We start from the raw sequence: 1,153,433 nt of genomic DNA, 5'->3' as shown, positions 1-1,153,433 counted from the left end.
CTCGAGCTGCTGTCGGCAACACTCAGCACGCTCCGCTGCAGCTGCCCTGGTTTCCTGAGTGAACCCCATTAGGTCTTCTCCGGTGGGGTCCCACTCAAATTGGGTCTCTTCAAGCGGGGGCGAGATCCTTATCACGGGCTTCGGAGCCGGAATCAGGGGTGCACACATGGCCCCAACTCTCCTTTCTTTATACCCCGATCGGGTAACTATTTACAGCACCTGCTCCGCTGTACTCAACAGCGTCTTCCTCCTGCTCCTTCTTTGGGGATCTCAGCTTCAGACCCGTCCGGATCCTCTTGCTCTTCCTCCTCACATCGCAGCTCCTCCTCTGTCAGGCGATGCACATGGAGGGCGTAAGGTCCTTTGGCACACTTGTGCCGGGTAAAGGTGACCTCGTCCCCGATATAAAGGTCACGACCTCTGTGCCCCTCCGGCAGATGGGACTCCACATCTCTGCGCGTGACAAAGACGTCGCCGGGGGTGTTGTGGTCTCTGATGAAGCCCCACCCATGCTGCATATTGAACTTTATTACAGTCCCGGTGGTGCGGGGACTGTGCGCTGCACGGGGGTCCCTCCTGGTTCGGCTCTTCTGCTCGGCGCTCCTTATTTGGGCCTGTTGTTCCCGGACCCGCCTCTCTCTCCGCTCCCTCGCAAACTCCTCGAGCTGCTGTCGGCAACACTCAGCACGCTCCGCTGCAGCTGCCCTGGTTTCCTGAGTGAACCCCATTAGGTCTTCTCCGGTGGGGTCCCACTCAAATTGGGTCTCTTCAAGCGGGGGCGAGATCCTTATCACGGGCTTCGGAGCCGGAATCAGGGGTGCACACATGGCCCCAACTCTCCTCTGGTGCTCCAGTTCATAATACCTCTGGGGCCAGATGAAAGGCTGCCCGTCCGGCCACGTGTGCTGGGCAAACAAGTCCTCTCCCAGACGCGGCACCCTTGGTTTTACGGGTGCGGGCGCGGTGGTGGTGGCGCCCGGGTTGCCCAGGCCTTGCGGCCAGGCCTGGGGCACCTGGAAGGTGAAGGGCACCGTTAGGACGGCGGCGCCCTGGGCTACCTGGCCTTGCGGCCAGGCCGGAGGCTCCGCGGAGGTAGGGGGCGCTGTTGGTGCTGCGACGCCCGGGAATTCTAGGCCCTGCGACCAGGCTGGTGTTACTTCCTGTTTTGCCACGCTCGGGGTCGTTGCGCATGGCGTCACAGGGGTCGCGGCGGCGGCTTCCGGTTGGGGCCTAGTCTGCGTCGGTGACATGGCGTTTTCGGGCACAGCAGGGGGACTTTCGGGCTCTGCGACGGGGAGCTGGGGCAGGTAAGCGGTGTCCTGGTTTGAGGTATAGACGTCCCCTTTACCTGCCTCCATGCGTTCGGCTCCCTTCTCGGCGCCGTCTCCGGCCTTGGGTCCTCCCGCGCCGTCCTCAGAGGCGGTCTGTCTCCTCATCTTGGCTGGCGTGCTCCGGGTCTTGGTTTGCTGGGCCATCTCTCGGCTCCACTCCGCCAATGTCTCTCGCTGTACCCGGGCCATCCTCCGTGCGAGGCCCTCCAGGGCAGTCTGTGCACACTCCCGGTCTCGGGGGAGTTGTGCAAGGACCTCCACTAGGCCTAGCGGGGTCGTGGTTTCTAGCAGGCTCCTGACCAACGGGTCGGTGCTGCTCTGCTCTTCTTCCAGCAGGCTCCTGGCCAGCGGGCCGGTGCTGCTCTGCTCTCTCGCCATCTCCGGGTGAGCTTCTCTGCTACTCTTCTCCAGGCTTCCTGCCTCCGGGTGCGCTCGCTCCAGACTGCTCCAGGCGGCACCCATCTTCGTTCTTTTCTTTCGTCTCCTCCCACTTCGAGGGCGGTCCCGGGGCCACTGGGTGACTGTCAGCTCCAGGGGCGGTTCTTTCACGCTGACAGACACCTCTAGCATCACAGTCTCTGTTGGTGGGGGCGGTTTCCACTTTTGGCGCCATTTTCGGTCCTGGCCCACGATGGGAGGCGGCCTCTCACCACCCTCTGGCACGCCCATAATGGCGTCCGCTCTTCCAAGGCGGGAAACCTTAGGAAATGGCGGGAATCGCTTCCCAGTGGCGGGAAACTCTGCAGATGGCGGGAAAAAGTTGTTAATGGCGGACAACCGGCGGGAATCGACTGGTGATGGGGTCCGATGGCGGGGACCCTCCGGAACCGGCAGGAGACTTCTTCTTGAGGTAAACTTGCACTTTCCTTCAGGCACGCAGTACCCGGTTGTTGCGGGCACGTAATCCTGCCGACTACGCCAAAGTTGACGCGCCCCCTGGGCCATATTCTTTAGGGGGAATATCCGGAGCCGGATCAGATGGGAGTTGTAGTCTTCCGAGTGGCTGTGACCCGGTCCGTGCCCAGGGTGTCAAACTCAGTTGTATGTGGCAGTCCTACAGATGTTACTAAGTTCTTAATGTCGACTACGCCACCCGTTGTGTTGCGGTCACTGTGGCCGCCGCTGCAGCAGGGTCCGCTGAGGCTGGTGGTGTAGGTGCAGCTTTGGTGATATAACCCCCAACGGGTGGGGTATAGCCTCAGGGGGATCAGGTGCAGAGGATGGGAGTTGTGGTGATGCAGTGTAGACGGCAATCAGAGACAGAGTCGGGTTATGCAGTTTAGGATGTTTACTCACTGCTGATGTTCTGGTCACTCCAGCTTCGAGTGACCTCCCGAGCCGTGCTGCGTCCACCAGGTTCTGGATCCAGCCAACTCCCAAATAAGTCCGGAGCGTGACCCTGAGCTCTCCTTCTGTCCTTTCTCTGGCCGTCCCCACTATTGATCCACCCAGGTCCAGCTCCCTCGGGCCTTCTGTTGGTAGACCCTTGGCCTTGGGTTCCCTGACCCTCCACGTGGTATGCCTTCGTGGTGGATGTGGTGGGTGACCGTGGCAAACGCTGCCCACTGTCTCCGGTCTCTGGCTGGGGAGTGTTTTTGCCCCCACCAGCTTGGGTTCCGGTACCCTGTGCCGACTCTTCACCCGGGGATTTAGTTTGGGGTCTTGGAGTCCTTTTCTTCTGTGTCCCCCTCTGGGTCTCTCTCTCTCTTCTCCTCTCTCACTCTGGGTCTCTCTTCTCCTCTGCTCGCTGACTTTCTCTCTGCAACTGACCCTGTTCTTAGTTGGTGCCCACCTTATATACACCCTCTATGTGTGAGCTCAGGTGACCAGCACCCAATGAGCTCCTATCTTTACCCAGGCTGCTCCCCCTATCTGCCCCTACACTACTTGGGATGTACCACCCCCCTCCCACTCCAGCCAGGAACAGACTCGGTCGTACCTGCACATTTCTAAGTGGGAGTACCGTCGGCCTGTTCCTCGGAAATGGGATGTATGTAGTGCATGCAGCCTACCGAGCTCAGTTTCACACTCCTTCCTTACCCGGGAGTGGAATATCACACCTCTGGGTTGAGGTGCAATACCCCTGTAGCAGCCGAATCCTCAGGGTGCTACATAAACATAGTGGAAGCCGGGACCCAGTCGGACCTTGGGACGGAAAACATCCTCCCCACACCGAGGATTGTGGGCCCTATGTCAGTCAGAGTTGCCCCCACAGTGTACAGCTCCTGCGCATCCTCCTCCTCCTCCTCATGTTCAGCCTCCATCTCAGATATCACCACATCAGTTACAAGCTGGAAGCATTGCAATACTGCCTCCGCCAAGCGGCAACAGGCTGTGCTGAAACTCATAAGCTTAGGTGATAAACCTCACACTGCTTGTGAGTTGTGGACAGCTGTGAAAGAGCAGGCAGATCTGTGTCTGAGACCGCTGAACCTACATCCCGGCATGGTCGTGTGTGACAATGGCCGTAACCTGGTGGCAGCTCTGAGGCGAGGTGAGATCACACACGTACCATGCCTGGCTGATGTGCTTAACCTCGTGGTTCAGCGGTTTCTTAAATCGTACCCCGAGTTGCCAGATCTGCTCGTGAAAGTACGCTGCCTGTCAGCTCATTTTCGCAAGTCGGCTACAGCTTCCGCCGCCCTTGCTGTGTTGCAGCAGCGTTTGCAGCTTCCGGCACACCGACTGGTGTGTGATGTCCCCACACGTTGGAACTCTACCCTCCACATGTTGCAAAGGATTTGTGAGCAGAAGAGAGCAGTTGTGGAGTACCAGCTGCAACAAGGCCGTCGATATTCAGGTCAGACTCCACACATAAGACCTCAGGAGTGGACCTGGATGTCTGACATATGTACCATCCTGACAAACTTTGAGGAGGCCACCAAGATGGTGAGTGGCGATGACGCCATCATTAGTGTCAGCATCCCACTTGTCTGTCTTTTGCAACGCTTTCTGCAGAGAATTAAAGAGGAGGCATTGCAGCCAGAGTATGATGAGATGGATCAAGAAGCCGTAGCGGGCGATTACATACAGCCCAGCCTCATCTCATCCCAACGTGCATTGGGGGACAATGAGGGAGAGGAGGAGGAGGAGGAGGGCGAACAGGAGCTGCTATCAAACCAGGGATTGAAGCCTGAAGAGGACAATTTGCATATTCCAGGTGCCTTCTGGGAAAAGCGAAGAGTCTCCTTCAGCTAGAAGATCGTTGGGTATAGCCGGGACCAGCTGCTTGGAAAGCATCACCAAACCAGGGATTGAAGCCTGAAGAGGACAATTTGCATATTCCAGGTGCCTTCTGGGAATAGCGAAGAGTCTCCTTCAGCTAGAAGATCGTTGGGTATAGCCGGGACCAGCTGCTTGAAAAGCATCGCCAAACCAGGGATTGAAGCCTGAAGAGGACAATTTGCATATTCCAGGTGCCTTCTGGGAATAGTGAAGAGTCTCCTTCAGCTAGAAGATCGTTGGGTATAGCCGGGACCAGCTGCTTGGAAAGCATCGCCAAACCAGGGATTGAAGCCTGAAGAGGACAATTTGCATATTCCAGGTGCCTTCTGGGAAAAGCGAAGAGTCTCCTTCAGCTAGAAGATCGTTGGGTATAGCCGGGACCAGCTGCTTGGAAAGCATCGTCAAACCAGGGATTGAAGCCTGAAGAGGACAATTTGCATATTCCAGGTGCCTTCTGGAAAAAAGCAAAGAGTCTCCTTCAGCTAGAAGATCGTTGGGTATAGCCGGGACCAGCTGCTTGGAAAGCATCGCCAAACCAGGGATTGAAGCCTGAAGAGGACAATTTGCATATTCCAGGTGCCTTCTGGGAAAAGCGAAGAGTCTCCTTCAGCTAGAAGATCGTTGGGTATAGACGGGACCAGCTGCTTGGAACGCATCGCCTGACGGCGCGCGAATTTGTTTAATTTGTTTATCCTAGGGTATCACAAGAAAGAAGGCAGACATCAAGTCAGCAGGGACAAGGAGCAGCATGGCAGATGTGACAGCCTACATGGTGAGCTGCAACATGTGCTACATGTTCACAGATCGACCAGAAGCTGAAACCAACTTCACCTGCCAGAAGTGTAGACTACTGGCTCTTTTAGAAGAAAAGGTGCGGGGACTGGAAGAAAGAATTGCGACATTAAAACTCATCAAGGAAAATGAAGACTTCCTGGACAGAACAGAAGCGTCACTACTGGTCACGGAAAGTGAAGGAAGCGTCAGAGAACCTCCAGAGGCAGACAAGTGGAGGCAAGTGACCAAAAGAAGCAAGAAGACCATGGAGACACCACCAACCACACAACTGAGAAACAGTTTGTCACAACTTGTGCAGGAACCAACTAGAGGGACGGCCCTTTTAGACTTAATATTAACTAACAGGCCAGACAGAATAACTGAGGTGCAGGTCGGGGGGCACCTGGGAAATAGTGACCACAACATTATACAATTCCACATGTGCTTCAGTAGGGTGCCCAGCAAGGGAGTCACAAAAACACTGAACTTCAGGAGGGCAAAGTTTGATCAGCTAAGAGATGCCCTTCACCTTATAGACTGGGATAGTATCTTTAGTAATAGGAGCACGGATAGAAAATGGGAAATTTTCAAAACTGTCCTACATAGTCACTGTAGAAGGTACATACCTTATGGGAATAAAAGGGCTAGGAATAGGAGGAAGCCAATGTGGCTAAATAAGGAAGTCAAGAGGGCAATGAAAAACAAAAAAAGGGCTTTCGGTAAACTTAAACGAGAAGGCAGCGAGGAAGCGCTAATATCTTATAGGGAAAAAAACAAAATCTGTAAGAAACAAATAAGAATAGCAAAAGAGGAGACAGAGAGACTAATTGCCAAGGAAAGTAAAACGAATCCCAAACTGTTCTTTAACTATATAAACAGTAAAAGGATTAAAACTGATGGAGTTGGCCTATTGAAAAATAACCTGGGTAAAATCATAGAGGGCGATGAGGGTAAAGCAAACCTACTCAATAGCTTCTTCTCCACTGTTTTCACAAAAGAAAACAATTTATCGGAGGAAATGCAGAGTGATAAAGTAAACCCTCCGCTAAATATCACCCACCTAACCCAGGAGGAAGTTCAGAAATGCCTAAATAATATCAAAATAGACAAGTCACCAGGCCCAGATGGCATACACCCCCGAGTACTAAAAGAATTAAGTAATGTGATAGACAGACCGCTGTATCTTATATTCAAGCACTCTTTATGGACAGGGACTGTCCCACTAGACTGGCGCCAAGCAAATGTGGTACCAATATTCAAAAAGGGGTCTAAAAGTGACCCTGGGAACTATAGACCAGTCAGCTTAACGTCTGTTGTGGGTAAATTGTTTGAAGGATTTCTTAGAGATGCTATTGTAGAATATCTTAATGATAATAACTGTCTAACTCCATATCAACATGGATTCATGAGGGATCGCTCCTGATGGCCTTCTACGAGGAGGTGAGCTCACAGCTGGACCGGGGAGAGTCAGTGGATGTTGTATACCTTGACTTCTCCAAAGCGTTTGATACCGTGCCACACAAAAGGTTGGTATATAAAATGAGAATGCTTGGTCTGGGGGATAATGTGTGCAAGTGAGTAAATAGCTGGCCGAGTGATAGAAAGCAGAGGGTGGTTATAAATGGAGTAAGCTCCGGGTGTGTCAGGGTTACTAGCGGGGTGCCTCAAGGGTCTGTCTTGGGCCCTATATTATTTAATATATTTATTAATGATCTAGTGGAAGGGTTGCATAGTAAAATAGCAATATTTGCAGATGATACTAAACTTTGTAAAGTAGTTAATACAGATGAGGATAGGGCACAGCTACAGGAGGATTTAGATAAATTGGGGAGTTGGGCCAAAAAATGGCAAATGGGGTTCAATGCCGATAAATGTAAGGTCATGCACATGGGAAAGAAAAACAGCAGTCACCCATACATATTAAATGGGAAACCGTTGGGGAAATCTGACATGGAGAAGGACCTGGGCGTCTTGGTTAATAGCAAATTAAATTGGAGTGCCCAGTGTCAGGCAGCAGCTGCGAAGGCAAATAGAGTCATGGCATGCATCAGAAGAGGAATAGGGGCATATGATGAGAATATTGTTCTTCCGCTGTATAAAGCGCTGGTAAGGCCGCACTTAGAATATTGTGCACAGTTCTGGGCTCCGGTGCTCAGGAAAGACATATTGGAGCTAGAGAGGGTACAAAGGAGGGCGACTAAGGTAATAAAGGGAATGGAGGGACTAGAATACCTAGAGAGGTTGTCAAAATTAGACCTATTTACGTTGGAAAAGAGAAGGCTTAGGGGAGACCTCATAAACATGTATAAATACATCAGGGGGCAGTACAGAGATCTCTCCCATGACCTGTTTATACCAAGGATGGTGACAAAGACGAGGGGCCACACTATGCGTCTGGAGGAAAGGAGGTTCCTGCACCAGCATAGAAGGGGATTCTTTACGGTCAGAGCCGTGAGACTCTGGAACTCTCTGGGAGAGGAAGTGGTGATGTCCAACTCACTTAATGAGTTCAAGAGAGGCCTGGACGCCTTTCTTGAGAACAATAAAATTACATCTTATGCTTAGTTAATTAATCCAGGGATTTAATCTGACTGCCAGATTGGAGTCGGGAAGTGAATTTTTCCTCAATGATGTAAATTGGCCTATACCGCATGGTATAGGAATAGCGGAATAGCTGCAGTGCACAAGAAATAGGCTGAACTGGATGGACTCTTGTCTTTTTTCGGCCTTATAAACTATGTAACTATGTAACTATCATGCGTTGTAGACGGTAGTACCTGTACAAGTGTCATACCGTCGGTTCAGCGTGGGTGGCCTGAGGACAGGGGGGAGGAGGAAAAGGAGGAGGAGGAGAGCATGGTCAGTCGTCATCTTGGTGAGCACACGGAAATCTTGCCCGTTACCAGTCTGGCACGCATGGCTGACTTTAGGTTACGCTGCCTTAACCGTGACCCTCGCATTGTCAAAATGTTGGCGACAGTCATTACTGGTTGGTGACACTTGTAGACCCCCGCTACAAGGAGAACTTTCACTCTCTTATTCCTGAGGTGGAGAGGTCTACAAAAATGGGGCAATACCAGAAGGCCCTTGCTGCAGAACTCTTAAAAAAATTCCCATCTGAACACGCTAGCGGCAGAGGTCACAGTTCGTTGCCCAACCAAGGCGTACAGGCGAGAGAGATGCAACTCCAATACAGCAGAGGCAGGGGAACACTGTCAACATTCTGGGACAGTTTTCTGACACCCGCCCAGCTTACAGGCCCTGAGGCGCGGGGTACTCTCACAAGGAGTGGAAAGTTTCAATAGATGGTGAGGGAGTACCTTGCCGATCGTACCAGCGTCCTCCGTGATTCCTCTGTGCCTTTTAATTATTGGGTATCCAAGCTGGACACTTGGAATGAACTCGCTCTGTACGCCTTGGAGGTCCTGGCCTGCCCTGCCGCTAGCGTGTTATCGGAGCGTGTTTTTTGTGCCCCTGGGGGAATTATAACTGATAAGCGCACTCGCCTGTCAACTGACAATGCTGACAAGCTGACCATTATCAAAATGAACAAGGGCTGGATTGGGCCAGACTTCTCATCACTACCAAATGACAGCAGAGTAACATAAAGTCAAATCCACTGTGTTATTTCAGGAGGTGTATTCACATGCACCGCTTCACACCAACACATGGGTATACGCTTCCTCGTTTCGGCTGTTTAATCTTCTTCTCCTTATTCTCAGCCTCCACCACCACTATACCACCAGGGTGCCAGCATTGCAAGTTCCTCCGTCCTTATTTTTGGCAGCTTTTGCTTGCAAGGCATAAGCAAATACTATGGGACACCCACTCCCCAATAATGGGACTTATGTTTGTAATATGCTGTACTGCATGGCTCTTGTAAGGGGCATTGCAAGTTGCTCCATCCTAATATTTGGCAGCTTTTGCTGGGAAAGCATAAGCAAATACTATGGGACACCCACTCCCCAATAATGGGACTTATGTTTGTAATATGCTGTACTGCATGGCTCTTGTAAGGGGCATTGCAAGTTGCTCCGTCCTAATTTTTGGCAGCTTTTGCTGGGAAAGCATAAGCAAATACCATGGGACACCCACTCCCCAATAATGGGACTTATGTTTGTAATATGCTGTACTGCATGGCTCTTGTAAGGGGCATTGCAAGTTGCTCCATCCTAATTTTTGGCAGCTTTTGCTGGGAAAGCATAAGCAAATACTATGGGACACCCACTCCCCAATAATGGTACTTATGTTTGTAATATGCTGTACTGCATGGCTCTTGTAAGGGGCATTGCAAGTTGCTCTGTCCTAATTTTTGGCAGCTTTTGCTGGGAAAGCATAAGCAAATACTATGGGACACCCACTCCCCAATAATGGGACTTATGTTTGTAATATGCTGTACTGCATGGCTCTTGTAAGGGGCATTGCAAGTTGCTCCGTCCTAATTTTTGGCAGCTTTTGCTGGGAAAGCATAAGCAAATACTATGGGACACCCACTCCCCAATAATGGGACTTATGATTGTAATATGCTGTACTGCATGGCTCTTGTAAGGGGCATTGCAAGTTGCTCCATCCTAATTTTTGGCAGCTTTTGCTGGGAAAGCATAAGCAATTCCAATGGGAGACCCACTCCCCAATAATGGGACTTATGTTTGTAATATGCTGTACTGCATGGCTCTTGTAAGGGGCATTGCAAGTTGCTCCATCCTAATTTTTGGCAGCTTTTTGCTTGGAAAGCATAAGCAAATACTATGGGACACCCACTCCCCAATAATGGGACTTATGTTTGTAATATGCTGTACTGCATGGCTCTTGTAAGGGGCATTGCAAGTTGCTCCATCCTAATTTTTGGCAGCTTTTGCTGGGAAAGCATAAGCAAATACTATGGGACACCCACTCCCCAATAATAGTACTTATGTTTGTAATATGCTGTACTGCATGGCTCTTGTAAGGGGCATTGCAAGTTGCTCTGTCCTAATTTTTGGCAGCTTTTGCTGGGAAAGCATAAGCAAATACTATGGGACACCCACTCCCCAATAATGGGACTTATGTTTGTAATATGCTGTACTGCATGGCTCTTGTAAGGGGCATTGCAAGTTGCTCCATCCTAATTTTTTGCAGCTTTTGCTGGGAAAGCATAAGCAAATACTATGGGACACCCACTCCCCAATAATGGGACTTATGATTGTAATATGCTGTACTGCATGGCTCTTGTAATGGGCATTGCAAGTTGCTCCGTCCTAATTTTTGGCAGCTTTTGCTGGGAAAGCATAAGCAATTCCAATGGGAGACCCACTCCCCAATAATGGGACTTATGTTTGTAATATGCTGTACTGCATGGCTCTTGTAAGGGGCATTGCAAGTTGCTCCATCCTAATTTTTGGCAGCTTTTGCTTGGAAAGCATAAGCAAATACTATGGGACACCCACTCCCCAATAATGGGACTTATGTTTGTAATATGCTGTACTGCATGGCTCTTGTAAAGGGCATTGCAAGTTGCTCCATCCTAATTTTTGGCTGCTTTTGCTGGGAAAGCATAAGCAAATACTATGGGACACCCACTCCCCAATAATGGGACTTATGTTTGTAATATGCTGTACTGCATGGCTCTTGTAAGGGGCATTGCAAGTTTCTCCGTCCTAATTTTTGGCAGCTTTTGCTTGGAAAGCATAAGCAAATACCATGGGACACCCACTCCCCAATAATGGGACTTATGTTTGTAATACGCTGTACTGCATGTGACGCGCCCCCTGGGCCGTGTGTACACGTGTGTGGGATACCCGGTGCCGGGTCTCTGGGGTCTGTAGTCTCCGTGGCGGTGACCCGGTCCCGTGGCTCAGGCTGGTCAAACCAGTGGCAGTCTTTCTTAGGTTTTGAGGTTAATTGTCCGACTGCGCCACCCGTGGATTGCGGTCAGGGAGTACCACCGCTGCGAGGCAGACCGCTGAGGCTGGTGTTGTGTGCGCAGCATAGAATGGGATAACTCCCCTCGGGAGGAGTATAGCCTCAGGGCAGTGAGTGTGGATGATGGGGGTGATGGTGCACGAGCGCAGCAGGAATGACTCAGAGTCTTTGCAGTGCAGTTCAGGGTCTTTACTGATGATTATAAGGTAGACCCTCCCGGGAGTACTGGCTAGCATAATAGGCCTGGTCAGTCTGTGAGCAAGCAGGAGTTCCCCTGGCCAGGTGGAGTTGTAGGCCTCCCCGTCTGTCTGCACTCTTCCTGGCTACCTTGCTGTAAGCGGGTAGAAGTAGCCCACGTCCTTGAGTGTACCGTGTAGTGCTCACCCGTATGGCTGGTGACTTGGGGCCTTCTGTTAGCCTCCGCTCCACTACGGCGGTGCTGGTCCCTTGCTTGTGACTGAGCCTCCGGGCTTCTATGGCCAGAGGACCTGAAATCCCCTGCCGGCTGGTTTCTGCTGCTGGATATATAAGTCCTCACAGCTTCGGACTCCTGTGTCCGGTTCCTATTGTCTTCTGCCAGGGCGAGCTCTGCTCAGCTTCCAGCCCCTCGTCTTTAGCTCCTAGCTCCTACAGAGCTCCTTGCTGTTACTTTCCCTTGCTCTCACTCTGACTCTGACTGTTCTCTGACTCACTCAACCCCGCCCCAGATCCAGTTTATAAGGGCAGAATTCTCCCCTCCCAGGATTGGGGCAGGAGGATGTTGCATGTTTAAAGGATCCTCACCAGGAAACCTCCCACTTGCTCTCCGACGTAATATCTCTATTACTGTGGTGACCAGACCCCTGGGGTGCCACACATGGCTCTTGTAAGGGGCATTGCAGTTCCTCATAATTTTTGGAAAGCCTTCCATTCACTGCTTAGGCCAACAGTGCACGGGAGACCCAGTTGCTATAAATGGAAAAAAAAGGTTTAGTTAACGCCCTCTGACCTCCATGTAATTTCCAAGGGGCATTGGAGTGGCTCGAAATTTTTGGTAGGCATTGCACTCACTGTATGCCCTATAACTGTGTAGCCGAACCGCTCCTTTTGTTACAGAAACATATCCTACAAGACATATCTGGTTGACTGGCCTGATATTGATGTGAATGGTCCCTGTTCCTCCTGCTCTTTCTCCTTTGCCCCTACCTCATCCATCATTTATCACCTGAAGCTTTGTTTTAGCGGGAGTCATAGAACTTGGATAGTAGCAGGAAAACATCCAGCAATCCTCGGAGGAGGTAGGATATGCGCCAAAACGCTGACCACCTCAGGCCTAGCCGCTACTACATACATGCACTTGCATTACAACAAAACAAAGCAGATGCTAACTTCTATCATCCTCATCATGCTCCTCACCTTGGCACTCTCAACTCCCTTGATGGAGAAGCCAGGGCCCACCGGAGGAGTCTGATAGTCCGGTGGGCTCGGCCAATGCTGCCCTAAAGCAGGCCAGGCTAAGAAAAGTGTGGGAAAGGTTACCAGGACAAATAGGGGTGGCTGGGGACCGAGTATGGACACCCGGCCACCCCCTGGAGGCTGGGGAGCAAGCGGGGACACCCGGCCACCAGGCGGCTGGGGACTGAGTATGGATACCAGGCCGCCGACACAGAAATGGCGTGGTGGCCAGATTCCGCCTCCACATGCCTAAAAGGCCAAATTTAAAGTGCAAGCAAGCAGTATGGTATTGCAGCCTGGGGGTGGGTGGGTGGCAGACTGCATACTTGCGCTTGCATTGCAAGGAATGGGAGAGGTACAATTGAACACTGCCCTGGGACAAGGACTTGAATGGGGATAGTTGCAAGTCTGCAACGACAGGTGCAAGGTGGGAGGCATCTTCGCATGTACCATGAACAGGGGTTTGGCATGCACACACTACAGCGGAATAGGCTCTCCTTCCCACTAAATGCACTGGGGAGGGCACAGGTAATGTTTTGGTATACGCACTTAATCTTATGTATAAGGCACACCAGGACAAATATGGGCGGCTGGGGACTGAGTATGGATACCTCGCTGCTGAAGCAGCCATGAGGTAGTGGCCAGCTTCGGCCTCCTCCAAACTAAAAGGCCCCATTTCAAGTGCAAGCTAGCAGTATGGAATTGCAGTCTGGGGGTGGGTGGGTGGCAGGCTGCACACTTACACTTGCATTAAAAGAAAACATAGCAGATGCTAACTTCTGTCATCATCATCATGCTCCTCACCTTGGCACTCTCAACTCCACCGATGGAGAAGTCAGGGCCCACCGGAGGAGTCTGGTTCTCTGGTGAGCTCGTCCAATGCTGCCTAAAGCAGGCCGGGCTAAGAAAAGTGTGTGTGGGGATGTTCCAAGGAGAAATAGGGGCGGCTGGGGACCGTTTATGGACACCCGGCTGCCCCCAGGCGGCTGGGGACCGTGTGTGGACACCCGGCTGCGGGGCGGCTGGGGACCGAGTATGGACACCCGGCCGCCGGGTGGCTGGGGACTGAGTATGGATTCCAGGCCACCAACACAGCCATGACGTGGTGGCCAGATTCCGCCTCCACATGCCTAAAAGTCCAAATTTCAAGTTCAAGCAAGCAAGCTGTATGGTATTGCAGCCTGGGGGTGGGTGGGTGGCAGGCTGCATACTTTAGCTTGTATTGCAAGGAATGGGGGAGGTACAATTGAACACTGCCCTGGGACTAGAACTTGCATGGGGATAGTTGCAAGTCTGCATCTTCTGATGCGGTAAGGATCACTTGTGATGGGCACACTTTTAGACAGTGACCTGGGAGTCAGAGATGCTTCCAGGGTTCTTCCCCATGCTGTTCCCTTGTCTTTTCATCACTTTATGCATGTGTCACACAGCACATGGCCAGATAAGGTTGTAAAATGTTAAAATGACATTTCACGGTGAATGCATTTGTCATAGTTGAAAGCAATACAAAAGTGCAAAAACGCATAAAAAATGCTACTTGTGAACATAGCCGAAGGTGTGGAGGAGTATTTTTGTTTTTGGTCATTTATTTTAACTTATACACAAGTCTTTACCCTGGAAAGGATGTTCCTTAACATATTTCACAGGAAAAAAGTTTCACTTTCGTTTTTGAACGTTTTATTGTGAGCCTGTAAAAGTGGCTTAATACCTCTGACCATGTTGTTGACAGCAGTGACCTGGGGGTCAGAAATGCTTCCTGGGGCGATCCCCATGCTGTCCCCATGTCATTTGAACACTGTCACTATCGTTTTGGGCACTTATTAGGCTTTTAAAAGACTGCCGGGGGTGCCACCGCAAAAATGCTCGAGTCTCCCATAGACTAACATTGGGCTCGTTGCTCGGGTCGAGCACCCGAGTATCACGGCGAGCTCGGCCCGAGCTTCGAGCACCCGAGCATTTTAGTGCTCGCTCAACACTAAACATAGCCCAAGGTGTGGAGGAGTATTTTTGTTTTTGGTTATTTATTTTACCTTATACACAAATCTTTACCCTGGAAAGGATGTTCCTTCACATATTTCACAGGAAAGCAGTTTCAATTTAGTTTTTGAACGTTTTATTGTGAGTCCGTAAAAGTGGGTAAAATACCTCTGACCACGTTGTTGACAGCAGTGACCTGGGGGTCAGAAATGCTTCCTGGGGCGATCCCCATGCTGTCCCCATGTCATTTGAGCACTGTCACTATCGTTTTGGGCACTTTTTAGGCTTTCTACAGACTGCCGGGGGTGCCGCCGCAAAAATGTTCGGGTCTCCCATAGACTAACATTGGGCTCATTGCTCGGGTCGAGCACCCGAGTATCACGGTGAGCTCGGCCCGAGCTTCGAGCACCCGAGCATTTTAGTGCTCGCTCAACACTAATCATGACATATAGTAAGGATCTGTAGATTCCCTATGCAGGTAAACACCTTCCATTAACTTGACATATCCACAAGAGATTTGTTTGGACAGAAGAAGCAAATGATGGATGTTTTTTCAACTTGACTTGTTGGGTTTCACATTAGTTTCTCAGTAGACTTCATGAATGGTTGCATTATCTAGAACTATAATTATATTACTCTTACCCTAATATATTAAATTCGGGACCCTCCTTTGGTCTGTCTTGGACTACAATGCACTGATTAAAGCTAATGTGTGAGATCAATGAAAGTGTTATTTAAACGAATGACTCCAAAGGGGACATGTAAATCAGTTGAAGAACCTAGAACCTTAGAACTTACCGGTAACATTCTCATTCTCATACTTTCCACTATGGTTGGACTTATAATAATCCATCAATGCCCATATTTGTGACAAAATATCACTGGCATCATATCCCTACCTTCTCCTGGAGAAACCGTTTATTGTACTGTTGTGTAATGGACTGAAATAATTAAAATGATGTAATAGAGGATTTTAATCATTCGGAGGCTTTCAATGTTGTAATTACATTTACAGACAAAAGCAATTATAAAAATTATGTTCTATTTTTTATATTTTTTGCACAAGAGAATGCCAAGAGTGTGCAAAACAGTCATCAAAGCAAAAGGTGGCTACTTTGTAGAACCTAGAATATAAGACATATTTTCAGTTGTTTCACACTTTTTTGTTAAGTATATAATTCCACATGTGTTAATTCATAGTTTTGATGCCTTCAGTGTGAATGTACAATTTTCATAGTCATGAAAATACAGAAAAATCTTTACATGAGAAGGTGTGTCCAAACTTTTGGTCTGTACTGTACATTATTTATTTGTCCATGGATTCCTGACCAGATCTAGCTCATGTCATCCTCTGGTGGGCTTACGTACTAACAAAATAATGAGTTCTAGAATCATAAGAATGGTTTCAGCAGAAGACAACCCCAATTAAGGCTGGTTTTGATCCCCCTATGACTCTTGGGACAATTTATTCATTGTGTTATCTTGTTATTGGTATAACTGGTAACCGACATTATTGACTCCATTGTAGGCCTATAATTGGGTTGTCGTCCACTTTGTCCAAAACTCGGATTGCAAAAATAGAAAATGTTATAGTGCCCCAGTTCCTACAGTTGATTTTTTGGGTAGTACTGTTTTTCTATGTGGAGATCCAACTGGTATCTTGAGTTTTATTGTCAATGCTTCTTGGAAAAAAAAGTTTACAGACTGGCTCTCCATAAAAAAAGAAATACAATCTTTCTACTGCCACCTCTACAGTAGGTGGGACCTAAAGTTGAGTGAGTCAATTCGAGATTAATTGAATTTTCTTCAAATTTTGCAAAAATTCATATTTACTAGAATCACCCATTTTTTAATTTGCAATTTGTTTTTCGTTATTCCAGAAAAGTGGCACTCAGTCGCAATTTTGTTGAATTATAGAGGACTTTATATAATGCTTCATGTGCATCACCCAGCGAAGCCACTAGCTTATGATGTCAAGATAGCGTTAAAGACGCTGGAAGACAGAGTTAATCTGATGACCAGACTAGTGTTGGGCAGCTCGGCAAGATAGGTGGAGGCCAGGACAAGATCTGTCCTTTGGCATCACTCACTCGGTCTCACAAAGTCATGACATTTCATATTAACCCTTGAATAATAGTCACTGAGTATGCCTCACATGGCATTATGATATTGTGAGACCTAGTCAGTGCTGGGAATACCAAAGATGTTGTAACATAGAGTTGGACAGAAGACCGGACAGAAGCATGGTCCATGTGGTAGAACAGCACAAAATTAGTATAATTTTTTTTTTTATCCTATATTTATTATGTTTTTGGGGTTTTAACAGACTTCGAAGTGCAATAACGTGCATACAATTAACATTGAATAAATTCAATACGAATCAATTTTCCCTATCAAAGTGAATTCAAATTTTGGTAGATTCACTTATCACAATTGGGAGCCCTTAAAGAGGACCTTTAACAAGATATTTTTTTAATTTAAACTAAGTCCCTCTTCCAATTGGTGCCGTTCCACTGATTTTGGAACATTTTTTCTTTTTCATCTGTGCCCCTCCGCTCCAGAGTTGTTCCCTCTGATAATGATGGTGCAAATTTCCCTTCACCAACTGGTCGTATAGCACTGAACTTCTCTGTGGGTGCGGACATATTTTGATTGGCCAGAATCAGGAAGAAAAAGCAAATGCACATAGAGAAGTTTTGTGCTTTCCACCTAGTGGGTTGGGGTAAAATTTGCACCAATATTTCCAGGGAGTACAACTTTGGAACGAAAGGACATAGAAGAAAAAGAAAAACTGTTCCAGAATCGGTGGAACATCAGCAATTGGAGGAAGTGCCCAGTTTAAATTAAAAAAAATCCACTGAATTGTCCACTTTAAAGTCACTATCAGATAATCAAAAGAGCTTTGAAACATGACTATGGATTTGAAACATCCAGTTATAAACTTTTGATTCAGGATTTGTGCCCCTTGTTGACACAGGGCAGCCTACTTCTTGTCTGGGTTGGAGACTTTTGATTTCGCTCTATTTCGGCGCTGATTCTTCCTGCAGAGACCTAGCCGGTGTAGGGAGTCTTCCTGGGAGAAGATATGAAAATTATCTCTACTCCAGAGGGAAGAATGTCGTCTCTCAAAACTAGCCACTTTGACTATTGCTGGGCTCTGAAATCGATGGGGTTCTGCCGTCTAAAATCTAATGGCTACAGTCAGCTTAATGAACTGGCTCCGGGAAGAATCTGTACATGGATATTACCATTCTCATTCTGCATAAGGCACAATCCTTCCAGTGTAAATAATGTCTTCCTGAATGTCAATAGCTCTTATCTGCGCACAGGTCTGTCAGCACAGCACCTTGTTGTTTGCATAATCTGGTTACATTATGAATACAAACAGTCTGATTAACAAACAAACATTTAATGAAGTGCAAGCGATTAATGCAGGAGCGGTAATTAACAAGAAAACTTATTTATTGAAGGTTAGAAGAATGTAAAATAAAACATTCAAGTTTTGCCATAATAAATTGTGAATGTTCTTCCTGGTTTTCCTAGAGGAGTAATATAAGGAATTGTATCATGTATTTATAAATACAATGCCTTGAAAATGTATTTATACCTCGTTAACTATTCCACTTTTTTTCATGTTACACCCACAAAATTTATTGTATTTTACTGGGATTGTATGTGATACCAACAAAAAGTAGCAAGTATTTGTGAACTATCAAGGTAATAATACATTGTTTTCTAATTATTTTAAAAATATAAATCTGAAAATTGTATTCAGCCCCACTGAGTCCATACTTTGTAGGACCACCTTTTGCTACAATTACTGCTGCAGTCTTTTGGGGTCTGTCTCTCCAGCTTTCTCTGCTGCAGTCTTTTGGGGTCTGTCTCTCCAGCTTTCTCTGCTGCAGTCTTTTGGGGTCTGTCTCTCCAGCTTTCTCTGCTGCAGTCTTTTGGGGTCTGTCTCTCCAGCTTTCTCTGCTGCAGTCTTTTGGGGTCTGTCTCTCCCGCTTTCTCTGCTGCAGTCTTTTGGGGTCTGTCTCTCCAGCTTTCTCTGCTGCAGTCTTTTGGGGTCTGTCTCTCCAGCTTTCTCTGCTGCAGTCTTTTGGGGTCTGTCTCTCCCGCTTTCTCTGCTGCAGTCCTTTGGGGTCTGTCTCTCCAACCTTTCTTGCAGTCTTTTGGGGTCTGTCTCTACCAGCTTTCGCTGCAGTCTTTTGGGGTCTGTCTCTCCAGCTTTACACATCTAGAGGTGACATTTTGCCCCTTCTTCTTTGCACACTCGCTCTCGCTCGGTGAGATTGGATGGAGATGTCTGTGATCAGTAATTTTCACATCTTGTCACAGATTCTCTGGGATTAGTTTCTGGACTGTGATTGCACCATTCACACACAGGAATGTGCTCTGATCGAAACCCTCAATTGTAGCTCTGGCAGGATGTTTAGGGTCGTTGTCCTGCAGGAAGGTGAACCTACACCACAGTCTGATGTCTTTTGCAGCCTCCAACAGGTTTTCTTCCAGGATTGCCCTGTATTTAGCTCAATCCATCTTCCCATCAACAATGACCAGCTTCCCTGCCCCCGCGGAAGAAAAGCCTCCCAACAGCATGATGCTGCCACCACCATGTGTGATGGTGGGGATGGTGTTTTCAGGTTGATTTGCAGTGTTAGTTTTCTGCCATACATAGCATCTTGCATTTAGCTGAATATGTTCTACTTTTGTCTCATCTGACCAAAGCATCTTCCTCCACGTTGCCAAGTAGGAGCAAATAGACAGAAAACTGTGGATCCGTGACATGATGGATTGTGGCTTTTTCTCAGAGACAGCAGACTAGTAGAGAAGCTGCATACAGTTATGTACAATTCATAGCTGCTATTGAGTCTTATTTACACACCTCACCATTAATTCCTCTCCATGCATTTACTTATATAGGAAGCCACCTGTGATCACAGGATGAAAGCCCAAAATGTATAAATAATCTTCCCAAGTTCCCAAATTCATACATTCATGGAATTCCTAATAATCAACTTTTGAGTTCAAGTTGCCTATGAATAGTTTATATAGGGGTCTTTGCATAGTATTTGCCATAAATAAAAGAAAAAAATAATGCATCACCACTCTTTAGTATGCGACTGTATACGGCACTGCAGCTTAGCCCCAACTGTCTCAAGGGGTTGCCAACAAATGAGGAATATGGTGAGTCAGAGTCCTCGCTGCACAAGGTTCACAGATGCGACCACACACGAAGGTGAATCATGAATGCGGTTTATTTTGTCAACATGTTTCAAGGTTTTCAAACCTGTTCATCAGGACCAAACCACAATGATAATTGGTCCTGATACAGAGGTTTGAAATCCTTGAAACGCGTTGACAAAATAAACCGCATTCATGCTCCACCTTCGTGTGTGATCGTATCTTTGAACTATTGGGCAGCGTGGACTCTGAACCACCATATTCCTCATTTATTGGAACGTTTCTCCTTGGTGGTCCTGCTTCTATAGGAGTTGTGACCGTTACAACCCCATCAGGTGAGCGTACCTATAACATTTTATACCACTTGGTTATCAGATAAGACCCTATTCACGCTTTTTGTCTCTCCAGTTTTACCATTTGATTAAGGGGGTGCCAAAACATATCGCAAAAAAATAAATGACATCTTGATGACCATTGTGGGTCCCAATGCTTGAATTACCTCAATCCCAAGGCTCGGTTTTGAATGGCTTAATGGCTGTTTACTGACATATATATTCTTATTGGCAACAAAGGCAAGGATAGTGAGGATGTGTGACCTTTGCTCCATTCAAAAGGGGCATAATCTCTATGGATTATTGGAGGGGTTTCTAAAGTCCCCCATATGGAGAGGGTATAACTTGTGTATTTGGAGTAACCCTTTTAAATAGGGTTAAACTGTAGGACCAGGACCAGGTATATGATGGAACCAGCAGTCCTCCATGTTGGTAACTCCAATCAGCACGAGACATATTTGTTTCGATGAGAAGTAGGATGGGCAAAACATTCTTAAATCGATGGTCAATCCTCAGCAAAATTTATCAATGTTTTCTCCTGCTTTTTACGTCTTTGTATTTGAGCACTGGTAGGCATTGTATTCTGTAACGATGTGTTCCATCGGTTTGGTATCATGCCTTTGTGGGTGGCTTACTGATGTTACAGAGATGGGGAACTGACTTTCACCGAACGTTTGTATCCGCAGAAAACAAAGGCGTCTCCTATAACCTTAGAAACAGCCGTTCGGAGATACATTTCTGTCTGTATCGAACAGTCAACATAGTGATGGCACGGAGACAACCGTTCACGCATTCCCTGCTTGCACTGTCTGCTCCTCGGCTTCATTGTGTCGAGAGGCAAAAGTGACCTTTACAAAATTCTGAAATTGTTTATTACTGGGATCGTCCATGTCTTTTCTTCAATACAAAAAAGCAGAACAGCAAAAAGATATTACCCAGCTGTACAAAGGTAAAGTTCAAGGAAGCTCCGTAAAAATAAGGGAAACCATAAGGAAAAGTTCACATGATGGATTAAAAGATGATGGTTTGTCTCTGCGGCAGAAATCTGGGGCCGACACATCCATTTGCAGAATATTCAAGGATTAGCCCCTGATGTCCAATGGGGCCAATTCATGTTGGGCTAATTTAATTAACTATATTTTCCTTGCCAGACCAGTGGAAATAGGTAGCATTATTTTTGGAGAAATTAGTAGAAATTTTTCACGTATGTGATCAGAGATTCTGGCTATTAAGAAAAAGTGAATCGATTCTAAAAAAAAATTATTTGTTTAGGATTTTCCAAAATTTGCAGATTCTACAGAATCTAAAGTTTTAAGACTTAAATTGCACAAATCCAGCAAAATGGCGGCCAATTTGGAAGGGAATGAGATAAAAAACAAGATATCGCACGCAGCTTGCTGCTCACCTGTCCCTGCCTCACAAGCTCTCTGCTGGTTCCCTCCTTGCCTCGTTCAGTGCCTATCCCGGCTGTAATCTCCTGTTCATGCTGGTGCTTCAGTCAGCAGCACGTCATGACGTCAAGATATATCTATCCTCTTCCCCTTGCATCCCTTTATTATGTTTTGTAGTCAGGAGACCTCAGAGCACAATTAGACTTTATTTTATTCCAATTGGGCCACATTCTATTTGAATTAAATAAATTCAGTGCAAATTGAATTTTCCTCCCAAATTTGAACCAATCTGCCAAATTTAAATATTGGCTGATTAGCTTATCTATCTCTATTGTCTTATGGTAGACTGGACTCCATGAACCCACCACTTCCATTTTCATTAGCAGGCAATGCAATATACAGTGGTGGCCAAAAGTATTGGCACCCCAGCAATTCTGTCAGATAATACTCTGTTTCTTCCTGAAAATGATTGCAATCACAAATTCTTTGGTCTTATTATCTTCATTTAATTTGTCTTCAATGAAAAAACACAAAAAGAATTGTCCTAAAGCCAAATTGGATATAATTCCACACCAAACCTAAAAAAGGGGGTGGTCAAAAGTATTGGCACTGTTTGAAAAATCATGTGATGCTTCTGTAATTGGTGTAATTAACAGCACCTGTAACTTACCTGTGGCACCTAACAGGTGTTGGCAATAACTAAATCACACTTGCAGCCAGTTACCATGGATTAAAGTTGACTCAACTTCTGTCCTGTGTCCTTGTGTGTACCACATTGAGCATGGAGAAAAGAAAGAAGACCAAAGAACTGTCTGAGGACTTGAGAAACCAAATTGTGAGGAAGCATGAGCAATCTCAAGGCTACAAGTCCATCTCCAAAGACCTGAATGTTCCTTTGTCTTCCATGCGCAGTGTCATCAAGAAGTTTAAAGCCCATGGCACTGTGGCTAACCTCCCTAGATGTGGACGGAAAAGAAAAATTGATGAGAGATTTCAACGCAAGATTGTGCGGATGGTGGATAAAGAACCTCGACTAACATCCATACAAGTTCAAGCCGCCCTGCAGTCCGAGGGTACAACAGTGTCAACCTGTACTATCCGTCAATGTCTGAATGAATTGGGACTGTATGGTAGGATACCCAGGAAGACCCCACTTCTTACCCCGAGACATAAAAAAGCCAGGCTGGAGTTTGCCAAAACTTACCTGAGAAAGCCTAAAACGTTTTGGAAGAATTTTCTCTGGTCAGAAAATTCTGGTGGGAAAAAGCATCAACATAGAGTGTACAGGAAAAAAAAAGAGGCATTCAAAGAAAAGAACACGGTCCCTACAGTCAAACATGGGGGAGGTTCCCTGATGTTTTGGGGTTGCTTTGCTGCCTCTGGCACTGGACTGCTTGACTGTGTGCATGGCATTATGAAGTCTGAAGACTACCAACAAATTTTGCAGCATAATGTAGGGCCCAGTGTGAGAAAGCTGGGTCTCCCTCAGAGGTCATGGGTCTTCCAGCAGGACAAGGACCCAAAACACACTTCCAAAAGCACTATAAAATGGTTTGAGAGAAAGCACTGGAGACTTCTAAGGTGGCCAGCAATGAGTCCAGACCTGAATCCCATAGAACACCTGTGGAGAGATCTCAAAATGGCAGTTTGGAGAAGGCACCCTTCAAATATCAGGGACCTGGAGCAGTTTGCCAAAGAAGAATGGTCTACAATTCCAGCAGAGCATTGTAAGAAACTCATTGATGGTTACCGGAAGCGGTTGTTCGCAGTTATTTTGGCTAAAGGTTGTGCAACCAAGTATTAGGCTGAGGGTGCCAATACTTTTGTCTGGCCCATTTTTGGATTTTTTTGTGAAATGATCAATGATTTGATTTTTGATTCATTCCCTTTTGTGTTTTTTCCTTGCAAGCAAATTAAATGAAAATAATAAGACCAAAGAATTTGTGATTGCAATCATTTTCAGGAAGAAAAGTATTATCTGACAGAATTGCAGGGGTGCCAATACTTTTGGCCACCACTGTACATGGAAGGAACATGAATTTTGACAGCAGGTGTTGGAAGGAAAAAAGAAAAGTCTGGTGTGTTGGAGTTCAACATGACTTTGGTCAGTATGAAGAGTTGGAGGATCTTAAGAAGTCAAGATCTTCTGTTTTTCTGTAGTTATAGGAGGAGCATGAAGTATAGGAAGGAGGGATTAGACTGTGATTAAACTCTGATCAGAGAATGATTAGTGGATGAGGGAATACATAGCTGTCTGCACCTAGCCTCAGTATTTTATGGATTTCTTTCCCTTTTTCTATTGCTGAGCTGTGACGTCATCTCACTATCCAGATTCAGCACAAAATAGATGCTGCATTTCTTGCCTCGGCTTTTATACAGGCTCTGATAGTTCTTCCTGATTCTATACCATGTTATATATCAACTACAGGGCATTTTTAGGAAGCCCAGGCATGTCAGCTTTTATGGGCTTCTTTTCTAACCGTTGCAGTCTTCTTCATTGTGTAAAATGACGACAACTATTTAGTCTTCTTCATTGCGTAAAATGATGACAACTATTTTAGTGATTCGTGTGAAACTAATCGCTTTTTTTTTCGAATTCGTCTGGTCCTACAAATTCCTAAAATTTTGTAACAAATTGACTTTGAATCTTTTCGCTCATCTCTAATGTATTCCGATCGGTGCTGAGAGTCTGATATCCGTGTGCCGCGCCATTATCATGTCCCAATCACTACTGAAAAGCAAATGAATATGACATCATGCCTTGTATTCACATATTTCCGGCTGGTGAGCACTTATTGTTTCTGTGTTCGCCTTGACGGAAAATCACCGAAGCCTTTTCTTTTTTTTTTATTAAATGCCTGTGAACACTCAAGTGGATATTGGCTTCCAGACGGTGGTGACCTAAAACTGTGTAGAGTCAGAGGGACAGACACTCGGGGAATATATCTACCTGCACATTTCAAGAAACAACAGCTTCTCCTTCTATTTCAGATGCACAGGGAAAAGGATGCCATGAATTCTAATTGACCCGCGCAACCCCAGTTATTGCGGTGGGAACAGAGGAAGGCATTGAATGTCGCCAAGTGTACTGGTCCGGTAAACTAGCATATGACACCAGCGAAAACAGGTTATTTGGTCTTCTAAAGCTGCTTCCCAATAGATAGGACTCACCGCAGTCATTTTCTGTGTCATTGACACTTCTATTTTTTTCTTTTTATTTGATTTTAAAAGGGATAACAACCTCATTGGACGCGCTCAGTTTTAGTTGAAGGAGCAGTTTCCGCGCGGTGTCCGATCCATGACTGACATTGAAATATGACTTGTCCAATTACTCAGACTATAAAGGGCAAAACCTGTGTAATAAAAGCAAAGGAAAGGGGGTAAGCAATATAAATTGCAGTTAAAGAGGTTCTGTCAGGAGGCAAAAGTGTAAAAAGAAATCATAATATAAAATAAGAGCAAAAAAAAAATAAACTACTAATAAGACGCAAAAAAAAAAAAAGAAATAAACAGCGTAGGCTGAAGTATAAAATATATGATGAAAAAAGAATAAATAAAAGTGAAATAATAATTATTATAAAAATAACAGTAATACGAAGAATAATAACACTGGAATGATATAAAATAACAGCAAATAATAATAATATACAGTAAAATAAACATAAAATAAAGATAAAGATTACATCTGGCAGGAAAGGGTAAGACAAAATAAAAATAAATATCTTACTCTCACCTTGGTCGTCACTAGAGACGAGCGGATCTGAATTCGCCAAACTGCATGGATTTTACATGGAAATTCAATTTGTAGCAAATTTATTCTCTTTGAATTGAAGTTCCCTTATGTTTTGATGTCTTAGAGAAATGTAAAATGTAGAAAAAAATCCACTAATACTTTACCGCTCACCTCTGTTGTTAACTATTCCCCCTACAGTCTTTAGGTCATCTTCATACTGACGCTACACCCTGGGTCTCGGGACATCACAAACTTACCACACGAATGCGCAGGGATACTCCAAGATTAGTCATTTCCACAAGTCCCAGCCAATAGTGCAGATGATAAGGTTGCGTCGCGCAATACAACCTTACGACGTCTGGTCATGGCTGGAAGTCCAGATTAAGCATGAAGAGTCCTGGGATTTTATTAGCGGCTTAAAGAAGAGACTCTGAAGATCGAATGGGGAAACGCAAGAGTGAAAGGTTGCGATGAGGTATTAGGTTTTTGTTTTTGTTTTTTTCACTTTTTGTCAGCGTTTTATGGTACAGCAAAATGGGGGACAGATGATCACCATTTTGTTGAATTCTTATGAAGCTAATTGCAAAAAAAAACATTAAACATATTCTGGACAATATGGATTTTTGTAAAATTAGAGTACAATACAATTTCACTCAAAAAATTTGGAATGGGGTGTCACCCCATCAATGAGGTGAATCGCACATCATGTGGCAGCGTGGGCCGTAGTTAACCGAAGACATGGTCGGAATTCGATTCCCTCCCTTCTTGTATTTATGTACTGTATGCCAGACACAAGTTCTGAAAGCTAAAAGGTGAAAAAAAAATCATGAAAAAAACAAGAATAAATAAAAATCCATAACTATTAATAAAGCCAAAAAAAGAAATAAATAACAATGTAGGAATAATAATCTAAAACAATAAATATTGAAATAAACATAAAATTAAAAAAAAATCCAAAAACTAATTAAAATATAATCATCATTATTGAACCTTATTTGGTGCTCGATCATGTTAGGTAACTAATATTATTTGGGGATTATCCAGGGTCGTTTACGAGTCGCAAATCGTTAATACCGATCTCAGACTTTCTAGAATGTACTGTGCTGTAAGTAATGCCTTTGAAATGACACATGTGGGAATCCATCCGTTATGTCTAAAGAAATTCCATCTGATTGATGTAGTATTTTATGATTTCATTTTTCCCTGAGTTTGCTGCCGGCAAAATACCTTGAACTGTACGTGGATCAATATATTTCATTTCAAGCTAATTGTATAATGTAAAAATGCCTGTTATTGTTTCGGCTTAGAGAGGCAAGGATGCATGGTCTGCGTGCAAAATATATCAATCAAAATCAGCTTTTTAACTATTACTATAGTGTCCAGGGGCTAAGGGGTAACTGGGCATGTTACCCTGCTCCTGACTGCCAAAGTGGATGCCAATAGGAAGCTTTGCACTGGTCAGGGAATTTAGATGCAGGACTAGTGGCAGAAAAGTAAATTTATGTAAAAGAAAGACTAGTTATGGCTCCGCAGGGGTGGGACAAGTGGTAGTCAGAGCCTGAGGTTACCAAAGGCACCAATAAAAGAGGGTGCAATGGTAAATAAATAGATGATTCTTTATCCAATAGTGAAAGTGAAGGGTGGCACCTTCAGGAATCACTGCTTTGGGCACCAAGACAGCTTGTCCAACCCCTGGTAGAGTGTCTCAAAGTAGGACACATATGCCATTATAGGCTTTTGTTAAAGGGTCTATTCTGAGGAACCAAAATGTTTGGCAAAAATGTTCAGACTGGTTAAAAATAATAAAATAATCAATACTAGTCTCCCACAGGTCCCATTCCAACGCTCACTCAGTCCCTGCTGGTCCCTAAATTCTTGTTCTGTCTCTAGCATGCTGTAAATGGCCGGAAATACCTGATTGGCCAATCACTAGTGATGACCGAACATGCTCGCCACTGCTCGGTACTCACTCAAGCATCACTGTGCTCGACGAGCTCGACGCTTGTCGAGTATTTCCGGGTTGCTCGGGTGGGAACTCGGGACAGTGTATATGGCAGACTGCAGTGCATATAGTTCAAGAGGGTCCATTGAATGTCCTGTTAGTCTAGGTATTCGGCAATATATATATATATATATATATATATATCCATCTCAACTAACAGTCCTTCTGAGGACTAATCCAGCTGCATATAATCAGTGCTAGGCAGGCAGGCAGTGAATGTGGCAGACTGCAGTGTATGATACAGCACAAGAGAGTCCATTGAATGTCCTGTCTGCTGCTGCTATAATAATTACAGATATTTGTAGACATAGCCCCAGATATCAGGGGCCAGGGCAAATTTTCTTTTATCTTAATCCTGGTTATTTGCTTAAAAAGCCATCCAGAGTACACGATTTGTCTGCTCCATTTGCTTGTTAGCACTGCAGAATACAGCCAGATCTGTTCCATATTTCAGCGATAAAAATCCAGAAATTTGAACTGAACGTGGAAAATATTGGCCTCCTTTTCCATTCTGTTGTAGTTTGTCGGTGAAGCTATTCACACTAGGTCTCCATGTAGAATAATATTAGTAAATTACAGGCCTGCTACTTAAAATCGTGGTTCTCTGTCAGACATATCACCTATAAGACTGTTCAAAAATTATACATTTCTTCCATTTTCATTCCGTTACACTGTCTCGGTCAAGCTATTCACACTAGGTCTATGTGTAGAATAATATTCATTCCGTTACAGTGTCTCGGTCAAGCTATTCACACTAGGTCTATGTGTAGAATAATATTAGTAAATTACAGGCCTACTATTTAAAACCGTGGTTGTCTGTCAGACATATCACCTATATGAGTGTTCCAAAATCAGACATTTCTTCCATTTTTATTCCGTTGCAGTGTGTCGGTCAAGCTATTCACACTAGGTGTCTGTGAAGAATAGTATTGTAACATACCTGGCGGCGCCCTTGCATGGTGGTCCATCTCCCACTGTGCAAGAGCGCGCACTTGATCTCCAGTCCAGAATGTCTCTCGGGCTTCCCTCCATGCTGTCTGTTTGTGTCTGTTTCTGCTGCTTAAGGGCGGCGCCCGATCACTTCCTGCTTTTTGTACCTGCTGTGGGTCACACCCCTTGTGCGTCCTCAGCCTATTGCTGTCTGTCACCTGGTATATAACCCGGCTGCTCCAATCAATCCCTGCCTGAGCATTGTGTTTCATTCAGTGTGTGCTTGCACTCTGAAGGTGCCAGGTCCCGTTCTGTTTTTCTCTTGTCTGCCTATCCTGGAGGCTGTATTTCCAGGCCTGTCTGAACATGCTCCTAGCCTGTTCCTCCCGCCTTCTAGGGGCCGATTACCTAGACCTGCTCCTGTATCTTGTCTGTCCTGTCTGAACACGCTCCTAGCCTGTTCCTCCCGCCTTCTAGGGGCCGATTACCTAGACCCGCTCCTGTATCTTGTCTGTCCTGTCTGAACACGCTCCTAGCCTGTTCCTCCCGCCTTCTAGGGGCCGATTACCTAGACCAGCTCCTGTATCTTGTCTGTCCTGTCTGAACACGCTCCTTGCCTGTTCGTCCCGCCTCTCTGGGGGCCGTATTCCCAGACCCGCTCCTGTATCCCGCTGCAGTGTCGGTCTCTTCCATACGCTCAGTTCCAGTCTGAACTCTCTCCTATCCTTTACCTGTTTTGCCTCTATGTCCGTTCCTTTCCTTTTTCTGCAGAGTCTGAACTCGTACCTAACTCCTGCTTGTTGTCTCTGTACTCCCGTTTGTGAGTTTGTGGTCCACTCGCTACTTCACTGCAAGTACCCTGTGGGTATCTGACTCTGCCTTTCCCTTCCTGTCTGTTCCGTGTGAACAGAGCCCTGTCTCGTCCTGCTCTGCTCTTGCTCACCGCTCCAGGCGGTCTCGTCCTGCTCTGCTCTTGCTCACCGCTCCTGGCGGTCTCGTCCTGCTCTGCTCTTGCTCACCGCTCCAGGCGGTCTCGTCCTGCTCTGCTTTTGCTCACCGCTCCAGGTGGTCTCGTCCTGCTCTGCTCTTGCTCACCGCTCCAGGTGGTCTCGTCCTGCTCTGCTCTTGCTCACCGCTCCAGGCGGTCTCGTCCTGCTCTGCTCTTGCTCACCGCTCCAGGCGGTCTCGTCCTGCTCTGCTCTTGCTCACCGCTCCTGGCGGTCTCGTCCTGCTCTGCCCTTGCTCACCGCTCCTGGCGGTCTCGTCCTGCTCTGCTCTTGCTCACCGCTCCAGGCGGTCTTGTCCTGCTCTGCTCTTGCTCACCGCTCCAGGCGGTCTCGTCCTGCTCTGCTCTTGCTCACCGCTCCAGGCGGTCTCGTCCTGCTCTGCTCTTGCTCACCGCTCCAGGCGGTCTCGTCCTGCTCTGCTCTTGCTCACCGCTCCAGGCGGTCTCGTCCTGCTCTGCTCTTGCTCACCGCTCCAGGCGGTCTCGTCCTGCTCTGCCCTTTCTCACCGCTCCAGGCGGCCTCGTCTTGCTCTGCTCTTGCTCACCGCTCCAGGCAGCCTCGTCATGCCCTGCTCTCGCTCACCTCTCTGGGCGGCCTCACTCTGCTGTGTTTGTCTGCCACATCTGTGGTTCTGTTCCTGAGTCCCAGTGTGTATTGGGTCCTATCCCGCCTGTGTTCCTACCTGCTAGTGCCTTCCTGTCTGCACTCTAGCCGTGCTTGCCTGTGCTCCCCCTGCCTGCATACCCACCTGCCTGCATACCAGTCGTGCCTGCCTATTCCCACCAGTCTGTGTGCCAGCCTAACCAGTCTGTTCCTGTATTCCCCTGTGTGGGTCAACAGCCGTGTCCGGGGTCTGTCCTGGAGTAGCACCTGGTCCCTCTGCTCGGTTCCTCCTTGGTGCACTGGCGTCGTATGCCGTCGTGCGACCCTGGTCGGATCGGGTGAATACCTAGTTACGCCCCTCCAGGCATTCACTCTCCGGCACGGTCCAGTGGAATCACACGCACACGCCGCTCAGCCCGGGCGTGTGCATTACAGCATGCTCAGGCCATGGTTCCCGTTGAGCCCCACGGCCTTCGCTCTCTGATACGTTTTCCAACGAATACATGCATTAAAAATAAATAAATACAATTTTTTTTTCTCTAGCTTAGTTCCTGGCTAATTACGCACCCGTCCAGATGGATCTATCTGCTCTCGTTCCTGCGGATCCGCCACATTACTATGGGGATCCAAGACAAAGTCGTGCATTTGTGGAGCAATGCATGCTACACTTCAAGTTCTACCCTCTATGTTTTCCCACCGATCGGGTTAAGGTGGCATTCATTATGTCTAACCTAGCGGGTGATGCCTTGGAATGGATCAACCCCCTATGGGAAACACAGGATCCTATCGTCCTGGACATAATGGCCTTCCTGGTGGCCTTTCTAATGGTCTTCAATGATCCTAACCCGGAGGCTCCTGCTGAAGCTTCACTTCCCAATAACCCGGAGCAGCCCCGATGGGTAATGTGTGTGGGTAGCGCAATAGTCCTCCAGCCCAATGAGACTACTGCCCACCCAGAATCCTCACAGGGTGACTACGCTCTCCGGAATACTTCTCCCAACCTCAAGAGGCAGTCCAGACGTGCTAGACGTAGAGGCAAGCCGTCACGTCAGGGTCTGTCCTCCCTGAGACCTCCTGACCCCAACCTTGAAGTCCCTACTGAAGCTTCATCTCCCTGTATCCCGGAGAAGCCCCAACAGGTAATGTGCGTGGGTAGTGCACCAGTTCTCCTGCCCGAAGAGACTACTGCCCATCCAGACTCCACACAGGAGAACTTCCTGCACCCGGCATCAGATACTTCACCCACTTTAACCGGTGTGCATGTCCAAGGATGCTCCGAAGCTGTGATTACCTCAGAGTCTGTGCACCTCTACTACCTGGCGGAGGACCCCCAGTTGCCTCCTGAATCCTCCGGGATACCACTCGATGACAAATGGAGAGAGACTTCTCTACACCTGGTACTCGATACTTTGTCTGCTCCGTCCTGTGAGCCTGACAATGGGTACCCCAAAGTGGTAGTTACCCCCGAGTCTCTACACCCCTCCGACCAGGCGGAGGACCTCCAGTTGTCTCCAGAACCCTTCGGGGTGCTACCTGGTAGCGAAAGGACAGAGACTCTCCTATACTCTGTACCTGATACCTCGCTCGCTTCGTCCAGTGAGTCCAACCTAGTGTACTCTGAAGCAGAGGTTACCCATGAGTCTCTACACCCCTCCGACCAGGCGGAGGACCTCCAGTTGTCTCCGGAACCCTTCGGGGTGCTACCTGGTAGCGAAAGGACAGAGACTCTCCTATACTCTGTACCTGATACCTCGCTCGCTTCGTCCAGTGAGTCCAACCTAGTGTACTCTGAAGCAGAGGTTACCCATGAGTCTCTACACCCCTCTGACCAGGCGGTGGACCTCCAGTTGTCTCCAGAACCCTTTGGGGTGCTACCTGGTAGCGAAAGGACAGAGACTCTCCTATACTCTGTACCTGATACCTCGCTCGCTTCGTCCAGTAAGTCCAACCTAGTGTACTCCGAAGCAGAGGTTACTCCAGAGTCTCTACACCCCTACGACCAGGCGGAGGACCTCCAGTTGTCTCCAGAACCCTCCGGCGTGCCACCTGGTGGTGAATGGACAGAGACTTTCCTATACTCGGTACCCGATACCTCGCCTGCTTCATCCAGTGAGTCCGACCTAGTGTACTCTGAAGCAGATGTTTTCTCCGAGCCTCTGCACTCTTCTGACCCGGCGGAGAAACTCCAGTTGTTTCCTGAATCCTCCGGGGTACCACCAGATAACAAAGAGACAGTGATTTTTCCTCATCCTGTACCTGATAACCCGTCTATTTCTTCCTGTGAGCTTGACAAGATGTACCTCGAAGCAGAGTTTACCCCCAAGTCTCTGCTCCCCTCCAACCCGGTGGAGGACTTCCAGTTGTCTCCTGTACCCTCTGGGGTGCCACCTGAAAATATGTGGAGAGAGACTTCCTTGTGTGCTGTTCCTGGTACTCCACCCATTTCGTCTGTTGCTGAGGATGGCTGGATAGGAGGTAGCATCCTAGCTAACCAGATGAGACCAGTTTTTCCTGTGGACAGTGGGAGTGATCTCCTTGAAGTGAAGGATTGGCCCTCGAATTCCCTGCGGAAGATTCTGGCAGGCCTGAAGAAGAGGGGGCGTAAGGGGGGGGTACTGTAACATACCTGGTGGCGCCCTTGCATGGTGGTCCATCTCCCACTGTGCAAGAGCGCGCACTGGATCTCCAGTCCAGAATGTCTCTCTGGCTTCCCTCCATGCTGTCTGTTTGTGTCTGTTTCTGCTGCTTAAGGGCGGCGCCCGATCATTTCCTGCTTTTTGTACCTGCTGTGGGTCACACCCCTTGTGCGTCCTCAGCCTATTGCTGTCTGTCACCTGGTATATAACCCGGCTGCTCCAATCAATCCCTGCCTGAGCATTGTGTTTCATTCAGTGTGTGCTTGCACTCTGAAGGTGCCAGGTCCCGTTCTGTGTTTCTCTTGTCTGCCTATCCTGGAGGCTGTATTTCCAGGCCTGTCTGAACACGCTCCTAGCCTGTTCCTCCCACCTTCTAGGGGCCGATTACCTAGACCCGCTCCTGTATCTTGTCTGTCCTGTCTGAACACGCTCCTAGCCTGTTCCTCCCGCCTTCTAGGGGCCGATTACCTAGACCCGCTCCTGTATCTTGTCTGTCCTGTCTGAACACGCTCCTAGCCTGTTCCTCCCGCCTTCTAGGGGCCGATTACCTAGACCCGCTCCTGTATCTTGTCTGTCCTGTCTGAACACGCTCCTAGCCTGTTCCTCCCGCCTTCTAGGGGCCGATTACCTAGACCCGCTCCTGTATCTTGTCTGTCCTGTCTGAACATGCTCCTTGCCTGTTCGTCCCGCCTCTCTGGGGGCCGTATTCCCAGACCCGCTCCTGTATCCCGCTGCAGTGTCGGTCTCTTCCGTACGCTCAGTTCCAGTCTGAACTCTCTCCTATCCTTTACCTGTTTTGCCTCTATGTCCGTTCCTTTCCTTTTTCTGCAGAGTCTGAACTCGTACCTAACTCCTGCTTGTTGTCTCTGTACTCCCGTTTGTGAGTTTGTGGTACACTCGCTACTTCACTGCAAGTACCCTGTGGGTATCTGGCTCTGCCTTTCCCTTCCTGTCTGTTCCGTGTGAACAGAGCCCTGTCTCGTCCTGCTCTGCTCTTGCTCACCGCTCCAGGCGGTCTTGTCCTGCTCTGCTCTTGCTCACCGCTCCTGGCGGTCTCGTCCTGCTCTGCTCTTGCTCACCGCTCCAGGCGGTCTCGTCCTGCTCTGCTTTTGCTCACCGCTCCAGGCGGTCTCGTCGTGCTCTGCTCTTGCTCACCGCTCCAGGCGGTCTCGTCCTGCTCTGCTCTTGCTCACCGCTCCAGGCGGTCTCGTCCTGCTCTGCTCTTGCTCACCGCTCCAGGCGGTCTCGTCCTGCTCTGCTCTTGCTCACCGCTCCAGGCGGTCTCGTCCTGCTCTGCTCTTGCTCACCACTCCAGGCGGTCTCGTCCTGCTCTTGCTCACCGCTCCTGGCGGTCTCGTCCTGCTCTGCTCTTGCTCACCGCTCCAGGCGGTCTCGTCCTGCTCTGCTCTTGCTCACCGCTCCAGGCGGTCTCGTCCTGCTCTGCTCTTGCTCACCGCTCCAGGCGGTCTCGTCCTGCTCTGCTCTTGCTCACCGCTCCAGGCGGTCTCGTCCTGCTCTGCTCTTGCTCACCGCTCCAGGCAGTCTCGTCCTGCTCTGCTCTTGCTCACTGCTCCAGGCGGTCTCGTCCTGCTCTGCCCTTGCTCACCGCTCCGGGCGGCCTCGTCATGCCCTGCTCTCGCTCACCTCTCTGGGCGGCCTCACTCTGCTGTGTTTGTCCGCCACATCTGTGGTTCTGTTCCTGAGTCCCAGTGTGTACTGGGTCCTATCCCGCCTGTGTTCCTACCTGCTAGTGCCTTCCTGTCTGCACTCTAGCCATGCTTGCCTGTACCCCCCCTGCCTGCATACCCACCTGCCTGCATACCAGTCGTGCCTGCCTATTCCCACCAGTCTGTGTGCCAGCCTAACCAGTCTGTTCCTGTATTCCCCTGTGTGGGTCAACAGCCGTGTCCGGGGTCTGTCCTGGAGTAGCACCTGGTCCCTCTGCTCGGTTCCTCCTTGGTGCACTGGCGTCGTATGCCGTCGTGCGACCCTGGTCGGATCGGGTGAATACCTAGTTACGCCCCTCCAGGCATTCACTCTCCGGCACGGTCCAGTGGAATCACACGCACACGCCGCTCAGCCCGGGCGTGTGCATTACAAGTATTAGCAAATTACAATCCTGCTATTTAAAATTGTGGTTCTCTGTCAGACGTGCCACATATAACTGCGTTCCAAAATCAGCCATTTGTCGTGAAAGTGGAAAATATTGTCCTCCATTAAAAATGGGCAAGGTGCGTGGCAAGGGACGGGGAAGTGGACGTGATGGTGATGGTGCATGCAGACGCTGAGGACGTGGCTGTGGGCAAGCTGAAATTATGCCACAACAAACACCCACATCTTGTCTCTCAACCTTCCTCTCCCAATTACTAGGGGGCCGCAGAACACCACTATTGAGCACAGAGCAATGTCGAAAGGTTATTGGTTGGATAGCAGATAATGCTTCCAGTCACTTAGCCACCACCACCACCACCCTGTCTTCCACAAGATCAAGTCTCAGTAGCTGTGAGTCTGGACCACATATTCCTCACCCTGATCCTCCTTCCTCCCACCATGCCGAGTGCCCAGAGACAACTGATCCCACACTTGGACACTCAGAAGAGCTGTTCACTTTTCCATTTGTAGATTTGGGCCTCTCGCCCGGCCAGCTTCAAGTGAGTCAAGTGGAGAACGTGTGTAGCGATGCCCAAATATTTGAGCAGCCACGGTCACATGAAGGCGACGGTGGGAAAGTGCAATTACTGTCACAAGAGGTGGATGATGATGACAATTGCCAGAAAGTCAGAAGGAGGACCAGGTTGCGGAAGTGGAAGACGAGGTGGTGTATGATATAGTAACTGATCCAACCTGGCAGGGGGACATACAGAGCGAGGACAGTAGCACACAGGGGGAGGGAGGCAGAGCACCACAACAGGCAGGAAGAAGCAGTGTGGTGGTCGCAGACACAAGGCGGGAAAGTGTTCCTCGTAACACCAATATGACGGAAGTTGCCAGTACAACTGTTAGGTCGCTGCATACGCCATAACAGTATAGGAGACCCACTCATTAATAATGGGAACAACAAAGCATTACCGGCTGATGGCTCTCTAACAATAGCGAGGGCCGACTGCAGGCCCTTTAAGAATAGTAAGGGCCGCCTGATGGCCCTATAAAAATTGGCTTTGTGACTTTCAGAGTCCCTACATCATAAATGAAACAGGATGTGTCTGATGATGTCTCACACATCACATGGCCAGATAAGGTTGTAAAATGTTAAAATTACATTTCCCTGTGAATGCATTTGTCTTGGTTGAAAGCAATGCAAAAGTGCAAAAATGCATCAAAAACACTACGTGTGAACATAGCCCAAGGTGTGGAGGAGCATTTTGTTTTTTGTATATTTATTTTGCCTTATGTACAAGTCAATACCCTGGAAAGGATGTTCTTTAACATATTTCCCAGGAAAATCCATTTTGGATTCCTTTTTGTATGTTTTCTTGTGAGTCCGTAAAAGTGGCATAATACTCTGACCACGTTGTTGACAGCAGTGACCTGGGAGTCAGAAATGCTTCCAGGGGTCTTCCCCATGCTGTTCCCATGTCATTTGAGCACTGATTTGGGCAATTTTTAGGCCCTCTGCAGACCGCTGGGGGGAACCGCCGGAAAAATGCTAGAGTTTCCCATAGACTTACATTGGGCTCATTACTCGGACCGAGCACCCGAGTATTCCAATTTGCTCGACTCAAACAACAAATACCCAAGCATTTTAGTGCTCATTCATCATTGCTAATCACTGGTCACATCGGCTCTCCATTTAGGATAGTGATTGGCTGAACAGATACTTCCAGCCATGTCAAAGAGGGGACCTGGAAGAGGAGATCAGCAGAGACCTGATGAGTGCCAAAATGGAACCTTCAAAGGATTGGCGAGAGCAAGTATAATTTTGTTTAACTTTTTTAAATAATTTAAGTATTTTTAGCAAAAGTGTTGACACTTTTTTTAAAACTTTTACAGGCATAATCCTTTAGAACTGACCGCAGGTCAAATTGGCCCCATTGACCTAACTTACTAGAAGGTATGCCCCATTTTTCCTTGACCTTCTGTCTCATTACAGAGGAGGGTGAAGATATATGACCCAGATCGAGGAGCAGAGCACGGATTTTTGCAATAGGTTCTCCTCACGTACCCAACTGAAATGGAGACTTACAAGATTCACTTGATCACTTTTTATTCAGTTGTCAATTCAAGCTTCGGCCCATATCTAGAATATTGTAAAACTAATGAGAATTTACAAGTTTAATTCTGCTCGGCTAATATGGAAAAGTTGATGACCTGTTAAAACAGCTATATTGCCGGAATCTTTTCTATTATGCTGAAATCTACACATTAATTCTCCTTTCTTGAGAGGAGACTGAAGGAAGATTGTCGAGCTGTAATTGTAATTATTCTGAGTGACCTCATTGAACCTCTGAGAATTTAGCGTTTGTTAGGAGACATGGACCCATTATATCAATATATCAAAATGCAAATCTATAAAATAGACCAGAAATGACTGTGAGCAGAAATCTGGAAGAATTATTTCCAATCACAACTTTTAGCTTCCTGACAGAGACATTGGAGACATTAAATAATCCAAGTTGTCCTAGTACCTTTGCCGCCACATATCTCCACCTCACCTATCACTAGTGTTGAGCATTCCGATACTGAAATATCGAATATCGGCCGATATTCGCGGTATTGGAATTCCGATACTTAATTCCGATACTTTTACAATATCGAATACCGGAATCGGAAGTTCCCATAATGCCTGCGCTCTGCAGTGTCTCTGAACGATGACAAGCTGGATGGCAGCACTCAGCTGAGATCCAGCCTGTCATCAGAATGCCATCCCAGCGGGGGAGAATTCTCCTGATTGTTTAAAAGCCGGCGGGCGGTAAAAAGCCGCCGGCTTTTAAACAATCACACAGCCCCATACTGCTTCCCCGCAGCCTCCCACCCCGATCCTCCGCTCCCCTCGCCACCTCCCATCCCGATCGTAAGTTTGGACTGGGCGGGGAGCGCAGCACCAAGGAGCGGGGAGCGAAGGACCCGGGCGGGGAAGCCGGCAGTGAAAAGACTTCACCGCCGGCTTTCCCGTTCTGTGCTGCGCTTTCCCGCCGGTTATTTCAAATGAACAGCTGAGGTATCAGGTGATGCCGATCAGCTGTTCATTTGAAGTAGCCGCGGTGCCCTCAGAGGGTTCATGTGAGTTCATGCTTGACTGCATTGCATGAACTCACATGAACTTTCCCACGGTCGCACAGGTCAGCCTCACCTCCCAGACCCGTCATGATTGGTGTGTGCGGGTGTGCGCCGTGTGTGCGCGGTGTCTGCGGGTGTGTGCGGTGTCTGCGGGTGTGTGCGGGTGTGCGCGGTGTCTGTGCGATGTGTGCGGGTGTGTGCGGGTGTGCGCGGTGTCTGTGCGGTGTCTGCGGGTGTGCGCGGTGTGTGTGTGTCTGCGGTGTGTGTGCGCGGTGTGTGTGTGCGGTGTCTGCGGTGTGTGTGCGCGGTGTGTATGCGGTGTCTGCGGGTGTGCGCGGTGTCTGTGCGATGTGTGCGGGTGTGCGCGGTGTCTGTGCGATGTGTGCGGGTGTGTGCGGTGTCTGTGCGATGTCTGCGGGTGTGTGCGGTGTCTGTGCGATGTGTGCGGGTGTGTGCGGTGTCTGTGCGATGTCTGCGGGTGTGTGCGGTGTCTGTGCGATGTCTGCGGGATATGCGCGGTGTCTGTGCGATGTGTGTGGGTGTGTGCGTGCAGGCAGACATAGGCCGATGTGACACTACTACTCCCATCGGCCTATGTCTGTCCCCGGTCCACTCGTGCCAGCAGGATCAGCTCGATGGGAGCAGTAGTTCCCATCAGCCTGATCCTGCTATTTAAATTGCCCTACTGTGCCCCAATAAATTTTAAATACATGTCATTGGTGGCCAGTGGTTACCTACAATAAATTAGTTCATACATTACCTGTCCCCGCCGATCGCCACCTAAAATAAAGTAAAAAATAAAAAACTACAACTATACTCACCTAGACACCTAATTCCCTGAAGCCATCAATCTCCTGTAATAAAATCTAAAATAATAAACCACAACCTTATCCTTACCCCTCCGTAGTAGTCCACGAGTGTCCCACGAAGATCTCCAGTTCAGAGCAGCCACATAGAATGTGACCGCTCTGAACCGCTGCCGCCGCTAGAATGACGGGGCCGTAAAGCAGCCCCGTCATTGCATAAGCGGGTTCGCCGGAGTTCAGGCAGCGCTGCTCCGGTTAGCTGCTTTACGGCCCTGCTGTATCGTGAGAAATTCCCACGGTACAGCAGTGCCGTAAAGGAGGTCTCCGGAGCTGCGCTGCCTGAATGCACTCCGGTGACCTCAGTCAGTGGCTCCCGCTGCCGGGAGCGGACGTGTTCCCGGCAGCGTGAGCTTACAGCAGCCATGCACAGCTGTCACCATCTCCAGATGTGACAGCTGTGCATGGGAGATCAGCGCAGGAACGTGGACAGGTAACTATTTTTTTTTAGTAAACTAAGAATTAAACAAAATGGTGTGTTTTATTTCAAATAAATTATTTTTTTCTGGGTGTAGTGTGTTTTTTCTTTTTAACACTTTGTAGGTTAGTAATGGGGGTGTCTTATAGACGCCCATCATTACTAACCTGGGCTTCATGGCAGCTGGCGCTGACATGAACCCCACCACTATTACCCCCTGCCACCGCAACAGGGCAGCGTGGAAGAGCGAGGCCAAGTGCCAGAGTTGGCGCATCCTATGGATGCGCCATTTCTGGGGCGGCTGACGGCTAGTGTTTCTAGCCTGGGAGGGGGCCAATATTCATGGCACCCTTCCTGGGCTATTAATATCAGCCCCCAGCTGTCTGCCTAGCCTTTGCTAGCTATTAAAATAGGGGGGACCCCACATCTTTTTTTGGGGGGGGTCCCCCATTTTAATAGCTAGTAAAGGCTAGGTATTCAGCTGGGGGCTGATATTAGTAGTCTGGGAAGCTCCGTGGGTATTACCCCCTTCCCAGGCTTCAAACATCTGCCCCAGCCGTCTGCTTAACCTCCGCTACAGACTAAAATTATGGGGGATCCCACGCCAATTTTTTTTTAAATAAATCCTTTATCGCCCTATTTTTGTGTCAAGCCAGGTACAACTAGGCAGCTGGGGGCTGGAATCCGCAGCGCAGGGAGGCCCAAGCTTTCTGGGCCCCACCCGCTGCAAATTGCAGTCCGCAGCCGCCCCGGAAAATGGCGCGTTCATAGAACCGCCATCTTCTGGCGCTGTACCCAACTCATCCAGGGCCCTGGTGCGGTGGCTCACTGGGTAATAAAGGGGTTAAGGCCAGCTTGGCATTATCAGCTGGCCCTAAGCCCGAAATTCATGGGGTCACGCCAATATTAGACATGACCACCATGAATTTCTAGTAAAGTATTTAAAAAAAACACAACACCCAGAATAAAGTCCTTTAATTGAAATAAAGACACAATTCTTTATTGTTCTAAATTAAACCATACTTACCATACTTACAGTCACGCCCATTCCAGCTGAAGCCAATGATCTCCTGCAATAACAGTAAAATAATAAAGCAACCTCATCCTTACCTTTCCATGGTTCCCACGATGGCTCCAGCTCTGCTACATCGAGATGACAGGCTGGACCGCAGCAGAACGGTGCCATCCAGCCTGTCATCCCGCGGACACTGAGAAGCGTAGGAATGCTTCCGCTCCTCAGCGTCTCTCTGTGACGGCATCCAGATGAGCCGACAATGAACTCGGCTCACCTCATGCACGCCACTGACAGCGTGGGAGATTTCTCCTGCACTCAGCGCTTCAGCGTGAGAATTTTCCCACGCTGTCAGTGACGTGCATGAGGTGAGCTGAGTTTATTGGACATGACCTCACCTCATGCACGTCACTGACAGCGTGGGAAAATTCTCACGCTGAAGCGCTGAGTGCAGGAGAATTCTCCCACGCTGTCAGTGACGTGCATGAGGTGAGCCATTTCTCGGGCGGCTGACGGCTGGTGTTTCTAGCCTGGGAGGGGGCCAATATTCATGGCACCCTTCCTGGGCTATTAATATCAGCTCCCAGCTGTCTGCCTAGCCTTTGCTAGCTATTAAATTAGGGGGGACCCCACATCATTTTTTGGGGGGGGGTCCCCCATTTTAATAGCTAGTAAAGGCTAGGTATTCAGCTGGGGGCTGATATTAGTAGCCTGGGAAGCTCCGTGGGTATTAACCCCTTCCCAGGCTTCAAACATCTGCCCCAGCTGTCTGCTTAACCTCCGCTAGAGACTAAAATTAAGGGGAACACCGCGCCAATTTTTTTTTAAATAAATCCTTTATTTTAACACTAAATGACAAGTACAGTAATCAACACTGTCACTGTACTTCATATATATGTGACTGACATGTTTCTATCTATCTAATCTATGTGTGATTCTCTATTCCTTCTATTCTAAATTGTCGGGTACCGCTGCTGAATTGCCGGCCGGCTTTTTTAAAGAGACAGTGCATGAAAACACTATTATTTTTGTAAATAAATCCTTTACACTAAATGACAAGTACAGTAACCAACACTGTCACTGTACTTCATATATATGTGACTGACTTGTTTCTATCTATCTAATCTATGTGTGATGCTCTATTCTGTCTGTTATAAATTGTCGGGTACCGCTGTTGAATTGCCGGTCGGCTTTTTTAAAGAGACGGTGCATGAAAACACTATTATTTTTTTTATAAATCCTTTACACTAAATGACAAGTACAGTAAGCAACACTGTCACTGTACTTCATATATATGTGACTGACATGTTTCTATCTATCTAATCTATGTGTGAAGCTCTATTCTTTCTGTTGTAAATTGTCGGGGACCGGTGTATGCGCTGATGAATTGCCGGCTTTTCGCATAATACATTCTACATTATTCTTAGTTGTTTTACTTCATGTAGAATTAACCTACAAGGAAAGAAAGGGTTTATTTTCATTCCGATATTAGTGTCCCATTGACTTGCATTGGTTTCCGGTATCGGAATCGGCGATATCCGATACTTTTTGAGTATCGGTCCGATCCAATCCGATACGATATTTCCTGATATCGGAAGGTATCGCTCAACACTACCTATCACACATCCTATGTTGTATTATTGATCCTTTTCAAGGCAAGACTTGTCTGCTCCCTCAGGCTCCAGGACTGAGGCACAACTGCACCGCTGCACGTCTACTCTATGCTCCTGGTAATTATTTTGTACCTTGGACACTTAATCCAGTAGTAAACACAAAGTCCATGATGATCCAGTAAATTAGTGCTCAGTCCTGTTACTGTAGATTGATGTTTTTCATGTCGTAGCCCATTGTCTAACAATTATCCTTAAAGTTAATCATCTTCAGTAGTGTTGAGCATTCCGATACTGAAATATCGGGTATCGGCCGATATTCGCGGTATCGGAATTCCAATACTTAATTCCGATACTTTTGCAATATCGTATACCGGAATCGGAAGTTCCCATAATACAATGAGACATTTTCATTTTATTCAGCCAATGAGGATCCTAAGAAGTGTGGGCACATCCTGTTAGGCATGTAGGCATCTTAACTAATGGCATGGCTGTGATTGGCTGCTGAAATGATGTCATGATGCACTATAAAAGCCACCTCCGCCATTTTGAGCTCACTCTGCTGTGAATTCAGTTAGGCATAGGACGCTGTTGTTCTGAGGGACAGTTTTAGCTACCTATTTGCTCTATACTGCTTTACCCAAGCTACTTTCTAAATCACTGTGCCTTGCAGTGCTAGTGCACAGTTCCCTGTGCTGTTCACCGCTGTCTGCAAGGTCTGTGTGTGTGAGTGCAGCTCACCCTGTAGTGTGTGCTTCAGCCAAGTCTGGTTGTAGTGCACTCAGTGTGTGTCACTGCCTCATACATTGTCCTTTTTTGCCAATTCATAATTTTTCCTGATATCTCCTATTAGTGTGGTGGTTCCATCTGTATTCAGCTAAATTGGTTCCAAACACACTATATAGGAGTAGATAGAGACATTTTTTTCCGTCTTGCAGCGCTAGTGCACAGTGCTCTGCATCTGTACTGTTCACCGCTGTCTGCAAGGTCTGGTGTGTGAGTGCAGCTCACCCTGTAGTGTGTGCTTCAACCCCGTCTGGTTGTAGTGCACTCAGCGTGCGTCACTGCCTCATACATTGTCCTTTTTTGCCAATTCATAATTTTTCCTGATATCTCCTATTAGTGTGGTGGTTCCATCCGTATTCAGCTAAATTGTTTCCAAACACACTATATAGGAGTAGACAGAGAAATTTTTTTGGTCTTGCAGCGCTAGTGCACAGTGCTCTGCATCTGTACTGTTCACCGCTGTCTGCAAGGTCTGTGTGTGTGAGTGCAGCTCACCCTGTAGTGTGTGCTTCAACCCCGTCTGGTTGTAGTGCACTCAGTGTGTGTCACTGCCTCATACATTGTCCTTTATTGCCAATTCATAATTTTTCCTGATATCTCCTATTAATGTGGTGGTTCCATCCGTATTCAGCTAAATTGGTTCCAAACACACTATATAGGAGTAGATAGAGGAGCCTTTCTGCAGCCTTGGGCCCTGCAGCCCCAGCCAGATTAGTATTAGCCTATTTTTTGCAGCCTCATCTATTGCATTGTAGGTTACCTTCCTGCATTGTAATAGCTACAAAAAGTTTGTGATACTATCGTTATTACATCTTTAGGCACATCCAGTGTCTTTTTGTGACAAAAAAAAACCTAAATAAAGTTCACCAAACACTCCACTTTACAGTTGTGTAGGCCACATTAGCTCATATTAAAGTCTAGTCCACACTTTATAAAATTAGTGTTTCTTATACCTGTTAGCAGCTGTTCAGGAATAAGCACACTAAGCCCTTAGTACTTTTCTGCCTATCTTTATCAGTCTACCAAGATGAAGAAGGCAGGGAGTAAGGCATGTGGTCGTGGGCGTGGGCGTGGGCGTGGGCGTGGAGTTTCTGCAGGGAGAGGACGTGAGGATTCTGTGCCTGCAGGGAGAGGACGTGGGGATTCTGTGCCTGCTGCGGGCACCAGTGACTCAGCATCCCCCAGTTTTACCAGGGAACAGTCCTTTATGCGCAGCTTTGTAGGAGCTAGCCGTACCCCACTGCTGCGCGAGGACCAAATTGAAGCCGTTGTCGGATGGATGGCAGCTAACGCATCGACTTCAATTAGTTCCAGATCCTCTCAGGTCCTGAGCACTGAAGAGCACCCATCTGTCTCTTCACCACCTGCCAAATTGCCCAGGCAGCGAGAGAGACCTGGACAGGAGCCATCTCTACTTCTGTTCTCTGAATCTCTTGGCTTGGAAAGAGGGGGCAAGCCAAGCAGAATTCGAGAATTTGAAGAAGAGGTAGTATGCAGTGATGCGCAACCGTTTTGTCTCTCTGAATCTGAAGAGGCGGGTGGGCCAGTGCCTATGGTCAGCAGCACACCTCAGTACGCATCTGATGATGAGACTCAGGTGCCACTTTCTGGTGCGTACTGTGCTGTCGAGACTACCCAGGAGAAGCAGTTGTTTGAAGAGGGTGGTGTAGATGATGAGGTCCTTGACCCATCATGGCGTGAGGGACAGGAAGGTGGTGGGAGCAGCTCTGAGGAAGAGATTCCCCGAACGGCCCAAAAAGGAGGGAGAGGGAGGGGGCAGACTTGGTTGCCTGTAGCCTCCACTTCGGCACCCATTAGGAGCATGGCTCTTCCAAAATCCAAAGCGGGCGCTCCCAAGACTTGCAGTGCCTGGTCCTTTTTTGACACAGTTGCAGATGACATTTGCTTTGTCAAATGCAAGCTGTGTAATCAGAAGGTGAAAAGAGGGAAAAGTGTCAGCAACCTCAATACCACAAATATGTGGAAACATGTGCGGACCAAGCACGTGGTGGAGTTACACAAACACACTGAAGACCTAGGCCAACCTACAGCGCCACCTACCACCTCTTCAGCTCGTGTTGTAGCCTCTTCCTCCAACTCACACACAGCTGGTTCGGCTTCCTCACAGGATCGCCATGGAAGAATCTCTGGCACTGTTGTACAGAGACACAGTGTAATTCCACCCACAGCACCACTTTCCCAGTCATCCTCACACTCCCAGGCCAGTCTACAGCCATCGTTAGCACAGGCATGGGAGAAAAGGCGCCCATACTCGGCAAACCACCCCCGAGCACAGGCTCTGAATGCTGGCATTGCTAAACTACTGGCCCTTGAAATGCTATCATTCAGGCTGGTGGAGACTGACACATTCCGTAACTTTATGGCATTGGCAGTCCCACAATACAACGTGCCCAGCCGCTTTTATTTCAGCAGGCAAGCCGTCCCTGCCCTGCAACATCATGTGGAGGGAAAAATTAAACATGCGCTACAAAACGCCGTCAGTAGCAAGGTCCACCTGACCACTGATGCGTGGACCAGTAAGCATGGACAGGGACGATACCTTTCCCTCACTGCCCATTGGGTAAATGTTGTGGAGCCGGGTACAGATCTTGAGAGTGGCGCTGTACGTGTTCTGCCAACTCCAAGGATTGCAGGAATCCAGTCTGTACACATTGACTCCTCCTCATACTCCAGTTCCTCTGAATCAGCGCTGCAGGAGCCGTCACGGTCTACCTCCACATCGACCCGTGAACGGTTACCTGTTATGATGACCGATATGAGCACAGCCGTGGCCAAACGTCAACAGGCCGTATTAAAATTAATTTCTTTGGGGAATCGAAGCCACACAGCGCAGGAGCTCTGGAATGCCATCAAGCAGCAGAGTGACGTGTGGTTTGTGCCAGCGAATCTCCAGCCAGGCATGGTAGTGTGTGACAATGGCCGAAATCTGGTGGCAGCTCTGGGCCTAGGCAACCTCACTCACATCCCATGTCTGGCACATGTGCTCAACTTGGTCGTGCAGAGTTTTTTGAGGGACTATCCGGATCTTGATGCACTGCTTCACAAGGTCCGCATAGAGTGCGCTCACTTGCGGCGTTCCAGCAATGCAAGATCACGCATTGCAGCTCTGCAGCGCCGATTATGTCTTCCGGAACATCGCATCATATGTGACCTACCCACCAGGTGGAATTCAACGTTACATATGTTGGAGAGGTTGTGTGAGCAGCAGGCAGCAGTAATGGAGTACCAGCTGCAGCAGGCGCAAACAAGTCGCAGTGCGCGCCGTTCACACTTCACCACCACTGAGTGGGCCTCTATGAAGGACATTTGCCACGTTTTGCGTGCCTTCGATTATTCCACGCGGATGGCGAGTGCAGATGATGCACTAGTCAGCATGACTATCCCCCTTATCTGCCTGCTTGAAAAAACACTGCAAGCACTAAGGGACGAGGTTTTGGAAGAGGTGGAGGATGAGGAGTCACAAATGCCATCTGCTTCTCTACAGTCTGCGCAACGTGGTTCCTCACAAAGGCCTAGGTAGGGGACACTTTGTGAGGAGGATGAGGAGGAGTCAATGGATGAGGAAGACATCTGTCCAGAGGAGGGAGGTACACAATGCTCTAGTAGTCAGTATCTAGAGCGAGGGTGGGGTGATGCAGAGCAGGCAGAGATCACGCCTCAAGCAGGGGACAGCGTTTCTTGGCCAGTTGAAAGGCTGCAGCACATGGTTGATTTCATGCTGCAGTGCCTGAGAAACGACCGCCGCATCGCCCACATTCTCAACACGGCTGATTATTGGGTGTCCACCCTCCTAGATCCTCGCTACCGGGACAACTTACAAAGCCTCATAACACCGTTGAACCGGGAGTGTAAAATGCGGGAGTACCAAGACGCACTGGTGCATTCCATCATGTTCTCCATTCCAACCGAGAGCAGTGCTGCTAGTGCTTTACAAAGCAGCTCAGTGTGTCGAGGCAGTGGAGGAAGCTCTGCACAAAGAGGGAGCAGAAGCAGCGCCTCAGCACAAGGCAAGACCAGTATGGCCGAAATGTGGCAAAGTTTTGTGTCCCCGCCGCCACAAATGTCTACACCATCACAGACGGCTCCAGTCAGCAGGAGGCAACGTTTCCGTCAGATGGTGACAGACTACATGTCTTGCCCTCTTAGTGTACTCCCAGACGGCTCTTCTCCCTTCAAGTTTTGGGTCTGTAAGCTGGATACATGGTCAGAGCTTAGTCAGTATGCACTGGAGGTGCTAGCTTGCCCTGCTGCTAGTGTATTATCGGAACGCGTCTTTAGTGCCGCAGGTGGTGTACTAATAGACCGTCGCATGCGACTATCCTCCGATAACATTGACCGGCTTACTTTTCTCAAAATGAACAAGGCCTGGATCTCTCATGAATTTGCCAGTCCTCTTCCAGAATAAATAATTGGTTGGCAACAGTATCCAGGTCTCCTGTTCTGTTCATGTTTCTACCACCTGAACTGTAATCCCTGAGCTCCAACACCGCCAGTTGGCGCTCGGAAGTGCCGTCTGCACAGTCAACACTTGCTGCCGTGTTATTGGGGTTCAGTAACGTCAGCTGTTCCCCTGCTGTGCGGACGGCAATTTCTCCTGCTCTGTCCACATTCTCACTACTACAGATTTTAAAGTTGCTCCAATTACACCTCTGGCTCCTCTGTTTTCAGTATTATCCCTGAGCTCCAACACCGCCAGTTGGCGCACGGAAGTGCCATCTGCACAGTCAACACTTGCTGCCGTGTTATTGGGGTTCAGTAACGTCAGCTGTTCCCCTGCTGTGCGGACGGCAATTTCTCCTGCTTTGTCCACATCCACTGTACTACACATTTTAAAGTTGCTCCAATTACACCTCTGGCTCCTCTGTTTTCATTCTTATCCCTGGGCTCCAACACCGCCAGTTGGCGCTCGGAAGTGCCGTCTGCACAGTCAACACTTGCTGCGGTGTTATTGGGGTTCGGTAACGTCAGCTGTTCCCCTGCTGTGTTCACGGCAATTTCTCCTGGTCTGTCCATATTCACTGTGCTACTTATTTAAAACTTGCTCCAATTACACCTCTGGCTCCTCCGTTTTTAGTATTTACCCTGGGCTCCAATACCGCTAGTTGCTGCTCAGAAGTGCCGTCTGCACAGTCAACGCTTGCTCCAGTGTTATTGGGGTTCAGTAACGTCAGCTGATCCCCAGCTGTGTGTCCGGCAAATTCTCCTGCTTTGTCCACATCCACTGTACTACGGATTTAAAACCTCCTCCAAATACACCTCTGGCTCCTCTGTTTTTAGTATTTACCCTGGGCTCCAGCACCGCCAGCTGGTTCTCGGCAGTTCCATTGGCTCTTGTACCTTCTGCTACCCATCCGGGTTCCAGTACCGTCAGCTGGTCCTCGGTAGTTCCATTTGCTCTTGTATCTTCTGCTACCCATCCGGGTTCCAGTACCGTCAGCTGGTTCTCGGCAGTGTCTTTGGCACGGGTACTCCCTCCTGCCCAGCCTGGTTCCAGCACGCCAGCTGTTTCCGGGTAGTGTCAACGTCACTTTGCCTCCAATGCGTTGTCCTGTCGTGTTGCGGTCGGGTTAGCCGACTCTATGGTGCCTGCAGTTTAGGTGACTCCTATGTGGGCTGCGGGATCTGGCAATGAAGGCTGGTTCCATAGTGCCAATAGGACAAGCACCCCCTGTAGGACTGTGGGTTTTGGTAACTGCGGCCGGCTCGCGGCCTTGAACTTTTTTTTACATGGGTACCTTCTGCTACCCATCCGGGTTCCAGTACCGTCAGCTGGTTCTCGGCAGTGCCTTTGGATTAGGTGCCTCCTTCTCGGTATCCAAGTTCCACCAACGTCTGCTGGTCCTTGGTAGTGCTTTCTGGCACAGGTACCTCCTGCTTAGTAACCGAGTTCCAGTAACATCAGCTGGTCCTCGGTAGTTCCATTGGCTCTTGTACCTTCTGCTACCCATCCGGGTTCCAGTACCGTCAGCTGGTCCTCGGTAGTTCCTCAGCTTTCTTGTACCTTCTGCTACATTTCCAAGTTCAAGCTTTTGGAAATGGTTCTTGGTAATCACTCTGGATCTCCCTGACGAGGACCCTGAAGACGAGGACCCTGAAGACCAACCCTAAGAAGACGAGGACCCCGAAGACAGTGACCCTGAAGACGAGGACCCTGAAGACCACCCCGAAGAAGACGAGGACCCTGAAGACCACCCCGAAGAAGACGAGGACCCTGAAGACCACCCCGAAGAAGATGAGGAACCCGAAGACGAGGACCCAGAAGACCAACCCGAAGAAGACGAGGACCCCGAAGACGAGGACCCCCGAAGACGACGACCCTGAAGACCACCCCGAAGAAGACCAAGAAGATGACCCTGAAGAAGTTGACCAAGAAGACAAAGAAGAGAAGACAAGCACCAAGATACAGAAGAACAAGAGACAGAAAACCAAGAAGCAGAAATACAAGAAGCTGCAGAACAAAAAGCGGAAGAACATTAAGCATAAGACTAAAAATCAGAGCAAAAGATAATATCTAAATTATAAGCAGAAGATGACTAAGCAGTGTATGGGGGTGAGTCCGTTCCTCCTCGTGGTGCCCCTGGAAAAGACCTGCTGCTTCAGGCCAAACTGAACGCGGACAAATCCTGTTGTAAATCTTTTGTGACGGGCAGAACGAAAGGTGTAATGTCCAACCTTTTATAGATAACAACTACAGGAATGCCTGTCACAAATAAGAATATGATGAAGATGAAGAATATGAAGAAGATGAAGAAGTAGAATATGAAGACTGTAAAAAAAAGAATAATACGAAGAAGGTGAAGAAGAAGAAGGTGAAGAAGAAGTGGATGAAAAAGATGCTGAGGATGATGAAGGAGAAAGTGTGGGAGAAGTAAAAAAGAAGATGAAGAGCATGGAAGTAGTGAAACATAAATATCTGACAAAATATAAAAATACTTAACATAGTTAATATTTCCGTAACTCAGAACATAATAAAAAAATAGTAATTCCTGCTATTCCATTTGACTGGGCTAAACCTCTATGCCTTTATTGTCTCCCCCACCTCCCCCAATACATTCTACATTATTCTTAGTTGTTTTCCTTCATGTAGAAATAACCTACAAGGAAAGAAAGGGTTTATTTTAATTCCGATATTTATGTCCCATTGACTTGCATTGGTTTCCGGTATCGGAATCGGCGATATCCGATACTTTTTCGGTATCGGTCCGATCCAATCCGATCCGATATTTCCCGATATCGGAAGGTATCGCTCAACACTAATCTTCAGAGATCCAGATGATGGACAAGAATTTATTATTAGTTCTGTAGCCTTTTTTATTGATGGATTGGCATCTTATCAGGACTAGGTCATCACAGGGCATTCTCATGTTTCCTGGACTAGATCATCACAGGTTATTCTCAAGCTTTCTGGACTAGATCATCACAGGTTATTCTCAAGCTTTCTGGACTAGATCATCACAGGTTATTCCTAAGCTTTCTGGACTAGATCATCACAGGTTATTCTCAAGCTTTCTGGACTAGATCATCACAGGTTATTCCTAAGCTTTCTGGACTAGATCATCACAGGTTATTCTCATGCTTCATTGACTAGATCATCACAGATTGTTCTCATGCTTCCTGGCCTAGATCATCCCAGGTTATTCTCATGCTGTCTAGACTAGATTGTGATGGAACATTCTCATGCTACATGAAGTAAATCACCACAGGTAATATTCGTACTCCATGGACCAGCACAGGAAATTTTCATGTATTCCTGGACTAGATAATCACAGGATATTCTCACACTTTCTGGACTAGATCGTCACTGGTTGTTCTCATGCTTCCTAGACCAGATCATCACAGGATATTCTCATACTTTCTGTACTAGATCATCACAGGTTTTTCTCACGCTTCCTGGACCAGATCATCACAGGATATTCTCATACTTTCTGAACAAGATCATCACAGGTTGTTCTCACGCTTCCTGGACTAAATCATCACAAGTTATTCTCATGCTTCCTGGATTCGATCATTACAGGTTTTTCTCATGCTTCCTGGACTAGATCTTCACAGCACATTCTCATGCTTCCTGGATTAAGTCTTTACAGATTGTTCTCATGCTTCCTGGACTAGATCATCACAGCACATTTTTATGCTACATGGACTGGACCAGCACAGGATATTTTCATGCTTTATTTACTGGCCCAGCACAAGATACTTTTATGATGTATGGACTGCGTTGGCACCATATATTTTCATTTTGCATGGACATCATGGAACATTCCCATTTTATTCAGTTCATTCTCAGTTGACATGAACTGGACCAGCACAGGACATTCTCATTTTTCTAGGAGTGGACAAGCACAGAACATCATCGTGCTACTTGACATGACCATTACAGGACATTCTCATTCTACATGGACTGGACCAGCAGTGGACACTCTCATGTTCTTTGAACTGAAACAGCAAAAAATATTCTCATGCGATCTGGACTAGATTATCTCAGGACATTCTCACGTTACATGAATTGGCCATAACGGGATATTCTCATATAAATGGGACCAGCACAGGACATTCTCATGCTACATGGACTAGACTAACACTGAACATTCTCATGTTACATGAATTGGACCAGCACGGGATATTCTCACGTTATATGAACTAGACTGTATTTCCTCACAAAGAAATAAAAATAATTTCCTGCATTCTTTTATGGTCCATATAATGTTCTCCTCCTCTTTAATCTTATTACAATTTTGACTTTCATTATTTTCATTTTATTACAGTTTAAAGGTTTTTGGAAACTATAGCCTTGATTCATCTAAGCAGTTTTTGCCAGAAAACTAGAGCTAAACTGCTTCAAATTTTGCAACTTTTAGTGTTTTTATGACAGTCCCTGCCAACTTTTTAAAACTTAGTAGAACATGGATAGGAAAAGTTATGACCATGTGTTCCTGACAAATTAATCATAAATTTATGCATAAATAGCCATGGTGTTGCAGACATTTCTGGTGGTGGCATACGGCAGGTCAAAGATGCTCCAAATTCATGAAGACTCTGAAGAGGTGAAGAGGTGCGCGTCTCTTAATAGATTTGTCACATCTTACTCCAGCTCTTCCTTCATTAAGACTGGCATACAGAACTCCGGTTTAATGAATCGAGGTCTATTTATTCTTGCTGGGAATTTTGCTACAAAAGACGTCAATGTAGTCTCATATCTTCTATGTACATTTATATTTGGGGGGGGGTATTTGGAATAAAATGTAATACAAGAAGATGAAATAAATATGTAGCACATAAAAGTGGATTTAGTTTATAAACGTATTAAAATAATCCATTAGCATTTTATATCAAATCCAATTTTTTGCTAAATTCATGTATTTCCCGTACAGTTTTAGGACTAATGCATGCATTTCTTAAAAGGTTTTATAATTGCCTGAACTGTGTAAAAGCCGCCTCATATTGAGCTCGCAGAAATTCCAAAATTACGCTGTATTTTTTAAAAAAAAGTAAAGTAGAAAATGTACACTGAGCAGGATTAGGAGCCGGCGTTCCAGACAGTGCAATATCTTTTTTTTTTTTTACGCCAACTGTTTGTTACATCTGGTGCTGATTACTAAATCCTGCAAAATGGACCAAACTCAGCCTGGTTGGCTCGGTGACATAGAGAAAAAGATACAGCGGGCAGATGGCTGTGCGGTCGCTGGCAACGATGTTTCAATCGAGTGAAATAATAATTGTGAATAGATCAAGAGAAATCAGACGTCAAGTTCTGGTCTAAAGATAAAATAGCTGGAATGTATAAAATATAACAACATGCACAACCCAACACAAGAATACGTCTACAGACCGACGCTTCCTCTGTTTGTAGTTTCTGACATAAAGAAATGGAATATAAATGTCCTCTGTCTTCTGTGCAAAGGAAATATTAGGGTCTCATTCACACGTCAGGGCTTTATTTACGTACGAGAAAGACGGACTGAGTTCCATCAGTTTTTTTTCACCGATAAGAAAGAAATACACTTTCTCCACCTTCTTCTATTAGTTAGTGAAAAATTGACAGCACACGAGCGGCGTCCAAATGCTATCAGATTCTTTTACCAACCCACATTTCCATTGTCAATTTGCACGCATTGGCATTGCCTGGGGAATAAGCCTCCTTACCTTGACCAGGGCCGGCCTTAGGGTATATGGCGCCCTGTGCGAAATCCCTCTTGGCGCCCCCCCCCAAAGAAAAAAAATTAAACTCATGTAGGTGAAAACAACAAGTGCATTTTTTATTAATCAAATGATCAAGTAATAACAAGCAACAAAAGTTGAACAGACGGTCATTATAAAGTATAAAGTGTTTTGAACAGGTACAATTTTTATTTCTGAAACAATCAATTTCAACCATAAAATACACATTCAAAGTGCATTGCAAAGAGTCCCAAATGAATGTGCTTAGAAAATAACTTTTCGGGCTTTTGTTCTTGCAAACTCATCGATAGTGGTGGTCATGTCCAGACTCTGAAGAATGTCATTTTCAATGGACAGGACTGCTAAAGCTGTTAGTCTGTCATCTGACATTGACGACCTCAAGTAAGTTTTTATCAGTTTTAATTTGGAAAAGCTACGTTCTCCTGAAGCCACCGTGACAGGAATTGTCAGCAAAATACGAAGTGCTACCCACAGATTGGGGAAAGTGTCAGTCAGACTATTTTTGTTTATGAAGTTTAGCACATCAAGAGGATTTATGGTATCACTAGGTAAAAGACTTTGAATGTGGTAGAATTCCTGGGCCAACTCTTCTCCGTTTACGTCAGATTCAGTTCCACTAACCAATGCAGCTTGTAGATTTAGGCAACTTCTTGTCAGGTCTTCTCTAGAAAAACTATTATTTTTTATGTTGTATAAGAATCCCCATACTCCGTTATGGTTTTCTAATTGTTTGAAGCGCTCCTCCAATGATGCTGACGCTGTGTCTACTAAAACGAAAAAAAAATCTACCTTGAATTTAGATTGCGGGTCTGTTATTGCTTCGTCCCGTCCTTCATAACTAAAACTAGCTTTCTTCACTCTGATGCGCTTTTCTGGCCTAAACACTGGCTCCAAATTCAAATTCTCAGCAATCTCCTTTGCACTCTGCAGTGCCATGTCAAATCCTTTTTCACGAAAGTTTCTAATAAATTCTAGACACTTGTGAATTAGTTCTGTCACTGTACTGAGATCAGAAGTTTGTCTTTGCATGGCTTTACTTACGATATTTATTTGAAACAATATGTCATACCAAATGATAAACGACATGATAAACTTAAAGTCCGTAATCTTCTGAGCAAGAGTCTTGGCTTCAAAAGATACATTTGGCTCAACTCTCTCTTCCTCAGATAGTGCAATTAGTGCCTCATGTATGTCTCCTAAATGATAACGAAAGGGTTTAAGGCAGTCTATTCTGCATTCCCATCTTGTAGTAGACATGGGTTTCAAAGTCAGACCTGAAATATGGTCAGTCAAGATTTTCCACCTTTTAACAGAGCCAGAAAAAAGAACATAAATACACTGGATTAAACCAAAAAGGTCCTTTGAGTCTTTACTAGATCTTGCTGCATCTCCAACCACAAGATTAAGACAATGGCATCCACATGGTACAAAGACAGCACGAGAATTTTTCTCTAAAATTTGAACTTGAACACCGTTGTGTTTTCCTGCCATATTGGCACCATTATCGTAGCCTTGACCACGACAATTAGTAATATCTAAATTTTTCTCACTCAGAAAGTCAAGAAGGGCATCGGTCAATCCCTTTCCTGTTGTGTCTACAACATTTTTGTATCCAATAAAATGTTCCTTAATTGTGTATATGCCACATACTTCATCCAAAAAGCGAATGGTAAATGACATTTGCTCCTTGTGGCTTAAATCAGGGGTGCAGTCTAGTATTATAGAGTAATATTTAGCCTGGTTGCAGCGCGTTACAATGTGGTTAATGACTTGGCTTGCCATCAGAGCAATAATTTCATTTTGAATAGTTTTACCACAATAGTGGTCTGATATTTCTTTGGAGACAACACGATGCAGGTGTTCTGACATCACTCTATCAAACTTTCCAAGTACCTGCACAAACCCCAAAAAGTTTCCATTATTGGGGGTAAAAAGACGATCAGAACTTCCTCTGAATGCCAAATTGCGTTCTGCAAGAAATTGAATAATACATACAAGCCTTTCCAACACTCCTCTCCAGTGTTGTCTTTCTCTATTCATAAGAGTTTGCATGTTGGAATCTATTGTTGTATTCGTCTTGAGCCGAACCTGAGTCTCCAACCATTTACGTTCTGCTAAAAAATGATTTGGTGAGGACTCGTGTGATTTTAATATAGATGATATATGTTGCCAGTCTTGAGATCCATCTAAAGCAAGAGATGACCTTGGTTTTCTATCAAATAATTTACAACAAAAGCAGAATACTTTGTTTGCAGATTTTGAGTAAACCAACCACTGTCTCTTGCAGTGTTGTCCATTAACCAAAACTCTCTTATAGAATTTAGCAGAAAAGTGACGGTCATTTGAATCTTTTTTAAACTCCATATCTGTTATATGAACAGGCCCAGTTTCCACAACATGATCTATAACTTTGGTAGTCAATGAAGGCCATAGAGCGGGATCAGTGTCAATCAGTATTAGATCTTGATTGCTTGGAAATTCTGGGATATCAGTTTCCTGGTGACCAGTGCCTGTGTCAGCTGCAGAATGTTCCTCTGGATTTTCAACATTTTCAGTTAAATTTTCTAAAAATTGAGGATCCTCTGCTATCTCTGATTCATCGTTTAGAGAGCCATCAGGGTTTGAAAATTGTCCTGACGTGGAAGGTTCATCCAAATCGATTTCTATTGGACCTTCTCTATGTGTCGCTACACTTTCATATTGTTCTGCAGCTGTCTCTTTAGAAGAGCATTGGTCGCTGGATTTCTGAAAAAGCTTTTTGAAAGACTCTGCACATTTTTTGTCTTCAACTTCTTTAAGTGCTTTTCGTTTTCGATTTTGTGCTCCTGATAGTTTTTTGGGGCCCATAATTAAACTGAAAAATGTATATAATAATAACACTATTATTATTGAAACTTAAATATTCTAAATATTCTTCATCTTTTTATTATAATGCAGCAACAAAGAACAGATAGTCAGGGAACTGATCTTCTACCAACAAAGGCTGTCCATTTATGATGGGAGTCGTAGTTTTGCAATGGCTGACTCACAGGGTGGCAATGGGGACATTGGGGGGATGTCTGTCTGTCTGCACCTTATTGTTAACGTCTTTATTCAAGTTTGTTCATCATATCAGGCTCAGCAGCACAGCACTCACCAGTCACCACCACTTTGTAGCTGAGCTGCCTGCAGCATCCCCGGCGCGGCACTGTGTCTGAGCTGTGTGACGTCACAGTGCCGTGCCCGCGCCAATGGAAGGAGACGAGAGATGCTGCAGGCGGCGCCTCCCGCACTGTCTCCAGCGCTGGGGGTAAGTGTGTGAGGAGGAGAGAGTGCAGCGCGCCCGGGTCCCGGCCGGACATTTCAGAGCAGAGAGGGGGCGCCGGCGCCTGAGCACAGAAGAAACGCTGGGCGCTCCCTCTCTGCTCTTCCATAAGAAAAATACCGACGGGGAGGGAGCCAGCGCAGCGCCCCCCTTCACTCTCAAGTTTGAGGCGCCCTGTGCAGTTGCACAGCTGGCACGCCCCAAAGGCCGGCCCTGACCTTGACATGCCAGAACCGGTATGTCCCTCTCCACAAGGAGAAAACTTACCCCTTAGACCTCAGTCCAGAGCCTCTCACCTAGCCAAATCAGTTCTCATACTTGTGCTGTCTTCAAGATGCAAAAACTAAAGATGTGTCTGACAACATATCAAGACTCTTCAGACCTACACATCACTACCCATTCCTGCTAATACATGTGGGGACAAACGACGCCACAAGAAATGACCTGGAAACCATCTGCAGTGACTTTGAAGACTTGGGCAAGAAAATGAGAGAATTGGGAGCGCAGGTGGTCTTCTCATCCATCCTCCAAGTGGATGGCCATGGAACAATGAGGCGGAATAAGAATCTACAGGTGAACAACTGGCTACGTCGATGGTGCCGTCAACAAGGATTTGGAATTTCTGGATCACGGAGTGAATTACCTATATGATGGACTACTTGCTAGAGATGGGGTGCACCTTACGAAGACTGGAAAACATGTATTTGGAAGTCGCCTCGCTACCCTCATCAGGAGAGCTTTAAACTAGAACAATGTGGGAAGGGAAGCAAAAGGCCTGAAAAAGCCATACAGCTGACAAATACTATTGAGATCTCTGCTACTGGAAGTGGAAAAGAAGAACAAAGACAAAAAAATCTAAATAATAAAAATATGGGAGGAAGAGAAACCAATCACAAACTAACATGTTTTTATACAAATGCACAAAGCATGGGCAACAAACAAGGAGAATTGGAAATACTAATGCAGGAAAAGGAATATGATGTCATTGGAATCACTGAAACTTGGTGGGACGATACACATGATTGGAATACAAGGCTAAGAGGATACTGTTAGGAGGGCGGTTGCAGACAACTTTATTTTAATGGAACGCAACCGACCCCGGGGTTCGCAATGCAGCCTAATGGACTGCTGCCGAACACTTTCCGGGTGGAAAGGAAAAGCGACAACTAAACAGATACTGTATCCCATCCGTGTTAACTGCACACCGGACCGGGTAAAGCGGTATGCTCTATCTCCGTTAACTGCACGGAGGAGAGAGCGACCGGCGACGCACCTAATAAATATCTTAACCCTTCGTGTTAAGGCACACGGAAGGGTAAGACGGTTCGCACAATCTCCAAGAACCGCAGGGAGACGTGCGACCGTGGAAACAGCAGTAGCCCTGTCTTTGATACAGGCGCTACGCTATGGGGATTGGCGCTAAAGCGGTTCACACAATCTCCAAGAACCGCAGAGAGACGTGTGACCGGACTAGGAGCAGTAGCCCTGTCTTCGGTAAAGGCGCTACGCTATAGCAGTCGGCGCTAGTATGTGGGAGTGATACCCGCCGGGTATTCGTGCACTCAGCCGGCGTACTACCGGACTGAGCAGACCCACTCTATATGGCTACCTGCCTGCATAAAGCTATGGCTCTTAGAGGAGCCCAAGAGTTTCAGCATGCACACCACAAACAACCAGCTCAAATGATCTGAGCGCGTCGCCATCTTTGTGGGCGGGCCTTTTAAAGACTAAACCCTGCCCACCGACGCGCTATTGGTGACGTTACCCGTGAACCAATCAGGCGGTGCCAGGTCACCGGGTCAGGTGGGTGCCAACCCACCAATCATGAGCCGCCAGGTCACGGACATGCTCAGTGCGGCAAAACCTGGACTTAGATTCCACAAGCCCTGTCTCACTCTGCAACCCAGGCTTAACATTGCTAGGCACAACTACCTGGGAGACAAACAGGGCTCGTGGACCAGCTAGGCGTTGGGGCTGACGGCGATGCTGAGCAGCATCAGCCCCAGCTGGACTGAAATGAGAGACCACAGAAGGTCCTGGACCCATTTCAAATCCAGCACCAGACCGAAGCCTAACAGATACAACTTATCAACAAGAAGCAGACTTGATAAACGAGGAGGAGGTGTCGCATTGTAAGCGTATATCTGCACAGAGATTGAAGCTTCTGAGACTGGGAGTTCTGTGGAAACTGTTTGGGTAAGAATACAAGGAGAGAACAACGGAAAGGACACCATTGTAGGCATTTACTACAGGCCACTTGGGCAAGCTGAAGATATGGATGAACTCTTTATGTATCAAATGACCAAGTTCTCCAAAAAATATGACGTAGTGGTCATGGGAGATTTCAACTATCCAGACATTTGTTGGGAATCTCTCTCAAGTAAAACTAACAGGTCAAGAAAATTCTTATCCTCTCTTGCTGACAACTTTATCTTTGAAAAGGTAGGGGAGAAAACAAGGGGATCTGCTACTTTGGATCTAATCCTTATAAACAGGGAGGAAATGGTTGAGGAGGTAAAGGTGGCTGGGACCATAGGAGGCAGCGATCACGCTATTATAGAATTTTGGATAACTAGAGGAGGAAGACATGTGAAGACTCAAACGTCAACGTTAGATTTCAGAAAGGCAGATTTTAAGAGACTCAGAAAGAGAATAGGAGGGATCCAATGGCTGGATGTCCTTAAGGACAAAAGTGTCCAGGAAGGATGGAAATTTTTTAAAAATGAGATTCTCAAAGCACAATCGTTAACAATCTCGAAAAGAAGGCTGAACTTTTTAATTCCTATTTTGCATCTGTTTTCTTTCAGAAAGAAAATGTAACATCAACTGATCTTCACTGTCCTATTAAAGGAATAGAAGAATCCAGGTTATCTGTAAACAGAAAGACTGTGAGGGAATATTTAGCTAACGTAAATGAGTTCAAGTCTCCAGGTCCAGATGAATTACACCCCATAGTACTGAAGGAGATCGTAGAAGAAATTTTAGAACCACTCTCCATAATCTTTGAAAATTCTTGGAGAACAGGAGAAGTCCCAGAAGACTGGAGAAGGGCAAATGTTGTTCCTATCTTCAAAAAGGGGAAGAAGGTGGACCCAGGGAACTATAGGCCGGTGAGTCTGACTTCTATACAAAGAAAGTTCTTTGAACAAATTATTAAACAACGTGTATGTAAGTACATGGATAGGAATGAAGTGATTAACCAGAGTCAGCATGGGTTTGTAACTAACAAGTCATGTCAGACTAACTTAATTTCCTTCTATGACAGAATCACTGACTGGGTGGATCAGGGAAATGCTGTAGATATAGTATATCTTGACTTCAGCAAAGCATTTGACAAAGTATCTTACACCATCCTTATTGAAAAAATTACCAGGTATGGAATGGACAAGGCAACTGTTAGGTGGATTCATAACTGGCTTAGTGATCGAACTCAAAGAGTGGTCGTAAATGGCTTCACATCCAGTTGGATGAATGTCTCAAGTGGGGTACCACAGGGCTCTGTCCTGGGACCTGTATTGTTCAACATCTTTATCAATGATTTAGATGAAGGAATTGAGGGTAAATTGATTAAATTTGCTGATGACACAAAGCTAGAAGGGATAGCTAATACTAGAGAAGAGAGAGAGAGGATTCAAAAAGACCTAAAATAAACTGGAGCAGTGGGTAGTAACTAACAGAATGGTTTTTAACAGGGAAAAATGCAAAGTACTACATCTGGGCAATAAAAATGAAAAAAGCATATACAGAATGGGAGGAATAGAGCTAAGCAACAGTACATGTGAAAAAGACTTAGGTATACTAATAGATCATAGACTGAACATGAGTCAACAGTGTGATGCAGCAGCAAAAAAGGCAAATACAATTCTGGGATGTATTAACAGAAGCATACAGTCTAGATCACGTGAAGTCATTATCGGTCTTTACTCCTCTTTGGTCAGACCTCATCTGGAATACTGTGTACAGTTTTGGGCACCACATTTTAAAAAAGACATTGACAAACTGGAGCAAGTTCAGAGAAGAGCAACCAGAATGGTGACTGGTCTGCAAACAATGTCCTATGAGGAACAGTTAAAGGATCTGAGAATGTTTAGCTTGCAAAAAAGAAGACTGAGAGGAGACTTAATAGCTGTCTACAAATATCTCAAGGGCTGTCACATTGTAGAAGGATCATCTTTATTCTCATTTGTACAAGGAAAGACTAGAAGCAATGGGATGAAACTGAATGGGAGGAGACACAGATTAGATATTAGAAAAAACTTTTTGACAGTTAGGGTGATCAATGAGTGGAACAGGCTGCCACGAGAGGTGGTGAGTTCTCCTTCAATGGACGTCTTCAAACAGAAGCTGGACAGACATCTGTCTGAGATGATTTAGTGAATCCTGCATTGAGCAGGGGGTTGGACCAGATGACCCAGGAGGCCCCTTCCAACTCTACCATTCTATGATTCTATGACTTTGCACTGACGAGGGCCAACAGCCCGAAACACCGTGTCTGCAAACTGAGATTCTGATTTGGCTTTTATCCTAAGTCATACTGCACAACTCGTTAAAGGGTCAATTGTGACTTGTAGGATTGCTGCTTCCAATAGGTGGCTCTATAGAGTTCACGCCCTCTTTTTCTTTGAAGAGGCAATTTGTAATTTTGATCGGAAACTCAGATAAATATCAGACATCTCTCCACAATTTTGCATGGATCACTCAATCCGAGGAAAAAATCTGTCATGTGAACAGCCCGATAGGTACGAGTGTTGTCCATGAAAAAAAAAAATGACGTGTGAATGAGCCGTAATACTCAGAGCTGCAGTGAAAAGCATGGTGAGTGTTCTAGTAGACATTGGAGCTAAGATGTAGTCAATTACTTAACCACGGCTTGTTATGGTTGAATCAAAAGCAGGTAAAAAATAACCAGAGATAATGTATGACACAAAATAATTTATCAGAGTAAGAAGAGCTGCACGGCAAATCACAGGGAACATTTAAACTTTTTCTTTTCTTTTTCCATCCTTCTTTCTTTCTTTTTCTTTCTTTCTTTCTGTTTATTTATTTCTCTTTCTTTCTTTCCCATTCTTTCTTTCTTTCTTTCTTTCTTTCTTTCTTTCTTTCTTTCTTTCTTTCTTTCTTTCTTTCTTTCTTTCTTTCTTTCTTTCTTCCTTTCTTTCTTATTTTCTTTCTTTCATTCTCTCTTTTTCCTTAATGTTCCTCATCCTATTCTGGAGTCTTTAGACCTGAAAGCATAATAAATGTAGGGTTGAAAAATATATCACCTCCCCGCTCATCATTTCAGCCATCGTTTCCCTTTGTCCAGTCCCTCATGCAGTTCCCTCCGGCCTGTTTTCTACTTTTTCCATGGGATGTAACCTCTTCTTCCTCCATTTTCTCTCTGCACTGGGGCTTCCGGCATCTGATGCCATGTTTTCTCGACATCTGCTGCCCAGGACACTGACCAGATCTTGTGCGGCAGATGTCATGACATATGTCAGAATGGCCCGCTGAGCACTAGTGGTCCCAGTGCAGAGTGAATGGAGGAAGAGGACGTTGTGTACCATGGAATAGTAAAAAAAAGATGCCAAAAATGCCCCATGTGCAATCGAATCCGGCATCCATTGTAAATCACTGTACATATCAATAAAGTTAGACCGAAAAGAAAGGAAGATAAAGGTCCTGAGAACTACACCCGCGGCGCCATCATAGAAAAGGGAAAGGTCCATATATTTGCAGCCCTCATCCTTGCACGCTCAGTCAGCATTTTTAACTACAAAAGCCATATTGGATAAAGGAAACAGCTATAAAAAAGGAATCTTTGATGCACCCACATAACTTTTAACAAGGTCAGATTCGAGGACCCTGGGGAAGAACCCCATAAATGCGGAATATAATCCATGGACACACTGATCTCCAAAAGTGGTATAAACCAGAGAGACACACTACGTAGTAGGAATCAGAACCATATTCTATGGTCGGACTGGAAACCTGGTTAAGTTTAAGGCCACATTCTCACCATGAGGTTTTGGTGAATTCCTGATGTTGTTGTTTTTAAAAAAAATGCAAGTGCAGAAATAGTGCAGAAAGTCTGCAACATCAAAAACTCACCAAATACCCATTGTGGGAACATAGTCTAAAGGGCCAGATTCTGAACATACAGCTACAATGTGAATAGGGTATTACAAAACCATTTTAAAGTGCTAATCATAATATATAGCTCCATAGAGCTATGAACCGAAACATCGCCTCATCGGCTATTGAAGTCTTATAATTCCATTTTTTATTTCTAGGTTCAGGTTAGGCTTATGACTGAGAAGCTTGCACCCATATTTGCTTTTTTTTATACATAACTTTAGCTGCTTTTTTTTCTGTTTTCTTTCCATCCATTCATCTATCCATCTATCCATCCATCCAACCATTGATCAATCCATTCATCCACCTGCCTATCTAATAATCGATCCATCCATCCATTCTTCTATCCATCAATCCATCCATCTATCCAACCATCTATCCACCCATCCAGCCATCGATCTATTAATCGATTCATCCATCCATCATCCATACATCCATTCATCCATCCATCCATTCATTCATTCATCAATCCATCCATTCATCCATCTATCTTTCCATCCATTCATCTATCCATCCATCCAACCATTGATCAATTCATTCATCCACCCGTCTATCTATCTAATCATCTAATCATCGATCCATCCATCCATTCATCCATCAATCCATCCATCTATCCAACTATCTATCCAACCATCCATCAATCGATCCATCCATCAATTCATCGATTCATCCATCCATCATCCATCCATCCATCCATTCATCAATGCATCCATTTATTCATCTATCCAACCATACTTTCATTCATCCATCCATCCATTCATCCATCCAACCCTTGATCCATCTATCCATCCTTTCATCCATCCATCCAACCATCAATCCATCTATCCATCCAACCATGGATCGATCCATCCATCCATTCCTTCATATATCCATCCATCTAACCATCGATCCATCCATACATTCATACATCAATCCATCCAACTATCCAACCATCTATTAACCATCCATTCTTCAATTGATCCATCCATCAATTGATCCATCCATCCATTCATCCATCCATCCAACCATCTATCCATTCATCCATCCATCCAACCATCCATCCATCAATCTATCTATCCATTCATTCATCCAACCATCGATCCAACTATCCATAGATCCATCCATCCATCTATCCAAGCATCCATCCATCTCATTGTGCATTTCCCATTTTGTGTGCTACAATTATTTTGGACACTGATTTATAGATTTCCCCATTTTCGATGTTTAACATGAAAATCTGCCTTGTCTGAGGGGTCAGAGAGGAGTCCTCTGTGCTGTAGAAAGTGGAGCCTGTCTGATTTACTTACTGTGTCTATCAAAGCACAGTACATGTGATGAGACAGAACAGACCGCCGCGCCACTTGTGACTGCCAGGCAGTGTCAGAGTGAAGCAGTCATTGGGATGGGCAGGCGTATGTACGAATGGCAATGTGTATCCAGCCACAAACAAGGGGAAAAGAGAGAGAAAATTCATTAGAAAAGGCCCGAGATGAGGAGTATTCAGCTACAAAAGAGGTTAAAGCGAATGTCCGCATCACTGCTATGGCCAGATCCATCCCCTGTCCTGCACAGGGAGGGTGAGCTTCATCCTGTGTGATGCATGATCACAGTACACATATAGGTCTATGGGTCCTGATATAGGATTATATATTGACCCTTCCTGAGGATTAATATATACACTGTTTGTAGTGAGCTCTTAAGCTCCCCCTAGTGGTGGTTGCAAAAATTCAGAGTTTCATCATGTACAGCTCTGTGATAGACTTGGATCTCTGTATCAGAAAAATAAAAAAAAAAACACTCTTGCATTTTTTTGAAATGCTGCAGAGTTTTTTTTTAACAATTTGTAGTCAGAAGGTAATGTGCACTCTTTCATTGCAACTGTGCTTCCAGCACCCAAAGATGGAGTCACGTGACCTAATGAAGGTCTGGAGTGCTTGCTTAATAATTCTTTGTATCGGTAAGAGTTCCATTTTTATGATCACAAATCTACCATATAGCCATAGAATTAAATGATAGAACTCTGGTTTCCGGCAATCACCACTAGGGGGAGCTTAAAAGCTCATAATGAACTGCTTATACTGTATACTGACTCTTAAAAAGGATTAAAATTCAACCCCCAACACGATATTGGGGTAAGTGACCCAGAACAGAGGTGTATAGTATTTTTCCGCTCTTCATCCCTTTTTATGACCCCTTGAATAAATTCCTCTCCATCATGTATGTTAAAAATGCTGTTCCTCTGAAAAGGGGAGTACACAGGGCTGATCACACAATGAGGATAGAATATACCTATAAAGAAATAGCTATAATATAAAATTGAGATAATTTAAGTCCCGCCCCCGAGGAGCAGTCCTTATGCTTATTTGCTAACTCTACCCCTTTTATACTGTCCCAGCAAAATATGACAATCAGAAAATAAGCTCTTTAAGGCTGGGCATCTTCTTTCTAAATGCTTCTGATGACCCCCGTGCCATCGTTCATGTATGTCATTGAGTAATTTTCAGTTGTTTTTTTGTGTACCTTCTAGATCTTCTTAAATTAATATATAAAGGAAGGAACAACCACATGACATCCAACATTAACCCTGTAAATAAAATTGCACTCCTTCTTTTGGGATGATCTCCAGTTGCATCAGTGGAGGTCACAGTCTGGGAGAAAACAGCTTTACAATAGAGAAAAATAAATCGTTCATTGCTCCTTTCATGTGTTTCCTGTAGCAGATGGCTCCTCTGAAAACCGCCGCAAAATAGGCGAAGCTCGTTAGTGATTCCCAGCAATTTTAAAGGGAAAAAAAGCATAAAAGAGACCTTGAAATTTCATTAATTAAGACCAACTGGTTGCGTTCTGACATCCTTCTCGCTGTATCTCATGTCCAACTGTGAGGCGGAGGAAAGACGACAGCACGATATACATGTAAAACGATGTAACTGGCGCTCACCGCGAAACGGCTCATTAACAGATCACCAACGAGCCGGATGAAGCGGACAGACTCTCAGGGTAAAAGAAAAATAAGAGGTTCCTCTGAGTTTACAGCTTTGCTGCAATATTAGTAGAAGAGTATAAATCAATGTTAAAAATGAAAAATTCCTTAAGATTATTAAAAAATAAAATTCTGGTTCAAGAATATAATGTCAGAAGTGCAACGAAGACTGACACAGTATCAGGGCAGATATAAATATATACAGGGTCTAAGTAATATATTGCCAAAGTGAAATAAATGGTTGTCAGGGTGTGTTGGAGGTGACAGACAGTCGCCCTGCAGTGGCGTATAGAAGATCTCCACGTTTGGCATTTTCAGACAACTTCCTAGATAGATGACTGTCTTTAGGACCCAGAAACTACCTGTTATGATCTGCAACATGCACTAAGGAAACAAAGGGGAAAGCTGTCCCTACAGTAAGACTAAGCTGAATCCCTATGATGTAGTGGGCTGCCTGTTCCTAGCGAACAGACCCGCCTTAGTTCTCGGCTAGTCTGAACGGAGACCTATAGCATTAAGGGAGGGGTCCCTAAAAGAACTAAGGACTGCAACAAAATGGGACACCTCCTAAACAGAGAAGTTGTTGCAGAACACAAAAAGACAAACTCACAAAAAGTACTAGAGGTCCCAGAAGGACCAAGCGAACTGACAGAGAAAGGCACCGAAGCACCAGGCAAGAGAAACAGTCAAACACTGAAGTCGAGCACAGCCACAAGGGCGGAGCTGGAATATAAAGGCAGATGGTCACTTGACCGCGAAACACAAGAAGGAAAAAACAAACAGGAGGGTTCTAACAGTACCTCCTCGTTTATGAGGATCCTCCAGATCCTCCAGGCCCAGGCCTATCCAGAAACCTCCTGTGGAAAGCTTTAACAAGCCTAGGAGCAGAGACATCATCTGTCCTTACCCAGGAGTTGTCTTCGGGACCGAAACCCTTCCAGGAGACAAGATACTGTAATCTCCTTATGCCATCTAGAATTCAAGATACGAGAAATTTCATATTCGCCGTCTTCCACAACAGGAGGAACTGTGACAGTGGCGTCCCTATCAGATACATCAGCCTTTTTCAACAAGGAAACATGAAACACAGGATTAATCTTCCAGGAAGTCGGGACATCCAACCTAACAGCAGATGGGTTAACAACCTGAGGCACTTTAAATGGACCGGCAAACTTAGGACCCAGTTTTTTAGAGGGAATCCTCAACCGCAGGTTCTTCGAGGACAACCAAACCATGTCACTCACAGTAAACAAAACCTCCTTACGTTTCCTGTCAAAATACTTCTTGGACTTCTTGTTAGCCTCTTGAAGGTTGCAACATACATTAGTCCAAACTCTCTCCAAATCACCGGAAAAATTCTCCTCCTCCGGCACCGCCGACCCCAATTTAGAGAACGAACCAAAAGACGGATGTCTCCCAGTGCAACAAAAAAAAGAAGAACACCCAGCAGAGGAGGATGTATGATTGTTAAGAGCAAATTCTGCGAGAGGCAGAAACTCAGACCACACCTCTTGATTGTCCGCCACAACACAACGCAAAAACTGTTCAACATCCTGGTTCTTTCTTTCAGTCTGTCCATTAGACTCAGGATGATACCCAGACGAAAATGACAAATGGACTCCCAACCTGTCACAGAAAGCACGCCAAAAGCGAGCCACAAACTGAGGTCCTCTATCAGAAAGAATATCTGTGGGAACGCCATGGAGCTTGACAATCTCCTTAACAAACGCCTTAGCGAGTGTCTTGGCGCAGGGCAACTTAATGAATGGAACCAAATGACACATCTTACTTAAATGGTCCAAGACCACCCAGATGACAGTAAAACCCTCGGACACAGGAAGATCAGTAATAAAATCTATAGTGAGATGCGTCCAAGGCGCACTAGGAACCTCCAGAGGGCAAAGCAACCCCACAGCAGGAGTATGTGAAGCCTTTGACCTAGCACACACAGTACACTGACTCACCCACTTGATGACTTCCTTCTGCCATCCAGGCCACCAAAAACTGCGACTGATAAGTCTCTTAGTCTCCGACATTCCTGGATGACCTGCCATCCGAGACTCATGACACTCCACAAACAAATAAATCTCTCCTAAAGGCTCAAGGCACGAACAACCTCCCATGGGGAGTGTTAGATGGAGCATCGTCTTGAGCATTCAGAATCCCATTCTCCAAATCGGAGTCCAATGCCGCCACCACAACTCCTTTCTGCAAAATGCTCTCCCCCTCCTCGGCACCGATCGTAGGAGAGAAGCTGCGAGATAAAGCATCGGCTTTAACATTCTTAGTACCAGGGATATAGGTAACAGAAAAATGAAACCGAGAAAAAAAAAGTGCCCACCTAGCTTGACGGGCATTCAAGCGCTTGGCAGCATGCAGATAGATCAAATTCTTATGATCTGTGAAAACCTGAATAGGAAATCTAGCGCCTTCCAAAAAATGACGCCCATGTTCAAACGCGAATTTAATAGCCAGCAACTCCCGATTTCCAACATCATAATTCAGTTCGGTTTCCGAAATTTTTTTCGAAAGAAGGCACAAGGATGTTCTCCACCCTTGTTCTCCGTAGACAAAACTGCTCCGACCCCCAACCGATGAAGCATCGACCTCGACCAAAAAAGGCTTGGTCTCATCAGGCTGCATAAGGATAGGGGTAGAACTGAACCTCTCTTTGAGATACTTAAACGCTTCAATGGCCTCAGTAATCCACCGGACCGTATTCGCACCTTTCCTGGTGAGATCGGTTAGAGGCTTAGCAATTACAGAAAAATTCTTAATGAATTTCCTGTAATAATTGGCAAAACCCAAAAATCTCTGTATAGATTTCAAACCAATAGGCCTAGGCCATTCCTGCACAGCCTGAACCTTCACAGGGTCCATCTCAAAGCCCTCGCTGGAGACAATGTAGCCCAAAAAATTAATTTTTTGTACAGCAAACTCACATTTCTCCAGCTTAGCAAAGAGAGAATTATCACTCAATAACTGCAACACCTCACGTACACTCTGCCAATGGGACTCTAGATCTGGTGAATGAATCAAAATGTCATCCAAATACATAACTACATTCTTACCAATCAAAGGTCTCAGGATGTCATTAATAAGGTTCTGGAAAAATGCAGGTGCATTGGTAAGACCAAAAGGCATCACCAGATTCTCAAAATGACCTTCCGGAGTGTTAAAAGCAGTTTTCCATTCATCATCCTCCTTCACTCGTAACAAATTGTATGCCCCCTGGAGATCAATTTTGGAGAACCACTTGGCCCTCACTAACTGGTTAAACAAGTCAGGAATTAACGGCAATGGGTAGGAATTGCGTACGGTAATCTTATTAATTTCACGAAAATCCAGAAATGGACGTAAACCCCCATCCTTTTTTTTAACAAAGAAGAATCCAACTGCCACAGGCGACTTAGAAGGTCAAATGTGACTAGCAGCCAGGCTAGTCTGTATGTACTCCTCCAAGGCCTTTCTTTCAGGGATAGTCAGATTAAACAAGCGACTCTTGGGAAGAGTAGCTCCCGGAACAAACTCAATGGCGCAATCATAATCCCTATGAGATGGTAAAACTTGCGACTCCTCCTCCGAAAAAAACCCTCCAAAAATCTTGAATAGGTACAGGTAATTCCCCTTTTTCCACAGCCGCAATGCGACCATTACAACATTTATCATAGCACTTCAGACTCCAAGACTTAATCACATAAGTAGACCAGTCCAGTAAAGGATTGTGCAGTTTTAACCATGGCGAACCTAGAATGACCGGAGAGGGTAAATTATCTAATACAACCAAGTCCAAAATTTCTTGGTGAACTCCATTGATAGTGAGGGGAAATGCAGCAACCTTGTGAGTATTACATTTCAAGGGAGTGTTATCAATTGCAATCACAGAAATAGGTGATGACAAAGGTTTGGATTTCAATTTAAGGTTTTCCAAAAACCCTTTATCAATCACATTAAGTGTTGAACCACAATCCACAAATACCTGAAATTCTATCAAATCTCCCTGCAAAGTAGTACTGCCAGAAAGAAATACTCCTGCAGAGCGTAAACAAGCTATACGGGTGTACCTGACCTTTTTTTTTTCTTTACTTAAACGATGCTCACTATACTTAATCAAATGGTCAGCTTTACCACAATAAAGACACAATCCCTCGTTGAACCTCCGGTCTCTTTCCTGAGAGCGGAGTGACATCGCCCCAACCTCCATCGGTTCTTGGCCTTCTGAACAGATTTTCTGGGGACTAGGAACTGACATTACAGGGGTCTTTACCTCATTCAGCCTGAACCTCAGCCTCCTGTCCACACGAACAGCTAATTGCATGGCATCCTGCAGAGTCTCAGGTGCAGGGAATGCAATTATCAGATCCTTAACCCTTTCACTCAGACCAGCAAGAAATAAACATTTCAGCGCAGGATCATTCCATTTAATTTCTGAGGCCCATCTCCTGAAGTGTGTGCAATAATTTTCAACATCACCTGACCCCTGATTCAAATGTCTGAGTTCTGCCTCAGCAGATGAGATTCGATCAGGATCGTCATATAATAGCCCCATAAAAGAAAAAAATTCTTCAACAGACCTTAAACACGGATTATTAGGCTGGAGAGAAAAGACCCACCCCTGTGCTTCATTGCGCAAAAGTGACATAATAAAACCAATGCGCTGTGATTCATTTCCAGAGGACCTTGGTCTCAAACGAAAATATAACAAACAAGCATTTTTAAAGGAAACAAAATCTTGCTGTTTACCATAAAAAACATCAGGCAGTCCTACCTTGGGTTCGACAAAATGCGCTCCAGAACAGCTACTCAAGTGTTGCTGAAGCTCGGCCACCTCCAGAGACAATCCCTGCAGGTGTTGAGCCAAATCCTGGACGGACACCATACTGATCGCCAAAGTTCTTTCCTTTTAGTTTTTTGTGCTGGACTTACTGTTATGATCTGCAACATGCACTAAGGAAACAAAGGGGAAAGCTGTCCATACAGTAAGACTAAGCTGAATCCCTACAATGTAGCGGGCTGCCTGTTCCTAGCGAACAGACCCGCCTTATTCCTCGGTTAGTCTGAACAAAGACCTATAGCATTAAGGGAGAGGTCCCTAAAAGAACTAAGGACTGGGAAAAAATGGGACACCTCCTAAACAGAGAAGTTGTTGCAGAACACAAAAAGACAAACTGACAAAAAGTACTAGAGGTCCCAGAAGGACCAAGCGAACTGAGAAAGAAAGGCACCGAAGCACCAGGCTTGAGAAACAGTCAAACACTGAAGTCCAGCACAGCCAGAAGGGCAGTGCTGAAACATAAAGGCAGATGGTCACGTGACCGCAAAACACAAGATGGAAAAAACAAACAGGAGGGTTCTAACTAGTGTTGAGCCACCCCCGTAGTGTTCGAGTTCGGTTCGGTTCGTCGAACACCCGTGTGTTCGCCGAACTGTTCGTCGAACTGTTCGTCGAACACCTTCGAACACCGTTAAAACCAATGGCAGGCAAACAAAAACACATAGAAACACATAGAAAACACCTTCAAAGGTGTCCAAAAGCTGACAAACTGCTTAGAAGACACAACTAACACATGGAAAAGTGACAAGTACATATAGTCATGCGAAATGAAAAGAGGTGGAGGAGTAAAAGGAGGGGGAGACACAGATATAGGCATGTCATGCCCTTCTAAAATCCAAAAAGTGAGAAGCCGAGACGGCCAGTCCGCTCCTGCCCGTGCCACCTCTGTGTCGCCGGGTTTGTGCCAGAGCCGCGGTGAACCCTGACGGCCAGCCCCCCTCTCCCAATACTGGTGCCTGTCCGCTGGTGGGTCGAGAGAGCCCCCCTGTGGTGGAGGCAGCTCTAAGCTTTTTAATTTAAATTGTCCCTCTAATTTGAATGAATACACTTTAAATCCATTTACAAGGATCTATTGGAGGGCAAGTCTCATGCCAGCAGCCGCGTAATTCCAGCTCCAGTAGCGTCCACTAAAGCTGCTGCAGTTAAAAAGCTTTTATAAGGATCGAGCTCGGCTGTCCACCGCAAGGCATCCTAGTGCCAGTCCCAGCCCCTATGCCTTGGGGTGCCTCCTGATGCTCTTCACTAAGTATCCCGTGGTCCCGAAGCATTTCCTTTGAAAAAATTAAGTGTCCAAACTACAGGTGGTGTAGCTTGCTTAACAGCCGGGATAATCCGCTGACTAGCAGACACTGCTACTAGGCACAAAGTATTTCCTGGGCTAGATGCAGTTAAAAATTTGTAAGTAGATACTCTCGTTGGATGCTGAGAAAGCATTCCATAGAGTCTCCTGGCACGCCATATATGATTCTCTTAAAAAGCTTGGGGTAGGGGTCTAGGGGACCCTTTTATAGCCAAAATCACGGCCCTGTATCACAATACGTCACCTAGGCTGAAGATAAATGGAACTGTAGCACCGAGGGCTCGGTTGCTACAGACGTATTGCACCTCACCCAGAGGTGTGATATCTCACTCTCAGATAAGGATGGAGTGTGGATCAGGACCCGACACCTGCATGCATTACACCACATTGCCGTGGGGCAGGGCGACCAATATGCCCCTGAGATGGGCACGACAGTCCCTGTCCCTGGCTGGAGTGGGGGGAGGGAACACTGAGGAAGGGGAACCCTGCAGTGCAGGAGCAGGGAGGAAGCAGTTCTTGGGTGCATTGAGAAGGGAGTATAAAAGGTGGGCACCATCTTAGTTCAGTGCAGAGAAGTCTGAGCAGAAGTGGCAGGGAGCAGGGGCTCTGCATGAGCTCTGCTCCGGAGGCGGGCCTAGTAACAGAGGCCCAGGCCTGCAAGAGGGAGAAGGAAGGAAGAGGAGCGGAGAAGGCTCCAGGAACGAGGAATGAAGGGATCCCAGGGGTGTGGACGGGCGAGTCGCCACCGCACGCCCGAATCCACCTGCGTGGAGGGGTCAGGCCAAAGGGGGAGACCGGTCCCCGAACTAGTGGAGGCGGGAAACGACCCTCAGCTAGAAACCGGAGGCTCTGACATTTTATGTGGCGCAGCCCCTTGCTCCACCCGCTAGGAAGGCACCACATAGGGTCAGGGAAACTGGCGCCAAGTTTACCAAGAGGAGGCCCGAGGCAGCCGGACAGAAGTGTTGGTAAGAAAGGCCAGACAAAGGACACACAAAGGGGGTCCTGTGAAGCGCTCCAAAGTTATCTGGGAGTTGTCTGAGCCCCTCACCTGGTGAGCACAGTACGACGTGGGCAGCCGTTACCTGCAGACGTGGTCTGGATAATAAGAACTGTGAGTAAAGGCCCTGAACTGCATCACTGACTCCGTGTCGTTACTGCTGCTGCCCTGCACCATCACCCCCATCCTCCGCATACACTGCCCTGAGGCTATACTCCTCCCGTGGGGAGTTATGCTACGCTCTGCTGCACCCACAACACCAGCCTTAGCGGTCTGCCCTGTAGCGGCGGTTCACTCTGACCGCAATCCACGGGTGGCGTAGTCGGACATTTAAACATCAAAACCACATAAATAGTTCCGCCACTGGTTTGACCGCCCTGAGCCACGGAACCGGATCGCCGCCACGAAGACTACAACCACCAGCATCCACCAAAAAGTGTCCGGCTCCGGGTGTCCCAAGGCCCAGGGGGTGCGTCAGAACATTTTCATCACCTTTCACAATCACCAATGGGACAAGGCAGGGATGTTCTCTGTCCCCTCTCTTATACATCCTAGTGACGGAGCACCTGCTCTCATCAATTCGCCATAACCCCAATATTAGGTGGATTGAGGTGGGAGGCACCGAGTACAAGTGCTCTCTATTTGCTGATGATGTCCTAGTATATATCACTCAATCACATATATCCATCCCTGCTGTTATGGCTGAAATAGATCACTTTGTTACATGGTCAAATTTTAAAATCAATGCAGCGAAGTCTGAGGCCCTCGATGTCTCCCTCCCTAAATCCATATAGGATTCCATCCAGTCCAACTTTCCCTTTGCCTGGCCCTCACAGGGTATCAAATACTTAGGAATTCCTGTTCATAGAGACCTCTCCCATCTATGTTATCTTAATTTTGGGCCCTTTATTGAACAATTCCATACAGACCACGGTTGGCAAGTTAGAACTGTAAGATTCACTACGTGAACCACTGGTGTTTTGTGGAAAAGCACATGTACACTGCGTTCCAAATTATTATGCAAAAAGTGTTTAGGAGTGATAAGGGAAGAATTTGTTTGTTTGTCAGTTAAACTCATTGATGGTGATGTGTGTCAGGGCTCTTTATATCACTGTAAGCAATTGCAGACACCTGTGCTAATTAGTTTGGCAGGTGTGTCCAATGAAAGGCAAGACTACTTAAGAAGGCTCTCTCACATTATTAAGCAGCCTACATTTTCTGCCAAAATGGGAAAGAAAAAGGATGTGTCGGCTGCTGAGAAGCAACAAATTGTGGAGTGTTTAGGTCAAGGCATGACTACAATCAACATTGTGCGATGATCAGGATGAAGTGTCTTGGCAATCAAGAAGTATGTAGCTGATTCACAGTACACACGTGTGCGTGCTGATAAGGGCAAATTGAGGACTCTTTCCTACAGGCAATTACGTCAGGTTGAAACAGCAGCGGCAAAAAAGCCTTGTCATAGCAGCAGACAAGTTTTTGAAGCTGCTTGTGCCTCCAACGTCCCCCGAACAACAAGATGCAGGGTCCTTCAGAGGTTTGCAGCTGTGCATATGCCATCCTGTCGACCTCCTCTATCCACTTCACACAAGCAGAAATGGCTCCAGTGGGCCAAACATTACATGAAGACTGATTTCAAAACTGTTTTGTTCACGGATGAGTGCCGTGCAGCGCTCGATGGTCCAGATGAATGGAGTGGAGGATGGCTGGTTGATGGACACCCCACGCAAACACGGCTACAGCGCCAACAAGGAGGAGGTGGAGTAATGTTTTGGGCTGGAATCATGGGGAGAGAGATTGTAGGCCCCTTTAGGATCCCTGAAGGCGCTAAAGATGAACTCCATAATGTATGTGGATTTTCTCAAACAGCACTTCCTGCCATGGTTCAAGAAGAAGAACCGTGTATTTCACAGCAAGATCATTTTTCTGCATGATAATGCACCATCTCATGCTGCACATAAAACATCTGCATCTCTGGCTGATATGGGCATAAAAGGGGACAAACTTATGGTGTGACCCCCATGCTCCCCTGACCTCTACCCCATTCAGAACCTTTGGAGCATCATTAAAAGGAGTGTCTATGATGGCGGGAGGCAGTTCACATCTAAGCAACAGCTCTGGGAGGGTATTCTGTCCTCATGCAAAACAATTGAAGCAGAAACCATCCAAAACCTGACAAATTCAATGGACGAGAGAGTTCAGAAGCTCCTTTCGAACAAGGGGTCCTATGTGAAAATGTAACATCACCTAGAATAAAGTTTTGAGTTGAAAACTGTTTGATTTCAGTTTCTAACAACCTGCTAATGCTTATAATTTCAAAAATGACCATTTTTTTGGTCTTTATTAAAATGAAAAGGTTGATCGAAAAGTTTGGGGGATCTAAGAGTGTGGCAACCCAGTAGTCATGATTACTTCGAATTCTGACAATATGAGGGTCATGCTGCAGGTAGTGCAGCAAGAAGGCACTTATGTGTCTTGCGCATCTCGGAGCCCCAAAATTATTTTCCGGGCTAGATGCAGCTAAAAATTATTTTTAATTTTAAATCTGGTGAAGCTTATTATAGATGGCCTAATAGGATCAGTGCTGCACACTGCTACAAAGCCCAAATTATTTTCCAGTCAAGATACAGATAAACATGATTAGTAATTTGAAAGCTTAAAACGGTTGGTAGGGTGATTTTAACCAATCATCAAGCTTTTACTCTCCCCAGGATGACACAGGGGTAGAAAAGTCGTTTCGGATCCATGATTTGTTCATCTTTATGAACGTGAGTCTGTCTACATTATCAGTGGAGAGCCGCGTGCGCTTATCTGTCAGCACACCACCAGCAGCGCTGAACACACGTTCAGACAGAACGCTGGCTGCGGGGCATGACAAGATCTCCAAGGCGTAAGTGGCTAGCTCCGGCCATTTATCCAGATTGGAAGCCCAAAAAGAGCAAGGGTCCAGTGACACAGTCGTGGCTTCAATGTTTACTTGGAGATACTCCTGTACCATCGTCTCTAGGCGTTGACTATGTGTCAGACTTCTTGTCTCCTGTGGCCTTGCAAAGGATGGGCTAAAAAAGTGGTGAAATGATTCCGCAAAATTGATGTTACCAGCAGATACTGTGGTTCTGTTACGGTTTGAGTGCTGAACACTTGACGGTCCCACGGTTGGCAAGTTGGAACTGTGAGATTCACTACGTGCACCACTGGTATTTTGTGGAAAAGCACATGTAAGATTCTGCAACAGTCTCTGCTGATACTCCTGCATGCGTGCATCCCTTTCTATGGCAGTAATAATTTCTGCAAATTTACTTTTGTACCGGGGATCTAACAGTGTGGCAACCCAGTAGTCAGGATTATTTCTAATTCTCACAATTCGAGGGTCATGTTGCAGGTAGTGCAGCAAGAAGGCACTCATGTGTGTTGCGCATCCAGGAGCACCAAGTCCCTGTTGTGTTGATGGCGAGGTAACAATCATGCTTCCTTCCTCTGTCCTCTCCCCCCAACCTCGCACAACAGAAATGTGATCAAGGTCTCCCTCATCTGATGAGTCTTCCATCAGTTCGTCCTCCACTTCTTCCTGGGCTCCTGCACCTTCCTCACTAGTTTGGCTGCTACCATGCGCCCTGGTAAAACCATCTCCCCCACCCTCACATGCCTGCCGCCTTGGTGCTGCCGACCGTCTGGACCTTGCAGATGTTAGCCCTTCCGCATACAACTCCTCCTCCTCTACTTCCTCCACCTCCTCTTGTGCCACCACCTGACTCCGAATTCTGTTTAACATGTGCTCCAGCATGTAAATCACCGGAATAGTCATGCTGATAATGGCATCGTCAGCACTAAACATCTTCGTCGCCATTTCAAAACTGCGCAGAAGGGTGCATAGGTTCCTGATCTGAGACCACTCCTCCAGCGTGATTTGCCCCACCTCTGAATCTCGTTGGCCCAGGCTATACGTCAGAACGTATTGCACCAGGGCTTGTCGGTGCTGCCACAGTCGCTGCAACATGTGCAGAGTTGAATTCCACCGGGTAGGCACATCGCATTTTAGCCGGTGAAGTGGCAGGCCCAACGACTTCTGTAGAGATGTAAGTCGCTGAGCTGCGGGATGCGAACGGCGGAAGTGAGCACACAGCGACCGTGCCCTCTGCAGAAGGCCATCTAGTCTGGGATAGTGGGCTAAAAATTGCTGGACAACCAGGTTCAACACGTGAGCCATACAAGGCACGTGTGTGACATTGCCCCGGCGAAGGGCCGCACCCAGGTTTGCAGCATTGTCGCACACGGCCTTCCCTGGTTTCAGGTCCAGTGGAGACAACCATTCATGAAATTGGTTCTCCAGAGCTGACCACAACTCCTCAGCTGTGTGACTCACATTTCCCAGACATTTCAATGTAAAAACCACCTGATGACGTTAAGCCCTACTGCCAGCATAGTAAGGAGGTGTGCAGGATCCCTTCTGCGCAGTTAGAAAGCTTGTGGCATGACCAGACAGGCTTTGGGTGTAGGTGGAAGACCGAGAGGAGGTTGAGGAGGCAGAAGCAGTGGAGGAACTTTGACATAAAGAGGATTGACGCACAACTCGTGGGGACGGCAAGACTTGGACAGCAGCCCCTTGTCCTGCTGTCACCATAGTTACCCAGTGCCCAGTCAGCGACATGTAACGCCCCTGTCCATGCCTACTCGTCCAAGTGTCTGTGGTGAAATGCACCCTGTCACACACAGAGTTTCTCAAAGAAGCGGTGATGTTGTGTGCGACATGCTGGTGGAGCGCAGGCACACCTTTCTTTGAGAAGTAGTGCCGACTGGGCATCTGGTACTGGGGCACTGCGACGGACATAAGGTCTCGAAAATCCTCTGTGTCCACCAGGCGGAAAGGCAGCATTTCTGTAGCCAAGAGCTTGCAGATGGTGAAATTCAACCTCTTAGCTTTCTCATGGCTAGGAGGAAATGGTCTTTTACTTGTCCACATCTGAGGGACCGAGGGCAGGCTATTGTGCTTAGACGGGGTTGATAAGGGTGTCCCCGGCAAACTGCCGGTCTGTGAGGAAGATGCAGGCGGACATGTTAGGTTGCCTTGATCCAAAGGTGGTGCTATCGATGTCGGACAGCGCTCAACACCAGCTGGTGTTACCACCTCCAAAGAAAATGATGACCTGCCAATCACGCTGGCTGTTGCGGGTAAAGAGGTGGCAGGTCTGCGCCCCAAAACAGGTGTGACTGCTGTCCCCCCAGTCACAGAGGATGAAGAGGCCGCGGATGCACAAGATATGGCAGACGGTGATTGGCCCGGCCGGCTAGGCCGCATTGTAGCACACTGAGCTTCCCACTGCAACTTATGCTTCATGTCCATGTGCCGGTTCATGCATGAAGTACTCAAACTATGTATTTTTTGGCCTCTACTTAGCTTTTGCTGACAAATGTTACAGATAACACGAGTTGGGTCATCTTTATCGATCTGAAAAAATGCCCAGGCTATGCAAGGCTTAGCACCCATGCGACCTGAAGAGCCACCACGACTTGTGGTGAGAGGCAGAGTTGTGTTTGAGGATGCAGTTGTTGACGTGCTTCCAGTACTACGTCTCTGTCCAGGAAGGCGCAACCTGACCTCGTCGTCACTAGCATCTTCCTCCACCTCCTCTGCTGACCTCATCTCTTGGCTGACTGTGGGTTGACAGTAAGTGGGATCTCCGACCTCATCATCATCACCCTGTGCGTTATCACACCCGTCGTCCTCAGAGCCAACCTGTTCCTGCCCTGACAAAAAACTAAAGTTGTCGCTCCAATCAGGTATTTGAGTCTTATCATCGTCTTCCTCATTGTCTCCACCAACAGGAGTTACAGTTTGGGAATGAGGGTCTACATTATGGTCAGAACCTTCTGCGTCTGGTCCTGGATCCGACTCATAAAGATTCTGGGCATCAGTGCAGATCATTTCCTCGTCTGGATTCACAGAAGCGCTGGAGTCGACCTCTGATTCCCATGCTATAGTATGAGTAAACAGCTCTGCAGACTCAACCATCTGTTCTACCTCATACTCAGACGGGCAGCTGGAGATTTGGGAGCTGTGAGGAAGCAAGTGCGATTTGGGTGACACCTTTGAGGACTGGAGTATTTGTGATGTTGAAGTTGATGTGGAGGAGAGCCCACTTAAAGGAGCACTTGATATCCGTTGAAGCACCTGCTGTTTTTGTGCCTCATCTGGAATTTGTAGCGATTGGCGTGGCCGTAAGAAAGGGATCTTATCACATTGTCCGCTAAAAGAAGTAGACATTTTAGTTTGGCTGGAAGATGGTCTTTCTTCTGCACCTACCCCACGGACACAACCTTTTTTCCCCTTCCCAACACGCCTATTCCCCTTTCCACCAGCAGCAGGCCTTTTTCCACTCATTTTGGTGGTTAACTAATTCACAACTCTGGAGTTGTTTGCACAAAAAAACAATGGATGGTAACCGAGCAGAGCTGAGTGGCCAAACTGTGGTATTAGGCCAAAACTATTGGCTGGGCTAGATGCAGAAAAAAATTATTTTTAATTTGCAACCTGATGGAGGTCAGTATAGATGGACTAATAGACCAAGTCCCACACACTGCTAGAAGCCCAAATATTTTTTCAGAGCTAGATGCAGAAAAAAATTATTTTTAATTTGCAACCTGATGGAGGTCAGTATAGATGGACTAATAGACCAAGTCCCACACACTGCTAGAAGCCCAAATATTTTTTCAGAGATAAATGAAGAAAAAAATTATTTTTAATTTGCAACCTGATGGAGGTCAGTATAGATGGACTAATAGACCAAGTCCCACACACTGCTAGAAGCCCAAATATTTTTTCAGAGCTAGATGCAGAAAATTTTTTTATTCAATTTGCAACCTGATGGAGGTCAGTATAGATGGACTAATAGACCAAGTCCCACACACTGCTAGAAGCCCAAATATTTTTTCAGAGCTAGATGCAGAAAAAAATGATTTTTAATTTGCAACCTGATGGAGGTCAGTATAGATGGACTAATAGACCAAGTCCCACACACTGCTAGAAGCCCAAATATTTTTTCAGAGCTAGATGCAGAAAAAAATTATTTTTAATTTGCAACCTGATGGAGGTCAGTATAGATGGACTAATAGACCAAGTCCCACACACTGCTAGAAGCCCAAATATTTTTTCAGAGCTAGATGCAGAAAAAAATTATTTTTAATTTGCAACCTGATGGAGGTCAGTATAGATGGACTAATAGACCAAGTCCCACACACCGCTAGAAGCCCAAATATTTTTTCAGAGCTAGATGCAGAAAAAAGTTATATTCAGTTTGCAACCTGATGGAGGTCAGTATAGATGGACTAATAGAATGATGCTATGCCCAAAAGATTTTACTTCACTAGGTGCAGTAAAAAAATTGGTATTCTATACACAGGTGGTATATCTTGCAACACAGATAGGCTACTCCACTGACTAACACACTCTGCAATAGGCCAAAAAGGATTAGCTTTGCTAGATTCAGCCAAATGCTGTGAAAAAAACTTGCACAGCACTGGCACAGACCTGCCTGGCAAAAACTGATAGGAACTGATGTAACCTAGTCCTGAAAAGGACTCCAATTACAATTAGTCTTTACTCCCACAATCTATCTATTTAAGAGCACAGACCTGCCTGATAAAAGTCGTAGGAAATGCTGTAACCTAGTCCTTAAAAGGACTGCAATCACAACTATTCCCTACTCCCAAGCTATCTGTATATTTGTGCGAAAATTGGCTTGAAATTAACAAGGTATAGCGCACACAGCAAAAGCGGTGCCGTCTAACACGCAGCTGCAGCAGTGAGAAAATGGTGGCGACGGGGAAAATGGCTTGGTCTTATAGGGCAAGGACATGTGACATACACTGCCAATCACACATGCCCTTGCTTGTGTGAAAAAAAGCACTTCGCTCCGTGTGTGCGCTGCTGATAGGCTGACAGATTGAACCTCCCCACTGCAAATGCGGGAAAGAGAAAAAAAAATGGAGATCTTCATTGTTCCTGCAGAGATCCATCCCCTGCCCCTCCCCCCGTCCCGCTGTACACTCAAACTGCGTATTAACATTAATTTTCATCATTACTGAGAAAAAATCCAGTTATGATTTTGGTGCACGAACAGTTATCGAACATAACCTCGAACAGCCGAATTTTTCTCAAATTGTTCGTGTTCGCCGACCGGCTCGAACACCGCCCAAAACAGCTCGAATTTGAGATTGGCGAACAGTTCGAGTAGAACAACGCTCATCTCTAGTTCTAACACTACCTCCCTCTGGTCTGGGTGTATATATACCTGGTCTCTCCAGGTGGGCGTCGCCAGTTATACTCATTTCTACTTGGAACTTGGCTGAAGCAGCATCACGTCCTCTCTGGAGTCTTGAGGCCGTGTGCCCTGTTGGAGTTTCTTCTAAAGCTGAGTTGTTATTCCCCTGTGTTGTCTTCCCCTTTTGTCTTTAGAGTGCTAGCGGAGGTTGTCTAGTGCTCATCTCCTTCCACCCCCAGCTATAGCCTTACACCAGGGATAGTAGGGCGAGGCACGTGATTGGCGACAGCTGCGGAGGCTGTATAGGGACGTTAGGGGGAGACAGGGTGACGCTAGTCCAGATTAGGAGGTCACCCCTTCCACCTTTCCCTAGTGTCCGGGCTCCCTTTCCCTTTCCCCTCTGTTTTGCACTCACACCTGGCGTGACAAACAATGGTGCAGGAAGAATCAAATTGCAAAATTTTGGTACTATGAAGGTCCCTATGCACACCAGTATTATAAATGACACATTTTAAAAGATTTTTTTTTTTTGCAGATTTTTTATTGGAGTTGAGTTGTAACTCTGTCAATCAGTTTTTTTTTCTTGCTCCACTCTTGCTGGGTGGTCTGAACATCATCCCTCAGTGCCTCCTCCCCTCTCACAGCATGCAGTCTCATAGACACTGTGAAAATTAGAAACTGCAGCTTCATCTCCCACCTCTCTTTTTGTTTCTGATGTTTCATTAAATGCTTGCAGACAGGAATTACACAGAGACACGGTATTCCTTGCAAATTTTTTTCTCTTCATAAGGAGCTGTGATGCAACTGGCGGTAATGCTGCAATTTTACTGCAACTCAAGACAAATCACTGAACCTTGGCCTTGAGTATATGTAAGATATGGTATCAAGAAACCTCACAATGCCATTCATGTAGCGTTCTGCGGATCTTACAAAACTCAACTCAATGTTAATAATAAAACATCTGGGAAGAAATTTAAAAAGTCTTATACCTCCTTCTCCTCTGCTCTACCTGTTCCACCATGATGGTCGGTCATCTGATCTCCTCTTCTACCTTCTTTTTTCTATCTCCCTTCTTCAATTATGTGACGGCAGAGATGAGAGAATGAATTAGAGGTAAATTGATTTTGTATTCAAATAATATATATTGATTTCCCAGAATCCATATCCAGCAAAATGGCAACCAGGCGCCATTCTGCTGGATTTTATAAGGCATGGAAGAAGTTAAAAATACCTGCCCCTAGCCGGCTTCCACCAGTCCTCTGATCGGCTTTTTTTCTTCTGTTTTCCGGCCAGATCCTCCATTCACTTGGCCCTGTGTCACCATTTTGGGTCTGACGCATGTTATTGACAAGCATTGTGCCCGGCATGGTGGAGTCCTGTCTAGTGGATGGGAGATCTGGCCAGAAGGAAGATAGAAGATAAAAGAGATGATCCAACCGGAGGACTGGCAGCAGCAGGATAGGTTTGGGGAGAGGTTTTTTTATTTTCAAACCCTTTCTGTTCCTCTATAATCCAACACCATGCCTGGCCGCCATTTCTCTGTATTTGCCCAAATGCAAATAGTTAGAAAAACTGGATTCTGGTGAATCTGATTTTTTTTTTTGCAAAATTCAAATTTGCTTCTAATCGATTTTCTCATCTCTATTTTGATTGGTGCAGATGCATCCCATGGGGCATGGCTGTGACAGTGCCGTGGACTCGTCTATGTGGCCTTTTTGGCCAGCAAGGATGGAACCTAATTAGCATGTGATGCGCACTTGTGTAGGGTCCAGGAGCACTTTGTTTTCCTGGGTGAAAATCTCTCGCTCCTTTTGATGTATCAGGAATGATTAATAAAAGATTTAGCAGAACCGTGACTGCATTTAATTTGGGTAAATCCTGAGCCCTTAGCTATACTGTAACTATGGCAAGAAGCTCGTGAAAATTAATTTGTTTGTTAATTAATCTGTTCTACAAGGTGCTTATGAGGATACTCTTTAACAATGCTGGAATATGTCAGTAATTGCGCTTTGTAATGTGCTAATTGACTGTGCTCTTAATTCTCCGCTTACATATTTCATCATTACTTACCCGTGTTATTGTGGTGTTTACATCTGTATCTGATCTGAAAGTGACAGGAGTCACAGCTACAATGGATGACTCCAAGCACAGATGTACCAGAGACTTGGAAGCTCCAGGCTCCATGAGGATAAAAGTTACTTAACGACACATATTTGGCAATGTTGATCCTCGTTCAATAACATTGCATTTATGCGTCGTCCTGGAAATTGCTTTTAGTCCTATGGTGATACGATTTGGAAAAATACCCCAAAATCCATTTCAGGTGGCTATAAAGTAGGGTTAGAGAAGGGACAGCCAGGCAGGTGTCCTGGGTGCTTGATGCCACTTGACCTTGGACGGAACAGTGAACTTAAGTTTTACCCAAGAATAAGGAATGACTACTAGCTAAAGTTCAGGATAAGGCGCTAAGGATCGAAGTGTTAATGTAAAAACTTGGTAGCAAGCAGTGGCACAGTGTGGGCATTGCCCAGGCCAGGGGCAGTATTGTGCCCCTCAATCCAGTAAAAATGCCCTCTGACTGTCCCTTAAAACAGATGATGACACCTTAAAAATAATTTTCTCCCCTTCAAAAATACAATGCCACTTTGTGTCACTCTTTCCCCCCAAAAAATATGCCTTATACAGAACTAATCCAAGACACCAATCCCTCTTCTGCTCTGCACACAGCTGGTGTGGGCGATAGGCGATGGAGTGACCTTATTGTACCGACACCTTTTTTTACTTTTGGATCCCCGTCCTACCACAGGATCAAATTGTTTCGGTGCTTTGTTGATGCCAATTAAATGTGGTACTACCTGGAAATTGAGGGTAACCTCCCAGAAATCCAGGGCATGTGCATTATGCCGAAACTTCGAGGACGGGGGGGGGGGGTGCTGCTGTCTTATTTTTTGATATTTTGCACTCCTAAGAATTTTGAATCCAGGAAATCTGCACTCCGTGACCCCCAGCTATGTATCACAGGGGCAAGAAGTGTGGAATCCATCCAGTTGCAGGTGGGCACTGGCACTGAAGGGGGACTCTACCACAATAGGGGGCTGCAGCATTAGTAATGATGTAATGATCGGGGAGAAGAAACTGGGGCTTTCTGAACCAAATACAAAATCTGTATCGAAAATGTCACTTATATTGGAAGTCTCCTCCAATAAGCCCCCTTAGACTCCACCCCAACTTTGGACCCCCTATAGATATGCCTCTGGAGACCACTGGGATCTGTGGCGCCCCTGAGGGTTCAGTCGCCACAGGGGTACTGCACCTCAGAATGAGGTGTGGTATCTCCTCTCCTAGGTAAGGATGGAGTACTACACAGGACCCCAACCACACACTCAACACTACACCACTCCAGTTCTGAAGAGGGCCTAAAGCACCATAGTGCTGCCCCGGGCCTGAATGGAGGAGTTAGGGGGAACCAAAGTTAGGGGGAACCACGTAGTGAGTGAGGGTGGAGGAAGCATTTACTTAAGCACTTAATTTGAATTCTATTTTACTGGAGGCCATTTTAATAACAAGGTCTTTGGTCGTGGGTCTTTGGGACGGCAAGTCAGCACAAAGCTGCTGCCGACTTAGGGTCCACGGTTCCTGGTCTCAGGCCTCGAGACGGGGGTCGGGGCAGAGTTATAACCGGCTCTGTCCCCGGTCAGGGTCCAACCAAGAAGGCCCAGGAGGGGAGCAGAGGAGATAGGCTCCACAGGCGAAAGGATCTCAGGGGGTGCGGACGGAGCGGAGTCGCCACCTGCATACCTTATTTTGGCCCTGCCAGAGAGACTCTGCCACAAGAGTACCGGTCCCCGATTATCTGACTTTGCACTTCACGTCTCTGTCGGAAAAGTCCGGAGGCTTATGTGGATCCCAGGGGGATGTGGACGGAGCGGAGTCGCCACCTGTATACCCTAATCTGAGTTTATCCAGAGGGACCCGGCCTTAAGCCACGTTCTCACCACAAGTCGCCAAAAAGGGCACCCAGTCGGTCCGGGAACTACACGTTACCCACAAGGGACATCGCAGTACCCGTACGGGACTCAGTGGGGGACACAAGGTGGGAGAAGTTCACCAAGAGATGAACACACTAGAGCGGGGGTCCTGTCAAGCGCTCCTGAACTACCTGGAGTGTGCTGAACCCCACCCTGGCGGCCGCAGCTCGCCGTGTGACAGCAGAGAGAAGCTCTGAGCTGAGAAAACACTACCGTGAGTAAAGACTTGGATGACTTCAATTACTGCCTCTGTCTGTTCTTTTCTCCGCGGCTCTGCACCCACCAACGCTCTATTCTACACTCTCTCTCTACGCTGCCCTGAGGCCCCGCTCCACCTGTGGGAAGCAGCACCAACTAAACTGCCTGAACACCGGCCTCAGAGGACTGTTGCAATGCTGGTGATCCTCACCAGACACCACGGGTTGCGTCACGAACATTCCCCTATCCCATACAACTTTTCCCCTTTTCCCTTCTTTTAAGAGTGACCCCAGAGTACGGGCCTGGGAGCCGGCCACCGCGACATCCCCCAAAACCAACAACAAGGCCCGGGCGCCGAGTCGTTTCCCCCATCCCCTGGGCGCGTCAGATTATTGGTAGAAGCAGAGGCAATGCCTAGTGCTCTTCATACAAGTACCAGGTTTATTTTTCAAGCTTTGTGCCCATATCTTGGGTTTGGCACCAGTTACACCACAATGGAGGATGCTGTGACGGACCAAACAGGTGCAAAAGAGCGCATTTCACAAATTTTAGGAAAAATTCACAACTTTGAAGACATATGCACTAAAAATGCAAGCAGAAAGACGCTGCGACTTAGCATGTCCACGTCATCTGGCAAAAATACCCTTATGCTCCCACTGGCCAAAATGAAAATGCCCTCCTTTGGTGCAGTATAAATCAACGTACCTTTTCTTGCTATAAGGAGCAGCAGATTCCCTTTACCAAGCAGATGCAAAAAAACACTACACTACACTGTATATATTTTTGGGATCCTATTTTTGCTCCAAGTTTAGTTTTTCCTTTGTAGGATGGATATATCTACCTACCTCATATCATTCTATTACAGCAATTTTCCAAGGAAATTCAACTGGCAGCAAATCGCTTTGTCATAAATCAAAAGTGCTCCAAAGCCTCAAATTGCACTAAAAAAACATATTCTATACTAAATACATACTATATATATATATATATATATATATATATATATATATATATATATATTTACAGTTCCATTAGTATTTTATGACTTTCTCCCTCTTGTGACGTCTTCTCACTGTCCAGATTCACCATAGTGTAGCTGTTGCATTCCCTGCCTCAGCTTTTATAAAGGCAATGATTGTCCTCCCTGATTGGCTGTGCTATACCATGTGATGTGATATGTTAGCACCAAGACCTTATGGAATCTTCTGCAATGAGTAAAAGGATGGCGGGCATTTTAGGTGTTTTGTGTAAAGAAAATAGGGAATAGTGTTGAGCCACCCCCGTAGTGTTCGAGTTCGGTTCGGTTCGTCGAACACCCTTGTGTTCGCCGAACTGTTCGTCGAACTGTTCGTCGAACACCTTCGAACACCGTTAAAACCAATGGCAGGCAAACAAAAACACATAGAAACACATAGAAAACACCTTCAAAGGTGTCCAAAAGCTGACAAACTGCTCAGAAGACACAACTAACACATGGAAAAGTGACAAGTACATATAGTCATGCGAAAAGAAAAGAGGTGGAGGAGTAAAAGGAGGGGGAGACACAGATATAGGCATGTCATGCCCTTCTGAAATCCAAAAAGTGAGAAGCCGACACGGCCAGTCCGTTCCTGCCTGTGCCACCTCTGTGTCGCCGGGTTTGTGCCAGAGCCGCGGAGGACCCTGACAGCCAGCCCCCCTATCCCAATACTGGTGCCTGTCCGCCGGTGGGTCGAGGCCCCCCACGGTGGGGGGGGGAGTAACATCTGCAGAAGAAAGACCATCTTCCAGCCAAACTAAGATGTCGACTTCTTTTCGTGGACAATGTGATACGATCCCATTCTTACGGTCACGCCCATCGCTACAAATTCTAGATGAGGCACAAAAACAGCAGGTGCTTCAACGGATATCAAGTGCTCCTTCAAGTGGGCTCTCCATCACCTCAATTTCAACATCACAAATACTCCAGTCCTCAGAGGTGTCACCCCAATCGCACTTGCTTCCTCACAGCTCCCAAGTCTCCAGCTGCCCGTCTGAGTATGGGGTAACACAGATGGCTGAGTCTGCCCAGCTGTTTACTCATACTATAGCCTGGGAAACGGAGGTCTGCTCCAGAGCTTCTGTTAATCCAGATGAGGAAATGATCTGATCCGATGCCCAGAATCTTTATAAGTTGGATCCAGGACCAGATGAAGAAGGTTCTGAGCATAATGTAGACCCTTGTTCCCAAACTGTAACTCCTGTTGGTGGAGACAATGATGAAGACGATGATGAGACTCAAATACCTGATTGGAGCGACAACTTGACTTTTCGGTCAGGGCAGGAAGAGGTTGGCTCTGAGGACGACGGGTGTGATAACACACAGGGTGATGATGACGAGGTTGGAGATCCCACTTACTGTCAACCCACAGTCAGACAGTCGATGAGGTCAGCAGAGGAGGTGGAGGAGGATGTGACTAGCCCTGGGGATGGGGATGACTCGGTACCCGGGCATTTGCCTGGCCTTGGGGATGTCGCGGTGGTCGGCTCCCTGGCCCGTACCCTGGGGTCTCTCTTTAAAAGGGTGGATAATTGTTAATTTTATAAGAGTTCATGACGCCACCTGTGGTATCTGGTGACAAGCACCAGCGCTGCAGCAGTCCACTGAGGCCGGTGATAAGGCAGCTCGATGGTATAGCTCCCCACAGGTGGAGCTAGGTCTCAGGGCAGCGTATGCAGGGGGAATGCAGGACAGGCGAGACCCAGCTGGGTCAGAGCAAGAACGGGAACGGACACGGTAGTCACTTCAGTACCTTTTACTGGTGGAAATTCAGGCACATCCCGGAGCACTGTAGGGTGAAGGGTGCATATCAGGATCCTCCCCAATGAGCGGGTGTAGGGCCTCCTGTTTCTTGCCTCTGCGTAGTAAGTTTCTGACCTGCCTGGAGCTAGGCCTAACTTTGTCTCTGTCCTGCGCTGGCTGACCTTGTGGTAGGGCCTTCTCTTGGAGTTCACGCTCCCAGTATGCGGGGCCTAAGCGTCTCCTGGCTCTGTTACATATCAGCACCTTAGCGATCCTGGGACTTGTAGTTCTCCAGGGATTCCGGTTATGCCTTACTGGGTCATAGAGATACCGGTAAGCTCGGATCCTGTGTCCGGTAAATGCTTCGGGGTGAGCTGGTTAAGCTCCTCTGCCCCTTATGTACTAACTCGCCACTCGCCTTCGGCCTACTCGGGCACTCACTAGGCTATACACACTAACAGCAGCTTGCCGCGCTTCACTGATCTTACGGCACCGGCACACCTTAAGCTCTATCTGGGCTCCCTGAATCTAGCAAGCAGGAGCCTCGTGCTCCACTGCTGAACTATTAACTGCGTTCTCTAGACTAGACTGAGCTCCACTGCAGACTGACCTCTCTTAGGCTTCTCTACTGCAGGAACTCTTCAGAGGAACTGAACTGCCTAGCTCCACCTTCCCTATTTATATCCCTAACGGGCTCCCTCTGCTGGTCTGAGGTGGAAGGTGGAGATGTGTGAATGTTTATGGGGGCCTCTTGTGGAGGATTCCATCAATGCACTCTTGTAGGATCTGTGATACCAAGCGCAGCGGGGCATCACAGATGCTATTGACGACGAGGTTAGGTTGCGCCTTCCTGAACAGAGACGGAGTACTGGAAGCACGTCAACAAATGCATCCTCAACCACAACTCTGCCTCTGACCACAAGTCGTAGTGGCTCTTCAGGTCACATGGGCTCTAAGCCTTGCATAGCCTGGGCATTTATTCAGATCGATAAGGATGACCCAACTCGTGTTATCTGTAATATTTGTCAGCAAAAGCTAAGTAGAGGCCAAAAAATACATAGTTTGAGTACTTCATGCATGTACCGTCACATGGATATGAAGCATAAGTTGCAGTGGGAAGCTCACTGTGCTACAATGCGGCCTAGCCGGCTGGGCCAACCACCGTCTGCCCCATCTTGTGCATCCGCAGCCTCTTCATCCTCTGTGACTGGGGGGACAGCAGTCACACATGTTTTTGGACGCAGACCTGCCACCTCTTTACCCGCAACAGCCAGTGTGATTGGCAGGTCGTCAGTTCATTGGGAAGTGGAAACACCTGCTAGTGTTGAGCGCTCTCCGACATCGAGAGCACCACCTTTGGATCAAGGCAACCTAACATGTCCGCCTGCATCTTCCTCACAGACCGGCAGTTGCCGGGGACACCCTACTCAACACCGTCTAAGCACAACAGCCAGCCCTCGGTCCCTCAGATGTGGAAAAGTAAAAGACCATTTCCTCCTAGCCATGAGAAAGCTAAGAGGTTGAATTTCACCATCTGCAAGCTGTTGGCTACAGAAATGCTGCCTTTCCACCTGGAGGACACAGAGGATTTTCAAGACCTTATGTCCGTCACAGTGCCCCAGTACCAGATGCCCAGTCGGCACTACTTCTCAAAGAAAGGTGTGCCTGCGCTCCACTAGCATGTCGCACACAACATCACCGCTTCTTTGAGAAACTCTGTGTGTGACAGGGTGCACTTCACCACAGACACTTGGACGAGAAGGCATGGACAGGGGTGTTACATGTCGCTGACTGGGCACTGGGTAACTATGGTGACAGCAGGACAAGGGGCTGCTGTCCAAGTCTTACCGTCCCCACGAGTTGTGTGTTAATCCTCTTTATCTCGAACTTCCTCCACTGCTTCTGCCTCCTCAACCTCCTCTCGGTCCTCCACCTGCACCCAAAGCCTGTCTGGTAATTAGTGTTGAGCCACCCCCCGTAGTGTTCGAGTTCGGTTCGGTTCGTCGAACACCCGTGTGTTCGCCGAACTGTTCGTCGAACTGTTCGTCGAACACCTTCGAACACCGTTAAAACCAATGGCAGGCAAACAAAAACACATAGAAACACATAGAAAACACCTTCAAAGGTGTCCAAAAGCTGACAAACTGCTCAGAAGACACAACTAACACATGGAAAAGTGACAAGTACATATAGTCATGCGAAAAGAAAAGAGGTGGAGGAGTAAAAGGAGGGGGAGACACAGATATAGGCATGTCATGCCCTTCTAAAATCCAAAAAGTGAGAAGCCGAGACGGCCAGTCCGCTCCTGCCCGTGCCACCTCCGTGTCGCCGGGTTTGTGCCAGAGCCGCGGTGAACCCTGACGGCCAGCCCCCCTCTCCCAATACTGGTGCCTGTCCGCTGGTGGGTCGAGAGAGCCCCCCTGTGGTGGAGGCAGCTCTAAGCTTTTTAATTTAAATTGTCCCTCTAATTTGAATGAATACACTTTAAATCCATTTACAAGGATCTATTGGAGGGCAAGTCTCATGCCAGCAGCCGCGTAATTCCAGCTCCAGTAGCGTCCACTAAAGCTGCTGCAGTTAAAAAGCTTTTATAAGGATCGAGCTCGGCTGTCCACTGCAAGGCATCCTACTGCCAGTCCCAGCCCCTATGCCTTGGGGTGCCTCCTGATGCTCTTCACTGAGTATCCCGTGGTCCCGAAGCATTTCCTTTGAAAAAATGAAGTGTCCAAACTACAGGTGGTGTAGCTTGCTTAACAGCCGGGATAATCCGCTGACTAGCAGACACTGCTACTAGGCACAAAGTATTTCCTGGGCTAGATGCAGTTAAAAATTTGTAAGTAGATACTCTCGTTGGATGCTGAGAAAGCATTCCATAGAGTCTCCTGGCACGCCATATATGATTCTCTTAAAAAGCTTGGGGTAGGGGTCTAGGGGACCCTTTTATAGCCAAAATCACGGCCCTGTATCACAATACGTCACCTAGGCTGAAGATAAATGGAACTGTAGCACCGAGGGCTCGGTTGCTACAGACGTATTGCACCTCACCCAGAGGTGTGATATCTCACTCTCAGATAAGGATGGAGTGTGGATCAGGACCCGACACCTGCATGCATTACACCACATTGCCATGGGGCAGGGCGACCAATATGCCCCTGAGATGGGCACGACAGTCCCTGTCCCTGGCTGGAGTGGGGGGAGGGAACACTGAGGAAGGGGAACCCTGCAGTGCAGGAGCAGGGAGGAAGCAGTTCCTGGGTGCATTGAGAAGGGAGTATAAAAGGTGGGCACCATCTTAGTTCAGTGCAGAGAAGTCTGAGCAGAAATGGCAGGGAGCAGGGGCTCTGCATGAGCTCTGCTCCGGAGGCGGGCCTAGTAACAGAGGCCCAGGCCTGCAAGAGGGAGAAGGAAGGAAGAGGAGCGGAGAAGGCTCCAGGAACGAGGAATGAAGGGATCCCAGGGGTGCGGACGGGCGAGTCGCCACCGCACGCCCGAATCCACCTGCGTGGAGGGGTCAGGCCAAAGGGGGAGACCGGTCCCTGAACTAGTGGAGGCAGGAAACGACCCTCAGCTAGAAACCGGAGGCTCTGACATTTTATGTGGCGCAGCCCCTTGCTCCACCCGCTAGGAAGGCACCAAATAGGGTCAGGGAAACTGGCGCCAAGTTTACCAAGAGGAGGCCCGAGGCAGCTGGACAGAAGTGTTGGTAAGAAAGGCCAGACAAAGGACACACAAAGGGGGTCCTGTGAAGCGCTCCAAAGTTATCTGGGAGTTGTCTGAGCCCCTCACCTGGTGAGCACAGTACGACGTGGGCAGCCGTTACCTGCAGACGTGGTCTGGATAATAAGAACTGTGAGTAAAGGCCCTGAACTGCATCACTGACTCCGTGTCGTTACTGCTGCTGCCCTGCACCATCACCCCCATCCTCCGCATACACTGCCCTGAGGCTATACTCCTCCCGTGGGGAGTTATGCTACGCTCTGCTGCACCCACAACACCAGCCTTAGCGGTCTGCCCTGTAGCGGCGGTTCACTCTGACCGCAATCCACGGGTGGCGTAGTCGGACATTTAAACATCAAAACCACATAAATAGTTCCGCCACTGGTTTGACCGCCCTGAGCCACGGAACCGGATCGCCGCCACGAAGACTACAACCACCAGAATCCACCAAAAAGGGTCCGGCTCCGGGTGTCCCAAGGCCCAGGGGGTGCGTCAGAACATTTTCATCACCTTTCACAATCACCAATGGGACAAGGCAGGGATGTCCTCTGTCCCCTCTCTTATACATCCTAGTGACGGAGCACCTGCTCTCATCAATTCGCCATAACCCCAATATTAGGTGGATTGAGGTGGGAGGCACCGAGTACAAGTGCTCTCTATTTGCTGATGATGTCCTAGTATATATCACTCAATCACATATATCCATCCCTGCTGTTATGGCTGAAATAGATCACTTTGTTACATGGTAAAATTTTAAAATCAATGCAGCGAAGTCTGAGGCCCTCGATGTCTCCCTCCCTAAATCCATATAGGATTCCATCCAGTCCAACTTTCCCTTTGCCTGGCCCTCACAGGGTATCAAATACTTAGGAATTCCTATTCATAGAGACCTCTCCCATCTATGTTATCTTAATTTTGGGCCCTTTATTGAACAATTCCATACAGACCACGGTTGGCAAGTTAGAACTGTAAGATTCACTACATGAACCACTGGTGTTTTGTGGAAAAGCACATGTACACCGCGTTCCAAATTATTATGCAAAAAGTGTTTAGGAGTGATAAGGGAAGAATTTGTTTGTTTGTCAGTTAAACTCATTGATGGTGATGTGTGTCAGGGCTCTTTATATCACTGTAAGCAATTGCAGACACCTGTGCTAATTAGTTTGGCAGGTGTGTCCAATGAAAGGCAAGACTACTTAAGAAGGCTCTCTCACATTATTAAGCAGCCTACATTTTCTGCCAAAATGGGAAAGAAAAAGGATGTGTCGGCTGCTGAGAAGCAACAAATTGTGGAGTGTTTAGGTCAAGGCATGACTACAATCAACATTGTGCGATGATCAGGATGAAGTGTCTTGGCAATCAAGAAGTATGTAGCTGATTCACAGTACACACGTGTGCGTGCTGATAAGGGCAAATTGAGGACTCTTTCCTACAGGCAATTACGTCAGGTTGAAAGAGCAGCGGCAAAAAAGCCTTGTCATTGTAACGGGTCTGGGAGGCGGAACCTCTGGGCTACAATACAAGGGGGCGGTCCTTGTAAGGGAGCGGGTGGCGACCAGGCAGGTAGTCACAGGAGGTGACCAGGACAGTCTCTGGGTGTACGGGCAGGAGGACACGGCAAGTGATCGGGGCAGTCTCTGGATAAAGGGTAGGTACGACCTGTGATGGCTGAACCTCCAGGTAGGCTAGCAAGGCAGATGGAGAATGTGTGCTCCCAGGTGAGCAAGCGAGAGTCTCTGGAATAGCAGGTGGTCACAGCACGTGACGGCGGAGCCTCCAGGTAGGCAAGCAGGCAGGTAACGGAGAAGCGCTCCCAGGTGAGCGGGCAAGAGTCTCAGGAATAGCTGGTGGGCACAGCACGTGACAGCGGAGCCTCCGGGCAGGCAAGCAGGCAGGTAGCGGAGAAGCGCTCCCAGGTGAGCGGGCAAGAGTCAGGAGTAGCTGGTGGTCACAGCACGTGACAGCGGAGCCTCCGGGCAGGCAAGCAGGCAGGTAACGGAGAAGCGCTCCCAGGTGAGCGGGCAAGAGTCTGGAGTAGCTGGTGGTCACAGCACGTGACAGCGGAGCCTCCGGGCTGGCAAGCAGGCAGGTAACGGAGAAGCGCTCCCAGGTGAGCGGGCAAGAGTCTGGAGTAGCTGGTGGTCACAGCACGTGACAGCGGAGCCTCCGGGCTGGCAAGCAGGCAGGTAACGGAGAAGCGCTCCCAGGTGAGCGGGCAGGCTGGTCCTTAGACAGACTGACAGGAGTAGTAAGGCAGACCGTCGGACCTCAGACTAGCAGACAGGTAGCAAGTAATCAGGCAGGAATCTGACAGGTAACTGGCAGGTAACTGGCAACGGGACCTGAGGGCTGAAGCACAGGTGAGACACAGGTGCAAACAACATTGCTCGGGCACCTCCATTTTGGAGGAGGTGCCTTATATATGATGAAGTCCTCCGGCCATTGGCCGGGGACTCCTTAGGACGGCGCGCGCGGCCCCTTTAAGAGGAGGGGAGCGCGTGCGCGCCCTAAGCACAGGGGCCGGGAAGGAGCGCGCGCTGAGAGCAGAGCGGGAGGAGGACGCCGGGAAGGAGCGCGCGCTGACAGCAGAGCGGGAGAGGGACGCCGGGCACGGGGCAGAGCGGTGAGGGGAGCAGCGTCCCTGCCTAGCAGAAGGCAGGGACGCCGGCACTACAGTACCCCCCCCTTTAGGCCCCCTCTTTTTTAGGCCAGACAGAAATTTAGCTAGGATGAGAGGGGCATGGATGTTCTCCCGGGGCTCCCACGTTCTCTCCTCAGGACCAAACCCCTTCCAATCTACCAGAAAAAAGGTCTTTCCTCTTACCCTTTTGGTGTCAAGAATGTTCTCTACCTCAAACTCGTCCTCAGCAGAAACCGGAGCAGGAGGCGTACCTGTAGACTTGAAAAAAGAGTTAAGTACCACAGGTTTGAGGAGAGATACATGGAAGGAGTTAGGGATCCGTAAGTTGGCCGGGAGTTTCAATTTATAGGCCACCGGGTTGATCTGACTGGTGACCTCCAGAGGTCCGATGAACCGAGGCCCTAACTTGTAAGAGGGTATCTTGAGTCGAACATATTTAGATGAGAGCCAGACCTTATCTCCTGGACGAAATTGAGGAGGATCCAGGCGTTTTTTGTCAGCGTGTCTTTTCATCCGCTCGGACGACTGAAGGAGTGCGGATCGGGTACTCTCCCAAATGGAGGAAAATTTGCTAACGAGAGATTCCGCAGCCGGGTTGTCCACCGAGGTGGAGACAGGAAAAGGTATCCGAGGATGCAGACCAAAGACTACAAAAAACGGGGATTTGGAGGAGGATTCGCTCTCGTGATTATTGTAAGAGAACTCGGCCCATGGTAGGAGATCCACCCAGTCAGAATGGTGGGCATTAACGAAGTGCCGGAGGTAACTGGTCAGGTTCTGATTGATCCGCTCCACTTGACCATTGGACTGTGGGTGGTAAGCGGAAGAGAAGTCCAGGGTGACGTCTAGTAGTTTACAAGTGGCTCTCCAGAAGCGTGAGGTGAACTGTACCCCACGATCTGACACGATGTGGAGGGGCAGGCCATGAAGACGGAAGATGTGACGAATAAAGTCTCTAGCTAGCTCGGGTGCAGACGGGAGGCCTGGCAGGGGAACGAAATGAGCCATCTTGGAGAAGCGGTCAGCGACCACCCAAATGACCGTACAACCGGCAGAGAGTGGGAGGTCAGTTATGAAGTCCATTGCAATATGCTGCCAGGGGGCAGCAGGTACTGGGAGCGGAAGAAGGCGACCGGCTGGCAGATGTCTCGGAACCTTGTTGCGGGCGCAGGACACACAGGCAGAAACAAAGTCTATTACATCCTTGTGCAGGGTAGGCCACCAGTAGTGCCGGGAAATAAGCTGGAGGGTCTTCTTCTGACCAGCGTGGCCAGCCAGTTTAGACGAGTGACCCCAGTGAAGGATCTTCTCCCGATCAGGTACTGATACGAACGTCTTTCCGGGAGGGAGACGATTTAGACTCACGGGAGCCACCTGCATTACTCTGGCGGGATCGATGATGTGTTTCGGATCTTCCTCGAGATCAGATACCAGAAAGGATCGAGACAAGGCGTCCGCCTTGACGTTTTTGTCAGCCGGGCGAAAATGAAGGACAAAATCAAAACGAGCAAAAAACAAGGACCACCGGGCTTGGCGCGGGTTAAGTCTCTGGGCATGCTGGAGGTAAGCCAAGTTCTTGTGGTCAGTGTAAATTATTACCGGGTGAAGAGCCCCCTCAAGCAGGTAACGCCACTCCTCCAATGCCAGTTTGATGGCCAATAACTCTCGATCTCCTATGGAATAATTGCGCTCAGAGGAGGAGAAGAGTTTAGAGAAGAAGCCGCAAGTTACCATCCTCCCGGAAGAAGATTTTTGAGTAAGTACCGCTCCAGCTCCAGAGGAGGAGGCGTCCACTTCCAGGAAGAACTGCTTGTTGCCGTCCGGGCGATGCAGCACCGGGGCGGAAGAGAAGGCCTGTTTTAAGGAAAGAAAGGCTTCTTCTGCTTCGGGCGGCCACTCTTTGGGATTAGTACCCTTACGGGTGAGCGCGGAAATTGGGGCAGTCCGGGAAGAGAAATGTGGTATGAAGAGGCGGTAGTAGTTGGCGAAGCCCAGGAACCGCTGAATGGCCTTCAACCCCTCCGGTCGGGGCCATTTCTCGATGGCAGACAGTTTCTCTGGATCCATTCGTAGGCCGGTCTGAGAAATAATGTAGCCCAAAAACGGAAGCGAGGTCTGCTCAAAGAGGCACTTCTCGTATTTAGCGAAGAGGTGATTCTGCCTGAGCCTGAGCAGGACCTGACGAACGTCCCTCCGGTGAGTCTGGAGATCCGGAGAGAAGACCAAGATGTCGTCCAGGTACACCACTACGCAGGAGTAGAGAAGGTCCCGGAAGATGTCATTGACCAACTCTTGAAAGACGGCAGGAGCGTTACAGAGACCAAAGGGCATTACCAGGTATTCATAGTGGCCGTCCCGGGTGTTGAATGCCGTCTTCCATTCATCCCCTTGACGGATACGCACCAGGTTGTACGCCCCACGGAGGTCTAGTTTGGTGAAGATTCTAGCCCCCCTCAGACGATCAAATAATTCTGGAATGAGCGGAAGGGGGTCTTCACCGTGATCTGGTTTAGGCCTCTATAGTCTATACAGGGACGGAGAGAGCCGTCCTTCTTTTTGACGAAAAAGAAGCCTGCTCCCGCCGGGGAGGTAGATTTCCGGATGAATCCCCTGGCCAGATTCTCCTCAATATATTCGGACATCGACCGGGTCTCAGCAGCGGATAAAGGATAAATACGCCCACGGGGAGGAGTAGTACCGGGTAACAGGTCGATGGGACAGTCGTATGGTCTATGAGGGGGTAATGTCTCTGCCTCCTTTTTATTAAAGACATCAGCATAAGACCAATAAGGAATTGGAAGTCCAGGTAGATTAGCTGGGGTAGGAGAGGGACGGACGGGATGGACGGGAACCAGGCAGGTCTTATGACAGTCTTGTCCCCAGCAAAGGACTTCTCCGGTTTGCCAGTCAAGCACGGGTGCATGTTTCTGGAGCCAAGGCAGACCTAGCAAGAGGGCGTGAGAGAGTCCAGGCAGAACATGAAAGGAGATACTTTCAGAATGCAGCATTCCCACCTGCAGAGTAATGGATTTGGTGATGAGTTGGATGGGGCGTGGTAAGAGCCCCCCATCCACGGCAGCCACAGACAAGGGTACAGCCAGAGGTTTGGTGGGGATGCGGTATTTCTCTACCAGGGACTGTGAAATAAGATTCCCGGCTGCTCCAGAGTCCAGTTGGGCTAGTTCGAAATAACGGTTCTCCCCGTAGACGATTGAAACTGACAACAGCAGGGATGGAGAGGATTTATTCTTGTCTAGGTGGACCTCTCTGAGCGAACCTAGACACAGGCGTTTCCCGACCTCTCCGGGCAGGCACGGATCCGGTGCTCCTTACTGCCACAGTAGAAGCAGGTCCCCTCGGCACGGCGTAAGTCCTGACGGGTCTTGACCATCTTGGTCTGGTCGACCTGCATAGGCTCAGGAGGGTGTACCTGGTTAGAGACAGAAGGAGTGACGGGTTTCTGAAAAGTAGGAGCTAGACGTGGTAACCTCCTCTCACGGGTGACCTCTCTGGCACGCTCCTGGAACCGTAGGTCAATCCGGGTGGCAAGAGTTATTAAGTCATCGAGAGTGGTAGGAATGTCCCGACCGGCAAGTTCATCTTTAATACGGTCGGACAGACCCTCCCAGAAGACGGAAACCAGAGCGTCGTTATCCCAGGCCAGCTCCGAGGCAAGGGTACGGAACCGTATGGCATATTGGCCCACGGTGAGACTCTCCTGATGGAGGCGTAGCAACGATGATGCAGATGAGGTCTTCCGTCCGGGTTCGTCGAAGACTTTCCGGAAAGCCGTGAAAAAAGCAGGCAAGTTGGACACCAGGGGGTCTCCTCTCTCCCATAGAGGATTTAGCCAGGCCAGGGCCTCCCCGGTGAGATGGGACATGATGAAGGCAATTTTGGCCCGGTCGGAGTTAAACTGGTGGGACAAAAGTTCAAAGTGCAGGGTGCACTGATTTAAGAAGCCCCGAGCCTGGACGGAGTCGCCTCCGAAGCGAGGAGGTGCAGAAAGCCGGGGTCCGGGGTAGGATACCATGGTATTAGTGGGCAGCGGAGCTGCCGGATTGCAAGATATGGCACTGGCGGAGGTTGTTGGTGGATCAGACAGAGTGTTCAGGCGAGTATTGACATTCCGCAGGTGACCCAGGATGGACTCCTGTTGGGACCTCTGACGGGACAGTTCAAGACAGAGGTCCGAGAGCGAGGGAGCTTGGGTGCCACCGGGTTCCATGGCCCGAGCAAACTGTAACGGGTCTGGGAGGCGGAACCTCTGGGCTACAATACAAGGGGGCGGTCCTTGTAAGGGAGCGGGTGGCGACCAGGCAGGTAGTCACAGGAGGTGACCAGGACAGTCTCTGGGTGTACGGGCAGGAGGACACGGCAAGTGATCGGGGCAGTCTCTGGATAAAGGGTAGGTACGACCTGTGATGGCTGAACCTCCAGGTAGGCTAGCAAGGCAGATGGAGAATGTGTGCTCCCAGGTGAGCAAGCGAGAGTCTCTGGAATAGCAGGTGGTCACAGCACGTGACGGCGGAGCCTCCAGGTAGGCAAGCAGGCAGGTAACGGAGAAGCGCTCCCAGGTGAGCGGGCAAGAGTCTCAGGAATAGCTGGTGGGCACAGCACGTGACAGCGGAGCCTCCGGGCAGGCAAGCAGGCAGGTAGCGGAGAAGCGCTCCCAGGTGAGCGGGCAAGAGTCAGGAGTAGCTGGTGGTCACAGCACGTGACAGCGGAGCCTCCGGGCAGGCAAGCAGGCAGGTAACGGAGAAGCGCTCCCAGGTGAGCGGGCAAGAGTCTGGAGTAGCTGGTGGTCACAGCACGTGACAGCGGAGCCTCCGGGCTGGCAAGCAGGCAGGTAACGGAGAAGCGCTCCCAGGTGAGCGGGCAAGAGTCTGGAGTAGCTGGTGGTCACAGCACGTGACAGCGGAGCCTCCGGGCTGGCAAGCAGGCAGGTAACGGAGAAGCGCTCCCAGGTGAGCGGGCAGGCTGGTCCTTAGACAGACTGACAGGAGTAGTAAGGCAGACCGTCGGACCTCAGACTAGCAGACAGGTAGCAAGTAATCAGGCAGGAATCTGACAGGTAACTGGCAGGTAACTGGCAACGGGACCTGAGGGCTGAAGCACAGGTGAGACACAGGTGCAAACAACATTGCTCGGGCACCTCCATTTTGGAGGAGGTGCCTTATATATGATGAAGTCCTCCGGCCATTGGCCGGGGACTCCTTAGGACGGCGCGCGCGGCCCCTTTAAGAGGAGGGGAGCGCGCGCGCGCCCTAAGCACAGGGGCCGGGAAGGAGCGCGCGCTGAGAGCAGAGCGGGAGGAGGACGCCGGGAAGGAGCGCGCGCTGACAGCAGAGCGGGAGAGGGACGCCGGGCACGGGGCAGAGCGGTGAGGGGAGCAGCGTCCCTGCCTAGCAGAAGGCAGGGACGCCGGCACTACAGTCATAGCAGCAGACAAGTTTTTGAAGCTGCTTGTGCCTCCAACGTCCCCCGAACAACAAGATGCAGGGTCCTTCAGAGGTTTGCAGCTGTGCATACGCCATCCTGTCGACCTCCTCTATCCACTTCACACAAGCAGAAACGGCTCCAGTGGGCCAAACATTACATGAAGACTGATTTCAAAACTGTTTTGTTCACGGATGAGTGCCGTGCAGCGCTCGATGGTCCAGATGAATGGAGTGGAGGATGACTGGTTGATGGACACCCCACGCAAACACGGCTACAGCGCCAACAAGGAGGAGGTGGAGTAATGTTTTGGGCTGGAATCATGGGGAGAGAGATTGTCGGCCCCTTTAGGATCCCTGAAGGCGCTAAAGATGAACTCCATAATGTATGTGGATTTTCTCAAACAGCACTTCCTGCCATGGTTCAAGAAGAAGAACCGTGTATTTCACAGCAAGATCATTTTTCTGCATGATAATGCACCATCTCATGCTGCACATAAAACATCTGCATCTCTGGCTGATATGGGCATAAAAGGGGACAAACTTATGGTGTGACCCCCATGCTCCGCTGACCTCTACCCCATTCAGAACCTTTGGAGCATCATTAAAAGGAGTGTCTATGATGGCGGGAGGCAGTTCACATCTAAGCAACAGCTCTGGGAGGGTATTCTGTCCTCATGCAAAACAATTGAAGCAGAAACCATCCAAAACCTGACAAATTCAATGGACGAGAGAGTTTAGAAGCTCCTTTCGAACAAGGGGTCCTATGTGAAAATGTAACATCACCTAGAATAAAGTTTTGAGTTGAAAACTGTTTGATTTCAGTTTCTAACAACCTGCTAATGCTTATAATTTCAAAAATGACCATTTTTTTGGTCTTTATTAAAATGAAAAGGTTGATCGAAAAGTTTGGGGGATCTAAGAGTGTGGCAACCCAGTAGTCATGATTACTTCGAATTCTGACAATATGAGGGTCATGTGCAGGTAGTGCAGCAAGAAGGCACTTATGTGTCTTGCGCATCTCGGAGCCCCAAAATTATTTTCCGGGCTAGATGCAGCTAAAAATTATTTTTAATTTTAAATCTGGTGAAGCTTATTATAGATGACCTAATAGGATCAGTGCTGCACACTGCTACAAAGCCCAAATTATTTTCCAGTCAAGATACAGATAAACATGATTAGTAATTTGAAAGCTTAAAACGGTTGGTAGGGTGATTTTAACCAATCATCAAGCTTTTACTCTCCCCAGGATGACACAGGGGTAGAAAAGTCGTTTCGGATCCATGATTTGTTCATCTTTATGAACGTGAGTCTGTCTACATTATCAGTGGAGAGCCGCGTGCGCTTACCTGTCAGCACACCACCAGCAGCGCTGAACACACGTTCAGACAGAACGCTGGCTGCGGGGCATGACAAGATCTCCAAGGCGTAAGTGGCTAGCTCCGGCCATTTATCCAGATTGGAAGCCCAAAAAGAGCAAGGGTCCAATGACACAGTCGTGGCTTCAATGTTTACTTGGAGATACTCCTGTACCATCATCTCTAGGCGTTGACTATGTGTCAGACTTCTTGTCTCCTGTGGCCTTGCAAAGGATGGGCTAAAAAAGTGGTGAAATGATTCCGCAAAATTGATGTTACCAGCAGATACTGTGGTTCTGTTACGGTTTGAGTGCTGAACACTTGACGGTCCCACGGTTGGCAAGTTGGAACTGTGAGATTCACTACGTGCACCACTGGTATTTTGTGGAAAAGCACATGTAAGATTCTGCAACAGTCTCTGCTGATACTCCTGCATGCGTGCATCCCTTTCTATGGCAGGAATAATTTCTGCAAATTTACTTTTGTACCGGGGATCTAACAGTGTGGCAACCCAGTAGTCAGGATTATTTCTAATTCTCACAATTCGAGGGTCATGTTGCAGGTAGTGCAGCAAGAAGGCACTCATGTGTGTTGCGCATCCAGGAGCACCAAGTCCCTGTTGTGTTGGTGGCGAGGTAACAATCATGCTTCCTTCCTCTGTCCTCTCCCCCCAACCTCGCACAACAGAAATGTGATCAAGGTCTCCCTCATCTGATGAGTCTTCCATCAGTTCGTCCTCCACTTCTTCCTGGGCTCCTGCACCTTCCTCACTAGTTTGGCTGCTACCATGCGCCCTGGTAAAATCATCTCCCCCACCCTCACATGCCTGCCGCCTTGGTGCTGCCGACCGTCTGGACCTTGCAGATGTTAGCCCTTCCGCATACAACTCCTCCTCCTCTACTTCCTCCACCTCCTCTTGTGCCACCACCTGACTCCGAATTCTGTTTAACATGTGCTCCAGCATGTAAATCACCGGAATAGTCATGCTGATAATGGCATCGTCAGCACTAAACATCTTCGTCGCCATTTCAAAACTGTGCAGAAGGGTGCATAGGTCCCTGATCTGAGACCACTCCTCCAGCGTGATTTGCCCCACCTCTGAATCTCGTTGGCCCAGGCTATACGTCAGAACGTATTGCACCAGGGCTTGTCGGTGCTGCCACAGTCGCTGCAACATGTGCAGAGTTGAATTCCACCGGGTAGGCACATCGCATTTTAGCCGGTGAAGTGGCAGGCCCAACGACTTCTGTAGAGATGTAAGTCGCTGAGCTGCGGGATGCGAACTGCGGAAGTGAGCACACAGCGACCGTGCCCTCTGCAGAAGGCCATCTAGTCTGGGATAGTGGGCTAAAAATTGCTGGACAACCAGGTTCAACACGTGAGCCATACAAGGCACGTGTGTGACATTGCCCCGGCGAAGGGCCGCACCCAGGTTTGCAGCATTGTCGCACACGGCCTTCCCTGGTTTCAGGTCCAGTGGAGACAACCATTCATGAAATTGGTTCTCCAGAGCTGACAACAACTCCTCAGCTGTGTGACTCACATTTCCCAGACATTTCAATGTAAAAACCGCCTGATGACGTTGAGCCCTACTGCCAGCATAGTAAGGAGGTGTGCAGGATCCCTTCTGCGCAGTTAGAAAGCTTGTGGCATGACCAGACAGGCTTTGGGTGCAGGTGGAAAACCGAGAGGAGGTTGAGGAGGCAGAAGCAGTGGAGGAACTTTGACATAAAGAGGATTGACGCACAACTCGTGGGGACGGCAAGACTTGGACAGCAGCCCCTTGTCCTGCTGTCACCAAAGTTACCCAGTGCCCAGTCAGCGACATGTAACGCCCCTGTCCATGCCTACTCATCCAAGTGTCTGTGGTGAAATGCACCCTGTCACACACAGAGTTTCTCAAAGAAGCGGTGATGTTGTGTGCGACATGCTGTTGGAGCGCAGGCACACCTTTCTTTGAGAAGTAGTGCCGACTGGGCATCTGGTACTGGGGCACTGCGACGGACATAAGGTCTCGAAAATCCTCTGTGTCCACCAGGCGGAAAGGCAGCATTTCTGTAGCCAAGAGCTTGCAGATGGTGAAATTCAACCTCTTAGCTTTCTCATGGCTAGGAGGAAATGGTCTTTTACTTGTCCACATCTGAGGGACCGAGGGCTGGCTATTGTGCTTAGACGGGGTTGATAAGGGTGTCCCCGGCAAACTGCCGGTCTGTGAGGAAGATGCAGGCGGACATGTTAGGTTGCCTTGATCCAAAGGTGGTGCTATCGATGTCGGACAGCGCTCAAGACCAGCTGGTGTTACCACCTCCAAAGAAAATGATGACCTGCCAATCACGCTGGCTGTTGCGGGTAAAGAGGTGGCAGGTCTGCGCCCCAAAACAGGTGTGACTGCTGTCCCCCCAGTCACAGAGGATGAAGAGGCCGCGGATGCACAAGATATGGCAGACGGTGGTTGGCCCGGCCGGCTAGGCCGCATTGTAGCACACTGAGCTTCCCACTGCAACTTATGCTTCATGTCCATGTGCCGGTTCATGCATGAAGTACTCAAACTATGTATTTTTTGGCCTCTACTTAGCTTTTGCTGACAAATGTTACAGATAACACGAGTTGGGTCATCTTTATGGATCTGAAAAAATGCCCAGGCTATGCAAGGCTTAGCACCCATGCGACCTGAAGAGCCACCACGACTTGTGGTGAGAGGCAGAGTTGTGTTTGAGGATGCAGTTGTTGACGTGCTTCCAGTACTACGTCTCTGTCCAGGAAGGCGCAACCTGACCTCATCGTCACTAGCATCTTCCTCCACCTCCTCTGCTGACCTCATCTCTTGGCTGACTGTGGGTTGACAGTAAGTGGGATCGCCGACCTCATCATCATCACCCTGTGCGTTATCACACCCGTCGTCCTCAGAGCCAACCTGTTCCTGCCCTGACAAAAAACTAAAGTTGTCGCTCCAATCAGGTATTTGAGTCTTATCATCGTCTTCCTCATTGTCTCCACCAACAGGAGGTACAGTTTGGGAATGAGGGTCTACATTATGGTCAGAACCTTCTGCGTCTGGTCCTGGATCCGACTCATAAAGATTCTGGGCATCAGTGCAGATCATTTCCTCGTCTGGATTCACAGAAGCGCTGGAGTCGACCTCTGATTCCCAGGCTATAGTATGAGTAAACAGCTCTGCAGACTCAACCATCTGTTCTACCTCATACTCAGACGGGCAGCTGGAGATTTGGGAGCTGTGAGGAAGCAAGTGCGATTTGGGTGACACCTTTGAGGACTGGAGTATTTGTGATGTTGAAGTTGATGTGGAGGAGAGCCCACTTAAAGGAGCACTTGATATCCGTTGAAGCACCTGCTGTTTTTGTGCCTCATCTGGAATTTGTAGCGATTGGCGTGGCCGTAAGAAAGGGATCTTATCACATTGTCCGCTAAAAGAAGTAGACATTTTAGTTTGGCTGGAAGATGGTCTTTCTTCTGCATCTACCCCACGGACACAACCTTTTTTCCCCTTCCCAACACGCCTATTCCCCTTTCCACCAGCAGCAGGCCTTTTTCCACTCATTTTGGTGGTTAACTAATTCACAACTCTGGAGTTGTTTGCACAAAAAAACAATGGATGGTAACCGAGCAGAGCTGAGTGGCCAAACTGTGGTATTAGGCCAAAACTATTGGCTGGGTTAGATGCAGAAAAAAATTATTTTTAATTTGCAACCTGATGGAGGTCAGTATAGATGGACTAATAGACCAAGTCCCACACACCGCTAGAAGCCCAAATATTTTTTCAGAGCTAGATGCAGAAAATTTTTTTATTCAATTTGCAACCTGATGGAGGTCAGTATAGATGGACTAATAGACCAAGTCCCACACACTGCTAGAAGCCCAAATATTTTTTCAGAGCTAGATGCAGAAAAAAATTATTTTTAATTTGCAACCTGATGGAGGTCAGTATAGATGGACTAATAGACCAAGTCCCACACCGCTAGAAGCCCAAATATTTTTTCAGAGCTAGATGCAGAAAAAAATTATATTCAATTTGCAACCTGCTGGAGGTCAGTATAGAAGGACTAATAGAACAAGTCCCACACACTGCTAGAAGCCCAAATATTTTTTCAGAGCTAAATGAAGAAAAAAATTATTTTTAATTTGCAACCTGATGGAGGTCAGTATAGATGGACTAATAGACCAAGTCCCACACACTGCTAGAAGCCCAAATATTTTTTCAGAGCTAGATGCAGAAAAAAATTATTTTTAATTTGCAACCTGATGGAGGTCAGTATAGATGGACTAATAGAACAAGTCCCACACGCTGCTAGAAGCCCAAATATTTTTTCAGAGATAAATGAAGAAAAAAATTATTTTTAATTTGCAACCTGATGGAGGTCAGTATAGATGGACTAATAGACCAAGTCCCACACACTGCTAGAAGCCCAAATATTTTTTCAGAGCTAGATGCAGAAAAAAATTATTTTTAATTTGCAACCTGATGGAGGTCAGTATAGATGGACTAATAGACGAAGTCCCACACACCGCTAGAAGCCCAAATATTTTTTCAGAGATAAATGAAGAAAAAAATTATTTTTAATTTGCAACCTGATGGAGGTCAGTATAGATGGACTAATAGAACAAGTCCCACACGCTGCTAGAAGCCCAAATATTTTTTCAGAGATAAATGAATAAAAATTATTTTTAATTTGCAACCTGATGGAGGTCAGTATAGATGGACTAATAGACCAAGTCCCACACACTGCTAGAAGCCCAAATATTTTTTCAGAGCTAGATGCAGAAAAAAATTATTTTTAATTTGCAACCTGATGGAGGTCAGTATAGATGGACTAATAGAACAAGTCCCACACGCTGCTAGAAGCCCAAATATTTTTTCAGAGATAAATGAAGAAAAAAATTATTTTTAATTTGCAACCTGATGGAGGTCAGTATAGATGGACTAATAGACCAAGTCCCACACACTGCTAGAAGCCCAAATATTTTTTCAGAGCTAGATGCAGAAAAAAATTATATTCAATTTGCAACCTGCTGGAGGTCAGTATAGAAGGACTAATAGAACAAGTCCCACACACTGCTAGAAGCCCAAATATTTTTTCAGAGCTAGATGCAGAAAAAAATTATTTTTAATTTGCAACCTGCTGGAGGTCAGTATAGATGGACTAATAGACCAAGTCCCACACAGCGCTAGAAGCCCAAATATTTTTTCAGAGCTAGATGCAGAAAATTTTTTTATTCAATTTGCAACCTGATGGAGGTCAGTATAGATGGACTAATAGACCAAGTCCCACACACTGCTAGAAGCCCAAATATTTTTTCAGAGCTAGATGCAGAAAAAAATTATTTTTAATTTGCAACCTGATGGAGGTCAGTATAGATAGACTAATAGACCAAGTCCCACACACTGCTAGAAGCCCAAATATTTTTTCAGAGCTAGATGTAGAAAAAAATTATTTTTAATTTGCAACCTGATGGAGGTCAGTATAGATGGACTAATAGAACAAGTCCCACACACAGCTAGAAGCCCAAATATTTTTTCAGAGCTAGATGCAGAAAAAAATTATTTTTAATTTGCAACCTGATGGAGGTCAGTATAGATGGACTAATAGAATGATGCTATGCCCAAAAGATTTTACTTCACTAGGTGCAGTAAAAAAATTGGTATTCTATACACAGGTGGTATATCTTGCAACACAGATAGGCTACTCCACTGACTAACACACTCTGCAATAGGCCAAAAAGGATTAGCTTTGCTAGATTCAGCCAAATGCTGTGAAAAAAACTTGCACAGCACTGGCACAGACCTGCCTGGCAAAAACTGATAGGAACTGATGTAACCTAGTCCTGAAAAGGACTCCAATTACAATTAGTCTTTACTCCCACAATCTATCTATTTAAGAGCACAGACCTGCTTGATAAAAGTCGTAGGAAATGCTGTAACCTAGTCCTTAAAAGGACTGCAATCACAACTATTCCCTACTCCCAAGCTATCTGTATATTTGTGCGAAAATTGGCTTGAAATTAACAAGGTATAGCACACACAGCAACAGCGGTGCCGTCTAACACGCAGCTGCAGCAGTGAGAAAATGGTGGCGACGGGGAAAATGGCTTGGTCTTATAGGGCAAGGACATGTGACATACACTGCCAATCACACATGCCCTTGCTTGTGTGAAAAAAAGCACTTCGCTCCGTGTGTGCGCTGCTGATAGGCTGACAGATTGCACCTCCCCACTGCAAATGCGGGAAAGAGAAAAAAAAATGGAGATCTTCATTGTTCCTGCAGAGATCCATCCCCTGCCCCTCCCCCCGCCCCGCTGTACACTCAAACTGCGTATTAACATTAATTTTCATCATTACTGAGAAAAAATCCAGTTATGATTTTGGTGCACGAACAGTTATCGAACATAACCTCGAACAGCCGAATTTTTCTCAAATTGTTCGTGTTCGCCGACCGGCTCGAACACCGCCCAAAACAGCTCGAATTTGAGATTGGCGAACAGTTCGAGTAGAACAACGCTCATCTCTACTAGTGAAGTAAAATCTTTTGGGCATAGCATCATTCTATTAGTCCATCTATACTGACCTCCAGCAGGTTGCAAATTGAATATAATTTTTTTCTGCATCTAGCTCTGAAAAAATATTTGGGCTTCTAGCGGTCTGTGGGACTTGGTCTATTAGTCCATCTATACTGACCTCCATCAGGTTGCAAATTAAAAATAATTTTTTTCTGCATCTAGCTCTGAAAAAATATTTGGGCTTCTAGCAGTGTGTGGGACTTGGTCTATTAGTCCATCTATACTGACCTCCATCAGGTTGCAAATTAAAAATAATTTTTTTCTTCATTTATCTCTGAAAAAATATTTGGGCTTCTAGCAGCGTGTGGGACTTGTTCTATTAGTCCATCTATACTGACCTCCAGCAGGTTGGAAATTGAATATAATTTTTTTCTGCATCTAGCTCTGAAAAAATATTTGGGCTTCTAGCGGTGTGGGACTTGGTCTATTAGTCCATCTATACTGACCTCCATCAGGTTGCAAATTAAAAATAATTTTTTTCTGCATCTAGCTCTGAAAAAATATTTGGGCTTCTAGCGGTGTGTGGGACTTGGTCTATTAGTCCATCTATACTGACCTCCATCAGGTTGCAAATTAAAAATAATTTTTTCTGCATCTAACCCAGCCAATAGTTTTGGCCTAATACCACAGTTTGGCCACTCAGCTCTGCTCGGTTACCATCCATTGTTTTTTTGTGCAAACAACTCCAGAGTTGTGAATTAGTTAACCACCAAAATGAGTGGAAAAAGGCCTGCTGCTGGTGGAAAGGGGAATAGGCGTGTTGGGAAGGGGAAAAAAGGTTGTGTCCGTGGGGTAGGTGCAGAAGAAAGACCATCTTCCAGCAAAACTAAAATGTCTACTTCTTTTAGCGGACAATGTGATAAGATCCCTTTCTTACGGCCACGCCAATCGCTACAAATTCCAGATGAGGCACAAAAACAGCAGGTGCTTCAACGGATATCAAGTGCTCCTTTAAGTGGGCTCTCCTCCACATCAACTTCAACATCACAAATACTCCAGTCCTCAAAGGTGTCACCCAAATCGCACTTGCTTCCTCACAGCTCCCAAATCTCCAGCTGCCCGTCTGAGTATGAGGTAGAACAGATGGTTGAGTCTGCAGAGCTGTTTACTCATACTATAGCCTGGGAATCAGAGGTCGACTCCAGCGCTTCTGTGAATCCAGACGAGGAAATGATCTGCACTGATGCCCAGAATCTTTATGAGTCGGATCCAGGACCAGACGCAGAAGGTTCTGACCATAATGTAGACCCTCATTCCCAAACTGTAACTCCTGTTGGTGGAGACAATGAGGAAGACGATGATAAGACTCAAATACCTGATTGGAGCGACAACTTTAGTTTTTTGTCAGGGCAGGAACAGGTTGGCTCTGAGGACGACGGGTGTGATAACGCACAGGGTGATGATGATGAGGTCGGAGATCCCACTTACTGTCAACCCACAGTCAGCCAAGAGATGAGGTCAGCAGAGGAGGTGGAGGAAGATGCTAGTGACGACGAGGTCAGGTTGCGCCTTCCTGGACAGAGACGTAGTACTGGAAGCACGTCAACAACTGCATCCTCAAACACAACTCTGCCTCTCACCACAAGTCGTGGTGGCTCTTCAGGTCGCATGGGTGCTAAGCCTTGCACAGCCTGGGCATTTTTTCAGATCGATAAAGATGACCCAACTCGTGTTATCTGTAACATTTGTCAGCAAAAGCTAAGTAGAGGCCAAAAAATACATAGTTTGAGTACTTCATGCATGAACCGGCACATGGACATGAAGCATAAGTTGCAGTGGGAAGCTCAGTGTGCTACAATGCGGCCTAGCCGGCCGGGCCAACCACCGTCTGCCATATCTTGTGCATCCGCGGCCTCTTCATCCTCTGTGACTGGGGGGACAGCAGTCACACCTGTTTTGGGGCGCAGACCTGCCACCTCTTTACCCGCAACAGCCAGCGTGATTGGCAGGTCATCATTTTCTTTGGAGGTGGTAACACCAGCTGGTCTTGAGCGCTGTCCGACATCGATAGCACCACCTTTGGATCAAGGCAACCTAACATGTCCGCCTGCATCTTCCTCACAGACCAGCAGTTTGCCGGGGACACCCTTATCAACCCCGTCTAAGCACAATAGCCAGCCCTCGGTCCCTCAGATGTGGACAAGTAAAAGACCATTTCCTCCTAGCCATGAGAAAGCTAAGAGGTTGAATTTCACCATCTGCAAGCTCTTGGCTACAGAAATGCTGCCTTTCCGCCTGGTGGACACAGAGGATTTTCGAGACCTTATGTCCGTCGCAGTGCCCCAGTACCAGATGCCCAGTCGGCACTACTTCTCAAAGAAAGGTGTGCCTGCGCTCCACCAGCATGTCGCACACAACATCACCGCTTCTTTGAGAAACTCTGTGTGTGACAGGGTGCATTTCACCACAGACACTTGGACGAGTAGGCATGGACAGGGGCGTTACATGTCGCTGACTGGGCACTGGGTAACTATGGTGACAGCAGGACAAGGGGCTGCTGTCCAAGTCTTGCCGTCCCCACGAGTTGTGCGTCAATCCTCTTTATGTCAAAGTTCCTCAACTGCTTCTGCCTCCTCAACCTCCTCTCGGTCTTCCACCTGCACCCAAAGCCTGTCTGGTCATGCCACAAGCTTTCTAACTGCGCAGAAGGGATCCTGCACACCTCCTTACTATGCTGGCAGTAGGGCTCAACGTCATCAGGCGGTTTTTACATTGAAATGTCTGGGAAATGTGAGTCACACAGCTGAGGAGTTGTGGTCAGCTCTGGAGAACCAATTTCATGAATGGTTGTCTCCACTGGACCTGAAACCAGGGAAGGCCGTGTGCGACAATGCTGCAAACCTGGGTGCGGCCCTTCGCCGGGGCAATGTCACACACGTGCCTTGTATGGCTCACGTGTTGAACCTGGTTGTCCAGCAATTTTTAGCCCACTATCCCAGACTAGATGGCCTTCTGCAGAGGGCACGGTCGCTGTGTGCTCACTTCCGCCGTTCGCATCCCGCAGCTCAGCGACTTACATCTCTACAGAAGTCGTTGGGCCTGCCACTTCACCGGCTAAAATGCGATGTGCCTACCCGGTGGAATTCAACTCTGCACATGTTGCAGCGACTGTGGCAGCACCGACAAGCCCTGGTGCAATACGTTCTGACGTATAGCCTGGGCCAACGAGATTCAGAGGTGGGGCAAATCACGCTGGAGGAGTGGTCTCAGATCAGGGACCTATGCACCCTTCTGCACAGTTTTGAAATGGCGACGAAGATGTTTAGTGCTGACGGTGCCATTATCAGCATGACTATTCCAGTGATTTACATGCTGGAGCACATGTTAAACAGAATTCGGAGTCAGGTGGTGGCACAAGAGGAGGTGGAGGAAGTAGAGGAGGAGGAGTTGTATGCGGAAGGGCTAACATCTGCAAGGTCCAGACGGTCGGCAGCACCAAGGCGGCAGGCATGTGAGGGTGGGGGAGATGATTTTACCAGGGCGCAAGGTAGCAGCCAAACTAGTGAGGAAGGTGCAGGAGCCCAGGAAGAAGTGGAGGACGAACTGATGGAAGACTCATCAGATGAGGGAGACCTTGATCACATTTCTGTTGTGCGAGGTTGGGGGGAGAGGACAGAGGAAGGAAGCATGATTGTTACCTCGCCACCAACACAACAGGGACTTGGTGCTCCTGGATGCGCAACACACATGAGTGGCTTCTTGCTGCACTACCTGCAACATGACCCTCGAATTGTGAGAATTAGAAATAATCCTGACTACTGGGTTGCCACACTGTTAGATCCCCGGTACAAAAGTAAATTTGCAGAAATTATTCCTGCCATAGAAAGGGATGCACGCATGCAGGAGTATCAGCAGAGACTGTTGCAGAATCTTACATGTGCTTTTCCACAAAATACCAGTGGTGCACGTAGTGAATCTCACAGTTCCAACTTGCCAACCGTGGGACCGTCAAGTGTTCAGCACTCAAACCGTAACAGAACCACAGTATCTGCTGGTAACATCAATTTTGCGGAATCATTTCACCACTTTTTTAGCCCATCCTTTGCAAGGCCACAGGAGACAAGAAGTCTGACACATAGTCAACGCCTAGAGATGATGGTACAGGAGTATCTCCAAGTAAACATTGAAGCCACGACTGTGTCACTGGACCCTTGCTCTTTTTGGGCTTCCAATCTGGATAAATGGCCGGAGCTAGCCACTTACGCCTTGGAGATCTTGTCATGCCCCGCAGCCAGCGTTCTGTCTGAACGTGTGTTCAGCGCTGCTGGTGGTGTGCTGACAGATAAGCGCACGCGGCTCTCCACTGATAATGTAGACAGACTCACGTTCATAAAGATGAACAAATCATGGATCCGAAACGACTTTTCTACCCCTGTGTCATCCTGGGGAGAGTAAAAGCTTGATGATTGGTTAAAATCACCCTACCAACCGTTTTAAGCTTTCAAATTACTAATCATGTTTATCTGTATCTTGACTGGAAAATAATTTGGGCTTTGTAGCAGTGTGCAGCACTGATCCTATTAGGCCATCTATAATAAGCTTCACCAGATTTAAAATTAAAAATAATTTTTAGCTGCATCTAGCCCGGAAAATAATTTTGGGGCTCCGAGATGCGCAAGACACATAAGTGCCTTCTTGCTGCACTACCTGCAGCATGACCCTCATATTGTCAGAATTCGAAGTAATCATGACTACTGGGTTGCCACACTCTTAGATCCCCCAAACTTTTCGATCAACCTTTTCATTTTAATAAAGACCAAAAAAATGGTCATTTTTGAAATTATAAGCATTAGCAGGTTGTTAGAAACTGAAATCAAACAGTTTTCAACTCAAAACTTTATTCTAGGTGATGTTACATTTTCACATAGGACCCCTTGTTCGAAAGGAGCTTCTGAACTCTCTCGTCCATTGAATTTGTCAGGTTTTGGATGGTTTCTGCTTCAATTGTTTTGCATGAGGACAGAATACCCTCCCAGAGCTGTTGCTTAGATGTGAACTGCCTCCCGCCATCATAGACACTCCTTTTAATGATGCTCCAAAGGTTCTGAATGGGGTAGAGGTCCATTCATCTGGACCATCGAGCGCTGCACGGCACTCATCCGTGAACAAAACAGTTTTGAAATCAGTCTTCATGTAATGTTTGGCCCACTGGAGCCGTTTCTGCTTGTGTGAAGTGGATAGAGGAGGTCGACAGGATGGCGTATGCACAGCTGCAAACCTCTGAAGGACCCTGCATCTTGTTGTTCGGGGGACGTTGGAGGCACAAGCAGCTTCAAAAACTTGTCTGCTGCTATGACAAGGCTTTTTTGCCGCTGCTCTTTCAACCTGACGTAATTGCCTGTAGGAAAGAGTCCTCAATTTGCCCTTATCAGCACGCACACGTGTGTACTGTGAATCAGCTACATACTTCTTGATTGCCAAGACACTTCATCCTGATCATCGCACAATGTTGATTGTAGTCATGCCTTGACCTAAACACTCCACAATTTGTTGCTTCTCAGCAGCCGACACATCCTTTTTCTTTCCCATTTTGGCAGAAAATGTAGGCTGCTTAATAATGTGAGAGAGCCTTCTTAAGTAGTCTTGCCTTTCATTGGACACACCTGCCAAACTAATTAGCACAGGTGTCTGCAATTGCTTACAGTGATATAAAGAGCCCTGACACACATCACCATCAATGAGTTTAACTGACAAACAAACAATTTCTTCCCTTATCACTCCTAAACACTTTTTGCATAATAATTTGGAACGCGGTGTACATGTGCTTTTCCACAAAACACCAGTGGTTCACGTAGTGAATCTTACAGTTCTAACTTGCCAACCGTGGTCTGTATGGAATTGTTCAATAAAGGGCCCAAAATTAAGATAACATAGATGGGAGAGGTCTCTATGAATAGGAATTCCTAAGTATTTGATACCCTGTGAGGGCCAGGCAAAGGGAAAGTTGGACTGGATGGAATCCTATATGGATTTAGGGAGGGAGACATCGAGGGCCTCAGACTTCGCTGCATTGATTTTAAAATTTTACCATGTAACAAAGTGATCTATTTCAGCCATAACAGCAGGGATGGATATATGTGATTGAGTGATATACACTAGGACATCATCAGCAAATAGAGAGCACTTGTACTCGGTGCCTCCCACCTCAATCCACCTAATATTGGGGTTATGGCGAATTGATGAGAGCAGGTGCTCCGTCACTAGGATGTATAAGAGAGGGGACAGAGGACATCCCTGCCTTGTCCCATTGGTGATTGTGAAAGGTGATGAAAATGTTCTGACGCACCCCCTGGGCCTTGGGACACCCGGAGCCGGACCCTTTTTGGTGGATTCTGGTGGTTGTAGTCTTCGTGGCGGCGATCCGGTTCCGTGGCTCAGGGCGGTCAAACCAGTGGCGGAACTATTTATGTGGTTTTGATGTTTAAATGTCCGACTACGCCACCCGTGGATTGCGGTCAGAGTGAACCGCCGCTACAGGGCAGACCGCTAAGGCTGGTGTTGTGGGTGCAGCAGAGCGTAGCATAACTCCCCACGATAGGAGTATAGCCTCAGGGCAGTGTATGCGGAGGATGGGGGTGATGGTGCAGGGCAGCAGCAGTAACGACACGGAGTCAGTGATGCAGTTCAGGGCCTTTACTCACAGTTCTTATTATCCAGACCACGTCTGCAGGTAACGGCTGCCCACGTCGTACTGTGCTCACCAGGTGAGGGGCTCAGACAACTCCCAGATAACTTTGGAGCACTTCACAGGACCCCCTTTGTGTGTCCTTTGTCTGGCCTTTCTTACCAACACTTCTGTCCGGCTGCCTCGGGCCTCCTCTTGGTAAACTTGGCGCCAGTTTCACTGACCCTATGTGGTGCCTTCCTAGCGGGTGTAGCGAGGGGCTGCGCCACATAAAATGTCAGAGCCTCCGGTTTCTAGCTGAGGGTCGTTTCCTGCCTCCACTAGTTCGGGGACCGGTCTCCCCCTTTGGCCTGACCCCTCCACGCAGGTGGATTCGGGCGTGCAGTGGCGACTCGCCCGTCCGCACCCCTGGGATCCCTTCATTCCTCGTTCCTGGAGCCTTCTCCGCTCCTCTTCCTTCCTTCTCCCTCTTCCAGGCCTGGGCCTCTGTTACTAGGCCCGCCTCCGGAGCAGAGCTCATGCAGAGCCCCTGCTCCCTGCCACTTCTGCTCAGACTTCTCTGCACTGAACTAAGATGGTGCCCACCTTTTATACTCCCTTCTTAATGCACCCAGGAACTGCTTCCTCCCTGCTCCTGCACTACAGGGTTCCCCTTCCTCAGTGTTCCCTCCCCCCACTCCAGCCAGGGACAGGGACTGTCGTGCCCATCTCAGGGGCATATTGGTCGCCCTGCCCCACGGCAATGTGGTGTAATGCATGCAGGTGTCGGGTCCTGATCCACACTCCATCCTTACCTGAGAGTGAGATATCACACCTCTGGGTGAGGTGCAATACGTCTTTAGCAACCGAGCCCTCAGGGTGCTACAGTTCCATTTATCTTCAGCCTAGGTGACGTATTGCGATACAGGGCCGTGATTTTGGCTATAAAAGGGTCCCCTAGACCCCTACCCCAAGCTTTTTAAGAGAATCATATATGGCGTGCCAGGAGACTCTATGGAATGCTTTCTCAGCATCCAACGAGAGTATCTAATTACAAATTTTTAACTGCATCTAGCCCAGGAAATACTTTGTGCCTAGTAGCAGTGTCTGCTAGTAAGCGGATTATCCCGGCTGTTAAGCAAGCTGCACCACCTGTAGTTTAGACACTTAATTTTTTCAAAGGAAATGCTTCGGGACCATGGGATACTTAGTGAAGAGCATCAGGAGGCACCCCAAGGCATAGGGGCTGGGACTGGCAGTAGGATGCCTTGCGGTGGACAGCCGAGCTCGATCCTTATAAAAGCTTTTTAACTGCAGCAGCTTTAGTGGACGCTACTGGAGCTGGAATTACCGCGGCTGCTGGCATGAGACTTGCCCTCCAATAGATCCTTGTAAATGGATTTAAAGTGTATTCATTCAAATTAGAGAGACAATTTAAATTAAAAAGCTTAGAGCTGCCTCCACCACAGGGGGGCTCGCTCGACCCACCAGCGGACAGGCACCAGTATTGGGAGAGGGGGGCTGGTCGTCAGGGTTCACCGCGGCTCTGGCACAAACCCGGCGACACGGAGGTGGCACGGGCAGGAGCGGACTGGCCGTGTCGGCTTCTCACTTTTTGGATTTTAGAAGGGCATGACATGCCTATATCTGTGTCTCCCCCTCCTTTTACTCCTCCACCTCTTTTATTTTCGCATGACTATATGTACTTGTCACTTTTCCATGTGTTAGTTATGTCTTCTGAGCAGTTTGTCAGCTTTTGGACACCTTTGAAGGTGTTTTCTATGTGTTTCTATGTGTTTTTGTTTGCCTGCCATTGGTTTTAACGGTGTTCGAAGGTGTTCGACGAACAGTTCGACGAACAGTTCGGCGAACACACGGGTGTTCGACGAACCGAACCGAACTCGAACACTACGGGGGTGGCTCAACACTAGTTAGGATAACAAGTCCGGTCTTATGTATCTCGCCAAACACGTGGATCGCCATCTCCCTATCCTCTGAACTTCCGTTTCTGACAGTCCTGCTCTTGCTGCTTCCGTGGCCGCACCTATGCGGAATGAGTGTGTCCCGTAATCTTTGGGGTGGTTCCCTGCCGATGTTATGCATTTATTAAATATAGCTTGGAACAGGTATCTTGATAATGGCGTTCCATCAATGTGTGATACGAAGAAATTACTTTGTGATCTGATGGTTAGATATGTTTTTACTATTGTTACCCGACTCAGTGTACCGTTTGTGGGTTGTAGAAGTACCCAAGTACCCCTGCCCACTGGAACCGTTTTCGATTGGTGTATGTGTACACGTATTGCATTATTGGTTATGACTACTTCCTGGTGTAATAAGCGTCCACTGGTGGTAATTTTGGATTGAGGGACTAATTCGCTTATACATAGCGCCCCGAAGAAGGCGATCACAAATGCAGTAGACATTAGTGTTGCTTCAAATTGTGAGTGTCATGTTAATGGTGTTAGGGATAAGATGTGAGAAATCAGTTTTAGTGACACGGGACGGGATGTCTACATTCCTGACTTGGCTGACCCCTTTTCCACCCTTTTATGGATTGTCTGATGATGAATCTTTGTCACATCTCCCCAATTCAGTAGTTGGAAGTGAAATGCTACTCCGGTCAGACACCGCTGCGCTGACGCCCCTGATATGCCCCTCATCATTAGCTGGTGGAGAAATTCTTTGGTGACTTGTGATCTGGCTTGTTCACATTGGTCAACCCGTCTGCCTGCTACTAGTCGTGTCCACTCTTCCCATGCCTTACCGTATGCTTGCCACGTTGACGGGGCAACTGACGCTCTGATTAATGGCATCAACTATTCGCCACTAGATCCCATAGGGAGGGTGGGCAACTGTTGCCCGATGGGTGGGCGTTGTGGAAGAGCTCTGTGAAAATCTGCCAATTGAATTGTTATAAAGCGTTAGCAGCAGCTTTATACCCCTCAGCATAGTGGCTAGCGCGGACCCATACATTGTGTTTTAGGCACAGGAATACTAGCCTGCGTAGTAGGCCTAGCACTGGGAGAGACGATGATGCCATCTTATTAATGCAGTGCGCTAAGCTGGTGTTTTGTGTTATGAAGCGTATATTTTTGTTAGCCAGGCGCGCACCCCATATTTCTATTGCTACCACTATTGGGAAAAATTATTTTCAGGGCTAGATGCAGCTAAAAATTATTATTAATTTCAAAGCTGGTGGAGCTTGGTATAGATGGCCTAATACAATGAGTCCCACACACAGCTAGAAGCCCAAATATTTTTTCAGAGGTAGATGCAGATAAAAATTATTTTTAATTTGCAACCTGATGGAGGTCAGTATAGATGGACTAATACAACAAGTCCCACACACAGCTAGAAGCCCAATATTTTTTCAGAGCTAGATGCAGACAAAAAAATATTTTGAATTTGCAACCTGATGGTGGTCAGTATAGATGGACTAATAGAGAAAGTCCCACACACTGCTAGAAGGCCCAATATTTTTTCAGAGGTAGATGCAGAAAAAAATATATTCAGTTTGCAACCTGATGGAGGTCTGTATAGATGGATTAATAGAACAAGTCCCACACACAGCTAGAAGCCCAATATTTTTTCAGAGGTAGATGCAGAAAAAAATATATTCAGTTTGCAACCTGATGGAGGTCAGTATAGATGGACTAATACAACAAGTCCCACACACAGCTAGAAGCCCAATATTTTTTCAGAGGTAGATGCAGAAAAAAATATATTCAGTTTGCAACCTGATGGAGGTCTGTATAGATGGACTAATAGAACAAGTCCCACACACTGCTAGAAGCCCAAATATTTTTTCAGAGCTAAATGAAGAAAAAAATTATTTTTAATTTGCAACCTGATGGAGGTCAGTATAGATGGACTAATAGACCAAGTCCCACACACTGCTAGAAGCCCAAATATTTTTTCAGAGCTAGATGCAGAAAAAAATTATATTCAGTTTGCAACCTGATGGAGGTCAGTATAGATGGACTAATAGAATGATGCTATGCCCAAAAGATTTTACTTCACTAGGTGCAGTAAAAAAATTGGTATTCTATACACAGGTGGTATATCTTGCAACACAGATAGGCTACTCCACTGACTAACACACTCTGCAATAGGCCAAAAAGGATTAGCTTTGCTAGATTCAGCCAAATGCTGTGAAAAAAACTTGCACAGCACTGGCACAGACCTGCCTGGCAAAAACTGATAGGAACTGATGTAACCTAGTCCTGAAAAGGACTCCAATTACAATTAGTCTTTACTCCCACAACCTATCTATTTAAGAGCACAGACCTGCCTGATAAAAGTCATAGGAAATGCTGTAACCTAGTCCTTAAAAGGACTGCAATCACAACTATTCCCTACTCCCAAGCTATCTGTAGATTTGTGCGAAAATTGGCTTGAAATTAACAAGGTATAGCGCACACAGCAACAGCGGTGCCGTCTAACACGCAGCTGCAGCAGTGAGAAAATGGTGGCGACGGGGAAAATGGCTTGGTCTTATAGGGCAAGGACATGTGACATACACTGCCAATGACACATGCCCTTGCTTGTGTGAAAAAAGCACTTCGCTCCGTGTGTGCGCTGCTGATAGGCTGACAGATTGCACCTCCCCACTGTAAATGCGGGAAAGAGAAAAAAAAATGGAGATCTTCATTGTTCCTGCAGAGATCCATCCCCTGCCCCTCCCCCCACCCCGCTGTACACTCAAACTGCGTATTAACATTAATTTTCATCATTACTGAGAAAAAACCCAGTTATGATTTTGGTGCACGAACAGTTATCGAACATAACCTCGAACAGCCGAATTTTTCTCAAATTGTTCGTGTTCGCCGAACGGCTCGAACACCGCCCAAAACAGCTCGAATTTGAGATTGGCGAACAGTTCGAGTAGAACAACGCTCATCTCTAATAGGGAATTATTACATTTTGACAGGTTCAGCAAATTCCCCAAAAATGTACACGGATTCTATCTATCTATCTATGTATCTATCTATCTAATTTACTCCCACGTCCCCATATTAACACTTTTTGTAGGTTACCCTTGTATTGGGTGGATCCACATGACTTTCCGCATCAATGGCGATCTCAATCATCCCAGTCTAATAATCTGGAAAATCTAGAAAGCTACAGCAGCATTTCTAAGAAAAATTTTCAAAGAGTAAGAAATTGTTGTTAACTGTACCTTGAGCGGAGGTCATGAATGCCGCCCCTGTGTAGGTTGGCTATAATAACATGACAACACATTATTAAACCGGGAGAATTGTGACATTTCCTACCGCACAGATGGAGAATGAGATAACAGCTTTTCCCACTCGGCCTCATTTACATTGAGGTGGCTCCAATCACATCAGGTGTTGCTGGATATAATTCTTCAAAATGTGTCACATTTACGATACTGAAGAAAGTGTGACGGAGAATCGACTTCTATACATTACCGGGAGTCAGCGGGATCCAGCTTACGTATCAGCTTGCCGCTTCCACATGAATTTTATAACTTCATTTTTTGGTTGTTGATTTTATGCAAAATCCTATAACTAGATGTAGAATTTCAATTTCACATCTAAAAAAAAAAAAAATACTTTTTATCTGGTGAAAATCTTTTTCCCATGAGTTAAAATAACAAAAGAATATCGAAGGAATGTAAAGTAAGGTGAATTATAAAAATAAATAAATGAAAAATTGTGGTAAATTTCTTACATTTAAATTATGTTTAAAATGTAAAAATAAAAAAAATCAAGTAATTATTTTTTTTTAATTAGTTAATGGAATATTAAAGAATAAAAGTTACAGATAAAAAAAGGAAATAGAACTTTTCGGTTATCAAAGTTGCTTTTAAATTTGAATCAAACTCTTACAGTTTATTTCTAATTTTATCAGGTAACAGTTAATAGGAGTCATGAATGGGTAAATTGGAGGAGTTAGGCAACAGAATGACCGTAAGGGATGAGTAGCGGGTAGATGTAGCAAAGCCATGCAGATGTAGCAGAGATATGTAGATCTAGCAGAGCCATGCAGATGCAGCAAAGTAATGCAGATCTAGCAGAGAGATGCAGATGTAACAGAGTCATGCAGATGTAGCAGAGCCATGCAGATGTTGCAGACTCATGCAGATGTAGCAGAGCCATGCAGATGTAGCAGAGCCATGCAGACATAACAGAGCCATGCAGATGTAGCAGAGTCTTGCAGATATAGCAGAGCCATGCAGATGTAGCAGAGCCATGCAGATGTAGCAGAGCCATGCAGATGTAGCAGACTCATGCAGATCTAGCAGAGCCATGCAGACATAACAGAGCCATGCAGATGTAGCAGAGATATGTAGATCTAGCAGAGCCATGCAGATGCAGCAAAGTAATGCAGATCTAGCAGATCTAGCAGAGAGATGCAGATGTAACAGAGTCATGCAGATGTAGCAGAGCCATGCAGATGTAGCAGAGCCATGCAGATGTAACAGAGCCATGCAGACATAACAGAGACATGCAGATGTAGCAGAGTCATGCAGATACAGCAGAGCCATGCAGATGTAGTAGAGCCATGTAGATGTAGCAGACTCATGCAGATCTAGCAGAGCCATGCAGACATAACAGAGCCATGCAGATGTAGCAGAGTCATGCAAATATAGCAGAGCCATGCAAATGTAACAAGATAATGCAGATATATCACAGACATGCAGATGTAGCAGAGTCATGCAGATCTAGTAGAGCCATGCAAATGTAGCAGTTATGCAGATCTAGCAGAATCATGCAGATGTAGCAGAGCCATGCAGATGTAGCAGAGCCATGCAGATGTAACAGAGCCATGCAGACATAACAGAGACATGCAGATGTAGCAGAGTCATGCAGATACAGCAGAGCCATGCAGATGTAGTAGAGCCATGTAGATGTAGCAGACTCATGCAGATCTAGCAGAGCCATGCAGACATAACAGAGCCATGCAGATGTAGCAGAGTCATGCAAATATAGCAGAGCCATGCAAATGTAACAAGATAATGCAGATATATCACAGACATGCAGATGTAGCAGAGTCATGCAGATCTAGTAGAGCCATGCAAATGTAGCAGTTATGCAGATCTAGCAGAATCATGCAGATGTAGCAGAGCCATGCAGATGTAGCAGAGCCATGCAGATGTAGCAGAGTCATGCAGATGTAGCAGTTATGCAGATCTAGCAGAGTCATGCAGATGTAGCAGAGCCATGCAGATGTAGCAGAGTCATGCAGATCTAGCAGAGCCATGCAGATGTAGCAAAGTTAGACAGGTCTAACAGACTCATGCAGATGTAGCAGAGTAATGCAGATGTAACCAAGTCATGTAGATATAGCACAGCCATGCAGATGTAACAGAGCCATAAACATGTAGCAGTGCCATGCAGATGTAGCAAAGCTTGACTGTCTATCTAATGGGATCCAACTGCTATATAAACCAGTTTCCATTCCCTTATTCTATATTTTCCAACTGCCCCAATAATTATTCTATGACTGTGGTCACATATGTCGTCACCAAGGTTTCTAGTGATAGGCTGAAAGAAATATTGAGTATTTACAAAGACCTTGCTCATTTAGAGAATACATCAAAAGTGACAAAGCCCCAATGCCAGAGACCTCTGGTGGTGACTCCGGATCTCTGTCCAGTGCTGTGAAATTCAATGAATGTGGTTAGTTCAAATTACGAAAAGACATCTGAGAGCGGAGGAAAGCTTTTAGTCTGCATCCCAAGTAATGAATTGTAAAAGGTCCACAGGCCGGCGGAGGCAAATCAGCAAATGGCCAAACTGTGTGAAAATGTTTTCTGCAACGTCGGCAGCATGATGGATGCTAAAAGCCGTAATGTCACCGGTGCTGCAGAGGTAAAATGCTACGACTGCAACAATCCAGAGCCAAGTGATCAAGTATAGGCAGAAGAGGTCATTAACAAATGATTGATTGGTCTATTACACAGACGGCAAATGGAAAGTTATCACAGGACCAAAAATATCTATGATCTGCTATTATCTAAGGACCATGCTGGTATAACCTGGGCGTCTTCTGTATATAATTATATATGTACAGCTGGTATAACGTGGGCATCTTCTGTATATAATTATATATGTACAGCTGGTATAACGTGGGCATCTCCTGTATATAAATATATATGTACAGCTGGTATAACCTGGGCATCTCCTGTATATAATTATAGATGTACAGCTGGTATAACCTGGATATCTCCTGTATATAATTATATATGTACAGCTAGTATAACCTGGACATCTCCTTTATATAATTATATATGTACAGCTGGTATAACCTGGGCATCTCCAGTATATAATTATATATGTGCAGCTGATATAACCTGGATATCTCCTGTATATAATTATATATGTACAGCTAGTATAACCTGGACATCTCCTGTATATAATTATATATGTACAGCTGGTATAACCTGGACATCTCCTGTATATAATTATATATGTGCAGCTGATATAACCTGGATATCTCCTGTATATAATTATATATGTACAGCTGGTATAACCTGGACATCTCCTGTATATAATTATATATGTACAGCTGGTATAACCTGGACATCTCCTGTATATAATTATATATGTACAGCTGGTATAACCTGGATATCTCCTGTATATAATTATATATGTACAGCTAGTATAACCTGGACATCGCCTGTATATAATTATATATGTACAGCTGGTATAACCTGGGCATCTCCTGTATATAATTATAGATGTACAGCTGGCATAACCTGGACATCTCCTGTATATAATTATATATGTACAGCTGGTATAACGTGGGCATGTCCTGTATATAATTATATATGTACAGCTGGTATAACCTGGGTATCTCCTGTATATAATTATATATGTACAGCTGGCATAACCTGGGCATCTCCTGTATATAATTATATATGCACAGCTGGTATAACCTGGACATCTCCTGTATATAATTATATATGTACAGCTGGTATAACCTGGACATCTCCTGTATATAATTATATATGTACAGCTGATATAACCCGAGCATCTCCTGTATATAATTACATATGTACAGCTGGTATAACCTGGGCATCTCCTGTATAAAATTATATATGTACAGCTGGTATAAACTGGGCATCTTCTGTATATAATTATATATGTACAGCTGGTATAACCTGGGCATCTCTTGTATATAATTATATATGTATAGCTGGTTTAACCTGGGCATCTTCTGTATATAATTATATATGTACAGCTTGTATAACCTGGGTATCTCCTGTATATAATTATATATGTACAGCTGATATAACCTGGACATCTTCAGTATATAATTATATATGTACAGCTGGTGTAACCTAGGCATCTCCTGTATATAATTATATATGTACAACTGGTATAACCTGGACATCTCCTGTATATAATTATATATGTACAGCTGATATAACCTGGGCATCTGCTGTATATAATTATATATGTATAGCTGGTATAACCTGGGCATCTCCTGTATATAGTTATATATGTACAGCTGGTATAACCTGGGCATCTCCTGTATATAATTATATATGTACAGCTGATATAACCTGGGCATCTCCTATATAAAATTATATATGTACAGCTGGTATAAACTGGGCATCTTCTGTATATAATTATATATGTACAGCTGGTGTAACCTGGGCATCTTCTGTATATAATTATATATGTATAGCTGGTATAACCTGGGCATCTCTTGTATATAATTATATATGTATAGCTGGTTTAACCTGGGCATCTTCTGTATATAATTATATATGTACAGCTTGTATAACCTGGGTATCTCCTGTATATAATTATATATGTACAGCTGGTATAACCTGGGCATCTCCTGTATATAATTATATATGTACAGCTAGTATAACCTGCACATCTCCTGTATATAATTATATATGTACAGCTGGTATAACCTGGACATCTCCTGTATATAATTATATATGTACAGCTGGTATAACCTGGATATCTCCTGTATATAATTATATATGTACAGCTAGTATAACCTGGACATCGCCTGTATATAATTATATATGTACAGCTGGTATAACGTGGGCATGTCCTGTATATAATTATATATGTACAGCTGGTATAACCTGGGCATCTCCTGTATATAATTATATATGCACAGCTGGTATAACCTGGACATCTCCTGTATATAATTATATATGTACAGCTGGTATAACGTGGACATCTCCTGTATATAATTATATATGTACAGCTGATATAACCCGAGCATCTCCTGTATATAATTACATATGTACAGCTGGTATAACATGGGCATCTCCTGTATAAAATTATATATGTACAGCTGGTATAAACTGGGCATCTTCTGTATATAATTATATATGTACAGCTGGTGTAACCTGGGCATCTTCTGTATATAATTATATATGTATAGCTGGTATAACCTGGGCATCTCTTGTATATAATTATATATGTATAGCTGGTTTAACCTGGGCATCTTCTGTATATAATTATATATGTACAGCTTGTATAACCTGGGTATCTCCTGTATATAATTATATATGTACAGCTGATATAACCTGGACATCTTCAGTATATAATTATATATGTACAGCTGGTGTAACCTAGGCATCTCCTGTATATAATTATATATGTACAGCTGGTATAACTTGGACATCTCCTGTATATAATTATATATGTACAGCTGGTATAACCTGGGAATCTCCTGTATATAATTATATATGTACAGCTGGTATAACCTGGGCATCTCCAATATAAAATTATATATGTACAGCTGGTATAAACTGGGCATCTTCTGTATATAATTATATATGTACAGCTGGTGTAACCTGGGCATCTTCTGGATATAATTATATTTGTATAGCTGGTATAACCTGGGCATCTCTTGTATATAATTATATATGTATAGCTGGTATAACGTGGGCATCTCCTGTATATAATTAAATATGTACAGCTGGTATAACCTGGGCATATCCTGTATATAATTATATATGCACAGCTAGTATAACCTGGACATCGCCTGTATATAATTATATATGTACAGCTGGTATAACGTGGGCATCTCCTGTATATAATTATATATGTATAGCTGGTTTAACCTGGGCATCTTCTGTATATAATTATATATGTACAGCTTGTATAACCTGGGTATCTCCTGTATATAATTATATATGTACAGCTGGTATAACCTGGGCATCTCCTGTATATAATTATATATGTACAGCTGGTATAACCTGGACATCTTCAGTATATAATTATATATGTACAGCTGGTGTAACCTGGGCATCTCCTGTATATAATTATATATGTACACCTGGTATAACCTGGACATCTCCTGTATATATTTATATATGTACAGCTGATATAACCTGGACATCTCCTGTTTATAATTATATATGTACAGCTGGTGTAACCTGGGCATCTCCTGTATATAATTATATATGTATAGCTGATATAACCCGAGCATCTCCTGTATATAATTATATATGTACAGCTGGTATAACCTGGGCATCTCCTGTATATAATTATATATGTACAGCTGGTGTAACCTGGGCATCTTCTGTATATAATTATATATGTATAGCTTGTATAACCTGGGCATCTTCTGTATATAATTATATATGTACAGCTTGTATAACCTGGGTATCTCCTGTATATAATTATATATGTACAGCTGATATAACCTGGACATCTTCTGTATATAATTATATATGTACAGCTGATATAACCCGAGCATCTCTTGTATATAATTATATATGTACAGCTGGTATAACCTGGGCATCTCCTGTATATAATTATATATGTACAGCTGGTATAACCTGGGCATCTCCTGTATAAAATTATATATGTACGGCTGGTGTAACCTGGGCATCTTCTGTATATAATTATATATGTACAGCTGGTATAACCTGGGCATCTTCTGTATATAATTATATATGTACAGCTGGTGTAACCTGGGCATCTCTTGTATATAATTATATATGTATAGCTGGTATAACCTGGGCATCTTCTGTATATAATTATATATGTGCGGATTGTATAACCTTGCTATCTCCTGTATATAATTATATATGCACAGCTGGTGTAACCTGGGCATCTCCTGTATAAAATTATATATGTACAGCTGGTATAACCTGGGCATCTCCTGAATATAATTATATATGTACAGCTGATGTAACCTGGGCATCTTCTGTATATAAATATATATGTACAGATTGTATAACCTGGGCATCTTCTGTATATAATTATATATGTACAGCTGGTGTAACCTGGGCATCTTCTGTATATAATTATATATGTACAGCTGGTGTAACCTGGGCATCTTCTGTATATAATTATATATGTACAGCTGGTATAACCTGGGCATCTTCTGTATATAATTATATATGTACAGCTGGTATAACCTGGGCATCTTCTGTATATAATTATATATGTACAGCTGGCATAACCTGGGCATCTCCTGTATATAATTATATATGTACAGCTGATGTAACCTGGGCATCTTCTGTATATAATTATATATGTACAGCTGGTATAACCTGGGCATCTCCTGTAGATAATTATATATGTATAGCTGGTGTAACCTGGTCATCTCCTGTATATAATTATATATGTACAGCTGGTGTAACCTGGGCATCTTCTGTATATAATTATATATGTACAGCTGGTGTAACCTGGGCATCTCCTGTATATAATTATATATGTACAGCTGGTATAACCTGGGCATCTCCTGTATATAATTTTATATGTACAGCTGGTATAACCTGGGCATCTCCTGTATATAATGATATATGTGCAGCTGGTATAACCTGGGCATCTCCTGTATATAATTATATATGTACAGCTGGTATAACCTGGTTATCTCCTGTGTATAATTATATATGTACAGCTGATATAACCTGTGTATCTTCTGTATATAATTATATATGTACAGCTGGTGTAACCTGGGCATCTTCTGTATATAATTATATATATACAGCTGGTATAACCTGGGCATCTCCTTTATATAATTATATATGTACAGCTGGTATAACCTGGGCATCTCCTGTATAAAATTATATATGTACAGCTGGTGTAACCTGGGCATCTTCTGTATATAATTATATATGTACAGCTGGTATAACCTGGGCATCTCCTGTATATAATTATATATGTACAGCTCGTATAACCTGGGCATCTCCTGTATATAATGATATATGTGCAGCTGGTATAACCTGGGCATCTCCTGTATATAATTATATATGTACAGCTGGTATAACCTGGGCATCTTCTGTATATATTTATATATGTACAGCTGATATAACCTGGACATCTCCTGTTTATAATTATATATGTACAGCTGGTGTAACCTGGGCATCTCCTGTATATAATTATATATGTATAGCTGATATAACCCGAGCATCTCCTGTATATAATTATATATGTACAGCTGGTATAACCTGGGCATCTCCTGTATATAATTATATATGTACAGCTGGTGTAACCTGGGCATCTTCTGTATATAATTATATATGTATAGCTTGTATAACCTGGGCATCTTCTGTATATAATTATATATGTACAGCTTGTATAACCTGGGTATCTCCTGTATATAATTATATATGTACAGCTGATATAACCTGGACATCTTCTGTATATAATTATATATGTACAGCTGATATAACCCGAGCATCTCTTGTATATAATTATATATGTACAGCTGGTATAACTTGGGCATCTCCTGTATATAATTATATATGTACAGCTGGTATAACCTGGGCATCTCCTGTATAAAATTATATATGTACGGCTGGTGTAACCTGGGCATCTTCTGTATATAATTATATATGTACAGCTGGTATAACCTGGGCATCTTCTGTATATAATTATATATGTACAGCTGGTGTAACCTGGGCATCTCTTGTATATAATTATATATGTATAGCTGGTATAACCTGGGCATCTTCTGTATATAATTATATATGTGCGGATTGTATAACCTTGCTATCTCCTGTATATAATTATATATGCACAGCTGGTGTAACCTGGGCATCTCCTGTATAAAATTATATATGTACAGCTGGTATAACCTGGGCATCTCCTGAATATAATTATATATGTACAGCTGATGTAACCTGGGCATCTTCTGTATATAAATATATATGTACAGATTGTATAACCTGGGCATCTTCTGTATATAATTATATATGTACAGCTGGTGTAACCTGGGCATCTTCTGTATATAATTATATATGTACAGCTGGTGTAACCTGGGCATCTTCTGTATATAATTATATATGTACAGCTGGTATAACCTGGGCATCTTCTGTATATAATTATATATGTACAGCTGGTATAACCTGGGCATCTTCTGTATATAATTATATATGTACAGCTGGCATAACCTGGGCATCTCCTGTATATAATTATATATGTACAGCTGATGTAACCTGGGCATCTTCTGTATATAATTATATATGTACAGCTGGTATAACCTGGGCATCTCCTGTATATAATTATATATGTATAGCTGGTGTAACCTGGTCATCTCCTGTATATAATTATATATGTACAGCTGGTGTAACCTGGGCATCTTCTGTATATAATTATATATGTACAGCTGGTGTAACCTGGGCATCTCCTGTATATAATTATATATGTACAGCTGGTATAACCTGGGCATCTCCTGTATATAATTTTATATGTACAGCTGGTATAACCTGGGCATCTCCTGTATATAATGATATATGTGCAGCTGGTATAACCTGGGCATCTCCTGTATATAATTATATATGTACAGCTGGTATAACCTGGTTTTCTCCTGTGTATAATTATATATGTACAGCTGATATAACCTGTGTATCTTCTGTATATAATTATATATGTACAGCTGGTGTAACCTGGGCATCTTCTGTATATAATTATATATATACAGCTGGTATAACCTGGGCATCTCCTTTATATAATTATATATGTACAGCTGGTATAACCTGGGCATCTCCTGTATAAAATTATATATGTACAGCTAGTGTAACCTGGGCATCTTCTGTATATAATTATATATGTACAGCTGGTATAACCTGGGCATCTCCTGTATATAATTATATATGTACAGCTCGTATAACCTGGGCATCTCCTGTATATAATGATATATGTGCAGCTGGTATAACCTGGGCATCTCCTGTATATAATTATATATGTACAGCTGGTATAACCTGGGTATCTCCTGTGTATAATTATATATGTACAGCTGATATAACCTGTGTATCTCCTGTATATAATTATATATGTACAGCTGGTATAACCTGGGCATCTTCTGTATATAATTATATATGTACAGCTGGTATAACCTTGGCAGGTTCTGTATATAATTATATATGTGTGGATTGTATAACCTGGCTATCTCCTGTATATAATTATATATGTACAGCTGGTATAACCTGGGTATTTCTTGTATATAATTATATATGTACAGCTGGTGTAACCTGAGCATCTCCCATATATAATTATATGTGCAGCTGGTATAACCTGGGCATCGTCTGTAAATAATTATATATGTACATCTGGTATAACCTGGGTATTTTACTATAAAATAATTTAAGTACAGCTGGTAAAGGCTCTTGTATATAACATGCATGTTGGTATAACCTGGGAATCTTTAGGGTATCTTTTCATCCTATCGCATTCATTGTATAGTGTTTAAGTTTTTTTAGCCTTTTAATATGATTTTTCCTAAAAATATTAAAGATGGATGATAATAATCGCTCTCGGTCCTCTGAATTATGTATACGGTCCATTATTCTCCTGTGTATTGTAATGCTTCGCCTGCTGAATTGTAATGCATTCTCAGTGCACAGGGGCTTAAAATATGTATAAAATCCTGATCGTGCCTGGTAATCGTCTGCTTCTTTATTACCTGTACGTGGCATCCGCGATTTACTGCACTAATGGAATAATAGCCTAGTATTATGTACAAATGTCGGTACTAAACAGAGAGCAATTGGCACCTTTTGGAGGTAAATCATACACCCTCTGATGGTAAAATATAATGCGGGTTTGTTATGCAGTCAGAATGATGGATTTCCTTTGGTTTCTGTATTTTAAATAAAGTGGGAGAAAGTCGTATGAGGATCCAGGGACTTGTGAAATAACTCATAAGTTGGGGGAAAAGGTGCACGAACATTGCCGAACGGATATGTCCTTTAAAAAGGGTTCTGCCTGAGTAGACGCTATATGACAGTGGCCATACAGTCCCCAGGGGACGGCCCTGATTTTCTGATACATTCATGCCGAGGAACACGTTATATTACGGAGCTCTATCTCATTAATCCAGTGCCGTATACTGCAGCTCACAGAAGTCTACGGATCCAATGCACGGAGAAGATACCATGAACTAGGGCTCTGTGCACAAGGAAAAAGTCAGATTACATGGTGACCCTTGAATCAACTGGCTTATAGCATGGGTTAATGAGGAGAGGTCTACATCTACGATGTCCAACTGCCCTACCGATTACTTTAGGTGCCCACTTCTGAAGGAGTCCAGGAGGTCTTCTCTTTTCTGCAAGTCCAGGAAAGTTGACAAGTGTGACTAAAATGAAGGTCCCAATCCCTTGCTCTTCCTCTCTTCTATTGGGATTGGACAGTATGGCATGGTCATGCATTATCGCTGCGGCTGTGGGACTGATGTAGACAAAGAATAAGCACACAGCTACTTTAGGCCCATCCATGGGACATCCAGAACTTCTGGACTCCAAGAAGTGTTGGCAAATCTCCTACGCACCACCCAAACCTCTCAGAAACCTCCATAAATAAGCATTTTTCAAAGGTTTCCTGCACCTGGCCCTAGAATACTTCGGCATTAGACAGCACTGATGTCTAATTGTGGCCCCAAAGGGACATGGAACGGGCCGTTACAATAAGAGTTCACACCAGATTGGGTTTTAGTAATTGGGTGGTCCCACCAATCCTGTGCCTCTTGGGAATGTGATAAGTGTCGTTCATGAGAAAATCTCTTTAAAGGGGGATTCTACTTTCAGCAATTTGGATATGCCAAAAAGGAGGATGGATGCAGGTTGCCCAACTCTCTCAAGAATGGAGACGACTGTCTCTCAGCCACTCTGAATGCAGAGACCACATCTTTGGCTACACGTGCGGAGTCACCGCTCCATCCAAAGCGGCTTCAAGACAGTGGCCCCACTTATAAGTTTCTGCAATTCCCAGAGGTGGCACCTGCATTTATTACACATTTATGATACATCTTGCAAATGAAAGTCTGAAATGGATTGAAGACAAGACTCAAAATGTAAGGTTCCCTTATTCTTGGCCCTACGATTTGTGGCTTGGGATGAGTAATGGTACAAATGTTGTTTTAGGCTGCGTGGCCACTATGCGTTTTTCAAGCATTTTTGCAGCGGAATTTAGTCATTTAGTAATTTAGTCATGTGACATGTCACGCGGCCGCTGACGTCGGCGGTCGCGTGACCTGTCACATGACTCAATGACGTCACCGCAGGTCCTTTCACACCACCGCGAGCCATACAACACACCGGACGCAGCGGAGAAAATACAGGGGGCCATCGGAAGGTAAGTATAATCTTTATTTTTTATTTTTTACCATTCTTATTCTTTTTTTTTAACTATTACTTGGTCACACTATATATGCTGGTTGCATGGATTTATATAGTGTGACCAAGTTGTCAAGCACTTTTCCCAATGATGCTAAAATCGCTTGGAAAAGCACTTGATAACCCGCATGCAAAAACGCTCGACAAATGCTTCTACCTGGCAGGAAAAACGCATGTAAAATCCGCATGCGTTTTTCCTGCCAGGGAGAAGCGGTAAAAATATGCAGCATTTCTGCATCGTGGGCACTTAGCCTTACCCTTCTCTACTGTTCAGTTTTTGGACAAATCATGTAAAACTAAATATTCAGTAGAGATAACCACAGTCTGTTTAATACAGTTATCAGACAAGATGTCACAACATATCTTGATCTATTGATGAGGCACTATATGGCGGCACATGAAAAATATCCTGCTCCTTAACACGGAACTACACGGACGGCTGCAGCACAATCTTTGCTATGTGGATAATCCCTGACATTTTATTGGTCCGCATTTTTTTTACTTGTAAAAAACGTCAATTTTATGCAAATCTTCATGGCAATTTTTTTAAACCACCTTTTTGCTAACTTTTTTTTCATAGAATCCTAGAATGTTAGAGTTGGAAGGGACCTCCAGGGTCCTCGTGTCCAACCCCCTGCTCAATGCAGGATTCAATAAACCATCTCAGACAGATGTCTGTCCAGCCTCTGTGTGAAGACTTCTATTGAAGGAGAACTCACCACCTCTTGTGGCCGCCTGCTCCACTCATTGATCACCTCACTGTCAAAAAGTGTCTTCTAATATCTAATCTGTATCTTCTCTGTATGAGAATAAGGACGATCTCTCTACAGTGCGACAGCCATTCAGATAGTTGTAGACCGCTATAAAGTCTACTCTCAGTCTTTTTTGCAAGCAAAACCTTCCCAGATCCTCTAACCGTTCCTCGTAGGACATTGTTTGCAGTCCACTCACCATCCTGGTCGCTCTTCTCTGAACTTGCTCCAGTTTTTCTATGTCTTTTTAAAACATGGTGCCCAGAACTGGACACAGTATTCCCAGATGAGGTTTGACCAAGGAGGAGGAGAGGGGGATAATTACTTCAGATGATCTAGACTCTTTGCTTCTGTTAATACATCCCAGAACTGTGTTTGCCTTTTTTGCTGCTGCATCACACTGTTGACTCATGTGCAGTCTGTGATCTATTAGTATACCCAAGTCTTTTTCACACGTGCTGTTGCTTAGTTCTATTCCTCCCATTCTGTAGATGACATTTTAGTTTTTCTCGCCCAGATGTAGAATCTTGCATTTCCCCCATTAAATACTATTCTGTTAGCTGCTGCCCATTGTTCAAGCTTATCTAGATCCTTCTGAATTCTTTCTGTCTTCTCTAGTGTTCGCTATCCCTCCTAGATTTGCATCGTCTGCAAATTTGATTAGTTTAATCTTCAGTTATCTTATCTAGATCATTTATAAAACCATTGAACAACTCCGGGGCCAGGACAGAGCATTGTGGTACCCCACTTGAAACACTCTTCCAAGTGGATGTGCCATTACCACTCTTTGAGTGCAATCACTGAGCCAGTTATGAATCCACCTAACTGTAGCCTTGTTAATCCCATACTTGGTCAGTTTCTCAATAAGGATAATATAAGATATTTTATTAAATGCTTTGCTGAAGTGGAGATATACACTGCTCAAAAAAATAAAGGGAAGACTTAACTGAATATAACTCCAAGTAAATAAAACTTCTGTGAAATCAAACTGTCCACTTAGGGAGCAACACTGATTGACAATTAATTTCACATGCTGTTGTGCAAATGGAATAGACAATAGATGGAAATTATCGGCAATTATCAAGACACACTAAATAAACGAGTGGTTCTGCAGGTGGGGACCACAGACCACATCTCAGTACCAATGCTTTCTGGCTGATGTTTTGGTCACTTTTGAATGTTGGTTGTGCTTTCACACTTGTGGTAGCATGTGACGGACTCTACAACCCACAGAAGTTGCTCAGGTAGTGCAGCTCATCCAGGATGGAACATCAATGCGAGCTGTGGCAAGAAGGTTTGCTGTGTCTTGTCAGCGTAGTGTCCAGAGGCTGGAGGCACTACCAGGAGACAGGCCAGTACACCAGGAGATGTGGAGGGGGCCGTAGGAGGGCAACAACCCAGCAGCAGGACCGCTACCTCCGCCTTTGTGCAAAGAGGAACAGGAGGAGTACTGCCAGAGCCCTGCAAAATGACCTCCAGCAGGCCACAAATGTGCATGTGTCTGCACAAACGGTTAGAAACTGACTTCATGAGGGTGGTATAAGGGCCCGACGTCCACAGATGGGGGTTGTGCTCACAGCCCAACACCGTGCAGGACGCTTGGCATTTGCCACCGAACACCAGGATTGGCAAAGTCGCCACTGGCGCCCTGTGCTCATAGAATCATAGAATGGTAGAGTTGGAAGGGACCTCCTGGGTCATCTGGTCCAACCCCCTGCTCAAAGCAGGATTCACTAAATCATCTCAGACAGATGTCTGTCCAGCCTCTGTTTGAAGACGTCCATTGAAGGGGAACTCACCACCTCTCATGGCAGCCTGTTCCACTCATTAATCACCCTAACTGTCAAAAAGTTTTTTCTAATATCTAATCTGTGTCTCCTCCCATTTAGTTTCATCCCATTGCTTCTAGTCTTTCCTTGTGCAAATGAGAATAAAGATGATCCTTCTACAATGTGACAGCCCTTGACATATTTGTAGACAGCTATTAAGTCTCCTCTCAGTCTTCTTTTTTGCAAGCTAAACATTCCCAAATCCTGCAACCGTTCCTCATAGGACATGGTTTGCAGACCAGTCACCATTCTGGTCGCTCTTCTCTGAACTTGCTCCAGTTTGTCTATGTCTTTTTTAAAATGTGGTGCCCAAAACTGGACGCAGTATTCCAGATGAGGTCTGACCAAAGAGGAGTAAAGACCGATAATGACTTCACGTGATCTAGACTGTATGCTTCTGTTAATACATCCCAGAATTGTATTTGCCTTTTTTGCTGCTGCATCACACTGTTGACTCATGTTCAGTCTATGATCTATTAGTATACCTAAGTCTTTTTCACATGTACTGTTGCTTAGCTCTATTCCTCCCATTCTGTATATGCTTTTTTCATTTTTATTGCCCAGATGTAGTACTTTGCATTTTTCCCTGTTAAAAACCATTCTGTTGGTTGCTGCCCACTGCTCCAGTTTATTTAGGTCTTTTTGAATCCTCTCTCTCTCTTCTCTAGTATTAGTTATCCCTCCTAGCTTTGTGTCATCAGCAAATTTAATCAGTTTACCCTCAATTCCTTCATCTAAATCATTGATAAAGATGTTGAACAATACAGGTCCCAGGACGGAGCCCTGTGGTACCCCACTTGAGACATTCATCCAGCTGGATGTGAAGCCATTTACAACCACCCTTTGAGTCCGATCACTAAGCCAGTTATGAATCCACCTAACAGTTGCCTGGTCCATTGCATACTTGGTCATTTTTTCAATAAGGATGGTGTGAGATACTTTGTCAAATGCTTTGCTGAAGTCAAGATATACTATATCTACAGCATTTCCCTGATCCACCTGACGCGCCCCTGGGCCTGCTGTGTCGTGCGGCATCGCGCGCACGGGGGAGGGCTTACCCGGAGCCGGATCCAATGGGAGTAGTAGTCTCGTGGCGGTGACCCGGTCCGTGCCCAGGGTGTCAAACTGAGTGGCGGTGTATTAGCAGTAGATGTTAGAAATGTTCGACTACGCCACCCGTTGAATGCGGTCATGAGACCGCCGCTGCAGGGCAGACCGCTGAGGCCGGTGATATGGTTGTGCAGCGTAGATGGTATAACCCCCAACGGGAGGGGTATGGCCCCAGGGCAGCAGATGTAGATGATAGTGGTAGTGATGGTGCAGCAAGGAAGCTCAGAGACGTGTGGTGCAGTTTCAAGGCTTTTACTCACAGGTGTTGCTCCGGTCACTTCGGCCAAGAGTGACCACCCGAGCCGTGCTGCGTCCACCAGGTTCGGGACTCGGCCAACTCCCGGGCAGTTCCAGAGCGTGGTCCTGAGCTCCCCTCTCTTCCTTCCTACTGGCCGTCCTCACCAGGGACCCACCTATGTCCGGCTCCCTCGGGCCTTTTGGTGGCGAAACCTTTCCCGGCTTCCCTGACCCTATTCGTGGTCTGCCTTCCTGGTGGATATGGTGAGGGTCGTGCCAAAGCTTGACCACGACCTCCGGTTCCTGTCTGAGGATCATTAGCCTCCACCAGTTTGGGTTCCGGTACCCGTTTCCGCCAACCCTTCACCCTTTTCGTTCTCCTGTGGGATCTCAGGGTTCCCTCTCTCCTTGTGTCTCTGGGCCTCTCTTCTTCCTTCTCTCTGCTTCAGGCCTGGCCCTGGAGCTGGGCCCAGCCGGAGCCACAGCTCCCTGTCAGCCCTCTCTGGCTGAACTCTCCCTCAGAACAGACCCTGTCTTAAGATGGTGCCCACCTCTTATACTCCCTCTATGTGTGAGCCCAGGTGACTAGCACCCAATGGGCTCCTACCTCTATGCCCAGAGTCCCTCCCCTATCTGCCCCTACACTACTGGGATGTTCCTCCCCCCCTCCCACTCCAGCCAGGGACAGACGCTGTCGTACCTGCACATCTAACTGGTGGGAGTACCGTAGTTCTGTCCCCCGGAAATGGGATGAGTGTAGTGCATGCAGCAATCTGAGCTCAGTCCCACACTCCATCCTTACCCGGGAGTGGAATACCACACCTCTGGTTTGAGGTGCAATACCCCTGTAGCAGCCGAGTCCTCGGGGTGCTACACACCCAGTCAGTGATTCTGTCATAGAAGGAAATTAAGTTAGTCTGACATGACTTGTTAGTTACAAACCCATGCTGACTCTGGTTAATCACTTCATTCTTATCCATGTACTTACATACATGTTGTTTAATAATTTGTTCAAAGATCTTTCCTGGTATAGAAGTCAGATTCACCGGCCTATAGTTCCCTGGGTCCACCTTCTTCCCCTTTTTGAAGATAGGAACAACATTTGCTCTTCTCCAGTCTTCTGGGACTTCTCCTGTTCTCCAAGAATTTTCAAAGATTATGGAGAGTGGTTCTAAAATTTCTTCTATGATCTCCTTCAGTACTCTGGGGTGTAATTCATCTGGACCTGGAGACTTGAACTCATTTATGTTAGCTAAATATTCCCTCACAATCTTTCTGTTTACAGATAACTTGGATTCCTCTATTCCTTTAAAAGGACAGTGAAGATCAGTTGATGTTACATTTTCTTTCTGAGAGAAAACAGATGCAAAATAGGAATTAAAAAGTTCGGCCTTCTCAACATCCTCTCTTACCATTTCTCCATTTTCATCCTGTAAAAATCCTATAGCATCTTTGACTTTTCTTTTACTTTTGACATACCCCCAAAATCCTTTTTTATTGCTTTTGACATCTCTTGCAAGCCTTAATTCATTGTCAGCTTTAGCTAACCTGATACGTGCCCTACAGGATCTGCAGACTGCATTATAATCTTCTTTAGATATGACTCCCTCTTTCCATTTAATAAACATTTCTTTCTTTCTTTTTAGCATGTGTTTAAGTTCTGTGTTCATCCGTCCTGGTTTCCTTAAATGCTTCCCATTCTTCCTACTTTTCGGGATTGTTAACGATTGTGCTTTGAGAATCTCATTTTTAAAAATTTCCCATCCTTCCTGGACACTTTTGTCCTTAAGGACATCCAGCCATTGGATACCTCTATTCTCTTTCTGAGTCTCTTAAAATCTGCCTTTCTAAAATCTAACCTTGAAGTTTGAGTCTTCACATGTCTTCCTCCTCTAGTTATCCAAAATTCTATAATAGCATGATCGCTGCCTCCTAGGGTCCCAGCCACCTTTACCTCCTCAACCATTTCCTCCCTGTTTATAAGGATTAGATCCAAAGTAGCAGATCCCCTTGTTTTCTCCCCTACCTTTCGGAAGATAAAGTTGTCAGCAAGAGAGGATAAGAATTTGCTTGACCTGTTAGTTTTACTTGAGAGAGATTCCCAACAAATGTCTGGATAGTTGAAATCTCCCATGACCACTACGTCATATTTTTTGGAGAACTTGGTCATTTGATACATAAAGAGTTCATCCATATCTTAAGCTTGCCCAGGTGGCCTGTAGTAAATGCCTACAATGGTGTCCTTTCCGTTGTTCTCTCCTTGTATTCTTACCCAAACAGTTTCTACAGAACTCCCAGTCTCTGAAGCTTCAATCTCTGTGCAGATATACGCTTTTCTAACATACAATGCGACACCTCCTCCCCGTTTATCAAGTCTGTTTCTTGCAAATAAGTTGTATCCTTTTAGCCTTTTATTCCAATCATGTGTATCGTCCCACCAAGTTTCAGTGATTCCAATGACATCATATTTCTTTTCCTGCGTTAGTAGTTCCAATTCTCCTTGTTTGTTGCCCATGCTTTGTGCATTTGTATAAAAACATTTTAGTTTGTGATTGGTTTCTCTTCCTCCCATATTTTTATTATTTAAATTGTTTTGTCTTTGTTCTTCCTTTTCACTTCCAGTAGCAGAGATCTCAATAGTATTTGTCAGCTGTATGGCTTTTTCTGGCCTTTTGCTTCCCTTCCCACATTGTTCTAGTTTAAAGCTCTCCTGATGAGTGTAGCAAGGCGACTTCCAAATGCATGTTTTCCAGTCTTCGTAAGGTGCACCCCATCTCTAGCAAGTAGTCCATCGTATAGGTAATTCATTCCATGATCCAGAAATCCAAATCCTTGTTGACGGCACCATCGACATAGCCAGTTGTTCACCTGTAGAATCTTATTCCACCTTATTGTTCCATGGTCATCCACTGGGAGGATGGATGAGAAGACCACCTGCGCTCCCAATTCTTTCACTTTCTTGCCTAAGTCTTCAAAGTCACTGCAGATGGTTTCCAGGTCCTTTCTTGCGGTGTCAATTGTCCCCACATGTATTAGCAGGAATGGGTAGTGATCTGTAGGTCTGAAGAGTCTTGATATCCTGTCAGACACATCTTTAATTTTTGCTCCTGGAAGACAGCACATTTCTCTTGAGGTTATGTCTGGTCTGCTCTTCACAGATGAAAGCAGGTTCACACTGAGCACGTGTGACAGACGTGACAGAGTCTGGAGACGCCGTGGAGAGCAATCTGCTGCCTGCAAGATCATTCAGCATGACCGGTTTGGCAGTGGGTCAGTAATGGTATGGGGTGGCATTTATTTGGAGGGCCGCACAGCCCTCCATGTGCTTGCCAGAGGTGGCCTGACTGCCATTAGGTACCGAGATGAGATCCTCAGACCCCTTGTGAGACCAGATGCTGGTGCGGTTGGCCCTGGGTTCCTCCTAATGCAGGACAATGCCAGACCTCATGTGGCTGGAGGGTGTCAGCAGTTCCTGCAAGATGAAGACATTGAAGCTATGGACTGGCCCGCCGTTCCCCAGACCTGAATCCGATTGAGCACATCTGGGACATCATGTCTCGCTCCATCCACCAATGTCACATTGCACCACAGACTGTCCAAGAGTTGGCGGATGCTTTAGTCCAGGTCTGGGAGGAGATCCCACAGGAGACCATCCACAACCTCATCAGGAGCATGCCCAGGCGTTGTAGGGAGGTCATACAGGCACGTGGAGGCCACACACAATACTCAGCCTCATCAGGAGCATGCCCAGGCGTTGTAGGGAGGTCATACAGGCACGTAGAGGTCACACACAATGCTGAGCCTCATCAGGAGCATGCCCCGGCATTGTAGGGAGGTCATACAGGCACGTGGAGGCCACACACAATACTGAGCCTCATCAGGAGCATGCCCAGGCGTTGTAGGGAGGTCATACAGGCACGTGGAGGCCCCACACAATACTCACCCTCATCAGGAGCATGCCCAGGCGTTGTAGGGAGGTCATACAGGCACGTGGAGGCCACACACAATACTCAGCCTCATCAGGAGCATGCCCAGGTGTTGTAGGGAGGTCATACAGGCACGTGGAGGCCACACACAATACTGAGCCTCATCAGGAGCATGCCCAGGCGTTATAGGGAGGTCATACAGGCACGTGGAGGCCACACACAATACTCACCCTCATCAGGAGCATGCCCAGGCGTTGTAGGGAGGTCATACAGGCACGTGGAGGCCACACACAATACTCTGCCTCATCAGGAGCATGCCCAGGCATTGTAGGGAGGTCATACAGGCACGTGGAGGCCACACACAATACTGAGCCTCATCAGGAGCATGCCCAGGCGTTATAGGGAGGTCATACAGGCACCTGGAGGCCACACACAATACTCAGCCTCATCAGGAGCATGCCCAGGCATTGTAGGGAGGTCATGCAGGCACGTGGAGGCCACACACAATACTCAGCCTCATCAGGAGCATGCCCAGGCGTTGTAGGGAGGTCAAACAGGCACGTGTAGGCCACACACAATACTCAGCCTCATCAGGAGCATGCCCAGGCGTTGTAGGGAGGTCATACAGGCACGTGGACACCACACACAATACTGAGCCTCATCAGGAGCATGCCCAGGCGTTGTAGGGAGGTCATACAGGCACGTGGAGGCCACACACAATACTGAGCCTCATCAGGAGCATGCCCAGGCATTGTAGGGAGGTCATACAGGCACGTGGAGGCCACACACAATACTCAGCCTCATCAGGAGTATGCCCAGGCGTTGTAGGGAGGTCATACAGGCACGTGGAGGCCACACACAATACTAAGACTCATCAGGAGCATGCCCAGGCGTTGTAGGGAGGTCATACAGGCACGTGGACACCACACACAATACTGAGCCTCATCAGGAGCATGCCCAGGCGTTGTAGGGAGGTCATACAGGCACGTGGAGGCCACACACAATACTCAGCCTCATCAGGAGTATGCCCAGGCGTTGTAGGGAGGTCATACAGGCACGTGGAGGCCACACACAATACTAAGACTCATCAGGAGCATGCCCAGGCGTTGTAGGGAGGTCATACAGGCACGTGGACACCACACACAATACTGAGCCTCATCAGGAGCATGCCCAGGCGTTGTAGGGAGGTCATACAGGCACGTGGAGGCCACACACAATACTCAGCCTCATCAGGAGCATGCCCAGGCGTTGTAGGGAGGTCATACAGGTATGTGGAGGCCACACACAATACTCAGCCTCATCAGGAGCATGCCCAGGCGTTGTAGGGAGGTCATACAGGCACGTGGAGGCCACACACAATACTCAACCTCATCAGGAGCATGCCCAGGCGTTGTAGGGAGGTCATACAGGCACGTGGAGGCCACACACAATACTCAGCCTCATTGTGACTTGTTTTAAGGACATTACATCACAGTTGGATCAGCCTGTAGTGTGTTTGTCCACTTTAATTTTGGGGGTGACTCCAAATCCAGGCCTCCATTGGTTAATAAATGTGATTTCCATTGATGATTTTTGTGTGATTTTGTTGTCAGCACATTCACCTTTATACAGAACAAAGTATTCAATGAGAAGATTTCATTCCTTCAGATCTAGGATGGGTTATTTCAGTGTTCCCTTTATTTTTTTAAGCAGTGTACTATAACAACTGCATTTCACTTCATTATCTTGAAACATGCACTTTATTTTGTGTTTTTTTAATTCAAAATGTAAATAAGAAAAGCATTTATATCTGTGTTTTTTCCCCTAAACTTCTTGATAAGACATGAAAATTCCCCCCAAAATCTGCTATAAACAGCATTTTCTAAATTTCTATAAAAAAAATAAAAAGAACCATAAACAAAAGAAAAAAAATCTACAACCTAAATATTAAAAATAAATAAAGCACAACAAAAAAAACAATGTAGTTATGTGGTTTCCTTAAGACTTTAACAGCCGGACACCTAAATGTGCACAGAAACATACCAATAAAAACCTTTTTTCATGGTGTTCTTATAGTAGTTCTGTGTTTGAAGCAACAGTAAGGGCCCAAAAAAAAAAAAGTTCTGTAAAGTTTTACACCATGAGAAATAAAAATATTAATTATTAATATATCTAATATTAATATGTTAATTAGTAAAGCGTTTAATTAAATTATTTTAATTTAATTAAATAAAAAAAAATATGTTATTAAATTGTTTAATAATTATAATGACCTACTTAGTGTAATATTAGCACAATTGAAATATAATAATAACAATGAAAGGCTAAATAATTAAAGGGCCGGAGCACATTCTAACCATTTAGTGGAGCATTCAGGTGTAATATTTAGTCATATGCAAAGTGGACATTATATTTCTCCTGTTCCTAATCCCCGGGGAAGACTGATGAAAGTCCTATCTATACTATTGATGTATACTCAGTGAGATTGATAAGTACGAAGAAGGCAGATAGATATACGTATAGAAAAAAAGTCCTCCGAGCTCCAAGCAAAGCAAGGTCATTAATGGCATCCCCGGGGGTCCGTGCTTTTCAATAGTGTGCATTAATGATGTTAAATCCACTGTAACTGGAAAGCTTATTACATTTGCTGATGATACAAAATTGGCTGCAAATGTCGACACAGCACAAGGAAGTAAATAGCTGCAGGGAGGCGGCCAGACATAAACGAGGAGTACAGTATGTGGAGGGACGGAAGACGCTGGGGTCCGAGATTGTGATGGATTACAATGAAGACTTCTGTATTTCATGGGTCTAACAACCTCTGGATATTATATAAAGGGCAATCTAAAGAATAACATCATTCAAAATTGGAAATACCTACCCTACAAAAGAAATAACATAGAATCCAGATTCAAACTTCTGGGTTTTTTTACTCACCAAAGTCTTATCTAGGACATACACAGCATATATTAATCCAAAAACTTGTTCCTATGTACAAGAATATAACTACTATAATACTGCTCCTGTGTACAAGAGTATAACTACTATAATACTGACCCCTATGTACAAGAATATCACTACTATAATACTGCCCCTATGTACAAGAATATAACTACTATAATACTGCTTCTATGTACAAGAATATAACTACTATAATACTGCTCGCTATGTACAAGAATATAACTACAATAATACTGCTCCTATGTACAAGAATATAACTACTATAATACTGTCCCTATGTACAAGAATATAACTACTATAATACTGCCCCTATGTACAAGAATATAACTACTATAATACTGCTTCTATGTACAAGAATATAACTACTATAATACTGCTCATATGTACAAGAATATAACTACTATAGTGCTGCTCCTATGTACAAGAATATAACTACTATAATACTGCTCCTATGTACAAGAATATAACTACTATAATACTGTCCCTATGTACAAGAATATAACTACTATAATACTGCCCCTATGTACAAGAATATAACTACTATAATACTGCTTCTATGTACAAGAATATAACTACTATAATACTGTTCCCTATGTACAAGAATATAACTACTATAATACTGCTCCCTATGTACAAGAATATAACTACAATAATACTGCTCCTATGTACAAGAATATAACTACTATAATACTGTCCCTATGTACAAGAATATAACTACTATAATACTGCCCCTACGTACAAGAATATAACTACTATAATACTGCTTCTATGTACAAGAATATAACTACTATAATACTGCTCATATGTACAAGAATATAACTACTATAGTGCTGCTCCTATGTACAAGAATATAACTACTATAATACTGCTCCTATGTACAAGAATATAACTACTATAATACTGCTCATATGTACAAGAATATAACTACTATAGTGCTGCTCCTATGTACAAGAATATAACTACTATAATACTGCTCCTATGTACAAGAATATAACTACTATAATACTGCTCCCATGTACAAGAATATAACTACTATAATACTGCTCCTATGTACAAGACTATAACTACTGTAATACTGCTTATATGTACAAGAATATAACTACTATAATACTACCCCTATATACAAGAATATAACTACTATAATACTGCTCCTATGTACAAGAATATAACTACTATAATACTGCCCCTATATACAAGAATATAACTACTATAATACTGCCCCTATGTACAAGAATATAACTACTATAATACTGCCCCTATGTACAAGAATATAAGGACTATAATACTGCTTCTATGTAGAAGAATATAACTACTATAATACTGTTCATATGTACAAGAATATAACTACTATAGTGCTGCTCCTATGTACAAGAATATAACTACTATAATACTGCTCCTATGTACAAGAATATAACTACTATAATACTGCTCCCATGTACAAGAATATAACTACTATAATACTGCTCCTATGTACAAGACTATAACTACTGTAATACTGCTCCTATGTACAAGAATATAACTACTATAATACTGCCCCTATGTACAAGAATATAACTACTATAATACTGCCCCTATATACAAGAATATAACTACTATAGTACTGCTCCTATGTACAAGAATATAACTACTATAATACTGCTCCTATGTACAAGAATATAACTACTATAATACTGCTCCTATGTACAAGACTATAACTACTGTAATACTGCTCCTATGTACAAGAATATAACTACTATAATACTGCTCCTATGTACAAGAATATAACTACTATAATACTGCCCCTATATACAAGAATATAACTACTATAGTACTGCTCCTATGTACAAGAATATAACTACTATAATACTGCTCCTATGTACAAGAATATAACTACTATAATACTGCTCCTATGTACAAGAATATAACTACTATAATACTGCTCCTATGTACAAGAATATGACTGCTATAATACTGCCCCTATGTACAAGAATATAACTACTATAATACTGCCCCTATGTACTAGAATATAACTACTATAATAGTGCCCCTATGTACAAGAATATAGCTACTATAATACTGCTCCTATGTACTAGAATATAACTACTATAATATTGCCCCCTATGTACAAGAATATAGCTACTATAATACTGCTCCTAGGTACAAGAATATAACTACTATAATACTGCCCCTATGTACAAGAATATAGCTACTATAATACTGCCCCCTATGTACAAGAATATAACTACTATAATACTGCTCCTATGTACAAGAATATAACTACTATAATACTGCTCCCATGTACAAGAATATAACTACTATAATACTGCTCCTATGTACAAGACTATAACTACTGTAATACTGCTCCTATGTACAAGAATATAACTACAATAATACTGCTCCTATGTACAAGAATATAACTACTATAATACTGTCCCTATGTACAAGAATATAACTACTATAGTGCTGCTCCTATGTACAAGAATATAACTACTATAATACTGCTCCTATGTACAAGAATATAACTACTATAATACTGCTCCCATGTACAAGAATATAACTACTATAATACTGCTCCTATGTACAAGACTATAACTACTGTAATACTGCTCCTATGTACAAGAATATAACTACTATAATACTGCCCCTATATACAAGAATATAACTACTATAATACTGCTCCTATGAACAAGAATATAACTACTATAATACTGCCCCTATATACAAGAATATAACTACTATAATACTGCCCCTATGTACAAGAATATAACTACTATAATACTGCCCCTATGTACAAGAATATAACTACTATAATACTGCTCCTATGTACAAGAATATAACTACTATAATACTGCCCCTATATACAAGAATATAACTACTATAGTACTGCTCTTATGTACAAGAATATAACTACTATAATACTGCTCCTATGTACAAGAATATAACTACTATAATACTGCTCCTATGTACAAGAATATAACTGCTATAATACTGCCCCTATGTAGAAGAATATAACTACTATAATACTGCCCCTATGTAGAAGAATATAACTACTATAATACTGCCCCTATGTACTAGAATATAACTACTATAATACTGTCCCCTATGTACAGGAATATAGCTACTATAATACTGCTCCTATGTACAAGAATATAACTACTATAATACTGCCCCCTATGTACAAGAATATAGCTACTATAATACTGCTCCTAGGTACAAGAATATAACTACTATAATACTGCCCCTATGTACAAGAATATAGCTACTATAATACTGCCCCCTATGTACAAGAATATAACTACTATAATACTGCTCCTATGTACAAGAATATAGCTACTATAATACTGCTCCCATGTACAAGAATATAACTACTATAATACTGCTCCTATGTACAAGACTATAACTACTGTAATACTGCTCCTATGTACAAGAATATAACTACTATAATACTGCCCCTATATGCAAGAATATAACTACTATAATACTGCTCCTATGTACAAAAATATAACTACTATAATACTGCCCCTATATACAAGAATATAACTACTATAATACTGCCCCCATGTACAAGAATATAACGACTATAATACTGCCCCTATGTACAAGAATATAACTACTATAAAACTGCTCCTATGTACAAGAATATAACTACTATAATAATGCCCCTATATACAAGAATATAACTACTATAGTACTGCTCCTATGTACAAGAATATAACTACTATAATACTGCTCCTATGTACAAGAATATAACTACTATAATACTGCTCCTATGTACAAGAATATAACTACTATAATACTGCTCCTATGTACAAGAATATGACTGCTATAATACTGCCCCTATGTACAAGAATATAACTACTATAATACTGCCCCTATGTACTAGAATATAACTACTATAATACTGCCCCCTATGTACAAGAATATAGCTACTATAATACTGCTCCTATGTACAAGAATATAACTACTATAATATTGCCCCCTATGTACAAGAATATAGCTACTATAATACTGCTCCTAGGTACAAGAATATAACTACTATAATACTGCCCCTATGTACAAGAATATAGCTACTATAATACTGCCCCCTATGTACAAGAATATAACTACTATAATACTGCTCCTATGTACAAGAATATAACTACTATAATACTGCTCCCATGTACAAGAATATAACTACTATAATACTGCTCCTATGTACAAGACTATAACTACTGTAATACTGCTCCTATGTACAAGAATATAACTACAATAATACTGCTCCTATGTACAAGAATATAACTACTATAATACTGTCCCTATGTACAAGAATATAACTACTATAGTGCTGCTCCTATGTACAAGAATATAACTACTATAATACTGCTCCTATGTACAAGAATATAACTACTATAATACTGCTCATATGTACAAGAATATAACTACTATAGTGCTGCTCCTATGTACAAGAATATAACTACTATAATACTGCTCCTATGTACAAGAATATAACTACTATAATACTGCTCCCATGTACAAGAATATAACTACTATAATACTGCTCTTATGTACAAGACTATAACTACTGTAATACTGCTTATATGTACAAGAATATAACTACTATAATACTACCCCTATATACAAGAATATAACTACTATAATACTGCTCCTATGTACAAGAATATAACTACTATAATACTGCCCCTATATACAAGAATATAACTACTATAATACTGCCCCTATGTACAAGAATATAACTACTATAATACTGCCCCTATGTACAAGAATATAACTAATATAATACTGCTCCTATGTACAAGAAAATAACTACTATAATACTGCCCCTATATACAAGAATATAACTACTATAGTACTGCTCCTATGTACAAGAATATAACTACTATAATACTGCTCCTATGGACAAGAATATAACTACTATAATACTGTCCCTATGTACAAGAATATAACTACTATAATACTGCCCCTATGTACAAGAATATAACTACTATAATACTGCTTCTATGTAGAAGAATATAACTACTATAATACTGCTCATATGTACAAGAATATAACTACTATAGTGCTGCTCCTATGTACAAGAATATAACTACTATAATACTGCTCCTATGTACAAGAATATAACTACTATAATACTGCTCCCATGTACAAGAATATAACTACTATAATACTGCTCCTATGTACAAGACTATAACTACTGTAATACTGCTCCTATGTACAAGAATATAACTACTATAATACTGCCCCTATATGCAAGAATATAACTACTATAATACTGCTCCTATGTGCAAGAATATAACTACTATAATACTGCCCCTATATACAAGAATATAACTACTATAATACTGCCCCTATGTACAAGAATATAACGACCATAATACTGCCCCTATGTACAAGAATATAACTACTATAATACTGCTCCTATGTACAAGAATATAACTACTATAATACTGCCCCTATATACAAGAATATAACTACTATAGTACTGCTCCTATGTACAAGAATATAACTACTATAATACTGCTCCTATGTACAAGAATATAACTACTATAATACTGCTCCTATGTACAAGAATATAACTACTATAATACTGCTCCTATGTACAAGAATATGACTGCTATAATACTGCCCCTATGTACAAGAATATAACTACTATAATACTGCCCCTATGTACTAGAATATAACTACTATAATACTGCCCCTATGTACAAGAATATAGCTACTATAATACTGCTCCTATGTACAAGAATATAACTACTATAATATTGCCCCCTATGTACAAGAATATAGCTACTATAATACTGCTCCTAGGTACAAGAATATAACTACTATAATACTGCCCCTATGTACAAGAATATAGCTACTATAATACTGCCCCCTATGTACAAGAATATAACTACTATAATACTGCTCCTATGTACAAGAATATAACTACTATAATACTGCTCCCATGTACAAGAATATAACTACTATAATACTGCTCCTATGTACAAGACTATAACTACTGTAATACTGCTCCTATGTACAAGAATATAACTACTATAATACTGTCCCTATGTACAAGAATATAACTACTATAGTGCTGCTCCTATGTACAAGAATATAACTACTATAGTGCTGCTCCTATGTACAAGAATATAACTACTATAATACTGCTCCTATGTACAAGAATATAACTACTATAATACTGCTCCCATGTACAAGAATATAACTACTATAATAGTGCTCCTATGTACAAGACTATAACTACTGTAATACTGCTCCTATGTACAAGAATATAACTACTATAATACTGCCCCTATATACAAGAATATAACTACTATAATACTGCTCCTATGAACAAGAATATAACTACTATAATACTGCCCCTATATACAAGAATATAACTACTATAATACTGCCCCTATGTACAAGAATATAACTACTATAATACTGCCCCTATGTACAAGAATATAACTACTATAATACTGCTCCTATGTACAAGAATATAACTACTATAATACTGCCCCTATATACAAGAATATAACTACTATAGTACTGCTCTTATGTACAAGAATATAACTACTATAATACTGCTCCTATGTACAAGAATATAACTACTATAATACTGCTCCTATGTACAAGAATATAACTGCTATAATACTGCCCCTATGTAGAAGAATATAACTACTATAATACTGCCCCTATGTAGAAGAATATAACTACTATAATACTGCCCCTATGTACTAGAATATAACTACTATAATACTGCCCCCTATGTACAAGAATATAGCTACTATAATACTGCTCCTATGTACAAGAATATAACTACTATAATACTGCCCCCTATGTACAAGAATATAACTACTATAATACTGCCCCCTATGTACAAGAATATAACTACTGTAATACTGCTCCTATGTACAAGAATATAACTACTATAATACTGCTCCTATGTACAAGAATATGACTGCTATAATACTGCCCCTATGTACAAGAATATAACTACTATAATACTGCCCCTATGTACTAGAATATAACTACTGTAATACTGCCCCCTATGTACAAGAATATAGCTACTATAATACTGCTCCTATGTACAAGAATATAACTACTATAATACTGCCCCCTATGTACAAGAATATAACTACTATAATACTGCTCCTATGTACAAGAATATAACTACTATAATACTGCTCCCATGTACAAGAATATAACTACTATAATACTGCTCCTATGTACAAGACTATAACTACTATAATACTGTCCCTATGTACAAGAATATAACTACTATAGTGCTGCTCCTATGTACAAGAAAATAACTACTATAATACTGCTCCTATGTACAAGAATATAACTACTATAATACTGCCCCTATGTACAAGAATATAGCTACTATAATACTGCCCCCTATGTACAAGAATATAACTACTATAATACTGCTCCTATGTACAAGAATATAACTACTATAATACTGCTCCCATGTACAAGAATATAACTACTATAATACTGCTCCTATGTACAAGACTATAACTACTGTAATACTGCTCCTATGTACAAGAATATAACTACAATAATACTGCTCCTATGTACAAGAATATAACTACTATAATACTGTCCCTATGTACAAGAATATAACTACTATAGTGCTGCTCCTATGTACAAGAAAATAACTACTATAATACTGCTCCTATGTACAAGAATATAACTACTATAATACTGCTCCCATGTACAGGAATATAACTACTATAATACTGCTCCTATGTACAAGACTATAACTACTGTAATACTGCTCCTATGTACAAGAATATAACTACTATAATACTGCCCCTATATACAAGAATATAACTACTATAATACTGCTCCTATGTACAAGAATATAACTACTATAATACTGCCCCTATATACAAGAATATAACTACTATAATACTGCCCCTATGTACAAGAATATAACTACTATAATACTGCCCCTATGTACAAGAATATAACTACTATAATACTGCTCCTATGTACAAGAATATAACTACTATAATACTGCCCCTATATACAAGAATATAACTACTATAGTACTGCTCTTATGTACAAGAATATAACTACTATAATACTGCTCCTTTGTACAAGAATATAACTACTATAATACTGCTCCTATGTACAAGAATATAACTACTATAATACTGCTCCTATGTACAAGAATATGACTGCTATAATACTGCCCCTATGTAGAAGAATATAACTACTATAATACTGCCCCTATGTACTAGAATATAACTACTATAATACTGCCCCCTATGTACAAGAATATAGCTACTATAATACTGCTCCTATGTACAAGAATATAACTACTATAATACTGCCCCCTATGTACAAGAATATAGCTACTATAATACTGCTCCTAGGTACAAGAATATAACTACTATAATACTGCCCCTATGTACAAGAATATAGCTACTATAATACTGCCCAATATGTACAAGAATATACCTACTATAATACTGCTCCTATGTACAAGAATATAACTACTATAATACTGCTCCCATGTACAAGAATATAACTACTATAATACTGCTACTATGTACAAGACTATAACTACTGTAATACTTCTCCTATGTACAAGAATATAACTACTATAATACTGCTCCTATGTACAAGACTATAACTACTGTAATACTGCTCCTATGTACAAGAATATAACTACTATAATACTGCCCCTATATGCAAGAATATAACTACTATAATACTGCTCCTATGTACAAGAATATAACTACTATAATACTGCCCCTATATACAAGAATATAACTACTATAATACTGCCCCTATGTACAAGAATATAACTACTATAATACTGCCCCTATGTACAAGAATATAACTACTATAATACTGCTCCTATGTACAAGAATATAACTACTATAATACTGCCCCTATATACAAGAATATAACTACTATAGTACTGCTCCTATGTACAAGAATATAACTACTATAATACTGCTCCTATGTACAAGAATATAACTACTATAATACTGCTCCTATGTACAAGAATATAACTACTATAATACTGCTCCTCTGTACAAGAATATGACTGCTATAATACTGCCCCTATGTACAAGAATATAACTACTATAATACTGCCCCTATGTACTAGAATATAACTACTATAATACTGCTCCTATGTACAAGAATATAGCTACTATAATACTGCTCCTATGTACAAGAATATAACTACTATAATACTGCCCCCTATGTACAAGAATATAGCTACTATAATACTGCTCCTAGGTACAAGAATATAACTACTATAATACTGCCCCTATGTACAAGAATATAGGTACTATAATACTGCTCCTAGGTACAAGAATATAACTACTATAATACTGCCCCTATGTACAAGAATATAGCTACTATAATACTGCCCCCTATGTACAAGAATATAACTACTATAATACTGCTCCTATGTACAAGAATATAACTACTATAATACTGCTCCCATGTACAAGAATATAACTACTATAATACTGCTCCTATGTACAAGACTATAACTACTGTAATACTTCTCCTATGTACAAGAATATAACTACTATAATACTGCTCCTATGTACAAGAATATAACTACTGTAATACTGCTCCTATGTACAAGAATATAACTACTATAATACTGCCCCTATATGCAAGAATATAACTACTATAATACTGCTCCTATGTACAAGAATATAACTACTATAATACTGCTCCTATGTACAAGAATATAACTACTATAATACTGCTCCTATGTACAAGAATATAACTACTATAATTCTGCTCCTCTGTACAAGAATATGACTGCTATAATACTGCCCCTATGTACAAGAATATAACTACTATAATACTGCCCCTATGTACTAGAATATAACTACTATAATACTGCCCCCTATGTACAAGAATATAGCTACTATAATACTGCTCCTATGTACAAGAATATAACTACTATAATACTGCCCCCTATGTACAAGAATATAGCTACTATAATACTGCTCCTAGGTACAAGAATATAACTACTATAATACTGCCCCTATGTACAAGAATATAGGTACTATAATACTGCTCCTAGGTACAAGAATATAACTACTATAATACTGCCCCTATGTACAAGAATATAGCTACTATAATACTGCCCCCTATGTACAAGAATATAACTACTATAATACTGCTCCTATGTACAAGAATATAACTACTATAATACTGCTCCCATGTACAAGAATATAACTACTATAATACTGCTCCTATGTACAAGACTATAACTACTGTAATACTTCTCCTATGTACAAGAATATAACTACTATAATACTGCTCCTATGTACAAGAATATAACTACTGTAATACTGCTCCTATGTACAAGAATATAACTACTATAATACTGCCCCTATATGCAAGAATATAACTACTATAATACTGCTCCTATGTACAAGAATATAACTACTATAATACTGCCCCTAAATACAAGAATATAACTAGTATAATACTGCCCCTATGTACAAGAATATAACTACTATAATACTGCCCCTATGTACAAGAATATAACTACTATAATACTGCTCCTATGTACAAGAATATAACTACTATAATACTGCCCCTATATACAAGAATATAACTACTATAGTACTGCTCCTATGTACAAGAATATAACTACTATAATACTGCTCCTATGTACAAGAATATAACTACTATAATACTGCTCCTATGTACAAGAATATAACTACTATAATACTGGTCCTCTGTACAAGAATATGACTGCTATAATACTGCCCCTATGTACAAGAATATAACTACTATAATACTGCCCCTATGTACTAGAATATAACTACTATAATACTGCCCCCTATGTACAAGAATATAGCTACTATAATACTGCTCCTATGTACAAGAATATAACTACTATAATACTGCCCCCTATGTACAAGAATAAAGCTACTATAATACTGCTCCTAGGTACAAGAATATAACTACTATAATACTGCCCCTATGTACAAGAATATAACTACTATAATACTGCTCCCATGTACAAGAATATAACTAATATAATACTGCTCCTATGTACAAGACTATAACTACTGTAATACTGCTCCTATGTACAAGAATATAACTACAATAATACTGCTCCTATGTACAAGAATATAACTACTATAATACTGTCCCTATGTACAAGAATATAACTACTATAGTGCTGCTCCTATGTACAAGAATATAACTACTATAATACTGCTCATATGTACAAGAATATAACTACTACAGTGCTGCTCCTATGTACAAGAATATAACTACTATAATACTGCTCCTATGTACAAGAATATAACTACTATAATTCTGCTCCTATGTACAAGAATATAACTACTATAATACTGCTCCTATGTACAAGAATATAACTACTATAATACTGCTCCCATGTACAAGAATATAACTACTATAATACTGCTCCTATGTACAAGAATATAACTACTATAATACTGCCCCTATATACAAGAATATAACTACTATAATACTGCCCCTATGTACAAGAATATAACTACTATAATACTGCTCCTATGTACAAGAAAATAACTACTATAATACTGCCCCTATATACAAGAATATAACTACTATAGTACTGCTCCTATGTACAAGAATATAACTACTATAATACTGCTCCTATTTACAAGAATATAACTACTATAATACTGTCCCTATGTACAAGAATATAACTACTATAATACTGCCCCTATGTACAAGAATATAACTACTATAATACTGCTTCTATGTAGAAGAATATAACTACTATAATACTGCTCATATGTACAAGAATATAACTACTATAGTGCTGCTCCTATGTACAAGAATATAACTACTATAATACTGCTCCTATGTACAAGAATATAACTACTATAATACTGCTCCCATGTACAAGAATTTAACTACTATAATACTGTTCCTATGTACAAGACTATAACTACTGTAATACTGCTCCTATGTACAAGAATATAACTACTATAATACTGCCCCTATATGCAAGAATATAACTACTATGATACTGCTCCTATGTACAAGAATATAACTACTATAATACTGCCCCTATATACAAGAATATAACTACTATAATACTGCCCCTATGTACAAGAATATAACTACTATAATACTGCCCCTATGTACAAGAATATAACTACTATAATACTGCTCCTATGTACAAGAATATAACTACTATAATACTGCCCCTATATACAAGAATATAACTACTATAGTACTGCTCCTATGTACAAGAATATAACTACTATAATACTGCTCCTATGTACAAGAATATAACTACTATAATACTGCTCCTATGTACAAGAATATAACTACTATAATACTGCTCCTATGTACAAGAATATGACTGCTATAATACTGCCCCTATGTACAAGAATATAACTACTATAATACTGCCCCTATGTACTAAAATATAACTACTATAATACTGCCCCCTATGTACAAGAATATAGCTACTATAATACTGCTCCTATGTACAAGAATATAACTACTATAATACTGCCCCCTATGTACAAGAATATAGCTACTATAATACTGCTCCTATGTACAAGTCTATAACTACTGTAATACTGCTCCTATGTACAAGAATATAACTACTATAATACTGCCCCTATATACAAGAATATAACTACTATAATACTGCTCCTATGTACAAGAATATAACTACTATAATACTGCCCCTATATACAAGAATATAACTGCTATAATACTGCCCCTATGTACAAGAATATAACGACTATAATACTGCCCCTATGTACAAGAATATAACTACTATAATACTGCTCCTATGTACAAGAATATAACTACTATAATACTGCCCCTATATACAAGAATATAACTACTATAGTACTGCTCTTATGTACAAGAATATAACTACTATAATACTGCTCCTATGTACAAGAATATAACTACTATAATACTGCTCCTATGTACAAGAATATAACTACTATAATACTGCTCCTATGTACAAGAATATGACTGCTATAATACTGCCCCTATGTACAAGAATATAACTACTATAATACTGCCCCTATGTACTAGAATATAACTACTATAATACTGCCCCCTATGTACAAGAATATAGCTACTATAATACTGCTCCTACGTACATGAATATAACTACTATAATACTGCCCCCTATGTACAAGAATATAGCTACTATAATACTGCTCCTAGGTACAAGAATATAACTACTATAATACTGCCCCTATGTACAAGAATAAAGCTACTATAATACTGCCCCTATGTATAAGAATATAACTACTATAATACTGCTCCTATGTACAAGAATATAACTACTATAATACTGCTCCCATGTACAAGAATATAACTACTATAATACTGCTCCTATGTACAAGACTATAACTACTGTAATACTGCTCCTATGTACAAGAATATAACTACTATAATACTGCTCCTATGTACAAGACTATAACTACTGTAATACTGCTCCTATGTACAAGAATATAACTACTATAATACTGCCCCTATATGCAAGAATATAACTACTATAATACTGCTCCTATGTACAAGAATATAACTACTATAATACTGCCCCTATATACAAGAATATAACTACTATAATACTGCCCCTATGTACAAGAATATAACTACTATAATACTGCCCCTATGTACAAGAATATAACTACTATAATACTGCTCCTATGTACAAGAATATAACTACTATAATACTGCCCCTATATACAAGAATATAACTACTATAGTACTGCTCCTATGTACAAGGATATAACTACTATAATACTGCTCCTATGTACAAGAATATAACTACTATAATACTGCTCCTATGTACAAGAATATAACTACTATAATACTGCTCCTCTGTACAAGAATATGACTGGTATAATACTGCCCCTATGTACAAGAATATAACTACTATAATACTGCCCCTATGTACTAGAATATAACTACTATAATACTGCCCCCTATGTACAAGAATATAGCTACTATAATACTGCTCCTATGTACAAGAATATAACTACTATAATACTGCCCCCTATGTACAAGAATATAGCTACTATAATACTGCTCCTATGTACAAGAATATAACTACTATAATACTGCCCCCTATGTACAAGAATATAGCTACTATAATACTGCTCCTAGGTACAAGAATATAACTACTATAATACTGCCCCTATGTACAAGAATATAGCTACTATAATACTGCCCCCTATGTACATAAATATAACTACTATAATACTGCTCCTATCTACAAAAATATAACTACTATAATACTGCTCCCATGTACAAGAATATAACTACTATAATACTGCTCCTATGTACAAGACTATAACTACTGTAATACTGCTCCTATGTACAAGAATATAACTAATATAATACTGCCCCTATATACAAGAATATAACTACTATAATACTGCTCCTATGTACAAGAATATAACTACTATAATACTGCCCCTATATACAAGAATATAACTACTATAATACTGCCCCTATGTACAAGAATATAACTACTATAATACTGCCCCTATGTACAAGAATATAACTACTATAATACTGCTCCTATGTACAAGAATATAACTACTATAATACTCCCCTATGTACAAGAATATAGCTACTATAATACTGCTCCTATGTACAGGAATATAACTACTATAATACTGCCCCTATATACAAGAATATAACTACTATAGTACTGCTCCTATGTACAAGAATATAACTACTATAATACTGCTCCTATGTACAAGAATATAACTACTATAATACTGCTCCTATGTACAAGACTATAACTACTGTAATACTGCTCCTATGTACAAGAATATAACTACTATAATACTGCCCCTATATGCAAGAATATAACTACTATAATACTGCTCCTATGTACAAGAATATAACTACTATAATACTGCCCCTATATACAAGAATATAACTACTATAATACTGCCCCTATGTACAAGAATATAACTACTATAATACTGCTCCTATGTACAAGAATATAACTACTATAATACTGCCCCTATATACAAGAATATAACTACTATAGTACTGCTCCTATGTACAAGAATATAACTACTATAATACTGCTCCTATGTACAAGAATATAACTACTATAATACTGCTCCTATGTACAAGAATATAACTGATATAATACTGCTCCTATGTACAAGAATATGACTGCTATAATACTGCCCCTATGTACAAGAATATAACTACTATAATACTGCCCCTATGTACTAGAATATAACTACTAAAATACTGCCCCCTATGTACAAGAATATAGCTACTATAATACTGCTCCTATGTACAAGAATATAACTACTATAATACTGCCCCCTATGTACAAGAATATAGCTACTATAATACTGCTCCTAGGTACAAGGATATAACTACTATAATACTGCCCCTATGTACAAGAATATAGCTACTATAATACTGCCCCCTATGTACAAGAATATAACTACTATAATACTGCTCCTATGTACAAGAATATAACTACTATAATACTGCTCCTATATACAAGAATATAACTACTATAATACTGCCCCCTATGTACAGGAATATAACTACTATAATACTGCTCCTATATACAAGAATATAACTTCTATAATGCTGCCCCCTATGTACAAGAATATAGCTACTATAATACTGCCCCATGTACAAGAATATAACTACTATAATACTGCCCCTATGTACAAGAATATAGCTACTATAATACTGCCCCCTATGTACAAGAATATAACTACTATAATACTGCTACTTTGTACAAGAATATAACTACTATAATACTGCTCCTATGTACAAGAATATAACTACTATAATACTGCCCCCTATGTACAAGAATATAACTACTATAATACTGCTCCTATGTACAAGAATATAACTACTATAATGCTGCCCCCTATGTACAAGAATATAGCTACTATAATACTGCTCCTATGTACAAGAATATAACTACTATAATACTGCCCCTATGTACAAGAATATAGCTACTATAATACTGCCCCCTATGTACAAGAATATAACTACTATAATACTGCTCCTATGTACAAGAATATAACTACTATAATACTGCTCCTATTTACAAGAATATGACTACTATAATACGGCCCCTATGTACAAGAATATAACTACTATAATACTGCTCCTATGTACAAGAATATAACTACTATAATACTGCCCCTATGTACAAAAATATAAGTACTATAATACTGCCCCCTATGTACAAGAATATAACTGCTATAATACTGCTCCTATGTACAAGAATATAACTACTATAATACAGCCACCTATGTACAAGAATATAACTACAAAAATACTGCTCCCTATGTACAAGACTATAACTACTATAATACTGCCCCCTATGAACAAGAATATATCTACTATAATACTGCCCCCTATGAACAAGAATATAACTACTATAATATTGCTCCTATGTACAAGAATATAACTACTATAATACTGCCCCTTATGTACAAGAATATAACTACTATAATACTGCTCCTATGTACAAGAATATGACTACTATAATACTGCTCCTATGTACAAGAATATAACTACTGTAATACTGCCCCCTATGTACAAGAATATAACTACTATAATACTGCCCCTATGTACAAGAATATAACTACTATAATACTGCCCCCATGTACAAGAATATAACTACTATAATACTGCTCCTATGTACAAGAATATGACTACTATAATACTGCTCCTATGTACAAGAATATGACTACTATAATACGGCCCCTATGTACAAGAATATAACTACTATAATACTGCTCCTATGTACAAGAATGTAACTACTATAATACTGTCCCTATGTACAAGAATATAACTACTATAATACTGCCCCATGTACAAGAATATAACTACTATAATACTGCTCCTATGTACAAGAACTATAACTACTGTAATACTGCTCCTATGTACAAGAATATAACTACTATAATACTGCTCCTATGTACAAGACTATAACTACTGTAATACTGCTCCTATGTACAAGAATATAACTACTATAATACTGCCCCTATATGCAAGAATATAACTACTATAATACTGCTCCTATGTACAAGAATATAACTACTATAATACTGCCCCTATATACAAGAATATAACTACTATAATACTGCCCCTATGTACAAGAATATAACTACTATAATACTGCCCCTATGTACAAGAATATAACTACTATAATACTGCTCCTATGTACAAGAATATAACTACTATAATACTGCCCCTATATACAAGAATATAACTACTATAGTACTGCTCCTATGTACAAGGATATAACTACTATAATACTGCTCCTATGTACAAGAATATAACTACTATAATACTGCTCCTATGTACAAGAATATAACTACTATAATACTGCTCCTCTGTACAAGAATATGACTGGTATAATACTGCCCCTATGTACAAGAATATAACTACTATAATACTGCCCCTATGTACTAGAATATAACTACTGTAATACTGCCCCCTATGTACAAGAATATAGCTACTATAATACTGCTCCTATGTACAAGAATATAACTACTATAATACTGCCCCCTATGTACAAGAATATAGCTACTATAATACTGCTCCTATGTACAAGAATATAACTACTATAATACTGCCCCCTATGTACAAGAATATAGCTACTATAATACTGCTCCTAGGTACAAGAATATAACTACTATAATACTGCCCCTATGTACAAGAATATAGCTACTATAATACTGCCCCCTATGTACATAAATATAACTACTATAATACTGCTCCTATCTACAAAAATATAACTACTATAATACTGCTCCCATGTACAAGAATATAACTACTATAATACTGCTCCTATGTACAAGACTATAACTACTGTAATACTGCTCCTATGTACAAGAATATAACTAATATAATACTGCCCCTATATACAAGAATATAACTACTATAATACTGCTCCTATGTACAAGAATATAACTACTATAATACTGCCCCTATATACAAGAATATAACTACTATAATACTGCCCCTATGTACAAGAATATAACTACTATAATACTGCCCCTATGTACAAGAATATAACTACTATAATACTGCTCCTATGTACAAGAATATAACTACTATAATACTCCCCTATGTACAAGAATATAGCTACTATAATACTGCTCCTATGTACAGGAATATAACTACTATAATACTGCCCCTATATACAAGAATATAACTACTATAGTACTGCTCCTATGTACAAGAATATAACTACTATAATACTGCTCCTATGTACAAGAATATAACTACTATAATACTGCTCCTATGTACAAGACTATAACTACTGTAATACTGCTCCTATGTACAAGAATATAACTACTATAATACTGCCCCTATATACAAGAATATAACTACTATAATACTGCTCCTATGTACAAGAATATAACTACTATAATACTGCCCCTATATACAAGAATATAACTACTATAATACTGCCCCTATGTACAAGAATATAACTACTATAATACTGCTCCTATGTACAAGAATATAACTACTATAATACTGCCCCTATATACAAGAATATAACTACTATAGTACTGCTCCTATGTACAAGAATATAACTACTATAATACTGCTCCTATGTACAAGAATATAACTACTATAATACTGCTCCTATGTACAAGAATATAACTGATATAATACTGCTCCTATGTACAAGAATATGACTGCTATAATACTGCCCCTATGTACAAGAATATAACTACTATAATACTGCCCCTATGTACTAGAATATAACTACTATAATACTGCCCCCTATGTACAAGAATATAGCTACTATAATACTGCTCCTATGTACAAGAATATAACTACTATAATACTGCCCCCTATGTACAAGAATATAGCTACTATAATACTGCTCCTAGGTACAAGGATATAACTACTATAATACTGCCCCTATGTACAAGAATATAGCTACTATAATACTGCCCCCTATGTACAAGAATATAACTACTATAATACTGCTCCTATGTACAAGAATATAACTACTATAATACTGCTCCTATATACAAGAATATAACTACTATAATACTGCCCCCTATGTACAGGAATATAACTACTATAATACTGCTCCTATATACAAGAATATAACTTCTATAATGCTGCCCCCTATGTACAAGAATATAGCTACTATAATACTGCCCCATGTACAAGAATATAACTACTATAATACTGCCCCTATGTACAAGAATATAGCTACTATAATACTGCCCCCTATGTACAAGAATATAACTACTATAATACTGCTACTTTGTACAAGAATATAACTACTATAATACTGCTCCTATGTACAAGAATATAACTACTATAATACTGCCCCCTATGTACAAGAATATAACTACTATAATACTGCTCCTATGTACAAGAATATAACTACTATAATGCTGCCCCCTATGTACAAGAATATAGCTACTATAATACTGCTCCTATGTACAAGAATATAACTACTATAATACTGCCCCTATGTACAAGAATATAGCTACTATAATACTGCCCCCTATGTACAAGAATATAACTACTATAATACTGCTCCTATGTACAAGAATATAACTACTATAATACTGCTCCTATTTACAAGAATATGACTACTATAATACGGCCCCTATGTACAAGAATATAACTACTATAATACTGCTCCTATGTACAAGAATATAACTACTATAATACTGCCCCTATGTACAAGAATATAAGTACTATAATACTGCCCCCTATGTACAAGAATATAACTGCTATAATACTGCTCCTATGTACAAGAATATAACTACTATAATACAGCCACCTATGTACAAGAATATAACTACAAAAATACTGCTCCCTATGTACAAGACTATAACTACTATAATACTGCCCCCTATGAACAAGAATATATCTACTATAATACTGCCCCCTATGAACAAGAATATAACTACTATAATATTGCTCCTATGTACAAGAATATAACTACTATAATACTGCCCCTTATGTACAAGAATATAACTACTATAATACTGCTCCTATGTACAAGAATATGACTACTATAATACTGCTCCTATGTACAAGAATATAACTACTGTAATACTGCCCCCTATGTACAAGAATATAACTACTATAATACTGCCCCTATGTACAAGAATATAACTACTATAATACTGCCCCTATGTACAAGAATATAACTACTATAATACTGCTCCTATGTACAAGAATATGACTACTATAATACTGCTCCTATGTACAAGAATATGACTACTATAATACGGCCCCTATGTACAAGAATATAACTACTATAATACTGCTCCTATGTACAAGAATGTAACTACTATAATACTGTCCCTATGTACAAGAATATAACTACTATAATACTGCCCCCTATGTACAAGAATATAACTGCTATAATACTGCTCCTATGTACAAGAATATAACTACTATAATACAGCCACCTATGTTCAAGAATATAACTACAAAAATACTGCTCCCTATGTACAAGACTTTAACTACTATAATACTGCCCCTTATGAACAAGAATATAACTACTATAATACTGCCCCCTATGAACAAGAATATAACTACTATAATATTGCTCCTATGTACAAGAATATAACTACTATAATACTGCCCCCTATGTACAAGAATATAACTAGTATAATACTGCTCCTATGTACAAGAATATGACTACTATAATACTGCTCCTATGTACAAGAATATGACTACTATAATACTGCCCCCTATGTACAAGAATATAACTAGTATAATACTGCTCCTATGTACAAGAATATGACTACTATAATACTGCTCCTATGTACAAGAATATAACTACTATAATACTGCCCCCTATGTACAAGAATATAACTACTATAATACTGCTGCTATGTACAAGAATATAACTACTATAACGCTGCCTCTTCTTTTTGCTTCCAGTAATGATACATTTCTTGATGAGTATAAGGGGTTGTGTTACATTACATATCTAGATATGTTTCGGAAGCTAAACAGAGCAGTATTTGGGATGACGCAGCCTGTAGCTTTCTCTTGAAAATGATAATGACTTGTCTCTGTTCTACTATTAAACACAGTAAAAGACAGAGATCAGCGCTGATCCTCAAAGCGTCCCTCCAGGAGACTTTCATTATCCTTCATTTCATTGTAAATTCACTAAGAAATTGAGAAAATTAGCCTCCCTTTGGGTTTAAACATTTGCTTCTGTTTCTCTTCCAAAAAAAGAAAAAGAAAATGGAAATGAAATACTTTTCAGTCATAAACATCCAAAAGGCTTATTCTAAGATAATGACCCATTTTACTGTGTTTCAATTTCTCCTTTGCGCTGTAAACCTGAAGGGCAAATCTACCCGAGTTATAATTAGACATTGCGGATTATATTTTTGATAAAAGTTCAACAGAATCTTAAAAGTTTAGCGAAGGATTTTTTTCTTCTTTTTACATTGAATGATCTTCTTCTGGATTTTTTTAAATGAACTAAACCTTCTGAAAAAATTCATAGAGCTGGTCTGAACGGGCATGTAAAGGTACTCCACAACACGGTAAGACTGGCAATTTTTACATTTTCAGCTGTGATACATGTATCATCTATTGTGAATGGTGGATCCTGTATTATCTACTGTATATAGAGGTGTTATCAGTCATTGTACAGGATGGGGAGGAGGTGAGCTGTGACATCACCTATTGTCAATGTGGATCCTGTGTTATCTACTCCATATAGAGGTGTTATCAGTCATTGTACAGGATGGGGAGGAGGTGAGCTGTGACATCACCTATTGTGAATGGTGGATCCTGTGTTATCTACTGTATATAGAGGTGTTATCAGTCATTGTACAGGAGGAGGAGGAGGTTATCTGTGACATCACCTATTGTGAAAGGTGGATCCTTTATTATCGACTGTATATAGAGGTGTTATCAGTCATTGTACAGCAGGGGGAGGAGGTGAGCTGTGACATCACCTATTGTAAATGGTGGATCCTGTGTTATCTACTATATATAGATGTGTTATCAGTCATTATACAGGAGGAGAAGTAGGTGAGCTGTGACATCACTTATTGTGAATGGTGGATCCTGTGTTATCTACTGTATATAGAGGTGTCATCAGTCACTGTACAGGAGGAGGAGGAGGTGAGCTGTGACATCACCTATTGTGAATGGTGGATCCTGTGTTATCTACTGTATATAGAGTTGTTATCAGTCATTGTACAGGAGAAGGAGGTGAGCTGTGACATCACCTATTGTGAATGTTGGATCCTTAGTTATCTGCTGTATATATAGTCCTGCTCATTGTTATTGGCACCTATGAAGTTTAAGTACATAATGTGGAATATCTCCTGAAATAAAATGAATCAAGTGAAACAGTTTTTTGTATAGAGACTCGCGTAAAATACAAAAGAGCAAATGATAAACAATAATTTTAATGTTTTCAATGCTTTCAATGTTTTAAAATGCCACATGGTAGGCCCTGTTCCTTGGTCACAATAGTGAAGACAAAAGAACTTTCTGAGGACATCAGAACTGCTATTATTAGCAAACACAAGACTTCCAAAGGGTATAAGGCCATCTCCAAAGACCTTGATATCCTGATTTCAACAGTGCGAGATGTTATTAAGAAGTTTGCCAAGCATGGAACTGTCAAGAACCTCCCTGGATGTGGGGGAAAGAGGAAAATTGACAAGAGATTTCTTCGAAGGTTGGAGCAAATGGTGGAAAAAACACCTCATGAAACATTAAAAGACCTTAAGGCCAACCTGGAACAGTGTGGGATAATGGTTTCAACTAGTACAATACACCACACACTAAACCAAGCAGAGTTTTATGGGTGAAGACCAAGGAAGAAACCATTGCTGAAGAAAATACATAAAAAGGAACAACTGATCCTTGCCAAAGAGTACCTTGACAAACTACAATCCCTCTGGGAAAATGTTTTGTGGACAGATGAAACAAAAATAGAGCTTTTTGGAAATGCAAAGCAACAGTTTGTTTACTGACGAAGCAATGAAGCTTATAAGGAAAAGAACACCTTACCAACAGTTAAGCATGGTGGAGGATCCATAATGGTGTGGGGTTGCTTTGCTGCGTCTGGTACTGGAGGCCTTGACCGTATCACAGGAATCATGAAATCAGAGAATTATCAAAAGATTTTAGAGCGAAATGTCCAACCCAGAGTAAGAAAACTTGGTTTGAGTGGAAGATCATGGGTCCTCCAGCAAGACAATGACCCAAAGCACACATCCAAAAGTACACAGAAATGTGTGAAAAATAAAAATTGGACTGTTTTAAAATGTCCAGCAATGAGTCCTGACCTCAGTCCCATTGAAAATCTTTGGGGTGAGCTGAAATCTGCCATTGGGAAAAAGAACACTGAAAACATTCAAGAGCTCGAACAAACTGCAAAGGAAGAGTGGGAGAAAATTCCAGGTGAGAAGTGCAAGAAGCTTATAGATGGCTACAAGAAACGTGTGGAGGCTGTCAGCAATGCCAAAGGGTGTGCAACCAAGTATTAATTAGGGGGGAAACCAAGTATTAATTAGGGGGGCAACCAGGTATTAATTAGGGGTGCCTTTATTGCTGCACATGCTGTATATTCTGTTTCTTCTTTGAAATTGCAACATGGAAGTTAAAAAACAATGTTTTATTGTTGTATTACTTTGGACCACTAATTAAAAAATCCTGAGGATATAACTTTGATACATTTCCATTTATTTCTGAAGATATTGTACAGTCTATGAAAAAAATGAAGGGGTGTCAATAATGATGAGCAGCACTGTAGATGAGTTATCAGTCATTTTATAGTAGGGGGAGAAGGTAAGCTGTGACATCACCTATTGTGATGTGGATCCTGTATTGTCTACTGTATATAGAGGTGTTATCAGTTATTGTACAGGTGGAGGAGGTGAGCTGTGACATCACCTATTGTGATGTGGATCCTGTATTGTCTACTGTATATAGAGGTGTTATCAGTTATTGTACAGGTGGAGGAGGTGAGCTGTGACATCACCAATTGTGAATCAGCTGTATATACAGTGGGGAAAATTAGTATTTGATACTCTGCCAATTTTGCAAGTTTTCCCATCTACAAAGAATGGAGAGGTCTGTAATATTTATTGTAGTTACACTTCACCTGTGAGAGAAAGAGTCTAAAATTAAAAGCCAAAACATCACATTGTATGATTTTTATATAATTAAGTTGCACTTTATTTTGTGAAATAAGTATCTGATCACCTACCAGCCAGCAAGAATTCTGGCTCTCACAGACCAGTTAGTTTTTCTTTTAGAAGCCCTTCTATTCTGCACTCATTACCGGTAATAATTGCACCTGTTTGAACTCATTACCAGTATAAAAGACACCTGTCCACACACTCAATCAATCACACTCCAGCCTCTCCACTATAGCCAAGACCAAAGAGCTGTCTAAGGACACCAGGGAGAAAATTGTAGAGATTCACAAGGCTGGGATGAGCTACAGGACAATAGGCAAGCAGCTTGGTGAGACGGCAACAACTGTTGGCGCAATTATTAGAAAATGGAAGAAACACAAGATGACTGTCAATCTTCCTCGGTCTGGGGCTCCATGCAAGATCTTGCCTCGTGGGGTAAGGATGATTCTGAGAAAGGTCAGGAATCAGCCCAGAACTACACGGGAGGACCTGGTCAATGACCTGATGAGAGCTGGGACCACAGTCTCAAACAGTACCGTTAGTAACACAGTACGCCGTCATGGATTAAAATCCTGCAGGGCACGCAAGGTACTCCTGCTCACACCAGCACATGTCCAGGCCCCTTTGAAGTTCACCAATGACCGGCTAGATGATCCAGAGGAGGCATGGGAGAAGGTCATGTGATCAGATAACACAAAAATAGAACTGTTTGGTATCAACTCCACTCACCCTGTTTGGAGGAAGAAGAAGGATGAGTACAATCCCAAGAACACCGTCCCAACCGTGAAGCATGGTGTGGGAAGCATCATACTTTGGAGGTGCTTTTCTGCAAAGGGGACAGGATGACTGCACCGTATTGAAGGGAGGAGGGATGGGGTCCTGTATCGTGAGATTTTGTCCAACAACCTCCTTCCCTCAGTAAGAGCATTGAAGATCTGGGTCTTCCAGCATGACAATGACCCAAAACACACAGCCAGGGCAACTAAAGAGCGGCTCCGTAAGAAGCAGCTCAAGGTCCTGCAGTGGCCTAGCCAGTCTCCAGACCTGAACCCAATAGAAAATCTTTGGAGGGAACAGAAGCTTAATGTTGCCCAGTGACAGCCCCAAAACCTAAAAAATCTGGAGAAGATCTGTATGGAGGAGGGGGCCAAAATCCCTGCTGCAGTGTGTGCAAACCTGGTCAAGAACTACAGGAAACGTCCGACCTGTTAATTGTAACAAAGGTTTCTGGACCAAATATTAACTTCTGTTTTTCTATTGTATCAAATACTTATTTCATGCAATAAAATGCAAATTAATTACGTACAAATCATACAATGGGATTTTCTGGATTTTTTTTAGATTCTGTCTTTCATAGGTGAAGTGTACCTGTGATAAAAAATTAAAGACCTCTGTATTCTCTGTAGGTGGGAAAACTTGCAAAATCGGCAGTGTATCTGACGCGCCCCCAGGGCTGTGGGGTACTCGGCAGCCGGGCCTTCAGATGCTGGGGAAATCACGGTGGCTGGCCCAGTCCGTGGCCCAGGGCGGTCAACAAAATGGGGAATGATTATATTTATAGGGGTTTTACAATAATTTGTGACGCCACCTGTGGATTCTGGTAAGAGGTTACCAACGCTGCGACAGTCCACTGAGGCTGTTGTTAGGGGCAGCTATGATGGAACGGCTCCCCACAGGTGGAGCAGGCCTCAGGGCAATGTACAGGTGTAGAAAGATGGTGGAAGCAGGAGGGAGACGGCAGGAAGGTCCCAGAGGAAGTACAGGCACACACACAAGGGTAAACTTCAATACCTTTACTGGTGGTGATGCAGGTACGGTCCAGGGCACTCAGGGCGAAGGGTACATTTCTAGACTCTCCCCAGTGAGCGGGTGTAAGGCCTCCTGATCTGTGTCTTTTACTCTCTAAGCTTCGGGCCTGCCTGGAGCTAGGCCTGGCTTGTTTACTCCTTCCTTTTTGTACCTACTGACCTGGCGGTAGGGTTTTCTCCCGGTTCCCACTATTCCTGGTCACTGGAGCCTTAGTGGTACCTAACCCTGTTGCTGTGGTCAGCGGTTGGTTAACTTGGGGCTTATAGTTCTCCAGGGATTCCGGTTGTTCCTACGGGTCATAAAAATCCCTGTAGGCGCGGACCGGGTGTCCGGTATAGAAATCGGGGTGAGCTTACTATGCTCCTCTGCCCCCTTAGTTCCACTTGCCTTCGGCCGCTCGGGGCCCTCACTAGGCTTCAGGGCTACTGGAGGCCTAGCTTGCCTCACACAGCAGCCTGCGTGCAGCTACATCCTGTCTCTCTGCAGCCTGAACACTGACTGAGCTGCCTGGCTCCACCTTCCCTTTATATATCCCTATCAGGGCTCCCTCTGCTATTATGAGGTGGAAGGTGGAGGTGTTTGAATGTAGTGAGGGCCTCTTGTGGAGAAATCCATCTATGCACCCTTCTAGGTTCTGTGGCACCAATGCACAGCAGGGGTGTCACATATCAAATACTTATTTTCCCCACTGTAGTTATTGTACAGGAGGAGAAGGTGAGCTGTGACATCCCCTATTGAGACTGGTGGATCCTGGGTTATCAGCTGTATATAGAGGTGTTTTAAGTCCTTGTAATCTTGTCTCTAATGATAAGAAAACTATTGTAACCTCTTCCAAAAAGGACTGGAAGCATGAGTCTAAAATAGCCCCAGTGACCAGTGCAAAAATTGCAAGATCATATAAAAATACATAAATAATTCAAAATCCTCTCATTTTTTTTGATGACTCATTACTTTTATAGTTTTCGGAAAGAGCATTTTCCTCCTTATGTGACATGAGTGTAGTTTCTTTCTACAGAGTTTCATTTGTGCCTTGCACAGCCCACCACACTTTCTGAAACAATTACTGATAACTGTCATTTTAATGTGTCTTTTTTTCATAAATAAATAGTACACATGAAAATAAGAAACTTTTAAATATATCTTACCAGCAAAATTTTCTTTCTTCTCTTCCTGGACTGATGGATCATTTATTCTCAAAACTATCCATTCACTTGTAAAATCCGATTTTACAGATTTTACCCATGAATTGATGTACAATACAAAATTATATTGTGGTACCATGTTAGCCAGAAAAATCGATGTAAATACTTTTATGCCCAAAAATGACAAAATTATTCTCGGAGTGATACCTTTATTGGCTAACCAGAAACAATATATATAATTGCAGCTTTCAGAGCACAGGGGCTCCTTCTTCAGGAAGGATTACAAATTAATTGATAAGACAAAAGCACAAACATTTAAGAGATATTACATCAAGACATTTGTTCATGAAGTGTAAGGGGTGATGCCTCCTAATTAGTGATGAGCGAGCATGCTCGTTACTCGAGATTTACGTGCACGCTCTGGTGTTTTCCGACTATCTGCAGCGTGCTCGAATGTTATGTTTTAGTCACTCCGTGCTCATGATTTGTGACTGTTTGACAGCTTCAATCTGAGGAATGCCAATTTCTTAGGTGTTCCTCACATGTATTAAAGCTGTCAAACAGTCACAAATCATGAGCACTGAGTGACTAAAACTTAACGTCCCGAGCACGCTGAAGATACTTGGCGAGCACCCAAGCATGCTTGTAAATCTCGAGTAATGAGCATGCTCGCTCATCACTAATTAGGCATCACCCCTTACACCTCATGAACAAATGTCTTGCATGTTCGCCGAAAGGGTTAACAGAACATACTCGCTCATCACTACTCCTAATGATAAGCCAAGGAAATGAAATGGAGAGTCAATGGGAATGTTTAATTATCTGGAGACCTTCTGGTGGAGGTGTGAATTGTGTCCATGTAGTGAGTCATAAATCCAGGTGTTAGATTGAGTCCTGTTGTCAAGGAATTGAACATTCTTATCAGTTTGAATTCCCAAATTCTTTTCTCTCTCTGTGGTCCTTTAAAATGACCTTTTAGTATTAAGACTTTTAGATCTGTCATACAGTGTCCCGGGCCAGAGAAATGTTTTCCCACAGGCGTCCAGTTCATTCTTAATTGTGTGTCTGTGTCGGACGTCCTGTGGATTTATGATGATTTTGATGTTTGTATGGTGTTGTCTTTGATGTATATGGTCGTGTCCAGAAAATGTATTTGGGACTTTGAGAAGTTGAGAGTGAACTTGATGGTTGGGTGGAACCTGTTGAAGTTATTGTGGATCCCGACATGAGCATCCTAAGAAGATTGGTGCTGATCTCCAACCCATATTCCACAGAGACCACAGACTGAGAGAAATATTCCCAGAACTACCACTTCTCTCCTACAAACAGCCCCCTAACTTCAGGAATTTACTTAGCTAATAAATAAAGCAGCACTCTGTAGCTCTAGAGGATGCAAACATGAAATGGGACATTTGAATTGCATTACTGCTCTAGAAAAGAGGAATAATTGAGAATACTCAGCGCATAAATTGGCCAATTCATGTTTACCCGGTAGCCGCGATAAGGCGACTCTCGTTGCTGGGAACCTATCTAGTGTGAATCCTCTCTTAGGCTGAAGCCGGCATATACATGGGAAGGTAAGATCTTGCTATAATTAAAACCGCCGGAGGCTTAGGGGTGGAGTGCTCAGTCAGAATGCCTATATATACAAATATCAAAAGACTGACCGTCACTTCCAAAGCAGAAAACTGGTGTGTACAGGTGCTTACTAAGAGTAGCCATCTCCATATATTCCATATATAACTAACAAATAAAGCAGCACTCTGTAGCGCTATAGCATGCAAACATGAAATATGAAATTTGAATTGCATTACTGCTCTAGAAAGGAGGAATAATTGAGAACACTCAGCGCATAAATTGGCCAGTTCATGTTTACCCAGAAGCCGTGAAAAGGCGATTCTCATTGGGAACCTATCTAGTGTGAATCTTTCCGGGTACACATGAATTGGCCAATTTTTGCGCTGAGTAATCTCAATTATTCCTCCTTTCTAGAGCAGTAATGCAATTCCAATTTCATATTTCATGCTTGCATACTATAGTGCTACAGAGTGCCGCTTTATTTGTTAGGTATATATGGAGATGGCTACTCTTAATAAGCACCTGTACACACCAGGTTTTCTTTTTTTTTCGAAGTGACGATCAGTCTTTTGATATTTATATTTAAGGAATCCCTTGTCAGGAGTGTCCTCTCATCACCATCAGAGTCAGGCACATTCCTATGTAACAATAATAAATGCAAAACTTGTATCCACATATTACCAACAAATACAGTCCGTATACCAAACACAAATCAGGACTATAAGATCATGGATGTCTTCTCATGTACATCATCCAATGTGGTGACATGATACAATATACAAGGTGTCCCGAAGGTATCTGTATTGGGGAAACTATGCAAAAACTGCAAACAAGAATGAATTTACACAGACACACAATCAGGAATGAACTGGACACAACTGTGGGAAAACATTTCTCTGGACCGGGACTCTGTATGACAGATCTAAAAGTCTTGATACTAGAAGATCATTTTAAAGGACGACAGTGAAAGAAAAATGTGGGAATTCCAACTGATAAGAATGTTCAATTCCTTGACAACAGGACTCAATCTAACACCTGGATTTATGACTCACTACATGGACACAATTCATACCTCCACCAGCAGGACTCCAGATAATTAAGCATTCCCACACACTCTCCATTTGTAACCAAAAAAATGTAATTTGATTTACTTGGCATATTATTGGGAGGCATCACCCCTTACACCTCATGAATAAATGTCCTATTGTAATATCTCTTAGAGAGAAGTTGTCAGCAGGATTTTGCTAAGTAAACTACAGGCAGTGTCATTAAAATGATACCTGAGGTGAAGAAATCCATCTTGTGGTTCTTGTGTAATCAGTGTTTTCAGCTTTCAGTTAAAGGGGTATTCCCATCTCTAAGATCCTATCCCAATATGTAGTAGGTGTAATGATAATAATATTAGCAAATCCCTCCAATTAGAAATGTAGTATAGTATTTTTGATTCGCTATGTCTCTTTCCTCATGTGCAGGCATCGCAGGACCTTAGGTATCCATGGTTACGTCCACTGATAAAGGCACAGTTAGTTAGCTAGTTGCTAGTGGTCGTAACCATGGATACCTAAGGTCCTGCAATGCCTGCACATGAGAAAAGAGAGATAGCAAATCAAAAATACTATACTACATTTCTAATTGGAGGGATTTGCTAATATTATTATCATTACACCTACTACATATTGGGATAGGATCTTGGAGATGGGAATGTCCCTTTAATGATCTGCTCGTGCTTCGGGGCCGGACTGTAGATGGGTCTGATCAAGAAAAGACCACAGGCCGCCCCGAAATACAACTGTGTTCCTCATCATAGAGACAGATACAGAGACAGAATGTCTCTCCCTCTGTCTTATACATCAGCCACTCATACCTACAGAGACCAGGCCACAGCAGCACAGAGTATGTCAGAGACTCCACCACAGCAGCACAGAGTATGTCAGCGACTCCACCAAAGCAGCAGAGAGTATGTCACCGACTACACCACAAAAGCACAGAGTATGTCAGCGACTCCACCACAGCAGCACAGAGTATGTCATCGACTACACCACAGCAGTACAGAGTATATCAGCGACTCCACCACAGCAGTACAGGGTATGACAGCGATTCCACCACAGCAGCACAGATTATGTCAGCGACCCCCTCCACAGCACCAAAAAGTATGTCAGCGACCCCCGCCACAGCAGCAGAATATGTCAGCGACTCCACCACAGCAGCACAGAGTATGTCAATGACTCCACCACAGCATTACTGTCAGTAATACTCTGTGCTTGTGTGGCAGAGTCGCAGACATACTCTGTGCTGCTGTGGTGGGGGTTGCTGACATACTCTGTGCTTCTGTGGTGGAGTCGCTGACATACTCTGTGCTCCTGTGGTGGAGTCGCTGACATACTCTGTGCTCCTGTGGTGAAGTCGATGACATACTCTGTGCTCCTGTGGTGAAGTCGCTGACATACTCTGTGCTGCTGTGGTGGAGTCGCCGACATCCTCTGTGCTGCTGTGGTGGAGTTGCTGACATACTCTGTGCTGCTATGGCAGGGTCTCTGGAGGGGCTGTGTAGGTATGAGAGGTTGATGTATAAGACAGAGGGAGAGACACTCTGTCTCTGTGTCTGTCTCTATGATGAGGAACACACTTGTGTTTCGGGGTGGTCTGTGGTCTTTTCTTGCTGATCTGGCCTAGAGCACCAGGATCAGACCCATCTACAGCCCCCCCCCCCTCCTCCCGGAGCACGAGCATATCATTAACTCAAAATTGCAAACACTGATTACACAAGAACCACAAGATGGATTTCTTCACCTCAGGTATCATTTTAATCAGTGCAGCAGCCCCAACATGACACTGCCAGTAGTTTAGTTAGCAAAATCCTGCTGACAGGTGCACTTTAAATGTTTGTGCTTTTGACTTATCAAATCATTTGTAATCCTGCCTGAAGACGGAGCCCTGGTGCACTGAGAGCTGCAACTATGTTTTTTCTGCTTAGCCAATAAAGATATTTCTCCTAGAATACTTTTGTAATTTTGGGGCATAAAAGTATTTACACCCATGAATTAAGAAAGAGAAAAAATCTAGGAGGAGAAAGAAACATATTTCCCTTATAAGATAAATTACAAAGTTGCTCATTTTCATGGGCACTATTGAGTTATGAAAGAAAAATTAAAGCAATGGTTACTCTTTAAAGGGATCCTGAAATAAAAGCATAATTCTCAGAAACCTATAGGACGAAGGCACTGGGCAGACTGATAGAACATTTTGTGGATAAATATTTACTATAACTTTTTACTTGTAAATCTCTGCACATTTTGGGCTCACATCTATTCTACCTGTGAGAGCGTTATACAGTGGGTACGGAAGTATTCAGATCCCTTTACATTTTTCACTCTTTGCTTCATTGCAGCCATTTGGTAAATTCTAAAAGGATCATTTTTTTCTCAGTAAAGTCCACTCTGCACCCCATCTTGACTAAAAAAACAGAAATGTAGACATTTATTAAAAAAGAAAAACTGAAATATCACATGGTCATAAGTATTCAGACCCTTTGCGCAGTATTGAGTAGACGCCCCTTTAGGCTGTGTGCCCACGATGCGTTTTTTATGCGTTTCCGCAGCGGCAAAAACGCTGCAGAAACGCATAAAAAACTCATGGTAGAAGGTCTGCCATGTTCCCCAATGATAATCCGCATGTGCTGTGCACATGCTGCGGAAATTTCCGCTGCGGATTATCATTGCGGAAAAAAACGCAGCACTACCAATTATTTTGTGGAAGCGCGGCGTTTTCGCGGCCATTGACTTGCATTGGAATGCATGTAATCCGCATCCCTGCATCTGTAGATGCGCAATCTATGCGTTTCAATGTGCGGATGGTACCCGGGTGTGGAGGAGAGGAGACTCCTCCGGACCCTGGTACCATAGAATACTGTAAAAAGAAAGAATAAAATAAAAAATATATGTTATATTTACCTTCTGACGGCCCCCGCTGCGCTCGTCCTCCCTTGCCGGCAGATCGCGACAGTCTGAAGGACCTGCACTGACGTCATAGTCATGTGACGGGTCACGCGATGCTGACGTCGGCAGGTCCTTCAGTGTACTGCTATCTGCCGGCAGCCAGGACGGAGTGAATAAGGACTGCGGGGGCCATCGGAAGGTAAGTATAGATTTATTTTTTTTATTTTTAACCATTGTCTCGGGTCACACTATATATGCCGTTTGCATGGATTTATATAGTGTGATCAAGTTGTCAAGCACTTTCCAAGTGATGCTAAAATCGCTTGTCAACCCGCATGCAGAAATGCATGTGAAGAACGCTTCACATCCGCATGTCCCTGGCAGGAAAAACGCATGTACAATCCGCATGTACAATCCGCATGTACAATCCGCATGTACAATCCGCATGTACAATCCGCATGTACAATCCGCATGTACAATCCACATGCGTTTTTTCTGCCAGGGAGATGCAGAAACGTTCAGGAAAAATCCGGAACATTTCTGCATCATGGCCTTTGAGTTAGTACAGCCATGAGTCTTCTTGGGAACGATGCAACAAGTTTTTCACTCCTGGATTTGGGGATCCTCTGCCATTTTTCCTTGCAGATCCTCTCCAGTTCCGTCAGGTTGGATGGTGAATGTTGGTGGACAGCCATTTTCAGGTCTCTCCAGAGATGCTCAATTGGGTTTAGGTCAGGGCTCTGGCTGGGCCAGTCAAGAATGGTCACAAAGTTGTTCTGAAGCCACTCCTTTGTTATTTTAGCTGTGTTCTTAGGGTCATTGTCTTGCTGGAAGGTGAACCTTCGGCCAAGTCTGAGATCCACAGCACTCTGGAAGAGGTTTTCATCCAGGATATCTCTGTACTTGGCTGCATTCATGTTTCCTTCAATTGCAACCAGTCGTCCTGTCCCTGTAGCTGAAAAACACCCCCATAGCATGATGCTGCCACCGCCATGTTTCACTGTTGGGATTGTATTGGGCAGGTAATGAGCAATGCCTGGTTTTCTCCACACATACAGCTTAGAATTATCACCAACAAATTCTATCTTCATCTCATCAGAGCAGAGAATCTTATTTCTCATAGTCTGGGAGTCCTTCATGTGTTTTTGAGCAAACTCTATGAGGGCTTTCATATGTCTTGCACTGAGGAAAGGCTTCCGTCGGGCCACTCTACCATAAAGGCCCGACTGGTGGAGGGCTGCAGTGATAGTTGACTTTGTGGAACTTTCTCCCATCTCCCTACTGCATCTCTGGAGCTCAGCCACAGTGATCTTGGGGTTCTTCTTTACCTCTCTCACCAAGGCTCTTCTCCCACGATTGCTCAGTTTGGCTGGACAGCCAAGTCTAGGAAGACTTCTGGTGGTCCCAAACTTCTACCATTTAAGGATTACGGGGGCCACTGTGCTCTTAGGAACCTTGAGTAATGCAGAAATTATTTCGTAACCTTGGCCAGATCTGTGCCTTGCCACAATTCTGTCTCTGAGCTCCTTGGGCAGTTCCTTTGAGGTCATGATTCTCATTTGGTCTGACATGCACTGTGAGCTGTGAGGTCTTATATAGATAGGTGTGTGCCTTTCCAAATCAAGTCCTATCAGTTTAATTAAACACAGCTGGACTCCATTGAAGGAGTAGAACCATCTCAAGGAGGATCACAAGGAAATGGACAGCATGTGACTTAAATATGAGTGTCTGAGCAAAGGGTCTGAATATTTATAACCATGTGATATTTCAGTTTTTCTTTTTTAATAAATTTGCAAAAATTTCTACATTTCTGTTATTTTTCAGTCAAGATGGGGTGCAGAGTGGACTTTAATGAGAAAAAAATGAACTTTTTAGAATTTACCAAATGGCTGCAATGAACAATGAAACAGAGAGGGAAACATTTAAAGGGGTCTGAATACTTTCTGTACCCACTGTATCTTTGGGGTTATGTTTAATAGGGGGAATGTGTATTTGGGGGTTGTACAGTTGCACTTTATATTGAGGTTATGTGGCTGCACTTTATGTGGGGCTTTTGTGGCTGCACTGTATATGGGGTTTTGTGGCTGCACTATATAAGGGGGTTGTGTGACTGCATATGGGGATAATGTGGCGGCGTTTTAAATGACGGCTCCACAGTATGTTGGGGACATCTGGTTGCGCAGTATATGGGAGTTATGTGCAAGATGCTATATATGGGGAATATGTGACTTCACTGTATATGAAGGGTACATGGCTGCCCTGTATATGGAATATATGGATGCAGTTTATATGGGGTCATCTGAGGCAGGTGTATATCGGAGTTATGTGCCTGTATTGTATATGGGAGACATTTGGCTGCAGTTTATATTGGAGGTTAAAAGCCTGCACAGAATATGGGCTTTATAACATGATTACACTGTATGTGGGGGTATATGTCAGACACTGTATGTGGTTGCACTTTGCACGATGTGGCATTCATCTATAACTGTATTTGGCTGCCCGGTGTTAATCTCTGTATATGAGGGCTTCACACTATTGCTGTATGAGGAGCTGTGACATTTGAGTATACGCGCAGACCCCCAACAATGAGAAGTTCTGAAGGATCTACTTTCTTCGCTTTGTCAGCACTCAATTAGTTGTGCATTATTGCACTTTGACGCCACATTTAATACAGCGCCCCCTGGTGGATTCAATATGAAGAACAAAGCTATTCAGCATGAACAACAATTAAGTGATGTTTTGCATTAAATTATGATCCAGAAACATTACCGCCCTTGTCCATGGCCAAATCTGGTATTGCAATTCCATCTCACCCACCAGTCACAGCTCATATGCAAAAGGTAACTTGTATTTCCAGATATTTTCTGTCCTAGTTTAATACTGGATACATTGTGTTCAGCCCCAGAAATGGAGACTGGAGACCTCAGTGAATATTATGTACGGTCTATAAGGGAATTCCAGGGCGAGTGAGGAGAAATTCTCTATTTTTTAAGAAATTCACTAAAAGGATAATATTCCTTTAATTTAATTGCTAAATGTAAGGAATTCTCATTTCAGACATATTACCATGATAAATCCTGCAGCTGTAGCGTTAGGACAAGGCTCCGGGGGTCCGATATGTTTAGCTTTACTGGGCTGCAATATGAGTCCTGTGATATTGGGAATTATCTGGACGCCGAGGACGAGGTGTCACCATAGTCCCTGCCCTAATTACTCATGAAACGCATCAACTCTGCTCCATCGCCTCTGCGGATTCTAAGGAGAAATGACGGGGTTTCCAGATATAGTGACATGCGGATATATCTATCCATTCCATTATATATCTATCTATCTATTATTTATTATCTATCTATTATCTATCTATTATCTATCTATCTATCATTTATCTATTATCTATCTATCATCTATCTATCTATCATTTATCTATTATCTATCTATCATCTATCTATCTATTATCTATCTATCTATCATCTATTATCATCTATGTATCTATTATCTATCTATTATCTATCTATCTATCATCTATCTATTATCTATCTATCTATCTATTATCTATCTATCATCTATCTATCTATTATCTATCTATCTATCATCTATTATCATCTATCTATCTATTATCTACCTATTATCTATCTATTATCTATCATCTATCTATTATCTATCTATTATCTATCTATCTATCATCTATCTATTATCTATCTATTATGTATCTATTATCTATTATCTATCTATTATCTATCTATTATCTACCTATTATCTATCTATTATCTATCATCTATCTATTATCTATCTATCTATTATCTATCTATTATCTATCTATCTATCTATCATCTATCTATTATCTATCTATTATCTATTATCTATCTATCTATTATCTATCTATCTATTATCTATCTATTGTCTATCTCTCTATTATCTATCTATTTATTATCTATCTATTATCTATCTATCTATCATCTATCAGCTATCTATTATCTATCTATCTATTATATATCTATCTATCTATCTATCATCTATCAGCTATCTATTATCTATCTATCTATTATCTATCTATTATCTATCTATCTATCTATCATCTATCAGCTATCTATTATCTATCTATCTATTATCTATCTATTATCTATCTATCTATTATCTATCTATCTATCATCTATCAGCTATCTATTATCTATCTATCTATTATCTATCATCTATCTATTATCTATCTATCTATTATCTATCTATTATCTATCATCTATCAGCTATCTATTATCTATCTATTATCTATCTATCATCTATCTATTATCTATCTATCCATCTATTTTCTATCTATCTATTATCTATCTATTATCTATCTATCTATCTATTATCTATCTATCTATTATCTATTAATCTATTATCTATCTATCTATTATCTATCTATCTATTATCTATCTATCATCTATCTATTATCTATCTATTATCTATCTATCTATTATCTATCTATCATCTATCTATTATCTATCTATTATCTATCTATCATCTATCTCTCTATCTATCTATCTATTATCTATCTATCTATCTATCTATTATCTATCTATCTATCTATCTATTATCTATCTATTATCTATCATCTATCTATTATCTATCTATTATCTATTATCTATCTATCTATCTATTATCTATCATCTATCTATTATCTATCTATTATCTATTATCTATCTATCTATCTATTATCTATCTATCTATTATCTATCATCTATCTATTATCTATCTGTCATCTATCTATCATTCATCTATCATCTATCTATCTATTTATCTCCTGTATGGATTAAAATCTGTTTTCTCACCATCTGTCTTTGCAGTGCTGCCCCCATTTTTTGGATTTATTTGTGTCCCATCTAGCTCTTCACAATTTCCAACTCACAACTCCCATTTTACTGTCATAAATGTCCAAATATTATGGAATATTCCGATATACCTTGTTGTAGGATCTGACGTATCATCGCCATATGGTTCATATATAATTCTGACATTCAGTTCTGAAACTATATCGCCGTACTCTTCAAAATAAATAATATATTTGGTTTTATGCGTTGTTTAGAGCCCTTTGTTTATGTCAAAATCCCTTGTTACTTTCGGGTGAGGCTTACCTGCCTTTTATTATTGTCAGGATTGTCAGCAGCTTCATTTGGACTCATGATTGGTGGCTCCAGCGTCTCTGCATTGTCTATCAGAGTCTGTGCTACAATGAAATCACTTTCTTGTTTCATCACAGGCTCAGACTTTTGTTCTGCTCCACCATACTTTACACTGCCGCTTTGCTTGTTCATATACACCTAGAGATAATGGGTCACATACCACCCATAGATCCAATAAAAGTCCATTTCTCTCCACAATCTAATCTATTATTGCAAAAATATGTGAGCAAAATTTATTTTTCACGTTCATTCATAAGGATCCGGTCGTGGGTATGCTGATTTTATTTATTTTTTTAATTTATGAAGCTGAAGGCCAGAAGATAAAGCCAAGATATATGGAAATAATTGGGAGATTTTTCCTAGTAGACATTTTAATGGTGTGCACACTGATGAGTAATGGAAAATATTGTGTAAGAATTCATCAGCACTTGCAACATGAACGGTCCGGGATGTAAATCAGGGAAAATTAAGAACGTAAATTTCCTCCATAGGAGATTGGACGTGAAAAATTGGATAATTATTCTAAGCTCCGTCAAATTAAATATCATTCAGCAAATCAATAAATTCTGAAAGTCCGTGTTTGTTAGAAGCTTTTATATAAAAATATTATGTTAGCAAAACTCATAACAGGCTGAAAGAGCAAAGTAAAGGAATGGCCTCATCTGTATCTTTATAGTTCTTAGAACTCAGTTTGATACAAAGTTTCGAACTTCCTGCATAAAGTTCATGAGATTTATTGTGTTTCGAAAAACTCAAACAAGAAACAGAAAAGAGATTCGGGTCACATAGTCTTGGCTAAAATGTTTCTATATTTTTCTACCGGCTGCTCCTATGCATATCTATATCGTCTTCTTCCGCTAAGTGTGTCTTCGTCGCCAAGTGTGGGCAGTTACTTCAGAGGCAGTTAGTCAGGGCAGGAGTCAGGTAACTCACACTTTGCTTATTCTCTTTTAACCATGTTTTTGTTAGTTTTCACTCTCTCTCCTATAGTCCTTCACTTTCTACTAACCCCCCTAATCCCTACACCTAGTAATGATCTCTTCATCTCTCCCTCCATCCTCCCCATCCACCTCACCTTCTCCTCAGATCTATTCCTCAACATTCAATCTTGTGTCTCTAAGCAGAGACAGCCACCTCATGCCCTCTCCTACTCCCACCTGCTAATACTCTTCCTCTTCCTCCTCACTACTGGCGATATCTCCAAATCCTGGCCCTCCTCACCACATACCCACAGTCACTTCCACCTCCTATCCACGATCTGTCACAAACTCTCGCAACCTCTCTAACCTCATTAACATTCACCCAGCCCCCACTTCCCCAGTCGCACTAACAGGAGCTCTATGGAATGTTCGCTCCCTCTGTAACAAACTTTCCTACATCCATGATCTTTTCATCACTAACAAACTTTCCTTCCTCACCATCACCGAAACCTGGCTTACCCCCTCTGACACAGCCTCTCCAGCTGCACTTTCATATGGCGGATTCCACCTTTCCCACACCCTCCTCCCCAGCAGCAAACATGGTGGAGGAGTAGGCTTTTTCCTGTCTGATACCTGCACCTTCACCCAAATGCCACTACTACCCTCCATTATTCTCCCTTCTTTTGAGGTGCACTGTGTGCACATCTACTCCCCCTCCAACTGGCTGTCATTTACCGTCCCCCGGGGTCAGCCACCACCTTTCTCGACCATTTCACCACCTGGCTACTTCACTTTCTTTCCACTGACATCCCCACTATCATCATGAGCGACTTCAACATCCCTATTGACACATCCCACTCGTCTGTCTCTAAGTTCCTATCCCTCACTTCCTCCTTCGGCCTTGCTCAATGGTCTTCCACAGCCACTCACAAAGATTGCCACACTCTGGACCTCATCTTCACCCGCTTCTGTTCCCTATCTAACCTCTCTAACTCACCTCTCCCTCTATCTGACCACAACCTACTTACATTCTCTTCCCTCTACTCTCCAGGTTCACAAACCCCACTCGACAAACTTACACATCCTCGCAGAAATCTCAAACACCTTGACCTACACTCACTCTCTGAATCCCTCCTCCCTCTTGCAGACATAAGTTCCTTACACAATGCAGACTTTGCTGCTACTTTATATAACACCACAACAGCTGCAGCTCTCGATTCGGTCGCCCCTCTCACACACACAAAAGCTCGCTCAATCAATAGGCAACCCTGGAACACCAACCGGGCTCCCAGGGTTGCTGAGCGGAGATGGAAAAGGTCCAGCTCCAACGAGTACTTCATCAGATTCAAATAATCCCTCACCATTTTCAAGTCCACACTCACTGCTGCAAAACAAACTTATGTCTTATCTCTCATATCTTCCCTGCCTCACAACCCTAAACAGCTATTCAACACTTTCAATTCTCTCCTCCATCCCCCAGTGCCTCCTCCCTCTCATCTCAGCCGAAGACTTTGCCTCATTCTTTAAGCAGAAGATTGACACCATCAGACAAAGAGTTTGCCTCAAGTCCCCACAGCCCCTCCTCATATCTACCCAACCTTCCTCCTCCAAAACCAGCTTCTCCACCATGACAGAACATCAAGTTTCCTCTTTACTCTCCAAATCACACCTCACCACCTGTGAACTCAACCCAATCCTGTCCCACCTAATCCCTAACCTTTCCATAGTCTTCATCCTAACCCTAACCCACCTCTTCAAAGTGTCACTAACAACTGGCGTCTTCCTGTCATGTTTCAGACATGCTTCAATCACACCCATCCTCAAAAAGCCCTCCCTTGACCCATCCTCGCTGTGTAGCTATTGCCCTATATCCCTTCTCCCCTATGCCTCAAAACTACTGGAACAACATGTGCACCTTGAACTGTCCTCCCACCTCTCCTCCTGCTCCCTCTTCGACCGCTTACAATCAGGCTTCCGACCGCACCACTCCACTGAAACTGCCCTGACAAAAGTCACCAATGACCTACTAACCACCAAATCCAAGCGTCACTACTCTGTCCTCCTCCTCCTGGACCTCTCATCTGCCTTTTACATGGTGGACCATTCCCTATTACTATAGACTCTCTCTTCTCTTGGCATCACAGACTTGGCCCTATCTTGAATCTCTTCATGCCTAACAGACAGGACATTCAACGTCTCCCACTCACACACCACCTCCTTATCTCGCCCCCTATCTGTCGGTTTCTCCCAAGGTTCAGTCCTAGGGACCCTGCTCTTTTCTATCTACACCTTTGGCCTGGGACAGCTCATAGAGTCTCACGGCTTTCAGTATCACCTCTATGCTGATGACACACAGATCTACCTCTCTGGACCGGATATCTCCTCCTTACTAACCAGATTCCCACAATGTCTGAATTCATCATCTTTTCCCCACCTCACTCAACCCCCCCACCTGACCTATACATCAAAGTTAATGACTGCCCACTCTCCAAAGTAACACAAGCTCGCTGCCTCGGTGTAACCCTGGACTCTAATCTGTCCTTCAAACCGCATATCCAAGCCCTCTCCACTTCCTGCCGACTCCAACTCAAAAATATCTCCCGGATCCGCACATTCCTCAGCAAAGACTCTGCAAAAAATCTAGTGCATGCCCTCATCATCTCCCGCCTCAACTACTGCAACCTCCTGCTCTGTGGCCTCCCTTCTAACACTCTCGCACCCCTCCAATCTATCCTAAACTCTGCTGCTCGACTAATCCACCTGTCCCCCCGCTATTCCCTGGCCTCTCCTCTCTGTCAATCTCTTCACTGGCTCCCCATTACCCAGAGACTCCAGTTCAAAACCCTAACCATGACATACAAAGCCATTCACAACCTGTCTCCTCCATACATCTGTGACCTAGTCTCCCTGTACTTACCTGCACGCAGCCTCCAATCCTCACAAGATCTCCTTCTCTACTCCCCTCTTATCTCCTCCTCCCACAATCGCATACAAGATTTCTCCCGTGCATCCCCCCTACTCTGGAACTCTCTACCACAACATATGAGACTCTCACCTACCGTGGAAACCTTCAAAAGGAACCTGAAGACCCACCTCTTCCGACAAGCCTACAACCTGCTCAACCCTCGCTCCACCATACTGCTGCACGACCAGCTCTACCCTCACCTACTGTATCCTCACCCATCCCTTGTAGACTGTGAGCCCTCGCAGGCAGGGTCCTCGCTCCTCCTGGTACACAGTCGCTGACTCGTTTTGTTCAAGATTACTGTAAGTGTATTTGCTATGTATATCCCTTTCACATGTAAAGCGCCATGGAATAAATGGCGCTATAATAATAAATAGTAATAATAATCTCCATGGTTACAGCCACCATAAATACTCCTCATCACAACCTAAGATCAGTTCTGGGAGTAAATCTCTCTATAATCCTAAATTTGGGGGGAATTCATAATGAATTTGACTTGGTACGATCTGATTCACTTATGTACAGTCTTGACTATAAGCAGAAGCCCAAAACCAAAAGGTACTAGCCCTAACATGGTGGTACAAACTTCGAGTCTACCAAGTTAGCAAAAAGGTGGAGTTCATATAGAAATAAGTAACACATGAGAATAGGATTACACGTAGGGTAAGTTTGTAGTCTGTTACTATGGAGACACATAGCTCTGCATAGGAGCTGTGAACACAAAACGGTATTTTTTAATTTTTTTTTTTAGTATGGTGACTGTGTAATTAAATATATTTGAAAACATTATATTAGTCCTGGAATTATTCTGTTTGTACCCTGAAATAAGTAAAAAGAACCCTATTAAAAGATGTAGGAGATGGCTGCATACTGTATATAGAATAAAGAATATATATATTATTATAATCCATCTCATTTAGTGCAAAATTTTGCAAGACTGTGCTTTATGTTGTGACAAAATCGCAAAGTTTCACATAGTTATAAAAATAAGGGTCATTGAATTAGGCTACATTCCCACCATGAGTTTTTTATGTTGCAGATTTTCTGCTCCCATTAAGTAAATGAGGTCACTTGTAATTTTTCAAACAATACTCAGTGTAAAAAACTCATCGTAGCAATGATATGTTGTCATATAAGTGCACCATACGGCGGCACAATATAGATGACTTAGAAACATGATGCTGAATGTACTCCCCGAGCTCAGATACTGCACAGGTTTTGTGCTCCCACTCTTTTTCATGTTCATAAGCCCCAAAATTCAATAAAAAAAAAATACAAAATTCAGGAAAATAGAATTTTGAACCACTTACAAACAGAAATAAATCTATAAGTTCAGACATTTTCTGTAACAAAACGTTGTTTAAAAATAAATATTTAAAATCAAATTCTAAAATATATATTTAAAAATAAAATAAAATTCTATTAAGCCTATATTACCACACAAAAAAATAAATAAAAAAAATGTCAAATTAAAAAATGTTTAAAAATTGATTACTTATTCCATGTAACAAATAACTTTCCATTGTAATTTGTATAATCATAATGTCAATTTAAATATTAATAATGATTAAAATTTTGTTTCTTCTTGTTTTGGCTTATTAATACCCTTAGAATTAAAAAAAAAATAATAATACCCTTAAAGGGCTTGTACAAAATCCTACAAATACTGTTGAGTACTACACAAACAGCATTGGACAAATCCACAATTTCACTTAACGGAGCTGCAATACCCATCGCCACCGAATGTGGGGCTGATTTTGGAAGCCAAGTTTTTTTTTTTTTAATCTTAGCTAACCCCTTAGTATTAAAAATATAAAAAAAAATTATTAAAATTATTTGTAACACAGGGAAAAAATATATATATTTACTAATCCAGTAATTGTAACCAAAATAACCCAGAAAAAATATTTTAAAGTGAAATTTTGAATATTATTGGATTTGATACATTTAAACCATTTGAAATAATAACCATGGTAACATTTAAGGTGATAGGAATTATTTCCACAATGTCTCTCCATATAGATATTGAATATTTTATTTTACACAACATAACAACACAGAAGTTGTTGTTCTGTACAGCATTTGCCTAAAAATAAAGGCAACACCATCGTCACTCAAAAATAAATGCAGTCTGGTCTTTTAAAAAATATTTTTTTTTTTAACTAATTCTTCCATAATTGGTCTTTTTTTTTTTTTTTAATATATTTTAATATGTTGAAAGCTTGAAGGAATTTTCCCATATGAAAGGCTTTTATTGTGAATTCAGTCTTAACTTTTTTTTTATTTATTTTTTTCTGCTATGGCAGAACCAGGAAGCCAGTCCTATAGGAAGGGAAGGCACCGGTGCTGATTCCTAATTTTCACAACTTGCTATTTTGTATCTTGTAATCACCAGAAAAAAAAAAAAAAAGTAACAGAATGTGCAGGTGACGTTGACACAATCCTGTAGTGGCCAAAAATGTTGAGACAAATTGGAATCCCCCTTTTTTTTTTTAAAAAAAAAAAAAAAAAAGAAAAAATAATTAATTTTTCCATTGTGCTCGAAATTTTTCGAAATTGATTTTTCTTCGAATTTTTTTATTTTTTTTTTAATGGTACTAATCACACAGTGCTTTCCAATATCCACTCTGAACTTGAAAAAGTCGCTTTCCCGCTGTCCATGTCTGAATTATCTGACTTAACCAAGATCCCGTTCATGGACATGCTCCTCTTCGACCAAAGTCCACCTGTGTTCCGAGAGTTTACATAACAATGGTACTCCATAATTTCACCATTTAAAGAGTACCTCCGCTTGGCTCTATAAGTGTCCGCGGGTAATGTAAGGAACTTACTTGGCCTTGATTGTGCTCTCTTATAGGTTGGTGACCCGGTGGGACGACTAGATAACCGGAGGGCAGTTGAATTATTTCTATTTGTGTTTTGGGACTCCATATTTAAAACGGTTTCAGTTTGTGAGTCCGTTTGTTTTAATTGAGTTTTTCTTTTTTGCTTCAGTGAAGCCGAAGCATTTGAAGTCCACGTATGAGGCGAGGCAGAGGTAGTAGCGGCCGCACCTTGGCTTGAGCAGGTGTCAGAAGATGGTGCCCCGCTGTCTGTAGACTTGCAGCATTGCGGACTCTCGTCATGTCCAACCCCTTGCTTGGAAGCTGACGGGGGCATGGATGCACTACAACTTTGATTCTGCGAACCGTTGGTTTGAGAATACACGTTGCTGACTTTCGTGGCTTTGTGCTGCCCGTTCCCGTTGCAAACTTTATACCTAATCATCAAGATAATTATAAAAACAAGGACGGAGGCCACGATGATTCCACCTATTATAATTATCATGGTGCCTCCCAAGAACTGCGACTGCATAAAATGACAACGGACGTAATCTTGCTCGGTCGTGAATTGGATGCAACCGACAACCCTGGTGGCCGTGAGGGACGTAATGCCGTCGTCATAAATCGCTAAGACGCAAAGGTCGTAGACCGTTCCCGAAGCCAAGTTGTTCACACGAAAGGTCTTGCTCGTCGGAGGAATCATTCTGGAAGAAAACAAAGACATGTCACAATTATTCACCGGGACAAGGCATGAATTAAAGTATGTACGTCTTCTATTCAAGGACATAAATCTGGACCCTGCTTTGCATTTACTCTAGGACATTTTTTTGTTGTTTTCATGTTTTTAGGCATTTTCAGTCTTCGCAACATTTTTTCACCATTGTGAAATTTTTTGCTCCAAAAACTGTGTAACCTTTATTTTTTATTTGCAATCTTTTTTTTTTCTAAAGAAAGGGGTAAGTTATTACGAGCACACTTTTTAAAAGTTACTTTCCATTGTGGCAATGTTGCTGCTATTTGGCCCAATTTATCACGGTGCTGCAAGATGTTTGATACATTTTGCGCATCTTTAGATGTAAACTTTCCGTCTACAATGGGTTTTTTTCTCCCATCTACTGGAGTAGAGTTGCAACTTTTTTTCTGCAACGTTTTAAGTCACATTTCATGAATCTGGCTTGCATCTCATTTACATACTAACCATGCCCACATTGACAACCATTCTTATATAGCAGCGAGTGCGGCGTAAAATAAAAAGTTTCAAATTTTGGCACAAAAACCCACTTGTGCCAAACTTTCAAACTTTTGTTTTATTAAAAATATTGGCGCAAAAGTCTTAATAGATGTTCCCTCCATGTGTCAGGAAGGCTTAGGCTGGGATCATACATACGGTTTTCGTGACAGTTATTGATTAGAGTGAATGGAAAAGAAAGAAGTATCAATTTCTTAAAACGATTTTTCCTTTTCTGATCTACTCTCGACTTTGGCCTAAAGCTGCCACAAAAATGGCATTTACTGTCCACTCTTCAACATTGAAATTGCAACACAAAGAAGTAAAAGTCATGGAAGTTACTGATCTGCACATGAGGAAAGCATGGAAACAAAAAAATTTGCAACTTCTCAGTTAATGGAGTATGAGCAACAAGGAAGAAATTCCGGCTCCTCCAGCCTCGGCTCCTGTCACTGAGCATATTAATGGTCGCCTGAGGAAGGTTCTGACTATGGATGTACAAATCATCAAAATCCTCTGCTGGCAGCTCCTGTGTAATCACCAACCAATAACGTCCTCGATGTGCTGAATGGAGACAAGTACGAAGAAGCTGCAGCCACGAGAGACAAGTCTGGAGATGCTGCAGCCACGGGAGACAAGTCCGGAGATGCTGCAGCCACGGGAGACAAGTCCGGAGACGCTGCGGCCACGGGAGACAAGTCCGGAGATGCTGCAGCCACGGGAGACAAGTCCGGAGATGCTGCAGCCACGGGAGACAAGTCCGGAGACGCTGCAGCCACGGGAGACAAGTCCGGAGATGCTGCAGCCACGGGAGACAAGTCCGGAGACGCTGAAGCCACAAGAGACAAGTCTGGAGATGCTGCAGCCAAGGGAGACAAGTCCGGAGACGCTGCAGCCACGGGAGACAAGTCCGGAGACGCTGAAGCCACAAGAGACAAGTCTGGAGATGCTGCAGCCAAGGGAGACAAGTCCGGAGACGCTGCAGCCACGGGAGACAAGTCCGGAGATGCTGCAGCCACGGGAGACAAGTCCGGAGACGCTGCAGCCACGGGAGACAAGTCCGGAGACGCTGAAGCCACAAGAGACAAGTCTGGAGGTGCTAAAGCCACGGGAGACAAGTCTGGAGGTGCTGCAGCCATGGGAGCAGGTTTAAGCCACACTGGCGGCTCACAGTAGCACCTGCAACATGTGGCCTGGCGTTGTTGTGTTGGAAAAGTGGTCACTTTGGAGAAATGGCCGTATTACTGCATTCAGGGTGGCAGAACTTTCCTCAGACGACCATTAATACCCTCACTGATAGCGGCCGAGGCTGGAGGTGTCGGGATTTCTGTGCATGGCGCTCATATTCTAGATTGAATAAATCAAGATGTTTCCATACTTTTTCCATTTTTTTCAACATTTGTAGATCACTACTGTCTCCATCCTGTGATTTCTTAAATTCCACAACTTTTCCTTCTTGGTGTTGCAGTTTCCACATTGCGGAGTGTTTGATTCCAGCTTTAGGGTATGTTCACACTGAAACCTGCTTCAAAATCCACATTAAATAAACTCTATGTGAACATATCCTTAGGCCGGGTGCCATGATTAATTTCTATGGCGTTTTCTTTGTTTTCCACATTTGCAACATTTTGCTTAGTGTCCTATACTGAAGTCTATGGGAAAAGCGCCAGAAAAACTATACTGAGAACATCCTGCATTTTGGGGAAAATCATAGAATACAAACACAGTTCTATATATTTTTTAGGATTTTTTTTCACATTACAAGAGGAATCTGTGGCTCATCTTGTAATGTGAAACTATAACTCTCATCATGCGCAGCTGGAGCCGCCGCTCACAGATCACTCTGTGTAATAAAAATAAACCCTCACTTTTTGAGAAATCCCTTCCTGACGGATCGATTCTGAAAGGTGTGACTGTTACATAACTCGCGTCTAAATAAATCCACTTAACACCTTTCCGCTAACACTTCTTTTCCAGCTTTATCTCCTAAAATAACGTTTGACATAAACTGCAGATTTAGGATCATTGGACTTACAGAATTTCCCTTTCATTAAAAAGAAAATCCAGTAAATCTATTTTCTTACAAGCGGTGGAGTCATTCAGTGCTCGGAAATAGCCGTCACATCCAGGTCATGGAAGCTGAGAAGGGAGATGCCCGGCTGCTCAGATCCCCAGCGATCACCCTAAAGAAGAATCTGCTGGTAAGTGTTCCATTTCTCTACAGCGCCACCACAGGTAAAGTGAGGTATAACACTCATTCTAATGGATGTCAATGAGCTGACCCTGATAAATAATAGATAGTAGATAGATAATAGATAGATAATAGATAGATGACAGATAATAGATGATAGATAGATAGATAATAGATAGATGATAGATAATAGATAGATAGATGATAGATAATAGATAGATGATAGATAATAGATAGATAGATAGATTTATTGATAGATGATAAATAATAGATAGATAATAGATGATAGATAATAGATAGATAATAGATAGATAGATAGATAGATAATAGATAGATAGATGATAGATAATAGATAGATAGATAGATAATAAATAATAGATAGATAATAGATAGATGATAGATAGATAATAGATAATAGATAGATAATAGATAGATAGATAATAAATAATAGATAGATAATAGATAGATAGATAGATAATAGATAGATAGATAATAGATAGATGATAGATGGATAAATAGATAGATAGATAGATAATAGATAGATAGATAATAGATAATAGATAGATAATAGATAGATGATAGATAGATAGATAATAGATTAGATAGATAGATAGATAATAGATTAGATAGATAGATAGATAGATAATAGATAGATAGATGATAGATAATAGATAGATAGATAGATAATAAATAATAGATAGATAATAGATAGATGATAGATAGATAATAGATAATAGATAGATAATAGATAGATAGATAATAAATAATAGATAGATAATAGATAGATAGATAATAGATAATAGATAGATAGATAATAGATAGATGATAGATGGATAAATAGATAGATAGATAGATAATAGATAGATAGATAATAGATAGATAATAGATAGATAGATAATAGATAGATAGATGATAGATAATAGATAGATAGATAGATAGATAATAAATAATAGATAGATAATAGATAGATGATAGATAGATAATAGATAATAGATAGATAATAGATAGATAGATAATAAATAATAGATAGATAATAGATAGATAGATAGATAATAGATAATAGATAGATAGATAATAGATAGATGATAGATGGATAAATAGATAGATAGATAGATAGATAATAGATAGATAGATAGATAGGTAATAATAGACCGATAGATAGATAATAGATAGATAATGATAGATACTAGATAGATAATAGATAATAGATAGATAATAGATGGATAGATAGATAGATAATAGATAGATAGATAGATAGATAGATAGATAATTAGATAATAGATAGATAATAGATAGATAGATAATAGATAGATGATAGATGAATAAATAGATAGATAGATAATAGATAGAAAATAGATGGATAGATAGATAATAGATAGATGATAGATAGATAATATATAGATAGATAATAGATAGATAATAGATAGATAATAGATAGATAATTAGATAATAGATAGATAGATAATAGATAATTAGATGATAGATAGATAGATAATAGATAGATAGATAATAGATAGATGATAGATAGATAGATAATAGATAGATAGATAGATAGATAATAGATAGATAATAGATAGATAATAGATAATAAATAGATAATAGATAGATAATAGATACATAGATAATAGATAGATGATAGATAGATAATTAGATAATAGATAGATAGATAATAGATAATTAGATGATAGATAGATAGATAATAGATAGATAATAGATAGATGATAGATGGATAGATAGATGAAAGATAGATAATTAGATAATAAATAGATAGATAGATAGATAGAGAGATGGATAGATAATAGATAGATAGATAGAGAGATAGATAGATAGATAATAGATAGATAGATAATAGATAATAGATAGATAATAGATAGATGATAGATAGATAGATAATAGATTAGATAGATAGATAGATAGATAGACTGATGTGTGTGAGAAAGACAATAGAGATATATAGATACAGTAGGGAAAATAAGTATTTGATTCTCTGCCGATTTTGCAAGTTTTCCCCCCTACAAAGAATGGAGAGGTCCGTAATTTTTATCGTCGGTCACTTCACCTGTGAGAGACAGAATCTCACAATAAATTCAGAAAATCACATTGTAGGATTTTTACAGAATTAATTTGCATTTTATTGCATGAAATAAATATTTGATATAATAGAAAAACAAAACTTTATATTTGGTCCAGAAACCTTTGTTACAATTACAGAGGTCAGACGCTTTCTGTAGTTCTTGACCAGGTTTGCACACTCTGCAGCAGGGATTTTGGCCCCCTCCTCCATACAGATCTTCTCCAGATCTTTCAGGTTTCGGGGCTGTCACAGGACAACATTGAGTTTCAGCTCCCTCCAAAGATTTTCTAATGTGTTCAGGTCTGGAGACTGGCTAGGTCACTTCAGGACCTTGAAATTCTTCTTACGGAGCCACATCTTAGTTGTCATGGCTGTGTGTTTCGGGTCATTGTCATCCTGGAAGACCCAGCCATGATCCATCTTTAATGCTCTTACTGAAGGAAGGAGGTTGTTGGCCAAAATCTTACAATACATGACCTCATCCCTCCTCTCTTCAATATGGTGCAGTTGTCCTGTTCCCTTTGCAGAAAAGCACCCCTAAATTATGATGTTTCCCCCACCATGCTTCACGGTTGGGATCGTGTTCTTGGGGTTGCACTCCTTCTTCTTTCTCCAAACACGGCAAGTGGAGTTGATACCAAAAAGATATATTTTGGTCTCATCTGACCACATGACCCTCCCCCATGCCTCCTCTAGATCATCCAGATGGTCCATGGCAAATTTCAAATGGCCTTGGACATGTGCTGGCGTGAGCAGGGGGACCTTGCGTGCCCTGCAGGATTTTAATCCATGACGGCGTAGTGTGTTACTAACAGTAATGTTTGAGATTGTGGTCCCAGCTCTCTTCAGGTCATTGACCAGGTCCTCCTGTGTAGTTCTGGGCTGATTCCTGACCTTTCTCAGAATCATCCTTACCCCATGAGGCGAGATCTTGCATGGAGCCCCAGACCGAGGAAGATTGACAGTCATCTTGTGTTTCTTCCATTTTCTAATAATTGCGCCAACAGTTGTTCCTTCTCACGTAGCTGCTTGCCTATTGTCCTGTACCACATCCCAGCATTGTGCAGGTCTACAATTTTGTCCCTGGTGTCCTTAGACAGCTCTTTGGTCTTAGCCATGGTGGAGAGGGTGGAGTGTGATTGATTAGTGTGTGGACGGATGTCTTTTATACTGGTAATGAGTTCAAACAGATTAATGCAAGTAATGAGTGCAGAGTAGGAGGGCTTCTTAAAGAAAAACTAACAGGTCTGTGAGAGCCAGAATTCTTGCTGGTTGGTCGGTGATCAAATAACTTATTTCATGCAATACAATGCAAATTAATTATTTAAAAATCATACAATGTGATTTTCTATATTTTATTTTTTAGATTCTGTCTCTCACAGGTGAAGTGTACCTACAATAAAAATTACAGACCTCTCCATTTTTTGTAAGGGGGAAAACGTGCAAAATCGGCAGAGTATCAAATACTTATTTTCCCCACTGTAGTTAGATACTAGATAAATGTAACATAGATGGATTGATATTTAGGTAACATATAGATAGAACATAAGATAGTCTACAAGATAGAGAAGATACAGTACATAGATAGAATATAAATATTGAAGTAAAGGTGGATATGAAATAGATGAATAGATACTTTGTTACATGTGAGATAGAACACAGATATAGCTGTAAGATAGATATGAGACAGATGATAGACGGATGAGAGAGCTGCAGCCTCTTATTTAGTGCTAATAAATAATGGTTACACCTAGAATAATAATATTTGGGGTCAGTATCAGTAGATGGAGCAGATTAGTAATTGTACCATAAAACTGTGTTCTAATAAGAGAGTGACTATTACACGGAGTTCTGCTCCCAGGAGCGGCGATGGGGGAGGGCGGCATTTATTTTTCATGTAGTGTGTATAGCTAACTCTTACATAAATAAATCAGAATTTCATTTGTAGGAATATAACCATCCGGTACGTACAGCTATAAACTCCAGACCTTGAAGCCGCGGTTAATGCTGCGGTGTATGGACAATCTTCTATGAATGAGTAATGCGTGTATTGCTCTACATACAGAGTGAGCACCTGGGAAATTTACGGTCACTGAGTACGTTAAGTGGTCTCTGGATTTTTTATAAATAAATTTGCTGATGATGACCTACATCTAACGATTCTGCTCAACACTCGAGTTCCTGATGTAAGGAGAAAAAAAAATACATCCCGGCAGCTGCAGATAACACCCAGACGAAAACATGAGAACCTGCTAATCTTCATTTTGATAGACCACACATGGCCGCTCCATGTTTAACAAGTCTTCACAGATCAAATATATGTAAAAAGGTGAAAACTTTGAAAACTTTTTCTTTTGCAGTAACATATGTAATGACTATAATATACAGGGTCAGTTTTTTGTTTTTTTTTAATCAATAGGTCCCTGAGTATCTAGAAAAGTTCAGCGCTCTGGAGTTTATTTATACTCCATACAAATAATACTTCCATACAGTGGCCACACAATAATACCGCTATACAATGCCTCAATAGTAAATTAATTGTTAAAGTCTGGAGCAGTAAAAATACTCTTTCACTGGATAGTAAAGGTTTCTCTGGTATATGTTTCCACTTTCATACAAATAATACTGCTATATAAAGTCAATAAATAATACAGCTATACAATGACATAATACCGCTATACAATGCCTTAATAGTAAATTAATTGTTAGTAAAGTCTAGGGCAGTAAAAATGTACTTTCACTGGATAGTAAACGTCTCTTTGGTATATGTTTCCACTTTCATACAAATAATACTGCTATACAAAGTCAATAAATAATACCGCTATACAATGACATAATACCGCTACGCAATGCCTTAATAGTAAATTAATTGTTAGTAAAGTCTAGGGCAGTAAAAGTGTTCTTTCACTGGATAGTAAAGGTCTCTTTGGTATATGTTTCCATTTTCATACAAATAATACTGCTATACAAAGTCAATAAATAATACCGCTATACAATGACATAATACCGCTATACAATGCCTTAATAGTAAATTAATTGTTAGTAAAGTCTAGGGCAGTAAAAATGTTCTTTCACTGGATAGTAAAGGTCTCTTTGGTATATGTTTCCATTTTCATACAAATAATTCTTACATACAAAGTCAATATAATAATACCGCTATATAATGACACAATAGTTAGTTGATAGTAAAATCTACTGCAGTAAAAATGTTCTTTTCCTGGATAATGAAGGTTTCTCTGGTATATGTTTCCACTCTTATATAAATAATACTTCCATACTGTGGCCACACAATAATACTGCTATACAATTCCTTAATATTAAATTCATTCTTAGTAAAGTCTAGGGCAGTAAAAATGTTCTTTCACTGGAAAGTGAAGGTCTCTCTGGTGTGAGAGACCATTCCCACTCCCATTCAAATAGCACGTTTATACAAAGGCCATATAATAATACCGCAATACAATGACGCAATAGTTGATAGTAAAGTCTAGGGTGGTAAAAATCTTCTTTCTCTGGATAGTGAAAGGCTCTTTGTTATATGCTTATACTCTCAAAGAAATAATAATGGACACACAGTAATGCTGCTATACAATGCCACAATGGTAAATTTAACAGTTAAGTCTAGGACAGTAAAAATGTTCTTGCTCTTGATAGTGAAGGGGTCCCTGGTATATGTTAACACTTCCGTACAATGGTCACACAATAACACCGCTATACAATGTCTAAATAGTAAATTAATTGATAGTCAAGTCTGGGGTAGGAAACATGTTCTTTCCCTGGATAGTGAAGGGCCTCCTGATAAATATTTATACTCCAATACAAACAATAGTTTCATTCAATGGACAGAAAAGTATACCGCTATACAATGTCTCAAAAAAAAAATAAAGTTTTGTGCAGTAAGTATGTTCTTTCCCCTGGATAGTGAAGGGCTCTCTGGTATATGTTAACAATTCCATACAATATAGTACTTCCATACAATGGCCACACAGTAATACCACTATACAATACCTCAATACTCAATACAATTAATTGATAGTAAAGTCTAGGGCAGTAAAAATGTTACCATACAATGGTAACAAAACAATACCCAATAATGCCGCTATATGATGTCTCAATAGTAAATTAATTGATAGTAAAGTCAAAGTGGCATAAATGTTCTTTCCCTTAATAGTGAAAGTATCTCTAGTATACATTTATAGTCCCATACAAGTAATACTTCCATATTTTGCCCACATAATAAAACCGTTATAAAATGCCTCAATACTTTTTTAATAGTAAAGTCAAGTACAATAATCCATTTTTTTCCCCAGGAAAGTGAAGGGCTCTTTGGCATTTACTTATACTCTCAAACAAATAATATGTCCTTAATATAGGCACTCAATAATACCGCTATACAATGCCTCAATAATAAATTGATTAATAAAGTCAAGGCAGTAAAAAGTTATTTTAATGGCTAGCTAAGGGCTCTCTGGTACATGACAACAATTCTATACAATGGCGGCACAATAATTCCACCATACAATGCATCAATTGTTAGTTAATTGATAGTAAAGTCTAGTAATAATGTTCTTTACCTGAATAGATCTTGTATATGTTTCCTCTTCCATACAAATAATACTTCCATACAATGACTACACAACAATCCCGCTATACAATGCCTCAATAGTTAATTGATATTAAAGTTTAGGGCATGAATACTGCTCTTACAATGAATAGTGAAGGTCTCTTTGGTACATGTGTATACCCCCATACAAATAATACTTCCATACAGTGGCCTCAGAATAATACCGCTATGCAATGCTGCAGTAGTTAGTTGATAGTAAAGATTAGGGCAGGAAACGTTCTTTTGCTGGATAGTGAAGGTTGATACATGTTTATACTTCCATGCAGATAATACTTCCATACAGTGGCCACACAATAATACCGCAATACAATATCTCAATAGGAAATTAATTGCTAGTGAAGTTTAAGAGAGAAGTGTATTTTTATACAGGTAACGAGTTCAAACAGGGGCAATTAATACAGGTAATGAGTGCAGAGTAGGAGGGCTTCTTAAAGAAAAACTACCAGGTCTGTGAGAGGCAGAATTAAGGATTAGTTATTTTTTTATAGACTTGGCTTTTACGGATATGATTATACCAAATATGCTCATGGTTTTTATTTTTTATTTTCTTTATTTTTGAATGGTTAAGAGTGGGTGATTAAAAAAATAGCATTACAATTTTTGCACCGTTTGCCTTCTACAGCCTCTGAGAGCATGGTCCATTGCTGGCTTCAGAATGAGTTAACTGAAAATCCTTCAGTGATCTCGTTTTAAAGGGAGCATTTGCAACTCCTCTTATCTTTATTTTTTGAGCTCCTCTCAGCAGATTTATGACCACAGAGTGCATCAAAGTAGGATGTGCAGGTAATCAAAGAGCCTGTAAAAGTCAAAAGGTGCAACATTTTTAATGAAGCCCAATTGCAAAAATTATTTGAGAAAAAAAATGTCCTCAAAGGTCAACAAGCCTTAACCCCTTTACCCCCCAAGGTGGTTTGCACGTTAATGACCAGGCCAATTTTTACAATTCTGACCACAGTCACTTTATGAGGTAATTACTCTGGAACGCTTCAACGGATCCCCCTGATTCTGAGATTGCTTTTTCGTGACATATTGTACTTCATGATTGTGGTAAAATTTCTTCGATATCACTTGCGTTTATTTGTGAAAAAAATGGAAATTTGGCAAAAATTTAGAAAATTTTGCAATTTTCAAAATGTAAATTTTTATGCCCTTAAATCAGAGAGATATGTCACACAAAAGAGTTAATAAATAACATTTCCCACATGTATATTTTACATCAGCACTATTTTGGAACCAACATTTTTTTTTATTAGGAAGTTATAAGGGTTAAAAGTTGACCAGCGATTTCTCATTTTTCCAACAAAATTTACAAAACCATTTTTTTAGGGACCACATCATATTTGAAGTCACTTTGAGGTGTCTATATGACAGAAAATACCCAAAAGTGACACCATTCTAAAAGCTGCACCCCTCAAGGTGCTCAAAACCACATTCAAGAACTTTAGTAACCCTTCAGGTGCTTCACAGGAATTTTTGGAATGTGGAAGAAAAAAATTAACATTGAACTTTTTTCACAAAAATGTTACTTAAGACCCAATTTATTTTATTTTCGCTAGGGTAACAGGAAAAAATGGACCTCAAAATTTGTTGTGCAATTTCTTCTGAGTAGGCTGATACCCCATATGTGGGAAAAAAAACACTGTTTGGGCGCACGGCAGGGCTCGGAAGGGAAGGAGCACCATTTGACTTTTTGAATGTAAAATTTGCTTGAATAATTAGCGGACGCCATGTTGTGTTTGGGGAGCCCCTGATGTGCCTAAACAGTGGAAACCCTCCACAAGTGACACCATTTTGGAAACTAGACCCCTCAGGGAACTTATCTAGATGTGTAGTGAGCACCTTGAACCCCAAGGAGCTTCACAGACGTTTATAGCGTTGAGCCATACAAATAACATTTTCACATTTCTCGAACAAAAATGTTTTTCAGCCCCCAATTTTGCATTTTCTTAAGGGTAACAGGAGAAATTGTACCATGATATTTGTTGTGCAATTTCTCCTGAGTAAGCAGATACCCCATATGTGAGGAATAACCACTGTTTGGACGCACGGCAGGGTTCGGAAGGGAAGGAGCGCCATTTGACTTTTTGAATGTAAAATTTGCTTGAATAATTAGCGGACACCATGTTGCGTTTGGGGAGCCCCTGATATGCCTAAATAGTGGAAACACCTACCCCCCCAGTGACTCCTTTTAGGAAACTACACCCCTCCAGGATTTTATCAGTGGTGTAGTGAACATTTTGAACCCAGAGGTATGACATAGAATTTGATAACATTAGGTCATCATGTTGAATAAGTTGTCATTAGTCTTGAGTGCAAGTGCCCGCTATTTGAGTTTGCATCGGGTACTAGGGTATGAACCATTTATCGCGGGTGCTCGAGTCCTCGCCCCGCATGTTTCACGGTTATTAGACACTCCAAAAAAAACATGTAGGGATCGCTGGTGCATGGCAGGCAATCCCCACGAGGTTTTTTTGGCTGTATAACAGCTGCATAACATTTGGGGCGGAGACTCGAGCATGTCACTTGAGCACCAGCTATATTCGGTGCATACCCGAGCACCCGATGCAAACTCAAGTAGCGAGCACTTGCACTCAACATTAGTCGCCATACCGTCATTTTTTTTTTTACTTCTGAAAAAATTCCAACCCCAACCCTAACCCTAGCCTAACCCTTGCCCAACTCTAACCCTAGCCTAACCATAACCCTAGCTTAACCCTAGCACAACCCTAACCCTAGCACAACCCTAACCCTAGCCCAACCCTCACCCTAGCCCAACCCTAACCAGAACCCTAGCCCAAGCCTAACCCTAGCCAAACCCTAACCCTAGCACAGCCCTAACCCTAGCACAACCCTAACCCTAGCACAACCCTAACCCTAGCACAACCCTAACCCTAACCCTAGCACAACCCTAACCCTAGCACAACCCTAACCCTAACCCTAGCACAAGCCTAACAATTGAGAGCTATAAATTTTCCATATTTCGGCCGACAGAGTCATGTGGCAGCTTGTTTTTTGCGGGACAAGTTGACGTTTTTATTGGTACCATTTTCAGACACATGATGTTTTTTGATCGCTTTCTATTCTGATTTTTGGGAGGCAGAATAAACAAAAACCAACAATTCAGGAATTGTGTTTTTGTTTTTTTTTATGCCGTTCTGCGTGTGGTAAAATTGATAAGGCAGCTTTATTCTTCGGGTCAGTATGTTTACAGTGGTACCGCATTTATATATTTTTTTTATATTTTGGTGCTTTTACCCAATAAAATCTATTTTATAGAAAAAATAATTGTTTTTGCATCGCTTTATTCTGAGAGCCATAACTTTTTTATTTTTCGGCTGATGGAGCTGTATGGCAGCTTGTTTTTTGCGGGACAAGATGATGTTTTCAGCAGTACAATTTTTATTTTCATTTGTCTATTTGATCGCGTTTTATTCCATTTTTTGTTTGGCGGTATGATGATAAAGCATAGTTTTACGTTTTGTTTTTTATTTTATTTTTTTACCGTGTTCACTAAAGGGGTTAACTAGAGTGACAGTTTTATAGGTCAGGTCATTCCGGACGTGGCGATACCAAATATATGTATTTTTATTGGTTTATTTTTTTTTCATAAGATTATTTATTTATGGGTACATTATATTTTTATTTATTTATTTTATTATTTTTTTCATTTTTTTAAAATATTTTTACTTTTTTTTTTCACTTTCTGACATTTTTATTACTTTTACACTTTGTCCCACTATGGGACTTTCACTTTTTTGCAGCCTGATCGGCTGTATAGCACAGGGATGCAGCACCATCCCTGTGCTATGCAGCCTGTTAGCGCTGCATAGGGAGAAGTTACTTTGGTCGTGCACTGCGCATGACCAAAGCAACTTTCTGCCTCCTGGTGACCTGGATGTTGTCATGATGACATCGGGTCACCATGGCAACATCCGGGACCTTACTCAGACGCCGCGGTATGCTGGCCGAGAAGGTAAGTATTGCGCTTACCTCCTCTTGCCACTGGAATGCTGCGATCGATTTTGATCGCAGCATTTCGGGGTTAATTTGCAGGGAGCAGTGCGGGACCACTCCTGGCACATAGCACCGGGCATCAGCTGTGAGAATCAGCTGACACCCAGCAGCGATCACGCCCGCACCGCTTGTGTGCGGGCAAAATCGCCAAGGTGTACTAATACGTATCTGGCCCATAAGGCCAGAAAGGGGTTAAAGAAGATTTTTCTAAAACTAGGCCCAAGAGTTACATATCCCATATTTCATTAGAATAAAAAAATATATATAAAATAATTTTTAAATTGCCGATAACCAAAGGCAAATCCGGTCCTATTCAATATGTAATAACACAAGATATAGTGGGAGAGGCGAGAATGCAATGTTCTAAAAACAAAATTCCTGTGTCTCAAATCGCATTCTCTGCGGAGATGAGCGGAAATTATTAGTCACCAGATTCACATTCCAGCACGAGGTTCTAGAAATAATCAAGTTGCAAAATAATTTGTAACTAAATTTGTCGGACGATGTGCAACAGGCAGCCATTCTGGAGTGCCAGTCAACCGCGGTGTTAGGAGGGCGGTTGCAGACAACTTTATTAAAATGGAATGCAACCGACCCCGGTGTCCGCAATGCAGCCTGGAGGACTGCTGCCGAACACTTTCCGGGTGGAAAGGAAAGCAACAACTTAATATTAAACCCTTCCGTGTTCACAGCACGGAGATGAGCGTCCGGAGACGCACCTAACAGATTAACCCCTCCGTGTTAGTTCACACGGAGCGGGTATAACGGTTCACACAATCTCCAAGAACCGCAGGGAGACGTCTGACCGGGGGAGCAGCAGTAGCCCTGTCTGCGATACAGGCGGTACGCTATGGGAGATGGCGCTATAGCGGTTCACACAATCTCCAAGAACCGCAGGGAGACGTGTGACCGGAGCAGAAGCAGTAGCCCTGTCTTCGATACAGGCGCTACGCTATAGGAGTAGGCGCTAGTGTGCGGGTGACTCACGCAGACGGGTACTTGCCCTCTGCCGGCATGCTACCGGACAGAAGGAGTGTTGCTCCACGTGGTCCACAGGAGACCGCAGGCTGCTCGGGGTGTAAGGGGACCCCCTATGACAGAGCCAGACTGCAAGGCGAAGCTACCTGCCTACTTTCACTAGCCTGCCTCTATGAAGCTAACCTGCCTAGCGGAAACTACATGTGGAGTACAGACGTCCACACAACCGCATCACAAACTCAAATGATCTGAGCGCGCCGCCATGTTTGTGGGCGGGCCTTTTAAAGACTAAGCCCTGCCCACCGACGTGCCATTGGTGACGTTACCCGTGGACCAATCAGGCGGTACCAGGTCACCGGGTCAGGTGGATACCGAACCACCAATCATGATCCGCCAGGTCACGGACATGCTCAGTGCGGAAAATCCTGGACTTAGACTCCACGAGCCCTGTCTCCCTCTGCAACCTATGCTTAACACTGCTAGGCACAAGTACCTGGGAGACAATCTGTACGGCTTGTGGAGCAGTTAGGCGTTGGGGCTGATGATGATGCTGAGTAGCATCAGCTCTGGCTAGACTGAAATGGGAGACCACAGAAGGTCCTGAACCCATTTCAAATCCAGCACCAGACCAACGCCTAACACGCGGTGGCTCAGTGTTTTCGCACTGTAATGCTCAGGTCCTGGATTCAATCCCACCAAGGAAAATTCCTGCATGGAGTAGGTATTTTTTCCCCATGTCTGCGTTGGTTTTCCCATCCCACATTGCAAAGATAAACTGGTAGGCAGGATAGGGAAGCCGGTGAATCTCCAGGTAGGCCGCTGTGCAGGAGTAATCCACTTACCCGACATGAGCAGCATCTCATCATTCATCCACCAAACTATCTAGTTTATTTATAGAAGGAGAGGGAAATTGGGGAATGATGATAAGAGTTAATGTCCCTGGTGGACGCTTGGTACATCAGTTCGATACTGCCGGTGCCCCAACGGGGACAGTGATGACAGCAAACATTGGAAAGCATAATAAATATTTACAGATGGAAAACTACATACATACAAATGTAATATGTAAAAAGCAAGAAAAAATCCTTCTACTCTCCTCACCGCTCACCCCTCCAGCCACTTCGCTCCTCACGGTCACCCGTTCTCATTGCATCTTCTGAACTCTGGCTTTGATTAGGTCCGGGGCAGTTCCGTAAAGAGCACAAAAGATCACTATGTCATAAAGTCATGACGTGCCTTTTGACCTTGAACAAGAATGCACAGAACCGTCCTGGGTCTCTTCAGAGACTGAAGTCACGGCTCATTGTGAGACAGATTTCAGCACCAACAGCAGGGATCAGAAGATGCAACGAGGACCGTACTGGTGCTGATGACTAGCAGAAGAGCTGGACAAGTTAGGGCATGCTGAACCTCATCAGAGCCAGAAGTCCTGGTCTAGCGTACAGAGGTCCCAGCATTTTGTATGCCTGCACTCGTAAGGCCAAAAACCTTCCTTTCCTCATCAGAGTCATAAATCCTGGCCTTGCGTGAAGATAAGATTCAGACCTTACACTGATGAGGGGCAAACACCCCGAAACACGTGTCTGCAAATGAAGTGTCTGGTTTGGCTTTCATCCTAAGTCACGTGACAAGGCTCGTTAAAGGTTTGAAATTAACTTTTAGGATTGTTACATTCAATAGGTGAAGAGGATATTTTCATACCTCTATCGAACGCACCCTTCCTAAATCTAACCAAGAATCTGATTTACATTTGACCCTAACTTTGCCAAATACTTTAAATTTTAAGGCTGTGTTCCACATATTCTAGCAACGATGCGTTGCAGTTTTACCACAATTATGGAAAAAACACATTTTATCCGCAATTTTTGAAAATTGCTATAGTACTACTGTAAATCTGCACTACAACCACAATGTGTGAACAAAGCCTAAAGGTTGTTTTACCTTTTGTGACAATTCTCATAATTCAACCTCAGGTTTTTCACTAAATTAACATATTTTTTTATAAATCTTTGCAATGATTGATGCCAGAGAACATTCTTTAACTTAGAAAATACATGTACCGTACCTGTAGACGAGGGAGTCATCGTATGTGCCGTTATATTGTATCTGGAACATCCTTATCCCGGGGATATTTCTTTGAAAATTGAATTTAATGAGTACAGTGGATGATGTTGCTTCCGCCACCACCACCTTCTTATCTTGGCTCAGTTTTGTATCTCCGTTGCTGCTACTTGCATTAGAACCAGACTTGGTGGACGTCAATATGTCCGATGACCCAGGATCCGGCTCCTGAATGTGATTCGTACTATTCACTAAGTGTGGGAGCTTGATTATGTGAAGACTGATTGTTTTTGTTGTCTCTCCGGCAGGATTTGAAGCAATACATGCGAAAGGACCTCCATCTTTGACTGTGGTTATAAGAATGTCTAGCGTTCCATTGTCATAAACCAAAATCCTTGATCCGTTAGATATTAACTTTCCTTCCGGGGATATCCAGTGAACTGCGGGTTCGGGATCTCCAAGGGCTTTACATTTTAATACCGCTCTTTGACCTTCCAGGACTTCTACATCCGGTGTGTACCTTGTGATAAGTGGTGGCTCACATAAGAAGTCTTCTTCTGTGATAGACCAGAAATAACGTCCCGAAAGAAGAGGTGGTGACGCACATGTTTCCAAATCATCTTCTCTCAGAAGGCGCCTCAGCCATAATAATTCACAATTGCAATGTAAGGGGTTTCCACCAAAACTTAACGCGAATGTTGAGGGGCTTATCATCCCTGAGGTTGCTAGCACCTGGGCTCTCTGAAACAGAGGGTCTGGGGGTAATTTTTGCAGTTTGTTGGATGTTACATCTAATCTATTTAGCTTGTGCAGATGGGAAAAAGTTCCCTTTGGGATGTGCTCGATCATGTTGTGATCTAGACTAAGCGTGTGCAAGCTGACCATTTTTTCCACCGCTTCCCAAGGAATGGTCTCCAAGTTATTGTAGGATAGGTCAAGTTCCTCCAGGGCTAAAACATCATCAAAGGCGGTGAGTGAAATTAATATCAGCTGGTTGTTATTAAGTATCAAATGGTGGAGATTGGACAGCCCGGTAAAGATGTCATTGGTGACTTTAGTCAATCGATTGCTGTTTAAATGCAATGCTCTTAAATTGCGCAAGTCGGCGAATGCTTGAGGTGTGATGTAACTTATTGTATTCCTGGACAGAGTTAGTTCCACCAAGCTTGTCATATTTGCAAAATCTTTCCGTTTTATACTGGTGACGAAGTTATCCGCTAACCGTAATTCTACAGTCTTTCGGTTGATGTTTGGTGGGATGAAGAGCAAACCTTTCTTGTCGCACAAGGTTGCGAGATTTGGAGACAGATTTTGACAGGCACAGCGCTTAGGACAGATCTCAGCTCTCACCGCCATGCCAATGAACAACAGATAACCAAACAGTTTTTCCATTGTAGATCAGGTTAAAAAGCCTGCAAGAAAAAAAAAAACAGAGATATCCACCGTTAGTGTCAAGAACATTATAGATTTTTTACATTTTAAATTGTAAAAAGTTAAAAGACTTTTTGATTCGTTTTGAAATGGAGCTGAAAAACCAAAAAAGTAGCAATTATTTTAATTTCATTAATCATCCTTCCCTGTTAATGAAACGATCATCCTTACAAAAGCCACATCAACCCCCAAATCTCTTGCCTAGACCTTTTCCCCAATTTGTTATCAGATTTCCAAAATTTAAAACAATTCTAATCACATTTAATAAGTACTTGTTGAATATCCCTCTCTGCTACAGAAACAATCATATTCTTACTTAAACCACATAAACCCTTGAATCTTTTTCCCATGCGTTTTCCCCAAATTGTTCATCAAATCTCCAATATTTTCAGAAACCAATGAGAACAATTCAATTCAAATATAATAAATAAAACTTGTTCAACATTTATAAACAATTATATCTTTATTTATACCACATCTAGCCCTTTTCCCAAATTTTTATAAAGTTTTCTACAATGTTCAAACCCAAAGAGAACAATTTAAATCAAATTTAATAAAAATTTGTAAATATCTTTCCTTGCTAATGAACAATCTTTACTTATGCAGCGATAACTCCTTTATTTTTTCCATTGCCTTTTAACCGGTTTTTAATCAAATTTTCTCAAATTTGATTAAAAATTTTTACCCAAATTTTAATCAAATTTTAATCAAATTTTCAAACCCAATTTTTAATCAAATTTTCAAAAATTTTCAAACCGACAAGAAGCAATGTCAGCAAATATAATAAAAATTACTTAATTATCATTCCTTCCTAATAAAACTATCCTTACTTACACAACATCAACATGGGAATCTTTTTCCCATGCCTTTTACCCAATTATTATCAAATTTTACAAAATTTTCCAACCTGACGAGAACAATTCTAATCAAATTTAATAAAAACTTGTTAATGAATCAATTTTATCCTTACATTTACAACATCGGCATCAAATTTTTTGCCTATGCCTTTTCCACAATTTTTTACCAAATTTCCATAATGTTAAAAACAATGAGAACAATTCTAACCACATTTAATAAAAACCTGTTAAATATATCCTCCTTGCTAATTAAGCAATCACATCTTTAATTAAATCACATCAACTCTTAAATTTTTCTCCTATGTATTTTCTTAAAGTTTTCATTACAGTTTCCAAATTTTTTAAAAAACAATTAGATTGACTCTAACTAAAATTAAAAAAAAAAATATTATCCCTCCCTGATAATAAAACAATCATATTCTTGCTATACCACATAAACCACTGAATCTTTTTCTCATGCTTTTTCCCCATTTTTTATCAAATTTTCTAAACTTTTTAAAACTGACAAGGACAATTCCAAACAAATTTAGTAGAAGAGAAAAAGTGAATGCAAACCCAGCACTTTTGTGGTATATACTCACTTGGTTAAAGAGAAGAAAAAAAAAAGAATAAGAATCAGTGGGGTAATTGGACGAGGTTCTCAATTTATTTTTAAAATTCCAGTTTACGATTCTCTTTAAATTTTCCTAACTTTTCAAAAACTATAATGAAAATAATTTGAATAAACTGTAATATTAACTTTTGAGTTCCAAAAACAGTAAATTTAATGAAGGTAAATAAATAGTATATATGCATGTGGTCAGACTGCAATATCACATACAACCTGTGGACAGATGTGGCACTGTTTTTGATACTAAGCAGCCATTTATTTTAGTCTTCCTGGACAAACCTTTTAAAAGTTTTTCTATAAAGCATTTCTGGAGATATTTAAGTCTCCTGCAAAAGACACCACCCCCTCCTGGTAATGCCCCTCCTAACTATGGAAAATCTAAAAGTTCCTAGAAACATTGGCAACTATGATAGAGTGGAAACATATATATACAGTTAGGTCCATATATATTTGGCCAGAGACAACATTTTTCTAATTTTGGTTCTAGACATTACCACAATGAATTTTAAACAAAACAATTCAGATGCAGTTGAAGTTCAGACTTTCAGCTTTCATTTGAGGGTATCCACATTAAAATTGGATGAAGGGTTTAGGAGTTTCAGCTACTTAACATGTGCCACCCTGTTTTTAAAGGGACCAAAAGTAATTTGACAATTGGCTCCAAGGCTATTTCATGGACAGGTGTGGGCAACCCCTTCGTTATGTCATTCTCAATTAAGTAGATAAAAGGCCTGGAGTTGATTTGAGGTGTGGTGCTTGCATTTGGAAGGTTTTGCTGTGAAGTAAACATGCGGTCAAAGGAGCTCTCCATGCAGGTGAAACAAGCCATCCTTAAGCTGCAAAAACAGAAAAAACCCATCTGAGAAATCGCTACAATATTAGGAGTGGCAAAATCTACTGTTTGGTACATCCTGAGAAAGAAAGAAAGCACTGGTGAACTCATCAATGCAAAAAGACCTGGGCGCCCACGGAAGACAACAGTGGTGGATGATCGCAGAATAATCTCCATGGTGAAGAGAAACCCCTTCACAACAGCCAACCAAGTGAACAACACTCTCCAGGAGGTAGGCGTATCAATATCCAAATCTACCATAAAGAGAAGACTGCATGAAAGTAAATACAGAGGGTTCACTGCACGGTGCAAGCCACTCATACGCATCAAGAAGAAAAAGGCTAGACTGGACTTTGCTAAAAAACACCTAAAAAAGCCAGCACATTTCTGGAAGAACATTCTTTGGACAGATGAAACCAACATCAACCTCTACCAGAATGATGGAAAGAGAAAAGTATGGCGAAGGCGTGGTACAGCTCATGATCCAAAGCATACCACATCATCTGTAAAACACAGCGGAGGCAGTGCGATGGCTTGGGCATGCATGGCTGCCAGTGGCACTGGGTCACTAGTGTTTAATGATGATGTGACACAGGACAGAAGCAGCCGAATGAATTCTGATGTATTCAGAGCCATACTGTGTGCTCAGATCCAGCCAAATGCAGCCAAACTGATTGGTCGTCGTTTCATACTACAGATGGACAATGACCCAAAACATAAAGCCAAAGCAACCCAGGAGTTTATTAAAGCAAAGAAGTGGAATATTCTTGAATGGCCAAGTCAGTCACTTGATCTCAACCCAATTGAGTATGCATTTCACTTGTTAAAGACTAAACTTCAGACAGAAAGGCCCACAAACAAACAGCAACTGAAAACCACCGCAGTGAAGGCCTGGCAGAGCATCAAAAAGGAGGAAACACAGCGTCTGGTGGTGTCCATGAGTTCAAGACTTCAGGCAGTCATTGCCAACAAAAGGTTTTCAACCAAGTACTAGAAATGAACATATTATTTACAATTATTTAATCTGTCCAATTACTTTTGGTCCCTTTAAAAACAGGGTGGCACATGTTAAGGAGCTGAAACTCCTAAACCCTTCATCCAATTTTAATGAGGATACCCTCAAATGAAAGCTGAAAGTCTGAACTTCAACTGCATCTGAATTGTTTTGTTTAAAATTCATTGTGGTAATGTCTAGAACCAAACTTAGAAAAATGTTGTCTCTGTCCAAATATATGGACCTAACTGTATATATATATATATATATATATATATATATATATATATATATATATATATATATAAAATAAAAAAATATATTTTTTACGGCCACAAACAGCTCTCAAATACATTTTAAATTGTTGCAATAATTTATATAGATTATTATTTTATTTTCATTTCTATCACACCTTGTACATTTCTCATAGTCCCAGTTACATGGCAATTTCAACCTTCTGACTGCAGAGGTGATCTGACTCTCCTGCTCGCTCCTTCTAACTGGTAATCACAACATTTTTAGGACTGAAGGAAGAAGACTTTTTTTTTTTCTCTTAATAATCTATATACACAACGCTCGTTCAGAGAGCTCAAACGCAAGACAAACAGCTGGTGGTAGCCAAGTTCTCATTTCGATTCTTGTTATGGGTGTTGATATTTTACGTCTGTGTCTTTGACTCCTATAATTATCTTAAATTGCCCATTTTCTATAATTCCAAAGTTTGGGGACATCAGATTGAATGCACTTAATTTTTCAGCCCTTTTTCTACTTTTTTTGCCAACAAGCATATGAGCAACAACTTGACAGGGTAAATAATACGAGAAACAATGTCTCGCAGAACTGTGCCACAACGCAACATCACATAAAGATAAATTATGGGTTAGAAACTTGGATAGAAATTATCGAGAGTGCAGCGTGAAAGCCGGACTCGCAGGGGAGCTGTCTGAGTCAATAAAATCATTATTCTTAGTGGGGTACAATTATATTGTGAGGCGTCCACGAGAAAGACATCCAGGAAATAATGCTACCCTCTAAAAAGTTTTGATACATTTTAACAGGTAGCAATTCACAGTGAAGGCACAGCTAGCTTGTCCAGATGAAGAACTTGTGCATGAAGAAAAGAAAAAAATGAATACAAATTAAGGAAAATCTGACACTTTTTAAAAAAGTGTGAGAATAGTTGCAATCCACTCATTTACCAGGAATCCATTTAAAAAAATCACTTAAAAATGCAAAAATAAATAAATAAAAATGTTTCTAGGTTTGCAATTTTTTCTCAACATTTTTTTTTTTAAATTTCCATGATATTTTTATGTGTTTGGTAGGGATGAGAGGACTCTTGGAAATTCGTCGGGTATTGGCTGAACTTGAGAAAAAAAGTTTGGCTCCGGTGCAAGAACTTTACCCTGGACCCGAACCCCATATAAGTCGATAGTGACCCGAATTTTGGTGCTGTAAAATTGTCATAGTAAGGGTTAGGGGGCTTAAAAAATCAAAATGGGGGTAAGAGCAGGACAGTTGCCCTGCAAACAAATGTGGATAGGAAAATGACTTAAAATAACATAGAATAAAAATATAAAAAAAATAAAAAATCACCTTGAACCAGGAGGTGGAGGTCCAAGTGGAGCAGTGCTTTGCATGTGTATTTTACTGTGCTTGTTACTAGATAAATAAATGACGTGGGGTCCCTCTAGTTTACCAACCAGCCAAGGGAAAGCAGACAGCTGTGAGCTGGTCTTATTGTGCCGGGAAGGGGCCACTATCCATGGACCTTCCCAGCTTATTAATATATCAGCTCAGAGCTGTCCGCTTTGCCTGCTTTCGTTTGCTGCACTGCAGCCTTTAAACAAGCTTTATTAGTCTGTCGAACCCAAACAGTAAAAAGGACATACAGTAAGAAGTCTGTTACAAACTCCTGATGTCCGGTACAAACCACGAACTTTACAGATTGGGTTCGCTCATCCCTACTGTTTGGTCATTGCCTTCAAAACATCAATATTCTGAAAAATTCTCACTAGGAACTGCATAGTTTAAAATACTCGCAAAATGAAGTTATGGTGAAGTAATGCAAACTTTTAGTTAGATTAAGTAAAACGTCATGTCCAAAATCTGAGCTCATTCATTTCTTGATATACAGTATATAGATGTTTAAAGCTGTAAGAGCTTCTTTTTTAAAAATCAGAGATTTCAATCTCTGGCTTACGCATAGAATTCTAGGACAAATATCAAAATACCTATAGCCATCATTAGAGGGTAGCATATAAGCTAATTGTATACTGTTTATACATTGAATGGAAGGATAAAAAAACATATGTAATATGCTTGTAATCTCTTAAGTGGTAGCTGTAGACAGAATCTTATGTATCTCTGGATACACAGAGCTCCCCCTAGTGGTCACTGCAGACAAGATCTTATCATGTATCTCTGTATACAGGGAGCTCCACCTAGTGGTCGCTGCAGACAGGATCTTATCATGTACACTACCGTTCAAAAGTTTGGGGTCACCCAGACAATTTTGTGTTTTCCATGAAAACTCATACTTTTATTTATCAAATGAGTTGCAAAATGAATAGAAAATATAGTCCAGACATTGACAAGGTAATAATAATGATTTTTATTTGAAACAATAATTTTCTCCTTCACACTTTGCTTTGGTCACAGAATGCTCCTTTGCAGCAATTCCAGCATTGCAGACCTTTGGCATTCTAGCTGTTAATTTGCTGAGGTAATCTTGAGACATTTCCCCCCACGCTTCCTGAAGCCCCTCCACAAGTTGGATTGGCTTGATGGGCACTTTTTGCGCACCATACGGTCAAGCTGCTCCCACAACAGATCAACGGGGTTGAGATCTGGTGACTGCACTGGCCACTCCATTACAGATAGAATACCAGCCGCCTGCTTCTTCCCTAAATAGTTCATGTATAATTTGGAGGTGTGCTTTGGGTCATTGTCCTGTTGTAGGATGAAATTGGCTCCAATCAAGCGATGTCCACAGGGTATGGCATGGCGTTGCAAAATGGAGTGATAGCCTTCCTTACTCAAAATCCCATTTACCTTGTACAAATCTCCCACTTTACCAGCACCAAAGCAACCCCAGACCATCACATTGCCTCCACCATGCTTGACAGATGGCGTCAGGCACTCCAGCATCTTTTCAGTTGTTCTGCGTCTCACAAATGTTCTTCTGTGTGATCCAAACACCTCAAACTTTGATTTGTCTGTCCATAAAACTTTTTTCCAATCTTCCTCTGTCCAATGTCTGTGTTCTTTCACCCATATTAATCTTTTCCTTTTATTAGCCAGTCTCAGATATGGCTTTTTCTTTGCCACTTTGCACTGAAGGCCAGCATCCCGGAGTCACCTCTTCACTGTAGATGTTGACACTGGCGTTTTGCTTGTACTATTTAATGAAGCTGCCAGTTGAGGAGCTGTGAGGCGTCAATTTCTCACACTAGAGACTCTAATGTCCTTGTCTTGTTGCTCAGTTGTGCAGCGGGGCCTCCCACTTCTCTTTCTACTCTGGTTAGAGCCTGTTTGTGCTCTCCTCTGAAGGGAGTAGTACACACCGTTGTAGGAAATCTTCAGTTTCTTGGCAAGTTCTCGCATGGAATAGCCTTCATTTCTAAGAACAAGAATAGACTGTCAAGTTTCACATGAAAGTTCTCTTTTTCTGGTCATTTTGAGAGTTTCATAGAACAAACAAGTGTAATGCTCCAGATTCTCAACTAGCTCAAAGGAAGGTCAATTTTATAGCTTCTCAAATCAGCCAAACCGTTTTCAGCTGGGCTAACATACTTGTGCAAGGGTTTTCTAGGGTTTTCTAAACATCCATTCGCTTCTTACACAGTTAGCAAACACAATGTATCATTAAACACTGGAGTGGTGGTTGTTGGAAATGGGCCTCTATACACCTATGTAGATATTGCAATAAAAACAAGACGTTTGCAGCTAGAATAGTCATTTACCACATTAACAATGTATAGAGTGTATTTCTGATTCATTTAATGTTAGCTTCATTGAAAAAAAATGTGCTTTTCTTTCAAAAATAATGACATTTCTTAATGACCCCAAACTTTTGAACGGTAGTGTATCTCTGTATACAAGGAGCTCCCCCTAGTGGTGGCTGCAGACAGGATCTTATCATGTATCTCTGTATACAAGGAGCTCCCCCTAGTGGTGACTGCAGACAGAATATTTTCATGTATCTCTCTATACTGAGAGCTCCCCCTATTGGTGGCTGTAGACAGAATCTTATCATGTATCTCTGTATACAGGGAGCTCCCCCTAGTGGTGACTGCAGACAGAATCTTATCATGTATCTCTGAAAACAGAGAGATCCCCCTAGTGGTGGCCGTACACATAATCTTATCATTTATTTCTGTATACAGGGAGCTCCCCCTAGTGGTGACTGCAAACAGAATATTATCATGTATCTCTGTATACAGGGAGCTCCCTCTAGTGGTGACTGCAGACAGAATCTTATCATATATCTCTGTATACAGTGAGCTCCCCATAGCGGTGGCTGCAGACAGAATCTTATCAGGTATCTCTGTATACAGGGAGCTCCCCCTAGCGGTGGCTGCAGACAGAATCTTATCATGTGTCTCTGTATACAGGGAGCTCCCCCTAGTGGTGGCTGCAGACAGAATCTTATCAGGTATCTCTGTATACAGGGAGCTCCCCCTAGCGGTGGCTGCAGACAGAATCTTATCATGTGTCTCTGTACACAGGGAGCTCCCCCTAGTGGTGGCTGCAGACAGAATCTTATCAGGTATCTCTGTATACAGGGAGCTCCCCCTAGCGGTGGCTGCAGACAGAATCTTATCATGTGTCTCTGTATACAGGGAGCTCCCCCTAGTAGTGACTGCAGACACAATCTTATCATGTATCTCTGTATACAGGGAGCTCCCTCTAGTGGTGACTGCAGACAGAATCTTATCATGCATCTATATATACAGGGAGCTCCCCCTAGTGGTGGCTGCAGACAGAATCTTATCATGTATCTATGTAAACAGGGAGCTCCCCCTAGTGGTGGCTGCAGTCAGGATCTTATCACATATATCTGTATACAGGGAGCTCCCCCTAGTGGTGGCTGCAGACAGAATATTATTATGTATCTCTGTATACAGGAAGCTCCCCCTAGTGGTGACTGCAGACAGGATCTTATCATGTATCTCTGTATACAGGAAGCTCCCCCTAGTGGTGGCTGCAGACAGTATCTTATCATGTATCTCTGTATACAGGAAGCTCCCCCTAGTGGTGGCTGCAGACAGAATCTTATCATGTATCTCTGTATACAGGGAGCTCCCCCTAGTGGTGGCTGCAGACAGAATCTTATCATGTATCTCTGTATACAGGAAGTTTCCCCTAGTGTTGGCTGCAGACAGAATCTTAACATGTATCTCTGTATACAGGAAGCTCCCCCTAGTGGTGGCTGCAGACGGGATCTAATCATGTATCTATATACAGAGAGCTCTCCTTAGTGGTGGCTGCAGACAGAATCGTATCATGTATCTGTATACAAGGAGCACCCCCTAGTGGTGGCTACAAACAGATTCTTATCATGTATCTCTGTATACAGGGAGCTCCCCCTAGTGGTGGCTGCAGACAGTATCTTATTGTGTATCTCTACATGGAGCTCCCCCTAGTGGTTTTCTCTTTCATAGAAGTTTTTATATCAGGTTTTAAAGTATCAACTATAGAAAACTTTTCTCCATGGTAACACAGTGCATTCATAGGAAACTCTCGTTGCACAGTCTGTCTGCATTCCACTTGGAATTTTTAATTGACACCAATTATTGAGACTCTGTTATGAATAATTATAGTCAGACAGATTTCCAAATGTCAGAGAAGTCACTAACTTTCAAATAGGGTTTTATCTATATGGCTTAGACAATTGCACATTATAATTCATTATTATTATTAATAATAATATTGTTATTACATTATGATTAATTACTATTGTCATTATCATTTATTTAAATACAAAAAGAGTTAAACCTAATATAATTTGATTTACTGAGTTACTAAGCATCATGTACACAACAGGTTTTGCATAAAGCCCATTAGGGCACATGGCCATCATAGAGGATGGTTGCCCACTTGGAACACCCCATACCTCTCCACCTTATAAGCCAGACTAGAAAGCAGTCAGCAACAATGAATTTTGCCCTGGCAAAAGCGTTTCACCCATGCATTTATTATCTTTGAAAGCCTTACGTGTAGTACCACAATACTCCTGCAGTAGCCGCTGCAGGTAAAGTAAAGGACTTCACAAGATCTCCCTAAATGATTGTTGGGATTAATGGCTATGTACACCTTTGCACATATTACTGGGGAAGACACACAGAGCTCACATCCATCTGATATAACTGTAAGAGACACACAGAGCTCATATCCAGCCTATATTACTGGGAAAGATACACAAAGCTCACATCCAGCCTATATTACTGGGAAAGATACACAAAGTTCACATCCAGCCTATATTACAGGGAGAGACACTCAGAACTCACATCCAGCCTATATTACAGGGAGAGACACTCAGAACTCACATCCAGCCTATATTACTGGGAGAGACACTCAGACCTCACATCCAGCCTATATTACTGGGAAAGATAAACAGAGCTCACATCCAGCCTATATTACTGGGAGAGACACTCAGAACTCACATCCAGCCTATATTACTGGGAGAGACACTCAGACCTCACATCCAGCCTATATTACTGGAAAGATGCACAGATCTCACATCCAGCCTTTATTACTGGGAGAGAAACTCAGACCTCACATCCAGCCTATATTACTGGAAAGATGCACAGATCTCACATCCAGCCTTTATTACTGGGAGAGACACACAGAGCTCATATCAAGCTTATATTACTGAAAGAGACACATGGTACTCACATCCAGACTGCATTACCGGAAGAAACACATAGATCTAACATCAAGCCTATGTTACTGGCAGTGACTCACATTCTTCACTTGCAGTTTATGCTATTTGTTGAGACATGGGGACACACAGATCTCACGTCCAACCTACTGTTAGAGATACTCATAGCTCACATCCAGCCTATATTACTGGGAGATACACACTTACTAGGAGTGACAAACAAAGCTCGAATTCTGTATTGAATACTGACAGAGACAAACAGATCTCACATTCAGCTTACATTACTCAAAGTGACTCACAAGCCTCACATCCAGCCTATATTACTCTGAGAGCCACTCAGATCTCATAACCAGCCGAAGATAGCTGGAGAGATGTACAGAGCTCACATCCAGACTATATTAATGGCAAACAAACCCAGACCTTATAGACAGCCTATATTACTGAGAAATAAACCCAGACCTTATATCCTACTTATATTACTGGGAAATAATCCTAGACCTTAAATCCAGCCTATATTACTGGGAAATAATCCTAGACCTTATATCCAGCCTATATTACTGGGAAATAATCCTAGACTTTATATCCAGCCTATATTACTGGGAAATAATCCTAGACTTTATATCCAGCCTATATTACAGGGAAATAATTCTAGACCTTATATCCAGCCTATATTACTGGGAAAGACATATAGATCTCACATCCAGCCATAAGAAGGCATCATTCAATGGCACATGGTAAGCAGGTTGTCTAGTTACAGATTTTTACAGTTTTGGAGATGATTAGAGGTAGGTGATTTCAGTAGGGGACACTGTACTAATAGACCTTAGACCCTGTAGTGCCATCTAGTGGGCAGAGCAATTGCAACATTCTGATACATATCTATAAATACTGTGAAATACTGTGAAATACTATTAATAATTAGAATGTATCAACTGCATGTAAAATGATATCACTGCTCTAAAATCATAGGGAAAAATCCCATAGGATTATTGACGCAGTCGGCGAGTGGGTAATTTTTTTTTTTTTTCGGTGAGATTATTACACTCAGTCTTATCTTTTTTTTCTCTTCCACGTCTCTGATATGCAATGCTGATTTATTACTCCAGGCAGAAAAGGAAGGGTACTATGCTGGAATATTAAGCAGGCGGCAAACGCTGCAGATAACGGACATGGTATCCAACGCAACCAAATCCAGTCATCGATACTATTACTCCAACCGGTTTACAAATAATTAATTTATCGAAAATGGCGCCCATTGGAATTCCTGCCACATATGTAGAAGCTTTTTAATAAAATGTTTAACTTGTAGCGGTGAGCGCATGAAATCATTGTAACAGCTTTATTAGGTCTCTTCGGAATCAGCGCCTGCGGACACACATTACTCTGTTTCCTGTTGTAACATGATACTATTTGTGCTCGTTATTGCCGGTGTCGGTATTGCATCGTAAATGTACTTGTGCAATTATACGTAAAATAAATGGCAATGTAAGCTTTGCTTTTTCTCCTTTTATGTCGTAGATCTGTGATATTTACAGCTGTAATGAAAAATTTGCACAAATACACTTTAGCGTTTTGGGTATACAGCTCCTATGCAGAGCTATGTGTTGCACTCTATCATCTCCTGCCTGTTCTATTGTAGATTTACCAAGTAGGACAGAGAGAATAGAGAAACACATAATTGTGGATTATATAGGTGCTTTAAGTTTGTAACCATGTTACTACATTTTTATTCACCCCTCCTGGTTCCAGAGCCAAGCTGTGAGTCTTCCTTCTAACTAGTACTTTAGTGCACCCAAGGTTACTATGGTACTTCCCATGTCATGTCCTGGATGGTTGCATGCCATATTATTATTCAGGTAGTTTGCACATGGTGCTACCACATGCCTAGTGCCTGCCTAGCCACATTACTAACCCCAGATTTGCTGGTCTGTGCTGCAATCCTCAGTGTTTCTCCTTAAAAACATGCATTTGCAGTGTAAAGGTGCTACCTGCACACTCGGCTCTGCTGAGTCAAAACGCTTGTTACTTACCTGGCTCTGTTGTTCCAAGGTGCTTCCTGAACTCTTAACTCTGCTACATTAAAGTACCTGTCTGTCTACAATGACTCTGCTTTTCCAAGGTGCTGTCTGCACACTCGGATCTGCTCTATGTAACTAGAGATGAGCGAGCAAGTTCGAAAAACATTTGTTTTTTTCAAATTAGGCACGAACATTGAACATTCAAATTCGTGATCGGACCCCCAAGCGTTTTTACTGAAAATCGGCCCAATTCAGCAAAAGTGCTGGAAATGATCGCATTTCCACTACTGTATTTAATAGGATTTTGGTTAGGGTAGTGGTGCTGTATGATGAGCAAGGGGGACGTGTTTGAAGAGGGGAGGGGGTGGGAGTGTCTGGAGGAGCGGCGGACTGTTATTCTTTTTTTTTTTTTTTTTTAACTTACTATGTGCAAAGTCCAGCAAGCCAATCAGGGCGCATGAACCATCCACAATGTTCAGAAAGAAGGGCTTCTGTCTTTGGCAACTGAAGTCACATGTCCCTCTCCATATAAAGAGTGGACATGTTGTTTTAGCGCCATTTTGTCAGCATAACAGCGCAAAGATGCTGCTCCTGGATAGTGAGAGATTGAGATAGTTAGCTAGGCAGTTGCTTCTAAGTCAGAAAGTTTAGGTAGCTAGTGTCCTGTGTGGCTGTGAAATCGACTTTGCAGCAGATCAATAGTTTTTTGCTATTAGTGTACTCCAGACACAGACACCAGGGCACATTTCAGCATAGAACTCTGTTGTGCAGTGCTGATATTGTGCTCCATGCAGGAGTACACCTTTGAAACTCTAAATTCTTCTGTTACTAACGTGATACAGCAGGCCACATCTCAGCTTGTAATTTTTTGATGCGTATAATCTACTATATACAGGCCTCATCCACAGTAAAAAAAAATCGAATTTCTTCTGTTACTAATGTGATACAGCAGGGGACATCTCAACCTCGTCCACAGTAAAAAAAATCTAATTTCTTCTGTAACTACCGTGATACATACAGCAGTCCACATCTCAGCTTGTAATTTTTGATGCATATACTTTGTTGTATACAGGCCTCGTCCACAGTAAAAAAAATTAATTTTGTTTTGCTAATAGCAAGCTCCTACCACACTATCTGAGCAACATGAGTGGGGAAAAGAGAGGTCGTGGTGGAAGGGGGAATAGGCTTGGTGTTCAAGGTATAGGTGGGGTAGGTGGTAATGTTAGAGAAAGCACTAGTAAACCAACACCGTCACATCCTATCCAAAGACAACTGACAACTTATGTTAGTGGACGGCCTACTGCACTCTCTTTCTTTGTCAGCTGCACAGCGATACGCCTTGTTGACAAGGGCCAGAAAGAGCAGGTGCTCCAGTGGATGGCAAGCTCGGCTTCCAGTGCCCTCTCCTCTTCTTCCTCCACCTCAACATCACACACAGTACAGTCCACGGAGGTGGCACCCCAATTACCCATGCTTCTCCCCACGTCACAACTGTCCAAATGACTGTAGCAAACCACAGATGGGCGAGTCTGTAGAACTCTTCACCCATTCTATACCATGGGCATCAGGAGTGTACTCCAAACAGTCACAGAGTCAAGAGGAGGAAAGCATCCGCACCGATGCCCAAAATTTTTTTCTGTTGGATCCGGGGCAGGACATAGTGGGATCCGAGCAGGTTCCTGACCCTCATCACCAGACGTTAACCGCAGGGGAGGTGATCCCGATGAGACTCAGATACCTGAGGCTGATGCGGACTGTACTGTGCTGTCAGGGCAACAAGAGGAGAGGGGTCACTCTCAGGGCGAGGAATGAGATAACACATTGGATGTTGACGAGGTTGTAGATCCAACTTGGTGTGAACCCAGAGGCATGCAGCTGAGTAGCTTATCTGAGGAGGTGGAGAAGGAAGACGAGGAGGTTACGTTACGGCCTACCACACAGACACGGAGTGATGCAAGCACGAGGAGCACTGCATCCTCAGCCACAACAGTAACTGTGGCCAGAAGCGGTGGCGGGTCTGCAGCTCGCAGGGGCGGCAAGGGTTGCCTAGCCTGGGCCTTTTTTGAGACCGCAAAGGATGAGCTAACTCACGTTATCTGCCAACTTTGCAAAAAAAGACTCAGTAGAGGGAAAAATTGCAATAATTTGACTACTACATGCATGAACCGTCACATGAGCGATCAACATGCGTTATGCTGGGAATCTTACTGCGATAAAATGTGGACCAACGTACCTCATCAACAATCGACTGCCCCTATCAACTGCATCTGCTGCTTCTTCTTCCTGTCACTGTGCCAAGTGTTGTCACACAGGTCTCCGGTTGCAGAACCTCAGGTTCTTTACCCGCTCCAGTGAGGCTGAGTGACAGCACGTCAACTGTAACGAAAGCAGGCTTGCCTGCTGTTTTTGCTTCACCGAGCACACCACATCATTCTCAATCCACCGTAACATCTGCACCTCACTCACGGTCCAGCAGTTTGTCGTGTTCACCCTACTCCACCCTCTCTTAGCACAGCAGCCAGCCCTCGGTCACGTAGTGGTCATGTAAAAGATTGTTTCATCCCACACATGACAAAGCAAAGAGGTTGAACTCCACCAACTTCAATCTGTTAGCCACAGAAATGCAGATGGTTTCCGAAAACTGATGGCCGTCGCAGTCCCCCAGTACCAGTTGCCCAGTCGCCATTACTTCTCTAAGAAAGCTGTGCCTGTGCAACACCAGCATGTCACAGACAACATCACCTGTTCCTTGACTAAATCTAGATCTGCCAGGGTACATTTCACCACAGACACCTAGACGAGTAAGCATGGCCAAGGGCGTTATATCTCGCTGACTGGGCACGGGGTGACTCTGGTGGCTGTGGGGACAGGCGGGGAAGGGGCTGCTCCACGAATCTTGGAATCAAGGCTTGCAGGACACACCCCTGTATTTCCGTACTGCGCAGCCAGGGCTCACCGCAATCAGGCAGTGTTAAAATCAATATGCCTTGGAGATCGCAGTCATACAGCTGAAGAGTTGTGGACAGCTCTACAGGCTGAGTTTCAGCAATGGCTGTTTTCACTGAATCTGGAGCCAGGGAAGGCCGTGTGCGATAACGGTGCGAACCTGGTGGCGGCCCTATGCCAGGGCAACCTCACACATGTGCCTTGCATGGCTTGTGCCCTCAACCTGGTGGTACAGCAATTTCTCCGCCACTATCCCAGCCCGGATGCGCTGCTGAAGAAAGCACGGTTGGTGTGTGCTTGCTTCCACCGATCGCACCCCGTGAGTCATCGACTTGCATCGATACAGAGGTCTTTCAGCCTACTGGTTAACTGGTTGATATGCTATGTGCCGACACGGTGGAATTCCACTCTGCACATGTTGCAGCGACTGTGACAGCAGCGACGAGCTCTGCTGCAGTATCTCATGTCATATAGCCTGGGCCAACGCAGTACGAACGTGAGGCAAATCATGTTTCTGGAGTGGGTACAGATTAAGGACCTCTGCACCCTTATGCACAGTTTTGAAATGGCTACTAAGATGGTTAGCACTGACGCTGCCTTCATCAGCATCACTATTCCGGTCATCTACATGCTGGAACAGACTTTGAATAATCTATGGGAGGAGGTGATGGTCCCAGAGGAAGAGGAGGAAGCAGAAGAGGATGCGGAAGGCATAACAATGTCTCTAAGTTCCACACTGTCATCACACAGGCGGGTGCCATGGGAGGGTGAATTACAGCGATAGAGGGGGGCTCGTGTTGCCAGACAAACTGTTAGCGAAAGTGCAGAAGCCAAGGAACAAATGGAGAAGGACAAGGAGGAAGAGGTGATGGGCGAGCAACAGTCAGGAGATGAAGAGGATAATGATCCCCTCTTTGTTGTCCATGGTTGAGGAGGGGGAACGGAGGAAACAAGAATCAGTGTTCCCCAGCCACCAACACAACATGGGCTTGGACCTCATGTAAGAGCCCGTCACATGAGCGCCTTCTTGCTGCACTATCTGCAACATGATCCCAGTATTGTTAGGATTCGCAATAGTGCTGACTACTGGACTGCCACTCTACTACATCCACGGTACGAGTACATTTTGCCAGATGCTTCCCGCTCTGGAAAGGGACCCACACATGCTGGAGTATCGAAACACGCTTTTACACAACATTAAGAGAGGTTTTCCCCATGACAGCAGTGAGGCACACAGCGTGCATCGCAGCTTTAGACTTCCAACCTCAGGAACGTCAATTCATCAGCGCAAAAACATTAGCATCAGCAGCAGAGTAAGTGGCAGAAGCAATTTCTGTGAGTCATTTCACACTTTTTTTTAGATTAGCCCATGCACCAGCACAGCGGAGTACAAGTCTGACACGTGGTGAACGACTGGAGAGGATGGGCCAGGAGTATCTCGAGCTCAATATCAATACCATCGGGAAGGGTTTGACCCTTTTACATTTTGGTCTTCAAAAATAACTAAGTGGCCTGAGCTCGCCTGTCACGCCTTGAAGGTTTGATTATGGCCGTCATCCAGCATTCTCTCAGAACGTGTCTTCAGCGCTGCTGGTGGTGTCCTGAAAGTGTAGACCGCCTAACTTTCATCAAGATGAACAAGTCATGGATCTCCAAGAACTTTTGCACCCCAATCGCAGACTGTACAGAGTAGGCCATGTTGTAGTTTTTAGTGTGCTGCATTGATCTCGCATTATTGCAGTCTGTGATATCTTTGTCGTGGCTTCTGTGCCTGCTCTTGCTGCTGCTGATGTAAACACTATTTTTTTGGAAATGTGAACACTTCTGGCTGGGTCTCCATCTGCAGGATTGGCTGTAGTGGAAGAGGTGTCAGTCCCCATTATACTATTTCTACTGTAGTGAAATTGATGCCACTTTAGTGGTGTCTGGCCCTAATTTTTGGAAATGTGGAGACTCCTGGTTGGGTCTCCATATGGTGGGTTTCCTATAGTGGAAGAGGTGTCGGTCCCCTTTATACTATTTCTACTCTGGGGAAATTGATGCCACTTGGTGTGTGGCAATAATTTTTTGAAATGGGAAGACTCCTGGTTGGGTCTCCTTCATGTGTGTTGCCTGTAGCAGTAGGCCTCTCAGACCGGCAGGCCTGCACTTACTTTCTGTCAACTTCCCGTGTTACTATCCTCATATTTTTGTACCAGTAATAAATTATGAAGCTGATTTTTCTGCCATCTGAATGTGGCTGAGCAAAAAAGCAGCTTGAGCAGTTGCATGTGGTATCAGGGCTCCCAGCACAGCAGACCTACACCGATCCCTCACCCACCGCATCTTCATTTGAAGTTAAATTCAAAGCTGTAAATGCTGCCGAGACCCTGATCATGCATGGCACAGACCTTGATATCTCATGCATGGCCCAGACCCTGATACCTCATGCATGGCCCAGACCCTGATACCTCATGCAAGGCACATGGCTCACTGCTGCTGTGCCATTACAAAAAAAAATTCTGTCGGTCAATTGATGCCACTTTTCCTGGTGTTGGGTCGGTTTTGGCAGCTTTTGGGCCCCTTTGAAGGTGTTGTGTATGTGTTTGGTTTTGCTTCCCACTGAATGCAATGGGGTTCGGATATGTTCGACAAACTGTTCAGCGAACAACGGGAAGTTCGCCGATCTGAAACGAATCGAACCTTGAGAGGTTCGCTCATCTCTATATGTAACCAAGGTTCAATCTGCATATTCAGCTCTGCTTTATCAAGGCGCCTGTCTACATCTACTGCCCTGACACTCAAAGCTGCACAATCTTCTCTGCTATTCCATGGAGCCTGTCCACACATCCGGCATTACCGATCCTTGCCGTCCAGAGTATCCTCTCAGCTGTTCCAAGTACCATCTAGCATATCCAGCTCTACTGTTCCACTTGCCAGCCAGCATATCTAACACTTCTGATCCTCGCTGTAGCACATGCTATTCGGTCTTTCAAGCTCCGTGGCATCAACGCCTTTGGTCTGTGCTTCCATCATCTTGACCTTCAGCTTAGCGAATTCACCTCACCAGTTGAGCTATAACACACATTAGTCTGCACGGGAGCAGCAGATACCAGCAGGTTGTTTTGATTAACACTTCTTGCAATGTTGCTTTATTTATTTTAGACATTTGAGTGTGTATTTAAAATAAAATATTGGAAAAGTATACACGGATTAGTGAATCAATTCGATGCAAATCCAATTTGAGTCATATTTTTTAAATGTGCAATTTTATTTGCAAGAATTGCTGAAAAAAATCCCTGCTGACTTTTTACACATAGTAAAAAAAATTGCATCACTCATAAAATGAAATGACCTCAGGCACGGCTATGCGGGCTTCGCCATAATGCCTTGCAGTTATCACATGGTATAGTGCAGCCACACAGGAGGAAATTGGATAATATTCCAGACAGAAATGCATTATACAAAAGTAGCAGTGAGGATGATGAGAGAAGTAGTCTGTGAACAATACATAGGATTATATTTAATAGGGAGAAAGACAGCTAGGAAAGGCGCTAACAGCAGTGCCAGGCTTGAATCTGCATCTGTGCTGCAGCAATTGAGCTACACATTTTTTTCTACATTCTTAATGCACTAGAAAGCAGTAGCAAAACGACACAAAATCATCAGTTAGATGCAGTGTGCTTGATTAACAAAAACGCATGCACTCAGTTTTTGAATTTTTTGTTAACATTTTTGTAAAGGGGAATACATTTTTTTTTAAATAAAATAGAAAATACCCCTAAATCCAGACATTAAACCGTGACTGTCTAACTCACAATTTCTGCGTCTCATAAGCAATTATTTGTTTTTGCACATCTATTTAACTAGTCAAATTTGACAACTATACACATCACATCTATAATACACCTACTTACTTAAAGGGAATCTGTCACCATTTTTGAGTTATCAGACCTCTACTATGGCCATACAGGTTATAGAAAAGTAAATCTATATTTACCTGTATGGACCATAGCAGAGGTCTGATTGCAGAGAAAAGTGTTTTAATCAATTCTATTTTGTACAGGCTTGGCGTCCGCTCACATAGAGCTCACATAGAGCGCGCTTTGCTTCATCCCAGCCCGTCTCTCTGTGCTTTGCGCTGCAGGGTTCTATTGCGCAGGCACCGGGAAGTGACAGTGACTCGCCGTCGCCTGCACAATAGAACCCTGCAGCGCAGAGCACAGAGAGACGGGCCGGAATGAAGCAAAGCGCGCTCTATGTGAGCTCTACGTGTGCGGCGCTCTGCACATGCCCAGAAGTCAGGGAGTGCAGTGCACAGGGCCCTGTGACGTGAAGGGGAGGAGGGGAATATGATAATTAAGCATATAGGTGGGGATTTGGGGTAATAATAAGCACATAGGTGGGGATTGCTTGGTGTCCCCCAGATGCCAAGCCTGTACAAAATAGAATTGATTAAAGCACTTTTCTCTGCAATCAGACCTCTGCTATGGGCCATACAGGTATGTATAGATTTACTTTTCTATACCCTGTATGGCCATAGTAGAGGTCTGATAACTCCAGAGTGGTGACAGACTACCATTAAGCATTTCTGGTCAGATCCTTTTTGGCAAGTAGGAATACCGTAATTGGGGTTGGTATGATTGTTGAAAGTGAATTATATGATAATGATCTACAAAATTTATTATAAAAGAAACTGTCAACGGCAATGGATGAAGTTCTGTAAACAAAATATACCACTGCCAAATTGCGGCTCCCTAGCAGCGACAGAAGCATTGCCATATATGTTAGCAGCCATTTGTGCTGTAGTACTACCAAACACAGGTCACAATTGGCCTCCTTTCCCTCTAGGAAGCATATTAGTGAGGAAGAAGTGTAGCGCCCCAAGGGCTCAGCCGCTACAGGGGTATTGCACCTCTGCCAGAGGTGTGATATTCCACTCCCGGGTAAGGATGGAGTATGGACCAGGGCTCAGTTAGCTGTATACAGCACACACACCCCATTTCCGAGGGACAGCTCAACGGTGCTCCCACTAGACAGAAATGCAGGTATGACAGACCATGTCCCTGGCTGGAGTGGGGAGGGGGGAGGAATACCCAGTGATGTAGGAGCAGATAGGGGTTGGTTCCTGAGCATAGGTAGGAGCCCATTGGTTGCTGGTCACCTGGGCTCATGGCTAGAGGGAGGTATAAAAGGTGGGCACCATCTTAGGACAAGAGACAGTCTGTGCAGAGAGAGGAGAAGACGGGGAGTAGAGGCTCTGTAGGAGCTCTACTCAGGAGTGGGCCTAGTGAGAGGCCGAGGAGGAGAGTGGAGTGGAGAGAGAGAGAGGAGGTGAAGGGGAGCTGGGATTACTTCTCAGCCCAGCTCCACGAGGAAGGAGAAGAAGGAGAAACAGAAAAGAGGAGGAGGAACAGAAAAGGAGAAGAAGAGACAGAGGAACAGAGGGGCTCAGGAACAAGAAGGTGGAAGGGACCCTAAGAACCCATGAGAATACAGGGTGAAGGGTCAGGCAGATTAAGGGTACCGGATCCCAAGTTGGTGGAGGAGAAACAACCCTCAGCCAAAGACCGGAGGTCGTGATCATTTATTGGTGCGACACCTCATCAAACCTGCTAGGAAGGCACCATATAGGACAGCGGAGGACGGGGCCCACGTTTAACCGCACAAGTCCGCGGCAGCTGGACAAAAGTGGGTCACTGGTGAGGCAGGCCAGAGAAAGGATAAAAGGAGGTCCTGTGCCATGCTCCTGAATTGCCTGGGAGTTGACCGAACCCCTCACCTGGTGGACGCAGCACGACTTGGGTGGTCACTAGTGACAGAAGTGACCCGGAACAAATTAACTGTGAGTAAAGACCCTGGACTGTAACTTGTAGTTTGTGTGCTCCTTCGCGCCTCCAGCATTACCGGTACTGGGACTCTCACCACCATCACTCCCACCATCTACTACACTGCCTTGGGGCCGCACTCTTCCCGTGGGGAGTCACACCATCCCACCTGCCTACATCACCAGCCCCAGTGGCCTGCCCTGCAGCGGCGGTTCATAATAACCGCAATCCACGGGTGGCGTAGTCGGACATCACTTAAAACATATAAAGGGACTACCACTGGTCTGACCCCCCTGAGCCACGGGACCAGGTTGCCACTACTACCCCCATCGTCTCCCTATTGCCCGGTTCTGGATGCCCCACGGCCCAGGGGGCGAGTCAGCTTTGGCGTAGTCGGCAGAATTTCGTGCTCGCTAACAACGGGTACTGCGCGCCTGAAGAGAAGGAGACTGTTTTATTGAACGTGACTGTGTTGAAAATGGCGCCCGCCCCAGAAGAACGAGCGCCATAATGTGCGCGCCAAAAGACCACAGGAGGCCGCCTCCCATCGTGGGCCAGGTCCCAGAATGGCGCCAAAGAAGGAGCCCACCCGCAACAGCCATGAGCGCGGCTGTGGAGATGTCCATCAAGGTGGGGGGGCTGCCTCTGAAAGTGACTGTCACCAAGTTGCCCCAGGACCACCCCCAATGGGGGTGGGAAGAGAAGATAACTGTGGAGCAGGGCGCGGTCTGGATCAGTCTAGACAGACCGCACCCGGGAATGGACGCATTCAGCCACACCAACCTATTGGCCCGGAGCCTGCTGCAAGCCGAACCACCCTGCAGCCTGGCAGAGATCCTTGCGCAGCTCCCGAGAGACCCGGAGCGTGCGCAAGCTGCACTGGAGGACCTGGAGCGGAGGATGGTCGGAGCGCAGCGGGGTGCGCTCATCGAGTGGAGGGAGGAACTGGCCCGGCAGGCCGAAACCCACCAGCGACAGGCCTCAACCACACCCCGGAGTCTGCCTGCCTCCGAGGATGTCGCAGGAGGAGTGAGAGCCGGAGACGACGCCGCGGAGGGAGCCGCGAGGACTGAGGCAGGTACAGGGGACGTTAGCACCCCAGGCCCGGCAGCTACAACCCTGCCCCAGCCTCCCGTCGCAGAACCCGAAGCCTCACTCACCGCAACTGTTGCCGCACCGCCACTGCTCCCAGCTAGGCCTCAAGCGGCGAGCGCCACGGCCGCGCCCCGCCCGACACCACGCCACTTGACCCCGGGCGCCGTAAAGAAAGAAGCGTCATCGGCCCGGTCGCAAGGCCTGGTCAACCCGGGCGCCGCTATGCAACCAGCGCCCCCTTCCCGGGCTGGGCCGCCACCAGACGTGACCAGAAGACCCCCGGCCTGGTCGCAAGGCCGAGTGCCCCCGGGCGCTGCTCCCAAACTGGGTCCCCCCACTATACCACCGCTGGGCGCGGACCTATTTGCTCACCATACTGGTCTGGATGGACTGCCGCTGGAGTGGCCGGCTGAACTGACCAGCAGCTCGCCATGGAAAACCCAGCCCCCGCGTGAGCCTCTAATACCGGCTCCGGAGCCCGTAGACGTCACCCCGCTCCCATTAGAAGACGCCCAATTCGAGTGGGACCCCGCTGGTGAGAACTTGATGGGGTTCACTCAGGAGACCCGGGCGGATCCGGTCCGCCGTCTGGAGGCTTGTCAGCAGCAACTGGCGACCTTCGAGCGGGAACGGCAGGAGAGACGCGTCAGGGAGGAGCGCGGAGCAAAAATGCAAGGCCTGTCAGGACCCCCGGGCCGCCAGCGGGCCCCGAATCACCGGGACCATAATTAAATTCCACATGGAAAACGGTTGGGGCTTCATCAGGGGCCCGGAAACGGCAGGTGACGTCTTTGTGACCCGCAGAGACGTTGAAAGCCACCTACCGGAGGGACACCATGGCTGTGACCTCTACCCTGGTGATGTGGTCACCTTCACCCGACACGAGGGCGCAAAAGGACCGTACGCCCTCCATGTCCATAGACTCACGGAGGAAGAACTGCAGCACTATGGCTATGAGGAAAGCCAAGAGGACCCGGACGGGTCTGAAGAACCGTATGAGGAGGAGGAAGAAGGAGCATATGGAGGACACCGCTGCTAGTAAGTAGCAGAACATCTGTGTAAATAGTTACCCGTCGGGGTACAAAAAGAACTGTTATGGAACTGTTTCCTGTGTGCATGTTACCCCCTACGTCCCCTACCTGGCTGAGGACTGAGAGCAGCCATCCCCCTTCCCAACAATGGCCAAGGACTGAGAGCGGCCGCCCCTGTAAATAGTTGCGCTTCATAAAGCGCCCCTACTGGTTTTATAAAAAGACTACCACGTCTACTTCGGGACAGCGAGTCCCTCAAGTTCACAAGTTTACTGAAGTTTTGCACTTAAAAGAAGAATGCACACCTGGTCACAAGTTGCGCCGCAGCCAGGATTCAAGAATGTATTTTTGAAAATGTTTTTCTTGCAATGTTTTATGTAAAAAGAGTTCTATATGCTGCTAAATAGTATTATGAATGTTTTCTATAATGTTTTATGTCAAAAGAGTTCCAGAAGTGTTAGTACGTGTTTTATAATAGTGTAATAAGTGAGAAGAAGTGTTTCCCATAAAGGGAATTGAACCGTGTTACCTGTTTCCTGATGTGAAAAGTTTTAAAAAGTTTGCATGTCCTGTATATAATTGTTTTTGCTCTGTTCCAGCCCGAGGACGTGCTGTGGTTTACCAGGGGGGAATGTAGCGCCCCGAGGGTTCGGCCGCTACAGGGGTATTGCACCTCTGCCAGAGGTGTGGTATTCCACTCCCAGGTAAGGATAGAGTATGGACCAGGGCTCAGTTTGCTGCATACAGCACACTCACCCCATTTCCGAGGGACAGCTCAACGGTACTCCCATTAGACAGAAATGCAGGTACAACAGACCATGTCCCTGGCTGGAGTGGGGAGGGGGGAGAAATACCCAGTGATGTAGGAGCAGATAGGGGTTGGTTCCTGAGCGTAGGTAGGAGCCCATTGGTTGCTGGTCACCTGGGCTCATGGCTAGAGGGAGGTATAAAAGGTGGGCACCATCTTAGGACAAGAGACAGTCTGTGCAGAGAGAGGAGAAGACGGGGAGTAGAGGCTCTGTAGGAGCTCTACTCAGGAGTGGGCCTAGTGAGAAGCCGAGGAGGAGAGTGGAGTGGAGAGAGAGAGAGGAGGTGAAGGGGAGCTGGGATTACTTCTCAGCCCAGCTCCACGAGGAAGGAGAAGAAGGAGAAACAGAAAAGAGGAGGAGGAACAGAAAAGGAGAAGAAGAGACAGAAGAACAGAGGGGCTCAGGAACAAGAAGGTGGAAGGGACCCTAAGAACCCATGAGAATACACGGTGAAGGGTCAGGCAGATTAAGGGTACCGGATCCCAAGTTGGTGGAGGAGAATCAGCCTTCAGCCAAAGACCGGAGGTCGTGATCATTTATTGGTGCGACACCTCATCAAACCTGCTAGGAAGGCACCATATAGAACAGCGGGGAACGGGATCCACGTTTACCCGCACAAGTTCGCGGCAGCTGGACAAAAGTGGGTCACTGGTGAGGCAGGCCAGAGAAAGGATAAAAGGGGGTCCTGTGCCATGCTCCTGAATCGCCTGGGAGTTGACCGAGACTCTCACCTGGTGGACACTGTACGGCTTGGGTGGTCACTGCTGACAGAAGTGACCCGGAACAAATGAACTGTGAGTAAAGACCCTGGACTGTAACTTGTAGTTTGTGTGCTCCTTCGCGCCTCCAGCATTACCGGTACTGGGACTCTCACCACCATCACTCCCACCATCTACTACACTGCCCTGGGGCCACACTCTTCCCGTGGGGAGTCACACCATCCCAGCTGCCTACATCACCAGCCCCAGCGGGCTGCCCTGCAGCGGCGGTTCATAATAACCGCAATCCACGGGTGGCGTAGTCGAACATCACTTAAAACTTATAATGGGACTACCACTGGTCTGACCCCCCTGAGCCACGGGACCGGGTTGCCACTACTACCCCCATCGTCTCCCTATTGCCCGGTTCCGGGTGCCCCACGGCCCAGGGGGCGAGTCAGAAGCAGAGGGAATTATAGAATATATGGCAAATTACTGTTCTCAATTGCAGCAGGATGATGTTACCTCTGTCAGCGACATCATCAGCTTGAATCACTATTCTGCACAGAACAGTCTACCGAATCACAAATTCTTAAGCAAAATAATTTTTGGCTGATTTTTTAATTGTAAAAAAAAATAAAAATCTTATTATAACCTGCTGTGCTATTAATTTGGCTTTTGGTTCCTATCGGTTATTATCCGTTTTCTATTGTGAGGACACTTTGACATTACTAAGATTGTACTTGCGTTAAAGTTAAGCTTGTAAGGAACTGTTACACTCACGTCTTTTCAAGGTTGTTGGAGATATTGCATTACTGTGTTTTGCAACAAATCAATTAACTGCAAATCAAATTATTTGGAAAAATTTGACAAACGTAGCAAATACGAATTTCAACGCCCTTATTATAAACCACTATGCAATATTACCGAAACAATTCTAGCAGAGCTATAGCTGTATGTGTGTGTTCGCTGTGTTGACAAATGTATCCATTATAGCAATATGTCAGTAATATATGAAATATATCGTTATTTTATTATTTAAGGGGAATTACAATTTTAGAATCTAAATTCAGATTTCCCATAAGGCACGGAAATGGGGACAATATTGACTCAGCAGTCAGCGACTCACTTTCTCCGGCTTGTGACGATGTCACGATTTAATGCAATGTACCCGCAGCGCTCTAAGGAGTCGTCCACAATCCTCCGAGACCCATTTATCTCTCAGCCAATGTAACGCAGCCTCGACACGGAAGACACGTGTATATATAAATAGCCGTATCTGTCGCTGCAGTCATTTATCAAAATCAGATCTCAGCATTTTTTTTAAACAATTATCACATCTGAATAACGTTCTCTTAAAGGGCCAGGCCCTAATTAATGTATATTATTGCCATTTTTAAAGGTGGCGCCCTTCTTTATTTTCTCCCTCATCATAAGGAGATGGGTGCCGAGCACATTAATCTTTCATCGGACACAATCTCTGATTCTCATTAGTTGATATCCAGTAAATTTACATTGAAAATTACTTTTGTTAGTTACGAGTTATTTCAGTGACCATTGTGGGTTTTTCTTAGGGTCTGTGCACACGATGCGGTTTTGTCGTTTTTTTTGCCTCGTTTTTTTTCTGCACAGATTTGTCACAAAACCTGAAGAATTTCCTAGTACCAGCAAAGTGAATGAGATTCCTGAAGTCTCATGCACACGTTGTTTCTTTTTCTCCCCTGTAGATTTAAATCTGCAGCGTCAATTCTTTCAGCATTCTTGCTGCAGATTTCACCCATACTAATGAATAGGAAAAATGAAAAAAAAAATACATGAAAAAAAAACAGTCAAATATGCACCAAAAACGCATTAAAAAAGCGTAAAAAATGCATGTATTTTATGCTATGTTTTTCCTGCCAACACATCAGTATTTGCAGCAGATTTTTCTGCTGCAGATACTTAACATGTGCACATGCCCTGCATTAACAGAAGGCACCAACAATGTTGTCCGCATGTGAATATGAACATATTTTCCCTATGAACTATGAACTGTGATAACCTTACTGACGTCAGCGCTCATCGCAGCAGTCGGATTCACACGCTGCTATCATTGTGTTCTGGCAGCCGTGCTGAGCAGTCACATTACTGATGTCACTGCTCAGCACTGCATCCGGATGAGTTGGGGACCGTCGTGGGATGTGGGATGGATTTACAGTGGACCCCTTTGGATTATCTTATTTCTTAATGATAATAAATGGGTAAAAGAGGGTTGGTGAGTGTTTTTTTTAAATTAAAGGGAATCTGTCACCCCCTGGGAAATATCAGACCTCTAACATGGGCATACAGGTTATAGTAATGTAAATCTATACATACCTGTATGGCCCATATTACCGGTCTGCTTGCAGAGAAATGTAGTTTTATAAAATCCGTTTTCATCTATTTGGCGCCCGGGAGATGCCAAGAAATCCCCACCTATCAGCTTATTATGCATTTTCCTCCCCTCCCCTGCACGTCACAGGGCATGTGCAAAGCGCCGCTAACATCAGGAGAGCTTTTTTTCCTCACGGCCCAATTTTTACCTGCAGTGCTGTGGTGCAGGTAACGCTGTAGTGCGCACTGTGACTCCCCGGCGCCTGTGCACTACAGCACTTCAGGCAAAAATCGGTCCGGGAGGAAAAAAAGCGCTCTTGATGTTTATTGCCTTTTTGACTATGGGGTTAGTAGTGGTGGTGGTGTCTTATAGACGCCTCTCCATTATTTCCCCCTGGGCTTGATGTCAGTGGACATTACACAGCTGAAATCAACTACAAAACCATTACCCGCTTGCCAACACACCTGGGAAAGCAAGAAGAGCCGAGGCTAAGTGCAAGAATTGGCACATCTAATGGATGGAGGGCAAGTGTTATTAGTCTGGGAGGGGGCCAATATCCATGTCCCCTTCCAGCTTATTAATATCAGCCCACAGCTGTCTGCTAAGCCTTTGCTTGTTACTAAAAATAGGGGGAACCCCACATAATTTTTTGAGGAGTCCCCCTTTTTTAATAACCAGTAAAGGCTAAGCAGATAGCTGTGAGCTGATATGAATGGGCTGGGAAGCTTCATGGGTATTGGCCCCTTACCCAGACTAATAACACTAGCCCCCATCTGTCTGCTTTACCTCAGCTGGTTAATAAAAATCAGGGGGAACCCCATGCCATTTTTATCATTTAATTTTATATTTATTAGCTAAATACATGTACAGTAAGCTACACACGCACTCCACTAATTATATATCTTAATGACATCTTTCTATCTATTATATATATATATATATATTGTCAGTGAAATATTGAGAAATATTGAAAATATTCTTTCTCCCCCCTGTCATAGATATTAAGAAGTCTTTCTCCCAAGCCCCTCTTCACCCCTCCCTTATCCCCCATTTGTCATAGAAGAGCTGATAGTCCAGCATCTGTCTCTCTGCAAATTATCACCTACAGTAGAAGTGACTTGTAAAGCTACAACCTAATTAAAATGCAAGGGTCTTTCTCCGTGGCAGAAACAGGGGGTGATTAGACACAGGATCAATTTACACGTAACTGTTGGAGCTTGATTCCTAGGACGTCAAAGGGAGTTTTAGCTGAAGCCCCAGTCCGACCGGAGCCGATATGAAATATGGAATAACTAAAGTTCCATACATCTGATAATGATGGGACCCATATTTTGAGTGGCAGGGTCAGCTAAGGAACGATATAGATATTTCCCTGTCGCTGTAAAACCCTCCGTGGAGCCGTAGCGTAAAAGTACCAGAATAACGGGTCACAACTATGCCATGCAAGATCTCTAAATGAAGGTAAATTCATAACGGAAAAAATGGTGTCACTTGCAAGCTTCTGCGAGCAACCAGGGATAAGTTATCGCAGAAGTTAGCATTTTTAATAAAAATGTGCAGGCTGGAGACCAGCCCCGTGATGTCAGCACAGGGGGTGTGGATAGGTCTCTCCCTTCAGCATAAAATAGTTTGCTGAGGCTGCAGCAGCACTCATTGCCAGGGGGTATAGATACTACAACCCCTGGCAAAATTATGGAATCACCGGGCACAGAGGATGTTCATTCAGTTGTTTAATGTTGTTGAAAAAAAGCAGATCACAGACATGGCACAAGACTAAAGTCATTTCAAATGGCAACTTTAGGGCTTTAAGAAACACTAAAAGAAATCAAGATAAAAAAATGTGGTACTCAGTAAGGGTAATTTTTTTCAGACCAAGCAGAGGGAAAAAATTATGGAATCACTCAATTCTGAGGAAAAAATTATGGAATCACCCTGTAAATTTTCATTTTCAAAACTAACATCTGCATCAAATTAGATCTGCTCGTTAGTCTGCATCTAAAAAGGAGTGATCACACCTTAGAGAGCTGTTGCACCAAGTGGACTGACATGAATCATGGCTACAACATGAGAGATGTCAATTGAAACAAAGGAAAGGATTATCAAACTCTTTAAAGAAGCTAAATCATCACGCAATATTGCAAAAGATGTTGGTTGTTCACAGTCAGCTGTGTCTAAAATCTGGTACAAATACAAACAACATGGGAAGGTTGTTAAAGGCAAACATACTGGTAGACCAAGGAAGACATCAAAGCGTCGAGACCGGAAACTTAAAGCAATATGTCTCCAAAACAGGAAATGCACAACAAAACAAATGAGGAACTAATGGGAGGAAACTGGAGTCAATGTCTGTGACCGAACGGTAAGAAAAGAAATGGGATTTACATACAGAAAAGCTAAACATAAGCCATCATTAACACCTAAACAGAAAAAAACAAGGTTACAATGGGCTAAGGAAAAGCAATCGTGGACTGTGGATGACTGGATGAAAGTCATATTCAGTGATGAATCGCGAATCTGCATTGGGCAAGGTGATGATGCTGGAACTTTTGTTTGGTGCCGTTCCAATGAGATTTATAAAGATGACTGCATGAAGAGAACATGCAAATTTCCACAGTCATTGATGATATGGGGCTGCATGTCAGGTAAAGGCACTGGGGAGATGGCTGTCATTACATCTTCAATAAATGCCCAAGTTTACGTTGATATTTTGAACAGTTTTCTTATCCCATCAATTGAAAGGATGTTTGGGGATGATTACATCATTTTTCAAGATGATAATGCGTCCTGCCATAGAGCAAAAACTGTGAAAACATTCCTTGAAAGAAGACACATAAGGTCAATGTAATGACCTGCAAATAGTCCGGATCTCAATCCAATTGAAAATCTTTGGTGGAAGTTGAAGAAAATAGTCCATGACAAGGCTCCAACCTGCAAAGCTGATCTAGCAACAGCAATCAGAGGAAGTTGGAGCCTGACTTGATGAAGAGTGTTGTTTGTCACTGAATGAACATCCTCCGAGCCGGGTGATTCCATAATTTTTGCCAGGGGTTGTATAAGCAACGGGTCACGTTCGATAACGTTCAAATCAAATCGGGGAGCCCCTCCTCCACCTATATTGAATCGTCTCAGCGATCTTATAGTAAGTCTTTTCTTTATTCATTATTTTCTGTAACTGTTTATGTAGTTTTAATGTCTCCTTTGTAAAATCCTTGTATATATTTTTCCTAAGCACTGCCTCCCTTTTGGATTAAATTTAAAATTTAATAGTTCTGTTTCTTTTTGTCCTGTAATCGTTCCTTCCCCTGAAGTCATATACGCTACCAAAAAGCAGGCATCCGCCCAGGCCTGTACTGTAGTTCAAACTCGGCCGGTGGTGGCAGAGAATATTAATAATCGGGCTATCGTGAAGCCGGCAGTGACCATACGGGGGCATAAACACATATTCCATTCATTGGAATCCAGAGGTGTGACGCCATACGCTCACTGGTCGCTTATCGATACCTCCATAGTGAGTAGGGGGGACCGTGTGCTCGCAGATCTCTGATGAAATCCTGACAGAGTGTTATTGTGTGATCTCCCCAGTGTCGTCTCTGTGGAATACCTGACATATATATATATATATATATATATATATATCTTCTATTCTGACGTTCACACTATGAATTTACTGTACTCAGCTGATGAAATGTCGGGCTTCCTATGGGATGTGTGGATAAAAATTGGACGTCATATGCATGGTCCGTGTGCCGTGTGATTTTTATCTCTCATCCATTGGCTTGTATTGGTGAGTCTCGGCCATTTTACGTGGCCATACACAGCAAGCTGTGATTTTTTCCTCACCCCATTTCCAGGTGTGGAGTAACTCACAGATGAACACTGCCTCATTAAAAAAACATTGTGGGGATTTTTTCTCACATTGCACTCGGTGATTTTATACACAGATGTGAGCGAACCCTAATCCTGCATATTAATGGCGCAATTTGACTGATACGGAGAATATCAGGGAGAACTGCTTATAATGCAATTCCATAATAGGCCTGAGCTATAGGAAGCTTCTTATTGCTCAGGACAATCACTGTTGCTATCATTTATTGCTCAAATTAATTCTGCATATAAACGGAGCAATTTGGCCGATAGTCATAAATGAGGAAATTGCTTAAAATATAATTCCGCAATATGACGCAGAAGCTACAAGTAGCTCTTATTACTCAGATCAATCATTGTTACTATCATCTATTACTCATATTAATGCTGCATGTAAATGGAGCAATTTGGCTGCTAAGGAGAATATTGGACAATTGCTTATCTTGCAATTCCATAAAACCCCAGTCAATCCATTTGCAGACATATATTTCTTTTTCCAGCTTTGTCCTGTTCACACGTCATTTAAAGCTCTAATGCAAAATGCAATTTAAGAATCGGTATCAGGAGCACGCTCACTCGCTGCTCATTCGCTCGCTCACTGTTCAGAAGAGTACTTACTCATTCGCTCACTCGCTGTTCAGGAGAGCACTCACTCATTCACTCGCTCACTGTTCAGGAGAGAACTCACTCATTCGCTCACTCACTGTTCTGGAGAGCACTCACTCATTCGCTCACTCACTGTTCAGGAGAGCACTCACTCATTCGCTCGCTCGCTGCTCAGGAGAGCACTCACTCATTCACTCGCTCGCTGCTCAGGACAGCACTCACTTATTCACTCGCTCGCTATTCAGGAGAGCACTCACTCATTCATTCGCTTGCTGTTCAAGAGAGCACTCACTCATTCGCTCACTCGCTGCTCAGGAGCACGCTTGCCCATTCGCTCGCTCGCTGTTCAGGAGAACACTCACTCATTCGCTCGCTGCTCAGGAGAGCACTCACTCATTCACTCGCTGTTCAGGAGAGCACTCGCCACTTGCTCATTCGCTCGCTCGGTGTTCAGGAGAGCACTCGCCGCTCGCTCATTCGCTCACTGTTCAGGAGAGCACTCGCCGCTTGCTCATTTGCTCGCTTGCTGTTAAGGAGAGCACTCGCCGCTCGCTCATTCACTTGCTCGCTGTTCAGGAGAGCACTCGCCGCTTACTCATTCGCTCGCTGTTCAGGAGAGCACGCGCCGCTTGCTCATTCGCTCGCTCACTGTTCAGGAGAGCATTCGCCGCTCGCTCATTCGCTCGCTCGCTGTTCAGGAGAGCACTCGCCGCTTACTCATTCGCTCGCTCGCTGTTCAGGAGAGCACTCGCTGCTCGCTCATTCGCTCGCTCGCTGTTCAGGAGAGCATTCGCCGCTCACTCATTCGCTCGCTCGCTGTTCAGGAGAGCACTCACTGCTCGCTCATTCGCTCGCTGTTCAGGAGAGCACTCACTCATTCGCTCGCTGTTCAGGAGAGCACTCGTCGCTTACTCATTCGCTCGCTGTTCAGGAGAGCACGCGCCGCTTGCTCATTCGCTCGCTGTTCAGGAGAGCATTCGCCGCTCGCTCATTCGCTCGCTCGCTGTTCAGGAGAGCACACGCCGCTTACTCATTCGCTTGCTCGCTGTTCAGGAGAGCACTCGCTGTTCGCTCATTCGCTCGCTCGCTGTTCAGGAGAGCATTCGCCGCTCACTCATTCGCTCGCTCGCTGTTCAGGAGAGCACTCACCGCTCGCTCATTCGCTCGCTGTTCAGGAGAGCACTCACTCATTCACTCGCTGTTCAGGAGAGCACTCGCAGCTCGCTCATTCTCTCGCTCGTTGTTCAGGAGAGCACTCGCTGCTCGCTCATTCGCTTGCTCGCTGTTCAGGAGAGCACTCGCCGCTCGCTCATTCGCTCGCTGCTCAGGAGAGCACTCGCCGCTCGCTCATTCGCTCGCTGTTCAGGAGAGCACTCGCCGCTCGCTCATTCGCTCACTCGCTGTTCAGGAGAGCACTCACTCATTCGCTCGCTGTTCAGGAGAGCACTTGCCCCTTGCTCATTCGCTCACTCGTTGTTCAGGAAAGCACTCGCTGCTCTCTCATTCGCTCACTGTTCAGGAGAGCACTCGCCGCTCGCTCATTCGCTGTTCAGGAGAGCGCTCGCCGCTCACTCATTCGCTCGCACGCTGCTCAGGAGAGCACTCACTCATTCGTTCGCTCGCTGTTCAGGAGAGCACTCGCCGCTTGCTCATTCGCTCACTGTTCAGGAGAGCACTCACTCATTCGCTCGCTCGCTGTTCAGGAGAGCACTCACTCATTCGCTCGCTCGTTGTTCAGGAGAGCACTCGCTGCTCACTCATTCGCTCGCTGTTCAGCAGAGCGCTCGCCGCTCGCTCATTCGCTGTTCAGGAGAGCGCTCGACGCTCGCTCATTCGCTCGCACGCTGCTCAGGAGAGCACTCACTCATTCGCTCGCTCGCGGTTCAGGAGAGCACTCATTCGTTCGCTCGCTGTTCAGGAGAGCACTCACTCATTCGTTCGCTGTTCAGGAGAGTACTCGCCGCTTGCTCATTCGCTCGCTCGCTGTTCAGGAGAGCACTCGCCGCTTGCTCCTTCTCTCGCTTTTCAGGAGAGTACTCGCCGCTTGCTCATTCGTTCGCTCGCTGTTTAGGAGAGCACTCGCCGCTTGCTCCTTCTCTCGCTTTTCAGGAGAGCACTCACTCATTCGCTCGCTCGCTGTTCAGGAGAGCACTCACTCATTCGCTCGCTCGTTGTTCAGGAGAGCATTCGCTGCTCACTCATTCGCTCGCTGTTCAGCAGAGCGCTCGCCGCTGGCTCATTCGCTGTTCAGGAGAGCGCTCGACGCTCGCTCATTCGCTTGCACGCTGCTCAGGAGAGCACTCACTCATTCGCTCGCTCGCTGTTCAGGAGAGCACTCATTCGTTCGCTCGCTGTTCAGGAGAGCACTCACTCATTCGCTCGCTGTTCAGGAGAGTACTCGCCGCTTGCTCATTCGCTCGCTCGCTGTTCAGGAGAGCACTCGCCGCTTGCTCCTTCTCTCGCTTTTCAGGAGAGTACTCGCCGCTTGCTCATTCGCTCGCTCGCTGTTTAGGAGAGCACTCGCCGCTTGCTCCTTCTCTCGCTTTTCAGGAGAGCACTCACTCATTCGCTCGCTCGTTGTTCAGGAGAGCACTCGCTGCTCACTCATTCGCTGTTCAGGAGAGCGCTCGCCGCTCGCTCACTCGCTGTTCAGGAGAGCGCTCGCGGCTCGCTCATTCGCTCGCACACTGCTCAGGAGAGCACTCACTCATTTGTTCGCTCGCTGTTCAGGAGAGCACTCGCCGCTTGCTCATTCTCTCGCTGTTCAGGAGAGCACTCACTCATTCGCTCGCTCGCTGTTCAGGAGAGCACTCATTCGTTCGCTCGCTGTTCAGGAGAGCACTCACTCATTCGCTCGCTCGCTGTTCAGGAGAGTACTCGCCGCTTGCTCATTCGCTCGCTCGCTGTTCAGGAGAGCACTCGCCGCTTGCTCCTTCTCTCGCTTTTCAGGAGAGTACTCGCCGCTTGCTCATTCGCTCGCTCGCTGTTTAGGAGAGCACTCGCCGCTTGCTCCTTCGCTCGCTTTTCAGGAGAGTACTCGCCGCTCGCTCATTCGCTCGCTCGCTATTCAGGAGAGCACTCACTCATTTGCTCGCTGTTCAGGAGAGCACTGGCCGCTTGCTCATTCGCTCACTCGCTGTTCAGGAGAGCACTCGCCGCTCGCTCATTCGCTCGCTCGCTGTTCGGGAGAGCACTCACTCATTCGCTCGCTCGCTGTTCAGGAGAGCACTCATTCGTTCGCTCGCTGTTCAGGAGAGCACTCACTCATTCGCTCGCTGTTCAGGAGAGTACTCGCCGCTTGCTCATTCGCTCGCTCGCTGTTCAGGAGAGCACTCCCCGCTTGCTCCTTCTCTCGCTTTTCAGGAGAGTACTCGCCGCTTGCTCATTCGCTCGCTCGCTGTTTAGGAGAGCACTCGCCGCTTGCTCCTTCGCTCGCTTTTCAGGAGAGTACTCGCCGCTCGCTCATTCGCTCGCTCGCTATTCAGGAGAGCACTCACTCATTTGCTCGCTGTTCAGGAGAGCACTGGCCGCTTGCTCATTCGCTCACTCGCTGTTCAGGAGAGCACTCGCCGCTCGCTCATTCGCTCGCTCGCTGTTCGGGAGAGCACTCACTCATTCGCTCGCTCGCTGTTTTTCGGGCCAATTCTCACTGATGCAGCAAATATTCAAAAGAAGACTGTAAAATTGCATCCGGGCATAAAACCTCTTGCACACATGTTCCTATTAGCAAAACGACATCCTGTAAACAACGGCGCAGAGATTACGTCCAAGACGTCTCCATAAATCTGCAAATATCCCAACATGTAGATTGCAGACAAACAGCGAGCGTTACCTGTGTCTACATTTACAGGATGTTTTCTGCTCTAGTCACAGCCAGAGCTGCTATCACATTCCTGCTGGGTACCCTTGAAATAGTTTAGCTGCACCCAGGTCAAGGGTTTGTTTCTGGCTGCCATATTGATGACTTATCAGTCAGAATCTGATCTGTAGGGCTGACCAATGAAATGAGTTTATCCAGGCACAGCGCCACATATATGATTGTGTCTGGGAATGGTACTGCAACTCAGTCCACTTTCATGGGAATTGACCCTTACACCACCAAGCACCAGGACAGTGTCAGCAACCAGAGCAGTGGAGAGGAGTCTCGGAGAGAACCTGGTCTGGGGTCGGATTTATATAAGGGTCTGCAATGATGTAAGGGTCTGGATTATTATAGGGGCCTGGTCTGAGGTCTACATTAATGTAGAGGTCTGGGGTCTAAATATAGGAGTCCGTTCTGGGGTCTTGATTGTTGACTAGATTACGGTTCTTGTCGGAGGTCTCCATTAATTAAGAGTCTACATTAAATTTTGGGTTTGCAATGAGGCCTGAACTAATTTAGGGGTCTGGTCTGGGGTCTGAATTTATTTAGGCGTCTGTTCTGGGGTCTGAATTTAGAGATCTGGTCAGGGGTCTGCATTAATTTAGGGGCTTGGTCTGAGGTCTAAATTTAGAGGTGTGGTTTGGGGGTCTGCATTAATGTAGGGGTCTGGTCTGGGATCTGAATTTAGAGGTGTGATCTGGGGTTTGCATTAATTAGGGGTCTGAATTCAATTAGAGATGTGGTCTGGGGTCTGCATTAATTTAGGGGTCTGGTCTGGGGTCTGAATTTAGAGATCTGGCCTGGGGTCTGAATTTAGAGGTGTGATCTGGGGTTTGCATTAATTAGGGGTCTGAATTCAATTATAGATGTGGTCTGGGGTCTGCATTAATTTAGGGGTCTTGTCTGAGGTCTGAATTTAGAGGTTTGGTCTGGGGTTTGAATTTATTTTGGGGTGTGGTCTGGGGTCTGAATTTATTTTGGGACATGGTCTAGGGCCTGAATTTATTTCAGGGTGTGGTCTGGGGTCCAAGCATTTTTAGTGTCCTGCTCGGCTTCTGACTTTAATGAGATGAAAGCTCTGATCTGCGGCTCTGGATACAACCGAAGAAAATAAAAAGTTAATCACAATTAGTCGGGGTGAAGGAAGACTGGTTTTAGACTTGACTTTCCCGTATATTTTCCTTTGCTGTTTATGATATTTATAAATTCTACCAATAAAACTCAGCAGAGACGAAAAAAAAAAAAAAAAAAAACATGATTAAATTTTATTTCTTGTTTTTAAACTTGGGGAAAATATGAATCTCGGCTCGTGATGATAAAATTAAAATAGTTTTTTGCTCAAACACGGCGACGTTTTTAGGAGTTTTCCCGCGCTGATACATTTTATTTTGTTGTTAGGTTTATAAAATGTTCTAAAAGTCTCTAAATTACTTTGACGTGACGCAGACGGTAGGAATCCTCTCTGTGGTTAGCTGCTCAACGGGTTTGGGGCTTTTCTTTATTATGTTATCGGCTATAGGGTGTGAAGACTTTTGCACATGAACCTTGAGGTTGGTATTTGTCCTTGAACTTTTCTATTATGATCAATGATGAGCGAATCGATTCATAGGACCCTGGATCAGTGGTCACGTCAGTAGTCCATGGCCGGGAGACCTACAAACTGCCTCCTACCTGCCGGCATCTCCGGTGTCGTGTCTGATGTGTTGGTGCGGTGTCACTGTTGCGGCATGATGCACGAATGACATTGGGCTCCCGTCTGGTAGCCATAGACGACTAATGTGTCTGATAGACAAGGGCCTGAGAATCGATTTGCTCATCTCTAATTATGATATATAACTTCCTTCCGGTTGCCCCGCAGATGGGGACGTAGAAAATAAAAAATCGTTCATAATTTATTGGATTGATTCAATAACAGTGGCCAGTCCAGTATCTGGACCCAACTCAAAAGAGCCTGGAGCACATTCCAACTAGACGTCTGCAGCCTACCTCAATGCAAGTGTATAGAGCAAAGCCGGAAACAGTCTAGTCGGATTGTGACCGGGAATATGCATATCGCATACTTGTGGTCACACTTCATCGGCGTCGGCACCTGAGAATCCTCACAGCGCACAGTGCTCGCGATTTGAGGACCCACAAGTCTGCAGTCACATAGAGTGAGTGCAGGCTAGTCGTTTAAGAATGGACAACCCCTTTAATTCAGGTGTCTGTTCTCTGGTCTGGTATTTATAAAGAGGTCCGGTCTAAGATTTTCTTAAAAATAAAAGGGTCCGGTCTGTGATCTGTAATAACTAAAGGGGTCTGATATTAATAAAGAAGACTGGTCTATAGTCGGTTATTAATAAAGGAGTCTGGTCTGAGATCTAGTCTAGAGTCTTACGTTATAAAAGGGGTCTTGTTTAGGAGTCTGACATTATTTATTATTTAATAGGGGTCTGGTCTGGGGTCTTTGGTCTGTAATAAATAAAGAAGACTGGTGTTTAGTCTGTTATGAATAAAGGGCTGTGTGAATAAATATATTTAGCCATCCCCTTTTACATAAGAAATACCATTAAAAGCCGCTCCATAGTTTAGCATTTGCTTGTCACGCCAGGTGTGGGAAAGGGAGCCCAGACTCTAGGGAAAGGGGGGAATGGAGACTTCCTAGGTTGATCTAGGGTCACCCTTTCTCTCCTAACGTCCCTGTATTGGCTCTTCACCAATCGCCACACGCCCTGTCTTTCTCTGGCATATGGCTACGGCTAGGGAAGGGAGGAGATGAGCACTAGTCAATCTCCACTAAACACTATAGACAACAAGGGTAGACAAACGGAAAATTGCTTAGCTTTAGACGACTCCAGACAAATGCCAAACACGTCCTCAAGCTCCAGAGAGGACGAAGTATTGCTCCTGTTAAGCCTCACAAGTAGTAATGAATATCGCCGGCACCTCCCTCTGATACACACCAGGTATTTATACACCCAGGCAGGGTGTTAATTAGCCAGAGGGAGGTAACCACTGGGCCCTAGAGACAGCCTCTAAGAACCTGTCTCTAATGCCAAATGTAGAGATCTCCTGCAACCAACTGCAGGGCGACTGTCTGTCACCTCTGACACAACCGAGACACTGCTGCTTGGATATTACACAGTTGAGTTTTTTGGGGGTTTTCTTCCATTGAACCCATAAGGGCCTCTTATTGTCTGAGTGCACACTGCTAGGCCAATAACATATGGATCTCCCCCCCTTACCTGCTACATTTGGCTTAGTCTATAGCCATTATGGGCCCAGTCTTTGCCCCTTGTATGATAAGTCATCTAAAGGATGAAACCTGTTGCCTTTTCCCAGCTGACTCACTAAAATTACACAAATTACTGTGTCTTCTGAGGCATTTCTTTAATGTTGCATTTTTTTTCTATAATATAACTTTACTTTTTTGGACTAGCCTACATTTTGTACTATACGGATGTCATCTGGCTTCACGCTGATGCTGCTGAGAGTACAGGACCTTCCCTGCAAAGCCTCCCATACCCTTCACACTGCAGCAGAAGTCCGGATGGGTCATGCTGTACATTTTCCTTCCTAATGAATCCAAAATAAATATATTAAAAAAAATACAAATATAGATATTGACTCCTATATGTAATAAAGATGCTGGCACGTTAACTATTCATGGTCTCTCCTGAGGAAAAACAAAGTTGTTGGTCTGTAAATTTCATATGTACTGCTTGGCCAATGACATAGGAATATGGCCCCCTTATAGTCATTATGGACCAGTGTTTGTTCCTTGTACCAACTATTGCCTTTCCCCAGCTGACTCACTGAAATTACACAGTTTATTTGTAACTTTTCAATGTCACATAAATATAACTTTACTTCTCTGACTAGCCTATACAGATGTCATCTGGCTGCATGCTGATGCTGCTGAGAGTACAGGACCTCCCCTCCAAAACGTCATCTGAAGGCCTCCCATATAGTGATGAGCGAGCACTAAAATGCTCGGGTGCTCGTTGCTCGGGTCGAGCACATTGGAATACTCGAGTGCTTGTTCCAAGTAACGAGCCCAATGTAAGTCTATGGGAAACTCAAGCATTTTTCCGGCGGCTCCCCCCGGCAGATGGCCTAAAAATTGCCCAAATCGATGGGAACAGTGCTCAAATGACATGGAAACAGCATGGGGAAGACCCCTGGAAGCATTTATGACTCCCAGATCACTGCTGTCAGCAACGTTGTCAGAGTATTACGCCATTTTTACGGACTCACAATAAAACGTCCAAAAACAAAACCAAAATGGATCTTCCTGGGAAAAATGTTAAGGAGCATCCTTTCCAGGGTAATGACTTGTATATAAGGCAAAATAATAACCAAAAACAAAAATACTCCTCCATACCTTGGGCTATGTTCACATGTAGCGTTTTTCATGCGTTTTTGCACTTTTGCATTGCTTTCAACCGGTGACAAATGCATTCACCAGGAAATATCATTTTAACATTTTACAACCTTATCTGGCCATGTGGTGTGTGAGATATCATCAGACACATCCTGTTTCAATTATGATGGAGGGACTCTGAAAGTCACAAACCTATTTTTATAGGGCCATCAGGCGGCCTTTACTATTCTAAAACGGCCAGCAGTCGGCCCTCGCTATTATTACACAGCCATCAGCCGGCTATACTTTGTTGTTCCCATTATTAACGAGTGGGTCTCCTATACTGTTATTGCGTATGCAGTGACTGCAATGGCTGCCAAAAATTTGGAAGCACTCTAATGCCCCTTGCAAGAGACATAGAGGTCGGAGGGCCTCCTAAAAACAATGCTCCCATTATTAGGAAATGGGTCTCTAATAGTGTTTGCCTATGCAATGAAGCAACGGCTGCCAAAAATTTGGAGGAACTCCAATGCCCCTTACAAGAGATGTAGAGGTCAGAGAGCCTCCTAAAAACAATGTCCCCATTATTAGGAAGTGGGTCTCCCATAGTGTTTACCTATGCAGTGAAGCAACGGCTGCCAAAAATTTGGAGGAGCTTCATTGCCACTTGCAAGAGACATAGATATGTTGATATGGTAGATATGGTGGTGATATGGTGGTGGAGGATGAGGATGCGGAGAAGGAGAAGGACAAGAGCAAATAGACAAAATCAGGAAGCGTATATCCATGTCTGGGTGTGAAGACAGAGGTGCATGGGAATAGAGTTAGACCTCCCAAAAAAAAGACACTGGATTTGAGTTTAGGTTACGCTGCTATCATTCGGTGGGGTTGAGAAGTCTGGCCCAATCCAGTCCTTGTTCATTTTTATAAGAGTCAGTTTGTCAGCATTTTCAGTTGACAGGCGGATGCGCTTATCAGTTATAATTCCCCCAGCGGCACTAAAAACCAGCTCTGATAAAGCGCTGGTGGCAGGGCAGGCCAGGACCTCCAAGGCATAGAGAGCCAGTTCATGCGACATGTCCAGGTTGGATACCCAATAATTATAAGGCACAGATGAATCACGGAGGACGTTGGTACGGTCAGCAAGGTACTCCCTCACCATCTTCCGAAACTTTGCACTCCTTGTGAGAGTACCCACCGCCTCAGGACTAGTGTTGAGCCACCCCCGTAGTGTTCGAGTTCGGTTCCGTTCGTCGAACACCCGTGTGTTCGCCGAACTGTTCGTCGAACTGTTCGTCGAACACCTTCGAACACCGTTAAAACCAATGGCAGGCAAACAAAAACACATAGAAACACATAGAAAACACCTTCAAAGGTGTCCAAAAGCTGACAAACTGCTCAGAAGACACAACTAACACATGGAAAAGTGACAAGTACATATAGTCATGCGAAAATAAAAGAGGTGGAGGAGTAAAAGGAGGGGGAGACACAGATATAGGCATGTCATGCCCTTCTAAAATCCAAAAAGTGAGAAGCCGACACGGCCAGTCCGCTCCTGCCCGTGCCACCTCCGTGTCGCCGGGTTTGTGCCAGAGCCGCGGTGAACCCTGATGGCCAGCCCCCCTCTCCCAATACTGGTGCCTGTCCGCTGGTGGGTCGAGCGAGCCCCCCTGTGGTGGAGGCAGCTCTAAGCTTTTTAATTTAAATTGTCTCTCTAATTTGAATGAATACACTTTAAATCCATTTACAAGGATCTATTGGAGGGCAAGTCTCATGCCAGCAGCCGCGTAATTCCAGCTCCAGTAGCGTCCACTAAAGCTGCTGCAGTTAAAAAGCTTTTATAAGGATCGAGCTCGGCTGTCCACCGCAAGGCATCCTAGTGCCAGTCCCAGCCCCTATGCCTTGGGGTGCCTCCTGATGCTCTTCACTGAGTATCCCATGGTCCCGAAGCATTTCCTTTGAAAAAATTAAGTGTCTAAACTACAGGTGGTGTAGCTTGCTTAACAGCCGGGATAATCCGCTGACTAGCAGACACTGCTACTAGGCACAAAGTATTTCCTGGGCTAGATGCAGTTAAAAATTTGTAATTAGATACTCTCGTTGGATGCTGAGAAAGCATTCCATAGAGTCTCCTGGCACGCCATATATGATTCTCTTAAAAAAGCTTGGGGTAGGGGTCTAGGGGACCCTTTTATAGCCAAAATCACGGCCCTGTATCGCAATACGTCACCTAGGCTGAAGATAAATGGAACTGTAGCACCCTGAGGGCTCGGTTGCTACAGACGTATTGCACCTCACCCAGAGGTGTGATATCTCACTCTCAGGTAAGGATGGAGTGTGGATCAGGACCCGACACCTGCATGCATTACACCACATTGCCGTGGGGCAGGGCGACCAATATGCCCCTGAGATGGGCACGACAGTCCCTGTCCCTGGCTGGAGTGGGGGGAGGGAACACTGAGGAAGGGGAACCCTGTAGTGCAGGAGCAGGGAGGAAGCAGTTCCTGGGTGCATTGAGAAGGGAGTATAAAAGGTGGGCACCATCTTAGTTCAGTGCAGAGAAGTCTGAGCAGAAGTGGCAGGGAGCAGGGGCTCTGCATGAGCTCTGCTCCGGAGGCGGGCCTAGTAACAGAGGCCCAGGCCTGGAAGAGGGAGAAGGAAGGAAGAGGAGCGGAGAAGGCTCCAGGAACGAGGAATGAAGGGATCCCAGGGGTGCGGACGGGTGAGTCGCCACCGCACGCCCGAATCCACCTGCGTGGAGGGGTCAGGCCAAAGGGGGAGACCGGTCCCCGAACTAGTGGAGGCAGGAAACGACCCTCAGCTAGAAACCGGAGGCTCTGACATTTTATGTGGCGCAGCCCCTCGCTACACCCGCTAGGAAGGCACCACATAGGGTCAGGGAAACTGGCGCCAAGTTTACCAAGAGGAGGCCCGAGGCAGCCGGACAGAAGTGTTGGTAAGAAAGGCCAGACAAAGGACACACAAAGGGGGTCCTGTGAAGTGCTCCAAAGTTATCTGGGAGTTGTCTGAGCCCCTCACCTGGTGAGCACAGTACGACGTGGGCAGCCGTTACCTGCAGAATAATAATAAGAACTGTGAGTAAAGGCCCTGGACTGCATCACTGACTCCGTGTCGTTACTGCTGCTGCCCTGCACCATCACCCCCATCCTCCGCATACACTGCCCTGAGGCTATACTCCTCCCGTGGGGAGTTATGCTACGCTCTGCTGCACCCACAACACCAGCCTCAGCGGTCTGCCCTGTAGCGGCGGTTCACTCTGACCGCAATCCACGGGTGGCGTAGTCGGACATTTAAACATCAAAACCACATAAATAGTTCCGCCACTGGTTTGACCGCCCTGAGCCACGGAACCGGGTCGCCGCCACGAAGACTACAACCACCAGCATCCACCAAAAAGGGTCCGGCTCCGGGTGTCCCAAGGCCCAGGGGGTGCGTCAGAACATTTTCATCACCTTTCACAATCACCAATGGGACAAGGCAGTGATGTCCTCTGTCCCCTCTCTTATACATCCTAGTGACGGAGCACCTGCTCTCATCAATTCGCCATAACCCCAATATTAGGTGGATTGAGGTGGGAGGCACCGAGTACAAGTGCTCTCTATTTGCTGATGATGTCCTAGTATATATCACTCAATCACATATATCCATCCCTGCTGTTATGGCTGAAATAGATCACTTTGTTACATGGTAAAATTTTAAAATCAATGCAGCGAAGTCTGAGGCCCTCGATGTCTCCCTCCCCAAATCCATATAGGATTCCATCCAGTCCAACTTTCCCTTTGCCTGGCCCTCACAGGGTATCAAATACTTAGGAATTCCTATTCATAGAGACCTCTCCCATCTATGTTATCTTAATTTTGGGCCCTTTATTGAACAATTCCATACAGACCACGGTTGGCAAGTTAGAACTGTAAGATTCACTACGTGAACCGCTGGTGTTTTGTGGAAAAGCACATGTACACCGCGTTCCAAATTATTATGCAAAAAGTGTTTAGGAGTGATAAGGGAAGAATTTGTTTGTTTGTCAGTTAAACTCATTGATGGTGATGTGTGTCAGGGCTCTTTATATCACTGTAAGCAATTGCAGACACCTGTGCTAATTAGTTTGGCAGGTGTGTCCAATGAAAGGCAAGACTACTTAAGAAGGCTCTCTCACATTATTAAGCAGCCTACATTTTCTGCCAAAATGGGAAAGAAAAAGGATGTGTCGGCTGCTGAGAAGCAACAAATTGTGGAGTGTTTAGGTCAAGGCATGACTACAATCAACATTGTGCGATGATCAGGATGAAGTGTCTTGGCAATCAAGAAGTATGTAGCTGATTCACAGTACACACGTGTGCGTGCTGATAAGGGCAAATTGAGGACTCTTTCCTACAGGCAATTACGTCAGGTTGAAAGAGCAGCGGCAAAAAAGCCTTGTCATAGCAGCAGACAAGTTTTTGAAGCTGCTTGTGCCTCCAACGTCCCCCGAACAATAAGATGCAGGGTCCTTCAGAGGTTTGCAGCTGTGCATACGCCATCCTGTCGACCTCCTCTATCCACTTCACACAAGCAGAAACGGCTCCAGTGGGCCAAACATTACATGAAGACTGATTTCAAAACTGTTTTGTTCACGGATGAGTGCCGTGCAGCGCTCGATGGTCCAGATGGATGGAGTGGAGGATGGCTGGTTGATGGACACCCCACGCAAACACGGCTACAGCGCCAACAAGGAGGAGGTGGAGTAATGTTTTGGGCTGGAATCATGGGGAGAGAGATTGTCGGCCCCTTTAGGATCCCTGAAGGCGCTAAAGATAAACTCCATAATGTATGTGGATTTTCTCAAACAGCACTTCCTGCCATGGTTCAAGAAGAAGAACCGTGTATTTCACAGCAAGATCATTTTTCTGCATGATAATGCACCATCTTATGCTGCACATAAAACATCTGCATCTCTGGCTGATATGGGCATAAAAGGGGACAAACTTATGGTGTGACCCCCATGCTCCCCTGACCTCTACCCCATTCCGAACCTTTGGAGCATCATTAAAAGGAGTGTCTATGATGGCGGGAGGCAGTTCACATCTAAGCAACAGCTCTGGGAGGGTATTCTGTCCTCATGCAAAACAATTGAAGCAGAAACCATCCAAAACCTGACAAATTCAATGGACGAGAGAGTTCAGAAGCTCCTTTCGAACAAGGGGTCCTATGTGAAAATGTAACATCACCTAGAATAAAGTTTTGAGTTGAAAACTGTTTGATTTCAGTTTCTAACAACCTGCTAATGCTTATAATTTCAAAAATGACCATTTTTTTTGGTCTTTATTAAAATGAAAAGGTTGATCGAAAAGTTTGGGGGATCTAAGAGTGTGGCAACCCAGTAGTCATGATTACTTTGAATTCTGACAATATGAGGGTCATGCTGCAGGTAGTGCAGCAAGAAGGCACTTATGTGTGCATCTCGGAGCCCCAAAATTATTTTCCGGGCTAGATGCAGCTAAAAATTATTTTTAATTTTAAATCTGGTGGAGCTTATTATAGATGGCCTAATAGGATCAGTGCTGCACACTGCTACAAAGCCCAAATTATTTTCCAGTCAAGATACAGATAAACATGATTAGTAATTTGAAAGCTTAAAACGTTTGGTAGGGTGATTTTAACCAATCATCAAGCTTTTACTCTCCCCAGGATGACACAGGGGTAGAAAAGTCGTTTCGGATCCATGATTTGTTCATCTTTATGAACGTGAGTCTGTCTACATTATCAGTGGAGAGCCGCGTGCGCTTATCTGTCAGCACACCACCAGCAGCGCTGAACACACGTTCAGACAGAACGCTGGCTGCGGGGCATGACAAGATCTCCAAGGCGTAAGTGGCTAGCTCCGGCCATTTATCCAGATTGGAAGCCCAAAAAGAGCAAGGGTCCAGTGACACAGTCATGGCTTCAATGTTTACTTGGAGATACTCCTGTACCATTGTCTCTAGGCGTTGACTATGTGTCAGACTTCTTGTCTCCTGTGGCCTTGCAAAGGATGGGCTAAAAAAGTGGTGAAATGATTCCGCAAAATTGATGTTACCAGCAGATACTGTGGTTCTGTTACGGTTTGAGTGCTGAACACTTAACGGTCCCACGGTTGGCAAGTTGGAACTGTGAGATTCACTACGTGCACCACTGGTATTTTGTGGAAAAGCACATGTAAGATTCTGCAACAGTCTCTGCTGATACTCCTGCATGCGTGCATCCCTTTCTATGGCAGGAATAATTTCTGCAAATTTACTTTCGTACCGGGGATCTAACAGTGTGGCAACCCAGTAGTCAGGATTATTTCTAATTCTCACAATTCGAGGGTCATGTTGCAGGTAGTGCAGCAAGAAGGCACTCATGTGTGTTGCGCATCCAGGAGCACCAAGTCCCTGTTGTGTTGGTGGCGAGGTAACAATCATGCTTCCTTCCTCTGTCCTCTCCCCCCAACCTCGCACAACAGAAATGTGATCAAGGTCTCCCTCATCTGATGAGTCTTCCATCAGTTCGTCCTCCACTTCTTCCTGGGCTCCTGCACCTTCCTCACTAGTTTGGCTGCTACCATGCGCCCTGGTAAAACCATCTCCCCCACCCTCACATGCCTGCCGCCTTGGTGCTGCCGACCTTCTGGACCTTGCAGATGTTAGCCCTTCCGCATACAACTCCTCCTCCTCTACTTCCTCCACCTCCTCTTGTGCCACCACCTGACTCCGAATTCTGTTTAACATGTGCTCCAGCATGTAAATCACCGGAATAGTCATGCTGATAATGGCATCGTCAGCACTAAACATCTTCGTCGCCATTTCAAAACTGTGCAGAAGGGTGCATAGGTCCCTGATCTGAGACCACTCCTCCAGCGTGATTTGCCCCACCTCTGAATCTCGTTGGCCCAGGCTATACGTCAGAACGTATTGCACCAGGGCTTGTCGGTGCTGCCACAGTCGCTGCAACATGTGCAGAGTTGAATTCCACCGGGTAGGCACATCGCATTTTAGCCAGTGAAGTGGCAGGCCCAACGACTTCTGTAGAGATGTAAGTCGCTGAGCTGCGGGATGCGAACGGCGGAAGTGAGCACACAGCGACCGTGCCCTCTGCAGAAGGCCATCTAGTCTGGGATAGTGGGCTAAAAATTGCTGGACAACCAGGTTCAACACGTGAGCCATACAAGGCACGTGTGTGACATTGCCCCGGCGAAGGGCCGCACCCAGGTTTGCAGCATTGTCGCACACGGCCTTCCCTGGTTTCAGGTCCAGTGGAGACAACCATTCATGAAATTGGTTCTCCAGAGCTGACCACAACTCCTCAGCTGTGTGACTCACATTTCCCAGACATTTCAATGTAAAAACCGCCTGATGACGTTGAGCCCTACTGCTAGCATAGTAAGGAGGTGTGCAGGATCCCTTCTGCGCAGTTAGAAAGCTTGTGGCATGACCAGACAGGCTTTGGGTGCAGGTGGAAGACCGAGAGGAGGTTGAGGAGGCAGAAGCAGTGGAGGAACTTTGACATAAAGAGGATTGACGCACAACTCGTGGGGACGGCAAGACTTGGACAGCAGCCCCTTGTCCTGCTGTCACCATAGTTACCCAGTGCCCAGTCAGCGACATGTAACGCCCCTGTCCATGCCTACTCGTCCAAGTGTCTGTGGTGAAATGCACCCTGTCACACACAGAGTTTCTCAAAGAAGCGGTGATGTTGTGTGCGACATGCTGGTGGAGCGCAGGCACACCTTTCTTTGAGAAGTAGTGCCAACTGGGCATCTGGTACTGGGGCACTGCGACGGACATAAGGTCTCGAAAATCCTCTGTGTCCACCAGGCGGAAAGGCAGCATTTCTGTAGCCAAGAGCTTGCAGATGGTGAAATTCAACCTCTTAGCTTTCTCATGGCTAGGAGGAAATGGTCTTTTACTTGTCCACATCTGAGGGACCGAGGGCTGGCTATTGTGCTTAGACGGGGTTGATAAGGGTGTCCCCGGCAAACTGCCGGTCTGTGAGGAAGATGCAGGCGGACATGTTAGGTTGCCTTCATCCAAAGGTGGTGCTATCGATGTCGGACAGCGCTCAACACCAGCTGGTGTTACCACCTCCAAAGAAAATGATGACCTGCCAATCACGCTGGCTGTTGCGGGTAAAGAGGTGGCAGGTCTGTGCCCCAAAACAGGTGTGACTGCTGTCCCCCCAGTCACAGAGGATGAAGAGGCCGCGGATGCACAAGATATGGCAGACGGTGGTTGGCCCGGCTGGCTAGGCCGCATTGTAGCACACTGAGCTTCCCACTGCAACTTATGCTTCATGTCCATGTGCCGGTTCATGCATGAAGTACTCAAACTATGTATTTTTTGGCCTCTACTTAGCTTTTGCTGACAAATGTTACAGATAACACGAGTTGGGTCATCTTTATCGATCTGAAAAAATGCCGAGGCTATGCAAGGCTTAGCACCCATGCGACCTGAAGAGCCACCACGACTTGTGGTGAGAGGCAGAGTTGTGTTTGAGGATGCAGTTGTTGACGTGCTTCCAGTACTACGTCTCTGTCCAGGAAGGCGCAACCTGACCTCGTCGTCACTAGCATCTTCCTCCACCTCCTCTGCTGACCTCATCTCTTGGCTGACTGTGGGTTGACAGTAAGTGGGATCTCCGACCTCATCATCATCACCCTGTGCGTTATCACACCCGTCGTCCTCAGAGCCAACCTGTTCCTGCCCTGACAAAAAACTAAAGTTGTCGCTCCAATCAGGTATTTGAGTCTTATCATCGTCTTCCTCATTGTCTCCACCAACAGGAGTTACAGTTTGGGAATGAGGGTCTACATTATGGTCAGAACCTTCTGCGTCTGGTCCTGGATCCGACTCATAAAGATTCTGGGCATCAGTGCAGATCATTTCCTCGTCTGGATTCACAGAAGCGCTGGAGTCGACCTCTGATTCCCAGGCTATAGTATGAGTAAACAGCTCTGCAGACTCAACCATCTGTTCTACCTCATACTCAGACGGGCAGCTGGAGATTTGGGAGCTGTGAGGAAGCAAGTGCGATTTGGGTGACACCTTTGAGGACTGGAGTATTTGTGATGTTGAAGTTGATGTGGAGGAGAGCCCACTTAAAGGAGCACTTGATATCCGTTGAAGCACCTGCTGTTTTTGTGCCTCATCTGGAATTTGTAGCGATTGGCGTGGCCGTAAGAAAGGGATCTTATCACATTGTCCGCTAAAAGAAGTAGACATTTTAGTTTGGCTGGAAGATGGTCTTTCTTCTGCAGATGTTACTGTTGCTTTAACACCTACCCCACGGACACAACCTTTTTTCCCCTTCCCAACACGCCTATTCCCCTTTCCACCAGCAGCAGGCCTTTTTCCACTCATTTTGGTGGTTAACTAATTCACAACTCTGGAGTTGTTTGCACAAAAAAACAATGGATGGTAACCGAGCAGAGCTGAGTGGCCAAACTGTGGTATTAGGCCAAAACTATTGGCTGGGTTAGATGCAGAAAAAAATTATTTTGAATTTGCAACCTGATGGAGGTCAGTATAGATGGACTAATACAACAAGTCCCACACACAGCTAGAAGCCCAAATATTTTTTCAGAGGTACTGTAGATGCAGATAAAAATTAGTTTTAATTTGCAACCTGATGGAGGTCAGTATAGATGGACTAATAGAGAAAGTCCGACACACTACTAGAAGGCCAAATATTTTTTCAGAGGTAGATGCAGAAAAAAATATATTCAGTTTGCAACCTGATGGAGGTCAGTATAGATGGACTAATACAACAAGTCCCGCACACAGCTAGAAGCCCAAATATTTTTTCAGAGGTACTGTAGATGCAGATAAAAATTATTTTTAATTTGCAACCTGATGGAGGTCAGTATAGATGGACTAATAGAGAAAGTCCGACACACTACTAGAAGGCCAAATATTTTTTCAGAGGTAGATGCAGAAAAAAATATATTCAGTTTGCAACCTGATGGAGGTCAGTATAGATGGACTAATAGAACAAGTCCCACACACTGCTAGAAGCCCAAATTTTTTTTCAGAGGTACTGTAGATGCAGATAAAAATTAGTTTTAATTTGCAACCTGATGGAGGTCAGTATAGATGGACTAATAGAGAAAGTCCGACACACTACTAGAAGGCCAAACATTTTTTCAGAGGTAGATGCAGAAAAAAATATATTCAGTTTGCAACCTGATGGAGGTCAGTATAGATGGATTAATAGAACAAGACCCACACACAGCTAGAAGCCCAATATTTTTTCAGAGGTAGATGCAGAAAAAAACATATTCAGTTTGCAACCTGATGGAGGTCAGTATAGATGGACTAATAGAACAAGTCCCACACACTGCTAGAAGCCCAAATATTTTTTCAGAGGTAGATGCAGAAAAAAACATATTCAGTTTGCAACCTGATGGAGGTCAGTATAGATGGACTAATACAACAAGTCCCGCACACAGCTAGAAGCCCAAATATTTTTTCAGAGGTACTGTAGATGCAGATAAAAATTATTTTTAATTTGCAACCTGATGGAGGTCAGTATAGATGGACTAATAGAGAAAGTCCGACACACTACTAGAAGGCCAAATATTTTTTCAGAGCTAGATGCAGAAAAAAATTATATTCAGTTTGCAACCTGATGGAGGTCAGTATAGATGGACTAATAGAACAAGTCCCACACACTGCTAGAAGCCCAAATATTTTTTCAGAGGTACTGTAGATGCAGATAAAAATTAGTTTTAATTTGCAACCTGATGGAGGTCAGTATAGATGGACTAATAGAATGATGCTATGCCCAAAAGATTTTACTTCACTAGGTGCAGTAAAAAAATTGGTATTCTATACACAGGTGGTATATCTTGCAACACAGATAGGCTACTCCACTGACTAACACACTCTGCAATAGGCCAAAAAGGATTAGCTTTGCTAGATTCAGCCAAATGCTGTGAAAAAAACTTGCACAGCACTGGCACAGACCTGCCTGGCAAAAACTGATAGGAACTCATGTAACCTAGTCCTGAAAAGGACTCCAATTACAATTAGTCTTTACTCCCACAACCTATCTATTTAAGAGCACAGACCTCCCTGAGAAAAGTCGTAGGAAATGCTGTAACCTAGTCCTTAAAAGGACTGCAATCACAACTATTCCCTACTCCCAAGCTATCTGTATATTTGTGCGAAAATTGGCTTGAAATTAACAAGGTATAGCGCACACAGCAACAGCGGTGCCGTCTAACACGCAGCTGCAGCAGTGAGAAAATGGTGGCGACGGGGAAAATGGCTTGGTCTTATAGGGCAAGGACATGTGACATACACTGCCAATGACACATGCCCTTGCTTGTGTGAAAAAAAGCACTTCGCTCCGTGTGTGCGCTGCTGATAGGCTGACAGATTGCACCTCCCCACTGTAAATGCGGGAAAGAGAAAAAAAAATGGAGATCTTCATTGTTCCTGCAGAGATCCATCCCCTGCCCCTCCCCCCGCCCCGCTGTACACTCAAACTGCGTATTAACATTAATTTTCATCATTACTGAGAAAAAATCCAGTTATGATTTTGGTGCACGAACAGTTATCGAACATAACCTCGAACAGCCGAATTTTTCTCAAATTGTTCGTGTTCGCCGAACGGCTCGAACACCGCCCAAAACAGCTCGAATTTGAGATTGGCGAACAGTTCGAGTAGAACAACGCTCATCTCTACTCAGGACCTGTGAGATGGGAGGGTCTGAGAAAACTGTCCCAGAACTTTGACAGTGTTCCCCTGCCTCTGCTGGATTGGATTTGTGTCTCTCTTGTCTGTACTCCTTGGTTGTCCCACGAACTGTGACCTCTGCCACCAGCGTTTTCAGATGGGAATTTTTTAATAATTCCGCAACAAGGGCATTCTGGTACTACCCCATTTTATTAGGCCTGTCATGCAAAGGAATAAGAGACATAAAGTTCTCCCTCTAGCGTGGATCTAGAAGCGTCACCAACCAGTAATGAGTGTCACTCAAAATTTGGACAACGCGAGGGTCACGGGAAATGCTGTTTAACATAAACTCAGCCATGTGTCCCACACTGCAAAGAGGCAAGACTTCCGTGTCGCCACCAAGAGGACGACTGACCATGCTCTCCTCCTCCTCCTCTTCTCCTCCTCTCTGTCCTCAGGCCATCTACACTGAACAGACGGTATGACGGTTGTGCAGGTAGCACCGCCTATAGCAGAGGAAACAAGCTCCTGTTCTTCCTCTTCCTCTTCCTCATTGTCACCCAATCCATGTTGGGATGAGATGAGGCTGGGCTGTGTGTAATCACCCTGTATGGTTCCTTGCTCCATCTCATCGTGCTCCGCCTGCAATGCATCCTCTTTAATTGAGAACATAGAACATTTCAGAAGACAGAGAAGCGGGATGGTGACGCTAATTATCGCCGCTCACCATATTGGAGGAGTCCTCAAAGATTTGGAGGATGGTACATATGTTTGACATCCATGTCCACTCCTGAGGTTTTATGTGTGGAGTCTGAACTGAATACTGACGGCCTTGTTGATGCTGATAGTCAACAACAGCCCTCTTCTGCTTACAAATCCTTTTCAACATCTGCAATGTAGACTTCCAATGCGTGGGGACATCGCAGATCAGTCGGTGAGTTGGAAGCAGCAAACGCTGCTGAAGCATGGAAAGGGTGGCAGAAGCTGTAGCTTACTTTCTAAAATGGGCACACAGGCGACGTACTTTGACAAGCAGATCCGACAGATCTTGGTAGGTTGAGAAAACGCTGAACCACAAGGTTAAGTACATGGGCCAGGCATGGTACGTGCATGAGCTCGCCTCGCCTCAGAGATACCACCAGGTTCCAGTCTGTCACGGGTGTGTCGCCACGAAGATCGTCACGATTACACAGCCTGACTTCTCGCAGCTGACTTTTTGGTGCTTTGTGTTTTTCGGCAGTGAGGGAGTTAATTCTCTCTCTCTGTGCTAGACGAGGTCCAGCCTCGCCCAGCTGCAATCAATGCTGCTGTAGTGAGACTCCTTCAAATGCCTGCTGGTCTGTTAGGGAAGTGTCGGTGAAAGCATTTCATGCAGACTAACAGAGCGGATCGTGGTATTTGGAGTTTCAGAGATAAGTGTATTCGGAGAGTTTTTTCCCTTCCTCGCTTTATCATTTATCTCCTTTCCCGTTGGTGTTCCCTCTGTTGTAGTTGTGTAGTTTTTGTATGCAAGGTGGTTTTGGTTTTTCCCTTGTATTGTCTCGTTCGTCTAAGTACTGTGTGTGGGCATATTATTACTTGTCCCCTTTTGTTGTGATCGGGGTCCTTCTCAGAACTAGATTACTTAGGTGCAGGGATCCTCAGGAGGTAGGGGTTACGCTGGCGGCCTGGACCTCTGTACCTTTAACAGTACCTCCAGGTTGAGGGATTAGCCAGGGCCCCAGCTTAGGGTCAGCTTAGGCCCCCTACCTCCAGTATACAGAGACAGCGTGACATTTTCACCGACCACTTAGTTTTTCTCCAGCTACCATGGATCCAGTAGCTGGTCTAGCTCGGCAGTTGCAGAGTTTGTCCATGGAGCTGGCGGACGTTAGGGCCAAGGTTTTGTATCCTCAGGAGCAAGCCAGACCAGAACCTAAAGTAGCTCTCCCTGACAGGTTCACTGGGGGGCGGGACAAGTTTTTTGTTTTCTGGGAGGCATGCAAGTTGTACTTTCGGCTGCGGCCTCGGTCATCGGGGAGTGAAGAACAAAGGGTGGGAATTGTCATCTCGCTCCTACAAGGGGACCCACAATCTTGGGCGTTCTCTCTTCCCCCGGGCTCCCCGGCTCTCCAGTCAGTGGATAGGTTTTTCGCTGCTCTGGGACTCGTATATGATGACCCAGATCGGATCTCCCTTGCTGAGTCTAAGTTACGTAGGATCCAGCAGGGAGATCGTCCGGCGGAGGAATTCTGTTCGGAGTTCCGTAGGTGGGCCACGGACACCCAGTGGAATGACCCGGCTCTTAGGAGCCAGTTTTGTCAAGGTTTATCCGACAAATTACAGGATGTGTTGGCACAGTATGACTCTGCCGCGTCACTGGAAGCCGCTATGACCCTTGCTATTCGCGTTGACAGACGGCTTCGGGAGAGGTGCGGGATAACTCTACCCCCTGTGATGACTCCACCTCCTACAAGGTCCCCTCATATGGTGGTTCCCCTGGTCAGTCCAGAGGAGCCTATGCAATTAGGAGGGACATCATTTCGGGGGAGGGGACCGGTGGTGCGCCATAAGACAGGAAGGTGTTTCTTCTGCGGGAGAAAGGGACATTTTATTGGGGGGTGTCCATCCCGTCCCTTGCAGGGTGAAGAGGCGTCGGAAAACTGTTGATCCCAGGTTGTGTGGTGGACGGCAATCTGGGAGTAGGTATTTCGTCCCTAGGTTCGTCTCAGTTTCTCGTACCGGCGGAGGTGGTGGTGGGTACGAGAACTGAGAGGATATCTGTTCTTCTGGATAGTGGGGCCGGGGCTAATCTGGTTGATGCTCGGTTTGCCCGGGTTCAGGGTATGCGATTGAGTGAGTTGGCTAAACCCATCCCCATATTCTCGATCGATGCCAGGCCTCTCGGTCAGGGAAGTTTTTTGCAAGCTGTGCATGACGTAAAACTTCAAGTGGGGGCGATACATAAAGAACTGTTGTCTTGCTACGTGTTGGAGGGTCTTCCCACTCCTATAGTGTTGGGCCTTCCTTGGTGAACTAAGCATAACCCGGTTATTAATTGGCAAACCAGAGAGATAAGCCAATGGAGTAAATTCTGTAATAAAAACTGCATGAACACGGTCATCGGTGCGGTTACTCCTTGGGTCTTACCTCCATTTCTGGCGGACTTTGAGGATGTATTCTCGGAGAAAGGGTGTCAGGAACTACCTCCTCATCGCGAGTATGACTGTTCTGTAAAACTGCTCCCTGAGGCCAAGTTACCTAAAGCTAGGTTGTATAACCTTTCTGGTCCTGAGAGGCAGGCCATGAAGGATTATATTTCAGAAAGTCTGGCTAAGGGGCATATTAGACCTTCATCTTCACCGGTGGCTGCAGGGTTCTTCTTTGTTAAGAAGAAAGATGGAGGCCTATGCCCTTGCCTGGATTTCCGTGAACTTAATCGGATTACGGTCCGAGATCCGTATCCGCTCCCACTTATTCCCGATCTCTTTAATCAGATCGTGGGCGCCAAATGGTTCTCTAAGTTGGATCTCAGGGGGGCGTACAATCTGATTAGGATGAAGGAGGGGGATGAGTGGAAGACGGCGTTTAACACTCCGGAGGGGCATTATGAGAACCTTGTCATGCCATTCGGTCTGACTAATGCCCCGGCGGTGTTCCAACACTTTGTTAATGACATTTTTCGCCGCCTGGTGGGACAGTTTGTTGTCATATATCTGGATGATATCTTAATTTACTCGCCGGATCTGGTGTCTCATCAGGAGCACGTTAGGCAGGTGTTACAGATCTTGCGGGATAATAAACTGTATGCCAAATGGGAAAAGTGTGTGTTCGCCGTACAGGAACTCCAGTTTTTAGGCTTCCTGGTTTCAGCGTCCGGTTTTCGTATGGACCCTGGGAAAGTGCGGGCAGTTCTTGAGTGGGATCGGCCAGAGAATCTTAAGGCACTACAACGTTTCCTGGGGTTTGCTAATTATTACCGGAAGTTCATTCGTAATTTCTCGTCCATGGTTAAGCCTCTCACAGACATGACTAAAAAGGGGACGGATTTTTCTAGGTGGTCTGACAAGGCTTGTCAAGCATTCTCCTCCTTGAAAAAATGTTTTGCCTCGGCACCCATACTCATTCAACCGGATGCGTCACAGCCATTCATTGTAGAGGTAGACGCTTCCGAGGTAGGGGTGGGAGCAGTATTGTCACAAGGTTCGTCCCCTGGTAAGTGGCATCCGTGCGCCTTTTTCTCTAAAAAATTGTCGTCCGCTGAGAGGAATTACGATGTCGGCAATAGGGAACTCTTGGCCATTAAGTTAGCTTTTGAGGAGTGGCGCCATTTTTTGGAGGGGGCAGTCCATCCGGTCACCGTCATCACCGATCACAAGAACCTGCTATATCTGGAGTCCGCGAAACGTCTGTATCCCAGACAAGCTAGGTGGTCATTGTTTTTTACCAGGTTTAATTTTGTCGTTACATATCGTCCTGGGTCAAAAAATGTAAAGGCGGATGCCTTATCTCGTAGTTTCCCTGGGGTCGAGAATACAGACGACCCGATTCCTATCCTTCAGGAGGGGGTGGTGGTTTCGGCAGTATGCTCTGAGCTGGAGGAGGAGGTATTGGAGGCTCAGGGGGACGCCCCTGTTGGACCTCCGGGGAGACTGTTTGTTCCAGATCAGTTGCGACAAAAGGTGATCGAGGCACACCATAACTCAGTTTTTGCAGGACACCCGGGGAGTAGAGCAACTGTGGATCTCCTCTCGCGTCGGTTTTGGTGGCCTAACTTACATAAGGAGGTGGTAACTTTTGTCGCGTCCTGTGGGGTTTGTGCGCGCTCTAAGACCTCACATACCCGTCCGTCTGGGGCCCTCTTACCTTTGAAGATCCCGGAGCGTCCTTGGACTCATCTGTCTATGGACTTTATTACGGACCTCCCTCCGTCTTCGGGTAAAACGGTCATACTCGTTGTAGTGGACAGGTTCAGCAAGATGGCACATTTTATCGCTCTTCCGGCTCTCCCTAATGCCAAAACTCTTGCGCAGGTGTTCATTGGGGAGATTGTGAGGCTTCACGGGGTACCCTCCGAGGTGGTGTCTGATCGGGGGTCTCAGTTTGTGTCCAAGTTCTGGAAGGCGTTTTGTGCACGGCGGGGTATGCATTTGTCGTTCTCATCGGCTTTTCATCCTCAGACCAATGGTCAGACGGAACGTATGAACCAGAGCTTGGAGACATATCTCCAGTGTTTTGTGTCAGAGAACCAGGAGGACTGGGCTTCTTTCTTACCTCTGGCAGAGTTTGCTCTTAATAATAGGCGGAGCGAGTCCACTGGTAAGTCCCCGTTTTTTGGGGCATATGGTTTTCACCCCCAGTTTTGTACTTTCAGTAGGGGGGGCTCTTCGGGGGTTCCTGAGGAGGAACGTTTTTCCTCATCACTCGCTTCAGTATGGAGAGGGGTGCTGAAGAATCTGAATACTATGGGGAACCGATATAAACGTATGGCTGATAGGAGGAGAGTGTCTGGTCCGGACCTAAGTGTGAACGATCGGGTATGGTTGTCTACCAGGAATATAAAACTTAAGGTTCCCTCCTGGAAACTGGGTCCCAGGTTCATCGGGCCATACAGAATCAGTTCTATTATTAATCCGGTGGCATTCTGTCTTGACCTCCCCCCTACGTTTAAAATTCACAACGTGTTCCACAGATCGTTGCTTAAGAGGTATGTGGCGCCGGTGGTACCGTCACCTTTACCTCCCCCTCCAGTGGTGGTCAAGGGTAACTTGGAGTTCCAGGTATCGAGGGTCATCGATTCACGCTTTAATCGCCGGTCCCTTCAGTACCTGGTTCATTGGAAAGGGTATGGTCCTGAGGAGAGGATGTGGGTTCCTGCGTCGGATATTAACGCAGACCGATTAGTTCGGGCCTTCCACACGACTCACCCGGATAAACCTGGCCCTGAGGGTCCGGAGGCCCCTCGTAGAAGGGGGGGTACTGTCACGAGTGTGTCGCCACGAAGATCGTCACGATTACACAGCCTGACTTCTCGCAGCTGACTTTTTGGTGCTTTGTGTTTTTCGGCAGTGAGGGAGTTAATTCTCTCTCTCTCTGTGCTAGACGAGGTCCAGCCTCGCCCAGCTGCAATCAATGCTGCTGTAGTGAGACTCCTTCAAATGCCTGCTGGTCTGTTAGGGAAGTGTCGGTGAAAGCATTTCATGCAGACTAACAGAGCGGATCGTGGTATTTGGAGTTTCAGAGATAAGTGTATTCGGAGAGTTTTTTCCCTTCCTCGCTTTATCATTTATCTCCTTTCCCGTTGGTGTTCCCTCTGTTGTAGTTGTGTAGTTTTTGTATGCAAGGTGGTTTTGGTTTTTCCCTTGTACTGTCTCGTTCGTCTAAGTACTGTGTGTGGGCATATTATTACTTGTCCCCTTTTGTTGTGATCGGGGTCCTTCTCAGGACTAGATTACTTAGGTGCAGGGATCCTCAGGAGGTAGGGGTTACGCTGGCGGCCTGGACCTCTGTACCTTTAACAGTACCTCCAGGTTGAGGGATTAGCCAGGGCCCCAGCTTAGGGTCAGCTTAGGCCCCCTACCTCCAGTATACAGAGACAGTGTGACACAGCCATTGTCACACACGACCATGCCTGGCTGTAGGTTCAGCGGTGTCAGCAACAGATCAAACTGCTCTTTCAGAGCTGTCCACAACTCTTCAGCATTCTGCGGTTTGTCACCTAAACATATTAGCTTCAGCACAGCCTGTTGCCGCTTGTCTCGGGCAGTGCTGTAGTGCTTCCAGCTTGTGACTGATGGTCATTTCTGAGATGAAGGCTGAGGTGGAGGAGGAGGATGAGGTGCAGGAGTTGTGGAATGTGGGGGACCCTGATTTACCCAGTGCCCGCAATCCTCGGCGTTGGGAGGACGTGTTCCGTCCCAAGGTCCGACTGGGTCCCGGCTTCCACTATGTTAACCCAGTGTGCCGTTAGCGAGATGTACCGTCCCTGCCCACAAGCACTTGTCCACGTGTCCATGGTTAAGTGGACTTTCCCAGTAATGGCATTGTTGAGTGCAGGGCTAATGTTGTGGGACACGTGCTTGTGTAATGCGGGGATGGCACACTGGGAGAAATAGTGGCAGCTAGGAACCGAGTACCGAGGGACGGAAGCTGCCATTAGGCTGCGGAAAGCTTCTGTCTCCATGAGCCTAAAAGGCAACATTTCGAGCGCAAGCATTCGCGAAATGTGTGAATTTAGTAGTGTGGCCTGTGGGCCGTTAGCTGCGTATTGGCGCTTGAGTTCCAAGGACTGGGGCATGGACAACTGAACGCTGCACTGGGACAAAAACATGGACGTGCTTCCTGATGCTGCTAGTTGAGAGTGTTCAACGACAAGTTCAGGGTGGGAGGCATGTTGGCATGCGCCATGAACAGGAGATTGGCATGCACGGACATCAGCGGATAGCACTGCTATCCAACCAATAACCTTTTCACACTGCTCTGTGTTCAATAGGGTGTTCTGCAGACCCCAATTAATTGGGACAGGAAGGTCGAGCGACAAGATGTGGGTGTTTGTTGTGGCACAATTTCAGCTTGCCCACGGCCTTGTCCTCTGCATGCCCCATCACCATCACGTCCACTTCCCCATCCCTTGACACGCGCCTTGCCCATTTTAAATGAAGGACAATATTTTCCACGTTCACTACAATTGGCTGGAGTTGAACCGCAGTAATATGTGATACGTGTGACGGATAACCACAGTTTTAAATAGTTGGCCTGTAGGTTACTATTTTTCACAGCGACTTGGTGTCAATAACTTCACTGACACACTGCAACAAAATTTAAATGGAGGCCAATATTATCCACGTTCACTACAAATTTCTGGAGTTTTATTGCTGTAATACGGAAAGAATCTGGCTGTATTCTGCTGTGGCAACAAGCAAATGGCGCAGAAAAATTGTGAACTCTGGATTGCTTTTTAAACAAATAATCAGGATTAAGATAAAAAAAATAATTATCCCTGGCCCCTGATACCTGGGGCTATATCTAGAAATATCTAACAGCAGCAGCAGACAGAACTGGAATGGAGCCTCTTGTGCTATATGCACTGCAGTCTGCCACATACACTGCCTGCCTGCCTAGCTCCTGCTATCACCACTGAATATATGCAGCTGGATTAGTCCTCAGAAGGACTGTTAGTTCAGATGGATTTGTAGAGAATCTTGTAGAATACCTACACTACCTAATAAACAAGCAAATCTCTCCCTGACGCAGCAGCAGCTCTCCCTACACTGTCTGATCCGGAGTGACTGTGATTAGCATGGCGGCGCCAGGTCTGATATAGACCGGATGACGCTGTGCGGCAAGCCAATCACTGTAATGCCACAACCAACATGGCTACGGCATTACAGTGAGTGGCAGGCAATCCCTGCATGTTCATTGGCTCTCTAAAGAGCCCCAAACATGCAGGGAGGGGACCCGAGTTCCCGCCGAGCAACCCCGGAAATACTCGGCGAGCGCCGAACATGTCGAGCAGTGAGATGTTCGAGCGAGCACCGAGCAGAGGTGAGCATGTTCGCTCATCTCTACTCCCATACTCTTCTGCGGATGTGTCACTCTACAAATTCTCCTTCCTGATGAATAATAAATAACAATATAGATATTGACGCCTTTATTTAATAACAGTGGCGACACGTTAACTATACATGGCCTCTCTGGAGAAAAAACAAAGTTGTCTCTCTGTACATTTCATATGTACATAACTTTTATATGTGCGAGATTATTAGAGAGATTTTTATTACGTGTTTATATTTTAATGGAATTTTATGTTGCAGATTCTTACATATTTGCATTTGTTTAACATCACAGTTTTCTTGTTCTTTTTTTATATTCCATTTATTTGCTTATTGTTAGCATTGTATATTGTTGGATTTTCATTGTATATTTTGTATTTGAATAGACTTTTCTCGCTTCATTGTTTATCTCCAATCCATTTCTATTCCTTTGTCGTCCCATCTAAAGAGAAACAATGAAAGGCAGATAATGGTTTGTTATTCTTCTACAAGGTAGGAACAACAATTGCGCTGTAGATCCAAGCTGTGGGTAATATGAAAACCCAGCTGCACCGCCCCGCACCCCTACAAATGACGCCGGAGTGCTGACATTTCTCGCCATAGCTATTAATAATCTGACAAAAGACTCAATCTATGAACTTTTGCCTTTAAACCAAGCCGTGCCGCCTGCGCACCGACCGCACATACGGAAAAGTAGCGTTCAGCCGCTGCTGACGAGAACTTGTAAGCGACCCGCAGAATCGGAGAAATGGACAGAAAAAGCTTTTCATCTTATCTCCGAGCTTAAATTGACAATCTGCTTTATTGACGTCTTGGCCAAGAAAGCCGGTTTCCAGTTTGCTGCAGTAATAAATCTGATTTTCAGTCTGATCTGTTATGGCCACAAAGCTTTCCCTGGTGAAACGAAACAAGCACTTAACGCCGGGTGTTGAAGATCCGAAACATTGTATATTAAGAAAAGGGGGGGGGGGGGGGAAGGAAATATCAAGCACGGCTGGGCGAGAATAAAAAATAATCGAAGGAAACTTAAAGCGATAAAAGAAATAAATGGCTGATTTTACAATGATATCGGCCATACAGCACCTATCTGCGGAGCATAAAGAGCCGTCAATGTGTCTCCTGCGCAGCTGGAGTTATACACAGTGCTACAAAGGACTGAGAACAGGACAAGATAATAAAGGTACTGACAGATAAAATGGTGAAAAAGGATCGGTAAGGACCCTAAAAGTGTCATTCAGATGTCGTTGTGTCACAAACCGCGTTGCTCGGACCGGACTTGCACCTTTTTAGAGCAAAAAAAAATTGCATTTTCTACTCAAGCGCAGTAAAATCTGCACAGAAAAAATCCAGGCATACAGTATATAAAATGTCACCGTGGAAGTGGAGGATGGTTCGGAAAACATCTGCGCCAAAGTTTTGCCACTTTTTTAAAAAGCCGCAATTGATCGATCGGCCGCAGATATTTTGAAAACAAAAAATGTGCCCATAATGAGGAACATAAACATAACAGGTGAACGCGTATAAAGGTGCGAATTTGGCAAAAACAGGCAAAACACCAAAAACCAGGATGGAAAAAAGACGCAAATGTAACTAGGAATCAGGTCCAATTTTTGCTTTTTTTAAAGAATTTGGTGCAAAAAACAGCGGCAAATACAAGTCAGAAAAGAAAAGTCACGCAGATGATGACTTGGCCCGCATGCTTTTTAGAACATGCTCAAACATGTCATTTTAAGTGTACTTCCCCTTTAATACGTTGATACAATCTTAGTCTCATTTCCTCTACCTAATAACAGAGAAAAATGAAGAGAACATGGGACGTCTTATTTCATCCTCTGACATTGACTGAAGGGTCCTAGAGCAGAGGCAGGGTGGTAGGACGGTGGTTGCTCCTGGATCAGGCTACTCCACCCTCTGGCAGCCTATTTCTCATTCACGTCTTCGTGCGTCGCACTGGCGGCATTTTTCACAGTTTGTATGTTAACGTGACAATTTCTTATCGACTTTCCAAGTGATTTAGAGCCAAGTCTTCTCGGAGGATCACTGAACGTCTGCTACGCGTAATGAGGAGCGCGATTGGTGAGTGGGCGGAAGACGATCAGGGGGGCGCAAATCTGTTCCCTCAAACTCCAACCAGGAATTTTGTCTGAGAATTTTAGATGTGCAGCATCAGGGGTTAAATAATCTGATATAAAACGTGAGATCAGAGGGGGGGGGTATCATGTAATTTATTTTCGTCTTTGCCTAGTGGAGACGCTCTCCCTTCCTGTGCTTTCTGTATGGAAGTTAATGGAGAGAAGAGTGTCCATAGACCGATACAGTCTATAGGAAGAGAGAGAGAGTTCTGCGAGTGACAGAGGAGCTGCATGCACAGATAGTGCTACCGCCTAGTCTTATCTGCGGCACCACACAGCTGTAATCTGTCACTAGATCCCAACCTTTAATGATATTGAGATGATTCTGCAGATTCTGTCCCAAGAAATCAAGTAATCCGAGCCATTTCTGTTCGGTGAATGATCTCCAGCAATATCCGTCAGATGGAAATAGTGCGCGATACTAATGTTTCATCGTTAAAATGACGTCCGTTTGGCAATGCAAATCGCTTGTGTGCACTAAGACATGGCACGCCGCACATGGCAAGGTTAGGAAAGCTTCTCTGCAGTCTGGACGAGCAGCAGTGGAATATGGATGATGCTGTTTCTGTATGTTGTGAATACACTGGATACATTGAATCTTCCAGGCTGATCGTCAGCTGTTCTAGTTTTTCGTTATAAAAGTGAAATAAAGGGAAGAAAAATGCATAAATTTTAGATTACAGAGTGGCGCCCTCTGCTGTTCATACTGGTACGAGCGCTGACTCGAGGAGCTTTATCTCCATATGTGACTCTTAGACATAATCGACACAATGTGAGCCATCAATTATTCATGGCGATGTGCTTTACTGAAGATATAAATTCATAACACACGGCTTAATTTAGGCTTCCTGATCAATTATTAACGACATCAGAAAACGTCTTGCTTCATGGCAAAATATTGCAAAGGAGAAATAGGGGTGCGGCGGGCGATAGGGCGTACACAGCGTGGCATATTCGGACTGGCACACCAGAATTGAAGATGTTCAGGGACTTTAATATTGAGGACCGGCTCTTTGGATAAATCATTGATATCAGATTGTTGGAGGTCCTCAATGATGATGGAAGGAGATGTGGTGCATCGAGGTTGGCACAGCGCTGCATTTTGTCTAGTGGCCATGAATGGTACTGCAGGTGAATGGGAGAAAACTGCAGTATCACTCACGGCCACTAAATAATACATGGCGCTGTGCTACCTCAAATGCGCTGGAGTCACGTCAATCAGCTGATTAGTGGTGGTATCGGGAGTCAGGTCTCAACTGATCTGATGTTGATGACCTTTCCTACCAGAGGGTTATAAAAAATCAATATAAAATTTATGAATACCCCTTTAAAAGTATTAGATCACTTTTTAAAGGTTATTAGAAGGAGGTCCCTGATGAAGGCTCATGGTCCATCCCAAATTTTAACTAAAGGAGTTTTTTTCCAGATAGAGGGCTGTCCGAAAAAAACTTGTCCAAACTGGAAAACTCACTTCATAAATGTCTCCTAACTTCACAGCTACTTAAATGTTTCACTAGACATAAAAGTTCATAAAATGACAGCTCTGTCTACACGCTGAAATATACTTAAAGGGTGCTTGGCTTATGCGTTTCAGGCACAGCAGCCCTTAGTCACAGTAGAGGCTTATACATAATAGAGGCTTACGCGCTTCAAGCTCAGCAGCCCTTAGTCACAGTAGAGGCTTATACATAATAGAGGCTTACGCATTTCAAGCTCACAGGCCTTAGTCACAGTAGAGGCTTATACATAGCAGAGGCTTACGCGTTTCAAGCTCACAGGCCTTAGTCACAGTAGAGGCTTATACATAACTGAGGCTTACGCGTTTCAAGCTCAGCAGCCCTTAGTCACAGTAGAGGCTTATACATAATAGAGGCTTACGCGTTTCAAGCTCACAGGCCTTAGTCACAGTAGAGGCTTATACATAGCAGAGGCTTACGCGTTTCAAGCTCAGCAGCCCTTAGTCACAGTAGAGGCTTATACATAATAGAGGCTTATGCGTTTCAAGCTCACAGGCCTTAGTCACAGTAGAGGCTTATACATAGCAGAGGCTTACGCGTTTCAAGCTCAGCAGCCCTTAGTCACAGTAGAGGCTTATACATAACTGAGGCTTACGCGTTTCAAGCTCACAGGCCTTAGTCACAGTAGAGGCTTATATATAACTGAGGCTTACGCGTTTCAAGCTCACAGCCCTTAGTCACAGTAGAGGCTTATACATAACAGAGGCTTACGAGTTTCAAGCTCAGCAGCCCTTAGTCACAGTAGAGGCTTATACATAATAGAGGCTTATGCGTTTCAAGCTCACAGCCCTTAGTCACAGTAGAGGCTTATACATAACAGAGGCTTACGAGTTTCATGCTCAGCAGCCCTTAGTCACAGTAGAGGCTTATACATAATAGAGGCTTACGCGCTTCAAGCTCAGCAGCCCTTAGTCACAGTAGAGGCTTATACATAATAGAGGCTTACGCATTTCAAGCTCACAGGCCTTAGTCACAGTAGAGGCTTATACATAATAGAGGCTTACGCGTTTCAAGCTCACAGGCCTTAGTCACAGTAGAGGCTTATACATAACAGAGGCTTACGCGTTTCAAGCTCACAGGCCTTAGTCACAGTAGAGGCTTATACATAACTGAGGCTTACGCGTTTCAAGCTCAGCAGCCCTTAGTCACAGTAGAGGCTTATACATAATAGAGGCTTACGCGTTTCAAGCTCACAGGCCTTAGTCACAGTAGAGGCTTATACATAACAGAGGCTTACGCGTTTCAAGCTCAGCAGCCCTTAGTCACAGTAGAGGCTTATACATAACTGAGGCTTACGCGTTTCAAGCTCACAGGCCTTAGTCACAGTAGAGGCTTATATATAACTGAGGCTTACGCGTTTCAAGCTCACAGTCCTTAGTCACAGTAGAGGCTTATACATAACAGAGGCTTACGAGTTTCATGCTCAGCAGCCCTTAGTCACAGTAGAGGCTTATACATAATAGAGGCTTACACGTTTCAAGCTCAGCAGCCCTTAGTCACAGAAGAGGCTTATACATAACAGAGGCTTACGCATTTCAAGCTCAGTAGCCCTTAGTCACAGTAAAGGCGGCTTATACATATGACTTGGTCATATCAGGGGCTTACTCGTTTTGAGCTCAGCAGCCTTTAGCCACAGTACAGAGACTTACACATATGACTTGGTCATATCAGAGGCTTACGTGTTTCGAACTCAGCAGCTCTTCAATACAGCAGAGAAACCTTTTGCATTTCCATCTCAGCAGCTCTAACTCTTAGACATCACAGAGACACATAAGTGTTCTGAGCTCAGTAGTTCTTAATCATTGCAGGCATCCCTACACATTTCAGGTTCTGCCATCCTGAGTCATCGCACAGACTATCAAGTTTGGCGCTCAGCAGTTCTGACTCACAGCAAGAAACACAACAAGTATCGTATCAGGTTCTGCGGGACGAAGCCATATCAGAGACTCTCACGCGTTTCAAATTTAGCAGCTCTTAGTCGCAGCAGAGGAATTACGGTTTACAATCTCTGCAGCCTTAAGTCACAGCGAAAACTCAGGTGTTTTGATCTCGACATCTGCTAGTCATAAGAAAGACATGTATGTCTTTTGATCTCTTGAGCTCCTAATCATTAACATTAACACATTTCATAGTCATAGCTGTGTGCTCACGCATTTCGTTCTCAACAGATCTTCAAAGTCATCGCATAGATACCATACAAGTTGTGAGCTCACTGGCTCTTAGTCGTTGTAGACATCCCTACACGTTTTAGGCTCTGCATAGCTGAGTTCCTCACGGATTATGATCTCTGTGGCTCTTGTCAGACACAAAAAAAAGAGTTCAGAGCTCATTGTCTCTCAGTCATTGTAGGCATCCCTTCAAGTATCATGCTCTGCATACCTTAGTTATAGCAGAGAAACTTACGAGTTTCAATTTTACAGCTTCTATACATAGTGACATCAACGCATTTTGATGTAATCAGGTCCTAGCCAGACTGTAGTATAGTTACCAATGATCTCGGCAGCCCATAGACATGGCAAAGACACCTTACAAGTCTTGAGTTCAGTGGCTATTATAATTGTAGGGATGACTACACATTTCAGTTTTTGTATCCATTAGTCATCTCTAAGTGCTCACGCGTTTTTATCTTAGTAGCTCATCGTCATAGCAGAAACACGTAAGAGTTCAGAGCTCAGTGGTACTTAGTCATTTCAGGGATGCCTACATGATTCAGTTTCTGTAACCCCTAGTCTCACGCGTTTTGATCTCTGCAGCTCTTAGTCACAGCGGAGACACATTAGAGTTCAGAGTTCAGCAGCTCTTGGTCATTAAAGGCATCCCTACAAGTATCAGGTTCTCCATACTTTAGTTATAGCAGAGACACTCACGCGTTTCATATAAATCAAATGGTAAAACTGGAGAGACAAAAAAGCGCAAATAGGGTCTTATCTGATAACCAAGTGGTATAAAATATTATAAGGATGCTCACCTGATGGGGTTGTGACAGTCACAACTCCTATAAAAGCATGTAAAGGCTGCTGCAGGACCACCAATGAGATCACTGTGGTTTGGTCCTGATGAAGAGGTTTGAAAACCTTGAAACGCGTTGAAATAATAAACCGCATTCATGGTTCACCTTGGTGTGTGATCGTACCTTTGAACCTTCAGCAACACGGACTCGAAACCATCGTATTCCTCATGTATTGCATCATACTCACGCGTTTCAATCTCAGCAGCTCCATGATTAAGGACTGGTTCACAGTTTGAAACGCGCAGGATTGCATATTATTGTTGGATGTATCTGGAGATGTCAATTTCCCTTTAAATCGTTTTGGAATAAACTTATAATTTCTTTACTCGGACACACGGCTGGAGGAATATCCAATTGGCCCTACAAGTATCAGGTTCTGCATACCTTAGTCATGGCAGGACACTTACGCGTTTCAATCTCAGCAGCTTTTGAGCCAGAAATTCATAACCATTTTTGTTCTGGTGTTGTATTACTATGTATTTCTCCTTTTATTTGTGGCCTTGTGCACCTGAAATATTCCTGTTGCCTCATACTTGGTGGAGCTACTTGGTAATAATGGGGTATAGTTATTTCAGCATTACATTACAACGTATCTCATGACTTCAGATGCCGCACATTTTGAGATATTTTCATAGTTTAGGAGTGAATGAGGGATGTATGAGATCATAAAAACATGGCTGTTTAATTTCAGAAATAGCGCCACACTTGTCCACAGGTCATGGACGGCATTGCAGTACAGCCCTTTTGAAATGAACAAAAATGCAAAACTCTGAAAAGCTTTTATACAAAATATATGAAAAAATATATAGATTTTATTAATATTTTAGGTAATGAAAGTTCAGTTTAGTGCGGACCCCGATAATGATGTGAACTAGCCCTTTTCCTCTATGTAGTAGGTCTATGAACATAGGATCTGAAAGGCTAAATGCCCGATTTGACTCCTCTATTAATAATACATGACATTGCTCGCATGGGTTCCCATAAATCTGCCATAAGACAACGCAGGCCTTGAAACGCGTTGCGCATAATTGAGATCGGTCTTGTCGGTATATGTTGAATATTGCATGTAATGTATAAGATTCCTGAGGGTCTCAAGCTGCTGCAGAATAAATAGACCCAGCGTGCACCGCCAGAGAATGGCAAAGGTTCCTGCAAACTGTACATAGCCGTCCTGTATCTCAGCGGGTGCTACCTGGAAGGCCCAGACTCCCATATGCCAGCCTAAGCGAAGCCTAAAACTGCCTGAAGACATGTTACAGTACTGAAGACTGAGGCGCAGATGGAGCAAGAGCTGCCATGTCCTCCGCAGCCAACTATTCTTCATGACTTCCTACGCTGCATTGTTATCTCTGCTACATTTGTGTGGATGTAGCAGAGCTGAGCGATTCACTGTGGTGACATTTCTTACCTTAAACATGGTCATAAGTATTGAGAACCTTTGCTCAGTATTGAGTAGAAGCCCCCTTTTGAGCTAGTACAGCCATGAGTCTTCTTGGGAATGATGCAACAAGTTTTTCACACCTGGATTTGGGGATCCTCTGCCATTCTTCCTTGCAGATCCTCTCCAGTTCCGTCAGGTTGGATGGTGAACGTTGGTGGACAGCCATTTTCAGGTCTCTCCAGAGATGCTCAATTGGGTTTAGATCAGGTTTTTCTACTGTGTATTATTGTATTTAGTTTGCACACAATACAATATGCAGTTATATAAAGAGACATGACTTGGGGGACCTTTTACATCTGGGGTCCTGAGTACCTGGTGTGACCAAGAATCCAAACCAAGAAACCTTGTAATGACAAACTCTGCAGATGTTCAGAATAATAAATCTCTATGTATATCATAAAAAGGGGCGTCATGTACAAATTCCCACAAATTCTAGATTCCAGTACTAAATTATCCCCTACCTTCTCCTATCAATGCCCGTGATGTCACCATAATGTATAGAATGACGTGAGTCTACAATGTATCAAGTACTCAATAAAAATGGAGCTTTCTTTTATGTCGTCATATAGCGCCACCTACTGGTTCAGTCGTTAGGAAACTGGTATGGAAAGTCATTGGATCTCTGTCTGTGCATATCGTTAGGTTCTGCGGCAAAGATATACTTGTATCTCTATTCTCTGTGTCAAGGTAGAGCGGCTTGTTGGCAGCCACCGCGTTCCCCGCAGCCTCTCGTGGCACAGGCTTATAGACAAACCCATATGTGACCCTCATTCCCTCATTTTCTCCAATAAAAGTTGTAAGTGGAAAGAAAAATTCCTCGACACCCCCACAGCCCCTGCCCCACTTGTGGATTGTGGACCCAGGACCGGAGGTCTGCCACCACTGCTGCGCTTCTGTTACCAGCGATTTCCGTGGAGAGAATCGAGAGCCTCCTCATATACCAGAATATGTTTTGTTCATAAGTTTACAGCTCGGTGATGCCAAATTCACAGTCTTCCAAGTAGCTCGTTAGTTGCCAATTGTAATAATAAATGCAAATATGTAAATAACTAAGACTCCGGCTCAGAAGGACAAACTCCCATATGTTACCCTGAATAGCAAGTAGAAAATCAAATGACTTTTTCATTAAAGGGGAAATTATCCAAAAATCCAAAGTGTGATACAGTAAGGCTATATTCACACATCATGATTTTTTCAGCATATTTTTTCTGTAGCAAAACCTGATCTCTTGCCAGAAGATTGTTCAGGATTTTTCTTGCATTTTTGCTTGTTTTTTGGTGCATTTTGGTGCATTTTTTCAACATTTTTTCAATGTTCTTTTGTCTCTTTTATGCATGTACATAAAGTTCAGTGAAAAAAAAAAATCTCATTCTGGTTTTGGCATCACAGTGGGGGAGGTGAATTGTTCAGGAATAGTTTACCTAAGGCATTGGCAGTGCATTGAGTTTGTAGGACACTATTCACTTTCACACTATGGTCTGCCATTCAGTTGCTCAGGGCATTGCTCAGTTTCACACCTCTGTGGGCCACAGGTATTGTTCAATCTCACACCTAGCTCAGCCATTGTTTACACTGTGCATATCACTAATTTAATAAACTGTCCTAATCCAAACTTCCATCTCAGGTGACCAAGACAAGATGATAAAATCACAAAAAATAAATGAGTTTCACATACTGCTGTATTTGCTTATTTTCACTAAAAACGCAGCAAAACCTGATAGCTATGTTCACACTAGGCATTTTTTCAGCATTTTTTCACCACCGATTACTTCCAGTGGGTGAAAAACGCTGAAAAATGCTGAAAGAAGTGACATTCTCTATTTTGCAAAAAACCATGGAAAGCACAAAATACTGATGACACAAAAAACATGTGCATGAGATTTCTGGAATCTCATAGACTTTGCTGGTACTGTAAAACGCAGCTGCAAAATTGCATCAAAAAGCACTGAAAAAAAACAAGATGTGTGAACATAGCCTAAGAAGGGATTCCTGACCCCATTGCTGGATCAATATGTGACAAGCTCAGTTTTTCTGATACATTGAAGTCAAGAGTCTGAGGTCACGGACCCCATTATATACAACTAGCTATTGAGCCCGTTCTACGCCCGGGTGGCGAGCATTTTTATTGGTATATGGTCTCCCATGCTGGTATGTGCTGCTCCCCTCCTGGCATTTGCGCGGCCCACATCCTGTCTCCACCATCCTATCCCGGTATGCATGGCATCCCTCACCCCCAATCCCGGTATGCATGGCACCCCTCACCCCCAATCCCGGTATGCATGGCAACCCTCACCCCCAATCCCGGTATGCATAGCACCCTTCACCCCCCAATCCTGGTATGTGTGGCCCCCTCATCCCTTTCACGCTGTACACACATACAAAAGAATAAACACTTATACTCACCTTTCTTCCCTGTGCTCCAGCTCTGCTGTGTCCTGTTCTGCCTGAGACCGAGGGAGGACTGCGGCGCCGGAGCACCGCGCTGTCCGGCGCCATTTTGCTGAAGACACACTGCAAATGTGTCTTCAGTAAAATGCCGCCGGATAGCGCTATGCGCATGCGCCGATCCGACGCCTCACTCCTGCCCCGGTCTCCGGCTAAGAGAGGCGCCGCAGCAACGCTCCTCCCGGTCAGGTAAGTAAGTATGGTGCTGGAGATCGCGGTATGCGTTCAGTGTCTACGCATACCGCGATCTCCGGCGCCATATACTTCTCTTACCTGTAACGGCTGGATGCGTGCTTCTCTTTGGAGCCAGACTACGCGTCGCGCATGTGCAGTCTATCAAGGCTTCAGACAGAGACACGCATCCCCTGTTATATTATAGATGCCCGGAGAACAAAGTGTAACCAGTTATACAGAAAAGCTCACAATCTAATTTTTGTACCAGAGTCCATGTCATCGAAAGCACAACGACCTTTACCGATATCTACAATGCTTTGTACTTGGTACAATTGATTGTCGGGACACCACAAGCGTCCAGGACACTCTGAAGACGCCCATTTTGCTGTGGTTTTCCCCAGTCTCATTGTTTCTGCAATTTTCAGACTGAACTTGCACAATTGGTATTGTGGGAACGAAGCAGCGAGTTTCTAACATGTGGTAGCAAGATGCAAAACAGCTTTCATTAAGGACATTTATACTGGAAACTATGGGGACCGCAAAGAGAGAGAGACCATAGCAATCACCGTGTGACGGACTCCCCAGAGGACAATGAAAGTAAAGGGGTGTCTTGACCTAAAAGTCATGGAGGTGAACAAACTCCAGGTCATTTCCTCCTAAGTGGGAGAACTTATAATAGAAGGTGCATTTTGATCTTTGCTATAAGACCCCCTTTCTTTTATGTGGATGTAATGAAGAATCGTGGTCTCCAGTGAAATCTGTAGGCTTCTCCCCTGTAAATCAATGAAGTGTGTGGGGGAAGCGGATTAGGGGAATAGATGATCGATGCACAGCTGAGAACGAGGATCTTTTGTGACAACTAGAAGGTTATTTCACCTAATAAATGAGCATTTTGTGGCTCGTTGGGTGATCAGCTGCCTCCTTAACCTATAGACAAGGGTCAAACTCTGCTGGAGGTCAGGGCTGTGGACTGTTCCTGGAACAGGTTATTTGGGGGTCTCATGATATATCGCCAGCTTTGGGGATTGTTCACGGTACATGGCATCTCGTGTGTAGTGTTATCAGTATATGAAAGACCTTGTGTAGTGATACTGGTATATAGGCAGTCTGCTGGGCGTTCCCGGCATAGGGCTAACCTGTGGCATGTTCCTAGTATACGGCAGATCTTGTAGGGTGTGCCCGGTATATGGCAGATCTTGTAGGGTATGCCCGGTATATGGCAGATCTTGTAGGGTGTGCCCGGTATATGGTAGATCTTGTAGGGTGTGCCCGGTATACGGCAGATCTTGTAGGGTGTGCCCGGTATATGGCAGATCTTGTAGGGTGTGCCCGGTATACGGCAGATCTTGTAGGGTGCGACCGGTATATGACTGATCTTGAAGGGTGTGCCCGGTATACGGCAGATGTTGTAAGGTGTGCCCGGTATACAGCAGATCTTGCAGGGTGTGCCCGGTATACAGCAGATCTTGTAGGGTGTGCCCGGTATACGGCAGGTCTTGTAGGGTGTGCCCGGTATATGGCAGATCTTGTAGGATGTGCCCGGTATATGGCAGATGTTGTGTGGTTTGCCCGGTATACGTCAGATCTTGTAGGGTATGCCCGGTATACGGCAGGTCTTGTAGGGTGTGACCGGTATACGACTGATCTTGCAGGGTGTGCCCGGTATACAGCAGATGTTGTAAGGTGTGCCCGGTATACAGCAGATCTTGTAGGGTGTGCCCGGTATACGGCAGGTCTTGTAGGGTGTGACTGGTATACGACTGATCTTGAAGGGTGTGCCCGGTATACAGCAGATGTTGTGCGGTGTGCCCGGTATATGGCAGATCTTGTAGGTTGTTCCTGGTATACGGCATATGTTGTAGGGTGTGCCCGGTATACGGCAGATCTTGTAGCTTGTTCCTGGCTTACGGCAGATGTTGTAGGGTGTGCCCAGTATACGGCAGATCTTGTAGCTTGTTCCTGGCTTACGGCAGATGTTGTAGGGTGTGCCCAGTATACGGCAGATCTTGTAGCTTGTTCCTGGCTTACGGCAGATGTTGTAGGGTGTGCCCAGTATACGGCAGATCTTGTAGCTTGTTCCTGGCTTACGGCAGATGTTGTAGGGTGTGCCCGGTATACAGCAGATCTTGTAGGGTGTGCCCGGTATACTGCAGATGTTGTAGGGTGTGCCCGGTATACAGCTGATCTTGTAGGGTGTGCCCGGTATACAGCAGATCTTGTAGGGTGTGCCCGGTATACGGCAGATGTTGTAGGGTGTGCCCGGTATACAGCAGATCTTGTAGGGTGTGCCCGGTATACAGCAGATCTTGTAGGGTGTGCCCGGTATACAGCAGATCTTGTAGGGTGTGCCCGGTATACAGCAGATCTTGTAGGTTGTTCCTGGTATACGGCAGATGTTGTAGGGTGTGCCCGGTATACAGCTGATCTTGTAGGGTGTGCCCGGTATACAGCAGATCTTGTAGGGTGTGCCCGGTATACGGCAGATGTTGTAGGGTGTGCCCGGTATACAGCAGATCTTGTAGGGTGTGCCTGGTATACAGCAGATCTTGTAGGGTGTGCCCGGTATACAGCAGATCTTGTAGGTTGTTCCTGGTATACGGCAGATGTTGTAGGGTGTGCCCGGTATACGGCAGACCTTGGTACGTAGTTATGACATGCACAACCTTCTAGACCTTGTACACGGCACGGTGTTTCCTCATGGAGCTGCCGGCCATCAGCAGGATAATGGTCATTCACCGATGGTCTTATAAATGTCACAAAACAATGACGGTGATGACTTGTCTTCAAATTCCCTGATCTCAATCTAAAAAATCATTAATTAAGACATTACCAAGCAGTTTATGGGGCTTAAAGTTAATGTTTTGGTAGCAGACACCACTGGAGGCATTCAGGTGAAGTCCGTCCATCGATGGGTCAGAGAGTTACAGAATATTCGGCAGGAGGATCAGTGTTAGGACTAATGTCCTAATGATACGAGCCCTCCATGGACCGATATTGCCTTTCTCTGTTTTTCCGCAGTGCCTAATACATTCTTGTTTTGTTTTTTTTAAAGATATTTTATTTCACATCGCGTATTATCGGCCATGATGACATTTGAAAGTTCTGTAAGAATTAGAAAGGTCATTACCAGAACATTTATCCATCATCTGACAGCATTACAGATTAAATGACTCCGCGTCTGGAGCGAAGGAGATAAAGCCCATTATAATCACGTCTAATAAACAAATGTAGATGTGCGGGATACTACACAGTAACAAACGGATGTATTTATCAGCAGATGCCGCAAAGTTTATAAGAAAGTATTAGAAGATTTCCATACAGCAGGTCTACAGAAATGGATACTTATATTACCCGATATATAATCTGCCGAGAGGACATGAGGAAAAACATTACTTCTGCCCGTTATATAATATGCATTATGCATTTTTCATCAGCTCTCCCCTCTGCAGCCTCTCTTTATAATTTTCAGTTGTCTCTGAGCTGGTGGGTGGAGAATAGTTGTTATGATGTCTCCCATAAACAGCACACACCGACATGAGGGATTCCTGCTCTCCTGTATGTATGTATTACATGTTCAGAAGCAGTAGCAGTAACATGGAAGACATTATGCAGCAGTACTGATCAGTGTAGCTGTGAATCCAGCTCCGCTATAATATAAAACACCCACCAAAAAGCAGCAAAACCATAGAAACTGTAGCGCCGGCGTCCCTGCCCTCTGCTAGGCAGGGACGCTGTTCCCCTCACCTCTCTGCTCCGTGCCCGGCGTCCTCCTCCCGCTCTGCTGGCAGCACGCGCTCCTTCCCGGCCACTGTGCTTAGGGTGCGCGCGCTCTCCCTCCCTCTTAAAGGGGCCGCACGCGCCGTCCTAAGGAGTCCCCGGCCAATGGCCGGAGGACTTCACCATATATAAGGCACCTCCTCCAAAATGGAGGTGCCCGAGCAATGTTGTTGCACTGTTCACTACTCTGCTTCAGCCCTCAGGTCCCGTTGCCAGTTACCTGCCAGATACCTGCCAGATTCCTGTCAGCTTGCTGTCTTATTCCTGCCTGATATTCTGCTACCTGCCTGCTAGCCTGAGGTCCGACGGTCTGCCTTACAACTCCTGTCAGTCTGTCTAAGGACCAGCTTGCCCGCTCACCTGGGAGCGCACATCAGCTACCTGCCTGCTTGCCTGAGGTCCGACGGTCTGCCTTCCAACTCCTGTCAGTCTGTCTATGGACCAGCTTGCCCGCTCACCTGGGAGCGCACATCTGCTACCTGCCTGCTAGCCTACCTGGAAGCTCCGACGTCACGTGCTGTGACCACCTGCCTGTCCAGTGACTCCTGCCCGCTCACCTGGGAGCGCTCATCTGCTGCCTGTCTCCTAGCCTACCTGGAGGCTCTGCCGTCACGTGCTGTGACCACCCGCCTGTCCAGAGACTTCTGCCCGCTCACCTGGGAGCGCTCATCTGCCGCCTGTCTGTTGGTCTTCCTGGAGGCTCCGCCGTCACATGCCGTGACCACCCGTTTATCCAGAGACTCTCGCCTGCTCACCTGGGAGCTCACGTCTACCATCAGCCGCCACAGGTCGTACCAACCCTTTACCCAGAGACTGCCCCGGTCACTTGCCGTGACCATCTGCCCGTTCATCCAGAGACTGCCCCGGTCACTTGCCGTGACCATCTGCCCGTTCATCCAGAGACTGCCCCGGTCACTTGCCGTGACCATCTGCCCGTTCATCCAGAGACTGCCCCGGTCACTTGCCGTGACCTCCTGCCCGTTCTTCCAGAGACTGTCCCGGTCATCTGCTGTGACTGCCTGCCTGGTCGCCACCCGCTCCCTTACAAGGTCCGCCCCCTTGTATAGTAGCTCAGAGGTTCCGCCTCCCAGACCCGTTACAGTTTGCTCGGGCCATGGAACCCGGTGGCACCCAAGCTCCCTCGCTCTCGGACCTGTGTCATGAACTGTCCCATCAGAGGTCCCAACAGGAGTCCATCCTGGGTCACCTGCGGAATGTCAATTCTCGCCTGGACACTCTGACTGCTCCGCCAGCAACCTCCGCCAGTGCCATGACTCGCAATCCGGCAGCTCCGCTGCTCACTAATACCATGGTATCCTACCCCGGACCCCGGCTTTCTGCACCTCCTCGCTTTGGAGGTGACTCCGCCCAGGCTCGGGGCTTCATAAATCAGTGCACCCTGCACTTTGAACTATTGTCCCACCAGTTTAACTCCGACCGGGCCAAAATTGCCTTCATCATGTCCCATCTCACCGGGGAGGCCCTGGCCTGGCTAAATCCTCTATGGGAGAGAGGAGACCCCCTGGTGTCCGACTTGCCTGCCTTTCTCATGGCTTTCCGGAAAGTCTTCGACGAACCCGGACGGAAGACCTCATCCGCATCATCACTGCTACGCCTCCGTCAGGGAGGTCTCACCGTGGGCCAATATGCCATACGGTTCCGTACCCTTGCCTCGGAGATGGCCTGGGATAACGACGCTCTGGTATCCGTCTTCTGGGAGGGTCTGTCAGGCCGTATTAAAGATGAACTTGCCGGTCGGGACATTCCTACCACTCTCGATGACCTAATAACTCTTGCCACCCGGATTGACCTACGGTTCCAGGAGCGTGCCAAAGAGGTCACCCGTGAGAGGAGGTTTCCACGTCTAGCTCCTACTTTTCAGAAACCCGTCACTCCCTCCGTCTCTCCCCAGGTACACTCTCCTGAGCCTATGCAGGTCGACCAGACCAAGATGGTCAAAACCCGTCAGGACTTACGCCGTGCCGAGGGGAGCTGCTTCTACTGTGGCAGTAAGGAGCACCGGATCCGTGCCTGCCCGGAGAGGTCGGGAAACGCCTGTGTCTAGGTTCGCTCAGAGAGGTCGACCTAGACAAGAATAAATCCTCTCCATCTCTGCTGCTGTCAGTCTCAATCGTCTGCGGGGAGAACCGTTATTTCGAACTAGCCCAACTTGACTCTGGAGCAGCCGGGAATCTTATTTCACAGTCCCTGGTAGAGAAATACCGCATCCCCACCAAGCCTCTGGCTGTACCCTTGTCTGTTGCTGCCGTGGATGGGGGTCTCTTACCACGCCCCATCCAACTCATCACCGAATCCATTACTCTGCAGGTGGGAATGCTGCATTCTGAGAGTATCTCCTTTCATGTTCTGCCTGGACTCTCTCACGCCCTCTTGCTAGGTCTACCTTGGCTCCAGAGACATGCACCCGTGCTTGACTGGCAGACCGGAGAGGTCCTTCGCTGGGGACAGGACTGCCATAAGACCTGTCTGGTTCCCGTCCATCCCGTCCGTCCTTCTCCTACCCCAGTTAATCTACCTGGACTTCCGATTCCTTATTGGTCTTATGCTGATGTCTTTAATAAAAAGGAGGCAGAGACACTACCCCCTCATAGACCATACGACTGCCCTATCGACCTGTTACCCGGTACTACTCCTCCCCGTGGGCGTATTTATCCATTATCCGCTGCAGAGACCCGGTCGATGTCCGAATATATTGAGGAGAATCTGGCCAGGGGATTCATCCAGAAATCTACCTCCCCGGCGGGAGCAGGCTTCTTTTTCGTCAAAAAGAAGGACGGTTCTTTCCGTCCCTGTATAGACTATAGAGGCCTTAACCAGATCACGGTGAAGAATAAGTACCCCCTTCCGCTCATTCCGGAGTTATTTGATCGTCTGAGGGGGGCTAGAATCTTCACCAAACTGGACCTCCGTGGGGCGTACAACCTGGTTCGTATCCGTCAGGGGGATGAATGGAAGACGGCATTCAACACCCGGGACGGCCACTATGAATATCTGGTAATGCCCTTTGGTCTCTGTAACGCTCCTGCCGTCTTTCAAGAGGTGGTCAATGACATCTTCCGGGACCTTCTCTACTCCTGCGTAGTGGTGTACCTGGACGACATCTTGGTCTTCTCTCCGGATCTCCAGACTCACCGGAGGGACGTTCGTCAGGTCCTGCTCAGGCTCAGGCAGAATCACCTCTTCGCTAAATACGAGAAGTGCCTCTTTGAGCAGACCTCGCTTCCGTTTTTGGGCAACATTATTTCTCAGACCGGCCTACGAATGGATCCAGAGAAACTGTCTGCTATCGAGAAATGGCCTCGACCGGAGGGGTTGAAGGCCATTCAGCGGTTCCTGGGCTTCGCCAACTACTACCGCCTCTTCATACCACACTTCTCTTCCCGGACTGCCCCAATTTCCGCGCTCACCCGTAAGGGTACTAATCCCAAAGAGTGGCCGCCCGAAGCAGAGGAGGCCTTTCTTTCCTTAAAACAGGCCTTCTCTTCCGCCCCAGTGCTGCATCGCCCGGACGGCAACAAGCAGTTCTTCCTGGAAGTTGACGCCTCCTCCTCTGGAGCCGGAGCGGTACTTACTCAAAAATCATCTTCCGGGAGGATGGTAACTTGCGGCTTCTTCTCTAAACTCTTCTCCTCCTCAGAGCGCAATTATTCCATAGGAGACCGAGAGTTATTGGCCATCAAACTGGCATTGGAGGAGTGGCGTTACCTGCTCGAGGGGGCTCTTCACCCGGTAATAATTTACACTGACCACAAGAACTTGGCTTACCTCCAGCATGCCCAGAGACTTAACCCGCGCCAAGCCCGGTGGTCCTTGTTTTTTGCTCGCTTTGATTTTGTTCTTCATTTTCGCCCGGCTGACCAAAACGTCAAGGCGGACGCCTTGTCTCGATCCTTTCTGGTGTCTGATCTCGAGGAAGATCCGAAACACATCATCGATCCCGCCAGAGTAATGCAGGTGGCTCCCGTGAGTCTAAATCGTCTCCCTCCCGGAAAGACGTTCGTATCAGTACCTGATCGGGAGAAGATCCTTCACTGGGGTCACTCGTCTAAACTGGCTGGCCATGCCGGTCAGAAAAAGACCCTCCAGCTTATTACCCGGCACTACTGGTGGCCTACCCTGCACAAGGACGTAATAGACTTTGTTTCTGCCTGTGTGTCCTGCGCCCGCAACAAGGTTCCGAGACATCTGCCAGCCGGTCGCCTCCTTCCGCTTTCTGTACCTGCTGCCCCCTGGCAGCATATAGCAATGGACTTTATAACTGACCTCCCAGTCTCTGCCGGTTGTACGGTCATTTGGGTGGTCGCTGACCGCTTCTCCAAGATGGCTCATTTCGTTCCCCTGCCAGGCCTCCCGTCTGCACCCGAGCTAGCTAAAGACTTTATTCGTCACATCTTTCGTCTTCATGGCCTGCCCCTCCACATCGTGTCGGATCGTGGGGTACAGTTCACCTCACGCTTCTGGAGAGCCACTTGTAAACTGCTAGACGTCACCCTGGACTTCTCTTCCGCTTACCACCCACAGTCCAATGGTCAAGTGGAGCGGATCAATCAGAACCTGACCAGTTACCTCCGGCACTTCGTTAATGCCCATCATTCAGACTGGGTGGATCTCCTACCATGGGCCGAGTTCTCTTATAACAATCACGAGAGCGAATCCTCCTCCAAATCTCCGTTTTTTGTAGTCTTCGGTCAGCATCCTCGGATTCCTTTTCCTGTCTCCACCTCTGTGGACAACCTGGCTGCGGAATCTCTCGTTAGCAAATTTTCCTCCATTTGGGAGAGTACCCGATCCGCACTCCTTCAGTCGTCCGAACGGATGAAAAGACACGCTGACAAAAAACGCCTGGATCCTCCACAATTTCGTTCTGGAGATAAAGTCTGGCTCTCATCTAAATATGTCCGACTCAAGATACCTTCTTACAAGTTAGGGCCTCGGTTCATCGGTCCTCTGGAGGTCATCAGTCAGATCAACCCGGTGGCCTATAAATTGAAACTCCCGGCCAACTTACGGATCCCTAACTCCTTCCATGTATCTCTCCTCAAACCTGTGGTACTTAACTCTTTTTCCAAGTCTACAGGTACGCCTCCTGCTCCGGTTTCTGCTGAGGACGAGTTTGAGGTAGAGAACATTCTTGCCACCAAAAGGGTAAGAGGAAAGACCTTTTTTCTAGTAGATTGGAAGGGGTTTGGTCCTGAGGAGAGAATGTGGGAGCCCCGGGAGAACATCCATGCCCCTCTTATCCTTGCTAAATTTCTGTCTGGCCTAAAAAAGGGGGGGCCTAAAGGGGGGGGGTACTGTAGCGCCGGCGTCCCTGCCCTCTGCTAGGCAGGGACGCTGTTCCCCTCACCTCTCTGCTCCGTGCCCGGCGTCCTCCTCCCACTCTGCTGGCAGTGCGCGCTCCTTCCTGGCCACTGTGCTTAGGGCGCGCGTGCGCGCTCTCCCTCCCTCTTAAAGGGGCCGCGCGCGCCGTCCTAAGGAGTCCCCGGCCAATGGCCGGAGGACTTCACCATATATAAGGCACCTCCTCCAAAATGGAGGTGCCCGAGCAATGTTGTTGCACTGTTCACTACTCTTCTTCAGCCCTCAGGTCCCGTTGCCAGTTACCTGCCAGATACCTGCCAGATTCCTGTCAGCTTGCTGTCTTATTCCTGCCTGATATTCTGCTACCTGCCTGCTAGCCTGAGGTCCGACGGTCTGCCTTACAACTCCTGTCAGTCTGTCTAAGGACCAGCTTGCCCGCTCACCTGGGAGCGCACATCAGCTACCTGCCTGCTTGCCTGAGGTCCGACGGTCTGCCTTCCAACTCCTGTCAGTCTGTCTATGGACCAGCTTGCCCGCTCTCCTGGGAGCGCACATCTGCTACCTGCCTGCTAGCCTACCTGGAGGCTCCGCCGTCACGTGCTGTGACCACCTGCCTGTCCAGTGACTCCTGCCCGCTCACCTGGGAGCGCTCATCTGCTGCCTGTCTCCTAGCCTACCTGGAGGCTCTGCCGTCACGTGCTGTGACCACCCGCCTGTCCAGAGACTTCTGCCCGCTCACCTGGGAGCGCTCATCTGCCGCCTGTCTGTTGGTCTTCCTGGAGTCTCCGCCGTCACATGCTGTGACCACCCGTTTATCCAGAGACTCTCGCCTGCTCACCTGGGAGCTCACGTCTACCATCAGCCGCCACAGGTCGTACCAACCCTTTACCCAGAGACTGCCCCGGTCACTTGCCGTGACCATCTGCCCGTTCATCCAGAGACTGCCCCGGTCACTTGCCGTGACCATCTGCCCGTTCATCCAGAGACTGCCCCGGTCACTTGCCGTGACCATCTGCCCGTTCATCCAGAGACTGCCCCGGTCACTTGCCGTGACCTCCTGCCCGTTCTTCCAGAGACTGTCCCGGTCATCTGCTGTGACTCCCTGCCCGTCTTCCCTGGTCGCCACCCGCTCCCTTACAAGGTCCGCCCCCTTGTATAGTAGCTCAGAGGTTCCGCCTCCCAGACCCGTTACAGAAAACACTATACAGCAGTACTAACCAGTGTAGTTGTGAATCCAGCTCCGCTATAATATAAAACACCCACCAAAGAGCAGCTGCATGGAGGACAATATACAGCAGTACTGAGCAGTGTAGTTGTGAATCCAGCTGTTGTAATTTAAAGCACCTACCAAAAAGCAGCAGCAGCATGAAAGACAGTATGCAGGAATACTAAGCAGTGTAGCTTTGAATCTAGTCTGAGGTGATATAAAACACCCGCCAGAAAGCAGCAAAAGCATGGAAAACACTATACAGCAGTACTAACCAGTGTAGTTGTGAATCCAGCTCTGTGGTCATTTAAAGAACCTACCAGACAGCAGCAGCATCATGAAAGACAATATGCAGCAGTACTAAGCAGTGTAGCTTTGAATCTAGTCTGCCGTGATACAAAACACCCACCAGAAAGCAGCAGCAGCATGGAAAGCACTATACAGCAGTACCTAGCAGTGTATCTATGAATGTAGTCTGAGGTGATAAAAAACACCTACCAGAAAGCAGCAACAGCGTGGAGAACACTATACAGCAGTATTAAGCAGTGTAGCAGTGAATCTAATCTGAGATGATATAAAACACCCACCAAAAAGCTGCAACAGCATGGAGAACACTATACAGCAATATTAAGCAGTGTAGCAGTTAATCCAGTCTGAGGTGATATAAAACACCTACCAGAAAGCAGCAGCAGCATGGAGGACACTATACAGCAGTACTAAGCATTGTGGCTGTGACTCCAGCTCTGAAGTGAGAAAAAAACACCTTCCAAGAAGCAGAAGTGTCATCATGTCTCTCTGTCTCTCACACTGCTCCTCCCTAACCCTTCTCTCCCTTATGAAGTTTAATAGGCACCTTTCATCTGATCCCTCAGTGAGCTGACAGTCTACTTTAAGCAGAAATGATTTTATAAGCTGAATGATGAGTTTAGCAAGAAGTGGCTGGAGATGTGGCTAAGAAGTGGATAAAGTAGCAGCTTTCTCTGATAAAACATATTACAAAAGTTCCTTACATCAGCTTGTACTAGTTATTTATGCAAAGTTTGTTAAAATGACAGTAACCATTTATCTATGGAGGATCCATCCTGACCATGTATTGATTTCAATGTGAATTGTGTAATACTTTATTTCTCCTATGGGGGAGCTGCAGGGAAATTCAACACTTGCTGAAGGATTCATTAACTCCTTTTAACTGATTACTGGGGGGACCTAATGCTGTTATCTATGGGAGGACCCAACAGCAATTGTTATATTGCTCTGCAGCGCCACAACAGGAAAAATGAAGAATTACATCTAGATCATAAATTCAATAAGATGTCTATCTAATAAATGGTTATACCAAGTCCTCCATAGGGAGACACTTTTTGTATCTGTCCTCCGCTTTCTCACTCTAGCCAATAATTTCTAAAACATAGCGATGGCTGGTTTGCTTCTTGAGTATGGCCGCCCGGCACGCGACTGACCCCATAGTTTAAGGCGAAGTAAATTATATATTTATTGATTTTATTATTTTTTTTTTAACAAAAGGAATTTGCAAGCTTGACCCTAATTTCAGGGAAGGATTAAGGATCTTGTTTCTCTTAGGACATCCCCAATCTTTCCCCGGCTGTAGGTTTCACTTAGAATGCATGTTCCTGATAGAATTGGATTAGAAGGATTTGCCCGGATAGATTCCTGTAACTCTTTTAATGCATACATAATTGAAAAAGAAGCGAGATGGAGCTTATAGAGGTCGAGCAAAGGGCAAGTTCTGAGAATGCCACAGAAGCCGGAGCTCCGTACAGAATTCAATAGAAGGTCTAATTATGACCATTTTTTGGGATATTTTCTTTTAGGATATAAAGCCTGGAAAATGTATTTACTGGGACTTTAAAATTGATGATGACTTATTAGTGTCAAACTGATGGTGACCCCCAATGATCAACCTATTGTAATGGCTGCAAGCACTGTGCGCTCTTTAGCACCATGCATTTTGTAGTGGCGGTACCTGGTATTGCAGCTTAGACAACTTCAGAAAGCTGCAGTACCAGGCTCAACCACTATAAAATATATGGCGCTGTGTCCAGTGGGAACACTGCAGCCCCATCAATCAACTGATCATGGAGGTGCCAGGAATTGGACGCTATCCTATTGGCCTATCCAAAAGATAATAACGTACTGGGAAAAAAAGAAAGCAGTTATACTAATTGCAAAAGTTGCCAACCATTCCGGTCCAAAGAAAGTGAAGAGATGTCCTTTGCATGACTTATAGTTTGGGGTTCGGTTTCTAGTTATGCACCCATGGACATAACAGAATGCCATCAAGTTATAAGCAAAATTAAAGGGGATGTCCAGGATCTTGATATTGATGACCTCCATGGGGGGAAAGGGGCAATCCCTGGTGCCCAACCCTACCAATCAGCAGACAGCAGATCCTGCACTCAGAACATCACACCTCCATATACTATGCAATGGTCGTTCTTGATATCGCTCCTATTGAAGAAAATGTGATCTGACCCGCAGTACCTGAGAACGGCCACTACATGGTGTATGGAGCTGTGCTGGTACGGCTCCATTCACTGTATATTTTCAGCAGTCGTGGGACCTTATACCAGATGATTGGTGTTAGACCCCTATTGTTTGGTATTGATGACCTATACTGAATAATCCTATGTCCATTCAAAGGATTTAGAGCTCTCTATAAGAAAAGTAGGGCTTCCAGGTGAACGTTCACATTGACATAAAACAGAATCACCATGTGATCTAATAAAATCAGGAAAATCAGCGCAATCATAATAGCTTTCCCAATACTTTGTCGTATTTAGTAGTTAAATGAGAATCTGATATCAATTACAAAGGATCAGTCATCGGATGATCATCCAGCATTTCTATGTAGGAAAGTAACCCTCCATAGCATCTTATTACACTGGCAACTAAAATACCGCTGCCTCCTTCCAGTGTCAGCATCATCTTCAATCTTATTTACATGGATTTAATGTGTCCTCTTTAAGAGTGATAGGATTAAGGGTGCAGTCAATACTTAAGGAAAGCCGTGTTTCGTCTAAGCATCTTATAAGGTGCAGATGGCAATGGATTTATGTCATATGTAGGTAAATTTGGCAGGATGGACAGCCTTACAACAGACTGCAATGGGGGCAACAGATACAGCTGAAAGCGTACTTTTCAGAATAAGCTGTCATGTGTGTATACAGTACAGACCAAAAGTTTGGACACACCTTCTCATTTAAAGATTTTTCTGTATTTTCATGACTATGAAAATTGTGCATTCACACTGAAGGCATCAAAACTATGAATTAACACATGTGGAATTATATACTTAACAAAAAAGTGTGAAACAACTGAAAATATGTCTTATATTCTAGGTTCTTCAAAGTAGCCACCTTTTGCTTTGATGACTGCTTTGCACACTCTTGGCATTCTCTTGATGAGCTTCAAGAGGTAGTCACCGGAAATGGTCTTCCAACAATCTTGAAGGAGTTCCCAGAGATGCTTAGCACTTGTTGGCCCTTTTGCCTTCACTCTGCGGTCCAGCTCACCCCAAACCATCTCGATTGGGTTCAGGTCTGGTGACTGTGGAGGCCAGGTCATCTGGCGTAGCACCCCATCACTCTCCTTCTTGGAACCAAAGATCTCAAATTTGGACTCATCAGACCAAAGCGCAGATTTCCACTGGTCTAATGTCCATTCCTTGTGTTCTTTAGCCCAAACAAGTCTCTTCCGCTTGTTGCCTGTCCTTAGCAGTGGTTTCCTAGCAGTTATTTTGCCATGAAGACCTGCTGCACAAAGACTCCTCTTAACAGTTGTTGTAGAGATGTGTCTGCTGCTAGAACTCTGTGTGGCATTGACCTGGTCTCTAATCTGAGCTGCTGTTAACCTGCGATTTTTGAGGCTGGTGACTCGGATAAACTTATCCTCAGAAGCAGAGGTGACTCTTGGTCTTCCTTTCTTGGGGCGGTCCTCATGTGAGCCAGTTTCTTTGTAGCGCTTGATGGTTTTTGCATCTGCATTTGGGGACACTTTCAAAGTTTTCCCAATTTTTCGGACTGACTGACCTTCATTTCTTAAAGTAATGATGGCCACTCGTTTTTCTTTACTTAGCTGCTTTTTTCTTGCCATAATACAAATTCTAACAGTCTATTCAGTAGGACTATCAGCTGTGTATCCACCAGACTTCTGCACAACACAACTGATGGTCCCAACCCCATTTATAAGGCAAGAAATCCCACTTATTAAACCTGACAGGGCACACCTGTGAAGTGAAGACCATTTCCGGTGACTACCTCTTGAAGCTCATCAAGAGAATGCCAAGAGTGTGCAAAGCAGTCATCAAAGCAAAAGGTGGCTACTTTGAAGAACCTAGAACATAAGACATATTTTCAGTTGTTTCACACTTTTTTGTTAAGTATATAATTCCACATGTGTTAATTCATAGTTTTGATGCCTTCAGTGTGAATGTACAATTTTCATAGTCATGAAAATACAGAAAAATCTTTAAATGAGAAGTTGTGTCCAAACTTTTGGTCTGTACTGTACATGAGGAACAACACTATATCTGGCCATTATATGACATAAATTCGGCAATTTTCCACTCTGCAGACTCTATCTCTAATTTTTCAGTTGTCTCTGAGCTAGTGGGTACAGACTAGCTGCCATGATGTCTGCCATACACAGCGCACACAGACATGAGGGATTCCTGCTCCCCTGTTTCCAAGTAGCATATGTTCAGAAGCAGCAGCAGCAGCAGCATGGAGGACATTATGCAGAGGTTCTGATCAGTGTGGCTGTGAATCCAGCTCTGGACGTGAGATAAAACGCTTACTAGAAAGCAGCTGTAGCATAGAGAATATTACACAGCATTACTGAGCAGTGTAGCTGTGAATCCAGCTCTGGATGTGAGATAAACAAAAATGCAGAAAAATAGATTGATCAGCATCTATACATAAGAGTAGAGTGCAGAAAGGTTCTTTATTGGACGAGAAACATGTTTCCACCTAGTCCAGTTGTTGTCGGCCGAGTCATAGTGATATACTGTTGAACCAATAAAGAATCTTTCAGCACTTTACGCTTCTGTATGGATGCAAGACAAGCCATTTTTAAAAATTTTGTGATTTTTTGCTTGCTGGCGGAATCTGGGCTGTGGGATCTGTGCGTTTCAGCAGGATTATAGTGTTTACTGTACTCGTGATGTCTTCCTTTTTGTTTTGCTAGGGGTGAAATAAGCACTTAGGTTATGTTCATTTTCTGGATCAGAAACTTTTTATTGGAGAGTTGGAAAGTTGAAGAGGTTCTGCTCCAAAAACTATTGAAAAAATGTAGTAAGAACATACCCTCAGTAAAAAGCAGCAGCATCAAGGACATAATATAGCAATACTGAGCAGTGTAACTGTGACGCCAGTACTTGGGTGAGATAAAACAAGAACTAGAAAGCAGCAACAAGGGGGATCTTATACAGCAGTACTGAGCAGTGTAACTGTGACTCCAGTACTTGGGTGAGATAAAACAAGTGCAAGAAAGCAGCACAGGTCAGTGTGTGACTCCCTCTCCTTTTGCTCTTCATTCTTCCTCCCCCTCCTTTCTCCACTGAGTTCTACAGGCAGCAGTAATCTGATCCCTCAGTGAGCTGGCAGTCTCTCTTTCTTAAGCAAGGCAGCTTTAGGTCGTAGCTGTAGTTCAGAGTAAATCATGATTTCATGATATAGGGAGGATGTGAAGAAAAGTCTAATAAGTAGAGAAAGAATACGTGGAGAAAGTTTCTTATATTCGCTTGTACTATTGGTTTCTACAAACCTTGCTGAAAAGCAGAAGGGACACTTGTAGCTAATGATTGACCCCAGATTCTCACCAAAGACTTTTCCTACTCAGTTCTAGTGCAAAACCACCTTGCAGGTCATATATTCAGTCTTGAGCATTTTTTTCCCTTTCAGGTTATGAAAAACGCCTTGTATAAAAAAATAAAAGCATCCTTGAAGCTGCTCCTGGTGGAATCCACTCCAAACAGTATTATCCAATCAAAAGTCAGAAAAAAAACCTTCTGGGAAAAAAAAAAAAAAATGTTCTAAAACTTTTTTAAAACAGCTTCAGAAAATGACAAACTTCTGGAAAAAGCAACATTTACCTAAAGCGTTTTTTCCCCCTTGAAAAAAAAAACTTGTTTTTGACAACTTTCAAAAATTCTTGTCCTGATTCATCATTCATTTTTTTTTTTTCAACAATTCTGGCATAAAACTGCTTGAAATGTCGCAATTTTTCTTTTTGCGGAACTGGTATTTTTTTTTTTTAAATGTTGCGACTTTTGGCATTTTTATTAACAACCCCGATCAGCCAACTTTTTTCGGGGATGAGCGCGGATGACAGATTCGTCATGATTTATGCCAAAAAAGTGGTGTAAATTGCAAAAGATACATCCCTGTGGAGAAGCATTTAAAAGATATGTCAAAGTCATTGGAATGAATTTGTCAAGTCTTGTTCCAGCGCACTGTTCATCACAAATCGGGGCAATAGTGCCCTGATTGGAGAAGGCAGCGCCTCCGGAGGTTAGGCAAAGCATTGCATGATTCCAAGTATCGTCAATTATAGTCGTAGTCCTCCAGGACAAAGTTACCTGGTGCAGCACCCTATTTTTTTGGTTTGTTCTCCTCCTTTACCCCTGGGTTTACATGATCTAAGAAGTAAATTACAAGCTCCTCTCTGCATTAGACGCGTCACTCATGTCTGGACATATGGATGTGATTGGCGGATCGTCGTTTACAATGTAATAAGGCCAGCGGCAGTAAATCCTATAGTCTGCATTACACTGCGCTTAGGGGAAAGTAGTACATTGTGCAGGAGGTAAAATATAGGTCTAGCATCGTTCTTTTTTTTTGCTGACCCAGTTGCTAACAGGCTGCGCGACATGTGCTCCTCTCCCCGTAATCCTCGTTTTTATCAGCTTAAAAGCCAGATTGGTTGCTGAATATTAGAAAGCAGAAGTAAAACAATAAAGAAGAGGATGGATCATCAAAATCCCATGTGCAGGACTGAAATCGGCATGTGAATAACGCAAGAGAAGAAGAGGTAACATCAGCTGGAGATGACTAGTGATGAGGATGAAGATGGAGCAGAGATGAAACCGTCACTTCATCGATTGCCTCTGATTAGCAATTTAAGGAGCTGTCATCCCAGGTGTGAGTGCAACACAGGGGGGAAAGGTAAAGGGAGCCCAGTCACTAGGGAAAGGGGAAGTGGTGACCTCCTTAACTGGACTAGCGTCACCTTGTCTCCCCCTAACATCCCTATACAGCCTCCGCAGCTGTCGCCGATCACGTGCCTCGTCCTACTATCCCTGGCGTAAGGCTACAACTGGGGGTGGAAGGAGATGAGCACTAGTCAACCTCCGCTAGCACTCTAAAGATAATAAGGGGAAGACAACACAGGGGAATAACAACTCAGCTTTAGAAGAACTCCAACAGGACACACGGCCTCAAGACTCCAAAGAGGACGTGATGCTGCTTCAGCCAAGTTCCAAGCAGAAATGAGTATAACCGGCGACGCCCACCTAGACACACCAGGTATATATACACCCAGACTAAAGGGAGGTAGTGGCTGGGTCCTAAACACAGCCTCCTATCTCGGCAGCTGTCTGTATTGCCAAACGTGGAGATCTCCTGCAAACCACTGCAGGGTGACTGTCTGTCACCTCTGACACACCCGTGACAGGAGCCTTCCCATCGTAAACATTTGTAGCATATCTATAAAGGTCCTCACAGACACCTTTGTGACCGGTGTCATAATTTCACATCATGGTGATTATGTCACCATATTATTATGACATAGCGATGGTCACTGACCGCTTTGTCCAGCTCCAACACTGCTCCAGGATCTAAGATAACTCCAACCCTGGTTGTGTAACCCCCTTAGATGTCACAATCACTGCTTCAATTTTGACAGTAACATCTAAGTGGTTAGACAGAAGGAGAAGGCTTCCTCTGTCATCCCATCTGCAATCAGCAACTGTCTGTGAGAGGACTTGATAGGAGGCAGTTTTCTCCATAATGGAGATATTCATGGGACTAGAAATGAGCAAAAAAATGTCAAAGTTCCCAGGTTCGAGGTCCAGGGCAGAGGATGACTAAGACTCATGTGAAGTCACAATGTTGCAGGAGCCTAGTAAGCAGCAGAAGAACCTAGGATGCTAAGAAGAAGATTGCAGGTGCAGAAGTGAACACTGTCTTGGTCTGGCTGCCCCTGAACTGGAGGACTGGAGTAGTGCAGATCTTTTTGCTCATCTCTACATGGGACATCCTGCTTGGGGGGGCCACTCCTGTTGCCTTACTATAGGCATGATACATGCGGGTTGACAGCTGATTGGACATCTGAATACATAGAAGCAGAGTGACATGTATCCTATCATTAGACAGATAATCTAAGAAGAAAAATAAATAAGGCGGAAGTATCTTTAGTGAAGATCTGGGAGGAGTTGTGGAGTCGCACAAGACCCTTGAAGATGTGGCAATGGAATTGTCCTGCCCATGCAGAGTCCTCCTTGTGGAGAATGAGCTGGACCTATTGAATGTTGGCTTGCGGGATGGGATAGAAATATCCCTGGTGGAAAGTGGAGGACCTTAGCTGAAATGAGGAATCTCACGGCTGACTTGTGGTGAGTGACACGTAGACAGCCTTTGGAGATAAATTTAAGGGTGAAATTGGAAGTCTGAGAACATGGGCATCAAGTTTAAAGCTAGGGTATACCCTGAGGGCAACCACTAATGGACAAGATTGAGTTTTGTGGCTCTTGATCACTGGTTTGGGCTGTCGCCTTTTGACGTTCTTTCCAATCCATACGTTTTAGTGCTATATTGGGGTTTGTTTTGGGAAAGGAATTTGACGCTTCAGAAATCATGTTTGTCACCCAAACATGGAGGGCAGAGGACAGAACCGATGACGATAAGAATTGCTCTTAAACATTTGGAATTCGGCAGCTATTACCAAGACAAGGTCTGATAATTTTACCTTACTGACTCCATCTAATTAGTTTGGGATTGTTTAGGTTTCTATAATGGGAAGAAAAATGATACAAAATGTAAAAACAAACCATCAGCCATTAGCTTTATCCTATAAATCTGCACTTCCAGGAGCAATTAAGATCTGATCCATCTCTTATCTGCAGAGCAGGGCTGCCTCTCCACTCAGAGATAATGCATTCTCCTTGTCACTGCACTGAAATAGGTCAGGAGCAGCTTATACAAAGACACCGCAGCCTCCTCCAGAAAGACCCTGGATACACATCGAGGATGAGGAAGATGGGACTATGCAATGGTTAATAGGGAGGACCTGCACCTGGCTTATCCCTTACATGAGGTCTGGGCTCCTATATCATCCCTGGAACGTAAAGCTATGCCTCCTGACACAATATCAGTTTATGGTCCAGAATCCTTTTCTGATACATTCCATAATGTATCTTTATAGTAATACAATCTGTTACAATCTGTTACAACTCCCAGCATAGTCATACAGATTAATGATAACATTCTCTCTTCCTGCAGCCGTCACTAGGGGGAGCATACTGTATACACAATAAAAACAGAGTATGCAGTAAGCTCATAAGCTCCCCCTAGTGGTGGTTGCAGGTCTGTAAAATTGTATAATTTGGTGCTTTATCTATGCTGGGGATTTGGAGCTTTGTATCATCTAAATGAAGATCCAACAGGTATAAAGGTATATTACACAATGTATCGGACTTTAAAAAGAAAATTGGTTTAAAAAGTGGAGACTAAATTTAACAAGATACTCCACATTAACTTTTATTCTCCTAGAAAGGGTGACCCCTCCAATAATACCCCTTATGGTAATACAGCGGTTCTAATATTGCTCCCCGTGGTACCCCACTAGGGATGGTGAGCTCTCCAGTATTGACCGTGTGATGCCCACTTATAAGTGACCCATTTTTTTTTTCTTGCTCAGAAATAATTTAAAAAAAGAATCTGCTCATCACAAGTTGCTAAGTCCTGCATTAATCATACCTGTTCTTTGCAATCCAGAGTAAAAAAAAGCATAACTGCCTAAGTCCAAAAACAGCGCCACCCCTGACTTCTGGTTTTATGTGGTATTGCAGCTTAGATAAAGAAAAGAAAATCCAGCTCACTGTGTTAATATAGTTTTGATCCGGAGCTCGGAGTAATGTCTCTTTCGGGGACGTAAACAGCCATAAAATTGTATAAGAAAATCCAGCTCAACGGATATAAAATCTTCATCTCAACAACGCGTTTCTGGTGCACGAAGCAAGTCCATCCCAATTGAGCTTAGATGCAATACTACACACAACCTGTGGACAGGGGTGGCGCTGATTTTGTAAGAAGGCAGTCTTGCATTTTTTTTTTCTAGTTCTGGACAAACCCTTTAATTTTTTTAAATTGTATGCAAATCTAATACTAAAAATAAAAAAGATATATATTAAAGTTATGAGATGTGATGCCCGTAACAACCAGCTATCCTTTGTGTAACAAAAGTTAAAAAATAGAAACAATTTTTAAAAAGTTGTAAAGTACTGGAGATTGCTAGAAGTGTCTCCTCCTTTTTTCATCTGCCCCCATTATTTGAGCTGCTTATTACAAAATCATATGTGATGCAAATGCAAAAAAAAAATGCAAAACTTGTTCTAATAATGGATACCTTGCTTAGGAAACCATCTCTTTGGTGTTCACCTCATCGTCTGAATACATTAGTCCGTCCAAACTTCTGATACCAGGGAACAGCACAACATGGAGATGTGAGTCATCTGGGGAAGAAAAATCAGGATTAATTATTATTAGTAGTAGTAATTAAGATATGTATCAACTTTATATCAATAGTGATTAATTATGTATCAACTTTATATCAATAGTGATTAAGATATGTATCAACTTTATATCAATAGTGATTAAGATATGTATTAACTTTATATCAATAGTTATTAATTATGTATCAACTTTATATCAATAGTGATTAAGATATGTATCAACTTTATATCAATAGTGATTAAGATATGTATCAACTTTAAATCAATAGTGATTAATTATGTATCAACTTTATATCAATAGTGATTACGATGTGTATCAACTTTATATCAGTAGTGATTAAGATATGTATCAACTTTATATCAATTCTTGAACTTTCCTACTTTCCTCCCTATTTTCCCATAATTTTTAAGCCTGATTTATTTTAATGTCGTCTCATACTTCCTGTTGTACAATTGGAAGTGACACAATCAAGTCTGTGTAGTATAGAGAGGCAGTCTACTGTAGAGCAGATGTAATTTTCTGTAACCACTTCTGGTCACGTAGCTGTCACCCAGATGGGAGAAGATAATTGGCTGCTAGGCAACCAAAATGAATTGTAACAAGGGTTAACAGTTTTTGTGGTGTGCACCAGTGCCGCCCCTTTGGTTCGGGGGACCATTGTATGGGGTGGTGCCTTCTAGTTCTTGGCTGCTGGAGACAGAATTTCCTGAGTGTCAGTTGGCAGAAGAAGGAGCTCGAAGTCCATGTGTGCCCACCCAGGGTGGACTGGAGAACTATCTAAGCGTTTGAGTCCTTCTCTCAGGACCTCTCTGAGACACATGGTGGAGCCATAAATGTAAGCCAACACTCACTTCTACCTAACCCCAAGAAACGGGGATCTGTGAGGAGATCAAAATCTCTGTCCCTGATTTAAAGACCTTCTGGAAAAGTCGTACCTATCCGCTATATATCAGTAACATATGTGTCATTGTGATCCTCCTGCCTACAGTCCATCTTTTTTAGATGGTTCCCAGATTCGATGGGATTGGATCAAACATCTTGACCGTTCCAGTAGCTCAGGATGGTCGGCTGCCACATTGGCTTTTAAGGCACTTTGTGGTGCCACGATCTTTCCTTTTAGATATAATGTGTTTACACTGGATCGTTCCCTCTATGGCATGTGGTATGTATAAGATTATACATTATGGTCGTCTACCACACAATTCAGGAGGGTGTTAATCCTTTGTGATGTCTTCCCATAATGGCAGCCATTTACTGTTATCAGCTGCCGTCTTGTATCGTGTCCACGTTACACCAGAGATGAAAGCGTCGGTGTAATGAGAACATTTAGATCTCTATGATCCCGGAGATCTGATAGAAAAACATTTACATTTTATCTGACTGATGGGAGCCACTATCAGATGAGGATCGAAATATGTGTGATGGGCGTGAGGATAACAAAGGATAAGAAGGTGATAGGAAGGCAGGAGGCAAGTCCGGAAAAAGGAAGGAGAAACAATGATAAAAAACCCTGCAATAGTTGTCACAGACGTGCTACATTCATTCATCTGTGGGATCGGACCAAACACTCCCCAGACACGCCAGAGGGCTTTAGACGCCCACCACCCTCTCCCCTATTCACCGCTGTCCTTTATTGGACCATTTTACGTAGATACTTCATGCCGGGAAAACCACAAAACGTGGCATATCAAGATCACCCCACCACATCTATCATATGCCAGGAGCACCCTATGCTATACTGGGAACACCCCACAAAAGCTGCCATAAACTAGGAACAACAATATAAGACCTGCTGTATACTGGGAGCACCACCACAAGACCTGCTGTATACTGGGAGCACCACCACAAGACCTGCTACATACTGGGGGCATCCCATAAGACCAGCCATATACCAGGAACACACCATAAGACCTGCAATATAACAGGATCACATTACATTTCCTGCCACAAACAGGAAACACTCAACAAGAACTGTCATATACCAAGAACAGCCAACACGATCTACCACATATCGGTAACACCCCACAAGACCTATCCTATACAGGAAAAACCCCACAGAATCTAACGTATACTGGAAATATTCCGAAAGACCCACCGTATAGCAGGAACACCCCATACGATCTACCACATACTAGGAACACCCAAGACCCCTTCCATACAGGAAAAACACAACTCAATCTAACTTATACTGGGAATACCCCGCAAGATCCACCGTATACCAGGATCTACCACATAACGCGAACACCCCACAAGACCTGCCGTATAACGGAAACACATTACATTTCCTGCCATAAACAGGAAAAACCCAACAAGACGTGCCGTATTTTGGGAACACCTTACATGATCTGCTGTATACCGGGAATCCACAACAAGACCTGCCATATACCAGGGACACCCCCCAAGACAGCCTGTACACTGGGAACACCCCACAAGACTTGCCATATACTGGAAATACCCTGCACAATCTGCCATATACTGGGAACACATTACATGACCAGTCGTATACTGGGAACACCACACAAGCCATGCGGTATACTGAGAACACCCCCACAAGACCTACCATATACCGGGAACACCCATGACTCACCATGTACCGAGAACACCCCTCAAGACCTGCCGTAAACCGTGACACCCCACAAGATCCACCATATACTGAGAACATCACAAAAGACCTGCCATATACCAGTAACACCCAACAAGGTCTGCCGTATACCAGAAGCACCCCATAAGACCCACTGTATATCGTGAGTAGAGATGAGCGGTGTTCGACTAGAACTGTTCGCCAATCTCAAATTCAAGCTGTTTTGGGCGGTGTTCGAGTCGTTCGACGAACGCGAACGATTTGCAAAAAATTTGGCTGTTCGAGGTTATGTTCGATATCTGTTCGTGCAATAAAAGCGTGTCCTGCATGTCTGGCGCTATTTAGAGCACCAATCATGCAGGGATTGTCTGCCACTCACTGTAATGCCACAGCCATAGTGGTTGTGGCATTACAATGGTTGCCTAAATCGATGGGAACAGTGCTCACAGTGAAACATGAAAAGCCGGCAATTCAGCAGGTACCCGACAATTTATAACAGAAAGAATAGAGTATCATACATAGATTAGATAGATAGAAACATGTCAGTCACATATATAAGAAGTACAGTGATAGTGTTGATTACTGTACTTGTCATTTAGTGTTAAAATAAAGGATTTCTTAAAAAAAAATTGGCGTGGGGTTCCCCGTAATTTTTGTCTCTAGCGGAGGTTAAGCAGACGGCTGTGGCAGATGTTTGAAGCCTGGGAAGGGGGTAATACCCACGGAGCTTCCCAGGCTACTAATATCAGCCCCCAGCTGAATACCTAGCCTTTACTAGCTATTAAAATGGGGGACCCCCAAAAAAATGACGTGGGGTCCCCCCTATTTTAATAGCTAGCAAAGGCTAGGCAGACAGCTGGGGGCTGATATTAATAGCCCAGGAAGGGAGCCATGAATATTGGCCCCCTCCCAGGCTAGAAACACCAGCCGTCAGCCGCCCCAGAAATGGCGCATCCATAGGATGCGCCAATTCTGGCTCTTAGCCTCGCTCTTCCCACTGCCCTGTAGCGGTGGCAGTGGGGTAATAGGGCTGGGGTTGATGTCAGCTTATAATGCCAGCTAACATCAAGCCCAGGTTAGTAATGGAGAGGCGTCTATAAGACACCCCCATTACTAACCCCATAGTCAAAGTTAAAAAAAACACAAACACCCCGAAGAAAGTCCTTTAATTGAAATAAACACACAATTCTTTATTGTTCTAAATTAAACCATACTTACCATCATGCCCATTCCAGCTGAAGCCAACGATCTCCTGCAATAAAAGTAAAATAATAAAGCAACCTCATCCTTACCTTTCCATGGTTCCCAGGACATCTTCACCTCTGCTACATCGAGATGACAGGCGGACCGCAGCAGAAAGCTGCCATCCAGCCTGTCATCCCGCAGACACTGAGAAGCGCAGGCATGCTTGCGCTCTTCAGTGTCTATGAAGGATGGCATGCTGGATGGCAGCGCTCAGCTGTGATCCAGCCTGTCATCTCAATGCCATCGCAGCGTGGGAGAATTGTCCTGCTGAAGCGCTGAGCGCTGAGAATTTTCCCACGCTGTCAGTGACGTGCATGAGGTGAGCTGAGTTCATTGGACAAGACCTCGGCTCATCTTTATGCCGTCCCAGCCAGACACTGAGGAGCGCAAGCATGCCTGCGCTTCTCAGTGTCTGTCGCATGGCAAGCTGGATGGCAGCTTTCGGCTGCGATCCAGCTTGTCATGTGAATGTAGCAGAGCTGAAGCTGTCGTGGGAACCATGGAAAGGTAAGGATGATGTTGCTTTAATATTTTACTTTTATTGCAGAAGACATTGGCTTCAGCTGGAATGGGCGTGATGGTAAGTATGGTATAATTTAGAACAATAAAGAATTGTGTGTTTATTTCAATTAAAGGACTTTATTCTGGGTGTTTGTGTTTTTTTTTTAACTTTGACTATGGGGTTAGTAATGGGGGTGTCTTATAGATGCCTCTCCATTACTAACCTGGGCTTGATGTCAGCTGGCATTATAAGCTGACATGATCCCCAGCCCTATTACCCCCTGCCACCGCTACAGGGCAGTGGGAAGGTCGAGGCTAAGTGCCAGAATTGACGCATCCTATGGATGCGCCATTTCTGGGGCGGCTGACGGCTGTTTTTTCTAGCCTGGGAGGGGGCCAATATTCATGGCACCCTTCCTGGGCTATTAATATCAGCCCCCAGCTGTCTGCCTAGCCTTTGCTAGCTATTAAAATAGGGGGGACCCCACGTCATTTTTTTTGGGGTCCCCCATTTTAATAGCTAGTAAAGGCTAGGTATTCAGCTGGGGGCTGATATTAGTAGCCTGGGAAGCTCCGTGGGTATTACCCCCTTCCCAGGCTTCAAACATCTGCCCCAGCCGTCTGCTTAACCTCCGCTAGAGACTAAAATTACAGGGAACCCCACGCCAATTTTTTTTTTAATAAATCCTTTATTTTAACACTAAATGACAAGTACAGTAATCAACACTATCACTGTACTTCATATATATGTGACTGACATGTTTCTATTTATCTAATCTATGTGTGATGCTCTATTCTTTCTGTTATAAATTGTCGGGTACCGCTGCTGAATTGCCGGCCGGCTTTTTTAAAGAGACGGTGCATGAAAACACTAATATTTTTTTAAATAAATCCTTTAACACTAAATGACAAGTACAGTAAGCAACACTGTCACTGTACGTCTTATATATGTGACTGACATGTTTCTATCTATCTAATCTATGTGTGATGCTCTATTCCTTCTTGTCTAAATTGTCGGGTACCGCTGCTGAATTGCCGGCCGGCTTTTTTAAAGAGAGTGTCTTCTTAGCAGTTTGTCAGCTTTTGGACACCTTTGAAGGTGTTTTCTATGTGTTTCTATGTGTTATTATTTGCCTGCCATTGGTTTTAACGGTGTTCGACGGTGTTCTAAGGTGTTCGACGAACAGTTCCACGAACATCCCGGTGTTCGACGAACCGAACCGAACCGAACCCGAACACTACGGGGGTGGCTCAACACTAATCGTGAGCACCTAACAAAACCTGGCGTATACCAGGAACACCCCACAAGGGGCACAAGATCTTATATTCAGGTGCTTCTCACTAAATTAGAATATCATCAAAAAGTTAATTTATTTCAGCTCTTTAATACAAAAAGTGAACCTCCTATATTATATAGAGTCATTACACACAGAGTGATCTATTTCAAGTGTTTATTTCTGTTAATGTTGATGATTATGGCTTACAGCCAATGAAAATGCAAAAGTCATTATCTCAATAAATTAAAATAATTAACTAAAAACACCTGCGAAGGCTTCCTAAGCGTTTAAAAAAGTCACTTAGTCTGTTTCAGTAGGCTCCACAGTCATGGGGAAGACTGCTGACTTGACAGATGTCCAGAAGGCAGTCATTGACACACTCCACAAGGTCCCAGAGTCTGGAGGAAGAGTGGAGAGGCCACAATCCAAGCTGCTGGAGGTCTAGTGTGAAGTCTCCACAATCAGTGATGGTTTGGGGAGCCATGTCATCTGCTGGTGTAGGTCCACTGTGTTTTATCAAGACCAAAGTCAGCGCAGCCGTCTACCAGGACATTTTACAGCACTTCATGCTTCCCTCTGCCGACAAGCTTTTTGGAGATGGAAATGTCATTCTCCAGCAGGACTTGGCCCCTGTCCACACGGCCAAAAGTACCAATACCTGGTTTACACACAACAGTATCACTGTGCTTGATTGGCAGGAAACTCGCCTGACCTTAACCCCATAGGGAATCTATTATATAGAATCTATGGGGTATTGTCAAGAGGAAGATGAGAGACCCCAGAGCCAACAATGCAGACGAGCTGAAGGCTGCTATCAAAGCCACCTGGGCTTCCATAACCCCTCAGCAGGGCCACAGGCTGATCGCCTCCATGCCACATCGCCGCATTGATGCAGTAATTGATGCAGAAGGAGCCCGACCAAGTATTGAGGGCATTTACTGAACAGACATTTCGGATTTTAAAATAATTTTTCAAGCTGTTGTTATAAAGTATTCTAATTTACTGAGATAATGACTTTTGTGTTTTCATTGGCTGTAAGCCATAAACATCAACATTAACAGAAATAAACACGTGAAATAGATCACTCTGTGTGTAATGACTCTGTATAATAGATCCCTCTGTGTGTAATGACTCTATATAATAGATCCCTCTGCGTGTAATGACTCTATATAATAGATCCCTCTGCGTGTAATGACTCTATATAATAGATCCCTCTGTGTGTAATGACTATATAATAGATCCCTCTGCGTGTAATGACTCTATATAATAGATCCCTCTGTGTGTAATGACTATATAATAGATCCCTCTGCGTGTAATGACTCTATATAATAGATCCCTCTGTGTGTAATGACTCTATATAATAGATCCCTCTGTGTGTAATGACTCTATATAATAGATCCCTCTGTGTGTAATGACTCTATATAATAGATCCCTCTGCGTGTAATGACTCTATATAATAGATCCCTCTGCGTGTAATGACTCTATATAATAGATCCCTCTGTGTGTAATGACTATATAATAGATCCCTCTGCGTGTAATGACTCTATATAATAGATCACTCTGTGTGTAATGACTCTATATAATATACAGTAGGAGTTTCACTTTTTGTTTTGAAGAACTGAAATAAATTAACTTTTTGATGATATTCTAATTTTGTGAAATGCACCTGTATACTGGGAACACTTCTGAAGACCTGCTGTTTGGCGAAGCTCTGTGCCCATCCTCGAGACATCACTTATTTGACCCTCGTCAGAGCCTCTCAGATTCCTATGTTTGCCCATTTTTTTCTGCTTCTAATACATCAGTTTTGAAAATTGACTTTCCTTGCAGCATAATTTATTATAGTAATTAGTGATGATCGAGCGTGTTCTATTAACCCCTTCGGCGAGCACGCTCGGGTGCTCGCCGAGTATTTTGGCGTGCTCAGCATTTCTTTTAATGTCGCCGCGCCTGCAAGTGTCACGGCTGTTTGACAGCTGTGACACATGCAGAGATTGCCGCAATCTCTGCCTTTGTGACAGGTGTCAAACAGCCGTGACACTTGCAGGCGCGGCGACATTAAAAGAAATGCAGAGCATGCCAAAATACTTGGTGAGCACGCTCGGGGGTTAATAGAACACGCTCAATCATCACTAATAGTAACCAGATAATCGGCTATCCACTTCACCTATCAGTGGTTGCAATATTATGGCTGATCGGTGTAGAAAAGTGAGAAAGAGCTGCTCGTGCTCTGGAGGACCCAACCCACCCATGTACTACGGGGTCAACCACTTGTTTGAATACCCAGCGTGTAATATCACATTTACCCAGCAGTGGTCACTGAAGAGGGAAATGTATGGCTGGTAAAAGCTCTTGTTGATCACAACGGATCACTGGAGGTTTCATTTCAAAAGGTGTCATTGAGATGTAGAAATGAGGTGGGTCCTGGTGGGTTCTAGATTGTCAAATGTTCTGGATTATCAGATCGTTGTTCATATATTTTATTGGTTTTCTTAGTTTTCTGCTCCTCTCCCCGGACATCGCTCGCTCTGCTATCCTCACACTAACCCCTCGTCCTTGAGATCACATTACAGGATCTTTACTCCGGCTGCTTTATCATTTGCGGTTGCTCGATGCTTCCACAAAGCCGGCTAAGTGCAGAGCGAGTATCTGTAAAGCGCTGCGCGAAAATATCCAGCCAGTAATTGCTTCTTATAATCAGGCTCCGAGTCCTGTGGCCGCGTTTACTAAGCAGATCAGCAGCTAATCTTCCAAGAAGCGCAGAAAATAAAGGCGAGAGAAAACACGAGGGTTAAGGACAGTGGACAGGGGGTCCCTGATCAAAGGACCCCTGTACAGGCTCCTCTAGAGCTCATCAGAGAAACCTCCGCCTTATATCCCTGTAACAATCCTACAACGTTATCTATCTGTATCTATTCATCTATCTATATCTATGTGTTGATTATTATTTTTTATGTATGTAATATTTGGATCCATGATGATACATTGTATAAGAAATAGAGAAGACGAAGGCCAGACACCAACAAAAGATGAACCCCAGGCATATCGATATTTAAATAGTAATCTTTATTAAAAATTTCATAACCAGGGGGATACAACATACACAATAAATACAATGGTGACAAACATGAAGCACCTGGCAATATTTACCATGTAAAATGACACCAGCCCACTCACTATGGATATAAAAGGGCATATAAGCCACTATCAACACTGTGTGTGCATGGTGTCAGTAAGAAATCAAGGGGCAGGCTCAACCGTATTACTGTTTATATCTACTGTGGTGCACAAGAGTTGAACATGTTACTATCTGTATCTTATATAGTGCACCTCTGTGCATGTAGAAAATACCTGTAATTGAGACAAACTCTGCCACTGCCGGCGCTCCAACCCCGATGCGCGTTTCGGCACTCCAACCCCGACGCGTGTTTCGGCACTCAGCCTTTGTCAAGGGGCATAGACACTCAGAGAAGGATCTGGTATAAAAAGGGAAGGTCATCCTATGGAAGTCACGCATATTGTTGCCCACGTCACATGCATCCGCCCACCTGAAGCATCTTTGGGTAAGCGTATTTCGTCGCTTGGTTACAACTGCTTCCGGTGGACGGATGCATGTGACGTGGGCAACAATATGCTTGACTTCCATTGGATGATCTCCCCAGTGTTGATAGTGGCTTATATGCCCTTTTACTTCCATAGTGAGTGGGCTGGTGTCATTTTACATGGTAAATATTGCCAGGCGCTTCATGTTTGTCACCATTGTATTTATTGTGTATGTTGTATCCCCCACACCTGGTAATGAAATTTTTAATAATAAAGATTACTATTTATATGGGGTTTATCTTTTGTTGGTGTCTGGCCTTCGTCTTCTCTATTTGATGTGATGATCCGGCTATTATTTGTCCTATATTTACAGTATTAAATATGGACAATACCTATTTATATATAGCAATTATACTGCTTAGTTCTGTGAGTCACTCTCATAGTATAAGAAATGTATCATTGGGTATCCAAATCGTTGACCTGTATCATCGTCCCGAATAGGGTCACCTTGTCGTGGTGGGATGGCTTTTATGGGGTTTTTTTTATATCAAAATTATGTTACCAAGTGCCCTGTGTCATTTTCATGCACTTTTGCTAATTGTTTATTTACTGCAGGGTATTTGTTTATTTTGTTTTTATCTTGGATTTTGTCTTGTTTAGTGGCCGGTGTGAACATGAGCCTACACGCTGCATACACACCAACTTATATTCCAGTTCATCTCTTTAGGTTTTTTTTTTTTTTTTTTTTTTATATAATATTTGGATCCCCGATGATACATTGTATAAGAAAAAAAAAAAAAGCAGAGATCACCTTGTAAAATATAATAAATACTAAACAAACAAAACACATAATTAAAATCATATTTTTTTTCCAGTAGTTTTAATTTACACAGAAAAGAACATTATTCCTCCGAACCTATCAAGAAATGCGGAGAATGATATCTTTCTGACGAGTTATTTCAGTGTTAATGGTCTGTAGAAAATGAGAAAGTAGATTTGCAAAATTAACTTTTTATTTTAATGTAGCATTTAGGAAGCGAGAAGGCTTTTTCAGATGTATTAATATAATTGAATTGCGTAATTAGAGAATGTTTTAGCCCGCTAATATTTAGCAATCTCTATGTCGTAGTTTGGGAGGGGGAGGGGTTTTTAATTTAAATTTTTTTTTTTTTTTTTTATTGTAATTGAGATTAAAGTGAATGTTTCATCGAGAAGGCTGGGATGAGGGGGAGGAATACTAGAGCGTCAACCAAAGGAAGGAATTAAATTAAAGAATTTTAAAAAAATACCGTGGATTAATGAGGAGAATATCAAACTAAATTTAAGGGACCAGAGGTAGTGGGGTGCATCTTAAGGCCCCTGAATGAAACTTTTTTCACCCCATGATCAAAGGATCCTGTTTTTAGCCAGAAGCCACCAAAATTGGCAATCGACTGATTGCTGCAGTGGAAGCTTCAGCCAACTATGAATTTTCCCTGCAGTGGCCACTACAGGTCAAATCTGGTATTACAAGTCAACTATTTAAAAAGAAAATTAGATTATTGAAATGAGATTTGTATGTTAAATGTATTTTTTTTAATGATAGTAATGCGTTTTCTTATCACAACGTGCAAGAAAAAAAAAAAGAAAATTATCAATTTTAATATTGCCTATTATAGACTCACAGTTCCTGCTCTTTCCAAAGAACCGCATGTACATTAGCAGCAATAAACTGGCTAAGACCCTATCATTCTTGCAAAAATGTCTAGTGATCATGTGCATAGGTTATTGTAAAGAGAAGGGGAGGAGGTGAGCTGTGACATCACCTATTGTGAATGGTGGATCCTGTGTTATCTACTGTATATAGAGGTGTTATCAGTCACTGTACAGGAGGAGGAGGAGGTGAGCTGTGACATCACCTATTGTGAATGGTGGATCCTGTGTTATCTACTGTATATAGAGGTGTTATCAGTCATTGTACAGGAGGAGGAGGTGAGCTGTGATATCACCTATTGTGAATGGCGGATCCTGTGTTATCTACTGTGTATAGAGGTGTTATCAGTCATTGCACAGGAGGAGGAGGTGAGCTGTGACATCACCTATTATGAATGGTGGATCCTGTGTTATCTACTGTATATAGAGGTGTTATCAGTCATTGTACAGGAGGAGGAGGTGAGCTGTAACATCACCAATTGTGAATGGTGGATCCTGTGTTATCTACTGTATATACAGGTGTTATCAGTCATTGTACAGGAGGAGGAGGTGAGCTGTGACATCACCTATTGTGATTGGTGGATCCTGTGTTATCTACTGTATATAGAGGTGTTTTCAGTCTTTGTACAGGAGGAGGAGGTGAGCTGTGATATCACCTATTGCGAATGGTGGATCCTGTGTTATCAGCTGTATATAGAGGTGTTATCAGTTATTGTCCAGGAGGAGGAGGTGAGCTGTGACATTACCTATTGTGAATGGTGGATCCTGTGTTATCAGCTGTATATAGAGGTGTTATCAGTTATTGTACAGGAGAGGGGCTGAGCTGTGACATCATCTATTGTGAATGGTGGATCCTGTGTTATCAGCTGTATATAGAGGTGTTTTCAGTCGTTGTACAGGAGGAGGTGAGCTGTGATATCACCTATTGTGAATGGTGGATCCTGTGTTATCAGCTGTATATAGAGGTGTTATCAGTTATTGTCCAGGAGGAGGAGGTGAGCTGTGACATTACCTATTGTGAATGGTGGATCCTGTGTTATCAGCTGTATATAGAGGTGTTATCAGTTATTGTACAGGAGAGGGGTTGAGCTGTGACATCATCTATTGTGAATGGTGGATCCTGTGTTATCAGCTGTATATAGAGGTGTTATCAGTCATTGTACAGGAGGAGGAGGTGAGCTGTGACATCACCTATTGTGAATGGTGGATCCTGTGTTATCTACTGTATATAGAGGCGTTATCAGTCATTGTACAGGAGGAGGAGGTGAGCTGTAACATCACCTTTTGTGAATGGTGGATCCTGTGTTATCTGCTGTGTATAGAGGTGTTATCAGTCATTGTACAGGAGGAGGAGGTGAGCTGTGACATCACCTATTGTGAATGGTGGATCCTGTGTTTTCTACTGTATATAGAGATGTTATCAGTCATTGTACAGGAGGAGGAGGAGGTGAGCTGTGACATCACCTATTGTGATTGGTGGATCCTGTGTTATCTACTGTATATAGAGGTGTTATCAGTCATTGTACAGGAGGAGGAGGTGAGCTGTGACATGGCGCCGCCCATGGATGTTAGACACAGATGCCAGGTATTTTAATTGGTTTGCATCTGTCATATGTGGAGTGAGCTCAGCTCCTAGATAGATATTCAAGACAGACGAGCTGAAGGGTTAATATGTCTGTAGCACCCTGAGGATTCGGCTGCTACAGGGGTATTGCACCTCAACCCAGAGGTGTGATATTCCACTCCCGGATAAGGATGGAGAGTGGAACTGAGCTCGGTAGGCTGCATGCACTACACACATCCCATTTCCGGGGAACAGACCAACGGTACTCCCACTTAGAAATGTGCAGGTACGACCGAGTCTGTTCCTGGCTGGAGTGGGAGGGGGGTGGTACATCCCAAGTAGTGTAGGGGCAGATAGGGGGAGCAGCCTGGGTAAAGATAGGAGCTCATTGGGTGCTGGTCACCTGAGCTCACACATAGAGGGAGTATTTAAGGTGGGCACCATCTAAGATCAGGGTCAGTCTGTCAGAGTCAGTCAGCCAGTCTTTGCAGAGGAGAGGAAGAGGAGCAGAGCAGCCTGAGCCAGAGTGAGAGAGGAGAAGAAAGAGAGACCCAGAGGGGGTGAAAAGAAAGGACTCTGAGAACCCAAATTCAATCCCCGGGTGAAGAGTCGGCAATTGGGTACCGGATCCCAAGCTGGTGGGGGCAAAAGCACACCCTAGCCAGAGACCGGAGGCCGTGGGCAGCGTCTGCCACGGCCACCCACCACATCCACCCCGAAGGCATACCACGTGGAGGGTCAGGGAACCCAAGGCCAAGGGTCTCCCAACAGAAGGCCCGAGGGAGCTGGACCTAGGTGGATCACTAGTGGGGACGGCCAGAGGAAAGGACAGAAGGAGAGCTCAGGGCCACGCTCCGGACTTGTTTGGGGGTTTGCTGGATCCAGGACCTGGTGGACGCAGCACGGCTCGGGTGGTCACTTGAAGCTGGAGTGACCGGAACATCAGCAGTGAGTAAATACCCTAAACTGCACAACCCGACTCTGTCTTCATTACCATCTATGCTGCACCACCACAACCCCCATCCTCTGCACCTGACCCCCTGAGGCTATACCCCACCCGTTGGGGGTTATACCACCAACAGCTGCACCAATACCATCAGCCTCAGCGGACCCTGCTGCAGCGGCGGCCATAGTGACCGCAACACAACGGGTGGAGTAGTCGACATTAAGAACTTAATAACATCTGTAGGACTGCCACATACAACTGAGTTTGACACCCTGGGCACGGACCGGGTCACAGCCACTCGGAAGACTACAACCCCCATCTGATCCGGCTCCGGGTATTCCCCTAAAGAATATGGCCCAGGGGGTGCGTCAACTTTGGCGTAGTCGGCAGGATTACGTGCCCACAACCACCGGGTACTGCGTGCCTGAAGAAAAGTGCAAGTTTACCTCAAAAAGAAGTCTCCTGCCGGTTCCGGAGGGTCCCCGCCATCGGACTCCATCACAGGTCGATTCCCGCCGGTTGTCCGCCATTAACAGCGTTTTCCCGCCATCTGCAGAGTTTCCCGCCACTGGGAAGCGGTTCCCGCCATTTCCAAAGGTTTCCCGCCTTGTCAGAGCGGACGCCATTATGGGCGTGCCAGAGGATGGCAAGAGGCCACCTCCCATCGTGGGCCAGGACCGAAAATGGCGCCAAAAGTGGAAACCGCCCCCACCAACAGAGACTGTGATGCTAGAGGTGTCTGTCAGCGTGAAAGAACAGCCCCTGGAGCTGACAATCACCAAGTGGCCCCGGGACCGCCCTCGAAGTGGGAGGAGACGAAAAGAAAGAGCAAAGATGGGTGTCGCTTGGAGTAGTCTGGAGCGAGCGCACCCGGAGGCAAGAAGCCTGGAGAAGAGTATCGGAGGAGCTTACCCGGAGATGGCGAGAAAGCAGAGCAGCACCGGCCCGTTGGCCAGGAGCCTGCTAGAAACAGAGGAGGGAGAGCAGAGCAGCACCGGCCCGCTGGCCAGGAGCCTGCTGGAAACAGTGGAAGGAGAGCAGAGCAGCACCGACCCGTTGGTCAGGAGCCTGCTGGAAGCAACGACCCCACTAGGCCTAGTGGAGGTCCTAGCACAGCTCCCCCGAGACCGGGAGTGTGCACAGACCGCTCTGGAGGGCCTCGCAAGGAGGATGGCCCGGGTGCAGCGAGAGACGTTGGCGGAGTGGAGCCGTGAGATGGCCCAGCAGACCGAGACCTGTCAGCGGAGCACGCCACCCAAGACGAGGAGACAGACCGCCTCTGAGGATGGCGCGGGAGGACTGAAGGCCGGAGACGGCGCCGAGAAGGGAGCCGAACGAGTGGAGGCAGGTAAAGGGGACGTCTATACCCCAAACCGGGAAACCGCGTACCTGCCCCAGCTCCCCGTCGCAGAGCCCGAAGTCTATCCTGCCGTGCCCGTCGCTGCAACGTCACCGCCGCAGACTAGGCCTCAAACGGGAGCCGCGACCCCTGTGACGTCACACGCCTCGACCCCGAGCGTGACCAAGCAGGAAGTACCACCAGCCTGGTCGCAAGGCCTAGTACCCCCGGGCGCCGCAATACCAACAGCGCTCCCTACCTCCGCGGAGCCCCCGGCCTGGTCGCAGGGCCAGGTAGCCCAGGGTGCCGCCGTCCTTACGGTGCCCTTCACCTTCCAGATACCCCAGGCCTGGCCGCAAGGCCCGGACAACCCGGGCGCTAACACCACCGCGCCCATAAGACCAAGAGTGCCGCATCTGGGAGAGGACCTGTACGCCCAGCATACGTGCCCGGATGGGCAGCCATTTATATGGCCACCGGAGTTTCACCATCCCCGACTCCGGAGAGAGAGACCCCTGGATGAACCCCTGATCCCGGCTCCAAAGCCCGTCAAGAGGATCTCGCCCCCGCTAGCAGAAGCGCAGTTTGAGTGGGACCCCACCGGAGAAGATCTCATGGGGTTCACTCAGGAGACTCGGGCAGCTGCAGCGGAGCGTGCTGAGTGCTGCCGCCAACAACTCGAGGTCTTCGAGAGGGAGCGGAGAGAGAGGCGGGTCCGGGAACAGCAAGCTCAAGTAAGGAGCGCGGAGCAGAAGAGCCGGGCCAGGAGAGACCCCCGTGCAGCGCATAGTCCCCGCACCACCGGGACTGTGATTAAGTTTAACATGCAGCATGGGTGGGGCTTCATCCGAGACCACCGCACCCCAGGTGACGTCTTCGTGACCAGGAGAGACGTTGAGTCCCACCTACCGGAGGGACACAGAGGTCGTGACCTTTACATCGGGGACGAGGTCACCTTCACCCGGCACAAGTGTGCCAAAGGACCCTACGCCCTCCATGTGCATCGCCTGACGGAGGAAGAGCTGCGGTGTGAGGAGGAAGAACAAGAGGACCCGGACGGGTCTGAATCTGAAGTTAAAGGTAACTACAAAGAAAGAGCAGGAGGACGTCGTCGTTAAGTACAGCGGAGTAGAAGCTGTATATAGTTGCCCGTCGGGGCACAGTGAACTGTTACTGCTGATAATATAGTCCCCGTTGGGACCAGCATGTGTGAACTGTTTTACCCGTTTATCCCTTAAAATCCCACTGACCGAGGACTTAGAGCGGTCATTCCTCCCTTATACCTGGCCGAGGACTGAGAGCGGCCATATCCCTTGTAAATAGTTGCGCGTCCTAAAGCGCCCCTTATTGGTTTTACAGGAAAACCACTTCCAAGAAAAGAGACTGTCGCACTTTACCCGGTCACGCGTTGCACAGTGACCGGAGGAGGAGCTAGAAGCGAAGAAAAGTCTACAAGAATGTTTTATATGAAAAAGTTTTATTGATATATATATATATAATGTTTTGTATGATGTTTTATATGTTTATGAAAAAAAAAAATTGTATGTTTTGGTGTTTTGTTCTTACAGCCCGAGGACGTGCTGTGGTTTACCAGGGGGGAATGTAGCACCCTGAGGATTCGGCTGCTACAGGGGTATTGCACCTCAACCCAGAGGTGTGATATTCCACTCCCGGATAAGGATGGAGAGTGGAACTGAGCTCGGTAGGCTGCATGCACTACACACATCCCATTTCCGGGGAACAGACCAACGGTACTCCCACTTAGAAATGTGCAGGTACGACCGAGTCTGTTCCTGGCTGGAGTGGGAGGGGGGTGGTACATCCCAAGTAGTGTAGGGGCAGATAGGGGGAGCAGCCTGGGTAAAGATAGGAGCTCATTGGGTGCTGGTCACCTGAGCTCACACATAGAGGGAGTATTTAAGGTGGGCACCATCTAAGATCAGGGTCAGTCTGTCAGAGTCAGTCAGCCAGTCTTTGCAGAGGAGAGGAAGAGGAGCAGAGCAGCCTGAGCCAGAGTGAGAGAGGAGAAGAAAGAGAGACCCAGAGGGGGTGAAAAGAAAGGACTCTGAGAACCCAAATTCAATCCCCGGGTGAAGTGTCGGCAATTGGGTACCGGATCCCAAGCTGGTGGGGGCAAAAGCACACCCTAGCCAGAGACCGGAGGCCGTGGGCAGCGTCTGCCACGGCCACCCACCACATCCACCCCGAAGGCATACCACGTGGAGGGTCAGGGAACCCAAGGCCAAGGGTCTCCCACCAGAAGGCCCGAGGGAGCTGGACCTAGGTGGATCACTAGTGGGGACGGCCAGAGGAAAGGACAGAAGGAGAGCTCAGGGCCACGCTCCGGACTTGTTTGGGGGTTTGCTGGATCCAGGACCTGGTGGACGCAGCACGGCTCGGGTGGTCACTTGAAGCTGGAGTGACCGGAACATCAGCAGTGAGTAAATACCCTAAACTGCACAACCCGACTCTGTCTTCATTACCATCTATGCTGCACCACCACAACCCCCATCCTCTGCACCTGACCCCCTGAGGCTATACCCCACCCGTTGGGGGTTATACCACCAACAGCTGCACCAATACCATCAGCCTCAGCGGACCCTGCTGCAGCGGCGGCCATAGTGACCGCAACACAACAGGTGGCGTAGTCGACATTAAGAACTTAATAACATCTGTAGGACTGCCACATACAACTGAGTTTGACACCCTGGGCACGGACCGGGTCACAGCCACTCGGAAGACTACAACCCCCATCTGATCCGGCTCCGGGTATTCCCCTAAAGAATATGGCCCAGGGGGCGCGTCATGTCCACTAACTAAAAATGATAAAAACAGCAAAGATTTAATATAAACTACTTTTTAATCTTGAAGGAAATATTTTGGAAGTTCTAATCGATTGGGTTTCGGCAGAGCAAATGCTTATTACCAATTTTAAGGCTGGTGAATGATTTATGTGCATTTGTTTTAGTTTATACTGGAGCTCTGAGCCATTAATCCTCCCTTATAAATAATAAATCAGAAGTCAAAATAAAGTTTTCTTTTTTTCTGTGTGTTTTTTTCTGCAGACCTATCATCAAATACGACTTGTTCTACGCAGGAAAAAAATTTCACGCAGTCGATTTTATAAATAGAAATGCAAGGATGGAAATGAAATGTATTTAGTCATAGTGAATAGAAAGTTACAAAATAAGAAGATTGTAATTTGTCCTTGACGGCTTTTAATGGATGCGTTAAGCCATCGGAGCTTCAGTTGTGTGTGCACCTTTAAGTATCTTCCTATACATTCATGTGAGATCTATTAGCGGTAACCATCCTGAAATAAGAGATTATGGAGCATAATTGTTCCACTGGTTTCAATAGAAAAAGGTTCAGGGCGATACAAAAATCATCAACAAGTATATTTTTTGAGGGGTGGGGAAGGGTTAAATATTTTTTGGAAGATTTCGTTTTGCTAGGTCCCCTAACTTTAACCTGATCATTATCGCTTATCTTCTTTCCTTCTTTCTGCCCAGGTAATCTATCATAGAGTTTTAATTTCCCTGCGGTGCCCCTACAGGTGATATTTGGTATTACACAAATCTCATTAAAATTTATGGGTTCATCATCTTTTGCATGGACTGGAAGAGTCCTCCAGAACTAAAGATGACTTTTTATGTCATTGTTAGATTTGGCAAGGGTTCTAAAATGGGGACCCCCATTATTTTATTAGATTTCATTAATAAGGTAGTTGAAAATGGGTTTTCCAAACCAGAGAATCTTTAGAAGTTGAAGCTTCATGGCTTTTAGTGTAGTATCTCATTGTAACATACCTGGCGGCGTCCTTGCATGGTGGTCCATCTCCCACTGTGCAAGAGCGCGCACTTGATCTCCTGTCCAGAATGTCTCTCTGGCTTCCCTCCATGCTGTCTGTTTGTGTCTGTTTCTGCTGCTTAAGGGCGGCGCCCGATCACTTCCTGCTTTTTGTACCTGCTGTGGGTCACACCCCTTGTGCGTCCTCAGCCTATTGCTGTCGGTCACCTGGTATATAGCTCAGCTGCTCCAATCAATCCCTGCCTGAGCATAGTGTTTCTTTCAGTGTGTGCTTGCACTCTGAAGGTGTCAGGTCCCGTTCTGTGTTCTCTTGTCTGCCTATCCTGGAGGCTGTATTTCCAGGCCTGTCTGAACACGCTCCTAGCCTGTTCCTCCCGCCTTCTAGGGACCGATTACCTAGACCCGCTCCTGTATCTTGTCTGTCCTGTCTGAACACGCTCCTAGCCTGTTCCTCCTGCCTTCTAGGGGCCGATTACCTAGACCCGCTCCTGTATCTTGTCTGTCCTGTCTGAACACGCTCCTTGCCTGTTCGTCCCGCCTCTCTGGGGGCTGTATTCCCAGACCCGCTCCTGTATCCCGCTGCAGTGTCGGTCTCCTCCGTACACTCAGTTCCAGTCTGAACTCTCTCCTATCCTTTACCTGTTTTGCCTCTATGTCCGTTCCCTTCCTTTTTCTGCAGAGTCTGAACTCGTACCTAACTCCTGCTTGTTGTCTCTGTACTCCCGTTTGTGAGTTTGTGGTCCACTCGCTACTTCACTGCAAGTACCCTGTGGGTATCTGGCTCTGCCTTTCTCTTCCTGTCTGTTCCGTGTGTACAGAGTCCTGTCCCCCCTGCTCCGACTCCTTTGCTCACCGCTCCGGCGGTTCTTGCCTGCTCTGGCTCCTTTGCTCACCGCTCCGGCGGTTCTAGCCTGCTCTGACTCCTTTGCTCACCGCTCCAGCGGTTCTAGCCTGCTCTGACTCCTATGCTCACCGCTCCGGCAGTTCTAGCCTGCTCTGACTCCTTTGCTCACCGCTCCGGCGGTTCTAGCCTGCTCTGGCTCCTTTGCTCGCTGCTCCGGCAGCCTTGCTCCGCTCTGACCCTTTTGCTCACTGCTCCGGCAGCCTTGCTCCGCTCTGACCCTTTTGCTCACTGCTCCGGCAGTCTCGCTCCGCTTTTATCCTTTTGCTCACTGCTCCGGCAGTCTTGCTCCACTCTTGCTCACCACTCCAGGCGGCCTCGTCCTGCTTTACTCTTGCTCACTGCTCCGGCAGTCTCGCTCAGCTCTGACCCTTTGCTCACCGCTCCTGGCGGCCTTGTCCTGCTCTACTCTTGCTCACCGCTCCAGGCGGCCTCGTCCTGCCCTGCTCTCGCTCACCTCTCTGGGCGGCCTCACTCTGCTGTGTTTGTCCGCCACATCTGTGGTTCTGTTCCTGAGTCCCAATGTGTACTGGGTCCTATCCCGCCAGTGTCCCTACCTGCTAGTGCCTCCCTGTCTGCACTCTAGCTGTGCTTGCCTGTACCCCTCTGCCTGTATTGTTCCTGAGTCCCAGTGTGTACTGGGTCCTATCCCGCCTGTGTTCCTACCTGCTAGTGCCTCCCTGTCTGCACTCTAGCTGTGCTTGCCTGTACCCCCCTGCCTCCATACCCGCCTGCCTGCATCCCAGTCGAGCCAGCCTATACCCACCAGTCTGTGTGCCAGCCTACCAGTCTGTTCCTGTATTCCCCTGTGTGGGTCAACAGCCGTGTCCGGGGTCTGTCCTGGAGTAGCACCTGGTCCCTCTGCTCGGTTCCTCCTTGGTGCACCGGCGTCGTATGCCGTCGTGCGACCCTGGTCAGATCGGGTGAATACCTAGTTACGCCCCTCCAGGCATTCACTCTCCGGCACGGTCCAGTGGAATCACTACAATCACACGCACACGCCGCTCAGCCCGGGCGTGTGCATTACACTCATCAAGGTCACTCATAGCATTTATAAGGGTCTTAGCTCATGACTCCACTCAATGCAATCTTCTGACCTGACTTACTAAAGGTACAAAGACCCTTTAAAGTTTGGAAGAGTCCTATGTGGGTAAAGTATCAGGGAAGCCTAACTAGTATAAAAGTTTTCCCGCCATTACTATTTATCACTTATCAACAGCATATGTAATAAATGTGTGATCACTAGGGGGCTCTAGCTCCAGCGATCAGTGGGGGACTTAACAGTCATCTCTTCACTGACAGTGCATCTATCACCTATCCTATGGAAAGTGATAAATGTTACCGGTGGGGATACTGGGCCATCAACACATGTATTTCCAATTAAACATCTGTTGGTGGTGTTTGCTACATTTAATTTGCCACGCACAAAAAGATCATTTTAATTAAATGTGTCATTAGAAAATGGCATAGTAATTAACTCAGACATAAACTCATGTACAGGGGAGCTGTCTGTCTATATGTCTACAAAAATAGATATTTTTTGTGAGTACCGCTATAAAAAAAATCCTGTTATTATAATACATATCACTGAAATGTAAACAGGCTGATATCTCCTGCGGCTCACTGTTTAGGTTTGCTGTGTAGATTGAGACAGAGTAGGCAGAGTCATCTCATCATCATTGTAGAATGTTATTGTTTATATTTCTAGAAGGGGGATCAGCAAAGTCATATTATTTTGATTGAATGGTGAGTTCAGTAGAGTACTTTCTTGATTATAAGAAGTCAGAGTCAATTCAGTCATCCTATTATAATTACAAGGCAGGGTCAACAGAGTCATATCATTATCATTAGTTGTCAGAGGCAGCACCGTCATCTATTTAACATTACAAATTAGAGTAATCTTATCATTAGAGGGTGAGTCAGCAGAGTCATCTCAGTATTATTTGTGATCAGAGTCCGCAGAATCTTCTCATTATCATTACAAGCCAGGGCGAGCAGAGTCATCTCATTATCATAAGGGTTTAGAGTTAACAGAGCCATCTCAATATTGTTAGTGGGCAGAGTAAGCAGATATATATACAGTACAGACCAAAAGTTTGGACACACCTTCTCATTTAAAGATTTTTCTGTATTTTCATGACTTTGAAAATTGTACATTCACACTGAAGGCATCAAACCTATGAATTACCACATGTGGAATTATATACTTAACAAAAAAGTGTGAAACAACTGAAAATATGTCTTATATTCTAGGTTCTTCAAAGTAGCCACCTTTTGCTTTGATGACTGCTTTGCACACTCTTGGCATTCTCTTGATGAGCTTCAAGAGGTAGTCACCAGAAATGGTCTTCCAACAATCTTGAAGGAGTTCCCAGAGATGCTTAGCACTTGTTGGCCCTTTTGCCTTCACTCTGAGGTCCAGCTCACCCCAAACCATCTCGATTGGGTTCAGGTCTGGTGACTGTGGAGGCCAGGTCATCTGGCGTAGCACCCAATCACTCTCCTTCTTGGTCAAATAGCCCTTACACAGCCTGGAGGTGTGTTTGGGGTCATTGTCCTGTTGAAAAATAAATGATGGTCCAACTAAACGCAAACCGGATGGAATAGCATGCCCAACAGTGTCACCAGCAAAGCACCATCACACCTCCTCCTCCATGCTTCACGGTGGGAACCAGGCATGTAGAGTCCATCCGTTCACCTTTTCTGCGTCGCACAAAGACACGGTGGTTGGAACCAAAGATCTCAAATTTGGACTCATCAGACCAAAGCACAGAATTCCACTGGTCTAATGTCCATTCCTTGTGTTCTTTAGCCCAAACAAGTCTCTTCTGCTTGTTGCCTGTCCTTAGCAGTGGTTTCCTAGCAGCTATTTTACCATGAAGGCCTGCTGCACAAAGTCTTCTCTTAACAGTTGTTGTAGAGATGTGTCTGCTGCTAGAAATCTGTGTGGCATTGACCTGGTCTCTAATCTGAGCTGCTGTTAACCTGTGATTTCTGAGGCTGGTGACTCGGATAAACTTATCCTCAGAAGCAGAGGTGACTCTTGGTCTTCCTTTCCTGGGGCGGTCCTCATGTGAGCCAGTTTCTTCATAGCGCTTGATGGTTTTTGCAACTGCACTTGGGGACACTTTCAAAGTTTTCCCAATTTTTCGGACTGACTGACCTTCATTTCTTAAAGTAATGATGGCCACTCGTTTTTCTTTACTTAGCTGCTTTTTTCTTGCCATAATACAAATTCTAACAGACTATTCAGTAGGACTATCAGCTGTGTATCCACCTGACTTCTGCACAACACAACTGATGGTCCCAACTCCATTTATAAGGCAAGAAATCCCACTTATTAAACCTGACAGGGCACACCTGTGAAGTGAAAACCATTTCCGGTGACTACCTCTTGAAGCTCATCAAGAGAATGCCAAGAGTGTGCAAAGCAGTCATCAAAGGAAAAGGTGGCTACTTTGAAGAACCTAGAATATAAGACATATTTTCAGTTGTTTCACACTTTTTTGTTAAGTATATAATTCCACATGTGTTAATTCATAGTTTTGATGCCTTCAGTGTGAATGTACAATTTTCATAGTCATGAAAATACAGAAAAATCTTTAAATGAGGTGTGTCCAAACTTTTGGTCTGTACTGTACATGAGGAACAACACTATATCTGGCCATTATATGACATAAATTCTGTCCTCTAGCTCGTCCTGTGAACTATAATAGTCTATGAACACAATTTTTCTGTCCATTTGCCTCCATTTTTGCAGCTTCTATACAAACCACTCATAGGCTTTCTACAGAGATAATGCTTCCAATATGGCATGTCCAAAGAAATGTATTACGGATATATTGAGTGTTAAAACGTAGACCTTTTTCGAGACAAATAAAGGGACTAAGGTGAATTTAATCCCTTGGGAACCAAATACACTTGCAGCACATTAAAACAGACTGGATACAAATGATATAAAACAGTGTTTTTGATCCATGCATCTGTTCTCTCGACTGAATATATGACCACATATACTGGTTTCCAATCGCCACCATCATTTATGAATATGTTTTTACAAGAACAATATAATTTACAACATAAACACGACATTAACATCCATATCAGTTCAATGTAATGGCAGCCAAAAGAAAGAAAAACCCTGGCAGGTATCTGAACCAGCGCCAGTAGTTGGCGTGCAGCCCAGGAGGCACATAAAACGGACCACTGTGGCCCATCGCAGCGCTCAGGCGGCGGAGTCTGGCTTATAACACCAAAATATATAAAAATGTGAAATGATGATTGGTTTTAGTAGACTGGACTATGTCTAGGTATAGTCTCGACTGGTTTTATGGCTTTTTTGTTTTATGAGACTTTTTTTTTACAATGGGGCAGAAACAGATATTTTCACAATTCTTTAGTGCACTCAGGGAATACAAATGAGATATTCTGTGATTCATGATAAGTAGTCGAGTAACTTTGCAGCTTTCTTTGTATCGATTTATAACACCTGCAATGTAAATAATTGGGCAATGTTGCAAATAATTTTATACTGTAGCATAGTGTAGGGAGTCAGCGCCAGGGGCATAACAAGTATTTTGGGACCCCTGACTTGTTGACTGCACTTATTAATTCCCTTTCACCCTTAGCCGCATTCACATGATTCGTATTTTGAGAAAATAATCATGTACTTATATTTTGCCATTTGACCACCTTGTTATTGTCTATTCTTATCTGAAATTTAACATCAAATATTAAAAATAAATAATTATACATTGTTAATATTTTTTTACATTTAACATGGTATTTTTTTATGTAACTATTTTACTAACTTAGCCATAATCCTAACCCTTTCTATTAACTTAATTCTATTCCTAACCCTAGCCCTATTCCTTACCCGAAATCTAACCCTGACCCTATTTTTTTTCCCCAAACTCTAATCCTAATCCTAGCACTATCCTAATCCTGGTCCTAACATTAACCCTAGTTCAAACCCTAACCATAACTCTTGTTAGGGATAGACAAAGAACATAAAAACAAAACGGTAATTATATAACTTTGTTTTTTTTTAAGGAGTCACTTTTTAAATTTGGGAGCTCTTTTTCTCTCCTCTCACAAAACTGCAAGGAAGTGGAGAATTACCGATCATACTGCAGCCTTTGTCATCTTAGTTACTTCCTATGCAGAGCGCAGCAGTCGTGATGAGTTTGCGTTCGGCTGCTGCACTCTGCATAGGCAGTGAATGAGAAGACAAAGCTCACTTTATCATAGTGGCTGAGTGCCTTGTCATCTCAGTCGCTGCCTATCAAGAGGACAGCAGCCTATACTTATCTTGACTGCTGTGCTCTGCATAGGAGCCTAAGCAGCATCAGGACCAGCAGAAATGTAAAAGAAATCACTGGCTTCTTTACTTATCCAGCTTGACACTTAATGCGCCCCTGCGCTGCTCCACTTTTGCATCCCCATAAAATGTTGTGCCCAAGGCAACTGCCACTATGGTCTCCCCATGTTATGTCACTCATCTTATAAAGTGTCTATGGCAACTTAGTATCAAACTGTATAAAAGTAATAAAAGCAAGATTCATGCATGCGTCATAGAAGGAAGTGAAGCCACAAACTCAAAGACTAATAATGGAACAACATTGACTTTATCTCATATTGTAAATTTTGTGAATTTCATAGTTTAATTTATTTCTTGCCCTTGTAAATCTTGGTAGCCATTTGTTTGTAACCATTTGAATTTCTTTCAAAAGAAAGATAAAATAAATAAATAAATAAAAATAATCTATATATATATATATATATATATATATATATATATAATAATCTTTATTTTTTATATAGCGCTAACATATTCCGCAGCGCTTTACATATATATATACAGTTATATTACTTCTTTTCATTAATTATATGATATGATATAATTGAATTAACAAATAATAATAATTTGTAAAAATCTTGCTATCTTATAATTCTTTTAATCTTAGTTGAAATAGTAGCATCTGTTGTCAAAAAGGCTACAGTAAGGGATCAGGAGACATCTGTCAATCCTTTCTGTGTGAAGGGTCAGGATAGAAATCTATGCCAGAATGAGTTATGTGACTTTAAGTGTTAGATTACTGAAGCTGATCACAGCAAAAACACTAATGACACGAAGACGAGCGCATTAACCAGCAGTGATTAAGCCCCATACACAATGCAAGATTGTCACATCACACACAGATTATTACATCGGCCTCTGCTCATCCCTCGCTCACATTGTTGTTTGCTATATCAGCAGAAAAAAAAGGAAAGAAAGGAAAGAAAACACAAAAAGAACAAGGAAACATATTGAAGGTGCCTTCCAGAAAGCAAAAATGGTAAATGATTCTTTAAGAATGAAATACTGTATCTGTTAGTAATTTACTTTGAGGAGGTGCAAGTGAGGTGTTGCTTTTTATTTACTTTTTCTTAAAGGGAATGTGTCATCACAAAAAGTTTAAATCAGATTTTTATATTATTTTTATTGTCTCTTTTTAATTTGGTAATGGTTTCTTTTTTTTTTATTATCATTAGCTGCATTAAAAAGAAAAAAATTTTGCAATATTCACACTGGCCATTGGGGTTATTCTAGACTCATTTTTCCTGTTTTTTTTTTTTTTTACAGAAGATTTTTCAGCAGTCTCGTTATCATCACAGGCAGGATTACCATGCCAGGTAACAATTTCATAAACAGGAAAATACAGGATCCACCATTCACAATAGGCGATCTCTTCACAAAGATCTTTACATGTGCTCACTAGATGACTCAATACAAAATTTCAGTTCAGAGTCAGTCTTTTACTGGTAATATACATGTGGACTTCATTAGCCCCTTAGTGAAAATTGATGTCCCAGTAAATCTACATTGGGGACACCGAGTGTGGAAGAGAATCAGTCACTTGTCACTTGCAGTAGATGGTGGCTATATTGCGGGCCAGCATCTGTCTCTGGGGCCAGAGATGAGCTCTGATCACTACTGTTAACCATTTAGTTGCTCAGCATCTGTCTCTTAAACAAGGGGACAGAGTTGAGATCTGATTGCTGCTGTTAATCATTTAGATGCTCAACAGCTGTCTCTAACACAATAGGATAGAGCTCAGCTCAGATCGCTGCTGTTAATCATTTGGATGTCTAGCATCTGTCGCTAACAGGAGGGGACAGAACTGAGCTCAGATCGCTGCTGTTAACCATTTAGATGCACAGCATCTGTTGCTAACAGAACAGGACAGAACTGAGCTAAGATCGCTGCTGTTAACCAATTAGATGCCCAGCATCTGTCTATAACAGAAGGGGCCAGAGCTGAGTTTCAATCGCTGTTGCTAACCAATTAGGTGCATATGTCAAGCATCCAATAGCGGGACGCTGATGGGTTATCATATTAGTTAGGTGCCTGCTAAAGATCCTAATCACTGCCATCTTGGTACTCCTTTGAGACTCAGCCACAAGCTGAACTTCATCGAAGACCACAATTTTCATTATATACTGCAATAGTTTGGCATTGCAGTATATATTAAAAGCAATAGGGGGGTGGCCAGTCCAAGTCCATAAGGGTAATTAGAAATGAAAGCAAAGTTCATCAGTTCATGATAAATACGCATAGGTGCAAGTATCTACTCTTTTGGTCTCTTGGTATAGACACTCCATAATAAAGCAGGAGATGCAGCATTACAGTAATATAATGTATGTACACAGTGACTGCACCAGCAGAATAGTGAGTACAGCTCTGGAGTATAATACAGGAGGTAACTCAGGATCAGTAATGTAATGTATGTACACAGTGACTGCACCAGCAGAATAGTGAGTGCAGCTCTGGAGTATAATACAGGATGTAACTCAGGATCAGTACAGGATCAGTAATGTAATTTATGTACACAGTAACTCCACCAGCAGACTAGTGAGTGTAGCTCTGGAGTATAATACAGGATGTAACTCAGGATCAGTAATGTAATGCATGTACACAGTGACAGCACCAGCAGAATAGTGAGTGCAGCTCTGGAATATAATACAGGAGGTAACTCAGGATCAGTAATGTAATGTATGTACACAGTGACTGCACCAGCAGAATAGTGAGTGCAGCTCTGGAGTATAATAAAGGATGTAACTCAGGATCAGTAATGTAATGTATGTACACAGTGACTGCACCAGCAGAATAGTGAGTGCAGCTCTGGAGTATAATACAGGATGTAACTCGGGATCAGTAATGTAATGTATGTACACAGTGACAGCACAAGCAGAATAGTGAGTGCAGCTCTGGAGCATAATACAGGAGGTAACTCAGGATCAGTAATGTAATGTATGTTCACAGTGACTGCACCAGCAGAATAGTGAGTGCAGCTCTAGAGTATAATACAGGATGTAACTCAGGATCAGTAATGTAATGTATGTACACAGTGACTGCACCGGCAGAATAGTGAGTGCAGCTCTGGAGTATAATACAGGATGTAACTCGGGATCAGTAATGTAATTAATGTACACAGTAACTCCACCAGCAGACTAGTGAGTGTAGCTCTGGAGTATAATACAGGATGTAACTCAGGATCAGTAATGTAATGTATGTACACAGTGACAGCACCAGCAGAATAGTGAGTGCAGCTCTGGAGCATAATACAGGAGGTAACTCAGGATCAGTAATGTAATGTATGTTCACAGTGACTGCACCAGCAGAATAGTGAGTGCAGCTCTAGAGTATAATACAGGATGTAACTCAGGATCAGTAATGTAATGTATGTACACAGTGACTGCACCAGCAGAATAGTGAGTGCAGCTCTGGAGTATAATACAGGATGTAACTCAGGATCAGTAATGTAATGTATGTACACAGTGACTGCACCAGCAGAATAGTGAGTGCAGCTCTGGAGTATAATACAGGATGTAACTCAGGATCAGTAATGTAATGTATGTACACAGTGACTGCACCAGCAGAATAGTGAGTGCAGCTCTGGAGTATAATACAGGATGTAACTCAGGATCATTAATGTAATGTATGTACACAGTGACTGTACAAGCAGAATAGTGAGTGTAGCTCTGGAGTATAATACAGGATGTAACTCAGGATCAGAAATGTAATGTATGTACACAGTGACTGCACCAGCAGAATAGTGAGTGCAGCTCTGGAGTATAATACAGGATGTAACTCAGGATCAGTAATGTAATGTATCTACACAGTGACTGCACCAGCAGAATAGTGAGGGCAGCTCTGGAATATAATACAGGATGTAACTCAGGATCAGTATAGGATCAGTAATGTAATGTATGTACACAGTGACTGCACCAGCAGAATAGTGAGTGCAGCTCTGGAATATAATACAGGATGTAACTCAGGATCAGTAATGTAATGTATGTATACAGTGACTGCACCAGCAGAATAGTGAGTGCAGCTCTGGGGTATAATACAGGATGTAACTCAGGATCAGTAGAGAATCAGTAATGTAATGTATGTACACAGTGACTGCATCAGCATAATAGTGAGTGCAGCTCTGGAATATAATACACGATGTAACTCAGGATCAGTAATGTAATGTATGTATACAGTGACTGCACCAGCAGAATAGTGAGTGCAGCTCTGTAGTATAATACAGGATGTAACTCAGGATCAGTACAGGATCAGTAATGTAATGTATGTACACAGTGACTGCACCAGCAGAATAGTGAGTGCAGCTCTGGAGTATAATACAGGATGTAACTCAGGATCAGTAATGCAATGTATGTACACAGTGACTGCACCAGCAGAATAGTGAGTGCAGCTCTGGAGTATAATACAGGATGTAACTCAGGATCAGTAATGTAATGTATGTACACAGTGACTGCACCAGCAGAATAGTGAGTGCAGCTCTGGAGTATAATACAGGATGTAACTCAGGATCAGTATTGTAATGTATGTACACAGTGACTGCACCAGCAGAATAGTGAGTGCAGCTCTGGAGTATAATACAGGATGTAACTCGGGATCAGTAATGTTATTTATGTACACAGTAACTCCACCAGCAGACTAGTGAGTGTAGCTCTGGAGTATAATACAGGTGTAACTCAGGATCAGTAATGTAATGTATGTACACAGTGACAGCACCAGCAGAATAGTGAGTGCAGCTCTGGAGTATAATACAGGAGGTAACTCAGGATCAGTAATGTAATGTATGTACACAGTGACTGCACCAGCAGAATAGTGAGTGCAGCTCTGGAGTATAATACAGGATGTAACTCAGGATCAGTAATGTAATGTATGTACACAGTGACTACACCAGCAGAATAGTGAGTGCAGCTCTGGAGTATAATACAGGATGTAACTCAGGATCAGTAATGTAATGTATGTACACAGTGACTGCACCGGCAGAATAGTGAGTGCAGCTCTGGAGTATAATACAGGATGTATCTCGGGATCAGTAATGTAATTTATGTACACAGTAACTCCACCAGCAGACTAGTGAGTGCAGCTCTGGAGTATAATACAGGATGTAACTCAGGATCAGTAATGTAATGCATGTACACAGTGACAGCACCAGCAGAATAGTGAGTGCAGCTCTGGAGTATAATATAGGAGGTAACTCAGGATCAGTAATGTAATGTATGTACACAGTGACTGCACCAGCAGAATAGTGAGTGCAGCTCTGGAGTATAATACAGGATGTAACTCAGGATCAGTAATGTAATGTATGTACACAGTGACTGCACCAGCAGAATAGTGAGTGCAGCTCTGGAGTATAATACAGGATGTAACTCAGGATCAGTAATGTAATGCATGTACACAGTGACAGCACCAGCAGAATAGTGAGTGCAGCTCTGGAGTATAATATAGGAGGTAACTCAGGATCAGTAATGTAATGTATGTACACAGTGACTGCACCAGCAGAATAGTGAGTGCAGCTCTGGAGTATAATACAGGATGTAACTCAGGATCAGTAAAGGATCAGTAATGTAATATATGTACACAGTGACTGCATCAGCATAATAGTGAGTGCAGCTCTGGAATATAATACACGATGTAACTCAGGATCAGTAATGTAATGTATGTATACAGTGACTGCACCAGCAGAATAGTGAGTGCAGCTCTGGGGTATAATATAGGATGTAAATCAGGATCATTAATGTAATGTATGTACACAGTGACTGCACCAGCAGAATAGTGAGTGCAGCTCTGGAGTATAATACAGGATGTAACTCAGGATCAGTAGAGAATCAGTAATGTAATATATGTACACAGTGACTGCATCAGCATAATAGTGAGTGCAGCTCTGGAATATAATACACGATGTAACTCAGGATCAGTAATGTAATGTATGTATACAGTGACTGCACCAGCAGAATAGTGAGTGCAGCTCTGGGGTATAATATAGGATGTAAATCAGGATCATTAATGTAATGTATGTACACAGTGACTGCACCAGCAGAATAGTGAGTGCAGCTCTGGAGTATAATACAGGATGTAACTCAGGATCAGTAATGTAATGTATGTACACAGTGACTGCACCGGCAGAATAGTGAGTGCAGCTCTGGAGTATAATACAGGATGTAACTCAGGATCAGTACAGGATCAGTAATGTAATGTATGTACACAGTGACTGCACCAGCAGAATAGTGAATGCGGCTCTGGAGCATAATACAGGATGTAACTCAGGATCAGTACAGGGTCAGTAATGTAATGTATGTACACAGTGACTGCACCAGCAGAATAGTGAGTGCAGCTCTGGAGTATAATACAGGATGTAACTCAGGATCAGTACAGGATCAGTAATGTAATATATGTACACAGTGACTCCACCAGCAGAATAGTGAGTGCAGCTCTGGAGTATAATACAGGATGTAACTCAGGATCAGTAATGTAATATATTTACACAGTGACTGCACCAGCAGAATAGTGAGTGCAGCTCTGGAGTATAATACAGGATGTAACTCAGGATCAGTAATGTAATATATGTACACAGTGACACCACCAGCAGAATAGTGAGTGCAGCTCTGGAGTATAATACATAATGTAACTCAGGATCAGTAATGTAATGTATGTACACAGTGACTGCACCAGCAGAATAGTGAGTGCAGCTCTGGGGTATAATACAGGATGTAACTCAGGATCAGTAATGTAATGTATGTATACAGTGACTGCACCAGCAGAATAGTGAGTGCAGCTCTGGAGTATAATACAGGATGTAACTCAGGATCAGTACAGGATCAGTAATGTAATGTATGTACACAATGACTACACCAGCGGAATAGTGAGTGCAGCTCTGGAGTATAATACAGGATGTAACTCAGGATCAGTACAGGATCAATAATGTAATGTATGTACACCGTGACTGCACCAGCAGAATAGTGAGTGCAGCTCTGGAGTATAATACAGGATGTAACTCAGGATCAGTAATGTAATGTATGTACACAGTGACTGCACCGGCAGAATAGTGAGTGCAGCTCTGTATGTAATGTTTGTACACAGTGATTCAAGTTCTATACAATTTTGTTTCTTCTTGGTGATTACACTGGAAAAATCATGTTTTTTGTATGTACGGTGCATTAAAGAAAGTTCCCTTCACTTTGCAGCACATACAATTATCAGAAAGTTTTCCATCGCAGGTCATTATCCCGTCCACGTAGCACATTCATAAGTGTTTATTAATATTTCAGAGCTGAGAATTGAAAGAAGAAAGTGTTTGTGGTGTAGATTTGGCGGATCGTGACCCGCTTGTGGATTTCAGCAGGTGGAATAGACTCCGTCTTACCTTTCAGCTAATGTAAGTATGAAGATGACAGCAGAGAAATGGGCCACATCCCTGGAGAATCTCATAAGGAGACGCACACAAGAGGAGCTAAACAGGAAGATTTTTTTCCTAGTTGAAAATTGGGCCTTAAATGTTCATTATTTTCTGGTGACAGAATAGAATATATCTAGTTATATCAGATAACGTTGTGCTAGAAGTCATAGAGGACAAATGCTTCTGGTCTAAGTGACATTGGGGTGGGGGAGGGGCGGGTTTATAGGTAAAGAGGCAGAAACTCTATGAGTGATCTTCATGCACTTTCTGTATCATTCTCCATTTAAGGTGCATTCATAGTTACAATAATAATCGTGATCCCGACCTCGACGTTTATAAACATGTATAGGACGTTGTATCTGTAATCTGCAGATTTTGTGTCTTATTCTTCTTGTTTCCTGAGTGGGCGGGATCATACAAGTATGATGTCATTGCTATGTTTGGGGGCTCTGAGCCAATCAGATGTTTTCTCCATGAAGGACCACCCATTCTCTCTCTGTGGGAGAAATACTGCAGCTGCATCCCCCTCCTCCACCACTTATTATATCAGGAGTCTTTTAATACATATTATATTTTTAATTAATAAAGGACAACATTTTCTACAGTTCCTATTAGTAGGAAATTCCTCCTGGAAGGAAATCATTAACAAGGGTTATGGATTGTTCACTATCATCATTAGGAAAGACCAGGTGATGCAAATTTCCCAGCTTTATAAAAAACAGCCTCCTCTAACCTTGTGCCCAAAAAACAGCAGCCATGGGTCCTTCTAAGCAGCTGCCAACAATCTGACAAGGAAAATGGTGGAGGCCCACAAAGCAGAAGAAGGCTATAAGAAGAAAGCAAAGCGTTTTCAAGTTGCCCTTTCCTCAGTTCGAAATGTAATTAAGAAATGGCAGTTACCAGGAACAGTGGAGGTCAAGATAATGTCTGGAAGACCAAGCAACATTTCAATGAGCTGATCGTAGGATTGCTAGAGAGGCAAATCAGAACCCCCGCTTAACTGCAAAAGACCTTTAGAAAGATTTAGCAGACTGTGCAGTTGTGGTACATTGCTCTACTGTTCAGAGACAATTGCACAAATATGGCCTTCATTGAAGAGTCATCAGAAGAAAACCTCTCTTGTATCCCTCACCATAGAATTCAGTGTCAGAAGTCTGCAAAAGAACATCTAAACAAGCCTGATGCACTTTGGAAACAAGTCCTGTGGACCTGTGAAGTTAAAATGGAATTCTTTAGCCACAATGATTAAATGTATGTGTGGAGAAAAAAGGGCACAGAATTTCAGGAAAAGAACATCTCGCCAACCATTAAGCATGGGGGAGGATCAGTCATGCTTTGGGGTTGTGTTGCAGCCAATGGCATGGGGAACATTTCACGGAGAGAGGGTAAAATGGATTCAATAAAATTACAACAAATTTTTGATGCAAACATAACACCATCTGTAAAAAAACTGAAATTGAAACGAGAATGAAGCGGATGGCTTCTACAAATGGAGAATGATCCTGAACACATCAAAATTCACAACTGATGACCTCCAAAGGCACTAGCTGAAGGTTTTACAATGGCCCTCACAGTCCCCTAACCTGAATATCATTGAAATTCTGTGGCTAGACCTCAGTATAGCAGAGCATGCAAGACGACCCAGGAATGTCACAGAACTGGAGGAATCCTCCAAGGAAGAAAGGATGAAATTCCCTCAAACAAGAATTGAAAGACTCTTGTCTGGCTACAAAAAAGCGTTTACAAGCTGTGATACTTTCAAAAGGGGGCACTACGAGGTACTAACCATGTAGGGTGCCCAAACTTTTGCATCGGCCCATTTTCGTTTTTCTAATTTTTAAAATGTAAAAAATGAATATATATATATTGCCTAAAATACAAAGGAAATGTGTCATCTTTCATTTTAGGCCTTTTACAGATCATTTAATTTTCAACTTGATTAAGTGTTCACAGAATCTGACAGAATCTCTATATAATACATCACACAGGAGAGCTGACAGATCCTCTATACTACACCACACAGGAGAGCTGACAGATCCTCTATATACTACACCACACAGGAGAACTGACAGATCCTCTATATACTACACCACAGAGGAGAGCTGACAGATCCTCTATATACTACACCACACAGGAGAGCTGACAGATCCTCTATATACTACACCACACAGAAGAGCTGACAGATCCTCTATATACTACACCACAGAGGAGAGCTGACAGATCCTCTATATACTACACCACACAGGAGAGCTGACAGATCCTCTATATACTACACCACACAGGAGAGCTGACAGATCCTCTATATACTACACCACACAGGAGAGCTGACAGATCCTCTATATACTACACCACACAGGAGAGCTGACAGATCCTCTATATACTACACCACACAGAAGAGCTGACAGATCCTCTATATACTACACCACACAGGAGAGCTGACAGATCCTCTATATACTACACCACACAGGAGAGCTGACAGATCCTCTATATACTACACCACACAGGAGAGCTGACAGATCCTCTATATACTACACCACACAGGAGAGCTGACAGATTCTCTATATACTACACCACACAGGAGAACTGACAGATCCTCTATATACTACACCACACAGGAGAGCTGACAGATCCTCTATATACTACACCACACAGGAGAGCTGACAGATCCTCTATATACTACACCACACAGGAGAGCTGACAGATCCTCTAAATACTACACCACACAGGAGAGCTGACAGATCCTCTATATACTACACCACACAGGAGAGCTGACATATCCTCTATATACTACACCACACAGGAGAGCTGACAGATCCTCTATATACTACACCACACAGAAGAGCTGACAGATCCTCTATATACTACACCACACAGGAGAACTGACAGATCCTCTATATACTCCACCACACAGGACAGCTGGCAGATCCTCTAAATACTACACCACACAGGAGAGCTGACAGATCCTCTATATACTACACCACACAGTATAGCTGACAGATCCTCTATATACTACACCACACAGTATAGCTGACAGATCCTCTATATACTACACCACACAGGAGTGCTGACAGATCCTCTATATACTACACCACAAAGGAGAGCTGACAGATCCTCTATATACTACACCACACAGGAGAGCTGACAGATCCTCTATATACTACACCACACAGGAGAGCTGACAGATCCTCCATATACTACACCACACAGGAGAGCTGACAGATCCTCTATATACTACACCACACAGGAGAGCTGACAGATCCTCTATATACTACACCACATAGGAGAACTGACAGATCCTCTATATACTTCACCACACAGGACAGCTGGCAGATCCTCTAAATACTACACCACACAGGAGAGCTGACAGATCCTCTATATAATACACCACACAGGAGAGCTGACAGATCCTCTATATACTACACCACACAGGAGAGCTGACAGATCCTCTATATACTACACCACACAGGAGAGCTGACAGATCCTCTATATACTACACTACACAGGAGAGCTGACAGATGCTCTATATACTACACCACACAAGAGAGCTGACAGATCCTCTATATACTACACCACACAGGAGAACTGACAGATCCTTTATATACTACACCACACAGGAGAGCTAACAGATCCTCTATATACTACACCACACAGGAGAGCTAACAGATCCTCTATATACTACACCACACAGGAGAGCTGACAGATCCTTTATATACTACACCACACAGGAGAGCTGACAGATCCTCTATATACTACACCACACAGGAGAGCTGACAGATCCTCTATATACTACACCACACAGGAGAGCTGACAGATCCTCTATATACTACACCACACAGGAGAGCTGACAGATCCTCTATATACTACACCACACAGGAGTGCTGACAGATCCTCTATATACTACACCACACAGGAGAGCAGACAGATCCTCTATATACTACACCACACAGGAGTGCTCACAGCTCATCTATATACTACACCACACAGGAGAGCTGACAGATCCTCTATATACTACACCACACAGGAGAGCTGACAGATCCTCTATATACTACACCACACAGGAGAGCTGACAGATCCTCTATATACTACACCACACAGGAGAGCTGACAGATCCTCTATATACTACACCACACAGGAGAGCTGACAGATCCTCTATATACTACACCACACAGGAGAGCTGACATATCCTCTATATACTACACCACACAGGAGAGCTGACAGATCCTCTATATACTACACCACACAGAAGAGCTGACAGATCCTCTATATACTACACCACACAGGAGAACTGACAGATCCTCTATATACTCCACCACACAGGACAGCTGGCAGATCCTCTAAATACTACACCACACAGGAGAGCTGACAGATCCTCTATATACTACACCACACAGGAGAGCTGACAGATCCTCTATATACTACACCACACAGGAGAGCTGACAGATCCTCTATATACTACACCACACAGGAGAGCTGACAGATCCTCTATATACTACACCACACAGTATAGCTGACAGATCCTCTATATACTACACCACACAGTATAGCTGACAGATCCTCTATATACTACACCACACAGGAGTGCTGACAGATCCTCTATATACTGCACCACAAAGGAGAGCTGACAGATCCTCTATATACTACACCACACAGGAGAGCTGACAGATCCTCTATATACTACACCACACAGGAGAGCTGACAGATCCTCTATATACTACACCACACAGGAGAGCTGACAGATCCTCTATATACTACACCACACAGGAGAGCTGACAGATCCTCTATATACTACACCACATAGGAGAACTGACAGATCCTCTATATACTTCACCACACAGGACAGCTGGCAGATCCTCTAAATACTACACCACACAGGAGAGCTGACAGATCCTCTATATAATACACCACACAGGAGAGCTGACAGATCCTCTATATACTACACCACACAGGAGAGCTGACAGATCCTCTATATACTACACCACACAGGAGAGCTGACAGATCCTCTATATACTACACTACACAGGAGAGCTGACAGATGCTCTATATACTACACCACACAAGAGAGCTGACAGATCCTCTATATACTACACCACACAGGAGAACTGACAGATCCTCTATATACTACACCACACAGGAGAGCTAGCAGATCCTCTATATACTACACCACACAGGAGAGCTAACAGATCCTCTATATACTACACCACACAGGAGAGCTGACAGATCCTTTATATACTACACCACACAGGAGAGCTGACAGATCCTCTATATACTACACCACACAGGAGAGCTGACAGATCCTCTATATACTACACCACACAGGAGAGCTGACAGATCCTCTATATACTACACCACACAGGAGAGCTGACAGATCCTCTATATACTACACCACACAGGAGTGCTGACAGATCCTCTATATACTACACCACACAGGAGAGCAGACAGATCCTCTATATACTACACCACACAGGAGTGCTCACAGCTCATCTATATACTACACCACACAGGAGAGCTGACAGATCCTCTATATACTACACCACACAGGAGAGCTGACAGATCCTCTATATACTACACCACACAGGAGAGCTGACAGATCCTCTATATACTACACCACACAGGAGAACAGACAGATCCTCTATATACTCCACCACACAGGACAGCTGGCAGATCCTCTAAATACTACACCACACAGGAGAGCTGACAGATCCTCTATATAATACACCACACAGGACAGCTGACAGATCCTCTATATACTACACCACACAGGAGAACTGACAGATCCTCTATATACTACACCACACAGGAGAGCTGACAGATCCTCTATATACTACACCACACAGGAGAGCTGACAGATCCTCTATATACTACACCACACAAGAGAGCTGACAGATCCTCTATATACTACACCACACAGGAGAGCTGACAGATCCTCTATATACTACACCACACAGGAGAGCTGACAGATCCTCTATATACTACACCACACAGGAGAACTGACAGATCCTCTATATACTACACCAAACAGGAGAGCTGACAGATCCTTTAAATACTACACCACACAGGAGAGCTGACAGATCCTCTATATACTGCACCACACAGGAGAGCTGACAGATCCTCTATATACTACACCACACAGGAGAGCTAACAGATCCTCTATATACTACACCACACAGGAGAGCTGACAGATCCTCTATATACTACACCACACAGGAGAGCTGACAGATCCTCTATATACTACACCACACAGGAGAGCTGACAGATCCTCTATATACTACACCACACAGGAGAGCTGACAGATCCTCTATATATTACACCACACAGGAGAGCTGACAGATCCTCTATATACTACACCACACAGGAGAGCTGATAGATCCTCTATATACTACACCACACAGGAGTGCTGACAGATCCTCTATATACTGCACCACAAAGGAGAGCTGACAGATCCTCTATATACTACACCACACAGGAGAGCTGACAGATCCTCTATATACTACACCACACAGGAGAGCTGACAGATCCTCTATATACTACACCACACAGGACAGCTGACAGATCCTCTATATACTACACCACACAGGAGAGCTGACAGATCCTCTATATACTACACCACACAGGAGAGGTGGCAGATCCTCTATATACTACACCACACAGGGGAATTGACAGATCCTCTATATACTACACCACACAGGAGAGCTGACAGATCCTCTATATACTACACCACATTGGAGTGCTGACAGATCCTCTATATACTACACCACACAGGAGAGCTGACAGATCCTCTATATACTACACCACACAGGAGAGCTGACAGAACCTCTATATATTACACTACACAGGAGTGCTGACAGATCCTCTATATACTACATCACACACGAGAGCTGACAGATCCTCTATATTCCACACCACACAGGAGAGCTGACAGATCCTCTATATACTACACCACACAGGAGAGCTGACAGATCCTCTATATACTACATCACACAGGAGAGCTGACAGATCCTCTATATACTACATCACACAGGAGAGCTGACAGATCCTCTATATACTACACCACACAGGAGAGCTGACAGATCCTCTATATACTACATCACACAGGAGAGCTGACAGATCCTCTATATACTACAACACACAGGAGAGCTGAAGGATCCTCTATATACTACACCACACAGGAGAGCTGACAGAACCTCTATATACTACACCACACAGGAGAGCTAACAGATACTCTATATACTACATCACAGAGGAGAGCTGACAGATCCTCTATATACTACACCACAGAGGAGAGCTGACAGATCCTCTATATACTACACCAAACAGGAGAGCTGACAGATCCTCTATATACTACATCACACACGAGAGCTGACAGATCCTCTATATTCCACACCACACAGGAGAGCTGACAGATCCTCTATATACTACACCACACAGGAGAGCTGACAGATCCTCTATATACTACACCACAGAGGAGAGCTGACAGATCCTCTATATACTACACCAAACAGGAGAGCTGACAGATCCTCTATATACTACACCACACAGGAGAGCTGACAGATCCTCTATATACTACACCACACAGGAGAGCTGACAGATCCTCTATATACTACTGTTATGTTCTGCTACCAAAGCTAAGGAAAGAGAGGAGATCTGTCCCTACTATAAGACTCAGCTGAATCCCTACGATGTAACAGGGAACCTGATCCTGCGATCAGACCTGCTAAAGTCCTAATCTAGTCTGTACGAAGACCTATAGATGTGGGGAGGGAATCCCTACAAGTACTAAGGACTGGGAGGAATATGGGACACCTCCTAACAGAAATAGTAGCAGACAGACGAACAAACAAAATAGATAGAACATAGAGGTCCGTAGACCAAGCAAACTAACAGAGTTAGATACAGAGCACAGGCTAGCTAGAAAGTAGATATACAATGAAGTCCAGCAAAGCCAGAAGGGCGGAGCAGGATTAAATAGGCCAACAAGGTCATGTGACCAGCAAAGGAAAAAAAAACCTAACAGCAAGGTTCTAACAGTACCCCCCCTTCTAAGAGGATCCTCCGGATCCCCTAGGACCAGGCTTATCAGGAAATCTCCTGTGAAACGCTCTGATAAGTCTGGACGCGGAAACATCATCTGACCTCACCCAAGAGTTATCCTCGGGTCCGAAACCTTTCCAGGCCACAAGATACTGCAAACTACCTCTATACCGTCTAGAGTCAAGGATGCGAGAAATTTCATATTCCCCGTCCTCCACCACCGGAGGAACAGAGGCAGAGGCGTCACCATCCGACACAACAGCTTTTTTTAACAGAGAGACATGAAAGACCGGATTAATTCTCCAGGAGGTAGGAACCTCCAACCTAACAGCAGATTGGTTGACAACCTGAAGCACCTTAAAGGGCCCTACAAACTTGGGACCCAATTTCTTAGAAGGAATCCTCAACCGCAGATTCCTAGAGGACAACCAAACCATGTCACCAACAGCGAACAAAACCTCCTGTCGTTTCCTATCAAAGTAGTCTTTAGATTTTCTGTTGGCCTCCTGAAGATTACCACGCACATCCGTCCAAACTCTTTCCAAATCACCGGAAAAATTCTCCTCCTCAGGCACGGCAGATCCCAACTTGGAGAACGACCCAAACGACGGATGTCTCCCAGAACAACAAAAAAAAGGCGAACAACCAGCAGAAGAAGATGTATGATTGTTCAGAGCAAATTCGGCAAGTGGCAGAAACTCAGACCACCCCTCTTGATTGTCTGCCACAAAACAACGCAAGAACTGCTCAACATCCTGGTTTTTCCTTTCTGTCTGGCCATTAGATTCAGGATGATATCCGGACGAAAACGACAAATGAATTCCCAACCTGTCACAAAAGGCACGCCAAAAACGAGCCACGAACTGAGGACCCCTATCAGAAACAATGTCAGTAGGAACGCCATGAAGTCTGACAATTTCCTTGACAAAGGCCTTAGCGAGAGTTTTAGCGCAGGGCAGTTTGACGAAGGGAACCAAGTGACACATCTTGCTAAAACGGTCCACGACCACCCAGATGACAGTAAAACCCTCAGAGGGGGGAAGGTCAGTTATAAAGTCCATAGCCAAATGTGTCCAAGGAGCACTGGGGACCTCCAAAGGACAAAGCAACCCCGCAGCAGGAGTATGTGAGGACTTAGATCTAGCACATATAGTACATTGGCGCACCCACTTAATGACTTCCTTCTGCCATCCAGGCCACCAAAAACTGCGACCCACCAGTCTCTTGGTCTCAGAGATTCCGGGATGACCTGCCAACCGAGATTCGTGACACTCAACAAACAAATCTCTCCTAAAGGTCTCAGGCACAAACAACCTCCCATGAGGAGTGTTAGATGGGGCATTCTCCTGAGCTTTAAGAATCTCATCTTCCAAAACGGAGTCTAAAGCAGCTATCACAACACCTTCTTGTAAAATGTTTTCCTCTTTCTCAGCACCGACTATGGGAGAAAAACTGCGAGACAAGGCATCCGCCTTAACATTCTTAGTACCAGGGATGTAAGTAACGGAGAAATTAAACCGCGAGAAAAACAGTGCCCACCTAGCCTGACGGGCATTCAGGCGCTTGGCAGCATCAAGATATATCAGATTTTTATGATCCGTAAGAACCTGAACGGGAAATTCCGCACCTTCCAAGAAGTGGCGCCAGTGTTCAAATGCGAGTTTAATAGCCAATAATTCCCGATTACCAATATCGTAATTCAGTTCAGTCTCCGAAAATTTTTTTGAAAAAAAGGCACAGGGATGTAATCCATCCCCGTTATCCTGAGACAATACTGCGCCAACCCCCACAGAGGAAGCATCAACCTCAACCAAAAACGGCCTAGTAACATCAGGCTGCATAAGGATGGGAGCAGAGGTGAACCTCTCCTTGAGATACACAAAAGCTTCAATGGCCTCAGAAGACCACTGAACCGCATCAGCACCTTTCCTGGTGAGATCAGTCAGAGGTTTGACAATACTAGAAAAAATTTTTATGAATTTTCTGTAGTAATTGGCGAAACCCAAAAACCTCTGTGTCGATTTCAAACCAATAGGCCTAGGCCATTCCTGCACAGCCTGAACCTTAACCGGATCCATCTCAAAACCTTTGCTGGAGATAATGTAGCCCAAAAAACTAATTCTCTGTACAGCGAACTCACATTTCTCCAGCTTAGCAAAAAGCGAATTGTCCATTAATAACTGTAATACCTCACGCACGCTCCGCCAATGAGACTCCAGATCTGGCGAATAAATCAAAATGTCATCCAAATACACAACCACATTTTTACCGATCAAAGGTCTAAGGATGTCATTAATCAGATTCTGAAAAAATGCAGGAGCATTAGTAAGACCAAAAGGCATAACCAGATTCTCAAAATGACCCACAGGAGTGTTAAAAGCAGTCTTCCATTCATCACCCTCCTTCATGCGCAACAGATTGTATGCCCCCTTAAGGTCAATTTTAGAGAACCACTTGGCCCCCAATAACTGGTTAAACAGATCAGGAATCAATGGCAGTGGGTAAGGATTGCGTACCGTAATTTTGTTGATCTCACGAAAATCCAGACAAGGACGTAAACTGCCGTCCTTTTTTTTTACAAAAAAAAATCCAACCGCCACAGGAGACTTAGAGGGCCTAATGTGACCGGCGGCCAAACTTGTCTGTATGTATTCCTCCAAAGCCTTCCTCTCAGGAATAGTAAGGTTAAATAAACGACTTTTAGGAAGAGTCGCTCCAGGGACAAATTCAATAGAACAATCATAGTCTCTATGGGGAGGCAAAACCTGCGATTCCTTCTCAGAAAAAACTCTCCAAAAATCCTGAATAGGAACAGGCAATTCTCCCCTATCCAAAGCTGCAATACACCCGTTACAACACTTGTCATAACATTTATGGCTCCAGGATTTAATTTCACTGGTAGACCAATCCAGTACAGGATTGTGAAATTTTAACCAGGGCAAACCCAATATTACTGGAGAAGGCAAGTTATTCAACACTACCAAATCCAATTTCTCATGGTGAACACCATTAATAGTGAGAGGAAATTCACTGACCTTGAGAGTAATATTCTTCAAAGGGGAGCCATCCACAGAAACCACAGCAATGGGGGATGATAAAGGTTCAGGTTTTAAATTGAGTTTTTCCACGAATCCCCCATCAATTACATTCAGTGTAGACCCGCAATCAACAAACACCCGAAATTCCATTAATTTTTCCTGAGCAATCGTGGAAGCAGCTAAAAATACACCCTTGGAATTTAAACAGGCAATACGGGCGTGACTGACCATTTTTTTTTCTTTCTTCATACGAAGCTCACAGCCTTTAATCAAATGACCAGATTTTCCGCAATAGAAACACAAGCCTTGCGAAAAACGACGGTCTTTTTCTTGAGAGCGAGGTGCCATCGCTCCAATCTCCATCGGTTCACCACTGTTAGTACACACATTATCATAACCAGAAACTGACATAGCAGAGGATTTGCTCTCATTAACCCTAGCACGCAGTCTTCTATCCACCCGTATAGCTAATTGCATAGCCTGTTGCAAATCCTCAGGTGTAGGATAAGCAATTAGCAGGTCTTTAACCCTTTCACTGAGCCCAGCAAGAAATAGACTTTTCAGAGCAGAATCGTTCCACCCTGTTTGAGTGGACCAATGACGAAAATGAGTACAATATTTTTCGACATTACCTGATCCTTGTTTTAAACGTCTCAACTCAGTCTCAGCTGATGCCACACGGTCAGGATCATCATATAATAGTCCTAAAGCAGAAAAAAAACTATCCACTGATCTGAAGCATGTATCACTAGGTTGCAAAGAAAAGGCCCACTCCTGAGGCTCTTTGCGCAAAAGTGACATTATGAACCCTACGCGCTGGGATTCATCCCCAGAGGACTTGGGTCTCAAACGAAAATACAATAAGCAAGCATTTTTAAATGAAAAAAATTCTCGATGTTCACCAAAAAATAAATCCGGCAAACATACCTTAGGCTCCAAGAAATATGCTCCAGGACAGTTACTCACGTGCTGACGGAGCTCGGCCACTTCCAGAGAGAGTCCCTGCAGGTGTTTAGCCAAATCCTGAACCGACACCATGATGGAACAAAAAAAAAAAAAAAAAATCTTTCCTTAGAGAATTTGCAGGCTGGACTTACTGTTATGTTCTGCTACCAAAGCTAAGGAAAGAGAGGAGATCTGTCCCTACTATAAGACTCAGCTGAATCCCTACGATGTAACAGGGAACCTGATCCTGCGATCAGACCTGCTAAAGTCCTAATCTAGTCTGTACGAAGACCTATAGATGTGGGGAGGGAATCCCTACAAGTACTAAGGACTGGGAGGAATATGGGACACCTCCTAACAGAAATAGTAGCAGACAGACGAACAAACAAAATAGATAGAACATAGAGGTCCGTAGACCAAGCAAACTAACAGAGTTAGATACAGAGCACAGGCTAGCTAGAAAGTAGATATACAATGAAGTCCAGCAAAGCCAGAAGGGCGGAGCAGGATTAAATAGGCCAACAAGGTCATGTGACCAGCAAAGGAAAAAAAAACTAACAGCAAGGTTCTAACAACTACACCACACAGGAGAGCTGCCAGATCCTCTATATACTACACCACAGAGGAGAGCTGACAGATCCTCTATATACTACACCACACAGGAGAGCTGACAGATCCTCTATATACTACACCACACAGGAGAGCTGACAGATCCTCTATATACTACACCACACAGGAGAGCTGACAGATCCTCTATATACTACACCACACATGAGAGCTGACAGATCCTCTATATACTACACCACACAGGAGAGCTGACAGATTCTCTATATACTACACCACAGAGGAGAGCTAACAGATCCTCTATATACTACACCACACAGGAGAGCTGACAGATCCTCTATATACTACACCACACAGGAGAGCTGACAGATCCTCTATATACTACACCACACAGGAGTGCTGACAGATCCTCTATATACTACACCACACAGGAGAGCTGACAGATTCTCTATATACTACACCACAGAGGAGAGCTAACAGATCCTCTATATACTACACCACACAGGAGAGCTGACAGATACTCTATATACTACACCACACAGGAGAGCTGACAGATCCTCTATATACTACACCACACAGGAGAGCTGAGAGATCCCCTATATATTACACCACACAGGAGTGCTGACAGATCCTCTATATACTACATCACACAGGAGAGCTGACAGAACCTCTATATATTACACTACACAGGAGTGCTGACAGATCCTCTATATACTACATCACACACGAGAGCTGACAGATCCTCTATATTCCACACCACACAGGAGAGCTGACAGATCCTCTATATAATACACTACACAGGAGAGCTGACAGATCCTCTATATACTACACCACACAGGAGAGCTGACAGATCCTCTATATACTACACCACACAGGAGAGCTGAGAGATCCTCTATATACTACACCACACAGGAGAGCTGAGAGATCCTCTATATATTACACTACACAGGAGTGCTGACAGATCCTCTATATACTACATCACACAGGAGAGCTGACAGATCCTCTATATTCCACACCACACAGGAGAGCTGACAGATTCTCTATATACTACACCACACAGGAGAGCTGACAGATCCTCTATATAATACACCACACAGGAGAGCTGACAGATCCTCTATATAATACACCACACAGGAGAGCTGACAGATCCTCTATATATTACACCACACAGGAGAGCTGACAGATCCTCTATATACTACACCACACAGGAGAGCTGACAGATCCTCTATATACTACACCACACAGGAGAGTTGACAGATCCTCTATATATTACACCACACAGGAGAACTGACAGATCCTTTATATACTACACCACACAGGAGAGCTGACAGATAATCTATATACTACACCACACAGGAGAGCTGACAGATCCTCTATATAATACACCACACAGGAGAGCTGAGAGATACTCTATATACTACACCACACAGGAGAGCTGACAGATCCTCTATATACTACACCACACAGGAGAGCTAACAGATCCTCTATATACTACTCCACACAGAAGAGCTGAAGGATCCTCTATATACTACACCACACAGGAGAGCTGACAGATCCTCTATATACTACACCACACAGGAGAGCTGACAGATCCTCTATATACTACACCACACAGGAGAGCTGATAGATACTCTATATACTACACCACACAGGAGAGCTGACAGATCCTCTATATACTACACCACACAGGAGAGCTGACAGATCCTCTATGTACTACACCACACAGGAGAGCTGACAGATCCTCTATATACTACACCACACAGGAGAGCAGACAGATCCTCTATATACTACACCACACAGGAGAGCTGACAGATCCTCTATATACTACACCACACAGGAGAGCTGAGAGATCCTCTATATACTACACCACACAGGACAGCTAACAGATCCTCTATATACTACACCACACAGGAGAGCTGACAGATCCTCTATATACTACACCACACAGGAGAGCTGACAGATCCTCTATATACTACACCACACAGGAGAGCTGACAGATCCTCTATATACTACACCACACAGAAGAATGACAGTTCCTCTATATACTACACCACACAGGAGAGCTGACAGATCCTCTATGTACTACACCACACAAGAGAGCTGACAGATACTCTATATACTACACCACACAGGAGAGCTGACAGATCCTCTATATACTACACCACAGAGGAGAGCTGACAGATCCTCTATATACTACACCACACAGGAGAGCTGACAGATTCTCTATATACTACACCACAGAGGAGAGCTAACAGATCCTCTATATACTACACCACTCAGGACAGCTGACAGATCCTCTATATACTACACCACACAGGAGAGCTGATAGATCCTCTATATACTACACCACACAGGAGAGCTGACAGATCCTCTATATACTACACCACACAGGAGAGCTGCCAGATCCTCTATATACTACACCACACAGGAGAGCTGACAGATCCTCTATATACTACACCACACAGGAGAGCTGAGAGATCCTCTATATACTACACCACACAGGAGAGCTGAGAGATCCTCTATATACTACACCACACAGGAGAGCTGACAGATCCTCTATATATTACACCACACAGGAGAACTGACAGATCCTTTATATACTACACCACACAGGAGAGCTGACAGATCCTCTATATACTACACCACACAGGAGAGCTGACAGATCCTCTATATAATACACCACACAGGAGAGCTGAGAGATACTCTATATACTACACCACACAGGAGAGCTGACAGATCCTCTATATACTACACCACACAGGAGAGCTGACAGATCCTCTATATACTACTCCACACAGAAGAGCTGAAGGATCCTCTATATACTACACCACACAGGAGAGCTGACAGATCCTCTATATACTACACCACACAGGAGAGCTGACAGATCCTCTATATACTACACCACACAGGAGAGCTGATAGATGCTCTATATACTACACCACACAGGAGAGCTGACAGATCCTCTATATACTACACCACACAGGAGAGCTGACAGATCCTCTATGTACTACACCACACAGGAGAGCTGACAGATCCTCTATATACTACACCACACAGGAGAGCAGACAGATCCTCTATATACTACACCACACAGGAGAGCTGACAGATCCTCTATATACTACACCACACAGGAGAACTGACAGATCCTCTATATACTACACCACACAGGAGAGGTGACAGATCCTGTATATGCTACACCACACAGGATAGCTGACAGATCCTCTATATACTACACCACACAGGAGAGCTGACAGATCCTCTATGTACTACACCACACAGGAGAGCTGACAGATCCTCTATATACTACACCATACAGGAGAGCAGACAGATCCTCTATATACTACACCACACAGGAGAGCTGACAGATCCTCTATATACTACACCACACAGAAGACTGACAGTTCCTCTATATACTACACCACACAGGAGAGCTGACAGATCCTCTATGTACTACACCACACAGGAGAGCTGACAGATCCTCTATATACTACACCATACAGGAGAGCTGACAGATCCTCTATATACTACACCATACAGGAGAGCTGACAGATCCTCTATATACTACACCATACAGGAGAGCAGACAGATCCTCTATATACTTCACCACACAGGAGAGCTGAAGGATCCTCTATATACTACACCACACAGGAGAGCTGACAGAACCTCTATATATTACACTACACAGGAGTGCTGACAGATCCTCTATATACTACATCACACACGAGAGCTGACAGATCCTCTATATTCCACACCACACAGGAGAGCTGACAGATCCTCTATATACTACACCACACAGGAGAGCTGACAGATCCTCTATATACTACACCACAGAGGAGAGCTGACAGATCCTCTATATACTACACCAAACAGGAGAGCTGACAGATCCTCTATATACTACACCACACAGGAGAGCTGACAGATCCTCTATATACTACACCACACAGGAGAGCTGACAGATCCTCTATATACTACACCACACAGGAGAGCTGCCAGATCCTCTATATACTACACCACAGAGGAGAGCTGACAGATCCTCTATATACTACACCACACAGGAGAGCTGACAGATCCTCTATATACTACACCACACAGGAGAGCTGACAGATCCTCTATATACTACACCACACAGGAGAGCTGACAGATCCTCTATATACTACACCACACATGAGAGCTGACAGATCCTCTATATACTACACCACACAGGAGAGCTGACAGATTCTCTATATACTACACCACAGAGGAGAGCTAACAGATCCTCTATATACTACACCACACAGGAGAGCTGACAGATCCTCTATATACTACACCACACAGGAGAGCTGACAGATCCTCTATATACTACACCATACAGGAGTGCTGACAGATCCTCTATATACTACACCAAACAGGAGAGCTGACAGATCCTCTATATACTACACCACACAGGAGAGCTGACAGATCCTCTATATACTACATCACACAGGAGAGCTGACAGATCCTCTATATACTACACCACACAGGAGAGCTGACAGATCCTCTGTATACTACACCACACAGGAGTGCTGTAGATCCTCTATATACTACACCACACAGGAGAGCTGACAGATCCTCTATATACTACACCACACAGGAGAGCTGACAGATCCTCTATATACTACACCACAGAGGAGAGCTGACAGATCCTCTATATACTACACCACACAGGAGAGCTGACAGATCCTCTATATACTACACCACACAGAAGAGCTGACAGATCCTCTATATACTACACCACATAGGAGAGCTGACAGATCCTCTATATATTACACCACACAGGATAGCTGACAGATCCTCTATATACTACACCACACAGGACAGATCCTCTATATACCACAAGACACAGGAGAGCTGACAGATCCTCTATATACTACACCACACAGGAGAACTGACAGATCCTCTATATACTACACCACACAGAAGAGCTGACAGATCCTCTATATACTACACCACACAGTAGAGGTGACAGATCCTGTATATGCTACACCACACAGGATAGCTGACAGATCCTCTATATACTACACCACACAGGAAAGCTGACAGATCCTCTATATACTACACCACACAGGAGTGCTGACAGATCCTCTATATACTACACCACACAAGAGATCTGACAGATCCTCTATATACTACACCACACAGGAGATCTGACAGATCCTCTATATACTACACCACACAGGAGAGCTGACAGATCCTCTATATACTAAACCACACAGTACAGATCCTCTATATACTACACCGCACAGGAGAGCTGACAGATACTCTATATACTACATCACACAGGAGAGCTGACAGATCCTCTATATACTACACCACACAGGAGAGCTGACAGATCCTCTATATACTACACCACACAGAAGAGCTGACAGATCCTCTATATACTACACCACACAGGAGAGGTGACCGATCCTCTATATACTACACCACACAGGAGAGCCGACAGATCCTGTATATACTACACCACACAGGAGAGCTGACAGATACTCTATATACTACACCACACAGGAGAGCTGACAGATCCTCTATATACTACACCACACAGGAGAGCTGAGAGATCCTCTGTATACTACACCACACAGGAGAGCTGACAGATCCTCTATATACTACACCACACAGGAGAGCTGAAAGATCCTCTATATATTATACCACACAGGAGAGCTGACAGATCCTCTATATACTACACCACACAGAAGAGCTGACAGATCCTCTATATACTGCACCACACAGGAGAGGTGACCGATCCTCTATATACTACACCACACAGGATAGCTGACAGATCCTCTATATATAACACCACACAGGAGAGCTGACAGATCCTCTATATAATACACCACTCAGGAGAGCTGACAGATCCTATATATACTACAACACACAGGAGAGCTGACACATCCTTTATATACTACACCACACAGTAGAGCTGACAGATTCTCTATATACTACACCACACAGGAGAGCTGACAGATCCTCTATATATTACACCACACAGGAGAGCTGACAGATCCTCTATATACTATACCACACAGGAGAGCTGATAGATCCTCTATATACTACACCACAAAGGAGAGCCGACAGATCATCTATATACTACACCACACAGGAGAGCTGACAGATCCTCTATATACTACACCACAGAGGAGAGCTGACAGATCCTCTATATACTACACCACACAGGAGAGCTGACAGATACTCTATATACTACACCACACAGGAGAACTGACAGATCCTCTATATACTACACCACACAGGAGAGGTGACAGATCCTCTATATACTACACCACACAGGAGTGCTGACAGATCCTCTATATACTACACCACACAGGAGAGCTGACAGATCCTCTATATACTACACTACACAGGAGTGCTGACAGATCCTCTATATACTACACCACACAGGAGAGCTGACAGATCCTCTATATAATACACTACACAGGAGTGCTGACAGATCCTCTATATACTACATCACACAGGAGAGCTGACAGATTCTCTATATACTACACCACACAGGAGTGCTGACAGATCCTCTATATACTACACCACACAGGAGAGCTGACAGATCCTCTATATACTACACTACACAGGAGTGCTGACAGATCCTCTATATACTACACCACACAGGAGAGCTGACAGATTCTCTATATACTAAACCACACAGGAGTGCTGACAGATCCTCTATATACTACACCACACAGGAGAGCTGACAGATCCTCTATATACTACACTACACAGGAGTGCTGACAGATCCTCTATATACTACATCACACAGGAGAGCTGACAGATCCTCTACTTTCCTCACCACACAGGAGAGCTGACAGATTCTCTATATACTACACCACACAGGAGAGCTGACAGACCCTCTATATAATACACCACACAGGAGAGCTGACAGATCCTCTATATAATACACCACACAGGAGAGCTGACAGATCCTCTATATATTACACCACACAGGAGAGCTGACAGATCCTCTATATACTACACTACACAGGAGAGCTGACAGATCCTCTATATACTACACCACACAGGAGTGCTGACAGATCCTCTATATACTACCTCACACAGGAGAGCTGACAGATCCTCTATATTCCACACCACACAGGAGAGCTGACAGATTCTCTATATACTACACCACACAGGAGAGCTGACAGATCCTCTATATAATACACCACACAGGAGAGCTGACAGATCCTCTATATACTACATCACACAGGAGAGCTGACAGATCCTCTATATACTACACCACACAGGAGAGCTGACAGATCCTCTATATACTACACCACACAGGAGAGCTGACAGATCCTCTACATACTACACCACACAGGAGAGCTGATAGATGCTCTATATACTACACCACACAGGAGAGCTGACAGATCCTCTATATACTACACCACACAGGAGAGCTGATAGATCCTCTATATACTACACCACACAGGAGAGGTGACAGACCCTCTATATACTACACCACAGAGGAGAGCTGACAGATCCTCTATATACTACACCACACAGGAGAGCTGACAGATCCTCTATATACTACACCACACAGGAGAGCTGACAGATCCTCTATATGCTACACCACACAGGAGTGCTGACAGATCCTCTATATACTACACCACACAGGAGAGGTGACAGACCCTCTATATACTACACCACAGAGGAGAGCTGACAGATCCTCTATATACTACACCACACAGGAGAGCTGACAGATCCTCTATATACTACACCACACAGGAGAGCTGACAGATCCTCTATATACTACACCACAGAGGAGAGCTGACAGATCCTCTATATACTACACCACACAGCACAGCTGACAGATCCTCTATAAACTACACTACACAGGAGAGCTGACAGATCCTTTATATACTACACCACACAGGCGAGCCGACAGATCCTCCATATACTACACCACACAGGAGAGCTGACAGATCCTCTATATACTACACCACACAGGAGAGCTGACAGATCCTCTGTATATTACACCACACAGGAGAGCTGACAGATCCTCTATATACTACACCACACAGGAGAGCTGACAGATCCTCCATATACTACATCACACAGGAGAGCTGACAGATTCTCTATATACTACACCACACAGGACAGCTGACAGATCCTCTATATACTACACCACAGAGGAGAGCTGACAGATCCTCTATATACTACACCACACAGGAGAGCTGACAGATCCTCTATATACTACACCACAGAGGAGTGCTGACAGATCCTCTATATACTACACCACACAGGACAGCTGACAGATCCTCTATAAACTACACCACACAGGAGAGCTGACAGATCCTCTATATAATACACCACACAGGAGAGCTGACAGATCCTCTATATAATACACCACACAGGAGAGCTGACAGATCCTCTATATATTACACCACACAGGAGAGCTGACAGATCCTCTATATACTACACCACACAGGAGAGCTGACAGATCCTCTATATACTACACCACACAGGAGTGTTGACAGATCCTCTATATACTACCTCACACAGGAGAGCTGACAGATCCTCTATATTCCACACCACACAGGAGAGCTGACAGATTCTCTATATAATACACCACACAGGAGAGCTGACACATCCTCTATATAATACACCACACAGGAGAGCTGACAGATCCTCTATATAATACACCACACAGGAGAGCTGACAGATCCTCTATATATTACACCACACAGGAGAGCTGACAGATCCTCTATATACTACACCACACAGGAGAGCTGACAGATCCTCTATATACTACACCATACAGGAGAGCTGAGAGATCCTCTATATACTACACCACACAGGAGAGCTGACAGATCCTCTATATATTACACCACAAAGGAGAGCTGACAGATCCTCTATATACTACACCACAAAGGAGAGCTGACAGATCCTCTATATACTACACCACACAGGAGAGCTGACAGATCCTCTATATACTACACCACAGAGGAGAGCTGACAGATCCTCTATATACTACACCACACAGGACAGCTGACAGATCCTCTATAAACTACACCACACAGGAGAGCTGACAGATCCTCTATATACTACACCACACAGGAGAGCTGACAGATCCTCTATATAATACACCACACAGGAGAGCTGACAGATCCTCTATATAATACACCACACAGGAGAGCTGATAGATCCTCTATATATTACACCACACAGGAGAGCTGACAGATCCTCTATATACTACACCACACAGGAGAGCTGACAGATCCTCTATATACTACACCACACAGGAGAGCTGAGAGATCCTCTATATACTACACCACACAGGAGAGCTGACAGATCCTCTATATATTACACCACAAAGGAGAGCTGACAGATCCTCTATATACTACATCACACAGGAGAGATGACAGATCCTCTATATACTACACCACACAGGAGAGCTGACAGATCCTCTATATACTACACCACACAGGAGAGCTGACAGATCCTCTATATACTACACCACACAGGAGAGCTGATAGATGCTCTATATACTACACAACACAGGAGAGCTGACAGATCCTCCATATACTACACCACACAGGAGAGCTGATAGATCCTCTATATACTACACCACACAGGAGAGGTGACAGATCCTCTATATACTACACCACAGAGGAGAGCTGACAGATCCTCTATATACTACACCACACAGGAGAGCTGACAGATTCTCTATATACTACACCACACAGGAGAGCTGACAGATCCTCTATATACTACACCACACAGGACAGCTGACAGATCCTCTATAAACTACACTACACAGGAGAGCTGACAGATCCTCTATATACTACACCGCACATGCGAGCCGACAGATCCTCCATATACTACACCACACAGGAGAGCTGACAGATCCTCTATATACTACACCACACAGGAGAGCTGACAGATCCTCTGTATATTACACCACACAGGAGAGCTGACAGATCCTCTATATACTACACCACACAGGAGAGCTGACAGATCCTCTATATACTACACCACACAGGAGCGCTGACAGATTCTCTATATACTACACCACACAGGACAGCTGACAGATCCTCTATATACTACACCACAGAGGAGAGCTGACCGATCCTCTATATACTACACCACACAGGAGAGCTGACAGATCCTCTATATACTACACCACAGAGGAGAGCTGACAGATCCTCTATATACTACACCACACAGGACAGCTGACAGATCCTCTATAAACTACACCACACAGGAGAGCTGACAGATCCTCTATATACTACACCACACAGGAGAGCAGACAGATCCTCTATATACTACACCTCACAGGAGAGCTGACAGATCCTCTATATACTACACCACACAGGAGAGCTGACAGACCCTCTGTATATTACACCACACAGGAGAGCTGACAGATCCTCTATATACTACACCACACAGGAGAGCTCACAGATCCTCTATATACTACACCACACAGGAGAGCTGACAGATCCTCTATATACTACACCACACAGGAGAGCTGACAGATCCTCTATATACTACACCACACAGGAGAGCTGATAGATCCTCTATATACTACACCACACAGGAGAGGTGACAGACCCTCTATATACTACACCACAGAGGAGAGCTGACAGATCCTCTATATACTACACCACACAGGAGAGCTGACAGATCCTCTATATACTACACCACAGAGGAGAGCTGACAGATCCTCTATATACTACACCACACAGCACAGCTGACAGATCCTCTATAAACTACACTACACAGGAGAGCTGACAGATCCTCTATATACTACACCACACAGGCGAGCCGACAGATCCTCCATATACTACACCACACAGGAGAGCTGACAGATCCTCTATATACTACACCACACAGGAGAGCTGACAGATCCTCTGTATATTACACCACACAGGAGAGCTGACAGATCCTCTATATACTACACCACACAGGAGAGCTGACAGATCCTCCATATACTACATCACACAGGAGAGCTGACAGATTCTCTATATACTACACCACACAGGACAGCTGACAGATCCTCTATATACTACACCACAGAGGAGAGCTGACAGATCCTCTATATACTACACCACACAGGAGAGCTGACAGATCCTCTATATACTACACCACAGAGGAGTGCTGACAGATCCTCTATATACTACACCACACAGGACAGCTGACAGATCCTCTATAAACTACACCACACAGGAGAGCTGACAGATCCTCTATATACTACACCACACAGGAGAGCTGACAGATCCTCTATATAATACACCACACAGGAGAGCTGACAGATCCTCTATATAATACACCACACAGGAGAGCTGACAGATCCTCTATATATTACACCACACAGGAGAGCTGACAGATCCTCTATATACTACACCACACAGGAGAGCTGACAGATCCTCTATATACTACACCACACAGGAGTGTTGACAGATCCTCTATATACTACCTCACACAGGAGAGCTGACAGATCCTCTATATTCCACACCACACAGGAGAGCTGACAGATTCTCTATATAATACACCACACAGGAGAGCTGACACATCCTCTATATAATACACCACACAGGAGAGCTGACAGATCCTCTATATAATACACCACACAGGAGAGCTGACAGATCCTCTATATATTACACCACACAGGAGAGCTGACAGATCCTCTATATACTACACCACACAGGAGAGCTGACAGATCCTCTATATACTACACCATACAGGAGAGCTGAGAGATCCTCTATATACTACACCACACAGGAGAGCTGACAGATCCTCTATATATTACACCACAAAGGAGAGCTGACAGATCCTCTATATACTACACCACAAAGGAGAGCTGACAGATCCTCTATATACTACACCACACAGGAGAGCTGACAGATCCTCTATATACTACACCACAGAGGAGAGCTGACAGATCCTCTATATACTACACCACACAGGACAGCTGACAGATCCTCTATAAACTACACCACACAGGAGAGCTGACAGATCCTCTATATACTACACCACACAGGAGAGCTGACAGATCCTCTATATAATACACCACACAGGAGAGCTGACAGATCCTCTATATAATACACCACACAGGAGAGCTGACAGATCCTCTATATATTACACCACACAGGAGAGCTGACAGATCCTCTATATACTACACCACACAGGAGAGCTGACAGATCCTCTATATACTACACCACACAGGAGTGTTGACAGATCCTCTATATACTACCTCACACAGGAGAGCTGACAGATCCTCTATATTCCACACCACACAGGAGAGCTGACAGATTCTCTATATAATACACCACACAGGAGAGCTGACAGATCCTCTATATAATACACCACACAGGAGAGCTGATAGATCCTCTATATATTACACCACACAGGAGAGCTGACAGATCCTCTATATACTACACCACACAGGAGAGCTGACAGATCCTCTATATACTACACCACACAGGAGAGCTGAGAGATCCTCTATATACTACACCACACAGGAGAGCTGACAGATCCTCTATATATTACACCACAAAGGAGAGCTGACAGATCCTCTATATACTACATCACACAGGAGAGATGACAGATCCTCTATATACTACACCACACAGGAGAGCTGACAGATCCTCTATATACTACACCACACAGGAGAGCTGACAGATCCTCTATATACTACACCACACAGGAGAGCTGATAGGTGCTCTATATACTACACAACACAGGAGAGCTGACAGATCCTCCATATACTACACCACACAGGAGAGCTGATAGATCCTCTATATACTACACCACACAGGAGAGGTGACAGATCCTCTATATACTACACCACAGAGGAGAGCTGACAGATCCTCTATATACTACACCACACAGGAGAGCTGACAGATTCTCTATATACTACACCACACAGGAGAGCTGACAGATCCTCTATATACTACACCACACAGGACAGCTGACAGATCCTCTATAAACTACACTACACAGGAGAGCTGACAGATCCTCTATATACTACACCGCACATGCGAGCCGACAGATCCTCCATATACTACACCACACAGGAGAGCTGACAGATCCTCTATATACTACACCACACAGGAGAGCTGACAGATCCTCTGTATATTACACCACACAGGAGAGCTGACAGATCCTCTATATACTACACCACACAGGAGAGCTGACAGATCCTCTATATACTACACCACACAGGAGCGCTGACAGATTCTCTATATACTACACCACACAGGACAGCTGACAGATCCTCTATATACTACACCACAGAGGAGAGCTGACAGATCCTCTATATACTACACCACACAGGAGAGCTGACAGATCCTCTATATACTACACCACAGAGGAGAGCTGACAGATCCTCTATATACTACACCACACAGGACAGCTGACAGATCCTCTATAAACTACACCACACAGGAGAGCTGACAGATCCTCTATATACTACACCACACAGGAGAGCAGACAGATCCTCTATATACTACACCTCACAGGAGAGCTGACAGATCCTCTATATACTACACCACACAGGAGAGCTGACAGACCCTCTGTATATTACACCACACAGGAGAGCTGACAGATCCTCTATATACTACACCACACAGGAGAGCTCACAGATCCTCTATATACTACACCACACAGGAGAGCTGACAGATCCTCCATATACTACACCACACAGGAGAGCTGACAGATCCTCTATAAACTACACCACACAGGAGAGCTGACAGATCCTCTATATACTACACCACACAGGAGAGCTGACAGATCCTCTATATACTACACCACACAGGAGAGGTGGCAGATCCTCTATATACTACACCACACAGGAGAGCTGACAGATCCTCTATATACTACACCACACAGGAGAGCTGACAGATCCTCTATATACTACATCACACAGGAGAGCTGACAGATCCTCTATATACTACACCACACAGGAGAGCTGACAGATCCTCTATATACTACACCACACAGGAGAGCTGACAGATCCTCTATATCCTACACCACACAAGAGAGCTGACAGATTCTCTATATACTACACCACACAGGAGAGCTGACAGATCCTCTATATACTACACCACACAGGAGAGCTGACAGATCCTCTATATCCTACACCACACAGGAGAGCTGACAGATCCTCTATATACTACACCACACAGGAGAGCTGACAGATCCTCTATATACTACACCACACAGTATAGCTGACAGATTCTCTATATACTACACCACACAGGAGTGCTGACAGATCCTCTATATACTACACCACACAGGAGAGCTGACAAATCCTCTATATACTACACCACACAGGAGAGGTGGCAGATCCTCTATATACTACACCACACAGGAGAGCCGACAGATCCTTTATATACTTCACCACACAGGAGAGCTGACAGATCCTCTATATACTACACCACACAGGAGAGCTGACAGATCCTCTATATACTACACCACACAGGAGAGCTGACAGATCCTCTATATACTACACCACACAGGAGAGCTGACAGATCCTCTATATACTACACCACACAGGATAGCTGACAGATTCTCTATATACTACACCACACAGGAGAGCTGACAGATCCTCTATATACTGCACCACACAGGAGAGCTGACAGATCCTCTATATACTACACCACACAGGAGAGCTAACAGATCCTCTATATACTACACCACACAGGAGAGCTGACAGATCCTCTATATACTACACCACACAGGAGAGCTGACAGATCCTCTATATACTACACCACACAGGAGAGCTGACAGATCCTCTATATACTACACCACACAGGAGAGCTGACAGCTACCTCTATATACTACACCACACAGGAGAGCTGACAGATCCTCTATATACTACACCACACAGGAGAGCTGACAGATCCTCTATATACTACACCACACAGGAGAGCTGACAGATCCTCTATATACTACACCACACAGGAGAGCTGACAGATCCGCTATACACTACACCACACAGGAGAGCTGACAGATCCTCTATATACTACACCACACAGGAGAGCTGACAGATACTCTATATACTACACTACACAGGAGAGCTCACAGATCCTCTATATACTACACCACACACGAGAGCTGACAGATCCTCTATATACTACACCACAAAAGAGAGCTGACAGATCCTCTATATACTGCACAACACAGGAGAGCTGACAGATCCTCTATATACTACACCACACAGGAGAGTTGACAGATCATCTATATACTACACTACACAGGAGAGCTGACAGATCCTTTATATATTACACCACACAGGAGAGTTGATAGATCCTCTATATGCTTGTCACAGGTGTGTCAGAAGTGACAGACAGTCACGCTGCAGTTGGTTGCAGGAGATCTCTACGTTTGGCATTACAGACACCTTCTTAGAGTCTGTCTCTAGGACCCAGCGGCTACCTTCCTCTGGCTAATTAACACCCTGGCCTGGGAGTATAAACACCTACTGTGTGTCAGAGGGAGGTGCCGGAAATATTCATTACTCCTTGTGAAGGCTTCAGCAAGAGCAGTACTTCTTCCTCTCTGGAGCTAGAGGACGTGTGCGCATTTGTCTGGAGTCGTCTAAACCTAAGCAATTTTCCTGCTTTGTCCTCCCTTGTTGTCTTTAGTGTTCAGTGGGGATCGACTAGCACTCATCCTCCACCTTCCCTAGCCAGGGTCTAACGCCAGGGAAAGACAGGGCGAGGTACTCATGTGGCAATCGGTGAAGAACCAAGATAGGGACCTTAGGGGAAACAGGTTGATGTTCATATTATGATCTGCAACAAGTACTAAGGAAAGAAAAGGGAAAACTGTCCCTACAGTAAAACTAAGCTGAATCCCTACTATGTAGCGGGTTGCCTGTTCCTAGCGAACAGACTCGCCTTAGTCCTCGGCTAGTCTGAACGAAGACCTATAGCATAAGGGTAGGGGTCCCTAAAAGAACTTAGGACTGGGACAAAAAATGGGACACCTCCTAAGCAGATAAGTTGTTGCAGAACACAAAAAGACAAATAGACAAAAAGTACTAGAAGTCCCAGAAAGACAAAACGAACTGACAGAGAAAGGCACAGAAGCACCTGGCTAGAGAAACAGTCAAACACTGAAGTCCAGCACAGCCAAAAGGGCGGAGCTGGAATATAAAGGCAGATGGTCACGTGACCGCAAAACACAAGATAGCAAAAACTAACAGGAAGGTTCTAACAGTACCCCCTCTTCTATGAGGATCCTCTGGATCCTCCAGGCCCAGGCCTATCAGGAAACCTCCTGTGGAAAGCTTTAACAAGCCTAGGAGCAGAGACATCATCCGTCCTTACCCAAGAGTTGTCTTCGGGACCGAAACCCTTCCAGGAGACAAGATACTGTAATCTCCCTCTATGCCATCTAGAATTCAAGATACGAGAAATTTCACATTCGCCGTCTTCCACCACAGGAGGAACTGTGACAGTGGCGTCCCTATCAGATACGTCAGCCTTTTTCAACAAGGAAACATGAAACACAGGATTAATCTTCCCGGAAATAGGGACATCCAACCTAACAGCAGACGGGTAAACAACCTGAAGCTCCTTAAATGGCCCCACAAACTTAGGACCCAGTTTTTTAGAGGGAATCCTCAACCGCAGGTTCTTTGAGGACAACCAAACCATGTCACCCACAGTAAACAAAACCTCCTTACGTTCCCTGTCAAAATACTTCTTGGACTTCTTGTTAGCCTCTTGCAGGTTGCAACTTACATTAGTCCAAACTCTCTTCAAATCACCGGAAAAATTCTCCTCCTCCGGCACTGCCGACCCCAATTTGGAGAACGAACCAAAAGACGGATCTCTCCCAGTACAACAAAAAAAAGGAGAACACCCAGCAGAGGAGGATGTATGATTGTTAAAAGCAAATTCTGCGAGTGGCATAAACTCAGACCATACGTCTTGATTGTCCGTCACAAAACAACGCAAAAACTGTTCAACATCCTGGTTCTTTCTTTCAGTCTGTCCACTCGACTCAGGATGATAACCAGACAAAAATGACAAATGGACTCCCAACCTGTCACAAAAAGCACGCCAAAAGCGAGCCACAAACTGAGGTCCTCTATCAGAAACAATATCTGTGGGAACGCCATGGAGCTTGACAATCTCCTTAACAAAAGTCTTAGTGAGTGTCTTGGCGCAGGGCAACTTAATGAATGGAACCAAATGACACATCTTACTAAAACGGTCCACGACCACCCAGATGACAGTAAAACCCTCGGACACAGGAAGATCAGTAATAAAATCCATTGTGAGATGCGTCCAAGGCGCACTAGGAAATTCCAGAGGGCAAAGCAACCCCGCAGCAGGAGTATGTGAAGCCTTTGACCTAGCGGTTATAGGAAGTTTCACCGCCAGAAGTTTGCCCCCAGCAATTTGCCCCCAGCAGTTCACCCCCATCTGTTCGCCCCCAGGTACATTTGGCCCCGCACATTTCGCCCCTATCATTTCGCCCCCAGGAAGATTCGCCCCTGCACATTTTGCCCCCGCACATCTCACCCAAAATCCTGGGGGCCAAATGCTGGGGACGAACTGCTGGGGGCGAACTGCTGGGGGCGAAACATCCAATTCCCAACCTAGCACACACAGTACATTGACGCACCCACTTGATGACTTCCTTCTGCCATCCAGGCCACCAAAAACTGCGACTGATAAGTCTCTTAGTCTCCGAAATTCCTGGATGACCTGCCAACCGAGACTCATGACACTCCACAAACAAATCTCTCCTAAAGGCTCTAGGCACGAACAACCTCCCATGGAGAGTGTTAGATGGAGCATCATCTTGAGCTTTCAGAATCCCATTCTCCAAAATGGAGTCCAATGCCGCCACCACAACTCCTTTCTGTAAAATGCTCTCCTCCTCGGCACCGACCGTAGGAGAGAAGCTGCGAGATAAAGCATCGGCTTTAACATTCTTAGTACCAGGGATATAGGTAAAAGAAAAATGAAACCGAGAAAAAAAAGTGCCCACCTAGCTTGACGGGCATTCAAGCGCTTGGCAGCATCCAGATAGATCAAATTCTTATGATCTGTGAAAACCTGAATAGGAAATCTAGCGCCTTCCAAAAAATGATGCCAATGTTCAAACGTGAGTTTAATAGCCAGCAACTCCCGATTTCCAACATCATAATTCAGTTCGGTTTCCGAAATTTTTTTCGAAAAGAAGGCACAAGGATGTACTCCATCCTTGTTCTCCTGAGACAAAACTGCTCCGACCCCCACCGATGAAGCATCGACCTCGGCCAAAAAAGGCTTGGTCTCATCAGGCTGCATAAGGATAGGGGCAGAACTGAACCTCTCTTTGAGATACTCAAACTCTTCAATGGCCTCAGTAGTCCACTGGGCCGTATTGACACCATTCCTGGTGAGATCGGTCAGAGGCTTAACAATTACAGAAAAATTCTTAATGAATTTCCTGTAATAATTGGCAAAACCCCAAAATCTCTGTATAGATTTCAAACCAATAGGCCTAGGCCATTCCTGCACAGCCTGAACCTTCACAGGGTTCATCTCAAAGCCCTCGCTGGAGACAATGTAGCCCAAAAAAACGAATTTTCTGCACAGCAAACTCACATTTCTCCAGCTTAGCAAAGAGTGAATTATCACTCAATAACTACAAAACTTCACGTACACTCTGCCAATGGGACTCAAGATCTGGTGAATAAATCAAAATGTCATCCAAATACACAACCACATTCTTACCAATCAAAGGTCTCAGGAAGTCATTAATAAGGTTCTGAAAAATGCAGGTGCATTGGTAAGACCAAAAGGCATCACCAGATTCTCAAAATGACCTACCGGAGTGTTAAAAGCAGTTTTCCATTCATCACCCTCCTTCACTCGTAACAAATTGTATGCCCCCCGGAGATCAATTTTAGAGAACCACTTGGTCCCCACCAACTGGTTAAACAAGTCAGAAATTAACGTCAATGGGTAGGAATTGCGTACGGTAATCTTATTAATTTCACGAAAATCCAGACATGGACGTAAACCCCCTTTATTTAACAAAGAAAAATCCAACCGCCACAGGCGACTTAGAAGGTCTAATGTGACCAGCAGCCAGGCTAGTCTCTATGTTCTCCTCCAAGGCCTTTCTTTCAGGGACAGTCAGATTAAACAAGCGACTCTTGGGAAGAGTAGCTCCCGGAACAATCTCAATGGCGCAATCATAATCCCTAGGAGGAGGTAAAACTTGCGACTCCTCCTCCGAAAAAACCCTCCTAAAATCTTGAATAGGTACCGGTAATTCCCCTTTTTCCACAGCCGCAATGCAACCATTACAACATTTATCACTTCGGACTCCAAGACTTAATCACATTAGTAGACCAGTCCAGTAAAGGATTGTGCAGTTTTAACCAAGTCAAACCTAAAACGACCGGAGAAGGTAAAGTACAACCAAGTCCAAAATTTCTTGGTGAACTCCATTGATAGTGAGGGGAAATGCAGCAACCTTGTGAGTAATACATTTCAAGGGAGTGTTATCAATTGCAGTCACAGAAATAGGTGATGACAAAGTTTGGATTTCAATTTAAGGTTTTCCAAAAACCCTTTATCAATCACATTAAGTGTTGAACCACAATCCACAAATACCTGAAGTTCAATCAAATCTCCCTGCAGAGTAGTACCCCCAGAAAGAAATAATCCTGCAGAGCGTAAACAAGCTATACGGGCGTAACTGACCTTTTTATTTTCTTTACTTAAACGACGCTCACAATACTTAATCAAATGATCATCTTTACCATAATAAAGACACAATCCCTCGATAAACCTCCGGTCTCTTTCCTGAGAGGGGAGCGACTTCGCCCCAACCTCCATCGGTTCTCCGCCGTCAGAGCAGATTTTCTGGGGACTAGGACCTGGCATTACAGGAGTCTTTACCTCATTTAGTCTAAATCTCAGTCTCCTGTCCACACAAACAGCTAATAGCATGGCATCCTGCAGAGTCTCAGGTGCAGGGAATGCAATTAACAAATCCTTAACCTTTTCACTCAGACCAGCAAGAAATAGACATTTCAGAGCTGGATCATTCCATTTAACCTCCGAGGCCCAACTTCTGAAGTGTGTGCAATAATTTTCAACATCAACTGACCCCTGATTCAAACTCCTGAGTTCTGCCTCAGCAGATGAGATTCGATCAGGATTGTCATATAATAGCCCCATAGCAGAAAAAAATTCATCTACAGACCTAAAACAAGGATCATTAGGTTGGAGACAAAAGGCCCACCCCTGTGGTTCACTGCGCAAAAGTGACATAATAAAACCAATGCGCTGTGATTCATTCCCAGAGGACCTTGGTCTCAAACAAAAATATAACAAACAAGCATTTTTAAAGGAAAATAAATCTAGCCGTTTAACATAAAAAACATCAGGCAGTCCTACCTTGGGTTCCACAAAATGCGCTCCAGAACAGCTACTCACGTGTTGCTGGATCTCGGCCACCTCCAGAGACAATCCCTGCAGGTGTTGAGCCAAATCCTGGACGGAAACCACACTGATCCCCGAATTTCTTTCCCTTTAGTTTTTTTTGGGCTGGACTTACTGTTATGATCTGCAACAAGTACTAAGGAAAGAAAAGGGAAAACTGTCCCTACAGTAAAACTAAGCTGAATCCCTACGATGTAGCGGGCTGCCTGTTCCTAGCGAACAGACCCGCCTTAGTCCTCGGCTAGTCTGAACGAAGACCTATAGCATAAGGGGAGGGGTCCCTAAAAGAACTAAGGGCTGGGACAAAAAATGGGACACCTCCTAAGCAGAGAAGTTGTTGCAGAACACAAAAAGACAAACAGACAAAAAGTTCTAGAAGTCCCGGAAGGACAAAACAAACTGACAGAGAAAGGCACAGAAGCACCTGGCTAGAGAAGCAGTCAAACGCTAAAGTCCAGCACAACCAAGAGGGCAGAGCTGGAATATCAAGGCAGATGGTCACGTGACCGCAAAACACAAGATGGAAAATACAAACAGGAGGGTTCTAACAGTTCAAGCCTAGGAGGTCTCCACTCCCTCCTTTCCCTAGAGTCTGGGCTTCCTTTCCATCTTCCCTTTGTGTTGTACTAAGTCTTTCCCACACCTTGTGTGACAATACTACAACACAAAAGAGAGCTGACAGTTCCTCTATATACTACAGCAGTTAGGAAAAAGATAGTTGTCAGCTCACCAATTTTAAAGAGTGGTGCACGGAACTCCGTCCTGATTATTACCTAGATAAGCAATGGATTAAGCAATGGATTTAATCCATTGATAAACTACACCACAAAGGAGAGCTGACAGATCCTTTATATACTACACCACACCGGAGAGCTGACGGATCCTCTATATACTACACCACACAGGACAGATCCTCTATATACTACACCACACAGGAGAGCTGACAGATCCTCTATATACAACACCACACAGGAGAGCTGACAGATCCTCTATATACTACACCACACAGGAGAGCTGACAGATCCTCTATATACTACACCACACAGGAAAGCTGACAGATCCTCTATATACTACACCATAAAGGAGAGCTGACAGATCCTCTATATACTACACCACACAGGAGAGCTGACAGATCCTCTATATACTACACCACACAGGAGAGCTCACAGATCCTCTATATACTACACCACACAGGAGAGCTGACAGATCCTCTATATACTACACCACACAGGAGAGCTGACAGATACTCTATATACTACACCACACAGGAGAGCTGACAGATCCTCTATATACTACACCATACAGGAGAGCTGACAGATCCTCTATATACCACACCAAACAGCAGAGGTGACAGATCCTCTATATACTACACCACACAGGAGAGCTGACAGATCCTCTATATACTACACCACACAGGAGAGCTGACAGATCCTCTATATACTACACCACACGGGAGAGCTGACAGATACTCTATGTACTACACCACACAGGAGAGCTGACAGATCCTCTATATACTACACCGCACAAGAGAGCTGACAGATCCTCTATATACTACACCACACAGGAGAGCTGACAGATCCTCTATGTACTACACCACACAGGAGAGCTGACAGAGCATTTATATACTACACCACACAGGAGAGCTGACAGATCCTCTATATACTACACCACACAAGAGAGCTGACAGATCCTCTATATACTACACCACACAGGAGAGCTGACAGATCTTCAATATACTACACCACACAGGAGAGCTGACAGATCCTCTATATACTACACCCCACAGGAGAGCTGACACATCCTCTATATACTACACCACACAGGAGAGCTGACACATCCTCTATATACTACACCACACAGGAGAGCTGACACATCCTCTATATACTACACCACACAGGAGAACTGACAGATCCTCTATATACTACACCACACAGGAGAGCTGACAGATCCTCTATATACTACACCACACAGGAGAGCTGACAGATCCTCTATGTACTACACCACACAGGAGAGCTGACAGAGCATTTATATACTACACCACACAGGAGAGCTGACAGATCCTCTATATACTACACCACACAAGAGAGCTGACAGATCCTCTATATACTACACCACACAGGAGAGCTGACAGATCTTCAATATACTACACCACACAGGAGAGCTGACAGATCCTCTATATACTACACCCCACAGGAGAGCTGACACATCCTCTATATACTACACCACACAGGAGAGCTGACACATCCTCTATATACTACACCACACAGGAGAGCTGACACATCCTCTATATACTACACCACACAGGAGAACTGACAGATCCTCTATATACTACACCACACAGGAGAACTGACAGATCCTCTATATACTACACCACACTGGAGAGCTGACAGATCCTCTATGTACTACACCACACAGGAGAGCTGACAGAGCATTTATATACTACACCACACAGGAGAGCTGACAGATCCTCTATATACTACACCACACAGGAGAGCTGACAGATCCTCTATATACTACACCACACAGGAGAGCGGACAGATCTTGAATATACTACACCACACAGGAGAGCTGACACATTCTCTATATACTACACCACACAGGAGAGCTGACACATCCTCTATATACTACACCACACAGGAGAGCTGACACATCCTCTATATACTACACCACACAGGAGAACTGACAGATCCTCTATATACTACACCACACAGGAGAGCTGACAGATCCTCTATATACTACACCACACAGGAGAGCTGACAGCTCCTCTATATACTACACCACACAGGAGAGCTGACAGATCCTCTATATACTACACCACACAGGAGAGCTGACAGATCCTCTATATACTACACCACACAGGAGAGCTGACAGATCTTCTATGTACTACACCACACAGGAGAGCTGACAGATGCTCTATATACTACACCACACAGGAGAGCTGACAGATCCTCTATATACTACACCACACAGGAGAGCTGACAGATCCTCTATATACTACACCACACAGGAGAGCTTACAGATCCTCTATATACTACACCACACAGGAGAGCTGACAGATCCTCTATATGCTACACCACACAGGAGAGCTGACAGATCCTCTATATACTACACCACACAGGAGAGCTGACAGATCCTCTATATACTACACCACACAGGAGAGCTGACAGATCCTCCATATACTATACCACACAGGACAGATCCTCTACATACTACATCACACAGGAGAGCTGAGAGATCCTCTATATACCAAACCACACAGGAAAGCTGACAGATCCTCTATATACCACACCACACAGGAGAGCTGACAGATCCTTTATATACTGCACCACACAGGAGAGATCCTCTATATAGTACACCACACAGGAGAGCTGACAGATCCTCTATATACTTCACCACACAGGAGAGCTGACAGATCCTCTATATACTACACTACACAGGAGAGCTGACAGATCCTCTATATACTACACTACACAGGAGAGCTGACAGATCCTCTATATACTACACCACACAGGAGAGCTGACAGATCCTCTATATACTACACCACTCAGGAGAGCTGACAGATCCTCTATATACTACACCACACAGGAGAGCTGACAGATCCTCTATATACTACACCACACAGGAGAGCTGACAGATTCTCTATATACTACACCACACAGGAGAGCTGACAGATCCTCTATATACTATATCACACAGGAGAGCTGAGAGATCCTCTATATACTACACCACACAGGAGTGCTGACAGATCCCCTATATACTACACCACATAGGAGAGCTGACAGATCCTCTATATACTACACCACACAGGAGAGCGGACAGATCCTCTATATACTACACCACACAGGAGAGCTGACAGATACTATATATAATACATCACACAGGAGAGCTGACAGATCCTCTATATACTACACCACACAGGAGAGCTGACAGATCCTCTATATACTACACCACACAGGAGAGTTGACAGATCCTCTATATACTACACCACACAGGAGAGCTGACAGTTCCTTTATATACTACAGCACACAGGAGAGCTGACAGATCCTCAATATACTACAGCACACAGGATAGCTTACAGATCCTCTATATACTACACCACACAGGAGAGCTGACAGATCCTCTATATACTACACCACACAGGAGAGCGGACAGATCCTCTATATACTACACCACACAGGAGAGCTGACAGATACTCTATATACTACATCACACAGGAGAGCTGACAGATCCTCTATATACTACACCACACAGGAGAGCTGACAGATCGTCTATATACTACACCACACAGGAGAGTTGACAGATCCTCTATATACTACACCACACAGGAGAGCTGACAGTTCCTCTATATACTACACCACACAGGAGAGCTGACAGATCCTCAATATACTACAGCACACAGGATAGCTTACAGATCCTCTATATACTACACCACACAGGATAGCTGACAGATCCTCTATATACTACACCACACAGGAGAGCTGACAGATCCTCTATATACTACACCACACAGGAGAGTTGATAGATCCTCTATATACTACACCACAAAGTATAGCTGACAGATCCTCTTTATACTAGACCACAAAAGACAGCTGACAGATCCTCTATATACTAGACCACACAGGAGAGCTGACAGATTCTCTATATACTACACCACAAAGGAGAGCTGACAGATCCTCTATATACTACACCACACAGGAGAGCTAACAGATCCTCTATATACTATATCACAAAGGAGAGCTAACAGATCCTCTATATACTACACCACACACGAGAGCTGACAGATCCTCTATATACTACACCACGCAGGAGAGCTGACAGATCCTGTATATACTACACCACACAGGAGAGCTGACAGATCCTCTATATACTATATCACACAGGAGAGCTGAGAGATCCTCTATATACTACACCACACAGGAGTGCTGACAGATCCTCTATATACTACACCACACAGGAGAGCTGCCAGATCCTCTATATACTACACCACACAGGAGAGCTGACAGATCCTCTATATACTACACCACACAGGAGAGCTGACAGATCCTCTATATACTACACCACACAGGAGAGCTGACAGATCCTCTATATACTACACCACATAGGAGAGCTGACAGATCCTCTATATACTACACCACACAGGAGAGCGGACAGATCCTCTATATACTACACCACACAGGAGAGCTGACAGATCATCTATATACTACACCACACAGGAGAGCTGACAGATACTCTATATAATACATCACACAGGAGAGCTGACAGATCCTCTATATACTACACCACACAGGAGAGCTGACAGATCCTCTATATACTACACCACACAGGAGAGTTGACAGATCCTCTATATACTACACCACACAGGAGAGCTAACAGTTCCTCTATATACTACAGCACACAGGAGAGCTGACAGATCCTCAATATACTACAGCACACAGGATAGCTTACAGATCCTCTATATACTACACCACACAGGAGAGCGGACAGATCCTCTATATACTACACCACACAGGAGAGCTGACAGATCCTCTATATACTACACCACACAGGAGAGCTGACAGATCCTCTATATACTACACCACACAGGAGAGCTGACAGATCGTCTATATACTACACCACACAGGAGAGTTGACAGATCCTCTATATACTACACCACACAGGAGAGCTGACAGTTCCTCTATATACTACAGCACACAGGAGAGCTGACAGATCCTCAATATACTACAGCACACAGGATAGCTTACAGATCCTCTATATACTACACCACACAGGAGAGCTGACAGATCCTCTATATACTACACCACACAGGAGAGTTGATAGATCCTCTATATACTACACCACAAAGTATAGCTGACAGATCCTCTTTATACTAGACCACAAAAGACAGCTGACAGATCCTCTATATACTAGACCACACAGGAGAGCTGACAGATTCTCTATATACTACACCACAAAGGAGAGCTGACAGATCCTCTATATACTACACCACACAGGAGAGCTAACAGATCCTCTATATACTATATCACAAAGGAGAGCTAACAGATCCTCTATATACTACACCACACACGAGAGCTGACAGATCCTCTATATACTACACCACACAGGAGAGCTGACAGATCCTGTATATACTACACCACACAGGAGAGCTGACAGATCCTCTATATACTACACCACACAGGAGAGCTGACAGATCCTCTATATACTACACCACACAGGAGAGCTGACAGATCCTCTATATACTACACCACACAGGAGAGCTGACAGATCCTCTATATACTACACCACACAGGAGAGCTGACAGATCCTCTATATACTACACCACACAGGAGAGCTGACAGATGCTCTATATACTACACCACACAGGACAGATCCTCTATATACTACACCACACAGGAGAGCTGACAGATCCTCTATAAACAACACGACACAGGAGAGCTGACAGATCCTCTATATACTACACCACACAGGAGAGCTGACAGATCCTCTATATACTACACCACACAGGAAAGCTGACAGATCCTCTATATACTACACCATAAAGGAGAGCTGACAGATCCTCTATATACTACACCACACAGGAAAGCTGACAGATCCTCTATATACTACACCATAAAGGAGAGCTGACAGATCCTCTATATACTACACCACACAGGAGAGCTGACAGATCCTCTATATACTACACCACACAGGGGAGCTGACAGATCCTCTATATGTAGCACCCCGAGGGCTCGGCTGCTACAGGGGTATTGCACCTCGAACCAGAGGTGTGGTATTCCACTCCCGGGTAAGGATGGAGTGTGGACTAGAACTCAGTTAGCTGCATGCACCACACACACCCCATTTCCGAGGAACAGACCGACGGTACTCCCACTAGAAAGATGTGCAGGTACGACAGCTTCTGTTCCTGGCTGGAGTGGGGAGGGGGAGGAAAACCCAGTGGTGTAGGAGCAGATAGGGGCGGGTTTCTGGGCATAGGAAGGAGCCCATTGGTTGCTAATCACCTGGGCTCGGGTGTCAGAGGGAGTATAAAAGGTGGGCACCATCTTAGGAGTGAGTTCAGTTCAGTCAGACAGAAGAAGAGTGAGAAGAGGAGTGACAGGGAGCAGCAGCCCTGTCTGGGTGCTGCCCCTGGAGGGAGCAAGAGGGAAGAAGAAAGGAACAAGAAGCAAGGAAAGAATGAAACATAAGAAAAGGCCCAGAGACATGAAGCAAGAAGGAACCCGAACACGCTAGGAGTCAGCGGGTGAAGGGTTGGCAGATCAGGGTACCGGATCCCAAACTGGTGGAGGCCACTTATCCTCAGCCAGGAACCGGAGGACGTGGCCACGTCTTGGCGCGACCACTCACTACACTCACCACGAAGGCATGCCACATAGGGTCAGGGAGACCGGAGAAAGGTTTCGCCACCAGAAGGCCCGAGGAAGCTGGACATGGGTGGGTCCCTAGTGGGGACGGCCAGAGAAAGGAACGGGGAAAGGAGTTCAAGGTCACACTCTGGAACTGCCTGGGGGTTGGTCGAGCCCCGTACCTGGTGGACGCAGCACGGCTCGGGTCGTCATCACCTGCAGGACTGACGTTAATAACAACTGTGAGTAAAGCATTGAAAACTGCAATCAGTCTCTGTGTTCCATCGCACCACCAGCACCATAGGTACCGGGACGCTCTTACTATCACTCCCTTCACCCGCACCAGCTGCCCTGAGGCTATACCTCTCCCGTTGGGGGTTATACCACCATAGCTGCACATATATACCATCGGCCTCAGCGGACTGTTTTGCAGTGGCGGCCTTGCGACCGCAAATCAACGGGTGGCGTAGTCGGACACTAATACCATCATACCAATAACTGCCACTTAGTTTGACCACCCTGGGCACGGACCGGGTCACCGCCACACGAAGACTACTACCCCCATCGGATCCGGCTCCGGGTATTCCCCGCGCGCACGCGCGCCGCACTACAGCACTGGTCCAGGGGGCGCATCAACTTTGGCGTAGTCGGCAGGATTACGTGCCCGCAACCACCGGGTACTGCGTGCCTGAAAAAAGAAACTTTTATACTTACCTGTGGTGAAGTTTTCCGCCGTCCGGAGTCGTTTCCCGCCATCTGGAGCCGATTCCCGCCATCCGACGCCATCTTCTGCCTTCTTCCCGCCATCCGTGGAGCTTTCCCGCCATTGGACACCATCTTGAGGACGCCGCACGGGAAGAAGAGGGGCGTGGACTCCGAAAGCCCGCGAGAATTGAAGCCCCGCCTCACGTCCGGACGTTGCGTCAGGTCCTGGAGGGAGCCCAGCGACGCCGACGTCACAGGAGCGCGACGGAAGGTCCTCAACCCTGACGATCCACTGCGGAGCCGCGGCCTACGGAAGAGGATCATCGTGAGGTAGGCCGCGGTCCACTAGGGGGGAGGAGGATGTCAGATACGGAGGAGAGCTTCACCACCGCAGCCACCATCCAGCACCGCGTCCATCCCGAGAGGCAGCAGAAGCGGATCGGAGGCCGAGGACGACGCCGCGGGGGAGGCCGCAACGACAAGTAAGGGGAACGCCGTTACTCCGGGCTCTGAGGCCGCGGACCTGCCCCTACCTCCCGCCGCGGAACCCGAAGCTCTGGGTGCCGCACCGCCCGCCGTGCCTCCATCACCAGCAGTTAGCCCTCCAGCAGCAAGCTCTGCAGCGGAGCCTCGCCCAGGACCGTGCTCCCCAACATCGGGCACGATCAGAAAGTCACCGGCCTGGTTGAAAGGCCGAGTGCCCGCGGGCGCTGCACCCCAGCCGGGGCCCCCCAGTTGTGCCACCATTGGGGAAAGACCTGTATGAGCAGCACACCTGCCCGGATGGGACACCATTCGTCTGGCCGCCTGAATACACCAACCCCCGCTCCAGGAAGAGTCACCCCGAGGGAGCAAGGGCCCCAGATGAACCGCTAATCCCAGCTCCGGAGCCCGTGGACCTCTCTTCACCCCCGCTGGAAGACGCTCAATTCGAGGGGGACCCCACTGGAGAAGACCTGATGGGGTTCACTCAGGAGACCCGGGCGGGCGCCGCCCGGCGCTATGGGACCTGCCGCCACCAACGGGCAACGGTTGAGCGGGAGCGGAGAGAGAGGAAAGTGAAGGAGGAGTGGCTCCACATTAAAAACGTGGAGCAGAAGACAAGGGCCCGCCAGGACCCCCCGTACAGCTCACGGTCCCCGAGTCACCGGGACTGTTGTTAAGTTTCACATGGCACGTGGCTGGGGCATCATCTAAGACCCGAAGACCATGAGCCAGGTGTTTGTAAACAGGAGCGACGTAGAGTCCCACCTACCGGAGGGGCACAGTGGACGGGACCTGGTGCCTGGAGATACCGTCACCTATACCAGGCATAAGGGAGTGAAGGGGTGGTACGCCCTTCATGTCCACCGGGTCAAGGAGGAGGAGGAGTTATCGTACCAGGAGGAGAAGAAAGGGGGCCCGGACGGGTCTTAACCTGAGGAAGAGGAAGGAGCGTGTGGAGGACACCGTAAATCGTAAACGGTAAAAGAGGAGATGTAAATAGTTACCCGATCGAGTATAAGGACTGTTGTGAGACTGTTTCCACAAAGAGTGTGGTCCCCTTTGGGACAGAAAGAGAACTGTTGCCTGTTTTGCCCTAATCCCTAACCTGACCGAGGACTGAGAGCGGTCATCCTTTCCCTCTACCTGGCTGAGGACTGAGAGCGGCCGACCCTGTACTTAGTTGCGCTTCCTAAAGCGCCCCCTATTGGTTGTGTAAGAACCCTTCCCAACCTCAAGATACAGTGACTGTTGCACTTTATCAGGTCGTGAGTTGCACAGCGGCCAGATCCCAAGAAGTCAAGAATGTTGAAAATGTTTTATATGAAAAATGTCTAAATGTGAAAGTTTCATAATGCTGCTAAAAGTAACGATGCTGAAGTTTTATATATCGTGTTTTCTACAAAAGAGTTCCCGTGGCATTAGCAAAAGTGTTGATATCAGTAACGTTAAAGTGAAAAGAGTACCTCCCATAAAGGGATGATTTGAAAGTTAATGTCTTATTTATGAGTGTACACTTTAAAATTTTTGTAAGTTTGTAATTGTTTTTGCTCTGTTTCAGCCCGAGGACGTGCTGTGATTTACCAGGGGGGAATGTAGCACCCCAAGGGCTCGGCTGCTACAGGGGTATTGCACCTCGAACCAGAGGTGTGGTATTCCACTCCCGGGTAAGGATGGAGTGTGGACTAGAACTCAGTTAGCTGCATGCACCACACACACCCCATTTCCGAGGAACAGACCGACGGTACTCCCACTAGAAAGATGTGCAGGTACGACAGCTTCTGTTCCTGGCTGGAGTGGGGAGGGGGAGGAAAACCCAGTGGTGTAGGAGCAGATAGGGGCGGGTTTCTGGGCATAGGAAGGAGCCCATTGGTTGCTAATCACCTGGGCTCGGGTGTCAGAGGGAGTATAAAAGGTGGGCACCATCTTAGGAGTGAGTTCAGTTCAGTCAGACAGAAGAAGAGTGAGAAGAGGAGTGACAGGGAGCAGCAGCCCTGTCTGGGTGCTGCCCCTGGAGGGAGCAAGAGTGAAGAAGAAAGGAACAAGAAGCAAGGAAAGAATGAAACATAAGAAAAGGCCCAGAGACATGAAGCAAGAAGGAACCCGAACACGCTAGGAGTCAGCGGGTGAAGGGTTGGCAGATCAGGGTACCGGATCCCAAACTGGTGGAGGCCACTTATCCTCAGCCAGGAACCAGAGGACGTGGCCACGTCTTGGCGCGACCACTCACTACACTCACCACGAAGGCATGCCACATAGGGTCAGGGAGACCGGAGAAAGGTTTCGCCACCAGAAGGCCCGAGGAAGCTGGACATGGGTGGGTCCCTAGTGGGGACGGTCAGAGAAAGGAACGGGGAAAGGAGTTCAAGGTCACACTCTGGAACTGCCTGGGGGTTGGTCGAGCCCCGTACCTGGTGGAAGCAGCATGGCTCGGGTCGTCATCACCTGCAGGACTGACGTTAATAACAACTGTGAGTAAAGCATTGAAAACTGCAATCAGTCTCTGTGTTCCATCGCACCACCAGCACCATAGGTACCAGGACGCTCTTACTATCACTCCCTTCACCCGCACCAGCTGCCCTGAGGCTATACCTCTCCCGTTGGGGGTTATACCACCATAGCTGCACATATATACCATCGGCCTCAGTGGACTGTTTTGCAGTGGCGGCCTTGCGACCGCAAATCAACGGGTGGCGTAGTCGGACACTAATACCATCATACCAATAACTGCCACTTAGTTTGACCACCCTGGGCACGGACCGGGTCACCGCCACACGAAGACTACTACCCCCATCGGATCCGGCTCCGGGTATTCCCCGCGCGCACGCGCGCCGCACTACAGCACTGGCCCAGGGGGCGCGTCATATATACTACACCACACAGGAGAGCTGACAGATCCTCTATATACTACACCACACAGGAGAGCTGACAGATCCTCTATATACTACACCACACAGGAGAGCTGACAGATCCTCTATATACTACACCACACAGGAGAGCTGACAGATCCTCTATATACCACACCACACAGTAGAGCTGACAGATCCTCTATATACTACACCACACAGGAGAGCTGACAGATCCTCTATATACTATACCACACAGGAGAGCTGACAGATACTCTATGTACTACACCACACAGGAGAGCTGACAGAGCATTTACATACTACACCACACAGGAGAGCTGACAGATCCTCTATATACTACACCACACAGGAGAGCTGACAGATCCTCTATATACTACACCACACAGGAGAGCTGACAGATCTTCAATATACTACACCACACAGGAGAGCTGACAGATCCTCTATATACTACACCACACAGGAGAGCTGACAGATCCTCTATATACTACACCACACAGGAGAGCTGACACATCCTCTATATACTACACCACACAGGAGAGCTGACACATCCTCTATATACACCACACAGGAGAGCTGACAGATCCTCTATATACTACACCACACAGGAGAGCTGACAGATCCTCTATATACTACACCACACAGGAGAGCTGACAGCTCCTCTATATACTACACCACACAGGAGAGCTGACAGATCCTCTATATACTACACCACACAGGAGAGCTGACAGATCCTCTATATACTACACCACACAGGATAGCTGACAGATCCTCTATATACTACACCATGCAGGAGAGCTGACAGATCCTCTATATACTACACCACACAGGAGAGTTAATAGAATCTCTATATACTACACCACACAGGATAGCTGACAGATCCTCTATATACTAGACCACAAAAGAGAGCTGACAGATCCTCTATATACTAGACCACACAGAAGAGCTGACAGATTCTCTATATAGTACACCGCACAGGAGAGCTGACAGATACTCTATATACTACACCACACAGGAGAGCTGACAGATCCTCTATATACTACTCCACACAGGAGAGCGGACAGATCCTCTATATACTACACCACACAGGAGAGCTGACAGATCCTCTATATACTACACCACACAGGAGAGCTGACAGATCCTCTACATACTACACCACACAGGAGAGCTGACAGATCCTCTATATACTACACCACACAGGAGAGCTGACAGATCCTCTATGTACTACACCACACAGGAGAGCTGACAGATCCTCTATATACTACACCACACAGGAGAGCTGACACATCCTCTATATACTACACCACACAGGAGAGCTGACAGATCCTCTATATACTACACCACACAGGAGAACTGACAGCTACCTCTATATATTACACCACACAGGAGAGCTGACAGATCCTCTATATACTACACCACACAGGAGAGCTGACAGATCCTCTATATACTACACCACACAGGAGAGCTGACAGATCCTCTATATAATACACCACACAGGAGAGCTGACACATCCTCTATATACTACACCACACAGGAGAGCTGACAGATCCTCTATATACTACACCACACAGGAGAGCTGACAGATACTCTATGTATACACCGCACAGGAGAGCTGACAGATACTCTATGTACTACACCACAAAGGAGAGCTGACAGATCCTCTATATACTACACCACACAGGAGAGCTGACAGATGCTCTATATACTACACCACACAGGACAGATCCTCTACATACTACACCACACAGGAGAGCTGACAGATCCTCTATATACAACACCACACAGGAGAGCTGACAGATCCTCTATATACTACACCACACAGGAGAGCTGACAGATCCTCTATATACTACACCACACAGGAAAGCTGACAGATCCTCTATATACTACACCACACAGGAGAGCTGACAGATCCTCTATATACTACACCACACAGGAGAGCTGACAGATCCTCTATATACTACACCACACAGGAGAGCTGACAGATCCTCTATATACTACACCACACAGGAGAGCTGACAGATCCTCTATATACTACACCACACAGGAGAGCTGACAGATCCTCTATATACTACACCACACAGGAGAGCTGACAGATTCTCTACATACTACACCACACAGGAGAGCTGACAGATCCTCTATATACTACACCACACAGGAGAGCTGACAGATCCTCTATATACTACACCACACAGGAGAGCTGACAGATCCTCTATATACTACACCACACAGGAGAGCTAACAGATCCTCTATATACTGCACTACACAGGAGAGCTGACTGATCCTCTATATACTACACCACACAGGAGAGCGGACAGATCCTCTATATACTACACCACACAGGAGAGCTGACAGATACTCTATATACTACATCACACAGGAGAGCTGACAGATCCTCTATATACTACACCACACAGGAGAGCTGACAGATCCTCTATATACTACACCACACAGGAGAGTTCACAGATCCTCTATATACAACACCACACAGGAGAGCTGAAAGATCCTCTATATACTACACCACACAGGAGAGCTGACAGATCCTCTATATACTACAGCACACAGGAGAGCTGACAGATCCTCTATATACTACACCACACAGGAGAGCTGACAGATCCTCAATATACTACACCACACAGGATAGCTGACAGATCCTCTATATACTATACCATGCAGGAGAGCTGACAGATCCTCTATATACTACACCACACAGGAGAGTTAATAGAATCTCTATATACTACACCACACAGGATAGCTGACAGATCCTCTATATACTAGACCACAAAAGAGAGCTGACAGATCCTCTATATACTAGACCACACAGGAGAGCTGACAGATTCTCTATATACTACACCGCACAGGAGAGCTGACAGATACTCTATATACTACACCACACAGGAGAGCTGACAGATCCTCTATATACTGCACCACACAGGAGAGAGGACAGATCCTCTATATACTACACCACTCAGGAGAGCTGACAGATCCTCTATATACTACACCACACAGGAGAGCTGACAGATCCTCTATATACTACACCACACAGGAGAGCTGACAGATCCTCTATATACTACACCACACAGGAGAGCTGACAGATCCTCTATATACTACACCACACAGGAGAGCTGACAGATCCTCTATATACTACACCACACAGGAGAGCTAACAGATCCTCTATTTACTACACCACACAGGAGAGATAACAGATCCTCTATATACTACACCACACACGAGAGCTGACAGATCCTCTATATACTACACCACACAGGAGAGCTGACAGATCCTCTATATACTACACCACACAGGAGAGCAGACAGATCCTCTATATACTACACCACACAGGAGAGCTGACAGATCCTCTATATACTACACCACACAGGAGAGCTGACACATCCTCTATATACTACACCACACAGGAGAGCTGACAGATACTCTATGTACTACACCACACAGGAGAGCTGACAGATCCTCTATATACTACACCACACAGGAGAGCTGACAGATGCTCTATATACTACACCACACAGGAGAACTGACAGCTACCTCTATATACTACACCACACAGGAGAGCTGACACATCCTCTATATACTACACCACACAGGAGAGCTGACACATCCTCTATATACTACACCACACAGGAGAGCTGACAGATACTCTATATACTACACCACACAGGAGAGCTGACAGATCCTCTATATACTACACCACACAGGAGAGCTGACAGATCCTCTATATACTACACCACACAGGAGAGCTGACAGATCCCCTATATACTACACCCCACAGGAGAACTGAAGGATCCTCTATATACTAAACCACACAGGAGAGCTGACAGATCCTCTATATACCACACCACACACTAGAGCTGACAGATCCTCTATATACTACACCACACAGGAGAACTGACAGATACTCTATATACTACACCACACAGGAGAGATGACAGATCCTCTATATACTACACCACACAGGAGAACTGACAGATCCTCTATATACTACACCACACAGGAGAGCTGACACATCCTCTATATACTACACCACACAGGAGAGCTGACAGATCCTCTATATACTACACCACACAGGAGAGCTGACAGATACTCTATGTACTACACCACACAGGAGAGCTGACACATCCTCTATATACTACACCACACAGGAGAGCTGACACATCCTCTATGTACTACACCACACAGGAGAGCTGACAGATCCTCTATATACTACACCACACAGGAGAGCTGACAGATCATCTATATACTACACCACACAGGAGAGCTGACAGATCCTCTATATACTGCACCACACAGGAGAACTGACAGATCCTCTATATACTACACCACACAGGAGAGCTGACAGATCCTCTATATACTACACCACACAGGAGAGCTGACAGATACTCTATGTACTACACCACACAGGAGAGCTGACAGATCCTCTATATACTACACCACACAGGAGAGCTGACAGATGCTCTATATACTACACCACACAGGACAGATCCTCTATATACTACACCACACAGGAGAGCTGACAGATCCTCTATATACAACTCGACACAGGAGAGCTGACAGATCCTCTATATACTACACCACACAGGAGAGCTCACAGATCCTCTATATACTACACCACACAGGAGAGCTGACAGATCCTCTATATACTACACCACACAGGAGAGCTGACAGATCCTCTATATACTACACCACACAGGAGAGCTGACAGATCCTCTATATACTACACCACACAGGAGAGCTGACAGATCCTCTATATACTACACCACACAGGAGAGCTGACAGATCCCCTATATACTACACCCCACAGGAGAACTGAAGGATCCTCTATATACTAAACCACACAGGAGAGCTGACAGATCCTCTATATACCACACCACACACTAGAGCTGACAGATCCTCTATATACTACACCACACAGGAGAACTGACAGATACTCTATATACTACACCACACAGGAGAGATGACAGATCCTCTATATACTACACCACACAGGAGAACTGACAGATCCTCTATATACTACACCACACAGGAGAGCTGACACATCCTCTATATACTACACCACACAGGAGAGCTGACAGATCCTCTATATACTACACCACACAGGAGAGCTGACAGATACTCTATGTACTACACCACACAGGAGAGCTGACAGATCCTCTATATACTACACCATAAAGGAGAGCTGACAGATCCTCTATATACTACACCACACAGGAGAGCTGACAGATCCTCTATATACTAAACCACACAGGACAGCTGACAGATCCTCTATATACTACACCACACAGGAGAGCTGACAGATCCTCTATATACTACACCACACAGGAGAGCTGACAGATCCTCTATATACTACACCACACAGGAGAGCTGACAGATCCTCTATATACTACACCACACAGGAGAGCTGACAGATCCTCTATATACTACACCACACAGGAGAGCTAACAGATCCTCTATTTACTACACCACACAGGAGAGCTAACAGATCCTCTATATACTACACCACACACGAGAGCTGACAGATCCTCTATATACTACACCACACAGGAGAGCTGACAGATCCTCTATATACTACACCACACAGGAGAGCTGACAGATCCTCTATGTACTACACCACACAGGAGAGCTGACAGATCCTCTATATACTACACCACACAGGAGAGCTGACACATCCTCTATATACTACACCACACAGGAGAGCTGACAGATCCTCTATATACTACACCACACAGGAGAACTGACAGCTACCTCTATATACTACACCACACAGGAGAGCTGACACATCCTCTATATACTACACCACACAGGAGAGCTGACAGATCCTCTATATACTACACCACACGGGAGAGCTGACAGATCCTCTATATACTACACCACACAGGAGAGCTGACAGATCCTCTATATAATACACCACACAGGAGAGCTGACACATCCTCTATATACTACACCACACAGGAGAGCTGACAGATCCTCTATATACTACACCACACAGGAGAGCTGACAGATCCTCTATATACTACACCACACAGGAGAGCTGACAGATTCTCTATATACTATACCACACAGGAGAGCTGACAGATACTCTATGTACTACACCACACAGGAGAGCTGACAGATCCTCTATATACTACACCACACAGGAGAGCTGACAGAGCATTTACGTACTACACCACACAGGAGCGCTGACAGATCCTCTATATACTACACCACACAGGAGAGCTGACAGAGCATTTACATACTACACCACACAGGAGAGCTGACAGATCCTCTATATACTACACCACACAGGAGAGCTGACAGATCCTCTATATACTACACCACACAGGAGAGCTGACAGATCCTCTATATACTACACCACACAGGAGAGCTAACAGATCCTCTATTTACTACACCACACAGGAGAGCTAACAGATCCTCTATATACTACACCACACACGAGAGCTGACAGATCCTCTATATACTACACCACACGGGAGAGCTGACAGATCCTCTATATACTACACCACACAGGAGAGCTGACAGATCCTCTATATACTACACCACACAGGAGAGCTGACAGATCCTCTATATACTACACCACACAGGAGAACTGACAGCTACCTCTATATACTACACCACACAGGAGAGCTGACATATCCTCTATATACTACACCACACAGGAGAGCTGACAGATCCTCTATATACTACACCACACGGGAGAGCTGACAGATCCTCTATATACTACACCACACAGGAGAGCTGACAGATCCTCTGTATAATACACCACACAGGAGAGCTGACACATCCTCTATACACTACACCACACAGGAGAGCTGACAGATCCTCTATATACTACACCACACAGGAGAGCTGACAGATACTCTATGTACTACACCACACAGGAGAGCTGACAGATACTCTATGTACTACACCACACAGGAGAGCTGACAGATCCTCTATATACTACACCACACAGGAGAGCTGACAGATGCTCTATATACTACACCACACAGGACAGATCCTCTATATACTACACCACACAGGAGAGCTGACAGATCCTCTATATACAACACCACACAGGAGAGCTGACAGATCCTCTATATACTACACCACACAGGAGAGCTGACAGATCCTCTATATACTACACCACACAGGAGAGCTGACAGATCCTCTATATACTACACCACACAGGAGAGCTGACAGATCCTCTATATACCACACCACACAGTAGAGCTGACAGATCCTCTATATACTACACCACACAGTAGAGCTGACAGATCCTCTATATACTATACCACACAGGAGAGCTGACAGATACTCTATGTACTACACCACACAGGAGAGCTGACAGATCCTCTATATACTACATCACACAGGAGAGCTGACACATCCTCTATATACTACACCACACAGGAGAGCTGACAGATCCTCTATATACTACACCTCACAGGAGAGCTGACAGAGCATTTACATACTACACCACACTGGAGAGCTGACAGATCCTCTATATACTACACCACACAGGAGAGTTGACAGATCCTCTATATACTACACCACACAGGACAGATCCTCTATATACTACACCACACAGGAGAGCTGACAGATCCTCTATATACAACACCACACAGGAGAGCTGACAGATCCTCTATATACTACACCACACAGGACAGATCCTCTATATACTACACCACACAGGAGAGCTGACAGATCCTCTATATACAACACCACACAGGAGAGCTGACAGATGCTCTATATACTACACCACACAGGACAGATCCTCTATATACTACACCACACAGGAGAGCTGACAGATCCTCTATATACAACACCACACAGGAGAGCTGACAGATCCTCTATATACTACACCACACAGGAGAGCTGACAGATCCTCTATATACTACACCACACAGGAGAGCTGACAGATCCTCTATATACTACACCACACAGGAGAGCTGACAGATCCTCTATATACCACACCACACAGGAGAGCTAACAGATCCTCTATTTACTACACCACACAGGAGAGCTAACAGATCCTCTATATACTACACCACACACGAGAGCTGACAGATCCTCTATATACTACACCACACAGGAGAGCTGACAGATCCTCTATATACTACACCACACAGGAGAGCTGACACATCCTCTATATACTACACCACACAGGAGAGCTGACAGATCCTCTATATACTACACCACACGGGAGAGCTGACAGATCCTCTATATACTACACCACACAGGAGAGCTGACAGATCCTCTATATAATACACCACACAGGAGAGCTGACACATCCTCTATATACTACACCACACAGGAGAGCTGACAGATCCTCTATATACTACACCACACAGGAGAGCTGACAGATACTCTATGTACTACACCACACAGGAGAGCTGACAGATACTCTATGTACTACACCACACAGGAGAGCTGACAGATCCTCTATATACTACACCACACAGGAGAGCTGACAGATGCTCTATATACTACACCACACAGGACAGATCCTCTATATACTACACCACACAGGAGAGCTGACAGATCCTCTATATACTGCACCACAGAGGAGAGCTGACAGATCCTCTATATACTACACCACACAGGAGAGCTGACAGATCCTCTATATACTACACCACACAGGAGAGCCGACAGATCCTCTATATACTACACCACACAGGAGAGCTGACAGATCCTCTATATACTACACCACACAGGAGAACTGACAGATCCTCTATATACTACACCACACAGGAGAGCTGACGTATCCCTATATTGTATTACTCTGATTTGAGCATTAAGCTGTGCCATGTAGCTCTATATATTTTCTGTTTGAGTATGTAAAATCCTATAGAGGAACCTGCGCCAGTGGCCGTATAGAGAATAGACTCTAAAATAATTATGACTTGTCTTCCTCCTTTCCAGTTTTTGTCAGTAGTAAAACTGCCAGAAAATGTATTTCTATTTATCTAAGATTTCTGCTCAATATGATTTGTGGACAGAAAACAGCTGGCGAGGTAATGACAAGGATCACTGAGCATGAAAGTACCTGCACAGTCAAAAATAAAATGACATGTCACACAGCAAAGGGACAGCGCTGCACTGTCTTCCATCCATGCCAAGCGATTCATCTTCATCCTGGCAAATCACCGAAGGTGTGAGCGTGACCAGGGAATGTACCACATGCATAATACATAGAGGCAAATGGTGCCAGTCTGCATATATGGCAGGAAGACTCAAGGGCATATATTCTTTGGAAATAGACCACATGGCCTCTTTGTTGGTCTCTGGATGGTCGTACTCACTTATTGCTACTGGATATATGTGTCTGAAACGCATAAAAGATGGATTATTATTATTATTTATTATTATAGCGCCATTTATTCCATGGCGCTTTACATGTTTAAAAGGGGTATAAATAGCAAAGAACAATTACACTAATCTTGAACACAATGTGACAGCGACTGGTACAGGAGGAGTGAGGACCCTGCCCGCGAGGGCTCACAGTCTACAAGGGATGGGTGAGGATACAGTAGGTGAGGATAGAGCTGGTCATGCAGCGGTATGGTGGAGCGGTGGTTACTGCACGTTGGAGGCTTTTCGGAAGAGGTAGGTCTTCAGGTTCCTTTTGAAGGTTTCCACGGTAGGTGAGAGTCTGATGTGTTGGGGTAGAGAGTTCCAGAGTAGGGGGGATGCACGGGAGAAATCTTGCATGCGATTGTGGAAAGAGAAGATAAGAGGGGAGTAGAGAAGGAGATCTTGTGAGGATCGGAGGTTGCGTGCGGGTATGTAGCGGGAGACTAGGTCGGAGATATATGGAGGAGACAGGTTGTGAATGGCTTTGTATGTCATGGTTAGGGTTTTGAACTTGAGTCTCTGGGCAATGGGGAGCCAGTGAAGGGATTGACAGAGAGGAGAGGCCGGGGAGTAGCGGGGGGACAGGTTGATTAGTCGGGCAGCAGAGTTTAGGATAGATTGGAGGGGTGTGAGAGTGATAGAAGGGAGGTAACAGAGCAGGAGGTTGCAGTATTCGAGGAGGGAGATGATGAGGGCATGCACTAGTGTTTTTTCAGAGTCTTTGCTGAGGAATGTGCAGATCCGGGAGATATTTTTGAGTTGGAGTCAGCAGGAAGTGGAAAGGGCTTGGATATGTGGTTTCAAGGAGAGATTAGAGTCCATGGTTACCCTGAGGCAGTGAGCTTGTGGGACTGGAGAGAGTGGACAGCCATTGACAGAAAGGTCAGATGGGGGGGTTGAGCAAGATGGGGGAAAGATGATGACTTCAGTTTTATCCATATTAAGTTTTAGAAATCTAGCAGAGAAGAAGGATGAGATAGCGGACTGACATTATGGGATTCTGGTTAGTAGGGAGGTGATATCAGGTCCAGAGAGGTAGATCTGTGTGTCATCAGCAAAGAGGTGATACTGAAAGCCATGGGACTCGATGAGCGGTCCCAGACCGAAGGTGTAGATGGAGAAGAGCAGGGGTCCTACAACTGAGCCTTGGGGGACACCGACAGATAGGCAGCGAGATGAGGAGGTGGTGTGTGAGTGGGAGACGCTGAATGTCCGGTCTGTTAGGTATGAGGAGCTCCAGGATAGGGCCAAGTCTGTGATGCCGAGAGATGAGAGAGTCTGTAGTAGGAGGGAATGGTCCACTGTGTCGAAGGCAGATGACAGGTCCAGAAGGAGAAGGACAGAGTAGTGTCGCTTGGATTTGGTGGTCAGGAGGTCATTGGTAACTTTAGTCAGGGGAGTTTCATAGAATGGTGTGGTCGGAAGCCAGATTGGAGGCAGTCAGAGAGAGAGCAGGAGGAGAGGTGGGAGGACAGTTCAAGGTTGACGTGTTGTTCCAGTAGTTTTGAGGCGTAAGGGAGAAGTGATATGGGGCGATAGCTAGACAGAGAGGATGGGTCAAGGGAGGGCTTTTTGAAGATGGATGTGATCGAGGCATGTTTGAAGCATGAGGGGAAGACACCAGTTGCTAGTGACAGGTTGAAGAGGTGGGTTAGGGTTGGGATGAAGACTGCGGTAAGGTTTGGGATGAGGTGTGACAGGATTGGGTCAAGTTTGCAGGTGGTGAGATGTGACTTGGAGAGTAAAGAGGAAAGTTGATCTTCCGTGATGGCAGAGAATCTGGTTTTGGAGGAGGAGAGTTGAGTAGATATGAGGAGAGGCTGTGGGGGCTTTAGGCAAAAGCTTTGTTTTATGGTGTCAATCTTCTGCTTGAATAATGAGGCAAAGTCTTCGGCTGAGATGAGTGAAGAGGGAGGAGGTGCTGGGGGACGGAGGAGAGAATTTAAAGTACTGAATAGCTGTTTAGGTTTGTGAGACGGAGGATATTAGAAATGAGAAGTAGGTTCGTTTTGCTGCGGTGAGTGTGGACCTGAAAGTAGTGAGGGCTTGTTTGAATGCAATGAAGTGCTCGTTGGAGCGTGACCTTTTCCATCTCTGCTCAGCAACCCTGGAAGCCCGCCTCAGTTCTTTAGTCAGGCTGGTGTGCCAGGGTTGCCTGTTGATTGTGCGAGTTTTGGTGTGTATGAGGGGTGAGACCGATTCAAGAGCTATAGCTGTTGTAGTGTTATACAAGGCAGCATCTGCATTGTGTAAGGAATTTATGTCTGTAAGGGGGAGGAGGGATTCAGAGAGTGAGTGTAGGTTGAGGTGATTGAGATTTCTGCGAGGGTGTGCAAGTTTCTGGATGGGGGATTGTGGACATGGAGAGGAGAGGGGAGAGAATGTGAGTAAGTTGTGGTCAGAAAGAGGGAGAGGTGAGTTAGAGAAGTTGGATAGGGAACAAAGGCGGGTGAAGATGAGGTTCAGAGTGTGGCCATCTTTGTGAGTGGGGGCTGAAGCCCATTGAGCAAGGCCAAAGGAGGACGTGAGGGATAGAAGTTAGAGACAGATAGGTGGAAAGTGTCAATGGGGATGTTGAAGTCGCCCATGATGATAGTGGGGATGTCAGCGGAAAGGAAGTGAAGTAGTCAGGTGGTGAAGTGGTCTAAGAAGGTGGTGGCTGGTCCTAGGGGGCGGTAGATGACAGTCAGTTGGAGGTTCGAGGGGGAGTAAATGCGCACACAGTACATTTCAAAAAAAGGGAGAGTAATGGAGGGGGGCAGTGGGATATGTGAGAAGGAGCCGTTGTCTGACAGAAGAAAGCCAACTCATCCACCATGCTTGCCACTGGGGCGGGGGCTGTGGGAAAGGTGGAGTCTGCCATACGAAAGTGCAGCTGGTGAGGCTGTGTCAGAGGGGGTGAGCCAGGTTTTGGTGATGGCGAGGAAGGAAAATTTGTTAGTGATGAAAAGATCATGAATGTAGGAAAGTTTGTTGCATATGGAGCGAGCGTTCTAAAACTTTACCCAATAATATGTGCCATAATGTGCAAGCTGTTAAGGTTTATAGGCAAACACATTACAGTACAGGATCAGTAATGTAATGTATGTACACAGTGACTGCACCAGCAGAATAGTGAGTGCAGCTCTGGAGTATAATACAGGAGGTAACTCAGGATCAGTAATGTAATGTACACAGTGACTCCACCAGCAGAATAGTGAGTGCAGCTCTGGAGTATAACACAGGAGGTAACTCAGGATCAGTACAGGATCAGTAATGTAATGTATGTACACAGTGACTGCACCAGCAGAATAGTGAGTGCAGCTCTGGAGTATAATACAGGAGGTAACTCAGGATCAGTAATGTAATGTACACAGTGACTCCACCAGCAGAATAGTGAGTGCAGCTCTGGAGTATAACACAGGAGGTAACTCAGGATCAGTACAGGATCAGTAATGTAATGTATGTACACAGTGACTGCACCAGCAGAATAGTGAGTGCAGCTCTGGAGTATAATACAGGAGGTAACTCAGGATCAGTACAGGATCAGTAATGTAATGTATGTACACAGTGACTGCACCAGCAGAATAGTGAGTGCAGCTCTGGAGTATAATACAGGATGTAACTCAGCATCAGTACAGGATCAGTAATGTAATGTATGTACACAGTGACTGCACCAGCAGAATAGTGAGTGCAGCTCTGGAGGATAATACAGGAGGTAACTCAGGATCAGTACAGGATCAGTAATGTAATGTATGTACACAGTGACTGCACCAGCAGAATAGTGAGTGCAGCTCTGGAGTATAATACAGGAGGTAACTCAGGATCAGTAATGTAATGTATGTACACAGTGACTCCACCAGCAGAACAGTGAGTGCAGCTCTGGAGTATACTACAGAATGTAACTCAGGATCAGTAATATAATGTATGTACACAGTGACTGCACCAGCAGAATAGTGAGTGCAGCTCTGGAATATAATACAGGATGTAACTCAGGATCAGTAATGTAATATATGTACACAGTGACTCCACCAGCAGAATAGTGAGTGCAGCTCTGGAGTATACTACAGAATGTAACTCAGGATCAGTAATATAATGTATGTACACAGTGACTGCACCAGCAGAATAGTGAGTGCAGCTGTGGAGTATAACACAGGATGTAACTCAGGATCAGTACAGGATCAGTAATGTAATGTATGTACACAGTGACTGCACCAGCAGAATAGTGAGTGCAGCTCTGGAGTATAATACAGGAGGTAACTCAGGATCAGTAATGTAATGTACACAGTGACTCCACCAGCAGAATAGTGAGTGCAGCTCTGGAGTATAACACAGGAGGAAACTCAGGATCAGTACAGGATCAGTAATGTAATGTATGTACACAGTGACTGCACCAGCAGAATAGTGAGTGCAGCTCTGGAGTATACTACAGGATGTAACTCAGCATCAGTACAGGATCAGTAATGTAATGTATGTACACAGTGACTGCACCAGCAGAATAGTGAGTGCAGCTCTGGAGGATAATACAGGAGGTAACTCAGGATCAGTACAGGATCAGTAATGTAATGTATGTACACAGTGACTGCACCAGCAGAATAGTGAGTGCAGCTCTGGAGTATAATACAGGAGGTAACTCAGGATCAGTAATGTAATCTATGTACACAGTGACTCCACCAGCAGAATAGTGAGTGCAGCTCTGGAGTATACTACAGAATGTAACTCAGGATCAGTAATATAATGTATGTACACAGTGACTGAACCAGCAGAATAGTGAGTGCAGCTCTGGAATATAATACAGGATGTAACTCAGGATCAGTAATGTAATATATGTACACAGAGACTGAACCAGCAGAATAGTGAGTGCAGCTCTGGAGTATAATACAGAATGTAACTCAGGATCAGTAATGTATTGTATGTACACAGTGACTGCACCAGCAGAATAGTGAGTGCAGCTCTGGAGTATAATACAGGAGGTAACTCAGGATCAGTACAGGATCAGTAATGTAATGTATGTACACAGTGACTCCACCAGCAGAATAATGAGTGCAGCTCTGGAGTATAATACAGGATGTAACTAAGGATCAGTACAGGATCAGTAATGTAATGTATGTACACAGTGACTGCTCCAGCAGAATAGTGAGTGCAGCTCTGGAGTATAATACAGGATGTAACTCAGGATCATTAATGTAATGTATGTACACAGTGACTGTACAAGCAGAATAGTGAGTGCAGCTCTGGAGTATAATACAGGATGTAACTCAGGATCAGTAATGTAATGTATGTACACAGTGACTGCACCAGCAGAATAGTGAGTGCAGCTCTGGAGTATAATACAGGAGGTAACTCAGGATCAGTAATGTAATGTATGTACACAGTGACTCCACCAGCAGAACAGTGAGTGCAGCTCTGGAGTATACTACAGAATGTAACTCAGGATCAGTAATATAATGTATGTACACAGTGACTGCACCAGCAGAATAGTGAGTGCAGCTCTGGAGTATAACACAGGATGTAACTCAGGATCAGTACAGGATCAGTAATGTAATGTATGTACACAGTGACTGCACCAGCAGAATAGTGAGTGCAGCTCTGGAGTATAATACAGGAGGTAACTCAGGATCAGTAATGTAATGTACACAGTGACTCCACCAGCAGAATAGTGAGTGCAGCTCTGGAGTATAACACAGGAGGAAACTCAGGATCAGTACAGGATCAGTAATGTAATGTATGTACACAGTGACTGCACCAGCAGAATAGTGAGTGCAGCTCTGGAGTATACTACAGGATGTAACTCAGCATCAGTACAGGATCAGTAATGTAATGTATGTACACAGTGACTGCACCAGCAGAATAGTGAGTGCAGCTCTGGAGGATAATACAGGAGGTAACTCAGGATCAGTACAGGATCAGTAATGTAATGTATGTACACAGTGACTGCACCAGCAGAATAGTGAGTGCAGCTCTGGAGTATAATACAGGAGGTAACTCAGGATCAGTAATGTAATGTATGTACACAGTGACTCCACCAGCAGAACAGTGAGTGCAGCTCTGGAGTATACTACAGAATGTAACTCAGGATCAGTAATATAATGTATGTACACAGTGACTGCACCAGCAGAATAGTGAGTGCAGCTCTGGAATATAATACAGGATGTAACTCAGGATCAGTAATGTAATATATGTACACAGTGACTCCACCAGCAGAATAGTGAGTGCAGCTCTGGAGTATACTACAGAATGTAACTCAGGATCAGTAATATAATGTATGTACACAGTGACTGCACCAGCAGAATAGTGAGTGCAGCTGTGGAGTATAACACAGGATGTAACTCAGGATCAGTACAGGATCAGTAATGTAATGTATGTACACAGTGACTGCACCAGCAGAATAGTGAGTGCAGCTCTGGAATATAATACAGGATGTAACTCAGGATCAGTAATGTAATATATGTACACAGAGACTGTACCAGCAGAATAGTGAGTGCAGCTCTGGAGTATAATACAGAATGTAACTCAGGATCAGTAATGTATTGTATGTACACAGTGACTGCACCAGCAGAATAGTGAGTGCAGCTCTGGAGTATAATACAGGAGGTAACTCAGGATCAGGACAGGATTAGTAATGTAATGTATGTACACAGTGACTGCACCAGCAGAATAGTGAGTGCAGCTCTGGAGTATAATACAGGAGGTAACTCAGGATCAGTACAGGATCAGTAATGTAATGTATGTACACAGTGACTCCACCAGCAGAATAGTGAGTGCAGCTCTGGAGTATAATACAGGATGTAACTAAGGATCAGTACAGGATCAGTAATGTAATGTATGTACACAGTGACTGCTCCAGCAGAATAGTGAGTGCAGCTCTGGAGTATAATACAGGAGGTAACTCAGGATCAGTAATGTAATGTATGTACACAGTGACTGCACCAGCAGAATAGTGAGTGCAGCTCTGGAGTATAATACAGGATGTAACTCAGGATCAGTAATGTAACATATGTACACAGTGACTGCTCCAGCAGAATAGTGAGTGCAGCTCTGGAGTATGATACAGGAGGTAACTCATGATCAGTACAGGATCAGTAATGTAATGTATGTAGACAGTGACTGCACCAGCAGAATAGTGAGTGCAGCTCTGGGGTATAATACAGGATGTAACTCAGGATCAGTAATGTAATGTATGTACACAGTGACTGCACCAGCAGAATAGTGAGTGCAGCTCTGGAGTATAATACAGGATGTAACTCCGGATCAGTAATGTAATGGATGCACACAGTGTCTGCACCAGCAGAATAGTGAGTGCAGCTCTGGAGTATAATACAGGATGTAACTCAGGATCAGTACAGGATCAGTAATGTAATGTATGTACACAGTGACTGCACCAGCAGAATAGTGAGTGCAGCTCTGGAGTATAATACAGGATGTAACTCAGGATCAGTACAGGATCAGTAATGTAATGTATATACACAGTGATTCCACCAGCAGAATAGTGAGTGCAGCTCTGGAGTATAATACAGGATGTAACTCAGGATCAGTACAAGATCAGTAATGTAATGAATGTACAGAGTGACTGCCCCAGCAGAATAGTGAGTGCAGCTCTGGGGTATAATACAGGATGTAACTCAGGATCAGTAATGTAATGTATGTGCACAGTGACTGCACCAGCAGAATAGTGAGTGCAGCTCTGGAGTATAACAAAGGATGTAACTCAGGATCAGTAATGTAATGAATGTACACAGTGACTTCCACCAGCAGAATAGTGAGTGCAGCTCTGGAGTATAATACAGAATGTAACTCAGGATCAGTAATGTAATGAATGTACACAGTGACTCCACCAGTAGAACAGTGAGTGCAGCTCTGGAGTATAATACAGGAGGTCACTCAGGATCAGTACAGGATCAGTAATGTAATGTATGTACACAGTGACTGCACCAGCAGAATAGTGAGTGCAGCTCTGGAGTATAATACAGGTTGTAACTCAGGATCAGTAATGTAATGTATGTACACAGTGACTGCACCAGCAGAATAGTGAGCGCAGCTCTGGAGTATAATACAGGATAAGTAATATAATGTGTGTTCTTATTAGTAATTATTTTTAATTATAATAATAAAATAAAACCAGAAACATTATTTCTTGCACTTTCACAATACTTGCTCGTTTTACTTTTCTTTTTGCTTGTATTGAGAATTTTCCTTAGAAAAGTACAAAAATCACAATAAATAATTGTCTCCTTCTCATGAGCAGTTGAAATGAAGACTGCAACAGCTGCAAGAGGGACATAACTTCATTCCACATTACACTCATTACAGGAAAGATGAACCACATAGAAACTCAATTAACGAGTAGATGAAAAAGAAAATTAAAGAAACTGGGTCAGTGTAGAGTAAATGACAATTGGGACTGCAAGTGATGAGTCTTGTCAGTCACCGAGGAAATCAGTCCACACAAGACACTGGGAGCGCATCTGCTGAACTAATCACTGCACAATCCGCCGTGCGCTCCATTGTCACACCGCTCCGACAATCCGCCAACGCGCGTCGGGGAAACAAATAAACTTTTAGATCGTACGGAATCTCAAGCAACTTCTAATGTCTCCAACCATTTTCGTGGTCACATTTCATGTCGTCCTGTTTTTTTTTCTGTGCCCGCAACTCTCTTCTCCCAATTTAGACTTTGCTCAGTCATGGGCCTGACATTTCTAGATGAACGGTGCGGTTACGCTTATTGCTCAGCGTTGTGCAGCTATAAAGATCTTCTATGGCAGTGGGGATCTGAGCTAAATCGTATTTATAGGACTAAATCACGACTTGTGGAAGTGCAGGGAAAGCCTGGAAAAATGGCCAATAATAGTGACTACATAATGATACTATACAGCGCCAAGAAGCATGTAAATACTGCCACTGATGCACGTGCCGTAACAATAGTGTCATATGGTACCAAATCACAGCTAAATGTTGCAACACATGCATGTACCTAAATAATACTGCCGTGTAGTGCCAAATTATGACCAAATGTTTCAACAAATGCATGTGCCTAAATAATAGTACCATACAGTGCACCTAAATATTACAACAGATGTATGCGTCTAAATCGCAGTGACATACAGTACTAAATTGCACTTGAACTTTACTTGTTCCTAAATAATACTGCCATATGGTGCCAAATTACACCTAAATGTTGTTATACATATAGTAAATATTCGTGCCAAATTTAACTCAAATGTTGCCCCACATACACATGCCTAAATAAAAGTGTCATAATGTGCCAAATTACTCCTAAACTTTGCCCCTCAAAAGCATGTGCCTAAATAATACTGCCATACAGTGCCAAATTACACCTAAATGTTGTAAAACATGCATTTGCCTAAATAATACTGCTACGCAGTGCCCATAAGAGCTAAGTGCTGCCATGAATGCACGTGTCTACATTTTAGTGCCATAGAGTGAACGATAGCCTATAGTACAGTGCCGAAATAACAATGGATTATAGTGAATAAATGATTATCATGACAGTAAATAGTTCCGCAAGATACAGTATCCCACTCCAAAATAAGACCGCAGAGAAAACGGATACATGATCAATAAAGTACGAATGCATTCTCTCTGTCTCACTGACCGCTCCCCGGAAAGACGTAATATCTTCATTGATATTTCATTACGGAAGCAAGATACCAAATCTGAAATGTTAGCGCCCCCTCTGGCAGTGAAGCGCTTCTGCATAATAATACTAGGGTATCTATGAGGAAGATGATACAAGCACATAAATATAACGGAAGATAATAGCCCTATCACTATGGAGAAGATACACTACTCTAAGTCTCACAAAGCGTCGGAATATTCTATTAAAATAATTTATTTCTTTGCAGGTGGGTTTCTAAATGATTAGAAGGGTTCTCTACTGTAAAAGCAGCAAAGCTGTTAAATATTCCACCAAAAGAAATGACTTTTTTGGAGAAGCTATTATATGATTCAAGCTAAAATATTTCTTTGAAGGTGGGTTTCTAAATGACTAGTAGGGTTCTCTACTGTAAAAGCAGCAAAGCTGTTAAATATTCCACCAAAAGAAATGACTTTTTGGGAGAAGCTATTATATGATTCAAGCTAAAATATTTCTTTGAAGGTGGGTTTCTAAATGACTAGTAGGGTTCTCTACTGTAAAAGCAGCAAAGCTGTTAAATATTCCACCAAAAGAAATGACTTTTTTGGAGAAGCTATTATATGACTCAAGCTAAAATCTCCAGCAATTAGAAGAGTTCTCCACTGTAAAATCAATAAAGCTCTGAAATATTACAAAGAGAATATCCAAATATGGGGGATTTTCTATTGTAAGAGCAGTGAAGCTATGGTCTATTTTCCAAAGAAATCAACTTTGTGCTTTTTTAAAATTTTAGGTACATTCCACGTTATGAGAAGGGCTCTCTACTGTAAGAGCAGCAACATTGTGATATATTCTAACAAAAGAAATTACTTTTCTGAAAGCTCTCCTATATGACTTGAGATGAAATCTACAGCTTTAAAAGTTTTTTTCTACTGTAAAAGCAATGAAGCTTTGGATTTATATGAAAAGAATTTCCTTTTTTTGGCGCAGTACCTATAACACTAGAGGTAAATTCTAAGCTGTGAAGAGGGTTCTCTACTGTAACAGCGGTGAAGCTTTGAAATATTCTAAGCAAAGAAATTTACTTATGGGTGGAAGTTTTAATACTGTGTATGACTGGAGATTAAATGCTCATTTATGAGAAGGGAGAAGGGTTCTCTACTGTAAAAACAGTGAAGCGATAGGATATTTCAACAAAGAAATTTGCATTTCTGTGGGAGCTCCTGTATGACTGTAGCTGAAATCTCCACCTATGAGAAGGGTTCTCTCCTATAACAGCTGAGAAGGTGTGAAATATCCTCTGGAATCGATTTACTTTTAGGGAGAGTGCCTACTTGTCCAGCTACAAAGATATTCACTATTGTAAGCTGAGGAATATTTCTACTGAAGAAAATTACTTTTTGGGAGGAGTTTTTATATTTCTAGAGGTAAATTCCCCAGATATGAAGAGGGTTCTCTACTGTAAAAGCAGTGGATTTGTTGAATATTCTATAAAAGAAATTCTGTTTTTTTTAGGTGATGGGGATTGAATGGATATAAAATTCCCTGTTATGAGAAGGACTTTCTATCCAAGGAATTTACGTTTTGAGGGATCTCCTATATGTCTGGAGGTGAATTTCTCAGATATGTGGAGAGTTTCCTACTGAAAGAGCAGTGAAATTGTAAAATATTCTACCAAAGGAACTTATTTTTCTGGAGCAGGTCTATATGACAGGAATTAAAATCCTCAGTTATGAGGAATTTTCTATTGTAAAGTAAAAAGCAGCAAACCTGTGAAGTAATCTACAGAAGAATTGAGTTTTGGGGAAGTACCTACTGCATTGGACCCAAAATCCCCTGTTATAGAAAGAGCTCTCTACTGTAAGAGCAGTAAAGCTCTGAAATATTCTACATAGTAATTTACTTTTTGGGGGTATCTACAATACTAGACCCAAAATCCCCTTTATTGGAGGAGCTCTCTATTGTAAGAGCAGTAAAGCTGTGGAATATTTTACATAGAATATGCACTTTTGGAAGTACCTATTCTACTGGACCCAAAATCCCCTGTTATATGAAGGGTTCTCTACTGTAAAAGCAGTAAAGCTGTGGAATATTATACATAGGATACATACTTTTGGAAGTACCTACTCTACTGGACCCAAAAACACCTGTTATGGGAAGGGATCTCTACTGTAAAAGCAGTAAAGCTGTGGAATATTCTACGTAGCAATAAAGCTGTGGAATATTTTACATGGAGTATGCACTTTCGGAATTACCTACTCTACTGGACCCAAAATCCCCTGTTATATGAAGAGTTCTCTACTGTAAAAGCACTAAAGCTGTGGAATATTCTATGTAGTAATTTACTTTTGGAGGTATCTACAATACTAGACCCAAAATCCCCTTTTATTGGAAGAGCTCTCTATTGTAAGAGTAGTAAAGCTGTGGAATATTCTATGTAGTAATTTACTTTTGGGGGTATCTACAGTACTAGACCCAAAATCCCCTTTTATTGGAAGAGCTCTCTATTGTAAGGGCAGTAAAGCTGTGGAATATTATACATAAAGTATGCACTTTTGGAAGCACCTACTCTACTGGACCCAAAATCCCCACGTTATAGGAAGGGTTCTCTACTGTAAAAGCAGTAAAGCTGAGGAATATTCTACGCAGTAATTTACTTTTCTGTGAAGCTCATAAATGACTGGAGCTAAAGTTCCTAGTTATGTGCAGAGTTTTCTACTGTAACAGCTGTGAAGCCTGGAATAAGTAACATTTTTGGGGGTGGTAAAGACTCCAAATCTAGAATGTATCACCCTGTAGATTCCAGATAGGATATTGCACAGCTGCAAATATGAAAAGTGAAGCATAACTCACTTTTTATATATATATATAATATATACATATATATATCCTCTATCTATTGGTTCATATTCTCGGCACCGCCGGCTCCGGTAGCGGCTTCCTGCGCGCAGACATATGGTTTGTTATTGCAGACATCTTCTGCTTGACATTTAAGAATGGGAAACGTCATCATTTATAATTGGAATTAGCAGTGATATTGTCAAAGTAAATGATGCGGCCACATTCCTCTGTACATCTCAGCGGACCCGTCCGACAAATTGCCAGTCATCTCTTTACATGACGATGACTTGTGCTCTCCGGGAAATGATATTAGCTTGTAATGTCTGATCCTAATATCCCTTCCTTAAAGGAGAACTCTAGCACCCTTTGCAAAAATGGGGGACCAAAAATATAAATTTGGGGATTAAAAATAATTTTTTGGGGATCAAACAGTGGCAGCAATTGCAACTGTCTCCAAAGAAATGTAGCAATGTATAAATGAGAAATATTTGATTAGTCAGAGACAAAGCCCAAATATCATAATATTTGGTTCTCTGTGCCATAAAAGTGAGACTTCCTGGATACGGTCAGTGATTTCATTATCTCTTGGAGTTGAAGGTAGTCTAAATCCACCTACTGTCTCATCAGTTCTTCCAATATTGATTTATCTGTACGCCATGCTTTATACTGCAGCTCTGCTTGTTTGGATTGAGCGCTGTAAATAACCGCAAGATGAGGGCATATAAAGCTGATTATCAAGATCTGCACATAAACTGAGAGGAGGAGGTCCAGTACGTCATCATTTCCCGGGAATTAGCAACATTTTTTAAATAAAAAAAAATCATATAATAAATCAATTGAACGTGGGACTTTTTGATGCAGATGAATGGGAGAATTCTGGGAAATGATTGCGTGATGTGATTCTGCAGGATGTGTGCTCTCCCTGCGACCTTCAATGACCTTGTGCAGTCATCGATAGAAGTAGAGGTAAAGTAGAAAGGGACGGATGTGCATCTGCAGGATGTGCGCTCTCCCTGCGACCTTTAATGACCTTGTGCAGTCATCAATAGAAGTAGAGGTAAAGTAGAAAGGGACGGATGTGCATCTGCAGGATGTGCGCTCTCCCTGCGACCTTCAATGACCTTGTGCAGTCATCGGTAGAAGTAGAGGTAAAGTAGAAAGGGACGGATGTGCATCTGCAGGATGTGCACTCTCCCTGCGACCTTCAATGACCTTGTGCAGTCATCGATAGAAGTAGAGGTAAAGTAGAAAGGGACGGACAGCCGCGGCTAATGTGGCTCCTAAATGTACTGCCAGTGATTACACAGGACCTTGGAGCTAATCTTTTCCTTACTGATAAGTAACAGTTAATGGAGTAAATCCAGCTCCTCAAGGTGCCCTCTGGACGCTTCTTCCCTTATTCTGCCATATGGTTTCCTCGCACTCAGCTGCTGCACTTTATATAATTATATTCCATACACTGCGTACAAAGCTTGCACATACACTTTTTATGACTCTGATTCTACTTTAATCCTGCCAGATAATTTCTCCTCTGTTTTATGGAAAATGTTATTCATACTGTGTCTGCAACACATAAAAAAGGAAAAGTGAATAACAAAACAGGACAAAAAAAGTCACCGAAGCGTTCAGAGCCGGAAATACTGCAGAACGCATTACACAAGAGCACTGAGCTGGTGGATCTCTCTGTCTAGTCTATCACTTTCTCTGCCGGTATATCTATACATCTATCTGAAAAATGTATACAGTACTAAATTACTGCCCCACCTATAAGAAAATAACTTATTTTTTCGCTTTATAAGATGCACTTTATTACCTCCCAAAGTGAGGGGAAAAACTCAGTGTGTCTTATAAAGCGAGCATGGCGATATTCTGCATTATGACACACATTTACATGAAAGTGCAAACTGTGCTATCACCGCGGACCAGTGGAAGCGTGGAGGTCATGTCAAGCGTGCGTTGGGCGGTCATGTCAAGCGTGCGTTGGGCGGTCATGTCAAGCGTGCATTGGGCGGTCATGTCAAGTGTGCGTTGGGCGGTCATGTCAAGCGTGCGTTGGGCGGTCATGTCAAGCATGAGGTGGGCGGTCATGTCAAGATTGTGGCAGGCGGATCATGTCAAGTGTGTGTCGGGCACTCATGTCAAGAGTGCGTTGGGCGGTCATGTCAAGGGTACGCAGAGTGGTAATGTCAAGGGTGCGGCAAGCGGTCATGCTATGGGTGCAGTGGGCGATCATGTCAAGCGTGCGGAGGGGTCATGTCAAGCGTGAGGTGGGCGGTCATGTCAAGCGTGCAGCGGGGGTTATGTCAAACGTGACGTGGGCAGTCATGTCAAGCGTGCGGTGAGTGATCATGTAAAGAATGTGGCAAGCCAGCCATGTGCAGGGGGTGGCTAGCTGTGAGTCGTGGGGCGGCAGTCACAAGAAGCATGGGGCATGGTCAGCCACTTTGCAGGGGTGGATACTGATTGGTGGAGGGAAATGCTGCTGAGCTGTCTCCACCGATCAGTGATCTGTCCCTGACAAGATTGTGTCTCTGCTACGAAGGATCGTGTGGGTCTTAATAAAGATCTGCTCTGTAAGTAGGTGAGCAAAGACAATGAAGGTGAGCTAAGTGGCCGACCTGGGAGGTGTAATATAACTACAATACAATACAACTACAACTACAATATAACTACAATCAATGGGTGAATTCTGAAGGATGATGGGGATTGTAGTCATATTTAGTATGAACACTCCAGGGAGGGAATGTACTGTAAGCGGCCAAAGTGTTCATTGGAAATGTGACTACCACTTTCCTCATCTTTTAGAATACACCCATGTATACAGAGTTTTATTAAATGTTTTAGCACACTATTTGGCTCAAAATATTTTTCATATTTTCCTCCTCTAAAACATAGGTGCGTATTATAATCAGATGTGTCATATAAAGCAAAAAATACCGTAACTACTATAATACTGCCCCTATGTACAAGAATAGAACTACTATAATACTGCTCTTATGTACAAGAATATAACTACTATAATACTGCCCCTATGTACAAGAATATAACTACCATAATACTGCCACCTATGTACAAGAAAATAACTACTATAATACTGCCCCTATGTACAAGAATATAACTACTATAATACTGCCACCTATGTACAAGAATATAACTACTATAATACTGCCCCTATGTACAAGAATGTAATTACTATAATACTGCCCCTATGTGCAAGAATATAACTACTATAATACTGCTCCTATGTACTGGAATATAACTAGTATAATACTGCCCAATATGTACAAGAATATAATTACTATAATACTGCTCCTACATACAAGAATATAGCTACTATAATACTGCTCCTATGTACAAGAATGTAACTACTATAATACTGCCCCTATGTACAAGAATATAACTACTATAATACTGCTCCTATGTGCAAGAAGATAACTACTATAATACTGCCCCTATGTATAAGAATATAACTACCATAATACTGCCACCTATGTAAAAGAAAATAACTACTATAATACTGCCCCTGTGTACAAAAATATAACTACTATAATACTGCCACCTATGTACAAGAATATAACTACTATAATACTGCCCCTATGTACAAGAATATAATTACTATAATACTGCCCCTATGTGCAAGAATATAAATACTATAATACTGCCCCTATGTATAAGAATATAACTACTATAATACTGCTCCTATGTACTGGAATATAACTAGTATAATACTGCCCCCTATGTACAAGAATATAATTACTATAATACTGCTCCTACATACAAGAATATAGCTACTATAATACTGCTCCTATGTACAAGAATGTAACTACTATAATACTGCCCCTATGTACAAGAATATAACTACTATAATACTGCTGCTATGTACAAGAAGATAACTACTATAATACTGCCCCTATGTATAAGAATATAACCACTATAATACTGCTCCCATAAACAAGAATATAACTACTATAATACTGCCCCCTATATACAAGAATATAACTACTATAATACTGCAGCATCCAGAGAGCTGCAGCATCAACTTGCTGCAGATGGTGTCACTGTGCATCGGTCAACTATACAACGCACTTTGCACAAGGAGAAGCTGTATGGGAGAGTGATGCGAAAGAAGCCGTTTCTGCAAGTACGCACAAACAGAGTCGTCTGAGGTATGCAAAAGCACATTTTGAGAAGCCAATTTCTTTTTGGAAGAAGGTCCTGTGGACTGATGAAACCAAGATTGAGTTGTTTGGTCATACAAAAAGGTGTTATGCATGGCGGCAAAAAAACACAGCATTCCAAGAAAAACACTTGCTACCCACAGTAAAATTTGGTGGAGGTTCCATCATGCTTTGGGGCTGTGTGGCCAATGCCGGCACCGGGAATCTTGTTAAAGTTGAGGGACGCATGGATTCCACTCAGTATCAGCAGATTCTTGACAATAATGTTCAAGAATCAGTAATAAAGTTGAAGTTACGCAGGGGATGGATCTTTCAGCAAGACAATGATCCAAAACACCGCTCCAAATCTACTCAGGCATTCATGCAGAGGAACAATTACAATGTTCTGGAATGGCCATCCCAGTCCCCAGACCTGAATATCATTGAACATCTGTGGGATCATTTGAAGAGGGCTGTCCATGCTCGGTGACCATCAAACTTAACTGAACTGGAATTGTTTTGTAAAGAGGAATGGTCAAAAATACCTTCATCCAGGATCCAGGAACTCATTAAAAGCTACAGGAAGCGACTAGAGGCTGTTATTTTTGCAAAAGGAGGATCGACTAAATATTAATGTCACTTTTCTGGTGAGGTGCCCATACTTATGCACCTGTCAAATTTTGTTTGAATGCAGATTGCACATTTTCTGTTAGTACAATAAGCCTTATTTCAAGGCAGAAACATTACTGTGTCCAACAGTTATTACACATATCAAACTGAAATAGCTGTTGCAAAAACACCAATTTTTATAAAACATTAAGCTTAAGATTAATAGGGGTGCCCAAACTTTTTCATATAACTGTACAAGAAAATAACTACTATAATACTGCCCCTATGCACAAGAATATAACTACAATAATACTGCTCGTATGTACAAGAATATAACTACTATAATACTGCCCCCTATGTACAAGAATATACCTACTATAATACTGCCCCCTATGTACAAGAATATAACTACTATAATACTGCTCCTATGTACAAGAATGTAACTACTATAATACTGCCCCTATGCACAAGAATATAACTACTATAATACTGCTCCTATATACAAGAATATAACTATTATAATACTGCCCCTATGAACAAGAATATAACTACTATAATACTGCTCCTATGTACAAGAATATAACTACTATAATACTGCTCCTATGTATAAGAAGATAACTACTATAATACTGCCCCTATGTACAAGAATATAACTACTATAATACTGCCCCTATGCACAAGAATATAACTACTATAATACTGCCCCTATGTACAAGAATATAACTACTATAATACTGCTCCTATGTACAAGAATATAACTACTATAATACTGCCCCTATGTACAAGAATATAAGTACTATAATACTGTTCCTATGTACAAGAATATAACTACTATATTACTGCCCCTATGTACAAGAATATAACTACTATAATACTGCCCCTATGTACAAGAAGATAACTACTATAATACTGCCCCTATGTACAAGAATATAACTACTATAATACTGCCCCTATGTACAAGAATATAACCACTATAATACTGCCCCTATGTACAAGAATATAACTACTTGTAGCGCTGGCGTCCCTGCCCTCTGCTAGGCAGGGACGCTGCTCCCCTCACCGCTCTGCTCCGTGCCCGGCGTCCTCTCCCCGCTCTGCTGTCAGCGCGCGCTCCTGCCCGGCGTCCTCTCCCCGCTCTGCTGTCAGCACGCGCTCCGTCCCGGCGTCCTCCTCCTGCTCTGCTCTCGGCGCGCGCTCCTTCCCGGCCCCTGTGCTTAGGGCGCGCGCGCGCGCGCTCCCCTCCTCTTAAAGGGGCCGCGCGCGCCGCCCTAAAGAGTCCCCGGCCAATGGCCGGAGGACTTCATCATATAAAAGGCACCTCCTCCAAAATGGAGGTGCCCGAGCAATGTTGTTTGCACCTGTGTCTCACCTGTGCTTCAGCCCTCAGGTCCCGTTGCCAGTTACCTGCCAGTTACCTGCCAGTTTCCTGCCTGTTTCCCGCTAGTTACCTGCTTGATTCCTGCCTGAATACTTGTTACCTGTCTGCCAGCCTGAGGTCCGACGGTCTGCCTACTACTCCTGTCTGTCTGTCTAAAGGACCAGCCTGCCCGCTCACCTGGGAGCGCATATCAGCTACCTGCCTGCTTGCCTGAGGTCCGACGGTCTGCCTTACTACTCCGGTCAGTCTGTCTATGGACCAGCTTGCCCGCTCACCTGGGAGCGCTTCTCCGTTATCTGCCTGCTTGCCAGCCCGGAGGCTCCGTTGTCACGTGCCGTGACCACCAGCTATCTCAGAGACTCTTGCCTGCTCACCTGGGAGCGCATCTCCGTTACCTGCCTGCTTGCCAGCCCGGAGGTCCCGTTGTCACGTGCGGTGACCACCAGCTATTCCAGAGACTCTTGCCCGCTCACCTGGGAGCGCTTCTCCGTTACCTACCTGCCTGCCAGCCCGGAGGTTCCGCTGTCACGTGCCGTGACCACCTGCTATTCCAGAGACTCTCGCTTGCTCACCTGGGAGCACACATCTACCATCTGCCTGCTAGCCTACCCGGAGGCTCTGCCATCACAGGTCGTACCTACCCCTTACCCAGAGACTGCCCTGATCACTTGCCGTAACTCCCTGTCCGTTCACCCAGAGACTGCCACCCGCTCCCTTACAAGGGCCGCCCCCTTGTATAGTAGCTCAGAGGTTCCGCCTCCCGGACCCGTTACAGTTTGCTCGGGCCCTGGAACCCGGTGGCACCCAAGCTCCCTCGCTCTCGGACCTCTGTCTTGAACTGTCCCGTCAGAGGTCCCAACAGGAGACCATCCTGGGTCACCTGCGGAATGTTAATACTCGCCTGAACACTCTGTCTGATCCACCAACAACCTCCGCCAGTACCATGGTATCCTTTTCCGGACCCCGGCTCTCTGCACCTCCTCGCTTCGGAGGCGACTCCGTCCTGGCTCGGGGCTTCATAAATCAGTGCACCCTGCATTTTGAACTATTATCCCACCAGTTTAACTCCGACCGAGCCAAAATTGCCTTTATCATGTCCCATCTCACCGGGGAGGCCCTGGCCTGGCTAAATCCTCTATGGGAGAGAGGAGATCCCCTGGTGTCCGACTTGCCTGCCTTTCTCATGGCTTTCCGGAAAGCCTTCGACGAACCCGGACGGAGGACCTCATCCGCATCTTCTCTGCTTCGCCTCCGTCAGGGAAGCCTCACCGTGGGCCAATATGCCATACGGTTCCGTACCCTTGCCTCGGAGCTGGCCTGGGATAACGAAGCCCTGGTATCCGTCTTCTGGGAGGGTCTGTCCGGCCGTATTAAAGATGAACTTGCTGGTCGGGACATTCCTACCACTCTCGATGATCTAATAACCCTTGCCACCCGGATTGACCTACGGTTCCAGGAGCGTGCCAAAGAGGTCACCCGTGAGAGAAGGATTCCACGTCTAGCTCCTACTTTCCAGGAACCCGTCATTCCTTCCGTTTCTCCACAGGTACACTCTCCTGAGCCTATGCAGGTCGACCAGACCAAGATGGTCAAATCCCGTCAGGATTTCCGCCGTGCCGAGGGGAGCTGCTTCTACTGTGGCAGTAAGGAGCATCTGATCCGTGCCTGCCCGGAGAGGTCGGGAGAACGCCTGTATCTAGGTTCACTCAGAGGGGTCGATCTAGACAAAAATAAATCCTCTCCATCCCTGCTGTTGTCAGTCTCAATCATCTGCGGGGAGAATCGTTATTCCGAACTAGCCCAACTTGACTCTGGAGCAGCCGGAAATCTTATTTCACAGTCCCTGGTGGAGAAATTCCGCATCCCCACCAAACCTTTGGCTGTACCCTTGTCTGTTGTTGCCGTGGATGGGGGCCTCTTACCTCGCCCCATCCAATTCATCACCGAATCCATTACTCTGCAGGTGGGAATGCTGCATTCAGAGAGTATCTCCTTTCACGTTCTGCCTGGTCTCCCTCACGCCCTCTTGCTAGGTCTGCCTTGGCTCCAGAGACATGCACCCGTGCTTGACTGGCAAACCGGAGAAGTCCTTCACTGGGGACAGGCCTGTCATAAAACCTGCCTGGTTCCCGTCCATTCCGTCCGTCCCTCTCCTATCCCAGCTAATCTACCTGGACCTCCGATTCCTTATTGGTCTAGTGCTGATGTCTTTGTTAAGGAGGAGGCAGAGACATCACCACCTCATAGACCATGTGACTGCCCCATCGATCCCGCCAGAGTAATGCAGGTGGCTCCCGTGAGTCTAAATTGTCTCCCTCCTGGTAAGACGTTCGTATCGGTACCTGATCGGGAGAGAATCCTACACTGGGGTCATTCGTCTAAACTAGCTGACCACGCCGGTCGGAAAAAGACCCTCCAGCTTATTACCCGACACTACTGGTGGCCTAACCTGCACAAGGATGTTATGGACTTTGTTTCTGCCTGTGTGTCCTGCGCCCGCAACAAAGTTCCGAGACACCTGTCGGCCGGCCGCCTTCTTCCTCTGCCAGTACCTGCTGCCCCCTGGCAGCATTTAGCGATGGACCCTCCTCAATTCCGTCCTGGGGATAAAGTCTGGCTCTCGTCCAAATATGTCCGACTCAAGATCCCTTCCTATAAGTTAGGGTCTCGGTTCATCGGCCCACTGGTGGTCATCAGTCAGATCAACCCGGTAGCCTATAAATTGAAACTCCCGGCCAACTTACGGATCCCTAACTCCTTCCATGTATCTCTCCTCAAACCTGTGGTACTTAACTCTTTTTCTAAGTCTACAGGTACGCCTCCTGCTCTGGTTTCTGCTGAGGACAAGTTTGAGGTAGAGAACATTCTTGCCAGCAAAAGGGTAAGAGGAAAGACCTTTTTTCTGGTAGATTGGAGGGGGTTTGGTCCTGAGGAGAGAACGTGGGAGCCCCGGGAGAACATCCATGCCCCTCTCATCCTAGCTAAATTTCTGTCTGGCCTAAAAAAGGGGGGGCCTAAAGGGGGGGGTACTGTAGCGCTGGCGTCCCTGCCCTCTGCTAGGCAGGGACGCTGCTCCCCTCACCGCTCTGCTCCGTGCCCGGCGTCCTCTCCCCGCTCTGCTGTCAGCGCGCGCTCCTGCCCGGCGTCCTCTCCCCGCTCTGCTGTCAGCACGCGCTCCGTCCCGGCGTCCTCCTCCTGCTCTGCTCTCGGCGCGCGCTCCTTCCCGGCCCCTGTGCTTAGGGCGCGCGCGCGCGCGCTCCCCTCCTCTTAAAGGGGCCGCGCGCACCGCCCTAAAGAGTCCCCGGCCAATGGCCGGAGGACTTCATCATATAAAAGGCACCTCCTCCAAAATGGAGGTGCCCGAGCAATGTTGTTTGCACCTGTGTCTCACCTGTGCTTCAGCCCTCAGGTCCCGTTGCCAGTTACCTGCCAGTTACCTGCCAGTTTCCTGCCAGTTTCCCGCTAGTTACCTGCTTGATTCCTGCCTGAATACTTGTTACCTGTCTGCCAGCCTGAGGTCCGACGGTCTGCCTACTACTCCTGTCTGTCTGTCTAAAGGACCAGCCTGCCCGCTCACCTGGGAGCGCATATCAGCTACCTGCCTGCTTGCCTGAGGTCCGACGGTCTGCCTTACTACTCCGGTCAGTCTGTCTATGGACCAGCTTGCCCGCTCACCTGGGAGCGCTTCTCCGTTATCTGCCTGCTTGCCAGCCCGGAGGCTCCGTTGTCACGTGCCGTGACCACCAGCTATCTCAGAGACTCTTGCCTGCTCACCTGGGAGCGCATCTCCGTTACCTGCCTGCTTGCCAGCCCGGAGGTCCCGTTGTCACGTGCGGTGACCACCAGCTATTCCAGAGACTCTTGCCCGCTCACCTGGGAGCGCTTCTCCGTTACCTACCTGCCTGCCAGCCCGGAGGTTCCGCTGTCACGTGCCGTGACCACCTGCTATTCCAGAGACTCTCGCTTGCTCACCTGGGAGCACACATCTACCATCTGCCTGCTAGCCTACCCGGAGGCTCTGCCATCACAGGTCGTACCTACCCCTTACCCAGAGACTGCCCTGATCACTTGCCGTAACTCCCTGTCCGTTCACCCAGAGACTGCCACCCGCTCCCTTACAAGGGCCGCCCCCTTGTATAGTAGCTCAGAGGTTCCGCCTCCCGGACCCGTTACACTACTATAATACTGCCCCCATGTACAAGAAGATAACTACTATAATACTGCCCCTATGTACAAGAATATAACTACTATAATACTGCCCCTATGTACAGGACTATAACTACTATAATACTGCTCCTATGTACAAGAATATAACTACTATAATACTGCTCCTATATACAAGAATATAACTACTATAATACTGCTCCTATGTACAAGAATATAACTACTATAATACTGCCTCCTATGTACAAGAATATAACTACTATAATACTGCCCCTATGTACAAGAATAAAACTACTGTAATACTGCCCCATGTACAAGAATATAACTACTATAATACTTCTCCAATGTTCAAGACTATAACTACTATAATACTGCTCCTATGTACAAGAATATAACTACTATAATACTGCCCCCTATATACAAGAATATAACTATTATACTTCTGCCCCCTATGTACAAGAATATAACTACTATAATACTGCTCCTATGTACAAGAATATAACTACTATAATACTGCCCCTATGTACAAGAATATAAGTACTATAATACAGTTCCTATGTACAAGAATATAACTACTATAATACTGCCCCCATGTACAAGAAGATAACTACTATAATACTGCCCCTATGTACAAGAAGATAACTACTATAATACTGCCCCTATGTAAAAGAATATAACTACTATAATACTGCCCCTATGTACAAGAATATAACCACTATAATACTGCCCCTATGTACAAGAATATAACTACTATAATACTGCCCCCATGTACAAGAAGATAACTACTATAATACTGCCCCTATGTACAAGAATATAACTACTATAATACTGACCCCTATGTACAAGAATATAACTACTATAATACTGCCCCTATGTACAAGAATATAACTACTATAATACTGCTCCTATGTACAAGAATATAACTACTATAATACTGCCCCTATGTACAAGAATATAAGTACTATAATACAGTTCCTATGTACAAGAATATAACTACTATATTACTGCCCCTATGTACATGAATATAACTACTATAATACTGCCCCTATGTACAAGAAGATAACTACTATAATACTGCCCCTATGTAAAAGAATATAACTACTATAATACTGCCCCTATGTACAAGAATATAACCACTATAATACTGCCCCTATGTACAAGAATATAACTACTATAATACTGCCCCCATGTACAAGAAGATAACTACTATAATACTGCCCCTATGTACAAGAATATAACTACTATAATACTGCTCCTATATACAAGAATATAACTACTATAATACTGCTCCTATGTACAAGAATATAACTACTATAATACTGCCTCCTATGTACAAGAATATAACTACTATAATACTGCCCCTATGTACAAGAATATAACTACTATAATACTTCTCCAATGTTCAAGACTATAACTACTATAATACTGCTCCTATGTACAAGAATATAACTACTATAATACTGCCCCCTATATACAAGAATATAACTACTATAATACTGCTCCTATGTACAAGAATATAACTACTATAATATTGCCTCCTATGTACAAGAATATAACTACTATAATACTGCCCCTATGTACAAGAATAAAACTACTATAATACTGCCCCATGTACCAGAATATAACTACTATAATACTGCTCCAATGTACAAGACTATAACTACTATAATACTGCTCCTATGTACAAGAATATAACTACTATAATACTGCCCCCTATATACAAGAATATAACTATTATACTTCTGCCCCCTATGTACAAGAATATAACTACTATAATACTGCTCCTATGTACAAGAATATAACTACTATAATACTGCTCCCATATACAAGAATATAACTACTATAATACTGCCCCCTATATACAAGAAAATAACTACTATAATACTGCCCCTATGCACAAGAATATAACACCAATAATACTGCTCGTATGTACAAGAATATAACTACTGTAATACTGCCCTCTATGTACAAGAATATAACTACTATAATACTGCCCCCTATGTACAAGAATATAACTACTATAATACTGCTCCTATGTACAAGAATATAACTACTATAATACTGCCCCTATGTACAAGAATATAACTACTATAATACTGCTCCTATATACAAGAATATAACTACTATAATGCTGCCCCTATGTACAAGAATATAACTACTATAATACTGCTCCTATGTACAAGAATATAACTACTATAATACTGCTCCTATGTACAAGAATATAACTACTTTAATACTGCCCCTATGTACAAGAATATAACTACTATAATACTGCCCCTATGTACAAGAATATAACCACTATAATACTGCGCCTATGTACAAGAATATAACTACTATAATACTGCCCCCATGTACATGAAGATAACTACTATATTGCTGCCCCTATGTACAAGAATATAACTACTATAATACTGCCCCTATGTACAGGAATATAACTACAATAATACTGCTCCTATGTACAAGAATATAACTACTATAATACTGCTCCTATATACAAGAATATAACTACTATAATACTGCTCCTATGTACAAGAATATAACTACTATAATATTGCCTCCTATGTACAAGAATATAACTACTATAATACTGCCCCTATGTACAAGAATAAAACTACTATAATACTGCCCCATGTACCAGAATATAACTACTATAATACTGCTCCAATGTACAAGACTATAACTACTATAATACTGCTCCTATGTACAAGAATATAACTACTATAATACTGCCCCCTATATACAAGAATATAACTTTTATACTTTTGCCCCCTATGTACAAGAATATAACGACTATAATACTGCTCCTATGTACAAGAATATAACTACTATAATACTGCTCTCATATACAAGAATATAACTACTATAATACTGCCCCCTATATACAAGAAAATAATTACTATAATACTGCCCCTATGCACAAGAATATAACAACAATAATACTGCTCGTATGTACAAGAATATAACTACTGTAATACTGCCCTCTATGTACAAGAATATAACTACTATAATACTGCCCCTATGTACAAGAATATAACTACTATAATACTGCTCCTATGTACAAGAATATAACTACTATAATACTGCCCATATGTACAAGAATATAACTACTATAATACTGCTCCTATATACAAGAATATAACTACTATAATGCTGCCCCTATGTACAAGAATATAACTACTATAATACTGCTCCTATGTACAAGAATATAACTACTATAATACTGCTCCTATGTACAAGAATATAACTACTTTAATACTGCCCCTATGTACAAGAATATAACTACTATAATACTGCCCCCTATGCACAAGAATATAACTACTATAATACTGCCCCTATGTACAAGAATATAACTACAATAATACTGCTCGTATGTACAAGAATATAACTACTGTAATACTGCCCCCTATGTACAAGAATATAACTACTATAATACTGCCACCTATGTACAAGAATATAACTACTATAATAATGCTCCTATGTACAAGAATGTAACTACTATAATAGTGCCCCCATGCACAAGAATATAACTACTATAATACTGCTGCTATATACAAGAATATAACTATTATAATACTGCCCCTATGTACAAGAATATAACTACTATAATACTGCTCCTATGTACAAGAATATAACTACTATAATACTGCTCCTATGTATAAGATAACTACTATAATACTGACCCTATGTACAAGAATATAACTACTATAATACTGCCCCCTATGCACAAAAATATAACTACTATAATACTGCCCCTATGTACAAGAATATAACTACTATAATACTGCTCCTATGTACAAGAATATAACTACTATAATACTGCCCCTATGTACAAGAATATAAGTACTATAATACTGTTCCTATGTACAAGAATATAACTACTATATTACTGCCCCTATGTACAAGAATATAACTACTATAATACTGCCCCTATGTACAAGAAGATAACTACTATAATACTGCCCCTATGTACAAGAAGATAACTACTATAATACTGCCCCTATGTACAAGAATATAACCACTATAATACTGCCCGTATGTACAAGAATATAACTACTATACTACTGCCCCCATGTACAAGAAGATAACTACTATAATACTGCCCCTATGTACAAGAATATAACTACTATAATACTGATCCTATGTACAAGAATATAACTACTATAATACTGCTCCTATATACAAGAATATAACTACTATAATACTGCTCCTATATACAAGAATATAACTACTATAATACTGCTCCTATGTACAAGAATATAACTACTATAATACTGCCCCCTATATACAAGAATATAACTATTATACTTCTGCCCCCTATGTACAAGAATATAACTACTATAATACTGCTCCTATGTACAAGAATATAACTACTATAATACTGCCCCCTATATACAAGAATATAACTACTATAATACTACCCTATGTACAAGAATATAACCACTATAATACTGCTCCTCTGTACAAGAATATAACTACTATAATACTGCCCCTATGTACAAGAATATAAGTACTATAATACTGTTCCTATGTACAAGAATATAACTACTATATTACTGCCCCTATGTACAAGAATATAACTACTATAATACTGCCCCTATGTACAAGAAGATAAGTACTATAATACTGCCCCTATGTACAAGAATATAACTACTATAATACTGCCCCTATGTACAAGAATATAACTACTATAATACTGCTCCTATGTACAAGAAGATAACTACTATAATACTGCCTCTATGTACAAGAATATAACTACTATAATACTGCCCCTATGTACAAGAATATAACTACTATAATACTGCCCCTATGTACAAGAATACAACTACTATAATACTGCCCCCATGTACAAGAAGATAACTACTATAATACTGCTCCTATGTACCAGAATATAACTACTATAATACTGCCCCTATGTACAAGAATATAACTACTATAATACTGCTCCTATATACAATAATATAACTACTATAATGCTGCCCCTATGTACAAGAATATAACTACTATAATACTGCTCCTATGTACAAGAATATAACTACTTTAATACTGCCCCTATGTACAAGAATATAACTACTATAATACTGCCCCTATGTACAAGAATATAACCACTATAATACTGCGCCTATGTACAAGAATATAACTACTATAATACTGCCCCCATGTACATGAAGATAACTACTATATTGCTGCCCCTATGTACAAGAATATAACTACTATAATACTGCCCCTATGTACAGGAATATAACTACAATAATACTGCTCCTATGTACAAGAATATAACTACTATAATACTGCTCCTATATACAAGAATATAACTACTATAATACTGCTCCTATGTACAAGAATATAACTACTATAATATTGCCTCCTATGTACAAGAATATAACTACTATAATACTGCCCCTATGTACAAGAATAAAACTACTATAATACTGCCCCATGTACCAGAATATAACTACTATAATACTGCTCCAATGTACAAGACTATAACTACTATAATACTGCTCCTATGTACAAGAATATAACTACTATAATACTGCCCCCTATATACAAGAATATAACTTTTATACTTTTGCCCCCTATGTACAAGAATATAACGACTATAATACTGCTCCTATGTACAAGAATATAACTACTATAATACTGCTCTCATATACAAGAATATAACTACTATAATACTGCCCCCTATATACAAGAAAATAATTACTATAATACTGCCCCTATGCACAAGAATATAACAACAATAATACTGCTCGTATGTACAAGAATATAACTACTGTAATACTGCCCTCTATGTACAAGAATATAACTACTATAATACTGCCCCCTATGTACAAGAATATAACTACTATAATACTGCTCCTATGTACAAGAATATAACTACTATAATACTGCCCATATGTACAAGAATATAACTACTATAATACTGCTCCTATATACAAGAATATAACTACTATAATGCTGCCCCTATGTACAAGAATATAACTACTATAATACTGCTCCTATGTACAAGAATATAACTACTATAATACTGCTCCTATGTACAAGAATATAACTACTTTAATACTGCCCCTATGTACAAGAATATAACTACTATAATACTGCCCCCTATGCACAAGAATATAACTACTATAATACTGCCCCTATGTACAAGAATATAACTACAATAATACTGCTCGTATGTACAAGAATATAACTACTGTAATACTGCCCCCTATGTACAAGAATATAACTACTATAATACTGCCACCTATGTACAAGAATATAACTACTATAATAATGCTCCTATGTACAAGAATGTAACTACTATAATAGTGCCCCCATGCACAAGAATATAACTACTATAATACTGCTGCTATATACAAGAATATAACTATTATAATACTGCCCCTATGTACAAGAATATAACTACTATAATACTGCTCCTATGTACAAGAATATAACTACTATAATACTGCTCCTATGTATAAGATAACTACTATAATACTGACCCTATGTACAAGAATATAACTACTATAATACTGCCCCCTATGCACAAAAATATAACTACTATAATACTGCCCCTATGTACAAGAATATAACTACTATAATACTGCTCCTATGTACAAGAATATAACTACTATAATACTGCCCCTATGTACAAGAATATAAGTACTATAATACTGTTCCTATGTACAAGAATATAACTACTATATTACTGCCCCTATGTACAAGAATATAACTACTATAATACTGCCCCTATGTACAAGAAGATAACTACTATAATACTGCCCCTATGTACAAGAAGATAACTACTATAATACTGCCCCTATGTACAAGAATATAACCACTATAATACTGCCCGTATGTACAAGAATATAACTACTATACTACTGCCCCCATGTACAAGAAGATAACTACTATAATACTGCCCCTATGTACAAGAATATAACTACTATAATACTGATCCTATGTACAAGAATATAACTACTATAATACTGCTCCTATATACAAGAATATAACTAGTATAATACTGCTCCTATATACAAGAATATAACTACTATAATACTGCTCCTATGTACAAGAATATAACTACTATAATACTGCCCCCTATATACAAGAATATAACTATTATACTTCTGCCCCCTATGTACAAGAATATAACTACTATAATACTGCTCCTATGTACAAGAATATAACTACTATAATACTGCCCCCTATATACAAGAATATAACTACTATAATACTACCCTATGTACAAGAATATAACCACTATAATACTGCTCCTCTGTACAAGAATATAACTACTATAATACTGCCCCTATGTACAAGAATATAAGTACTATAATACTGTTCCTATGTACAAGAATATAACTACTATATTACTGCCCCTATGTACAAGAATATAACTACTATAATACTGCCCCTATGTACAAGAAGATAAGTACTATAATACTGCCCCTATGTACAAGAATATAACTACTATAATACTGCCCCTATGTACAAGAATATAACTACTATAATACTGCTCCTATGTACAAGAAGATAACTACTATAATACTGCCTCTATGTACAAGAATATAACTACTATAATACTGCCCCTATGTACAAGAATATAACTACTATAATACTGCCCCTATGTACAAGAATACAACTACTATAATACTGCCCCCATGTACAAGAAGATAACTACTATAATACTGCTCCTATGTACCAGAATATAACTACTATAATACTGCCCCTATGTACAAGAATATAACTACTATAATACTGCTCCTATATACAATAATATAACTACTATAATGCTGCCCCTATGTACAAGAATATAACTACTATAATTCTGCTCCTATGTACAAGAATATAACTACTATAATACTGCTGCTATGTACAAGAATATAACTACTTTAATACTGCCCCTATGTACAAGAATATAACTACTATAATACTGCCCCCTATGCACAAGTATATAACTACTATAATACTGCCCCTATGTACAAGAATATAACTACTATAATACTGCTCCTATGTACAAGAATATAACTAGTATAATACTGCCCCTATGTACAAGAATATAAGTACTATAATACTGTTCCTATGTACAAGAATATAACTACTATATTACTGCCCCTATGTACAAGAATATAACTACTATAATACTGCCCCTATGTACAAGAAGATAACTACTATAATACTGCCCCTATGTACAAGAATATAACTACTCTAATACTGCCCCTATGTACAAGAATATAACTACTATAATACTGCCCCTATGTATAAGAATATAACTACTATAATACTGCCCCTATGTACAAGAAGATAACTACTATAATACTGCCCCTATGTACAAGAATATAACTACTATAATACTGCCCCTATGTACAAGAATATAACTACTATAATACTGCCCCTATGTACAAGAATATAACTACTATAATACTGCCCCCATGTACAAGAAGATAACTACTATAATAGTGTTCCTATGTACAAGAATATAACTACTATAATACTGCCCCTATGTACAAGAATATAACTACTATAATACTGTCCCTATGTACAAGAATATAACTACTATAATACTGCTCCTATATACAAGAATATAACTACTATAATACTGCCCCTATGTACAAGAATATAACTACTATAATTCTGCCCCTATGTACAAGAATATAACTACTATAATATTGCCCCTATGTACAAGAAGATAACTACTATAATACTGCCCCTATGTACAAGAATATAACTACTATAATACTGCTCCTATATACAAGAATATAACTACTATAATACTGCCCCTATGTACAAGAATATAACTACTATAATACTGCCCCTGTTTACAAGAAGATAACTACTATAATACTGCCCCTATGTACAGGAATATAACTACTATAATACTGCTCCTATATACAAGAATATAACTACTATAATGCTGCCCCTATGTACAAGAATATAACTAGTATAATACTGCCCCTATGTACAAGAAGATAACTACTATAATACTGCCCCTATGTATAAGAATATAACTACTATAATACTGCTCCTATGTACAAGAATATAACTACTATAATACTGCCTCTATGTACAAGAATATAACTACTATAATACTGCTGCTATGTACAAGAATATAACTACTATAATACTGCTCCTATATATAAGAATATAACTACTATAATACTGCTCCTATGTACAAGAATATAACTACTATAATACTGCCCCATGTACAAGAATATAACTACTATAATACTGCCCCAATGTACAAGAATATAACTACTATAATACTGCTCCTATGTACAAGAATATAACTACTATAATACTGCTCCTATGTACAAGAATATAACTACTATAATACTGCCCCCTATGTACAAGAATATAACTACTATAATACTGCTCCTATGTACAAGAATATAACTACTATAATACTGCTCCTATGTACAAGAATATAACTACTATAATACTGCTCCTATGTACAAGAATATAACTACTATAATACTGCCCCCTATGTACAAGAATATAACTACTATAATACTGCCCCTATATACAAGAATATAACTACTATAATACTGCCCCTATATACAAGAATATAACTACTATAATACTGCCCCTATGTACAAGAAGATAACTACTATAATACTGCCCCTATGTACAAGAATATAACTACTATAATACTGCTCCTATATACAAGAATATAACTACTATAATACTGCCCCTATGTACAAGAATATAACTACTATAATACTGCCCCTGTTTACAAGAAGATAACTACTATAATACTGCCCCTATGTACAGGAATATAACTACTATAATACTGCCCCCTATATACAAGAATATAACTATTATACTTCTGCCCCCTATGTACAAGAATATAACTACTATAATACTGCTCCTATGTACAAGAATAAAACTACTATAATACTGCTCCCATATACAAGTATATAACTACTATAATAGTGCCCCCTATATACAAGAAAATAACTAGTATAATACTGCCCCTATGCACAAGAATATAACAACAATAATACTGCTCCCATATACAAGAATATAACTACTATAATACTGCCCCCTATATACAAGAATATAACTACTATAATACTGCCCCCATGTACAAGAAGATAACTACTATAATACTGCCCCTATGTACAAGAATATAACTACTATAATACTGCCCCTATGTACAGGAATATAACTACTATAATACTGCTCCTATGTACAAGAATATAACTACTATAATACTGCTCCTATATACAAGAATATAACTACTATAATACTGCTCCTATGTACAAGAATATAACTACTATAATACTGCCTCCTATGTACAAGAATATAACTACTATAATACTGCCCCTATGTACAAGAATATAACTACTATAATACTTCTCCAATGTTCAAGACTATAACTACTATAATACTGCTCCTATGTACAAGAATATAACTACTATAATACTGCCCCCTATATACAAGAATATAACTATTATACTTCTGCCCCCTATGTACAAGAATATAACTACAATAATACTGCTCGTATGTACAAGAATATAACTACTGTAATACTGCCCCCTATGTACAAGAATATACCTACTATAATACTGCCCCTATGTACAAGAATATAACTACTATAATACTGCGCCTATGTACAAGAATGTAACTACTATAATACTGCCCCTATGCACAAGAATATAACTACTATAATACTGCTCCTATATACAAGAATATAACTATTATAATACTGCCCCTATGTACAAGAATATAACTACTATAATACTGCTCCTATGTACAAGAATATAACTACTATAATACTGCTCCTATGTATAAGAAGATAACTACTATAATACTGCCCCTATGTACAAGAATATAACTACTATAATACTGCCCCCTATGCACAAGAATATAACTACTATAATACTGCCCCTATGTACAAGAATATAACTACTATAATACTGCTCCTATGTACAAGAATATAACTACTATAATACTGCCCCTATGTACAAGAATATAAGTACTATAATACAGTTCCTATGTACAAGAATATAACTACTATATTACTGCCCCTATGTGCAAGAATATAACTACTATAATACTGCCCCTATGTACAAGAAGATAACTACTATAATACTGTCCCTATGTACAAGAATATAACTACTATAATACTGCCCCTATGTTCAAGAATATAACCACTATAATACTGCCCCTATGTACAAGAATATAACTACTATAATACTGCCCCCATGTACATGAAGATAATTACTATAATGCTGCCCCTATGTACAAGATTATAACTACTATAATACTGCCCCTATGTACAGGAATATAACTACTATAATACTGCTCCTATATACAAGAATATAACTACTATAATACTGCCCCTATGTACAAGAAGATAACTACTATAATACTGCCCCTATGTACAAGAATATAACTACTATAATACTGCTCCTATATACAAGAATATAACTACTATAATACTGCCCCTATGTACAAGAATATAACTACTATAATACTGCCCCTGTTTACAAGAAGATAACTACTATAATACTGCCCCTATGTACAGGAATATAACTACTATAATACTGCCCCCTATATACAAGAATATAACTATTATACTTCTGCCCCCTATGTACAAGAATATAACTACTATAATACTGCTCCTATGTACAAGAATAAAACTACTATAATACTGCTCCCATATACAAGAATATAACTACTATAATAGTGCCCCTATATACAAGAAAATAACTACTATAATACTGCCCCTATGCACAAGAATATAACAACAATAATACTGCTCCCATATACAAGAATATAACTACTATAATACTGCCCCCTATATACAAGAATATAACTACTATAATACTGCCCCCATGTACAAGAAGATAACTACTATAATACTGCCCCTATGTACAAGAATATAACTACTATAATACTGCCCCTATGTACAGGAATATAACTACTATAATACTGCTCCTATGTACAAGAATATAACTACTATAATACTGCTCCTATATACAAGAATATAACTACTATAATACTGCTCCTATGTACAAGAATATAACTACTATAATACTGCCTCCTATGTACAAGAATATAACTACTATAATACTGCCCCTATGTACAAGAATATAACTACTATAATACTTCTCCAATGTTCAAGACTATAACTACTATAATACTGCTCCTATGTACAAGAATATAACTACTATAATACTGCCCCCTATATACAAGAATATAACTATTATACTTCTGCCCCCTATGTACAAGAATATAACTACAATAATACTGCTCGTATGTACAAGAATATAACTACTGTAATACTGCCCCCTATGTACAAGAATATACCTACTATAATACTGCCCCTATGTACAAGAATATAACTACTATAATACTGCGCCTATGTACAAGAATGTAACTACTATAATACTGCCCCTATGCACAAGAATATAACTACCACAATACTGCTCCTATATACAAGAATATAACTATTATAATACTGCCCCTATGTACAAGAATATAACTACTATAATACTGCTCCTATGTACAAGAATATAACTACTATAATACTGCTCCTATGTATAAGAAGATAACTACTATAATACTGCCCCTATGTACAAGAATATAACTACTATAATACTGCCCCCTATGCACAAGAATATAACTACTATAATACTGCCCCTATGTACAAGAATATAACTACTATAATACTGCTCCTATGTACAAGAATATAACTACTATAATACTGCCCCTATGTACAAGAATATAAGTACTATAATACAGTTCCTATGTACAAGAATATAACTACTATATTACTGCCCCTATGTGCAAGAATATAACTACTATAATACTGCCCCTATGTACAAGAAGATAACTACTATAATACTGTCCCTATGTACAAGAATATAACTACTATAATACTGCCCCTATGTACAAGAATATAACCACTATAATACTGCCCCTATGTACAAGAATATAACTACTATAATATTGCCCCCATGTACATGAAGATAATTACTATAATGCTGCCCCTATGTACAAGATTATAACTACTATAATACTGCCCCTATGTACAGGAATATAACTACTATAATACTGCTCCTATGTACAAGAATATAACTACTATAATACTGCTCCTATATACAAGAATATAACTACTATAATACTGCTCCTATGTACAAGAATATAACTACTATAATATTGCCTCCTATGTACAAGAATATAACTACTATAATACTGCCCCTATGTACAAGAATAAAACTACTATAATACTGCCCCATGTACCAGAATATAACTACTATAATACTGCTCCAATGTACAAGACTATAACTACTATAATACTGCTCCTATGTACAAGAATATAACTACTATAATACTGCTCCCATCTACAAGAATATAACTACTATAATACTGCCACCTATATACAAGAAAATAACTACTATAATACTGCCCCTATGCACAAGAATATAACAACAATAATACTGCTCGTATGTACAAGAATATAACTACTGTAATACTGCCCTCTATGTACAAGAATATAACTACTATAATACTGCCCCCTATGTACAAGAATATAACTACTATAATACTGCTCCTATGTACAAGAATATAACTACTATAATACTGCCCCTATGTACAAGAATATAACTACTATAATACTGCTCCTATATACAAGAATATAACTACTATAATGCTGCCCCTATGTACAAGAATATAACTACTATAATACTGCTCCTATGTACAAGAATATAACTACTATAATACTGCTCCTATGTACAAGAATATAACTACTTTAATACTGCCCCTATGTACAAGAATATAACTACTATAATACTGCCCCTATGTACAAGAATATAACCACTATAATACTGCCCCTATGTACAAGAATATAACTACTATAATACTGCCCCCATGTACATGAAGATTACTACTATAATGCTGCCCCTATGTACAAGAATATAACTACTATAATACTGCCCCTATGTACAGGAATATAACTACTATAATACTGCTCCTATGTACAAGAATATAACTACTATAATACTGCTCCTATATACAAGAATATAACTACTATAATACTGCTCCTATATACAAGAATATAACTACGATAATACTGCTCCTATGTACAAGAATATAACTACTATAATATTGCCCCTATGTACAAGAAGATAACTACTATAATACTGCCCCTATGTACAAGAATATAACTACTATAATACTGCTCCTATATACAAGAATATAACTACTATAATACTACCCCTATGTACAAGAATATAACTACTATAATACTGCCCCTGTTTACAAGAAGATAACTACTATAATACTGCCCCTATGTACAGGAATATAACTACTATAATACTGCTCCTATATACAAGAATATAGCTACTATAATGCTGCCCCTATGTACAAGAATATAACTAGTATAATACTGCCCCTATGTACAAGAAGATAACTACTATAATACTGCCCCTATGTATAAGAATATAACTACTATAATACTGCTCCTATGTACAAGAATATAACTACTATAATACTGCCCCTATGTACAAGAATATAACTACTATAATACTGCTCCTATGTACAAGAATATAACTACTGTAATACTGCTCCTATATATAAGAATATAACTACTATAATACTGCTCCTATGTACAAGAATATAACTACTATAATACTGCCCCATGTACAAGAATATAACTACTATAATACTGCCCCAATGTACAAGAATATAACTACTATAATACTGCTCCTATGTACAAGAATATAACTACTATAATACTGCTCCTATGTACAAGATTATAACTACTATAATACTGCTCCTATGTACAAGAATATAACTACTATAACACTGCCCCCTATGTACAAGAATATAACTACTATAATACTGCCCCTATATACAAGAATATAACTACTATAATACTGCCCCTATATACAAGAATATAACTACTATAATACTGCCCCCTATGTACAAGAATATAACTACTATAATACTGCCCCTATATTCAAGAATATAACTACTATAATACTGCTCCTATATACAAGAATATAACTACTATAATACTGCTCCTATATACAAGAATATAACTACTATAATACTGCTCCTATGTACAAGAATATAACTACTATAATATTGCCCCTATGTACAAGAAGATAACTACTATAATACTGCCCCTATGTACAAGAATATAACTACTATATTACTGCCCCTATGTGCAAGAATATAACTACTATAATACTGCCCCTATGTACAAGAAGATAACTACTATAATACTGTCCCTATGTACAAGAATATAACTACTATAATACTGCCCCTATGTACAAGAATATAACCACTATAATACTGCCCCTATGTACAAGAATATAACTACTATAATACTGCCCCCATGTACATGAAGATAATTACTATAATGCTGCCCCTATGTACAAGATTATAACTACTATAATACTGCCCCTATGTACAGGAATATAACTACTATTATACTGCTCCTATGTACAAGAATATAACTACTATAATACTGCTCCTATATACAAGAATATAACTACTATAATACTGCTCCTATGTACAAGAATATAACTACTATAATATTGCCTCCTATGTACAAGAATATAACTACTATAATACTGCCCCTATGTACAAGAATAAAACTACTATAATACTGCCCCATGTACCAGAATATAACTACTATAATACTGCTCCAATGTACAAGACTATAACTACTATAATACTGCTCCTATGTACAAGAATATAACTACTATAATACTGCCCCCTATATACAAGAATATAACTATTATACTTCTGCCCCCTATGTACAAGAATATAACTACTATAATACTGCTCCTATGTACAAGAATATAACTACTATAATACTGCTCCCATATACAAGAATATAACTACTATAATACTGCCCCCTATATACAAGAAAATAACTACTATAATACTGCCCCTATGCACAAGAATATAACTACTTTAATACTGCCCCTATGTACAAGAATATAACTACTATAATACTGCCCCCTATGTACAAGAATATAACTACTATAATACTGCTCCTTTGTACAAGAATATAACTACTATAATACTGCCCCTATGTACAAGAATATAACTACTATAATACTGCTCCTATATACAAGAATATAACTACTATAATGCTGCCCCTATGTACAAGAATATAACTACTATAATACTGCTCCTATGTACAAGAATATAACTACTATAATACTGCTCCTATGTACAAGAATATAACTACTTTAATACTGCCCCTATGTACAAGAATATAACTACTATAATACTGCCCCTATGTACAAGAATATAACCACTATAATACTGCCCCTATGTACAAGAATATAACTACTATAATACTGCCCCCATGTACATGAAGATAACTACTATAATGCTGCCCCTATGTACAAGAATATAACTACTATAATACTGCCCCTATGTACAGAAATATAACTACTATAATACTGCTCCTATGTACAAGAATATAACTACTATAATACTGCTCCTATATACAAGAATATAACTACTATAATACTGCTCCTATATACAAGAATATAACTACTATAATACTGCTCCTATGTACAAGAATATAACTACTATAATATTGCCCCTATGTACAAGAAGATAACTACTATAATACTGCCCCTATGTACAAGAATATAACTACTATAATACTGCTCCTATATACAAGAATATAACTACTATAATACTGCCCCTATGTACAAGAATATAACTACTATAATACTGCCCCTGTTTACAAGAAGATAACTACTATAATACTGCCCCTATGTACAGGAATATAACTACTATAATACTGCTCCTATATACAAGAATATAGCTACTATAATGCTGCCCCTATGTACTAGAATATAACTAGTATAATACTGCCCCAATGTACAAGAAGATAACTACTATAATACTGCCCCTATGTATAAGAATATAACTACTATAATACTGCTCCTATGTACAAGAATATAACTACTATAATACTGCCCCTATGTACAAGAATATAACTACTATAATACTGCTCCTATGTACAAGAATATAACTACTATAATACTGCTCCTATATATAAGAATATAACTACTATAATACTGCTCCTATGTACAAGAATATAACTACTATAATACTGCCCCATGTACAAGAATATAACTACTATAATACTGCCCCAATGTACAAGAATATAACTACTATAATACTGCTCCTATGTACAAGAATATAACTACTATAATACTGCTCCTATGTACAAGATTATAACTACTATAATACTGCTCCTATGTACAAGAATATAACTACTATAATACTGCCCCCATTGTACAAGAATATAACTACTATAATACTGCCCCTATATACAAGAATATAACTACTATAATACTGCCCCTATATACAAGAATATAACTACTATAATACTGCCCCTATGTACAAGAAGATAACTACTATAATACTGCCCCTATGTACAAGAATATAACTACTATAATACTGCTCCTATATACAAGAATATAACTACTATAATACTGTCCCTATGTACAAGAATATAACTACTATAATACTGCCCCTGTTTACAAGAAGATAACTACTATAATACTGCCCCTATGTACAGGAATATAACTACTATAATACTGCTCCTATATACAAGAATATAACTACTATAATACTGCCCCTATGTACAAGAAGATAACTACTATAATACTGCCCCTATGTATAAGAATATAACTACTATAATACTGCTCCTATGTACAAGAATATAACTACTATAATGCTGCCCCTATGTACAAGAATATAACTAGTATAATACTGCCCCTATGTACAAGAAGATAACTACTATAATACTGCCCCTATGTACAGGAATATAACTACTATAATACTGCTCCTATATACAAGAATATAACTACTATAATGCTGCCCCTATGTACAAGAATATAACTAGTATAATACTGCCCCTATGTAAAAGAAGATAACTACTATAATACTGCCCCTATGTACAAGAATATAACTACTATAATACTGCTCCTATGTACAAGAATATAACTACTATAATACTGCTCCTATATATAAGAATATAACTACTATAATACTGCTCCTATGTACAAGAATATAACTACTATAATACTGCCCCATGTACAAGAATGTAACTACTATAATACTGCCCCAATGTACAAGAATATAACTACTATAATACTGCTCCTATGTACAAGAATATAATGACTATAATACTGCTCCTATGTACAAGAATATAACTACTATAATACTGCTCCTATGTACCAGAATATAACTACTATAATACTGCTCCTATGTACAAGAATATAACTACTATAATACTGCCCTATGTACAAGAATATAACTACTATAATACTGCCCCTATGTACAAGAATATAACTACTATAATACTGCCCCTATGTACAAGAATATAACTACTATAATACTGCTCCCTATGTACAAGAATATAACTACTATAATACTGCTCCTATGTACAAGAATATAACTACTATAATACTGCTCCTATGTACAAGAATATAACTACTATAATACTGCTCCTATGTACAAGAATATAACTACTATAATACTGCCCCCTATGTACAAGAATATAACTACTATAATACTGCCCCTATATACAAGAATATAACTACTATAATACTGCCCCTATATACAAGAATATAACTACTATAATACTGCCCCTATGTACAAGAAGATAACTACTATAATACTGCCCCTATGTACAAGAATATAACTACTATAATACTGCTCCTATATACAAGAATATAACTACTATAATACTGCCCCTATGTACAAGAATATAACTACTATAATACTTCCCCTGTTTACAAGAAGATAACTACTATAATACTGCCCCTATGTACAGGAATATAACTACTATAATACTGCTCCTATATACAACAATATAACTACTATAATGCTGCCCCTATGTACAAGGATATAACTAGTATAATACTGCCCCTATGTACAAGAAGATAGCTACTATAATACTGCCCCTATGTATAAGAATATAACTACTATAATACTGCTCCTATGTACAAGAATATAACTACTATAATGCTGCCCCTATGTACAAGAATATAACTAGTATAATACTGCCCCTATGTACAAGAAGATAACTACTATAATACTGCCCCTATGTACAGGAATATAACTACTATAATACTGCTCCTATATACAAGAATATAACTAGTATAACACTGCCCCTATGTACAAGAAGATAACTACTATAATACTGCCCCTATGTACAAGAATATAACTACTATAATACTGCTCCTATGTACAAGAATATAACTACTATAATACTGCTCCTATATATAAGAATATAACTACTATAATACTGCTCCTATGTACAAGAATATAACTACTATAATACTGCCCCATGTACAAGAATGTAACTACTATAATACTGCCCCAATGTACAAGAATATAACTACTATAATACTGCTCCTATGTATAAGAATATAACTACTATAATACTGCTCCTATGTACCAGAATATAACTATTATAATACTGCCCCTATGTACAAGAATAAAACTACTATAATACTGCCCCTATGTACAAGAATATAACTACTATAATACTGCTCCTATGTACAAGAATATAACTACTATAATACTGCTCCTATGTACAAGAATATAACTACTATAATATTGCCCCTATGTACAAGAATATAACTACTATAATACTGCCCCTATATACAAGAATATAACTACTATAATACTGCTCCTATGTACAAGAATATAACTACTATAATACTGCTCCTATGTACAAGAATATAACTACTATAATACTGCCCCATGTACAAGAATGTAACTACTATAATACTGCCCCAATGTACAAGAATATAACTACTATAATACTGCTCCTATGTACAAGAATATAACTACTATAATACTGCTCCTATGTACCAGAATATAACTACTATAATACTGCCCCTCTGTACATGAATATAACTACTATAATACTGCTCCTATGTAAAAGAATATAACTACTATAATACGGCTCCTATGTACAAGGATATAACTACTATAATATGGCTCCTATGTACAAGAATATAACTACTCTAATACTGTCCCTATGTAAAAGAATATAACTACTATAATACGGCTCCTATGTACAAGGATATAACTACTATAATACTGCTCCTATGTACAAGAATATAACTACTATAATACTGCTCCTATGTACAAGAATATAACTACTATAATACTGCTCCTATGTACAAGAATTTAACTACTATAATACTGCCCCTATATACAAGATTATAACTTTTACTTCTACAGTCACCATTCTATAATTATGTTAATATATTATTTTTATACTGTTTGACTGGGGTTTTCTTGTTACTTTCACCTCTTCTGTGATGTAATTCTCTTTCATATATTAGTAAACACCTCCCATGAGTGTAGGGGAAAAAATGTCCTTTGTTCTTGCTCCTTCATCAGACCTCACACTGAGTTCATCAGAGCTCCCCAGGAATCTGTGATTGCAATCTTCACACAGGCCAGGACCACATATCCATGTAGCTATGTGGTGGTAGAATTGCAGTAGGTGTCCTCCTCTTTAATTGCCTTTTTCTTTGTGTTTTCTACAAATTATGTCACTTTCTATTATCACCTTTAATTCAGTGAGACAATATACAATAATTTGGAATCAGCCGCCATCTCTCTCCACCATAAATCTTATTGCTCCATTATAATTCTATGCGACTGATCATGAATCTTAGGTATTTATGTGTTCTAGTTATATGTTTTCTTTCTTTCGTTCTTTCTTTCTTTCTTCCCTTCTTTCTTTCTTCTCTCTCTATCTCAGATATTCTTTGTTTCCTTTTTTCCCTTTCTCTTTCTTTTTTCCCTCTCTCTGTCACTTAGACTTCTTTTTCTCTCTTTCTCTTTTAGGCTATGTTCACACCTTGCGTATTTGCTGCTTTTTTTTCCACCGCCTAGACCTGTAAAGCAGTAAAGAAGCTGCCTACAGAAAGCAGGTTTTTGCTGTGTATTTGCTGCATTTTGCTGCTTTTTTTGCTGCATTTTGGCAGGTACATTTGTCTTTTGTGCATGCTGATAAAGTTTAGTGCATAAATAAAAACCACGATTCAACTTCCTGAGGTTTTTGCACCAAAAAGGCAACAAAACCTGATAGCTGCATTTTTTTTTCTGCGTTTTTGCACTTACTTATTGATATCTATGGGTGAAAAAAACAATGCAAAAACACTGAAAAACGCTGAAAGTGACATGCTGCAGTTAAACAAATCAGTCAGGAAAAAACCCATGACGTGTGCATGAGATTTCTGAAATCTCGTAGCCTTTGCAGGTACTGTAAAACACAGCTGAAAATTTGCATTAAAAAATGCAGCAAAAATGCAACGTGCGAACAGAGCCTATGTCTATTTCTCTCGTTCTCCTCTCCTTTCTCTTTCTCACTTCTTTCTTTCACTCTTTTTGTCATTCTCTCTTTTTCCTCAATTTCCCACTTTTCTTCTCTGTCTCTTTCTCTTCCTCTCTTTATTTCTCTCTTCCCATCTCTCGTCCTCTCTATGTCCCTCCTTCTTTTTCTTTCTTTCTCTCTTTCTCTCTATATTTTTCTTTCCTTTCTTTCTTTCTCTTTTTCTCCGTTTTTTTTCCTTTTTCTCTTTTTATATTTTCCCTTTTTCTTTTTTTCCCCTCTTTCTTTCTCTGTCACTGTCTTTCTCTTTTTTTCTCACTCTCTCTTTCCTCCTCTCGCTCTCTCTATCTCTTTTTCTTTCGTTCTCGCTTCCTTTTCTATTCTTTTTCTCCTTATTCTCTTTGAGATCTTGCAGCCATTCTCTATCCAGGCAGCAGAATGGCTTGCAGTATCTGCCTAGTAACAAGCCTTAGTCACAGGAGACTGTGCTGGAATTTAAGGCTCTATTGGAACATCACTTGTGCCCCCAGCAATTTGCAGGGAGTGGGGGGGAGGGGCATTAGAACCTGGAGGAAACATTGTTTCCCTGTGGAAGTTCTGTAACTACATAACAACCACTGATACTATGGAGAATCTCTCAGAGCAGGCGACACCTTATCTCCGGACCTGGAATAATATCAGATATATTTCTCCAGTATTTAGTTCTGCAGTGAGGACTCCGGCACTGACCCAGATGTGTCCAAACATTTCCACCTGCATGATAAATTCCCAGCTCTGTAACTGAGAGGAGGAGGCTGTGAGTCTGCACAGGAGCCTAGAACAATCCCATTATTGTACTGTGTAGCTGGAGACCGGCACCAGGAACGGGCACAGCCAGCACCTCCGCCATGGCCACAGTCTGCAGAGCCAGGACCAGGGCAGACAAATGAGCGTTCTGCATAGACAGAATCTATTATTCTCTGTTATCAGCCATTTCATACTAGAGTAAGGCAGATTGGAAAACAGGTGACTACAATCTATTACTCCTTGCTGAGAGTAGCACCTGCCTTGTGAGCTCCAGGACTTACAGGAGGAGGGTCGTAGTCTGCCTCTCTTCTCCCCAGGGAGAGGCAGGCTTCCTAGGATGTCAGCATGGCTTCCCAGCCTTCTGTCCCCCGGTCTATGCCGGCGGGGAGCAAGGAGCTACAACAACCAGCCCAGAAGGGAGTGAGGAGATCAGGAAGGGTGAGGAAGACAGTACCCACCTACTCCAACCCCGAGACGGTTCATCGCCCGCCCAGAGAGGGAGACCAGGGAACCCCAGGCTCCAGGAACAAGAGCTCAGTAAGATCCTGGGGGGAGATGAGCTCCAGCGAGTCCCTAAGTTCCTTCTCCTCCCGAGTGGTCGCCATGTTGCGAGAATACGAGGACGCCGGCAAGCACTAACCCAGCTAAAAGAGGAGCTGCGGGAGGCCCGGGTCCTGAAAACCCAGGCGTCCAATAAGGAAAAACCCGTGACCTCCTAGAGTTTTAAAGCCCTCAGAGACAAGGTGGTCAGGTTAGTGCTCCTCCGGGAGGGGATTGACAAAAGCATTGGTCCCTTCCTGGAGAGGTTTAAGAACCAGTGGCGGTTCTCGGAAATGAAGGGGTTAAAAACCTCAGGAGAACCGCCAGCCGGCGTCCTTAGCGAAGAGGAGGAGGAGGATGAAGAGGTGACTGGAGTCCCAGGTGCTGGAGCAAACCGGGAGAGTGAGGGGCAGAGCCAGAGACCAAGTGGCCTCCCTGCTGGGCAGAGGACTCAGACAGCAGAGGCTGGAGTGTCGGGGGAGGAAGAGGAGGAAGAAGGTGGTCTATTGAGGGAGATTTGACAGCTGGAGTCTCCTGTAGACCTGACTAAGTTTTCTTTCCGTGAGGTCGAACCAGTGGAGGAGACAAAGAAGGAGAAGAAGAAGAAGACCAGAGGAGCTGCACAGGAGGTGGTGAGTTACAAGTATATACCATTGTCTGATGTTGCACCTGCCACCTCCTGTGTAAACCCCAACAAACCTAAAGGCACGGGCTCTGGAGTGGGTCCGAGACAGAGTCAAGGTGGGGAGAAGAGGACATCCGGCGATGCGGCTATCTGTGCGGGGAAAAGTGCAGCGGGCGAGGCTGTGGAGGTACTCATGGCGCCGGACATAGGAAATCCTGTGGAGTTTCCCTCCCTGCCCTCTGTGGCTAAGTCGGTTATCACCGGCGCTGGGGAAGCCGGGAGGGATGTGAAAAAAACATCTGCGAGGAACACTGGGCGTACTGCTGCAACAGGGGGGCAGTGTGACCCGTCACCCAAAAAGGACACTAAGGCCGCAAAGTCTGTGGGTACAGGGCGGGCAGCGGTGCCCAACAAACAGTCTGCCCAGAACAAGGGGGGCAGAGCGCTCCAGGAAAACACCAGCAGAAAGCCAGCACCAACCAAGGAAAATGGGTGTGGTGCTCCCCTCCCCTGGTCCAGCAGGTGTGAGTGCAGAGACACCAGATACAAGGGAAGAAGGAATGGATGTGACTGTGGAAGGTGCAGAGAACAGCGGAATAAATGATGGTAATGGGGTGATGGGAGGTGGTGGTATGAGTGGTAATGGGGTGACAAGTAAAGGGAATGAAAGTAATGGTGCAGCGAATGATGGGAGCAATAGGGGAGTGAATGATGGGAGTAGTGATGCAGCAAATGATGGGAGTAATGGTGGAATGACTGATGGGAGTAGTGGGAATGGTGGGAGTAGTGGTGCATCAAATGATGGGAGTAATAGTGGAGTGAATGATGGGAGTAGTTGTGCAGCAAATGGTGGGAGTAGTAGTGGAGTGAATGATGGGAGCAGCACTGGTGTTGGCGGGGGGGAAGTAGGCGCTGGTCCCACTGCCCCTCCAGCATTGGCGGGCGCTTCAGCCCAAAGCTATTCAGGAGCTGTCAGTGCTGGGGGTAGTAGTGCGCCCTTGTCTGGTTGCCCTGGGGATGGTGACTTGCAACAGCAACTCCTAGATGCCCTGAGGAAAGGAGAGAGCTCCATCACTGTAGAGGGGAGGGAGGTTGATCTGTCTTTCTGGATAGAGACATGGTCTTTCAGAGATAGAGGGGCAGAGACTGTCTGGTCTCTGCCGACAACGGGGCAGAGGAGTAACCATAGGAATGTGGCCCGTCTCCAGTGGGTGAGCAAGGATGCCTGTCCTGATAGGTCGAAGGTGGTTGAGCTCCTGCTGGGGATGGGCTTTGCGGCATATGACATCTTTGCCTTGATCCATCTCTACGAGACCTCCTACTTCAATGTCAGCTTCTTGAGACCGGAGGGCCTTGAGCTTTTCTAGTCTCACCATGAGCAGGCTCGGAGTCGACCCAAATGGCAGAGTTTCTTTCCCCTGGCAATAACCCGCCAAAATTCTGTCAGGAAGGTGACCATTTTGACTAGTAACGAGTCGCTTTCCTGTATGGACATTACGACCTGGGTGGGTCGATATGGAGAGGTCACCGATATTCCTCAAAAGAATCTCGATGACCATGGTATCTGGTCAGGGGCCTGGACCTTCATGGTGAAATTGAAGGTTTTGGGAAACACTGTTACCCATATCCCTTCCTCAACTTTTTTGGGAAGGGATACGATCTTGATTTTCTACCGGGGGCAGCCTAAGATCTGTCACAGGTGCGGTAGCCCCACACACTTTAGTGCGCAGTGTACCACCCAGAAATGCGCACTGTGTGGGGACCTTGGTCATCTTGATGCTGCCTGTGGCAGGATTAGGTGTAACTTGGGCGGTGACCTCGGTCACCTGTTCAGTTGCTGTCCACGTTCCTTTGCCAATGCGGTCCTGAAAGCGGCGAGTGCGGGACAGGAGAAAGCCGGGACTAATCTTGCCGGTGAAGGGACCAGTAGGGGCGGGGGAGGCAGGGAACCGGTGAGGAGCAAGCTGCCACCATCCAACATCAGGTGGCAGGAGCAGCGCCGTGGGGACAGGGGGCAGGGAGTAATATCACTAAACTCTGTCCCAGGTACTTCACTTGCAGCTGAGGATCCTAAAAACAGTGAATTGAGCAAGGAAGTCAAGAGACTTGAAAGGGAAGAGCTAGAGTACACCACATCTTCCCATGAACCTTCATCGGGTGACAGTCTTGATGAGGGAGAGGGGGAGTGGTCACAGAAAAAGAAAAAGGGTAACAGGAAAACAGCCAGAGGTAGGAGGGGGACCAGGTCTCGAGCTGCCTCTTTGCAGTGCGACCTCTCTGACTCTCTGGCCCTGATCCGGGTGCCATTGGAGGGTTCAGCCGCCCCCCCTCTGGTGGATCTCTCCAACCGGTTCTGGGACCTCCAGGACCTCTCTCTGGAGGGGAGGATGGGGACCTGGGGCCAGAGGTTGTGGACAAGGTGGTTGGGGCTCAGGAGATGGCTGGTTCTTCCTCTCGGGTGGGGGCAAAAACAAAGCCCTCTGGGGGGGACTAACCCAGGACCACCAGACAAGGGCAAGAATGTATGTAAGGAGAGAATGGATGAGTCTGTTTATCTTAAGCGCACTAAAAACCCGTCATTATTAGAGGAAGGGGTTGAGACTGTCAGTGGTGGGAAGAAAAAGTCAATCAATCATGATGGCAGCACCCACCCTGTTGACGCTGGCAAGTATCAATATTTGCAGTATTAAGTCAGATGCTGCAAGATACACGGCCTTTCATTTTCTCGGCCAACTTGACGCCAATATTTTGTTTTTGCAGGAGACCAGGTTGACTGAGATATCAACCGTGCATAAAGCAAGGTGAGGCCCTCCTACTGGTCTCTTGTGGCCGAGCCGTATAGCTTGGAGGCGGTCCTTTTTAAGACTGCAGTGGTTGAATGCAGATGAGTGATCGAATTAGAATTGGGGAGATGCTTGATCCTTGATGTCTCCATGGGGGGACAAGAGCTTTGGCTCATTAACATCTATGGTCCCCAGTCCAAGTGGGATCGCAAATGTCCCTTCCTGAAGATCAAACCTTTTTTATTTTCGAGTCGGCAGGTGATCTTTGGAGGGGATTTCAACAATGTCATTAGATCCTGTGATAGAGGAGGTTCCAGAGACCAGCTGGCTTATGACTGCGTCGCGTTAAACAGGATAGTAAGTGAGGCTCACCTGGTGGATGTCCACATCCGGCATTACCCAGGCGACACGGGATTCACCTTTTTAAAGGTAGTCAGTGCAGGTCTAGGATAGACAGGTTTTATTTGAAGGAGGAGGCCGTCTCTTCACCGTTGTCGGTTGTGGAGGTGGAGTTCTCCGATCACTGTTTGATTATGTTTTCTCTGAACGTTACAGAGACTCCTCGGATGGGAAGAGGTTATTGGAAGCTGAATTCGTCACTCCTTGAGGAAGAAGCTGTAAGACGTCTTTTGAGGAATTCCTTCAGAGCCAGGTACCATTGCTGGGCCTAAGTAACACTAAGTCAGAGTGGTGGGAGATGTTCAAACATCGGGTGGCGAGATTCTTCCGGCAGCTCTCGAACCTCAGAAGCCTGAACAGGGATCGCCTGTATCAGAGCCTGAGGAGGAAACTCGAGCATCTTGTCGTGACTGGAGGTAGCCGCGAGGAGATCTCCAGAGTGAAGTCCATGCTGAAGAGGTGTCAGTACGATAGGCACACATCTTTGGTTTTCGAGAGGGACTACAGGAAGTACTGCTCGCCCGACCCTTACAGAAACTGTAAGATGTCAGTGAATAGTAAGATAATGACGGGGCTGATGGACAGTACGGGGTCCCTGAGAAGGTCCAGATCAGGGATCTTGGAGGTTGTCAGTTCCTACTACTCGCACCTCTTGGGAAGGAGGGAGCTGGACCGTGACAGGATGTCGGCTTTCCTGGCTGAAGCTGTTCCTGAGCCAGGGGCTGACCTCTCGCTGGGCGGTTTGGCACAAGCGATCAAAGAAGAGGAAATGAGACTGGCAATTGATGGGCTTAGACCCAAAAAGTCGCCAGGTCTGGATGACTTAACATCTGAGTTCTTTAGGACCTTTAGGGACTCTTTGGTCCCCCTCTTGACTCAGGTGTTTAATGAGTGTCTCTCCTCGGGTACTCTGCCGAGATCATTAAAGAGGTCAGCTTTGATCATTTTGTCAAAGGGTAAGGATCCGTCACGTATTGAGAATTGGCGTCCCATAGCACTTCTCAATGTGGACAGGAAGATTTTGGCTAAGATACTTTTCAACGGGCTGGTGAAGTTTTCACCCCGGCTCCTTTCGGAGGTTTAGCACTTTTGCTTTCCTGGCCGTAGCACTTTTAGTGCTGTTCTAGGTGTCCAAGAGGCCGTGGAGGAAGGCAGGGCGGGCCTTTGGAAGGGGTTCTTGCTAACCCTGGATCATGGGGATAGATATATATGTATATATATCAGGATGGGGCCCAGGATGAGGGATATACAGTTTATACCAGAATGGGGGATATATATCCAGGATGGGGGACATATATACCAGGATGGGAGACATATATACCAGGATGGGAGACATATATACCAGGATGGGAGACATATATACCTGGATGGGAGACATATATATCGGGATGGGAGACATATATACCAGGATGGGAGACATGTATACCAGGATGGGGGACATATATACCAGGATGGAGGACATATATACCAGGATGGAGGATATATATATACAGGGATGGGAGACATATATACCATGATGAGAGACATATATACCATGATGGGAGACATATATACCAGGATGGGAGACATGTATACCAGGATGGGAGAAATATATACCAGGATGGGAGACAGATATACCAGGATGGGAGACATATATACCAGGATGGGGGATATATACACCAGGATGGGAGATATATATATACCAGGATGGAAGACATATATATCAGGATGGGGGACATATATACCAGGATGGGAGACAGATATACCAGGATGGGAGACATATATACCTGGATGGGAGACATATATACCCGGATGGGGGATATATACACCAGGATGGGAGATATATATACCAGGATGGGAGACATATATATCAGGATGGGGGACAAATATACCAGGATGGGGGACATATATACCAGGATGGGGGACATATATACCAGGATGGGAGACATATATATCAGGATGGGGGGGCCTGGTCCAAATATTGCACCGGGGCCCATTGAACTGTAGTTACGCCACTGTCTATAACCCTCCCTGCCCTGATGATTGCTACTTCATATCACCTATCCCTGCTCATGGAAGGTCCAGCTCTGCTACATCTCTACATATATTCCTTGATCCACAGCCTCTTGGCTCTTGTAGTATAAACCCTGATTATAGGAGAACATATGGTATTGTCCATGCTGGTGCAGATCCCTCCGCAGCCCACCCCCGCCATCATATCTCAGCAGTGTAGGCGACTCAGGCATCTGCACTGCAGGAAGAGCTGCACCTTGTGACCTGTCCGCCGTCCGGGCTCGGATCTCATCTAAAGCTTTATTTGAGCAAATAGGATCACGTCTTCATATATAATTTGATTGGCTGCCGTCTTATTACAACTGCCCTCCCCCCAACATAAGAAAACCCTCAGGAATTTGGGGAATCCTTTCCTTGCCATGAGGAAGGAAATTTACCTCATTAAAGGAGGTGTGTCCACCCAAACACTAAACACATTGCCTTGTAGGGGATATCGTCCCTATAGAAATCACACCTTTAAGACCACGGCCCCACTATCAGTATTCGGTCAGTATTTTTTCTCAGGAGTGGGAGGCAAAACCAGGAGTGGGTGATAAATGCAGAATTGGTGACTTGTTTCTATTATACCTTTTCTCTGATTGTTCCTCACCTGGTTTTGGCTCCCACTCCTGAAAAAAATACTGACCAAATACTGACCAAATACTGATAGTGGGGCCGTAGCATTACTGCACTAACCACTGCCTATGTTCCACAGAAACTGTAGTTTTCATGCACCCTGGGTGTAGCCAAGAGGCTCAGTGCACCGATGCGCCTACTGGTTTTACACGTTTCGCCTCCTTCACTGGTGATTGACAGCGCTGGCGTGTCTGGAGTGAGCAATGTCTGCACAGAAAGCTCAGGCAAGTCAATGCTGTCAATCCCCTGCGATGAAGGTGAGGAGAAGGGCATGGAGCCTTTTGGCCACACCCAGGGTGCACCAAGCACCATGATTAACATATTTGATTAAATTTCATTTTTTTGCAGAAGGCAACGAGTAGAACACCAAAGGTACAATTTTGATAAGGGTAATATCACCTACAAGGCAATGTGCGCAGTTTATATTGCCAGTGTGATACATTCCCTTTAACAAGAAATTAAATATTGTCACTGTATTGGCAAAAAATTATTTCCACTGCAGACTTGTCAGGTCTTCAAGAGAAATGTAAAAGAAAGTCCAAACTTTGCCATAAATCCTTTTACTATTAACCCACTGTATATTATAGGGAAACTGTTACCAGGTTTTTGCTCCACCAGGGGCAGAGACTCTGATTCTAGCGATGTGTCACTTATTGGGCTGCTTGCTGCAGTTTGTATAAAATCCCTGTTTTCTCTATCTGCAGATGAAGCAGTTCTCTGAATGCTGAGCTCTGTATAACCCCGCCCACACCTCTGATTGGTTGTGTGCACTGTGCATAGGCAGAAAGCTGTCAATCATTGGTAAGCGTGGGGTTGTACAGAGCTCATGAATATGCTTTGCTACCTGGCAGCATGTTTATTAGTCCTCTAGCGATAATCTCCTGCTGATAAAACAGTGATTTTATAAAAACTACAGCAAGGAGCCCAGTAAGTGACACATCACTGGAATTAGAATCTCAGCCCTTAAGTGGCAAACACCTGGTGATAGATTCCCTTTAAGTATAAAATAAACCAACTTTGTAAATAATCTTAATTAAAAATCTACCGTTTTGTGTTCACAGCTCTTTTTCACACCCATGTGTCTCCATGGTAACAGACTACAATGCAAACCCAGTGTAGTCTGCATCTACAGTCACATTGACCTTCGTCTGCCTTATACTTCTTGCTTATCTGCCGAATGTACAGACTGTTGTTTTTTAAGTCAGTCTCAATAAGGGGAGCACTGGAGTAAGATTAGGAGTCATACACTCCTTAATGAATTTTGATTACTTTTTACCACCTTCAGAAATGTTACTCTAGTCAGGACTAGTGTAGTCAATTTACATCTTTCTAACTTTTCACAACTTTTGTGGCATAAATTATGATGAATTTGTTGGAGTGCGCTTGGTAAAGCCCCGTTTCACCCAAGCGTCATCAACTTTTCCAAAAAATTTGGCAGAGCTGGATGGGAACGGCGTAAAACTGGCAAAATTACACTAAAATTTTTGCAACAATTCAAGCAGTTTTGGAAGGGAATTGGGTTTGGCCGTTGTCTGGAAACATTTAGCTTTGGGCAAAATGAAGGAGATTTTTAAATTAGAAATGTATTTGCAAAATTGTGTTACTTTTCATTTTAGAACCACGGGAACAACGAAAGCGTGAAGAAAAGCAAAAGTCGCGTAGTAAACCTTTTTTTCGCGGTAGCATTAGACGACCGACGTATTTAGAAATAGATGTTTATACACTGAACATTGTAACCTTGGGTGGAGCAGTATCGCGACACGATCTCGCACCACCTGTATTGTAGATTGCATCATCGCTGTACATTCCGTATTTTATTCACCATTATAATTCTAGGGGTTCAATACAATGTAGCGAATCCAAGCAGAAAGAAGAACGCGGCTTTCAAAATAACTGAAAATATACAAGAACATTGGGTCTGAGGTCATGAAACTGCAGAGAAATTCTATCAATAGTCAAATTCCTCTTTTTTTTTTGTAAAAGCAATATTCAGGTATAATGGAGGAATGAAGACGCATCAACATCACTGAGCGGCGCAAGCACAGAAAATACATTTTTTTCCTATATAAATAAAACATTTGGATATTGGATCTTTGAGAATTTACAATCACAATTGCAAACTTTAAAGGGAAGTTTTATCTTTGTAATTATTATTTTTTTTGTTTGTTTCACTGCATCCAAAAGTGTCAACAGAAGGAACTTTGGAAACGACATGTCTCTATGGTAACAGACTACAAACAAAGCCTGTGTAGTCTGGTCCTGCAGTCTTATTAGACTGTTTGTTATTTTTACTGTTTTTGAATTTTTTTACAATTCCTTTCTCATGAATGCAGAAAAAAGGTGACGGTCACCATATTGCTTGATTCAAAAAACAAACTCTAAAGGAGTTAAAAAATTAACAAAATATATATACTCACCTCTCACTGGCCCTCAGCTTCTTCGTGAAGCTCTTTGCCCAGTCCTCAAAATTCCAGCTCGGTGTTTGGTCACACCAGGTCTTTGGTCTTCTCCACAAGCACTAACTAGGCCTCTCAATATCATGAGGTTATGTCATTGGTGGTACCAAAGACCAGTCTGGTATTGTGAGAACCATGCGAGAAGCTAGACAAGTGAGAATATTTTTTTATTTATTTCTTTTTCACCCTAGATTTATTCTGCGCCGAGATCTAGCAAGACCCCAGAGCGTAAAAAGGCACACTGGATGTTAGTCAATGTGAATCAAATTTCCTGCAAACCAAAATTTGTCCAGATTCACTCAACTATGAAGGCATATTTTCAAGTTTGGAAGTTTTTCCTATCCATGGGATAAGGGATAATTCCCAATTGCTTGGGCCAACACCAATCCCTAGAACTGGGTGTGACTGGAGCGGTGGCTGACTATGAGCACCTCCACTCCATTCATTTTTAAGGGAGTGCGGAAGAGCAGCCACCAGTGGTCAGAAGATGAATGGAGCAGTGGTGACAGAGGAAAACTTTCAATTTTGAGAATACCTTTTTAACCCCTTCATGACATCTGCCATACATGTATGGGGTAAGTCGGAAGCGGGTGTATGCAGTGGGCTTAGAGGGTGGCTTGGGGGTGCATCATTCCATGCCCCTATCAATGCGCCCGTAATGTGATCTTGGTCGCCGATGGGTTGCTATGACAGTCTGAGGTCCGCTGATGACCCCTATGCAGGTCATTATGGAGCTCCTTTGAAACCCTGCCTGTGGCCGGGCTTCAAAGGAGAATGTGATTTTTGCTATATGCAGCAATACTGTGGTATTGCTGTATATAGCAGAAGCGATTAGATGATCGCAGCTTCAGGTCCCCTAAGGGAACTAACAAATACAGAGAAAAGTAAAAGAAATGTTTACAAACAATATGAAAAAAAATAAAAAGAACATAAAAGTTCAAATCACAATCCCTTTTCCCCATTAAAATATACATATACAGTACAGACCAAAAGTTTGGACACACCTTCTCATTTAAAGATTTTTCTGTATTTTCATGACTTCAAAAATTGTACATTCACACTGAAGGCATCAAAACTATGAATTAACACATGTGGAATTATATACTTAACAAAAAAGTGTGAAACAACTGAAAATATGTCTTATATTCTAGGTTCTTCAAAGTAGCCACCTTTAGCTTTGATGACTGCTTTGCACACTCTTGGCATTCTCTTGATGAGCTTCAAGAGGTAGTCACCGGAAATCGTTTTCACTTCACAGGTGTGCCCTGTCAGGTTTAATAAGTGGGATTTCTTGCCTTATAAATGGGGTTGGGACCATCAGTTGTGTTGTGCAGAAGTCTGGTGGATACACAGCTGATAGTCCTACTGAATAGACTGTTAGAATTTGCATTATGGCAAGAAAAAAGCAGCTAAGTGAAGAAAAACGAGTGGCCATCATTACTTTAAGAAATGAAGGTCAGTCAGTGCGAAAAATTGGGCAAACTTTGAAAGTGTCCCCAAGTGCAGTTGCAAAAACCATCAAGCGCTACAAAGAAACTGGCTCACATGAGGACCGCCCCAGGAAAGGAAGACCAAGAGTCACCTCTGCTTCTGAGGATAAGTTTATCCGAGTCACCAGCCTCAGAAATCGTAGGTTAACAGCAGCTCAGATTAGAGACCAGGTCAATGCCACACAGAGTTCTAGCAGCAGACACATCTCTTCAACAACTATTAACAGGAGACTTTGTGCAGCAGGCCTTCATGGTAAAATAGCTGCTAGGAAACCTCTGCTAAGGACAGGCAACAAGCAGAAGAGACTTGTTTGGGCTAAAGAACACAAGGAATGGACATTAGACCAGTGGAAATCTGTGCTTTGGTCTGATGAGTCCAAATTTGAGATCTTTGGTTCCAACCACCGTGTCTTTGTCCGACGCAGAAAAGGTGAATGGATGGACTCTACATGCCTGGTTCCCACCGTGAAGCATGGAGGAGGAGGTGTGATGGTGTGGAGTTGCTTTGCTGGTGACACTGTTGGGGATTTATTCAAAATTGAAGGCATACTGAACCAGCATGGCTACCACAGCATCTTGCAGCGGCATGCTATTCCATCCGGTTTGCGTTTAGTTGGACCATCATTTATTTTTCGACAGGACAATGACCCCAAACACACCTCCAGGCTGTGTAAGGGATATTTGACCAAGAAGGAGAGTGATGGGGTGCTACGCCAGATGACCTGGCCTCCACAGTCACCAGACCTGAACCTAATCGAGATGGTTTGGGGTGAGCTGGACCGCAGAGTGAAGGCAAAAGGGCCAACAAGTGCTAAGCATCTCTGGGAACTCCTTCAAGATTGTTGGAAGACCATTTCTGGTGACTACCTCTTGAAGCTCATCAAGAGAATGCCAAGAGTGTGCAAAGCAGTCATCAAAGCAAAAGGTGGCTACTTTGAAGAACCTAGAATATAAGACATATTTTCAGTAGTTTCACACTTTTTTGTTAAGTATATAATTCCACATGTGTTAATTCATAGTTTTGATGCCTTCAGTGTGAATGTACAATTTTCATAGTCATGAAAATACAGAAAAATCTTGAAATGAGGTGTGTCCAAACTTTTGGCCTGTACTGTATATTTATATATATATATATATATACAGATACACATATGTGGTATCACTGTGTTCAGAAAAGTAAGATCTATCAAAATATAAAAATAATTAACCTGATCAGTAAACATCATAAACGAAAAAAAATCAAGAACGCGAAATTATGTTTTTTTGGTCGCTGAAATTCCACAAAAAATGCTGTAACAAGCGATCAAAACGTCACATCTAACCCAAAATGGTATCAATCAAAACAATGTGTCATCCCCCACAAAATAAACCATCACACAGCTCCATTGCACTTCCCAAAAAAAACAATGTCAGAATCGCATTTTGCTTTCTCAATTTCTCCCAACTTGGATTTTTTTCTTATTTTCCAGTAAACTATGTGCAAATTGAATGAAGTCATTCAAAAGTACAAATCGTCCTGCAAAAAAACAAGCCCCATATGTCTATATGAACAGAAAAAATAAATGAGTTATGGCTCTGGGAAGAAGGGGAGGAAAAACCAAAAACGCAAAAAAAAAAAAGGAAATTGGCTGTGTCACGAAGGGGTTAAATAAAGCACCATGTGTATCCCACTGGGCACTCTTTAATTAAAGGGATTGGCTTATTAGAGATAACACACTTTAAAAATCAGTTATTTTGGATGATCGGCTGATTGTTCGGGATCCTGAAATTTGCAGAGGGAACCCGCAGGCGGACAGGAATCTTTCCTCCAGGTAAATGACGGTCATTTAAGTAGAAGAAATTGAAAAACAAGATGACGAAAATCAGGAAAGTGTTTTACATTAAATAAATAAACATGAATTACTAACGATTATGAATCGGAATCGCTGCGTCTTTTTTTGCTATTTTCCTAATTTGAAAGAGAAAATATAGAAAATGTAACAATGTTGCAACTGTCTAACTGGTCGCCGTAGTAACACAACTGTTTCTCTCCACACTGTGGAGACACTATGTATCTTTTCTCCATAAAAATGTGCAGAGCAGATGAATAATAGATATTTCTATAAAAATTCAGTCTGTGTACAGCGGTCTGACCCTTCTCCGCTGAGTGCCAGAGCAAATATTGCCGCATCGTTCCCTACTATAGACCATATATACTAGTGGGTGAATGTGATGCGGGTCTCCATCGTCCTTGATCTACAGTAGATTCTCGTTTAATGTACTGCAGCTCCACTATTTAATACACTTGCTAGTGCAACTCCCCCCCAATCGGGTCCTATGGGGGCTGCTCACTGGGGCCTCTTTTTGCGCACGGGTATAACTAGTACGTATTTTGTGATAAAAAATAAATAAAAATAGATGATTTTTTTTTTTTTCAAAGTTAAATGCAATGTGATAAATTCAAATAGAAATGAGAAAAAAGCCCCAAATTTAGGTATGCTAAATGCAGTTTTCAGGGCATGTATACTTTTGCAAACAATTATTTTTTTTTAATGTCATTTATATAAAATAATAAATAAGCAATCATGTCTTCATTGTAAAATCTACCGTTTGTGTACGCAGCTCATGTGCAGACCAGTGTTGTTGAATATTACAATCGATAATCTTTGCGTCTCATCAGATCTAGAAGTTAGGCGTTGAGCATAGCTAAGCGAATTGAATCAAACTTTAGGAAATCTGCAGGATCTGATGCTTTCAAACTATTTGCTGTCCGCCAAAAAAAAAAAAAAAAGCCTGCCACCATTTACTTATTGCAGAAGATTGTATCAGCCAGAAAAAAGGTCAGATGACCTGGGGCACGGCCAGGATGGCTTTCCCATAATGCCTTGCAATTGTCACATGGCACGGTATTGCACAGCCAAGCAAGAAGGAATATCATCGTCCATATAAAAGCTGAGGGAGAGAATGCAGCAGCCATTACTGAATGAATCTTCCAGTATATTATATGGTAAAATGAATGGAGTTATTTAAAAGTACTAGTGCTGAGCGAGTATGTTTTGTTAACCCCTTCGCCGAGTATGCTCGGGCCGAGCTCCGAGTATTTACAGCTGCTCGGTGATATGTTTGAATCACTCCCGTGTGCATGATTTGCAACTGTTTGACAGCTTTAATACATGTGAGGAATGTGTAAGAAGCAGACATTCCTCACATGTATTAAAGCTGTCAAACCGTCGCAAATCATGCACACGGGAGGGATTCAACCATATCACCGAGCAGCTGTAAATACTCGGAGCTCGGCCCGAGCATACTCGGCGAAAGGGTTAACATCACTAAAAAGTACCACTCATCCTGCAAAACACAAGCCCTCATATGGCTTTGTTGGCAAAAAAAAAAAAATATGGCTCTTGGAAGAAAGGGAGAAAAAATGAAAGCTCAAAAAAAATCACCCAGTCCTTGAGGGGTTAAAGGGAATCTGTAGCCAGGTTTTTTTCCATCTAGTCGGAGATCAGCATAATGTAGAGACAGAGACCCTGATTCCACCAATGTGCTGTAGATTTGACAAAAACTCAGTTTTATCAGCAGGAGCTTATCACTAAAGGACTAGTAGGCTTGCTGCCATGTAGTCCTCCATATTCATGTGCTTTGCCCCCCGCCATTGATTGGCAGCTTTCTGCCTATGCACAGTGTACACAGAAAGGTGCCAATCAGTGGTGTGGGCGAGATAATATAGAGCTCAGCGAGAGAACTGGTAGATCAGCAGCAGAGAAAGCAGTAAAGTAAGTGATGCATCACTGGAATCAGGATCTCTTTCTCTACATCACGCTGCTCGCTGATTAGGTAGCAAAAAACCTGGTGACAGATTCCCTTTAAAGCAGCCATCTTCAGCCTCACGTCACTCCCTGTAGCCCCTCTTTTTCGCTTAGCTACAGATAGAAGAGGGTGAATAACAGAAGACTGCAGGATCTGACTACACGGCGTGTTTGTAGTCTGTAACCATGGAGATAAACATTTTGTTTTGTAATAGTCGAAGAGAAAGGATAACAGAAGACTGCAGGATCTGACAACAGAGGCCTGTTTGTAGTCTGTAACTATGGAGATAAACATTTTGTTACTTTACATTTTATTTAGAAGAGTTTTTCAAGAATTAGAAATAATTGCAACGATATGCATAGCCTTTAAGTTGGAATCTAATCAGAGCAATCTATGGCTACAGGATCACTCCATGCCCAAGAATTGTTCTGTCGTCTGAGCTTTGGCATGAGATGAAGCTCCGATATATATATATATATATATATTTTTTTTCTTTTTTTTGTACTTTATAGTGTCTTTCACATAACATTCAAAGAACTGAAAAGTTTTTCAGCTCACAAACAAATGATCAAGCTGTGCCGGGATGAACCTATTGTAAGAGTCAATTAAAGATTTACTTCATTACTTTTTATGTTCCAATGATGAATTGTTCGGATGCCAATCCAGGAAGGGGAAAACAGTAGGAATAATGGGTCATAGATAAACATGATTATTTTTGTAGAGCTATGTAGGAGTTGGTGGCATCTGTGACTTTCATCCCAGTTCCTTTCCCGGAGAGAACACGATTTGCAGATTGACTAGGCAATGATTAAAATGAGAGAGATGTCACATTCCTCCAGTCTGAAGACAATGCTCATCTGCAGAACCCGAAACTTTCTTCTACAGAACTGATCCCTGCCGTGATTAACCCCTAATAACCGCAATTATTTCTATTCTAACGACTACAAACTTCTGCAACTTTTCTTTTTTTTTCCTCAATTTTCTTTGCGCAGGTGACTGCAAAACAGTGAAATAATAAAAACTTTCATTCTGATCATAAGGTTTTTGACACATTAGTTCTCCGGGGGGGTCATCTGCTCACCCAGGAGGTCCTCAAATAATTCTTCCTGGTCATCCCTTTTCTTTCAATTTTACTTCAAGGAGCCATGCTTGATTGAATATATGTAGAGTGTGAAATACGGTCTGGTAGCTGTGACCTCTGATCAAGGTTAGTGAAGGTCCCTGAGAAGTACAAGGTGAGCCCCGATTCATTAAAATTAGTATTTTTCAGGAGTACAATGTGCCAAATTCATTAAGAAGCCTCTTTAATAAATTTGGCGCATGTTTCAATCACCGTCAGCGACTGCTGTACATCTCTGTACCACCTGAACTTTGCCCACTTTAATAAAATACCAAATGTCTAGTTGCACAAAAAAAGTGACATTTTATGCAGTTTTATTCCAGAATTCTGCCAAAAAACGCTTGATGAATGTTAGCCCTGTGTGTGGACCCCCTCACATTTTAGTTTTTATGATAAGAAGGAAAAGATAATTAGTTCTAAAAAAGACTGTAGGTAATCACCAGGAAAGTGTTTAGCTATAATATATAAGACTGATACATTTGGAAGTTCCAATAGATCAATAATGGGCAAACAAACTAATGTAAAAATATAAAACATACTGCCATATAGCTAAGCCATAAAGTGCACAAATAATACCATCACACACTGTCCAAATCAAAAAGCGCCTTAAAGGGGTTTTCCACAATTAAAAAATATAAGCCCAAACTTCTGTTTATTTCTAAACAATAAACACAGACAGTTCTCAGCCTCCCCAGGTCCAGCCCTCTAGCACCACGCTGGAGTTTGTATATTGTCTGCAGCGGTGACATCATGACTATAGCGCACATCTGCAGTCAATCACTGAGCTCAGAGACTCGTGTTGTCTGCCTCGGTACAGCTGGCATGTTCCAATCATGGAATACAACTATAAATAACTTATGTATGTATACATAACAATATTGAAATAGGTACATAATACACAGATGGAATAAGAGAAGGAAACATTCAAAAGGAAGAAAGTAGAAGAAAAAAAGAAAATGGAGGGAAAAATATATAAAAATGAAGGAAGGGAAACCAAAAAGAGGAAGGAAGAAACAAAAGGAAAGGGCAAAAGAAGAAAAGGAAATAGAGAGGAAGGAAGAAATGACGGAAGGAAGAAAGGAAGGAGGAAGGGAAGACAGGAAAGGAAAGCAAGAGGTAGAAAGGAAGGAAACAAGTAAGAAAGGAAACAGCAAGGAAGGAAAGTAAAGGTAAGAGAGAGGTAGGAAGGAAAGAAAATGAAATCGGTAGGAAGGAAGGACAGATGGAAGAAAGAAAGGAAAGAGAGGTAGGAAGGGAGGAAGTAAGAAAGGAAAGAGCATGGAAGGAAAAAATGAAAGAGCAAGGAAGGAAAGAAAAGGTAAGAGAGAGGTAGGAAGGAAAGAAAATGAAGGAAGGACAGATGGAAGGAAGACAGGAAAGAGAGAGGTAAGAAGGAAAGGAAATGAAATAGGTAGGAAGGAAGGACAGATGGAAGAACTAAAGGAAAGGAAAGAGAGAGGTAAGAAGGGAGGAAATAAGAAAGGAAAGAGCATGGAAGGAAAAAATGAAAAAGGAAGAAAGGAAAGAGCCAGGTAGGAAGGAAAGAAAAGTGAAAAGATAGGTAGGAAGAAAGAAAAGGAAAGAGAGGTTGAAAGGAAGAAAAAGAAAAGAGAAAGAAATTGGAGAAGATGAATAAAAAAGAATAAAAATGAAACAGAAGCATTATTAGGCAGATTATTACATTATTTCTACATGATATTATTTCTTGTCATTCTTGTTGTTCTGTAACATTTGGGTAACACATTCTGAACGTACAGTATACACCATGTATCCCAGATGGAAGCAGCTGAGGCAGCAGATAGAAGAAGGCCGGAAAGAACAATATTTGCACAAGTGATCTATAGCACACAATATAACACAAGGAGCGAGCGGGATGCAAATCGCTTGCTCTCTCTAGCATATAAGCAATATTTTCTTCTTTTTAATGCATAGGAGATGCAGCACGAGGAGGAGGCAGCTCGCTGTACGCTGAGTGTATTTTTTTCTTCTCGGTTTTACTCCATCGAGCATGATTGTAAAAAGCTTTTTCATGGAGTGCTGACTGTCCTGATGAAACACAAAGCTGGAAATAAATATTAAATACGCTTCCCTATTCCAGCTGACGATGGATTAAATTAGAATGTAAACTCCGGGAATATTTTCTGGTTTTTGGTTTTATTTTAGATTTCTGCATTTAAGACTTAAATCTCTTGTACAAGAATAGAATAAAAACATGATTGCTTCTTCCAGAAATGGCGCCACTCCTGTCTATAGGTCATGTCTGGTATTGCAGCTCCGTTTAGATAAAGCGAAAGGGCTGAACTGGAATACCACACAACCAGTCACTTTTTGGGGGGCTAGTGAGGTATTTCAAGGCGCGTATATAAGGACGATAAATGGGGTGTTTGCCAGGATATCTCAATTATCCTCCGTCTGAGGATAGACCATGCAGCCAGCGCCATCTTAGTTCACTTTCTGCAAGTAGATTACACAGTGCATTGCACAGGAACAGAAGGGAAGGTTAACTATAATAGTGAGAGACCCTCAATTTGGTGCAAATCTAGGTTTACACCTATTTAACCTCTTCCGTGCCAAGCACTTTTTGTTTTTTTGCTTTTTCACGTTCTTTCTCCTTTTCTTGTAGTTTTAAATGACATCATTAAGTTTATTTCATCATTGATGTACTGAAAAATGGAAAAATTATTCTAAGCTATATAGCGGTAAAACAGCAATTCCGCCATTGGTTCGCGTGTGTTATTTCTTTTTTTATGGTAACCAAAAGAATAAACGCTCTGGCATCTTGATTTTTTTTTTCCTTTACGATGTTTAACAGGTTAAATAATTTTATATATTTTTAAGGACTTTTACCGACCAGCAATAATATATAAAGCGTATAAGGAGGTGCAGAATAATATCTACCATGTGACAGCTAACGTGTGAGGACTACGACTACATAGAAATCATACTGTGACTTTCCATGACTACCTAAGCTGTGGCCCCTACCCTCGGACCCCAAAACATATTTTCCTGTACACTTTAAAGGGGGTGTTCACATAAAGCATTTTTCTCCTTTTTTTTTCTGCGCACAAAACGCAGGTTTTGGTCAGATAACGGTAGCCTAAATTCTGCGTATTTTTGTTATTTTTTTTTTGTTATGCTTTTTTTGGGTACTAAGCTATTTTGATCTCCATGGGGAAAAAAAATACACAAAAAAAAATAAACAAAAAAGTTTAGAAATCGCATCACAGGTCCAAAAAATGCAAGGAAAAAAAACGTATTGTGTGAATTAGCTTTCAGAAGTCTCATTCATTTCGCTGTTACTGTAAAATGCTGCTTTGTTTCTGCCTGAAAAAAACGCCACATGTGAATAATCCCTAAGTAGAAAAATAACTTATTTATGTATTTTTTTTAAACGAATCTACTCTTGATGGACGTGAAGCACATTCTTCTTCATTTTGTCATAGGATTCATTGTCTGCAAAAATGTAACCATTCAGCGTTTGTTTATCAACCTTGAACGGGTCGACACTCACACCTGACATTCTGTTTCTATGGCAACTGCAGGTAAGATCCATTCCGATCAAAGCACCCGCATGTGATCGCAATCCAGCGCCCCCCCATCAGTCTCACCATTGAAGATGGCAGGATGCAGATCACCCACTACCTTTACTCTTCATTTCATGACTGCAGTGATACTATGTATCTCATAAAAAAATAAAATAAAATCTAGAAATGACGCCTCATTAGTATGTAGCACGGGATATCATAGGGAAGAGTGACTTTCCTCCTGCGGCAGCAGCACACCAGCGACTGTACCAATTAGCACACACTGCATTTTGTGAGCCGTTCTTCTGTCACCATCTTCCCGGCTCTGTTCGCTTTTCCTCCAGTACAAAAGAGGGGGAAAAAAAAAAAGTCCTGTATGCAAAAAGGAATACGGTGACTCTAAATCTCAAGATGACATGGAGCTGGGCTGGCAAACTATTTTCTGATTAAAACTGCATGAAGCAAACAGATGTTAGCTAGAAGCACAGACGTGGGCAGCTTACAAAGCTGGGGCATAGCCCTTTGTTGCAGAAAAAAAAAAATATTATCTTCCCGATCTGGCACTGTTGTTTTTGAGGAGCCAGTATATCAAACAGAATGGATACACTGCTGGCAGGAAGGATAGTTTCTTTGACTTGTTTGCTGGAGGGGGCAATTCGCAACATTTAACATTTTTCCAAAAGTCAATATTGGGACAAACTGCCCTTTGGGGCTAATTAAAAGGGTTGTTCTCTCTTTTTTTTCTTAGAAAAGTCCCTTGAAAATAAGCCGTTGATTAGATCCTCCGATCTGTTGTCTATGGGGGAACCTTGTAGCTCACGCCCATGTGGGCACCATCCAAGGTCATCTACCAGCATTGGCCAGTGCCCCTTCAAGTCAGTCGGTTGGCCATGTAGCACGTGGACTTGTTGGGTCCTCTAAAATTTGAGTTAATTGATTTCAAATTACTACAAATTTCCTCTAAACTAAAATTCTAACAAAACAGAATTTTGGGTGAGTCAATTTGCACAAATGCTGCAGAATGGTGAGCAAGAAGGCCATTATTTCTCTGGATTTTGAAAACCGGGAAGGGGATTCACCTCTTATTGGCCCTACCTGTGCAGCTGCCTGCCCAGTCCTCCAATCGGTTCTTTTTCAGTCTTCTCTTCTTTCCACCACTCGCGTGGTAATGTTGGGCATGACGCACATCATTGACGTCCAAATTTTTGGGACCTAGTCAGGTGCAGAACCGGTGAGAACCCCAGAGGGAGAAGAAGACAGAAGACTAGAAGAGAGGACCGGGCCAGGTGTAGAGTCAATGAGACAGACATGGGAGGAAAAAGGGTAAATAAGTATAAGACCTTTTTTTAACCCTTTCCCGGCAGATTCCATTTGTGACAAATCTATTAGATGTGAATCGACCCATCCCTCTCCCCTTAAAATTGAGCAAATCTGTCAGAATCAAACTTTTGGAGAACTGCTCAGGATATATGAATGTAGCCATTTTAGCCACTTATAGAAGAATGATATAAAAATGTAGCCATGTTTTAGATATTTTTTTATGTAAATCACGAGTAGATACAGTTACAGTGCCTTGTGAAAGTATTTGGCCCCCTTGAATTTTTCTACCTTTTGCCACATTTCTGGCTTCAAACATAAAGATATAAAATTCTAATTTTTTTGAGAAGAATCAACAACAAGTGGGACACAATCGTGAAGTGGAACGAAATTTATTGGATATTTTAAACTTTTTAAAAAAATAAAAACTGAAAAGTGGGGCGTGCAATATTATTCGGCCCCTTTACTTTCAGGGCAGAAGTTCAGTGCGGATCTCTGAATGATCCAATGTTGTCCTAAATGACTGGTAATGATACATAGAATCCACCTGTGTGTAATCAGGTCTCGGTATAAATGTACCTGCTCTGTGATAGTCTCAGGGTTCTGTTTCAAGTGCAGAGAGCATCATGAAGACCAAGGAACACACCAGGCAGGTCCGAGATACTGTTGTGGCGAAGTTTAAAGCCGGATTTGGATGCAAAAAGATTTCCCAAGTTTTAAACATCTCAAGGAGCACTGTGCAAGCGATCATATTGACATGGAAGGAGTATCAGACCACTGCAAATCTACCAAGACCCGGCCGTCCCTCTAAACTTTCATCTTGAACAAGGAGAAGACTGATCAGAGATGCAGCCAAAAGGCCCATGATCACTCTGGATGAATGTCAGAGATCTACAGGTGAGGTGGGAGAGTCTGTCCATAGGACAACAATCAGTCGTACACTGCACAAATCTGGCCTTTATGGAAGAGTGGCAAGAAGAAAGCCATTTCTCAAAGATATCCATAAAAAGTCTCTTTTGAAGTTTGCCACAAGCCACCTGGGAGACACACCAAACATGTGGAATAAGGTGCTCTGGTCAGATGAAACCAAAATCAAACTTTTTGTCCACAATGCAAAACGATATGTTTGGCGTAAAAGAAACACAGCTCATCACCCTCAAAACACCATCCCCACTGTCAAACATGGTGGTGGCAGCATCATGGTTTGGGCCTGCTTTTCTTCAGCAGGGACAGGGAAGATAGTTAAAATTGATGGGAAGATGGACGGAGCCAATACAGGACCATTCTGGAAGAAAACCTGTTGGAGTCTGCAAAAGACCTGAGACTGGGACGGAGATTTATCTTCCAACAAGACAATGATCCCAAACATAAAGCAAAAACTACAATGGAATGGTTCAAAAATAAACGTATCCAGGTGTTAGAATGGCCAAGTCAAAGTCCAGACCTGAATCCAATCGAGGATCTGTGGAAAGAGCTGAAAACTGCTGTTCACAAACGCCCTCCATCCAACCTCAATGAGCTCGAGCTGTTTTGAAAGGAAGAATGGGCAAGAATTTCAGCCTCTCGATGTGCAAAACTGATAGAGACATACCCCAAGCGACTTGCAGCTGTAATCGCAGCAAAAGGTGGCGCTGCAAAGTATTAACTCAAGGGGGCCGAATAATATCGCACGCCCCACTTTTCAGTTTTTAATTTGTTAAAAAAGTTTAAAATATCCAATGAATTTCTTTCCACTTCACGATTGTGTCCCACTTGTTGTTGATTCTTCTCCCAAAAATTAGAATTTTATATCTTTATGTTTGAAGCCAGAAATGTGGCAAAAGGTAGAAAAGTTCAAGGGGGCCAAATACTTTCACAAGGCACTGTATATTAGTAAATATGTGAATAGTATCTAATTGCCCTAAAATTAGATATCACTGACAGACTGGGATCCGGGGCACATTCTCCAGCTCAGCCATTGACTTCTGCCATAGACTATGCACTTAAAGGTACTGTCACCAATTGGGACTAATATTTCTTTAGGGAAATTGTGAAGACCCGGGGTCTTCAGTTGGCGTAACACTACTCAAAGGAAAGGGAAAAGAAAAAAAAACAGCTCACCTCCATGAACCAGCTGGGTGTCTCCGGGATCCGTGATCAGCTCTGCTTGGTGCCCCTGTGTTTCCCTTCTAGTATTGTTCTTCTACTAGCTGGAGTTACATTATCGTCATCTGGATATTTTTAAAAAATTCTTAATAAAAGACATTTGTTTTTACTATTGGAGTCTGTGGAGCTGGGTCATCGTCTTTCCTATTACCTGTAACACTACTCAGACAACGCAGGGTGAGGGTAAAACAGCAAGGCAAGACTTTATTGAACCACAAAGCGGACAATAAACACATAGAACAGTCCCAGCAAATACCCAAGATGGTACAACATTGCACAGTCTCACCCTTCTGCTCTGCCCGCCTGGGATAGAACAGCTGCAAGTTTGGAGACTTCCAGGGCCAACTACCTCAACCAGTGGCCCCCCACTTCTGGCGGGTCCCCACAGAGAGGAGATAGTGGAAAGCTTAGGAAGCTGACAGTCCATAGAGGTACAAGGCCAGGAGACCCAAGGGTTCAAGTCTGGCCATTCAGAGAGTTTTCCATGGAGCCAGGTGACCAGTGGGTCCCTCCTGGCAACTCCAAATGTCTCCATGGGTTCTAGGCAACCGGTGGGCCCCTCCTAGCAACCCCAAAACAACATATCCATGGGGCCAGGTGACTTTTTCGTCCTCTCCTGGACTCCCCAAAATGTATCCATGTCTCTCTGATGGTTAATGGAGCAAATCTGAATCTTTCCAGTCAGGGCCGGTACCCTTAGGCTAGAATCATGTAGAATTCAAATCTGTGTCTCATTAGATGCCATGCAATCCATCTACTTGAAGGATGTCTCCCATTCTCCTTCCAAAGTCCTCCCGAATCTCTGTTCCAAGACTCTCTCTGCCTCTTTGGGCTCAAGTCTGACTCTTACAAAAAACACATGTCCCTTCTGCTTCTCTGGGCTTAGCCGCCTGACTGGCAGAACTGCTCTCACCCTCCTCCCCCAAAGCTAAGTGTGCATATCACTTGTGACAGGTAAAGGTGCAGGGCTCACTTATTATTGAGCTAATCTATTTACATAATTGGTATCACAGGGGCTGTTGTAAATAGCTGGCTTTTAGTACAATTAGAATATTAGCAAATAACATTTTTTTAACCCCAAGAGGAGACTGCAATCAGGGTTAGACAAATACTGGTCTGACCTTTAGAAATACACAAACATGTACAAGACATTTTAAACACAATAGTGTAATTTAAACACAATAGTGTATTTCTCTTGACTTAACAAATCTAATCGTCTGGCTTATTAAGATTTTACTCTGTATTGTCACAGAAAGAAATAAAAAAAGTAAGACACCCCTCTATATAAAAAACGAGGCAATCTTATTGTGAAACTGGTATTTGAATTCTTGGATGGGTTTCCCATAAATTATCCAGGTTACTGCACTAAGCACTCCTGGATGATAGAGGTCAAGTTGTTGCTCTTGATGGTGACCATAGACAGGTTTCCCTGTAATAGCATTCCATGTGGTCAAGTTTGATATTGAAAGTTGCTGCCAATACTTTTATTGTAAAAATTGCTACTGATTAAAGAAATGTCAGAATGTGTGAAGCATATTGTAATTTTGTAATTCAATTTCTTCAGTGGTAATGACATCAACTGAGCACATAGGAAGGAAAGTAATGCAAATCAGAGGTCAAGAATCAGTGAGAAATTCTAGGAAATCTTGGTCTTTATCCTAGATCAGCTAATTGGTCAATCCAAAAATGTCTAAGTGTCCTTGGCACAATCAGCACTTAATTATAACCAAGAGGAAACAAAAGGCAGATGCCAAAATGTTAAAATGTTTCCAAACACAGCACCTAAAATAAAGCAAATGTGATATTATATGTGCAGAAGGCAACTAAGTGTAAAACAACTGTCTATTCTCATGTTGTAGAAGAAAAGCAACAACGGGGGGCAGTATAACAGTAGCTATATTCTTGTACATAGGGACAGTATTATAGTAGTTATATTCTTGTACATAGGGGCAGTATTATAGTAGTTATATTATTGTACATAGGGAGCAGTATTATAGTAGTTATATTCTTGTACATAGGAGCAGTATTATAGTAGTTATATTCTTGTACAGAGGGGCAGTATTATAGTAGTTATATTCTTGTACATAGGGGCAGTATTATAGTAGTTATATTATTGTACATAGGGAGCAGTATTATAGTAGTTATATTCTTGTACATAGGAGCAGTATTATAGTAGTTATATTCTTGTACATAGGGGCAGAATTAAATTAGTTATATTCTTGTACATAGGGGCAGTATTATAGTAGTTATATTCCTGTACAAAGGGGGCAGTATTATAGTAGTTATATTCTTGTACATAGGAGCAGTATTATAGTAGTTATATTCCTGTACATAGGCGCAGTATTATAGTAGTTATATTCTTGTACATAGGGGGCAGTATTATAGTAGTTATATTCCTGTACATAGGGGCAGTATTATAGTAGTTATATTCTTGTACATAGGGGGCAGTATTATAGTAGTTATATTCTTGTACATAGGAGCAGTATTATAGTAGTTATATTCTTGTACATAGGGGACAGTATTATAGTAGTTATATTCTTGTACATAGGAGCAGTATTATAGTAGTTATATTCTTGTACATAGGGGCAGTATTATAGTAGTTATATTATTGTACATAGGGAGCAGTATTATAGTAGTTATATTATTGTACATAGGAGCAGTATTATAGTAGTTATATTCTTGTACATAGGGGCAATATTATAGTAGTTATATTCTTGTACATAGGGGCAGTATTATAGTAGTTATATTCTTGTACATAGGGAGCAGTATTGTAGTTGTTATATTCTTGTACATAGGTGCAGTATTATAGTAGCTATATTCCTGTACATAGGAGCAGTATTATAGTAATTATATTCTCTTACATAGGGGCAGTATTATAGTAGTTATATTCTTGTACATAGGAGGCAGCATTATAGAAGTTATATTCTTGTACATAGGGGCAGTATTATAGTAGTTATATTCTTGTACATAGGGGCAGTATTATAGTAGTTATATTCTTGTACATAAGGGGCAGTATTATAGTAGTTATATTCTTGTACATAGGAGTAGTATTATAGTAGTTATATTCTTGTACATAGGGAGCAGTATTATAGCAGTTATATTCTTGTACATAGGGAGCAGTATTATAGTAGTTATATTCTTGTACATAGAGGCAGTATTATAGAAGTTATATTCTTGTACATAGAAGCAGTATTATAGTACTTATATTCTTGTACATAGGGGCAGTATTATAGTAGTTATATTCTTGCACATAGGGGGCAGTATTATAGTAGTTATATTCTTGTACATAGGAGCAGTATTATAGTAGTTATATTCTTGTACATAGGGTGCAGTATTATAGCAGTTATATTCTTGTACATAGGGGCAGTATTATAGTAGTTATATTCTTGTACATAGAGGGCAGTATTATAGTAGTTATATTCTTGTACATAAGGAGCAGTATTATAGTAGTTATATTCTTGTACATAGAGGGCAGTATTATAGTAGTTATATTCTTGTACATAGGGAGAAGTATTGTAGTAGTTATATTCTTGTACATAGGAGCAGTATTATAGCAGTTATATTCTTGTACTTAGGGGGCAGTATTATAGTAATTATATTCTTGTACTTAGGGGGCAGTATTATAGTAGTTATATTCTTGTACATAGAGGGCAGTATTATAGTAGTTATATTCTTGTACATAGGAGCAGTATTATAGTAGTTATATTCTTGTACTTAGGGGGCAGTATTATAGTAATTATATTCTTGTACTTAGGGGGCAGTATTATAGTAGTTATACTCTTGTACATAGAGGACAGTATTATAGTAGTTATATTCTTGTACATAGGAGGCAGTATTATAGTAGTTATATTCTTGTACATAGGGGCAGTATTATAGTAGTTATATTATTGTACATAGGGAGCAGTATTATAGTAGTTATATTCTTGTACATAGGAGCAGTATTATAGTAGTTATATTCTTGTACAGAGGGGCAGTATTATAGTAGTTATATTCTTGTACATAGGGGCAGTATTATAGTAGTTATATTATTGTACATAGGGAGCAGTATTATAGTAGTTATATTCTTGTACATAGGAGCAGTATTATAGTAGTTATATTCTTGTACATAGGGGCAGAATTAAATTAGCTATATTCTTGTACATAGGGGCAGTATTATAGTAGTTATATTCTTGTATGTAGGGGGACAGTATTATAGTAGTTATATTCTTGTACATAGGAGCAGTATTATAGTAGTTATATTCTTGTACATAGGGGCAGTATTATAGTAGTTATATTATTGTACATAGGGAGCAGTATTATAGTAGTTATATTATTGTACATAGGAGCAGTATTATAGTAGTTATATTCTTGTACATAGGGGCAATATTATAGTAGTTATATTCTTGTACATAGGGGCAGTATTATAGTAGTTATATTCTTGTACATAGGGAGCAGTATTGTAGTTGTTATATTCTTGTACATAGGGGGCAGTATTATAGTAGCTATATTCCTGTACATAGGAGCAGTATTATAGTAGTTATATTCTCTTACATAGGGGCAGTATTATAGTAGTTATATTCTTGTACATAGGAGGCAGCATTATAGAAGTTATATTCTTGTACATAGGGGCAGTATTATAGTTGTTATATTCTTGTACATAGGGGCAGTATTATAGTAGTTATATTCTTGTACATAAGGGGCAGTATTATAGTAGTTATATTCTTGTACATAGGAGTAGTATTATAGTAGTTATATTCTTGTACATAGGGAGCAGTATTATAGCAGTTATATTCTTGTACATAGGGAGCAGTATTATAGTAGTTATATTCTTGTACATAGAGGCAGTATTATAGAAGTTATATTCTTGTACATAGAAGCAGTATTATAGTAGTTATATTCTTGTACATAGGGGCAGTATTATAGTAGTTATATTCTTGCACATAGGGGGCAGTATTATAGTAGTTATATTCTTGTACATAGGAGCAGTATTATAGTAGTTATATTCTTGTACATAGGGTGCAGTATTATAGCAGTTATATTCTTGTACATAGGGGCAGTATTATAGTAGTTATATTCTTGTTCATAGAGGGCAGTATTATAGTAGTTATATTCTTGTACATAGGGAGCAGTATTATAGTAGTTATATTCTTGTACATAGGAGCAGTATTATAGTAGTTATATTCTTGTACATAGAGGGCAGTATTATAGTAGTTATATTCTTGTACATAGGAGCAGTATTATAGTAGTTATGTTCTTGTACATAGGAGCAGTATTATAGTAGTTATATTCTTGTACATAGGAGCAGTATTATAATAGTTATATTCTTGTACATAGAGGGCAGTATTATAGTAGTTATATTCTTGTACATAGGGAGAAGTATTATAGTAGTTATATTCTTGTACATAGGAGCAGTATTATAGTAGTTATATTCTTGTACATAGAGGGCAGTATTATAGTAGTTATATTCTTGTACATAGGAGCAGTATTATAGTAGTTATATTCTTGTACTTAGGGGGCAGTATTATAGTAATTATATTCTTGTACTTAGGGGGCAGTATTATAGTAGTTATATTCTTGTACATAGAGGGCAGTATTATAGTAGTTATATTCTTGTACATAGGAGGCAGTATTATAGTAGTTATATTCTTGTACATAGGGGCAGTATTATAGTAGTTATATTCTTGTACATAGGGGGCAGTATTATAGTAGTTATATTCTTGTACATAGGGGGCAGTATAATAGTAGTTATATTCTTGTACATAGGGGGCAGTATTATAGTAGTTATATTCTTGTACATAGGGGGCAGTATTATAGTAGTTATATTCTTGTACATAGGGGCAGTACTATAGTAGTTATATTCTTGTACATAGGAGCAGTATTATAGTAGTTATATTCTTGTACATAGGGGGCAGTATTTTAGTACCTATATTCTTGTACATAGGGGCAGTATTATAGTACTAGTCAGTATAGGTTGACTAGTATAGACTTAGTGCAACACAGAGGGAAGAGGGAAAGGGAGCCCAGACACTAGGGAAAGGGGGGAGTGGAGACCTCCTAGTCTGGTCTAGTGTCACCCTGTCTCAACTACCGTCCCTATATTGGGTCTGAGTCTTCGCCAATCGCAGCACGCGTGCCTCGCCCTGACTTTCCTTGGCGTATGGCTATGGCTAGGGAAGGGAGGAGATGAGCACTAGTCGATCTCCACTAAACTCTATAGACAACAAGGGCAGACAGACAGGGGGATATTGCTTAGCTTTAGACGACTCCAGCCAAATGCGCACACGACCTCAAGTTCCAGAGAGGACAAAGTACTGCTCTTGCTAAAGCCTCACAAGTAGTAATAAATATCGCCGGCACCTCCCTCTCAGACACATCAGGTATTTATACACCCAGGCCAGGGAGCTAATTAGCCAGAGGGAGGTAGCCTCTGGGTCCTAGAGACAGCCAGCCTCTAAGAAGATGTCTGTAATGCCAAACGTAGAGATCTCCTGCAACCAACTGCAGGGCGACAGTCTGTCACCTCTGACACACCTATGACAGATACTCTCTTTGACTCTGCTCCTCGTTTTCCCCTCTCTCTGGACTTCAATACTTAGCTAAAATTTTGCAGTCCCATTTTTTTTTTATGGATGGATTTTAGCAGTTTTTTGAATGAATGATGAGTTCAGCAGGCAGCGAGAAGGAGAAGAAGTGGCTCATAAGTGGAGAACAAAAAACAGATTTCTCAGATAAGATTTGTTACAAGGCTTTTTATATACATTTCTATTTATTTTTGTTGAAATAACAGCGACCAAGTGTCAGGCAAAAGGTATTTTTTCCCGAATTTTAAAAATGAGAGATGTTTCAAAAAAAGAAAACCCCCCACCCCCTATCCGTTTGTAAGAAGACATAGAGCTGCAGTGCTGGCCCCCACCCTAAGAATTTTTATTAGCGTCGTAAACCCTCAGTGTAGCGCAGCTTCTAGCTCAAACTAGATTATTCCCTCCAAAATTCCCATTGTTTAAAAGCTTGTACAGTTAATGTAGAATTTAAAAACGCACATGACGGTCACTAACCCAGGGACCAGATTTTTGGAATGTTCACATTTTCCTGGTTACAATGATATATTTTTCATAACTGGGATACCCCCAGAAATCGAGGAATTGGTTTCTTAGCTTCTGAGCATCATAGAGAGGTCCTGTTTAATATCCATCTGCATGAAAATAAGTGACGGCCAACATGATGTCTCCATCTTGGATGTGGGACCCCCCCACACCAAGATATGAAACATGAAGGTTTTTTATGTTCTATGGAGCTGGGTGGTCTCACAAAGCCGAGCCCCCCTTGTGAGGTAAATAATGGGTGTCTCCCAGAGTTTTGGCTGCTTTTCTAAAAAGCAGAACGGTCATAAAACTGGTATTCTTCTCAGGGACGTCGGACGCACGCTCACCACGCGGCATAGAAGAATCACCTCTAATTTCCGGGGAGCCGTCCCCCCCACAGAATCTGAGACCATCACCTTGTGAAGCAGGTTTTGCTATTACTTATCCCTTTTATTTTAATGACTGTTTATGCATACATGTAAATTGTCTCTTTTGTAATATCTTGTATATCTTTTGTAAACACTGCCCCCTTTGGGAGTAAATCATTATTATTTACCAGTTTTCGTTCTTCTTGTCCTATGTCGAGCAAACACGTTCCTCACCCGCTAATTCACGTTATCTACCAGGTACCCGATCCACCTGTTAAGCGATCGGTGGTGGCAGTATACCAGTATTTATGTGATATTGTGGTTTGAGGGTGGCTGGTCGGAGGTATATATACTTTCCTGGAAGGAACTGGTGGTATATATACGTCCTGTCACATCACGTGCCGCAATAGTCGACATAAACTAGAGCAGTTGCACCCGTGCTTATCCTCGGTCAATACCGTGTTTGACCAGCAGGATAAGGGGGCGCCAGAGAGCTGCAAGGTCTGACCCAAAAGTGAGTGTCGTTTTCCTGACACCAAGTAAATGACGCAGTTCTACCTGCAGCTGCCGAAGGAGGGAAACGGGAGATTACTGTCTACACAGGTGACTTGTTTGGCACAATAACAGAATAAAAGCCTCATATGGGGACGGATATTAAAACTAGTGCAAAAGGCAATGTATTTCCCTAAATGTATCTTGATAATATAATATAATATAATATAAAATATGTGAACCCCTACATATATGTTTTCAATAATCCTTTTAGCCATTTTGCAAGCTTGCGATGATGGATCATGGTCGTAATGCGGCACACCTACATCCCCCCACCACAATCCTGGATCTTTATCAGCCACGTTGCTTTAAATTAGGAATCACTAATATAAATGCATCTTGTTATCTCTGCAGAAAATCTGTATCTGTTTTACCCTGTCAATCGATGCACAGAAATATGGACTCCGTTCCTTCCAGTGCCCTCCCTGCATGGATTTTACATCCAGTATCTGCTGATTGTGCCTGTGCAAAATAAACCTGCTTAATGGTGGAGATATGGGCAGCCATAACTTGTCTTATCAGCGCGGGGTTATTAAACATTTGGTAAATGCAGAATGGTCTCCTAATGAGCCCGCCTGTCAGCACGGCACCCGATATCGATCAGCTTCGAAATGAAGAGCCGCCATCAATAAAGGGGCGTAAAGAGCAAGATAAAAATATACAAAAGATGTGAGCACAGAGAAAAATGCTCCATCCATGAACAGATCTAGGGAACCTTCCGAAAAGTTAGAGAGCAAAAGGAATACACCTCTAATAGTTATCTATCCATCTAATTTCCGTTCTTCCTTCCTCTTTTTCTTCTCCCTTTTTTCTGTATATATTTTTCTTTTACTCGTCCAGTTTCTTCTTTTTTATTTTTCCTCCTTTTTCTTACATCTCCAGAGAGGAGACATATTACCCTCACATTGAACATATGGAACTAATTATAACTAGGAAAGAGAGAAACTAATTAAAACAGGGGAGCTAAGAGAGAGAGAGATGACACTTCCATCACCATTGAAGTAGGGGTCCCACTGCAGATACCAGTCAATTACAACAGTGAGATTTGCTGGGGAAAAGACAAAGTATACGCACAGGGGGGGGGGAATTATGCTTCCAAACCAAAGAGCTGTGTGCTCTGGTTTCACTACAAGGAGTGTTTTATCAGCAGGGGATTAACACTATACAACAAGCTGTCCACATAAATGCTGGTCCAACCTCACCTCCAGCACTGATTAGCAGCTTAATGTCAATACAGAATGGACACAGAAGGCTGTGGAGTGGGTGTGGTTAGCTTTCTCAGCTCTGCTTCATGCTACATCTAAAAACTCTGATTGTATCACAACTACTGCACCCAAAAAACTAAGTGATACATCGTTGGATTCAGGGTCTCTTTCCCTGCAATATGCTGCTCTCAGATGAGGTAGTAAAAGCTGCTGACAGATTCGCTTTAAAAATTAAAGCTACAGGCACCTATATAAAATCTGTGCTATTTATTATACCGGCGTCATCTTGCGGTAGAGAAAGCAGACACGGTCCGTGGACAGGGGTGTCACAGCTACTGGAAAATCAGCAGATTCTTCCTTCTAAACCAAGAAGGAACACTTTAATTTACTTTTTTTTATTCTTCCTCCTTTTGTTGTATCATCGACAACCAAGCAAAACAAAATGATGTAAAACTGAACTATTTTTAGGTCAGATATAATAAAACAATGTTTCAAGTGACTAAAATGAAAATAGTTTGCCATCAATAAATAATTCATATTCGTTTGAAATCTGCCAAGTGATATTCTCACGGCTTCCCAGAGCGGAGAGCAAAATGAATGGATCAATTAAATCGCGTATTGCAGCAGAAATAGTTTTGCAGTTGTGAAACTTCTGCCGTTCTGCGCAATGTGCCTGATGACTAAATAATAAGGCTTTAAAGATCAAATTTTATAAGAAAAAACTTGGGCTTTGTGTTTGTTCATAAAGGAGTCTAATTGACTGTCAGTGGGTGGAATTAATGAGCGATATAATACATAGGTGGTAGACATAAGGCAGAGCCCCCATCTGAAGTCAAATGAGAACATTGAACCAAAATCATTTCTCTTACCCATATTATAGAATTAAATACATAATTCTCCTCCGAGCAGATAAGTTGTATCATATTCATAAGAGGAAAGAAAATTATGGAGTAAAGACATCCCATCCTGTGAAGCATATCGATCTAGATATCATTCAGGATGATGCACAAGGACAGAATGAAGATGGGATTTAAAGTGCAATTATAATAATGCTCTCTGCATCCAAGAAAATAATTTAATTACTGCCTCCTACATACAAGAATATAACTACTATAATACTGCTCCTATGTACAAGAATATAACTACTATAATACTACCCCTATGTATAAGAATATAACTACTATAATACTGCTGCTATGTACAAGAATATAACTACTATAATACTGCCCTCTATGTACAAGAATATAACTACTATAATACTGCCGCTATGTACAAGAATATAACTACTATAATACTGCCCCTATATACAAGAATATAACTACTATAATACTGCCGCTATGTACAAGAATATACCTACTATAATACTGCCCTCTATGTACAAGAATATAACTACTATAATACTGCCGCTATGTACAAGAATATAACTACTATAATACTGCCCCTATATACAAGAATATAACTACTATAATACTGCTCCTATGTACAAGAATATAACTACTATAATAGTGCTCCTATGTACAAGAATATAGCTACTATAATACTGCCCCTATGTACAAGAATATAACTACTATACTACTGCCCCTATGTACAAGAATATAACTACTATAATACTGCTCCTATGTACAAGAATATAACTACTATAATACTGCCCTCTATGTACAAGAATATAACTACTATAATACTGCCCCCTATGTACAAGAATATAACAACTATAATACTGCCCCTATGTACAAGAATATAACTACTATAATACTGCCCCCTATGTACAAGAGTATAACTACTATAACACTGCCCCCTATGTACAAGAATATAACTACTATAATACTGCCCCTATGTACAAGAATATAACTACTATAATACTGCCCCCTATGTACAAGAATATAACTACTATAATACTGCTCCTATGTACAAGAATATAACTACTATAATACTGCCCCTATATACAAGAATATAACTACTATTATACTGCTCCTATGTACAAGAATATAACTACTATAATACTGCCCCTATGCACAAGAATGTAACTATTATAATACTATCACCTATGTACAAGAATATAACTACTATAATACTGCCCCCTATGTACAAGAATATAACTACTATAATACTGCCCCTATGTACAAGAATATAACTACTATATTACTGCCCCCTATGTACAAAAATATAACTACTATAATACTGCCTCTATGTACAAGAATATAACTACTATAATACTGTTCCTATGTACAAGAATATAAATACTATAATACTGGTCCTATGTACCAGAATATAACTACTATAATACTGCCCCTATGTACAAGAATATAACTACTATAATACTGCTTCTATGTACAAGAATATAACTACTATAATACTGCCCCTATGTACAAGAATATAACTACTATAATACTGCTCGAATGTACAATAATTTAACTACTATAATACTGCTCCTGTGTACAACGATATAACTACTATAATACAGCCCTCTATGTACAAGAATATAACTACTATAATACTGCCCCTATGTACAAGAATATAACTACTATAATACTGCCCCTATGTACAAGAATATAACTACTATAATACTGCTCCTATGTACAAGAATATAACTACTATAATACTTCCCCTATGTACAAGAATATAACTACTATAATACTGCCCCCTATGTACAAGAATATAACTACTATAATACTGCCCCTATGTATAAGAATATAACTACTATAATACTGCCCCTATGTACAAGAATATAACTACTATAATACTGCTCCTATGTACAGGAATATAACTACTATAATACTTCCCCTATGTACAAGAATATAACTACTATAATACTGCCCCCTATGTACAAGAATTTAACTACTATAATACTGCTCCTATGTACAAGAATATAACTACTATAATACTTCCCCTATGTACAAGAAAATACCTACTATAATACTGCGCCCTATGTACAAGAATATAACTACTATAATACTGCTCCTATGTACAAGAATATAACTACTATAATACTTCCGCTATGTACAAGTATATAACTACTATAATACTGCCCCCTATGTACAAGAATATAACTACTATAATACTGCCCCCTATGTACAAGAATATAACTACTATAATACTTCCCCTATGTACAAGTATATAACTACTATAATACTGCCCCTATGTACAAGAATATAACTACTATAATACTGCTCCTATGTACAAGAATATAACTACTATAATACTGCTCCTATGTACAAAAATATAACTACTATAATACTGCCCCCTATGTACAAGAATATAACTTCTATAATACTGCCCCCTATGTACAAGAATATAACTACTATAATACTTCCCCTATGTACAAGAATATAGCTACTATAATACTGCTCCTATGTACAAGAATATAACTACTATAATACTGCCCCTACGTACAAGAATATAACTACTATAATACTGCTCCTATGTACAAGAATATAACTACTATAATACTACTCCTATGTACAAGAATATAACTACTATAATACTGCTCCTATGTACAAGAATATAACTACTATAATACTGCTCCTATGTACAAGAATATAACTACTATAATACTGCTCCTATGTACAATAATATAACTACTATAATACTGCACCTATGTACAAGAATATAACTACTATAATACTGCTCCTATGTACAAGAATATAACTACTATAATAGTGCTCCTATGTACAAGAATATAACTACTATAATACTGCCCTTATGTACAAGAATATAACTACTATACTACTGCCCCTATGTAAAAGAATATAACCACTATAATACTGCTCCTATGTACAAAAATATAACTACTATAATACTGCCCTCTATGTACAAGAATATAACTACTATAATACTGCCCCCTATGTACAAGAATATAACTACTATAATACTGCCTCCTATGTACAAGTGTATAACTACTATAGCACTGCCCCCTATGTGCAAGAATATAACTACTATTATACTGCCCATATGTACAAGAATATAACTACTATAATACTGCCCCCTATGTACAAGAATATAACTACTATAATACTGCTCCTATGTACAAGAATATAACTACTATAATACTGCTCCTATGTACAAGAATATAACTACTATAATACTGCCCCTATGTACAAAAATATAACTACTATAATACTGCTCCTATGTACAAGAATATAACTACTATAATACTTCCCCTATGTACAAGAATATAACTACTATAATACTGCCCCCTATGTACAAGAATATAACTACTATAATACTTCCGCTATGTACAAGAATATAACTACTATAATAGTGCCCCTATGTACTAGAATATAACTACTATAATACTGCTTCTATGTACAAGAATATAACTACTATACTACTGCCCCTATGAACAAGAATATAACTACTATAATACTGCCCCCTATGTACAAGAATATAACTACTATAATACTGCTCCTATGTACAAGAATATAACTACTATAATACTTCCCCTATGTACAAGAATATAACTACTATAATACTGCCCCCTATGTACAAGAATATAACTACTATAATACTTCCCCTATGTACAAGAATATAACTACTATAATACTGCCCCTATGTACTAGAATATAACTACTATAATACTGCTCCTATGTACAAGAATATAACTACTATAATACTGCCCCTATGTACAAGAATATAACTGCTATAATACTGCTCCTATATACAAGAATATGACTACTATAATACTGCCCCCTATGTACAAGAATATAACTACTATAATACTGCCCCCTATGTACAGGAATATAACTACTATAATACTTCCCCTATGTACAAGTATATAACTACTATAATACTGCCCCTATGTACAAGAATATAACTACTATAATACTGCTCCTATGTACAAGAATATAACTACTATAATTCTGCTCCTATGTACAAGAATATAACTACTATAATACTGCCCCCTATGTACAAGAATATAACTACTATAATACTGCTCCCTATGTACAAGAATATAACTACTATAATACTTCCCCTATGTACAAGAATATAGCTACTATAATACTACTCCTATGTATAAGAATATAACTACCATAATACTGCTCCTATGTACAAGAATATAACTACTATAATACTTCCCCTATGTACAAGAATATAACTACTATAATACTGCCCCCTATGTACAAGAATATAACTACTATAATACTGCCCCTATGTACAAGACTATAACTACTATAATACTTCCCCTATGTACAAGAATATAGCTACTATAATACTGGTCCTATGTACAAGAATATAACTACTATACTACTGCCCCTATGTACAAGAATATAACTACTATAATACTGCCCCCTATGTACAAGAATATAACTACTATAATACTGCTCCTATGTACAAGAATATAACTACTATAATACTTCCCCTATGTACAAGAATATAACTACTATAATACTGCCCCCTATGTACAAGAATATAACTACTATAATACATCCACTATGTACAAGAATATAACTACTATAATACTGCCCCTATGTACTAGAATATAACTACTATAATACTGCCCCCTATGCACAAGAATATAACTACTATAATACTGCTCCTATGTACAAGAATATAACTACTATAATACTTCCCCTATGTACAAGAATATAACTACTATAATACTGCCCCTATGTAAAAGAATATAACTACTATAATACTGCCCCCTATGTACAAGAATAAAACTACTATAATAGTGCTCCTATGTACAAGAATATAGCTACTATAATAGTGCCCTTATGTACAAGAATATAACTACTATACTACTGCCCCTATGTACAAGAATATAGTCACTATAATACTGCTCCTATGTACAAGAATATAACTACTATAATACTGCCCTCTATGTACAAGAATATAACTACTATAATACAGCCCCCTATGTATAAGAATATAACAACTATAAAACTGCCCCTATGTACAAGAATATAGCTACTATAATACTGCCTCCTATGTACAAGAGTATAACTACTATAACACTGCCCCCTATGTACAAGAATATAACTACTATAATACTGCCCCTATGTACAAGAATATAACTACTATATTACTGCCCCCTATGTACAAGAATATAACTACTATAATACTGCTCCTATGTACAAGAATATAACTACTATAATACTGCTCCTATGTACAAGAATATAACTACTATAATACTGCAACTATGTACAAGAATATAACTACTATAATACTGCTCCTATGTACAAGAATATAACTACTATAATACTTCCCCTATGTACAAGAATATAACTACTATAATACTGCCCCCTATGTACAAGAATATAACTACTATAATACTTCCGCTATGTACAGGAATATAACTACTATAATACTGCCCTTATGTACTAGAATATAACTACTATAATACTGCTTCTATGTACAAGAATATAACTACTATACTACTGCCCCTATGAACAAGAATATAACTACTATAATACTGCCCCCTATGTACAAGAATATAACTACTATAATACTGCTCCTATGTACAAGAATATAACTACTATAATACTTCCCCTATGTACAAGAATATAACTACTATAATACTGCCCCCTATGTACAAGAATATAACTACTATAATACTTCCATTATGTACAAGAATATAACTACTATAATACTGCCCCTATGTACTAGAATATAACTACTATAATACTGCTCCTATGTACAAGAATATAACTACTATAATACTGCCCCTATGTACAAGAATATAACTGCTATAATACTGCTCCTATATACAAGAATATGACTACTATAATACTGCCCCCTATGTACAAGAATATAACTACTATAATACTGCCCCCTATGTACAGGAATATAACTACTATAATACTTCCCCTATGTACAAGTATATAACTACTATAATACTGCCCCTATGTACAAGAATATAACTACTATAATACTGCTCCTATGTACAAGAATATAACTACTATAATTCTGCTCCTATGTACAAGAATATAACTACTATAATACTGCCCCCTATGTACAAGAATATAACTACTATAATACTGCTCCCTATGTACAAGAATATAACTACTATAATACTTCCCCTATGTACAAGAATATAGCTACTATAATACTACTCCTATGTATAAGAATATAACTACCATAATACTGCTCCTATGTACAAGAATATAACTACTATAATACTTCCCCTATGTACAAGAATATAACTACTATAATACTGCCCCCTATGTACAAGAATATAACTACTATAATACTGCCCCTATGTACAAGACTATAACTACTATAATACTTCCCCTATGTACAAGAATATAGCTACTATAATACTGGTCCTATGTACAAGAATATAACTACTATACTACTGCCCCTATGTACAAGAATATAACTACTATAATACTGCCCCCTATGTACAAGAATATAACTACTATAATACTGCTCCTATGTACAAGAATATAACTACTATAATACTTCCCCTATGTACAAGAATATAACTACTATAATACTGCCCCCTATGTACAAGAATATAACTACTATAATACTTCCACTATGTACAAGAATATAACTACTATAATACTGCCCCTATGTACTAGAATATAACTACTATAATACTGCCCCCTATGCACAAGAATATAACTACTATAATACTGCTCCTATGTACAAGAATATAACTACTATAATACTTCCCCTATGTACAAGAATATAACTACTATAATACTGCCCCTATGTAAAAGAATATAACTACTATAATACTGCCCCCTATGTACAAGAATAAAACTACTATAATAGTGCTCCTATGTACAAGAATATAGCTACTATAATAGTGCCCTTATGTACAAGAATATAACTACTATACTACTGCCCCTATGTACAAGAATATAGTCACTATAATACTGCTCCTATGTACAAGAATATAACTACTATAATACTGCCCTCTATGTACAAGAATATAACTACTATAATACAGCCCCCTATGTATAAGAATATAACAACTATAAAACTGCCCCTATGTACAAGAATATAGCTACTATAATACTGCCTCCTATGTACAAGAGTATAACTACTATAACACTGCCCCCTATGTACAAGAATATAACTACTATAATACTGCCCCTATGTACAAGAATATAACTACTATATTACTGCCCCCTATGTACAAGAATATAACTACTATAATACTGCTCCTATGTACAAGAATATAACTACTATAATACTGCTCCTATGTACAAGAATATAACTACTATAATACTGCCCCTATGTACAAGAATATAACTACTATAATACTGCTCCTATGTACAAGAATATAACTACTATAATACTTCCCCTATGTACAAGAATATAACTACTATAATACTGCCCCCTATGTACAAGAATATAACTACTATAATACTTCCGCTATGTACAGGAATATAACTACTATAATACTGCCCTTATGTACTAGAATATAACTACTATAATACTGCTCCTATGTACAAGAATATAACTACTATACTACTGCCCCTGTGTACAAGAATATAACTACTATAATACTGCCCCCTATGTACAAGAATATAACTATTATAATACTGCTCCTATGTACAAGAATATAACTACTATAATACTTCCCCTATGTACAAGAATATAACTACTATAATACTGCCCCCTATGTACAGGAATATAACTACTATAATACTTCCCCTATGTACAAGAATATAACTACTATAATACTGCCCCTATGTACTAGAATATAACTACTATAATACTGCTCCTATGTACAAGAATATAACTACTATAATACTGCCCCTATGTACAAGAATATAACTACTATAATACTGCCCCTATGTCCAAGAATATAACTACTATAGTACTGCTCCTATGTACAAGAATATAACTATTATAATACTGCCCCTATATACAAGAATATAACTACTATTATACTGCTCCTATGTACAAGAATATAACTACTATAATACTGCCCCTATGCACAAGAATATAACTATTATTATATTATCACCTATGTACAAGAATATAACTACTATAATACTGCCCCCTATGTAAAAGAATATAACTACTATAATACTGCCCCCTATGTACAAGAATATAACTACTATATTACTGCCCCCTATGTACAAAAATATAACTACTATAATACTGCCTCTATGTCCGAGAATATAACTACTATAATACTGATCCTATGTATAAGAATATAAATACTATAATACTGGTCCTATGTACCAGAATATAACTACTATAATACTGCCCCTATGTACAAGAATATAACTACTATAATACTGCTTCTATGTACAAGAATATAACTACTATAATACTGCCACTATGTACAAGAATATAACTACTATAATACTGCTCGTATGTACAACAATTTAACTACTATAATACTGCTCCTATGTGCAACAATATAACTACTATAATATAGCCCTCTATGTACAAGAATATAACTACCATAATACAGCCCAATATGTACAAGAATATAACTACTATAATACTGCTCCTATGTACAAGAATATAACTACTATAATACTGCCCCTATGTACAAGAATATAACTACTATAATACTGCTCCTATGTACAAGACTATAACTACTATAATACTGTCCCCTATGTACAAGAATATAACTACTATAATACTGCCCCCTATGTACAAGAATATAACTACTATAATACTTCCCCTATGTACAGGTATATAACTACTATAATACTGCAGCTATGTACAAGAATATAACTACTATAATACTGCTCCTATGTACAAGAATTTAACTACTATAATACTGGTCCTATGTACAAGAATATAACTACTATAATACTGCCACCTATGTACAAGAATATAACTACTATAATACTGCCCCTATGTACAAGACTATAACTACTATAATACTGCTCCTATGTACAAGAATATAACTACTATAATACTTCCCCTATGTACAAGAATATAACTACTATAATACTGCCCCCTATGTACAGGAATATAACTACTATAATACTTCCCCTATGTACAAGAATATAACTACTATAATACTGCCCCTATGTACTAGAATATAACTACTATAATACTGCTCCTATGTACAAGAATATAACTACTATAATACTGCCCCTATGTACAAGAATATAACTACTATAATACTGCCCCTATGTCCAAGAATATAACTACTATAGTACTGCTCCTATGTACAAGAATATAACTATTATAATACTGCCCCTATATACAAGAATATAACTACTATTATACTGCTCCTATGTACAAGAATATAACTACTATAATACTGCCCCTATGCACAAGAATATAACTATTATTATATTATCACCTATGTACAAGAATATAACTACTATAATACTGCCCCCTATGTAAAAGAATATAACTACTATAATACTGCCCCCTATGTACAAGAATATAACTACTATATTACTGCCCCCTATGTACAAAAATATAACTACTATAATACTGCCTCTATGTCCGAGAATATAACTACTATAATACTGATCCTATGTATAAGAATATAAATACTATAATACTGGTCCTATGTACCAGAATATAACTACTATAATACTGCCCCTATGTACAAGAATATAACTACTATAATACTGCTTCTATGTACAAGAATATAACTACTATAATACTGCCACTATGTACAAGAATATAACTACTATAATACTGCTCGTATGTACAACAATTTAACTACTATAATACTGCTCCTATGTGCAACAATATAACTACTATAATATAGCCCTCTATGTACAAGAATATAACTACCATAATACAGCCCAATATGTACAAGAATATAACTACTATAATACTGCTCCTATGTACAAGAATATAACTACTATAATACTGCCCCTATGTACAAGAATATAACTACTATAATACTGCTCCTATGTACAAGACTATAACTACTATAATACTGTCCCCTATGTACAAGAATATAACTACTATAATACTGCCCCCTATGTACAAGAATATAACTACTATAATACTTCCCCTATGTACAGGTATATAACTACTATAATACTGCAGCTATGTACAAGAATATAACTACTATAATACTGCTCCTATGTACAAGAATTTAACTACTATAATACTGGTCCTATGTACAAGAATATAACTACTATAATACTGCCACCTATGTACAAGAATATAACTACTATAATACTGCCCCTATGTACAAGACTATAACTACTATAATACTTCCCCTATGTACAAGAATATAGCTACTATAATACTGGTCCTATGTACAAGAATATAACTACCATAATACTGCTCCTATGTACAAGAATATAATTACTATAATACTTCCCCTATGTACAAGAATATAACTACTATAATACTGCCCCCTATGTACAAGAATATAAATACTATACTACTTCCCCTATGTACAAGAATATAACTACTATAATACTGCCCCTATGTACTAGAATATAACTACTATAATACTGCTCCTATGTACAAGAATATAACTACTATACTACTGCCCCTATGTACAAGAATATAACTACTATAATACTGCCCCCTATGCACAAGAATATAACTACTATAATACTGCTCCTATGTACAAGAATATAACTACTATAATACTTCCCCTATGTACAAGAATATAACTACTATAATACTGCCCCTATGTAAAAGAATATAACTACTATAATACTTCCCCTATGTACAGGAATATAACTACTATAATACTGCCCCTATGTACAAGAATATAACTACTATAATACTGCTCCTATATACAAGAATATAACTACTATAATACTGCTCCTATGTACAAGAATATAACTACTATATTACTGCCCCCTATGTCCAAGGATATACCTACTATAGTACTGCTCCTATGTACAAGAATATAACTATTATAATACTGCCCCTATATACAAGAATATAACTACTATTATACTGCTCCTATGTACAAGAATATAACTACTATAATACTGCCCCTATGCACAAGAATATAACTATTATTATATTATCACCTATGTACAAGAATATAACTACTATAATACTGCCCCCTATGCAAAAGAATATAACTACTATAATACTGCCCCCTATGTACAAGAATATAACTACTATATTACTGCCCCCTATGTACAAAAATATAACTACTATAATACTGCCTCTATGTCCAAGAATATAACTACTATAATACTGATCCTATGTATAAGAATATAAATACTATAATACTGGTCCTATGTACCAGAATATAACTACTATAATACTGCCCCTATGTACAAGAATATAACTACTATAATACTGCTTCTATGTACAAGAATATAACTACTATAATACTGCCACTATGTACAAGAATATAACTACTATAATACTGCTCGTATGTACAACAATTTAACTACTATAATACTGCTCCTATGTGCAACAATATAACTACTATAATATAGCCATCTATGTACAAGAATATAACTACCATAATACAGCCCAATATGTACAAGAATATAACTACTATAATACTGCCCCTATGTACAAGAATATAACTACTATAATACTGCCCCTATGTACAAGAATATAACTGCTATAATCCTGCTCCTATGTACAAGAATTTAACTACTATAATACTTCCCCTATGTACAAGAATATAACTACTATAATACTGCCCCCTATGTACAAGAATATAACTAATATAACACTTCCCCTATGTACAAGAATATAACTACTATAAAACTGCTCCTATGTACAAGAATATAACTACTATAATACTGCTCCTATGTACAAGAATATAACTACTATAATACTGCTCATATGTACAAGAATATAACTACTATAATACTGCTCTTATGTACAAGAATATTGCTAATATAATACTGCTCCTATGTACAAGAATATAACTACTATAATACTGCTCCTATGTACAAGAATATAACTACTATAATACTGCTCCTATGTACAAGAATATAACTACTATAATACTTCCCCTATGTACAAGAATATAACTACTATAATACTGCTCCTATGTACAAGAAAATAACTACTATAATACTTCCCCTATGTACAAGAATATAACTACTATAATACTGCCCCCTATGTACAAGAATATAACTACTATAATACTTACCCTATGTACAAGAATATAACTACTATAATACTGCCCCTATGTACTAGGATATAACTACTATAATACTGCCCCTATGTACAAGAATATAACTACTATAATACTGCCCCCTATGTACAAGAATATAACTACTATAATACTTACCCTATGTACAAGAATATAACTACTATAATACTGCCCTATGTACTAGAATATAACTACTATAATACTGCCCCTATGTACAAGAATATAACTACTATAATACTGCTCCTATGTACAAGAACATAACTACTATAATACTGCCCCCTATGTAAAAGAATATAACTACTATAATACAGCCCCCTATGTACAAGAATATAACTACTATAATACTTCCCCTATGTACAAGTATATAACTACTATAATACTGCCCCTATGTACAAGAATATAACTAGTATAATACTGCTCCTATGTACAAGAATATAACTACTATAATACTTCCCCTATGTACAAGAATATAGCTACTATAATACTGGTCCTATGTACAAGAATATAACTACCATAATACTGCTCCTATGTACAAGAATATAACTACTATAATACTTCCCCTATGTACAAGAATATAACTACTATAATACTGCCCCCTATGTACACGAATATAACTACTATAATACTTCCCCTATGTACAAGAATATAACTACTATAATACTGCCCCTATGTACTAGAATATAACTACTATAATACTGCTCCTATGTACAAGAATATAACTACTATACTACTGCCCCTATGTACAAGAATATAACTACTATAATACTGCCCCCTATGCACAAGAATATAACTACTATAATACTGCTCCTATGTACAAGAATATAACTACTATAATACTTCCCCTATGTACAAGAATATAACTACTATAATACTGCCGCTATGTAAAAGAATATAACTACTATAATACTTCCCCTTTGTACAAGAATATAACTACTATAATACTGCCCCTATGTACAAGAATATAACTGCTATAATACTGCTCCTATGTACAAGAATATAACTACTATAATACTGCCCCTATGTCCAAGAATATAACTACTATAGTACTGCTCCTATGTACAAGAATATAACTATTATAATACTGCCCCTATATACAAGAATATAACTACTATTATACTGCTCCTATGTACAAGAATATAACTACTATAATACAGCCCCTATGCACAAGAATATAACTATTATTATATTATCACCTATGTACAAGAATATAACTACTATAATACTGCCCCCTATGTACAAGAATATAACTACTATATTACTGCCCCCTATGTACAAAAATATAACTACTATAATACTGCCTCTATGTCCAAGAATATAACTACTATAATACTGATCCTATGTATAAGAATATAAATACTATAATACTGGTCCTATGTACCAGAATATAACTACTATAATACTGCACCCTATGTACAAGAATATAACTACTATAATACTGCCTCCTAGCTGTGAGGACGTGTCTGAGTAGCTCTCCTGATGTCTGGAGCAAGCCCGGGGAGGGGCCACCCTGGGCGGGGAAGCTCCCCAAGCAAGGCCCAGGCTTCCCGGCCTACACTGGGAGACAACTCCCAGGCTTCTTCTAATGGGAATACAAATCCCAGAGTCATCGTTAAGCAATACAAAGCAACAAGCCAAAGCTCCAGTGTTTCCAAGAAGGAAGAAAGCAGAGTGAATGTGAGTAAAGTTATGGAAGGAACAGCAGCTGCAGTTACAGCAAAGAAATCTGAAGTGAAACTGTCAGTAAGTAAAGAAATACAGCAAAGTCCAAAAACAAGTAATTCCCCAAAGGAATCTTCTGTCAGCAAACAGAGGCAGCCTGGTGCAGAGAAGGTGAGGCAGCTCCCATCACCGGCCTCAGGTGTGCAGCTCCCATCACCGGCCTCAGGTGTGCAGCTCACTCCTCCACACAGGCAGAGACGGACATCTCTGGAGAGGCAGACATTGCAAGAAAACCTGCAGCAGCAAGACACGGTGACCGGTATGGCGCGCTCAGGACGCACAAGGGCACAGGCGAGTGGCAGCAGTAAGAGTGCTGTGGAGCCCGGAGCCAGCAGTGGTACCATAAAGTCATCTGTGGTAAAACCAAAGGAGACCTCTGTGTTCAAAAACCCAGAGCCATTGTCCAAGCCTCTGAAGGAGACGGCGCGTGCACCCGAGCTGCAGCTGGCAGAGGAGATACCTGGCCTGGTAAAGAAGATGGGTGAGTTACAGCAGCAAAGACAAATGCTGCAAATGGAGATTGATGTTATCTATAAACTGAAGGCTGCTAATCCTGACAGTAATGCTGTGTGTGACCAGAGACTTTACTCACTGGGTGTGGAGCTGGCGAATGTGGTCAGGGACATAGACTGTATCCTGGAGAGGATGGGGCCCCTGGCAGAGACCTACAGAAACCGGGAGCGGTTCACCTCTCACAAGCAGGACTTTGTTGTGGAGTCCAGGACCTCTGATGCTGGATTAGGGTCAGAGACTGTACAGGATGAACCCCTGAAGCAGCAGACACGACCTGTGTTACAAGCTGCACGTTTCTGTTTCCAGGAGGGACAAATACTGCAGCAGCAGCAGACTGTAGCTGAGCCTGAGCAGCAACACGTACCTCAGAATCCAGTAGAGGCACCACAAGTCCCAGAATGCTCAACACAAGAGCAGGACATTGCATGTATGACTGTGTGTATTGATGGTGCACAGCACAGCCCTAATGCTGATGCACAGGCTGGGGATGACCCCACTGTACCCAGGGGCTCTGAGGCTGGAGGGGTCTCGCAGTCTGTGGTGGATGTCACATTGCCTGATAATGATATTGTGGTTGATAATAATGTGTGTGATTTTCCCCCTTTGATACCTAATGCACAAGAGGTGACAGGTCCCCCTGCAGCGGACCCTCCCCCTGTTAGTCAGCCCAGTGTGACCCCACAGGTTCCCCACAGTAATGCCTGGAGCCGTGGTGCTCCGTCCTTCACCTCTGGCACCAACTATACCGGCCAGGCCTTCAAAAGAAGGAACGTGGTGCGATTTAAGCATAGAGGTCTCAAGGAGGATCTGCCGGACAGGAGGTTTGTGGTCAGGGAGCTACTGTGCCGTCAGATGGGGTTTGCGCCATTAAATATCTTGGCAGTAATTAATCTTCCAGACAGACAGGGATATGATGTCAGTTTTAAAATCATGCCTGATCTGGACAGATTCTGGGCTAATTTCCCTAAGTTCAGGGACACGGATGGATGGAACAAATTTATCTTTGTTCCCATTTCCAGGCCAGATACAGTCACTGTAAATATCATCTTCTGGAATGAGGCTGTTCCCCCGCAGGACATTGTGGTGTGGCTCCGGAGGCATTGTGACCTCGTCTCTGACCTCACCAAGAATCGTGACGTTGATGGTATCTGGACGGGAGGGTGGAAGGTCCTGGTGAAGCTGCGCCAGTGTAACAATGTCACTGCCCACTTACCCAACTCCTTCTTCATTGGGCGGGAGAAAGGTGTTTGCTTCTATCCTGGGCAGCCTCGTAAGTGTTTTAAATGTGGCAAAGCGGGTCACCTGGCAAATTCCTGTACTGTGGTCAAGTGCAGTCTGTGCGGGGAAGTCGGCCATGTAGCTGCAGACTGCCAGAATATAAGGTGTAACCTGTGTGGGAAGATCGGCCACCCTCACAATGACTGTCCCGATGCTTGGCATAACATCTGCTGGGACTTTCCTGATGAGGATTTGGTGGTAGGAGCAGAGGCTCAGGAGGAGGAGGCCTTAATGTCAGGGGAGATACTCACTAGATCAGAGGTCCACCAAGGGTCAGACCATGTAACACCAGAGCAGCAGTGTGAAGAGGGTGCACAGGGGAGCATGGAGGTTGTCCTTCAAGGCCAGCCGCCCCAAGAGGCCTGCACATCTGTATCACCATCTCTACCTGATAATAGTAACAGCAAGCAGACCAAAAGGAGGAAAAAAGACACGTCTTCCCGTAAACCCGAGGAACAATATGATGCTGACCATAAAGCCAAGAAAAAAGTCAGCAGTGGTGTTGGTGTGATGGTCGTATCTAACAGATATGAAGTTCTATCTGAGTCAGATGGAGATTTTGATCAAGAATTGAAAAGAATAGAGGCCGAGTGTGAGAGGGAAACAGAGGACCCTCCGCCTACAAAGCGGAAACCCTTACCTATAGACTCTAATGTAGCGTCAGACATGGAGACCAGTAGTGGACAGAACACCTCTGAGTTGTGATGACGGGTTCTACTTCTCTGCTCCTCTTATACTGTGTTCTTATGGCCGATTTTCCCTAAAATTTACATCAAGTAATGTGAACAGCATTAAGGTGAGGAGGACGAGACATGCAGTGTATGACCATCTGAGATACCTTGATGCAGATGTCTTTTTCCTACAGGAAACAAGATTGACATCTCTGGGGCTTATGAGAGAGGCTGAGAGGGAATGGAGATCTGGTCCGTCATTCTGGTCACTGGCTGTGGAGCCTTATGCCGGGGTCGCTATCCTGTTTAACACCAATAATGTGACTTTACATAGAATGACGGCGGTGGTTATGGGAAGGTGTCTGGTCCTGGAAGCCACTGTTCAGGGTAGACGGCTCCGGCTTATTAACATCTATGGGCCTCAGACAGTGACTGACAGGATCCAGCTGTTCAATAATGTGAAGCCATATCTCTTCACCTCTCTCCCGGTGGTGATGGCGGGTGACTTTAATGCCATAATGACATCTGGTGACAGTATCTCAGGCAGGACAGTGACCAGGGATGGCAAAGTCTTAAAAAACATAATTTTGCAGACCGGACTGACTGACGCTTTTACGCAAAGAGGTCGGACGCCAAAATTTACTTACTCATGTTCCAACAGAAGTAATAGGATAGATTTGGCTTTTGTGAGTCCTACTGAAGTTGTCAGTGCCATCAGTGAGAAAACCGTTCCTTTCTCTGATCACCTTGCCTTGTGTTTCTGCCTGGGGGCCACTAACCGTCCTGACATCGGTAGAGGGTTGTGGAAGCTAAACTCCAGCCTCCTGGATGACATGCATGTTCGGAGTTGTGTCCACTTCCTTTTTCAGGGTCATTTACAGAGGGTAGATTTTTATGACAACATGGCCGACTGGTGGGAGGACGTCAAGGATGATATCAGATCCCTCTTGAAGAGACTGTCAGTTAATAAAGGGAGGAACAAGTACAGCCAGTACCTAAGACTGCGTAAGGAATTGGAGTCACTCTATTCGGCGGGCGGGGATGACAAAGAGAGGATTGACCAGCTGAAATCTGAGATAAGGCAGTATCAGTACAGCAGGTATACCTCCCTGGTTCTTGAGCGGGATTATGGGACCTTGGGGGCACCTGATCCCTTTGAGAATTGCCGGGAGCGGGTGGCTAATAAATTGGTCACAGGTCTCACCAACTCCCAGGGTGTATTGCAGGAATCTCGGGAGGGTATCCTGGGGGTCGTGAGATCTTATTATACTGACTTGTTTCAGAGGAAAGTTTTGGATAAAGACAAGATGGCTCAATTCTTGGAGGCAACTCCAATGCCTGACACTAACGATCTGGACTTTTCTCCTTTGACAGCAGAATTAACGGTGCAGGAAGTTAAGGAGGCCATTAATAAGTTACATCTGAAGAAGGCACCAGGTCCAGATGGTTTAACAGCAGAATTCTATAAGAAATTCAGAGACCTCCTGGCTCCAATTCTTGTGGATGTTTACAAAAATTGTCTAGAAAATCACCTGATGCCTCCATCCATGAGAGTGTCTTCGTTAATTCTCCTGTCTAAAGGTAAAGAGCCAAGCGACATCAAGAACTGGAGGCCGATTGCCCTCTTGAATGTAGACAGGAAGATTCTGGCAAAGATCCTGTTTTCTAGGTTAGTTTGTTTGTCCCCAGCATTGTTGGCAGGCTCTCAGTTTGGCACAGTAAAAGGGCGGAATATCTCTGGAGCAGTCATCTCGATACGGGAGATGTTTGAGAGATGTAAAGTTCTGCGGTGTGGAAGATATGTTGTCAGTCTGGACCAGGCTAAAGCCTTTGACAGGGTTGATCACGATTATCTGTGGGCCACTTTGTCAAAGTACGGTGTTCCGGGACAATTCGTGGATTGGCTGAAGACTTTGTATAGAGAGGCGGTGAGCTTTCCTCTGATTAATGGTTGGCAGGGTGATACTTTTGGAGTTGAGGCAGGGGTGTGACAGGGCTGCCCGCTCAGTCCGCTCCTGTATGTTTTTGCCATAGACCCGTTTTTGAGGTCACTACAGGAGTGTGACTTTCAGGGGGTGCCGGTCCCCCACTGCTTGCCTCTGACTGTTGTCGCCTACGCGGATGATGTGACGTTGGTGATATCTGATCCTCATGAGGTGCGGATGTTATCGGCGGCAATCAGAAGCTATTCGGAGGCCTCTGGGTCTCTGGTCAATCTTGAAAAGAGTCAAGCTCTGTGGACATTGGATTCTGAACCAGGCTTTGATCTGCCACAGTTTGCCAAAGCCTCCACCCATATTAAGATCCTAGGGGTTAAATTTGGGAGGGATGATAATGGCAAGCTAAATTGGGAAGAGAAATTGGAAACCGGAAATGCAAAGGTTCAGCGATGGAAGAACTGGAGGCTGACCTACAGAGAAAGGGTCGCTATGTTGAAGACTTACTTGGTTCCGGTCTTCTTGTACGTCTCTGTTATTTTTCCTTTGCCAGAATCTTTCTCGGCGAGGCTCCTCAGCCTATTCTTCCAACTCTTGTGGGGGAATAGGTTGAACCCAGTAAAAAGAGGGATTACTTACCTGCAGCGGAGAGAGGGTGGGCTGGATATGCTAAATCCGAGGGTCTTCTTTGACTCCATGTTTCTGAAAGTTAATTTTGGTAACCTGGATTCAAGTGCCCTGTGGGTAAATAGTATCAGGGATTGGATATTGCCTTTTGCAGAGTCTTGGGTGCGAGGCGGCAGTCTCAAGAGGAGGAGATGGACAGGTGACCACCTCCCCCAGTATCTGGAATATGGTCTCAGGTGTCTGAAGAAGTGGGGAGCAGAGAAGTATGAAATTGAGAATAAGACCAGGAAGGACCTGTATGTCAGGATATGCCGGACTTTCTTTTGTGTGCAGCCTGCACTGAGAGACTGCACAACTACCACCTTGCTGGAAAGTCTGAGGTTTCTCAATGCAGCGAGACTCCCAGCTAAGTTTTTTGACATCGCCTGGCTGTCGCTACATGGAAGACTATATGTTCGGGGTAACCTTAAGTACCTTAGTGTGTCAGATCGAATGTGTCCCCTGGGCTGTCAGCAAGAAGAGACAATGGCACATTTTATAACGGAGTGCTGGGGCGGGAGGAAAATATGGGAAGAAGTATCTTGTAAGTTAAAAGTCCCAAGATTGCTGACCCTAAAATACCCAGATATCATCTATGGTGTCCCATCTACTGTAAGTAACATTGACCGGGGGACCATGTATCTGATAATAACAGTCATAAAATACTATCACTGGCATACGAGAACCCGCGTCTCCATCAGCAGTGAACCCTTCCATCATACCGCAGCCGTGAGCCTGATCCTGTCTGAATTGAGGTGTATAAAATGTCTAGAGATCAGGAAAAATGGTAAAAACAAAACATTATGGAGGAATGTACACATGGATTATTGTTGATAAACAATAACAAATCAATTTTTGTTGGTTAATCGTTTCATTTTTTTTTTCCTCTCGCCCTATTTCGAGAGCAATGGACTTGAGCTAATTCTACTGTAATATTTTTATGTTATTAGATTTTTATTGTTTTTGTTTCTGTTGAATGATTATGGTTTTGCTTTTGTTTTTTGATCGGATTGTATTGTAATATGTACTGTTTGTTTTTTACTAATAAAAATTGCCCCTATGTACAAGAATATAACTACTATAATATTGCTTCTATGTACAAGAATATAACTACTATAATACTGCCACTATGTACAAGAATATAACTACTATAATACTGCTCGTATGTACAACAATTTAACTACTATAATACTGCTCCTATGTACAACAATATAACTACTATAATATAGCCCTCTATGTACAAGAATATAACTACCATAATACAGCCCAATATGTACAAGAATATAACTACTATAATACTGCCCCTATGTACAAGAATATAACTACTATAATACTGCCCCTATGTACAAGAATATAACTGCTATAATACTGCTCCTATGTACAAGAATATAACTACTATAATACTTACCCTATGTACAAGAATATAACTACTATAATACTGCCCCCTATGTACAAGAATATAACTAATATAATACTTCCCCTATGTACAAGAATATAACTACTATAAAACTGCTCCTATGTACAAGAATATAACTACTATAATACTGCTCCCATGTACAAGAATATAACTGCTATAATACTGCCCCCTATGTACAAGAATATAACTACTATAATACTGCTTCTATGTACAAGAATATAACTACTATAATACTGCCCCTATGTACAAGAATATAACTACTATAATGCTGCTCCTATGTACAAGAATATAACTACTATAATACTGCTCCCATGTACAAGAATATAACTGCTATAATACTGCCCCCTATGTACAAGAATATAACTACTATAATACTGCCCCCTATGTACAAGAATATAACTACTATAATACTTCCCCTATGTACAAGAATATAGCTACTATAATACTGCTCCTATGTACAAGAATATAACTACTATAATACTGCCCCTACGTACAAGAATATAACTACTATAATACTGCTCATATGTACAAGAATATAACTACTATAATACTGCTCTTATGTACAAGAATATTGCTAATATAATACTGCTCCTATGTACAAGAATATAACTACTATAATACTGCTCCTATGTACAAGAATATAACTACTATAATACTGCTCCTATGTACAAGAATATAACTACTATAATACTGCTCCTATGTACAAGAATATAACTACTATAATACAGCCCCTATGCACAAGAATATAACTACTATAATACTGCCCCCTATGTACAAGAATATAACTACTATAATACTTACCCTATGTACAAGAATATGACTACTATAATACTGCCCCTATGTACTAGAATATAACTACTATAATACTGCTCCTATGTACAAGAATATAACTACTATAATACTGCCCCTATGTACAAGAATATAACTACTATAATACTGCTCCTATGTACAAGAACATAACTACTATAATACTGCCCCCTATGTAAAAGAATATAACTACTATAATACAGCCCCCTATGTACAAGAATATAACTACTATAATACTTCCCCTATGTACAAGTATATAACTACTATAATACTGCCCCTATGTACAAGAATATAACTAGTATAATACTGCTCCTATGTACAAGAATATAACTACTATAATACTGCTCCTATGTACAAGAATATAACTACTATAATACTGCCCCCTATGTACAAGAATATAACTACTATAATACTGCCCCCTATGTACAAGAATATAACGACTATAATACTTCCCCTATGTACAAGAATATAGCTACTATAATACTGCTCCTATGTACAAGAATATAACTACCATAATACGGCTCCTATGTACAAGAATATAACTACTATAATACTTCCCCTATGTACAAGAATATAACTACTATAATACTGCCCCATATGTACAAAAATATAACTACTATAATACTTCCCCTATGTACAAGAATATAACTATTATAATACTGCCCCTATGTTCTAGAATATGACTACTATAATACTGCTCCTATGTACAAGAATATAACTACTATACTACTGCCCCTATGTACAAGAATATAACTACTATAATACTGCTCCTATGTACAAGAATATAACTACTATAATACTTCCCCTATGTACAAGAATATAACTACTATAATACCGCCCCTATGCACAAGAATATAACTATTATGATACTATCACCTATGTACAAGAATATAACTACTATAATACTGCCCCGTATGTACAAGAATATAACTACTATAATACTGCCCCCTATGTACAAGAATATAACTACTATATTACTGCCCCTATGTACAAAAATATAACTACTATAATACTGCCTCTATGTACAAGAATATAACTACTATAATACTTCTCCTATGTACAAGAATATAAATACTATAATACTGGTCCTATGTACCAGAATATAACTACTATAATACTGCCCCCTATGTACAAGAATATAACTACTATAATACTGCCCCTATGTACAAGAATATAACTACTATAACACTGCTCGTATGTACAAGAATTTAACTACTATAATACTGCTCCTATGTACAACAATATAACTACTATAATACAGCCCTCTATGTACAAGAATATAACTACCATAATACAGCCCAATATGTACAAGAATATAACTACTATAATACTGCCCCATGTAGAAGAATATAACTACTATAATACTGCCCCTATGTACAAGAATACAACTGCTATAATACTGCTCCTATGTACAAGAATATAACTACTATAATACTTCCCCTACGTACAAGAATATAACTACTATAATACTGCCCCCTATGTACAAGAATATAACTACTATAATACTTCCCCTATGTACAAGAATATAACTACTATAATACTGCTCCTATGTACAAGAATATAACTACTATAATACTGCTCCTATGTACAAGAATATAACTGCTATAATACTGCCCCCTATGTACAAGAATATAACTACTATAATACTGCCCCCTATGTACAAGAATATAACTACTATAATACTTCCCCTATGTACAAGAATATAGCTACTATAATACTGCTCCTATGTACAAGAATATAACTACTATAATACTGCCCCTATGAACAAGAATATAACTACTATAATACTGCTCCTATGTACAAGAATATAACTACTATAATACTGCTCTTATGTACAAGAATATTGCTAATATAATACTGCTCCTATGTACAAGAATATAACTACTATAATACTGCTCCTATGTACAAGAATATAACTATTATCATACTGCTCCTATGTACAAGAATATAACTACTATAATACTGCTCCTATGTACAAGAATATAACTACTATAATACTTCCCCTATGTACAAGAATATAACTACTATAATACTGCCCCCTATGTACAAGAATATAACTACTATAATACTTACCCTATGTACAAGAATATAACTACTATAATACTGCCCCTATGTACTAAAATATAACTACTATAATACTGCTCCTATGTACAAGAATATAACTACTATAATACTGCCACTATGTACAAGAATATAACTACTATAATACTGCTCGTATGTACAACAATTTAACTACTATAATACTGCTCCTATGTACAACAATATAACTACTATAATATAGCCCTCTATGTACAAGAATATAACTACCATAATACAGCCCAATATGTACAAGAATATAACTACTATAATACTGCCCCTATGTACAAGAATATAACTACTATAATACTGCCCCTATGTACAAGAATATAACTGCTATAATACTGCTCCTATGTACAAGAATATAACTACTATAATACTTACCCTATGTACAAGAATATAACTACTATAATACTGCCCCCTATGTACAAGAATATAACTACTATAATACTGCTCTTATGTACAAGAATATTGCTAATATAATACTGCTCCTATGTACAAGAATATAACTACTATAATACTGCTCCTATGTACAAGAATATAACTACTATAATACTGCTCCTATGTACAAGAATATAACTACTATAATACTGCTCCTATGTACAAGAATATAACTACTATAATACTTCCCCTATGTACAAGAATATAACTACTATAATACTGCCCCCTATGTACAAGAATATAACTACTATAATACTTACCCTATGTACAAGAATATAACTACTATAATACTTCCCCTATGTACAAGAATATAACTACTATAATACTGCCCCCTATGTACAAGAATATAACTACTATAATACTTACCCTATGTACAAGAATATGACTACTATAATACTGACCCTATGTACAAGTATATAACTACTATAATACTGCCCCTATGTACAAGAATATAACTAGTATAATACTGCTCCTATGTACAAGAATATAACTACTATAATACTGCTCCTATGTACAAGAATATAACTACTATAATACTGCCCCCTATGTACAAGAATATAACTACTATAATACTGCCCCCTATGTACAAGAATATAACGACTATAATACTTCCCCTATGTACAAGAATATAGCTACTATAATACTGCTCCTATGTACAAGAATATAACTACCATAATACGGCTCCTATGTACAAGAATATAACTACTATAATACTTCCCCTATGTACAAGAATATAACTACTATAATACTGCCCCCTATGTACAAGAATATAACTACTATAATACTTCCCCTATGTACAAGAATATAACTATTATAATACTGCCCCTATGTTCTAGAATATGACTACTATAATACTGCTCCTATGTACAAGAATATAACTACTATACTACTGCCCCTATGTACAAGAATATAACTACTATAATACTGCTCCTATGTACAAGAATATAACTACTATAATACTTCCCCTATGTACAAGAATATAACTACTATAATACTGCCCCTATGCACAAGAATATAACTATTATGATACTATCACCTATGTACAAGAATATAACTACTATAATACTGCCCCGTATGTACAAGAATATAACTACTATAATACTGCCCCCTATGTACAAGAATATAACTACTATATTACTGCCCCCTATGTACAAAAATATAACTACTATAATACTGCCTCTATGTACAAGAATATAACTACTATAATACTTCTCCTATGTACAAGAATATAAATACTATAATACTGGTCCTATGTACCAGAATATAACTACTATAAAACTGCCCCCTATGTACAAGAATATAACTACTATAATACTGCCCCTATGTAGAAGAATATAACTACTATAACACTGCTCGTATGTACAAGAATTTAACTACTATAATACTGCTCCTATGTACAACAATATAACTACTATAATACAGCCCTCTATGTACAAGAATATAACTACCATAATACAGCCCAATATGTACAAGAATATAACTACTATAATACTGCCCCATGTAGAAGAATATAACTACTATAATACTGCCCCTATGTACAAGAATACAACTGCTATAATACTGCTCCTATGTACAAGAATATAACTACTATAATACTTCCCCTATGTACAAGAATATAACTACTATAATACTGCCCCCTATGTACAAGAATATAACTACTATAATACTTCCCCTATGTACAAGAATATAACTACTATAATACTGCTCCTATGTACAAGAATATAACTACTATAATACTGCTCCTATGTACAAGAATATAACTGCTATAATACTGCCCCCTATGTACAAGAATATAACTACTATAATACTGCCCCCTATGTACAAGAATATAACTACTATAATACTTCCCCTATGTACAAGAATATAGCTACTATAATACTGCTCCTATGTACAAGAATATAACTACTATAATACTGCCCCTATGAACAAGAATATAACTACTATAATACTGCTCCTATGTACAAGAATATAACTACTATAATACTGCTCTTATGTACAAGAATATTGCTAATATAATACTGCTCCTATGTACAAGAATATAACTACTATAATACTGCTCCTATGTACAAGAATATAACTATTATCATACTGCTCCTATGTACAAGAATATAACTACTATAATACTGCTCCTATGTACAAGAATATAACTACTATAATACTTCCCCTATGTACAAGAATATAACTACTATAATACTGCCCCCTATGTACAAGAATATACCTACTATAATACTTACCCTATGTACAAGAATATAACTACTATAATACTGCCCCTATGTACTAAAATATAACTACTATAATACTGCTCCTATGTACAAGAATATAACTACTATAATACTGCCACTATGTACAAGAATATAACTACTATAATACTGCTCGTATGTACAACAATTTAACTACTATAATACTGCTCCTATGTACAACAATATAACTACTATAATATAGCCCTCTATGTACAAGAATATAACTACCATAATACAGCCCAATATGTACAAGAATATAACTACTATAATACTGCCCCTATGTACAAGAATATAACTACTATAATACTGCCCCTATGTACAAGAATATAACTGCTATAATACTGCTCCTATGTACAAGAATATAACTACTATAATACTTACCCTATGTACAAGAATATAACTACTATAATACTGCCCCCTATGTACAAGAATATAACTAATATAATACTTCCCCTATGTACAAGAATATAACTACTATAAAACTGCTCCTATGTACAAGAATATAACTACTATAATACTGCTCCCATGTACAAGAATATAACTGCTATAATACTGCCCCCTATGTACAAGAATATAACTACTATAATACTGCCCCTATGTACAAGAATATAACTACTATAATGCTGCTCCTATGTACAAGAATATAACTACTATAATTCTGCTCCCATGTACAAGAATATAACTGCTATAATACTGCCCCCTATGTACAAGAATATAACTACTATAATACTGCCCCCTATGTACAAGAATATAACTACTATAATACTTCCCCTATGTACAAGAATATAGCTACTATAATACTGCTCCTATGTACAAGAATATAACTACTATAATACTGCCCCTATGTACAAGAATATAACTACTATAATACTGCTCATATGTACAAGAATATAACTACTATAATACTGCTCTTATGTACAAGAATATTGCTAATATAATACTGCTCCTATGTACAAGAATATAACTACTATAATACTGCTCCTATGTACAAGAATATAACTACTATAATACTGCTCCTATGTACAAGAATATAACTACTATAATACTGCTCCTATGTACAAGAATATAACTACTATAATACTTCCCCTATGTACAAGAATATAACTACTATAATACTGCCCCCTATGTACAAGAATATAACTACTATAATACTTACCCTATGTACAAGAATATGACTACTATAATACTGCCCCTATGTACTAGAATATAACTACTATAATACTGCTCCTATGTACAAGAATATATCTACTATAATACTGCCCCTATGTACAAGAATATAACTACTATAATACTGCTCCTATGTACAAGAACATAACTACTATAATACTGCCCCCTATGTAAAAGAATATAACTACTATAATACAGCCCCCTATGTACAAGAATATAACTACTATAATACTTCCCCTATGTACAAGTATATAACTAGTATAATACTGCCCCTATGTACAAGAATATAACTAGTATAATACTGCTCCTATGTACAAGAATATAACTACTATAATACTGCTCCTATGTACAAGAATATAACTACTATAATACTGCCCCTATGTACAAGAATATAACTACTATAATACTGCCCCCTATGTACAAGAATATAACGACTATAATACTTCCCCTATGTACAAGAATATAGCTACTATAATACTGCTCCTATGTACAAGAATATAACTACCATAATACGGCTCCTATGTACAAGAATATAACTACTATAATACTTCCCCTATGTACAAGAATATAACTACTATAATACTGCCCCCTATGTACAAGAATATAACTACTACAATACTTCCCCTATGTACAAGAATATAACTATTATAATACTGCCCCTATGTTCTAGAATATGACTACTATAATACTGCTCCTATGTACAAGAATATAACTACTATACTACTGCCCCTATGTACAAGAATATAACTACTATAATACTGCTCCTATGTACAAGAATATAACTACTATAATACTTCCCCTATGTACAAGAATATAACTACTATAATACTGCCCCCTATGTACAAGAATATAACTACTATAATACTTCCCCTATGTACAAGAATATAACTACTATAATACTGCCCCGTATGTACAAGAATATAACTACTATAATACTGCCCCCTATGTACAAGAATATAACTACTATATTACTTCCCCCTATGTACAAAAATATAACTACTATAATACTGCCTCTATGTACAAGAATATAACTACTATAATACTTCTCCTATGTACAAGAATATAAATACTATAATACTGGTCCTATGTACCAGAATATAACTACTATAAAACTGCCCCCTATGTACAAGAATATAACTACTATAATACTGCCCCTATGTAGAAGAATATAACTACTATAACACTGCTCGTATGTACAAGAATTTAACTACTATAATACTGCTCCTATGTACAACAATATAACTACTATAATACAGCCCTCTATGTACAAGAATATAACTACCATAATACAGCCCAATATGTACAAGAATATAACTACTATAATACTGCCCCATGTAGAAGAATATAACTACTATAATACTGCCCCTATGTACAAGAATACAACTGCTATAATACTGCTCCTATGTACAAGAATATAACTACTATAATACTTCCCCTATGTACAAGAATATAACTACTATAATACTGCCCCCTATGTACAAGAATATAACTACTATAATACTTCCCCTATGTACAAGAATATAACTACTATAATACTGCTCCTATGTACAAGAATATAACTACTATAATACTGCTCCTATGTACAAGAATATAACTGCTATAATACTGCCCCCTATGTACAAGAATATAACTACTATAATACTGCCCCCTATGTACAAGAATATAACTACTATAATACTTCCCCTATGTACAAGAATATAGCTACTATAATACTGCTCCTATGTACAAGAATATAACTACTATAATACTGCCCCTATGAACAAGAATATAACTACTATAATACTGCTCCTATGTACAAGAATATAACTACTATAATACTGCTCTTATGTACAAGAATATTGCTAATATAATACTGCTCCTATGTACAAGAATATAACTACTATAATACTGCTCCTATGTACAAGAATATAACTATTATCATACTGCTCCTATGTACAAGAATATAACTACTATAATACTGCTCCTATGTACAAGAATATAACTACTATAATACTTCCCCTATGTACAAGAATATAACTACTATAATACTGCCCCCTATGTACAAGAATATACCTACTATAATACTTACCCTATGTACAAGAATATAACTACTATAATACTGCCCCTATGTACTAAAATATAACTACTATAATACTGCTCCTATGTACAAGAATATAACTACTATAATACTGCCACTATGTACAAGAATATAACTACTATAATACTGCTCGTATGTACAACAATTTAACTACTATAATACTGCTCCTATGTACAACAATATAACTACTATAATATAGCCCTCTATGTACAAGAATATAACTACCATAATACAGCCCAATATGTACCAGAATATAACTACTATAATACTGCCCCTATGTACAAGAATATAACTACTATAATACTGCCCCTATGTACAAGAATATAACTGCTATAATACTGCTCCTTTGTACAAGAATATAACTACTATAATACTTACCCTATGTACAAGAATATAACTACTATAATACTTACCCTATGTACAAGAATATAACTACTATAATACTGCCCCTATGTACTAAAATATAACTACTATAATACTGCTCCTATGTACAAGAATATAACTACTATAATACTGCCACTATGTACAAGAATATAACTACTATAATACTGCTCGTATGTACAACAATTTAACTACTATAATACTGCTCCTATGTACAACAATATAACTACTATAATATAGCCCTCTATGTACAAGAATATAACTACCATAATACAGCCCAATATGTACAAGAATATAACTACTATAATACTGCCCCTATGTACAAGAATATAACTACTATAATACTGCCCCTATGTACAAGAATATAACTGCTATAATACTGCTCCTATGTACAAGAATATAACTACTATAATACTTACCCTATGTACAAGAATATAACTACTATAATACTGCCCCCTATGTACAAGAATATAACTAATATAATACTTCCCCTATGTACAAGAATATAACTACTATAAAACTGCTCCTATGTACAAGAATATAACTACTATAATACTGCTCCCATGTACAAGAATATAACTGCTATAATACTGCCCCCTATGTACAAGAATATAACTACTATAATACTGCCCCTATGTACAAGAATATAACTACTATAATGCTGCTCCTATGTACAAGAATATAACTACTATAATTCTGCTCCCATGTACAAGAATATAACTGCTATAATACTGCCCCCTATGTACAAGAATATAACTACTATAATACTGCCCCCTATGTACAAGAATATAACTACTATAATACTTCCCCTATGTACAAGAATATAGCTACTATAATACTGCTCCTATGTACAAGAATATAACTACTATAATACTGCCCCTATGTACAAGAATATAACTACTATAATACTGCTCATATGTACAAGAATATAACTACTATAATACTGCTCTTATGTACAAGAATATTGCTAATATAATACTGCTCCTATGTACAAGAATATAACTACTATAATACTGCTCCTATGTACAAGAATATAACTACTATAATACTGCTCCTATGTACAAGAATATAACTACTATAATACTGCTCCTATGTACAAGAATATAACTACTATAATACTTCCCCTATGTACAAGAATATAACTACTATAATACTGCCCCCTATGTACAAGAATATAACTACTATAATACTTACCCTATGTACAAGAATATGACTACTATAATACTGCCCCTATGTACTAGAATATAACTACTATAATACTGCTCCTATGTACAAGAATATAACTACTATAATACTGCCCCTATGTACAAGAATATAACTACTATAATACTGCTCCTATGTACAAGAACATAACTACTATAATACTGCCCCCTATGTAAAAGAATATAACTACTATAATACAGCCCCCTATGTACAAGAATATAACTACTATAATACTTCCCCTATGTACAAGTATATAACTAGTATAATACTGCCCCTATGTACAAGAATATAACTAGTATAATACTGCTCCTATGTACAAGAATATAACTACTATAATACTGCTCCTATGTACAAGAATATAACTACTATAATACTGCCCCTATGTACAAGAATATAACTACTATAATACTGCCCCCTATGTACAAGAATATAACGACTATAATACTTCCCCTATGTACAAGAATATAGCTACTATAATACTGCTCCTATGTACAAGAATATAACTACCATAATACGGCTCCTATGTACAAGAATATAACTACTATAATACTTCCCCTATGTACAAGAATATAACTACTATAATACTGCCCCCTATGTACAAGAATATAACTACTACAATACTTCCCCTATGTACAAGAATATAACTATTATAATACTGCCCCTATGTTCTAGAATATGACTACTATAATACTGCTCCTATGTACAAGAATATAACTACTATACTACTGCCCCTATGTACAAGAATATAACTACTATAATACTGCTCCTATGTACAAGAATATAACTACTATAATACTTCCCCTATGTACAAGAATATAACTACTATAATACTGCCCCCTATGTACAAGAATATAACTACTATAATACTTCCCCTATGTACAAGAATATAACTACTATAATACTGCCCCGTATGTACAAGAATATAACTACTATAATACTGCCCCCTATGTACAAGAATATAACTACTATATTACTGCCCCCTATGTACAAAAATATAACTACTATAATACTGCCTCTATGTACAAGAATATAACTACTATAATACTTCTCCTATGTACAAGAATATAAATACTATAATACTGGTCCTATGTACCAGAATATAACTACTATAAAACTGCCCCCTATGTACAAGAATATAACTACTATAATACTGCCCCTATGTAGAAGAATATAACTACTATAACACTGCTCGTATGTACAAGAATTTAACTACTATAATACTGCTCCTATGTACAACAATATAACTACTATAATACAGCCCTCTATGTACAAGAATATAACTACCATAATACAGCCCAATATGTACAAGAATATAACTACTATAATACTGCCCCATGTAGAAGAATATAACTACTATAATACTGCCCCTATGTACAAGAATACAACTGCTATAATACTGCTCCTATGTACAAGAATATAACTACTATAATACTTCCCCTATGTACAAGAATATAACTACTATAATACTGCCCCCTATGTACAAGAATATAACTACTATAATACTTCCCCTATGTACAAGAATATAACTACTATAATACTGCTCCTATGTACAAGAATATAACTACTATAATACTGCTCCTATGTACAAGAATATAACTGCTATAATACTGCCCCCTATGTACAAGAATATAACTACTATAATACTGCCCCCTATGTACAAGAATATAACTACTATAATACTTCCCCTATGTACAAGAATATAGCTACTATAATACTGCTCCTATGTACAAGAATATAACTACTATAATACTGCCCCTATGAACAAGAATATAACTACTATAATACTGCTCCTATGTACAAGAATATAACTACTATAATACTGCTCTTATGTACAAGAATATTGCTAATATAATACTGCTCCTATGTACAAGAATATAACTACTATAATACTGCTCCTATGTACAAGAATATAACTATTATCATACTGCTCCTATGTACAAGAATATAACTACTATAATACTGCTCCTATGTACAAGAATATAACTACTATAATACTTCCCCTATGTACAAGAATATAACTACTATAATACTGCCCCCTATGTACAAGAATATACCTACTATAATACTTACCCTATGTACAAGAATATAACTACTATAATACTGCCCCTATGTACTAAAATATAACTACTATAATACTGCTCCTATGTACAAGAATATAACTACTATAATACTGCCACTATGTACAAGAATATAACTACTATAATACTGCTCGTATGTACAACAATTTAACTACTATAATACTGCTCCTATGTACAACAATATAACTACTATAATATAGCCCTCTATGTACAAGAATATAACTACCATAATACAGCCCAATATGTACCAGAATATAACTACTATAATACTGCCCCTATGTACAAGAATATAACTACTATAATACTGACCCTATGTACAAGAATATAACTGCTATAATACTGCTCCTTTGTACAAGAATATAACTACTATAATACTTACCCTATGTACAAGAATATAACTACTATAATACTGCCCCCTATGTACAAGAATATAACTAATATAATACTTCCCCTATGTACAAGAATATAACTACTATAAAACTGCTCCTATGTACAAGAATATAACTACTATAATACTGCTCCCATGTACAAGAATATAACTGCTATAATACTGCCCCCTATGTACAAGAATATAACTACTATAATACTGCTTCTATGTACAAGAATATAACTACTATAATACTGCCCCTATGTACAAGAATATAAATACTATAATGCTGCTCCTATGTACAAGAATATAACTACTATAATACTGCTCCCATGTACAAGAATATAACTGCTATAATACTGCCCCCTATGTACAAGAATATAACTACTATAATACTGCCCCCTATGTACAAGAATATAACTACTATAATACTTCCCCTATGTACAAGAATATAGCTACTATAATACTGCTCCTATGTACAAGAATATAACTACTATAATACTGCCCCTATGTACAAGAATATAACTACTATAATACTGCTCATATGTACAAGAATATAACTACTATAATACTGCTCTTATGTACAAGAATATTGCTAATATAATACTGCTCCTATGTACAAGAATATAACTACTATAATACTGCTCCTATGTACAAGAATATAACTACTATAATACTGCTCCTATGTACAAGAATATAATTACTATAATACTGCTCCTATGTACAAGAATATAACTACTATAATACTTCCCCTATGTACAAGAATATAACTACTATAATACTGCCCCCTATGTACAAGAATATAACTACTATAATACTTACCCTATGTACAAGAATATGACTACTATAATACTGCCCCTATGTACTAGAATATAACTACTATAATACTGCTCCTATGTACAAGAATATAACTACTATAATACTGCCCCTATGTACAAGAATATAACTACTATAATACTGCTCCTATGTACAAGAACATAACTACTATAATACTGCCCCCTATGTAAAAGAATATAACTACTATAATACAGCCCCCTATGTACAAGAATATAACTACTATAATACTTCCCCTATGTACAAGTATATAACTACTATAATACTGCCCCTATGTACAAGAATATAACTAGTATAATACTGCTCCTATGTACAAGAATATAACTACTATAATACTGCTCCTATGTACAAGAATATAACTACTATAATACTGCCCCCTATGTACAAGAATATAACTACTATAATACTGCCCCCTATGTACAAGAATATAACGACTATAATACTTCCCCTATGTACAAGAATATAGCTACTATAATACTGCTCCTATGTACAAGAATATAACTACCATAATACGGCTCCTATGTACAAGAATATAACTACTATAATACTTCCCCTATGTACAAGAATATAACTACTATAATACTGCCCCCTATGTACAAGAATATAACTACTATAATACTTCCCCTATGTACAAGAATATAACTATTATAATACTGCCCCTATGTTCTAGAATATGACTACTATAATACTGCTCCTATGTACAAGAATATAACTACTATACTACTGCCCCTATGTACAAGAATATAACTACTATAATACTGCTCCTATGTACAAGAATATAACTACTATAATACTTCCCCTATGTACAAGAATATAACTACTATAATACTGCCCCCTATGTACAAGAATATAACTACTATAATACTTCCCCTATGTACAAGAATATAACTACTATAATACTGCCCCTATGTACTAGAATATAACTGCTATAATACTGCTCCTATGTACAAGAATATAACTACTATAATACTGCCCCTATGTACAAGAATATAACTACTATAATACTGCTCCTATGTACAAGAATATAACTACTATAATACTGCCCCTATATACAAGAATATAACTACTATTATACTGCTCCTATGTACAAGAATATAACTACTATAATACTGCCCCTATGCACAAGAATATAACTACTATAATACTCCCCGTATGTACAAGAATATAACTACTATAATACTGCCCCCTATGTACAAGAATATAACTACTATATTACTGCCCCCTATGTACAAAAATATAACTACTATAATACTGCCTCTATGTACAAGAATATAACTACTATAATACTTCTCCTATGTACAAGAATATAAATACTATAATACTGGTCCTATGTACCAGAATATAACTACTATAATACTGCCCCCTATGTACAAGAATATAACTACTATAATACTGCCCCTATGTACAAGAATATAACTACTATAACACTGCTCGTATGTACAAGAATTTAACTACTATAATACTGCCCCTATGAACAAGAATATAACTACTATAATACTGCTCCTATGTACAAGAATATAACTACTATAATACTGCTCCTATGTACAACAATATAACTACTATAATACAGCCCTCTATGTACAAGAATATAACTACCATAATACAGCCCAATATGTACAAGAATATAACTACTATAATACTGCCCCATGTAGAAGAATATAACTACTATAATACTGCCCCCTATGTACAAGAATATAACTACTATAATACTTCCCCTATGTACAAGAATATAACTACTATAATACTGCCCCGTATGTACAAGAATATAACTACTATAATACTGCCCCCTATGTACAAGAATATAACTACTATATTACTGCCCCCTATGTACAAAAATATAACTACTATAATACTGCCTCTATGTAGAAGAATATAACTACTATAATACTTCTCCTATGTACAAGAATATAAATACTATAATACTGGTCCTATGTACCAGAATATAACTACTATAAAACTGCCCCCTATGTACAAGAATATAACTACTATAATACTGCCCCTATGTAGAAGAATATAACTACTATAACACTGCTCGTATGTACAAGAATTTAACTACTATAATACTGCTCCTATGTACAACAATATAACTACTATAATACAGCCCTCTATGTACAAGAATATAACTACCATAATACAGCCCAATATGTACAAGAATATAACTACTATAATACTGCCCCATGTAGAAGAATATAACTACTATAATACTGCCCCTATGTACAAGAATACAACTGCTATAATACTGCTCCTATGTACAAGAATATAACTACTATAATACTTCCCCTATGTACAAGAATATAACTACTATAATACTGCCCCCTATGTACAAGAATATAACTACTATAATACTTCCCCTATGTACAAGAATATAACTACTATAATACTGCTCCTATGTACAAGAATATAACTACTATAATACTGCTCCTATGTACAAGAATATAACTGCTATAATACTGCCCCCTATGTACAAGAATATAACTACTATAATACTGCCCCCTATGTACAAGAATATAACTACTATAATACTTCCCCTATGTACAAGAATATAGCTACTATAATACTGCTCCTATGTACAAGAATATAACTACTATAATACTGCCCCTATGAACAAGAATATAACTACTATAATACTGCTCCTATGTACAAGAATATAACTACTATAATACTGCTCTTATGTACAAGAATATTGCTAATATAATACTGCTCCTATGTACAAGAATATAACTACTATAATACTGCTCCTATGTACAGGAATATAACTATTATCATACTGCTCCTATGTACAAGAATATAACTACTATAATACTGCTCCTATGTACAAGAATATAACTACTATAATACTTCCCCTATGTACAAGAATATAACTACTATAATACTGCCCCCTATGTACAAGAATATACCTACTATAATACTTACCCTATGTACAAGAATATAACTACTATAATACTGCCCCTATGTACTAAAATATAACTACTATAATACTGCTCCTATGTACAAGAATATAACTACTATAATACTGCCACTATGTACAAGAATATAACTACTATAATACTGCTCGTATGTACAACAATTTAACTACTATAATACTGCTCCTATGTACAACAATATAACTACTATAATATAGCCCTCTATGTACAAGAATATAACTACCATAATACAGCCCAATATGTACCAGAATATAACTACTATAATACTGCCCCTATGTACAAGAATATAACTACTATAATACTGCCCCTATGTACAAGAATATAACTGCTATAATACTGCTCCTTTGTACAAGAATATAACTACTATAATACTTACCCTATGTACAAGAATATAACTACTATAATACTGCCCCCTATGTACAAGAATATAACTAATATAATACTTCCCCTATGTACAAGAATATAACTACTATAAAACTGCTCCTATGTACAAGAATATAACTACTATAATACTGCTCCCATGTACAAGAATATAACTGCTATAATACTGCCCCCTATGTACAAGAATATAACTACTATAATACTGCTTCTATGTACAAGCATATAACTACTATAATACTGCCCCTATGTACAAGAATATAAATACTATAATGCTGCTCCTATGTACAAGAATATAACTACTATAATACTGCTCCCATGTACAAGAATATAACTGCTATAATACTGCCCCCTATGTACAAGAATATAACTACTATAATACTGCCCCCTATGTACAAGAATATAACTACTATAATACTTCCCCTATGTACAAGAATATAGCTACTATAATACTGCTCCTATGTACAAGAATATAACTACTATAATACTGCCCCTATGTACAAGAATATAACTACTATAATACTGCTCATATGTACAAGAATATAACTACTATAATACTGCTCTTATGTACAAGAATATTGCTAATATAATACTGCTCCTATGTACAAGAATATAACTACTATAATACTGCTCCTATGTACAAGAATATAACTACTATAATACTGCTCCTATGTACAAGAATATAATTACTATAATACTGCTCCTATGTACAAGAATATAACTACTATAATACTTCCCCTATGTACAAGAATATAACTACTATAATACTGCCCCCTATGTACAAGAATATAACTACTATAATACTTACCCTATGTACAAGAATATGACTACTATAATACTGCCCCTATGTACTAGAATATAACTACTATAATACTGCTCCTATGTACAAGAATATAACTACTATAATACTGCCCCTATGTACAAGAATATAACTACTATAATACTGCTCCTATGTACAAGAACATAACTACTATAATACTGCCCCCTATGTAAAAGAATATAACTACTATAATACAGCCCCCTATGTACAAGAATATAACTACTATAATACTTCCCCTATGTACAAGTATATAACTACTATAATACTGCCCCTATGTACAAGAATATAACTAGTATAATACTGCTCCTATGTACAAGAATATAACTACTATAATACTGCTCCTATGTACAAGAATATAACTACTATAATACTGCCCCCTATGTACAAGAATATAACTACTATAATACTGCCCCCTATGTACAAGAATATAACGACTATAATACTTCCCCTATGTACAAGAATATAGCTACTATAATACTGCTCCTATGTACAAGAATATAACTACCATAATACGGCTCCTATGTACAAGAATATAACTACTATAATACTTCCCCTATGTACAAGAATATAACTACTATAATACTGCCCCCTATGTACAAGAATATAACTACTATAATACTTCCCCTATGTACAAGAATATAACTATTATAATACTGCCCCTATGTTCTAGAATATGACTACTATAATACTGCTCCTATGTACAAGAATATAACTACTATACTACTGCCCCTATGTACAAGAATATAACTACTATAATACTGCTCCTATGTACAAGAATATAACTACTATAATACTTCCCCTATGTACAAGAATATAACTACTATAATACTGCCCCCTATGTACAAGAATATAACTACTATAATACTTCCCCTATGTACAAGAATATAACTACTATAATACTGACCCTATGTACTAGAATATAACTGCTATAATACTGCTCCTATGTACAAGAATATAACTACTATAATACTGCCCCTATGTACAAGAATATAACTACTATAATACTGCTCCTATGTACAAGAATATAACTACTATAATACTGCCCCTATATACAAGAATATAACTACTATTATACTGCTCCTATGTACATGAATATAACTACTATAATACTGCCCCTATGCACAAGAATATAACTATTATGATACTATCACCTATGTACAAGAATATAACTACTATAATACTGCCCCGTATGTACAAGAATATAACTACTATAATACTGCCCCGTATGTACAAGAATATAACTACTATAATACTGCCCCCTATGTACAAGAATATAACTACTATATTACTGCCCCCTATGTACAAAAATATAACTACTATAATACTGCCTCTATGTACAAGAATATAACTACTATAATACTTCTCCTATGTACAAGAATATAAATACTATAATACTGGTCCTATGTACCAGAATATAACTACTATAATACTGCCCCCTATGTACAAGAATATAACTACTATAATACTGCCCCTATGTACAAGAATATAACTACTATAACACTGCTCGTATGTACAAGAATTTAACTACTATAATACTGCCCCTATGAACAAGAATATAACTACTATAATACTGCTCCTATGTACAAGAATATAACTACTATAATACTGCTCCTATGTACAACAATATAACTACTATAATACAGCCCTCTATGTACAAGAATATAACTACCATAATACAGCCCAATATGTACAAGAATATAACTACTATAATACTGCCCCATGTAGAAGAATATAACTACTATAATACTGCCCCTATGTACAAGAATACAACTGCTATAATACTGCTCCTATGTACAAGAATATAACTACTATAATACTTCCCCTATGTACAAGAATATAACTACTATAATACTGCCCCCTATGTACAAGAATATAACTACTATAATACTTCCCCTATGTACAAGAATATAACTACTATAATACTGCTCCTAAGTACAAGAATATAACTACTATAATACTGCTCCTATGTACAAGAATATAACTGCTATAATACTGCCCCCTATGTACAAGAATATAACTACTATAATACTGCCCCCTATGTACAAGAATATAACTACTATAATACTTCCCCTATGTACAAGAATATAGCTACTATAATACTGCTCCTATGTACAAGAATATAACTACTATAATACTGCCCCTATGAACAAGAATATAACTACTATAATACTGCTCCTATGTACAAGAATATAACTACTATAATACTGCTCTTATGTACAAGAATATTGCTAATATAATACTGCTCCTATGTACAAGAATATAACTACTATAATACTGCTCCTATGTACAAGAATATAACTATTATCATACTGCTCCTATGTACAAGAATATAACTACTATAATACTGCTCCTATGTACAAGAATATAACTACTATAATACTTCCCCTATGTACAAGAATATAACTACTATAATACTGCCCCCTATGTACAAGAATATAACTACTATAATACTTACCCTATGTACAAGAATATAACTACTATAATACTGCCCCTATGTACTAAAATATAACTACTATAATACTGCTCCTATGTACAAGAATATAACTACTATAATACTGCTCCTATGTACAAGAACATAACTACTATAATACTGCCCCCTATGTACAAGAATATAACTACTATAATACTGCCCCCTAAGTACAAGAATATAACTACTATATTACTGCCCCCTATGTACAAAAATATAACTACTATAATACTGCTCCTATGTACAAGAATATAACTACTATAATACTGCTCCTATGTTCAAGAATATAAATACTATAATACTGGTCCTATGTACCAGAATATAACTAATATAATACTGCCCCTATGTACAAGAATATAACTACTATAATACTGCTTCTATGAACAAGAATATTACTACTATAATACTGCCCCTATGTACAAGAATATGACTACTATAACACTGCTCGTATGTACAAGAATTTAACTACTATAATACTGCTCCTATGTACAACAATATAACTACTATAATACAGAACTCTATGTACAAGAATATAACTACCATAATACTGCCTAATATGTACAAGAATATAACTACTTTAATACTGCCCCTATGTACAAGAATATAACTACTATAATAAAGCCCCTATGTACAAGAATATAACTACTATAATACTGCTCCTATGTACAAGAATATAACTACTATAATACTTCCCCTATGTACAAGAATATAACTACTATAATACTGCCCCCTATGTACAAGAATATAACACTATAATACTTCCCCTATGTACAAGAATATCACTACTATAATACTGCTCCGACGCACAAGAATATAACTACTATAATACTGATCCTATGTACAAGAATATAACTACTATAATACTGCCCCCTATGTACAAGAATATAACTACTATAATACTGCCCCCTATGTACAAGAATATAACTACTATAATACTGCTCCTATGTACAAGAATATAATTACTATAATACTGCTCCTATGTACAAGAATATAACTACTATAATACTTCCCCTATGTACAAGAATATAACTACTATAATACTGCCCCCTATGTACAAGAATATAACTACTATAATACTTACCCTATGTACAAGAATATGACTACTATAATACTGCCCCTATGTACTAGAATATAACTACTATAATACTGCTCCTATGTACAAGAATATAACTACTATAATACTGCCCCTATGTACAAGAATATAACTACTATAATACTGCTCCTATGTACAAGAACATAACTACTATAATACTGCCCCCTATGTAAAAGAATATAACTACTATAATACAGCCCCCTATGTACAAGAATATAACTACTATAATACTTCCCCTATGTACAAGTATATAACTACTATAATACTGCCCCTATGTACAAGAATATAACTAGTATAATACTGCTCCTATGTACAAGAATATAACTACTATAATACTGCTCCTATGTACAAGAATATAACTACTATAATACTGCCCCCTATGTACAAGAATATAACTACTATAATACTGCCCCCTATGTACAAGAATATAACGACTATAATACTTCCCCTATGTACAAGAATATAGCTACTATAATACTGCTCCTATGTACAAGAATATAACTACCATAATACGGCTCCTATGTACAAGAATATAACTACTATAATACTTCCCCTATGTACAAGAATATAACTACTATAATACTGCCCCCTATGTACAAGAATATAACTACTATAATACTTCCCCTATGTACAAGAATATAACTATTATAATACTGCCCCTATGTTCTAGAATATGACTACTATAATACTGCTCCTATGTACAAGAATATAACTACTATACTACTGCCCCTATGTACAAGAATATAACTACTATAATACTGCTCCTATGTACAAGAATATAACTACTATAATACTTCCCCTATGTACAAGAATATAACTACTATAATACTGCCCCCTATGTACAAGAATATAACTACTATAATACTTCCCCTATGTACAAGAATATAACTACTATAATACTGCCCCTATGTACTAGAATATAACTGCTATAATACTGCTCCTATGTACAAGAATATAACTACTATAATACTGCCCCTATGTACAAGAATATAACTACTATAATACTGCTCCTATGTACAAGAATATAACTACTATAATACTGCCCCTATATACAAGAATATAACTACTATTATACTGCTCCTATGTACAAGAATATAACTACTATAATACTGCCCCTATGCACAAGAATATAACTATTATGATACTATCACCTATGTACAAGAATATAACTACTATAATACTGCCCCGTATGTACAAGAATATAACTACTATAATACTGCCCCCTATGTACAAGAATATAACTACTATATTACTGCCCCCTATGTACAAAAATATAACTACTATAATACTGCCTCTATGTACAAGAATATAACTACTATAATACTTCTCCTATGTACAAGAATATAAATACTATAATACTGGTCCTATGTACCAGAATATAACTACTATAATACTGCCCCCTATGTACAAGAATATAACTACTATAATACTGCCCCTATGTACAAGAATATAACTACTATAACACTGCTCGTATGTACAAGAATTTAACTACTATAATACTGCCCCTATGAACAAGAATATAACTACTATAATACTGCTCCTATGTACAAGAATATAACTACTATAATACTGCTCCTATGTACAACAATATAACTACTATAATACAGCCCTCTATGTACAAGAATATAACTACCATAATACAGCCCAATATGTACAAGAATATAACTACTATAATACTGCCCCATGTAGAAGAATATAACTACTATAATACTGCCCCTATGTACAAGAATACAACTGCTATAATACTGCTCCTATGTACAAGAATATAACTACTATAATACTTCCCCTATGTACAAGAATATAACTACTATAATACTGCCCCCTATGTACAAGAATATAACTACTATAATACTTCCCCTATGTACAAGAATATAACTACTATAATACTGCTCCTAAGTACAAGAATATAACTACTATAATACTGCTCCTATGTACAAGAATATAACTGCTATAATACTGCCCCCTATGTACAAGAATATAACTACTATAATACTGCCCCCTATGTACAAGAATATAACTACTATAATACTTCCCCTATGTACAAGAATATAGCTACTATAATACTGCTCCTATGTACAAGAATATAACTACTATAATACTGCCCCTATGAACAAGAATATAACTACTATAATACTGCTCCTATGTACAAGAATATAACTACTATAATACTGCTCTTATGTACAAGAATATTGCTAATATAATACTGCTCCTATGTACAAGAATATAACTACTATAATACTGCTCCTATGTACAAGAATATAACTATTATCATACTGCTCCTATGTACAAGAATATAACTACTATAATACTGCTCCTATGTACAAGAATATAACTACTATAATACTTCCCCTATGTACAAGAATATAACTACTATAATACTGCCCCCTATGTACAAGAATATAACTACTATAATACTTACCCTATGTACAAGAATATAACTACTATAATACTGCCCCTATGTACTAAAATATAACTACTATAATACTGCTCCTATGTACAAGAATATAACTACTATAATACTGCTCCTATGTACAAGAACATAACTACTATAATACTGCCCCCTATGTACAAGAATATAACTACTATAATACTGCCCCCTAAGTACAAGAATATAACTACTATATTACTGCCCCCTATGTACAAAAATATAACTACTATAATACTGCTCCTATGTACAAGAATATAACTACTATAATACTGCTCCTATGTTCAAGAATATAAATACTATAATACTGGTCCTATGTACCAGAATATAACTAATATAATACTGCCCCTATGTACAAGAATATAACTACTATAATACTGCTTCTATGAACAAGAATATTACTACTATAATACTGCCCCTATGTACAAGAATATGACTACTATAACACTGCTCGTATGTACAAGAATTTAACTACTATAATACTGCTCCTATGTACAACAATATAACTACTATAATACAGCACTCTATGTACAAGAATATAACTACCATAATACTGCCTAATATGTACAAGAATATAACTACTTTAATACTGCCCCTATGTACAAGAATATAACTACTATAATAAAGCCCCTATGTACAAGAATATAACTACTATAATACTGCTCCTATGTACAAGAATATAACTACTATAATACTTCCCCTATGTACAAGAATATAACTACTATAATACTGCCCCCTATGTACAAGAATATAACACTATAATACTTCCCCTATGTACAAGAATATCACTACTATAATACTGCTCCGACGCACAAGAATATAACTACTATAATACTGATCCTATGTACAAGAATATAACTACTATAATACTGCCCCCTATGTACAAGAATATAACTACTATAATACTGCTCCCTATGTACAAGAATATAACTACTATAATACTTCCCCTATGTACAAGTATATAACTTCTATAATACTGCCCCTATGTACAAGAAGATAACTACTATAATACTGCTCCTATGTACAGGAATATAACTACTATAATACTGCTCCTATGTATAAGAATATAACTGCTATAATACTGCCCCTATGTACAAGAATATAACTACTATATCACTGCCCCTATGTACAAGAATATAGCTACTAAGATACTGCTCCTATGTACTAGAATATAACTACTATAATACTGTCCCCTATGTACAAGAATATAACTACTATAATACTGCCCCCTATGTACAAGAATATAACACTATAATACTGCCCCTATGTACAAGAAGATAACTACTATAATACTGCTCCTATGTACAGGAATATAACTACTATAATACTGCTCCTATGTATAAGAATATAACTGCTATAATACTGCCCCCTATGTACAAGAATATAACTACTATAACACTGCCCCTATGTACAAGAATATAGCTACTAAGATACTGCTCCTATGTACTAGAATATAACTACTATAATACTGTCCCTTATGTACAAGAATATAACTACTATAATACTGCTTCTATGTACAAGAATATAACTACTATAATACTGCCCCTATGTACAGGAATATAACTATTATAATACTATCACCTATGTACAAGAATATAACTACTATAATACTGCTTCTATGTACAAGAATATAACCACTATAATACTGCCCCTATGCACAAGAATATAACTATTATAATACTATCACCTATGTACAAGAATATAACTACTATAATACTGCTCCCTATGTGCAAGAATATAACTACTATATTACTGCCCCCTATGTACAAAAATATAACTACTATAATACTGCCTCTATGTACAAGAATATAACTACTATAATACTGCTCCTATGTACAAGAATATAAATAGTATAATACTGGTCCTATGTACCAGAATATAACTACTATAATGCTGCCCCTATGTACAAGAATATAACTACTATAATACTGCTCCTATGTACAACAATATAACTACTATAATACAGCCCTCTATGTACAATAATATAACTACCATAATACTGCCCAATATGTACAAGAATATAACCACTATAATACTGCCCCTATGTACAAGAATATAACTACTATAATACTTCTCCTATGTACAAGAATTTAACTACTATAATACTGCCCCCTATGTACAAGAATATAACTACTATAATACTTCCCCTATGTACAAGAATATCACTACTATAATACTGCTCCTATGTACAAGAATATAACTACTATAATACTGCTCCTATGTACAAGAATATAACTACTATAATACTGCCCCCTATGTACAAGAATATAACTACTATAATACTGCCCCCTATGTACAAGAATATAACTACTATAATACTTCCCCTATGTACAAGTATATAACTTCTATAATACTGCCACTATGTACAAGAATATAACTACTATACTACTGCCCCTATATACAAGAATATAACTACTATTATACTGCTCCTATGTACAAGAATATAACTACTATAATACTGCCCCTATGCACAAGAATATAACTATTATAATACTATCACCTATGTACAAGAATATAACTACTATAATACTGCCCCCTATGTACAAGAATATAACTACTATAATACTGCCCCCTATGTACAAGAATATAACTACTATATTACTGCCCCCTATGTACAAGAATATAACTACTATAATACTGCCCCCTATGTACTAGAATATAACTGCTATAATACTGCTCCTATGTACAAGAATATAACTACTATAATACTGCCACTATGTACAAGAATATAACTACTATAATACTGCTTCTATGTACAAGAATATAACTACTATAATACTGCCCCTATAAACAAGAATATAACTACTATTATACTGCTCCTATGTACAAGAATATAACTACTATAATACTGCCCCTATGCACAAGAATACAACTATTATAATACTATCACCTATGTACAAGAATATAACTACTATAATACTGCCCCCTATGTACAAGAATATAACTACTATAATACTGTCCCCTATGTACAAGAATATAACTACTATATTACTGCCCCCTATGTACAAAAATATAACTACTATAATACTGCCTCTATGTACAAGAATATAACTACTATAATACTGCTCCTATGTACAAGAATATAAATAGTATAATACTGATCCTATGTACCAGAATATAACTACTATAATGCTGCCCCTATGTACCAGAATATAACTACTATAATGCTGCCCCTATGTACAAGAATATAACTACTATAATACTGCTTCTATGTACAAGAATATAACTACTATAATACTGCCCCTATGTACAAGAATATAACTACTATAATACTGCTCGTATGTACAACAATTTAACTACTATAATACTGCTCCTATGTACAACAATATAACTACTATAATACAGCCCTCTATGTGCAAGAATATAACTACCATAATACTGCCCAATATGTACAAGAATATAACCACTATAATACTGCCCCTATGTACAAGAATATAACTACTATAATACTGCCCCTATGTACAAGAATATAACTACTATAATACTGCTCGTATGTACAAGAATTTAACTACTATAATACTGCTCCTATGTACAACAATATAACTACTATAATACAGCCCTCTATGTACAATAATATAACTACCATAATACTGCCCAATATGTACAAGAATATAACCACTATAATACTGCCCCTATGTACAAGAATATAACTACTATAATACTTCCCCTATGTACAAGAATTTAACTACTATAATACTGCCCCCTCTGTACAAGAATATAACTACTATAATACTTCCCCTATGTACAAGAATATCACTACTATAATACTGCTCCTATGTACAAGAATATAACTACTATAATACTGCTCCTATGTACAAGAATATAACTACTATAACACTGCCCCCTATGTACAAGAATATAACTACTATAATACTGCCCCCTATGTACAAGAATATAACTACTATAATACTTCCCCTATGTACAAGTATATAACTTCTATAATACTGCCACTATGTACAAGAATATAACTACTATACTACTGCCCCTATATACAAGAATATAACTACTATTATACTGCTCCTATGTACAAGAATATAACTACTATAATACTGCCCCTATGCACAAGAATATAACTATTATAATACTATAACCTATGTACAAGAATATAACTACTATAATACTGCCCCCTATGTACAAGAATATAACTACTATAATACTGCCCCCTATGTACAAGAATATAACTACTATATTACTGCCCCCTATGTACAAGAATATAACTACTATAATACTGCCCCCTATGTACTAGAATATAACTGCTATAATACTGCTCCTATGTACAAGAATATAACTACTATAATACTGCCACTATGTACAAGAATATAACTACTATAATACTGCTTCTATGTACAAGAATATAACTACTATAATACTGCCCCTATGTACAAGAATATAACTACTATAATACTGATCGTATGTACAAGAATTTAACTACTATAATACTGCTCCTATGTACAACAATATAACTACTATAATACAGCCCTCTATGTACAAGAATATAACTACCATAATACTGCCCAATATGTAGAAGAATATAACCACTATAATACTGCCCCTATGTACAAGAATATATCTACTATAATACTGCCCCTATGTACAAGAATATAACTACTATAATACTGCTCCTATGCACAAGAATATAACTACTATAATACTTCCCCTATGTACAAGAATATAACTACTATAATACTGCCCCCTATGTACAAGAATATAACTACTATAATACTTCCCCTATGTACAAGAATATCAATACTATAATACTGCTCCTATGTACAAGAATATAACTACTATAATACTGCTCCTATGTACAAGAATATAACTACTATAATACTGCCCCCTATGTACAAGAATATAACTACTATAATACTACCCCCTATGTACAAGAATATAACTACTATAATACTTCCCCTATGTACAAGTATATAACTTCTATAATACTGCCCCTATGTACAAGAATATAACTACTATAATACTGCTCCTATGTACAAGAATATAACTACTATAATACTGCTCCTATGTACAAGAATATAACTGCTATAATACTGCCCCCTATGTACAAGAATATAACTACTATAATACTGCCCCTATGTACAGGAATATAGCTACTATGATACTGCTCCTATGTACAAGAATATAACTACTATAATACTGCCCCTATGTACAAGAATATAACTACTATAATACTGCTTCTATGTAGAAGAATATAACTACTATAATACTGCCCCTATGTACAAGAATATAACTATTATAATACTATCACCTATGTACAAGAATATAACTACTATAATACTGCTTCTATGTACAAGAATATAACTACTATAATACTGCCCCCTATGTACAAGAATATAACTACTATATTACTGCCCCCTATGTACAAAAATATAACTACTATAATACTGCCTTTATGTACAAGAATATAACTACTATAATACTGCTCCTATGTACAAGAATATAAATACTATAATACTGGTCCTATGTACCAGAATATAACTACTATAATGTTGCCCCTATGTACAAGAATATAACTACTATAATACTGCTTCTATGTACAAGAATATAACTACTATAATACTGCCCCTATGTACAAGAATATAACTACTATAATACTGCTCGTATGTACAAGAATTTAACTACTATAATACTGCTCCTATGTACAACAATATAACTACTATAATACAGCCCTCTATGTACAAGAATATAACTACCATAATACTGCCCAATATGTACAAGAATAGAACCACTATAATACTGCCCCTATGTACAAGAATATAACTACTATAATACTGCCCCTATGTACAAGAATATAACTACTATAATACTGCCCCCTATGTACAAGAATATAACTATTATAATACTTCCCCTATGTACAAGAATATCACTACTATAATACTGCTCCTATGTACAAGAATATAACTACTATAATACTGCTCCTATGTACAAGAATATAACTACTATAATACTGCCCCCTATGTACAAGAATATAACTACTATAATACTGCCCCCTATGTACTAGAATATAACTACTATAATACTTCCCCTATGTACAAGTATATAACTTCTATAATACTGCCCCTATGTGCAAGAATATAACTACTATAATACTGCTCCTATGTACAAGAATATAACTACTATAATACTGCTCCTATGTACAAGAATATAACTGCTATAATACTGCCCCCTATGAACAAGAATATAACTACTATAATACTGCCCCCTATGTACAAGAATATAACTACTATAATACTGCTCCTATGTACAAGAATATAACTACTATATTACTGCCCCCTATGTACAAGAATATAACTACTATAATACTGCCCCCTATGTACTAGAATATAACTGCTATAATACTGCTCCTATGTACAAGAATATAACTACTATAATACTGCCACTATGTACAAGAATATAACTACTATAATACTGCTTCTATGTACAAGAATATAACTACTATAATACTGCCCCTATGTACAAGAATATAACTACTATAATACTGATCGTATGTACAAGAATTTAACTACTATAATACTGCTCCTATGTACAACAATATAACTACTATAATACAGCCCTCTATGTACAAGAATATAACTACCATAATACTGCCCAATATGTAGAAGAATATAACCACTATAATACTGCCCCTATGTACAAGAATATATCTACTATAATACTGCCCCTATGTACAAGAATATAACTACTATAATACTGCTCCTATGCACAAGAATATAACTACTATAATACTTCCCCTATGTACAAGAATATAACTACTATAATACTGCCCCCTATGTACAAGAATATAACTACTATAATACTTCCCCTATGTACAAGAATATCAATACTATAATACTGCTCCTATGTACAAGAATATAACTACTATAATACTGCTCCTATGTACAAGAATATAACTACTATAATACTGCCCCCTATGTACAAGAATATAACTACTATAATACTACCCCCTATGTACAAGAATATAACTACTATAATACTTCCCCTATGTACAAGTATATAACTTCTATAATACTGCCCCTATGTACAAGAATATAACTACTATAATACTGCTCCTATGTACAAGAATATAACTACTATAATACTGCTCCTATGTACAAGAATATAACTGCTATAATACTGCCCCCTATGTACAAGAATATAACTACTATAATACTGCCCCTATGTACAGGAATATAGCTACTATGATACTGCTCCTATGTACAAGAATATAACTACTATAATACTGCCCCTATGTACAAGAATATAACTACTATAATACTGCTTCTATGTAGAAGAATATAACTACTATAATACTGCCCCTATGTACAAGAATATAACTATTATAATACTATCACCTATGTACAAGAATATAACTACTATAATACTGCTTCTATGTACAAGAATATAACTACTATAATACTGCCCCCTATGTACAAGAATATAACTACTATATTACTGCCCCCTATGTACAAAAATATAACAACTATAATACTGCCTTTATGTACAAGAATATAACTACTATAATACTGCTCCTATGTACAAGAATATAAATACTATAATACTGGTCCTATGTACCAGAATATAACTACTATAATGTTGCCCCTATGTACAAGAATATAACTACTATAATACTGCTTCTATGTACAAGAATATAACTACTATAATACTGCCCCTATGTACAAGAATATAACTACTATAATACTGCTCGTATGTACAAGAATTTAACTACTATAATACTGCTCCTATGTACAACAATATAACTACTATAATACAGCCCTCTATGTACAAGAATATAACTACCATAATACTGCCCAATATGTACAAGAATAGAACCACTATAATACTGCCCCTATGTACAAGAATATAACTACTATAATACTGCCCCTATGTACAAGAATATAACTACTATAATACTGCCCCCTATGTACAAGAATATAACTATTATAATACTTCCCCTATGTACAAGAATATCACTACTATAATACTGCTCCTATGTACAAGAATATAACTACTATAATACTGCTCCTATGTACAATAATATAACTACTATAATACTGCCCCCTATGTACAAGAATATAACTACTATAATACTGCCCCCTATGTACTAGAATATAACTACTATAATACTTCCCCTATGTACAAGTATATAACTTCTATAATACTGCCCCTATGTGCAAGAATATAACTACTATAATACTGCTCCTATGTACAAGAATATAACTACTATAATACTGCTCCTATGTACAAGAATATAACTGCTATAATACTGCCCCCTATGAACAAGAATATAACTACTATAATACTGCCCCCTATGTACAAGAATATAACTACTATAATACTGCTCCTATGTACAAGAATATAACTACTATAATACTGCCCCCTATGTACAAGAATATAACTACTATAATACTGCCCCCTATGTACAAGAATATAACTACTATAATACTTCCCCTATGTACAAGTATATAACTTCTATAATACTGCCACTATGTACAAGAATATAACTACTATACTACTGCCCCTATATAGAAGAATATAACTACTATTATACTGCTCCTATGTACAAGAATATAACTACTATAATACTGCCCCTATGCACAAGAATATAACTATTATAATAATATCACCTATGTACAAGAATATAACTACTATAATACTGCCCCCTATGTACAAGAATATAACTACTATAATACTGCCCCCTATGTACAAGAATATAACTACTATATTACTGCCCCCTATGTACAAGAATATAACTACTATAATACTGCCCCCTATGTACTAGAATATAACTGCTATAATACTGCTCCTATGTACAAGAATATAACTACTATAATACTGCCCCTATGTACAAGAATATAACTACTATAATACTGCTTCTATGTACAAGAATATAACTACTATAACACTGCCACTATATACAAGAATATAACTACTATTATACTGCTCCTATGTACAAGAATATAACTACTATAATACTGCCCCTATGCACAAGAATATAACTATTATAATACTATCACCTATGTACAAGAATATAACTACTATAATACTGCCCCCTATGTACAAGAATATAACTACTATAATACTGCCCCCTATGTACAAGAATATGACTACTATATTACTGCCCCCTATGTACAAAAATATAACTACTATAATACTGCCTCTATGTACAAGAATATAACTACTATAATACTGCTCCTATGTACAAGAATATAAATAGTATAATACTGGTCCTATGTACCAGAATATAACTACTATAATGCTGCCCCTATGTACAAGAATATAACTACTATAATACTGCTTCTATGTACAAGAATATAACTACTATAATACTGCTTCTATGTACAAGAATATAACTACTATAATACTGCCCCTATGTACAGGAATATAACTACTATAATACTGATCGTATGTACAAGAATTTAACTACTATAATACTGCTCCTATGTACAACAATATAACTACTATAATACAGCACTCTATGTACAAGAATATAACTACCATAATACTGCCCAATATGTAGAAGAATATAACCACTATAATACTGCCCCTATGTACAAGAATATAACTACTATAATACTGCCCCTATGTACAAGAATATAACTACTATAATACTGCCCCCTATGTACAAGAATATAACTACTATAATACTGCCCCCTATGTACTAGAATATAACTACTATAATACTTCCCCTATGTACAAGTATATAACTTCTATAATACTGCCCCTATGTGCAAGAATATAACTACTATAATACTGCTCCTATGTACAAGAATATAACTACTATAATACTGCTCCTATGTACAATAATATAACTACTATAATACTGCCCCTATGTACAAGAATATAACTACTATAACACTGCTCCTATGTACAAGAATATAACTACTATAATACTGCTCCTATGTACAAGAATATAACTGCTATAATACTGCCCCCTATGAACAAGAATATAACTACTATAATACTGCCCCCTATGTACAAGAATATAACTACTATAATACTGCTCCTATGTACAAGAATATAACTACTATAATACTGCCCCCTATGTACAAGAATATAACTACTATAATACTGCCCCCTATGTACAAGAATATAACTACTATAATACTTCCCCTATGTACAAGTATATAACTTCTATAATACTGCCACTATGTACAAGAATATAACTACTATACTACTGCCCCTATATAGAAGAATATAACTACTATTATACTGCTCCTATGTACAAGAATATAACTACTATAATACTGCCCCTATGCACAAGAATATAACTATTATAATAATATCACCTATGTACAAGAATATAACTACTATAATACTGCCCCCTATGTACAAGAATATAACTACTATAATACTGCCCCCTATGTACAAGAATATAACTACTATATTACTGCCCCCTATGTACAAGAATATAACTACTATAATACTGCCCCCTATGTACTAGAATATAACTGCTATAATACTGCTCCTATGTACAAGAATATAACTACTATAATACTGCCCCTATGTACAAGAATATAACTACTATAATACTGCTTCTATGTACAAGAATATAACTACTATAACACTGCCACTATATACAAGAATATAACTACTATTATACTGCTCCTATGTACAAGAATATAACTACTATAATACTGCCCCTATGCACAAGAATATAACTATTATAATACTATCACCTATGTACAAGAATATAACTACTATAATACTGCCCCCTATGTACAAGAATATAACTACTATAATACTGCCCCCTATGTACAAGAATATGACTACTATATTACTGCCCCCTATGTACAAAAATATAACTACTATAATACTGCCTCTATGTACAAGAATATAACTACTATAATACTGCTCCTATGTACAAGAATATAAATAGTATAATACTGGTCCTATGTACCAGAATATAACTACTATAATGCTGCCCCTATGTACAAGAATATAACTACTATAATACTGCTTCTATGTACAAGAATATAACTACTATAATACTGCTTCTATGTACAAGAATATAACTACTATAATACTGCCCCTATGTACAGGAATATAACTACTATAATACTGATCGTATGTACAAGAATTTAACTACTATAATACTGCTCCTATGTACAACAATATAACTACTATAATACAGCCCTCTATGTACAAGAATATAACTACCATAATACTGCCCAATATGTAGAAGAATATAACCACTATAATACTGCCCCTATGTACAAGAATATATCTACTATAATACTGCCCCTATGTACAAGAATATAACTACTATAATACTGCTCCTATGCACAAGAATATAACTACTATAATACTTCCCCTATGTACAAGAATATAACTACTATAATACTGCCCCCTATGTACAAGAATATAACTACTATAATACTTCCCCTATGTACAAGAATATCAATACTATAATACTGCTCCTATGTACAAGAATATAACTACTATAATACTGCTCCTATGTACAAGAATATAACTACTATAATACTGCCCACTATGTACAAGAATATAACTACTATAATACTGTCCCCTATGTACAAGGATATAACTACTATAATACTTCCCCTATGTACAAGTATATAACTTCTATAATACTGCCCCTATGTACAAGAATATAACTACTATAATACTGCTCCTATGTACAAGAATATAACTACTATAATACTGCTCCTATGTACAAGAATATAACTGCTATAATACTGCCCCCTATGTACAAGAATATAACTACTATAATACTGCCCCTATGTACAGGAATATAGCTACTATGATACTGCTCCTATGTACAAGAATATAACTACTATTATACTGCCCCTATGTACAAGAATATAACTACTATAATACTGCCCCTATGAACAAGAATATAACTATTATAATACTATCACCTATGTACAAGAATATAACTACTATAATACTGCTTCTATGTACAAGAATATAACTACTATAATACTGCCCCTATGCACAAGAATATAACTATTATAATACTATCACCTATGTACAAGAATATAACTACTATAATACTGCCCCCTATGTACAAGAATATAACTACTATAATACTGCTTCTATGTACAAGAATATAACTACTATAATACTGCCCCTATGTACAAGAATATAACTATTATAATACTATCACCTATGTACAAGAATATAACTACTATAATACTGCTTCTATGTACAAGAATATAACTACTATAATACTGCCCCTATGCACAAGAATATAACTATTATAATACTATCACCTATGTACAAGAATATAACTACTATAATACTGCCCCCTATGTACAAGAATATAACTACTATAATACTGCCCCCTATGTACAAGAATATAACTACTATATTACTGCCCCCTATGTACAAAAATATAACTACTATAATACTGCCTCTATGTACAAGAATATAACTACCATAATACTGCCCAATATGTACAAGAATATAACTACTATAATACTGCCCCTATGTACAAGAATATAACCACTGTAATACTGCCCCTATGTACAAGAATATATCTACTATAATACTGCCCCTATGTACAAGAATATAACTACTATAATACTGCTCCTATGCACAAGAATATAACTACTATAATACTTCCCCTATGTACAAGAATATAACTACTATAATACTGCCCCCTATGTACAAGAATATAACTACTATAATACTTCCCCTATGTACAAGAATATCAATACTGTAATACTGCTCCTATGTACAAGAATATCAATACTATAATACTGCTCCTATGTACAAGAATATAACTACTATAATACTGCTCCTATGTACAAGAATATAACTAGTATAATACTGCTCCTATGTACAAGAATATAACGACTATAATACTGCCCCCTATGTACAAGAATATAACTACTATAATACTGCCCCCTATGTACAAGAATATAACTACTATAATACTTCCCCTATGTACAAGTATATAACTTCTATAATACTGCCCCTATGTACAAGAATATAACTACTATAATACTGCTCCTATGTACAAGAATATAACTACTATAATACTGCTCCTATGTACAAGAATATAACTGCTATAATACTGCCCCCTATGTACAGGAATATAACTACTATAATACTGCCCCTATGTACAGGAATATAGCTACTATGATACTGCTCCTATGTACAAGAATATAACTACTATAATACTGCCCCTATGTACAAGAATATAACTACTATAATACTGCTTCTATGTACAAGAATATAACTACTATAATACTGCCCCTATGTACAAGAATATAACTATTATAATACTATCACCTATGTACAAGAATATAACTACTATAATACTGCTTCTATGTACAAGAATATAACTACTATAATACTGCCCCTATGCACAAGAATATAACTATTATAATACTATCACCTATGTACAAGAATATAACTACTATAATACTGCCCCCTATGTAGAAGAATATAACTACTATAATACTGCCCCCTATGTACAAGAATATAACTACTATATTACTGCCCCCTATGTACAAAAATATAACTACTATAATACTGCCTCTATGTACAAGAATATAACTACTATAATACTGCTCCTATGTACAAGAATATAAATACTATAATACTGGTCCTATGTACCAGAATATAACTACTATAATGTTGCCCCTATGTACAAGAATATAACTACTATAATACTGCTTCTATGTACAAGAATATAACTACTATAATACTGCACCTATGAACAAGAATATAACTACTATAATACTGCTGGTATGTACAAGAATTTAACTACTATAATACTGCTCCTATGTACAACAATATAACTACTATAATACAGCCTTCTATGTACAAGAATATAACTACCATAATACTGCTCCTATGTACAAGAATATAACTACTATAATACTGCCCCCTATGTACAAGAATATAACTACTATAATACTTCCCCTATGTACAAGAATATCACTACTATAATACTGCTCCTATGTACAAGAATATAACTACTATAATACTGCTCCTATGTACAAGAGTATAACTACTATAATACTGCCCCCTATGTACAAGAATATAACTACTATAATACTGCCCCCTATGTACAAGAATATAACTACTATAATACTTCCCCTATGTACAAGTGTATAACTTCTATAATACTGCCCCTATGTGCAAGAATATAACTACTATAATAAGGCTCCTATGTACAAGAATATAACTACTATAATACTGCTCCTATGTACAAGAATATAACTGCTATAATACTGCCCCCTATGAACAAGAATATAACTACTATAATACTGCCCCCTATGTACAAGAATATAACTACTATAATACTGCTCCTATGTACGAGAATATAACTACTATAATACTGCTCCTATGTACAAGAATATAACTACTATAATACTGCCCCCTATGTACAAGAATATAACTACTATAATACTTCCCCTATGTACAAGAATATAACTACTAAAATACTGCTCCTATGTACAAGAATATAACTACTATAATACTGCCCCATATGTACAAGAATATAACTACTATAATACTGCCCGCTATGTACAAGAATATAACTACTATAATACTTCCCCTATGTACAATTATATAACTACTATAATACTGCCCCTATGTACAAGAATATAACTACTATAATAATGCTCCTATGTACAAGAATATAACTACTATAATACTGCTTTTATGTACAAGAATATAACTGCTATAATACTGCCCCCTATGTACAAGAACATAACTACTATAATACTGCCCCCTATGTACAAGAATATAACTACTATAATACTTCCCCTATGTACAAGAATATAGCTACTATAATACTGCTCCTATGTACAAGAATATAACTACTATAATACTGCCCCTATGTACAAGAATATAACTACTATAATACTGCTCCTATGTACAAGAATATAACTACTATAATACTGCTCTTATGTACAAGAATATAGCTAATATAATACTGCTCCTATGTACAAGAATATAACTACTATAATACTGCTCCTATGTACAAGAATATAACTACTATAATACTGCTCCTATGAACAAGAATATAACTATTATAATACTATCACCTATGTACAATAATATAACTACTATAATACTGCCCCCTATGCACAAGAATATAACTACTATAATACTGCCCCCTATGTACAAGAATATAACTACTATATTACTGCCCCCTATGTACAAAAATATAACTACTATAATACTGCCTCTATGTACAAGAATATAACTACTATATTACTGCTCCTATGTACAAGAACATAAATACTATAATACTGGTCCTATGTACCAGAATATAACTACTATAATACTGCCCCTATGTACAAGAATATAACTACTATAATACTGCTTCTATGTACAAGAATATAACTACTATAATACTGCCCCTATGTACAAGAATATAACTACTATAATACTGCTCGTATGTACAAGAATTTAACTACTATAATACTGCTCCTATGTACAACAATATAACTACTATAATACAGCCCTCTATGTACAAGAATATAACTACCATAATACTGCCCAATATGTACAAGAATATAACTACTATAATACTGCCCCTATGTACAAGAATATAACTACTATAATACAGCTCCTATGTACAAGAATATAACTACTATAATACTGCTCCTATGTACAAGAATATAACTACTATAATACTGCTCCTATGTACAAGAATATAACTACTATAATACTGCTCCTATGGACAACAATATAACTACTATAATACTGCTCCTATGTACAAGAATATAACTACTATAATACTGCTCCTATGTACAGGAATATAACTACTATAATACTGCTTCTCTGTACAAGAATATAACTACTATAATACTGCTCCTATGTACAAGAATATAACTACTATAATACTGCTCCTATGTACAAGAATATAACTACTATAATACTGCCCCTATGTACAAGAATATAACTACTATAATACTGCTCCTATGTACAAGAATATAACTACAATAATACTGCCCCTATGTACAAGAATATAACTGCTATAATACTGCTCCTATGTACAAGAATATAACTACTATAATACTGCTCCTATGTACAAGAATATAACTACTATAATACTGCTCCTATGTACAAGAATATAACTACTATAATACTGCCCCTATGTACAAGAATATAACTACTATAATACTTCCCCTATGTACAAGAATATAACTACTATAATACTGCTCCTATGTACAAGAATATAACTAATATAATACTGCTCCCATGTACAAGAATATAACTACTATAATACTGCCCCCTATGTACAAGAATTTAACTACTATAATACTGCCCCTATGTACAAGAATATAACTACTATAATACTTCCCCTATGTACAAGAATATAACTACTATAATACTGCCCCCTATGCACAAGAATATAACTACTATAATACTTCCCCTATGTACAAGAATATAGCTACTATAATACTGCTCCTATGTACAAGAATATAACTACTATAATACTGCCCCTATGTACAAGAATATAACTACTATAATACTGCTCTTATGTACAAGAATATAACTACTATAATACTGCTCTTAAGTACAAGAATATTGCTAATATGATACTGCTCCTTTGTACAAGAATATAACTACTATAATACTGGTCCTATGTACAAGAATATATCTACTATAATACTGCTCCTATGTACAAGAATATAACTACTATAATACTGCTCCTATGTACAGGAATATAACTACTATAATACTGCTCCTATGTACAAGAATATAACTAGTATAATACTGCTCCTATGTACAAGAATATAACTACTATAATACTGCTCCTATGTACAATAATATAACTACTATAATACTGCCCCTATGTACAAGAATATAACTACTATAATACTGCTCCTATGTACAAGAATATAACTACTATAATACTGCCCCTATGTACAAGAATATAACTGCTATAATACTGCTCCTATGTACAAGAATATAACTACTATAATACTGCTCCTATGTACAAGAATATAACTACTATAATGCTGCTCCTATGTATAAGAATATAACTGTCAGGAAAACGACACCCACTTTTGGGTCAGACCTTGCAGCTCTCTGGCGCCCTCTTATCCTGCTGGTCAAACACGGTATTGACCGAGGATAAGCACGGGTGCAGCTGCTCTAATTTATGTCGACTATTGCGGCACGTGATGTGACAGGACTAGTGTTGAGCGAACATGCTCGACACTGCTCGGTACTCGCCCGAGCATCACGCTACTCGGGATGTTCGGCGAGCACCGAGCATTTCCAGGTTACTCAGGCGGGAGTTCGGGTCTCCGCCCTGCATGTTTGGCGCTCTTTACAGAGCCAATGAACATGCAGGGATTGCCAGCCAGTCACTGTAATGCTGCAGCCATGTTGGTTGTGGGCATTACAGTGATTGGCTGGCCGCACAGCGTCACCTCGAGTATTTAAAACCGGGCGCCGCCATCTTGGACACAGTCGCTCCGGATTAGACAGTGTAGGGACAGCGCTGCTGATTTAGGGAGAGATATAAACTGCAAAATAGTTAGTGTAGGGTCTGTAAAGGCTGCCAGATCAAAGAAACAGTCCTTCTCAGGACTAATATCCATCCCAGATATCAGGCAGGCAGGCTGTATAGGAGACGCAGTGGTTATACCAGCAAACGCTGCATTACAGTCCTGTGTGCTCCTGTTGCTGAAATTGCTGGACTTAGCACCAGGTGTCGGGGGCCAGGAAAAATCCTTTTTTTTTCATCTAAATCCTCCTTTTTTTTTCCTCCTTCACACTATACAAATACCCGTCTTATTAACCTTTTGGTGTGTCGCTCCCCCACAGAAAAAAGCGTGTCTCTGATTTTTCAGACACAAATATAACTGTTGAAAATAGTCTGGTGTAGGCTAGAGAAACAGAAGTGTTGTTTTGCACTTCCACGGTTCAAACCTCTGTATTATCCATTTTGGGCCATTTGTATCTAAAAAAAAACAGTTTGAGTGTGTCGCTCACTGTTCAGCCGCAAATATCTCTATTTAAAAAAGTGTGGTATACCCCAGTAAACAATAACTGTGGTTTTGCCATCCCACGGTAAAAAATCTCTATTTTTCAGGTTTTGGTAGTTTTTCCGTAAAGAAAAACAGTAGTGTCTCCTGACTGTTGTGACACAAAAATATATCTGTTGAAAATAGTCTTGTGTAGGCCCGACATCCCAGTGTGGTTTCGCAGTTCCACGGGTCAAATCGCTGTACTATCCAGTTTTGGGCCTTTGGTATCTTAAAAAAAAAGCAGTTTGAGTGTGTCGCTCACTGTTCAGCCGCAAATATCTCTATTTAAAAAAGTGTGGTATACCCCAGTAAACAATAACTGTGGTTTTGCCATCCCACGGTAAAAAATCTCTATTATTCAGGTTTTGGTAGTTTTTTCCGTAAAGAAAAACAGTAGTGTCTCCTGACTGTTGTGACACAAAAATATATCTGTTGAAAATAGTCTTGTGTAGGCCCGACATCCCAGTGTGGTTTCGCAGTTCCACGGGTCAAATCGCTGTACTATCCAGTTTTGGGCCTTTGGTATCTAAAAAAAAAGCAGTTTGAGTGTGTCGCTCACTGTTCAGCCGCAAATATCTCTATTTAAAAAAGTGTGGTATACCCCAGTAAACAATAACTGTGGTTTTTCCATCCCACGGTAAAAAATCTCTATTATTCAGGTTTTGGTAGTTTTTTCCGTAAAGAAAAACAGTAGTGTCTCCTGACTGTTGTGACACAAAAATATATCTGTTGAAAATAGTCTTGTGTAGGCCCGACATCCCAGTGTGGTTTCGCAGTTCCACGGGTCAAATCGCTGTACTATCCAGTTTTGGGCCTTTGGTATCTAAAAAAAAAGCAGTTTGAGTGTGTCGCTCACTGTTCAGCCGCAAATATCTCTATTTAAAAAAGTGTGGTATACCCCAGTAAACAATAACTGTGGTTTTGCCATCCCACGGTAAAAAATCTCTATTATTCAGGTTTTGGTAGTTTTTTCCGTAAAGAAAAACAGTAGTGTCTCCTGACTGTTGTGACACAAAAATATATCTGTTGAAAATAGTCTTGTGTAGGCCCGACATCCCAGTGTGGTTTCGCAGTTCCACAGGTCAAATCGCTGTACTATCCAGTTTTGGGCCTTTGGTATCTTAAAAAAAAGCAGTTTGAGTGTGTCGCTCACTGTTCAGCCGCAAATATCTCTATTTAAAAAAGTGTGGTATACCCCAGTAAACAATAACTGTGGTTTTGCCATCCCACGGTAAAAAATCTCTATTATTCAGGTTTTGGTAGTTTTTTCCGTAAAGAAAAACAGTAGTGTCTCCTGACTGTTGTGACACAAAAATATATCTGTTGAAAATAGTCTTGTGTAGGCCCGATATCCCAGTGTGGTTTCACAGTTCCACGGGTCAAATCGCTGTACTATCCAGTTTTGGGCCTTTGGTATCTAAAAAAAAGCAGTTTGAGTGTGTCGCTCACTGTTCAGCCGCAAATATCTCTATTTAAAAAAGTGTGGTATACCCCAGTAAACAATAACTGTGGTTTTGCCATCCCACGGTAAAAAATCTCTATTATTCAGCTTTTGGTAGTTTTTTCCGTAAAGAAAAACGGTAGTGTCTCCTGACTGTTGTGACACAAAAATATATCTGTTGAAAATAGTCTTGTGTAGGCCCGACATCCCAGTGTGGTTTCGCAGTTCCACGGGTCAAATCGCTGTACTATCCAGTTTTGGGCCTTTGGTATCTAAAAAAAAAGCAGTTTGAGTGTGTCGCTCACTGTTCAGCCGCAAATATCTCTATTTAAAAAAGTGTGGTATACCCCAGTAAACAATAACTGTGGTTTTGCCATCCCACGGTAAAAATCTCTATTATTCAGGTTTTGGTAGTTTTTTCCGTAAAGAAAAACAGTAGTGTCTCCTGACTGTTGTGACACAAAAATATATCTGTTGAAAATAGTCTTGTGTAGGCCCGACATCCCAGTGTGGTTTCACAGTTCCACGGTTCAAATCGCTGTACTATCCAGTTTTGGGCCTTTGGTATCTAAAAAAAAAGCAGTTTGAGTGTGTCGCTCACTGTTCAGCCGCAAATATCTCTATTTAAAAAAGTGTGGTATACCCCAGTAAACAATAACTGTGGTTTTGCCATCCCACGGTAAAAAATCTCTATTATTCCGCTTTTGGTAGTTTTTTCCGTAAAGAAAAACAGTAGTGTCTCCTGACTGTTGTGACACAAAAATATATCTGTTGAAAATAGTCTTGTGTAGGCCCGACATCCCAGTGTGGTTTCGCATTTCCACGGGTCAAATCGCTGTACTATCCAGTTTTGGGCCTTTGGTATCTAAAAAAAAAGCAGTTTGAGTGTGTCTCTCACTGTTCAGCCGCAAATATCTCTATTTAAAAAAGTGTGGTATACCCCAGTAAACAATAACTGTGGTTTTGCCATCCCACAGTAAAAAATCTCTATTATTCAGCTTTTGGAAGTTTTTTCCGTAAAGAAAAACAGTAGTGTCTCCTGACTGTTGTGACACAAAAATATATCTGTTGAAAATAGTCTTGTGAAAGCCCGACATCCCAGTGTGGTTTCGCAGTTCCACGCGTCAAATCGCTGTACTATCCAGTTTTGGGCCTTTGGTATCTAAAAAAAAAGCAGTTTGAGTGTGTCGCTCACTGTTCAGCCACAAATATCTCTATTTAAAAAAGTGTGGTATACCCCAGTAAACAATAACTGTGGTTTTGCCATCCCACGGTAAAAAAATCTCTATTATTCAGGTTTTGGTAGTTTTTTCCGTAAAGAAAAACAGTAGTGTCTCCTGACTGTTGTGACACAAAAATATATCTGTTGAAAATAGTCTTGTGTAGGCCCGACATCCCAGTGTGGTTTCGCAGTTCCACGGGTCAAATCACTGTACTATCCAGTTTTGGGCCTTTGGTATCTTAAAAAAAAGCAGTTTGAGTGTGTCGCTCACTGTTCAGCCGCAAATATCTCTATTTAAAAAAGTGTGGTATACCCCAGTAAACAATAACTGTGGTTTTGCCATCCCACGGTAAAAAATCTCTGTTATTCAGGTTTTGGTAGTTTTTTCCGTAAAGAAAAACAGTAGTTTCTCCTGACTGTTGTGACACAAAAATATATCTGTTGAAAATAGTCTTGTGTAGGCCCGACATCCCAGTGTGGTTTCGCAGTTCCATGGGTCAAATCGCTGTACTATCCAGTTTTGGGCCTTTGGTATCTAAAAAAAAAGCAGTTTGAGTGTGTCACTCACTGTTCAGCCGCAAATATCTCTATTTAAAAAAGTGTGGTATACCCCAGTAAACAATAACTGTGGTTTTTCCATCCCACGGTAAAAAATCTCTATTATTCAGGTTTTGGTAGTTTTTTCCGTAAAGAAAAACAGTAGTGTCTCCTGACTGTTGTTACACAAAAATATATCTATTGAAAATAGTCTTGTGTAGGCCCGACATCCCAGTGTGGTTTCGCAGTTCCACGGGTCATATCACTGTACTATCCAGTTTTGGGCCTTTGGTATCTAAAAAAAAGCAGTTTGAGTGTGTCGCTCACTGATCAGCCGCAAATATCTCTATTTAAAAAAGTGTGGTATACCCCAGTAAACAATAACTGTGGTTTTGCCATCCCACGGTAAAAAATCTCTATTATTCAGCTTTTGATAGTTTTTTCCGTAAAGAAAAACAGTAGTGTCTCCTGACTGTTGTGACACAAAAATATATCTGTTGAAAATAGTCTTGTGTAGGCCCGACATCCCAGTGTGGTTTCGCAGTTCCACGGGTCAAATCGCTGTACTATCCAGTTTTGGGCCTTTGGTATCTAAAAAAAAAGCAGTTTGAGTGTGTCACTCACTGTTCAGCCGCAAATATCTCTATTTAAAAAAGTGTGGTATACCCCAGTAAACAATAACTGTGGTTTTGCCATCCCACAGTAAAAAATCTCTATTATTCAGCTTTTGGAAGTTTTTTCCGTAAAGAAAAACAGTAGTGTCTCCTGACTGTTGTGACACAAAAATATATCTGTTGAAAATAGTCTTGTGAAAGCCCGACATCCCAGTGTGGTTTCGCAGTTCCACGCGTCAAATCGCTGTACTATCCAGTTTTGGGCCTTTGGTATCTAAAAAAAAAGCAGTTTGAGTGTGTCGCTCACTGTTCAGCCACAAATATCTCTATTTAAAAAAGTGTGGTATACCCCAGTAAACAATAACTGTGGTTTTGCCATCCCACGGTAAAAAATCTCTATTATTCCGCTTTTGGTAGTTTTTTCCGTAAAGAAAAACAGTAGTGTCTCCTGACTGTTGTGACACAAAAATATATCTGTTGAAAATAGTCTTGTGTAGGCCCGACATCCCAGTGTGGTTTCGCAGTTCCACGGGTCAAATCGCTGTACTATCCAGTTTTGGGCCTTTGGTATCTAAAAAAAAAGCAGTTTGAGTGTGTCACTCACTGTTCAGCTGCAAATATCTCTATTTAAAAAAGTGTGGTATACCCCAGTAAACAATAACGGTGGTTTTGCCATCCCACAGTAAAAAATCTCTATTATTCAGCTTTTGGAAGTTTTTTCCGTAAAGAAAAACAGTAGTGTCTCCTGACTGTTGTGACACAAAAATATATCTGTTGAAAATAGTCTTGTGAAAGCCCGACATCCCAGTGTGGTTTCGCAGTTCCACGCGTCAAATCGCTGTACTATCCAGTTTTGGGCCTTTGGTATCTAAAAAAAATGCAGTTTGAGTGTGTCGCTCACTGTTCAGCCACAAATATCTCTATTTAAAAAAGTGTGGTATACCCCAGTAAACAATAACTGTGGTTTTGCCATCCCACGGTAAAAAATCTCTATTATTCAGGTTTTGGTAGTTTTTTCCGTAAAGAAAAACAGTAGTGTCTCCTGACTGTTGTGACACAAAAATATATCTGTTGAAAATAGTCTTGTGTAGGCCCGACATCCCAGTGTGGTTTCGCAGTTCCACAGGTCAAATCGCTGTACTATCCAGTTTTGGGCCTTTGGTATCTAAAAAAAAAACAGTTTGAGTGTGTCACTCACTGTTCAGCCGCAAATATCTCTATTTAAAAAAGTGTGGTATACCCCAGTAAACAATAACTGTGGTTTTGCCATCCCACGGTAAAAAATCTCTATTATTCAGGTTTTGGTAGTTTTTTCCGTAAAGAAAAACAGTAGTTTCTCCTGACTGTTGTGACACAAAAATATATCTGTTGAAAATAGTCTTGTGTAGGCCCGACATCCCAGTGTGGTTTCGCAGTTCCATGGGTCAAATCGCTGTACTATCCAGTTTTGGGCCTTTGGTATCTAAAAAAAAAGCAGTTTGAGTGTGTCGCTCACTGTTCAGCCGCAAATATCTCTATTTAAAAAAGTGTGGTATACCAAAGGTAAACAATAACTGTGGTTTTTCCATCCCACGGTAAAAAATCTCTATTATTCAGGTTTTGGTAGTTTTTTCCGTAAAGAAAAACAGTAGTGTCTCCTGACTGTTGTGACACAAAAATATATCTGTTGAAAATAGTCTTGTGTAGGCCCGACATCCCAGTGTGGTTTCGCAGTTCCATGGGTCAAATCGCTGTACTATCCAGTTTTGGGCCTTTGGTATCTAAAAAAAAAGCAGTTTGAGTGTGTCGCTCACTGTTCAGCCGCAAATATCTCTATTTAAAAAAGTGTGGTATACCAAAGGTAAACAATAACTGTGGTTTTTCCATCCCACGGTAAAAAATCTCTATTATTCAGGTTTTGGTAGTTTTTTCCGTAAAGAAAAACAGTAGTGTCTCCTGACTGTTGTGACACAAAAATATATCTGTTGAAAATAGTCTTGTGTAGGCCCGACATCCCAGTGTGGTTTCGCAGTTCCATGGGTCAAATCGCTGTACTATCCAGTTTTGGGCCTTTGGTATCTAAAAAAAAATCAGTTTGAGTGTGTCGCTCACTGTTCAGCCGCAAATATCTCTATTTAAAAAAGTGTGGTATACCCAGCAAACAATAACTGTGGTTTTCCTCTTCCACGGTTCTAATCTACTCTTTATTACCCTTTTTCCATTGATAGTGCAAGTGTAAGCTATTTTACTTCATTTACAATGGGCAAGGCGCGTGGCAAGGGACGTGGAAGTGGACGTTCTGGTGATGGTTCGTGCAGAGGACGGGGCCGTGGCCAAGGTGAAAATGTGCCACAACCAACAGCCACATTTTCTCGCTCCCACTTCTTGACCGAATTACTAGGGAAGCACAGAACAACACCAGTATTGAGAACTGATCAGTGTGAACAGGTTATTAATTGGATAGCAGATAATACTTCCAGTTACCTGGGCACCACCACCTCCGGTCTGTCTTCCACACTGTCAACTCTTAGTAGCCGTGAGTCTCGACCGCATACTCCTCCTCACCCTGATGCTCCTTTCTCCCACCATGCCGAGTGTCGTCAGACAGCAAGTGATCCCACACTTGGACACTCTGAAGAGCTGTTCACTGGTCCATTTCCATATTTGGGCCCCTCGCCTGATACGCTTGAAGTGGTGGAAGAGGAGATCCCATGTTGCGATGCCCAAATATTTGAACAGCCACTGCCACAGGAAGTCGACGTTGGCAATCTGTCACAAGAGGTGGACGATGACGAGACACAATTGCCAGGAAGTGAGGAGGAGGATCGTGGTGTGCAAGTGGAAGAGGAGGAGGTGGTGGATGATCTAGTAACTGACCCAACGTGGAAGGAGGACATGCAGAGTGAGGCCAGCAGCACACAGGGGGAGGGAGGCAGAGTACCCCAACAGGCAGGAAGAAGCAGTGTGGTGGCCGCAGACAGAAGGCAGGCAACCGTTCCCCGTAACACCAACACGAGGGACGTTGCCAGTACAAGCGGTAGGTCTTCCAGAGTCGGGAATTTTTTTAAAGACTCTGCTGATAACCCCAAAAATGCCATATGTTCCACCTACCATGCCAGCATCAGCAGGGGTGACAAAACTACCAGCCTGACCACCACCAGCATGATCAGGCACTTGGCAGCAAAGCACCCGACTTTGTGGGGCGAAACCCAGGGTCCACGACCAGTGTCAGTGGGTGTCACCACTGCTTCTTCCACTGTTGTGCGTGCAATAGAACCCCCTGTTGTGTGTGCAAGGCAATCCCCTGTCCATACTGCATGTAAAGATGCCCCCTCCTCTCAGTCTTCACTTGTTATGGCAGTTTCTCAAGAAACAGCATCAACGTCCACGTCCATGTCCCACCGCAGCGTTCAATTGTCCATATCCCAGACCTTTGAACGAAAGCGAAAATTCGCAGCTAACGCCCCACAGGCCACAGTCCTAAATTCGCACATTTCACGACTGCTTGCATTGGAAATGCTGCCTTTTAGGCTGGTGGAGACGGAATCCTTCCGCAATCTTATGGCAGTGGCCGTCCCTCGGTACTTGGTCCCCAGCCGACACTATTTTGCCCGGCGTGCCATCCCCGCACTACACAAGCACGTGTCCCAAAGCATCTGCCGTGCCCTCAACAACGCAGTTACTGGGAGAGTCCACCTGACAACGGACACGTGGACAAGTGCTTGTGGCCAGGGATGGTACATCTCTCTGACAGCACACTGGGTAAACATAGTGGAAGCCGGGACCCAGTCGGACCTTGGGACGGAACACATCCTCCCCACACCGAGGATTGCGGGCCCTATGTTAGTCAGAGTTGCCCCCACAGTGTACAGCTCCTGCGCATCCTCCTCCTCCTCCTCATGTTCAGCCTCCATCTCAGATATCACCACATCAGTTACAAGCTGGAAGCATTGCAGTACTGCCTCCGCCAAGCGGCAACAGGCTGTGCTGAAACTCATAAGCTTAGGTGATAAACCTCACACTGCTTGTGAGTTGTGGACAGCTGTGAAAGAGCAGGCAGATCTGTGGCTGAGACCGCTGAACCTACATCCCGGCATGGTCGTGTGTGACAATGGCCGTAACCTGGTGGCGGCTCTGAGGCGAGGTGAGATCACACACTTACCATGCCTGGCTCATGTGCTTAACCCCGTGATTCAGCGGTTTCTTAAATCGTACCCCGAGTTGCCAGATCTGCTCGTGAAAGTACGCCGCCTGTCAGCTCATTTTCGCAAGTCGGCTACAGCTTCCGCCGCCCTTGCAGTGTTGCAGCAGCGTTTGCAGCTTCCGGCACACTGACTGGTGTGTGATGTCCCCACACGTTGGAACTCTACCCTCCACATGTTGCAAAGGATTTGTGAGCAGAAGAGAGCAGTTGTGGAGTACCAGCTGCAACAAGGCCATCAATATTCAGGTCAGACTCCACACATAAGACCTCAGTAGTGGACCTGGATGTCTGACATATGTACCATCCTGACAAACTTTGAGGAGGCCACCAAGATGGTGAGTGGCGATGACGCCATCATTAGTGTCAGAATCCCACTTGTCTGTCTTTTGCAACGCTCTCTGCAGAGAATTAAAGAGGAGGCATTGTAGCCAGAGTATGAGGAGATGGATCAATAAGCCTTAGCGGGCGATTACACACAGCCCAGCCTCATCTCATCCCAATGTGCATTGGGGGACAATGAGGGAGAGGAGGAGGAGGAGGAGGAGGAGGAAGAACAGGAGCTGCTATCATGCGTTGTAGACGGTAGTACCTGTACAAGTGTCATACCGTCGGTTCAGCGTGGGTGGCCTGAGGACAGGGGGGAGGAGGCAGAGGAGGAGGAGGAGGAGGAGGAGAGCATGGTCAGTCGTCATCTTGGTGAGGACACGGAAATCTAGCCCGTTACCAGTCTGGCACGCATGGCTGACTTTATGTTACGCTGCCTTAACCGTGACCCTCGCGTTGTCAAAATGTTGGGTGACAGTCATTACTGGTTGGTGACACTTGTAGACCCCCGCTACAAGGAGAACTTTCACTCTCTTATTCCTGAGGTGGAGAGGTCGACAAAAATGGGGCAATACCAGAAGGCCCTTGCTGCAGAACTCTTAAAAAAATTGCCATCTGAACTTGCTAGCGGCAGAGGTCACAGTTCGTTGCCCAACCAAGGCGTACAGGCGAGAGAGACGCAACTCCAATCCAGCAGAGGCAGGGGAACACTGTCAACGTTCTGGGACAGTTTTCTGACACCCGCCCAGCTTACAGGCCCTGAGGCACGGGGTACTCTCACAAGGAGTGGAAAGTTTCAAAAGATGGTGAGGGAGTACCTTGCCGATCGTACCAGCGTCCTCCGTGATTCCTCTGTGCCTTTTAATTATTGGGTATCCAAGCTGGACACTTGGAATGAACTCGCTCTGTACGCCTTGGAGTCCTGGCCTGCCCTGCTGCTAGCGTGTTATCGGAGCGTGTTTTTAGTGCCGCCGGGGGAATTATAACTGAAAAGCGCACTCGCCTGTCAATTGACAATGCTGACAAGCTGACCCTTATCAAAATGAACAAGGGTTGGATTGGGCCAGACTTCTCATCACCACCAAATGACAGCAGAGTAACATAAAGGCAAATCCACTGTGTTATTTCGGGAGGTGTATTCACATGCACCGCTTCACACCCACACATGGGTATACGCTTCCTCGTTTCGGCTGTTTAATCTTCTTCTCCTTATCCTCAGCCTCCACCACCACTATACTACCAGGGTGCCAGCATTGCACGTTCCTCCGTCCTTATTTCTGTCAGATTTTGCTTGCAAGGCATAAGCAAATACTATGGGACACCCACTACCCAATGGCTCTTGTAAGGGGCATTGCAAGTTGCTCCGTCCTAATTTTTGGCAGCTTTTGCTGGGAAAGCATAAGCAAATACTATGGGACACCCACTCCCCAATAATGGGACTTATGTTTGTAATATGCTGTACTGCATAGCTCTTGTAAGGGGCATTGCAAGTTGCTCTGTCCTAATTTTTGGCAGCTTTTGCTGGGAAAGCATAAGCAAATACTATGGGACACCCACTCCCCAATAATGGGACTTATGTTTGTAATATACTGTACTGCATAGCTCTTGTAAGGGGCATTGCAAGTTGCTCTGTCCTAATTTTTGGCAGCTTTTGCTGGGAAAGCATAAGCAAATACTATGGGACACCCACTCCCCAATAATGGGACTTATGTTTGTAATATGCTGTACTGCATGGCTCTTGTAAGGGGCATTGCAAGTTGCTCCGTCCTAATTTTTGGCAGCTTTTGCTTGGAAAGCATAAGCAAATACCATGGGACACCCACTCCCCAATAATGGGACTTATGTTTGTAATATGCTGTACTGCATGTGACGCGCCCCCTGGGCCGTGTGTACACGTGTGTGGGATACCCGGTGCCGGGTCTCTGGGGCCTGTAGTCTCCGTGGCGGTGACCCGGTGGCTCAGGCTGGTCAAACCAGTGGCAGTCTTTCTTAGGTTTTGAGGTTAATTGTCCGACTGCGCCACCCGTGGTCAGGGAGTACCACCGCTGTGAGGCAGACCGCTGAGGCTGGTGTTGTGTGCGCTACATAGAATGGGATAACTCCCCTCGGGAGGAGTATGGCCTCAGGGCAGTGAGTGTGGATGATGGGGGTGATGGTGCATGAGCGCAGCAGGAATGACTCAGAGTCTTTGCAGGAATGTTCAGGGTCTTTACTGATGATTATAAGGTAGACCCTCCCGGGAGTACTGGATAGCATAAGAGGCCTGGTCAGTTTGGGAGCAAGCAGGAGTTCCCCTGGCCAGGTGGAGTTGTAGGCCTCCCTGTCTGTCTGCGCTCTTCCTGGCTACCTTGCTGTAAGCGGGTAGAAGTAGCCCACGTCCCTGAGTGTACCGTGTAGTGCTCACCCTTATGGCTGGTGACTTGGGGCCTTCTGTTAGCCTCCGCTCCACGACGGCAGTGCTGGTCCCTTGCTTGTGACTGAGCCTCCGGGCTTCTATGGCCAGAGGACCTGAAATCCCCTGCCTGCTGGTTTCTGTTGCTGGATATATAAGTCCTTACAGCTTCAGACTCCTGTGTCCGGTTCCTATTGACTTCTGCCAGGGCGAGCTCTGCTCAGCTTCCAGCCCCTGGTCTTTAGCTCCTAGCTCCTACAGAGCTCCTTGCTGTTACTTTCCCTTGCTCTCACTCTGACTCTGACTGTTCTCTGACTCACTCAACCCCACCCCAGATCTAGTTTATAAGGGCAGAATTCTCCCCTCCCAGGATTGGGGCAGGAGGATGTTGCATGTTTAAGGGATCCTGACCAGGAAACCTTCCACTTGCTCTCCAACGTAATATCTCTATTACTGTGGTGACCAGACCCCTGGGGTGCCACACATGGCTCTTGTAAGGGGCATTGCAGTTCCTCATAATTTTTGGAAAGCCTTCCATTCACTGCTTAGGCCAACAGTGCACGGGAGACCCAGTTGCTATAAATGGAAAAAAAGGTTTAGTTAACGCCCTCTGACCTCCATGTCATTTCCAAGGGGCATTGGAGTGGCTCGAAATTTTTGGTAGGCATTGCACTCACTGTATGCCCTATAACTGTGTAGCCGAACCGCTCCTTTTGTTACAGAAACATATCCTACAAGACATATCTGGTTGACTGGCCTGATATTGATGAGAATGGTCCCTGTTCCTCCTGTTCTTTCTACTTTGCCAATACCTCATCCATCATTTATCACCTGAAGCTTTGTTTTAACGGGAGTCATAGAACTTAGATAGTAGCAGGAAAACATCCAGCAATCCTCGGAGGAGGTAGGATATGCGCCAAAACGCTGACCACCTCAGGCCTAGCCGCTACTACATACATGCGCTTGCATTACAACAAAACAAAGCAGATGCTAACTTCTATCATCCTCATCATGCTCCTCACCTTGGCACTCTCAACTCTCCTGATGGAGAAGCCAGGGCCCACCGGAGGAGTCTGATAGTCCGGTGGGCTCGGCCAATGCTGCCCTAAAGCAGGCCAGGCTAAGAAAAGTGTGGGAAAGGTTACTGGGACAAATAGGGGTGGCTGGGGACCGAGTATGGACACCCGGCCACCCCCTGGAGGCTGGGGAGCAAGCGGGGACACCCGGCCACCAGGCGGCTGGGGACTGAGTATGGATACCAGGCCGCCGACACAGCCATGGCGTGGTGGCCAGATTCCGCCTCCACATGCCTAAAAGGCCCAATTTAAAGTGCAAGCAAGCAAGCAGTATGGTATTGCAGCCTGGGTGTGGGTGGGTGGCAGGCTGCATACTTGCGCTTGCATTGCAAGGAATGGGAGAGGTACAATTGAACACTGCCCTGGGACAAGGACTTGAATGGGGATAGTTGCAAGTCTGCAATGACAGGTGCAAGGTGGGAGGCATCTTCCCATGTACCATGAACAGGGGTTTGGCATGCACACACTACAGCGGAATAGGCTCTCCTTCCCACTAAATGCACTGGGGAGGGCACAGGTAATGTTTTGGTATACGCGCTTAATCTTATGTATAAGGCACACCAGGACAAATATGGGCGGCTGGGGACAGAGTATGGATACCTCGCTGCCGAAGCAGCCATGAGGTAGTGGCCAGCTTCGGCCTCCTCCAAACTAAAAGGCCCCATTTCAAGTGCAAGCTAGCAGTATGGAATTGCAGTCTGGGGGTGGGTGGGTGGCAGGCTGCACACTTACACTTGCATTAAAAGAAAACATAGCAGATGCTAACTTCTGTCATCATCATCATGCTCCTCACCTTGGCACTCTCAACTCCACCGATGGAGAAGTCAGGGCCCACCGGAGGAGTCTGGTTCTCTGGTGGGCTCGTCCAATGCTGCCTAAAGCAGGCCGGGCTAAGAAAAGTGTGTGGGGGGATGTTCCAAGGAGAAATAGGGGCAGGTGGGGACCGTTTATCGACACCCGGCTGCCCCCAGGCGGCTGGGGACCGTGTGTGGACACCCGGCCGTGGGGCGGCTGGGGACCGAGTATGGACACCCGGCCGCCGGGCGGCTGGGGACTGAGTATGGATTCCAGGCCGCCAACACAGCCATGACGTGGTGGCCAGATTCTGCCTCCACATGCCTAAAAGGCCCAATTTCAAGTTCAAGCAAGCAAGCAGTATGGTATTGCAGCCTGGGGGTGGGTGGGTGGCAGGCTGCATACTTGAGCTTGTATTGCAAGGAATGGGGGAAGTACAATTGAACACTGCCCTGGGACTAGAACTTGCATGGGGATAGTTGCAAGTCCGCATCTTCTGATGCAGTAAGGATCACTTATGATCGGCACACTTTTAGACAGTGACCTGGGAGTCAGAGATGCTTCCAGGGGTCTTCCCCATGCTTTTCCCTTGTCTTTTCAGCACTTTATGCATGTGTCACACAGCACATGGCCAGATAAGGTTATAAAATGTTAAAATGACATTTCACGGTGAATGCATTTGTCATAGTTGAAAGCAATACAAAAGTGCAAAAACGCATAAAAAATGCTACTTGTGAACGTAGCCGAAGGTGTGGAGGAGTATTTTTGTTTTTGGTCATTTATTTTAACTTATACACAAGTCTTTACCCTGGAAAGGATGTTCCTTAACATATTTCACAGGAAAAAAGTTTCACTTTCGTTTTTGAACGTTTTATTGTGAGCCTGTAAAAGTGGCTTAATACCTCTGACCACGTTGTTGACAACAGTGACCTGGGGGTCAGAAATGCTTCCTGGGGCGATCCCCATGCTGTCCCCATGTCATTTGAGCACTGTCACTATTGTTTTGGGCACTTGTTAGGCTTTTAAAAGACGGCCGGGGGTGCCACCGCAAAAATGCTCGAGTCTCCCATAGACTAACATTGGGCTCGTTGCTCGGGTCGAGCACCCGAGTATCACGGCGAGCTCGGCCCGAGCTTCGAGCACGCGAGCATTTTAGTGCTCGCTCAACACTAGGCAGGACGTATATATACCTCCAGTTCCTTCCAGGAACGTATATATACCTCCGACCAGCCACCTTCAAACCACAATATCACATAAATACTGGTATACTGCCACCACCGATCGCTTAACAGGTGGATCGGGTACCTGGTAGGTAACGTGAATTAGTGGGTGAGGAACGTGTTTGCTCGACATAGGACAAGAAGGACGAAACTGGTAAATAATTAATGATTTACTCCCAAAAGGGGGGCAGTGTTTACAAAATATATACAAGATATTATAAAGGAGACTATTTACATATATGCATAAAACAGTTATTAAAATAAAAGGGATAATGTCAGGCAAAAGGTATTTTTTCCCGAATTTTAAAAATGAGAGATGTTTTAAAAAAGAAAACGCCCCACCCCCTATCCGTTTGTAAGAAGACATAGAACTGCAATGCTGGCCCCCACCCTAAGAATTATTATTAGCGTCGTAAACCCTCAGTGTAGCGCAGCTTCTAGCTCAAACTAGATTATTCCCTCCAAAATTCCCATTGTTTAAAAGCTTGTACAGTTAATGTAGAATTTAAAAACGCACATGACGGTCACTAACCCAGGGACCAGATTTTTGGAATGTTCACATTTTCCTGGTTACAATGATATATTTTTCATAACTGGGATACCCCCAGAAATCGAGGAATTGGTTTCTTAGCTTCTGAGCATCATAGAGAGGTCCTGTTTAATATCCATCTGCATGAAAATTTGTGACAGCCAACATGATGTCTCCATCTTGGATGTGGGACCCCCCCACACCAAGACATGAAATCTGAAGGTTTCTATGTTCTATGCAGCTGGGTGGTTTCGCAAGACCGAGCCCCCGTGTGAGGTAGACAAAACGGGTGGTGCCTAATAATTTGGCCCTGTTACTAAAAAGCAAATCGGCCATTTTCAGGTCATTCTTCTCAGGGACGTCGGACGCACGCACACCATGCGGCGTAGAAGAATCACCTCTAATTTCCGGGGAGCTGTCCCCCCCACAGAATCTGAGACCATCAGCTTGTGAAGCAGGTTTTGCTATTACTTATCCCTTTTATTTTAATAACTGTTTATGCATACATTTAAATTGTCTCCTTTATAATATCTTGTATATATTTTGTAAACACTGCCCCCCTTTTTGGAGCAAATCATTAATTATTTACCAGTTTCGTCCTTCTTGTCCTATGTCGAGCAAACACGTTCCTCACCCGCTAATTCACGTTACCTACCAGGTACCCGATCCACCTGTTAAGCGATCGGTGGTGGCAGTATACCAGTATTTATGTGATATTGTGGTTTGAGGGTGGCTGGTCGGAGGTATATATACGTTCCTGGAAGGAACTGGTGGTATATATACGTCCTGTCACATCACGTGCCGCAATAGTCGACATAAACTAGAGCAGCTGCACCCGTGCTTATCCTCGGTCAATACCGTGTTAGACCAGCAGGATAAGGGGGCGCCAGAGAGCTGCAAAGTCTTACCCAAAAGTGGGTGTCGTTTTCCTGACAGATAAGTAATAGCAAAACCTGTGCCACGTGGTGATGGTTCAGATCCTGTGGGGGGGACGACTCCCCGGAAATTAGATTTGATTCCTCCATGCAGCGTGTAGTGCATGCGTCTGACGTCCCTGGTTGGAATGCCAGTTTTATGACCGTTTTGGTTTTTAGTATGGGACCAAAACACTAGGAGACACCCATTATTTACCTAACAAGGGGGGCTCGGCTTTGTGAGACCACCCAGCTGCAAGGAACATAAAAACCTTCAGATTTCATATCTTGGTGTGGGGGGGTCCCACATCCAAGATGGAGACATCATGTTGGCCGTCACTAATATTCATGCAGATGGATATTAAACAGGACCTCTCTATGATGCTCAGAAGCTAAGAAACCAATTCCTCGATTTCTGGGGGTATCCCAGTTATGAAAAATATATCATTGTAACCAGGAAAATGTGAGCATTCCAAAAATGTGGTCCCTGTGTTTGTGACAGTCATGTGCGTTTTTAAATTCTACATTAACTGTACAAGCTTTTAAACAATGGGAATTTTGGAGGGAATAATCTAGTTTGAGCTAGAAGCTGCTCTACACTGAGGGTTTACGACGCTAATAAAAATTCTTAGGGTGGGGGCCAGCACAGCAGTTCTATGTCTTCTTACAAACGGATAGGGGGTGGGTTTTTTTTTTTTTTAAAACATCTCTCATTTTTAAAACTCGGGCAAAAATACCTTTTGCCTGACAATAATTACTATAATACTGCTCCTATGTACAAGAATATAACTACTATAATACTGCTCCTATGTACAAGAATATAACTACTATAATACTGCTCCAATGTACAAGAATATAACTACTATAATACTGCTCCTATGTACAAGAATATAACTACTGTAATACAGCTCCTATGTACAAGAATATAACTACTATAATACTGCTCCTATGTACAATAATATAACTACTATAATACTGCTCCTATGTACAAGAATATAACTACTATAATACTGCCCCTATGTACAAGAATATAACTACTATAATACTGCTCCTATGTACAAGAATATAACTACTATAATAGTGCTCCTATGTACAAGAATATAACTACTATAATACTGCTCCCTATGTACAAGAATATAACTACTATAATACTGCCCCTATGTACAAGAATATAACTACTATGAACCTAGTCAACAGCAATGCACCACCCGGCTGGGCAGTGTCAGTTCAGATCCAGACACTGACCAACTGATAGGGAGGTGTGTATCCTACTGGCCATAGGTCACAAGAACAGTCCCAAATATTAGGTCCAGCATGGGTTTATGCATCGCTCCTGTAAATGCGCACCTTCACATGACCTAGAGATAGGATATGCCATAAACGTCCGATAGAAGCAGATCCTTTCCGCCACTGGGACCCACATCTGTCTTGAAAATGGAGCCTCGACGTGCGCCCTTGTCTGAGGAGATCTGGCCGTGCACACGCTGCTCACTCCATCCATCTCTATGGCAGCTCTGAAAGTTTTTCTGCAATCTCCCATAGACATCAATGGCAGAGACTAAAGCGCAGGCTCTGTTTTTGAGACAGATGATTGTTCAACGCATTTTGGGCTTATTCTATAAACCTTCCCAGTTGGGAAGACCCCTATTAATAAAGCCCATACGTGATAACATTAGGCCATTATCACCCACATGTACAGTATAGACCAAAAGTTTGGACACACTTTCTCATTTAAAGATTTTTCTGTATTTTCATGACTTTGAAAATTGTACATTCACACTGAAGGCATCAAAAGTAAGAATTAACACATGTGGAATTATATACTTAACAAAAAAAGTGTGAAACAACTGAAAATATGTCTTATATTCTAGGTTCTTCAAAGTAGCCACCTTTTGCTTTGATGACTGCTTTGCACACTCTTGGCATTCTCTTGATGAGCTTCAAGGGGTAGTCACCGGAAATGGTTTTCACTTCACAGGTGTGCCCTGTCAGGTTTAATAAGTGGGATTTCTTGCCTTATAAATGGGGTTGGGACCATCAGTTGTGTTGTGCAGAAGTCTGGTGGATACACAGCTGATAGTCCTACTGAATAGATTGTTAGAATTTGTATTTTGGCAAGAAAAAAGCAGCTATTAAAGAAAAACGAGTGGCCATCATTACTTTAAGAAATGAAGGTCAGTCAGTCCGAAAAATTGGGAAAACTTTGAAAGTGTCCCCAAGTGCAGTTGCAAAAACCATCAAGCGCTACAAAGAAACTGGCTCACATGAGGACCGCCCCAAGAAAGGAAGACCAAGAGTCACCTCTGCTTCTGAGGATAAGTTTATCCGAGTCACCAGCCTCAGAAATCACAGGTTAACAGCAGCTCAGATTAGAGACCATGTCAATGCCACACAGAGTTCTAGCAGCAGACACATCTCTTCAACAACTGTTAAGAGGAGACTTTGTGCAGCAGGCCTTCATGGTAAAATAGCTTCTAGGAAACCACTGCTAAGGACAGGCAACAAGCAGAAGAGACTTGTTTGGGCTTAAGAACACAAGGAATGGACATTAGACCAGTGGAAATCTATGCTTTGGTCTGATGAGTCCAAATTTGAGATCTTTGGTTCCAACCACCGTGTCCTTGTGCGACGCCGAAAAGGTGAACGGATGGACTCTACATGCCTGATTCCCACCGTGAAGCATGGAGGAGGAGGTGTGATGGTGTGGGGGTGCTTTGCTGGTGACACTGTTGGGGATTTATTCAAAATTGAAGGCATACTGAACCAGCATGGCTACCACAGCATCTTGCAGCGGCATGCTATTCAATTCGGTTTGCGTTTAATTGGACCATCATTTATTTTTCAACAGGACAATGACCCCAAACACACCTCCAGGCTGTGTAAGGGCTATTTGACCAAGAAGGAGAGTGATGGGGTGCTACGCCAGATGACCTGGCCTCCACAGTCACCACACCTGAACCCAATCGAGATGGTTTGGGGTGAGCTGGACCGCAGAGTGAAGGCAAAAGAGCCAACAAGTGCTAAGCATCTCTGGGAACTCCTTCAAGATTGTTGGAATACCATTTCCGGTGACTACCTCTTGAAGCTCATCAAGAGAATGCCAAGAGTGTGCAAAGCAGTCATCAAAGCAAAAGGTGGCTACTTTGAAGAACCTAGAATATAAGACATATTTTCAGTTGTTTCACACTTTTTTGTTAAGTATATAATTCCGAATGTGTTAATTCACAGTTTTGATGCCTTCAGTGTGAATGTACAATTTTCATAGTCATGAAAATACAGAAAAATCTTTAAATGAGAATGTGTGTCCAAACTTTTGGTCTGTACTGTATGCTGCTACGAGGTGTTCATACATAAATGATGACGATCTCAATGAAATTAGAGGGGTCTCTGCACACCTAGCGCATCTACTACACAGCCCCCCAAAGTGGCAACCATAGCGTCTTCTGATTCACCGAAGGACGCCTTTAACTTGACTATTTGCTCAGAAGACGATGGTATTGTGAAGATTCGCAGATTGATTGGTTTATACGTCACTCATTCAAGGACAAGCCAATGACCTTGACTAGCGATGAACACAACATAAGCCATACCTGGCTCCATACTGAATGGAGGCTCTGAAAAGCTCGAGCATTGAAGAAACTGCTCAAGGATAATGAATCAAGTCCCTGCACCATAAGGAGCAAGATAACTAAGAAGCCTATGTTATAGAAGGGAAGTCTGCGCTGGTGGTCTCTATAGAACTTGCACATCTCATGAACGAGTAACGTGTTCTGCATGTAAAGGGAATGCTTTATACACAACTTATAAGATGCATGCACAGAATAGATAAGTGTATGATCGATGGTGGTCTGGTAGAGAAGACTACCAGCAATCCAAGGAACAGTCTCCTGTGTGAATAGAGCAGTAGTGAGCATGTGCGAACATTGCTCTTCTAGCTGGTGAATGGAGCAGTGGTTGCACGTGCTCAGTAACACTTCATCCACATAGGGACTTTGAGATCCCTGTTTTCTTGATTGATGGACATTGCAGCCATCAGACCCCCATCGATCGTACATTGATCGCCTATACTGCGGACATCCCCTTTTCCTAGTGAAGGTCATCAGATAATATTCTGTGGACACCATGTACATTTGGTATTATTTGGGATCTGTGTGTTGGTTAAACTTGAACACATGTGTTGGTATTACTTGGGCACAGTATGTTGGTTATATTTAGGCACTGCATGGTTGTAGTATTTGGGCACTGTATAGTAGAGTTACTTGGGCACTGTATGTTGGTTTGGCACTGCAAGGTGCTATTATGTCGGTGTTATGCACACGCCCGGACTGACTGGCGTGTGCGGGTGTTGTGGTTCCACTGGACCATGGACCGGAGAGTGCCTGGAGGGGCGTGACTAAGTATCTGGCCGATCCGACCAAGGTGGCACGACGGCATACGACGCCAGTGCACCAGGGAGAAACCGGGCAGACGGACCAGGTGCTACTCCAGGTCAAACTCCGGACGCGGGGGTTGACCCACACTGGGATTACTGGAACAGGCAGGTTAGGCTGGCACAGACTGGTGGATGTAAGCAAACACGGCAGGTATGCAGATGGGTGGATACAGGCGAGTATGCAGGCAGGGAGGTACTGGCCGAAAGGACGGGCTGGAGCACAGAGAGGTTAAGACCCAGTACAGACTGGGTCACAGAACCGCAGATGCGGTAGACAACCACAGCAGAGAGGGAACGCCCGAAGCGGTGGGCAAGAACAGAGCAGGACGGGGCTGCAGGAGCAGCGAGCACAAGCAGGGCAGGACAGGACTGCCGGAGCAGCGGGCAGAAGCAGGGCAGGGCAGAAACCGCAGAAGCAGTAAGCAAGATAAGAGCAGAGTGAAAACCGCAAGAGCGGCAAGCTAAGCAGGAGCAGAGCGGACACCGCAGAGCGGTAAACAAGGCAGGAGCAGAGCAGAAACCGCAAGAGCGGCAAGCTAAGCAGGAGCAGAGCGGACACCGCAGAGCGGTAAACAAGGCAGGAGCAGAGCAGAAACCGCAAGAGCGGCAAGCTAAGCAGGAGCAGAGCGGACACCGCAGAGCGGTAAACAAGGCAGGAGCAGAGCAGAAACCGCAAGAGCGGTAAGCTAAGCAGGAGCAGAGCGGACACCGCAGAGCGGTAAACAAGGCAGGAGCAGAGCAGAAACCGCAAGAGCGGCAAGCTAAGCAGGAGCAGAGCGGACACCGCAGAGCGGTAAACAAGGCAGGAGCAGAGCAGAAACCGCAAGAGCGGCAAGCTAAGCAGGAGCAGAGCGGACACCGCAGAGCGGTAAACAAGGCAGGAGCAGAGCAGAAACCGCAAGAGCGGCAAGCTAAGCAGGAGCAGAGCGGACACCGCAGAGCGGTAAACAAGGCAGGAGCAGAGCAGAAACCGCAAGAGCGGCAAGCTAAGCAGGAGCAGAGCAGACACCGCAGAGCGGTAAACAAGGCAAGGGGATAGGACTCTGTTCACAAAGAACAGACGGAGAAGGAAAGGCAGAACCAGAAGCACGCACAGTACTTACATAGAAGTAGCGAGCGTACACTAAATTCACAACAGAGGTACAGAGACGACGAGAAGGAATTTAGGAGCGGGTTCAGATTCTGCAGAAAGACGCAGAAAACAGACATAGAGGGAAAAGGGAGACAAGGTAAAAGTAGAAACGAGGCACAGACAACAGGGAACAGAGGAACGGGAACAGAGACGGCAAGGCAGGAACACAAACAGGACTCTGTTCAGATGGGAACAGATACCGCAAGGCAGGAACACAAACAAGACTCTGTTCAGACGGGAACAGATACCGCAAGGCAGGGACACAAACAGGACTCTGTTCAGACGGGAACAGATACCACAAGGCAGAGACACAAACAGGACTCTGTTCAGACGGGAACAGATACTGCAAGGCACAGACAGGCAGATCTAGGAATACGGCCCCTAGAAGGCGAAAGAACAGGCAAGAAGCGTGTTCACAAGAACAGACCACAGTTCAGACACAGAACTGGAAAACAGGCAGGAAAACAGGATAGGACCTGGCATGTCAGAGACAAAAAGCCAACTGACAAGAAACAATGCTCAGGTGCCATCTTGAGGAAGAAGGTGGTATAAATACCCAAAGATGGACAGCAATAGGCTGAAGGTGCAACAGGGGCGTGTCCGCAGCAGGTACAAGAAACAGGAAGTTCAGCGGGCGTCGCCCTATGCAGCCAAAGTGGAGCAGAGCAGAGCACAAGGAAAGAAGCCAGACCAGGAAGCTGGGCAGGAGATGAAGTTTGCGATCTTGCATGATGAGAGATGGAACACCATGCAAGAACGCCGCCAGGTATGCTACAGTCGGCACTGTATGTTGGTTATATTTGAGGCTGAATGTTGGTATTTGGGCAGTGCATGGTGCTATTATTTGGGCTCTGTATGCTGGTTATATTTAGGCACTGCATGGTCGTAGTATTTGGGCACTGTATAGTAGAGTTACTTGGGTACTGTATGTTGGTTGGGCACTGCAAGGTGCTATTATGTCAGCACTGTATGTTGGTTATATTTGAGGCTGAATGTTGGTATTTGGGCAGTGCATGGTGCTATTATTTGGGCACTGTATGTTGGTTATATTTAGACACTGCATGGTCGTAGTATTTGGGCACTGTATAGTAGAGTTACTTGGGCACTGTATGTTGGTTATATTTGAGGCTGAATGTTGGTATTTGGGCAGTGCATGGTGCTATTATTTGGGCACTGTATGTTGGTTATATTTAGGCACTGTATGTTGGTTATATTTGGGCACTGTATAGTAGAGTTACTTGGGCACTGTATGTTGGTTATATCTGGGCACTGTATGTTGGTTGGGCACAGCAAGGTGCTATTATTTGGGCATTGTATAATAACATTACTTCGTATCATATGCTGGCATTCACTTAGCAATGTATGGTATTACTTCTCAGATACTGTCACGTATATTATATTTGCATTGTGTGATGGTGTTAGAAATGTACAACATTGCTTTCAAGCAACTATCTAGAAGTTATTTCTCCAACCAATAAAGTTTTCTGTGCCCCATTCTGCTCGGTGCTTACCACCAGGTACTGGCACTGCTATGTATACGGTTTCTGACCGTTCACCATGTGGGTGCCGTACTCAGTGATGTGTATATTTGCTGTGTGCACCAAGAATACTCCCAGCAGATACACCAGATGCTTTTCTTTCCCCTATTAACCAAAAGGAGGGCAGAGTAGAGTCCACCGGGCCCCTCCAAGATGTTACATGCAGGTCAGCATTGTCAATTTCCAATTTCGGGTAATATAATTTCTTGCTATGGTTTAGTATCCTGGCGGTATACATTACAAAAGAAGGGTGACATCTGCCTATATAATAATAATAACAGTATTGTGACATGGTGAGAATAACTCTGCCCTGTCTGAATGTCGGCTCCTGATTGCGCAGCACGGATCCTCCATATCATCTCTTTATTATAGGCCCAGTGATGGGAACCTTTTGACCTCCACAAATTGGACGTCTCCGCTCCTGACACTATCTGCTCCTATATGAGGCTACAGCCCCTGATAAGGACCCGCGGCCATCGCTTTCCTATATTTCATGAGCCGTTGTAAAATCCAGTTTGGCAGTAATGTGACGGCTGGACTGTGTCTCTGACTGTTAGGGTGGAGGCCGCACGGGTGGGGGGCAGCAGCAGGTCACTGCACTGTCCCTTGTCCATGAATTCATCTCATAGGTGATAAAACCCAGATAACAGTCTGAACCGTTTATTACAAGTAAATCATTAGGTGGAAGTTGATGGTCATCGAAGGACACAAAGGCCTCATGCTATATGAAACCATGAGGCAAAATCTTAAAAGATGTCTGAAATAATTTTTAACATTTCATCCAATCAGAGCTGAGCTTTAATTTCATCCAATCAGAACTGAGCTCTAATTTCATCCAATCAGAGATGAGCTTTATCTTCATCCAATCAGAGCTGAGCTTTAACTTCATCCAATCAGAGCTGAGCTTTAATTTTATCCAATCAGAGCTCAAATTTAATTTTATTCAATCAGAGCTCAGATTTAATTTTATTCAATCAGAGCTCAGCTTTAATTTTATTCAATCAGAGCACAGCTTTAATTTTATCCAATCAGAGCTCAGCTTTAATGTTATAAAATCAGAGCTCGGCTTTAATTTTATCCAATCAGAGCTCAGCTTTAATTTTATCCAATCAGAGCTCAGCTTTAATTTTATCCCATAGGAGCTCAGCTTTAATTTTATCCAATTAGAGCTCAGCTTTAATTTTATCCCATAGGAGCTCAGCTTTAATTTTATCCAATCAGAGCTCAGCCTTAGTTTTCTCCAATCAGAGCTCAGCCTTAGTTTTCTCCAATCAGAGCTCAGGTGCTATTTTCCTGGTGTAGTATAAGAAATCACTGAGACGTTGTCTCCTCCGGTCAGTCGGGTGTTTCTCTACAGAGGATGGTCGTGTTGTGCGAGTACAATGTGGTGTCTTGTAATGGTGGAAGTGATGGACACAAGCCCCTCATAAATAGCGCCCTGCAGTGGGGGCCCGGGAACATCCAGAGTCTCCTCTTCGACCACTTATCTGAGGTTCTCACCTTTTACCACTGTTCACCTGTCCATATTTTACTGCTTGATGTGGAAACCAACGTCCATTAGTGGGGCAGTGGGATAAGTCAGTGGAGAGGAGTTTTTTTTGTTTTTTCTATTTTTTTTCCATCCAATGTTTATTCTCTCCAGACCCCAGGGAATAATAAGACTCCTTCAACTTACATCAAATTTCCTGGCCAAATTTAAGCAAACTCTCGAAATCTGATTTTTCCAACCAATTCATATTCAAGAAAAGTCACTTTCCACAGTCACAAAACAATCACCAAAATCACTAAATATTAAAAAGGTGCAAAAATAAGTAACTAAAATAGCAATTCCTATATCCATCGCCCTCTTTCCTTTGATCTTATTATATTCTCCGTGGTGAGTCACAGGATATAAGACATCTTCCTCAGATCCCTCTTCTGACACTTGTGTCTGCTTGTAAAACAACTGGCTGCAGCAGAAGCCCCGCCCAAAAAAACCCTAGGAATTCAATGCTCCTCCTACCAGCTAAGCCACACCTCTCAGCTCTCTGCCAATCAGAGGTGGAAAGGCATGAGAAAGAAAAATTAAAGGGGTTGTCCTATTTTATAGATCATCACTCCATAAATTCTGGGATGTAAAAAAAAGAAAAAGAGCTTTTACTCATCCTCCCGGGAGCTGCTCCAGTCTTTAACAGTGACGTCACACTGACAGCACTGAAGCCAATCACTGAGCTCAGTGATTGACTGCAGCACTGTAAATATGACATCACTGCTAAAGTTGATTGTAACATACCTGGCGGCGTCCTTGCATAGTGGTCCATCTCCCACTGTGCAAGAGCGCGCACTTGATCTCCTGTCCAGAATGTCTCTCTGGCTTCCCTCCATGCTGTCTGTTTGTGTCTGTTTCTGCTGCTTAAGGGCGGCGCCCGATCACTTCCTGCTTTTTGTACCTGCTGTGGGTCACACCCCTTGTGCGTCCTCAGCCTATTGCTGTCTGTCACCTGGTATATAGCTCAGCTGCTCCAATCATTCCCTGCCTGAGCATAGTGTTTCATTCAGTGTGTGCTTGCACTCTGAAGGTGCCAGGTCCCGTTCTGTGTTCTCTTGTCTGCCTATCCTGGAGGCTGTATTTCCAGGCCTGTCTGAACACGCTCCTAGCCTGTTCCTCCTGCCTTCTAGGGGCCGATTACCTAGACCCGCTCCTGTATCTTGTCTGTCCTGTCTGAACACGCTCCTAGCCTGTTCCTCCCGCCTTCTAGGGGCCGATTACCTAGACCCACTCCTGTATCTTGTTTGTCTGTCTGAACACGCTCCTTGCCTGTTCGTCCTGCCTCTCTGGGGGCCGTATTCCCAGACCCGCTCCTGTATTCCGCTGCAGTGTCGGTCTCCTCCGTACACTCAGTTCCAGTCTGAACTCTCTCCTATCCTTTACCTGTTTTGCCTCTATGTCCGTTCCCTTCCTTTTTCTGCAGAGTCTGAACTCGTACCTAACTCCTGCTTGTTGTCTCTGTACTCCCGTTTGTGAGTTTGTGGTCCACTCGCTACTTCACTGCAAGTACCCTGTGGGTATCTGGCTCTGCCTTTCCCTTCCTGTCTGTTCCGTGTGAACAGAGCCCTGTCCTCCCTGCTCAGCCTTGCCTGCTCTGACTCCTTTGCTCACCGCTCTGGCGGTTCTAGCCTGCTCTGACTCCTTTGCTCACCGCTCTGGCGGTTCTAGCCTGCTCTGACTCCTTTGCTCACCGCTCCGGCGGTTCTAGCCTGCTCTGACTCCTTTGCTCACCGCTCCGGCGGTTCTAGCCTGCTCTGACTCCTTTGCTCACCGCTCCGGCGGTTCTAGCCTGCTCTGACTCCTTTGCTCACCGCTCCGGCGGTTCTAGCCTGCTCTGACTCCTTTGCTCATCGCTCCGGCGGTTCTAGCCTGCTCTGACTCCTTTGCTCATCGCTCCGGCGGTTCTAGCCTGCTCTGACTCCTTTGCTTACCGCTCCGGCGGTTCTAGCCTGCTCTGACTCCTTTGCTCGCTGCTCCGGCAGCCTTGCTCCGCTCTGACCTTTTTGCTCACTGCTCCGGCAGTCTCGCTCCGCTCTTATCCTTTTGCTCACTGCTCCGGCAGTCTTGCTCCACTCTTGCTCACCGCTCCAGGCGGTCTCGTCCTGCTTTACTCTTGCTCACTGCTCCGGCAGTCTCGCTCAGCTCTGACCCTTTGCTCACCGCTCCTGGCGGCCTTGTCCTGCTCTACTCTTGCTCACCGCTCCAGGCGGCCTTGTCCTGCCCTGTTCTCGCTCACCTCTCTGGGCGGCCTCACTCTACTGTGTTTGTCCGCCACATCTGTGGTTCTGTTCCTGAGTCCCAGTGTGTACTGGGTCCTATCCCGCCTGTGTTCCTACCTGCTAGTGCCTCCCTGTCTGCACTCTAGCGGTGCTTGCCTGTACCCCCCGGCCTGCATACCCGCCTGCCTGCATACCAGTCGTGCCTGCCTATACCCACCAGTCTGTGCGCCAGCCTAACCAGCCTGTTCCTGTATTCCCCTGTGTGGGTCAACAGCCGTGTCCGGGGTCTGTCCTGGAGTAGCACCTGGTCCCTCTGCTCGGTTCCTCCTTGGTGCACTGGCGTCGTATGCCGTCGTGCGACCCTGGTCGGATCGGGTGAATACCTAGGCATTCACTCTCCGGCACGGTCCAGTGGAATCACACGCACACGCCGCTCAGCCCGGGCGTGTGCATTATATTGATCAAGAAAGCCAGAGGAAGCACTGAACCCGGGCAGCTTAGTTTTAGGGATATTTCTACGAGATTGACTGTTTCTGGTCCCAGAGACTGGAGAAATGAGGTTCAGTGTAGACTGACTGGACTTTCAGGACTTTATGTTGGCGGCTATAGTGTTGGGTATTATTACTATTATTTTTCTTTCTGGTAAAAAGATGCGAAAAATTGTTTGAGTGTTTCATGGTCCCTTGGAAGATTTACAGTGTGTACAGGCAGAGCGATGTGACGGGAATATTATGCATTCTCCCTGCCTTGCAGAATCCCGTCTGCAGCCCCATTAAAATGTAGTTTTTATCACCATAAAGAAGCATTTAATGTAGATTAGTCTCTGCGTGCCCGACCTACCTTCTGCTGCCGCCCCACACACGTCTCCTTCTATAGTAATACTAACCTATCATGCTTCCTTCCACCGAATGATGACAATAATGTGTAATGAGCGCAAATATCTTCCAGTGAATGCTAAGCACAGAACATCTGACTATGGAGACACTAAAGAATATAAAAGGCAATACAAATAACCACAGAATTCCAAATGGCTCAGTGATTTGCTTAAAGCGTACCTGTCATCTAAGGAGGCTGTTCAGAATGTATATACATGATGAATAGCACTACTTCTGATAATTTTATGACTTACATTCTGCATTTCTCACCAGTGTTCCCCATTGCAGCCTCTATCTCTAACTTTCAGTTGTATCTGAGCTAATGGGTGGAAGCTAGACATCATGATTATGTCAGCTATCCACAACACACACATACATGAGGGATTCCTGCTCTCCTGTCTTTATGTAGCACATTTCCAAAAGTAACAGCAGCATGGGGAATATTCTACAGAAGTACTGAGTAGTGTAGCTGTGAATCCAGCATTGCAGTGAGATATTACACACTTACTAAAAAGCAGCATGGAAGACATTATACAGTGCTACTAAGTAGTGTAGCTATGAATACAGTTCTGGGGCAAGATACAAACATTTACTATAAACAAGCAATAGCATGAAGGACATTATCCAGTAATGTTAAGCAGTGTAACTGTGAATCCAGCATTGCAGTGAGATATTACACACTTACTAAAAAGCAGCATGGAAGACATTATACAGTGCTACTAAGTAGTGTAGCTATGAATACAGTTCTGGGGCAAGATACAAACATTTACTATAAACAAGCAATAGCATGAAGGACATTATCCAGTAATGTTAAGCAGTGTAACTGTGAATCCAGCATTGCAGTGAGATAATACACACTTACGACAAAGCAGCAGCATGGAAGACATTATACAGAGCTACTAAGTAGCGTAGCTGTGAATCCAGTTCTGGGGCAAGATACAAACACTATAAACAAGCAACAACATGAAGGACATTATGCAGTAATGTTAAGCAGTGTAACTGTGAATCCAGCATTGCAGTGATATATTACACACTTACTAAAAAGCAGCAGAATGGAAGACATTGTAGAGTGCTACTAAGTAGTGTAGATGTGAATACAGTTCTGGGGCAAGATACAATCACTTACTAAAACAAGCAGCAGCATGAAGAACATTATGCAGTAATATTAAGCAGTGTAACTGTGAATACCGCATTGCAGTGGGATGGTATACACTTACTAGAAAGCAGCAGCATGAAAGACATTATAGAGTGCTACTAAGCAGTGTAGCTGTGAATCCAGTTCTAAGGTGAGATAAAAACACTTACTAGAAACAAGCTATGCCATGGAGGACATTACATAACAGTGTCAAGCAGTGTAGCTGTGAATCCAGCTTTGAAGAAAGATAAACTAATAGGTCTGTATTGCTGCTTTTGTAGCAAGTGTTTTATCTCCATCTTTCTTAATATTTGATCTAGAAGGAAAGGAAGTGGCTCATAAGTGAAAAAATGACTGAATGACGAGTTGAGTGAATTGATTCAATGCAAATCAAATTTGTATTGAATATTATGAAATTCTCTGGACAAACAATTTTCAATTAGATTTGTTTGAATCGCTATAACATGCCCACTGTCAAGTTACACAAAACAGGATATTACATGAGCCAAAGAAGGCACAAAAGACCCCAGGAGTAGCCATGCAGGGTTCTCCATAATGCCATCATATGGTAAAGCACAGACAGTCAGGGGGACTATCATAGCTTGTATAAAAGCCAAGGCAGCAGCCATTTTGAAGAGAATCTGGATAGTGAAAGGACATCACAGCTTAACCGTAGAATTATAGATAGAAAGTCATAAAACACTGAATAAATGGTACAATCAGTGTGTGACAGCACAGCAAAGAGGAACAGTTGCCACCCATTTACACAAAGCTGTATATGGTGAGGACACGTTGACATTACTAAGGCTGTATTTCAGTGAAAGCACTTGAGAAGGAGCAGGATACAGTCCTAGGATATCTCAGAGTGTTACGCACATCCTTTTAGGACAATTGGGGCCTTTGAAGTATTTCCTGTTTGCGGTGAATTGATTCTCTGCAAATCAAATTTTTTGGTAAAAAATCAACTAAGTTGGCGAAGCCCAAATTTTAAAAGATTTGCTCATCTCTACAAGCTGACCAATGTGTCTTTCCTCTAGTGGATATTGGAGGGTGCTCAAGGGTGAAAAGGGGTTATCGAGGGCTTTAGGATGGTTCTGCTATGTAGCTATTTCATCCAAGGATTTCCCTCTGATAATTAGACTTCCGAAATATCAACCTACATCCAGTGAATTGGTCAAGAGCCATCTCATTTGTAATGTCCAGCACAGGACCTAAAACAAATCCTAATACTGAATAGGATTTATCCAGTAAAGGAATTCTGTTTGTCCCCATTCCTCTAGTTCTGAATCTTGATGAAGAACCGAGACACCAAACATCACAGACTGTAACATTCATATGGTTGGAAATGTATCAAAACCAGTGCAAGAATAAAGTGCAGCAAAAGGATTTCGCTTTAACTTTCCAACTATCCTCCGAAAAAATAAGAGATGGATTCTGATAGGTTGTTATGGACATGTATTACACATTTTACTGGATCAGATACAATTGGTTTCTATTAGTCTCTCCCACTCTTCACATTCAAACCCTAAACTTCTCTCTTAACCAATAAAAGCTCTGAGAAGCTCACAAGGTGTTTTAATTGATCAAGAGAACAAGCACTTTGCAACACTATATCTAACTTTTTTTTTCAGGGCAGCAAATGTAACCTTTTATGCCTCTATTACAACATCTGATAATAGTTTGTATAATATTGTATCATCTTTCTTCTTCAGGAGCACATTGCTCCTCTGCCTCCCAGCTTCCTGATTGTTGGGGGGGGGGCGTTACATTGCTGATGATGATTGACAGTTCAGTCCAGCAGCGTGGTCGCACCACGAGTCTTACCTGTGAGCTTCACCATGCTGCCATTGAGGTTGGTCGGATCCAGCGATCCTGACAGCTGCAAAGTGGCGCTTGCAGATTTTAAAGCATAGCCCATGCAAGCACGTGCTCCTTCCCTAGGAAAGCAGCCACCTCTGAATCTGCAGTGGTAGCTGGTAACCTAAGCAATGTGTAGTGAATTATACAATGAAAAAGTCATCTGTTCTTGGGAACTGAGAGAATATTTAATAAGCGCTTTTTTACCCATTTAAAAAGATAAGACAAACCCTTTATTATTCAATTCTGAATATTTAAGCGAAGAAAGAATACAAAGCAGATCTTTATTTGCAGCTACATCCATATTATTAGTTAATGGGTAAATGTTGGAGGCAAGACAGAAAACATAAGTAAAGCAAAATGCGTATATTGCCATATGACAGCTGCCCGATAAATAGGGGTGCCCGGGTCCATATAGCAAGGGGTTGAGGATCAATACAGGAAGATATTTATTCTGATACTCCTCATATGTTCTTTGTTTTGCTGGACGACATTGCCGCGGGAAATCATTCATCACAATGATGTTTTACTTACGATTTCTAAGACAATTATCATTTCGGTTGTGTTGCATCCTTACATCCCTCATACAAATAGAAATGGATACAATCAATAACAAAGTATCGGCTTGGAAAATATATATATATATATATATATATATATATATATATATATATATATATATAAATCCACTGATTGTGTCTTAATAATTATTTTGTTTACCCAGAAAGTAGGAGAAAGGCGTTAGGAAACATAAATCAGAAATTCTGAAGTTTTGTAAACACATTCGGTACATTTCTCTCCTCCTCAGTTCATGTCTCCTGTGACAGCTGCTTTCATTTCTAACCCCAGGGTCGGAATAAATGAATATATCAGTTATTTTGGCATCTTAAACAGAATAGGAAATGATACTATGATGGCAGCAGGCAAAGTGTTGAGTCGGAGGAAAGCGGAAAGAAGTCAGTGCTCCTGATAAGTTATCGTTAGATGGTAATGTGCACATGGAGAAAGGGGTAATGCTGCATAAATTAGCAAAGAAGTGCAACATAGTCTATAGTACTGGTCAAAATGACTAATTAGTGCTTAGTTGGCCGAGCTGTGCAAATGTGTTACTCACCTGGCTGGGTCAGGCGCGGGATCTTGAGTCCTCCACCTAGGGCCAGTTCCATTTATACATGTTAGCAACAGGTTACTACTGAGACTCAGCAACTACCTTTTATTTCATCACCCAAGACCTATTAAGGCTGACTCAGACAGTTACATGATGTCTGAATATTCAGTATCTTTGCATTCAGTTACTACTTGTTCTTCAGTGATTTGCTTCACCATCTGTTTCTCTTTAATGGCTAATCATCTGGTCAGCAAACTTCTGCTTGTTTGTTAACTATTTGTCTGTCGTAAGCCTAATGAACTCTGTTTGATGTACAATGTGGCTGCAACAGTTTGTAATAATTTCTGCAAGCAAGTATCTATTCTGCCTGTATATCACTACTACCTGTGGTTAACCATTTTTTTTGCTGACTGCTTAATATCTGCCATTGACCATCTGTCTGCTGATAGCATGCAACTCTGCCATTAGCCATTTGTTTGCTGCAAGTTTAGGACTAATTATATTAATTCCTCTTTGTTTTCATAGCCCTGGCTCTGGGTCTTTTGTTGTTTCCCTCTCTGCTTCTCTGCCTGCCATCTTGCATACCCTGCCGACCTGTCCACTGATCTAGTACCTTGATTTTGTGCTGCTCACCGTGACCTACAGCTTAGGGAATCCATCTTACCAGGTGAGCCTGTAGCAAAATGTAAGCATAACATAATTATAACATTTTGAACATATGGCACAAGACTTCTGCTATCCTCTGCTTTTAGATCAACGTTATGCAAAAAAAAAGTTCCAAGAGGTGGTTGACTAGAAACAGTGGTAACAAAAAATAAGTGAAGTTATCTTCATTATGGACTATGCACATTGAGGTAGATTTGTCCTATCCTGGAATATATTGTACGTGGAGATTGAGACCCATAGAAAAAAAAATCGAAGGAGGCTGGACTCCCAAGTGTTGACTCATGACACCACAGCCAATACCATCCCAGGACAGGAAAGCCTTCATCTCGAAAAGGTTTTTTTTTTGCTAGCCACAGCTTATGGATCTCGAGCCATTGCAGAACTACAATCCCCAACATTCAGCAAAGAGTTAATGGTGGATTTATTCCTATCCGTTCTTCATGTTATAGGCTCTACATTGGGATCATCACTTCCTAGATGGGAAATCCTTCACGTTCCTGAACCATTTCTTTATAAAGGGTCTTCTGAGTTTTATTTCTTGTTATCGTTCTTTGACTTCATGGCCGTAGACTCCATTGTCCAGGAGAGTTTCATGGCCGCTCTATGTATAAAGACTTAGATAATTATTACCAGTACTGGAAGTGGTAGGGGGGTGCAAAGCAACGTTTACATTTGTCTTCTGCTAACTTTTACTATTGGACCAGAACATAAAAGTAACATTAATCATCATTAACCCTTTAAAGACTGGAAAATTTTTCTTTTTTTTTTCTTTATTGCTTTTATTTTTTCCCTCGTCTTCTTTCAAGAGCTGTAACTTTTTTTTTTTTTTCCATCCACACAACTATACAAGAGAATGCTTGTTTATTTCAGAATGGATTTGTAGTTTTGAATGACACCGTCCATTTTACCATGATATATAATGAAAAACAGAAAAATAATGAGATGAAATGGTGAAAAAAATGTAATTCTGCTGTTGCTTTTTAAGCTTTGATTTTACAACTTTCATTGTACGGTAGAAAATACCAGGAAACCTTATTCTCCAGGTCAGAACGATTATGACATAACCAAGAATTTCAGACGTTTGTTAAAAAAGAAGTTATGTTGCAACTTTCCAAGACTTGTAAAGTTTTTTGGTTTCTTTTGCGCCCTGACCAGGTTCGGTCAGGGCATAAATGGACAACAATAAGTACCAGGAGATGGGTCACTTGGTGAAAGGGATAGTCTCCTACATGAGGAGCGTGAAGCTTTATGGCCGCTTTATTGGGATAGTGTTTGGAGGTGGTGACCCCAAGAGCCGCTCCCAGACCGCAACATAAACCCATGACATAAACCCGTGACTATGAGTCTCTGCATTGTCACTTCTGCGTCATGAAGAGCCTCCATTATATGCGGAGAAACAAAGCAGGCGGATCGGCTGGAGCTTTATGGAAAATCAGTCCGGATCAATGACACCTCTATGAATATAAGTCAGCGCCGGGCCAATGACACCTCTACGAATATAAGTCAGCGCCGGGCCAATGACACCTCTACGAATATAAGTCAGCGCCGGGCCAATGATACCTCTACGAATATAAGTCAGCGCCGGGCCAATGACACCTCTATGAATATAAGTCAGCGCCGGGCCAATGACACCTCTATGAATATAAGTCAGCACCGGGCCCATGACACCTCTACGAATATAAGTCAGCGCCGGGCCAATGACACCTCTACGAATATAAGTCAGCGCCGGGCCAATGACACCTCTACGAATATAAGTCAGCGCCGGGCCAATGACACCTCTTCGAATATAAGTCAGCGCCGGCGAAATCGCTGTAACCGTAATTATCTTATTGGCCATGAAAACAAAGGTGCACAATTAGGGGTTAGGAGCAAACGTGCTGAGAAATAATCACAGCGGTGTGACGACGCGGTCATGGCGTGACAGGGATATTTCCCTCAATGCTAATCTGTGCTGTATCATCTGATATATATGTTATATTATGATTTCTTAGGTTACATGATATTTTATTGTGTTCTGTTATGTTCCATTATATTATAATGTTCTGTTATGTTATACTATGCTGTGTTATAATATTCTATATTATGCTGTATTATTATATTTATGTCACATTATATTATCTCATACAATCTGTTATGTTATATTAAATAATAGTGTTACATTATATTATAATGTTTTGTTATGTTATCTTGTCATATTATATTTATTACTTTATATTAAACCATATTACATTGTTACATTATATTCTGTTATGTTATATTAAATGACAGTGTTTTGTTTTGCTATATTATCTTGTTATTTCATATTTGTTACTTTATACTAAACTATATTCCATTGTTATGTTACATTATATTCTGTTATGTTATATTAAATGATGCCGTTTTATTATATTTTTTTGTTTATTGTTATATTATAATATTTTGTTGCTATGTTATATATTGTTGTATTATGTTATGTGATAATGTTTTATGTTATAGTATCGTGTTACATATTCCAGTTTGTTGTGTTACTTTGTTATACTATATTATATTTGAGCCTGGGCTCAAATGAAAAATGTGTACACCTCAACTATATGCTATTAATTTTATAGTACTGGATCAATAAAGTGGTTGTCTCAAGGAGCAAACAGTGGGTGGTCCTCTGCTCCGGAGCCCCTTTATGGGCCAGATTGGGGAGTTCCCAGTTTGTCAGACTTGGGGTTCTGTTGGTCAATGGCCGCACTATTGTGAAACAAGATCACGTGACAAATGGCTTTTGCACTGGGTGGGTTTTGGCTGCATGGGGTCTCACCCTCATATGTTATTACATAGATGATCAATCATTTGTATCACCGCCATGTACATTTTTCCTTAAGTGCCTGCAAAAGAGAAAGTTAATAATCAATTAATAAGATGGAAGGGGTAGTCATGGATGAAGGAAACTTTTTAAAGGGGTTTTCCAGAAAATGAAAATAATTCTTAAAAAGGTATTTAGAATAGTTAAAAATAATAGAAGAGATTATATCCACCCTCTCCGATCCCCCACAAGTCCAGTTATGGAGCTTAATCTGTCCTGTTAGTCTCTACTTCTTGATACTCTACTCCTTTGTGCAAGAATGCTAATCAGCCAATCACTGGCTAGGGCGGGTCAATGCTGCAGCCACTGATTGGCTGATTGGGCCAGTTTTAGGCACATCAAGGAAATGACTAGGAAGCAGAGACTGGCAGAGATTGGGTAAGCGCCATAGTGAGACATGAATGTGATCCGAGATGGTGATTATAAAAAAATATTAACTGTTCTGAGTCGTTTTTAGAATTTTTTTTCACTGAGTAGAAGCAGGTTTAACCCCATAGTGACCAAGCCTGAAAAAGCCTTAATACCTAGCAAATTTTTCCCCAGGCTTTACACATGACAGATTGTATGATGATTTGGGCTCAGTTTTGAGGAATATTTAATTGTCTGTATAATTTTATAGCAATTTCTTTTTGTGAGCTATTTTTTGGCTTATATTTATTTTTATTTTTATTTTTTTTATTCATCATGTTTATAACCAAATAACCTACTAAACAAATTTTCCACATTATTACGTTCATGTTGATATTTTATAGGTATTTTTTTTTATTATATGTATGTAATAAAATGTATTTTATGCAAAAAAAATTAAAATATCTGTTTTTGTATTTTTTTTTGCGGTGGAGACGATTAGTAATTATGCCCCCACCTACTAAATGGTATTTACAATACTGGTGTTCTTCAACTGCTACCCCCCACAGCCAAATACATGAACCCCTAGCCTGCAATTACATGTGGGCTGGTGAGGACAGATGTGTATAGAGGGGACAGGTTATGGACGGCCTTGTATGGGTAAGGGGTGACAAACGTGGGGATGGGCAGAGAAGACGAAAAAAGGGAGGGAAAAAGGATAGCCAAAAAAAGACAAAAGGGAAAAGAAAAGCAGTGAAGGTAGAAAAAAAAGTATGACTACATGATGTGACTAATGCAATAAAAAGAGTCCAATACGCAGAAAGACTCTATCGGTTGAAGGACATAATTTCGTTCCTGTTTTAGCTTGTCTTATAAACTTTTCTATTTTTGGGTATTTATGAAAGCGCAGTTTGTGGATGGCACCTTCATGAGCACCTTCATGGGAGTCTAGAAAGTTCTAGACAAAAGGAAGGAGCCAATATAGTCCCCATAGTACTTGAGATTGGTCAACGTTAGTCAACGTCAACTGGTCAACGTTTTGGTGGTTTCTTTGGTGGTTTATACACTTCTAGACTTGGACACTTCTTGGATCCCCTGCTGGAGCTTAATTTGCATAGATGACCTATAGCTGGAGATTGTTTTTCAGTGATATTTTCCGGTGCTAATATTATTTGCATGATTTATGAGACATTTTATAGCATTTTCAGTTTTTCTTGTTTTCAAAAAAAAAAAAAGAGCAAAATCACAATACAGTAAATCAGCGATTACACGACAGTCGAGCAGGAACTTGATTACTCTCTCGGCCGTTATAATTTGCTCACTCGTTAAGTTGATAATCAAACATTTGGAACATTAAAAAGTGATGTGAAGATGGACTAAGCCCCAATGTACAGTCTCTCGATGTTTGCCTCGGCCAATTACTTTGGTGTAGGGTTTTGAAGTATTTTACACAAGAGCTCCAAACAGCTAATTAAAGAATGAAACACTTAAAAATAGACCTCAAAAGAAGACGATATATCAACATTAATTAGAGTATTCTGCCAGAAACAGACTAGGATAAGTGGGTCATCTATGGTTAATACATTGTAACCACATACGGGAAATGACATGTAGCAGAGATAGATTGAGATCGTCCCGACATGCGGTACTGGTGGAATGTGGCTGTCAATGGTGATAAGACCGGATTGACCGGATGATTGGAAAGCTGATGGACTAGGTATCAAAGGAAATCAACGGAGCAGAATGTAAGACGGTATTGTCTTGACTATTGGGGCCAGCGCTCTGTTTTGATGTCTGAGAGACGTAAACCAGATTGGGTATGCTAATTCTTTTAGCGGAAATAAAAAAGAATCACACAGAATTTGGAATTAGTTCTAAAACTTCCAAGGTTCTCAAAGTCATTAATTGAGATATTAAGTGGAACTCCTACAAAGCCAACTTTCCTGGTCTCACATTTACTCAGTTCTCGAGTTCACTCCGTCTCTTGATGAAACGAAGAAAAGAAAATACTAGGCGGCCAACGATAGTGACAATTCTTCATAAAACCAGAATCTCACACACAAAGTATATATTAGACTAAAAAAAAAAGATCCATTAAAATCTGCATTTGAAAATATTACACAAGACTCGCTGCAGGAGTTTCGCCAAATTACTTCATCTGGGGTATGTCTCCTGCCTCTCAATCCATCTACTTTATATAGCCACCAGGGAACACATGCTAAAATAGATTTAAAAACATTTGTAACATGGCCATATAGACCTTCTATTTTCTAACTTCATCCATATCACTATACATCTTAATTGAGAATTGTAAAATTTTACCAAAATTTTAATTTTTTTTACACTATTTTAACTGAAGGATCTTTACTTTGTAAATGGAATAGTAGTAAAATTATTTTTCAAACATAAATCCCCAATGGGGTATGACAATTCCTTAAAGAAGCTGGTATGCCCATTAACTAATGACAAAATATACAATTTGGATAACTGTTTTTCCTTTTCGCCTAGAACTTTCAAAACGCATAGTATGACAACATTTCCATTTAAATTAAGTATAAAATATAAACAGATAAAATTTATTTTGCAATTCTGAGTCATAATGGTCCGCCATTACGTCATCGACATCGTCTGTCATTATCGGCAAATTCATCACAATAGTCTTTACTGTGATCACCGTTTTCATCATCATTAAAACAGTTAATAAACAAGAGAAGTCCAACAAAGTTATAATACAAGTCTGCTCACTGGGATGTCCCACTGATGGGATTTCACCTTTCGTGAGAATGGAGGATTTGATTCCTATCTTGGACTGAAGCAACAGTCCCTCAGTAGTAATGTTGCTCATAACTATGATTGTTAATAAAAAGGGATGTCCAACAATCAAAATGTATCATTTATCCATAAAAGAGGTCATATGAGTTTTATTGCTGGATTGTCCAACTTTTGCGATCCCACCAAGGTAAGAACGTGGGTTCCGAAATTCCATGTTCCATTACGGTCCTCAACATTGCCATGGTCATCATTGTTGTCTCCATCATGACTTCCATCTACCCCGTCCTCATGAACATCATCATTTACAAAGTGATAACTCTTCATGCCACATTGTCAAGTAAGGGAAGCTATCTTGGAAACATCATCACCATCAACAACTGAAGATGTAACTTGTGTCCTTATCCCATTGTCTAGAGAATTGTAGACTGCTGGATGGCTAGGAGGAACATTTCCGTTTTGGGATAACCCAAGAGAATGTGTTTATTTATATATGGTAGGGGATGATCCTTAACAAATCAGTGATTATTTTCCAAACTTTAACTTTAAATACATCTTCCTGAGCTGTATCCAGAACATACAATGAAGAGGTCACTGTTCTAAGAGCCATCATTTGGCAAGGTCATGACCATCGCAGATCATCCCTTATCGGCAAGTACTGAATCAAGAAATTTACAGAAGAAATCCAACACTGAACAACACATAAATCAATATATAATCTGTTTATACAGCACTCTGGCTTGTATAAAGGTCTACGACCTTAACCCTTTATGCCGAAATTCTGAGTCACACCGCCAACAAGAGACTCATTGAAAAGACTCAAGAAATGAGAAACGCATCATGTTAGAATAGACGTTTCTAGAGTTAATCCTCCACGACCTTATCTAGACAACACCATATAGTAGTATAACAATGTATTCCAATTATAATTCTTTCTCATAGATTATAAGGACAGAAGGTTGGCATACCTAGTAATGAACTAGGAGACACAGGGTTGGAGAAATCAATGTAGGATCATATGGAAAGTTGTCACGATAGATGTGTTAACAAGAGTACACAAACCATGAAATCAGCCTCGGAACAGATGTGGTCACAATTACCTTTTTTTTTTTTTTACAATTTTTCTTAGGATTTAATATCAGGAACATGCTAACAAAATGCTCAGCTGGCTGCAATGTGCATCACGACCACTGGGTGGCCACCAATAGTCATGTAAAGCATAAACATCACCTGTCAGAGTATCACAAAATTATGTTTTTCTTTTTCAAAAAGTTACTCATCTGATGTCTCTGATCTCGGGATTTGCTGAGCTAAGAGGAAAGTTAAGGAAGAACACATCTGTAGCTACAGGAGGCTTTAGAGGTGAATGCCAGGTCGGATCTATCTTCCTTCTTCTTAGAAGTACGTCAGCATGTACTGAAATCTTCATTATCACAGCCATTTTGGCAAGCAGGATAGTTATATGGGTGACATTGCCCTTTGGTACTACAAGAAATTAAATCTCTTTCCAAACATGAAGCCTTCTCTCTTTTATGTGTCCTACAATCAATGATTACATGAGATCACCATGGATGCAGACTAGCCTTCATCATCATCATCATTGTTACCATTGCCATAACTTGCATCATTATCCTTGTGATCATTGGGTTGGATCATTCTTGTTATCATCAGCGCCATTAACTTTACAACTATTGGTTTCATTGCCGCTAACTTGTCTCATCATCCTAATCCCCCTCATCATCCATATGATAGTCATCATTGTCATCAGTATAACTGCCATCCCTCCCCATCTCTTTCATCATCCTGATCTCTACTTATTGCTATCGTTACCACTGGGATAATTATCACTGCTGTCACCATAATCAGCATCATTACCATTTTCTTTCTTTCTTGCCAGATAGATATTGGAGTTTTTTTATCCACTTCCTAATCTAATAGTAACATCTATTGTATCAATGGCAAATGTTAAAGAGGTGATACAGTCCAAATCGACCCGACACAGTCATCTGGCATGGTGGCTCAGTGGGTAGCATGGTTGCCTTGTTGCATTGGGGTCCTGGACTTGGTTTTGCCACAAGTACAACATTTGTATCAGAGTGCAAAACTGACCACAAAGAAATGGACGCCCCCTTTTGTATTGGGTAACAACTCCAATACTGTAAAATTTTCTCTTCTATGAAAACCACTTTATGGTACAAATCTTTTTCCTAACTCTAGATACTTATGGCTGAACTGGTAAAGTTGCCTTAAAAAAGTTGTCCAGGACTTTTGATATTCTAAAGATTGCTCATCAAGACCAGATTTTGGTGGGTGTCCGGCACTTGATACTCCCACCGATTAGAATATACAAGTCCAATGGTGCCCAGAAGGATATGACAGCTCCATACTCCATGTAGTGGTCATTCTTTGGTATTGCAGCTCAAATCACATTCACTTTAATGGGAGCTGAGCTGCAGTATCGAGAACGGCCACTATACGGTGTACAGATATATGGCGTTCCATCTCCATACACTCTTTACTTTTGGACCTGCAAACTGCTGATCTGTGAGGGTGCATGTAGTTGGATCCTCATTGATCTACTATGGATGACCATTAAAGAGGTTGTCCACTACTTTGACATTGATGCCCTATCCTTAGGATAGGGCATCAATGTCTGGTCGTCTGGTGTCTGGGCACCCCCGCTGATCAGCTATTATTGGTGGCGGTGGCTACCGGCTGGAAGTACTTACTTGGGGAGCACATGTGCCTCCTATTTATTACTTTAGATGGATAGATGGATGAATGGATGGGTGTGCAGTACCAAGTCCCGGCCACTACAAGTAGACGGCCAAGCTCGCCAAGCGAGCTCATCCGGCCAGTGTCCGCCACCACCTATAAAAACTGATTGGCGGGGTGCCGAGTATCAGACATGGATGACATGTAGTGGACAACCTCTTTAATATCAAAGTCCCGGATAAGTCCTTCAATGATAATATTATTCTTATTACCACTATTGACAAAAATCTATAAATGTGATTGCCGGCTACATGATAAAACCAAGAGCTTTGACCAAACAACTAGGTTTCTCGCTCAATTTGCCTACTTCCAACATAGTAGATCAAACAGTAATGGCTTTTTGTCATCCTAACTAATCGCACCGTGCTTGCACCGTCTCACGCCTCGCCCCTTCCCGACAACATGTATTACATGCACTTATCAGACGCAGATCTCCTGCCTGGAACACGAGGTTCATGTAATTGAAGCTGGTTACTAATATATCATGTGAACAGCACAAAACAAAAGAAAATTGTATCAACTTAGCATTTCTGTCTCGGCCTCCAACTTGACAAATATACCCATGTGCATTGGCAGGAAGGGAAGCTCAGTAATTATTAATATAGTATGCCTTACACTTTAATGCTACGGTATAAGATGGCCCGGAGCACTGAGCTGCCTATAATAATTGATTGAGCAGATCAACACATGACGTGACTCATAATCCCGCTGTACCGGGCTCCACAGCCTTGTAAAACATCCTCCGATACCACCGCATCTTCCAGTTTTGAGCAGAGAGTTCACGTGAAGGGATCATGGTAATTAACGAGCTAAATTAAAACCTCGAGAAGCTTTTCGCCTTCTTTCCTTTATTGCCAACAGGCAATGCAAAACTTCCCAAATTGCCAATTGTGTCTCCAGCTTAATTATTGCTCAAAGGTAATGTTGCCCGATACAAATTAAGTCATATTTGCATAATTTGTATCAAGTTATTTCTTAAATAGTGTCCGGAAACCCTGTGAATTGTGTATTAGGGAAAAGCGAGAGATAAGAGGAATGGAGGCCATTGTGTAAAGGCTGCTCTCATTACAGCCATATGATTTCTACCAGTCAGGTGGGGTCTGGTACTGTTTTAGGGGCACAATGCTAAAAAATGAAAGAGTTGTCTCAACCGGACATCAAATATAAAGGAGATGTCCAGAGTGTTGCACATCTGTCCTGGGTCCAAGCTCTGCTCCCTTCAGTCTGGTCCGCTAAACTTTCTTATGCTTCATATTGGGCTTTTGCAAGTAGCAAGGCAGGCTCCCATGTTACCATCTACATAGGCCTATATAAGACCTACCAAGACACACACCTGTGGCTTGATATGAATTATCCTAGTTTGTTGGTGTACCACAGCCTGTCTGCAGTTTCCAGGACATCCCCTGTCTGCCGGCAGCTTCTAGTACCTCTGCTACCTATCTGCGGTCTCCCGGATATCTCCGATCTGCCTGCAGCTTCCAGTACCTCTGCTACCTGTGTGCGGTTTCCAGTACCTCTGCTACGTGCTTGCGGTCTCTAGGACATCTCCTGTCAGCCTGTGGCTTCCAGTACCTGTGCTACCTGCCTGCGGTTTCCCAGACGTCTCCTGTCTGCCTGCGGATTCCAGTATCTCTGCTACCTGTGTGCTGTTTCCAGTACCTCTGCTACCTGTCTACGGTCTTCCAGATGTCTCCTGTCTGCCTGCGGCTTCCAGTACCTCTGCTACTTGTGTGCTGTTTCCAGTACCTCTGCCATCTGTGTGCGGTCTCTAAGATGTCTCCTGTCTGCCTGCGGCTTCCAGTACCTATGCTATCTGCCTGCGATCTCTAGGATCATCTCCTGTCTGCCTGTGGCTAGCAGTACCTCTGCTACCAGCCAGCAGTCTCCCAGACATCTCCGATCTGTCTGCAACTTCCAGTACCCCTGCTAACTGTGTGCGGTTTCCAGTACCACTACTACCTTCCTGCGGTCTCTACAACGTCTCCTGTCTGCCTGCGTCTTCCAGTACCTCTGCTACCTGCCTGCAGTCTCTAGGACATCTCCTGTCTGCCTGCGGCTTCCAGTACCTCTGCTACCTGCCTGCGGTCTGTCTGTGTGCAGCTTCCAGTAACTCTGCTACCTGCCTGCGGTCTCTTGGATGTCTTCTGTCTTCCTGCAGCTTCCGGTATCTCTGCTAAATGTCTGCAGTCTCTAGGATGTCTCCTGTCCATCTGCGGCTTCCAGTACCTCTGCCACTTGTCTGTGGTCTCCCTGATTTTCTCTGGTCTGTCTGCAACTTCCAGTACCTCTGCTACCTGTGTGCAGTTTCCAGTACCTCTGCTACCTGCCTGCGGTCTCTAAGACGTCTCCTGTCTGCCTGCAGCTTCCAGTACTTCTGCTACCTGCCTGCGGTCTCTAGGACATCTCCTGTCTGCCTGTGGCTTCCAGTACCTCTGCTACTTGCCTGCGGTCTCCCACATGTCTCCTGTCTGCCTGCGACTTCCAGTACCTCTGCTACCTGCCTGCGATCTCTATTATCTTCTGTCTGCCTGTGGATTTCAGTACCTCTGCTACCTGCCTGCAGTCTCCCGTACATCTCTGATCTGCCTGCAACTTCCAGTATCTTTGCTACCTGTGTGCAGTTTCCAGTACCTCTGCTACCTTCCTGCGGTCTCTAGGATGTCTCCTGTCAGCCTGCAGCTTTGATTACCTCTGCTACCTGCCTGCGGTCTCTAGGACAACTCCTGTCTGCCTGCGGCTTCCAGTACCTCTGCTGCCTGTCGCGGTCTCTTGGACGTCTCCTGTCCGTGTGCGGCTTTCAGTAACTCTACTACTTGCCTGCGGTCTCTTGGATGTCTCCTGTCTGACTGCAGCGTCCAGTATCTCTGCCACGTGTCTGTGGTCTCTGGGATGTCTCCTGTCCATCTATGGCTTCCAGTACCTCTGCCACTTGTCTTTGGTCTCCCTGACTTTCTCCGGTCTGTCTGCAGCTTCCACTATCTCTGTACTTTGGGCGTTGAGGATCCACCTCACCTAGTGAGCTTAATACAAGGATTTGATATTGATAGCCTATCCTTAGCTTAGGTTATCAATATAGGTGTAGATCTGACACCCGGCACCCAAGTGATCAGCTGTTACCAAGTTCTGTGATAAATGGAAGTAGATAATGTATGGAGCAAAACAGAACAGTGCAGTGGTCATTCACAGTACTGCAACTTAAATGGAAGGTGAGCTGCAGTACCCAAAAATGGCCACTACACACTGTACAGAGCTGTGGTCCTCTGGCTCCATGCACTGTTTACTTTTGAGACCACCTGATCATTGGGGGGTACTAAGTGTCGGACCTTTGTTGATCTCGTATTGTCTGATCAACCCCTTTAAAAAGGCAATCACCTTGGAGCGGGCAGCAGAACTCCTAATGATAAACTGTTACCTACAGGGTAAGCCCATCGTGGCTGTAAAGTGGTATTGCATGGCATGTAAACCATTAGCCCTTCAAAGCAAGATCTATTCTTTGCAAAGGCTGTCCACTCTGGATTGTAGAGGAGACCTCGCTTTCTATAATGCCCATCGGTCGTTATATGGCAAACGAATGATGCATGTACTAATGGGTCAACCCTTGTGCAAGACTTTAGGAAATAACAATTTTGCACATTGGATTTTTTTTCTTGTGAATGAACCTCAATAATGTGCCATATGCTCTGGAATGGTTTGGTGCCACAGACCCATTACACTTCTGTTCCCTTTTGTACTCTCTTCCTCCGTCCTTTTGAAGTTAGGACCACCATAGGGTTAGCAAGTCACAAGCCCATCACATGAGGCTTCATGATATTGAGTTATTTTTGTCTCAAAGATTGAATAAGAAATAAAAGGTGACACTTCACAGCCGTGCTGTCCTAGATTTGGAAGGAAGCCATGATGTCCTTGTGGTGACAAAATGCTGATAACTGCATGAGCAATGCGCTGTGCCATGGAAAGGAAGGAATTAAAAAACCTAAGTTTTACAGATATTGCAATATTATTTATTCTTTTTCTAGAGCACACAGTCTAAAGGGACCCCTGATCCATCCATCCGTTCATCCATCCATGATCTATCCATTTATCTGTCCATTTATTTATCCATCCAAAAATAGCATCACATTCTTCAGTCCTGAAGAAGAGTGCCAGTCCTCCAGGTCACCAGCTGCAAGTCCTCCCAATATCCAATAAATCAAAAAATGAGGCTGCTCTCCACAAAACTTCAGTGAAACAATAGGTGTATTGGTGAATAAACTACAATTATTGTTTCATTGAAGTATTGTGGAGAGAAGCCTCATTTTTTGATTTATTTCATTTATGTCTCTATAAAAATCTAATTATCTATCTAAATGTATCATCTAGTAATTAACTTTGAGACTATTTTAGGTTCCCAATGTTTCTGGTTGAATTTTCACCACAAAGCTGTCATGCACATTTTTGTTGCAAAATAAGGCAACGGATATGTGATGTAAACTTAGATTATCTATCTATCTATCTATCTATCTATCTATCTATCTATCTATCTATCTATTATCTATCTATCTATCTATTATCTATTATCTATCTATCTATTATCTATCATCTATCTATTATCTATCTATCTATTATCTATCTATTATCTATCTATTATCTATCTATTATCTATCATCTATCTATTATCTATCTATTATCTATCTATCTATCTATCTATCTATTATATACAGTACAGACCAAAAGTTTGGACACACCTTCTCATTTAAAGATTTTTCTGTATTTTCATGAATATGAAAATTGTACATTCACACTGAAGGCATCAAAACTATGAATTAACACATGTGGAATTATATACTTAACAAAAAAGTGTGAAACTACTGAAAATATGTCTTATATTCTAGGTTCTTCAAAGTAGCCACCTTTTGCTTTGATGACTGCTTTGCACACTCTTGGCATTCTCTTGATGAGCTTCAAGAGGTAGTCACCAGAAATGGTTTTCACTTCACAGGTGTGCCCTGTCAGGTTTAATAAGTGGGATTTCTTGCCTTATAAATGGGGTTGGGACCATCAGTTGTGTTGTGCAGAAGTCTGGTGGATACACAGCTGATAGTCCTACTGAATAGACTGTTAGAATTTGTATTATGGAAAGAAAAAAGCAGCTAAGTAAAGAAAAACGAGTGGCCATAATTACTTTAAGAAATGAAGGTCAGTCACTGCGAAAAATTGGGAAAACTTTGAAAGTGTCCCCAAGTGCAGTTGCAAAATCCATCAAGCGCTACAAAGAAACTGGCTCACATGATGACCGCCCCAGGAAAGGAAGACCAAGAGTCACCTCTACTTCTGAGGATAAGTTTATCCGAGTCACCAGCCTCAGAAATCTCAGGTTAACTGCAGCTCAGATTAGAGACCAGGTCAATGCCACACAGAGTTATAGCAGCAGACACATCTCTACAACAACTGTTAAGAGGAGACTTTGTGCAGCAGGCCTTCATGGTAAAATAGCTGCTAGGAAACCACTGCTAAGGACAGGCAACAAGCGGAAGAGACTTGTTTGGGCTAAAGAACACAAGGAATGGACATTAGACCAGTGGAAATCTGTGCTTTGCTCTGATGAGTCCAAATTTGAGATCTTTGGTTCCAACCACAGTGTCTTTGTGCGATGCAGAAAAGGTGAACGGATGGACTCTACATGCCTGGTTCCCACCGTGAAGCATGGAGGAGGAGGTGTGATGGTGTGGAAGTGCTTTGCTGGTGACACTGTTGGGGATTTATTCAAAATTGAAGGCATACTGAACCAGCATGGCTACCACAGCATCTTGCAGTGGCATGCTATTCCATCCGGTTTGCGTTTAGTTGGACATCATTTATTTTTCAACAGGACAATGACCCCAAACACACCTCCAGGCTGTGTAAGGGCTATTTGACCAAGAAGGAGAGTGATGGGGTGCTACGCCAGATGACCTGGCCTCCACAGTCACCAGACCTGAACCCAATCGAGATGGTTTGGGGTGAGCTGGACCGCAGAGTGAAGGCAAAAGGGCCAACAAGTGCTAAGCATCTTTGGGAACTCCTTCAAGATTGTTGGAAGACCATTTCCGGTGACTACCTCTTGAAGCTCATCAAGAGAATGCCAAGAGTGTGCAAAGCAGTCATCAAAGCAAAAGGTGGCTACTTTGAAGAACCTAGAATATAAGACATATTTTCAGTTGTTTCACACTTTTTTGTTAAGTATATAATTCCACATGTGTTAATTCATAGTTTTGATGCCTTCAGTGTGAATGTACAATTTTCATAGTCATGAAAATACAGAAAAATCTTTAAATGAGAAGGTGTGTCCAAACTTTAGGTCTGTACTGTATATATTATCTATCTATCTATCTATCTATCTATCCATCCCTCTATCTATTATCTATTATCTATCGATTATCTATTATCTATTTATTATCTATTATCTATCTATTATCTATCTATCTATTACCTATCTATATATTATCAATTATCTATCTATCTATCTATCTATCTATCCATCTATCATCTATCTATTATCTATCCATCTATTATCTATCTATTATCTATCCATCATCTATGTGTTATCTATCTATTATCTGTCTATTATCTGTCTAGCATTTATCTCCTCCGTTCTCTCTTCTCATTCCTTTCTCTTTCTCCCCAGTCCTTCTCTTCTTTCTGTCTCCTCTTCTCTCTTTCTCCATCTGTCTTCTCTTTCCCTCCTCTCTGCCGACTCCTTCCTTTCTTCCTTCTCCCTCTTTCCCTCCATCCCTGACTTTCTCTTCCCTCCTCCCTGCAGTTGTATGATGAGAATTCTGCCATCTGAATACCCGGCATGTACAGGAATCCTTTCAGAGGAGGGGGGATAAAAAAAAAAGAAATATGTCAGGCTGCTCTGATTCCATGTAAATCCCTGCTTTGAATGCAACTACAGGGCACCCAAAATGGCGTGAGCTCATTTTGTAACAAATCTCAGGGATCACAGTGGAAAAAGAAGCCAGATTATTGTTGGAGGGGCACTCATGGGGAAGGTGGGGGATAGAATCAGCAGCCTTGTACATGTCATGAAGACGCTTCCCTCTAATTGGCGTCTGTGAGTGATCCAGATTGCCAATGTACAGAGATTGGAGAGAGCATATTCTATTTTGTTGCCTAATCAGTCAGATAAGGAAGTCATCCTGCTCTTATAAATATGTATCAGCGGCTTTCTGCAAGATGAAATGACTCCTGTCCTGAGCTCATCCAGACCAATATCCAAAAATGATGCTCTCCAGTGACATGCACTTAATGGGAACATATGGCGCAGACATAATGAGCAGAAAATAAGCAAAATGCATAATGCATTATATGTATAATGGCCAGTGGGTTATCATATGTAACTCAGGTCCTAATAAGCAAAATGCATGGTATTTACTAATATATGGGAATTGTTTATCATCATGGGGCCATTATATGTAACACTGATAACCACATTTATGGTATTTACTAACATTTTATGTGTATTTATGATCATTTGGGTCATGGATATAACCCAGTTAATAATAAGGGGGAATATATTAGATGTGTTTATAGTCATGGGGTCATCATATGTAGCACAGGTCCTAAAAAGAAAAATGCAAGGTATGTACTAATACTAATATATCAGATATGTTCATACATGCACCCAGATGATAAAGGAGGAATATTTAGTATTTATTAATATATTAGATGCGTTTAATAATCTGCATTCCCTCCAACTCAGACCCTGACAACTATCGGCGAGTGTCACCATATATGAATTTCTATATAAGAGGTATACCCTTAAATGCAAGTAAGTTCTTGTGTCCCCTAGGAAACTCCATTAATTGATGACATGTATAAGACTCCAGACAAGGTGTCGATGTGTCACACAGAGCATTAGTCATCCAATAACTGAAGGATGCCCTATAGAAGGACAGGTAATAAAAATTGGAGGCAATTTTGGATATCAATCGATCCATATATTATTTTTTTCCAGCATAGAGTGTTGTATTGGAAACAGGCAAATAAGGGGTTAAAGCAAAGAGGTTGAAGAGAACCTTAATAGTAGCCCACTGGCACCCCCATCCTGTCAGCACTGGGAACAGCACCTCCTTGTTCCATTCTTGTTCACCAGCCAACAAATGCCTTCATGTAGGAAAATGTGAAATGCATTGAAAATAAAGTAAAAGACCCCGTTATGCCCCCCTAACAGATGCCTATAAATGGAGAAATATCACCCACATCCACACTGGCCCGATCCCCAAGGATGCAAAGGCCAAGAAGGGAGATGATGAGGAGCCCATATCAAATATGTGACTGCTGTAAAACACCCAGACAAATAAAGCATAATGCATCTGAATTATTAACCTGTTCGTCTCCGTAAACATGAAACATTGATGAGACCATCTTGTAAGGCAAGTGCATTATTGTCTTCAGAAATAAAATGAAAAAAAAATAAAAAATCTGAGAAATAAGCAGCGATACAATCCTCCATTTCATATCTCGGAGTCAGAAAATGGATTATTGGATGACTCCAATCAACCGATTCCAGAGATATTGCACTAGTACTATGCAAAAGCTGAATGTTTGGCAGCAAACCCCCCCCCCGCCCCACCCCCCACCAAGCCATCTGCTTGTATTACATAACTAGAACAATCACATATGCATCCGAGTAAGTGCTAGTTTATGGAGAAATCCTACAGACTTCAGCAGTCCCAGATCTGTCATGGTCGGTCTATGGTAGCCCAAGCCACGCCACCAGCCAAATTCTGCCATAAGCCAATGCACTTATGCACCCCCTACTCTATGGCGGTGTAGATGGTGTATGTATATATATATATATATATATATATATATATATATATATAGTTATAGCTTCCTATGAACTTGAGCAGTCCCAGATCTGTCATGGTGGATCTGTAGAAGTCTAGGTATGCCACACCACCAGACAAATTCTGCCATAAGCCAATGCACTTATGCACCCACTACTCTATGGCTGTGTAGATGGTATATTTATATATATCTTCCTATAGACTTGAGCAGTCCCAGATCTGCCATGGTGGATCTGTAGAAGTCTAGGTATGTCACACCACCACCCAAATTCTGCCATAAGCCAATGCACCCCCTTCTCTATGGCTGTTTAGATGGTATATGTTTGTCTTCTTATTCTTCCTATAGACTTGAGCATCCCAGATCTGTCATGGTGGGTCTATAGTAGTCTGTGCCATAACACCACCCAGATTCTGCCATACGCCAATGCACTTATGCACCCCCTTCCCTTTGACTGTCTTTACATATATATATATATATATATATATATATATATATATATATATATATATATATATATATATATATAGACTTGAGCAGCCCCAGATCTGCCATGGCGGATATATAGAAGTCTATATATGCCGCACCACCACCCCAATTCTGCCATAAGCCAATGCACCCCCTTCTCTATGGCTATCTAGATGGTATACATATATATATATATATATATATATATATATATATATATATATATATATATATATATATATTCTATTCTTTCTATAGATCTCAGCAGTCCCAGATCTGCCATGGTGAGTCTATAGAAGTCTATGTATGCCAGATCACCACCCAAATTCTTCCATTTATGCATCCCTTCTCTATGGCTGTCAAGATATATATCTTTCTAGAGACTTGAGCTGCCCCAGATTTACCATGGTGGGTCTATAGAAGTCTATATATGTATGCCAGATCACCACCCCAATCCTGCCATAAGCCAATGCACCCCCTTCCCCATGGCTGTCTGTATATATACATCTTCCTATAGACTTGAGCTGCCCCAGATCTGCCATGGTGGGTCTATAGAAGTCTATGTATGCCAGATCACCACCCCAATTCTGCCATAAGCCATTGTGTCCCCTCCTGTCTTGATGGTTTTTATGTGTCTTCCTATTTCAGTAAAAGATGAGCACATTCCCATTGAGAAGATGTGAAGGTTGGATGGAGATACTTTGTTTCCATCTGAAGTCCAGGAAGCTATGTAACTGATCTCCCATTCCAGGGATAGATTAAGTGCCCCTGTATAGATTTATTTTCCATTTAATAGAAATGATTCTGCTAGAACATCATACAACAGGAACCCCTGGGTATTTCAGCTCACTCTAACAAATGCGAAAAAGCATTAATAAGTAAAGCAGTCTGCAATGCAGCTGAGCCATAAGACACAAGATCACAACACAATTTTTTTGGGAAGGATTAAGCTTGGTGTTTACCTGTCGCCTCTGGAGTACAGACGATTGCAGTCAGACTTTTTACCTGCAGATACAGTGCTATCAGGCTGCTGCCTGGGGGGGTCTCACAGGCTTCTTGCAAAGTGTTTTCCGGTAACTTGTGTGCCCTTTGCCATCACCCAGCACTGGCATGCCAGAATGCTATCCTAGAGGTAATCCACAGAATGCTCCATTACCAGGGATGACAGCAGGGGAATGTGTGGGGATCAGAGCAGGAGCAGGGGGAATGTGAGGGTCCATCCATCCCCAGCACCATGTGCAGAGCAGGCAGCCTGTCCACACATCACAAGACACCTTTATCCAGCAACTTCCTCAGGACTCATAATAAATGCGCTAATAACACCCGACAATAGTTTACAAAGCAGTAAATCCAAAAAAAAGGAGGCAATTTCTGGATGCCAGTGCCTGATCTATGGGAGCTTTGACCTTGCAATGTACCTGATCCAGGTTAATCCATAAAATGGTCCTTTAATGCAAGCAGCCACATAATGCCCAGAGCCGGACAGCACCCACCGACAGCAGCAGCCATTGGGGGAAAAAACACTTGTAATCCGAATAATTAGCTGGGAAATTAAGTGCTCCAAGGTTCTGATCCAGATTGTGAAGGAAGAAAAAAAAAAGGGTGGAGGAAATCCAAATGGTAGATCCTTGATCCAGATCACTAGACAAGCTGGTGCTGGGACTGATCTAGGCAGGGATCTGATCTGGGTCACTGCTGTCCACGGTGCTGGAAGGGATCTACACAAGGTGCTGAGCTGGGTCGCTGTCCCTGGTGCTGAAGGTCACCAGCAGGTCCAATTCCTCCTCCTTCCAGCCTGCTTATTCAGCTGCACTCCCCTTCTATGGGCTAGAATTTAGGGCTGCATACATGAGCAGCAGACACTAAGTAGTGGTTAGCTTCCAGGGGATCTATCCTTCCCACCACCACCACCAGCTTTCATTAGACAAAGACACAGATCCAGAGAACGACAGGAAAAAGAAGACCCTCTCCAAAAGGCAGCAGCTCCCTCCAGCCCCTGCCTGGGTGAGAAAAAAGCTCAGACATGCTGCACACAGGGCAAGTCAGTCCTGCACAGGAAGCCTGTGGTGTGTACAGGGCTGTAGGTCTCTCTCATCCAGCAGTGACAAAGCCATTCCTGCGCATTCACTCTGCATTAGGCAAACCTCCTCTGCAAGCTGAGCCAACGTCTCTGCAGTGAGAGCGATCAAGTGGCTGCGATAGGAAAGTCAGATCAGATCTCAGCAGGCAGGATTGCACAGCTGCACCTAGCACTTCCCCCAGCACAGCCTCCACGCTGAGTTAATCCTAAGAGTGATTGAATGCCACAAACGTGTCTCTCCAGTCCCCCAGGAGGAATAAGGGGGGACCTCCTTCAGATGATTTTTTTTGCTTCTAAGTGGATTATGCAATGATACTATCTAGACTAATGGCTAATCCATCCAAATGCGCAATGTATCAATTTGCTCTCACAAACAACTAAAAAAATGACCAAATAATGCACAACAAAGGTAACAATGCAATCATCCATTATCTCTCCTCATGGTGCAGGATTTCTGTATGTTGCTGCTTTTTTTTCCCCCCATACGCACCAATGAAGGCTACTTTTTATGATTGGCTCCCTGGCTGTGCATTAGCCCTGCCTGGACTTGTCATCCATGTGTTATCTGCATAGAAATCAGGCTTTTTTGGCTTGGATCCCTCCTCCTGCTATAGAATATGGGATCAGCTGCCTGGAGTTGGAGTAAGTAGACTCTGCTGTCTGTCCTGTGTGCATGGAAATGCCTTAACTGCAGAAGACGCTTCATTAACGCTGCAGGCCAATGTGGATACTTTATTTTACTTTTTTTCTTCTGGAACTTTATTACCTGCTGTGCTAAAGATTACATTAATTGCATTGTTCTGCTTTAATTCTGCACTTGCTGTTTCCAAGTTAGTTAATGTTTATTTATACTGTCATACATGTATTAATTGCATTGTCCTGTATTAACTCTGCACCTGCTGTTTCTAAGTTTGGCAGTGCTGGTGTATACTGTCATATATGCATCAAATGCATTGTCCTGTATTAACTCTGCACTTGCTGTTTCTAAGTTTGGTAATGCTGATTTATACTGTCATATATGCATTACTTGCATTGTCCTGTATTAACTCTGCACTTGCTGTTTCTAAGTTTAGTAATGCTGATTTATACTGTCATATATGCATTAATTGCATTGTCCTGTATTAACTCTGCACTTGCTGTTTCTAAGTTTGGTAATGCTGATTTATACTGTCATATATGCATTAATTGCATTGTCCTGTATTAACGCTGTACTTGCTGTTTCCAAATTAGTTAATGTTGACTTATACTGTCATACATGCATTAATTGTGTTACTCTGCATTAACTCTGCACTTGCTGTTTTCAAGTTTGGTAATGCTGATTTATACTGTCATACATGCATTAGTTGCATTGTTCTGCATTAACTCTGCACTTGCTGTTTCCACGTTAGTTAATGTTGATTTATACTGGTTTTCATGACTGTGAGCAAATTCTGTATCTGCTGTGTAAGGCTACTTTCCCACAATACGTTTTTGATGATTTTTTTGCTCTGCGTGTTTTTGAAAAAATGCAAATAACCTACAAACATCAAAAACTCCCCAAAACCTCATGGTGGGAACATAGCCTAATATATGAAGCCAAGTGAGCATTTCTGATGTAGCAGAGTTGCGTTTGATTTATCCATTGCAATGTTCTGACCACGCATCTTCCGAAGAGTAAGATGACAACTTCAGCACTGATGCATCTGAACTTCTATTTAATAAATGAATTTAATTTTTTTGCAATTTCTAGATATAGGCTCCTTTTCCTAAAATATGCTGTGTAATTGGCTTATTCATAGTGGTATTTATATATTCTCATCTGGTTGCTGCTGAAATATTGATCTCTTATGCAAAGTATCTATTATTATTTCCAGCTGTCTGGTCCATTAGCCTGGACTGTGCTTTTAGAGGGTTTCTGTGATTCTAGATGGGATCATTACTTTACATGCTGCATTTATTTGTGTTTTTTGCTATTTATGCTCTTGCTCCATCTCCATTCCCTATGCATGCCTACAGACCATGTGTGCCTGTACATAAGTGGATTATTGGCCAATATCTGCATTGATCATTCATATTGCCCATATCTCCTGTGCAGTTGTATAGTCAATGTAATGCAAACATAAAAAATATATATATATCTATATACTGGCTGCATGAGTTATTCAGCTCCGCTACATCTCTACTATTTATTGATCCATTTTCTTTCTAGGATCATTGCCATACAAAGCATAAAACAGCCATCACAATAATAACCTATCGGTCCTGCTGGGCTGTGCTTTTCCATTTCATGCCAGGTCAAAAGTTTCCTTGGATCAGCTGAGAATTTACTGTAAAGTTCTCCATGAATTTCCAGTATTTAATTCAGTAGTAAGTAAAGTGTGACAGTCCGGGACACCAGGGTGATGAACCACATAATAAGGGGCCAAGGGTGACCCGTGAGAACACCCCACTGTGCTTTTGCTCAGTGCACCACATTGCTGCGGCCACTGTCACATGTAGCAGGGCTAATGCATGGGTAGGAAGCCTTTCATGAGTTATCGCTTTTATTGGTGTATGCTGGAAGAAGCCAATGTGGGGACACATAAAGTGCAATCACAGCTGTATATGTCTGAGTGCATGTTGCTTCCAATGCCCTTTACTGCTAAGAAGGACAGTCTCCGTCGCTTGCTGTTTCTTTTGGTTCTGTTGGCTACATATTGGGCTTCACTGGATGGATCAGCAGTAGCCTATGATTCAGTGACATTACAATGGTGGCCAAATCTAGTAGGATGCTTGTTCTATATTCTTTTTTTTAGACGTTTGCATTCAGTGTGTTGGCTGTGGCCATTGGTCCAAAATGTGTTGGGATTGGCCCCTACTTCATGGAATAATGATATTACACTCCCTTCCCCCCAGGTTATGATCTTTCCCTGCAGTGCCTGCTGAATGCACACCATAATAAACTCCCATAGACATGGAAAATTTTGTACCCCTGGGACAGGGGTGGACATATCATTGGTGCAACTTGGGACCCAAGAGGTAAGGGGGTCACTTCTACCTCCAGACCAGATAGAATTGTGCATTAAGAGGGCCCTTTTCTGTCTGCGTGCCCCAGTGACGTGGGGTATGCATGGCACCACTGAAGTTGTAGGACACAAAGACTTTTGCTTTAGTGTGTAATTATATGTGCAATTATGGTGTATAGAGTCAGGGTTCAGGTTATGCATTGCTGGTTGGCTGCAATATAATATGATGAAGAATCTCGAAGATACTGGAGTAAAATATGATCACATTTTTACTATTACATAAGGAGGGCCTGGCATCTCTTATCACTTGCCCAATTGTAGAAAAATCTTTTTTTTTCCCTCTTAATATTCTTATTTTTCTCTATTTAGTACTATTTCTGTTATTCATCCTAGAAATGTATGAATATACAATGGCATGTAAAAGTTTGGGCGCCCCTGGTCAATATTACTGTTATTTGTGAACAGTTAAGCAAGTTGAAGATGAAATGATCTCTAAAAGGACTAAAGTTACAAATGACACGTTTCCTTTGTATTTTAGGAATAAAAATATATATATTGTCATCTTTTACATTTTAAAAAAATCCAGAAAGGAAAATGGGCCGATGCAAAAGTCTAGGCACCCTTGGAGATTTGTGTGCTCAGATAACTGTAACCAAGGTTTCAGACCTTAATTAGCCTGTTAGGGTTATGGCTTGGTCACTATTATCGTTCGGAAAGGCCAGATGATGCAAATTTCCAGCTTTATAAAAACCCAGCTGCCTCTAACCTTGTGAAAAACAGCAGCCATGGGTTCTTCTAAGCAGCTGCCGAGCACTCTGAAAATGGTGGTGGCCCACAAAGCCGGACAAGCTATAAGAAGGCTTGCAAAGCGTTTTCAAGTTGCTCTTTCCTCAGTTCGAAATATAATTAAGAAATGGCAGTTACCAGGAACAGTGGAGGTCAAGATAAGGTCTGGAAGACCAAGCAACATTTCAGTGAGCGCTGCTCGTAAGATTGCTAGAGAGGCAAATCAGAACCCCTGCTTGACTGCAAAAGACTTTCAGAAAGATATAGCAGACTCTGGAGTTGTGGTAAATTGTTCTCCTGTTCAGAGACACCTGCACAAATATGACCTTCATGGAAGAGTCATCAGAAGAAAATCTCTCTTGCGTCCCTCACCATAAAATTCAGTGTCAGAAGTCTGCAAAAGAACATCTAAACAAGCCTGATGCATCTTGGAAACAAGTCCTGTGGACTGATGAGGGTAAAATAAAACTCTTTGGCCACAATGATCAAAGGTATATGTGGAGAAAAAAGGGCAGAGAATTTCAGGAAAATAACATCTCGCCAACTATTAAGCATGGGGGAGGATCAGTCATGCTTTGTGGTTATGTTGCAGCCAATGGCACGGGGAACATTTCACAGGTAGAGGGAAGAATGGATTCAATGAAATTTCAACAAATTCTTGATGGAAACATAACACCATCTATAAAAAAGCTGAAATTGAAAAGAGGATGTAGAGGATGGCTTCTACAAATAGATAATGATCCTAAACACGCATCAAAATCCACAATAAACTACCTCAAAAGGCGCAAGCTGAAGGTTTTACAATGGTCCTCATAGTCCTCTGATCTGAACATCCTTGAAAATCTGTGGCTAGACCTCAGTATAGCAGAGCATGCAAGACGACCCAGGAATCTCAGAGAACTGGAGGAATTCTCCAAGGAAGAATGGAGGAAAATCCCTCAAACAAGGATTGAAAAACTCTTGTCTGGTTACAAAAAGCTGTGATATTTTCAACAGGGGGCGCTACTAGGCATTAACCAAGCAGGGTGCACAAACGTTTGCATTAGAGAATTTTACTTGTTGTAATTTTTAAAATGTAAAAGATGAAAATGTGTCATCTTTAACTTTAGGCCTTTTACAGATCATTTCATTTAACTGTTCACAATAACAGTAATTGTGACCAGGGGTGCCAAAACTTTCATATGCCACTGTACATTGACAAATGGGTGTTACCAGGACGGGGTGATATCTAACACTGTCCATTAAGTGCTGACTGTTCCACATTGTACAAACATGCCTTTTTAGCAAGGGGAAAGGTAACACCCAGATGTTAATTTGTTCAACAATTTCCAGGAGAAATAAGAGAGGAACGGAACAATGTAGATGATTGTGATTTCAAGGTGAATACAAATATTTTTTTAAAAGAAATGGCAGAATAGCTGAAAGATACTCCTTAAAAGGAATGGTTTATATGAAAGATCTCTTTAATTTATATAATTTGTACTGTCCTTAATTGGAGTTTATTAGTCGTTACAATACAGACCAGTAAAAGCCCCCAAAGTGCTAAAAAAAGACTCCACTTGACTTATCATAAGTTAAAGATGAGAAAAACACATTATCCCGATTCTCTCCAAATGGCTATTGTATTCCCTACTTTGGCTTTTATGCAGGCTCTGATAGTCCTTCTTAATTGGCTGCACTATACCATGTGATGTGATAGCGAAAAGGCAGTATAGGGAAGCATAATCTGAGCCTTCTCTTGCTGCTGCAATCTTGAGTATTCTGTAAAATGGCTGTGGGCAATTTTAACAATTCACCAGTAGGAAATTGCAAATTTTTTTAAACTTGCCAGAGTCAAAAAAATATCCAAAAATTTTACAGAAATTCAGTGCGCATCGGATTGATTTGCTCATGTGTACATGTGGCACTTCATGACTCATTGTAAATAGAAGTCACTGATTGCATCAAATGCTTCTGACTGGCCGAGAAGATCATATGATACGTCATATGACTCCCCATCAACAGGAAATGTATGCTTTCCACCTGCCCTTTTGGAACTTTAATGTGAGAGGGGCTATTTAGTGGGTGCAATTGTGCTCTCCAATAGAACTGTAACAGAAGATAAGGATGTCCTTTTTTATTAAATCTGGTGATTTGTACTTTTTAGAGATAAGGAAATATTTTGAAATTCAAATTCTCTAGCTTTGACAAATTTTGATATGATTTTCTTCACTGTAAATCAAAGGAGTTGCAATGCCTCCAATTACCCTGGAATGAATTGTATATGTAATTGCATTACAGCAGCATTATACCTGCACTAAGCACAAGCAAGTAGCAGCTGCTAGATATGTGTCCCTCCCTGGCCCTGCCTCACAAACAATGACTCTACTGCCTCACAGACTGTCAGGTGTCAGTCTGGTGCTGGATTCGAAATGGGGCCAGGACTTTCTGTGGTCTCCCATTTCAGTCCAGCCAGGGTTGATGCTGCTCAGCATCACCATCAGCCCCAACACCTATCTGGTCCGCGAGCCCTGTTTGTCTCCCAGGTTGTTGTGCCTAGCAATGTTAAACCTGGGTTGCAGAGGGAGACAGGGCTTGTGGAGTCTAAGTCCAGGATTCGCCGCACTGAGCATGTCCGTGACCTGGCAGATTATGATTCGTGGTTTGGCACCCACCTGACCCGGTGACCTGGCACCGCCTAATTGGTCCATGGGTAACGTCACCAATGGCGCTTCGGTGGGCAGGGCTTAGTCTTTAAAAGGCCTGCCTACCAAGATGGTGACGCGCTCAGATCATTTGAGCTTGCTGTTTGTGGTGTGCACGCTTACTCTTGGGCTCCTCGTAGAGTCATAGCTTTAGCTAAGCAGGTCTGAGAAAGTCTGTTCCGCCTGTGAGCTATATAGAGCGGGTTTGCTCAGTCCGGTAGCACGCCGGCTGAGTGCTCGAATACCCGGCGGGAATCACACCCGCACGCTAGCGCCTTCTCCTAAGCGTAGCGCCTGTATCGAAGACAGGGCTACTGCTCCTAGTCCGGTCACACGTCTCCCTGCGGTTCTTGGAGATTGTGTGAACCGCTTTAGCGCCATTCCCCATAGCGTAGCACCTGTATCAAAGACAGGGCTACTGCTTCTCCCACGGTCGCACGTCTCCCTGCGGTTCTTGGAGATTGTGCGAACCGTCTTACCCTTTCAGTGTGCATTAACACGAAGGGCTAAGATATTTGATAGGTGCGTCGGCGGTCGCTCTCCTTCCATGCAGTTAACGGAGATAGAGCGTACCGCTTTACCCGTTCCTGTGTGAAGTAACACGGAAGGGTTTAACATTTAAGTTGTCGCTTGCCTTTCCACCCGGAAAGTGTTCGGCAGCAGTCCTCTAGGCTGCATCGCGGAACACGGGGTCGGTTGCGTTCCATTTAAATAAAGTTGTCTGCAACCGCCCCCCTAACAGTATCTGAGCACCAGCGTCTTGCCGAACATGGCCGACAACCAGCAACTGCAGCGTTACGTACAGCAACTGGAGACCAGACTTAGAACTCTGGAACAAACTGCTCCGGTTGCTGATATCACTGCAGTAGCTTCCCAGGCGGCTACTCTAGCAGCCAACATTATTAACTCGGCTGCGGTGAATACTGCAACCACTGCATGTGCCCCATTACCCCGGTTTGCTCTCCCGGAGAAATTTTCTGGGGACAGTAAACTCTGTAGGGGGTTTATTAACGTATGCTCCATTCATTTGGAGATGATGGAGGCACGGTTCCCCTCCGAAAGAGCCAAAGTGGGATATATAATTTCTTTACTTTCTCACAGGGCTCTGGAGTGGGCTACTCCTCTATAGGAGCGGAACGACCCGGTGGTAGTAAACGCAGGTCTTTTCCTTAAGACCCTAAAAAGTGTTTTCCTGGGTCCTCAGGTCACGCATGATACGGCTCTTAAGCTTCTTGCGTTGGTCCAGGGTTCGGCCACCGCTAGTCACTATGCCGTCCAGTTCAGAACCCTAGCGGCTGAACTGGATTGGTCTGAGCGGTCGCTTATTCCGGTGTTCTGGAGGGGTCTGGCTGGGCATATTAAGGATGCTTTATCTACCAGAGAGATTCCAACCTCTCTGGAGGAGTTAATATCTCTCGCTGACCGTATTGACTTGCGTCATGCGGAACATAAGTTAGAGCTGGAGGTTGCCAGACCTCAACATCTGTTGGCACCAGGCGCCTTTAGACCCAAACCCAAGACTCTCGACCTGGAGCCTGAGGCTATGGATATATCCCGGACTGAGTCTAGCCCCTCTCGTTCCCGACCCACACATCTCTTGGAGCACCCCGTAAATAAGGGTTCCAAGCAGTCGGTAAAACGAGTAGTTCTTACCAACGTTGGAGGAGGTGTATTAAAGTCCGGGACGTCTTCCTCCAAATTATCTTATAATGTGACATTGTCCCTTGGTAAATCTACAGTTACTGCCAAGGCGTGGGTGGACTCTGGTGCTGATGGCAATTTTTTATCATCTACAGTACAGACCAAAAGTTTGGACACACCTTCTCATTTAAAGATTTTTCTGTATTTTCATGACTTTGAAAATTGTACATTCACACTGAAAGCATCTAAACTATGAATTAACACATGTGGAATTATATACTTAACAAAAAGTGTGAAACAACTGAAAATATGTCTTATATTCTAGATTCTTCAAAGTAGCCACCTTTTGCTTTGATGACTGCTTTGCACACTCTTGGCATTCTCTTGATGAGGTTCAAGAGATAGTCACCGGAAATGGTTTTCACTTCACAGGTGTGCCCTGTCAGGTTTAATAAGTGGGATTTCTTGCCTTATAAATGGGGTTGGGACCATCAGTTGTGTTGTGCAGAAGTCAGGTGGATACACAGCTGATAATCCTACTGAATAGACTGTTAGCTGCTTTTTTCTTGCCATAATACAAATTCTAAGTAAAGAAAAACGAGTGGCCATCATTACTTTAAGAAATGAAGGTCAGTCTGTCCGAAAAATTGGGCAAACTTTGAATGTGTCCCCAAGTGCAGTTGCAAAAACCATCAAGCGCTACAAAGAAACTGGCTCACATGAGGACCGCCCCAGGAAAGGAAGACCAAGAGTCACCTCTGCTTCTGAGGATAAGTTTATCCGAGTCACCAGCCTCAGAAATCGCAGGTTAACAGCAGCTCAGATTAGAGACCAGGCCAATGCTACACAGAGTTCTAGTAGCAGACACATCTCTTCAACAACTGTTAAGAGGAGACTTTGTGCAGCAGTCCTTCATGGTAAAATAGCTGCTAGGAAACCACTGCTAAGGACAGGCAACAAGCAGAAGAGACTTGTCTGGGCTAAAGAACACAAGGAATGGACATTAGACCAGTGGGAATCTGTGCTTTGGTCTGATGAGTCCAAATTTGAGATCTTTGGTTCCAACCACCGTGTCTTTGTGCGACGCAGAAAAGGTGAACGGATGGACTCTACATTAGTGTTGAGCCACCCCCGTAGTGTTCGAGTTCGGTTCGGTTCGTCGAACACCCGTGTGTTCGCCGAACTGTTCGTCGAACTGTTCGTCGAACACCTTCGAACACCGTTAAAACCAATGGCAGGCAACCAAAAACACATAGAAACACATAGAAAACACCTTCAAAGGTGTCCAAAAGCTGACAAACTGCTCAGAAGACACAACTAACACATGGAAAAGTGACAAGTACATATAGTCATGCGAAAAGAAAAGAGGTGGAGGAGTAAAAGGAGGGGGAGACACAGATATAGGCATGTCATGCCCTTCTAAAATCCAAAAAGTGAGAAGCCGACACGTTCAGTCCGCTCCTGCCCGTGCCACCTCCGTGTCGCCGGGTTTGTGCCAGAGCCGCGGTGAACCCTGACGGCCAGCCCCCCTCTCCCAATACTGGTGCCTGTCCGCTGGTGGGTCGAGCGAGCCCCCCTGTGGTGGAGGCAGCTCTAAGCTTTTTAATTTAAATTGTCTCTCTAATTTGAATAAATACACTTTAAATCCATTTACAAGGATCTATTGGAGGGCAAGTCTCATGCCAGCAGCCGCGTAATTCCAGCTCCAGTAGCGTCCACTAAAGCTGCTGCAGTTAAAAAGCTTTTATAAGGATCGAGCTCGGCTGTCCACCGCAAGGCATCCTACTGCCAGTCCGAGCCCCTATGCCTTGGGGTGCCTCCTGATGCTCTTCACTGAGTATCCCGTGGTCCCGAAGCATTTCCTTTGAAAAAATGAAGTGTCCAAACTACAGGTGGTGTAGCTTGCTTAACAGCCGGGATAATCCGCTGACTAGCAGACCCTGCTACTAGGCACAAAGTATTTCCTGGGCTAGATGCAGTTAAAAATTTGTAATTAGATAATCTCGTTGGATGCTGAGAAAGCATTCCATAGAGTCTCCTGGCACGCCATATATGATTCTCTTAAAAAGCTTGGGGTAGGGGTCTAGGGGACCCTTTTATAGCCAAAATCACGGCCCTGTATCGCAATACGTCACCTAGGCTGAAGATAGATGGAACTGTAGCACCCTGAGGGCTCGGTTGCTACAGAGGTATTGCACCTCACCCAGAGGTGTGATATCTCACTCTCAGGTAAGGATGTAGTGTGGATCAGGACCCGACACCTGCATGCATTACACCACATTGCCGTGGGGCAGGGCGACCAATATGCCCCTGAGATGGGCACGACAGTCCCTGTCCCTGGCTGGAGTGGGGGGAGGGAACACTGAGGAAGGGGAACCCTGTAGTGCAGGAGCAGGGAGGAAGCAGTTCCTGGGTGCATTGAGAAGGGAGTATAAAAGGTGGGCACCATCTTAGTTCAGTGCAGAGAAGTCTGAGCAGAAGTGGCAGGGAGCAGGGGCTCTGCATGAGCTCTGCTCCGGAGCCGGGCCTAGTAACAGAGGCCCAGGCCTGGAAGAGGGAGAAGGAAGGAAGAGGAGCGGAGAAGGCTCCAGGAATGAGGAACGAAGGGATCTCAGGGGTGCGGACGGGCGAGTCGCCACCGCACGCCCGAATCCACCTGCGTGGAGGGGTCAGGCCAAAGGGGGAGACCGGTCCTCGAAACTAGTGGAGGCAGGAAACGACCCTCAGCTAGAAACAGGAGGCTGTGACATTTTATGTGGCGCAGCCCCTCGCTACACCCGCTAGGAAGGCACTACATAGGGTCAGGGAAACTGGCGCCAAGTTTACCAAGAGGAGGCCCGAGGCAGCCGGACAGAAGGGTTGGTAAGAAAGGCCAGACAAAGGACACACAAAGGGGGTCCTGTGAAGCACTCCAAAGTTATCTGGGAGTTGTCTGAGCCCCTCACCTGGTGAGCACAGTACGACGTGGGCAGCCGTTACCTGCAGACGTGGTCTGGATAATAAGAACTGTGAGTAAAGGCCCTGGACTGCATCACTGACTCCGTGTCATTACTGCTGCTGCCCTGCACCATCACCCCCATCCTCCGCATACACTGCCCTGAGGCTATACTCCTCCCGTGGGGAGTTATGCTACGCTCTGCTGCACCCACAACACCAGCCTTAGCGGTCTGCCCTGGAGCGGCGGTTCACTCTGACCACAATCCACGGGTGGCGTAGTCGGACATTTAAACATCAAAACCACATAAATAGTTCCGCCACTGGTTTGACCGCCCTGAGCCACGGAACCGGGTTGCCGCCACGGAGACTACAACCACCAGCATCCACCAAAAAGGGTCCGGCTCCGGGTGTCCCAAGGCCCAGGGGGTGCGTCAGAACATTTTCATCACCTTTCACCATCACCAATGGGACAAGGCAGGGATGTCCTCTGTCCCCTCTCTTATACATCCTAGTGACGGAGCACCTGCTCTCATCAATTCGCCATAACCCCAATATTAGGTGGATTGAGGTGGGAGGCACCGAGTACAAGTGCTCTCTATTTGCTGATGATGTCCTAGTATATATCACTCAATCACATATATCCATCCATGCTGTTATGGCTGAAATAGATCACTTTGTTACATGGTCAAATTTTAAAATCAATGCAGCGAAGTCTGAGGCCCTCGATGTCTCCCTCCCCAAATCCATATAGGATTCCATCCAGTCCAACTTTCCCTTTGCCTGGCCCTCACAGGGTATCAAATACTTAGGAATTCCTATTCATAGAGACCTCTCCCATCTATGTTATCTTAATTTTGGGCCCTTTATTGAACAACTCCATACAGACCACGGTTGGCAAGTTAGAACTGTAAGATTCACTACGTGAACCACTGGTGTTTTGTGGAAAAGCACATGTACACTGTGTTCCAAATTATTATGCAAAAAGTGTTTAGGAGTGATAAGGGAAGAATTTGTTTGTTTGTCAGTTAAACTCATTGATGGTGATGTGTGTCAGGGCTCTTTATATCACTGTAAGCAATTGCAGACACCTGTGCTAATTAGTTTGGCAGGTGTGTCCAATGAAAGGCAAGACTACTTAAGAAGGCTGTCTCACATTATTAAGCAGCCTACATTTTCTGCCAAAATGGGAAAGAAAAAGGATGTGTCGGCTGCTGAGAAGCAACAAATTGTGGAGTGTTTAGGTCAAGGCATGACTACAATCAACATTGTGCGATGATCAGGATGAAGTGTCTTGGCAATCAAGAAGTATGTAGCTGATTCACAGTACACACGTGTGCGTGCTGATAAGGGCAAATTGAGGACTCTTTCCTACAGGCAATGACGTCAGGTTAAAAGAGCAGCGGCAAAAAAGCCTTGTCATAGCAGCAGACAAGTTTTTGAAGCTGCTTGTGCCTCCAACGTCCCCCGAACAACAAGATGCAGGGTCCTTCAGAGGTTTGCAGCTGTGCATACGCCATCCTGTCGACCTCCTCTATCCACTTCACACAAGCAGAAACGGCTCCAGTGGGCCAAACATTACATGAAGACTGATTTCAAAACTGTTTTGTTCACGGATGAGTGCCGTGCAGCGCTCGATGGTCCAGATGGATGGAGTGGAGGATGGCTGGTTGATGGACACCCCACGCAAACACGGCTACAGCGCCAACAAGGAGGAGGTGGAGTAATGTTTTGGGCTGGAATCATGGGGAGAGAGATTGTCGGCCCCTTTAGGATCCCTGAAGGCGCTAAAGATGAACTCCATAATGTATGTGGATTTTCTCAAACAGCACTTCCTGCCATGGTTCAAGAAGAAGAACCGTGTATTTCACAGCAAGATCATGCTGCACATAAAACATCTGCATCTCTGGCTGATATGGGCATAAAAGGGGACAAACTTATGGTGTGACCCCCATGCTCCCCTGACCTCTACCCCATTCAGAACCTTTGGAGCATCATTAAAAGGAGTGTCTATGATGGCGGGAGGCAGTTCACATCTAAGCAACAGCTCTGGGAGGGTATTCTGTCCTCATGCAAAACAATTGAAGCAGAAACCATCGAAAACCTGACAAATTCAATGGACGAGAGAGTTCAGAAGCTCCTTTCGAACAAGGGGTCCTATGTGAAAATGTAACATCACCTAGAATAAAGTTTTGAGTTGAAAACTGTTTGATTTCAGTTTCTAACAACCTGCTAATGCTTATAATTTCAAAAATGACCATTTTTTTGGTCTTTATTAAAATGAAAAGGTTGATCGAAAAGTTTGGGGGATCTAAGAGTGTGGCAACCCAGTAGTCAGGATTATTTCTAATTCTCACAATTCGAGGGTCATGTTGCAGGTAGTGCAGCAAGAAGGCACTCATGTGTGTTGCGCATCCAGGAGCACCAAGTCCCTGTTGTGTTGGTGGCGAGGTAACAATCATGCTTCCTTCCTCTGTCCTCTCCCCCCAACCTCGCACAACAGAAATGTGATCAAGGTCTCCCTCATCTGATGAGTCTTCCATCAGTTCGTCCTCCACTTCTTCCTGGGCTCCTGCACCTTCCTCACTAGTTTGGCTGCTACCATGCGCCCTGGTAAAACCATCTCCCCCACCCTCACATGCCTGCCGCCTTGGTGCTGCCGACCGTCTGGACCTTGCAGATGTTAGCCCTTCCGCATACAACTCCTCCTCCTCTACTTCCTCCACCTCCTCTTGTGCCACCACCTGACTCCGAATTCTGTTTAACATGTGCTCCAGCATGTAAATCACCGGAATAGTCATGCTGATAATGGCATCGTCAGCACTAAACATCTTCGTCGCCATTTCAAAACTGTGCAGAAGGGTGCATAGGTCCCTGATCTGAGACCACTCCTCCAGCGTGATTTGCCCCACCTCTGAATCTCGTTGGCCCAGGCTATACATCAGAACGTATTGCACCAGGGCTTGTCGGTGCTGCCACAGTCGCTGCAACATGTGCAGAGTTGAATTCCACCGGGTAGGCACATCGCATTTTAGCCGGTGAAATGGCAGGCCCAACGACTTCTGTAGAGATGTAAGTCGCTGAGCTGCGGGATGCGAACGGCGAAAGTGAGCACACAGCGACCGTGCCCTCTGCAGAAGGCCATCTAGTCTGGGATAGTGGGCTAAAAATTGCTGGACAACCAGGTTCAACACGTGAGCCATACAAGGCACGTGTGTGACATTGCCCCGGCGAAGGGCCGCACCCAGGTTTGCAGCATTGTCGCACACGGCCTTCCCTGGTTTCAGGTCCAGTGGAGACAACCATTCATGAAATTGGTTCTCCAGAGCTGACCACAACTCCTCAGCTGTGTGACTCACATTTCCCAGACATTTCAATGTAAGAACCGCCTGATGACGTTGAGCCCTACTGCTAGCATAGTAAGGAGGTGTGCAGGATCCCTTCTGCGCAGTTAGAAAGCTTGTGGCATGACAAGACAGGCTTTGGGTGCAGGTGGAAGACCGAGAGGAGGTTGAGGAGGCAGAAGCAGTGGAGGAACTTTGACATAAAGAGGATTGACGCACAACTCGTGGGGACGGCAAGACTTGGACAGCAGCCCCTTGTCCTGCTGTCACCATAGTTACCCAGTGCCCAGTCAGCGACATGTAACGCCCCTGTCCATGCCTACTCGTCCAAGTGTCTGTGGTGAAATGCACCCTGTCACACACAGAGTTTCTCAAAGAAGCGGTGATGTTGTGTGCGACATGCTGGTGGAGCGCAGGCACACCTTTCTTTGAGAAGTAGTGCCGACTGGGCATCTGGTACTGGGGCACTGCGACGGACATAAGGTCTCGAAAATCCTCTGTGTCCACCAGGCGGAAAGGCAGCATTTCTGTAGCCAAGAGCTTGCAGATGGTGAAATTCAACCTCTTAGCTTTCTCATGGCTAGGAGGAAATGGTCTTTTACTTGTCCACATCTGAGGGACCGAGGGCTGGCTATTGTGCTTAGACGGGGTTGATAAGGGTGTCCCCGGCAAACTGCCGGTCTGTGAGGAAGATGCAGGCGGACATGTTAGGTTGCCTTGATCCAAAGGTGGTGCTATCGATGTCGGACAGCGCTCAACACCAGCTGGTGTTACCACCTCCAAAGAAAATGATGACCTGCCAATCACGCTGGCTGTTGCGGGTAAAGAGGTGGCAGGTCTGCGCCCCAAAACAGGTGTGACTGCTGTCCCCCCAGTCACAGACGATGAAGAGGCCGCGGATGCACAAGATATGGCAGACGGTGGTTGGCCCGGCCGGCTAGGCCGCATTGTAGCACACTGAGCTTCCCACTGCAACTTATGCTTCATGTCCATGTGCCGGTTCATGCATGAAGTACTCAAACTATGTATTTTTTGGCCTCTACTTAGCTTTTGCTGACAAATGTTACATATAACACGAGTTGGGTCATCTTTATCGATCTGAAAAAATGCCCAGGCTATGCAAGGCTTGGCACCCATGCGACCTGAAGAGCCACCACGACTTGTGGTGAGAGGCAGAGTTGTGTTTGAGGATGCAGTTGTTGACGTGCTTCCAGTACTACGTCTCTATCCAGGAAGGCGCAACCTGACCTCATCGTCACTAGCATCTTCCTCCACCTCCTCTGCTGACCTCATCTCTTGGCTGACTGTGGGTTGACAGTAAGTGGGATCTCCAACCTCATCATCATCACCCTGTGCGTTATCACACCCGTCGTCCTCAGAGCCAACCTGTTCCTGCCCTGACAAAAAACTAAAGTTGTCGCTCCAATCAGGTATTTGAGTCTTATCATCGTCTTCCTCATTGTCTCCACCAACAGGAGTTACAGTTTCTGAATGAGGGTCTACATTATGGTCAGAACCTTCTGCGTCTGGTCCTGGATCCGACTCATAAAGATTCTGGGCATCAGTGCAGATCATTTCCTCGTCTGGATTCTCAGAAGCGCTGGAGTCGACCTCTGATTCCCAGGCTATAGTATGAGTAAACAGCTCTGCAGACTCAACCATCTGTTCTACCTCATACTCAGACGGGCAGCTGGAGATTTGGGAGCTGTGAGGAAGCAAGTGCGATTGGGGTGACACCTTTGAGGACTGGAGTATTTGTGATGTTGAAGTTGAGGTGGAGGAGAGCCCACTTAAAGGAGCACTTGATATCCGTTGAAGCACCTGCTGTTTTTGTGCCTCATCTGGAATTTGTAGCGATTGGCGTGGCCGTAAGAAAGGGATCTTATCACATTGTCCGCTAAAAGAAGTAGACATTTTAGTTTGGCTGGAAGATGGTCTTTCTTCTGCAGATGTTACTGTTGCTTTAACACCTACTCCACGGACACAACCTTTTTTCCCCTTCCCAACACGCCTATTCCCCTTTCCACCAGCAGCAGGCCTTTTTCCACTCATTTTGGTGGTTAACTATTTAACAACTCTGGAGTTGTTTGCACAAAAAAACAATGGATGGGAACCGAGCAGAGCTGAGGGGCCAAACTGTGGTATTAGGCCAAAACTATTGGCTGGGTTAGATGCAGAAAAAAATTATATTCAATTTGCAACCTGATGGAGGTCAGTATAGATGGACTAATAGAGAAAGTCCCACACACTGCTAGAAGGCCAAATATTTTTTCAGAGCTAGATGCAGAAAAAAATATATTCAGTTTGCAACCTGATGGAGGTCTGTATAGATGGATTAATAGAACAAGTCCCACACACAGCTAGAAGCCCAATATTTTTTCAGAGGTAGATGCAGAAAAAAATATATTCAGTTTGCAACCTGATGGAGGTCAGTATAGATGGACTAATACAACAAGTTCCACACACAGCTAGAAGCCCAATATTTTTTCAGAGGTAGATGCAGAAAAAAATATATTCAGTTTGCAACCTGATGGAGGTCTGTATAGATGGATTAATAGAACAAGTCCCACACACAGCTAGAAGCCCAATATTTTTTCAGAGGTAGATGCAGAAAAAAATATATTCAGTTTGCAACCTGATGGAGGTCAGTATAGATGGACTAATACAACAAGTCCCACACACAGCTAGAAGCCCAATATTTTTTCAGAGGTAGATGCAGAAAAAAATATATTCAGTTTGCAACCTGATGGAGGTCTGTATAGATGGATTAATAGAACAAGTCCCACACACAGCTAGAAGCCCAATATTTTTTCAGAGGTAGATGCAGAAAAAAATATATTCAGTTTGCAACCTGATGGAGGTCAGTATAGATGGACTAATACAACAAGTCCCACACACAGCTAGAAGCCCAAATATTTTTTCAGAGGTACTGTAGATGCAGATAAAAATTATTTTTAATTTGCAACCTGATGGAGGTCAGTATAGATGGACTAATACAACAAGTCCCACACACAGCTAGAAGCCCAAATATTTTTTCAGAGGTACTGTAGATGCAGATACAAATTATTTTTAATTTGCAACCTGATGGAGGTCAGTATAGATGGATTAATAGAACAAGTCCCACACACAGCTAGAAGCCCAATATTTTTTCAGAGGTAGATGCAGAAAAAAATATATTCAGTTTGCAACCTGATGGAGGTCTGTATAGATGGACTAATACAACAAGTCCCGCACACAGCTAGAAGCCCAATATTTTTTCAGAGGTAGATGCAGAAAAAAATATATTCAGTTTGCAACCTGATGGAGGTCAGTATAGATGGACTAATACAACAAGTCCCACACACAGCTAGAAGCCCAATATTTTTTCAGAGGTAGATGCAGAAAAAAATATATTCAGTTTGCAACCTGATGGAGGTCTGTATAGATGGATTAATAGAACAAGTCCCACACACAGCTAGAAGCCCAATATTTTTTCAGAGGTAGATGCAGAAAAAAATATATTCAGTTTGCAACCTGATGGAGGTCTGTATAGATGGATTAATAGAACAAGTCCCACACACAGCTAGATGCCCAATATTTTTTCAGAGGTAGATGCAGAAAAAAATATATTCAGTTTGCAACCTGATGGAGGTCAGTATAGATGGACTAATACAACAAGTCCCACACACAGCTAGAAGCCCAATATTTTTTCAGAGGTAGATGCAGAAAAAAATATATTCAGTTTGCAACCTGATGGAGGTCTGTATAGATGGATTAATAGAACAAGTCCCACACACAGCTAGAAGCCCAATATTTTTTCAGAGGTAGATGCAGAAAAAAATATATTCAGTTTGCAACCTGATGGAGGTCAGTATAGATGGACTAATACAACAAGTCCCACACACAGCTAGAAGCCCAATATTTTTTCAGAGGTAGATGCAGAAAAAAATATATTCAGTTTGCAACCTGATGGAGGTCTGTATAGATGGACTAATACAACAAGTCCCACACACAGCTAGAAGCCCAATATTTTTTCAGAGGTAGATGCAGAAAAAAATATATTCAGTTTGCAACCTGATGGAGGTCAGTATAGATGGACTAATACAACAAGTCCCACACACAGCTAGAAGCCCAATATTTTTTCAGAGGTAGATGCAGAAAAAAATATATTCAGTTTGCAACCTGATGGAGGTCTGTATAGATGGATTAATAGAACAAGTCCCACACACAGCTAGAAGCCCAATATTTTTTCAGAGGTAGATGCAGAAAAAAATATATTCAGTTTGCAACCTGATGGAGGTCTCTATAGATGTATTAATAGAACAAGTCCCACACACAGCTAGAAGCCCAATATTTTTTCAGAGGTAGATGCAGAAAAAAATTATATTCAATTTGCAACCTGATGGAGGTCAGTATAGATGGACTAATAGAATGATGCTATGCCCAAAAGATTTTACTTCACTAGGTGCAGTAAAAAAATTGGTATTCTATACACAGGTGGTATATCTTGCAACACAGATTGGCTACTCCACTGACTAACACACTCTGCAATAGGCCAAAAAGGATTAGCTTTGCTAGATTCAGCCAAATGCTGTGAAAAAAACTTGCACAGCACTGGCACAGACCTGCCTGGCAAAAACTGATAGGAACTGATGTAACCTAGTCCTGAAAAGGACTCCAATTACAATTAGTCTTTACTCCCACAATCTATCTATTTAAGAGCACAGACCTGCCTGATAAAAGTCGTAGGAAATGCTGTAACCTAGTCCTTAAAAGGACTGCAATCACAACTATTCCCTACTCCCAAGCTATCTGTAGATTTGTGCGAAAATTGGCTTGAAATTAACAAGGTATAGCTCACACAGCAACAGCGGTGCCGTCTAACACGCAGCTGCAGCAGTGAGAAAATGGTGGCGATGGGGAAAATGGCTTGGTCTTATAGGGCAAGGACATGTGACATACACTGCCAATGACACATGCCCTTGCTTGTGTGAAAAAAAGCACTTCGCTCCGTGTGTGCGCTGCTGATAGGCTGACAGATTGCACCTCCCCACTGTAAATGCGGGAAAGAGAAAAAAAAATGGAGATCTTCATTGTTCCTGCAGAGATCCATCCCCTGCCCCTCCCCCCACCCCGCTGTACACTCAAACTGCGTATTAACATTAATTTTCATCATTACTGAGAAAAAATCCAGTTATGATTTTGGTGCACGAACAGTTATCGAACATAACCTCGAACAGCCGAATTTTTCTCAAATTGTTCGTGTTCGCCGAACGGCTCGAACACCGCCCAAAACAGCTCGAATTTGAGATTGGCGAACAGTTCGAGTAGAACAACGCTCATCTCTACTCTACATGCCTGGTTCCCACCGTAAAGCATGGTGGAGGAGGTGTGATGGTGTGGGGGTGCTTTGCTGGTGAAACTGTTGGGGATTTATTCAAAATTGAAGGCATAATGAACCAGCATGGCTACCACAGCATCTTGCAGCGGCATGCTATTCCATCTGGTTTGCGTTTAGTTGGACCATCATTTATTTTTCAACAGGACAATGACCCCAAGCACACCTCCAGGCTGTGTAAGGGCTATTTGACCAAGAGGGGGAGTGATGGGGTGCTACGCCAGATGACCTGGCCTCCACAGTCACCAGACCTGAACCCAATCGAGATGGTTTGGGGTGAGCTGGACCGCAGAGTGAAGGCAAAAGGGCCAACAAGTGCTAAGCAACTCTGGGAACTCCTTCAAGATTATTGGAAGACCATTTCCTGTGACTACCTCTTGAAGCTCATCAAGAGAATGCCAAGAGTGTGCAAAGCAGTCATCAAAGCAAAAGGTGGCTACTTTGAAGAACCTAGAATATAAGACATATTTTCAGTTGTTTCACACTTTTTTGTTAAGTATATAATTCCACATGTGTTAATTCATAGTTTTGATGCCTTCAGTGTGAATGTACAATTTTCAAAGTCATGAAAATACAGAAAAATCTTTAAATGAGAAGGTGTGTCCAAACTTTTGGTCTGTACTGTACATTTGCCCTCAGGCATGCCATCCCTATTGAGTTACTCTCCAGACCAATGAACATTAGTGTTGTCAATGGTTCACTCCTGGACGCGCAAATCACCCACCAGTCGATTCGCCTCACCATGTCGTTCCCTCAGGGCCACCGGGAGGTCATCTCATTTCTTGTTATTCCCGGTGGATTAGACGATGTGTTATTGGGTCTCCCCTGGCTACGTTGTCATACTCCACACATTGACTGGAATACGGGGGGAATTTCTTCCTGGAGTGAGAATTATGCGTCTCAGTGTATGGTCAAAGTCACCCGGAGGGTAGTCTCTGATCTCTCTACCATTGTGGCATCCGGTACAGATTCTTTGTCTGTCCCCAGGACCCGGGTCTTGTCAGATTATGTTGTAAAGAACTCTCAGGAAGATCGGAGCCCATCTGGGGGTCAAACGTACCACTAAGTCCCTTCGACGGTCCTATTGGTGGCCGCGGTGGCGCCAGGACGTCAAGGACTTTGTAAACACGTGTCCCGTCTGTGCGAGAGATAAATCTTTTCGCCAGAGACCGGCGGGTTCCTCCTCCCTGTCACCCTTGAAGGTTTCTACACATAGAGAACCAGTTGTCACTGCTTCCCGTCCTAAAAGAGGGTACCCTGTACACCGGAGGGGTCACTGTTTCGTGAATCCTCTCTGTGACCCGTTAGACCATTTCCTTGCCCCTCGGCTCATGGAGAAAAATGAGCGTCAAGTGGAGGGGGATGTTAAAGGGGGGGATAATGTTAGGCGTCGGTCTGGTGCTGAATTCGAAATGGGTCCAGGACCTTCTGTGGTCTTACATTTCAGTGCAGCCGGGGCTGATGCTGCTGAGCATCACCATCAGCCCCAACGCCTATCTGGTCCGCGAGCACTGTTTGTCTCCCATGTTCTTTTGCCTAGCAATGTTAAACCTGGGTTGCAGAGGGAGACAGGGCTTGTGGAGTCTAAGTCCAGGATTCGCCGCACTGAGCATGTCCGTGACCTGGCAGATCATGATTGGTGGTTTGGCACCCACCTGACCCGGTGACCTGGCACCGCCTGATTGGTCCCTGGGTAAAGTCACCAATGGCGCGTCGGTGGGCAGGGATTAGTCTTTAAAAGGCCCGCCCACCAAGATGGCGACGCGCTCAGATCATTTGAGCTGGCTGTTTGTGGTGTGCACGCTTACTCTTGGGCTCCTCGTAGAGTCATAGCTTTAGCTAAGCAGGTCTGAGAAAGTCTGTTCCGCCTGTGAGCTATATAGAGCGGGTTTGCTCAGTCCGGTAGCACGCCGGCTGAGTGCTCGAATACCCGGCGGGAATCACACCCGCACGCTAGCGCCTTCTCCTAAGCGTAGCGCCTGTATCGAAGACAGGGCTACTGCTCCTAGTCCGGTCACACGTCTCCCTGCGGTTCTTGGAGATTGTGTGAACTGCTTTAGCGCCATTCCCCATAGCGTAGCGCCTGTATCAAAGACAGGGCTACTGCTTCTCCCACGGTCGCACGTCTCCCTGCGGTTCTTGGAGATTGTGCGAACCGTCTTACCCTTTCCGTGTGCATTAACACGAAGGGCTAAGATATTTGATAGGTGCGTCGCCGGTCGCTCTCCGTGCAGTTAACGGAGATAGAGCATACCGCTTTACCCGTTCCTGTGTGAAGTAACACGGAAGGGTTTAACATTTAAGTTGTCGCTTGCCTTTCCACCCGGAAAGTGTTCGGCAGCAGTCCTCCAGGCTGCATTGCGGACACCGGGGTCGGTTGCGTTCCATTTAAATAAAGTTGTCTGCAACCGCCCTCCTAACACAAACAATGTGAATTTCCTGCCTCACAGAAACAGTGACTCTCCTGCCTCACAGACACAGTGACTCTCCTGCCTCACAGACACAGTGACTCTCCTGCCTCACAGACACAGTGACTCTCCTGCCTCACAGACACAGTGACTCTCCTGCCTAACAGACACAGTGACTCTACTGCCTCACAGACACAGTGACTCTCCTGCCTCACAGATATGGTGACTCTCCTGCCTCACAGACACAGTAACTCTCCTGCCTCTGAGACACTGTGACCCTCCTGCCTCACAGTGACTCTCCTGCCTCACAGATATGGTGACTCTCCTGCCTAACAGACACAGTGACTCCTCTCCTGCCTCACAGACACAGTGACTCTCCTGCCTCACAGACAGTGACTTTCCTGCCTCACAGACACCGTGACTCTTCTTCCTCACAGACACAGTCTCTCCTGCCTCACAAACACAGTGAGTCTCCTGCCTCTGAGACACTGTGACCCTCCTGCCCCACAGACACAGTGACTCTCCAACATTTGAGACACAGTGACCGTCCTGCCTCACAGACACAGTGACTCTACTGCCTCACAGATATGGTGACTCTCCTGACTCACAGACACAGTGACTCTCCTGCCTAATAGACACATTGACCCTCCTGCCTCACAGACACAGTGACTCTCCTGCCTCACAGACACAGTGACTCTCCTGCCTCACAGACACAGTGACTATCCTGCCTCACAGACACAGTGACCCTCCTTCCTCACAGACACAGTGATTCTCCTGCCTCACAGACACTGTGACCCTCCTGTCTCACAGACACAGTGACTCTCCTGCCTCACAGATATGGTGACTCTCCTGTCTCACAGACACAGTGACTCTCCTGCCTCACAAACACAGTGACACTCCTGCCTCACAGACAGTGACTCTCCTGCCTCACACACACCGTGACTCTTCTGCCTCACAGACACAGTAACTCTCCTTCCTCACAGATACAGTAACTCTCCTGCCTCACAGACACAGTGACTCTCCTGCCTCACAGACACAGTGACTCTCCTGCCTCACAGTCACCCTGACTCTCCTTCCTCACTGACACCTGACTCTCCTTCCTCACAGGCACAGTGACTCACCATCCTCACAGACACAGTGACTCTCCATCCTCACAGATACAGTGACTCTCCTGCCTCACAGGCACAGTGACTCTCCTGCCAAACAGACACAGTGACTCTCCTGCCTCACAGACACAGTGACTCTCCTGCCTCTGAGACACTGTGACCCTCCTGCCTCACACAGTGACTCTACTGCCTCACAGATATGGTGACTCTCCTGCCTCACAGGCACAGTGACTCTCCTGCCTCACAGACACAGTGACTCCTCTCCTGCCTCACAGACACAATGGCTCTCCTGGCTCACTGATACAGTGGCTCTCCTGCCTCACAGACACAGTGACTCTCCTGCCTCACAGACACCGTAACTCTCCTGCCTCACAGACACAGTGACTTCTCTCCTGCCTCACAGACACAGTGACTCTCCTGCCTCACAGACACCGTAACTCTCCTGCCTCACAGACACCGTGACTCTCCTGCCTCACAGACACAGTGACTCTTCTGCTTCATAGACACAGTGACTCTCCTGCTACACTGACACAGCGACTTCTCTCCTGCCTCACAGACACAGTGACTCTCCTGCCTCACAGACACAGTGACTCTCCTGCGTCACAGACACCGTGACTCTCCTGCCTCACAAACACAGTGACTCTCCTGCCTCATAAAAGAGACTGTTCTAAAGTCAGCAAAGGAAATATTGTTAAATTATGTACAAATTGCCATAAGGCAAAAGAAAAGAACCCCTTAATTAGAGACTATAATATAACTCTTATTTGTGTACTTATTAAAGGAATACTATATTACATATAAAAAACGCAAGATATGATTTGCATAACTATTGTTTAAATAAATAACATGGTATTAATCCCTTTTCCAAATAAATCCTTATAGTAAAGTATTATTGTTATACAGTGCAGCTGCAGTCCTACACTATATTATTAATCTGCTAATAAAGTAGGCCATCGCTCATGCTTACTTATTAGAGTGTCAGCTTTCTGCCTTCCCAACATGTTTCACCACACAAGCTTCATCAGGGGTGTTAGGTTAGTAATTTTATTAGCCTCATACCCCTGAAGACGCCAAGGTGGTGAAACATCTTAGGGAGGCAGATAGCTGACACTCTAAGTTAGCATGAGCAATGGCCTAGTTTATAAGCTGATTTTAACATAATTTAGGACTTCAGCTGCTTTGGCTTTTATACTGGCTATGAAATTAATTTTCATTGGCTGTGCTATTCCATGTGATGTGATAACTGCATGGCATTACGGGGAAGCTCAGTTGGTTGCACCTGATGTCATGTAATTTTTCTTTGGCTGATGCAATCTTCTTCCATGTGTAAAATGGCAGTGGTCACGTCAAATGATTTTCACAGAGAGAATCGCACACAGCTTTTACTGGGTTGAGTGAATTTGTAAAAGTTCATCAGGATTTGTATTTGCGTTGAATCGATTTGCTCATCGCTCCCTGCAGCATCTTATTTGCTTGCTAAGATGAAAAATTACATAATCCTGATATGTGATGACAATAACCGGTTCCAGTTCTGATTTTCTGTTAGGTTCAGTGATAAATAGATCTAAATAGCCAAAGCATCAATATGTGCATCTTGCCTATCTAAATCCACGCAGCATTGTTGACCATCCTTTTTTTTTGCATATCTTTCCTATGTCATTTTCTCCACTTTTTCCTCTAATTGAATTGTATGGACCCATCTGTTTGAAGCTGCTCAAGTGAAATGGTGGCTGTGTACACAATGCTGGGCTGATAATAGGCTGTGCCGGCTTTTAGTGTGGCTCTGGGTCTATCTGTCAAACTCTGCACAAGGAGAATAAAACAATGCTGTCAGGTATTGAACCCAACTCGCTGCGGGAGCGGACGCTCATAATTCTCCCCCTGCAAGAAACATCATCACTTTTCATTGAATTTTTTGCTTTACTTGGTGCAATTACATTTTCTTACATAAATACATCCAGTGAAGGTCTCTGCTGGGAACAGGGTTTTCTTATATATGAGAAGAGCCTATAATAAAAGAAAAAAAGCCTCAAATCTCAAAGTAAGGGTCACTGAGGTCATAAATCAATTTATAAAATAAGAATAATTAAGACATATTGATGTTTAATGATTTTACTCAACCAGGATTGGAAGCAGAAAGTAGAGGAACCCTAATGTTAGAGCAATACATAAGACTAGTGATGCGCGAGCATGCTCGCTACTGCTCGATGCTCGCCCATCACTGCATAAGACCGGTGTCCTCCAATAGCTCATCCAAGAGCTCCGCTTTTATGTCTCTGACGTCCCAGCAGTAATTGTGAGACACAACATTTACCAGCTAAATCCATTCTATGCAATTGAAAAGATAAGATGTTTTGAAGATGACATTGTCCCCCCCCTTTATGTGCATCCTGGTATATCATAGACACAGATGTTTTATCTCCTACGAGGTCTACAGGAGGCCGCTCAAGTTTGTCTGAGCAATAGAGTACCCTGCTGAATGACGAAGGAAAAAAAATGGAAAATATGGTGACGCGCCCCTGGGCCTGTGTCGCGCTGCGTTGCGCACGCGGGAGCTTACCCGGAGCCGGATCTGTTTAGGGTTGTAGTCTCGTGGCGGTGACCCGGTCCGTGCCCAGGGAGTCAAACTGGACGGCAGTCTGTTAGCGGTAGAAAATGGTTGATGACTACGCCACCCGTTGAATGCAGCCAGGGGGCTGCTGCTGCAGGGCAGACCGCTGAGGCCGGTGGAAGGATGGTGCAGCGTGATAGTATAACCCCCAACGGGAGGGGTATGGCCTCAGGGCAGCCGACGTGGATGATGGGGGTAGCAGGAACCACTCAGAGACGGTATGGTAGCGTTCAGGGTCTTTACTGGTAACAACGATAGACCCTCCCGGAGTACTTGCTAGCGAACGGGGCCTGGTCAGTCCTTGAGCAGATGGGATCTCCCCTGGCCAGGCGTAGTTGTAGGCCTCCCAAGCTGACTGTACTCTTCTGGCTACCTTGCTAGAAGCTGATGTAAGTAGCCCACGTCCCTGAGTGTACCGTGTGGTGCTCACCCGTATGGCCGGTGACTCGGGGCCTTCTAATGGCTTCCGCTCCACGATGGCGGTGCTGGTCCCACGCGTGTGACCGGGCCTTCGGGCTTCTGGGCCAGGGGACCTGAAATCCCCTGCCTGACGGATTCTGCTGCTGGGTAGAAGTTAGTCCCCACAGCCTCGGACTCCGGGTCCGGTAAAGAATCTTCTTAGTCAGGGCGAGCTCTTTAGCTGCCAGCCCCTGACTCCTTGTGACTCTGCTGCTTCCTATGCTGCTCTTGTCTCTACTCTTCCTGGACTCACTAACCCTGCCTCAGCCCCGGGTTTATACAGGGGAAGTTCTTCCCCTCCCAAGGCTGGGCAGGAGGTGTGGCATGCACAGGATCCCTGACCAAAGGACCTCCCACCTGCTCTCAGACGTAATATCTCTATCACTGTGACAACCAGACCCCTGGGGTGTCACACTCCCCCCTAGTGAAATTTAGTACTCCGGGACTAAACACTTTTTAGAAAAATATAACAAGGTATATCAAAGAACAATAAAATACAATAAGGAAACACAATAAGATGGTCACGGATGTCCGCAACCGGGTGCAGTCTTTGAAGAAAAGCAAAGGTGTCCATTTCACCAACACAGGGAGACGTAACCAGGTAGGGGTCTGTCCTACCCCGAGTCCTTAACAGTCTCTAGTCCATCCTGGGTTACGCTCCAACTATATACAAAGGATTCCCGGTAAATCCACCGAAGACTCCTAAAAACAACTAGAAACACAAAATTACACACAAGCAACAATAAACAGGTAAACATTGTAAAACAACTTAAACATTTAGATCCTCCAACGTGCGGGTAACTGGCCTCTAGTGGCCCTAGTGGACCTACGGAGCTGACTGTCTGGCCCTGAACTACAGGGTGTAGGAGCTGTCAAGGGTAAACTGGGCAGCTGTCTACCGGCTCTTTGTCTCACTAGGGGTACGGCAGGCTCACTATAAGCAGAGGGTGGATTCTCCTGTTCCGCTTGGGTGGAGTCTTCTGCCTCCTGGACCGGCTGCTCTTCCAGCTCTACCCGTTGCTCCGTAGGTTCTTGGGATGATGGTTGGAGGAAGGTGAGTACGGGTACCACAACTGCACCATTGACTTGAGTCCAAGACCGAGGGAAGTCCCCGAGCACGGTACTAACCATATCTTCCCTTTCTTCCACGGGTCGATGGTCTTCCTGTTCCTCCTCAGGGTTCCTCAGTTGTTCGGGGCACTTCTTCAGGTGGTCCCAGGATACAATGGCTGTGGTTTCCCCTCCGTCTTTACTGATGGTACAGACCTTCGGGTTCTCGTGGCTTGAGGGCAGTACGGTGTACGGGTCCTTCTCCCACTGGTCGTCCAACTTGTGGAGCCGTCTCTTCCTCTTCAAGACCTGCTCTCCGGGTACCAGGGGAACAGCGGGAGCATACTGGTTGTAAGTCTTCTCTTGTCTTTCCCTAGCCTGACAGAGACTTCGCTCCACGCTCTCCTGTACTTTCCGGTACTGCTGCTGCCTCTCTGTGTCCCAGTCCGTTTCTGGTGAAGTGTCCTCGGGCGTCAGGACTCCCATTTCCAGGTCAACAGGTAACTTACCAGGTCTTGCCCTCATTAGGTAAGCCGGGGTACAGTTGGTGGAACCTACCGGGATGTGGTTGTATAGGTCCACCAGATCGGGCAACTTCTCAGGCCACAGACTGCGTTCTTCCAGGGGCAACGTTTTTAGAAGATCCATTACCACCTGGTTCATTTTCTCACAAAGTCCATTAGTTTGCGGATGGTAGGGTGTCGTCCTTATCTTCCGGCAGCCATACAGATTGCAGAATTCCTGGAAGACCTCCGCTTCAAAGGCAGGTCCCTGGTCCGTCAGCACTTGGTCCGGGTACCCGTGTGGACGGCAAAAGTGCTGCTGGAAGGCTCTAGCTGCTGTTCGAGCCGTTAAGTTCTTGACGGGGACGACAACCAGAAACCGGGAGTAATGATCCACGATGGTTAACGCGTAGACGTAGCCACTTCTGCTGGGGGTCAGTTTTACATGATCCAAGGCTACCAGTTCCAACGGTTGCCGGGTGACGATGGACTGCAGGGGAGTCTTCTGGCTGGCCCGGTCCTTCCTTCTCAGATTGCACGGGCCACAGTCTCTGCACCACTTCTCGATGGTTCCCCTCATGCCTACCCAGTGGAACCGCTCGCGCAGCAGGAACTCCAGCTTTTTCCACCCGAAGTGTCCAGCTCCGTCGTGGTATGCCTCCATCACCATGGCTGCGTCTCTTCGTGGCACCACTACTTGCCAGAGTAGTTCATGCGTCCTGGAGTTAACCATTCTGCGGCACAACTTCCCCTTGTAAAGGAACAGTCGACTCTTCTCTGCCCATAGTTGTTTGGCTTCCTCTGGAGCGTCTGATTCCAGGCTAGCCTCCGGGCGAGTCAGCATCTCCTTCACCAGTCGGACGGCAGGGTCGCTGTCTTGCGTTTCCGCCCAGTTGTAGTGAGGTAAGGGGTTCAACGTAGCAGCCTGCTTACTCCTTACCCGGTGGGAATACTGGATAGTCCCATGACGGTGGAACGCAGGGAGTTCAACTTCTTCCAGTCCCTCCGGATCTTCTCCTCCGTCCGGCAGGTTGGGCATCCTGGACAGGGCGTCCGCGTTGGTATTGGAGCGCCCTGCCCGGTATTTAATTGTGAACTCGTAGTTGGACAGACGGGCCATCCACCTCTGCTCCAGGGCACCGAGTCTTGCCGTGTCCAGGTGTGTCAGCGGGTTGTTATCCGTGTATACGGTGAACCGGGAAGAAGCGAGGTAATGCCTAAAGCGCTCGGTGACTGCCCATACCACGGCCAGGAACTCTAGCTTAAATGAGCTGTAATTTTCGGGGTTCCTTTCGGTGGGTCGCAGTTTTCGGCTGGCATAGGAGATTACTCGTTCTCTCCCCTGCTGAATCTGGGACAGTACGGCTCCTAGCCCGATGTTACTGGCGTCGGTGTAGAGGATGAAGGGCTGGCTATAGTCCGGGTACGCCAAGATTTCATCCCCCGTGAGGGCCATCTTCAGCTGGCGGAAGGACTCTTCTTCTAGCTTTTCCCATTTGAAGGGCTGCTTCTGGTTCTTGGCCTTCCGGGACTGGCCTATCAGGAGGTCCTGCATAGGTGCTGCCTTTTTGGTGAAACCGGGAATAAACCTTCGGTAGTAGCCTACCAACCCTAGGAACTGCCGCACTTCTTTTACGCTGGAGGGGCTTGGCCATCCCTTAATTGCGGTGATCTTATCGGGGTCGGGAGCCACTCCGTCAGCGCTCACCACGTGTCCCAGGTATTGCACCTTTGGTTTCAGGAGGTGACACTTGGAGGGTTTCACCTTTAGGCCGTAACTCGCCAGAGCTTCGAACACCTCCGCCAGGTGTTTCAGGTGGTCCTCATAAGTTTTGGAGTATACGATGACATCGTCCAGGTACAACAGGACCGTCTCGAAGTTTCTGTGGCCCAGACAGCACTCCATTAATCGTTGGAAGGTTCCTGGGGCGTTGCAGAGTCCGAACGGCATGCAGGTGAACTCGCTAAGTCCCATCGGGGTGGTGAATGCGGTCTTCTCCCGGTCCGCCTCTGCTACAGGAACCTGCCAGTACCCGCTAGTGAGATCCAAGGTAGAGAAGAAGTTAGCAGATCTTAAAGCAGCCAATGACTCCTCTATCCTTGGTAAGGGGTACGCATCCTTGTGTGTGATACGGTTGATTTTCCGGTAATCTACACACATCCTCATGGTGTTGTCTTTCTTTTTGACTAAAACTAGTGGGGCTGCCCAGGGGCTACAGCTATCCCGGATTACCCCAGCCTCCTTCATGTCTCTAAGCATCCCCTTGGCGTGTTGGTAATGTGCAGGGGGTACGGGTCGATACCTCTCTTTTATGGGAGGATGATCTCCCGTGGGGATGCGGTGTTCTACCCCCTTGACTCGCCCGAAGTCTAACGGGTGTTTACTAAACACTCTCTCATACTCTTGAACCACCCGATAGACTCCTTGTTTCTGGTGTGAGGGAGTGGAGTCAGTACCCAGATGTAGTTGCTGACACCAGTCCTCCATGTCTTTCTTAGAGCCGTTACCTTCCTCCGGGTGAGATGGAGGCAAGGGTTCCACAGATTGTATAGAATTTTGATTAGTGGTATATAATTTGGCTAGCGTGGCATACCGGGGCAGGTACACTTCCCTCTCCCCGATATTTATTATGCGAACGGGCACCCTCCCATGGCGTACATTGACCACCCCCCGTGCTGTCAAAATGGTGGGCCTACTGTCTGAGTAAACTGGTTCTACCATTGCCTGGTAATCTCTACCTCTCAGACCAATAGCTGCCCGGCACCAAATCATCATTTCACTTTTTGGGGGCATGGCAATAGGAAAAGGGTCACACATTCTTACGCTACCAATCTCACCGCCGGAGAGTTCCACTTGTTGCCGTTGCATCAGTGCCCGGATCTCTTTCTGGAGCACCCGCTGCTCGCCGGAGCTGGCATTCTTGGCAACCTGCTGTAAAAGGAAAATCACCTCTGCAAGACAATTTTCAATTACATTAGTTCCTAGAGTTATTTTTGGGTGACTCTCATGTTTGTCAATATCTACAATGATCAGTCCCTGTGCGGCCAGTTCGACTCTACCAATTTTGATGGTCACCTCTTTAAATCCGATCTGTGGCACGGGCTGACCATTGCTGGCGATGATACTCAAGTCGTCGTCAGGGTAGCGGGTAATATCCGAGTCATTCCAGTACTGCTTGAAGAGCACGTACGGGATGGTGGTGACCTGTGACCCGGTGTCCAGTAGGGCACTCATGGGAATGCCATCCAGTACCACAGGCAAGACTGGACGTCCTCCCACATATCTGTCGCGCCAGTTCGATGGGCCTGGTGATCTTTTTCCTGGGGGTTGGCCCTCTACCCCAGGTTGTGCCCGTTTAAAGAACAGTACCTTTCCATATGTCCGGGTTGATTGCAGCGGCGGCAGATGGGTCGTCCGTCCTCGCTGTATCGGTCACTGGGTCTTCCTCTGGCCGGTGGGGTCCTCCTTGGTCGACGCCACGGGATGTCCTCCGGTCCGGATGCCAGCTGGATCTTCCCTGGAGTGGAAACCTGTAAAGACTGCACAGTTCGGGTTAGCGCAGCAACGCTTTTAGCTAGCTCTTGGACCTGATGGTGTAGGTCTGGAGCCGGGTCATTGTCCAAAGCCTGCGCATCAGCTCCCACAGGCCCTGCTGACAAGGGCGCCGCCTCCTGGCAGTAAGTGGTAGTGGGGCGTCTGTGGGTCACAACGCCACCTGGTGCCGGTTCTCGGAGCACCCGGATGGCTCTGTCCTTGAACTGTGCAAATTCTAGATGAGGGTCCTGTAAGGCCATTGCCCGCAACTGGGTGCGGTGGGCATTGCAATATAAACCCTCTATAAATTGTTCGGTCAACAGCCTGTCCTCGTTTCCCACTCCATTAGGGTCGGTCTGCTTAATGGCCCTCAGGGCCTCTTGTAGGTTGAGTGCATAGTCCCTTATACTCTCATGCGCTCGCTGCTTGCACCCGTAGAATCTAAGTTTAATCTCGGCTGAGGTGCGGGTATCAAAGGTGTCCTTCAGCCGGGTTAGTATCCCTGCGACAGTCTTCCTCCCAGGTGGCCAGGATTTTACTTCCCTTTTGGCTGCCCCAGTTAGTTGGGCCACCAGGATGCTCACTTTTTGCTCTTCTGTGAGGGGGTACACCTGGAAGAGGCTATCCAGCTTTTCTCTAAAGTCATGCAGGGTATGTGACTCCCCTGAGTACTGGGGTAGCCAAGCTGCTCCCGGGATATAGGGCATGGTGAAGGGCATAACTGCAACAGCGGTAGCGCTGGCGGGGGTTGAGGCAGTGGAGCTCTCCTCCGTATCCGACATCTTCCTCCCCCCTAGTGGACCGTGGCCTACCTTGCGATGATCCTGTTCCGTAGGCCGCGGCTCCGCAGTGGATCGTCAGGGTTGAGGACCTTCCGTCGCACTCCTGTGACGTCGGCGTCTGCTGGGCTCCTTCCAGGACCTTACGCAACGTCCGGACGTGAGGCGGGGCTTCAGTTCTCGCGCGCTTTCGGAGTCCACGCCCCTCTTCTTCCCGCGCGGCGTCCTCAAGATGGCGTCCAATGGCGGGAAAACTCCACGGATGGCGGGAAGAAGGCTGAAGATGGCGCCGGATGGCGGGAAACTTCACCGATGGCGGGAAGAAGGCTGAAGATGGCGCCGGATGGCGGGAATCTTCACCGATGGCGGGAATCTTCACCACTGGTAAGTTTGAACAGTCTTTGCTTTTCAGGCACGCAGTACCCGGTGGTTGCGGGCACGGAATCCTGCCGACTACGCCAAAGTTGACGCGCCCCTGGGCCTGTGTCGCGCTGCGTTGCGCACGCGGGAGCTTACCCGGAGCCGGATCTGTTTAGGGTTGTAGTCTCGTGGCGGTGACCCGGTCCGTGCCCAGGGAGTCAAACTGGACGGCAGTCTGTTAGCGGTAGAAAATGGTTGATGACTACGCCACCCGTTGAATGCAGCCAGGGGGCTGCTGCTGCAGGGCAGACCGCTGAGGCCGGTGGAAGGATGGTGCAGCGTGATAGTATAACCCCCAACGGGAGGGGTATGGCCTCAGGGCAGCCGACGTGGATGATGGGGGTAGCAGGAACCACTCAGAGACGGTATGGTAGCGTTCAGGGTCTTTACTGGTAACAACGATAGACCCTCCCGGAGTACTTGCTAGCGAACGGGGCCTGGTCAGTCCTTGAGCAGATGGGATCTCCCCTGGCCAGGCGTAGTTGTAGGCCTCCCAAGCTGACTGTACTCTTCTGGCTACCTTGCTAGAAGCTGATGTAAGTAGCCCACGTCCCTGAGTGTACCGTGTGGTGCTCACCCGTATGGCCGGTGACTCGGGGCCTTCTAATGGCTTCCGCTCCACGATGGCGGTGCTGGTCCCACGCGTGTGACCGGGCCTTCGGGCTTCTGGGCCAGGGGACCTGAAATCCCCTGCCTGACGGATTCTGCTGCTGGGTAGAAGTTAGTCCCCACAGCCTCGGACTCCGGGTCCGGTAAAGAATCTTCTTAGTCAGGGCGAGCTCTTTAGCTGCCAGCCCCTGACTCCTTGTGACTCTGCTGCTTCCTATGCTGCTCTTGTCTCTACTCTTCCTGGACTCACTAACCCTGCCTCAGCCCCGGGTTTATACAGGGGAAGTTCTTCCCCTCCCAAGGCTGGGCAGGAGGTGTGGCATGCACAGGATCCCTGACCAAAGGACCTCCCACCTGCTCTCAGACGTAATATCTCTATCACTGTGACAACCAGACCCCTGGGGTGTCACACTGGAATATGCATAGACCAGGGTGAACTGTCAATAGGTTCAGCAATGTGTAGATAGAAATAAGAAAAGCATATGTATCTAAAAATCAACAAACAGACGGACAAAATGTATCCAGAGATGCAACAAAGTATCCTACAGTTTAATGGTGAAACATCCTTTAAAGGATGGAATAAGTATGGATGTTTCCATTATTTTGTCTTCTCTTTACTTCGCTGTCAATTATTGTCCCTTCCCATGCTTTCCCTCTCTTTCTGTCCATTTTATTCTCTTCTCTTTCTCTCTTTTCTCTTCTGTTTTATTCTTCTATATAATTTTCCCATCCATTTCCTTTCCCTTCCCTTTTCATCTCTTCTCTCCTCTTCTTCCCTTCCTTTCATTCACATCTCTTCCCATACTATCTATTCCATTCCATTCCATTTTTTCTTCCCTTTCTCTCCCTTTGCTTACCTTTTCATTCCTTCTCTTCCCTTCTCCTCCCTTCTCATCTATTCTCCTTCCTTCTCTTCTCTTCCCTTCTCATCTTTTCATCTCTTCCCTTCACTTCTCATCTCTTCCCTTCCCTTCTCTTCACTTCTCATCTCATCTCATCTCTTCCCTTCCCTTCTCTTCACTTCTCATCTCATCTCATCTCATCTCTTCCCTTCCCTTCTCATCCCTTCACTTCTCATCTCTTCCCTTCCCTTCTCTTCTCTTCACTTCTCATCTCCTCTCTTCCCTTCCCTTCTCATCCCTTCACTTCTCATCTCTTCCCTTCCCTTCTCTTCTCTTCACTTCTCATCTCATCTCTTCCCTTCCCTTCTCATCCCTTCACTTCTCATCTCTTCCCTCCCCTCTTCTTCTCTTCTCTTCCCTCCTTTTTTGTTCTCGCCACTCCCCTCCTCCTCTTCTCTTCCCTCCCCTACTCTTCTGTTCCCTTCCGTTCTCATTTCTTCCCTTCGCTTCCCTTCTCTTCTTTTCACTTCTGTTCTCTTCACTTCTTGTACCCTCTCCTTTCATTTTCATTCCCTTCCTTTATCGTCTTCCTTTCCATTTCCTTCTCTTCTCTGCTTCTCTTCCCTCTTCCAGTTCTGTTTATTCCCATCGTTTACCTTTTTTCCTATCCCTTTTCTCCTCTCCTCTTCTCTCTTCTTATCTTCCCTTCCCTTTTGTTTCTTTCTAGTTTCTTCTCTTCTCTTTTCTGCCCCTTCTCTTCTTGTCTCTTCTCCTTTCCTTTTCTTTCCATTCCCTTCCTTTCCCTTATTCTGTCTTCCAATCCTGTCTCTTCCCTTTTTTACCTCTCTTTCTATCAATTCTTTTATCTTCTCTTCTCTAAAAAACATAAGATAATAAAAAAAAAAAAAAACACTGACGCTCACCTGTCCCATTATATCCACATCCCAATGTTCAATCCTCAGCTCTGTACTGACTTTCCTTTTTCCCAGCGAGGAACATTTTCTTTGGGCTTCTTCACTCTGCTCTGGGGCATCCGGCACTCAGTAGATCTGTTATGTCACAACCCTGGAAGTGCTGATTAGGCCTCGGGTTGTGACATCATGATGCTGATGTTTATTGTGGCATCAGAGGCCTCCTCATTTCCAGAAGCCCTGGCACAGCATGAAGACGCGTGAAGAGGACACCACACATTGGAGGAAAGAAGAGTCTGGAGAGCGGAGAACCTGAGGGTGGACTGCGCATTCCTAAACTCCTTTCCCAGCCCTGTACAATTCGGTAAAATGGTCATGGGCTGGGACCATTTTATTAAAATTATACAAAGCAAATTGCAAAAAAATTTGGATTCAGCAAATGAAATTTACTTTGAATCGATTCACTCTTCGCTAGTCCTGTGGAGTTGGGAGAACTCCTTTAATAGAAGGGCAACTCCACCACATGTGATCCATTCTGTCCTGGCTAACTTTGCCCCTCCAGCTCATAATCCTTTAATTACCTTGTTAATAGGCTGCTGGGAAGGGTAGTCCCCACAAGACTGACCGCAGTTCTAGATCTCTGCCATATGACACATGTATGCAGCTGGTAGATTCGTCTGTAATCTCTGCCGGCCGGGACTGCAAGTGCATACATTCCCTGTACAGTATGGGGTCACCTCTGTATAAACACCATTACTCTCGTTACTTGCTGCATATTTCATCTCTCCATGTTTATGCCGTGACGGAGGTCTCCAGGGGGAGAGGTTTCACTGGAGATTGCTGCAAAGTACAGTGTTTTATCATTACTGATGTCTCCTATTAACTCATGGCCCGAGAAAAGCAAAAGTCAGCAATGTGATTAGCTTACTGAATTGGTGTCAGCTAGCCCCGTACGGCAACACGGGTCACATTAGTCCTATTATGTAGCACAAATGAGGTCATCGGCGTGTGACATAATGAAGGATGTGTACTTCCGAGGACCGTTAATATGTATCGAAGATTGGAAACATTTGTTTCTAAAGTTCTGGAATTAATGATATTAACTGCGCCACATGCAATGATGGATACTCCCTAATGAATGTGTAATGATAGATGTTCCCTACTCCACGTGTAATGGTGGATACTCCCTGCACCATGTGCAATGATAGATGCTCCCTGAACCATGTGCAAAGGTAGATGCTCCCTGCACCATGTGCAATGATAGATGCTCCCTGCACCATGTGCAATGATAGATGCTTCCTGCACCATGTGCAATGATAGATGCTTCCTGCACCATATGCAATGATGGATACTCACTAATCCACGGCAATGATGGATACTCACTAATCCACGTGCAATGATAGATACTTCCTGCACCAGGTGCAATGATAGATACCCCCTGCACCAGGTGTAATGATAGATACTCCCTGCACCATGTGCAATGATAGATGCTTCCTGCACCATGTGCAATGATAGATGCTCCCTGCACCATGTGCAATGATAGATGCTCCCTGCACCATGTGCAATGATAGATGCTCCCTACTCCACGTGCAATGATAGATGCTCCCTTCACCATGTGCAATGATAGATGCTCCTTACTCCACGTGCAATGATAGATGCTCCCTAGTCCACGTGCAGTGATGAATGTTCCATTTTCCAATAAACGGAGTTGATCAAATCTTTTGAAATTAAATACATTTGCAGAAAATTGCAGATGCTCCAATTGTCTTGAACACAACACTGCGAGGCCTTCTAGGATGGTTTCAGATCTCTTTCAACTTCTTTAATGCAAGAACAGCCTCAATAATGTCAAAGTACGCAACCATCTGGGAGTAACCAACTTATTATTTAATAATACACTGCACTAACAAACTCTTCATATTTTAAAAATTTTTAAATGGTCCAAAAATCATCCCTATTAGCTTTTTGAGATCAGACTGATCGCTCTATGCAGAACACTGACTTAAACTGATGGTGTTGATGTCAGAGGTAACATTATTCTGCTGTGACTGAGATGAGAGATGTACTGTATACTCCATTAAGTTCCTCTGGTTCCCACCCACTACAACCCTTGCCAAAACCAATTTTGTGCATTTGGTAATTTATAGTGTTGAGCGAGCATGCTCGACGCTGCTTGGTACTCGTCCGAGCATCTCACTTCTTGGGATGTTCGGCGAGCACCGAGCATTTCCGGGTTACTCGGGCGGGAGCTCGGATCTCCGCCCTGCATGTTTGGCGCTCTTTATAGAGCCAATGAACATGCTGGGATTGGCAGCCAGTCACTGTAATGCCTCAACCATGTTGGTTGTGGACATTACAGTGATTAGCTGGCCGCACAGTGTCACCTCGAGTATTTAAAACCGGACGCCGCCATCTTGGACACAGTCGCTCCGGATCAGACAGTGTAGGGAGAGTGCTGCTGAGCTAGGGAGAGGTTTATACTGCGAAATAGGTAGCGTAGGGTCTCTAAAGCCTGAAAAATCAAACAAACAGTCCTTCTGAGGATTAATATCCATCCCAGATATCAGGCAGGCAGGCTGTATAGGAGACGCAGTGGTTATACCAACAAACACTGCATTACAGTCCTGTGTTTTTCCATAAAAAAAAAACAGTTTGAGTGTCTCGCTGACTGTTCAGACACAAATATATCTATTTAAAAAAGTCTGGTATACGCCAGGAAATTAGAACTGTTGTTTTCCTCTTCCACTGTTCAAATCTGAGTGTTATCCACCTTTTTGCCTTTTTTCCATTAAAAAAAACAGTTTGAGTGTATCGCTGACTGTTCAGACACAAATATATCTGTTTAAAAGATTCTGGTGGAGGCCAGAGAAATAGAACTGTGGTTTTCCTCTTCCACGGTTCTAATCTCCTTTTTATTACCCTTTTGCCATTGATAGTGCAAGTGTAAGCTATTTTACTTCATTTACAATGGGCAAGGCGCGTGGCAAGGGACGTGGAACTGGACGTTCTGGTGATGGTGCGTGCAGAGGATGGGGCCGTGGCCAAGGTGAAAATGTGCCACAACCAACAACCACATCTTCTCGCTCCCAGTTCAAAACCGAATTACTAAGGAAGCATACAACACCACTATTGCGAACTGATCAGTGTGAACAGGTTATTAATTGGATAGCAGATAATACTTCCAGTCACCTGGGCACCACCACCTCCGGTCTGTCTTCCACACGGTCAAGTCTTAGTAGCCGTGAGTCTCGACCGCATACTCCTCCTCATCCTGATGTTCCTTCCTCCCACCATGCCGAGTGTCGTCAGACAGCAACTGATCCCACAGTTGGACACTGAAGAGCTGTTCACTGGTCCATTTCCATATTTGGGCCCCTCGCCTGCTCTGCTTGAAGTGGTGGAAGAGGAGATCCCATGTAGCGATGGCCAAATATTTGAACAGCCACGGCCACAGGAAGTCGACGCTGGCAATTTGTCACAAGAGGTGGACGATGACGAGACACAATTGCCACGAAGTGAGGAGGAGGACCGTGGTGCAGAAGTGGAAGAGGAGGAGGTGGTGGATGATCTAGTAACTGACCCAACATGGCAGGAGGACACGCAGAGTGAGGCCAGCAGCACACAGGGGAAGGGAGGCAGAGTACCCCAACAGGCAGGAAGAAGCAGTGTGGTGGACGCAGACAGAAGGCGGGCAACCGTTTCCTGTAACACCAACATGAGGGACATTGCCAGTACAACCGGTAGGTCTTCCAGAGTCTGGAATTTTTTTTAAAGACTCTGCTGATAACCCCATAAAGGCCATTTGTACCACCTGCCAGGTCAGCATCAGCAGGGGTGACAAAACTACCAGCCTGACCACCACAAGCATGATCAGGCACATGTCAGCAAAGCACCCAACTTTGTGGGGCAAACCCCAGGGTCCACGACCAGTGTCAGTGGGTGTCACCACTGCTTCTTCCGCTGTTGTTCTTGTAAGAGAACCGCCTGCTGTGCGTGCAAGGCAATCCCCTGTCCATACTGCATGCAAAGATGCCCCCTCCTCTCAGTCTTCACTTGTTATGCCAGTTTCTCAAGAAACAGCATCAACATCCACATCCACGTCCCACCGCAGCGTTCAGTTGTCCATATCCCAGACCTTGGAACGCAAGTGCAAATATGTAGCCAACGCCCCACAGGCCACAGTCCTAAATTCGCACATTTCACGACTGCTTGCGTTGGAAATGCTGCCTTTTAGGCTGGTGGAGACGGAATCCTTCCACAACCTTAAGGCGGTGGCCGTCCCTCGGTACTCGGTCCCCAGCCGACACTATTTTGCCCAGTGTGCCATCCCTGCACTACACAAGCATGTGTCCCAAAACATCTGCCGTGCCCTCAACAACGCAGTTACTGGGAGAGTCCACCTGACAACAGACACGTGGACAAGTGCTTGTGGCCAGGGACGGTACATCTCCCTAACGGCACACTGGGTAAACATAGTGGAAGCCGGGACCCAGTCGGACCTTGGGACGGAACACATCCTCCCCACACTGAGGATTGCGGGCCCTATGTCAGTCAGAGTTGCCCCCACAGTGTACAGCTCCTGCGCATCATCCTCCTCCTCATGTTCAGCCTCCATCTCAGATATCAACACATCAGTTACAAGCTGGAAGCACTGCAGTACTGCCTCAGCCAAGCGGCAACAGGCTGTGCTGAAACTCATAAGCTTAGGTGATAAACATCACACTACTTGTGAGTTGTGGACAGCTGTGAAAGAGCAGGCAGATCTGTGGCTGAGACCGCTGAACCTACATCCAGGCATGGTCGTGTGTGACAATGTCCGTAACCTGGTGGCGGCTCTGAGGCGAGGCGAGATCACACAGATACCATGCCTGGCTCATGTCCTTAACCTCGTGGTTCAGCGGTTTCTTAAATCGTAACCCGAGTTGCCAGATCTGCTCGTCAAAGTACGCCGCCTGTCAGCTCATTTTCGGAAGATGGCTACAGCTTCCACCTCCCTTGCTGTATTGAAGCAGCGTTTGCAGCTTCCGGCACACCGACTGGTGTATGATGTCCCCACACGTTGGAACTCTACCCTCCACATGTTGCAAAGGATTTGTGAACAGAAGAGAGCAGTTGTGGAGTACCAGCTGCAACAAGGCCGTCGATATTCAGGTCAGACTCCACTCATAAGACCTCAGGAGTGGACCTGGATGTCTGCCATATGTGCCATCCTGACAAACTTTGAGGAGTCCACTAAGATGGTGAGTGGCGATGACGCCATCATTAGCATCAGCATCCCACTTGTCTGTCCTTTGCAACACTCTCTGAAGAGAATTAAAGAGGAGGCATTGCAGGCAGAGTATGATGAGATGGATTAAGAAGCCATAGCGGGTAATTACACACAGCCCAGCCCTATCTCATCTCAACGTGCATTGGGGGATAATGAGGGAGAGGAGGAGGAGGAGGAAGAACAGGAGTTGGTATCATGCGCTGTAGACGGTAGTACCTGTACAACTGTCATACCGTCGGTTCAGCGTAGGTGGCCTGAGGACAGGGGGGAGGAGGAGGAAGAGGAGAGCATGGTCAGTCGTCATCTTGGTGAGGACACGGAAGTCTTGCCCATTACCAGTCTGGCACTCATGGCTGACTTTATGTTACGCTGCCTTAACCGTGACCCTCACGTTGTCAAAATGTTGGGTGACAGTCATTACTGGTTGGTGACACTTTTGGACCCCCGCTACAAGGAGAACTTTCACTCTCTTATTCTTGAGGTGGAGAGGTCTGCAAAAATGGGGCAGTACCAGAAGGCCCTTGCTGCAGTACTGTTAAAAAAATTCCCATCTGAACACGCTAGCAGCAGAGGTCACAGTTCATTGCCCAACCAAGGCGTACAGGCGAGTGAGACGCTACTCCAATCCAGCAGAGGCAGGGGATCACTGTCAACGTTCTGGGACAGTTTTCTGAGACCCGCCCAGCTTACAGGCCCTGAGGCACGGGGTACTCTCACAAGGAGTGGAAAGTTTCAAAAGATGGTGAGGGAGTACCTTGCCGACCGTACCAGCGTCCTCGATGATTCCTCTGTACCTTTTAATTATTGGGTATCCAAGCTGGACACTTGGAATGAACTCACTCTGTACGCCTTGGAGGTTCTGGCCTGCCCTGCCGCTAGCATGTTATCGGAGCGTGTTTTTAGTGCCGCTGGGGGAATTATAACTGATAAGCGCGCTCGCCTGTCAACTGACAATGCTGACAAGCTGACCCTTATCAAAATGAACAAGGGCTGGATTGGGCCAGACTTCTCATCACCACCAAATGACAGCAGAGTAACATAAAGTCAAATCCACTGTGTTATTTCGGGAGGTGTATTCCCGTGCACCGCTTCACACCCACACATGGGTATACGCTTCCTCATTTCGGCTGTTTTTTGCTCTTCTCCTTATCCTCAGCCTCCACCACCACTATACCACCAGGGTTACCGTTGTCCGTTTTGCCAGCATTGCAAGTTCCTCCATCCTAATTTTTGGCAGCTTTTGCTTGGAAGGCATAGGCAAAGACTATGGGAGACCCACTCCCCAATAATGGGAATAGTGTTTTTAATATGCTGTACTGCATGGCTCTTGTAAGGGGCATTGCAAGTTCCTCCATCCTAATTTTTGGCAGCTTTTGCTTGGAAGGCATAGACAAAGACTATGGGAGACCCACTCCCCAATAATGGGAATGATGTTTTTAATATGCTGTACTGCATGGCTCTTGTAAGGGGCATTGCAAGTTCCTCTGTCCTAATTGTTGGCAGCTTTTGCTTGGAAGGCATAGGCAAAGACTATGGGAGACCCACTCCCCATTAATGGGAATAATGTTTTTAATATGCTGTACTGCATGGCTCTTGTAAGGGGCATTAAAATCGTCTTGTTAATCTACTGTGACCTCCACGTCTCTTCCAAGGGTCATTGATATTGTATTTTTATTCCACTGGGACCTCCACGTCTCTTCCAAGGGGCATTGATATTGTCTTTTTATTCCACTGCGACCTCCACAGCTCTTCCAAGGGGCATTAAAACCGTCTTGTTAAGCTACTGTGACCTCCATGTCTCTTCCAAGGGCCATTAAAACCATCTTGTTAAGCTACTGTGACCTGCACGTCTCTTCCAAGGGGCATTAAAACCATCTTGTTAAGCTACTGTGACCTCCACGTCTCTTCCAAGGGGCATTAAAACTGTCTTGTTAAGCTACTGTGACCTCCACGTCTCTTTCAAGGGGCATTAAAACCGTCTTGTTAAACCACTCTGAACTCCACAGCTCTTCCAAGGGGCATTGAAATGTTGTTTTTAATTACCTCTAACCTCCACGACTCTTCCAATCTGCATTGCATTTCCTCCGAATTTTAGTCAGCTTTTTCTTTTCAATGCATAGGCGAACACTAAGGGAGACTCACTCCCCAATAATGGGTAGAAGGTTTTTAGTACACTGTAATCTACGTCTGTTTCAAGGGGCATTGCAGTTCCTCATAATTTTTGGAAAGTCTTCCATTCACTGCTTAGGCCAACAGTGTACAGGAGACCCGGTTGCTATAAATGGAAAAAATGGTTTAGTTAAGGCCCTCTGACCTCCATGTCACTTCCAAGGGGCATTGGAGTGCCTCGAAATTTTAGTTGGCATTGCACTCACTGTATGCCCTATAACTGTGTAGCCGAACCGCTCCTTTTGGTACAGAAACATATCCTACAAGACATATGTGGTTGCCTGGCCTGATATTGATGTAAATGGTCCCTGTTCCTCCTGCTCTTTCTCCTTTGCCACCACCTCATCCATCATTTATCACCTGAAGCTTTGTTTTATCGGGAGTCATAGAACTGGGATAGTAGCAGGAAAACATCCAGCAATCCTCGGAGGAGGTAAGATATGCGCCAAAACGCTGACCACCTCAGGCCTAGCCGCTGCTACATACATGCGTTTGCATTCCAAGGAACAAAAAGCTAAGGAGATGGATGGCCTCATGATCATGAATAATTTACTCATTGTGTAGGAGGCCGACCACTGCTGCTGTCTACCTTCTGAACTTTGTGTTGAAGCCTGATTGACCCAGGACTCGCAATCCTCTATGTTTGGAGGACTTGTTGCATCCCAGTGTCCAACTGTGTCCCGGCTTCCACAATATTAACCCAGTGTGAAGGCGTCAGTGAGATGGACCATCCCTGGCCACATTCACTTGTCCACGTGTTTGTGGTTAGGCTGTCCTTCCCACTAAATGCACTGGGGAGGGCACAGGTAATGTTTTGGTATGCGCGCTTGTGTATAAGGCGCACCGGGACAAATAGGGGCGGCAGGGGTCCATTTATGGACACCCGGCCGCCCCCAGGCAGCTGGGGACCGTGTATGGGCACCTGGCCGCCGGGCGGCTGGGGACTGAGTATGGATACCAAGCCGCTGACGCAGCCATGACGTGGTGGCCAGATTCCGCCTCCACATGCCTAAAAGGCCCAATTTCAAGTGCAAGCAAGCAAGCAGTATGGTATTGCAGTCTGGGGGTGGGTGTGTGGCAGGCTGCATACTTGCGCTTGCATTGCAAGGAATGGGGGAGGTACAATTGAGCACTGCCCTGGGACAAGGACTTGAATGGGGATAGTTGCAAGTCTGCAATGACAGGTGCAGAGCGGGAGGCATCTTCGCATGTGTGATGAACAGGGGGTTGGCGTGCAGGCGGCTGGGGACTGAGTATGGATACCAGGCCGCTGACGCAGCCATGACATGGTGGCCGGCGTCTGTCTCCACAAGCCTAAAAGGCCTCATTTCAAGTGCAAGCAAGCTAGCAGTATGGTATTGCAGCCAGGGGGTGGGTGGGTGGCAGCTGCACATTTACGCTTGCATTGCAAGGAATGGGGGAGGTACAATTGAACACTGCCCTGGGACAAGGACTTGCACGGGGATAGTTGCAAGTCAGCATCTTCTGATGCGGCAAGGATCACTTCTGATGGGCACACTTTTAGGCAGTGACCTGGGTGTCAGAGATGCTTCCAGGGGTCTTCCCCATGCTGTTCCCATGTCTTTTCAGCACTGTATGCATATGTCACACAGCACATGGCCAGATAAGGTTGTAAAATGTTAAAATGACATTTCCCAGTGAATGCATTTGTCACGGTTGAAAGCAATACAAAAGTGCAAAAGCGCATAAAAAATGCTACTTGTGAACATAGCCCAAGGTGTGGAGGAGTATTTTTGTTTTTGGTTATTTATTTTACCTTATATACAAGTCTTCTTTACCCTGAAAAGGAAGTTCCTTAACATATATTACAGGAAAACCGTTTCAGTTTCGTTTTTGAACGTTTTATTGTGAGCCTGTAAAAGTGGCTTAATACCTCTGACCATGTTGTTGACAGCAGTGACCTGGGGGTCAGAAATGCTTCCTGGGGCGATCCCCATGCTGTCCCCATGTCATTTGAGCACTGTCACTATCGTTTTGGGCACTTTTTAGGCTTTCTACAGACTGCCGGGGGTGCCGCCGCAAAAATGTTCGGGTCTCCCATAGACTAACATTGGACTCATTGCTCGGGTTGAGCACCCGAGTATCACAGTGAGCTCGGCCCAAGCAACGAGTACCCGAGCATTTTAGTGCTCGCTCAACACTAGTAATTTACTGTATGGGGAGCTGGTGCCAGTAGCTGCTAGCGGCCCGCACATTCCTAGCAATAATATGGTGTTTTTTTTATTTATTCTACCCCCTCCATTGACATTGCCACTTTGTCTTTTACCATTCATTTTGTGCAATACTATAATTAACTTTGGACAATCTTTTCAACCCCAATTATTCAATCTTTGCTAAAAAAAAAAAACATAGCAAGAAATGTTAGGTAGGTAGTTGCACGTACATAAAGCAAAATGTGGCAGCGGGACACAGTATATGTGTGGGCATTTATGGGTGTCACATTAGACTAGTAAATTAGGTGTGTAAAAACTGACACACAATGTCTACATTTTTTTTAACTAAAATTAACCCATTTGCCAAAATTACCAAAATAAGGAATGATTGCTGTGAAGACCCAGGGTCATCCGTGGGCTTTATACTACTCAGACAACACAGGGTGAAGGTAAAACAGCGTGGCAATATTTTATTGAACCACTAAACGGACGATAAACAGATAGAACAGTCCCAGCAAATACCCAAGATGGTACAACATTACAAAGTCTCACCCTTCCGCTGGCCCGCCGGGAATAGAACAGCTGTGACTTTGGGCTTTCCAGGGCCAACTACCTCAACCAGTGGCCCTCTGCTTTTGGTGGGCCCCCACAGAGAGAAGGTAGCGAGATGCTTAGGAAGCTGACAGTCCATCGAGGTACAAAGCCAGGAGATCCGAGGGTCCCACCCTGGCTTCTCTCAGAGTTTCCATTGGGCCAGATGACCGGCTGGTCCCAGTCTGGCTTCTCCGCACATCTCTATGGGTTCCAGGCGACCGGAGGGTCTCACCTGGCAACCCCAAACAACATATCCATGGAGGCAGGTGACCTCATTGTCCTAACCTGGTTTCCCCAAGTGTATCTGACGCACCCCCTGGGCCATGGGGTACCCGAAGCTGGGCCGGTAGACGCTGGGGGTTGTAGTCACAGTGGCGGTGACCCAGTCCGTGACCCAGGGCGGTCAATCCACGGGGTAATTTGTACATATGGGTTTTATAATGCCCGACTACGCCACCTGTGGAGTGCTGCTAATGAGGCCGCCGCTGCGGAACAGTCCTCTGAAGCTGATGGTTTGGCAGCACAGGTGGTATAACTCCCCACAGGAAGAGTGTAGCTTCAGGGCAGTGTGTGTGGATGATGGTGGTTGTAGTGCAGGGAGTCAGTAGTGAACACAGAGTCCGTGTGATGCAGTCCCAAGATCTTTACTCACAGTTGCTGCAGTTCTTGTTACAGGGACCCATGTAACGGCCCTCGTCATTCTGTGCTCACTCAGTGAGGGATTCTGCTGACCCCCAGGTAACTCCGGAGTATTTAGCAGGACCCCCTTCTGTGTGTCCTTTCTCTGGCCTTCTCCCTGCACCTCACACCCAGTGGCACTTCTATCCGGTACCCTCGGGCCTTGGCGGGCGACGTGTGTTCCGTCCCATGGGTCCTATGGTGCTACCTTCTTAGTGAGACTGGTGTGGACTTTTGGCTTACGGTACATAAAGTGCTGCAGCCTCCGGTTTCTAGTTGAGCCTTGCTGTTTCTCCGCTAGTTGAGGGACCGGTTCCCCTTATCTGGCCTGACCCCTCTACCTCCTGGTAGCAGCGGGCATACGAGTGGCCTTCTGCACGGCCCGTACCCCTAGGGTCCCTTCGGTTCCTGGAGCCTTCCTGCTCCCACTCCTCTCTTCTCTCCTTCAGTCCTGTGCCTCACAGGCTAGGCCCACCTCGGGAGCAGAGCTCATACAGAGCCTCTGCTCCTTCACCTCTCCTCCTCTGACTGGACTGACTGAACTCCCCTCACTATAAGATCGTGTCTCTATTTTATACTCTCTCTGTCATGTGCTCCCAGGATCTACTTCCTCCACCCTATCCACTACATGGTTCCCCCTCTCTAGGTGGTTCCCCCCACTCCAGCCAGGGATCAGGGACTGTGCTCTCCTGTAGGAGCAATCTCGCCCTGTCCCCCGGAAATGTGGTGTAGTGAATGCTGGTGTTAGGATCCTGAGCCATACTCCTTCCTTACCTGATAGTGAGGTACCACACCTCTGGATGAGATGCAATACCTCTGTGGCGACAGAATCCTCAGGGGCGCCACATATCCATGGGTTCTCTGATGGTCAATGGAGCAGATCTGTATCCTTCCAGTCAGGGCCATGTACCCTTAGGCCATAATCATGTAAAATGCAAATCTGTGTCTCTCTGGATGGAGCCATGCTACCAAGACTAGCGATCCTGAAGAATGTCTGTCTGAACTTTAATTCTCTTTGCAGCAGAATAAAAAAAAACTTTTTATATTTACATGTGTGACTCAGGTCATCAGTCACAAGTCAGAGCTAAAGGTGCAGGCCTCACTCAGGTCTCATTGTTTGAGCTAATCAATTTACATAGTTGGTATAGCAGGGGGCTCTTGTAAATAAACATCTAGCTAGCGTAGTATAATATGCAATTAGCAAAGTAACAAACATCATGGCTCACAGACCAATAGGAGACAACATTCAGGCTTATACAAATAGTTTGACCTTCTTGACCAGCCACAGAAATACACGTACATTTACAAGTCAACAAAACACAATAGTGTATTTTCCTTGGCTTAACACATCTAATAATCTGTCTGATTAAGATTATAAACTGTATCATCACAATAGCTAAGTTCACATCCAAATAGCCAGCACCAGCAACATGGCTCTGTAATGGTGTGAAAGATATGGATGTAAAATGTGACTAGTTAAACAGATGTTCAAAATGAGATGCCATTGTGAGATGGACAGTCACAGTTACTTGTTTGGATTTGGGGGAATTTTCTTTTGTATTTTGAAAAACCAACGATTCCCTCTTCACAAAAATGATTGTAACAAAAATACAAAATTTCAGTACAGTCCCTTATGACAAGGAATCGCATAGTCTCTGACTGATACTGATTTCAGATTTTTTTTTATTGAGCAGCCTTGCTGCTGCTTTCTAGTGCATTAAGAAAGAGAAAAAAAATGTGTAGCTGTAATTGTAATGTAGCAGGACAGATGCAGCTCCACCACATCATTGGCAAATCATCCAGCATGGAACTGCTGCTGGCACCTCTCCTATCTCTCCCCCTATCAGTTGAATAGTTACTACTACTCTCTTCTTCTTCCCTGCTGCAGTTGGACAGCACATTACTGTCTGTTGTATTAGTGTAATATTTAGAGCTTTCTCACCATATCTCTTTTGCTGAGCTGTGACGTCTTTTCAATATTCTAAAGTCACCCTAAAATGGCTGATGCGTTCCCTGCCTCGACTTTTATACAGGCTATGATAGTGCCTCTTGGCTGGGCTATGCCATATGATGTCATAGCTGCAAGGCATTATGGGGAAGCCTGCATTGTCATGCCTGAGGTCATGTCAGCAGTCTCTGATTAATGTAATCTTGTGCAATGTGTAAAATGGTGGCAGGTATGTTTTTTGGTATTTGTGGAAATCATATCGCAAATTGTTAGAATTTGCTAAGACTTGTGCATTTCATAAAATTCCACTCAAGTTTAATTTGTATTGATTTGATTCGATCATCTCTATCAATGATAGTTCTGCTTGACATATGCAATGATGTCTCAATGTACAATGATACTCAATGTACAATGATACTCAATGTACAATGGTTTCCTGTGAGTGGAGCAGATTTTTCATTTCTGCTCCTGAGATGATCTTCTGATGAATCATAATTACATTTATGGGAAGGACACAGCATCAGGTGGGTCATTTATGGAAAGGGTGACTCATTTACGTAGTAAGCTCTCCCCTATGACATATCGTCATGTAGACAAGTCATTGGATGACACACGTGTGTGTGTCTGAGCTCAGACCTCCTGCAATGATGGTGATTCTCTGATATTTTAGGATTTAACCATTTATTAACCATTCTTCATCTGAATAGAAGTTCAGCTATGAAGAGGTCAAGAAAAGAACCACCCTAATAAATCCCCTATGAGCAGCTGTACGGTGGCTCATTAATTACAGACAGTCCTAACTAGTAACCAAGAGACTGGACAATAGGATAGATTTAGATCTTAGAAGTTGGGGAGTATAGACTTTTGCAAATCCATTTTGAGTGCATCTAGAATGATAGAATTTGCGAGTGCTCAAATCTCCAGATTGGATAGACCTCGCTTTTAAAGAGTGCTTCGACTTTTGCAATTTTGGTGTTTAATGCTATAGCGAATCAAGACGGCTATTCTCAACTGAACACCTACTGGAATTCAGAAATTGCTGCTGCATTCAGTACTTGTTGTCGCTACTCCTTCTCACTGCTCATATCCAGGTCTTCAGCATTCCAATTCAACTAGTCAGTCCTCCTACATCAAAGTCTCTGCTACTAAGGTTCTGCTACTCGGCTCTGCTACATCCAGGTCTCCACTACTCCAGTTCCTCTACTCAGGTCTGCTGCATCCAATCCTCCATTACTCCCAATCCACTGTTCAACCCTGCTACATCGAAGTCTCCACTACTCTAGTTTTGTTACCGATATCTTCTATATCCAAGTCTTCACTACTCAAGTTCTTCTACTCAGCTCTGCTGCTTCAAAGTCTCCACTACTCTAGTTTTGTTACCTATCTCTTATATATCCAAGTCTTCACTACTCAAGTTCTGCTACTTCAAAGTCTCCATCCACTATTCTAGTTCTGCTCCTCAGCATTGCTACATCCAATCCTCCTCATAAGGTCTCCACTACTCTAGTTTTGTTACCTATCTCTTCTATATCCAAGTCTTCACTACTCAAGGTCTGCTCCTCATCTCTGCTGCTTCAAAGTCTCCAATACTCTAGTTTCAAAAAAGCGCAGTATGGAAGTAATGTTGTACTCTCTGGAGTCACGACAATCGCATTTCAGAGTCACCCCGACTCCTTCTTCAGGACAACCATAATATGTCCTGAAGAAGGAATCGGGGTGAGTCTGAAACACATTGATAATAAACCAACATTTTACCTTACTATTGGATTGTTGTGACTCCAGAGAGCGCAGAATTACTTCTATACTACGCTTTTTTATTCTGACAATTTTATGGAAGCTGCAACATCTGGATTACAGACTTTTTAGATGTTGTGTCTCACATAACCCTATAAGGTGAGCAGTTCTACTTCTCTATTATCCTATTGCCTGGATAAGACCCCATTGTTCTTTTGCATCTCTTTCTACTCTAGTTTTGTTACTTATCTCTTTTATATCCAAGTATCATTTAAGGTCCACAACTCAGTCCTGCTATATCAGGTGAGCTTCACTGCAGCAACTTGACGACTAGTATGGTACTATTACATTACCAGCTCCACCCTGCTGCACCGGTGCCACCTGTCCGTGCTGATTAAGACTCCTTATCATGAGAGTAACCTTGCCATTGCTGTTGATTAACAATCTTCTACCATTTTTTCAATACAGCTTCCATTCAGATCCAAAATTTAAGTTAGCATCAGCCACTAGTGATGAGCGAGTATGTTCTGTTAACCCTTTCGGCGAGCATGCTCGGATGCTTGTCGAGTATCTTCAGCGTGCTCGGATGTTATATTTCAGTCACTCCATGCTCATGATTTGCGACTGTTTGGCAGCTTTAATACATGTGAGGAATGCCTAAGAAACAAGCATTTCTCACATGAATTAAAGCTGTCAAACAGTTTCAAATCATGAGCATGGAGTGACTGAAACATAACACCCGAGCACGCTGAAGATCCTTGGAAAACACCCGAGCATGCTCGTAAATCTCGAGTAACGAGCATGCTCACTCATCACTATCAGCCACAGAACCTCAGTCCCAGTCACGCAGGCTCCCCATAATGCTTTGCAGCTATCACATCATATGGTATAGCTCAGCCAATCAAATATGACTATCTTAGCCTGTATAAAGGCCAGGGCAGGGAATGCAGCAGCAAAATTAGGGTGAATCTGGATAGTGAGAGGACGTCACAGGTCAGCAATAGGGATAGGAAGAGAAAGCCGTAAAACACTGAATAAACATAACAGGTAGTGTGTGACAGGACAGCAGTGATAAACAGCTACCATTCTTGTACCTATAGCAAGGGATGGACATACTGCACGTCAATCGGTCAGACTGCACAGGGGCCTGTGAAGGGCCAAGTCACAGTACACTTGTACTGTGGAGTCTCTGGAGGCTGCTATCTCATCTCTGACGTCTCCCATCCCCACCTCTCTGACTGCTCTAAGTTGTTACAAATTCATTGTTTTTTTCTTTTATCTTGTACTTTATACCAGTTTATTTTACTGGTATAAACGGATACATCTCTATATACCAGTACATTATAGATTAAAAGAAAAAAAAACCCTGAAATTTACTTATCAAATTGCTAAAATAATAATGGTGCAAAAACAATTAAACTAATTGCCTTTTGTTAATGAACTTTGTAAATAAACATCACAAAACAGTTAATGAATTGGACGTATTTGGTATCAGCCCATATAATAGATTTAATTTATGGTGATCAGTAAATACAAATGGCTCAATTGTTTTTTTTCTGCATTAAACCCATAATAAAACTTAAAAGGGTGTTCCAGTTTCAGAAGACCTTTGTTCTCCAGGTGCAGTTTTTTTTTTAAAAGAGAAATGTGGCACCCCTGAGGGTTCAGTCTCCACAGAGGTACTGCACCTCACCCAGAGGTGTGGTGCCTCCCTTCACTCAGGTAAGGAGGGAGTGCTGCACGGAACCCCAACACCTACATCCAACACTACACTACCCCAGGCCAGCAGGAGGGGCAAGACGCAATGTAGTTTTCTGCTGAGCCCTGACCCTGGCTGGGGTGGGGGGAACCCAAAGTTAGGGGGGAACCAGTAGTGGGTGTGGGTGGAGGAAGTAGTTTATGGGAGCACTCATATAGTAGATATATAAAAAAAGCTAGACATCTTATAGCAAGGAAGTACAGTTGGAGTAGGGACAGTTCAGAGGAACAGTCCGGGAGCAGAGTCTCTGTAGGAGCTCTGCTCCACTACAAGGGCCTAGGACAGAGGCCCAGGAGGGGAGCAGGGAGTAAGCTCCGTTCTGCAGAAGGGATCCTAGGGGAGTACAGTGAGTGCAGGTGGCACCCGTACACCCCGAACTTGCCAAGTGTCAGGAGGATCTAGGCCGCAAGAAGGGGACCGGCCCCTGGCCCAGTCGTGCAGCTTCAAGCCTCGGCTGGAAAAACCGGAGGCTTCTGACTTCTATAGTCAGGAGCCGAACTTCAACTTCAATCCAAGTAAGGTCGAGCAGGTCTGTGCAACTCCAACGTACCGGAGGGACTTCAGAGCACCCGAACAGGATTCACAGCGAGAAGCGCAGGGCAGGAGGGAATAAAGACCCAGCGTGAAGTCGGTCTAGAGAGGTACATAAGAAAGTGGGGTTCTGCCAGGCACACCCGAACTGCCTGAGGAAGGACTGAGCCCCTGCCCGGTGAACGCAGCGCGATGCGAGAGGCTTGCACCAGTACAGTGCACCTGTGGACTGTCTAAGAACTGTGACTAAATCTTGGATGACTGCACTGAGCTGCCTCCGTTCCTTTCTTTCGCAGGTGCCATTTCCCTCCCCACACTACAACGCCCAGCGCACCTCCAATCATTTACGCTGCCCTGAGGCGCGCTCCACCTGTGGGGAGCCGTTCCATCACAAGCTGCCCTACCATCTGCCTCAGAGGACAGTTGCAGTGCTGGTGATCCTCACCTGACACCACAGGTGGCATCACGACAAATCCCCTAGAAATATATCCCCTTTTTGCACTGACCGCCCTGGGTCACGGACCGGGCCAGCCACCGTGATCTCCCCCAAAAGCAGCCATAAGGCCCGGCTGCCGAGTACCCCACTGCCCTGGGGGCGAGTCAGAAACTTCTTGACTTACCGTCCACGAGTCCAGCGCTGAGTCTCTGCAGCTGCTCCCATGCATGTTATTGTCTGCAGCGCTGACCTTGCTACAGCAGCTCTGCAGCCAATCACTGAGCTCACCAGCTCGTACTATCTCAAGGTCAAACCCCCTAAAAAAGCCCTGGAAATCCGCCACAAAAAAAATGAATATAATGCACAGCAATGTCAAAGCTGCATTGCTGTGCACATGTTCTGTTTTATGTTACTGCTTCAGGATTCAGAGGTTGAAGACGTTAAAAGAAGTAACATGTTCATTCTTCATTTGGAAGCTCCCGCTCTATATACTTTAAAGTATAGAGCAAAGATGCCAAAGGGAGAGAAGCTGCAAATAGGATCAGAAAAACACCAGCGGAGAAGCTGTAGGACTGCCAGCCTTCCCTAATGCCGCTTCATCTTGGAAAACTCTACTGTTCCACTGGCATCTTAAAGACGCTGTGTGCTTTTTCCCTAAGACTGTGTTCAAGTTAAAAAGCTTGAAAGGGGTTGTAACACAGTCCCGTGGAGAGTCACACGCAAATTTTCGATGCAGTAAAAAGCTTCGCGGTTTTTGCAATTTGCGGCAAAAAATGTTACAAATTTTTATTTTTTCAAAATTCAACGAAGCCAGCGAATTATAATTTCAGAATATTTATTCTTTTTCCCACAAAGATTCCATGTGATCCAATTTTGCAGTTGTGTGTTACTTCGCTCCGTTTGCCCCATTTCTTTTATAACCTGCAAGAAAAGTCAGACAGACGTGACTGCATGATCCGACTACAAGGGGGTTTGTTTGTAGTCTGTAGCCATAGTGATACATACAGGAACTGAAGGTTTTTATACAGCACCATTTGGAAAGTTAATTCTTTTTTTTATTGACCAGCATATTAAATATGGAATCTTGTGTATATCACTCCAGACGTGCGCTACAATGTAATTATTTGTGTTTACTTTCCTTATACTCCAGTGAATCATTACAATTTCTTAAACATTTCATTTTGGAGACGTTTTCCCTGTAGGCTTTAATGCAATGAGTAAAACACATCTTAATATTATTATTTTTTTTTATTGAAATAATTTCTCTGCAGTGTGAACTTTATAGAATTAAAATGGAAATTGAATTATAGTAATAACCAGCGCTCATTTTTATCATGAAGCTGCTGCACAAAAGTACAATTATCTCACAATTCTGACTCCAGCTGCGCAACTGGGGGATGGCGCTGGAAAGAAGGAGATTCTTCCTAAACATAAAAGCATTGCAGTGACACAGACGACTAAGGACCTTTTTTTCTCAAGAGCCACAAATGAAATTTGCAAATCTAGAGTAACTCTTGCTATGTGTCATGCTAGGTATGGGAAGAACCCAGCATACATCGACGGGAAAAGGGGGGAAGCCCAGCAACTAGGGAAAGGGGGAGTGAAGACCCCTAAGCAGATCTAACAACACCCTGATTCCCCTATCATCCCTAAATAAGTTCCGCACCTATCGCCGATCAGGATACCTTAGCCCTGGCTGACCCTAGAGTTAGGCCCTATATAGGGAGGGGTGAGCACTAGTCAGCCCCACTGCAACTAAAGACAAACCAAGGAAACAGACAAGGGGATATACTTAGCTTTGAGAAGACATCAGAGAGATAACGACTACAATCCACAAAAGAACTCCATGGAGAATCCAGCCGACTGCTAGAATTCCAGACCTGAACAGAGGAATTAACTCTACCACCAGCAACTTTCTGGAGGAGCTGAGTGTATTTAAAGATCCAGCAAGGGTGTGTTAATTAGCAGCAGAAGGTGGAGATCACTGCTGGGTCCTAGAGAGGGAGGGATGATGAAAGGATCCAGAAGGTATCTGCAAGGCCAAGCGCAGCGACCTTCTACAGCCGGATCCAGAATGACTGTCTGTCAAACCTGACACACCCGTCACACTATGGAGGACTCAGTTGGCTAGAGGTTTGCGAATCAAATTCACTACTAATTTTACAAAAAAATTTGGAATCTGCAGAAGATATTTTTTTTTGCAATTCACTTAAAAAAAAAGTGGCTGGGTAGGGGTTAAAGAAAAAATCTTGGTCTCAGCTCTATACTGCCCTGCTCTAAACTTTCCCACCAACCACAGTCCTCCAATTGGCTCTTCTGTCTTTTTTCTTCTATCTTCCTTCTGGCTGGACCTTCCATTTGTTAAGACCAATGTAATTTCATGGGGTGCAACACACAATTAATGACATACATTGCACCCCAAGTGACTGCATGGGCACTACTGAATGGAAGACCTGGCCGGAAGAAAGATAGAAGAACCGATTGAATGACCCGGCAGCGGATGACGGGGTACTCAAAGGGGCGAGGTGTGGTGAATATAAGATTTTTTTTAACCTCTCCTCAGCTGATTCAATGTGCATTGAATTCCTACTTGAATTGAGTATTTCTGTCGGAATCTAATTTCCAGAGATTTGCTCAACTCTACAGTACAATCTGCCCATAATTACATGGTTAACCTTTCATTGGCCGGCATGTACAGTAATACTCCATTCTCACTGCATGTATGTCAGGTCTCATTGACAGCTGATTATCTCAATTGCATAACAATGAGCAAATATATACATTTTGATAAAAGAATCCCATTGTTTTGTGTCTATAGCTCCTATGCAAATCTGTATGTTGTTATGCACACGCCCGGGCTAAGCGGCGTGTGCGTGTGATTGGTAGTGATTCCACTGGACCGTGCCGGAGAGTGAATGCCTGGAGGGGCGTGACTAGGTATTCACCCGATCCGACCAGGGTCGCACGACGGCATACGACGCCAGTGCACCAAGGAGGAACCGAGCAGAGGGACCAGGTGCTACTCCAGGACAGACCCCGGACACGGCTGTTGACCCACACAGGGGAATACAGGAACAGGCTGGTAGGCTGGCACACAGACTGGTGGGTATAGGCAGGCACGACTGGTATGCAGGCAGGCGGGTATGCAGGCAGGGGGGTGAAGACAAGCACAGCTAGAGTGCAGACAGGGAGGCACTAGCAGGTAGGAACACAGGCGGGATAGGACCCAGTACACACCGGGACTCAGGAACAATACAGGCAGAGGGTTACAGGCAAGCACAGCTAGAGTGCAGACAAGGCTGAGCAGGGAGGACAGGGCTCTGTTCACACGGAACAGACAGGAAGGGAAAGACAGAGCCAGATACTCACACAGTACTTGCAGAGACAACAAGCAGGAGTTAGGTACGAGTTCAGACTCTGCAGAAAAAGGAAGGGAACGGACATAGAGGCAAAACAGGTAAAAGACAGGAGAGAGTTCAGACTGGAACTGAGTGTACGGAGGAGACCGACACTGCAGAGGGATACAGGAGCGGGTCTGGGAATACGGCCCCCAGAGAGGCGGAACGAACAGGCCAGGAGCGTGTTCAGACAGGACAGACCAGACACAGGAGCGGGTCTAGGAAATCGGCCACTAAAAGGCGGAACGAACAGGCAAGGAGCGTGTTCAGACAGGACAGACCAGACACAGGAGCGGGTCTAGGAAATCGGCCACTAGAAGGCGAGAGGAACAGGCTAGGAGCGAGTTCAGACAGGTCAGACAAGATACAGGAACGGGTCTAGGTAATCGGCCCCTAGAAGGCAGGAGGAACCGGCTAGGAGCGTGTTCAGACAGGATAGACAAGAGAACACAGAAAGGACTCAGTTCAGACACGGGAGCTGATACCGCAAAGCAGGAGACATACAGGACTCAGTTCAGACACGGGAACTGATACAAAAAGCAGGAGACAAGAGACGGGACCTGGCACCTTCAGAGTGCAAGCACACACTGAAGGAAACACTATGCTCAGGCAGGGATAGAAGGGAGCTGCTGAGCTATATACCAAGTGACAGACAGCAATAGGCTGAGGACGCACAAGGGGTGTGACCCATAGCAGGTACAAAAGGCAGGAAGTGATCGGGCGCCGCCCTTAAGCAGCAGAAACAGACACAAACAGACAGCATGGAGGGAAGCCAGAGAGACATTCTGGACAGGAGATCAAGTGCGCCCTCTTGCACAGTGGGAGATGGACCACCATGCAAGGACGCCGCCAGGTATGTTACAGTACCTCCCCCCTTACGCCCCCTCTTCTTCAGGCCTGCCAGAATCTTCCGCAGGGAATTCGAGGGCCAGTCGTTCACTGGGTTGGAGGGGGACAGAGACTTAAGGGTAATCTCTGCTTCGAGGTACATCTTGTCAAGCTCACAGGAAGAAATAGACGGGTTATCAGGTACATAATGAGGAAAAGTCACTGTCTCTTTGTTATCTGGTGGTATCCCGGAGGATTCAGGAAACAACTGGAGGTCCTCCGCCGGGTCAGAAGAGTGCAGAGGCTCAGAGAAAACAACTGCTTCAGAGTACACTAGGTCGGACTCACTGGAGGAAGCAGGCGAGGTATCGGGTACCGAGTATAGGAAAGTCTCTATCCATTCACCACCAGGTGGCACCCCGAAGGGTTCTGGAGACAGCTGGCGGTCCTCCGCCTGGTCAGAGGGGTGTAGAGACTCACGGGTAACCTCTGCTTCAGAGTACACTAGGTCGGACTCACTGGAGGAAGCAGGCGAGGTATCGGGTACCGAGTATAGGAAAGTCTCTGTCCATTCACCACCAGGTGGCACCCCGAAGGGTTCTGGAGACAGCTGGCGGTCCTCCGCCTGGTCAGAGGGGTGTAGAGACTCACGGGTAACCTCTGCTTCAGGGTACACTAGGTCGGACTCACTGGACGAAGCAAGCGAGGTATCAGATCCAGGATATAGGAAAGTCTCTGTCCATTCACCACCAGGTGGCACCCCGAAGGATTCTGAACACAACTGGAGGTCCTCCGCCTGGTCAGAGGGGTGTAGAGACTCAGGAGTAACCTCTGCTTCGGAGTACACTAAGTTGGACTCACTGGACGAAGCGAGCGAGGTATCAGGTACAGAGTATAGGAGAGTCTCTGTCCTTTCGCTACCAGGTAGCACCCCGAAGGGTTCAGGAGACAACTGGAGATCCTCCGCCTGGTCGGAGGGGTGTAGAGACTCGGAGGTAACTACCACTTTGGGGTACCCATTGTCAGGCTCACAGGACGAAGCGGACAAAGTATTGAGTACCGGGTGTAGAGAAGTCTCTCTCCATTTGTCATCGAGTGGTATCCCAAAGGGTTCAGGAGGCAACAGGGGATCCTCCGCCAGGTAGTAGAGGTGCACAGACTCTGAGGTAACCACAGCTTTGGAGCATCCTTGGACATGCACACCGGTTAAAGAGAAAGAAGCATCTGATGCCGGGTGCAGGAAGTTCTCCTGTGTGGAGTCTGGATGGGCAGGAGTCTCTTCGGCCAGGAGAACTGGTGCACTACCCACGCACATTACCCATTGGGGTTTCTCCGGGATACAGGGAGATGAAGCTTCAGTAGGGACTTCAAGGTTGGGGTCAGGAGGTCTCAGGGAGGACAGACCCTGGCGTGACGGCTTGCCTCTAAGTCTAGCACGTCTGGACTGCCTCTTGAGGTTGAGAGAAGTATTCCGGAAAGCGTAGTCACCCTGTGAGGATTCTGGGTGGGCAGTAGTCTCATTGGGCTGGAGGACTATTGCGCTACCCACACACATTACCCGTCGGGGCTGCTCCGGGATATTGGGAAGTGAAGCTTCAGCAGGGGCTTCAGAGTTAGGGTCCTCGAAGACCATACGAAAGGCCACCAGGAAGGCCTGCAGGTCAAGGATGACAGGATCCCATGCTTCCCATAGGGGGGTGACCCATTTCAAGGCATCACCCGCTAGGTAGTCAATCATAAAGGCCACTTTAGCCCAATCGGAAGGAAAATAGAGAGGGTAGGCCTTAAAGTGTAGCATGCATTGCTCCACAAAAGCACGACACTGTCTTGGATCCCCATAGTAACGTGGCGGATCCGCAGGAACGAGGGCTGATAGATCCATCTGGACGGGTGCGTAACTCGCCTGGAACTCAGCTAAAGGGGGAAAAAAATTTATTTATTTTATTTTAATGCATGTATTCGCTGGAAAAACTTCTCAAAGAGCGAAGGCCGTGGGGCTCAACGGGAACCATGGCCTGAGCATGCTGTTATGCACACGCCCGGGCTAAGCGGCGTGTGCGTGTGATTGGTAGTGATTCCACTGGACCGTGCCGGAGAGTGAATGCCTGGAGGGGCGTGACTAGGTATTCACCCGATCCGACCAGGGTCGCACGACGGCATACGACGCCAGTGCACCAAGGAGGAACCGAGCAGAGGGACCAGGTGCTACTCCAGGACAGACCCCGGACACGGCTGTTGACCCACACAGGGGAATACAGGAACAGGCTGGTAGGCTGGCACACAGACTGGTGGGTATAGGCAGGCACGACTGGTATGCAGGCAGGCGGGTATGCAGGCAGGGGGGTGAAGACAAGCACAGCTAGAGTGCAGACAGGGAGGCACTAGCAGGTAGGAACACAGGCGGGATAGGACCCAGTACACACCGGGACTCAGGAACAATACAGGCAGAGGGTTACAGGCAAGCACAGCTAGAGTGCAGACAAGGCTGAGCAGGGAGGACAGGGCTCTGTTCACACGGAACAGACAGGAAGGGAAAGACAGAGCCAGATACTCACACAGTACTTGCAGAGACAACAAGCAGGAGTTAGGTACGAGTTCAGACTCTGCAGAAAAAGGAAGGGAACGGACATAGAGGCAAAACAGGTAAAAGACAGGAGAGAGTTCAGACTGGAACTGAGTGTACGGAGGAGACCGACACTGCAGAGGGATACAGGAGTGGGTCTGGGAATACGGCCCCCAGAGAGGCGGAACGAACAGGCCAGGAGCGTGTTCAGACAGGACAGACCAGACACAGGAGCGGGTCTAGGAAATCGGCCACTAAAAGGCGGAACGAACAGGCAAGGAGCGTGTTCAGACAGGACAGACCAGACACAGGAGCGGGTCTAGGAAATCGGCCACTAGAAGGCGAGAGGAACAGGCTAGGAGCGAGTTCAGACAGGTCAGACAAGATACAGGAACGGGTCTAGGTAATCGGCCCCTAGAAGGCAGGAGGAACCGGCTAGGAGCGTGTTCAGACAGGATAGACAAGAGAACACAGAAAGGACTCAGTTCAGACACGGGAGCTGATACCGCAAAGCAGGAGACATACAGGACTCAGTTCAGACACGGGAACTGATACAAAAAGCAGGAGACAAGAGACGGGACCTGGCACCTTCAGAGTGCAAGCACACACTGAAGGAAACACTATGCTCAGGCAGGGATAGAAGGGAGCTGCTGAGCTATATACCAAGTGACAGACAGCAATAGGCTGAGGACGCACAAGGGGTGTGACCCATAGCAGGTACAAAAGGCAGGAAGTGATCGGGCGCCGCCCTTAAGCAGCAGAAACAGACACAAACAGACAGCATGGAGGGAAGCCAGAGAGACATTCTGGACAGGAGATCAAGTGCGCCCTCTTGCACAGTGGGAGATGGACCACCATGCAAGGACGCCGCCAGGTATGTTACATATGTCTCCATGGTTGCAGGTAACAAGCCTTGTGTGCAGTCTGATCCTGTAGTCATACTCTCTTCCATCCTCCCTCTACTAACATACTCAGGTACAAAGGAATAAGGATTGATAGAAGGGAGACTGACTGCAGGGTTAAGCTTGTTTGCAGTCTATAACCATTGAAACATAGATTTCCATAGGATCTGTGTACATAAAACGGTAATTTGCAAGGCTGTTTGCAAATGTTGCTTATTTTGTTTTGTAATAAAATGTATGGTAGCAATTGGAATTCATTGGATAGTTGGCCATAGCCTTAAAATATCCATCAATGCTCAGGTTGGTCCCTATCCCCCTTTCTTATGGGTTGTATGAACCTGAAGAACACTACCATTCTTCACCGTAATCAAGGAAGGTGCCACTGGTGTGACGGCTACTCCGTCCTCCTATCATATAACTTCTCACCTCTAACTTCCATGGCACAAGTGAAGGATGCACTAGTAGTCTCTACTGGGAAAGGAAGTGATGACGTTCCACTCGTTGGGACACATGAACACTGAGCCATGTGATAGGCTGCAAAAAATAGATAACTTGAACTGACCATCTTCTGAGGCATATACAAGCTATACTCACCACCTTTAAACCTTATGGCTCGAGCAAAGATCAATATGGTCGTGTCCACCTAGAGAAGAACCAATATCATTCCATTATGCAGTGCACCTGACCACTGCAGCCATCAAACGGCTGGAATGGGAGGTAATCCGTGGCACATCCGATGGTTTCTAATTCCTGCCTCTTGACCACTGCAGCCAATCACAGGCCTAAATGATTGTGGAGATGTGAGAGTCAGTGGGTGCTCTCGTCCACTGGCCTGGTTGTCTTTAGAATGACCACTCGGGCCCGGGCTTATCCCACTGAATGCCCGTACTCCTTCCCCGTGGGCTGAACACTACTCAGACAACACAGGGTGAGGGTACAACACTCCAGTAAGACTTTATTGGATCACCAACAGTCAATAATATATAGCATATTCCCAGCAAGTACACAACATCATGCAAATAACAGACTCTCACCCTTTCGCTGGTTCGCCGGGGATTATAACCTCCGCAACTTCGGAGCATCCAGGGCCAACTACCCCAAACAGTAGCACCCCACTTTTGGTGGGCACCAATTGAGAGGAGGTAGTGGCAAGCTTAGGAAGCTGACTGAACACAAAACGATAGGTGGCCAGCTGACCTGATTGTCTTACCCTGGGTTCTCCAAATGACTTTGTGGGCTCAGTTATGGGCAGTGGAGCAGATCTGTATTCCACCAGCTGTAACCGTGGTCCCTGGGCTGACGTCCTGTAGAGTCACACTAGTGACAGGAGCAGGACCCTTTTATATCCCACAGCTCTCATTTCAGGGCATTGTCCCACAGGATTGGGGGAAGGTAATCCCTCATTGTTCGATTGTTCACTTAGACTGCATATTTGTCCTCCAAGTTGTGCACATTATTAAACTGCAGGGAGCTGATGCAATTTGTAATCAGCAGGCATTCCACAAATCAACAGACAGTCTCACATGAAACAATGGCTCATGTCCCTTGACCTACAGTCAAAGGAACATCATGTCTGGGATAATTAAGAATAATTCACTCCCACACCAGTGGCCAGATTGACGGTGTGTCGTCACAATGATTACAAAGTCACGTCATTGCTTCCTTAAGAGACTCCACTGGACAGACAGCACATGCACTGCCATAAAAAAATGGGGAATTGGACAACTCTTCTAGTATGGATGAGGGGTACAAGGTTGGAAAAACAAACTGTCAGCCTTCTGTCTCCTGGTACCATTACCCATCACCATCCATTCTAATTTATTACATTGTTTTTTTTTCCCCCACGTAACCTGCCATCCTATAATTGGCAAATCATGAATTGAGATCAATTATTTGTGAAAATTAGACAATTACTTTTACAAAACAGTTCTGTTTGTATTGGACATTCAGCTCTCAGCACCGTTTCACATATACATGACATCCACCCAACTGATAAATCCATTAAATCCCGGTATTCTGTTTCCTGCAGGCTTCTAAGTGCGGCGGCCCCTCTATTGCTGATGGCGCAGAGTCAGCATGTTCACCAGTATCATGTCTCCACTTATGTTCCATCTGTGAGGATAATGTCTCATTTTAATAATGACCTTCATAGGGATTTGTAAATCTTTGATCTCTTTTTCTTATTCGGCATTTGCATTTTTGTGAGGTCATCACATCGGATCGTTGCAAGGGACAGAGGACCCCGAGGTCTAGGATGAGATTAATTTTAATTCTAAAATGCCCCCCGTGCCGGACTCTTATCCACAGGATAACAAGAACTGATGTCTTGTATATTGATGTAGAGTTTAAAGAATTGCAAAACCCAAATAAATCCCTAAGCAGTTTTGTGCAGGATATATTAATGGATGACAAACAAAAATATAGGGTGCAGTCAACATGGACATTGTTGTAGAGTGTGACCAGCGTGAATCTTGGCTTTGGATCTCCGGTGGTCACATTACATACACTTGTCAATGCATTGCAGATACTTATGGCAAATAAAGCCCTTTATAAATCTATCTGGGTCTTGTAGATAGCTCTGCTATGCATGCTCTAAAAGACATAACTCATTCTACATCTGGGGTGATCAGGGAATTGGCCAGTGCGGGAGGGTCTGACAGCTGAGGAGCCCCAGGTTATCAAGAGGAAGCCTAACCGTAAATACTAGCCGAAAGATATTGGTAGGAAGATTATATTACACCCCATCGTCTACCTGTGCAGAAAGTTTTTTAATTGGTAAATTCCTCTTATTATAGAAAATATATAAAGATTTCTTATTTGTTACCTTTCCAATTAGCTTAAGATATCTAGAGATTAAATCAATGAACGTCAAGCTTTGGGAAAAAAAAACAACTTGATTTTGTGATGCTCTGTTGAGAGATGTTTAAGCTGTAAGTGTCTATGCGAAGCCATATTGTGGTTGTGATGTGATATGAATTGCTGCCTGTTGAAGGTTTTGCTATCATACCGCTATAATGTATCAACTTTTAAAGGTGACTGAGTCAATTTTATGCAAATCAAATTTGTGTAGAATATTTAGGAATTTGCTGAAACCTGAAAATTAGAAGAATACCGAAATCGCTTTGCGAGAAATGCCTAAAATGCACCGTGGTATGTTTTACAACTTGCGGAAGATTGCATCAACTAACGGAGGATAAAATGACTTCTTGCGCAATCAGTTGGGTTTTCCCCATAAGGCATTGCAGCAACCAGTGGCAGTATAAAAATTGAGGCAGGGAATGTATCAGACATTTTAGGGTGAATTTGGATAGTGAGAGGAAATCACAGCTCAGCACTGCAAATAGGGAGAGAAAGCCACAGAACATTGATTAAACTGTGCAGATAGTGTGTGACAGCAAATAAATAGAGGAAATTAATGTGTGAGAAAAATAGAAAAAAAAAGATGCAATTCATAGCAAGAGAAATAGGAGAGTTACTGTGTCTGAGATGCAGGAGAGTCACTGAGTCTGTGAGGCAGGAGAGTCATTGTGTCTGTGAGGCAGGAGAGTCACTGTGTCTGTTAGGCAGGAGAGTCACTGTGTCTGTGAGGCAGGAGAGTCACTGTGTCTGTAAAGCAGGAGAGTCACTGTGCCTATATGGCAGGAGAGTCACTGTGTCTGTGAGGCAGGAGAGTCACTGTGTCTGTGAGGCAGGAGAGTCATTGTGTCTGTGAGGCAGGAGAGTCACTGTGTCTGTGAGGCAGGAGAGTCACTGTGTCTGTGAGGCAGGAGAGTCATTGTGTCTGTGAGGCAGGAGAGTCATTGTGTCTGTGAGGCAGGAGAGTCACTGTGTCTGTGAGGCAGGAGAGTCATTGTGTCTGTGAGGCAGGAGAGTCACTGTGTCTGTAAAGCAGGAGAGTCACTGTGTCTATATGGCAGGAGAGTCACTGTGTCTGTGAGGCAGGAGAGTCACTGTGTCTGTAAAGCAGGAGAGTCACTGTGCCTATATGGCAGGAGAGTCACTGTGTCTTTGAGGCAGGAGAGTCACTGTGCCTATATGACAGGAGAGTTACTGTGTCTGTGAGGCAGGAGAGTCACTGTGTCTGTGAGGCAGGAGATTCACTGTGACAGTGAGTCAGGAGAGTCACTGTGCCTATATGGCAGGAGAGTCACTGTGTCTGTGAGGCAGGAGAGTCACTGTGTCTGTGAGGCAGGAGATTCACTGTGTCTGTAAAGCAGGAGAGTCACTGTGCCTATATGGCAGGAGAGTCATTGTGTCTGTGACGCAGGAGAGTCACTGTGTGAGGCAGGAGAGTAACTGTATCTGTGAGGCAGGAGTGTCAGTGTCTCTGAGGCAAAAATCCACGGTGTCGGTAAGGCAGGAGAGTGATGGCGTATTTGAGGTAGGAGAGTCACTGTGTCTGTGGGGCAGGAAAGCCACAGTGACTGTGAGGCAGGAGAGTCATTGTGTCTGTGACGCAGGAGAATCACTGTGTGAGGCAGGAGAGTAACTGTATCTGTGTGGCAGGAGTGTCAGTGTCTCTGAGGCAAAAATCCACGGTGTCGGTAAGGCAGGAGAGTGATGGCGTATTTGAGGTAGGAGAGTCACTGTGTCTGTGTGGCAGGAAAGCCACAGTGACTGTGAGGCAGGAGAGTCATTGTGTCTGTGACGCAGGAGAATCACTGTGTGAGGCAGGAGAGTAACTGTATCTGTGTGGCAGGAGTGTCAGTGTCTCTGAGGCAAAAATCCACGGTGTCGGTAAGGCAGGAGAGTGATGGCGTATTTGAGGTAGGAGAGTCACTGTGTCTGTGGGGCAGGAAATCCACAGTGACTGTGAGGCAGGAGAGTCACAGTGTCTCAGAGGCAGGAGAGTCACAGTGTCTATGATGCAGGAAAGTCACTGTGTTTGTGAGCCAGGCCAGGGAGGGACACATAGCTGGCAGCAGCTGCTATCTCTGGTCAGTGTTCTTGTTAATTGAATCAAATAGATTTGTAACCCAAAAATAATCCATATTTCCTAAGTATCACAGTCGTATACAGTTGACTCAAGACTATCTGGAGAGGCTGGTCTGCATTTACAGTAGGTGAGTGACCTGAGATGTAATGCTAAAATGTATCCAGTCAGGAGAGGGACAGACCAGTGGTGGCTGTATTAGGCCATGTTCACACAGTTATTTCATCAGGCTGGTGAAAACGATAAGGTTTTAGAGCAAAAACTGCGTCAGGAAACACCAATGTTATTTATTATTAATTATCATAAAGTGTTCTAGTGTTTTGTCATCTTTTTATTAACATTTCTTGAAGAATTATGTTAAGATTTTTGTAAACATTTTTTTAGCATTTTTAAGCATTTATGGATAATTTTTGGGCATTTTTTTTTAACTCTGCTTAAAAATTAATGAAATGTTGGCATTTTTTTTAGTCAAAAAAATCTAAATGATGCCAGGCATCTTCCATCTTTTGAGCCTCCTCATTGACTTGTATTGTAAAGTGTGGCACAGCTTGAGAGCAAAAAACGCATGAAGAATGGACCAGTCATTTCTTTTAACTGCTTAGCGTTTTTGGAAAACCTCAAGCAAAAAGATGCCCAAAAGACTGAATATATGAACGGAAAAGTAGTTTTACAATACACATCAATGGTGAGAGTCTTTCAATCATTTTCAGAGCATCTTTTCACTGGTTTTTACAGGCACAACTGCTCAAAAAATGCCTGGAAAAAACATTGTGTGAACATACCTCTACGGCTCATGCTTGGATATAGCTATCGATACTGGCATTTGTGTGCCAGCTAAGGAGGACCAACTTCCTTCTTAAAAGGCCTCCATTAGACTATGTGTACATAGAGTTTTGTGAGGAGTTTCTTTGAACTGGATCCTGGAAAATGGCTTCAAAAATACTTGAAAGACTCTTGCATTGCATTTCTTCGGTGAAACCACTTTGCTGTTCATTTGTTCAGTCTTCTAAGATTTTTTTTTTCCCTCTTAAGCTTTTGAAAGAGGTCTGGAGTTAAAAAAAAAAAAAAAAAAGAAAGTGCACTTCACTTCTTCGGAGTGGCTAATGATGGGACCAGGCACTGTCCAAACAAAAGTCTGCAAAAAAAACTTTTCAGGAATTTTTTTTTTCCAAATCACGTTCGGAAACTAAAACATTTCCAAAAACTCTGCAAAGAAGGAGTGTTTCCTTAAGCCATTTCTGCTACAAAACTTGTCATTTTTTAACGCCACGAAAGAAAAAAAGTGTGTTAGAGTAAGTCTTTCCAATAAATCTTAATTTTGGCTCTTGCACTTGAAAGTGACTCTCTACGATTGCATACATTCATCAATTTGGGTTACAGATAAAGGGAAATCCTTGGACATTAAAAAAAATCCACAATTTTTATTGCTTTTCTCATTTTATTATTTTTTTTCTTTTAATGCCAACTCCACAGCGTCCCACGACATAATGAACAGGAGGAAAGGGACAATCTTGCAGGAGAATGAATTATTGAGCAGTCCGACATGTACATAATCTTTACCGCCGGTGACATTTTGGCAAGTAACACATTCATTATAAAGCCATTCATCAACATGATACTTGATATGAGATAAATGATCCCCACTACATCACTGTTGCAATAAATTTGCTTCTGGTTATTTTTACATAGTTAGTAATACACAGATAGCAGCAATGCATGAACATGGGATGAAGAGATCAATACTCAGATGCTAATGGAAATGTTGTAAGATGGAACCTTTGCCCTGAGCTGAGATGTGCAGGGGGAGATAAACGATACAACGGGATTTCATGTAAGAGAATCCGGAAGACTAGCAGAAAGGTGACCAAATCGATGCATAGTAATTGCAATGGAGACAAGATGGAGGCAGTGCAAGGCATGTTGGGTAATAAAAAGGACGAGAAGAAGTAACAAACATAAAAAGTCAATTTTTGTTTCACACTGTTTTAACAAACTTTACAAAAATCAATATTACAAGAGAATATAGGAAACGTTGTAATGTATCTTATTAGATAAACATACTTTTTTCTCCCTCTATGAGCCATGTTTTTTTTTCCTTCCCCCTACTGAACTATAAAATAACTGTTAAAATCTGTCCTGCTCAAGGCAGAATAAATTGCCAGCTCACTGAGGGATCAGATTACAGCTACCTATTGAAGTGTAAATGATGAAGGGAGCAGAGTGGGGTACAGATACACAGAGAGGCTGCTGCTGTTTTCACAGCTACACTGCTCAGTTCTTCTGTATAATATCCTCCGTGCTGCTGCACCTTCCGTACATATGCTATATAGGGACAAGAGAGCAGGAATCCCTCATGTCAGTGTGTACTGTGTATGGGAGACATCATTGCAGCTAGCTTGCATCCACTAGCTCAGAGTCAACTGCAAACAGCCTGCAGAAGAGAGGGGAAGAGGGGGGAAAAGTGCATGTATTTTATAAAGAGTTTTTCTGGTGCAAATACTGAATGTGTGCACAAATCCTTTTAAACAGTTACAAACTACTTGAAAAAGATTGTAAAGAGTCAAGAAGGTGGTTGTCACGGGTGTATCAGAGGTGACAGACAGTCGCCCTGCAGTTGTTTGCAGGAGATCTCTACGTTTGGCATTATAGACATCTTCTTAGTTGAGAGGCTGTCTCTAGGACCTAGCGACTACCTCCCTCTGGTAATTAGCTCCCTGGCCTGGGTGTATATATACCTGGGGTGTCTGAGAGGGAGGTGCCGGCGATATTCATTTCTACTTATGAAGGCTTAGCAAGAGCAGTACTTCGTCCTCTCTGGAGCTTGAGGCCAAGTTCGCATTTGTCTGGAGTCGTCTAAAGCTAAGCATTCTCCCACTGTTTGTCTACCCTAGTTGTCTATAGAGTTTAGTGGAGATCGACTAGTGCTCATCTCCTCCCATCCCTAGCCTTAGCCATACGCCAGGGAAAGACAGGGCGAGGCACGCGTGCAGCGATTGCTGAAGAGGCAATATAGGAACAGTAGTTGAGACAGGGAGACACTAGACCAGTCTAGGAGGTCTCCACTCCCCCCTTTCCCTAGTCTCTGCGCTCCCTTTCCCTCTTACCTGTGTGTTGCACTAAGTCTTTCCCTCACCTGCCGTGACAGCGGTTCTGTAGCCTTTTGGAGTCACACAGCCCTAACGTTACAAGTCAGCTCCATTGCTATTGTGCACATTTGCAGTAAATCCAGATTTACTGGCTTTGAATACCTGGGACTGCCCCCTTGACTCTGGAGGAGACCAGGACTCTTCACAAGTAGTGCTCTTTATACCTTTACCTTTCCTTTATTTCTTAGAGGGGCGTCTTTAGAACGTTATTATGTAACATGGAAAGTTTATTTGAGGAAAGTTGTCCTCTAATATGGGAGCAAGAATGGCTGAAATCTAGCACACCTGCATGATAAACTAAAAAGTCCATATCGGTTGTAAAAAAACATACAAAATAAGTCCAAATTACCGGGGTCATAAAGGATAGGTAAAATTATCTTGCCCTAAATGTAAAATGTTTGGGTTCCCCAACCACCATATATTAGGCTCCTTCAGTCACCAATCACCATGTGATCGCTCTGCTAACCAAGTAATTACCCCTTTGGAGAAGATCCTAAGCCCCCTATCTACTGTGTGTGACCGAGGGGCTTATAGGGCCCGAGATCCAGGTGTGGCTGCTACATCTGGAAAGTCCCAAAGATATCTTATTCTAGATTCAAAGTATCAAAAACTTCAAAAGATATTTGTTTTTTTTGGGTGGGGATAGGTGTTCGTCCCCATGGATCTATGTCAAGATTATCCTCTAAATGAAAGATGCAAGTCTTCCAAAAAAAATTGCAAAACTTTGTTAAAGTTTATGGTCACTATTTTAAGTAAAAGTTGGAATTCTAAGTATATTGATTTTTGTGCCAATTCATTATGGCTTTGGTGCCATGTTGTCATATTTTTTTCATAGTTTGGATTTTCTGAATAACGTAGTTGTGGTTTTCATTATCCACATATTTTTTCAGCTAATTGACCATTTGCAACTTTTTCATAATGTTGCAAAAGTTTTATCAATGCTACTCCTATTGGACTGAAAAATCTGTCTAATTTTGTTTGTGAATTGGACTCATCGATTAGCAATCAAATGCCCCTGACTTTCGAGAGAATCTCACCACTTGGCGCTGGGGCTTAGTTGGTTATAATAACGCCCGCCTAATAAACCGGAGTTTCTGAGTTTCAATCTCAGTGTGGAGCTTTTTATCCCAAAAAGAGAGCCTTTCTCTGATGTCTGACATCAAACTTGTTTTTCCCTCAGCCCTAAGATAATCCAGTCAAGGGATATAGAATCTGTACAGGCTACAAAAGGAAGCAGATGTCATCATCTTCTTTAGAGGATAGAGGATGGCATCTAGCAACGGGCATGACAAATTAAAACCAGTGGACTTACTATTGCTGGATTGAGCATCTACCGCTTGTGATGAAAATAAAAATTTAGTATCGTAAGTTAAAAGAAGAAGAAACTGACAAGGATGAGAGGCAAACCCAGAAGACGATGGGGTAGGAATCTATTGCCTTAACCCATTGGCTGTCTCATCTGCATGAAAGCACAGAAAATAGGTGATAGGCTCTGATGAGTATTTTAATGAATATGTGGATATTTTCATCAAAGATTGGGTATAATCTTTTGGAGGAGTGGAACTTATCTCGCTTCCTATAGTGTCTAATGTCCAAAGTTAGAGTAGTTGAAACTCCATCAAAGATGAACCAATACCCAAGGCTTCAGTACTGAAATGTCAAACATCTCTAACCCTTACTGCTGCTGATACAGCCCTGGCATTCCTTCAACATATTTATTCTGTCTTATACTTGCGAAGCAAAACATGGAACGATGTCACGGGTGTGTCAGATGTGACAGACAGTCGCCCTGAAGATCTCTTCGTTTGGCATTACAGACACCTTCTTAGATTTGTATTACTCTAGGACCCAGCGACTACCTCCCTCCTGCTAATTAACACCCAGGCCTGGATGTTAAAATACTTTCTGTTTGCTACAGGGAGGTGCCAGTGATATTCACATGTTTCCTTGTGAAGGCTTGGAGCTATTGCAGTCTGTTTGCTTTCTCTCTGGTGCTAGGAGGACGTTTGGTGTAATCTCTCTGAAGTCGGCTCAAGCTAAGTTACCCCCCCCATGTTTGTCTCCCATGTTGTCTTTAGTTGTTAGTGGGGACTAACTAGTGTTTATCCCTCCCTTCCCTATCCAGGGCCAAGGTCTATGGAAATACAGGGTTTAGGTTCCTGTGTCGCGATTGGTGAGGAACCAGTATAGGGATGATAGGGGAGACAAGGTGATATCAGAACAGCCTATAAGGTCTCCACTCCCCCTTACTCTAGTGTCTGGGCTCCCTTCCCCTCTTCCCTTCACGTTGCACTTAAGTCTTTCCCACACCTTGCATGACAGACGATTCCTCCTGTCCAAATCATGGACCATTCACTATGAGTCAAGGAGAACACCAGAGAGAGCACGCAGATCCCACCGCTGCCACCAATTTGTCAAGGAACCAACAGAGAGAATCATACAGACCTCCCGACTGGTACCAATTTGTCAAGGAATAACACTGTGCTACCTCCAAACATCAGAACAATGATACAATTGACTGATGAGTGATGGACGAGGCCACAGATGTCTTCCCCACCAGGCCAGTTGTTGGGGAACTCACAGTGAGAGTATAGTATATAGTCCTCTGATTCCAACACATGGAATATATATACCTCGATACGATCACCGCCAACTCCACAATAATAAGAGGAACTACTTGCCACCACCAATGGTTTATACAGGCCGATTGGACACCCGTTGCAGGTAGCGTATGGCTTCAGGGGTGCAGTTTACAGAGAAAGAGGAACAGAGCTACAGTATAATATGTTATATATTTAATCAAGGAAGGTAGGTAGTGTTTATAAAAAATGTACAAAGATGATACAAAATAGGAAAAAACAATACAGTATATACAATTACATAAAATAAAAAAGATAAACAGAAGAAATGTACTAAACTTGATGCCACAGGGTTGGCTCTGGCTTTTATGAAGGGATAGCTCTTCATTTTTGGAAATGGACAACTACAGTGAACTGTATCTCCCAGGACTGACACTGATCATAGTTTAATATTTGTTTTTATTAACACCAGTTATGCCCGCATACCTCCCCTCTGATGACTTATAGCAGCGCTGGTCAGGGATGTGGCTATTTGTTCTAGAAAATTATGGGATCTCCAACTTCTACGATATCTTCACCCCTTGAGGTCCCAGACGGGAGATATTACTGTCATGTGTCCTATCACAATTTTATCTATCCATAGAGAGGAAACATGGCATACATATCGTAATCCCTCGGATAATTTGGAAGTGTTACCGTATCCTCCCAGTGATATAAGACAGTGCATTACGTTCACCATTTCGTCACAACTCCAAAATATGACTTTCATAACTATAGGACCCTGGGTGTTCATAAAAAACTCCAATACTCATAAATTGAAACAAAGGAGCTCACATCGGTCTATTTGCAGTTCTGTGCAGCTAGGGAGGCAAGGGACATAAATTGGTCACCTCTCACATTCTTTGGCAAACTGGGGGGTGGAATTTGTGTCTGTGATCTATCAAATGACCGGCTTTAATTACCTGAAAAAAAACTGAAAATCACATTGTATGATTTCTAAATAATTAAATAGCATTTTATTGCATGAAATAAGTATTTGATCACCTTACAATCAGTAAGAATTCTGCCTCTCACAGACCTTTTAGTTTTTCTTTAAGAAGCCCTCCTACTCCGCACTAATTACCTGTAATAATTGCACCTGTGTGAACTCATTACCTGTATAAAAGACACCTATCCACACACTCAATCACACTCCAACCTTTCCACCATGGCCAAGACCAAAGAGCTGTCTAAGGACACCAGGGACAAAATTGTGGACCTGCTCAAGGCTGGAATGGGCTACAGGACAATAGGCAAGCAGCTTGGTGAGAAGGCAACAACTGTTGGCATAATTATTAGAAAATGGAAGAAAAACAAGATGGCAGTCAATCTTCCTCGTCTGTGGCTCCATGCAAGATCTTGCCTCATGGGGTAAGGATGATTCTGAGAAAAGTCAGGAATCAGCCCAAAACTACATGGAAGGACCTGGTTTATGACCTGAAGAGAGCTGGGATCACAGTCTCAAATATTACTGTTAGTAACACACTATGCCGTCATGGATAAAAATCCTGCAGAGCACGCAAGGTCCCCCTGCTCACACCAGCACATGTCCAGGCCCGTTTGAAGTTCACCAATGACCCTCTGGATGATCCAGAGGAGGCATGGGAGAAGCTGATATGGTCAGATAAGACCAAAGCAGAACTTTTTGGTATCGACTCCACTAGCCGTGTTTGGAGGAAGAAGGATGAGTACAACCTCAAGAATACCATCCCAACCGTGAAGCATCATACTTTGGGGGTGCTTTTCCGCAAAGGGGACAGAACGACTGCACCGTATTGGAGGGAGGATGATGGGGTCATGTATCGTGAGATTTTGGCCAACAACCTCCTTCCCTCAGTAAGAGCATTGAAGAAGGGTCGTGGCTGGGTCTTCCAGCATGACTACGACTCGAAACACACAGCCAGGGCAACTAAGGAATGGCTACATAAGAAGCATTTCAAGGTCCTGGAGTGGCCTAGCCAGTCTCCAGACCTGAACCCAATAGAAAATATTTGGAAGGAGCTGAAGCTCAATGTTGCCCAGCGACAGCCCCGAAACCTGAAATATCTGGAGAAGATCTGTATGGAGGAGGGGGCCAAAATCCCTGCTGCAGTGTGTGCAAACCTGGTCAAGAAGTACAGGAAACGTCTGATCTCTGTACTTGCAAACAAAGGTTTCTGGACCAAACATTAAGTTCTGTTTTTCTATTTTATCAAATACTTATTTCATGCAATAAAATGCAAATTAATTATGTAAAAATCATACAATGGGATTTTCTGCTTTTTGTTTTTAGATTCTATCTCTCACAGGTGAAGTGTATCTGTGATAAAAATTACCGACCTCTCCATTCTTTGTAAACAGGAAAACTTGCAAAATCGGCAGAGATTCAAATACTTATTTTCCCCACTACATGTGTGTACTGTGTGTGTACAGTATAGGTTTGTGTGTCCTATACAGTATGTGTGTTTGAATGTGTACAATATGTGTGAATATCAGTGTACAGTATATGTGTGTACAGTATTAGAGTGTATATGTGCTATATGGCAAAGTAGAAGTGCTGCAGAGAAAGAGCTGGTACAGTTGAGTGCTCATACCCAAGGCCTATCCTAAGGTGTCTGCACTGAGGCTGAGGAGGTGAGGCTCTGGCTGTAGTGTCGGTGAGGCTGGTGTAAGTGACCGGCAGAGGATCATACAACAGTGATGTCTGTAGAGCATAAGTGTGGGATCAGGAAAGGAGGAAGAATGAAGCCAGCAGGACATATGTTACTGAATAGCAAAGAAAGTCATCCTGCACCCCTCACTATGCACAGAGGCAGACCACCTGGTGCACCCCTTACAGTTGACTGCATTGTTCAGGTAGATGTAGCAGGGCTGAATTTGTCATATGCTGCCATGATCACTTGTTATATGTGTTATCAGGAGGCAGAAAAGTCTAAAAGACCTGACACTGGTAAAAGTTATCAATCTTCATAAAAAAAATAAATAAATAATAACAGCCGCATCGAGGTATACTGAGTGCAAGCCCCCTATACACCAACCTGTGGTCCAGTATATAAAATATAGAAAAGGCGGGCAGCACCCCAAATAAAGCAACACTTCAGAAGGGCTCACCGGTGTTTTCTCTGGAGCCGGAACGTCGCATTTGAGATAGTTAACAAAGTACCCCACTTTTTTGTACACTTTATTTGGAGTGCTGTGTGCGTATTTTATATATCGTCAAAATTGGTCATCTGCAGGGGGCACAATGAAGAACATTAGCAAATATGACAATATGGGAATTATCGGATAGGCACTTCGCATCATTGAGCTGATACATTAAGCCGCAACAACTGGACGTTCACATTGTATGGAGCTGGGACATCAAAGGTCACAGTGTAGTGACCGTTCTCGGTACTGCAGCTCAGATAGATCACATTCACTTCAATAGGAGGTGATCTGCAGTACCAAGAATGGCCACTACAAAGTGTATGGCGCTGTGGTATCCTGCTGTGTACACTGTGTGCTCTCAGTGGCCGCCATCAGGGCATTACTGCCCTTACTGGCATATGGGGCCCGTTGAAGAAAAAGGGGGCCCGGACCAGTCCCTTTTTCTGCTTTTGCTCACTGGGCCCCAGGAGCAGGATCCTGCCAGGTTCAAGTAACTGAACGTGCATGCTCGTATGCACGTTCAGTTGAAATCTATTGCCTTGTGGGAAGCCGGTTGCTTCCCGAATGACAATAGTTAACAGCCGCCACTGCCATCCAATCACAGGCCGGCAGCTGATGGCGCACATGTCGCCGGCATATGACGTCACTGTCATGTGCCGGTGCGTCTGTGCCCCAGATGGATGTGGGGAAGGACGCCGCTCGTCTGAGGCCAGGTAAGGAGAAACTTTTTTTGTAAAGCCACAATATTGGTGCAGTATGGAGACAACATGCATGCAGACTGGAGAGACATGGGGTTAGAATGGAAAGACATGAAGGCAGAATGGAGACAACATGGGGCAAAATAGAGACAACATGGGGCAAAATAGAGACGACATGGGGTCAGAATAGAGATGACATGGGTGCAAAATGGAGACGACATGGGGTCAGAATGGAGAGACATGGGGGCAGAATGGCAAGACATTGGGCAGAATGGAGACGACATGGGGCAGAATGGACGGACATGGGGTTATAATGGAGAGACATGGGGCAGAATGGAGACAATATGGGGCAGAATGGAGACATGGAGGCAGAATGGAGACACATGGAGGCAGAATGGAGACATGGGGGACAGAATGGAGACAAGGGGGCAGAATGGAGACATGGGGGGCAGAATAGAGACACATGGGGGCAGGATGGAGACACATGGGGGAAGAATGGAGACATGGGGCCAGTATGGAGACATATGGGGCCCGGAAGGGGGGGAATACAAGGGGTCAGGGATGAGACACAAGGGGCAATAGATGAGACAAAAGGGTCCAGAAATTGGAGAACAAAAGGAGCCAGGAATGGGAGAGTACAAGGGGCCAGGAATGAAACATGTGGGGTCCAGAATGGAGTGCGTATGGGACTAGGATGTGGGACATCATTACTGTAGGGGCGAATTAAGGATATTATTACTGCTTTGATGTATTTTATTTTTGAGCATACTGCTTTCAGTGAGGGGGGGTCCTGTTACTGTGCAGGGCGATACTATGTTGCTATTTTTTTCATCTGGTATAGTGTAGAAGTTGGGGAAAATTGAGGAATTTGCTCTGTAAGCTGCTGTAGATAACTGTGTTATTTTCTGCAGAGACGAGTCCTGGCTGGAAGATGTGATGGCGGTCTGCGCTGGATGAAGAATAAAAGCGAAGATGAAGGACTTCATCTAGAGACGTCACCGGTGAGTCAGTTTATTACCTGTACATTGACACTATACACTATATACTATGTACAGAGGTCCTGTGTATAATGTCACTGGTGATCCCTGTATTACCTGTACACTATATAGTATATACAGAGCTCCTGTGTATAATGACACCAGTGATCATTGTATTACCTGTACACTTACACTATATACAGAGCTCCTGTATTTAATGTCCCTGGTGATCTCTGTAGTACCTGTACACTATTCACTATATACAGAGCTCCTCTGTATAATGTCACTGGTGAGTCCCTGTATTACCTGTACACTGACACTATACAGTGTATACTATTTACAGGGCTCCTATGTATAATGGCACTTATGGTAATATTGTATTGTAGGTTTTTATTAATTATCAGTATTGAAGTATTCGGTCACTATGTGGAGGTAATATGTGGACCGGCCAAGGTGTGATGGTATTTGTCCCTTGAATGTGGTATTATTGGTCACTATGTGGTGGTAATATGTGGTCTGGTCATGGTGTGGCAGTATTTGTTCCTTGTATGTGCTATTATTCGGCCACTATGTGGTGGTAATATGTTGTCTGGTCATGGTGTGGCAGTATTTGTTCCTTGACTGTAGTATTATTCGGTCACTATGTGGTGCTAATATGTGGTGTGGTCATGGTGTTTCAGTATTTATTCCTTGTATGTGATATTATTCGGTCACTATGTGGTGGTAATATGTAATCTGGTCATGGTGTGGTGGGTGGTACTTGTTCCTTGTATGTGGTATTTTTCTGCCACTATGTGGTGGTAATATATGGTTTGGTCATGATGTGACAGTATTTGTCCTTTGTATGTGGTGTTATTGGTCATTTTAAAAAATGCATGTGACACATTCCCTTAAAATAAATAAATAAAAATATACCGAAAAAGAGTATTGGATATTTGGAGCCTGGGTGGAGTCTCAAGTGGGCCCTAAAATTTTGCCAGTATTGGGCCCTGAAATTCCTGGTGGCATCCCTGGTCATGACTTCAGGTAACAGCTAATTGTTGTGGGTGTGGAGGTGTCAGGTGACTGGCCTCCCCATGATCTTCTATTGATGACCTAGTATAAGGATAAACCTATGTACACTCCAATAAATAAATACATGAACCCCACTATTGCTATAAATGCTAAAATGTAAGGTGCTTAGTTAACATTTTTTAATCAAAAAGTGAGAATTCCATCCAACCACGTCAAGGTGTACCTATATATATGGATGGTCCCTAGCACTTGTGTCTTACCTCTCTATGTGCCAGAAATTGTGCTCATGTACATTAATTTAAACTTGATAGCAAATGTCTTTGGGTCCTTGGGTCCTACTTGTGTTTTATTTTAAATATTAGAATAATTCATCAATATGCTAGTCCTTGGACAGATCATTAAAATATTATATATATATGTGTATTTTTATACATATATACATAAATATTATATCTAGATTTTTGTTTTCTTGCAGTTTTTTTTCTAAGCCAGCTGAAAAAAAGAGAATTGATATGTTTTTGTTAATTACATTGTTCTTCTTCCTCCAATAATGTATTCCTGCTGATGGAAAATGCAATATACATTCCATTAAACATCAAACACACAAAAAAAAGCAAATATATAAAGATTGTGAATATTTCATGACAGCTCTAATCACAGAATCCGCACTTTCATAATATTGCTTGTGAAAATATAATACTCTCAGATGTTATTCGCTTTTTCATTTAGCATTGGTTGTTTTTGATGTAAAACAATTGGATAGAACTAATTGTATGAGAACACATACTGTATATATAACTTTTTTAAAATCTATAAACTAGGATTGAAAACAAAATTAGACGATAGATAGAAACTGCAGAAAGATGATTGATAAATGCATAGATATATAAATAGGTGGATTAGATATAAATTGATATGAGCTGCAGAAATGGATAAATAGGGAAACAGACTGTACACAGTGGAGAAAATAAGTATTTGATACTCTGCTAATTTTACAAGTTTTCCCCCCTACAAAGAATGGAGAGATCTGTAATTTTTATCGTAGGTCACTTCACCTGTGAGAGACAGAATCTAAGAATAAAAACCAGAAAATCACATTGTATGATTTTTACATAATTAATTTGCATTTTTTTGCATGAAATAAGTATTTGATACAATAGAAAAACAGAAGTTAATATTTGGTCCAGAAACCTTTGTTTGCAATTACAGAGGTCAGACGTTTCCTGTAGATCTTGACCAGGTTTGCACACACTGCAGCAGGGATTTTGGCCCCCTCCTAAATAGAGATCTTCTCCAGATCTTTCAGGTTTCGGGGCTGTCGTTGGGCAACATTGAGTTTCAGCTCCCTCCAAGGATTTTCTATTGGGTTCAGGTCTGGAGACTGGCTAGACCACTCCAGGACCTTGAAATGCTTCTTACGGAGCCACTCCTTAGTTGCCCTGGCTGTGTGTTTCGGATCATTGTCATGCTGGAAAACCCAGCCACGACCCATCTTCAATGCTCTTATTGAGGGAAGGAGGTTGTTGGCAAAAATCTCATGATACATGACCCCATCATCCTCCCTCCAATACAGTGCAGTCGTTCTGTCCCCTTTGCAGAAAAGCACCCCCAAAGTATGATGTTTCCCCCACCATGCTTCACGGTTGGGACAATGTTTTTGGGGTTGTACTCATCCTTCTTCTCCTTCTTCTTCCACCAAACACAGTCTCATCTGACCACATGACCTTCTCCCATGCCTCCTCTGGATCATCCAGATGGTCATTGGCAAACTTGAAATGGGCCTGGACATGTGCTGGTGTGAGCAGGGGGACTTTGCATGTCCTGCAGGATTTTAATTCATGATGGCATAGTGTGTTACTAACAGTAATATTTGAGACTGTGGTCCCAGCTCTCTTCAGGTCATTGACCAGGTCCTCCCGTGTTCTGGGCTGATTCCTGACCTTTCTCAGAATCATCCTTACCCCACGAGGCGAGATCTTGCATGGAGCCCAAGAGCGAGGAAGATTAACAGTCATCTTATGTTTCTTCCATTGTCTAATAATTGCGTCAACAGTTGTTGCCTTCTCACCAAGCTATTTGCATATTGTCCTGTAGCCCATCCCAGCCTTGTGCAGGTCTACACTTTTGTCCCTGATGTCCTTAGACAGCTCTTTGGTCTTGGCCGTGGTGGAGAGGTTGGAGTGTTATTGATTGAGTGTGTGGACAGGTGTCTTTTATACAGGTGACGAGTTCAAACAGGTGCAATTAATACAGGTAATAATGAGTGCAGAGTAGGAGGGCTTCTTATAGTAAAATTAACAGGTCTGTGAGAGCCAGAATTCTTACTGGTTGGTCGGTGATCAAATACTTATTCCATGCAATAAAATGCAATTTAATTATTTAAAAATCATACAATGTGATTTTCTGTTTTTTTTTAATTTAAGATTCTGTCTCTCACAGGTGAAGTGACCTACGATAAAAATTACGGACCTCTCCATTCTTTGTAGGTGGGAAAACTTGAAAAATCGGCAGAGTATCAAATACTTATTCTCCCTATTGTATAATATATGGAAAAAAATAGATGCATTCATTCCTCAACATTGAAATTGCAACACTAAGAAGGAAAAGTTGTGGAATGATGGAATTCTCAGGATGGAGACAGGTTCATCCTCTTGGGATGAATATTCACAAAGGTTGGTGATTATTTATGGCAGAGCCATACACTAGATTGGTGAACATCTTTATATACATTTTGTGATATATATGTGGTATATGACATGGACTTATATATTTTTGGAAACACTGACGTGTGGATCATTTAGCAGTTTACGTCTCAGCTGTTTGTGCAGATTTCAGATTGTTCTGGTTGTGAAAAGGGAAAAATTCATGCGGCCTGTCTTTCCTGCTGCAGAGACCAATCAATTTTAGTCTGGATGCTTGCCTATGAAATCCCCTGTGTTTTTTGCCAACTGCTAGCAAAATTTGGAAACACCACCCCCTCTGTGTTGTGCTTAGAAAATCACTCTTCATTCATCTGCAGAACACAGAGAGAAAAAAATGCAAATTTCTACTCATCCAAGACAAGAAAAATCCAATAAAAAAAAGCAATAATACTACTGGAAAAGAATAATAAAAAATATTAATGAATCACTAATATTTGAGATATTATTTAGAACATTTGAGAATCTTATTTTTCCTCCAGTGCATCTAAAAGTAACAAATAAAACTTTATTCCATTTTGTGCATGCAGCGCATATGCAGAATAATTTGTCTCTATGACTACAGACTACAAACAAACCCTGTGTAGTCTGACCTGGAGATGAGCCAATCATGTCAAGGCTAATTAAAATTGTGTCGAATTTTTCCAAAAAATTGGATTTTCCTGAATACTGAATTTTTTTTTATGATTTACTATTTGAAAATTATGGCTGAAGTGACCAGACACTATTTTTCTAGATTATACCGAGCTGGTAAATGGGTTAAAAAAATGAATACTTAACTCTCTGATCACCTGTCCAGCTGCCGCCACAGCCCCCTTCTGGTCCTCCGCAAAGCTCCATCTGGTCACTTCTTTTGCACATTTTGACATCACAAAATATGTCGTGACGTTGAAACGTGGACGAGGGTCGGCCACAGGACGAGAGGTACAGCAGCAATCAGCAGACACGCACAAAGATTAGATAATATAATATGCAAATTGTCTCTTAAGAGGAAGAGGACTAGAACTCTAGTGCCACCTACTGGAAGTAGCAATCCTAAAAGTCAATATTGCCCCTTTAACAAGCCTTGTCACATGATTTAGGATAAAAGCCAAGACCAGAAACTCAATTTGCAGACATTGTGTTTTGGGGTACTGCCCCTCGTCAGTGCAAAGTGTAAGTTCTGGTTTGGCTGGGTGAGTGGTGTCAGACCGGTATCTAAAAAGTAATGTTTCTCCTTAAGCATGTCAAGCTGAGGAGACTTTTTGAGCTGCAATGCTCCTCTGGGAAATATGCAAATTGTCTCTTCAGAGAGGAAGAGAACTAGAACTCTAGCGCCACCTATTGGAAGTAGCAATCCTAAAAGTCAATATTGACCCTTTAACGAGCCTTGTCACATGATATAATATGGATATTTAATATAATGTGGATATTTACTAACCAGTTTATAAAACAAAGGAAAGGATGGTAGGTAAACAGCGTATGTATAACAAATACGATCACAGCAGTTACTCTAAATAAGACCGACTAAGAGTGTACACAGGTATAGTTAACAGAATTAATAGTTATATTCCAGGACAAATACAGTGCATTGCGAAAGTATTTGGCCCCCTTGAACTTTTCTACCTTTTGCCACATTTCTGGCTTCAAACATAAAGATATAAAATTCTAATTTTTGGGGGAAGAATCAACAACAAGTGGGACACAATCGTGAAGTGGAATGAAATTTATTGGATATTTTAAACTTTATTTACAAATTAAAAACTGAAAAGTGGGGCGTGCGATATTATTCGGCCCCCTTGAGTTAATACTTTGTAGTTCCACCTTTTGCTGCGATTACAGCTGCAAGTCGCTTGGGGTATGTCTCTATCAGTTTTGCACATCGAGAGGCTGAAATTCTTGCCCATTCTTCCTTGCAAAACAGCTCGAGCTCATTGAGGTTGGATGGAGGGCGTTTGTGAACAGCAGTTTTCAGCTCTTTCCACAGATTCTTGATTGGATTCAGGTTTGGACTTTGACTTGGCCATTCTAACACCTGGATACGTTTATTTTTGAACCATTCCATTGTAGATTTTGCTTTATGTTTGGGATCATTGTCTTGTTGGAAGATAAATCTCCGTCCCAGTCTCAGGTCTTTTGCTGACTCCAACAGGTTTTCTTCCAGAATGTTCCTGTATTTGGCTTCGTCCATCTTCCCATCAATTTTAACTATCTTCCCTGTCCCTGCTGAAGAAAAGCAGGCCCAAACCATGATGCTGCCACCACCATGTTTGACAGTGGGGATGGTGTTTTGAGGGTGATGAGCTGTGTTGCTTTTACGCCAAACATATAGTTTTGCATTGTGACCAAAAAGTTTGATTTTGGTTTCATCTGACCAGAGCACCTTATTCCACATGTTTGGTGTGTCTCCCATGTGGCTTATGGCAAACTTCAAATGAGACTTTTTATGGATATCTTTGAGAAATGACTTTCTTCTTGCCACTCTTCCATAAAGGTCAGATTTGTGCAGTGTACGACTGATTGTTGTCCTATGGACAGACTCTCCCACCTCAGCTGTAGATCTCTGCAGTTCATCCTGAGTGATCATGGGCCTTTTGGCTGCATCTCTGATCAGTTTTCTCCTTGTTCGAGATGAAAGTTTAGCGGGACAGCAGGGTCTTGGTAGATTTGCAGCGGTCTGATACTCCTTCCATTTCAATATGATCACTTGCACAGTGCTCCTTGAGATGTTTAAAACTTGGGAAATCTTTTTGTATCCAAATCCGGCTTTAAACTTCACCACAACAGTATCTCGGACCTGCCTGGTGTGTTCCTTGGTCTTCATGATGCTCTCTGCACTTGAAACAGAACCCTGAGACTATCACAGAGCAGGTGCATTTATAAGGAGACTTGATTACACACAGTGGATTCTATGTATCATTACCAGTCATTTAGGACAACATTGGATCCTTCAGAGATCCTCACTGAACTTCTGGAGGGAGTTTGCTGCACTGAAAGTAAAGGGGCCAAATAATATTGCACGCCCCACTTTTAAGCTTTTAATTTGTTAAAAAAGTTTAAAATATCCAATAAATTTCGTTCCACTTCACGATTGTGTCCCACTTGTTGTTGATCCTTCCCCCAAAAATTAGAATTTTATATCTTTATGTTTGAAGCCAGAAATGTGGCAAAAGATAGAAAAGTTCAAGGGGGCCAAATACTTTCACAATGCACTGTACATTCGATTAACCCTTTCTATTCATGTATCCATAAAATGACAGTGTTGTGACAGTACTTTAGTAATCCCATACTCCGAGAAGTTTTTTTGATGTGTCTCTTACAGAAAAGGCCTTTTCTCCTAATTAGCTAGACCTCCATAAAGTTATTTATATATGCACATTTATATTCCGTTGTAAATGGTACTGGTATGTCCTTATACTGAAGTGTCCTTGCTGGGCTTAGTCCCGAATAATCAGAAATGATGACTTGAATCTCTTAGAGAATGCTGATCTCTGAAATGTAAGGCTTCTCTAAGTCCTTAGAAATAAGGCCTCACATGGCCTAGCCCAAGATGCTGTGTCCTTGGTTGCCCTCACTGAGTTGGCTCATGTCAAGCTGAACAACGCGTCCCAGAGTCATAAAAACAGATCAGAGTCGCACTGCTCTATCCAGACCTTTTTCCAGCGATGCATAGCTTCACTTTCTCCTTGAACTCCCCTAGCAACAGTCACCAACTGCCAAACCCCTGTGCTGCAATTCTGGCCTCTCCACTGCCTTCTACTGGCCAGATCATCTATAATATAACCGGGGATGCGTGTCTCTGTCTGAAACCTCGATAGACTGCGCATACGCGACGCGCAGTCTGGCTCCAGACAGAAGCAGGCATCCAGCCGTTACAGGTAAGAGGAGTGCATGGCGCCAGAGATTACGGTTCGTAGGCACTGAACGCATACCGCGATCTCCGGCGCCATACTTACATACTTACCTGACCGGGAGGAGCGTTGCCGCGGCGCCTCTCTTTGCCGGAGACCAGGGCAGGAGTGATGCATCGGATCGGCGCATGCGCATTGCGCTATCCGATGCCATTTTACTGAAGACCCATTTGCAGACAAAATTGCGCACTCCTCCCACATCCTCTGGCAGAATAGGACGCAGCAGTGCTAGAGCACAGAGTAGAAAAGTGATTATAACTGTTTATTTTTTTTGTATGTATGTACAGTGTGAAAGGGATAAGGAGGCCACACATATCAGGATTGGGGTGTGAGGGGGCCACACATACCAGTATTGGGAGGTGAGGGGGCCATACATACCAGGATTGTGGGGTGAGGGGATCATGCATACCAGGATGAGGGGTACCACACATACCCGGATTGGGGGGTGAGGGAACTATGCATACCAGTATTGCGGGGTGAGGGGACCATGCATACCAGGATTGGGGGGTGAGGGGACCATGCATACCAGGATGAGGGGTACCACACATATCATTATTGGGGGATGAGGGGCCCATGCATACCAGGATTGGGGGGGGTGAGGAGACCATGCATACCAGGATTGGGGGGTGAGGGGACCATGCATACCAGGATTGGGGGGTGAGGGGACCATGCATACCAGGATTGGGGGGTGAGGGGACCATGCATGAGGGGACCATGCATACCAGAATATGGATGAGGGGTGCCATGCATACCTGGATAGGAATGCGGGGTACCATGCATACCAGGATGAGGGATGGGGTGCCATGCATACCATGATGAGGGGTATCATGCATACCAGAATAGGGATGAGGGGTACCATGCATACCAGTATAAGGATGAGGGGTGCCATGCATACTAGGATGAGGGATTGGGTGCCATGCATACCAGGATGAGGGGTACTATACATACCAGGATAGGGATGAGGTGTACCATGTATGCCAGGATAAGGATGAGGGGTACCATGTATACCAGGATTGGAGATGAGGGGCCCATGCATACCAGGATAGGAATAAGGAGTGCCATGCATACCAGGATGGGGGTAAGGGAGCCATGCATACCAGGATTGGGGATGAGCGGTGCCATGCATACCGGGATTGGGGATGAGGGGTGCCATGCATACCGGGATTGGGGATGAGGGGTGCCATGCATACCGGGATTGGGGATGAGGGGTGCCATACATTCCAGTATTGGGGATGAGGGGTGCCATGCATATCGGGATTGGGGATGAAGGGTGCCATGCATACCAGGATTGGGCATGAGGGGTGCCATGCATACCAGGATTGGGGATGAGGGGTGCCATGCATACCAGGGTTGGGGATGAGGGGTACCATGCATACCGGGATTGAGGATGAGGGGTGCCATGCATACCAGGATTCGGATGAGGGGCCATGCATACCAGGATAGGGATGAGGAGTGCCATGCATACCAGGATTCGGATGAGGTGTGCCATGCATACCAGGATGTGGGGGAGGAGTCCATGCATACCAGGATGAGGGATACCATACATACCAGGATAGGGATGAGGGAGGGGGTACCATGTATACCAGGATAGGGATGAGGAGTACCACACATACCGGGATTGGGGATGAGGGGTGCCATGCATACCAGGATTGGGGGTGAAGGGTGCCATGCATACCAGGATTAGGGATAAGGGGTGCCATGCATACCAGGATTGGGGGTGAGGGGTGCCATGTATACCAGAATAGGGATGAGGGGTACCATGCATACCAGGATAAGGATGAGGGGTGCCATGCATACTAGGATGAGGGATTGGGTGCCATGCATACCAGGATGAGGGGTACTATACATACCAGGATAGGGATGAGGTGTACCATGTATGCCAGGATAAGGATGAGGGGTACCATGTATACCAGGATTGGAGATGAGGGGCCCATGCATACCAGGATAGGAATAAGGAGTGCCATGCATACCAGGATGGGGGTAAGGGAGCCATGCATACCAGGATTGGGGATGAGCGGTGCCATGCATACCGGGATTGGGGATGAGGGGTGCCATGCATACCGGGATTGGGGATGAGGGGTGCCATGCATACCGGGATTGGGGATGAGGGGTGCCATACATTCCAGTATTGGGGATGAGGGGTGCCATGCATATCGGGATTGGGGATGAAGGGTGCCATGCATACCAGGATTGGGCATGAGGGGTGCCATGCATACCAGGATTGGGGATGAGGGGTGCCATGCATACCAGGGTTGGGGATGAGGGGTACCATGCATACCGGGATTGAGGATGAGGGGTGCCATGCATACCAGGATTCGGATGAGGGGCCATGCATACCAGGATAGGGATGAGGAGTGCCATGCATACCAGGATTCGGATGAGGTGTGCCATGCATACCAGGATGTGGGGGAGGAGTCCATGCATACCAGGATGAGGGATACCATACATACCAGGATAGGGATGAGGGAGGGGGTACCATGTATACCAGGATAGGGATGAGGAGTACCACACATACCGGGATTGGGGATGAGGGGTGCCATGCATACCAGGATTGGGGGTGAAGGGTGCCATGCATACCAGGATTGGGGATGAGGGGTGCCATGCATACCAGGATTGGGGGTGAGGGGTGCCATGTATACCAGGATAGGGATTAGGGGTGCCATGCATACCAGGATAGGGATGAGGGGTGCCATGCATGCCAGGATAGGATGGTGGGGACAGGATGGGGGCAGCACAAATACCAGGAGGGGGGCAGCACATACCAGCATAGGAGACCATATACCAATAAAAATGCTCGCCACCAAAGCTAGTATATTATATCACAAATCTCCAACAATACAGTAAATTATGATTAACTCTTACAATGTCACATGTTGTTTTGTTAATAGAAGCCTCCATGCAAAGTGAAGATGCTGTAAGAAGACGTCATGCATTGAAGGAAAGTAGCGGCTGGACAGAACTTTTTTGGAGGTGAAGACAGTGGCAGCAGGAAAGGGGAGCAATGAGAATTTTTTTTTTCACCCTGCATTTCTTATGCTCTGGGATCGGGTTAGACCCCAGAACAAAATATTAAAAATTCAGTTTGTATTAAATAACTTTGAATTTCCTGGTCAAATTGCTGCAAACTGCCAAACTGAAATGTTTGAAGAATTACCCATTGTTAGTTTTTTGCCCTACAGCCATTTGCTACCCTTCTGCTCTGCTTTCCTCTGCTCCCAGTTGCAGATAGTTAAAATAGAAACAGCAGAGGAAGCGGAGTAACACATGACTGCAGGATCAGACTGCACAGGGCTTGTTTGTAGTCTGTAACCATGGAGACACATAGGTCTGCGTAGGAGCTGGTTGTAGGTTTTTTTTGAATAGTTATTTGTAAAGTTTCCCTATTATTTTATGTTTTGTTGCTTTTAGAGATGCAATAAAAATAGACATTTCCTTAAAGGGGTTGTCCATCCCTAGGCTACAAGTCTGCAGTCACTCTATGTAACTGTAGACTGGTGAATTTTTACATCATATGCACTTCAGGGTGAGAAGATTTTCCAGGGCATGAATGCAAGTATGTGATTTCTATAGATGTGTCATGTGCTGACTAGATGGGTGCAATCTCTGGAAAGGGCGGTCACGTGCCCACCCTATGTGTGATGTATACTTTCGGCCACATTCAGACTAGACTTATCTGTTCTCGCTCAATACACTTGCATTGAGCGTGGACAGATAAGTCTAGTCTGAATACGGCAAGAAGTATACATCGTACATACTTCCGGTCACGCACTGGCCGCTTCCCATCACTGGCACTCACGAGTCCTCACAGCATGCAGTGAAGTTCACAAATGTGCAGTCACATAAAGTGACTGAAGACTTGAAGCCCAAGGCCAGACAACCCCTTTAAGGATTCGATCATTTCTGCTAATCAGTGGATGATGCTGCCATTGAGATAATGTGGAGTCACTCGTGTTCATTGCAGAGATGATTAGTGATGAGCGAGCATGCTCGCTACTGCTCGGTGCTCGCCCAAGCATCTCACTGAGTATATCTCGCCGAGTATTTCCGGGTTGCTCGGGCGGGAACTCGGGTCCTCGCCCTGCATGTTTGGCGCTCTTTACAGTGCCAATGAACATGCAGGGATTGCCTGCCATGCACTGTAATGCCGTAGCCATGTTGGTTGTGGCATTACAGTGATTGGCTGGCCGCACAGCGTCATCAGGTGTATATCAGACCTGGCACCGCCATGCTAATCACAGTCACTCCGGAATCAGACAGTGTAGGGTGAGCTGCTGCTGTGTCAGGGAGAGATTTGATTGTGTATTAGGTAGTATAGGGAGAAAAACCGTACATTACACATATCCATCTTAACAAACAGTCCTTCTGAGGACTAATCCATCTGCAGAGATATCAGGCAGGCAGGGTGTATATAGGCTGGCAGGGTATATAGCAGACTGCAGTGCATATAGCACAAGAGGCTCCATTCCAGTTCTGCCTTCTGCTGCTGTTAGATATTTCTATACAAAGGCCCAGGTCTCAGGGGCCAGGAATACTTTTCTTTGGATCTTAATCCTCATTATTTGCTTAAAAAGCAATCCAGAGAACACCATTTTTTCTGCGCCATTTGCTTGTTGGCACTGCAGAATACAGCCAGGTCCTTTCCATATTGGAGAACTAGAAATCCAGCTATTTAAAACTGTGTTTTCTCCGTCACACGGATCACATATACGTTGTCAGAAACTACAGCCATTTCTGGCCTCCATTAAAAATTTCTTTCAGTGTGTCAGTGAAGCAATTCATGCAGTTTGCTGTTCAAACTACTTACCTACAGGCCAGGTATTTAAAACTCTGTTTTCTCCGTCACACGGATCACATATAAGTTCGCTCCAAACTCAGTCATTTGTAGTGAGCGTAGAAGATATTGTCCTCCATTTAAAATGGGCAAGGCACGTGGCAAGGGACGGGGAACTGGACATGATGGTGATGATGGCGCAGAGGCCGAGGCCGTGGGCAAGCAGAAATTGTGCCACAACAAACACCCACATCTTCTCGCCTGATCTCCCTGTCCCAATTTCTAGGGGACCGCAGCACACCACTATTGAACCCAGAGCAGTGTCAAAAGGTTGTTGGTTGGATAGCGGATAATGCTTCCAGTCACTTAGCCACCACCACCACCACCCTGTCTTCCACACGGTCAAGTCTCAGAAGTCGTGAGTCTGGACCACATATTCTTCACCCTGATCTTCCTTCCTCACTCCATGCTGAGTACCCAGAGACAACTGATCCCACACTTGGACACTCTGAAGAGCTGTTCACTTTTCCATTTATAGATTGGGGCCTCTCGCCTGGTCCACTTGAAGCGGGGCAAGAGGAGATCGCGTGTAGCGATGCCCAAATATTTGAGTAGCCACGGTCACACGAAGGCGACGGTGGGAAAGTGTCACAAGAGGTGGACGATGATGAGACACAATTGCCAGAAAGTCAGGAGGAGTACCAGTGTGTGGAAGTGGAAGTCAAGGTGGTGGATGATATAGTAACTGACTCAACTGGCAGGAGGACATGCAGAGCGAGGACAGCAGCACACAGGGGGAGGGAGGCAGGGCACCCCAATAGACAGGAAGTGTGGTGGCCGCAGACAAAAGGCAGTCAACCATTCCCCGTAACACCAACACGAAGGAAGTTGCCAGTACAACTGTTAGGTCTTCCCGAGTCTGGTTGTTTTCTAAAGACTCTGCCGATAACCCTAAAAAGGCCATTTGCACCACCTGCCAGGCCAGCATCAACAGGGGTGGCAAAATGACCAGCCTGACCACCACCAGCATGATCAGGCACATGTCAACAAAGCACCCGACTTTGTGGGCTGAACCCCAGGGTCCAGGAACAGTGTTTGCGGGTGGCACCATTGCTTCTTACGCTGTTGTGCATGCAAGCCAATCCCCTGCCCATGGTGCATGCGAAGACGCCTCCTGCCCTGCACCTATCATTGCACACTCTCAAGTAGCAGCATCAAGAAGCACATCCATGTCCTTGTCCCAGTGCAGCGTTCAGTTGTCCATACCCCAGTCCTTGGAACGCAAGAGCAAATATGTAGCCAACGCCCCTCAGGCCACACTACTAAATTCTCACATTTCACGACTGCTTGCGCTCGAAATGTTGCCTTTTAGGCTCGTGGAGACAGAAGCATTCCGCAACCTGATGGTGGCGGCCGTACCTCGGTACTCGGTCCCCAGCCGCCACTATATCTCCCGGTGTGCCATCCCCGCATTACACAAGCACGTGTCCCAAAACATTAGCCGTGCTGTCAACAACGCATTTACCGGGAAAGTCCACCTAACCACAGACATGTGGACAAGTGCTTGTGGGCAGGGACAGTACATCTCGCTGACGGCACACTGGGTTAACATAGTGGAAGCCGGGACCCAGTCGGACCTTGGGACGGAACACATCCTTCCGACGCCAAGGATTGCGGGCCCTAGGTCAATCAGGGTTGCCCCCATGGTCTACAGCTCCTGCACCTTATCCTCTTCAGCCTCCTCTTCCGCTTTAGCCTCCATCTCCAAAATGACCACATCAGTCACAAGCTGGAAGCACTGCAGCACTGCCTCGGCCAAGCGCCAACAGGCTGTGCTGAAGCTAATATGCTTAGCTGAAAAACCGCACAATGCTGAAGAGTTGTGGACAGCTCTGAAACAGCAGGCAGATCTGTGGCTCACAACGCTGAACCTACAGCCAGGCATGGTCGTGTGTGACAATGGCCGGAACCTGGTGGAGGCTCTGAGGCGAGCTCACACACATACCATGCCTGGCCCATGTGCTTAACCTTGTGGTTCAGTGGTTGCTCAAATCCTACCCGGAGCTGCCGGATCTGCTTGTTAAAATACGCCGCCTGTGTGCCCATTTTAGAAAGTCAGCTATAGCTTCTGCCGCCCTTGCAGTGTTTCAGCAGCGTTTGCAGCTTCCCGCTCACAGACTGGTGTGTGATGTCCCCACGAGTTGGAACTCTACACTGCAGATGTTGGGAAGGATTTGTGAGCAGAAGAGGGCAGTAGTTGAGTACCAGCATCAACAAGGCCGTCGGTATTCAGTTCAGACTCCTCACATAAGACCTCAGAAGTGGACATGGATGTCAGACATATGTACCATCCTCCAAAACTTTGAGGACTCTACCAAGATAGTGAGCAGCGATGACGCCATAATTAGCGTCACCATCCCCTTCTCTGTCTTCTGAAACGCTCTCTGCTCACAATCAAAGAGGATGCATTGCAGGCGGAGCACGATGAGATGGAGCAAGGAACCATACAGGGGGATTACACACAGCCAAGTCTCATTTCATCCCAACGTGGATTGGGTGACAATGAGGAAGAGGAGGAGGAGGAGGAAGGACAGAAGCTAGTTTCATGTACTATAGATGGTACTACCTGCACAGCTGTCATACCGTCTGTTTAGCATGGATGGCTGGATGAGGAGGAGGAGGAGAGCGTGGTCAGTCATCCTCTTGGTGAGTACATGGAAGTCTTGCCTGTTAGTAGTATGGCATGTGTGTGACGCCTGAAAGCCCTACCCTGGGAGATGGGGGACTCGGAGCCGGGTCCTGTGTGGTAGATGGGGTGCAGCCGTGGCCCGGACCCGCTCCGTGCCCAGGGCCGTCGCACTAAAAAAAGAAGTTATGGGCTTATCCGGGTTGAGTGGCTGATCTCGACTACGCCACCTCTTCCACCTAGTGAAGGCCACCAGCGCTGCTTCAGTCTGCTGAGGCATGGTGTTATTGCAGCCATCGTTGTTACTACTCCCCACAGGCGGAGCAGGGCTTCAGGGCAGAGGGACAGGATGGAGGGGGTTGTAGTCTAGGCGGTCTGGTGCTACGTAGTGCGGTGTAATGCAGAATAAAGAGTCCGGAGGCCATAGGGGTTAACATCCAGGGTTTTTACTCACGATGGAGATGGCAGTAGGAAGGCTTCTCCCTGCTCCTCGCGGAGTTCTGCGGTCACCAGAGACGGGGGGGGTCCGACAACCTCCGAGTAAGTCCAGTGTTCAATCAGGACCCCGCACCAGAGTGTTGCTAGACTTCAGACCGGGTCCTTTCCTGTCTGTGTGTGTGTAGATAGGCCGGGTCTCCCTCTGAACTTCACTCAGAAAAAGGGTACGGGTGGCAGCTCCGCTCCTTCTGTTACCCGGTGGGATCCTCAGGGCCTACCGGACTTCCCTGACCAGGACGTAGAGTAGCAAGGTCAGGTGTCGGGGGCCGGTACCCCTTTTGCAGCCGGAATCCCTCTGAATAAATCAGGTTAGCGAGGAAAGGTGGCGTATACCGCTCCGTCTGCATCCCCCTGGGATCCATTTGCGGTGGAGCTTCACTCCTAAGCTCCGGGCCTTCTTGGTCATGGTCCTTGACCGGGCTGAGACATATATTGTCTGCAGCCTGCCCCTCGACCCAAGGCCGGTTTACGAGGGCCGTGTCTCTGTCCTCTGCAGGTCCACACAAGATCCACGCTCAGGGAGGGAGATCACGAACAAAGAGCGATCAAAGAACCAAGAACCAAAATGGCTGTGGATTAAATATGAAATTTAAAGTGTCACTAAAATGTGAATCCTCCACCTTCACCCACTAATTGGTTCCCCTATCTCTTGGTTCCCCAGTCTCCCGAGTGCCAGTAGGGGCAGCACCTAGTGCCTTCTAGCCCCCTCTGGTGGGAGAAGTGTGGTGTTGGATGTGGAGGTGGAGTCCTGACCATCACACTGTTCTTACCTCAGAGAAGGAACACCACACTCCATTAGTGATGTGCAGCATCCCTGTGGCGGTTGAACCCTCAGGGCCGCCACACATGCATGGCTGAGTTTATGTTACGCTGCCTTTCCCATGACCCTCGCGTTCTCAAAATTTTGGGTGACAGTTATTACTGGTTGGTGACACTTCTAGACCCATGCTACAAGGAGAACTTTATATCTCTTGTTCCTGAGGCGGACAGGTCTACAAAAATGGGGCAGTACCAGAAGGCCCTTGTTGCGGAACTATTAAAAAAATTCCCATCTGAAAACGCTGGCAGCGGAGGGCACACTTTGTTGGACAACCAAGTAGTACAGGCGAGAGAGACACAACTTCAATCCAGCAGAGGCAGGGGAACACTGTCAAAGTTCTGAGAGAGTTTTCTCAGACCCTCCCATTGCACAGGCCCTGAGGCGCGGGTTACTCTGACAAGGAGTGCAAAGTTTGGGAAGATGCTGAGGGAGTACCTTGCCGACCGTACCACCGTCCTCCGTGATTCCTCTGTGCCTTATAATTATTGGGTATCCAAGCTGGATACGTGGAATGAACTGGCCCTCTATGCCTTGGAGGTCCTGGCTTGCCCTGCCGCCAGCGTTTTATCACAGCGGGTTTTTAGTGCCACTGGTGGAATTATAACTGATAAGTGCATCCGCCTGTCAACTGAAAATGCTGACAGGCTGACTCTTATAAAAATGAACAAGGGCTGGATTGGGCCAGACTTCTCAACACCACTGAATGATAGCAGAGTAACATAAACTTAAATCCAGTGTCTTTTCTTGAGAGGTGTATTCCCATGCACCTTTTCACACCCACACATGGGTATACCCTCACCTACTGTATCCTCACCCACCCCTTGTAGATTGTGAGCCCTCGCGGTCAGGGTCCTCGCTCCTCCTGTACCAGTCGCTGTCACATTGTGTTCAAGATTATTGTAATTGTTCTTGTATTATACCCCTTTTTCACATGTAAAGCGCCATGGAATAAATGGCGCTATAATAATAAATAATAATAATAATACGCTTCATGATTTTGTCTATTTGCTCTTGTCTTTCTCCTTCTCCTCATCCTCCACCACCATATCACCAGGGTGACCGTGGTCCGTGATTCAACACCCACATAATTTTTTTAAAGGGTGTTTATGATGCCCGTGAAAAAATGTTTTTTATACAGTATGTTCGTGTATACCCCCCAGGGGTAAATGTTTGTCAGCTCATACACTTAGTGCATGGGCATTACAAGTATAGGAGGCCCGCTACTTTCTAATGGGAACATTTTTTTATGAGGCCCTCTTCCACGTCTCTTCCAAGGGGCATTGAAGTGCCTCCAAATTTTTGGCAGCCCTTGCATTCACTGCATAGGCCAACACTATGGGAGACTCTCTCCTTTCTAATGGGAATTTGTTGTTACTGTGGCCCTGCTCTATGTGTCTTTAAATTCTTAGTGGGGTTTTTCCTAAAATTGGTCAGCCGTTGGACTCACTGCATACCCTATAACTGTATAGCAGACTCTTTCCTTTCTAATGGGAACATGTCGTACTTGTTACTGTGGCACTGCTCTGTGTGTTTTTAAATTCTTAGTGGGGTTTTTCCTAAAATTGGTCAGCCGTTGGACTCACTGCATACCCTACAACTGTATAGCAGACTCTCTCCTTTCTAATGGGAACATGCCGTAACTTGTTACTGTGGCCCTGCTCCATGTGTCTTCAATTCTTAGTGGGGTTTTTCCAAAATTTTGGCAGCCCTTGCAGTCACAGCATGGACATTACCAATATAGGAGATCCGCTCCTTTATAATGGGAACATTTTTTTTACTGAGACCCTCCTCTATGTCTCTTCAAAGGGGTATTGGGTTGCGTCCAAATTTTTGGCAGCCCTTACAGTCACTGGATACGCAATAACAGTATAGGAGACCCACTTGTTAATAATAAGAACAAAAAAGCATAGCCGGCTGATGGCTCTCTAACAATAGCGAGGGCCGACTGCTGGCCTTTTAAGAATAGTAAGGGCCGTCTGATGTCCCTGTAAAAATAGGCTTTATGACTTTCAGAGTCCCTCCATCATAAATAAAACAGGATGTGTCTGATGATGTGTCACACACCACATTGCCAGCTAAGGTTGTAAAATGTTAAAATGACATTTCCCGATGAATGCATTTGTCTTAAAAAATGACGTAAAAAAAACAAAACAATAGGATCTTTCTTTAGTATAAAAAACAGCATCACCAATTTAACCTCAATGTAATCACATTGTTCAGCTCCTGCACCTCCTCCTCCATCTCCAAAATGATCACATCAGTCACAAGCTGACAGCACTGCAGCACTGCCTTGGCCAAGCGGTAACAGGCTGTGCTGAAGATAACATGCTTAATGCTTAACTGACAAACCGCCCAGCGCTGCAGAGTTGTTGAAAGCTGTAACACAGCAGCCTAATCTTTGGCTCTCACCGCTGAACATACAGCCAGGCATGGTCATGTGTGACAATGGGCGGAACCTGGTGATGGAGAAATGACAGCCGGGGTAGATACGGTTTCCCTCTATGCCAGTCCTTTCACCGAGCTAAAGAATATGGCTGTGGTGAAATACAACTCCCACTGAGAAGCTGTTTCAGATTGAAAAACATTGTGCCCACCAGAGGATTTGATTCTGAGGGCTAACCTTTCTCACCCACTCATGAGCCCCATAGCAGCTGCAAAGTTAGCGCTATCATGAACTCTCCTGAGGTAGAAGCCGAGGCACACCAGAGGATTCTCTGGTGGGACCGTCCAACCCTGCCGAGAAGCAGTCCTTGCTAAGAAAAGTGTGTGGGAAGGTTCCCGGACACTCTATTTTTACTGAGGAGGAAACACACGCAAACACGGGGAGAACATACAAAGTCCTTGCAGATGTTGTCCTTGGTGGGATTTGAACCCAGGATCCCAGTGCTGCAAGGCTTCAGTGCTAACCACTGATCCAATGTGCTGCCGTTCACCCTCTAATATCTAACAGGCTGGAGAAACTTGCACCTACTGCCACTCTATCTTCAGCTCCTTTGTGAGAAAATGTATTTGGGCAGCCACTCAGTCTACCAAATAAAATTCCTGAGAAGGAAATTGGGGATGGCTTTGCTACTGGTACTGGGGGCAGTGCTAATACCATGGTGTTGTACCATAGTTTGCTGGAAATATTCCAGGCTGGTAGGAGGCAAGCAAATTCCCACAGAAAAGTACCAGCAGTAATGTTCAGGCCACATTTCAAGTCCGAGCAGCTTTAGAGGACTTCCTGGGAGAAATGACACGCAGGGTAGATACGGTTTCCCTCTATGCCAGTCCTTTCACCGAGCTAAATACAACTCTCAGCCAAAAAAGTTGTGGACTGGCTGTGTACTGTCCCTGGCCACATTCACCTGTCCACGTGTTTGTGGTTAGGCGATCCTTCCCAGTAAGTGCACTGGGGAAGGCACGGGTACCGGGAAATATAGTGGCGGCTGGGGACCGAGTATGGACACCCGGCCGCCGCCGGCATGAGGTTGTGAAAAGCTTCCGCCTCCACAAGCTTAAAAGGCCATATTTCAAGTGCAAAGAGCCGCACAAAACTGGCAATTTAGTGTTGCGGCCTGTGGGTGGGTGGGTGGGTGGCTGGCTGCATACTTGTATTTGCATTCCAAGTAACAGAAAACTAAGCAGATGGTGGCAGCTATCATCATTATGGCCTCACCTCGGCACTATGAACTCTCCTGAAGGAGAAGCCAGGGCCCGCCGGAGGAGTCTCTGGTTCTCTGGTGGGCCCGTCCAACCCTGTCGAAAAGCAGCCCTGGCTAAGAAAAGTGTGGGGAAGGTTCCCGGGCACTCTATGGCTGCTTTTTTAATGTGGATCGGCCATGCTTATGCATGTTATTTCTCAAAACGCATTACAGATCAGGCCATTGTCCAACTCTGTATTCAAGAAATTAAATGCGCAAAGAAAGATGTTTGTGTGTCAAAGCACCACCGACAAGTGCGAGTTGATGTTGGACAGGCTGCCATTGCTTCTGCAACAAGCTCAGTTACAGGACTTCCTGTGAGAAATGACACGCAGGGTAGATAGGGTTTCCCTCTATGCCAGTCCTTTCACCGAGCTAAATACAACTCTTAGCAAAAAACGTTGTGGACTGGCCACATTCCCTGGCCACATTCACCTGTCCACGTGTTTGTGGTTTGGTGGTCCTTCCCAGTAAGTGCACTGGGGAGGGCATGGGTAATGTTGTGGGACCCGTGCTTGTGGAAGGTGGAAGCGATACCGGGAAATATAGTGGTGGCTGGGGACCGAGTATGGACACTTGGCCGCCGCCGGCATGAGGCTGTGAAAAGCTCCCGCCTCCACGAGCCTAAAAGGCCACATTTCATATGCAAGCAGCTGTCAAAAATTTGGCAGTATAGTATTGCAGCCGGTGGGTGGCTGGCTGCATACTTGTGCTTGCATTCCAAGGAATGGGGTAGGGACAACTGAATGCTGCAGTGGGACAAGGATGTGGACGGTGATTGTTGCAAGTCTGCAATGACAGGTGCATGACGGGAGGCATCTTCGCATGCGCCAAGGATCACTTATGATGGACACACTTTTAGGCAGTGACCTGAGAGTCAGAGATGCTTCCAGAGGTCTTCCCCATGCTGTTCCCATGTCTTTTCAGCACTGTATGCATGTGTCTGATGATGTGTCACACACCACATGGCCAGATAAGGTTGTAAAATGTTAAAATGACATTTCCTGGTGAATGCATTTGTCTTGGTTGAAAGCAATGCAAAAGTGCAAAAACGCATCAAAAATGCTACGTGTGAACATAGCCCAAGATCTGGAGGAGTATTTTTGTTTTGGGCTATTTATTTTGCTTTATATACAAGTCACTACCCTGGAAAGGATGTTCCTTAACATATTTCCCAGGAAAATCCATTTTGGTTTCGTTTTTGTATGTTTTATTGTGAGTCCGTAAAAGTGGTGTAATACTCTGACCACGTTGCTGACAGCAGTGATCTGGGAGTCAGAAATGCTTCCAGGGGTCTTCCCCATGCTGTTCCCATGTCATTTGAGCACTGTTCCCATCGATTTGGGCAATTTTTAGGCCCTCTGCAGACCGCCGGGGGGAGCCGCCTGAAAAATGCTCGGGTATCCCATAGACTTACATTGGGCTCGTTGCTCGGGTTGAGCACCCGAGTATTCCAATTTCCTCGACCCGAGCATCGAGCACCCGAGCATTTTAGTGCTCGCTCATCACTACAGATGATGCAAATAACTTTCATTCTCTCTGTTTAAGTCTCTCACAACTGGAAATATTTGGTTTCTTACCTTCTTTGGCTCTTGAGTAAAGAAATGTCAAATCGTCCAGTCACATCCAAAGCTGCATTTTCCGGCCATTTTATAAAAAGTTGCGGTCAATTATTGCACTGCTCAAGCCCAGACTGTGATTTGGGGTGGTTAGTTCCTCCCCCACAATATGTTATGTGCAGACACCGAATAAGCAGCAGTGAGATAGGGGGCAATCGTCAACCAGAACAGTTGTGAATGCATTTTTACAGTTGATTGATGTATAAAATATTAAAAACGCTAAACATTTGCAGAGATGTTCAGTAGACTCAGAGGACAACCCTAGCTCTGCTCCCTCCTGCTTCACTTCACCCTGATACTTTATTATTATTATTTTTCTCTTATTTTTTCATTTATGAGGTTTAAGATGTTCATTATTTTCTCGGATCTGCGTTTCCTTCCATCTTATTATTTTTCCCTAATTCATCGTTTTCTCTGATCTCACATTCATTAGATTTTGCTTTCCTAGCGTGACTTTTTGACTGTGATCGCTAATGAGTCCTGAGATATGTGAACCGTAGAACAATTATATTAATCACTCGGCAGAACCGCACTATCGGCAGCACTTCAGTTTGTTTAAACAAAACCGTTTCCTGAGGCGCAGCGTAAAATAAAAACATCTTGACACAGATAAATGGAGAGAGCTCCAAAACACGGCAAAAGATTCTCATATCACGTCTGATAATTACTAGGAGAGGGGTTTTCTTCCACCGATGTCGTCTATGCAAATTGTGAGCGAGCTCTTTATAGCCTCGTGCCCTGGTATTTGCCCCAAAGCAAGCTCGGAGCAGCCCAGGACGACGTGGCATCAGTCTGACATGATAATAAGAGCAAAAGGGATAAAGCAAAAAGAAATCCATAACCTTCTACTAACCCTAACACCCCAAAAAACATAACCCTCCGCTAGTCTTAACCTTCCACCAATCCTAACCCTTCAATAACCTAAATGTTTGCTATCCAATATCCATCCCTTAACCCCACACTTTTACTAACCCTAAGCTTCTACTAACCATACACTAACTCTAACCCCTTACTTACCCCAGTGATATAGCGTAGGTAGCCATTTCCTGAGTCCCTTCCACCAGTCCAGTATTAAACTCTTTATCTCCCAAGTACATGAGTTGTAACTTATTTGTAATTTTCATTCTTTGAATGTCAACTCACTGTTTGTTTGTCTTGATACATATCTGTTACATTAAATAAATATCCTGCCTAAACTCTAAGGCTCTGCTCACACATTGCTTTTTGCCATTTTTTTATGCAGTCAAAACCTGATCTCTTGGCAGTAAAAGGCTGCAGATAAAACACAGGTTTTGCTTCCTTTTTTGCTGCATTTTTTGTTGCATTTTTTAGAATGCTTTTCTTCCACCTAGCAAGCATGAACAATACAAGGCGTTAGGCCATCAATGCAAGATGTATGTGAAATCATAAAACTATTTTTATGCAAAAACAGCATGGAGGAGTTGAATTGGTAGGGCATTGTTTATTTAACACATTGCTAGGGATTCATGTGGCTGAGCATTGTTTACTTTCACACATTGGTAGGGCATTGAGTTGGTAGGGCATTTTTCACTTTCACACACTGTTAGGGTTTTGTTCACTTTTACACATTGGTAGGACATTGTTTACTTTAAATTTTGACAGTGGATTTAGTTGTTAGGGCATTGTTCACTTTCACACATTGGAAGGACATCGAGTTGGTAGGGCATTGTTCACTTTCACACATTGGTAGGACATCGAGTTGGTAGGGCATTGTTCACTCTCACACATTGGTAGTGTTATGATCTGCTACAAGAACTAAGGAAAGATAGGAAAACTGTCCCTACAATAGGACTAAGCTGATTCCCTACGATGGAGCGGGCTACCTGTTCCTTGTGAACAGACTCACCTTCGTCCTCAGCTAGTCTGAACACAGACCTATAGATATAAGGGAGGGGTCCCTAAAAGTACTAAGGACTGGGACAAAATTGGACACCTACTAGCAGAAGTTGTAGCGGAGTAATAAGACAAACAGACAAAAATACTTAGAGGTCCAAGGACCAAGCAAACTATAGAGATAGGTACAAAGCACCTGGCTAGATTAAGAGTCAAAGTAACACTGAAGTCCAGCAAAGCCAGAAGGGCGGATCTGGAATAAATAGGCAGCAGGTCACGTGACCACAAAATAGAAAAAAACTAACAGGAGGGTTCTAACAGGTAGGACATCAAGTTGGTAGGGCATTGTTCACTTTCACACATTGTTAGGGCATTATTTACTTTAATACCTTGGTAGGGCATTGAGTTGGTAGGGCATTGTTCACTTTCACACATTGTTAGGGCATTGTTCACTTTTACACATTGGTAGGACATTGTTTACTTTAAATTTTGACAGTGGATTTAGTTGTTAGGGCATTGTTCACTTTCACACATTGGTAGGGCATCGAGTTGGTAGGGCATTGTTCACTTTCACACATTGTTGGGGCATTGTTCACTTTTACACATTGGTAGGACATTGTTTACTTTAAATTTTGACAGTGGATTTAGTTATTAGGGCATTGTTCACTTTCACAGATTGGTAGGGCATCGACTTGGTAGGGCATTGTTCACTTTCACACATTGGTTGGGCATTATTTACTTTCATACCTTGGTAGGGCATTGAGTTGGTAGGGCACTCTTTACTTTCACATATTGGTAGGTCATTGAGTTGGTAGGACATTGTTAACTTTTACACATTGTTAGAGCATTGTTTACTTTCACACATTGGCAGTGGATTGAGTTGGTCAGTTTTACGAATCGTAGTTCTGTGCTCCCATCTGGGAATGGAGCAGGTCTGGTACTACGCTACTCCAGTTGCAAGCGCCGCCATTGTCCTGACCCTGGTGGAGGAGTTACCTCGCGTGTAAGGAAACCATCCCAATCTTGTAGAGCGTCGCTTTCTGGTGTTGTGGGATGTGTGAGGATGTGGGAAGCCATGTCTCTCACTGATTTATCTGCCTGGGGAAGATGGGACGCTGTCTTCCATGGTTGCCAGGCAACACAGGACGCTGTGTTGTCTGGCACTAAGAAATGGTGGGATTTTGTCCAGTCTGCTGTTGAAGCAAGCAGGGAGTGGCTGTCTGGGGATAATTGGGAGGTAATAACACCTGATCATTAGGTAGGCTATATAATCCTACTCCCTGCTCAGTCCTTGCTGGTTATTGCAGTTCCCAATGTGCTTGGTAGTGAATGATGCTAGCATTAGGTTTCGCTATCTTTTCAGAGGTTTTCTCATTTTCTCTTCTGGTTTCACTTCCTATGGTTAATGCAGCAGTACTGACCTTGTCCTCGACAGACGTCAGCTGTCCGGCGACAGTGGGCCTGGGAAGCGCTTTGCCAAAGTCCCTCTTCCTTTTACTGGTAGCTGGGTGAAGAGTATTCCTAGCCCTCTAAGGCTCGCCTAGTTGGGCAGCTTGTGCCAAGTGCGTTTGTGGCTGTGCCTTTACTGGCTTGGTGTCAGTCTTGCTGGGTCCCTCTGTGAAGTGCATAACAGTCAGGCATTGTTTACTTTCACACATTGGTCAGGCATTGTCTACTCCACACATTGGTCAGGCATTGTTTACTTTCACACATTGGTCAGGCATTGTTTACTTTCACACATTGGTCAGGCATTGTTTACTCTCACACATTGGTCAGGCATTGTTTACTTTCATACATATCACTAATTTAATTAAACTGTACTAATAGTAACTGCCTTGCTCATATGAGGATACCAAGAAATTATAGTTTAAACTTGGGAAAATCACAAAAATAAATGCGCTTCACATTTTACTGTACTTGCTTTTTTTTCACCAAAAATACAGAGAAAACTGATATTTTTATGCTCTTTTCTGCTTTTTGCACTTGTTGTTTTTATGGATGAAAAAACACTGCAAAAATGCTGAAAGAATTGACAAAGTGCAGTTTTTTTTTTTTTTTTAAAGAATCAGTTTTCTAATTTAGTCAGGAAAAAAAGCAAGCGTGTGCATAAGATTTTGGAAATCTCATAGCTTTTGCTGGTACTGTAAAAAGCAGTTTTAATTTGCATAAAAAAATGCAGCAACAATCATAACATGTGAACGTTGGCTACGAAAATTGTTCCTGGGGCTCTTGCTTTAAAGTAGATGTGTAGCCCTAAAACTCACTAACAAAACAACAAGAAAAAATGTTTTGTTCCAGACAACAAATCCCTCTGATTGCTTCATTGTTTCTGTGACTTTTTTCAGGTAGCACCAATTAGGTGGTCTAGACATTTACCAGACTCCTTCCACAAGGGTTTTAGTAAGAGTCTGTTGACCTGTAATCAGGATTATTCCCCCCCACCCCATTGTAACAGTTCTGTAGCGGCCGGTCTGTCACAGTGTTTATTAGTATCACATTCCCTGGAGCTCAAAACGACATTATCTAAAAGTCATCCGATGCCCCAGAACACAAAAAGGTTATTCCAAAAATTATCTATGAGTCTTATTTAAAAACTAAACAAAATGTAACAAAAAATAATTCCTTGCTAATGATTTTAGATATTTTTTTTTATTAAGGAGCTATTGTTCATCTATTTGGAGCTTTGGGTTTTCATTGTCTCAACTTAAGAGTCCTTATAAATCTGACATTGCCTAAAGAGGGTGATGCAAGAATTGCATCTTTGGAATGAATTTTTTGCGTCCCTGTTTATCAAAGATCCATTCCTAGAAAAATATGTTACAGATGATTCAGTGTTATGAAATGATTCCCAAGTCATGAGAAGGGTTCTCTACTGTAAGAGCGGCAAAGCTGTAAAATATCCTACAAAAAAAAAAAAGTTACTTTTCTCTAGGGTCCTCCTATATAAGTTGAGCTATGATAGACAGTTATTAGAAGAGTTTTCTGCTGTAAAAGCAATGAAGCTGTGAAATATATGTGACTGGAAGTAAATTCCCCAGCCATGACGAGGGTTGTCTACTATAAGAGCAGGGAAGATGGGGAATATTTTAACAAAGGAATTTACTTTTTGTTAGAGAGTCGATATGACTCGCATCTTCACAAAAAGCTGCTCCAACGACATCTGCCTGTGTCGCCAGACACTGATGTTTTCAATTGATAACAAATACCAGTTATGAGAAGGGATCTCTACTATAAGAGCAGTAAAACTGTAGAAAACTGTACCTAAGGAATTTCTTTTTAGTGGGAGGCAAGCAAAATTCCAGAAGAGTTTTCTACTGTAAAAGCAACGAAGCTGTGAAATATATGTGACTGGATGTAAATTCCCCATCCATGACAAGGGTTCTCTACTAAAAGAGCAGGGAAGATGTGGAATCTTCTACCAAGGGAATTTACTTTTTGTGAGAGTGCCAATATGACTGTCACATCTCCACCCGGACCTGCTTGAGCGATGTCTACCTCTTTCACCAGGTTCTACTCTTTTCAATCAATAAAAATACCAGTTATGAGAAGGGATCTCTACTGTTAGAGCAGTAAAGCTGTGAAATAATCTATTGAAGGAATTTCTCTATTGGTCGGAGGCAAATAAAGTTTCAAAATATAAAATTAACCTATTGGCTAATTGAAAAAAAAAAAAAAATTCGGAGTTCAAAATACAATACGTAGATTTTTTGAACACTAATGTTATAATAGTTTTAGTTTCCTTTTTTTTGGGGTTCTTTTGGTTGCCCTGTATCTGAATTTCCTGGCCACAAGTAAAGTGCCTTGTTGGCATCCTTCCTAGTTCTCCATGCCGATATCACAAAAGGGCTTTATATCCAATGGTCCCATCTAATGCTGTTTCCATTGAGCGTAACATATTTTTATTGCGGTTCTCTTAGTATAAAGCAGCAGTAAGAGATATCGCCGGTTGTTTATAGCCTACCTTTAGTGGATATATGGAGTAAACCGAGCTCGGAGCACTTGACTTGATTCATTACGCTCCGCACCCGTCCGTATCCCTGTTGGATCGGAGGCGTTAAGACATTAAGTAGCATAAACAATGCTGAATGTGGGAGAATCTTCAGGAGAGTTTAACAATCACTCGCTTCCTCCTCTCTGACTTTTTCTTCCGCTTATTTCTTTTTTCTTCAATATCCATCTTTTACTTTTATATCTATATATATTTTAAAGGCTGATGGGGAAAAGGATGTGAAGTTCGAGGCGTTCGTTTGTTCTGGAGCCAGACAGAGATGTGGGCAGAGCGGAAGGACAAGGTAACACTAAAGGAAACATTTTATCATTTAACACCATAGAAACAGAAAATAAATAACAATAAATAAATATATTTCATGTTTCAGTGGGAGAAGATATTACATTATTTATGTATTTTTCTTTACGTGTTTGGTAGAAAAAAAATAAAGTTTAAAACACGAGTTTAAAAACCCCCCTCCAAAAAAATGTATATTCACATTGGAGTAAAGCAAAGGAGTTGAAAAAGGGGACGTTTTTCAAGCGGAAACCAATTAAGGGGGAGTTTTTATTTTTTCTGAACAGTATTTAAACAGTTTTCCTCCCAAAGGTTTTTTTTTTTTTTTACAACCTTTGGTTTTGATAATGTCTTGTTTGGAATGGATTCCATAAGGATCCACTTAAAAAAAAAACATGTACCTTATAAAAAATATTTTTTTTCTATTTTTCACCCCAAACTTTGGGGTACGTTTTATAGTCTGAAAAAAATACATTCTTTTTTTTCCCCACCAAGTATTTTTTAAAACCTTTTTAGGGAAAAAGAAAAACCCTCAGATGAACATCGAAGTGGATTTCCCATTGAAATTAATGGGAAGTGCTTTTCCAAATGGTTTATGGAGAGCAGATCTGCTAAAAAAAAAAAAAAACTCTGTAAAAACTCTATACAAACATTGCCTAGGATTTTGTTGGGTCAGGTTTCAATTGCTCTGTGTCATCCATATAAAAAATGCAGACTCTTGATGGCCCAGCGAAATGCCAGTAGGATCCCCCATAAGCATTATGGATCTGGTAATTACTGAAGCCGTGACATGAGTGTGAACAGGACCTAAGAAGAAGAAGGTCATTAATATTGTTGCACTGGCTGACTTATTTCTTAGTGCCGGATCTTCCTCAGATGAGAATGTTCAGGTCACTTGTTGATGGTGATACAGTGATCCCTCACTTATCGCGGGTGTTACGTTCTAGATCACCCTGCGATAGGTGAAAATCCACAAAGTCGGAACCTTACATTTATTTTAGTATTTATATATATTTTAAGTTCTATAAACCCTTCCCACACACTTAGAAACCATTCCCAGTACCTTATTAATCATTCCCAGGTTACACCCAGCACCCGGGATACACAAGACAATGGTCTGGTTGGTCGCCTTCCATCAATCAGCCATTTGTGTGCCATGTACAGTACTGCAAAATCCTACGATATAGGGAAAAATCGGTGATACCGCGATATAGAGAGGGACTACTGTACGACCCAAATTGGGTGAACAGAACAATAATTATCAAAGAAGTGCTTAGTGTTCTCCTCCGCTGCCTCTCAGGACTGGACTGGCTCCACATCCTCCTCACATTCCGGCATTACATAAGCCTCTTTTTTAGAAGGTTACTTCACAAACATGAAAAATATTTAGATTTGAGAGTCCTCAGCATTTGATACCTTTTAATGGCTAACTGAAAAGATGGTAACAAGTTGCAAGCTTTCGAGACTACTCAGGCCTCTTCGCCAGGCATAGAATAACGCAAAATCTGAAGAGTGACATATCTACACACAATAGGACACAGAAATAATGCAATAGATGAGACAGGTGACGTAAAGTAGAGCTGTTACTATGGGAGAGAGATAAACAGTTGTGGCTGTAAATATTTTAGAAGTTCAAAGATAAGGAGCGTGAAAGTTTTATTGTCCTGTGACTGAGGTCTGGTCCAGGGTTGTGATGACCCCGCAGTTCCGAGGAACACATTCCTTAGTTGATGTAGAATGACATAAATCCATGCCACACATTCATTTTTGATCTGAAGGTGTCAAAGGTCACCATACTATACTATACTATGCCTGATGAAGAGACCTGAGTAGTCTCGAAAGCTTGCAACTTGTTACCATCTTTTCAGTTAGCCATTAAAAGGTATCAACCACTGAGGACTCTCAAATCTAAATATTTTTCTATCTACTGGCTAACACAGTACAAAAATACATATTTTCCCCGTTCACAAACATGAAAAGTCACCTTGGGTTGACCTGTCTGAAAACTCTTCGTACAGGGAATATTTATGTGCTTAGTGACATTTAATAGGCTTATAATTTGCTCTTGGGGTAAATTTTCATATATTTAGTTCATATCTCGGATGCAGGACCCAGAGGCGGACGCGCTAAATGTTAAAAAGCAGCAGCTTTTCCCAACTCCTTTTTTTATGCATTTTCAATTAGTGTGAACAATACAGTGATACAAAAGGAGCAAAATGCTCCCAATCTCCATGTTCTGTGTGAGATACACTAGATACACAGAGGAAGATAGGTGGCTTTCCTGTCTATGTATGGGAAAGAGAATCCTGACCAACATCAAAAGGGGACATTTGTAGGATTCATTCCTCGTAGCTCCATCGAGATGTGTTAGGAGCCGTTCTTTTCTGCCCTCTGCTTCTCAGCACTCGTCCCCCCGCTCTGTAACGTTACGGGGTCTCCACTTTGTGGCTGAGTTGCTGCGGTTCCTTCCATTTATCAGTAATATCACTCACAGGTTATTCAGAAGGAAGAAATGTCATGGACATAATGGGGGTTGGGTGTTATACACCAGGGGCCAGATGTTTATACACAGGGGGTGAGGGGCCGGATGTTATACACCGGGGGCGAGGGGTTGGAGGTTATACACTGGGTGCAGAAGGGTCTAAATGTTAGACAGTGGGGCAGAGGGGCCGGATGTTAAACACTGAGGGGGGCCGGAAGTTATATACCGGAGTAGAGAGGGGCCGGATGTTAGACACCGGGGAAGCGAGGGGCTGGAGGTTATACACTGGGGGCAGAAGGGTCAAAATGTTATACACTGGGGCAGAGGGGTTGGATGTTATACACAGGGGCAAGAGGGTCAAAATGTTACACACTGGGGGCCGGATGTTATACACGGGGGTGAGCGGCTGGAGGTTATACACCGGGGGCGAGGGGTCTGATGTTTTATACCGGGGGTGAGAGAGTCCAAATGTTACACAATGGGGGCCGGATGTTATACACCAGGGCCGGATGTTATACACCAGGGGCCAGGTGCTATACATCAGGGGTGAGGGGCTGGATTTTATACACCGGGAAGTGAGGGGTCAGATGTTATTCACCAGGGATCGAGGGGCCAGATGTTATTCACCGGAGGGCAAGGGGCCGGATGTTATACACCAGGGAATTGAGGGGCTGAAGGTTATACACCGGGGGGGCAAGGGGCCGGATTTTATACACTGTGTGGGGTGAGGGGCTGGAGGTTATACACTAGGGGCAGAAGGGTCTAAATGTTATACACTGGCGCAGAGGGATCGAATGTTATACACAGGGGCAAGAGGGTAAAAATGTTACACACTGGGGGCCGGAGGTTATACACTGGGAGGGAAAGGGGCCAGCGGTTATACATCGGTGTGGCAAAGGAGCCAGGGCTCATACACCGGGGTGCAAGGAGCCGGCTGTTATACCCTGAGGGGAGAGGGGACGGATGTTATACACCAGGGGCCGGATGTTACACTCTGGGGAGAGAGGGGCTGGATGTTATACACTGGGGGGGCGAGGAGCCAGATGTTATACACCAGTGGCCGGATGTTATACACGGGGGGTGAGGGGCTGGATGTTATATCCCGGGGGTGAGGAGCCGGATGTTATACACCAGATGGTGAGGAGCCGGATGTTATACTCCAGAGGGTGAGGGGCCAGATGTTGTACATTAGGGGCTGGATGTTATATACCGGGGGTGAGGGGCTGGATGTTAAACACCGGGGGCGAGGAGCCAGATGTTATACACCAGATGGTGAGGGGCCGGATGTTATACACCAGGGGGTGAGGGGTCGAATGTTATACACCAGGGGGTGAGGGGCTGGATGTTATACACCAGGGGTGAGGGGCCGGATGTTATACACTGGGAGGGAAAGGGGCCAGCGGTTATACATCGGGGTGGGAAAGGAGCCAGGGCTCATACACCGGGGTTCAAGGAGCCGGCTGTTATACCCTGAGGGGAGAGGGGACGGATGTTATACACCAGGGGCCGGATGTTACACTCTGGGGAGAGAGGGGCTGGATGTTATACACTGGGGCGGCGAGAAGCCAGATGTTATACACCAGTGGCCGGATGTTATACACCGGGGGTGAGGGGCTGGATGTTATACACCGGGGGTGAGGGGCCAGATGTTATACACCAGGGGGAGAGAGAGGGATGTTATACACCAGATGGTGAGGGACTGGATGTTATACACTGGGGTGCAAGGTGTCGGATGTTATATACCAGTGGCCAGGGGCTGGATGTTATACACTGGGGTGTGAGGGGCCGGAGGTTATACACTGGGGTGAGGGGTCTGATATTTTATACTGGGGACGAGAGAGTCCAAATGTTACACACTGGGGACGGAGAGAGGTCAGAGGTTATACCCCGGGGGGTGAGGGGCCAGATGTTATATACTGGGGATGAGGGGCTACATGTTATACACCGGGGTGCGAAGGGTTGGATGTTATACACTGCGGGGGAAAGGAGCCAGATGTTATACACTGAGGGGCGAGGGGCCGGATGTTCATCGGGGGGGTGAGGGAGTTGAATGCGGAAGCAGAATTCAGGGATTAATATTTATTATTATTCTAATTATTATTATTATATAAAACATCACCATGAACCCTTTGGCCTCACTTTGTTTGACTTTTACTGATTTATATTCGTTCATTCATTTTATTATTTCTTTTTTGGGGAATATTTTAGTGTAAACTATAAAAAAAAAAAATCTGTCAGTTCACTTATCTCTAAATGTCAGGAGCGGAGACTGTTCACCCGCGGGTACATTGTGAATACACAGGCTCCGATAATTATTTATATCCTGAATTTTATCAGATTTCCTATGAAAAAAACCCTCGGCTCATCCTCTGCTTCCAACAAAAGCTGGGAGCAAATGTATCCATTGTACGCATCCATTATGTGCGAATAACGACTGAAGTGGGAATATGGATATTTCATCATATCATAAGCAAATAAAAAAAGGCAAAAAACAACTGAAGGATTATATAAACAGGTGGAGCTAAATGACTTCTTCTGCGATTAAAAATGTAGAATTTGTTTTATTTTTATACATACAGTACTGACCAAAAGTTTGGACACACCTTCTCATTTAAAGATTTTTCTGTATTTTCATGAGTATGAAAATTGTACATTCACACTGAAGGCATCAAAACTATGAATTAACACATGTGGAATTATATACTTAACAAAAAAGTGTGAAACAGCTGAAAATATGTCTTATATTCTAGGTTCTTCAAAGTAGCCACCTTTTGCTTTGATGACTGCTTTGCACACTCTTGGCATTCTCTTGATGAGCTTCAAGACGTAGTCACCGGAAATGGTCTTCTAACAATCTTGAAGGAGTTCCCAGAGATGCTTAGCACTTGTTGGCCCTTTTGCCTTCACTCTGTGGTCAAGCTCACGCCAAACTATCTCGATTGGGTTCAGGTCTGGTGACTGTGGAGGCCAGGTCATCTGGCATAGCACCCCATCACTCTCCTTCTTGGTCAAATAGTCCTTACACAGCCTGGAGGTGTGTTTGGGGTCATTGTCCTGTTGAAAAATAAATGATGGTCCAACTAAACACAAACCGGATGGAATAGCATGCCGCTGCAAGATGCTGTGGTAGCCATGCTGGTTCAGTATGCCTTCAATTTTGAATAAATCCCCAACAGTGTCACCAGCAAAGCACTTCCACACCATCACACCTCCTTCTCCATGCTTCACGGTGGGAACCATGCATGTAGAGTCCATCCGTTCACCTTTTCTGCGTCGCACAAAGACACGGTGGTTGGAACCAAAGATCTCAAATTTGGACTCATCAGAACAAAGCACAGATTTCCACTGGTCTAATGTTCATTCCTTGTGTTCTTTAGCCCAAACAAGTCTCTTCTGCTTGTTGCCTGTCCTTAGCAGTGGTTTCCTAGCAGCTATTATACCGTGAAGGCCAGCTGCACAATGTCTCCTCTTAACAGTTGTTGTAGAGATGTGTCTGCTGCTAGAACTCTGTGTGGCATTGACCTGGTCTCTAATCTAAGATGCTGTTAACCTGCGATATCTGAGGCTGGTGACTCGGATAAACTTATCCTCAGAAGCAGAGGTGACTCTTGGTCTTCCTTTCCTGGGGCGGTCGTCATGTGAGCCAGTTTCTTTGCAGCGCTTGATGGTTTTTGCAACTGCACTTGGGGATACTTTCAAAGTTTGCCCGATATTTCTGACTGACTTACCTTCATTTCTTAAAGTAATGATGGCCACTCGTTTTTCTTTACTTAGCTGCTTTTTTCTTGCCATAATACAAATTCTAACAGTCTATTCAGTAGGACTATCAGCTGTGTATCCACCTGACTTCTGCACAACACAACTGATGGTCCCAATCCCATTTATAAGGCAAGAAATCCCACTTATTAAACCTGACAGGGCACACCTGTGAAGTGAAAACCATTTCCGGTGACTACCTCTTGAAGCTCATCAAGGAAATGCCAAGAGTGTGCAAAGCAGTCATCAAAGCAAAAGGTGGCTACTTTGAAGAATCTAGAATATAAGACATATGTTCAGTTGTTTCACACTTTTTTGTTAACTATATAATTCCACATGTGTTAATTCATAGTTTTGATGCCTTCAGTGTGAATGTACAATTTTCATAGTCATGAAAATACAGAAAAATCTTTAAATGAGAAGGTGTGTCCAAACTTTTGGTCTGTACTGTACATATATTAGAAATAAATAATGAAAAAAAAAACAATATAACATAATTTTATGCATAGGACTGTATGGTATAGTAAAGGTCATATGCTCAGAATTATAGGCCGGCAGATGTGCAATATCCTACTGCGGCCACTATGCAGCTAATGGCGCTGTGCTGCTTCGCAACTGATCACATCTAGCCCTATGATCGGTGGGGTACCGGATGAATTACTCTAAGGATAGCCCCCCATTATTAAAGAACTGGACAACCCCTTTAAGTTTAGCCATGGTTTTCTAGACCTTCTATGTGTGAGCAAACATCCTTGAACATAAAATGTAACTAATTTTACTAAAAAAATATTAAGTTATAAAACTTTTGAAAAACTCTTTTGGGCTTCGCATAATGTCACAAAGCGAGTCTCTAGAAACAAAAATATTGGGAAGTTGTTTTTTTTCCACTCAGTCTTTTCCACCTTTCTCCTAATCCTCTTCCGCATCTACGTGAGATTGGTTTCGGAAAGCATCAATATGACGACAATTTTAATTAACGCGTAACATTCCCGCCGGATTATCAGAATGAGCAGGCTGAGATTTAATTTCTGCAAACGTCTTTAGTCTGCCCGGCGGTCAGAACCTGAAATATCCCTTAATTTCACAGCTGAAGATGGAGCATAATCGGTAACGTTATTAAATACGGCTCTCCGGCTTCTCCTTACGTTATTGATATTTTCTAAAGCATGGAGCCTGCCTTGCTTAGACCCCATGAACCGATGGCTTTGGGGGGGATGGGTGGGGAAGTGAAGCAGGATTCATTTCAGGGAATATGAAATTGTCTACTGACATGAAGAATACGATTTCTCTGAGTCGGTAATAACTTGCCGTTCACATCGGAAACATATGTAAGATATTAAAACTCCGAGACCTTAGAAAAGGTCATTGCAAATACAGAAGAGCTGATCCCATGTTATTCAGAAATACACATCATCCATGTTATATGCCGCCGTGTACCGCACTGTATGGCACCTGGCCGCCATATTGGAACCTAAATCAATAATAAATGGTAATTAACTCGAAAATCACCTGTTGCTAATTAAGCATTGGGTGCAAAGTGACTGATGTGAATTTGCTGCTTGACAGATGAAAAAATGGTTGTGGTCAATAAAAGTGCCGGACTGGACTCGGTGAAGCAGGTATGTGCTTTTACAATACAATGTATCCCTCGTAATTCAAAGGTTTGAGTCTCATCAGGGGAAAAAAGAGGAATCATTCAAAGTATAAACTCTAGAGGAAGGTCCACTCTGATAAACACGAGGGATGATGTCCATGAAGTGGACGTGACCCAGAAAGTGCTTACAAGCTGTTTGCTACGCAGCTCATGAGCGCTGCTCTATTTCTGGATCCAGCCAGTCTCAGTGTCCCTGCGTTCCTCCGATGTTGCAAAGCTTCCTCAAGAGCGCACAATTCCAGCCAGCAACTCAGTCATGCTGCTCGTCCAAACTGTCAATCATCAAGAGCACATTGCTTCCCGGCAAGAAGCCAGGACGCAGAGGTTCAGGGATACTGAAGTCTGTATGAAGCATATTGCTTCCAGGGTTGCATATCTTTGTATGTACAGAAGGACCCGTACATGCTCCGTGACAATGTGCATGAGGCTAAGCCTGTACAATGCACCGGCATCACCTATCCACTGGATAGGTATAATAGGTTTGATTGGTAAAGTACCTAATCCTGAGAGCTTTGATGATTACCAGAATGAGGGTCCATAGAGCCCCCTTGCTTCCCCTATTTAAAGCTGCAGTGAAGAGGAGCTATCACCGGGAATGGAGCAGCAGTTGCACATTCGCAGTGCTGCTGTTATGACTGCCAAAGCACATTCATGCGGGTATCGTACAAACCAGGAAGACAAATGCCTGAACCTAACAGGTACCTGTTTAGACTAGGAAAAACCCTTCTCTGACCATGGTCTGTTCCTGCCTGACCATGGAGGTTGGCACCCTAAGGTAATGGCACCACCACATCAACTTACTCTGAATATCCGTTTCAACCCCTAGCATCGCTAGAATAGCAGGGTAGAGTAAAGGGATCCCACACAAAATTACTGCAACTGAACTGAATTAATCCAACAAAGTCTATTACTAGTAGGAAACACCAGTAGAGAAAGGTATTTAAAGCTGCACCCGAAAGGTAATAGGAAAAACAAACAGAGTAAGTGAAAAACACCTGTTACCCTAAACCAATAGAAACAAAGATAACAGGACTAAAATACGCAAAGAAAAGGTGTATCAGTTGTGGCTCAGCGGAAAGAGATGCCGACCAAAGAGCACAGAATTAGGGGTTCAAATGCATGGCAGCTGCAGCATTAAATGTCTTTGAGACTGATGGGAACAGGTGAATGCAGAACTTGTATGTCTTCATCTGTCCCATAGCTCGACTGCTGCTCTATTCAAGTCTTCTTCATTGAGGATGTGCATAGAGGAGAATGAGCACGCCAAGCTAGTGATCAAAGGGGGTCAAGCGGGGGTTCCCCAGTGATCAGGTGGTTAGGCAAGAAATGTACAAAAAATAAAATAAGTTTGACCTCCATTTCCAAGTTATTATCACCCAGTTTTGTCTAGTTCTGCCTTGGACAGGATAACATCTACAGTAAGGTTAAGAATATGAATATTTTCAGATCCTTTGTTACAATCACAGACATTATTAATTAATCGGCATATTTCAATCTGGTCAAAAACATTTCATTGTGGACAAAATGTAAAGTGACAGCTTCCTGTTACATTAACGCTCGGAGAAATTGAGATTCAGTGCCAATAGTGCAAAATTACGAGAATCAAATATTCGCATTAGACACTCGCAAACGTCAGAATATGTTTCTTCTTCTTCGGTCTGAATTGTACATTGCTTCTGGCACAAACCTTTAATAAAACTTCTTCCCCGGCATTAGTAATTTCCTTTTCAGTTTTAGTCACAGCAGTTGTCCTGATTAGCCCCTGCAGGATCCGTCATTTGGAACTGAATTCTACATCTGCCTCTAAGATGTAGTGAAGATGTGTTGATGCAGAGCGCGGGGGCAAATGATTTTCAAGTCTTAATTGTCAATGTGGTGGGAACGCTCTATGAAGATCAATCATTCCGGAGTCCGGTCACAGGTGATGCAGGAGGAACGGCGGTGGGAAAAGAAGAATAGAGATTGTAATAATTCTTAACAACTGAAGATTGAGTCACTTACATAAGGGACAAAGACCCACAGTTAATAAAACAGGAGACATAAAAAAAGGTCTTCAGACAAGATGAAGTGTCGGAAGATAAAGATGAGAATTGAGCAGACCGTGGAATAGGTTCCTGTGAGGTTCTGAGCTTTTTGTTTTCCAAGCTTTGCTACAGCAGAGCAATATTTAATGGTTATCCCCCACTAGTAAAGTTATTACATATCCACATTAAGGGGATAATGTTCTGATTACGGGAAATCTCTCAGTGTAGACCCCACCAATCCCGAGAACAATTAAATGCTCCACTGGAATGGTGTTTTAGTTGTCAACGCTCGGCTATCTCCAGCCATCCGGTAGACCACGATAGGAGCAGTGATGCGCATTTTGCAATTTGAACCCCATTCTTGGAATTTTTGGGTGCTTCCATTGATTAGCATGACATTATCTACCCTGTGGATAGCTTGCCAAGGCACACATAACCCTTTAATTTTGTAGGTCTTAAGTTGTTCTGGTTTGGTCATTGGCCAGCCTACATCCAGACTGTTCTCGCACTGCCTGAAGAAAGAGGTATTTCCTAGTCTCATTAGTATTTTGTGCTTTATTTTTGCTATCATACTGTATATACTCTAAACTTTGACTATTTTCTTGCTTTACCCCTCATATTGGTGTTTGGTACTTTTAGTTCATTCTTTGGTCTTGACTAGTGATGAGCGAGCACTAGAATGCTCGGGTGCTCATTGCTCGGGTTGAGCACGTTGAAATACTCGGGTGCTCGCCCCCAGCAACGAGTCCAATGTAAGTCTATTGGAAACTCAAGCATTTTTCAGACGGCTCCCCCCCGGCGGTCTGCAGAGTGCCTAAAAATTGTCTAAATCGAAGTGAAAAGTGCTCAAATGACATGTGAACAGCATGGGGAAGACCCCTGGAAGCATTTCTGACTCCCAGGTCACTGCTGTCAACAACGTTGTCAGAGTATTACGCCACTTTTACGGACTCACAATAAAACATACAAAAACGAAACCAAAATGCATTTTCCTGGGAAATATGATAAGGAACATCCTTTAAAGGGTAATGACTTGTATATAAGGCAAAATAAATAACCAAAACCAAAAATACTCCTCCATACCTTGGGCTATGTTCACACGTAGCGTTTTTGATGCGTTTTTCCACTTTTGCATTGCTTTCAACCGTGACAAATGCATTCACCGGGAAATGTCATTTTAACATTTTACAACCTTATCTGGCCATGTGGTGTGTGAGATATCATCAGGCACATCATGTTTCATTTATGAAGGAGGGACTCTGAAAGTCACAAAGCCTATTTTTATAGGGCCATCAGGTGGCCTTTACTATTCTTAAAGGGCCATCAGTCAGCCCTCACTATTCTTAAAGAGCCATCAGCCGGCTGTGCTTTATTGTTTCCATTACTAAAGAGTGGGTCTCCTATACTGTTATTGCATATGCAGTGAGTGGCAGGGCTGCCCAAAATTTGGACGCACCCCAATATCACTTTGAAAATTTGGACACATCCCAATACCCCTTTGAAGAGACTTAGAGGAGGGCCTCGTGAAAACAATGTTGCTATTATTAGGAAGTGGGTCTCTCATTGTGTTTGCTCATGCAGTGAATGCAAGGGCTGCCAAAAATTTGGAGGCACTCCAATGCCCTTTGGAAGAGACGTGGAGGAGGGCCTCATAAAAAATGTTCCCATTAGAAAGGAGCAGGTCTCCTATACTTGTAATGCCCATGCACTAAATGTGTATAGGCTGACAAACGTTTACCCCTGATGGTATACATGAACATACTGTGTACAAATTTTTTTTTACGGGCATCATAAACACCCTTTAAAAAAATTATGTGGGTGTTGCATCACGGACCACGGTCACCCTGGTGATATGGTGGTGGAGGATGAGGAGAAGGAGAAGTGTGGCACCCCTGCGGGTTCAGTCACCACAGAGGTACTGCATCTCACCCAGAGGTGTGGTATCCCACTCTCAGGTAAGGATGGAATACTGCCCGGGACCCACACACTTGCATCCATTACACTCCACTTCAGAGGGAAGGGCGAGATTGCTCCTAAGGGAGAGCACAGTCCCTGGTCCCTAGCTGGAGGGTGGAACCATGTAGTGGGTGTGGGTGGAGGAATAAGACAGGAGAGCACTTCAGTAGGAGTATATAAAGAAGAGGGAACCATCTTGGAAGAGACAGATCAGTCTGAGAGGAGAAGGAGTGGGAGTAGGAGCGCTGTAGGAGCTCTGCTCAGAGGAGCGGGCCTAGGTTGAGAGGCCCAGAAGGACTGACAGGACAAGGAAGGGAGCAGAGGAAGGCTGCAGAAGTGAGGGGATCCCAGGGGCATGGGAAGTTCAGGAAGCCACCCATGCGCCCGAATCTGCAGGAACGTGGAGGGATCAGGCCGCAAAGGGGACCGGCCCCTAACTAGTGGTAGAACTACAAGGCTCAGCTAGAAACCGGAGGCTTCTGTACTTTCAGCGTGCAGCTGCTCACAACCGCAACTACATAGCTAAAAAGGTAGCCACATAGAATTCAAGGGACTGCAGGTTGCCCGCCAAAATCCAAGGTTACCGGCTTGGGACACTGGTTGCAAGCAAGGCGCGGGGCAGGAGGGTGAGAACCAGCACAGGAAGACGACCGAGGAAGGCACACAGAATGGGGTCCCGTTATGTACTCCTGAAACACCTGGGAGTTTGCTGAACCCCTGCCTTGGTAAACACAGGACGGCGTGGTAGGTTACCCTGGTCCTGATAGCAGAGTTCAACAACTGTGAGTAAACCTTGAAGACTGCACCCCACTGTGTCCTAGAATTATTATATGCGCCATCCCCTGCACTACACTGCACAGCAACATCTACCTCATTAATCATCACTGCACCACCCTGGAGCTTAGCTCTACCTGTGGAGAGCTGAACCAACTCTGCTGCGTCACCATCAGCTCCAGAGAATCTACACCGCAGCGGCGGCTCCATATACCACATACCACAGGTGGCGTAACGAACATTAAACTAAAAAAACTATAATCCCCTTTTATTAACCGCCCTGGGTCACGGACCGGGAAACTGCCACTGTGACATCCCCTGCACCGACTGGACCGGCACTGAGTACCCCACGGCCCAGGGGGCGCGTCAGAAGGACAAGAACAAATAGCCAAAATCAGGAAGCATATGCCCTTGTGTGGGTGTGAAAAGGTCATAGAATCATAGAATCATAGAATGGTAGAGTTGGAAGGGACCTCCTGGGTCATCTGGTCCAACCCCCTGCTCAAAGCAGGATTCACTAAATCATCTCAGACAGATGTCTGTCCAGCCTCTGTTTGAAGACGTCCATTGAAGGAGAACTCACCACCTCTCGTGGCAGCCTGTTCCACTCATTAATCACCCTAACTGTCAAAAAGTTTTTTCTAATATCTAATCTGTGTCTCCTCCCATTTAGTTTCATCCCATTGCTTCTAGTCTTTCCTTGTGCAAATGAGAATAAAGATGATCCTTCTACAATGTGACAGCCCTTGACATATTTGTAGACAGCTATTAAGTCTCCTCTCAGTCTTCTTTTTTGCAAGCTAAACATTCCCAAATCCTGCAACCGTTCCTCATAGGACATGGTTTGCAGACCAGTCACCATTCTGGTCGCTCTTCTCTGAACTTGCTCCAGTTTGTCTATGTCTTTTTTAAAATGTGGTGCCCAAAACTGTACACAGTATTCCAGATGAGGTCTGACCAAAGAGGAGTAAAGACCGATAATGACTTCACGTGATCTAGACTGTATGCTTCTGTTAATACATCCCAGAATGGGAATACACCTCCAAAAAAAAGACAATGAATTTGAGTTTGTTACGCTGCTATCATTCGGTGGTGTTGAGAAGTCTGGTCCAACCCAGCCCTTGTTCATTTTTATAAGAGTCAGCCTGTCAGCATTTTCAGTTGACAGGTGGATGCGCTTATCAGTTATAATTCCACCAGCAGTACTAAAAACCCGCTGTGACAAAATGCTGGCGGCAGGGCAGGCCAGGACCTCCCAAGGCATTGAGAGCCAGTTCATTCCACGTATCCAGCTTGGATACCCAATAATTAAAAGGCACAGAGGAATCACTGAGGACGTTGGTACGGTCGGCGAGGTACTCCCTCAGCATCTTCCCAAACTTTGCACTCCTTGTGATAGTACCCCGCACCTCAGTGCCTGTGCGATGGGAGAATCTGAGAAAATTCTCAAAGAACTTTGACAGTGTTCCCTGCCTCTGCTGGATTGGAGTTGTGTCTCTCTCACCTGTACTCCTTGGTTGTCCAACGAACTGTGACCTCTGCCGCCAGCGTTTTCAGATGGGAATTTTTTTAATAGTTCTGCAACAAGGCCTTCTGGTACTGCCCGATTTTTGTACGCCTGTCCGCCTCAGGAATAAGAGATATAAAGTTCTCCTTGTAGCGTGGGTCTAGAAGTGTCACCAACCAGTAATGACTGTCACCGAAAATTTTGAGAACGCGAGGGTCATGGGAAAGGCAACATAACATAAACTCAGCCATGCGTGCCAGACTGCAAACAGGAAAGACTTCCATGTCCTCACCAAGAGGACAACTGACCATGCTCTCTTATCTCCTCTCTGTCCTCAGGCCATCCACGCTGAACAGACAGCACATTGTGTGCAGAATTATTAGGCAAATGAGTATTTTGATCACATGATACTTTTTATACATGTTGTCCTACTCCAAGTAGTAAATCTGGTGATGTGCATCTCTGTAATGAGGAGGGGTGTTGACTAATGACATCAACACCCTATATAAGGTGTGCTTAATTATTAGGCAACTTTCTTTCCTTTGGCAAAATCGGTCAGAAGAGAGATTTGACGGGGTCTGAAAAGTCCAAAATTGTGAGATGTCTTGCAGAGGGATGCAGCAGTCTTGAAATTTCCAAACTTTTGAAGCGTGATCACCGAACAATCAAGCGTTTCATGACAAATAGCCAACAGGGTCGCAAGAAGCGTGTTGGCTAAAAAAGGCGCAAAATAACTGCCTATGAATTGAGGAAAATCAAGCGTGAAGCTGCCAAGATGCCATTCGCCACCAGTTTTGCCATATTTCAGAGCTGCAACGTTACTGGAGTATCAAAAAGCACAAGGTGTGCGATACTCAGCGACATGGCCAAGGTAAGGAAGGCTGAACAACGACCACCTTTGAACAAGAAACATGAGATAAAACGTCAAGAATGGGCCAAGAAATATGTTAAGACTGATTTTTCAAAGGTTTTATGGACTGATGAAATGAGAGTGACTCTTGATGGGCCAGATGGATGGGCCAGAGGCTGGATCAGTAAAGGGCAGAGAGCTCCACTCCGACTCAGATGCCAGCAAGGTAGAGGTGGGGTACTGGTATGGGCTGGTATCATCAAAGATGAACTTGTGGGACCCTTTTGGGTTGAGGATGGAGTGAAGCTCAACTCCCAGACCTACTGCCAGTTTCTGGAAGACAATTTCTTCAAGCAGTGGAACAGGGAGAAGTCGGTATCGTTCAAGAAAAACATGATTTTCATGCAGTACAATGCTCCATCACATGCATCCAACTACTCCACAGCGTGGCTGGCCAGTAAAGGTCTAAAAGAAGAAAAAATAATGACATGGCCCCTTGTTCACCTGATCTGAACCCCATAGAGAACCTGTGGTCCATCATAAAATGTGAGATCTACAGGGAGGGAAAACAGTACACCTCTCGGAACAGTGTCTGGGGGCCTGTGGTAGCTGCTGCACGCAATGGTGATCGAAAACAGATCAAGCAACTGTCAGAATCTATGGATGGAAGGCTGTTGAGTGTCATCATAAAGAAAGGTGGCTATATTCATCACTATTTTTTTTGGTTTTTGTTTTTGCATGTCAGAAATGTTTATTTCTAAATTTTGTGCACTGATATTGGTTTACCTGGTGAAAATAAACAAGTGAGATGGGATTATATTTGGTTTCTATTATGTTGCCTAATAATTCTGCACAGTAATAGTTACCTGCACTAATAGATATCCTCCTAAGATAGCCATATCTAAAAAAAAAAACGCTCCAAGTTCCAAAAATCTAAAGCTTGGATATTTATGAGTCTTTTGGGTTGATTGAGAACATAGTTGTTGATCAATAATAAAAATAATCCTCTAAAATACAACTTGCCTAATAATTCTGCACACAGTGTATGACAGTTGTGCAGGTAGTACCGTCTATAGCGCATGAAACTAGCTCCTGTTCTTCCTCCTCTTCCTCATTGTCATCCAATCCACGTTGGGATGAGATGAGGCTGGGCTGTGTGTAATCACCCTGTATGGTTCCTTGCTCCATCTCATCGTGCTCCGCCTGCAATGCATCCTCTTTGATTGTGAGCCAAGAGCGTTTCAGAAGACAGAGAAGCGCGATGGTGACGATAATTATGGCATCATCGCCGCTCACCATCTTGGTGGAGTCCTTAAAGTTTTGGAGGATGGTACATATGTCTGACACCCATGTCCACTCCTGAGTAGAGATGAGCGGTGTTCGACTAGAACTGTTCGCCAATCTCAAATTCGAGCTGTTTTGGGCTGTGTTCGAGTCGTTCGACGAACGCGAACGATTTGCAAAAAATTCGGCTGTTCCAGGTTATGTTCGATAACTGTTCGTGCACCAAAAGCGTGTCCTGCATGACTGGCGCTATTTAGAGCACCAATTATGCAGGGATTGTCTGCCACTCACTGTAATGCCACAGCCATGGTGGTTGTGGCATTACAGTGGTTGCCCAAATCGATGGGAACAGTGCTCACAGTGAAACATGAAAAGCCGGCAATTCAGCAGCGGCATACACCGGCACCCGACAATTTAGAACCGAAAGAATAGAACATCACACATAGATTAGATAGATAGAAAGATATCAGTCACATATATAAGAAGTGCAGTGACAGAGTTTGTTACTGCACTTGTCATTTAGTGTAAAGGATTTATTAAAAAAAACATTAGTGTTTTCATGCACCGTCTCTTTAAAAAAGCCGGCCGGCAATTCAGCATCGGTACCCGACAATTTATAACAGAAAGAATAGAGCATCACACATAGATTAGATAGATAGAAACATGTCAGTCACATATATAAGAAGTACAGTGATAGTGTTGATTACTGTACTTGTCATTTAGTGTTAAAATAAAGGATTTATTAAAAAAAAATTGGCGTGGGGTTCCCCGTAATTTTAGTCTCTAGCGGAGGTTAAGCAGACGGCTGGGGCAGATGTTTGAAGCCTGGGAAGGGGGTAACACCCACGGAGCTTCCCAGTCTACTAATTTCAGCCCCCAGTTGAATTGAATACCTAGCCTTTACTAGCCATTAATATGGGGGACCCCCAAAAAAATTACGTGGGATCCCCCCTATTTTAATAGCTAGCAAAGGCTAGGCAGACAGTTGGGGGCTGATATTAATAGCCCAGGAAGGGTGCCATGAATATTGGCCCCCTCCCAGGCTAGAAACACCAGCCGTCAGCCGCCCCAGAAATGGCGCATCCATAGGATGCGCCAATTCTGGCACTTAGCCTCGCTCTTCCCACTGCCCTGTAGCGGTGGCAGTGGGGTAATAGGGTTGGGGTTGATGTCAGCTTATAATGCCTGCTGACATCAAGCCCAGTTTAGTAATGGAGAGGCGTCTATAAGACACCCCCATTACTAACCCCATAGTCAAAGTTACAAAAAAACACAAACACCCAGAATAAAGTCCTTTAATTGAAATAAAGACACAATTCTTTATTGTTCTAAATTAAACCATACTTACCATCACGCCCATTCCAGCTGAAGCCAACGATCTCCTGCAATAAAAGTAAACTAATAAAGCAACATCATCCTAACCTTTCCATGGTTCCCACGACAGCTTCAGCTCTGCTACATTCACATGACAGGCTGGACCGCAGCAGAACGCTGCCATCCAGCTTGCCATGCGGCAGACACTGAGAAGCGCAGGCATGCTTGCGCTCTGCAGTGTCTCTGAAGGATGACAAGCTGGATGGCAGCGCTCAGCTGTGATCCAGCCTGTCATCTCAATGCCATCCCAGCGTGGGAGAATTCTCCTGCTCAAGCGCTGAGCGCTGAGAATTTTCCCATGCTGTCAGTGACGTGCATGAGGTGAGCCGAGTTCATTGGACATGAGCTCACCTCATGCACGTCACTGACAGTGTGGGAAAATTCTCCTGCACTCATCGCATGCGCAGGAGAATTTTCCCACGCTGTCAGTGACGTGCATGAGGTGAGCTGGGTTCATTGTCGTCTCATCTGGATGCCGTCAATGCCAGACACTGAGGAGCGCAAGCATGCCTGCACTTCTCAGTCTCTGCGACATGGCAAGCTGGATGGCAGCGTTCTGCTGCGGTCCAGCCTGTCATGTGAATGTAGCAGAGCTGAAGCTGTCGTGGGAACCATGGAAAGGTAAGGATGATGTTGCTTTATTATTTTACTTTTATTGCAGGAGATCGCTGGCTTCAGCTGGAATGGGCGTGATGGTAAGTATGGTTTAATTTAGAACAATAAAGAATTGTGTCTTTATTTCAATTAAAGGACTTTATTCTCGGTGTTTGTGTTTTTTTGTAACTTTGACTATGGGGTTAGTAATGGGGGTGTCTTATAGGCGCCTCTCCATTACTAACCTGGGCTTGATGTCAGCTGGCATTATAACCTGACATCAACCCCAACCCTATTACCCCACTGCCACCGCTGCAGGGCAGTGGGAAGAGCGAGGCTAAGTGCCAGAATTGGCGCATCCTATGGATGCGCCATTTCTGGGGTGGCTGACGGCTGGTGTTTCTAGCCTGGGAGGGGGCCAATATTCATGGCACCCTTCCTTGGCTATTAATATCAGCCCCCAGCTGTCTGCCTAGCCTTTGCTAGCTATTAAAATAGGGGGGACCCCACGTCATTTTTTTGGGGGTCCCCCATTTTAATAGCTAGTAAAGGCTATGTATTCAGCTGGGGGCTGAAATTAGAAGACTGGGAAGCTCTGTGGGTATTACCCCCTTCCCAGGCTTCAAACATCTGCCCCAGCCGTCTGCTTAACCTCCGCTAGAGACTAAAATTACGGGGACACCCACGCCAATTTTTTTAATAATAAATCCTTTATTTTAACACTAAATGACAAGTACAGTAATCAACACTATCACTGTACTTCTTATATATGTGACTGACATGTTTCTATCTATCTAATCTATGTGTGATGCTCTATTCCTTCTTGTCTAAATTGTTGGGTACCGGTGTATGCTGCTGCTGAATTGCCGGCTGGCTTTTTTAAAGAGAGTGTCTTCTGAGCAGTTTGTCAGCTTTTGGACACCTTTGAAAGTGTTTTCTATGTGTTTCTATGTGTTTTTGTTTGCCTGCCATTGGTTTTAACGGTGTTCGACGGTGTTCGACGGTGTTCTAAGGTGTTCCACGCACAGTTTCTCGAACATCCCGGTGTTCGACGAACCGAACCGAACCCGAACACTACGGGGGTGGCTCAACACTACTCCCGAGGTCTTATGTGTGGAGTCTGAAATGAATACCAACGGCCTTGTTGATGCTGGTACTCAACAACTTCCCTCTTCTGCTCACAAATCCTTCCCAACATCTGCAGTGTAGAGTTCCAACATGAAAGGACATCACACACCAGTCTGTGAGCGGGAAGCTGCAAACGCTGCTGAAACATGGCCAGGGCGGTGAAAGCTGTAGGTGAATTTCTAAAATGGGCACACAGGCGGCGTACTTTAACAAGCAGATCCAGCAGCTCTGGGTAGGATTTGAGAAATCACTGAACCACAAGGTTAAGCACATGGGCCAGGCATGGCATGTGTGTGAGCTCGCCTCGCCTCGGAGCCACCACCAGGTTCCGGCCATTGTCACACACGACCATGCCTGGCTGTAGGTTCGGTGTTGTGAGCCACAGATCTGCTTGCTCTTTCAGAGCTGTCCACAACTCTTCAGCATTGTGCAGTTTGTCACCTAAGCATATTAGCTTCAACACAGCCTGTTGCCGCTTGGCCGAGGCAGTGCTGCAGTGCATCCAGCTTGTGACTGATGTGGTCATTTCGGAGATGGAGGCTGAGGATGAGGAGGAAACTGAGGAGGATGAGGTGCAGGAGATGTAGACTGTAGGGGCAACCCTGATTGACTTAGGGCCTGCAAACCTTGGCGTCGGAAGGACGGGTTCCATCCCAAGGTCTGACTGGGTCCCGGCTTCCACTAGGTTAACCCAGTGTGCTGTCAGTGAGATGTACCATCCCTGCCCACAAGCAATTGATCACGTGTCCGTGGTTAGGTAGACTTTCCCGGTAACTGCGTTGTTGAGAGCACGGTTAATGTTTTGGGACACGTGCTTGTGTAATGCGGAGACGGCACACCTGGAGAAATAGGGGACTGAGGAACGGCCACCGCCATCAGGTTGTGAAATGCTTCCGTCTCCGTGAGCCTAAAAGGCAACATTTATAGCGCAAGCAGTCGCACAATGTGGGAATTTAGCAGTGTGACCTGTGGGGCGTTGGCTGCTTATTTGCGCTTGCGTTCCAAGGACTGGGGTATGGACAACTGAATGCTGCGCTGGGACAAGGACGTGGACGTGGACGTGCTTCCTGATGCTGCTACTTGAGAGTGTGCAATGACAGGTGCAGGGCAGGAGGCATTTTCGCATGCACCATGGACAGGGGATTGGCTTGCATGCACAACAGCGGAAGAAGCAGTGGTCCCACCCACAGCCACTGTTCCTGGACCCTGGGGTTCGGCCCACAAAGTCGGATGCTTTGTTGCCATGTGCCTGGTCATGCTGGTGGTGGTCAGGCTGGTAGTTTTGCCACCCCTGCTGATGCTGGCCTGGCAGGTGGTGCAAATGGCTTTTTTGGGGTTATCGGCAGAGTCTTTAAAAAACAACCAGACTCGGGAAGACCTAACACTTGTACTGGCAACTTCCTTTGTGTTGTTGTTACGGGGAACGGTTTCCTGCCTTCTGTCTGCGGCCACCACACTGCTTCTTCCTGCCTGTTGGGGTACTCTGCCTCCCTCCCCCTGTGTGCTGCTGTCCTCGCTCTGCATGTCCTCCTGCCAGGTTGGGTCAGTTAATATATCATCCACCACCTCGTCTTCCTCTTCCACACCCTGGTCCTCCTCCTGACTTTCTGGCAATTGTGTCTCATCATCGTCCACCTCTAGTAACACTTTCCCACTGTTGCCTTCGTGTGACCGTGGTTGTTCAAATATTTGGGCATCGCTACATGCGATCACCTCTTGCCCCGCTTGAAGTGGACCAGGCAAGAGGCCCGAATCTATAAATGGAAAAGTGAACAGCTCTTCGGAGTGTCCAAGTGTGGGATCAGTTGTCTACGGGCACTCGACTTGGTGGGAGGAAGGAGGATCAGGGTGAGAAATATGCGGTCCAGACTCACGGCTATTGAGACTTGACCGTGTGGAAGACAGGGTGGTGGTGGCAAAGTGACTGGATGCATTATCCGCTATCCAACCAACAACCTTTTGACACTCTCTGGGTTCAATAGTGGTGTGCTGTGGTCCCCTAGGAATTGGGACAGGAAGGTCGGGCGAGAAGATGTGGGTGTTTGTTGTGGCACAATTTCAGCTTGCCCACGGCCTCTGCATGCACCATCACCATCACGTCCAATTCCCCTTCTCTTGCCACGCGCCTTGCCCATTTTAAATGGAGGACAATATTTTCCACGCTCACTAGAAATGGCTGAATTTGGAGCGAAGTTATATGTAATCCGTGTGACGGATAAACCACAGTTTTCAATACCTGGCCTGTAGGTAAGAATTTTGAAAAGCAAACTGGTGTCAATTGTTTCACTGATACACTGATACACATTTTTAATGGACGTCAGAAATGGCAGACATATGTACCATTCTCCAAAACTTTGAGGACTCCACCAAGATGGTGAGCGGCGATGATAATTAGTGTCACCATCCCGCGGTGACAATTGGGTGACAATGAGGAAGAGGAGGAGGAGGAAGAACAGGAGCTAGTTTCATGCGCTATAGATGGTACTACCTGCACAACTGTCATACCATCTGTTCAGCGTAGATGGCCAGAGGACAGAGAGGAGGAGGAGGAGAGCATGGTCAGTCATCCTCTTGGTGAGGACACGGATGTCTTGCCTGTTAGTAGTCTGGCACGCATGGCTGAGTTTTTTTTACACTGCCTTTCCCATGACCCTCGCATTCTCAAAATTTTGGATTACAGTCATTACTGGTTGGTGAAACTTCTAGACCCACGCTACAAGGAGAACTTTATATCTCTTATTCCTGAGGCGGACAGGTCTACAAAAATGGGGCATTACCAGAAGGCCCTTGCTGCGGAACTATTAAAAAATTCCCATCTGAAAACGCTGGCAGCAATGGTCACAGTTCGTTGGACAACCAAGGAGTACAGGCGAGAGAGACACAACTTCAATCCAGCAGAGGCAGGGGAACACTGTCAAAGTTCTGGGAGAATTTTCTCAGACCCTCCCATCGCACAGTCCCTGAGGAGCGGGGTACTCTTACAAGGAGTGCAAAGTTTGGAAAGATGCTGAGGGAGTACCTTGCTGCCCGTACCAACGTCCTCCGTGATTTCTCTGTGACTTATAATTATTGGGTATCCAAGCTGGATACGTGGAATGAACTGGCTCTCTACACCTTGGAGGTCCTGGCCTGCCCTGCCACCAGCTTTTTATCAGAGTGAGTTTTTAGTGTCGCTGGTGGAATTATAACTGATAAGCGCATCCGCCTGTCAACTGACAATGCTGACAGGCTGACTCTTATAAAAATGAACAAGGGCTGGATTGGGCCAGACTTCTCAACAACACCGAATGATAGCAGCGTAACATAAACTCAAATCCAGTGTCTTTTCTTGGGAGGTGTATTCCCATGCACCTTTTCACACCCAGACATGGGTATACGCTTCCTGATTTTGGCTTTTTGCTCTTGTCCTCCTCCTTCTCCTCATCCTCATCCTCCACCACCATATCACCAGGGTGACCGTGGTCCGTGATGCAACACCCACCTAATTTTTTTAAAGGGTGTTTATGATGTCCGTAAAAAAAAGTTTTTATACAGTATGTGCATGTATACCCCCCAGGGGTAAATGTTTGTCAGCCCATACACTTAGTGCATTGGCATTACAAGTATAGGAGACCTGCTCCTTTCTAATGGGAATATTTTTTTATGAGTCTCTTCCAAGGGGCATTGAAGTGCCTCCCAATTTTTGGCAGTCCTTGCATTCACTGCATAGGCCAACACTTTGGGAGACTCTCCCCTTTCTAATGGGAATTTGTCATTACTGTGGCCCTGCTCTGTGTGTCTTTAAATTCTTATTGGGATTTTTCCTAAATATGGTCAGCCGTTGGACTCACTGCATACCCTATAACTTTATAGCAGACCCTATCTTTTCTAATGGGAACATGTCGTACTCGTTACTGTGGCCCTGCTCTATGTGCATTTAACTTCTTAGTGGGTTTTTTCCCAAATTTTGATCAGCCCTTGCAGTCACAGCATGGGCATTACCACTATAGGAGATCCGCTCCTTTATAATGGGAACATTTTTTTTTTCTGAGACCCTCCTCTATGTCTCTTCAAATGGGTATTGGGTTGCGTCTGAGTTTTTGGCAGCCCTTGCAGTCACTGCATGTGCAATAACAGTATAGGAGACCCACTTGTTAATAATGGGAACAACAATGCATAGCCGGCTGATGGCTCTCTAACAATAGTGAGGGCCGACTGCTGGCATTTTAAGAATAGAAAGTGCTTCCTGATGGCCCTATAAAAATAGGCTTTATGACTTTCAGAGTCCCTCCATCATAAATGAAACAGGATGTGTCTAATGATGTGTCACACACCGCATTGCCAGATAAGGTTGTAAAATGTTAAAATGACATTTCCCGGTGAATGCATTTGTCTTAAAAAATAACGTAAAAAAACAGAGTCGCCAATGTAACCTCAATGTAATCACATTGTTCAGCTCCTGCACCTCCTCCTCCATCTCCAGAATGACCACATCAGTCACAAGCTGAAAGCACTGCAGCATTGCCTTGGCCAAGTGGCAACAGGCGCTGGTGACAGAGAAATGACAGCTGGAGTAGATACAGTTTCCCTCTATGCCAGCCCTTTCACCGAGCTAAAGAATATGAGCACCCGAGTATTCCAATTTGCTCGACCCGAGCATCGAGCACCCAAGCATCTTAGTTCTCGCCCATCACTAATGACTACGTGTTGGTGAACTCTGACTATCGTAAGCCACATTTCTTGCACGTGTCCTATTTCTATGTGCTAAGTTTTCCACCCAAAAACTATTTTTAGTCCAGTTTATTCTACTCTCTTATAGAGATCACTCTGGTATCACTCTGCGCCACTCTGCCTTTTTTTTCACAATAATTACATAACAAATTCAGTGAGGAACTTGATTAGTGCTCCACCAGTAGAGATGAGCGGTGTTCGACTCAAACTGTTCGCCAATCTCAAATTCGAGCTGTTTTGGGCGGTGTTCGAGTCGTTCGACGAACGCGAACGATTTGCAAAAAATTCGGCTGTTCGAGGTTATGTTCGATAACTGTTCGTGCACCAAAAGTGTAACTGGATTTTTTCACATCAGGCAGGGATTGTCTCCCATTCACTGTAATGCCACAGCCATGGTGGTTGTGGCATTACAGTGGTTGCCCAAATCGATGGGAACAGTGCTCACAGTGAAACATGAAAAGCCAGCAATTCATCAGCGGCATACACCGGTACCCGACAATTTAGAACAGAAAGAATAAAGCATCACACATCGATTATATAGATAGAAACATGTCAGTCACATATATGGTAAGTACAGTGACAGTGTTGGTTACTGTAATTGTCATTTAATGTTAAAGGATATTTAAAAAAAAAAATTGGCGTGGGGTTCCCCGTAATTTTAGTCTCTAGCGGAGGTTAAGCAGACGGCTGGGGCAGATGTTTGAAGCCTGGGAAGGGGGTAATCCCCACGGAGCTTCCCAGGCTACTAATATCAGCCCCCAGCTGAATACCTAGCCATTACTAGCTATTAAAATGGGGGACCCCCCAAAAAAATGATGTGGGGTCCCCCCTATTTTATTAGCTAGCAAAGGCTAGGCAGACAGCTGGGGGCTGATATTAATAGCCCAGGAAGGGTGCCATGAATATTGGCCCCCTCCCAGGCTAGAAACACCAGCCGTCAGCCGCCCCAGAAATGGCGCATCCATAGGATGCGCCAATTCTGGCACTTAAACTCACTGTTCCCACTGCCCTGTAGCGGTGGCAGTGGGGTAATAGGGTTGGGGTTGATATCAGGTTATAATGCCAGCTGACATCAAGCCCAGGTTAGTAATGGAGAGGCGTCTATAAGACACCCCCATTACTAACCCCATAGTCAAAGTAAAAAAAAAAAAACACAAACACCCAGAATAAAGTCCTTTAATTGAAATAAACACACAATTCTTTATTGTTCTAAATTAAACCATACTTACCGTCACGCCCATTCCAGCTGAAGCCAACGATCTCCTGCAATAAAAGTAAAATAATAAACCAATATCATCCTTACATTTCTATGGTTCCCAGGACGGCTCCAGCTCTGCTACATTCACATGACAGGCTGGATCACAGCCGAAAGCTGCCATCCAGCTTGCCATGCCGCAGACACTGAGAAGCGCAGGCATGCTTGCGCTCCTCAGTGTCTGGCTGTGACGGCATCCAGATGAGCCGAGTTCATGTCCAATGAACTCAGCTCACCTCATGCACGTCACTGACAGCGTGGGAGAGGCCTTTTTAGGCATCTCAGGAGGCTGCATGCCACCTGAGTATTCAGGCAGTGCAGTGTCCATGCTGACTAGCATATTGCTAAGTCTCTGCTTGTTACACAAAACAAACTAAGCTTGCTTATTGCTGAACTCTGCATCACTTCTCCTAGAGTGTTCCTCCTGTTCACACACTCAGCTTTGTTATATCAAGGTACTTGTCTGCATAATTGACTCTGCTGTCCCAAGCGGCTGTCTGTTCACTTGATTCTGTTGTTCCAAGGTGCAAGTCTGCACACTCTGCTCTGATGTATCAAGTTAAGTGCCTGCTTGCTTACTTGGAAATTGTGTACCAAGGTGCCCATCCGCATACTCAGCTCTGTTATTCCAAGGTGCCTTTCGGCATACTCAGCTCTGCCTTTCTAAAACCAGAATGCCACCAATCATATCAACCCCTCTGTTCCACAAGCCATTCAGCCTCATTGTTCCTTGCCGTTCTAAGTGTCATCCAAGATATCCAGCTCCACTGAAACATATGTCGTCCATCATAAAGAGCTCTGCTGTACCATACCATTCGGTTTACCAAACTCCAAAATTCAACTCTGCTGTTCCACTTGGCACCTGGCATATCCAACTTTACTGTTCATCTGGACCTTTGACTTAGCAAAGACAGGGTAAAGATAAATGTTGATTTTGGTTCCTGACATCTGAGAGAGATGAAATCCACCTCACCTACACAAGAGAAATCCACCTCTCCTACATAAGAGAAATCCACCTCTCCTACATAAGAGAAATCCACCTCATCTACACAAGAGAAATCCACCTCTCCTACATAAGAGAAATCCACCTCACCTACATAAGAGAAATCCACCTCTCCTACATAAGAGAAATCCACCTCACCTACACAAGATAAATCCACCTCTCCTACATAAGAGAAATCCACCTCTCCTACACAAGAGAAATCTACCTCTCCTACATAAGAGAAATCCACCTCTCCTACATAAGAGAAATCCACCTCTCCTACATAAGAGAAATCCACCTCTCCTACACAAGAGAAATCCACCTCTCCTACACAAGAGAAATCCACCTCTCCTACATAAGAGAAATCCACCTCTCCTACATAAGAGAAATCCACCTCACCTACACAAGAGAAATCCACCTCACCTACACAAGAGAAATCCACCTCTCCTACATAAGAGAAATCCACCTCTCTTACATAAGAGAAATCCACCTCACCTACACAAGAGAAATCCACCTCTCCTACATAAGAGAAATCCACCTCTCCTACACAAGAGAAATCCACCTCTCCTACATAAGAGAAATCCACCTCTCCTACATAAGAGAAATCCACCTCTCCTACACAAGAGAAATCCACCTCTCCTGCATAAGAGAAATCCACCTCACCTACACAAGAGAAATCCACCTCTCCTACATAAGAGAAATCCACCTCTCCTACATAAGAGAAATCCACCTCTCCTACACAAGAGAAATCCACCTCTCCTGCATAAGAGAAATCCACCTCTTCTACATAAGAGAAACCCACCTCTCCTACACAAGAGAAATCTACCTCTCCTAAAATAGAAAACACCAATAATGCAATATTAATGGTACAAGGTAGGGGGTGATCCTAGTAAATATTTTGCATTAGGGCCCAAGACCATTAAGATACTTCACATTGTGTCCTATAATGTATACACAAACCACCACTGACCTGTTTTGGAAAAAGGGGACCTTTTGCCCCTATACTACTATAGCTCATCAACCAAAGGACAGGAGAGACCAAAATCTGAGAGAAGTGAGAAGCGTTTTTTTTCCCAGATATGTGAAATGAGCATTTACCGTAGTTCCAGAGGTATTCAAGACAGGCAGCATAGTTTAGTGCTTATCCTGTAATAATGGAACCCTATATGGATGTTTAGACAAATCTTTTTTCAAAGCAAGCCTCGTAAGCTTCACTTTTGGACAATGTTCAAAAAAGGATTTAATGTCTCAGTCTAGTTGACGAGATTAATGGGCCAAACGTAGCAACACATTACATTAACCTATGTTTAATCACATCATTTCAAGTCTATAAGAACAAAGTGTTTATGTTAAGTCACATTGTCTAATGGGACACAATATTCACTTGTTAATGTAATTAAATGAGGAAGGAGTTCTGACCCCAAATAGAAAACTAACTCTTCTAGATTCCTCCCTTAAAGGTGAGACAATCGGGATGGTCTATGAAAATGAATAATTAATGGAGTAGTTATATTCTTGTACAAAAGACGCAGTATAATAGTAGCTATATTCTTGTACATAGGAGCAGTACTATAGTAGCTATATTCTTCTACATAGAGAACAGAATTATAGTAGTTATATTCTTGTACATAGAGAGCAGTATTATAGTAGTTATATTCTTCTACATAGAGAGCAGTATTATTATAGTTTTATTCTTGTACATAGCAGCAGTATTATAGTAGTTATATTCTTGTACATAGGGCCAGTATTATAGTAGTTATACTCTTGTACATAGGGACAGTATTATAGTAGTTATATTCTTGTGCATAGGAGCAGTATTATAGTAGTTATATTCTTGTATATAGGAGCAGTATTATAGTAGTTATATTCTTGTACATAGGGGGCAGTATTATAGTAGTTAAATTCATGTACTCAGAGGGCAGTATTATAGTAGTTATATTCTTGTACATAGGAGCAGTATTATAGTAGTTATATTCTTGTACATAGGGGCAGTATTATAGTAGTTATATTCTTGTACATAGGGGCAGTATTATAGTAGTTATATTCTTGTACATAGGAGCAGTATTATAGTAGTTATATTCTTGTACATAGGGGCAGTATTACAGTAGTTATATTCTTGTACATAGGGCCAGTATTATAGTAGTTATAGTCTTGTACATTGGGGCAGTATTATCGTAGTTATAGTCTTGTATATAGGGGGCAGTATTATAGTAGTTATATTCTTGTACATAGGGGGCAGTATTATAGCAGTTAAATTCATGTACACAGATGGCAGTATTATAGTAGTTATATTCTTGTATATAGGCGCAGTATTATAGTAGTTATATTCTTGTATATAGGAGCAGTATTATAGTAGTTATATTCTTGTATATAGGAGCAGTATTATAGTAGTTATATTCTTGTACATAGCAGCAGTATTATAGTAGTTATATTCTTGTACATAGGGCCAGTATTATAGTAGTTATACTCTTGTACATAGGGGGCAGTATTATAGTAGTTAAATTCATGTACACAGATGGCAGTATTATAGTAGTTATATTCTTGTACATAGGAGCAGTATTATAGTAGTTATATTCTTGTACATAGGGGCAGTATTATAGTAGCTATATTCTTGTACATAGGGGCAGTATTATAGTAGTTATATTCTTGTACATAGGAGCAGTATTATAGTAGTTATATTCTTGTACATAGGGGCAGTATTATAGTAGTTATATTCTTGTACCTAGTAGCAGTATTATAGTAGTTATATTCTTGTACATAGAGGCAGTATTATAGTAGTTATATTCCTGTACATAGGGGGCAGTATTATAGTAGTTATATTCTTGTACATAGGGGGCAGTATTATAGTAGTTAAATTCATGTACACAGATGGCAGTATTATAGTAGTTATATTCTTGTATATAGGCGCAGTATTATAGTAGTTATATTCTTGTATATAGGAGCAGTATTATAGTAGTTATATTCTTGTATATAGGAGCAGTATTATAGTAGTTATATTCTTGTACATAGGAGCAGTATTGTAGTAGTTATATTCTTGTATATAGGAGCAGAATTATAGTAGTTATATTCTTGTACATAGGGGCAGTATTATAGTAGTTATACTCTTGTACATAGGGGGCAGTATTATAGTAGTTAAATTCATGTACACAGATGGCAGTATTATAGTAGTTATATTCTTGTACATAGGAGCAGTATTATAGTAGTTATATTCTTGTACATAGGGGGCAGTATTATAGTAGTTATATTCTTGTACATAGGGACAGTAATATAGTAGTTATATTCTTGTACATAGGGAGCAGTATTATAGTAGTTATATTCTTGTACATAGGGGCAGTATTATAGTAGTTAAATTCATGTACACAGATGGCAGTATTATAGTAGTTATATTCTTGTACATAGGAGCAGTATTATAGTAGTTATATCCTTGTACATAGGGGCAGTATTATAGTAGCTATATTCTTGTACATAGGGGCAGTATTATAGTAGTTATATTCTAGTACATAGGAGCAGTATTATAGTAGTTATATTCTTGTACATAGGGGCAGTATTATAGTAGTTATATTCTTGTACCTAGTAGCAGTATTATAGTAGTTATATTCTTGTACATAGAGGCAGTATTATAGTAGTTATATTCCTGTACATAGGGGGCAGTATTATAGTAGTTATATTCTTGTACATAGGGGGCAGTATTATAGTAGTTAAATTCATGTACACAGATGGCAGTATTATAGTAGTTATATTCATGTACATAGGAGCAGTATTATAGTAGTTATATTCTTGTACATAGGGGCAGTATTATAGTAGCTATATTCTTGTACATAGGGGCAGTATTATAGTAGTTATATTCTTGTACATAGGAGCAGTATTATAGTAGTTATATTCTTGTACATAGGGGCAGTATTATAGTAGTTATATTCTTGTACCTAGTAGCAGTATTATAGTAGTTATATTCTTGTACATAGAGGCAGTATTATAGTAGTTATATTCCTGTACATAGGGGGCAGTATTATAGTAGTTATATTCTTGTACATAGGGGGCAGTATTATAGTAGTTAAATTCATGTACACAGATGGCAGTATTATAGTAGTTATATTCTTGTATATAGGCGCAGTATTATAGTAGTTATATTCTTGTATATAGGAGCAGTATTATAGTAGTTATATTCTTGTATATAGGAGCAGTATTATAGTAGTTATATTCTTGTACATAGGAGCAGTATTGTAGTAGTTATATTCTTGTATATAGGAGCAGAATTATAGTAGTTATATTCTTGTACATAGGGGCAGTATTATAGTAGTTATACTCTTGTACATAGGGGGCAGTATTATAGTAGTTAAATTCATGTACACAGATGGCAGTATTATAGTAGTTATATTCTTGTACATAGGAGCAGTATTATAGTAGTTATATTCTTGTACATAGGGGGCAGTATTATAGTAGTTATATTCTTGTACATAGGGACAGTAATATAGTAGTTATATTCTTGTACATAGGGAGCAGTATTATAGTAGTTATATTCTTGTACATAGGGGCAGTATTATAGTAGTTAAATTCATGTACACAGATGGCAGTATTATAGTAGTTATATTCTTGTACATAGGAGCAGTATTATAGTAGTTATATTCTTGTACATAGGGGCAGTATTATAGTAGCTATATTCTTGTACATAGGGGCAGTATTATAGTAGTTATATTCTAGTACATAGGAGCAGTATTATAGTAGTTATATTCTTGTACATAGGGGCAGTATTATAGTAGTTATATTCTTGTACCTAGTAGCAGTATTATAGTAGTTATATTCTTGTACATAGAGGCAGTATTATAGTAGTTATATTCCTGTACATAGGGGGCAGTATTATAGTAGTTATATTCTTGTACATAGGGGGCAGTATTATAGTAGTTAAATTCATGTACACAGATGGCAGTATTATAGTAGTTATATTCTTGTATATAGGCGCAGTATTATAGTAGTTATATTCTTGTATATAGGAGCAGTATTATAGTAGTTATATTCTTGTATATAGGAGCAGTATTATAGTAGTTATATTCTTGTACATAGGAGCAGTATTGTAGTAGTTATATTCTTGTATATAGGAGCAGTATTATAGTAGTTATATTCTTGTACATAGAGCCAGTATTATAGTAGTTATACTCTTGTACATAGGGGGCAGTATTATAGTAGTTAAATTCATGTACACAGATGGCAGTATTATAGTAGTTATATTCTTGTACATAGGAGCAGTATTATAGTAGTTATATTCTTGTACATAGGGGGCAGTATTATAGTAGTTATATTCTTGTACATAGGGACAGTAATATAGTAGTTATATTCTTGTACATAGGGAGCAGTATTATAGTAGTTATATTCTTGTACATAGGGGCAGTATTATAGTAGTTATATTCTTGTACATAGGGGCAGTAATATAATAGTTATATTCTTGTACATAGGGAGCAGTATTATAGTAGTTATATTCTTGTACATAGGGGCAGTATTATAGTAGTTATATTCTTGTACATAGGGGCAGTATTATAGTAGTTATGTTCTTGTACATAGAGGCAGTATTATAGTAGTTATATTCTTGTACATAGGGGGCAGTATTATAGTAGTTATACTCTTGTACATAGGGGGCAGTATTATAGTAGTTAAATTCATGTACACAGATGGCAGTATTATAGTAGTTATATTCTTGTACATAGGAGCAGTATTATAGTAGTTATATTCTTGTACATAGGGGGCAGTATTATAGTAGTTATATTCTTGTACATAGGGGCAGTAATATAGTAGTTATATTCTTGTACATAGGGAGCAGTATTATAGTAGTTATATTCTTGTACATAGGGGCAGTATTATAGTAGTTATATTCTTGTACATAGGGGCAGTAATATAGTAGTTATATTCTTGTACATAGGGAGCAGTATTATAGTAGTTATATTCTTGTACATAGGAGCAGTATTATAGTAGTTATATTCTTGTACATAGAGGCAGTATTATAGTAGTTATATTCTTGTACATAGGAGCAGTATTATAGTAGTTATATTCTTGTACATAGGGGCAGTATTATAGTAGTTATATTCTTGTACCTAGTAGCAGTATTATAGTAGTTACATTCTTGTACATAGAGGCAGTATTATAGTAGTTATATTCCTGTACATAGGGGGCAGTATTATAGTAGTTATATTCTTGTACATAGGGGGCAGTATTATAGTAGTTAAATTCATGTACACAGATGGCAGTATTATAGTAGTTATTTTCTTGTATATAGGCGCAGTATTATAGTAGTTATATTCTTGTATATAGGAGCAGTATTATAGTAGTTATATTCTTGTATATAGGAGCAGTATTATAGTAGTTATATTCTTGTACATAGGAGGCAGTATTATAGTAGTTATATTCTTGTACATAGGGGCAGTATTATAGTAGTTATATTCTTGTACATAGGAGCAGTATTGTAGTAGTTATATTCTTGTATATAGGAGCAGTATTATAGTAGTTATATTCTTGTACATAGCACCAGTATTATAGTAGTTATATTCTTGTACATAGAGCCAGTATTATAGTAGTTATACTCTTGTACATAGGGGGCAGTATTATAGTAGTTAAATTCATGTACACAGATGGCAGTATTATAGTAGTTATATTCTTGTACATAGGAGCAGTATTATAGTAGTTATATTCTTGTACATAGGGGGCAGTATTATAGTAGTTATATTCTTGTACATAGGGACAGTAATATAGTAGTTATATTCTTGTACATAGGGAGCAGTATTATAGTAGTTATATTCTTGTACATAGGGGCAGTATTATAGTAGTTATATTCTTGTACATAGGGGCAGTAATATAATAGTTATATTCTTGTACATAGGGAGCAGTATTATAGTAGTTATATTCTTGTACATAGGGGCAGTATTATAGTAGTTATATTCTTGTACATAGGGGCAGTATTATAGTAGTTATGTTCTTGTACATAGAGGCAGTATTATAGTAGTTATATTCTTGTACATAGGGGGCAGTATTATAGTAGTTATACTCTTGTACATAGGGGGCAGTATTATAGTAGTTAAATTCATGTACACAGATGGCAGTATTATAGTAGTTATATTCTTGTACATAGGAGCAGTATTATAGTAGTTATATTCTTGTACATAGGGGGCAGTATTATAGTAGTTATATTCTTGTACATAGGGGCAGTAATATAGTAGTTATATCTTGTACATAGGGAGCAGTATTATAGTAGTTATATTCTTGTACATAGGGGCAGTATTATAGTAGTTATATTCTTGTACATAGGGGCAGTAATATAGTAGTTATATTCTTGTACATAGGGAGCAGTATTATAGTAGTTATATTCTTGTACATAGGAGCAGTATTATAGTAGTTATATTCTTGTACATAGAGGCAGTATTATAGTAGTTATATTCTTGTACATAGGAGCAGTATTATAGTAGTTATATTCTTGTACATAGGGGCAGTATTATAGTAGTTATATTCTTGTACCTAGTAGCAGTATTATAGTAGTTACATTCTTGTACATAGAGGCAGTATTATAGTAGTTATATTCCTGTACATAGGGGGCAGTATTATAGTAGTTATATTCTTGTACATAGGGGGCAGTATTATAGTAGTTAAATTCATGTACACAGATGGCAGTATTATAGTAGTTATTTTCTTGTATATAGGCGCAGTATTATAGTAGTTATATTCTTGTATATAGGAGCAGTATTATAGTAGTTATATTCTTGTATATAGGAGCAGTATTATAGTAGTTATATTCTTGTACATAGGAGGCAGTATTATAGTAGTTATATTCTTGTACATAGGGGCAGTATTATAGTAGTTATATTCTTGTACATAGGAGCAGTATTGTAGTAGTTATATTCTTGTATATATGAGCAGTATTATAGTAGTTATATTCTTGTACATAGCACCAGTATTATAGTAGTTATATTCTTGTACATAGAGCCAGTATTATAGTAGTTATACTCTTGTACATAGGGGGCAGTATTATAGTAGTTAAATTCATGTACACAGATGGCAGTATTATAGTAGTTATATTCTTGTACATAGGAGCAGTATTATAGTAGTTATATTCTTGTACATAGGGGGCAGTATTATAGTAGTTATATTCTTGTACATAGGGACAGTAATATAGTAGTTATATTCTTGTACATAGGGAGCAGTATTATAGTAGTTATATTCTTGTACATAGGGGCAGTATTATAGTAGTTATATTCTTGTACATAGGGGCAGTAATATAATAGTTATATTCTTGTACATAGGGAGCAGTATTATAGTAGTTATATTCTTGTACATAGGGGCAGTATTATAGTAGTTATATTCTTGTACATAGGGGCAGTATTATAGTAGTTATGTTCTTGTACATAGAGGCAGTATTATAGTAGTTATATTCTTGTACATAGGGGGCAGTATTATAGTAGTTATACTCTTGTACATAGGGGGCAGTATTATAGTAGTTAAATTCATGTATACAGATGGCAGTATTATAGTAGTTATATTCTTGTACATAGGAGCAGTATTATAGTAGTTATATTCTTGTACATAGGGGGCTGTATTATAGTAGTTATATTCTTGTACATAGGGGCAGTAATATAGTAGTTATATTCTTGTACATAGGGAGCAGTATTATAGTAGTTATATTCTTGTACATAGGGGCAGTATTATAGTAGTTATATTCTTGTACATAGGGGCAGTAATATAGTAGTTATATTCTTGTACATAGGGAGCAGTATTATAGTAGTTATATTCTTGTACATAGGAGCAGTATTATAGTAGTTATATTCTTGTACATAGAGGCAGTATTATAGTAGTTATATTCTTGTACATAGGAGCAGTATTATAGTAGTTATATTCTTGTACATAGGGGCAGTATTATAGTAGTTATATTCTTGTACCTAGTAGCAGTATTATAGTAGTTATATTCTTGTACATAGAGGCAGTATTATAGTAGTTATATTCTTGTACATAGGAGCAGTATTATAGTAGTTATATTCTTGTACATAGTAGCAGTATTATAGTAGTTATATTCTTGTACATAGGGGCAGTATTATAGTAGTTATATTCTTGTACATAGGGCCAGTATTATAGTAGTTATAGTCTTGTACATAGGGGCAGTATTATCGTAGTTATAGTCTTGTATATAGGGGGCAGTATTATAGTAGTTATATTCTTGTACATAGGGGGCAGTATTATAGTAGTTAAATTCATGTACACAGATGGCAGTATTATAGTAGTTATATTCTTGTATATAGGAGCAGTATTATAGTAGTTATATTCTTGTATATAGGAGCAGTATTATAGTAGTTATATTCTTGTACATAGCAGCAGTATTATAGTAGTTATATTCTTGTACATAGGGCCAGTATTATAGTAGTTATACTCTTGTACATAGGGGACAGTATTATAGTAGTTAAATTCATGTACACAGATGGCAGTATTATACTAGTTATATTCTTGTACATAGGAGCAGTATTATAGTAGTTATATTCTTGTACATAGGGGGCAGTATTATAGTAGTTATATTCTTGTACATAGGGGCAGTAATATATTAGTTGTATTCTTGTACATAGGGAGCAGTATTATAGTAGTTATATTCTTGTACATAGGGGCAGTATTATAGTAGTTATATTCTTGTACATAGGGGCAGTAATATAGTAGTTGTATTCTTGTACATAGGGAGCAGTATTATAGTAGTTATATTCTTGTACATAGGGGCAGTATTATAGTAGTTATATTCTTGTACATAGGGAGCAGTATTATAGTAGTTATATTCTTGTACATAGGGGCAGTATTATAGTAGTTATATTCTTGTACATAGGGGCAGTATTATAGTAGTTATACTCTTGTACATAGGGGGCAGTATTATAGTAGTTAAATTCATGTACACAGATGGCAGCATTATGGTAGTTATATTCTTGTACATAGGAGCAGTATTATAGTAGTTATATTCTTGTACATAGGGGGCAGTATTATAGTAGTTATATTCTTGTACATAGGGGCAGTAATATAGTAGTTATATTCTTGTTCATAGGGAGCAGTATTATAGTAGTTATATTCTTGTACATAGGGGCAGTATTATAGTAGTTATATTCTTGTACATAGGGCAGTAATATAGTAGTTATATTCTTGTACATAGGGGCAGTAATATAGTAGTTGTATTCTTGTACATAGGGAGCAGTATTATAGTAGTTATATTCTTGTACATAGGGGCAGTATTATAGTAGTTATATTCTTGTACATAAGGAGCAGTATTATAGTAGTTATATTCTTGTACATAGGGGCAGTATTATAGTAGTTATATTCTTGTACATAGGGGCAGTATTATAGTAGTTATACTCTTGTACATAGGGGGCAGTATTATAGTAGTTAAATTCATGTACACAGATGGCAGCATTATGGTAGTTATATTCTTGTACATAGGAGCAGTATTATAGTAGTTATATTCTTGTACATAGGGGGCAGTATTATAGTAGTTATATTCTTGTACATAGGGGCAGTAATATAGTAGTTATATTCTTGTTCATAGGGAGCAGTATTATAGTAGTTATATTCTTGTACATAGGGGCAGTATTATAGTAGTTATATTCTTGTACATAGGGCAGTAATATAGTAGTTATATTCTTGTTCATAGGGAGCAGTATTATAGTAGTTATATTCTTGTACATAGGGGCAGTATTATAGTAGTTATATTCTTGTACATAGGGGCAGTAATATAGTAGTTATATTCTTGTACATAGGGAGCAGTATTATAGTAGTTATATTCTTGTACATAGGGGCAGTATTATAGTAGTTATATTCTTGTACATAGGGACAGTATTATAGTAGTTATATTCTTGTACATAGGGGCAGTAATATAGTAGTTATATTCTTGTACATAGGGGCAGTATTATAGTAGTTATATTCTTGTACATAGGAGCAGTATTATAGTAGTTATATTCTTGTACATAGAGGAAGTATTATAGTAGTTATATTCTTGTACATAGGAGCAGTATTATAGTTGTAATATTCTTGTACATAGGGGCAGTATTATAGTAGTTATATTCTTGTACATAGTAGCATTATTATAGTAGTTATATTCTTGTACATAGGAGCAGTATTATAGTAGTTATATTCATGTACACAGTATGCAGTTTTATAGTAGTTATATTCTTGTACATATGGGGCAGTATTATAGTAGTTATATTCTTGTACATAGGAGCAGTATTATAGTAGTTATATTCTTGTACATAGGGGGCAGTATTATAGTAGTTATATTCTTGTACATAGGGGGCAGTATTATAGTAGTTATATTCTTGTACATAGGAGCAGTATTATAGTAGTTATATTCTTGTACATAGGGGGCAGTATTATAGTAGTTATATTCTTGTACATAGTGGCAGTATTATAGTAGTTATATTCTTGTACATAGGAGCAGTATTATAGTAGTTATATTCATGTACACAATATGCAGTATTATAGTAGTTATATTCTTGTACATAGGGACAGTATTATAGTAGTTATATTCTTGTACATAGGGGCAGTATTATAGTAGTTGTATTCTTGTACATAGGGGCAGTATTATAGCAGTTATATTCTTGTACATAGGGGCAGTATTATAGTAGTTATATTCTTGTACATAGGGGCAGTATTATAGCAGTTATATTCTTGTACATAGGGGCAGTATTATAGTAGTTATATTCTTGTACAGAGGGGCAGTATTATAGTAGTTATATTCTTGTACATTAGGTGAGCATTATAGTAAGTTTTCTCTCGTTCAGATTAGATACTTATACAGTAGTTTTATATTGTACATAGATGTGATGTGGTCCTACTTGTATTTCGGTTACATATTATTGGGGCTTTGTCTTTGGCTGCACTTGTTGTGGGGGCACTGATTTGCCTGGCCAGTACATATGGTGTTTCCCTACTTACTGGATGTGTCTTTGAACCGCTTCATTTTACAATATCCCATGTGCGAATGCTTTTAATAAAGTGTGTCTTCTTGCTAAAATACCCCTCGGCGTGTTCATCACTCAATCTCCATGGCAGCAGTATTTCTACCTTGGATTTACATACAGACGTCGTCCATGAGTCGTGCGACCCTAATAACCGGAGATAAATGTTCGACACTACAATGGATTTATATTCATAGTATCTATCTCGCTACCTTTCCAGAATTGCTACTTAACTTTCTATCTCCTACATGTTAATTATACATCTAAATGTAGATGTCCAGAAGTAATAGCAGAAGATTTGCATTATTTATCAAACCTCACTTTCTACAACGAATCCTTATCCTAATTTGCTTGAATGACAGAATAATTACTTGTACGGGGAAAACAACACATCAACCATTTTAATTAGTTCTTACTTGTTACCTTGGAGGTGAATGTCTACAAGGTTCGCTCCCGGTGCAGTCAATATCATTCCTATTCTAATTAAAGGGATTATATGAATATCTTGTTACATCACGGATTGTCCGTCATGTTAATAAATGCTACATTTTTTTTACTGTCAATGGAAGTCCACCTCTGCCCTTGTAGGGGTGAAGAATGGACTGGTGGTTGCACATGTCCACCATGCTCCGAGTATTGTCTACAGGACTACCGGAGGTAGCTAGGTGTTGTACTCGGCTAGCTTCAGCAGTCCCAAAGACAGCGACTGGATCAATTATTCCTTCACGCTTCCCTTTTAGGAATTGTTGGGTGTCCCCTCGATCGGACCCCATTGATCACCGAGTCATTGGGAATACCTGGCTGAGTTTGGATTATTAAAGGTTGGAATAAAAGTGGACATTTAGCTCCCTCCCCAAAGACAACCTTTGACATTACTGCAATCTTTGGTTGGGGTTTTCTTAATCCCTCTTTGCACATTCATATTTTGATCCAGGAAATGCAAAATTTTAGTCATAGAGCTCCTGTCTAAGAAGATACCTTGCTAACATGCTTAGTGTGGGGAAATTATTATTTGCCTTGATTGCAGGATTTCTGAAGATGCCAAGAAATTCCCCTTCTTCAACTGGATTATTTAGATACGTCAAATACATCACAATGAATATTCCCCCCCCCCAGGTGAATAAAAGCCTCGCTATGCCTCTGCTTACTTGTATGCCCATGATTCTGAATGATCACTGGGCAGACTGGGCTCTGGGATTGGCCAATAAGATTGGATGGTAAGGCAGGTGTATTTATTTGCTAGGTGGCCTTTTGCACTGTGTACTCATCTCCCAGGATCTTCACCAGCCCCATTTAGAACTTTATTGCAGTGGCTAAAGGAGACTAGTGAAATAAGTTCATTGCACCTTTTCTTCCAATTTAAAAAAAACATGCATGCTCAGCCTAAGTGATCATGCATATGTATAGCAAAAGGAGGATTATTAAAGGCATTTGTGCACTTTTAGAGCTCTGAATGGGATGAAATTATCTGTCAACTTACCAAATGTTTCATTTTTTAGTTCAGTCCTGCCACATAGTCCATCCACACCAGTATAGATCTCAGGACAATGAACCCACAATATGAACCAGTAAAACCAGTATAGACAGTTGCTTCATGAGCATACATTGTAATTTAGACCTCAGTCTACAGGATATTTTTGCAGCTTTGCATTTCGTATTTTCTTTTTAACTTCTCTTGTTACTCATTGTCATACCGTTAACAGGCTCGGGAGATCGGCTTTGATTAAATTCTTGCCTAAAGCATTTAAAATTGATGAAAGTCAGTTTGATGGCATTGACACGTGCTCCAGATGTTTGTGCAACTGAAATGGTTTTCCAGTCAATCACTTGAATAGAGTCATTAATCACAAAACAGATGTAATTGATATGTTTGCAGCTGTTGATGCGGAGAACTAAAATAGCTGTCCATTCAAATGAAACCTTATGTCATATTGTTACAATGTTTCACTACAGGCATTAATAATGTCTGTATATTTAGTTCCATGAGTGCAAGTTCTTGTCGACAGTAGGACCTCAGGCTTAAATATTCACTATGGTTTCACCACACTTTGCAAAATCTATTGCGGAAGCAAAACTTTGTAAAATATATTATCTTCTTCCTCCACTTATAAATAACTTCTTCACCACCTCAATAATTCAGCATTCACTCTGAAAAACTGCTAAGATCCAAATTAGTCAAAACAAGACAGATTACCAGTACAGTGAGGTGTCAGATTACTGCTGCCATTGATATCTATGGAGAGAAGAGGGGGAAGAGCAGAAGGAGACTGGCGGAAACACAGAGATGCTGTTTTTCTAGTCAGTGTTTTATTTCACTCCACTGTTGGACTCACAACTATACCGCTTAGTACTACTGTATGATGTCATCCATGCTACGGCTTTCTAGTAAGTGTGTTATTTCACCCCAGTGTTGGATTCACAGCTACACTGCTGAGTACTGCCATGTGATGTCATTCATGCTCCAGCTTTTTAGTAAATGTTTTAGCTCACCCCAGTGCTGGATTCACAGCTACACTTCTCAGTACTGCCATGTGATGTCATTCATGCTCCAGCTTTCTAGTAAGTGTTTTAGTTTACCCCAGTGCTAGATTCACATCTACACTGCTGAGTACTGCCTTGTGATGTCATTCATGCTCCTGCTTTGTAATAAGTGTTTATCTCAGCCTAGTGCTGGATTCCCAGCACCACTGCTCAGCACTGCCATATGATGTCATCCATGCTGCTGTTTTCTAGTAAGTTAAGATGAGTGGATGGCTTAAAATTCCAATTCGATAGCTTCAACAAATTTTTCTCAAAAATTTGATTGAAATGCTGATCTCTTACTGACCACCACTGTACAAAGTATGATAATTTGCTAAATGTCACAACTGCAAGGCATTATGGGAAAGCCATTGTGGCTATGAAAAGCGGCACTGATGCTTTTGCAATGTGGAAAATGGTGCCTGGCAAGTTTTTTCTTTCTTTTTTATTGTGACTCGTGAATTAAATCTCAAAGTGTTTGAATTTGTTTGAAACCATCAATTTAAGGAAATTCAACTCAAACTTGATCCTTCACAGATCGATCTACTAATCTCTACAAGTAAGTATTTTATTTCAACCAACTTTTGGATTAACGACCATACTACTCAATACTGTTTTATAATATTCTCCATGCTGTAGTTTTCTAGTAAGTGTTTTATCTCACCTCATTCTTGCATTCACAGCTTCACTGCTCAGTACTGCTGTGTAATGTCCTCCATTCTGCTGCTACTTTTGAACAACTGAAAATTAGGAAAACAAATTCATGTAATGGCCTGAAATAGTGTTACTACTCATACACACAGACAACACCTCATCCTGAAAAGTCACCTGAAATGACAGGTACATTTTAAAGGAAAATTGAAGACCATTGTAAATAGAAATTAGGGAGTCTTAAAGGAGTATTCCAATTTCCCCAACTAATTCTTACTAGTGATGAGTGAAAGTGCTCGCCACTACTCGGTACTTGCCCGAGCATCACTGTGCTCGACAAGCTCGGCGAGTATTTCCGGGGTTGCTCGGCTGGAACTCGGGTCTTCTCCCTGCATGTTTGATGCTCTTTAGAGAGCCAATGAACATGCAGGGATTGCCTGCCACTCATTGTAATGCCGTAGCCATGTTGGTTGTAGCATTACAGTGATTGGCTGGCCGCATAGCGTCATCAGGTCTATATCAGATCTGGCGCCGCCATACTCGTCACAGTCACTCCGGATGAGACAGTGTAGGGAGAGGTGCTGCTGAGCTAGGGAGAGATTTGCTTGTTTCTAGTTAGTAAAAGTATTCCACATCATATACCTATAATATCCATCTGAACTAACAGTCCTTCTGAGGACTAATCCAGCTGCATATATTCAGTGGTGATTGTGGCAGACTGCAGTGCATACAGCACAAGAAGGTCCATTGCACATTCTGACTGATCCTGCTGTTACAAATATTTGTAGACATAGCCCCAGATATCAGGGACCAGGGGTAATTTTTTTTATCTTAATCCTGTTTATTTGCTTATAAAGCAATCCAGAGTACACCATTTTTCTGCTCCATTTGCTTGTTAGCACTGCAGAATACAATCAGATCTTTTCCACATTACAGCGATAAAAATCCAGAAATTTTTAGTGAACATGGAAAATATTGGCCTCCATTTACATTTTGTTGCTGTGTGTCAGTGAAGCTATTCACGAGTTCGCTGAGAAGAATAGTAACCTACAGGCCCGCTATTTAAAATCGTGGTTGTCCATCATATGTATCACATATAACTGTGGTTCAAATCCAGCCATTTGTAGTGAACGTGGAAAATACTGTCCTCCATTTAAAATGGGAAAGGCACGTGGCAAGGGACAGGGAAGTGGACGTGATGTTGATGGTGCATGCAGAGGACGAGGCCAAGGACGTGGCCATGGGCAAGCTGAAATTGTGTCACAACAAACTCCCACATCTTGTCGCTCAACCTTCCTGTTCCAATTACTAGGGGACCACAGAACACCACTGTTGAACACAAGACACTCTCAAAAGGTTGTTGGTTGGATAGCGGATAATGCTTCCAGTCACTTAGCCGCCACCACCACCCTATCTTCCAAGCGGTCAAGTCTCAGTAGCCGTGAGTCTGGACTGCATATTCCTCACCCTGATCCTCCTTCCATCCACCATGCCGAGTACCCAGAGACAACTGATCCCATACTTGGACACTCAGAAGAGCTGTTCACTTTTCCATTTATAGATTCGGGCCTCTCGCCCAACTAGCTTCAAGCGGGTGAAGAGGAGAACGCATGCTGCGATGCCCAAATATTTGAGCAGTCACGGTAACACAAAGGCAACGGTGGGAGAGTGCAATTACTGTCGCAAGAGGTGGATGATGATGAGACACAATTGCCATAAAGACAGGAGGAAGACCGGGGTGTGCAAGTGGAAGACGAGTTGGTGGATGATATAGTAACTGAACCAACCTGGCAGGAGGACATGTAGAGCAAGGACAGCAGCACACAGGGGGAGGGAGGCAGAGCACCCCAACAGGCCGGAAGAAGCAGTGTGGTGGCCGCAGACACAAGGCGGGAAAGCATTCCCCATAACAAAAACATGACGGAAGTTCCCAGCACAACTGTTAGGTCTTCCTGAGTCTGGTTGTTTTTTAAAGACTCTGCAGATAACCCCAAAAAGGCAATTTGCACCGCCTGCCAGGCCAGCATCAGCAGGGAAAGCAAAACTAGCAGCCTGACCACCACCAGCATGATCAGGCACATGGTACCAAAGCACCCGACTAAGTTGGCCGAACCCCAGGGTCCAGAAACAGTGTCTGTGGGTGACACCACTGCTTCTTCCTCTGTTGTGCGTGCACGCCAATCCCCTGTCCATGGCGCATGCGAAGATGCATCCTGCCCTGCACCTGTCGTTGCACACTCTCAACTAGCACCATCAGCAAGCACGTTCACTTCCTTGTCCCAGCGCAGCGTTCAGTTGTCCCTACACAGTCCTTGGAACACAAGCGCAAATACGCAGCCAACACCCCACAGGCCGCCACAATACTAATTTCACACATTCCGCGAATTTTTGCAGTCGAAATGTTGACTTTTAGGCTTGTGGAGACAGAAGATTTCTGCAAACTGATGGCAGTTGCCCTCCCTTGGTACTCGGTCCCCAGCCACCACTATTTCTCCCGGTGTACCGTCCCCGCATTTCACAAGCACGTGTCCCACAACATTAGCTGTGCCATCAACAACGCAGTTGCCGGGAAAGTCCACCTAACCACGGACACGTGGACAAGTGCTTTTGGGCAGGGACGGTACATCTCACTGACGGCACATTTGGTTAATATAGTGGAAGCCGGGACCCAGTCGGACCTTGGGATGGAACATGTCCTCCCAACCCATAGGATTGCGGACCCTGGGTCAATCAGGGTTGCCCCCACATTCTACAGCTCCTGAACCTCCTCCTCCCCCTCTTCAGCCTCCATCTGCGAAATGTCCACATCAGTCACAAGCTGGAAGCAGTGCAGCACTGACTCGGCCAAGCGGCAACAGGCTGTGTTGAAGCTAATATGCTTAGGTGACAAACCACACAACGCTGAGGAGTTGTGGACAGCTCTGAGAGACACCGCTGACACTACAGCCAGGCATGGTCATGTGTGAAAACGGCCGAACCTGGTGGCGGCTCTGAAGCGAGGCGAACTCACACACGTGCCATGCCTGGCCCATGTGCTTAACCCCGTGGTTCACCGGTTTGTCAAAACCTACCCAGATCTGCTGGATCTGCTTGTCAAGGTACGCCGCCTGTGTGCCCATTTTAGAAAGTCAGGTACAACTTCCGCCGCCCTTGCTGTGTTTCAGCAGCGTTTGCAGCTTCCGGCTCACAGTCTGGTGTGTGATGTCCCCACGCGTTGGAACTCTACACTGCAGATGTTGGGAAGGATTTGTTAGCAGAAGAGAGCAGTTGTTGACTACCAGCATCATCACGGCCATTGGTATTCAGGTCAAACTCCACACATTGGACCTCAGAAGTGGACATGGATGTCAGACATATGTACCATCCTCCAAAACTTTGAGGACGCCACCAAGATGGTGAGCGGCGATGACACCATAATTTTCGTCACCATCCCGCTTCTCTGTCTTCTGAAATGCTCTCTGCTCACAATTAAAGAGGATGCATAGAAGGTGGAGCACGATGAGATGGAGAAAGGAACCATACAGAGTGATTACACACAGCCCAGCCTCATCTCATCCCAACGTGGATTGGGTGACAATGAGGAAGAGGAGGAGGAGGAAGAACAGGAGCTAGTTTCCTGTGCTATAGACGGTACTACCTGCACAACTGTCATACTGTCTGTTTAGCGTGGATGGCCGGAGGAGGACAGGGAGGAGGAGGATGATGAGGAAGAGAGCATGGTCAGTCGTCCTCTTGGTGAGGACACAGAAGTCTTGCCTGTTAGCAGTCTGGCACACATGGCTGAGTTTATGTTACACTGCTTTTCCCGAGACCCTCACCTTGTCCAAATTTTGGGTGACAGTCATTACTGGTTGGTGACACTTCTAGACCCACGCTTCAAGGAGAACTTTCTGTCTCTTATTCCCGCAGCGGACAGGCCTAATAAAATGGGGTAGTACCAGAAGACCCTTGTTATGGAATTATTTAAAAAATTCCCATCTGAAAACGCTGGCAGCAGAAGTCACAGGTCGTTGGACAACCAAGGAGTACAGGCGAGAGAGACACAACTCCAATCCAGCAGAGGCAGGGGAACACTGTCAAAGTTCTGGGACAGTTTTCTCAGACCCTCCCATTGCACAGGCCCTGATGTGCGGGGTACTCTCACAAGGAGGGAAAAGTTTGGGAAGATGCTGAAGGAGTACCTTGCCGACTGTACCAAAATCCTCCGTGATTCCTCTGTGCCTTATAATTATTGAGTATCCAAGGTGGACACGTGGCATGAACTGGCTTTCTATGCCTTGGAGGTCCTGGCCTGCCCTGCCGGTAGCGTTTTGTCAGAGCGGGTTTTCAGTGCCGCTGGTGGAATTATAACTGAAAATGCTGACAGGCTGACTGTTATAAAAATGAACAAGGGCTGGAATGGACCAGACTTCTCAACACCATCGAATGAAAACAGCATAACATAAATTCAAATACCGTGTCTTTTTTTTTGGAAGGTCTAACTCTATTCCCTTTTCCTTTGTTTTCACACCCAGACATAGATATACGCTTCCTGATTTTGTCTATTTGCTCTTGTCCTTCTCCTTATCCTCATCCTCCACCACCATATCACCACCATATCTACCATATCACCATATCTACCCACTTCCTAATAATGGGAACATTTTTCTCATAAGGCCTTCCTCTACGTCTCTTGCAAGGGGCATTGGAGTGGCTCCAAATTTTTGGTAGCCGTTGCATTCACTGCATAGCCAAACAGTATGGGAGACCCATTTCCAAATAATGGGAACATTTTTTTCAGGAGGCCCTCCTCTACCTCTCTTGCAAGGGGCATTGGAGTGCCTCCAAATTTTTGGTAGCCATTGCAGTCACTGCATATGCAAGAACAGTATGGGAGAACAGCTGCTTTCTAATGGGAACATGTCTTTACTGAGGCCCACCTCTATGTGTCTTGAAATTGTTATTGAGGTTTTTCTTAAATTTTGGTAGCTGTTTTACTCACTGCATAGCCAATAACTTTATAGATGACCCGCTCATTTCTAATAGGAACAAGTCATACTCGTTACTGAGGCCCACCTCTTTGTGTCTTTAAATTGTTATTGGGGTTTTTCCTAAATTTTGGCAGCAGTTGTACTCTCTGCATACCCTATAACAGCATAGCAGACCCGCTCCTTTCTAAATGAGAACATGTCGTTACTGTGACCCAACTCTATGTGTCTTTAAATTGTTATTGGGGTGTTTCCTAAATTTTGGCAGCCATTGTACTCACTACATACCCTATAACTGTATATCAGACCCGCTCCTTTCTAATGGGAACATGTCATTACTGTGGCCCAGGTGTATGAGTCTTGAAATTGTTATTGGGTTTTTTCCCAAATTTTGGCAGTCCTTGCAGTCACTGCATGGGCATTACCACTATAGGAGACCCACTGCTTTATAATGGGAACATTTTTTTTACTGAGGCCCTCCTCTGTCTCTTCAAAGGGGTATTGGGGTGCGTCCAAATTTTTGACAGCCCCTGCAGTAAAGGCATACACAATAACAGTATAGGAGACCCACTCTTTAATAATGGGAACAACAAAGCCTAGCCGGCTGATGGCCGTCTGCCAATAGTGAGGGCCGATTGCTGGCCCTTTAAGAATAGTAAGGGCAGCCTGATGACCCTATAAAAATAGGCTTTCTGACTTTCAGAGTCCCTCCTTCATAAATGAAACAGGATGTGTCTGATGATGTTTCACGCACCACATGGCCAAATAAGGTTGTAAAATGTTAAAATGACATTTACCGGTGAATGTATTTTTCACCATTGAAAGCAATGTAAAAGGGCAAAAAATGCATAAAAAATGCTATGTTTGAACATAGCCCAAGGTGCAGAGGAGTATTTTTGTTTTTATATATTTATTTTGCCTTATATACAAGTCATTACCCTGGAAAGGATGTTCCTTAACATTTTTTCCCAGGAAAATCCATTTTGGATTTGTCTTTGTATGTTTTATTGTGAGTCTGTAAAAGTGGCGTAATACCTCTGACAACATTGTTGACAGCAGTGACCTGGGAGTCAGAAATGGCTCCAGGGGTCTTCCCCATGCTATTCCCATGTCATTTGAGCGCTGTTCCCATCGATTTGGGCAATTTTTAGGCCCTCTGCAGACCACCGGGGGGAGCCGCCTGAAAAATGCTCGAGTTTCCCATAGACTTACATTGGGCTCATTGCTCGGGTCAAGCACCCGAGTATTCCAATGTGCTCGACCCGAGCAACGAGCACCCGAGCATTTTAGTGCTCGCCCATCACTAATTCTTACTCTTTGTGTAATGAAAGTTATGCAATTTTTCAAAATGCTTTTCGTATCAATTTTTCACTTTTAAAGAGCTGTGCTTTTTCTTCCTGAATGAGAGCCTTAATTTACTTCCACTGGATACACAGCGAATCTGTCCTTTTTATGTCTTGTAAAGGCTGAACACCTGTGTGATTATCTCTCAGATACACTGGAGTCATTATGTGAGTCATTGTAATTTGATTCTCTTTTGACTCACGGCTGACATGTTGCTTTGGAGTCCTCTGTGCAAAAGTTCCCTTAAAGTATTATTCATACAGAAGCAGTACCGTATAGGGTTAAAGAGGTTGTTGTCACAAATGAGTCCCTGCTCCTCGGGGGTCCATACATGGTAGGTGGTTTGTGAAGGAAAACTCTCAACTTTAAAGAGCTTCCACCGCACTTGGTCCCAGCAGGTCACTAAAGATGGAGGAAGAGGACGTCACATGCGGTTCGAAAGCAAAGAGGTCAGAGGGAGCGAGTTGAGTATTATTGACCAGAGAGTTCAGTATTATCTTTTTTTGCTACCCCTTTCCGTGCCCCATACAAATTAGCACAAAACTAATCACAAAAAAAATCATATTCAGGAGATACCAATTTTTTTTTAATAGAAAAATATTTTGATTTGAGAGTCCTCAGTGGTTGATACCTTTTAATGGCTAACTGAAAAGATGGTAACAAATTGCAAGCTTTCGAGACTACTCAGGTCTCTTCATCAGGCATAGTATGCTATCATACCTGAGTAGTCTCGAAAGCTTGCAATTTGTTACCATTTTTTCAGTTAGCCATTAAAAGGTATCAACCCCTGAGGACTCTCAAATCAAAATATTTTTCTATCTACTGGCTAACACGGTACGAGAATATATATTTTCCCTATATTTTTTTTTTATAAATTTGAGGCAAATTCTATTTGTCTCAAATCTATTCGCTCATTCCTACCTAGAATCCATTTTTGTTGAATCTGTTTAAATCAAATCCCAAAATATTTGGATCAATTAGAATCCAAATTTTGGGGGAAATTCATGGCGAAATAGATTCTTTGAGAACTTGGTGATCAGTCGTACAAGCTTCGTGAAGAACATCGCCTCCGGAAATATTTTTATTTATTAAATATATATATATTTTTTTATTCTCATTCTTTATTTTTCTAATTTCAAATTTTGCAAAATTTCTGATATTATTTTAGCCCCTGAAAATAACCTAGAAGCAATTGATCCTCCATTTACAATTCAAAATAATTGACGATCTGCAGCCTCTGAATTCATAGATTTTTCTTTCCTGCTGACTATATTAAAGTCAGACGCCATTATATATGTTCACCTAACGAAACCGCATTTCAATTACGCCGAGGAGCTATAATTCCATTATACCCCGTATCTGATCATTTAGATTCTCCCCATATACGATGACTCCATTCAATAATAGGAATAAATATAGAAAGCCCCGTCGCGAGTTAGAAATACAATGTATCAAAAATACGAGTGAGATCCGTGAAGTGGATTCCTGGTGTCAGCGTGTCAATAAACGTTAACATTTTATTGCTTTTAAATTAAAATTTCGATGTTGGAATTCTTCGGAGATTTTCTCTGAAGGTTTTAATTTAACTTAATAGCTCCAGAGTCTCCGATATGTGACATGGCATTCAGAGCCGCCATCGCCGTGTTATAAGTTTAGCCACAAGAAATAATGGAGAAGATTTCAATCTGTTGAGTTATGTGTTATTCTGTAACGTCTTTATTTTCTGTACAAGTCCCCTCTAAAATGTAAAGTGCTGCGGAATATGTTGGCGCTATAGAAATAAAAATTATTAATATTATTTTAAATAAATTTAACACATGATAGGATTCTTTACAGGTTTGCCGACATTGTGAGGACGTTTTTTTTTTTCGTCATGTCATTTTTATCTTGGGTTACAGATGCAAAATCTGTCCGAGCTCAAGTCCAGTGACTAAAGCAAATGGCATCAGAGGACCAGACACTGGAGTTAGGTGAGGTCAGGTCATTAGACCTGCAGTCTGGCTGGGATTTACAGGTGTAATACAAGCCCAAAGATGCTCCCATCAGCTACATCATTAAAGGGGAAGTAAATAACATTGATTATCTGGGGACAATAACGCCTGCCAGGGGTGGGATATACAAGGCATCAATTGAACAGTCAGTTCTTGAAGTTGAGCTGTTGGACGAAGGAAAGATCAACAATTGTTAGGATCTGAGAGGCTTGACCACTATGATGGTTAGACAACTGGATCAGGGCATCTCTGAAATGGCAGGTCCTATAAGTAATTCCCAGTATACAGGTGCTGTGGGGTGTTATAGTGTACACCAATCTTGTGGGGTGTTACTGGTATTGTTGGGTTTTGTGGGATGTTTCTAGCGCACGGCAGGTTTTTTGTTGTGTTCCCAGGATGCAGTAGGTCATGTGAAGTATTCCTGGTATACAGTGTGTGATGTTTGTCATTCCCTGTTTCCTGAAGGTACTGTGAAGTGTTCCCAGTATATGTTATTTTAGGATGTTGGCATTATATGATAAGTCTTGTGCAATGTTCACAATTTATGGAAACTATACTGAAAGTTTTGTGGGCTTTTCCCAGTATACTAAAAGACTTGTGGGCTGTTCCAAGTGTAACATTCCTGGCGGTGTGCTGGCATGGCTTACCACCTCCCACCATGCAAGACCGCCATCTTATCTATCAATCCAGGCTTCACACTTTGCTCCAGTACCTGCTGTGTCTCTTGTCAGATTGCTTAGGGCAGCGGCGCAGCTACTGCCTGATTCTTATAGTTACTGTGTGTGACTCGCCCCCTGGGCCATGGGGCACTCGGATCCCGGCAGTAGGGGAACGATGGGAGTAGTAGTGGCAATCTGGTTCCGTGGCTCAGGGTGGTCAGGCCAGTGGTAGTCCGTCATGTGCTGATGATTATGTCCGACTTATCCACCCGTGGATTGCGGCTATTAGGAACCGCCACTGCATACAGACCGCTGGGGCTGATGATGTTAGAACCTTGCTGTTAGGTTTTTTTTCCTTTCTGGTCACATGACCTTGTTGGCCTATTTAATCCTGCTCCGCCCTTCTGGCTTTGCTGGACTTCATTGTATATCTACTTTCTAGCTAGCCTGTGCTCTGTATCTAGCTCTGTTAGTTTGCTTGGTCTACGGACCTCTATGTTCTATCTATTTTGTTTGTTCGTCTGTCTGCTACTATTTCTGTTAGGAGGTGTCCCATATTCCTCCCAGTCCTTAGTACTTGTAGGGATTCCCTCCCCACATCTATAGGTCTCCGTACAGACTAGATTAGGACTTTAGCAGGTCTGATCGCAGGATCAGGTTCCCTGTTACATCGTAGGGATTCAGCTGAGTCCTATAGTAGGGACAGATCTCCTCTCTTTCCTTAGCTTTGGTAGCAGAACATAACAGTAAGTCCAGCCTGCAAATTCTCTAAGGAAAGATTTTTTTTTTTTTTTTTTTTGTTCCATCATGGTGTCGGTTCAGGATTTGGCTAAACACCTGCAGGGACTCTCTCTGGAAGTGGCCGAGCTCCGTCAGCACGTGAGTAACTGTCCTGGAGCATATTTCTTGGAGCCTAAGGTATGTTTGCTGGATTTATTTTTTGGTGAACATCGAGAATTTTTTTCATTTAAAAATGCTTGCTTATTGTATTTTCGTTTGAGAACCAAGTCCTCTGGGGATGAATCCCAGCGCGTAGGGTTCATAATGTCACTTTTGCGCAAAGAGCCTCAGGAGTGGGCCTTTTCTTTGCAACCTAGTGATACATGCTTCAGATCAGTGGATAGTTTTTTTTCTGCTTTAGGATTATTATATGATGATCCTGACCGTGTGGCATCAGCTGAGACTGAGTTGAGACGTTTAAAACAAGGATCAGGTAATGTGGAAAAATATTGTACTCATTTTCGTCGTTGGTCCACTCAAACAGGGTGGAACGATTCTGCTCTGAAAAGTCTATTTCTTGCTGGGCTCAGTGAAAGGGTTAAAGACCTGCTAATTGCTTATCCTACACCTGAGGATTTGCAACAGGCTATGCAATTAGCTATACGGGTGGATAGAAGACTGCGTGCTAGGGTTAATGAGAGCAAATCCTCTGCTATGTCAGTTTCTGGTTATGAGAATGTGTGTACTAACAGTGGTGAACCGATGGAGATTGGATCGGTGGCACCTCGCTCTCAAGAAAAAGACCGTCGTTTTTCTGAAGGCTTGTGTTTCTATTGCGGAAAATCTGGTCATTTGATTAAAGGCTGTGAGCTTCGTATGAAGAAAGAAAAAAAAATGGTCAGTCACGCCCGTATTGCCTGTTTAAATTCCAAGGGTATATTTTTAGCTGCTTCCACGATTGCTCAGGAAAAATTAATGGAATTTCGGGTGTTTGTTGATTGTGTGTCTACACTGAATGTAATTGATGGGGGATTCGTGGAAAAACTCAATTTAAAACCTGAACCTTTATCATCCCCCATTGCTGTGGTTTCTGTGGATGGCTCCCCTTTGAAGAATATTACTCTCAAGGTCAGTGAATTTCCTCTCACTATTAATGGTGTTCACCATGAGAAATTGGATTTGGTAGTTTTGAATAACTTGCCTTCTCCAGTAATATTGGGATTGCCCTGGTTAAAATTGCACAATCCTGTACTGGATTGGTCTACCAGTGAAATTAAATCCTGGAGCCATAAATGTTATGACAAGTGTTGTAACGGGCGTATTGCAGCTTTGGATAGGGGAGAATTGCCTGTTCCTATTCAGGATTTTTGGAGAGTTTTTTCTGAGAAGGAATCGCAGGTTTTGCCTCCCCATAGAGACTATGATTGTTCTATTGAATTTGTCCCTGGAGCGACTCTTCCTAAAAGTCGTTTATTTAACCTTACTATTCCTGAGAGGAAGGCTTTGGAGGAATACATACAGACAAGTTTGGCCGCCGGTCACATTAGGCCCTCTAAGTCTCCTGTGGCGGTTGGATTTTTTTTTGTAAAAAAAAAGGACGGCGGTTTACGTCCTTGTCTGGATTTTCGTGAGATTAACAAAATTACGGTACGCAATCCTTACCCACTGCCATTGATTCCTGATCTGTTTAACCAGTTATTGGGGGCCAAGTGGTTCTCTAAAATTGACCTTAAGGGGGCATACAATCTGTTGCGCATGAAGGAGGGTGATGAATGGAAGACTGCTTTTAACACTCCTGTGGGTCATTTTGAGAATCTGGTGATGCCTTTTGGTCTTACTAATGCTCCAGCATTTTTTCAGAATCTGATTAATGACATCCTTAGACCTTTGATCGGTAAAAATGTGGTTGTGTATTTGGATGACATTTTGATTTATTCGCCAGATCTGGAGTCTCATTGGCGGAGCGTGCGTGAGGTATTACAGTTATTAATGGACAATTCGCTTTTTGCTAAGCTGGAGAAATGTGAGTTCGCTGTACAGAGAATTAGTTTTTTGGGCTACATTATCTCCAGCAAAGGTTTTGAGATGGATCCGGTTAAGGTTCAGGCTGTGCAGGAATGGCCTAGGCCTATTGGTTTGAAATCGATACAGAGGTTTTTGGGTTTCGCCAATTACTATAGAAAATTCATAAAAAATTTTTCTAGTATTGTCAAACCTCTGACTGATCTCACCAGGAAAGGTGCTGATGCGGTTCAGTGGTCTTCTGAGGCCATTGAAGCTTTTGTGTATCTCAAGGAGAGGTTCACCTCTGCTCCCATCCTTATGCAGCCTGATGTTACTAGGCCGTTTTTGGTTGAGGTTGATGCTTCCTCTGTGGGGGTTGGCGCAGTATTGTCTCAGGATAACGGGGATGGATTACATCCCTGTGCCTTTTTTTCAAAAAAATTTTCGGAGACTGAATTGAATTACGATATTGGTAATCGGGAATTATTGGCTATTAAACTCGCATTTGAACACTGGCGCCACTTCTTGGAAGGTGCGGAATTTCCCGTTCAGGTTCTTACGGATCATAAAAATCTGATATATCTTGATGCTGCCAAGCGCCTGAATGCCCGTCAGGCTAGGTGGGCACTGTTTTTCTCGCGGTTTAATTTCTCCGTTACTTACATCCCTGGTACTAAGAATGTTAAGGCGGATGCCTTGTCTCGCAGTTTTTCTCCCATAGTCGGTGCTGAGAAAGAGGAAAACATTTTACAAGAAGGTGTTGTGATAGCTGCTTTAGACTCCGTTTTGGAAGATGAGATTCTTAAAGCTCAGGAGAATGCCCCATCTAACACTCCTCATGGGAGGTTGTTTGTGCCTGGGACCTTTAGGAGAGATTTGTTTGTTGAGTGTCACGAATCTCGGTTGGCAGGTCATCCCGGAATCTCTGAGACCAAGAGACTGGTGGGTCGCAGTTTTTGGTGGCCTGGATGGCAGAAGGAAGTCATTAAGTGGGTGCGCCAATGTACTATATGTGCTAGATCTAAGTCCTCACATACTCCTGCTGCGGGGTTACTTTGTCCTTTGGAGGTCCCCAGTGCTCCTTGGACACATTTGGCTATGGACTTTATAACTGACCTTCCCCCCTCTGAGGGTTTTACTGTCATCTGGGTGGTCGTGGACCGTTTTAGCAAGATGTGTCACTTGGTTCCCTTCGTCAAACTGCCCTGCGCTAAAACTCTCGCTAAGGCCTTTGTCAAGGAAATTGTCAGACTTCATGGCGTTCCTACTGACATTGTTTCTGATAGGGGTCCTCAGTTCGTGGCTCGTTTTTGGCGTGCCTTTTGTGACAGGTTGGGAATTCATTTGTCGTTTTCGTCCGGATATCATCCTGAATCTAATGGCCAGACAGAAAGGAAAAACCAGGATGTTGAGCAGTTCTTGCGTTGTTTTGTGGCAGACAATCAAGAGGGGTGGTCTGAGTTTCTGCCACTTGCCGAATTTGCTCTGAACAATCATACATCATCTTCTGCTGGTTGTTCGCCTTTTTTTTGTTGTTCTGGGAGACATCCGTCGTTTGGGTCGTTCTCCAAGTTGGGATCTGCCGTGCCTGAGGAGGAGAATTTTTCCGGTGATTTGGAAAGAGTTTGGACGGATGTGCGTGGTAATCTTCAGGAGGCCAACAGAAAATCTAAAGACTACTTTGATAGGAAACGACAGGAGGTTTTGTTCGCTGTTGGTGACATGGTTTGGTTGTCCTCTAGGAATCTGCGGTTGAGGATTCCTTCTAAGAAATTGGGTCCCAAGTTTGTAGGGCCCTTTAAGGTGCTTCAGGTTGTCAACCAATCTGCTGTTAGGTTGGAGGTTCCTACCTCCTGGAGAATTAATCCGGTCTTTCATGTCTCTCTGTTAAAAAAAGCTGTTGTGTCGGATGGTGACGCCTCTGCCTCTGTTCCTCCGGTGGTGGAGGACGGGGAATATGAAATTTCTCGCATCCTTGACTCTAGACGGTATAGAGGTAGTTTGCAGTATCTTGTGGCCTGGAAAGGTTTCGGACCCGAGGATAACTCTTGGGTGAGGTCAGATGATGTTTCCGCGTCCAGACTTATCAGAGCGTTTCACAGGAGATTTCCTGATAAGCCTGGTCCTAGGGGATCCGGAGGATCCTCTTAGAAGGGGGGGTACTGTTAGAACCTTGCTGTTAGTTTTTTTTTCCTTTGCTGGTCACATGACCTTGTTGGCCTATTTAATCCTGCTCCGCCCTTCTGGCTTTGCTGGACTTCATTGTATATCTACTTTCTAGCTAGCCTGTGCTCTGTATCTAGCTCTGTTAGTTTGCTTGGTCTACGGACCTCTATGTTCTATCTATTTTGTTTGTTCGTCTGTCTGCTACTATTTCTGTTAGGAGGTGTCCCATATTCCTCCCAGTCCTTAGTACTTGTAGGGATTCCCTCCCCACATCTATAGGTCTCCGTACAGACTAGATTAGGACTTTAGCAGGTCTGATCGCAGGATCAGGTTCCCTGTTACATCGTAGGGATTCAGCTGAGTCCTATAGTAGGGACAGATCTCCTCTCTTTCCTTAGCTTTGGTAGCAGAACATAACAGATGAGGTGTGCAGCTAGGGTAGTGTGACTCCCCACGGGAAGAGTGCGGCCCCAGGGCAGTATAATGGATGGTGGGAGTGATGGTGGTGAGAGTCCCAGTGCTGATAGTGCTGGAGGAGCAAGGAGCACGCAGACAACAGGTTGCAGTCGAGGGTCTTTACTAGAACAGGTAAATTGACCCACAAACAGTCCCGGCTAGGAGGGGACCTGGATATCTGAGAGCAACGGGGAAATTGGCCCTGGTCAGGGTGAGGGTGTAGGCCTACCGTGCTTTCTGTGCTCCTTCTGGCTATCTCCTCGTTATAGGGTAACAGCCCACGTTTCCGAGCTTTCCGTATATTCTCGCCTGTATGGCCTGCGACGTGGGTTCCTTTCTGCTCCCAGCCTTGTACGGTTTTACTGGTCCCTTCGGTTGTGGCAGGGCCTCCAGGCTTCTTAGGCCAAGGAATATACAGTCCCTTGCGGACTGGTTCTCTGCTGGGGGATGTGGAATCCTTCCAGCCTCAGACACCAAAGTCTGGTAAGGTCAGTCTCTGATTTGCCAAGACAGGCTCTCTTCGCCTCTCGTCTCTGGCTGGTGGCTCTCCTACTGCCACACTTCCTCTTAGGTGCAATCAACTTTCTGTCCCTGCCCCACTCTGGGACACGTCTCAGTGCTGAGACAGGCCATCCAGTTCTCGCTAACCCTGCCCCCAGCACCAGCTTTTATAGGGGCAGCCTGCTCCCCCTACTGGCCTGAGACAGGAGGCATTGCATGCTAATGTCCCCTGACTAGAGAACCTCCCCCTTGCTCTCAGACACAGCTTTAATACATTTTGTGGCATCCAGGCCAGGGTGACACATTCCCCCCTAGTGAAATTTAGTACTCCGGGACTAAACAATAAACAAAGACAATAAAACATTAATAGACATTAATAGACAGACGACGCACAAATTGAGTTCTTAAGGTCACAGTGTGGTCTGTGACCGGGTGTCCATATCACCAGCACAACGGGGAGCCTTAACCAGGTGGGGGTCTGTCCTACCCCAAGTCCTTTACAGTCTTAGTTCATTCCTTGGCTAGGCTCCGAACGCAGTCCATGCAAGGTCCTGATTATAAAAAGTCCATAACCTTTGAGTCCTTACGGTAACTGCAAGAAACTGAAACACAGAATTACCAAACATGCATGTAACTTGGCAAACATTTCAACATTTGGCAACAGGGTTATTTACAATTTTAGTGCACCCTATATTCTCCAGCGAGCGGGTATCTGCCCCTTTGTGCTCCTGGTTGACCTACGTAGCCCACTGTCTGGTGGTGGACTGACCTGGCTTTCCCCACTAGCGTTAGGGGTACAGCTACCAGCTGGGTGTACAGGTAGGGCAGGCAGCTGTCTGCGGGTCCTTTGGCTTACCGCAGGCATGGCAGGCTCACTGTCAGCAGAGGGTTGACTCTCCTGGGCTGCTGGTACAGGCTCTTCTGCCTCTGGAACCGCTTGCTCCTCTTCACCTTCCGGCTCTGGTGTTGGTTGTTGCTGTGCCGGTTGCAGGAAATGCAGGACGGGTACCACTATGGCATCATTTATGCGAGTCCAGGACTGAGGGAACTCTCCGAGAATGGTGCTGATCATTTCTTCCTTGTCCTCTGCGGGTTCAAGGTCAGTCTGATCCTCTTCTGCACTACGGAGTTGCTCGGGGCATCTTTTGAGGTGGTCTCCGGAGACGACACTAGTGGTTTCTCCTCCGTCCTTGGTGATTACGCACACCTTTGGGTTGTCGTGGTCAGACTGCAGTACGGTGTAGGGTTTCCTTTCCCACTGGTCGTCCAACTTATGTAGTCTTCTTTTTCGCTTTAGGACTTGCTCACCAGGTTCTAGGGGACCAGCAGGGGCGTGTTGATTGAAGAGTTTTTCTTGCCTCTCTCTCACCTGGGCCAGGCTCTTCTCCACACTCTCCTGTACCTTCTTGTACTGCAGTTGCCTTTCCGTATCCCAGTCCGCATCCGGGGAGGTGTCCTCAGGTATTAGGACTCCCATCTCCAGGTCTACGGGCAGCTTACCTGGTCTAGCTCGCATCAGGTAAGCCGGGGTGCAGTTTGTAGCATTCACCGGGATATTGTTGTATAGGTCTATCAGGTCCGGCAGTTTTTCTGGCCACAGGCTGCGTTCCTCCAGGGGCAACGTCTTCAGGAGATCAATGACTATATTGTTCATCTTCTCACACATCCCGTTGGTTTGGGGGTTGTAAGGCGTTGTACAAATCTTCTTACAGCCATAGAGGTTGCAGAACTCCTGGAAGATTTCAGCCTCGAACGCTGGACCCTGGTCTGTCAGGACCTGTTCTGGATACCCGTGTGGACGGCAGAAGTATTGCTGGAAGGCTCTGGCTGCTGTTTGGGCTGTCAAGTCCTTTACCGGGACCACCACTAGAAAGCGGGAATAGTGGTCCACGATTGTCAGGGCATAGATGTATCCTGACCGGCTGGGAGCCAATTTGACATGGTCCAGAGCTACCAGCTCAAGAGGCTGCGTGGTGACGATGGGCCTCAAGGGTGTCTTCTGGCTGGCACGGTCCTTCCTCCTTAGGTGACAAGGGCCACAGTCTCTGCACCATATTTCTACAGCTCCTCTCATGCCGACCCAAAAGAACCTTCCTCTTAGTAGGAACTCCAGTTTCTTCCAACCGAAGTGTCTCGCTCTGTCATGGTAAGCCCCCAGGACCATAGCTGCATCCCTCCTTGGGACCACGACTTGCCAAGTCAGCTCGTGCGTCCGGTGGTTGACAATCCTTCTGCACAACTTGCCTTCGTAGAGGAACAGCTTGCTCTTCTCCTTCCATAGCTGCTTGGCTTCCTCTGGGGCATCTGGATCTAAGCGGGCGTCTTCCCGGGACAGCAGATCTTTCACCAGGCGGACTGCAGGGTCACTATCTTGGGTCTCGGCCCAGCTGTGGTGAGGTAGGGGATTGATCATCACAGTTGTTAGATCCTCCTCCTTCACGCGGTGAGAGTATTGAGCGGCTCCATACCGGTGAAACGCGGGGAGTTCTACCTCCTCCAGCTCTTCTGGGTCTTCGTCACCTTCAGGTAAGTGAGGCATCCTTGATAGGGCGTCCGCGTTGGCATTGGCTTTGCCTGCCCGGTACTTGATCACGAAGTCATAGTTGGAGAGACGGGCCATCCACCGCTGTTCCAGGGCACCCAGTCTTGCATTGTCCAGGTGTGTCAACGGGTTGTTGTCCGTGTACACGGTGAACTTTGCGGAGGCCAGGTAATGCTTGAAGCGTTCCGTCACGGCCCACACCACCGCCAAGAATTCTAGCTTGAAGGAGCTGTAATTCTCTGGGTTCCTCTCGGTGGGCCTCAGCTTCCGACTGGCGTATGCGATCACCCGTTCTCTGCCCTGTTGGTTTTGGGACAGTACGGCTCCCAGTCCCACATTACTGGCATCTGTGTGGAGAATGAAAGGCTGGCCATAATCAGGGTAGGCCAGGATTTCATCCCCCGTGAGGGCCATCTTTAGCTGGCGGAAGGACTTCTCTTCCGGTTTATCCCACTTGAAGGGTGGCTTTTGACTTCTGGACTTAGACTGTCCGATCAGGAGGTCCTGCATAGGAGCTGCCATCTTAGTGAACCCGGGGATGAACCTTCGGTAGTAGCCTACCAATCCGAGAAACTGTCTCACCTCTTTGATGTTCGAGGGGCTTGGCCAGCTCTTGATTGCCGTGACTTTGTCAGGGTCGGGGGCCACTCCTTCCGCGCTTACCACGTGCCCTAGGTACTGGACCTTTAGTTTCAGCTGGTGACACTTCGATGGTTTCACCTTCAGGCCATAGCCTGCCAGGGCTTCGAACACCTCGGCCAGGTGCTTTAGGTGGTCCTCGTAGGTCTTCGAATAGACGATCACGTCGTCCAGGTAAAGGAGGACCGTCTCGAAGTTTCGGTGCCCTAGACAGCATTCCATCAGCCGCTGGAAGGTCCCTGGTGCGTTGCAGAGCCCGAAAGGCATACAGTTGAATTCGCTCAGTCCCATCGGGGTGGTGAAGGCTGTCTTCTCCTTGTCAGCCTCTGCCACAGGAACCTGCCAGTACCCGCTAGTAAGGTCCAAAGTAGAAAAGAAGTTAGCAGATTTTAGTGCGGCTAAAGACTCCTCTATTCTAGGCAGCGGATATGCGTCTTTGTGGGTGATACGGTTGATTTGTCTATAGTCCACGCACATTCTCATGGTGCCATCTTTCTTTTTGACCAGAACCAAAGGGGCTGCCCAGGGGCTACAGCTGTCTCTAATAACCCCAGCTTCTTTCATCTCTCTTAGCATGCCCTTTGCATTCTGATAATGTGCAGGGGGTACAGGTCTGTGCCTCTCTTTTATTGGTGGGTGGCTCCCGGTGGGGATGTGGTGTTCTATCCCTTTTACTCTGCCGAAGTCTAGTGGGTGCTTACTAAAGACTCTCTCATACTCCTGTACCACCCCGTAGACTCCTTGTTTTTGGTGCAGAGGAGTGGAGTCAGCACCCACGTGAAGTTTCTGGCACCAGTCCTCCTTTTGTTTCTGGGAGCCATTACCCTCCGCCTGAGGAGATGGAGGCAAGGGTTCCACCGCCCTGATAGTTTTGTGTTCGACCACAAACAGCTTGGCGAGTGTAGCGTACCTCGGTAAGTGTACCTCCCTCTCCCCAATGTTGAGGATGCGGACGGGCACCCTCCCATGATGGACATCAACCACCCCCCGGGCTGTCAAAATGGTGGGCCTGCTGTCTGAGTACACGGGTTATACCATGGCTTGGTAGTCTCTACCTCTCAACCCGATTGCAGTCCGACACCAGATCATCATTTCACTTTTGGGAGGCATGGAAATGGGGAATGGGTCACTCAGTCTTACGCTGCCGATCTCACCACCAGACAGTTCTACCTGCTGCCGTCTCATCAGGGCTTTTATCTCCTTGTTGAGGACTCTCTGTTGGCTGGAACTAGCATTCACCGCCACCTGTTGTAAGATTACAATTACCTCTGAAAGACAATTTTCAATTACGTTAGTACCCACAGTTATTTTAGGGTGACTTTCACGACGGTCAATGTCCACAATAATCACTCCCTGTGCCGGCAGTTTAACTTTACCAATTTTAATAGTCATCTCCTTGAACCCCATCTGCGGCACGGGTAAGCCATTACTGGCGATGATGCTCAAGTTACTGTCTGGATACCGTGTGATATCAGCATCAGTCCAATACTGTTTAAAAAGTACATAAGGGATAGTGGTTACTTGCGACCCAGTATCCAGCAAGGCGCTCATGGGGATACCGTCCAGCACCACGGGTAAAACCGGGCGCCCCCCAACGTACTTGTCACGCCAATTATAAGGGCCTGGTGATCTTATGCCTGGGGGTTGGCCCTCTGCCCCAGGTTGGACCCGTTTAAATTACAGTACCTGGAAATGTGTCCGGGCTGGTTGCATCGACGGCAAATGGGCTTTCCATCCTCTGCGTAGCGGTCTGTGGGCCTCCCTCGGAATGACGGGATCCTCCTCTGTCGACGCCACGGGACATCCTCCGGACTTGAAGGCAGCTCGATGGGTCTTGACGGGTCCACTTGCAACGCCTGGACGGTCCTGGTCAACGCCGCGACGCTCCTGGTCAGCTCCTGGACTTGGTGGTGATGATCTTTCGACGGGGCTTGGTTCAGGGCCTGTCCATCAGCCCCCACGGAGTCCAAAGAGGAGGGCGCCGCCTCCTGGTGGTTGGTGAGAGCAGGGCGCCGGGGGTTTATAGCGCAACTGGTTGCAGGTTCACGGAGCACCCTTATGGCCCTGTCGTTAAATTGGGCAAAGGTCAGATCAGGGTTCTGAAAGAACATGAGGCGCAGTTGTGCCCTGTGGGCGCTGGACAGCAGACCTTCTATGAATTGTTCGGTTAGTAATTTATCCGTTTCCTGCACACTGCCAGGGTCAGTTTGTTGGATGGCCCTTAGGGCTTCCTGCAAATTTAGGGCATAGTCTCTGATGCTGTCCTGTGCCCGCTGCTTACATCCATAGAACCTCATTTTAATTTCAGCGGAGGTACGTGTGTCAAAGGTACCCCGCAGCTGGGCCAGAATACCCTTCACAGTCCTTTTCTCCTCAGTGGGCCATGATTTTACCTCCCTTTGGGCAGCGCCAGTTAACTGCCCTGTTAGTATGCTGACCTTCTGTTCCTCTGTCAGGGGGTAAACGTGGAACAAACTGTATAGCCTTTCCTTGAAGTCAGTTAGGGCATGGGGCTCCCCTGAGTATTTGGGCAGCCAGGCCGCTCCAGGGATGTAGGGCAGGGAAAAGGGCATCACCGCTGCTGCAGCTGCGTTGGTGGTAGTGGGGGCCTCTGTGTCCGACATCTTCCTCCCCCCTAGTCAAGCGTGGCCTACCTTCTGACGATCCTCTTCTGTAGGCCGCGGCTCCGCTGCTGCTGCTATGGACGAGGACCTGGCGTCGAGTCCTGATGACGTCAGCGTCGCTCTCTCTCCCTTCCAGGACCTTGCGCAGCGTCGGTGCGTGGGGCGGAGCTTCGGATCTCGCGCGGTTTTGACGTCCACGCCCCTCTTCTTCCCGCGCGGCGTCCTGAAGATGGCGTCCGATGGCGGGAAACAGCTGCGGATGGCGGGAAGACGGCAGAAGACGGCGGGAAAAGGTCCAAGATGGCGTCTGATGGCGGAAATCGGCTCCGGATGGCGGGAAACGACTCCGGACGGCGGGAAACTTCGCCACAGGTAAGTTACAAAAGTCTTTTTTTTTCAGGCACGCAGTACCCGGTGGTTGCGGGCATGAAATCCTGCCGACTACGCCAAAGCTGACTCGCCCCCTGGGCCGTGGGGCACTCGGATCCGGGCAGTAGGGGAACGATGGGAGTAGTAGTGGCAACCCGGTTCTGTGGCTCAGGGTGGTCAGGCCAGTGGTAGTCCGTCATGTGCTGATGATTATGTCCGACTACGCCACCCGTAGATTGCGGCTATTAGGAACCGCCGCTGCATGCAGACCGCTGGGGCTGATGAGGTGTGCAGCTAGGGTAGTGTGACTCCCCACGGGAAGAGTGCGGCCCCAAGGCAGTATAATGGATGGTGGGAGTGATGGTGGTGAGAGTCCCAGTGCTGATAGTGCTGGAGGAGCAAGGAGCACGCAGACAACAGGTTGCAGTCGAGGGTCTTTACTAGAACAGGTAAATTGACCCACAAACAGTCCCGGCTAGGAGGGGACCTGGATATCTGAGAGCAACGGGGAAATTGGCCCTGGTCAGGGTGAGGGTGTAGGCCTACCGTGCTTTCTGTGCTCCTTCTGGCTATCTCCTCGTTATAGGGTAACAGCCCATGTTTCCGAGCTTTCCGTATATTCTTGCCTGTATGGCCTGCGACGTGGGTTCCTTTCTGCTCCCAGCCTTGTACGGCTTTACTGGTCCATTCGGTTGTGGCAGGGCCTCCAGGCTTCTTAGGCCAAGGAATATACAGTCCCTTGCGGACTGGTTCTCTGCTGGGGGATGTGGAATCCTTCCAGCCTCAGACACCAAAGTCTGGTAAGGTCAGTCTCTGATTTGCCAAGACAGGCTCTCTTCGCCTCTCGTCTCTGGCTGGTGGCTCTCCTACTGCCACACTTCCTCTTAGGTGCAATCAACTTTCTGTCTCTGCCCCACTCTGGGACACGTCTCAGTGCTGAGACAGGCCATCCAGTTCTCGCTAACCCTGCCCCCAGCACCAGCTTTTATAGGGGCAGCCTGCTCCCCCTACTGGCCTGAGACAGGAGGCATTGCATGCTAATGTCCCCTGACTAGAGAACCTCCCCCTTGCTCTCAGACACAGCTTTAATACATTTTGTGGCATCCAGGCCAGGGTGACACATGTACGCACTCCAAATGCCTCCCCAGCCTATTGCTGTGAGTCACTGGATACTTAAACCCCCTCTACCCAGTAGGGGGTGCCTGAGCAACACTTTCATTCAGTGTGTTCTGTGCAACTGAGTTTCCAGGTCCTGTCCTGTATCTTGTCTGTTTCCGCCCCTGGAGGCTGTATACCCAGGCCTGTTACCTGTATCTGTGACTTCTAGTCTGTCTCCGCCACCCTGGGGGCTGAGTTCCCAGGCTCGTTCTTGTATCTTATTCCTGGTTCAGTTCCTGTCTGAACTGTGTCCACCGCACCTGCGGTTTCGCTCCGCCCTTCTTGTCCACCGCACCGGCGGTTATGCTCTGCTTGTTAACCGCACCGGCGGTTTCGCTCTGCTCTGCTTGTTCACCGCACCTGTGGGCTTTGCTCTGCTTGTCTACTGCACCTGTGGGTTTTGCTCTGCTCTGCTTGTCTACCGCACCTGCGGGTTTTGCTCTGCTCTGCTTGTTTACCGCACCTGCAGGTTTTACTCTGCTCTGCTTGTCTACCGCACCTGCGGGTTTTGCTCTGCTTGTCTACTGCACCTGTGGGTTTTGCTCTGCTCTGCTTGTCTACCGCACCTGCGGGTTTTGCTCTGCTCTGCTTGTTTACCGCACCTGCAGGTTTTACTCTGCTCTGCTTGTCTACCGCACCTGCGGGTTTTGCTCTGCTTGTCTACTGCATCTGCGGGTTTTGGTCTGCTCTGCTTGTCTACCGCACCTGCGGGTTTTGCTCTACTCTGCTTGTCTACTGCACCTGCGGGTTTTGCTCTGCTTGTCTACCGCACCTGCGGGTTTTGCTCTGCTCTGCTTGTCTACCACACCTGCGGGTTTTGCTCTACTCTGCTTGTCTACCGCACCTGCGGGTTTTGCTCTGCTCTGCTTGTCTACCGCACCTGCGGCTCCGTTTCTGTGTCCCAGTCTGTACTGGTCCCTATCCTGCCTGTGTTTCTGACTCGCCCCCTGGGCCGTGGGGCACTCGGATCCGGGCAATAGGGGAACGATGGGGGTAGTAGTGGCAACCCGGTTCCGTGGCTCAGGGTGGTCAGGCCAGTGGTAGTCTGCTATGTGCTGTTGATAACGTCCGACTACGCCACCCGTGGATTTGCGGTCATTAGGAACCGCCGCTGCAAGGCAGACCGCTGGGGCTGATGATGTATGCAGCTGGATGGTGTGACTCCCCACGGGAAGAGTGCGGCCCCAGGGCAGTATAATGGATGGTGGGAGTGATGGTGGTGAGAGTCCCAGTGCCGTTAGTGCTGGAGGAGCAAGGAGCACACAGACAACAGGTTGCAGTCCAGGGTCTTTACTAGAACAGGTAAACTGACCCACAAACAGTCCCGGCTAGGAGGGGACCTGGATGTCTGAGAGCAATGGGGAAATTGGCCCTGGTCAGGGTGAGGGTGTAGGCCTACCGTGCTTTCTGCTCTCCTTCTGGCTATCTCCTCTTGATAGGGTAACAGCCCACATTTCCGAGCTTTCCGTGTACTCTCGCCTGTATGGCCTGCGACGTGGGTTCCTTTCTGCTCCCTGCCTGGTACGGCTGTGCTGGTCCCTTCTGTTGTGGCTGAGCCTCCAGGTTTCTTAGGCCAAGGAATATACAGTCCCCTGCGGACAGGTTTTCTGCTGTAGGATGTGGAATCCTCCCAGCCTCAGACACCAAAGTCTGGTAAATTAAGTCCTTTATCTGCCAAGACAGGCTCACTTTGCCTCTTGTCTCTGGCTTGTGGCACTCCTCCTGCCACACTTCCTCTTAGGTGCAATACAACTTTCTGTCCCTGCTCTGCTCCGGGACACGTCTCAGTGCTGAGACAGGTCATCCAGTTCTCTCTAACCCTGCCCCCAGCACCAGCTTTTATAGGGGCAGCCTGCTCCCCCTACTGGCCTGAGACAGGAGGTACTGCATGCTAATGTTCTCCTGACTAGAGAACCTCCCCCTTGCTCTCAGACACAGCTTTATTACATTTTGTGGCATCCAGGCCAGGGTGACACATTTCTACCTGCCAGTACCCGCCAGTCTGCATACCAGCCGTGCCTGCCAGTGCCCACCTGTCTGCATGCCAGCCGTGCCTGCCAGTGTCCACCTGTCTGCATACCAGCCGTGCCTGCCAATACCCACCTGTCTGAATACCAGCCGTGCCTGCCAGTACCCACCTGTCTGTATGCCAGCCTAACCTGCCTCTTCCTGCATTCCCTGGTGTGGGTCAACAGCTGTGACCGGGGTCTGACCTGGAGTAGCACCTGGTCCCTCTGCTTGGTTCCTCCCTGGTTCACAGAGTCGACTGAGCCGCCGTGTGACCTTGGTCGGACCGAGTTGATAGTTAGTTACGCCCCTCCAGGCACTCCTCAGTTCATGGTACAGTGGGATCGCTAATAATGCTCTCGCCAGTCAGTCCGGGCGTGTGTGTAACAGTTTGCTCAGGCCATGGTGCCCCATGGCCCTTCGTTCTCGGAGACATTTGAATTCTTGTCTGGCGAATACGTGCACCAAGGAAAATTTTTTTCTCAAGCTGAGGTCCAGGTGATTTACACACCAGCCCAAATGTAGCCATCAGCACCCGTTCCTGTGGATCCACCACGGTACTAAGGGGATCCAAAACAAAGCCGTGCGTTTGTGGAGCAATGTATTCTGCATTTCAAATTCTATGCTCACTATTTTCCCACTGATCGGGTTAAAGTAGCATTCATGATGTCCTACTTAGCGGGTGATGCCTTGAATTGGATCACCCCCCTATGGGAAGCATGGGATCCTATCGTTTCTGACCTGCAGGCCTTCCTGGTGGCCTTTTTAATGGTCTTCGATGACCCTAACCCTGAGGCTTCTGCTAAAGCTTCCCTTCCCAATATCCTGGAGCAGTCCCGATGGGTGATGCGTGTGGGTAGCCCACCAGCTCTCCAGATTGAAGAGACTGCTGCCCACACAGAATTCACACAGGATGACAATGCTCCACAGAATACTTCTCTTCCCAACCTCAAGAGGCAGTCCAGACGTGCAAGGCGTACAGGTAAACCGTCACGCCAGGTTCTGTCCTCCCAAAGACCTCCTGTTCCCCAGCCTGTTGAGGCAGCTACCCACACAGAATCCATGAAGGATCACCATGTTCGTCAGGCAAAGCAGAATCCGGAACTCAGTCACAAAATCGGATTGCGGTCCCGCTGCGGTTGTTTGGAACACCCTGATGGTCTCTGTCCAGCGAAGGTTGGAGAATCCAAGACATTAGGCCTGTAGGAGAGGCTGACCTTGGAGTTAGTGCTTCCTCTCCACAGATGACCGTGACTGTCTCCGTGGCAAGTGAAGGCCTCGGATTAACCGGAAGTTTTGGGCTTAAAGCCTTGAAGAGTCGGTGTCTGATTCCCGTCTGACAACTCCAGAATCCGGTTTGGGCATTGTCAGCGGAAGGACGAGCCCTACTTAAAAACAGTCAAAATATGTCTGTACAAATTAAGCTCCAGATTGAAGCATTACACATGAAGAAGTTCACATTCCAGGTGCTGTCTGGTTTACCCACAGATCGTCCAGATCCGAGAGATTTAGTGCCCGCTCAGGTCTGGAGATCCTGCATGGTGTTTCCTGGGGGACTGCTGAGGTACAAGGGGTGTCCAGTCCCTATATCTTCAGGACAGTCAGCAGTGTCTTCTTCTTCACCAGATCTGCTAGTCACTGACTCACTGTGCGCTGAAGTCTCCGAAGGAAGGGAAGCGGAGGCATTGTCCCCACACAGTCTCGACGATTGTACCAATGATCTGACTTTAGGCACCGCCCCGCCTCGCAGAGGTGTCATCTCAGAAACCAGACTGAAGTTGGTCCCTAAGCAAGGATCTTCCATCTCTAACAAATCTGGCAATAAGTCCATCAAGGCGGTGGCTACCTCCAAGACTCTGCACCCCTCCAACCAGGAGGAGGACCTCCAGTTGCCTCCTGAATCCTCCGGGGTGCTACCTGATAACAAATGGAAAGAGACTTTTCTGCACCCTGTACCTGGTACTTCGCCCACTTCATCCAGTAAGCTTGGCAAAGTGTACATCAAGGCCAGGGCCGGCGTCAGCACCCGGCGCACCCGGGCAAATGCCGGGGCCCTGAGCAGGCAGAGGGGCCCACTGGCGGTCGCGCACCCCGCTGGGCTATGGGCGGAGGAGTGCGGTGTCAGCGCTCGCCCTTCTCCGCCGCTTGCTCAGGGCCCCGGCAGCTGGATACTTACCTCTCCCCATGCCTCCGCAGATCAGCTGTCTTCCTGCTCTGCGCTCCCTGTGACGTCTCAGGTCAGAGGGCGCGGTGACGCCTTTACACCGCGCCCTCCCCTGAGCCGTCATAGGGAGCGCTGAGCGGGAAGACGCCGACAACGCTGGAGTCCGGACCCGGGCAGCGAGCAGCGAGCAGCGGGCAGCAGGTGAGGAGAAGAGAGGTGAGTATTTGATTTTTTTTTTTAATGTATGGAGGCATGAGGCAGTATAAAGAGAAGGGGGGGGACATCCTGCATGGGGCATTATAAAGAGGGGGGGTGTGGCATCCTGCATGGGGCATTATAAGGTGGGGAACAGCCCGCATGGGGCATTATAAAGGGGGGGGGCAGCCTGCATAGTGCATTATGTGGGGGGGAACAGCCTGCATGGAGCATTATAAGGGGGGGGCAGCCTGTATGGGGCATTATGTGGGGGGTAAAAGCCTGCATGCAGCATTATATGGGGGCCAGTATCCTGTATGGAGCATTATAAGGGGACCGGTATCTTGTATGGAGCGTTATAAGGGGACCGGTATCCTGTATGGAGCGTTATATGGGGGCCGGTATCCTGTATGGAGTTTTATAAGGGGACCAGTATCCTGTATCGATCGTTATATGGGGGCCAGTATCCTGTATGGAGCTTTATAAGGGGACCAGTATCCTGTATGGAGCGTTATATGGGGGCCAGTATTCTATATGGAGCCTTATATGGGGGCCAGTATTCCGTATGGAGCCTTATATGGAGGCCAGTATTCCGTATGGAGCCTTATATGGGGGCCAGTATTCCGTATGGGGCCTTATATGGGGGCCAGTATTCCGTATGGAGCCTTATATGGGGGCCAGTATTCCGTATGGAGCCTTATATGGGGGCCAGTATTCCGTATGGAGCCTTATATGGGGGCCAGTATTCCGTATGGAGCCTTATATGGGGGCCAGTATTCCGTATGGAGCCTTATATGGGGGCCAGTATTCCGTATGGAGCCTTATATGGGGGCCAGTATTCCGTATGGAGCCTTATATGGGGGCCAGTATTCCGTATGGGGCCTTATATGGGGGCCAGTATTTCGTATGGAGCCTTATATGGGGGCCAGTATTCCGTATGGAGCCTTATATGGGAGCCAGTATTCCGTATGGAGCCTTATATGGGGGCCATTATTCTGTATGGAGCGATTCGCCGGTTTCTGAGCTATTGTGGAATTTACAATAGATATCGCTCATGTAATGTAAGAAGTGAAATCTTTGCATTGTACTATATATATATATATTTCTCCGCCATATCTCTGCGTGGTATGTGTTAAAGGGGCCCACTGAGACTCTTTCGCCCGGGGCCCAGAAAAACCTGGAGCCGACCCTGATCAAGGCGGTGGTTACCCCCGAGTCTCTGCACCCCTCCAACCCAGTGGAGGATCTCCAGTTGTCCAGTGAATCCTTTGGGGTGCTCCCCGATATTAACAAATGGAGAGAGACTTTCCTGTGTCTTGTTCCTGGTACTTCACTCACTTCATCTGTTGCTGAGGATGGCTCGATGGGAGGAAGCATCCTAGTCACCAAGATGGTGAGACCAGTTTCATTCCCTCTAGTGGACAGAAGAGGTAATATTCTTGAAGAGAAGGATTGGCCTCCAAATTCTTTGCAGAAAATCCTTGCAGGCTTGAAGAAGAGGGGGCGTAAAGGGGGGGTACTGTAACATCACTGGCGGCGTGCTCGCATGGCTTACCACCTCCTACCATGCAAGACCGCCATCTTACCAATCAATCCAGGCTGCACACTTTGCTTCAGTACCTGCTGTGTCTCTTGTCTGATTGCTTAGGGCAGTGGCGCGGCTACTGCCTGATTCTTATAGTTACTGTGTGCACACTCCTAATGCCTCCCCAGCCTATTGCTGTGAGTCACTGGATACTTAATCCCTTTCCACCCAGTAGGGGGTGCCTGAGCAACACTTACATTCAGTGTGTTCTGTGCAACAGAGTTGCCAGGTCCAGTCCTGTATCTTGTCTGTTTCCGTCCCTGGGGGCTGTATACCCAGGCCTGTTACCTGTATCTGTGACTTCTAGTCTGTCTCCGCCACCCTGGGGGCTGAGTTCCCAGGCTCGGTGCTGTATCCTATTCCTGGTTCAGTTCCTGTCTGAACTGTGTCCTAGCACGTTACCTGTTTCTCTCTATGTCCGAACCTTCCCTTTTCCTGAAGTGTCTGAACCTGCACCTAACTCCAACTCGTTGTCTCTGAACTTCTGTTTGTGAGTTTTGTGTACACTCACTACTTCATTGTAAGTACCTTGTGTGTATCTGGTTCTGCTTGTTCACCGCACCTGCGGTTTTGCTCTGCCCTGCTTGTTCACCACACCTGCGGTTTAGCTCTGCTCTGCTTGTTCACCGCACCTGCGGTTTCGCTCTGCTCTGCTTGTTCACCGCACCTGTGGTTTTGCTCCGCTCTGCTTGTCCACCACACCTGCAGTTTCACTCCGCTCTGCTAGTCCACTGCACCGGTGGTTTCGCTCTGCCTGTTCACCGCACCGGCGGTTTCACTCTGCTCTGCTTGTTCACCGCACCTGTGGTTTCGCTCTGCTCAGCTTTTTCACCGCACCTGCGGTTTCACTCTGCTCAGCTTGTTCACCGCACATGCGGGTTTTGCTCTGCTCTGCTTGTCTACCGCACCTGCGGGTTTTGCTCTGCTCTGCTTGTCTACCGCATCTGCGGATTTTGCTCTGCTCTGCTTGTCTACTGCATCTGCGGGTTTTGCTCTGCTCTGCTTGTCTACCGCACCTGCGAGTTTTGCTCTGCTCTGCTTGTCTACCGCATCTGTGGGTTTTGTTCTGCTCTGCTTGTCTACCGCACCTGCGGCTCCGTTCCTGTGTCCCAGTCTGTACTGGTCCCTATCCTGCCTGTGTTCCTACCTGCCAGTACCCGCCTGTCTGCATGCCAGCCGTGCCTGCCAGTGCCCACCTGTCTGCATGCCCGCCGTGCCTGCCTGCCAGTGTCCACCTGTCTGCATACCAGCCGTGCCTGCCAATACCCACATGTCTGCATACCAGCCGAGCCTGCCAGTACCCACCTGTCTGTATGCCAGCCTAACCTGCCTGTTCCTGCATTTCCCGGTGTGGGTCAACAGCTGTGACCGGGGTCTGACCTGGAGAAGCACCTGGTCCCTTTGCTCGGTTCCTCCCTGGTTCACGGAGTCGACTAAGCCGCCGTGTGACCTTGGTCAAAATGAGTTGATACTTAGTTACGCCCCTCCAGGCACTCCTTGGTTCATGGTCCAGTGGGATCACTAATCATGCTAATGCCAGTCAGTCCGGGCGTGTGCGTAACACCAAGTACACCAAAGGGCATGTGGGCTGTTCCCAGGATACCTAAGACCTTGTGGGCTGTTCCCAGTATACCTAATGGAAAACAAAAGCAGTTGGAGCGCCAATGGTGAAGAGCCTGAGGTTTGAGGGGGGGGGGGAAATGAAGGGGGAGATGTTGTGACCACTCACCTGGTCCTGTTGTGCAAAGGAGCCCCGCACAACAAGGGAAAATGCTTCCAGGTGGGAGTCTGTAAGATGACCGCAGCTTAGCAGGAACTGCTGTATGGAGCTTCTGTCTGCTTCAGCGGTCACATGACCAGGACCATGTGACCGAAGTGGGCGTTCCACAATGACATCACGGCAGGTCCTGTAGTAGGCTAGTTGCAAACAGAGCAGCTTCCACCGCTCTCCACAGGGGAGATTAGCAATCAAGAAAGAAGGAATTGCGTTAGAGAGCGTACTAAACAATAAAAGGTTCGTGTGTTATAACCTAATCCCCTGTCTAGTTGTTCTAGCGCTTTACTAACACCACACAATTCCTTCTTTCTTGATTCCCAGTATACCTAAGGTATTGTGGGCTATCTCCAGTATACCTAAGGTCTTGTGGGCTGTTCCCAGTATACCTAAGGTCTTGTAGGCTGTTCCCAGTATACCCAATATCTTGTGGGATGTTCCCAGAATACTGAAGGCCTTGTGGGCTGTTCCCAGTATACCTAAGGTCTTGTGGGATGTTCCCAGTATACCAAAGGTCTTGTGGGCTGTTCCCAGTAAACCCAAGGACTTGTGGAATGTTCCCAGTATACTGAAGGCCTTGTGGGCTGTTCCCAGTATACCTAAGGTCTTGTGGAATGTTCCCAGTATATCTAAGGTCTTGTGGGCTGTTCCCAGTATACCCAAGGTCTTGTGGGATGTTCCCAGTATACCAAAGGTCTTGTGGGCTGTACCCAGTATACTGAAAGCCTTGTGGGATGTTCCCAGTATACCTAAGGTCTTGTGGGATGTTCCCAGTATACCTAAGGTCTTGTGGGCTGTTCCCAGTATACCTAAGGTCTTGTGGGCTGTTCCCAGTATACCTAAGGTCTTGTGGGATGTTCCCAGTATACCTAAGGTCTTGTGGGCTGTTCCCAGTTAACCCAAGGTCTTCTGGGATGTTCCCAGTATACTGAAGGCCTTGTGAGCTGTTCACAGTATTCCTAAGGTCTTGTGGGTTGTTTCCAGCATACCCAAGGTCTTGTGGGCTGTTCCCAGCATACTGAAGGCATGGGATGTTCCCAGTATACATAAGGTCTTGTGGGATGTCCCCAGTATACCTAAGGTCTTGTGGGATGTTCCCTATATACTGAAGACCTTGTGGGCTGTTCCCAGTATACCTAAGGTCTTGTGGGATGTTCCCAGCATACTCAAGGTCTTGTGGGATGTTCCCAGTCTACTGAAGGCTTGTGGGATGTTCCCAGTATACATAAGGTCTTGTGGGATGTCCCCAGTATACCTAAGGTCTTGTGGGCTGTTCGCAGTATACCTAAGGTCTTGTGGGATGTTCCCAGTTTACTGAAGGCCTTGTGGGCTGTTCCCAGTATACCTAAGGTATTATGGGGTATTCCAAGGGAGGACAATCTGTGAACTGTGAAAAGTTAGTCTGTTTGGTCTGATTTGACAAAAAAGGATCATCATCTGTAGCACAAATTGTTTCAAAATTACAGACGTTTATAATAGCAAAGGGTCAACACAATGTTCTGCTGGAGACGTTGTGTCCTGGCATCAAGTGAATGTGACACCAAGTACAGCAGGATGCCATTGGGCTTTTCTAATGGCAGCACCGCTTTCAGTAGGATAATAGAGGGTTGAGAATGGTCTGAAGAACATGACAAAGGGTTCAAGGTGATGACTTGTCTCCAAATTCAAAGATGTCATCGATCTGGTCAATCATCTGTGGGATGTGCTTCAAAAACAAGTCCAATCCATGGAGGGTGCACAGAGAAACTTATAGGACTTATATTAATATTAATCTGCCGCTGGCTTCTTGGTGCCAGATACCACAGGCCACCTCCAGAGGTCTTCGGTCCACGCGTTGCTGTTCTGCCAGTACAAGATAAACCTACAGAACACAAGCCCATTGTTTTTAATGTGGCCGATCATTGTATACTTATACAAACTTTTTTATTTTTTAAAGAAGAATGTAATTACTTTTATTATTTTGACCACTGCAGAAGAAATATTACATGTAGTTGGACTTGGCCATCATCATTCGCCATAGCAGAAGTGTCACTTTCTAGCTGCTCCTTTCTCCGGTTTACCGAGACTCTCTACTATGTCCATACACCCTATTAGGCATTACAGAAAGGTTTTGTCCTGTTGGGAGAACCACTTTATTCCTACACATATAAGGGTCTATATTTGATGACGTGGAAGGTCCTTCATGACCAAATGAAAGTATTAGAAGACCCCATTGCCGTTTTCTGGGTAGAAATAGCTAATTTGGCATGAGCGTGAGCCGGAAAAAAATATCTGCGTATTCTTCTTCATGGCGTCTTAGATTGTACATGACTTCTAAGATCAGCACTTTTCTCGTGCATCACAGGTAGATGAGAAAAAACAGAACTCTGCGGATGTTGAAATAAAAAGGAGACACGCTGTTCCTGCCTTAATGCATTATTAAAATTGAATCTGATCGCCAATCTCTCCCTTTGTGCTGCGTAACTGTAACACTTTTGTGTCACGGCAGGCAGTGGGATGAAATTATGCTGATTTGCCTCATTGGATTTGCATACAAATGCGGGGAATACAATGAAAATACAAAACGGAGTTAACGGCTATGGAGGACGATCAAGCAGGGAGAAGGCCTTGACAATAGGGTTTTACTGCAACTTCCGCACTATTACTCATTCACATGTATGGACTTTTATCACTACAAACATTGCACGCTTGGATTCGTCACCCCTGGAAATTGAGTTGGAGTCTAGAGTTGAGTTATAACTCGGGGAACTACTGTGCCTATTGTATAAAGGCTGAATAACGCTGCAAAGGAAGTTGTCATTAAGTATTGTCTATTGCTGGTTGTACTTATATAGCAGCCGCCAACGTGATGCGGTGCGCTCCAGAGATGGCGTAGCGTGCCACTCATTCATAGCAAATGAAAACTGCCATGCTGTGCAAATAGAGTAGACTGCAGAGATGTGCTGTGCTGGTGCCTGCCAATTGGTAAGAGTGGCCATAGAGATTTGACCTATCCAAGGAGCAAAATGGGGCCCCCTGCCCGATTCATAAAATGATGCCAACTCATATGTTTCAGAACTTGTGGGTAGTTTTCCCTTTGATTTGCTGATGAATTGTGATAGAAATCCTTATACCCATAAATAGGAAGACTTGGGAATTGTATTATGGCCGCCTTTCCCTTCATTGGTCCCATAGCAGGTTCCAGGGTTGCCTCCAGGTTGAGCATGCCCTTGTGGACACACAAACATGCAATGAAGATGACCAATGATGAGATTTCCAAGAAGAGACGCAACAGCTTAAAGCGTGCATGTCGTTTCAGCTGGATTTTGAGAATAAGCTGTCATGCATTTGTTGAAATAGCACAATTTGTGGCCCCTACAACATGTATTCAGCATTTTTCACCAGGTACAAAAAGGCTACATCAGACAGACTTGGTGCAAGACATTCCATCTGGCAGAGTCCAGAGGAACCCTGTACTTCAGTCTTTAACCTCTGTACATGAATCTGGTTTTACAATAGTATCCACTGGATTGCTTCCACAGAAGGGCTGCTGGCCGGTGGAGCGACTCGGAGGCAAGAGAATTCAAGGTAGCCGGGTCAGAACCCGGAGGTCAATTAAGGCACAAAATCAAAAGACAAAGAATGGTCAGGAAGCAGGCCGCGACCAGACAACAGAAACAACAGGTAAAGAGCAAAGCAGACAGCACAACACAGAGTCAGAGACGAGACACTTCAGCTGGCAGTGATAGTCATAACTCCTGGGGTTTAAATAGATGACAGGCCCCCAGGTCTGATAGAAAGAAGCCCGGAATTATTTCCATAGCTCACTGACTGAGCAGAACCAAAAGACCCAGGAATTAAACAGGATTGCTGCTCTGCCATCCCGCGTATGCCCACAACAAAGGCGAGGCACCGCTCAGCGGTAGAAACAGGGGACAGGCACTAGCCTGAATGTGATGCAAAAGTAGAGGGAACTCCAAAGGTTAATCAGGAAAATCAGTTGATTCCCAACACAGAGTAACAATCCAAAAGTGCCCAAAATGGAATAAAAAATGTGTATAACAGCTGCCAAAAGTCACAGGACATTGGGGGTAAAGTGAGATCGAAATGGTCAAGAAAATTATCTCCATCATCCACTCTGAACAATGCCACCGAGAATGAAGTGACCGACACAGGAACAGGTGAGATTTTAGAAGACTCCACTTCTTATTGTTCTCCTTTTAAAGTGTTCTCGATTGATTGTATGTAAGAACTCTAGAAATTGGCTAAATATGGTGGCCTTCTGTTCTTTTAAATGGCTATCATCCAACATTCATTGGTGGAAGTCCAGGACTCCAACTATTTAGTAGAACCAGTCAATAAACTACTGGCCGCCTTTTATTCAACCCTTAAAGGGGATTTGTCAGAAGGAACCCATATTCCACCCACACTCCCCCACCCCCCCAAGCTGCATAGTTGGGCATGCAAGTCTTTAAAATATCCATTGACACCTTTATATCTTTTATCTGTTGCTGCATTCCCAATTCATTAGCATTTTCATTTATATGCAAATGAGACATTAAGTGTTCTGAGTGTGACACAGCACATAGCAAGCCTTTACCCCTTCCCCCAGTTTATTTCTCCACTCACACTGGCCTCTTTAGCTTAATTGATAGCTCACTGACTGTGTGAGATCAGATGCCAGACAAGGAAATCAGGCAGTAAGCTATAAATAAGATTCAAGAGGTTTTCAGGAGACAGTGGCTCCTTAAGTGCTCTGCCACACCCAGAGCACTCAATGCCTTATTTGAACATCAATGTAATAGCTACTTTGCCAGGAATGTAGCAACAGATGGAAGATATAAAAGTGTCAATGGATTTACATTTCAAAGACCTACAAGCCCACCTAAGCGGTTTGGGTGGAATGATTTTACCGACAGATATTCTTTAACCTAAGATATTTTCAGAATGGTATATAAAAAAAAGACTTTATTGGAGCCATGACTGTATGCGATAATAAAGGGCCAATGTGAACCCTGAGCTCGCCATCACACACAGATGAAATGGACCGCAGTCTCCCTGCGCAACTTACATCTGACACCTTCCAATCCTCATAAATGAGGCCGTAGAGGAAGTGAACGGCATTCAGATTCCATTCATTAAGCCGCATGTGAACCATCGTGTCATTCTCATTTCTATAGAACCTATAGATTCCTAGATTTTTACACTTCTCTACCTTTGAAAATACAATTTGCTCATCAGCTCCCTCCCCGTCCTCCGTACGAAGCGGCTGCGCCAATGTTTCACCTTCGGATAGAAAGAGAATCTTAATAGAACATAAAAGGTGCAAGATACGACAGATAGAAAGTTCTGTATTCCTGTCACAGAACCGGCTGGTGAGATGTAACAACGACACAGGAGCCGAGGCAGCGCTCCATCAATAGACGAGAAGCGACGTATTAACGTGACTCTTCCTTCATTGTTTCCCTTTAGAAGAGAACAACACATGCTGCCGGCTGATTCCACGGCCGCGACTAAATGGCTGCAAATTTTCAGGCTCAAATTATATCAGACAGAGATGACCTTTAGGAATAGAGAGACGAGAATATGTTTATGGGAATATCATACGACGGCCGCGGACTGTTATACCATTAACCAATCTGAGGTGCAATGAAATTATGGAGACAAATAATAAACAGCGTATAAAATATGTAAAAACAATGAAACACCCTAGTGATAATAATGTGCAAAATACATACTAATATATTATTATTATTAATATATTTCGCTTTTATTCTATATTTTGCCTATCACTGTGCATTATTGTATTTCTTACATTAATATATATATATATATATATATATATATATATATATATTGTATTTCTTACATTAATATATATATATATATATTTATATTTATATATAAATATATATTGTGACAAAGTCACTGGCAAAGTACTGGAGGAGAGGTATGTTTCACTGAGGCTATTAGTGATTTGAAACCTAGAAGTTTGCTCCAGCACACTAAGTCCTGAGAGGGGTTAATCAGCCATCTTAAGAGAACATAGAGCCATAGAGTGGGTGGGAGGTTGTTCTCCATATCTCCACCCCAGGGTGTGGTCTGGGGTTTAAATAGATGGCCTGCTGAGGCATTACAGTGTGTCTGCAGAGGCTAAGTCCAGAGAGGTGCTCCTGTTTGGTGCTGACCTGAACCATTTGTTTGCAAAACCCTGAGCGGGCGGGTCCCCGCTACCACAAGGACTGTTGTGATGTGAGTCACTACAGAAATAACAGTGGATGTACTGGATAAATAGAGGGAGGTCAAACAATCCAAAGTGACGTCCAGGAAAATGACGCAGTACAAAGGGAGCAGACAAAAGAGTAGTCAGATAACAGGCAAACGATCAAAATCCAGGTAAGGGAAAATAGTCAGGCTGGGTCAGGCACAGAGCACAGAGAGATCAGTCCTACACAGGCAACAGCAAGTGTACAATTGACACTGGGTGAAGGAGCTAGCATGCTTAAGTAGAAGACTAATCAAGGGAAGTGAATACAGATGATTGCAGAAATGACCCAGCAAAACCAAAACAGACTGACAGCCTCCACACAATAGTAACATAGCAGACAAGGAAAGTGTGGAGACTGTGACAACTGTGCTTTGGGTTGCCACTGTGTTGTTTTGTTACCCCGTTTTGCCCAGAGGGCCGTGTTTACTTTTACTTCCCCATGGTTTATGCCACCTGTATAATAAACCAGGGAAGGATTTAAAGAGACAGTGTTCTCGTGTCTACCTCCATATATTGCCGATTGAGTCGATCTACCACAATATATATATTATTTTTATTATTGTTTGCATGTTATTACTGTAATTAGTCAGGAGGTCTGAGATCAGATGTCAGGAGCGCTTTTAGTACAGAGGAGTAAGACAAAGGCATGGTCAGGTTATAGTCCGGGGTCAAATGCCAGTAGTGTACATCAAGACAAGGGAGCAAAACAAACAAATTGTCAGAGGCCAAGTCTGGGGTTAGATACCTGAAGTCAGAGAGCATCAAGAGCAGGGGAGATAATCCACAAAAATAGTCACAACAAATCTTAGGCCCACCAACAAGGTCAGAGGAAAGAGACACAGAGCTAAGCAAACACACCTAACTTAAGCAAAGCTACAACTGACACTAACAGCTAGCCAGCTAAATACCTAGCAAATGATTAAGGTAGGAGGCACCTGGGGAAACGCTCGCAGACTAGTCCAGATTGAGCAGCAGGGATGTTAGTTAAAATGCTGACAACCCATCACACCCCAGGATCAGATTGATGACTGGACTGTCACTTACAAAACTGACAGTCCAGCACACTCCAGATCCCATAGGGCAGCTGACCATATGGATAGGTAATACTAGAGAAGAGAGAGAGGATTCAAAAAGATCTAAACAAACTGGAACTGTGGGCAGCAACTAACAGAATGGTTTTCAACAGGGAGAAATGTAAACTCCTACATCTGGGCAAGAAAAATGAAAAAATCATATACAGAATGGGAGGAATAGAACTAAGCAACAGCACGTGTGGAAAAGACTTGGGTATACTAATAGATCACAGACTGCACATGAGTCAACAGTGTGATGCAGCAGCAAAAAAGGCAAACACAGTTCTAGGTTGCATCAACAGAAGCATACAGTCTAGATCACATGAAGTAATTATCCCCTCTACTCCTCCTTGGACAGAACTCATCTGGATACTGTGTCCAGTTCTGGGCACGAGATTTTAAAAAAGACATGAAGAAACTGGAGAAAGTTCAGAGAAGAGCTACCAGGATGGTGACTGGTCTGCAAACAATGTCCTATGAGGAACGCTTAGAGGATTTAGGAATGTTTAGCTAAAGAAAAGACTGAGAGGAGACTTAATAGCTGTCTATAAATATCTGAAGGGTTGTCACACTCTAGAGGGATCAACTTTATTCTCATTCTAAGAAAGACTTGAAGCAATAGGATGAAACTGAATGAGAGATTATACAGATTAGATAGGTGGCGACTCAAGTTCTCCTTCAATGGAAGTCTTCAAACAGAGACTGGACAGACATTTGTCTGAGATGGTTTAATGAATCCTGCATTGAGCAGGGGTTTGACCAGATGACCCTGGAGGTCGCTTTCAACTCTACCTTTCTATGTTTTTATGTGTCATTGTCATTCACAGCATTCCTAGGCCACAGTCAATGTTGAAACCGTGATACTCTGCGACAGTGATTGTTACGCCCCTTGTTCTTCAGCACCTTTGGCACTGTCCCGATGTGCAGCTCCCACTGGCTCCAGTTACTCTTCAGAACTCTTCAGTGCCCTCTGACTTGTCCCACCATACAGCTCTCTTTTGGGACCAGTTAAGCTTTAGGGCTCTTCAGCACCATGTCCCCTGCTTATGCGGCTCCTGGCACCTCCACTCATTCTGCATGGTTCTTCAGAACCTGTGACACAGTCCCAATTTGCAGCTCCCACTGGCTGCCATTACTCTTCAGGACTCTTCGGTGCTGAAAAAGTCTCATAATTAATGCAACACATGTCAAGGCATTGGTAACTCTAGTCTACTCACATGACGTCTTGACTTTGTGAGACCTGGTCACTGCCAAAGAGACCTGAAAAGTGTCTGGAGATGGAGGGAGCTGCCGGAGGACCAGGAAACATGAGTATTATATTTATGTTTGTAGCTGTTTCTGGAGGGACATTGGAGCAATAGAAACATATTGATAGGTCTGAATTCGACCAAATCTGGGGAATTCGAATTTCAGTGGATTTTCTCATCTCTAGCTGGCGGTCTACCATGAACAATGCCGCTGCATTCTCCGTAAACTTTAAAACTTGATATAAACCAAAAAAGTGGGACCGGACCAAAAAAAAAAAAATGTCAAGAACAAAACCTTTCCACATCATCTTCCTTATGTGCAATCCTTTCAAATATGAAAGCGTTGACTTGTAAAGCGAACATACATATCGCGCTTACTGAAATTCCCGGGAAGGGGGCTCGATGTAGCACAAATCCAACAAGACATGTTCATGGTCCGTCAAGCAACACGAGAATTTGCTAGTGTGTGCTGACATGACTGCTCACCATAGAAATCAATATTGGCCATTCTGACTGCAGGACGAGCCGCGGCGAGCACAGTCCCGACTCTCCATAGACATAAGCAGCTCGACATCTATCATAACGGAGCAGATAGGAGCCATCTGGATGGACAGATAACCGTTCCATTCGTTTTCTATAAATATGCTTTTATTCAGGTAAAGTAAATTCTGCCCACTAGCGCATCTCCTGTGATTTTCTATGGAATATTCCTGGCTCCAGCTGAACTGCAAAGTTAGCAAAAACTTTCCCTTTCAACCATAAATCTGCTTGCTGTAATGATACAACCTGTAGGCAGCATTAAATGCCCTGCACCTGCTGCTCCTGATACGGTTAATCTCATTTCTTGTTGGGTCCTTCATTTCTGGCTCTTGACTAGTCCGGTAACGTCCATTCGCTGCATGCTGAGGTGTGCTGGCAGCACCATAGTCCTCATGTGTTGCCCTCGCAGAACCCGGGGGCCACTTCCCCGAAACCTTCTTTGCATGATAGGATGGAGACTGCAGATGCACAAGGTGAGCAATAAGGTGATAACAGAGATATCTGAAGCCGCGCCAAAGCAATCTGCAAGAAACGAGAAAATCCATATTTCCAATAATCAGTTTTCAGGTTAATTGGGTGAAGATTTTCACTGATGGCATTTCTGTCTGAGATAGCAAAGGCAATCTGCTACAGAAAGAATAATGATACCGAAATGCTGGGCTCAGGGCATGTCTGAAGAGGTGGAAAGATAGATAGATAATAGATAGGTAGATAGATAGATAGATAATAGATAGATGATAGATGGATAGATAGATAACAGATAGATAATATATACTAGATAATAGACCGATAGATAGATAGAGAGATAGAAAGATAGATAATAGATAATAAATAGATAATAGATACATAATTAGATGATAGATAGATAACAGATACACGATGGATAGGTAATAGATATTAGATAGATAATAGATAGATAATAGATAGATAATAGATAGACGATAGATAATAAATAGATAATAGATAGATAACAAATAGACGATAGGTAGATAGATAATAGATGATAGATAGATAATAGATAGATAATAGATGATAGGTAATATATAGATAATAGATAATAAATAGATAATAGACAATAGATAGATAATAGATAGATAGATAATAGATAGATAGATAGATAGATAGATAGATAATGGATAGATAAATAATAGATAGATAATAGATAGATAGATAATAGATAGATGATAGATTGATAATAGATAGATACAGTTATATGAAAAAGTTTGGGCACCCCTATTAATCTTAAGCTTAATGTTTTATAAAAATTGGTGTTTTTGCAACAGCTATTTCAGTTTGATATATGTAATAACTGTTGGACACAGTAATGTTTCTGCCTTGAAATGAGGTTTATTGTACTAACAGAAAATGTGCAATCTGCATTCAAACAAAATTTGACAGGTGCATAAGTATGGGCACCCTTATCATTTTCTTGTTTTAAATACTCCTACCTACTTTTTACTGACTTACTAAAGCACTTTTTTTGGTTTTGTAACCTCATTGAGCTTTGAACTTCATAGCCAGGTGTATGCAATCATGAGAAAAGCTACTTAAAGTGGCCATTTGCAAGTTGTTCTCCTGTTTGAATCTCCTCTGAAGAGTGGCATCATGGGCTCCTCAAAACAGCTGTCAAATGATCTGAAAACAAAGATTATTCAACATAGTTTTTCAGGGGAAGGATACAAAAAGCTGTCTCAGAGATTTAACCTGTCAGTTTCTACTGTGAGGAACATAGTAAGGAAATGGAAGAACACAGGGAGAGTTCTTGTTAAGGCCAGAAGTGGCAGGCCAAGAAAAACATCAGAAAGGCAGAGAAGAAGAATGGTGAGATCAGTCAAGGACAATCCTCAGACCACCTCCAGAGAGCTGCAGCATCAACTTGCTGCAGATGGTGTCACTGTGCATCGGTCAACTATACAACGCACTTTGCACAAGGAGAAGCTGTATGGGAGAGTGATGCGAAAGAAGCCGTTTCTGCAAGCACGCCACAAACAGAGTCGGCTGAGGTATGCAAAAGCACATTTGGAGAAGCCAATTTCTTTTTGAAAGAAGGTCCTGTGGACTGATGAAACCAAGATTGAGTTGTTTGGTCATACAAAAAGGCGTTATGCATGGCGGCAAAAAAACACAGCATTCCAAGAAAAACACTTGCTACCCACAGTAAAATTTGGTGGAGGTTCCATCATGCTTTGGGGCTGTGTGGCCAATGCCGGCACCGGGAATCTTGTTAAAGTTGAGGGACGCATGGATTCCACTCAGTATCAGCAGATTCTTGACAATAATGTTCAAGAATCAGTGACAAAGTTGAAGTTACGCAGGGGATGGATCTTTCAGCAAGACAATGATCCAAAACTCCGCTCCAAATCTATTCAGGCATTCATGCAGAGGAACAATTACAATGTTCTGGAATGGCCATCCCAGTCCCCAGACCTGAATATCATTGAACATCTGTGGGATCATTTGAAGAGGCTGTCCATGCTCGGCAACCATCAAACTTAACTGAACTGGAATTGTTTTGTAAAGAGGAATGGTCAAAAATACCTTCATCCAGGATCCAGGAACTCATTAAAAGCTACAGGAAGCGACTAGAAGCTGTTATTTTTGCAAAAGGAGGATCTACTAAATATTAATGTCACTTTTCTGGTGAGGTGCCCATACTTATGCACCTGTCAAATTTTGTTTGAATGCAGATTGCACATTTTCTGTTAGTACAATAAACCTCATTTCAAGGCAGAAACATTACTGTGTCCAACAGTTGTTACATATATCAAACTGAAATAGCTGTTGCAAAAACACCAATTTTTATAAAACATTAAGCTTAAGATTAATAGGGGTGCCCAAACTTTTTCATATAACTGTAATAGATAGATAGATAGATAGATAATAGATAGATAATAGATAGATAATAGAAAGATAATAGATAGATAGATAATAGATAGATAGATAGATAATAGATAGATAGATAATAGATAGATAGACAGATAGATAGATAGATAGATAGATAGATAGATAGATAAATAGATAGATAATAGAGTGACATTTCGATTGGAGTAGCTGTATGGATATGAAGGTAGCAGTCACATTTTAGCATTGATGCTTGAGGAGGCCTGAAAACCCCCCTGCAACAAAGGAACATAGATTATGTATTGCTAGATTAACAAGATAAATACAGTAGTCTCTCTTGTCTCTCTGTCTCTTCTCTCTGTTTCCTCTCTCTCTCCCTCTCTTCTTTCCTTCTTCCCTCTCTTGCTTTACACTTTCTTCTCTCTTTCTTCTCTCTTCTCTCTCACTCTTCTCTCTCTCCCCTCTCTCTTGCGCTCTCTCGCTATCATCTCTCTTCTCTCTGCCTCTTCTTTCTCTCTCTCCTCTCTCTTTTCTATCTCTTCTCCCTTATCTCTTTCTCTCTCTCCTCTCTCTTTTCTATCTCTTCTCCCTTATCTCTTTCTTCTCTCTCTTCTTTCCCTCCTATCTCTTCTCCCACTTTTCTTACTTCTCTCTCTCTTCTCCCTCTCCTCCCCTTCTCCCTGTACTCTCTCTTCTCTCACCCTCTCTCTCTCTTCTCTCTCTTTTCCCTCTCTTCTCACTTTCTCTCCCTCTTCTCTCTCCATTTTTTCTCCATCTTCTCTCTTTTCTCCCTCTCCTCTCTCTTCTCCTTCTCTCTCTTCTCCCTCTACTCTTTCTTTCCTCTCACTCTTCTCTCTTTTTCTTCTCTGTCTTCTCTCTTCTCTCTCCTTTTATCCCTCTCTCTTTCTCTCTGTTTCTTCTCTTTGTCTTCTTTCTCTTCTCTCTCCTTTTATCCCTCTCTCTTTCTTTCTCTCTTTCTTCTCTCTGTCTTCTTTCTCTTCTCTCTCCTTTTATCCCTCTCTCTTTCTCTCTTTCTTCTCTCTGTCTTCTTTCTCTTCTCTCTCCTTTTATCACTCTCTCTTTCTCTCTCTCTTTCTTCTCTCTGTCTTCTCTCTTCTCTCTCATTTTATCCCTCTCTTTCTCTCTCTTTCTTCTCTCTGTCTTCTCTCTTCTCTCTCCTTTTATCCCTCTCTTTCTCTCTCTTTCTTCTCTCTGTCTTCTTCATCTTTTCTCTCCTTTTATCCCTCTCTCTTTCTTCTCTGTCTTCTTTCTCTTCTCTCCTTTTATCCCTCTCTCTTTCTCTCTCTCTCTTTCTTCTCTCTGTCTTCTTTCTCTTCTCTCTCCTTTTATCCCTCTCTCTTTCTCTCTCTCCTTCTTCTCTCTGTCTTCTTTCTCTTCTCTCTCCTTTTATCCCTCTCTCTCTGTCTTCTCTCTTCTCTCTCCTTTTATCCCTCTCTCTTTCTTCTCTCTGTCTTCTTTCTCTTCTCTCTCCTTTTATCCCTCTCTTTCTCTCTCTCTGTCTTCTCTCTCCTTTTATCCCTCTCTCTCTCTCTTTCTTCTCTCTGTCTTCTTTCTCTTCTCTCTCCTTTTATCCCTCTCTCTTTCTCTCTTTCTTCTCTCTGTCTTCTTTCTCTTCTCTCTCCTTTTATCCCTCTCTTTCTCTCTCTCTGTCTTCTCTCTTCTCTCTCCTTTTATCCCTCTCCCTCTCTCTCTTTCTTCTCTCTGTCTTCTCTCTTCTCTCTCCTTTTATCCCTCTCCCTCTCTCTCTTTCTTCTCTCTGTCTTCTCTCTTCTCTCTCCTTTTATCCCTCTCTCTTTCTCTCTCTCTTTCTTCTCTCTGTCTTCTCTCTTCTCTCTCCTTTTATCCCTCTCTCTTTCTTCTCTCTGTCTTCTTTCTCTTCTCTCTCCTTTTATCCCTCTCTTTCTCTCTCTCTGTATTCTCTCTTCTCTCTCCTTTTATCCCTCTCTCTCTCTTTCTTCTCTCTGTCTTCTTTCTCTTCTCTCTCCTTTTATCCCTCTCTCTTTCTCTCTCTCTTTCTTCTCTCTGTCTTCTTTCTCTTCTCTCTCCTTTTATCCCTCTCTCTTTCTCTCTCTCTTTCTTCTCTCTGTCTTCTCTCTTCTCTCTCCTTTTATCCCTCTCTCTTTCTTCTCTCTGTCTTCTTTCTCTTCTCTCTCCTTTTATCCCTCTCTTTCTCTCTCTCTGTCTTCTCTCTTCTCTCTCCTTTTATCCCTCTCTCTCTCTTTCTTCTCTCTGTCTTCTTTCTCTTCTCTCTCCTTTTATCCCTCTCTCTTTCTCTCTCTCTTTCTTCTCTCTGTCTTCTTTCTCTTCTCTCTCCTTTTATCCCTCTCTCTTTCTCTCTCTTTCTTCTCTCTGTCTTCTCTCTTCTCTCTCCTTTTATCCCTCTCTTTCTCTCTCTCTGTCTTCTCTCTTCTCTCTCCTTTTATCCCTCTCTTTCTCTCTCTCTGTCTTCTTTCTCTTCTCTCTCCTTTTATCCCTCTCTTTCTCTCTCTTTCTTCTCTCTGTCTTCTCTCTTCTCTCTCCTTGTATCCCTCTCTCTTTCTCTCTCTTCTCTCTGTCTTCTTTCTCTTCTCTCTCCTTTTATCCCTCTCTCTTTCTCTCTTTCTTCTCTCTGTCTTCTCTCTCCTTTTATCCCTCTCTCTTTCTCTCTCTTCTCTCTGTCTTCTCTCTTCTCTCTCCTTTTATCCCTCTCTCTTTCTCTCTCTCTTTCTTCTCTCTGTCTTCTTTCTCTTCTCTCTCCTTTTATCCCTCTCTTTCTCTCTCTCTGTCTTCTCTCTTCTCTCTCCTTTTATCCCTCTCCCTCTCTCTCTTTCTTCTCTCTGTCTTCTCTCTTCTCTCTCCTTTTATCCCTCTCTCTTTCTCTCTCTCTTTCTTCTCTCTGTCTTCTCTCTTCTCTCTCCTTTTATCCCTCTCTCTTTCTTCTCTCTGTCTTCTTTCTCTTCTCTCTCCTTTTATCCCTCTCTTTCTCTCTCTCTGTCTTCTCTCTTCTCTCTCCTTTTATCCCTCTCTCTCTCTTTCTTCTCTCTGTCTTCTTTCTCTTCTCTCTCCTTTTATCCCTCTCTCTTTCTCTCTCTCTTTCTTCTCTCTGTCTTCTTTCTCTTCTCTCTCCTTTTATCCCTCTCTCTTTCTCTCTTTCTTCTCTCTGTCTTCACTCTTCTCTCTCCTTTTATCCCTCTCTCTTTCTCTATCTTTCTTCTCTCTGTCTTCTCTCTTCTCTCTCCTTTTATCCCTCTCTTTCTCTCTCTCTGTCTTCTCTCTTCTCTCTCCTTTTATCCCTCTCTTTCTCTCTCTCTGTCTTCTTTCTCTTCTCTCTCCTTTTATCCCTCTCTTTCTCTCTCTTTCTTCTCTCTGTCTTCTCTCTTCTCTCTCCTTGTATCCCTCTCTCTTTCTCTCTCTTTCTTCTCTCTGTCTTCTTTCTCTTCTCTCTCCTTTTATCCCTCTCTCTTTCTCTCTTTCTTCTCTCTGTCTTCTCTCTCCTTTTATCCCTCTCTCTTTCTCTCTCTTTCTTCTCTCTGTCTTCTCTCTTCTCTCTCCTTTTATCCCTCTCTCTTTCTCTCTCTCTTTTTCTCTCTCTTTACCTCTTTGATGAGTGGGGGAAGCAGCTGCAGATTCTTTTTCTCTTCCCATTTCAGTAAAGCAGGAGGAGGGAGGAGCTTCAGATTAAAGACATCTGATTGGCTCAGAGTTTTAAGATTGTCATGAAGACCCCGCCCACTCCGCAAACTGGAGAGAGAGAATATGCATTTCAAAGAGCACAGAGATTAAAAAAATACCCAAATATCCAGGGTTAGTTGCAGACACGGAATTTATATCTATAGTGTATCTAACCTAATCTACAGATACGGCAGAGATATGCCCACAGTGGTGCAGAAAATGGAAGAGTGCTGCAGAGGAGGCGCAGGGGGGAAGGATTTCCACAATGTTTTTAAAAATCCCTTTAATATCCATCATTTTGAACGATTTATTCCCTACGTCCGGGTCGATCTCTATAACATTCTGCCATTCAGTCCTCCATTGCTTTCTTCTGGTCATACGGACAGTTTTCTCCGATCTCTCGGGACTCGGTTTTATTAAATTAGCCACAAAAAAATGTGTTTGTCGGTCTCTTCATTTCGACACAGATTTTTCGCTGGCTCAACGCGTTGTATTACTTACACAATGCTGCCTCGACACAAGAATTCTGACATCTATCAGAGAGATAGTGAGCGGCGCTCTGAAGGGAGACACTACATGAATATGCACTCTACCGCTATCCAGTCTCCAGCTCAGCCATGGGGATTTCATTCTTCTTTCTCTACTTCAACATTGTCAAATGTGATGACTGCCTTTATATTGAATTATTTCATCCGTCTGTGTCTTGATCATCAGAGACATAATTACCAAAATCCCCCATCTCATCTAATATCCATAAGAACAAGATCTATTTCTGCTTATCTTGGCAAACAGTCTTGTCACAGGTTGGGTTTGTGACATATCACAAAAGTAATCTCAAGGTTTAGAATTCTCCCTGGAAGTTACTTTACTATTTAAATAAAATACTGTGGATGAAAAATACGCACGTCAGTAAGAAATGTCTGACAAGGAAATCATGGACCTGAAAAGACATCCTCCTTCAGGAAAAAACTGATTGTGAGATAGGAAATCCAGTTCAAAGAAGTTACAAGCTTAAAGAAGATCAATAGGAATAATTATTACTACTCTTAAGAATAGAGCAGTATTATAGAAGTTATATTCTTGGTTAGATTCTTGTATATAGGGGCAATATTATAGTAGTTATATTAATGGACATAGGAGCAGTATTATAGTAGTTATATTCTTGTACATAGGAGCAGTATTATAGTAGTTATATTAATGGACATAGGAGCAGTATTATAGAAGTTATATTCTTGTACATAGGAGCAGTATTATAGTAGTTATATTAATGGACATAGGAGCAGTATTATGGTAGTTATATTCTTGTACATAGGAGCAGTATTATAGTAGTTATATTAATGGACATAGGAGCAGTATTATGGTAGTTATATTCTTGTACATAGGAGCAGTATTATAGTAGTTATATTAATGGACATAGGAGCAGTATTATAGAAGTTATATTCTTGTACATAGGAGCAGTATTATAGTAGTTATATTAATGGACATAGGAGCAGTATTATGGTAGTTATATTCTTGTACATAGGAGCAGTATTATAGTAGTTATATTCTTGTATATAGGGGCAGTATTATAGTAGTTATATTCTTGTACATAGGGATCAGTATTATAGTAATTATATTCTTGTACATAGGGGCAGTATTATAGAAGATATATCCTTGGTTAGATTCTTGTATATAGGGCCAATATTATAGTAGTTATATTAATGGATATAGGAGCAGTATTATAGTAGTTATATTCTTGTATATAGGGGCAGTATTATAGTAGTTATATTCTTGCATATAGGGGCAATATTATAATAGTTATATTCTTGTACATAGGAGCAGTATTATAGAAGATATATTCTTGTACATAGGGGCAGTATTATAGTAGTTATATGCTTGTACATAGGGGGCATTATTATAGTAGTTATATTCTTGTACATAGGGGCAGTATTATAGTAGTTATATTCCTGTACATAGGGGCAGTATTATAGTAGTTATATTCTTGTACATAGGGACAGTATTATAGTAGTTATACTCTTGTATATAGGAGCAGTATAATAGTAGTTATATTCTTGTACATCGGAGCAGTATTATAGTAGTTATATTCTTGTACATAGGGGGCAGTATTATAGTAATTATATTCTTGTACATAGGGGCAGTATTATAGAAGATATATCCTTGGTTAGATTCTTGTATATAGGGGCAATATTATAGTAGTTATATTAATGGACATAGGAGCAGTATTATAGTAGTTATATTCTTGTATATAGGGGCAGTATTATAGTAGTTATACTCTTGTACATAGGGGCAGTATTATAGTAGTTATATTCTTGTACATAGGGGCAGTATTATAGTAGTTATACTCTTGTACATAGGGGCAGTATTATAGTAGTTATATTCTTGTACATAGGAGGCAGTATTATAGTAGTTATATCCTTGTACATAGGAGCAGTATTATAGTAGTTATATTCTTGTACATCGGAGCAGTATTATAGTAGTTATATTCTTGTACATAGGGGGGAGTATTATAGTAGTTATATCCTTGTACACAGGGGGCAGTATTATAGTAGTTATATTCTTGTACATAGGAGCAGTATTATAGTAGTTATATTCTTGTACATCGGAGCAGTATTATAGTAGTTAAATTCTTGTACATAGGAGGGAGTATTATAGTAGTTATATTCTTGTACATAGGGGCAGTATTATAGTAGTTATATTCTTGTACATAGGAGCAGTATAATAGTAGTTATATTCTTGTACATCGGAGCAGTATTATAGTAGTTATATTCTTGTACATAGGGGGGAGTATTATAGTAGTTATATTCTTGTACATAGGGGCAGTATTATAGTAGATATATTTTTGTACACAGGGGGCAGTATTATAGTAGTTATATTCTTGTACATAGGAGCAGTATTATAGTAGTTATATTCTTGTACATAGGGGCAGTATTATAGTAGTTATATTCTTGTACATCGGAGCAGTATTATAGTAGTTATATTCTTGTACATAGGGGGGAGTATTATAGTAGTTATATTCTTGTACATAGGGGCAGAATTATAGTAGATATATTTTTGTACACAGGGGGCAGTATTATAGTAGTTATATTCTTGTACATAGGAGCAGTATTATAGTAGTTATATTCTTGTACATAGGGGCAGTATTATAGTAGTTATATTCCTGTACATAGGGGCAGTATTATAGTAGTTATATTCTTGTACATAGGGGCAGTATTATAGTAGTTATACTCTTGTATATAGGAGCAGTATAATAGTAGTTATATTCTTGTACATAGGAGCAGTATTATAGTAGTTATTATCTTGTACTTAGGGAGCAGTATTATAGTAGTTATATTCTTGTACATAGGGGGCAATATTGTAGTAGTTATATTCTTGTACATAGGGGCAGTATTATAGTAGTTATATTCTTATACATAGGAGCAGTATTACAGTAGTTATATTCTTATACATAGGAGCAATATTATAGCAGTTATATTCTTGCACATAGGAGCAGTATTATAGTAGTTATATTCTTGTACATAGGGGCAGTATTATAGTAGTTATATTCTTGTATATAGGAGTAATATTATAGTAGTTATATTCTTGTACATAGGGGGCAGTATTATAGTAGTTATATTCTTATACATAGGAGCAGAATTACAGTAGTTATATTCTTATATATAGGAGCAATATTATAGCAGTTATATTCTTGTACATATGAGTAGTATTATAGTAGTTATATTCTTGAACATAGGGGAAGTATTATAGTAGATATATTCTTATACATAGGAGCAATATTATAGCAGTTATATTCTTGTACATAGGAGCAGTATTATAGTAGTTATATTCTTGTTCATAGGAGGCAGTATTATAGTAGTTATATTCTTGGTTATATTCTTGTATATAGGGGCAGTATTATAGTAGTTATATTCTTATACATAGGAGCAGTATTATAGCAGATATATTCTTGTACATAGGAGCAGTATTATAGTAGTTATATTCTTGTACATAGGAGGCAGTATTATAGTAGTTACATTCTTGTACACGGGGGCAGTATTTTAGTAGTTATATTCTTATACATAGGAGCAGTATTATAGCAGTTATATTCTTGTACATAGGAGCAGTATTATAGCAGTTATATTCTTGGTCATATTCTTGTATATAGGGGCAGTATTATAGTAGTTATATTCTTATACATAGGAGCAGTATTATAGCAGTTATATTCTTGAACATAGGAGCTGTATTATAGCCGTTATATTCTTGGTTATATTCTTGTATATAGGGGCAGTATTATAGTAGTTATATTCTTATACATAGGAGCAGTATTATAGCAGATATATTCTTGTACATAGGAGCAGTATTATAGTAGTTATATTCTTGTACATAGGAGGCAGTATTATAGTAGTTACATTCTTGTACACGGGGGCAGTATTTTAGTAGTTATATTCTTATACATAGGAGCAGTATTATAGCAGTTATATTCTTGTACATAGGAGCAGTATTATAGCAGTTATATTCTTGGTCATATTCTTGTATATAGGGGCAGTATTATAGTAGTTATATTCTTATACATAGGAGCAGTATTATAGCAGTTATATTCTTGAACATAGGAGCTGTATTATAGCCGTTATATTCTTGGTTATATTCTTGTATATAGGGGCAGTATTATAGTAGTTATATTCTTATACATAGGAGCAGTATTATAGTAGTTATATCCTTGTACATAGGGGCTGTATTATAGTAGTTATATTCTTGTACATAAGAGCAGTATCATAGTAGTAATATTCTTGGTTATATTCATGTATATAGAGGCAGTATTATAGTAGTTATATTCCTATACAAAGGAGCAGTATTATAGCAGTTAAATTCTTATACATAGGAGCAGTATTATAGTAGTTATGTTCTTGCACATAGGGGCAGTATTATAGTAGTTATATTCTTGTACAAAGGGGCAGTTTTATAGTAGTTATATTCTTGTACATAGGGGCAGTATTATAGCAGTTATATTCTTGTACATAGGGGGCAGTATTATAGCAGTTATATTTTTGTACATAGGGGCAGTATTATAGTAGTTATATTCTTGTATATAGGAGCAGTATTATAGTAGTTATATTCTTGTACATAGGGGCAGTATTATAGTAGTTATATTCTAGTACATAGAGGCAGTATTATAGTAGTTATATTCTAGCACATAGAGGCAGTATTATAGTAGTTATATTCTTGTACATAGGGGCAGTATTATAGTAGTTATATTCTTGTACATAGGGGCAGTATTATAGTAGTTATATTCTAGTACATAGAGGCAGTATTATAGTAGTTATATTCTTATACATAGGAGCAGTATTATAGCAGTTATATTCTTGTACATAGGAGCAGTACTATAGTAGTTATATTCTTGTACATAGGGGCATTACTATAGTAGTTATATTCTTGTACATAGGAGCAGTGTTATAGTAGTTATATTCTTGTACATAGGAGCAGTATTATAGTAGTTATATTCTTGTACATAGGAGCAGTAATATAGTGGTTATATTCTTGTACATAGGGGCAGTATTATAGTAGTTATATTATAATACATAGGAGCAGTATCATAGTAGTTATATTCTTGTATATAGGGGCAGTATTATAGTAGTTATATTCTTGGTTATATTCTTGTACATAGGGGCAGTATTATAGTAGTTATATTCTTATACATCGGAGCAGTACTATAGCAGTTATATTCTTGCACATAGGAGCAGTATTATAGTAGTTATATTCTTGTACATAGGGTCAGTATTATAGTAGTTATATTCTTGGTTATATTCTTGTATATAGGGGCAGTATTATAGTAGTTATATTCTTGTACATAGGAGCAGTATTATAGCAGTTATATTCTTGTACATAGGAGGCAGTATTATAGTAGATATATTCTTGTTTATTTCCTTGTATATAGGGGCAGTATTATAGTAGTTATATTCTTATACATAGGAGCAGTATTATAGCAGTTGTATTCTTGTACATAGGAGCAGTATTATAGTAGTTATATTCTTATACAAAGGAGGCAGTATTAGAGTAGTTATATTCTTGTACATAGGAGCAGTATTATAGTAGTTATATTCTTGCACATAGGAGCAGTAATATAGTGGTTATATTCTTGTACATAGGGGCAGTATTAAAGTAGTTGTATTCTTATACATAGGAGCAGTATTATAGCAGTTATATTCTTGTACAAAGGAGCAGTATTATAGCAGTTATATTCTTGGTTATATTCTTGTATATAGGGGCATTATTATAGTAGTTATATTCTTATAAATAGGAGCAGTATTATAGCAATTATATTCCTGTACATAGGAGCAGTATAATAGTAGCTATATTCTTGTACATAGGATGCAGTATTATAGTAGTTATATTCCTGTACATAGGAGCAGTATTATAGTAGTTATATTCTTGTACATAGGAGCAGTAATATAGTGGTTATATTCTTGTACATAGGGGCAGTATTATAGTCGTTATATTCTTATACATAGGAGCAGTATTATAGCAGTTATAGTATTGTACAAAGGAGCAGTATTATAGCAGTTATATTCTTGGTTATATTCTTGTATATAGGGGCAGTATTATAGTAGTTATAGTCTTATACATAGGAGCAGTATTATAGCAGTTATATTCTTGTACATAGGAGCAGTATTATAGCAGTTATATTCTTGGTTATATTCTTGTATATAGGGGCAGTATTATAGTAGTTATATTCTTATACATAGGAGCAGTATTATAGCAGTTATATTCTTGTACATAGCAGCAGTATCATAGTAGTTATATCCTTGTACATAGGAGCAGTATTATAGTAGTTATATTCTTGTACATAGGGGCAGTATTATAGTAGTTATATTCTAGTACATAGAGGCAGTATTATAGTAGTTATATTCTAGCACATAGAGGCAGTATTATAGTAGTTATATTCCTGTACATAGGGGCAGTATTATAGTAGTTATATTCTTGTACATAGGGGCAGTATTATAGTAGTTATATTCTAGTACATAGAGGCAGTATTATAGTAGTTATATTCTTATACATAGGAGCAGTATTATAGCAGTTATATTCTTGTACATAGGAGAAGTACTATAGTAGTTATATTCTTGTACATAGGGGCATTACTATAGTAGTTATATTCTTGTACATAGGAGCAGTATTATAGTAGTTATATTCTTGTACATAGGAGCCGTATTATAGTAGTTATATTCTTGTACATAGGAGCAGTAATATAGTGGTTATATTCTTGTACATAGGGGCAGTATTATAGTAGTTATATTATAATACATAGGAGCAGTATCATAGTAGTTATATTCTTGTATATAGGGGCAGTATTATAGTAGTTATATTCTTATACATAGGAGCAGTACTATAGCAGTTATATTCTTGCACATAGGAGCAGTATTATAGTAGTTATATTCTTGTACATAGGGTCAGTATTATAGTAGTTATATTCTTGGTTATATTCTTGTATATAGGGGCAGTATTATAGTAGTTATATTCTTGTACATAGGAGCAGTATTATAGCAGTTATATTCTTGTACATAGGAGGCAGTATTATAGTAGTTATATTCTTGGTTATATTCTTGTATATAGGGGCAGTATTATAGTAGTTATATTCTTATACATAGGAGCAGTATTATAGCAGTTATATTCTTGTACATAGTAGCAGTATTATAGTAGTTATATTCTTGTACATAGGAGGCAGTATTTTATTAGTTATATTCTTGGTTATATTCTTGTATATAGGGGCAGTATTATAGTTGTTATATTCATATACATAGGAGCAGTATAATAGCAGTTATATTCTTCTACATAGGAGCAGTATTATAGTAGTTATATTCTTGTACATAGGAGGCCGTATTATAGTAGTTATATTCTTGTACATAGGAGCAGTATTATAGTAGTTATATTCTTGTACATAGGAGCAGTAATATAGTGGTTATATTCTTGTACATAGGGGCAGTATTATAGTAGTTATATTCTTATACATAGGAGCAGTATTAAAGCAGTTATATTCTTGAACATAGGAGCAGTATTATAGCAGTTGTATTCTTGGTTATATTCTTGTATATAGGGGCAGTATTATAGTAGTTATATTCTTATACATAGGAGCAGTATTATAGCAGTTATATTCTTGTACATTGGAGCAGTATTATAGCAGTTATATTCTTGGTTATATTCTTGTATATTGGGGCAGTATTATAGTAGTTATATTCTTATACATAGGAGCAGTATTATAGCAGTTATATTCTTGTGCATAGGAGCAGTATTATAGTATTTATATTCTTGGTTATATTCTTGTACACAGGAGCAATATTATAGTAGTTATATTCTTATACATAGGAGCAGTATTATAGCAGTTATATTCTTGTACATAGGAGCAGTATTATAGTAGTTATATCCTTGTACATAGGGGCAGTATTATAGTAGTTATATTCTTGTACATAGGAGCAGTATCATAGTAGTTATATTCTTGTACATAGGGGCAGTATTATAGTAGTAATATTCTTATACATAGGAGCAGTATTATAGTAGTTATATTCTTGTATATGGGGGCAGTATTATAGTAGTTATATTCTTGTACATAGGAGCAGTATCATAGTAGTTATATTCTTGTACATAGGGGCAGTATTATAGTAGTTATATTCTTATACATAGGAGCAGTATTATAGTAGTTATATTCTTGTATATGGGGGCAGTATTATAGTAGTTATATTCTTGTATATAGGAGCAGTAATATAGTAGTCATATTCTTGGTTATATTCTTGTACATAGGAGCAGTATTATAGTAGTTATATTTTTGTACATAGGTGCAGTATTATAGTAGTTATATTCTTATACATAGGAGCAGTATTTTAGCAGTTATATTCTTGTACATAGGAGCAGTATTATAGTAGTCATATTCTTGGTTATATTCTTGAAAATAGGAGCAGTATTATAGTAGTTATATTCTTATACATAGTGTCAGGCAAAAGGTATTTTTTCCCGAATTTTAAAAATGAGAGATGTTTTAAAAAAGAAAACCGCCCACCCCCTATCCTTTTGTAAGAGGACATAGAACTGCAGTGCTGGCCTCCACCCTAAGAATTTTTATTAGCGTCGTAAACCCTCAGTGTAGCGCAGCTTCTAGCTCAAACTAGATTATTCCCTCCAAAATTCCCATTGTTTAAAAGCTTGTACAGTTAATGTAGAATTTAAAAATGCACATGACTGTCACAAACACAGGGACCACATTTTTGGAATGCTCACATTTTCCTGGTTACAATGATATATTTTTCATAACTGGGATACCCCCAGAAATCGAGGAATTGGTTTCTTAGCTTCTGAGCATCATAGAGAGGTCCTGTTTAATATCCATCTGCATGAAAATTAGTGACGGCCAACATGATGTCTCCATCTTGGATATGGTTTACCCCCACACCAAGATATGAAACATGAAGGTTTTTATGTTCTATGCAGCGGGGTGGTCTCACAAAGCCGAGCCCCCCTTGTGAGGTAAATAATGGGTGTCTCCCAGAGTTTTGGCTGCTTTTCAAAAAAGCAAATCGGCCATTTTCAGGGCATTCTTCTCAGGGACGACAGACGCACGCACACCACGTTGCGCGGAAGAATCACGTCTAATTTCCGGGGAGCCGTCCCCCCCACAGAATCTGAGACCATCACCTTGTGGCGCAGGTTTTGCTATTACTTATCCCTTTTATTTTAATAACTGTTTATGCATACATGTAAATTGTCTCCTTTATAATATCTTGTATATATTTTGTAAACACTGCCCCCCTTTTGGGAGTAAATCATTAATTATTTACCAGTTTCGTTCTTCTTGTCCTATGTCGAGCAAACACGTTCCTCACCCGCTAATTCACGTTACCTACCAGGTACCCGATCCACCTGTTAAGCGATCGGTGGTGGCAGTATACCAGTATTTATGTGATATTGTGGTTTGAGGGTGGCTGGTCGGAGGTATATATACGTTCCTGGAAGGAACTGGTGGTATATATACGTCCTGTCACATCACGTGCCGCAATAGTCGACATAAACTAGAGCAGCTGCACCCGTGCTTATCCTCGGTCAATACCGTGCTTGACCAGCAGGATAAGGGGGCGCCAGAGAGCTGCAAGGTCTGACCCAAAAGTGGGTGTTGTTTTCGTGACAAATTGGTGGCAAGCGGTGGGATCATAGGACATTAGTGATCGGGTTTGAGCAATAATTCCTCTCACTAAAAACTTGCACAAAAGTTTTGGAAGTTCGAACTCAGTGTTTATTAGATCTGAGACAATACTGTATGTGTAGCAGTTACCCCTACCCTTCTTCGTTTTTTTTCTTTTGTTTCCGTGACACATAGGAGCAGTATTATAGCAGTTATATTCTTGTACATAGGAGGGGTATTATAGTAATTATATCCTTGTACATAGGGGCAGTATTAAAGTAGTTATATTCTTGTACATAGGAGCAGTATGATAGTAGTTATATTCTTATACATAGGGGCAGTATTATAGTTATTATATTCTTGTACATAGGGGCAGTATGATAGTAGTTATATTCTTATACATAGGAGCAGTATTATAGTAGTTATATTCTTATGCATAGGAGCAGTATTATAGCAGTTATATTCTTGTACATAGGAGCAGTACTATAGTAGTTATATTCTTGTACATAGGGGCAGTATTATAGTAGTTATATTCTTGTACATAGGAGCAGTATTATAGTAGTTATATTCTTGTACATAGGAGAAGTATTATAGTAGTTATATTCTTGTACATAGCAGCAGTAATATAGTGGTTATATTCTTGTACATAGGGGCAGTATTATAGTAGTTATATTCTAATACATAGGAGCAGTATTATAGCAGTTATATTCTTGTACATAGGAGCAGTATTATAGCAGTTATATTCTTGTACATAGGAGGGGTATTATAGTAATTATATCCTTGTACATAGGGGCAGTATTAAAGTAGTTATATTTTTGTACATAGGAGCAGTATGATAGTAGTTATATTCTTGTACATAGGGGCAGTATGATAGTAGTTATATTCTTATACATAGGGGCAGTATTATAGTAGTTATATTCTTATACATAGGAGCAGTATTATAGCAGTTATATTCTTGTACATAGGAGCAGTATTATAGTAGTTATATTCTTGTACATAGCAGCAGTAATATAGTGGTTATATTCTTGTACATAGGGGCAGTATTATAGTAGTTATATTCTTGTACATAGGGGCAGTATTATAGTAGTTATATTCTTGTACATAGGAGCAGTATTATAGTAGTTATATTCTTGTACATAGGGGCAGTACTATAGTAGTTATATTCTTGTACATAGGGGCAGTATTATAGTAGTTATATTCTTGTACATAGGAGCAGTATTATAGTAGTTATATTCTTGTACATAGGAGCAGTATTATAGTAGTTATATTCTTGTACATAGCAGCAGTAATATAGTGGTTATATTCTTGTACATAGGGGCAGTATTATAGTAGTTATATTCTAATACATAGGAGCAGTATTATATCAGTTATATTATTGTACATAGGAGCAGTATTATAGCAGTTATATTCTTGGTTATATTCTTGTATATAGGGGCAGTATTATAGTAGTTATATTCTTATACATAGGAGCACTATTATAGCAGTTATATTCTTGTACATAGGAGCAGTATTATAGTAGTTATATCCTTGTACATAGGGGCAGTATTATAGTAGTTATATTCTTGTACAAAGGAGCAGTATCATAGTAGTTATATTCTTGTTCATAGGGGCAGTATTATAGTAGTTATATTCTTCGTTATATTCTTGTATATAGGGGCAGTATTATAGTAGTTATATTCTTATACATAGGAGCACTATTATAGCAGTTATATTCTTGTACATAGGAGCAGTATTATAGTAGTTATATCCTTGTACATAGGGGCAGTATTATAGTAGTTATATTCTTGTACAAAGGAGCAGTATCATAGTAGTTATATTCTTGTACATAGGGGCAGTATTATAGTAGTTATATTCTTATACATAGGAGCAGTATTATAGTAGTTATATTCTTGTATATAGGGACAGTACTATAGTAGTTATATTCTTGTACATAGGGGCAATATTATAGTAGTTATATTCTTGTACATAGGAACAATTACTATAGTAGTTATATTCATGTACATAGGAGCAGTATTAGGGTAGTTATATTGTTGTACATAGGAGCAGTATTAAAGTAGTTATATTCTTGTACATAGGAGCAGTATTATAGTAGTTATATCTTTGTACATAGGGGCAGTATTATAGTGGTTATATGTTTGTACATAGGGGCAGTATTTTAGCAGTTATATTCTTATACGTAAGAGCAGCATTATAGCAGTTATATTCTTGTACATAGGAGCAGTATTATAGTAGTTATATTCTTGGTTATATTCTTGTACATAGGAGCAGTATTATAGTAGTTATATTCTTATACATAGGAGCAATATTATAGCAGTTATATTCTTGTACATATGAGCAGTATTATAGTAGTTATATCCTTGTACATAGGGGCAATATTATAGTAGTTATATTCTTGTACATAGGAGCAGTATCATAGTAGTTATATTCTTGTACATAGGGGCAGTATTATAGTAGTTATATTCTTGTACATAGGAGCAGTATTATTGTAGTTATATTCTTGTACATAGGAGCAGTATAATGGTAGTTATATTCTGTACATAGGGGTCAGTATTATAGTAGTTATATTCTTGTTCATAGGGGCAGTATTATAGTAGTTATATTCTTGTACATAGGGGGCAGTATTATAGTAGTTATATTCTTGTACATAGGGGACAGTATTATAGTAGTAATATTCTTGTACCTAGGGGGCAGTATTATAGTAGTTATATTCGATACATAGGTGGCAGTATTATAGTAGTTATATTCTTGTATCTAGGGGGCAGTATTTTAGTAGTTATATTCTTGTACATAGAGGTAGTATTATAGTAGTTATATTCTTGTACATAGGAGCAGTATTATAGTAGTTATATTCTTGTACATAGGGGCAGTATTATAGTAGTTATATTCTTTTACATAGGGGCAGTATTATAGTAATTATATTCTTGTACATAGGGGCGGTATTATAGTAGTTATATTCTTGTACATAGGAGTAGTATTATAGTAGTTATATTCTTGTCTATAGGGGTCAGTATTATAGCAGTTATATTCTTGGAGAGCTTCATTTTTTTCAGGTTATGAAATAGGGATCAGGATTCTTAACGTCTCTGTATGAATCTTGGTAATAATTTCTGGTTTCATGGACATTTTACTAATGGAATATTTTGAATTCTTGAACCTTGCAGGAAAGTGTTTCTATATTGTAGCTGAATAACTCAATGTCATCTGTACCATACGTCAGCCCGGCGATGGCCTTGATTCGTGAAGCATTGTCCTGACACTACCTGTAGATTATTAAATTTTCCATTTACATTTTTCTAGGATTTATTAAGTGCTGCGTTATGGTACAATAGCTGAACTTCACTCTTGCATTCAGGCCACCGCACTTTCTTTCATATTTATTTGGCAGGCATAAAAATTGATCAAACACTAAATAGATATTGCTCTCTTCGAGCTACTTGTGAATCCTAGAGACACTTTAGAAATGTTGTAAATCATCAAAAAAGAGGTTATTCTAGGTGTCACAACTTGACGAAGAATAAACACGGTCATAGCGGCTGTTTGGTTCATTAAAAGGACAATGTTGTACTAAATGGAGTTTGCTAATTTCAGATTCATGAAAGACCAGTCAGCTCCATGCTTCTTTTAATCAATCCAATTATTTTCTTTATTTCATTAATCATATAAAATTATATGACTCCCCTTCTAATGCACTATAGATCCACTTCTTATACCTGCAGGCTATCTTCCAATTTTTAAGAATCCTCCTAATTTACCAATTTTAATGCATGTATCACAATATAGTAAGTAGCGTAAGAGAAGAAGGGAGAGGGAGGGGATGCTGCTGCAGCTTCTTCTCCCATGACTGCACATGATTTCCAAGGGGAGGAGTAACGGATGTTGCAAACATCTGGTTTATCAGTCATCAGCTCCACCCCATAGGAAGAGGAAACCTCGCCCAGGAGGACCCTGCTTACTCATGTTTAGTTTACCTTCTGATTAAAGAAAGACTAATCTATTCCAAATAAATCAAATTTGCTGCAAAGTTCCTATCACGATTCGTCAGCTCAGTAAATGGCTGTTTTGCTGCCCTAAGGAATCTGGGTCATGCTGAGTTGTCGGTGTTTTGATTGACAGCTCGGCCGACCAGTCTTTTGATGGATGTGCTGAGCTGTCTGTGCTTTGATTGACAGCGGTCCAATCTATGACTGGGAGGTGCTGGGCTTTCTCCAGGTGTTCTCTGTTCTGGAGATTGCCCAGTTGCTTAACTGAGCTGTCTGCCTCTGATCCCTGCCAGACATAGTTTGTGCTTCCTGGTGAGCATTTGCCTGATTCTGTTGTGCTGAGTTCTGATCTTCTGCTGCCTGACACTTTGGTTCTGAATTTCCCTTCGTCTTGTCCTTTTGCTTTGATCCGTTATCTCCTGGTATTTTGACCTCGGACAGTGACCTGACTTACACCTTTGTCTTTCCCCTTTATTTTCTACGTGCTCTCTTGGTACTGACCCCGAAACGTCTGACTTCTCTGCCTCTCGGTTTGTCCATGAGTAGTGACTAGCGTCACAGTTCCCCAAATATTAAGATTCTAACAAATTTGAATTTATGGGGATTAAAATCCAGAAAAATAGCAGCCACACGTCCACTGTGTGTTTGGATCTTGAGGTCTGGGAAGGGTTTTAAAAAAAACAGAATATACTCTTACACTCAACCTTCCTTGGCCCTCCCCATACCTGTCTCGCTGCTGCTGATCCACGCCCGGTCTCTTAATCAGCCCTGTTGTCTTCCATTGCTGCTTACTAGGCACCATGTGGTTACGTTGGGTGCAACACAAGTAAATGACATGTATCGTATCCCTCCTGACCGCGTGGAGCTTTGTGGACCAGAAGACCTGGAGGGAGATGCAGACCAAAGAGGAGCTGATCGGAGGACTAGACGGAGCATGGTGGTGGCTGGACAGGAATGGGGAGGTCCGAGGAGAATATAAGTATAGTATACATTTTTTAATCCATTCCCAGTAGATTAAATTTGCTCAGAATTTATTAAAAGTGAATTGAATCTTTCCAAATCATTTTTCTATAAATTATTTTTTTTCTTAAAGGAAAATTCAAACTTAACCTTAAAGAATAACTAAACTTTCATTTTTTATATAATTATGTCCAGCATGAAAAGCTATGAAACTTTGCAAAACACTTTTTTATAGTATATGTATCAACTACAAAGGTCTATATATGATCGGTATAGATGAGTCGGCTCGACTAGAAAATTCAATAACCAGGATAACCCCTTTTCTCTTCATGCTATAAGGATGTAATTAATGGCGCTCTTCACAATCTCTCCACGAGCTCCGCACTTTGGTCCAGCCTGGCCTGCCAATAAACAGAGCAAGAGTATACAGATATCATTCTAATTGCCGTGAAGTGAGGCGCTCCAGGTGGACTCTCAATAGACTATTTGTGACATCGGCTTCTTTGATGTAATTTAATTGCAATGTTAATGTGGGAAAAGAGCACTGACTTAACAAGAGCAAAAATGATTTGAGCAGAATAAGAAAAGAAAATAAACAGTAAAAAAATTGAAAACTTATAAATAGAAATAAACATGAAAATTGCAAAACAAAATTGAAAATAATGAAAAAAACATAAAAATACTCAGTAAATTTTGAAGATATTGATTTACATTCTTCATTATAAAAGAGGAGAAAAAAAGACGTTCTACATTGCATAGCCATTCATTTTTATGACCAACATGTGAAACCACATGTCTTCTGTAAGGACTAGTGTTGAGCAAGCACTAAAATGCTCGGGGGCTCGAAGCTCGGGCCGAACTCGCCGTGATACTCGGGTGCTCGACCCGAGCAACGAGCCCAATGTTAGTCTATGGGAGACCCGAGCATTTTTGCGGCGGCACCCCTGGCAGTCTGTAGAAAGCCTAAAAAGTGCCCAAAACGATAGTGATAGTGCTCAAAAGATATGGGGACAGCATGGGGATCGCCCCAGGAAGCATTTCTGACCCCCAGGTCACTGCTGTCAACAACGTGGTCAAAGGTATTAAGCCACTTTTAAGGGCTCACAATAAAACGTTCAAAAACGAAACTGAAACGGTTTTCCTGTGAAATATGTTAAGGAACTTCCTTTTCAGGGTAAAGACTTGTGTATAAAGTAAAATAAATAACCCCCCCCAAAAAAATAGTCCTCCACACCTTGGGCTATGTTCACAAGTAGCATTTTTTATGTGTTTTTGCACTTATGTATTGCTTTCAACCGTGACAAATGCATTCACCGGGAAATGTCATTTTAACATTTTACAATCTTATCTGCCATGTACTGTGTGACACATGCATAAAGTGCTGAAAATACATGGGAACAGCATGGGGAAGACCCCTGGAACCACCTCTGACTCCCAGGTCACTGCCTAAAAGTGTGCCCATCAGAAGTGATCCTTGCCGCATCAGAAGATGCAGACTTACAACTATCCCCGTGCAAGTCCTTGTCCCAGGGCAGTGTTCAATTGTACCTCCCCCATTCCTTGTAATGCAAGCGCAAATATGCAGCTTGCCACCCAGCCACCCCCAGGCTGCAATACCATACTGCTAGCTTGAACTTGAAATGGGGGCTTTTAGTTTGGAGGAGGCTGAAGCTGACCACTACCTCATGGCTGCTTCGGCAGCGAGGTCTCCATACTCAGTCCCCAGCCGCCCGGTAACCTTCCCCACACTTTTCTTAGCCTGGTCTGCTTTAGGGCAGCATTGGACGAGCCCACCAGAGAACCAGACTCCTCCGTTGGGCCCTGGCTTCTCCATCAGGGGAGTTGAGAGTGCCAAGGTGAGGAGCATGATGATGATAGAAGTTAGCATCTGCTTTTTTTTCTTGGAATGCAAGCGCATGTATGTAGTAGCGGCTAGGCCTGAGGTGGTCAGCATTTTGGCGCATATCCTACCTCCTCCGAGGATTGCTGGATGTTTTCCTGCTACTATTCCAGTTCTATGACTCCCGTTAAAACAAAGCTTCAGGTGATAAATGATGGATGATGTGGTGGCAAAGGAGAAAGAGCAGGAGGAACAGGGACCATTCACATCAATATCAGGCCAGTCAACCACACATGTCTTGCAGGATATGTTTCTGTACCAAAAGGAGCAGTTCGGCTACACAGTTATATGGCATACAGTCAGTGCAATGCCTACCAAAAGTTTAGAGGCACTCCAATGCCCCTTGGAAGTGACATGGAGGTCAGAGGGCCTTAACTAAACCATTTTTTCCATTTATAGCAACTGTGTCTCCTGTGCACTGTTGGCCTAAGCAGTGAATGGAAGGCTTTCCAAAAATTATGAGGAGCTGCAATGCCCCTTGAAACAGATGTGGATTACAGCGTACAAAAAACCTTCTACCCATAATTGGGGAGAGGGTCTCCCTTAGCGTTCGCCTATGCATTGAAAAGCAAAAGCTGACTAAAATTAGGAGGAAATGCAATGCCCGTTGGAAAAGTCGTGGAGGTCGCAGTAGCTTAAGAAGACAGTTTTAATGCCCCTTGCAAGAGAAGTGGAGGTCGCAGTGGCTTAACAAGATGGTTTTAATGCCCCTCGGAAGAGACGTGGAGGTCCCAGTAGCTTAACAAGACAGTTTTAATGCCCCTTGCAAGAGACGTGGAGGTCACAGTAGCTTAACAAGACAGTTTAATGCCCCTCGGAAGAGACGTGGAGGTCACAGTAGCTTAACAAGACAGTTTAATGCCCCTCGGAAGAGACGTGGAGGTCACAGTAGCTTAACAAGACGGTTTTAATGCCCCTCGGAAGAGATGTGGAGGTGGCAGTAGCTTAACAAGATGGTTTTAATGCCCCTCGGAAGAGACGTGGAAGTCGCAGTAGCTTAACAAGACGGTTTTAATGCCCCTTGGAAAAGTGGTGGAGGTCACAGTAGCTTAACAAGATGGTTTTAATGCCCCTCGGTAGAGACGTGGTGGTCACAGTAGCTTAACAAGACGGTTTTAATGCCCCTTGGAAAAGTGGTGGAGGTCACAGTAGCTTAGCAAGACAGTTTGAATGCCCCTCGGAAGAGACATGGAGGTCCCAGTAGCTTAACAAGACGGTTTTAATGCCCCTTGGAAAAGTGGTGGAGGTCAAAGTAGCTTAACAAGACGGTTTTAATGCCCCTCGGAAGAGACATGGAGGTCCCAGTAGCTTAACAAGACGGTTTTAATGCCCCTTGGAAAAGTGGTGGAGGTCACAGTAGCTTAGCAAGACAGTTTTAATGCCCCTCGGAAGAGACATGGAGGTCCCAGTAGCTTAACAAGACGGTTTTAATGCCCCTTGGAAAAGTGGTGGAGGTCAAAGTAGCTTAACAAGACGGTTTTAATGCCCCTCGGAAGAGATGTGGAGGTGGCAGTAGCTTAACAAGATGGTTTTAATGCCCCTCGGAAGAGACGTGGAAGTCGCAGTAGCTTAACAAGACGGTTTTAATGCCCCTTGGAAAAGTGGTGGAGGTCACAGTAGCTTAACAAGACGGTTTTAATGCCCCTCGGTAGAGACGTGGTGGTCACAGTAGCTTAACAAGACGGTTTTAATGCCCCTCGGAAGAGACATGGAGGTCCCAGTAGCTTAACAAGACGGTTTTAATGCCCCTTGGAAAAGTGGTGGAGGTCACAGTAGCTTAGCAAGACAGTTTGAATGCCCCTTGGAAAAGTGGTGGAGGTCAAAGTAGCTTAACAAGACGGTTTTAATGCCCCTCGGAAGAGACGTGGAAGTCACAGTAGCTTAACAAGACGCTTTTAATGCCCTTCGGAAGAGACGTGGAGGTCCCAGTAGCTTATCAAGACAGTTTTAATGCCCCTCGGAAGAGACGTGGAGGTCCCAGTAGCTTAACAAGATGGTTTTAATGCCCCTTGTAAGAGACGTGGAGGTCGCAGTAGCTTAACAAGAAGGTTTTAATGCCCCTCGGAAGAGATGTGGAGGTCGCAGTAGCTTATCAAGACGGTTTTTATGCCCCTTGGAAAAGTGGTGGAGGTCACAGTAGCTTAACAAGACGGTTTTAATGCCCCTTGGAAGAGACATGGAGGTCACAGTAGCTTAACAAGACAGTATTAATGCCCCTCGGAAGAGACGTGGAGGTCCCAGTAGCTTAAAAAGACGGTTTTAATGCCCCATGGAAAAGTGGTGGAGGTCACAGTAGCTTAAGAAGACGGTTTTAATGCCTCTCGGAAGAGACGTGGAGGTCGCAGTAGCTTAACAAGACTGTTTTAATGCCCCTTGGAAAAGTGGTGGAGGTCAAAGTAGCTTAACAAGACGGTTTTAATGCCCCTTGGAAGAGACGTGAAGGTCCCAGTAGATTAACTAGACGGTTTTAATGCCCCTCATAAGAGACGTGGAGGTCCCAGTAGCTTAACAAGACGGTTTTAATGCCCCTTGGAAGAGACGTGGAGGTCCCAGTAGCTTAACAAGACGGTGTTAATGCCCCTTGGAAAAGTGATGGAGGTCACAGTAGCATAACAAGATGGTTTTAATGCCCCTTGGAAAAGTAGTGGAGGTCTCAGTAGCTTAACAAGACGGTTTTAATGCCCCTTGGAAAAGCGGAGGTCACAGTAGCTTATCAAGACGATTTTAATGCCCCTTGGAAAAGTGGTGGAGGTCACAGTAGCTTAACAAGATGGTTTTAATGCCCCTCGGAAGAGACGTGGTGGTCACAGTAGCTTAACAAGATGGTTTTAATGCCCCTCGGAAGAGACGTGGAGGTCCCAGTAGCTTAACAAGACGGTTTTAATGCCCCTTGGAAAAGTGGTGGAGGTCACAGTAGCTTAACAAGATGGTATTAATGCCCCTTGGAAAAGTGGTGGAGGTCACAGTCTCTTAACAAGATAAGGGTCAGCTTGTCAGCATTGTCAGTTGACAGGCGAGTGCGCTTATCAGTTATAATTCCCCCAGTGGCACTAAAAACACGCTTCGATAACACGCTAGCGGAAGGACAGGCCAGGACCTCCAAGGCGTACAGAGCGAGTACATTACAAGTGTCCAGCTTGGATACCCAATAATTAAAAGGCACAGAGGAATCACGGAGGATGCTGGTACGGTCCGCAAGGTACTCCCTCACCATCTTTTGAAACTTTCCACTCCTTGTGAGAGTAACCCGCGCCTCAGGGTCTGTCCGAAGGGAGGGTCTGAGAAAACTGTCCCAGAACGTTGACAGTGTACCCCTGCCTCTGCTGGATTGGAGTTGCGTCTCTCTCGCATGTACGCCTTGGTTGGGCAATGAAGTGTGACCTCTGTCACTAGCGTGTTCAGATGGGAATTTTTTTAACAGTTCTGTAGCAAGGGCCTTCTGGTACTGCCCCATTTTTATAGACCTCTCCACCTCAGGAATAAGAGAGTGAAAGTTCTCCTTGTAGCGGGGGTCTAAAAGTGTCACCAACCAGTAATAACTGTCACCCAACATTTTGACAACGCGAGGGTCACGGTTAAGGCAGCGTAACATAAAGTTAGCCACGCGTGCCAGACTGGTAACGGGCAAGACTTCCATGTCCTCACCAAGATGACGACTGAACATGCTCTCCTCCTCCTCCTCCCCCCTGTCCTCAGGCCACCCACGCTGATCCGACGGTATGACAGTTGTACAGGTACTACCGTCTACAGCGCATGATACAAGCTCCTGATCTTCCTCCTCCTCTCCTCTCCCTCATTGTCCCCCAATGCACGTTGGGATGAGATGAGGCTGGGCTGTGTGTAATCGACCGCTACGGCTTCTTTAACCATCTCATCATACTCTGGCTGCAATGCATCCTGCATTCACTGCAGAGAGCGTTGCAAAAGACAGACAAGTGGAATGCTGACGCTAATGATGGGGTCATCGCCACTCACCAACTTGGTGGACTCCTCAAAGTTTGTCAAGATGGTACATATGTCAGACATCCAGGTCCACTCCTGAGGTCTTATGTGTGGAGTCTGACCTGAATATCGATGGCCTTGTTGCAGCTGGTAGTCCACAACTTCTCTCTTCTGCTCACAAATCCTTTGCAACATGTGGAGGGTAGAGTTCCAATGTGTGGGGACATCACACACCAGTCGGTGTGACGGAAGCTGCAAACGCTGCTGCAACACAGCAAGGGCGGCGGAAGCTGTAGCCGACTTGCGAAAATGAGCTGACAGGCGGCGTACTTTGACGAGCAGATCTGGCAACTCGGGGTACGATTTAAGAAACTGCTGAACCACGAGGTTAAGCACATGAGCCAGGCATGGTACGTGTGTGATCTCGCCTCGCCTCAGAGCCGTCACCAGGTTACGGCCATTGTCACACATGACAATGCCTGGATGTAGGTTCAGCAGTGTCAGCCACAGATATGCCTGCTCTTTCACAGCTGTCCACATGCTGGTGGTGGTCAGGCTGGTAGTTTTGTCACCCCTGCTGATGCTGGAATGGCAGGTGGTACAAATGGCCTTTTTGGGGTTATCAGTAGAGTCTTTAAAAAAATTCCAGACTCTGGAAGACCTACAGGTTGAACTGGCAGCGTCCCTCGTGTTGGTGTTACGGGGAACTGTTGCCTGCCTTCTGTGTGCGGCCACCACACTGCTTCTTCCTGCCTGTTGGGGTACTCTGCGTCCCTCACCCTGTGTGCTGCTGGCCTCACTCTGCATGTCCTCCTGCCACTGTGGGTCAGTTACTAGATCATCCACCACCTCCTCCTCTTCCACTTGCTCACCACGATCCTCCTCCTCACTTCCTGGCAATTGTGTCTCGTCATCGTCCACCTCTTGTGACACATTGCCAGTGTCGACTTCCTGTGGCCGTGGCTGTTCAAATATTTGGGCATCGCTACATGGGATCTCCTCTTCCACTACTTCAAGCGTATCAGGCGAGGGGCCCAAATATGGAAATGGACAAGTGAACAACTCTTCAGAGTGTCCAAGTGTGGGATCACTTGCTGTCTGACGACACTCGGCATGGTGGGAGGAAGGAGCATCAGGGTGAGGAGGAGTATGCGGTCGAGACTCACGGCTACTAAGAGTTGACCGTGTGGAAGACAGACCGGAGGTGGTGGTGCCCAGGTAACTGGAAGTATTATCTGCTATCCAATTAATAACCTGTTCACACTGATCAGTTCTCAATACTGGTGTTGTTCTATGCTTCCCTAGTAATTCGGTCAAGAAGTGGGAGCGAGAAGATGTGGTTGTTGGTTGTGGCACATTTTCATCTTGGCCACGGCCCCGTCCTCTGCACGAACCATCACCAGAACGTCCACTTCCACTTCCCTTGCCACGCGCCTTGCCCATTGTAAATGAAGTGAAATAGCTTACACTTGCACTATCAATGGAAAAAGGGTAATAAAGAGTAGATTAGAACCGTGGAAGAGGAAAACCACAGTTATTGTTTACTGGGGAATACCACACTTTTTTAAATAGAGATATTTGCGGCTGAACAGTGAGCGACACACTCAAACTGCTTTTTTTTTAGATACCAAAGGCCCAAAAGTGGATAGTACAGCGATTTGACCCGTGGAACTGCGAAACCACACTAGGATGTCGGGCCTACACAAGACTATTTTTAACAGATATATTTTTGTGTCACAACAGTCAGGAGACACTACTGTTTTTCTTTACGGAAAAAACTACCAAAAGCTTCATAATAGAGATTTTTTTCCGTGGGATGGCAAAACCACAGTTATTGTTTACTGGGGTATACCACACTTTTTTAAATAGAGATATTTGCGGCTGAACTGTGAGCGACACACTCAAACTGCTTTTTTTTTAGATACCAAAGGCCCAAAACTGGATAGTACAGCGATTTGACCCGTGGAACTGCGAAACCACACTGGGTTGTCGGGCCTACACAAGACTATTTTCAACAGATATATTTTTGTGTCACAACAGTCAGGAGACACTACTGTTTTTCTTTACGGAAAATATACCAAAACCTAAATAATAGAGATTTTTTACCGTGGGATGGCAAAACCACAGTTATTGTTTACTGGGGTATACCACACTTTTTTAAATAGAGATATTTGCGGTTGAACAGTGAGCGACACACTCAAACTGCTTTTTTTTTAGATACCAAAGGCCCAAAACTGGATAGTACAGCGATTTGACCCGTGGAACTGCGAAACCACACTGGGATGTCGGGCCTACACAAGACTATTTTCAACAGATATATATTTGTGTCACAACAGTCAGGAGACACTACTGTTTTTCTTTACGGAAAAAACTACCAAAAGCTGAATAATAGAGATTTTTTACCGTGGGATGGCAAAACCACAGTTATTGTTTACTGAGGTATACCACACTTTTTTAAATAGAGATATTTGCGGCTGAACAGTGAGCGACACACTCAAACTGCTTTTTTTTTAGATACCAAAGGCCCAAAACTGGATACTACTGCGATTTGACCCATGGAACTGCGAAACCACACTGGGATGTCGGGCCTACACAAAACTGTTTTCAACAGATATATTCTTGTGTCACAACAGTCAGGAGACACTACTGTTTTTCTTTACGGAAAAAACTACCAAAAGCTGAATAATAGAGATTTTTTACCATGGGATGGCAAAACCACAGTTATTGTTTACTGGGGTATACCATACTTTTTTAAATAGAGATATTTGCGGCTGAACAGTGAGCGACACACTCAAACTGCTTTTTTTTAAGATACCAAAGGCCCAAAACTGGATAGTACAGTGATTTGACCCGTGAAACTGCGAAACCACACTGGGATATCGGGCCTACACAAGACTATTTTCAACAGATATATTTTTGTGTCACAACAGTCAGGAGACACTACTGTTTTTCTTTATGGAAAATATACCAAAACCTGAATAATAGAGATTTTTTACCGTGGGATGGCAAAACCACATTTATTGTTTACTGGTGTATACCACACTTTTTTAAATAGAGATATTTGCGGCTGAACAGTGAGCGACACACTCAAACTGCTTTTTTTTAGATACCAAAGGCCCAAAACTGGATAGAACAGTGATTTGACCCATGGAACTGCGAAACCACACTGGGATGTCGGGCCTACACAAGACTATTTTCAACAGATATATTTTTGTGTCACAACAGTCAGAAGACACTACTGTTTTTCTTTACGGAAAAAACTACCAAAAGCTGAATAATAGAGATTTTTTACGGTGGGATGGCAAAACCACAGTTATTGTTTACTGGGGTATACCACACTTTTTTAAAAAGAGATATTTGCGGCTGAACAGTGAGCGACACACTCAAACTGCTTTTTTTTTAGATACCAAAGGCCCAAAACTGGATAGTACAGCGATTTGACCCATGGAACTGCGAAACCACACTGGGATGTCGGGCCTACACATGACTATTTTCAACAGATATATTTTTGTGTCACAACAGTCAGGAGACACTACTGTTTTTCTTTACGGAAAAAACTACCAAAAGCTGAATAATAGAGATTTTTTACCGTGGGATGGCAAAACCACAGTTATTGTTTACTGGGGTATACCACACTTTTTTAAATAGAGATATTTGCGGCTGAACAGTGAGCGACACACTCAAACTGCTTTTTTTTTAGATACCAAAGGCCCAAAACTGGATAGTACAGCGATTTGACCCGTGGAACTGCGAAACCACACTGGGATGTCGGGCCTACACAAGACTATTTTCAACAGATATATTTTTGCGTCACAACAGTCAGGAGACACTACTGTTTTTCTTTACGGAAAATATACCGAAACCTGAATAATAGAGATTTTTTACCGTGGGATGGCAAAACCACAGTTATTGTTTACTGGGGTATACCACACTTTTTTAAATAGAGATATTTGCGGCTGAACAGTGAGCGACACACTCAAACTGCTTTTTTTAGATACCAAAGGCCCAAAACAGGATAGAACAGTGATTTGACCCATGGAACTGCGAAACCACACTGGGATGTTGGGCCTACACAAGACTATTTTCAACAGATATATTTTTGTGTCACAACAGTCAGGAGACACTACTGTTTTTCTTTACGGAAAAAACTACCAAAAGCTGAATAATAGAGATTTTTTACGGTGGGATGGCAAAACCACAGTTATTGTTTACTGGGGTATACCACACTTTTTTAAATAGAGATATTTGCGGCTGAACAGTGAGCGACACACTCAAACTGCTTTTTTTTTAGATACCAAAGGCCCAAAACTGGATAGTACTGCGATTTGACCCATGGAACTGCGAAACCACACTGGGATGTCGGGCCTACACAAAACTGTTTTCAACAGATATATTCTTGTGTCACAACAGTCAGGAGACGCTACTGTTTTTCTTTACGGAAAATATACCAAAACCTGAATAATAGAGATTTTTTACCGTGGGATGGCAAAACCACAGTTATTGTTTACTGGGGTATACCAGACTTTTTTAAATATATAGATTTGCGGCTGAACAGTGAGCGACACACTCAAACTGTTTTTTTTTTTAGATACAAATGGCCCAAAATGGATAATACAAAGGTTTGAACCGTGGAAGTGCAAAACAACACTTCTGTTTCTCTAGCCTACACCAGACTATTTTCAACAGTTATATTTGTGTCTGAAAAATCAGAGACACGCTTTTTTTTGGGGGGGGGGGACTCACCAAAAGGTTAATAAGACGGGTATTTGTACAGTGTGAAGGAGGAAAAAATAAGGAGGATTTAGATGAAAAAAAAAGGATTTTTCCGGTCCCCCGACACCTGGTGCTAAGTCCAGCAATTTCAGCAACAGGAACACACAGGACTGTAATGCAGCGTTTGCTGGTATAACCACTGTGTCTCCTATACAGCCTGCCTGCCTGGTATCTGGGATGGATATTAGTCCTGAAAAGGACTGTTTGTTCTGGCAGCCTTTACAGACCCTACACTAACTATTTTGCGGTTTATATCTCTCCCTAAATCAGCAGCGCTGTCCCTACACTGTCTTATCCGGAGCGACTGTGTCCAAGATGGCGGCGCCCGATTTTAAATACTCGAGGTGACGCTGTGCGGCCAGCCAATCACTGTAATGCCCACAATCAACATGGCTGCAGCATTACAGTGACTGGCTGGCAATCCCTGCACGTTCATTGGCTCTGTAAAGAGCGCCAAACATGCAGGGCGGAGACCCGAGCTCCCGCCCGAGTAACCCGGAAATGCTCAGTGCTCGCCGAACATCCCGAGTAGCGTGATGCTCGGGCCAGTACCGAGCAGTGTCGAGCATGTTCCCTCAACACTAGTAATAACCTGTCTTGGTATTGCAGACCCCCCAGTCCTCTAATAACCTGTCTTGGCATTGCAGACCCCCCCAGTCCTCTAATAACCTTGGTCGCTCTTTGCACTCACTCTAGTTCAGCTATGTCTTTCTTATATACCGGAGACCAGAACTGTACACAGTATTCTAAGTGTGGTCGCACTAGTGACTTGTATAGAGGTAAAATTATGTTCTCCTCATGAGCATCTATGCCTCTTTTAATGCATACCATTATTTTATTTGCCTTTGCAGCAACTGCCTGACACTGGCCACTAAACGTGAGCTTGTTGTCCACCAATACACCCAGGTCTTTTTCAGTTACAGTTTTGCCCAGTGTTTTACAATTAAGCATATAATTATACATTTTATTTCCTCTGCCCAAGTGCATTACCTTACATTTATCCCCATTAAAGCTCATTTGCCATTTATCAGCCCAAGCTTCTAGTTTACATAGATCCTCCTGTAATATAAAATTGTCCTCCTCTGTATTGATTACCCTGCAGAGTTTAGTGTCATCTGCAAATATTGAAATATTACTCTGTATGCCCCCTACAAGGTCATTAATAAATATGTTAAAAAGAAGGGGGCCCAATACTGACAGGAACGGTCCCTCGTAAACCCATGTTGATATTGGGTCATGAGGTTATTCTTCTTCAGATACTCTATCATAGCATCTCTTAGGAAACCCTCCAGGATTTTACCCACAGTAGAGGTTAAGCTTACTGGCCTATAATTTCCAAGTTCGGTTTTATTCCCCTTTTTGAATATTGGCACCACATTTGCTATACGCCAGTCCTGTGGTACAGACCCTGTTATTATGGAATCTTTAACCCCTTTACAACCCAAGGTGGTTTGCACGTTAATGACCAGGCCAATTTTTACAATTCTGACCACTGTCACTTTATGAGGTAATTACTCTGGAACCCTTCAACGGATTCCCCTGATTCTGAGTTTGTTTTTTCGTGACATATAGTACTTCATGACTGTGGTAAAAATTCTTCGATATCACTTGCATTTATTTGTGAAAAAAACGGAAATTTGGCAAAAATGTTGAAAATTTAGCAATTTTCAAAATTTGAATTTTTATGCCCTTAAATCAGAGAGATACAGTACAGACCAAAAGTTTGGTCCCTCTTTGAAAGCGTGAATATTATACTGGGATAATAGATCTGTTATTTTTTATGAAAGTTCGTGACGCCACCTGTGGCTTCTGGTGAGAATCACCAGCGCTGCGCAGTCCACTGAGGCCGATGATAAGGCAGCTTGATGGCATAGCTCCCCACAGGTGGAGCTAGGCCTCAGGGCAGCGTATGAAGTGGGATGCAGGACAGGCGAGACCCAGCCGGGTCAGAGCAAGAACAGGGACAGACACGATAGTCACTTCAGTACCTTTTACTGATAGAAATTCAGGCACGTCCCGGAGCACTGTAGGGTGAAGGGTGCATATCAGGATCCTCCCCAATGAGCAGGTGTAGGGCCTCCTGTTACTTGCCTCTGCATAGTAAGTTTCTGACCTGCCTGGAGCTAGGCCTAAATTTGTCTCTGTCCTGCGCTGGCTGACCTTGTGGTACGGCCTCTTCTTGGAATACACGCACCTCAGCTTGCGGGGCCTATGTGTCTCCCGACTCTGTTACGTATCAGCCCTTTAGCGATCCTGGGGCTTGTAGTTCTCCAGGGATTCCGGTTATGTCTTACTGGGTCATTGAGATCCCCGCAAGCTTCGGACCCGGTGTCCCGTAAAAGCTTCGGGGTGAGCTAGTTAAGCTCCTCTGCCCCCTATGTACTAACTTTCCACTCGCCTTCAGCCTACTCGGGCCCTCACTAGGCTATACACACTAACGGCAGCTTGCGGTGCTTCACCGATCTTATGGCGCTGCCACACCTAAAGCTCATTATTCTGAGCTACAACTGAGTCTGGACTGTGCTCCACTGCAGACTGACCTCTCTCAGGCTTCTCTCCTGCAGGAACTCTCTCAACATACATGGCTCTCTGTCGACTCCAGACCAGACTGAGCTACCTAGCTCCATCTTCCCTATTTATATCCCTAACGGGCTCCCTCTGCTGGTCTGAGGTAGAAGATGGAGATGTGTGAATGTTTATGGGGGCCTCTTGTGGAGGAATCCATCAATGCACTCTTCCAGAATCTGTGATACCAAGCGCAGCTGGGCGTCACATTCCCCCCTAGCAAAGCTCAGCACTCCAGGGCTGAAGTACATCTTATAGAACAATAAACATAAACAATCTTCCCTTTATGGGAGGCACATTTCTTAAATATTGCATAACAAAAACATTATAAACATATAAAACATTTTCAGCAGTTCAATAATGGTGCTCCTTCCGGGGAAGCACCTGTCCATGATAGGCTGGCCCAGCCGGGTCATCAGTCGTAGATGGCGGGGGTTTGCTCTCCTCCCCCACCTTGTGGACATTCAGGGCCATGGGTATGACAGGAGATATGGGTCCTGCTGACCGGGCGGCCGCTTCGGCCTGCTCGGCGCCGAGCTCGGTTTGAATGTCAGGGCGGTGAACCGGTGCTCCGACGCTGTGCTGTTCCTCGGACATTCTGGTGCCCCCCTAGCGAAACGTGGCCTACCTTCATAGTTTTTCTTCCGGTAGGCCGCAGCTCCGCAGGTGACGGTCGTCTTCAGGACCTTGCGTCGCTTGTGTACTACGTCAGAGCGTTCAGCGACGCTCCTTACAGGACCTGGAGCTTCCTGGTTTGACGTCGAGTCGTGGGGCGTGTCCAGGGATTCGCGCTCTTTTGCAGGTACGCCCCTAAGTTTCCCACGGTTACGCCCTTCTTCTCGCTCGGTGGCCCAACAATGGCGGCAATCTTCACCACAGTTAAATATACAGTTCACTTCAATAAAGGCGCACAGTACCCGGTGGCGACCGGCACGCAATCCTGTTCTTGATGCCAGGAGAGATGACTAGCCCAGGGGATGGGGATGACTCGGTACCCGGGCCTTTGCCTATAGGGATGTCGCGGAGGTCGGCTCCCGGGCCCATCCCCTGGGGTCCCTCTTTGAAAGCGTGAATATTATACTGGGATAATAGGTCTGTTATTTTTTATGAAAGTTCGTGACGCCACCTGTGGTTTCTGGTGAGAATCACCAGCGCTGCGCAGTCCACTGAGGCCGATGATAAGGCAGCTTGATGGTATAGCTCCCCACAGGTGGAGCTAGGCCTCAGGGCAGCGTACGGAAAAGGGAATGCAGGACAGGCGAGACCCAGCCGGGTCAGAGCAAGAACAGGGACAGACACAATAGTCACTTCAGTACCTTTTACTGATGGAAATTCAGGCACGTCTCGGAGCACTGTAGGGTGAAGGGTGCATATCAGGATTCTCCCCAATGAGCGGGTGTAGGGCCTCCTGTTACTTGCCTCTGCATAGTAAGTTTATGACCTGCCTGGAGCTAGGCCTAACTTTGTCTCTGTCCTGCGCTGGCTGACCTTGTGGTACGGCCTTTTCTTGGAATACACGCACCTCAGCTTGCGGGGCCTATGTGTCTCCTGGCTCTGTTACGTATCAGCACTTCTTCGGAGTGAGCTAGTTAAGCTCCTCTGCCCCCTATGTACTAACTTTCCACTTGCCTTCAGCCTACTCGGGCCCTCACTAGGCTATACACACTAACGGCAGCTTGCCATGCTTCACCGATCTTATGGCACCGGCACACCTAAAGCTCACTATTCTGAGCTACAACTGAGTCTGGACTGTGCTCCACTGCAGACTGACCTCTCTCAGTCTTATCTCCTGCAGGAACTCTCTCAACAGACTTGGCTCTCTGTCGACTCCAGACCAGACTGAGCTACCTAGCTCCACCTTCCCTATTTATATCCCTAACGGGCTCCCTCTGCTGGTCTGAGGTAGAAGGTGGAGATGTGTGAATGTTTATGGGGGCCTCTTGTGGAGCAATCCATCAATGCACTCTTCCAGGATCTGTGATACCAAGCGCAGCTGGGCGTCACAACAGCTTTGCACACTCTTGGCATTCTCTTGATGAGCTTCAAGAGGTAGTCACCGGAAATGGTCTTCCAACAATCTTGAAGGAGTTCCCAGAGATGCTTAGCACTTATTGGCCCTTTTGCCTTCACTCTGCGGCCCAGCTCACCCCAAACCATCTCGATTGGGTTCAGGTCTGGTGACTGTGGAGGCCAGGTCATCTGGCGTAGCACCCCATCACTCTCCTTCTTGGTGAAATAGCCCTTACACAGCCTGGAGGTGTGTTTGGGGTCATTGTCCTGTTGAAAAATAAATGATGGTCCAACTAATCGCAAACCGGATGGAATAGCATGCCGCTGCAAGATGCTGTGGTATCCATGCTGGCTCAGTATGCTTTCAATTTTGAATAAATCCCCAACAGTGTCACCAGCAAAGCACCCCCATACCATCACACCTCCTCCTCCATGCTTCACGGTGGGAACCAGGCATGTAGAGTCCATCCGTTCACCTTTTCCATTTCTTGTGTTCTTTAGCCCAAACAAGTCTCTTCTGCTTGTTGCCTGTCCTTAGCAGTGGTTTCCTAGCAGCTATTTTACCATGAAGGCCTGCTGCACAAAGTCTCCTCTTAACAGTCGTTGAAGAGATGTGTCTGCTGCTTAAAGTAATGATGGCCACTCGTTTTTCTTTACTTAGCTGCTTTTTTCTTGCCATAATACAAATTCTAACAGTCTATTCAGTAGGACTATCAGCTGTGTATCCACCTGACTTCTGCACAACACAACTGATGGTCCCAACCCCATTTATAAGGGAAGAAATCCCACTTATTAAACCTGACAGGGCACACCTGTGAAGTGAAAACCATTTCCGGTGACTACCTCTTGAAGCTCATCAAGAGAATGCCAAGAGTGTGCAAAGCAGTCATCAAAGCAAAAGGTGGCTACTTTGAAGAACCTAGAATATAAGACATATTTTCAGTTGTTTCACACTTTTTTGTTAAGTATATAATTCCACATGTGTTAATTCATAGTTTTGATGCCTTCAGTGTGAATGTACAATTTTCATAGTCATGAAAATACAGAAAAATCTTTAAATGAGAAGGTGTGTCCAAACTTTTGGTCTGTACTGTATTTCACACAAAATAGTTAAGAAATAATATTTCCCATATGTCTACTTTACATCAGCACAATTTTGGAGCAAATTTTTTTTTTTATTGGAGAGCTATAAGGGTTAAAAGTTGACCAGCGATTTCTCATTTTTCCACCAAAATTTATAAAACCATTTTTTTAGGGACCACATCACATTTGAAGTCACTTTGAGAGATCTTTATGACAGAAAATACCCAAAAGTGACACCATTCTAAAAACTGCACCCCTCAAGGTGCTCAAAACCACATTCAAGAACTTTATTAACACTTCAGGTGCTTCACAGGAATTTTTGTAATGTGGAAGAAAAAAATTAACATTTAACTTTTTTCACAAAAATGTTACTTTAGACCCAATTTTTTTTATTTTCGCTGGGGTAACAGGAAAAAATGGACCCCAAAATTTGTTGTTCAGTTTCTCCTGAGTAAGCAGATACCACATATGTGGGGGAAAACCACTGTTTGGGCGCACGGCAGAGTTCGGAAGGGAAGGAGCGCCATTTGACTTTTTGAATGTAAAATTTGCTTGAATAATTAGCGGACACCATGTTGCATTTGGGGAGCCCCTGATGTGCCTAAACAGTGGAAACCCCCCAAAAGTGACACCATTTTGGAAACTAGACCCCTCAGGGAACTTATCTAGATGTGTGGTGATCACCTTGAACCCCCAAGTCCTTTACAGAAGTTTATAACATGGAGCAGTGAAAATAAAAAGATCTAACTTTTTCCACAAAATGATGTTTTAGCCCCAATTTTTATATTTTCACAAGGGTAAGAGGAGAAAATGGACCTCAAAAACTTTTGTGCAATTTTTCCTGAGTATGCCAATACCCCATATGTGGGGAAAATACAGTGTTTGGGCGCACGACAGAGTTCAGAAGGGAAGGAGCACTGTGTGACTTTTCGAACGCAAAGTCGGCTGGAATCGAGAGTGGACGCCATGTCGCATTTGAAGAGCCCCTGATGTGCCTAAATAGTTGAAACCCCCCACAAGTGACCCCATTTTGGAAACTACACCCCTCAAGAATTTTATTAAGGGGTATAGTGAACATTTTGAAAACAGAGGTACGACACAGAATTTGATGACATTCGGTCATCATATTGAATAAGTTGTCATTAGTCTTGAGCACAAGTGCTCGCTACTTGAGTTTGCATCGGGTACTCAGGTATGCACCATGTATCACGGGTGCTCAAGTGAAATGCTCGAGTCCCCGCCCGCATGTTTCATGGTGATTAGACACCCCAAAAAAACATGCGGGGATCGCTTGTGCATGGCAGGCAAACCCCGCAAGGTTTTTTTGGCCGCGAAGCATATGGGGCGGAGACTCGAGCACCTGCGATACTCAATGCATACCTGAGCACCCGATGCAAACTCAAGTAGCGAGCACTTGCGTTCAACACTAGTTGCCATATCGTCATCTTTTTTTTTTTTTTTACTTTTGAAAAAAAAAACAACCCTAACCCCAACCCTAACATTAGCACAACCCTAACCCCAACCCTAACATTAGCACAACCCCAACCCCAGCCCTAGCGTTTATTTTTTACGCCGTTCCTAGTGCGGTATAAGTGATTAGACGACCTTATTCTTCGGGTCGGTGCGACTACAGAGATACCAGAATGATATCGGGTTTTTATGATTGACAGCTGTCACACCACTAAAAGACACATATTTTGTAAAATCTAGTTTTTGCATCGCCATATTTTGAGAGCTATAATTTTTCCATATTTTGTCCCACAGAGTCATGTGATGGCTGTTTTTTGCGGGATGAGTTGATGTTATTATTGGTTCCATTTTCAGGCACGTGACATTTTTTGATCGCTTTCTATTCCAGCTTTTGTGAGGCAGAATAAACAAAAACCAACAATTCAGGAATTGTTTTTTTTTTTTTATATTTTTATTCTACTTCGCGTGTGGTAAAATTGATAAGGCAGCTTTATTCTTCGTGTCAGTACTTTTACAGCAGTACCACATTTTTATCATTTTTCTATGTTTTGGCGCTTTTACACAATAAAAGCTATTTTATAGAAAAAAATATTTTTTTGCATCGCTTTATTCTGAGAGCTATAACTTTTTGATTTTTTGAATGATGGAGCTGTATAGTGGCTTGATTTTTGCGGGACAAGATGACGTTTTCAGCGGTACCATTTTTATTTATATTCATCTTTTTGATCGCATGTTATTCCATTTTTTGTTTGGCGGTATCATGATAAAGCATTGTTTTTTGCTTCGTTTTTAATTTTTTTTTTTTTACCGTGTTCACTGAAGGGGTTAACTAGTGGGACAGTTTTATAGGTCGGGTCGTTACAGACGCGGCGATACCAAATATGTGTACTTTTATTGTTTTTTTGTTTGTTTTTTCATAATATTTATTGATGGGTACATTATATTTTTTTTGGGGTGGATTATTTTTTTAAGTTTTTTTTCATATTTTTACAATTTTTTTTTTTTTTTTTTTTTTTCACTTTCTGAGAGTTTTTTTTACTTTTCTACTTTGTCCCACTCTGAGACTTTCACTTTTTTTATTCTGATCGCCTGCATAGCATAGGGATGGAGCACCATCCCTGTGCCATGCAGGCAGTCAGTGCTGCACAGTGATTAAATTGTTTGGTCATGCACTGCGCATGACCAAACAATCTTCCTGTTGTCTGGTGACCCGGATGTTGTCACGACGACATCGGGTCGTCATGGCAACACCCGGGAAGCCGCGGCAGACAGCGCTGGAGGCCAGAAGAGGAGGTGAGTATTGCGATCACCTCCCCTTAGCGACTGCAATGCTGCGATCGACTTCGATTGTAGCATTGCGGGGGTTAATGTTCCGGGAGCGGTGCGGGACCGCTCCCTGCACATAGTACCTAGAGATGAGCGTTGTTCTACTCGAACTGTTCGCCAATCTCAAATTCGAGCTGTTTTGGGCGGTGTTCGAGCCGGTCGGCGAACACGAACAATTTGAGAAAAATTCGGCTGTTCGAGGTTATGTTCGATAACTGTTCGTGCACCAAAATCATAACTGGATTTTTTCTCAGTAATGATGAAAATTAATGTTAATACGCAGTTTGAGTGTACAGCGGGGCGGGGGGAGGGGCAGGGGATGGATCTCTGCAGGAACAATGAAGATCTCCATTTTTTTTTCTCTTTCCCGCATTTGCAGTGGGGAGGTGCAATCTGTCAGCCTATCAGCAGCGCACACACGGAGCGAAGTGCTTTTTTTCACACAAGCAAGGGCATGTGTGATTGGCAGTGTATGTCACATGTCCTTGCCCTATAAGACCAAGCCATTTTCCCCGTCGCCACCATTTTCTCACTGCTGCAGCTGCGTGTTAGACGGCACCGCTGTTGCTGTGTGCGCTATACCTTGTTAATTTCAAGCCAATTTTCGCACAAATATACAGATAGCTTGGGAGTAGGGAATAGTTGTGATTGCAGTCCTTTTAAGGACTAGGTTACAGCATTTCCTACGACTTTTATCAGGCAGGTCTGTGCTCTTAAATAGATAGATTGTGGGAGTAAAGACTAATTGTAATTGGAGTCCTTTTCAGGACTAGGTTACATCAGTTCCTATCAGTTTTTGCCAGGCAGGTCTGTGCCAGTGCTGTGCAAGTTTTTTTCACAGCATTTGGCTGAATCTAGCAAAGCTAATCCTTTTTGGCCTATTGCAGAGTGTGTTAGTCAGTGGAGTAGCCTATCTGTGTTGCAAGATATACCACCTGTGTATAGAATACCAATTTTTTTACTGCACCTAGTGAAGTAAAATCTTTTGGGCATAGCATCATTCTATTAGTCCATCTATACTGACCTCCATCAGGTTGCAAACTGAATATAATTTTTTTCTGCATCTAGCTCTGAAAAAATATTTGGGCTTCTAGCAGTGTGTGGGACTTGGTCTATTAGTCCATCTATACTGACCTCCATCAGGTTGCAAATTAAAAATAATTTTTTTCTTCATTTAGCTCTGAAAAAATATTTGGGCTTCTAGCAGCGTGTGGGACTTGTTCTATTAGTCCATCTATACTGACCTCCAACAGGTTGCAAATTAAAAATAATTTTTTTCTGCATCTAGCTCTGAAAAAATATTTGGGCTTCTAGCAGTGTGTGGGACTTGGTCTATTAGTCCATCTATACTGACCTCCATCAGGTTGCAAATTAAAAATAATTTTTTTCTGCATCTAGCTCTGAAAAAATATTTGGGCTTCTAGCAGTGTGTGGGACATGGTCTATTAGTCCATCTATACTGACCTCCATCAGGTTGCAAATTGAATAAAAAAATTTTCTGCATCTAGCTCTGAAAAAATATTTGGGCTTCTAGCGGTGTGTGGGACTTGGTCTATTAGTCCATCTATACTGACCTCCATCAGGTTGCAAATTAAAAATAATTTTTTTCTGCATCTAGCTCTGAAAAAATATTTGGGCTTCTAGCAGTGTGTGGGACTTGGTCTATTAGTCCATCTATACTGACCTCCATCAGGTTGCAAATTAAAAATAATTTTTTTCTTCATTTAGCTCTGAAAAAATATTTGGGCTTCTAGCAGTGTGTGGGACTTGTTCTATTAGTCCTTCTATACTGACCTCCAGCAGGGTGCAAATTGAATATAATTTTTTTCTGCATCTAGCTCTGAAAAAATATTTGGGCTTCTAGCGGTGTGTGGGACTTGGTCTATTAGTCCATCTATACTGACCTCCATCAGGTTGCAAATTAAAAATAATTTTTTTCTGCATCTAGCTCTGAAAAAATATTTGGGCTTCTAGCAGTGTGTGGGACTTGGTCTATTAGTCCATCTATACTGACCTCCATCAGGTTGCAAATTAAAAATAATTTTTTTCTGCATCTAGCTCTGAAAAAATATTTGGGCTTCTAGCAGTGTGTGGGACTTGGTCTATTAGTCCATCTATACTGACCTCCATCAGGTTGCAAATTGAATAAAAAAATTTTCTGCATCTAGCTCTGAAAAAATATTTGGGCTTCTAGCGGTGTGTGGGACTTGGTCTATTAGTCCATCTATACTGACCTCCATCAGGTTGCAAATTAAAAATAATTTTTTTCTGCATCTAACCCAGCCAATAGTTTTGGCCTAATACCACAGTTTGGCCACTCAGCTCTGCTCGGTTACCATCCATTGTTTTTTTGTGCAAACAACTCCAGAGTTGTGAATTAGTTAACCACCAAAATGAGTGGAAAAAGGCCTGCTGCTGGTGGAAAGGGGAATAGGCGTGTTGGGAAGGGGAAAAAAGGTTGTGTCCGTGGGGTAGGTGCAGAAGAAAGACCATCTTCCAGCCAAACTAAAATGTCTACTTCTTTTAGCGGACAATGTGATAAGATCCCTTTCTTACGGCCACGCCAATCGCTACAAATTCCAGATGAGGCACAAAAACAGCAGGTGCTTCAACGGATATCAAGTGCTCCTTTAAGTGGGCTCTCCTCCACATCAACTTCAACATCACAAATACTCCAGTCCTCAAAGGTGTCACCCAAATCGCACTTGCTTCCTCACAGCTCCCAAATCTCCAGCTGCCCGTCTGAGTATGAGGTAGAACAGATGGTTGAGTCTGCAGAGCTGTTTACTCATACTATAGCCTGGGAATCAGAGGTCGACTCCAGCGCTTCTATGAATCCAGACGAGGAAATGATCTGCACTGATGCCCAGAATCTTTATGAGTCGGATCCAGGACCAGACGCAGAAGGTTCTGACCATAATGTAGACCCTCATTCCCAAACTGTAACTCCTGTTGGTGGAGACAATGAGGAAGACGATGATAAGACTCAAATACCTGATTGGAGCGACAACTTTAGTTTTTTGTCAGGGCAGGAACAGGTTGGCTCTGAGGACGACGGGTGTGATAACGCACAGGGTGATGATGATGAGGTCGGAGATCCCACTTACTGTCAACCCACAGTCAGCCAAGAGATGAGGTCAGCAGAGGAGGTGGAGGAAGATGCTAGTGACGACGAGGTCAGGTTGCGCCTTCCTGGACAGAGACGTAGTACTGGAAGCACGTCAACAACTGCATCCTCAAACACAACTCTGCCTCTCACCACAAGTCGTGGTGGCTCTTCAGGTCGCATGGGTGCTAAGCCTTGCATAGCCTGGGCATTTTTTCAGATCGATAAAGATGACCCAACTCGTGTTATCTGTAACATTTGTCAGCAAAAGCTAAGTAGAGGCCAAAAAATACATAGTTTGAGTACTTCATGCATGAACCGGCACATGGACATGAAGCATAAGTTGCAGTGGGAAGCTCAGTGTGCTACAATGCGGTCTAGCCGGCCGGGCCAACCACCGTCTGCCATATCTTGTGCATCCGCGGCCTCTTCATCCTCTGTGACTGGGGGGACAGCAGTCACACCTGTTTTGGGGCGCAGACCTGCCACCTCTTTACCCGCAATAGCCAGCGTGATTGGCAGGTCATCATTTTCTTTGGAGGTGGTAACACCAGCTGGTCTTGAGCGCTGTCCGACATCGATAGCACCACCTTTGGATCAAGGCAACCTAACATGTCCGCCTGCATCTTCCTCACAGACCGGCAGTTTGCCGGGGACACCCTTATCAACCCCGTCTAAGCACAATAGCCAGCCCTCGGTCCCTCAGATGTGGACAAGTAAAAGACCATTTCCTCCTAGCCATGAGAAAGCTAAGAGGTTGAATTTCACCATCTGCAAGCTCTTGGCTACAGAAATGCTGACTTTCCGCCTGGTGGACACAGAGGATTTTCGAGACCTTATGTCCGTCGCAGTGCCCCAGTACCAGATGCCCAGTCGGCACTACTTCTCAAAGAAAGGTGTGCCTGCGCTCCACCAGCATGTCGCACACAGCATCACCGCTTCTTTGAGAAACTCTGTGTGTGACAGGGTGCATTTCACCACAGACACTTGGACGAGTAGGCATGGACAGGGGCGTTACATGTCGCTGACTGGGCACTGGGTAACTATGGTGACAGCAGGACAAGGGGCTGCTGTCCAAGTCTTGCCGTCCCCACGAGTTGTGCGTCAATCCTCTTTATGTCATTTTTCCTCCACTGCTTCTGCCTCCTCAACCTCCTCTCGGTCTTCCACCTGCACCCAAAGCCTGTCTGGTCATGCCACAAGCTTTCTAACTGCGCAGAAGGGATCCTGCACACCTCCTTACTATGCTGGCAGTAGGGCTCAACGTCATCAGGCGGTTTTTACATTGAAATGTCTGGGAAATGTGAGTCACACAGCTGAGGAGTTGTGGTCAGCTCTGGAGAACCAATTTCATGAATGGTTGTCTCCACTGGACCTGAAACCAGGGAAGGCCGTGTGCGACAATGCTGCAAACCTGGGTGCGGCCCTTCGCCGGGGCAATGTCACACACGTGCCTTGTATGGCTCACGTGTTGAACCTGGTTGTCCAGCAATTTTTAGCCCACTATCCCAGACTAGATGGCCTTCTGCAGAGGGCACGGTCGCTGTGTGCTCACTTCCGCCGTTCGCATCCCGCAGCTCAGCGACTTACATCTCTACAGAAGTCGTTGGGCCTGCCACTTCACCGGCTAAAATGCGATGTGCCTACCCGGTGGAATTCAACTCTGCACATGTTGCAGCGACTGTGGCAGCACCGACAAGCCCTGGTGCAATACGTTCTGACGTATAGCCTGGGCCAACGAGATTCAGAGGTGGGGCAAATCACGCTGGAGGAGTGGTCTCAGATCAGGGACCTATGCACCCTTCTGCACAGTTTTGAAATGGCGACGAAGATGTTTAGTGCTGACGATGCCATTATCAGCATGACTATTCCGGTGATTTACATGCTGGAGCACATGTTAAACAGAATTCGGAGTCAGGTGGTGGCACAAGAGGAGGTGGAGGAAGTAGAGGAGGAGGAGTTGTATGCGGAAGGGCTAACATCTGCAAGGTCCAGACGGTCGGCAGCACCAAGGCGGCAGGCATGTGAGGGTGGGGGAGATGATTTTACCAGGGCGCATGGTAGCAGCCAAACTAGTGAGGAAGGTGCAGGAGCCCAGGAAGAAGTGGAGGACGAACTGATGGAAGACTCATCAGATGAGGGAGACCTTGATCACATTTCTGTTGTGCGAGGTTGGGGGGAGAGGACAGAGGAAGGAAGCATGATTGCTACCTCGCCACCAACACAACAGGGACTTGGTGCTCCTGGATGCGCAACACACATGAGTGCCTTCTTGCTGCACTACCTGCAACATGACCCTCGAATTGTGAGAATTAGAAATAATCCTGACTACTGGGTTGCCACACTGTTAGATCCCCGGTACAAAAGTAAATTTGCAGAAATTATTCCTGCCATAGAAAGGGATGCACGCATGCAGGAGTATCAGCAGAGACTGTTGCAGAATCTTACATGTGCTTTTCCACAAAATACCAGTGGTGCACGTAGTGAATCTCACAGTTCCAACTTGCCAACCGTGGGACCGTCAAGTGTTCAGCACTCAAACCGTAACAGAACCACAGTATCTGCTGGTAACATCAATTTTGCGGAATCATTTCACCACTTTTTTAGCCCATCCTTTGCAAGGCCACAGGAGACAAGAAGTCTGACACATAGTCAACGCCTAGAGACGATGGTACAGGAGTATCTCCAAGTAAACATTGAAGCCACGACTGTGTCACTGGACCCTTGCTCTTTTTGGGCTTCCAATCTGGATAAATGGCCGGAGCTAGCCACTTACGCCTTGGAGATCTTGTCATGCCCCGCAGCCAGCGTTCTGTCTGAACGTGTGTTCAGCGCTGCTGGTGGTGTGCTGACAGATAAGCGCACGCGGCTCTCCACTGATAATGTAGACAGACTCACGTTCATAAAGATGAACAAATCATGGATCCGAAACGACTTTTCTACCCCTGTGTCATCCTGGGGAGAGTAAAAGCTTGATGATTGGTTAAAATCACCCTACCAACCGTTTTAAGCTTTCAAATTACTAATCATGTTTATCTGTATCTTGACTGGAAAATAATTTGGGCTTTGTAGCAGTGTGCAGCACTGATCCTATTAGGCCATCTATAATAAGCTTCACCAGATTTAAAATTTAAAAATAATTTTTAGCTGCATCTAGCCCGGAAAATAATTTTGGGGCTCCGAGATGCGCAAGACACATAAGTGCCTTCTTGCTGCACTACCTGCAGCATGACCCTCATATTGTCAGAATTCGAAGTAATCATGACTACTGGGTTGCCACACTCTTAGATCCCCCAAACTTTTCGATCAACCTTTTCATTTTAATAAAGACCAAAAAAATGGTCATTTTTGAAATTATAAGCATTAGCAGGTTGTTAGAAACTGAAATCAAACAGTTTTCAACTCAAAACTTTATTCTAGGTGATGTTACATTTTCACATAGGACCCCTTGTTCGAAAGGAGCTTCTGAACTCTCTCGTCCATTGAATTTGTCAGGTTTTGGATGGTTTCTGCTTCAATTGTTTTGCATGAGGACAGAATACCCTCCCAGAGCTGTTGCTTAGATGTGAACTGCCTCCCGCCATCATAGACACTCCTTTTAATGATGCTCCAAAGGTTCTGAATGGGGTAGAGGTCAGGGGAGCATGGGGGTCACACCATAAGTTTGTCCCCTTTTATGCCCATATCAGCCAGAGATGCAGATGTTTTATGTGCAGCATGAGATGGTGCATTATCATGCAGAAAAATGATCTTGCTGTGAAATACACGGTTCTTCTTCTTGAACCATGGCAGGAAGTGCTGTTTGAGAAAATCCACATACATTATGGAGTTCATCTTTAGCGCCTTCAGGGATCCTAAAGGGGCCGACAATCTCTCTCCCCATGATTCCAGCCCAAAACATTACTCCACCTCCTCCTTGTTGGCGCTGTAGCCGTGTTTGCGTGGGGTGTCCATCAACCAGCCATCCTCCACTCCATTCATCTGGACCATCGAGCGCTGCACGGCACTCATCCGTGAACAAAACAGTTTTGAAATCAGTCTTCATGTAATGTTTGGCCCACTGGAGCCGTTTCTGCTTGTGTGAAGTGGATAGAGGAGGTCGACAGGATGGCATATGCACAGCTGCAAACCTCTGAAGGACCCTGCATCTTGTTGTTCGGGGGACGTTGGAGGCACAAGCAGCTTCAAAAACTTGTCTGCTGCTATGACAAGGCTTTTTTGCCGCTGCTCTTTCAACCTGACGTAATTGCCTGTAGGAAAGAGTCCTCAATTTGCCCTCATCAGCACGCACACGTGTGTACTGTGAATCAGCTACATACTTCTTGATTGCCAAGACACTTCATCCTGATCATCGCACAATGTTGATTGTAGTCATGCCTTGACCTAAACACTCCACAATTTGTTGCTTCTCAGCAGCCGACACATCCTTTTTCTTTCCCATTTTGGCAGAAAATGTAGGCTGCTTAATAATGTGAGAGAGCCTTCTTAAGTAGTCTTGCCTTTCATTGGACACACCTGCCAAACTAATTAGCACAGGTGTCTGCAATTGCTTACAGTGATATAAAGAGCCCTGACACACATCACCATCAATGAGTTTAACTGACAAACAAACAAATTCTTCCCTTATCACTCCTAAACACTTTTTGCATAATAATTTGGAACGCGGTGTACATGTGCTTTTCCACAAAACACCAGTGGTTCACGTAGTGAATCTTACAGTTCTAACTTACGAACCGTGGTCTGTATGGAATTGTTCAATAAAGGGCCCAAAATTAAGATAACATAGATGGGAGAGGTCTCTATGAATAGGAATTCCTAAGTATTTGATACCCTGTGAGGGCCAGGCAAAGGGAAAGTTGGACTGGATGGAATCCTATATGGATTTAGGGAGGGAGACATCGAGGGCCTCAGACTTCGCTGCATTGATTTTAAAATTTTACCATGTAACAAAGTGATCTATTTCAGCCATAACAGCAGGGATGGATATATGTGATTGAGTGATATATACTAGGACATCATCAGCAAATAGAGAGCACTTGTACTTGGTGCCTCCCACCTCAATCCACCTAATATTGGGGTTATGGCGAATTGATGAGAGCAGGTGCTCCGTCACTAGGATGTATAAGAGAGGGGACAGAGGACATCCCTGCCTTGTCCCATTGGTGATTGTGAAAGGTGATGAAAATGTTCTGACGCACCCCCTGGGCCTTGGGACACCCGGAGCCGGACCCTTTTTGGTGGATGCTGGTGGTTGTAGTCTTCGTGGCGGCGATCCGGTTCCGTGGCTCAGGGCGGTCAAACCAGTGGCGGAACTATTTATGTGGTTTTGATGTTTAAATGTCCGACTACGCCACCCGTGGATTGCGGTCAGAGTGAACCGCCGCTACAGGGCAGACCGCTAAGGCTGGTGTTGTGGGTGCAGCAGAGCGTAGCATAACTCCCCACGGGAGGAGTATAGCCTCAGGGCAGTGTATGCGGAGGATGGGGGTGATGGTGCAGGGCAGCAGCAGTAACGACACGGAGTCAGTGATGCAGTTCAGGGCCTTTACTCACAGTTCTTATTATCCAGACCACGTCTGCAGGTAACGGCTGCCCACGTCGTACTGTGCTCACCAGGTGAGGGGCTCAGACAACTCCCAGATAACTTTGGAGCGCTTCACAGGACCCCCTTTGTGTGTCCTTTGTCTGGCCTTTCTTACCAACACTTCTGTCCGGCTGCCTCGGGCCTCCTCTTGGTAAACTTGGCGCCAGTTTCCCTGACCCTATGTGGTGCCTTCCTAGCGGGTGGAGCAAGGGGCTGCGCCACATAAAATGTCAGAGCCTCCGGTTTCTAGCTGAGGGTCGTTTCCTGCCTCCACTAGTTCGGGGACCGGTCTCCCCCTTTGGCCTGACCCCTCCACGCAGGTGGATTCGGGCGTGCGGTGGCGACTCGCCCGTCCGCACCCCTGGGATCCCTTCATTCCTCGTTCCTGGAGCCTTCTCCGCTCCTCTTCCTTCCTTCTCCCTCTTGCAGGCCTGGGCCTCTGTTACTAGGCCCGCCTCCGGAGCAGAGCTCATGCAGAGCCCCTGCTCCCTGCCACTTCTGCTCAGACTTCTCTGCACTGAACTAAGATGGTGCCCACCTTTTATACTCCCTTCTCAATGCACCCAGGAACTGCTTCCTCCCTGCTCCTGCACTGCAGGGTTCCCCTTCCTCAGTGTTCCCTCCCCCCACTCCAGCCAGGGACAGGGACTGTCGTGCCCATCTCAGGGGCATATTGGTCGCCCTGCCCCACGGCAATGTGGTGTAATGCATGCAGGTGTCGGGTCCTGATCCACACTCCATCCTTATCTGAGAGTGAGATATCACACCTCTGGGTGAGGTGCAATACGTCTGTAGCAACCGAGCCCTCGGTGCTACAGTTCCATTTATCTTCAGCCTAGGTGACGTATTGTGATACAGGGCCGTGATTTTGGCTATAAAAGGGTCCCCTAGACCCCTACCCCAAGCTTTTTAAGAGAATCATATATGGCGTGCCAGGAGACTCTATGGAATGCTTTCTCAGCATCCAACGAGAGTATCTACTTACAAATTTTTAACTGCATCTAGCCCAGGAAATACTTTGTGCCTAGTAGCAGTGTCTACTAGTCAGCGGATTATCCCGGCTGTTAAGCAAGCTACACCACCTGTAGTTTGGACACTTAATTTTTTCAAAGGAAATGCTTCGGGACCACGGGATACTCAGTGAAGAGCATCAGGAGGCACCCCAAGGCATAGGGGCTGGGACTGGCAGTAGGATGCCTTGCGGTGGACAGCCGAGCTCGATCCTTATAAAAGCTTTTTAACTGCAGCAGCTTTAGTGGACGCTACTGGAGCTGGAATTACGCGGCTGCTGGCATGAGACTTGCCCTCCAATAGATCCTTGTAAATGGATTTAAAGTGTATTCATTCAAATTAGAGGGACAATTTAAATTAAAAAGCTTAGAGCTGCCTCCACCACAGGGGGGCTCTCTCGACCCACCAGCGGACAGGCACCAGTATTGGGAGAGGGGGGTTGGCCGTCAGGGTTCACCGCGGCTCTGGCACAAACCCGGCGACACGGAGGTGGCACGGGCAGGAGCGGACTGGCCGTCTCGGCTTCTCACTTTTTGGATTTTAGAAGGGCATGACATGCCTATATCTGTGTCTCCCCCTCCTTTTACTCCTCCACCTCTTTTCTTTTCGCATGACTATATGTACTTGTCACTTTTCCATGTGTTAGTTGTGTCTTCTGAGCAGTTTGTCAGCTTTTGGACACCTTTGAAGGTGTTTTCTATGTGTTTCTATGTGTTTTTGTTTGCCTGCCATTGGTTTTAACGGTGTTCGAAGGTGTTCGACGAACAGTTCGACGAACAGTTCGGCGAACACACGGGTGTTCGACGAACCGAACCGAACTCGAACACTACGGGGGTGGCTCAACACTAATAGTACCGGGTGTCAGCTGTGACAATCAGCTGACACCTGGCGGCGATCGTGCCAGCACAGCCTGTGTGCGCGCGCGATCATGATGATGTACTAATACGGGTCAGGCTCTTAAGTCCCAGGGCACAGACGCATATTAGTACGTCATGGGCTTTAAAGGGGTTAAAGATTAAAAATAATGGTCTATCTATGACGTTTCTTAATTCTAGAGATGAGCGGTGTTCGACTAGAACTGTTCGCCAATCTCAAATTCGAGCTGTTTTGGGCGGTGTTCGAGTTGTTCGACGAACCCGAACGATTTGCAAAAAATTCGGCTGTTCGAGGTTATGTTCGATAACTGTTCGTGCACCAAAAGCTTGTCCTGCATGGCTGGCGCTATTTAGAGCACCAATCATGCAGGGATTGTCTGCCACTCACTGTAATGCCACAGCCATGGTGGTTGTGGCATTACAGTGATTGCCCAAATCGATGGGAACAGTGCCAACAGTGAAACATGAAAAGCCGGCAATTCAGCAGCGGCATACACCGGTACCCGACAATTTAGAACCGAAAGAATAGAGCTTCACACATAGATTAGATAGATATAAACATGTCAGCCACATATATACGAAGTACAGTGACAGTGTTGCTTACTGTACTTGTCATTTAGCGTAAAGAATTTATCAAAAAAAATATTAGTGTTTTCGTGCACCGTCTCTTTAAAAAAGCCGGCCGGCAATTCAGCAGCGGTACCCGACAATTTATAACAGACAGAATAGAGCTTCACACATAGATTAGATAGATAGAAACATGTCAGCCACATATATATGAAGTACAGTGATAGTGTTGGTTACTGTACTTGTCATTTAGTATTAAAATAAAGGATTTATTATTAAAAAAATTGGCGTGGGGTTCCCCATAATTTTAGGCTCTAGCGGAGGTTAAGCAGACGGCTGGGGCAGATGTTTGAAGCCTGGGAAGGGGGTAATACCCACGGAGCTTCCCAGGCTACTAATATCAGCCCCCTGCTGAATACATAGCCTTTACTAGCTATTAAAATGGGGGACCCCCCCAAAAAAATGACGTGGGGTCCCCCCTAATTTAATAGCTAGCAAAGGCTAGGCAGACAGCTGGGGGCTGATATTAATAGCCCAGGAAGGGAGCCATGAATATTGGCCCCCTCCCAGGCTAGAAACACCAGCCGTCAGCCGCCCCAGAAATGACGCATTCATAGGATGCGCCAATTCTGGCACTTAGCCTCGCTCTTCCACGCTGCCCTGGTGCGGTGGCAGGGGGTAATAGGGTTGGGGTTGATGTCAGCTTATAATGCCAGCTGACATCAAGCCCAGGTTAGTAATGGAGAGGCGTCTATAAGACACCCCCATTACTAACCCCATAGTCAAAGTTAAAAGAAAACACAAACACCCAGAATAAAGTCCTTTAATTGAAATAAAGACACAATCCTTTATTGTTCTAAATTAAACCATACTTACCGTCACGCCCATTCCAGCTGAAGCCAACGATCTCCTGCAATAAAAGAAAAATAATAAAGCAACCTCATCCTTACCTTTCCATGGTTCCCACGACAGCTTCAGCTCTGCTACATCGAGATGACAGGCTGGACCGCAGCAGAACGCTGCCATCCAGCTTGTCATCCCGCAGACACTGAGAAGCGCAGGCATGCTTGCGCTGCTCAGCGTCTCTCTGTGACGACATCCAGATGAGCCGAGTTAATGTCCAATGAACTCGGCTCACCTCATGCACGTCACTGACAGCGTGGGAAAATTCTCACGCTGAAGCGGTGAGTGCAGGAGAATTCTCCCACGCTGTCAGTGACGTGCATAAGGTGAGCTCATGTCCAATGAACTCAGCTCACCTCCTGCACGTCACTGACAGCGTGGGAGAATTCTCCTGCACTCAGCGCTTCAGTGTGAGAATTCTCCCACGCTGAAGCGCTGAGTGCAGGAGAATTTTCCCACGCTGTCAGTGACGTGCATGAGGTGAGCCGAGTTCATTGGACATTAACTCGGCTCATCTGGATGCCCTCACAGAGAGACACTGTGGAGCGCAAGCAAGCCTGCGCTTCTCAGTGTCTGCGGGATGACAGGCTGGATGGAAGCGTTCTGCTGCGGTCCAGCCTGTCATCTCGATGTAGCAGAGCTGAAGCTGTCATGGGAACCATGGAAAGGTAAGGATGATGTTGCTTTATTATTTTTCTTTTATTGCAGGAGATCGTTGGCTTCAGCTGGAATGGGCGTGATGGTAAGTATGGTTTAATTTAGAACAATAAAGAATTGTGTGTTTATTTCAATTAAAGGACTTTTTTCTGGGTGTTGTGTTTTTTTTAAATACTTTACTAGAAATTCATGGTGGTCATGTCTAATATTGGCGTGACCCCATGAATTTCGGGCTTAGGGCCAGCTGATAATGCCAAGCTGGCCCTAACCCCTTTATTACCCAGTGAGCCACCGCATCAGGGCCCTGGATGAGTTGGGTACAGCGCCAGAAGATGGCGCTTCTATGAACGCGCCATTTTCCGGGGTGGCTGCGGACTGCAATTTGCAGCGGGGGTGGCCCAGAAAGCTTGGGCCTCCCTGCGCTGCGGATTCCAGCCCCCAGCTGCCTAGTTGTACCTGGCTGGACACAAAAACAGGGCGAAGCCCCACGTCAATTTTCTTTAAATTATTTCATGAAATAATTAAGAAAAAAAGGGCTTCCCTATATTGTTGTGTCCGGCCAGGTACAAATAGGCAGCTGGTGGTTGGGGGCAGCCCGTTCCTGCCTGCTGTACCTGGCTGGACACAAATATAGTGCGAAGCCCCACGTCAATTTTTTTTAAATTATTTCATGAATTTCCTGAAATAATTAAAAAAAATTGAAGTGGGGCTTCGCACTATATTTGTGTCCAGCCAGGTACAGCAGGCAGGAACGGGCTGCCCCCAACCACCAGCTGCCTATTTGTACCTGGCCGGACACAACAATATAGGGAAGGCCTTTTTTTCTTAATTATTTCATGAATTTCATGAAATAATTAAAAAAAAAGTACGTGGGGCTTCGCCCTATTTTTGTGTCCAGCCAGGTACAACTAGGCAGCTGGGGGCTGGAATCTGCAGCGCAGGGAGGCCCAAGCTTTCTGGGCCCCCCCCCCGCTACAAATTGCAGTCCGCAGCCACCCCAGAAAATGGCGCGTTCATAGAAGCGCCATCTTCTGGCGCTGTACCCAACTCATCCAGGGCCCTGGTGCGGTGGCTCACTGGGTAATAAAGGGGTTAGGGCCAGCTTGGTATTATCAGCTGGCCCCAAGCCCAAGATTCATGGGGTCACGCCATTATTAGACATGACCGCCATGAATTTCTAGTAAAGTATTTAAAAAAAACACAACACCCAGAATAAAGTCCTTTAATTGAAATAAAGACACAATTCTTTATTGTTCTAAATTAAACCATACTTACCATCACACCCATTCCAGCTGAAGCCAACGATCTCCTGCAATGAAAGAAAAATAATAAACCAACCTCATCCTTACCTTTCCATGGTTCCCACGACAGCTTCAGCTCTGCTACATCGAGATGACTGGCTGGACCGCAGCAGAACGCTGCCATCCAGTCTGTCATCCCGCAGACACTGAGAAGCGCAGGCATGCTTGCGCTCCTCACTGTCTCGCTGTGACGGCATCCAGATGAGCCGAGGTCATGTCCAATGAACTCGGCTCACCTCATGCACGTCACTAACAGCGTGGGAAAATTCTCACGCTGAAGTGCTGAGTGCAGGAGAATTCTCCCACGCTGTCAGTGATGTGCATGAGGTGAGCTCATGTCCAATGAACTCAGCTCACCTCCTGCACGTCACTGACAGCGTGGGAAAATTCTCCTGCAATCAGCGCTTCAGCGTGAGAATTTTCCCACGCTGTCAGTGACGTGCATGAGGTGAGCCGAGTTCATTGGACATGAACTCGGCTCATCTGGATGTCGTCACAGAGAGACGCTGAGCAGCGCAAGCAAGCCTGCGCTTCTCAGTGTCTGCGGGATGACAGGCTGGATGGCAGCGTTCTGCTGCGGTCCAGCCTGTCATCTCGATGTAGCAGAGCTGAAGCTGTGTGGGAACCATGGAAAGGTAAGGATGAGGTTGCTTTATTATTTTTCTTTTATTGCATGAGATCGTTGTCTTCAGCTGGAATGGGCGTGATGGTAAGTATGGTTTAATTTAGAACAATAAAGGATTGTGTCTTTATTTAAATTAAAGGACTTTATTCTGGGTGTTTGTGTTTTTTTTAACTTTGACTATGGGGTTAGTAATGGGGGTGTCTTATAGACGCCTCTCCATTACTAACCTGGGCTTGATGTCAGCTGGCATTATAAGCTGACATCAACCCCAACCCTATTACCCCCTGCCACCGCACCAGGGCAGCGTGGAAGAGCGAGGCTAAGTGCCAGAATTGGCGCATCCTATGAATGCGCCATTTCTGGGGCGGCTGACGGCTGGTGTTTCTAGCCTGGGAGGGGGCCAATATTCATGGCTCCCTTCCTGGGCTATTAATATCAGCCCCCAGCTGTCTGCCTAGCCTTTGCTAGCTATTAAATTAGGGGGGACCCCACGTCATTTTTTTTGGGGGGTCCCCCATTTTAATAGCTAGTAAAGGCTATGTATTCAGCTGGGGGCTGATATTAGTAGCCTGGGAAGCTCCGTGGGTATTACCCCCTTCCCAGGCTTCAAACATCTGCCCCAGCCGTCTGCTTAACCTCCGCTAGAGCCTAAAATTAAGGGGAACCCCACGCCAATTTTTTTAATAATAAATCCTTTATTTTAATACTAAATGACAAGTACAGTAACCAACACTATCACTGTACTTCATATATATGTGACTGACATGTTTCTATCTATCTAATCTATGTGTGATGCTCTATCTTTCTGTTCTAAATTGTCGGGTACCGCTGCTGAATTGCCGGCCGGCTTTTTTAAAGAGACAGTGCATGAAAACACTATTATTTTTTTAAATAAATCCTTTACACTAAATGACAAGTACAGTAAGCAACACTATCACTGTACTTATTATATATGTGACTGACATGTTTCTATCTATCTAATCTATGTGTGAAGCTCTATTCTTTCTGTTCTAAATTGTCGGGTACAGATGCTGAATTGCCGGCCGGCTTTTTTAAAGAGATGGTGCATGAAAACACTAATATTTTTTTTAATAAATCCTTTACACTAAATGACAAGTACAGTAAGCAACACTGTCACTGTACTTCATATATATGTGACTGACATGTTTCTATCTATCTAATCTATGTGTGATGCTCTATTCCTTCTTGTCTAAATTGTCGGGTACCGGTGTATGCTGCTGCTGAATTTGCCGGCTGGCTTTTTTAAAGAGAGTGTCTTCTGAGCAGTTTGTCAGCTTTTGGACACCTTTGCAGGTGTTTTCTATGTGTTTCTATGTGTTTTTGTTTGCCTGCCATTGGTTTTAACGGTGTTCGACGGTGTTCTAAGGTGTTCGACGAACAGTTCGACGAACAGTTCCTCGAACATCCCGGTGTTCGACGAACCGAACCGAACCCGAACACTATGGGGGTGGCTCAACACTACTTAATTCCTGCAGTACTCGCGGGTGTTTCCCATCCGGGCTCGGGGATTTGTCAACTTAAGTGATTTTTCGACGCCGCTGTACTTCCTCCTGGGTTAAGCAAGTGACATTTAATGGAGAATTTTTGTTATCACTGATCATGTTTTCTGTCATGCCATTTTCTTGTGTAAATACTGTTGAAAAAAAATCATTTAGCATATTGGCTTTTTCCTCATCCTCATCCACCATTTAACCCAGACTATTTTTAAGGGGGCCAACACTATCATTTTTTAGTTTTTTACTATTTATGTAGTTAAAGAATATTTTGGGATTATTTTTACTTTCTCTGGCAATGATTCTCTCTGTCTCAATTTTTGCTGCCTTGATTTGGTTTTTACAGAATTTATTTAATTTTCTGTATTTATTTAATGCCTCATCACTACCTACTTGCTTTAGTTCTCTAAATGCTTTCTTTTTGTCACTTATTGCGCCCCTTACAGCTCTATTTAGCCATAGTGGTTTCCTCCTATTTCTAGCATGTTTATTCCCATAGGGTATATATTGTGCACAGGTCCTATTCAGGATGCTAATAAATGTCTCCCATTTGCTTTGTGTAGTTTTATGTCTCAGGATATCGTCCCAGTTTATTGCACTAAGATCATCTCTCAACCATTGGAAATTTGCCTTCCTGAAGTGTAGTGTCCTTGTAACCCCTCTAGTACACATCTTATTAAAGGATACATGAAAATGTATTATTTTGTGATCACTATTACCCAAGTGACCCCCAACTCGTATATTTGATATGCGGTCTGGCCTGTTGGTTAATATTAGGTCTAGCAGTGCCTCCCTTCTTGTTGGGTCTTGAACCAGTTGTGAAAGGTAATTGTCTCTCAAATATGTTCAAAACCTATTACCTTTGCTTGAACTACAGGTTTCTGTTCCCCAATGTATTTCAGGGTAGTTAAAGTCCCCCATAATAATGACTTCTCCTTGAGTCGCTGCTTCATCTATTTGCTTTACGAGGATATTCTCCACTGTTTGAATTATTTTTGGAGACTTATAACAAACCCCTATCAGTAATTTATTATTTTTCCCCCTCCCTTATCTCCACCCACAGGGACTCTACATTTTCATTAGATTCACATATATTCTCACACAAGATGGGTTTTAAGAATGATTTTACATATAAACACACACCCCCCCTCGCTTGTTCGCTTGTTTGTACGGTCATTTCTGAACAGACTATAGCCCTGTAATTTAACTCCCCAGTCATGGCTCTCGTCCAGCCACTTCTCAGATATCCCCACCATGTCAAAATTATTTTCCAACAAAATTAATTCTAATTCCTCCATATTGTTGGTGAGGCTTCTGGCATTAGTGACATGCATTTTATGTATCTCTCTGTACCTAGTATTCCTTCTTACTATATTGACTCTTCTAAGGCCACCCCCAATTTCTTTATTTGTGCCCAGGTCACTATCTGCACTATCTTCCCCACCTATAAAATGAATACCCTCCCCCCCAATCCCTAGTTTAAACACTCCTTCAACCTTCTAGCCATTTTCTCCCCCAGCACGGCTGCACCCTCCCCATTGAGGTGCAGCCGGTCCCTAGAGTAGAACCTGTAGCCAACTGAGAAGTCGGCCCAGTTCTCCAGGAACCCAAATCCCTCCTTCCTATACCAGTTCCCGAGCCACTTATTTTCTCCCTAATCTCCCGTTGCCTCTCTGTCGTGGCACGTGGTACCGGTAGTATTTCAGAGAATACCACCTTGGAGGTCCTTGCTTTAAGCTTGCAGTCTAATTCCCTGAAATCATCTTTAAGGACCTTCCACCTACCTCTAACTTTGTCATTTGTGCCAATGTACACCATGACCGCTGGGTCCTCACCAGCTCGTCCCAGTAATCTGTCAACCCGATCAGCGATGTGCCGGACTCGAGCGCCAGGTAGGCAGCACACTGTTCGATGATCCCTGTCTGTGTGACAGATTGCCCTATCTGTTCCCCTAATAATTGAGTCCCCCACTACCAGCACCTGCCTGGCCTGCCCTGCTCTCCTATTTCCCCCCTTACTGCAGCTGATGCTCCTCCAGCTTTCAGGGGACATTCCTTGCTGCAGCAGTGCTACCCCTGTACCGACACCCCCATCATCTGCCAACTTTGCAAACTTATTGGGGTGTGCCAGATCAGGACTAGACTCCCTGGCACTCTTCCCTCTACCCCTCCTTCTAACTGTCACCCAGCTAGCTGCCTCACTGTCCTGCAGCTCCCGACTACCACCCTCCCCCACATCTACCCCAGTGAGCAGCTGCTCAGTGAGCAGCAGACTCCTTTCCATATTGTCAATGGATCTCAGTGTTGCCAGCTGCTCATTTAGATCCAGTACCTGGGCATCCAAACGCACAACGTACACACATCTCGCGCAGCAGTAAGCAACCCCGACCGGCTGTTCAAGGATTGCATACATGTGGCAAGATGTACACTGGATAGCATTGTCAATAATGGAGCTCATTTCCTAATGGGGATTGCACTAGACAGAAATGTTAGGTTAAAAGAAATGTAAAGAATTAATAAAATACAGACAGCAATTCAGTCCAAATTCCTCCCTTCCAAACTCCCTGAATCCAAGTCACTGAAAAACAAGTCATACACTTCCGTTTGCACTTACGCTCCCATCACACTCAGCTCGTTCACACTCGCTAAGGAAGAAGATTTAAAGAGTTTTTTTTTTCCCTTTTAGCAGCAATCCATCCTACAGCTCAAAGCACTTCCAAAGGACTGTCAACTGGGTGAGATATAAACTTACTAGATGCTGCAGCAGGATCTGTCTATGTCTCTAGATTTTATTAGACAGCTGTAATCTGATCCCTCAGTGAATCGACAGTCTCTCTTCTCTTGTCCAAGATGGATTTTAGCTGTTTTTAGAGTGAATGATGAGTTCAGGATGCAGGGAAAGGAGAAGAAATGGTTCATAAATGGAGAAAGAAGCATGTTTTTCTGATCAGATCTATTGCAAAGTTTCTCATATGCAAATAGCTTCTTTAGAGAATAAGAGGACTTGAACTCTAGTGCGACCTATTGGAAGTAGCAATCCTTAAAATCAATATCAACTCTTTAACGAGCCTTGTCACATGACTTGGGATAAGAAGCCAAGCCAGAAACTCCATTTGCAGACACATGTTTTGGGGTGTTTGCCGCTCATCAGTGAAAATTTACTTGTACTATTAATTTATGCAAATTTTATTTAAATAATAGTGACCATTAAACTTGTTTTTCCCAGCTATGACCAAGGATACCATAGAACATTCTAGAAACATAGAAACACCATAGAAACATAGAACATTCTCGCGCTCTTTTTACAACATGAGATTGTAAGGATAATGGTCACTTCCCACAACGATATCAAAAACCCCTAGCACTGTACATATAGTGCTGGTAGAATGCCTGTAATAATGAGATGGACTTGCCAAGGAAATAATTACTACCTCAATCTAAGATCTTGAGAAATCGAATTAATCCAACCTCCTATGAGAAAGTGCGGTGAGATCGTTGACGATACTTTATGTCTTTCCATTATTCAAAGCAGTTTAACAAGTATCTGAATCCTTCCTTAATTATATCTTCAATTTAAGCTTCCAACTTTTTCTCCGCTCGAGACACATTCAAAGCTCAGGCAATCTCATTACAATGCCACCCTCTTAACAATGGCTTTTTCCAACCTTTGCTCCCATCTGTCTATATGAAAGGGGCAATGGTCGCCGCGTGAAGCTCATCTAAAACGCAGGAGCAGTAGGTTGTCTTTGAATTAATTTACACCCCAATTCTCTCATCTTCTCCACTGGCTAAATCAAAGAAATGATGATGAATGATGAGCGTCTATGTTCTGGTCCGGCACAATAAGCCGCATTCTGGAGGTCACCTCGTTGGCAAACACAGAGAAGATTAAAGAGAATTGGACGCGGCTTGCAGAGTCCTAAATTCAGATTGCTATTTACGTAATTAATGTCATCGCGCGCTCTTCACAATCTCTCCACGCGCTCCGCACCTTGGTCCAGCCTGGCCTGCCAATAAGCAGAGCAAGAGTATACAGATCTCCTTCTAATTGCCGTGAAGTGAGAGGCTCCAGGTGGACTCTCAATAGACTATTTGTGACATCGGCTTCTTAGATGTCACTTAATTGCAATGTTGGAGAGGGAAAAGAGCACTGACTCGTAGAGAAGAAATGTGAAAAGGGAACAAAAAATGATTAAAAAGAAACAGTAAAATCGAAACGAAACACAATAAACATAAAAATATAGAACATAACCGTGTAAAACAAAATGGAAAATAAAACTAAAATTATACTTAAAATAGACCGATTATAAAACAAAATAGAAAATAAATATATGATAAGTAAAAAATATTGAGCATTTTGAGTTAGATCGTTTATTATCTTAGCTATTTAAAATTAATCTTGAACTAAATATGTAGTTCAGTTTTGAGAAAGGGTTGGGTGAGAACCTGAAACGCGTTAATAAAAGTTACTTGAAGTACTACTACACGTGGAACTACTCCTCTTTCGCAGCAGAACATCAGTCTCCTATTTCTTCTCATCTTGGACAATTGTGAATATTGACAGGACACTATGAAAGTCCAATAGTTGGGAGTCCCATTGCTGCGCATGATCGGCGTTCTCCATCCATTTTCGTGAGAGCTCCAAATTTTACCATTCTTGTTTTCAGACCTACCATAGAAACTTCTGCCATTTTCACCATATTTTGGAATATTTTGATACAAATGAGGCTTTTAGGCATTGCTAAAATAGTAAATAATTTGTTAAAAAGTTGTCACGGGTGTGTCAGATGTGACAGACAGTTGTCCTTCAGTTTTCTGCATAAGATCTCTTTGTTTGGCATTACAGACACCTTCTTAAATCTGTCTTACTTTAGGACCCAGCAGCTACCTCTCTCCTGCTCTGATTGACATCCTGGCCTGGGTGTTTAAATATTTTCAGTTTGTTACAGGGAGGTGCCAGCGATATTCACATGTTCCCTTGTGAAGGCTTGGAGCTATTTCAGTCTGCTTACTTCCTCTCTGGTGCTTGGAGGACGTTTTGTGTAATCTCTCTGAATTCGGCTCAAGCTAAGTTGCCTTCCCCTGTGTTTGTCTCTCTTGTTGTCTTTAGTTATTAGTGAGGACTGACCAGTGCTCACCCTTTCCCCTTCCCTATCCAGGGCCAATCTCTAGGGAAATACGGGGGTATGTTCCTGTGCGGCGATTGGTGATGAACCAATATAGAGACGGTAGGGGAGACAGGGTGATATAAGGTCAGCCTAGGAGATCTCCACTTCCCCCTTTCTCTAGTGTCTGGGCTCCATTCCCCTCATCCTTTCGTGTTGTGTGGCGCCCCTGAGGGTTCGACTGCCACAGGAATTCTGCACTTCTTCAATGGAATGTGGTGTTCCTCCTCTGAGGTAAGGCCGGTGTGATGGTAGTGACCTAACCTTTTGCATCCAACACCACATTTCCACCAGAGGGAGCTAGTATGCACTATGTGCTGCTCCCCTGGTTACAGGGAGACTGGGGAACACAAAGTAGTAGGAACCAGTTAGTGGGTGTGGGTGGAGGAACAACTAGTAGGTTACACTTCAAATCTAGTACTTAATAGAATGCCATCTTTGATCTTGGTCCTTCTGTCCTTGCTAGTTGGTTCTTTTTCGGTCCTTCTTGTTCAGAGTTCTTCTCTGGTCTTTGGTGCATCATGGCACAACCTGGCTAGTCGGCCTTGGTTGCTGTGTGTAATGTGACTTCCCTCTGGGAGCGCAGATCCTGTGTGGGCCTGCACCGGCATGGGACACAGCCCTCGTACCCTCATATTGGGACGAGTGGTAGGTTGCAGACAAGGAATGTCTCAACCCGGCCGAGGACCAGGATCAAGAAGGCCCGGGAGCTTTAGAGTGTGGCTCCCTAGCAAATGGGACCCGGGGAGGATGCAGACGGAGCGGAGTACGCCACCTGTCCTCGCCTACCTGATCCATTCAGAGGGATTCCGGCTACAAGAGGGGTACTGGCCCCCGACACCCGACCTTGTACTCTACGTCCAGGACGGGAAAGTCCGGTTAGGCCCTGAGGATCCCGCCGGGCGTCGGATGGAGAGGAATTGCCACCCGACCCCTACATCTGAGAGGAGCTCAGAGGGAGACCCGGCCTATCTACACACGCACAGACGGAAAAGGGTGAAGTCCATAGTGCAGGAACACTCTGGTGTAGGGTCGCTACCGAACACTGGACTTCCTCGGAGGTAGTCGGATCACCGTCCCTGGTGGCCGCAGGACTCCGCGAGGAGCAGGGAGTCGCCTTGCCGCTAACGTCTCTGAGTGAGTAAAACCTTGGAAGTTCACCCCTATGGCTTCCGGACTGTTCATTACGCGACATACCATGCGACGCGGTGCCTGTACTCGCCGCGCTACTGCTACCCCCCTTCTTCCTGTTTGCCTGCCCTGAGGCCTTGCTCTGCCTGTGGGGAGCAGTAATAACTTTATCCGCCATGACACCGGGCCTCAGCGGACTGCTAGCGGCGCTGGTGGCCCTTCACCAGACACCACAGGTGGCGTTGTCGTTAATCAGCCACTCAACCCGGACAAGCCCACACCATCTCTTTCTAAGGTGACGGCCCTAAGCACGGGTCGGGCACGGGCCACGGCTGCACCCCATCTCTTCAACACAGGGCCCGACACCGAGTCCCCCAACACCCAGGGTAAAACACGGGCTTTCTGAGTAGAGGCATCACAACCTGGCGTAGTCGGCAGGATATCGTGCCCGCAGCAACGGAGAAGAGTGCCCATTGCTATTGGGTACTGTGTGCCTTACACCTTGAACTGTTGTTTTACACTTAAAATGGCGCCCGCCCAAGAAGAACAGGTGCCATAATGCTGTGAAAAGACTGTCTTTGAACGCCTCCCATCGTGGGCTGGGCTTCTGCTTGGCGCCAAAAATGTGGACTGCCCCTTCCATCAGAGACTGTCTGCGGGGTAATGCCCGTCAAACTGGATGGGCTGAACGAAGGCGGGCCTGTCAACATTCCACCCAGGAACCGCCCCGAAAAAGGAGGAAGGAGAAAAGCAACAAGGTGCGGCCATGTCAGTCGGAGCTTGGCAGTCAACGGAGGCAGACATGGATGCCTCTGGGGAGCAAGACCACGCAACTACTGAACCCGGTTCAGGCCCTTCACCCGGCAGAGAGCAAGGCGGCAGCGTGTTGACCCTGGGAGATATTGCATTTCTCCATCAAGAAGCTCCAGAACTCCTAAGAAGGCAGAAAGAGGCCCAGGAGGCGGCGACGGCTGCGTGGCGGGAGGAGATGCTGCTGCGTATCCAGGACCGCCGCCAAGGAGTTGGGGTTCCAGGACGAGTCGACTCTGTGACTGAGGACGAGGGTGACCTCGCGGCGGGTGAGTGTGCAACCCCTGCCCCGGCTGCGGAGCCAACTGTGACTATTCTGGACCTCATGTCAGAGTACTTAGTTCCCCACCCGGTCACCTGGGAGCAAGCGTTAGCTCCGGAGCTGCAATCGGCAGCCATTGATGGGGACCTGCGATGCCGCCCAAATCCTGATTCGGAGGTGCCTGAAGCTGCGGAGGAGACTACCGGCTCCAACCCGGACTGGTCCGCATCTGTAGAGGACTCGCAGCAACCCGTTTTAACCCCGTTACCCGCACCAGCAGTAACCTGGCCCAAAGCTGAGAGTGGGCCTGGGAAACCCAGGGGGGCGACCTAATGGGCTTCCCTCGGGTGACCCGGTCTGAAGCGCAAAGGAGGAGCCAATGGTGCAGCGACCAGATCTTCCAGCTCGCAAGGGAGCAGCATCGGCGGGAGCAGCATCGGCGGGAGCAGCGCTGCGAGCGCCTCGAGGTCAGGACCAAAGCTGCAAAGACTCGGGCGCGTCAGGAGGAGGCCACCCGTCCCAGCCCCCCGTACGAAGGCCAAGTCGTCCGATTTCATCATGAGGCGGGGTGGGGGTTCATCCGGTGTCCCCTGTTACAGGACGATGTGTTCGCCAACCGGCGGGACGTCGAGCCACGCCTCAAGAAGGGACACTCCGGTCGGTACCTCCTCCCGGGCGACACGGTGACTTTCTCTCGCCACCAGGGGGAGCATGGGTGGTACGCCTTGGACGTCCACAAAGTGTCTGGGAGTGACGCCACCCCGCCCTCAGCCTCAGGTGACCGGCTAGCCTCCGTCGGGAGGAATGAGCCTTTTCCAAGAAGAGAGCCCGAGGTCTAAAGCAGCCCCCGGCTGCTTCTGTTGTTAAAGTTTTAAGTTCAATGCTGCTATTTTATGTTTTCCCCCTTTTTACAGAGACTTTGGTCCCTGCAGACTATGACAGGCGGTGGACTGTGTTGTATATAGTTATGCATCTATTTAGGTGCTTCCTATTGGTTTTATGCAAAACCGTGCCTTTTCTTCTACCTCAGACCTCAGAAGGAAAACCTGTCTGGAGTGGCTATTGTGGAGGTCCAACTGCGGATCTTCATGCCCTGCAGCCACCCCAGGGCCCACGTAGAGGGTTTAGGGCAGGTCCCTCTTGCTACTGAACTGACTGTCACTACTTCTAACCGGTCTGCTGCCATTGTCAAAAGTCTCTTGTCCTAATTTATGCTTTATAGTTTTATAATTTTGTACTTTTACACTTTTATACCTTGTTATGCAACATTTAAGAAATGTGCCTCCCATAAAGGGATGATAGTTTTGTTATTATAAAAAGAAAATTTCCTGGATGTTACTTCCTTTGCAGCCCGCGGACGTGCTGTGTTTTACCAGGGGGGAATGTGGCGCCCCTGAGGGTTCGACCGCCACAGGAATTCTGCACTTCTTCAATGGAATGTGGTGTTCCTCCTCTGAGCTAAGGCCGGTGTGATGGTAGTGACCTAACCGTTTGCATCCAACACCACATTTCCACCAGAGGGAGCTAGTATGCACTATGTGCTGCTCCCCTGGTTACAGGGAGACTGAGGAACACAAAGTAGTAGGAACCAGTTAGTGGGTGTGGGTGGAGGAACAACTAGTAGGTTACACTTCAAATCTAGTACTTAATAGAATGCCATCTTTGATCTTGGTCCTTCTGTCCTTGTTAGTTGGTTCTTTTTCGGTCCTTCTTGTTCAGAGTTCTTCTCTGGTCTTTGGTGCATCCTGGCACAACCTGGCTAGTCGGCCTTGGTTGCTGTGTGCTGTCAAACTACTGTGTGTAATGTGACTTCCCTCCGGGAGCGCAGATCCTGTGTGGGCCTGCACCGGCATGGGACACAGCCCTCGTACCCTGATATTGGGACGAGTGCTAGGTTGCAGACAAGGAATGTCTCAACCCGGCCGAGGACCAGGATCAAGAAGGCCCGGGAGCTTTAGAGTGTGGCTCCCTGGCAAATGGGTCCCGGGGAGGATGCAGACAGAGCGGAGTACACCACCTGTCCTCGCCTACCTGATCTATTCAGAGGGATTCCGGCTGCAAGAGGGGTACCGACCTCCAACTCCCGACCTTGTACTCTACGACCTGGACGGGAAAGCCCGGTTAGGCCCTGAGGATCCCGCCGGGCGTCGGATGGAGAGGAATTGCCACCCGACCCCTACATCTGAGAGGAGCTCAGAGGGAGACCCGGCCTATCTACACATGCACAGACCGGAAAGGGTGAAGTCCGTAGTGCAGGAACACTCTGGTGTAGGGTCGCTACCGAACACTGGACTTCCTCGGAGGTAGTCGGAACCCCGTCCCTGGTGGCCGCAGGACTCCGCGAGGAGCAGGGAGTCGCCTTCCCGCTAACGTCTCCGAGTGAGTAAAGCCTTGGAAGTTCACCCCTATGGCCTCCGGACTGTTCATTACGCGCCATACCACGCGACGCGGTGCCCGTACTCCCCGCACTACTGCTACCCCCCTTCTTCCTGTTTGCCTGCCCTGAGGCCTTGCTCCGCCTGTGGGGAGCAGTAATAACTTAAGCCGCCACGACACCGGGCCTCAGCAGACTGCTAGCGGGGCTGGTGGCCCTTCACCAGACACCACAGGTGGCGTAGTCGTTAATCAGGACAAGCCCACCCCATCTCTTTCTAATGTGACGGCCCTGAGCCCGACACCGAGTCCCCCAACACCCAGGGTAAAACACGGGCTTTCTGAGTAGAGGCGTCACAGTTGCACTTAGTCTTTCCTACACTGTGAGTGACAAAGGTCTCGTAACTACAAGATTATTACTTTGTTTCTCCCACTGACAACAATCAATCTTTTTTAATAAAAATCACTGCATGCAACAGTTCCTCAACAAAAAGAACTTGATTATCCACTACTAGAGAAAGGCACAATAAAAGGGGGATTTAGGGGTTTGAATATTTATTTTTAAACCCTTTTAGTGAACTTAATGAGAACAAGGTCCATAAATTAGCCAGAGTGGAGAATGGCTAAAAATATTCTCTTTGGAGGATCTGGAACATCCATACAAGACAACCTATTGTTTTCAATGACAACCTTGCAATACTTCACTTTTCCTGTGGGGGAGCTGCAGGCAGACGTTTACCCATAGATTCTATTACAGATGATCACAGATGACTGGGAGGGAATATCGTGATTTCAGTGTAAAGCTCATCAGATCCAGTTAGAGGAGGTGGATTTTTCACGTCGGCAGCGGGTTACACCAGATTAGATCAACACTGCAGTAATCCATTGAGACGAACATGAGGCTAACGACTCATTAAGAAGCTTGAACCATTATCAAAAGAAAAGCAATTAGGAAGCAGACTATAGCAGAAGCTGCAGACAGGGATGATAAGAAGATCCTTTGTTGCGTCTTCTCTTCTTTGTATTAGAGTATTTGTGCCGAACTCGGGGATCAATAACTTTTCAGTAAATTCAATCTTTTAGTGTTTTTAGTAGGTATTTAAGGAAATATTCAAAGAGAGCCCTATGGCCTGTAACTGGAGATACAGTAAGGTTTACTGACCAAGAGTATCTTTAATCTAGTGGCATAAGCGATAGCAATTTTCAGAGTTTCAACAGAAAAGTATTGAGAAAGTTGCGTTTATGGCACATTGTCACACGGGCAAAGTCCGCAGTCACCTTGCAGCTCCAAAATGGTTACCACGAACAGGCTTGGCGTAAACTACTCCGTTTCCCAGAACCCAGGGGTTGCCCCAGCCTTCAACCTTTAACCCCTGTACTGGGATCTGAACTTACACAGGGGTCCCTGGGCAAGGGCCACAGAGTCAGTTGCTGTTCGGTTGTGAAATCTGGCAAGAAGGATAGTCAGGTAGCCATCTCAGATCCAGGAGGTCACATCAGGAACAGAATCATAAAACAAGCGGGTAGTCAAATATCACGCCGAGGTCAAAAAATGGGAATAATCAGGACAGACCATAGGAGCACAGCACAGAGATATAAACCAGGAAATCAGAACTATTGACTGGCAGAGGGAACTGGCTCTTAGGTGGTTTATATAGTAGCAGCTCCCCCTAGTGCGGACCACAGATAGAAACCCAAATTAATAAGATTAGCTCCATAGCTTCTGGAATGGCCAGAGTCACAAATGCCAGGAATAATATGATTGTTGCTGTCAATCATCACTCACCATCAAGGTGCGGCCTCGCTTAGAGGACAAAGAAGTGACCGGCACAGATGTAAATGTATCCTGTGGATAAATGCACCACTGCTCAGCCACTTAAAAATTTATAAAAAATGGTCACCACTAAGAGGCAAGTACCATGCAAGTATCCGATACAGTTACTGTGGGGTCCCTGGAGTAAAAGGGGCCCAGCACCGGTTGGTTACATACTAGGAGGTGAAAACCTGTACAGGGATTTCATACAATGAGAGCAAATGGGAGTCTGAGAAATCAAGTCACATTTTATAAAAGCAAGGACTATGTCCTCGTGTTGCTGATGGTTAGGTTAGGGTTGCGGGGGTTAATCACTGGCAGAAAAGCTCTGATTTTGCTGCAACAGTTGTGGAAACTGAAACACATGAGGGGCCAAGTTTACAGAATGTGGGTTTGGACCTCAACTTTTTTAGGATGGGCTTAAAAAAATAACTACACCTTTTTATTTATGTATTATAGTTTTGTCCGGCACAGAAAGTTCTGAAACTTTACAAATCACTTTATTAAGGAATTTGATTTAATCCATATAAAAGAAAAATTGTGTCTTCAAAACCCCTGCTCTTCCCCAATTATTTCCCTGCCGCCAGCTGCATTGATATCAGAATGTAGTCGTTTGGAGTACAGTTGATGGCAGTGATGGGTCAGCACCTGTCTCTGAGTCTTCTACTTAGGCCACGGCCCCACTATCAGTATTTGGTCAGTATTCGGTCAGTATTTTTTCTCAGGAGTGGGAGCCAAAACCAGGTGAGGAACAATCAGAGAAAAGGTATAATAGAAACAAGTCACCAATTCTGCATTTATCACCCACTCCTGGTTTTGGCTCCCACTCCTGAGAAAAAATACTGACCAAATACTGATAGTGGGGCCGTGGCCTTATCAGAACAATCTCCAGCAGCAGCTTATCCTCATAGTCTGTGATACACAGGTACTGATTCTTCACTGCCATCATCTGTACTCCAAATGAGTACATTCTCATATCAATGAAGCTAAAGGCAGGAAAATAGACTGGCGATAAACAGGGGCTTGGAAGCCATGTACATGATTTTTTTTTTTCTATAGGAATAAAAACAAAACACCTAATAAAGTGATTAGCTAAGTTTGATAACTTTTCAAACTGGCCAAAAAATAAAAAAAAAGTTTAGTTACTCTTTAAGTTCCATCCTAGGTCAGTCCGGGTCTAACTGCTTAATGGTCAGGGACAGCAACTTTTTACAAGTTACTCATTAAATGTTTGATATGTTGATAGATATGGCCGTGTAATGAGTTGTGTTATACGACACTGATTGGAGCTGCAGATATCGCCCTCTAGTGGTGCCAGCTGGCAGCAATTATTATTACCAGTAACACAGACGTGTGCAGATTCTGTACTGGATGTGACAGGTTATCCTTTTTTTTTTAATCCCCATAAATAAACTTTGCCAGGAGCTATCATGCTTGAAATAGGTAACTCCAGTATGGATAGAAAATGCAAAATAGAACCTGACATTGTGATCTTCTGATGTGGTACGCATCAATGAATATCCTGGAAAAAAAAAAAGCCCAGGGCTGCAATTAAGACGTTTATTTACTGCATTATCCCAGCTGCAGGGTTCATCTAAATGATCTATTCCATGAAGAGCAGCTTCACCATCTCAAAGACAAAGAAAACCGCCAACTACGTGTGCCAAGGTCCCTTCCCCACCGCTCGGGCACACGATAACTAAACCTATTGTGAAGTTTCACTTGTAACAAGAAAAAAGAGACGTTGTGACTCGGAATGATCCTCGAGAACAGAACTGCGCTGATCAGAAGGAGAATTCCACTAAGGATTACACCATGCAACCGGACTGCAGCAACACAATCTCTACTTAAAATTTTTCATCTTGGCACCATGAATAGAACATGGACAGGGCATTCCTTTTTATTAATATTTCTTCTGTCTCTTCTTTTTTGTATTACGACTAGTGTTGAGCGAGCACTAAAATGCTCGGGTGCTCGAAGCTCGGGCCGAGCTCGCCGTGATACTCGGGTGCTCGACCCTAGCAACGAGCCCAATGTTAGTCTATGGGAGACTTGAGCATTTTTGCGGTGGCACCCCCGGCAGTCTTTTAAAAGCCTAACAAGTGACCAAAACGATAGTGACAGTGCTCAAATGACATGGGGACAGCATGGGGATCGCCCCAGGAAGCATTTCTGACCCCCAGGTCACTGCTGTCAACAACGTGGTCAGAGGTATTAAGCCACTTTTACAGGCTCACAATAAAACGTTCAAACACGAAAGTGAAACTTTTTTCCTGTGAAATATGTTAAGGAACATCCTTTCCAGGGTAAAGACTTGTGTATAAGTTAAAATAAATGACCAAAAACAAAAATACTCCTCCACACCTTCGGCTATGTTCACAAGTAGCATTTTTTATGCGTTTTTGCACTTTTGTATTGCTTTCAACTATGACAAATGCATTCACCGTGAAATGTCATTTTAACATTTTACAACCTCATCTGGCCATGTGCTGTGTGACACATGCATAAAGTGCTGAAAGGACAAGGGAACAGCATGGGGAAGACCCCTGGAAGCATCTCTGACTCCCAGGTCACTGTCTAAAAGTGTGCCCATCATAAGTGATCCTTACCGCATCAGAAGATGCAGACTTGCAACTATCCCCATGCAAGTTCTAGTCCTAGGGCAGTGTTCAATTGTACCTCCCCCATTCCTTGCAATACAAGCTCAAGTATGCAGCCTGCCACCCACCCACCCCCAGGCTGCAATACCATACTGCTTGCTTGCTTGAACTTGAAATTGGGCCTTTTAGGCATATGGAGGCGGAATCTGGCCACCACGTCATGGCTGTGTTGGCGGCCTGGAATCCATACTCAGTCCCCAGCCGCCCGGCGGCCGGGTGTCCATACTCGGTCCCCAGCTGCCCCTATTTCTCCTTGGAACATCCCCCCACACACTTTTCTTAGCCCGGCCTGCTTTAGGCAGCATTGGACGAGCCCACCAGAGAACCAGACTCCTCCGGTGGGCCCTGACTTCTCCATCGGTGGAGTTGAGAGTGCCAAGGTGAGGAGCATGATGATGATGACAGAAGTTAGCATCTGCTATGTTTTCTTTTAATGCAAGTGTAAGTGTGCAGCCTGCCATCCACCCACCCCCAGACTGCAATTCCATACTGCTAGCTTGCACTTGAAATGGGGCCTTTTAGTTTAGAGGAGGCCGAAGCTGGCCACTACCTCATGGCTGCTTCGGCAGCGAGGTATCCATACTCAGTCCCCAGCCGCCCCTATTTGTCCTGGTGTGCCTTATACATAAGATTAATTGTGTATACCAAAACATTACCTGTGCCCTCCCCAGTGCATTTAGTGGGAAGGAGAGCCTATTCCGCTGTAGTGTGTGCATGCCAAACCCCTGTTCATGGTTCATGTGAAGATGCCTCCCACCTTGCACCTGTCGTTGCAGACTTGCAACTATCCCCATTCAAGTCCTTGTCCCAGGGCAGTGTTCAATTGTACCTCTCCCATTCCTTGCAATGCAAGCGCAAGTATGCAGCCTGCCACCCACCCACCCCCAGGCTGCAATACCATACTGCTTGCTTGCTTGCACTTTAAATTGGGCCTTTTAGGCATGTGGAGGCGGAATCTGGCCACCTTGCCATGGCTGTGTCGGCGGCCTGATATCCATACTCAGTCCCCAGCCGCCTGGTGGCCGGGTGTCCCCGCTTGCTCCCCAGCCTCCAGGGGGTGGCCGGGTGTCCATACTCGGTCCCCAGCCACCCCTATTTGTCCTGGTAAGCTTTCCCACACTTTTCTTAGCCTGGCCTGCTTTAGGGCAGCATTGGCCGAGCCCACCGGACTATCAGACTCCTACGGTGGGCCCTGGCTTCTCCATCAGGGGAGTTGAGAGTGCCAAGGTGAGGAGCATGATGAGGATGATAGAAGTTAGCATCTGCTTTGTTTTGTTGTAATGCAAGCGCATGTATGTAGTAGCGGCTAGGCCTGAGGTGGTCAGCATTTTGGCGCATATCCTACCTCCTCCGAGGATTGCTGGATGTTTTCCTGCTACTATCCAAGTTCTATGACTCCCGTTAAAGCAAAGCTTCAGGTGATAAATGATGGATGAGGTAGTGGCAAAGGAGAAAGAGCAGGAGGAACAGGGACCATTCACATCAATATCAGGCCAGTCAACCACATATGTCTTGTAGGATATGTTTCTGTAACAAAAGGAGCGGTTCGGCTACACAGTTATAGGGCATACAGTGAGTGCATTGCCTACCAAAAATTTCGAGCCACTCCAATGCCCCTTGGAAATGACATGGAGGTCAGAGGGTGTTAACTAAACCTTTTTTTCCATTTATAGCAACTGGGTCTCCCGTGCACTGTTGGCCTAAGCAGTGAATGGAAGGCTTTCCAAAAATTATGAGGAACTGCAATGCCCCTTACAAGAGCCATGTGTGGCACCCCAGGGGTCTGGTCACCACAGTAATAGAGATAATACGTCAGAGAGCAAGTGGGAGGTTTCCTGGTCAGGATCCCTTAAACATGCAACATCCTCCTGCCCCAATCCTGGGAGGGGAGAATTCTGCCCTTATAAACTGGATCTGGGACGGGGTTGAGTCAGTCAGAGAACAGTCAGAGTCAGAGTGAGAACAAGGGAAAGTAACAGCAAGGAGCTCTGTAGGAGCTAGGAGCTAAAGACCAGGGGCTGGAAGCTGAGCAGAGCTCGCCCTGGCAGAAGACAATAGGAACCGGACACATGAGTCAGAAGCTGTGAGAACTTATATATCCAGCAGCAGAAACCAGCCGGTAGGGGATTTCAGGTCCTCTGGCCATAGAAGCCCGGAGGCTCAGTCACAAGCAAGGGACCAGCACCGCCGTCGTGGAGCGGAGGCTAACAGAAGGCCCCAAGTCACCAGCCATATGGGTGAGCACTACACGGTACACTCAGGGACGTGGGCTACTTCTACCCGCTTACAGCAAGGTAGCCAGGAAGAGTGCAGACAGACGGGGAGGCCTACAACTCCACCTAGCCAGGGGTACTCCTGCTTGCTCACAGACTGACCAGGCCTCTTATGCTAGCCTGTACTCCCGGGAGGGTCTACCTTATAATCATCAGTAAAGACCCTGAACTGCACTGCAAAGACTCTGAGTCATTCCTGCTGCGCTCGTGCACCATCACCCCCATCATCCACACTCACTGCCCTGAGGCTATACTCCTCCCGAGGGGAGTTATCCCATTCTATGCTGCGCACACAACACCAGCCACAGCGGTCTGCCTCGCAGCGGTGGCACTCCCTGACCGCAATCCATGGGTGGCGCAGTCGGACAATTAACCTCAAAACCTAAGAAAGACTGCCACTGGTTTGACCAGCCTGAGCCACGGGACCGGGTCACCGCCACGGAGACTACAGACCCCGGAGACCCGGCACCGGGTATCCCACACACGTGTACACACGGCCCAGGGGTTGCATCACATGCAGTACAGCATATTACAAACATAAGTCCCATTATTGGGGAGTGGGTGTCCCATGGTATTTGCTTATGCTTTCCAAGCAAAAGCTGCCAAAAATTAGGACGGAGCAACTTGCAATGCCCCTTACAAGAGCCATGCCGTACAGCATATTACAAACATAAGTCCCTTTATTGAGGAGTGGGTGTCCCATAGTATTTGCTTATGCTTTCCCAGCAAAAGCTGCCAAAAATTAGGACGGAGCAACTTGCAATGCCCCTTACAAGAGCCATGCAGTACAGCATATTACAAACATAAGTCCCATTAATGGGGAGTGGGTGTCCCATGGTATTTGCTTATGCTTTCCCAGCAAAAGCTGCCAAAAATTAGGACGGAGCAACTTGCAATGCCCCTTACAAGAGCCATGCAGTACAGCATATTACAAACATAAGTCCCATTATTGGGGAGTGGGTGTCCCATAGTATTTGCTTATGCTTTCCCAGCAAAAGCTGCCAAAAATTAGGACGGAGCAACTTGCAATGCCCCTTACAAGAGCCATGCAGTACAGCATATTACAAACATAAGTCCCATTATTTGGGAGTGGGTGTCCCATAGTATTTGCTTATGCTTTCCCAGCAAAAGCTGGCAAAAATTAGGATGGAGCAACTTGCATTGCCCCTTACAAGAGCCATGCAGTACAGCATATTACAAACATAAGTCCCATTATTGGGGAGTGGGTGTCCCATGGTATTTGCTTATGCTTTCCCAGCAAAAGCTGCCAAAAATTATGATGGAGCAACTTGCAATGCCCCTTACAAGAGCCATGCAGTACAGCATATTACAAACATAAGTCCCATTATTGGGGAGTGGGTGTCCCATAGTATTTGCTTATGCTTTCCCAGCAAAAGCTGCCAAAAATTAGGACGGAGCAACTTGCAATGCCTCTTACAAGAGCCATGCAGTACAGCATATTACAAACATAAGTCCCATTATTGGGGAGTGGGTGACCCATAGTATTTGCTTATGCTTTCCCAGCAAAAGCTGCCAAAAATTAGGACGGAGCAACTTGCAATGCCCCTTACAAGAGCCATGCAGTACAGCATATTACAAACATAAGTCCCATTATTGGGGAGTGGGTGTCCCATAGTATTTGCTTATGCTTTCCCAGCAAAAGCTGCCAAAAATTAGGACGGAGCAACTTGCAATGCCCCTTACAAGAGCCATGCAGTACAGCATATTACAAACATAAGTCCCATTATTGGGGAGTGGGTGTCCCATAGTATTTGCTTATGCTTTCCAAGCAAAAGCTGCCAAAAATTAGGACAGAGCAACTTGCATTGCCCCTTACAAGAGCCATGCAGTACAGCATATTACGAACATAAGTCCCATTATTGGGGAGTGGGTGTCCCATAGTATTTGCTTATGCCTTGCAAGCAAAAGCTGCCAAAAATAAGGACGGAGGAACTTGCAATGCTGGCACCCTGGTGGTATAGTGGTGGTGGAGGCTGAGGATAAGGAGAAGAAAATTAAACAGCCGAAACGAGGAAGCGTATACCCATGTGTGGGTGTGAAGCGGTGCATGTGAATACACCTCCCGAAATAACACAATGGATTTGACTTTATGTTACTCTGCTGTCATTTGGTGGTGATGAGAAGTCTGGCCCAATCCAGCCCTTGTTCATTTTGATAAGGGTCAGCTTGTCAGCATTGTCAGTTGACAGGCGAGTGCGCTTATCAGTTATAATTCCCCCAGCGGCACTAAAAACACGCTCCGATAACACGCTAGCGGCAGGGCAGGCCAGGACCTCCAAGGCGTACAGAGCGAGTTCATTCCAAGTGTCCAGCTTGGATACCCAATAATTAAAAGGCACAGAGGAATCACGGAGGACGCTGGTACGATCGGCAAGGTACTCCCTCACCATCTTTTGAAACTTTCCACTCCTTGTGAGAGTACCCCGCGCCTCAGGGCCTGTAAGCTGGGCGGGTGTCAGAAAACTGTCCCAGAATGTTGACAGTGTTCCCCTGCCTCTGCTGGATTGGAGTTGCATCTCTCTCGCCTGTACGCCTTGGTTGGGCAACGAACTGTGACCTCTGCCGCTAGCATGTTCAGATGAGAATTTTTTTAAGAGTTCTGCAGCAAGGGCCTTCTGGTATTGCCCCATTTTTGTAGACCTCTCCACCTCAGGAATAAGAGAGTGAAAGTTCTCCTTGTAGCGGGGATCTACAAGTGTCACCAACCAGTAATGACTGTCACCCAACATTTTGACAACGCGAGGGTCACGGTTAAGGTAGCGTAACATAAAGTCAGCCATGCGTGCCAGACTGGTAACGGGCAAGATTTCCGTGTCCTCACCAAGATGACGACTGACCATGCTCTCCTCCTCCTCCTCCTCCTCCCCCCTGTCCTCAGGCCAGCCACGCTGAACCGACGGTATGACACTTGTACAGGTACTACCGTCTACAACGCATGATAGCAGCTCCTGTTCTTCCTCCTCCTCCTCTTCTCCCTCATTGTCCCCCAATGCACGTTGGGATGAGATGTGGCTGGGCTGTGTGTAATTGCCCGCTACGGCTTCTTGATCCATCTCATCATACTCTGGCTGCAATGCCTCCTCTTTAATTCTCTGCAGAGAGCATTGCAAAAGACAGACAAGTGGGATGCTGACACTAATGATGGTGCCATCGCCACTCACCATCTTGGTGGCCTCCTCAATGTTTGTCAGGATGGTACATATGTCAGACATCCAGGTCCACTCCTGAGGTCTTATGTGTGGAGTCTGACCTGAATATCGACGGCCTTGTTGAAGCTGGTACTCCACAACTGCTCTCTTCTGCTCAAAAATCCTTTGCAACATGTGGAGGGCAGAGTTCCAACGTGTGGGGACATCACACACCAGTCGGTGTGCCGGAAGCTGCAAACGCTGCTGCAACACAGCAAGGGCGGCGGAAGCTGTAGCCGACTTGCGAAAATGAGCTGACAGGCGGCATACTTTCACGAGCAGATCTGGCAACTCGGGGTACGATATAAGAAATCACTGAACCACGAGGTTAAGCACATGAGCCAGGCATGGTACGTGTGTGATCTCACCTCGCCTCAGAGCCGCCGCCAGGTTACGGCCATTGTCATACACGACCATGCCGGGATGTAGGTTCAGTGGTCTCAGCCACAGATCTGCCTGCTCTTTCACAGGTGTACACAACTCACAAGCAGTGTGAGGTTTATCACCTAAGCTTATGAGTTTCAGCACAGCCTGTTGCCGCTTGGCGGAGGCAGTACTGCAATGCTTCCAGCTTGTAACTGATGTGGTGATATCTGAGATGGAGGCTGAACATGAGGAGGAGGAGGAGGAGGAGGAGGATGCGCAGGAGCTGTACACTGTGGGGGCAACTCTGACTGACATAGGGCCCGCAATCCTCAGTGTGGGGAGGATGTGTTCCGTCCCATGGTCCGACTGGGTCCCGGCTTCCACTATGTTTACCCAGTGTGCCGTCAGAGAGATGTACCGTCCCTGGCCACAAGCACTTGTCCACGTGTCCGTTGTCAGGTGGACTCTCCCAGTAACTGCGTTGTTGAGGGCACGGCAGATGCTTTGGGACACGTGCTTGTGTAGTGCGGGGATGGCACACCGGGCAAAATAGTGTCGGCTGGGGACCGAGTACCGAGGGACGGCCACCGCCATAAGATTGCGGAAGGATTCCGTCTCCACCAGCCTAAAAGGCAGCATTTCCAGTGCAAGCAGTCGTGAAATGTGCGAATTTAGGACTGTGGCCTGTGGGGCGTTAGCTGCGAATTTACGCTTTCGTTCAAAGGTCTGGGATATGGACAATTGAACGCTGCGGTGGGACGTGGACGTGGACGTTGATGCTGTTTCTTGAGAAACTGCCATAACAACTGAAGACTGAGAGGAGGGGGCATCTTTACATGCAGTATGGACAGGGGATTGCCTTGCACACACCACAGGGGGTTCTATTGCACGCACAACAGTGGAAGAAGCAGTGGTGACACCCGCTGACACTGGTCGTGGACCCTGGGTTTCGCCCCACAAAGTCGGGTGCTTTGCTGCCTTGTGCCTGATCATGCAGGTGGTGGTCAGGCTGGTAGTTTTGTCACCCCTGCTGATGCTGGCATGGCAGGTGGAACATATGACCTTTTTGGGGTTATCAGCAGAGTCTTTAAAAAAATTCCAGACTCTGGAAGAACTACCGCTTGTACTGGCAACGTCCCTCGTGTTGGTGTTACGGGGAACGGTTGCCTGCCTTCTGTCTGCGGCCACCACACTGCTTCTTCCTGCCTGTTGGGGTACTCTGCCTCCCTCCCCCTGTGTGCTGCTGGCCTCACTCTGCATGTCCTCCTTCCACGTTGGGTCAGTTACTAGATCATCCACCACCTCCTCCTCTTCCACTTGCATACCACGATCCTCCTCCTCACTTCCTGGCAATTGTGTCTCGTCATCGTCCACCTCTTGTGACAGATTGCCAACGTCGACTTCCTGTGGCCGTGGCTGGTCAAATATTTGGGCATCGCAACATGGGATCTCCTCTTCCACCACTTCAAGCGTATCAGGCGAGGGGCCCAAATATGGAAATGGACCAGTGAACAGCTCTTCAGAGTGTCCAAGTGTGGGATCACTTGCTGTCTGACGACACTTGGCATGGTGGGAGGAAGGAGCATCAGGGTGAGGAGGAGTATGCGGTCGAGACTCACGGCTACTAAGAGTTGACCGTGTGGAAGACAGACCGGAGGTGGTGGTGCCCAAGTAACTGGAAGTATTATCTGCTATCCAATTAATAACCTGTTCACACTGATCAGTTCTCAATACTGGTGTTGTTCTGTGCTTCCCTAGTAATTCGGTCAAGAAGTGGGAGCGAGAAGATGTGGCTGTTGGTTGTGGCACATTTTCACCTTGGCCACGGCCCTGTCCTTTGCACGAACCATCACCAGAACGTCCACTTCCACGTCCCTTGCCACGCTCCTTGCCCATTGTAAATGAAGTAAAATAGCTTACACTTGCACTATCAATGGAAAAAGGGTAATAAAGAGTAGATTAGAACCGTGGAAGAGGAAAACCACAGTTATTGTTTACTGGGGTATACCACACTTTTTTAAATAGAGATATTTGCGGCTGAACAGTGAGCGACACACTCAAACTGCTTTTTTTTAGATACCAAAGGCCCAAAACTAAATAGTGCAGCAATTTGACCCGTGGAACTGCGAAACCACACTGGGATGTCGGGCCTACACAAGACTATTTTCAACAGATATATTTTTGTGTCACAACAGTCAGGAGACACTACTGTTTTTCTTTACGGAAAAAGCTACCAAAACCTGAATAATAGAGATTTTTTACCGTGGGATGGCAAAACCACAGTTATTGTTTACTGGGGTATACCACACTTTTTTAAATAGAGATATTTGCGGCTGAACAGTGAGCGACACACTCATCTTGCTTTTATTTTAGATACCAAAGGCCCAAAACTGGATAGTACAGCGATTTGACCCGTGGAACTGCGAAACCACACTGGGATGTCGGGCCTACAAAAGACTATTTTCAACAGATATATTTTTGTGTCACAACAGTCAGGAGACACTACTGTTTTTCTTTACGGAAAAAACTACCAAAAGCTGAATAATAGAGATTTTTTACCGTGGGATGGCAAAACCACAGTTATTGTTTACTGGGGTATACCACACTTTTTTAAATAGAGATATTTGCGGCTGAACAGTGAGCGACACACTCAAACTGCTTTTTTTGTTAGATACCAAAGGCCCAAAATTGGATAGTACAGCGATTTGACCCGTGGAACTGCGAAACCACACTGGAATGTCGGGCCTACACAAGACTATTTTCAACAGATATATTTTTGTGTCACAACAGTCAGGAGACACTACTGTTTTTCTTTACGGAAAAAACTACCAAAACCTGAATAATAGAGATTTTTTACCGTGGGATGGCAAAACCACAGTTATTGTTTACTGGGGTATACCACACTTTTTTAAATAGAGATATTTGTGGCTGAACAGTGAGCGACACACTCAAACTGCTTTTTTTTTAGATACCAACGGCCCAAAACTGGATAGTACAGCGATTTGACCAGTGGAACTGCGAAACCACACTGGGATGTCGGGCCTACACAAGACTATTTTCAACAGATATATTTTTGTGTCACAACAGTCAGGAGACACTACTGTTTTTCTTTACGGAATAAACTATCAAAAGCAGAATAATAGAGATTTTTTACCGTGGGATGGCAAAACCACAGTTATTGTTTACTGGGGTATACCACACTTTTTTAAATAGAGATATTTGCGGCTGAACAGTGAGCGACACACACAAACTGCTTTTTTTTTAGATACCAAAGGCCCAAAACTGGATAGTACAGCGATTTGACCAGTGGAACTGCGAAACCACACTGGGATGTCGGGCCTACACAAGACTATTTTCAACAGATATATTTTTGTGTCACAACAGTCAGGAGACACTACTGTTTTTCTTTACGGAAAAAACTACCAAAAGCTGAATAATAGAGATTTTTTACCATGGGATGGGAAAACCACAGTTATTGTTTACTGGGGTATACCACACTTTTTTAAATAGAGATATCTGCAGCTGAACAGTGAGCGACACACTCAAACTGCTTTTTTTTTAGATACCAAAGGCCCAAAACTGGATAGTACAGCGATTTGACCCATGGAACTGCGAAACCACACTGGGATGTCGGGCCTACACAAGACTATTTTCAACAGATATATTTTTGTGTCACAACAGTCAGGAGACACTACTGTTTTTCTTTACGGAAAAAACTACCAAAAGCTGAATAATAGAGATTTTTTACCGTGGGATGGCAAAACCACAGTTATTGTTTACTGGGGTATACCACACTTTTTTAAATAGAGATATTTGCGGCTGAACAGTGAGCGACACACTCAAACTGTTTTTTTTTTTAGATAGAAATGGCCCAAAACTGGATAGTACAGCGATTTGACCCGTGGAACTGCGAAACCACACTGGGATGTCGGGCCTACACAAGACTATTTTCAACAGATATATTTTTGTGTCACAACAGTCAGGAGACACTACTGTTTTTCTTTACGGAAAAAACTACCAAAACCTGAATAATAGAGATTTTTTACCGTGGGATGGCAAAACCACAGTTATTGTTTACTGGGGTATACCACACTTTTTTAAATAGAGATATTTGCGGCTGAACAGTGAGCGACACACTCAAACTGTTTTTTTTTTTTAGATAGAAATGGCCCAAAATGGATAATACAGAGGTTTGAACCGTGGAAGTGCAAAACAACACTTCTGTTTCTCTAGCCTACACCGGACTATTTTCAACAGTTATATTTGTGTCTGAAAAATCAGAGACACGCTTTTTTTTTTGGGGGGGGGGACACACCAAAAGGTTAATAAGACGGGTATTTGTACAGTGTGAAGGAGGAAAAAAAAAGGAGGATTTAGATGAAAAAAAAAGGATTTTTCCTGGCCCCTGACACCTGGTGCTAATTCCAGCAATTTCAGCAACAGGAGCACACAGGACTGTAATGCAGCGTTTGCTGGTATAACCACTGTGTCTCCTATACAGCCTGCCTGCCTGGTATCTGGGATGGATATTAGTCCTGAAAAGGACTGCTTGTTTGATCTGGCAGCCTTTACAGACCCTACACTAACTATTTTGCAGTTTATATCTCTCCCTAAATCAGCAGCGCTGTCCCTACACTGTCTAATCCGGAGCGACTGTGTCCAAGATGGCGGCGCCCCGTTTTAAATACTCGAGGTGACGCTGTGCGGCCAGCCAATCACTGTAATGCCCACAAACAACATGGCTGCAGCATTACAGTGACTGTCTGGCAATCCCTGCATGTTCATTGGCTCTGTAAAGAGCGCCAAACATGCAGGGCGGAGACCCAAGCTCCCGCCCGAGTAACCCGGAAATGCTCGGTGCTCGCCGAACATCCCGAGTAGCGTGATGCTCGGGTGAGTACCGAGCAGTGTCGAGCATGTTCGCTCAACACTAATTATGACGCTTTTTCAGAAAAAAAAAATGTGCCCCCTTATCGGCAGATATTTCTATTATGCTGTTGCAATGGTTTTTTTTTGTTGTTGCAAAAAATACTACATACAGGTGCATCTCACTAAATTAGAATGTCATCAAAAAGTTCATTTATTTCAGTTCTTCAATGCAAAAGTGAAACTCCTATATCCTAGATTACACACAGAGTGATCTATTTCATGTGTTTATTTCTGTTAATGTTGATGATTATGGCTTACAGCCAATGAAAACACAAAAGTCATTATCTCAGTAAATTAAAATAATTAACAAAAAACACCTGCAAAGGCTTCCTAAGCGTTTGCAAAGGTCCCTTAGTCTGTTTCAGTAGGCTCCACAATCATGGGGAACACTGCTGACTTGACAGATGTCCAGAAGGCAGTCATTGACGCACTCCACAAGGTCCCAGAGTCTGGAGGAAGAGTGGAGAGGCCACAATCCAAGCTGCTTGTGGTCTAGTGTGAAGTTTCCACAATCAGTGATGGTTTGGGGAGCCATGTCATCTGCTGGTGTAGGTCCACTGTGTTTTATCAAGACCAAAGTCAGCGCAGCCGTCTACCAGGACATTTTACAGCCCTTCATGCTTCCCTCTGCCGACAAGCTTTTTGGAGATGGAAATGTCATTCTCCAGCAGGACTTGGCCCCTGTCTACACTGCCAAAAGTATCAATACCTGGTTTACACACAACAGTATCACTGTGCTTGATTGGCAGCAAACTCGCCTGACCTTAACCCCATAGAGAATCTATTATAGAGAATCTATGGGGTATTGTCAAGAGGAAGATGAGAGACCCCAGACCCAACAATGCAGACGAGCGGAAGGCTGCTATCAAAGCCACCTGGGCTTCCATAACCCCTCAGCAGGGCCACAGGCTGATCGCCTCCATGCCACGCCGCATTGATGCTGTAATTGATGCAAAAGGAGCCCGACCAAGTATTGAGGGCATTTACTGAACAGACATTTCAGTAGGACAACATTTCGGATTATAAAATCATTTTTCAAGCTGTTGTTATAAATTATTCTAATTTACTGAGATACTAACTTTTGTGTTTTCATTGGCTGTCAGCCATAATCATCAACATTAACAGAAATAAACACCTGAAATAGATCACTCTAAGTGTAATGACTCTATATAATATAGGAGTTTCACTTTTTGTATTGAAGAACTGAAATAAATTAACTTTTTGATGATATTCTAATTTAGTGAGATGCACCTGTATAAATATATAACAAATGTCAGGGCAACTTGTTAACACTGTTGCCTCGCAGCATAGAGTCCTGGGTTCAAATCCACCAAAGAGCATCATGGAATTTGTAAGTGCTCCAAACATAAGGATTGTAGACCATGGTGTGTGCATGGAAGAGAAAAATTGGTAATGATCTTTGCCATAACCCAACAGACCACAATGGGGTCCATCAGCACCATGGCTGACCATCATGATACAGATCTAACACCCCTCGTTTTTCATTTTTTTCTGCTCAGAAATAATGACTTGGAAAACAAAATATCTTTTTGCAGCCACCACATTTGAATATTTCCAGCTTTCTTTCACTCTACAAAAATGATCACCTATCCACTGTGCAGGTGATAACTTTAATTGGCATTTTGATGAGCTGCCACCCTCATATTGATCATGGGAGCATGGCTTCATCATCATTTGTAAATGAAACGGAAACAGCTCACACTCTAACACTCCTCTGACCCATTTTTCTCTAATACAACTGGCTGTGAACAGGTAATTGAAGTAGGTTATCTGATGGAGAGCAGACATGAAATCTGTACACTGAGTAAAATCAGTCTCTAGGGTGATACTTTTGTCTCCTATGTAAATAAGATTTCTTTCTTCAAAACAACATTTGGCCAATGATGGAAGACACATCAGCACTGGATACCAGACATGAATTTTCTTTTTTTTGTGACAGGTGTAGGTTTTATAGTTATGGGAGACATCATGGCGCAGTGACAAATATAACGCATTTACTTACATCTCTGTGCGATCTGCACATCAACACCAAATTAATATCTATCAGATGGATAACATTGTATATGCCATGTTTCATACCTAAAGCTAAAGTCATGATCAGAAACATGGCATTAATATCTCCTGCCTGGGACCTGCAGGGGGGCAGATATCCTTAAAGGGGTTGTCCATTACTAGGACAACCCCTTCTTGATCTTAATTTTTGGCCCTGATGAAATAAAAAAGCTTATACTCACCTCCCGTGCTGTCACCATTCCAGCGACGTCGGAACTCGCGGTCCCGGGGCTCTCATGCGGTTGTTGTGACACGTGACCCGACCCCCAATCGCTGCTGGCGTCACTGTCCCTGGCTTTGGACAAATCAAACATGAATCAGAAGTCCGGGCTGCAGCTGATCTCAGACTTCCTCTTCATGTTCAATTCGACAGGAGGCGGGGACAGTGACGCCAGCGCAGATTGGGCGCTGGAGTCATGTGTCACAACATCATGGGAACCTCAGGGAGAGCAAGAGCCGACACTGCGAGAATGGCGCAAGCATGGGAGGTGAGTATAACTTTTTTATTTTATCAGGGCCAAGCGTGGGGTATGATAATAACTTGTCCAAGAAGGGACAACTTCTTTAAGATCGGGGATCTCATAATTTTTGGGACCTGAGCCGTATCTCATTTACTGGTCCCCCATGTGAGGTCACCAAGGGGCGTGACTCATACCTGGTAAAAGCAGATTGTAACTTAGAGCCATTGTTCAGTGCTGGGAGATGCAGCATGCTGTAGGATTGCACCATTTTCTGATCGGAGTTCTCACCGCAAGATCTGCGCCATTCCTGTGACATCAGTTCTAGTAACTTTCTTTTGTCTATCCCTTTTATTTTTATGTGACTGTATATACTGTATTGTCTTGTCCTCTTTATACATCTTTTGTATATTTTTATAAGCACCATAAAATTGTGGGATTAAATATATAAAATATAAAAAATGTAATGGCTTAATTCCTCTTGCTCTATAAACTGCACACCTGAAGCCCCGTGAGGCCATACGTTACCAGAAACGGGCATCCAATCAGCCAACCGATGGTGGCAGCTAGTTTTTCCTGGGTTTTTGCGGAGCTTCAAGTCCATGGCACTCGTGAAGAGAACTGTGCTTGGCTGTGTTGCACAGCCAGCATCTGTCTGTAACAGCAGTGAGTGGAGCTGAGCTCCGATCACTGCTGTTAACCATCTAGATGTACCTGCAGTCACTGACATCAGCATTAAAATGGAGTGGTTGGTGGTACATGACTGCATCAGCTTCCATCGACCTCTCAGGATGCAATCATGAGGCACCGATGGGATACCACGGTAATTTGGGGACTACTGCAGGCCATCATCACTGCCCCCTTGGACCCTCTTTGGGAGATCTCCATTTTCCGTATATACTGTAATACTTCAGTATTGCAGTATATAATATATGTGATCTGACAATTATAGGTTTAAGTCCCATGGGAGAACTAACAAAAAAAAATAATAATAAAAAAAAAAAAAAAAAAGTAAAAATATAAAAATATTAAACATTAAAATTTGAATCACCCCACTTTTACTCATTAAAAATAAAGAAATAAAAAAAAAATTAAAAGCAAATATTTTTGGTAATGCACGTCAGTAAAATTAATGCAATTAATTTTAATATAATCATCAGCTCAGGGCACAAACACCAAGCCCTCACTCAGGTCTATTGATAGAATAATGAAAGTGTTAGGATCTTGGAAATTGATGACACAAAGCTAATTTTTTTTTTCTAAAAGCTTTTGATTTTTTTTTCATTACAAAAAAAAATCAATTTAAGTTTGGTAGCACTGTGATCATGCTGACCTGAAAAATCGTGGTTCCAGGTCATTTTTACCATATAGTAATTACTTTTATAACAAAATCCAAAAAAACAATGGAAGAATTGCTTTTTTTATTATTTCGTCACAAGTTTTTCGTCACACTTTTTCCTGCTTTTCAGTGCGTTTTATGGTAAAATGGATGGTGTCACTCAAAACTAGTCCTTATACAGCTTTGATTCCTTTTTAATGAAGGGGATGAAAAAATGCAAATATAAATATGAAAATTGGGGATAAAGTGGTTTTCTATCGAATAGATGTTAAGTTACTGATTGCTGGGGGTTCGACTTCCTGGACCCCCAAAGTGATCCAGAGAACTAGGTTCTAGAGTGCTCTGACTGAATGTACAGGTCAATGTCACATCCGTGTCTGAACTCTCCCCTACTACATCGGCCTCTTTCACTAGGTGGCACCACACTTAAACTGTGAATTGCTCTGGTTGACGAAAGCATGGCCCAATTAAGCATTAGTATAGATGAGACTTATGGTGCCAACCAGTCTGGGAGTTCGTGAGTTACTATTTAGCTCTAATCATCATTACAGCTGATGTGAGCTTTGGAATGGACCCACACCCTATTTAAACCCCCAGTCTTTAGCTAAAAGCTGTCAGTTCTAAGAATATTCTGACATTGGTCTGCTGTTTAGTGCATCCCAGCTCCGTGAATCTACCATTGTTTCTGGTTACTGACTTGTCTATTTTGAATTCCAATCTGTCTATCAATTTTGCCTCAAACTCCGTCCTTCTGGTATCAATTTCGGCATCCTCCTGGCAACATCCTTGACTTCGGATTCTGAGTCAACGTTCCTTTGCCAAGCTAACTCCACTAATTTCGGTTTCGCTGTGTAAGTTCATGGTGGACTCTCTCTTTGTGGACCTTGAGCTCTTGCATGACAAACATGATTGTGTCGCGGTAGTCGAAAGTAAATTTGTCTCTCTATGTCAAGGGCAAGGTGCTACAGAAGAGTACTGTACTGTGCTCCAGCGCTCGGCCGTGGACTCATAGTGGAATGACCCTTTGCCACCAATTTCATCCAAGTCTCTAACCAAATCAAGGTACAGTTTACTCCTCCAGTTTCTCTTGACTTGGCCACATCCTTGGCAATCTTTCTTGAAAGGTGGCTGTGTGAATCCAGACAGGAACACATTGCTGACTTTGCACCTTCACCTCATACTCACATTCCTATTTCTCCCACTGAGGAACCCATGCAGATTGTGTGATTCCCTCCCATCAACAACAAGCGGTCAATCAATGAATGTTGGATCTTTGAGTCTACTGTGGAGAGTCTCGATTTCAGATGGTGACTGGCCAAGACATCCACCTCCAGAAAGAAGCCAGCACCTAGATGGGTCCAAGGATGCCCATCTGGATGTACAGGTGTTTCTCTATGATTTTGGCTTGAAATCTTTATTGATTTTGGTTTTGTTGCAAATTTTGTTGATACCAAAGTTCAAAAGAACTTGGTTTTACATTTTTTTAAATTAGGTTTTCCTTTGAAAGTCACTGCTTTTAATGATGCGCCTCTCACCCAGGATGCGGTGCAGTTATCACTAAGGAGGTTCCCTTGTTGTTGGGATTGTATATTTTGAATCAAATTTGTTTTTTTGTTCTTAAAAGACTTTCCGGGGCCGTGGTCTTCGGCCTTGGTTACATAAACGTAAGCCCACATTCGCACACACGTGGAATTGTTACCACCTGAGAAAAGTAGAATATTATTTTATTTCCTCAGATTTCAAACTAGTTCATTGTGAAATCTGTACCTGAGCTGAAATGCTCCAAACCCTTCCTGGTGGACTTCTCCAGCCCTTAAGGCCCCGTCACACTTAGCGACGCTGCAACGATCCCGACAGCGATACGACCTGTCAGGGATCGTTGCTGCGTCGCTATGTGATCGCTGGTGAGCTATCAAACAGGCAGGCTCACCAACGATCAGGGGAGCAGCGACATCGTGGAAAGAATCTTTCCACGATGTCCTGCTCCTGGCTACCAGCCTGCTGAAGCAGGAGCAGGCTTGTAACCATGATAAACATCGGGTTACTAGGGGCACACGCGCACCTAGTAACCCGTTGTTTATCATGGTTACCACTCTGTTACGATGACCGGGAGGTTACCGCTCACTTTAGCAGGCTTGTAACCATGATAAACAGCGGGTTACTAAGTGGGCGTGTGCCCCTAGTAACCCGATGTTTATCATGATTATCAGCCTGATCGCTGCTCACGCTGGTCACACACAGCGATGTGTGCTGACCAGCGGGAGGGCAACGACCAAAAAATGGTCCAGGACACTTTGCAGCGATCAGCGACCTGACAGCAGGGGCCTGATCGCTGCAAAGTGTCACACATAGCGACATCGCTGGTTAGGTCGCTGTTGCGTCACCAAAACCGTGACACAGCAGCGATCTCGCTAACGATCTCGCTATGTGAGACGGGGGCTTTACATATTTTTAAAAGACCTTAAACCCACCTTTCTCATGGACTTCATTACTGACCTACCATCCTCTGAAGGGAAAACTGTAATTTGGGTGGTTGACAGTTTCAGCAAGCAATGTCACATTGTCCCTCTGTCCAAGTTGCCTACGTCTCATACCTATTGTAAGGTATTCATCAAACACATTATATGTCTGCATTTATTCCAAAAAATATTTGTTCCAACCGGGAAGTTCAGCTAATTTCCAAATTCTGGAGGGTGCTATGTAATAAGATCAATATTGAATTGGTCTTTTCTTCTGCCACCCATTAACCAATGGTCAGACTGGATACAATAATCATACAATTCGAGCTATAACTTTAGTGTTCTGCTTTGTATCATCAGTCTGATTGGGTGGAACATCTCCCATTAGTTGAGTTTGCAATTATCTATCAATATCGAAAATCTATCAAACATCTGTTTTTTTACATTTTCGGTATTATCCTTGTTTTGGTTCTTTTTCGGCCTCTGAGATGGAAATACAAGTTTAAGCATTTCTGGTCTTTGGTCAGAGAAGATCCGAGGAGCCCAGAAGGCAGACAAGTGGATGAGCCAAGCTTTGCTGTTGGACACATGCCATGGTTATCCACTAAAACTATTAAGCTCAAGGTGCCTTCATAGTTTGAGTTTATTGGTCTATTTGAAATAGAAGTCATTAACCCTGTAGCTTTCAGCCCAAAACTTCCTCCGTCCTTTCAGATTCCAAATATTTTTTCAAAAATCTTTTCTTAAAGTAAACCTCTCGCCAGAACACTCTGTTAGAAGTCCTGTGATGGTCAGGGGCAGTCTGGGGTATGAAGTCCAAAACATTGTAGATTCTGATAGTGAGAGGATCATTCCAGTATCTGGTACATTGGAAAGGTTTGGGGCCATTGGAGAGATTTTTTGTTTTGTTGAGTGAAACTAATGCTGACAACCTAATCAGGAAATTCCACCAATCATTTCCTGATAAACCTGGCCCTTAGGTTCTGGGGAACCCAAAAGGAGGTAATATTACATCCATGTCAGGACATGACCCTACTTTTTCTGCCTCTGTTACTACATGGCACTTAAACTGTGAAGCCACTGGGCAATGCCAGAGTGGTGCAGTTAAACATTAGTATAGCTTGGGCTTGTGATGCTGCCAAGGCTGCTTGTGGGTTACTACAAAGTACTAATAATCATTGGCTCATTAGCTCTCTGCCACACCCTATTTAAACCTTCCCAGTGAATTGTTAGAAGCTGCAAGTTATAAGTGTATTTTGACCTTGGTCTGTCGCTCACTGCATCTCTGCTGCGATATTCTACTGTTGTTTCTAGTTACTGACTTAGGACTATTTTGAATACCTATCAGTTCTGACTCCGTCCTTCTGGTATTGATCTCGGCATCTTCATAACCATGTGCCTAACTTCAGAATATGTTCTGACTCAGCTGTCTCGGGTTTTGACCAGGTATGTCAACTTCTCTCTGCCAGTTCACTCTACCGGCCAGCAGCTACTCCATGGACATAATCCATGGGCCCTGTGTAAATTCAGATCGCTGTATGGGGGTAAAAGGGTGAAGACCAGTGTTACCCTATGACTTGATAAGATAAGTGACTAGAGCAATGTCTGTCCGTAAAGCCCTATTAAGAGCTGCCAAGCCTCCATGTACAGTTTCACCTTACAGCCACTTATCTTATCAAGTCATAGGGTAACACTGGTCTTCACCCTTTTAACCCCATACAGCGATCTGAATTCACCCAGGGCCCCTGGATTATGTCCATGGAATAGCTGCTGGCCGGTAGAGTGAACTGGCAGAGAGACTGCTGGCTTTAGAAGAATACAGTGCTCAGCTATATCCAGCAGTCCCATACGAGACATATTCTTAGAATATGAATAGAGTTGAGTATGCTTTTTGACCTCCACTCCATTCAGACAGAGCTTTGCAAAGCCTTGTTCTCTGGATTACTGCGGGATCCAGAAGTTGAACCACAAGAGATCGGTGAGTTTTTCTCCTATCCTATGGATATTATTATTATTATTTATTATTATAGCGCCATTTATTCCATGGCGTTTTATATATGAAAAGGGGTATACATAACAAACAACAAGTACAAAAATCTTGAACCAAAACGAGTCACCGACTGGTATAGGAGAAGCGAGGACCCTGCCCGCGAGAGCTCACAGTCTACAAGGGATGGGTGAGGATACAGTAGGTGAGGGTAGAGCTGGTCGTGGAGCGGTGGTTACTGCAGGTTGTACGCTTGTCGGAAGAGGTGGGTCTTCAGGTTCCTTATGAAGGTTTCCCTGGTCGGTGAGAGTCTGATGTGTTGGGGTAGAGAGTTCCAGAGTAGGGGGGATGCACGGGAGAAATATCATATGCGACTGTGGGAAGAGGAGATAAGAGGGGTGTAGAGAAGAGGTCTTGTGAGGATCGGAGGTTGCGTGTAGGTAAGTACCGGGAGACTAGGTCACAGATGTATGGAGGAGACAGGTTGTGGATGGCTTTGTATGCCGAGGTTAAGGTTTTGAACTGGAGTCTCTGGGCAATGATAGCCAGTGAAGGGATTGACAGAGAGGAGAGGCCAGGGAATAGCGGGGGGGCAGGTGGATTAGTCGGGCAGCAGAGTTTAGGATAGATTGGAGGGGTGCGAGAGTGGTAGAAGGGAGGCCACAGAGCAGGAGGTTGCAGTAGTTGAGGCGGGAGATGATGAGGGCGTGCACTAGTGTTTTTGCAGATTCATGGTTGAGGAATGTGCGGATCCGGGAGATATTTTTGAGTTGGAGTCGGGAGGAAGTGGAAAGGGCTTGGATATGTGGTTTGAAGGAGAAATCAGGGTCCAGGGTTACCCCGAGGAAGCGAGCTTGCGGGACTGGGGAGAGTGGGCAGTCATTGACTTTGATGGATAGGTCAGATGGGGGGGTTGAATTGATAGGTAGCAACTTTCAGTTTTGGGAAACGTCTTTAATACTGGCTTTATAAATAAATATAAGACCCCTGTGGGGTAGATAAAATGTGCGGGTCCCTCCCTTGGTGGAAGCTGCATGTAGGTAAAAACTAATCATATAATTTTATAACCTGGGGCAGGTGGTCTGTAGCTTTATGGTACAATTTCAATGTCTCATCCTCGAATTATCTTTTTTATTTGGCTATTTTATGGCAGAACGGTCAGTCCACCTCTGGTGAGTATCATATAAAGATTTCCAGTATGATGGACGCTGAGCTACACGACTATGAAGGGGACGGCAGACATATGAGCTAATGATGAAGGCAGCCTGTCAATGGATGGTTAATTTCATCGATATTGCTCGGTGTTGACATACGATTTTATAAGCTGTGATGGAGGAAACGTTTTCTGTATAAGTAAATGAGAAGATGGATCAATTCAGTGTTATCATGTGCTTAGGCCATGGGGCTGTCATTGATCGGTTAGCATATTGTTCTGGGATTGTAATCATCATTCCCCGGCTTCACGCCTGTTAGTGAGACCTCGGAAAGACCACTTCTGAGAAGTAGATTATTCTATGGTACGGACTGTGGTCTTCTCTTCAATACCCTGATTAGGAAAGATAAGCCTCATTATGTATAGCTGTAATAAATCTATAAAAGTAAAGATTAATAGTAAAACAAATGATATAATCATACATAACAGCAACAAGAAGAATATCTAAGGCATAAGAAAAAGCATAATAACTGCAATAATATTAATATTAAATACATAACATCAAGAAAAAGAAATCATCGTCCACAATATAAAATAAATGGAATAGTCAGGCACACATATTACTAATATTATTAAAAGACATACAAATGCAAAATACACAAAAGTACTAATAAAAATATTAGATGTTTTTGTAATTATGTTTGCATTTTTGTGTTATTATTTTAATTATATAAAGGCATAAAATAAACACATACCTCCACCTAGGGGCGTAACGTTCACGGTCGCAGAGGGTACGACCATGACCCATGCAGGAGGGGAGCCAAGCGATGACAGCACCTTCTTCAGCTGGATGTTCATCCAAGGCAGAGGCAGAAAGGGGACATATATACCAGGAGGGGCCCAGGATGGGAGACATATATACCAGGATGAGGGATATATACCAGGATGAGGGATATATACCAGGATGAGGGACATATATACCAGGATGAGGGACATATATACCAGGATGAGGGATATATACCAGGATTGGGGACATATATACCAGGATGGGAGATATACAGTGGGTACGGAAAGTATTCAGACCCCTTTAAATTTTTCACTCTTTGATTGCAGCCATTTGTTAATTCTAAAAAGTTCATTTTGACTGAAAAAAAACAGAAATGTAGAATTTTTTGCAAATTTATTAAAAAATACAAACTGAAATATCACATGGTCATAAGTATTCAGACCTTTTGCTCAGTATTGAGTAGAAGCCCCCTTTTGAGCTAGTACAGCCACAAGTCTTCTTGGGAATGATGCAACAAGTTTTTCACACCTGGATTTGGGGATCCTCTGCCATTCTTCCTTGCAGATCCTCTCCAGTTCCGTCAGGTTGGATGGTGAACGTTGGTGGACAGCCATTTTAAAGTCTCTCCAGAGATGATAAATTGGGTTTAGGTCAGGGCCCTGGCTAGGCCACTCAAGAATGGTCACAGAGTTGTTCTGAAGCCACTCCTTTGTTATTTTAGCTGTGTGCTTAGGGTCATAGTCTTGTTGGAAGGTGAACCTTTGGCCAAGTCTGAGGTCCAGAGCTCTCTGGAAGAGGTTTTCATCCAGGATATCTCTGTACTTGGCTGCATTCATGTTTCCTTCAATTGCAACCAATCGTCCTGTCCCTGCAGCTGAAAAACACCCCCATAGCATGATGCTGCCACCACCATGTTTCACTGTTGGGATTGTATTGGGCAGGTAATGAGCAGTGCCTGGTTTTCTCCACACATACCGCTTAGAATTATCACCAAAAAGTTCTATCTTTGTCTCATCAGACCAGAGAATCTTATTTCTCATAGTCTGGGAGTCCTTCATGTGTTTTTGAGCAAACTCTATGCGGGCTATCATATGTCTTGCACTGAGGAGAGGCTTCCGTTGGGCCATACAGGCCTGACTGGTGGAGGGCTGCAGTGACAGTTGACTTTGTGGAACTTTCTCCCATTTCCCTACTGCATCTCTGGAGCTCAGCCACAGTGATCTTGAGGATCTTCTTTATCTTTCTCACCAAGGCTCTTCTCCCATGATTGCTCAGTTTGGCTGGACAGCCAGGTCTAGGAAGACTTCTGATAGTCCCAAACTACTTCCATTTAAGAATTATGGAGGCTACTGTGCTCTTAGGAACCTTGAGTAATGCAGAAATACTTTTGTAACCTTGGCCAGATCTGTGCCTTGAGAAGAAGAGGAAAAAAAGAACATACGACATAGGACCCAAATAATGAAAAAATACAGAATGTTTATTAGAGATAACACATTAAAATACATGGAGCTTTTAGGCACAGAGTGCCATGTGTACAAAAAACAAAAAACAATAGGACCCCACCAAAAACCCTCACAACAGTGAAAGCGTAGTATAGGCCAGCAGGTAAGTATATGGATTCTTAAAGACACTTATCTCCTAGACAGTATGAAGATAACCAAGTATCATAGAAGGTAGACAGGATTATTACAATAATAGACTAGGCAAATATGGGGATGTGCCTAAATATTAGAAATAGACCGCATGGCAGAAAGTTCAGAAGGTGATGACTTAATAAAGTGTAGTCATAGTCATAGCATACCAGAGGGGAAGGGGGGTCCACCCCTACGCACGTTTCGGACGCAGCATTCTTCAGGGGGCATGCCTTCGTAGGGGTGGACCCCCCTTCCCCTCTGGTATGTTATGACTATGACTACACTTTATTAAGTCATCACCTCCTGAACTTTCTGCCATGCGGTCTATTTCTAATATTTAGGCACATCCCCATATTTGCCTAGTCTATTATTGTAATAATCCTGTCTACCTTCTATGATACTTGGTTCTCTTCATACTGTCTAGGAGATAAGTGTCTTTAAGAATCCATATACTTACCTGCTGGCCTATACTACGCTTTCACTGTTGTGAGGGTTTTTGGTGGGATCTTCTTGTTTTTTGTACACATGGCACTCTGTGCCTAAAAGCTCCATGTATTTTTATGTATTATCTCTAATAAACATTCTGTATTTTTTCATTATTTGGGTCCTATGTCGTATGTTCTTTTTTTCCTCTTCTTCTCTAGATGTTTATCTACGATACCAGTATACTGACTATCCTTTGCCCGCCCAATATGGTCTGAATTGTTTTTTATAATGCAGACTGCTCTGTGGTATCTATTTTTTCAGATCTGTGCCTTGCCACAATTCTGTCTCTGAGCTCCTTGGGCAGTTCCTTTGAGCTCATGATTAGTGTTGAGCCACCCCCGTAGTGTTCGAGTTCGGTTCGGTTCGTCGAACACCCGTGTGTTCGCCGAACTGTTCGTCGAACTGTTCGTCGAACACCTTCGAACACCGTTAAAACCAATGGCAGGCAAACAAAAACACATAGAAACACATAGAAAACACCTTCAAAGGTGTCCAAAAGCTGACAAACTGCTCAGAAGACACAACTAACACATGGAAAAGTGACAAGTACATATAGTCATGCGAAAAGAAAAGAGGTGGAGGAGTAAAAGGAGGGGGAGACACAGATATAGGCATGTCATGCCCTTCTAAAATCCAAAAAGTGAGAAGCCGACACGTTCAGTCCGCTCCTGCCCGTGCCACCTCCGCGTCGCCGGGTTTGTGCCAGAGCCGCGGTGAACCCTGACGGCCAGCCCCCCTCTCCCAATACTGGTGCCTGTCCGCTGGTGGGTCGAGCGAGCCCCCCTGTGGTGGAGGCAGCTCTAAGCTTTTTAATTTAAATTGTCTCTCTAATTTGAATGAATACACTTTAAATCCATTTACAAGGATCTATTGGAGGGCAAGTCTCATGCCAGCAGCCGCGGTAATTCCAGCTCCAGTAGCGTCCACTAAAGCTGCTGCAGTTAAAAAGCTTTTATAAGGATCGAGCTCGGCTGTCCACCGCAAGGCATCCTACTGCCAGTCCCAGCCCCTATGCCTTGGGGTGCCTCCTGATGCTCTTCACTGAGTATCCCGTGGTCCCGAAGCATTTCCTTTGAAAAAATTAAGTGTCCAAACTACAGGTGGTGTAGCTTGCTTAACAGCCGGGATAATCCGCTGACTAGCAGACACTGCTACTAGGCACAAAGTATTTCCTGGGCTAGATGCAGTTAAAAATTTGTAATTAGATACTCTCGTTGGATGCTGAGAAAGCATTCCATAGAGTCTCCTGGCACGCCATATATGATTCTCTTAAAAAGCTTGGGGTAGGGGTCTAGGGGACCCTTTTATAGCCAAAATCACGGCCCTGTATCGCAATACGTCACCTAGGCTGAAGATAAATGGAACTGTAGCACCCTGAGGGCTCGGTTGCTACAGAGGTATTGCACCTCACCCAGAGGTGTGATATCTCACTCTCAGGTAAGGATGTAGTGTGGATCAGGACCCGACACCTGCATGCATTACACCACATTGCCGTGGGGCAGGGCGACCAATATGCCCCTGAGATGGGCACGACAGTCCCTGTCCCTGGCTGGAGTGGGGGGAGGGAACACTGAGGAAGGGGAACCCTGTAGTGCAGGAGCAGGGAGGAAGCAGTTCCTGGGTGCATTGAGAAGGGAGTATAAAAGGTGGGCACCATCTTAGTTCAGTGCAGAGAAGTCTGAGCAGAAGTGGCAGGGAGCAGGTGCTCTGCATGAGCTCTGCTCCGGAGGCGGGCCTAGTAACAGAGGACCAGGCCTGGAAGAGGGAGAAGGAAGGAAGAGGAGCAGACAAGGCTCCAGGAACGAGGAACGAAGGGATCCCAGGGGTGCGGACGGGCGAGTCGCCACCGCACGCCCGAATCCACCTGCGTGGAGGGGTCAGGCCAAAGGGGGAGACCGGTCCCCGAAACTAGTGGAGGCAGGAAACGACCCTCAGCTAGAAACAGGAGGCTGTGACATTTTATGTGGCGCAGCCCCTCGCTACACCCGCTAGGAAGGCACCACATAGGGTCAGGGAAACTGGCGCCAAGTTTACCAAGAGGAGGCCCGAGGCAGCCGGACAGAAGGGTTGGTAAGAAAGGCCAGACAAAGGACACACAAAGGGGGTCCTGTGAAGCGCTCCAAAGTTATCTGGGAGTTGTCTGAGCCCCTCACCTGGTGAGCACAGTACGACGTGGGCAGCCGTTACCTGCAGACGTGGTCTGGATAATAAGAACTGTGAGTAAAGGCCCTGGACTGCATCACTGACTCCGTGTCGTTACTGCTGCTGCCCTGCACCATCACCCCCATCCTCCGCATACACTGCCCTGAGGCTATACTCCTCCCGTGGGGAGTTATGCTACGCTCTGCTGCACCCACAACACCAGCCTCAGCGGTCTGCCCTGGAGCGGCGGTTCACTCTGACCGCAATCCACGGGTGGCGTAGTCGGACATTTAAACATCAAAACCACATAAATAGTTCCACCACTGGTTTGACCGCCCTGAGCCACGGAACCGGGTCGCCGCCACGGAGACTACAACCACCAGCATCCACCAAAAAGGGTCCAGCTCCGGGTGTCCCAAGGCCCAGAGGGCGCGTCAGAACATTTTCATCACCTTTCACAATCACCAATGGGACAAGGCAGGGATGTTCTCTGTCCCCTCTCTTATACATCCTAGTGACGGAGCACCTGCTCTCATCAATTCGCCATAACCCCAATATTAGGTGGATTGAGGTGGGAGGCACCGAGTACAAGTGCTCTCTATTTGCTGATGATGTCCTAGTATATATCACTCAATCACATATATTCATCCATGCTGTTATGGCTGAAATAGATCACTTTGTTACATGGTCAAATTTTAAAATCAATGCAGCGAAGTCTGAGGCCCTCGATGTCTCCCTCCCCAAATCCATATAGGATTCCATCCAGTCCAACTTTCCCTTTGCCTGGCCCTCACAGGGTATCAAATACTTAGGAATTCCTATTCATAGAGACCTCTCCCATCTATGTTATCTGAATTTTGGGCCCTTTATTGAACAACTCCATACAGACCACGGTTGGCAAGTTAGAACTGTAAGATTCACTACGTGAACCACTGGTGTTTTGTGGAAAAGCACATGTACACTGTGTTCCAAATTATTATGCAAAAAGTGTTTAGGAGTGATAAGGGAAGAATTTGTTTGTTTGTCAGTTAAACTCATTGATGGTGATGTGTGTCAGGGCTCTTTATATCACTGTAAGCAATTGCAGACACCTGTGCTAATTAGTTTGGCAGGTGTGTCCAATGAAAGGCAAGACTACTTAAGAAGGCTGTCTCACATTATTAAGCAGCCTACATTTTCTGCCAAAATGGGAAAGAAAAAGGATGTGTCGGCTGCTGAGAAGCAACAAATTGTGGAGTGTTTAGGTCAAGGCATGACTACAATCAACATTGTGCGATGATCAGGATGAAGTGTCTTGGCAATCAAGAAGTATGTAGCTGATTCACAGTACGCACGTGTGCGTGCTGATAAGGGCAAATTGAGGACTCTTTCCTACAGGCAATTACGTCAGGTTGAAAGAGCAGCGGCAAAAAAGCCTTGTCATAGCAGCAGACAAGTTTTTGAAGCTGCTGGTGCCTCCAACGTCCCCCGAACAACAAGATGCAGGGTCCTTCAGAGGTTTGCAGCTGTGCATACGCCATCCTGTCGACCTCCTCTATCCACTTCACACAAGCAGAAACGGCTCCAGTGGGCCAAACATTACATGAAGACTGATTTCAAAACTGTTTTGTTCACGGATGAGTGCCGTGCAGCGCTCGATGGTCCAGATGGATGGAGTGGAGGATGGCTGGTTGATGGACACCCCACGCAAACACGGCTACAGCGCCAACAAGGAGGAGGTGGAGTAATGTTTTGGGCTGGAATCATGGGGAGAGAGATTGTCGGCCCCTTTAGGATCCCTGAAGGCGCTAAAGATGAACTCCATAATGTATGTGGATTTTCTCAAACAGCACTTCCTGCCATGGTTCAAGAAGAATAACCGTGTATTTCACAGCAAGATCATTTTTTTGCATGATAATGCACCATCTCATGCTGCACATAAAACATCTGCATCTCTGGCTGATATGGGCATAAAAGGGGACAAACTTATGGTGTGACCCCCATGCTCCCCTGACCTCTACCCCATTCAGAACCTTTGGAGCATCATTAAAAGGAGTGTCTATGATGGCGCGAGGCAGTTCACATCTAAGCAACAGCTCTGGGAGGGTATTCTGTCCTCATGCAAAACAATTGAAGCAGAAACCATCCAAAACCTGACAAATTCGAGTTCAGAAGCTCCTTTCGAACAAGGGGTCCTACGTGAAAATGTAACATCACCTAGAATAAAGTTTTGAGTTGAAAACTGTTTGATTTCAGTTTCTAACAACCTGCTAATGCTTATAATTTCAAAAATGACCATTTTTTTGGTCTTTATTAAAATGAAAAGGTTGATCGAAAAGTTTGGGGGATCTAAGAGTGTGGCAACCCAGTAGTCATGATTACTTCGAATTCTGACAATATGAGGGTCATGCTGCAGGTAGTGCAGCAAGAAGGCACTTATGTGTCTTGCGCATCTCGGAGCCCCAAAATTATTTTCCGGGCTAGATGCAGCTAAAAATTATTATTAATTTTAAATCTGGTGAAGCTTTAGTATAGATGGCCTAATAGGATCAGTGCTGCACACTGCTACAAAGCCCAAATTATTTTCCAGTCAAGATACAGATAAACATGATTAGTAATTTTAAATCTGGTGGAGCTTATTATAGATGGCCTAATAGAATCAGTGCTGCACACTGCTACAAAGCCCAAATTATTTTCCAGTCAAGATACAGATAAACATGATTAGTAATTTTAAATCTGGTGGAGCTTATTATAGATGGCCTAATAGAATCAGTGCTGCACACTGCTACAAAGCCCAAATTATTTTCCAGTCAAGATACAGATAAACATGATTAGTAATTTTAAATCTGGTGGAGCTTATTATAGATGGCCTAATAGAATCAGTGCTGCACACTGCTACAAAGCCCAAATTATTTTCCAGCCAAGATACAGATAAACATGATTAGTAATTTGAAAGCTTAAAACGGTTGGTAGGGTGATTTTAACCAATCATCAAGCTTTTACTCTCCCCAGGATGACACAGGGGTAGAAAAGTCGTTTCGGATCCATGATTTGTTCATCTTTATGAACGTGAGTCTGTCTACATTATCAGTGGAGAGCCGCGTGCGCTTATCTGTCAGCACACCACCAGCAGCGCTGAACACACGTTCAGACAGAACGCTGGCTGCGGGGCATGACAAGATCTCCAAGGCGTAAGTGGCTAGCTCCGGCCATTTATCCAGATTGGAAGCCCAAAAAGAGCAAGGGTCCAGTGACACAGTCATGGCTTCAATGTTTACTTGGAGATACTCCTGTACCATCGTCTCTAGGCGTTGACTATGTGTCAGACTTCTTGTCTCCTGTGGCCTTGCAAAGGATGGGCTAAAAAAGTGGTGAAATGATTCCGCAAAATTGATGTTACCAGCAGATACTGTGGTTCTGTTACGGTTTGAGTGCTGAACACTTGACGGTCCCACGGTTGGCAAGTTGGAACTGTGAGATTCACTACGTGCACCACTGGTATTTTGTGGAAAAGCACATGTAAGATTCTGCAACAGTCTCTGCTGATACTCCTGCATGCGTGCATCCCTTTCTATGGCAGGAATAATTTCTGCAAATTTACTTTTGTACCGGGGATCTAACAGTGTGGCAACCCAGTAGTCAGGATTATTTCTAATTCTCACAATTCGAGGGTCATGTTGCAGGTAGTGCAGCAAGAAGGCACTCATGTGTGTTACGCATCCAGGAGCACCAAGTCCCTGTTGTGTTGGTGGCGAGGTAACAATCATGCTTCCTTCCTCTGTCCTCTCCCCCCAACCTCGCACAACAGAAATGTGATCAAGGTCTCCCTCATCTGATGAGTCTTCCATCAGTTCGTCCTCCACTTCTTCCTGGGCTCCTGCACCTTCCTCACTAGTTTGGCTGCTACCATGCGCCCTGGTAAAACCATCTCCCCCACCCTCACATGCCTGCCGCCTTGGTGCTGCCGACCGTCTGGACCTTGCAGATGTTAGCCCTTCCGCATACAACTCCTCCTCCTCTACTTCCTCCACCTCCTCTTGTGCCACCACCTGACTCCGAATTCTGTTTAACATGTGCTCCAGCATGTAAATCACCGGAATAGTCATGCTGATAATGGCATCGTCAGCACTAAACATCTTCGTCGCCATTTCAAAACTGTGCAGAAGGGTGCATAGGTCCCTGATCTGAGACCACTCCTCCACCGTGATTTGCCCCACCTCTGGATCTCGTTGGCCCAGGCTATACGTCAGAACGTATTGCACCAGGGCTTGTCGGTGCTGCCACAGTCGCTGCAACATGTGCAGAGTTGAATTCCACCGGGTAGGCACATCGCATTTTAGCCGGTGAAGTGGCAGGCCCAACGACTTCTGTAGAGATGTAAGTCGCTGAGCTGCGGGATGCGAACGGCGGAAGTGAGCACACCGCGACCGTGCCCTCTGCAGAAGGCCATCTAGTCTGGGATAGTGGGCTAAAAATTGCTGGACAACCAGGTTCAACACGTGAGCCATACAAGGCACGTGTGTGACATTGCCCCGGCGAAGGGCCGCACCCAGGTTTGCAGCATTGTCGCACACGGCCTTCCCTGGTTTCAGGTCCAGTGGAGACAACCATTCATGAAATTGGTTCTCCAGAGCTGACCACAACTCCTCAGCTGTGTGACTCACATTTCCCAGACATTTCAATGTAAAAACCGCCTGATGACGTTGAGCCCTACTGCCAGCATAGTAAGGAGGTGTGCAGGATCCCTTCTGCGCAGTTAGAAAGCTTGTGGCATGACCAGACAGGCTTTGGGTGCAGGTGGAAGACCGAGAGGAGGTTGAGGAGGCAGAAGCAGTGGAGGAACTTTGACATAAAGAGGATTGACGCACAACTCGTGGGGACGGCAAGACTTGGACAGCAGCCCCTTGTCCTGCTGTCACCATAGTTACCCAGTGCCCAGTCAGCGACATGTAACGCCCCTGTCCATGCCTACTCGTCCAAGTGTCTGTGGTGAAATGCACCCTGTCACACACAGAGTTTCTCAAAGAAGCGGTGATGTTGTGTGCGACATGCTGGTGGAGCGCAGGCACACCTTTCTTTGAGAAGTAGTGCCGACTGGGCATCTGGTACTGGGGCACTGCGACGGACATAAGGTCTCGAAAATCCTCTGTGTCCACCAGGCGGAAAGGCAGCATTTCTGTAGCCAAGAGCTTGCAGATGGTGAAATTCAACCTCTTAGCTTTCTCATGGCTAGGAGGAAATGGTCTTTTACTTGTCCACATCTGAGGGACCGAGAGCTGGCTATTGTGCTTAGACGGGGTTGATAAGGGTGTCCCCGGCAAACTGCCGGTCTGTGATGAAGATGCAGGCGGACATGTTAGGTTGCCTTGATCCAAAGGTGGTGCTATCGATGTCGGACAGCGCTCAACACCAGCTGGTGTTACCACCTCCAAAGAAAATGATGACCTGCCAATCACGCTGGCTGTTGCGGGTAAAGAGATGGCAGGTCTGCGCCCCAAAACAGGTGTGACTGCTGTCCCCCCAGTCACAGAGGATGAAGAGGCCGCGGATGCACAAGATATGGCAGACGGTGGTTGGCCCGGCCGGCTAGGCCGCATTGTAGCACACTGAGCTTCCCACTGCAACTTATGCTTCATGTCCATGTGCCGGTTCATGCATGAAGTACTCAAACTATGTATTTTTTGGCCTCTACTTAGCTTTTGCTGACAAATGTTACAGATAACACGAGTTGGGTCATCTTTATCGATCTGAAAAAATGTCCAGGCTATGCAAGGCTTAGCACTCATGCGACCTGAAGAGCCACCACGACTTGTGGTGAGAGGCAGAGTTGTGTTTGAGGATGCAGTTGTTGACGTGCTTCCAGTACTACGTCTCTGTCCAGGAAGGCGCAACCTGACCTCGTCGTCATTAGCATCTTCCTCCACCTCCTCTGCTGACCTCATCTCTTGGCTGACTGTGGGTTGACAGTAAGTGGGATCTCCAACCTCATCATCATCACCCTGTGCGTTATCACACCCGTCGTCCTCAGAGCCAACCTGTTCCTGCCCTGACAAAAAACTAAAGTTGTCGCTCCAATCAGGTATTTGAGTCTTATCATCGTCTTCCTCATTGTCTCCACCAACAGGAGTTACAGTTTGGGAATGAGGGTCTACATTATGGTCAGAACCTTCTGCGTCTGGTCCTGGATCCGACTCATAAAGATTTTGGGCATCAGTGCAGATCATTTCCTCGTCTGGATTCACAGAAGCGCTGGAGTCGACCTCTGATTCCCAGGCTATAGTATGAGTAAACAGCTCTGCAGACTCAACCATCTGTTCTACCTCATACTCAGACGGGCAGCTGGAGATTTGGGAGCTGTGAGGAAGCAAGTGCGATTGGGGTGACACCTTTGAGGACTGGAGTATTTGTGATGTTGAAGTTGATGTGGAGGAAAGCCCACTTAAAGGAGCACTTGATATCCGTTGAAGCACCTGCTGTTTTTGTGCCTCATCTGGAATTTGTAGCGATTGGCGTGGCCGTAAGAAAGGGATCTTATCACATTGTCCGCTAAAAGAAGTTGACATTTTAGTTTGGCTGGAAGATGGTCTTTCTTCTGCAGATGTTACTGTTGCTTTAACACCTACCCCACGGACACAACCTTTTTTCCCCTTCCCAACACGCCTATTCCCCTTTCCACCAGCAGCAGGCCTTTTTCCACTCATTTTGGTGGTTAACTAATTCACAACTCTGGAGTTGTTTGCACAAAAAAACAATGGATGGGAACCGAGCAGAGCTGAGTGGCCAAACTGTGGTATAAGGCCAAAACTATTGGCTGGGTTAGATGCAGAAAAAAATTATATTCAATTTGCAACCTGATGGAGGTCAGTATAGATGGACTAATAGAACAAGTCCCACACACAGCTAGAAGCCCAAATATTTTTTCAGAGGTAGATGCAGTAAAAAATGTTATTCAGTTTGCAACCTGATGGAGGTCTGTATAGATGGATTAATAGAACAAGTCCCACACACAGCTACAAGCCCAATATTTTTTCAGAGGTAGATGCAGAAAAAAAATATATTCAGTTTGCAACCTGATGGAGGTCAGTATAGATGGACTAATAGAGAAAGTCCCACACACTGCTAGAAGGCCAAATATTTTTTCAGAGCTAGATGCAGACAAAAAATTATTTTGAATTTGCAACCTGATGGAGGTCAGTATAGGTGGACTAATAGAACAAGTCCCACACACTGCTAGAAGGCCAAATATTTTTTCAGAGCTAGATGCAGAAAAAAATTATATTCAGTTTGCAACCTGATGGAGGTCTGTATAGATGGATTAATAGAACAAGTCCCACACACAGCTAGAAGCCCAAATATTTTTTCTGAGGTAGATGCAGATAAAAATTATTTTTAATTTGCAACCTGATGGAGGTCAGTATAGATGGACTAATAGAGAAAGTCCCACACACTGCTAGAAGGCCAAATATTTTTTCAGAGCTAGATGCAGATAAAAATTATATTCAATTTGCAACCTGATGGAGGTCAGTATAGATGGACTAATAGAGAAAGTCCCACACACTGCTAGAAGGCCAAATATTTTTTCAGAGCTAGATGCAGATAAAAATTATATTCAATTTGCAACCTGATGGAGGTCAGTATAGATGGACTAATAGAACAAGTCCCACACACAGCTAGAAGCCCAAATATTTTTTCAGAGGTACTGTAGATGCAGATAAAAATTATTTTTAATTTGCAACCTGATGGAGGTCAGTATAGATGGACTAATAGAGAAAGTCCCACACACTGCTAGAAGGCCAAATATTTTTTCAGAGCTAGATGCAGATAAAAATTATTTTTAATTTGCAACCTGATGGAGGTCAGTATAGATGGACTAATAGAACAAGTCCCACACACAGCTAGAAGCCCAAATATTTTTTTCAGAGGTACTGTAGATGCAGATAAAAATTATTTTTAATTTGCAACCTGATGGAGGTCAGTATAGATGGACTAATAGAGAAAGTCCCACACACTGCTAGAAGGCCAAATATTTTTTCAGAGCTAGATGCAGATAAAAATTATATTCAATTTGCAACCTGATGGAGGTCAGTATAGATGGACTAATAGAGAAAGTCCCACACACTGCTAGAAGGCCAAATATTTTTTCAGAGCTAGATGCAGATAAAAATTATATTCAATTTGCAACCTGATGGAGGTCAGTATAGATGGACTAATAGAACAAGTCCCACACACAGCTAGAAGCCCAAATATTTTTTCAGAGGTACTGTAGATGCAGATAAAAATTATTTTTAATTTGCAACCTGATGGAGGTCAGTATAGATGGACTAATACAACAAGTCCCACACACAGCTGGAAGCCCAATATTTTTTCAGAGGTAGATGCAGAAAAAAATATATTCAGTTTGCAACCTGATGGAGGTCAGTATAGATGGACTAATAGAGAAAGTCCCACACACTGCTAGAAGGCCACATATTTTTTCAGAGGTAGATGCAGAAAAAAATATATTCAGTTTGCAACCTAATGGAGGTCTGTATAGATGGATTATTAGAACAAGTCCCACACACAGCTAGAAGCCCAATATTTTTTCAGAGGTAGATGCAGAAAAAAATATATTCAGTTTGCAACCTGATGGAGGTCAGTATAGATGGACTAATACAACAAGTCCCACACACAGCTAGAAGCCCAATATTTTTTCAGAGGTAGATGCAGAAAAAAATATATTCAGTTTGCAACCTGATGGAGGTCTGTATAGATGGATTAATAGAACAAGTCCCACACACAGCTAGAAGCCCAATATTTTTTCAGAGGTAGATGCAGAAAAAAATATATTCAGTTTGCAACCTGATGGAGGTCAGTATAGAATGACTAGTACAACAAGTCCCACACACAGCTAGAAGCCCAATATTTTTTCAGAGGTAGATGCAGAAAAAAATATATTCAGTTTGCAACCTGATGGAGGTCTGTATAGATGGATTAATAGAACAAGTCCCACACACTGCTAGAAGCCCAATATTTTTTCAGAGGTAAATGCAGAAAAAAATATATTCAGTTTGCAACCTGATGGAGGTCAGTATAGATGGATTAATAGAACAAGTCCCACACACTGCTAGAAGCCCAATATTTTTTCAGAGGTAGATGCAGAAAAAAATATATTCAGTTTGCAACCTGATGGAGGTCAGTATAGATGGATTAATAGAACAAGTCCCACACACAGCTAGAAGCCCAATATTTTTTCAGAGGTAGATGCAGAAAAAAATATATTCAGTTTGCAACCTGATGGAGGTCAGTATAGATGGAGTAATAGAACAAGTCCCACACACAGCTAGAAGCCCAAATATTTTTTCAGAGGTAGATGCAGATAAAAATTATTTTTAATTTGCAACCTGATGGAGGTCAGTATAGATGGACTAATAGAGAGAGTCCCACACACTGCTAGAAGGCCAAATATTTTTTCAGAGCTAGATGCAGATAAAAATTATATTCAATTTGCAACCTGATGGAGGTCAGTATAGATGGACTAATAGAACAAGTCCCACACACAGCTAGAAGCCCAAATATTTTTTCAGAGGTACTGTAGATGCAGATAAAAATTATTTTTAATTTGCAACCTGATGGAGGTCAGTATAGATGGACTAATAGAGAAAGTCCCACACACTGCTAGAAGGCCAAATATTTTTTCAGAGGTACTGTAGATGCAGATAAAAATTATTTTTAATTTGCAACCTGATGGAGGTCAGTATAGATGGACTAATAGAGAGAGTCCCACACACTGCTAGAAGGCCAAATATTTTTTCAGAGCTAGATGCAGATAAAAATTATATTCAATTTGCAACCTGATGGAGGTCAGTATAGATGGACTAATAGAACAAGTCCCACACACAGCTAGAAGCCCAAATATTTTTTCAGAGGTACTGTAGATGCAGATAAAAATTATTTTTAATTTGCAACCTGATGGAGGTCAGTATAGATGGACTAATAGAGAAAGTCCCACACACTGCTAGAAGCCCAAATATTTTTTCAGAGGTACTGTAGATGCAGATAAAAATTATTTTTAATTTGCAACCTGATGGAGGTCAGTATAGATGGACTAATAGAGAAAGTCCCACACACTGCTAGAAGGCCAAATATTTTTTCAGAGCTAGATGCAGAAAAAAATTATATTCAGTTTGCAACCTGATGGAGGTCAGTATAGATGGACTAATAGAGAAAGTCCCACACACTGCTAGAAGGCCACATATTTTTTCAGAGGTAGATGCAGAAAAAAATATATTCAGTTTGCAACCTGATGGAGGTCTGTATAGATGGATTATTAGAACAAGTCCCACACACAGCTAGAAGCCCAATATTTTTTCAGAGGTAGATGCAGAAAAAAATATATTCAGTTTGCAACCTGATGGAGGTCAGTATAGATGGACTAATACAACAAGTCCCACACACAGCTAGAAGCCCAATATTTTTTCAGAGGTAGATGCAGAAAAAAATATATTCAGTTTGCAACCTGATGGAGGTCTGTATAGATGGATTAATAGAACAAGTCCCACACACAGCTAGAAGCCCAATATTTTTTCAGAGGTAGATGCAGAAAAAAATATATTCAGTTTGCAACCTGATGGAGGTCAGTATAGATGGACTAATACAACAAGTCCCACACACAGCTAGAAGCCCAATATTTTTTCAGAGGTAGATGCAGAAAAAAATATATTCAGTTTGCAACCTGATGGAGGTCAGTATAGATGGATTAATAGAACAAGTCCCACACACTGCTAGAAGCCCAATATTTTTTCAGAGGTAGATGCAGAAAAAAATATATTCAGTTTGCAACCTGATGGAGGTCAGTATACATGGATTAATAGAACAAGTCCCACACACAGCTAGAAGCCCAATATTTTTTCAGAGCTAGATGCAGAAAAAAATTATATTCAATTTGCAACCTGATGGAGGTCAGTATAGATGGACTAATAGAATGATGCTATGCCCAAAAGATTTTACTTCACTAGGTGCAGTAAAAAAATTGGTATTCTTTACACAGGTGGTATATCTTGCGACACAGATAGGCTACTCCACTGACTAACACACTCTGCAATAGGCCAAAAAGGATTAGCTTTGCTAGATTCAGCCAAATGCTGTGAAAAAAACTTGCACAGCACTGGCACAGACCTGCCTGGCAAAAACTGATAGGAACTGATGTAACCTAGTCCTGAAAAGGACTCCAATTACAATTAGTCTTTACTCCCACAACCTATCTATTTAAGAGCACAGACCTGCCTGGTAAAAGTCGTAGGAAATGCTGTAACCTAGTCCTTAAAAGGACTGCAATCACAACTATTCCCTACTCCCAAGCTATCTGTAGATTTGTGCGAAAATTGGCTTGAAATTAACAAGGTATAGCGCACACAGCAACAGCGGTGCCGTCTAACACGCAGCTGCAGCAGTGAGAAAATGGTGGCGACGGGGAAAATGGCTTGGTCTTATAGGGCAAGGACATGTGACATACACTGCCAATCACACATGCCCTTGCTTGTGTGAAAAAAAGCACTTCGCTCCGTGTGTGCGCTGCTGATAGGCTGACAGATTGCACCTCCCCACTGCAAATGCGGGAAAGAGAAAAAAAAATGGAGATCTTCATTGTTCCTGCAGAGATCCATCCCCTGCCCCTCCCCCCGCCCCGCTGTACACTCAAACTGCGTATTAACATTAATTTTCATCATTACTGAGAAAAAATCCAGTTATGATTTTGGTGCACGAACAGTTATCGAACATAACCTCGAACAGCCGAATTTTTCTCAAATTGTTCGTGTTCGCCGAACGGCTCGAACACCGCCCAAAACAGCTCGAATTTGAGATTGGCGAACAGTTCGAGTAGAACAACGCTCATCTCTATTCATGATTCTCATTTGGTCTGACATGCACTTTGAGCTGTGAGGTCTTATATAGACAGGTGTGTGCCTTTCCAAATCAAGTCCTATTAGTTTAATTAAACACAGCTGGACTCCAATGAAGGAGTAGAACCATCTCAAGGAGGATCACAAGGAAATGGACAGCATGTGACTTAAATATGAGTGTCTGAGCAAAGGGTCTGAATACTTATGACCATGAGATTTTTCAGTTTTTCTTTCTTAATAAATTTGCAAAAAATTCTACATTTGTATTTTTTTTCAGTGAAGATGAGGTGCAGAGTGTACTTTAATGAGAAAAAAATGAACTTTTTAGAATTTACCAAATGGCTGCAATGAAACAAAGAGTGAAAAATGTAAAGGGGTATGAATACTTTCCACACCCACTGTATATATATCAGGATGTGGGACATATATACAGTGAGGGAAATAATTATTTAATCCCTTCCTGTTTTTGTAAGTTTGCCCACTGACAAAGACATGAACAGTCTGTAATTTTAAGGGTAGGTTAATGTTTACATTGAGAGATAGAATATCCAAAAAAATCAAGAAAATCACATTGTATAAATTAGATACATTTTTTGCATTTTGCAGTGAGAAATAAATATTTGATCCCCCTGGCAAACAACACTTAATACTTGGTGGCAAAACCCTTTTTGGCAGGACAGCAGTCAGAGGTTGTTTGTAGTTGATGATGAGGGTTGCGCACATATCAGGAGGAGTTTTGGCCCACTCCTCTTTGCAGATCATCTCTCAATCATTCAGATTTTGAGGCTGTCGCTTGGCAACTTGGATCTTCAACTCCCTCCATAAGTTTTTTATGGGATTAAGGTCTGGAGATTGGCTAGGCCACTCCATGATCTTACTGTGCTTCTTTTTGAGCCTCTGCTTTGTTGCCTTGGCCGTATGTTTTGGGTCATTGTTTTGCTGGAGGACCCAGCCACGACCCATCTTCAATGCTCTTACTGAGGGAAGGAGGTTGGTGGCCAAAATCTCACGATACATGACCCCATCCATCTTCCCTTCAGTACGGAGCAGTCTTCATGTCCCTTTTTGCAGAAAAGCACCCCCAAAGTATAATGTTTCCCCCACCATGCTTCACGGTTGGGAAATGTTCTTAGGGTTGTTCTCATTCTTCTTCTTCCTCCAAACACATCTAGTTGAGTTAATGCCAAAGAGCTCAATATTTGTCTCATCTGACCACAGCACCTTCTCCGAATAACTCACAGAATCATCCAGGTGTTCATTGGCAAACTTCAGACGGGCCTGCACATGTGCCTTCTTGAGCAGGGGGACCTTGCGGGCACTGCAGGATTTTAAACCTTTAATGAGTAATGTGCTACCAATGGTTTTTTTGGTGACTGTGGTCCCAGCTGCCTTGAAATCATTAACAAGTTTCCCTCGTGTAGCTTTACGCTGATCTCTCACCTTCCTCATGATCAAGGATACCCCACGAGGTGAGATTTTGCATGGTGCCCCAGGTCGATGTCGATTGACAGTCATTTTATATTTCTTCCATTTTCTTACTATTGCGCCAACAGTTGTCTCCTTCTCACCCAGCGTCTTACTCATGGATTTGTAGCCCATTCCAGCTCTGTGCAGGTCTATGAACTTGTCCCTGAACAAGTCCCTGAACTTGTCCCTGACATCCTTAGAAAGCTCTTTGGTCTTGCCCATGTTGTAGAGGTTAGAGTCTGATTGATTAATTGAGTCTGTGGACAGGAGTCTTTTATACACTTGACTATATGAGACAGCTGTCTTTAATGCAGGTAACAAGTTGGTTAGGAGAGTTGTTAGGACCACTCATAATTGTTTGTAGGGGACCAAATATTTATTTCTCACTGCAAAATGCAACAAAAAATTACCTAATTCATACAATGTGATTTAAAATGTTAAAATTAACCTACCTTTAAAATTATAGACTGTTCATGTCTTTGTCAGTGGACAAACTTACAAAAACAGCAAGGGATCAAATACTTATTTCCCTACTGTACCAGGATGGGAGATATATATACCAGGATTGGGAAGATATATACCAGGATGGGGGACATATATATCAGGATGGGCCCAGGATGGGGGACATATATACCAGGATGGGGGACATGTATACCAGAATGGGGGACATATATGCCAGGATGGGGGATATATATACCAGGATGGGGGACATTTATACCAGGATGGACCCAGGATGGGGGACATATATACCAGGATGGGGGATATATTTACCAGGATGGGGGACATATATACCAGGATGGGGGATATATTTACCAGGATGGGCCCAGGATGGGGGACATACAGTACAGACCAAAAGTTTGGACACACCTTCTCGGTTAAAGATTTTTCTGTATTTTCATGACTATGAAAATTGTACATTCACACTGAAGGCATCAAAACTATGAATTAACACATGTGGAATTATATACTTAACAAAAAAGTGTGAAACAACTGAAAATATGTCTTATATTCTAGGTTCTTCAAAGTAGCCACCTTTTGCTTTGATGACTGCTTTTCACACTCTTGGCTTTCTCTTGATGAGCTTCAAAAGGTAGTCACCGGAAAAGGTTTTCACTTCACAGGTGTGCCCTGTCAGGTTTAATAAGTGGGATTTCTTGCCTTATAAATGGGGTTGGGACCATCAGTTGTGTTGTGCAGAAGTCTGGCCGATACTCTGCTGATAGTCCTACTGAATAGACTGTTAGAATTTGTATTATGGCAAGCAAAAAGCAGCTAAGTAAAGAAAAACGAGTGGCCATCATTACTTTAAGAAATGAAGGTCAGTCAGTGCGAAAAATTGGGAAAACTTTGAAAGTGTCCCCAAGTGCAGTTGCAAAAACCATCAATCGCTACAAAGAAACTGGCTCACATGAGGACCGCCCCAGGAAAGGAAGACAAAGAGTCACCTCTGCTTCTGAGGATAAGTATATCCGAGTCACCAGCCTCAGAAATCGCAGGTTAACAGCAGCTCAGATTAGAGACCGGGTCAATGCCACACAAGAGTTCTAGCAGCAGACACATCTCTTCAACAACTGTTAAGAGGAGACTTTGTGCAGCAGACCTTCATGGTAAAATAGCTGCTAGGAAACCACTGCTAAGGACAGGCAACAAGCAGAAGAGACTTGTTTGGGCTAAAGAACACAAGGAATGGACATTAGATCAGTGGAAATCTGTGCTTTGGTCTGATGAGTTCAAATTTGAGATCTTTGGTTTCAACCACCGTGTCTTTGTGCGATGCAGAAAAGGTGAACGGATGGCTCTACATGCCTGGTTCCCACCATGAAGCATGGAGGAGGAGGTGTGATGGTGTGGGGGTGCTTTGCTGGTGACACTGTTGGGGATTTATTCAAAATTGAAGGCATACTGAACCAGCAAGGCTACCACAGCATCTTGCAGCGGCATGCTATTTCATCCGGTTTGCGTTTAGTTGGACCATCATTTATTTTTCAACAGGACAATGACCCCAAACACACCTCCAGGCTGTGTAAGGGCTATTTGACCAAGAAGGAGAGTGATGGGGTGCTACGCCGGATGACCTGGCCTCCACAGTCACCAGACCTGAACCCAATCGAGATGGTTTGGGGTGAGCTGGACCACAGAGGGAAGGCAAAAGGGCCAACAAGTGCTAAGCATCTCTGGGAACTCCTTCAAGATTGTTGGAAGACCATTTCCGGTGACTACCTCTTGAAGCTCATCAAGAGAATGCCAAGAGTGTGCAAAGCAGTCATCAAAGAAAAAGGTGGCTACTTTGAAGAACCTAGAATATAAGACATATTTTCAGTTGTTTCACACTTTTTTGTTAAGTATATAATTCCACATGTGTTAACTCATAGTTTTGATGCCTTCAGTGTGAATGTACAATTTTCATAGTCATGAAAATACAGAAAAATCTTTAAATGAGAAGGTGTGTCCAAACTTTTGGTCTGTACTGTATATACTAGGATGGAGATGTGTATATACCAGGATGGGCCCAGGATGGGGGACATATATATGAGGATGGGCCCAGGATGGGGGACATATATACCAGGATGGAGGACATATATACTAGGATGGGAGATATATATACCAGGATGGGGGACATAGATTGTGAGCCCTCCCTGGCCGGGTTCTCTCTCCTCCTGTACCAGTAGGTGACTTGTTTTTGTTCAAACTATTGTACTTGTTATTTTTTATTTATACCCCTTTTTTCACATGTAAAGCACCATGGAATTAATGGCGCTATAATAATTAATAATAATAATATATACCAGGATGGGCCCAGGATGAGGGGCATATATATCAGGATGGGGAACATATATACCAGAATGGTCCCAGGACATACCACGATTCATGATGCACAGATACCGCAGAGAAATATATATATAGTTCAATGCAAAGATTTCACTTCTTACATTACATGAGTGATATCTATTGTAAATTCTACAATATCTCAGAAACCGGCGAATCGCTCCATACAGGATACTGGCCCCCATAAAATGCTCCACACAGTATACTGGCCCCCATATAATGCTCTATACAGAATACTGGCCCCCATATAACGCTCCATGCAGAATACTGGCCCCCATATAATGCTCCATACAGAATACTGGCCCCCATATAACACTCCATACAGAATACTGGCCCCCATAAAACGCTCCGTACAGGAAACTGGCCCCAATATAATGCTCCATGCAGGCTGTCCCCCCCACATAATGCCCTATGCAGGCTGTTCCCCCCTTATAATGCCCCATGCAGGCTGTTCCCCCCCTTATAATGCCCCATGCAGGATGTCACCCCCTATATAATGCCCAATGCAGGATGTCACCCCCCATATAATGCCCCATGTAGAAAGTCCCTTCCCCCCATATAATGCCCCATGCAGGATGTCCCTTCTCCCTCAAATAATGCCCCATGCAGGATGTCACCCCTCATATAATGCCCCATGCAGGAAGTCCCTGCCCCCCCACATAATGCCTCATGCAGGATGTCCCTTCTCCCTCATATAATACCCCATGCAGGATGTCACCCCTCATACAATGCCCCATGCAGGATGTCACTCCTCCCCCATATAATTCCCCATGCAGGATGCTACCCCTCATATAATTCCCCATGCAGAATGTCACTCCTCCCCCATATAATGGCCCATGCAGGATGTCCCTTCCCCCCCATATAATGCCCCATGCAGGATGTCCCTTCTCCCCCATATAATACCCCATGCAGGATGTCACCCCTCATATAATGCCCCATGCAGGATGTCACTCCTCCCCCATATAATTCCCCATGCAGGATGTCACCCCTCATATAATGCCCCATGCAGAATGTCACCTATCCCCCCCTCCCTTATAATGCCCCATGCAGGATCTCACTTCCCCCCCATATAATGCCCCATGCAGGATGTCACTCCTCCCCCATATAATGCCCCATGCAGGATGTCCCTTCCCACCCATATAATGCCCCATGCAGGATGTCACCTCCCCATATAATGCCCCATGCAGGATGTCACTCCCCCATACCGCTGTTGTCCACCCATAGCCTGGCGGGGTGCCCGACCGCGAGTGGGCCCCCCCCCCGCCTGCTCATGGCCCCGACACTTGCCCGGGTATGCCGGGTGCTGACGCCGGCCCTGGCTGACATATATATCTGTAAGACACCCAGGAATGGAGACCTTACTACATAATGGGGGAGGGGCGAACACGTATGTCTTTACAGGATTTAGAACGTTACAAGGGCCCATACATCTGACTGTCATGCAGGTGGGGGGCCCGGGTCCAAATATATTCAAAGTCATGAAAATACAGAAAAATCTTTAAATGAGGTGTGTCCAAACTTTTGGTCTGTACTGTATATATATATGTATTAATAAATTTTCATATGAATTATAAAAATCAATGAACAGCATGCTCATGGTGACCAACTTAGGGCTTCAGGTCGAAGTCTCAGGATCCCTGATGATCTGCTGTAATTGCCAAGGTACTGTATAACCTGGTTTTAAATTAAATAATAAATGTTTTAGCACATGACGATCCATTTAACTCTCTGGTTGACCATGTAATACAGTACAGACCAAAAGTTTGAACACACCTTCTCATTTAAAGATTTTTCTGTATTTTCATGACTATGAAAATTGTACATTCACACTGAAGGCATCAAAATTATGAATTAACCCATGTGGAATTATATACTTAACAAAAAAGTGTGAAACAACTGAAAATATGTCTTATATTCCAGGTTCTTCAAAGTAGCCACCTTTTGCTTTGATGACTGCTTTGCACACTCTTGGCATTCTCTTGATGAGCTTCAAGAGGTAGTCACCGGAAATGGTTTTCACTTCACAGGTGTGCCCTGTCAGGTTTAATAAGTGGGATTTCTTGCCTTACAAATGGGGTTGGGACCATCAGTTGTGATGTGCAGAAGTCAGGTGGATACACAGCTGATAGTCCTACTGAATAAACTGTTAGCTGCTTTTTTCTTGCCATAATACAAATTCTAAGTAAAAAAAAACGAGAGGCCATCATTACTTTAAGAAATGAAGGTCAGTTAGTCCGAAAAATTGGGAAAACTTTGAAAGTGTCCTCAAGTGCAGTTGCAAAAACCATCAAGCGCTACAAAGAAACTGGCTCACATGAGGACGGCCCCAGGAAAGGAAGACCAAGAGTCACCTCTGCTTCTGAGGATAAGTTTATCCGAGTCACCAGCCTCAGAAATCGCAGGTTAACAGCAGATCAGATTAGAGACCAGGTCAATGCCACACAGAGTTCTAGTAGCAGACACATCTCTTCAACAACTGTTAAGAGGAGACTTTGTGCAGCAGGCCTTCATGGTAAAATAGCTGCTAGGAAACCACTGCTAAGGACAGGCAACAAGCAGAAGAGACTTGTTTGGGCTAAAGAACACAAGGAATGGACATTAGACCAGTGGAAATCTGTGCTTTGGTCTGATGAGTCCAAATTTGAGATCTTTGGTTCCAACCACCGTGTCTTTGTGTGACGCAGAAAAGGTGAACGGATGGACTCTACATGCCTGGTTCCCACCGTGAAGCATGGATGAGGAGGTGTGATGGTGTGGGGGTGCTTTGCTTGTGACACTGTTGGGGATTTATTCAAAATTAAAGGCATACTGAACGAGCATGGCTACCACAGCATCTTCGAGCGGCATGCTATTCCATCCGGTTTGCGTTTAGTTGGACCATCATTTATTTTTCAACAGGACAATGACCTCAAACACACCTCCAGGCTGTGTAAGGACTATTTGACCAAGAAGGAGAGTGATGGGGTGCTACGCCAGATGACCTGGCCTCCACAGTCACCAGACCTGAACCCAATCGAGATGGTTTGGGGTGAGCTGGACCGCAGAGTGAAGGCAAAAGGGCCAACAAGTGCTAAGCATCTCTGGGAACTCCTTCAAGATTGTTGAAAGACCATTTCCGGTGACTACCTCTTGAAGCTTATCAAGAGAATGCCAAGAGTGTGCAAAGCAGTCATCAAAGCAAAAGGTGGCTGCTTTGAAGAGCCTAGAATATAAGACATATTTTCAGTTGTTTCACACTTTTTTATTAAGTATATAATTCCACATGTGTTAATTCATAGTTTTGATGCCTTAAGTGTGAATGTACAATTTTCATAGTCATGAAAATACAGACAAATCTTTAAATGAGAAGGTGTGTCTAAACTTTTGGTCTGTACTGTACATGAAGGGACCAGGTTGATCAGTTGCCCCCTACTTAGCAGGGGACGCTCCTCTAATAAGTCCATATCCTTAAATAGGACTTCTATTAATATTGATTCTATTTTTGACTTTTGATTGACTCTATATAATAAAATGGCAATAATAAATGATAATTAATGCCATTATTTCTATTTCCTTCCGGGTATCACAGTGTGTTGTGGCTGCAGATAATTACATTGTGACATTCATTTGACATTGGCTATTATTACAGTACTCCATTGGTTACAGTAGCACGTCCCGCGTCTGCTCCATCCATGACCCCATCCAACCGGGCAGACAAGCTCATATCAGCAATCACATTTTGGACTTTCACGTGACGAACGTCTTAGGAAACTGAAAGCTTAGAAGGACTTTGAAAATCTGAGATTTACCTGAGCTGCCATGGATTTGGAGTTATTGCAGGCGGATTATGCGGGATCGGTACTTATGTGGGCGAATGTGACGAAAGGTCATATAGAAACCTAGGGGAAAAAGCAAGAACAAAAAAAGGCAAAAAAAAAGTCGCTAATAATTTCCTGTTCTAAATATAACATAAAGCATAAAGATTGGAGTCTATATGGAGTGATAAGAACTATAAAATCCTACATTATCAGCACAATTCGTGTTTTATTCTTCTCATTTGTATATTGGGAATAAAATGGCGAAACCAATGAGTGGGGGCAGGGCACATTAACCATTGCAAAACTAGGTACGAGTATTTTTCTACAAGGTGACCCCAACACCCTAAGGGGGAAAATACTAATGATTTTAGCTTGTACAGCTCACACCTCATGCCAGAAATTGTATCAAATAAATGAGGGGTCTGAAACCCCCCCCTATAAAAGCACTATGTCTCCTTAAAACAGATCTGTCATTTTAGGTGACTGCTCAGATTAACTTGTTATTTAATGAGGAATAACACTTTCTGGCCATGATATGATTTATAGCCTCCATTTTTCACCAGTTTTCCCCTCTGCAGGCTGTATTTCAAATTTCTAGTTGCCTCTGAGCTAGTGGGTGGAGACGAGCTGCTATGATGTCTCCCATACACAGAACACGCAGAAACATGAAGAATTCCTGCTCTACCTTTCCTATATAGCACATATTTAGAAGCAGCAACAGCATGGAGGACATTATACAGCAGGACTGAGCAGTGTAATTGTGAATCCACCACAAGGGCTAGATAAAACACTCACTAGAAAGCATCATCATGCATGCATGCTTATCAGCTTCACTTTCTGATCTACACTCCTCTTCCCATCTCCATAGACTTCAATAGGCAGCTGTCATCTGATCCTTCAGTGAGATGAAACTCATTACTGTTCTGACCGAGACAGATTTTGTCAGATTTCAGATTGAATGATACGTTCAGGAGACAAGGGGAGGGGGAAGAAGTGGCTCATATAAGTGGAGAAAAAAAAGCTTATTTTTCTGATAGTCTTGTAGATGTGAGGGTGGCATAACATTTTGACTGGAAATCAGCAGTAGTATAGAGAACAGTATATAGCAATGTAGCTGTGATTCCAGGACTAAGGTGAAATAAAACACTTACTAGAAAGCAGCAAGCTCTCTCTGTGCCTTTCTTTTTTGCTCATTCTGCTCTTTTCCTCACCTCTCCATAGACTTCAATTGGCAGCTTAAATCTAGAAGCATATTAAAGAAGCATATTTCTCAGAAAAAATATATAAGAAAGTTTCCTATATTTGCGTGTACTATCATAGATGCCAATTATTCCGGGATTTCAAGGGATAGTGGGAGCAAGGCTTATATGATTGGGGAACATCTGTGGTAGATGGGGGTATTTCCATCAGGGCGGGCAGGGCGGGGTGAGGAGCTGCTGGGCCCTGGACTTAAACATCCTGAGAAATATTGGCAACTATGGTCCTACTGATTTTTGCAAAGTTTTTTTTAAATGACCGTGATTATATAAAGGTTTTCCAGGCTCGGTGCAATGCATTTGGATGTGGCTGTTTCCGATACTGCAGTGTCCACCCATATTGAGTTAAAACACAATTTAGGTGCAGTACCGATTACAACCACATCTAAATGCACGGCGCTGTCCAGCACATCACTTCCTAATGACTGTTAGGAAAAGTTACTTGTAATACTAATGAAGTCCTTGGGTCCAGGCATTTCATACATGAGTGATACCTGCACGTCCACACCGCCTCTAATGAAATTACTTCTGATCACTTACACAATTAATAACATCATTATCAGGAAATAGGAGCCACTGATTCACCAAATACGTTCGACTTAATGAAATTCTAATTAAACCAAGTTTACAAAGCAAACAAATAATTTCAATTTGTTACAGTTAATTAAATTCAAAAACACATGAGCATCAATTGTGAAATCTGCTGTGGAGTTATCTGGATCCCTGTAGTGAAGGAAACACTTTTTGTTCCTCTGCGAAAGGCAGAAAACAGCTGAAACCAATGCGCCTTATTAAAAGGTTTAATTTGCTATGACAATGGTGTCTGCGGGCTCCGCGTCTCAGCTGCCCAAATCTCCATATGAGAACTTTTCTTTGCAGACCTCGTATCATTAAGTCGGTGTGTGCCGATCATTTTTCTCTGTCTTGACTCAATGTGATGGATCCGACGTCGGCAGTTATACAATTGTCACCGCGCGTTCTAAGCAAATGGATATAGGAAGAGCGGCCCGGACAATGCACCGTATACTAGGAGGGGAGAGAAACGCAGGAGCTGAAATACAGTGTTTGCAGGACTTTATCCAGGAATATGGTCTGGATCGTGGGAGTTATATCTGCCAGTATTAGAATTACACTGCCTATGTCTAAGAAAATGCTGGTATAACCTGGGCATCTCCTGTATATAATTATATACACACGTGGTCAAAATTGTTGGTACCCCTCGCTTAATGAAAGAAAAACCCACAATGGTCACAGAAATAACTTGAATCTGACAACAGTCATAATAAATTAAAAATCTATGAAAATGAACAAATGAAAGTCAGACATTGCTTTTCTGCTTCCACGGAATTTTGTTGAACAACCTTTTGCGGCAATCACTGCAATCACACGATTCCTGTAACTGTCAATGAGACTTCTGCACCTCTCGACAGGTATTTTGGAGACTCCTCATGAGCAAACTGCTCCAGTTGTCTCGCGTTTGAAGGTTGCCTTTTCCAGACGCCATGTTTCAGCTCTTTCCAAAGATGCTCAATAGGATTTAGGTCAGGGCTCATAGAAGCCACTTCAGAATAGTCCAATGTTTTCCTCTTAGCCATTTTTGGGTGTTTTTAGCTGTGTGTTTTGGGTCATTATCTTGTTGCTAGACCCATGACCTGCGACTAAGACCAAGCTTTCTGACACTGGGCAGCACATTTCTCTCTAGATTCCCTTGATAGTCTTGAGATTTCTTTGTACCCTGCACAGATTAAAGACACCCTGTGCCAGATGCAGCAAAACAGCCCCAGAACATAACAGCCTCACCCATGTTTCACAGTAGGGACAGTGTTCTTTTCTTGATATGCTTCATTTTTTCGTCTGTGAACATAGAGCTGATGTGCCTTGCCAAAAACTTCCATTTTTGTCTCATCTATCCATAGGACATTCTCCGAGAAGTTTTGTGGCTTTGCCAGTAGTTTGACAAATTCCAGTCTGTCTTTTTTATAATTTTTTTTCAACAATGGTGTTCTCCTTGGTCGCCTCCCTTGAAGTCCACTTTGGATCAAACAGCAACTCACTTTTGTTACCATTCTAATTATTCGTCTCTTTGATTTGTCATCAAGGAGGTTGGCTACAGTCCCATGGATCTGCAATTTCTGAATAATATGTGCAACTGTAGTCACAGGAACATCAAGCTGCTTGGAGATGTTCTTATGACCTTTACCTTTAACATGCTTGTCTATCATTTTCTTTCTAATCTCCTGAGACAACTCTTTCCTTTGCTTCCTCTGGTCCATGTTGAGTGTGGTACACACCATGTCACCAAACAGCACAGTGAGTATCTGTAGCCCTATATACAGGTCCACTGACTGATCACAAGGGGTACCATCATTTCTGTCCAGGTCTATTTCATGAGTTAAATTTTTTTTTAATTTTGTGGAAGCAGAAAAGCAATGTCTGACTTTCATTTGTTAATTTTCATAGATTTTTAATTTATTATTACTTTTGTCAGATTCAAGTTATTTCTGTGACCATTGTGGGTTTTTCTTTCATTAAACGAGGGGTGCCAACAATTTTGACCACGTGTGTATGTACAGCTGATATAACCTGGCTATCTCCAGTATTTAATTATATATGTACAGCTGGTATAACCTGGGCATCACCTTTGTAAAATTATATATGTACAGCTGGTATAACCTGGGCATCTCCTGTATATAATTATATATGTACAGCCGGTATAACCTGGGCATCTTCTGTATATAATTATATATGTACAGCAGGTGTAACCTGGGCATCTCCTGTATATAATTATATATGTACAGCTGGTATAACCTGGCTATCTCCTGTATATAATTATATATCTACAGCTGGTATAACCTGGGCATCTTCTGTATATAATTATATATGTACAGCTGGTATAACCTGGGAAATTCCTGTATATAATTATATATGTACAGCTGGTATGACCTGGATATCTCCATTATATAATTATATATGTACAGCTGGTATAACCTGGGCATCTTCTGTATATAATTATATATGTACAGCTGGTATAACCTGGGAAATTCCTGTATATAATTATATATGTACAGCTGGTATGACCTGGGCATCTCCTGTATATAATTATATATGTACAGCTGGTATAACCTGAGCATCTTCTGTATAGAATTATATACAGGGTGGTCCAAAAGTAGGTGGCCAGAAAATAATAACATTTATTTTTATTTATCTGTAAAATTATATTTACTAGCACAAGCATAACATTGACAATTAAATTTTATTCTGAACAATAATACAAAAGCCCTTAAATTTTATCAGCGCCTCTGCTCAAACTGTTTTCCATTACAATTTGCACAGCTTTGAAGTCTGCCTCTTACGCTTCGACAAACTTTTTTGCACAAGTCTCTTTGGGTAATAATTTCTTGAAATGCATCTCTTATGTAATGTTTCAAATCACTGACACTTTTTGGTTTTCGACTATAAACTTTGCCCTTGAGTACTCCCCAAAAGAAAAAATCCATTGGGGTCAAGTCTGGTGAACGTGCCGGCCAATCAAGTGGGCCTCTTCGACCAATGCATTTATTAGGAAATGTTTCATCAAGATACTCGCGGACTACTCTTGAATAATATTGAGGGCCCCATCTTGTTGGTGTAAGGGGGAAGACCGGGGTGTAAGTGCTTTCAGAGCAAGGGATCCGGAACTGCCGGGGCCATACCTTCTGTTGCAGGGGGGAGACAGACTGCGAGCACAGGAGTCATGTGACTGGGAAGTTGGGGGTGTGTCCAGAAAGAGAGCAGGGAAGTCAGGTGACCGAGGGACTCCTGGTGTGACTGGAGAGAGGAAGAGACAAGGACGTTTTGCGCGGGAAAGCGGAGCTGAGTCCTGCACAGGAGAACAGTGTGAGAGGGTCCAGGCTCCTGGCCCGAGTACTGGGAGCAGGAGTCGGGTGCAGTGGACCGGAGGAGTCAAGCCCGACTATAGAGACAAGGGACGCAGGGTCCATGGAGCCGAGGCATGTGAGGTGTCGTGTTATGGGCTAGGGGCTCAGCGGGTGAAACCGGAGACCGCCCGCTGCCGCCAGAAGACGGAGCATTGTTTGGGCAGGGAAGCCTGAAGAAATCATCACCTGCATCCGCTGGCGACTGCTTTGTGAGGAGCCAGAGTCCGCTAAGTGTACAAACTGACGTTTACAACCGGTTCAGCTCTGCTACGTTTTGCCAGACTGTGAACTGTTAGTTATAGACTTTCACCTGCTATTTTCCTTGTCCACCCCCCCCCCTTATTTTCCTTGTTGCTCCCTGCGTGGAGATTAACCTTGTTCTTATAACCACCCCTGTTTATTAACCCCGTATTGGCTGCTCTTTGTTTCAGTGTCGCTGCATCTAAAGTACCCTTGTTACATTTGGCGTAGTCGGCAGGATGCAGTCGTTAGACACAGACACTGCAGATCAGTCCATCCTGGGTGCTACTAAATCTAGCTTGCCGCTGGGGGCCATGCTCAGCAATCTCCCAAAGTTCTCCCGGGACAATATGATGTTGTGGGACTGGGTTGAGAGAGTTAGGAGTATGTTACGTATGCATCCGATGACCCCAGCTATGCAAGCCGAAATAGCCTTACTGGCCCTGGACGGTGTGGCCTGACAATCCGTGATGTACCGCCCTCCCCATGACCGGGATACTGTAGAAAAAGTGGTGCGGATACTGGAGGAGATGCATGGGGATCCCACCAATGTAGGAGAGTTGAGGATACAGCTGTTTCACCAAGTGCAGCAGGAGGGGGAGACTGTGATGCAGTATGTTAATGCCTTACAGAGGGTGCATGCCTATATCACTAGAAAAGGCGACATGGGGAATTTGGGAATGGGCCCCCCTGACATTATCTTGTGGGACCAGTTTGTGGCAGGCCTCAGGGATGTGCAGCTGAAGCAGGCCTTGCAGGAGCGCCTGCCAGCCAACCCAGGTATGACTTTTCTAGAAGTGGGGGCAGAGGCACGTGTGAGAGAGCAGGAGATGGGGGTGACGGCCCTGGCAGGGATGGTCTGGAGTAATGAGGTACCCACCCCGCCTGCAGCTGAACCGGAATGGGCTCAAGAGATGCGGAAGGAGATACGGGAGATGCGCGATGAATGGTCCAGTCTCAAGAAGAACCCTGCCCCGACACCAGAGATACCCAGATCGATTGCCCCAGTTATGGAAAGAATTGAATTCAGCCCTCCCCCTGCAGGAGAGTTCCATAGAGGAGCGAGGCAGCCCTACACAGAGACACGACCTGCTGGAAGTGTGGAGGCGCAGGACATTACGCCAGGGGCTGTGCTAGCCGAGGGCGGCCCCTGTCGCGGCAGCCTTTAAACTAGCAGGCTCCGTGTTTGGGGGACACAGCACGGAGCCTGAGGAATGGGAAATAAGAAAAGGAATTCCCAAGGACCTGGTTTCCACCAGCCCGACTGTCTGGGCCAAAATGAGCGGTCGGGCTGTTCACTGCCTGATTGACACGGGATCCCAGGTGACTACGATGACAGAAGCCTACTTCCAACAGCGATTCCCAGAGATAGCGCGGCCTGAATGGGGACCAGTAATTAGACTCACGGCAGCTAATCAATTACCCATCCCGGTCGCAGGGGTGGTATGGATGAAGATCCGAGTATGTGGAAAAGATGTGGGGAAAAAAGGAGTCGTATTAGTCGCAGGGGGAACCGGAAGTGGACCCCCCGTGAACCTCGGAATGAAAGTGTTGAAAGAGATCGGGCAAATCCTGATTAGTGAGCCGAGGGAGATTCCTCTAGACCAGTGGGACTCACAAACCCCCCAAAGGAGGGTCTTTCGACAACTAATCCGAGCTGCCCAGGCTCAGGAGACATCGAGTGAAGGGAAGGTCTTGGGAAAAATAATAGTGCCAGCAGCTACGGCGCTCACCTTACCGCCCGGACAAACTGTACTCACGTTACCCGCACGGGCCTGCACACCTCTTGAGGGAGTCGAAGTTCAGATAGAACCAACATCGATGGACAAAGTACCTCCCGGACTCGTGGTGGCTCGGACTCTGGCCACCGTCCAGGCTGGCAATGTTATAGTGCAGTGTGTTAATCTGGGCGAAGATGATCTCACACTCCCTCCCAGGGCGGAAATAGCCCAGATTCTGGGAATGCCAGAGAAGTTAGTGCGACCTGATGTGGTACAGCTGTCCGCTGTACGAGGAGACCCCTGGACTCTGGCGGTCACCGTGCCGCCGGAACCCCACCGGGCTAGTGTGAAGGAGGGACGAAGAATCCTAGAACGAATGCAGGCTGAATTGGCGGGACTTACACCTCGACAGGTGCAGCAGGTTGAGGAGGTACTGGAGCGGTACCAGGAAGTCTTTGCTCGCTATGAGGATGATTTTGGTTGCACCGAAGCCATTACCCACGAGATTCCCACGGGGAGCACTGCCCCAGTGCGGGAGAGATACTGGCAGATACCTCCCCAGATGTATAAAGAGGTTAAGGAGATGCTAGCCCATATGTTACAGAATGGTGTGATACGGGAGAGTCAGAGTCCGTGGGCAGCTCCGATTGTCCTGGTCCAGAAGAAAGATGGGACCCTGCGGTTCTGTGTGGACTATAGGCGACTGAATGCCTGTACAGTACGGGACTCTTACCCACTACCTCGAATCGAAGAGTCTCTGTCAGCCTTAGGGAAGGCAAGATACTTCTCCTTCTTGGATCTGGCCAGTGGGTACTGGCAGGTGCTCGTGGCCGAACATGACCGTGCGAAGACAGCGTTCATATTACCCATGGGACAGTTCGAGTTCAATCGGATGCCCTTCGGCCTGACTAACGCTCCCGGGACGTTCCAGCGTCGGATGGAGAGGTGCCTGGGTGATTTGAACTTCGAGGCAACACTGATTTACCTTGACGACATAATTGTCTATGCCTCCACCTTCGAGGAGCACCTCCAGTGACTGGAGCAAGTACTGAGTCGCCTACAGAGTCATGGCCTAAAGGTGAAGCCCCAGAAGTGCCACCTGTTCTGCAAACAGATCGAATATCTCGGTCATACTGTATCCGGTGAAGGAGTGAGGCCCGCCCGGGAGAAGGTGGCTGCCGTACAGGAGTGGCCTACCCCGAAGACAGTAAAGGACGTTCGGGTCTTCCTGGGACTTGCCGGGTACTACCGAAGATTCGTGAAGAACTTCACCCACATAGCCAACCCATTGCTGGAGCTACTTAAGGGAGTGCCGGCGGGCTCCAAGAATCAGGCGATTCAGTGGGGAAGCTGCCAGGAAGAGGCTTTCTGTGCCCTAAAAATGGCCCTGACCGAGGCCCCAATACTTGCCTATGCGGATTTCTCCCAACCATTCATACTCCACACTGATGGGAGCCTACATGGTCTAGGAGCCGTGTTATCCAAAGCACAGGAGGGGAAAGAGCGCGTGATTGCGTACGCCAGTCACTCCCTTCACGACTCCGAGAGGAACTCGGATAATTATAGCTCTTTCAAATTTGACTTGCTGGCTCTGGTTTGGGCAATGACCGAGAAGTTTGCAAAGTATTTGTCCGGGTCCGAAGTACTGGTGAGAACAGATAACAACCCGCTGGCCCACCTGGAGAATGTGAAATGGGAGCCCTGGAGCAGCGGTGGGTGGCCCGCATGGCCAGGTACCGGTATAAGATCACCTACCGGCCTAAGACAGAGAATACTCACGCCGACGCCCTCTTCAGAGTGACATATGAATGGCCTGTTCATGACCGCGATGAAGATTTGGAGGCGGATGAGACCCCTAGCTTACAAAGTTTCGTAGGACCGCTGACCACGGCACAGGGACAGATCGAAGAGACGTTGGAAGAACAGGTGCTAGGGCGGCCAAGAGATGACTGGATCCGACTTCAACAGACTGACAGAGAAGTTGCTCAATTACATCAATGGGTGGCTTTGCGGCAAGTCCCCAGTTGAGAAGAGAGGAGTACCCTGTCCCCGGGAGCACTGAAAATGCTGGGACAATGGGAGAGACTGTGTTTGCGAGACAGGCTGCTGTACCGACGGGTGCAGCTACTGCGAGAGTTCGGGACCACCTGGCAAGTGGTGATCCCAGAGAAGTTGGTCGGAGTAGTGGCCAAGGAGGCTCATGAACGAGGGGCTCACTTCGGACCAGAGAAGACATTTCAGTGGTTGCAGAGGCTGGTGTATCATCCCCGACTGCGAGTAACAATAGAAGACACTTGTCGAAGATGTCGGAGCTGTGAGCTGGTTAAGCCCCCCGGAGCAGCGGGTCCCCATACAAACCATTGTGACTTCTGCCCCCTTGGAGGTGCTGATGATCGACTATTTGGCTGTTGGACCAGCGCATGAACATTGCCTGGTAATGACAGACCACTTCACAAAGTTTGCGGTAGTGACCTCGACCAGGGACCAGAGTCAGCTGCGCAGGCCATCTGCCGAGACTTCATTCGGGTGTACGGCTGCCCAAAGAGGATCCATTCCGATCAAGGCGCCTGCTTCCAAGGCCGGGTGATGGAAGAACTGCACCGGTTGTACAAGATTGAGAAGTTACGGACTACTCCTTACCACCCTCAAGGAAATGGGGCCTGTGAACGCTTTAATCGGACACTGATCCAAATGCTCCGCATGTTGGAGAAAGATCGGAAGGTATGATGGCCTGAGTCTGTGGCCGAGCTGGTGTGGGTCTACAACAACTGAGTGAATAATATGACAGGGTTCACTCCTTATACCTTGCTGTTCGGGTGAAAGGGGAGAGAGATCACCGAGTTAGAGCTGGACCCCGAGGAGGACTACCCACGGACGGGGATGTCTTCCTGGGTCCGGGAACATCGGCATCGACTGCAGACCCTCCGATGGTTGGTACAACAAAAGTTTCAGAAACTCAAACATCATGAGACATTGCCTCTTCGAGGGACAGCTCTGAGGCCCGGGCAGCGGGTGTTGGTTCGGGACAGGCGGCCCCGGGGCAAATTGAGTAAGCAGTGGGAACGGACCCCGCACCGAGTGAAGCGCAGGATTGGCGCTGAAGGACCTGTGTATGAAGTTCAACCCGAGGGGACTGAAGGAGCCCCTACCAGAGTGGTTCATCGTAGTATGCTGTGGCCCTGTCTGTCTAAAGATGACAAGGATGAAGAAGAATCACCTGTTTCTAGAGAAGGTCCTGTCACATTTGCCCCAAGCCACGATGTGGACGAAGAAGAATTATAGATTCTACCTCCGAGCCCCAGCACTCGATTACCTGCAGTCCCCAGTGCAGGCGGCGAGGGAACAACATCGGTTGAAGCCACCCGGCAGGCGGAGATTAGGAATCCGAGTGACCCTGCACCCCCCATCGGTCAAACTGAGTTACGCCGATCAGAACGGACAACAGCAGGAGTGCCTCCTCAATGTTACGAACAAGATCAATTTATATGGCACCGTATCATCCAGGAAGTCCAAGAGTGTGAAAATTGATGAAGGAACTCTCGCCCGTGGAATGGCGAGTTAAAGGAGAGCAGGAATGTAAGGGGGAAGACCGGGGTGTAAGTGCTTTCAGAGGAAGGGATCCGGAACTGCCGGGGCCATACCTTCTGTTGCAGGGGGGAGACAGACTTGCAAGCACAGGAGTCATGTGACTGGGAAGTTGGGGGTGTGTCCAGAGAGAGAGCAGGGAAGTCAGGTGACCGAGGGACTCCTCGTGTGACTGGAGAGAGGAAGAGACGAGGACGTTTTGCGCGGGAAAGCGGAGCTGAGTCCTGCGCAGGAGAACAGTGTGAGAGGGTCCAGGCTCCTGGCTCGAGTACTGGGAACAGGAATCGGGTACAGTGGACCGGAGGAGTCAAGCCCGACTATAGAGACAAGGGACGCAGGGTCCGTGGAGCCGAGGCACGTGATGTGCCGTGTTATGGACTAGGGGCTCAGCGGGTGAAACCGGAGAGCTCCCCCTGCTGCCAGAAGACGGAGCATTGTTTGGGCAGGGAAGCCTGAAGAAATCATCACCTGCATCCGCTGGCGACTGCCTTGTGAGGAGCCAGAGTCAGCTAAGTGTACAAACTGACGTTTACAACCGGTTCAGCTCTGCTACATCTTGCCAGACTGTGAACTGTTAGTTATTGACTTTCACCTGCTATTTTCCTTGTTTCACCCCCCCATATTTTCCTTGTTGCTCCCTGCGTGGAGATTGACCTTGTTCTTATAAACCCCCCCTGTTTATTAACCCCGTATTGGCTGCTCTGTGTTTCTGTGTCACTGCATCTAAAGTACCCGTGTTACATTGGAAATAAAGGTCATTTGAATTAGGCTGTTGCTGTAACTGGGGAACAACTTGATTCATTAGAATTTCGAGATACTTATCTCCTGTGACTGCTCCATCAAAAAATATTGGTCCTAAAACACCAAAACTTGAAATACCACCCCAAACATTGACACCTGGCTCATTTAGTTGTTGCTCTAATGTTAAATGCATGTTCTCATTATACCAGTAAATACAATTATGTGTGTTAATATGGCCGGAGAATTTGAAAGAAACTTCATCACTCCACATAATGTTATATAAAATTACTGGATTTTCTTCAATTTCGTTAAGCATAATCTCACTAAACTGCAGCCGCCTGTCTGGATCATCCTCCAATAAACCATGAATTAGACGTGGACGATAAGCTTTCCACCCAATAGATTTCAGGATTCGCATGATAGAAGCTCGTGAAATTCCCAATTCCAAAGAGGCTCTTCGGGTGGACTTTTTTGGACTCTGAACAAATGTTTCAGCAACAAGTTGTTTATTATCTTCTGTACAGACTGTTTTTGGTCGACCAGTTTTTGGAGCATTAAGGATTGAGCCAGTGGCATTGAATTTGTCACGAATGCGGTAAATGGTTTGTCTCTTTGGGGCTTGAGTACCAAATGTTTCAACCCAATTTGCTCTAATGGTTTCAGCATTTTGAGATTTCCAACACTCTGTTAAAATCCATTTTTCTTTGATCTGTATTTAAATTATTTGCCATTATGTGTTATCTGAATTATCTGAAAAGAAATCAGATTTGGGGGAGATCTATCTGTGAAAACTAGATCTGTGAAACTGGCTCAGTTGCCCTTAGCAACCAATCAGATTCCACCTTTCATTTTTCAAAGAGTCTGTGAGGAATGAAAAGTGGAATCTGATTGGTTGCTAAGGGCAACGGAGCCAGTTTAACTTTACACCATGTTTGATAAATCTCCCCCTTCATAACCTTATTACACTTTCTGTCCATCTACTTTTGGACCACCCTGTATATATATACAGCTGGTATGACCTTGATATCTCCAGTATATAAATATATATATACAGCTGGTATAACCTGGGTATCTCCAGTATATAATTATATATGTACAGCTGGTATAACATGGGCATCTCCTGTATATAATTATATATGTACAGCTGGTATAACCTGGGCATCTCCTTTGTATAATTATATATGTACAGCTGGTATAACCTGGATATCTCCTGTATATAATTATATATGTACAGCTGGTATAACCTGGGCATCTCCTGTATATAATTATATACGTACAGCTGGTATAACCTGGGCATCTCCTGTATATAATTATATATGTACAGCTGGTATAACCTGGGCATCTTCTTTGTATAATTATATATGTACAGCTGGTATAACCTGGGCATCTCCTTTGTATAATTATATATGTACAGCTGGTATAACCTGGGCATCTCCTGTATATAATTATATATCTACAGCTGGTATAACCTGGGCATCTCCTGTATAAAATTATATGAACAGCTGTTATAACTTGGGCATCTCCTGTATATAATTATATACGTACAGCTGGTATAACCTGGGTATCTCCTTTATATAATTATATACGTACAGCTGGTATAACCTGGGTATCTCCAGTATATAATTATATATGTATAGCTGGTATAACCTGGATATCTCCTGTATATAATTATATATGTACAGCTGGTATAACCTGGGCATCTCCTGTATATAATTATATACGTACAGCTGGTATAACCTGGGCATCTCCTGTATATAATTATATATGTACACCTGGTATAACCTGGGCATCTTCTGTATATAATTATATATGTACAGCTGGTATAACCTGGGTATCTCCTGTATATAATTATATATGTACAGCTGGTATAACCTGGGCATCTCCTGTATATAATTATATACGTACAGCTGGTATAACCTGGGTATCTCCTGTATATAATTATATACGTACAGCTGGTATAACCTGGGTGTCTCCAGTATATAATTATATATGTACAGCTGGTATAACCTGGGTATCTCCTGTATATAATTATATATGTACAGCTGGTATAACCTGGGCATCTCCTGTATATAATTATATATGTACAGCTGGTATAACCTGGCCATCTCCTGTATATAATTATATATGTACAGCTGGTATAACCTGGGCATCTCCTGTATATAATTATATATGTACAGCTTGTATAACCTGGGCATCTTCTGTATATAATTATATATGTACAGCTGGTATAACCTGGGCATCTCCTGTATATAATTATGTATGTACAGCTGGTATAACCTGGGCATCTCCTTTGTATAATTATATATGTACAGCTGGTATAACCTGGGCATCTCCTGTATATAATTATATATGTACAGCTGGTAGAACCTGGGCATCTCCTGTATATAATTATATACGTACAGCTGGTATAACATGGGTATCTCCTGTATATAATTATATACGTACAGCTGGTATAACCTGGGTATCTCCAGTATATAATTATATATGTACAGCTGGTATAACCTGGATATCTCCTGTATATAATTATATACGTACAGCTGGTATAACCTGGGCATCTCCTGTATATAATTATATACGTACAGCTGGTATAACCTGGGCATCTCCTGTATATAATTATATATGTACACCTGGTATAACCTGGGCATCTTCTGTATATAATTATATATGTACAGCTGGTATAACCTGGGTATCTCCTGTATATAATTATATATGTACAGCTGGTATAACCTGGGCATCTCCTGTATATAATTATATACGTACAGCTGGTATAACCTGGGTATCTCCTGTATATAATTATATACGTACAGCTGGTATAACCTGGGTGTCGCCAGTATATAATTATATATGTACAGCTGGTATAACCTGGGTATCTCCTGTATATAATTATATATGTACAGCTGGTATAACCTGGGCATCTCCTGTATATAATTATATATGTACACCTGGTATAACCTGGGCATCTTCTGTATATAATTATATATGTACAGCTGGTATAACCTGGGCATCTCCTGTATATAATTATATATGTACAGCTGGTATAACCTGAGTATCTCCAGTATATAATTATGTACAGTACAGACCAAAAGTTTGGACACACCTTCTCATTTAAAGATTTTTTTGTATTTTCATGACTGTGAAAATTGTACATTCACACTGAAGGCATCAAAACTATGAATTAACACATGTGGAATTATATACTTAACAAAAAGTGTGAAACAACTGAAAATATGTCTTATATTCTAAGTTCTTCAAAGTAGCCACCTTTTGCTTTGATGACGGCTTTGCACACTCTTGGCATTCTCTTGATGAGCTTCAAGAGGTAGTCACCGGAAATGGTTTTCACTTCACAGGTGTGCCCTGTCAGGTTTAATAAGTGGGATTTCTTGCCTTATAAATGGGGTTGGGACCATCAGTTGTGTTGTGCAAAAGTCTGGTGGATACACAGCTGATAGTCCTACTGAATAGACTGTTAAAATTTGTATTATGGCAAGAAAAACGCAGCTAAGTAAAGAAAAACGAGTGGCCATCATTACTTTAGGAAATGAAGGTCAGTCAGTCCGAAAAATTGGGCAAACTTTGACCTATGACATAATTCCAGCGGGTTTATGTGTCACAAAATCTCTATCAGGAGACATAGGTGATCCAACAACCTTAACTGAGTGGGAAGACATGTTTAAATCTTTCTCTAAACAAGCTGTAATATTCATTATAGAGAAAAGGAAACAGCAACTTATGGAAAGTAAGAGTAAAATCTCTAAACTATTTCGAACCATTAAACCCCACCAGAACCACCCAGCTATTATCAAATTATCTAAAAATATTATAATTAGAATAGATAATAAAGAAGAAGAAATCATTGAAAGGAAACGCAAAAAATTTGGCAGGGACTGCATCCCTGAACCCACTCTAAGTGAATTAATTACAGAGAATGGTTACAAGATCATTGACCAAATAGATGCCAGTCCAACTAGCCCTATAACCAACTCAGAAGACTTCTCTATACATCCAACTCCTGAAGATGACAACCAACGCAACACCACCCCAAGGAATAGAGAAACACCTAATAACCAGGAACCAGATCTAAATAATATCGGGACCCCCATTTCTATTCACAATAGATACAGGGCACTACATAACATAGGAGAATCACCTCCTTTCCCCCTCCTCTCTTCCCCTCCCTCTCCCTCTCCTCCTCCCCCTCCCCCCCCTTCTCTCCTTACCCTCTACATCTACCCACTTGCCCTCTCAGAATACTATCAATCATATAAATACCGATACCAGACCCAAAGATAGAAATCCCCAACATCCACAAGTTAGAAAAAGACCGACTACCACGGATTTTTTTCGTGTGGCCAATCGAGGAAACGTCAGAGGGGCTGTAGGGGGAGGAAATTCGCCAAAAAGAAAAAGATACAATCTCAGGAATTAAACACAACAAAAACTACATCAATTTTCAATTTAAGTCAATACATTCTCCAACCAAATGAAATACAACTATTAAATAAGGGGTTAAAATATGCCCCATCCACAAAATTCAATAAATTTGATGCCTTCATAGGAGTAAAAAAATTCATGCGTAATCTAGCTCTTAAAAAACATTTTCTCAAGAAAAAAACATGTCCAACTACGTTTTCTACATCTGCAGATTCTATGTTCATACACACATCTAAAGAAAAAATCCAATTTTCACCCTATCCATGAATATTCAGAATCAATGGAAACCTTCCAAAAAAATGTCGTGGATGATATTAGAAGAATCAGTGAGAAAAAATGCATGAGGTTTAAAAATAACCTCAGCAACAAGGAACGCACAGCAATGCATAGTTTGGCTAATAACGAAAATATCGCCATACGCCCAGCGGACAAAGGAGGAGGCATAGTAATTCTGGACTACTCTCAATATCATGCGGAAGCTATGCGACTTCTTAACGACACCCGTACATACGAACTACTAAAAGAGGACCCTACTAGAGAACATCTAAGAGAAATGAAAGTTCTCCTTGAAAAAGGCCTCAATGAAGGTTTCCTAAACAAAAATGAGTTTGATTATATACAGACCCTCCACCCCAGAACACCAATCTTCTATCACCTCCCTAAAATACACAAATCCCTAGTGAACCCCCCAGGTAGACCTATTATATCCGGTATCCAGAGCCTCACCTCCAATCTTTCAAGATATGTGGATCGCCATATTCAATCTTTAGTACCACAATTACCTGCCCACCTGAAGGACACAAAACATGCTCTTTAATTGCTAAGCCAAATTCAATGGCAAAAACATTATATCCTAGGTACATTGGACATTACCTCCCTTTACACGGTGATTCAGCATCACAAAGGCTGTGAAGCCACTACGTTCTTTCTAAAAAAGCTAAGTAATATACCAGACACACAAATTCACTTCATAGAGGAATGTATGTACTTCATCTTGAATCACAACTCTTTCAAATATGGTAAGAACTACTATACCCAGAGGTGGGGTACCGCTATGGGCACGAGATTTGCACCTAGTTATGCAAATCTATATGTGGGTATGTGGGAACATTCTAACATTTACCCAGAAGGACACCTACGTTCTAACCTAGTCTTATGGCGTCGGTTTATAGATGATATCCTCTTCATCTGGTCAGGCAGCCCACCAGCCCTAGACCAATTTTTAGAGGATATTAATCAAAATGAATACTTCTTGAAATTTACTGCCTCCATTAGCAAAGAACAAGTCAACTTTCTGGACTTAAACATCTTCATTGATAATGAACAACTATGTACTAACACCTTTTTTAAACCCACGGATACAAATGGATATATCCATTTAGATAGTTGTCATCTACCCAGATGGCTCCTAAATGTACCAAAGAGCCAATATGTAAGATTACGCAGGAATTGCTCAAAAACATCAGATTTTAACGAAGAGGCGAATCTCCTCACAGATAAATTTACTGTCAAAGGGTACCAACAAGACTTTCTACTAAAAACCAAAAATCAGATTAAAACAATTCCACGCGGCCAATTATTAACAACTAATAACTCCAAGAATACGAACCGCCCCATACGTATGGAACCCACACTTGAAGTGCCCATTATCACCACCTACAACTCCAACTCTAATATACTTAAAACTATCATCCAAAAACACTGGGACACTTTAAAGGATGATAAGATAATTGGGGATTTGATACCTCCATACCCCCAATTTATTTTTAAGAAAGCTAAAAACATTGGCATGAAAGTGGCACCGACAATCAAAAATCCACAGCCCCTCCACCCAACAGATACTGTGGGCTTCTTTCCATGTAGAGACTGTAAAATATGTAAAGCTCTACACACAAAAAAACAAAGCCACATCTCTCATGGACTTATAAAATTCCCCATAAAAGACCAGATCACGTGCACCACTAAAGGTGTGATATATGGGTTAAAGTGTCCATGTAAAAAATTATATGTTGGGCGGACCATACGGGCTCTCAATAAAAGGATCAGTGAACACGTTAGAAATATCAAAAATAAATTTGAGGGACATCCCCTATCCAAGCATTTTAAAGATAAGCACAAAGGATCCATAAAAGACATGGAAATTACAGGGATACAGATTATCCAAAAAAACTGGAGGAATGGCAATTACATTAAACAAATGTCTAAAAAGGAAACAGAATGGATATTTAAGATGGACTCTTTGAGGCCAAGGGGCCTAAACACCGGAATTGAACTTTTTGCTTTTAATGATAATTAACTACAAACACCTCCCAAAAGCTCTGGCGGGTATATAATGAGAGCAGTGAGAATCATGACCATCCCTGACGAAGGATACCGTAGTATCCGAAACGCGTAGGAAGTGTGGCCTCTCCTGCTCTCCGTCTCCCAGTCACGTGACTAGTAGGACCTTACGCAACGCAGGTCCTACTGAGATCATCATCTTTCTTTCCTCGGGTGCTGCACGCAGGTGCCGGAGTCTCCGGCCGGGACTCCGACGCCCTCAGCCCTGACATCCAGCAGTCCCGTCCCCACGAAGCAAGCCTTCTAACCAGGACGCCGACAAAGGTAACAACTCCAGCAACACGTACCCATCCGGGACTACACGTGCATGCACGACAGACTCCACCGCCCCAAGGAATACTTACCACCACCACCGTCGAAAGAAACAGCTACAAAGCACTTACCAGCGCTCTCTATCTATTGCTACGAACCAGGATTTTTTCTATACAGCTCAACCTACTCCACAGCTGATTCTTTTTCCATCACACAGAGCCACTAGTGGTAAGACTTCTCATTCTATTGCAGCAGTACGTAACTCTATATATATATATAAGAGATCATCTTACCCTTCTTTTTACCTATGAGTACTGTATTTATAATAATTATTATTTATAATAACCATCATTGACACATAGCTCCCCTAGGTGGTATAACTAATCTCGATGACTACACTAGTCTGGATGACTATACTGTGACTACATCCACCACCATTAGACAACTACTACCCTCTAGATCCACAAAACTACTTCCCTACGGGTAAGACAAACTGTGAAAAGTGTGCTACCTAGATCTATATACGTTTTAACGTTTTAATTTTCTATTCCCACTTTCTAGTATCCTATAGTCTCTGCAATAACCCACGGGAGTAACCCCCTAATCCTACCAGATATATACAGACCTTTCCACTTATTTAAGATTTCTACTATACAGGTAAAATACCCAACTCAAACTCTAAACGTGGTAATACCCGGTCTCTTAATAATTAGCCCCCCTTCTTTTACTCACAGCTGACAGGTTCAAGAGAACTAGCCAGAGGCAACCATATATGATTATTCTTCCACCACCTAATTACCTTTCAGGTAACTAAAATCTCTATATATTAATAAGATAATTCGCCAACTATTCCTATACTCATCATAGTATATATACCCTTCACAGGTACCTGTACGTCCTGGATATACCGAGAATAATCCACTGATATTTCGTTCATATTCCTCCACGGAACCTCGCTTCTTCTGGGAATTTTAGCCTCATATTTTATCCTTATTTTAACCAGTTTTGTATAAATAAAAATAAAAATTTTTTTTTTCCTTTTATCTTCTTAACCTCTCGTGTCATTTAAAGTGAGTGTACCAGCGCAGTAGATCTCGTTTATTTTAAACTTTGAAAGTGTCCCCAAGTGCAGTTGCAAAAACCATCAAGCGCTACTAAGAAACTGGCTCACATGAGGACCGCGCCAGGAAAGGAAGACCAAGAGTCACCTCTGCTTCTGAGGATAAGTTTATCCGAGTCACCAGCCTCAGAAATCACAAGTTAACAGCTGCTCAGATTATAGACCAGGTTAATGCCAAAGAGTTCTAGCAGCAGACACATCTCTTCAACAACTGTTAAGAGGAGACTTTGTGCAGCAGGCCTTCATGGTAAAATAGCTGCTAGGAAACCACTGCTAAGGACAGGCAACAAGCAGAAGAGACTTGTTTGGGCTAAAGAACGCAAGGAATGAACATTAGACCAGTGGAAATCTGTGCTTTGGTCTGATGAGTCCAAATTTGAGATCTTTGGTTCCAACCACCGTGTCTTTGTGCGACGCAGAAAAGGTGAACGGATGGACTCTACATGCCTGGTTCCCACCGTGAAGTATGGAGGAGGAGGTGTGATGGTGTGGGGGTGCTTTGCTGGTGACAAAAAGTTTGGACACTCCTTCTCATTTAAAGATTTTTCTGTATTTTCATGACTATGAAAATTGTACATTCACACTGAAGCCACCAAAACTATGAATTAACACATGTTGAATTAGATACTTAACAAAAAAGTGTGAAACACCTGAAAATATGTCTTATATTCTAGGTTCTTCAAAGTAGCCACCTTTTGCTTTCATGACTGCTTTGCACACTCTTGCCATTATCTTGATGATCTTCAAGAGGTAGTCACCGGAAATGGTCTTCCAACAATCTTGAAGGAGTTCCCAGAGATGCTTAGCACTTGTTGGCCCTTTTGCCTTCACTCTGCGGTCCAGCTCACCCCAAACCATCTCGATTGGGTTCAGGTCTGGTGACTGTGGAGGCCAGGTCATCTGGCGTAGCATCCCATCACTCTCCTTCTTGGTCAAATAGCCCTTTCACAGCCAGGAGGTGTGTTTGGGGTCATTGTCCTGTTGAAAAATAAATAATGGTCCAACTAAACGCAAACCAGATGGAATAGCATGCCACTGCAAGATGCTGTGGTAGCCATGTGGGCTCAGTATGCCTTCAATTTTGAATAAATCCCCAACAGTGTCACCAGCAAAGCACCCCCACACCATCACACCTCCTCCTCCATGCTTCACGGTGGGAACCAGGTATGTAGAGTCCATCCGTTCACCTTTTCTGCGTCGCACAAAGACACGGTCATTGGAAGCAAAGATCTGAAATTTGGACTCATCAGACCAAAGCACAGATTTCCACTGGTCTAATGTCCATTCCTAGCAGTTATTTTACCATGAAGGCCTGCTGCAGAAAGTCTCCTCTTAACAGTTGTTGAAGAGATGTGTCTGCTGCTAGAACTCTGTGAGGCATTGGTCTCTAATATGAGCTGCTGTTAACTGCGATTTCTGAGGCTGGTGACTCGGATAAACTTATCCCCAGAAGCAGAGGTGACTCTTGGTCTTCCTTTCCTGGGGCGGTCCTCGTGTGAGCCAGTTTCTTTGTAGCACTTGATGGTTTTTGTAACTGCACTTGGGGACACTTTCAAAGTTTTCCCAATTTTTCGGACTGACTGACCTTCATTTCTTAAAGTAATGATGGCCACTCGTTTTTCTTTACTTAGCTGCTTTTTTCTTCCCATAATACAAATTCTAACTGTCTATTCAGTAGGACTATCAGTTGTGTATCCACCAGACTTCTGCACAACACAACTGATGGTCCCAACCCCATTTATAAGGCAAGAAATCCCACTTATTAAGCCTGACAGGACACACCTGTGAAGTGAAAACCATTTCCGGTGACTACCTCTTGAAGCTCATCAAGAGAATGCCAAGAGTGTGCAAAGCAGTCATCAAAGCATAAGGTGGCTACTTTGAAGAACCTAGAATATAAGACATATTTTCAGTTGTTTCACACTTTTTTGTTAAGTATATAATTCCACATGTGTTAATTCATAGTTTTGATGCCTTCAGTGTGAATGTACAACTTTCATAGTCATGAAAATACAGAAAATTCTTTAAATGAGAAGGTGTGTCCAAACTTTTGGTCTGTACTGTACACCTGGTATAACCTGGGTATCTCCAGTATATAATTATATATGTACAGCTGGTATAACCTGGGCATCTCCTGTATATAATTATATATGTACAGCTGGTGTAACCTGGGCATCTCTTGTATGTAATTATATATGTACAGCTGGCATAGCCTGGGTATCCCTGTATGTAATTATATATGTACAGCTGGTATAACCTGGGCATCTCCTGTATATAATTATATATGTACAGCTGGTATAACCTGGGCATCTTCTGTATATAATTATATATGTACAGCTGGTATAAACTAGGCGTGTCCTGTATATAATTATATATGTATAGCTGGTATAACCTGGGCATCTCTTGTATGTAATTATATATGTACAGCTGGCATAACCTGGGTATCCCTGTATGTAATTCTGTGTGTACAGCTGTTATAACCTGAGTATCTCCAGTATATAATTATATATGTACAGCTGGTATAAACTGGGCGTCTCCTGTATATAATTATATATGTACAGCTGGTGTAACCTGGGCATGTCTTGTATGTAATTATATATGTACAGCTGGCATAACCTGGGTATCCCTGTATGTAATTCTGTGTGTACAGCTGGTATAACTTGGGTATCCCTGTATGTAATTATATATGTACAGCTGGTATAACCTGGGCATCTCTTGTATATAATTATATATGTACAGCTGGTATAACCTGGGCATCTCTTGTATGTAATTATATATGTACAGCTGGTGTAAACATCCAAGAAGAAGAGAGAGAGATGTAATAAAGATAATGCTGATGTATAGAAAGAACATCGCCCTCAGTAATTAACGGCCAGAGATATAGCTGTTATTGCAAAATACTGTATCTTTATTAAATAAAATACAACATGTAATATGTAACAGTAAAAAACAAATAAGAGTGACTAGGATGAGAGACCCAATAGGGGTTAAGATCGAAAAAACCCCTAAAAGAGAAAGGAAAACCTTAACCCAATTGCAGGTGTAACTCCATAATTAATACCCAGGTGTTATACATAATCAGGCAATGTGGTCAGAGTCCGACTTGTTGGAGAGACACCTAGGCTATGAATCTGAGTTTGATCAAAAGATGCAACAAGCAGATAAAAGTGTCTAAAGTGATCTGCTTATAATAATCAGAATAGCCGCACATTACCTTGTGACATAATGATGACCAGGTAAGAGAAGTCTGCAAAGGGGAATGAATAGCGCGCCTCGACGCGCGTTTCACCGAAGTGGCTTCGTCAGGAGGCGTGGCTAAAGGTCAGTCAGAGGGTGTATATATATGAGAACTGATAGCAGCGTCTGTCCAATGGGCGCACGGCCCGTCATCGCTGGTGTAACCTGGGCATCTCTTGTATGTAATTATATATGTACAGCTGGTATAACCTGGGCATCTCTTGTATGTAATTATATATGTACAGCTGGTATAACCTGGGCATCTCCTGTATATAATTATATATATACAGCTGATATAACCTGGACATCTCCTGTATATAATTATATATGTACAGCTGGTATAACCTGGACATCTTCTGTATATAATTATATATGTACAGCTGGTATAACCTGGGTATCCCTGTATGTAATTCTGTGTGTAGAGCTAGTTATCCGTCTTCTTGTATATAGTGATATTGGGTAATCTGCTGTGATGGGTTTCTTCTGCTGACGCTGTGCATCCTGTGATCACGCTGTAGACACCGGTTGCTTTCCTCAGTGATACATTACATGGAGATGAGCTGCAGAGCTTCCTTCCTGACCCTGTGCTACACCGTGTGACATTATAGGGCAGCGTTCTCATTGTATCGGGTGACTATAGAGCTCTGTATGTAAATAATATGATAACAGCTACATAATAAATACTGCGCCAACGCCAACCACTGATCCAATTACACATGTAAATTACTCCCATAGGGCCCGTCACAAAAAAACTCCTTTAATTACTAGGAGGTTTAATTGGGTAAAATGTTTGGGTTTTTTTGCAGCGTAGCATTTCTGTGATATAATTTACAAACAGACGAAGTGTCTTGTGAACAACACCGCTGGATTTATTAGGAACATTAGTAGCTCAATGCCCTGAAGAAAAACTGAAGAGAGCAGGTTAGAAAAGCACAAAAATAATGCAAATCGCCCTTGAAGAGCGACCTACTTTGTTTATTACCTAAAGGGACTGAGGCTAAAAATTTAATGTATGAGCTGAATAATGGAGTTCCTTGTATGGTTATTTCTTATTAAATCTGCTTTATAAATATGGAGGATATTTATATGAACTAAACTTCTCAGGCAAGTTGTGAGTTTGCAGGTGCGTAGTCCTTTGGGCAGGCAATGGAGTTTGGGCTTGGAGTGCAACAAAGTTGCAACATTGCAAATGCTTTAATGTTACCATAATTTGTTTTTTTTTCAGTTCCATCTCTCCCTTTTCCTACCGCTCTGTACACAGCTGAATCTCCTTTCCATGATGGAGCTGTTTCTACTTATCTGTTTGGTTCCCAAATATAATGCTTGAAAAGGAAACGTTGTAGCCCCTCACATTTTATTGGTGCAAACAAGAAGAATCCTGGTTCTCACTATGAGGCACAGAGCCTAGTGGTTGCAGTCAGACATTGAGGAGGTACAAGGCTTGATGGTTGCCCTCGTGCTTGATGGGCCGTACAACACTTAAAGGGTGCGACATCATAGAGTACAAGCCAAGTACAAATGCTCGGGATACCTTTAACGCAGCCAAACATTTAAGTGCATCTACTCACCCACTTGTTTTCCTTTTATCTCTGCCCTTCCCTGCCTCAATAAAGATTACAAGAAGGACATGTCGGACCTTCACCACCTAGAGGACCTTGAGGACCACCAACATTCTGTAGTACCTTGAGGACCACCAGGAAAGATTTTCTTATTCACTCACTCAGTATTTTCTAGTTACCCCCCTGGCTAGTTATCCTAATAGTGTATATACTCCTCATTTCTGTCTGATGATCCTGTGCGGCTGAAAAGTAGTCGGACTGACCATGTATCATTATTGCAATGTGAGTTGTTGGCTTGGCTATTCCATAACTCCCATAGACTTCACTGAAGTGTAGACAATGAGTTTTCTTACTTAATGTGTACTGGTAATTGTCTTTGACTTAAAGGGAATGTATCATCAGAAAATGACCAATTGTTTAATTAAGGTTTATGTGCTAAATGTATGTTTTTCATATAATAATCTATATTAAAATAAATGTATAAATCTAAAATTTTCACAATAGACACTGAGGTTATATTAGACTCATAATTCCTGAACAGTTTTCAGCAGCCTCAGTATCATCACAGACAGAATTGCAATGTTGGGTAACATGTCCATAGGCAACTGATATAAGAGAATCTACCATTCACAATAGGTGATGTCACAGCTCACCTCCTCCTGTACAATGACTGATAACACCTCTTTATACAGTAGATAACACAGGATCCACTATTCACAATAGATGGTGTCACTGCTCACCTCCTCCTTCTCCTGTACAATGCCCGAAAACACCTCTATATACAGTAGACAGCACAGGATTCATCATTCACAATAGGTGATGTCAGAGCTCACCTACTCCTCCCCCTGTACAATGACAGATAACATCTGTATATACAGTAGATAACACGGGATCCACCATCCACAATAAACGATGTCACAGCTCACCTCCTCCTCCTGTACAATGACTGATTACACCTCTATATACAGTAGATAATACAGGACCCACCACTCACAATAGGTGATGTCACAGCTCGCCTCCTCCTCCTGTACAATGACTGATATCACCTCTACATACATATAGCAGTTCATAGAACACGATAGTGCATATGTCCCAACTGGGATCTATTATACTTAGCATTCATCAATCATATGAATATCCAGAAGCACTATCATAAACGGACTAATTGAATCCCATCGTTTACTTAACACCAAAAAACAGAAGCATATAACGAAAGAGGGACTACCAAAGGTTTTCTTTAGAAAAATGTATAAAGTTTATTATTTAAAAAAGATTTTTTTAAAAGGCACAAAGGTAGGGGAGAAGTGAACCTGAGAGCAGTGGTAATATAAAAAAAAAGCCTCTCACAAAACACTGTCACTACTAGAGATGAGCGGTGTTCGACTAGAACTGTTCGCCAATCTCAAATTCGAGCTGTTTTGGGCGGTGTTCGAGTTGTTCGACGAACGCGAACGATTTGCAAAAAATTCGGCTGTTCGAGGTTATGTTCGATAACTGTTCGTGCACCAAAAGCGTGTCCTGCATGTCTGGCGCTATTTAGAGCACCAATCATGCAGGGATTGTCTGCCACTCACTGTAATGCCACAGCCATGGTGGTTGTGGCATTACAGTGATTGCCCAAATCGATGGGAACAGTGCCAACAGTGAAACATGAAAAGCCGGCAATTCAGCAGCGGCATACACCTGTACCCGACAATTTAGAACCGAAAGAATAGAGCTTCACACATAGATTAGAAAGATATAAACATGTCAGTCACATATATATGAAGTACAGTGAAAGCGCTGCTTACTGTACTTGTCATTTAGCGTAAAGGATTTATCAAAAAAAATAATAGTGTTTTCATGCACTGTCTCTTTAAAAAAGCCGGCCGGCAATTCAGCAGCGCTACCCGACAATTTATAACAGACAGAATAGAGCTTCACACATAGATTAGATAGATAGAAACATGTCAGCCACATATATATGAAGTACAGTGACAGTGTTGATTACTGTACTTGTCATTTAGTGTAAAGGATTTATTAAAAAAAATAATAGTGTTTTCATGCACCGTCTCTTTAAAAAAGCCGGCCGGCAATTCAGCATCTGTACCCGACAATTTAGAATAGAAGGAATAGAGAATCACACATAGATTAGATAGATAGAAACATGTCAGTCACATATATATGAAGTACAGTGACAGTGTTGCTTACTGTACTTGTCATTTAGTGTAAAGGATTTATTAAAAAAAATAATAGTGTTTTCATGCACCGTCTCTTTAAGAAAGCCGGCCGGCAATTCAGCAGCGGTACCCGACAATTTATAACAGACAGAATAGAGCTTCACACATAGATTAGATAGATAGGAACATGTCAGTCACATATATATGAAGTACAGTGACAGTGTTGGTTACTGTACTTGTCATTTAGTATTAAAATAAAGGATTTATTATTAAAAAAATTGGCGTTGGGTTCCCCTTAATTTTAGTCTCTAGCGGAGGTTAAGCAGACGGCTGGGGCAGATGTTTGAAGACTGGGAAGGGGGTAATACCCACGGAGCTTCCCAGGCTACTAATATGAGCCCCCAGCTGAATACATAGCCTTTACTAGCTATTAAAATGGGGGACCCCCCCAAAAAAATGATGTGGGGTCCCCCCTAATTTAATAGCTAGCAAAGGCTAGGCAGACAGCTGGGGGCTGATATTAATAGCCCAGGAAGGGAGCCATGAATATTGGCCCCCTCCCAGGCTAGAAACACCAGCCGTCAGCCGCCCCAGAAATGGCGCATTCATAGGATGCGCCAATTCTGGCACTTAGCCTCGCTCTTCCACGCTGCCCTGGTGCGGTGGCAGGGGGTAATAGGGTTGGGGTTGATGTCAGCTTATAATGCCAGCTGACATCAAGCCCAGGTTAGTAATGGAGAGGCGTCTATAAGACACCCCCATTACTAACCCCATAGTCAAAGTTAAAAAAAACACACAAACACCCAGAATAAAGTCCTTTAATTGAAATAAAGACACAATCCTTTATTGTTCTAAATTAAACCATAGTTAGCATCACGCCCATTCCAGCTGAAGCCAACGATCTCCTGCAATAAAAGAAAAATAATAAAGCAACCTCATCCTTACCTTTCCATGGTTCCCAGGACAGCTTCAGCTCTGCTACATCGAGATAACAGGCTGGACCGCAGCAGAACGCTGCCATCCAGCCTGTCATCCCGCAGACACTGAGAAGCGCAGGCATGCTTGCGCTCTGCAGTGTCTGGCTGTGACGGCATAAAGATGAGACGAGTTCATGTCCAATGATCTCAGCTCACCTCATGCACGTCACTGACAGCGTGGGAGAATTCTCACGCTGTAGCGCTGAGTGCAGGAGAATTCTCCCACGCTGTCAGTGACGTGCATGAGGTGAGCTGAGATCATTGGACATGAACTCGTCTCATCTTTATGCCGTCACAGCCAGACACTGCAGAGCGCAAGCATGCCTGCGCTTCTCAGTGTCCGCGGGATGACAGGCTGGATGGCAGCTTTCTGCTGCGGTCCAGCCTGTCATCTCGATGTAGCAGAGCTGAAGCTGTCGTGGGAACCATGGAAAGGTAAGGATGAGGTTGCTTAATTATTTTACTTTTATTGCAGAAGACATTGGCTTCAGCTGGAATGGGCGTGATGGTAAGTATGGTTTAATTTAGAACAATAAAGAATTGTGTCTTTATTTCAATTAAAGGACTTTTTTCTGGGTGTTGTGCTTTTTTTAAATACTTTACTAGAAATTCATGGTGGTCATGTCTAATATTGGCGTGACCCCATGAATTTCGGGCTTAGGGCCAGCTGATAATGCCTAGCTGGCCTTAACCCCTTTATTACCCAGTGAGCCACCGCACCAGGGCCCTGGATGAGTTGGGTACAGCGCCAGAAGATGGCGCTTCTATGAACGCACCATTTTCTGGGGCGGCTGCGGACTGCAATTTGCAGCGGGTGGGGCCCAGAAAGCTTGGGCCTCCCTGCGCTGCAGATTCCATCCCCCAGCTGCCTAGTTGTACCTGGCTGGGCACAAAAATAGGGCGAAGCCCCACGCATTTTTTTTTTTAATTATTTCATGAAATTCATGGAATAATTAAGAAAAAAAGGGCTTCCCTATATTGTTGTGTCCAACCAGGTACAAATAGGCAGCTGGTGGTTGGGGGCAGCCCGTCCCTGCCTGCTGTACCTGGCTGGACACAAATATAGTGCGAAGCCCCACGTCAATTTTTTTTAAATTATTTCAGGAAATTCATGAATTTAAAAAAAAAATACGTGGAGCTTCGCCCTATTTTTGTGTCCAGCCAGGTACAACTAGGCAGCTGGGGGCTGGAATCTGCAGCGCAGGGAGGCCCAAGCTTTCTGGGCCCCACCCGCTGCAAATTGCAGTCCGCAGCCGCCCCGGAAAATGGCGCGTTCATAGAAGCGCCATCTTCTGGCGCTGTACCCAACTCATCCAGGGCCCTGGTGCGGTGGCTCACTGGGTAATAAAGGGGTTAAGGCCAGCTTGGCATTATCAGCTGGCCCTAAGCCCGAAATTCATGGGGTCACGCCAATATTAGACATGATCACCATGAATTTCTAGTAAAGTATTTAAAAAAAACACAACACCCAGAATAAAGTCCTTTAATTGAAATAAACACACAATTCTTTATTGTTCTAAATTAAACCATACTTACCATCACACCCATTCCAGCTGAAGCCAATGATCTCCTGCAATAAAAGTAAAATAATAAAGCAACATCATCCTTACCTTTCCATGGCTCCCACGACAGCTTCAGCTCTGCTACATCGAGATGACAGGCTGGACCGCAGCAGAACGCTGCCATCCAGCCTGTCATCCCGCAGACACTGAGAAGCGCAGGCATGCTTGCGCTCCTCAGTGTCTCGCTGTGACGGCATCCAGATGAGCCGAGGTCATGTCCAATGAACTCGGCTCACCTCATGCACGTCACTGACAGCGTGGGAAAATTCTCACGCTGAAGCGCTGAGTGCAGGAGAATTTTCCCACGCTGTCAGTGACGTACATGAGGTGAGCCGAGTTCATTGTCGGCTCATCTGGATGCCGTCACAGTCAGACACTGAGGAGCGCAAGCATGCCTGCACTTCTCAGTGTCTGCGGGATGACAGGCTGGATGGCAGCTTTCTGCTGCGGTCCAGCCTGTCATCTCGATGTAGCAGAGCTGAAGCTGTCCTGGGAACCATGGAAAGGTAAGGATGAGGTTGCTTTATTATTTTTCTTTTATTGCAGGAGATCGTTGGCTTCAGCTGGAATGGGCGTGATGGTAAGTATGGTTTAATTTAGAACAATAAAGAATTGTGTCTTTATTTCAATTAAAGGACTTTATTCTGGATGTTTGTGTTTTTTTTTTAACTTTGACTATGGGGTTAGTAATGGGGGTGTCTTATAGACGCCTCTCCATTACTAACCTGGGCTTGATGTTAGCTGGCATTATAAGCTGATATCAACCCCAACCCTATTACCCCCTGCCACCGCACCAGGGCAGCGTGGAAGAGCGAGGCTAAGTGCCAGAATTGGCGCATCCTATGGATGCGCCATTTCTGGGGCGGCTGACGGCTGGTGTTTCTAGCCTGGGAGGGGGCCAATATTCATGGCTCCCTTCCTGGGCTATTAATATCAGCCCCCAGCTGTCTGCCTAGCCTTTGCTAGCTATTAAATTAGGGGGGATCCCACGTCATTTTTTTTGGGGGGGTCCTCCATTTTAATAGCTAGTAAAGGCTAGGTATTCAGCTGGGGGCTCATATTAGTAGCCTGGGAAGCTCCGTGGGTATTACCCCCTTCCCAGGCTTCAAACATCTGCCCCAGCCGTCTGCTTAACCTCCGCTAGAGACTAAAATTACGGGGAACCCCACGCCAATTTTTTTTAATAATAAATCCTTTATTTTAATACTAAATGACAAGTACAGTAACCAACACTATCACTGTACTTATTATATATGTGACTGACATGTTTCTATCTATCTAATCTATGTGTGAAGCTCTATTCTGTCTGTTATAAATTGTCGGGTACAGATGCTGAATTGCCGTCCGGCTTTTTTAAAGAGACGGTGCATGAAAACACTATTATTTTTTTTAATAAATCCTTTACACTAAATGACAATTACAGTAAGCAACACTGTCACTGTACTTCGTATATATGTGGCTGACATGTTTCTATCTATCTAATCTATGTGTGAAGCTCTATTCTTTCTATTCTAAATTGTCGGGTACAGATGCTGAATTGCCGGCCGGCTTTTTTAAAGAGACGGTGCATGAAAACACTATTATTTTTTTTAATAAATCCTTTGCAGTAAATGACAAGTACAGTAAGCAACACTGTCACAGTACTTCATATATATGTGACTGACATGTTTCTATCTATCTAATCTATGTGTGAAGCTCTATTCTTTCTGTTATAAATTGTCGGGTATCGCTGCTGAATTGCCGGCCGGCTTTTTTAAAGAGACGGTGCACGAAAACACTATTATATTTTTTAATAAATCCTTTACACTAAATGACAAGTACAGTAAGCAACACTGTCACTGTACTTCATATATGTTAGAACCTTGCTCTTAGGTCTTTTTTCCTTTGCTGGTCACATGACCTTGTTGGCCTATTTAATCCTGCTCCGCCCTTCTGGCTTTGCTGGACTGCATTGTATATCTACTTTCTAGCTAGCCTGTGCTCTGTATCTAACTCTGTTAGTTTGCTTGGTCTACGGACCTCTATGTTCTATCTATTTTGTTTGTTCGTCTGTCTGCTACTATTTCTGTTAGGAGGTGTCCCATATTCCTCCCAGTCCTTAGTACTTGTAGGGATTCCCTCCCCACATCTATAGGTCTCCGTACAGACTAGATTAGGACTTTAGCAGGTCTGATCGCAGGATCAGGTTCCCTGTTACATCGTAGGGATTCAGCTGAGTCCTATAGTAGGGACAGATCTCCTCTCTTTCCTTAGCTTTGGTAGCAGAACATAACAGTAAGTCCAGCCTGCAAATTCTCTAAGGAAAGATTTTTTTTGTTCCATCATGGTGTCGGTTCAGGATTTGGCTAAACACCTGCAGGGACTCTCTCTGGAAGTGGCCGAGCTCCGTCAGCACGTGAGTAACTGTCCTGGAGCATATTTCTTGGAGCCTAAGGTATGTTTGCCGGATTTATTTTTTGGTGAACATCGAGAATTTTTTTCATTTAAAAATGCTTGCTTATTGTATTTTCGTTTGAGACCCAAGTCCTCTGGGGATGAGTCCCAGCGCGTAGGGTTCATAATGTCACTTTTGCGCAAAGAGCCTCAGGAGTGGGCCTTTTCTTTGCAACCTAGTGATACATGCTTCAGATCAGTGGATAGTTTTTTTTCTGCTTTAGGACTATTATATGATGATCCTGACCGTGTGGCATCAGCTGAGACTGAGTTGAGACGTTTAAAACAAGGATCAGGTAATGTGGAAAAATATTGTACTCATTTTCGTCGTTGGTCCACTCAAACAGGGTGGAACGATTCTGCTCTGAAAAGTCTATTTCTTGCTGGGCTCAGTGAAAGGGTTAAAGACCTGCTAATTGCTTATCCTACACCTGAGGATTTGCAACAGGCTATGCAATTAGCTATACGGGTGGATAGAAGACTGCGTGCTAGGGTTAATGAGAGCAAATCCTCTGCTATGTCAGTTTCTGCTTATGATAATGTGTGTACTAACAGTGGTGAACCGATGGAGATTGGATCGGTGGCACCTCGCTCTCAAGAAAAAGACCGTCGTTTTTCGGAAGGCTTGTGTTTCTATTGCGGAAAATCTGGTCATTTGATTAAAGGCTGTGAGCTTCGTATGAAGAAAGAAAAAAAAATGGTCAGTCACGCCCGTATTGCCTGTTTAAATTCCAAGGGTATATTTTTAGCTGCTTCCACGATTGCTCAGGAAAAATTAATGGAATTTCGGGTGTTTGTTGATTGCGGGTCTACACTGAATGTAATTGATGGGGGATTTGTGGAAAAACTCAATTTAAAACCTGAACCTTTATCATCCCCCATTTCTGTGGTTTCTGTGGATGGCTCCCCTTTGAAGAATATTACTCTCAAGGTCAGTGAATTTCCTCTCACTATTAATGGTGTTCACCATGAGAAATTGGATTTGGTAGTGTTGAATAACTTGCCTTCTCCAGTAATATTGGGTTTGCCCTGGTTAAAATTTCACAATCCTGTACTGGATTGGTCTACCAGTGAAATTAAATCCTGGAGCCATAAATGTTATGACAAGTGTTGTAACGGGCGTATTGCAGCTTTGGATAGGGGAGAATTGCCTGTTCCTATTCAGGATTTTTGGAGAGTTTTTTCTGAGAAAGAATCGCAGGTTTTGCCTCCCCATAGAGACTATGATTGTTCTATTGAATTTGTCCCTGGAGCGACTCTTCCTAAAAGTCGTTTATTTAACCTTACTATTCCTGAGAGGAAGGCTTTGGAGGAATACATACAGACAAGTTTGGCCGCCGGTCACATTAGGCCCTCTAAGTCTCCTGTGGCGGTTGGATTTTTTTTTGTAAAAAAAAAGGACGGCGGTTTACGTCCTTGTCTGGATTTTCGTGAGATTAACAAAATTACGGTACGCAATCCTTACCCACTGCCATTGATTCCTGATCTGTTTAACCAGTTATTGGGGGCCAAGTGGTTCTCTAAAATTGACCTTAAGGGGGCATACAATCTGTTGCGCATGAAGGAGGGTGATGAATGGAAGACTGCTTTTAACACTCCTGTGGGTCATTTTGAGAATCTGGTTATGCCTTTTGGTCTTACTAATGCTCCTGCATTTTTTCAGAATCTGATTAATGACATCCTTAGACCTTTGATCGGTAAAAATGTGGTTGTGTATTTGGATGACATTTTGATTTATTCGCCAGATCTGGAGTCTCATTGGCGGAGCGTGCGTGAGGTATTACAGTTATTAATGGACAATTCGCTTTTTGCTAAGCTGGAGAAATGTGAGTTCGCTGTACAGAGAATTAGTTTTTTGGGCTACATTATCTCCAGCAAAGGTTTTGAGATGGATCCGGTTAAGGTTCAGGCTGTGCAGGAATGGCCTAGGCCTATTGGTTTGAAATCGATACAGAGGTTTTTGGGTTTCGCCAATTACTATAGAAAATTCATAAAAAATTTTTCTAGTATTGTCAAACCTCTGACTGATCTCACCAGGAAAGGTGCTGATGCGGTTCAGTGGTCTTCTGAGGCCATTGAAGCTTTTGTGTATCTCAAGGAGAGGTTCACCTCTGCTCCCATCCTTATGCAGCCTGATGTTACTAGGCCGTTTTTGGTTGAGGTTGATGCTTTCTCTGTGAGGGTTGGCGCAGTATTGTCTCAGGATAACGGGGATGGATTACATCCCTGTGCCTTTTTCTCAAAAAATTTTTCGGAGACTGAACTGAATTACGATATTGGTAATCGGGAATTATTGGCTATTAAACTCGCATTTGAACACTGGCGCCACTTCTTGGAAGGTGCGGAATTTCCCGTTCAGGTTCTTACGGATCATAAAAATCTGATATATCTTGATGCTGCCAAGCGCCTGAATGCCCGTCAGGCTAGGTGGGCACTGTTTTTCTCGCGGTTTAATTTCTCCATTACTTACATCCCTGGTACTAAGAATGTTAAGGCGGATGCCTTGTCTCGCAGTTTTTCTCCCATAGTCGGTGCTGAGAAAGAGGAAAACATTTTACAAGAAGGTGTTGTGATAGCTGCTTTAGACTCCGTTTTGGAAGATGAGATTCTTAAAGCTCAGGAGAATGCCCCATCTAACACTCCTCATGGGAGGTTGTTTGTGCCTGGGACCTTTAGGAGAGATTTGTTTGTTGAGTGTCACGAATCTCGGTTGGCAGGTCATCCCGGAATCTCTGAGACCAAGAGACTGGTGGGTCGCAGTTTTTGGTGGCCTGGATGGCAGAAGGAAGTCATTAAGTGGGTGCGCCAATGTACTATATGTGCTAGATCTAAGTCCTCACATACTCCTGCTGCGGGGTTGCTTTGTCCTTTGGAGGTCCCCAGTGCTCCTTGGACACATTTGGCTATGGACTTTATAACTGACCTTCCCCCCTCTGAGGGTTTTACTGTCATCTGGGTGGTCGTGGACCGTTTTAGCAAGATGTGTCACTTGGTTCCCTTCGTCAAACTGCCCTGCGCTAAAACTCTCGCTAAGGCCTTTGTCAAGGAAATTGTCAGACTTCATGGCGTTCCTACTGACATTGTTTCTGATAGGGGTCCTCAGTTCGTGGCTCGTTTTTGGCGTGCCTTTTGTGACAGGTTGGGAATTCATTTGTCGTTTTCGTCCGGATATCATCCTGAATCTAATGGCCAGACAGAAAGGAAAAACCAGGATGTTGAGCAGTTCTTGCGTTGTTTTGTGGCAGACAATAAAGAGGGGTGGTCTGAGTTTCTGCCACTTGCCGAATTTGCTCTGAACAATCATACATCTTCTTCTGCTGGTTGTTCGCCTTTTTTTTGTTGTTCTGGGAGACATCCGTCGTTTGGGTCGTTCTCCAAGTTGGGATCTGCCGTGCCTGAGGAGGAGAATTTTTCCGGTGATTTGGAAAGAGTTTGGACGGATGTGCGTGGTAATCTTCAGGAGGCCAACAGAAAATCTAAAGACTACTTTGATAGGAAACGACAGGAGGTTTTGTTCACTGTTGGTGACATGGTTTGGTTGTCCTCTAGGAATCTGCGGTTGAGGATTCCTTCTAAGAAATTGGGTCCCAAGTTTGTAGGGCCCTTTAAGGTGCTTCAGGTTGTCAACCAATCTGCTGTTAGGTTGGAGGTTCCTACCTCCTGGAGAATTAATCCGGTCTTTCATGTCTCTCTGTTAAAAAAAGCTGTTGTGTCGGATGGTGACGCCTCTGCCTCTGTTCCTCCGGTGGTGGAGGACGGGGAATATGAAATTTCTCGCATCCTTGACTCTAGACGGTATAGAGGTAGTTTGCAGTATCTTGTGGCCTGGAAAGGTTACGGACCCGAGGATAACTCTTGGGTGAGGTCAGATGATGTTTCCGCGTCCATACTTATCAGAGCGTTTCACAGGAGATTTCCTGATAAGCCTGTTCCTAGGGGATCCGGAGGATCCTCTTAGAAGGGGGGGTACTGTTAGAACCTTGCTCTTAGGTCTTGTTTCCTTTGCTGGTCACATGACCTTGTTGGCCTATTTAATCCTGCTCCGCCCTTCTGGCTTTGCTGGACTGCATTGTATATCTACTTTCTAGCTAGCCTGTGCTCTGTATCTAACTCTGTTAGTTTGCTTGGTCTACGGACCTCTATGTTCTATCTATTTTGTTTGTTCGTCTGTCTGCTACTATTTCTGTTAGGAGGTGTCCCATATTCCTCCCAGTCCTTAGTACTTGTAGGGATTCCCTCCCCACATCTATAGGTCTCCGTACAGACTAGATTAGGACTTTAGCAGGTCTGATCGCAGGATCAGGTTCCCTGTTACATCGTAGGGATTCAGCTGAGTCCTATAGTAGGGACAGATCTCCTCTCTTTCCTTAGCTTTGGTAGCAGAAGATAACAATATATATGTGACTGACATGTTTCTATCTATCTAATCTATGTGTGATGCTCTATTCCTTCATGTCTAAATTGTCGGGTACCGGTGTATGCCGCTGCTGAATTGCCGGCCGGCTTTTTTAAAGAAAGCGTCTTCTGAGCAGTTTGTGAGCTTTTGGACACCTTTGAAGGTGTTTTCTATGTGTTCCTATGTGTTTTTGTTTGCCTGCCATTGGTTTTAACGGTGTTCGACGGTGTTCTAAGGTGTTCAACGAACAGTTCGACGAACAGTTCCTCGAACATCCCGGTGTTCGACGAACCGAACCGAACCCGAACACTACGGGGGTGGCTCAACACTAGTCACTACCCCAACGAACCTCACATATTCTAATTTGTAAAGTCATATTACTCAGGCTAAGAAAGCACCAAGCTGTTGTAATCATAGCAACAGCAATTGGCAATCAAAATCAGTAATTACATTCATGGTAATCAAGTAAATCACCTCAAAGAACCACCAAGAGTAAAACAGGAGGTAGTAACTCATCAACCCCCCTTCCATATCCAATCCCTGTAGAGAGTAATAAATGTCAATACATACCAGGGATTCAAACGGGGTTCTATTTAGGAGGCCTGAGACCAAGGGACGCGTTGGGGGAGCGCACACGTGAAGTGAGATGCCCCGACGCGTGTTTCGAACTCCCTTCTTCAGGGGGCATACAGTAGATAACACAGGACCCACCATTCACAATAGATGATATCTGTCACGGGTGTGTCAGAGGTAACAGACAGTCACCCTGCAGTGGTTTGCAGGAGATCTCCACGTTTGGCAATGCAGACCGCTGCCTAGATAGGAAGCTGTGTTTAGGACCCAGCGACTACCTCCCTTTAGTCTGGGTGTATATAAACCTGGTGTGTCTAGCTGGGCGTCGCCGGTTATACTCATTTCTACTTGGAACTTGGCTGAAGCAGCATCACGTCCTCTCAGGAGTCTTGAGGCCATGTGCTGTGTTGGAGTTTCTTCTAAAGCTGAGTTGTTATTCCCCTGTGTTGTCTTCCCCGTTTGTCTTTAGAGTGCTAGCGGAGGTTTTCTAGTGCTCATCTCCTTCCACACCCAGCTATAGCCTTACGCCAGGGATAGTAGGGCAAGGCACGTGATCGGCGACTGCTGCGGAGGCTGCATAGGGACGTTAGGGGGAGACAGGGTGAGGCTAGTCCAGATTAGGAGATCACCTCTTCCCCCTTTCCCTTGTGTCTGGGCTCCCTTTCCCTTTCCCCTCTGTATTGCACTCATACCTGGCGTGACAATATCACAGCTCACATACTCCCCCTCCTGTACAATGACTGATAACACCTCTATATACAGTAGATAATACAAGATCCACCATTCACCATAGGTGATGTCACAGCTCACCTCCTCCTCCTGTACAATGACTGATAACTAGTGATGAGCGAGCATGCTCGCCCCTGCTCAGTGCTCGCTCATCTCACTGCTCGAGATGCTCTTTAGAGAGCCAATGAACATGCAGGGATTGCCTGTCATGCACTGTAATGCTGTAGCCATGTTGGTTGTGGCATTACAGTGATTGGTTGGCCGCACAGCATTATCAGGTCTATATCAGACCTGGCGCCGCCATGCTCGTCACAGTCACTCCGGATCAGACAGTGTAGGGAGAGCTGCTGCTACGTCAGGGATAGATTTGATTGTGTATTAGGTAGTGTAGGGAGAAAAAACGTACATTACACATATCCATCTTAACAAACAGTCCTTTTGAGGACTAATCCATCTGCAGAGATATCAGGCAGGCAGTGTATATAGGCAGGCAGTGTATATAGCAGACTGCAGTGCATATAGCACAAGAGGCTCCATTCCACTTCTGCCTTCTGCTGCTGTTAGATATTTCTATACAAAGGCCCAGGTCCCAGGGGCCAGGAATACTTTTCTTTGGATCTTAATCCTCATTATTTGCTTAAAAAGCAATCCAGAGAACACAGTTTTTCTGTGCCATTTTCTTGTTGACACTGCAGAATACAGCCGGGTCCTTTCCATATTACAGCGCTAAAAATCCAGCTATTCAAAACTCTGTTTTCTGCGTCACACGGATCACATATTCGTTGTCAGAAAATACTGCCATTTCTGGCCTCCATTAAAAATGTCCTTTAGTGTGTCAGTGAAGCAATTCACCGCAGTTTTCTGGTCAAACTACTTACCTACAGGCCAGGTATTTAAAACTCTGTTTTCTCCGTCACACGGATCACATATAAGTTTGCTCCAAACTCAGTCATTTGTAGTGAGCGTGGAAGATATTGTTCTCCATTTAAAATAGGCAAGGCACGTGGCAAGGGACAGGGAACTGGACGTGATTGTAATGGAGCATTCAGAGGCCGAGGACAAGGCTGTGGGCAAGCTGAAATTGTGCAACAACAAACACCCACATCTTCTCGCCTGACCTTCCTATCACAATTTCTAGGGGACCGCAGCACACCACTATTGAACCCAGAGCAGTGTCAAAAGGTTGTTGGTTGGATAGCGGATAATGCTTCCAGTCACTTAGCCACCACCACCACCACCATGTCTTCCACACGGTCAAGTCTCAGTAGCCATGAGTCTGGACCGCATATTCCTCACCCTGATCCTCCTTCCTCCCACCATGCCGAGTGCTCAGAGACAACTGATCCGACACTTGGACACTCTGAAGAGCTGTTCATTTTTCCATTTATAGATTCGGGCCTCTCGACCGGTCCACTTGAAGCGGGGCAAGAGGAAATCGCGTGTAGCGATGCCCAAATATTTGAGCAGCTACGGTCACACGAAGGTGACGGTGGGAAAGTGTCACAAGAGGTGGATGATTATGAGACACAATTGCCAGAAAGTCAGGAGGAGGACTAGGGTGCGGAAGTGGAAGACAAGGTGGTGGATGATATAGTAACTGACCCAACCTGGCAGGAGGACATGCAGAGCGAGGACAGCAGCACACAAGGGGGAGGGAGGCAGAGCACCCCAACAGGCAGGAGGAAGCAGTGTGGTGGCCACAGACAGAAGACAGGCAACCGTTCCCCGTAACACAAACATGAAGGAAGTTGCCAGTACAACTGTTAGGTCTTCCGGAGTCTGATTGTTTTTTAAAGACTCTGCCAATAACCCCAAAAAGGCCATTTTCACCACCTGCCAGGCCAGCATCAGCAGGGGTGGCAAAACGACCAGCCTGACCACCACCAGCATGATCTGGCACATGGCAGCAAAGCACCTGACTTTGTGGGCCGAACCCCAGGGTCCAGGAAAAGTGTCTTCAGGTGGCACCATTGCTTCTTCCGCTCTTGTGCATGCAATCCAATCCCCTGTCCATGGTGCATGCGAGGATGCCTCCTGCCCTGCACCTGTCGTTGCGCACTCTCAAGTAGCAGCATCAGGAAGCACGTCCATGTCCTTGTCCCAGTGCAGCGTTCAGTTGTCCATATTCCAGTCCTTGGAACGCAAGTGCAAATATGCAGCCAACGCCCCAGAGGCCACACTACTAAATTCTCACATTTCACGACTGCTTGCGCTCGAAATGTTGCCATTTAGGCTCGTGGAGACGGAAGCATTCCGCAACCTAATGGCGACGGCCGTCCCTCAGTACTCGATCCCCAGCCGCCACTATTTCTCCCGGTGTTTCGTCCCCGCATTACACAAGCACGTGTACCAAAACATTAGCCGTGCCCTCAACAATGCAGTTACCGGGAAAGTCCACCTAACCACGGACACGTGGACAAGTGCTTGTGGGCAGGGATGGTACATCTCGCTAACGGCACACTGGGTTAACATAGTGGAAGCCGGGACCCAGTCGGACCTTGGGACAGAACACGTCCTCCCGACGCCAAGGATTGCGGGCCCTAGGTCAATCAGGGTTGCCCCCACGGTCTACAGCTCCTGCACCTCATCCTCCTCAGCCCCCTCCTCCTCTTCAGCCTCCATCTCCAAAATGACCACATCAGTCACAAGCTGGAAGCACTGCAGCACTGCCTCGGCCAAGCGGCAACAGGCTTAGGTGACACACCGCACAATGCTGAAGAGTTGTGGACAGCTCTGAAAGAGCAGGCAGATCTGTGGCTCACACCGCTGAACCTACAGCCAGGCATGATCGTGTGTGACAATGGCCGGAACCTGGTGGTGGCTCTGAGGCGAGGCGAGCTCACACACGTACCATGCCTGGCCCATGTGCTTAACCTTGTGGTTCAGCGATTTCTCAAATCCTACCCAGAGCTGCTGGATCTGCTTGTTAAAATATGCCTCCTGTGTGCCCATTTTAGAGAGTCAGCTACAGCTTCCGCCGCCCTTGCCGTGTTTCAGCAGCGTTGCAGCTTCCGGCTCACAGACTGGTGTGTGATGTCCCCACGCGTTGGAGCTCTACACTGCAGATGTTGGGAAGGATTTGTGAGCAGAAGAGGGCAGTTGTTGAGTACCAGCATCAACAAGGCCATCGGTATTCAGTTCAGACTCCACACATAAGACCTCAGGAGTGGACACGGATGTCAGACATATGTACTATCCTCCAAAACTTTGAGGACTCCACTAAGATGGTGAGTGGCGATGAGGCCATAATTAGCATCACCATCCCGCTTCTCTGTCTTCTGAAACGCTCTCTGCTCACTATCAAAGAGGATGCATTGCAGGCGGATCACGATGAGATGGAGCAAGGAACCATACAGGGTGATTACGCAAAGCCAAGCCTCATCTCATCCCAATGTGGATTGGGTGACAATGAGGAAGAGGAGGAGGAGGAGGAAGGACAGGAGCTTTTTTCATGCACTATAGACTGTACTACCTGCACAGCTGTCATACTGTCTGTTCAGCGTGGATGGCCAGAGGACAGAGAGGATAAGGAGGAGGAGAGCATGGTCAGTTATCCTCTTGGTGAGGACACTGAAGTCTTTCCTGTTAGTAGTCTCGCACGCATGGCTGAGTTTATGTTACGCTGCCTTTCCCATGACCCTCGCGTTCTCAAAATTGTGGGTGACAGTCATTACTGGTTGGTGACACTTCTAGACCCACGCTACAAGGAGAACTTTATATCTCTTATTCCAGAGGCGGACAGGTCTACAAAAATGGGACTGTACCAGAAGGCCCTTGTTGCGGAACTATTAAAAAAATTCCCATCTGAAAATGCTGGCGGCAGAGGGCACAGTTCGTTGGACAACCAAGGAATATAGGCGAGAGAGACACAACTCCAATCCAGCAGAGGCAGGGGAACACTGTCAAAGTTCTGGGAGAGTTTTCTCAGACCCTCTCATCGCACAGGCCCTGAGGCGCGGTACTTTCACAAGGAGTGCAAAGTTTGGGAAGATGCTGAGGGAGTACCTTGCTGACCGTACCAACGTCCTCCGTGATTCCTCTGTGCCTTATAATTATTGGGTATCCAAGCTGGATACGTGGAATGAACTGGCTCTCTATGCCTTGGAGGTCCTGGTCTGCCCTGCCGCCAGCGTTTTATCAGAGCGGGTTTTTAGTGCCGCTGGTGAAATTATAACTGATAAGCGCATCCGCCTGTCAACTGAAAATGCTGACAGGCTGACTCTTATAAAATTGAACAGCGGCTGGATTGGGCCAGACTTCTCAACACCACCGAATGATAGCAGCGTAACCTAAACTCAAATCCAGTGTCTTTTCTTGGGAGGTGTATTCCCATGCACCTTTTCACATCCACTCATGGGTATACGCTTCCTGATTTTGGCTATTTACTGTTGTCCTCCTCCATCTCCTCATCCTCCACCACCATATGACCAGGGTGACCGTGGTCCGTGATGCAACACCCACCTAATTTTTTTAAAAGGTGTTTATGATTCCCATAAAAAAAAAATTATACAGTATGTTCATGTATACCCCCCAGGGGTAAATGTTTGTCAGCCCATACACTTAGTGCATGGGCATTACAAGTATAGGAGGCCCGCTCCTTTCTAATGGGAACATTTTTTATGAGGCCCTCCTCCACGTCTCTTCCAAGGGGCATTGAAGTGCCTCCAAATTTTTGGCAGCCCTTGCATTCACTGCATAGGCCAACACTATGGGAGACTCTCTCCTTTCTAATGGGAATTTGTCGTTACTGTGACACTGCTCTATGTGTCTTTAAATTCTTAGTGGGGTTTTTCCTAAAATTGGTCAGCCTTTGGACTCACTTCATACCCTATAACTGTATAGCAGACTCTCTCCTTTCTAATGGGAATTTGTCGTTACTGTGGCCCTGCTCTATGTGTCTTTAACTTCTTAGTGGGGTTTTTCCCAAATTTTGGCAGCCTTTGCAGTCACAGCATGGGCATTACCACTATAGGAGTCCCGCTCCTCTATAATGGGAACATTTTTTTTACTGAGACCCTCCTCTATGTCTCTTCAAAGGGGTATTGGGTTGCGTCCAAATTTTTGGCAGCCCTTGCAGTCACTGGATACGCAATAACTGTATAGGAGACCCACTTGTTAATAATGGGAACGGCAAAGCATAGCCTGCTGATGGCTCTCTAACAATTGCGAGGGCCAACTGCTGGCCTTTTAAGAATAGTAAGGGCCGTCTGATGGCCCTATAAAATAGGCTTTATGATTTTCAGAGTCCCTCCATCATAAATAAAACAGGATGTGTTTGATGATGTATCACACACCGCTTTGCCAGATAAGGTTGTAAAATGTTAAAATGACATTTCACGGTGAATGCATTTGTCTTAAAAAATAACGGAAAAAAAGCAAAATAGGATCTTTCTTTAGTATAAAAACAGCATCACCAATTTAACCTCAATGTAATCACATTTTTAAGCTCCTGCACCTCCTCCTCCATCTCCGAAATGACCACATCAGTCACAAGCTGACAGCACTGCAGCACTGCCTTGGCCTAGCGGCAACAGGCTGTGCTGAAGATAACATGCTTAATGCTTAATTGACAAACCGCCCAGCGTGGCACAGTTGTTGAAAGCTGTAACAGAGCAGCCTGATCTGTGGCTCTCAACGCTGAACATACAGCCAGGCATGGTCATGTGTGACAATGGACGGAACCTGGTGACGGAGAAATGACACCCAGAGTAGATATGGTTTCCCTCTATGCCAGTCCTTTCACCGAGCTAAATACAATGACGTGCCCCCTGGGCCGTGGGGGTACCCGGAGCCGGGCCTGTAGATACTGGGAGTTGTAGTCACCGTGGCGGTGGCCCGGTCAGTGACCCAAGTGGTCAATCCAAGGCGCATTATATGTATTTAGGTTAATGTCCGACTACGCCACCTGTGGATTGCGGTTATTGGTAACCGCCGCTGCGGAGCAGTCCGCTGAAGCTGGTGGTATGTGCAGCAAGGTGATGTGACTCCCCACAGGTAGAGTGTAGCTTCAGGGCAGCGGGGATAAATGATGGTGGTAGTAGCGCAGGGTACCGGTAATAACAACACGGAGTCTTTGCAGTGCAGTCCCAGGGTCTTTACTGTTAGCAATGATATAGGCCCCAACGGGAGTACCAGCTAATGATGAAGGCCTGGTCAGTCTGGGAGCAGAGTCCTCCTGGCCAGGTAGAGTTGTAGGCCTGCCGTTCTGCCTGTACTCTTTGGCTACCCCGCTTATAGTCGTGTTGTGGCCCACATCCCTGAGTGTAATGTGCTGTGCTCACCAGTATGACTGGCGACTCGGACCCTATGTATTCCTCGCTCCTCGGTGGCGGTATTGGTCCTTTCGTGTGGCTGAGCCTCTGGGCTTCTGATGGGCCTGTAGACCTGCAATCTCCTGCCTTGCGGTATCTGCTGCTGGGTATACAATCCCCACAGCCTCGGACTCCGGTGTCCAGTCCTCTGTATGGACAATCCAGGACGAGCTATCTCCAGCTCCAGTCCCTGGCTTCTGACTCCTGTGTACTCAACTCGACTACCGTCTGTTATGTTCTGCTACCAAAGCTAAGGAAAGAGAGGAGATCTGTCCCTACTATAAGACTCAGCTGAATCCCTACGATGTAACAGGGAACCTGATCCTGCGATCAGACCTGCTAAAGTCCTAATCTAGTCTGTACGGAGACCTATAGATGTGAGGAGGGAATCCCTACAAGTACTAAGGACTGGGAGGAATATGGGACACCTCCTAACAGAAATAGTAGCAGACAGACGAACAAACAAAATAGATAGAACATAGAGGTCCGTAGACCAAGCAAACTAACAGAGTTAGATACAGAGCACAGGCTAGCTAGAAAGTAGATATACAATGAAGTCCAGCAAAACCAGAAGGGCGGAGCAGGATTAAATAGGCCAACAAGGTCATGTGACCAGCAAAGGAAAAAAAACCTAACAGCAAGGTTCTAACAGTACCCCCCCTTCTAAGAGGATCCTCCGGATCCCCTAGGACCAGGCTTATCAGGAAATCTCCTGTGAAACGCTCTGATAAGTCTGGACGCGGAAACATCATCTGACCTCACCCAAGAGTTATCCTCGGGTCCGAAACCTTTCCAGGCCACAAGATACTGCAAACTACCTCTATACCGTCTAGAGTCAAGGATGCGAGAAATTTCATATTCCCCGTCCTCCACCACCGGAGGAACAGAGGCAGAGGCGTCACCATCCGACACAACAGCTTTTTTTAACAGAGAGACATGAAAGACCGGATTAATTCTCCAGGAGGTAGGAACCTCCAACCTAACAGCAGATTGGTTGACAACCTGAAGCACCTTAAAGGGCCCTACAAACTTGGGACCCAATTTCTTAGAAGGAATCCTCAACCGCAGATTCCTAGAGGACAACCAAACCATGTCACCAACAGCGAACAAAACCTCCTGTCGTTTCCTATCAAAGTAGTCTTTAGATTTTCTGTTGGCCTCCTGAAGATTACCACGCACATCCGTCCAAACTCTTTCCAAATCACCGGAAAAATTCTCCTCCTCAGGCACGGCAGATCCCAACTTGGAGAACGACCCAAACGACGGATGTCTCCCAGAACAACAAAAAAAAGGCGAACAACCAGCAGAAGAAGATGTATGATTGTTCAGAGCAAATTCGGCAAGTGGCAGAAACTCAGACCACCCCTCTTGATTGTCTGCCACAAAACAACGCAAGAACTGCTCAACATCCTGGTTTTTCCTTTCTGTCTGGCCATTAGATTCAGGATGATATCCGGACGAAAACGACAAATGAATTCCCAACCTGTCACAAAAGGCACGCCAAAAACGAGCCACGAACTGAGGACCCCTATCAGAAACAATGTCAGTAGGAACGCCATGAAGTCTGACAATTTCCTTGACAAAGGCCTTAGCGAGAGTTTTAGCGCAGGGCAGTTTGACGAAGGGAACCAAGTGACACATCTTGCTAAAACGGTCCACGACCACCCAGATGACAGTAAAACCCTCAGTGGAGGGAAGGTCAGTTATAAAGTCCATAGCCAAATGTGTCCAAGGAGCACTGGGGACCTCCAAAGGACAAAGCAACCCCGCAGCAGGAGTATGTGAGGACTTAGATCTAGCACATATAGTACATTGGCGCACCCACTTAATGACTTCCTTCTGCCATCCAGGCCACCAAAAACTGCGACCCACCAGTCTCTTGGTCTCAGAGATTCCGGGATGACCTGCCAACCGAGATTCGTGACACTCAACAAACAAATCTCTCCTAAAGGTCCCAGGCACAAACAACCTCCCATGAGGAGTGTTAGATGGGGCATTCTCCTGTGCTTTAAGAATCTCATCTTCCAAAACGGAGTCTAAAGCAGCTATCACAACACCTTCTTGTAAAATGTTTTCCTCTTTCTCAGCACCGACTATGGGAGAAAAACTGCGAGACAAGGCATCCGCCTTAACATTCTTAGTACCAGGGATGTAAGTAACGGAGAAATTAAACCGCGAGAAAAACAGTGCCCACCTAGCCTGACGGGCATTCAGGCGCTTGGCAGCATCAAGATATATCAGATTTTTATGATCCGTAAGAACCTGAACGGGAAATTCCGCACCTTCCAAGAAGTGGCGCCAGTGTTCAAATGCGAGTTTAATAGCCAATAATTCCCGATTACCAATATCGTAATTCAGTTCAGTCTCCGAAAATTTTTTTGAAAAAAAGGCACAGGGATGTAATCCATCCCCGTTATCCTGAGACAATACTGCGCCAACCCCCACAGAGGAAGCATCAACCTCAACCAAAAACGGCCTAGTAACATCAGGCTGCATAAGGATGGGAGCAGAGGTGAACCTCTCCTTGAGATACACAAAAGCTTCAATGGCCTCAGAAGACCACTGAACCGCATCAGCACCTTTCCTGGTGAGATCAGTCAGAGGTTTGACAATACTAGAAAAATTTTTTATGAATTTTCTGTAGTAATTGGCGAAACCCAAAAACCTCTGTATCGATTTCAAACCAATAGGCCTAGGCCATTCCTGCACAGCCTGAACCTTAACCGGATCCATCTCAAAACCTTTGCTGGAGATAATGTAGCCCAAAAAACTAATTCTCTGTACAGCGAACTCACATTTCTCCAGCTTAGCAAAAAGCGAATTGTCCATTAATAACTGTAATACCTCACGCACGCTCCGCCAATGAGACTCCAGATCTGGCGAATAAATCAAAATGTCATCCAAATACACAACCACATTTTTACCGATCAAAGGTCTAAGGATGTCATTAATCAGATTCTGAAAAAATGCAGGAGCATTAGTAAGACCAAAAGGCATAACCAGATTCTCAAAATGACCCACAGGAGTGTTAAAAGCAGTCTTCCATTCATCACCCTCCTTCATGCGCAACAGATTGTATGCCCCCTTAAGGTCAATTTTAGAGAACCACTTGGCCCCCAATAACTGGTTAAACAGATCAGGAATCAATGGCAGTGGGTAAGGATTGCGTACCGTAATTTTGTTAATCTCACGAAAATCCAGACAAGGACGTAAACCGCCGTCCTTTTTTTTTACAAAAAAAAATCCAACCGCCACAGGAGACTTAGAGGGCCTAATGTGACCGGCGGCCAAACTTGTCTGTATGTATTCCTCCAAAGCCTTCCTCTCAGGAATGGTAAGGTTAAATAAACGACTTTTAGGAAGAGTCGCTCCAGGGACAAATTCAATAGAACAATCATAGTCTCTATGGGGAGGCAAAACCAGCGATTCCTTCTCAGAAAAAACTCTCCAAAAATCCTGAATAGGAACAGGCAATTCTCCCCTATCCAAAGCTGCAATACGCCCGTTACAACACTTGTCATAACATTTATGGCTCCAGGATTTAATTTCACTGGTAGACCAATCCAGTACAGGATTGTGAAATTTTAACCAGGGCAAACCCAATATTACTGGAGAAGGCAAGTTATTCAACACTACCAAATCCAATTTCTCATGGTGAACACCATTAATAGTGAGAGGAAATTCACTGACCTTGAGAGTAATATTCTTCAAAGGGGAGCCATCCACAGAAACCACAGCAATGGGGGATGATAAAGGTTCAGGTTTTAAATTGAGTTTTTCCACGAATCCCCCATCAATTACATTCAGTGTAGACCCGCAATCAACAAACACCCGAAATTCCATTAATTTTTCCTGAGCAATCGTGGAAGCAGCTAAAAATATACCCTTGGAATTTAAACAGGCAATACGGGCGTGACTGACCCTTTTTTTTTCTTTCTTCATACGAAGCTCACAGCCTTTAATCAAATGACCAGATTTTCCGCAATAGAAACACAAGCCTTCTGAAAAACGACGGTCTTTTTCTTGAGAGCGAGGTGCCACCGATCCAATCTCCATCGGTTCACCACTGTTAGTACACACATTATCATAACCAGAAACTGACATAGCAGAGGATTTGCTCTCATTAACCCTAGCACGCAGTCTTCTATCCACCCGTATAGCTAATTGCATAGCCTGTTGCAAATCCTCAGGTGTAGGATAAGCAATTAGCAGGTCTTTAACCCTTTCACTGAGCCCAGCAAGAAATAGACTTTTCAGAGCAGAATCGTTCCACCCTGTTTGAGTGGACCAACGACGAAAATGAGTACAATATTTTTCGACATTACCTGATCTTTGTTTTAAACGTCTCAACTCAGTCTCAGCTGATGCCACACGGTCAGGATCATCATATAATAGTCCTAAAGCAGAAAAAAAACTATCCACTGATCTGAAGCATGTATCACTAGGTTGCAAAGAAAAGGCCCACTCCTGAGGCTCTTTGCGCAAAAGTGACATTATGAACCCTACGCGCTGGGATTCATCCCCAGAGGACTTGGGTCTCAAACGAAAATACAATAAGCAAGCATTTTTAAATGAAAAAAATTCTCGATGTTCACCAAAAAATAAATCCGGCAAACATACCTTAGGCTCCAAGAAATATGCTCCAGGACAGTTACTCACGTGCTGACGGAGCTCGGCCACTTCCAGAGAGAGTCCCTGCAGGTGTTTAGCCAAATCCTGAACCGACACCATGATGGAACAAAAAAAAAAAAAAAAAAAAATCTTTCCTTAGAGAATTTGCAGGCTGGACTTACTGTTATGTTCTGCTACCAAAGCTAAGGAAAGAGAGGAGATCTGTCCCTACTATAAGACTCAGCTGAATCCCTACGATGTAACAGGGAACCTGATCCTGCGATCAGACCTGCTAAAGTCCTAATCTAGTCTGTACGGAGACCTATAGATGTGAGGAGGGAATCCCTACAAGTACTAAGGACTGGGAGGAATATGGGACACCTCCTAACAGAAATAGTAGCAGACAGACGAACAAACAAAATAGATAGAACATAGAGGTCCGTAGACCAAGCAAACTAACAGAGTTAGATACAGAGCACAGGCTAGCTAGAAAGTAGATATACAATGAAGTCCAGCAAAGCCAGAAGGGCGGAGCAGGATTAAATAGGCCAACAAGGTCATGTGACCAGCAAAGGAAAAAAAACCTAACAGCAAGGTTCTAACACCGTCTCTAGCTGACTGAGCTAACCCCGCCTCCAGATCCAGTTATATAGGGCAGGATCCTCCCCTTTCTGGCCTGGGGCAGGAGGTGTTGCATGTAGTGTGTTCCTGACCAGGAAACCCCTGTTTTGCTCCCAGACATGGTATTACTACCACTGTGACAACCAGACCCTCTGGGGTGCCACATTCCCCCCTAGTAAATTTCAGTACTCCTGGACTCAGCATATTTTGCTAAAATACAACAGGTAACAATACATTAACATATTTACAACCATTATAGTCTTTAGAGGTCACGGTATCATCCGCAACCAGGTGTCCATTTCACTGAAACAAGGTGCAATCTGAGGGACCCGTCCCAAACCCTCAACGTAGGCCCTTGGGTGGCTACAGAACATTGATGATCCGGTGTTGGACCACGTCTTCAGCCACCTCCATGAGTTTTTGTTCAGTGGTCTGCTGAAAAGGGGCACTTTACAGGTGCAACTATTTACAAGGTAAGTTTTTGGCTTACCGTGGGCACGACAGGCTCTCCACTAGCAGAGGGTAGATTCTCCTGGTCTGCTGATGAGGAATCTTCTGTCTCCGGAGCCAATGACTCTTCCAACTCTACTGGTACTTCTTCAGCTTCCGGAGGAGCTGGCTGGAGGAATGTAAGGACTGGTACAACAATGGCATTATTCACTTGTGTCCATGACCATGGAAATTCTCCGAGTACCTTGCTGACCATTTCTTCCACTTCCTCTGCGGGTTGAGGGATATCCTGGTCTTCTTCAGCATGCTGCAGCTGCTCGGGACATTTCTTCACGTGGTCTCTGGAAACTGTGGCTGTTGTTTCCCCTCTGTCCTTACTTATGAGGTACACCTTAGGGTTATCGTGGTTTGAGGGCAGGATGGTGTACGGCTCTTTTTCCCACTGGTCATCCAACTTGTGGAGTCGCCTTTTCCTCTTTAGGACTTGCTCTCCAGGTGACAGGGGAACAGCAGGTGCATGTTGATTGTAAGTCTTCTCTTGCTTTTCTCTTGCTTGCGACAGACTTTTTTCAACACTTTCCTGTACCTTGCGGTATTGCTGTTGCCGCTCAGTATCCCAATCTGCATCTGGTGAGGCGTCCTCTGGTTTCAGAACTCCCATATCCAGGTCGATGGGCAGCTTACCAGGTCTTGCCTTATCAGGTAAGCAGGTGTGCAATTGGTGGAATTCACTGGGATGTGGTTGTAGAGATCTAACAGGTCTGGCAACTTTTCTGGCCACAGGCTGCGTTCCTCCAAGGGCAACGTCTTCAGTAGGTCTATCACCACCTGGTTCATCTTTTCACACATCCCATTGGTCTGGGGGTGGTAAGGCATTGTCCGGATCTTCTTGCAGCCGTACAGGTTGCAGAATTCCTGGAATACCTCCGCTTCGAAGGCCGGACCTTGGTCAGTTAGCACACATTCTTGGTAACCATGCAGGAGGCAGAAGTGCTGCTGGAAAGCTCTGGCTGCTGTCTGAGCCATTTGATCCTTGACTGGCACTACTACCAGGAACCGGGAGTAGTGGTCTACGATGCTGAGAGCGTAGACATAACCCGACCTGCTTGGGGATAGCTTCACATGGTCCAGGGCTACCAGTTCGAGCGGCTGCTTGGTGATGATGGGTTGCAGGGGAGCCCTCTGGCTGTCACGGTCTTTTCTTCTCAGGTTGCATGGTCCGCATTCTCGACACCACCTCTCGATGGCTCTCCTCATGCCAACCCAATAGAACCATTCACGTAGCAGGACTTCCAGCTTCTTCGACCCAAAATGTCCTGCTCCATCGTGGTACGCTTCCAGGACCATAGACGCATCGCACCTCGGGACTACCACCTGCCAGACCAGCTCATGTGTCCGGGAGTTGACAGTTCTTCGACACAGTTTCCCTTCATAGATGAACAGCTTACTCTTTGCTTTCCACAGCTGTTTGGTCTCTTCAGGAGCATCTGAATCAGGGTATGAGTCCGCTTGTGTCAGCAACTCTTTGACTAGGTGGACAGCCGGGTCACTGTCTTGCGTTTCTGCCCATCCGTGGTGTGGCAATGGATTGAATGTTGTCTCCCTGTTGGCAGAGCACTTGTTCTTCACACAATGAGAGCACTGCTTTATTCCATGGCGGTGGAAAGCGGGATCTCTATCCAGGGCCGGCGTCAGCACCCGGCGCACCAGGGCAAGTGCCGGGGTCCTGAGCAGGCAGAGGGGCCCACTGGCGGTCGCACACCCCGCCGGGCTATGGGCGGAGGAGAGCGGTGTCAGCGCCCGTCCTTCTCCGCCGCTTGCTCAGGGCCCCGGCAGTCGGATACTTACTTCTTCCCGTGCCTCCGCAGATCCGCTGTCTTCCTGCTCTGCGCTCCCTGTGACGTCTCAGGTCAGAGGGCACGGTGACGTCTTTCCACCGCGCTCTCCCCTGAGTCGTCACAGGGAGCGTAGAGCGGGAAGACGCTGACAACGCTGGAGTCCGGACCCGAGCAGCGGGCAGCAGGTGAGGAGGAGGGAGGTGAGTATTTTTTTGTTTTTTTTAATGTATGGAGGCATGGGGCATAATATGGGGGGGGGGTGACATCCTGCATGGGGCATAATATGGGGGGGTGACATCTTGCATGGGGCATTATAAAGAGAGGGGGGGGTGACATCCTGCATGGGGCATTATAGAGAGATGGGGTGACATCCTGCATGGGGCATTATAGAGAGAGGGGGTGACAGCCTGCATGGGGCCTTATAAAGTGGGGGGGTACATCCTGCATGGGGCATTATAAAGGGAGGGGGGGTGACATCCTGCATGGGGCATTATAAAGAGAGGGGGGGTGACATCCTGCATGGAGCATTATAAAGAGAGGGGGTGACATCCTGCATGGGGCATTATAAAGAGGAGTGGAGGTGGAGGAAGATGCTAGTGACGACGAGGTCAGGTTGCGCCTTCCTGGACAGAGACGTAGTACTGGAAGCACGTCAACAACTGCATCCTCAAACACAACTCTGCCTCTCACCACAAGTCGTGGTGGCTCTTCAGGTCTCATGGGTGCTAAGCCTTGTATAGCCTGGGCATTTTTTCAGATCGATAAAGATGACCCAACTCGTGTTATCTGTAACATTTGTCAGCAAAAGCTAAGTAGAGGCCAAAAAATACATAGTTTGAGTACTTCATGCATGAACCGGCACATGGACATGAAGCATAAGTTGCAGTGGGAAGCTCACTGTGCTACAATGCGGCCTAGCCGGCCGGGCCAACCACCGTCTGCCATATCTTGTGCATCCGCGGCCTCTTTATCCTCTGTGACTGGGGGGACAGCAGTCACACCTGTTTTGGGGCGCAGACCTGCCACCTCTTTACCCGCAACAGCCAGCGTGATTGGCAGGTCATAATTTTCTTTGGAGGTGGTAACACCAGCTGGTGTTGAGCGCTGTCCGACATCGATAGCACCACCTTTGGATCAAGGCAACCTAACATGTCCGCCTGCATCTTCCTCACAGACCGGCAGTTTGCCGGGGACACCCTTATCAACCCCGTCTAAGCACAATAGCCAGCCCTCGGTCCCTCAGATGTGGACAAGTAAAAGACCATTTCCTCCTAGCCATGAGAAAGCTAAGAGGTTGAATTTCACCATCTGCAAGTTCTTGGCTACAGAAATGCTGCCTTTCCGCCTGGTGGACACAGAGGATTTTTGAGACCTTATGTCCGTCGCAGTGCCCCAGTACCAGATGCCCAGTCGGCACTACTTCTCAAAGAAAGGTGTGCCTGCGCTCCACCAGCATGTCGCACACAACATCACCGCTTCTTTGAGAAACTCTGTGTGTGACAGGGTGCATTTCACCACAGACACTTGGACGAGTAGGCATGGACAGGGGCGTTACATGTCGCTGACTGGGCACTGGGTAACTATGGTGACAGCAGGACAAGGGGCTGCTGTCCAAGTCTTGCCGTCCCCACGAGTTGTGCGTCAATCCTCTTTATGTCAAAGTTCCTCCACTGCTTCTGCCTCCTCAACCTCCTCTCGGTCTTCCACCTGCACCCAAAGCCTGTCTGGTCATGCCACAAGCTTTCTAACTGCACAGAAGGGATCCTGCACACCTCCTTACTATGCTGGCAGTAGGGCTCAACGTCATCAGGCGGTTTTTACATTGAAATGTCTGGGAAATGTGAGTCACACAGCTGAGGAGTTGTGGTCAGCTCTGGAGAACCAATTTCATGAATGGTTGTCTCCACTGGACCTGAAACCAGGGAAGGCCGTGTGCGACAATGCTGCAAACCTGGGTGCGGCCCTTCGCCGGGGCAATGTCACACACGTGCCTTGTATGGCTCACGTGTTGAACCTGGTTGTCCAGCAATTTTTAGCCCACTATCCCAGACTAGATGGCCTTCTGCAGAGGGCACGGTCGCTGTGTGCTCACTTTCGCCGTTCGCATGCCGCAGCTCAGCGACTTACATCTCTACAGAAGTCGTTGGGCCTGCCATTTCACCGGCTAAAATGCAATGTGCCTACCCGGTGGAATTCAACTCTGCACATGTTGCAGCGACTGTGGCAGCACCGACAAGCCCTGGTGCAATACGTTCTGACGTATAGCCTGGGCCAACGAGATCCAGAGGTGGGGCAAATCACGCTGGAGGAGTGGTCTCAGATCAGGGACCTATGCACCCTTCTGCACAGTTTTGAAATGGCGATGAAGATGTTTAGTGCTGACGATGCCATTATCAGCATGACTATTCCGGTGATTTACATGCTGGAGCACATGTTAAACAGAATTCGGAGTCAGGTGGTGGCACAAGAGGAGGTGGAGGAAGTAGAGGAGGAGGAGTTGTATGCGGAAGGGCTAACATCTGCAAGGTCCAGACGGTCGGCAGCACCAAGGCGGCAGGCATGTGAGGGTGGGGGAGATGGTTTTACCAGGGCGCATGGTAGCAGCCAAACTAGTGAGGAAGGTGCAGGAGCCCAGGAAGAAGTGGAGGACGAACTGATGGAAGACTCATCAGATGAGGGAGACCTTGATCACATTTCTGTTGTGCGAGGTTGGGGGGAGAGGACAGAGGAAGGAAGCATGATTGTTAACTCGCCACCAACACAACAGGGACTTGGTGCTCCTGGATGCGCAACACACATGAGTGCCTTCTTGCTGCACTACCTGCAACATGACCCTCGAATTGTGAGAATTAGAAATAATCCTGACTACTGGGTTGCCACACTGTTAGATCCCCGGTACAAAAGTAAATTTGCAGAAATTATTCCTGCCATAGAAAGGGATGCACGCATGCAGGAGTATCAGCAGAGACTGTTGCAGAATCTTACATGTGCTTTTCCACAAAATACCAGTGGTGCACATAGTGAATCTCACAGTTCCAACTTGCCAACCGTGGGACCGTCAAGTGTTCAGCACTCAAACCGTAACAGAACCACAGTATCTGCTGGTAACATCAATTTTGCGGAATCATTTCACCACTTTTTTAGCCCATCCTTTGCAAGGCCACAGGAGACAAGAAGTCTGACACATAGTCAACGCCTAGAGACGATGGTACAGGAGTATCTCCAAGTAAACATTGAAGCCACGACTGTGTCACTGGACCCTTGCTCTTTTTGGGCTTCCAATCTGGATAAATGGCCGGAGCTAGCTACTTACGCCTTGGAGATCTTGTCATGCCCCGCAGCCAGCGTTCTGTCTGAACGTGTGTTCAGCGCTGCTGGTGGTGTGCTGACACATAAGCGCACACGGCTCTCCACTGATAATGTAGACAGACTCACGTTCATAAAGATGAACAAATCATGGATCCGAAACGACTTTTCTACCCCTATGTCATCCTGGGGAGAGTAAAAGCTTGATGATTGGTTAAAATCACCCTACCAACCGTTTTAAGCTTTCAAATTACTAATCATGTTTATCTGTATCTTGGCTGGAAAATAATTTGGGCTTTGTAGCAGTGTGCAGCACTGATTCTATTAGGCCATCTATAATAAGCTCCACCAGATTTAAAATTACTAATCATGTTTATCTGTATCTTGACTGGAAAATAATTTGGGCTTTGTAGCAGTGTGCAGCACTGATCCTATTAGGCCATCTATACTAAAGCTTCACCAGATTTAAAATTAATAATAATTTTTAGCTGCATCTAGCCCGGAAAATAATTTTGGGGCTCCGAGATGCGCAAGACACATAAGTGCCTTCTGGCTGCACTACCTGCAGCATGACCCTCATATTGTCAGAATTCGAAGTAATCATGACTACTGGGTTGCCACACTCTTAGATCCCCCAAACTTTTCGATCAACCTTTTCATTTTAATAAAGACCAAAAAAATGGTCATTTTTGAAATTCTAAGCATTAGCAGGTTGTTAGAAACTGAAATCAAACAGTTTTCAACTCAAAACTTTATTCTAGGTGATGTTACATTTTCACATAGGACCCCTTGTTCGAAAGGAGCTTCTGAACTCTCTCGTCCATTGAATTTGTCAGGTTTTGGATGGTTTCTGCTTCAATTGTTTTGCATGAGGACAGAATACCCTCCCAGAGCTGTTGCTTAGATGTGAACTGCCTCCCGCCATCATAGACACTCCTTTTAATGATGCTCCAAAGGTTCTGAATGGGGTAGAGGTCAGGGGAGCATGGGGGTCACACCATAAGTTTGTCCCCTTTTATGCCAATATCAGCCAGAGATGCAGATGTTTTATGTGCAGCATGAGATGGTGCATTATCATGCAGAAAAATGATCTTGCTGTGAAATACACGGTTCTTCTTCTTGAACCATGGCAGGAAGTGCTGTTTGAGAAAATCCACATACATTATGGAGTTCATCTTTAGCGCCTTCAGGGATCCTAAAGGGGCCGACAATCTCTCTCCCCATGATTCCAGCCCAAAACATTACTCCACCTCCTCCTTGTTGTCGCTGTAGCCGTGTTTGCGTGGGGTGTCCATCAACCAGCCATCCTCCACTCCATCCATCTGGACCATCGAGCGCTGCACGGCACTCATCCGTGAACAAAACAGTTTTGAAATCAGTCTTCATGTAATGTTTGGCCCACTGGAGCCGTTTCTGCTTGTGTGAAGTGGATAGAGGAGGTCGACAGGATGGCGTATGCACAGCTGCAAACCTCTGAAGGACCCTGCATCTTGTTGTTCGGGGGACGTTGGAGGCACAAGCAGCTTCAAAAACTTGTCTGCTGCTATGACAAGGCTTTTTTGCCGCTGCTCTTTCAACCTGACGTAATTGCCTGTAGGAAAGAGTCCTCAATTTGCCCTTATCAGCACGCACACGTGTGTACTGTGAATCAGCTACATACTTCTTGATTGCCAAGACACTTCATCCTGATCATCGCACAATGTTGATTGTAGTCATGCCTTGACCTAAACACTCCACAATTTGTTGCTTCTCAGCAGCCGACACATCCTTTTTCTTTCCCATTTTGGCAGAAAATGTAGGCTGCTTAATAATGTGAGACAGCCTTCTTAAGTAGTCTTGCATTTCATTGGACACACCTGCCAAACTAATTAGCACAGGTGTCTGCAATTGCTTACAGTGATATAAAGAGCCCTGACACACATCACCATCAATGAGTTTAACTTACAAACAAACAAATTCTTCCCTTATCACTCCTAAACACTTTTTGCATAATAATTTGGAACACAGTGTACATGTGCTTTTCCACAAAACACCAGTGGTTCACGTAGTGAATCTTACAGTTCTAACTTGCCAACCGTGGTCTGTATGGAGTTGTTCAATAAAGGGCCCAAAATTAAGATAACATAGATGGGAGAGGTCTCTATGAATAGGAATTCCTAAGTATTTGATACCCTGTGAGGGCCAGGCAAAGGGAAAGTTGGACTGGATGGAATCCTATATGGATTTGGGGAGGGAGACATCGAGGGCCTCAGACTTCGCTGCATTGATTTTAAAATTTGACCATGTAACAAAGTGATCTATTTCAGCCATAACAGCATGGATGGATATATGTGATTGAGTGATATATACTAGGACATCATCAGCAAATAGAGAACACTTGTACTCGGTGCCTCCCACCTCAATCCACCTAATATTGGGGTTATGGCGAATTGATGAGAGCAGGTGCTCCGTCACTAGGATGTATAAGAGAGGGGACAGAGAACATCCCTGCCTTGTCCCATTGGTGATTGTGAAAGGTGATGAAAATGTTCTGACGCGCCCCCTGGGCCTTGGGATACCCGGAGCCGGACCCTTTTTGGTGGATGCTGGTGGTTGTAGTCTCCGTGGCGGCAACCCGGTTCCGTGGCTCAGGGCGGTCAAACCAGTGGCGGAACTATTTATGTGGTTTTGATGTTTAAATGTCCGACTACGCCACCCGTGGATTGCGGTCAGAGTGAACCGCCGCTCCAGGGCAGACCGCTGAGGCTGGTGTTGTGGGTGCAGCAGAGCGTAGCATAACTCCCCACGGGAGGAGTATAGCCTCAGGGCAGTGTATGCGGAGGATGGGGGTGATGGTGCAGGGCAGCAGCAGTAACGACACGGAGTCAGTGATGCAGTCCAGGGTCTTTACTCACAGTTCTTATTATCCAGACCACGTCTGCAGGTAACGGCTGCCCACGTCGTACTGTGCTCACCAGGTGAGGGGCTCAGACAACTCCCAGATAACTTTGGAGTGCTTCACAGGACCCCCTTTGTGTGTCCTTTGTCTGGCCTTTCTTACCAACCCTTCTGTCCGGCTGCCTCGGGCCTCCTCTTGGTAAACTTGGTGCCAGTTTCCCTGACCCTATGTGGTGCCTTCCTAGCGGGTGTAGCGAGGGGCTGCGCCACATAAAATGTCACAGCCTCCTGTTTCTAGCTGAGGGTCGTTTCCTGCCTCCACTAGTTTCGGGGACCGGTCTCCCCCTTTGGCCTGACTCCTCCACGCAGGTGGATTCGGGCGTGCGGTGGCGACTCGCCCGTCCGCACCCCTGGGATCCCTTCATTCCTCGTTCCTGGAGCCTTCTCCGCTCCTCTTCCTTCCTTCTCCCTCTTCCAGGCCTGGGCCTCTGTTACTAGGCCCGCCTCCGGAGCAAAGCTCATGCAGAGCCCCTGCTCCCTGCCACTTCTGCTCAGACTTCTCTGCACTGAACTAAGATGGTGCCCACCTTTTATACTCCCTTCTCAATGCACCCAGGAACTGCTTCCTCCCTGCTCCTGCACTACAGGGTTCCCCTTCCTCAGTGTTCCCTCCCCCCACTCCAGCCAGGGACAGGGACTGTCGTGCCCATCTCAGGGGCATATTGGTCGCCCTGCCCCACGGCAATGTGGTGTAATGCATGCAGGTGTCGGGTCCTGATCCACACTACATCCTTACCTGAGAGTGAGATATCACACCTCTGGGTGAGGTGCAATACCTCTGTAGCAACCGAGCCCTCAGGGTGCTACAGTTCCATTTATCTTCAGCCTAGGTGACGTATTGCGATACAGGGCCGTGATTTTGGCTATAAAAGGGTCCCCTAGACCCCTACCCCAAGCTTTTTAAGAGAATCATATATGGCGTGCCAGGAGACTCTATGGAATGCTTTCTCAGCATCCAACGAGAGTATCTAATTACAAATTTTTAACTGCATCTAGCCCAGGAAATACTTTGTGCCTAGTAGCAGTGTCTGCTAGTCAGCGGATTATCCCGGCTGTTAAGCAAGCTACACCACCTGTAGTTTGGACACTTCATTTTTTCAAAGGAAATGCTTCGGGACCACGGGATACTCAGTGAAGAGCATCAGGAGGCACCCCAAGGCATAGGGGCTCGGACTGGCAGTAGGATGCCTTGCGGTGGACAGCCGAGCTCGATCCTTATAAAAGCTTTTTAACTGCAGCAGCTTTAGTGGACGCTACTGGAGCTGGAATTACGCGGCTGCTGGCATGAGACTTGCCCTCCAATAGATCCTTGTAAATGGATTTAAAGTGTATTCATTCAAATTAGAGAGACAATTTAAATTAAAAAGCTTAGAGCTGCCTCCACCACAGGGGGGCTCGCTCGACCCACCAGCGGACAGGCACCAGTATTGGGAGAGGGGGGCTGGCCGTCAGGGTTCACCGCGGCTCTGGCACAAACCCGGCGACACGGAGGTGGCACGGGCAGGAGCGGACTGAACGTGTCGGCTTCTCACTTTTTGGATTTTAGAAGGGCATGACATGCCTATATCTGTGTCTCCCCCTCCTTTTACTCCTCCACCTCTTTTCTTTTCGCATGACTATATGTACTTGTCACTTTTCCATGTGTTAGTTGTGTCTTCTGAGCAGTTTGTCAGCTTTTGGACACCTTTGAAGGTGTTTTCTATGTGTTTCTATGTGTTTTTGTTTGCCTGCCATTGGTTTTAACGGTGTTCGAAGGTGTTCGACGAACAGTTCGACGAACAGTTCGGCGAACACACGGGTGTTCGACGAACCGAACCGAACTCGAACACTACGGGGGTGGCTCAACACTAGTAGGGACAACTGAACGCTGCACTGGGACAAGGACATGGACGGTGATTGTTGCAATTCTGCAACGACAGGTGCATGGCGAGAGGGAACTTCGCATGCACCAAGGATCACTTATGATTGGCACACTTTTAGGCAGTGACCTGGGAGTCAGAAATGCTTCCAGAGGTCTTTCCCATGCTGTTCTCATGTCTTTTCAGCACTGTATGCATATGTCTGATGATGTGTCACACGGCACATGGCCAGATAAGGTTGGAAAATGTTAAAATGATATTTCCCAGTGAATGCATTTGTCTTGGTTGAAAGCAATGCAAAAGTGCAAAAACTCATCAAAAACGCTACGTGTGAACATAGCCCAAGGTGTGGAGGAGTATTTTTGGTTTTGGCTATTTATTTTGCCTTATGTACAAGTCATTACCCTGGAAAGGATGTTCCTTAATATATTTCCCAGGAAAATCCATTTTGGTTTCGTTTTGGTATGTTTTATTGTGAGCCCGTAAAAGTGGCGTAATACTCTGACCACGTTGCTGACAGCAGTGACCTGGGAGGCAGAAATGCTTCCAGGGGTCTTCCCCATGCAGTTCCCATGTCATTTGAGCACTGTTCCCATCGATTTGGGCAATTTTTAGGCCCTCTGCAGACCGCCGGGAGGAGCCGCCTGAAAAATACTCGAGTTTCCCATAGACTTACATTGGGCTCGTTGCTCGGGTCGAGCACCCGAGTATTCCAATGTGCTCGACCCAAGCAACGAGCACCCGAGCAATTTAGTGCTCGCTCATCACTACTGATTACACCTCGATATACAGTAGATAACACAGGATCCACCATTCACAATAGGTGATGTCACAGCTCGCCTGCTCCCCCTTTCTTAATAATGACATTTTCACCAGCTCATTAGATGTGTCTATTCAAAGATGGGGTCTAAGTCAATCTTTTGATGCTAACGTACATGTAAATGTCCTGGACCAACAGGAAGTGCGAGTCTATGATAACACAGTGGAAGGTGTAAAAACTGCAACATTTTCTAATTTTTGAAAAAAAAACATGACATGAAAAAGAAGATAAATTGACAAAACGAAAAAAATAAAATTGTTTAACATAAAAACCTAATGTAAAAAGTAGATCATTTTCTGAAGTTGCGCAGAACAGACAGGTTGGGACGTCACCGGTGAGGTGCCCATGATTGTGCCACTGAGATATGAAATCAAATCTATAGGATTTGTCCTATTACATAAACAGGACAAAATATATACGGAATCTAAAATGTATCGACTGAACAATCGTCCAAAGGAGGAAATCCTGCATCCGCTCACTGAGAATGTCTCTGACGCGCCCCCTGGGCCATATTCTTTAGGGGGAATATCCGGAGCCGGATCAGATGGGGGTTGTAGTCTTCCGAGTGGCTGTGACCCGGTCCGTGCCCAGGGTGTCAAACTCAGTTGTATGTGGCAGTCCTACAGATGTTACTAAGTTCTTAATGTCGACTACGCCACCCGTTGTGTTGCGGTCACTGTGGCCGCCGCTGCAGCAGGGTCCGCTGAGGCTGGTGGTGTAGGTGCAGCTTTGGTGATATAACCCCCAACGGGTGGGGTATAGCCTCAGGGGGATCAGGTGCAGAGGATGGGAGTTGTGGTGATGCAGTGTAGACGGCAATCAGAGACAGAGTCGGGTTATGCAGTTTAGGATGTTTACTCACTGCTGATGTTCCGGTCACTCCAGCTTCGAGTGACCTCCCGAGCCGTGCTGCGTCCACCAGGTTCTGGATCCAGCCAACCCCCAAATAAGTCCGGAGCGTGACCCTGAGCTCTCCTTCTGTCCTTTCTCTGGCCGTCCCCACTATTGATCCACCCAGGTCCAGCTCCCTCGGGCCTTCTGTTGGGAGACCCTTGGCCTTGGGTTCCCTGACCCTCCACGTGGTATGCCTTCGTGGTGGATGTGGTGGGTGGCCGTGGCAAACGCTGCCCACGGCCTCCGGTCTCTGGCTGGGGTGTGTTTTTGCCCCCACCAGCTTGGGTTCCGGTACCCTGTGCCGACTCTTCACCCGGGGATTTAATTTGGGTTCTTAGAGTCCTCTTCTTCTGTTTCCCCCTCTGGGTCTCTCTTTCTCCTCTCTCACTCTGGGTCTCTCTTCTCCTCTGCTCGCTGACTTTCTCTCTGCAACTGACCCTGTTCTTAGTTGGTGCCCACCTTATATATCCCTCTATGTGTGAGCTCAGGTGACCAGCACCCAATGAGCTCCTATCTTTACCCAGGCTGCTCCCCCTATCTGCCCCTACACTACTTGGGATGTACCACCCCCCTCCCACTCCAGCCAGGAACAGACTCGGTCGTACCTGCACATTTCTAAGTGGGAGTACCGTCGGTCTGCTCCTCGGAAATGGGATGTGTGTAGTGCATGCAGCCTACCGAGCTCAGTTCCACACTCCTTCCTTACCCGGGAGTGGAATATCACACCTCTGGGTTGAGGTGCAATACCCCTGTAGCAGCCGAATCCTCAGGGTGCTACATCTCCACTTGTTTTCATGAAAAGTCCAGTCCGTCCTGCGCCCATTACACCATATACTAATCCCGGTCCGGCACTCTGCTGAACTCTCCTCCTTTTTGCTGCTGTGATCACTCTTGAAGGAGGATTTTGCAGTCCAAGGATGGAGATAATAGGTAGATGGGATTTATAGCTGTCAATAGCGGCTGAGGAGTATTGCTGGAGCAGCAGCTTCTTCAGAGAGACCATTGCTGCATCATTAGTAAGAGTCATGTTTCACCAGCAGAATCGCACTACTAAAGATAATGGCCTCCCAGCTGTAATAGGCATGCAGCGAAGGTGACTGCGGTTCATGGAGAGCCGTATCCTTGCTGATGTTATGTCTGTTTTATTAAGTTGCTATACCACCTCAATAGTCACACGCATACATCTCACTACTAAAAGGGGCCATTCACAGCTGGACTCCGGCAAGGGAAGGTGAAGCTAACATTTTATTATTGTGATTATTTAACGGGAACCATAAAGGAGCATGACCCATCATTCACTAGATGATCACAATAGCCAAGGAAAGGGACCAGTCAGTGCTTTATATACTGATGGTGGGGAACAGGAGAAAAGGGCGGTGTAGGACAAAAAGACACTAGGCTGAAGCCGTGAGTCTCATAGGTATGCAGTATAAGGGTATGTGCACACGATGCAGAAATGCTCAGGATTTTTTCCTGAGCGTTTCTGCATCTCTCTGGCAAGAAAAAACGCATGCGGATTGTACATGCGGTTTCCTGCCAGGAACATGCGGAAATGAAGCGGTCTTCACTTTCATTTCCGCATGCGGGTTGACAAGCGCTTCCCAAGCGATTTTAGCATCACTTGGAAAGTGCTTGTCAACTTTACACTATATAAATCCATGCAACCGGCATGGATTTATATAGTGTGTGAATGTCAAAAAATAAAAAATAAATATATACTTTACCCTCTGATGGCCCCCGGTGTCCTGCTTCGCTCGGTCCCGGCTGCCAGCAGTGAAGACTTTAGGACCTTCCGACGTCAGCGTCACGTGACCCGTCACATGACTCTGACGTCAGCGAAGGTCCTTCTTCATTCAACCCCGAAGTGCCGGGAACCAAGCAGGAGCGCTGCGCGGGCCGTCAGAAGGTGAGAATATATATATTTTTTATTTTATTCTTTTTTTTTTAATGATACCTGGGCCTGGATGAGAGTCCTCTCCTCCACACCCGGGTACCATCCGCACATTAGACCGCATGAAAAGCGCATCAACATATACAGTGATGCAGATTCCATGCGGTCTAATGCAAGTCAATGGCGGCAAAAGAGCAGCGTTTCTGCAAAATTAATTGACATGCTGCGGATTTTTGACCGCAGCGTTTACGCTGCGGAAAAATCCGCATCATGGGCACACCACATGCGGATTTCAATTGGGGAACATTGCTGCCCTTCTACCATGCGTTTTTCATGCGTTTCCGCGGCGTTTATGTGGCACCCCAGGGGTCTGGTTTCCCACAGTAATGTAATGTTATGTCTGAGAGCAGGTGGGAGGTCCTTTGGTCAGGGATCCTGTGCATGCCACACCTCCTGCCCAGTCTTGGGAGGGGAAGACCTTCCCCTATAAAAACCCGGGGCTGAAGCAGGGTTAGTCAGTCAAGGAGAGTAGAGACAAGAAACAGTCACAGGAAGAAACAGCAGTAGCTCAGTGGGAGCAATACTACTACGAGTCAGGGGCTGGCAGCTGCAGAGCTCGCCCTGACTGAGAAGCTTTCTTACCGGACCCGGAGTCCGAGGCTGTGGGGACTAACTCTTACCCAGCAGCAGAAGCTGACCGGCAGGGGATTTCAGGTCCTCAGGCCCAGAAACCCGAAGGCACGGTCACACGCGTGGGACCAGCGCCGCCATCGTGGAGCGGAAGCCATTAGAAGGCCCCGAGTCACCGGCCATACGGGTGAGCACCACACGGTACACTCAGGGACGTGGGCTACTTATATCCGCTTCTAGCAAGGTAGCCAGAAGAGTACAGTCAGTTTGGGAGGCCTACAACTCCGCCTGGCCAGGGGAGATCCCATCTGCTCAAGGACTGACCAGGCCCCGTTCGCTAGCAAGTACTCCGGGAGGGTCTATCGTTGTTACCAGTAAAGACCCTGAATTACACCGCACCGTCTCTGAGTGGTTCCTGCTACCCTCATCTTCCACGTCGGCTGCCCTGAGGCCATACCCCTCCCGTTGGGGGTTATACTATCACGCTGCACAATTCTACACCGGCCTCAGCGGTCTGCCCTGCAGCGGCAGCTCCATAGCTGCAAATCAACGGGTGGCGTAGTCGACACTCAAATTACATCTATCAAGACTGCCACACACTGAGTTGACTCCCTGGGCACGGACCGGGTCCCCGCCACTCGGAGACTACAACCCTCATCTGATCCGGTTCCGGGTAAGCCCCCGTGCGCGAGACGCTGCGCGACACAGCAGGCCCAGGGGCGCGTCAACTTTGGCGTAGTCGGCAGGATTTCGTGCCCGCAACCACCGGGTACTGCGTGCCTGAAAAAGAGACTTTTAAAACTTACCATCCGTGAAGTTTTCCCGCCATCGGTGAAGATTCCCGCCATCCGGCGCCATTTTCAGCCTTCTTCCCGCCATCTGTGAAGATTCCCGCCATCCGGCGCCATCTTCAGCCTTCTTCCCGCCATCCGTGGAGTTTTCCCGCCGTTGGACGCCATCTTGAGGACGCCGCGCGGGAAGAAGAGGGGCGTGGACTCCGAAAGCGCGCGAGAACTGAAGCCCCGCCTCACGTCCGGACGTTGCGTAAGGTCCTGGAAGGAGCCCAGCAGACGCCGACGTCACCGGAGCGCGACGGAAGGTCCTCAACCCTGACGATCTACTGCGGAGCCGCGGCCTACGGAACAGGATCATCGCAAGGTAGGCCACGGTCCACTAGGGGGGAGGAAGATGTCGGATGTGGAGGAGAGCTTCATTGCCTCAACCCCCGCCAGCGCCACCGCTGCTGCAGTTATGCCCTTCACCATGCCCTATATCCCGGGAGCAGCTTGGCTACCCCAGTACTCAGGGGAGTCACATACCCTGCATGACTTTAGAGAAAAGCTGGATAGCCTCTTCCAGGTGTACCCCCTCACAGAAGAGCAAAAAGTGAGCATCCTGGTGGCCCAACTAACCGGGGCAGCCAAAAGGGAAGTAAAATCCTGGCCACCTGGGAGGAAGACTGTCGCAGGGATACTAACCCGGCTGAAGGATACCTTTGATACCCGCACCTCAGCCGAGATTAAGCTTAGATTCTACGGGTGCAAGCAGCGAGCGCATGAGAGTATAAGGGACTATGCACTAAACCTACAAGAGGCCCTGAGGGCCATTAAGCAGACCGACCCTGATGGAGTGGGAAACGAGGACAGGCTGTTGACCGAACAATTTATAGAGGGACTATATTGTAATGCCCACCGAACCCAGTTGCGGGCGATGGCCTTACAGGATCCCCATCTGGGCTTTGCACAGTTCAAGGACAGAGCCATCCGGGTGCTCCGAGAACCGGCACCGGGCGGCGTTGTGACCCCCAGGCGCCCAGCTAGCACTTACCACCAGGAGGCGGCGCCCTTGTCGGCAGGGCCTGTGGGAGCTCATGCGCAGGCTTTGGACAATGACCCGGCTCCAGACCTACACCATCAGGTCCAAGAGCTAGCTAAGAGCGTTGCTGCGCTAACCCGAACTGTGCAGTCTTTACAGGTTTCCACCCCAGGGAAGATCCAGCTGGCATCCGGACCGGAGGACATCCCGTGGCGTCGACCAAGGAGGACCCCACCGGCCAGAGGAAGACCCAGTGACCGATACAGCGAAGACGGACGACCCATCTGCCGCCGCTGCAATCAACCCGGACATATGGCAAGGTACTGTTCTTTAAACGGGCACAACCTGGGGTAGAGGGCCAACCCCCAGGAAAAAGATCACCAGGCCCATCGAACTGGCGCGACAGATATGTGGGAGGACGTCCAGTCTTGCCTGTGGTACTGGATGGCATTCCCATGAGTGCCCTACTGGACACCGGGTCACAGGTCACCACCATCCCGTACGTGCTCTTTAAGCAGTACTGGAATGACTCGGATATTACCCGCTACCCTGACGACGACTTGAGTATCATCGCCAGCAATGGCCAGCCCGTGCCACAGATCGGATTTAAAGAGGTGACCATCAAAATCGGTAGAGTCGAACTGGCAGCACAGGGACTGATCATTGTAGATATTGACAAACATGAGAGTCACCCAAAAATAACTCTAGGAACTAATGTAATTGAAAATTGTCTTGCAGAGGTGATTTTCCTTTTACAGCAGGTTGCCAAGAACGCCAGCTCCGGCGAGCAGCGGGTGCTCCAGAAAGAGATCCGGGCACTGATGCGACGGCAACAGGTGGAACTCTCCGGCGGTGAGATTGGTAGCGTAAGAATGTGTGACCCTTTTCCTATTGCCATGCCCCCAAAAAGTGAAATGATGATTTGGTGCCGGGCAGCTATTGGTCTGAGAGGTAGAGATTACCAGGCAATGGTAGAACCAGTTTACTCAGACAGTAGGCCCACCATCTTGACAGCACGGGGGGTGGTTAATGTACGCCATGGGAGGGTGCCCGTTCGCATAATCAATATCGGGAAGAGGGAAGTGTACCTGCCCCGGTATGCCACGCTAGCCAAATTATATACCATTAACCAAAATGCTATACAATCTGTGGAACCCTTGCCTCCATCTCACCCGGAGGAAGGTAACGGCTCTAAGAAAACAAAGGAGGACTGGTGTCAGCAACTACATTTGGGTACTGACTCCACTCCCTCACATCAGAAACAGGGAGTCTATCGGGTGGTTCAAGAGTACGAGAGAGTGTTTAGTAAACACCCGTTAGACTTCGGGCGAGTCAAGGGGGTAGAACACCACATCCCCACGGGAGACCATCCTCCCATAAAAGAGAGGTATCGACCCGTACCCCCTGCACACTACCAACACGCCAAGGGGATACTTAGAGACATGAAGGAGGCTGGGGTGATCAGGGATAGCTGTAGCCCCTGGGCAGCTCCACTAGTCTTAGTCAGAAAAAAAGACAACACCATGAGGATGTGTGTAGATTACCGGAAAATCAACCGTATCACACACAAGGATGCGTACCCCTTACCAAGGATAGAGGAGTCATTGGCTGCTTTAAGATCTGCTAACTTCTTCTCTACCTTGGATCTCACTAGCGGGTACTGGCAGGTTCCTGTAGCAGAGGCGGACCGGGAGAAGACCGCATTCACCACCCCGATGGGACTTAGCGAGTTCACCTGCATGCCGTTCGGACTCTGCAACGCACCAGGAACCTTCCAACGACTAATGGAGTGTTGTCTGGGCCACAGAAACTTCGAGACGGTCCTGTTGTACCTGGACGATGTCATCGTATATTCCAAGACGTATGAGGACCACCTGAAACACCTGGCGGAAGTGTTCGAAGCTCTGGCGAGTTACGGCCTAAAGGTGAAACCCTCCAAGTGTCACCTCCTGAAATCAAAGGTGCAGTACCTGGGACACGTGGTGAGCGCTGACGGAGTGGCTCCCGACCCTGATAAGATCACCGCAATTAAGGAATGGCCAAGCCCCTCCAGCGTAAAAGAAGTGCGGCAGTTCCTCGGGTTGGTAGGCTACTACCGAAGGTTTATTCCCGGTTTCACCAAAAAGGCAGCACCTATGCAGGACCTCCTGATAGGCCAGTCCCGGAAGGCCAAGAACCAGAAGCCGCCCTTCAAATGGGAGGAGCTGGAAGAAGAGTCCTTCCGCCAGCTGAAGATGGCCCTCACGGGGGACGAAATCCTGGCGTACCCGGATTATAGCCAGCCCTTTATCCTCTACACCGACGCCAGTAACATCGGGCTGGGAGCCGTACTGTCCCAGATCCAGCAGGGGAAGGAACGAGTAATCGCCTACGCCAGCCGGAAGCTGCGACCCACCGAAAGGAATCCCGAGAATTACAGCTCATTTAAGCTAGAGTTCCTGGCCGTAGTATGGGCAGTCACCGAGCGCTTTAAGCATTACCTCGCTTCTTCCCGGTTCACCGTGTACACGGATAACAACCCGTTGACACACCTGGACATGGCAAGACTCGGTGCCCTGGAGCAGAGGTGGATGGCCCGTCTGTCCAACTACGAGTTCACAATCAAATACCGGGCCGGACGCTCCAATACCAACGCGGACGCCCTGTCCAGGATGCCCAACCTGCCGGACGAAGGAGAAGATCCGGAGGGACTGGAAGAAGTTGAACTCCCTGCGTTCCACCGTCATGGGACTATCCAGTACTCCCACCGGGTAAGGAGTAAGCAGGCTGCTACGTTGAACCCCTTACCTCACTACAACTGGGCGGAAACGCAAGACAGCGACCCTGCCGTCCGACTGGTGAAGGAGATGCTGACTCGCCCGGAGGCTTGCCTTGAACCAGACGCTCCGGAGGAAGCCAAACAACTATGGGCAGAGAGGAGTCGACTGTTCCTTTACAAGGGGAAGTTGTGCCGCAGAATGGTTAACTCCCGGACGCATGAACTACTCTGGCAAGTAGTGGTGCCACGAAGAGACGCAGCCATGGTGATGGAGGCATACCACGACGGAGCTGGACACTTCGGGTGGAAGAAGCTGGAGTTCCTGCTGCGCGAGCGATTCCACTGGGTAGGCATGAGGGGAACCATTGAGAAGTGGTGCAGAGACTGTGGCCCGTGCAACCTAAGAAGGAAGGATCGTGCCAGCCAGAAGACTCCCCTGCAGTCCATCGTCACCCGGCAGCCGTTGGAACTGGTAGCCTTGGATCATGTAAAACTGACCCCAAGCAGAAGTGGCTACGTCTACGCACTAACCATCGTGGATCACTACTCCCGGTTCTTGGTTGTCGTCCCCGTCAAGGACTTAACAGCTCGAACAGCAGCGAGAGCCTTCCAGCAGCATTTCTGCCGTCCACACGGGTACCCGGACCAAGTGTTGACAGACCAGGGACCTGCCTTTGAAGCGGAGGTCTTCCAAGAATTCTGCACTCTGTATGGCTGCCGGAAGATAAGGACGACACCCTATCATCCGCAAACTAATGGACTTTGTGAGAAAATGAACCAGGTGGTAATGGATCTTCTGAAAATGTTGCCCCTGGAAGAACGCAGTCTGTGGCCTGAGAAGCTGCCCGATCTGGTGGACCTATACAACCACATCCCGGTAGGTTCCACCAACTGTACCCCGGCTTACCTAATGAGGGCAAGACCTGGTAAGTTACCTGTTGACCTGGAAATGGGAGTCCTGACACCCGAGGACACTTCACCAGAAGCAGACTGGGACACAGAGAGGCAGCAGCAGTACCGGAGAGTACAGGAGAGCGTGGAGCGAAGTCTCTGTCAGGCTAGGGAAAGACAAGAGAAAACTTACAACCAGTATGCTCCCGCTGTTCCCCTGGTACCCGGAGAGCAGGTCTTGAAGAGGAAGAGACGGCTCCACAAGTTGGACGACCAGTGGGAGAAGGACCCGTACACCGTACTGCCCTCAAGCCACGAGAACCCGAAGGTTTGTACCATCAGTAAAGACGGAGGGGAAACTACAGCCATTGTATCCCGGGACCACCTGAAGAAGTGTCCCGAACAACTGAGGAACCCTGAAGAGGAACAAGAAGACCATCGACCCATAGAGGAAAGGGAAGATATGGTTAGTACTGTGCTCGGGGACTTCCCTCGGTCTTGGACTCAAGTCAATGGTGCAGTTGTGGTACCCGTACTCACCTTCCTCCAACCAGCATCCCAAGCACCTACGGAGCAACAGGTAGAGCTGGAAGAACAGCCGGTCCAGGAGGCAGAAGACCCCACACCCGCAGACCAGGAAGATCAACCCTCTGCTTGCAGTGAGCCTGCCATATCCCTAGTGAGCCAAAGAGCCGGTAGACAGCTGCCCAGTTTACCCTTGACAGCTCCTACACCCTGTAGTTCAGGGCTAGACAGTCAGCTCCGTAGGTCCACTAGGGCCACTAGAGGCCAGTTACCCGCACGTTGGAGGATTTGAAGTGTATAAATTGTTTTATTTATGTTTACCTGTGTATTGTTGCTTGTGTATAATTTTGTGTTTCTAGTTATTTGTAGGAGTCCTTGGTGGATTTACCGGGAATCCTTTGTACATAGTTGGAGCGTAACCCAGGACGGACTAAAGACTGTTAAGGACTCGGGGCAGGACAAACCCCTACCTGGTTACGTCTCCCTGTTTTGGTGAAATGGACACCTTGCTTTTCTTCAAAGACTACACCCGGTTACGGACATGCCGTGACCACCTTTATGTGTTTCTTCTTATTGTACTATTATTGTTGTTATATCTTGTTATGTTTTTCTAAAATATGTTTTGTCCCGGAGTACTAAATTTCACTAGGGGGGAATGTGGCACCCCAGGGGTCTGGTTTCCCACAGTAATGTAATGTTATGTCTGAGAGCAGGTGGGAGGTCCTTTGGTCAGGGATCCTGTGCATGCCACACCTCCTGCCCAGTCTTGGGAGGGGAAGACCTTCCCCTATAAAAACCCGGGGCTGAAGCAGGGTTAGTCAGTCAAGGAGAGTAGAGACAAGAAACAGTCACAGGAAGAAACAGCAGAAGCTCAGTGGGAGCAATACTACTACGAGTCAGGGGCTGGCAGCTGCAGAGCTCGCCCTGACTGAGAAGCTTTCTTACCGGACCCGGAGTCCGAGGCTGTGGGGACTAACTCTTACCCAGCAGCAGAAGCCGACCGGCAGGGGATTTCAGGTCCTCAGGCCCAGAAACCCGAAGGCACGGTCACACGCGTGGGACCAGCGCCGCCATCGTGGAGCGGAAGCCATTAGAAGGCCCCGAGTCACCGGCCATACGGGTGAGCACCACACGGTACACTCAGGGACGTGGGCTACTTATATCCGCTTCTAGCAAGGTAGCCAGAAGAGTACAGTCAGTTTGGGAGGCCTACAACTCCGCCTGGCCAGGGGAGATCCCATCTGCTCAAGGACTGACCAGGCCCCGTTCGCTAGCAAGTACTCCGGGAGGGTCTATCGTTGTTACCAGTAAAGACCCTGAATTACACCGCACCGTCTCTGAGTGGTTCCTGCTACCCTCATCTTCCACGTCGGCTGCCCTGAGGCCATACCCCTCCCGTTGGGGGTTATACTATCACGCTGCACAATTCTACACCGGCCTCAGCAGTCTGCCCTGCAGCGGCAGCTCCATAGCTGCAAATCAACGGGTGGCGTAGTCGACACTCAAATAACATCTATCAAGACTGCCACACACTGAGTTGACTCCCTGGGCACGGACCGGGTCCCCGCCACTCGGAGACTACAACCCTCATCTGATCCGGTTCCGGGTAAGCCCCCGTGCGCGAGACGCTGCGCGACACAGCAGGCCCAGGGGCGCGTCATTTACGCAACTGCAAAAACGCCGCAGAAACGCATTAAATACGCATCGTGTGAACTCAGCCTTAGAATAAATTCTAACATGCAACCTTCCAAACGTAAGGAGGATAGCAAAAATACAAGAGAAAAATAGAAAGAGATTTACGGCTCTCTCGTAATGTCATAATAGAAAATTGTCTCTAATGTACATGGAAATTACTATTATAATACTACTCCTATGTAGAAGATTATAACTACTATAATACTGCTCCTATGTACAAGAATATAACTACTATAATACTGCCCCTATGTACAAGAATATAACTACTATAATACTGCACCCTATGTACAAGAGTATAACTACTATAATACTGCTCCTATGTACAAGAATATAACTACTATAATACTGCCCCTATGTACAGGAATATAACTACTATAATACTGCCCCTATGTACAAGAATATAGCTACTATAATACTACCCCTATGTACAAGAATATAACTACTATAATACTGCCCCAATGTACAAGAATATAACTACTATAATACTGCCCCCTATGTACAAGAATATAACTACTATAATACTGCTCCTATGTACAAGAATATAACTACTATAATACCGCTCCTATGTACAAGAATATAACTACTATAATACTGCTACTATGTACAAGAATATAACTACTATAATACTACCCCGTATGTACAAGAATATAACTACTATAATACTGCGCCTATGTACAAGAATATAACTACTGTAATACTGTTCCTATGTGCAAGAATATAACTACTATAATACGGCTCCTATGTAAAAGAATATAACTACTATAATACTGCTCCTATGTACAAGAATATAACTACAATAATACTGCACCTATGTACAAGAATATAACTACTATAATACTGCCCCCAATGTACAAGAATATAACTACTATAATACTGCCCCCTATGTACAAGAGTATAACTACTATAATACTGCTTCTATGTACAAGAATATAACTACTATAATACTGCCCCTATGTACAAGAACATAACACTATAATACTGCTCCTATGTACAAGAATATAACTAATATAATATTGCCCCCTATGTACAAGAATATAACTACTATAATACTGCTCCTATGTACAAGAATATAACTACTATAATACTGCCCCCTATGTACAAGATTATAACTACTATAATACTGCCCCTATGTACAAGAATATAACCACTATAATACTGCCCCCTATGTGCAAGAATATAACTACTATAATACTGCCCCTATGTACAAGAATATAACTACTATTATACTGCCCCTATGTACAAGAATATAACCACTATAATACTACCCCCTATGTGCAAGAATATAACTACTATAATACTGCCCCTATGTACAAGAATATAACTACTATAATACTGCTCCTATGTACAAGAATATAACTACTATAATACTGCCCCCTATGTACAAGAATATAACTACTATAATACTTCTCCTATGTACAAGAATATAACTTCTATAATACTGCTCCTATGTACAAGAATATAACTACTGTAATACTGCTACTATGTACAAGAATATAACTACTATAATACTGCCCCGTATGTACAAGAAGATAACTACTATAATACTGCTCCTATGTGCAAGAATATAACTACTATAATACTACCCCTATGTACAAGAATATAACTACTATAATATTGCCCCATATGTACAAGAAAATAACTACTATAATATTGCCCCCTATGTACAAGAATATAACTACTATAATACTGTTCCTATGTACAAGAATATAACTACTATGATACTGCCCCCTATGTACAAGAATATAACTACTTTAATACTGCTCCTATGTACAAGAATATAACTATTATAATACTGCTCCTATGTATAAGAATATAACTACTATAATACTGCCCCTATGTACAAGAATATAACTACTATAATACTGCTCCCATGTACAAGATTATAACTACTATAATACTGCTCCTATGTACAAGAATATAACTACTATAATACTGCCCCCTATGTACAAGAATATAACTACTATAATACTGCCCCTATGTACAAGAATATAACTACTATAATACTGCTACTATGTACAAGAATATAACTACTATAATACTGCCCCCTATGTACAAGAATATAAGTACTATAATACTGCTCCTATGTACAAGAATATAACTACTATAATACTGCCCCTATGTACAAGAATATAACTACTATAATATTGCCCCCTATGTACAAGAATATAACTACTATACTACTGCTCCTATGTACAAGAATATAACTACTATAATACTGCTCCTATGTACAAGAATATAACTACTATAATACTGCCCCTATGTACAAGAATATAACTACTATAATATTGCCCCCTATGTACAAGAATATAACTACTATAATACTGTTCCTATGTTCAAGAATATAACTACTATACTACTGCTCCTATGTACAAGAATATAACTACTATAATACTGCTCCTATGTACAAGAATATAGCTACTATAATACTGCTACTATGTACAAGAATATAACTACTATAATACTGCCCCCTATGTACAAGAATATGACTACTATAATACTGCCCCCTATGTACAAGAATATAACTACTATAATACTGCTACTATGTACAAGAATATAACTACTATAATACTGCCCCTATGTACAAGAACATAACACTATAATACTGCTCCTATGTACAAGAATATAACTACTATAATATTGCCCCTATGTACAAGAATATAACTACTATAATACTGCTCCTATGTACAAGAATATAACTACTATATTACTGCCCCCTATGTACAAGAATATAACTACTATAATACTGCCCCTATGTACAAGAATATAACCACTATAATACTGCCCCCTATGTGCAAGAATATAACTACTATAATACTGCCCCTATGTACAAGAATATAACTACTGTAATACTGCCCCTATGTACAAGAATATAACCACTATAATACTACCCCCTATGTGCAAGAATATAACCACTATAATACTACCCCCTATGTGCAAGAATATAATTACTATAATACTGCCCCTATGTACAAGAATATAACTACTATAATACTGCTCCTATGTACAAGAATATAACTACTATAATACTGCCCCCAATGTGCAAGAATATAACTACTATAATACTGCCCCTATGTACAAGAATATAACTACTATAATACTGCCCCCTATGTACAGGAATATAACTACTATAATACTTCTCCTATGTACAAGAATATAACTACTATAATACTGCTCCTATGTACAAGAATATAACTACTATAATACTGCCCCTATGTACAAGAATATAACTACTATAATATTGCCCCCTATGTACAAGAATATAACTACTATAATACTGTTCCTATGTACAAGAATATAACTAATATAATACTGCTCCTATGTACAAGAATATAACGACTATAATACTGCTCCTATGTACAAGAATATAACTACTATAATACTGCTCCTATGTAGAAGAATATAACCACTATAATACTACCCCCTATGTGCAAGAATATAACTACTATAATACTGCCCCTATGTACAAGAATATAACTACTATAATACTGCTCCTATGTACAAGAATATAACCACTATAATACTACCCCCTATGTGCAAGAATATAACTACTATAATACTGCCCCTATGTACAAGAATATAACTACTATAATACTGCCCCTATGTACAAGAATATAACTACTATAATATTGCCCCCTATGTACAAGAATAAAACTACTATAATACTGTTCCTATGTTCAAGAATATAACTACTATACTACTGCTCCTATGTACAAGAATATAACTACTATAATACTGCTCCTATGTACAAGAATATAGCTACTATAATACTGCTACTATGTACAAGAATATAACTACTATAATACTGCCCCCTATGTACAAGAATATGACTACTATAATACTGCCCCCTATGTACAAGAATATAACTACTATAATACTGCTACTATGTACAAGAATATAACTACTATAATACTGCCCCTATGTACAAGAACATAACACTATAATACTGCTCCTATGTACAAGAATATAACTACTATAATATTGCCCCCTATGTACAAGAATATATCTACTATAATACTGCTCCTATGTACAAGAATATAACTACTATAATACTGCCCCCTATGTACAAGAATATAACTACTATAATACTGCCCCTATGTACAAGAATATAACCACTATAATACTGCCCCCTATGTGCAAGAATATAACTACTATAATACTGCCCCTATGTACAAGAATATAACTACTGTAATACTGCCCCTATGTACAAGAATATAACCACTATAATACTACCCCCTATGTGCAAGAATATAACCACTATAATACTACCCCCTATGTGCAAGAATATAATTACTATAATACTGCCCCTATGTACAAGAATATAACTACTATAATACTGCTCCTATGTACAAGAATATAACTACTATAATACTGCCCCCAATGTGCAAGAATATAACTACTATAATACTGCCCCTATGTACAAGAATATAACTACTATAATACTGCCCCCTATGTACAGGAATATAACTACTATAATACTTCTCCTATGTACAAGAATATAACTACTATAATACTGCTCCTATGTACAAGAATATAACTACTATAATACTGCCCCTATGTACTAGAATATAACTACTATAATATTGCCCCCTATGTACAAGAATATAACTACTATAATACTGTTCCTATGTACAAGAATATAACTAATATAATACTGCTCCTATGTACAAGAATATAACGACTATAATACTGCTCCTATGTACAAGAATATAACTACTATAATACTGCTCCTATGTAGAAGAATATAACCACTATAATACTACCCCCTATGTGCAAGAATATAACTACTATAATACTGCCCCTATGTACAAGAATATAACTACTATAATACTGCTCCTATGTACAAGAATATAACCACTATAATACTACCCCCTATGTGCAAGAATATAACTACTATAATACTGCCCCTATGTACAAGAATATAACTACTATAATACTGCTCCTATGTACAAGAATATAACTACTATAATACTGCCCCCTATGTACAAGAATATAACTACTATAATACTTCTCCTATGTACAAGAATATAACTTCTATAATACTGCTCCTATGTACAAGAATATAACTACTGTAATACTGCTACTATGTACAAGAATATAACTACTATAATACTGCCCCGTATGTACAAGAAGATAACTACTATAATACTGCTCCTATGTGCAAGAATATAACTACTATAATACTACCCCTATGTACAAGAATATAACTACTATAATATTGCCCCATATGTGCAAGAAAATAACTACTATAATATTGCCCCCTATGTACAAGAATATAACTACTATAATACTGTTCCTATGTACAAGAATATAACTACTATGATACTGCCCCCTATGTACAAGAATATAACTACTTTAATACTGCTCCTATGTACAAGAATATAACTACTATAATACTGCTCCTATGTATAAGAATATAACTACTATAATACTGCCCCTATGTACAAGAATATAACTACTATAATACTGCTCCCATGTACAAGATTATAACTACTATAATACTGCTCCTATGTACAAGAATATAACTACTATAATACTGCCCCCTATGTACAAGAATATAACTACTATAATACTGCCCCTATGTACAAGAATATAACTACTATAATACTGCTACTATGTACAAGAATATAACTACTATAATACTGCCCCCTATGTACAAGAATATAAGTACTATAATACTGCTCCTATGTACAAGAATATAACTACTATAATACTGCCCCTATGTACAAGAATATAACTACTATAATATTGCCCCCTATGTACAAGAATATAACTACTATACTACGGCTCCTATGTACAAGAATATAACTACTATAATACTGCTCCTATGTACAAGAATATAACTACTATAATACTGCCCCTATGTACAAGAATATAACTACTATAATATTGCCCCCTATGTACAAGAATATAACTACTATAATACTGTTCCTATGTTCAAGAATATAACTACTATACTACTGCTCCTATGTACAAGAATATAACTACTATAATACTGCTCCTATGTACAAGAATATAGCTACTATAATACTGCTACTATGTACAAGAATATAACTACTATAATACTGCCCCCTATGTACAAGAATATGACTACTATAATACTGCCCCCTATGTACAAGAATATAACTACTATAATACTGCTACTATGTACAAGAATATAACTACTATAATACTGCCCCTATGTACAAGAACATAACACTATAATACTGCTCCTATGTACAAGAATATAACTACTATAATATTGCCCCCTATGTACAAGAATGTAACTACTATAATACTGCTCCTATGTACAAGAATATAACTACTATAATACTGCCCCCTATGTACAAGAATATAACTACTATAATACTGCCCCTATGTACAAGAATATAACCACTATAATACTGCCCCCTATGTGCAAGAATATAACTACTATAATACTGCCCCTATGTACAAGAATATAACTACTGTAATACTGCCCCTATGTACAAGAATATAACCACTATAATACTACCCCCTATGTGCAAGAATATAACCACTATAATACTACCCCCTATGTGCAAGAATATAATTACTATAATACTGCCCCTATGTACAAGAATATAACTACTATAATACTGCTCCTATGTACAAGAATATAACTACTATAATACTGCCCCCAATGTGCAAGAATATAACTACTATAATACTGCCCCTATGTACAAGAATATAACTACTATAATACTGCCCCCTATGTACAGGAATATAACTACTATAATACTTCTCCTATGTACAAGAATATAACTACTATAATACTGCTCCTATGTACAAGAATATAACTACTATAATACTGCCCCTATGTACAAGAATATAACTACTATAATATTGCCCCCTATGTACAAGAATATAACTACTATAATACTGTTCCTATGTACAAGAATATAACTAATATAATACTGCTCCTATGTACAAGAATATAACGACTATAATACTGCTCCTATGTACAAGAATATAACTACTATAATACTGCTCCTATGTAGAAGAATATAACTACTATAATACTGCCCCTATGTACAAGAATATAACTACTATAATACTGCCCCTATGTATAGAATATAACTACTATAATACTGCCCCTATGTATAGAATATAACTATTATAATACTGCCCCTATGTACAAGAATATAACTACAATAATACTGCCCCCTATATACAAGAATATAACTACAATAATACTGCCCCTATGTACAAGAATATAACTACTATAATACTGCCCCCTATGTACAAGAATATAACTACTATAATACTGCCCCCTATGTACAAGAATATAACTACTATAATACTTCTCCTATGTACAAGAAAATAACTACTATAATACTGCCCGTATGTACAAGAACATAACACTATAATACTGCTCTTATGTACAAGAATATAACTACTAGAATATTGCACCTTATGTACAAGAATATAACTACTATAATACTGCTCCTATGTACAAGAATATAACTACTATAATACTGCCCCCTATGTACAAGAATATAACTGCTATAATACTGCCCCTATGTACAAGAATATAACCACTATAATACTGCCCCCTATGTGCAAGAATATAACTACTATAATACTGCCCATATGTACAAGAATATAACTACTATAATACTGCCACTATGTACAAGAATATAACCACTATAATACTGCTCCTATGTATAAGAATATAACCACTATAATACTGCCCCCTATGTATAAGAATATAACTACTATAATACTGCCCCCTATGTGCAAGAATATAACTGCTATAATATTGCCCATATGTACAAGAATATAACTACTATAATACTGCCCCTATGTACAAGAATATAACCACTATAATACTGCCCCCTATGTGCAAGAATATAACTACTATAATACTGCCCCTATGTACATATGTGCAAGAATATAACTACTATAATACTGCCCCTATATACAAGAATATAACTACTATAATACTGCTCCTATGTACAAGAATATAACTACTATAATACTGCCCCCTATGTACAAGAATATAACTGCTATAATTCTGCCCCTATGTACAAGAATATAACTACTATAATACTGCCCCGTATGTACAAGAATATAACTACTATAATACTTCTCCTATGTACAAGAATATAACTACTATAATACTGCCCCTATGTACAAGAATATAACTACTATAATACTGACCCTATGTACAAGAATATAACTACTATAATACTGCCCCTATGTACAATAATATAACTACTATAATACTGCCCCTATGTACAAGAATATAACTACTATAATACTGTCCCCTATGTACAAGAATATAACTACTATAATACTGCCCCTATGTACAAGAATATAAGTACTATAATACTGCTCCTATGTACAAGAATATAACTACTATAATACTGCCCCTATGTACAAGAATATAACTACTATAATACTGCCCCTATGTACAAGAATATAACTACTATAATACTGCCCCTATGTACAAGAATATAACTACTATAATACTGCTACTATGTACAAGAATATAACTACTATAATACTGCCCCCTATGTACAAGAATATAAGTACTATAATACTGCTCCTATGTACAAGAATATAACTACTATAATACTGCCCCTATGTACAAGAATATAACTGCTATAATATTGCCCCCTATGTACAAGAATATAACTACTATAATACTGTTCCTATGTACAAGAATATAACTACTATACTACTGCTCCTATGTACAAGAATATAACTACTATAATACTGCTCCTATGTACAAGAATATAGCTACTATAATACTGCTACTATGTACAAGAATATAACTACTATAATACTGCTACTATGTACAAGAAAATAACTACTATAATACTGCCCCCTATGTGCAAGAATATGACTACTATAATACTGCCCCCTATGTACAAGAATATAACTACTATAATACTGCTACTATGTACAAGAATATAACTACTATAATACTGCCCCGTATGTACAAGAATATAACTACTATAATACTGCTCCTATGTACAAGAATATAACTACTATAATACTGCCCCTATGTACAAGTATATAACTACTATAATATTGCCCCCTATGTACAAGAATATAACTACTATAATACTGTTCCTATGTACAAGAATATAACTACTATAATACTGCTCCTATGTACAAGAATATAACTACTATAATACTGCTCCTATGTACAAGAATATAACTACTATAATACTGCTCCTATGTACAAGAATATAACTACTACAATACTGCTCCTATGTAGAAGAATATAACTACTATAATACTGCCCCTATGTACAAGAATATAACTACTATAATACTGCCCCTATGTATAGAATATAACTACTATAATACTGCCCCTATGTATAGAATATATCTATTATAATACTGCCCCCTATGTACAAGTATATAACTACTATAATACTGCCCCCTATGTACAAGAATATAACTACTGTAATACTGCTTCTATGTACAAGAATATAACTACTATAATATTGCCCTTATGTACAAGAACATAACACTATAATACTGCTCCTATGTACAAGAATATAACTACTATAATATTGCCCCGTATGTACAAGAATATAACTACTATAATACTGCCCCGTATGTACAAGAATATAACTACTATAATACTTCTCCTATGTACAAGAATATAACTACTATAATACTGCCCCTATGTACAAGAATATAACTACTATAATACTGACCCTATGTACAAGAATATAACTACTATAATACTGCCCCTATGTACAATAATATAACTACTATAATACTGCCCCTATGTACAAGAATATAACTACTATAATACTGTCCCCTATGTACAAGAATATAACTACTATAATACTGCCCCTATGTACAAGAATATAAGTACTATAATACTGCTCCTATGTACAAGAATATAACTACTATAATACTGCCCCTATGTACAAGAATATAACTACTATAATACTGCCCCTATGTACAAGAATATAACTACTATAATACTGCTACTATGTACAAGAATATAACTACTATAATACTGCCCCCTATGTACAAGAATATAAGTACTATAATACTGCTCCTATGTACAAGAATATAACTACTATAATACTGCCCCTATGTACAAGAATATAACTACTATAATATTGCCCCCTATGTACAAGAATATAACTACTATAATACTGTTCCTATGTACAAGAATATAACTACTATACTACTGCTCCTATGTACAAGAATATAACTACTATAATACTGCTCCTATGTACAAGAATATAGCTACTATAATACTGCTACTATGTACAAGAATATAACTACTATAATACTGCTACTATGTACAAGAAAATAACTACTATAATACTGCCCCCTATGTGCAAGAATATGACTACTATAATACTGCCCCCTATGTACAAGAATATAACTACTATAATACTGCTACTATGTACAAGAATATAACTACTATAATACTGCCCCGTATGTACAAGAATATAACTACTTTAATACCGCTCCTATGTACAAGAATATAACTACTATAATACTGCCCCTATGTACAAGTATATAACTACTATAATATTGCCCCCTATGTACAAGAATATAACTACTATAATACTGTTCCTATGTACAAGAATATAACTACTATAATACTGCTCCTATGTACAAGAATATAACTACTATAATACTGCTCCTATGTACAAGAATATAACTACTATAATACTGCTCCTATGTACAAGAATATAACTACTACAATACTGCTCCTATGTAGAAGAATATAACTACTATAATACTGCCCCTATGTACAAGAATATAACTACTATAATACTGCCCCTATGTATAGAATATAACTACTATAATACTGCCCCTATGTATAGAATATATCTATTATAATACTGCCCCCTATGTACAAGTATATAACTACTATAATACTGCCCCCTATGTACAAGAATATAACTACTGTAATACTGCTTCTATGTACAAGAATATAACTACTATAATATTGCCCTTATGTACAAGAACATAACACTATAATACTGCTCCTATGTACAAGAATATAACTACTATAATATTGCCCCCTATGTACAAGAATATAACTACTATAATACTGCTCCTATGTACAAGAATATAACTACTATAATACTGCCCCCTATGTACAAGAATATAACTACTATAATACTGCCCCTATGTACAAGAATATAACCACTATAATACTGCCCCCTATGTGCAAGAATATAACTACTATAATACTGCCCCTATGTACAAGAATATAACTACTGTAATACTGCCCCTATGTACAAGAATATAACCACTATAATACTACCCCCTATGTGCAAGAATATAACTACTATAATACTGCCCCTATGTACAAGAATATAACTACTATAATACTGCTCCTATGTACAAGAATATAACTACTATAATACTGCCCCTATGTACAAGAATATAACCACTATAATACTGCCCCTATGTACAAGAATATAACTACTATAATACTGCCCCCTATGTACAGGAATATAACTACTATAATACTTCTCCTATGTACAAGAATATAACTACTATAATACTGCTCCTATGTAAAAGAATATAACTACTATAATACTGCCCCTATGTACAAGAATATAACTACTATAATATTGCCCCCTATGTACAAGAATATAACTACTATAATACTGTTCCTATGTACAAGAATATAACTAATATAATACTGCTCCTATGTACAAGAATATAACGACTATAATACTGCTCCTATGTACAAGAATATAACTACTATAATACTGCTCCTATGTAGAAGAATATAACTACTATAATACTGCCCCTATGTACAAGAATATAACTACTATAATACTGCCCCTATGTATAGAATATAACTACTATAATACTGCCCCTATGTATAGAATATAACTATTATAATACTGCCCCTATGTACAAGAATATTACTACAATAATACTGCCCCCTATATACAAGAATATAACTACAATAATACTGCCCCTATGTACAAGAATATAACTACTATAATACTGCCCCCTATGTACAAGAATATAACTACTATAATACTGCCCCCTATGTACAAGAATATAACTACTATAATACTTCTCCTATGTACAAGAAAATAACTACTATAATACTGCCCGTATGTACAAGAACATAACACTATAATACTGCTCTTATGTACAAGAATATAACTACTAGAATATTGCACCTTATGTACAAGAATATAACTACTATAATACTGCTCCTATGTACAAGAATATAACTACTATAATACTGCCCCCTATGTACAAGAATATAACTGCTATAATACTGCCCCTATGTACAAGAATATAACCACTATAATACTGCCCCCTATGTGCAAGAATATAACTACTATAATACTGCCCATATGTACAAGAATATAACTACTATAATACTGCCACTATGTACAAGAATATAACCACTATAATACTGCTCCTATGTATAAGAATATAACCACTATAATACTGCCCCCTATGTATAAGAATATAACTACTATAATACTGCCCCCTATGTGCAAGAATATAACTGCTATAATATTGCCCATATGTACAAGAATATAACTACTATAATACTGCCCCTATGTACAAGAATATAACCACTATAATACTGCCCCCTATGTGCAAGAATATAACTACTATAATACTGCCCCTATGTACATATGTGCAAGAATATAACTACTATAATACTGCCCCTATGTACAAGAATATAACTACTATAATACTGCTCCTATGTACAAGAATATAACTACTATAATACTGCCCCCTATGTACAAGAATATAACTGCTATAATTCTGCCCCTATGTACAAGAATATAACTACTATAATACTGCCCCGTATGTACAAGAATATAACTACTATAATACTTCTCCTATGTACAAGAATATAACTACTATAATACTGCCCCTATGTACAAGAATATAACTACTATAATACTGACCCTATGTACAAGAATATAACTACTATAATACTGCCCCTATGTACAATAATATAACTACTATAATACTGCCCCTATGTACAAGAATATAACTACTATAATACTGTCCCCTATGTACAAGAATATAACTACTATAATACTGCCCCTATGTACAAGAATATAAGTACTATAATACTGCTCCCATGTACAAGAATATAACTACTATAATACTGCCCCTATGTACAAGAATATAACTACTATAATACTGCCCCTATGTACAAGAATATAACTACTATAATACTGCCCCAATGTATACAATATAACTACTATAATACTGCCCCTATGTATAGAATATAACTATTATAATACTGCCCCTATGTACAAGAATATAACTACAATAATACTGCCCCCTATATACAAGAATATAACTACAATAATACTGCCCCTATGTACAAGAATATAACTACTATAATACTGCTCCTATGTACAAGAATATAACTACTATAATACTTCTCCTATGTACAAGAATATAACTACTATAATACTGCCCCCTATGTACAAGAATATAACTACTATAATCCTGATCTTATATACAAGAATATGACTGCTATAATATTGCCCGTATATACAAAACTATAGGTACTATAATACTGGCAACCAATTAGATATGCTATTAGTACAGTATTGTCGCCATATGAATGCTTATTAATTAAAATCTACTTTATTACATTGTATACTCCATTTAGTTAATATCTTTTTATTCTAAACTGCATACAGTGCATATAATGATAGACTGTCCTTGCATGGTAAGAAATTGTCTGTACTAATTAGCATTTTAGCAAAATATCATGTACAGCTCAAGGTAATGTTTTACCTAGCAATTAACATTATTATGGACAATGAGGTCTCCACATTGAAAAGGCCACAGAAAAAAATGAATGTTCATTCTATGCCCTAAACATAATGGAATTGATGAGAAGGCGCGAGGTCTTCTGTGATTTACCTTTATATAACACTGATCACATCTCATGAAATAATCATGCTGTCTCACGTGCAATGTATATTATTTGCTGTGGGGGAGGCTTGTAATGGGATGTCTGATCTATGGAATCTCTCTTCCAGTACTCTATTAGGGGATCAGAGTTAATAGATCCCATCGTCTTTTGTTATCCACATCGAAAAATTGGCACAAAGAGCTTCTCTTCCTCAAGGACTCGGCATGTCCACGCATTGCATGAACGGCCTATTGATGTCACTGATCTCTGTGTAATGCTCTCTCTGTCCTGGGGTGACGCTGTAGGGTAACTGAACGTCACCCGTAGATTGATGGGGAACTTTGATAATACAAATGTATTTTTGTATGGTTGGGCAGATTTGAGGCCCCCTTGAATGCTAAAGCTTTGCTGTGTCTGCTTCTTCCGGACCCCCTATAGATGTGACCTCGTCATCTACACCTGGAGATACTCTTTACAATGGTGCCTTATTATGACAACCATAGGAGACCCATATAGGGAGACCTTCATTGCGACTTTCATATGACCTTGGGGCTTGTCTGTTTAGCATTTATTTGACTTTAGATACAAACTTTCTTGTATAGTGCTAACGACAAAATGACCAAGGATACTATGAAAATAAGTAAAAAGTCATTTAAAAAGGTTCTATCACAAGCTGAAAAGTGACCAATTTTTACTCCTATTTTATTTCTGCTTCCCCCATGAGAATTCCATTCCATAAAATCCACCATAGAGTTCCAGAGATATCCTCCTTTTCTATTCTGTGACAATTTGTATGGTCTTCACCGAGGGGCGTGGTTCACAGGATCCTCTTGGGCGTGTCTTTAGGCTGCTTTGTATTACTCTGTGAGCCACGCCCATTTGGTAAATTTAATGACCCATTTCCCTAGAAGTGTGTGGCAGATTGAAGAAAAAAAAAAAAAACTTAAAGGAGCTGCTAAAATAAAGAGCAAAAACTGTCCACTTTTGACCTGATGATGGTTCCTCTTTAAAAAAAAAAGTAGTTTAAAATAATAATGAAATTGTAAAAAAAAAATTACAATTTCAGATCACCCTCCTTTTTTCCCAAAAGAAAATGAATTAACAGAAAAAAATAGAAAAGCATGCTTGGTATCGTTGAGTCCATAAAAGTCCAATCTATCAGAATAGAACCCTAGTTAACCCTTACTATAAATGCTATAAACAAAAAAGAAAGAATTAAATGATATAATTGCCAATTTTATGTCTCCTGACCCCCCCCCCCCATATTAACAAAAGTAATATATATATATACCTTTATTATACAGTATATATAAATACACCTGGGCATCAGAGGAGTTAAAGAGCAGCGGGTTCAGCCCCACTGTCCTTGTGTGGATGCCTGCTGAAGTTTCTGCAATGACTACAGGAAACTAAATGAGATGGCTACATTTGATGCGTATCCGGTGCTCCGCATCAATGAACTCATAGAGAAGCTAAGGTCAGCCAGATACATCACCTCCCTGGACCTAACGAAAAGTTACTGGCAAATCCTTCTCTCTCTGCAAAGGAAAAGAGGGCCTCTTCTACACCTGACTGTTGCTTCTAGTATACCAGAAGGCCATTCGGGCTGCAAGTAGCCCCAGCTACATTCTGGAGGGCCATGGACCAGATTTTAGCCCCTCACAAAAAGTACGCCAGAGCTTACCTCGACGAGATTGTGATATTTAGCCCAGATTGGAGAAGTCATTTGCAGAAGGTCCAGACCATGCTGGATGCGCTGAGGAAAGGTGAGTTTACCATAAACCCAAAGAAGTGTGCCATGGGGAAAAAGAAGGGCTACGTAGTTGGAAGAAACAAAGTAAAGCCGCAAGTGAATAAGGAGGAGGCAGTCTAAAATTGTCCGAAATGCATCTCCAAGGAACAGGTTTGGGCATTTCTGGGAATGGTTGGATACTATCAGAGGTGTTTACCGAATTTCGCCATGATGGCTGCACCCCTGACTGACCTTCTTAAGGTCACTAAGAAGTCAATCGCCAAATGGCCTCTTGAACCAGAGATGGCATTCCAAGAGTTGAATATCAGGGCTACAGGACTTCATCTTTCATGTGAACACAGACCTGGGAAGCTGCACAGTAGCACAGATGCCAGTTTAAACTCTTGTTTGGTTACTGAAGGTGCCAAAACCTACGGCTTTGTGCAGAGGGGGGGGGATATGTGACAAAATCACTGGCAAAGTACTGGAGAGAAGATACGTAGCACTGAGATTGTTAGCTTCAGTAATATAAACCTAGGAAAATGTTCAAGCACACTAAGTGCTGAGAGGGGTTAATCGGCCATGTTTAGTGCTAGGTTGATTATACATCTGTAGAGTGGTAGGAGTCCAGAGGATAAATACCGAGCCTTCTAGAACATTCAGTGTGGGGTGGGCCTGGAGGTGCAAGCTCTGGAGCTGTGTTCTCATGTTCAGGAAAGGAAAGCCGTTGTTTTTCAGTTAGGCCGGGAAGGCCGTGTTTGTTTTGCTAACGTGTTTGTTTTAGATACATGAATCGGGCATTGCCAGAATTGCAATAACATGAAGAATTATGTTGTTAGGTCATTTTTACTGCACAATTAAGGCCTTAAAAACAAACAAACAAAATATATGGTTTATATGGCTATGTCAATGTAAAAATAAGTTCTTAGAAGAACAAGCAAAAGCCCCAAAATGTAAATTTTCCGCATCATTAAGGGGTTAATCATTTCCGGACGTGATTCATGTAATTGCGTCCGGCTACCGGTGGAGGTGGTGACACAGCCCTGGTATATTTGCAGTCAATTTCATTTGGATAATAACATTTTTTGGCTTTGTCACCGGGGGGCTCCGGTGTTTTTCTGGCTCTTGATCTTTCCAACAAATTCTAATTGTGATTTCAATGCGACGAGAAAGATTAAAATTCAACATGTTGGTTTTTAAAAGCAAGACTTGTGATGAAGGACGCAGGCTCCAGGTATTGCATCTCTGATAATAGCTCCATTCTGCTCAGCAAATAGAGAAGGTCCTAATTTATAAAGCTCCAGTAATGCAGGCGGCCCCACATAATGACTCGATACAACGTTTCCCTGTGCATTAGACTCTGCTCTGAGTGATACATATTATTTACCATTATTATATAGAAATGTCTGCAGAGTTAATTGAGGTCATTTAAAGCACATTTGCACTTTTGTTCTGCTCCGAGGACTTGTAGAATGAAGGTAAGGTTGGAGAGAAGAATATTTTTTTCCCATGATTTCCTTTCCATTTGTATGACGAGATTTCCACCCACTCAATGTGCCGAGGTTTCCAGACTCTGTATTCTGCACACACAGCCATATATTAATACAGATATAGCAGAGCTGAGCTTGTAGTCACTTTGGGATGATTTCAGGAATTCGTGATGTCTTTCGAAGTTTTCTGCATGACTTCAACTCTGTTTCTCAGACGTAACGCACGAGAGGAATCAAATGTGTGTCCTCATTATCTTCAGGAGAGCAGAAAGAAAGAAAGATATCGAATAGATATTGGATGGATAGATAGATACCGTAGATATTAGATTATATTGGATAGATAGATACCGTAGATATTAGATTATATTGGATAGATATTTAATAGATAGGTAGATAGAATATGGATAGATAGATATTGAATGGATAGATATTGTACCGATACATTAGATAGATTGATAGATAATAGATAGATACTGTAGATATTAGATGATATTGGATAGATAGATAGATGGAAATATATTGAATGGATAGATATTTGATTGACCGATATTGGATAGATAGATAGATAGATAGATATTAGATAGATAGATAGATAGATAATAGATAGATAGATAGATAATAGATAATAGATAGATAGATAGATAGATAGATAGATAGATAGATAGATGATAGATAATAGATAGATAGATAATAGATAGATATTGGATAGATAATAGATAGATAGATAATAGATAGATAATAGATAGATAGATAGATAATAGATAGATAGATAGATAATAGATAGATACTAGATAGATAGATAGATAATAGATAGATAGAGGGATGATAGATAGGTTTTATCTATCTATCTATCTATCATCTATTATCTATCTATCTATCTATTATCTATCTATCTATCTATCTATCATCTATCTATCATATATCTACCTATTATCTATTATCTATCTATTATCTATTATCTATCTATTATCTATCTATTATCTATCTATCATCTATATATCTATCTATTATCTATCTATCTATCTATCTATCTATCTATTATCTATCTATCTATCTATTATCTATCATCTATCTATCTATCTATCTATCTATCTATCTATCTATCTATCTATCTATCTATCTATCTTTCTATCTAAGTTAGACACAAAATGAGCAAATACCCTGCTGTAAATAAGTAAATACATAGTAATAGTGCATATAAATAACATAGGGTGCTTAGTAAACACTATTTTTGATGAAAAGAGCATAAAAGCCATCCCACCGCGACAAGGTGTACCCCAATCTAACCTCACCTTGTGTCAGACGACCTCAATGTAGATGGGGCAGAGCAGGAGCGGGGCCTGATTGCTCAGACACCTGTCCATGAGAAGCTATATAAATAAAATGCCCAGCTCAAAAAAGAGGACCACAGCCCTGATTATACAAAGTACAAAATACTGCAGAAAAAGCAAAGAAATGAGCCGGAGCACAAGATGGTAAATGTGTATAAGAGCACGTTCACACTGTGGCCATTTAATAGACAAAACCTAAGATAGAAATAAAGTGAGCAGATAGCTATTAGATAGAAAAATAAGAATGCGATACTGTATAAAGGATGTATGGTAGAAGCCTCAAGGTACCGACTTCGTGTCCTCACACAGATATGCAGAAAACGGCTGCACTCCAAGACAGAAAAAGACTGGGTGATCCATGTCCCCCCATATTGTAGGGAAGCCAATATTACAGTGATGACAGCATGTGATAAGTAGAGATGAGCGTTGTTCTACTCGAACTGTTCGCCAATCTCAAATTCGAGCTGTTTTGGGCGGTGTTCGAGCCGGACGGCGAACACGAACAATTTGAGAAAAATTCGGCTGTTCGAGGTTATGTTCGATAACTGTTCGTGCACCAAAATCATAACTGGATTTTTTCTCAGTAATGATGAAAATTAATGTTAATACGCAGTTTGAGTGTACAGCGGGGTGGGGGGAGGGGCAGGGGATGGATCTCTGCAGGAACAATGAAGATCTCCATTTTTTTTTCTCTTTCCCGCATTTGCAGTGGGGAGGTGCAATCTGTCAGCCTATCAGCAGCGCACACACGGAGCGAAGTGCTTTTTTTCACACAAGCAAGGGCATGTGTGATTGGCAGTGTATGTCACATGTCCTTGCCCTATAAGACCAAGCCATTTTCCCCGTCGCCACCATTTTCTCACTGCTGCAGCTGCGTGTTAGACGGCACCGCTGTTGCTGTGTGCGCTATACCTTGTTAATTTCAAGCCAATTTTCGCACAAATCTACAGATAGCTTGGGAGTAGGGAATAGTTGTGATTGCAGTCCTTTTAAGGACTAGGTTACAGCATTTCCTACGACTTTTATCAGGCAGGTCTGTGCTCTTAAATAGATAGATTGTGGGAGTAAAGACTAATTGTAATTGGAGTCCTTTTCAGGACTAGGTTACATCAGTTTCTATCAGTTTTTGCCAGGCAGGTCTGTGCCAGTGCTGTGCAAGTTTTTTTCACAGCATTTGGCTGAATCTAGCAAAGCTAATCCTTTTTGGCCTATTGCAGAGTGTGTTAGTCAGTGGAGTAGCCTATCTGTGTTGCAAGATATACCACCTGTGTATAGAATACCAATTTTTTTACTGCACCTAGTGAAGTAAAATCTTTTGGGCATAGCATCATTCTATTAGTCCATCTATACTGACCTCCATCAGGTTGCAAACTGAATACAATTTTTTTCTGCATCTAGCTCTGAAAAAATATTTGGGCTTCTAGCAGTGTGTGGGACTTGGTCTATTAGTCCATCTATACTGACCTCCATCAGGTTGCAAATTAAAAATAATTTTTTTCTGCATCTAGCTCTGAAAAAATATTTGGGCTTCTAGCAGTGTGTGGGACTTGGTCTATTAGTCCATCTATACTGACCTCCATCAGGTTGCAAATTAAAAATAATTTTTTTCTTCATTTAGCTCTGAAAAAATATTTGGGCTTCTAGCAGTGTGTGGGACTTGGTCTATTAGTCCATCTATACTGACCTCCATCAGGTTGCAAATTGAATAAAAAAATTTTCTGCATCTAGCTCTGAAAAAATATTTGGGCTTCTAGCGGTGTGTGGGACTTGGTCTATTAGTCCATCTATACTGACCTCCATCAGGGTGCAAATTAAAAATAATTTTTTTCTGCATCTAACCCAGCCAATAGTTTTGTCCTAATACCACAGTTTGGCCACTCAGCTCTGCTCGGTTACCATCCATTGTTTTTTTGTGCAAACAACTCCAGAGTTGTGAATTAGTTAACCACCAAAATGAGTGGAAAAAGGCCTGCTGCTGGTGGAAAGGGGAATAGGCGTGTTGGGAAGGGGAAAAAAGGTTGTGTCCGTGGGGTAGGTGCAGAAGAAAGACCATCTTCCAGCCAAACTAAAATGTCTACTTCTTTTAGCGGACAATGTGATAAGATCCCTTTCTTACGGCCACGCCAATCGCTACAAATTCCAGATGAGGCACAAAAACAGCAGGTGCTTCAACGGATATCAAGTGCTCCTTTAAGTGGGCTCTCCTCCACATCAACTTCAACATCACAAATACTCCAGTCCTCAAAGGTGTCACCCAAATCGCACTTGCTTCCTCACAGCTCCCAAATCTCCAGCTGCCCGTCTGAGTATGAGGTAGAACAGATGGTTGAGTCTGCAGAGCTGTTTACTCATACTATAGCCTGGGAATCAGAGGTCGACTCCAGCGCTTCTGTGAATCCAGACGAGGAAATGATCTGCACTGATGCCCAGAATCTTTATGAGTCGGATCCAGGACTAGGCACAGAAGGTTCTGACCATAATGTAGACCCTCACTCCCAAACTGTAACTCCTGTTGGTGGAGACAATGAGGAAGACGATGATAAGACTCAAATACCTGATTGGAGCGACAACTTTAGTTTTTTGTCAGGGCAGGAACAGGTTGGCTCTGAGGACGACGGGTGTGATAACGCACAGGGTGATGATGATGAGGTCGGAGATCCCACTTACTGTCAACCCACAGTCAGCCAAGAGATGAGGTCAGCAGAGGAGGTGGAGGAAGATGCTAGTGACGACGAGGTCAGGTTGCGCCTTCCTGGACAGAGACGTAGTACTGGAAGCACGTCAACAACTGCATCCTCAAACACAACTCTGCCTCTCACCACAAGTCGTGGTGGCTCTTCAGGTCGCATGGGTGCTAAGCCTTGCATAGCCTGGGCATTTTTTCAGATCGATAAAGATGACCCAACTCGTGTTATCTGTAACATTTGTCAGCAAAAGCTAAGTAGAGGCCAAAAAATACATAGTTTGAGTACTTCATGCATGAACCGGCACATGGACATGAAGCATAAGTTGCAGTGGGAAGCTCAGTGTGCTACAATGCGGTCTAGCCGGCCGGGCCAACCACCGTCTGCCATATCTTGTGCATCCGCGGCCTCTTCATCCTCTGTGACTGGGGGGACAGCAGTCACACCTGTTTTGGGGCGCAGACCTGCCACCTCTTTACCCGCAACAGCCAGCGTGATTGGCAGGTCATCATTTTCTTTGGAGGTGGTAACACCAGCTGGTCTTGAGCGCTGTCCGACATCGATAGCACCACCTTTGGATCAAGGCAACCTAACATGTCCGCCTGCATCTTCCTCACAGACCGGCAGTTTGCCGGGGACACCCTTATCAACCCCGCCTAAGCACAATAGCCAGCCCTCGGTCCCTCAGATGTGGACAAGTAAAAGACCATTTCCTCCTAGCCATGAGAAAGCTAAGAGGTTGAATTTCACCATCTGCAAGCTCTTGGCTACAGAAATGCTGCCTTTCCGCCTGGTGGACACAGAGGATTTTCGAGACCTTATGTCCGTCGCAGTGCCCCAGTACCAGATGCCCAGTCGGCACTACTTCTCAAAGAAAGGTGTGCCTGCGCTCCACCAGCATGTCGCACACAACATCACCGCTTCTTTGAGAAACTCTGTTTGTGACAGGGTGCATTTCACCACAGACACTTGGACGAGTAGGCATGGACGAGTAGGCATGGGGCGTTACATGTCGCTGACTGGGCACTGGGTAACTATGGTGACAGCAGGACAAGGGGCTGCTGTCCAAGTCTTGCCGTCCCCACGAGTTGTGCGTCAATCCTCTTTATGTCATTTTTCCTCCACTGCTTCTGCCTCCTCAACCTCCTCTCGGTCTTCCACCTGCACCCAAAGCCTGTCTGGTCATGCCACAAGCTTTCTAACTGCGCAGAAGGGATCCTGCACACCTCCTTACTATGCTGGCAGTAGGGCTCAACGTCATCAGGCGGTTTTTACATTGAAATGTCTGGGAAATGTGAGTCACACAGCTGAGGAGTTGTGGTCAGCTCTGGAGAACCAATTTCATGAATGGTTGTCTCCACTGGACCTGAAACCAGGGAAGGCCGTGTGCGACAATGCTGCAAACCTGGGTGCGGCCCTTCGCCGGGGCAATGTCACACACGTGCCTTGTATGGCTCACGTGTTGAACCTGGTTGTCCAGCAATTTTTAGCCCACTATCCCAGACTAGATGGCCTTCTGCAGAGGGCACGGTCGCTGTGTGCTCACTTCCGCCGTTCGCATCCCGCAGCTCAGCGACTTACATCTCTACAGAAGTCGTTGGGCCTGCCACTTCACCGGCTAAAATGCGATGTGCCTACCCGGTGGAATTCAACTCTGCACATGTTGCAGCGACTGTGGCAGCACCGACAAGCCCTGGTGCAATACGTTCTGACGTATAGCCTGGGCCAACGAGATTCAGAGGTGGGGCAAATCACGCTGGAGGAGTGGTCTCAGATCAGGGACCTATGCACCCTTCTGCACAGTTTTGAAATGGCGACGAAGATGTTTAGTGCTGACGATGCCATTATCAGCATGACTATTCCGGTGATTTACATGCTGGAGCACATGTTAAACAGAATTCGGAGTCAGGTGGTGGCACAAGAGGAGGTGGAGGAAGTAGAGGAGGAGGAGTTGTATGCGGAAGGGCTAACATCTGCAAGGTCCAGACGGTCGGCAGCACCAGGGCGGCAGGCATGTGAGGGTGGGGGAGATGATTTTACCAGGGCGCATGGTAGCAGCCAAACTAGTGAGGAAGGTGCAGGAGCCCAGGAAGAAGTGGAGGACGAACTGATGGAAGACTCATCAGATGAGGGAGACCTTGATCACATTTCTGTTGTGCGAGGTTGGGGGGAGAGGACAGAGGAAGGAAGCATGATTGTTACCTCGCCACCAACACAACAGGGACTTGGTGCTCCTGGATGCGCAACACACATGAGTGCCTTCTTGCTGCACTACCTGCAACATGACCCTCGAATTGTGAGAATTAGAAATAATCCTGACTACTGGGTTGCCACACTGTTAGATCCCCGGTACAAAAGTAAATTTGCAGAAATTATTCCTGCCATAGAAAGGGATGCACGCATGCAGGAGTATCAGCAGAGACTGTTGCAGAATCTTACATGTGCTTTTCCACAAAATACCAGTGGTGCACGTAGTGCACCATAGATTCTATGATTCTATGAATCTCACAGTTCCAACTTGCCAACCGTGGTCTGTATGGAATTGTTCAATAAAGGGCCCAAAATTAAGATAACATAGATGGGAGAGGTCTCTATGAATAGGAATTCCTAAGTATTTGATACCCTGTGAGGGCCAGGCAAAGGGAAAGTTGGACTGGATGGAATCCTATATGGATTTAGGGAGGGAGACATCGAGGGCCTCAGACTTCGCTGCATTGATTTTAAAATTTTACCATGTAACAAAGTGATCTATTTCAGCCATAACAGCAGGGATGGATATATGTGATTGAGTGATATATACTAGGACATCATCAGCAAATAGAGAGCACTTGTACTCGGTGCCTCCCACCTCAATCCACCTAATATTGGGGTTATGGCGAATTGATGAGAGCAGGTGCTCCGTCACTAGGATGTATAAGAGAGGGGACAGAGGACATCCCTGCCTTGTTCCATTGGTGATTGTGAAAGGTGATGAAAATGTTCTGACGCACCCCCTGGGCCTTGGGACACCCGGAGCCGGACCCTTTTTGGTGGATGCTGGTGGTTGTAGTCTTCGTGGCGGCGATCCGGTTCCGTGGCTCAGGGCGGTCAAACCAGTGGCGGAACTATTTATGTGGTTTTGATGTTTAAATGTCCGACTACGCCACCCGTGGATTGCGGTCAGAGTGAACCGCCGCTACAGGGCAGACCGCTAAGGCTGGTGTTGTGGGTGCAGCAGAGCATAGCATAACTCCCCACGGGAGGAGTATAGCCTCAGGGCAGTGTATGCGGAGGATGGGGGTGATGGTGCAGGGCAGCAGCAGTAACGACACGGAGTCAGTGATGCAGTTCAGGGCCTTTACTCACAGTTCTTATTATCCAGACCACGTCTGCAGGTAACGGCTGCCCACGTCGTACTGTGCTCACCAGGTGAGGGGCTCAGACAACTCCCAGATAACTTTGGAGCGCTTCACAGGACCCCCTTTGTGTGTCCTTTGTCTGGCCTTTCTTACCAACACTTCTGTCCGGCTGCCTCGGGCCTCCTCTTGGTAAACTTGGCGCCAGTTTCCCTGACCCTATGTGGTGCCTTCCTAGCGGGTGGAGCAAGGGGCTGCGCCACATAAAATGTCAGAGCCTCCGGTTTCTAGCTGAGGGTCGTTTCCTGCCTCCACTAGTTCGGGGACCGGTCTCCCCCTTTGGCCTGACCCCTCCACGCAGGTGGATTCGGGCGTGCGGTGGCGACTCGCCCGTCCGCACCCCTGGGATCCCTTCATTCCTCGTTCCTGGAGCCTTCTCCGCTCCTCTTCCTTCCTTCTCCCTCTTGCAGGCCTGGGCCTCTGTTACTAGGCCCGCCTCCGGAGCAGAGCTCATGCAGAGCCCCTGCTCCCTGCCACTTCTGCTCAGACTTCTCTGCACTGAACTAAGATGGTGCCCACCTTTTATACTCCCTTCTCAATGCACCAAGGAACTGCTTCCTCCCTGCTCCTGCACTGCAGGGTTCCCCTTCCTCAGTGTTCCCTCCCCCCACTCCAGCCAGGGACAGGGACTGTCGTGCCCATCTCAGGGGCATATTGGTCGCCCTGCCCCACGGCAATGTGGTGTAATGCATGCAGGTGTCGGGTCCTGATCCACACTCCATCCTTATCTGAGAGTGAGATATCACATCTCTGGGTGAGGTGCAATACGTCTGTAGCAACCGAGCCCTCGGTGCTACAGTTCCATTTATCTTCAGCCTAGGTGACGTATTGTGATACAGGGCCGTGATTTGGGCTATAAAAGGGTCCCCTAGACCCCTACCCCAAGCTTTTTAAGAGAATCATATATGGCGTGCCAGGAGACTCTATGGAATGCTTTCTCAGCATCCAACGAGAGTATCTACTTACAAATTTTTAACTGCATCTAGCCCAGGAAATACTTTGTGCCTAGTAGCAGTGTCTGCTAGTCAGCGGATTATCCCGGCTGTTAAGCAAGCTACACCACCTGTAGTTTGGACACTTAATTTTTTCAAAGGAAATGCTTCGGGACCACGGGATACTTAGTGAAGAGCATCAGGAGGCACCCCAAGGCATAGGGGCTGGGACTGGCACTAGGATGCCTTGCGGTGGACAGCCGAGCTCGATCCTTATAAAAGCTTTTTAACTGCAGCAGCTTTAGTGGACGCTACTGGAGCTGGAATTACGCGGCTGCTGGCATGAGACTTGCCCTCCAATAGATCCTTGTAAATGGATTTAAAGTGTATTCATTCAAATTAGAGGGACAATTTAAATTAAAAAGCTTAGAGCTGCCTCCACCACAGGGGGGCTCTCTCGACCCACCAGCGGACAGGCACCAGTATTGGGAGAGGGGGGCTGGCCGTCAGGGTTCACCGCGGCTCTGGCACAAACCCGGCGACACGGAGGTGGCACGGGCAGGAGCGGACTGGCCGTCTCGGCTTCTCACTTTTTGGATTTTAGAAGGGCATGACATGCCTATATCTGTGTCTCCCCCTCCTTTTACTCCTCCACCTCTTTTCTTTTCGCATGACTATATGTACTTGTCACTTTTCCATGTGTTAGTTGTGTCTTCTGAGCAGTTTGTCAGCTTTTGGACACCTTTGAAGGTGTTTTCTATGTGTTTCTTTGTGTTTTTGTTTGCCTGCCATTGGTTTTAACGGTGTTCGAAGGTGTTCGACGAACAGTTCGACGAACAGTTCGGCGAACACATGGGTGTTCGACGAACCGAACCGAACTCGAACACTACGGGGGTGGCTCAACACTAGTGATAAGATGACTTGGTGAATAAATCACTTTATTTTTCTCTTGCAATCTTGGAGTGCTGCCGCTTTCTTGCAGATAGATAAATAGTTATATAGATATGTGATGAAGAGATAGAGATCGATAGAGACAGAGATAGGTGGATAATTGCAGACATGGATCCCTGCAGCGCTGCAGCCTCATGTAGTATATGGCGACCTATCGGGACTGTGAGGTCCGCACAACCACTTGTTTCTATAGACAGATGTCGGACGCCGACCTTGCCTGTGATGACCCTTTTTATCTGACCATTTTTCACCTCCTCTTTCTTTCTGTAGGATACAGCTGAATTAACCAGTGCTTGATCTTCAGCTGAAATCCTCCTTTCAGTATAACACATTGTACTTTGGATATTTTCTTTCTTCCTCATCGCTAATCTCTGTCTTTTCTTTTATTACATCTTAATTTTAGCATGTATTTAAGTCTTTATTCTGGAATAGTTGTTTGAATGTTTAATTACTTAGAAATCTATTTGAATAGAGTGAAATCATTACTTCTTTGTATGCATACTATAATTTACAAGAATACGGCACATCTAATAATTAGTGCCGGGTGATACATTGCAACCTGCGCTGATATATTTACTAGGACTATCAGTGTGTGGTGGGGACCTCCCATGGTTCCTGCAGCATTCACTGGTAAATTACAGTAGAATTATCAATCTTATAGTAATTGTCCCAGGAAATTCTTCATAATAGAGACATGAAGAAATAAGCAGGAAGATACATTGTTCCCCTACAGAACCGTCAGTATATAACCTCTGGGAACATGTGGTCGTGCTTCCACCATGATCCTCTGTTTGTCTTACATAATATCAGATTCCTTTACATCGTTAGACCTCTTGGTTAGGATATTTGGCACAAGTTAATATGATTGTATGGCCACACCCACTGATTTTGGAGAAATGAGGTGAATATCTATTGTGTATGGGGACCTCAATATAGAGAACAGAGGTGCCTGGAGGAGACAGAGGAGCCTGGATGGGGGCAGAAGTGCCTGTTATGATCTGCAACAAGTACTAAGGAAAGATAGGGGAAAGCTGTCCCTACAGTAAGACTAAGCTGAATCCCTACGATGTAGCAGGCTGACTGTTTCTAGCGAACAGACCCGCCTTAGTCCTCGGCTAGTCGTAACAAAGACCTATAGCATAAGGGGAGGGGTCCCTAAAAGAACTAAGGACTGGGACAAAAATGGGACACCTCCTAAAAAGAGAAGTTGTTGCAGAACACAAAAAGACAAACTAACAAAAAGGTACTAGAGGTCCCAGAAGGACCAAGCGAACTGACAGAGAAAGGCACCGAAGCACCTGGCTAGAGAAACAGTCAAACACTGAAGTCCAGCACAGCCAAAAGGGCGGAGCTGGAATATAAAAGCAGATGGTCACGTGACTGCAAAGCACAAGATGGAAAAACCAAACAAGAAGGTTCTAACAGTACCTCCTCTTTTATGAGGACACTCTGGATCCTCCAGGCCCTGGCCTATCCGGAAATCTCTTGTGGAAAGCTTTAACAAGCCTAGTAGCAGAGACATCATCTGTCCTTACCCAGGAGTTGTCTTCGGGACCGAAACCCTTCTAGGAGACAAGATACTGTAATCTCCCTCTATGCCATCTAGAATTCAAGATACGAGAAATTTCATATTTGCCGTCTTCCACCACAGGTGGAACTGTGACAGTGGCGTCCCTATCAGATACGTCAGCCTTTTTCAACAAGGAAACAAGAAACACAGGATTAATCTTCCAGGAAGTAGGGACATCCAACCTAACAGCAGACTGGTTAACAACCTGAAGCACTTTAAATGGACCCACAAACTTAGGACCCAGTTTTTTAGAGGGAATCCTCAACCGCAGGTTCTTTGAGGACAACCAAACCATGTCACCCACAGTAAACAAAACCTCATTACGTTTCCTGTCAAAATACTTCTTGCACTTTTTGTTAGCCTCTTGAAAGTTGCAACATACATTAGTCCAAACTCTCTCCAAATCACCGGAAAAATTCTCCTCCTCCGGCACCGCCGACCCCAATTTGGGGAACGAGCCAAAAGACGGATGTCTCCCAGTACAACAACAAAAAAGGCGAACACCCAGCAGAGGAGGATGTATGATTGTTAAGAGCAAATTCTGCGAGAGGCAGAAACTCAGACCACACCTCTTGATTGTCCGCCACAAAACAACGCAAAAACTGTTCAACATCCTGGTTCTTTCTTTCAGTCTGTCCATTAGACTCAGGATGATACCCAGACGAAAATGACAAATGGACTCCCAACCTGTCACAAAAAGCATGCCAAAAGCTAGCCACAAACTGAGGTCCTCTATCAGAAACAATATCTGTGGGAACGCCATGAAGCTTGACAATCTCCTTAACAAATGCCTTAGTGAGTGTCTTGGCGCAGGGCAACTTAATGAATGGAACCAAATGACACATCTTACTAAAACGGTCTACGACCACCCAGATGACAGTAAAACCCTCAGACACAGGAAGATCAGTAATAAAAACCATTGTGAGATGCATTCAAGGCGCACTAGGAACCTCCAGAGGGCAAAGCAACCCCGCAGCAGGAGTATGTGAAGCCTTTGACCTAGCACACACAAGACATTGACGCACCCACTTAATGACTTCTTTCTGCCATCCAGGCCACCATGAACTGCAACTGATAAGTCTCTTAGTCTCCGAAATTCCTGGATGACCTGCCAACCGAGACTCATGATACTCCACCAACAAATCTCTCCTAAAGGCTCTAGGCACGAATAACCTCCCATGGGGAGTGTTAGATGGAGCCTCATCTTGAGCTTTCAGAATCCCATTCTCCAAAATGGAGTCCAATGCGGTCATCACAACTCCTTTCTGTAGAATGCTGTCCTCCTCCTCGGCACCGACCGTAGGAGAGAAGCTGCGAGATAAAGCATTGGCTTTAACATTCTTAGTAGCAGGGATATAGGTAACAGAAAAATGAAACCGAGAAAAAAAAAGTGCCCACCTAGCTTGACGGGCATTCAAGCGCTTGGCAGCATCCAGATAGATCAAATTCTTATGATCTGTGAAAACCTGAATAGGAAATCTAGCGCCTTCCAAAAAATGACGCCAATGTTAAAACGTGAGTTTAATAGCCAGCAACTCCCGTTTTCCAACATCATAATTCAGTTTGGTTTCCGAAAATTTTTTCAAAAAGAAGGCACAAGGATGTACTCCACCCTTGTTCTCCTGAGACAAAACTGCTCCGACCCCCACCGATGAAGCATCGACCTCGACCAAAAAAGGCTTGGTCTCATCAGGCTGCATAAGGATAGGGGCAGAACTGAACCTCTCTTTGAGATACTCAAACGTTTCAATGGCTTCAGTAGTCCGCTGGGCCGCATTCGCACCTTTCCTGGGGAGAACGGTTAGAGGTTTAACAATTACAGAAAAATTCTTAATGAATTTCCTGTAATAATTGGCAAAACGGAAAAATCTCTGTATAGATTTCAAACAAATAGGCCTAGACCATTCCTGCACCGCCTGAACCTTCACAGGGTCCATCTCAAAGCCCTCGCTGGAGACAATGTAGCCCAAAAAACTAATTCTCTGCACTGCGAACTCACATTTCTCCAGCTTAGCAAAGAGTGAATTATCACTTAATAACTGCAAAACTTCACATACACTCTGCCAATGAGACTCCAGATCTGGCGAATAAATCAAAATGTCATCCAAATAAACAACCACATTCTTACCAATCAAAGGTCTCAGGATGTCATTAATAAGGTTCTGAAAAAATGCAGGTGCATTGGTAAGACCAAAAGACATCACCAGATTCTCAAAATGACCTACCGGAGTGTTAAAAGCAGTTTTCCATTCATCACCCTCCTTCACTCGTAACAAATTGTATGCCCCCCGGAGATCAGTTTTTGAGAACCACTTGGCTCCCACTAACTGGTTAAACAAGTCAGGAATTAACGGCAATGGGTAGGAATCGCGTAGGTAATCTTATTAATTTCACGAAAACCAGACATGGACGTAAACCCCCGTCCTTTTTTTTAACAAAGAAAAATCCAACTGCCACAGGCAACTTAGAAGGTCTAATGTGACCAGCAGCCAGGCTAGTCTGTATGTACTCCTCCAAGGCCTTTCTTTCAGGAATAGTCAGATTAAACAAGTGACTCTTGGGAAGAGTAGCTCCCGGAACAAACTCAAAGGCGCAATCATAATCCCTTTGCGGAGGTAAAACTTGAGACTCCTCCTCTGAAAAAACCCTCCAAAAATCTTGTATAGGTACAGGTAATTCCCCTTTTTCCACAGCCGCAATGCGACCTTTACAACATTTCTCATAGCACTTAATCACATTAGTAGACCAGTCCAATAAAGGATTGTGCAGTTTTAACCAAGGCAATCCTAGAACGACCAGAGAGGGTAAATTATCTAATACAACCAAGTCCAAAATTTCTTGGTGAAGTCCATTGATAGTGAGGGGAAATGCTGCAACCTTGTGAGTAATATATTTCATGGGAGTGTTATCAATTGCAATCACAGAAATAGGTGATGACAAAGGTTTAGATTTCAATTTAAGGTTTTCCAAAAACCCTTTATCAATCACATTAAGTGTTGAACCACAATCCACAAATACCTGAAATTCAATCAAATTTTCCTGCAAAGTAGTGCTCCCAGAAAGAAATACTCCTGCAGAGCGTAAACAAGCTATACGGGCGTAACTGACCTTTTTTTTTTTTCTTTACTTAAACGAAGCTCACAATACTTAATCAAATGGTCAGCTTTACCCCAATAAAGACACAATCCCTCGGTGAACCTCCGGTCTCTTTCCTGAGAGCGGAGTGACATCGCCCCAACCTCCATCGGTTCTCCGCCGTCAGAACAGATTTTCTGGGGACTAGGACCTGACATTACAGGAGTCTTTACCTCATTCACCCTGGACCTCAGTCTCCTGTCCACAGGAACAGCTAATTGCATGGCATCCTGCAGAGTCTCAGGTGCGGGGAATGCAATTAGCAGATCATTAACCCTTTCACTCAGACCAGCAAGAAATAAACATCTCAGCGGAGGAGTTTAGGTAGGACGTTCATTTTTAGTATATTTATTCTGCCGAACCAGGAAAAATCCTTCACCATCCAAGAAGTAAGATCTTTATGGAGTTGTTCAATAAAGGGCCCAAAATTAAGATAACATAGACGGGTGAGGTCTCTATGAATAGGAATTCCTAAGTATTTGATACCCTGTGAGGGCCAGGCAAAGGGAACGTTGGACTGCATGGAATCCTGTATGGATTTGGGGAGGGAGACATTGAGGGCCTCAGACTTCGCTGCATTGATTTTAAAATTTGACCATGTAACAAAGTGATCTATTTCAGCCATAACAGCAGGGATGGATATATGTGATTGAGTGATACATACTAGGACATCATCAGCAAATGCAGAGCACTTGTACTCGGTGCCTCCCACCTCAATCCACCTAATATTGGGGTTATCGCGAATTGATGTGAGCAGGTGCTCCATCACTAGGATGTATAAGAGAGGGGACAGAAGACATCCCTGCCTTGTCCCATTGGTGATTATGAAAGGTGATGAAAATGTTCCATTTATCTTCAGCCTAGCTGACGGATTGCGATACAGGGCCGTGATTTTGGCTATAAAAGGGTCCCCTAGACCCCTACCCCAAGCTTTTTAAGAGAATAATATATGGCGTGCCAGGAGACTCTATGGAATGCTTTCTCAGCATCCAACGAGAGTATCTAATTACAAATTTTTAACTGCATCTAGCCCAGGCAATACTTTGGGCCTAGTAGCAGTGTCTGCTAGTCAGCGGAGTAGCCACCGCCTGTAGATCTAATTACAAATTTTTAAATGCATCTAGCCCAGGAAATACTTTGGACCTAGTAGCAGTGTCTGCTAGTCAGCGGATTATCCCACCTGTTAAGCAAGCTACACCACCTGTAGTTTGGACACTTAATTTTTTCAAAGGAAATGCTTCGGACCCCCGGGACACTCAGTGAAGAGCATCGGGGAGGCACCCCAAGCCACAGGGGCTGGGACTGGCGGTAGGACGCCTTGCGGTGTACCGCCAAGCTCGATCCTTATAAAAGCTTTTTAACTGCAGCAGCTTTAGTGGACGCTACTGGAGCTGGAATTCCCGCGGCTGCTGGCATCAGACTTGCCCTCCAATAGATCCTTGTAAAAGGATTTAAAGTGTACTCATTCAAATTACAGAGACAATTTAAATTAAAAAGCTTAGACCTGCCTCCACCACAGGGGGGCTTGCTCGACCCACCAGCGGACAGGCACCAGTATTGGGAGAGGGAGGCTGGCCGTCAGGGTCCACCGCAGCTCTGGCACAAACCCGGCGACATGGAGGTCGCACGGGCAGGAGCGGACTGGCCGTGTCAGCTTCGCACTTTTTTGGTTTTAGAAGGGCATGACATGCCTATATCTGTGTCTCCCCCTCCTTTTACTCCTCCACCTCTTTTCTTTTCGCATGACTATATGTACTTGTCACTTTTCCATGTGCTAGTTGTGTCTTCTGAGCAGTTTGTCACGTTTTTGACACCTTTGAAGGTGTTTTCTATGTGTTTCTATGTGTTTTTGTTTGCCTGCCATTGGTTTTAACGGTGTTCGACGAACCGAACCGAACTCGAACACTACGGGGGTGGCTCAACTCTAATTACGGGGAACCCCACGCCAATTTTTTTTTTAATAAATCCTTTATTTTAACACTAAATGACAAGTACAGTAACCAACACTGTCACTGCACTTATTATATATGTGACTGACATGTTTCTATCTATCTAATCTATGTGTGATGCTCTATTCTTTCTGTTCTAATTTGTCGGTACCGGTGTATGCCGCTGATGAATTGCTGGCTTTTCATGTTTCACTGTGAGCACTGTTCCCATCGATTTGGGTAATCACTGTAATGCCACAACCACCATGACTGTGGCATTACAGTGAGTGGCAGACAATCCCTGCATGATTGGTGCTCTAAATAGCGCCAAACATGCAGGACGGGGTCCCGAGCTCCCGCCCGAGCATCGCGCAAGTACTCAGTGAGCTCTGAGCATCTCGAGTACGGAGATGATCGGGCGAGTACCGAGCAGTGGCGAGCATGCTCGCTCATCACTAATTAACAGTATTACTGTGAAAAAATCCAGTTATGCTTTTGGTGCACGAACGGTTATCGAACATAACCTCTAAAAGGCGAATTTTTTGCAAATCGTTCGAGTTCGTCAAACGACTTGAACACCGCCCAAAACAGCTCGAATTTGAGATTGGCGAACAGTTCGAGTCGAACAATGCTCATCTCTAGTTTTGAACAGACAGAGGATTCTGAAGAAGAAAATGGGGTCTGAAAGGAACAGAAATGACTAGATGAGGACAGAGAAGTCTGGAGAGTACAGAGGTGTCAGGAGGGCAACATGTAGAAATATAGAAATGTTAATACTAAAAATTCCATAGTATTTCATTTCAGTATTTTTCTAGATCAGCTTTTGGAAGTAACTCTCTGCAACTTTGTTGATTGTCTTGGGGACGGCTGGACATAGCGGAGTACAGTGCTCAGCTGCCATCATCAGGTGTATAGACTTTGTATAGAGTGACAGGTGTATGCTCCATAACATCACATACCTTCATTGAGGAAGAATTGGGACCACAATTCTAATGATTTGTGGTGATTCCAGTGGTGAGTCCCACAGAGTTGATTTATTTATCACCTATCCTTTCGATTGGTAATAAATGTCTATAGGCGTTTTGGCCATACCGGCTAAAATTAATAGTCAGTATGTGCAAATCCAGACAGTATGAGAGGAGCCATTTTTTAAATGGGAACCTACTTGTTTGTTTTGAGTTATTCTACATTTGTTGTTGCTCATTGCTTTCATTTTTTTCTTGGAATGAGGCCATACTATGACCCACCACTAAAATAAGGACTTATTCAAAAAAAATGTTTTGTTTAAAAAGTAGACCTTTACCCGTGCATGTCAGTTTTTGTACACATCTTTAACTAGTCCAATTTGATAACTACACACCCAACATCTATACTGTGTCTCATTTTGCTTTCGATACAAATACTTCTCCAGCATTTCTTGTTATGTCCCTTTTGGCAAGGGTGGAATAATTGGGGTTGAAAAGATTGTCAGAAGTTAATTATAGTGTTATACAAAATGTTTAATAAAAGAAAAAGGGGCAATGGATGGGGTAGTGCCAAAGGAAAAAAAACACACTGCAGTTAAGGATGTGGAAGCCGATAGCAGCAGCAGAAACACTTCCACTTGCACCAGCCATTCAGGCCGAAGTTTTAGCAACACAGGCCACAATTAACCTCCTTTGCCTCTGGAAAGCATATTAGTAGGCAGGAAACAGAGAGTGTTATGAAATGTTTGGCACATTGCTAGTCTCAGTCACAGCAAAATGTTACCTCTGACAGCAACTCTATCAGTGTAAATCAGTGATCTGAACAGAATGGTTTTCCTCGTCAAAAATAGAATCCTAGAGTCATAGAATGTTAGAGTTGGAAGGAAACTCCAGGGTCATTGCGTCCAACCACCTCCTGCTCAATGCTGGATTCACTAAACCAAAATATATAAATAACGAAGCGGGATAATTTTTGGACATTTTATTTATTTGAAAAAACATGAGAAGTCTGACAATGTGCTGTGTTATTAAATGGTATTTTGGTTGCGAATGGTTTCCATCCACTTGTATGGTGAGGTCACTTTGACATTACTAATGCTTTATTTGCAAAAAAAAAGCGTTAAAAAGGTTGGATGCAGTCCTATGAGACCTCAGAGTGTTAAAGACGTCTTTTCAGAGCAATTGGAGGCTTTACAGTGTTGCAATTTGAGGCAAATTAATTTGCAGTGAATCAGATTTTTCTAAATTTCTGTTGGACCTGCCGAATTTGAATTTGAATAGATTGAATAATTTCTGTATTTGGAAAGATTTAATTTTATGAAAACAAATTGATAATTCATCTATTTTCTTGGGGCGCATTATTTGGGACTGAGGGGATCTTTATGTTCGGGATTTATATATTTGTTTCTGCAGTTGTATTTAATTGATTTTGCTCAGTAAGTGTGTGATATTTCTGCCTGATTCTATGCATAATCCAGAACAAAATATTTCTCTGCAGCGAAGCAGCCAACTGTGACTTCAGCACCCAGCCGATGGACAGCTCCAATGTATGAATAAAAGGTGGCGACAGCTGCTCTCTCTGCTACTGAATGGAAATGTTTGACAGCTGTAATTGTAAAGTACTCTTGCATGGAATATTTGTTAAGCACTTAACACGCACGCTTCACTTAACCTTGGCTTATTATTTGATTAAACATGATACCAGACTCCGGAAGATAGCGTTACAAGAGGGGCGCATACCTGCACTGAGCTGGTGGGGCTGCAAATGTGTGCGTTCGGTTCTTTAAAAGAAAGCCAAATCTAAAAATGAAATGGTTTAAGTAAACGGAAGTCAACCTTATCCATGACAGTCTCATGATTTTAGCAGCTGCCATACACATGGTAAGGTTTTAATACTAGAGACAAGATAGGACTATCTCGATTGGGTACACCTTGTCGTGGTGGAATGGCTTTTACACTTTTTTGATCAAAATAACTAATTCCCCTATGTTATTTATATGTACTATTGCTATTTACTAATTTACTTGCTGCAGGGTATATGCTCATTTTGTTTTTTTCTTGGCTTTTGTCTGTGAAATGGCCACAGGGTGAACGTGCTCCTTTGCATTGCACATATATCAACTTATGCTCCGGCTCATTTCTTTAGCTTTCCCAAAGAATCATAATGGATCCCACTGACAGTTTTCTATTGGAATTTTTTTTTTTTTTAATAGCAGGAATTGCACTGAAGAGTTTTTTTTTTTATAATGAACACTCAACAGAACTAAGAAGGATGTGGTAGTATGAACAGATCCATTCAATTTTTGACTAAATTTGAGCGTTTGGCTCTTGGTTATGAGACCGCATCTGGTCAGTCATTAGAAAATGAGTATTTGGGGAAGGCCTTATGCTGCAGACAGTTGCCTTACATCAGTGACAGATCTGTGGGTAACCGGCTGTTCTCCAGGGAAATATAAGAAGTATTCTTTGTATATTTAGCAGAGCTTTGTTTGCAACATGATGCAAGATAGAAATAAATGAGAGGAGGAGATTAATTAATGGATAATAAGGGACAGGATTGTTAGGTTGACTGAAATCAAGAACAACATGGCAGGGGTCTCAAGAAGGCTTTGTAATTTTTGACATTTTTGCTTAGTGTTCTCTGGACGATGAGCATGCAACTTCTGGGCACAACAGAGAGGAAGCGACAGAGGACAGAGAGGCTCAACATTTTCCTGTGATGCTGCCTTTTCTTTCAAGCAATCAACATCGACCTATGGGACATATCTTACTGACGGTTTTCCAGGCTTGCAGTATTGACAAGCTATCCTTAGGCTGGGTCATCAATATCTGATTGGTCATGGTTCAACAACTGGGACCTCCACCGATCAGCTGTTTTCAGCTTCAGTGAACGTATGTAAACAGTGATTGGAGTGAAACAGCATAGCTCTGTTCACTATGTGGTGGTATTTTCCAGTTACTGATGACATTAATTTTAATAAGACCTAAGATGCAATACCTGAGAATGGCCACTACATGGTGTAAGGAGCTGTGCTGTTTGACTCTGTTCACTATCTACATCTGACAGCAGCCGGGGCTGAAATCGGCTGATCGGTGGTGTGCTAGATGTCAATCTGTTATTAGTGATTTATCCTATATACATCTATGTGGGAGGCCCTGAAAACCCTTTTAGGCCCCCATTCACATGAGACTAAAGCAAGACTAGATGATCTATCAATGTGTATAGGGTTCTCCAGATGCTCCCCGGAATAATGGTTTTGGTAAAAGTGAGGATCAAGCATTTTGAATCCTGACACCAGATCCTTTTGTTCACAGGAGAGAAGTCGTTGCTAGATTTTAATGGCAGCCGCCTTCTTCCCTCTCCCCATTGAAAATACATGGACGCTCTGACAAATATGGAAAATCGTATATACTGGGAAGCTTGGAGGCATTATCCGCTGACCACTACCTTGGATATATGAGAGGTATTCTCAAGTTGGGAAGTTATCTCTTAACTATTGGATAGGGGGTAACTTCCTGATCGCTGAAGGTCCAACCACTGGAACCCCCGCCATTCCCCATGAATGGAGCAAGGTCATTAGTGTACAGCTTTACTGCATTCACTGTTATGGGAATGCCGAAGACCAGCCAAGCACAGCGCTTGGCTATTTCCAATAGTCTCATTAATAGAGTGGCAGCTGCAAGATGGACCACCTCTCCATTCACACGGGGCTCTTCAGAGCCTTAGTTCTTAGGATTGGTGTAGGTCCTAGTGGTCAGAGACCTAACGATCAGGAAAAATATCCCCTTATCACATGAATAGGTTATCACTTCCATACTTGATACAATCCCTTTAAGTGATGTCAATATCAGTCCTTAGACAACCCTTTAAGAGAAGACTCTGGGATTTTTTTTTTGTCTATTTTTTAGTGCATTTTCTACAAGAAGACAATACATTGGAATGACCTTGACTTATTCACATACAGAAAACGGCAATGAAATGTCATTCCCATTGCGAATCCTGACATGATCGTGGAGACTTTGCTCAAAATATATTAATTAAATTCTAACACTTTTTGGCAACAGTAATTCATCAAAACTCATCGTATTCATTGATCCATTTTACTGATCTTCATGAACACAAATAAGTCGTTTTTAAATGCACAACAGCTGCCAAAAGAAGCTCCGCTCCCAAGTTCAATCTGTCCCGCTCCTCCAAACAGATGCTAATCTCAAAGTGGATTTGGTGAGTCCTAAAAATTCATTGTAACCATTTTCTGATGAAATCTAGTCATTTTACGCTTAGTTAAGTGTCATTTTATCTAAGACATATGAGAAATGTGTAGAAGGAGCTTTTATACCAGCACATTGGGTATGACACAACTACAGGCAACATTCAATGACTGGGCTGCAAGACACTCATCCATGATTCTTCAAAATGGTGCACGTGGTTTATGAATTTTTCTCAAAATTTAAAATGATCTTTATTTTTGTCTTTTACCTTTTCTTTTTATTTTTTTAAAACCTCGACTTACACAAAATCCAATATTAACCCCTTCACACCCGAAGGTTGTTTGCACGTTAATGACCAGGCCAATTTTGTTCCAATTCTGACCAGTGTCAATTAATGAGGTAATAACTCTGGAACGCTTTTATGGATCCCAGTGATTCTGAGACTGTTTCTTCAGGACATATTGTACTTCATGGTAGTGGTAAAATTAATTTGATATGACTTGCGTTTTATTTGTGAAAAAATAATAAATTTGGCCAAGATGTAGAAAATTTTGTTGACCAGCGATTTCTCATTTTTCCAACAATATTTACAAAACCATTTTTTTAGGGACCACATCACATTTGAAGTCACTTTGAGGGACCTTTATGACAGAAAATACCCAAAAATTACGCCATTCTAAAAACTGCACCCCTCAAGGTGCTCAAAACCACATTGAAGAAGTTTATTAACCCTACAAGTGCTTCACAGGAATTTTTGGAATGTGGAAGAAAGCAATGAACATTTAGCTTTTTTTCACAACATTTTTTCTTTAGACCCAAATTATTTTACTTTCATAAGGGTAACAGGAAAAATTGCACGATGCAATTTGTTGTGCAATTTCTCCTGAGTAAGCCGATACCCCATATGTTGGGGAAGACCACTGTTTGGGCACACGGCAGGGTTTGGAAGGGAAGGAGCGCCATTTGACTTTTTGAATGTAAAATTTGCTTGAATAATTAGCGGACGCCATGTTGCGTTTGGAGAGCCCCTGATGTGCCTAAACAATGGAAACACCCCACAAGTGACATAGTTTTGGAAACTAGACCCCTCAGGGAACTTATCTAGATGTGTGCCGAGCACCCTGAACCCCAACAGAAGTTTATAACGTAGAGCCGTAAAAATCAAAAAATCAAACTTTTTCCACAAAAATGATCTTTTAGCCCCAAATTTTATATTTTCATAAAGGTAACTGTTGTGCAATTTTTCCTGAGTACGCCAATACCCCATATGTGGGGAAATGCCACTCTTTGGACACACGGCAGCGTTCAGAAGGGAAATATCACGGTGTGACTTTTTGAACTCAAAATTGTCTGGAATCGAGGGGGGATGCCATGTCGCACTTGGAGAGCCCCTGATGTGCCTAAACAGTGGAAACCCCCCCACAAGTGACCCCATTTTGGAAACTATACCTCTCAAGGATTTTATCAAGGGGTTTAGTGAACATTTTGAACGCAGAGGTACGATACAGAATTAGGTCATCATATTGAATAAGTTGTCATTAGTCTTGAGCGCAAGTGCTCGCTACTTGAGTTTGCTTCGGGTACTCGGGTATGCACCAAGTATTGCGGGTGCTTGAGTGATATGCTCGAGTCCCTGACCCGCATGTTGCACGGCTGTTAGCATGTGGGGATTGCTTGTGTAAGGCAGGCAATCTCTGCTTGTTTTTTTTGGCTGTATACCAGCCACGAAACATGCGGGGAGGGGACTCAAGCATGTCACTCGAGCACCCGCGATACTTGGTGCATACCCGAGCACCCATTGCAAACTCAAGTAGCGAGCCCTTGCGCTCAACATTAGTCGCCATATCGTCATCATTTTTTTTCTTTACTTTTGAAATAATCACAACCCTAACCCCAACACAACCCTCAACCTAATCCTAACCCTAACACAACCCTAACACAACCCTAACCCTAACACAACCCTTCCCCTAACCCTAATCAAAACCATAACACAACCCTAATCCTAACACAACCCGACCCGTAACCCTAACACAACCCTAACCCTAACACAACCCTAACTCTAACACAACCCTACCCCTAACCCTATCCCTAACACAACCCTACCCCTAAACCTAATTGTCACCATAACACAACCCTAATCCTAACTCTAATACAACCCTAAGTCTAACCCTAATACTAACCCTAACAAAACCCTAACCCTAACACAACCCTAACCCTATCCCGAGGGATTTATTCACTATAATGAGGCAGCAGAGCTACTCTGGACTCCGTCTGGCCTCTGTTTAGCTGTGTTTTTTTTCTCCAAGGTTCACAAAACTGTGGCCGATGGCACATTTATGCACGCCTAATAAAAAGACGGACACCATGGGATCATGGGCCAGATGGCAACGACATCTGCCTCATTACAGGGAATCTTCTGCAATGTTTCCGTCGGAATCACATATTTCAAAGATTTACAAGAAAACCCCGATGCAAGCGCTCAGCGCAGAGCGCAGGATAAATGTGCGCCGAGCCTTACTGCGATCTTTGGGAGGCAGAATGAATAAATCAGCAGCAGGTGAAGAATTTGTTTTATTTATTTTTTACGCCGTTCCTCGTGCGGTATAAGTGATTACACGACTTTATTCTTTGGGTCGGTGCGATTACAGCGATACCAGATTCATATCGGGTTTTTATGTTTGACAGCTGTCACACACTAAAAAAAACTTTATTTTTGCAAAGACTAGTTTTTGCATCGCCATATTTTGAAAGATATAATTTTTCCATATTTCGTCCGACAGAGTCATGTAAGGGTTGTTTTTTGTGGGACAAGTTGATGTTTTTATTGGTGCCATTTTTGTGCATGTGACATTTTTTGATCACTTTCTATTCCGATTTTTGGGAGGCAGAATAAACAAAAAACAATAATTCAGGAATTGTTTATTTGTTTTTTTTTATGCCATTTCACGTATGGTAAAATTGATAAGGCAGCTTTATTCTTTGGGTCAGTACATTTACAGCAATACTATATTTATATCTTTTTTTATGTTTTGGCGCTTTTCCACAATAAAAGCTATTATATGGAAAAAATAATTTTTTTGCATCGCTTTATTCTGAGAGCTTTAACTTTTTTAATTTTTTGACTGATGGAGCTGTGATGGAGCTGTGTGGCAGCTTGCTTTTTGTGGGACAAGATCAGGTTTTCACTATTTCTATTTACATTCGTCTTTTTGATCGCGTTTTATTCCACTTTTTGTTTGGCAATGTGATGATAAAGCATCTTTTTTTGCTTTGTTTTTCTTTTTCTTTTTATTTCACGCTAAAGGTGTTAACTAGTGGGACAGTTTTATAGTTCAGGTCGTTGAACGTGATACCAAATATGTGTATTATTATTATTTTTTTCATAATAATATTTATTTGTGGGTACAAATAAATGGGTGGGTCACAATGGCAACGATCGAGACCCCGCACAGATGACGCGGGGTGTCCGATCCAAGAGCAGAGGGGCTTCTGTCCCTCTGCTTGCTCACTAAATGCTGCGATCGGTTAAAGTGCTGGGAGCGGTGCGGGCACCACTCCTGGCACTGAGTGCCAGGTGTCAACTGTCAGAATTAGCTGACACCTTGCAGCAATCGCGCCCACACAGCCTGTGTGTGGGCACGATCGCTCTGCCGTAATAATACGTACCTGGTCCATAAGGCTCAGGGCACAGGGACGTATTATTATGCACAATGTCACAAACAGGTTAAGTGTGTGCAAAAGAATTAAATATATACCCTACAAAAGAATTTCACACTTCTTAAAAAAATTTAAATATATAATTTATTAAATTGCTTAATAACATAGCATATCAAAGTACGTATATATATATATATATTGGTTCTAGGAAAATAGTGAGCACTGTAAAAAGGGGGTACCAGGAGATCATGGTGTATTGGTTGTATAAATAAAAAAAATGTATATTCAAAATGAGCGTTTCTCTCCATTGGCTTCCTCAGGGGGATATGATATCATATTATATCCCCCTGAGGAAGCTAATGAGTGAAACGCGCATTGAGGCGTGGGTAATAGGGATATTCTTTTGGTTACTTATCTATTTACCATCTTATATTTTTATATTGGACATGATATCATATAACATTGCTTAGTAACACCATTTTATCTGTACATGGGAGTATATAAGCACTTGCACTTTTATCTACATGAGTTTCTCTCATCTAATTATTTTTCTACAATATTCCTATAAGGTCTTGCCACGATGGTGTTGGGACTACGGGTGCTAACCAGGTCCCTAGAAGTAAGGGCACCCTAGTCTATAGAAGTAGGGGCACCCTAGTCTATCTCTGTCCCATGGATTCCTCCTCAAGGTGAAGACGCCGGGTTCATTTGCTGTGCTATGCTCCTATATCAACCCTGATCTGTCCCTTCTCCCACCCAGGGTAGTAGGAAGCTGAAGTGTATAGGAACCCACTAACCAGACAAACAAGGTAAGACAGACAGGGATAAATAAAAATACCAACCATACAAAATACACACACCAAACAAAAGAGTGGGACACGGGAGTTAAAGGAAGGAGAAACCAAATAGGAGAGGATGAGGATGTGCACACAGACAAAACTCGAAGCCGCAATCTCCTGAACAAATCTCCAAACACCAACTCCAACCACAAACTACACTTCCAACTCCGGAACCAGGCAGTAAGAACTAACACTGGCAATCCCTAAGTGCCAGAGGTAAGCATCAATAACAGAGGGGAGTGGCCAACACTGAACACCTGAGACCATCCAGGTAGGAAAGCTCAAGGAGCTTCAACTAAACAAATTAACCCTTGCACTGCTAGCAAGGAAAAACCTGCATTGTTTAATAAGATGGTGACTTACTTCTAACCAGTGCAGGAGTTCGTGAAATGAGACGCCGCAATGGTCTGGCCCCTCTCTGCCTCGGTAACCCTGTGACAGGTCTATTATATTTTAGTGTGCATTACTCAGTATGAGTAATACACTTGCACAGTATGAGTAATACACTTGCACCTTTGATCTATATGAATTCCTGTAACATACCTGGCGGCGTCCTTGCATAGTGGTCCATCTCCCACTGTGCAAGAGCGCGCACTTGATTTCCAGTCCAGACTGCCACTCTGGCTTCTTGCCATACTGTTTGCTTTGCTCTGCTCTGGTTGCTTAGGGCGTTGCCCGCCGAACTTCCGGTTTCTTGTAGCTGCTGCAGACACACCCCTAATGCGTCTTCAGCCTATTGCTGTCTATCACCTGGTATTTAAACCAGCTCCTCCTTGGAATCCTTGCCTGAGCATCTTGTTCTGTCAGTTGGCTTCTAGTCACTGATGTGCCAGGTCCTGTCTATGTTTCCTGCCTTGCGGTATCAGTTCCCGTGTCTGAACTGTGTCCTGTCTGTGTACTCTAGCCAATTGTCTTTCTGCCTTTCCTGGAGGCTGTATTTCCAGGCCCGTGTGAACACGCTCTTAGCCTGTTCCTTCTGCCCTCTAGGGGCCGCATACCTAGATCTGTTGTCTGTGTCTTTTCCCAGTGTCTGTTCCTGCCCTAACTATCTTCCAGCCTGTTTCCCATCTCTCTCTATGCCCATATCTTCCCTTTTTCTGCAGAGTCTGAACTCATACCTAACTCCTGCTCGTTGTCACTGTATTTCCGTTTGTGAGTTTGTGGTCCACTCGCTACTTCACTGCAAGTACCCTGTGGTTATCCGGTTCTGCCTTTCCCTTCCTGTCTGTTCAGTGTGAACAGAGCCCTGTCCCCTCTGCCCTGCCTTGCTCGCCGCTCCGGCGGTTTCTGCCTGCTCTGCCTTGTTCACCGCTCCGGCGGTTCTTGCCTGCTCTGCCTTGATCACCGCTCCGGCGGTTCTTGCCTGCTCTGCCTTGCTCACCGCTCCGGCGGCTCTTGACTGCTCAGCCTTTGCTCACCGCTCCAGGCGGTCTCGCTCTGCTCTGACCCTTTGCTCACTGCTCCGGCAGTCTTGCTCTGCTCTGACCCTTTGCTCACTGCTCCGGCAGTCTCGCTTTGCTCTGACCCTTTGCTCACTGCTCTGGCAGTCTCGCTCTGCTCTGACCCTTTGCTCACTGCTCCGGCAGTCTCGCTCTGCTCTGACCCTTTGCTCACTGCTCCGGCAGTCTCGCTCTGCTCAGACCCTTTGCTCACTGCTTCGGCAGTCTCCCTCTGCTCTGACCCTTTGCTCACTGCTCCAGCAGTCTCGCTCTGCTCTGACCCTTTGCTCACTGCTCCGGCAGTCTCGTTCTGCGCTGACCCTTTGCTCACTGCTCCGGCAGCCTTGCTCTGATCTGACCCTTTGCTCACTGCTACGGCAGCCTCGCTCTGCTCTGACCCTTTGCTCACTGCTCCGGCAGCCTCGCTCTGCTCTGACCCTTTGCTCATTGCTCCAGCAGTCTCGCTCTGCTCTGACCCTTTGCTCACTGCTCCGGCAGTCTCGCTCTGCTCTGACTCTTGCTCACTGCTCCGGCAGTCTCGTCCTGCTCCACTCTTGCTCACCGCTCCAGGCGGCCTCGTCCTGCTCTACTCTCGCTCACCGCTCCAGGCGGTCTCGTCTTGCTCTGCTCTTGCTCGCCGCTCCGGTCGGCCTCTCTCTGCTGTGTTTGTCCACCGCATCTGCGGTTCTGTTCCTGAGTCCCAGTCTGTACTGGGACCTATCCACTCTGTGCTCCAACCTGTCGTACCTGCCAGTACTTCCCTGCCTGCATACTAGTCGTGCTTACCAGCATCCACCTGCCTGCATACCGGCCGTACCTGTCAGTACCTCCCTGTTTGCATACCAGTCGTGCTTGCCAGCAGCCACCCGTCTGTGTGCCAGCCTAACCTGCCTGTTCCTGTATTCCCCAGTGTGGGTCAACAGCCGTGTCCGGGGTCTGACCTGGAGTAGCCCCTGTTCCCTCTGCTCGGTTCCTCCTTGGTGCACTGGCATCGTATGCCGACGTGCGACCTTGGTCGGATCGGGTAGATACTTAGTTACGCCCCTCCAGGCATTCACTCTCCGGTACGGTCCAGTGGAATCACTACATATACACGCACACGCCAGTCAGTCCGGGCGTGTGCATTACAATTCCTTTACCATGTAACAGATACACGAGGGGTTTATTAATTAATTGTACGTACTGTAAGTTTTGAATATAAGATTTATTTTTTTGATTCTTATTATTTTTTAAACAACCAATGCACCTTGATCTCCTGTTACACCCTATATTTCTGTGCTCACTATTTTCCTGAAACCAATATATATATATATATATATATATATATATATATATATATATATACTTTGATATGCTATGTATGTTATTAAACTATTTAATAAATTATATATTTTAATTCTTTAAAAAGTGTGACATTCTTTGGTAGGGTATATATTTTTTTTTCAGAGCAAAGCATCATACCTTTCGCTAAAATGTTCCATCATTTGCATCAAAATTTCAAACGTACATAAAATCAATTTTTTGGTTGCGGGAAGAGGGGGGTGGGTTAATTAGGACTTTAAACAAAGTAACAAAGTTAACAAAAAATCCAAAGTTTTGAAAGTTTTATATCACAGTTGTCTGAAAGCGTAGATTATAAAGGATATGTAGGCAAACTGAGCTCTTACATGTGGTCATCACTTTGAAATAATGAAAATCCTACATCGTTCTGGAAACCTAATTGGTTGAAGAGTCTTGCGATTGTTCTTAGACATCAGTTGGATGCGTCTTCAGAACTCCAGCCCGGAGGTGGCTCGAGGTTATCATTCTCAGCTCAATAAACCAGGTTTATATCCTTTAATTCTATACTCCATACTTCCAATCTACTGCTGTCCAAACTCATAAAACTCCTGTTTAAATTGAATCAATACGAACTTAAAGGCAATATTTCACACTTTTGGTGTTTTTACATTTTTATGACTTAATTTGACAAGATCTATTACAGGATGTTCTTTCCACCTTTCTATCAAGACTAGTAATGAGCGAGCACTAAAATGCTCGGGTACTCGTTGCTCGGGTCGAGCACATTGGAATACTCGGGTGCTCGACCCAAGCAACGAGCCTAATGTAAGTCTATGGGAAACTCGAGCATTATTCAGGCGGCTCCCCCAGGCGGTCTGCAGAGGGCCTAAAAATTTCCCAAATCGATGGGAATAGTGCTCAAATGACATAGGAACAGCATGGGGAAGACCCCTGGAAGCATTTCTGACTCCCAGGTCACTGCTGTTAACAAAATTGTCAGGGTATTACACCACTTTTACGGACTCACAATAAAATATACAAAAAAAAAAACAAAATGGATTTTCCTGGGAAATATGTTAAGGAACATCCTTTCCAGGGTAATGACTAATATATAAGGCAAAATAAATAACCAAAAGCAAAAATAATCCTTCACACGTCGCGTTTTTGTTGCGTTTTTGCACTTTTGCATTGCTTTCAACCAAGACAAATGCATTCACCAGGAAATGTAATTGTAACATTTTACAACCTTATCTGGCCATGTGGTGTGTGACACATCATTAGACACATGCATACAGTGCTGAAAAGACATGGGAACAGCATGGGGAAGACCTCTGGAAGCATCTCTGACTTCCAGGTCACTGCCTAAAAGTGTGCCCATCATAAGTGATCCTTGGCGCATGCGAAGATGCATCCCGCCATGCACCTGTCATTGCAGACTTGCAACAATCACTGTTCACATCCTTGTCCCAGTGCAGCGTTCAGTTTTCCCTACTCCATTCCTTGGAATGCAAGCGCAAGTATGCAGCCAGCCACCCACCCACCCACAGGCTGCAATACTATACTGCCAAATTTTTGACAGCTGCTTGCACTTGAAATGTGGTCTATTAAGCTCGTGGAGGCGGAAACTTTTCACAACCTCATGCCGGCAGCCGTCGGGTGTCCATACTCTGTCCCCAGCTGCCACTATATTTCCCGGTATCGCCTCCGCATACCACAAGCACGGGTCCCACAACATTACCCGTGCCCTTCCCAGTGCACTTACTGGGAAGGACTGCCTAACCACAAACACGTGGACAGGTGAATGTGGCCAGGGATGGTACGGACCCAGTCCACAACTTTTTTTTCTTACAGTCGCATTTAGCTCGGTGAAAGGACTGGCATAGAGGGAAACCCTATCTAGCCTGCATGTCATTTCTCACAGGAAGTCCTGTAAAGCTGCTTGCACTTGAAATGTGGCCTTTTAGGCTCGTGGAGGCGGAAGCTTTTCACAACCACATGCCTCATGCCTCGTGTCCATACTCTGTCCCCAGCCGTCACTTTTTCTCCTGGTGTTTTCTCCGTCTTCTACAAGCGCGGGTCCCTGAACATTACTGCTGGTAATTTTCTGTGGGAATCTGCTTGCCTCCTACCAGCCTGGAATATTTCCAGCAAACTATGTTACGATGCCATGGTATTAGCACTGCCCCCAGTACCAGCAGCGAAGCCATCCCCAATTTCCTTCTCAGGAATTTTATTTGGTAGACTGAGTGGCGGCCAAAATACATTTTCTCACAAAGGAGCTGAAGATAGAGTGGCAGTAGGTGCAAGCTTCTCCAGCCTGTTGTAGCGTCGGCGTCCTCAAACCCGTGGTACTTAACTCTTTTTCCAAGTCTACAGGTACGTCTCCTGCTCCGGTTTCCGCTGAGAATGAGTTTGAGGTAGAGAACATTCTGGACACCAAAAGGGTAAGAGGAAAAACCTTTTTTCTGGTAGAGTTTAGTCCTGAGGAGAGAACGTGGGAGCCCCGGGAGAACATCCATGCCCCTCTCATCCTTGATAAATTTCTCTCTGGCCTAAAAAAGGGGGGGCCTAAAGGGGGGGGTACTGTAGCGTCGGCGTCCCTGCCTCCTGCTAGGCAGGGACGCTGTTCCCCTCACCTCTCCGCTCTGTGCCCGGCGTCTTCCTCCCGGCCTGCTGGCAGCGTGCGCTGCTTCCCGGCCACGGTGCTTAGGGCGCGCGCGCGCCCTCCCCCTCTCTTAAGGGGGCCGCGCGCGCCGTCCTAAGGAGTCCCCGGCCAATGGCCGGAGGACTTCACCATATATAAGGCACCTCCTCCAAAATGGAGGTGCCCGAGCAATGTTGTTGCAAAGCCTTCACTCTGCTTCAGCCCTCAGGTTCCGTTTCCAGTTACCTGCCAGTCACCTGCCAGATTCCTGCCTGTTACCTGCCAGATTCCTGCCTGTTACCTGCCAGTCACCTGCCAGATTCCTGCTTGATACCTGCCAGATATCTGTTTACCTGCTTGCAAGCCTGCGGTCCGACGGTCTGCCTTCCGACACCTGTCAGTCTGTCTATGGACCAGCCTGCCCGCTCACCTGGGAGCGCTCATCTGCTACCTGCCTGCTAGCCTACCTGGAGGCTCCGCCGTCACTTGCCGTGACCACCTGGCTGTCCAGAGACTCTCGCCTGCTCACCTAGGAGCGCTCACCTGCTACCTGCCTGCTAGCCTACCTGGAGGCTCTGCCGTCACTAGCCGTGACCACCTGCCTGTCCAGAGACTGTCCCTGTCACTTGCCGTGAGTACCCGTCCTTCTACCGAGAGACTGTCCCTGTCACTTGCCGTGACTACCTGCCCTTCTACCCAGAGACTGTCCCTGTTACTTGCCGTGATTTCCTGCCCGTCTTCCCTGGGGGCCACCCGCTTCCTTTCAAGGACCGCCCCCTTGTATAGTTGCTCAGAGGTTCCGCCTACCAGACCCGTTACAGTTTGCTCGGGCCATGGAATCCGGTGGCACCCAAGCTCCCTCGCTCTCGGACCTATGTCATGAACTGTCCCGTCAGAGGTCCCAACAGGAGTCCATCCTGAATCACCTGCGGAGTGTCAACTCTCGCCTGGACACTCTGTCTGCTCCACCTGCAACCACCGCTAGTGTCATGACTCACAACCCGGCAGCGCCGCTGCCCACCAATACCATGGTATCCTGTCCCGGACCCCGGTTTTCTGCACCTCCTCGTTTCGGAGGTGACTCCGCTCAAGCTCGGGGCTTCATAAACCAGTGCACCCTGCACTTTGAACTCTTGTCCCACCAGTTTATCTCCCACCGGTCCAAAGTAGCCTTTATCATGTCCCACCTCACGGGGGAGGCTCTGGCTTGGCTAAATCCTCTGTGGGAGAGAGGAGATCCCCTGGTGTCCGACCTGCCAGCCTTTCTCACAGCTTTCCGGAAAGTCTTCGACGAACCCGGACGGAAGACCTCATCCGCATCGTCTCTGCTACGCCTCCGTCAAGGAGATCTCACCGTAGGCCAATATGCCATACGGTTCCGTACCCTTGCTTCGGAGCTGGCCTGGGATAACGACGCTCTGGTGTCTGTCTTCTGGGAGGGTCTGTCCAGCCGTATTAAAGATGAACTCGCCGGTCGGGACATTCCTACCACTCTCGACGACTTAATAACACTTGCCACCCGGATTGACATCCGATTCCAGGAGCGCGTCAAAGAGGTCACCCGTGAGAGGAGGTTTCCACGTCTAGCCCCCACCTTCCAGAAACCCGTCTCTCCCTCCGTTACTCCCCAGGCACACTCACCTGAGCCTATGCAGGTCGACCAGGCCAAGATGGTCAAAACCCGTCAAGACTTACGCCGTGCCGAGGGGAGCTGCTTCTACTGTGGCAGTAAAGAGCACCGGATCTGTTCCTGCCCAGAGAGGTCGGGAAACTCCTGTGTCTAGGATCGCTCAGAGAGGTCGCCCTAGACAAAAGTAAACCCTCTCCATCTCTGATGCTGTCAGTCTCTATCACCTGCGGAGAGAACCACTATTTCTAACTGGCTCAACTTGACTCAGGAGCTGCTGGAAATCTAATTTCTCAGTCTCTGGTAGAGAAATACCGCATTCCCACCAAACCTCTGGCTGTACCCTTATCTGTCGCCGCCGTGGATGGGGGCCTCTTACCACATCCCATCCAACTCATCACCGAATCCATAACTCTGCAGGTGGGAATGCTGCATTCTGAGAGCATCTCCTTTCATGTTCTGCCTGGACTCTCTCACGCACTCTTGTTAGGCCTACCTTGGCTCCAGAAACATGCACCCATGCTTGACTGGCAGACCGGAGAAGTCCTTCGCTGGGGACAGGACTGCCATAGGACTTGTCTAGTTCCCGTTCATCCTGCTCGTCCTTCTCCTACCCCAGTCAGTCTACCCGGTCTACCGGTTCCCTATTGGTCTTATGCGGATGTCTTCAATAAAAAAGAAGCAGAGACATTACCCCCTCATAGACCATACGATTGTCCAATCGACCTGATACCCGGCTCTACTCCTCCCCGTGGGCGTATCTACCCTTTGTCCGCAGCGGAGACCCGGTCCATGTCAGAATATATTGAGGAGAATCTGGCCCGGGGATTTATCCGGAAATCTACCTCCCCGGCGGGAGCAGGCTTCTTCTTCGTCAAAAAGAAGGACGGCTCACTCCGTCCATGTATAGATTATAGAGGCCTTAACCAGATTACAGTGAAGAATAAATACCCCCTCCCGCTCATTCCTGAATTATTAGACCGCCTGAGGGGGGCTAGAATCTTCACCAAACTGGATCTCCGTGGGGCGTATAACCTGGTCCGTATCCGTCAGGGGGATGAGTGGAAGACGGCATTCAACACCCGGGACGGCCACTATGAGTACGTTGTAATGCCCTTCGGTCTCTGTAACGCTCCTGCCGTCTTTCAAGAGTTGGTCAATGACATCTTCCGTGACCTTCTCTACTCCTGCGTGGTGGTGTACCTGGACGACATCTTGGTCTTCTCTCCGGACCTTCCTACTCACTGGAGGGATGTTCGTCAGGTCCTGCTCAGGCTCAGGCAGAACCACCTCTACGCTAAATATGAGAAGTGCATCTTTGAGCAGACCTCTCTTCCATTTCTGGGCTACATAATCTCTCAGACCGACCTACAAATGGATCCTGAGAAGCTGTCTGCCATCCAGAAGTGGCCCCGACCAGAGGGGTTGAAGGCTATTCAGCGGTTCCTGGGCTTCGCCAACTATTACCGCCTCTTCATACCGCACTTCTCTTCCCGGACTGCCCCTATCTCTGCGCTCACCCGTAAGGGTACTAATCCCAGAAGATGGCCGCCCGAAGCTGAGGAGGCCTTTCTTTCCTTAAAACAGGCCTTCTCCTCCGCCCCGGTGCTGCATCGTCTGGACGGCAACAAACAATTCTTCCTAGAAGTTGACGCTTCCTCCTCCGGAGCCAGGGCGGTACTTACCTAAAAGTCATCTTCCGGGAGAATGGTAACCTGCGGTTTTTTCTCCAAACTCTTCTCCTCTTCTGAGCGTAACTATTCTATTGGAGATCGTGAATTGTTAGCCATCAAGCTGGCACTGGAGGAGTGGCGTTACCTGCTCGAGGGGGCTCTTCACCCGGTAATAATTTACACGGACCACAAGAACTTGGCTTACCTTCAGAGCGCCCAGAGACTTAACCCGCGCCAAGCCCGGTGGTCCTTGTTTTTTGCCCGCTTTGATTTTGTTCTTCATTTTCGCCCGGCAGACAAAAACATCAAAGCTGACGCCTTGTCCCGATCCTTCCTGGTGTCTGATCTAGAGGAGGAACCTAAGCACATCATTGATCCCGCCAGAGTAATGCAAGTGGCTCCCGTGAATCTAAATCGTGTCCCTCCCGGTAAGACGTTTGTAACTGTACCTGATCGGAAGAAGGTCCTACACTGGGGTCATTCGTCTAAGCTAGCTGGCCACGCCGGTCAGAAAAAGACCCTCCAGCTCATTACCCGGCATTACTGGTGGCCTACCCTGCACAAGGATGTAATAGACTTTGTTTCTGCCTGTGTGTCCTGCGCCCGCAACAAAGTTCCGAGACACCTGCCAGCCGGTCGCCTTCTTCCTCTTCCAGTACCTGCTGCCCCGTGGCAGCATATTGCTATGGACTTTATAACGGATCTTCCTGTCTCTGCCGGTTGTATGGTCATTTGGGTGGTCGCTGATCGCTTCTCCAAGATGGCGCACTTCATTCCCCTGCCGGGTCTCCCGTCTGCACCCGAACTGGCTAAAGACTTTATCCGCCACATCTTCCGTCTCCATGGCCTGCCCCTCCACATCGTGTCAGATCGTGGGGTTCAGTTCACCTCACGCTTCTGGAGAGCCACATGTAAGTTGCTTGACGTCACTCTGGACTTCTCCTCCGCTTACCATCCACAGTCCAATGGTCAAGTGGAGCGGATCAATCAGAACCTGACCAGTTACCTCCGGCACTTCGTTAATGCCCACCATTCGGACTGGGTGGATCTCCTACCATGGGCCGAGTTCTCTTACAATAATCACGAGAGCGAATCTTCCTCCAAATCCCTGTTTTTTGTAGTCTTCGGTCAGCATCCTCGGATCCCATTTCCCGTCTCCACCTCGGTGGACAATCCGGCTGCGGAATCTCTCGTTCGCGAATTCTCCTCCATTTGGGAGAATACCCGATCCGCACTCCTTCAGTCGTCCGAACGGATGAAAAAACACGCTGACAAGAAACGCCTGGATCCTCCACAATTCCGTCCTGGAGATAAAGTCTGGCTCTCGTCCAAATATGTCCGGCTCAAGATTCCCTCCTACAAGTTAGGGCCTCGGTTCATCGGCCCACTGGAAGTTATCAAACAGATCAACCCGGTGGCCTATAAATTAAAACTCCCGGCCAACTTGCGGATCCCTAACTCCTTCCATGTGTCTCTCCTCAAACCCGTGGTACTTAACTCTTTTTCCAAGTCTACAGGTACGTCTCCTGCTCCGGTTTCCGCTGAGAACGAGTTTGAGGTAGAGAACATTCTGGCCACCAAAAGGGTAAGAGGAAAAACCTTTTTTCTGGTAGATTGGAAGGGGTTTGGTCCTGAGGAGAGAACGTGGGAGCCCCCGGAGAACATCCATGCCCCTCTCATCCTTGATAAATTTCTCTCTGGCCTAAAAAAGGGGGGGCCTAAAGGGGGGGGTACTGTAGCATTGGCGTCCCTGCCTCCTGCTAGGCAGGGACGCTGTTCCCCTCACCTCTCCGCTCTGTGCCTGGCGTCTTCCTCCCGCTCTGCTGGCAGCGCGCGCTGCTTCCCGGCCACGGTGCTTAGGGCGTGCGCGCGCTCCCCCTCTCTTAAAGGGGCCGCGCGCGCCGTCCTAAGGAGTCCCCGGCCAATGGCGGGAGGACTTCACCATATATAAGGCACCTCCTCCAAAATGGAGGTGCCCGAGCAATGTTGTTGCAAAGCCTTCACTCTGCTTCAGCCCTCAGGTTCCGTTTCCAGTTACCTGCCAGTCACCTGCCAGATTCCTGCCTGTTACCTGCCAGTCACCTGCCAGATTCCTGCCTGTTACCTGCCAGTCACCTGCCAGATTCCTGCTTGATACCTGCCAGATATCCGTTTACCTGCGGTCCGACGGTTTGCCTTCCGACACCTGTCAGTCTGTCTATGGACCAGCCTGCCCGCTCACCTGGGAGCGCTCGTCTGCTACCTGCCTGCTAGCCTACCTGGAGGCTCCGCCGTCACTTGCCGTGACCACCTGCCTGTCCAGAGACTCTCGCCTGCTCACCTAGGAGCGCTCACCTGCTACCTGCCTGCTAGCCTATCTGGAGGCTCTGCCGTCACTAGCCGTGACCACCTGCCTGTCCAGAGACTGTCCCTGTCACTTGCCGTGAGTACCTGTCCTTCTACCCAGAGACTGTCCCTGTCACTTGCCGTGACTACCTGCCCTTCTACCCAGAGACTGTCCCTGTCACTTGCCGTGACTACCTGCCCTTCTACCCAGAGACTGTCCCTGTCACTTGCCGTGATTTCCTGCCCGTCTTCCCTGGGAGCCACCCGCTTCCTTACAAGGACCGCCCCCTTGTATAGTTGCTCAGAGGTTCCCCCTCCCAGACCCGTTACACCTGTTAGATATTAGAGGGTGAACGGCAACACATTGGATCAGTGGTTAGCACTGAAGACCTGCAGCGCTGGGATCCTGGGTTCAAATCCCAGCAAGGACAACATCTGCAAGGACTTTATATGTTCTCCCAGTGTTTGCGTGGGTTTCCACATAAGTAAAAAAGCAGCCATAGAGTGTCCAGGAGCCTTTCCACACACTTTTCGTAGCAAGGACTGCTTCTTGGCAGGGTTGGACGGTCCCACCAGAGAATCCTCTGGTGTGCCATGGCTTCTACCTCAGGAGAGTTCATGATAGCGATAACTTTGCAGCTGATGTGGGGCTCTTGAGCGGGGGAGAAAGGTTAGCCCTCAGAATCAAATCCTCTGGTGGGCACAATGTTTTTCAATCTGAAATAGCTTCTCAGTGGGAGTTGTATTTCACCACAGCCATATTCTTTAGCTCGGTGAAAGGACTGGCATAGAGGGAAACTGTATCTACCCCGGCAGTCATTTCTCCGTCACCAGGTTCCGCCCATTGTCACACACGACCATGCCTGGCTGTATCAGGCTGGATCAGGCTGCTGTGTTACAGCTTTCAACAACTCTGCAGCGCTGGGCGGTTTGTCAGTTAAGCATTAAGCATGTTATCTTCAGCACAGACTGTTGCCGCTTGGCCAAGGCAGTGCTGCAGTGCTGGCAGCTTGTGACTGATGTGGTCATTTTGGAGATGGAGGAATAGGTGCCTGATGTGATTACATTGTTGTTAAATTGGTGACACTGTTTTTTATGCTAAAGAAAGATCCTTTTTTTTTTTTTTTTTTTTTTTTTTAAGACAAATGCATTCACCGGGAAATGTCATTTTAACATTTTACAACCTTAGCTGGCATTTCCTGTTTTATTTATGATGGATGCACTCTGAAAGTCATAAAGCCTATTTTTATAGGAACATCAGACGGCCCTTACTATTCTTAAAAGGCCAACATTCAGCCCTAGCTATGGTTAGAGAGCCATCAGCCGGCTATGCTTTGTTGTTCCCATTATTAATGAGTGGGTCTCCTATACTGTTATTGCGTATCCAGTGACTGCAAGGGCTGCCCAAAATTTGGACGCAACCCAATACCCCTTTGAAGAGACATAGAGGAGGGTCTCAGTAAAAAAAAAATTCCCATTATAAAGGAGCGGGTCTCCTATAGTGGTAATGTCCATGCTGTGACTGCAAGGGCTGCCAAAATTTTGGAAAAAACCCACTAAGAATTTAAAGACACACGGAGCAGGGCCACAGTAACAAGGTACAACATGTTCCCATTAGAAAGGAGAGAGTCTGCTATACAGTTATAGGGTATGCAGTGAGTCCAACGGCTGACTAATTTTAGGAAAAACCCCACTAAGAATTTAAAGACACACGGAGCAGGGCCAAAGTAACAAGGTACGACATGCTCCCATTAGAAAGGAGAGGGTCTGCTATACAGTTATAGGGTATGCAGTGAGTTCAACGGCTGACTAATTTTAGGAAAAACCCCACTAAGAATTTAAAGACACACGGAGCAGGGCCACAGTAACGACAAACTCCCATTAGAAAGGAGAGAGTCTCCCATAGTGTTGGCCTATGCAGTGAATGCAAGGGCTGCCAAAAATTTGGAGGCACTTCAATGCCCCTTGGAAGAGACGTGGAGGAGGGCCTCATAAAAAAATGTTCCCATTAGAAAGGAGCGGGCCTCCTATACTTATAATGCCCATGCACTAAGTGTATGGGCTGACAAACATTTACCCCAGGGGGTGTATACATGAACATACTGTATCAAAATTTTTTTTTACGGGCATAATAAACACCCTTTAAAAAAATTAGGTGGGTGTTGCATCACGGACCACGGTCACCCTGGTGATATGGTGGTGGAGGATGAGGAGAAGGAGGAGGACAAGAGCAAATAGCCAAAATCAGGAAGCGTAAACCCATGTGTGGGTGTGAAAAGGTGCATGGGAATACACCTTCGAAGAAAAGACACTGGATTTGAGTTTATGTTACGCTGCTATAATTCGGTGGTGTTGAGAAGTCTGGCCCAATCCAGCCCTTGTTCATTTATATAAGAGTCAGCCTGTCAGCATTTTCAGTTCACAGGCGGATGCGCCTATCAGTTATAATTCCACCAGTGGCACTAAAAACCCGCTCTGATAAAACGCTAGTGGCAGGGCAGGACAGGACCTCCAAGGCATTGAGAGCCAGTTCATTCCACGTATCCAGCTTGGATACCCAATAATTATAAGGCACAGCAGAATCACGGAGGACGTTGGTATGGTCGGCAAGGTACTCCCTCAGCATCTTCCTAAACTTTGCACTCCTTGCTGGATTGAAGTTGTGTCTCTCTCGCCTGTACTCCTTGGTTGTCCAACGAAGTGTGCCCTCTGCTGCCAGCATTTTCAGATGGGAATTTTTTTAATAGTTCCGCAACAAGGGCCTTCTGGTACAGCCCCATTATTGTAGACCTGTTCGCCTCAGAAATAAGAGATATAAAGTTCTCCTTGTAGCGTGGGTCTAGAAGTGTTACCAACCAGTAATGGCTGTCACCAAAAATTTTGAAAACGCGAGGGTCGTGGGAAAGGCAGCGTAACATAAACTCAGCCTTTCGTGCCCAGCTGCTAACAGACAAGACTTCCGTGTCCTCACCTAGAGGATGACTGACCATGCTCTCCTCCTCCTCTCTGTCCTCTGGCCATCCACGCTGAACAGACAATATGACAGCTGTGCAGGTAGTACCATCTATAGTGCATGAAACTAGCTCCTGTCCTTCCTCCTCCTCCTCCTCATTGTCACCCAATCCACATTGGGATGAGATGAGGCTTGGCTGTGTGTAATCACCCTGTATGGTTCCTTGCTCCATCTCATCGTGCTCCGCCTGCAATGCATCCTCTTTGATTATGAGCAGAGAGCTTTTCAGAAGACAGAGAAGCGGGATGGTGACACTAATTATGGCATTATCGCCGCTCACCATCTTGGTGGAGTCCTCAAAGTTTTGGAGGATGGTACATATGTCTGACATCCATGTCCACTCCTGAGGTCTTATGTGTGGAGTCTGAACTGAATACCGACTGCCTTGTTGATGCTGGTACTCAACAACTGCCCTCTTCTGCTCACAAATCCTTCCCAACATCTAAAGTGTAGAGTTCCAATGCGGTGGGACATCACACACCAGTCTGTGAGCCGGAAGCTGCAAACACTGCTGAAACACTGCAAGTGCAGCGGAAACTGTAGGTGACTTTCTAAAATGGGCACACAGGCGGCGTACTTTAACTAACAGATCTGGCAGCTCCGGGTAGAATTTGAGAAACCACTGAACCACGAGGTTAAGCACATGGGCCAGGCATGGTATGTGTGTGAGCTCGCCTCGCCTCAGAGCCGCCACCAGGTTCCGGCCATTGTCACACACGACCATGCCTGGCTGTAGGTTCAGCGGTGTGAGCCACAGATCTGCCTGATCTTTCAGAGCTGTCCACAACTCTTCAGCATTGTGCGGTTTTTCACCTAAGCATATTAGCTTCAGCACAGCGTGTTGCCGCTTGGCCGAGGCAGTGCTGCAGTCCTTCCAGCTTGTGACTGATGTGTTCATTTCGGAGATGGAGGCTGAAGAGGAGGAGGAGGCTGAGGAGGATGAGGTGCAGGAGCTGTAGACTGTGGGGGCAACCCTGATTGACCTAGGGCCCGCAATCCATGGCGTCGGGAGGACGTGTTCCGTCCCAAGGTCTGACTGGGTCCCGGCTTCCACTACGTTAACCCCGTGTGCCATCAGCGAGATGTACCATCCCTGCCAACAAGCACTTGTCCTCGTGTCCGTGGTTAGGTGGACTTTACCGATAACTGCGTTGTTGACAGCACGGCTAATGATTTGGGACACGTGCTTGTGTAATGCGAGGACGGCACACCGGGAGAAATAGTGGTGGCTGGGGACCGAGTACTGAGGGACGGCTGCCGCCATCAGGTTGCGGAATGCTTCTGTTATGCAAACGCCCGGGCTGACTGGCGTGTGCGTGATTTAGTGATTCCACTGTGCCATGAACCGGAGAGTGACTGGAGGGGCATAACTAAGTATCAACCCGATCCGACCAAGGTCGCACGACGGCTAACGACGCCATGCACCAGGGAGGAACCGAGCAGAGGGATCAGGTGCTACTCGAGGCCAGACCCCGGACATGGCTGTTGACCCACACCGGGGAATACAGGAACAGGCAGGTTAGGCTGGCACACAGACAGGTGGGTATTGGCAGGCACAGCTGGCATGCAGACAGGTTGGCACTGGCAGGTACAGCTGGAGTGCAGACAGGAGGATACTGGCTGGCACGGCTGGTATGCAGACAGGAGGGTACTGACAAGTATGGCTGGCGTGCAGACGGGGAGGTACTAGCAGGTTGGAGCACAGGCTGGATAGTGTCCAGTACAGACTGGGATTCAGGAACAGAACCACAGATGCGGTAGACAAGCAGAGCAGAGAGGAACCGCCGGAGCGGTGGGCAAGGCGGAGCAGAGAGGTACCGCCGAAGCGGTGAGCAAGCAGAGCAGGAAGAAACCGCTGGATCGGTGAGCAAGGCAGAGCAGACAGGAACCGCCGGAGCGGTGAGCAAGGCAGAGCAGGCAGGAACTGCCGGAGCGGTGAGCAAGGCAGAGCAGGCAGGAACCGCCGGAGCGGTGAGCAAGGCAGAGCAGGGAGGAACCGCCGGAGCGGTGAGCAAGGCAGAGCAGGCAGGAACTGCCGGAGCGATGAGCAAGGCAGAGCAGGCAGGAACCGCCAGAGCGGTGAGCAAGGCAGAGCATGCAGGAACCGCCGGAGCGGTGAGCAAGGCAGAGCAGGCAGGAACCGCCGGAGTGGTGAGCAAGGCAGAGCAGACAGGAACCGCCAGAGCAGTGAGCAAGGCAGAGCAGAGGGGACAGGGCTCTGTTCACACGGAACAGACTGGAAGGGAAAGGCAGAGCCAGATACACACAAGATACTTGCAATGAAGTAGCGAGTGGGCTCTAAACTCACAAACGGAAGTACAGCGACAACAAGTAGGAGTTAGGTGCAGGTTCAGACTCTGCAGAAAAAGGGAAGGTACGGACATAGAGAAAGACAGGTAACATGCTAGGAGAGTGTTCAGACAGGAACTGAGTGTTCAGACAGGAACTGACCCTGCAGCGAGATACAGGAGCGAGTCTGGGTATGCGGCCCCCAGAAAGGCGGAACGAACAGGCTAGGAGCGTGTTCAGACTGGCCTGGAAATACAGCCTCCAGGAAGGCGGACAGACAGGCAAGAAAACACAGATAACAGATCTAGGTATGCGGCCCCTAAAAGACGGGACGAACGGGCTAGGAGCGTGTTCAGACAGGCCTGGGAATACAACCTCCAGGAAGGCGGACAGGCAGGAAAAACAGAACAGGACCTGGCACATTCAAAGTCAAGGAGCACACTGAATGTTAGAGTTGCTCAGGCATCAGCTCCAAGGTGGAGCTGGTTTAAATATCAAGTGACAGACAGCAATAGGCTGGGGACGCATTAGGGGTGTGCCCACAGCTGCTACAAGAAAAAGGAAGTGACCGGGCCGCCATCCTAAGCAGTCAGAACAGAGACAAGCAGACAGCATGAATTGAAGCCAGGCTAGCAGACTGGACTGAAGATCAAGTTTGCGATCTTGCATAGTGGGAGATGGTTCACTATGTAAGCCCGCCACCAGGTATGTTACAGTACCCCCCCTATGCGCCCCCTCTTCTTCAAGCCTGCAAGAGTGTTCCGCAGAGAATTTGGAGGCCAATCCTTCTCTTCAAGAAGATTACCTCTTCTTTCCACTAGAGTAAACGTAACTGGTCTCATCATCTTGGTAACTAGGATGCTTCCTCCCATCAAGCCATCCTCAGCAACGGATGAAGTGGGTGAAGTACCAGGTACAGGGTTTAAGAAAGTCTCTGTCCATTTGCTATCAGGTTGCACCCCGGAGGGTTCAGGAGACAACTTGAGGTCCTCCGCCTGGTTGTTGGGGTGCAGAGATTCGGGGGTAACCACAGCTTCGGAGTACACTTGGTCAAGCTCACTGGATGAAGCGGGCGAGGTATCAGGTACAGGGTGTAGGAAAGTCTCTCTCCATTTGTTATCAAGTAGCACCCCGGAGGATTCAGGAGGCAACTGGAGGTCCTCCGCTTGGTTGGAGGGGTGCAGAGACTCGGGGGTAACCACTGCTTCGGGGTACACTTGGTCAAGCTCACTGGACGAAGTGAGCGAGGTATCAGGTACAGGGTGTAGGTAAGTCTCTCTCCATTTGATATCAGGTAGCACCCCGGAGGATTCAGGAGGCAACTGGAGGTCCTCCGCCTGGTTGGAGGGGTACAGAGACTTGGGGGTATCCACCGCCTCGATGGACGCAAGGCCAGATTTATTAGAGATGGAGGGTCAATGCTTTGGGAGCATCCTCAAACTGGTTTCAGAGATGACATGTCTGTGAGGCGGGACGGTACCTGATGCCAGATCATTGGTACAATCGTCGAGACTGTGTGGGGACATTGCCTCCACTTCTCTTCCTTCGGAGACTTCAGCGCACAGCGAGTCAGCGACTAGCAGATCTGGTGAAGAAGAAGAAGACATTGCTGACGGTCCTGAAGATATGGGGACTGGACACCCCTTGTACCTTAACAGTCCCACAAGATACACCATGCAAGGTCTCCAGACCTGAGCGGGCACTAGATCTCTCGGCTATGGACAACTCGTGGGTAAACCAGTCAGCACCTGAAAGGAAAGCTTCTTCAAGTGTAATGCTCCAATCTGGAGCTTAATTTGTACAGATATCTTTTGACTGTTTCTGAGTAGGGCTAGTCCTTCTGCTGACAATGCCCAAACCGGCTTCTGGAGTTTTCGGACGCGAATCAGTCACTGACTCTTCTAGGCTTTAAGCCCCAAACTTCCGATTAATCTGAGGCTTTTACTTGCCATGGAGACAGTCATGGTCATCTGTGGAGAGGAAACACTAACGCCCAGGGCAGCCTCTCCTACAGGCCAAATGTCTTGGGATTCTCCAACCTTCACTGGACAAAGACCGTCAGGGGGTCCTAAACAACCGCAGCGGGGCGGCAATCCGATTTCGTGACAGAGTTCCGGCCTCTGCTTTGCCTGCCGAACATGGTCAACCTTCATGGATTCCGTGCGGGTAGCTGCTTCTACAGGCTGGGGAACAGGAGGTCTTTGGGAGGACAGAACCTGGCGTGATGGCTTGTCTCTACGCCTAGCACGTCTGGACTGCCTCTTGAGGTTGGGAAGAGAAGTATTCTGTGGAGCATAGTCATCCTGTGAGGATTCTGGGTGGGCAGCAGTCTCTTCAGGCTGGAGAACTGGTGAGTTACTCACAGTCATTACCCATCGGGGCTGCTCCGGGATATTGGTAAGGGAAGCTTTAGCAGAGGCTTCAGGATTGGGGTCATTGAAGACCATTAGAAAGGCCACCAGGAAGGCCTGAAGGTCAAGGACGATAGGATCCCATGCTTCCCATAGGGGGGTGATCCATTTCAAGGCATCACCCGCTAGGTAGGATATCATAAATGCCACTTTAGCCCAATCGATAGGAAAATAGAAAGGGTAGACCTTGAAATGCAGCATGCATTGATCCACAAATGCACGGCTGTGTTTAGGATCCCCATACTACCGTAGCGGATCCGCAGGAACAAGTGCTGATAGATCCATTTGGGCTGGTGCATAAATCGCCTGGGCCATAGCTAGAGAAAATTTTTTTTTATTTTTTATTTTTTTTTTTTTAATGCACGTATTCGCTGGACACGGATTCAAAATGTCTCTGAGAGCGAAGTGCCATGGGGCTCAACCATGGCCTGAGCAAACTGTTATGCACACGCCCGGGCTGACTGGCGTGTGCGTGATTTAGTGATTCCACTGTGCCATGAACCGGAGAGTGCCTGGAGGGGCGTAACTAAGTATCAACCCGATCCGACCAAGGTCGCACGACGGCTAACGACGCCATGCACCAGGGAGAAACCGAGCAGAGGGACCAGGTGCTACTCCAGGCCAGACCCCGGACACGGCTGTTGACCCACACCAGGGAATACAGGAACAGGCAGGTTAGGCTGGCACACAGACAGGTGGGTATTGGCAGACACGGCTGGCATGCAGACAGGTGGGCACTGGCAGGTACAGCTGGAGTGCAGACAGGAGGATACTGGCAGGCACGGCTGGTATGCAGACAGGAGGGTACTGACAAGTACTGCTGGTGTGCAGACGGGGAGGTACTAGCAGGTTGGAGCACAGGCTGGATAGTGTCCAGTACAGACTGGGATTCAGGAACAGAACCGCAGATGCGGTAGACAAGCAGAGCAGAGAGGAACCGCCGGAGCGGTGGGCAAGGTGGAGCAGAGAGGTACCGCCGAAGCGGTGACAAGCAGTGTAGGGAGAAACCGCCGGAGCGGTGTGCAAGGCAGAGCAGACAGGAGCGGTGAGCAAGGCAGAGCAGGCAGGAACCGCCGGAGCGGTGAGCAAGGCAGAGCAGGCAGGAACCGCCGGATCGGTGAGCAAGGCAGAGGAGGCAGGAACCGCCGGAGCGGTGAGCAAGGCAGAGCAGGCAGGAACCGCCGGAGCGGTGAGCAAGGCAGAGCAGGCAGGAACCGCCGGAGCGGTGAGCAAGGCAGAGCAGGCAGGAACCGCCAGAGCAGTGAGCAAGGCAGAGCAGGCAGGAACCGCCAGAGCGGTGAGCAAGGCAGAGCTGGCAGGAACCGCCGGAGAGGTGAGCAAGGCAGAGCAGGCAGGAACCGCCGGAGCGGTGAGCAAGGCAGAGCAGGCAGGAACCGCCGGAGCGGTGAGCAAGGCAGAGCAGGCAGGAACCGCAGGAGCGGTGAGCAAGGCAGAGCAGAGGGGACAGGGCTCTGTTCACACGGAACAGACTGGAAGGGAAAGGCAGAACCAGATACACACAAGATACTTGCAATGAAGTAGCGAGTGGACTCTAAACTCACAAACGGAAGTACAGCGACAACGAGTAGGAGTTAGGTGCAGGTTCCGACTGCAGAAAAAGAGAAGGTACGGACATAGAGAAAGACAGGTAACAGGCTAGGAGAGTGTTCAGACAGGAACTGAGTGTTCAGACAGGAACTGACACTGCAGCGAGATACAGGAGCGAGTCTGGGTATGCGGCCCCCAGAAAGGCGGAACGAACAGGCTAGGAGCGTGTTCAGACTGCCCTGAAATACAGCCTCCAGGAAGGTGGACAGACAGGCAAGAAAACACAGATAACAGATCTAGGTATGCGGCCCCTAGAAGGCGGGACGAACAGTCTAGGAGTGTGTTCAGACCGGCCTGGGAATACAGCCTCCAGGAAGGCGGACAGGCTGGAAAAACAGAACAGGACCTGGCACATTCAAAGTCAAGGAGCACACTGAATGTTAGAGTTGCTCAGGCATCAGCTCCAAGGTGGAGCTGGTTTAAATATCAAGTGACAGACAGCAATAGGCTGAAGACGCATTAGGGGTGTGCCCACAGCAGCGACAAGAAACAGGAAGTGACGGGGCCGCCGCCCTAAGCAGTCAGAACAGAGACAAGCAGACAGCATGAATAGAAGCCAGGCTAGCAGACTGGACTGAAGATCAACTTTGCGATCTTGCATAGTGGGAGATGGTGCACTATGCAAGCCCGCCACCAGGTATGTTACAGCTTCCGTCTCCACGAGCCTAAAAGGCAACATTTCGAGCGCAAGCAGTCGTGAAATTTGCGAATTTAGTAGAGTGAGCTGTGTGGCGTTGGCTGCATATTTGTACTTGCGTTCCAAGGACTGGGGTATGGACAACTGAACGCTGCGCTGGGACAAGGACTTGGACTTGCTTCCTGATGCTGCTACTTGAGAGTGTGCAATGACAGGTGCAGGGCAGGAGGCATCTTCGCATGCACCATGGACAGGGGATTGGCTTGCATCCACAACAGAGGAAGACACAATGGTGCCACCCGCTGACACTGTTCCTGGACCCTGGGGTTCGGCCCACAAAGTCGGGTGCTTTGCTGCCATGTGCCTGATCATGTTGGTGATGGTCAGGCTGGTCGTTTTGCCACCCCTGCAGATGATGGCCTGGTAGGTGGTGCAAATGGCCTTTTTGGGGTTATTGGCAGAGTCTTTAAACAACAACCAGACTTGGGAAGACCTAACAGTTGTACTGGTAACTTCCTTCGTGCTGGTGTTATGGGGAACGGTTGCCTGTCTTCTGTCTACGGCCAACACACTGCTTCTTCATGCCTGTTGGGGTTCTCTGCCTCCCTCCCCCTGTATGCTTCTGTCCTCGCTCTGCATGTCCTCCTGCCAGGTTGGGTCAGTTATTACATTGTCCACCACCTCGTCTTCCACTTCCGCACCCTGGTCCTCCTCCTAACTTTCTGGCAATTGTGTCTCATCATCGTCCACCTCTTGTGACACTTTCCCACCGTCGCCTTTGTGTGACCGTGGCTGCTCAAATATTTGGGCATCGCTACACGCGATATCCTCTTGCCCCTCTTCAAGTGGATCGGGCTAGAGGCCCGAATCTATAAATGGAAAAGCGAACAGCTCTTCAGAGTGTCCAAGTGTGGGATCAGTTGTCTTTGGGTACTCGGCATGGTGGGAGGAAGGAGGATCAGGTTGAGGAATATGCGGTCCAGACTCACGGCTACTGAGACTTGACCGTGTGGAAGGCAGGGTGGTGGTGGTGGCTAAGTGACTGGAAGCATTATCCGCTATCCAACCAACAACCTTTTGACACTGCTCTGGGTTCAATAGTGGTGTGCTGCGGTCCCCTAGAAATTGGAACAGGAAGGTCGGGCGAGAAGATGTGGGTGTTTTTTGTGGCACAATTTCGGCTTGCCCACGGCCTTGTCCACGGCCTCTGCATGCACCATCACCATCATGACCAGTTCCCCGTCCCTTGCCACGTGCCTTGCCCATTTTAAATGGAGGACAGTAAAAATGGCGCAGAAAAACTGTGTTCTCTGGATTGCTTTTTAAGCAAATAATGAGGATTAAGATCCAAAGAAAAGTATTCCTGGCCCCTGGGACCTGGGCCTTTGTATAGAAATATCTAACAGCAGCAGAAGGCTGAACTGGAATGGAGCCTCTTGTGCTATGTGCACTGCAGTCTGCTATATACACTGCCTGCCTATATACACTGCCTGCCTGATATCTCTGCAGATGGATTAGTCCTCAGAAGGACTGTTTGTTAAGATGGATATGTGTAATGTACAGTTTTTCTCTCTACACTACCTAATACACAAGCAAATCTCTCCCTGACGCAGCAGCAGCTCTCCCTACACTGTCTGATCCGGAGTGACTGTGACGAGTATGGCGGCGCAAGGTCTGATATAGACCTGATGACGCTGTGCGGCCAGCTAATCACTGTAATGCCACAACCAACATGGCTACGGCATTACAGTGCATGGCAGGCAATCCCTGCATGTTCATTGGCTCTCTAAAGAGCGCCAAACATGCAGGGAGGGTACCCGAGTTCCCGCCCGAGCAGCCCCGGAAATACTCGCCGAGCGCCGAGCTTGTCGAGCGCCATGATGCTCGGGCGAGTACCGAGTAGTGGCGAGCGCGTTCGCTCATCTCTAATCAAGACCTGAAAGGCTGGTGAGATCCGGAGCAGGATGGAAATATTGTCCTCAGTGCAGATCACACTTATAATGAGGTTTGTTCTGTATTATTCCTAGAATCAGGTTTACCTTTCCTGTAGGTTTAATATTGAGATTGACATTGTTTTTTATAATATTTCATGCAACTGTTAGTATATCAGAGCCTTCATAAAACATGACTATGCATGAACCCTATGTGAACGATATATTCTATGCAATAGGCACTGACTATATTTTGTGTTAACAGAGCCTTAGACATAACCTAGGAATGTTTAGAAGTCCTATATAAATTACTTACTTTCCTTATTATTTTTTTATTTTTTAGACAATTTTGTTAGAAAAGTTGATTTTAGGGCATTTCCAAGGAAGCAGTACGCTAGTTACGATTTCATGCAGAAATAATCAAATTGAAACAGAGCCTTGTCTTGGAGAGATTTGACCACACAATAAACCAACATCTTTTCAATTATTAAAGCAAGACTGTCATTTTAAATAACTTTTTGGAATAAATTGTCATGTGTGCATAATTGAGGAATGACACTGTTTAAGTGGAAAACAGCTGCTATGAAGTCTCCTTTGCACAGCACACACAGACATGAAGTATTCATGCAGTACTAGACAGTGTAGCTGTGAATCCAGCACTGTAGTGAGATAAACACTTAATAGAAAGCAGCCTCAGCATAGAGGGCAATATACAGCAGTACTGAGTAGTGCAGTTGTGAATCCAGCACTGGAGTAACACAAACAATTACAGGAAAACTACAGCATGGAGGATATTACAGATCAGTATGGGGCAGTGCAGCTGTGAGTCCAGCAGTGTAGTGAGAGAAATACTCTTTAGAAAGCAGCAGCAACAAAGAGGGCATTACATAGTACAATGTTTCCCAAACTCCAGCCGTCACAGCCACCCAAGCTCATGTTTTCAGGATTTCCATAGTATTGCACAGGTGAGAGAATTCATGATGCCTGGATGATGCTTCCACCATCTGTGCAATACTAAGAAAATCCTTAAAACATGACTTGTTGGGGGACGTGAGGACTCGAGTTTAGGAAACACTAATATAGTAATACTGAGCAGTAATTGTGAATCCAGCACTATGGTGACAGAAGAAAACACAAGAAAAGTACAGCATGGGGGATGTTACACAGCAGTACTGAGCAGTGAAGCTGTGAGTCCTGGACTGGAGCGAGATAAAACACTTACTAAAAATCAACTGCAGCAAAGCGAACATTATTCAGCAGTACTGAGCAGTGCAGCTGTGAATCCATCTTTAGTGTGAGATAAAATACTCACTAAAAAGTAGCTGCATCTCTCAATTTGCTGCCTTCCCTCTATAGATTTCAGTAGACATTTGTAATCTGATCTGTCAGTGAAGGAGAATTTCATCTTGTATTAAAACATGTTGTACTCTAGCAATATTTTGGGGTGAATGACGAATTTAGGAAGCAGGAAAAGAAGTGGCACAAAATTAGAGAAAGAAAAATATTTGTCTGATAAGACATAACACAGTTCTGTTTTTTCACTTGTACTATTGATTTATGATTTAAGTAAAAACTACCCCTTGTCATTGCAGAGTATGAGATCTGATTTGGCTGGGGTGAGAGGGTAAGACTGGGATCTAAGGGGTAATGTTTTCTCCTTGTGGAGAGTGACATGCCAAGTCTGGCACGCCAGTATGAGGAGACTTAAATGCCGTTTTGTGTATAGAGCTACACTGCAGAATGATATACAGTGGATACAGAAAGTATTCAGACCCCTTTACATTTTTCACTCTTTGTTTTATTGCATCCATTTGGTAAATTCTAAAAAGTTCATTTTTTTCTCATTAAAGTCCACTCTGCACCCCATCTTGACTGTAAAAAACAGAAATGTAGAAATTTTTGCAAATTTATTCAAAAAGAAAAACTGAAATATCACATGGTCATAAGTATTCAGACCCTTTTCTCAGTATTGAGTAGAAGCCCCCTTTAGAGCTAGTACAGCCATGAGTCTTCTTGGGAATGATGCAATAAGTTTTTCACACCTGGATTTGGGGATCCTCTGCCATTCTTCCTTGCAGATCCTCTCCAGTTCTGTCAGGTTGGATGGTGAACGTTGGTGGACAGCCATTTTCAGGTCTCTCCAGAGATGCTCAATTGGGTTTAGGTCAGGGCTCTGGCTGGGCCAGTCAAGAATGGTCACAGAGTTGTTCTGAAGCCACTCCTTTGTTATTTTAGCTGTGGGCTTAGGGTCATTGTCTTGTTGGAAGGTGAACCTTCGGCCAAGTCTGAGGTCCAGAGCACTCTGGAAGAGGTTTGCATCCAGGATATCTCTGTACTTGGCCGCATTCATGTTTCCTTCAATTGCAACCAGTCGTCCTGTCCCTGCAGCTGAAAAGCACCCACATAGCATGATGCTGCTACCACCATGTTTCACTGTTGGGATTGTATTGGGCAGGTGATGAGCAGTGCCTGGTTTTCTCCACACATACCACTTAGAATTATCACCAAAAAGTTCTATCTTCGTCTCATCAGACCAGAGAATCTTATTTCTCATAGTCTGGGAGTCCTTCATATATTTTTGAGGAAATTCTATGCAGGCTTTCATATGTCTTGCACTGAGGAGAGGCTTCCGTCGGGACACTCTGCCATAAAGGCCCGACTGGTGGAGGACTACAGGGATAGTTGACTTTGTGGAACTTTCTCCCATCTCCCTACTGCATCTCTGGAGCTCAGCCACAGTGATCTTGGGGTTCTTCTTTACCTCTCTCACCAAGGCTCTTCTCCCATGATTGCTCAGTTTGGCTGGATGGCCAGGTCTAGGAAGACTTCTGGTGGTCCCAAACTTCTTCCATTTAAGGATTATGGAGGCCACTGTGCTCTTAGGAACCTTGAGTAACGCTGAAATTCTTTTGTAACCTTGGCCAGTTCTGTGCCTTGCCACAATTCTGTCTCTGAGCTCCTTGGACAGTTCCTTTGAGCTCATGATTCTCATTTGGTCTGACATGCACTGTGAGCTGTGAGGTCTTATATAGACAGGTGTGTGCCTTTCCAAATCAAGTCCTATCTGTTTAATTAAACTCAGCTGGACTCCATTGAAGGAGTAGAACCATCTCAAGGAGGATCACAAGGAAATGGACAGCATGTGACTTAAATATGAGTGTCTGAGCAAAGGGTCTGAATACTTATGACCATGTGATTTTTCAGTTTTTCTTTAATAAATTTGCAAAAATGTCTACATTTCTGTTTTTTTCCGTCAAGATGGGGTGTAGAGTGTACTTTAATGACAAAAAAATGAACTTTTTTTGAATTTACCAAACGGCTGCAATGAAACAAAGAGTGAAAAATGTAAAGGGGTCTGAATACTTTCCGTACCCATTGTATTTCCACTAGTTACCGACTAGACAAGTGAGTGATCTAATCCTGCACTCATGTGATACCCCAGCTCTTCTTGATAACCTACAGGCTAGTATATAAGATAAGTAAGATAAATGAGAGTGTTTATTTGTGGAGTATGAAAATTGCCTCTTCAGAGAATAGGACTAGTACTCTAGAGTCACCTATTCGAAGTAGCAATGCTACAAGTCAATATCTACCCCAGGAAAATCATATCTCATACTTTGCACTGATGAGGGGCAATACCCTAAAACACTGACTCTGCAAATTGAGGTTCTGGTTTGGTTTTTATCCTAAGTCATATTGCAAGAGTCGATATTGACTTTTAGGATTGCTACTTCCAATAGGTGGCGCTAAAGTTCAAGTCCTCTTTCTCTCTGAAGAGGCAATTTGCATACTCCACAAATAAACTTACTCTCATTTAGCTGACTTATCTTATATACTGCCTGTAGGTTATCGAGAAGAGCTGGGGTATCACATGACTGCAGGATTAGATCACTCACTTGTCTAGTCGGTAACTAGTGGAAATATATCATTCTGCAGTGTAGCTGTGTACACAAAACGGTAAGACAAAAATAAGGCTCTATGCAATGTTGTTTTCTTTTGCATGTTAGGTACAGCGTCGCAATTAATGCAGGAAATGTATTACAATGAACCTCTTCCACCAATAAAAGAGACAAAATTTAAAACCAGACTCGTGTCTTTGTAACATCCCTGGCGGCGTGCTTGCATAGTGCACCACCTCCCACTATGCAAGACCGCAATCTTACCTGTCAGTCCAGCCTACAAACCTTGCTCCAGTTCATGCTGTGTGCATGTCCCTTCGCTGACTGCTTAGGGCGGCGGCCCGGTTACTTCCTGATTCTTATAGCTGCTGTGGGCGCACCCCTAATGCGTCTCCAGCCTATTGCTGTGAGTCACTGAATATTTAAACCCCCTCCACCCAGAAGGAGGTGCCTGAGCAACACCTTTACTCAGTTAGTCTTTGCTACTGAATTGCCAGGTCCTGTCCTGTTTCTGTTTCCGCCACTCTGGGGGCTGCATACCCAGACCTGTTATCTCTGACTTCTAGTCTGTTTCTGCCACTCTGGGGGCTGTATACCCAGGCCTGTTACCTGTGACTTCTAGTCTGTTTTCGCCACTCTGGGGGCTGTATACCCAGGCCTGTTACCTGTGACTTCTAGTCTGTTTCCGCCACTCTGGGGGCTGTATACCCAGGCTCGTTCTTGTATTTCATTGCAGTATCAGTTCCTGTCTGAACTGTATCCTAGCCTGTTACCTGTTTGTCTCTATGTCCGTACCTTCCCTTTTCCTGCAGTATCTGAACCTGCACCTAACTCCAACTCGTTGTCTCTGTACTTTTTTTTGTGAGTTTTGTGTCCACTCGCTACTTCATAGGAAGTACCTTGTGTGTATCTGGTTCTTCTTGTCCCTTTTCCCTTCCTCTGTATCTTCCTCCTGTGTTCTAGCCATCTTCCTGTATTTTCCAGTCTGTTCCATGTGAACAGAGCCCTGTCCTCTCTGCCTTGTCCACCGCACCTGCGGTTTCGCTCCGCTCTGTCTTGTCCACCACTTTGGCAGTTTCTCCCTGCTCTGACTTGCCCACCCCTCCGGCGGTTTCCCTCTGCTCTGCCTTACCCACCACTCCTGTGGTTTCTCTCTGCTCTGACTTGCCCACCGCTCCGGTGGCTTCCCTCTGCCCTGCCTTACCCACTGTTCCGGCGGCTTCTCTCTGCTCTGACTTGCCCACCGCTCCGGCGGCTTCTCTATGCTCTGCCTTGCGCACCGCACCAGCGGTTTCTCTCTGCTCTGACTTGCCCACCGCTCCGGCGGCTTCTCTGTGCTCTGCCTTGCCCACCGCTCCGGCGGTTCCGCTCTGCTCTGCCTTGTCCACCGCACCTGCGGTTTCTCTCTGCTCTGCCTTGTCCACCGCTCCAGTGGTTCTGCTCTGCTCTGCCTTGCCCACCGCACCTGCGGTTTTCGCTCCGCTCTGCTTGCTCACTGCACCAGCAGTTCCTCTCTGCTCTGCCTTGTCCTCCGCTCCGGCGGTTTTGCTTTACTCTGCTTGTCTACCGCATCTGCAACTCTGTACCTGTCTCCCAGTCTGTACTGGACCCTATCCAGCCTGTGCTCCAACCTGCTACTACCTCCCTGTCTGCACTCCAGCCGTGCTTGCCAGTATCTCCCTGTCTGCATACCAGTCGTGCTTGCCAGTGCCAACCTGTCTGCATACCAGCTGTGCTTGCCAGTGCCCACCTGTCTGCATACCAGCCGTACTTGCCAGTACCTACCTGTCTGCATACCAGCCATACTTGCCAATACTCACCTGCCTGTATGCAAGTCTAACCTGCCTGTTCCTGCATTCCTTGGTGTGGGTCAACAACTGTGACCGGGGTCTGACCTGAAGTCACACCTGGTCCCTCTGCTCGGTTCCTCCTTGGTCCACGGAGTCGACTATACCGCCGTGTGACCTTGGTCGGATCGGGTTGACACTTAGTTACGCCCCTCCAGGCACTCCTCGGTTCATGGTACAGTGGGATCACTAATCACGCTCACGCCAGTCAGTCCGGGCGTGAGCGTGACAGTCTCACTGTGTTTTTATGTTAAAGACAAAGTGACATCAGAAATACCAAAAAAAGGAAAATGAAGAACAATAATAAAATATCCCAAACTCAATTAATGACCTGTATGGAAATGGTATTTAAATGCGAAATCCGCTAAAAAAACCCCAGATATTCTACATACATTATGGACAAGTAACATGATTAAATTCTATATAATGTAATGACCTTACTTTTCCCAATATCCCAGACTTTTTAACTCACATTCCTTTAACTTTAGCTTTTAGAGTTTGACGTTCAGTTTTACTATTTTAAAGCTCAAAATTCCTGCACAAACATGAAGTTACATGATAAAATTCTGACTCACTGCAGCCACCACTAGAGGGAGCTTTTGTAGCATGATTGGTTTCAATGAATATATTGTATGTAGTTAGAGGCTATGCTCCCCCTGGTGGTAAGAATAATAAACAAAAAGCACTATAAGGAAGGGGTATTGTGGACCTTGCAAGGAATTTGAGACTTTGGTTGAGAAAACTGAAGAAATTTCAAGATAATGTAAGAAATGAAACAATGCAGAATTTTGGACTTAGCTAAATTGTCTTAACAGGTTTATGTTCAGAAATGGACACTCACCTTGAAGCTAATATTTGTTATTTCCGATTCCAGTGATTCTGTAAAGATAGAAGTTCAGTCAATTGCACATAGAAGCTTAGTACTAAGCATCGGGTACGTGTCGTACTGCCGCACACAGTAATAGTATAACACTGTAATACTCCGCTCTGGGTCCTCTGTACATTAGCCTGAGTTCTATCATTGGTTTCTGGAAAGGACAGAATGTGCTGAACTCCGCCGTGGACACACATCTTTATAGGTCATTCTCGTTTCAGTGATGTTCACATCAAGTTTTCAATCTCAAATCTTCCAGATTTCTAACTGTCAAATTGATCTCTATATACTTAGTGGCGCAAATTGTAGTTCAAATCTGTCACCGCTGCAGAAAATGTTACAGCGAAATAGAGTTATATGGTGGAAAACAGATGAGGATGTTACAGAATATTCACTGAGATTAAGGTGGACTGATGTCCTTAGAAAATATATCATAGGATTCAACGAATAGAATTACAAGTATATTCCTAAAATTCGAGAGCTGCACTCACTATCCTGCTTGTGGAGTCACTGTGTACATACATTACATTACTGATCCTGAGTTACATCCTGTATTATACTCCAGAGCTGCACTCACTATCCTGCTTGTGGAGTCACTGTGTACATACATTACATTACTGATCCTGTACTGATCCTGAGTTACATCCTGTATTATGCTCCAGAGCTGCACTCACTATTCTGCTGGTACAGTCACTGTGTACATAAATTACATTACTGATCCTGAGTTACATCATGTATTATACTCCAGAGCTGCACTCACTATTCTGCTGGTGCAGTCACTGTGTACATACATTACATTACTGATCCTGAGTTACATCCTGTATTATACTCCAGAGCTGCACTCACTATTCTGCTGGCGCAGTCACTGTGTATGACGCGCCCCCTGGGCCAGTGTTGTTTTGGGGGATACCCGGAGCCGGATCAGATGGGGGTTGTAGTCTCCGAGTGGCGGTGACCCGGTCCGTGCCCAGGGTGTCAAGCTCAGTGTGTGGCAGTCCTACAGATGTTACTGGATGTTCTTTTGTGTCGACTACGCCACCCGTTGAATTGCGGTCAATACGGCCGCCGCTGCAGCAGGGTCCGCTGAGGCTGGTGATGTGTGTGCAGCTTAGGTAGTATAACCCCCAACGGGAGGGGTATAGCCTCAGGGGGTCAGGTGTAGAGGATGGTGGTTGTGGAGGTGCAGTGAGGATGGTAATGAGACTCAGAGTCGGGCTGTGCAGTTCAGGGTCTTTACTTACTGCTGTTATGCTGGTCACTCCGGCCTTGAGTGACCGCCCGAGCCGTGCTGCGTCCACCAGGTCCTGGACTCGGCCAACTCCCAAGTAATTCTGGAGCGTGATCCTGAGCTCCCTTTCTGACGTTCCTTCTCTCTGGCCTTCCCCACCAGGGATCCACCTAAGTCCGGCTCCCTCGGGCCTCTTGTTGGTAAACCCTTGTCTCTGGGTTCCCTGACCCTATTCTTGGTTTGCCTTCCGGGTGGATTTAGTGGGTGGTCGTGGCAGATCCTGCCCACGACCTCCGGTCTCTGGCTAAGGATTAGTGCCCTCCACCAGCTTGGGATCCGGTACCCTTGTGCCAACTCTTCACCCTCTGATCTAATCTTGGGTTCTTGGAGTTCTCTCTTCTCCCCCTCTGGGTCCTTCTTTCTCCTCTCTCTCTCTCTTGGCCTTGGAGCTGGCTGAGCTGCTCTGCTTCTCTGACTCAGCTCTGACAGACTGACCCTGATCTAAGATGGTTCCCACCTTATATACTCCCTCTATGTGTGAGCTCAGGTGACCAGCACCCAATGAGCTCCTAGCATTACCCAGACTGCTCCCCCTATCTGCCCCTACACTACTGGGATGTTCCAACCCCCTCCCACTCCAGCCAGGGACAGACACTGTCGTACCTGCACATTTCTCTAGTGGGAGTACCATTGATCTGTCCCCCGGAAATGGGATGTATGTAGTGCATGCAGCCTACTGAGCTCAGTTCCACACTCCATCCTTACCCGGGAGTGGAATATCACACCTCTGGCTTGAGGTGTAATACCCCTGTAGCAGCCGAATCCTCAGGGTGCTACATTCCCCCCTGGTAAATCACAGCACGTCCTCGGGCTGTAAGATATAAACATCCACAAACATACAATTATTTTTCATAAACATCAACATATAAACATATAAAACATCATATATATCATCAGCAGCAATAAACTCTTCATATAAAAACTTTTCATTATAAACATTCTTGTTCCTCCGGCCACGGTGCAACTTGTGACCGGGTAAAGTGCGACAGTCTCTTAAAGAAAATGGTTTCCTATAAAACCAGTAGGGGGCGCTTTAAGAAGCGCAACTATGTACAAGGGGAATATGGCCGCTCTCAGTCCTCGGCCAGGTATTAGAAACTAGGGACACACGGGCATCAGTTCACACTTTGTCCCAACGGGGAACATATTTTAAATAAGTAACAGTTCTTGGTACCCCGACGGGCAACTTTATACAGTCTCTCTCTACCGTACTTCAACGACGGCGTCCTCCTGCTCTTTCTTGTTGGTTGGTTTCAGTTTCAGACCCGTCCGGGTCCTCTTGCTCCTCCTCACACCGCAGCTCCTCCTCCGTCAGGCGATGCACATGGAGGGCGTAGGGTCCTTTGGCACACTTGTGCCGGGTGAACGTGACCTCGTCCCCTACGTACAGGTCACGACCTCTGTGTCCCTCCGGCAGATGGCTTTCTACGTCTCTGCGGGTCACAAAGACGTCGCCGGGGGTATGATGGTCTCTAATGAAGCCCCACCCATGCTGCAGGTTGAATTTAATCACAGTTCCGGTGGTACGGGGACCATGAGTGGCACGGGGATCTCTCCTGGTACGGCTCTTCTGCTCCGCGCTCCTTATCTGTGCTTGCTGTTCCCGGACCCGCCTCTCTCTCCGCTCCTTCTCGAAGACCTCGAGCTGCTGCCGACAGCACTCTGCACGCTCCGCTGCGGCCGCCCGAGTCTCCTGAGTGAACCCCATGAGGTCTTCTCCGGTGGGGTCCCACTCAAACTGTGCCTCCTCCAGCGGGGGCGAGGTCCTCTTTACAGGCTTCGGAGCCGGAATCAGGGGCTCGCACATGGGCCTTGCTCTCTGGAGTTCCAGCTGAATGTACTCCTGGGGCCATACAAAGGGCTGCCCATCCGGGCACGTATGCTGGGCAAATAGATTTTCACCCAGGTGCGGCACTCTAGATGTTGAGGGCGCGTTGATGGTAGCGGCGCCCGGGTTGACCAGGCCTTGCGACCAGGCTTGGGGCACCCTAAAGGCAAAGGGCACCGTAAGAACGGCGGCGCCCTGGGTTACTCGGCCCTGCGACCAGGCCGGTGGCTCCGCGGAGGTAGGGGGCGCTGTTGGAATAGCGGCGCCCGGGGGTACTAGGCCTTGCGACCAGGCTGATGGTATTTCCTGCTTGGCCACGCTCGAGGTCGAGGCGTGTGACGTCACAGGGGTCGCGGCCGCGGTTTCCGGTTGAGGCCTAGTCGGCGGCGGTGACGATGCAGCGACGGGCACGGCAGGGGGAACTTCGGGCTCTGCGACGGGGAGCTGGGGCAGGCACGCGGTTTCCCGGCTCGGGGTAGAGACGTCCCCTTTACCTGCCTCCGTCCGTTCAGCTCCCTTCTCGGCGCCGTCTCCGGCCTTCAGTCCTCCTGCACCATCCTCAGAGGCGGTCTGTCTCCTCGTCTCGGGTGGCGTGCTCCGCTGTCGGGTTTCGGTCCGCTGGGCCATCTCTCGGCTCCACTCCGCCAACGTCTCTCGCTGTACCCGGGCCATCCTCCATGCGAGGCCCTCCAGGGCAGTCTGTGCACACTCCCGGTCTCGGGGGAGCTGTGCTAGGATCTCCACTAAGCCTACTGGGGTCGTTGCTTGCAGCAGGCTCCTGACCACTGGGTCGGTGCTGCCTGACTCTCCCTCCATCTCCGGGTAGGCTTTCTCTGGACTCCTCTCCAGACTTCTTGTCTCCGGGTGCGCTCTCTCCAGACTGCTCCAGGCGACACCCATCTTCGTTCTCTTGTTCTGTCTCCGCCCACATTTAGGGTGGTCCCGGGGCAACTTTGTGATTGTCAGTTCCAGGGGCAGTTCTCTTACGCTGATGGACACTTCCAGCATCACAGTCTCTGTTGGTGGGCGCGGTTTCCGATTTGGCGCCATTCTTCGACCTGGCCCACGATGGGAGGTGACCTCTTGCCACCCTCTGGCACGCCCATAATGGCGTCCGCTCTTCCAAGGCGGGAAATCTTTGGAAATGGCGGGAATCGTCTCCCAGTGGCGGGAAACTCCATGGATGGCGGGAAAAAGCTGCAAATGGCGGACAACCGGCGGGAAACGACCTGTGATGGGGTCCGTTGGCGGGGACCCTCCGGAACCGGCGGGAGACTTCTTTTTAAGGTAACGGTGAACTTTTCTTCAGGCACGCAGTACCCGGTTGTTGCGGGCACGAGATCCTGCCGACTACGCCAAAGTTGACGCGCCCCCTGGGCCAGTGTTGTTTTGGGGGATACCCGGAGCCGGATCAGATGGGGGTTGTAGTCTCCGAGTGGCGGTGAACCGGTCCGTGCCCAGGGTGTCAAGCTCAGTGTGTGGCAGTCCTACAGATGTTACTGGATGTTCTTTTGTGTCGACTACGCCACCCGTTGAATTGCGGTCAATACGGCCGCCGCTGCAGCAGGGTCCGCTGAGGCTGGTGATGTGTGTGCAGCTTAGGTAGTATAACCCCCAACGGGAGGGGTATAGCCTCAGGGGGTCAGGTGTAGAGGATGGTGGTTGTGGAGGTGCAGTGAGGATGGTAATGAGACTCAGAGTCGGGCTGTGCAGTTCAGGGTCTTTACTTACTGCTGTTATGCTGGTCACTCCGGCCTTGAGTGACCGCCCGAGCCGTGCTGCGTCCACCAGGTCCTGGACTCGGCCAACTCCCAAGTAATTCTGGAGCGTGATCCTGAGCTCCCTTTCTGACGTTCCTTCTCTCTGGCCTTCCCCACCAGGGATCCACCTAAGTCCGGCTCCCTCGGGCCTCTTGTTGGTAAACCCTTGTCTCTGGGTTCCCTGACCCTATTCTTGGTTTGCCTTCCGGGTGGATTTAGTGGGTGGTCGTGGCAGATCCTGCCCACGACCTCCGGTCTCTGGCTAAGGATTAGTGCCCTCCACCAGCTTGGGATCCGGTACCCTTGTGCCAAATCTTCACCCTCTGATCTAATCTTGGGTTCTTGGAGTTCTCTCTTCTCCCCCTCTGGGTCCTTCTTTCTCCTCTCTCTCTCTCTTGGCCTTGGAGCTGGCTGAGCTGCTCTGCTTCTCTGACTCAGCTCTGACAGACTGACCCTGATCTAAGATGGTTCCCACCTTATATACTCCCTCTATGTGTGAGCTCAGGTGACCAGCACCCAATGAGCTCCTAGCATTACCCAGACTGCTCCCCCTATCTGCCCCTACACTACTGGGATGTTCCAACCCCCTCCCACTCCAGCCAGGGACAGACACTGTCGTACCTGCACATTTCTCTAGTGGGAGTACCATTGATCTGTCCCCCGGAAATGGGATGTATGTAGTGCATGCAGCCTACTGAGCTCAGTTCCACACTCCATCCTTACCCGGGAGTGGAATATCACACCTCTGGCTTGAGGTGTAATACCCCTGTAGCAGCCGAATCCTCAGGGTGCTACAGTGTACATACATTATATTACTGATCCTGAGTTACATCCTGTATTATACTCCAGAGCTGCACTCACTATTCTGCTGGCGCAGTCACTGTGTACATACATTACATTACTGATACTGAGTTACATCGTGTATTATACTCCAGAGCTGCACTCACTATTCTGCTGGTGCAGTCACTGTGTACATACATTACATTACTGATCCTGTACTGATCCTGAGTTACATCCTGTATTATACTCCAGAGCTGCACTCACTATTCTGCTGGTGCAGTCACTGTGTACATACATTACATTACTAATCCTGAGTTACATCCTGTATTATACTCCAGAGCTGCACTCACTATTCTGCTGGTGCAGTCACTGTGTACATACATTACATTACTGATCCTGTACTGATCCTGAGTTACATCCTGTATTATACTCCAGAGCTGCACTCACTATTCTGCTGGTGCAATCACTGTGTACATACATTACATTACTGATCCTGTACTGATCCTGAGTTACATCCAGTATTATACTCCAGAGCTGCACTCACTATTCTGCTGGTGCAGTCACTGTGTACATACATTACATTACTGATCCTCTACTGATCCTGAGTTACATCCTGTATTATACTCCAGAGCTGCACTCACTATTCTGCTGGTGCAGTCACTGTGTACATACATTACATTACTGATCCTGAGTTACATCCTGTATTATACTCCAGAGCTGCACTCACTATTCTGCTGGTGCAGTCACTGTGTACATACATTACATTACTGATCCTGAGTTACATCCTGTATTATACTCCAGAGTTGCACTCCCTATTCTGCTGGTGCAGTCACTGTGTACATACATTGCATTACTGATCCTGCACTGATCCTGAGTTACATCCTGTATTATACTCCAGAGCTGCACTCACTATTCTGCTGGTGCAGTCACTGTGTACATACATTACATTACTGATCCTGAGTTACATCCTGTATTATCCTCCAGAGCTGCACTCACTATTCTGCTGGTGCAGTCACTGTGTACATACATTACATTACTGATCCTGAGTTACATCCTGTATTATACTCCAGAGCTGCACTCACTATTCTGCTGGTGCAGTCACTGTGTACATACATTACATTACTGATCCTGTACTGATCCTGAGTTACATCCTGTATTATACTCCAGAGCTGCACTCACTATTCTGCTGGTGCAGTCACTGTGTACATACATTACATTACTGATCCTGAGTTACATCCTGTATTATCCTCCAGAGCTGCACTCACTATTCTGCTGGTGCAGTCACTGTGTACATACATTACATTACTGATCCTGAGTTACATCCTGTATTATACTCCAGAGCTGCACTCACTATTCTGCTGGTGCAGTCACTGTGTACATACATTACATTACTGATCCTGTACTGATCCTGAGTTACCTCCTGTATTATCCTCCAAAGCTGCACTCACTATTCTGCTGGTGCAGTCACTGTGTACGTACATTACATTACTGATCCTGTACTGATCCTGAGTTACATCCTGTATTATACTCCAGAGCTGCACTCACTCTTCTGCTGGTGCAGTCACTGTGCACATACATTACTGATCCTGTACTGATCCTGAGTTAACTCCTGTATTATACTCCAGAGCTGCACTCAATATTCTGCTGGTGCAGTCACTGTGTACATACATTACATTACTGATCCTGTACTGATCCTGAGTTACATCCTGTATTATACTCCAGAGCTGCACTCACTATTCTGCTGGTGCAGTCACTGTGTACATACACTACATTACTGATCCTGAGTTACATCCTGTATTATCCTCCAGAGCTTCACTCACTATTCTGCTGGTGCAGTCACTGTGTACATACATTACATTACTGATCCTGAGTTACATCCTGTATTATACTCCAGAGCTGCACTCACTATTCTGCTGGTGCAGTCACTGTGTACATACATTACATTACTGATCCTGTACTGATCCTGAGTTACATCCTGTATTATACTCCAGAGCTGCACTCACTCTTCTGCTGGTGCAGTCACTGTGCACATACATTACTGATCCTGTACTGATCCTGAGTTAACTCCTGTATTATACTCCAGAGCTGCACTCACTATTCTGCTGGTGGAGTCACTGTGTACATACATTACATTACTGATCCTGAGTTACATCCTGCATTATACTCCAGAGCTGCACTCACTATTCTGCTGGAGGAGTCACTGTGTACATACATTACATTACTGGTCCTGAGTTACATCCTGTATTATACTCCAGAGCTGCACTCACTATTCTGCTGGAGGAGTCACTGTGTACATACATTACATTACTGGTCCTGAGTTACATCCTGTATTATACTCCAGAGCTGCACTCACTATTCTGCTGGTGCAGTCACTGTGTACATACATTACATTACTGATCCTGAGTTACATCCTGTATTATACTCCAGAGCTGCACTCACTATTCTGCTGGTGGAGTCACTGTGTACATACATTACATTACTGGTCCTGAGTTACATCCTGTATTATACGCCAGAGCTGCACTCACTATTCTGCTGGTGCAGTCACTGTGTACATACATTACAATTACATTACTGATCCTGAGTTACATCCTGTATTATACTCCTGAGCTGCGCTCACTATTCTGCTGGTGCAGTCACTGTGTACATACATTACATAACTGATCCTGAGTTACATCCTGTATTTTACTCCAGAGCTGCGCTCACTATTCTGCTGGTGCACTCACTGTGTACATACATTACATTACTGATCCTGAGTTACATCCTGTATTATCCTCCAGAGCTTCACTCACTATTCTGCTGGTGCAGTCACTGTGTACATACATTACATTACTGATCCTGAGTTATATAATTCATTATCCTCCAAAGCTGCACTCACTATTCTGCTGGTGCAGTCACTGTGTACGTACATTACATTACTGATCCTGTACTGATCCTGAGTTACATCCTGTATTATACTCCAGAGCTGCACTCACTCTTCTGCTGGTGCAGTCACTGTGCACATACATTACTGATCCTGTACTGATCCTGAGTTTACTCCTGTATTATACTCCAGAGCTGCACTCACTATTCTGCTGGTGCAGTCACTGTGTACATACATTACATTACTGGTCCTGTTCTGATCCTGAGTTACATCCTGTATTATACCCCAGAGCTGCACTCACTATTCTGCTGGTGCAGTCACTGTGTACATACATTACATTACTGGTCCTGTACTGATCCTGAGTTATATCCTGTATTATACCGCAGAGCTGCACTCACTATTCTGCTGGTGCAGTCACTGTGTACATACATTACATTACTGATCCTGAGTTACATCCTGTATTATACTCCAGAGCTGCACTCACTATTCTGCTGGTGCAGTCACTGTGTACATACATTACATTACTGATCCTGTACTGATCCTGAGTTACATCCTGTATTATACCCCAGAGCTGCACTCACTCTTCTGCTGGTGCAGTCACTGTGCACATACATTACTGATCCTGTGCTGATCCTGAGTTAACTCCTGTATTATACTCCAGAGCTGCACTCACTATTCTGCTGGTGGAGTCACTGTGTACATACATTACATTACTGATCCTGAGTTACATCCTGCATTATACTCCAGAGCTGCACTCACTATTCTGCTGGAGGAGTCACTGTGTACATACATTACATTACTGGTCCTTAGTTACATCCTGTATTATACTCCAGAGCTGCACTCACTATTCTGCTGGTGCAGTCACTGTGTACATACATTACATTACTGATCCTGAGTTACATCCTGTATTATACTCCAGAGCTGCACTCACTATTCTGCTGGTGCAGTCACTGTGTACATACATTACATTACTGATCCTGAGTTACATCCTGTATTATACTCCAGAGCTGCACTCACTATTCTGCTGGTGGAGTCACTGTGTACATACATTACATTACTGGTCCTGAGTTACATCCTGTATTATACGCCAGAGCTGCACTCACTATTCTGCTGGTGCAGTCACTGTGTACATACATTACAATTACATTACTGATCCTGAGTTACATCCTGTATTATACTCCAGAGCTGCACTCACTATTCTGCTGGTGCAGTCACTGTGTACATACATTACATTACTGATCCTGAGTTACACCCTGTATTATACTCCAGAGCTGCACTCACTATTCTGCTGGTGCGGTCACTGTGTACATACATTACATTACTGATCCTGAGTTACATCCTGTATTATACTCCAGAGCTGCACTCACCATTCTGCTGGTGCAGTCACTGTGTACATACATTACATTACTGAGCCTGAGTTACATCCTGTATTATACTCCAGAGCTGCACTCACAATTCTGCTGGTGCAGTCACTGTGTACATACATTACATTACTGATCCTGAGTGACATCCTGTATTATACTCCAGAGCTGCACTCACTATTCTGCTGGTGCAGTCACTGTGTACATACATTACATTACTGATCCTGAGTTACATCCTGTCTTATACTCCAGAGCTGCACTCACTATTCTGCTGGTACAGTCATTGTGTACATACATTACATTACTGATCCTGAGTTACATCCTGTATTATACTCCAGAGCTGCACTCACTATTCTGCTGGTGCTGTCACTATGTACATACATTACATTACTGATCCTGTACTGATCCTGAGTTACCTCCTGTATTATACTCCAGAGCTGCACTCACTATTCTGCTGGTGCAGTCAATGTGTACATACATTACATTACTGATCCTCTACTGATCCTGAGTTACATTCTGTATTATACCCCAGAGCTGCACTCACTATTCTGCTGGTGTAGTCACTGTGTACATATATTACATTACTGATCCTGTACTGATCCTGAGTTACATCCTGTATTATACTCCAGAGCTGCACTCACTATTCTGCTGGTGCAGTCACTGTGTACATACATTACATTACTGATCCTGAGTTACATCCTGTATTATACTCCAGAGATGCACTCACTATTCTGCTGGTGCAGTCACTGTGTACATACATTACATTACTGATCCTGTACTGATCCTGAGTTACATCCTGTATTGTACCTCAGAGCTGCAATCACTATTCTGCTGGTGCAGACACAGTGTACCTACATTACATTACTGATCCTGTACTGATCCTGAGTTACATCCTGTATTATACTCCAGAGCTGCACTCACTATTCTGCTGGTGCAGTCACTGTGTACATACATTACATAACTGATCCTGAGTTACATCCTGTATTATACTCCAGAGCTGCGCTCACTATTCTGCTGGTGCACTCACTGTGTACATACATTACATTACTGATCCTGAGTTACATCCTGTATTATACTCCAGAGCTGCACTCACTATTCTGCTGGTGCAGTCACTGTGCACATACATTACTGATCCTGTACTGATCCTGAGTTAACTCCTGTATTATACTCCAGAGCTGCACTCACTATTCTGCTGGTGGAGTCACTGTGTACATACATTACATTACTGATCCTGAGTTACATCCTGCATTATACTCCAGAGCTGCACTCACTATTCTGCTGGAGGAGTCACTGTGTACATACATTACATTACTGGTCCTGAGTTACATCCTGTATTATACTCCAGAGCTGCACTCACTATTCTGCTGGTGCAGTCACTGTGTACATACATTACATTACTGATCCTGAGTTACATTCTGTATTATACTCCAGAGCTGCACTCACTATTCTGCTGGTGCAGTCACTGTGTACATACATTACATTACTGATCCTGAGTTACATCCTGTATTATACTCCAGAGCTGCACTCACTATTCTGCTGGTGGAGTCACTGTGTACATACATTACATTACTGGTCCTGAGTTACATCCTGTATTATACGCCAGAGCTGCACTCACTATTCTGCTGGTGCAGTCACTGTGTACATACATTACAATTACATTACTGATCCTGAGTTACATCCTGTATTATACTCCTGAGCTGCGCTCACTATTCTGCTGGTGCAGTCACTGTGTACATACATTACATAACTGATCCTGAGTTACATCCTGTATTTTACTCCAGAGCTGCGCTCACTATTCTGCTGGTGCACTCACTGTGTACATACATTACATTACTGATCCTGAGTTACATCCTGTATTATCCTCCAGAGCTTCACTCACTATTCTGCTGGTGCAGTCACTGTGTACATACATTACATTACTGATCCTGAGTTATATAATTCATTATCCTCCAAAGCTGCACTCACTATTCTGCTGGTGCAGTCACTGTGTACGTACATTACATTACTGATCCTGTACTGATCCTGAGTTACATCCTGTATTATACTCCAGAGCTGCACTCACTCTTCTGCTGGTGCAGTCACTGTGCACATACATTACTGATCCTGTACTGATCCTGAGTTTACTCCTGTATTATACTCCAGAGCTGCACTCACTATTCTGCTGGTGCAGTCACTGTGTACATACATTACATTACTGGTCCTGTTCTGATCCTGAGTTACATCCTGTATTATACCCCAGAGCTGCACTCACTATTCTGCTGGTGCAGTCACTGTGTACATACATTACATTACTGGTCCTGTACTGATCCTGAGTTATATCCTGTATTATACCGCAGAGCTGCACTCACTATTCTGTTGGTGCAGTCACTGTGTACATACATTACATTACTGATCCTGAGTTACATCCTGTATTATACTCCAGAGCTGCACTCACTATTCTGCTGGTGCAGTCACTGTGTACATACATTACATTACTGATCCTGTACTGATCCTGAGTTACATCCTGTATTATACCCCAGAGCTGCACTCACTCTTCTGCTGGTGCAGTCACTGTGCACATACATTACTGATCCTGTGCTGATCCTGAGTTAACTCCTGTATTATACTCCAGAGCTGCACTCACTATTCTGCTGGTGGAGTCACTGTGTACATACATTACATTACTGATCCTGAGTTACATCCTGCATTATACTCCAGAGCTGCACTCACTATTCTGCTGGAGGAGTCACTGTGTACATACATTACATTACTGGTCCTTAGTTACATCCTGTATTATACTCCAGAGCTGCACTCACTATTCTGCTGGTGCAGTCACTGTGTACATACATTACATTACTGATCCTGAGTTACATCCTGTATTATACTCCAGAGCTGCACTCACTATTCTGCTGGTGCAGTCACTGTGTACATACATTACATTACTGATCCTGAGTTACATCCTGTATTATACTCCAGAGCTGCACTCACTATTCTGCTGGTGGAGTCACTGTGTACATACATTACATTACTGGTCCTGAGTTACATCCTGTATTATACGCCAGAGCTGCACTCACTATTCTGCTGGTGCAGTCACTGTGTACATACATTACAATTACATTACTGATCCTGAGTTACATCCTGTATTATACTCCAGAGCTGCACTCACTATTCTGCTGGTGCAGTCACTGTGTACATACATTACATTACTGATCCTGAGTTACACCCTGTATTATACTCCAGAGCTGCACTCACTATTCTGCTGGTGCGGTCACTGTGTACATACATTACATTACTGATCCTGAGTTACATCCTGTATTATACTCCAGAGCTGCACTCACCATTCTGCTGGTGCAGTCACTGTGTACATACATTACATTACTGAGCCTGAGTTACATCCTGTATTATACTCCAGAGCTGCACTCACAATTCTGCTGGTGCAGTCACTGTGTACATACATTACATTACTGATCCTGAGTGACATCCTGTATTATACTCCAGAGCTGCACTCACTATTCTGCTGGTGCAGTCACTGTGTACATACATTACATTACTGATCCTGAGTTACATCCTGTCTTATACTCCAGAGCTGCACTCACTATTCTGCTGGTACAGTCACTGTGTACATACATTACATTACTGATCCTGAGTTACATCCTGTATTATACTCCAGAGCTGCACTCACTATTCTGCTGGTGCTGTCACTATGTACATACATTACATTACTGATCCTGTACTGATCCTGAGTTACCTCCTGTATTATACTCCAGAGCTGCACTCACTATTCTGCTGGTGCAGTCAATGTGTACATACATTACATTACTGATCCTCTACTGATCCTGAGTTACATTCTGTATTATACCCCAGAGCTGCACTCACTATTCTGCTGGTGTAGTCACTGTGTACATATATTACATTACTGATCCTGTACTGATCCTGAGTTACATCCTGTATTATACTCCAGAGCTGCACTCACTATTCTGCTGGTGCAGTCACTGTGTACATACATTACATTACTGATCCTGAGTTACATCCTGTATTATACTCCAGAGATGCACTCACTATTCTGCTGGTGCAGTCACTGTGTACATACATTACATTACTGATCCTGTACTGATCCTGAGTTACATCCTGTATTGTACCTCAGAGCTGCAATCACTATTCTGCTGGTGCAGACACAGTGTACCTACATTACATTACTGATCCTGTACTGATCCTGAGTTACATCCTGTATTATACTCCAGAGCTGCACTCACTATTCTGCTGGTGCAGTCACTGTGTACATACATTACATAACTGATCCTGAGTTACATCCTGTATTATACTCCAGAGCTGCGCTCACTATTCTGCTGGTGCACTCACTGTGTACATACATTACATTACTGATCCTGAGTTACATCCTGTATTATACTCCAGAGCTGCACTCACTATTCTGCTGGTGCAGTCACTGTGTACATACATTACATTACTGATCCTGTACTGATCCTGAGTTACATCCTGTATTATACTCCAGAGCTTCACTCACTATTCTGCTGGTGCAGTCACTGTGTACATACATTAGAATCATAGAATGGTAGAGTTGGAAGGGACCTCCTGGGTCATCTGGTCCAACCCCCTGCTCAAAGCAGGATTCACTAGATCATCTCAGACAGATGTCTGTCCAGCCTCTGTTTGAAGACGTCCATTGAAGGGGAACTCACCACCTCTCGTGGCAGCCTGTTCCACTCATTAATCACCCTAACTGTCAAAAAGTTTTTTCTAATATCTAATCTGTGTCTCCTCCCATTTAGTTTCATCCCGTTGCTTCTAGTCTTTCCCTGTGCAAATGAGAATAAAGATGATCCTTCTACAATGTGACAGCCCTTGACATATTTGTAGACAGCTATTAAGTCTCCTCTCAGTCTTCTTTTTTGCAAGCTAAACATTCCCAAATCCTGCAACCGTTCCTCATAGGACATGGTTTGCAGACCAGTCACCATTCTGGTCGCTCTTCTCTGAACTTGCTCCAGTTTGTCTATGTCTTTTTTAAAATGTGGTGCCCAAAACTGTACACAGTATTCCAGATGAGGTCTGACCAAAGAGGAGTAAAGACCGATAATGACTTCACGTGATCTAGACTGTATGCTTCTGTTAATACATCCCAGAATTGTATTTGCCTTTTTTGCTGCTGCATCACACTGTTGACTCATGTTCAGTCTATGATCTATTAGTATACCTAAGTCTTTTTCACATGTACTGTTGCTTAGCTCTATTCCTCCCATTCTGTATATGCGTTTTTCATTTTTATTGCCCAGATGTAGTACTTTGCATTTTTCCCTGTTAAAAACCATTCTGTTGGTTGCTGCCCACTGCTCCAGTTTAGTTAGGTCTTTTTGAATCCTCTCTCTCTCTTCTCTAGTATTAGCTATCCCTCCTAGCTTTGTGTCTTCAGCAAATTTAATCAGTTTACCCTGAATTCCTTCATCTAAATCATTGATAAAGATGTTGAACAATACAGGTCCCAGGACGGAGCCCTGTGGTACCCCACTTGAGACATTCATCCAGCTGGATGTGAAGCCATTTACAACCACCCTTTGAGTCCAATCACTAAGCCAGTTATGAATCCACCTAACAGTTGCCTGGTCCATTGCATACTTGGTCATTTTTTCAATAAGGATGGTGTGAGATACTTTGTCAAATGCTTTGCTGAAGTCAAGATATACTATATCTACAGCATTTCCCTGATCCACCCAGTCAGTGATTCTGTCATAGAAGGAAATTAAGTTAGTCTGACATGACTTGTTAGTTACAAACCCATGCTGACTCTGGTTAATCACTTCATTCTTATCCATGTACTTACATACATGTTGTTTAATAATTTGTTCAAAGATCTTTCCTGGTATAGAAGTCAGACTCACCGGCCTATAGTTCCCTGGGTCCACCTTCTTCCCCTTTTTGAAGATAGGAACAACATTTGCTCTTCTCCAGTCTTCTGGGACTTCTCCTGTTCTCCAAGAATTTTCAAAGATTATGGAGAGTGGTTCTAAAATTTCTTCTACGATCTCCTTCAGTACTCTGGGGTGTAATTCATCTGGACCTGGAGACTTGAACTCATTTATGTTAGCTAAATATTCCCTCACAATCTATCTGTTTACAGATAACTTGGATTCCTCTATTCCTTTAAAAGGACAGTGAAGATCAGTTGATGTTACATTTTCTTTCTGAGAGAAAACAGATGCAAAATAGGAATTAAAAAGTTCGGCCTTCTCAACATCCTCTCTTACCATTTCTCCATTTTCATCCTGTAAAAATCCTATAGCATCTTTGACTTTTCTTTTACTTTTGACATACCCCCAAAATCCTTTTTTATTGCTTTTGACATCTCTTGCAAGCCTTAATTCATTGTCAGCTTTAGCTAACCTGATACGTGCCCTACAGGATCTGCAGACTGCATTATAATCTTCTTTAGATATGCCTCCCTCTTTCCATTTAATAAACATTTCTTTCTTTCTTTTTAGCATGTGTTTAAGTTCTGTGTTCATCCATCCTGGTTTCCTTAAATGCTTCCCATTCTTCCTACTTTTCGGGATTGTTAACGATTGTGCTTTGAGAATCTCATTTTTAAAACTTTCCCATCCTTCCTGGACATTTTTGTCCTTAAGGACATCCAGCCATTGGATCCCTCCTATTCTCTTTCTGAGTCTCTTAAAATCTGCCTTTCTAAAATCTAACCTTGAAGTTTGAGTCTTCACATGTCTTCCTCCTCTAGTTATCCAAAATTCTATAATAGCATGATCGCTGCCTCCTAGGGTCCCAGCCACCTTTACCTCCTCAACCATATCCTCCCTGTTTATAAGGATTAGATCCAAAGTAGCAGATCCCCTTGTTTTCTCCCCTACCTTTTGGAAGATAAAGTTGTCAGCAAGAGAGGATAAGAATTTGCTTGACCTGTTAGTTTTACTTGAGAGAGATTCCCAACAAATGTCTGGATAGTTGAAATCTCCCATGACCACTACGTCATATTTTTTGGAGAACTTGGTCATTTGATACATAAAGAGTTCATCCATATCTTCAGCTTGCCCAGGTGGCCTGTAGTAAATGCCTACAATGGTGTCCTTTCCGTTGTTCTCTCCTTGTATTCTTACCCAAACAGTTTCCACAGAACTCCCAGTCTCTGCTTCAATCTCTGTGCAGATATACGCTTTTCTAACATACAATGCGACACCTCCTCATTTATCAAGTCTGTTTCTTGCAAATAAGTTGTATCCTTTTAGCCTTTTATTCCAATCATGTGTATCGTCCCACCAAGTTTCAGTGATTCCAATGACATCATATTCCTTTTCCTGCATTAGTAGTTCCAATTCTCCTTGTTTGTTGCCCATGCTTTGTGCATTTGTATAAAAACATTTTAGTTTGTGATTGGTTTCTCTTCCTCCCATATTTTTATTATTTAAATTGTTTTGTCTTTGTTCTTCCTTTCCACTTCCAGTAGCAGAGATCTCAATAGTATTTGTCAGCTGTATGGCTTTTTCTGGCCTTTTGCTTCCCTTCCCACATTGTTCTAGTTTAAAGCTCTTCTGATGAGTGTAGCAAGGCGACTTCCAAATACATGTTTTCCAGTCTTCGTAAGGTGCACCCCATCTCTAGCAAGTAGTCCATCGTATAGGTAATTCATTCCGTGATCCAGAAATCCAAATCCTTGTTGACGGCACCATCGACGTAGCCAGTTGTTCACCTGTAGAATCTTATTCCACCTCATTGTTCCATGGCCATCCAATGGGAGGATGGATTACATTACTGATCCTGAGTTACATCCTGTATTATACTCCAGAACTGCACTCACTATTCTGCTGGTGCAGTCACTGTGTACATACATTACATTACTGATCCTGAGTTACATCCTGTATTATACTCCAGAGCTGCACTCACTATTCTGCTGGTGCAGTCACTGTGTACATACATTACATTACTGATCCTGTACTGATCCTGAGTTACATCCTGTATTATACTCCAGAGCTGCACTCACTATTCTGCTGGTGCAGTCACTGTGTACATACATTACTGATCCTGTACTGATCCCGAGTTATATCCTGTATTTTACTCCAGAGCTGCACTCACTATTCTGCTGGTGCAGTCACTGTGTACATACATTACATTACTGATCCTGTACTGATCCTGAGTTACATCCTGTATTGTACCTCAGAGCTGCAATCACTATTCTGCTGGTGCAGTCACTGTGTACATACATTACATTACTGATCCTGAGTTACATCCTGTATTATACTCCAGAGCTGCACTTACTATTCTGTTGGTGCAGTCACTGTGTACATACATTACATTACTGATCCTGTACTGATCCTGAGTTATATCCTGTATTATACTTCAGAGCTGCACTCACTATTCTGCTGGTGCAGTCAATGTGTACATACATTACATTACTGATCCTTAGTTACATCCTGTATTATACTCCAGAGCTGCGCTCACTATTCTGCTGGTGCAGTCACTGTGTACATACATTACATTACTGATCCTGTACTGATCCTGAGTTACATCCTGTATTATACTCCAGAGCTGCACTCACTATTCTGTTGGTGCAGTCACTATGTACATACATTACATTACTGATCCTGAGTTACATCCTGTATTATACTCCAGAGCTGCACTCACTATTCTGCTGGTGTAGTCACTGTGTACATACATTACATTACTGATCCTGAGTTACATCCTGTATTATCCTCCAGGGCTGCACTCACTATTCTGCTGGTGCAGTCACTGTGTACATACATTACATTACTGATTCTGAGTTACATCCTGTATTATACTCCAGAGCTGCACTCACTATTCTGCTGGTACAGTCACTGTGTACATACATTACATTACTGATCCTGAGTTACATCCTGTATTATACCCCAGAGCAGCACTCACTATTCTGCTGGTGCAGTCACTGTGTACATACATTACATTACTGATCCTGAGTTACATCCTGTATTATACTCCAGAGCTGCACTCACTATTCCACTGGTACAGTCACTGTGTACATACATTACATTACTGATCCTGAGTTACATCCTGTATTATACTCCAGAGCTGCACTCACTATTCTGCTGGTACAGTCACTGTGTACATACATTACATTACTGATCCTGAGTTACATCCTGTATTATACCCCAGAGCAGCACTCACTATTCTGCTGGTGCAGTCACTGTGTACATACATTACATTACTGATCCTGAGTTACATCCTGTATTATACTCCAGAGCTGCACTCACTATTCTGCTGGTGCAGTCACTGTGTACATACATTACATTACTGATCCTTAGTTACATCCAGTATTATACTCCAGAGCTGCACTCACTATTCTGCTGGTGCAGTCACTGTGTACATACATTACATTACTGATTCTGAGTTACCTCCTGTATTATACTCCAGAGCTGCACTCACTATTCCACTGGTACAGTCACTGTGTACATACATTACATTACTGATCCTGAGTTACATCCTGTATTATACTCCAGAGCTGCACTCACTATTCTGCTGGTACAGTCACTGTGTACATACATTACATTACTGATCCTGAGTTACATCCTGTATTATACCCCAGAGCAGCACTCACTATTCTGCTGGTGCAGTCACTGTGTACATACATTACATTACTGATCCTGAGTTACATCCTGTATTATACTCCAGAGCTGCACTCACTATTCTGCTGGTGCAGTCACTGTGTACATACATTACATTACTGATCCTGAGTTACATCCTGTATTATACTCCAGAGCTGCACTCACTCTTCTGCTGGTGCAGTCACAGTGTACATACATTACATTACTGATCCTTAGTTACCTCCTGTATTATACTCCAGAGCTGCACTCACTATTCTTCTGGTGCAGTTACTGTGTACATACAGTGCCTACAAGTAGTATTCAACCCCCTGCAGATTTAGCTGGTTTGATAAGATGCAAATAAGTTAGAGCCTTCAAACTGCAAACGAGAGTAGGTTTTATGAACAGAAGCATAAATCTTACAAACCAAAAAGTTATGTTGCTCAGTTGAATTTTATTAAATTTTAAACATAAAAGTGTGGGTCAATTATTATACAACCCCTATGTTTAATATTTTGTGGAATAACCCTTGTTTGCAATTACAGCTAATAATCATCTTTTATAAGACCTGATCAGGCCGGCACAGGTCTGTGGAGTTATCTTGGCCCACTCCTCCATGCAGATCTTCTCCAAGTTATCTAGGTTCTTTGGGTGTCTCATGTGGACTTTATTCTTGAGCTCCTTCCACAAGTTTTCAATTGGGTTAAGGTCAGGAGACTGACTAGGCCACTCCAACACCTTGACTTTTTCCCTCTTGAACCAGGCCTTGGTTTTCTTGGCTGTGTGCTTTGGGTCGTTGTCTTGTTGGAAGATGAAATTACGACCCATCTTAAGATCCTTGATGGAGGAGCGGAGGTTCTTGGCCAAAATCTCCAGGTAGGCCGTGCTATCCATCTTCCCATGGATGCGGACCAGATGGCCAGGCCCCATGGCTGAGAAACAGCCCCACAGCATGATGCTGCCACCACCATGCTTGACTGTAGGGATGGTATTCTTGGGGTCGTATGCAGTGCCATTCAGTCTCCAAACGTCACGTGTGTGGTTGGCACCAAAGATCTCGATCTTGGTCTCATCAGACTATAGAACCTTGAACCAGTCTGTCTCAGAGTCCTCCAAGTGATCATGAGCAAACTGTAGACGAGCCTTGACATGACGCTTTGAAAGTAAAGGTACCTTACGGGCTCGTCTGGAACGGAGACCATTGCGGTGGAGTACGTTACTTATGGTATTGACTGAAACCAATGTCCCCACTGCCATGAGATCTTCCCGGAGCTCCTTCCTTGTTGTCCTTGGGTTAGCCTTGACTCTTCGGACAAGCCTGGCCTCGGCACGGGAGGACACTTTCAAAGGCTGTCCAGGCCGTGGAAGGCTAACAGTAGTTCCATAAGCCTTCCACTTACGGATGATGCTCCAAACAGTGGAGACAGGTAGGCCCAACTCCTTGGAAAGGGTTTTGTACCCCTTGCCAGCCTTGTGACCCTCCATGATCTTGTCTCTGATGGCCTTGGAATGCTCCTTTGTCCTTCCCATGTTGACCATGTCTGAGTGCTGTTCACAAGTTTGGGGAGGGTCTTAAATAGTCAGAAAAGGCTGGCAAAAGAGATCTTTAATCCACACATGTGAAGCTCATTATTCTTGGTGCCTGAACTACTTCTTAATACTTTAGGGGGACCAAACAGAATTCTTGTGGTTTGAGGGGTTGAATAATAAATGACACTCTGAATTAACTTTTAACGTTTTAAAAAACAAACAAAAAACAAAACAAAAACAATATTTGCTGCAGTGCATTTCCCACTTCCAGACTGATCTACAGTACAAATGTCACAATGCCAAGTTAATTCCGCATGTGTCAACCAGCTAAATCTGCAGGGGGTTGAATACTACTTGTAAGCACTGTACATTACATTACTGATCCTGAGTTACATCCTGTATTATACTCCAGAGCTGCACTCACTATTCTGCTGGTGCAGTCACTGTGTACATACTTTACATTACTGATCCTGAGTTACATCCTGTATTATCCTCCAGAGCTGCACTCGCTATTCTGCTGGTGCAGTCACTGTGTACATACATTACATTACTGATCCTGAGTTACATCCTGTATTATACTCCAGAGCTGTACTCACTATTCTGCTGGTGCAGTCACTGTGTACATACATTACATTACTGATCCTGAGTTACATCCTGTATTATACTCCAGAGCTGCACTCGCTGTTCTGCTGGTACAATCACTGTGTACATACATTACATTACTGATCCTTAGTTACATCCTGTATTATACTCCAGAGCTGCACTCACTATTCTGCTGGTGCAGTCACTGTGTACATACATTACATTACTGATCCTGAGTTACATCCTGTATTATACTCCAGAGCTGCACTCACTATTCTGATGGTGCAGTCACTGTGTACATACATTACATTACTGATCCTGAGTTACATCCTGTATTATACTCCAGAGCTGCACTCACTATTCTGCTGGTGCAGTCACGGTGTATATACATTACATTACTGATCCTGTACTGATCCTGAGTTACATCCTGTATTATACTCCAGAGCTGCACTCACTATTCTGCTGGTGGAGTTCTGTGTAGATACAATACACTATTTCCTTCTCTCGGTAGCTTACACAGAAGGGGTAGAAGTGATTACAGTATAAAAGCTCATTTTAGTAGAAAAAGAGTATGAGGTGTAGACTGTTCTCACATGACTGAGGGAAATACATTTTAGTTGTCCTTTTCCTATTTTGCTGTCATTAAATACACATGTAAAGGCTTTTGATGGAGTGTTACCCAATAAATAAATGGTAGAGGACAATTCGCAAAGGTGATGAACATTTCATTACAAAATAGTGAAAATGAAACATGAAGTAAACACAAGTCATTCTCTTCTCTTCTTTCAGGTTGTTAAAATTCTTCCTTTCCATTTCTTTTGTTATTTCTTCTTTGCTGTCTTAGTTTAAGACAATGAAGAAAAATTATGAAAGTTATCTGTAAATATTTTTATAATGTTTTCAATTATTTTCACTCAGTGCCTTTCAAATACATTTTTATTAGTATTTTTTTTTCAATGTGTTTATTTTGTTATGTAATATTTTAGAGGAATGACTAAGGATACAAAATAATGAAAATAATATAAACAGGGGGAGTGGGGAGGGGAAGAAGCTGAAAGCAAGAATTATATTAATTCAAAAAGACACAATGAGAAGAATGAACGGATATAGTGCTTGGCATTAACCACCCACCCGGCATGTACAACTAACTGCATCTGACATTCCTTATGCTTTATTGTCAGCATTGTCACAATATATCAAAATATGTCCTGACATCTCCAACCAGTGAGAAATGGAGACTGATGCAGCCCCACAATTACTTCTCAAAACTAAAGATGAAGACATTTCTGACAGGTTTACAGTCCGGGGCGTTTGTTTAGAAGCCTTTTTACTCTGACAAAACAAAGTCTGATTTAGGAATAATCTACGGCCGAATGAAAGAATTTTTACCTATGAATTTCAAAGGGGAGGCATGACCATTATTTATGGCTTCATGGCTTGTAAACATTCTTTGTATTGAATTTAAAAGTGTCATAAAGCTTTAAAGAGGTCCTGTCACTTGCTCCAAAAATAAAGAAATAATTACCTAGTTAAAATCCCTTGGCTGTCCTGATTCTGATGCTTTTTTCCATTTTGCTCTGTGTCGCTCCTTTGCAGAGATACTCACATTTGTTTATTTTGGAGCCTAGTATGTGAAATCTGTGTTTGTAGACCAACTGGGTGTTTTCTTCAGAGTCTTCTCTCGGGAGTTTGTGCTTTCACCCCTCCCTCCCAGAACTAGCCAATCACAGCTCAGCAGCTAATCTAGCAGTCTCAGACACCCCCAAACTGTGATTGGCAGGGATGAAAGCACACATACCCCGAGAGAAGTTTCTGAAAAATGTCCAGTTGGACTGCAAATAGAAATTTCACAAATGGAGCTCCAAAGCAACAAATGTGAATATCTCTGCAATAGAGCAACACAGGGCAAAACTGAAAAAAGTGGCGAAGTCAGTTGAGCTCAGCTAATTTTACAAGCTATCTAAGTAAAATTTTTGCGCAAGTAGTGAGTTCTCTAAGTGACCAATTCTTAACTGGATGCCTCCAAATAGCTTTCAATATCCATTTGGGAAACAGCAACATAACATCTACTCTCTAAAGGCTCTTTAATCAAGATTTGGGGGTACTTAAATAGGATCAATAGAAATCAAGTATTGTTTCTTTTGCAGGGCCAGTCAATTGGAACAGACATGTGCTTTCCAACATGTACTCTCTAAAAGCCATGAATGAGCAATTTTGTTTGTCTTCGCCAAATAAAACAGAAATGCGCTCTATAGTATATGCTCTTTACTAATATTGGAGACCTTAAAAAACACGTGTGTGCAGTTAAATGAGATAGAGTGGTGACATTATGACAACAGCACACATCGCTGCTGCAGCCAATCACTAAGCTCGGAGGTTTGTGCTGCGTACATCAGCATTGCTGTTGAGGTCAATGATTGGCTGCAGCAGTGATGTCCAGTCTCCAGCAGAGACTGGTGCAGCGGCAAGGAGCTAGTGCTGGACTCTGGGAGGGTGAGTAACATCAGTCTTTGTCTTTTTACAAGTATCAAGTGTTTATGGACCACTTTATTAAAAGTGAAAAACCCCTTTAAGGAGAGCCTGTCTCAAAGCTTTATCAAGGACATGTCACTCAACCAAAAAAAAAGTACTACAAACCAGCTGTCTATCGATGGGTCTGCTTGGCAAACATTCCTAGTCACGTTGCAAGACTTCATTGATTAGTAGGACAGTTACAAAGTTTCATTTCTCTGGAGGGAGATTATTTGCATACTTTTCCCATTAAGCCTTATCAATAAGACTTAACGAGAGTCGTTCTTCCCAAAAGGGTGTAATGATGCTGTTATCTTTATTTTAATAGGTCTATTATATAAGAATAAAAAGTTCCCTTTAAGAGCTTATAGACCTCAAAAGTATCTGACTAATCATCTCTGAACCACATTGTCCAAAACAAGACCACAAAGTCCTACAGCGAGGAACAACCAGAGGCGGCTAATGCTAATACACTATGCTAATATAAGCAGCACAGTGAGTTGAAACCAAGCCACATCATGTATAAATTATTGGCAGCAGCTCGGGCTTTTAACCTTCAATATACAACTGGCTGGTTTTTGTTGCTAATATGCCATAAATATTTGATGGTTTCACACTGAAAGTAAACAATGGCGAGTGTTCTGCATTTGTTTCATTTGGTAGAACAACTAAAATGATGATCTGGTTAAGCTATTCAGAGAAAACATTTCTTTTCTGATGGTGTCTGTGTCTCAGAGACTGGAGGAGAAGCCTGGATAGAAGATACGTTGATGTTGCCTTCAAGGACGTCATTAGTTAAGGCATATCTGCTGTTTCAGGAGACAGTTTCAGAATAATCTGTCTTGTCTGTTCATGAATAACACTATTTCTGCCCATTATATGACTTGTATCCTGCATTTTTCACCAGTTTTTGTCTTTTCAGCCCCTATCGCTGATTTTCAGTTGTCTCTGAGCTGGTGGGAGGAGACGAGCTGCTATGATGTCTCCCATACACAGCACACACAGAAAAGAAGAATTCCTGCTCCCCTGTCTCTTTATTCCAGTTGATGCAACACTTTTTCAAGCTATGAAGACACTTGGATTATTCTGCATCATCTGTGGCAGTACTACCTAATCCATTTCTTTTTAGAACTGCTATTTTATTGGTATGAAATGAATCAAAAACTACTAAAAGGAACGTGCCTTAGCTTATGCTCTTCCATTGGAGCTTTGGCCACCTCTATATCCTTCCATGTAGCATGGAGGACATCGTAGAGCAACATTGAGCAGTGCAGTCATAAATTCAGCACGCTGCGAGATAAAACACTTACTAGAAAGCATCATTATTTCACAGCTTTTTTCTCACTTTCATCCTTCACCCTCTACTTTCAGCATACCTTACTGGGCTGCAGTAATTTGATCCCTCAGTGATCCCACACTCTTGTTTTCATGATGGTTAATCATATAAATTCTTCAGAGTGAATGGTACGTTTGGGAGGCAAAGGGAAGAGAAGATATGGGTCGAAATTAGAGAATAAGTAGATTTCTCTGATAAGAAGCAGTGCGATGTTTCTTATATTCATTTATACTATTGACTTATGTTACATTTGTTGAAATAGAAGATAGAAGAGACCCTACAGGTATAAAAAAAAATAATCTAAAGAAGAAATCCTAAAAATAAAGTATATATAATGCAAAAACGAACGACCAGAAGGCAACGACTGGAGGATTTCATTTAATTTTCTTCTCCGGTTTACAAATTTAAAGATGCAGGGGATAAGGTAGAAGAAAAGGCACATGAGAGGCTTCAGACTGTGCTATACGCAGCTCCACGTCGCATGTCACAAGCAGTCTGCAAAGTAACCATTCTTCAAGTGCAAGAGGCAGTCTTGATACAGGGGGTTAAAAACATTTATAATTGTCACTCAGCGTAGTGTTGAATTGTAATCAGACATGAAGGTTACCGGTCAGATTACATCTAAAGATACATTCTGGAATATTAGAAAAAAATATGGCTGCTTTGTTGCCCTAAAAAAGTTCCTCACTTGTCCCTGGGAGGTATCTGGTATTACAGCTCTTGCGTAGTGATTAGGGCTGAACTACACCCACGCTGTCCCAATCTTTTCCAGCCCCTTTAAGACTTTTTAAAGTTTTTTTTTAATCTAAAGTTTGCCTTTCAGTGCTTCACTTTGACTGACACATTTTCCTTTTCCACGAGCAGAGATAGAATACAAGTAAAGCTGCCAAGAATTCCCATTTGTTCTTGTCTTTTATTGTTCATTAATTACAGGGCAAAAATTAAAGCTTTTCATTGAAAAGATAATTTTCCTTCCAAACTAAAAATACTTTTGTTATTCAGAGCCGATTCCTCACTATTGTCCCTGAGATGAAGGAACATTACAACAAAATATCCGTGAGATATGCACATTAATGTCACCCGTCTGGAAATGATCCCAGCAGGATGAGTGGGGAAAATACGGCAAAGCATAAAACAACTATAATAGTAGTAGTAGTAGTAATGGTGGAGGTGACAGCTGTAGAAGTGGTGGTGGTAGTAGCTATAGTATTGGTAGTAGTAGTGATAGTACTAGTGATGGTAGTAACGTTAGTAATGTTAGTTGTGGCAGTAATAGTTGTGGTAGGAGCAAAGGTTGAAGTAGAAGTAGTGGTGGTACAATAGTAGAAGTAGTGATGGTATAGGTAGTGGAGATATTGGTACTTGTAGCAGTGGTGGTGGTAGGAACAGCAGGAGAAATACTTAGATTTATTCTCATTATCAGAAGACAATACAAGATCCAAAATAAAACTTGGGACACAATGATTATGTCTAACTTATAGCCAATTGGACAGTGTCACTCAAGGTGTGGGAAAGACTTAGTGCAACACAAAGGGAAGAGGGAATGGGAGCCTAGACTTTAAGGAAAGGGGGGAAGTGGAGACCTCCTAGGTTGATATAGCGTCACCCTGTCTGTATTGGCTCTTCACCAATCGCCGCACGCGTGCCTCGCCCTGTCTTTCCCTGGCATACGACTAAGGCTAGGGAAGGGAGGAGATGAGCACTAGTCAATCTCCACTAAACACTATAGACAACAGGGGTGGACAAACAGGGGGAAATTGCTTAGCTTTAGACGAACTCCAGACAAATGCACACACGTCCTCAAGCTCCAGAGAGGACGAAGTACTGCTCTTGCTAAAGTTTTCACAGATAGTCATGAATATTGCCGGCACCTCTGTCTGAAACACAGCAGGTATGTATACAGCCAAGCAGGGTGTTATTTAGTCAGAGGGCGGTAGCCGCTGGGTCCTAGAGACAGCATCTAAGAAGATGTTTGTAATGCCAAACGTAGAGATCTCCTGCAACCACCTGCAGGGTGACTGTCTGTCACCTTTGACACACCCGTGACAGTACCCCCTCCTCTACGAGTGGCCTCCGGACACTCAGGACCGGGTTTCTCAGGATAATAGGTGTGGAATAAGCGAATCAACCTGGGAGCGTTCACCTCTGATGCTGAAACCCACATCCTCTCCTCTGGACCATAGCCTTTCCAGTGCACCAAGTATTGCAGAGAACGACGTTGGAGATGAGAATCTACAATCCTCAAAATCTGGAACTCCAGATTACCATCAACCTTTACTGGGAGCGGTGGTAGAGGTGAGGGCTCAAGAGGTTCCACATACTTTTTGAGTAAGGACCTGTGGAACACTTGAACCTTAAGGGCCTGAGGAAGTTCAAGGCGAAATGCTGCTGGGTTAATGACGGCGGTTATTTTATAGGAACCAATAAACCTAGGTCCCAGCTTCCAAGAAGGAACTTTCAATCTTATATTCCTGGTAGACAACCACACAAAGTCATGCACATCCAGGTCCGGACCTTGCGAGCGTTTTCTGTTAGCCATATGTTTATACCTGACTCCCATTATCTTTAAATTACTTCGAACACCCTGCCATACCGAGGAGAGCGACGAAGCAACCTGTTCCTCCTCAGGAACTCCTGAAGCTCCTTCCCCACTAAAGGTACCAAACTGTAGGTGATAACCGTATGCACCAAAGAACGGTGACCGGCCAGTGGATTCTTGACGATGATTATTAATGGCAAATTCTGCCAGCGATAAGTAGGATGCCCAATCCTCCTGATTTTCGGAGACGAAATACCTGAGGTAGGTCTCCAAATTCTGATTGACACGCTTGGTCTGTCCATTCGACTGAGGGTGGAAGGCAGAGGAAAAAGACAGCTTCACTGCCAGTCGAGAACAGAATGCTTTCCAGAACTTGGAAACAAACTGGGTCCCCCGATCTGACACCACATCCGAGCAAGTGTCTTGGCATTTGGAAGTGCAGGCAATGCGACGAAGTGAACCATTTTACTAAACCTATCTCCTACCACCAGAACCACCTTTTTGCCTGCAGAAACCGGTAGGTCAGTAATAAAATACATGGACAAGTGTGTCCATGGCCTACTAGGGATAGGTAGCAGAAGAAGAGTACCAGACGGACGGGTATGCAAAACCTTAGAACGCGTGCAAATACTATAAGCAGCTACGTGTTTGATTACATCATGATGCAACCCTGGCCACCAAAAACGACGAGAGAGGAGGTCCGCGGTTGCCTTACCACCTGAATGCCCAGCAAGCACAAAGTTATGATGTTCCTTGATTACTTTACGGCGCAGATCAGGTGGTACAAATAACTTTCCTGAAGTGCCAGAGTCAGAGTCGTCCCCTTGAACCTCCAGCACCTCCCCCTCCAGTTCAGGAAAAAGAGCCGAAATAACTACCCCTTTCTGTAATATCGGGGCAGGGTTCTCATAGTCACCACCACCAGGGAAGCTCCGGGACAAAGCATCAGCCTTGACGTTTTTGACCTTTGGACGAAAAGTGACAACAAAATTGAACCTAGTTAATAACAGGGACCATCTGGCTTGCCTAGGGTTGAGAAGTTTAGCTGACTGGAGATATGACAGGTTCTTATGGTCAGTAATAACAGTAATAGGATGGACAGCCCCCTCCAACCAATGTCGCCATTCCTCAAATGCCAATTTGATCGCCAAAAGTTCCCTGTTACCCACGTCATAATTTCTCTCAGACGAAGACAATTTTTTAGAAAAGAAGGTGCATGGACGCCATTTACCAGGGGACGGACCCTGAGACAACACAGCCTCAACCCCGACATTTGACGCATCAACCTCCACAATAAAGGGTTGGGAAACATCGGGTTGACTGAGTATAGGTGCAGTGGCAAAACGATTCTTTAAGGAAGAAGAAGCCTGGAGGGAGGCATCCGACCATTTGGAAAAATCAGACCCATTCTTAGTCATGTCAGTAAGGGGTATCACAATTACAGAGTAATTTTGGATGAATTTCTGGTAAAAATTAGTAAAGCCCAGAAAATGGTGTAGAGCCTTCAGGTTCTCAGGATGGTCCCAATCAAGGACTGCACGGATCTTCTCTGGATCCATCCGAAAACCCGAAGATGACAACAAGTACCCCAAAAACTGCACGTCCTGAAAACACATTTTTCCAGTTTGGCATAAAGTTTGTTATCCCTTAATATCTGGAGCACCTGTTTAACATGCCCCCGATGTGTCTCAAAATCAGGTGAGTAAACCAAAATATCATCCACCAAAATCCTCCCCATCAAATGATGTAAAATATCATTTTTAAAATGCTGGAATACCGCAGGTGCATTGGTCAAATCAAAAGGCATAACCAGACTCTCAAAATGACCTTCCGGGGTATTGAACGCTTTTTTCCATTCGTCCCCTTCTCTGATTCCAACCAGATTGTAGGCTCCCCTTAAATTCAACTTGGAGAATACCTTAGCTCCTACAACCTGGCTGAACAAATCAGGAAACAGAGGAAGAGAGTATGGATCACGGATGGTAATTTGATTTAATTCCCAGAAATCTAAACAGGGACGTAGACCGCCATCTTTTTTCTTCACAAAGAAGAACCCTGCCACCACAGGCGAAGATGAGGGTCTGATATGTCCCTTCTCCAGACTTTTCACATTGAAATCCTTTATGGTTTGTCTCTCAGGGCCAGAAAGATTATACAGTCTGGATTTCGGTAGTTTAGCTCCGGGGGTCAGGTTAATAGGACAGTCATAAGCACGATGAGGAGACAAATCCTGACACCCTCTCTCAGAAAAAAACGTTCTCAAAACCAGACAGAAAAGCTGGTAATATTTCCGTAGAGACAGTAGCAAGGGAAATATCTAAACAGTTCTCATGGCAGTAATCTCCCCATTCAATAATCTCCCTGGCTTGCCAATCCACTAATGGATTATGTTTAACAAGCCAAGGAATACCCAAAACAATCGGTGTGGGAAGATTGTCCAGGACATAGCAAGGGATTATTTCACAATGAACTGACCCCACCCTCAGTTTTACATTATGTACAATCTGAGTAAATGCTTTCTGTGAAAGTGGCGCTTAGTCAATGGCACAGATGGAAATAGGTTCAGCTAAAGCACAGCAAGCAAGACCATGAGTTGTCACAAACTCAGCATCAACCATGCTGACCCCGGCTCCACTGTCAACAAACAGAAATTTTCTCGGTTTTGCTCTCTGACACCACCTGACAGGACAAAGCTGGAACTGCATGTTGGCAACAAATTCACCCCTTGTTTATCCAACTCCAGACTATCCAGAGTTAATCGAGACTCCTTTTGTTTAGGAATTACAGGACAGGTCCCAACAAAATGTCCCTTTTTCCCACAAAAAAAAATATGCCTTTTTTCCTGCGAATCTCCAGGGAGATGTATGATATTGAGACATCCCCTAATTGCATGGGTTCCTCCACCTCCCCCAGTACTGGCTCAACCCCAGACTGCTGCCCCGGTAGAGGTACACAAGCCTGACAAGAAGGCCCCGGAGAAGGTGGTCTCACCCGTCTATCCCAAAGGCATCTATCAAGATGTATGGCCAGCGACATGGCAGCCTCCAAGGACTGAGGGGTATCATATACAGGCAAGGCATTTTTCAGCCTTTCAGTAAGCCGTTCACAAAATTGACTTCTAAGAGCTGAGTCATTCCATTTGGAATCCGTAGCCCATCTACGGAATTCCGAACTGTACATCTCCACTGACCGATTCCCCTGCTGAAGGCGGCATAGCCAAAGCGACTCGGTCAGGGTCATCATAGATGAGGGCTACAGCCCCCCAAAAAAACTCCACAGACTGAAGACAAACTGAGTCCTGCGGTAAAGAAAACGCCCATGACAGAAGAACTCCCTGCAGTAGAGAGATCACAATACCAACTTGTTGCTCCTCATATCCGGAAGAGTAAGGACGAAGTTTAAAATACAGTTTGCAGGCCTCCTTGAAAACAAAAAACTTGTCCCTACCTCCTGAAAACCTATCTCGGAGGGCAACATTGGGTTCAGGCTGGACAGGCCTACCTACAGAGACCCCCACATTAGCAACCAGTAGCCACTGATCTTGCTGCTGAACCTCACAGCGGAAGTTATTCACCTCCAGGGACAGACAGTGGAACTGCCCTGCGAGCTCTGCAACAGTACCCATACCAAGAGAGAAAGGAAAAAAAAATTCCACTCCCGAAAAACACACAGAGGGAAAATAAAAACCCAAATGTCAGTTTTTTTGTTTTTTTCCTTTTCAAAATGTGCCCGGCCGGCGATAATGTCACACAAGGTGTGGGAAAGACTTAGTGCAACATAAAGGGAAGAGGGAAAGGGAGCCTAGACTCTAGGGAAAGGGGGAAAGTGGAGACCTCCTGTGTTGACCTAGCGTCACCTTGCCTCCCCTAACGTCCCTGGGTTGGCTCTTCACCAATCGCTGCATGCGTGCCTGGCCCTGTCTTTCCCTAGCGTATGACTAAGGCTAGGGAGGAGATGAGCACTAGTTGATCTCCACTAAACACTATAGACAACAGAGAAGGACAAACAGGGGGAAATTGCTTAGCTTTAGACGAACTCCAGACAAATGCGCACACGTCCTCAAGCTCCAGAGAGCTTTCACAGGTAATAATGAATATTGCCGGCACCTCCCTCTGAAACACAACAGGTATATATACACCCAGGCAGGGTGTTAATTAGCCAGAGGGAGGTAGCCGCTGGGTCCTAGAGACAGCCTCTAAAAAGGTGTCTGTAATGCTAAATGTAGAGATCTCCTGCAACTAATTGCACAGTGACTGTCTGTCACCTCTGACACACCCGTGACACAGAGGAGTTTTTTGGGCCATCAAACTCTCAAGGTCTAGATGATGAAGGGCATTCCTACAGTCTTACTCATGATAATAAAAATAATAATAATAGTGATGAGAATGTTAAAGCCATCATCATTATGATACTGGCAATAAAATTATGTAAAGAAATAAATGCCTCCAGCAAATATAAACAAGCGGCATTCAGTGGCCAATCACAGGCCAGTGACAATGGTGAGGTCAGAAATATCTACAGTTCATAACTGTGTCCAGTAACTAGCTACTGCACTTTACTCTGCTCTTCTGACTCCAGCATTAGGATTTCCAATCTGCTCCAGCTGACTCTCCCTGCTCCTGCTGGCTCTCCCTGCTCCAGCTGGCCCTCCCTGCTCCGGCTGGCTCTCCCTGCTCTAGCTGGCTCTCTCTGCTCCGGCTGGCTCTCCCTGCTCCTGCTGGCTCTCCCTGCTCCAGCTGGCTCTCCCTGCTCCAGCTGGCTCTCCCTGCTCCAGCTGGCCCTCCCTGCTCCGGCTGGCTCTCCCGGCTCCAGCTGGCTCTCCCTGCTCCGGCTGGCTCTCCCTGCTCCAGCTGGCTCTCCCTGCTCCGGCTGGCTCTCCCTGCTCCAGCTGGCTCTCCCTGCTCCTGCTGGCTCTCCCTACTCCGGCTGGCTCTCCCTACTCCGGCTGGCTCTCCCTGCTCCGGCTGGCTCTCCCTGCTCCGGCTGGCTCTCCCTGCTCCAGCTGGCTCTCCCTGCTCCGGCTGGCCCTCCCTGCTCCATCTGTCCCTCACTGCTCCTGCATGTTTCTATGGTAACCAGGCTCAAACCTCTGAAGTTACACTCTAACAGCCTATAGGTCGACTCAGGCAGCACTCTGCCGTCTGAGTATTCAGGTAGTTGGTAGATTTACGACTGCTAACATATCTTTCCACTTTGCTTGGCTCTGTTTTATCATCTTCAGTGAATATCCTGAAATATACAGCTCTATGGTTCTTTTGGGCTGTGCTGCTTTGCTAAAAGTGACATACTGAGGTCAGCTTCTCCGTTGGGCTCTACTACATCACTACAAGTGAGTCCCCTTGATATATTAATGTCTTCTGTTCTGCTTTGCTCTGCAACATTGCTACAAATGAGTCTCCTGACATTTTGAGGTCTGCTGCTCTGCTTGGCTCTGCCCGATCATTAGAGGTTATGGGCATTAGGTTCTGAGATGGGGTGTTGATCCAGAGAACTAGTCTGATTGCTGTATGTGGAGTCGGGAAAGAATTTTTCCTGTAATATGGAACTATTAATGTCTGACCGATGGGCTTTTTGCCTTCCTCTGGATCAGCATTTTAGGCTATAGGTTGAACTCGATGGGTCTAAACTTTCAACCTTAAAAACGCTGAATCTATGATACTACAAGTGAGTTCCCTGACATGTCCAGCTCTGCTGTTCTGCTAGGCTCTGCTATGTCACAAAAGCTGGCAAAAATGGAAGCTGGCACCTTTAGTTGGGCTGTGCTGAGGGAAATAAGAGCCTTGGGATTCCAAAACGTTTTTTATTAATACCAACGCGTTTCTGTGCCAGACCGATGCCTTTCTCAAGGTATAAAAACCAAGTGTCACAAACACTTGCTTTTTTGCTGAATCTCAGGCTTCTCTGTGGTCCAGTATAGCCTCACTGAAGGTTCCTCCAGCTGCTATCCATCCTCCACAGCCTATGTTACTTCTACCTTGCTGCATCAACGTCTCTGGGCCGAGCTGCACATCAAGACTTATGGATTTGTGATGATACAAACATAGATAGATATATAGATATATTTGGAAATTGGCTAGAACTCATCCTGAACATATAAATCGTTCAGTAAACTGGTAACATCACTTGGCGACTATCCCAAATTTTTACTTTCTTCCAGGTTGCAACAAAGTACATAGAACCTCATTGGAAAGAATTGCACTTTGAAGACAAAGTCAAGAATTGTGTTGCTTGAGTGCAGATGAGGAGGGGATGGGAGGGGGATGCAGCTGCAACTTCTCTCTACATCTCTTTTTTTCTGTATTTCTTGCTGTACGCGGTTTTCTGGGATGTGTAGATAGCAGGAAAATCTACTAAAGTAAGAAAAAGCATTTGACTAGAAAGAATTGGTCCAAACAGAAACCATAAAAAGAGAAACATCACATTGCCATCCAACATCTAGCTGCATCTAAAGTATATGAACAGCAAACACGGTCACTGTCACTTCGAAACACTTTACATAAATCAATAGTAGAGATGAGCGAATCGATTCTAAAGGAATCAATTTAGTTAAGAATTTCAATATAATTTGTGCTGCCAATTTGCTGGATACTGACGGCTGGGAAGGACATTAAAAAAGAAATTCTTATGCTCCGCTCTCCTCAGCACACACCCTACCTGTCGTGCTGCCGTCTGGCTCTCCGATCTGCTTCCTTTTGGCGCTCTTTTCCTTCCAATGACTTTCGGGTCTTCTCTCTTTTGATGCAGCCATTAGGCCGCAAGGGGAGTGAGGTATCACACACATCCTTGACACCAGTGACGTGTGTCGTGTCCCACATGACTGTGCGGGGACTAATCAGTGGTTGCACAAGATGTGGCCAGAAAGATAAAGACCAAGGAGGAGCCAATCAGAGAACCACTCGGCGATGGGACAGATTTAGGGACGGGAGGGCCGAGGAGAGATGAGTAAAAAAGTTTATCTCTTTTTAAAACCACATAGGCATATTTGATTTGCACCAAGTTTATTTGATGGAAATTGAAACCCTTCGACTTCCCAAATAGAGCAACTCTGCCACTTCTCCTTCCATCTTGTGAAAACTGCTAAAATCCATCTTGGCCAAAACAAGGACTAGCAGCTCACTGAGGGATCAGATTACAGCTGCCTATTGCAGTTTATAGAGAGAGAAACTGGAGAGGAGACAAAGCGTCCTTTCTTGGTGACAATATAGAAGAATATGCACGATTGCGCCCACCTGGATGGCATGTGTGCGCACAACCACTTATAAGGCTTAAGGCTGCTGCAAACCCACGAGGAGATAAATGCATGGAACCGCAGAAAGAAATGGGTTATTCTGCGCTGCCGTGGAGAAAATGAAGGATGGCAATTGAATTTCATGTGGTTTTATTCGTCAATGCGTTTTGAAGTATATAATTTCTTCATATTGACAAACCATGCTCTATTGCAGTTAATGGAAAGGGGAAAAAGGGCAAAGACTAGACAGAAAGGGGCAGATAGACACACAGACCATTGGTGCTGCCTTGTAGTGTTTCATCTCATCCAAAGCTGGATTCACAGTCATTCTGCTTAGTACTCTTGTATACTGTCCTCCATGCTCCTGCTGCTTTCTAGTAAGTGTTTATCTTACCCCAGAGCTGGATTCACATCTACACTGCTCAGTACTGCTGTCCAATAACCTTTAGGCTGCTTCTGCTTCATTTATTACAAAGAGTCAAGAGAGCAGAAACTCCTTATGTCTGTGTGTGCTGTGTATGGGAGATATAATAGCATCTGGTCTCCACCATCTAGCACAGAGGCAACTGATATTCATGGATGGAGTCTGCAGAGGTAAAAATTGATGAAAATGTTGAAAATGTCACATAAAGACTATAAACAATATTTTCCTCTTGTACACACAGGACAGATAATATGAGAAGTTGGCTGAAATTACAGGTAAGTTCCATACAGTGACTGAATGCTGCAGAGGGTAAGACATAACGGGGACTTAAAGGGGTTGTCCACTACTCAGAGAAACCCTTCTGTATCCCTATGTTTACCCCCAGCAAAATAATAAATGGGTCCATTATAGCGGTGTCAGCACCAGCTACCCCATAGAGACAACAAATTTTTTGACTTTATCAGTAGCTGCAAGATCAGACTACACAGAGTTTGTTTGTGATCTGTAATCAGGGAGATACAATGATCTGCATGGTCATTGCATGCATAAAAAGTTTTCTTAATAAAGGCTAATTGCAAAGTTGCTTCATTGGTTTTATTTAGACACGGTAAAATAGTAAAAAAAATACTTGCAAAGATGGACAGACCGTAAAGAAAAAAAAAATCACACCGATGATTCATACATGTTTTTAAAATCAATTAAAAATGGAAAAAAATAAATAAATAGTGATGAGCGAGCATGCTCGATACTGCTCGATGCTCGCATGCTCGGGGTGCTCAGGTACGCTCATTACTCGATCGAGCATCGGGTGCTCCGGTGCGCTCATTACTCGATCGAGCATCGAGTGCTCAGGTACGCTCATTACTAGATCGAGCACCGGGTGCTCCAGTACGCTCATTACTCAATCGAGCATTGGGTGCTCAGGTATGCTCATTACTCGATCGAGCATCGGGTGCTCAGGTATGCTCATTACTCGATCGAGCATCGGGTGCTCAGGTACGCTCATTACTCGATCGAGCATCGGGTGCTCAGGTACGCTCATTACTCGATCGAGCATCGGGTGCTCCGGTACGCTCATTACTCGATCGAGCATCGGGTGCTCAGGTACGCTCATTACTCGATTGAGCATCGAGTGCACAGTTACGCTCATTACTCGATCGAGCATCGGGTACTCAGGTACGCTCATTACTTGATCGAGCATCGGGTGCTCCGGTACGCTCATTACTCGATCGAGCATCGGGTGCTCAGGTATGCTCATTACTCGATCGAGCATCGGGTGCTCCGGTACGCTCATTACTCAATCGAGCATCGGGTGCTCAGGTACGCTCATTACTCGATCGAGCATCGGGTGCTCAGGTACGCTCATTACTCGATAGAGCATCGGGTGCTCAGGTACGCTCATTACTCGATCGAGCATCGGGTGCTCAGGTACGCTCATTACTCGATCGAGCATCGGGTGCTCAGGTATGCTCATTACTCAATCAAACATCGGGTGCTCAGGTACGCTCATTACTCGATCGAGCATCGGGTGCTCAGGTACGCTCATTACTCGATCGAGCATCGGGTGCTCCGGTACGCTCATTACTCGATCGAGCATCGGGTGCTCAGGTATGCTCATTACTCGATCGAGCATCAAGTGCACAGGTACGCTCATTACTCGATCGAGCATCGGGTACCCAGGTACGCTCATTACTTGATCGAGCATCGGGTGCTCAGGTATGCTCATTACTCGATCGAGCATCGGGTGCTCAGGTACGCTCATTACTAGATCGAGCACCGGGTGCTCCAGTACGCTCATTACTTGATCGAGCATCGGGTGCTCAGGTATGCTCATTACTCGATCAAGCATCGGGTGCTCAGGTACGCTCATTACAAGATCGAGCACCGGGTGCTCCAGTACGCTCATTATTCGATCGAGCATCGGGGGCTCATGTATGCTCATTACTCGATTGAGCATCGGGTGCTCAGGTACACTCATTACTTAGTTGAGTATCGCCAGTGCTCAGGTACACTCATTACTCAATCGAGCATCGGGTGCTCAGGTACGCTTATTACTCGATCAAGCATCAGGTGCTCAGGTATGCTCATTACTCGATCGAGCATCGTGTGCTCAGGTACGCTCATTACTTGATCGAGCATCGGGTGCTCAGTTACGCTCATTACTCGATCGAGCATCGGGTGCTCAGGTACGCTCATTACTCTATCGAGCATCGGGTACTCAGGTACGCTCATTACTCGATCGAGCATCGGGTGCTCAGGTACGCTCATTATTCGATGGAGCATCAGGTGCTCAGGTATGCTCATTACTCGATCGAGCATCGGGTGCTCCGGTACGCTCATTACTCGATCCAGCATCGGGTGCTCAGGGACGCTCATTACTCGATCCAGCATCGGGTGCTCAGGTACGCTCATTACTCGATCGAGCATCGGGTGCTCCAGTACGCTCATTATTCGATCGAGCATCGGGGGCTCATGTATGCTCATTACTCGATCGAGCATCGGGTGCTCAGGTACGCTCATTACTCGATCGAGCATCGGATGCTCCAGTACGCTCGTTATTCGATCGAGCATCGGGGGCTCATGCATGCTCATTACTCGATCGAGCATCGGGTGCTCAGGTATGCTCATTACTCGATCGAGCATCGGGTGCTCCGGTACGCTCATTACTCGATCGAGCATCGGGTGCTCAGGTATGCTCATTACTCGATCGAGCATCAAGTGCACAGGTACGCTCATTACTCGATCGAGCATCGGGTACCCAGGTACGCTCATTACTTGATCGAGCATCGGGTGCTCAGGTATGCTCATTACTCGATCGAGCATCGGGTGCTCAGGTACGCTCATTACTAGATCGAGCACCGGGTGCTCCAGTACGCTCATTACTTGATCGAGCATCGGGTGCTCAGGTATGCTCATTACTCGATCGAGCATCGGGTGCTCAGGTACGCTCATTACTAGATCGAGCACCGGGTGCTCCAGTACGCTCATTACTTGATCGAGCATCGGGTGCTCAGGTACGCTCATTACTCGATCGAGCATCGGGTGCTCAGGTACGCTCATTACTCGATCGAGCATCGGGTGCTCAGGTATGCTCATTACTCAATCAAACATCGGGTGCTCAGGTACGCTCATTACTCGATCGAGCATCGGGTGCTCAGGTACGCTCATTACTCGATCGAGCATCGGGTGCTCCGGTACGCTCATTACTCGATCGAGCATCGGGTGCTCAGGTATGCTCATTACTCGATCGAGCATCAAGTGCACAGGTACGCTCATTACTCGATCGAGCATCGGGTACCCAGGTACGCTCATTACTTGATCGAGCATCGGGTGCTCAGGTATGCTCATTACTCGATCGAGCATCGGGTGCTCAGGTACGCTCATTACTAGATCGAGCACCGGGTGCTCCAGTACGCTCATTACTTGATCGAGCATCGGGTGCTCAGGTATGCTCATTACTCGATCAAGCATCGGGTGCTCAGGTACGCTCATTACAAGATCGAGCACCGGGTGCTCCAGTACGCTCATTATTCGATCGAGCATCGGGGGCTCATGTATGCTCATTACTCGATTGAGCATCGGGTGCTCAGGTACACTCATTACTTAGTTGAGTATCGCCAGTGCTCAGGTACACTCATTACTCAATCGAGCATCGGGTGCTCAGGTACGCTTATTACTCGATCAAGCATCAGGTGCTCAGGTATGCTCATTACTCGATCGAGCATCGTGTGCTCAGGTACGCTCATTACTTGATCGAGCATCGGGTGCTCAGTTACGCTCATTACTCGATCGAGCATCGGGTGCTCAGGTACGCTCATTACTCTATCGAGCATCGGGTACTCAGGTACGCTCATTACTCGATCGAGCATCGGGTGCTCAGGTACGCTCATTATTCGATGGAGCATCAGGTGCTCAGGTATGCTCATTACTCGATCGAGCATCGGGTGCTCCGGTACGCTCATTACTCGATCCAGCATCGGGTGCTCAGGGACGCTCATTACTCGATCCAGCATCGGGTGCTCAGGTACGCTCATTACTCGATCGAGCATCGGGTGCTCCAGTACGCTCATTATTCGATCGAGCATCGGGGGCTCATGTATGCTCATTACTCGATCGAGCATCGGGTGCTCAGGTACGCTCATTACTCGATCGAGCATCGGATGCTCCAGTACGCTCGTTATTCGATCGAGCATCGGGGGCTCATGCATGCTCATTACTCGATCGAGCATCGGGTGCTCAGGTATGCTCATTACTCGATCGAGCATCGGGTGCTCCGGTACGCTCATTACTCGATCGAGCATCGGGTGCTCAGGTATGCTCATTACTCGATCGAGCATCAAGTGCACAGGTACGCTCATTACTCGATCGAGCATCGGGTACCCAGGTACGCTCATTACTTGATCGAGCATCGGGTGCTCAGGTATGCTCATTACTCGATCGAGCATCGGGTGCTCAGGTACGCTCATTACTAGATCGAGCACCGGGTGCTCCAGTACGCTCATTACTTGATCGAGCATCGGGTGCTCAGGTATGCTCATTACTCGATCGAGCATCGGGTGCTCAGGTACGCTCATTACTAGATCGAGCACCGGGTGCTCCAGTACGCTCATTATTCGATCGAGCATCGGGGGCTCATGTATGCTCATTACTCGATCGAGCATCGGGTGCTCAGGTACACTCATTACTTAGTTGAGTATCGCCAGTGCTCAGGTACACTCATTACTCAATCGAGCATCGGGTGCTCAGGTACGCTTATTACTCGATGGAGCATCAGGTGCTCAGGTATGCTCATTACTCGATCGAGCATCGGGTGCTCAGGTACGCTCATTACTCGATCGAGCATCAAGTGCACAGGTACGCTCATTACTCGATCGAGCATCGGGTACCCAGGTACGCTCATTACTTGATCGAGCATCGGGTGCTCAGGTATGCTCATTACTCGATCGAGCATCGGGTGCTCAGGTACGCTCATTACTAGATCGAGCACCGGGTGCTCCAGTACGCTCATTACTTGATCGAGCATCGGGTGCTCAGGTATGCTCATTACTCGATCGAGCATCGGGTGCTCAGGTACACTCATTACTAGATCGAGCACCGGGTGCTCCAGTACGCTCATTATTCGATCGAGCATCGGGGGCTCATGTATGCTCATTACTCGATCGAGCATCGGGTGCTCAGGTACACTCATTACTTAGTTGAGTATCGCCAGTGCTCAGGTACACTCATTACTAAATCGAGCATCGGGTGCTCAGGTACGCTTATTACTCGATCAAGAATCAGGTGCTCAGGTACGCTCATTACTCGATCGAGCATCGTGGGCTCAGGTACGCTCATTACTCGATCGAGCATCGGGTGCTCAGTTACGCTCATTACTTGATCGAGCATCGGGTGCTCAGGTACGCTCATTACTCTATTGAGCAACGGGTACTCAGGTACGCTCATTACTCGATCGAGCATCGGGTGCTCAGGTACGCTCATTACTCGATGGAGCATCAGGTGCTCAGGTCTGCTCATTACTCGATCGAGCATCGGGTGCTCAGGTACGCTCATTACTCGATCGAGCATCGGTTGCTCAGGGACGCTCATTACTCGATCGAGCATCGGGTGCTCAGGTACGCTCATTACTCGATCGAGCATCGGGTGCTCCAGTACGCTCATTATTCGATCGAGCATCGGGGGCTCATGTATGCTCATTACTCGATCGAGCATCGGGTGCTCAGGTACGCTCATTACTCGATCGAGCATCGGATGCTCCAGTACGCTCATTATTCGATCGAGCATCGGGGGCTCATGTATGCTCATTACTCGATCGAGCATCGGGTGCTCAGGTACGCTCATTACTCGATCGAGCATCGGGTGCTCCGGTACGCTCATTACTCGATCGAGCATCGGGTGCTCAGGTATGCTCATTACTCGATCGAGCATCAAGTGCACAGGTACGCTCATTACTCGATCGAGCATCGGGTACCCAGGTACGCTCATTACTTGATCGAGCATCGGGTGCTCAGGTATGCTCATTACTCGATCGAGCATCGGGTGCTCAGGTACGCTCATTACTAGATCGAGCACCGGGTGCTCCAGTACGCTCATTACTTGATCGAGCATTGGGTGCTCAGTTATGCTCATTACTCGATCGAGCATCGGGTGCTCAGGTATGCTCATTACTAGATCGAGCACCGGGTGCTCCAGTACGCTCATTATTCGATCGAGCATCGGGGGCTCATGTATGCTCATTACTCGATCGAGCATCGGGTGCTCAGGTACGCTCATTACTCGATCGAGCATCGGGTGCTCCGGTACGCTCATTACTCGATCGAGCATCGGGTGCTCAGGTATGCTCATTACTCGATCGAGCATCAAGTGCACAGGTACGCTCATTACTCGATCGAGCATCGGGTACCCAGGTACGCTCATTACTTGATCGAGCATCGGGTGCTCAGGTATGCTCATTACTCGATCGAGCATCGGGTGCTCAGGTACGCTCATTACTAGATCGAGCACCGGGTGCTCCAGTACGCTCATTACTTGATCGAGCATTGGGTGCTCAGGTATGCTCATTACTCGATCGAGCATCGGGTGCTCAGGTATGCTCATTACTAGATCGAGCACCGGGTGCTCCAGTACGCTCATTATTCGATCGAGCATCGGGGGCTCATGTATGCTCATTACTCGATCGAGCATCGGGTGCTCAGGTACACTCATTACTTAGTTGAGTATCGCCAGTGCTCAGGTACACTCATTACTCAATCGAGCATCGGGTGCTCAGGTACGCTTATTACTCGATGGAGCATCAGGTGCTCAGGTATGCTCATTACTCGATCGAGCATCGGGTGCTCAGGTACGCTCATTACTCGATCGAGCATCGGGTGCTCAGGGACGCTCATTACTCGATCGACCATCGGGTGCTCAGTTACGCTCATTACTCGATCGAGCATCGGGTGATCAGGTACGCTCATTACTCGATCGAGCATCGGGTGCTCAGGTACACTCATTACTCGATCGAGCATCGGGTGATTAGGTACGCTCATTGCTCGATCGAGCATCGGGTGCTCAGGTACACTCATTACTCGATCGAGCATCGGGTGCTCAGGTACACTCATTACTCGATCGAGCATCGGGTGCTCAGGTACACTCATTACTCGATCGAGCATCGGGTGCTCAGGTACGCTCATTACTCGATCGAGCATCGGGTGCTCAGGTACGCTCATTACTCGATCGAGCATCGGGTGCTCAGGTACGCTCATTACTCGATCGAGCATCGGGTGTTCAGGTACACTCATTACTCGATCGAGCATCGGGTGCTCAGGTACGCTCATTACTCGATCGAGCATCGGGTGCTCAGGTACGCTCATTACTCGATCGAGCATCGTGTGCTCAGGTACGCTCATTACTCGATCGAGCATCGGGTGCTCAGGTACGCTCATTACTCGATCGAGCATCGGGTGCTCAGGTACGCTCATTACTCGATCGAGCATCGGGTGTTCAGGTACACTCATTGCTCGTTCGAGCATCCGGTGCTCAGGTACGCTCATTACTCGATCGAGCATCAGGTGCTCAGGTACACTCATTATTCGATCGAGCATCAGGTGCTCAGGTACGCTCATTACTTAGTTGAGTATCGCGGGTGCTCAGGTACACTCATTACTTGATCGAGCATCAGGGTGCTCAAGCACCATGCTCGCGTTCCCGACCAGCATGTTTCATGGCTGTTAGACAGCCAATAAACATGTGGGGTTTGCCCGCCGTACACGGTAATGTCATAGCCATGTTGGCTATTGGCTTTATTGTGATTGGCAAAGTGCCAGAATTGGTGCAGCTAATGCGTCTGCGGACTTGTATTTTTAGGCTGGGAAGGGTCAAATATCCATGGACCATCCCAGCCTGTTAATATCAGCCCCAGTTGTCTGCTTTACCTTGGCTGGTTATCAAAAATAAAGGGGACCCAATGTCATTTTTTAAATTATTTATTTAATAGGTTTGAAAAATGTATAAAACACATTTTAGTGACACATGAAAGGCAATAAAGGGTGCAACTTTATAATATTTAGGTGGGGGGTGGATATTAATCTAAGCTCTCCCTCCTATAAAAACTCTCCCTGAACTGCTTCCTGAGAACAGTGTGCCGAGCATCGCGTCAACGGATCTTAAATAGACCTGATGACGCGATTCGTCCAGGCAATTACAGTAATGCCATAACCAACATAGCTACGTTACCGTGTATGGCGGGCAATCCCCGCATGTTTCTTGGCTTTATAACAACTGCAAAACATGCGGGCCGGGGATTCGACCATGGCGCTCTAATACCTAAGATACTCGATCGAGTAATAAGCAGTGCCGAGCATGCTCGCTCATCACTAACGACTTGCACCATTTTCAAGATTCCTCATTGCTTGTTTGGATTTCCATTCTAGTTGTCATGGCTAGAAACACATACATGTCTACTCTGGTGTACCTATGGCAACACTTCCTGGCACAAAAATAAAGTATTGATCCAAATGCACACTGATGAACACTGTCCACAAGCTTCGTATTTGTGTAGATTGTGGATAAGGGTTAAATATATGATAGTGAAAAAGCTGTAAAACTGCGATAAAAGCTTCCACAAAATTGCCGAAGGTTCGGCTTTTTGAAGCTGCTAGCAAGTAAAGTTTGACATTTCTGCAATGTTTGTATTCTTTCCCTTATGCACCCTGTACGGTATTTCTTCCCTTTACATGAATTATAGAAATTTGCAGTTATTCCATCAAACATAAAGTATTTGTACAGTGGAAAATCAGATCCACGGGGAGAAGAGGGAGCAATAAAGTGAAACGGTTAAAATGGAAATGACATTAAATACTTTCTACAGAAAGGAACTATCGGCTGTAAAATTGCGAGCGGACCTGTTTTTCGTGTGTTCATGCCGAGTAACAATTGAATAAGCAACAGCGGGAAACTCAAAATGAAAACTTTTTTGAGTATTTCTAAAAGCACAAATAATCAGCTAAGATGAATGCCGAGAGCTCAGAAGGTTTATGCTCCTCCACTATGTCAGCACTGGATTTTATAACACAGTTTACCTTCCAGAGTTTTTTAACTCACACATTGCTAAGCATTTACTTTAAAATTAATATCAAGGGAAAGGAATCAATATGTCGCACCATTCCCCGCAGTATACACAGTCCAAGGTACATTGGAGGCAAAAAAGTGGTAAAGCAGAAAGGAGTCAATGCAAAAATTAAAGGAGTTGTCCACTACTCAGACAGCCCCTTCTGAATCCCTATGTTTCCCCCTAGTAAAATAATAACACTCACCTATGGATAGACTGATGAAAGTATTCACAAGCCGGCGCCTGTGCAATAAATAAAAAATAACTTTGTGGGATCTTTTCTATTTTTGATAACCAGCACAGGCAAAACCAACAGCTGCAGGCTGCAGCCCCCGGCTGTCAGCTTTATCATGGCTGGATATCAAGAATAGAGGGGACCACACTGTTTTTTTTTAATTATTTCAATAAATAATTAAGAAAAAACAGCATAGGATCCCCCCAAATTTTGACAACCAGCCAAGCTAAAGTGGACAGCTGGGGGCTGGCATTCTCAGAGTGAGAACGGGCCATGTATATAGGCTCTTCCCAGCCTAAAAATAGCAGTCCATAGAAGCCCCAGAAATGGTGCATCTATAGGATGCCCAAATTCTGGCAATTTGAACGGCTCTTCACACGTACCCTGTTGCGGTGGCAAGTGGCATAATAGTTGTGGGGTTGATGTCAGCTGTTTTATGGCCGCTAAAAGTTCTCATGCAGTGAGCAGTGACATCAGTGAGGTGACCGGGGTTCATCAGCTACGAACTCCGGTGACCTTTCTCATGTCAGCGCTACACACTGCAGGAGCATAATCATGCCCCTATTTTAGTATGTTCTGGCTGGCTTGTTGAACTGTCCCATCATGCCACCACTCAACAAACCACCCAGATGAAGCAGAGCCTGGAGTTCTTCGTGGGACAACATCACATAGGGATTCTCGACGGACAGGTGAGGAATATGGTGGTTTATTACTTTTTATTTTACAGTAATAAATAGGGAAAAAGAGGGACGTGGAGTATTTATTTAAAGTAAAGGCGCCTGTGTCTTTCTTTCAATTAAAGGAATTTATTTTGGCTGTGTATTTTATACAATCTGACTATGGAGTTAGTAATGGGGGCGTCTTATAGACACCTCTTCATTATTAACCCCTTGGCTTGATGTCAGCGGCCATAAGTCTGCAGACATCAACCCCAAACCTATTACTCCACTTGCCACCGCACCAAGGCAAGTGGAAAGAGCTGGGCAAAGACCCAGAATAGGCGCATCTTATAGATGCGCCTTTAATGGGGCGGCTACAGGCTGCTATTTTTAGGCTGGGGAGAGTCAAAATCCATGGCCCCTTCCCAGTCTCAGAATACAAGCCCCCAGTTGTCTGCTTTAGCTTGGCTGGTTGTCAAAAATGGAAGGGGGGGAGGGCCATATATACTGTACAGACCAAAAGTTTAGACACACCTTCTCATTTAAAGAGTTTTCTGTATTTTTATGACTATGAAAATTGTACATTCACGCTGAAGGCATCAAAACTATGAATTAACACATGTGGAATTATATACTTAGCAAAAAAGTGTGAAACAACTAAAAATATGTCTTATATTCTAGGTTCTTCAAAGTAGCCACCTTTTGCTTTGATGACTGCTTTGCACACTCTTGGCATTCTCTTTATGAGCTTCAAGAGGTAGTCACCGGAAATGGTCTTCCAACAATCTTGAAGGAGTTCCCAGAGATGCTTAGCACTTGTTGGCCCTTTTGCCTTCATTCTGCGGTCCAGCTCACCCCAAACCATCTCGATTGGGTTCAGGTCTGGTGACTGTGGAGGCCAGGTCATCTGGCGTAGCACCCCATCACTCTTCTTCTTGGTCAAATAGCCCTTACACAGCCTGGAGGTGTGTTTGGGGTCATTGTCCTGTTGAAAAAAAAATGATGGTCCAACTAAACGCAAACCGGATGGAATAGCATGCCGCTGCAAGATGCTGTGGTATCCATGCTGGTTCAGTATGCCTTCAATTTTGAATAAATCCACAACAGTGTCACCAGCAAAGCACCCCCACACCATCACACCTCCTCCTCCATGCTTCACGGTGGGAACCAGGCATGTAGAGTCCATCCGTTCACCTTTTCTTAGTCGCACAAAGACACAGTGGTTGGAACCAAAGATCTCAAATTTGGACTCATCAGACCAAAGCACAGATTTCCACAGGTCTAATGTCCATTTCTTGTGTTATTTAGCCCAAACAAGTCTCTTCTGCTTGTTGCCTGTCATTAGCAGTGGTTTCCTAGCAGCTATTTTACCATGAAGGCCTGCTGCACAAAGTCTCCTCTTAACAGTTGTTGTAGAGATGTGTCTGCTGCTAGAACTCTGTGTGGCATTGACCTGGTCTCTAATCTGAGCTGCTGTTAACCTGCGATTTCTGAGGCTTGTGACTCGGATAAGCTTATCCTCAGAAGCAGAGGTGACTCTTGGTCTTCCTTTCCTGGGGCGGTCCTCATGTGAGCCAGTTTCTTTGTAGTGCTTGATGGTTTTTGCAACTGCACTTGGAGATACTTTCAAAGTTTTCCCAAATTTTCGCACTGACTGACCGTCATTTCTTAAAGTATTGATGGCCACTTGTTTTTCTTTACTTAGCTGCTTTTTTCTTGCCATAATACAAATTCTAACAGTCTATTCAGTAGGACTATTAGCTGTGTATTCACCAGACTTCTGCACAACACAACTGATGGTCCCAACCCCATTTATAAGGCAAGAAATCCCACTTATTAAACCTGGCAGGGCACACCTGTGAAGTGAAAACCATTTCCGGTGACTACCTCTTGAAGCTCATCAAGAGAATGCCAAGAGTGTGCAAAGCAGTCATCAAAGCAAAAGGTGGCTACTTTGAAGAACCTAGAATATAAGACATATTTTCCGTTGTTTCACACTTTTTTGTTAAGTATATAATTCCACATGTGTTAATTCATAGTTTTGATGCCTTCAGTGTGAATGTACAATTTTCATAGTCAAGAAAATACAGAAAAATCTTTAAATGAGAAGGTGTGTCCAAACTTTTGGTCTGTACTGTATATGGGTATATATATACCCCTCTATTTTTGATAATCAGCCAATATAAAGCTGAAAGCTGGGGGCTGCAACCCACAGCTGTCAGCTTTACCTGCACTGGTTATCAAAAATAGAGGGGATCCCACACTATTTTTTCTTAAATTTATTTATTTATTGGAAGAACAGGCGTAGGATGATGAGCATAGTGCTCTCATCAGCCAATTCCAGTGACCGGCAGTAATCTTATTGCCGCCGGTCACAGCTGCTGCGTTGATTCCGCAGCTCTCTGACCGGTAGTAACAAACGTACCGCCGATCAGAGCCGGTGTTTCTCACATTGTCACACAGATGACAGCGTGGGAAACACCCAATGTTCGGGCTGCCGAACCTGAACAGTAATACGGACTTCCTGGAGAAGTCCATGTTTGGGGTCCGTGCATGAACACTAGGTGTTCGGTACGGACCCAAAACTTTACTGTTCGGGTTCTCCTATCCCTATTTGTAAGCCAAAACCAGGAGTGGATGAACAATGCATAAACATTACCATGAACTAGCTCCAATATGATATAGACAGGAGGAACCAAAGCTTGTTTCATCGGATCTGGGGGAGAGGATACCACCATAAGAATGTGACCCCCAGAGGTTGAGATGTCATGCTCCTTGCGACGAGGTTTGGAACTTTTTTACAATATGTCAGTGAAAATTTTCCCCTATAAAGAGCGCCACTTTTGCTCATAGGTTGTGCCTGGTATTGCAGCTTACCCTCATACAAAGATCTCCAAAAAGTCTCCTGATATTTGCAATATATTTTGGACATTAAAATGACGCTCAGTTGCAAAAATTTGTGCAGGGGGTCAAAAAACTATAAGCAAGTCTAAACACTAGATTATCACTGCGGCCCCTTAGTGGGGAATGTACTGTAGTGTCAGACCCCAAAAACAGATAACGAAAGTGCAATAGGGATAAGATGAGACTACCCCTTTAAATTATTTTTTTCCCTCCAGTGCATCCACGTTATCACTAAGTTTCCACCCAAGCTGAAATGTTAAGAAGTTAATGACTGTTTACTTGGCCCGGAGTCTCCCACACAATGTCTCTGCCACGGCATTTATAAAGTAGAGCTTTTTCTAATTGTATTTTTTTAGAGGCCAATTGTTCTCCCATTTCGTCCAAATTTCTAAGCCTTTCATTAACTGAGAGGAGACGCTTGCCAAATTCATATCATGTGAAGAAGCGAAAGGATCTCCAACGTAATGATGACATTCTCTGCAGCTGCAGCTCCGAATGGAAAACCACAACATACAAATTGCATCATGCAGATTTTTTTAACTGAAGGCAAACTGGGAAATTCATGGAAATGGAACAAAGTTACAAAACACATTGATGACAAATGAAGACAGTGATTATGTGACTGACTTATGTATCTTCATCAACTCAGAAACATCAGCAGTGCAGGGGACAGCAGAAAGGAAATTACTAACTAGGAAAGACGATGGTAATAAATTCTGCCTCTGGATGATTCAAGGGTTTCACATGCAATCACTATAATACTGCACCCTATGTACAAGAATATAACTACTATAATACTGCCCCTATGTAAAAGAATATAACTACTATAATACTGCCCCTATGTACAAGAATATAACTACTATAATACTGCCCCGTATGTACAAGAATATAACTACTATAATACTGCCTCCTATGTACAAGAATATAACTACTATAATACTGCCCCCTATGTACAAGAATATAACTACTATAATACTGCCCCGTATGTACAAGAATATAACTACTATAATACTGCCTCCTATGTACAAGAATATAACTACTATAATACTGCTCCTAAGTACAAGAATATAACTACTATAAAACTGCCCCTATGTACAAGAATATAACTACTATAATACTGCTCCTATGTACAAGAATATAACTACTATAATACTGCACCTATATACAAGAATATAACTACTATAATACGGCCCCTATGTCCAAGAATATAACTACTATAATACTGCCTCTATGTACAAGAATATAACTACTATAATACTGCACCCTATGTACAAGAATATAACTACTATAATACTGCCCCGTATGTACAAGAATATAACTACTATAATACTGCCCCTATGTACAAGAATATAACTACTATAATACTGCCTCCTATGTACAAGAATATAACTACTATAATACTGCCCCCTATGTACAAGAATATAACTACTATAATACTGCCCCCTATGTACAAGAATATAACTACTATAATACTGCACCCTATGTACAAGAATATAACTACTATAAAACTGCCCCTATGTACAAGAATATAACTACTATAATACTGCTCCTATGTACAAGAATATAACTACTATAATACTGCACCTATATACAAGAATATAACTACTATAATACGGCCCCTATGTCCAAGAATATAACTACTATAATACAGCTCCTATGTACAAGAATATAACTACTATAATACTGCCCCTATATACAAGAATATAACTACTATAATACTGCTCCTCTGTTCAAGAATATAACTGCTATAATACTGCCCCCTATGTATAAGAACATAACTAGTATAATACTGCCCCCTATGTACAAGAATATAACTACTATAATACTGCCCCTATGTACAAGAATATAACTACTATAATACTGCTCCTATGTACAAGAATATAACTACTATAATACTGCCCCCTATGTATAACAATATAACTAGTATAATACTGCCCCCTATGTACAAGAATATAACTACTATAATACTGCCCCCTATGTACAAGAATATAACCACTATAATACTGCCCCCTATGTACAAGAATATAACTACTATAATACTGCCTCCTATGTACAAGAATATAACCACTATAATACTGCCCCCTATGTACAAGAATATAACTACTATAATACTGCCCCTATATACAAGAATATAACTACTATAATACTGCTCCTCTGTACAACAATATAACTGCTATAATACTGCTCCTATGTACAAGAATATAACTACTATAATACTGCCCCCTATGTATAAGAATATAACTTGTATAATACTGCCCCCTATGTACAAGAATATAACTACTATAATACTGCCCCCTATATACAAGAATATAACCACTATAATACTGCCCCCTATGTACAAGAATATAACTACTATAATACTGCCCACTATGTACAAGAATATAACTACTATAATACTGCCCCTATGTACAAGAATATAACTACTATAATACTGCCCCTATGTACAAGAATATAACTACTATAATACTGCCCCGTATGTACAAGAATATAACTACTATAATACTGCCTCCTATGTACAAGAATATAACTACTATAATACTGCCCCCTATGTACAAGAATATAACTACTATAATACTGCCCCCTATGTACAAGAATATAACTACTATAATACTGCACCCTATGTACAAGAATATAACTACTATAAAACTGCCCCTATGTACAAGAATATAACTACTATAATACTGCTCCTATGTACAAGAATATAACTACTATAATACTGCACCTATATACAAGAATATAACTACTATAATATGGCCCCTATGTACAAGAATATAACTACTATAATACTGCCCCGTATGTACAAGAATATAACTACTATAATACTGCCCCTATGTACAAGAATATAACTACTATAATACTGCCTCCTATGTACAAGAATATAACTACTATAATACTGCCCCTATGTACAAGAATATAACTACTATAATACTGCCCCCTATGTACAAGAATATAACTACTATAATACTGCACCCTATGTACAAGAATATAACTACTATAAAACTGCCCCTATGTACAAGAATATAACTACTATAATACTGCTCCTATGTACAAGAATATAACTACTATAATACTGCACCTATATACAAGAATATAACTACTATAATATGGCCCCTATGTCCAAGAATATAACTACTATAATACAGCTCCTATGTACAAGAATATAACTACTATAAAACTGCCCCTATGTACAAGAATATAACTACTATAATACTGCACCCTATGTACAAGAATATAACTACTATAATACTGCCCCGTATGTACAAGAATATAACTACTATAATACTGCCCCTATGTACAAGAATATAACTACTATAATACTGCCTCCTATGTACAAGAATATAACTACTATAATACTGCCCCCTATGTACAAGAATATAACTACTATAATACTGCCCCCTATGTACAAGAATATAACTACTATAATACTGCACCCTATGTACAAGAATATAACTACTATAAAACTGCCCCTATGTACAAGAATATAACTACTATAATACTGCTCCTATGTACAAGAATATAACTACTATAATACTGCACCTATATACAAGAATATAACTACTATAATACGGCCCCTATGTCCAAGAATATAACTACTATAATACAGCTCCTATGTACAAGAATATAACTACTATAAAACTGCCCCTATGTACAAGAATATAACTACTATAATACTGCTCCTATGTACAAGAATATAACTACTATAATACTGCACCTATATACAAGAATATAACTACTATAATACGGCCCCTATGTCCAAGAATATAACTACTATAATACTGCCTCTATGTACAAGAATAAAACTACTATAATACTGCACCCTATGTACAAGAATATAACTACTATAATACTGCCCCGTATGTACAAGAATATAACTACTATAATACTGCCCCTATGTACAAGAATATAACTACTATAATACTGCCTCCTATGTACAAGAATATAACTACTATAATACTGCCCCCTATGTACAAGAATATAACTACTATAATACTGCCCCCTATGTACAAGAATATAACTACTATAATACTGCACCCTATGTACAAGAATATAACTACTATAAAACTGCCCCTATGTACAAGAATATAACTACTATAATACTGCTCCTATGTACAAGAATATAACTACTATAATACTGCACCTATATACAAGAATATAACTACTATAATACGGCCCCTATGTCCAAGAATATAACTACTATAATACAGCTCCTATGTACAAGAATATAACTACTATAATACTGCCCCTATATACAAGAATATAACTACTATAATACTGCTCCTCTGTTCAAGAATATAACTGCTATAATACTGCCCCCTATGTATAAGAACATAACTAGTATAATACTGCCCCCTATGTACAAGAATATAACTACTATAATACTGCCCCTATGTACAAGAATATAACTACTATAATACTGCTCCTATGTACAAGAATATAACTACTATAATACTGCCACCTATGTATAACAATATAACTAGTATAATACTGCCCCCTATGTACAAGAATATAACTACTATAATACTGCCCCCTATGTACAAGAATATAACCACTATAATACTGCCCCCTATGTACAAGAATATAACTACTATAATACTGCCTCCTATGTACAAGAATATAACCACTATAATACTGCCCCCTATGTACAAGAATATAACTACTATAATACTGCCCCTATATACAAGAATATAACTACTATAATACTGCTCCTCTGTACAACAATATAACTGCTATAATACTGCTCCTATGTACAAGAATATAACTACTATAATACTGCCCCCTATGTATAAGAATATAACTTGTATAATACTGCCCCCTATGTACAAGAATATAACTACTATAATACTGCCCCCTATATACAAGAATATAACCACTATAATACTGCCCCCTATGTACAAGAATATAACTACTATAATACTGCCCCCTATGTACAAGAATATAACTACTATAATACTGCCCCCTATGTACAAGAATATAACTACTATAATACTGCTCCCTATGTACAAGAATATAACCACTATAATACTGCCCCTTATGTACAAGAATATAACTACTATAATACTGCCCAATATGTACAAGAATATAACTACTATAATACTGCTCCCTATGTACAAGAATATAACTACAATAACACTACCCCCTATGTACAAGGATATAACTACTATAATACTGCCCCCTATGTACAAAAATATAACTACTATAATACTGCTCCTATGTACAATAATATAACTAATATAATACTGCAACCCTATGTACAAGAATATAACTACTATAATACTGCCCCTATGTACAAGAATATAACTAATATAATACTGCCCCTATGTACAAGAATAGAACTACTATAATACTGCCCTCTATGTACAAGGATATAACTACTATAATACTGCCCCCTATGTACAAGAATATAACTACTATAATACTTCCCCTATGTACAAGAATTAGTGTTGAGCGATACCTTCCGATATCGGGAAATATCGGATCGGATTGGATCGGACCGATACCGAAAAAGTATCGGATATCGCCGATTCCGATACCGGAAACCAATGCAAGTCAATGGGACATAAATATCGGAATTAAAATAAACCCTTTCTTTCCTTGTAGGTTAATTCTACATGAAGGAAAACAGCTAAGAATAATGTAGAATGTATTGGGGGAGGTGGGGAGACAATAAAGGCATAGAGGTTTAGCCCAGTCAAATGGAATAGCAGGAATTACTATTTTTTTAAGATGTTCTGAGTTACGGAAATATTAACTATGTTAAGTATTTTTATATTTTGTCAGATATTTATGTTTCACTACTTCCATGCTCTTCACCTTCTTTTTTACTTCTCCCACACTTTCTCCTTCATCATCCTCAGCATCTTTTTCATCCACTTCTTCTTCACCTTCTTCTTCTTCACCTTCTTCGTATTATTCTTTTTTTTACATTCTTCATATTCTACTTCTTCATCTTCTTCATATTCTTTTTCTTAATCATATTCTTATTTGTGACAGGCATTCCTGTAGTTGTTATCTATAAAAGGTTGGACATTACACCTTTCGTTCTGCCCGTCACAAAAGATTCACAACAGGATTTGTCCGCGTTCAGTTTGGCCTGCAGCAGCAGGTCTTTTCCAGGGGCACCACGAGGAGGAACGGACTCACCCCCATACACTGCTTAGTCATATTCTGCTTATAATTTAGATATTATCTTTTGCTTTGAATTTTAATCTTATGCTTAATGTTCTTCCGCATTTTGTTCTGCAGCTTCTTGTATTTCTGCTTCTTGGTTTTCTGTCTCTTGTTCTTCTGTATCTTGGTACTTGTCTTCTCTTCTTTGTCCTCTTGGTCAACTTCTTGGTCTTCTTCAGGGTGGTCTTCAGGGTGGTCGTCTTCCGGGTCCTCGTCTTCGGGGTCCTCGTCTTCTTCGGGTTGGTCTTCTGGGTCCTCGTCTTCGGGGTCCTCGTCTTCTTCGGGGTGGTCTTCAGGGTCCTCGTCTTCTTCGGGGTGGTCTTCAGGGTCCTCGTCTTCAGGGTCCTCGTCTTCTTCGGGGTGGTCTTCAGGGTCCTCGTCTTCAGGGTCGTCGTCTTCGGGGTCCTCGTCTTCTTCGGGTTGGTCTTCAGGGTCCTCGTCTTCAGGGTCCTCGTCAGGGAGATCCAGAGTGATTACCAAGAACCATTTCAAAAAGCTTGAACTTGGAAATGTAGCAGAAAGTACAAGAAGGCTGAGGAACTACCGAGGACCAGCTGATGGTACTGGAACCCGGATGGGTAGCAGAAGGTACAAGAGCCAATGGAACTACCGAGGACCAGCTGATGTTACTGGAACTCGGTTACTAAGCAGGAGGTACCTGTGCCAGAAAGCACTACCAAGGACCAGCAGACGTTGGTGGAACTTGGATACCGAGAAGGAGGCACCTAATCCAAAGGCACTGCCGAGAACCAGCTGACGGTACTGGAACCCGGATGGGTAGCAGAAGGTACCCATGTAAAAAAAAGTTCAAGGCCGCGAGCCGGCCGCAGTTACCAAAACCCACAGTCCTACAGGGGGTGCTTGTCCTATTGGCACTATGGAACCAGCCTTCATTGCCAGATCCCGCAGCCCACATAGGAGTCACCTAAACTGCAGGCACCATAGAGTCGGCTAACCCGACCGCAACACGACAGGACAACGCATTGGAGGCAAAGTGACGTTGACACTACCCGGAAACAGCTGGCGTGCTGGAACCAGGCTGGGCAGGAGGGAGTACCCGTGCCAAAGACACTGCCGAGAACCAGCTGACGGTACTGGAACCCGGATGGGTAGCAGAAGATACAAGAGCAAATGGAACTACCGAGGACCAGCTGACGGTACTGGAACCCGGATGGGTAGCAGAAGGTACAAGAGCCAATGGAACTACCGAGGACCAGCTGATGTTACTGGAACTCGGTTACTAAGCAGGAGGTACCTGTGCCAGAAAGCACTACCAAGGACCAGCAGACGTTGGTGGAACTTGGATACCGAGAAGGAGGCACCTAATCCAAAGGCACTGCCGAGAACCAGCTGACGGTACTGGAACCCGGAAGGGTAGCAGAAGGTACCCATGTAAAAAAAAGTTCAAGGCCGCGAGCCGGCCGCAGTTACCAAAACCCACAGTCCTACAGGGGGTGCTTGTCCTATTGGCACTATGGAACCAGCCTTCATTGCCAGATCCCGCAGCCCACATAGGAGTCACCTAAACTGCAGGCACCATAGAGTCAGCTAACTCGACCGCAACACGACAGGACAACGCATTGGAGGCAAAGTGACGTTGACACTACCCGGAAACAGCTGGCGTGCTGGAACCAGGCTGGGCAGGAGGGAGTACCCGTGCCAAAGACACTGCCAAGAACCAGCTGACGGTACTGGAACCCGGATGGGAAGCAGAAGATACAAGAGCAAATGGAACTACCGAGGACCAGCTGACGGTACTGGAACCCGGATGGGTAGCAGAAGGTACAAGAGCCAATGGAACTACCGAGGACCAGCTGATGTTACTGGAACTCGGTTACTAAGCAGGAGGTACCTGTGACAGAAAGCACTACCAAGGACCAGCAGACGTTGGTGGAACTTGGATACCGAGAAGGAGGCACCTAATCCAAAGGCACTGCCGAGAACCAGCTGACGGTACTGGAACCCGGATGGGTAGCAGAAGGTACCCATGTAAAAAAAAGTTCAAGGCCGCGAGCCGGCCGCAGTTACCAAAACCCACAGTCCTACAGGGGGTGCTTGTCCTATTGGCACTATGGAACCAGCCTTCATTGCCAGATCCCGCAGCCCACATAGGAGTCACCTAAACTGCAGGCACCATAGAGTCGGCTAACCCGACCGCAACAAGACAGGACAACGCATTGGAGGCAAAGTGACGTTGACACTACCCGGAAACAGCTGGCATGCTGGAACCAGGCTGGGCAGGAGGGAGTACCCGTGCCAAAGACACTGCCGAGAACCAGCTGACGGTACTGGAACCCGGATGGGTAGCAGAAGATACAAGAGCAAATGGAACTACCGAGGACCAGCTGACGGTACTGGAACCCGGATGGGTAGCAGAATGTACAAGAGCCAATGGAACTACCGAGGACCAGCTGATGTTACTGGAACTCGGTTACTAAGCAGGAGGTACCTGTGCCAGAAAGCACTACCAAGGACCAGCAGACGTTGGTGGAACTTGGATACCGAGAAGGAGGCACCTAATCCAAAGGCACTGCCGAGAACCAGCTGACGGTACTGGAACCCGGATGGGTAGCAGAAGGTACCCATGTAAAAAAAAGTTCAAGGCCGCGAGCCGGCCGCAGTTACCAAAACCCTCAGTCCTACAGGGGGTGCTTGTCCTATTGGCACTATGGAACCAGCCTTCATTGCCAGATCCCGCAGCCCACATAGGAGTCACCAAAACTGCAGGCACCATAGAGTCGGCTAACCCGACCGCAACACGACAGGACAACGCATTGGAGGCAAAGTGACTGTAACGGGTCTGGGAGGCGAAACCTCTGAGCTACTATACAAGGGGGAGGTCCTTGTAAGGGAGCGGGTGGCGACCAGGCAGGCAGTCACAGCAGGTGACCGGGACAGTCTCTAGAAGAACGTGCAGGAGGTCACGGCAAGTGACAGGGGCAGTCTCTGGATGAACGGGCAGATGGTCACGGCAAGTGACCGGGGCAGTCTCTGGGTGAACGGGCAGATGGTCACGGCAAGTGACCGGGGCAGTCTCTGGGTGAACGGGCAGATGGTCACGGCAAGTGACCGGGGCAGTCTCTGGGTAAAGGGTTGGTACGACTTGTGGCGGCTGATGGTAGACGTGAGCTCCCAGGTGAGCAGGCGAGAGTCTCTGGATAAACGGGTGGTCACAGCATGTGACGGCGGAGCCTCCAGGAAGACCAACAGACAGGCGGCAGATGAGCGCTCCCAGGTGAGCGGGCAGAAGTCTCTGGACAGGCGGGTGGTCACAGCACGTGACGGCAGAGCCTCCAGGTAGGCTAGCAGACAGGCAGCAGATGAGCGCTCCCAGGTGAGCGGGCAGGAGTCACTGGACAGGCAGGTGGTCACAGCACGTGATGGCAGAGCCTCCAGGTAGGCTAGCAGGCAGGTAGCAGATGTGCGCTCCCAGGTGAGCGGGCAGGCTGGTCCATAGACAGACTGACAAGAGTTGGAAGGCAGACCGTCGGACCTCAGGCAAGCAGGCAGGTAGTTGATGTGCGCTCCCAGGTGAGCGGGCAAGCTGGTCCTTAGACAGACTGACAGGAGTAGTAAGGCAGACCGTCGGACCTCAGGCTAGCAGGCAGGTAGCAGAATATCAGGCAGGAATAAGACAGCAAGCTGGCAGGAATCTGGCAGGTATCTGGCAGGTAACTGGCAACGGGACCTGAGGGCTGAAGCAGAGTAGTGAACAGTGCAACAACATTGCTCGGGCACCTCCATTTTGGAGGAGGTGCCTTATATATGGTGAAGTCCTCCGGCCATTGGCCGGGGACTCCTTAGGACGGCGCGCGCGGCCCCTTTAAGAGGGAGGGAGAGCGCGCGCGCGCGCCCTAAGCACAGTGGCCGGGAAGGAGCGCGCGCTGCCAGCAGAGCGGGAGGAGGACGCCGGGCACGGAGCAGAGAGGTGAGGGGAACAGGGTCCCTGCCTAGCAGAGGGCAGGGACGCCGGCGCTACAGTACCCCCCCCTTTAGGCCCCCCCTTTTTTAGGCCAGACAGAAATTTAGCAAGGATGAGCGGGGCATGGATGTTCTCCCGGGGCTCTCACGTTCTCTCCTCAGGACCAAACCCCTTCCAATCTACTAGAAAAAAGGTCTTTCCTCTTACCCTTTTGGTGGCAAGAATGTTCTCTACCTCAAACTCGTCCTCAGCAGAAACCGGAGCAGGAGGCGTACCTGTAGACTTGGAAAAAGAGTTAAGTACCACAGGTTTGAGGAGAGATACATGGAAGGAGTTAGGGATCCGTAAGTTGGCCGGGAGTTTCAATTTATAGGCCACCGGGTTGATCTGACTGATGACCTCCAGAGGACCGATGAACCGAGGCCCTAACTTGTAAGAAGGTATCTTGAGTCGGACATATTTAGATGAGAGCCAGACTTTATCTCCAGGACGAAATTGTGGAGGATCCAGGCGTTTTTTGTCAGCGTGTCTTTTCATCCGTTCGGACGACTGAAGGAGTGCGGATCGGGTACTCTCCCAAATGGAGGAAAATTTGCTAACGAGAGATTCCGCAGCCGGGTTGTCCACAGAGGTGGAGACAGGAAAAGGAATCCGAGGATGCTGACCGAAGACTACAAAAAACGGGGATTTGGAGGAGGATTCGCTCTCGTGATTGTTATAAGAGAACTCGGCCCATGGTAGGAGATCCACCCAGTCTGAATGATGGGCATTAACGAAGTGCCGGAGGTAACTGGTCAGGTTCTGATTGATCCGCTCCACTTGACCATTGGACTGTGGGTGGTAAGCGGAAGAGAAGTCCAGGGTGACGTCTAGAAGTTAACAAGTGGCTCTCCAGAAGCGTGAGGTGAACTGTACCCCACGATCCGACACGATGTGGAGGGGCAGGCCATGAAGACGAAAGATGTGACGAATAAAGTCTTTCGCTAGCTCGGGTGCAGACGGGAGGCCTGGCAGGGGAACGAAATGAGCCATCTTGGAGAAGCGGTCAGCGACCACCCAAATGACCGTACAACCGGCAGAGACTGGGAGGTCAGTTATAAAGTCCATTGCTATATGCTGCCAGGGGGCAGCAGGTACAGAAAGCGGAAGGAGGCGACCGGCTGGCAGATGTCTCGGAACCTTGTTGCGGGCGCAGGACACACAGGCAGAAACAAAGTCTATTACGTCCTTGTGCAGGGTAGGCCACCAGTAGTGCCGGGTAATAAGCTGGAGGGTCTTTTTCTGACCGGCGTGGCCAGCCAGTTTAGACGAGTGACCCCAGTGAAGGATCTTCTCCCGATCAGGTACTGATACGAACGTCTTTCCGGGAGGGAGACGATTTAGACTCACGGGAGCCACCTGCATTACTCTGGCGGGATCGATGATGTGTTTCGGATCTTCCTCGAGATCAGACACCAGAAAGGATCGAGACAAGGTGTCCGCCTTGACGTTTTTGTCAGCCGGGCGAAAATGAAGAACAAAATCAAAGCGAGCAAAAAACAAGGACCACCGGGCTTGGCGCGGGTTAAGTCTCTGGGCATGCTGGAGGTAAGCCAAGTTCTTGTGGTCAGTGTAAATTATTACCGGGTGAAGAGCCCCCTCGAGCAGGTAACGCCACTCCTCCAATGCCAGTTTGATGGCCAATAACTCTCGGTCTCCTATGGAATAATTGCGCTCTGAGGAGGAGAAGAGTTTAGAGAAGAAGCCGCAAGTTACCATCCTCCCGGAAGATGATTTTTGAGTAAGTACCGCTCCGGCTCCAGAGGAGGAGGCGTCAACTTCCAGGAAGAACTGCTTGTTGCCGTCCGGGCGATGCAGCACCGGGGCGGAAGAGAAGGCCTGTTTTAAGGAAAGAAAGGCCTCCTCTGCTTCGGGCGGCCACTCTTTGGGATTAGTACCCTTACGGGTGAGCGTGGAAATTGGGGCAGTCCGGGAAGAGAAGTGCGGTATGAAGAGGCGGTAGTAGTTGGCGAAGCCCAGGAACCGCTGAATGGCCTTCAACCCCTCCGGTCGATGCCATTTCTCGATGGCAGACAGTTTCTCTGGATCCATTCGTAGGCCGGTCTGAGAAATAATGTAGCCCAAAAACGGAAGCGAGGTCTGCTCAAAGAGGCACTTCTCGTATTTAGCGAAGAGGTGATTCTGCCTGAGCCTGAGCAGGACCTGACGAACGTCCCTCCGGTGAGTCTGGAGATCTGGAGAGAAGACCAAGATGTCGTCCAGGTACACCACTACGCAGGAGTAGAGAAGGTCCCGGAAGATGTCATTGACCAACTCTTGAAAGACGGCAGGAGCGTTACAGAGACCAAAGGGCATTACCAGATATTCATAGTGGCCGTCCCGGGTGTTGAATGCCGTCTTCCATTCATCCCCCTGACGGATACGAACCAGGTTGTACGCCCCACGGAGGTCCAGTTTGGTGAAGATTCTAGCCCCCCTCAGACGATCAAATAACTCCGGAATGAGCGGAAGGGGGTACTTATTCTTCACCGTGATCTGGTTAAGGCCTCTATAGTCTATACAGGGACGGAGAGAGCCGTCCTTCTTTTTGATGAAAAAGAAGCCTGCTCCCGCCGGGGAGGTAGATTTCCGGATGAATCCCCTGGCCAGATTCTCCTCAATATATTCGGACATCGACCGGGTCTCAGCAGCGGATAATGGATAAATACGCCCACGGGGAGGAGTAGTACCAGGTAACAGGTCGATAGGGCAGTCGTATGGTCTATGAGGGGGTAGTGTCTCTGCCTCCTTTTTATTAAAGACATCAGCATAAGACCAATAAGGAATCGGAAGTCCAGGTAGATTAGCTGGGGTAGGAGAAGGACGGACGGGATGGACGGGAACCAGACAGGTCTTATGGCAGTCCTGTCCCCAGCGAAGGACTTCTCCGGTCTGCCAGTCAAGCACGGGTGCATGTCTCTGGAGCCAAGGTAGACCTAGCAAGAGGGCGTGAGAGAGTCCAGGCAGAACATGAAAGGAGATACTCTCAGAATGCAGCATTCCCACCTGCAGAGTAATGGATTCGGTGATGAGTTGGATGGGGCGTGGTAAGAGACCCCCATCCACGGCAGCAACAGACAAGGGTACAGCCAGAGGTTTGGTGGGGATGCGGTATTTCTCTACCAGGGACTGTGAAATAAGATTCCCGGCTGCTCCAGAGTCAAGTTGGGCTAGTTCGAAATAACGGTTCTCCCCGCAGACAATTGAGACTGACAGCAGCAGAGATGTAGAGGATTTATTCTTGTCTAGGTCGACCTCTCTGAGCGAACCTAGACACAGGCGTTTCCCGACCTCTCCGGGCAGGCACGGATTCGGTGCTCCTTACTGCCACAGTAGAAGCAGCTCCCCTCGGCACGGCGTAAGTCCTGACGGGTTTTGACCATTTTGGTCTGGTCGACCTGCATAGGCTCAGGAGAGTGTACCTGGGGAGAGACGGATTTCTGAAAAGTAGGAGCTAGACGTGGAAACCTCCTCTCACGGGTGACCTCTTTGGCACGCTCCTGGAACCGTAGGTCAATCCGGGTGGCAAGAGTTATTAGGTCATCGAGAGTGGTAGGAATGTCCCGACCGGCAAGTTCATCTTTAATACGGCCGGACAGACCCTCCCAGAAGACGGATACCAGAGCGTCGTTATCCCAGGCCAGCTCCGAGGCAAGGGTACGGAACCGTATGGCATATTGGCCCACGGTGAGACTTCCCTGACGGAGGCGTAGCAGTGATGATGCGGATGAGGTCTTCCGTCCGGGTTCGTCGAAGACTTTCCGGAAAGCCATGAGAAAGGCAGGCAAGTCGGACACCAGGGGGTCTCCTCTCTCCCATAGAGGATTTAGCCAGGCCAGGGCCTCCCCGGTGAGATGGGACATAATGAAGGCAATTTTGGCCCGGTCGGAGTTAAACTGGTGGGACAGGAGTTCAAAGTGCAGGGTGCACTGATTTATGAAGCCCCGAGCCTGGGCGGAGTCGCCTCCGAAGCGAGGAGGTGCAGAAAGGCGGGGTCCAGGGTAGGATACCATGGTATTAGTGGACAGCGGAGCTGCCGGATTGCGAGTCATGGCACTGGCGGAGGTTGCTGGCGGAGCAGTCAGAGTGTCCAGGCGAGAATTGACATTCCGCAGGTGACCCAGGATGGACTCCTGTTGGGACCTCTGACGGGACAGTTCATGACACAGGTCCGAGAGCGAGGGAGCTTGGGTGCCACCGGGTTCCATGGCCCGAGCAAACTGTAACGGGTCTGGGAGGCGGAACCTCTGAGCTTCTATACAAGGGGGCGGTCCTTGTAAGGGAGCGGGTGGCGACCAGGCAGGCAGTCACAGCAGGTGACCGGGACAGTCTCTAGAAGAGCGGGCAGGAGGTCACGGCAAGTGACCGGGGCAGTCTCTGGATGAACGGGCAGATGGTCACGGCAAGTGACCGGGGCAGTCTCTGGGTGAACGGGCAGATGGTCACGGCAAGTGACCGGGGCAGTCTCTGGGTGAACGGGCAGATGGTCACGGCAAGTGACCGAGGCAGTCTCTGGGTAAAGGGTTGATACGACCTGTGGCGGCTGATGGTAGACGTGAGCTCCCAGGTGAGCAGGCGAGAGTCTCTGGATAAACGGGTGGTCACAGCATGTGACGGCGGAGCCTCCAGGAAGACCAACAGACAGGCGGCAGATGAGCGCTCCCAGGTGAGCGGGCAGAAGTCTCTGGACAGGTGGGTGGTCACAGCACGTGACGGCAGAGCCTCCAGGTAGGCTAGCAGACAGGCAGCAGATGAGCGCTCCCAGGTGAGCGGGCAGGAGTCACTGGACAGGCAGGTGGTCACAGCACATGACGGCAGAGCCTCCAGGTAGGCTAGCAGGCAGGTAGCAGATGTGCGCTCCCAGGTGAGCGGGCAAGCTGGTCCATAGACAGACTGACAAGAGTTGGAAGGCAGACCGTCGGACCTCAGGCAAGCAGGCAGGTAGTTGATGTGCGCTCCCAGGTGAGCGGGCAAGCTGGTCCTTAGACAGACTGACAGGAGTAGTAAGGCAGACCGTCGGACCTCAGGCTAGCAGGCAGGTAGCAGAATATCAGGCAGGAATATGACAGCAAGCTGGCAGGAATCTGGCAGGTATCTGGCAGGTAACTGGCAACGGGACCTGAGGGCTGAAGCAGAGTAGTGAACAGTGCAACAACATTGCTCGGGCACCTCCATTTTGGAGGAGGTGCCTTATATATGGTGAAGTCCTCCGGCCATTGGCCGGGGACTACTTAGGACGGCGCGCGCGGCCCCTTTAAGAGGGAGGGAGAGCGCGCGCGCCCTAAGCACAGTGGCCGGGAAGGAGCGCGCGCTGCCAGCAGAGCGGGAGGAGGACGCCGGGCACGGAGCAGAGAGGTGAGGGGAACAGCTTCCCTGCCTAGCAGAGGGCAGGGACGCCGGCGCTACAGTGACGTTGACACTACCCGGAAACAGCTGGCGTGCTGGAACCAGGCTGGGCAGGAGGGAGTACCCGTGCCAAAGACACTGCCGAGAACCAGCTGACGGTACTGGAACCCGGATGGGTAGCAGAAGATACAAGAGCAAATGGAACTACCGAGGACCAGCTGACGGTACTGGAACCCGGATGGGTAGCAGAAGGTACAAGAGCCAATGGAACTACCGAGGACCAGCTGATGTTACTGGAACTCGGTTACTAAGCAGGAGGTACCTGTGCCAGAAAGCACTACCAAGGACCAGCAGACGTTGGTGGAACTTGGATACCGAGAAGGAGGCACCTAATCCAAAGGCACTGCCGAGAACCAGCTGACGGTACTGGAACCCGGATGGGTAGCAGAAGGTACCCATGTAAAAAAAAGTTCAAGGCCGCGAGCCGGCCGCAGTTACCAAAACCCACAGTCCTACAGGGGGTGCTTGTCCTATTGGCACTATGGAACCAGCCTTCATTGCCAGATCCCGCAGCCCACATAGGAGTCACCTAAACTGCAGGCACCATAGAGTCGGCTAACCCGACCGCAACACGACAGGACAACGCATTGGAGGCAAAGTGACGTTGACACTACCCAGAAACAGCTGGCGTGCTGGAACCAGACTGGGCAGGAGGGAGTACCCGTGCCAAAGACACTGCCGAGAACCAGCTGACGGTACTGGAACCCGGATGGGTAGCAGAAGATACAAGAGCAAATGGAACTACCGAGGACCAGCTGACGGTACTGGAACCCGAATGGGTAGCAGAAGGTACAAGAGCCAATGGAACTACCGAGGACCAGCTGATGTTACTGGAACTCGGTTACTAAGCAGGAGGTACCTGTGCCAGAAAGCACTACCAAGGACCAGCAGACGTTGGTGGAACTTGGATACCGAGAAGGAGGCACCTAATCCAAAGGCACTGCCGAGAACCAGCTGATGGTACTGGAACCCGGATGGGTAGCAGAAGGTACCCATGTAAAAAAAAGTTCAAGGCCGCGAGCCGGCCGCAGTTACCAAAACCCACAGTCCTACAGGGGGTGCTTGTCCTATTGGCACTATGGAACCAGCCTTCATTGCCAGATCCCGCAGCCCACATAGGAGTCACCTAAACTGCAGGCACCATAGAGTCGGCTAACCCGACCGCAACACGACAGGACAACGCATTGGAGGCAAAGTGACGTTGACACTACCCGGAAACAGCTGGCGTGCTGGAACCAGGCTGGGCAGGAGGGAGTACCCGTGCCAAAGACACTGCCGAGAACCAGCTGACGGTAATGGAACCCGGATGGGTAGCAGAAGATACAAGAGCAAATGGAACTACCGAGGACCAGCTGACGGTACTGGAACCCGGATGGGTAGCAGAAGGTACAAGAGCCAATGGAACTACCGAGGACCAGCTGATGTTACTGGAACTCGGTTACTAAGCAGGAGGTACCTGTGCCAGAAAGCACTACCAAGGACCAGCAGACGTTGGTGGAACTTGGATACCGAGAAGGAGGCACCTAATCCAAAGGCACTGCCGAGAACCAGCTGACGGTACTGGAACCCGGATGGGTAGCAGAAGGTACCCATGTAAAAAAAAGTTCAAGGCCGCGAGCCGGCCGCAGTTACCAAAACCCACAGTCCTACAGGGGGTGCTTGTCCTATTGGCACTATGGAACCAGCCTTCATTGCCAGATCCCGCAGCCCACATAGGAGTCACCTAAACTGCAGGCACCATAGAGTCGGCTAACCCGACCGCAACACGACAGGACAACGCATTGGAGGCAAAGTGACGTTGACACTACCCGGAAACAGCTGGCGTGCTGGAACCAGGCTGGGCAGGAGGGAGTACCCGTGCCAAAGTCACTGCCGAGAACCAGCTGACGGTACTGGAACCCGGATGGGTAGCAGAAGATACAAGAGCAAATGGAACTACCGAGGACCAGCTGACGGTACTGGAACCCGGATGGGTAGCAGAAGGTACAAGAGCCAATGGAACTACCGAGGACCAGCTGATGTTACTGGAACTCGGTTACTAAGCAGGAGGTACCTGTGCCAGAAAGCACTACCAAGGACCAGCAGACGTTGGTGGAACTTGGATACCGAGAAGGAGGCACCTAATCCAAAGGCACTGCCGAGAACCAGCTGACGGTACTGGAACCCGGATGGGTAGCGGAAGGTACCCATGTAAAAAAAGTTCAAGGCCGCGAGCCGGCCGCAGTTACCAAAACCCACAGTCCTACAGGGGGTGCTTGTCCTATTGGCACTATGGAACCAGCCTTCATTGCCAGATCCCGCAGCCCACATAGGAGTCACCTAAACTGCAGGCACCATAGAGTCGGCTAACCCGACCGCAACACGACAGGACAACGCATTGGAGGCAAAGTGACATTGACACTACCCGGAAACAGCTGGCGTGCTGGAACCAGGCTGGGCAGGAGGGAGTACCCGTGCCAAAGTCACTGCCGAGAACCAGCTGACGGTACTGGAACCCGGATGGGTAGCAGAAGGTACAAGAGCCAATGGAACTTCCGAGAACCAACTGGCGGTGCTGGAGCCCAGGGTAAATACTAAAAGCAGAGGAGCCAGAGGTGTATTTGGAGGATGTTTCAAATCCGTAGTACAGTGGATGTGGACAAAGCAGGAGAATTTGCCGGACACACAGCTGGGGATCAGCTGACGTTACTGAACCCCAATAACACTGGAGCAAGCGTTGACTGTGCAGATGGCACTTTTGAGCAGCAACTAGCGGTATTGAAGCCCAGGGTAAATACTAAAAACGGAGGAGCCAGAGGTGTATTTGGAGGAGGTTTTAAATCCGTAGTACAGTGGATGTGGACAAAGCAGGAGAATTTGCCGGACACACAGCTGGGGATCAGCTGACGTTACTGAACCCCAATAACACTGGAGCAAGCGTTGACTGTGCAGACGGCACTTCAGAGCAGCAACTAGCGGTATTGGAGCCCAGGGTAAATACTAAAAACGGAGGAGCCAGAGGTGTATTTGGAGGAGGTTTTAAATCCGTAGTACAGTGGATGTGGACAAAGCAGGAGAATTTGCCGGACACACAGCTGGGGATCAGCTGACGTTACTGAACCCCAATAACACTGGAGCAAGCGTTGACTGTGCAGACGGCACTTCTGAGCAGCAACTAGCGGTATTGGAGCCCAGGGTAAATACTAAAAACGGAGGAGCCAGAGGTGTATTTGGAGGAGGTTTTAAATCCGTAGTACAGTGGATGTGGACAAAGCAGGAGAATTTGCCGGACACACAGCTGGGGATCAGCTGACGTTACTGAACCCCAATAACACTGGAGCAAGCGTTGACTGTGCAGACGGCACTTCTGAGCAGCAACTAGCGGTATTGGAGCCCAGGGTAAATACTAAAAACGGAGGAGCCAGAGGTGTATTTGGAGGAGGTTTTAAATCCGTAGTACAGTGGATGTGGACAAAGCAGGAGAATTTGCCGGACACACAGCTGGGGATCAGCTGACGTTACTGAACCCCAATAACACTGGAGCAAGCGTTGACTGTGCAGACGGCACTTCTGAGCAGCAACTAGCGGTATTGGAGCCCAGGGTAAATACTAAAAACGGAGGAGCCAGAGGTGTATTTGGAGGAGGTTTTAAATCCGTAGTACAGTGGATGTGGACAAAGCAGGAGAATTTGCCGGACACACAGCTGGGGATCAGCTGATGTTACTGAACCCCAATAACACTGGAGCAAGCGTAGACTGTGCAGACGGCACTTCTGAGCAGCAACTAGCGGTATTGGAGCCCAGGGTAAATACTAAAAACGGAGGAGCCAGAGGTGTATTTGGAGGAGGTTTTAAATCCGTAGTACAGTGGATGTGGACAAAGCAGGAGAATTTGCCGGACACACAGCTGGGGATCAGCTGACGTTACTGAACCCCAATAACACCGCAGCAAGTGTTGACTGTGCAGACGGCACTTCCGAGCGCCAACTGGCGGTGTTGGAGCCCAGGGATAAGAATGAAAACAGAGAGGAGCCAGAGGTGTAATTGGAGCAAGTTTTAAATAAGTAGCACAGTGAATATGGACAGAGCAGGAGAAATTGCCGTGAACACAGCAGGGGAACAGCTGACGTTACTGAACCCCAATAACACCGCAGCAAGTGTTGACTGTGCAGACGGCACTTCTGAGCGCCAACTGGCGGTGTTGGAGCCCAGGGATATGAATGAAAACAGAGGAGCCAGAGGTGTAATTGGAGCAACTTTAAAATGTGTAGTACAGTGGATGTGGACAAAGCAGGAGAAATTGCCGTCCGCACAGCAGGGGAACAGCTGACATTACCGAACCCCAATAACACGGCAGTAAGTGTTGACTGTGCAGACAGCACTTCCGAGCACCAACTGGCGGTGCTGGAGCCCAGGGATAAGAATAAAAACAGAGAGGAGCCAGAGGTGTAATTGGAGCAAGTTTTAAATAAGTAGCACAGTGAATATGGACAGAGCAGGAGAAATTGCCGTGAACACAGCAGGGGAACAGCTGACGTTACTGAACCCCAATAACACCGCAGCAAGTGTTGACTGTGCAGACGGCACTTCTGAGCGCCAACTGGCGGTGTTGGAGCCCAGGGATAAGAATGAAAACAGAGGAGCCAGAGGTGTAATTGGAGCAACTTTAAAATGTGTAGTACAGTGGATGTGGACAAAGCAGGAGAAATTGCCGTCCGCACAGCAGGGGAACAGCGGACGTTACCGAACCACAATAACACGGCAGCAAGTGTTGACTGTGCAGACAGCACTTCCGAGCGCCAACTGGCGGTGCTGGAGCCCAGGGATAAGAATGAAAACAGAGGAGCCAGAGGTGTAATTGGAGCAAGTTTTAAATAAGTAGCACAGTGAATATGGACAGAGCAGGAGAAATTGCCGTGAACACAGCAGGGGAACAGCTGACGTTACTGAACCCCAATAACACCGCAGCAAGTGTTGACTGTGCAGACGGCACTTCTGAGCGCCAACTGGCGGTGTTGGAGCCCAGGGATAAGAATGAAAACAGAGGAGCCAGAGGTGTAATTGGAGCAACTTTAAAATGTGTAGTACAGTGGATGTGGACAAAGCAGGAGAAATTGCCGTCCGCACAGCAGGGGAACAGCTGACGTTACTGAACCGCAATAACACCGCAGCAAGTGTTGACTGTGCAGACGGCACTTCCGAGTGCCAACTGGCGGTGCTGGAGCCCAGGGATAAGAATGAAAACAGAGGAGCCAGAGGTGTAATTGGAGCAACTTTAAAATGTGTAGTACAGTGGATGTGGACAAAGCAGGAGAAATTGCCGTCCGCACAGCAGGGGAACAGCTGACGTTACTGAACCCCAATAACACCGCAGCAAGTGTTGACTGTGCAGACGGCACTTCTGAGCGCCAACTGGCGGTGTTGGAGCCCAGGGATAAGAATGAAAACAGAGGAGCCAGAGGTGTAATTGGAGCAACTTTAAAATGTGTAGTACAGTGGATGTGGACAAAGCAGGAGAAATTGCCGTCCGCACAGCAGGGGAACAGCTGACGTTACCGAAACCCAATAACACGGCAGCAAGTGTTGACTGTGCAGACAGCACTTCCGAGCGCCAACTGGCGGTGCTGGAGCCCAGGGATAAGAATAAAAACAGAGAGGAGCCAGAGGTGTAATTGGAGCAAGTTTTAAATAAGTAGCACAGTGAATATGGACAGAGCAGGAGAAATTGCCGTGAACACAGCAGGGGAACAGCTGACGTTACTGAACCCCAATAACACCGCAGCAAGTGTTGACTGTGCAGACGGCACTTCCGAGCGCCAACTGGCGGTGTTGGAGCCCAGGGATAAGAATGAAAACAGAGAGGAGCCAGAGGTGTAATTGGAGCAAGTTTTAAATAAGTAGCACAGTGAATATGGACAGAGCAGGAGAAATTGCCGTGAACACAGCAGGGGAACAGCTGACGTTACTGAACCCCAATAACACCGCAGCAAGTGTTGACTGTGCAGACGGCACTTCCGAGCGCCAACTGGCGGTGTTGGAGCTCAGGGATTACAGTTCAGGTGGTAGAAACATGAACAGAACAGGAGACCTGGATACTGTTGCCAACCAATTATTTATTCTGGAAGAGGACTGACAAATTCATGAGAGATCCAGGCCTTGTTCATTTTGAGAAAAGTAAGCCGGTCAACGTTATCGGAGGATAGTCGCATGCGACGGTCTGTTAGTACACCACCTGCGGCACTAAAGACGCGTTCCGATAATACACTAGCAGCAGGGCAAGCTAGCACCTCCAATGCATACTGACTAAGCTCTGGCCATATATCCAGCTTACAGACCCAAAACTTGAAGGGAGAAGAGCCGTCTGGGAGTACACTAAGAGGGCAAGACATGTAGTCTGTCACCATCTGACGGAAACGTTGCCTCCTGCTGACTGGTGCCGTCTGTGATGGTGTAGACATTTGTGGCGGCGGGGACACAAAACTTTGCCACATTTCGGCCATAGTGATCTTGCCTTGTGCTGAGGCGCTGCTTCTGCTCCCTCTTTGTGCAGAACTTCCTCCACTGCCTCGACGCACTGAGCTGCTTTGTAAAGCACTAGCAGCACTGCTCTCGGTTGGAATGGAGAACATGATGGAATGCACCAGTGCGTCTTGGTACTCCCGCATTTTACGCTCCCGGTTCAACGGTGTTATGAGGCTTTGTAAGTTGTCCCGGTAGCGAGGATCTAGGAGGGTGGACACTCAATAATCAGCCGTGTTGAGAATGTGGGCGATGCGGCGGTCGTTTCTCAGGCACTGCAGCATGAAATCAACCATGTGCTGCAGACTGCCAACTGGCCAAGAAACGCTGTCCCCTGCTTGAGGCGTGATCTCTGCCTGCTCTGCATCACCCCACCCTCGCTCTAGATACTGACTACTAGAGCATTGTGTACCTCCCTCCTCTGGACAGATGTCTTCCTCATCCATTGACTCCTCCTCATCCTCCTCACAAAGTGTCCCCTGCCTAGGCCTTTGTGAGGAACCACGTTGCGCAGACTGTAGAGAATCAGATGGCATTTGTGACTCCTCATCCTCCACCTCTTCCAAAACCTCGTCCCTTAGTGCTTGCAGTGTTTTTTCAAGCAGGCAGATAAGGGGGATAGTCATGCTGACTAGTGCATCATCTGCACTCGCCATCCGCGTGGAATAATCGAAGGCACGCAAAACGTGGCAAATGTTCTTCATAGAGGCCCACTCAGTGGTGGTGAAGTGTGAACGGCGCGCACTGCGACTTGTTTGCGCCTGATGCAGCTGGTACTCCATTACTGCTGCCTGCTGCTCACACAACCTCTCCAACATATGTAACGCTGAATTCCACCTGGTGGGTAGGTCACATATGATGCGATGTTCCGGAAGACGTAATCGGCGCTGCAGAGCTGCAATGCATGATCTTGCATTGCTGGAACGCCGCAAGTGAGCGCACTCTATGCGGACCTTGTGAAGCAGTGCATCAAGATCCGGATAGTCCCTCAAAAAACTCTGCACGACCAAGTTGAGCACATGTGCCAGACATGGGATGTGAGTGAGGTTGCCTAGGCCCAGAGCTGCCACCAGATTTCGGCCATTGTCACACACTACCATGCCTGGCTGGAGATTCGCTGGCACAAACCACACGTCGCTCTGCTGCTTGATGGCATTCCAGAGCTCCTGCACTGTGTGGCTTCGATTCCCCAAAGAAATTAATTTTAATACGGCCTGTTGACGTTTGGCCACGGCTGTGCTCATATCGGTCATCATAACAGGTAACCGTTCACGGGTCGATGTGGAGGTAGACCGTGACGGCTCCTGCAGCGCTGATTCAGAGGAACTGGAGTATGAGGAGGAGTCAATGAGTACAGACTGGATTCCTGCAATCCTTGGAGTTGGCAGAACACGTACAGCGCCACTCTCAAGATTTGTACCCGGCTCCACAACATTTACCCAATGGGAAGTGAGGGAAAGGTATCGTCCCTGTCCATGCTTACTGGTCCACGCATCAGTGGTCAGGTGGACCTTGCTACTGACGGCGTTTTGTAGCGCATGTTTAATTTTTCCCTCCACATGATGTTGCAGGGCAGGGACGGCTTGCCTGCTGAAATAAAAGCGGCTGGGCACGTTGTATTGTGGGACTGCCAATGCCATAAAGTTACGGAATGTGTCAGTCTCCACCAGCCTGAATGATAGCATTTCAAGGGCCAGTAGTTTAGCAATGCCAGCATTCAGAGCCTGTGCTCAGAGGTGGTTTGCCGAGTATGGGCGCCTTTTCTCCCATGCCTGTGCTAACGATGGCTGTAGACTGGCCTGGGAGTGTGAGGATGACTGGGAAAGTGGTGCTGTGGGTGGAATTACACTGTGTCTCTGTACAACAGTGCCAGAGATTCTTCCATGGCGATCCTGTGAGGAAGCCGAACCAGCTGTGTGTGAGCTGGAGGAAGAGGCTACAACACGAGCTGAAGAGGTGGTAGGTGGCGCTGTAGGTTGGCCTAGGTCTTCAGTGTGTTTTTGTAACTCCACCACGTGCTTGGTCCGCACATGTTTCCACATATTTGTGGTATTGAGGTTGCTGACACTTTTCCCTCTTTTCACCTTCTGATTACACAGCTTGCATTTGACAAAGCAAATGTCATCTGCAACTGTGTCAAAAAAGGACCAGGCACTGCAAGTCTTGGGAGCGCCCGCTTTGGATTTTGGAAGAGCCATGCTCCTAATGGGTGCCGAAGTGGAGGCTACAGGCAACCAAGTCTGCCCCCTCCCTCTTCCTCCTTTTTGGGCCGTTCGGGGAATCTCTTCCTCAGAGCTGCTCCCACCACCTTCCTGTCCCTCACGCCATGATGGGTCAAGGACCTCATCATCTACACCACCCTCTTCAAACAACTGCTTCTCCTGGGTAGTCTCGACAGCACAGTACGCACCAGAAAGTGGCACCTGAGTCTCATCATCAGATGCGTACTGAGGTGTGCTGCTGACCATAGGCACTGGCCCACCCGCCTCTTCAGATTCAGAGAGACAAAACGGTTGCGCATCACTGCATACTACCTCTTCTTCAAATTCTAGAATTCTACTTGGCTGGCCCCGTCTTTCCAAGCAAAGAGATTCAGAGAACAGAAGTAGAGATGGCTCCTGTCCAGGGCTCTCTGACTGCCTGGGTAATTTGGCAGGTGGTGAAGAGACAGATGGGTGCTCTTCAGTGCTCAGGACCTGAGAGGATCTGGAACTAATTGAAGTCGATGCGTTAGCTGCCATCCATCCGACAACGGCTTCAATTTGGTCCTCGCGCAGCAGTGGGGTACGGCTAGCTCCTACAAAGCTGCTCATAAAGGACTGTTCCCTGGTAAAACTGGGGGATGCTGAGTCACTGGTGCCCGCAGCAGGCACAGAATCCCCACGTCCTCTCCCTGCAGGCACAGAATCCTCACGTCCTCTCCCTGCAGAAACTCCACGCCTACGCCCACGACCACATGCCTTACTCCCTGCCTTCTTCATCTTGGTAGACTGATAAAGATAGGCAGAAAAGTACTAAGGGCTTAGTGTGCTTATTCCTGAACAGCTGCTAACAGGTATAAGAAACACTAATTTTATAAAGTGTGGACTAGACTTTAATATGAGCTAATGTGGCCTAGACAACTGTAAAGTGGAGTGTTTGGTGAACTTTATTTAGGTTTTTTTTTGTCACAAAAAGACACTGGATGTGCCTGAAGATGTAATAACGATAGTATCACAAACTTTTTGTAGCTATTACAATGTAGGAAGGTAACCTACAATGCAATAGATGAGGCTGCAAAAAATAGGCTAATACTAATCTGGCTGGGGCTGCAGGGCCCAATGCTGCAGAAAGGCTCCTCTATCTACTTCTATATAGTGTGTTTGGAATCAATTTAGCTGAATACGGATGGAACCACCACACTAATAGGAGAAATCAGGAAAAATTATGAATTGGCAAAAAATGACAATGTATGAGGCAGTGACACACACTGAGTGCACTACAAGCAGACGTGGCTGAAGCACACACTACAGGGTGAGCTGCACTCACACACCAGACCTTGCAAACAGCGGTGAACAGTGCAGATGCAGAGCACTGTGCACTAGCGCTGCAAGACCAAAAAAATTTCTCTATCTACTCCTATATAGTGTGTTTGGAACCAATTTAGCTGAATACGGATGGAACCACCACACTAATAGGAGATATCAGGAAAAATTATGAATTGGCAAAAAAGGACAATGTATGAGGCAGTGACACACACTGAGTGCACTACAACCAGACGTGGCTGAAGCACACACTACAGGGTGAGCTGCACTCACACACAGAGACCTTGCAGAAAGCGGTGAACAGCACAGGGAACTGTGCACTAGCGCTGCAAGGCACAGCGATTTATAAAGTAGCTTGGGTAAAGCAGTATAGAGCAAATAGGTAGCTAAAACTGTCCCTCAGAACAACAGCGTCCTATCCCTAACTGAATTCACAGCAGAGTGAGCTCAAAATGGCGGCAGCGGCTTTTATAGTGCATCATGACATCATTTCAGCAGCCAATCACAGCCATGCCATTAGTTAAGATGCCTACATGCCTAACAGGATGTGCCCACACTTCTTAGGATCCTCATTGGCTGAATAAAATGAAAATGGCTCATTGCATTATGGGAACTTCCGATTCCGGTATACGATATTGCAAAAGTATCGGAATTAAGTATCGGAATTCCGATACCGCGAATATCGGCCGATACCCGATATTTCAGTATCGGAATGCTCAACACTAACAAGAATATAACTACTATAATACTGCTCCTAAGTACAATAATATAACTAATATAATACTGCCCCCCTATGTACAAGAATATAACTACTATAATACTGCCCCCTATGTACAAGAATATAACTACTATAATACTGCCCCTATGTACAAGAAAATAACTACTATAATACTGCCCCTATGTACAAGAATATTACTACTGTAATACTGCCCCTATGTACAAGAATATAACTACTATAATACTGCCCCTATGTACAAGAATATAACTACTATAATACTGCCCTATGTACAAGAATATAACTACTATAATACTGCCCACTATGTACAAGCATATAACTACTATAATACTGCCCATATGTACAAAAATATAACTACTATAATACTGCCCCTATGTACAAGAATATAACTACTATAAATCTGATCCTATGTACAAGAATATAACTACTATAATACTGCTCCTATGTACAAGAATATAACTACTATAATACTGCCCCCTATGTAAACGAATATAACTACTATAATACTGCTCCTATATACAAGAATATAACTACTATAATACTGCTCCTATGTACAAGAATATAACTACTATAATACTGCTCCTATGCACAAGAATATAACTACTATAATACTGCTCCTATGTACAAGAATATAACTACTATAATACTGCCCCCCTATGTACAAGAATATAACTACTATAATACTGCTCCTATGCACAGTAATATAACTAATATAAAACTGCCCCCCTATGTACAAGAATATAACTACTATAATACTGCCCCTATGTGCAAGAATATAACTACTATAATACTGCCCCTATGTACAAGAATATTACTACTATAATACTGCCCCTATGTACAAGAATATAACTACTATAATACTGCCCCTATGTACAAGAATATAACTACTATAATACTGCCCTATGTACAAGAATATAACTACTATAATACTGACCACTATGTACAAGCATATAACTACTATAATACTGCCCATATGTACAAGAATATAACTACTATAATACTGCCCCTATGTACAAGAATATAACTACTATAAATCTGATCCTATGTACAAGAATACAACTACTATAATACTGCTCCTATGTACAAGAATATAACTACTATAATACTGCCCAATATGTAAACGAATATAACTACTATAATACTGCTCCTATATACAAGAATATAACTACTATAATACTGCTCCTATGTACAAGAATATAACTACTATAATACTGCTCCTATGTACAAGAATATAACTACTATAATACTGCTCCTATGTACAAGAATATAACTACTATAATACTGCCCTCTATGTATAAGAATATAACTAATATAATACTGCCACTATGTACATGAATATAACTACTATAATACTGTCCCCTATGTATAAGAATATAACTACTATAATATTACCCCTATATACAAGAATATAACTACTATAATACTGTCCCCTATGTATAAGAATATAACTGCTATAATACTGCCCCTATATACAAGAATATAACTACTATAATACTGTCCCCTATGTATAAGAATATAACTACTATAATACTGCACCTATGTACAAGTATATAACTACTATAATACTGCCCCTATGTACAAGAATATAACTACTATAATACTACTCCTATGTATAAGAATATAACTACTATACTACTGCCCCCTATGTAAAAAAATATAACTACTATAATACTACTCCTATGTACAAGAATATAACTATTATACTATTGCCCCTATGTACAAGAATATAACTACTATAATACAACCCCTATGTACAAGAATATAACTACTATAATACTGCTCCTACTTACAAGAATATAACTACTGTGAATACTGCCCCTATGTACAAGAATATAACTACTATAATACTGCTCCGATGTACAAGAATATAACTACTATAATACTGCTCCTATGTACAAGAAAATAACTACTATAATACTGCTCCTATGTACAAGAATATATTTACTATAATACTGCTCCTATGTACAAGGATATAACTACTATAATACTGCCCCCTATGTACAAGAATATAACTACTATAATACTGCCCCTATGTTCAAGAATATAACTCCTATAATACTGCTCCTATGTACAAGAATATAACTACTATAATACTGCTCCTGCGTACAAGAATATACCTACTATAAATACTGCCCCTATGTACAAGAATATAACTACTATAAATAATGCTCCTATGTACAAGAATATATCTACTATAATACTGCCCCCTATTTACAAGAATATATCTACTATAATACTGCCCCCTATGTACAAGAATATATATACTATAATACTGCCCCTATGTACAAGAATATAACTACTATAATACTGCTCCTATGTACAAGAATATAACTACTATAATACTTCCCCCTAAGTACAAGGATATAACTACTATAATACTCCTCCTATGTACCAGAATATATTTACTATAATACTGCTCCTATGTACAAGAATATAACTACTATAATACTGCTCCTATGTACAAGAATATAACTACTATAATACTGCTACTATGTACAAGAATATAACTACTATAATACTGCTCCAATGTACAAGAAAATAACAACTATAATACTGCTCCTATGTACCAGAATATATTTACTATTATACTGCTCCTATGTACAAGAATATAACTACTATAATACTGCCCCCTATGTACTAGAATATAACTACTATAATACTGCCCCCTATGTACTAGAATATAACTACTATAATATTGCCCCCTATATACAAGAATATAACTACTATAATACTGCTCCTATGTACAAGAATATAACTACTATAATACTGCTCCTATGTACCAGAATATATTTACTCTAATACTGTTCCTATGTACAAGAATATAACCTACTATAATACTGCCCCCTATGTACAAGAATATAACTACTATAATACTGCCCCTATGTACAATAATATAACTACTATAATACTGCCCCCTATGTACAAGAATATATCTACTATAATACTGCCCCTATGTACAAGAATATAACTACTATAATACTGCTCCTATGTTCAAGAATATAACTACTATAATACTGCTCCTTTGTACCAGAATATATTTAATATAATACTGCTCCTATGTACAAGGATATAACTACTATAAAACTCCCCCCTATGTACAAGAATATAACTACAATAATACTGCTCCGATATACAAGAATATAACTACTATAATACTGCTCCTATGTACAAGAATATAACTACTATAATACTGCTTCTATGTACAAGAATATATTTACTTTAATATTGCTCCTATGTACAAGGATATAACTACTATAATACTGCCCCCTATGTACAAGAATATACCTACTATAATACTGCCCCTATGTACAAGAATATAACTACTATAATACGGCTCCTATGTACAAGAATATAACTACTATAATACTGCTCCTGCATACAAGAATATAACTACTATAAATACTGCCCCTATGTACAAGAATATAACTACAATAAATACTGCTCCTATGTACAAGAATATATCTACTATAATGCTGCCCCCAATGTACAAGAATATAACTAATATGATACTGCCCCTATGTACAAGAATATAACTACTATAATACTGCCCCTATGTACAATAATATAACTACTATAATACTGCCCCCTATGTACAAGAATATAACTACTATAATACTACCCCTATGTACAAGAATATAACTACTATAATACTGCCCCCTATATACAAGAATATAACTACTATAATACTGCTCCTATGTTCAAGAATATAACTACTATAATACTGCTCCATGTACCAGAATATATTTACTATAATACTGCTCATATGTACAAGGATATAACTACTATAAAACTCCCCCCTATGCACAAGAATATAACTACTATAATACTGCTACTATGTACAAGAATATAACTACTATAATACTGCCCCCTATGTACAAGAATATAACTACTATAATACTGCCCCCTATGTACAAGAATATAACTACTATAATACTGCCCCTATGTGCAGGAATATAGCTACTATAATACTGCCCCTATGTACAAGAATATAACTACTATAATACTGCCCCTATATAGAAGAATATAACTACTATAATACTGCCCCCATGTACAAAAATATAACTACTATAATACTGCCCCTATGTACAATAATATAACTACTATAATACTGCCCCCTATGTACAAGAATATAACTACTATAATACTGCCCCTATGTACAAGAATATAACTACTATAATACTGCCCCCTATATACAAGAATATAACTACTATAATACTGCTCCTATGTTCAAGAATATAACTACTATAATACTGCTCCTATGTACCAGAATATATTTACTATAATACTGCTCATATGTACAAGGATATAACTACTATAAAACTCCGCCCTATGCACAAGAATATAACTACTATAATACTGCTAATATGTACAAGAATATAACTACTATAATACTGCCCCCTATATACAAGAATATAACTACTATAATACTGCCCCCTATGTACAAGAATATAACTACTATAATACTGCCCCTATGTGCAGGAATATAGCTACTATAATACTGCCCCTATGTAAAAGAATATAACTACTATAATACTGCCCCTATATAGAAGAATATAACTACTATAATACTGCCCCTATGTACAAGAATATAACTACTATAATACTGCCCCTATGAGCAAGAAAATTTCTACTGTAATACTGCCCCCTATGTACAAGAATATAACTACTATAATACTGCCCCTATGTACAAGAATATAACTACTATAATACTGTCCCCTATGTATAAGAATATAACTAATATAATACTGCCCCTATATACAAGAATATAACTACTATAATACTGTCCCCTATGTATAAGAATATAACTACTATAATACTGCCCCTATTTACAAGAATATAACTACTATAATACTGTACCCTATGTATAAGAATATAACTACTATAATACTGCCCCTATGTACAAGAATATAACTACTATAATGCTGCCCCTATGTACAAGAATATAATTACTATAATACTGCTCATATGTACAAGAATATAATTACTATAATACTGCCCCTATGTACAAGAATATAACTATTATAATACTGCCCCTATGTACAAGAATATAACTGCTATAATACTGCCCCAATGTACAAGAATATAACTACTATAATACTGCTCCTATGTACAAGAATATAACTACTATAATACTGCCCCTATGTACAAGAATATAACTACTATAATTCTGCCCCAATGTACAAGAATATAACTACTACAATACTACTCCTACATACAAGGATATAACTACTATAATACTACTCCTATGTACAAGAATATAACAACTATACTACTGCCATAATGTACAAGAATATAACTACTATAATACTGCCCCTATGTACAAGAATATAACTACTATAATACTGCTCCTATGTACAAGAATATAACTACTATGAATACTGCCCCTATGTACAAGAATATAACTACTATAATACTGCTCCTATGTACAAGAATATATTTACTATAATACTGCTCCTATGTACAAGGATATAACTACTATAATACTGCCTCCTATGTACAAGAATATAACTACTATAATACTGCCCCTATGTACAAGAATATAACTACTATAAATACTGCCCCTATGTACAAGAATATATCTTCTATAATACTGCCCCTATGTACAAGAATATAACTATTATAATACTGCTCGTAAGTACAAGAATATAACTACTATAATACTGCCCCTATGTACAAGAATATAACTATTATAATACTGCCCCTATGTACAAGAATATAACTACTATAATACTGCCCCAATGTACAAGAATATAACTACTATAATACTGCTCCTATGTACAAGAATATAACAACTATACTACTGCCATAATGTACAAGAATATAACTACTATAATACTGCCCCTATGTACAAGAATATAACTACTATAATACTGCTCCTATGTACAAGAATATAACTACTATGAATACTGCCCCTATGTACAAGAATATAACTACTATAATACTGCCCCATGTACAAGAATATAACTACTATAATTCTGCTCCTATATACAAGAATATAACTACTATAATACTGCTCCTATGTACAAGAATATAACTACTATAATACTGCTCATATGTACAAGAATATAACTACTATAACACTGCTCCTATGTACAAGAATATAACTACTATAATACTGCTCCTATGTACAAGAATATAACTTCTATAATACTGCTCCTATGTACAAGAATATAACTAATATAATACTGCTCCTATGTACAAGAATATAACTACTATAATACTGTCCTTATGTACAAGAATATAACTACTATAATATACACGTTGTTGTAATTATTACTATTATTGTTAATAGCACACATTTCTTCTTATATAATAATATTCTTTTTGCTTTTCTCTACTACAATACTACTCCTATGTACAAGGATATAACTACTATAATACTACTCCTATGTACAAGAATATAACAACTATAATACTGCCCCTATGTACAAGAATATACAGTTATATGAAAAAGTTTGGGCACCCCTATTAATCTTAAGCTTAATGTTTTATAAAAATTGGTGTTTTTGCAACAGCTATTTCAGTTTGATATATGTAATAACTGTTGGACACAGTAATGTTTCTGCCTTGAAATGAGGTTTATTGTACTAGCTGAAAATGTGCAATCTGCATTCAAACAATATTTGACAGGTGCATAAGTATGGGCACCCTTTTCATTTTCTTGTTTTAAATATTCCTACCTACTTTTTACTCACTTACTAAAGCACTTTTTTGGGTTTTTTAACCTCATTGAGCTTTGAACTTCATAGCCAGGTGTATGCAATCATGAGAAAAGCTACTTAAAGTGGTCACTTGCAAGTTGTTCTCCTGTTTGAATCTCCTCTGAAGAATGGCATCATGGGCTCCTCAAAACAACTGTCAAATGATCTGAAAACAAAGATTATTCAACATAGTTATTCAGGGGAAGGATACAAAAAGCTGTCTCAGAGATTTAACCTGTCAGTTTCCACTGTGAGGAACATAGTAAGGAAATGGAAGAACACAGGGACAGTTCTTGTTAAGGCTAGAAGTGGCAGGCCAAGAAAAACATCAGAAAGGCAGAGAAGAAGAATGGTGAGATCAGTCAAGGACAATCCTCAGACCACCTCCAGAGAGCTGCAGCATCAACTTTCTGCAGATGGTGTCACTGTGCATCGGTCAACTATACAACGCACTTTGCACAAGGAGAAGCTGTATGGGAGAGTGATGCGAAAGAAGCGGTTTCTGCAAGCATGCCACAAACAGAGTCGGCTGAGGTATGCAAAAGCACAATTGGAGAAGCCAATTTATTTTTGGAAGAAGGTCCTGTGGACTGATGAAACCAAGATTGAGTTGTTTGGTCATACAAAAAGGCGTTATGCATGGCGGCAAAAAAACACAGCATTCCAAGAAAAACACTTGCTACCCACAGTAAAATTTGGTGGAGATTCCATCATGCTTTGGGGCTGTGTGGCCAATGCCGGCACCGGGAATCTTGTTAAAGTTGAGGGACGCATGGATTCCACTCAGTATCAGCAGATTCTTGACAATAATGTTCAAGAATCAGTGTTAAAGTTGAAGTTACGCAGGGGATGGATCTTTCAGCAAGACAATGATCCAAAACACTGCTCCAAATCTACTCAGGCATTGATGCAGAGGAACAATTACAATGTTCTGGAATGGCCATCCCAGTCGCCAGACCTGAATATCATTGAACATCTGTGGGATCATTTGAAGAGGGCTGTCCATGCTCGGCGACCATCAAACTTAACTGAACTGGAATTGTTTTGTAAAGAGGAATGGTCAAAAATACCTTCATCCAGGATCCAGGAACTCATTAAAAGCTACAGGAAGTGACTAGAGGCTGTTATTTTTGCAAAAGGAGGATCTACTAAATATTAATGTCACTTTTCTGGTGAGGTGCCCATACTTATGCACCTGTCAAATTTTGTTTGAATGCAGATTGAACATTTTCTGTTAGTACAATAAACCTCATTTCAAGGCAGAAACATTACTATGTCCAACAGTTATTACATATATCAAACTGAAATAGCTGTTGCAAAACACCAATTTTTATAAAACAATAAGCTTAAGATTAATAGGAGTGCCCAAACTTTTTCATATAACTGTAACTACTATAATACTGCTCCTATGTACAAGAATATAACTACTATGAATACTGCCCCTATGTACAAGAATATAACTACTATAATACTGCTCCTATGTACAAGAATATATCTACTATAATACTGCCCCCTATGTACAAGGATATAGCTACTATAATACTGCTCCTATGTAGAGGAATATATTTACTATAATACTGCTCCTATGTACAAGGATATAACTAATATAATACTGCCCCTGATGTACAAGAATATAACTACTATAATACTGCCCCTATGTACAAGAATATAACTACTATAAATACTGTCCCTATGTACAAGAATATATCTACTATAATACTGCCCCTATGTACAAGAATATAACTACTATAATACTACTCCTATGTACAAGAATATAACTACTATACTACTGCCCCCTATGTACAAGAATATAACTACTATAATACTGCCCCTATGTACAAGAATATAACTACTATACTATTGCCCCTATGTACAAGAATGTAACTACTATAAATACTGCTCCTATGTACAAGAATATATCTACTATAATACTGCCCCCTATGTACAAGAATATATCTACTATAATACTGCCCCCTATGTACAAGAATATATCTTCTATAATACTGCCCCTATGTACAAGAATATAACTACTATAATACTGCCCCTATGTACAAGGATATAGCTACTATAATACTCCTCCTATGTACCAGAATATATTTACTATAATACTGCTCCTATGTACAAGAATATATCTACTATAATACTGCCCCCTATGTACAAGGATATAGCTACTATAATACTGCTCCTATGTACAAGAATATATTTACTATAATACTGCTCCTATGTACAAGGATATAACTACTATAATACTGCCCCCTATGTACAAGAATATAACTACTATAATACTGCCCCTATGTACAAGAATATAACTACTATAAATACTGCCCCTATGTACAAGAATATATCTACTATAATACTGCCCCTATGTACAAGAATATAACTACTATAATACTACTCCTATGTACAAGAATATAACTACTATACTACTGCCCCCTATGTACAAGAATATAACTACTATAATACTGCCCATATGTACAAGAATATAACTACTATACTATTGCCCCTATGTACAAGAATGTAACTACTATAAATACTGCTCCTATGTACAAGAATATATCTACTATAATACTGCCCCCTATGTACAAGAATATATCTACTATAATTCTGCCCCCTATGTACAAGAATATATCTTCTATAATACTGCCCCTATGTACAAGAAAATAACTACTATAATACTGTCCGCTATGTACAAGAATATAACTACTATAATACTGCCCCTATGTACAAGGATATAGCTACTATAATACTCCTCCTATATACAAGAATATAACTACTATAATACTGTTCCTATGTACAAGAATATAACTACTAAAATACTGCTCCTATGTACAAGAATATAACTACTATAATACTGCTCCTATGTACAAGAATATAACTAGTATAATACTGCTCCTATGTACCAGAATATATTTACTATAATACTGCTCCTAGAACAAGAATATAACTACTATAATACTGCCCCTATGTACAAGAATATAACTACTATAATACTGCCCCTATGTACAAGAATATAACTATTATAATATAGCTCCTATGTACAAAAATATAACTACTATAATACTGTCCGCTATGTACAAGAATATAACTACTATAATACTGCTCCTATGTACAAGAATATAACTACTATAAATACTGCCCCTATGTGCAAGAATATAACTATTATAATACAGCTCCTATGTACAAAAATATAACTACTATAATACTGTCCGCTATGTACAAGAATATAACTACTATAATACTGCCCCTATGTACAAGAATATAACTACTATAAATACTGCCCTTATGTACAAGAATATATCTACTATAATACTGCCCCTATGTACAAGAATATAACTACTATAATACTACTCCTATGTACAAGAATATAACTACTATAATACTGCTCCTATGTACAAGAATATAACTACTATAATACTGCTCATTTGTACAAGAATATAACTACTATAATACTGCTCCTATGCACAAGAATATAACTACTATATTACTGCTACTATGTACAAGAATATAGCTACTATAATACTGCCCCCCATGTACAAGAACATAACTACTATAATACTGCCCCCTATGTACAAGAATATAACTACTATAATACTGCCCCTTATGTACAAGAATATAACTACTATAATACTGCCCCTATGTACAAGAATATAACTACTATAATACTGCCCCTATGTACAAGAATATAACTACTATAATACTGCCCCTATGTACAAGAATATAACTACTATAATACTGCTCCCTATGTACAGGAATATAACTACTATAATACTGCTCCCTATGTACAAGAATATAACTACTATAATACTGCCCCCTATGTACAAGAATATAACTACTATAATACTGCCCCCTATGTACAAGAATATAACTACTATAATACTGCTCCTATGTACAAGAATATAACTACTATAATGCTGCTGCTATGTACAAGAATATAACTACTATAATACTGCTCCTATGTACAAGAATATAACTACTATAATACTGCCCCCTATGTACAAGAATATAACTACTATAATACTGCTCCTATGTACAAGAATATAACTACTATAATACTGCTCCTATGTACAAGAATATAACTACTATAATACTGCCCCCTATGTTCAAGAATATAACTACTATAATACTGCTCCTATGTACAAGAATATAACTACTATAATACTGCCCCCTATGTACAAGAATATAACTACTATTATACTGCTCCTATGTACAAGAATATAACTACTATAATACTGCCCCCTATGTACAAGAATATAACTACTATAATACTGCTGCTATGTACAAGAATATAACTACTATAATACTGCCCCTTTGTGCAAGAATATAACTACAATAATACTGCCCCTATGTACAAGAATATAACTACTATAATACTGTCCCCTATGTACAAGAATATAACTACTATAATACTGCCCCCTATGTACATGAATATAACTACTATAATACTGCTCCTATGTACAAGAATATAACTACTATAATACTGCCCCCTATGTACAAGAAAATAACTACTATAATACTGCCCCTATGTACAAGAATATAACTACTATAATACTGCTCCTATGTACAAGAATATGCCAATACTTTATCTATAGACACAATGTTCTCTCTTGCCATTAGCTGGGCTGCGCATGTTAACAGCTCTGCAGATATCCTATATACTATATACTTTGTAAATGCTAATAACAAATGTGAATTATTTATCATTCTCTTTTAGATGTTAGCTCTTTGTCCAGCGAAGCTTCTGGCTAAAGGTCTTTAAATTGTTTTTAATGTATTACATAAATTACATGGTAGTTTCTATCTGTACTTGGTATTTAAAGGAAATGTTCAATATTTTTTATTTTTTCTCAAGAACATGCCATTTATTATTGAGAAGGAATAAGATTTCTATTTTTATATTTCTATTTTTTATTCACTTCTTTCTGTTTTACTTTCTTTCTTTTTTCTTCTTTCCTTTTTCAGGATATTTTTCTTTTATTCTTCCTTTCCTTTCTTCCTTCTTTCCCTCCTTTCTTCCTTCCTTCTTCCCTTCCTCCCTCCCTTCGTTCTTCCCTTCTTTCTTTCCTTTTCTCCTTCATTCCTTTCTTCCTTCTTTCCTGCTTTCCTTCCTTCTTCCCTTCCTTCTTTTTCCTTCTTTTTCTCCTTTCATTCTTCCTTCCTTTTCTCCTTTTCTTTCTTCCTTCCTTCCTTCCGTTTCCATTCCCTCCTTTTTACTTCCTTCCGTCCTTCCTTTTTTCCTCCCTCTCTTTTTTTCTACCTATGTGTCTGTAAATTTCTATACATATTTATTACAGTTGAGTAATTTGTTGCAAATTCAATTCATAACCAATTTTTAGGACTTTTGTTAGCGAGTTGAAACTACGGCGAATAGAAGATAACACTATTCACTTTGCACAAATTTCCTAAAATTGTCGCCTTCATTTTATATATATATTAGAAGATTGTTTCAGCCAGAAAAGTATCACTTGATTATGGAAATGGCTGTGTGGGCTTCGCTATAATTCTTTTCATCACATCACATTTAATAGTATTGCAAAGCCTTTATAAAAGCTGAGGCAGGGAATGAAGCAGCTTTATTTGCAGTGAATTTGGATAGTACGACGATATCACAGCTTTTAACTTAGAGATAGGTAGAGAAAGCCATGAAACACTTAATTAAACATTACAGATAATGTGAGACAGCAAAATAGTGAAGAAAGTTAGAGTGTAAGAAAATGGGAATATATTTAATATATAGGAAGAGACAGATAGGAGAGTCACTGTATCTTTGAGGAAGGAGAGTCACTGTTTCCAGGGAGGCACACATATCTGGCTGCTTGCTCGATCATTGTGGTTTTAGGACAAGCCTTTTTTTCAGGGCACTTGAAGGCTTTGGAGAAGTTTTAATTTGCATTGAAACCATTAGTTGCAAAATAAATTTCCTGGCAAAATTTGTCGAAGATGGCAAATTCGAATTTCAAAAGATTTGCTTAGCAGTATTATTTACATGTTTTTGTTGTTTTCTTTTTTTATAATTTTTTTTTTTTAGTTTTTAATAAATTTTTCCTTTTCCTCATTTCTACCCCATTCAAGTAAGAATGTGATGATGTCATCCCAGGTTTCCTTGTTACAATAGTAGATCGGTAGATCACTTTCAACTTTTTTTTTTTTTTTCAGTTTTTGCTTTATACTATTATTATGACTTGACTATTTTTCTCAATCAATGTGACTGATGATATAACACCCCGAAAAATAACATTTTTCATTTTTTTAATTATTATTATTATTATTTACATTTCTAGATAATAGATGGCCGGGACATAAACAATGATCACAATTGATGGGAGCTGTCTTTTAATCTTTCCTCTGTGTTGTAATTTTTTTATGGGGAAAAAAAAAAAGACTGGAAAGAAAGATTAAATCAGTTTTAAAAAAGTTCTAGAAACCCATCGGCAGCAGAAGAAGAGAATTCAGGCCGCTGCATTCCTGTCACATTCTGAAGAGGATACATCCAGCTTAAAGATTTATAGCGGTGCTGAGATTAATATACTCACTATCAGTCTCTGCCAGACAAACTCGGGCCCAGATCAGAAAACTAACAATTGGACTGAACGATACTAGATCTGGTTATGCAGACACACAAAGTTAATTTTAATATTTATTTCCATTAACTTCTTTTCTCTGGCTCGTGTATATTTTTCCTATATTTTTTTAAAATGGGCTTAAAAATAATAAGAATGTGGAAAAAGAACCAAAACTGAAATAACTTGAAACATTGTATTACCTGTACTCACCGATACACAGTTTCCATAACTTAACTATGATTATTAATTATTCATTATTATCCCTGCACTGGCATATGCAGTGTATCCTAGTAGAAAACCTAAAATTGAATAAAAAAAATGAAACATTTCTAATAATTTTTATCCAACTCCTTTCAATAAAATTCCATGTGATCAGCAATATATAGAGGCGATTATCGGAAAATGACATATTGCTTAAATCTGTTTTTTTTTGTGCTGCATGTTTTAAAAGAAATGGCAAGGGTTTTAATTTATTTCATATCATGATCTTTATTAAAAAGCAACAGAGAAAATACTGATATTAAAGTTTACTTCTCGTTGCTTAGGTCTTGTTGTCTGTTGGTGGTGTCCGCTTTTCTAGGCAAGGAGTGCGTTACTCTGAATCAGGTCCCCCGCCGCTTCCCATCCAGCCCCAGCTTTGCCAATTTTAAGGGTACTGTGCAAAAAGTTGCGCCATTGTGTTGCCAAAGTTTCCAAAAATTTTAAGTAAAAAAAAAAAAATGATAGGTCAAAGAAATTCTCCCCATAATTTCCTTTTCTCCTACTGCTCTACCTGTAAATTTGCAAATCACGTGGTAAAGTTATGCAATGGCGCGTGGACCCCTGATCTCCCGGCCTCCGCCATTCTGTTGATGAATAAAGCAATAGAAGGTTTGTACCATCGTCAGGAATCTCTGCACCCCCCGAGACTTCAATGGGGGCTCCTGGAATAGATATTTAATTGCCGATTTTAGCAGGCAAAACAATAAGAACAACCATAAGTAATAATAAATACCGTAAAGAGCTTGACCCTGAAAAGCAAAGGTTTCGCACCGAGGTCAGAAGTCTCTTGTAATTCCGTTACTGTTGCAATTATTTTTTGATGATGTGAAGAAGAAGAAAAATGTGTTTTTGGTAAAAGCAAAGAATGAAAAAAAAAAAATAATAAAATAAAATTAAAAAGAGCGGAGAAATGATAACAATAACAACCAGAATGAAATGAGATGTTTTCATGTCTGTTCCCGACGAATGTATAACCAATAAATCTTTAAAATAGGAAATGTAACAGGTCATTAAAATAACATTTACTGACATTACTCAAAAGAACGAACCTTCAGTGAAGTCATTCCGAGTAATTACTCGTTAACTTTAATTATCTAACTTGTATGAGACAGTGGAAAGCTAATCATTGATACCTTGACTGGTTGCTGTTTTTGTGCTGAAACGGCCCTGTAAACAATGTAACGTTCCCTCGTTCACCCATCCCCTCCCTCCAGGCTGTTTTTGCACTTAAGATACCCATACTCTTTAGAGAACCGTCAACCCATCGCCCCCCCGGCCAACAGCTATTCTCCCTGACTTACCTGCGCACCATACAATCACTCTGGCTCAACTACGTCAAGACTCCTCCTGCCGGGGCTTATGAATGAGGAGGCGCGTTAAAATTCAGCTTACCCAATACATCTTTAGGGACAAGGACAACCCCATACACATTATATAGTCAGAAGGATCATGCAAAATCATTCAGTTCAACGAAAGCTCAGATACACAGATTTGTTATCAGCAAAGTTGTAAGAGGGAAGACCGGGGTGTAAGTACTTTCAGAACAAGGGACCCGGAACTGCCGGGGCCATACCTCTGGTTGCAGGGGGAAGACAGACTTCCAGCACAGGAGTCAGGTGACTGGGAAGCTGGGGGTGTGTCCAGAGTGAGAACTGGAAGGTCAGGTGACCGGAAAACTGGTGGCGTGGCTAGTGAGAGGGAGAGACGAGGACTTTTGCGTGGGAAAGGGAGAGCAGAGTCCCGCTCAGGAGAGCAGTGTGAGAGGGTCCAGGCTCTTGGCTCCAGTACTGGGAGCAAGAGCCGAGTGCAGTGGACCGGAGGAGTCCAGCCGACTAGAGGGAGAAGAGACGCAGGGTCTGTGGAACCGAGCACATTATGGACTAGGGGCTCAGCGGGTAAAACAGGAGACCGCCCGCTGCCGCCAGAAGACGGAGCATTGTTTGGGCAGGGAAGCCCGAAGAAATCAGCACCGGCATCAGCTGGCAACTGCCTTGTGGAGGAAGAGAGTCAGCTAAGTGTAAAAACTGTCGTTTACAATCGATTCGACTCTGCTATATCTAGTTAAACTGTGAACTGTCAGTTAAAGACTTTTACCTGCTACTTCCCTTGTTTTGCTCCATATTTTCCCCTGTTACTCCCTGCGTGGAGATTTACCCTGTTATCATAAACCTCCCCTGTTTATTAACCCTGCATTGGCAGCTCTGTGTTTCTGTGTCGCTGCACCTAAAGTACCCGTGTTACAAAGTAGAGGAGACAAGTCTGGACATGATGAAATCCAACAGCCCTGATTTATCTGTCAAGTGGACCATTTTTTATTTTTATCCCAAATTTTTTACTTCTACATCTGAAGCCCAAAACCCATGGAAAATCAAGAAATTGCGAGGTGATTTCTATAAGAAAAGGAGAGGAAACCAAACACCTTTGTCCTTCCAGACCCACCACTCCATTCCAGACCTGTACGTTTTAATTAAGACACCTCTTTCCCCTCTAGATCCCGCTGTCAGCTCCACACTCTGTCTCTTCTAGACCTTTCCCAATCCCTCTCTCATGTCTCAGTTTCCTATAGACATATTTCTCCCCTCTATAACTGTATATTCTAATCTAGATCTCTCTGTTCCCTTCAGATCATCCTGTCCCCTCCAGGCCCCTCTGTCCCCTCCAGCAGGGCCGGCGTCAGCACCCGGCGCACCGGGGCAAATGCCGGGGCCCTGAGCAGGCAGAGGGGCCCACTGGCGGTCGAGCACCCCGCTGGGCTATGGGCGGAAGAGAGCGGTGTCAGTGCCCGCCCTTCTCCGCCGCTTGCTCAGGGCCCCGGCAGCTGGATACTTACCTCTCCCCGTGCCTCCGCAGATCCGCTGTCTTCCTGCTCTGCGCTCCCTGTGACATCTCAGGTCAGAGGGTGCGGTGACGTCTTTACACCGCGCCCTCCCCTGAGCCGTCACAGGGAGCGCTGAGCGGGAAGACGCCGACAACGCTGGAGTCCGGACCCGAGCAGCTGCAGCAGGTGAGGAGCAGTGAGGTGAGTATTTGATTTTTTTTTTTTTTAATGTATGGAGGCATGGGGCATTATAAAGAGAGGGGGGGACATCCTGCATGGGGCATTATAAAGAGAGGGGGGGACATCCTGCATGGGGCATTATAAAGAGAGGGGGGACATCCTGCATGGGGCATTATAAGGTGGGGAACAGCCTGCATGGGGCATTATAAGGGGGGGAGGCAGCCTGCATAGTGCATTATGTGGGGGGGGGACAGCCTGCATGGAGCATTATAAGGGTGGGGGCTGTATGGGGCATTATGTGGGGGGTAACAGCCTGCATGAAGCATTATAAGGGGGGGACAGCCTGTATGGGGCATTATGTGGGGGGTAACAGCCTGCATGCAGCATTATATGGGGGCCAGTATCCTGTATGGAGCGTTATAAGGGGACCGGTATCCTGTATGGAGTGTTATAAGGGGACCGGTATCCCGTATGGAGAGTTATATGGGGGCCAGTATCCTGTATGGAGCTTTATAAGGGGACCAGTATCCTGTATGGAGCGTTATATGGGGGCCAGTATCCTTTATGGAGCTTTATAAGGGGACCAGTATCCTGTATGGAGCGTTATATGGGGGCCAGTATTCTGTATGGAGCCTTATATGGGGGCCAGTATTCCGTATGGAGCCTTATATGGAGGCCAGTATTCTGTATGGAGCCTTATATGGGGGCCAGTATTCCGTATGGGGCCTTATATGGGGGCCAGTATTCCGTATTGAGCCTTATATGGGGGCAGTATTCCGTATGGAGCCTTGTATGGGGGCCAGTATTCCGTATGGAGCCTTATATGGGGGCCAGTATTCCGTATGGAGCCTTATATGGGGGCCAGTATTCTGCATGGAGCCTTATATGGGGGTCAGTATTCCGCATGGAGCCTTATATGGGGGCCAGTATTCCGTATGGGGCCTTATATGGGGGCCAGTATTCCTTATGGGGCCTTATATGGGGGCCAGTATTCCGTATGGGGCCTTATATGGGGGCCAGTATTCCGTATGAAGCGTTATATGGGGGCCAGTATTCCGTATGGAGCCTTATATGGGGGCCAGTATTCCGTATGGGGCCTTATATGGGGGCCAGTATTCCGTATGGAGCCTTATATGGGGGCCAGTATTCCGTATGGAGCCTTATATGGGTTCCAGTATCCTGTATGGAGCGTTATATGGGGGCCAGTATTCTGTATGAAGCGTTATATGGGGGCCAGTATTCTGTATGGAGCGTTATATGGGGGCCAGTATTCCGTATGGGGCCTTATATGGGGGCCAGTATTCCGTATGGAGCCTTATATGGGTTCCAGTATCCTGTATGGAGCGTTATATGGGGGCCAGTATTCTGTATGGAGCGTTATATGGGGGCCAGTATTCTGTATGGAGCGTTATATGGGGGCCAGTATTCCGTATGGAGCCTTATATGGGGGCCAGTATTCTGTGCGGAGCGATTCACCGGTTTCTGAGCTATTGTGGAATTTACAATAGATATCACTCGTGTAATGTAAGAAGTGAAATCTTTGCATTGTACTATATATATATATATATATATATATTTCTCCGCCGTATCTCTGCATCATGAATCGTGGTATGTGTTAAAGGGGCCCACTAAGACTCTTTCGCCCGAGGCCCGGAAAAACCTGGAGCCGGCCCTGCCCTCCAGACATCTTTGTTCTCTGTAGACCCCTCTGTACTCTCTGAACTCATTTCTCTACTCCATGCTCCACAATCCCAAACCAGACTTTTTTGTCTTTCTCCATACACCTCAGTCCTCTCCAGATTCATCTTTCTTCTGCAGACTCCTCTGTCCACTCTGGATACCTCTGTCCCCTTCCAGACACTCCTGTCCACCACCAGATCTATCTCTCCCCTACAAATGTCTCAGTCCCCTCTATATGCAACTCTTTCATCCAGACCCTTCTGTCATCTCCAGATCTCTCTCTTCTCATCAGACCCCTTTGTTTTCTTCAGACCATCTCCACCCTCCAAAACCCCATGTCCCATTCCAGACCCCTCTGTCCCTTTCAGGCCCATATTTCCATTTCAGACCATTCCATTACTCTCTTTCTTCAGACCCCTCTGTCCCCTCAATACCATCACTCCTTCTGGACCCCTATGTTCCTTCCAGACCCATCTCTCCCCTGAACTGTCCTCTATTGAGTCATCTCTTTTCTCAAGAACTTTCTGTCCCCTTTAGACCCATTTCACTCATCAAGACTCCTCTGTCCCATCCACTGCCCCTCTCTAGACACTACTGTCCAGCTTCAGAGATGTCTGTTTCCTTTAGCCAAGATCTATCTGTCCCCTACAAACTTCTAAGTCCCCTCTAGACCCAGCTCTTCCATCCAGATCCTTCTGTACTCTCCAAATCTATCTCTCCTCTTCAGATCCCTTAATACCTTTCAAACCATCTTCTCACTCCAATCTCCTACAGTGGGGAAAATAAGTATTTGTTACACTGCCGATTTTGCCAGTTTTCCCACCTACAAAAAATGAAGAGACCTGTAATTTTTATCGCAGGTCACTTCACCTGTGAGAGACAGAATCTAAAAAAAAATCTAGAAAATCACATTGTATGATTTTTACATAATTAAATTGCATTTTAATGCATGAAATAAGTATTTGATCACCTACCAACCAGCAAGAATTCTGGATCTCACAGACCTGTTAGTTTTCTTTAAGAAGCCTCCTACTCTGCACTCATTACCTGTATTAATTGCATCTGTTTGTTTGAACTCGTTACCTGTATAAAAAAAACACCTGTCCACACATTCAATAAAATTAATTAAACTTGGATCTGCATCTCCTATTCTTCTTCCACAATAGCACATTAACCCATTGCTTTCAGTTCTGTTTCTTTCATTTTTCATTGTGGGTCTGCAGCAGCCTTTAACTCTATCAGTGGTTCACCAGGTGAATATCAGTGTGCATGTTCTTTTATCACTGTTTAACCCAGATAAGACCCTATTTGCACTTTTTATCCCTCCCAGCATTTGTCTCTCTATTATTCACACACTCAATCAATCACACTTCAACCTCTCCACCATGGCCAAGACCAAACAGCTGTTTAAGGACACCAGGGACAAAATTGTAGACCTTCACAAGGCTGGGATGGGCTACAATGACCTGAAGAGAGCTGGAACCACAGTCTCAAACATTACTAACACACTATGCCGTCATGGATTAAAATCCTGCAGGGCACGCAAGGTCCCCCTGCTCATGCCAGCACATGTCCAGGCTCGTTTGAAGTTCAGCAATGACCATCTGTATGACACAGAGGAGGCATGGGAGAAGGTCATGTGGTCAGATGAGACCAAGAAAGAACTTTTTGATATCAACTCCACTCGCCATTTTTGGAGGAAGAAGAATGATGAGTTCAATCCCAAGAACACTGTCTCAACCATAAAGCATGGTGAGGGAAACCTCATACTTTGGGAATACTTTTCTACAAAGGGGACAAGATGACTGCACTGTATTGAAGGGAAGATGGATGGGGTCATGCATCGCGAGATTTTGGCCAACAACCTTCTTCCCTCAGTAAGAACATTGAAGGTGGGTCGTGGCTGGATATTCCAGCATGACAATGACCCTGCTCTGTTTTTCTATTGTATCAAATACTTATTTCATGCAATAAAATACAAATTAATTATGTAAAAATCATACAATGTGATTTTCTGGTTTATATTTTTAGATTCTGTCTCTCACAGGTGAAGTGTACCTACGATAAAAATTACAGACCTCTCCATTCTTTGTAGGTGGGAAAACTTGCAAAATCGGCAGTGTATCAAATACTCATTTTCCCCACTGTATGTTCCATTCCTGACCCCTTTGTCCCCTTCAAACCAATATTTCAATTTCATACCTTTCCATCCTCACTTTTTTCTTCAGATCTCTTTGTCCCCTCATACCCTCACTCCCTCCAGATCTATCGGTTCCTTCCAGATCCATCTCTCCCCTCATCTGTCCCCCTATAGAGTCATTCCTTCTCTCCAGACCGCTCTGTCCTCATTAGACATCTTTGTCATGCCCATACAATGTGTATGATGGCCTTTCCGGGCTTATACCGCTCCATCCATATTGTTCTCTTTTCCATCATTTGAAGAAGAGATGATAAATATGACCTTTAGATGTTCCCACTATGGAGGTGGAATAAGTTTTTATTATTTCCCGTATATCTTTTAGTACAAACTTTTGATATAATCTGGCTTTTCTCTATAGTATTTAAAACTCATATTCAACCCACGTACGTTTGTTCCCGTCTCTTCCGATTTATTTTGCATTTACAACCACTATTTTTGGCCCATTCCTCAAATGCGAAAGCAAATAACTATTTGATTTACTCCTCTCCAATGTCAAACCACAGATCTTCTCTTTATCAAAGAGGCATCTATTGTCTTTCCCTCCTGTCGCTGTGTCGCAGTGCACAGCTGGTTCGCAGTCTCACTGGTTACTAACCACTTACTGGAACAGTTTGAGGTCCACATTCAGCCGACTGATCGGAGAAATGTTTCAGGATTTACAAAACTTTTTCCTACCGAAGTTTTCTAGAAAGGATTCAGTTTGCTTTAGGGCTTGGAATATTAGTTCCACAATGTTGAGAAGACGATCTATAATGCAAATTTTGGAAAAAACAAATAAACTGTCTTTGGATGAAATCAATCAGCTTCTGTCTCATGGGTTACTTTACTTTTTCTCTTCTTCTGGATCAACACAGATAGATGTTTTCATGATAGAACTGTTACTTACCTGTCCCGGCTGCAGCGCCATTCTCTCCATATTTCTTCCACGTTGGTCGGCCTCTTCTGCTCCTGTGTTTGACAGGTTACTATGATAACTACGGACGTACCCCTGAGGTCACGCATTTAGGCCTTATTGGCTGGCTCAGATGGGGGAAAAGCTTGTCACTGCAAGCAGTCTTTTGGACTTTGCTTCATTTCTGCGCCACCTCACATACTCAGGTTGGCCAAGCCACTGAGTTATGAGTACATTACCACAACAGAGTTTCCTTATATACCCAGGTCTGTTGTACGGCTGGGCTCTGCTACATCACCTCAACTGCGTCTTCTAATATACCCAGCTCTGCTGTATGTTTGGGCTCTGCTACATTAACACAACTGAGTCTCCTGAAATACTCAGCTTTGCTGTGCCGCTGGGCTCTGTTACATCACCTCAACTGAGTCTCCTAATATGCCCAGCTCTGCTGTATGGCTGGGCTCTGCTAAAACATCTCAACTGAGTCTCCTATTATGCCACGTTCTGCCTGTATGACTGGGCTCTGCAACATTAACACAACTGTGTCTCCTGATATACTCAGCTCTGCTGTGCCACTGGGCTCTTCTACATCACCACAACTGAGTTTCCTGATATTTTCAGCTATGCTGTACCACTGGGCTGTGCTACATCACCACAACTCAATTTCTTGATATACTCAGCTGTGCCGTGCCACTGGGCTCTACGACATCACCAAAACTGAGTATCCTGGTATACTCAGCTCTGTTGTGCTGCTGGGCTCTATTACGTCCCTACAACTGAGTCTCCTGGTATGCTCAGCTGTGATGTGCTGCTGGGCTCTGCTACATTACCACAAGTGAGTCTCATGATATAATCAGCTCTGTTGCGTGGCTGGGCTTTGTTATGTCATTGCCAGTGAGTCTCCGGATACAGCCATTTCTGTTGTGCTACTGGGCTCTGCTATATCACAAGTATAATTTTTGACATTCCCAGCTCTGCTATACCATCGGGCAACACTACATCACCACAGTCTTATAAAAAAAAACAGGTTTGCTGTGCTGCTGGACTCTACTACATCAACAAACATGATTTTCCAGGCATACGAGGCTCTGCTGTGCCTCTAAGCTCTGCTACATCACCTCAACTGGGCTTCCTGATATACCTGGTCCTTCTGCATCGTTCCAGCTGCTCTGCTGGGCTACACTATAACTGCAATTCCAGACAAAGGGCTCCGAGAATCAACCTGACCAGCGGCACAAGAGCAGATTTCCTGGTATTCACAAAATGTGGTTAGAATGAAAGAAATTCCCTTGAAATGTGTTTTTTATTTTTTTTAGATCCATGCAGACTGTAAGGACAAGTCAGGAGTTATACTTCAGCAAGAGTTAAATACGATGAAGACTGTTACCTCTGCACTCTGTGGTTTAGCAAGAGGCAGAGTAATAAAATAACACAACTAACTGAGGGATCAGACTGCACATAGTGTAGTCTGTTACAAATGAGACACAAGGACACTTTATAATATGGGATTTTTTTTATTAAGACTTTTTACAATGTTATATTTATTGCATTGGATCAATAAAACAAATTAAGGAAAAATATACATCACCTTTAAAAACACATTAATAGATATCTAGATTCATAGTTAAGTCTATAAGACAAGTAATGGAGGAAGAGACGAAACGCGCGTTGGGGCAGCAGCCAAGCACTTGGGAACAGCACTATGGCACTTTATTCAGGTATATTCAAGTTGATCACTATTATATTTTGATACTTTGTGGTATATACCTTGTATGGACACAGGTTCAGTGGATCAAACATACCATCTGATGGCATTGTGTTTGCACATGGCACATGTGATAATTACTATATTGTTATAGTGATATAAATATAATTCATACCATGCATATATTTACACAGTTTGGCTAACAGCCATTCTTTTGTATTCTGTGCAAACCATAAAATATCAGTGGTTACACTTACCCACTTACCTGTAGTAATACCTTCTCCGTATACAACATATGGTGATATCAACTGAATACAAACTCTATGTGGGTTAATACTTACCTATTTATCTGTAGTATGACCGATTTTTTTGACATTATATGGTGATACCTGCCTGCGTATTTTTTGAAGCACTGTTTTTTGCCATTGTTTTAATTTGAATATTTAATACAATGGATTTTATATGGTCTCAATATACTCATATTTTCTGAAATTTATTTTTCGGAAACAAGTGTTGTTAAGACATGTAACGGGCAGAGATACTATGTAAAGGGATGAGATGCCGCGGGCAGGTGTCACATCTCCAAACAGAACTTCTAGGAACCTTTGATACATTTTATCACTGATGTTTGTATGCCTAATGTATTATTTTGCAAGAATTCTTCTCTTATCATTTAAAAAAATGCTCATCTTGTCGCTCACTGGACCCATGGCTCGCTGTGCGCTCCTCAAGTCTCCACTCAAGTTTGGATTCAGAATAAAAACTTTTCTTTGTTTTTTTTTCCCCTCGAAATTTAAGACAAGTTGCCTTCAAACAAATTTGCTCATCTCTAACTCTGAAAAATAATCATAATTACAATGTATTCTGTTAGGAGAGGTTTATGCTCTATGGACCCGATTCATTATTTGTTGCTTCTTTGAAGTAACTCTTGCTCTGTCTTGAGGTAATCATTGACAGTTTTTCTTTTCTTTTCTTTTTACAAATTTTAAAACTTTGATTGTGACTTTTTAGAGCAAAAAAAAAAAGTTCCTTGTTTTGCTAAAATGTCATGAAATTTGTGTAAAAAAAAAACATAGAAAAGAAAAACTTAATAACACTGCAGGGTGAACTAGAGAGCATGAACGTGAAAAATTGTCAGACTTTAGAAACAAGTTACAATTAATGAATTAGATGAAAGTATCTGGAAATTCTAAACAATGGCGAAGAGTGAAATAAAAGTAAAGGTGAACGTGTAAATAATAGACTTCAAATATAAGAAAGAACAAAAAGGTGCAAATAAAAAACAGGTGAAAAACACAGAAAACAAGACGAAGTAAGGTGCAAGTGCAAGAATGTATCAGGCTTCTATAGGGTCAGTTCAGTAGATGGCATTTTGCATAACTGTCTTAATGACGGATGAGCTATATTGAGATGCACCTAATCATTAAATGTGTACGCCCTAGTAATTACACCATGTTGGAGGTATAAATTATCACAAATTAGTTGAGTGCACTTGGCCACACCCCATTCTGCAACAGCTCCGCCCACTTTTCTAAAAATGCCAAATGTGGCATAAAAACGCCAAAAGATGAAAAGAAATCTGTCACTTCAAATTGCGCAAAAAATTAGCATTTTTTTTCTAAGTGTTTTATGCCAGAATTCTGGCAAACAGACTAATGAATTGGGCCCTATGTGTCTGTATGTGGCCACCCAGTGGTTGTGATAGGAATTGCAGCCTGCCAAGGGTTTTGCTGGGATGTAATTAGAATGTATTGAATTGTATCATGAAAAATTGGAGTCCTTAAAATATGTAGGATGGATGGAGAACAGGCATGGGTTTTCTATCGTCATGCACTTTGTATAATCGGATTACAATAACTGGTCCTATAGATTTCCCTCATTTTATCCTATGTGCACAGGCTACATTTTTATTCTGTACTTTGCAGGAAGGTAATTTCTAAGATGATATCTGCAAGGAGAATAAGAACAGTGCACAGCAAGCAGATTCCAGGGCCAGGCAGCACACATGGCTTCATTACTGATTTACAAAGTATGATAAATTTGACTGAATCAGCAAAAGTCAGAAGGAGAAGCAGCGACTGCTCAGTGCATCCTAGGAGAAGTGTCAGGGAACAGGAGATCCTGCAAGACAAGAATGTATAGACCAGATCACTACTGACAATCCTGACAATATTCTGCACAGCGACAAAGAAGCCTCTCAGGGAGAGGTAATGAGCTTCTAGATACAATAATGCAAAATATCATGTTACCATGTACGGAGAGAACTAATTTACATAAGAAGTTGAGTCACTGTGTACATACATTACTGATCCTGAGTTACCTCCTGTATTATACTCCAGAGCTGCACTCACTATTCTGCTGGTGCAGTCACTGTGTACATACATTACATTACTGATCCTGAGTTACATCCTGTATTATACTCCAGAGCTGCACTCACTATTCTGCTGGTGCAGTCACTGTGTACATACATTACTGATCCTGAGTTACCTCCTGTATTATACTCCAGAGCTGCACTCACTATTCTGCTGGTGCAGTCACTGTGTACATACATTACATTACTGATCCTGAGTTACCTCCTGTATTATACTCCAGAGCTGCACTCACTATTCTGCTGGTGCAGTCACTGTGTACATACATTACATTACTGATCCTATACTGATCCTGAGTTACCTCCTGTATTATACTCCAGAGCTGCGCTCACTATTCTGCTGATGCAGTCACTGTGTACATACATTACATTACTGATCCTGTACTGATCCTGAGTTACCTCCTGTATTATACTCCAGAGCTGCACTCACTATTCTGCTGGTGCAGTCACTGTGTACATACATTACATTACTGATCCTATACTGTTCCTGAGTTACATCCTGTATTATACTCCAGAGCTGCACTCACTATTCTGCTGATGGAGTCACTGTGTACATACATTACATTACTGATCCTGAGTTACCTCCTGTATTATACTCCAGAGCTGCACTCACTGTTCTGCTGGTGCAGTCACTGTGTACATACATTACATTACTGATCCTGAGTTACCTCCTGTATTATACTCCAGAGCTGCACTCACTATTCTGCTGTGCTGGTGCAGTCACTGTGTACATACATTACATTACTGATCCTGAGTTACATCCTGTATTATACTCCAGAGCTGCACTCACTATTCTTCTGATGCAGTCACTGTATACATACATTACATTACTGATCCTGAGTTACATCCTGTATTATACTCCAGAGCTGCACTCACTATTCTTCTGATGCAGTCACTGTGTACATACATTACATTACTGATCCTGAGTTACATCCTGTATTATACTCCAGAGCTGCACTCACTATTCTTCTGATGCAGTCACTGTATACATACATTACATTACTGATCCTGAGTTACATCCTGTATTATACTCCAGAGCTGCAATCACTATTCTGCTGGTGCAGTCACTGTGTACATACATTACATTACTGATCCTGAGTTACATCCTGTATTATACTCCAGAGCTGCACTCACTATTCTGCTGGAGCAATCACTGTGTACATACATTACATTACTGATCCTGTACTGATCCTGAGTTACATCCTGTATTATACTCCAGTGCTGCACTCACTATTCTTCTGGTGCAGACACTGTGTACATACATTACATTACTGATCCTGTACTGATCCTGAGTTACATCCTGTATTATACTCCAGAGCTGCGCTCACTATTCTGCTGGTGCTGTCACTGTGTACATACATTACATTACTGATCCTGAGTTGCATCCTGTATTATACTCCAGAGCTGCACTCACTATTCTGCTGGTGCAGTCACTGTGTACATAAATTACATTACTGATCCTATACTGATCCTGAGTTACCTCCTGTATTATACTCCAGAGCTGCGCTCACTATTCTGCTGGTGCAGTCACTGTGTACATACATTACATTACTGATCCTGTACTGATCCTGAGTTACCTCCTGTATTATACTCCAGAGCTGCACTCACTATTCTGCTGGTGCAGTCACTGTGTACATACATTACATTACTGATCCTATACTGTTCCTGAGTTACATCCTGTATTATACTCCAGAGCTGCACTCACTATTCTGCTGATGGAGTCACTGTGTACATACATTACATTACTGATCCTGAGTTACCTCCTGTATTATACTCCAGAGCTGCACTCACTGTTCTGCTGGTGCAGTCACTGTGTACATACATTACATTACTGATCCTGAGTTACCTCCTGTATTATACTCCAGAGCTGCACTCACTATTCTGCTGGTGCAGTCACTGTGTACATACATTACATTACTGATCCTGAGTTACATCCTGTATTATACTCCAGAGCTGCACTCACTATTCTTCTGGTGCAGACACTGTGTACATACATTACATTACTGATCCTGTACTGATCCTGAGTTACATCCTGTATTATACTCCAGAGCTGCACTCACTATTCTTCTGGTGCAGTCACTGTGTACATACATTACATTACTGATCCTGAGTTACATCCTGTATTATACTCCAGAGCTGCACTCACTATTCTGCTGGTGCAGTCACTGTGTACATACATTACATTACTGATCCTGAGTTACATCCTGTATTATACTCCAGAGCTGCACTCACTATTCTGCTGGAGCAATCACTGTGTACATACATTACATTACTGATCCTGTACTGATCCTGAGTTACATCCTGTATTATACTCCAGAGCTGCACTCACTATTCTTTTGGTGCAGACACTGTGTACATACATTACATTACTGATCCTGTACTGATCCTGAGTTACATCCTGTATTATACTCCAGAGCTGCGCTCACTATTCTGCTGGTGCTGTCACTGTGTACATACATTACATTACTGATCCTGAGTTACATCCTGTATTATACTCCAGAGCTGCACTCACTATTCTGCTGGTGCAGTCACTGTGTACATACATTACATTACTGATCCTGAGTTACATCCTGTATTATACTCCAGAGCTGCACTCATTATTCTGCTGGTGGAGTCACTGTGTACAAACATTACATTACTGATCCTGAGTTACATCCTGTATAATACCCCAGAGCTGCACTCACTATTCTGCTGGTGCAGTCACTGTGTACATACATTACATTACTGACCCTGAGTTACATCCTGTATTATACTCAAGAGCTGCACTCACTATTCTGCTGGTGCAGTCACTGTGTACATACATTACATTACTGATCCTGAGTTACATCCTGTATTATACTCAAGAGCTGCACTCACTATTCTGCTGGTGCAGTCACTGTGTACATACATTACATTACTGATCCTGAGTTAGCTCCTGTATTATACTCAAGAGCTGCACTCACTATTCTGCTGGTGCAGTCACTGTGTACATACATTACATTACTGATCCTGAGTTACATCCTGTATTATACTCCAGAGCTGCACTCACTATTCTGCTGGAGCAGTCACTGTGTACATACATTACATTACTGATCCTGAGTTACATCCTGTATTATACTCCAGAGCTGCACTCACTATTCTGCTGGTACAGTCACTGTGTACATACATTACATTACTGATCCTGTACTGATCCTGAGTTACATCCTGTATTATACTCCAGAGCTGCACTCACTATTCTGCTGGTGCAGTCACTGTGTACATACATTACATTACTGACCCTGAGTTACATCCTGTATTGTACTCCAGAGCTGCACTCACTATTCTGCTGGTGCAGTCACTGTGTACATACATTACATTACTGATCCAGAGTTACCTCCTGTATTATACTCCAGAGCTGCACTCACTATTCTGCTGGTGCAGTCACTGTGTACATACATTACATTACTGATCCTGAGTTACATCCTGTATTATACTCCAGAGCTGCGCTCACTATTCTGCTGGTGCAGTCACTGTGTACATACATTACATTACTGATCCTGAGTTACATACTGTATTATACTCCAGAGCAGCACTCACTATTGTGCTCGTGCAGTCACTGTGTAGATACATTACATTACTGATCCTGAGTTACATCCTGTATTATACTCCAGAGCTGCACTCACTATTCTGCTTGTGCAGTCACTGTGTACATACATTACATTACTGATCCTGAGTTACCTCCTGTATTATACTCCAGAGCTGCACTCACTATTCTGCTGGTGCAGTCACTGTGTACAAACATTACATTACTGATCCTGAGTTACATCCTGTATTATACTCCAGAGCTGCACTCACTATTCTGCTGGTACAGTCACTGTGTACATACATTACATTACTGATCCTGTACTGATCCTGAGTTACATCCTGTATTATACTCCAGAGCTGCACTCACTATTCTGCTGGTGCAGTCACTGTGTACATACATTACATTACTGATCCTGTACTGATCCTGAGTTACATCCTGTATTATACTCCAGAGCTGCACTCACTATTCTGCAGGTGCAGTCACTGTGTACATACATTACATTACTGATCCTGTACTGATCCTGAGTTACATCCTGTATTATACTCCAGAGCTGCACTCACTATTCTGCTGGTGCAGTCACTGTGTACATACATTACATTACTGATCCTGTACTGATCCTGAGTTACATCCTGTATTATACTCCAGAGCTGCACTCACTATTCTGCAGGTGCAGTCAATGTGTACATACATTACATTACTGATCCTGGACTGATCCTGAGTTACATCCTGTATTATACTCCAGAGCTGCACTCACTATTCTGCAGGTGCAGTCAATGTGTACATACATTACATTACTGATTCTGTACTGATCCTGAGTTACATCCTGTATTATACTCCAGAGCTGCACTCACTATTCTGCAGGTACAGTCACTGTGTACATACATTACATTACTGATCCTGTACTGATCCTGAGTTACATCCTGTATTATACTCCAGAGCTGCACTCACTATTCTGCTGGTGCAGTCACTGTGTACATACATTACATTACTGATCCTGTACTGATCCTGAGTTACATCCTGTATTATACTCCAGAGCTGCACTCACTATTCTGCAGGTGCAGTCAATGTGTACATACATTACATTACTGATCCTGTACTGATCCTGAGTTACATCCTGTATTATACTCGAGAGCTGCACTCACTATTCTGCTTGTGCAGTCGCTGTGTACATACATTACATTACTGATCCTGAGTTACCTCCTGTATTATACTCCAGAGCTGCACTCACTATTCTGCTGGTGCAGTCACTGTGTACATACATTACATTACTGATCCTGAGTTACATCCTGTATTCTACTCCAGAGCTGCACTCACTATTCTGCTGGTACAGTCACTGTGTACATACATTACATTACTGATCCTGTACTGATCCTGAGTTACATCCTGTATTATACTCCAGAGCTGCACTCACTATTCTGCTGGTGCAGTCACTGTGTACATACATTACATTACTGATCCTGTACTGATCCTGAGTTACATCCTGTATTATACTCCAGAGCTGCACTCACTATTCTGCTGGTGCAGTCACTGTGTACATACATTACATTACTGATCCTGTACTGATCCTGAGTTACATCCTGTATTATACTCCAGAGCTGCACTCACTATTCTGCTGGTGCAGTCACTGTGTACATACATTACATTACTGATCCTGTACTGATCCTGAGTTACATCCTGTATTATACTCCAGAGCTGCACTCACTATTCTGCTGGTGCAGTCACTGTGTACATACATTACATTACTGATCCTGTACTGATCCTGAGTTACATCCTGTATTATACTCCAGAGCTGCACTCACTATTCTGCTGGTGCAGTCGCTGTGTACATACATTACATTACTGATCCTGAGTTACATCCTGTATTATACTCTAGAGCTGCACTCACTATTCTGCAGGTGCAGTCACTGTGTACATACATTACATTACTGATCCTGTACTGATCCTGAGTTACATCCTGTATTATACTCCAGAGCTGCACTCACTATTCTGCTGGTGCAGTCGCTGTGTACATACATTACATTACTGATCCTGTACTGATCCTGAGTCACATCCTGTATTATACTCCAGAGCTGCACTCACTATTCTGCAGGTGCAGTCACTGTGTACATACATTACATTACTGATCCTGTACTGATCCTGAGTTACATCCTGTATTATACTCCAGAGCTGCACTCACTATTCTGCTGGTGCAGTCACTGTGTACATACATTACATTACTGATCCTGTACTGATCCTGAGTTACATCCTGCATTATACTCCAGAGCTGCAGTCACTATTCTGCTGGTGCAGTCACTGTGTACATACATTACATTACTGATCCTGAGTTACCTCCTGTATTATACTCCAGAGCTGCACTCACTATTCTGCTGGTGCAGTCGCTGTGTACATACATTACATTACTGATCCTGAGTTACATCCTGTATTATACTCTAGAGCTGCACTCACTATTCTGCAGGTGCAGTCACTGTGTACATACATTACATTACTGATCCTGTACTGATCCTGAGTTACATCCTGTATTATACTCCAGAGCTGCACTCACTATTCTGCTGTGCAGTCACTGTGTACATACAGTACAGACCAAAAGTTTGGACACACCTTCTCATTTAAAGATTTTTCTGTATTTTCGTGACTATGAAAATTGTACATTCACACTGAAGGCATCAAAACTATGAATTAACACATGTGGAATTATATACTTAACAAAAAGTGTGAAACAACTGAAAATATGTCTTATATTCTAGGTTCTTCAAAGTAGCCACCTTTTGCTTTGATGACTGCTTTGCACACTCTTGGCATTCTCTTGATGAGCTTCAAGAGGTAGTCACCAGAAATGGTTTTCACTTCACAGGTGTGCCCTGCCAGGTTTAATAAGTGGGATTTCTTGCCTTATAAATGGGGTTGGGACCATCAGTTGTGTTGTGCAGAAGTCTCGTGGATACACAGCTGATAGTCCTACTGAATAGACTGTTAGAATTTGTATTATGGCAAGAAAAAAAGCAGCTAAGTAAAGAAAAACGAGTGCCCATCATTACTTTAAGAAATGAAGGTTAGTCAGTGCGAAGAATTGGGAAAATTTTGAAAGTGTCCCCAAGTGCAGTTGCAAAAACCATCAAGCGCTACAAAGAAACTGGCTCACATGAGGACCGCCCCAGGAAAGGAAGACCAAGAGTCACCTCTGCTTCTGAGGATAAGTTTATCCAAGTCACCAGCCTCAGAAATTGCAGGAGTATAATACAGGATGTAACTCAGGATCAGTCCAGGAGCAGTAATGTAATGTATGTACACAGTGACTGCACCAGCAGAATAGTGAGTGCAGCTCTGGAGTATAATACAGGATGTTTAATCAGGATCAGTAATGTAATGTATGTACACAGTGACTGCACAAGCAGAATAGTGAGTGCAGCTCTGGAGTATAATACAGGATGTTTAATCAGGATCAGTAATGTAATATATGTACACAGTGACTGCACAAGCAGAATAGTGAGTGCATCTCTGGAGTATAATACAGGAGGTAACTCAGGATCAGTCCAGGATCAGTAATGTAATGTATGTACACATTGACTGCTCTAGCAGAATAGTGAGTGCAGCTCATGAGTATAATACAGATTGTAACTCAATATCAGTAATGTAATGTATGTGCACAGTGACTGCACCAGCAGAATAGTGAGCGCAGCTCTGGAGTATAATACAGGATGTAACTCAGGATCAGTCCAGGATCAGTAATGTAAAGTATGTATACAGTTACTGCACCAGCAGAATAGTGAGTGCAGCTCTGGAGTATAATACAGGATGCAACTCAGGATCAGTAATGTAATCTATGTGCACAGTGACTGCACCAGCAGAATAGTGAGTGCAGCTCTGGAGTATAATACAGGAGGTAACTCAGGATCAGTCCAGGATCAGTAATGTAATGTATGTACACAGTGACTGCTCTAGCAGAATAGTGAGTGCAGCTCTGGAGTATAATACAGGATGTAACTCAGGATCAGTAATGTAATGTATGTACACAGTGACTACACCGGCAGAATAGTGAGCGCAGCTGTGGAGTATAATACAGGATGTAACTCAGGATCAGTAATGTAATGTATGTACACAGTGACTGCAGCAGCAGAATAGTGAGTGCAGCTCTGGGGTATAATACAGGATGTAACTCAGGATCAGTAATGTAATGTATGTACACAGTGACTGCACCAGCAGAATAGTGAGTGCAGCTCTAGAGGATAATACAGGATGTAACTCAGGATCAGTAATGTAATGTATGTACACAGTGACTGCACCAGCAGAATAGTGAGTGCAGCTCTGGAGTATAATACAGGAGGTAACTCAGGATCAGTCCAGGATCAGTAATGTAATGTATGTACACAGTGACTGCTCTAGCAGAATAGTGAGTGCAGCTCTGGAGTATAATACAGGATGTAACTCAGGATCAGTAATGTAATGTATGTACACAGTGACTCCACCAGCAGAATAGTGACTGCAGCTCTGGAGTATAATACAGGATGTAACTCAGGATCAGTAATGTAATGTATGTACACAGTGACTCCACCAGCAGAATAGTGACTGCAGCTCTGGAGTATAATACAGGATGTAACTCAGGATCAGTAATGTAATGTATGTACACAGTGACTGCACCAGCAGAATAGTGAGTGCAGCTCTGGAGTATAATACAGGATGTAACTCAGGATCAGTAATGTAATGTATATACACAGTGACTGTTCTAGCAGAATAGTGAGTTCAGCTCTGCCGTATAATGAAGAATGTAATTCAGAATCAGGTTAATAACATAATGTAGTGAACTATTTCCATCCCCTCGTCTATATGGTATCAGGCTGTTGTTAGTTACACCATTGTCTTCAGCGTTATCCATTATCGTGAATATATGAGCTCATTGTGCTGCAGCCGTATACATTGTTATATTCTGCTATTTTTGGCTGCATATAATTTATATTGTCAGCTTGCTTCATCTGAACTCCTACATGTATGAGCAGCCATACTGGTGAGACGGTAAACAGCTGATACTGCATACTGTTATTATACTTTCTCGTTACTTTGTTACTCTGCGGTTGTCAAAATCGAATGCTTCTTTTTTCTTCACCTCTGCTCGTGTGTCGCTCACCCCTGTCACTACGTTACCCAGCTCAGCACATGTAATATACGGCTGATAGAACCAATTAGTGGAAATGATACTAGACCTATGGGCTCACTATGACCCAGGAGTTGGGTTTCTTATTATTATCCGGTAAGTCACTATTGAAAAATGCTTTACCAAAACCTCCTAAAATACAAAAAAATTCTAATTTGGTTTGTTTTATTGTTTTTATTTATCTATAACAAATACCTAAACGTAACAATGTAACAATGAGGATAGAAACAATCAACAACCTTGAGAAGGAGAATTCACCTTTACCAGCATTTAACCCTTTCTTAACGGAAAGAATTAGGTAGGTGAGATGAATGCCGCACTAGCCATAAGTATATTGGTCACACATAAACGCCAGTGGCCGAGATTATTAGTCTGACTGTTTTTTAGCATCCGTTCGGCTCGGTTCACATAAGTGTGCTCACTGAAGGAAGCACGGCAATGAGGTTTTTAGATGGAGGAGAAGCAATGTTTTGCAGTCTATTGATTTCTAAACTGCGATGATTTCCCCTATGCATGAAAAGGAATATTTCACTGTCTTGTTTGATCGTTTTGCTCTTATTGCAACTTTTTCTTATTCATCTGTCAAATTAAAGATGTAAGATGCTTTACTGATCATTGCCCTTCACCGGCCGCGCTGCTTTTATGTTATTTCCACTCTCAGCCAATTACTGTCACCTTTATTTATCACCAAATTTTCATTAAAATTTATCAAAGATTTATAAGGGGAAATTTTCACTTGAACATGCTTGGTCCTCATAAAGCTTAAATTAAAGGAGTTGTCCAGTTAAAAAACTAATTATAAATAAATGTAGTTGAAATTAGTTCTATGACTTATTTTTGTACTTCAGTTACGCCCCACGTCTGGAGATAACTGCTCCTGTCCCAGCTCCCAGCAGGTTTTTTGGATTTTCCTATGTTGGCACATCATCAGAGCTTGCAGAGTGTTAATTGAGCAGGTTGACTATCTCATTTGAATAGCTAAGCCAACCTCCCTATCTATCCGCTCTGTCCATAGCGCAAGCCAAAAGTGAGGCGGCTGGGAACGGAGCAGATATCTTCAGATACGGACAATTTTGATCATTTAATTATATAAAGTTATATATTTTTTTAATGTAACCACATTTAAGAATGATTATTGTTTAGCCTTGCAACCTCTCGAAAATAATGAGGGCATGATAAGAAAATGACATAGATCTCCCAGTGGTCTCCCATATTCCAGGCTATGCCATCTCCAGATCTCACATGCCTCACCACTTCTCCTTCAAAACCTTTCTATGTTCTACGTCCCTGCTCCTTCAGCTCTTATGTGGTAGGTAGGTACTCCGTAGCTCTCTTATCTAATAGACCACTCCTCCCCAGCTCTTTTATCTGGTAGACCACTCCTCCCCAGCTCTTTTATCTGGTAGACCGCTCCTTCCCAGCTCTCTTATCTGGTAGACCACTCCTCCCCAGCTCTCTTATCTGGTAGACCACTCCTCCCCAGCTCTCTTATCTGGTAGACCACTTCTCCCCAGCTTTTTTATCTGGTAGACCACTCCTCCCCAGCTCCCTTATGTGGTATACCACTCCTTCCCAGCTCTCTTATCTGGTAGACCACTCCTCCCCAGCTCTCTTATCTGGTAGACCACTCCTCCCCAGCTCTCTTATCTGGTAGACCACTCCTCCACAGCTCTCTTATCTGGTAGACCACTCCTCCCCAGCTGTCTTATCTGGTAGACCACTCCTCCGAAGCTCTCTTTTCTGGCAGACCACTCCTCTTAGCTCTCTTATCTGGTAGACCACTCCTCCCCAGCTTTCTTATGTGGTAGACCACTCCTCCCCAGCTCTCTTATGTGGTTGACCACTCCTCCCCAGCTCTCTAATCTGGTAGACCACTCCTCCCCAGCTCTCTTATCTTGTAGACCACTCCTCCCAAGCTCTCTTTTCTGGTAGACTTCCCCTCCCAAGCTCTCTTATCTGGTAGACCACTCCTTCCCAGCTCTCCTATGTGGTAGACCACTCCTCCCAAGCTCTCTTATATGGTAGACTACTCCTCTCCAGCTCTCTTATCTGGTAGACCACTCTTCCCCAGCTCTCTAATCTGGTAGACTACTCCTCCCAAGCTCTCTTTTCTGGCAGACCACTCCTTCCCAGCTCGCTTATGTGGTAGACCACTGCTCTCAGCTCTCTTATCTGGTAGACCACTCCTCCCCAGCTTTCTTATCTGATAGACAACTCCTCGCAGCTCTTTTATCTGGTAGACCACTCCTCCCAGCTTTCTTATCTGGTAGTCCACTCCTCCCAAGCTCTCTTTTCTGGTAGACCACTCCTCCCAAGCTCTCTTTTCTGGTAGTCCACTCCTCCCCAGCTCTCTTATGTGGTAGACCACTCCTTCCCAGCTCTCTTGTCTAATAGACCACTCCTCCCCAGCTCTTTTATATGGTGGACCACTCCTTCCCAGCACTCTTATATGGTAGACTACTGTAACATACCTGGCGGCGTCCTTGCATAGTGGTCCATCTCCCACTGTGCAAGAGCGCGCACTTGATCTCCAGTCCAGTCTGCTAGCCTGGCTTCCCTCCATGCTGTCTGCTTGCCTCTGTTTCTGCTGCTTAAGGGCGGCGCCCGATCACTTCCTGTTTCTTGTACCTGCTGCAGACACACCCCTGATGCGTCCTCAGCCTATTGCTGTCTGTCACCTGGTATTTAACCCAGCTCCTCCCAAGAAACCCTGCCTGAGCATTGGGTTCTGTCAGTTGGCTTCTGTCACTGACGTGCCAGTTCCTGTCTATGTTTCCTGCCTTGCGGTATCAGTTCCTGTGTCTGAGCTGTGTCCTGTCTGAACTATCTTCTAGTTTGTTGTCTTCTGCCTATCCTGGAGGCTGTATTTCCAGGCCAGTGTGAACACGCTCCTAGCGTGTTCTTTCCGCCTTCTAGGGGCCGCATACCTAGACCCGTTCCTGTATCTTGCCTGTTCCTGTCTGAACATGCTCCTAGCCTGTTCGTTCCGCCTTCTAGGGGCCGCATACCTTGACACGCTCCTGTATCTTGCTGCTGTGTCTGTTTTTGTCTGAATACTCTCCTAGCCTGTTACCTGTTTTTCTCTATGTCCGTACCTTCCCTTTTCCTGCAGAATCTGACCCCGTACCTAACTCCTACTCGTCGTCCCTGTACTCCCGTTTGTGAGTTTAGAGTCCACTCGCTACTTCATTGCAAGTATCTTGTGTGTACCTGGTTCTGCCTCTCCCTTCCAGTCTGTTCCGTGTGAACAGAGCCCTGTCCCCTCTGCTCTGCCTTGCTCACCGTTCTGGCGGTTCTTGCCTGCTCTGCCTTGCTCGCTGCTCCGGCAGTCTCGCTCTGCTCTGACCCTTTGCTCGTTGCTCCGGCAGTCTCGCTCTGCTCTGCTCTGACCCTTTGCTCGCTGCTCCGGCAGTCTCGCTCTGCTCTGACCCTTTGCTCGCTGCTCCGGCAGTCTCGCTCTGCTCTGACCCTTTGCTCGCTGCTCCGGCAGTCTCGCTCTGCTCTGACCCTTTGCTCGCTGCTCCAGCAGTCTCGTTCTGCTCTGACCCTTTGCTACCTGCTCCGGCAGTCTCGCTCTGCTCTGACCCTTTGCTCGCTGCTCCGGCAGTCTCGCTCTGCTCTGACCCTTTGCTCGCTGCTCTGGCAGTCTCGCTCTGCTCTGACCGTTTGCTCGCTGCTCCGGCAGTCTTGCTCTGCTCTGACCCTTTGCTCGCTGCTCTGGCCGTCTCGCTCTGCTCTGACCCTTTGCTCGCTGCTCCGGCAGTCTCGCTCTGCTCTGACCCTTTGCTCGCTGCTCCGGCAGTCTCGCTCTGTTCTGACCCTTTGCTCGCTGCTCTGGCAGTCTCGCTCTGCTCTGACCCTTTGCTCGCTGCTCCGGCAGTCTCGCTCTGTTCTGACCCTTTGCTCGCTGCTCCGGCAGTCTCGCTCTGCTCTGACCCTTTGCTCGCTGCTCCGGCAGTCTCGCTCTGCTCTGACCCTTTGCTCGCTGCTCCGGCAGTCTCGTCCTGCTCCTCTCTCGCTCACCGCTCCAGGCGGCCTTGTCCTGCTCTTCTCTCGCTCACCGCTCCAGGCGGTCTCGTCTTGATCTGCTCTTGCTCGCCGCTCTGGGCGGCCTCACTCTGCTGTTTGTCCACCACGTCTGCGGTTCTGTTCCTGAGTCCCAGTCTGTACTGGGTCCTATCCACTCGGTGCTCCAACCTGTCGTACCTGCCAGTACCTCCCTACCTGCATACCAGTCGTGCTTACCAGCATCCGCCAGTCTGCATACCAGCCGTGTCTGCCTATACCCAGCAGTCTGTGTGCCAGCCTAACCTGCCTGTTCCTGTATTCCCCTGTGTGGGTCAACAGCCGTGTCCGGGGTCTGTCCTGAAGCAGCACCTGGTCCCTCTGCTCGGTTCCTCCTTGGTGCACTGGCGTCGTATGCTGTCGTGCACCCTAGTCGGATCGGGTGGATACTTAGTTACGCCCCTGCAGGCATTCACTCTCCGGCACGGTCCAGTGGAATCACTACATATACACGCACACGCCACTCAGCCCGGGCGTGTGCATTACAGCATGCTCAGGCCATGGTTCCCGTTGAGCCCCACGGCCTTCGCTCTCTGAGACTTTTTCCAGCAAATACGTGCTTCTAGAAGAAATTTATTTTTTTGCTACCAGCTGAGTTTCAGGCGAATTACGCATCCGTCCAGATGGATCTATCAGCACTCGTTCCTGCGGATCCGCCACAGTACTATGGGGACCCAAGACTGAGTCGTGCATTTGTGGAGCAATGCATGCTACACTTCAAGTTCTACCCTCTTTGTTTTCCCACCGATCGGGCTAAGGTGGGATTCATGATGTCTTACCCAGCGGGTGATGCCTTGAAATGGATCACCCCCCTATGGGACGCACAGGATCCTAACGTCCTGGACATAATGTCCTTCCTGGTGACCTTTCTAATGGTCTTCGATGACCCTAATCCGGAGGCTCCTGCTGAAGCTTCACTTCCCAATAACCTGGAGCAGCCCCGTTGGGTAATGTGTGTGGGTAGCGCACTAGTCCTCCTGCCCGAAGAGACTACTGCCCACCCAGAATCCACACAGGATCACTACGCTCTCCGGAATACTTCTCCCAACCTCAAGAGGCAGTCCAGACGTGCTAGGCGTAGAGGCAAGCCATCACGCCAGGGTCTGTCCTCCCAAAGACCTCCTGACCCCAACCTTGAAGTCCCTGCTGAAGCTTCACTTCCCTGTATCCCAGAGCAGTCCCGACGGGTAATGTGCGTGGGTAGCGCACCAGTTCTCCTGCCCGAAGAGACTTCTGCCCACCTAGAATCCACACAGGAGGACTTCCTGCACCCGGTATCTGATGCTTCACCCACTTTAACCGGTGAGCCTGTCCAAGGGTACTCCGAAGCAGTGATTACCTCTGAGTCTGTACATCTCCACTACTTGGCAGAGGACCCCCTGTTGCCTCCTGAATCCTCCGGGATACCACCTGATGACAAATGGAGAGAGACTTCCCTACACCCGGTACCCGATACTTCGTCCGCTCCGTCCTGTGAGCCTGACAATGGGTACCTCAAAGCGGTAGTTAACCCCGAGTCTCTACACCCCTCCGACCAGGCGGAGGACCTCCAGTTGTCTCCAGAACCCTTCGGGGTGCTACCTGGTAGCGAATGGACAGTGTCTTCCCTATACTCGGTACCTGTTACCTCGGCCGCTTCTTCCAGTGAGTCCGACCCAGTGTACTCCGAAGCAGAGGTTATCCCAGAGTCTCTACACCCCTCCGACCAGGTGGAGGAACTCCAGTTGTCTCCTGAACCCTTCGGGGTGATACCTGATAACGAGTGGACAGGGACTCTCCTATACTCGGTACCTGATACCTCGCCCGCTTCTTCCAGCGAGTCCGACCTAGTGTACTCCGAAGCAGAGGTTACCCCCGAGTCTCTGCACTCTTCCGACCCGGCGGAGGACCCACAGTTGTTTCCTGAATTCTCCGGGGTACCACCAGATAACAAAGAGACAGTGACTTTTCTACACCTTGTACCTGATACCTCGCCCATTTCATCCTGTGAGCTTGACAAGATGTACCCCGAAGCAGAGGTTACCCCCGAGTCTCTGCACCCCTCCAACCCGGCGGAGGACTTCCAGTTGTCTCCTGAACACTCTGGGGTGCTACCTGATAATAAGTGGAGAGAGACTTCCTTGTGTGCTGTTCCTGGTACTCCACCCGTTTCGTCTGTTGCTGAGGATGGCTGGATAGGAGGTAGCATCCTAGCTACCCAGATGAGACCAGTTTTTCCTGTGGACAGTGGAAGTGATCTCCTTGAAGTGAAGGATTGGCCCTCAAATTCCCTGCGGAACATTCTGGCAGGCCTGAAGAAGAGGGGGCGTAAGGGGGGGGGGTACTGTAACATACCTGGTGGCGTCCTTGCATAGTGGTCCATCTCCCACTGTGCAAGAGCGCGCACTTGATCTCCAGTCCAGTCTGCTAGCCTGGCTTCCCTCCATGCTGTCTGCTTGCCTCTATTTCTTCTGCTTAAGGGTGGCGCCTGATCACTTCCTGTTTCTTGTACCTGCTGCAGACACATCCTTGATGCGTCCTCAGCCTATTGCTGTCTGTCACCTGGTATTTAACCCAGCTCCTCCCAAGAAACCCTGCCTGAGCATTGTGTTCTGTCAGTTGGCTTCTGTCACTGACATGCCAGGTCCTGTCTATGTTTCCTGCCTTGCGGTATCAGTTCCTGTGCCTGAACTGTGTCCTGTCTGAACTATCTTCTAGTCTGTTGTCTTCTGCCTATCCTGGAGGCTGTATTTCCAGGCCAGTGTGAACACGCTCCTAGCCTGTTCTTTCCGCCTTCTAGGGGCCGCATACCTAGACCCGTTCCTGTATCTTGCCTGTTCCTGTCTGAACACGCTCCTAGCCTGTTCGTTCCACCTTCTAGGGGCCGCATACCTAGACCCGCTCCTGTATCTTGCTGCTGTGTCTGTTCTTGTCTGAATACTCTCCTAGCCTGTTACCTGTTTTTCTCTATGTCCGTACCTTCCCTTTTCCTGCAGAATCTGACCCTGTACCTAACTCCTACTCGTTGTCCCTGTACTCCCGTTTGTGAGTTTAGAGTCCACTCGCTACTTCATTGCAAGTATCTTGTGTGTACCTGGTTCTGCCTCTCCCTTCCAGTCTGTTCCGTGTGAACAGAGCCCTGTCCCCTCTGCTCTGCCTTGCTCACCGCTCTGGCGGTTCTTGCCTGCTCTGCCTTGCTCGCTGCTCCGGCAGTCTCGCTCTGCTCTGACCCTTTGCTCGCTGCTCCGGCAGTCTCGCTCTGCTCTGACCCTTTGCTCGCTGCTCCGGCAGTCTCGCTCTGCTCTGACCCTTTGATCACTGCTCCGGCAGTCTCGCTCTGCTCTGACCCTTTCCTTCCTCACTGCTCCGGCAGTCTCGCTCTGCTCTGACCCTTTGCTCGCTGCTCCGGCAGTCTCGCTCTGCTCTGACCCTTTGCTCGCTGCTCCGGCAGTCTCACTCTCCTCTGACCCTTTGCTCGCTGCTCCGGCAGTCTCGCTCTGCTCTGACCCTTTGCTCGCTGCTCCGGCAGTCTTGCTCTGCTCTGACCCTTTGCTCCCTGCTCCGGCAGTCTCGCTCTGCTCTGACCCTTTGCTCGCTGCTCCGGCAGTCTCGCTCTGCTCTGACCCTTTGCTCGCTGCTCCGGCAGTCGCGCTTTGCTCTGACCCTTTGCTCGCTGCTCCAGCAGTCTCGCTCTGCTCTGACCCTTTGCTCGCTGCTCCGGCAGTCTCGCTCTGCTCTGACCCTTTGCTCGCTGCTCCGGCAGTCTCGCTCTGCTCTGACCCTTTGCTCGCTGCTCCGGCAGTCTCGTCCTGCTCCTCTCTCGCTCACCGCTCCCGGCGGCCTTGTCCTGCTCTTCTCTCGCTCACCGCTTCCGGCGGTCTCGTCTTGTTCTGCTCTTGCTCGCTGCTCTGGGCGGCCTCACTCTGCTGTTTGTCCACCGCGTCTGCGGTTCTGTTCCTGAGTCCCAGTCTGTACTGGGTCCTATCCACTCGGTGCTCCAACCTGTCGTACCTGCCAGTACCTCCCTACCTGCATACCAGTCGTGCTTACCAGCATCCGCCAGTCTGCATACCAGCCGTGTCTGCCTATACCCAGCAGTCTGTGTGCCAGCCTAACCTGCCTGTTCCTGTATTCCCCTGTGTGGGTCAACAGCCGTGTCCGGGGTCTGTCCTGGAGTAGCACCTGGTCCCTCTGCTCGGTTCCTCCTTGGTGCACTGGCGTCGTATGCCGTCGTGCACCCTGGTCGGATCGGGTGGATACTTAGTTACGCCCCTCCAGGCATTCACTCTCCGGCACGGTCCAGTGGAATCACTACATATACACGCACACGCCACTCAGCCTGGGCGTGTGCATTACAATTACTCCTCCACATCTCTCTTATCTGGTAGACCACTCCTTCCCAGCGCTCTTATTTGGTAGACCACTCCTCCCCAGCGCTCTTATTTGGTAGACCACTCCTCCCAAGCTCTCTTTTCTGGAACACCACTCCTTCCCAGCTCTCTTATCTGGTAGACCACTCCTCTTAGCTCTCTTATCTGGTAGACCACTCCTCCCCAGCTTTCTTATGTGGTAGACCACTCCTCCCCAGCTCTCTTATGTGGTAGACCACTCTTCCCCAGCTCTCTTATTTGGTAGACCACTCCTCCCCTGTTCTCTTATCTGGTAGACCACTCCTCCCAAGCTCTCTTTTCTGGTAGACTACTCCTCCCAAGCTCTCTTATCTGGTAGACCACTCCTTCCCAGCTCTCATATGTGGTAGACTACTCCTCCTAGCTCTCTTTTCTGGTAGACCACTCCTCCCAAGCTCTCTTTTTTGGTAGACCACTCCTTCCCAGCTCTCTTATGTTGTAGACTACTCCTTCCCAGCTCTCTTATCTGTTAACCCACTCCTTCCCAGCTCTCTTATCTGGTAGACCACCCCTTCCCAGCTCTCTTATCTGGTAGACCACCCCTTTTCAGCTCTCTTATCTGGTAGACCACTCCTACTCAGCTCTCTTATCTGGTAGACCACTCCTTCCCAGCTCTCTTATCTAGTATCCCACTCTTTCCCATATCTCTTATCTGGTAGACCACTCCTTCCCAGCTCTCTTATCTGGTAGACCACACCTCCCCAGCTCTTTCATCTGGTAGACCACTCCTCCCCAGCTCTCTTATCTGGTAGACCACTCCTTCCCAACTCTCTTATCTGGTAGACCTCTCCTCCTCAGCTCTCTTATCTAGTTGCCCACTCTTTCACGGATCTCTTATCTGGTAGCCCACTCTGTCCCAGATCTCTTATCTGGTAGACCAATTTTTCCCAACTCTCTTTTGTGCTAGAGGACATCTCATAGATCTCTTATCATTCCAGACCATTCCTCCTCAAATCATATTTTCTCCTTTTTGAGAATTATTATTTCCAATTTTTCATAACCATATTCCAGGTCTTCTTTTCCAGCAACCGAATATAGCAAATTGTCATTTCCCAATCCTTTCTCGACTACTTTAAATGCCTTATTTGCTGCAATGTACCAGAGTCCTCTTATCCCATCTATCTTCAGCAGTAGATCCCAACATTTCCATTATTCTGTGTCTGATCAGTACATTATCACTAGGCATTCCAATGTGCCAGATCCCCCCTCACCAGCTCTGTACCACGGGCACTGGCCAAGATCTTCCTCCAATTACATAAGTTGTAAAATTTACCGCTGTATTTCCTGCTGGAAAAACACTCTTTCTATGACAACAAAAAGTTGAATGCAACTTTGCTGATCTTCCTTTTGGTTTCCTAATATGGGGATAATGTTGGTTAGCATTTTTTGTCTTCCACAACTTACAACATAAACTAAAACCTCTTATCCAAACATCATAGTATATATTTGTGATTCCAGTTTTGTAACAAGTGATACATTTGAATTAATGAAGACATATTAAAAAATAAGATATTATTCTATAGGAATCCATCAGAGAGAGGTCAGTGTGCGATGGAGACAGGCTCGGTGGTTTACTCCATGAAGAGGTTGTTATTACCAGAGATCATAACAATAGATCACTATATCCAAGACGTTGCATGTGTGTGCAGGGAAAAACTGATTTACTACCATGGGATTTTGTTTTCCCTTCTACCGAACAGGTTTATATTTTCTTGATTGCATTGACCACCAAAAGGCAATTAGGACCAAGACCCATAATCTCCAATGTGCAATCTTGTTATCCCTGAGAGATGTCTGAAGACTAATCTGAGCAATTTTATGGCTAAAGAAAGTGCATATAACCTATTAAAAAAAATAAAGGATGATCTTACAAATTGGGCTAAAGCCTTTACCAACTTAAACAGCAATAACACTGCCCCATATAGACATCAGCAAGAAAACTTGTATATATTAATGTTCCTGTAAATGTGTAACTTATAGAAAGAAAAAAAACATTCTGCCCCTGCATACAAGAATATAACTAGTATAATACTGCCCCCTATGTACAAGAATATAACTAGTATAATACTGCCCCCTATGTACAAGAATATAACTAGTATAATACTGCCCCCTATGTACAAGAATATAACTACTATAATACTGTCCCCTATGTACAAGAATATAACTACTATAATACTGCCCCTATGTACAAGAATATAACTACTGTAATACTGCTCCTATGTACAAGAATATAACTACTATAATATTGCCCCTATGAACAAAAATATAAATACTATAATACTGCCCCCTATGTACAAGAATATAGCTACTATAATACTGCCCCTATGTACAAGAATATAACTACTATAATACTGCCCCTATGTACAAAAATATAACTACTATAATACTACCCCTATGTACAAGAATATAACTACTATAATACTGCCCCCTATGTACAAGTATATAACTACTATAATACTGCCTCCTATGTACAATAATATAACTGCTACAATACTGCCCCCTATGTACAAAAATATAACTAATATAATACTGCCCTCTATGTACAAGAATTTAACTACTATAATACTGCCCCCTATGTACAAGAATATTACTACTATAATACTGGCCCCTATGTACAAAAATATAACTACTATAATACTACCCTTATGTACAAGAATATAACTACTATAATGCTGCTCCTATGTACAAAAATATAACTTCTATAATACTGCCCCCTATGGACAAAAATATAACTACTATAATACTGCCCTCTATGTACAAGAATATAACTACTATAATACTGCTCCTATGTACAAGAATATAACTACTATAATGCTGCTCCTATGTACAAGAATATAGCTACTATAATACTACTCTATGTACAAGAATATAACTACTATAATACTACTCTATGTACAAGAATATAACTACTATATTACTGCCCCTATGTACAAGAATATAGCTACTATAATACTGACTGTGATGGTGTGATATGGTGTGTGGGGTTTCATTCTGTCTATATTCATATTTTTACTGATCTGATTTTCAGAGCGTTGTGTTGCTGTAATTCTGTGTATTCCCTCTAATGTGATGACACAGCATTTCGTCTTAATTATCCAGACATCTATTTTCAGTAGGCCAGGAGAAATACACTATTATCTTTATGTTGACTTTTGAATTTTTGTGGTTTTCTTTGGTTGGTAAAGAAGGACAGACTATTAATTGTATAAGCCTGAATGTTGACACTTGAGTTGATATTTTCTGCAACTTATTTTCTGTTATCTCTTTAGGACAGGAACTCAGTGTAATTGAACAATAATGATTGCTAATATGCTTATTACTAGTGTTGAGCGAGTATGCTTGACACTGCTCGGTACTCGTCCAAGCATCTCACTACTCGGGATGTTCGGCGAGCACCGAACATTTCCGGGTTACTCAGGCGGGAGCTCGGGTCTCCGCCCTGCATGTTTGGCGCTCTTTACAAAGCCAATGAACATGCAGGGATTGCCAGCCAGTCACTGGAATGCCGCAGCCATGTTGGTTGTGGGCATTACAGTGATTGGCTGGCTGCACAGCGTCACCTCGAGTATTTAAGACCGGGCGCCGCCATCTTGGACACAGTCGCTCTGGATCAGACAGTGTAGGGAGAGTGGTGCTGAGCTAGGGAGAGATTTATACTGCGAAATAGGTAGTGTAGGGTCTCTAAAGCCTGCAAAATCAAACAAACAGTCCTTCTCAGGACTAATATCCATCCCAGATATCAGGCAGGCAGGCTGTATAGGAGACGCAGTGGTTATATTAACAAACACTGCATTACAGTCCTGTGTGCTACCGCTGCTCAAATTGCTAGGCTTAGCCCCAGGTCTCAGGGGCCAGGAAAAATCCTTTTTTTTTCATCTAAATCCTCTTTTTTTTCTTATTCCTCAGTCAGACTGTACAAATACCCGTCTTATTAACCTTTTGGTATTTTTTACCCCAAAAAAAAAAATTTGAGTGTGTCTGTGAGTGTTCAGACACAAATATATCTGTTTAAAAGAGTCTGGTGTAGGCCAGATAACTGGAACTGGTTTTGCAGTTCCACGGTTCAAATCTCTGTATTATCCACCTTTTTGCCTTTTTTAAATGAAAAAAAAAATGTTTCAGTGTCTCGCTGACTGTTCAGACACAAATATATCTGTTTAAAAGATTCTGGTGTAGGCCAGAGAACTAGAACTGTGGTTTTCCTCTTCCATGGTTCAAATCTGGGTGTAATCCACCTTTTTGCCTTTTTTACATGAAAAAAAAAAACGTTTCAGTGTCTCGCTGACTGTTCAGACACAAATATATCTGTTTAAAAGATTCTGGTGTAGGCCAGAGAACTAGAACTGTGGTTTTCCTCTTCCACGGTTCAAATCTGGTTGTAATCCACCTTTTTGCATAAAAAAAAAACAGTTTCAGTGTCTCGCTGACTGTTCAGACACAAATATATCTGTTTTAAAGATTCTGGTGTAGGCCAGAGAACTAGAACTGTGGTTTTCCTCTTCCACGGTTCAAATCTGGGTGTTATCCACCTTTTTGCATAAAAAAAACAGTTTCAGTGTCTCGCTGACTGTTCAGACACAAATATATCTGTTTAAAAGATTCTGGTGTAGGCCAGAGAACTAGAACTGTGGTTTTCCTCTTCCATGGTTCAAATCTGGGTGTAATACACCATTTTGCCTTTTTTACATAAAAATAAACAGTTTGAGTGTCTCTCTGACTGTTCAGACCAAAATATATCTGTTTAAAAGATTCTGGTGTAGACCAGAGAAATAGAACTGTGGTTTTCCTCTTTAACGGTTCTAATCTCCTTTTCATTACCCTTTTGCCATTGATAGTGCGAGTGTAAGCTATTTTACTTAATTTACAATGGGCAAGGCGCGTGGCAAGGGACGTGGAACTAGACGTTCTGGTGATGGTGCGTGCAGAGGATGGGGACGTGGCCAAGGTGAAAATGTGCCACAACCAACCGCCACATCTTCTCGCTCCCAGTTCTTGACCGAATTACTAGGGAAGCACACAACAACACCACTATTGAGAACTAATCAGTGTGAACAGGTTATTAATTGGATAGCAGATAATACTTCCAGTCACCTGGTCACCACCACCTCCGGTCTGTCTTCCACACGGTCAAGTGTTAGTAGCCGTGAGTCTCGACCGCATACTCCTCCTCACCCTGATGCTCCTTCCTCCCACCATGCCGAGTGTCGTCAGACAGCAACTGATCCCACAGCTGGACACTCTGAAGAGCTGTTCACTGGTCCATTTCCATATTTGGGCCCCTCGCCTGCTCCGCTTGACGTGGTGATGACGAGACACAATTGCCACGAAGTGAGGAGGAGGACCGTGGTGCTGAAGTGGTAGAGGAGGTGGTGGTGGATGATCTAGTAACTGACCCAACGTGGCAGGAGGAAACGCAGAGCGAGGCCAGCAGCACACAAGGGGAGGGAGGCAGAGTACCCCAACAGGCAGGAAGAAGCAATGTGGTGGCCGCAGACAGAAGGCGGGCAACCGTTCCCCGTAACACCAACACGAGGGACGCTGCCAGTACAACCGGTAGGTCTTCCAGAGTCTGGAATTTTTTTAAAGACTCTGCTGATAACCCCAAAAAGGCCATTTGTACCACCTGCCAGGACAGCATCATCAGGGGTGACAAAACTACCAGCCTGACCACCACCAGCATGATCAGGCACATGTCAGCAAAGCAATCGACTTTGTGGGGCGAACCCCAGGGTCCACGACCAGTGTCAGCGGGTGTCACCACTGCTTCTTCCGCTGTTGTGCATGTAAGAGAACCCCCTGTTGTGCGTGCAAGGCAATCCCCTGTCCATACTGAATGCAAAGATGCCCCCTCATCTCAGTCTTCACTTGTTATGGCAGTTTCTCAAGAAACAGTATCAACGTCCACGTCCACGTCCCACCGCAGCGTTCAATTGTCCATATCCCAGACCTTTGAACGAAAGCGCAAAACGCCCCACAGGCCACAGTCCTAAATTCGCACATTTCACGACTTCTTGCGTTGGAAATGCTGCCTTTTAGGCTGGTGGAGACGGAATCCTTCTGCAACTTTATGGCGGTGGCCATCCCTTGGTACTCGGTCCCCAGCCGACACTATTTTTCCCGGTGTGCCATCCCCGCACTACACAAGCACGTGTCCCAAATTATCTGCTGTGCCCTCAACAACGCAGTTACTCGGAGAGTCCACCTGACAACGGACACGTGGACAAGTGCTTGTGGCCAGGGACGGTACATCTCCCTGACGGCACACTGGGTAAACATAGTGGAAGCCGGGACCCAGTCGGACAATGGGACGGAACACATCCTCCCCACACCGAGGATTGCGGGCCCTATGTCAGTCAGAGTTGCCCCCACAGTGTACAGCTCCTGTGCATCATCCTCCTCCTCCTCCTCATGTTCAGCCTCCTTCTCACATCAGTTACAAGCTGGAAGCACTACAGTACTGCTTCAGCCAAGCGGCAACAGGCTGTGCTGAAACTCATAAGCTTAGGTGATAAACCTCACACTGATTGTGAGTGGTGGACAGCTGTGAAAGAGCAGGCAGATCTCTGGCTGAGACCGCTGAACCTACATCCCGGCATGGTCGTGTGTGACAATGGCCATAATCTGGTGGCGGCTCTAAGGCGAGGCGAGATCACACAGGCACCATGCCTGGCTCATGTGCTTAACCTCATGGTTCAGCGGTTTCTTAAATCGTACCCCGAGTTGCGAGATCTGCTCGTCAAAGTACGCCGCCTGTCAGCTCATTTTTGGAAGTCGGCTACAGCTTCCACTGCCCATGCTGTGTTGCAGCAGCGTTTGCAGCTTCCAGCACACCGACTGGTGAGTGATGTCCCCACACGTTGGAACTCTACCCTCCACATGTTGCAAAGGATTTGCGAGCAGAAGAGAGCAGTTGTGGAGTACCAGCTGCAACAAGGCCTTCGATATTCAGGTCAGACTCCACACATAAGACCTCAGGAGTGGACCTGGATGTCTGACATATGTATCATCCTGACAAACTTTGAGGAGTCCACCAAGATGGTGAGTGGCGATGATGCCATCATTAGCGTCAGCATCCCACTTGTCTGTCTTTTGCAATGCTCTCTGCAGAGAATTAAAGAGGAGGCATTGCAGCCAGAGTATGATGAGATGGATCAAGAAGCTGTAGCGGGCAATTACACACAGCCCAGCCTCATCTCATCCCAACGTGCATTGGGGGACAATGAGGGAGCGGAGGAAGAGGAAGAACAGGAGCTGGTATCATGCGCTGTAGACGGTAGTACCTGTACAACTGTCATACCGTCGGTTCAGCGTGGGTGGCCTGAGGACAGGGGGGAGGAGGAGGAGGAGGAGAGCATGGTCAGTCGTCATCTTGGTGAGGACACGGAAGTCTTGCCCGTTACCAGTCTGGCATGCATGGTTGACTTTGTTACGCTGCGTTAATCGTGCCCCCTCGCGTTGTCAAAATGTTGGGTGGCAGTCATTACTGGTTGGTGACACTTTTAGACCCCCCTACAAGGAGAACTTTCACTCTCTTATTCCTGAGGTGGAGAAATCTACAAAAATGGGGCAGTACCAGAAGGCCCTTGCTGCAGAACTGTTAAAAAAATTCCCATTGAACACTCTAGCGGCAGAGGTCACAGTTCATTGCCCAACCAAGGCATACAGGCGAGAGAGACGCATCTCCAATCCAGCAGAGGCAGGGGAACACTGTCAACATTCTGGGACAGTTTTCTGAGACCCGTCCAGCTTACAGGCCCTGAGGCGCAGGGTACTCTCACAAGGAGTGGAAAATTTCAAAAGGGAGTACCTTGCCGAGTGTACCAGCGTCCTCCGTGATTCCTCTGTGACTTTTAATTATTGGGTATCCAAGCTGGACACTTGAAATGAACACGCTCTGTACAACTTTGAGGTCCTGGCCTGCCCTGCCGCTAGCATGTTATCGGAGCGTGTTTTTAGTGCCGCTGGGAGGAATTATAACTGATAAGCGCACTCGCCTGTCAACTGACAATGCTGACAAGCTGACCCTTATCAAAATGAACAAGAGCTGGATTGAGCCAGACTTCTCATCACAACCAAATGACAGCAGAGTTACATAAAGTCAAATCGACTGTGTTATTTCGGGAGGTGTATTTCCATGCACCGCTTCACACCCACACATGGGTATACGCTACCTCATTTCGGCTGTATTTTGCTCTTCTCCTTATCCTCAGCCTCCACCACACCTATACCAGTAGGGTGACCATGGTCCATGTTGCCAGCATTGCAAGTTCCTCCGTCCAAATTTTTGGCAGCTTTTGCTTGGAAGGCATAGGCAAAGACTATGGGAGACCCACTCCCCAATAATGGGAATAATGTTTTTAATATGCTGTACTGCATGGCTCTTGTAAGGGGCATGAAAACCGTCTTGTTAAGATACAGCGACCTCCAACACTTTTTCCAGGGGAATTGATATTGTCTTTTTATTCCACTGCGACCTCCACGTCTCTTCCAAGGGGCACTAAAACCGTCTTGTTAAGCTACTACGACTTTCACGTCTCTTCCAAGGGGCATTAAAACCATCTTGTTAAGCTACTGTGACCTCCACATCTCTTCCAAGGGGCATTAAAACCATCTTGTTAAGCTACGGCGACCTCCACCATTCTTCCAAGGGGCATTAAAAGTGTCTTGTTAAGATACTGCGACCTCCACCATTCTTCCAAGGGGCATTAAAACCATCTTGTTAAGCTACTGTGACCTCCACATCTCTTCCAAGGGGCATTAAAACCATCTTGTTAAGCTACTGCGACCTCCACCATTCTTCCAAGGGGCATTAAAAGCGTCTTGTTAAGCTACTGCGACCTCCACCACTTTTGCAAAGGGCATTAATACTGTTTTTTTATTCCACTGCGACCTACACCTCTCTTCCAAGGGGCATTAAAACTGTCTTGTTAAGCTACTCCAACCACCACTATTCTTCCAAGGGGCATTAAAACCATCTTGTTAAGCTACTGGGACCTCCACCACTTTTCCCAGGGGCATTAAAACCGTCTTGTTAAGCTACTGCGACCTCCACCACTTTTCCCAGGGGCATTGATATTGTCCTTTTATTCCACTGCGACCTCCACGTCTCTTCCAAGGGGCATTAAAACCGTCTTGTTAAGCTACTGCGACCACCACGTCTCTTCCAAGGGGCATTAAAACCGTCTTGTTAAGATACTGCGACCTCCACCATTCTTCCAAGGGGCATTAAAACCGTCTTGTTAAGCTACTGCAACCTCCACCACTTTTCCAAGGGGCATTAAAACAGTCTTATTAATCTACTGCGACCTCCACCACTTTTTCAAGGAGCATTGATATTGTCTTTTTATTCCACTGCGACCCCCACCATTCTTCCAAGGAGCATTAAAACTGTCTTGTTAAGCTACTGCGACCTCCACCATTCTTCCAAGGGGTATTAAAATCATGTTGTTAAGCTATTGCGACCTCCACATCTCTTCCATGGGGCATTAAAACCGTCTTGTTGAGCTACTGCGACCTCCACGTCTCTTCCAAGGGGCATTAAAACCGTCTTGTTAAGCTACTGCGACCTCCACCATTCTTCCAAGGGGCATTAAAACCGTCTTGTTAAGCTACTGCGACCTCCACCACTTTTCCAAGGGGCATTAAAACAGTCTTGTTAAGCTACTGCGACCTCCACCACTTTTTCAAGGAGCATTGATATTGTCTTTTTATTCCACTGCGACGCCCACCATTCTTCCAAGTAGCATTAAAACCGTCTTGTTAAGCTACTGCGACCTCCACTACTATTCCCAGGGGAATTAAAACTGTCTTGTTAAGCTACTGCGACCTCCACCATTCTACCAAGGGGCATTAAAATCATCTTGTTAAGCTACTGTGACCTCCAACACTTTTGCCAGGGGCATTGATATTGTCTTTTTATTCCACTGCGACCTCCATGTCTTTTCCAAGGGGCAATAAAACCGTCTTGTTAAGCTACTGCCACCTCCACCATTCTTCCAAGGGGTATTAAAATCATGTTGTTAAGCTATTGCGACCTCCACATCTCTTCCATGGGGCATTAAAACCGTCTTGTTGAGCTACTGCGACCTCCACGTCTCTTCCAAGGGGCATTAAAACCGTCTTGTTAAGCTACTGCGACCTCCACCATTCTTCCAAGGTGCATTAAAACCGTCTTGTTAAGCTTCTGCGACCTCCATCACTTTTCCAAGGGGCATTAAAACAGTCTTGTTAAGCTACTGCAACCTCCACCACTTTTTCAAGGAGCATTGATATTGTCTTTTTATTCCACTGCGACGCCCACCATTCTTCCAGGTAGCATTAAAACCGTCTTGTTAAGTTACTGCGACCTCCATATCTCTTCCAGGGGGCATTAAAACCATCTTGTTAAGCTACTGCAACCTCCACGTCTCTTCCAAGGGGCATTAAAACCGTCTTGTTAATCTACTGCGACCTCCACGTCTTTTCCAAGGGGCATTAAAACCGTCTTGTTAAGATACTGTGACCTCCACCATTCTTCCATGGGGCAGTAAAACCGTCTTGTTAAGCTACTGCGACCTCCAACACTTTTCCAAGGGGCATTAAAACCTTCTTGTTAAGTTACTGCTACCTCCTCGTCTCTTCCAAGGGGCATTAAAACCGTCTTGTTAAGCTACTGCGACCTCCAACATTCTTCCAAGGGGCATTAAAACCGTCTTGTTAAGCTTCTGCGACCTCCACCACTTTTCCCAGGGGCATTGATATTGTCTTTTTATTCCACTGCGACCTCCATGTCTCTTCCAAGGGGCATTAAAACCGTCTTGTTAAGCTACTGCGACCTCCACCACTTTTCCAAGGGGCATTAAAACAGTCTTGTTAAGCTCCTGAGACCTCCACCACTTTTTCAAGGAGCATTGATATTGTCTTTTTATTCCACTGCGACCCCCACCATTCTTCCAAGGAGCATTAAAATCGTCTTGTTAAGCTACTGCGACCTCCACTACTATTCCCAGGGGCATTAAAACCTTCTTGTTAAGCTACTGTGACCTCCACCATTCTTCCAAGGGGCATTAAAACCATCTTGTTAAGCTACTGCGACCTCCAACACGTTTCCCAGGGGCATTGATATTGTCTTTTTATTCCACTGCGACCTCCATGTCTCTTCCATGGGGCATTAAAAGCGTCTTGTTAAGCTACTGCGACCTCCACATCTCTTCCAACGGGCATTAAAACCATCTTGTTAAGCTACTGCGACCTCCACGTCTATTTCAAGGAGCATTAAAACCGTCTTGTTAAACGACTGTGACCTCCAAATCTCTTCCAAGGGGCATTAAAACAGTCTTGTTATCCTACTGCGAACTCCACCATTCTTCCAAAGGGCATTAAAACTGTCTTGTTAAGCTACTGCGACCTCCACTACTATTCCCAGGGGCATTAAAACCATCTTGTTAAGCTACTGCGACCTCCACCATTCTTCCAAGGGGCATTAAAACCATCTTGTTAAGCTACTGCGACCTCCAACACTTTTCCCAGGGGCATTGATATTGTCTTTCAAATCCACTGCGACCTCCACGTTTCTTCCAAGGGGCATTAAAACTGTCTTGTTAAGCTACTTCGACCTCCACGTCTCTTCCAAGGGGCATTAAAACTGTCTTGTTAAGCTATTGCGACCTCCACCATTTTTCCAAGGGGCATTAAAACCGTCTTGTTAAGCTACTGCGACCTCCACCACTTTTCCAACGGGCATTGATATTGTCTTTTTATTCCACTGCAACCTCCACATTTCTTCCAAGGAGCATTAAAACCGTCTTGTTAAGCTACTGCGACCTCCACGTCTCTTCCAAGTGGCATTAAAACCGTCTTGTTAAGCTACTGCGACCTCCACCATTCTTCCAAGGGCATTAAAACCGTCTTGTTAAGCTACTGCGACCTCCACCACGTTTCCAAGGGGCATTAAAACCATCTTGTTAAGCTACTGCGAGCACCACCATTTTTTCAAGGGGCATTGATTTAGTCTTTTTGTTCCACTGCGACCTCCACCATTCTTCCAAGGGGAATTAAAACCGTCTTGTTAAGCTACTGCGACCTCCACCACCTTTCCAAGGGGCATTCAAACCGTCTTGTTAAGCAACTGCGACCTCCACCACTTTTCCATGGGGCATTAAAACCGTCTTGTTAAGCTACTGTGACCTCCACAACTTTTTCAAGGGGCATTGATATTGTTTTTTTATTCCACTGCGACCTCCACCATTCTTCCAAGGGGCATTAAAACCGTCATGTTAAGCTACTGCGACCTCCACCATTCTTCCAAGGGGCATTAAAACCATCTTGTGAAGCTACTGCGACCTCCACCGGTTTTTCAAGGGGCATTGATATTGTCTTTTTATTCCACTGCGACCTCCATGTCTCTTCCAAAGAGCATTAAAACTGTCTTATTAAGCTACTTCGACCTCCACGTCTCTTCAAAGGGGCATTAAAACCATCTTGTTAAGCTATAGCGACCTCCACCATTTTTCCAAGGGGCATTAAAACCGTCTTGTTAAGCTACTGCGACCTTCACCACTTTTCCAAGGGGCATTGATATTGTCTTTTTATTCCACTGCAACCTCCACGTCTCTTCCAAGGAGCATTAAAACTATCTTGTTAAGCTACTGCGACCTCCACGTCTCTTTCAAGGGGCATTAAAACCGTCTTGTTAAGCTACTGCGACCTCCACCATTCTTCCAAGGGCATTAAAACCGTCTTGTTAAGCTACTGCAACCTCCACCACGTTTCCAAGGGGCATTAAAACCATCTTGTTAAGCTACTGCGAGCGCCACCACTTTTTCAAGGGGCATTGATATTGTCTTTTTGTTCCACTGCGACCTCCACAATTCTTCCAGGGGGAATTAAAACCGTCTAGTTAAGCTACTGCCACCTCCACGTCTTTTCCAAGGGGCATTAAAACCATCTTGTTAAGCTACTGCTACCTCCACCACGTTTCCAAGGGGCATTAAAACCATCTTGTTAAGCTACTGCGAGCTCCACCACTTTTTCAAAGGGCATTGATATTGTCTTTTTGTTCCACTGCGACCTCCACCATTCTTCCAAGGGGAATTAAAACCGTCTTGTTAAGCTACTGCAACCTCCACCACTTTTCCAAGGGGCATTCAAACCGTCTTGTTAAGCTACTGCGATCTCCACCACTTTTCCAAGGGTCATTAAAACAGTCTTGTTAAGCTACTGTGACCTCCACAACTTTTTCAAGGGGCATTGATATTGTCTTTTTATTCCACTGCGACCTCCACTATTCTTCCAAGGGGCATTAAAACCGTCTTGTTAAGCTATTGCGACCTCCACCATTTTTCCAAGGGGCATTAAAACCGTCTTGCTAAGCTACTGCGACCTCCACCACTTTTCCAAGGGGCATTGATATTGTCTTTTTAATCCACTGCAACCTCCACGTCTCTTCCAAGGAGCATTAAAACCATCTTGTTAAGCTACTGCGACCTCCATGTCTCTTTCAAGGGGCATTAAAACCGTCTTGTTAAGCTACTGCGACCTCCACCATTCTTCCAAGGGCATTAAAACCGTCTTGTTAAGCTACTGCAACCTCCACCACGTTTCCAAGGGGCATTAAAACCATCTTGTTAAGCTACTGGAAGATCCACCACTTTTTCAAGGGGCATTGATATTGTCTTTTTGCTCCACTGCGACCTCCACCATTCATCCAGGGGGAATTAAAACCGTCTAGTTAAGCTACTGCCACCTCCACGTCTCTTCCAAGGGGCATTAAAACCGTCTTGTTAAGCTACTGCGACCTCAACGTCTCTTACAAGTGGCATTAAAACCATCTTGTTAAGTTACTGAGACCTCCACTATTCTTCCAAGGGGCATTAAAACCATCTTGTTAAGCTACTGCGACCTCCACCACTTTTCCAAGGGGCATTAAAACCGTCTTGTTAAGCTACTGTTACCTCCACAACTTTTTCAAGAGGCATTGATATTGTCTTTTTATTCCACTGCGACCTCCACCATTCTTCCAAGGGGCATTAAAACCATCATGTTAAGCTACTGCGACCTCCACCATTCTTCCAAGGGGCATTAAAGCCATCTTGTGAAGCTACTGCGACCTCCACCGCTTTTTCAAGGGGCATTGATATTGTCTTTTTATTCCACTGCGACCTCCACGTCTCTTCCAAGAGGCATTAAAACAGTCTTGTTAAGCTACTGCGACCTCCACGTCTCTTCCAAGGGGCATTAAAACCGTCTTGTTAAGCTACTGTGACCTCCACCATTCTTCCAAAAGGCATTAAAACTGTCTTGTTACTACTGCGACCTCCACCACTTTTTCAAGGGGCATTGATATTGTCTTTTTTCTCCACTGCGACCTCCACCATTCTTCCAGGGGGCATTAAAACTGTCTTGTTATGCCACTGCGACCTCCACTATTCTTCCAAGGGGCATTAAAACCGTCATGTTAAGCTACTGCGACCTCCACCATTCTTCCAAGGGGCATTAAAACCGTCTTGTTACTACTGCGACCTCCACCACTTTACCCAGGGGCATTGATATTGTCTTTTTATTCCACTGCGACCTCCACCATTCTTCCAGGGGGCATTAAAACTGTCTTGTTAAGCTACTGCGACCTCCACCATTCTTCCAAGGGGCATTAAAACCGTCTTGTTAAGTTACTGCGACCTCCACCCTTCTTCCAAGGGGCATTAAAACCATCTTGTTAAGCTAATGCGACCTCCACCACTTTTTCAAGGAGCATTGATATTGTCTTTTTATTCCACTGCGACCACCACCATTCTTCCAAGGAGCATTAAAACTGTCTTGTTAAGCTACTGCGACCTCCACTACTATTCCTAGGGGCATTAAAACCATCTTGTAAAGCTACTGCGACCTCCACCATTTTTCCAAGGGGCATTAAAACCGTCTTGTTAAGCTACTGCGACCTCCAACACTTCTCCCAGGGCTATTGATATTGTCTTTTTATTCCACTGCGACCTCCATGACTCTTCCAAGGTGCATTAGAACTGTCTTGTTAAGCTACTTCGACCTCCACCACTTTTCCAAGGGACATTAAAACCATCTTGTTAAGATACTGCGACCTCCACCACTTTTCCAAGGGGCATTGATATTGTCTTTTTATTCCACTGCAACCTCCACGTCTCTTCCAAGGGGCATTAAAACCATCTTGTTAAGCTACTGCGACCTCCACCATTCTTCCAGGGGCATTAAAACCGTCTTGTTAATCTACTGCGACCTCCACCACGTTTCCAAGGGGCATTAAAACCGTCTTGTTAAGCTACTGCGAGCTCCACCACTTTTTCAAGGGGCATTGATATTGTCTTTTTTTTCCACTGCGACCTCCACCATTCTTCCAAGGGGAATTAAAATCGTCTAGTTAAGCTACTGCGACCTCCACTTCTCTTCCAAGGGGCATTAAAATCGTATTGTTAAGCTACTGCGACCTCCACGTCTCTTCCAAGTGGCATTAAACCCATCTTGTTAAGCTACTGAGACATCCACCATTCTTCCAAGGGGCATTAGAACCGTCTTCTTAAGGTACTGCAACCTCCACCACTTTCCCAAGGAGCATTCAAACCGTCTTGTTAAGCTACTGCGACCTCCACCACTTTTCCAAGGGGCATTAAAACCATCTTGTAAAGCTACTTCAATCTCCACCACTTTTGCAAGGGGCATTAAACCGTCTTGTTAAGCTACTGCGACCTCCACCATTCTTCCAAGGGGCATTAAAACCGTCTTGTTAAGCTACTGCGACCTCCACCACTTTTTCAAGGAGCATTGATATTGTCTTTTTACTCCACTGCGACCTCCACCATTCTTCCAAGGGGCATTAAAACCGTCTTGTTAAGCTACTGCGAACTCCACCATTCTTCCAAAGGACATTAAAACTGTCTTGTTAAGCTACTGCGACCTCCACCTCTTTTCCCAGGGGCATTAAAACCATCTTGTTAAGTTACTGCGACCTCCACGATTCTTCCAAGGGGCATTAAAACCATGTTCTTAAGCTACTGCGACCTCCACTACATTTCCCAGGGGCATTGATATTGTCTTTTTATTCCACTGCGACCTCCACGTCTCTTCCAAGGGGCATTAAAACCGTCTAGTTAAGCTACTGCGACCTTCATGTCTCTTCCAAGGGGCATTAAAACTGTCTTGTTAAGCAACTGCGATTTCTACCATTCTTCCAAGGGGCATTAAAACCATCTTGTTAAGCTAATGCGACCTCCACCACTATTCCAAGGGGCATTAAAACCGTCTTGTTAAGTTACTGCGACCTCCACCACTTTTTCAAGGGGCATTGATATTGTCTTTTTACTCCACTGTGACCTCCACCATTCTTCCATGGGGCATTAAAACTGTCTTGTTATGATACTGCGACCTCCACCATTCTTCCAAGGGGCATTAAAACTGTCTTGTTAAGTTACTGCGACCTCCACCACTCTTCCCAGGGTCATTAAAACCGTCTTGTTAAGCTACTGCGACCTCCACCATTCTTCCAAGTGGCATTAAAACAGTCTTGTTAAGCTACTGCGACCTCCACCACATTACCCAGGGGCATTGATATTGTCTTTTTATTCCACTGCGACCTCCACGTCTCTTCCAAGGGGCATTAAAACCGTCTTGTTAAGCTACTACGACTTTCACGTCTCTTCCAAGGGGCATTAAAACCATCTTGTTAAGCTACTGTGACCTCCACATCTCTTCCAAGGGGCATTAAAACCATCTTGTTAAGCTACGGCGACCTCCACCATTCTTCCAAGGGGCATTAAAAGCGTCTTGTTAAGATACTCCCACCTCCACCATTCTTCCAAGGGGCATTAAAACCATCTTGTTAAGCTACTGTGACCTCCACATCTCTTCCAAGAGGCATTAAAACCATCTTGTTAAGCTACTGCGACCTCCACCATTCTTCCAAGGGGCATTAAAAGCGTCTTGTTAAGCTACTGCGACCTCCACCACTTTTGCAAAGGACATTAATACTGTTTTTTTATTCCACTGCGACCTACACCTCTCTTCCAAGGGGCATTAAAACCGTCTTGTTAAGCTACTCCGACCACCGCTATTCTTCCAAGGGGCATTAAAACCATCTTGTTAAGCTACTGGGACCTCCACCACTTTTCCTAGGGACATTAAAACCGTCTTGTTAAGCTACTGCGACCTCCACCACTTTTCCCAGGGGCATTGATATTGTCTTTTTATTCCACTGCGACCTCCACGTCTCTTCCAAGGGGCATTAAAACCGTCTTGTTAAGCTACTGCGACCACCACGTCTCTTCCAAGGGGCATTAAAACCGTCTTGTTAAGATACTGCGACCTCCACCATTCTTCCAAGGGGCATTAAAACCGTCTTGTTAAGCTACGGCAACCTCCACCACTTTTCCAAGGGGCATTAAAACAGTCTTATTAAGCTACTGCGACCTCCACCACTTTTTCAAAGAGCATTGATATTGTCTTTTTATTCCACTGCGACCCCCACCATTCTTCCAAGGAGCATTAAAACTGTCTTGTTAAGCTACTGCGACCTCCACCATTCTTCCAAGGGGTATTAAAATCATGTTGTTAAGCTATTGCGACCTCCACATCTCTTCCATGGGGCATTAAAACCGTCTTGTTGAGCTACTGCGACCTCCACGTCTCTTCCAAGGGGCATTAAAACCGTCTTGTTAAGCTACTGCGACCTCCACCACTTTTCCAAGGGGCATTAAAACAGTCTTGTTAAGCTACTGCGACCTCCACCACTTTTCCAAGGGGCATTAAAACAGTCTTATTAAGCTACTGCGACCTCCACCACTTTTTCAAAGAGCATTGATATTGTCTTTTTATTCCACTGCGACCCCCACCATTCTTCCAAGGAGCATTAAAACTGTCTTGTTAAGCTACTGCGACCTCCACCATTCTTCCAAGGGGTATTAAAATCATGTTGTTAAGCTATTGCGACCTCCACATCTCTTCCATGGGGCATTAAAACCGTCTTGTTGAGCTACTGCGACCTCCACGTCTCTTCCAAGGGGCATTAAAACCGTCTTGTTAAGCTACTGCGACCTCCACCACTTTTCCAAGGGGCATTAAAACAGTCTTGTTAAGCTACTGCGACCTCCACCACTTTTTCAAGGAGCATTGATATTGTCTTTTTATTCCACTGCGACGCCCACCATTCTTCCAAGTAGCATTAAAACCGTCTTGTTAAGCTACTGCGACCTCCACTACTGTTCCCAGGGGAATTAAAACTGTCTTGTTAAGCTACTGCGACCTCCACCATTCTACCAAGGGGCATTAAAATCATCTTGTTAAGCTACTGTGACCTCCAACACTTTTGCCAGGGGCATTGATATTGTCTTTTTATTCCACTGCGACCTCCATGTCTCTTCCAAGGGGCAATAAAACCGTCTTGTTAAGCTACTGCGACCTCCACCATTCTTCCAAGGGGTATTAAAATCATGTTGTTAAGCTATTGCGACCTCCACATCTCTTCCATGGGGCATTAAAACCATCTTGTTGAGCTACTGCGACCTCCACGTCTCTTCCAAGGGGCATTAAAACTGTCTTGTTAAGCTACTGCGACCTCCACCACTTTTCCAAGGGGCATTAAAACAGTCTTTTTAAGCTACTGCGACCTCCACCACTTTTTCAAGGAGCATTGATATTGTCTTTTTATTTCACTGCGACGCCCACTATTCTTCCAAGTAGCATTAAAACCGTCTTGTTAAGCTACTGCGACCTCCACCATTCTACCAAGGGGCATTAAAATCATCTTGTTAAGCTACTGTGACCTCCAACACTTTTGCCAGGGCATTGATATTGT

The 1,153,433-nt window shown here is 43.7% G+C and overlaps 1 protein-coding gene and 1 long non-coding RNA gene across 3 annotated transcripts; one reads left to right on the top strand and one right to left on the bottom strand.

Annotated features, from left to right (window-relative positions):
• Positions 1–185,823: 185,823 nt before the first annotated feature.
• Positions 185,824–574,609, bottom strand: LRFN5 (leucine rich repeat and fibronectin type III domain containing 5). Its single transcript, XM_073638357.1, has 4 exons — positions 573,039–574,609; positions 296,568–296,673; positions 203,634–205,041; positions 185,824–187,166 (listed from the first exon to the last, which is right to left on the bottom strand). Exons 3-4 carry the CDS (start codon positions 205,019–205,021, stop codon positions 186,242–186,244), a joined length of 2,313 nt encoding a protein of 770 aa, XP_073494458.1. The 5' UTR covers positions 205,022–205,041; positions 296,568–296,673; positions 573,039–574,609; the 3' UTR covers positions 185,824–186,241.
• On the top strand, positions 573,273–1,107,643 carry LOC141153501 (uncharacterized). Of its 2 annotated transcripts, XR_012247312.1 has the most exons (4): positions 573,273–574,798; positions 677,364–677,446; positions 1,053,195–1,053,228; positions 1,105,112–1,107,643. It is a non-coding gene; the product is annotated as an uncharacterized lncRNA (long non-coding RNA). The 2 variants fall into 2 exon arrangements; XR_012247313.1 differs by lacking the exons at positions 1,053,195–1,053,228; positions 1,105,112–1,107,643 and adding an exon at positions 1,051,459–1,051,531.
• Positions 1,107,644–1,153,433: the final 45,790 nt, after the last annotated feature.

This window comes from Phyllobates terribilis, unplaced genomic scaffold, assembly GCF_046119375.1.
Source record: "Phyllobates terribilis strain yellow unplaced genomic scaffold, ASM4611937v1 Scaffold_7__3_contigs__length_470593459, whole genome shotgun sequence".
Lineage (NCBI taxonomy): Eukaryota > Metazoa > Chordata > Amphibia > Anura > Dendrobatidae > Phyllobates > Phyllobates terribilis.
This window is presented reverse-complemented; position numbering and strand designations above follow the sequence as displayed.

Coding starts and splice junctions, on each gene's coding strand:
- LRFN5 (XM_073638357.1), bottom strand. CDS start 205,021: ATGGAAAAACTGTTTGGTTATCTGTTGTTCATTGGCATGGCGGTGAGA. Junction 187,167..203,633: donor GATGACTCCCTCGTCTACAG/GTACGGTACATG, acceptor GTTTTCTTCCAG/AATGATTCCTCCGACGAGCA.